General features: G+C 44.4%; 39 protein-coding genes, 2 long non-coding RNA genes, 1 other non-coding gene and 2 pseudogenes across 148 annotated transcripts; 20 read left to right on the forward strand and 24 right to left on the reverse strand.

Annotated features, from left to right (window-relative positions):
* Positions 1–59,658: 59,658 nt before the first annotated feature.
* On the reverse strand, positions 59,659–68,256 carry LOC116430004 (cadherin-related tumor suppressor pseudogene; annotated as a pseudogene).
* A 6,799-nt stretch (positions 68,257–75,055) lies between these two features.
* Positions 75,056–76,309, reverse strand: Bka (FCF1 rRNA-processing protein Bka). The gene is made up of 5 exons (XM_031983518.2): positions 76,148–76,309; positions 75,881–75,963; positions 75,720–75,791; positions 75,341–75,650; positions 75,056–75,270 (listed from the first exon to the last, which is right to left on the reverse strand). The coding sequence occupies exons 1-5, from the start codon at positions 76,148–76,150 to the stop codon at positions 75,127–75,129; spliced, it is 612 nt and encodes a 203-aa protein (XP_031839378.1). The 5' UTR covers positions 76,151–76,309; the 3' UTR covers positions 75,056–75,126.
* A 411-nt stretch (positions 76,310–76,720) lies between these two features.
* On the forward strand, positions 76,721–83,466 carry LOC116429952 (nuclear RNA export factor 1). Its single transcript, XM_031983517.2, has 11 exons — positions 76,721–76,864; positions 77,002–77,090; positions 77,454–77,770; positions 77,846–77,932; positions 78,013–78,259; positions 78,336–78,529; positions 78,620–78,732; positions 79,101–79,137; positions 79,204–79,436; positions 79,510–79,678; positions 79,761–83,466. Exons 2-11 carry the CDS (start codon positions 77,015–77,017, stop codon positions 80,223–80,225), a joined length of 1,938 nt encoding a protein of 645 aa, XP_031839377.1. The 5' UTR covers positions 76,721–76,864; positions 77,002–77,014; the 3' UTR covers positions 80,226–83,466.
* Positions 82,755–87,358, reverse strand: LOC116430003 (integrin alpha-PS3-like). Of its 2 annotated transcripts, none has more exons than XM_076374267.1 (19): positions 87,069–87,358; positions 86,732–86,969; positions 86,532–86,670; positions 86,395–86,459; positions 86,181–86,322; positions 86,021–86,106; positions 85,764–85,952; positions 85,586–85,685; positions 85,338–85,521; positions 85,076–85,257; positions 84,881–85,005; positions 84,597–84,811; positions 84,182–84,533; positions 83,880–83,990; positions 83,464–83,821; positions 83,286–83,382; positions 83,086–83,215; positions 82,964–83,009; positions 82,755–82,897 (listed from the first exon to the last, which is right to left on the reverse strand). In XM_076374267.1, exons 1-18 carry the CDS (start codon positions 87,356–87,358, stop codon positions 82,968–82,970), a joined length of 3,045 nt encoding a protein of 1,014 aa, XP_076230382.1. In that variant the 3' UTR covers positions 82,755–82,897; positions 82,964–82,967. The 2 variants fall into 2 exon arrangements, with proteins under 2 accessions (XP_076230382.1, XP_031839454.2); XM_031983594.2 differs by having other exon boundaries at positions 83,880–84,060; positions 84,153–84,533.
* Positions 87,359–87,361: 3 nt separating this feature from the next.
* LOC143176903 (metalloendopeptidase OMA1, mitochondrial-like) lies at positions 87,362–91,524 on the reverse strand. 17 transcript variants are annotated; one of them, XM_076374310.1, is made up of 10 exons: positions 91,376–91,524; positions 89,891–90,086; positions 89,740–89,810; positions 88,885–89,659; positions 88,547–88,686; positions 88,307–88,465; positions 88,116–88,223; positions 87,830–88,030; positions 87,575–87,757; positions 87,362–87,504 (listed from the first exon to the last, which is right to left on the reverse strand). In XM_076374310.1, the coding sequence occupies exons 4-10, from the start codon at positions 89,234–89,236 to the stop codon at positions 87,454–87,456; spliced, it is 1,194 nt and encodes a 397-aa protein (XP_076230425.1). In that variant the 5' UTR covers positions 89,237–89,659; positions 89,740–89,810; positions 89,891–90,086; positions 91,376–91,524; the 3' UTR covers positions 87,362–87,453. The 17 variants fall into 17 exon arrangements, with proteins under 17 accessions (XP_076230425.1, XP_076230427.1, XP_076230423.1 ...); XM_076374312.1 differs by having other exon boundaries at positions 89,891–89,962; positions 91,376–91,519; XM_076374308.1 differs by having other exon boundaries at positions 89,891–90,142; positions 91,376–91,511.
* Positions 90,512–106,847, forward strand: dop (microtubule-associated serine/threonine (MAST) protein kinase dop). 13 transcript variants are annotated; one of them, XR_013001426.1, is made up of 22 exons: positions 91,617–92,021; positions 92,135–92,356; positions 92,491–92,707; positions 92,775–92,854; positions 92,942–93,044; positions 93,545–93,629; positions 93,923–94,025; positions 94,102–94,325; positions 94,406–94,481; positions 94,559–95,356; positions 95,424–95,596; positions 95,655–95,725; positions 95,808–96,035; positions 96,115–96,342; positions 96,418–96,973; positions 97,191–97,375; positions 97,459–97,679; positions 97,804–98,136; positions 98,458–98,523; positions 99,019–99,508; positions 100,001–102,149; positions 102,390–106,847. XR_013001426.1 is itself a non-coding variant. In XM_076374261.1 (21 exons), the coding sequence occupies exons 3-21, from the start codon at positions 92,530–92,532 to the stop codon at positions 101,137–101,139; spliced, it is 5,337 nt and encodes a 1,778-aa protein (XP_076230376.1). In that variant the 5' UTR covers positions 90,512–90,564; positions 92,135–92,356; positions 92,491–92,529; the 3' UTR covers positions 101,140–106,847. The 13 variants fall into 13 exon arrangements, 10 of the variants coding, with proteins under 10 accessions (XP_076230376.1, XP_076230377.1, XP_076230375.1 ...); XR_013001428.1 differs by having other exon boundaries at positions 102,430–106,847; XR_013001427.1 differs by having other exon boundaries at positions 100,001–101,710; positions 101,788–106,847.
* A 128-nt stretch (positions 106,848–106,975) lies between these two features.
* On the forward strand, positions 106,976–115,992 carry LOC116429887 (prolyl 3-hydroxylase 1). Of its 4 annotated transcripts, XM_031983357.2 has the most exons (11): positions 106,976–108,713; positions 109,551–109,815; positions 111,416–111,740; positions 112,262–112,387; positions 112,963–113,099; positions 113,458–113,610; positions 114,039–114,284; positions 114,354–114,449; positions 114,575–114,725; positions 115,346–115,763; positions 115,844–115,992. In XM_031983357.2, exons 1-11 carry the CDS (start codon positions 108,460–108,462, stop codon positions 115,911–115,913), a joined length of 2,241 nt encoding a protein of 746 aa, XP_031839217.2. In that variant the 5' UTR covers positions 106,976–108,459; the 3' UTR covers positions 115,914–115,992. The 4 variants fall into 4 exon arrangements, with proteins under 4 accessions (XP_031839217.2, XP_031839220.2, XP_031839218.2 ...); XM_031983360.2 differs by lacking the exon at positions 115,844–115,992 and having other exon boundaries at positions 114,575–114,657; positions 115,346–115,543; XM_031983358.2 differs by lacking the exon at positions 115,844–115,992 and having other exon boundaries at positions 114,575–114,799; positions 115,346–115,493.
* Positions 113,709–132,916, reverse strand: LOC116430008 (F-BAR domain only protein 2). 11 transcript variants are annotated; one of them, XR_013001429.1, is made up of 18 exons: positions 132,549–132,915; positions 130,950–131,261; positions 130,329–130,586; positions 130,047–130,242; positions 129,661–129,981; positions 128,837–128,950; positions 128,051–128,101; positions 124,667–124,766; positions 123,985–124,246; positions 123,203–123,467; positions 122,334–122,814; positions 121,935–122,151; positions 121,519–121,867; positions 116,069–121,047; positions 115,835–116,006; positions 115,474–115,729; positions 114,037–115,293; positions 113,709–113,937 (listed from the first exon to the last, which is right to left on the reverse strand). XR_013001429.1 is itself a non-coding variant. In XM_031983606.2 (15 exons), exons 1-15 carry the CDS (start codon positions 132,576–132,578, stop codon positions 120,977–120,979), a joined length of 2,949 nt encoding a protein of 982 aa, XP_031839466.1. In that variant the 5' UTR covers positions 132,579–132,916; the 3' UTR covers positions 120,208–120,976. The 11 variants fall into 11 exon arrangements, 10 of the variants coding, with proteins under 10 accessions (XP_031839466.1, XP_031839465.1, XP_076230409.1 ...); XM_031983606.2 differs by lacking the exons at positions 113,709–113,937; positions 114,037–115,293; positions 115,474–115,729; positions 115,835–116,006 and having other exon boundaries at positions 120,208–121,047; positions 123,203–123,345; positions 123,424–123,467; positions 132,549–132,916; XM_031983605.2 differs by lacking the exons at positions 113,709–113,937; positions 114,037–115,293; positions 115,474–115,729; positions 115,835–116,006 and having other exon boundaries at positions 120,208–121,047; positions 123,203–123,345; positions 123,418–123,467; positions 132,549–132,916.
* Positions 132,917–133,743: 827 nt separating this feature from the next.
* Positions 133,744–253,801, forward strand: LOC116430001 (uncharacterized). Of its 24 annotated transcripts, none has more exons than XM_076374282.1 (19): positions 155,104–155,219; positions 155,920–156,157; positions 158,467–158,856; positions 196,912–197,014; positions 203,323–203,382; positions 221,458–221,594; positions 222,441–222,720; positions 223,523–223,643; positions 223,920–224,043; positions 226,102–226,199; positions 228,246–228,390; positions 228,833–228,926; positions 229,079–229,338; positions 230,068–230,146; positions 232,953–233,105; positions 236,377–236,778; positions 240,994–241,254; positions 241,727–241,989; positions 242,334–253,801. In XM_076374282.1, exons 3-19 carry the CDS (start codon positions 158,800–158,802, stop codon positions 242,754–242,756), a joined length of 3,060 nt encoding a protein of 1,019 aa, XP_076230397.1. In that variant the 5' UTR covers positions 155,104–155,219; positions 155,920–156,157; positions 158,467–158,799; the 3' UTR covers positions 242,757–253,801. The 24 variants fall into 24 exon arrangements, with proteins under 24 accessions (XP_076230407.1, XP_076230383.1, XP_076230385.1 ...); XM_076374293.1 differs by having other exon boundaries at positions 228,851–228,926; positions 229,109–229,338; XM_076374279.1 differs by having other exon boundaries at positions 158,469–158,856; positions 196,909–197,014.
* Positions 253,802–255,084: 1,283 nt separating this feature from the next.
* Positions 255,085–256,301, reverse strand: Polr3G (RNA polymerase III subunit G). Its single transcript, XM_031983476.2, has 2 exons — positions 256,151–256,301; positions 255,085–256,023 (listed from the first exon to the last, which is right to left on the reverse strand). Exon 2 carries the CDS (start codon positions 255,962–255,964, stop codon positions 255,311–255,313), a length of 654 nt encoding a protein of 217 aa, XP_031839336.1. The 5' UTR covers positions 255,965–256,023; positions 256,151–256,301; the 3' UTR covers positions 255,085–255,310.
* A 9,388-nt stretch (positions 256,302–265,689) lies between these two features.
* Positions 265,690–648,995, forward strand: LOC116429918 (uncharacterized). 4 transcript variants are annotated; one of them, XM_076374295.1, is made up of 13 exons: positions 265,690–265,736; positions 266,307–266,472; positions 354,709–354,769; positions 382,752–382,859; positions 411,800–411,857; positions 579,837–579,983; positions 588,677–589,683; positions 594,905–595,002; positions 596,279–596,397; positions 615,488–615,656; positions 617,565–617,719; positions 631,376–631,486; positions 648,904–648,995. In XM_076374295.1, the coding sequence occupies exons 6-12, from the start codon at positions 579,896–579,898 to the stop codon at positions 631,474–631,476; spliced, it is 1,737 nt and encodes a 578-aa protein (XP_076230410.1). In that variant the 5' UTR covers positions 265,690–265,736; positions 266,307–266,472; positions 354,709–354,769; positions 382,752–382,859; positions 411,800–411,857; positions 579,837–579,895; the 3' UTR covers positions 631,477–631,486; positions 648,904–648,995. The 4 variants fall into 4 exon arrangements, with proteins under 4 accessions (XP_076230410.1, XP_031839308.2, XP_031839309.2 ...); XM_031983448.2 differs by lacking the exons at positions 265,690–265,736; positions 266,307–266,472 and adding an exon at positions 298,034–298,866; XM_076374296.1 differs by lacking the exons at positions 265,690–265,736; positions 266,307–266,472 and adding an exon at positions 350,841–350,923.
* A 26,962-nt stretch (positions 648,996–675,957) lies between these two features.
* On the reverse strand, positions 675,958–686,140 carry LOC116429922 (sodium channel protein Nach-like). Of its 5 annotated transcripts, none has more exons than XM_076364420.1 (12): positions 686,036–686,131; positions 685,018–685,319; positions 682,177–682,319; positions 681,426–681,489; positions 680,593–680,767; positions 680,376–680,515; positions 680,242–680,299; positions 677,973–678,252; positions 677,842–677,895; positions 677,262–677,424; positions 677,077–677,177; positions 675,958–676,322 (listed from the first exon to the last, which is right to left on the reverse strand). In XM_076364420.1, the coding sequence occupies exons 2-12, from the start codon at positions 685,209–685,211 to the stop codon at positions 676,102–676,104; spliced, it is 1,593 nt and encodes a 530-aa protein (XP_076220535.1). In that variant the 5' UTR covers positions 685,212–685,319; positions 686,036–686,131; the 3' UTR covers positions 675,958–676,101. The 5 variants fall into 5 exon arrangements, with proteins under 5 accessions (XP_076220535.1, XP_076220534.1, XP_076220536.1 ...); XM_076364419.1 differs by having other exon boundaries at positions 677,973–678,267; positions 680,179–680,299; XM_076364421.1 differs by lacking the exon at positions 681,426–681,489 and having other exon boundaries at positions 677,973–678,267; positions 680,179–680,299; positions 682,194–682,319.
* Positions 676,487–733,666, forward strand: LOC143174191 (uncharacterized). Its single transcript, XR_012997942.1, has 3 exons — positions 676,487–676,569; positions 676,850–676,911; positions 733,301–733,666. It is a non-coding gene; the product is annotated as an uncharacterized LOC143174191 (long non-coding RNA).
* Positions 693,525–708,938, reverse strand: LOC116430000 (sodium channel protein Nach-like). Of its 6 annotated transcripts, none has more exons than XM_076364415.1 (13): positions 708,837–708,934; positions 707,783–708,049; positions 706,943–707,182; positions 706,538–706,680; positions 705,163–705,226; positions 703,471–703,639; positions 702,942–703,087; positions 702,095–702,227; positions 700,773–701,055; positions 697,603–697,656; positions 696,791–696,959; positions 696,617–696,723; positions 693,525–694,715 (listed from the first exon to the last, which is right to left on the reverse strand). In XM_076364415.1, exons 3-13 carry the CDS (start codon positions 707,137–707,139, stop codon positions 694,483–694,485), a joined length of 1,698 nt encoding a protein of 565 aa, XP_076220530.1. In that variant the 5' UTR covers positions 707,140–707,182; positions 707,783–708,049; positions 708,837–708,934; the 3' UTR covers positions 693,525–694,482. The 6 variants fall into 6 exon arrangements, with proteins under 6 accessions (XP_076220530.1, XP_076220529.1, XP_076220531.1 ...); XM_076364414.1 differs by having other exon boundaries at positions 707,783–708,312; positions 708,837–708,889; XM_076364416.1 differs by having other exon boundaries at positions 706,943–707,169; positions 707,783–708,938.
* Positions 733,667–771,666: 38,000 nt separating the features above from the next.
* On the reverse strand, positions 771,667–773,923 carry LOC116429999 (IQ motif and ubiquitin-like domain-containing protein). Its single transcript, XM_031983590.2, has 2 exons — positions 773,628–773,923; positions 771,667–772,870 (listed from the first exon to the last, which is right to left on the reverse strand). Exons 1-2 carry the CDS (start codon positions 773,921–773,923, stop codon positions 771,667–771,669), a joined length of 1,500 nt encoding a protein of 499 aa, XP_031839450.2.
* A 6,835-nt stretch (positions 773,924–780,758) lies between these two features.
* LOC116429998 (IQ motif and ubiquitin-like domain-containing protein) lies at positions 780,759–784,753 on the reverse strand. Its single transcript, XM_031983589.2, has 6 exons — positions 784,533–784,753; positions 783,758–783,985; positions 782,862–783,409; positions 782,254–782,451; positions 781,280–781,658; positions 780,759–780,864 (listed from the first exon to the last, which is right to left on the reverse strand). Exons 1-6 carry the CDS (start codon positions 784,751–784,753, stop codon positions 780,759–780,761), a joined length of 1,680 nt encoding a protein of 559 aa, XP_031839449.2.
* Positions 784,754–785,797: 1,044 nt separating this feature from the next.
* On the reverse strand, positions 785,798–795,550 carry Naa35 (N-alpha-acetyltransferase 35). Of its 4 annotated transcripts, none has more exons than XM_031983411.2 (11): positions 795,516–795,550; positions 789,112–789,183; positions 788,866–788,927; positions 788,103–788,638; positions 787,817–788,009; positions 787,572–787,753; positions 787,171–787,503; positions 786,696–787,094; positions 786,437–786,610; positions 786,253–786,372; positions 785,798–786,035 (listed from the first exon to the last, which is right to left on the reverse strand). In XM_031983411.2, the coding sequence occupies exons 1-11, from the start codon at positions 795,533–795,535 to the stop codon at positions 785,880–785,882; spliced, it is 2,247 nt and encodes a 748-aa protein (XP_031839271.1). In that variant the 5' UTR covers positions 795,536–795,550; the 3' UTR covers positions 785,798–785,879. The 4 variants fall into 4 exon arrangements, with proteins under 4 accessions (XP_031839271.1, XP_031839270.1, XP_031839272.1 ...); XM_031983410.2 differs by having other exon boundaries at positions 789,112–789,201; XM_031983412.2 differs by lacking the exon at positions 795,516–795,550 and adding an exon at positions 789,289–789,420 and having other exon boundaries at positions 789,112–789,201.
* On the forward strand, positions 789,428–792,073 carry LOC116429907 (condensin complex subunit 2). Its single transcript, XM_031983414.2, has 3 exons — positions 789,428–789,592; positions 789,680–789,803; positions 789,971–792,073. The coding sequence occupies exon 3, from the start codon at positions 790,082–790,084 to the stop codon at positions 792,056–792,058; it is 1,977 nt and encodes a 658-aa protein (XP_031839274.2). The 5' UTR covers positions 789,428–789,592; positions 789,680–789,803; positions 789,971–790,081; the 3' UTR covers positions 792,059–792,073.
* LOC143174240 (malate dehydrogenase) lies at positions 792,487–793,798 on the forward strand. The gene is made up of 2 exons (XM_076364740.1): positions 792,487–792,906; positions 793,376–793,798. The coding sequence occupies exons 1-2, from the start codon at positions 792,487–792,489 to the stop codon at positions 793,769–793,771; spliced, it is 816 nt and encodes a 271-aa protein (XP_076220855.1). The 3' UTR covers positions 793,772–793,798.
* Lnpk (zinc-ribbon metal-binding protein lunapark) lies at positions 795,229–799,918 on the forward strand. 7 transcript variants are annotated; one of them, XM_076364794.1, is made up of 12 exons: positions 795,542–795,692; positions 796,098–796,146; positions 796,935–796,976; positions 797,052–797,239; positions 797,322–797,508; positions 797,595–797,606; positions 797,706–797,955; positions 798,168–798,329; positions 798,422–798,523; positions 798,609–798,689; positions 798,760–798,899; positions 799,060–799,918. In XM_076364794.1, exons 2-11 carry the CDS (start codon positions 796,120–796,122, stop codon positions 798,864–798,866), a joined length of 1,158 nt encoding a protein of 385 aa, XP_076220909.1. In that variant the 5' UTR covers positions 795,542–795,692; positions 796,098–796,119; the 3' UTR covers positions 798,867–798,899; positions 799,060–799,918. The 7 variants fall into 7 exon arrangements, with proteins under 7 accessions (XP_076220912.1, XP_076220909.1, XP_076220910.1 ...); XM_076364795.1 differs by having other exon boundaries at positions 799,070–799,918; XM_076364797.1 differs by lacking the exon at positions 795,542–795,692 and adding an exon at positions 795,229–795,507 and having other exon boundaries at positions 798,760–799,918.
* A 505-nt stretch (positions 799,919–800,423) lies between these two features.
* On the forward strand, positions 800,424–802,789 carry Nacalpha (nascent polypeptide associated complex protein alpha subunit). Of its 5 annotated transcripts, none has more exons than XM_031983417.2 (6): positions 800,424–800,593; positions 801,351–801,615; positions 801,690–801,809; positions 802,004–802,099; positions 802,184–802,342; positions 802,539–802,789. In XM_031983417.2, exons 2-6 carry the CDS (start codon positions 801,361–801,363, stop codon positions 802,551–802,553), a joined length of 645 nt encoding a protein of 214 aa, XP_031839277.1. In that variant the 5' UTR covers positions 800,424–800,593; positions 801,351–801,360; the 3' UTR covers positions 802,554–802,789. The 5 variants fall into 5 exon arrangements, with proteins under 5 accessions (XP_031839277.1, XP_031839278.1, XP_031839279.1 ...); XM_031983418.2 differs by having other exon boundaries at positions 800,518–800,670; XM_031983419.2 differs by having other exon boundaries at positions 800,547–800,661.
* Positions 802,790–803,086: 297 nt separating this feature from the next.
* On the forward strand, positions 803,087–810,671 carry LOC116429964 (uncharacterized). 2 transcript variants are annotated; one of them, XM_076364792.1, is made up of 7 exons: positions 803,087–803,253; positions 804,686–804,970; positions 805,062–805,464; positions 805,554–805,943; positions 806,046–806,451; positions 806,714–807,353; positions 808,478–810,671. In XM_076364792.1, the coding sequence occupies exons 3-7, from the start codon at positions 805,138–805,140 to the stop codon at positions 808,536–808,538; spliced, it is 1,824 nt and encodes a 607-aa protein (XP_076220907.1). In that variant the 5' UTR covers positions 803,087–803,253; positions 804,686–804,970; positions 805,062–805,137; the 3' UTR covers positions 808,539–810,671. The 2 variants fall into 2 exon arrangements, with proteins under 2 accessions (XP_076220907.1, XP_076220908.1); XM_076364793.1 differs by lacking the exon at positions 804,686–804,970 and having other exon boundaries at positions 803,098–803,253.
* Positions 810,672–810,688: 17 nt separating this feature from the next.
* Ir25a (ionotropic receptor 25a) lies at positions 810,689–818,310 on the reverse strand. The gene is made up of 5 exons (XM_031983475.2): positions 817,611–818,310; positions 815,833–816,962; positions 812,210–813,048; positions 811,469–811,798; positions 810,689–811,199 (listed from the first exon to the last, which is right to left on the reverse strand). The coding sequence occupies exons 1-5, from the start codon at positions 817,738–817,740 to the stop codon at positions 810,857–810,859; spliced, it is 2,772 nt and encodes a 923-aa protein (XP_031839335.1). The 5' UTR covers positions 817,741–818,310; the 3' UTR covers positions 810,689–810,856.
* A 1,139-nt stretch (positions 818,311–819,449) lies between these two features.
* Positions 819,450–824,315, reverse strand: LOC116429961 (ionotropic receptor 25a-like; the record flags this gene model as incomplete). The annotated part of the gene is made up of 4 exons (XM_031983528.2): positions 819,450–819,981; positions 820,893–821,222; positions 822,504–823,039; positions 824,052–824,315. Coding segments are annotated over 4 exons (1,419 nt in total), but the record flags the coding sequence as incomplete, so codon positions are not given.
* Positions 824,316–859,484: 35,169 nt separating this feature from the next.
* On the reverse strand, positions 859,485–976,402 carry Oct-TyrR (Octopamine-Tyramine receptor). Of its 3 annotated transcripts, none has more exons than XM_031983288.2 (4): positions 976,194–976,402; positions 968,620–968,745; positions 918,326–918,510; positions 859,485–864,083 (listed from the first exon to the last, which is right to left on the reverse strand). In XM_031983288.2, the coding sequence occupies exon 4, from the start codon at positions 864,069–864,071 to the stop codon at positions 862,863–862,865; it is 1,209 nt and encodes a 402-aa protein (XP_031839148.1). In that variant the 5' UTR covers positions 864,072–864,083; positions 918,326–918,510; positions 968,620–968,745; positions 976,194–976,402; the 3' UTR covers positions 859,485–862,862. The 3 variants fall into 3 exon arrangements, with proteins under 3 accessions (XP_031839148.1, XP_031839149.1, XP_031839150.1); XM_031983289.2 differs by having other exon boundaries at positions 975,999–976,402; XM_031983290.2 differs by lacking the exon at positions 968,620–968,745.
* A 12,822-nt stretch (positions 976,403–989,224) lies between these two features.
* P5CS (Delta[1]-pyrroline-5-carboxylate synthase) lies at positions 989,225–1,003,451 on the forward strand. 3 transcript variants are annotated; one of them, XM_031983506.2, is made up of 6 exons: positions 989,225–989,858; positions 995,721–996,057; positions 999,136–999,783; positions 1,000,549–1,001,366; positions 1,001,756–1,002,046; positions 1,002,779–1,003,451. In XM_031983506.2, exons 1-6 carry the CDS (start codon positions 989,760–989,762, stop codon positions 1,002,944–1,002,946), a joined length of 2,361 nt encoding a protein of 786 aa, XP_031839366.1. In that variant the 5' UTR covers positions 989,225–989,759; the 3' UTR covers positions 1,002,947–1,003,451. The 3 variants fall into 3 exon arrangements, with proteins under 3 accessions (XP_031839366.1, XP_031839369.1, XP_031839368.1); XM_031983509.2 differs by lacking the exon at positions 989,225–989,858 and adding an exon at positions 989,908–990,227; XM_031983508.2 differs by lacking the exon at positions 989,225–989,858 and adding an exon at positions 995,076–995,575.
* Positions 1,003,452–1,004,023: 572 nt separating this feature from the next.
* Positions 1,004,024–1,006,654, reverse strand: U4-U6-60K (U4-U6 small nuclear riboprotein factor 60K). Of its 3 annotated transcripts, none has more exons than XM_031983511.2 (5): positions 1,006,096–1,006,654; positions 1,005,430–1,005,982; positions 1,004,977–1,005,354; positions 1,004,684–1,004,897; positions 1,004,024–1,004,600 (listed from the first exon to the last, which is right to left on the reverse strand). In XM_031983511.2, the coding sequence occupies exons 2-5, from the start codon at positions 1,005,953–1,005,955 to the stop codon at positions 1,004,141–1,004,143; spliced, it is 1,578 nt and encodes a 525-aa protein (XP_031839371.1). In that variant the 5' UTR covers positions 1,005,956–1,005,982; positions 1,006,096–1,006,654; the 3' UTR covers positions 1,004,024–1,004,140. The 3 variants fall into 3 exon arrangements, with proteins under 3 accessions (XP_031839371.1, XP_031839370.1, XP_031839372.1); XM_031983510.2 differs by having other exon boundaries at positions 1,005,430–1,005,987; XM_031983512.2 differs by having other exon boundaries at positions 1,005,430–1,005,987; positions 1,006,071–1,006,654.
* Positions 1,006,521–1,007,243, forward strand: LOC116429997 (histone H4-like; annotated as a pseudogene).
* Positions 1,007,244–1,008,239: 996 nt separating this feature from the next.
* On the forward strand, positions 1,008,240–1,009,135 carry LOC116429950 (histone H2B-like). The gene has a single exon (XM_031983515.2). It carries the CDS (start codon positions 1,008,582–1,008,584, stop codon positions 1,008,951–1,008,953), a length of 372 nt encoding a protein of 123 aa, XP_031839375.1. The 5' UTR covers positions 1,008,240–1,008,581; the 3' UTR covers positions 1,008,954–1,009,135.
* Positions 1,009,136–1,009,578: 443 nt separating this feature from the next.
* LOC116429949 (uncharacterized) lies at positions 1,009,579–1,010,866 on the reverse strand. Its single transcript, XM_031983514.2, has one exon. It carries the CDS (start codon positions 1,010,751–1,010,753, stop codon positions 1,010,055–1,010,057), a length of 699 nt encoding a protein of 232 aa, XP_031839374.2. The 5' UTR covers positions 1,010,754–1,010,866; the 3' UTR covers positions 1,009,579–1,010,054.
* A 2,731-nt stretch (positions 1,010,867–1,013,597) lies between these two features.
* LOC116429951 (histone H4) lies at positions 1,013,598–1,014,715 on the forward strand. Its single transcript, XM_031983516.2, has one exon. The coding sequence runs from the start codon at positions 1,013,638–1,013,640 to the stop codon at positions 1,013,947–1,013,949; it is 312 nt and encodes a 103-aa protein (XP_031839376.1). The 5' UTR covers positions 1,013,598–1,013,637; the 3' UTR covers positions 1,013,950–1,014,715.
* A 2,238-nt stretch (positions 1,014,716–1,016,953) lies between these two features.
* On the forward strand, positions 1,016,954–1,017,450 carry LOC116434238 (histone H2B-like). The gene has a single exon (XM_031992952.2). It carries the CDS (start codon positions 1,017,021–1,017,023, stop codon positions 1,017,390–1,017,392), a length of 372 nt encoding a protein of 123 aa, XP_031848812.2. The 5' UTR covers positions 1,016,954–1,017,020; the 3' UTR covers positions 1,017,393–1,017,450.
* Positions 1,017,451–1,017,507: 57 nt separating this feature from the next.
* LOC116434260 (uncharacterized) lies at positions 1,017,508–1,018,511 on the reverse strand. The gene has a single exon (XM_031992971.2). It carries the CDS (start codon positions 1,018,449–1,018,451, stop codon positions 1,017,753–1,017,755), a length of 699 nt encoding a protein of 232 aa, XP_031848831.2. The 5' UTR covers positions 1,018,452–1,018,511; the 3' UTR covers positions 1,017,508–1,017,752.
* Positions 1,018,512–1,019,406: 895 nt separating this feature from the next.
* LOC116429916 (histone H3) lies at positions 1,019,407–1,020,359 on the reverse strand. The gene has a single exon (XM_031983444.2). The coding sequence runs from the start codon at positions 1,020,272–1,020,274 to the stop codon at positions 1,019,864–1,019,866; it is 411 nt and encodes a 136-aa protein (XP_031839304.1). The 5' UTR covers positions 1,020,275–1,020,359; the 3' UTR covers positions 1,019,407–1,019,863.
* Positions 1,020,360–1,020,547: 188 nt separating this feature from the next.
* LOC116429925 (uncharacterized) lies at positions 1,020,548–1,021,586 on the forward strand. Its single transcript, XM_031983469.2, has one exon. It carries the CDS (start codon positions 1,020,686–1,020,688, stop codon positions 1,021,379–1,021,381), a length of 696 nt encoding a protein of 231 aa, XP_031839329.1. The 5' UTR covers positions 1,020,548–1,020,685; the 3' UTR covers positions 1,021,382–1,021,586.
* Positions 1,021,587–1,023,190: 1,604 nt separating this feature from the next.
* LOC116429921 (histone H2A) lies at positions 1,023,191–1,024,892 on the forward strand. The gene has a single exon (XM_031983459.2). The coding sequence runs from the start codon at positions 1,023,284–1,023,286 to the stop codon at positions 1,023,656–1,023,658; it is 375 nt and encodes a 124-aa protein (XP_031839319.1). The 5' UTR covers positions 1,023,191–1,023,283; the 3' UTR covers positions 1,023,659–1,024,892.
* A 9,843-nt stretch (positions 1,024,893–1,034,735) lies between these two features.
* LOC143176929 (uncharacterized) lies at positions 1,034,736–1,036,640 on the reverse strand. Its single transcript, XR_013001484.1, has 3 exons — positions 1,035,908–1,036,640; positions 1,034,926–1,035,848; positions 1,034,736–1,034,854 (listed from the first exon to the last, which is right to left on the reverse strand). It is a non-coding gene; the product is annotated as an uncharacterized LOC143176929 (long non-coding RNA).
* Positions 1,035,195–1,039,031, forward strand: LOC116429920 (uncharacterized). Its single transcript, XM_031983451.2, has 2 exons — positions 1,035,195–1,035,329; positions 1,038,194–1,039,031. Exon 2 carries the CDS (start codon positions 1,038,194–1,038,196, stop codon positions 1,038,866–1,038,868), a length of 675 nt encoding a protein of 224 aa, XP_031839311.1. The 5' UTR covers positions 1,035,195–1,035,329; the 3' UTR covers positions 1,038,869–1,039,031.
* Positions 1,039,032–1,039,329: 298 nt separating this feature from the next.
* LOC116429890 (uncharacterized) lies at positions 1,039,330–1,041,673 on the reverse strand. Its single transcript, XM_031983367.2, has 2 exons — positions 1,040,571–1,041,673; positions 1,039,330–1,039,761 (listed from the first exon to the last, which is right to left on the reverse strand). The coding sequence occupies exons 1-2, from the start codon at positions 1,041,600–1,041,602 to the stop codon at positions 1,039,450–1,039,452; spliced, it is 1,344 nt and encodes a 447-aa protein (XP_031839227.2). The 5' UTR covers positions 1,041,603–1,041,673; the 3' UTR covers positions 1,039,330–1,039,449.
* Positions 1,041,674–1,042,279: 606 nt separating this feature from the next.
* LOC116429891 (uncharacterized) lies at positions 1,042,280–1,045,272 on the reverse strand. Its single transcript, XM_031983368.2, has 4 exons — positions 1,045,205–1,045,272; positions 1,043,363–1,043,554; positions 1,043,162–1,043,290; positions 1,042,280–1,042,630 (listed from the first exon to the last, which is right to left on the reverse strand). Exons 1-4 carry the CDS (start codon positions 1,045,208–1,045,210, stop codon positions 1,042,427–1,042,429), a joined length of 531 nt encoding a protein of 176 aa, XP_031839228.1. The 5' UTR covers positions 1,045,211–1,045,272; the 3' UTR covers positions 1,042,280–1,042,426.
* Positions 1,045,273–1,048,119: 2,847 nt separating this feature from the next.
* LOC116429873 (cytosolic carboxypeptidase 1) lies at positions 1,048,120–1,105,529 on the forward strand. Of its 9 annotated transcripts, XM_076364944.1 has the most exons (22): positions 1,048,121–1,049,922; positions 1,051,027–1,051,240; positions 1,051,320–1,052,349; positions 1,056,003–1,056,053; positions 1,058,246–1,058,388; positions 1,062,341–1,062,423; positions 1,063,922–1,064,033; positions 1,064,359–1,064,495; positions 1,064,592–1,064,736; positions 1,064,807–1,064,938; positions 1,065,146–1,065,289; positions 1,065,639–1,065,807; positions 1,066,935–1,067,001; positions 1,067,183–1,067,358; positions 1,068,035–1,068,635; positions 1,069,076–1,069,585; positions 1,070,006–1,070,184; positions 1,101,176–1,101,428; positions 1,102,653–1,102,777; positions 1,103,744–1,103,896; positions 1,104,415–1,104,551; positions 1,105,326–1,105,529. In XM_076364944.1, the coding sequence occupies exons 3-21, from the start codon at positions 1,052,246–1,052,248 to the stop codon at positions 1,104,524–1,104,526; spliced, it is 3,396 nt and encodes a 1,131-aa protein (XP_076221059.1). In that variant the 5' UTR covers positions 1,048,121–1,049,922; positions 1,051,027–1,051,240; positions 1,051,320–1,052,245; the 3' UTR covers positions 1,104,527–1,104,551; positions 1,105,326–1,105,529. The 9 variants fall into 9 exon arrangements, with proteins under 9 accessions (XP_076221062.1, XP_076221059.1, XP_076221063.1 ...); XM_076364948.1 differs by having other exon boundaries at positions 1,051,027–1,052,419; XM_076364942.1 differs by having other exon boundaries at positions 1,051,027–1,052,349.
* nw (narrow) lies at positions 1,070,671–1,082,100 on the reverse strand. Of its 2 annotated transcripts, none has more exons than XM_031983307.2 (4): positions 1,081,962–1,082,100; positions 1,076,488–1,076,845; positions 1,075,476–1,075,631; positions 1,070,671–1,073,484 (listed from the first exon to the last, which is right to left on the reverse strand). In XM_031983307.2, the coding sequence occupies exons 1-4, from the start codon at positions 1,082,005–1,082,007 to the stop codon at positions 1,072,665–1,072,667; spliced, it is 1,380 nt and encodes a 459-aa protein (XP_031839167.2). In that variant the 5' UTR covers positions 1,082,008–1,082,100; the 3' UTR covers positions 1,070,671–1,072,664. The 2 variants fall into 2 exon arrangements, with proteins under 2 accessions (XP_031839167.2, XP_031839168.1); XM_031983308.2 differs by having other exon boundaries at positions 1,073,346–1,073,484; positions 1,075,469–1,075,631.
* A 1,675-nt stretch (positions 1,105,530–1,107,204) lies between the features above and the next one.
* Positions 1,107,205–1,123,629, reverse strand: LOC116429996 (dicarboxylate carrier UCP2). The gene is made up of 6 exons (XM_076364951.1): positions 1,123,360–1,123,629; positions 1,117,064–1,117,652; positions 1,116,436–1,116,551; positions 1,113,463–1,113,572; positions 1,111,106–1,111,318; positions 1,107,205–1,110,241 (listed from the first exon to the last, which is right to left on the reverse strand). Exons 2-6 carry the CDS (start codon positions 1,117,193–1,117,195, stop codon positions 1,109,856–1,109,858), a joined length of 957 nt encoding a protein of 318 aa, XP_076221066.1. The 5' UTR covers positions 1,117,196–1,117,652; positions 1,123,360–1,123,629; the 3' UTR covers positions 1,107,205–1,109,855.
* A 1,294-nt stretch (positions 1,123,630–1,124,923) lies between these two features.
* On the reverse strand, positions 1,124,924–1,124,997 carry TRNAI-AAU (transfer RNA isoleucine (anticodon AAU)). The gene has a single exon. It is a non-coding gene; the product is annotated as a tRNA-Ile (tRNA).
* Positions 1,124,998–1,139,906: the final 14,909 nt, after the last annotated feature.

Consider the following 1,139,906-nt stretch of genomic DNA (forward strand, 5'->3'; position numbering starts at 1 on the left):
GGGTCCGGGCTTGACTCGCTTCTTCGAGACTCGATTCCTCCGGCCCTCTCTGTCCATCTCGCGCCGCCGATGGAAGAGGAACACGTCAGAGGAAGAGAGACAGCCGGAGTCTCGTTCGGTTGATGGTGGAACGAAGCATTCTGGTTCCCGTCATGCTAGCCGTAGGCTTCGTGAGCTCGGCCGACGTTAGCTTCTCTCTCTCTCCTCTCTTCCTCGTTCCCTCTGTCCACATATCTTCCTCTCCGTCCCTCTCTCCCGCGTTTTCTCTCGCCCCGGTGCGGCGGAACCCCGTTTCTCCTCTGGTCCACGGACTCGCGAGAAAGAGAGAGAGAGTGAAAGAGTGTGTAAGAGTGAGAGAGAAGTCCATGGACAGGGGATACCCTACGGACGCTGGGGATGCGCGGTGGTTCGTTTTAAATTGATCGACGACCCGGCCGTATCGTCGAAAATATCGAGATTTAAAGTGGACGAATAGATTACGATGGAATGTCTCGCGCACCGCGATCCTTCAAAGAATTCCAACGATTCCTTCCTCTCTCTCTCTGTTCCGCCCGGTTATCTGGCTTTTTCTCGCGTTGATTTCTCTTTCTTTCGCCGTTGCCCCGGCGGTTTTCGTCTCCGTCCTATCGCCGGTTACCGATTCCTTCCTCTCGTTCATCCTCCAGCTGGTTTTCTTCAGTGTCTTTTTACGGTACTCCGTTTTTTCTATCCTCCTCTCCGTTTATTTCTCTTTCTCCGTCGTTCCCCCGTGTCCCCGTCCCCCCGCCCCGTCCGTCGATATCGACGACGTATCTGCCTCGTGTCCGATCGCCACGGACGCGTTTAATTCCCCCGTCGGATCTTGTTTCTTTCTTTAACCACGGGGGCAGATTTTGATGTTTCTGTTCGTCTCGTTTCGCCCGTGGCAGCTTTCGGCGGAGGAGCTGCCTCCGATCTCTCTCTCTCTTACTTTCTTTCTCTTCTGGTCTCTCTTTCTGATCCTCTTCCTTCTTCTTCCGTTCCGCGAACCGATCGGAACAGACCGGCGAGCACGAACCGTCCCTCGGACGTCCGTTCGCACGAGAACGCGCGACCCTGCGTTAACGATCGTCGAGCCTTTTGTTTTTTCGTCGATCGCATTTAACCCTGGATCGAGCACCTCGATAGGAAGCTTTCGGGTTAGAAGCGGTGCTCGCGATAGCCACGTGTTTTATGTTTTGCCGAGAGCGGCCGATGCGGGAGCTCGACATTTTGTAACGATTGATTTTAATGGGTTGTTCGGCGACGATCGTCGCTGTAATCGTGATCTATGGGAATATGGAATTCTCCCTGACGTCGCGGCCGCTGGGAATCTTATCGATGTGCTCTCGGTTTAATTAACATACGGGAATCGGTGACCGGTGCGACGCCGACTGAGACCTTTGCGATTGTTAGTAGTGTTTCAGGATTGTGTGGTTATGTGTGCTAACTTTCGACTTGGTCCGTTGCAATCTTCTTTATTGCGTTCTATTGTAAACTTTGATGTTTCGATCGTAGTTGTTGCAACTGCAACTATCACTTTTAGTATTGCAAACTTTAGTATCACATCTTTTACTGTTACAAGTTTTACTGTTAAAGCTCTAGTATCGCATCTTTTACTGTTACAAGTTTTACTGTTAAAGCCTGAGTATTGCACCTTTTACTGTTACAATTTTTAATATTGCAACCTTTAGTATCATACCTTTGACCGTTACACTTTTTACTGTTAAAGCTTTAGTATTGCATCTTTCACTGTTACAATTTTTAATATTGCAACCTCTAATATCACACCTTTTACTGTTACAATTTTTAATATCACATATTTTACTGTTACAAGTTTTACTGATAAAGCTCTAGTATTGCATCTTTCACTGTTACAATTTTTAATATTGCAACCTCTAATATCCCACTTTTTACCGTTACAAGTCCTACTATTACAACTCTTAGTCTTGCAACCCTTACTACCTCTTTCACACAACATTATAATTTAACAAAATACCACAATCCGAATGAAACCCTCTATAATTATAATGTCCAAGTAAAAACTGCTCCACTTTCAAAGCAAAACGACCAACGCAAAGCATCCGACAAAATATCCGCATTAATTTTCCCCGACTTTCACGAGAAGGAAATCTATAACGCTGTATCCATAGTAATGAGTATCCTAGCCAGCCAGCGTAAGAACTTCCCAACGATCGATCCGCGGACGCGAAAGTGTTCGATCGTGTTTCGATCGGCGCTGGGAAGGGTGGGGAAACGGTAGGCAGAGACGCGAGAAATGTCGCTTTTCCGTGGCGCCGCGCTGGTTTCGGAACCGCGGCGATATCGTTACGATGATTTATTCGGAGCGCCGCGCCGCGGGAAGGGGTGGGGATATTAGAAAGGACGGAATGATAATCGAAGGTCAAGTATCGAATGCGCTCTTTCTCTCCGGCCGCCGTGGTTGCCGGTCCAACGAAAGCCAACCCGTGTACCGTTACGCGCGGAACAGAACCGGGAAACGGTGACGGTAATCCGGGGAAAGCGGCGACGTCCCTGTGACAAGGGCTGGCGCGACGTTTTCACTCTTTGCCCTCGACGGTATTTTTTATTAAAAATATTCGTTACTTTCCGACTGAATATTAACACGTTAAGCGCCACGGAAATCTTAAGCGTTTTCCCGTAGAGTTTTTCCTTTGTAGCAAAGAGAAGCAGGAATTATTAATTATTTGACGTTACAATGTTTGCACAACGCTATTATCAACATTATTACGTTATTAAACATTTTCATTTCACATCGGTTATCTTGTATGTTACGATTGTTTTCTAGTCATTCGGACGCGTCAGTCACCAGTGGCTGACACGGCGCTTAACGTGTTAACGATATTTTTCGCAACTAACGCAATTGATTATCTTCTAGGAATTGACACGTTAAGCGCCGTGTCAATCACCGATGACTGACACTGAGTTACTTGGAAACAATCGTAACGTGCAAGGTAACCGGTGTCGATTGAAGATGTTTGATAACGTAACAACGGTAATAATAGTGCACTGCGAGGATTGCAATGTCAAATAATTTATAGTTGTCCCTGCTTGTCTTTGTTGAAGAAGAATAATTCTACGAAAGAACGGCCAAGATTTTCGTGGCGTTTAACGTGTTAAGAGACAGAACTATTTTACTTCGATGTTTTATGTGTTGATACATTAAACGAGGTTTGATATTGGAAACATTGATATTCGATTGGTTAGATCTTGGAAATTAGTTAAATAGGTAATTGGTGCAAATATTTACCAAATGATGAGTTATAACATAGAAGAATCGAGAATAACATTGAATGATTGGATAGAATTCAATGTGAGTCGAATTAACTTGTCTCGTGAATCCAGTGAAGATTCGTATCATCGTGTTGATGACGTTAATGATAGATTTATAGACATTCGACGATCCGTTAGATCTCCGATAGGTCTTGGAAATTAATTCAGTAGGTAATTGGTGCAAATATTTACCAAAGAATGTTTACAAAATTGGTAATAAAATAGAATAATTGAGAATAAAATGGAATGAATGGATAAAATTTAACGCCAGTTAAATTGGCTTGTCTCGTGAATTTAGTGAAATATAACATTACCAACGGGTCATTTAATTATTCAAATAACCGAAGCTCGATAATTAATTTCCTTTTTTTCTAGGGCTTAAGAGTTCCGTGTAATGTTAACCTACATACTCTTTAGTCGATGATTTCTTGTCAGCGACGCATTGAAAACCGCTGGAAAAGCCCGATATTGTTCTTATTTCCATTGAAATGTGTTTTATATGCTGATTGAAATTCCACGGGGTATAATTTGAATGCGATTTTCTGTTAAGTGGTCGTCGATGGCGTCAAAAGATCGGATCTTTTGGAAAATAAATGTCTGTGTAATTTCAGCGCGATTTCCTCGCGGTAAGTGGTGATCGGTGACGCTTAAACCGAGATATTTTTGGAAATGAACGCCCATAGAATTTAACAGTGGCCTTTTGTTTGTTATTAGTTGTCGATAGTGCTAAAAAGTGAGGCTTTCTTTTTGAAATATGACCGACCACATAATTTAAAACGAATATTTCGTTCGTAAGTCATCCTGTACAACGCCAAAGAACGATGATTCTGGCATATTTAACGTAAATTACATCATTACCTTCTCGTTTCTATAAAAACTTAATGCATCTCCTTAACAATATTTTCTATATGAACGTTTAAACGTGATGTAGATGTTTAATAAACGCCGCTCGATGATAAATCAATTGAAAATCGATCGGGGAATCGTTTTAATAAGGAGAAAAAAAAACGTTGAACGTCTGTCCCCGTGTCCCTTCGGAGCTAAAGAATTCGTATTTAAACGAACAAAGTAATATCATTTAATAGCATTGCGCATAACAGTATAATGTATTAAAAGTGCGGACATAATTCAAGAATAATGACCGGGTCGCTTGGTGATTGTTAGGAAGGTTTAAAGGTCCGATAAAATACGTCCCGAGAAAACAGAAAACCTCTGAACATACTTCGAGCAACGAAAGATAATAATACGTGTACGCAGAAACCTCGACCGGGGAAATATCGGTAAAATTCCTGAGGGGAGAAAGCTTGGATCGATACGGGTCCATAAAGTCGAATCGCCGTTAATTAATCATCGAGTCTGTTCCATGGCAACGATTACATTCGCGTTACCAGACGTAACGAACGGATTTCTATTATCCATTAACGACGTCGAGCGAATTATTCGAGTATTAGATTCCATCTGTCGATATATCGTTCAACAGATGACGAGAGGAGAATTGAGTGCATGGGAAATTCGATATTGGAAACAGGAAGTTTCATATTAGAAAGTGAAAATGGAAAATTTAAAATTAAAAGCTAGAAGTTGGAAATGAATTGAGGAATTGATACTTCTAAATTAAAAGTGTGATCATCGAATTTCAAACGCGTTTCGAATTCCACTTTCTTAGCTTTCAAATGTCAAATTAAATATTTCTAAATTCTCCATTGTTTAAGCTCCACTGTTTAAGCTTTCAAATCTCAAATTCCACTTTCTAAGCTTACAAACGTCAAACTTAAAATTTCCTAGCTCCACTCTTTAAGCTTTCAAATTTTAAATTTCAGTTTTCAAATTTCAAATTTTAGATTTCAAATTTCAAATTTCAAATTCCACTTTCTAAGCTTTCAAACGTCAAATTAAACACTTCTAAATTCTCCATTCCAAACTCCACTGTTTAAGCTTCCAAATTTCAAATTCCACTTCCTAAGCTTCTAAACATCAAACTTAAAATTTCCAAACTCCACTCTTTAAGCTTTCAAATTTCAAATTTCAAATTTCAAATTTCAAATTTCAAATTTCAAATTTCAAGTTTCAAATTCAAATTTCAAATTCCACTTCCTAAGCTTCCAAACGTCAAACTTAACATTTCCAAACTCCACATTCCAACTGCACTGTTAAGCTTTCAAATTTCAAATGTCAAATACTGATTAACATAATTAACGAGTCTAAAGATACATATACGAGCACATTCGACGAGCACAATAAAAATCAGCTCGCGGAGCAGGGAATTTCCGTGGTCCGCGTTGGATACGTGTTAATCATCGTAGCGGGGAGGCCCGATCGGTCGAAAGTAAAGGTTAAATATTGGCCCGGAGGAGAGCGAAACCCGTCGACCGCGGGGAACGACCGCGAATCATTTCGACACGGACGAACAAACACGTAACCGTGTCGATTAATCCGAGGGATAAGGGAGGAAGGAGCTGGTAGACACGGCTCGCGCGAGAGAAAACAAAAAGATGGTGCACTGGCCACGAGAAAGGGTGGGGCCGAGGCGGGAGGGGCTGATCGAGAGCGATTCGCGTTCTCCGCTGCGTTCATTAACACGGTAATCAATGACTGATGAGGCAGGATTCGAAAATTGTAGCTAGACGACGGATCTCTATAGGAAATCATTGCTTGCGGTGATTCAACCCTTTCCTATGGGTGACTCGACACCAATTTTCTTCAGGGTGTGCTCCTTCGTTAAAATATTCTTCAAATAGATTATAATTTTAGACTTGCAATTCTATATTCTACAATTCTTTACATTCAACGGAACTTATTTCGACTTGAGTGAATACTACCGACACTTATTTTCAATTGGTAATCAAGACAACCGATTGCCAATCGGCTCCTCGCAGTAAAGCTGCACGTTTATGGGAAAACAATGATTTACACGCTGCACTGTGAATCATTCAACGACATTCGATAACGTACCGACGAAATAAGTGTATTCGACGACAAAAGGATCCCTCGAAGTGAAACGTCAATTCGGAGGTTCGATCGTTGAAGTTTCCATCCGGTTCGACCCGATCCGCATAGAAAATTCATCGCTGGATTGTTTTACACGACGGCGAAGGCAGGTTCCATGAATCTATGAATCGAGACACACCGGTCGTCCAATAAAATGTAAATCGGAATTGGTCCAGCGTTTCCGCCGCCAGCTAGATACGCGTCCGATAACCGGGCTTGAATGTCAAATTAAAACCCGAATGTACAGGGTGTTTCGAAACGCGTGGGCATCGTTTCAGGGATGGATATAATAAAAGGAAACTAAAAGAAAAAGATCATTCGCATTTCGTAAGCATATTAGAGTAACAATTCACGTCGACGACAGATTGCGCACGGAGATGATTGGAACGATTGAATGCTAAATTACTAAGATCGAATATGAAATTATTGAAACTACTAACACTAGGACTACCGTGTCATATAAATATGAATATTTAAATCAGCTTAACCTTGAAAGAAGCGCGACTGGAAATTCAAAAACTGAATGACGCTCTTCTATTTCTACAAAAAGAAATTTTAACCCGTACTCGAGAGGTGACTCACCGTTTGATTCGATGTAACAAAGTTGCAAAGTGTTGTACATAGTATTAAGTTTTGTATAACGCATCAATATGTGAAATATTTCTATAAAACAGCTTTGTTTCCTAATTGACGTATTTCTCATTAGTTCGTTTCAAACGTCGTCTATGTCTCATTGGAAAATATCGAATGTTTCCAGTGAAAAACTGCCGAGTGCAAAGGGTTAATAGCGTGATCGTTGCGTTTTTCCAGTTCGAAGCGTGCAATAAGGACAATAAGAATGAATAATTAGAAGGAAGGCAAATAAATAAGCTTCGTCTACAGTTAGACAGTGTAACGGAGAACCGCCATCTTGTCGCTTGGCACTCGAACGGTTCATTCATTTCAACTGAGTGTCCCACGGTTTCAATACACTTTCTTCGAAATACGCGAACATTCTGTCGTCAGTCAAAGGATTAACCCTCTGCTTGATGATTCTTTGAAATATTAAAATCAGCATACGAAGCTAAATTATATATCAGTAGCTCAAATGATAGGAAAAATAGAAACTACGCGCTCTCTCGCTGTTCCATTAATTAACCAGCTAAGTATGGCATTTAGTTTGAAAAATCTGTCATTGTGCGCGCAATAAAATCAAATAATGAAGCGTATACTCGTTAAATGCAGGCGAAATGCACTTGAAATATATCCTAACCAAAAACTAAAGCGAAGAAGAATTACACGTTCGTCTGAAAAAATAAATAATCCATCGAAAAAGTGATCGCCACTAAGATGACGTGTATACTCGTCACAGTTAACTGGTTAAATCATTCATAATAATTCTTCAAAGGGTTAAGGCTTTCTAAAATCCAGTTCCGAAGAAACGTCGAAATATTTCGAGGCACCGTGTACAGAAACGCGTGTCTACCGGTGTACGGTCGATGAGGTTTGAGTTACGGGCCGATGGGAAACCGTTTCGGACCGGGGAACGGAGGAAGGTGACCGCGGTTCGAGAGCGGGTCGGATCAAAATGACCCGACAATCGCCGGACGAGGGTTAATCGGCGCGAGTCCTCCGTAAATCCTGGCCGTAATTACGTGCGAGCTAAATTGAATTCTAGGCGTCGTTTGAACGTCATAAAACGAACTCGTAAATATCCGACGCGCGAGCCAGCTTACACGCGCGCGCGCGCGCGCGCCCGCGCTCACGCGTGCGTCTAACCCGTGCCGTACGGTAGCCCGGAAACCACTTTCCGTAGACACTTTCTACCGTGGACGAAGGGGTTCGCATTCGAACGCCGCCGGAGAAGCTTCGAGGATGTCGCTGAGACTTTCGTCGGTGACAGGCTACTGTTAGCGCGATCGCGATACGGAATTTTGTCGGGTTTTTAACCCTTCGCGATTCTGTAGAATATGGATCGATAGGAGATTTATTCGATAGTATTCTTTGTGAAGACAGTTTATTGATTGTATTATGTTTAATATATTATTTTTAATAGTGTTGGTAAAAAGAATTAGATCTTCTACCCTTTGCGATTCTGTCGAATATGGATCGATAGTAGGTTTATTCGATAGTATTCTTCTTTGTGAAGACAGTATATTAATTGTATTATGTTTAATATATTATTTTTAACGCTTTGAACTATGTAGGCTCCAATATCGCACCAGATATAATATTAAATATTTGAATAAATCTTAAAGAAACTACCCTAAAATTATTAGATTTTCCGTACATCTAAATTTTTTACTAAGATGGAAAATAAAAGATCGAAGAAATGTTATAGCATTTCTCGTTTTCGCTAGGAATACTATACAAATTAGTAGCAGTTCTGATAGATTACAAAACAACCTGGAGTGCTAAGGGTTAATAGTGTTGGTACAAAAAATTATTGGATTTTTAACCCTTCGCGATTCTGTGTAGAATATGGATTGACAGTAGATTTATTCGATAGTATCCTATTCTGTCAAGATATTTTTTTAATTGTATTGTGTTTAATATATTATTTTTAATAGTGTTGGTAAAAAGAATTGTCGAATTTCCAACCCTTCGCGCTCCTATGTCGAATACGACTCGACAGTAGATTTATTCGAAAGCATCCTCTACGAAGACATTTCTTCATTCTATCACATTTAACATACTATTTTCAATAGTATTAGTAAAAAGAATTGTCCACGCTATTCGCCATTAACCAATTATCTCCGAACTACATTCCAAGTAAACCACTTAAAGTAACAGACATCCAGAAAGAACTCATCCGACGATCGTCAATCGTACCCAAAACAATCAATTGCAAGTCCCATGTAAACCACGCTCGAACGGAATCCCGTTCCAACAAATTGTTCAATAGAACATATAGGAAGGCCGCTCCGCGGCTATTACATGCTCGTTTTATTACGCTCGTTATTCCGCTATTATTTTCTTCTATTACGTTCTCACCGGGCGGAGAAAAAAATCGATTTTTGGCTTCAGCCTCGCGTACAGGCGCACAACTTGCGTACGTGTGCATACAATATAAACCGCTTAACGCACGCGAAAACGGTCGGAAGCATTAACGAAAGCTTTCCCCGTCTTGTACCTGGCTTCCACGACTATAAAAGAATGTTCCGCGGTACTCTCCGGCTAACTGTCCCGTACGTTGTAATAATTCGATGTCACGGACCCGGGGGTCACGGCTGGACACCGTTGCAACCCTCTGGGGGGACTGTAAATCGACTTTTTCCCCTTTTTCTTTCGCATGGGAACAATTAGCGTTTTATACTCGACAACTTATCGACAGCTAATCGCTTCGCTTGTTACTGAAACCATCCGGATTCTTCGCGTGGTTCACGACCCGGGACCCCGATCCCGGCTGAACGTTAAGCGACAGAAAAATTTCTGGCTCTTCGGTTACGAGCCTAGGGACTGTTAGCTTGTACACCTCGTACGCGGCATGGAAATTTTGCGAATTATCCATTCAGCCGACGTATTAGAAGACGTTCGAGGATCCTGCTCTTTTGGAAACCGTTCCCAATGAGAATAGATCGACGCGTTCGCTACGAGAATTTTTAGCAAACTTAAAATTTCCAAACTCCACTCTTTAAGCTTTCAAATTTTAAATTTTAGATTTCAAATTTCAAATTCCACTTTCTAAGCTTCCAAACGTCAAACTTAAAATTTCCAAACTCCACTCTTTAAGCTTTTAAATTTCAAATTTCAGATTTCATATTTTAAATTTCAAATTCCACTTGTTACGCTTCCAAACATCAAACTTAACATTTCCAAACTCCACATTGCAAATTGCACTGTTAAGCTTTCAAGCTTCAAAAGTCAAATACTGATTAATATAATGTTCGCTCGTTGTTTCGTCACGATGGCAAATGGTATTGGAATTAGTTATTAACCATTCACAGCTGTGATCCTTCGTCAAGATAGTTGTCTAATAGATTATATTATTATGTTATTTTCAATGTTAAGAAGAATCGTTTGCGCTTCTTTCTACAAACTAATTAGTGTTCCAAATGCACTGCAGATCAAATATAATAATATAATAATAGTTATCGAGGGAAAAGCGCAACATTCCGAGTGCAAAGAATTAGTTTAGTACTGCAGTTCTCGAATTGGCTTGTTATTCAGGTACTCGTGTTACTGAATACTTCGCCTCGACATCGGTCTCCATGTAATTGTCTTGAAATAATCAATATTCAATTGAATTATGAGTAACCCTTGCACCGAGGAGCCAACTCACCATCCGATTCAGTACAAAATGAAACTCAACACAACCCAGCATCGAAATAAACCAGTCCTCTTCCCTAATTCTATCTAGATCTCCATACATTACTCGCAAAACACTGATTTCATTATCAGTACCAGAGAAAACACTTTCAATTTCCGAAGCCCGTCGACTTCACCGGCAACAGAAAATCCGAAGCGAAAAATGGGTCTCGCTCGGCGAACCGAGGAGCAGAGAAAAAGGGAAAAACGGGAGCGGCGCGGAAACGCTTATCAAAGCGGGGCCCGTTATTCCGTGACGCGATCGCGAGAAGAGATTCGTCCGCGTCCCCGAAGCGACGCGACGCGACGTCCCGCGATACAGTTGTACGCGGAACGCCGGTCCCGGAAAGAGACCGGCGGAATATTAATCGTCGGTCCGCGCGGACAGCCGCGCCGCGCTTCTCTTCCGCGAGTTAAGGACGTTCCGGGGCAGCTGTCCACGGAATATATTTCACCTCGCGTGAACTCTAAAGCGTGCATTTAGCGCCGTACACGGGAATTCCTTATTATAAATGGCCCCGGCGCGGCGAGACGCGGCTCGATCAAGATCGAGCGGGACATTCTCGAATAATCAACGGGGAAACCGACCGAGCGTGTCCGGCCGGCCGCGCGATCGTCCTTTTCGCATTCGCTCGCGATCCGAGGCTGCTCCTGAAACGTTTCTGCGAATTCGACGGGGTTTTAGCATAAATACGGGGAACTCGGTGGTACCTTCGTGTAATTGAGGATGCGCGTACGCTTTTCGACGCGTCCACTCGGAGAGTGATTTTTTTCGAAAAGCCGAGGGTCTTCGACCGATGTCTTCCGCTTTGGATTCTCTTGACGGATCGCGGGAATGCTCGGTTTCTGGGGTGATCCGTGAGTTTTCTGTGTTATAGGAGTAAGTGTCTTGCTGGTGAACTAGCGACTATGTATTAGTAACGAGAATATTAGGATTTAGTGTAGAATAGTTCCAATAATCACCTAATCATCGAAAGTAACTATACAAACTACCACAGTAGAAGCTAATAAAGGTTAAGCTTCACTTTAGAAACCGAAATATTTCCTTCGTGTTAATGAAGATTGCTTTCGCCGTCACCGGTTTCGAAGCGATCGTCAGTGTCAACCCTTAGCAGTCCTATGTCAGACTCGACATTCTATTTTATTGCCTCTACCTGTTTTAACAATTTCTTCTATATTTATCTGTATCACAATTGTACCATATAAAAGTAACATTTCAACGACTCCCAAATATTCTTGAATAAATAGAGCGTCATATTAAGCTATAATCGAATGAGCCATCGTCGACGTGAACCTCGAAGAAACCCAGAGCACTCCGGACCGCAAAGGGTTAACCTTTGTACACTGCATCGATACATGAAATATCGAAAGACAATAAATACAATTTGCTCTCTAATTTCCGTGTGATTTCCTGATAAATTAATCTGAAGAAAATCCTGTCTACATCTAACTCGGTAGTGTCGAATATTTCAAGCGAAACGCTTTCAAGTGCAAAGGGTTAATGCATCCCGATCGATGAACCGACTACTTAACGAAGACGAATGCTGTTTGCAGGTGGCGGACACGAACGACAACGCGCCGACGTTACACCCATCCACGCAGCGTCTCCGGAAAAGCACAGTGCGGTAGAGAACGAAGAAGCTCCCAATGCAAAGTAGGGAAAGACCACCGACACAGTCCCGGCACCGAAGCCGAAGACGCGTCAAGCTCGGAGGCAGCGCGTAGAGTCGTCGTCTTCCCGCGCGGACCGTTTTCCAAGGCCTCGTCCGCGAGGTCAGCTCTCCTCGTTGGGCTCCGTGGCTCTTTCAGGCCTGAAAAGAGGTTCGCAACAATGCCGGAGCGCGCGCGCGCGCGTCCCAGCCGGGCCGTGCAGCCTCCGTTCAGCAAGAACTCGCCGGTATCGTCGAGAGTCGCCTCCTATATCTGCGTTTCTTTCGTTCCCCTCCCCGTTCCCCGGGCCGCGGGATCCTCGTTCCCTGGTATACCGGGTGTAAAAGTTGGTTTTTGCCCCGGCCACGCCGCGCCGCGTCGAAGCGGCGACTCCGGGACGAGCCACGCCGCGCGGCAGCTCCGCCCGACCCTTTTTCTTTGATCCGTCTACGTTTCTTCGCGTCCGCGAGAAATAATTGTCTCTCCGCGCTAATTAGAATCGGAGACGGGTTTTCTTCTTCTTCTTGTTCACCCGCGACCGCCGGAAGCCGTTCCATTATCCGATCGGCAGCGGATAGAGGGAGTTTTTGCGGCCGCGGCCGATGCTCGTACCGAATCGCGACCGCCGATACGCGTTTATTAGATCGTGCGCGCACGGCGAGCCGGTATTTCATCCGTTTTAGGAGCGGCACGAGACCGTTCGCCGAGCGGACTCTGGTTAGAGTGATTCGATAACGACGAGGAAGCCGTTCTGCGAGGATGGAGTCATCGGGACGGTGATTTTCGGCTGTTTCATCGACGAGTGGGACGGTGGGGATTATATCGAAGAATTATATTGTTTATGCTCAGTCTTGTTTAACCAGTTAACCCCTTGCCCTACAATATCGTGTCAGACTCGCGGCGAAGATTTCAAATAGAATTCAAGAAACATGAATATTATTCAATTTATTTAATGCAAATTACATGTTATTCCTCTATGATCGATGATTACGTCTTCAAGCACACGTCGACGTGGAATAAGACTGGAGTTTTCTCTTGTTTCCGATGAATTATTAATAACAAAGTAGTCAGATCGGTCTCAGTGGAGAAACAAATCATAGGGCAAGGGGTTAACTGTGTTTGACGAGTATACGCGTCTTGAAACTCTTAATGGTGCTTTTTCAACGATGGATTATTTATTTTTTGAGACGAACGTGTAATTCTTCTTCGCTTTAGTTTTTCGTTAGGGTATATTTCAAGTGCATTTCGCCTACGTTTAACGAGTATACGCTTCATTATTTGATTTTACTGCGCGCACAATTTTTCAAACTAAATCCCACACTGGTTAAGGTCTAGTTTTGAAATTGTTTGGGATATAATTGTTCGAAACTGTTGTATATTCATTATTGTATACACCGACTGAACCGGAGCACCGAAATGGAGTAATAAGCGAGGAAGACAGTGCGGTTAAGTCCTGGGAAGAATTGAGGGAATTAATGGTTCGGCTCCTGAAATGATTATATGACAGATGCAGAAGCTGAAAGAACGAACGAAGAAACGAGTAAATCCTGTAATAACTCGGAAGAATATTTACTCCATTAGAACTGATATCTGAGAATATCCAAAAATCGACTGAACCTTCATTGAACTCTTGTACTGTGTTTTCTGTTATCATATAACCGTTATTAAACATCGTGATAATTAAATTAGTACAGCAAGGTAATATAATCCTTTTCCAATAAAAATTGGAAAACTAAAACACTCATCGAAATCGAAAAACGCGAGATTATTTTCACGACGACGTTGCGGATTTCGTAACGATATTCCCGATCGAAATTCACGTTCCTAGAGTGTTCATTTCCCCGGTCGCGTCGCGTTCGAGGAAAATTTCGTATGCGATGGAAATCGGCGATGATCGAAGACACGCGTCGTGAGGGATCACGGGACGCACGGTGGCAACGTTGTCTTCCCGAGAAGTCCCGATAACGATCCCGACACGATCGTACAATAAAACTTCCGCGCGAAGCGTAACCGACGTCGAGGCGCGCGTATCAGCGCCGGGACGATTGCGATAAATCAATTTTTTAGTGACACGACGGCGGGGTGGGGACGGGGGAGGGGAATAATCGGTCGTTTCGCGAAACGGGGATTCATATAAAACGAGAAACGGAGAAACGGTGATTTACAGTTTGAACTCCGGTATAAACTTCGGTTTACGGCGGCGGCGGCGGTGGCGGCCAGTAAACTCTGCCGCGTGTCCTTAAACCGAACGCAACAAGCTTGACGCGGAGGAACACAGGCCGAGCTGGCCGCCGCGTCTTTCTGCTGTCGAATATCGCTGAGTATGTGGAACTCGGAGCGGGGGGAACCGGGAGAATCGGGACAGTTTTTTGGAAATGATACGTCGTAAATATTATTAGTGAAGAAGATTAGTGGTTGAAGAACGTACCCAAATACCTTGCAATGTACTAAAAAACGAACAAGGTATTCGAAAAGCTACCAACACAGAACGCTCATCCATCCAAATTTTTAAAAAAAATCAACTTCCACGTGGTTAAAGAACGACACCGCAATCTACTAGAAAACACGAATAAAAAAGCACTCCAAATATTCAGGAATACATCAACAAAGCACACTTGTCTATCTAAACCCCTACAAAAATCAAATTCCACGTGGTCAAAGAACAATATCCAAATCAACCACAAAAATACGAATAAGAAAACACTTCAAATATTCAGAAATCCATCAATAAAACACACTTATGCACCTAAACCCATACAAAAATCAAGTCCCACGTGTTCAAAGAACGATAACAAAATCCACTACAAATACCGAATAAAAAAACACTTCAAATATTTAGAAATCCATCAATAAAGCACACTTCTCCACCTAAACCCCCAGAAAAATCAAGTTCCACGTGTTCAAAGAACAACATCCAAATCTACCACAAAACACAAATAAAAAGACATTCCAAATATTCAAAAATCCATCAAGAAAGCACACCTGTGCACCAAAACCCCTAGAAAAATGAAGTTCCACGTGTCGAAAGAACGATAGCGAAAGAGCGCGCGAGCGCAAGTTAAAAACGCGCGAGGCATTCGGAAAGCCGAGCTCCTTTAATCATCGTCCACACGGTACGAGCGTCCCCGCGGCCGGAGAGGATCCTTCTTCCCACCTACGCGGGCAGGACTATTATCGCGGCACGCCGCCGCGCCGCGGAACAATGCTCGGGCCACGGTGTCCGGGCTAAAAACAGGAATAGTAATGAACGTGATTGCCGGTGGACGTAAGAACTCTTCGTATATAACAATTACGCGGGCACGGGCGGACGCGGGCTGAAAGCAAAACGAGCGTGTCCCAGGAAGACCAGGGTCGTCGCTCGGCCTCCGTGGCCTTCGTGCCCACGGAAACCGTTCCCGGGAGAGGCGCGACCGACCGTTCCCCGGCCGCGGCGCGCCGCGCCGCGCCGTGCCGTTTCGCCGGAGATCATCGCTTAGGCACACGCCTCTATCGGCTTCGATCCGATCGCGCTGCTACCATCGCGGGCAACTCGCGTTTCGGAAACCACGAGGTGGTCCAGCGAGCGACGACTTCAACCACTTGCGCTGGAAAACGCCACACGTCGAGACGTTATCGCAAAATTCTCAATGATGTCTTTCATGCGTTAACCTTGTTGCATTACGCCTATTGGATTACTTCGAAATGTATCAGAATGATTAACCCTTTGCACTCGGATGTTCCTTACTAGAAATATTTACCATTTCCTTGCTTCAACCACTCGCAATGGAGAGACGTTTCTATCCCAAAATTCTCAATGATGTCTACACGTTAACCTTGTTGCGTTACGCCTATCGGATTACTTCGAAATGTATCAGAATGATTAACCCTTTGCACTCGGATGTTCCTTACTAGAAATATTTACCATTTCCTTGCTTCAACCACTCGCAATGGAGAGACGTTTCTATCCCAAAATTCTCAATGATGTCTACACGTTAACCTTGTTGCGTTACGTCTATCGGATTACTTCGAAATGTATCAGAATGATTAACTCTTTGCACTCGGATGTTTCTTACTAGAAATATTTACCATTCCTTTACGAGGCGAAGACGGTGTTCTTTGAGACTAGAAAGCTGTTTTATTCCAATGTTTCGCGTATCGGGGCATTATACAAAATTTAACATTAACACTAGGTTTACGGGCATTTATTGTACACTTCATTCTATTATTCCTAAAAATATTGATGCTCGTGGTACATGAACTATTGTCGCGTCATAGCGTTTAAATAACTGGTTACTGTAATTAACGAATTGAATTACATCTTTTCTGTACGTGAGAGAACTGTTCTCTGAGGTCTGAAGTGTGACACCAAGGAGAAAATGAATACATATATAATTTTGAATTAGCCCAGCCAGATGGGAGAAAGTACGAAAAATAACACCGCCCCGCGGGTACACTAAATTCGAGCCCCGTCGCGAACGCGTTAAACCCTTTGCGGTCCACATCGCATTTTGGTACCAATGGAAATATTTCATTGACATAACGGTTCTTGCAATTGCAACTCGCGTAGGAAATTGTTTTAAAAGATACCATGTGTTAGCTAATTTTAAATTATAATTTGTTTCCATAAGCAAATCAATGAATTCGTTACGTTTGTATCTTTTTCGTTTATTTAATACTAGGTTTACGGAACGCGTCAGTTTGACGCAGATTGAATTTTATAAACATTATTTGGTAAACGTTTCAATCTATTATATGTCTATTTCTACATCTACAATTTCCGAAATCTAAATGAACGAATATCAACTTCCCCAGGAACGATAGAATAAACTGTACAATAAATGCCCGTAAACCTAGTGTTAAATTGACTTATTTTGTTCTATGAATTAACTTGGACCTGCCTACTAGCACTCTATTAAAATCAATAGACCGCGAAGGGTTAACCCTTTTAACCCCTTGCTGTAATGGCGAGTGAGACTGATGAAGATTTATTATTTAATATCGTAACGGATTAATGGTTTATTATTGCGATTGTTATTACTATTAGAATGGATATTTTATTAATTAAAGATAAAGGTAGTCTGTGTAATATTGAAGTACTAATGTACGATACGGTTGAAAATATTGTTGCTTGTGTTTTGAACTTCCTAGACCGGTCTAGGGACCTACGTCGCTGTCGACGTGTTAATGTATTCAATGCTATGGGAATCTTGAACGTTTCCTTATCGCTCACTCTTCCTTAGCGAAGATAACAGCGTTAGGAATGATTATTAATTAGTAGTTTAAATGTTTATGTTATTTTATCTTCGGTTTCTAATCGTTTCGATTGGCAGATGTTTCAATATTAATTGCCGTGCGGCGATTAAAGCGTTTCCTATGGAAACAGACACAAATTGCTATTCGCGATGGAATCAAAATCTTTTCTTTTAAACCCCGTTTTTCTATAATAATTCATTTGATTCGACATAAGAAAATTACAAAGTGTCGTACATAATATTAAGTTTCGTACAATGCATCAAAATATAAAATATATGTATAAAATAGCTTTGTTCCTTAATTCACGTATATTTTCTCATTAGTTCGTTTCAAACAGTGTCGTCTATCTCATCGGAAACTGTCGAATATTTCTAATGAAAATCTTCCGAGTGCAAAGGCTTAACATGTTACCAACCAAATAGAATTACTATAGTTCACTTAATTAAACGAGGATTATTCAAAAAGATTTCTATATTATAGATAATCCTACTTAATGCGGTGACATTCAGCTAGATCAATGTGCAATAATAATACGATTCAATCAAATGATCTAACATTATATTTTTTCTATCCTGTGAATTGTACTCTATGAAATGCGACGTTTAATGTGTTAATAAACAAATTCGAGAAGCTCGCGAATCGTCGGAGCAGAGAAGATCCCAGGGAAATGACAAAAAGAAGTCCGAATCGGACCAGGGAACAGAGAGTGTTTCAAATAGTGTCGTTTACGTCTTGTCAAAAACTGTCGAATATTTCTAATGAAAATCCTCCGAGTGCAAAGGCTTAATAAACAAATTCGAGAAGCTCGCGAGTCGTCGGAGCAGAGAACAAGATCCCATGGAAAAGAGAAAAGGGAGTCCGAATCGGACGAGCGAAGAGAGAGTGTCAGCGGAGCGAAAGACGGTTAAGGGGACGGAAAAAATAGCGTGGGAGGGGGACGGGGCGTAGAATACCCTCATTAATAAAGGCTCCGTTTTGAAGGTCGTTCGCAGCGGGCAGAACGCGGGCCAGGAACTTTTGTGCAGGCATGAATTAGAGCGCCGCGAGACAAAAAGCCCTCCTCGACCCGGTGAAATGTGCAATCGGCACAATGCCGGGCCCGCCGGCCCATTGTGGGCCCGCGAGAGACTTTCGTGAGCAAAAAGAGGACTGCTAGGCGGCGGCGGCGGCGGTGGTGGCCACGCGAAGAAAAAAATCCTCCGGCCCGGGCACAGCCACTTACAAAACGGACTAATTCGCGGGAGAACGAGTGCCCCGGTGTATCGAGTGTCGCTCCCCCGATCCTCTCGAGCAACCCCATCCCACCCCTCCTGGACAGCCTTCTCGCCAGCTTTGTTCCAGCAGAGGATTCTGATTCGTTCAATGACCAACGTGTGCTTGGCTAGCGATAGGGGATGATTGGGATTCGAATCGAGAAGGAATTTGTGGCTTGAAGATCGATGGTATCGCTGGTTATCGGTGTACAGAAGTTTCTATGGGGTGTGTTTCTGTGGGAAAGTTGGAAGGTGAGTTTAGGGGTTTCTTTTGGTTCTGTGGTCGTTGGGAATGTCCGTCTGCGAGGGAGTAAGAGAGGTAGCGAGGGAAGCTGAAATTTTGAGGATCATCGAGATCGTAGTTTATTACTAGAATTTATTGAATAGAGGACGGATAATGTATACGAGTGGGTAGAATACGTAATAATTACTGCGAGTCGTGTATTATCTGAAATTGGGCTGCTGGAGGTTGAAAGATGATAATGGGGATATTAACCCTTAACGGAGCAACGCCGTACGAGCACGGCGGTTTTACCTACTGGCTCCAATGCAAGTCATTATTATATTTACCCCTGTTATTACGGAAACATTCACAATGAACACGTTAAGTATTGCGCCAGGCCGCTTCTGTCAATTTCTCTCCACTTATCTGTTATCTTCCCGCGGCAAGTTAACGTGAGATGCTTCGGACCCGTTAAGGGTTCAGGACCCTTTCGATAGTCAAAAGACGAATATGTCGGAGGAGCTGATCACGAGAGTACGTCGCCTTGGAGGAGAGCGAGTCGAGGCTAGAAAGGGATGGAGAGGAATAGGAGGGGAGGGGGAGGAGGAACGGTAGGGCCGGTGGAAGGCGACGAGAGAAAAATTTACACGTGTTTACACGGTGTTTGGCACGATCGAATAGCTACGTTTCAGAGATACAATTAAAAGAAGTGGGAGGCAGAGAAAAAAGGCGAGAGGAGTCGGGCGAGCGCGCGGGCTCCGCCCTCTTCGGTCCTCTCGGACCTCGTGGCCCTCGTGAGCGAGCTGCGGCCCAGTTCGACGAACGCCTTCATTCAGAGATTTCGAGCTGTCCGCCGGAATTGTCGCCCGCCGACGCTGGCCGCGTTTCAACCCTTCGCCGAACGATTTTATGCGACGCCTGTCAGATCTGCTTTCTCGTTAACGCGTCCCGCGCCATGGAAATATCGGGTGTATTTTGCTTGTGAACTGTATTGATTTTTAAATAAAATAACCAAAATGTTTTTGGTAACTTTTATATATTTTGATATTGCTCCTTTATTTTGCTTGTGAACTGTATTGATTTTTTAAGTAAAATGTTAACTTATATTCAAGTTTTTGGTAACTTTTACATATTTTGATATTGCTCCGTTATTTTGCTTGTGAACTGTACTGATTTTTAAAATAAAATGTTAACATATATTTAATTTTTTGGTAACTTTTATATATTTTGATATTGCTCCTTTATTTTGCTTGTGAACTGTATTGATTTTTTAAATAAAATATTAACTTATATTTAAACTTTTGATAACCTTTATATATTTCGATATTGTTCCTTTATGTTCTCGCTGCTTCGTATCGCACGGCACCATTGGTGACCATGAATCACTTAAAAATATTTTCTTACAGAAATTGATGTGGACCATATATGGCACACGTGGCACTGAACGTGTCAACCGGTTAAACGCTTGCCTTATTATTTGTTTCTTAACAGTAATCGATACAACTAATTTGATCCTTTATATTCTGAATTTATTGGTGAAATGTTGGTGATTATTTTACATTTGCATTTACTCCGAAGATTAACGATCGATAATAAGAAGCTAATATTCAATTTATGTCAAGAAAATAATAGTTCTCAAGAAAATATTTGACAAGTATTTTTTCCTTATCGGACAACATCCATTTTGAACGAATGAACGCCTCTCAATGTTGATAATTGCAAATATATTTTTATCTCTGAAACTAAGGGTGTGCAAAAGAAATCTAAATTGTTCTTTTCCACACGCCCCAGTTTCAGAGATATTTTAACCCTTAGCAGTCCTATGTCGAGTCAGACTCGACATTCTATTTTATTGCACCCTCTACCTGTTTTAACAATTTTTTCTATATTTATTTGTAGTATCACAATTGTACCATTTAAAGGTAACACACCAATGACTCCCAAATATTCTTGAATAAATAAATAGAGCTACATATTAAGCTGTAATCGAATGAACTAACGCAAAGGGTTAAAAATATACTTTCAACCCCCAGCTTTGAAAAATGTTCTCAGACTTATTATCAACTAATTAAAGCAAACGTAGCTCTCTGAGACAAGAATTCTCTCGTTCCAGTACAAACCGACAACAACAAAATAGTTCCACGGAGTACACTAACGAATACACTAACGAATACACTAATGAAACAAATACCAGCGAAGTAATCGTTCGATTCCAACCGCACACACGGAGCAACATCGAATTCCGCCGACTGCCCCAGCAACTCAACTGTCTCACGCATCGTTATCCACGCATGAACATTAAAAAACCAAGTATTTTCCCGCATACTCCGCATTAATTATCGTCCGTCTCATTCGCATTTTATTGCTCTCGTTACATCGATTTTCGCCGGAACGGAAAAAAAAAGGAGAACAACGATCGATCGCGGAATAACGCAATCGCCGAACGATTGTCGCGGTCGAGCGAGCCGCCATTTTCCGCCGGCAATGGCGCGCGCGAGCGCGTGGAACGCGACGATATGTTAATTCTCGCGGTCAACGAGCCACGGAACTCGTAAACCAATCCGCGTGACGCTAATGCTTGTTGCTCCTTAGAGGATAGTTAAGCCAGCCGACGATGCAATTAAAATCTCTCGCGATCCGACGTCGAGTGTCAATGAGAGAGGGATTGACACAGCGGCACAGGGGTTGGGGGAGGGGGTTGCGGCCCTTAGCAACACGGAATTTCACCTCGGTTCGCAGAAATATCGCGGAATGACGCACTCGCGTCGCGCCGATCGGGAAACTTTCACGGCACCGTTTAAATCATCAGCGCCGGTGCAGTTTTCTTTCCTGTACGCGGAATCGGTGCCCCTAGATCGCGATCTGCAAGAGAAACCTGTCCTCTGCTGCTGGTTTCCAATCTGAGGCAACGGACGGTGTATCAACCCTTCGCGTCTTCTTTGCATCCCCTAAGTTTGTAGCTCTGAGACAAATGGGGAGGGTTTTTGGCAGAGTTGAAGGGTAGAGAGATGAATTGATCGAGATGAATATTGGGAAGAAGAGAAGTATACACTGATTTTCGATTGTTCGAATAGTTAATTGTCTGCTGATCATTACCGATTTTAGATTCTGAAGGTATATATCGCTAGAATGGGTCGATAAATATTTCTTCTTCATATTTTAATTTGAATACAAGTTAACCTTTTGCAAACGAACGTCGACGCCTTGTAGAGATGAAATTATCATATCTAAGGCAAGTCGTAAACGAATGATTTAATTACTCAAACAAGAGATCGGAACGTAGTTTCATTCCTTGCATTGTTTAATCAATCTATATATAATGTATCTTCTGCCGAAGGTTTTACATTTCAAAGAGTCCTCGCGCAAAGGGTTCACTTCTAATTTCCACCTCCCAGTGGCATCTCCCGAGAGCCACGTAACAGATTAATTAAATTTTCATTTTTATATCCGATCCGATCCGGTCAACGATATTTATGCTCGTAATACTCGCGCGTTATTTAAACCGTCCCCGGGCACGGTAAAAGTAACGATTCAGCGGCGGAACGTTAACGACGCTGGCTACAGGCGTATTTTCACAAAAACCTCTGTTCGACGTTTTTACACTCGGGGCGTGCAGATATTTCCCAGAAACTCATCCGCGCGGGCAATACATTGTCCCCGGGAACCGTCGTAAATATTTCCCGCAAACCGTTTCCCGAACGTTTTCCCGATGCCTCGCGCGTGTATCCATCTCGTAAAATTGATAAACATTCATTGCGACCGAATCGCCGATTACGTAACAGGAAACCGAACGAAGCGCGGGGGGGGGGGGAGAGGGCAGCAAACGATTTTTCGTTTGTCCGACGTACGAAACCGCCGAGAAATGATGCGCGCGCGCGCCTCCGACTCTTCGTCGCAGCTGGCGGCGCTTTTACGATCTCAGCCCCGTGGAATTCCGCGAGCTACAATGTTGAAGGGAACTACCGGGGCCGGCGATCGAGCTCGGCTCGAACGGTCGATCCTCGAATTCACTGCGCCGCGACGCGAAGTTGCTATTTCATAAACTCACTGATTTAACCCCCGCGGGCCTGATTTTCGTCCGAGATTACGCGCGGTTATCTAACAACGGAAGATTGCGATCAACGCGCCACTGGTAATCACATCTAATTTGAATAACATATGGCGGGACACTAGATTTCTCATGAAAATAAGCACCGAGCGAGATACACATGGCTGCCTCTTGTCGTTTTCTGTACTCGAGATCGCGTGAATGTTCTTGAAATCGCGGCGAATACGAAAACGACGTCGGAGTATCTGAAATGAATTGAATCCTTCGGTATGAGAAAGTGATGTAAATAAATAACGAGCATTCTACGAACGTGGACTAAGGACTGAGAATTCAGGAAATAGGCATCGCTTCACCCTTTGATCGAACACGTCTATAATAGAGATTTCGAAGCTTGATATCTAAATTCGAAAGCTAATGAATCGTTTAATCGTTGAAGTAACGAGAGATTCATATGCAGTTTCCTTCTATATCTAAGACTTCGATGCACAATAGCTTTCTAAAAGAAAGTTTTTCAAAAGTTCCAAAGATCCTGATGCGCGAAGGGTTAGTTCTGCCAAGTTCGAATGAAATATCACTCCTCTATCATGAATTATTATGCTTGAGAGTAAACGTAACACGAAATGAGTAATTGTTTTCTAACGAATCAGAAGGAATGAGAGATTTCTATCGAGTTGCGAAAGAAGTCGCGGCGCGAGGGGTTAACGATCTAACAAGAGACACTTCTCGCTCGGTCGATTCGCCTGAAATCCGATACACCCGATTTTCTCCGGATCAAAAACAAGGTACCAGTCCCGCGAGGAACGCGCGGGCTGGAACACCGAGCACCGCCGACCATGTTGAATTCCACGGGAAATCGCGGCGGACGGAACGCGATCGAAAGTGGGAAAACGATGAAAAGTCGTGGGGCGTTTAACGCGTCGGCTCGCGGAACGGCAACGTGGAGCGGCAATTATATATATACGCGGCGGCGAGCGCGTATATACACGCGGCCGAGTCTCGCGTTTCACTTTGTAACTGGTGCCCGCCCAATGATCGATGATTATTTGCGGAAAATTATCCGCTTCCGCGCGCGAGAGGAATTACAGCGCGCCCCGCGACGATGCAGGAAGCGGCGCTCGATCGGCCGATGGAATTTTCGAGCGGAATATTGTATCAGCTCCGGTGAAAAGGCCGTTCGTGTTGCTTCGGAAGAATATTACGAGCGTGTGAGCTTCTCTACGACGCTGAGACCAGAGAGCAGTGGAACTGACTTTTTCGAATTTTACTGGAGGATCTTAAACCCATTGCTATACTGTAACGAGGGACACTCGTGATGAAGATTTCTAGATTAATTGAACTAAACTGAATATTGCTCATTTCTCACGGATCAAAGCAAAAAACTATTTTGCTATTAGTTTCAAATGAAATTTCCACTTAAAGTAGAACAGAAAACTTTGTTACATTTCCTCCAAATTGTCGATAGTAAAATGCTACACGAGCTTAGTAGCGAAAGTAAATGATACGCCAAGGGGTTAACACACTGTTGACTAGTTACGAGTTAACTCGTGTTTTTAACTATTTCAAGTTTTGAAACGCAGGGTAATATAGAATATTGCAACAGCAAAATATTCAAAATTATATTTCAATTCATTATGTGTAAATAAAGTATTAAGGGTGCAGCTATGGAGACTTCAACTGACGTATGATCTAGTTTACGTGTTACTAAATTATTTCTTCAGTAACTTCTCAGAGAAGCTATCCTGTTGGTAATTGGAAAAGAGGAATTTAATCAATGCGACTCATTTGGTAATTCTAGTGTTAACCCTTTGCAGATGTTATTTCAGAGTTTCATTTGGAAGAAGTCGCGAATGAATGATTTAGTTACTTGAACAGCAAGAGAACCTGTTTCCTTTCTCCTATTGTTAAGCAAACTGACATATAATTTATCTTCGAATTACTAATCAGGCACGCGCCATCTTGTCGCTGTCTGTATACTCGAGTATCCTCCAATTCCTTGCGCCTTCTCATCGAACAGAAATTAGATGAATATTTATAACTTTCCAAACGACTTTCCATCCGAGTTTCCAATTTCCAATGCACAATTTCCAAGGAAATTATAACCCTCCGCACTGGTAACTCAGTCGCCGTACTCGATACACCGATATCCGAAAGTCTACGACATCGAGCCCAGCGTACTTACTGAATCGACCCGAGCACTGAAACGATACACCTTTGTATCTTAATTTACATGTGCTTCCTCATTAGTCAGCTCCATAAAACGTCATCTATATCTCATCGGAGAATATTGAGCGTCCCCGGTGAAAAAGTCCCGAGCGCAAGGGTATAACGCATCGCGCGGACGAACGCGTCCTGGACGCTGGCTGCGGGAGATGCCAGTTAAGACCGGACAGAAATTAGAATTTATTTTCAGCCGTGATTACGCGCGGCACTCGGATACATTGTCGATCGGCCGATCGACGGGGTATCGGCTCGCGTTTCGCTCGCTAGGCGATCTACCGATCTCCGGGCGCCGAGTATCAACGCCAAGATCGTACGTTTCGCGGTTTATATTAATGAGTCCCGTAACAAAGTTTCGTTCTGGCACTCGCAACAGGACGGGATGATATTGATCGTGATCCGAGGAGCGTTCGAACAAACGAGGAGGCTCCGGAGGTTTCCTCGGAGTTTCTTCCCCGGGATTTTTCGCGAGTCGCGCGGCTTCTCGGCTGGATTTCATAGGAATATCCACCTCTGCGCGCTTCTATTTATTTATTTCTTTATCATTTACGGTTTGTCCGTGTTATTTACAGCTGGTAACTCCTCGGAGAAGCGTTTGCTCCTTTTCTGCGCGGAGCCTCGATTATTTGATCGAGCGAAGCAGCTATCGTTCAAGAGGAGGAAAGAAACTCCTCGAACGTACGGTTTATAAGAATTTGAATTATCCGTTGCATTTTGATCGAGACTTTCGACAGTTTGGAATGCGAAGAATGATTAATTTATTATCGTACGTGTAAAAGTACTAAGTTTCAGTCCTCTGTAGTTCCAGTTTGAACACTAGATTCCTCAAGTAGAAAGTCTGTATCATTTGCTGTAGATTTCTGTCGATTACCATTGACGCAATTATCTCTATTGTAGCTCTAATTTTCTATATCCACGAACCCCATTTCTCTAAGAATATCTTCAGAATCACCGAAAGATACAAACCCTTGACACAAAAATGACACAAAATTACACAAAATTACACCAACCCCTCGGAAAACTTCATTTCCACAAGGCCGCTCCATTTCTCTCGAAAACATTCCCCCAGAAGCGATCCGCTCGAAGAAATCGGACCAGATTCCCGTGAAACATCGGAAACGAGAGATCGCCAGGATCCCGGTGACTCGGAAAGATCTGCAATTTATCCTCGATCGATCCAGCTCGCAGTTCCGCCAGGCCGCGACTCGCTCGGCCGATCCGGCGCGCTCCATCGCGACGGAAGCGCGTTCCGAACAGAATTCCCGGCCGATCCGAGCGCGCGGCGGCCGATCGTCCTCGATAAACCCTGAAGATATTCGAGGATTCGCGGGCTCCGGGTTCCGAGTTATTATCGGCGCAAGTAGGAATCGATTTAATCGCGGTTGACTCGTTCCAGGAATTTTTCTGGCGCCCCGCTCCGCCTCGGCTCTCTACGCTCCGCTCGATAGCACTATTAATTAATTCAACCGGGCAATTTTTCCCTCGGCGAAATTCTTCCTCCTCGAGGCTGCCCCCCTCTCTCTCTCTCTCTCTTACTCTCTCTCTCTCTCTCTTTCTCTCTGATCATGCATCTTTCACGATTTTTCATCCTTTTTACTTACTCCCCCCTCTCTCACTCTCTCTCGCTCTCTCGGTTTCTTTCTCGTTTTTTCGACACACACGCGCTGCGGCAACACACATCGCAACGATAGCGAGGAGAACGCGCGTGTAAGTACTCGAGCACGCATTTTTGCGTACCCGGGGAGAGAAGAGGAGAGAAAAAGAGAGGAGATAGCAAGCTCGCGGAGCGTTTACGTATGCCACGTGTGAGGACGGGCTCTAAATCCGACGTCGTGTGCGAGCATCGAGCGTGTTCCCGCGCCCGGCCGTACGTGTGCGTGTAACACGTAGGCAAGAGAGTTCCCGCGGGGCTCAATCGTTATCGCCGGGGCCTTATCTCGTCTTAAGACTTCTTTGCAAGAGCAACGCGAACCGGGGCCCTTCTGCAATTATCCCCCTGCCCCCTCGTCGCTCTCCGCCGCTCCACGGACGAACGCTTCTTCTCCTCCCTTCCCGTCCCTAGCCGTCGCTTCTCTTTTCCAGGCTGTTCCGCTCCGAACAACGCTTTTGCACTGTATTCTCCTCTCTCTCTCTCTCTCTCTCTCTGTCCGTTCCGTTCTCTTTCGTTTTCTGCCTGTAACCGCTCGATACCGCGAACACGGGCACATCCCTCGCGATCCGAGAATTCGATTTTTCCTTCGGCCTTCTCGCGGGTATGCGGCCCGACGCCGATAAGTTCGAGATTCGTAAGTTGGGAAGTTCTGCGAGTCGGAGTTTGTGGGACGGGAGTGTCTGCGAGCAGGATCGTTAATTGGGAAGCTTTGCGAGCCGATGCTTTTTGGAATTGGAACTGGTTTGCAAGGTGGATGCTGCTGCGATTTCGAGATTTCAGAGTTCAGGGGGTCTGTGTTTTCAAGTTTTATGCTTTGACGCTTTGGAACTCGATATGGTTTGTTGTTCGGAGCTTCGAGAAACGGAGAATTCTGTGATTCGAAGGTTTGTGGATCGAAAAGTTCTGTTATTCGAAGCTTTGTGAGTCGAAAGTTTTGGTGATTCAAAGGTTTATAGTTCGAAGCTTTGTAACTTGAAAATATTTGTAATTTAAAGCTTTACAGTTCGAAGCTTTGTAACTTGAAAACATTTGTGATTTAAAGCTTTATAGTTCAAAGCTTTGTAACTTGAAAGCGTTTGTAATTTGAAGCTTTATAGTTCGAAGCTTTGTAACTTGGAAACATTTGTAATTTGAAGCTTTATTGTTCGAAGCTTTGTAACTTGAAAACATTTGTAATTTAAAGGTTCATACTTCGAAGCTTTATTACTCGAAAACTTGAGGAATTCGAAGCTGCATTACTCAAAAACTCGCAGAATTCCTAGCTTCGTAACTCGACAACTCCTATAACTCAAAGCCTCCTAACTAAAATATTCGCTTAAGCTCAGCAACTCTCGAACCTGAATAACTCGAAAACTTCTATAAATCTCCATCGCTCCGCGAGGGGCTCTAAAAAACTCCCACCGCATTACAAGTACGTCTTTCCTCTAACCGATTACGAAATTATAAATCGATCTTCGTCTCGCGGAACGAGCGAAGGCTAACATTAAATACAGTCCGACCAGCGACTATCCCGTTCTACTTGCTCTCTTTGAAACGAGCGCGCGTCGTTGTCGAGCGTCTAAAAGTCCCCTTAATAACCACGTATCTCGCCGGCTCATTCCGGGATTATGAACCGGGAGCGACGCCCGCCACGTCGAAGCCCGTTCCCGATTAATCGATAGAGGCCTGCGTTTATCGATATTATGGAATATCGGTTGACAACCGGTTGCACGCGCGCCGCAGAAACATGCAAATAGCGCGGCACCCGAAAACGCGATCAGATTGCCCCTCGAGACCGCTGCTACTTTGAATAATTTATTGAAAAGAGAGGAAGGCTCTAGGCGTCCGCCATTCCCACGTTTTCTCTAAACTATAATTACCGCTGACAAGAATAGTATTTCATTCGAATTCCAAAGAGTCGAGTAACACGTCCGTTGAATTTAAAATTTTCACCTCCAGTCTGGCGTGTTACAAGCGAAGTTAATACAGTCGTTAATTATTTCTAAATCAGACGTAAATAGAGGTTCGAGGGAAAGTAATGGAAGAGTAATAGAGAACGACTGCTGGAAAACTAGAATTATTATGGAAAGTGTTTTCGAGTTCGCTTTAAAGTGTCGTTAAGTCAACGACGGATCTGAATAAAGAAACATTTCAACGAATGTCCGGAGAATCGCTCTATCGCGTTACTTTATATCGTCTATTATATCTATCGCTGCAGTCCGCGTTGAGTGTCCGGTACAAGTTGCTGAAATAATAATCAAGCGACGAATAATAATTAATATATCATTCGCCGGACGCGAACGTCGCTTTTACGACTCATTACAACTCTTTATCTTCGCGACTCTAATCTTTTTACGACATATTGTAACTCTCCCCAGCGCTACCGAGTTCCGCCGGCCGCGTGTCGTCCCTTTCCGCGAGCTTCCCACCCTTAAAGCTCGCTTTCCCGACGATCTACCGTATCGCGTCGTTATCGGTCGTCAATCGTACACGCGAACACCGAAAACTCCCCGCGCGGAATCGAAAGCGACCGATAAAACCAGCCGAGACAGACGCCCGCCGCCCATGAGACATCGGGAAAACGTCCGGCCCAGCGATATCCGTATTTATCGTCGTCTCGAATCCGTATTTTCGCGGCACCCCGTATGCGCGCAATGCACGCGCGGGTCGAGGGGTGCGGCGGCGGTGTTCTGGGCTGGTCGGCGGAGGGCCTGACAGTCACTCAATGAATTATTGGCCATAATAGCAGTGGCAGCCGAGGTTGGGCCCCATTCTCTCTCTCTCTCTCTCTCTCTCTCTCTCCTTCTGTGTCTGTCTTTTTCTCTCTTCCTCTCTTTCTCTCGTTCGCTCTCTCTCATTCTCTCGCGTCTCGGGCCCACGACTCGTTGTACCCGGGCCCCGTAACCCGTTGGCGTTCTACCACCAGACGATACGTATTGTTGCTGTGCGCGCACACGCGTTGTCTCTTTCTTTCGCTCTCATCCTTTCTCTCTTCCTCTCAGTATTTCCCTTTTTCTCTTGGTATCTTTCACTCTTTTCCGATTTTTCTCAATATTTCACTCACCTTGTCTTTTTCTCTCGGCATTTCCCTCTTCGATTTCTTATTTTCCTCGGTACCTCCCTCTCCCCTTGCCTTTTCCCCTGAATAGTCTTCTCTTTTTTTATTCTTCTCAATATTTCTCTCTGCTTGTCTTTTTCTCTCGATATTTCTCTCCGCCTGCCTTTTTCTCTTGGTATTTCCCTCTTCCATTTCCTATTTTTCTTAGTACATCCTTCTAGCTTTGTCTTTTTCCCTCAATAGTCCGCTCTTTGTCTTTTTCTCTGAGTATTTCGATTTCTTTCTCTTTTTCTCTCAATATTATTCCTTTCTTTTTCTATTCTCCTCAATATTTCTCTCCATTTGTCTTTTTCTCTCGATATTTCCCTCTTCCATTTCCTATTTTCTTCAATAACTCCCTCTAGCCTTGTCTTTTTCCCTCAATAGTCCTCTCTCTTTTTCTATCAGTATTTCGCTTTCTCTTTCTCTCAGTATTATTTCTCTCGGTTTCTATTCTCAATATTTCTCTCATCTTTCCCTCAGTATTTCACTACTCTATTTTCCTCGGCATCTCTCCTCCCTTCATCCGTTCCCTCAGTTCCCTTCGTCCTTGTCTCTCGGCGTCCCTCCCTCTCTCTCTTCTCTAAATATTTCTCCTCTGCCCCTGAGTACCGCGGTTTCCTCCTCCTCGTCCCCCGGTGCTCCTCTCTCGTTCCCTTTCCCCGGCATTCCTTCTCGTTCCCTCCTGTTGCCTCCGTTTCCCTCTCCCGCTCTCTCCACCTTTCCCTTTTTCCCTCGGCGTTTCTCCGCCGTTCCCTTTCTCCCTCTTCGCCCTCTGCGCGCGTATATCCGCGGGCGCGCGCGCAGTAGGCCAGACTCCATTGTACGTTAACCGTGGAATTCCGCAATCAAGCCAGAATTCCGAGACGGGAAACGAGCCTCGATTATCTCGGCCGGCCGTCGCGCGCGTCCCACTCCGCCCTCGCCGAGCGAGCGAGTCTATCGCATGTAGGACAAAGCGGGCTCGCGCGATTTCTCGCGAGAAATCCGACGACACCGGCAAAAACCGCGGGGAGCGGCTGAAATTGATCGGTCCGCGCCGCGTTTTTCTGCCGCTCGGGATATGTAGAACTGGAACCGTTTCGCTCGCCTTCATTACAGACACGAGAACAACGAACAATTCCACCCTTTATAATCCCGAGTGTCCTCGGTCCTCCGCTTCGGCTCTTCGAGAGCCAACGATCGAAACTCGGACGAATAATCCCAACGGTTAAACGAGAGATCGGCACATAGTTCCCTGTTTACTACCAATCAAACCTTCGACACACTATGCAGCTGTGTATACAAGTAATTTTGGTACTCCACACAATCTCTCCGCCAACGTCGCACCTCATTAGACGGAACGGTAATCGCAGCCGTTCCCCGGAGAACAATTCGAATTTCTCGAAGAAGCGGCGCGCGAAGGGAGAGATCGGGAACGAATCACTCCGAGCCATCGTCGATCCCTCAAACGTTTTTTACCTCGAGCCGAACAGTCGGACCTTCCACTCGATAAAGCAATCGAAGCACCGCGAGAATGAAATTTCAAGCGCGAAGCCGGTAACGTAATCTCACAACATTATTAACCGAAAGTTTTAACGACGCGTCCGATTTCTTTCGAGAACGATAAAGCAGAGGAGGAGGAAGAGGAAGAGGGAGAGGGCGACGAAGAAGCGACGGAGAGGAGAGCACGGACGAGCGCAAAAAGCAACGGTACAGCAATAATCCGTCCGCATCGCGGTGCCGATTATTAAAACTATAAAGGAGAGGACGATGGAGCGAGGGGATATGCGTATTTAGAGAACTGTTACGCAAGACGACGGGAGAATAATGCGAGCGACGCGCGAGCCCGCTCCGCGACGGGGAGGAGGGAGGCTCTGAATTACTCTATTACGAGTGTTACGACGGATTCCGAGCGGCGCGGCACCGGGGACGCTGAAAAACGTCGGAAGAACGATGCACCGACGGGTCTCGCAGCATCCGGTGAACAGGTTCGATCGCTAAACGGCGATTTTATTCTCGAAATCTCCTATATCCTCCCCAGTCAATCACCCTAATCAATCCCCGCGCCGCGCCCCGCTCCGCGACGCGTTCCCCGACGCATCGCGGATCCAGTGGTTACCGCGCGCGACGGCGTCGCCGGCATCCCCGGCCATGATACACTCCGCAACGTGCGATTATCTTCTCCGAATAAAACGATAATTACGCGTATAAAATAATTACGGTTACATCCGATTATTATTGCCCCGATCACCGCTATTACGCTTATTATTGTTATGATTCTATCTATCGGAAGCGCGAGCGCGAGCGCGACTGCGGCCTCTTCGGCGGAAGGGGGCGGAAGGGGGAGGGAGATCGTCGCGACGATTACGACGAGGCTCGATTTACGAGTCGGACTGCTGGCCGAGAGATTTGCGGAATAGAAGAGAGCGAGGAGAGACGAAGCGGAGATTTATAAGGATAGAGAAATTGGGAAAAATTGAGGACGAAGGAAACTAGAGGGGAAGGGGAAGAGCGTATGGAGAACAACTCGCGAAGAGGTAAAGAGAGCAACCAGAGATTCGCTGGAGGTGGATAGAAAATGGAGGCTAAAGGAAAACAGGGACAAAGTGGTAAGGGAACAGAGATAGTCAAAGAGACTCGCAGACTAGAAGAAAAGGGAAGAAGCGAGCAAAAACAGACAGTCGATAAGAAGATCCGAGACTAGAAGGCGAAGGGAGGGTAAGGAAAAATAACAGCTCGTAAAGAAGAGGAGAGGTAAAGAGAAAAAGCAGAGACTCGCTGGAAGTAGACAGAAAACAGAGACTAAAGGAAAACAGCGACAAAGTTGAAAGGAACAGAGATATCCGAGTATCGCAGACTAGAAGGCAAAGAGATGGCCGGGAAAAATAGCAGCTCATAAAGAAGAGGAGAGGTAAAGAGAAAAAGCAGAGATTCGCTGGACAGAAAACGGAGACTAAAGGAAAACAGCGACAAAGTGGAAAGGGAACAGAGATAGCCAAAGAGACTCGCGGGCTAGGAAGAAGAGAGAGCTCGCAGGAAAACGACAAGAGAAGAGATGGGAGCAGAAGAACAGAGGTATCAGAGGAAGAAGGGAGAAGAACGTTAAAGGCACTGGACGGAGCAGCGAAGAAGAGGAAGAGCAAGGTAGCAGGTCGACGGTGAACCGAAGAAGGGCGAGGGCGAAGAAGAAAGAGAACGAAGCGAAGGCGACGGTGCTGGTGGTGGTAGTTGCTGGAAGAGATACACGGGGCGAGGAAGGGAAAGGGGTGAAGGGAGGAAGGAAGAGAGAGAAAGAGAGAGAGAGAAGAGAGAGGGAGAGGGAGAGAGAGAGTACCTACGCATTGCAGCAGACATTATGCTAATCTGCGAGCGAGGATGTATGCCCGATAAGCCGGCTGTGGGCTCGGGTATATAAGTCCCCTTCTGGCAGCGGTGAAGCCCAGGGGCCCCACGCCCTCGATCTCACATACGTGTACATTACCGTGCGGCTGGTGTGCGCGTGTGTCCGACCGTGCGAGCGAGCGAGCGAGTGCGTGCCGGAGTGCGTGCATATAACGCGTTTCACGTTACGGTTAGGGTCCGTCGTGGTTCGGCACTGCGCGTTGTCTCGTATTAACCCCTTGTCCTAAGTTCTTTCCCGAAACCGTGAACCGCTCGATCTTTAATAACCTCGACGAGTGGAGTAACTGGATAATAACGCGCGCCGAGGACTGCGGCGCGAGGTAATTCGATATTGTTTCTAATGACGCGGTTTTGTGCAACTGTTGCTTGAGTCGAATGTTTGACGATTTTGGGGTTGAGGCGAATACGTAGCGACCTAGTCACCACGGTTTGGATTGATTTGTCCGTCTGTGGTTCTCTGGCTTGGAGTGGATTACCCCGGTTGAACAGAGGAACGCGACTGACGGCGTTTAACACTAAAATAACGAGAGGGGTCAAATGACCCATGTCTGATGTCTTCTTTTTGCAATTATTAGAAAGGTAACAAATGTTTCTCTGAGAAATTGTTAAAGAAATTCATTTAGCACTACGCAAATTGAATTGTAAATCGATTAAAGTTTGAACTGACGCACTCTTGGAGTTTCTGTAGCGAAATTTTCAAAAGTCAATTGAAGTGCTCGGTAGTTTTAGTGTTAAGCATTTTTGGAGCATTCGGCGCGCGGCGTACAGACGAGCGACATCCGACTTTCAATTGGAACAGCAGAAAAACGGCATCTCGAGACTCCACTATTAACTGGAGCAGCGAACAGTCGATGTTACTCCGAAAAGTACACCGTACAACCGCGCTGTATAAAAAATACTAATAAATACCAGATTTCGATTCTTCCGCGAACACGACACGTGTGAATTGTGTTTTATTGTCTCTTCATTAACCTACACTCCACTTCCGCAAATAATTTGAGGTATGGGAGCTTTAGTAGTTAAATAATTAAAGATCTAGTTGTTTGAGTTACTGAATGGTTGGAGACCTGGGTGCTCGGGTTGTCGGATAATTGGAGATCCTTGAGTTGTTACATAATTGAAGACCTAGTTGCTTGAGTTATTAGATAATTGGAGATCTGGGTGCTTGAGTTATTACGCGATTGAAGACCTAGATGCTTGATTTATTAAATACTTAAAGACCTAGTTATTTGAGTTATTAAACGATCGGAGAATAAAATGAAAAACTTTAATGAAATACCTCAAGATGTTTAACGGGTCTCGAGTTACTCGAGCAAGGCATACGACTAATAAGATATCACAGTGTGGTAGACGTCGGCCGCCTCGTTTGAACCGTTTCCAGGCACTCGAGATAGCAGGCATCCCGTAGATCTCCATTTCAGATTTTCCTCGCGGGCCCGACGCGAGGCGAGCGCAAGAAAACGTGGAACATTTGGGTGTTCCCTTCTACCCGAAGAATTATACGTTCAGGAAGCGGCGCGGATAGGGTACGCGGAGAGAGGGAAGGTTCCGCAAGGGACCTTCCACGAATATTTCAATACAATGCTCCATTTGCTTGGAATTAAACGCGCCGCGCGCGAGACCTGTCCCCGAAGGAGCGCTTAATTCTCTAGTCGAATTGATGATTCGCTCGCTTTTTACAAACTTTCCGCTCTTCGTAACAATTTCGTAACAATTTCGTAACAATTTCGTAACAATTTCATAACAAAACTATCTCCGAAACTACCATCAAAAATAATCTTACATATACCAAGGCACGGAATAATCTCATTTCAATATTTCATATGTCATTCATAACACAATACACAAAATCTAACACTGAACTACTGTATAATTCACAATCAGATTTTATAATAAATTCAGAGTTAAAGTTCGCAAATGGCGACTAACAGTCGACCGAATGCAAAGGGTTAGCGATTTCCGGTGCAAGAGTTCAATCGCGCTTTCCGAACGTAACAATGACAACGTCAACGCGGATTCCTCGGAAGGTAGCTCCGAAGGGTTAAACGGAGCCGGTTTATCGCGAATTAAGGGCGGACGGGGCTCCGGCGTTATTACACGCGTCCAAGCCGCCGTAAAGTATACAAACGTGCTTTAGATTACACGCCACCCCCTCGGCCGGCCGCTTATCTCGACTTTCAACGGATTTCTGGAAGAGCATTCGGGTGTCCCGGAGATTTAAAATGTTGCGGCACCGTCTCTGTGCCCGCGGCCGATCCCCCCGACCCTTGTTATCTTTACGCGCGGATAGGAGAGGACGCATGGATCCTTCTGCTCTCTCCGCTGTCCGACTATCTCCCTTTCTCACTCGGTTCCCTCCCTGTCCACGGTCGAAAAAAAACGCCTCGCGACGATTGTTCCACGCGTGTACGCGCGAGTCCGTCATGTTCTCGCGGAACAGTCGAACACGACGCGCATTCCGTGGACGCCGACCGTCTGAGATACTGCTTTTGAATCTGAATTGCCGAGCACGTTCACGACTATTCTGAGTTACTTGGCTTTCGTCGCTTTAATGTGCGCGAGCGTGTGCTTTTACGTTTCTAGATTTCGAATTTGGATGTTTTTGTACTTTGGAATTTTGAAGGTTCTGACGTTCAATGTTTAGTTTCGATGTTTGGAAGTCTGGAAGTTTCTAAGTTTCTAGGTTTCTAAGCTTGGAAGTTTCTAAGTTTCTATGTCTCTAAGCTTGGAAGTTTCTAAGTTTCTATGTTCCTAAGTTTCCAAGTTCCTAACTTCCTTAGCTTCTAAGTTCCTAAGTTTCCAAATCTCCAAGTTTCGAAGTTTCCAAGTTCCCAGGTTTCCAAATTTCCAAGTTTCCAAATGTTCAAGTTATCAAATCTCCAAGTTTCCAAGTTTCCATGTTTCCAAGTTTCCAAATTTCCAAATTTTCAAGTTATCAAATGTCCAAGTTTCCAAGTTTCCAAGTTTCGAACCTTCAAACACCCAAACCTCCAAAGCATCAAACTTCCCAAGTTTCCAAACTCCTATACCCCCAAGTTCCCGAGTTCCTAAGCTTGGCATCGAACTTCCCGCAACAAAAGCCACATGACTACAATAAATAAACATCGAACAGCTACATTTCAATCGTGCCGGGTCGCGCGATATTTCAGGCGCGTGATCTACCCTGTAAATCATCGGCAAGGTTAAAATTCTCTTCGAAAATTCCATGGAGAGAAGCGATATCGTTGTTCGATTTTCATACGGGGCTGCGCAGGCGATAAATAATAATCGGCGCGAATAATAGAGACTAATGGAGAAAACGATTCGCGTGGACCGTCCCAGCTCACGACGGGCACCATCGATTATGGCCGCCGTAACGCCGCGCGCCGCGAACGGTGCATCCTGGGTGGTAATCGATAAATTTTCATAGGCTCTGCCCGAAATCGTCGGATTCTGACGTGGCGAGCGCGTCTCGCGGACTCGAGCCAGCCTCATTTGAATACAATGCGGCTCGAGTATCCATCTTCGCGCGGTCTTCCAGCCGCGAAATTCCGTGTCCCCTTTTCTAGCCCGCGGACCCGGTGACATCGATGCCACCGAATTCGGGAAGCGGTGTCGCCTCGCGTCGAGCCGCTGCGACGCGTGCGCAAACATGTCTGTCTGCCTCCTTCTTCGCCTACTCGCGGTTTAGCCATACTTTTCTCTCTCTCTCTCTCTGAAGAACAATTACATTAAGTAACTACATCATAGCATAATATGACTACTCTAATACTGAATCATTAATCATTATTTTCAATATCATTTGCTTTTGTTATTAAAGAATAAGTGTTACTATTCGAAACGCTAGAAATTCTCGTGGCAGTCGACGTGCAAAGCGAAGCAGATTCTACCCCTATTTTCCTACCCCAACCGTGAACGCAAGAGGTTGAAGAGGTGCTTAACACATTGAACGCAGGCTAAATTTCAGCTACTAAAAACGCGAGCGTCGGTTATATTGATACATTTTTAAACATCAATCAAACCGAAATTTCTAACTTACGGTAAAGAATAAGGAATTCGGTGTTGTAAATTTTACTTTGGATTTGTGTCATACGTATCTAAAATGTTACATTACCGTAGGATTAGCAATTAAACGATTGACTAAATATCCCGCATTATCGCGGGGCCGGAGCGCAATGTGTTAACCGTTTGCATTGGAAGTGAATTGTGAATGTACAATAATTTGGTTTATTAATAAGTTGCGTAGAGTGACGCATTTGGAAACAATCTAGTATGAATAATGCAACAAGATTATCGATGTGACGTCATTGGCAATTTTGGAACACAAATGTCTCGACAAGCGTTACATATCCGCAATTCTCAATGTTCTGTATCTAGCTCAAAGGAGATTAAATTAATTTCACGGGTGCTGGTATCTAAAATCGCAACGTATACTGCAAGGCATGGTCCGTTGACACGATTCTTTCCTCGAATTTTATTTGAATTTCATAAAGACGATTGTATTTAACGAAATACCGTAACTGAAGATTGCAGGTAACTACGATTGAAGCTTCAACCGAATTTCGGCTGAAAATTCTGTATTACAAGTACAACCAGTGAACATTGAAGGAACCCTTAACACTACAGTCTCTCTCTACCGCTCAAAATTTATCTGCATTTCCTTTACATTCCCTCTACCTCCAACCATCTCCCAATCCACTCATCCAACTACCCTCCCACTAAACAACGCCAAAGCCCACACGAAACCGCAGGAAACATCCGAATCATCACAGTGCTCATTACCAGACTCTCTCCAATGATTCCGCACGATCGCCACCCGACGCGTCTCGAAAGAAACCGCCCCAAATCCACGCCACTCCGGGTCGCTCGCAGCTGTCCCGATATCCACGAAGAAGATACCAAAAGCAGCCGGGCGTTCGTCGCGAGAAGAAAGCTCCGTGGCAAGAGAAAACTCGAAGGGAGCCCGTTGTGTCCGGCGAGTGGAGCGAAGAAGGTTCGCGAGGACCGGCGGGAAGAAAAGAGACGGCGACGGTCGCCGTGGTCGGTGTGGCTCGGCGGGGAACGCCAGGGGACAGACGAAGAGCGAGAAAAGAGGGAAGAGCGACGCCGGCCGGGGGCAGGGAGGGGCGGAGGGGGGGAGGGCCAAATAATATTTCAAAATTAATGTCATGCGGGGCCTTCCAAAGGGGTCCGGTGGGTTCCGCACCACCTTCCTGCATAAGATAAGGACCCCGTTGGCCACCGCGCGAGAGAAAGAGCGGCCTCTCGGTGCGAGAGTCTCGGGGACCGAGGGCAACGCGGTCGGACGGGGGGCCGGAGGGGGGCCGGGGGGCAACGTGAGCACGCTGCGAGAGAGCCGGGGCCCGCGCGCCGCTCTTAAGTGGGGATGGATATATGTCTATGGAGTGAAAGAGGGCCCCGGAGTGCACGGGCCCCGGGAAGAGACGGACTCGCGCGTAGAAACTCTCTCTCTATGGGTATTTGAATCCCGGCTTCGTTAGGATTCGATGTTTCTCGATGCTCAGGGGAGTTCGGCGGCGTCTGTGACTGGGAATGGACGAGAGAAGTCTCGTCGATCGAGGAAGGTTCGATGAGATTCGAAATTTTGAGGGTTTCGATGGGTTGGCGATGGTGGTTTTGGAATTTATTGGAGCTACTGGATATAGGAGTCTATCACTTGACGCGATAGTCGATTGCTTCAAGAGTGATGAAGGTTTGAAACTTCGCTAGAATTATTAGTTTATTCGAGTCTCTGGATGTTTCGAATCCTTCCGAGGCCTTTATCGAATCGAACCACGCTCGAAGTGGTTCGGATCCTCCGTCATAAGTTCGAAGCGATTCGAACCGCTCGAGGAAGTGTCTCCCTTCCCGTGGAATGCCGGGGCGAGCGAAAAGCGAGTGGAGGGAACGAGGAATGCGGAGGAATGAGAAAAAGCGCGGATAGCAGGCACGAGGGAGAGAGAGATGAGAGATGAGAGATAAAGAGCCGCGCAAAGAAGAAAATCCGAGCGAACAGGAAACGCAAGGCGGAAAGAGGAACACAGGAAACGATGACGAGCAAGAACAAGCTGGAACCGGCGGGAGAAGAAAAGCTGGCACATAAAATCCATCGAAATATCATAGACGCCGCGAGATAGAAGCAGAAATAGACCCTCGGACGCCGAAGTGAGAAAAGAGACGAGAGAAAACGGACCACCGAAGGAAACGACGAAAGCGGAGCCCCGCCGCGGAGCGGGAGGACACCGAGGAGGCACGCAGCGCGCGGAGAGAGGAAAAGTGTGAGGGAAGCTCTCGAAGTGGACGCTAAGAATGCGCGAGGAAGAATGTAAGAAGCATACGAGCGAGAGTGTGTACCGAACGAACGGCCCCCGCGAGGATACCTGTGCGCCCGCGCGTGCTGGTGCACACGTATACGAATACCCGCGTACCGACAATACGCGCCCTCGGTGTGTGTACGCGCTGCCTCGCAGCGTGTAAAATGAAGAAAGAGTAACGGGCGAGAGGAGGAGGACGCGAGCGAGGCGGCGCAGGGCGAGGGGGAGAGAGGGGTGGCGCGTGTTGCGCGACGGAGGACGAAAAGGACGTCGGGGGGGAGGGCGGGGGCCGTGTAAGATGGAGAATAACAGTGAGTAAGCGTGTAGGAAGGAGCGAGAGGCGGAGGACGAGCGCGACCAGGGTATCCTGCGTGTAAGGTAGACTAATACCGAGAGTCCCAGCTGAAGGGCGAGAGGGAAGGACCTCTTTGAGCTGGAGTAGAGAAAGAGAGGGAGAGAGAGGGAGGGATGCCAACGAACGAGGAAGAGAGACCGGCAGAGAGGAATGGGAAGAGGATGACGCGGAACGGTGACTTAGGAAGAGAGGGAAAAAGAGAAGAGGAGGCCCAACGATGGAGAAGAAGAGGGCCCAACGAGGGAGACAAACGAGACTCCTCCGGAGAATCTAAACTCTCGGGGTTAACGCGTCTCTCCGCCTGTCTTTCTATTTTTCTTCGCTCTCTCTGTTGCTCCGTAGGTCCTTCTCTTTCTTCTTTCTCTTCCTCTTCGTCTTCTTCGTCTTCGTCTTCTGCTTCGTTACTCTTTGCTTCTCGTTGTTGGCTGTCTTTGTTACTCTTCCCTCATTCTCTCCGTACCGAACGACTCCTCTGTTATTCCTTCGTTCATCGTGCGCTTTTTGTACGACGGCTTTACCGGCTCCTTCCTACCCCTTCGGTCCTCGTCCTTCGTCATCTTTCTACGCCGGACATTCCTGCTTCTTCCTTTCTCTCGCTTCTGCCTCGGGGTTCCTTGTTCAGCTTTCTCTCTGCGACCGAGGGATCGCCTCGGTGGCAGGGGCTAGGGGAAAACTGCGTTTCCTAGGGTTGTCCGGTGTGTTTTGGAGTTTTAGTCTGTTTATGCTTTGCTTTGTCTAGCAATTCGCTCGAGTTGATTGGATAATGTTGTCTGTATTAGTTTATTTTATTTGGACTGATGATCGAATTGGTTCAATCGTATTGACACTGGGACTACGGTAATCTGATCAACGCTTGATCCTTATAAAAATTGTGACAATAGATATCTCTAACAGCATCAACCGAAATCGACGTCAATATTTACCAAATAATAACACTCAATATCAAATTAACTCGTTCCGTAAATCCAATATCTCTAAAACTACCAAACAGATCAAAATGCCAATTCCAAGACTCTCATTCCATTATTAAGACAAAACCTCCCACAGAAATCTCAAAATAAATCCCTGCATCTATACAACGATCAGCTCTTCGAATCCCAAGAAATACTTTCCCAATTCTTCAACCAAACGCTAAACAGCTCAGTCCTATCACTCGGTAGTCCCACCGTAAAACGAACAATTTTCCAGCGAAACGACCGGTCGGCGAGGGGTTAATAGACGATTTGTAGAATTTCGAGAGGCGAGAAGGGGGTGAACGCCGGCGCAGGGCACGGCGACTCGAGCCGTGGGTGGGGGAGGTTGACAGATGGAATTGCTTGGGAGCCCCGGTAGACGTGTAGGGACTCGTGTTCCTTGTTCGAGTGTTTGTCTAGGGCCTAAATAAATGTAAATCAACCGCGGCAATCTCGCCGGAGGTTGACGGCGTGCCCGGGGTCCGCCGGTTCCCGATGGCCATGCATCATTCTATTTCACGTTATAGGCCCTGCCCGGCCGACCTGCCCGACCGCTACCTGCTCTCCCTGGGCACGGATATTATTCCGAGCATTCCCGACCGATTCATCCGCAGCCGTCCAATAACCGTCGATAAGAATAATACGATCGTGTTTTCCCTCCTGGCAACACTGTTTATCCTCTCCAATAATAGAAACGCGACATCATCGCGATACACCGGCTCCCCTTCATCGTTCCTCGCCGCAGTCACCCTTCTAGGCGTCCGAGAAAATCGTCGCTCCCTTCCCTGCTTCCACGGCGAGGGATAATATTAATGATTTATTTAACGGCACCGCTGGAAATGATACATAATGGACAGAAATGTAGGGTTTTAGGTAGATGCTCCGGGTGTTTGGTCAAGCTACCGATGGATCGCGAACGAGTAGGATAATATTTACGTTGAACCGCTTCTCGGAGTGCCTAGGGGAGACTCGGGGGAATATCTGTCTTCTAGGACAAACATTCTCCGAACATCAGGTGCGGGATTTTTCCTCGGGTCCGGACGGACGATCGAAACGATGCTTCATGCCCGAGAAGGGGGCCGACGGCTGTTAAACTAGCGTTAGGCCAATTTTCTGCGAATCCGCGCGCCAGAACGTTGATTTTCGAACGGGGAAAGAAGCGGACAGGTCTCCGTTATCTTGATGAATGTTTTCGGCGAAAGTTAATTACTCGGATTCCTCTCGATACCGTGATTGCTCGGAAAAAAGGGGTTGATAATTGTCCGCGTCGTTTCTTTTCCATTCATCCCCGGCCGCGCATTCGACGTGAATGGAACACCCTGCGCACACGGCCGCTCGCGATCGCGTTTGATTTACAGGCGAGTCGGCTCGGGCCTCGCCTACTTTTTTTCGCGGCCGTAATTACGCGGAAAGAAGAAGAAGAAGAGGACGAGGAGGAGAAGATTCGCGCGATCTTGCGACAGAAATGGGAAGGGAAGGAGGAACAGGCATTTTTCTCGCGAACGATCGAATGGAGGCCGGTTCTTCTAAGATCCTACGGTGTCGGCCGCGATTCTTAATTCGCTCGATGAGTTTGGATTTCATTTTGCCGCGTGCTCGGAATTTATAACGAAATACGAGTTTCTTCGGAGATCAGCGAGAAGGGAGACTAAGTTTTTACGCATAATTTTCATATAATTCATGTATTTCCCGTTTCAACGAGACGATAATACTTCTCTCCGTCGACGTTCGGTCGCGGTTACTCGCCATTCGACCGGAGAAATCCGTCCGAACGTATAATGGCCGACTCTGTCGCGTGCGACGCCTCGCGTCCGAGCCCGATTTATGAGTCACGATGACGATCGGGAACCGTCGGAGCCGCTGCTCAAAAGAGCGCGTTGCTCGCTCGCGGAACGACGCGCGATCGACGACGAAGGCGAGACGAGGCGCGCAGCTGCAAACAGGCGAAAGCAAAAAGGAGAACGAACGGGAATAACAAACCTATCGAAACGCACAGATATCGAAATAAGAGAACAACGCGACGAGACAAAGCTGCAAAAAACCGAACGCCCCAAAGAAATCGAAAGAACCGGCGCATAAAGGCGAGACTCTACCGGCTTAATGGACATTCGATCCGGACGATAGTGGCAGGCGTCCGGCGTAATATATAAACGCGAAATGGAAACTCACGAATTAGCCGAAAAGATCCGCGAAAGGATGCAGGAGGATGAAGCGTGGTGGAAGAGTGGTTCTCGCGAATGATGAAAAACCAGGCTGAGAACGAAAAGGAATAAACGTCGGGAATAACGAATATCGTCGACGATACACACTTGAATGGCCGTGTATAAAATTACCGGAATAAGAGGATAATATACAGAGACGAGAGCGTGGGGAAAAAAGCGACCGCTAAAAAAGACGAGCCGAACAAGAAACACAAGAAGAGGAGACTCTACCAGGTTAATGGACATCCGATGCGAACGATAGTCGGAGGCGTTCGGCCGGGTAATATTTTAACGCGAAATGGAAACTCACGAATTAGCGGAAAGGATCTACGAGAGGACGGCGGAGGGCGACGGGGAGGGCGGAGCGGGGGGAGGAGGGTTCCCGCGGATCGGAGGAACGCGAGCGCGGAGATACGCGCGCTCGGCCGATGGTCCTCCCGTCCTCGTCCCCTCGTGGGCAAAGAGCGGGCCCCGAAACGGCCCCGAAAACGCTCCGGCTCGTATCGGACGGTCATTAGCGGAGCGCGCGCTTCCGAGCCGCGAGATAAAAACCGGAGGACCAACCAAGTAGTATTTTACCGGGGACATAGTTCCCAGGAATGATCACTATGCGAAGGTCGGACGATTATGAAAGGATACGACGCAGCCTTCGAGGAATCGTCCGCCTGCACCGGCTCCCTCCGCTCCGCCCTTCGGCCACGAAATCTTTCGCGCGTTTTCCCTCTTGTCGGGCTGGCTGCGCGTTTTTGGGAGTGAAATTGAGGCTTTGTGAACGGCTGATGACGAACGGTGGATAGAGGAGAGTGTTCGAGAATTTGTTGGCGTTTGAATGGTAATAAGGTATTGAGGTTGTATTATTGATGTTGATGTTAATGATGAGTTTTAGTCGTATTGTTGGTGCTGGTACGTTGATATCGACAGTGAAGTAGTAAGACTGTTTATGGTTTTTATAGACGTTAGGAGAGTAGATTCTTCGAGATCGAGGTTGCTATTGCTGCACTCCTGGAACTTGTTTTGGAATTTCTGACGAATTTATTTTGGGGCGTTGGGTTTGGTAGTTCTAGTGTTAATGTTGAGTAGGTAGTGTTAATACTAATATTAATATTGATATTAAGTAGTAGCGATGTTATTAATACTAATGTTAACATCTATCAATACCGAGTATCACTAATACCATCAATACTAATATTACCTCGACCTCCACGCAAAAATAAAAACACGACTCGTTCCCAACAAAATTCCTCAAAACTGAGCACTCCACTGCAACAAGCACAGCTCACAAATACTCGCAGCTCTCTGCCGAATCCTACCACAACCGTTTCATCGTTCGCTCTTCAAACTCCGGCCGAGTCCATCGAACAACGAATCCTAATACCGCAGCCCCGTCAATCCACTCTATCCGAGCGATACCGGGAACCATCCAAGCCCAGAAATCCCAGCAGAAATGCAAGCAGCCGCTCAGAAGGTTGCCGGGAAATGATTTGCTTATCTAGAACCCGCGATAAATGGCGAATCGGCCGTGGGACGGGGTTAATTTCGTTTTCTCGGGAACAGAAACAGGTGTCCGAGGAGGGGGATGGCCGGAGTGCAGGGTTAGAGCGGGCGCATAAAAGTGTTTATACCGTTCCCGGGATCGAGATAACTTCATTTCGCAGTTCGGCCTCTCGCGGAGATGATCTCCGTCCCTCCCTGTCCTCGGCCTTCACGTTTCTACGCATTTTTGCGTTCAGCCGGCTACGGGGTATCGTTAATTTCGCTCGGCGGAAAGAAACGTTTTGCGGTTCCGAGTGGATGCGCCGCGAACGCCGCGCGTTTGCCTCGCTGCGGAGCGCGTTTCACGGATCCAGAAAGGGACTCGTCGATGGAGAAACCCGAGGGGAGGGAAAGAGAGGAGGGGAGGGAGAGAGAGAGAGAAAAAGGGAAAGAGAGAAAGGATAGAGGAGAGACGGCAGAGCGTCCGCCGAAAGCGCAACAAACCCTTAATGATGTCATAATTGAATAATGCCCATAATCTTCCGCGTATTCTGGCCTTTTTGCCGTTTCTTACGTCGCCCGGACGGCCGGGGCCCCCGATCGCTTTAATTCGAAGCAGTTACACGCGAATACGGCCGGATAAAAAGGATCGTGACGCCCCGTAAAAACGTCGATGATATTAACGAGGGTTAATTTGCGTCCCGTACCCCGCAAATTGATTGTTTCCGCGCGCCTCTGTTCCCGTTTCCAGAATCGTTAAGCCTCCATCCCGTGCCCGTTCTCTCTCTCTCTCTCTCTCTCTCTCTCTCTCTCTCTCGCTTCTTTACTTTCCGCTTCCTTCCGCGGCTCGTTCGGCACGCGCTTGTCCGTTCGTCGATGGACGTTTCTGCTGGTTGGGGGATCGTTGGGGCGAGACGCGTCGAAATTCGCTTGTGTTGGATACGTCCGATGCGGATGGTGAATGCGGAGGCTTTCGAATGGGACGTGTGGGTGCTGTGTTTCGAATGGCACTCGGTACTCGCGATGTTTATGGTTGTGCGAACGTTTCGATGAATAGATTGCGTTTGAAGGGAGTTTGAAAGGCGGATCGCGAGAAACGCAGAAGAATGGTGTAGATGTTTACCGGCTGGGATTTTTTGGTTCGACGGCGATTGTGTTTGTCCATTGTTCGCGCGTAGTAGTTTCCTCTAGTTTTTAATTGTCTAATTATTTTCTCCAGTGTTCGGTTATAAGAATTTTCCATAGTTCCCAATTATCGTGTAACAATTCTCCACGCTATCTAGCGACCATCTACCAAGTTTCCATAGTTCCTAATTACCATCCAACAATTTCTCCCAGTTCCCGATCGTCTAACGATTCTCCACACCATCCAGTAACCATCCATCAATCCTCCATAATTCCCAATTACCATCCAACGATTCCCCCCAGTTCCCAATCATCGCTAAACAATTTCCCACTCGATGATCCCGCACCAAACAAAGCGAATCAACCACCGAAAGCTACGATAAAGGAGCAAAAAACCGGCGCCGACTCTTCCTCTCGACGTTTACCTCGGTCGAAAATAATCGAGAGACAAAAGAGGGAAGACGCTTTCGACATGAAATCCGAGCATCACAATCGTCGGATCGCGATAGGGGTTGCAGGACAAAAGAGGGTTCATTAGGATCGCAGATAAATCGAGGATCATTCGGTGAGCCCGTCGGTGCTAGGGTCGTGGCAGGCGGTCGGTGCCAGCCCGGAAAAATTATACAGTGAGAACAGGTTGGTCTCCCTGCCCTTTTCTCTCTCTCTCTCTCTGCGTCACCCTCACCGCCAAGAAAGAGTGCTCGTGTCGGATGTCCACGGGGACATCGGAAAAGCAGGTAGAGATTACGGTGAACACAATGGGAGTCGCGCTGCGCGCGGCGGAGTGTCGCTCGGCGCGGCGCGGCCGGTACTCCCGTGCGTTTTCAAAGCGGACGAGTGGCAGCAGAAGCGTAAGTCCTTTAAAGGATCCCATCCAACGGGAGGAAGAGAGAATGAGGCGCGGCGAGGGGCGAGACGCCGCGTAGAAACGAGCCAGGATAGAGAGAGGGAGGGAGAAAAAGAGACGCCGGAGAAAAAGATCGGTGGAACGGCCACCTGAAAGGGGGAGCGAGACGGCGCGGGACAGGGGAGAGAGAGAAAGGGAAAAGGGGAGAGGCAACAGAAAGAAGAGATCGAGAAGTGATATCCATCCCCACGGGGCACGGGACGATTATCCTAAGGAGAAACGGTATGCGGTTCTGGAATTTCGTCCTTTTTGTGCGACCGGCTGATTTCAATAGACGAATCTCGAGGTCGGCATTGGTCCCCGCTGCGCGTATTCTACGGTGACATTTCCAGAGGACTAACAAGAGTAATATTTCATTGGGCCCTTATAAGCGTTCGTTCGTTCGTTCGTTCGTTCGTTCGTTCGTTCTATCGTTCGCGTTGGATTCGTCGGACGGCCGGTCTGCCGCTTCGTCGTCGAGTCCGCTTCGTTCGGTTGATCGGTCGGCGAGGGGCCATCTCGACGCGCGGCGAATATTATCGCGCCGGACGTATGGGATCTCTTATTGGTGAGTCCGGATAGAGAATGTAGCGCGCCGATGGCGTGTTCGTTTCGTGGATTACGCGCGGATTTCAATCTCTTGCGTTGGAAACACGTAACGGACGTTTTTCTTGCAAAATCGGCAATGATGGATTATGTAGATTGATGTTCCTGTTGGGTTACACATACTAGATTCTTTTGAAATGTAAAATGGGACTCGAAATGAGTAATAAAAGAAATTAATGTGATCTATGTGAAACAGGTAGAAATGAAATTCTACGCGCAACACTTTGCCAGGTGAGTTGATTTTCAACGCAAGCGGTTAACACGTTGGTTGCCATGGTGGTCACCGGTGGAACTTCCGAATAACGAGGAAATAATTATAACTTGTGAGGTAACCGATGTCGAATGATCATGTTCGGTAGCGGAAATGACTAGACAATAGTGTAATGTAAGAATTCTGGTACCAAATAATTTATGATTCCTTTTTGTCTTCTATGTCATGTTCCATAGTCTTAGTATTCACGAGGTGAATCTTATTGTCGCGAGACGTTGGAGAAGCCTGGTGTTGATTTTTAACAACGATATTCGAATGGAACATTTGTCAGACACTTATAGACGAAAGTGATGTGTAACACGTTCTTTGTATGCCAGTGTTGATTACTTCCTATTTTCCCCACTTGCACGATTTCTAAATACATGACAGTGTTTGCGATGAAGATGAAGAAACGACAACGGCTGAGGATAGTTGAGAACCACTGACCCAGAGGGAAAGTCTCCGCCCAGTGTCCAGGGACCCGGCTACTCGGAAGCTGAGAAGGTGTTCGACTGACTCGCTACCGGAACGAGAAACGTCCGTGGCTTCCGGCTCATCCCTGAGTACGAGGCTAATTCTAGATTAGAAAGGCTGGTTCAGGGTTCGAGATTAGGGGATGTCATTGTAATCGTAATTTCCACGACGAAGCGTCTATTATTCGAAAAGCAATCGCAACAGGATCGATGTCGAATAAAAGTACTCGGTAAGCAGGCAACAGTAACGCAATCGCTGTAACACCGACTGCTTAATTATTCATTTGCTACGAAAAGATGAGTAGCATATACATAAAACATTTGAAATTCTCAGCGTTAACCCATCCCGTTCCTTTCTCCGGCATGATCGTTGCAAGTACTAATAATAGATCGGTACGTTAATTTATCAGGAAGAAGAATAAAATTACAAGCATCCTCTACATCAGCCTCTGCTCGAAAGTATACTAATCGACGACAGAAGAACAATATCTAATTTGCATACGAAAGAATCGAGTAATGACGGTCGATTCTGTTTCTAATCAACGCCACGTGCCTGACGCGGCATTGCCGCGGCAAAGGGGTTAATCCCGACGCGCGAGACAAGAGACGAGACCTTCCGGCGAACCCGAGGCCGCCGAGATCGGCTTCGATCCCGCGAACACCGAGCGGATTCGATCTCCGCTCGCGAGTCGTATTCGTTTCGCGATTCTTAACGCGGCGCGTTCCCCTAAAGAAGACGTTGAAAAATGAACGGGATGACGATTGTGATTACCGAGGGGACGAACAACGGAATAACCAAAGGGGCGACGAGGGGCGGAGGAGGCGGACGGAGCGGCGGCGGCGGCGGCGGCGGACGGTGGCGAGGGAAGGGGTGCTCGGGGAAGATGATGATGATGATGATGATGAGCGAGTAGAAGATTAGCGTGGCATTAAAGGTGCCATCCCAGGCCTTCCTTTATTTCGTGCTCCGCCGTTGAAGGATCGGCCGACCGGCGTACGCGACGAACTTTACAAATGCGCTCCTGTAAATCATTTCGGGCGGCGAGCGACTTTACCTCCCTTCTGGGAAAGAGAGCGGCGAGCGAGCAACCACCACCCGTGGACAGGTAACGCGCGACGACAGCAATATCACGGGGAATCGCGAATCCCATTCCGCCGAGCGCGCTGCGCCCGGACGCTGCCGAGGGAGCAAAAGTGAAAATGTCTTCTTGGGAATATTCTGCCGGGTTTCCAGAGATGCCACCTCCGTTGGGAGGCTGTTTCAGGTTGCAGTCCTCGACGCGACGCGCGAACTTTAGATGTTTACGGCGTCTCAAACGAAATTGACATTTCCTTCGATTTAGCTTAAGTCGATGCTTGATTTTAATCGAGTGGGTAGGATTCGTTCGGGGAGTTTGATTCAAAGATCTGGTCGGCTTGAGATTTTGCTGAGGAACGCGAGACGGTTTAGCGAGATGGGATTGTATTTTTGTTAGGTGATTCTTGCATCGCAGCGGATTCTTGAAGGTTTTATTCTGTTCCAACAGGTCGGTTTGATTTTCTCTCGAAAGAACTCCAATTTGCCAATGTTGCAAAGAAACGTCAGTTTCCTAATTGTCTTGCGAAGACACTTCGGTGTGTCGATTCCCTTGCAAGGGAACTTCAATTTGCCGATGTTCTTTCGAAAGAAACTCCAGTTCGCCAATTTTCTTACAAAGAAACGAACCGATCCCGGCGAGCACGCCGAACCCTACGTGTAATGTACACCGCGCGTTGATGGTTTACCCCCTCCCCCTTGGCCCGCGTCTCGTTTAAAATTTCTCGCGTGCCAGCGTTACATAAATGATTCATTGAACCCGATTATTTGATGGAAACTGTATGGGAAATACGTGGAACGCCTCGCGGGTACCGTTCCCGACCGCAGAATGCGAGCCGTTGCGCGCCGTTTGATCGCCGGTTTTCATGTACCGGGCTTTTTACGAGGTCGAACTAGACTTTGTTGTTGCTGCAACACGGTCGGCCCGGTGTCCGAACGAAAAAACCCGGCTGGTAACGATGAGCGGGATCGGTATCACAACACCTTCGCCGTGGTCGGTTTTTTCGCGGACGTCGATGGCGTAAAAATATCCTCTCCTCTTTTTCTAACCCCTCGCTCTGCCCTTGTTGCAGTTGGGATCGGCAGAAACATTGTATATCCAGTTTCGTAATCTATCTACCTGACATTCCGGTTAACAGATCATTAAGGAAAGTAAAATTCTGTATCCATCTCATATCTGCGGTCACTGCAAAGATTAACGGTTGATACCAAACAAATCGCGTTCAATTTCAGCTATTTGAATTCGAAATTTCACAGAAAACTTTGGAAATTCTCCATTAGTCAACCTAATTCCGCCTTCATCAATCAGTGGTGCGTTCACACCCCCATACAGATAAGGTTAACCCTTTACACTCCGAGCAATTTCTAAGATACGAGTTTGCTACAAGTATCATACATATAACTATAACGTATACACTTAAATGTCATGTTCGATTAATAGAATTGCAATATAACGAATATAACAATACGAGAAACCGTTCGTAGAAAAGGAAATTGTTCCTAGCTGCCGCTGTAGCGACACGGAACAAGGAAGTTCAAAGGGTCAGGTCGCGAACACGAGGGATGAACGATGCCAAAGGTTCGAACGACGTTGCAAAATTCCCATCCGCTTCGGCTCGCCGTTGAAACGGCAAGTGAGCCGAACAAAGGCGACCCGACCGAACGGTTTCGATTTCAATCGAACGCCGTGGAATAGGATAATCACGGTCGAGCGGGGAACGAGGCGAAAAAAATGGCGCGCGCGCGGGGGGAAACGCGGATAAACGAAGTAAGTGGCACGCCGGTTTGATTCAGGAAAGCGGCTTTAACGTGATCTTGATGTATGGCGGCGCGCGCGAGCCGGCTCCGAGAACCCACACGTCCGCGGCGTGCGATGGGTGGGACCCGGGGCCCGCGCGAAATGTAGGCGTAATGTTTCCTTCGTGCCGCGTTTCTCCCTCTTCTCTTCCGCCCCGGCAGCTTTCTTTTCTCTTTCTCCTCGGGGGCTTAGATAAATATATTTGGAGCAGAGCCGAGCGGCGGCGCAGAGCCGGGGCAGCACGCGCGCCTCGCCACGGGAATTTAATAATAGTCGATGATAATTGTGTCGGTGGCCGATTAATGGGCCTCGTTTAACCGCGATAAACGGTCAATTAACTGCGCCACGCACTCTGCTTTCACCGATCCTTCTCGCTCTTTCATTCCCGGCCACTTCTTCCTTCTCTTCGTGGTTTTCGTGCGGCCGGCTCTCGCGTCGCGAGTCTTTTTATAGCAGCCGTGGCAAGGTTTTCCGGGAATTTTAAACTTTTGTATTTCGAAGGCGTCTGTCGGTCGATTCGATGCGGCGAGAGTCGAGAATTTTATGTTGGAAGTTGGAAGAATGTTGGATAAGAAATGTTCGAACGAAAGAGCTTTGTTCTTTCGTTTGTGCACGAATTCTTGGCGAGTTAGGCATGCGTGATGTTGTCTGTAGCTGAAAGGAGTGTTCACTGTTTGTAGCGCATGAATTTCGGAGTGCAAGGGGTTAAGTAATTCAATGCTCGATTGCTTATTCAGAAATTTCAATGTTAGTCTTATCGAACGATTATACCGGGTACGCGACTTATTGCGACAGATATTGCTATCGCGTCAAGTAGAATGTACATTCGTTATTATTCAAGCTTGAATTTGAACTTGTTACGTTAGCAACACTTTTGCAGTGTTACTCTCCCGTCTTTCATCGTTCCCTGTGAATTTCATTGTCGCCGATCGTGGCGTTCAGCGAATTCTAAGCAAAAGTTGGATAGCTTTCGGACAGCTCTAGTTTCGTCCGCAGTACTCGGCGTAACAATGGCGGCCAGTCGACCGGACTGCCGCCATGTTCCGTCGAACGAACGTATTAGCGTCAACAATTCCGCCCCCTGAATTCACTGCGACCATTCATCGTCGTAAATCATTACCATCTCTCGCACATTTACATACTATTAATACTCACAAATGCATCTAATTGAGGTTATGATATGCAAGATCTTAATCGCGCAATTTGTTACCAAGGAACATAACCCCTCCTCCTGCAACACCGACTCAGAGTCCCAACGATTTCCTCTAATTCAACAAAGTCTAAATATTATTTATTTTCCATACAAACGAAAACTTCTCTATTATCAATCTCCAATCGATTTGATTAATCAAATTCTCTTTTCCTCTTCTACCAAACGTTATTCCAAGCGTTCAAAAACGACTTACAGAAATGAAATCTACAAGTCCAAAATATTGTTCACTAAATATTAACAAATACATATTATTATTCCTTTATTCCTATATACATATATTATTCCTTTCTAATTAAAAAACAGACTTCCCGGTAGACCCGATATTAACCGTAAATAAATTCTATCGAGCACAGTTGCCAAAGGAATCGTAGAGCAGGAGGTGAACGTTCGAGTTGACGTAAAAAACGTTAGAGAAATGGCGTCACTCGAATTCGTGTGACGTGTTGAACGTTCGCCGCGCGGGCCGTGCGGTTCCCCGACTTCCGATCCCTCGGTGGACCGGGCTCTCTTGTAAACGGAGAAATTACGGGAGATCGTATCGGAATAATTAACTGGGAAACGGAATTCCAAGGCTCGCTGCTTGCTTCCGACTGTAAGTATCCGTTTAATACGAGATACGCTTACGAGCGGCTCGACGAGGAGGAGGAGAAGGAGGAGGCAGCAGCCGGCTACCGATTTCTCACGCGGCCCGGTCGTTCCCGAGTCGCGATCTATGCGCCTAACCGCGTATCGACGAGCTAATTACGATCCATAACGCCGGGCGAAACTGGAATCGCGTGGCGAGTGATCGCCCCGGCATTTTCCGTACGCGAGGACGCGATGCCAGCTCGCGCGGATCTCTGCAGATACTCGGCCGGAAGTCGACTCGCGCTTTCATAGGTTTCCGAGATTACATTTCATTAACGGGGGCCCCCATTTTGTTTTATCGCGCTGCCCCACGGTTTTACGAGACGTGCCCAGCGGCGAGGGGCGAGAAACGGGTTTTCCATCTTAACGAGTCGCTAAATTATTCGCTGCGCATTTTTCTATCACGCGCCTCTAATGAGTAGGTCCCGTGCAATCTATTAATAATAATAACAACGGGCAAGCAGTTTTCTACGGCAACGTCGGTTCGCCGGTTAGCGGAGAGCTGTCGAGAATTACGGAAATCGGGATGTTCAATCTATTTTGCGATTTAGTTCGAAACCGTCGAAGAAATCGATTTTCTCTTGTTGGAAACGGGTTCGGAAAGTTGTATCCTTCGTTTTTTGGAAGTGTCGCTGAATATTTGTTCGATAGATGCATACGCTTATGGGAGTGCTGTGAGAATACGTCAGTGTCGAAGAAAGTACTGCTAGTAAAACGTTTTATTACGAATGTATTGATTTCTTTCGACGCTGGATCAACGGAACCCATCGAATCGACGAATGTTATGTTTTCTAAATATTATTCAGTGAAACTTTATGTTCCAATTCCCTGTGTCTAAGGCCCTAATTTCCGAGATCTGTATACATTTACACCTACATTTCTAGAGACAATAAAGTACGCAATAAACATCCATAAGTCTGCTATTAAACTTCCAAAGATCAATCTGCAATTAACCCTTCGCGGCCGAACGCCGTAATAATGGCGACTTCAAGCTCCGTTAGCTACAAAATAGAAAGCCGCAACCGAATCATTTAATTATTCAAATAACGGCTATCGAAACACGGTTCACAGTGTCACAGTATTTAACATTCCGATGCATAATTCAGTTTTCCACGGAAAGACTTTCAAAAGCTCGACAGATTTTCGTCCGCAAAGGGTTCGACGTCCAACCGTCAACTAACTTCAATCCCCGCGTTCACTCCAGGAATCGTCTTTCCTTAAAATTCCAAGGAAAAAACGAATCTTTCCTAAAGATCCTGTCGACCGCTATTTTCATACAACGCGACTCCTCGTAAATACAACGAGATATGCAAAAACAAGGTTAAGTTGAGCGTTACATCGTTTCCTCGGCTGTAACCGATTTCTCCTGTCCCTAATTCTTTTATTTCTCATAACGCAGAAAATAAGAGTCGGCGGGGCAATAATCATTCGAAACACGTTCCTTTTTATTATTCCTGTTAAACGAGACAAATCTCGGCCGGCACGACTTCCTATAACGCGAATTCCCGCGACACGTAACATATTTAACCGCGTTACACCGGATTTCACCGTGCACGGTGACGCGCCACCGTCGATTGAAGTTTTAATTCCGCCCCGCGCCGGGGACGAATTCCAGCGGGGCCGAGGCGCAGGCATTAATTTGTATCAAACTGAGAAATTCCGGAGATTATACGGCGAACGGGACGGCCTTCGCAGCGGCGGCCCCCGTCCCGTTCGATGCGCGCCGATTCGGCGTGTTTCATTTAAATTATGGATTCGGGCACCGTCCGTCCGGCGCGGAAACACGCGGAACCATGGAACGAATCGCGATTTCATCGAGGCGGAAAGGGACCGTGAGAGACGAGGGGGAAACACGGGGCCCCGTCGAGAGAGGGACGCGGCGTCGATCTCTCGCCCGGGGCCAATTTGCCGCGTATTATTCACCATTAATTGTTCTCGTATCATTAGCCGGCCCTGGCCACGGACGCCGCTCCGCGCCGCGCCGCGCCGCGCCGAGCCGAGCCGCCGTAATTATTACAGCATCGCGTTAATAACACCGTGTTACGTATACAAGTTGCGAACGGGAGTTTAATGCCGGTAATTAAGCGCGTTAAAGTCGCGCGCGAGCGCGTCAGCGCCGGACCGACGAAATTGAAATAAGACTGCGGAAGAATTACACATCCCGAAGGGAGCTTCCTTGATGTATGGACCTGCGCCGCGGAGATCTGTTTCGAGATGTTCCACCGGCGTGGATTCGAGATGGTTAACGTGCCTATTGCTGGATGCTGGAAACGAGCTAGCGATCAACGGGAAGGGTGTGCTGCGGAGGACGGAGGAAATGATTGATTATCGGGAACCTGTTGAGTGCCTCGGAATGATAGTCTAACTAGGGTTCCCGAGTTTTAGACGAACTTCTGCGAAATGTTCTCGGGTTAATTGAATGTTTAAGATAATGTTGATTATCGTTAATGATTAATCACGGTAGTTGTAATGTTGTGTAGTAGGTTTCACCGAGGTGAGTCGGATGTTTCTCGATTTTTAGTCTTTTGCTTAGAAAACGAAGGTTCTTAACTTTCTCAAAAATTTGATTTTACCGGTATCGAAGCTGAATCTCTGTTCATTAGAACTTTAAATTCATTCTCAGTTTTAATCATTAGTTTCTCGCTGTTAAATCTGAACTGATCAGATTCGTCTCGGTCTTCTCTATCTAATTAATTCAATACATTCCACGAATTCGAAGACACTAGTTCTATCATCCCGAGCGGCGATCATCAGTCAATTAGTCTGTCAGCTCGTAGTTTTATTGAACAAATACCAAGCAAACAGAACTGTGCATCTCTAGGGAGATGCAGGGTTTGAAGAGGAACTTCGATCGAAAGCTGAACGCCGAATCCTAATTTTCCGTTTCCAAGAAGCGGTCGCTTCGCACGGTGCTCGTACTAATGGGATTCGTCAACGGATCGCGAGGCGACCGGGAAGCTGAATCGACAAGCTGCAACGTCGCGTCGACGGGGACGCGTCTGTTGATTCTTTCTACGCCGAGGAAACGATGCAAATACAATTACGCGGGCTGAGAAGTGGTCTAATTGACGGCTGCGGGAGCCACGGTTTCCGGAATGTTGACTTGTTAATCGAAGGGTTTGGAATACGCGAGTGACCTGCGTGGAACGTGTGCGAGAGACGGAGGAGATTCTTCGGACGTGACGTATTGGATACATGGAAATCCGGTGTGATTAAACTGCGACGTTCGGTGATGACCCTTGATCGACGGGAATGGATCTCCGTAATAACTATGCAGCACATCTTTCAATTAAACCGCGGGACAGCTGAATCTGTCGCGCGTAAAGTTCTTTTCGTGAGTTTCTGTAATTACAACGGTATCGAAATTAATATTGTCCTAATATTTATATATTCTAATACTCCACTTTCAATATTATAATACAGCAATCGTTACTCTACTCAATGGAACGAATTTCAGACTTAAAAAAATTCATCGCGAAGATTCCTACACCTCCGTAACCATAAATTATCAACGATTCAAAGAGCGTTCGACATTAGAACTAATTTCCCCGAAAGCAAATGAATCCTCAAATCAAACGAAAAGTCTTTAACCAGTTAACTGTGTTTGACGAGCATACGCGTCATCGTAAAGCTTGACACGATACTAATTCTTTCGGCGATGAATTCTTTATTTTTTCACATAAACATGTAATTCTTCTTCTTTCGCTTTGATCTTTCATTAAAATATACTCTACGCGCATTCGTCTTGCGTTCGACGAGTACACGCTGCATTTTTCGATTTTATCGATTTTTCCAAGTAAATTCCACAGTCAACAGGTCAATATTTAATCTCTCTAAAATTCGAGTCAGGAATCGCATCGAAAGTCGCCTCGAAGCATCCCAGTAATTCCTCATTATCCCTTCGACTGTTCAACGAAACGCCTAAGCCTACAACGCGGAAGCGGTCGTATTGGTTCGATCGGATTTCCCCGAATAAGAATCGGTTCCGACGCGAATGCGATTACACCGTTCGAAAGGAACGTTCTAATTGAGCCGGGGCCCGTTTAAGGTGGGCGAGGGACGGACGTCGAACAGGGAGGACGAGCGGAGCGCGGCCAGGGAGGAGGAGGAGGAGGAGGAGGGCTCGACAAAAATGCCGGGCGATCCGAGACGACATCGGTACGAATATATCCCCCGGCTTTCATCCCCGTGGCCCGGCAAAAAGTCGATGATACGAAGTCGATGGCCGAACGTAGAAAAAGACGGGGGAGAACGAACGCCGGAGGGGTGAAGGGGGGACGGAGGGGTCGAAGGGGGTGGAAGGGGGACGGCAGTCCCGAACAGAGATCCGTGGTACGAAAGGGGAACGACGGAGGAGAAAGAGGGAGAGAGGGATATCCGGACAAAAACGTCCGGACCGAGGAGAAAGAGAGTCGGTTCCCGAGCGGACCCGCGGATCCCACAGCGAAACGATAAAGGCCTCGAGGACCGGAGAAGGAGGAGGATGTTCGAGAATTCTGGCTTTACGAATGTGAAAGCGTAACTTGGGTAACCCGGCGAACACGCGGCTAGGATCGAACCGAAGGCAAATAGTGGCCGTTGCCGGCTGTAACCAGCCGCTGATCGGTTGACACTGGCTACCGTTGTCCGGTGAACTCGCGAGACGGACGGTTTCGTATGGATATGGAAATTAGCTCTCTCGCCGACGCGCTGGACGACGGAATGTGGGAGACTTCGAGGAGTTTCTGGGTTTTCAGGGATTTCCGTATACTTCGCTTCGAAACTCTCGGGAGTTTTCGGAGTGTTGAGATTTCGAAGGTATTCGGGAGTTTGGAGAATTTTATAACTTTGAGGATTAAGATGTTCGAGGCATTCGGAACTTTAAGAACTAAGATTTCTAAGACGATTAAGACTTTCGAGACTTCTAAGGCATCCGAGACACTCGAGACTTTGAAACCTTCAAGATTTCTAAGACGATCAAGACTTTTCAGACTTCTAAGACATCCAAGACACTCGAGACTTTGAGACCTTCAAGATTTCTAAGACAATCAAGACTTTCGAGACTCCTAAGACATCCAAGACATTCAAGACTTCTAAAACCTTCAAGATTCCCTAGAGAATCAAGACTCTCAAGACTCCTAAGACATCCGACACTCAAAACTTCCAAAACCTTCAAAATTCTCAAGCCCCGGACTCCATCGAAACATCATCCGAAAGGACACGGAATCCCACGCGAAGCAACCTGCCAGTAACCCCGAAGACACCGAATCCCTAGAAACCTACGGTTCGAGTACCCCGGAACAAGCCTAGGAGCAAAGAGCAACCAACAGGAAAATCAAACGTTAGATGTACAATGGTAGAAAAGTATGCGCGCGGAGAATGTTCAGAAATGAAGCGGCATCAGCGGCAGGAGCAGAGGCAGGAGCAGCGGCCAGCGGCAGTCGCGCCGGGGGTAGAGATGGACCGACTTTTACCTACGTCCGGGCTGTTTGTATGCGTTCGTCCGAGATCAAGTTTTTCTCGAGTTCTGAATCTCCGGCAGCGGCAGTCAACCAGCCATCCAGCCAGCCAGCGAGCGAGCGAGCGAGCGAGCCACGGCAGCCCAGGACTCGAATCCAACTTGATTTCCTGGCACGCGGTTCATCTTGTCGTTTATTCTCTCCCACTCCGCTCCCCTCGTCTCCTCTCTCGCGCTCTCGCTCTCCTCTAGCCTCCCCTCCCCCCGGCGAGCGTGATCGCCACCCCTTTTCCTCGTCTCTTTCTCCCTTTCGCTTTTGCTCTCGATCGTGCGCGCCGCGGCCCGCGGAGCGGAGGCTCGTCGCCGAGCATCGGCTCGGAGGATGATGATCGAGGGATAGGAACACGTGCCTTTCCGAAAAGGAAGTCCCCGACGTACCCGGGGCTCGCGCGTCGTTCGATTGGACGATCGTTAAACCGCGGGCTTCATGAATTCGCGGCGTGTGCACGGGTTTCCGGGATTCGCTCCTCGACGTTTCGTGTACTTTTTCTTCGGGCTTTCGCAGTTAAGAAGGGAGAAGCGAGTTGTTGAGAGATTCGTCCGAGTTGTTTTGAATTCTCTTTCGATTGTTCGAGAGCGAGGACGATTCTCCGAGGAAGTGATAACGAAATTGAGTTAGCAATAGGTTGGATCGTTAATACAAATTTCGATAGATGAATTTCTAGGGATTCCATGAGTAAAGTTGGAAGTCGACCCGGTTCTAACTTTCACGAATTCGTAAGAATTTCTGTGAGAAATTCCGTGGATTCCAGACTTTTCGTGAAGGATCATTCTGGAGCAGACTCGCAGCTGCCTTGGATATTTCGGAAAGTGGATCAAAGTGGTTAAGTAAGAACAGTAGTTAAGAATATCGAAGGCATCACTCGATAAAGTTTCCTACATCTGAGAAACACGTGTTCTTATCGCTTCACTCTCCTCGGCCGGCCTAAAAATCGAAAAATAGAGATCGAGATCGCAACAGGACGTAGAAATTTCTCTTTAATTCCAGTTCCCGCGAAGCGGCCTATGAGAATCTGGGTACCCGCGTAAATGTTCGAGAAGACTGGAGATCGCGCACGGTGTTCCGGGAGGAAGCCGGCGGCTACTCGGCTAATTTTCAGTGAGAAATGTCGTATCGAATGAGAGAAGGGGGTGGGCTGACGAGGGGAACCGGCAGGGAGGAGTTAGGAGCGGCCGATTCCTCGATGCCTCGGAGATATCTTAATGGACCGAGGAAAGTGGTCCCGAGACGCGACCACCTTGCTTTCCACCGTCCCTATCGTTCGCGTTTCTTTGTTCGTTTCGGCCGTGTTCAACGGCCGATCGACCGCGTGTTTATCGTCTGGCCCGATGTTCCCGCCGGGGCCCGGGGAATCGTCCCGACGATCGCCGATTCGACCAAATATCCCGGTGGAATGATAAATCCGTCGGGACGGTCTTCCGAGATCGTCGCCCGGTCGCTTCGCATCTGCGAGAGTTTAGAACCGCTAACGTTTAGGAAACGGCTGTTCCTCGCTCGTCCGGACTGTGGCTCGCGTGATCTGTAGTCCTGTTTCAAAGTGTCCGGCCACTTCGACAGTCGGAAGCTTGGAAACTTGGCGAGTCGGGAATTTCGGGTTTGGCACCTTTGAGGTTTGAAGCTTTGGGAATCTGAAATATTAAGATCTTTGGATCTTTAGGACTTGGACTTTGGTAGTTTGGAACTTTGGAACTTTGGAACCTTCGAGGTTTGAAACTTTGGGACTCTGAAATACTGAGATCTTTGGATCTTTAGGACTTTAGAGCGTTGGTAGTTTGGAACTTTGGAACTTTGGAACCTTCGAACTTTTAAATTTTGAAACACTGGGACTTCGGATGTTTGGAACTTTGGAACTTTAGAAGTTTGAAACTTTGAAACTTTGAACCTTTGAAACTTTGGAACTTTGGACCTTTGAAACTTTGAACCTTTGAAACTTTGAACCATTGAAACCTTTGAAACTTTGAAACTTTGGAACTTTGGACCTTTGAAACTTTGAACCATTGAAACCTTTGAAACTTTGAAACTTTGAAACTTTGGACCTTTGAAACTTTGAACCTTTGAAACTTTGAAACTTTGAAACTTTGAAACCTCGAAACTTTGAAACTTTGAAACTTTAACTGCTACCTCTAAAAACCTAAAACTCAAGAAACACAGAAACTCGGTCACTTTCGCGACGATTTTCCCATCACTTCCCACTGCATCATCAACAATAGCGAAGAAATTGCAGTATCACGCAAGACACAGCATCCCATGATCCACAAACCCTTCTTCCGTTGAGCCATTGACGTAACCGTTCTCGCTACCTTCGCACCGTTCATCCCGATTCCCAACTCTCTATCACTAATTAATCAACGGTCGGATTGTTGCGAAACAACCGAAGTTCCCATCGGCTCGCGAATGATCGCGGTATGTATACGCCAATGCCGTAAGACGGGAAGCCTGTGCGAGGCGCGCGCATCACGTGACCCCCCGGCCGGAGAGGATTAATAAATCCATTCGGACGCGTTACGCTCGTGACAAACGAGCCCCGCGGATCGGCGTTCCGCTCGGCGCTCGCTCTCGTCGCGCACCACGGCCCTCGCTCGGCTGATCTTTCTCGAAAGCGACTGGAAATGGAGGAGATTCCAGCGGGGTACTTTCGGCCCGGAACGTTAAACGACCGGTATTATTTATGGCGATGGAATTTCCACTCGGGGAACGTTTGCTTTCGCAACGATCGAGTATCGCGAGTGGTTCGTAAAATACAGCCCGGCCTCGGAAAGTTTCGAGGCGCACAGACGGGTAAATACGGTGTAATCGATGCGATCCTTCTAACAATCTTCGCCGATCTTTGCCCGTTCACCCCTAGCTATGGCCAGTCGAACCTCGAAACGGCACCGAGTCCCTCGACACTCGGGAAATTCGAATCCGAGCGTGACTCGACTCTACGAAACCCCTTGACAGTCTTCGACGGTATCGGCGTCTACAATATTTCGAACGATTCGATGAGTCTCGACACTGCAACTACCAGATCAAGATTACTCGGTTTAGATTCCCTCTTTTACAATTATTCGAAATATGCTGCTCATCGAAGACGTCGATTCAGCGACACGCAAGGAAATCGGTAGATATCTCGATAGTATTTCCAAGTTTCTATGAAGGAATTAGAAGTCGATTCGACTGGCCGATAGTTGGACTGCTAGAAGCTCAAGAGTATTTCGAGAATTCGGAGTGTCAAGAATTTTCAAAGTGTCAGAATTTTTATCCAAATTGAAGTTCGAGCCTACCCCTAAATAGAGCGTTTCGTCAGTTGAAGTCAAGGTCCTCGAGACCAATGGACGTATCTCTCCCAAACTTTCAAGAGTTCTCTAAGATCGAGTCGAGATCGGATTGGAGTCTCGTACGTTCGAAGCGATTCGAGGTGCGTCGCTGTTTGCCCTAGTTGTTGGCCGCTCCGAACGGTAGAAAATATCGCGAGTACCTGATCCCCCCTTCCGACGATCTTTATAAATTTAATTTCGCCGAGCACCGTACGATACGCGCGCTGATCGTAAAATCAGGGCCCGATTCTCGTAGAGTATCGGGGGACCGAAGGGTTACGCGTCGAATCGGTTCATAAAGTAAAAATCCGTATCGAACTTTACCGGCTCGAACTAATTTTACTCTTGAATAAATAATAACCAGAGCAACCGGGTTTATATTAATTGACGAGTGAAATAAGGCTGCGAGAAGGAGACTCTCGCCGAGTTTCAGTTCATTCATAAAAATCGAATTATCGTGTACGATCTCCGGTTCCTGTGTCGACGGTCCTGAATCCCGATCGTATGCAACCCGTTAGCGTACTCGTCGAGACAAAAGCTAACCACGAGATTGTTGTAATTTTCTGTCTGGAGAACGAATAGCTGTGAGATCAACTCATATCACTATCTACAGGAAAACTCAAGTATCATATTGTCGTGTAATATATTTTAGATAGGTAATCCATTCAACTCTAATATTTTTTTAAATGCTCTAATTAACAAAGTTACCAGTATGCAATGCGTTAACACGTTCGCCGCCAGCGTCATATATTAGTGACGGTGCAATCTCACATTTTACATAAAGAAACTGAAATAAATCCCATAGATATTATCATTGAAAGTTATAAGACACGGTTTTATATTTAGGAACTCAATGACTTGTTTTAGTTTAATATCTTCAATATTTTCTTTAGAAGATTTGTTAGCTCGAATAAGATATTACAATTGAGAGGATCGTCGCTGAAACAAACGCTGGTAGCGGAGGTATTAACTTGGGATCACGTATCTCATGATTGCAATCTCACGTTGACTATCGAACGTATTACAATAATAATAAACGTTAACAAACACCGATACAGTACAGCATACCAGTATAACAATGTTATTCGCGTAAATATTTAAATAAACGCAGATCTAACATTACTGTTACACCACTGCAAAAACAATTATTAGATCAACTATCGTTTGTTCGGTACTGCAAAATTACTTAAATCTCCACCGAAGCGGTTGAAACGACTCCCGTTTCCTCCGCGATCGCCGAGAAGCTACCAGTGATTCCCTAAGAAGTCACTAAACAAACAGCGATAAACCGAACGATTACGAGTCACTTGAACTCTCAATAGACACACTCTCGCAGCGGCCAGAAAAAAGACCGCAAACAGTCGATTTGTCTAGTAGGCCGGGCGCCAAGAAAAAGCCCATGAACGACTTTCACGGGACGCAATCATCAATATCCATCAATCAAAACGGACTTATCGCACTTACCTTGGTGGACGTGGTGGCCGGCCTGGTGCTGCCGACACTGATCGCGTACAGCTCCACCTCGTACCATTGGATTCCGGTTTCCCTATCGAGCGCGGCTGCCGTCGACAGTATGCCCGTCTTCGTGTCGACGTCGAACAATCTGTCGACCTGCGGCCCGCCGCTACCGGCGGTCACGTTCGTCACATAATATTCAAGATCGATCCCAGACCTGCGGCTGCGAGCGGTCACTTTCAGTATGCTGGTGCCGATGGGCTCGTTCTCGCAGACGCTGCCCTCGATCTGTCCGGGGTGCTCCCAAACGGGCTGGTCCTCGGCCGTGTCGTCGCCGGGCACGATCAGCGTCAAGTACGTCTCGGTGGACCTCCGTTCGGCCTGTACGGCCTCGTCGGTCGCGCGGACGCCGACCTGATACTTGGACATCCTCTCCAAGCTGTTCCTGATCGACCTGGGCAGCCTCATCGTCAGCTGCCCCGTGTTCCGGTGTATCCTGAACATGTCCGAGTAGTTGACGTTCGAGCGCAGCAGCTCGTACGTGACCAGCCCGTTCGTGCTGGAGTCCAGGTCCCTGGCGAGCAGCTGGCACACGGTGATCTCCTCCTGGTGCTCGAAGGTGCCCTTCAGCGGGACCACCACGGCGGACATGCTGACGAAGATCGGCGCGTTGTCGTTGATGTCCTCGACGATCACGATCACCAGCTTCTCCGCGGACAGCCTGGCGCTGGGAGGCTGCGCGCTGTCCGTGGCGACGACCACCAGCTTGTAGGTGTCCACTTCCTCGCGATCGATCGGCAGCAAGGTGTGTATCACAGCTGTACTCGGGTTTATCCCGAACCTCCGCACCTGGTCCTCCGGGTCCTGGCTGGCGATGGAATAGGTGACCACGCCGTTCTCGTTCGAGTCCGGGTCCTCCGCCGTGATGGTCACTATCGGCGTGTGCACGTGGATCCCTTCTCTGATCTGCCTGGCGATCGCCGTGTTCGGGAACACCGGCGGATTGTCGTTCGCGTCGATCACCTCGACGAGCAACGTCGTCACTGAACTCAGCCTTGGATGGCCTCCGTCGCTGCAGCTCACGTTCAACGTGTACCTCTCCAGTTCTTCGTAGTCCAGCGGCTTGCGGAGGTACAGCGTGCCGGATAGGGGGTCTATGTAGAAGGTGTCTCTCCTGTTGCCGGCTGATATGGCGAACGCCAATTCGCTGTTGGGTCCCAGGTCGTCGTCGGTCGCCTTGAACCTGAGCAGCTCGGTGTTGGTGGCGGTGGTCTCCAGGACGGAGATCCTGGACTTGTTGTCTACGAACTGGGGCACGTTGTCGTTCTCGTCTAGCACCTCGATGTGGACCGTGGTGTTGGAGGACAGACGCGTCTCCAGGCCAGCGTCGTGGGCTACCACGGTGAGCACGTACTGATCCGAGGTCTCTCTGTCCAGCTCCTTGACCAACGAAATCTGCCCGGTGGCTTCGTCGATGGCGAAGTGACCGTGCTGGTTCCCATCCTCCAGCGAATAGAAGACGTCACCGTTCAGCCCTTCGTCGGCGTCCGTCGTGTACACCCTGAGCAGCTGCGTGCCGGTCGCCGCACCCTCGTTCACTTGCACCCTGTACGGCAGCCTCTGGAACTGCGGCACGTTGTCGTTCACATCGGTAATATAGATGACCACCTTCACCCTGTCCCTCAGCCTGTTGACGCCGTTGTCCGTGACGGTGGCTTCCAGCGTGACGTAGCTGCTGCCGGTGTTGCTGACCAGTAGCTCCCTGTCGAACACCCTGAGGGACTTGATGAAGCCGTTCCTAGGGTCCACGACGAAGTCCTGTTGACTAGCGGGCAGCGAGAACATCAGGTCCGCGTTGCGGCCGACGTCGCGATCGGTGGCTAACAGTTTCCCGACGAACGTGTCCGGCGGCTCGTTCTCCCTGAGATGGAAGATGAAGCTGGAATTGGTGAACTCGGGCGCGTTGTCGTTCTCGTCTATGATGTGGACCACCACCGGCACCACGGAGCTCCTCGCGGGGCTGCCTTGATCGGTAGCGGTCACCTCCAGCGCGTAGTAATCCTGCTCCTCTCTGTCCAGGACATTCTTCACGTACAACTGTCCATCGGGGAATATACCGAACCGCGCCTCGGCGTTGCCGTCGGTCACGCTGTAGAGAACGCGCCCGTTCGCGCCGAGGTCAGCGTCGGTCGCCGTTAAGGAGAAGAATCGGTCGTTGACCGGCGTCGACTCCGGCAGAGAAGTCTCGTAGCTGGTCAGCTTGAAGACCGGCGTGTGGTCGTTGACGTCTTCGATCGTCACTCGGACCTGATGCTGCGCGGACAGCGGTTGATTGCCGGAATCGGTAGCGGTCACCTCCAAGTGCAGCACCGTGCCAGGCGCGGCTCTGATCGGTCTGTCCAGGTAGATGATCCCCGAGTTCTCGGCGACTCGGAATTGCCCGGCGGGATTGTGCATCAGGGAATAAACGATCCTAGCGTTAGCACCCGCGTCCCTGTCCCTGGCTCTCGCGAGACACACCTCTTGACCCACGGCCGCGTTCTCCCTGAGGAACACCTCGTCCCCTATCTCTCCTTTGGGGAATCTCGGGGGATTGTCGTTGACGTCGAGCACGGCGACGTTCACGGAGGTCTGGCCATAAGCGAGGCCAGCCCTGGCTGACAGCTGGAGGCTGTAATAAGCGATCTGCTCCCGGTCCAGGCATCCCGAAGTGGTGATCGTGCCGGTGCTCTCGTCGATCTTGAAGTTCCCTTTGGGATCGCCGTACACGATCGCGTACGAGACCTTCGCCGCGCCGTACTGCGCCACCTGGACGGTCCCCACTTCCCTGCTGAACAGGTTCGCGACGGAGCCGCATTCGCCCCTGTCTTCCGGTATATGGAACTTGTAGCCGTTGTACGTGTCGAACTCGAGCGGCTCCAGGTCCTCCTCCCTGATGATCTCGACTAGAGCGTTCCTAGACGCAACCTTGTCACCCGTATCCTTGGCGGAGATCTTCAGCTCGTAGAGGGTCTTGTGGGCGGCTCTCAAGGAGCCTTGCAGCGCGATCTCGCCGGTCCTCTCGTCGACGACGAAGAGACCCTCGCCGCCGGACTCCAGCGAGTACCTCACCTGCGCGTTCTCCCTGGCGTCGGCGTCGGTAGCGGTCACCTTGCCTACGGTGGTTCCGGGCGGCGCGTCCTCGGGGATATGCAGCAGATAGCGCCAGGGGTAGAACACCGGCGCGTTGTCGTTGACGTCCTCCAGCGTCAGGACCACCGTCGCGGTGGACGACTGCGGCGGCGAGCCTTGGTCCCTGGCGATCACCAAGATCCTGTACTCGGCCGTGGTCTCTCGATCCAGTGGGATTTTCGTCGTCAATTGTCCAGTCAACCCGTCCAACGCGAACGTCTTAGGGTAATCCCTGGAGACGCTCGAGTGGAAGCTGTAAGCGACGCTGCCGTTGGTGCCTTGGTCGTTGTCCACGGCCGTCAGAGTAGCCACCAGGCTCTGGGGCGGCGTGTTCTCCGACAAGGTGACCTCGACGACGCTCTGCGAGAATCGCGGCGCCTCGTCGTTCTCGTCCAGGATCGTCACTTTCAGATTGGTCGAGACGTACTTGGGATTGGGACCACCGTCCCTGGCGGACACGTGCAGCTCGATGCTGCCTTGCACCTCCCTGTCCAGCGTGGCGACCGTGGTGACCAGCCCCGTGTCCTGGTCGATGGAGAACCAGCCCTGCTCGTTGCCCGAGTCGAAGTCGTAGTAGATCCGGGCGTTCAGGCCGGAGTCGGCGTCCGTCGCGGATATGCTGGCGACGAAGCTGCCGGTCGGCGAGAGCTCGGAGAGCACGGCGGAGTACTCGCTCTGCTGGAAGACCGGTTCGTGGTCGTTGACGTCGTTGACGTGGATCACGAGGTAGGCGGTGGCGGACCTGGGCGGCGTGCCCTTGTCGGTCGCCACCACGGTGAGATTGTACTTGGGGATCTCCTCGCGGTCCAGTCGGCCGTTCACGCGCACGATGTCGAAGCTCTGCGTGTTGTCCAGCCGGAAGTGGCCCAGCTCGTTGCCGGCCCGTATCTCGACGGAGGTTTCCCCGTTCAGTCCCTCGTCGTTGTCGATCACCGCGACGGCCGCGACGATGGAGTCCCTAGCGGCGTTCTCGTCGACGGTCGCGTAGCCGGGCGTCGACGGGAAATAACTAAACTTGATCTCGGGATCGTGATCGTTCGCGTCTAATAGGTTCACCGTTACGTAGGTACGACCGTCCTGCCGCGGCGAGCCGTGGTCCCGAGCGAACACCGTTATCACGCAGCTCTTCGGGCAGCCGCCGCCGGGATGCGCGGCCATCGTGCAGCTCTGCTGAGGACAGTCCAGCGGCTCGACGGTGGTGATCGTGCCGGTCTCCGGGTCGATCGTGAACTGCCGCTCGGTGTCCGGCAGGTAGTACGTCAGCTTCGAGTTGTCCTCGGAGTCCTTGTCGGTCGCGTGCACCGTCAGCACCCTGGTGCCGACCGGCGCGCTCTCGTTGAGCGCGATCACGTAGTCGCTCTGCTGGAAGATCGGCGGGTTGTCGTTCACGTCCAGCACGGTCACGTTCACCAGGAGGTAGCCTAACCTGGCCGGCTTGCCTCTGTCCCTCGCGCAGACGTTCAGCGAGTAGTACTCGACCTGCTCTCGATCTAGCTTCCCGGTGGTCTCTAGATGGAGATAAGAGGTTTCCCCGGTGGGATTGCCGGTCACCTCCAGCCGGAACTTCCCGTCGGTGTTGCCGTCCACGATGAAGTAGTCGTCGGCCACGCCGTTGTCGGGCGTGTCCCTGTCCGTCGCGGCGTCCAGGAGCAGTTTGGTGCCCACCACCGCTGACTCCGAGAAGCTGACCGCTATGCTGGACTCCGGGAACTCGGGGTCGTTGTCGTTGATGTCCAGCACGAGGATTCTCACCTCGATCGGGTAGCTCGGGTAGCTGGAGAAGACGACCAGGTCGAGCCTGTCGCTGCTCAACGCTTCCCTGTCCAGCACCTTCGCCGTGCGGATCTCGCCGGTCTCCGGGTCGAGCGCGAACTCCTGCGGCGGCTCGTTGAAGCGGTAGGTGAACCCCTGCTTGACCGGTATCTCGCCGACTAGAGTGCCCTCCGGCTCGCCTTCCCACACCTTCATCTGCACCCTCGTGTCCACCGCCCTGCTCTGCATCGCCAGGCCCATCGTCGCGCTGTCCTGCGGCAGCATCGGCGACCTGCGCGGCACCAGCCGCGTCACCCTCGCGGGCAGCTTGCGGGTGAACCGGTAGTCGGCACCGTCCCCGCGTGTCCGCTCGCCGTACGCCTGGCCGACGCCATTTTGGTCCACCGACAACAGTCCCAGGACCAGGGCTAGGACCATCGATCTCCTAATGATCATCTCTTCTGTCCCTCGGACGGGCCCCCTTCCTTTGCCAAATTCCTCTCGCGGCGCGACGACATATAAAGGTAAACCGGGCACGGTGCGTTGCGTGCGCGAGCTGCACTACCTCTCGTTCTTCTTCCTCATCGTCCACGGCAATTTCATTCTCCTACGGGTTCACGTGACCGGTCGGGCACGGGACATGGTACCGCGGATCGGATCAGCGTTCCAACCGGTCGCGCGAATGCCTCGCGGATTCCATGCTTTCCTCTTTCTCTCTCTCTCTCTCTCTCTCTCTCTTTCTCTCTGTCTCTCTCTTTCTCTCTCTTTCTCTGTCGGTCTGTGTATACGCGGTTCTCTTCTCTCCGTCCGTCTGTCTCTCTTTCTCTATCCGTTTCCCTCTGTCCTCCCCTCGATCCCCTGTTCCCAACGAATGGACTCCTTCGCAGGCGACTCGAAATCGGATTAAGCGCGATCTTTCGGAGGAAGGTGTTCGCCGCTCGTTTCTTTCTTCTCTTTATCTCTCACTCTCGCTCTCTTCCTCCCTCCGTGCCGTTCCCTCTGCCCCTCGCCGCCGGTCCGTCAGCCGTTCCTCCTTCTCTCTCTCTTTTCCAGCGTTTTTCGTCTCCCTCGCGAGGCAAGAAAGTCGGGTACGCGAGGTACTCGAGCCGACAGAGGGGGCAGTGACCCGCGCGCGCGCGCCCGGCCGCGCCTCCTCGCGAAACGCTCTGCTCGCTGATGCTGGGCCCGATCCGCCGAAACTTTTCCGGCCCGGCCCGTCCCGGCCCGGTCCGCGATCGATCCCGGTAACGGACACCGCCCGGCCCCGGAAGGTTTGCTCGGAATTCCAGGTGATTCCCTCTGTTTCCCTCGCGGCAGCCTCCGGCCTCCTCTCCTCTCCGGTCTTATCCGGTGCGTGTCACTTGCTCCGGAGACACTGCGACGTCGACGACCCGCGGCAGCGAGCGGAGAGTAAACAACACTCGCCGTACCAACGCGCACCGGCCGATCTCCGCGGCGGTCGAACGAAACCGGACCGAGTCGAACCGATCGGCGATCACGCGGAGGATCGGTCGACCGTTCGCCGACGAGACGGCACACCACTGAAGAGGGCACACGGTCCCCTCTCGCGCACAAAAAACCACGTTCACGCGGACGGACCCGAGCTCGTGACCCGAAACGACACGGCGCCGCGCCGATCTCGATCCTTACTGGCTCCGATCGCGGCGGTGCGCGGCGAGCGTGTACCCGCGGTGCAACGGGGACAGGCCCGGGGCCCTATGCTCGAGCGTTACGCGGCCGTTGCGTTCCGATCGACCGCTAGAATCGGGATCCATCGATCCGGAGCCATCGGAGTCGTAGTTCACCCACGATGGAATCTCACTCGCGCTCGCTCGCTCGCTCGCTCGCTCGCTCGTTCGTTGGTTCGCTCTTTCTCGCGCGCGCACACCACGTACACCACGCACGCACACACACGGCCGCTGCTTTCTCGCGGCTCTCGTGTCTCCTTCGCGTTTCGCTTTAAGGAGCGGGTGGAACGTGCCGGGGAAAGAGAAAGACGAAGCGGGGTTGCGGACCGGGGAGACGGAGAAGGAGCGAAAGAGTGAAAAAGAGAGGGCCAGGGGGATGGTGAGGTTATGAAAAATCAAATGGGCCTGAAACCAGCAGGGTCACGTTTTGGGGTGTAAACACCAGTGCGACGGAGAACGCGAACGGGACAGGCGAAAAGTCGCGAGAAGAGGGAGTTACGTGTAACGTGGGCCGCGAGCGCGACGACGTAAGGCCCCGAGAACGTACCACGAAGAAATTCACCTTCCCGAGGACTGACCTGACTCGACTGAACCGAGACGGTCCCAGGAACCTTGCCGCTGCCGGGAGAAGCATTCTTCGGCCAGGCCGACACGCCGTCCCTCTCCGATCCATCGGGCCCGCCGTGTGCTTCCCTTTCTCTCGCTCTTTCCCGACCCTCCCCCCCACGGCTGCTCGCAAGGACTGTCCCCCCGCCGCGCGACCGCTCGACCCTTCCATCGATATCGTCCCCTCTCCCTCCACGAAAGAGACTCCGGGCCCGCTCTCTCGCGCTCACGGCGCGGGCCCCTTCGTCCTTCTCCCTCTTCTCGCCTCTCGCTTTTGCAACCCTTTATCGATATCTCCTCGCTCCTTCTCCCACCGAGTCGCATCCCTAGTCTCTCTCTCGCTCGCTCGCCGTTGGGCCCGCTTCTCTGTCTACTTTTTTCTAGCATCCGTCCTATTCCTTCCCACCGCGAGCATCGATACCTCTCCTCTCCCTCGGATCAGGCATTTAGAGGAACCTCTTCTGGGCCCGTTCTCCCCCCCCTCCCCTCGACTCTTGCTTCTCGCTATCCGTCTATACTCTATTCGTCTCCGCTTCGACGTCCCTCTCCGATAACGTACTCTCGCTCCGTCCGACCGGCGATCGGCGTTTGCCCTCCTCCTTCAGCGAAACATTCGCGGACCCCTCTTTCCTTCCAGCCGTCCGTCTCTCTCCTTGTCCGTTTCGGTAGTCTTTCCATCTTGTATCGTCCTCTCTCGCTCCTGATTCCCTCCTCGTTCCTCCGTTGAACCTCTTCGTCGCCAAGCCGGCCGTCTCTTTCTCTTTCTTCTCGGCGCGATCGCGCTGCCTCCTCCCTCCTTCTAATCTCTCCGTTTCCAAGCATGCCGCCTCTCTCCGACGATCGGCGCGCGGTCCCCCCTCTCTCTCCAGCGAAGCATTCGCGGGCCCTCTTTTTCTCGACGGTCGGACACGAGCGTCCTTCTCGGACGCGGAGCCGCGGCTCGTTCGATCCCCGTCCGTTCCACTGGCCATCCGTCTCTCTCGGTCCCCCCGGTACACGGCCCGATGCTGGCCTCTCCCTCCGCGCCTCGGGGCACGCTGGTCCGGCCGAGGCCCCTGTAACCCCTCCGTGGGTCCTCGCGCGGTCCCCCGGCGCCCCTACCTCCGCGGCAACGCGCCCTCGTTCCCGGTCCCCGTCCACCGCACCCCTTCACCTTCCTGCCCTCCCACTCGCCGACCGCCTCGCGCCCCGCCACTCTGCCGTTATCCTCCCACCTCCGGGCCCTCTATCCTCGCGCATCCCGGCCCGGCCCGGCCCGGCCCGGCGCGGCGCGGCGCGGCGCGTCGTCTCGCGCTGAGATATTCTCCCTTTTGCCCTCGAGGAACGAGCAATGCGGAGGCTCAGGTATGCAAGATGGCCGCCGTCGAGGCGCGCTCTCGCGACGACCGGCGTTGGACCGCTTACGGGCGAGCGCGACGGAGAAAGAGAGAGAAAGACGGAGACAGAGAGAGAGAGAGAAAGAGAGAGCGAAAGAGAAAGACGGAGAAATGGAGAAAGATCGAACGAGCCGAAGCGTTTAGAACCGGAGGGACGGAGACGAGGGGACCGAGATGAATAATGCGCGGGGGAGGGGTGGTATCGGCTGAAGAGGGTGGGGCGAGGGGTGGCGTGAGAGGTGGGATGACAGGGGTGTGGGACGAATGAGGAAGAGTGGGACCGGAGACGTTCGAGCGAAGAGGTCCAGGAGACCACGACGCCGTAGATATATATCCGCGTATAGGCCCTATAGCCACTTTTATAACTAATCCGTTACCACGATCGAACGCTTCGAACGCTCCGTGCCCTCCCGGCTCTCCCGCCTTCCCCGTGCCGCGTTTTCGCCTGCCGGAGAGCGGAGCCGCGCTGCCACGGCCGACTAGATATTCGCCTCGCTGTTTTCCTTTAATCTAGTTTACTGGGTAGCCGCGATCCGTATGGGCGACCACGGCCGGCCAGCGATGGGACGGACCTCGTTCGCGCGGATCACGCGAACGGACCCCCGCTTCATCCGATGGATCCGTATCAGGGGTGATCAATCTGTTCTATATCGTTGATGCATCGATTTTCTTTTTTTTAATTAAGATGCACTTATATGTGTACGCCAATGTGGCCACTCTAGAATTCGTAACGTAAGCCGATCACCCGGACGATCGGTTAACGTTCTTGCAGTATTTCCGTTCCGATGAACGAACATAAAGATTAGATCGGGATTCGTAATGGGAGCGCATCGATGTTACACGATCGAACCTTGTCCGATCGGGACGAGAGTGGATCGAGAGCGGGCCGATAGTGTGGATCGACCCTTACGTTACCGGAACCCCCTACGACTTCTGGAGGGAAGTCGTTAACCCACGGAGGTGGGCGTTTTTGAGGACTTCATAAGGCGGCCGACCTCAGCGACGCCCCTGGATTCTTTCTAGGCCGTTCTCTTATCGGATCAACCACTGGCGAAGTGTCGATAACGGGTTTCTCGTATTCGAGGGATCGGGAGGCTGGTTCGGAGGAACGATCCGCAGATGGGCCTGACACCGGGAGCTACCGACCGATTCGAATAACTATACAGTGTCGAATGGTTCGTTTAGCCGGGAAGGGCTCGGGAGTATGCGTCCGATTCGGAATTGAACGAGCTCCGAGTAGCCGGCTAAACTGATCATTCCAAAGCGAACGTGTAATTTCCTTCAGCCTTTCAACTTTGCCAGCGAATTCGCTCCATTTATTTCCTAATGCAAAGCCAGAGCTCGGCGAACACGCGTAATTCCATTTCCTAATGAAATGTTTCCGATCGTCGAGTGGTCTATTCAATAATACGTCGTGAACTTGGGCCCAATGCTAACCGCACGATATATTGGACCGCGGTACGAGTAATTCCACCGTGAAGGGTTTACGCAAATTTCAATGTTTACGGGCGGAAGATAATTGAGTTTCACCGAGTCCACTCGTTACGCGAAAGTTGGTCATTCCCTCGCGACGAGCGTGCTCGCCGAACGCCATTGAGCGCTTAAGGGTTCGATGTCCAACGTGATATTCCACGGACAAAAAGGTTTAGATGGTCTTAAAGCGTCTGGGAGCGTTCGTCCGCGGAGGGTTAAATTATTCGTAATCGTTAAAGTCGAGTGCCGTGTTCGACGGCGTCGCTTCCCGGTCGGCGAGGGTTAATTCGAGGTATTTGTCGCGAGGGAGGGCGCGGCAGGATGCGCGGCCGGTACGCGCGTGATTAATATTCGTCGTTCGGCGGTACAGGAACGCGCGTGCATGCGCCATTTGTCGGTCCCCCGCGTTATTAGAAAGGTCGCGGGGCCCGAAACGCGAAGGGGAGAGGATCCTGACATTTATCCGAACGGCACGAGGCCGGAATAGAATTTCTATTCTGTACTCTTCCCTTAACGCGCGCGCCGATCGGCCCCGCTTATCGTTTATCACTACGCGCCGCGGCGCAGCTAATTAATTATACAGGAGGCGAGCACCAGCCGGCGTTCGAGCCGCGAAAAACAAGTAGTAATGACCGTGAAGAGTCAGCCGACGACGCGTTTTACAGTAGTAGGCCGAGATACGCTCAATTCACTCGGCCCCTGTCCCGTTCACTGAAAAATCCACCCCTCCCGTTCGACGTTATCGCCTTAGATTGTTTTATGTCCTTGCTCCTCGTCGAGTCCTCGACCGGTGCGATCGAATGATTTCGAACGGGCTGATCCCGCGATTAGTTGAATCATTCATACCGTACGAATTAACGCTAGGTTCATAGACGTTTATCGTGGTTTAACGTATTATTTAGAAAACAATCGGAATATATATTTAACAGCATCGATCGAAAGCGATGTTTATCGAATAATGTTCGAGAAATTCGATACGCGTCAGATCGTAATCCGTAAACCTACCGTTGAACAAAGGAGAAAGATAGAGGTTGATAAAATCGTGTATCCGTTACCTTTTAGTTTATTGAGTCACGGTTTCTAACTTTCGTCGTACGCAGTCGTTGACATCGCTGCAAGGGAAAATCATTTATTTCGATCTGAAAGCTGTTATCGTGAACCATGAGAGATTCGAAGGAATCCGAAAATTGTTCAATGTACCTTCTGCGAGGGGTAGCAGCTCCGTCGCGCGGAAGGAACGAACTGCAATCGACGCGACGCGACGCGACGCGCGCCGGTGCATCGCGGCTCATAAATCTCATCCGGCCTGGTATCGCGATCCGTGGCGGGCCCGGGCCGGCCCGGCCCGTCCGGCTCCGGAAATCTGATCGTTTTCCGCGTAGGTAAGCGTAACGATCGCCAACGCGGCGTTTATCTCGCCGGCCTGCCCGACGAGCGAAGGAGGAGACCTCCTAACGACTGATTTCGCGGGCGCACCCGTGATAAATTCGTGGCGGGACCGTTCTTCACTCGGGAACGCCGTTTTGCGCCCACTTGTCTAACTTTATATTTCGTGCGGCGGCCCATATAGGGGCCAGCATCGGCCACGAAACAGTAAAATTCTATCTGGGTGCCTGGCCGCCACGTGGGCGTTTACACGCAGCAGCTTCATTGTTTCACCGAACAATAACTGTAACACGCTCGCCCAGTTTATCTTCGGCCGCTCCGCCTGCACGGAAGACGTATCGATCCGCGCTTCTGAATCGCCCTCGAAAGAAACTACTTGGTAACGTCGCCGAGATCGTTTACCGCCTTTCAAGGGGGCTGATAAAACGCGCCTGACAGGGCTTAAACTCTGCCAGCTGAACTTCTGGGGCTGCGAGGGACGATCGCAGGCCGTGTTATTTGCGGGAATGATAAGTGACCTGACATCTTTTCGTAAGAACGACGCTGAGTTTCCGGTAGTTAGAGTCTGGTTAATAGTCTACGGCGAGTGACCGAAGAAGTAAATTACTTTTGGTTCACGCAGCTGGTAGGAGACGCGTGCTGGTCCTGGAATCGGGCAATAGTTTTGTTATACGTATGGTACAGTTTCGTTCCAACGGATTTTGCAATTGAGTTAACCACGTGAGATCACCTTTACGAATAAAATATAGGGCTTTATTAATATCTGAGACAGTGGAAAATATTATAACGCCGAACGGTTAGATTTTAGGCGCTCCATACGCGTCTGGCATTCTCTCTATGGTGTATCTGTGCTGTGCGACGTACATTATAGGCACACCGGGTATCTTACGTATCCGCCTTTTCAAGTCTTTATCATTCGTTGCCACTATGTAACATTTGTGCTGAAATAGTATGATATTGCGGTTAAGGGCTGCCGGGACCAACCTCTTTACCTCTAAAGTTCACACTTACTTGAGTCACTCTGTTAACGATACAGTCGTCCGCGTAAGTACCTCTGTGCATGCAGTTTAGCCTTTCGAATCTAGGATCCTTTATGATCTTCAATGCTATCTTGTACTTTTGTCCGAGTTTTTCTAACTCTCCCATCACACAGTCTGTTATATACGGTATGCATTTTGCATAAAGACACTGCATCATACTTTCTATGATATCTAGTTTGTTTTTAATTGAAAAATTAATGAAGTTGGTGTCTATTAATATATGGTAGGGAGGACCTAGCTGTGTATTATATTGGAAGAACAATGCAGAAGATTGCTGGGGCCTGTAACAACATACCACAATTACTTTAGAATTATCAATGAAATATTGATATGTAATCAATGATATTTACGCTTCTGTTATTTTCATCTTAGTTGGGTCTGCCTTCTTATGTTTCTGAGATACTATTCTCTTTTCTGGTTTTCTAGAAACGGTAAAATAACATCATGTAATATATTTATAAGCGATTTTGTTAAGAAAATGTATTTTATTATCACTAGGAAAACCACTTACATCCTTGGGTCATTCAGATTTATCATCTTCTTCATTTGTGCAAACTTCTGCATAACAACTTTCCGCGTTTTCTTGTTTTTCCCCTGTACGAAACGAATTTACAAAAAGTTAGTGCAAATCATCTTCCACAGTTAACAATTATGTTACCATTCGTAATCTTAAAGTATAAATGTTTTTTTCTAGGTTATATTCTTAAATTTTTGAAAACAGACATGGAAATTTGATCATTTTATGCTACTGAGTTTGCAGAGTTCTGAAAATACGTACCATTGTTGCTTAGTATTTAAAAAACTTTTATATTTATTCACAGAAACGTAACAACATTAACAACTCGTTTAACAACTCAAAACATTTCAGACCATATGACATTACCAGTGCCGCCAATCGCATATTCTAATTTTTTTCATCCTCGACAATCTGAGAGTTATCAGCTGAAACGAAAATTTAATTGTATGTATTTTTTACTGTAAAAAAAAGGTTACAGAAAGATTTCATCGATTATGACTAAACGCTTTTAAAACAATTATTAATGTCCAGCGATAATTCAAAGGAGTTTCATAAACAATCCAGTAACATTAAATACCGTAATCTACGAAGAAAATCTTATTTTATTAACAATTTAATAACAACAAAATAAAGTCAATGAATATTATTTTCCTCTGGCAGGTAGAAAAAGTTATCCTAAAGTACATACTATAGTACATTTGCTCTACTCCAATGACTCTTATCGGATAAAATTACAAATTTCAAAAAGATACGTGATATCCACGCTTTTAAAATTCTTCTTTAAGCGCGCTTTTTATTAACATTGGTGGATCCAACAAAGCCAAGCGTCTTTTAACCCACCCATCGGATTCCATACCCCGCCATCTTCTTCCGATTTATCGGACGGAACATAATAATCGTGTTTTTTGAGGTGAAACTTTCTCTATTTCATTGGAACGCGTGGTAATATAAGTGGAAAAGTTGTATCGCTGAATCCAGGTAGTTAACAGTATTATTGTCAACGTTCATTTAAACACAAACGGGCAAACGTCAGCGAAGTGCGTAAAAGCTCGTTGGTTTCTAACCTTAAAGAATATTTGCGACGATCTTTATGTTTCACTTATGATCGTATCTAGCACGACTTAAAAGATGTCAAGATTCCATAAAAGTTCATGGGGTGGTCGGAACAGAAGAACTGGCAATTCGGATGACAAACACTATTTTGGTAAATGTTTCTGCTGTTACATTCTGCGTCTTTATGGCCTATTTTTTTATGGACATTATACTGTAGCTACACGTTCGATCCATTGGCATCATATTGTTGTTTTATCAATCTACTTACCCTGATTATCCTATTTTGGTAATACTTTCACTTCAGTATTTTATTATTCTTCATAATCACACTTTACAATTAGATTATTTAAAAAAAAAAGTGATATAAGCACATCATTGGTGAAAGTTCCAAATATTATTGGCAGCATTGTTTGAAAATTTACGATTACACCATACATGCATCATGGTGATCGAATAAATTGAATTAATCAGTTTTTCGAAGAAATTAATTTCTATAATTTTGCATGTTACATAGGACACGATGATCGTATACCACGAAATAATGGAGGTCTACATCTTGGGAGTAGACCGAGGGTATCTTTCAAGACTCAGACCAGACCCTCCAATGAATTAACTAGGAACTTGGCTTTAGCATGCTTAGACGATGATGTTCAAATGGCCACAAGTTCCAATAACAATAATAGGCAGGTTGTTATGAGAGGAAGAGACAAAGGCATGCAACGTGGAAGAATCAGTCCTTTACCTTCAATTCACTTCACATTCAGAGGAGGAAAGTGTATTCCAAGTGTTAGACATATGTTTGCTAGAGAACCCAATTGTTATAAAATTGTTGTAAGTGAAATTGTAACTGTTGACATTTAATTTAATCCAATGTACAGTACAGAATTTATTTTCCTTTCATTCCAGATACCATATGGACATAAATATGAGAAGGAATATATATTAAACAATCTTCTTAGTTATATGGCACCAGAAACTTTTGTTCCAATAATGGTAAATAAGAACTGTTTTTCATTACATGTGATCAGATTAATGATGCAATTTAATAATGATGTTTCGACATTTTTTAATAGTACAAGGTATCTGGAAACGAAGCCAGTTTTTATGTGGATGATCAAAAAGCAGCAATGGCGCTAATTAATTGTCATCAAAAAATTACAACTACAGATGGATTTAAATTACAAGTGAAGGTTTTTCAACCAGCATTTCCACATTGTGGAATTGATAATAAATTAAAAGAAAAACTGAAACAAGCCATGGCTAAACGTTACGTAAATGAAACTAATGCCTTAGATTTATCAAAGTTTCATCATGATCCTGGTAAGAATCCTTCTAAGTTTTAAATATGTTCCCTGTTATATTAAATGTATTAACTAGATGCGATTTTCCATTATAGATCTTGTTGCTGATTATTTCTGTGCTCTGTCTCGAAATATACTGTTAAAAACTGTATTAGACATTGCATCAGAACACATACCAAATCTGGAGGCACTGAATTTAGATGGAAATAGATTACACGTACTGGAGAAGTTAAATGTTTTGAACAAAAAATTTTCCAAATTGAAGATTCTGTACATCGGGGACAATAAGGTCAATAATTGTGTATCAACTAATTGGTACCCCTTTTTCTTTTAATTTTATGTAAATGTACATGAGATATGGTGTACTTAATATTTTCAGATAAAAGAAATTAAGCAAATAGATCATTTCAAGGACTTGAAACTGGAGGAACTGAAGCTATCTGGAAATCCCCTATGCAACAAGTATAAAACTCGACAAGACGAATATATAAGGTAATGTATTGTCTCATACAATCTCTCTACTCTTGATAAAAGAATTCTCCAGGTGGATAATTTCCTGAAGCTGCTAATGCATCATAAATGTTCACTACGTTCAGATAAAATGTTCATATACTGAACAAAACTATGGGCAGCTTAACAGAACTTCCTCATACATTTAAAATAATTTTGTTTTGATTTGTCACCTGGAATACTTAAAATTTAGTAGTGGGAATTAATTAGTAGAGAACAATTGTCCCTGGATTGTTCTAAACGGTCTGTGTATCTTCTTCTGTATTATACTCCAATAATAAGGCAAATGTTTCTGTTATTCCGACTAACTTGGAGCTTCCGGGCTTCTGGCTTTTCTTTCCTGACATTAGCGACGTGCGGAAACGGTTTCCCAAACTCCTACGGCTGGTAAGTTATTATTACTCGTAAACTAATGAAATTAAGTATCCATAATTATTTTTACATCTTTAATAGGATGGTATGGAGCTTCCTAAACCAATTCTGTTCGACGTAGCGGACGACGGAAACAAATTGCCACCTTCTCGAAGAATATTTGTTGCAAACACGAAAGCGCAAGAAATTGCTAGCCAATTTCTGCAACAATATTTTCTTATATTCGATAGCGAAAATCGTCAGCCGTTATTAGACGCGTATGACGAACACGCGTATTTCAGCATGACAGTGTCTTACACTCACAATAGTAATAAGTAAGTTTATTTTAAATGGATCTCATATCCACGATTAAAAAGTATTCGACGCTAATAATTTAACCAATTCTAGATTAAACGGATATCTTATGAAGAACAGGAATTTGTATAGAATTAACGATACAAACAAAAGGCACAAACTATTGAAGCACGGGAGGTTACCCGTAGTTTCATTTATCTCTGAAATGCCACAAACCTCCCATTATCTAAATACGTTTACTATGGATATCAGCCTAGTGACGGTAAGAGACTTCCTTCTTGTTTGATAAGAAAAATAATTAATTTCCCATCTTCATCTGTATAATCATATTACAATGGTTACAGGAAGTGATGATGTTAATCACGGTCACTGGTCTCTTTAAAGAGGTAGACAAAAAAGATGAGTCTATACGTTACTTTAACAGAACATTCACAATAGTACCTGAAGGAACTGGTTACTGTATTCGGAACGAACAGTTACACATTAGTAATCCAACAGACGCTCAGATAAAACACTTGAACACTCAGTTGGAATCAGAAATTGCAAGTCCATCGCCGCAGGCAGCGGCAGCGGCAGCGGCAGCAGTAGCAGTAGCATCGAGCAGCACCGCTGTGAAACCAGTACCACCGCAGATATCTGAAGACGTAAAACAACAGATGACCGCAACGCTCAGTCAACAAACGAACATGAACCTAGAATGGAGTCTAAAATGTCTGGAGGAGGTGCAGTGGAATTACGACAACGCGCTTTCGGTGTTTCAACAGTTCTTCAAGCGAGGACAGATCCCATTGGAAGCATTTAACAAATAAGTATTCGATAGAGATCGAAGAAAGTAAGATTCACATCAAACATTTTCTCATTCTACTTATTATTTTATCGATGCATGCGTCTATACATGTGGTACGTGGTGCTTCTTTATCATGATTTCAATGAAGACGTAAAGGTATTGGGTATCTTGCCATGTTCTATTCGTCACATTCTATGAAGTTACGCAACGTTTTTCCATCGATTTTGGTCACCCAAAACCTTTATTTGCTACTGACAGTGTACCTTTTCGCAATAAAGTAAAAATAAGCTTGTTGCGTATTCAAAAAGAAACGTAGAACGAGAAGAATGTTTTTTTGTCGTAGGGTAAACGCGTGCAACAACAAGCTTCTTTTTACCTTAACCCGGTAAAACATTTGAATGTGTTACTTATTGTAAAAGATATGAATCCGTAATGTTTATGTTTCGCGAGAGCAATTGTCCTTCATTCGAATCATGATACGTATACAAACGAAGATGGGATTTGATGGATGTATAGATTTAAAAATGATTTAAAGGGAAAATAATATTAGTGTGATTCAGCACTATAGTTTTTTTCTTTTTTTTCTATTTTAATTTTTGTACGTTGAACCTTCCAGATTAGGCGAAATGTTATTCAAAGCCATTAAGTTGAATCTCCTCGATCGTCTCATGCGTGAATAATTTTTCTCAGCACGTATACCTTTGAATACTTGCTGATTGTCGAAAATATGAGAATATGCAAGTAATACTTAGAGTCTGTTTACTGCCGATTTAATTATGTTTTACAAACATAATGATGTTTATTTTTCAAAATAACATATGCACTTTGCATACCAATGCACTCGCTCCATTTCAGAATATGCATTAAAATCATGTCCTAAGGGGGTCTCAAAGTAGCTGTTAAGTATTATCGATTAATATAGGAAAATAGTACGATTGTGTCCTCATTTGATGAACAGAAATTTTGAATGTGATATCCTACATAAAATAAGCATCATTATGTGCACAATGGAAACTAGTTTACATTAAGCATTATCAGGGTTGCAACGCAATGTAAGACTAAAGTTTATATAGAGACCATAGTTGGCTGAAATTTGTACGACGCTGATTGACCTTCATCATTACAATTCAATTTTGATTAAAATGTATTTTCTATAAGGTGTAGGCCATTCCTTTAATTCGATCAATTGAAACTAAAATTACTCTTGTACGCATAAAATAATGAAACATGTCAACCAGCTTCGAACATGTTTGGAAGAAAAAAAGAAAAATAGAGATTGACGCATTGCGTTGCATTTCTATGGTGAATACTACATCGCAAGTTGTATATATGAATGTACTGTTATTCGCGATCGTTCTGTCCATATGTGTTATACTTTCAAAATATCTGAAGTCCATGTACGTATAGCGTGTGAGCACAAATTATTTATCGGTATCGCTGGGATGTAATAATACACATCTAATGGAAAGAAAATGGACTTTCGTCATATCCAAGATGAAGACAATTATCGCTTGATAAAACGGTCACCGAAACTGCTCACAAACTGCTTTGGAAATGCCTCGCTGGTCATAGTTTTACTGTGATGGAGGACACGACAAACAACGAAGAGCAGAGTATGTCCTAATGAAATATTTAGGACCCTCGCAGGAAAAAAAAAGATACATATCGAAGGCAAAGCCTGTTATTTCCCCTCCTGTTGTAACCTGTCGGGACGCAGCTAATGCGCCACGACAAATAAGATACTAATCTAATCTTCATCAGGATACGAATAAATGAACCAACGATTAGCATCGAACAGAGTGAAATCTGGCTCGAGCTTCGTATATCAGCTGCTTCTAAATCCAGAAACCAAGTTCTGCACAGAAGCATTCGTTGGTCGAACAGAAGCAGTGGCCACAATTTCTTTGTGTCTCTGTTTCAGACACATGTTGGATGATACTGACAGACTTAACGGATTTGATACAGACAGAATGATAGAACACAAAGACTGCGTAACAAAATCCATGCGATTGTGACAAAGACGATTGCGATCAATAATTATTCTTAATTCGTAGGAAGCATTTAAATGCGAAAAAGATTAATGGCATGTACATGATCATCCGAAAGAATAGTTTATGCTCACACACTGTACCAATTCGTAACGACCTCCAATGACGGAAAGTATTTTATGGCAGTATGGCGAAACTACACTGCAGATTTTGCGACATATAAATCACACACCCATTACCACTATAAAAAAAGAAAATACTTTTTTACTAATTTACTCGAACAATTGTGAAACATTCTAGATATACATTTCTGTGTGTATTGTAAAAGAGTCGATCGCGGGTACTAAAGATATTTTCGTTCTTTTTAAGATAATCGTAGGCATTCGGATCACTCCGTGGACACATGTTAAGATACGTATTTGCAGTTTTTGCCTACTTTTGTCAGTTAAAAAAAAAAAAATTTGGGCGTAATACAAAATGTAAATACATGACAAATGATTAATGAGAATAAATATTTATATACTTAAGCTTGAGTTTTTCATAGAGAAAACTGAATATAAATATAATGTATATAAAAACTAGAATTTTATTAAACGTGTTTTGTATTAGACGAACGTTAAAACGGTTTAACACAATCTTAACACTTTTTCTACTCTATATTCTTTGGACGTGATTTGTCGTCAGATTTAAGTTCTTCTTCTGGTACCTAAAAACAACATAACGATACATAAACTGACCTATACTCGTATTGAAACATTTATAATGTACTTACTTTATTATTTCATACAACAGTTCGTTTGCCTCTTAAAAAAGCCCAACTGTTATTTAGGAAGTAATATTAGTAATAATTACAATATATTGTGATAATATTCGGAAAATAATAAAATGTTATACCATGAATAAAACTGCAGCCAAAATAATTAGCAACAATAAACCCACTGACACAGAAGTTATAATGATCCATAAATGCAACTCTTCTCTTCTCTGGCCATTATAAAACATTGTTACAAGTTCTACTGTGGATCTACAAATATTTTATTATTTATAAGAATTTAATTTATGTATTCAACATTCCATAAGATGTACAAATATACCTAGTTTCATTGTTGGAAAGTCTTACAGTTGGTTTTAGTATATTTACAGTGGCTTCAGTACTAAACTTTAAAGCAACCTTGTTGGTTTCAAAAATATCTAAATATATTTAGAAAGAAGAATCAAATATTTTTCTTTATTTTAAGAAATATATATATATATACAATACAAATGTACTACCTTTAAGTTTTTCAACATTTAAGACAAGTTTAATCAACACTTTTCCGACATCTTGCAGCGTTTTCAATGTATTTAAGCCGCATATAATAGTTGTGCAATATACGTCAGGATTCGAACAATTCATGTACACAACATTATTTACAATGTTCTCGCTAATATGTTGGGTTCCCACATTTTTCTTTGTATCATCAAAGTCCAAATCTGATTCGTTTATATGTCTCTTAACTATTAACTTATTAATCTGTTGCATATTGTGAGTTGCATCATGTATTGACGATTCTCCTTTTAAATCTATCTGTTTAGTGTCGAGAAAAAGACCGCTCGAAAAACATTCAAATTGTTGTCCTGACACGTATAGCTGAAAATGTAATTTTTCAAAGTTTGCGTTTATGTAAAGAGAATCGAGTATATCATACCTGTGGTTCGTATATATCAATCAGAGTTTCCAAATTAATCATTGTTGGTATTTTAATGATGAGTTCTGCGCTTCCTATGGGTGTTGCGCCAAGCTTATACACTTGATACATCTGCTGAAAACTAATATTCTTAGCAGTATCCTTAAGAGTGTTTAAATAATATATTTCCTCATTTGATTTTCTAAAGGATAAAGTATTTAACAGGAAATGCTTTTTTTTAGTATTTAATGAAATATTACTAATTAATTGTATTTAATGAAAAAAATTACGAACCCATTCAAAGATAAAGAAACTTCGCTTACTAATTTAAGAGTCTTCGTTATATTTGTCATCCCTTCATTTGTACTACGCGTTTTAATCGTTATGTAAAAATTTAATTTATAATCATGCATTGAATCGTCAATTAAATTTTTCATGTCAAGATCTAAGATAATATTTTTTTCTTCGCCTTTCCACAAAGGATTACCAACTTCACAGAATACTAATAAATTTTCTTTAGATGTATCTTCTTGGCAAGAAGGTAAAATGGTATGTAGCATCACTCTCTTGGAAGTCGTGAACTGGATCGTGGTAAGATAAGCTGGTTCTCCATAATTCTTTAGAGTGATATTTAACATTGCATAAGTTGAACCAATCACCCATTCGTTATCGTCGCTAAAAATGGATTTTAATGTTTAATCAAGTTGGAAACATAGCAATAAATTCTTTCTTTCTTACCGAATACCAAGAAATTTTGCTGTGACAGATATATTAGAGTTACAGATATTATCTGCCCCACAATCAATGTTAAAGGGGAGAAAAATTTGAGTAACATTTAACATGTTATTTTTTCTTTCGACAGGACAGTATTTGCAGAAGAGATTAGATGTATCATTCACGAAATGATGCTTTGCAACAACACTAATTGGTTCAATGAAATCTCTTATATTGCTCTGTAAAATATCCTGATTAAAGCAGGAATCAAATTTGTAAGCAACAATAATATACACATAAGTTATTACCGAGATATTGATTTGCGTTTTGAAACAGACGGTTGATGTTAAGTTGCTCGATTTGAATTCTAAGAATGTTTCTTTAGTCCGGTGATACCGTTCATCTACGATGATCGTGATCTTGAATTCTACGTCTAAAAATCGATCATATTTCATTAAACTGTAACTAAATGATATTAATTCCACAACAAATTGTATACCTGCCTCTTATACTCTCTATGTTATATCCGTCATGTTGTGAACATACTTCAATCAAAAATTCTTTAGCATCTCTTTTCAAAACATTAGGCTCAGCGCGAATTGTAAGTCTTGTTCTTACGACTGGTTTACTACGGAACACCATAACGTGACCAGATTTATATGCCCCTACTGCAAAGTCTAAATACCTAAGTGAATGGAAAATATAAATATATGTATTGAGTCTTTGCAAACAATGAAATATTAACGGGAAATAAGTGATATTAACCCGTTTCCATCAATGTCAACTGGTTTTGATATTGAAAATCCAAATCGTTCTATTTTGTAAAAATTATTCGGGATATCTGTGGATTGAATCCGTTCCGATGCTTGCTGCTTATTTTTCAAGTCTGAACCACCATTGTAAATGTAAATCACTCCAGATTCTTCCCAAGGTGCTCCGACAATGATATCTATGATAAGAGTTAAAAATTATTGTGAAGTCTACATTATTTATAATGACCTGTAGAAAATTACCATCAAATCCATCAGCATCTAAATCACCGCTAGCTACCGTGTATCCGAAATAACTCTCTTCCACGGTTCCATGGAGAAATATTCCCTCCTTAAAATAGCCCTATGCGAGATTAACAATAAAAGTAGATAAGTCAATAGTGAAAATATAATATTTCATGTTACTTCACACAAATCTCACCTTACTACTACCCAAGTAAATATACACTTTGCCATTATCTTGTCCCCAATGGGGTGCTCCAACAATAAGGTCATCCAAACCATCATTGTTTATATCTCCCACTGTTAAACTTCCTCCAAAAAATTCACCAACACTGGTACCTTGTAACTTGGCAATTGATAAATTTATCGTTACATCAATTACAGTAACCTGAGAAGATACTTCATATACAAGGGGTTCTATATTTTGTAGGAGAAATCGAATATACCTTAACTTACCTGGCCTACGTACTGCCAGCCTGGTGCACTACTGGCATATAGTAATTGACTTTTTCCAAAGAAATAACCAGATTCAACGCTATAGCCTACAGTATGCCGTTATGCAGCTGTTTATTTACAAAAGGACTTAAAAGTGTACTCAAAAACTTAAAAAACTTACCAAAATGAGATACGTCATCACCTAATGGTAATTTAACTGATTGTCTTTTATCTTTTTCTACTATTTCTACACTTCCATAACTTTCATGCATGGGCTTTCCTATAATACGATGCGTTCCATTTTCTCTTTTATCTTCATCTTGCTAAAAGTAATTCAAAATTGCCTTTGGAATATCAAATTAAACGTTATTGTAAATTACATCTTACATACATACCACTACTGAAGCATAATGAATGGAGAATCCATACATTGGATTATACCATATGTCTGATCTGAAATCTAATTAGTCAATTATTAAGTGTATTACAATCATGGTAGTACTCCTGATATTAATACTCTTGAAAACTCAACCATGAAATTCAAGATCATCGTATTCAACGGAGAGTGCAGTTGAAGTAATCCCTCCAGTATAACACATTCCCTGCATGGTGTCAAAATGGGCTTTACTAAATGGATTAATTAATCTTACTATAGTTCGTGGTGCGCATACCTGAAATTATTTACTCGTTTTTTTCATTGAAGTCATGCTGTAGTATATATGATACACTTACTGTCAATATTCCACTTGATTTATCTATGGACATAGAACTGCCAAACCAGCCCTTTTGCTGTTCAATAATCATGTGCATCTTAAGCCGAGATATATATCCCACTTTATACTTAAGTTCCTTTGGTTTTACTTGCGTACATGACGAGTTGTCGTTAATTGTACAGCGGAAAACAACACCAGGTTCATATGGTTGCTTGGTGGATGATGAAAAATTTCCTTTTGGAGCCCCCATTAGCAACCTTTCATGATTCCATTATTACACAAAATTAAACCATTAAAAACAGGTTTAAATTAACCATTTAAAAACAGTTTTATGAAAGCAACAAAACAAGAGTTACCAAGATGTATTGTTAACCGGATCATGGTACAAATACACTGTATAACCGACATAACTATTTCTAAACTTATCCGTACTGTAATACATACGAACAAACTTTCTATCTACATTGTATCCGCACGTTAGCGAGATGAATAAAAGAAATATCAGCTTCATTTTGTGTTTATGTTCCTCTACGCAAAGAATTACAATGCCGTGAAATTTAAAGAATACAGGAAGGCAGGAGATAAAGCAGCCGCTATTATAATTATCAGCATGACATAGTTGAATGATGACTAACAAGTTATTCATCTTGTTAGATATATCCTGGAATTACAGGCGACTGATTGTGAGATCGAAATTTTATTCTTCTGTCGACGTGTATAGGTTTTCTCAGATACATTTTTTCAGTTTAAAGCGAATTTTTCAGCAGCTCTAATTATCGACGAGTTCGGACACTGAAATTTATTAAATTTCTATGTACTTTTCATGTAATGAACAGAATTGTTGAAGAACAAAAAACAATACCCCAACTTGATTTTGCAAATCCACGGCTTTTGGCATTTGACGAACAAGTTCTTCCATTCTACTCTTGATATTAGGATGAGTCATTAAAAACGTCGGCATCTCATATTTACTTTGTCCAGTAAGGTCTAAATACTTTTTCATATTCTTCCAAAAAGTTAAAACCTCTTTTAAGTTAATACAACTCTGGAAATGTGTAAACTATTGAAGTGACAAATAAACAATGGTTTTGATGGATGTATAGAACAGATCACATACTCTAGCAGATAACTGAAGTCCAACAATATCAGCTTCCATTTCTTTTCGCCTCATGTATGGTAAAGAAAGGAACACATTATACAGAAAGTTAGTTTCTAGATAAAGTAAAATTGCTTTCCAAGAGGAATGGCATGCCCACATAAGAAATAGTGGTATAACAAATACAGCAGTCATCAGTACTTTATAGGAATACCGTTCAATCTAGAAAGAATTATACAATGAACCAATCATATTCTTTGAATAGCTTAAATTACAGTAGTATCTTCTTTTATCAAACATAACTTACCATGTGTAACAGTAATACATGTGACATTTCGTGGGCTAAAATAAATGTCAATTGATCTTCATTTTGTACTACTTTAAAAATACCAGAACAAACAATGATCTGTCCACGCTGAAACATTAAAAAATAATGCATCATTTCAATTTCGAATAAAAAGTTATTTTTTGTTATAAAAATAAAATAATATTTCATACTGGTGTAACCATTGCAGTAGGAAATGGAAGATCCACTACGGTGATGGACCATGCTCTATCTTCAAAAATTTTTTTATTAGAATTTGTCAATTTCCATAGTACCCTTTCAATCTTCCTATATACAGGATCGTGCGGTGGTATTATTTCATTCTTGAACACCTTTAATAATTGCATAATTTGTGAATATGTTATTATATAAAAGTGTTTTATTACATATTTATGATGTGTCTGATTACGCACTAATGTTAAATATCTATCTTCAAAGTCAGCCTGCTGACTTTTATTAAATATTATGAAACGTCGACGTTTTTCTATCGGATCTCTTTCTAAATGTGTTAAGTAATACATTAATAAAACTAAAAAGAAAATGCTCAGAGAACCTGAAAAAATAAATATCAAACATTTTTTACATTATAATTATGGTTTATTTCTATTGATAATTAGCAAAAAAATTGACAATGCAGTAATCCATGTAAAACAAACAAGGGAAGGGATGATATAAAAAAAAAGATACATGTACTTGATACAAACTTAAAAACGAAAAGAAAGAATAACTTAGTGGATCATAAATTATCTACCATAGAACACATTTCTTCTTTTCCAATACCATGCTTTGATTTCTTGCTGTTGTATTGGATTCAAAGATAACCACCAACGTCTTGTATGATGCCCACTAAATATACTACAAAGTTTCATAGCAAAACATATCCCTTCCACGCCATAAATTGACAACTGTAATTTCTGTGTATTATGGAAATTTGCTCTTTGATATTTTAAATGTTGCCACCTTTTCTCAGACTCTTTTGATCGAAGAAAAGATATTTCAGGAAGATTTCTTCCATACGAGAGACTTCTCGTGCTACAGATCATTGTTCTAATGGTTGTATGTTGAAGGTGTTTGAGGTATATTTTCTTTACAAAATAAAACATGTTTCTGTATATATATCTCTTTCGTATAAGTAATTTTCTTTACATCAGATAATTATTATAACGGTTCAAAGAATATATAGTATATCCAACTCTATAATTAAGCATAACAGTTAAAATATCATCACATTTTAGTAAACGTTCATACAATTACAATTCTAACTTGCTTAGAGATGATTTACAAAGGCTGACAATATTAACAAGCAAAATCCCAGTCTTGTATATTGAAACATTATGCTTCCTGCTACACCATATTTAAGTGCGGTATGGAACATTCGCTTTGTGAAAAATATTGTTATAAGATGTAACCAAACAGGTCGTGTTCGTATCCTTTGGTTTCCCACAGGTGTTACTGATGTATGTTGGTACTTTTCATTGTTCAAGTTTGAAACTGTGTCCATTCGTTCCATATAAAGTTGAAGAATACTGAAGTCATAAAACAGTCTGTTAATAATGTATTATTATTGAAGCATTCAATCGTTATTTGCTGTTAAATTATTACTTACACTTATCTCACAATAATTTCATTCAACTGTATACAAATCTCTCATTGTTCGATGACAATGTAAATATAACACTTGAAACGAAAAGAAGCACGGTTAATAGTTTTCATTAAGGTTATGAAATAAAATTCTTTTTTTTTACATTTTTACTCACCTCGGTGCACACGTTCTTAAAAATGTAAGTACGTTGCGTACAACGTATGAAAGCATAAAATTGTAGCGATATCTTTATGAAACGAAAAAGAATAAATTGTGAATATAATTCAGCGTCGAATGTTTTTCGCAAAGGTATTAGTACGCGTTGATGTATCAGCTGACATGTGTCAAAGGCAGCCGCATTGCTCTTCCTTCTATAGTTGTTCGACAGTCAGTATTTTTAGGCGCTTCCTTAAGAATAACCGCACGCCTACAGCTTATTCGACGTTGCGCACGGAATATGAAAAAATTTATTTCTATATTAATGAAAAAACCGTTGACGTACTTGAACAAGTTCTCACAATCCAAATCTCAATTAGCTATGAACGTTGTTGACAATCCTTAGTAATACAAAAAGCTGTATCGCGTCAAGTTACGATTAATCATTTCTTTCGAAATGATTGTTATTTGAATTTCCAGTTATTTCTCCTTCGATATAGAAAGAATTCTTCTCACATTTCTTTTATATATATATATATATATATATATATATATATATATATATATATATATATATATATATATATATATGTATTCTGCAAACGTAAATCTTATTTAAATATATTATTCCAGTCCAAAGTTAAAGAGACTACGTAGTATTGTCACGAATCCATATTTGTAAAGACCACCGAGGTACGTCACAAGGTTACGAACAATATTAGTTTCAGGTCGATCGGTAAATCGGGCGAGAAAGATATTTAATAATTTTTTTAATTAACCTCAAATTGACGACGGGAGTTCAGAAGATAGGTACAATACGTTTTATTTTCAATAAATTCTGTCGTCCTTTTAATGTACTGATCTACGGACGATTTGGAAATCATTGCGTGATTGACATCAAGGAACGGTATCGTATCGAAACAAGGGCGCTACGATTGAACGTTGTTTAATATTTCATGTATTCATTGTTTTATAAATAATCGAAACGTATTTATCGAGCCTGACAGGAAATGCATCGGCGCTCAAATCGGTTTCATCGAACATTGGATGTAACAATGGTGAAATTTCTAGGAACTGCACCAATACGGCAAGCACAGGGCTGGCCACGAATAATGATTCGCGATGAAACTTTGATTCTTCATCCGTGATAAATGATCAACCTTTATTGTAAACCCATTGTTCCCAAAGTAAAAACTGACATCCTTCGTTCGCAATATAGTATCTCAAGCTCTTTTATTTCTGCGCAAAACCAACTTCATCGGTAATAGTGAAATTGCAGTATTTAAAGTAATTTTTTTTCTAAAAATGACTGGACAAATACAATTAATATTTTACAGATCGCTCGAGCATACGAATTCAAAACCCAGTCCCGCGTGAAATCTGCTTGACCCTTTTGCAACGTTTCCTTCTGAGACGTTGAAAGGAGTCTTTTGTATTCTATCGGATACAAATTTGATTATTAAATACCACATAAACCACATACCATGGACATTTACAAGTCTACCTGGCCGAACATCTAAGTGTCCACTAGGTTCACACAGTCTCGTCGAAATCGGTGCGTAACGTATCGAGGGGGTCCCCTTGTTAGGAGCATCCTGTAAAACAGGGGTTCGTTCGGTGTGCGTTGTATTCTCTGTCGGTTGCAGCTCGCGGTCCAAGGATGCATGTATGTATTTGTGCGAGTTTCCATGCATAGGAACGTCGGGTTTGCGCGTGCGTGTTCACGCGTGTGTGCACGCGGTCCGGCTACGGGTACGTTTGCTAGTGTCAGAGATCCGTGCGCAGGTGTGTGCGTGTGTATGTCCATCATGAGTCAGAGCAGCCATGGTCGGTCTGTGTTTCGTAATTAATTCTCTTCGTTGACGAGAAAAATGCGAGTCTAGCCCCCGGGAGCACGATACCTGCACGTTCCCGGGCCGCGCTTGTCCGCAGAGGACATGCTCGTTGTGCCCGGTAAATCGCGCATCTTTCATCATTCTTCACCTCCCGCTCACGGCTCTGCTTTGCTCTTGTATCTACCGTGTGCGGTGCGTCCGAGTGTTTTCGCGTGTGTTTCGCTTCTCTTGTTTCTCACGATAGACGACGTCTCTCCCGTAACCCGGTTCTCTTCTATCCCGGGGCTCTCGTCTGTCTTTCCTCCGTTGGAGCAGGTACTTTGAGGACACACCACCTAGTACCTCGGTCCTTTCTCGCGATCGACCGATCCCGCCTTCCTCTCCTATCCTGCATTCTCTTCTTATATGTATGCTACGAATTTTCATAGAATAGCACGGGAAGGAAAGGTGGTGCGGTTCGTGGCAGCGTTTTTCAGCTTCCGTGGACCACGGTCACGAATGCCCTTCGTGGATACTCCGATATCGGTCTTTCCACGGTGACGATCGAACCTTCACGGGAAAGAATGGACTGCGAATGCATCGGCGGTCTTGCTGATCGGACTCGCCTTTTATTTGCTGTTTTATTCTGCGAATAAAACGGCTCGAGTCAGGTACACACCTTGTACCCATTTTCTTTGGAATATTTCGAGAATTCTACGTTGTTTTATTTGTTGTTATTGTTGTTGTTGTTGTTGTTGTTGTTGTTGTTGTTGTTATGTACTTGAGGTGTACCTGTCACTTTTAGGTAACTTAAATCTTTGGGTGAAACTATTGTGGGAGAATCATGGATCAAAACAGGAACAGACCCAGTAGACCCCGTCTTCGGAATCATGGCAATTCTGCCAGGGCCCTTGTATTCGATCAAACCGAAAGCGAGGAATCCGTTGGTAGTGCCGAAGCTGATGTACAAAAGCGTCCAATACCGTTCAAAATGGAAAGCAAAGAGGCTCCAGTCCGACCTGGTTTGTGCATTGTTGTAAGCAAGCGTCATTCTACTTTTCATGGTTTTTCACTGTTTAATGGTTTTAGTAAGCGGAGAGCTGTCGAATTTGGTTCGAATGAGGAACTCTGCTATTGGGAAGTCTGCGCCTTCTTTGTCTGTTCATGTGGTTAGGAATTTTATATTAGTTAATGATATCATAACTTATGTTACAATTGATATATATGTATTTATATGTATATACCTTTTTTTACAGCGTGATTTTAACATTCCTAGGCGGGCTGCCAAAGCAGCTCATCGTAAATCTTTCATTGCAACAACATCTCCTACTTTACCACGTTGTCATTCACCACTGTCAGGTATGTAAACATTAATGGTGCTGATTCTTCTTCTTTAAATGTTAAATCATATTTCATCCGTTTGACATTATATATTTCATTAGCAAATATATCATGCTATGAAAGTATGTCTAGTAACAGCGACTAAAGAGGTGTAAATACATAATGCTCGGTTATGAGTGACTACGAGTACTATGTATTTAGTAATCACATTATATAAGTGTTCTGGCACAACTTTATTCAAGATTTTAATGGAGATATATATGGATATATACACATATATACTTATATATATGTCTATGTTTACACTATAGTAATACAGCTGTTACAGTTTGCAAGTATTACACGCAATAAGTTTATTTGCAAGCGTGTTAGAACTAGAACATATAAACAACTCTGTCCTGAAACAGCATCCTAAAAAATTCATTTTCATCCACTTAGAAGCGTGTTTATTTACATTGTTTACGTCTTTCAACTACAATAGATGATTAATTTCTTTTACTGCTTGTTTCCCAATATAGCATTCGTCCCGATTGTTGTAGGCAGTCCCCTAGAGAGTCCTAGGATGTCATCCAGTCCACATTTTGCTTTTGCTCCAATTAAAAGGTATCTACTTCGTGCCTACTTTTAGTCTGTTTATATCTGGTCTGATTGCCTATGTAAGTAGGTGTCGCCATTGTGAGCATTATATTTTTAATACATTATTAATAGTAAAGAAAAACACAAAATGCCAATGCAGGCACTAAGCTGTATAATCTTTCAAAAGAAACGAAGGATGTGGCTGTAAGATTTTTTCTTGTATTATAACAAAGTTACTGTCTCCGTGTGTTAGATGTATTGAATAGAATTATTTGTTTGTGCACTGTTAAACTTACATTAAGATACATATAATGATTAAGGATTGGCGGAGGTGGTACGGGTACTGGAGATGGAAGAAGATGGTCGGTTGCTAGTTTACCATCGAGTGGATATGGAACGACACCCGGCTCCAGTAATGTTTCGGTTAGTGATTTATTAAAACACTAAAGCCTGAAGGCACTGACAGTTCTCTACAAATTATTATTATGTACTTAATTAGTCACGATACTCGAGTCAAGAACGCCTGCATCAACTTCCAAATGTTCCAACCAAGGACGAATTACGTATGCTTTCCTGTCATTTCTCTAAACCTGGAACACCTATTTCGATCCACCCGGGATTTCCAGGTTCCAGTATTTCCAGCATACCGGGGACCGTGTCTCTCAGTCTTGACGAGGAAGGTCGTAGATCACCTTTACACAGACCACGTTCTCGAAGTTTAAGGTGAGCATTGAACAAACTATAATTATCTTTACTGTAAAAAGTACTCTCATTGGAACGGGTGTTTGTTTTGCTAATTATAGTAGTCCTAGTCGGTCTCCCGTGTTGGATAGTGAAATCGTAATGATGAACACCCTCTACAAAGAACGGTTTCCAAAGGTATATTTTAAACAGAAAATACTATTAACACTGTGATGTATAATGATTATGCTTAACAATAAAAATTACTCTATTAGGCAACACAACAAATGGAAGAACGTCTGACTAACTTTATCAATGAGAATAAGGATCTGGATGAGTATGAAGTAATGGCAAACATGACACAAGACTCGTTGCCAATTCTACGGTTCGTTCATCATCAAGTAATCGAAATGGCGAGGGATTGTTTGTTAAAGTCTCAGGAGAAGTTAATCACAACTAGATATTTTTATGAAATGAGCGAGAATCTTGAACATTTGTTAATGGAGACTAAAGAAAAGTCACTTGAAGCTGCGACCAGACTGACCGGACTTATTAAAAAACTGCTGCTGGTAATATCGCGTCCGGCTCGTCTACTGGAATGTTTAGAGTTTGATCCGGAAGAGTTTTATCATTTATTAGAGCAGGCCGAAGGTCAAGCGAAAATTAATGCTGGGATTAAAACAGATATACCTCAGTATATTATTACTAAGCTTTCTCTAAACAGAGATCCGATATCCGAGCTTCAGGAAGATTTAAATAAATTAGAGGATTCGGCAAGTTCGAGCGACAGTAACTTGCAGATTACTTCGAGTCCGAACAAGGACGACGAGAAATCTCAACGGATACCGTGCGAAAGCGATTACGAAGTATTGAAATTAATTAGTAACGGTGCATATGGCGCTGTTTATTTGGTAAAAGAGAAAACCACGCGGCAAAGGTTCGCCATGAAAAAGATAAATAAGAACAATTTAATGCTGCGCAATCAAGTGGAACAAGTGTTCGCCGAGAGAGACATAATGAGCTTTACAGACAATCCTTTTGTAGTATCTATGTATTGCAGTTTCGAAACTAAGGTGTGTAACCGTTGTAAAAGTAGAACATTCGAACATTCAATTGAAGTAATTAATTATTCAATTACAGAAACATTTATGCTTGGTGATGGAGTATGTGGAGGGTGGAGACTGCGCGAATCTACTGAAAAATATCGGTCCACTACCGCCGGATATGGCACGGTTTTATTTTGCGGAGACTGTGTTAGCTGTTGAATACTTGCACAGCTACGGCATCGTTCATAGAGATTTGAAGCCAGACAAGTATGTAGATCAATGATTTATCAATTTTTCAAATCTCTTACATTTCCCTTTTTTTCAGTTTACTCATTACTGCGCTTGGTCACATCAAGCTAACAGACTTCGGTCTAAGTAAAATGGGTCTTATGTCCTGTAAGCATTTTATAAAATACATCAATTATTAAATTAAACTACTCATTATAGAAAAGTATGTGAATTCTGTTTCTCTTTTTAGTGGCAACGAATCTTTATGAAGGGTACATTGATAGGGATACGAGACAGTTTTCAGATAAGCAAGTATTTGGTACCCCTGAATATATTGCACCTGAGGTTATTTTGCGTCAGGGGTACGGCAAACCCGTTGACTGGTGGTCTATGGGCATTATCTTATACGAATTTCTGATTGGCTGTGTTCCGTTCTTCGGTGATACACCTGAAGAATTGTTTGCTCATACAGTTAATGGTGAGCATTCGTATTTATCATGTAACATTAATGTACAAATGAAAATCAATGAGTTGCGTACAACTCGGCGATCTTACAGACGATATCGAGTGGCCCGACGACGATGATTGGCCCGTCCAAGTGGAAGCTAAAGATATTATAACAGCGTTGCTACAACAAAGTCCTAGAGATAGATTAGGAACCGGTGGATCACACGAAGTCAAAGAGCATCCGTATTTCTTTGGGGTAAACTGGAACAGTTTGCTCAGACAGAAGGCTGAATTTGTACCGCAGTTGGTCAACGACGAAGACACAAGTTACTTTGATAGTAAGTTCGGTATAAAAACTTTCTACCTGTAGACCTTCTTTAAAATGCAAGTGTAACGTAAGAACGATATCGCAGCTCGTATGGACAGATACAATCATGACATCGGCGACGACACCGATGACACCGATGATTCTCCCCTCTTCGGATCGTTCTCCTCGTATTCTCCTCAATCACGAAAGATTTCTCAAACCCGTCCGCCTCAAATCAATTCGGAGACAGAGTCAGACGTCTCGAAGAAACAATTATTCCGTACCGAGCTCGAACGCACAGTTGCTCAATTGTCACTAGCATCTGGGACTGTCGTCACACCGCCATCCAAGTTAACCGACTTGGTCTCTTTAGAGAAGAACAGGCCGTCTTCATTCGTTAAGGGTGGCGCAAGCATGGAGACACCGCCAAAGGCAGACAGATCAAATACGTCGTTCACTAGTCCCGCTACGGTGACCAGCGGTGAATCTCAATTAACTGTTATCAAGAACAGTCAGATAGAAGGAGCATCGATCAACTTGAGCACTCCTGATTCGTCCCAAACGGAGTCGGAGGATATCAGTCCGCAGATCCAGAGAAAGAGACATGTGCACTCCCGCGACAAGCTGCCCAGGTTCAGTATATCCGTTGATGATGACCACATGTGAGTCGTTCAAACATCAAACATCACAATCATACTTATTTTGTTTTTCTAACAGTCACTTAATTCTATCCGGAGTTCAGTAAAATGTAGAGGAGAAAGTCTTTTAAGGAATATTAAATTGAAATAATATTTTACCTAGCTCCGATTCATTCATCTTTAGCACACTATTATACGAAAGAGGATAGACATACAACGTAACAGTTGATTTTGGTTACAGGTTGGACTTAGTTGCTGCAAACAGAGATACCACCGAGGAAAGTAAGCACAATTCCAGCACGGATTCTTTTGAATCGTTCAGCGCGATGCCAATCATACCATCGATGAAACAAAAGTCACGGTCTGTGATCAAATCTGCTTCTACCAGTGGACTGTCACTGGTAATACCCACCAGTGACTTTTCTTGTACGTATCGCTTCGAATAAATTCAAGTTTCTTCGTGTCCTGCAACTTATGATAACAAGAATGACACATCCTCTACGTTTCAGATGATGCATCTTTAAATACTCAACCAATCGAATCTCCTGGCGGATCGTCCACTGCTTCTTCGAGAGACACGTCACCCTGTCGTGAACTGAGTCCTCTTGTCACCAGCTTGAAACCTCCTACTATTATTCGAAGAGGACCGTGCGGCTTTGGGTTTACTGTGCACACTATCAGAGTCTACTACGGGGACAGTGATTTTTACACTATGCATCATTTAGTCATGGTAAGTTCTGACAGTCCAATGGTTGTAACAAAGCAAAATTAATTTTATTATCTGAGTTCAGCAAGTCAAATAGTTCCATCTTCCAATACAGCTGTTTTTCATTTTTCGTTTCATCATTTTTCAGGCCGTGGATCAGTCTAGTCCGGCGTTCGAAGCTGGCTTGAGACCAGGTGACCTCATCACTCACATAAACGGTGAACCGGTACAGGGTTTATATCACATTCAAGTTCTCCAATTGATGCTGAGTGGCGGCGATCACGTGACGCTTCGCAGCACGCCGCTGGAGAACACCAGCATTAAAACTGGCGGACGGAAAAGGGACCTTGCCCAAAGCAAAATGGCGCGTAGAACACTGCATAAACAGCGGAAACAAAAGCGTGATCATTCCGATAAGAAACGGAAAACGTCCCTATTTAAGCGAATTAGTTCAAAACGAGCTAGCGTAGAAATGCAACAGGTACAGAATAAGTTGTCTTAATTTTTGTGAACTGTAGTCGCAGAAACGTTTTGATGTGAAAACGTACACGAGTTTGTGGCTAATATAAACTAATGTGTGTATATATGTGTATATATTATATATATACACACATACAGGGCATATATACATATACACGTACATGCTGTTATTTTTTTCACACAAGTACTACTACTACTACTACTTCCACTACTACTGCTACTAGTACTATTACGCGGCATAATACGCTGATGCACCGGCGGCTATTTACAAGCGACTTATACACCGATTATGTTAAGCGTTTACTTTTGTTTCTTATTGCAGCCATTAACTATCAGTTGTCCATTGTCAGCACCCATTCTATCCAGCGACAGCAAACCTCCACTTATGGTATGATTTTTCGTAACGTTTCCTGATCGTCATTTTGCCTGATAATCAGATTCAGTTCGCCATTTCTGTTTAAGTCAGAACTCTCGGTTGCTCAATATGCTCATGCGGCAGCTTATAAATGTTCCTTTGTATTGTCACTTATTGACCGCGTTCAAAGTCTTACACAACTGGGGGTTGAAAACAGTAATAGCATTAATATGTCAATGTTCGAAACGGTTACAAGAACGACAACGATCTTATAACTGTTTTCTCATAACTGTTTCAATCGGAGCCTTTCTCTTCATATTTTCCACTGTTTTTATTCTCATTGTAAACAAGTCGAGCGCCGACTCGTTTAGTCTATGAACCGTTTCAACCCCTAAACACCACACTGATCACTGAAGATTCTCAGTTTCATAACGCATACCCGTATAGAGCGTTAGAAGTGAAATAATCATGTAACTAGGATTCCAAATAGATTCCAGATAAAAATCATTTCAACCGATCTCTTTCCAGATGGCCGCAGGAATCTGTTCGCCGTCCATGGTGACCCCCAGCCGGTCCTTCCAGTCGTTCACACGTTCTCAGGAGACCTCGCCGTATTTTGCAGCTTGCGCGAAGTCCGTCTGTAGCCCTTCTCCGCCGACGAATCGCGTCAGCTCCGATTCCTACCACTCGACGGCTAACTCGAGTTCTTGTTCAAGCCCAAATTCCTCGTCCCCGGGCTCGAATACGTCCGCTGCGAACCTGGCAACCATTTCGAACCAATCCCACTACCAGAGACCCAGCACGCTTCACGGTTTGAAGCACAAGTTGCACACGGCGGCAAAAAATATTCATTCACCGAATCGCAGGAAATCCGTGGGTCACATACCGTTGTCTCCGTTGGCCAGAACTCCTAGTCCGTCGCCGCTTCCGGCTAGCCCGACCAGAAGTCCCAGCCCGCTGGCCTTCCCAACTGGGCATCAGCCTGGTAGTTCCAATACTACGCAGTCCTACAGTCCAGGTGCGATAAACTGTAAATCAGGATTCGTATCAATGAACACATACATTCTATTTGACTGTTAACCTCTTGCCTTACAATGTCGTGTCAGACTGGTAAAGATTTCCAATATCGTTTAAGCACAAATATTTATAGCACAAAAACCGTGACGATTTCCACTATGACATAACATGGGAGTAGAGTTCTAACTGAATAAACTATCATCTCTCTATACATTTTTTTTTAATAAAGCAAATGACGAGGACAGTCAGGCGACATTAAACGCATAATACTGTCAAAAATCATATCCACATAAATGTCATCCAATTCTTCTGAGTTCAAGTGAAACATTATTTTTCTTATTAACAATTTGTATGGTTCAGAGTAATTCTAGACATGGGAAGAGCATGGAATTTCATTTTTACCAATGCATTGTTTAAGATAAATAGTTCTAACAAGTGTAACTACGGAATTAAATCGTGGAGCAAGGGATTAACTAGACATTCCACGTTCCAGGTGTCTGTCTGTCAACGCCGAACAACCAGAAGAAAAGCTACGGTCGTCCAAAGTCGGCGGAGCCTGGGTCTCCTCTTCTGAGAAGGGCTCTGAGTCCTGACCGGCTCCACCCACGCTCCGCGGAGAGCAAGACCTCGATATCGCCGCTCGCGAACTCAGTGGTGAAAGTAACGCCTCGCGTGACCATAGCTCAAACCTCACACTCGGAGACCGCCGAGGAGAGCGGGAATAACTTTAAGGACACGAACGACTCGAAGACCGAGAAGAAAGCATCGAACGAGCAGAAGTCCGATTACTCGAAACTGTCCCACGCGATATCGATCAATCTGGGGAACGTGAGCATGTCGAATTCGTGCGGTAGCACGCAGCTGCCCAGAATAGCTGAGGAGAAGGACTCGCCGACCGGTTCGAAAGGCGACGATTACTCGTCGAAAGACGCTTTGCCCTCGGATAAGATCGAGAAGGCTAGTGCTTCTGTTGGAAAGTCGACGGAGACGGAGAAGGCTCAGGACTCTAAGGTGAATCCGGTTTCAAAAGCCACGGAGCAGTCCGCCGGAAAAGTCGAAGAGAGTTTCAAGCTCGTGGATAATCTCGCCAACTCGCAACCCCGCGCCACTGTATCTCATAAGCAATCGCAGAGCAACGAGAAAAGTTCACACGCGTCGTCCCAGAAGACTCCGTCGCAAAGCACTGAAAAGGTTACACAGGGTTCTTCGCCGAAAGTAGCGTCGCAGACTAGCGAGAAGAGCACTCAGGCTGCGACGCAGAAGACACCGTCGCAGGGTAGCGATAAGTGTTCCCAAGCCTCGGCTTCAAAGTCCTCGTCGTCGAGCAGCGACAAAGGTTCGCAGTCGCCCGCTCAAAAGCCTTCGGCGCAGACCAACGAGAGGATCCCGCAGGTTGCGTCGCAGAAGTCTCAGGCCAGCGAGAAAGGCTCGCAAGGGTCGGCGCAGAAGGCGCAGAGCAGCGAGAAAGGTGCTGGGCACAGGGTAGCGAGCGAGCAGAAGACAAGCGGCAAAAGTTCAGAGGCTAATCCGGAGGGTAGAAAGATTTTAAAGAAGCATAAAGCCGACGCGACCGAGGGCACGTCAAGCTCTTTCGATGCCGGCGGACCTGGGAAGGATAAGAAGAACACTTAAGCGTTCTAATCGTCGTCGGAACGAACGAACTTGTCGAGTCTCGGTGTTCAAAGACTATGGTCCGTGCATTGATCCTTGTTTTTTCTTTTTTTTTTTTAATATTTGTTTAACCACGAAACGAATACAGTTACGCGTCTAATATAATCTAGTACTTGAGTAAGAGCGAAGAGAAGGCAAATCAAAAGGGACAGTTTCATACTCGCAGCTATAAAACAGGGAGAAACACGAACACGAAAGTTTGTATACTCGAGTCACGCGTTTGTAGGCTTCCATCGCATCGACACGCCTCGGTGAAGCAGCTTCGGCTGGTGTTTCTTGATGTACAATACAGGGGCTCACGATCCCGCGTACGCGTGTATACGTATCTCTCGAGGCGCGTCCAAGCCATCCTGTAATTAGAACCCTCGTCGCACGGTTAACCGGGCACAAGGGAAGCCAAGATGAAAGTAGAGAAACTGCGACGTATTATACAATTTAAACAGTCTCAACTGTGCAATTCATTGGTGTTGCTCTTCTAATTCTTCGCGGAAGTGGGAGTGACGGACGGAGGAAGAGAGGAATCCAAGAAGATGTAATAATTGGAGTAATTTATATACTTCGGGCTACAGTATTTACACGATCTCATTTACGTTTACGTCTAATATTTAGCACATCACTGTATGGATCAGCATAAGCAGTTCGCGAATCGCGTGCAGGTGGTTCGCTCTTTTGTTTCTCAGCGCGTGTAATATCCCGTGGAAACAATGGAAGAAGGCAACAACTATATCGTATACACTCGTGATCCGGATACAGCGGCGAGAGCGTTATTCAGCTCCGAGACACTTCCAACGGTCGTTCGTCGTAGCGAAGCGAAGAGGCTGGACTCGAAGTCGGAAATCCAGACGCCGGAAGGACCAACCCGCGTCCGAGGCTTGCGACACGCGACACGCCTCGATTTTACAATTTTTGTCGCGTTCTTCAAACTGATATCCCAGAATTCGAGGTACTCGAGGCGAACTCGACGTTCCAAGGTAATTGTTCTACAATCTCGTGAATCGAAGAGCTTCAGGCAAAGAATTCGTAAGGATATTTTTCTCTTAAAAAAAAAAAGCAAAAAAGCAAAAACGAAAAAGAACCAATCTTCGCTCTGATAACGCCACGAAATCGGCCTACACACGCGCGAGTGTACACGATAAAACCGACTTCGCCGCAATGGCTAGCGTACAAGATGCTCCCGTATGCACAATGATATTATCTCTGTCTCTTTATAGTGATTCCAACACGCTGTGATGCATTTAATTGTGACGTTAGAAATTGGTGCTACGATTCGTCGCCTTGGGGACACCCAACGCGAGAACTGGTGCTCCCATCTCCCCTGTGGAAACCGTAGTTCAGACGAGAAGAAGGAAAGCGAGGGATCAAAAAAGATAGCTGAAGGAAGCGAACGAAAGAGGCAAGGAAGAGAAGAGAGAAAGAAACGAATGAGAAATCCGAAACGTTATAGTATATATATATATATATATATATATATATATATATATATATATATTTATATGATACGATATATATAATATAACACAGCTGGTACGAACATATCGCATTGGAAGCATCTTGAGGTTCTCCGAGTCGTGTGAGAGTTGCGAGCGTCTTCGAAGGCCCGTTGGCCTCCGACACGTTGTAATCTTTTTAGTATTAGGTACTCGTTAATTTATTCTGTATATACACACGTACATACACGGACACACGACATACACACACGTACAAGTGACACGCGTACACCGAGAAAACCGGGGGAAAAACCATGAAAACAGAAAAAAGTGTATATTAGTTAAGGGCAAAGTATGCTTTAATCGTGAAAACGGTCGTGGCACCAATACCGCACCGACGGTAGGGTTCACGCGAGTGCTCGCTCGTGGACGGGATAAAAAGGGAAGCTAACGAAAAGAAGAAGACAAAAAAAACGGATTCTTTGCCATAAAGAGACCGCGAACTGTGTCTCTGCCATAGGCTACCGTCTCGTTCGAGGAACGGCCTTCGAGAACGGGACTTGCGATGATCGTGGCGGGCTCCGTACGCCGGCGCCGATATGCTTTTTACGTTTCAAAGCGAAATTGTATCGTATGTAGCGACCAGACGAATCTGTTTTGCTGTTCCCGGGAAAGGAAGAAGAAAGGGGGAACGTTTCTTCTCCTATAACGTTGTCGCGGCGGCTCGCGAAAGTGTTCGCGGCGACGTCAGTCGGCCGTGCGTTTGGCTTTGCAATTTGTATACCGGTTTTAGTAGCGGTCGTTGTTGACCGATCATCGAGTCGCTCAGAGGTTAATGCGGTTGAGTCTAGAAACAATTGAGAACATTCAGGTTTTGGCTGATGATAAGACTATGATATATTCAGAAGCTATACAGAGGGCTTTCTGACTTAGAATAAACGAAGGAGAGTAAATTCTTGAATAGTAACTAATGCTTTCACGGCTTGGAATATTATATTGAAAAGTGGCTTTCGGGTGAGAGCTGTCTTTATATAGGTATCTAGTTCGTGTTCCGGATCAGTAATCGCCTGTAGTTTGTAATTGTTCAGATGACCAACTGACTAATTACAAACTGCCGGTGATCAGTGATCCGGAACGCGAACTAGAATGTAAAGTCCTTGAATAACTAAACAGAATATTATTAAAATTGACAACAATCGCAGAATATTAAAGAATAGATAACTGTATTGGTTCCTGAGCGACTCGGTTTACATTAGTAATTTTAATCATTGTAACATAACTTTCGAAAGGGTCTTTGGAATCGTTTCCATGGTGCGATAGAGGGGAGCGAGATGAAATCGCGACGCGACTTTAGTTTATATTTAACGATTCGTGTAATTTCCGATTGCAACGAACGGCTCGAACACTTTCCCGGCCCGCCGCGCGTTCGCTGTGTGTTTTAACAGTAAGGGTAGACGATAAGGAATGCTTAGAGAAAAACTGGCTTTAGCAAAGTAAGGCACGATTTGAAGATTCCATCATCGTTTTTTCCTTTTTTTTCTCTCTCTCGTTTTTAAGTTCTCCGCCGACGAGACGGGAATCTCTTGTTTTCGCGGAGATTCGAGTCGCGCGTGGAGGTTCGGCTTGTTTTACGCATCGTTCGGTTTTCGAATATGGCCTCTGCCGAGCCACGTTTTATCACGAAACGACCGCCTCGAGTGTAATCTTACCACGTTCACTGTCAGAATCACGAGACGTCTAGACGCGCAACCGATCTTCGATGGGGGACGTCGCCCGCTAGAAATAATCTTTCGCCCACGGAGATGTGAAGACAATACGCGCCGGTTTAGCGTTACACGCGCGCTTCGCGATTTTTCATCGACGAATCGAGCGGCTCAGATACAACGAAAACGCGTGAAATTTCAAGTAATTCGTAACGTTCGAAACATGTCCGACTTCGACAATTTTCTACCGCTCTAAACAATATAATTAATGACGCGTCATTCGACTGGAAAGTCTCTAAATTCACGATCTAAAGCTACGATCGAACTGCAACTAGAAATTCAACGTTCCGGCATTGCCAATACGTTTCACAGCTCCGTAGGTCGAGGAGGATCGCTCGTTGCTCGCCGCAACACGCGGGACAGTGAACGCGTTAAACGGACCCGTCGACTTAAACGCTGTAAGCAGCCGCGGGATCGCTCGTCGTTTAACAGCCGTCGTTAAGGTTTAGCTCTGCTTAAGTATAGTCGATGGAGAAGATCCAGGTACCTCGTAGCATTAGCGCACCTTTGAACCGACACCGGTGTCCGATTTTAAGGGCACCGATCCTTACAGCGAGAACCAACGGAAACCGGACTCTCTCCAGGCGACAGAAACGAAAGAAAACGGTTTCCACGGTCCTGGACTATAGCTCAAAGACTTTTCGCGTCTCAGGATTGAGCGAATGTATCGTTAGGAACTGTAAAAGACAGTCGTATAAGGAAAAGGGAAATTGTACGAGTTCTCTGTGTCGTGTTCATCAATTGTATGATGGACAGTCGATGTGGATCGTCGATGATCATTGGTCTGGGGTGAAGCTTCCCTCGAGCGGGCAATGCACAGGGTGTCTCTGAAACTACGGTGCGATTGGGAACAGGTGACTCCACATAGTCGTTGCCAAGGTCTAGATACCAAAGTCGGATATAAACTATTCCAATTAACAGACATATGATATAATGATTGGTACTTGTCATAGCTCTAGCAATGTCAATCGCTAGCAATTCTCAATAGTGTTCTGCCTTAACCCTTTGCGGTCCGAATCTTGGTTTCTCACTTTGAGGTTCACGTCAACGTTAGTTCATTCAATTACTTAATACGACGCTCTATTTATTCAAGAATATCCGGGAGGCATTGAAATGCTACCCTTAACACGTTAAGCGCCACGAAAATCCTAATCGTTTTCCCATAGAGTTTGTCTTCTGTAGCAAAGAAAAGTAGGAATACTTAAGAATTGTTTGGCGTTGCAACGTTTGCGTTACACTATTATCAACTTAGTTGTCTTATTAAACATTTTTCACATCGGTTGTCTTGTATGTTACGATTGTTTTTTGGTCATTCAGAAGCGTCAGTCACCAGTGGCTGACATGGCGCTTAACGCGTTAAATGGTACAATTGTGATGCAAATAAATATAGAAAAAATTGTTAAAACAGGCAGAGGTTGCGATAAAATAGAACGTCGAGTCTGACTCGACACAGGACTGCCAAGGGGGTTGAAACCTTAATTCTATATCCTGGCTACAAGTCGAAAGGAAACCGAATAAAATGACCTTGTCTACCCAATCGCACCGTAAATTTCAGAACACCTCGCGCACGTCCGCTCGGTTAGGTGATTGTTTCTGTTTTGGTTCGAAGCGCGTGGACGTCCATCGTCGTCTTAGAATTAGCTCGGACCAGCGTGCGTATGGTCGTGCGCGCAGTGCACTCTGCGAGGCGACACAGACGAGGGATCGACGCTTTGTTGAGCATTGTTTCGTTACGTTTTCGTGGGTTGTGATTCTATATACATATATGGGAGTAAATGTATTCGTTGGCGACTTATTACCGGGCTGCGAACTCGGCGCGTTCACGGCGGCCACGGTCCTCGTTTGTCGAGCCATCTCCAAGAGATACGCGAGTTTTCCCCGTGAACGCGCGCGCGACATTCGCAGTCTATTTATTATCGTTGAGACACGTGTGCGTGGTGTTTGTTTCTATAACCGGGGAACGCGGAGGAAGGTTAACGAGTTGCCGAATTCGATCGCTGGCGCCGAGCGTTGTCGCGTCTCTCGTTTTCGGCGACGCAACGAACGAATCGCGGTCGAACAGAGTTTCCTTCGGCCGCGGGCGATCGCGACACGCTTACGAACCGCCCGGAACACGCTCGTTCCTCGCCAGCCATCCTCTCCCGGGCCCCGGTTCTCTCGTTAACCGGAAGCGAGGATGACCGACCGAATTCACTAGCGATAGATCGTAGGAAGCGGCGCTCCTTTTCTTTTTCCTTTGTTCGTTTTTCTTCGCCTGTTCTTTTTTCTCTTTTTCTTTTTCTTTTTTTTTTGTAAAGGAAGAAAAAAGGAGAGAACACCTCCGACGGGCTCTGTTCTTCTTTTCTTTTCTTTTTTTGTGATAAGCGAACTGGATGTTCTCCGTGAGAATGTTTATCAGCGAACTCGACGAACGTTTGATAATTATATTACACACACGCTCTCCACGTGAAATACAGTTTCGTTTCTTTATTATACGGCACGCTTTGTCTTGTTATTCGGCCACCCAGAACACCTCTCGCGGACGGACTACATGGTACCGCTGCGAGCGTGTCTCCTTTTTGTACTCTTTCTTTCGTAGGGTAAAAAGTTTAATGACTCGGCCGCGGACGAGACGCGAGCGGAAATTGTTTCTCTTCGTCCGAGGATTCGCCAGGAACTCGGGGATCGTTTTACCTTCGACCGATTCCCCGTCAGGGGAATAATGGAATGTTTAACGACACATCGAGTAACGGTAACGGAATGGCGAAGCTCGTCTCTCCCCGTCGCGTCTCATCCCCCGAGTGCACGCACTCGTGAATCTTGGAAATCTTCATTTGCATATCGCAACACAGTGGCTTCGATCAGAACCTGTTCCCCATCGAAGGGAACGAAAAATGAAAATCAGAAAAAGCATTCTCAATTTCAAGGTAAAGCGGCGCACGCTCTGAAATATTCCGGAGACGCCGAACGAGATGAACTTGCTGAACTGCTGGTCAAACTTTTACCTATTAACGCTTTACCCACCTATCGATAGATTCAATGTCTATGTTACATAGAAAATCAAATAATTTCATTTTGTCATGTCTGATGCCAACAATCAATGAATGCATCCTTAACACTAGGTTTACGGAACGCGTCAATTTGACGCAGATTGAATTTTATAAACATTATTTGGTAAATATTTCAATCGGTTTTCGTTGATCCAATTACACGAATATGAATCCTGATTGTCTATTTCTACATCTACAATTTCCAAAATCTAAATCAACGAATATCAACTTCCCCAGGAACAATAGAATAAACTGTACAATAAATGCACGTAAACCTAGTGTTAATCCTTAACACTAGAACTACCAGGTGGCTCAAAATGTCCTAATCTCTTCTACAATTATTACAAAGACACACTTTAAAAAATGATCAAAGAATTTGATTTAGTAACACCTAAACTAAAGTATAAACTAATTGAAATCTGAATGAATTTCAGCATTTATAAATTTGAAAGGTACAGTTTAAATGCTCGGTAGTTCTAGCGTTAATTTTGGAATGTTTAACTATATTATTGAACAAATGGTAGGTGAAGCGTTAACACATTGAGCGCCGGCCCCGCGATAATGCGGGATTTTTAGTCTATTAATTGCTAATCCTACGTTCATAACATTTTAGATACTTATAACACAAATCCAAAGTAAAATTTACAAAATCAAATTCCTTACTCTTCCGTAAGTCAGAAATTTTGGTTTAATCGTTTAAAAATGTATCGATATAATGACCAACGCTCCCCTTTCTAGTAGCTAAAATTCAGCCGGCGTTCAATGTGTTAAGTCGAAACGAGAATCTATCCCACGCGTTTCACTGTAGAATATTAAAGTTTCATTCGCTTGAACTTCTAGGGGTGGATATGAAACGTCCGTCGCTTGTTCGGATCGGCTGCTTGTTTGCGCCGGGTCCAAGGGCACGGTTGAAAAGCCATCGCTACCGTAGATCAACGAAGCCGCATTTGGAGACCGCGAGTCCCACTGGTGGGGAGGAGCGATTACGTATGCCTCGTGTGCGGATCAACATCCCACGGAGAGTTTCTCAGTAAGAAACGCGGCGGCCGAACGACGAGAACGATGGGGCTCCTCGGCTTCTCCTTCTTCTTGTTATTCGCGTTGTGCACGTTCCTCCGCGACGCGACCGCCGGCAGCAACGACACCGTGATCAACGAGATCCCCATCGACGAGCCGGCGGACGCAACGCGACATGCGGAGCCGGAGACGCCAATGACGAACAGGACTCTTCACGAGATCTTCCGTGACGCTGTCCAGGCTTACCTCGAGGAGGACTGGGACGGCTGCATCGAGGACTTCAACGAAGTCAGCCACGGGTACGCCTGGAATCGAAATTAAAATTAGAAACCGAGTCACGGTGACCTTCCTGGAGAACCGTTCACCTCCCACGTATATTTTTCCATAGGAACGATAACTTGCAAAAGGGGCTTTGAGGCTGTTGCATATTTAACCCTTTGCACTCGACATTTTCCATTGCGAATATTCATTAGTTTCTGAGTAAATGTTAACGATATTTTTCGCAACTAACGCGATTGCTTACCTTATATGAATTAACCCTCTGTAGGCCCGTGTAACTTTGAAGTCACGTATCAGTATATTGGCATCTTGTTGATTTATCTCATTTTGCACTCGAAGTGGCGAATAAAATTAAGTAATCAGTTAAACTTTTATACGCTCAGGCGTGAAAGTTTAACGTCATTGGAACTTGAAAGTTACAAAATGTATTCGTTTGATGAAATTATTGAAATTATTGGATACATTAATTCGTATTCATATGTGGATACTTATTAATTTTGTACTGCATAGATTTTGTTATAATCGTGAACAAAAATTCGGCCCATAGATACGTTGCACACGGTTTAATATTGAATTGAAAATTTTATAAGCCTGCTGCGTCGAATCAGGTGACTGAAAGGCGCCTCGAGTGCAAAGGGTTAAGATGGGCAGGATACCTTTCAGTATTGGACAACATCCTTTGAATTCGGTGTCTATAGTAAATATCCTGGAATGTTTAACTTCCTGACGTAGCGTGTCTAAAAAGAAATTAAAATTTAGTAACTTGTGTTTTACATTGTAACTTGTTCATCTAAATTTGATTGATATTTTTGAATGGACCGTGTGGTTTCCGAGTGTACAGCAGTGTGTCTTTTCAGGTACAAAATGTACAAGCGCATGGTGACGAACTGCAGACAGAAGTGCAGGATGAGAGCTGCCGGGGACGCTCCGATTTTCCCTGAGAACATCGAGGACCTGCACTTCTACGAGAAGAAGCTGGTGGAAACGTTGTGCCTCCTGACTTGCAACCAGGAGTACCGCGAGATCGCCGGCACGCTGACTCTGAAAACACTGCCACGTGAGACCGAGCACAAGCTGATCGACTATCGCGTGTACGAGTACCTGCATATTTGCTATTTCAAGGTAACCGACACTTCTATCGTGCAAATTAATGTTAAATATAAATAGTGTAGAGAAATTAATAATTGCGAGACGTTATTCACAAGATATAATACAAATTTTTCTTAAGATAAAGTATACATCTATTCGGCAATATTTGTTTTATCAAAATTATACTACTCTACATCTATTCAGCAATCTTTGTTTTATCAAAATTATACTATTCTGCATCTATTCGGCAATCTTTGTTTTATCAAAATTATACTACTCTACATTTGTTCAGCAATCTTTGTTTTATCAAAATTAGAGTTATTCAGCAAGGCCCGGAAGAGAAAACTTGAAGAAATTTGAACAATTAATAATTGCGAGACATCATTCACAGAATATAATACAAATTTTTCTTATAAGATAAAGTATACATCTATTCGGCAATATTCGTTTTATCAAAATTAGATAATACTAGAAATTATTCAGCAAGACTCGGAAGAGAAACCTCGAAGAAATTTGAACGATTCGACAGCGTTTAAACCTGAACCGTTCGTTTAACGATTTCCGCAGCGAAATCGTTTTTTGAGACCGCGAATTGGCCGGACGGTCATCAGTTTGTCATAGCGCGAGAATGTCCGACGAATCCTAACTGTGGAGCTTACGCAATCGCGGCTCCGCTGATTCCACGCCCGTAACTTTTTAGTAAATAATGAGTTTAACGTTCCGAACGTGCGGCTCAGCCGTGTACGCGACTTAATATCATTGGTGTGCCGGCGAATCGATGCTGGGACAAGTTAAACACACGCGTCTAGTCGGCGAGGTCTCCCTCGCGGGAATGAGGTCTCGCATTAGCGGCGGAACAATAGAAATATGCTCTCGATATGTCCTTATCATTCGAAGGTTGCCACCGTTGGAAGTAGATTTCCATTATGCGATAATAATATGAATGAAAAAGTATCTTCCCGATCAAACAACTTTCCTTGAAATCATTGGAAGCGATTCATTGATGTATATTTTACATAAAGAGAATGAAATGAACGCTGTAGATACTGTTATTAGAAATTATAAACTACGACGTTACATTTAGAAACTCGATGATTTATTTCAGTTTCATTTTTCTTTTCTTTGGAAGATTCATTGGACCGAAGAAAATATAATTGAGACTGACATAGTGCTGGTAGCGAACGTGTTATCCAGAGATCGGTTAACCCTTTGCACCCGAAAGTTCTTCCCTGGAAATATTCAACATTTTCCGACGAGATATAGACGACATTGTTTGAAACTAATTTAATAATTCATAAATTAAGCAACAAAATTATTTCATTTAAATATTTCACACAGCAATACAAAGTTTCATTTAAAATACTAAATATTCAACTTCATAGTTTCGCTGTATCAAATCAAGTGACTGAGTGTCACCTCTCGAGTGCAAAGGGTTAATATCAATACTAACTATTAGAATACTCGATTCTATGTTTCTATTTGTCTGCCATCGTTTGCAATCTCTTCCTCCGTAATAAATAACAAAAAGGCTTCTGATCCTATCCGTTTCATAGTCCGTTCGCCTTCGTCACAGCCCATCGCCTAAAATAAACGCAAAGATGTACCCTAATACTGTGCACGATTAATGTTACAGAAGGATCGCTACCAAGACGCGGCGAACGCCGTGTTCACGTTTCTGGTCCGACAGCCGGATCACGAAGCGAGCATGAAATCATTGAAATACTATCTAACGCTTCCCGGCGTGACGGAGAAGAACGTGGTAAACCTAGAAGCATGGCCCTATGTCAGCACGTACTTCAAGGCCGTGTTGGCTTACGAGGACGAGAACTACGCGGAGGCGGCCAGCTTTTTCGAGAGTTCATTGGCATCGTACTTGCAGTCCGAGGAGGAGTGCAGGTTCTACTGCGAGGGGCCTTTCAATCAGGGCTGGCACCCGGAGTTCACGTCCTCGATCGCCAGTGAGTCAAATATTCGCAGAGAACAATTTTCCTTTCCGCTGAGCTCGAACATCGATTGGAAGCATTACCACTGATTGTTACCGATCGTAAACTCGAGTTACCGGTGATTGACCCATTCGACAGATTCCATTCGAACGCTTGTAGCGAATAGTTCGTTCCAATCGTGATTAGTCTACGAAATTCTGTCGATACGTGTTTGTTTAATTAACACGTCGAATGCCACACGATTTCATACAGCGAAATACACAAAATGTATAATATTAAGTCATTCGATTGAATTGCATTATTACTGCACGTTCATCTGAATGTCACTGCGTTATTATTTATAATATAGAAATGTCTCCAAACAATCGTTTCACTGAGTGAGCTACGGTAATTCGATTTGGTTGGAAACCACCGGTGACTCCTATGGCATTCGACGTGTTATTTTGTAAACGCAGAAGAATCCGGTAATCATGACAGAACGAACTAGAGGGAAGTCCTATTGCTGTTTAATTTGAAAATCGTTCCCCATGTTCCAGACCACTTCACATACTGCCTGAAGTGCAAACGGTCCTGCAGCCATCAATTAAACAACGTGAACGGCGACTACCGGAGCGACATGCTCAAGAGCCACTACAACTATCTGCAGTTCTCCTATTACAAACGTAAGCGCGACGCAACCATGGGAACGGCGTTGCTCAATTTTTATCTACGAGGCGTATCCTGCCCTTTGACTATCTGTTTGTGAAAATCCCGTTATCGGCTCGCTGGTCCATTCACGACGATAAACCGAATATACACGCGCGTCGGAATGGCACAGCGAGCTGATAATGGGGTCCGCAACGTACCCGGTAGCTATCGTACGAAATTGCGCGCGCTGCCGCGCGCATTCCCAGCTGCGAGCGAATCGTTGCGGCGACAATCGTTCGGAGCTCCTCAGGAAGCTGTTACTCATGCCTCGAAGGAAGTTTAATTGGATTAATCTTGGCCAACTGGTGGTCGGTCTGATTAGCCAGGCAGCCTCGTTACCCGTGAAATTGTCCCAGACCCCGTGCTCGTTTCCCAGCTGTCCGTTGAATGTCATCTCCGCTGATCTAATCTTGTTCAGCCGGTTAGTCTCGGGGCAAATAGGACCTGCGAAATATCGTTTCGAATTAGAACCGCGCGAAAACACAGCAAATTCTAATTAGCCGCGTTGCGTCAGAGCAAAGAATAAAACTGTAACCGTTTTTCCGCGCAGTGGGGAACTTGAAGGCAGCCTGCGCCGCAGTGGCGAGCTACTTGGTGTTCGATCCTGTCGACGGGACCATGCTGCAGAACAAGAAGTACTACAGCAGCCAACCGATGGTAGAAGAAAGCTACTTCGTACCTAGAGAGGTGATGCCTTTGCAGACATTGTCAGGACCTAAAACCTAAATCGCGTCCGCTTCAATGATTTCATTGGTTTCCTGTATTCTGGATTTTATTGACACGTTGAATGCCGTGGGGGAATTATTATAATTCAGTCAATTGAACGATCATTATTTGCAAATATTTTTATATTACAAATAATGCTATCTAACTTTGATGTTACATTTTCATTTTATGCATTTTGCTATGTGAAATCTTGGGGAATTCGACGTGTTAATATTATACAGTGATTTCTTTTGCCTCTGCGTTGAGTAGGACGTGTCAGGTTAATAATTACCAAATGGGAATCTCACTTATTTAATTATCTGAAATGTACTCTCTTCAGGAGGTCCTAAGGTATGTTAAGAGACAAGAATACGAGCTGGGCCTGCTGCGTTACATATCCCACGAGTTCTCAATAATAGACAGGAAGCTAGCGAATTGGAACAAGTCTCAAGAGAAGCCGAGCGACGATAGCAAAGAGAAAGAATCGGAAAAGGTAAAATGAACGTAACGTAAATAGGACTCTAAGCATTCCATGGACTGACGTCTACTATTTTATTTCGACTCGTTACTGTACGCGCGGATTCACGACGCTCGTGTTCCAGGAGAATCTCATTTCCCATGCTCTCTGTATCTTTTGTGCCATACGAATAAAATACTCAAACACGACCGCTATCCCATTATTCTATTCTGTCTTTCCATTGGAACGCTTCTATGCTTCTAAGCGTCACGCTGCTCGGTTTCTAGACGGAACGCCTATTAAATGCAACCGAGAAAGCATCGCTGCACTTCCGGCTCGGTAATTCAGGCGTGACGTCTGCCTCTACGAAAATCGATACCTTGAATTAATTAGATGTACTACAATATTCCAAGATTTCATTCGCAAAGTGTACGAGGTTTTAAAAAACGTTCAATCTTTTACAGAGTATAAAGGAAGTCGAAGCCCCGCATCCACCGCCCGGATATTCGTCTCTCTCCAACACGCAGTTGTTCAACAATCGTTCCGCGATTAGAGACGAGAGACCTGTAGCGAGCGATAGGAAACGGCAAAGGGTCAGGGACGATGTCTATCTGATCGCGGAACAGAAAGAACTTGGCGGAAAGAATCGCTACGTTGCTGACGGGTTCCTCAATTCGACGGAGTGTGAATCTCTCATGCGGCTGGCGACGGTACGTTGTTGTAGCCCAGTTGTTCGTTTACGTTGGGCTGCAGTTGTAAGGATGTTCTCTTAAATGTAGATGACCGCGGTGGAAGGCGATGGCTACAACGAGTACAAGAGCCCACATTCGAGGCACGAGAAGTTCGAGGGAATCACCGTCGGTAGAGTCGCCTTGGTGAGACGTTTACATTCTAGCATCCTTTCTTTTCTTTCATTCGTATCGCATATTTTCTAAAGTTCAGTACACATGTATCGTTTATGCGATTCTGGAAAAATCGATGACGATAACGATGACCGTAGATGGTGTACTTCGGTCGAGTGGAGGCGGAGCGATTGCGGCAGCTCCTCGCGAAAACAGAGGACGCCCGCGGCCACGTGGAAAGGTATTTCGGGCTAGATCGACCGCTCTATATCACCTACACCCACCTGGTCTGCCGCACGGCTCTACCCGGTAATTTTCACCTGATGCATCAGCGTGCTTCTGGTCCCTTTCGCAGCTGAAACCGCGTCGCACCGACTCACTTGGTATGGCACGTGGGTAACAATCGGTGACCAGTCGAATACTCTTGCGAGCCGCGCCATTAATAATGTGAATTCTAATGGGGCAATTAACGTTAGATCTGCTGACAAGTAATCCGCTGTCTGACACACAATTACGTATACAGAGATCACGGTATCTTAGAGATTAAATGGGAATAAGAAAATGATCTTCGACAGCGTGAAACTAGTGGATTACTTGATTAACACTAGAAGTGGTAGACTTTCGACGATTTCATTACAAAAACTACAAACGTGGATTCATTAAGACTTGAATTGGTTCAGATTTCAACTTAGGCGTTACTTAATCAGCTTCTTTAGTGATTTCTTAAAGAAATATTCGTACCTCTTCAGTAATCGCAAAAGAAGCAAAGAATGGGTGATTCTAGTGTTAAGGTGTGTCTAACGAAATTCGCATTATTCGTGGAGCGGCTGAACGTTAACACCGCCTTCTCGTGTCTTCGTCTTTCTTCTTCTTCGACCTGAAAGCGCAACGGTTTAGTACATCTTTCTCAGGGTAAATTCTATCTCTAGATTCACCGATGGACCGCGACGATCTCAGTCATCAGGTGCACGCGGATAACTGTATACTGACTGGCGAGGATAACTGTATCCGCGAGAGTCCAGCCTACGTCTGGAGAGACTACTCAGCGATCCTTTACCTGAACGAGGACTTCCAGGGCGGCGAGTTCTTCTTCGCGAAGGAACGCGCCATCCGCGACACCGACAGCCTGGTTTCCCCTCGTTGCGGACGCATGGTAGCGTTCTCCGCGGGAGGAGAGAACCTCCATGGTGTACGGGCTGTCCTCCGAGGCAGGCGTTGCGCGCTGGCTCTGTGGTTCACGCAGGACCAGATGTACACGGAGTACGAGAGGACCTTGGCCGAGGCGATCCTGGAACGAATTCGTTCGATCGGACCTGTCAAGGAAGAGGAGGTTCAGGTACCTTTGAGGTAAATTGTTAGATTAGTCTCCGAGGATTCGATCCTCTAAAAACAAGCTGGTCTGATTTCAACGCACGTACAACGGCTAGGTACGAGGAGCTTCTTCTGCAGTACGCGAGCAGCGACGACTTCCTGAGACGCTTCCTACAGGATTCTTGAAGAGGAATCGTTGCAGAACATCTTCAGTATTCCGTTGACAGTCCCAGAGGACTTGCTATCAGGTCGTTCCATAAGCGATGCCATTCCTCGACGCTAGATTTCGGTGGAGAATATGAATACTTGCGTTTGTTATTTAATGTAAAGGGGTTACTTACGGAACGATCTGATAAAACTGTAACACTACATTCTCCCCGGTCGCTGACCGGGCTCACTGCAAACTAGGTACCTGAGAAGACAATTCACAAACATGAGAAACCATATCGTTTCCTTCGCGCAGTACAATTTTCACTTGTTTTTCCACGTATGTACAATTCCCATTGCATTTAACTCGACGGAAGCTCCCCAGCGAGCATTCCCGGTCGAACTGTCCTCCATGGAGATCTGATAGAGCTTCGAACAACTCTTATTTATATAAAATATCCTAATCTTTATTAGAACATAGACATTACATGTCAACAGGTTTACATAACCATCCTATGTATCGTGTAACATGTATACTGTAATTAATTTATTCTCCTCGGCGTATTTATACTATGTATAAGAGTCGTATATACATATATAATATATATGTATATATGTATATATGCGCGTGTGTATGTATATGTACATGTATACATACATACCGATATATATATATACACGCGCGGCCGCAAGCCGCGTCGCGTTTGAATGTTTCAATACCGTACACACGGTCGTTTATGCTTCTATTCTCGTATCGTGTGTGCGTGTCAGTGTGTCTCGGCGTTACTGGCACCCGGAGGTACCGAAGTGGACATTATTTACGCAGGTACTCGAGTACTCGGACAGACGGTCCAAGACGCGAATTCTCGAATGAAAGTTTCAATGTTACAATGGAAATACAATATAAAAATTGCTCGGATCATTTCGATTATACGGAGTGCATTTCTCTCGGTACTCGAGTACCCGAACGATTAGGCTGCTGCTCGAATACGATCGCGCCAGAGAGCGATCTGGCATCCGCGAACGCATGATGTTTCAATGTAGATGATCAAGTACCCGAGGAAAATTAAAATTACACAAGTACTCGAATACTATCCCAGGCAGAAAATATTCTATCGGACGTGGTTCGTTGAGAACGTTCCCGTCGTCGATAAATACGAATTACAATGATCACTGTCGTCATGCATAAATAAAATATTAATATACAAAGGAACACCTCTACTCTTCTTCTACTTATTGCGTTTTGGATACCGAACACGAATCGAACGAATTGCACGGAGGCTACAGGCGCCGAGGTACAGGCCAATTGATTTACAATTTCGACTAACTATTTTCGAATCATTCGATACAATATAGAAACGACCGACCTCGCAGACTTAAGTCTCGCGTCGCACCTGTAGACGAATTTCTCTAATCTAATAGCCAACGAGTACTCGAGCGTTTCAGGTAATTGTTACATTTTCCCAGGTATCCGGCGAGTACTCTTGTAAAACTAAGGTACCTCGGGTATCCATTTCGAATGAATATGCGCTGGTGTGTACAAAGATTCGCGCGTTCGTTCATGGAAAGCCTAATTACACATTCAACTCGAAATTTCGCGTTAAAGCGGGAAAGCATATTGAGAACTGAGAAACAGCTGGTACAAATGTTACCTAACGATGTTCGCGTCGAACAGTTATTCAACGAATACAGTGAACGAACACGCGAGTCCCTGCGCGCGTGTTCTCCTGTAATGTCGGGTTTCACGTTGTTATTGCAATTGTACACGCGAAAAGCGGATCGAATCGAATCGGATCACGTAAATCGGTCCCCGCGCTCGCTGGCCAGCGCTCGCGGTACGCACGCTCTCGGGACAAACGGGTTTCTCCGGTGAATTAAAAACCACGGGTGGTATCGAGGTGCCATTTCTCTCGTGTCGTGATCACCGCGAGATCAGTCGGGAAGAAAGTGAACGCGATCATTAACATTATTATGTTTCGTTACAAACATTTATTACGAAATTATAGTGACATCTGCGTATCACAGGAGAGCTCAGTCGATTTTTTTTTTTCTTTCAGGAACCACTCCATTGTTAATCGTATCGTTATGTATATATATATATATGTGTGTATATTCTTACGTATATATATATTATATACATACATAATATACTTATATATAATATATATAATATATATATACACAAATATATACGTATATTTGCTTCTTTTTGTTACAACTCCGTTACCCCGCGCACGTTTGTCAACGACGGATCTCGTCCTAGCTCCGAGATGAATCGACCGACGATATTGCAATTAGAAATTCAATCGAACTAGCGTCGCTACCGAAAGAAACGTACCCTAACAACTAGAATGATGTCCGTTGACCGCGCCGACGGACCGGCAACGTCGAATGGAGTGACCGACAAGTTCGGATCGCGTTTTCTTCGTTCGTATTGCTCTTCGTAGACCTTCGATTCATTCGTTTGTTCTTCTCTTCGATGAAAAAGAGAGATAGATAGACAGAGACAGAGAGAGAGAGAGAAAGAGTACAATGATCAGACGGGAGAACGTGTAAAGTTCGTAAAATATACATTGCGGGCGCGTAGCATCGCAGGAACGGCAATGACAACGGCTCGCTCGCCGTCCGCGAGATGTAAAATGATTTATGGTACACGCGTCCTTCTTCTCGCGAAGGGGACACGATTCGCCGCGCGGACAATTATCGACGTTTACTCGCTGTAAACGAAAGATCGTTAGCAGCCCGGCGGTTCCTTTTATACCAGCTATACGTATATTCGTTAGAATTAAGAAGCATAATGCACTTTTAGAGCCAGGTAACGAATACCCCCGCAACAAGTACCGCAAGTACTCGTGTACAGATCGAGGACCAGAACTGAAGCGTCGCGCGTTCGTTGCAAAGTCGCTTTCGCGATAAAATAAATTGAATACGACGATAGGAAATTGTTCGCGAGATTATCAGTAAAAAGGTGTTCAAATTTTCTGTCTTTCTTTTCTTCTTCGACTTCCTCCTTTTTTTCCTTCGTTTTTATTAAAATACTGATGAATAATCTGAGGCACGATCTTGGATATAATTTAAAGTGTCGGCGTACTTTGGAGACTCGTTTCCCTTCTTCCGAATGAGAATTGTAAAAAAAGAAATGAATCACAGATCGAACTATGCACGAATATGTACGGTGCGTTCGTCAACTTGTTGCCCGTTACACTATATATGCACAGAAGGAAGCATCGTGTGTGCTGAACTATTGTATAATAATATAATAATAACAGTAATAATAATAATATAATAATAATAATATTAATAATAATAATATTAATAATAATAATAATAATCGAGTTTCGTTTTCAGACTTATTCTTATAGAGTTATTACTTCTCCTTATATACACATATACATATACACACACAAGTTGGCATGTATGCACATGTAATTTGAACGAAATGGCCTGTTTCTAGCGTTTGATTCGTAAACGTATTTACCAGAGATGAAAGAAATGATATATAGCCGGGGAACGAAAAATCAACGGGCAAGATGATCTCGATTCCTGTTCCGAAAATGAACTTGAGAAGACTTGAATCAACGTCCCTGAAAATTAGTACGGTTCTTAAAAGTCTGACCGAGCGAACGTCGGCTCGACAAGTTACTCTACGTTAAACGTAACAAAAAGAGAAAAGAATACTGGATTAATTCGCGATCATGAAGTAGATGAACCGACGATCATCGTTATTGCGTGACGATTAGAAGACTTCGCGAGACTACGGATTGCAAACTAGTAGCTTGGAGCTTTATACAATGCTAAAATATCCCGCCGCGTACAACGATTTTCCCGTTTCTTCTTTCTCGTCGTTCGAATGAACAATTTTGCTATCGCCGTTATGTTACAACGTGTACGCATGAACTGCTGCGTAGGAAACTCTACAAATCAATCGCAACACGACAAATAAACAATTCTATGGGTTTTCTTTCATTCTTTTCTTCTCTTTAGCCGTGAACAGTAAATTTTGCAATACCCTTTTTGCGTACGTGTGTATCTATACATGTACAGATCGGGGTTACACGACACGACACCGTTAATACGTCGTCGACGAACGACGACTGGATATCAGTGGAGCCCCGTTCGTGTAAAACATAAATGCTAAATTTACAGAAGTAATTAAAATTGGCGTGTACAGATCCTTTACACTTCTCCAGAAAACCACTTAACGATACTAATACAGTAACTATATTAAAATAACACAAGGTATAACAATAGATTAAAGACGTTGTACTGTTTGATGATTTCCTTTAGAGAGTGTGTGTGAGAGAGAGAGATAGAGAGAGAAAGAGCGTGTTCATCCATCTTTATCTTTCCTTTCTTTTAATCGCATACTTTTTTTTTCTTCTTTTTGTTTTACGTAAAAAAAGTCATAACGTATTTTGATTATTATAGACACAATAATATGGCGAGAATATCGTGGCGAAAAATATGCTGGACACCAAAGGCTTTATGCGAACAAACCACTTCTTCCGTTAGCTCCCCGACGGTGTTTCGCTTTCGATTAATCCACCCGTCGTCGTCTTTCGTCGTTCGAATCTCGTTTCGCGTCATACAAACGTTTACTAAAAATAGTACAATCTAATCGAGGACATATCATATAGAAAATTGAAAAATATACAAGATATAAAACACATATCAGAACGCCGTTCTCATCAGGTAGCGAGTGACTTCCGATGTCCGACTTTGTTTTCGAATATCTCCGTTCAAGTTTCCCGCGCCCGGATCGTATCCCTATACGTACACATTTCATCGTCGTCGCCGGCCAAAGGGTCCGGACGATCCTTCGCCCGTCCATTTCCCGGCACGCGAGGCCCTTTTGAATCGCGTTCAAACGAATTAACATTCCGCTAACTTCGATATCGCGTAACCGCGGCTTCTGTACAAATAATTTGCCCTACTAGACAACCGGAATCGTATCGCACGCCATTCTTTGGTATCCAACAGGCTTTCCCACGCCGAGTTCGTGTTCCGACGGACATTAGTCGTGGTATGGGCAGTGAATGAACAAGCAAATACCAATATTAAATGGGCTGACTCTCCCATTGAGGCGCCCATTCTGGAAGTCGTCAATCTACGTTCGATGGTGGTGCGGCATATCTGCTTCTCGAGTCGGAATCTCCGTCGCATATGTATTTCCCTGAAAAAATCATCCGTACATGTATCGTAGATCCGATAGATCGGTAAACTACAAGGGAATCTTTGTGACATCGATTCATACATTCTACGGTACTCGACCGTTCTTCGACCACACTACCATTCATACATGCATCAAAGACGCCTTCAATGATTCTTGCCATAGATGAATACCGGATAGACCAAGCAGCAAAAACCACTGAAGTATATACTTACAGACCAGCGTTACAAGCGACGTTGCGTACCCGTTTAGGCGTACATTTCACACTAGACAGACACACGATCTCACCTATTTATTCACACAACTCGCAAGAAACTTATTCGCCTTTATAAGCCTTCTTAAATGTACACGAACGTTTGAAAGTGACGCAACCAGAATAACAAGTTTTTACAAGCAGGCGTGACGATCCATTCGAACCAGGAAACGAACTCCGGTCAGACTCAAGGAGGAAATTGACACGCTTGTGCCACTTACCAGAGACGAATCTGCGCTTGACTAAACTTAATCTGTAGCCCGGACCCAGCAGTTCGAATTCAACGCCGGATAATGTGGTCCCTTCGCAATTGAACTGAGTGAATATCGTTCCCTGGTTCCCAGGCCCGTGTGCAAGCTCAACCCGCGCCTTCAGAGAGCCTACGCCGTTACCCTCGCTGTGCTGGGACAGTTCCGTGAACTTCCACAATACTCGATTCGTCTCTGACAGCCATTGAGCTTGGGGTTTGCTGTTCAAGGACTTGAAGCCGCCGTCTATAGGCGCTGCCACGTGGAGGTTCAGCAGGGGACTCGGCGAAGCCATAGCGCGGCTGTTGTATTTATAATCGATCTGGAACACACGTACGATTGCTCATTTGTCGATCACGCGACCCTCCGCAAGTGTCAGCGGTGTATACCTTGAGATCCGTGTGAGTCGACTCGCACTTCCAGTACGCTACCAACTGGAAGGGACAGGAGCCCGCGCCTTCCTTGCATTTGATTTGATACTTGAGTATGTCAACGTTAAAATAGGAAGCCGAGGGATTTTGTTCAGCCTGCTTGCGCAACAATGTAGTTAAGGCACTCATATTGAATTCGAAAATTGTACTGTCGACGGTCGTCTGTGTGGCATCCCTGTACAAGATTAACAGGAAATTAAAAACACGCTTAGCGCGAGCTAAGTTATTAGATCGTTATTAGATCAGTCCTCGAGCAACGTGGCTCCCTCTTCGTTTAAACTATACAGATCGCGAACAATTCATTTAGAAAAGCCCCGTTCCTCGCGGGACGACCAGACGCACGCGCGTCTTACTCACATGCTGACGAGCTGATTATTAGGGAACAATTTTTCCAATCTGTTACTGTTTCTCACGCGAAAGGTGAGCTTCGCAGGACTCGGGTTGTTCGCCAGCACGGTGACGATACCGGCGGGGAACGACAGCATCATGTCACCGCTAAGCTTCACCTGGCATCGCGTCTCGTCGGTGCCGCGAAAATAAGAATGTACTATTTCATGGAATGCAACCGCCAACGGAATAGTGTCCGCCAACCCAATCGTCAAAGGAGAAGGACCCCTCGAGGAGCCGACTCCGACGCCGGCGGTGCGAAACTCTAAACTGGCCACGCTGTCCGCTCTGGATATCGTGGCCGGCGACATTCTACCCCTCGGCGAGGGACCTTCTCCTCTTCGGGACGGTGGTCTGGGAATGATAATTGATCCTGTCGGGGTGGAAGATGCGGATTGCTTGGGGGGTAAGGCCGGAGTGATGTCCCCCACTTCCGAGAACAAGTCGCCATCTGTACAAAGCAAAGGGAGTTCAGTTTTCCACGACGATCGTAGGCGAGGGAATTTGTTGATCGACGAACCAAGAATTTCTACGCGCTTGTTGCATCGAAGGACGTACAAAACAATTAAAGCGAGAACTGCTACGCATACGTTCGTAACGTTGAACATGTGAAAGAGTAAGGCGGCATGTAAAATTCACGGCGAAGCAAACAATTCGGTAACACTGCGAACAAGAAGACAATCTCACGGGGGATCGTTTCAACGGACACAAAGAAGCGAACGTTGATCGGCCACGGAATTAAACCAGGCCGAAATCCCACGGATAATCCCTCTCCGGCGAGGGAGGAAAAGCGTCCCGATGAGCTGAGAGCGTAATGAGACGCGACTCATTCGACTCACCGGGGAATCGTGAATGGGGATGTGTAGGTGGTGCAGATTGTGGCGGCTGTGGCTGAGGCGTCGGCGACGAAGACAGTGGCGGGGGGCTTTGCAGTGGCGCGTACGGATGGCTACCGGTCGGCGTTGAGGCGCTCGATGGCGTACTGCTGGGATTGAACAAGTTTAGGCCAAGTAAATCTGAGCTTGGCTTACCTCCTAATTGTTGTGACACTGACTGAGACCTTTTCATATGGTGATCTGAGTCGGTGTTCGATCCTCTACGTCCCTGTTTCGAATCAAAAACAAACGGAAACTAATTAAAGAAACATTCGCGCACTTGTAACACGGGGGTTGAAACGGTTCCAAGAATAATTCTGTACACAGTACTTAAATAGTAACAGTTCTGTTTCTTAGAATCGTGTCGGGAATTGGGGACCGATAATATAATTGTCTCTACTCTTGACTTCTAAACAAACGAAATGACAAAATCTTCTATTTCTGTTGTTGTTGTTCAATTATGAATCTATATCTCGAGTATGATGTTTTCTTTGCAATCGTAAGAGATCACTAAAGTATTATTACTATTACTATTACTATTACTATTACTACTACTATTACTACTACTATTATTATTATTATTATTACTGTTACTATTACTATTACTATTACTACTACTACTACTACTATTATTACTATTACTATTATTATTATTATTACTGTTACTATTACTATTACTACTACTACTACTACTACTACTACTACTATTATTATTATTATTATTATTATTATTAAATGGAAAGTACCGTCGGCGCAGGAGACAGCGACAAATTCTCGACAGTCGCCCTCAGCTCGTCCACGCTGGCGCTCATAGGTGCCCCGCCATTGCTAAGAGGTTTGATTTCCACCCTGATCTTTCTCTCCCTCTCGTCCTCGGAGTCGGTGTCCGAGCTGGAGTAGAATCCCTTCTCGTTCTCCCACGGGTCTGATTTTGGTCTGATACAGAAACCATCCTCGTCCACTTCCGGTGTCGGTGTCTCCGACTTTCTGCTGTCCTCCTTGTCCTCCCTACCATCAAATCGTTGCGGTTCAGTACAACATACTATCACAGGTTCCAGCAGGCCCAGTGCATTTTTATATACGCACGACGGTATTGACTGTTTAATATTCGTACTCTAACAAACAGTGATAATTTTTAAGGAACGTCGTTTTCGTTATTTTCAATAAGTTCGGTACCGATGTGCTCTAGTGACTATTAGGTGCTGACGGAAGCAACAAAAGGGAACCATTAAACGATCTTTGGATCGATCCCGCGACCAAGCCTCTAACATCGGTAGAATCTCTTTCTTTCCGATTGGAAAGTAATCGAATTTTCAAGATCATTTCGTACATTGAGAATTTCTACAGAATTCGCTAAGGATCGATCAAGGCCTTGGTCAAGGGATCGACCGCGAGTGCACTAGATCTGCTGAAAGTGCGTATACTGACAGGTCAGACTTTTCTTCTTTGTTGCTGCTCGTCTCCACGATATCCTTCTTCTTCTTCGCTTTCTTTTCCTTTCGCTTTTCTCTCCTGCTGCGAAGAAACCCTGTTGGTCGTGGACGCACGATATATAGAAAACAAAGTGGCACTTAATTTTTCACGGTCCACGAAGAACCGGACGGTATATGCATATATATGTACGGCGTTTTCTTTGACTTTTTTTCTTTCTTTCTTTACTTTAATGCCCAGAATAGATTCGATTTATTCGACGAGATACAGAGACTGAATTCCCACGGAAACTCGGAGAACCGAATATTCTTCGCTCACGCGTACGCGAACAGTGCAAGAGAACAAAAAACAAACAAAAAAAAAAAAAACACAAAAATAACCGAAGTTCTACGAATAATCGCCGTGTAAAAAAGAAAAAGGCTAATGTATAGGTTCGTTAAGTCGCGGCTATACTTACTGGCAAGCTCAAACATCGAATAGACTACCATACAGGGGGAATCGTGTACGGTAAACGATCGACGGGCGTGTCTTATCATGTAAAATAAGTTCTTAAAAGGAAACATCTACGAACTAAGGTGACTAAGAAGCGTAAACTACTAACGTTTGCGGTGTCAACATACTCGTACTGAAAGTCAAGAAACGGCAACGATATATCTCGTATTAGAAATCAAACTAGAAACTTGTAATCTAATGGCGGAATGGAAATTAATTTACTTTCCAAGTGTATCAGGCGTAGCGCAACGTGATCAAACGAAAAAAGAAAAAGAGAGAAAAAAAAAGGAGAAAAAAAAACAGAGAGAAGTCGTCTACGATCGAAGGAAAAACAACATACAAATGAAAAGAGACAGACAGAGGAAAAATAAAAGTGGAAAATATAATCGTCACCGGATTAAACAGTCAGCGGATGCAATTCTTTGGGATGCTTTCTAATCACTGTTACATTCTCTAACGATGCTAACACGAATTTCGAGGCCGGACAACATCATCGACGCTCTCCGCTCTCTATCGCTTATCCGATCGGGAATCTTCACGCGTTCTTAATGGAATTATAAATTAGAACACGTTCGAATCGTGAAACGACTTCGCCCCGGATTATTGCACGCGACGGTAGTCGCTAATCCGTGGTGGAGTGTCTACGGGGTGAAGTCTTTGTGAATTCTCATCGGGGACCACGAATTTTATCAACGAAATGAGAACGAGTAATTATTATAAACAAAAATTATCGTTGAGAGTGTAGAATTTTTTTAAAAAATTTCTCTTCCGCGATTGACAAAGGATTTCAATGATAGACGTGTGTCGGTTAATGTTTTCGATAAAAATTTGTATAACACCGATTTCCGGTGCACGACGTCGAATTCACCAGGCTCGAAACGCGTGTCAACATTCTTTTAAAGTAGCGAGAACACAACGCCTAATTACGCTGTCACGCCTGCGTCAGATCAGACAATAACGATAGGTAAAGGAGTACAAAGAAGTAGTAGCTTGGTATAGCGCGTTACATTAGCAGAGGTGTGAGAACAAACCCATAATACACCATCACCATGTACGGGAGTAAAAAATATTTAGGGTTGAAGGGGGCGAGAGAGGGGGTGGGTGGGTTACAAAATGTCCTCTAAGGATCTGCGAAAAAATAAACGTCGAGGAGGGTCTCGACTTAAATTGTTTTTCTAACAATTATACGGTCCTACTACTTTGTTTTACCGTTAGATACGTTTCTCAAGACAATAAGAACGATACGAGGTTGCGCAATCTCCACGTATATGTTTATCGTGTGCAAATATCTGTAAATATATATGTATATAATATATATACCTCTAGACAAAATCGTGGAGCATACGGTGTACCGCATGTTCTGCAAGCAAGGATACGCACTATCGACATGCAGGGTACGCACGATGAAAGAGAGAAAATAATAATATATCGTTGAAATGGGAGGACACTGAAAAATTGAAAATGATAAAAAAAAAAGAACAAAAAAAAGGAATAACGAACAAAGTGATAACAACGACGATTTCGGGAGACGAGAGAAAATAATTACCACGGAAGATAATTCGTTGTTCGGCGAGCTCTGATAAGGGATTATCAGATCATCGTCCGGAACACGAACATCCGAAATGAATTTTTGAGGAACGAGAGGCGTCGCGATACCACGACGGGAGAGAGAGATTCTCGGGGATGATGAGACTTACTCGTTACGATGACACGGTCGAATGAACGAATTAAAACGAAAAGGAGAGTGAACAACATGAAACGAAAAAAAAAAAACAAACAGAGAACACAGAACAAAAAGGAAGGGGGTTGCTTGCAGAATCACATTACGCTATCACGAAGGACACAATGATAAATCTGCACTTGGAAAATAAATACGAGTACGAGTGAGCCATGCAGTTTAAGAGGTTCTCATTAAAAATGGCTCACCTTGGGCCCCCGTCAGTAGCCGAACCCCGCATTCGTATATCAACGTAATTCAAGTCCAACTCCCTTCGTTCAATTAACTCTATGTGAACACGTGTTTATTAGAGAGAAAGAGGCGGCGGCAGAAAGTTTCGAAAATCTTTATATCAAACGCTGACAACAATGATATATATCGCACCAACCACCAATTTTCGAAAACTGATTCCGTTTCTCGTGGAATGGACACAAGGATTGATCTCAATAGCGAGGCGCTGTGTGACAATGATAGCTTGAATTTCAGAAACTTTCCAAAGACACATATCGAGTCTCTTAAGGCTATAACGGGACACTGTGAATTGTCATCTAGAGTTGTATCCTCCAACAGGAGCGAGCACAATGCAATAATAAAAAGGAACACACACATACATACATACATATATATATAAATATATATATATATAGATGTATATATATATATAAAATTTTGTACAATGAGTCGTGTTGACAGAAAGAAAAAAAAACAAAATCCCCTTGGTCTATGTTTATACAACAGATTGTTAGAAAAACAATTTATAAGTGACAATTTGTGAGAAGTGTTAAGAATATCGCCCATTAGATTTGCCGTGTGGTCCTAAAGCTACAGCCTACCGCCTAAGCAAGCCCGTTCTCTGTGTTAGTCGTTGTGTCGGGAAAGACAAAATATTTCTTCCCTCTAAATGCCGCTAGGGGAAAAGGAAATCAGCATCAAACTGACAAAGACTAACGTACCTTCAATTGTGAACGTCTCAATGCGGAGAGAGTACTGTACGTTAAAGCGAAGAAATATTTTAACCGTGCCTCAAGGACTAAGGATAAATCAATGTTACACAAGTAATATTCGACAGTTGTAACGTGAATTAGCATCAAATCGATTAAAACGTCTCGCGACGTGATTCTACGCATGTAACATTAATTCGGTGTGCTTTAAACAATGTTAGTAATACGTACACTGCTGATCTAAAAGAGTGCAGAGTGGAGGAACCATAATACGCGTTACCACTGTAAGTCACCAGATATTTCATTTAAACCACATATATGAATCCTGTATGGCCATAAAAAATATTGTATCAACAGAAGTAATGGTAATGTAATTGTCACCAAATACCACAGGCAGAGAACAACCAACAGAGCAAGACAAAGATAAAGGTGTGTAAAAGGAGTGCCGAGCAATAGATTGGTCATTTGAAATCGCACGGAAATTGATTCTTAATTAACGGACAGTAGATTCTCTTTCAAACTTCAACCCCTTAAGGCTCGGTTTCGAATATCATGTTCTTTTTAATGTTTCGTCTGGATCCTTAAGGGATTAATTAATTAGCTACGAGAAGTTTGTACTAATCAGTTTCGGTTAAGTATCAGGAATCATTCTAATATTTTAATTCGTGTACTAAGAAGACCACCGATTAGATACTATCGCGAACAATATAAATTTTGAATACTTTATAGACTCTGAACTGAGATCTATTCGCTGTAATAGACTCTGACACAATTTGCACTAACGTATGGAAAAAATTTGAAAAATAAAAAAAAATGTTACAAAAAGCTGTAGCAATTTTCTAATAACATACCCTCACCTCGATCAATTTCAACTAACTACTAAGGAAAGCAACATTTTGAAAGACTCTTTGTATCGTGTGTATAAGAGTACCATGTAACCGATTATCTAAATGAATACTTCAAAATACAAGTAATGGATATGGCAAGGGTACAGGTAATCACAATGTAAGCAGTTACATTTAGATCCTCTGAGAGGGTTCCTGGAGATGCTGGGAGGTGGAACAGCAGGAGGCAGGTTGTTCCCCTGAGGAGTTGCAGGTGCCGAACCAGACCCTGCTTGCTTCTGTTTGTCTGAAACAACACTCATTGCTCATATCTTTGAATAATCTGTGCCTTCAAATGGCCCTTTTTTCTTCATCTTGCTATTTTAAATCATTACTTATATCTATTGCATTTTAATTACAGTTCGCACTTTCAGTGGCATAAATGTATTCCAGAGGACGATTGTTTTTTTGAAATATTGATTTCTGTACGATAGAAAGTTTAAAATGTTTAAGCAAGCCACAGACGGACGTAACATATCCGTCTATAGCCATGACTTTAACGTTTGTCCTTTAGATTAAGGAGTCTCTTGGAATACATTTCAATTTATAATGTCATCCTCCACCTATTGTTAGATTATAATGCGCAAGCATTGTAACACAACCACATAAGCAATAAGTCAATAAAATTGTTCCGCATTTGCGTAGATTAATAAATCTGTGATCGAGTGACAAAAAAACAAGTTAAAGGAGTGTACACGTGTGAAGAGTAAATGATACTGCTGTGATAAATAAACATTGCAAAACGTATCCACCAGAACATAATGTATTCAGTCTGAGGTTCACACTTTCATTATTATATTCTGAGTTATTCCAATTTTAAATCGATTACGAATATACGAAACTTTCGTGTCGATAATACCAGTCATCTATGCATTATGTTAAGGTGGATAAAGACTATTGCAATTAAAAGAGAATAAAATCTTGTAAATTCTGTTCAATTTTAAAAAGAAAACCTACCCTGGGAGTTGGACATGAACAGGTTGAGTAGCGAGGTAGTACGGCGGGAAGCCTTGGTGGCTTGTGCATGTGACAGTTCTCTATCCCTTTCATTCAGTCTTTCATTTTCTTTTTCTTGTACCCTCCCCTTTTCCTCATCCACCTGATTACCCCCCCCTTTTAATCCCTGATCTTTTTTTGAACTGTGAGTGTTACCAGCGACTCCTGTTTCTCCATTAGCTCCTTTCGATGTTTCCTTAGGTGTCTCAACATTGCCATCTGATTGAGAATGAGTGGTCATATCTCCTAAATTTGTCATGACTTCTTCATATTCGATTATATCTAATTTACAAAGAGATTATGTAAATAATGGTACACTTCTATTTCCGTGTTACAAAATGTGTTACCTGGCTTCTCGAAACCTGTGTATTTGCTTTGAACAAATTGTTCTAGTAACTTATCCACTGTCATATCTAGACACTGACGCTTAAAGTCAATGTGGACTTGGCCAACTTGTTCGTGATTCGTTTGTAAGACATCCGCATAGATATTTAAAAACTCCTTCATATGTTTTAGGTGTGTTTCTTCTACATCCTGGAATCTCTTATGAACGAAAATAAAATGTTTCATTAGTATTACATTCAGGTGATTTCTTAAAACATTGGGCAAAGCAATAATTAAGTTGATACCCTGCAAGCTTGAGTCATTTTGGTCTGAAAATCGTTCCTTATAACCATGTATTTGTCCACCAAAGTTTTATAATCATCCTGTGCTTTTTTGAATTTCATCTCTGCTTTTTCTAACTCTTTCTGACTGGCATTATCTTTCTTCAACTTCTCCAATTCAAGACCCTTTTGCATACGCATGTCTTTTGCCTTTTGTAAGGTCACTGTAATACTTTGTATACTTTGCACAACTTCCAAAGTGGATGACTCTTCCTCCTTTACCTAGATATTATTCAATTTTTTAATACCAATTATTAGTTGAAAATTGGAAAATGTTATAAAATGACATGCTAATTAAGTAAATACATGTTTTAAATAATTTCTTATTGGACTGATTTGATAACTCATTATCTTTATATCTTAACAGACACTACTGTCTGAGAGAACTAGTAACCCAACTGTGGGCGGATACTGATAAGGTATGAAATATACAATGTGATTCATAATACAATACGATAAACATTAGGAAAAACTGTGATAAATAAAAATAACATTTATATCTTCGGATGCTATATGAAGCACAAAAATTCCATTTGTATCAATAATGTTTTAATTTTTAAGAATAACAAAGATTCTGTTACATACTGCCTTGTGTTTTTTGTGCAGTTCATCTGCATATTTTGATACATCTTTTATCAATTCAGTGACCTTCTGGGCCATCTGCAAGTGCAAGCTTGCAAGTTTCTCAGCTGCACCCCTCAGAGCAGCCCATACAGGTGCAAATGTTCCTTGAGTACTACTGGTATTGCCAACTTGCTTGGCCACTTTACTCAGAAGTTTATAATTGTTTTCTTCTATGGCTGATCGTTCTTTTAAAAAATCAGCCAACTCCTTACTTGCAACTACACCATGCTTCATGTTATGATATAACACGTCAAATCCATTATTCTTTTCGCCCTTGAATCATAAAAAAAAATATGAAGATTTAGACAAGCAATTTGATTTAATTGTCAGAAGAGAAATACGTATGCTAGAAAGAAAGAAATTCCATTAGCAATTAATATATACCAACTGAAAGAGATATACTAAAAGTATACTTAAGACCACTTAGCCACTTAACACTTGAACTCTGATCATGCTATAAACTCATGTAGAACAGAACTCTTGAGTGTCATTGTCGCAATAAGCTGTCATTATACTCTTTTATCACTCTTGTCATCCTATTGTATATATTACTTGCAACGGATGACCTATTGCTTAATTTTTACCATGAACATTGCAAATAAACAACATTAAATATATTTTGAATAACAACAATCTTTCAACAAAGAAATACAAAAAGAATAACAGTATTTAATATTTCAAAAACTACTGTCTGAAATATGATTCCATATTTTTTAAAATATCAACACTACATCCTGTGTTTAGTAATCTGCAATAATTAGGAAAACCAAGGGATCCAGAAGGAAGTAACATATCTTATCTACATGGAGCATTTGCCGGAGGGACCAATGTCAGACTTTTAAAAAGTTCTGAAATCAACTGAAATCATCATGACCAGAATAAACGTGAAACTTCTACATCAAAAAATATTGTTTCAATTAGTTACAGACAAAACAATAATAATTATTATTTCAGTGATAACATTCAACGGCGATATTCAAAATTCAATTTAAATTTCAACCTCAATTCAATTGGAAAAAATACAAATAAATCGACGGTGGAGTAATTGATTAATAAAGATGTTCCCAGACATCGTTCACAGAGTCAACAGTTCCACTCCCTTCTACGCTTGGGCTCTAAACGCATACATGTCAACGTGCGATCAAGAACGCGTTCCTCATTGCTTTTCTACGGTGGCTCGTGAAGAGACGACACAGGAACGAGATGACAGGGAGAGGTGAACGCGTAACCTTGCATTCGCAAGAGGAACGAAGAGGAGGCAAGCATGCCGCGTAACTCGGAGAAAAAGAGACGACCAGAAAACGACCATGATAAGGCGCAGGAAAGAGAGGGAGATAGATATATAGAGAAAAGAAAAAGGCTTTCATTAAAGGGAATGCGTCTATTTTACGCGAGAAAGAGAATGTTGCCGCGGCGTGACGTGTAGGGACATTGACGAGAGATTGTTCAGGTGTCGGGTACGCTCGAGGAGGGACGAAAAGGAAAGGATGTTCGTACCCGTACATAACCTAAATCGGACGAGGATGACATTCTAGGATACTAGCTGATCGAGACACTCACCCAAAAGTAGTCGGCGAAATCCACAGTCATGTTGGAACCGCGATCAGACCATCATAATTTATCTTCTGGTGTATCAGGCCGCACTGCACCGTTAATAACGAACCATTGACACACACATATATATATATTTATATATATATATATAGATAGATGCACACACACGGTACTATACACGACGCAACCGTTCGAACCGTACGACGAGACGTAACTCAATTTACGACGGACCCACCAACGTAACGTTTTCGTGCTTGGACGTTCCGAGCAGAACGAGCGCGCTCGACCGCGGAGACAGGGGTCAACTTATTTCAACTATCTCCGTCGTTCGCAGTTTTCTCTTCCTCCTCTCTTTTCACGTATGTAACTACCTTATCCAACAAGCAGAGGCGCGCGCGTCGCGTTCGATTTAAATTTCGCATTGCAATGCTTATTATTTTCTTCCTCCTGTTTTTATTTCCACATTTCTAGATTAATTACGATTACCGAATGCTTCTTTATTTTCCAGACTACTCTAGATCTAATTATTAATAGAATATCAAAGGGTTAATATTATTTAAAATCAAGTTGTATGTTGTTGACATTTTTATTATCATATACATATTCTATACGTAATTATTAAATCATATTTGAAAAGAACTAGAGGTACATGATTAATATTTACTTACAAATATTTTGCAATCTTAATTAGACTTTGTTACCGATTCAGGAATCACGACTGATTGTAGCGACCTCTTCTTCTTATCGACAAAGTCAATGACAGATTTTCAGGTCGATAAGGTCCTCGGATCCAGATCGGTAAAACAGTGCCTTGACCTTTTACGACAGTCTATAAAGTGTACAGTCTATTCCCATTTCTTTTTATGTTACGACATTTCAGACTGCTTTTTTGGATTGAAACCAGAAGGTGCATTGCAGGAATTCTCGTGATAATTATACGATAATAAAATCTATTCTTCTCACTATTCGTTCCTTGCGTCATTTACATCTTCACATTAATGTTACAGTATGCAGTTTGCGCTAACACATTACGCAACCAGTCAAACACTTGACCTGCTCAGAACCGATCGTTCGCATTCGGTACCGCGACCGGAACTGCATCCTATGCTCACATTGCTAAACAGATAACCTTTCCACTTTTGATTAATGCACGTTCGCCGTTGCAGCATAGTTAAGCGATTTACCACATTCGGACAGCGGCGCTACTAGGAACTCAGGGCCGAGATGCAGTTTTTTTTACACAGTGTTTCAGAAACATCCCCTACTTTTTTTGTATCATTTCGCGTAACACTCATTCAAACGAAGTAGTATGAATCCGTATTTAAGGAGACTACAAATGCAATATCGAAGACATTTTCAAGAGACAGAACCAATGCAATTTTAAATTTATCGTTTAATAAAAATGTAATGCCAAAGAATGTGATATACTGTACAGATATTGTTCGCAAAAAAGAACAACTGTACATTAGATCCACGGGAATTGTGCCTGAAAAAATGGAACAATCGTTGAACAAGGGTGAGAAAAAAAAACGAGCGGAAGAGGTGCGCTCGGAAAATTCGAAAGCGGCGGCAGTGACTATGAGAAAGGTCGAAAGACGGGAGGCGTGGCCTCGAATAATCAGCTCAGGGTAGTCCAGTGTCCTTGCGCATATCCAGTGGCTATACGTTACACATGTACGGCAGCTCACGTGTGTATCGTATATACGTAGAAGAGAAGAAGTTTCGAGCGTTATCAATCACTCTCGTCGCTGGACCGAAAGGTGCATCCGAGTCTCGGCGTGTCGTCGACAGGTAGAACAAGCCAGTCTCTCCGTGGATCGAGGGATCACGGCGATGCCCGCGAACAAAGGGAACCTGTCGTCGCCTCACAAAGAAAAGCCTGGAAACGGTTTGACGAACGCTGCCTCCAAGAAGAAGAAACGCTGCACCGTAAAGCATAAAAAACATTGCAAGCAATATCTGGTGAGTGAGCCGAAACGAAACGTTAATTCCTTGCAAGCGAACGGCCATGTTGCGATCGAGTCGAGTCCAGTCGAGCGCGATACAGAGAAGCGTCGTTTGCGTTCCTCGCGTGCACACGTACGAATAGAAATCCGGGTAGCCGCGAATAAATCGCCGACGAAACGGATGAAACCTACGACTTGATCGAGCAACGTTTTCCATCCTGTTTACATTCGGTTTGCTCGGGTGTTCGACGGTCGGGAAAGCTAGCGCGATTCGATCAGTTGTGCGATAGACGCGGTGTTGTAGGTTATGTGTCGCAGAACGCCTCGAGTCGAGACACGATAGGGTTTGTTCACCTTTACCGATGCATGGTCGAAGTGTTACGGGTTGCAACGATCGATCCGGTGCAAGCATGCCTCGGTGCCGGTTACGATGCAGTTTTGCATTTCGAAGTTCCTCTCGTGATTTAAGGCGCCGCGTCGAAACCGCCAGAGTCATTTCCATAACATTCTGGCATGATTCGGCCATTTCCGCGCGGACAGCTCGATTTTTCTCTTTCAACGCGATTAATTATTCATTCGACGGTATTACTTTTGCCGCGTACCGCCTATCTCGTACCGATTCGCGTTTCCGGGAAACGATCGGTCTTTTACCGACGTACACGATTTACCTTATCCACCGAATCACTGTTTTCATTAATATTTCTCTTGTTCTCTCTTTTTTCCTGTTTCTTATTTTTCTTCGCCTTCCTGTTCGCGATGACGTATACGTCGAATTTCTTTTCCGACGTTCCTATCGATTTTTCGTTTTCTTTTTCCTTCGCTGCCGGGTGCGTTGAACTCTACGGTTAAAATAGTCCATTATCCCCTGTAAAGCGCGAATCGATACGAGATAAAATTCCCTGGATTGGAAAGTTTCTGCGGACTTCGAATCACGAGGGACTTCATGCGACGGTTTCTATTAACCTGCCAACCGAAGAGGACCGTGTTCTATCGGTGTTTGCACCCAACCGCATCTTTTTACCGCATTCCATTCTTGTTTACTTATAAACAAATTTTCCATTCTTATTCTATCTTTGTAATATTTGTAACGATATAGATTCGATCGAATTTAAACACGCGGTTAAACGTATCAGCCTTCACGATTAATTTTCATCGGTGAAAATCTGATTTTCGATTGGCAAGTTAATCCGCGTGCACATCGGTGACTCTGATCCTGCAATATCCTACTGTATAATGTGACAATGTATAAACAACTGTTTCTTAAATACATCATTGGAATGGTTTATTTTTTTACGGGACCTGCATTCGAATACCCCATCCTTGACAACACATTAGTGTATGTATATCTCTGTAGCACCTGTTCAAATTGTTCCTTTACACGTAACAGTCGAGTTCGAGGTTCGCGTGCCTCCATTGCTAAGTACAGGGGACGCGGCACGTGTACAGTGCGAGGGAAAAGTATTTCGTACACCGTTCCCTGAAGTATTCCACTGATAATTAACTTTCTTAACACTTAGACCGCCTAAAAAGAATTATAATCTCCTTCATTATCTTCAATTGAACTCATTCAATTCGGTTAGAAACTATGTTTTGTAAAAACAAGAAGTATTTCATCAATTGCAAATAATCCCACTTCAAGACTTAGTAAATAAGGAAAGAAAAGATATACAGAATAAAATGCAATACGTTGCTAAGTGAAAAGTGGGAGATCTCCCCATTCGGTTGGCTAAGTGTTAACACGTTGAACGCCGCACGATTTCATAGAGCAAAGTACGCAAAATGGAGAAAATATAGTATCAAATCATTTCATTGAATTGCGTTATTGTTAGACATGTTCATCTAGCTGAATGTCACTGCATTGTGTAGTATTATTTATAATATAGAAATGTTTTCGAATAGTCAACGTTTAATTGAATGAACTGTAGTGATTCGATTTGGTTGGTCACCGGTGACCACGTTCGACGTGTTAAGGTAACGACCAAATATTAGCCTGTAATAAAAAAATTAAATTTTTGCAAGTTAAGCTAGTAAAGATAATTGTTTACTAGATACTATACAGAAAGTATTAAGAACTGCACAGGTAGCGATGCGCGAATACTTCTTTCTCGTACTGTACGTAGATGTACGTTAATGGACAAGCGCATAAGCGTTCCGTGTCGTAGTTACTACACCGACGAAGAACTATAGCCAATGTTAAATAAATGGAATATGCAACGTTAAATGCACTTTTCATTTAAGCGGCAATGAAAAGGAAGAGTTACCAGGAACGTTCCGCGTGATAATTGAGCTACAAACAAGGCACAAACCAAACAGGAAGGAAAAGAGCATTATCTTTCTGCTTTAAATCAATTTTCATCGCGTTAACACTAGAACTACCGTACCAGTCAAAATGACTGGTTTCGAATTTTTTGTTTAGCAGTTATTGATTGAAGCATTGAATATTCGCAATGATTTTGAAACTGAATAGTTTCATTTCAGTACTATAACGAATCCCTGAAGAAACTGAAAATAATTTACTGTTATTTTTATAGGAATTGCATATTAATCGTATCAAATGCTCGGTAGTTCTAGTTTTAACAAAATGTCGAGATAGTTATTAAATAAAACCATGAAACGAGAACGTTTCCATAATGATACGCTGTTTTGTAGCTCTTACATAAGCTATACATCAAATTTCTCATATATTTCGACGCAACGAGTTATTCCCCTAGCCCCTAGGGAATCGGTGATTTGCCAACAGCCTACGTACCGAAAAAGAACGATTCGATTTTCCGGCTGCGCAATTTTCACGCGGGACGATCCGAATTCGCCCGAGGCGAGCACGGAGGCCGCGTAAATTCGATGATTTCGAGCGGTAAAGCGATTCGCCGGCTCGGATCCGCTGGAATCGCGGCGAGATCTAGGGTGAAACGAGAAATTGTTGCGACGAACAGACACAGGGCCCTGGCGACGTATTAGCGACTTAGGATGCGCATATTGATTTCCAAGAACGCCAAGAAAAAGAGGTTGATGCTGATTCGGCGAGAACAAAAGACGACACCGATTCCACTTCTGCAGTCCACTTGAGCCACTTGCTATTATGTCCCGTGTAGGCTCCGAAGTTGGCAGAGCCGTATTGGCTTACCTGTGCGAAAAGAATCCGGGGACGCCCCCACGTATTTTTCTAATTTCACCCGGGAGGCGTGTCAATTACGGCGCGGCAATGCGACGTCCGCTGTACGCTTCCCGAAAAATTAACTTTGCACTCGGGAAGCAGTTCACGGTCGCCGTTCGATGTACACATCGCAGAAATTCGAGAATTCGATATGGATTTTAAGAATATTTTCCACGCAAATTCATATAAACGCAGTTTGAGAATAAACCGAATCGATAATTGCATCTGACGCAAATGAATTTTCGAAATCACTGAATTATCAGTGTACACGCAACGGGTACTTCGAATTAACAGGAATTTTTCGATGTACACATCTCAGAAATTAGAGAATTCGATAAGGATTTTAAGAATATTTTCCACGCAAATTCATATAAACGCAGTTTGAGAATAAACCGAATCGATAATTGCATCTGACGCAAATGAATTTTCGAAATCACTGAATTATCAGTGTACACGCAACGGGTACTTCGAATGAACAGGAATTTTTCGCGACTCTCATTATGCCGGGGACACCGTTTCTTCTCAATTAAACCGAGGCCGCGGAATTCGGGATCGGTGCAGGAATATTGGATTTCATTTAATAATAGAATGCGTGACCGACGCGTCGGCAGTTGGTCGGTTATTAAACAATTGCACACGCAGCGTTTCGATTGATTAAAAGAAGAACCGCGGACAACGGGAAATTGGGAAACCGAGGACATGTCGGGACGAATGCGATCGATTGTTTCGTGTTTCTATATATACATCTATGTATATATATACATATATATATATATATATATATATATGTGTATGCATGTACATTTTTTTTATTTCGTTACGACCGACGTCGACGAGCATCGGGCGGAGATGTAATTCATGCAATTCGAGCAGGCGCCGTTGCAACGAACGGAAGCGGAAGTCGAGCGTAACTTAACGTCGTGCGTGCGTGGGTGCGTGAATCTATGCGGGTCCGTTTAACACTAGAACTACCGAACGGCTCGAAACAGCTCGTTCCAGTCCCGTTCTTTTTATTATCATTGAAAAGACACACCGCTGTTCCATCGTCGGGAGAATTAAGACACGCAATCGGTGAACTGCGACGATCGGGATGAACGTAAGTCTTTACCAAGCAACGCACGCGAAAATTAACATCCGACAAATCGGGAGTTTCCGTGAATCCTAGGGGTTGAAGTCGCGCCGGAGCCGCGCTAAAGGGTCGCGTGTCGACGTGTCGTTCCTCTCCCGGATTGGCCCGGCCCGTTACCCGCGGAATGAAACGCGTCCGCGCGTCACGTGCCCTATCGATTTCGAATTTAACACAGTTCCCCCGATGGAAAAGAGTATTAAACGAGTTAGAGCCGTAATTAGAGCCCGTAAGAACGAAAATACGACGCGGGCGGTCTCGCTTTTGAGCACCGCCGACGAGGCGGCCCGTGAAGATGTTAAATTAGATAAGCGGAGCATGGGTTTCGCGCAATTACAACTCATTCTGGCTCGCGGTGCACGGTAAACGAATAATTTCCAGCGAAATTCGATTAACTTCCGCGTGACCCTGACCATGTGGAGTTTGTTCGTGCAAAAGTGAATCTGTAGAAGGATACGTTGTTCTTTTTATAAACAATGCACGCTTCCCGACTGTTTCTGTCGCTCGACCCCTTGCAAATTTCCATGCTTGCAGTACTAAATCGCAAACGAATGATTTAGTTACTCGGACACCGAGAGATCGGCAGTTTCCATTTCTTCTATTGCTTAAGAAATCGATAGAAAATTTTTCTTCATCTTCTGAAGGTTCTGAAGAGTTAAAAGTCGCGACGATGTTTTTCGACTAATCTGTCTCTGTATACATGACGATTCGGCAGTCTCCGAAGCCATCGATTAGTTCGCGCGCCGTGGGACCGTGTTTTATCTGTCACCTGTCAATCGGTGTATTTACGAACTATTAATTTGCAGTAATTTGCGCTGGAACATCGCAGCCGTTGTTTACGAACGCCAACGGAAGTAGAAACTGTCCAGTAATGGACAGACGCATTAGCCGAACGGCACTCGAGCGCGCGCGTGTCAGATGTATTTACAATTTCGATATCATCGGATACGATGGTTCACTCGAATCGCATTTCATATTTTATTCCGGCGATTAGTGCGTCCGTTCAGCTATTTCTCGCAGCTATCGCCCTTCCATCGCGTGTCATCCAATTGTCTCCGTCGTTTATACAAAAATATCCCGTGAATTCGTAATCCGTGCGCATCTGTGGAAAGCGGTGAAATAGAACGTTTGTATAGTTCGAATCGAATCATTTGCAAGTCCCCTTTGCTGAAGCGTGATCGTGAAAACAGGAGTTTGCAATAACATTCGCTGTACACTGATTGTACACTGATAAACGAGCACGTGATCGATTTAACTCGCCATGAAGCTTTAATGTTAACCTTGGAAGGTAGTCAGAGCGTGAACCCTTAACCGAGCTGAAAACCTTAAAACGTGGTCTGATAAAATCTGAAAAATTCTTTCCAAATTTTCCATATTCAATCGCAGAAGAGCTTTAACCCTTTGAACTTTACAGGCTCCAATATTGCACCAGTTGTAATATTAAATATTTTAATGAATCTTAAAGAAACTACCCTAAAATTATTCAATTTTCCGAACATCCAAATTTTGTGCTAAGAAGGAAAATAAAAGATCGAAGAAATGTTATAGCATTTCTAATTTTCGCTAGGAATACTATCAAAATTAGTTGCAGTTGCTGATATATTACAAAACAACCTGGAGTGCTAAGGGTTAACTCACGGGGATCATCTAAAAATTCTGGCCTCGGCTGGGTTAATCGATAATACCGTTACACTCAATAGAGATCAAACCTTATCGACATATAATTCAACACACACATTTCCCCGAGCAGTTACAGAAAGACACAACAATCGCACAATATAATTCAAAAACAACGTAATCTACACGCGTTGAAATTCGCTTCGACGAGTAAGAACCATCGACTTCCCCCGCGTAGGACCTAAAAAACGATCGCCCCATATGTTTTGAGGACAACAGATGTCCCTTATCAGGCGAACAAACATCGCTATCGATGTTTGTCTTTCCAGGGTTAATATTTCGCAATAAAAGGCGCACGAGCGAGCGATGTGAAAGCCGAATCCGTCGGAACGCGGGGGCCGCCCGGAATAACTTTCAGAAAAAACGGTTTTCAAAACGCTGCGGTCTGGCTGAACAAGCGGCGCAAGAAAATAAAACAACAAAAACGAAAAACAAGGAAAAAAACGAAGGGAAGAGGAAACTCGGCGTGTTTTCCGCGAGCCCGTATTGTTCGGCCCGGTGTACCGGGCGGCTCGCCGCGAGATAAACTCACCCCCGCCGCCCCAGCCGGAAGTTCAGGCGCAGCCATTGTCCGTTCGATTCCACTAATTTCTGACGATCGGCGATAAGTCCGCGGATAGGCGCGACGCGCGGCCGGCTAAAGATTTTAATTAACCCACTTCGCGCCTCCATGGACGCCGTCGTCGCCGGCGGGTTCATTTTTAACGAGGCGCGGGTGAATTCCCGCCCGGCGACGGAATTAAATCCCGGCGACGTCTGCTCCTTTGTTAGACACCGCGATCTCCTATAATTCCATTATTTTTTCCGTTCCCGGTTGATATCGCAGCCGACTCGTCGCCGCGGAGCCCGATCCCGCGATCGGCGCGTGAAATTCGAGCTGCAAACAGTGATACTTAACCATTTACGATCGTATCAACCTTGATTAGGAGCTACGGTCGACTCAAATCAATTTTCGATCGAAACTCATTTTTGCTGGGATTTTTGTAAGGGGTGAAGATTAATTTTACGTGTCAGTGAAGGTTACTTGGATCGAAATCTTGGAGGAATTTAATGGATGCGACAGTAGATCTTCGATCTACTGGGATTGTTTTCGTAATACTTCAATGTTCAGTTTTTAGGAGTTTGTGAATTAGGTTTTCATTACTTTCATTTTATACGAGTAGAAGGGTGGAAGTGTTCTGTCGAGCTCGTCTTACGATGGCTAAGGGTTAATTCTGCGAGACAGCAAAGGTGAATCAATCGTTAATTTCTTTGTACGACGATTCTTTCTTTACAGTATCGTTTATTTACCGACGTCGAATCTATTTGTTGGTGAATCATTTGAGAATACCGAGGTTAACGCCATTGTAAACGATACCTGGCTTCGCTCCGTTTAGTTTGCCACGTTTCCACTTTTTCTCTCGGTTTTCCCACGGTGAAATTTCCATGCCTCGTCGTTGATAAAGCGGAATAGCGCGAAACGAGAAGTTAGAATCGTCCGAACAGCGAGCCGGCGCGGGAGCTCAGGGCAACGAGATTTCGGTCGCGTTTGTTCCCGAACTTTGGAACTCGTACAATTAAGTTACTGATTTATTAGTCATTTATTTGCGGAAACGTTCAACTGATAACTGAAAAACGAAAATTCCCACTTCCCACCGGAGGCACGGCGAGGCTCGTTTCGGCCGCGCAGGAATCGAGCAGCGAGCATTGTCATTCGGAAGTTCTCCGAGTGACAAACAACGATTTATATTGTATAGGGGCGGTCGTATTTTAAGCGAGATTGTATTTTAAGCTCCCGCCGCGGAATCTTTAATGGCATCGCTTATTAAAGAAAGATGCGGGAGCTCGAATTAATTCGCGGCGCGATTTATGGATCGCGTTTTCCGATGTCTCGGCGCCGCGTCGGTTTGACACGTTGAAGGTTACACGATTTCACTCCGCGAGATGCAGGAAACGAACAATTTACATCAAATTATATATTCAACGCCTTGTTTTACAACAACCTGACAGACTCGTGAGAGATTTTGAGCAGAATTCTATTCTTGTGAACTCGTATTAATTAATTTTCCCTCATTAACGATTACACGAAAGAACTTTCCTCTGATTTCGATGAGAATTTGATTGTCCTGAATTCGAATTAATTAATCTTCTGTTAATAACGATTACACTTCAGAAAAAGAACTTTCCTCTTATTTTGATGAGAATTTGATTCTCCTGAATTCGAATTAATTAATCTTCTGTTAATAACGATTACACTTCAGAGAAAGAACTTTCCTCTTATTTCGAGAATTCAATTCTCCTGAATTCGAATTAATTAATCTTCTGTTAATAACGATAACACTTCAGAGAAAGAACTTTCCTCTGATTTCCATGTATTATTAATAAAATAGTTTTACCTATCATACCTGAGGAATGAATCATAGGGCAAAGGGTTAATCGAATGCCATCAAGTATCTTTGATATTGGTGTACAAATACACTGTTATAGAAATGCCTTCAAATAATCATTTAACCGAGTGAATCATAGTAATTCGATTTGATTGCGGGTCACCAGTGACATGGCATCCGACGCGATACCTATTCCTATCGTAACCAGTCAAATAACTGTTAACGAGGTGAAGATAAACAAGTTAAACGACAAATTCCTTTCAGTGAAAACAGGAAAAAAAGGAAAGACAAGAATTGGAACACTGATTGATCGAACAATACAGCGATTGATATAAAGTTAAACTAGCGAAAGGGAACACGGAATTTTCAATCGAATTTGAAAACCAGTCACGTGACTGACTTGTGGCACGCTTATGTGTTAAGTCAATCGGAAATCGATTCGAGATCCAGGAGTCCCGCCGAGAATTTTTATAATTCGATTTCCATTCGGCTCGCCTCGTGGCTTCTCTCGACTAGCGTCTGGTGTCCGCCCGCCGTGTTAAATAATGATAGCTCCTCGCGTGTAACCGGTATTTACCCAGCCGGAAATTACTAACTGCAGTTAGTTGACTCTTGGCGCGAAGATGTGGAGCAGATACCGGCGTTAGAATTATTTTCGACCCCGGCGTCGAGCAGGAAAATTGCCCCGTCGAGAAAGATTCCGTCTGTCCTGCGAAATTGTCGGTTACGGAGGTCTCTTTCCCCCGCGGTGGCCGGGTCTCTACCGATCCAGTTCTACATCGAAGCTTTAACCTATTAATTCGATCACAATGGGTAGGTGTATCTGGATAAAAATGGCTAAGCCAGGATTGTTCCTCTCGCTGTTCGAACGCGCGATTTTTGATTAGAGGGAAAGATGAAGTCCTTTGGCTTCTATTCTGAATTTTAAGCGTGCTCTTGCAATTTTCATGGGAGAGGAGATATAGATATGGTGTACGTATATTAGATTAGATGTAGATGCCACGGATATAGTAGGAAAGTGAATTTTCCGAGGATCAACAACGTTAAATGCGTCCCTTCCCACGAAGGAACTGAAGTTTATAGAAGATTGCGAATCGTAGTTAGATTTCTTAACACTAGAACTACCGTAATTATTGATATCTTAGAAGCATTGAATATTCGAAATGATCTTCGAAGTAAGCAGTTTCACTTGAATACTGTACGAATGTCCGAAGAAACTGATAATAATCGATTATTACAATTTTTATGGGCAGTACATATTAATCGTATTAAACGCTCGGTAGTTCCAGTGTTAATAGCGACGCGTGCGTCCAGTAATTTTGAAACGATCGAACGAGAGGTCCGTCACGCGTGACCTTTCGAAATGTTGCAACGCCGACGCAAGATCGATCCGTTCGCGAAAAAAGAGAAAGAGACCGGGGCCGAAAGCAAAATCGAGGAAGGTAAGGAATTCGCGCGACTGAATATTCCATGGGAACGCTCCTATTCTTCGCGTGGATGTAGAGATACTCTACACAGTGTTCGTTAGAAGCATGTCGAGATCCCAGAAATTCGTGCCTGCATACTCGATAGAACGTCCTCTGTACCCTACTAGTCGCAAATAGTTGGTTGGATGGTACATAAAATTCAACGCTTTATCCTTTAGCTTGCACGCCACGTCCGCGTGGACCTATGAATATTTATGCCGCCTGGGTAAGTATTAATTTCGCATGTCGACCACTCGCGCGCATACACACACACACACACACGCACACAGGCAGACAGATACGAGCAGATAGATACCAACAAACGTATCCGTATTTCTCCGCGGTGATCTCCGATCCGCAATTCTAGCTTGCTGGACGTCCCTCAAGACGCGAGAGCTGCACTGTACCGTCCGTTGCACGAGACTTGGCACTGTGGCCTGATTGGTCAGTTTGCATCTTATCTCATCTCATTTCTTCTAATTCGCTATTCTTCAATGCGGTTAAACATGAAAGAAGACTATAAAATACGTAGCGTGCAACCTCCTACTCCAGTACGGCCAAACGTCCGTGTTCCGAACAAAACTCAGTAACTTAAAAAATACGAGCGATAAACATGAGCGCAAATGCCTCGCATAAAAGTTGCAAGGTATACAGCTAAACGTATGCTAGTTGTATCTTTGTTTACATTACGATATCACGAAGTTTTCTGTGACAATGGATACTTTGCGTCTCGACCCCAACGTCGTATAAACAGAGAATCGCAATTTATTTACAGAAAATGTTGATTTTTCCAATGAGAATCATTTCGTACAGCAGGAACTGCTTAATGACACATCGGTAATCTTCAGTTTTCGTTGCGCGAGTAGTCGAATTTCGGGGTTTCGTCGACAGGCGGCCGCACCGTGTGCCAGGCCGACTGCCAACTCTCGCGCAACGGACGGTACATACCCGGTGTCCGGATTCACTGCGCCCTCGGCCTCTGGTAGGGTTCTCCGAGGTCCGTTCGCGGCGAATCGAAGGCGTAGAATGCGCGACGGATTATTTGGGTCACGGATATGTTATTTAACGCACGCCGTGGAACGTCTACGTGCCTCGAGCGAAACTTCGCCCGGAAAACGGAGTCGTCCGGGTCGATGGGGGAGAACGCGCGCGGCCGCCGGGCGTGTCCTGGCCACCGACGAAAATAAGCGTGCCGGGGCTGAACGGGACGTGTTACGCGGCTTTACGTAACCGGCCACCGATCAACCCTACCGAAAACAATGCACCGCCGCTCCTACGTTCGACCGGCAGCCTCCACCTTCCCTTTGTTCCGATCCTGTTTCGGGATCCTTCGACGCTGGACTTACGAAACGACTCGACAATTCGTTACACACCGAATCAATTCGGTTCAAAGCAAACAACTATTTTACTGTTATCAATGCATTATATTCAAATGAAATTTCCACCTGAAGTAGAATGAAAAATTTTGTTGTAACTCTTACAAATTGTCGATAGTAAAATATTACGAGCTTAGTAATGAAAGTAAATAGTACAAGTTAATGCAGTTATGCAAATATGTATTCTAATCGTTTACTTCGAAACCAGCTCCTGGAATCGAATTGAACGTGATTCCATTTTTCTAAGGAGAGAATGAACTAGAGTAGGTAAACATTCGCGTCTATGGTGGTTTGATATCGAGCGATGCATATTCCTGTGAAATTATTACTATTGCAATAGGAATTGTTATTGGAAGCAGAATTGAAACAGCAGTAGGAAATAAAGTATTCAAGCACCAACGCGCTTTCATTCGTAGCGATACTACAGTTCACTCGGCGAGTTGACAGGCGCGAAGAAAGAAATTCGCGTTTTTTTCGGGGTGATTAATAGAAAAAGCGTGTCAATGTTTCAAGCCACGGTACCCGCGAGACAGGAATTTGATAGAGTCGAGTATATTCGAGTGGCGGGCCGACGATGCGATTCTTCTATGCGCGACGGCGGGGCGACAGCGCGCGAATTTCGTTGCTCCGCTGTTGAATCGGAGTATTTGAATATCGGTGACTGCGGATAGTTGATAGAGCGAGCGGGGAATGTTTGCACGATCAACACGAGATACCGGCCCTCTAACGATGACGAACTTCGCAAATTGGTTAACAATGTTTGCTCGCTTCGCCGTTTCGTCGCGCGCGCCGGCGACGTCCTCTCGTGAGACCGGAGCCGCGCACGGAATCCAAGGAACTGTCAATTCAAGACTTTCCGCGACTGGTTCGCACTGGAAGCTGTCGTTTTAACCTGTTAACTCCTCGTCGTATGATTTCTTCCATACCTGCGCGCACTGGGAGAACTTTGTCATTGATAATTGACTAAAAACCGAAGAAAATTCTCCATTCATCTACATCCACTTTCGCTTCAGAACAGAACAATTGGTAATAGAAAAATAATATTCAATTTGAATGCGGAATAATCGAATGACGTGCAATTATTGCATCTTCCGTTTGAGAATCTTTTCGAGTCCGACTCGTACACTGTTTTCCATGGTAATTATTTCTATTTTCCCAGTCACTCGGTTATTTATATTCATCTGTATTTCAGTCGTTTTGTAATGATTCACGATTCATTCGTTCTGTTTCGGTATCTAAATATTTGAAACATACTAACCCTTTGCGTTCGAGAGGCGCCTTTCAGTCGCCACTTGATTTGACCCATGGAAATGATAAAATTTCGAATTCAATATTAAATTTTTATATAATGCGTCTACACATGGAACATCGAAATAAAATAGTTCCTGTCACTTAATTTATGCAAGGTATTTCTTTATGTTAGTTGTAAAACATATCATTGATGTTTCATCAGAAAACAATGAATATTTGTTGAGAAAAATATTCTCGAATGCAAAGGGTTAAAGTTTATTATACTCTAGTTTTCACTGCGATTTCAATTTAAATGCCAACCACTGGTTCAACGAGTACGCATTACAACGCGAAATATCGCGACTCCGTGACGAGTATACTCGTCGATCACTGTTGACCGGTTAATTAACCGTCGGCTCGAGTAACTCGAGGCGAGTGGACGACGACGTCCGCGAGGATCGATATTAATTAGATCGATCGGTGATTAAACCGCGAGTATTCGCGAGTCCTCGGCTAACGCGGCGTCCGACGCGTTGTCACGAAGTAGGGGGTTAAGTAGGAATTCCGGTGAAATTCGGTTGGCAGGCTCCCGGCAGCTGTTTCGCGGCGGAAGTGAATGGGAACAGGTGTTAAAAAGGGAAACGGCTTCGATCGGTCGCGTGCGCGTCGGAAATCGCCGCGACAGCCGCGAAGGGCGCCGCTTCGGGGGGACCGTGAACGTTGCCGCGTTTAAAAGTCACCGCGCCGAGTGGTCCCGGCGAAGTTTAAATGAGATTTTCATTTTGCTCGTTGCTCGGGGAAAAACTGTTCGCGCGGAAGACGAACTTTCGCTCGGCCGCGGTTCGCGTTCGTTGATAGAAATCCACATTCGCGCAGGAAAACGCGCTTAGAGGGAATTAGTCGGGGAAAATGCCGTATCGTGACACGGGACATCGGTGTTTCTCGCAGATAACGCACTCGCATCGAGCTGGCGTTGCATGGAGCTAATAAGTCCTCGATGTAATTTGTGATCGACAGATCAGTGCGCAAGTATTATCTGCGAAAAACATTGGTGTTCCGTTTTACTCTCTTCTGCTTCGTGTTGCTCGGGCAGTCTTGAAAGGAATATGTGTCTAATTGGTCAGCTTTTATCTTTTATTTGTTGACATATTGACTGACCGTCACCGATAACCAGAGCTTCCAAATTGAGAATATTTACGATAAGGAAATTAATCAACATAGTTGGTAACAGAAGCAGGTAATTGTGTAACGCGAGTGAATACTGCGACAGGAAATCATTAACCCGTTCGCTGCCAGTCACGAATGTACTAGCCAGAGATTGCCAGTTTGGTACAATCTTGGTTGTATTTGAAATCGTGATATAAAGCGAAATAAATTGAAGGTACAAATGAAAGCACACATTTGTCATTGTTATAAAAGAATAAGGAGTATTGTATAGAACGCCTAAAATTCTCATGGCAGTGAACGTGTTAATAATTATCTCTTATGCCGTTACTATTCTTATGACCGTACTAAACGCTGGAAATTCTCGCAGCAGTCAACACGGTTACACGTAGCCAATCAAAATGATGAACAGAATACATACTTTACGTTCGTGTCGTTCCGAAGCTCCTCTCCCGAACAACACCGGGATTTAGATTACAATTACCGTCAATTCCGCGGCGTCCGGTCTTTACGAGGATGGAAAAACTATCGGGCGTAGTAAATATGTTTCGCCGCGGGCGATATTAGCCCGGCGGGAAACGAATGGTTGTCTGATACGTGCCCGAGCAGCCGCGAGCGAAGGATGAAGCGATAAAGGATTCCGCCAGAATTGAAATGAATGGTAATGGACACGTCGTTTTAATTCGAATAACTGAATCACGCGGAATTATTGAACATAGGAGACGTCGGCTTACGCCGTTCTCAGGATTATTGATACTGGATGTACGGGGTGGCGCTTAATTAATTGTATCGTTCATTAAGAAACGACGAGGACTCTCGTAGAATTAGGAGAAGAAATATATTCTTTTATAGGATTTCGTTGATATACGTCGAGTGGTCGATTACTTCCGATTTCAAATGGCTTGGAAATAATTGCAATATTTGATCGATGTCAAATCAACATATTTTATCAGGAAATTGGATGATAGTGTAATGCAAGAATTGTGAACATTGAGTAATTCGAAGGTTGAATCGTTTCAATATCGAATCAATTTTAACGTTGAACAATTCAACCCTCTGCGAATGTCGACACTTCGAGATCAAGCTTTCATGTTCGCGATACTAAGTTGCAAACAAATGATCGAACTACTCAAACAGCGAGCAATAAGTACACGGTTCCCTTATTCTCCGTTATTCGAGCATTCGACGTGTAATTCAGGGTCCGCGGAAGGTTTCGTATACATTAGAGAATCTACATCCGCAATGGGTTAAACAGAAATCAGAAGGCAAACGTTGCAATCACGAGAGCAGCTCCCTGATATTGCAATTATCCAAGGTTTACCGTGTTACACGTCCGTATCGTTTTTCCCGGGGCGAACAATGGGGAGGACGGGAGCCGGCGAACGAGCGACCGAAACGAGGTTCTGCTCGGTTTTCGAAACGCGGCGCGGCGTTACGCGGAACGATGATTTTTCAAATAGACGAATATTCGGCCGATGCGCGAATTGAAAGGCGCCCGGTACACGCTCGGCGAATTCATCGCGGACCGTTTCGATATTACGCGAGGCCGGGCCGGGGGGCTGTCGCGCGCTGTTTGCCCAAAATGGCCGACGCCGGATTGACCTTCGCCTTTGCCGCCGCGCGCGGCCACTCTCGGGATTAAGCTGGAAATCGAACCGCGGAATGACTGCGAGGTTTATTTTATTTTCCACGAGCGAGCGAGAAGGGAAAGCGTTTAAAAACTTATCTCTTCAACTCGAGGCCGAGCGAATTTTCAAGTGACCAACGTGGTTATACGGTGTCAACTCTCATGCTGGCGACCAGAATGTCTGCACTTATACAAATTTTGGTATAGCTCTGCGTAGATGCTGCGTTCTCAGGCAAAGCAAAGCGAAGAAACATCGACGTGGAAATGTTAACCCTTTGCACTCGAGAGGTGACAGTCACCACTTGATTTGATACGGTACAACTATAGAATGTGATATTTAATGTTAACCTTTGTATAATGCCTCGATACGTGACACATTGGAATAAAACAGGTTTGTTCCTCAATGTACTGATTTCTCTTCGAATCAGCCTCAAAGAACATCGACTTCGCCTCGTAAAGAAATGGTAAATATTTCTAGTAAGAAACATCCGAGTGCAAAGGGTTGAAAAATAGAGATTCGAAGCAAGTTTTGTTAAATCTGCGCGAGAGAAATAAAATTGTCCTGAGTTGCACTATTCTATTGAGTTCAATTGAATCCTCTAAATAACACACTGGAAAAGGTAACATTCACAAGTGTCAATGAGTTCTGAAATAACCTTAAGTGCTGAAATAACCTTTAGTAATAACGTCTGTAGCATTAATTTCATTTTCTCTATGAACGGTATAATTGCGACCATGCATCAGGAATACGTAACGGTGGTAGCAAATGCGGCGACGTGAGTGCAGTTTATTAGAGGTTTGAAAAAACGTTGTCTACGAAATATCCTCGAAACGTCTAGCCTATCATCTAGGACTATCATCAGCGTAATGGGCTTCGAGATGCGTATCTGGTTCGGTCCGTTTCGATCGTCCGTTTCCTTCTCGGCCGGCTAATGGCCGACCGTTCTTCGAACGCCGATTCCATCTGAAAGCGAGCGAGGCGTTAGAACCGGTGTCGTTCAACTACACTCGTGTTCCCCATAATTCCTTCTCGGAAACCCGATAGTTTGCGAGCAGGGGATGAAACGCTAGAGAGTTAAAAAAACCCTAAAAATGTTTTGACTGCCGGGCCATGGCGTTTCAAGCCCACCGGAAACTTCCGATCGATTTCGAGCACGGAATCGCGCTCGGACAAACACGTTCGCTGGATTATTCTATGGCATAATCTCTATTATTACACGTTGCCTCGTTCCCGGTGGCTTTTCGATGCTGACTCTGCGGAATTGCTAATCTTTTGGTAACTTTGTTACCGGAGTCCATGTGAAAGGGTCTGGACATTTTTGCGGCTTTTCTTTCGATGTAAAGGGGGTCATCTTATAATAGATGGCGTGTAGAGAATAGCTGAGACGAGGAATAAAGCGTAGGTGGGATATAGGGGAAGGTAGATGGAACAAATAGTAAGTAGGCTATAGAAGGAGATAGATAGGAAAAGATCAAAGAATGAAGAATAGGAATATAGAAAAAGATAGACGCAGTAACGACTAAAGAATAGGTAGAACATAGAGAAAGATAAATGAATCGAGACGAAGAATAAAGCATAGGTGGGATATAGGAGAAGGTAGATGGAACAAATACTAAGTAGGCTATAGAAAGAAATAGATAGAAAAAGATCAAACAATGAACAATAGTACTAAGACAAGTCTATGGAACATAGAAAAAGATAAAGTACAGAACAGAACATGTAGAACACCAGAATCGCAGAATATTTTGCAGAAGAATGGAACATGGTATTTCTAAAAGGACAGAATATTTCGAGGATTATATCTTATCCTTCCCGCAGCTTCAAGCGTAAGAATATCCGTGCTTCGTACGAGAACGCAGAATCTCTCGGTACACTCGGCTACGTCCGTTCGAATCCCGTTCGTTTCACGGGAAAGCGTATCCCCGGGAATACGGTATTCATAATGCTAACCCGACTATCTACTCCCCGCGTTTATCATGTCATCGCGAGACCGTCTGCGCTCGGGACAAAGCAGGACTCCCTGAACCGGGTAATAAGGATGTCTCCGTCCGAAGAATATAGAGACTTCTTCGCGGAAACAGTGAAATAAAACTCGGCTGAACGCGCGTGGCGCAGCAGAAGCGAACGGGAAGCGTGAATTAATTAGCAGGCGAACCGGATTAATGGGATTCCGCGGGGCAAGGGTGGCGTGCGTGCAGGGGCGGGGTGGTGCGGGCAAGCGCTGTCATTAACGCGTTCGCTGGCGAGCCAGCGTTCACTGGAGTTCTACAAAGAAGAATCGATTCGCTCAATGGAATATCAATAGAAAAACGAAGGCTCAATAGCTCTACCAACCTTTCCAACTCTCGTGTTCCTTGAAATTCGATTCGCCGGTTTCTACCGCAGGGACAACGTGCGTTATTACGTCTAGACCCAAGGTCGTGCATAATTAACGCCGTAATCAACGCGACAAAGGCACGGGGGAAAAACGCGAGAAAACCAGATAACGCGAGAGGTACGCGAAGACGCTACCAACGGAAGAGCAACCGGCGATAAACAAAGGAACACTGCGTCCATCGGACTCAGGGGATCTCGATCAACGATTCAATCCAGCGGAAAGCGGGCGGACTCCAAAGAACTCGTACCGTTTCGCGTTTCACTCCCGCGTGGCGAGCGCGCAGAATCCGCGGGGCAACCGGTCGAAAATCGAATCGCGGCTGCGAACGAAAGTCGATACGATTCGAAAGCGAACGGTGCCGTACCTCTAGGAGATCACTCGATAGGATTCGGCCGATCGATCGGTCGGTCGCCACTTCCTCTCACTCGATTTTCTCCCGGTTTCGACGTCGCGACTCCAGACATTCCCGATCACCAATTCGCTACTCGTCGGTACGGTCGCACGCGATCAATCGGAACCATAAAACTGCGGACTAGAAAGACACCTCTCGCCACTGTGCGGTTACGCTAGACATCGAGTCATCCCCCAACTGTGCTGTCCCGCGGAATCCTCTTTGCCCGGTGCCGTACGCGCGGCGGGTGGGTCGCCACGACCACCCCCGAAGACCCTCCGGGTCACCGACGAACCGGCGAAATTCGAAAAATCGGAGGAGCGCCGTCGAAATTTTCCCGGAGTCCTTTCGGGAACGCCGCAAAACGCGCCTATATCGTCGGCCCCTGCAGGAAGGTTAGCGGCGTCGCGACGCTGGCCCGACATCGTGGCGCCTGCTACGCGAACGGGACGACTAACGGCCGAGCGCGAGAGAAGGACGGACGATCGGGCGTCGCGTAACGCTGCCACGGTCTGGGGGAAGGAAACTACGGGGAGAGGACGGTCGGGGGTGCAGCGGGGGCTGCCGAGGAGAGAGAAAGAAAAAGGGGCGGCGGGGGACGGGAAAAATCGCGTCCGGAGGTGGGCTGGCGAAGGAAATCGCGTCTCGCGCGCTCCGGGGAAAATGCATCGGCAAACAGAGACGCCGCGCGATTTTCCAACGGGAACAAGGGCTAGGGACGGAGGGTTGATGGGCGGAGTGGAAATTTTATTTGAACTGAAGGGAACGAGATCGAAAAGGGATCGGGGAGCTGTCGATCGTGGCTCGAGGATGCGTCTGGGAGATTTGAGTTTTTAATCGTCGACCTGGACAGTTGGCAACTATTGGCGATCGCTGCTCTGGAAGATTCAGCGGAGGTTGTGTTGAGGGTGTAAAGATGTTGTAGTTGTCTAGATGCGAGTATCGATGCGTCTTCCAGCTATGGCGGAGGCGACTGCAATGATGGGTTACAGGCGAAAGTCTTAATTCACTATGATTTACTGTAACTGTTCTTGGGCGGTTGTTTCGGACTTTTGTGGGTACTTGTCCAATAGGGAAGTTCAATGTTTTGTTATTACTGTAGTTGACTTCACCGTTGTAGTTGGTATTGATGGGTTTTTGATCTCTGATTGCGATGAGCACGTGGTTTATATTTGACTTCTGATTTGAGCTGCGGTGATGGGGTCTTGGGGTAGTTTTTGTATTGGACGTGACTTACTACGGAATCCTCAAATGACTGTTATGAGTCGAATAGTCGACGGCTTAGTTTGTTATGAAATATTTGTAATAAAAAGTACAAGGTGTCGGTGCAGCGACGGGTCGTTCATATCTGAAACCCGCGCACCGTTGCAACCGGGACCAAGATTCCGTTCGAATTCGAGATTTCCAAGACTCCCGGACTTTCAGTGCATTTAACCTTGCTACGTTCTCCTGGTCTATTTGGCGCAATCGCTTTTTCATTTTCCCTGCATCTACTCGTTCGAGCTTCCTAGTACATCCGTTTCCTGGTCCCGTAAAGATATTCTCGAACTCGAGAACAGCGGCAGAAAATCGTGACTAGACCGTCATTTCAACTTCCTCGAGAATCCATTAAGCATAGAGAAAAGCCGAGCACCATCTGGAACCCGGCTCTCATTCGGTTCGAACCCCGACACTCCCGGAACCGTCGAATTCCTTCGGAACCGGGATTCAAATGCCCGTCACCCGGAAGTACCCCGAAAAATGCAGCCAGCGTACCCGCGGGAGAACGTAAGGGGAAGCGAACGCCGGCCGGGCGAGACTGTAAGTTACAGTGCAGCGGCTGAAGGGGAAGGGGGCGAAGAAGGTTTACCCGAAGGAACCCGCGAGTACACCGAGAAAGATGGACACTAACAGAGAGCGAATAAGAGAGAGAGAGAGGTAGAAACAGCAACGAGCGGGACGAACAGCCTTGGAGTACACACGGCCGATTACGAAGAAGACGGAGAGTAGAGAGTCGGAGGGGGTTGGTGTCGGGGAATCGAAGAGACACCGAGAGCGGGCGAGTCGTAGAGGGGGCGGTGGTGGTGGTCGCACGAAAAGCGATCGGGAAAAGGAGGGAAAAGGTCGGGAAAAGGGAGAGCGCGTCGGAAGACAGAGGGTGGTTTAGCGAAGGTTCGAGGGCTGGCCTGAGACAGAAGGGTGCAGATACCTTCCCCGATAAATTCTCGGCAGAGGGTTTGCTACGTGGATCGACGAAGACGGGAGGAACGAAGGTTACCAAGTCGGACGAAGAGGGAAAGAGGGTGAGAGCGAGAGAAAGCGAGGGAGCGAGAAAGACGGACAGCGAGAGGGCGGAGGAGAGAGGATGCTCTCGCGATCGTGAAAAAGAGGCGGAGTGTCGAAGTTCGATTCCAAGGGTGGGAGCGAGAGGGATATAGGAAAGATGGAATTCAGTGTGCGAAGACGGTGTGCAGAGAGGACGGCGAGCGAAAGAGAGAGGGTACAGGGTGAAGGAAAGGGGATTCGCGTTACGCGAAAAGCGAGAGAGAGAGAGAGAGAGAGTGATGGGAAGGGAGACAGAGCGAGCGAGAGTGTGAGAGGAGCAGCAGGGAGTAACGTTGCGGACTATCGACCGGGCACCCGTTTGGCGCCTGCGCTCTGGCAACCCCTTCTACCCGTCGAGGCGTCTTGCCGGCGACGCGGCGCTCTACGCAACGTCGTCGGTGCGATCGGTGCGACGGTGGGACCAGTGCCTCTCACGATTCCGTTCTCGCTCTGCCCTCCGTCTCGACATTCCGTTCGTATTTCCGTATTAAACGCGTCCGAGTGTCGCTTTCTTGCAAAACCAGCTCGCATATACACACGTCTATATCTCTTGGTTTTCTTTCTCTTTCTCTTGTGCTCTCTGTCGTTCACTCCCTTTCCACCTGTCTATTACCCTATCTGCTCTCTGTCTCTTTCCCTCTGTCTCTATCTCCGTCTGCCTCTCACTCTTTCTCGCTGTATATCTCTCACTCTCTGTCTCTTTCTCTCTCTCTCTCTCTATCTATATATCTCTCTCTCTCTCTCTATCTATATATCTCTCTCTCTCTCTCTCTGGAGCTCACCCTTCCCGTGAAACGCGTGCACTGGTAGTAAAAGAGGATAGACGCCGTCTATCGGCCGATTTGTATAAGAGAGAGCGTGCACGAGCAGCGAAAGGCAAAGCCGGGTACGCGTTCGCCGTGTTCCACGTCGCGTGCGTCGAGAGAAGCCAGCTCCGTTCCGCTCGGGACGAACACGCGCGTACGGGCACGCACACACGTACTCGCGCGTCTCCTTTTTGAAAGAGAGAGAGAGAGGAAGAGTGAGAGAGTGTGAGAGAGAGAGAAATAGTAAGGGTGGGACAGGTAGACAAGGGGAGAGAAAGAGAGAGAGAGAGAGAAAAAGAGAGAGAGAGAGAAAGAGAGAGAAAAAAGAGAAAGAGAAAGATCGTCTCCGGATGCGGTGAATTTTAGCCGGTGAACGTGCCGCGACGCCGGGGCCACTTCCGTCGCCCGTGTTGATCCACGATCGACCACCGACAACACGTACCGTCGTTCTCGATCCTATTGCGAACCGATCGGCCGCGGACGGGGAAAGAGTGCGAACGAGACCAGCAACCGAAGAGGATACCAAGAGAGTTCCGAGAGCCGGAGTGCCCGAGGAAACGAACCGGAAGGAAGATCCTGAGGAACGAGACAGGAGGATGGAGTGGTAGGCCTCGACGGCCCACCCCTTCCTTTCGCTACCCGGTGTCTCTCGTCCGCCTTCCCCTTCGCCTATGCGTCCTCCTGCTGGTACCGCCGCGATCGTTCCCGAGCTGTTCGTTTATTGCTAGACGCGGGCAAGTTGGAGACGGAGTTCCGGTACGAGGTGTCTGGCTTCTGTGCAACGTGAAACGCAGCCTACCCTGTTCTTCCTCCGTGCGACGTTCTTAGTTTCCTTCCGGCTCTACCTATCACCCAGTGTCTTCGTCTGTCCGTTCCGTCCGGCACCGCGATTTCTAACTTGCCCGCCTTCGTTGCCACGAAATAGAGGAAATCGATACGACGGGATTTTGATCGGAGGCGTCCAGGTCCTGTGCAACGCGGCTCTCTACCCTTTCGTCCTTCGGCCAAGCGACGTGCTCGCTCCTCTTTCTCGCGAGCCTCTTCTCTTTCGCTGCCTAGTGCTTTCTTCGTCTTCGCGTTGCGTCTACCGACGTCGTCGCGATCGTCCCCTCGTTCACCGTTGCTGCACGGCGAGCGATCGGGCATGACGAAACTCTGAGCAGAAGTGTCCGGGTTCTGTGCGACGTTCGTGTACCCTTTGATTTTCTCTTTGCTCCTTGCTCATTGGTATTTGCTCCTCGGTTTCCATCGTCGCGATCGAATCCGGGCACTCGTGACGAAATTCCGATCGAAAGTGTCTACGTTCCGTGCAACGTGAAACGCAGCTAACCCCGTCCTCCCGTCCACCCTCGCGCCACGTCCTTGGCTCTCTTTCTCGCGAGGCTTCTTCCTCGACTTTCTCGGGTACAGTCGTGTGCCGTGCGGCGGTACTCGTAGCATCGGTGCCGAACGCTTGTTCCTCGGTTCGCGCAGCCCCGGCTATTCTTCCAGGAATCTATCGTTGGTGACTCACCCCCTCGTGTCCTCTGACCTTCGACGAGAGAGACCAACCCCTATGCTTTCGGACCCTCCGAGTCGCGTTTAACGCGTTCACCGTCGCGTCACTGCGTCCGCTCTTCTCCGCTGCCTCCGTGCTCTAGCCGGGGTTTAGCGGCCGAGCTCGAATTTCTTCGTCGCGTGTCATCGGGAAGCTACCAAGCAAGTACGGTCTAGGCTGCGGTTAAATTCGATGCGGGTTCCGACGAATAAATATTTCAAAGTTGCTGCGTGTTCGCTTCAATGTTTTAATCCCTTGCACTCGGAAGTTTCCGAGCTAGACACTCTCGTCTGTCCGTAACGAGACATCAATGATACATTCTATAGACAGAACTACTCTATTTCAATGTTTCACGTGTAATTACAGTATACGAACATCGGTATCGAATGTCAAACGCCGTTTTGCCATGTGAAACCGAATAGCGACAGTGAACCTCTGCTCGAGTGCAAAGTGTTGATCTCTCGCGATCGGACGCCACTAATGGCGACTTCGAGGTACACCTAAAATCTCGAGTCGTCTCATACTTAAAGCCTCGGAGAATATAATTTCCCACGTAAAGAGTTCGTCAAAGTTGAACGAACCCCCCGCAGAGGATTACGTTCGCCGGAACAGTGCGCCCGAGTACACATCCAGCGTAACCGCAGCCTGACAGTAAGAATCAGACGCGGCGCAGTGCACGCGTCGGTGAATCCTTCCTCTCGTTTGTTCCCTTTGCGCCGTTCCCCCTAAACAAGCGGACTAGCGGCTGCTTTCGACTGGCGAATGCAACCCGAAGCGAGGCTGGGGCATGCACACGCTCGCTCCCGCTTCGTGGCCGGCCGCGACTCCAGTGGGAAGGGCCGGAGCGCCGCTAAGGTTGCATCCCCTAACCGCCGAGTCTGCATCCCCTAACCGCCGCCACAGTGGGCCGGAACGACAGGCTAGGTGGAGATGAGTAACATCGTCGAACCTTCCGTTCTTGACTATTCGTTCGATCATACTTCCACTGCAGTTGCGGACTGTCGATCGCGTTTCCATAAGGTAAAGAAGAGGCTCTGAGACGTGAATTCAGCTCGTCGCATTTAGTAACTAATATATTAATTGTCTACATATTAAACAACTATAGATAAGCTGGCAATTGCCTCGTTGCAATTTCTGGAGCTACCAAGTTCGATTCTACAGAACTACTCCTTCGTTACCTTACGGAAACTCGACTATTCCGTGGTCGCGGCTAAAAGCTACGAAACAGACAGATAAAAGTTCGACGATACTCACTCCCATCTAGACCCGCGAGCCGGCCGGTACTCACGTTACTTCTTTTTCTCTCTTTCTTTTTCCGTTCCCCCTTATCACCGCCATCGTCGCGCTACCACCGGTCTCTCGCACGCCCACACTAGAGGTAGCTAAGCTAAAGCGAGCGCCGTTCCGCCGACACAGCCTCGAGAAGGTAGCGAGAGAAGAGGAGGAAGGATAGGACGCGGAAAGAAGGAAGGGGAAGGAAGAAGGTGGTGGCGAAGGAGAGGAAGAGGTGGTTGTTAGTGAAGTTGGTGGAGAGAGAGCAGGAGGAAAGGAAGTGAAGCGAGTGTAGCGCGTCAACGACGCCGAGGAGCCGCGTCCTCGGGAGGAGGATCAACCTGGCCTGACGACCGTGCCCGTCGTCGAAACGGCCCCGTCGCTAACGCAGCGGCTGTGTGTCACTACTGTTCCACTGCCCCACACACCGCGGCCTCATGATTGGTTCATTCTGGAACCTCTGCCGTGCGTGCCCTTCAATGCCGATTGACAAGGTGAGCACGAGACCGTCTTCAACCGTGTTCTATTCGATTCGACGAATCGCAGCAGCTCGGAGTTGGCAGGCTGCTAGAAACGACGTACCTCCCTGCTGCTGCTGCTGCTGCTGCTAGTGGTTTGTTTACTTTAGCAGAGGTTTTTGAACCGCAATCGAAGAGATTCCGAAAACGACCGAACACAGCGCAGCAGTTCGAAGGCAGGAAGTTAAACGATCACTGTTGTAGCTCGTTTGTTTAACTTCGCGCGGATATTGAAGTTTTTGAAGTCCGTCGGGCTGTGTGGGTTGTTAGCAACTTGGCTGTGGTTTCATTTATAGATTCGATTAAGCTCGACTGTCGGGACTACGCTGTGAATCGAGCTGGCCAAGAAAATTCCCTCGACGCGGTCGGAATTACTAGAACTACGGATCGAGTCAAAATCAGTCCCTGATTTCTTCTTGTAGAATTATCGACAACGTACTAACACTTCTTTGAGCAATCATTAACCCTTAGCACTCCAGTTGGTTTTGTAATTGATCAGCAACTGCAACTAATTTTTACAGTATCTCCAGTGAAAATGAAAAATGCAACATTCCTTCGATCTTTCATTTTCCTTAGTACGAAATTCGGATGCGTGGAGAATCTAATAATTTTGGGGTAGCTTCTTTGATTCGTTGAAATATTTGATATTATAACTGGCGCAATATTGGAGCCTACGGAGTTCGAAGGGTTAAAGAAGTCGAGTCTTATTGAAACTGATTGAAAAACAGTCGGTTCAACTGTTCGGTGGTTCCAGCGTGAAAGATTGGAATTTTTGTTGGCAAGGTATCGTTCCAGTAACGCATCGGAGAATGAATTTTTCCGTCACAGTCCATTAAGACTCGATAATCAATTTTCCAATGGCAACAGCCGGGATTACGATCCGCCCAGCAGCGCGCGTATCAAACTCTGATTGGCCACGATTGAATCTCCGCGAGCGATTAACGCCTCGGCAGTCGAGGAATCGGAATCGTCGTTTGCTGCGCCGTGTTTAGATTGCTCCTTTCAGACGGTTTGTAATTATCTATTCTCGGTGGAGCGAGCATGGTCTCCTGGGTACTCTAAAGCGATGCGGTGAGCGATACACTTGCTCCGTGGAACCGGTGAATGTTTTGCTATTGGAGACTCGTCTGCCGCCTAACAGGCTGCAATTAGCATGTCTGGCTCGGTATTAGCACGATAGGCTCTACCAGAGCTTCCCAGGTAGCAATGTCCTCTAAAGAAATGGATCGTCGGAATGATGGACATGGCGCGTTCCTATTTAACTTTAATCAGTCCCCAGGGTATTTTACGACCTAAATAGAAGTTCATTTTTGCTGTGACTTCTTTTAACAATAGATTTACCGACGTTTATTCTACATTTTATTCTATTTTTCCTATAAAACTACGTGTTCGTCTGTATAAATTCGAAACCAGAGTGTTGCAATGCGTATTCGCGTGACTGCACGAATCGAACTCGACTTGAATTGTCACTAAATAACGTTTAACCAGTTAACTGTGTTTGACGAGTATACACGTCATCTTAAAGCTTGAAATGATACCAATTCTTTCAACGATGAATTCTTTATTTTTTCAGGTAAACATATAATTCTTCTTTGTTTTGCTTTGGTCTTTCATTAAACTATACTATAGGTGCATTTGTCCTGCGTCCGACGAGTACACGCTCCATTTTTTGATTTTATTGCACGCAGAACGAGAGGTTTTTCAAACTAAAGTCCACAGTTAACGGGTTAAACCAGTCAGTATCCGTCAAATTGACGGGTGCCGTAAATCTAATGTTAAAGAGGGGATGAGTGTTAGTTTACCAAAAGCGTCGTGCAGGTTTTCAATGTCTGACGGTTAATTTTTACCGGTCAAATTTCTCAGCTCGAAGGAACTTGAAATACGAAAGTAACGACCTGTTTTTACGGAAAATTCGCGTCGATAATCGTGTTTCCTGTGTTTCCTCCGAGAAGATTGCAATTGAAACGTTTAGACGCTTAGCGGAACGGCGGGACAAGCGTTTCCGAAAAGGTCGCGGTTTACGCCCGAAAGCCGCGACGAGAAGTCTGAAATCTCTGATCACATCGGCATTGTCTCCTGCTTGTATCGCCCGCTAGTCGAAAGCCCTAAATCCGATCGCTAAGGCCCGAGAGGGATCAGTCCGGATTCGTTGCGCCGGGAATCGTGACTGGGAACGTTAACCCTGTCGCCGCTAGTTATGAAATGCGGATGAACGAGCCACCTTTATTCTCTAGAATAACATTTTCGAATTCTGTTATAGGATACTATAGGACCCTAGAATATTTTCATAAAATATTGCGGAGTTCTGGAGTGTCATTGTAGAATATTACAGAATTCTAAGATACTGTTGCAGAGTATTATAGAATTCTGAAGTACTGTTGTGGAGTATTATAGAATTTTGGAATATTCTTATAGAATATTGTAGAATCCTAGAATATTTTCATAAAATGTTATAGAATTCTGGAGTGTCATTGTAGAATATTATAGAATTCTAAGATACTGTTGTAGAGTATTATAGAATTCTGAAGTACTATTGTGGAGTATTATAGAATTTTGAATATTGTTACAGAATACTCTACAATTCTAGAATATTTTCATAAAATATTATAGAATTCTGGAATGTCATTATAAAATATTATATAACTCTAAGATACTATTGTACAGTATTATAGAATTTTGAATATTATCACAGAATATTATTCTAGGAAATAACCTGAGAATATTACTATCTATATCACTCAGCAGACCACTTCTATCTCCGATATCGGTATTAAAGATTCATCTTCGCTCCACTAGAAATGCCATCGCTCGAAATAGCACGTCAGGGTAACTCAGTGATCCTAGAGCTGATAATTACAACAATTATTCACGTAGCTTAAGAAACAGTGTTCCCGTCGACGAAGTCCGTAGAAAATGAAATGAACGGTCAAATCCTCTTTTCCTAAATAAAGTCCGTGCCTCGAACCGGTCCATTGTCTTCGGGGGTCGCGCGTGACGTACGTTTTTCATCAGCGCCGACAATAGGGTTCAGGGAGCGGCTAGATTAATTTGTCTTTCTCTTATATACGTCATCGTGGAACGCGGTTGCTCGCCGTGACCCGTCCGGTGGCTGAGTTTTCTCTGAAAACCTCGGAAGAGACGTGCTCCGCGATCGACGGGATCAATCTTCCCGGAAGATCGGCGATAGGAACGAACGCTTATCGCTATCGTCTCGATAAACGCCTTATACCGGCATATTTCCCGGCCAGTACCTTCAACGATGTCGCCAATGTTCCATCGATATCGCTCGAGCACTCTCGAGTACTCGCGAAAGTCAGCATCCACGTTAGATCGGCGAAGTATCGGCGCACCCTGTTTTTCTCAAGTGTCTTCGCACTGTGAACCGATATATTGATATTAACCGTATCTTTTGGTGTCTTTTAATATACGGAAACTATGTATTCCACCAGAATACCGTATACTACAGTAGTTTGCCAGAATTCGTCAAAATTCCTCCAGATACCTCCATTTTCACGCCTCTACATCGACTCGTACGAAGACTTCCAATAGAAGTCAAGAATGCAAATGTTATTTCGTCTTCTTAATGCAGAATTAAACGTTACTCGTCTACTGTCAATTGTTAATCTAGATGTAGAAATAAATATAGAAACAGAATTCTTCGTTTGTACATCAGCGAATACAACAGCTCCAACGAGCTCACGGAAGAAACTCTGAAATAAGCTATCGGAAACGAAATAAGCCAACATTTTCACTTTTCTCCATTCAATTCGAACACTCTAATCGCCGACAGAAGAGTTCATTACAACAAAACGCCACGTCACAAACGAAAAAGTCCAAGGAAACGTATCTTCGAGCCAGTGACAAAAGTTTCCTGTGTCCTCGAGTAGCAAACTCTGAGCTTTTCCGCCGCTGAAGTGGGATTCTCCTCGACGGATATTCGAGATGTGTTGTTTATCGATCGATTTTCGGCGATCCCGCGATCCTCAGGATCCGCAGTCGCGGCGGGGAAGAGAAGGACAGGACAGAAGCGCACAATAGCTTTGCGCCGCGAGGAAACTAAGCCGCGTCTGAGCTTTTTCGTGGTCGAGTGTGCCGGCGTTTGCTATTCAGATTCCCAGCCGGTGTATACTTTGTCTCCTGGCGCCGATGTCGCATATCAGAGGCCTCGCCGAGTGACGGAGATATCTATCCGAGAGAGATCCGCGGCTTTATTCGATGAGAGGAGGGAAAAGTTTGGCTGCCGCTCGGAGCCGTCGACGAGACCCATTGTCGGCCTAATCGGGACCGGCTGAAGACGCGATCAGCCGTCTGCTCTGCCTACCGTCGTCGAAACAACGCTGTCTAACTCCTTAGTTAACACTAGGTTCACGGAGTGCGTCAATGTGACGCATACCGAATTTATAAACATTACTTGGCAAACGTTTATGTCGGTTTTAGTTGATGCAGTTACAAGAATATGTATCGTAATAACCTGATTTTAAATCCCTAGTTTCCAAGATCTAAATGGTCGAATAATTTTTCTAGGAACAATAGAATAAACCGGACAATGGACGTCCGTAAACCTAGTGTTAACCCTTTGCACTCGGGAGGTGACTCTCAGTCACCACTTGGTTTGACACAGTAAAACTATGAAATCTGATATTTAATATTATACCTTATACAAATCATCGATTTAAAAAATATTGAAATAAAATAGCCTTGTTCCTCGATGTACATATTTCTCTTCGAGTTAATTTCACAAAGTATTGTCTTTATCTCATCAGAAAATGTTCAAATATTTCTAGCGAAAAACTTCCGAGTAAAGGGTTAATTCATTTAGTCCGCTGGGTTCGCCTTGAAACCACATACTTCGAGTATAAGTTCGGTACGAGTCGTTTAAAAGCCAATGCGGGTAGATTCAGAAGAGAAGAATTGAGGAAATTCATGTTTCGGCTTCTGAAATGATTATATAATTCGGAAGCTGTAAAAAGAAGGGCTTTATGGAACAAACGAAGAAACGAGTAAATCGTTTAATAATTGAAAAGAATATTATTTCGAAAAATCGACCTAACTTTTTGGGCTTCTGAGCGACTCATATAGCAACTGCCAGATATTTTGTCGATAGTCAAGATATAAAAGTTTTCATTTGGTTAACGATTTCTCTGGGATTGCCAGAGACGTCGCTTCGCGTTGATTTCCGGACGAATTCTCTCTGTTCCGGCTTCAGCGAATTTCCTTGGATTACTGATATGACGAAAGATTGACCCTTCCGGTTCGTATTGATTTTCCATACGAACGAAGTTTGCTTCTGAAATGCTAGACAAAAATATGGTACGTGTTTCGTTTACATAAAACAGTAATAACGAATATCTCCGTTCTGCCAGTTTGATTTATCATTTATAACACGGCGATTGACCTTTTGCTCGTTGACTGTTTCCACACCAGGATTACTCAATCATCACTAACTTAGAATGTCTCCCAAAATGTCTGTTCAAAGCGACTTATCAGCGCATTATTTCTGATTTTCTCAAAAGCATCCTGGTTACCGCAACAGTTCTAAAACGGCTCATTTGGATCGGTGCGGTAGCTTCAATGCAAAGAGACATTGTTTCCACCGCATGGCGTTTCGACGAGCGGTGATTCGACAGCCAACGCGTTAAGGGCCCTCGTGCGAATCCGATAAAAGAGCTCGCGATCGGAACAATCGACGCGCCGGCGTCGGTTCCGAATCGTTCAAGGTTAACCCGGGAAATACACCTTCGGGAAAATCGTTCTCGAGCACTTCCGTTTTAGGCTCCCTTCGCCGCGCCTCGCCTTTGTCGAACGCGAGTTTATCGAGGGAAAGAGACGGAGGGCTTTACAGCTTCATCGATCGTTTCCTCGAAAACGAAACGAACGCCTTTTATCCGCCCCCGTCGCCGGGACAACACGTGTTTCCGCGCCGTTATCGTCGGCCGATAGTACCGACGTTATTGGCTGATCGTCGCCGCAGCTACCGGGTGTCCGGTGCAGCGTGTTCCTCGAATCTTTCATCTCCACGACAGAAACTATCGATTCCAGTTCCACTTCGAAGCTCTGACTCGTCGCCTCGAGAATCTTTTCCAAAGAGATTTCAAGTTGAGATTCCAAAATGAGTCACAAGCTACATTCAGCCGACTTAACAGAACTACCGAGCATTTAATACGATTAACGTCCAATTCCTATAAAAATTGTAACAATAGATTATTCTCAGTTTCTTCAGACATTCGTTATAGTACTCTAGTGAAACTATTCATTTTCAAAATCATCTCGAATATTCGATGCTTCGAAGATATCAATAATTGCTAAACAAAGAAATCGAAGCCAGTCATTTTGACTGGTAGTCTAGTGTTACCCGGAGAATTGAAAGTACTTGGTCGAAATTGAAATTACTTACTGCATTAAAACGGAGAAAGGGAAGTTACAGTTCAATCAAACGATTACATTCGTAATTTCGTTACATCTTGGGAATATTTCACGATCCTAACGTAGTTCGTCCTGCGAATCTTTCGTTTCTAAGATTCGCTTCGTTCAATTAACATTAACTGTCGAAAAGAATTTTCTGCTGTCTCTTTTTCCTAATTCCTAATGTCTTCGATTAATTTACTATTCGTCCATAAGTTATCAATCTAAACTATAAAACTATAAACCAGAAAGATCATCTTTCCCTGTGCGGTTCCGCCAGAAGTCAAATCATTTCCCGACTGTACGAAACAGTACAAAACGGTGTGCGATAGGTGCACGGAACCTGGGAATTCGACATGCAGCTTACAGCTGGTTCGATTTTCCGGCCGAAGAAAACGCGCAGTTCTTTGCTCTCGGCGCTGACTCGGGACCGAGGTTCTCTTTCACCGAAGTCGGGACTAGGATATCTCCAGGCTGTTTCGCTTCTTCGGGTAGAGTTTCGCTCCGCGAATCGGACGTACGCTCGATAAGTAATTCCATATTACGGATTATCGGCCAATCTATCTCTCTCTCTCTCTCTGACTTCCTCATAGCTCTCTGTCCTTGATCGGAGATGGCGGAGGAACCAATCATCCGCGTGCACATTGTCGGAGCCGAACAATGCCAAGTTGGACATTGATCGACGGGAAGCACCGTGCCGGCTGGAAATTATATCGCGAATTTACTTTCCGAACGCGTACACCACGATTTCACGCGTCTATTGAAGTAAGAATTGACTGATCGCGTGAACGTGGAACACTGTCCATCGACGGTCTTGATTTTTTCTTGCTGAATATCTTCCTGTGGCGTTCACGTAGTAATTTATTGTATGGAAAGTGTCTTGCGAAGTTTTGTAAATAATTCCTAGTATAGAGAGATCTATTAGAGAATTATCTAAGAATATAATTCTCTCGGAACTTTTGATAATTCTAATAGGAACGAATTTTTGTTTTATAGCTTCAATGTAGAAAGGCTTTACGTGTAAAGTTAGTATAAGTCGAATAATTTATAATAAAACTATATCGAGAGAGTTAGAAAACCAAGAAAGGAAATTAGTTGAAACAATACTTTGTCAAGTAAAATGGGAGGTCTGTAGAGCAACGAGTCGATTAGTTCGGAAGCAGTTCAAACAAGAATTTCAAGCTGTTCGCCTCTAACTGCTGATCGAGCAAATTGTGTCGAATTTTCACAGGAATATAAGAAACGTCGTGGAGGAAGATAGGGAAAGAAGTAACTGGGTTCTCGGTTGCTAACAGAAGGTTCAAGCCTCGACAAATTGCAAGACCGATTCCACTGAGACAGCATATACGGAATTAACGATCCGGAAGATCAAAGATTGGACATGTAACGGGTTTCCGGTGCCAGGAATAAAAATTGCGAGAAAACAATTTCGTCTTCTGCCAAAATGTCACCTATTTTTACTGTCCGGTCGTGTTGTGCCCGACGCAGCCAAGTTTTTCGTCTGCCATGTTCGACGATATATAGGGTGAACGTGTAAAAAGATCATCCGAAATTATTCCGCAGCTGGCGGCTCGGCCGGTGATTCTTTCGCGACGCTTAATATTGTTCAAGGAGATCTCTAGCGAAGTTTATCTTTATAATATATTAATATTTATAATATATAATAGTTAATATATTTAACACAAAATTTATACTACTATATTTTAACCCTTTGCACTAGAAAGTTTTTCACTGGAAACATTTCACATTTTTCGACGAGATACAGACGACATTGTCTGAAACTAATTTAATGATAATTCACAGATAAATTAAGCGACAAAGCTATTTTATTTAAATATTCCCTATAACAATACGAAGTTTAATTTAAAATACCAAATGTTCAACTTTATAGTTTGACTGAGAGTCACCTCTGGAGTGCAAAGGGTTAAAGGGTTAAATCTCATATTAAACATTGAATATAAATCTGGAAGTCTGAAACTAATATCTAATATTATTTCATATTCTTCAGCAGAGTCTTCTAAATCGTTTCCAAAGTTTCTTCTCTTTTTCGTAAACATACTTACAACGTTCGCCAAGTCTGTCCTTCATAGAATCTCAAGGGCGAGTTTCAAAGTGCCAAATTCGTCGCCATATCATCCGAATCACTCGAACAAGGATATTCGTCTAAACTAATCACCGAAATGAATTCCCGTCGATCGATCGCATAATAATTATTCGCAATACATTATCACGCTCGTTCGTCCCGATAATTCGTCATTGTTTACTCGATTAATTTGTCGGGACGACAACGCAAACAAGTCTGATGGAGCATCCGCTTTGATGTAACCCGCCGATCGTTCTCCGCAAGATAATTCGATTATCACTGATTCGTTAACCGACGTATGATGCGAGAATACAAAGAATGATTCGCGAACAATTTCCACAGGGCTATAAAACAATAAAACAAGAACAACAATTCTCACGTAAAAGTGAAATATCGCCGGACTCAGTGCAGAATTACATTAAAAATTACTGTACAACGGACCTTTCCCATCTATGGGAAATTTAAGGGTGCAACGAAACGCACGCAGTATGGGAAAATGCATAAAATATCCAAAATGTAATGGTTTTCTATAGCGATTCCCGGAGAGAAAAGGTTTTCCATCGCGATTTCAGTTTTCTGGTCGCGCTCTTAAAAATTTCAATTTGCACGGTCCGCAGTCGATTAATTACCATGCGCTCAGCGTGAAATTAATGACACAGATACTTCGAACGATTAATTATCCTTGCTCGTTAATCCTGTCATCGATCCGTTGTTATTTAACAGAAATCCTTCGAGTGCCGTGCGTGGCACGTTTGTTGCTCGGTTTTCGTTAATCGTTTCGACGCCGATCGTTTCTCGCCACCCCATACGAACGCGGTAAATATCGATCCCGGTGAAAATTGGTTCCGATGAATACTGCATAGTTCCGAGAAGCCGTTGCATTATTCAGACTCCGGTCTAGTGCTCGTAATTGCACGGATTTCGAGGTCGTCTTTCCGAGTCTTATTTCGCCGGCCGTCTCTCCTTGTCAAAGAGGGAAGATTCGGAGAGAATCGACGGATATTCAACTGGTCGATGAAAATTCGTCATTCTACAAGTACCAGCTGACTAAAATGAGTCATTCGTTCACCAGAATTGATATGTCCGTCAAAGGGAAAGCAGAAAAATCTCATTTAACCAGTTAACTGTGGAATTTGGCTGGAAAAACCTCTCGTTTTGCGTGCAATGAAATAAAAAAATGGAGCGTGTACTCGTCGAACGCTGGACGAATGCGCGTAGAGCATATTTTAAAGATCAAAGCGAAACAAAGAATTACATGTTTATGTGGAAAAAAGAATTCATCGCTGTAGGAATTAGTATCGTGTCAAGCTTTATGACGTGTATACTCGTCAAACACAGTTAACTGGTTAAATGTGTATCTAAAGAAATCATCTAGTGTCTCAAGGTTCAAATTCAATATCATTCGAAAAGTGGAATTGTTCTTGCGGTAAATCAGTGTCAAAGGGAAAGTAGAAAAATCTCATTTAAATGTGTACCTAAAGAAATCATCGAGTGTCTCTTGGTTTAACTTCAATATCATTCGAAAAGTGGAACTGTTCTAGCGGTGAATCAGCGATTCTTACTCTTTCCCGATGGAAATATATTCAAATAAGATTTGCATTGGACGGAAGTATTTTTCTGGCGAAAGACACGTCGAGTGTACATAATAATTACGCTCGGCGCGGAGAAATATGTAAGGCCGGATACGTATTAATAAACGTTGCGCGAATACGTTTCACGGTCACGTGAGTCAGCCTTCCGACTCGGCATTGTCGGTTCCAGGGAATCCAATGAATAAATTTCCCGACGCTGCCGCGTCTCTGAATTTGATCAGCGGACTAACTTTCGGTATAATTCCTCAGTGTAACTTCGAACTCATCGAACGAAGTAGCGCAGCAGGATTTCTCGCGACAGCTCCGTCCTAGAAAACAGTTTAATTCGTGTCGCCCGGAATCTCTCCTCGGCGATACACTCGTACAGAAGTAGCTGTAACGAGATATTCAACACTGGAACTACCCAGCAGTTAAATTGACTTTTTGAAATTCCTCTGTAGGAACTCCAAGGGAGCACCGTACTGCTGAAGTAATTTCTTCAACCCTTTGAACTCTGTAGGCTCCAATATTGCACCAGTTATAATATTAAACATTTTAGCGAATCATAAAGAAACTACCCTAAAATCATTCGATTTTCACATCCAAATTTTGTACTAATATTAGTTGCAGTACTATAAAAATTAGTTGCAGTTGCTGATAGATTACAAAACTACCTGGAGTGCTAAGGGTTAATAATTTCCCAGAGAGACGTGTGTTGTCATTTTGATAATTGCAACAAGAAAAATTAATAATGAGTCGTTTCGAAATTAATGATTGAACTACATGGAATTCTGACTCGTTCGACCTCTAAATTATCTTAATTATCCTAATTATCTTCAATATCTCACGTTCTGCTTTTCTTTTTCCCTTTTTTCTGTATTCTGCTCTTGTAATCAATAGAATCGTTATCGTATTTAATCCTTAATAAACTATCCTTACATAAAATATTTCAATTCTTCCATTTGAATACATAGCTTATTTCATATTTTAATTAGTTTCATCTTAAAACAGTTCTTACGACTGCAAAGGGTCAACACTGTTGTTCGCGCACGCAAAACGTCGAAGACCCTCGAAAACGTTCGCGAGAGCTTCGAAACTCGTTCGGATGCCAGAAGAATCGTCGCGGCCTCGAGAATCTTAATTCTGCCTTTCAACGATGAAATCTGTTCAAACCGCGTCCCAGCGGTATGCTAATTCCCGGCGTTCCCGCGGTGTACTTCTTTAAAACAGGAACAAGAGGGGGGGAGATTAACGTCCGGCGCGTTCCGCAATTACCGCGTCTCTCGTTAGGGGATAATGGCTCGCATGAACAGCGCCGGCCGCGCTTTTTATCTGTCCCTTATCCGAAAGTTGATCGCGCGAGGCCGGCGCAACAATGTTTCAATCGCCGGGACAAAGAGTGTTTCCGATCCTGTGGGGGATTAAGCAAGAAATAGGTGGGTAGCGAAATGCTAAGAGCGTTCAATCATTCGGCTAACCATAGGTCTTGATTCTGCGGTTGATAATGTTCTATCATGGATGAAATTTCGGAGAAATACAATCCAATTCTGTAGAAAATTAAATGAGAAACATCGACAGTGATAATGCTGAGAGCGTTCAATCATAGATCTTGATTCTGTGGTTGATAACGTTCTGTTATGGATGAAATTTCGGAGCAATAAAATCCAATTCTGTAGAAAATCAAGTGAAAAACATCGGCAGCGATAATGCCAAGAACGTTCAATCATTCGATCAATCATGGATCTTGATTTTGCGGTTGATAATGTTCTATTATGGAATAGTGAAATTTCGGAGCAATAAAATCTAATTTTGTAAAAAATCAAATGAGAAACATCGGCAGCGATAATGCCAAGAACGTTCAATCATTCGATCAATCATGGATCTTGATTTTGCGGTTGATAATGTTCTATCATAGAACATTGAACTGTCAGAGCATTAAAATCCGATTCTATAGAGAATTATGATAAATAATAGTAGCGAAAGGCTACATATATACAATCATCGATCAGCAAACCTTAACTCACCATTCGCACCTCAAATTATAGAAACTAAAAAATCGAACACCAGTGTAATAACCTAAATTTCCCATGAAACTCTTGCACCCTAGACAACAATTGCACCAAACTACGTTCCGATCTTCCATTATTCGATTAACCGAGTTGCTCTACAACTTCCCACTCGAGATTGAATCTACAGGAAAAGTTCGACGCGCCAATATGGCGGCGTCCTCTCGAAAAGCGAACAAAACCGGATCGTTCCCCGGATAAGACGTCTTTCGGAGGAGTTTTTTGGGCGCATCGATCTTCCGTTGCACGGGAGGACAAGTTTTCACGCGACAACGGGAGACAGCGTCGCATTCCACCCTTTATCCTTCACCGTCGAGAAATTCCGGCTGGGTGAATCCCTGCAGGAAACTCCTCCTGGGCCGGCGAAAAGTCGTTTCCCTCGGCCATTGATTTTCCAGCTGGAGGACCGACCAAAAAGTTACGTCCTTTCTGGGAACGCCGATCGTTAGAGTAACTAGGACGCGTTATAGCTGTTTTCCGTAGGGAGGATTCGTCGTAGGGCGATGTTGATTGGCTTAACGAGAACCGCCCTTCCGTTCTTTCTCCTATTTTTCTCTGCCACGACCCGGCCGCGGTGCGCGGGTAGAGCGGATCGATTCTTATGGTGATTCCTCCGCTACCGAGCTCCCGGGGAACGAAACGTTCCGCTCGTTAAATTAGAAAGTAGAGGCGACCTCGAGAAAGAAGAACTTGTAAGTAAACCAGTGGAGATTCTTCGGGAATTGAATCCTCTTGTTTCTTTCGTTGGGAGGTTCGTCGGTTTGTCCGAGAACCTTCCGGGTCTATGATGCTTGTGAAGGAAAAACGAGTGTTTTGTTACCCGAAGACGCAGTTCCCGGAGAATCGTTCGAGAATCGTTCGCTGATGATTAACGAGTGGATTCTAACGTAAAATCGAAGTTCCCTGGAGCGATAGAAAGGAACGAGGGCCAGGTAGAAGCTAATTTGTACTCTTAACTTCTACAACTTCTCACTTTTGTAATTCTTCTTGGCTATAGCTAAGAGATCGACATTGCATTCTTGCAATCCGTCTTTGTGATTGCAAACTTCGATCGATTCAGTGGGAAACTTGATATTTCTTCTTTCTGCAGATCGAATGTTCAGCTATTTAACGCTAGGTTTACTGGCATTTATTGTAGTTTATTCTATTGTATATTTCAAAGAATCTCCATCCGGCAAGGGTTAAATCCCATAAACGTTCCTCCCTATTACGTGTTATGCGCTAATTTGCTTAGTGTCATATAGTTTCATAGTGTTCATAGTGTAAATGCACAAAGTTCTCTATCCAACAATAATTCCAATTCCTTCTAATTTTAAAAAATCAACACATATTTAGCTTCACCTACCATAGGTTTCCTATACCCCAAAAAACCTCCATCCGCAAAGGGTTAAATCACCGCGAACATTCCTCCCTATCACGTGTTATGCGCTAATTTTCCTAGCGTCATATAGTTTCGTAGAAGTCCTCTATTCAACGATAATTCCAATTCCTCCTAATTTAAAAAAATCAACACACATTCAGCTTCATCTACCAAAGGTTTCCTACACCCAAAAAAACCTCGATCCGCAAAGGGTTAAATCCCCCGGAACATTCCTCCCTATCACGTGTAATGCACTAATTTAGTGTCATGTAGTTTCATAGTGTTCATAGACGCACGAAGTCCTTTACTCAACAATAGTTCTATTTCCCGCATTCTTTAAACAATGAACACATAATTCAGCTTCATCTACCAAAGATTTCCTACACCCCGAAAATCCTCGATCCGCAAAGGGTTAAATCACCGCGAACATTCCTCCCTATCACGTGTCATGCGCTAATTTTCGTAGCGTCCGTCGCAGATGCACGAAGTCCAGTGTCCAACGATGATTCCCTTATCGCCGTCTCGAGCCTCCACGCGACCGTTCGGCCGTGATTTATCGGCGATTTGTCGGGCCGCGTTATCGGCGTTCTCTCGCCGGGCCTTTCCTTCGTTTTTTAAGGCCGATCCGGCGATAAGCGTGCAGTTTTCGGGGCGGCCGGCGGCGCGGTATCGACTCGGGGGCGCAGCGCGCAGGGGATTCCGCCGCGTCACCGTTTGCACAATCGGCGTGGCGTGCGCGGCGCGGCCGTCACGGAAAGCTGGTAGGAGGAACCGGCACTGCGCCACTCGTCCGTTCCGTCGATATGCACTGTCACGTGCACCGGCCGTTCTCCTCGCGCCGCGACGTACGTTGACTTTCACCACTCGCGGCCCGCTGCAATGCGCAACGCGCCCTCCGCCAACGGCGACGGGGTTCGCCGGAATGGAATCCGATTAGGGGTGGCCGGGGTCAGACCTGGCCGTCTCGCTTTGGGTTACGGTTTTATGGAAATTACCCGCTTTACGATCTGCTCGCCATTTTTCTTGAAAGATCTTGCGCTGCTATTCGCTTCTCCTCGGTTATTGCAGTTTTCATTAGTGATCGTTGATAAGGGCAGTTGATGGGGTGACGGGGCGGTTGCGAGAAACTTTTGTGTACTGACGATTTCTTTGTAGCGAAGATGAAAAGCTAGGAGTATCGACCCCTCGAACATTTTTTATTAGAAATATTCAACGGTTTCTGATAAGATGTTGACGATGTAGAGGTTTTTGAAACCAACCGATGAGGAAACGTACGTAAATCAAGAAACTATTTATAGAATGTATATGAATAAAATATTTCTAATTTATAGATAATTTATATTATCTATAAAATAGATGTATTTCACATATCGATGCATTGTACGAAGTTTAATATTATATATGAGCTTCTAATTTTACTGTATCAAATCGAATGATTGGGAGTCACCTCTCGAGAGCGAAGGGTTGATCATTCGATGATTTGTATAGATATATAGGGTACTGAACAGTTTCGACGTCAGCTGTCTCTCAAGTTATAATCGTTTTCCAGTAATTACGAAGCTCCGGTCATCGCTGACCACCGAGCAGTCAACGCATTAATAGCAGTAACTTTCTGAGTTACGATTTTATAGAAGTTACCGAGTTTACTCTCAGTTTTGTAGAAACATCGTGTATGGTTACGTCAGTTTCGAATTATAATTAGTAATATCATTAACGTTGGAACTTATTTAGCTCCGAAGTTGTTTAACTTGTTTGATAGCCTACAACACAATCAATCTTTTCCCATTCCAGCAATTAGAAATACAAAATTCTTTCATCCACCAATGAATACGCTCGAATAATAAAACTAGTTCGAAAGGCGAATTCCGAATCTATCCCACATTTTCAAGCACTCTCGTATACAGATCAGCCGCGATAAATTCGAAACGGCATCGAGAGAATCGTAACACCTCCGATCTTTATGCTCTCGTCAAGATCCTTGCCAAAACCATATTCCATTTTATTCCGCCATATCCCTTTCTCGAAAAGGGAATAAACAAAAGCACGTATGTTTACGAGTACGCGACGAGACGCCAAGTTTTTTCGTAGCCGCCGTTAAATTCACGTCCCGAACGTCTCGTAAATCCACATCGTTCTAATTTATATCCCGCAGCGCGGTGCGGGGAATATTTCAATATGTAGCAGGTGACGCAAATCGGGTTACCTTGCTGCAGGCGTTCAACCTGCGCCTCGAAAATTGCATGTAACCGCGAAACTAGGTCTCCCGCGCGGACGCGATTATTTTCGTGGGTGAAATTAATCACGAAAAACTGCGGGAGTTTATCGGCACGCCTTCTAAGAACGGCGGTGCTTGTCGCGGCGTTGCGATTCGTCTTTTTCGCCAGGCACTGCATTACACGCTTGACGTGTAATCGAACACGTTCCTGGGGAAAGGATCTGCAGATCTACGGCCCCTTTCCGGCTGATTCTATTTTTAGCCGTGACAACTGGCGTGCGTCTGAGAATGTTCATTTACAAATACAAAGCCGGGCAATTAAGAATTCGAAGGTACCGATGATGTCGAAGAGAAAAAGCTATGAAGAAGATGAAGCTAAAATCGAAACTTCGGATTCGTTCGATTTGTTTATAATTATCAATTCTCAGATACATCGAACTGAATATTTAATTCAGGCTACGATCATTCATTTGTTCGAAGAATATATCATTTTGCAATTTTGAATGATTATTTTAGTGAGATTTACGGACGGTTCTTCCACTTGTTCTAGAAAACTACGATCGTTTCTATAAATCACAGGAATTGTAGCTTCGAAACTAGAGTATTACTTGAATTGTTACTAAATAATGTTTAAACCATTCAGTCGAATTTACGGGTTCCGTGAATTTAGTGTTAACCCTTAGCACACCAGATGGTTTTGTAATTTATCAGCAACTGCGACTTTTATGGTATCTCTAGTAAATTATTTTCCTTAATAGAAAATTTGGACGTGTGGAAAATCGAATAATTTTAGGATAGTTTCTTTGATCAAAATATTTGATATCATAACTGGTGCAATATTGGAGCCTACAGAGTTCAAAGGGTTAAAGACAGGTAAATTGGATTCATTATTCGAAGGATGAGAGGCGAACGTGCAGTTTCTTTGTTGATATTGAAAAGTTAGATACACAATTCAGCGTTCTCTGGTGAATATTTCGAATCCTTCAAAGAATCCTCGACTGCAAAGGGTTGAAGGGGTAAAAGACGAACGGTTCTAGGTGGAGAACGCGCGCCGGTTGTCCCCGGCTCGTGGATTCGACTTTGACACGCAGTATTTCAACGTCTGCATGCGGCTGGCACGAAGTCGATGGTAGTAGGAGAAGTACAACCGGCACTGCGCCACCCGTTCCGCCGGCTTCGTCGATATTCCCGGTGCACCCGGTCGGTGGAGCGCAGTACATTGACTTCTGGCCGGCAACGTGGCTCACAACGCGCAATCGTGTTGATAGTACCGCATGGCATAGGGTGTAGGGTGTTCTTAGGGTCTACGGCAGTGTTTGCCAAGCCTCCTTGATTGATGATGCCTACCCAACGCTTCGAATGTCCTGATGAGTCCTCTAGTAAATAGTATTGAATAATAAGCAGTGGTGCATTGAGATTTGAGAATGTTTAACGTTAAAATATGCGACTATTGTATTGAATCGTGTCGATAATACTGCATGGCATAGAGTGTTCTTGAGATTTATGGCAGTGTTTGCCAAGCCTTCTTGATTGATGATACCTACCCAACGCTTCAAATGTCTCGATGAGTCCTCTAGTAAATAGTATTGAATGATAAGCAATGGTGCATTGAGATTTGAGAAGGTTTAACATTAACATATGTGACTATTGTATTGAATCGTGTTAATAATACTGCATGACATAGGGTGTACCGTTCCTTAAGAGTCTATGATAGTGTTTATCACTTTTTCTTGTTTGGGGGTGTTTTTTAATGCTTCAAATGTTTCGATAAGTCTTCCAGTAAATAATATTAAATAATAAACAATAGTACATTGAGATTTGAGAATGTTTAACGTTAACATATGCGACTATTGTATTGAATCGTGTTAATAATATTGCATGGCATAAAGTGTTCTTAAAGTTTATGACAGTGTTTGCCAATATTTCTTAATTGGTGGTCCCTTTTTAACGCTTCAAATATTTCGATGGTTCCTCTGGTAAATAATATTAAATAATAAACAATGGTATATTGAGATTCGGAAAGATTTAACGCTAACATATGCGACTACTTTATTGAAACGTGTTGATAATACTGCATGGCATAGAGTGTTCTTAGGGTTTATGACAGTGTTTGCCAATATTTCTTAATTGGTGGTCCCTTTTTAACGTTTCAAATGTTTTAATGATTCCTCTAGTAAATAATATTAAATAATAGACAATAATACATTGAGATTTGGAAAGGTTCAACGTGAATACACAGAACCACAGCTTCGACATCCGTCTTTCACAACATGACGGTTGCAGTATCAACGATTCAATGATTTTTCAATTGCCTCCCCAACTATTCGAATTACCGCACGTCGGGAAGCATGATCTACAGCTATCATTGAGAGTCAACGGGCCGTGTCTGTTACGTCACTATCTCCGCGACTGCAATTTCACGGACTCCTTCGTTTTTCTCGTCTCGCCGGTTGGCAAGCGGTGCGGAACGACTGCCTCTTCCAAGACCTATCGTCGCTTCCCGCTTATTGGCCCCGACTCGGATCCTCTGTCACCCGGGGAATCCCCTTTTCTTCTCTCGAATCGTTTTTATCCTGTTTCATATTCCGCGATCGCTTCACTCGGAACGAGCACACTCCATGAAACAGGAAGTTCATCTTCCTCTTATTTCCTCGCGCAGAGAAGGATCATTAACCCTTTGCACTCGAGACGTAACTCTCAGTCACTCGATTCGATACGGTCGGATCGGAATATTTGATATTAAACTGTGTATAATGCATCGCTGTCTAAAATATCGAAATAATATAGCTTCGTTCCTTAACTCTTAGCACTCCAGGTTGTTTTGTTATCTATCAGCAATCATCATTCGATCTTTTATTTTCCTTGTTAGTACAAAATTTCGATGCGTGGAGAATCGAATAATTTTAGGGTAGTTTCTTTAAGATTCATTAAAATATTTAATATTGTAACCGGTGCAATATTGGAGCCTACAGAGTTCAAAGCGTTCATATGTGCTTTCTCGTTAATTAGTTTCATAGAATGTCTATATTTAACCTTTTGCACTCCGAAGTTTTTCACTAGAAATATTTCAACGTTTTCTGACGAGACGAAGACAATATTTTGTGAAACTAACTCGAAGAGAAATTATACGTACATTGAGGAACAAAGCTGTTTTTTTTCAACATTTTTTAAATTGATGATTTATATAAGGTATAATATTAAATATCAAACTGTATAGTTTCAAGTGGTGACTGAGAGTCGCCTCCCGAGTGCAAAGGGTCAATTAGAAAACTTGAATGTTTCTAGTAAAATGACTTTCGAGTGCAAAGGTTGAATATCAGTTCTAACTCGTTTCCCCGGTTCCTCGAAGAGGATAATTGACATCCACAGCACTTAACCTCTTGCCCCATGATTCGTCTTGTCTTCAGACTCGTGAAAGGCGCCCCATTGTTACACAATTTCCTAGTGATGGCGAAACGCCGGAGTAATTTTCCCATTGGCCACTGCTCGCCGCAGTAAGCTGCAAGCAATTATAATAAAATTTTTACAGCACCGTATATTCGCCGTTGAACGAGCGCCCCGTAGATTTCCCCCGTTCCATCCGCAATCAAGACTCCTGCCTCGAACGCGATTCTAATTATCGTTCCCAGCGCAGTTTCGCGCGGCGTCATTTCCGTCCTAGATGAAGACGTTTCCGCTGCGCGACACGTCGACGACATTTCGCGTGCCGAGAGCCGTACGGGCATAACTCAACGATTGTCACGAATTACATAATATTCTCCCCTTTTAGACACTCGTAATCCTCGTTTTCTGATTCACCCAATTTTCAACGAACACGGTGCTTTACAATCGCGTCAGACTTCAGTCAGAACAATTCTACTATCGATATTCTATTTCAATTTTTCCATTTCGTGACGTCACTATATTGTCGAACAAATATTAAAATGAAATTAACACTTATTAAAGAATTATTTATGCTACACTTTATCCTTTCGTTCCTAGAACTATATATCTCTTCATACCCATAGCGCAAACTAGTGTCAAGAGTAGAGAATCACAATGTAAATTCGCATAACTACATCAAACAAAATCGACTTAAATTGCTACGCAATAATATTTAAAATATTAAACAGTCTCCGTGAAATTGACAGGTTCCATAAACCTATAACCTTCTGCAGTCGAATGTCGTCGCAATGACGACATCTAGCTTTCTTATCTTGAAAGCTGCGAATGAATAATTTAATTATTTAAATAATAGAAGATCAATACGCGGTGTTCCTTTTATCTGATATTTAACACTAAAACTACCAAAGTGGTCAAATGAACCATGCCTGATATCTTCTTTTTGCAATTATTAGAAAGGTAAAAAATGTTTCACTGAGAAATCATTAAAGAAATTCATTTATCGCTACGAAAATTGAACTGTAAATCAATTAAAGTCTGAACAGATGCACTCTTCGAGTTTCTACAGTGAAATTTTCAAAAGTCAATTGAAGTGCTCGGCGGTTTTAGTGTTAAAATTCCGATATATACTTCAATCTTTAACAGGAAGAGTTGTTAAAGGTTCGAAAAGTTCTCGTCAGCAAAGGGTAAACTGCCCACGGAACACACGTCACGTGACTTACTCCACCGTGATCCTCAGCGTTCCATTTACTCACGGATTCGAATCGAACTTTCGACCCCGTCAAACGATTCCGTTCGCCGCGGGCTTCCCGTCGCGTCAGTCCTACCCGCTGCGTTTTTCGTCGAATTTTCCGCGAACGACGGAAGCGTTGAATCGCGGGGAATAGAGGTCACATGCGAGATTGGCAATTTGCTCGAGCGCCGGCCCAGAATTCCCTAAATCTCGCGCACGCATGTCGCGTCACGGTCCGATCAACAGTTCCCCTTTTTTCTGCCGTTCCTCCCGTCGCTCGCGAGCTCGAAACGGATACGCGGTTTCACGGGCTGCCACCTTCGTCCTGTTTATATTTATTTATCTCGTCGTTCGTTCATTTGTACACTCGACACCCACCGGTGAAGTGTCGAGAACGAATGGGAACGTATTAGCTCGCGCAGTTCTGTCGCTTTTTACGAGTTTGTTCAAGGAATGGCAATAAGAACTAATCGAAAATGGATTATTGATTTTTGTCAGTGGAAGCTGCCATGGAAAATAGGTTACTTACTTCCTACAGTAAATAGTAGTATCGTTATTCACGTATTAACACGCTCACGTTGTTGCAATTCACTTTTTGATGAGATGATTCACTAATGATATTCTTAAAATTATCGGAAACCTTGAAACCGTCAGTAACTGAATTAATTTTCAATTGAACAACAAGGTTCATTGAATTCCTATCAAATCAACCCTCTGTCAAGTAAACTAAATTCTTAAAAACGTCTATGGAATTTGAATCTACAACCATTTCAAAAACTACTCCCTTTTACTTCACGTCAATCTTTCCTATTACCAAACCAGTTGAACATATTCCCGTACAATTCGCGCGTCATTACATATCGCATCGAAGCGTAAGCCAGTGGAAACTTGGAAAGTTCCTAAAAAGAAAGAACGTTCCGATGATCGCGTCGCGAAGGGTTAAAAAGCCGCTGAAAATGGTCGTAGTGGTGCGGAAGGTTGAACTGCGCGCGACACTATTAATTATCTCTCGCCGCTTCAACTTTCAACTGCTCCCTCGACTCCGGCTCTTTGAACCAGCCGTCTCGCGAACCGATATGGAGCGGTCGCGGTATCGCGCTCGTCGCTGGAACTTCTAGCATCTAGACGAAAGAGAGAGACAGAAAGAGAGAGGGGAACAGGGAGAGAGACAAAGAGCTAGATAGAGAGAGAGGGAAGCTTTTGAAGCTAAAAGGGCGAACAGACGTCGCGGGACGAGGAAATCGCGGTGTTGAACCACTCCTCGCGGCCGTGTGACGCGTTCCGAGCAGTCGGATACGGCGCCGAGTGGCTCGTAAATCCTCGAGTTCCACTCCACCGACGCCGATGACGGCCGCAGCCGTTAATAATGACGATAACGACACCGATAATCCCCATCTGTGACGCGGTTGCGTTACAGCCGCGGCGCGCGGCTCGCCTCGCGTTTTTCAATGGAGGAGAAACGAACTCCTCCCGCGAGAAGAGTTCTTGCTAAACGCTCGCTGCTCGCTGGATCGGATCCAGCACGCTGGGAGCCCTGGGTTCGACGAACGCAGGACATTCGCGAGTGCGCAGGATGCACACGGCAGGGAAAAGCGTGCGATTTGACTACGTTCGAATTATTCGCGCGAGTTCGAAATTTTCAGATTCTCGATGGAGATTGATGTTCGAAATGAATGTGCTGGAAATGAATTTAAGGGCTTGGCGAAGTCTCGGAAGCATTGAGTTTTTACCTGTTTCACGCTGATGTGTATATTAATTTGGTTTGTTAATTATTTTGTTTGCTGTGGGATGTTTCGAGGGAATTCAGTATATGGAATGTAACGAGACGAGGTTTATGGATGCCATTGGCGATTTTGGAATTAAATTACCTCGAGCTGCTTTGAACGTTGATACCGAGTAATCTTATTATTAATATTACTAATTAATATTACTGATATTATTAATAATTATTATTACTGTATAATAGTTCTCGGTTCGTTGGAAATTCGGAAGCGCAGATCGACCTGTGATTGACGCGACTTCCTTGAACTTTAGGGAAGCTATCGCGTAAATTTCTATGGGAAATTAATTTACGAGGATGATACGAGTCCACTGATTATTATCGTGCAGATTTTTACGAGAATTCCCGGATTCAGTCGCGATAATCGTTTTCAAGATGCGAGGTGGAACGGTGGGACGGGAATATATAGGATCGTTGCGGCCGATCTCATTTCGACGCCTCATCGGCGCGCAGCCGGCTGGAAAAAAGCGGATTCCTCTCGACGGGGAAAAGCTTGGATCGCACGGGAATTACCTCGCGCAGAGACGGATGAAGAGGCGAAGAATGAAGCGGAGGCGAGCGCGAGATTGGAGCGTGTCGCGGCCGCGACGCCCTCGCGAATCTCGCGGCCGCCTTTCATTCGGGATCAATCCAGCTGCGCGACCTATCACCCTTTTCGAGCGTTCGTCCCTTTCACGCTCTCAACCCTTACCGCTCGGACTATTTAGCGCGGCTGTCGGTCTACTAGTACAATTTTACGCTATAATCGATCGCGGAATTTTAATGCTACAACTGTGAGACTAGACTGTGCACGCGACTGACTTTTAACCCCTTGCCGTACGATGACGAGTGAGACTCGTGATGAAGATTTCTAGACTAATTTAATAACAATCGATGTTATTACCCACGGATCAAAGCAAATTATTTTGCTATTATCAATGTATTATCTTGAAATAAAATTTCCACTTGTAGAATGGACAATTTTGTTGCATTTCTTCCAAATATAGTAAAAGTGTACATGAGCTTAGTGGCGAAAGTAAATGGTACGGCAAGGGGTTAATTGGCCCAAGATTCCGAGCGACTTGTTTTTAGGTTGGGAATACTTGAATTGGATTATTTGATAATTGTAGAATATGAAATTCAGAGCGAGGACGGCTGTAGTGGAAAGTTGCCAAACAAAATGGCCGACGCGTAGCTCTAGTCGACCGAGCAAAATGAGTTCGTCTTTGGATTTCTCCTTGGAAGAGAAAGAAAGCAACCTTTTTCTTCACGATAAATTTTAAATATGTTTCTTAGTGTTATTAGATATAGAGTGTGGTCAATGATTAGTAGAATTCAATCGAATTCGATGAAGAATCTGTGATTATTCGACTCGCAGTGGCACTCCGAGGAAAGTGGCGTTTCCAGGCGTTTTAACACTAGAACTACCGAGCATTTAATACGATTAACCCTTTGCACTCGAAACACGCCTTTCACTCGCCATTTGATTTAACCCAACGAAATTATAAAATTTAAAATTCAATATTAAATCTTCTATAATCTACCAACACATGGAACATCGAAACAAAATAGTTTCGTCACTGAATTCATGCAAGGTATTTCATCATATTAATTGTAAAAAATATCATTGATATTTCACCAGAAAATAGGGAATATTTGTTGCGTAAAATATTCTCGAGTGCAAAGGGTTAATATGCGATTCCTATAAAAATTGTAACAATAGATTATTTTCAATTTCTCTAGACATTCGTTATAGTACTCAAATGTAACTATTTATTTTCAATATCATTTCGAATATTCAATGCTTCAATCAATAATTGCTAAACAAAAAAATCGAAATAAGTCATTTTCACTGGTAGTTCTAGTGTTAAGGGCGCGAAGGGTTGAACTTCCGCCGTCGTTGTCCGCGACGTGGCGTTTCCAGGCATTCGTAATCGCGACAGATTCGAGTAAGGTCCTCGGCCGTCGGGCGCCTTTAATATTTAAAACGGACAAGCAATTAAAAGTTTGAATCGCGCGTCTCGAAAGTTGTTTCGTCCGAGTGCGCTGCGGGCTCGCGGAAAGAATGAACTTCGAGGGAGAAACTCGAAAAATGCTTTATCCCCGGCCGCGTTTCTCGGCCATTATTTTCCGCCGGAATGAAAGTTTTTTTTTTACTCGTTGCGCGTGATAGTTCGTGCTTCCGGTCGCTGGTAACGCGACAACCGAAATACAATAGATGGAATATTCCAAGAATACTTCGCGGCGTGTAATTATTACTCGATGACTAGGTTATTACAGGTTGTGCAATTATAGCCATTAGTTGAACCTTTAGCTGACTATTAACCCATGGTTATACCCACAGTTATATCTCCTACTTTATTAAATGATCCACGAAATGATCGATGCGAGGGACTATTAGAAAGGTACAATTATAATTATTGTTCACCGCAAATGACTCCTGCCGTACTGTTATCACTCGAGTTGCGGAACACTTGGAATGAAATTTCCAAACTTTCGAATCGTAAATTCGAGTCTTGAAACTTGTAGAATATCGAACATTGGAGTCCTCAAAATTATGAACCCTTGGAACTTCAAACCTGCGAAGATTCAGATAAGAGGTATAAATCCCCAGAAATTGGAATCTTTAAAATTTCGAACCTTTTAACCCTTTGCACTCGAGAGGCGGCTCCCAGTCGCCAGACGATTTGATACAGGAAAATTAGAACACCTTTGTTCCCCAATTTATGTGTGATTTCTCGTTAGATTCATTTTAAAGAATCTTCTCTACATCTAATTAGAAAGTATAGAATTTTCCAAATGAAAAACTTTCGAGTGCAAAGGGTTAATTCAACAATTGCAGTGATAAAATACTTGTTACACGTCGCATCGTCGCGAACTCGGGGTCGTCGAATTCAAGATCAACTCAAGAATAGAATTCGAGAATCGAACGACGATTCGGATTAATTGATTCCCGTTCGACAGTGAAACAGTAATGAATAGGAGGTTCAATTCGAAGTTCATGAACGGCACGCGCTGAAATTTGTGCGTCAAGGCAGACTTTCCGCGACGGTCGAGGCCCGAGGGTTGGAGTCGGCGGTTTAAATTAAGGAAAGTTTCATTCACGCCGGTTCCGTTAATGAATCCAGCGGCGCGGGGACACGTGGCCCGTTCCCCGCGTGGAAAGTTCGTGGTTCTATATTCGGCGAGCCGGCGCGGAATCGATATCGCCCCCTCGTTAAACAATTCCGCGGTACCTGGAAACGAGCCTACGACTCTCTCGTGCTCGGCCAATTTTCCGTCCAATCGCCGGCTCGTGCTCCCCCGACAAATTATTCGAATTATTCGCGACCGAAGACGCGACCCTTCCTCGCTTTCCAACCGAGTTTCAACGTGCTGCCCTATTCGACAACAGTTTCTACTCTATTTTGCACTCGGAAGTTTCTTGCTAGAAATATTTAACATTTTTTGACGAGGCGAAGACGATATTCTTTGAGATTAACTCGAAGAGAAATCGCCAGTATATCGAGGAACAAAGCTATTTTATTCGAATTTTTCACTTTTCACTTAGCAACGTATTGCCTTTTATTCTGTTTACCTTTTCTTTTGTTATTTAGCCAGTGTTGAAGTGAGATTATTTATAATTTATCAAACACGGTTCTTATTCTTCGATAAAATAAATCCCCCTTAAATTTTATTGAATTACAATATAGATCAGTACAAATTCCAAATTTTTTTTGTATTACTAATTCAATACGAGTCAAACTAGCTCGTTTCGTGAATACAGTGTTAAATCGCGTTACACGGGCCCTACCGCAACGCAAAAACGTCCAGCTATTCCCAGTCGAATCGCAGGAATAAAAACCGTTCGATTCGGTGATTGGAGCATCGGTGATCCCAGCGAAATTCCGCGGGATTCCCTGGGGAACGATCGAAGGTCGGCGAAGCCGACGACCGGTCTTCGCGATGCGCCGCGGCGCACGCGAAGGTCCGCGGAATAATGTCGTTAAAGGCTCCACTTAACGAGGCAGCGAGTTAATTGATAATTACGCGGCGGCCCGGAGAAAACTGCATCGGAACCTTTCCGGCAGAGGGGCGGGGACCTCGATGCATCGCGTGCGCAATTAATCGGGAGGCCGGCGCGGAACCGCCTCGTGTAATTGCACGCGAACGCGCCCCACTCCTAGCCTAGTCCCCCAGTGCACTAGCAGGGGTTCTCAAACCGTGCGACTTCACCTTTGCCAGGTCACGGAGAATTTGGAAACGCGACCGTTCGAATGAGTCGAAAGGTGCAAGCTTCGTAGGTGATTAACGAAAACAGCTATTAACCCTTTGCAATCGAGATGTGACTCTCACCACTTGATTTCATACAGTGAAACTATAAAATTTGATACTTAATATTATACCTTGTATAATGCATTAATTTGAGAAATGTTGAAGTACAATAGCTTTGTTCCTTAATGCACGTGTGATTTCTCTTCGAGTTAGTTTGAAAAAATATCGTCATTGTCTCAGCAGAATATGTTAAATATATCTAGTGAAAAACTTCGGAGTGCAAAGGGTTAACCTTGTAATTGAACTAAGTTAAATTAATGTGAAATACTCATATTTATATAATATATGATTATGAGATGCAATTGTTGAATTAGAATTCACTTATATTTGATATAAGCGCTTTTAAGCGCCAACAGTAACCGAGGGGTTGAATGCACTCCGACTGCAGCGTAATATTCTCGAAAAATGTCTGTCAGCTGATAAAAATCTGAGAACCACTGGCGTGGGCGCAGAGTGAGAAGCTGGGAGAGGGGAAATCACCGGGGCTGGTTTCACCGAGACAGTTTCCATCGACGGGAATCTAATTTGACCGAGTAGAATTCGCTGATGTCGATTTCGAGGCCGAAATTAATCGAAGGGGGTACGAGTGACTGGAACGAAGACAGCAGTATAAATTCTGTTGTCAACGACGGGTAAGAGATATAAACGAATCGCTCGATTTTTGATATCTCCTGATTTTCGTCAGTTTTAATGAAATAATTAACATTCTAGTTATTCGAGGATTCGCTCGTTTCTCCGTTTGTTAGCTCAGAAAGCCTTCTTTTTATAGCTTCTAAATATATCGTATAATCATTTCAAACGCGAAACATGAATTTTCATCGATTTCTCTGCTCTGAACTGAACTGCGCTAGCTTCTGAGCGACTCGGATGAAAATTGCAAGGTCGGCGTTCGAATAAAAGTCTCGAAACGACGTTGTTTTCGTCGCGGGAATCCCCGTAACGTATTAAAAGCCACGTTTCCGCCGGAATTTTATTCCTGCGACGCGACGCGTCGGTTCACGCCTCGTAAAACTCAGAATCACGAATCGGCGTCGGACTCGTCACGCGTTTCCTTTTTCTAGGACTCTGCGGTCACGTTCTCCGCGATGAACTTTTATTTCTGTTATTACTGTACCGCTGTGTATAGTATGTAGAATGCAGAACTTCGTGCTAATGTCCGCGGTTTTATCGACGCGGAAAGTTTTCGTAAAGTCGCGTGTTTCCTCGATGATTTTTTGTGTTGCGAATGCAACGTGTTCGGGGTACTCGATTATTTATTGAGGTAGTCTTATTGAGCTACTCATTAATCTATTCGTTAACCTACTAATCCTTCTAATAATTAAGTCGATAATCGGTTTAATCTATTGAACAATTTACTAATTAATCTATCGATCAACCCGTTTACTAATCTGCTTAAGAATCTACTAATTAATCTACTTCTTAATCTTCTTATTGATGTACTAAGCCCTGTAATAATTAAGTCGATAATTAATCGGTTTAATCTATCGAATAATCTACTAATTAATCTGTCGATCAACCCGTTTACTAATCTGCTTAAGAATCTACCAATTAATCCACTTATTAATCTTCTTATCGATGTACTTACTAGTCTATTTATGAATTGGCTTACTAATCTACTTTTCAAATAAGAACACTCGACAGAGGTTGCAACAGTACTTCGATTCAATTCCGAATTGAGTTTAGAATATTTCAATTGTTCACATTACGTATTTGGAAACCACGAATTCCTTTTCTGCATAAATTCATCCAATTGCATGGCGTGCGCGCCCATATCAGCGTGAATCGATCGCGAGTATTTTAGGGAAGTTCGTTCAAAATCGCGAATAATTAGTCGCTCGTCCTCCCATTATCTACTTTCCTCTCGATAATTGCTCGAAACTTGCGGTTCCGATCCCCGAGTCCTCCTCGCGACGGACTGCCTTCCTGTCCTTTCGCTTTGCACGGGCTGCCATTACTAACAAGCCGTGTTTCCAGCAACTTCTGATCTTGTTAGCCTTTCGAAATGCAGCGTAGACGCCGCTAATGTGCTTGGTACCAGCGCGTCTCGTGAGTTTCAATACCTTGACCGTGATTTTTCACTTTTCGTTCAACCCCTCCGAAGTTTCAACGAAAACATTCAAATTTCAAGCAACTTCCACTCTCTGCTGATCGAAAATTGTATCGAAAGGCGATTCTTAAATCAGGTTAGAAGCTAACTTAACGAGGAATCACACGTAAATCGAGGAACAGAACTATTTTTTAAAATATTTCACATATTGATGCATTATACGAAGTATCGTCGTCGATTGATTTGACAAAGCCAAATTGTGAAGTTTCATATTTACTAATTTGGCTTTGCTAAATTAATCTACGATACATTAATTTTTCGTGTGCACAGTTTTGCTGATATTCGTTATTAACAGATTATTAATTACATATGAAAATTAAATATAGCTATCAAATGTAACGTACATACTACATTAAATTATTAATTGCACGTAATAACGCTATATCGTACCAATTCCATGAACGTTCTAATAAGATCGCTATAACTGCCCCAATACTTACACCCTCGTTCCCATCGCACTACGATACATCGCTAAACATCGATACGACTTGAAAAGTATCATTTCCCATCACTGGCAGACCATCTTCGTGCACGTAGATAGTACGTTTCGGTCTCCAGTGGGATCGGACGAGCTCGTTTCTTCCTCGATGCTCGAGAAAACATCGCGGAAGTTCCGCGATTACTTAGCCTACCGAGCGGTATCGATACCGAACCGCGATGTTACTTATTTATCGACGGACGCAGCCTTTCTCCTTCACCGGATGCGTTTCGTGTAGCAACGTAACGGCCGTATCGAGAATACTCGATCTCTCCGGCGATACGATTCCGTTAAGGCTATCTTTATTACACGTAATCGAGTAACCCAGTTTTACCATTCTATCCAGGCTATTGGAAAGTCCGAACCCACTCGTCGATGTTCCTTCGAATTGCTTACCGCAGTTAGGGAAATTAACAATCTGTTCGTCAGTTGACACCGTTATTTACAAATTTAACCCTCTATGGGCCGAATTTTTGTTTGCGATTATAACAAAATCTATGCAGTACTAAATTAATAGATATATTTTGTAACTTTTAAGTTACAATGACGTTAAACTCTCACGCCTGAGCGTATAAAAGTTGAAGTTAACTGATTACTTAATTTTACTCACCACTTTCAGTGCAAAATGAAATAAATCGACAAGATTCCAATATACTGACACGTGACTTCAAAGTTACATGGGCCTATAGAGGGTTAACCCTTTGCACTCGCCATTTGATTTGACCCATGAAAATAAAATTTAGAATTCAATATCAGATTTTTATGTAATGCATCGACACATGGAACATCGAAATAAAATAGTTCTGTTACTTAATTTATGCAAGGTATTTCTTTATGTCAGTTGTGAAATATATCATTGATATTTCATCAGAAAATAATGAATATTTCTTGAGAAAAGTATTCTCGAGTGCAAAGGGTTAGCCAATTTTTTCTAAGGAATCCTCTGTTTTATTGCACGTTGCAGTTATATTCGAAACGTTCGGTATTGGTGCTTCTTGGTAGATTCTTTCGGGATCGTTCTATTTCTGTATGTCTCTCTTAAAGGAAGGATACCGATTTCCATTTATACAGTGGTCTTACGAAGGACACATCTGATCCGGATATAAAAAAACGGATGCATTTCGTGTTTCCTCGTAGGAAGTTTCCTTCGGTACTCGACTCGATTATTTATCCGCGGAGAATCTATTTCGATACTTATTCTGTGCGATGCAGTGATCATAGTATATACACTCTACATATAAACCGATCTATATACATCCTAAATCAATTCTAAATATAAATCGATCGACAGTAAACGCAGTTTCATTAAAGAATTCGAACTAACCAATACGACCGCTCCGTAATCTTCGCGTTAAGGCTATTCTTAGCTATTAACCGTTAATTTCAAAGAGATAAGCGAACAACCAAACACCCAATTAACCAGTTAGCTAATTATCCAAGCAACCAAACGCTCCAATTAGTACTGTCTTAAGAGAACGTACATCGTAAACGCGTTTTCCGAACAAACCTCTATAACTTAAACAATACGAATCACGCAGAACAATGCTGCGAACAAAAGTTGCAATAAACCTAAAGATGTTCAATTTTCCTTAGACTACAGGAATTTCAGAATTTTCCAAGAATTTACCGAAGTTTCTTCAACAATGGATATATCGCGTTTCAATTCCGTCATATAAACGGAGAAACCGAATTTACACAAACTTTGCATTTTTCAACTAAAAATCGTTTCCTATAGCAAAGACCACTTACCAACACATTGGTAATCCTCAATTCTCGTGCGAATAGTGAAATCTTTCGGGTTTCGTTCACAGTCGGCCGCATTGCGCGACGAGCCTCTGTCGATTCAACTGAAATATCGGTTGTGGGCGCGGCGACACATGAAAAGGTTAACGGTGCCCCACATCGCCATTAATAAATGAACGTATGAAAATCGATAGACCAACCGCCGCCGTGAGATACCGGAGTAGTTCGCGGCCGGAGTCGCGGCCGCTTACTTTCGCGAGCCTCCACGTATTTTCACACGGGCTCGCCGATTCGGAGTTTCTGCGGCCGACATGGCCGGCCAATCGTGCCTCCCTATGGACATCCGAACAGTGATACTCGAGAACCGATTCTCCGTATACATTCTCGATGCTGCGAACACGGTGACGTTCTTTTCTTTCAATTTTTTTTCCGTCGCTCGCACCTATCGATCTCGATTAACACGTTGAATGCCGCACGATTTCACGGAGCGAAATACAGAAAATGGGAAAGACGTAATATTAAATCATTCGATTGTATTATTATTATTATTATTGCACGTTCATCCGGTTAAATGTCACGTTAGATGGTATTTGTAATGTTTTCGAATAATCGTTTCATTGAGTGAACTGTGATTGGATTTGGTTGATGGCATTCGACGTGTCAGACACACGTTTTCGTGTTATCGCGAACGTTGAATTTTGTTTAGTCGTTTAATTAACCGCGGAGCACGGAGTCGATGTTCTTTTGTTTAGAAAGTGTTTGATTTTATTGTACTGGGTGGATGGAGAAGTTTTGATGTCGTTTTGTGAGAAATAGAGAAGAGTTTTTAAAGTACTTTTATCGAGTTATCTGTTGTGTAATTTCCATTGCTGTTGCCCTCGTCTATGTTACTGCAAGTTTGTTTGTTCCATCATTGTAAAAAAACGTGATGTCCAAGGGAAAATGAATCCAGCGATGTTTACACTTGCTCCAAAAACGCGTCGGAATGTTTGCGTCGGTCAAATGTTTCTATTTGTCAAAGTATGATCGTAGTTTCCGATTGCTTCGTGTTTCGCGGTTAAGTTTACATACGTGAAGCGTTCGTGATGAAACAGTCGTATGGTTTATTCATCGAGTAACTTCGTTGCACGCGAGAGTAAACGTTATAATATTAATATTAAAGTAGCCAACGTGAAACTACCGTAAGCGAATAGTTGAACGGGGAAAGAGAAGAATGTCGCATTGATTCGCACTTAAAATCCAACCACTGGAACCTTGGCACGAGAATTGTTTAACACTAGAACTACCGTACCATTCAAAATGCAGAAGCGTTGAATATTCAAAATGATTTTGAACATAAATAGTTTCACTAGAGTACTATAATGAATGTCTGAAGAAACTGAAAATAATCTATTGTTACAATTTTTATAGGAATTGCATGTTAATCGTATTAAATGCTCGGTAGTTCTAGTGTTAAACCTTTGAGAATCTTTCACAGAATAAACCCGCATCAAAGTCTTAAATAAATAAATAAAAACTCTCGTCATTTGAATAACTAAATGATTCATTTGTATTTTTCGAATTTAAATATCGAAGCTCGTCTCCATTATGTCGGCATTCGACGGCAAAAGGTTAAAAACGATTAAATTACGTTCCAGCGAAGATAAACGCAATCGAAGCTCTAAATCTAATCACGAGAAATCATCGGCACGATTCGCGTAACACGATTCTCGCCTCGATTCGAGTCATTGTATCCGTACAATATAAATCTCCGCTTCGTCTGTTTATTTTCAATTAATTTCATTTGCGCGATTTACAGCCGCGGCCCAAATTACGATAATTATTCGCGGCTCGAAAGACACATAAGCCTAAAGCTTTTGCAAATGGATTATGGAAGCCCCATGCATCGACCTGTCTGTCTGTCTCTCTATCGAAACCTTGCAGCATGTTTTAATTGGTACAATGAACGCCGGGACGAAGCGCTGGGAACGCTTTCAGCGATGCGAGCCCCGTTCTCCGGCGGCGGAGCGAAAAAAGAAAAAAAAAGAAGAGGAAGAAGAAGAAGAGAGAAAGAAAGGAATCATTAAACCCGTCCCGGCGAACGAAAACTTTTTCCCCCGACGCGTCACCCGATTTATTAATTTCCTTCGCCCGGAGGAACTCTTAACGCGTGAAACTGTTTCCCTTTTAACCCTTTATGAAGCTCAATTCCCGGCGCACCGGCCGAAACACGTTTTTCCATTAAATTATCTTTAACGAGGGGTTTTAAGCGGGATTAATCGAGCGTCCTCCGTCGCCGATAGAAGTTCCGCGTCGCGTTGATAATGGATCGCGACGTCGACGATGATAATTAGTTTCTCCTTTTACCGAGGAAGTTATTTAGTAACAGATCGACGAGCATCGAAGCGTTTATTGTATCGAGTAAGGTGGTAATAATAAAGTACAACATTGAGGTATCGATGAATTCGAACGAGGAGCGCTCGAATATTTCAGTGAAACCCGAGGAATGATCCAGAAACGGCAGTTTCAATCTAGAAATTGGAATTCTAGAATGCGTACCGTATCGGGATCGGATTTCTCGATGTCACCGTGTACATCGTCGGACGCTAACGGTCGAAACTTCTGCGGTCGACATACTTTCGCTTTTATAACCGAGCTCGCGACCGCGACCGCGTTTATTGCGTTAATGCGGGGAAACGGATGGACAGCGATCGGTTGCGCCGGAATAATTAACTCCAGTCGAGTCCCAGTCAAAATTGATCGCTGGTGAATCTAAGAGAAACTGCCAAAGATTAAAATCTTTGTAAAATTTCAGAAAGTATTTAAAGGAACAAGAATTCTTTATCAAGCTTTACTATCGACCGACTAAAATAAGTTGAGAATCGTTTCCGCCAGTCGGAGTACGCGTGTAAATTAATTTCCTATCGCACTTCCCATTGCGACTTAACGAGCCGTGCTCCCGATTCCAAAAGGTCCAACGAAAACAAAAATTGATATTACCACGCGTAACCCAGATTGCGATCACGGTTCTCCCAGCGCGAATCGGAAAAGGCTAAAACAATCGTATTCATTCGTGCACAACGCCGCGAAGCTCGCATGGTAGCCGGCTGCGCGATACCGTGTAATACAAAACAGGGAAAAGAGAAGACGAAGAAGAAGAAGAGGAAGAAGAAGCGGAGGTGGAAGAGGAGGAAGAAGTGAGAAACGAATACTAAAATGGCACTAGTGTATCGCGAGCGCTAAATTCCAAAGAGGAAGCCTGCGCCCGACATTTTCCCCTATTGTCCGCGGTCTCTCGTTCTCTCGCTGTCTCCCGGATAAGAAAGAAAGAGAGAAAAAAGCAGAAAGAAAGAAAGAAAGAAAGAAAGAAAAAAGAGAAGAGACAACGGTTTAGAACGAGTGCACGTGTCGCGATTGTTCCAGCCCCGAGAGGGCGAAATCGCGTCGTCTCCGGCTGCGTTCTCGTCCGAGCGACCGGTGCAGGTGTATCTGGGTTAAGTAACTAAATCAATCGACTCCGAGGAAGCGGGACAACGCAATTAGCGACGCGCCGCTACGAATCTGTCAGGTTTTAGAAAAATCCAGCAGGGAAAGAGGCGCTCGCCGCCGCGGAGATCGTCTCTTGACCCTTCGCGAACGAGAGTTTCTTCAATCCCTAGAAATTCCATCGATAAGACACTGATTTATACATCGAAGTGCTCGATATTAAGACAGAAAAGAAATATATGTCGATATCCAGTCGGGTAATTAAATTATTCATTCGCAGCTGCAGGGTTAGGTACGTTAGGTATCGAAGCTCGGAGTGGCCATTACGGCGGCAGTCGATTTTGAAGGATTAACACTACTTTTATCAAAAATATCGAAACCTCTTAATATTATTAATAAATAATATCTCCCGATTCATCATTTTCTTGTATAAATAGTTAATATCTTTCAATCTTCCACCTTCTTATTACTGCCGAATAAAAGTGAACAGGAAAATTATCTTTACAGATGTGCATCGAAATTCAAAGCTAAAAATAGAGTAATGTTTTCAGACAGAAGTTGTAAACTTTGAAGCTAAACATATTTTGTTTACATAACAGCGACATTACGAAGTTTCTCCAATAAAAACATGTTGCGTTTCTAAAATTCGAAACCGAATTTATTCGCACAAAATTTGCATTTTTTAAATGAAAATCATTTTCTATGGGAACTACTTAACACGTTAATCTTCTGTGTTCGTTATGCGAGTGAAATTTTTCGGGTTTCGTCCACAGAGTGCCGCGCTGCGCGTCGTCCACAGGCGGATCCGACGCGCCACCCCCTGTATGGCGGCGAGATTAATGGGAAATTCGCGACCCAGAGACGCGGTGTTTAGTAACTTGTACTGCCACCCTTCCGACTATTTTTAACCGCGTAAAGGATGAGCCTGTCACGATCGCGCGTGACTCACCCTCTCCGCGTTACCATTGTCATCACGTGAACACGTCAATGTATTTCTGTACTTCGTATCCTTGGACATTGTTGGGGGATGAATAAAAGTCGAGCGTTGCGCGCGGACGAAGTTATCGCCGATCGAAGTCGGGCTGTAGCCGGCGTTTCTCTATACACCGATCGATCGTGCAGTCGTCCCTTGAATTGAACCCCGGAGAATGGCCTCTGTTAATCGAACCGCGCCTCGCCGAATTATTTTTCACCATCTAATTTGCCTCTGTCGGTGTTCCCTCTTGTCTAGACATCGACTCTTTGTCCAGAAGGTTTAATTTCAACGAATAATTCTCCTAATTTTCATCGAATCCTATTCGATCTTCGCGTTCACTGAATTCAACGATCAAACTTTACATTGATTCTTCGATACATTCTCATCGAAGAAATTCAACTTCCAAATTTAACACTAGAACTATGTACCAGTCAGAATGACTGGTTTCGATTGTTTTCTTTCGCGATTTCTTTTATCTTAAAAGCATTGAATATTCGAAATGATCTTGAAAATAGCTTTCACTGGAATACTATAATGAATTTTTGAAGAAACCGAAAATAATCTATTGTTAGAATTTTTATAGGGATTACATATCAGTTCCGAATTCTTTCCAACATTCAAGATTCACAAATTTCTTTTTGTTATTGGCGACATCTCTCGAATTGTCCGAGCAATTCTCCGTCCCACCGAATTCTTTTCAACCCCCGGAACTCGCGTCCGCTGAATTTCTTTCTTGACCAGGCATTTCCACTGGATTCACGCCGATCAAATTTTACCGTCAGCGAGCAATCGTTGCCGGTTGAATTCGGTTCCGGCGGATTCCCTGCGGAAAGGGGTTGCGCGTATCGATTCGTCGACCACTCCCGTTGGAGAACGTTCTCCGGCAGGCCAGGAAGACCGATGGGGCACACCGGGGCGCGCCGTTTAGCCCTGTTTATCGCGACTGGTTCCTTCGCGTGGCTGCTTTAGGCTGAGTTCACACCGTTGTTCAAGAACAGGGGGCAGAGAATTCGTCAGCTAATAGCGAACAATATTCATCAACCGATTTAGCATCACGGTGTTTGCGAACAGCCGGTCGAAAAGTGGCAAGCAGCACGATTTAAAGTAATACGATGATGCGAAAACGAATAACGAATCGATTAATTAAATTACGTATAACGATTCAATTATTTCAACCCTTTGCGGACGAATGTGACATTTCGGCGAGACGAAGTTTCCGTATTTAGAAGACGGAATATCAGACGATTTCATTATTTGAACAGCAAGAGCACATACTTTCCTGTTTTTCTACTGTTTAAGCAATTGACGTATAATTGAACTTTATCTGAAGGTTTCCTGTTTCTAAGAACCTTCCTCCACAAAGGGTTAATACAAACCATACAAGTTCAATTGGATCTGTTCCAGTTTTGTAGAAAATAATATAGCTTCTAGTTCATAAAGCATTTTATTCTTATTTCCTATAAAAATTCTCATATGAAAATAAAAGTACAAAGCAATATAATAAAGAGAAATTCAAGAGATAGACATATAAATGAAGAAGCAGGGCTTTTCAGTATAAAGAACGGGCGTCTAGCGAGGTATATGCATGTAATTTCATTTTCTTCAGAAAACATATAGAATCTGCGTCACAAATACACGGAGTATCTGTTCGCGAACAGTTCCGTTCAGTCCGGAGCAGATCTTACGTGTCCCTTTTCCGTCGACGACGCGCATTCACCGGAGCGATCGACCGGCGACCATAGAAACTGTTTTCCTTTTTTCCTCCGGCTTGTCCGTGTTTTTTTTTTCTAGAATAAAGGAAAATGAATCGTCCGGGTCCCGCGAACGGACGCGCGTCGCCATTGTGCTCGATCGCGGCCGGCCCGACAACGGCGACGATGCCTCTGGTTTTTATTCGAAGTGTTCGGATGAACGTTCCTGTCACCCGCAGACGCGGTTCGATCTAATCGGGCCGGATTTTTATCGATATGCTTCAGTTTCTTGCGTCCGTTCGGGCGACGATCGTAACGGTGTCGTATTTCATGTCGCTGGAGCGGCGCCAGGCTATTCGGTGCAGGTGATTAATGAGGATGAAAAGTCTATGTCTAAAATCGAGAACTGCCGGCGAGCAGTTTGATTGCTCGAATAACGAGATCGACGTCTCTCTGCTCTTCTGCTGTTCGAGAGTTTGTTCGCGTGTCACTTTTCCACGAGAGTTCTCCGGAACTTTGTGAAAGGCTCACGAAATTCTGTACTAGAGATTAACCCTTTGGCTGCGTCAGAACGTTACGTCAACGCGCAAATTAAAATATTAATTGAACTATTATAATCCGTATCAAGGACACTACTTTCCTCGTTTTTGTTTACCGTTGGTTTAGCCAGCGAACAGTCGAAAACTATTTTAACACTAGAACTACCAGTCAAAATGACTGGTTTCGATTTTTTTGTTTAGCAATTATTGATACCTTCGAAGCATTGAATCTTCGAAATGATTTTGAAAATAGTTTCATTTGAGTACTATAATGAATGTCTAAAGAAATTGAAAATAATCTATTACTACAATATTCATAGCGATTACGTTTCAATCGTATCAAATGCTCGGTAGTTCTACTGTTAAACACCTTTACTTTATATATACTATTACTTTAACATAATTTTACCTTACTTTATATATAACAGTATTACTTCTCATCTAATAACACTAATATAACACTGTCGCCTTTTACTTTTTGATGAAAGAACCTCGAAACTTCCGCACGAACCCCATAAATTTGCGCCCCTATTCACGTCTCCCCGTGCGCCCTTATCAAAGCGTGTAATCGCATAAATAATAATGAATGCCACACGTCTGACACGTTCCGAGCTAACTCGTTATCCCGACATTCTGTGTTACAGCAGCTCCATTCAGAGTATAGGAGCACGTACACATGGCACGAGTACACTGGGCCGCACCAGGAGCATACGGTTGTTCGCCGAGCGCCGCAACCGCCGCCGACCTCGAGTAAGTTAGCCCCCGACTCTTGTTAACGTTTCTTCATCTATTATACGCGAGCTGTTCCGCGCGAGTCGGGTCTCGAACCCGCGACAGCGGAAACGAACGGAGGGCAAACAGCTTTCGGCTCTCTAATTTTCCATTTTGCCCGTCCGCCGCGCTCCTTTCGGAATTTCGCTCTCCGCCGACCGAATTGTACACGAATTACCTCGGCGTACCATTTTTCAAACTCGGAACCCTCTACTTAACCCTTTGTTCGTCCACTGTTCATGTTTTATTTCATCGCGACATGCGACGCTTCTTTATTATACGACGAACGCGGCGTTCCATTTTGATAAGAGTCCCGATAAATTGCCAATTGCTACCATAATACCCAATCAACGTCGCAATTAAACCACGGCACGCGAATTGTTCATCTTCCGGGGGACTCGGTATGAATATAAAACAGTCGGAACCGCGAAAATGCGAGTGCACGGCGAGTAAAAGAAGAAACCGCGGACTGTCGATTACGAGTCCCGAGGGCGATTTTCGACTTGGTCGGGCGAAATGTTGGATAAATTGAGAGCCTGAAGGAAAGTACGCTTCTAAACAAGGTACACTATAACACACTAGTTCTATAGATAACGCGATTAAAAAATTCGACGTTGCAGAGACGTCACATTCGTTAAATTTCGCTTGAATTTCATCGACATCTGTTCCTCGACACTAGTTCAATCTACGTTATTTACGAAGAATATCATTTTATTCATCATTTTCGTGAATTTTTCAATCGCGTTACGGTGGATCCTGTTTCATCCTATACTGTTTTAATCGATTAGTCGAGAATCCGTTCGATTCGCTTTACATTCGGCGCTGTTCCGCTTTTCGAAGGCTTGCCCCGCTCAGCGCTGAACAGCTCGCGGGAGCGTTCTCCTCCTCACGGATCTAGCCTCATCAGTGTTTTGAATCGGTACGATAGCCTGGTAGCTACACGGTGGCGTAGTCGGGCCAGGTGTGTTGTCTGAGCAAAAGGTCGCGAAGGAAGTTTAATTGGAACCGGGAAAATCGGATTTTCCCGGGCGGACGCGGCCCGACTTGCTTTGCTCAGGCATTCATGCCGCGCTGGCCGGAGAGGTTAATCGTCTCCGGCGAAATTCGTTAGCGTCGCATTACCGTGCCGCGAGCGTGATTAAAGGAATCAAGGGAAAAAGTGGAAAGAACGGAACAAAAGGGAAGCAACGCGCGCGTTTCGCAAGGAGGAATCCGAGGCTCGCTCGGTTCCTCGCGCGAGGACGGTTTCACCGTGGTTTTGATTAACACTGGAACTACCGGGTTGTTACGTCGAGATTTTTCCCAGTTTTCTCAAAATTGTAACGTTGAATTTGTCCGGGCTTCGCTCGACTTGTATTTTACTCTGTGCATTGTTTAACTCTAGGTTCACGGGCATTTATTGTACAGTCTATTCTATTGTTCCTGGAGAAGTTGATACTCGTTCATTTAGATTTTGGAAATTGTAGATGTAGAAATAGACAGTGTAATTGGATCAACGAAAACCGATTGAAACATTTACCAAATAATGTTTATAAAATTCAATCTGCGTCGAACTGACGCGTTCCGTAAACCTAGTGTTAACCTCTTCAACTCTGTACTGGAAGATTCTCTGATATTCGATGCAACTTAGTGAAATTGAAATGCAAGAAATTTATACAGATAAATGATATAGTGTAAAAAGAAGCCATTGATGTACTCTATCGTTCCCTTTTATTGGCTACAGGCGCAAATGTTGTAATACATTTAAAGAATAAATTTTGCGGTTCATGATAATATAGTTTAATTGCCGTTTGGCCGTAGTGGAAGAAAGAATCAGGTCATTTCGAGACGTCCAGTAGGTCCAGTGTTAATTACCAGCCTCGTTTGCATTCTACACGGATGCCGGGTGAACCGTGAAACGCGAGAATCGGAAAGGAAAGGAGAGAATTCGCTGAATTCGCGAAACGCGCGCGTGAATCGAGGGAGCAAGACGCGTCGGATGATTTTCCGCGGCGCGTGCTTCCCCGAGCGACGCGGAAAACTGGGGGAACGTATTCACGCTCGTCTTCCCACCGATTCTTCATCGTCGTCGAACATTGTACCTGTTTTTTCTCATGTTTCTCATGCTCTTCCGTTTCCTTTGTAGTGTCTTAAAGGTGTTTAGCGACTGTTACTCTGATCGTGCTACCATTCGTACGTGTACACGGGGTGTTTCCGGAGTCGCGGCGCAAACCGGAAGACGGTGATTTCTCGGGCAAAAATGTTAAAAGTCTTGAAAACTGTTCGAAAACTTCATAGACTCTCAAAATTTGAAGGATAAATTCAAAATTGTTTTTCGCATTGTCTATTTTTCTATTTATCATTAATCTATTGTACTGTAATAATTTATTACTTTATTACAACAATCTTGTAATATTTACTATGATCATCTATAGATTATCTGTTTGTATTGATTTACTATTAATCTTTTATTAGGATAGCTACCATGATTATTTCAATTTCACCATAATGATTTCAGTAGAGAAGGAATTTTGGGACGTTTTATCTCCCAGTAAACCAAATACAGTATATACTACTTCCACGTCCGACACATCGCTTGCTTGTTCTACTTACCAGAAGCTTTAATAAAAGAAAACTCGATGTTTTCCATTTTGCGCGAGAAATCGGCGTGTTTGCGGTCGCGCGACAATTCCCGAGACACCCTGTGCGTGGTCTCGATATATCGCACACGCTCTGTCGTCACGTTTCACCCCCGGTTCACAACCACGCCACGTCTCACCAAAAGTGAACTCTCATACCTCCCATAAGTATGTATAATATTTTCTTTCGCTACGTGTCCACTCGTTGTACTCGAAACCCAACACGAATTCACACCACAGGGGTGCGGCGAGGTTCTTCAATTTAAGGGTGGAACATTCTCGAGACTAAAATTATTCGTGCTTCGTCAAGGTCGATTCAATTTAAACTACATCAAACGTGAAATGAATAATGTCTAATGAAAGCTAGAAATTGTCTATGCGTAATAAAATATTCGATCTTTGTTTCTAATCATTCATTCGTAACATTGTTAACGAAGCTTTCAACTCTTACGATTTTGCTAACCAGTTAACTGTGTTCGACGAGTATACACGTCATCGTAAAGCTTGATACTAATTCTTTCAATGAATTCTTTATTTTTTCACATAACACGTAATTCTTCTCTGTTTCGCTTTGATCTTTCATTAAAATATACTCTACGCGCATTCGTCCTGCGTTAGATGAATACGCGCTCCATTTTTTTATTTTATTGCGCGCGGAACGAGAGGTTTTTCCAACTAAATTTCACAGTCAACTGGTTTAACCGTCGCGCAGTAATTTTCAACGTTAGCTAGACTAACAATTCAAATTTATATGATCCAACGTCACTAATATTTGAGATGAATACAACGTTACGCCTCCAGTTCTAGAATTTCGGATCCAGACTAGGGATTTACATTCGCCTCGCTGGGAAACGGGGATAAAATGGAATTATGCTACCCCAGTTAAGAGGATTTGCTAAAAAAAGACAGAGAAAACGAATTATTCCATGAAAATTTCTAAATTCAACGGATACTATGTTTCCCGAGTACATTTTTACAAGTCTCCTTCGTAGTTCGTTAATTTCGACTCGACGTCATCCTTGTCGACGATCAACGTCGCGAAAAGGATAGTTGACCTCCGAACCGAGTTCGCACCCCTGCGCACACACAGCTACACGAGCACACGTATACCAACACGTCCACTCAGCGTCGATGTTGTGAAACTTCACTTTTCTTTCTCTGGTTTCTGAATTTTTCCTGTTTCTTTCTTAATACCGATGTCTGTATGAACGTCCTACGCTTAATCGAGTAGTAGACACCTCTCGCCTAGACGACCCAGCGTAGCGAGGCGCAAGTGTTCATCTTATCCCCGATGCTGCAAGAGAAAACGCTACGAGTCGCGTGCAATCGGGACACCACGGTTCAAAGCTCCCGCCATTGACATCCGATCGTTTCCTATAACGAAGCACAGTGGTCGAATAAATAGCAAACTGTTCGAATCTGAAGTATATTCTTTGTAGATACTAAAAGAACATATTTCGAATCGAAAACGACTTTATTCGTGTTAATGTTGGAAAATTGAAGCAGTATTAACAGCTGCACTTTTCGTGGGATGATCCAATATACATAGCTAAAGATAAATCTGAGATGAAGATAAATTAGCTAAAGATAAATCGGAGATAAAGATAGTTCATTCGTTTAATTTGTCTGTAAACTTAGAAAACAACTTCAAGTTCAAACGTTGAGATCCTTCGACATCGATAAAGCTACTGTTGGGTCTACTGGAAAATTCTGTTAATTTCCGAATGAATATTTAAAAATACTCAATATTTATCGATAATTATCTTCATCTCAGATTTATCTTTACCTAATTCATTCGTTTAATTTGTCTGTAAGCTTAGAAAACAACTTCTTGTTCAAACGTTGAGATCCTTCGACATCGATAAAGCTACTGTTGGGTCTACTGGAAAATTCTGTTAATCTCCGAATGAATATTTAAAAATACTTAATATTTCTCGATAATATAATATCCATCGTTACTGACGTTCCCAGCATAACACGCAAGTTCCATTATCATATCTGTACAGTTCACCCTTGATTCACGAAACCACTCTGCTTCGAACTACAGAGTTACCACTTCCCGACACGCCTCCCTTCATCTTGAAAGTCGAAATCTCTAGATAAACTCTCTATCGACCCGTGGAGTGGGAACTCCGCGTCGTTCCGCCCCGCGACGGAATATTCTTCGTCACAGAGCTATCCGATCGCCGCGTGGAGTATCGGGTAGCGACGGATTCGCCGGTCTCTCGGAGGATTCTCTGTCGCAGCGAGCAATTCGAAGCGCATAGTTTCGCGAACGGAGCAATCGGGATCGACCGGCGTCCGGCCGAAGCCTAAATTAAATCCCCTATAGCCTCGGCGGCGCGCGGTCAGCTTCGGGAGTAACGAGCGCGGAACGGCGCGATGATAATTACCGACTGCGGACACCAGTTATCGGGTATCGGATAGCCGGCGGGCGAAACGGGAAGAGAAAAGAACGAACACAACACGGAGGGAAGCGTTCCGAACGATCGCGCGCTCGATTTGGCAACGAGTCGGCCGGACCGACGCGATCAACGTGGATCTGGCTCTGCGATTTCCGGCTCGGTTTGACACGTCGGCTGCTGAAACAAACGGCTCCTTTAACCCTTTGCACTCGGAGGCGACTCTCGCTCGCCATTCGATTTCGTACAGTGAAACTATTTGATATTTAATATAGTAATATTAGTATAATGATATAGTGTAATATAGTGTAATATAGTGTAATATAGTATAATAAATAGTAAGAAATTTGATATTTAATATTTTACTTTCTATGATCAATTCGAGGAATATTGAAATAAAATAACTTTGTTCCTCAATGTACGCGTGATTCAAGTTAGTTTCACGAAATATCGTCTTTATCTCATCAAAATGTTCAAATATTTCCAGTGAAAAACTTCCGAGTGCAAAGGGTTAACACTCAAACTACCGAACGGGTTAAAATCACTTCTGATTTCTTCTTTTCGCAATTAAAGTATGATTTCCTTTCTAAAAATAGCCTCCTTTGTTTCCGATGAATGATTAATTCCGAAGTATCAAGTGAACTGGGAGTAGTTATGAAAGGAGTCATAGGTCAAGGGGTTAATAGGCTTTCCAGTGGCCTGTAATCTTGTATCGTAGAGCGGTCTAATGATTTTCTTTGGAGAATAGTCTTTAACCCCTTCAAACCTGACGATGTGCGTCGTTTGGAAGGGTTAAACAGTAGTTAAATCGTGTTATTCAATATAACCTCCTGGTTGATGATCGTAACACTATTCTCATCAAAAGTTTCATTGAAAAATCCTTATACGTGGCGTATTAATCTTCAATGGACGGATTAACAGCCGATAGACTCAAAATTCACTTCGGAATCCACGCGAGAATTGCATTCGGATGATTCGGCAGTCGAAGTGTCACCGAAATCGAGGATCCCAGTGAAGCGAACCGGAAACACCGGATGTACAGATACGTACACGGCGAATCGGAGCGTGTGTACCGTGCGTATGCGTCTGTGGATATGCTCGTTGACTCACGTGAGAAATAGAGGAGAAGCATGTGTGGGTGGAACCGCATGAGAGAGGGAGATTAGACGGGACACGAGGCAACAGGGGGGAATAGGGGAGAGAAACGAGTGAAAGGGTGAAAGAAAAGAGACACACGGTGTCAGCCAGCTGCGAATTTTGATTGCAGCGACGCAAGCGAGCGCGAAGCTACAATCGGCCAAGTCGACCGAGGATGAGAACACCGAAGGTAAGACGAACGATCGGAGCTACTACGCAAACATCTATAGATTGTTACGGTTTTTGTTTCGCTGGTTATATTCTTTGCAGCCATATTCGCCCCCTTTCCCACGGTTTGTCGGCCAGCTCCCGGTGGCCTTGCCCCGTCTCCCTTTTCCAGTTTTCCCTCGTTTCTCCCCCATTTTCCTTTCCTTTCGCTCTACTTTTCCTGTTCTATTTGTATTTCGCTCCTCTTCTTTCTCTATTTCTGTTCATCTTTTCTCCTTTTATTTTCTATTACCTCTACATTTGTTCTCCATTTCCTCTTCTTTCTCTATTTCTGATCTTCATTTTCTCTTCTTTTCTGTTCTATTACATCTACATCTGTTCTCCATTTTCCCTTCTTCCTCTATTTCTGTTCTCTGTTTTCCGTTCTATTACCTTTACATTTCTTCTCCATTTTCCCTTCTTCCTATATTTCTGTTCTCTTTTCTCTCAATTCTCCGCAGGTTTGCTCTCCCGTTCTTTGTCTTTACTTCCGCTCTCCCTGTTCTTTTCTTCTCCTTCCGACGTCTACTCTACATCCCCTTACGTTTCTCTCCTCCTACATTTCACATCTGTCTCCGTTCCCTCTCCCGTTCCCAGGTCCCACTCTCTCGCCCTTCCCTCGCGAGGAACCTCCCCACGAACCAATTAACCCTCCGCGTTACTTTCGCTTTCAAGGGACCGCTAGTTGACGCACGCCTGCGCCCTCGCCTGACGATCTCGAGATCCCGGCGCGCCACGTGGCTCGAGGGATCGGGAACAACGCATGCCTGCTTGCCCACGGTTCATAGTTTGCGTCGCACTCGATTCCCTCTCGCCAACCGATCGCATGAAAATCGGAAATTCTATTACGAACAAGTCGAAGACGAAAGAAAGGGGAAAATAAAGCTAGATCGATGCTAACAAATTTACGACAGTATACGGTAGACCCTAAGAACACCAGGAAGATCAATATCCAATGAAAAGTGAAAGAAAATGGCGGATATTTATCAGAAACATTTCAGATGCTTCAAATATTCCAAAAAATTCCTCGGAAACATTCGAAATTTCAAGCGACCGCGAGGAGAAAGAGAAACGAGTCCGACACCATTCGATTGTCTTTCCCCATCGACTTCGATCCACACCCTGCCCCGCCATAAACTCGTCCGAGGTCCGCGCCCGCCGACTTCTCATCGGAATGCATCCCCTCATGCAGGCTATGCGTAGGTTGCATCGACTGTTCTACCTGGTAGAGAAGTTGTGGAATGTGTTTTTGTGCGTCGATTGTCGAACTCTCCGAGAAGAATACTCGATCGAGTCCCCGTTTCTCGATCGGTCATACGCCTTCGTCTCCGGCCGAATGGATAGAGCACGCGTCGTTTAACCCCCGACGAACTCTCGGCGCGAGATCACCGCGCTGACAGCAGCCGCTCGCGGTTGTACTCGCCTGTGAAACGCAACTTATTCGACTGCAAGTTACTGAATCGTTAACACTGGAACTGCCAGGTGGACCGATACAATTCCGACTCGCTGTCGATAACATTCGAAGCACGCGTCTTTTCATCCCTGAAAACCGAATTCGTTCATCGAAACGATCTCTGTTCCTGTGATACGATTCTAATAAATTCACCGATAACGTTCCGGTTGCACGCGAGCAGAGAGGAATCTTAACGAGTTTTCGAATTAGTTCCAGTGTTAAACGAAACACGCTGTAACTAGCCTAATTCCGATCGTAGATTAGCGATCATCGAGAAAGTAGCTTTCTCGAAAAACTCACGATCTCGCGATGGAAGGAGCGACTTCGCGGAAGGAAGAAATCGTTCTTCCGGCATTCTCGTCGATAGAGCATGTAGAGCCGCATATCTGCTGCGCATCCGCGCCGAAAGCCTCTCGTCGTGTCGCGCGAGACACGATCTAGTCTGTTCTAGACTCTTTGCTGCCGCATCCCGCCGCCTGCACGACATAAAGTTATTCACGGTGCTTGGCTGTCTTTCTCTCTTTCTCTCTTTCTCTCTTTCTCTATCCTTCTCTCTCTCTCTCTCTTTCTCTTCCTCTTTCTCTCTCTGCATCTCTCTTTGCGCGCGGGTTCCTTCGAGCGAGAACGGATCGGAAACGAATCGACGCGTCCGAGGCCGCTCGCGTTGGATTCCGGCTTCGATCGACGTGACTTTTGCTCGCGGATCCGGTCAATTTCTAGATGCAATTTATACACCGCCGGCTGAAAGCAAAAGCTGTCGAGTCGGAGTTGCACGGTACGCTCGTAATTATTCCCAGGATTCCGCGTGCGTTTGCATCGGAGGATTATAGGTTACACCGGTAGCGATACGGTGTCTGCGAGATGAAAAGTTGGTCGCTTTGATATTATATGCTCGCTTTTCCTGTCTCTTTGAGCGTCAACCGGGAATTATGCAATCTTAACTGGTGTCGATGGTAAGGTCCCATGGATATTTAGAAACAAGAGGATGCAAGGAGTAGGAAAATTCCACCTTTTTCATGGAAATAGAATGCAGTTAACCTCTTGCTTTATGGTATAGAGTAATGCAGCCTCGAAACTGAATTTTGAACGTATAGATCTTTTCCTTTCAACTTGAAATTAGATATCTTTTTCTCAGGATCATTGAATTCTTATAGAAAACGTAAACTTCCAACTAACCTGGAGCTCTCTTAGAATTCTCTTACTTGCCTTTCGGTTAATAGAATGTTCCTCAGCGGGTTGACTGTGCCAATGATATTTCCATTTGCTAACTGAGGTGCCGACGTTGCTCCTTCATGATTCCTGTTCAAAATAATACAACAGTGTAGTACATGATACCTCTATTTCATTTTAAGAGTAATTCACTATCTTTCTCATACTAAAAGAGTACACTCCAATCGAAGCGAGTGGCAGTCAACCTGTCAACAGTTTTCCTTCTCTCTCAATCAAGTATCAATCCTCTGCACTCCATCGTCACCACTCTGACATCAGAAAATATATTTATAACTCCATTTCCAATCAAACAACTTAAAAATGCACATACATTTCTCTAATGTCAAAGCAGAATCTTCAATCTTCAACACCTCATTGAAGTGTTACCTTTAAATGGTATAATTGCGATACTACAAATGAATATAGAAAAAATTGTTAAAACAAGTAGTGGTTGCAATAAAATAGAATGTCGACTCTGACTGGACACAGGACTGCTAAGGGTTAATATTGAATTGAAAATTTGATAAGTTCGCTGCGTCGAATCAGGTGGCGACTGTAAGGCGCCTCTCGAGTGCAAAGGGTTAAAAACTGCTCGGAGTGCAAAGGGTTAAGCGTAACACAGCTTGAAAGGGAATACATCGAGCTCTCCGTCGCGAAGAGGATTCAGCGTCGCTGTCGATCGAATAATCACGAGCGTTATCGCGTGCACGGTGTCCATCGCGAGGCGGATCCCCGCGCGAGTCGATCTCGTCCTCCGTGAACGGCGTCTCCGCGTGGAACAGCCGCAAAGACGCCTCCCCTTGGACTTCAGGCCGATTGTAGCGATTAATCGTTGCAATTAGTCCGCAGCGGTGAGTCCCGGCAGCGTGGACAGGTCGCAGCGAAAACTCCCGATCACGTAATCGCGACGATTAATCGCGTCCCAGCGAACGCAACGGCCGGGACAATTAATCCCGCGTCGGCGGCGCGCGTGCGCGGCCGGCACGCCGGCTAATGAGCAACGAATTTAATTAACGTCGCGTCGCGTCGCGGGAAACGCGAGGCTCTGCCGGAATTAAGGCTGCCCGCACACTGGATGGGAGACAGGCGTCGATTCGACGGAATTTTCATCGTGACGATGCGAATGTGACGCGTGAAAATTCCGGATCGACCTATTGGCTCCTCTCGCGCAGAGGAATATTGTGTACGTTGGAAAGTTCTAATGGAATATTATATGCTGGATTTTGTAGAATGTGATTTGGTGTAATATTCTATGGTATCGTGATACAGTAATGGCTATTGTAAAATATAACGCTGTGTAGTATAATATTCATTTTCACAATGAAGTAACAGTAAAATGCAATATAGTGTAATATTCTATAGTATCAAAATACGGTAACAAATATTACAAAATACAATGCAACATAATATAATACTCTACACTATCACGATAAAATAACGAATATTATAACATGCAACGCAATGTGGTACAATATTCCATATCACAATAAAATGAATATTCTACAATGACCATAATCCAGTACAACATTCTGCAACATCGCAGTAAAAAACAACAGATAACGCAATACAATAAAATCCAATTACACCACAGAGAAAACTAACTGTCAGAACAAAGATATTCTCGAAACTCCCAACGAAGGTAGTTCCATCGACTGAAAAGCAAGTTTTACGTGCCAGCAAAAGAATTCACCGTAGCGGCGGACTATTTTAAAATTGCTGCATCGATCGCCGGGAGACCTTTGCCGGAAGACATCCGTGAACTTTCGAAATTGCCGAATTGCCGAGCAAGATAAGCCACGGCCGGTTAATTACGGGCACGGCTCGAACGCTATCGTTCGCGACACGGAAGCCGGCAACGACGAACGACCACGGATATAATATAATGCAATAGCCGGCCGTCAACCCGGAAATTCGGGTGTCACGGCATTCGACGGCCGGTTCGGCCGATCGTTCCGCGAAACAACGCGACGCGACGTCCCCGATCGACGTTCACTCGATTCGCGCCGCCGTCGAATCGTTGTCCCCGTTGTTCAAACACGCCGCGCCGCGTGTAATCACGCGATTCCCCGTGTTTGCGCTGCCCGTTTCCAATCGGCGCGATCCAAATTGCGAGGCTTAATCGGCGAGCGAGGCAATCGTCGAAAACAATCAGAAGCGACATCTTCCTTTCGCGAAAAATCAAATTTCTTTGAATTTCGCACTAGGCAATCATCAAAACCATTAGAAGCGAGATCTTCCTTTCGCGAAAAATCAAATTTCTTGGAATTTCGCACGAGGCAATCGTCGAAAACCATCGGAAACATCTTCCTTTCGTGAAAAATCAAATTTCTTTGAATTTCGCACCAGGCAATCGTCGAAAACCATCAGAAGCGACATCTTCCTTATGCAAAAAATCAAATTTCTTTGAATTTCGCACCAGGCAATCGTCGAAAATCATCAGAAGTTACATCTTCCTTTCAAAAAAATCAAATTTCTTTGAATTTCGCATGAGGCGACTGGAACAATGAATTTCGGGGCGGATAATCCATTTAGGAGTGTCACTGATGTGTTTTTAGCAGAGATGGAAAACAGTGATGAATTTATTTCGGTTTTTCGTAATGTTTCGTTCGGAACCGACATACGAGTCGCTCGGAAACTAAGTTTAGGACAGGAATACTGATGAAATTAGCGGTTTGGCTTCTGAAATGATTATACAGCTATTCGAAAACTAAAAAAGAGCTTTCTGATTTAGAACAAACGAGGAAGTTCTTGAATAATTACGAGGAATATTATTTATTTCATTGGAATTTGGAAAAATGTGAAAATATCTGACTCATGTAACAGTTTAAAATTATTTCCGGAAGCTTTTTAGTTCTTGATTTTTAAGACGCGATCTCGATCACAATCCGCTGCGTTTTAGCTTTATCTCTGGCGCGCGATTTTTCTCGTCCGCCGCGTTCACTGTTCCGCACGGCTCGATTGTAATTGTAATTCGACGAGCGAACTGGAGGACGGCGGGTCGCGACGGCTCAACGCCGGCGTTAATTAACGCTCGCAGGTTGCTTTCGATCATTTAAGTTTCAATTACCGGCTCGAGCGTCTTAAATTTAATCGGTATCGAACGAGGAATTACTTTCGCCGTGGATCCTTCGAATCGATCGACAGGAGCTGTTCGCTATCAGCGGCAGCAGGATTCTAATTAACTTGAAAATTCCTGCTCGAGCGAAACTCGAGATAATTCTGGATAAGAGAAGTCTTGCCTTTCTACTGATGTTTTATTCGAATTACTCGAATGATGAAGCAACAGATATCGAAATCGACATCTGCACGATCGAGAATAATGTTTGCTTGTGTCTTAATCTCTGTTGAAGTCTCGCTAATTGTTTGAAAACTCTAGTCGATTTTAATTATAATTAATTCAGCTGTTAGGTTGGCTAAGTAGTCATAATAATTACAATGTGCCAACGAATATCGCTAATAGATAAGCTAAGAGGCAACAAGAAATTCTCGTTTGAATTCCATTTGAAAATAGGATACTGTTTGGCTAATCTGATAGAATTACAATTGAATCGAGTAGAACATCTACGTTCCTGAAAACATCGATAGATTTATTAACCCTTTGAACTCCATAGGCTCCAATATTGCACCAGTTATATCAAATATTTTAACGAATCAAAGAAACTACTCTAAAATTATTAAATTTTCCACGCATCCAAATTTCACACTGAAAAGATAAAAAGATCGAAGGAATGTTGCATTTTTCATTTTCACTAGAGATACCATGAAAATTAGTTGCAGTTGCTGATAAATTACAAAGCTATCTGGAGTGCTAAGAGTTAACTTCGAAAGCGTTAGACGTCCATTATAAGTTTACAAAGAATTGTTATCGCAACCATTAATTCGGTCTTCTCGAAGAATGGACTCGAGCCGCTTTCGAAATAAATGGCCCACGCGTTGCTTGCGAACCGAGAGAAAATCGATGCGTTTCTTTGAAATAATGATTTCGGAGAAGAATGATCCCGTTATCAGCACGCTTCCGGTTCGCGGCACCCTTTGCCCTTGCATCAGAGCTCTCGCGGAGATCGAGGACCGGCAGTAATCGCGCGTAATCGGGCGAGACATCAGGGTTAAGAGTCTCTCCGCGTGAACATCGGAATCGAATTACCCGTTGCACTTGTCGGCCCGACATGACCGGTCTTCTGTTACTAATTTATTTGCGGCTCGAGCCAGGAAGTCAAGCTGGAAAAGCGTGAGAGCGAACGAAAGGGTGAGAGGAAGAAGAAAACAGGAATATCTAGCTGCCATCCGAATCATCTCTTTCAGTCTTCGTGATTACTATGCTCTCTTACACGCAATATATTCTCTTTGCGAAGTATAAATAAATGTAATTAATTACATTACTTACTTCGGAATTGAATATACTATATTCAACTATACTCAAAATTATATTCAAATACCACTGTACTCAAAACTATCGAACACCTCGAAAAATTAGAATTGTTCATTTCGACCACAGTAACAGTTCTAATGACGATTAACCCTTTCGTCGAGATGAAACGTTCATATTTGCAAGCCTAAGTCGCAAATGATTCGATTACTCGAACAGCAAGAGATTTCGCGCAGTCTCCTCTTCTACTGTTTAACCCTTTGCGGTCCGAAGTGCTCTTGATTTCTCACTTTGTGGTTCTAACGCTCTATTTATTTATTCAAGAATATTTGGGAGTCACTGAAACGTTACCTTTAAATGGTACAATTGTGATACTACAAATAAATATAGAAAAAATTGTTAAAACAAGTAGTGGTTGCAATAAAATAGAATGACGAGTCTGACTCGACATAGGACTGCTAAGGGTTAAGCAATTGGTAAATTATTTAGCTTCGTCTAAGTTCCCTATATTTCAAAGACTCTTCGCCAGCAAAGGGTTCGTTACGTACGACTCTCGTACGATAAAGACACAAACATCCGGATCACTACGGCAGGAAGAAAGAGAGACGGAGACAACCAAGTCGGATCGAGAGTAAAGGAAAAGACGATAAAAGTAAAACGGTAGTTTCCTTTCCTCCTTTCTACCGGCGTTCCAGCGAAACTTTTACTTTCCCTGGTTCCAAGCTGATTGTTCATCGTAAACCGGGAGCGAAGTGGTCGTTTCCATTGGCAGAAATGAAAACACGTCGGGAGGCCGAAGATAATTGATTCATAGCCAGCCGGTCGAGTGACGGTTTGAAAATCGAGCGGCGAACAGACAAAGAGGGCGAGAGATCGAGAGAGCAAAAGAGAGAGAGAGAGAGAGAGAGAGAGAGAGAGGGAAGCTTATCGGTTCCATTCAAGCCGGTCTATTGATACGAGAGCGCGCGGAAATCCTGCGGACGGTTTTCTGGGCCGAATCCGGGACGCGGATGACCGAGAAAAGCCGGCCGATAATTATATTATACGCTCCGGCCGGCGGATTCGGAATGGAATTCCAATTAAAGGGAAACGCAGGAGAATTTATCTTCTTGCCGCGAAACAGCGACGCCATCTCTTCCCGTCCGGTGAGTTATTAGCTCTGCCGGAAACTTCCGGCCGTTTTTTAATTAAAGGAATATATATTATCGACGCGTTTATTAATAGCTGATGAACAGTGTCGTTTCTATCGTTACTAATGACCTCTTCCCGGCGCGATGGGAATTCGTGGACTCCCTTTCTGTGGAATCGCTCGTCTCTCGATGATTTAGGTGACATTATTGGATGGAACTTTCTGGACTTGTAATGGAAGAATTGATAACGGATTTAGATAAGGCTGTTTCTTTATATCGTTGGTTTATGTATACTCGCGCATCAATTCTCGGTGTAACGAGTATGCGGAGGAAAGGAGTGGGGAATTGATGATGCTAGATTGGTTCTGTCTGCGAGTCGTGTGTAGATGGTATTGGTGTACATTTGGCTGACTAACTTATTTCGTCAATAACGTGACGTTTACTCGGGATGATTCGTGATCGGTTGAATGAACATAGTCCGCTGGCGGCTACGTCCATTGATCTAGAGCTATCTTTGCTGTTGTTCTCTTCGACGGTAATAATAGTGATTAACGACAGTATTGACCCTTTGCACTCGAGAGGTGACTCTCAGTCGCCACCGAAGTATTTAAATAAAATAGCTTCGTCGCTTAATTCATCTGTGAATTTTCGTTAAATTAGTTTCAAACAGTGTCGTCTATGTCTCGTCGAAGAATGTTAAATATTTCCAGTGAAAAACTTTCGAGTGCAAAGGGTTAATTCTATAATGACAGAGAAACAGAATGAACAGCGAAGCAAGATGCAATTTCTCTTCGTCCAAGGAAGATATTTATCGTTGATTAATTCTACAATGACAAACGAAATTCTCTGATAGCAATTACAAAAGAAAATCTAATTCTATTATTGACCTACTATTGTTACCACGATTAATTCCATAATGACAGATAAACAGAATAAACAGCGAAGCAAGATGCAATTTCTCTTCGTCAAGGAAGATATTTATCGTCGAACCGCAGCAACCGCGGGGGATGCAATGGCGCGGGGAATAAATTTTCGAACGGGTCACGGGCCTGTGACCGTGTTTAACGATCTTTCGTGCGAACTGAGCGGCGGCGTGTTTTTATAGTTCGATAAATTGAAAAGATTCCCGATGCATTAATGCAGGCCTAGCGTGACTCGGATCGAGTGCTACAGGGGATCCCCCTGAATCCAGTGTAATTTATTCATTAGATGGGATCGACGAGAACAGGGGGAGGGGGAGATATACGATCTGACGCGGACGGAAACCTTTCTGCATGATTTCTTTCGTGGCAATAACAATAATACCTAGCATTTTATGACGCACGCCATCATTAAAACTATAATACGCGTTTACGGCGTGGCGTCCACTCTACGGGACGTAATAAAGTTCCGAGGAACTCTTATGGCACTTCGATTTATTCTTACGTGATATTTATATTGTATTCTTATGCTTTTATTAATGCTATAACTGGAATGCTTCGGAACGTTACTTAACGGGGTACTCGATACCGATCTTTGGAAGTCTGCCTCGTGGAATACAAATATGAGAATAGACGTTGCGTAATGGAATGTCCGTTAATGTTTAGGTAATGCTTTCTTTTTTAAGAAAAATGAAAGCGCGAGTAGGATATAAACGTTTGAACGTTTGTATATTGGAATCGTCGAACGTTAGAACATTTGAAAATTGGAATTCTGGGATGTTGGAATGTGTGAAAATTGGAGCCTTTGGAAGATGGAACGTTTGAAACTTGGGACTCTTGAACGTTGGAACGATTGAAAGTTGGAACATTAGAAAGTTGGAACCTTTGAAAGTTGGAACGTTTGAGAATTGAAACTCTCGAACGTTGAAATGTTTGAAAATTCGAACCTTGGAAGTTGGAACATTAGAAAGTTGGAACGTTTGAAAATTGGAACGTTTGAAAGTTGGAACGTTTGAAAATTGGAACCTTTGAAAGTTGGAACGTTTGAAACTTGGAATTATCGAACGTTGGAACGTTTGAAAATTGGAACATTTGAAAATTGGAAAATTAGAAAATAGGAACGTTTGAAACTTGGCACTCTCGAACGTTGGAACGCTTGAAAATTAAAACCTTTGAACGTTGGAAGATTAGTACCTTCGAAGATTGGAACATTTCAAAATTCGAAAGTTCAAACATTTGAACATTCGAACATAACTCACAACTAAACCCACGCACAACCACGATATTCCCTCCGCTCTGATCGCGACAACTCCAAGCTTTATAGTATATCGAATAAAATATTCAAAGAAGAAATGAATGCATTTGTCCATCATTGCGTCGGCTCCTCTCTCTAGACGCACGATCTAATGATTCAGCCGCGTAAAAGGAAGCGTTCCCTCACGAACGGTTGAACAGAAAGAGCGAGGCAGAGGGGAAGAGTGATCGCCATTCAGCTACGCAACTGGAGCACAAAGCCGGGTTCCATCCGATGCGATTACCTTTGAACGCGATGCGCCGCTAGAGTCGTCGGTATCCGTCGCCTTTTTCACCTTTTATTCTCCGCTCTACGCGCCAGCAATTACCTAAGTGTTATGGGCATTTCCAATGGGAGTTTATCCGTTTTTCGACAATTTACTAAAAGCGGAAAACGTTATTACAGATCGAGCGTCTCATAAGTTTCCACATATCTCCATTGATTTCAAGTTGACAACTTAGTATTCATAATTCTCATACGCTGATCCTCACTAATTATCAAACTGTTCCATAATTAGTTACATTAATACAGTTTCAACTTCATGTACACACAATTTCAACGAGACTAACACGACTTCGTATAGGTCTAGATCGCGAAATCCAAAGACAACCTGTATCCGACATTTTCAATTTCATCGAGTAAATACACTCGTTCAAATGAATCGGTTTACCATAAACATGTCTCGCATGTATAATTATCGGAGGAATCCTTACAAGCTCCGGTTCATTTACTCAGTCGTAAGCTTCGTTGTAGTACACCGAAAATTTCCTAAAAATCCGGTGCATCCTGGAATTCGCCGAACGAACAACGTCGAATTCACTGGATCGAGATGGAACGGTTATTGCGTCGTTTCATCGACGATGCGTGGAACGTTGCCAGTAGAACCCCAGCAGAACTTCCTTCCCGCAATTGGCGGACGGTAGATTGTTCCCGCTTCTACGCTCTTCCGACGGAATTTATCGAGATTATGCTGATTGCGTTCTACTTCGATTGGTTCACCGAAATGGTCATTCGTTCGGAGCACGGCACATTCTGCGGCAAAGTTCACCGGAACGTGGCCTGATTCCGGGAAGCTTTCTTCGAGTAAGAAATATTATAGAGAATATTCCAATGAAAAGGAAACCGCTGGCTGTTCCCTGATTAATTGGACATTCGAACAGTCTCTCTCGCGGCGGGGGAATAATAAAAACGTATCAGGGGCAAGAAGTATCGGTGATCGATCTCTCGAGACGCTCTAAGCCGGCATGAAGGAAGACGGCCTTTCTTCCGCGGGAATCTCGGGGAAATTGCAAAGAAGCTTACGTAACCGAGTCAATATTACACGCACCGTCAGCCGCCGGTCACCGATACGGCCGCAGCCGGCGCACACGCACGGCCACGTGCTCCACTGACGTTCATAACTGGGACGTTCGTGGATGACGAAGCGAGCACGTGAACGATTCGACGTATATTTAGCTGAAATGATGCGTTGAATCGCGAAGAATCTTAACCCTCAGTCGCCAATTGATTTGATACAGCAAAATTATAGAGTTAGGATAATTAATATTAAACCTTGATTAAGTTATTATTATAACTTTTATTTATTATTATTATAACTTTTATAGAGTTTGATAATTAATAGTAAACTTTCTACAACGCATCGACATGTGAAATATTAAAATAAAACAGCCTCTTCCTTTAATTTACGTACGATTTCTCGTTAAGTTAGTTTGAAAGGACGTCGTTGGTATTTCATTAAAAAATCTTGAGTATTTCTAATGAGAAACTTCTGGAGTGCGAAGGGTTAATATATATCCGTTGCGATGGAAACTTATTATTTTATTCTTCTCGACTCGGGTTGGTTTTGGTAGATAGTTATCGACTAATGGTCTCGAGTTTCTAAGATTGCGTTTGTTCCAGTTTGCAAAGAATATTAGTGTAACACAGGATTTTATGGGCTGAATAAAGCGACGAAACTTTGGAATAACTTGGAACTTTGGAATACTTGGAATACTCTTTGTACTGCAGTGTTGCTCTATAGCTGCAGAAGGAATGCACTCTTAGCGTGGCGCTCGCTTTATTGTCCAGACTCGAGGACGCTTTCCCTTAACATTAGAACTACGTATTAGTAAAAATGACTGGTTTAAATTTTTTTGTTTAGAAATTATTGATATCTTCCAAGCATTGGACATTCGAAATGATTTTGAAAATGAATAACTTCATTCGAGTACTATAATGAACCTCTGAAGATACTGAAAATAAATAATACGAAATTGGCTATTCTATTCCGCGAGGAAGATTAGATTTTCAACCCTGAACTCTAAAGAATATTGAACCTGCAACTCCAGTCCGCGGGAAACACGAGTTTCCCGACTCCGCCGCGAAGATCAATAACTTTTCGATTCCGCCCCGCAACGAGACGTCGACAAAAGGTCGCTGAGCACAGCTCCAGACCACCATGCGACGTCGACGTCGCGTATCGATCGTCGCCGCGTGCGCGCATCGTCGCACAGTGGTGCCTTTTGACGAGGAACTGGCCGAAATTCATGAGTTCAGAGGATTCTCCTACAAATTGGCATACTTATGACAATCAGGCTTTTACATGAAGTTCCTTGTGTTAAGAAAACTACCCTGTGATTACTGCATTCGCAGTAATGGACATTACTGGACTAAAGAAACTAAGAGATAAATTAAACATCAATTGCTTAAATAATAGAACAAACGGAAAATACATGCTAATCTCTTACTGTTCGAGTAATTAAATCATCTGTTTGCGACTTGGGCTTCGAAACATGAGAATTGCATCTCGCCGAAATGTCGATATTCGTCCGCAAAGGATGAATACGACGTAATACACTATCGTACCGTCTAGTCACCTAATTATTTCTGCACTGCATCGTAAACTTCTGCATGTCGCCTTCGAAACACGAGACTCTATCTCATCGAAACGTCGACGTTCGCCGGCGAAGGGTTAAAAAAAGAAGCTGCCGCATACATCGATAATTGTATCTTGGCTGGCATTCGGTGAAAAGGCAGCACCGTTCGTGCATATCGACGAGAATAGGCCGCCGCCGGCGCGTTCTCGAAAGGTGGAAACTGTCTCGCGGACCGGAAGCGAACGGTACGCGGCGGAAAGGAGCGTCGTCGGCGGGCGAGACGCGACCCGGACAGGAAGCCACAGCAACGGACACGAACTTTGCACACAACCAGTGTACAACGACTAGTTTGCGCACAACGACGAGGGGGTCCTCGCCGTTCAACTTCGCGGCGATATACTCTTCTCGGAATCCGATTTCCGCTGACCTTAATTCACGGTGCAATAAGGGCTCTCCCAGGCGAGACGAGCCGCGAACGCGTCGCCGCGACGCGACGGTCGCGTCTGACGGTCGCCGAAGGATCGTATCGGATGGAGGTCCTGACTTTCGAATGGAAAATTGTTGGATTTCAGTAAATGTAGTGATTTATATCGTTGGATGGAAAGTGAAAGATAACGTTAATTCGTGTAGGAGATATTTTGTAGATCGAATAATTAGCTTGTATGTTATCTTGATTTTAAATGTGAAAGATTGTTCGATTTCGATGACTGCCATGATTTATGTCGTTGGATGGAAAGTGAAAGATAACGTTAATTCGTGTGGGAGATATTTTGTAGTTCGAATAATTAGCTTTACGTTGTCCTGGTTTTAGACGTGAAAGATTGTTCGATTTCGATGACTGTCGTGATTTATATCGTTGAAAAGTTAAGGATAACGTTAATTCATGTAGAAGAAGGTATATTGTAGATCGAATAATTAGCTTGTACGTTGTCCTAATTTTAAATGTGAAAGATTGTTCGATTTTTGTGACTGCCATGATTTATATCGTTGAAAAGTTAAAGCTAACGTTAATTCGCGTAGAAGAAGGTATCTTGTAGATCGAATAATCAGCCTGTACTTTATCCTGGTTTTAGAAGAAAGATTGATCGATTTTGGCGACTACCATGATTTATATCGTTGAAAAGTTAAAGCTAACGTTAATTCGCGTAGAAGAAGGTATCTTGTAGATCGAATAATCAGCTTGTACGTCGTCCTGGTTTTAGAAGATTGATCGATTCCGATGACCGCCATGATTTATGTCGTTGCATTCACGCGAAAGGAAAAGTCCGTAACGTTAATTATTGTAAAAGTGAATATATCTCGAACGAAGTAATTAATCTTGCCATTGTCCTGGTTTCCGAACCGTTGTTCGATTCCATTGAATGCCACGATTTACGTCGTTGCATTCGTCTGGAACGAAAGAGTCGAGGATAACGTTAATCCATATAAAAGTAGTTATCTCGCGGACGAGACAATGAACGATTCAATCTTCGCGTTGCACAAAAACACAATCAGACAGCGGCGATGCACAGGTTGGCACACGAAAGCTTGGAAGCGTTCGAAGTTACTTTGATCTGCGAACCACTCGGTTATCCTTCTCGCTGGAATGTCCCGAGTTTTATTAACCGAACCGCGGAGGCTGGGATCAGTCGAGATACACACGTCCGCCGCTCTATCGTATTCGAACGTTGTGTTAATCCCAGTTCGCCGTCGGTAGTGGTAGCAGTGTCGTTACGTTAAGGGTAACAGTAGTAAGGTACCAGACGCGAGAGGAATGACAACAACAGAGTAACCATGCATGACATCAAACGAAACCGATGCGAGGTACGATGCATGGAATGTTTCAGCACGTGTTTGTGGATTGACGACGATACACCGACGCATGAATGAACGTTGTCAAAGGGTCCATGGAACGATCGTGACGTAGGGCGAACGAGTGACGCAAGATACTTTCGAAATCACCGAGAGATCATTCGAAAGATACGATTATTTCGTTTGCAAATGTCGCCTGTAATTCCTTTCTTATCGTAGCGTTGTTCGAATTTGGAAATATCGAGATATTTGTACGATACAACCTCGATAAGTCGAATCGCAATGGAAGGGAATAAGATCTCTGAATTATGGAAGCTTCTTTCTAATCTAGCTTTCGATTGAAAAAGATTTGACGAACGAATATTCGACTTATAGAGTGACACGCGATACTTCGAAATCAGCGAGAGATCATTCGAAAGATACGATTATTTCGTTTGCAAATGTCGCCTGTAATTCCTTTCTTATCGTAGCGTTGTTCGAATTTGGAAATATCGAGATATTTATACGATACAACCTCGATAAGTCGAATCACAATGGAAGGGAATAAGATCTCTGAATTATGGAAGCTTCTTTCTAATCTAGGTTTCGAATGAAAGAGGTTTCACGAACGAATATTCGACTCATAGAGGTTCCACGGAGGTTCCGACCCGTATGTAGACGTAGATTTCGGTTTGTAGACGTTAACGTCACTCGGAATTTCAATTGTAGAAGTGCAGTATACATCGAACGCGAGTAATTCGAGTTACAAAGTGTCCGTGTCTCGGAAGGAACAACTTTAGAGAAAGAAACTCGACGAGTTGCACAGGTTTTCGGGTTATCGACGTTCCATTGTACGAAAATCCGCCACACGCGCGAGTGAATGCAACCGCGAGGAATCCCGGGTACTTAAACGTTCCAGCCTTTTCTCGGCCAATCTCCCGTAAACGAAGCAACGCTGGAATCCAGTGAATCGTCTAAACACGTCCGCGGAGCGATTGTCAGCGGCGTAAGCGTAAACGCGTTGGCGTTGGCGGGAAGAAGTTCTCCGGGCGACTCGAGTCGAGTCCCCATTATGCTCTCGCTACAAAGGAGGGCCGTTTCCTCGAGATGCTTTTCGCTTTCGCCGCTTAGCCCATTCGAGACCAGGATTCTTTTCTAAAAGCCGCTCTCCAAAGGCCAAAACTTTCTTACGGTGCGCGTAAAAACTTAGACAATGCCCTCGTCGCCTCGTCGGAGCTCACCTCGAAGTCTATAACTTCGATCTTAGTTCACTCTGAATTTTTATTCTGTCTATCATCAGTCTTTCCACCTGCCAATTGCGCTACCCGACGTTTAATCAGTCTCGAATGGGTCAAACGCGTTCGCGACCAGCGTTCGTTCCAGCAATTCTCACAGTCACGATATCTTAGCACTAAAACTACCGAACTGGTGCAATCGACTCACTTCGGAATGTTTATTCCGCAAGCATTCGAGTTAAGAAAGTTCACGAAAGTTAAAGGAAATTTCTCAGATGCAAGCATTCGAGTCTCAAGAATCTTATCGTCCCAGTTTTCACAGAATCGGAAATAAGTCTCGGTAGTTTTATTACACGCAACGAATGTTCGTAAAGCACAGATGGAAACGAAGGAAAGTACGCGTCACCCACGCTTCACGGCACGCGTTACAATTATAGACGCGAGTCCTCGCGAGAGTAATTTGATTTCCTTCACGCGAGACACGAACGCGCTGGTCGCGGCCGCGTTAATCGTCTTTCAGCGAGGCGAAAGAGAGAACCGCCGCCGGTTCAGCCAGGTGCGCCAGGTACGAGCCAGAGGCCGGCGTAACAAAGCGAACCGGCGAGCACGAGAGCGTGTGTACGCGTGTGCAAGCGAGTGAGAGAGGGAAAAGCTGAGCACGGTTTGTAGAGAAGGACGTTTTTCTGCCTGTACATTCTTTCTTTCGCTTTTTACTGCTACTTCTTACCTTCTTTGCCCGTCCCTCTTCTAGAGAGGGCCGTTTTCTTTGCTATGCGAACGGATTAAGTAGCAGCAGCAGCAACAGCAGCAGCAGCAGCTTTCGCTTGTTCCACGTGCTTCTTCGCACCCCGAGAAAAGAAAACGCTCACACCGCCGCGTTGCCTAAACTTTCCTTTTTCTTGTCTTTGTCTTTGTTTCGAGTTGTTTGGCCCGCGACGACACACGACACACGCGCGTGCGCCCGCCCGCTGCCCCCGACCGCTGTTAATTAGGCCCCATTAAGGGAGATCGATTCGCGAGAACGGACGAGCCGTCGTCACGAACCACCCTCGACGATCCGTCGAGAGGGGAGCAGTGATCGAATGTCGAAAGTTCGAGGTGTCGAAATTTTTCCTGCGGGAGGTGGTCTGTTTCCTTTGAATTTCCTTTTCGGGACTATTGCATAGTGAACGTACGCTGAAACTACCAGACTGTTTCTGACTTCTTCTGATCGAAGATATCGAATATTCGAGATACATGAGTCGCTCAGAAGCCAATGTTGAGATTAGGAAAGGAAAATTGGGGAAATGAACGTTTTGGCTTCTGAAATGATTGTACGATATATTCGGAGGATATAAGAGGAGACTTTCTAATTTAGAACAAACGAAGAAACGAGTTATTGAATAACTGAAGAGAATATTATTTGTTCCATAAAAGTTGAGAAACATCAGGAAATCGAATAACTGCGTTGGCTTCTGAGTGATTCATGAAAAACGAATAGTTTCACTTTGATTATAATCTATTGCTACAGATTTTAATATAGATTACATACCAATCGTGTCAGATGCCTGGTAGTTCTAGTGTAATTCTGACATTTGACGATCTAAATGAATCGGACCATCTCCCCCATAGAGCCATCTTGCTGAGAATTACGCTATTTTCCGTAAGTTTTCCTAGTAGTCAAAGAAAAGGAGCATGTCCTTTAAATACAAATACGAATACACCTTAAAATCTACTCGCATAAAGTATTCATCGACGAAAGCGGTCGGGAGGAAGCGGGTTCGGGACGTTTGTCGAATGCAAAAGGCGACGAGGATGTTTTGAACGGTGTGTGCTGGTCGTTTCAGGGCCAACTTTGGAACCGCCGTTGCCCAGACGGAAGAAATGCCCGGAGCTCGCGTACAAGACGCACGAGTTCATCACGGCGGCCGACGGGGGCGGCATCGACGTCGTCGATTCGAACGTCGTAGCTGACAAAGTTCGGGTACGTGGCCGGCTGCGCGAGAAACTCAGCGAGTTCGCAAACGGTTTCGAATCGCGCCACAGAAACATCTTACACTTTTCAGCGAACGACGAAGGAATGAACCATTCAACTTGTTCTAACGAATGATTTCCTACGATTCTATCGAATCCACTCTAACGAATAATTGTCTATGACTCTAACGAACGAATGAGATCAACCTAATGAACTTCTATATACGAAGAGACGTCTCAATGCAAGAAAATGATGTTTGGAGAACTCCGTCTTCGATAATTACGTTCATTGCCTATTTCTATCTTAATTAGCACTGCCAGCAATTCGAAAGCTAGATAATATAATTACAAAATTTAATGAAATCACGCTTGATTTACCATCGCGCGAATTTCAACCAATTTGATCTTTCTCGATCTTCAACCTTTAATTTACGAGTTATCGTTCCGCGAATCGTTTAAAACGTCCTCTTCGGAATATCGCGTTATTCAGGAATGATCTATATTCTACATATATAGCGATTGTTCTGAGAGAATACTAAAAGTTTTCTTATCCTACCGTGGAGGTTCTACGTAAGCCAAGCCGACCTTTGGTTCAAAACTGAAGAGGGGCAAGTGGACTCTTCCACTCAAAACGCTCGGCTTTCGGACGCACGGTCATTATCGGCGCACCAAAAGGCACGAGCGTTGTAAGTGGAACAGTCTTGCTTTTCATTTTTAAACCAGAAGTCGGCTTCGCTAACGTGGGATTTCCACGCTACTCTCCGCGAAACGGAGGAACTCTGGTTCTGTTGAATTACATTTTAGAAAGTTAGACATCTTCGCGATCGACGCGAATGATCGGTAATGGTTCTTGCAGGAAGTTACAGCGCAGTCGAGCTTGCCGCCTAGTCAGCTGAGCAAAGCGATATCACGGATCAGCACCGAGTATCGGTTGCAGTTCGCCTGGCCTAGACGACCCCAGCTGACGAACGGGGAGATCGTTGCACCGGGAGTCACTGCCGCGGGGGTGCCCGCTGGAACGACAGGACCGCCCAGGAAGTCGCTCAGCATGGGGGCGTTGAAACAGGGAATCGCGCCCACGGGGCCTGCGCCGGTTCACAAGAAGCGACCGGGCGACGTCGATCACAAGCGCGATGGTGAGCGAGTTTCGGCGAAAATTATTCGGGCAAAATCGGAACGATGTTCGAGTCGCTCGGAAGACAATGCGGTTATTTTCGAAATTTTAATGGAATAAATAATATCTTAGGTACTCACCCTTTGCAGGAAAACTCGTTAAAGTACGAAGCTTGTAGCGTACGAAGCTAAATTCTACATCGAATAATTAGGCAATAGTGAAGTGAACGCAGCTGTGCAATCTGCAATGGTGTACGAATTTTAAGAAGTTGTTACTTTAAGGAACTGTCAAGTTTCAAGTTTGATACGTCATATTGTCCCTTTCTCTATGTAATAACGTACCATCGTACGATCTATTCATTTTCTACCCCATTCTACATCGAACGATTAGGCAATAGTGAAGTATTCGAATTTGAAGAACCTGTTACTCTAACACTAGAACTACCGAGCATTTAATACGATTAATATGCAATGCCTATAAAAACTGTAGCAACAGATTATTTTATAGTACTCAATCTATAGTACTTAAACTATTTATTCTCAAAATCATTTCGAATATTCAATGCTTCGAAGATATCAATAATTGCTAAACAAAAAAATCGAAACCAGTCATTTTGACGGTAGTTCTAGTGTTAAGGAACTACCAAGTTTCAAGTTTGATACGTCATAATGTCCCTGTCTCTGTAATAACGTACCATCGTACGATCTATTCATCTTCCACCTCATTCTACGGATTATTCCCACACTGCGTCGCTAAGCTACATTTTGCCCGGAAAACAATGACCGGCGCGTGAATAGGTTAAAACCGAGTAAATGATCTTTCAGGGGTGCAGGCGTCGGAGCTGGAGCCCCTGGTCGGCGGCACCGGGATGGACATAATCGACGGCGTGGTGCCCGAGGGCGACGAGCGCGAGGAGGACATGTCGGACTTGAAAATAGCTTTCAGGTCAGAGAGATATTCAAGACCGGCCGCGTACAGTATACGTATACACGTGATATATAGTACAGCCTAGCCTAGTTTCTAAAACGTACGCGGGTGGGAGAAGCAACGAAAAAGCACCTACGACACGATCCTACGCGAACACGATCGGCGAGCGACGGAGAATAAAAAAAAGAAAAAAGACTAGAACTAGAGAACTAGAGAACGAAACGATAAAAATGATCCGTGTCGAAGAATGTCTCTTTGCCAAGCACTCCGCAAACCGTGATTGATTGTTTGCAGGGGTAAAAAATCGGGTAGAACCGTAAGGATAGCGGACGATAAAGCCGGGCCGGGCAAACCGCAAGAAAAACCGTTCCCCACCGCAGAGGTGATCGAGCTTAGGCGACTCGCTGACGAGTACAAGGTAAATCCGATCACGGGATCGAGAGACGCGCGACGCGATTCGTCTCGATTCTTCCGGCTCGCTGGATATATCCGTACCTCCCCTTACCACCTACACATACACGCATATGTACGTTTCTTCTCTGTCTGTGTGTAGATACCTGTGTAAGTAAGTATGTACTCGTGACGTCGTCCGTCGCCCCTTGTTCCGGGGAACTCCGACGATCACGATGCGTAGCTCCCGACGAACGCGCGGGTGAAAGACGCTGCGCGTTCTCGGCTCGGTTCTCAACCAATTGGACTGTTCTCGTGGAAACAAAAAGAGACGAACCTTGCCTTTTCATCCGTTCTTGCTTCTCGACGTCTGAGCTCCTTGGGCTCGCTAACGATCGTAACGGGGATCCTTCGGTTTTGGAATGTAGAGTTTTTAGCGATTCGGCCATCGTTTCTGATCGAGGCAACTAGCGATTGCCGACACGGTCTTCACTCTCAAAGCTTTGTAATTTTGAAAGCAAGGGGACTTGATGTGAAACTAGCGTGATTTTAATAAATTACCGATCGTTAGCAGTCGAAATTGAGGGAAAGAGTGACGGGCAGATGAAGTGTTAAGAGAAGAGTTTCGAACAGGCGAAAGATTGTTCGATTCGTGAAACGGCTGTCAATTGTTCGTCGTCGAGAGATTCGAACAGTGTTCGATTCTACAGTATAGATTAATGTTAATCGCGACTGGAAGGGCAAGGTTTCATTTTTTTTCTTCATTTTATGTCTCGATTCCCCGTTCAAACGAATCTAATAAAAATCGAAGCGCCGCTTCGTCTTCTCTCGAAAGATCCGGACCCAGAAACTACTCGTTTGATGTTTGCATGCGTTCTCATCCACATCGAACATCATTGTACATACTCATCGCAAACGCGACACACGAACACGCACGCAGAAACATCGTGTGACGATTACCGGACGAAAGGTCCGACAGCAGGGAGGAGGATCTCTTCCGAAGCGGATCGATGCATGCGACTAGTCCATTATTCTCTCTTCCCCCGAGGTGACCTGAGACGTGCCATGGTGTGGTTTGTGTCTTCCATAGCATGCTCCCTCTGTGACCCCCGCATAGTGTGTGCAGTTTCTTAGCGAGTCTTAGCCTTAGGCCAGACCGCGCAGTTGTTTCACGCGCGTTCGCGCGTCCGCGCTCGAATAAGAACTACGCCTGACCATTCATTCTACACAAATAAAAATCGTAAATCTCAATCGGTACAAAAGAAAAATACTAGACAGCGAATCTGATAAAGGTTCCAGAAATACATATTTACCTCACGTAACTCAACAAAACAGTGACGATAAGGTTTTAGAGAACGCAAGTAGATTTGTCACTAAATTCGGATCTACTAAATCAAAGTAAAACTACCAGTTCAGACTAACTAGTTCCGATCATTCTCTTTCGTAATGATTGATATCTTTAAAGCATGGAATATTCGGAGTGATCTTGAGAATAAACGTAATTTCGTGATGATTGATATCTTTAAGGCATAGAATATTCGAAGTGATCTTGAGAATACACGTGATTTCGTAATGATTGGTATCTTTAAAGCATAGAATATTCGAAATGATCTTGAGAATAAACGAAATTTCGTAATGATCGATATCTTTAAAGCATGGAATATTCGAAGTGATCTTGAGAATAAACGTAATTTCGTGATGATTGATATCTTCAAAGCATAGAATATTCAAAACGATCTCCAGAAAAAAACACTTTCACTCGAATACCACAACGAACGTCTGAAGCAACTGGAAACAATCGACTCTTACAATCTGTATAGATTTCATATTAATCCTATTAAATGCTCGACAGTTCTAGCGTCAATGAACAAATGCAATCGGTAAATGGTAAGAAGCGTAAAAGGCATGTCTTGTAAATGGACGGTCAGATGTACGTGTTTCGAGCAGAGAAAGCGTCGAAAGACAAGGTTCTTACTCGAGCTGCTAAAGGCAGCGCGTCGCGCGTGAGACGTCTGTGGAAGTAGTTCTGGTTTGAAAGTGGAGTTGAAGAGCAAGCCGAAATGACTCGTTCTGATTTGTACATTAGCATCGCGACTGGGGTTGCGGCCTGGCAGCCGAGGACGAAGCTTCGCTGTGGAAACGGGTCTCCAGTAACCACGCTCTCAACGCGCTGTCCCTCGCCAGGCCAGTACACTATACTCTCAAGCTCGTCGACGTCTCGCGTAACGCCGGTTCCCACGTTTCGCAGCGCGCCCCCGTATTCTTTTCTACCGTGCTTTAGAGTAGACCGTCTTTTCTTTTCTCTCTACGCGTAACCCTCGGCGCGTCCGTCGATTACCAAAGTGTTACGGGGAACACGATATTCTCCCGTTAATCGAGTCACCTGGCTGCAACACGATCCGTAGTCCGATTACGCGTACGATTAAAATCGAACTTCCCGTTGCGTCTCGCGTTACCAGCTGTAATTATTAATCAGCGCTCCGCGCGATCGACTCGATTTTAATTGCAAATCAAAGTGCGAATCGAATCGATTATTATATTCGAATGACAGTGCGTAATCGGATTACGTCCCCTCGAATGCAGTGTCTGACCACGTACTGTTCGCAGACTGTCTTTTCACTTCTCCGACGAACTGAAGGGCGAGTGCGGCAAGGGGATGATTTGATGGAGTCGGAGAATCAGGAGAATGGGAAGCGAGACAGACAGGGCTCGAGAGGCGCGGGACTTCAAAGCGATGCCGCGAGTGTGAAATGTAAACGTGTAATAGAAATATCAGTTTCATTCATTTCGATTTTAGTTTCTTAAACGTAGTACCGATGGGTTGTTGAGATTACTGCGATTAGAATGAGTCGAAACACGATGTAAATCGGACTAGTTTCGACATTCTAGTTTATTGCACCCTCTACCTGTTTTAACAATTTTTTCTATATTTATTTGTAGTATCACAGTTGTGCCATTTAAAGATAACATTTCAATGACTCCCGAATATTCTTGAATAAATAAATAGAGCTACATATTAAGCTGTAATCGAATGAACTAACGCCGACGTGAACCTCAAAGTGAGAAACCAAGAGCACTTCGGACAAAGGGTTAAAGGTTCATTTGCTTGGAATCGATCAAACTAGTTTTACATCGTGCTTGGACTCGTTTCAATCGCAGCAATCTCAACAATCCACCAGCACTTATAAGAAAGTAAGATCGAAATTAATGAAGTTATTTCCTTTATCGCCTGTTTACATTTAACAATTCGTCTCATTCTACTGATTCTTTTTGTCAAACTATGCTAGAAAACTCCATGCCCCTTTGTCACACCTTCAGATTTCAAAAGACATCGTCCACGAACAGTAGAAGTTAATTCTACCTTTCCCAACAGCGAGATGCGATCGAAAATAATCTAGCAAAATTTCTATTGTTATTCAATGCAACCAGCAGGTACGCTGGAAGCTACAGCGAGCGACGTCTGACCGCGCACGGTTTAATTCTACTTAAGACGTTCGTCGTGTAAACACCGACGCGATGCATATTAGTAATTAGCATACGGCAGCTGGTGACGCGGAGCGTCTACGAAATTAACATAGGCTTACCCGTAGCGGGAACTGGCGCGAGGTCTGACTATACACTGTCTAGTTCTACTCGAGGAACGCGGCGTGCCCGACATTAGCGCGATGCATATTTATAATCGTCGCACGGTCAATTAGCAACGCCCGGCGTCGACGGAATTTACATGGGCCGGCTCGCAGCGGAAGCGACCCGTGTCTGACCACACACCGTTCCATTCTACTCGAGACGCTCGCTCCGCGGCGATGCGTTCGACGATCGGTTAGATTAATATCGGCAATTAAGCGAATCGCCGATTTCTCGATAAATTTCCTTCCATCGACGATTGATTAAACTTCCTTAACCAACCGAATGAATTGCCGACTTTCCGATAATTCATTCTCTAATCGAACGATCGAGCTCCGTTGATCGGCGGAATCAATTTCCAATTTCACGCTCGGTTTCCGTCGATTCCACTCGGTCGACCAGTCCAATCGACTACCGATCTTGTTGATCGTGAATATTGATTCGAACGAATGGGAAATCCGGGGAGATCGATGATCGATTCTACGCAGAGAGTAGGCTTTCCGAGGCGCCGCGCAGGTTTTGTCGTAGCTGCGTTTTGTTTCTTCCATCCGCGGTTCCGCGGGTCTCGCCGGCCGACCGCGGATGACGGAGTGATTGCGTGTTTAGGTCGGTGACGAAGGAGGAGAAGGAAAAGGAGAACACGAGGAAGGTCGCGCCGGTTTCCACGGCGATGACCATGCCTCCAGCGGGTCGGCCGTCGTCGGTGCAGGCCAGGCCTATGCACGGGATATTGCAGGACGATTCGAAAGCGGTACGGTTCTCTCGTTAACGCTTTGACCTAGATCCAACACTGGAGCAACCGTGGCCGTCGGGACGACGGATTTCAAATTTCTTCTATTGTGTCGCGAACATTACGGACACGATTCTATCGGGGTTTCCGTTAACTTCGATCACGATGAAACGAGTATACATGGAAATTCACTTTCCATCGATTTATTAATAATCGATCGATGTGCTGGTTGGTCTAGTGTTAAAAATGAACTGCATGAAACGACTTGTGTAGCATTTATATTTGACAATGACTAACCGAATTCATCTGGCGTACCGATTAGTAGAATTCTAAAGTTTTCTTGGTAGTTATTGACTGTGAATCTAAGTCTACCGAGTCATGCATGACTTATTAATCGGTACGTTCGATACGGGAGTCTGGACACTTGAGGCCACATTACAGAGACCATTGCGTGAATCTATAGGTCACCGATCTTTCGCAGGACACCGAAAGAGCCATCGCTCGCGCAAGAAAAGATTTCTTGATCCGCCATCATCTGGATCGTACCACCGGTGTGGGTAAGTCCGAGCAATCCGAAACTGACGCGACTCGTCCCATACTCGAAACCAATCTAGCGCGTTGCACTAAAGTCGACTCTCATGTTACGTGTCATAAACCAAACCGATCGTATAGGAGAATAAAATAATGACTAAACCTTTCCGAAATCAAGGAATAAAAGGGTCCAACGAATTCTCGACAGGAGACGGCGCACTGCTTCCCTCTCCTACGAGAGAGAAGCTGGAGCCCGTGATACCGCGGCGCCGCGAGGACACGAAGGAGCATCGAGAGGAGGTCCAGCCTAAAACGAAGTCCAGCCCGAAGAACAGCCCGAGGACCGGCCGCTCGCAGAGCCTCGGCCCGAGCGTGACCGAGCGCAGATCGCCGAAACGTCAGCCTCCGCGTGCTCCGTCCGTCACTAAAGATGCGAAGGTGAACATTCGATACTTTTACCGATTTAAACTGTTGCCTCGATTACTCGATCGAGATTAATGCAACGAGACTTTGTTGAATTTTGACCGATTTCACGGGAATCTTAACCTTTGCACTCCGAGCAATTTTTAGTGTGACCTTTCAGCAAATCTGAGCAGCTTTTAGTGCGAGTTGTGAACTACCGCAGGAGTGTTCACAACGGCACGAGCAAGTCTGTGAAAGTGTTGCTTTATCAGGAATCATCAAGTTATCTTGCAACGGAGTGCAAAGGGTTCAATGATACTAATTCTTAACCTTCGCATTTCGATTCCTTCTGACGATTTGTGGGAACTTTTACTATCGTTCATTGTGGTTGCACGTCGGTGATAATTGTGTAGATTGATCAGTGGGATCAGTTGAATCTCGAGTACTCGAAGAAATGCTATTAAACTCCAAGAGTGCATCTATTGGGACTTTAACTGATTTACAATTCAGTTCGCGTGTCGAATCAATTTCTTCGATATCTTCTCAGAGAAATATCTGTTATCTTTTAAATAATTGTATTAATAAGAAATCAGGAATGAGTCATTCTGCCCAATCTGTTAGTTTTAATGTTAATATTTTAATTATTCGAATGCGAAAGGTTCGTTCGCTTCCACGATACTGATCCTACAAATCGATCGTTCGATCGAATATAATTCACTTCGATCATACCGATCTTCGACGATTAATGGATGAACCTTTTTGCAGGAGAAAGAGAAAGAGCCGAAGGATAAAGAGAAGGATCAAAGGGAGAAGAGCGGTGAGCCCGAAAGGCATCCACGACCGAGTAAGTAGCGCCGAGCGATCATCGTCGACAACATATCCCCCGTTTCGACATGTCCCTGTGTCTCGATACAGTCGATTATTTATATTCTATATATATATACATATATACCTTAGCATATCCAAGAGATCGTAAACCCGATCCAAGATCGATTGACGCTCGTAATTCGCCACGAGATGACTCCCCTATTGCATTTTCGTGCATCGTCGATTTTTTGATAGTTTTTCTTTCCACCTTTCTTTTCCCTTTCGTTTTGCGTACGTTCTGAACTTTCTTTTATATTCTTTCCAAGTTTTTCGTCTTCCTTTTTTCGTTTTTTTTCTTTTTTTGGTATCAAAGTCTCGTGTAAATATGTATCTATGCGATTATTATCATTGGACTGCTCTGTTTGCTCTTGTGGGCCTCGAAAGCCGAACGTATTCCACTTCGCCGTATTAACTGTCGCGCGGAGACATTCACCGCTGCCGAAGGATCGAATTGTTCGCGATCCTTCGAGCGGTGCGTGTGTCCATATCGATCGCCAAACTCGTTTGCCCTGGGATTCTTAGGATATTCGCTGAATTCACTGGTTCAATTCGCTTCAAACACTCCTTGTAACATCTTTGAATTTCATTCATAAATGATCTTCGATTAACCTTAGATTAATTAATTCTAATAATTCTCAACATTTAAAGTGTTACAGAATATCGTAGAATCTATCATTACTAAATTACATTTGATAATAAATAACTTGAAAATGAAATGCAACTAACAACACGGCAGATAATTCCTTCGACGATTTGAAACTTCAATCGATTCAGCCGTTCAGAATCCAATGTCAATTCCGAGTCGATCCGATTTCCCCGTGGACTCGGCGAGTCCCCCGTTCGATTCCAGGGCGAGCGCAGTCCCAAGTATCTTTCTTTGAATTTTGTTCGAATCGTTTCTTTCTTAGGCAGATGCATGATACTCATGTTTATTGATCGTACCTATCTCTCTGTCTCTGCCAGTCTAGTAAACCAGTAGCTCTATTGTTTGGCCGTAACAGAAAGTTCTTTGCGACATGTTGTTCTGAAACCCTATCCCCGAACGGCCCCCGTGTGGATGTCCGCGAGTAGCGTGTGTAGCCAATGGACGACACACATCGACGCGTCGCGTTCGACGAGGATCGAAGCCGGACGAACCCTCGAGTCCCAAGACTCGAGAGGTCCCCGTTTAACCTCCGTGCCTTTACGAACGCCAACCATGCCCGACGAGAACCCGATTCGTGTCTTCGACCGAGCCCATCGACCTTCCGATCATCATCGTCATCGTCGTCATCATCGTCGCGTGTCTCGGACACTTTGTCAGTCGGCTCTTACGATTCGTCATTCATCGTCACTTTCTTCTCATCTGCATCACCGATCTCTTAACGAACCGATTCTCACGTCTTCTCATCTCCCTCCTTGATTTCATATCTGTCTTTCGCCGATTCTCACGTTCTCTTCTTTCCATCCTCGATCTCCCGATACTCTTCTCTTTCTCTCTCTTCAATTCTCTCGTTTGCATCGTTAATCTCCTGGTGCACCGATTTTCCCCGTTTCCATCTTTCATTTCTTATCCAACGGATCGTCACGTTTTCTTCTTTCCATCCTCGATCTTCCGATTCTCTCATTTCCATCGTGAATCTTCCGATGAATCGATTCTCACGTTCTCTGATTTCCTTGATCTCCCGACGAACCGATTTTCACGTTCTTTCATCGCTCCACGTTATGGTCATATCAATCTGCTCATCCGCCGTTTCCGTACACCTCTGTGTTTCTCTCATTGCCTCTTTGATCGCGATCGATCGGTTACATCATCCTCATCGTAGAACGATCACTGGGTGAACCCTTCGAGATACTGACACCCTTGAAATCTCCCTGTCCCCGTTTCTCTCGCCAATCAAGGGGTCTACCTAGTCTCCTTTCGTTCCCCGTGTTTCTGTGAACCTGGTGCAGTGTTAAGGTGAACGTTGATCGAAACTGGATCGCCGTTTTTAACCGAGCTCCGGTTAGACGTTGGAAACTGTTCGCACACGTCTCGGAGAGTTACATTAACAATCTCCACGCGACGTTCGCCTGAACAGCGAAGGTTGAACTTCGTAGAAACACTCTAACCTCCGTCATACTCCCTCGAACGAGACAACGGCGGAAAATTGAGGGGGATGTTTCAAATTCAAATTCAATTTTGAACCTTCGACAACCGACGGACAATCCCATCGCAAATCCCAAATAGAGATCCCTTCAGAACACCATCGAAGTATCAGTTTCTCAAAACCGAATTCAACATTTCCAAGTTCAAAGCGTCAGTCAAAGATTTCCACAACGAAAAAGCCGTCATCTAACGCCATAGCATACAAATCCTTAACCTTTTAGCTACTAACCTCGGAACTATACCTGTACAACGAAGCTCGCCTTGATCTAGATACCATAAATGTAACATCACTGCGACTTCAGACTGATACAATTCTCCACTGATACGTTCGATTAGACTATAACGTGCACAGCTATCGATAACAGAATTGCGCCGCTATAGCGTATCGTTCAAACGGATGACAGCCGCTATAGTTGCGCGCAGTAGCTAAAGGGTTGAAAGGAGAAGCGAACGCAGGAAGACCCCTTGAGTCGGGCTCCGTTGAGTTGTTCCCCGCAGTCGAGACGAAAAAAGAAAGCGAAACAGACCAGTAGACAAAGAACACGAAAGAAAAGAGAAACGGTCGACGGAAAAGTAGAAAAGAAAAGAGCAACCGCGATCGTCGATCGCCGGTGTGCGAGATCGGATTGATCAAGAGTGGCAGCGGGTGTTTCAGTCACGGGCCCCGGCCGCGTGCGTTGGAGCATACGGGAACCCTCGACGATTTCCTCGACGGGTCCGTCGACCAGCGTGCCGCCATTACCGCCACCACCCTCGGGCCCAGGGCCTACTCCGTTCCACAGGAGGCCCCCGCAGGTCCATCGGAAATGTACGTTCTCTGTGCCACGTGCCAGCTGCCCGCTAGCCCAATAATTCTCTCTCTATCTCTCTCACATGTATATCTCTCTCGGTTCTCTCTACTTAAAGCCAACCGCCCGCCCTCTCCCATGCGTCCCGCAAACCCTGTCTGCCAACCGCCTGTCAACTCGACCCGACGACTACGGTCCGTTCAACGGAACGAAGGTGTCCCCGTACGCGCCGAGACTCGTGATGCAGGAATCGCTTCACTTTTCGTTCGAGTGTTCTGTGTAGGATGAAATTAGTTTTTGTCTTCAAGGATAAAGGTCACCGTACACGCCGGAACACGCGACGATGCAGAAGCAAGCGATGGGCTTGAGAATTTCATGCTTTCTGATTAAGAGACTTACTTTGGGAGACTCAAACCCATTGTAGCGATGCGTCGTCACGGGTTTCCACGTGTAGGAGGCTTTTAAATTTATAGTTTTCTGTTGATTTCTGCATCACTGCAAGTGTCAAGGTGTATGGGGTGCCACGGATGACTGGTAGCTCGCGAGCAGTTCTCTTTGGAAGAGGCTCCTTCGATGCTTCGCTGTGTAAGGCCCGATACGAACTGTCGGTCCACTGTCGATCCTCTTGAAGTTCTTTCCTCGTCTTTGGTTCTTGCTGGTTGAAGATAGTGTGGCATGCATAGCGTGAATACGTGCAGTATGAGAACTGAAGAGCAGTTGATAGGACTGAGAGCGAACAGAGAGTGGATGGAAAGCTGACCGACAGTGTGTATCGGGTTTAGAGGGTTTGAAGAGGGTTCAGCGAAGCAGCGAAAGGGGAATGACCTGCCGATCGGTTCCCTTCTATGAAATAATAGACGCAAACGAAAATTTGCGGTATCAAATGAGTTATGAGCAAAGTAGTTAATTGAACGAAAAGCGAGGAACGAATGTTTTGGCTACGTCTGTCGTCCGTTTCGTTGGACGGACTGCGCATAGTCGGCCCGGGAGAGTCCGTGCACAGGAAATCGGCCAGCGTTGATGTTGTTAAGTAACTAGAGGAATCAGGTGTCGCTATAGAGAACGAGCACGGAGATTCGAGCCTCGGATTAACTCGGATCGATTAACCTTTTCAAGGATTCATCGTTTAGTTAGGGGAATTTTAGTTTCCAGTGTCAGATATTATATTTCTTTCTGATTCAGTCGCGATGTTTGAGATGTGGGTAATTACGTTGGTCAAGAAGTCTTGTTCTACTTTCCAATCATTTGTATTACAACGATCGAAGGAGTACAAAGAATGTCAAATGAAATGCAATAGGAATGAATGAATGGATCTTTCCTTTGAACTCGTTCGAAAATGAGACGAGACTTTACCGCGAGTCTAATGTAAGATGAAAAATTGATGAAGTGACGAATTAAAGAGTAAAACGAAGAATCGAATGATTAATTGAAGAAAACCAGCGTCCATACGGGCGATCAATGGAGCTTACCATCGTACGAGCGAAATGCAACGTGAACGTGATCCTTGAAAGGGTTAGAGGTCCTCGGGCGGAACGCGTCGCGGAGGATCCCGAAAACCGAACGTTTCCGGAGGATCGATGTTCGGCCGGAGAGTATCGAAAATGGCGTCGTCGCGACGGACCGCGTTCCCAAGAAGGGAGCCTCGATGCTCGCTCGCGCGCGGTTTCGATCGCTCCGGGAGACCCTTCAGCCCTCGATTACCTCTCCAAATAAAGAATGAACCTCGGCGAAGCGGCGCAGCCTCGCTTAAAGCGCCCGACGATCGCGCGGACCGCTTTCGATCCTTCTGAAAACGAGAGGGGCCGAATTCTCAGGCGTCGAACAGGCTTCTCTTCTCGTCCGACGAACGAACGGACGAACGGTGATTTTTCTCGAAGGTAGAATGGGGTGGAAGGGAATACGCAGATGAAAATCTGGATGAAAGAGGCTTGTTTTTGCAACGATCGAAGAAAGTTGCGTTAGCGATTGCTCTTCGCGGGGATTTGAAAGGGAACGCTCTTGGAATTGTTTCGCTAAAGGTGTCTCGATTGAGATTCGGTGTCCGTTGAAACGGTTCTGCACGGTGTTCGTGGGTTCATTGTCGAATTCCGTTGTGTTCCGAAGTAAATGGAACGCGGACGAATGGTTTAAAGGGGTGAATACTTGCACGGCGAATACAGGGTTCATTCGGAGCCGCGGTAATCGTCCCACGCTCACGCGTTCGCTACCAGCATTCCTTTCGATAGCAACGAAACCTGTTGAACTGTTTAAATTTCTTTCTTTGATGATCAGCTGTATGTTTCCCTGAGAAATTATCCAGGGAATTTACATTGGAATAAAAATACGAGCAAAAAACGTTGATTGTCAGGCACACCCGACGCTGGTAGCGAACGCGTCGAACGTCTAATACGGATTCACTTGTAAAATGTTTCTCTCGTGTATTTATATGCCTTGTCTCTCTATCGTAACGTTGAATCGAATGTTCGCAACGTAGATTAGTGATGAACATAGTAAAAGTAGCTTGATACACGCATGACCAGTATTCTTTGACATTGGAGTCTCGTAATTGTTCCAACGATCAGGTGTGAACTCTGCAATTAATTCTTCTCGTTCTGTTCTCCTCACTACGCAATTGTTATTCGTAATCTGCCGAATAATCTGGTTGTGTAATTTAGAAGACGGTCGGAGAATCTTACGTGTGAGCCGTTCGTCAGCCGGATCGGTGAACTCCACGAACCGGGACACAGAAAGATCCCAAAAGAGACTTTGCCATGACTCCCTCGAAATAAACTAATCAAACAACCCTCGCTCAAAATTACACCTATAACTTCAATCAACCAACCCCTAAAATCAAACCATCCTCCAACCGATCTTCCTCGTCGCAATATTACCGAAAAAACGAACATCCCCTAGCAAACCCACCAACAAAGACATCAATCCCGAACACAATCTTGTAAACAGTCTCTCGAATTGAACAGTAAAGTCGAAAATTGCACGGGTGGAGTTAACCGATCCGGCCGATCAGCTCACGCCACGTCACGATTCGGTACACACAGACAGGGGTCCGTCCGGACCGTGTATTCGCCGGGCAAGGGTTAAGGGATCAGCTTCAGTCGGCGGAAGGGGCGAAAGAACGGTCACCGAGGAAACCAGGCGGTCGACTGGCCGGCGTGCGCCGCCGGCTCCTCGCGAAACAGTATCCGGTCGCGTTTTAAGCGTGGCTGCCAAACCGGCTACGACAGCGTAAGTTCCCAGCCCGATTGAGGGTCGGCCTTTATTCATCATTGTACTTTCTTGTCCGGTATGTTCTAGCCTTCCTCGCGACCACCGCTCCTCCCCATCGCCCTCTTCATCACGCCAAACCCACCTCAACCACCACAACCACCACCACTAACACCACTAACACCACCGCCACTACCACCACCACCACCACCACCACCACCGCCGCCGCTAGTACCACTGTAAAACCCCCGGTAAAGCATTCAGTTCATACGAGTGTCCATCACCCACCTGCGTCGAGCGCTGCCGCTGCGGCCAGGCCGGACCGTGTTAAAGATATAAGCCGGTGCCAAGGTCCGAACGAAGCTCAGGCAAAAACGGCCCGCGACGAACCAGCTGCGGCTGCGGCCGCAGCCGCCGCCGCCGATCCATCCAAATCATCCTCCGATAGTCGATACGCGTCAAACCAAGCCGCTACTACCGCCGTACAACCTAGTAAGTAGCATGCTTGTCTGCCCGTGTTCTTTCTCTCTATCTCTCTGTCTCTCTATCTCTGGGCCTTTCTTGCTAGACGACTGTCAGTCTTTTCGTTCCGCTGGAATCGTTGTGCGTTCACGTTCGGGCGATCCGTTCGGTTCATATTAATGATCGCCGGCTGGTGTTAACGATTATCCATGGCAATCGCCGCGTCTGTTCGGCTGCGGTTTCTAGTGGTACGTGATTAGTATGTTTATTGGGGAATATTGTTAACCTCTTCTGCTGGGAAGATGTGTTACGGTGGTGTTTTTTCTTTAAAAAAGGCATCGATAGTCTTGCGTTATACATACTAGATTGTGTTGAAAGCTGTCACTGTATACAAAATTATTAGAAATTAACTTATTCACGTGAAATAGATAAAAGTTACTCGCCGAATCTCTGGATTCGTTTTCAGTATAAGAGGTTAATCGTGGAACTTGGTAAATAAAATGGGAGTACGTTCTGTGGAATTTGTTTGCTATTGGAACAACACGTTAAAGTCAACGTAATTTTGATAAACGTTCGCGCTTTCCGACCGTTGATTTGTTTACTTCTCTTTTCAATTCGGTTAGCTTTCAACGAGTACACGGTTTTTAATTGTTCTCTGCTCTTAGCGAGCTTTAAACAAACGGTACTGAGAATCATTACGTTGACGGTTGTGATACAATGATTGCCCATTCGTGTGACGAGTTCTTCGGAATTATTCGCTCGAACTTCATTCTGATAATCGTTAATGCTAGCCGGTTACTGTTAACATAAACCGATTAATCGTTCGAATCGTACATACACGGCACACACACACACACAGACGCAGACAAGTACACGTACGTGCACACAGTTGTTGACGCTTTTTGTCGTGTTCGTTGTGTTTTGTGTGTCCGTCTTCTGTGTATATCTGTTTCTATATACGTCTGTCTGTTCTACGCTGTCTCTACGTTTCCCTGTTTCTCTGTGCACCTTCCTCGAGTGTTTCTCTGTCTCTCTTCTAACGGTTGTCCCATCAGCAGCGCGGCTTTTCGATCCCGGCTCGAGAATCGCCGGGACTCCCCGACGATCGTTCGCCGATTAATTCCCCATTTTCGAACAATGCAAAGCTGAACCTCTCTTCTGTGCCTTTCCCCACTGAATAGATTCATTTTCGGAGTAACCGAAAGGCGAACGGTCGAAATCGAACGATCGCGTCGCAGAGAATAAGAAAATGATTAGTTACAGAAAACAGAAAGCGTTATTCTAGGTGAACAGATCCCTCGATCTGTCGAATTCATCTGTCGATCGTCGCTTCGAAAGAAACAGCCAGAGACAGGGAAGCTTCCGCTCTTCCAGCGAAGACATTTCTGCGAGTTCTCTCTCTCGCTTGTCAATCATATTATCAATCGATCGTAAACCACGGATACTCGTGTCCTTCGATCGAATTTTATAGCGCATCGCGTTCTCGGACGGACAACGATGAATTTTTTTACTTTGAATTGAATCTTCCTTAACTCATTCGAGACCAAGGCTTTTTATGAATTTTACTTAATACAAATTTCAGTTAGCTTGACAGCAATACGACCTTCAATCTCTGCACACCGTTAATCTTTACTAACTAGTGACGCAAGCTAGTTTCTCTATTAATTGATAATAAAAATTCCTAATCTCTTTAATCAGGTACTCCACTGTACACTTGGCGAGCGATTCGTCTCGAAGGAGTTAAGGTCGAAGCGTACCTTCGAAGGCTCAGGCTTTAAGGTTGAATCTCGGACCTCCGAGATCTCGAACTTACAACTTCATGGCCTATTTCTATGACACAAAGGATCGTGCGCTATAAGGCAAAGATCCGCGACGCGAGGGGTACAACGCTTAATTAATTTATCCTGCACAGTGCTTAAAGAAAAGCTGTCTTGCTTCTGGGACGACCTAGAAAGTCTCGCGTCGTCCGGTCTCCAGGTTCCCTCGATCTTTTCGCCTCGGTTCATCGCCTCTGGCTGCCTCCTCCTTTCTCCCTTGCCTTCCTCACTCGTTTCCTCTCTGTCCGTCCGTCTGTCTCTCCTCGGCACAGCTCAGCGCCTTTCAGAGGAACGTCCGGGACAGCCTCGAGCGAGACGGTCCCAGCGTGCACGTTTATTCGTGTTTCCTTGCGCCCGTGTAAACCGACTACCGTCGCGTTCTCTTCTTCTTCTTTTCCTTCTTCTTCTAATGTCTTCCAGTGCCACTGAACCCAGATAGGAAATACACAATCTTATCGCGACGAGAAGAAGAAAATAGGGAGCTGGATCTAGTCGCGACGCAAACGAAAATCTAGCTGAAACTCTTTCGACGTCCTCTTTGGAACGAGGCAGATGTGGCAGATTCGAGTTACTATTCAGAATTGTAATGGTAATGCAGCTGTTATAGGAGTAATGTTTCGAACGCGTTAATTTCGCCGAGAACTTCCCAGTGTTCTCGCAAGGAAAGAGAAACAAACGACGGCCTTCCATTTGCCACCGGATTCGCGAGATTCGATTTTCAAACGATCCAGACATTATTTCGCGTGTCTTGGTCCATGGTCGAGTCGACCGTTACCATTCGCGGTAAAGGGAGAACGATGGAATCCCCGCGAACTACGCTAGAGCCCTTTGTCAACCTGTTGCGTGGCTAACATCGACACACAAGTACACCTGTATACCTGTCGTCTCACATGTACACACACAAGATCTAGTCTACTGTCTTCTGCCTTCACTTGTGTTTCTCTCTATCTTTCTCTCTATTTCTGTCTCTGTCTCTCTGTCTTTCTGTGTGTGTATACATATCTGTATATCTATATATACGTGTAATGTCTATATTACATTTATCTGTACGTGTGCCTCCTGCATTCTGAGTACGCTAGTGTACTTCTCTATGGGAAATGCTCTCTGTGTCCACTGTGTAGATCTCCCGACAACCGCGGCTGGATGGTTTTCCGGTAAAACGTAAAGATCTGCGCTCGATGACTCGATCATTCTTAACTACCGACGATCGTTATCGAACGTCGAAAGAAATTCTTTCGTTTCACGAGAGCGGGGGCGGTGGGGGTCGTGCGTCGTTAACGAATTCGGAGATCGGCCACGATCTTCGGTGTAAAATCGAGGCAGAAGCGTTACGCGCCGCGCGAAGTTTCCAAATGTTTACGATACTCCTATTACTATTAGAAGTGATCTGTATCTTTGCAAGTCATTTTATTCCCCAATCGAACCGCGGTGTTTCACTTGCGAGGAGAAAGGCTCCGAACAATCTCCTCCTGACCCGTTTCGCATCGAAACGTTCGCGTTTCTCCGAATCTGAGGAAACATCGCAACAGTGTTTCAACAACTCCTATTTTCTCTCGAAACGAAACTTATAAAAATTGATCGGATATTCTTCAGTCGTTCGGGAGGATAAAGAAAGTTCTCTCATTTCGAAAAGGATGGAAGAACTTCGTGTCTCGATCGCTCCGAAACAATTGTCGCTGCGACACTTTATCTACCGCAAGTCGCTTAAACTCTAAACCAAAATAAATCAAAACGACATAAGATTCCGTTGTACTTTGATTTTATCCCTTTGCAGACGAACACTCTGCCAAGTTCGAACTTCCATGTTTGTAATACTAAGCTGCAGACGAATGATTTAACTACTCAAGTAGCAAGAAGTAGTACATAATTTCCTTATTCCCTATTATTTAAGCATTCAGTATCTATTTCGGTAGATCCTCCAGGCTTTGTACTTTAACCCTTTGCACTCCGAACAATTTTTAATATAACCTTTCAGCAACTCCGAATCAGTTGTGCCTCTGTAAAAGATTTAAGACCCTGCTTTGCCATTAAAAAAACGCGCGTACATTTTAAAGTTGTTTGACTATAAACGAAGTTATAAACTTATCTTACAATGTCGCCGCAGTGGCGACAACGGAGTGCAAAGGGTTAATATTCTAGAGTCTCACAAGTAGAAGCACACACATCTACGCGACAAGGGAGACTATCGGTTGTTCGGGAGTGGTCGACGACGAGCGGTAGACAAAGCGTTAATCTGTCGTCTGGAATCCGTCGGAGCGTACCGCGAACGATTGCGAAGATCCGTGGACGTCGCCGCGCGTAACGCTCGGGCAAGCCAAGAATGATGCGGACGGGGCTCGATGCATCGAGTGCATGCTTCTGTGGGGGGTGGGCGCCCGGCTGGAACAGCGGTGCACCTCTAGGCTAAAGCCTCGGCTAAACGTTCCAGTGACCGCGGAGCCGCAGGTGAACGGGGACGCGACCGCCGGGGACTCCAGCATCGCCTCGACGCCGCCGTCGCAGACGCAGCCGCTGTCCGCGACCGCCGCAAGCCCGTGGATCGACGACGAGCCGGTGGTGAAAAGCCCGCCGGAGCCGACCAGGGTAAAGTCGCCCGAGCAAATGATCATGCGGTCGCCAGAGCCCGTAAACTGGACGGTCCCGCTGGACACCGGGAAAACGTTCACTGTCACGCAAAACGTCAGAGAAGGTGAGCACCAGTCGAGCTTCGCTCTTGAAATTTCTATGTTCGAGGGTGGTATTAGAGGGTAGTCGATGCGAATAGTTGTTCTTTATGGAAGCTTTGAAGGATCTTGGGAATTTGATAAATTTCATGTGAATTGGAAGGTTTGTAAGTTTCTTAAACACCGAGGAATTTTAGATAACTGTGTGATGATGCTGTCTATTAGAGCTATATGTTATTTAGAATTATCGATATTGATATTAGAAGTACCGTACCAGTCAGCATGATTGGTTTGTTTCGCAATTATTGATGTTAAAGCATTGAAATATTTGAAATGATCTTGACGTTTGAAGAAACTGAAAATAGTCTGCTGCTACAATTTTCAGAACTACAATTTAATCTTATTAAATGCTCGGTAGGAGTAGTGATTAAATATCTAGCTGGTAGTAGAAGTTTCGACTGTGGTTTAACGAAACTGTCGTGCCATTCGATTCGCTAGAACCCCTGACGCGTCCGCATAGCGAGGCAAAGTCATGGGCACCGTCTTCCCTCCCCTCAGCGCCGCAGTCAGCCCCGCCGGAGCTCGCGGCGCAGCACAAGTCGCTGCACTCCCAGCACTCCGGGTACAAGTCGCCGGAAAGCGAGAGCATCTCCATCGGCAGCTTCACCGGTTTGAACGGCCACAAGGACATGGACTCGGAACGGGACAGTCCGTTCCCCACGAGCGCGCGGGGCACCAGCACACCTCCGCAGGCTGAAAAGGTACTTCGAGTGTTTCTTTCGTAACGCGTTAAGATCAACGACCACTGGTTACGGAATTCTTAATCGAGCCTTCGATAGCAATAGCTTATTAGAGGACTATTGTTCAAAGCACAAGTAGCTGAAGTTAATTCAACGCAGTCTCTTACAAACTTGATCTACCCATGCGCGTTTCATTGAGAAAGGAGGCTGATATAACATTTGAGAATTTGATATTTTATAAAATCGTGTGATATAAATGGCAGAGAAATATATGACACGAACTTACTGGACGACCTAATCTATCCATGAGATATTGAACAATTCACGAACAAAGGAACCTCGAGTAAAACAATCTATAATTTCAGGAGCCAGGCGGAGCAGACGATTCGAAGTCGGAGTCAAGGGCGGATCCATCGATAAAGCCAGTGGCGGGTACGAATCTGCGTTGCTTGGAGGATCCTGGCTACGAGTACGAGAGAAAGAAGGACGCGACCCAGGCGACGACGACCGCGACGATGACGACACCCTCGTCGTCGACGGCCCCCTCGCAACCGGCCGGCTACCGCATCCTAGAAGCGGAATCTCCTCAGTCAGCGACCGGCACCGGAACAAGCGGAACCAGCGGCGGCGGTGGTGGCCCAATGGCGAGCACCGGCGGCTACCACGTTCTCGAAGCACCCACAGTAGTCCCGGGCTCGGCGCAGCGTTCCGCGGCGAGCGAGGTGCTGGAGAAGGCGCGAAACCGCTTCGACAAGTTCTGGGGGAAAGGCAGCGGATCCGAGAACTAGAGCGGCAGCTCGCGCGGGGAAACTAGCAGTGACGTCCTCGAGAGACCGTAGCGCCGGGAATGGAGATTAGAGGGAAAGGATGAAAGCGAGAGAAAGTAGATCGATAGAGGAAGGAAGAGACGAACGTAGGAACGGGTGAAGAATAATACGAGGGAAGATGAAGAATCCGAGGTTCCTGTGCAAGCTCCTTTCGTGGTTCGTCTGCTCGTCCCTGATCCGGTGGAATTTTCTGTATTCTCCCGTCGGGGACGAGATTCTCGCTGGCTTCTCTCCTCCCCGTCCTTGCCCTGCGTCGCGTCCGTCGTTCTTCGAGGCAACGTGTGATCAAACAGGAGCAACGAGGTTTCAGCGTTCCGGAGAAAGTAAAGCGCGCGAAGAGGAAGACGAAGAGGATCGTTGAAGCGATGAAGAAGCATCTTTCGCTCGCGGATAAGTTGTTGAAAGAGAAAGGAATGGAGACGGAAGGAGAAAGAGAGAGAGAGAGCTTCTAGGGCCGCTTCGATGCGCTTTTCAATGGATTATCACCTCCGGCCGAAAGAGAGGAGAATGAAGGTCTAGAGGATTGAGATTATTCCATCGACGTGTAGGTGGAGGAGGACGGAGACACGTGGTGCGTGGCAGGCGACGCAGGGTCACCTCTCGAAGAGGTGCAGCTTTGAACAGAGCATTTAGATGAAAGTTGCTGGAGGAACGTCGTTCGTAGAGTAAACGTGATTGGACGTGTATCTTTCGGGAATGGCTAATTGGTCAGAGTAATTGAAAACACCCGTTCAGCGCATTCCTCGGATGGTCACACGTGAATAATGAAACGAAGAAAGTTATCGAATCCGATGAAGCTGAAAGTTTTTCGCGAGAGCGAAGGAGGCACGAGGAAAGTCTTGTCGCTGCGACGCGTGGGTAGAACAAGGATACCGGTCCACTGTACACGGAGGAATTGCCACGCAGGGAGGGGAAGACGGAGAAACAGGCAGGCAAGCAAAGAAACGGAGAAGGGAGACACGTAGAAGAGGGACGCCATGCGATAAATACATAGAGAGGAAAATGAGACACGCACCTAGACGAACACACGCGAGTCAGTAACGTTTCTAGGATATTCAAATGATCTCGAGGGATCCGCCGTAGTTAAGCCCGAATTCTTTTTCCATTGATTAAAAAAAGAAAATAAAAAAGAAAAACGAGACGAAGGAGGGAAACGAGGGGAAAAACAAGTGTCGAGGAAGATCGGTGAGAAAGAGAGGGAGAGCGTGATAGAGAGCGAGAGTCTGCGTAAGTGTGCGCATGTATGCGTGTGCGTGTGCGTGTGTGCGAGGGAGGAGGCAGAGATGAATTAGAGGACACCGCGAAGCAGAGCGCGTCGAATCGCGCGGAAACAAGGTACGGCTTGTATGCTATAAATACGAAAAGGTAAAATAAAATAGGGAAGGATGAAAAATAGCCTTCAGCCGCTTCGTGCGTTTTATATAAGTCTATATTACGGAAAACAATTATACACTGTGTACACCGTATGTACGTAATACGTTATCGGTATCGCACTCGCGGGTTTACGCGGAGCGACGCCGTCGACGGTCCCGCGATCGGTGCTGACGGGACAATCGCCGGGTGAAAAATGTAGATTAGAAAGGGACATCGCGGGGATACGATGGAAAGGAAGACGTAGAGACGAGGCGGCTTCGCGGGATCGTCGACGGCACCGCGAGGAGATTCGTTTCTTTCGATGTTCGCCGGTACAGGGACTGAAAATCGTTCCTTTTCCGGGCCTCGAACATTCCCGGAGATCGAGGGATGCTTAACCCCTTCTTCTGTAGTATCGAGTTAGACTCTTGATGAAAATTCTCAATTGAACTCGACAAGATTAAATGTTATTTGTATAGTTTTTATGTAAATGAAATGTTTACTTGTCTGTTATCGATCTTTAACCTTTGGAGTATACGTGGATAGAGCAAGCATCAAATTCTTTCCTTTTTCTACGAAATTGTTAACGATAGAGTAGTTCTATTAAGGATAGTTGCGAAGGAAATATTAGGATAAGGGGTTAAGATACCACGAAGACGCCTAGTTTCGAGGGAGCGAGAGAAAAGTGAAGGAATCGCCGCGTTTCATTACATTTTGTTACGCGAGAACGTTAAAATGAGTTGGATTACGAAGTAACGAAGAACTGATTTCTTTTTAGGGGAATTGTTTGAATTATTATCTTGGGGTATTTCATGTGAGAGGGATGCATTATATTTTTTAATAGTTTTTAATCTTGTTAGAATCTTTCAAAGCTCGGTGTCTTCTGAATTCGAATGAACTCGATCGGTATTTGAATTTTTACATTTCGCTTATTCAATGTTGAATAATATTCTCAAACACTTCCTCCACTTCGTCATCGATGAGTAATCAATGAACAATCATTCGGCGTTAGTTTCACTACTCTCAGCAAAAGTAGCCACGCCTGATCAAAAGAAACAATATTCTCGATGCGCAGCGATCGCGTTAATTATTCGTGTATCTCGGGAATGTTCATGAGGCGTCGGTATCTTTCCTCGAACAAACCGGCGGACCGGAACACCAGCCGTGGCAGCAGCAAAGCGGAACGAATTACTGTAGTGAGGCGTAGTGTTTGGTTTTTTCACAACGTGACGCGATCGTAGGCCGCGAAGGAACCGACACGGGAACCGGAAGCGGAAAAAACCGGGATAACGATCGGTCCGCCTCCCTTCGGCTGTTACGGCCGAGCTGGAAAGCGGAAATGTACGACAACGAACGCGACGCGATCAACGACCGGAACTGGTGCTAGTCTGCGACGGAAGTCTCGCACAGAGGATGACGAAAGAGTCGTTCGCGTGCTGTCGAGGAAGTGGGGATTGAAATTGTTAGAAGGAAACGCGGCGAAGCGACCCGAAAGTCGTCGTGTGCTTAGATCCTTAATGAATCGCGGGGCCGCGTGAATTATTAGACTCGAGTTATTGAACCGTGGAAAGTATTAAATTTTGATGTTCTAAAATCTTCAAATTATCAACTGTTGGACCGTGAAATCTGTTAATTTTGTTCAAAGTTTTTACTAGTACTATTTATGTATTTACTTTGTCGCAACAGTCCGCGCTATCCGCGTTAATATACGTAAAATTAATTCGCGTTTCTTCGTTAGAATTTGTCCAAATTCCGGCTAAGCAATGTCAACATTCAATCGTTGCGACACGTACGGTGACTATCGAGTTTGAAAGTCTAATAATTCACGCTACTCCGTATAATGGTCGTTGATAGGAGCATGCGAAAAGATGGCGGGAGCGCCGAGTCGCTGCTCTCCGGCCGACAAAATGGCGGCGCTCACCGGCCCGATCGTAGCGCCAGCGGAGGAGGCGGACGCGAAACAAAAAAGAAAGAACAAAAGAAGATAAAGAAGAAGAGTTATGGAGATCCTTGGCGAGGACCTTGGACACAGGAGGCCGTTGTTCCTGGCAGAGGACGGGAAAGAAGAGAACGTTGACGAAAGAACCGAGGCCGACGGAGCTTTTTCTCTCTTTCACGCGCGCATTTTTGGTACACACCGGTACACCACACTCCATCCAGATCCACGTCCAAGAGTCAACCAACCGTAGTGAAGCAGTTATTAACGATAACGATTAACGATAAAACGATAAAACGATAAAACGATAAAACTCTACTAATTAAAAGCGAAAAAAAAAGTGGAACATCGCTGAGGGAGTAAAGAGTAACAAAAAAAAGCAACAAAACATACGAAGAAAAAGGCGAAAAAAAAGAAAATACCGGGAAAAAAAAAGATGAAGAAAACGAGGAAAAGAAAAGAATACGAAGGAGAATAGATCACGAAAGGACACGTGAATCACGAGATGGGAACGACTGACGAGGGACTCGACGATATTGCGTACACCGGATCGCGGAGAATCGCAGGGATTCGGTTGAACGAAAGATAGTGACTCATTTTCGAGACGCATCGTGCTGCTGGGCCCGAGGATGACCGATCGATGACAACGGCGATCCTGAGAACTTGATATTTACGCTCTCTTCCTAGATTTTTCGATCCGAATCGCATTCCTCGAGCAACAAAAAGAAGGAAGAAACAGAGAAATCGACGCGACTTCGAGCGTCTCGATCGAAACTCCTTCGTTAACCTACGTTCCTACGTCTCCCGGACGTTCGATCTCCTTTTCCCTTTCTCGAAACGGTGAACACAAGCCCGACAATCGAGAAAACGAACACGAAGGGATCGAAAATGTTCGTCGCTTGAATTGAGCATCGATCGGTCTGTCGGGCGATTCGATTCGTGAAACGAACGAGACAGGACTGGCTGTATATCCCGAGCTTTCTTCTTCCTTCTACTTCTGTTTCGTACCACCCCACTCGCTCCCCCATTAATTCGACCCCCGTGTTCCCCCTTTTCCGACTAGAAACGCGACGAAAATAAAACGGATAGGTCCCGCTTACACCGATCTGTTTGATTCGCGTCGGAGGCAAAACGCCGGATGGAGGGACAGTGAGAGAGAAGCGATCGGAGGAGTCTGTTTAGCTTTAATTCGATGTGTAGTTTTATCGTCACTTACACACACGCATACACACACACATACACACACTGCGCGTTGCCGGGCGGATTTTCGTGTGGCCTCTGGACAGCGATTTCCGGTTTTTACCGTTAGAAACACGGTCGCTGAAGATTGATCGGTTTTCTATATCGGTTCGACCATTGCACGATCGATTTCGAAAACGGATATCGATTCGAAGAAACCGAAGATCCGCTTTGGCAGCCTCGGTGCATTTGAAGATAACGATGCAGCTTGCTTGCGTTGCAATTCGGTAGTTACTATGATTTCATCGCGCGAGGAGAAGAGCTTCTGCTTATTTATTTATTTATTTATTTACTTATTTCTGTAGATATTTATTTATTTATTTATTATTTATTTACTAACCCCTTGCCCTATAGTAACGAGCGAGACTCGTGATTTCCATATTGATTTCACAAAAATCGATGTTCCTCGTTGCACACGGATCGATAGACTATCTATTTTCAATATTTCACCTTCAAAGTTAATACGCGCTTACAGCAAATGAAACGTTTCCTCGCATTTCCCGCAAATCATTGGGTACTAAAGTTAGTCTTGCTCGGTCGCGAAGGAAATCGTACGGCAAGGGGTTAACGAAGCACGGAGCTTCGACGAAGGGTACACGAAAGGTGAATGACGGATCGATGGAACGAATACGATTCGGTTTGGAAATTAGTTCACCGCGTGATCGTTAGCTTCAATGTACACACAGAGTCGGTGGATCTGTACTCGAGGCGGTCAGTGAAATCGGCCGAGAATTATAAATCCGCCGACACTTTCCCGGGCGAACACGGAACACGATTTTCGTTTTAGCGAGCGCGTAACGAGTATCGAAGGCTGTTTTCAACGCGTTTACCGCGCCCTCCGCTCCCTGGTAAACGCGACCTATTGTGATAAGTGTTGAATTATTATTGCGTTCCACGCAAAACAGGAGCAACGAAATTGTTGCGAGAGTTTCAGAGATTATCCGCGGAACGGCAGCCTCGGGTTCGGCGATCGGCGAGCCGACCGGTCCGCGCTCGCCGGCCCGGCCGTTCCGCGAGTCTACAACGTTGTCGCGCGAATTGTTATCAACGGACTGCGGATTCATTTGCATTGTTTGTAATATAGGCCAGCGGTTCCCAGCTTACTTCGCCAACAGCTTTGTAAACGATTTTTACCTCTGCCCTTAGGGAATATCGATCGCCTTTCGGAATTTCATTCGAGGAAACGTCCCGCGCACCTTCGAAACCATTCACCGGGGTAGAAACGTTCTCGAAGAGAACCAGGATTTTCGAGGAAACTGTTTTGGGAACTCCTGGTGCGGTCGATCGGTCGAACACGCGCGACGAGGATTTGGAAATCGGAAACTACAGAGACTATTAAAAAGAATGTACGGATTTTTGAAGATCGCTTCGTTTCGATGATCGTTGTACGGCTTGTTCTGTTCTGATCGCATCGCGCACGCTAGACCGATCGATCGCTCGAATTCCCGTTCGATGTATGGATACACGAATAAAATCGCAACACCAAGGAAACTTCAACGGAACGGGAATTTGAGATATTCGCGAGAAGCGCGCTCGTTAGATCTCTCGGACGCCAGCGATTATCGTTCACCTTTTAACTGGTTGATTTTGCAGCGTGGACACTCGCGGAAGTGGAAATACAAGAATTCTTTGGATTATTCGTTAGTCTGTTAACTGGTTGAACGTTCAAGTGCGGAAACTCGCGAGCGCAAAAGTACGGGAATCGTTTATTGAGGGAAATCTGGAACGAAGTACCGAGCGATCGGAATGAAACTCGAACGACGCGTTAATTCGTTGTTTCCGGTTAACGGGTCAACGGATATTCGCATGGACGAGCAACGCGGAACATCAGAGAACACGAGAGATCGTTGTTGGTCGAGGTTCGGTTCGATATTTTCTTGGCGTTGGAGTTTTATCGCGCGCAACGGCACCGGCGTTCGAAAGTTTCACGCGCAGCGACTGTGATACATTCCACGGACAACGTGCGAGAGGAGCACGCCGCGAACGGTGTTCACCTGAACATTCCGCAGTCTGATTATTAAATCTCGACGTTAACCACGATGATTATTGCGAGCCACGATCAGCGAGCGCGATCGTGGCGATCGTTGACCGGCGTATGTTTGATTGTTGGCCGTGACACGGTTAGGGGTAGTGTTGTAAAACGCTCGAGTCCTCGAACCTCGAGGCTTAACTCTCAAAATTCAGCTTCGAACTCGTTGTACATCCAAAACTGAGCGTCGAAGGCATAGAATTCTACAAAGTTTCGAGTCTCCAATGCTTAACGAAAACTCGAGCCACTTGATGCAATACTATCACTGCATTGAAAGTTTCAAAGTTAAAGTTCAATCTTCGGCGCGTCCGAAGTTCATATATTTGCGGTGTTATTATAACAATTGGTGACTCGAATCTTCGGGCACAAAGACTCGAAGATTGAAGGCTTCAGCTTAAGGCTCGAATCGGGGCTGCAGTTTGCAAGACACGAGGCTCGGGACTCATTTTTACAACACTAGTTAGGGGAGAGCCTTGCGTGCGCCATTGATTCGACGTATTTGCCGATCGTTCGAATCGATTTCCCATGATTTGTTTGTTTTATCGTTGATCGACGGAGGGGGCCGAGAACGGATAGCCCGGAGATGGGCGGCGAGGATCAAGAATTCCGAGGGAAGAACGAATCTTCAGGATCTTAACCCGTTCAATTTTAAATTTTTACCCTTCCTGATCGAGAACTTGTTCATCCCTTGCCACACGATGTCTATTTCATTCGCATTTTATAAAGACGATCTACTGGATTTAATAAAATATTTTAACCATGAAGATTGCTACTGAAACAAATTCACGAACGTGCTAAGCATTGATCTCTTGCCATTCGAGTAATTCAATTGTTTCCTCGCAACTTAAAAGAATGAAACGACACTTCGCTTTAATTCGTCTTGTTAAATTTTCCTGAATGTTATCGCAGAGATTCCGTTCCCTTTGAAAAGAATCGCGCCCATCTCCGCCCAACGGAAACACGTTTCAAGAGAACGTAAGTAGGCAGGTTCGGCGTAGGAACAGCTTGGTGTAAGCGACGAAGCGGAAGCCGAGAGTCCGACGGAAGCACCTCGCAGAAGCTTACACTGCCCAGCCGAATTTCGAAGCTGATTCCAGCTGTGATTTCCAGGAACGTCGTCACCGGGGAAACGCGAAACCGTGCGAGAACAATGTTTTCCTTTTTCTTTGTGCGAACGACTTAGACTCGCGCGCGTGCGTTCCTGTTTCCGAGAAACCGAAAAGAGCAGAAAACAAACAGAGAAACGAAACGAACAAAGAAACGGAGAACCCGACGACGAACCTGTCGCGAGCGTCGCATCGATTTCGACGGTATTCATCGACGATCGGATACTTTGCGACGCGTTCCTCAGATCCTACGCGTTTCGTCGGAATTTTCACGCGTTCCTCGCCGATAATCATAAACGCATCCCTTTCTCTCATTATAATAATTCGGACGAATTCGCTTCAATAACGATTTACAAGAATATACGATCGGTTTTCCACTCGAAATACATCCAAACTGAGTCGCGTTCGAGATAATGAAGACAATCGCTCCTTGGACACAGATATTCACGAGATCTGCCAACGATTTCACCCGTTACACCTTAAACTCTATTATTCCTATTATCAAATAACAGAATCTGCATTCGGAGAATTAAAACTGAATCTCGAACTTGTACCGCAATGCTCCGAATGAAATGAAAGCTTCGAACGGAGCGCGTTCGATGAAATTTGTTGTTTCGGCGACGACGAGTGCACTTTGGAACGGTTTGATCGCGAGAAAGGATGAAATACTCGATCGAAATCGATGCGTAGCGTTCGAGCGAGGTTCCTCGAGGGGAACAATCGACAGAGACGCAGAGAGGAAAGGCTTGGAAAGGATGGAACCGCGCTTCGAACGTTTCCCCGAACCCTTCGGACACCCGGCAGCGAGCCGATCACGATTTCCTCGCAGCGTTTTCCAGCGTTTCCTTCTCGAAACCGCTGTCGTCTATCCACCCGTTCGCGTTCCAAGCCTTTTTCTCGTCCAATCAATCGGATCGATCGCAGAGTGTCGATCCAGTCGCCGGGTGAAGTTGCGGAGACACCATCGAGAGAGCAACGGGCCTTAAACGAGCCGCTCGTTCGCCAAATCGGTCAACTCCGCCGAATGGAAGGTAGACAAATATGAAATTAACTGGAATCCCGAGACGTCGAAGGAGAGGAGTCGATCGTTTTGGAGCACGAACGGCCGAGATAAAAAGAAAACTAACAGAAAATCGAAGGAAAAAAAACGAAGAAGGAAAGGGCGTGTCAGATCCGAGAACGTGCTGGACACGTTCAACGAGCGGCGTTTTCTGTTCGTCGATTCGAGAGTCCCACGCGGAAAGATCGCAACCCCCGAGCTCGATTAATCGATTAATTCGCTGAAGTATAATTGACTAATTACTGTACACTCAGTTGATAAAATTCATTCGTTCATTCATTCGGATTTGAGCTGAGTTAACCCCTCGCCTTATGTCGTGCGACACTCGTGAGATTTCGAACAGAACTGAGTAAACTCGAGTGTCGCTCTGTTCTTTTCAGTCGAAATTCGATATTATTCGTGTAAGTCGATCGTTATGGTTTAAAGTAAACGTGGGCATTTGACGAGATCAAAATTCCTGTTCTTTTCTAATGAATTAAAAGATAGTTCCAACGAGTGCACTTACGGAAGAGATCACAGGGCAACGGGTCAAACTCGATAACTCGATCTTTCCGAACACGCGAAACGATCGCTACGCGATTTCGATGTTTCTTTCCCCTCGCGGCGTCGTTTGTTTCATTGTTTGCATATGTTTTATCGATCGTCGATTCACACAAGCCTCGGACACGATCGGTCGAGCCGCGTTTCGTCGATCAGACCACGCATTCTTACGCGAGCACAAACTTCTATTGATTTAGGAGATTTTGTAACTGTTCATTTACACGTTTATTCTTATCCTACATTCCACTGTCGCTTTATGCAGTATTTGTACCGTGTTTCAATGAAATTGCGTGTGTTCCTATTAGGCAGTAACGTAGATAAGTTCGGTCGCAGGTACGAGCAAGCTCCGATTTCGAAGGTTTAATTGGCTGACGGAGAACAAGCGTAAAATTGAAAGCATTGTTATTTCACTGTTCCGCGCTGCTAATGACACGAACGGATGTTCGGTGTGACGAAACTGGTAACAAGAAAGGATGTTCAATATATCCGAACGCATTTATATTACGTACCAATACGTTCGACGCTTAAAATTCGCGGTCTGGTCGAACGGCACACGAAATCTTACGCGAAAAACAGTGGCAACACGGTTCGAAATAATCGGAATTTTGTAAAAATGACTTTTCAGTTTGATTGAATTGCCGGACAGGTCGGAGGGGATCGTTTCTCGTGTCTCTCGCGACGAAACCGGAAAATCGACCGACACACACCGAGTGGGACTAATTTGTTCGGGGTTTCGCCTGTATTCTCGCCTCAGTCTTTAATGCCTACTTATACATAGATAGGTCGTGCTATATTAAATTGCGACGATTATATACAAAGTATATATACACAAATATATCTATATACATTATACGTAAGGTATATTATTGAAGGAACGACGGCGGCCGGAGTGAAACTGACTCGTTCGAACAACGACGGTTATTAAACGGGGCGAAACGAACGAAGAGAGGGATGAAGAGACGAAAAGAGGGTTGTTGGGGTTAGGGAGTGGGACGTGTCGAAGGGGGCAGAGGTTATTGAGTTGGACGGACAGTTCGTGATTCATTCGAAATCGGTAGACCGCGAGTCTTCGTAGAAATTCGAGTTTTTCCAGATTTTTGCTAAGGAAACCTTTAGATTTTTCATGATACAAATTTCAGATGTTTAATCATAATTTTCGATAATTAACGGAGAACAGTGATTACAATAGGAAATTGTCTTTCCACGGTTACTCGTTGAAACGATGTTTCCCTGAACTTTTCGGTTACGTCCGATTATTAAATTGCTACGCGACCATCGCGAATTATTTACACTAACTTTCCGTTCAACCTAATATATTTCGGTGGATCCAGATCGTGGATCGAGATACTATCGACGAGGCAGCGTGACCAGATTATTATCCAGCTTTGATACAACGAAACGCCGGTGGGGGAACGATCGTCTCGTAGAAACGTTCTTTTTCGAAGCGATCCGCGGGTTCGTCGGTGAGAGTCCTCGTGACCGGAAACAGGCGTATTCTATCGTGTTTCGTGGAGAACGAGGGTCGAGCGACCGGCGATCGAGAAGAGGAATCGCGCGACGAGACGAGTCGTTCCCTCGAATGAAACTTCAACCGCACGTAGCTTTCGCCGCCAAACGTTGTGCGTTCGATCGAAATCACTTTTCCACGTGGCTCTGTACACTTTTACCCGACGATCCGCCGATTTCATTATCCTGGATTTGTAATATAATAAATTAAAAACAATAAAGCAGAAAAACAACCCATATTGGTGAGTGAATGGAAACCAATCCTGTCGAACGATAGACGATAGTAATTTCATCATTTTCCATCGTTGGACACGAGAACATTCATAATTGGCATAGAACACTTCAACGCATCCTTCCTCCATTTCCCTGACCACCAACTGATTCTATCGCCATCATTCTTCCTTCAAACGTGCGTTTAATCTCCCGATGAAGCAAATCAGCGTAAAAGCTACGCGCGAAATTTCTCACTCCAAGGCAAATCGTTACGAATCTGGGATAATGAAATTCATCGATCGCAAGGAGAAGCGTGTAGAGTCGTACGGAGATTGGTATACTACTTAAAGAAACGATATGCGCGTGAAAAGAAAAGATATATCTGTATTTTATTCTTTTTCTTGTCGATTGCAAATGCAACTGTCATGATACGTTTAATGGCAAAGCTGTAGAACCGTACAACGTTCAGAAGCTGCGATTCAAATTTCAACCGAGAACTCGACATTTCGTTCGCGACCGAACCGATTCTTCGATTAACGGTGTCCGAGAAATCGAGCCTGAGTGGTCAACTTGAAAGTAAACAGATTAAAGATCATCGGTCGCTCGCTCGATTCGCGAATTTTCGTTTCCGCGCGGCGCGTTTCGATCGGGAAAGCCGGGAACGGCGAGGAAAAGGCGAATCGATCCGGGACTGGAAATTTCAGGGGGAACCGACTTCTTCTTTCGCGAGACGAGCTTTTCTTTTCTCTTTGCCGTGAATCCCTCGGCCGCGCTCCGCGAACGATGCACAACCGATCGCGGGTTCGAATGGCGAACGTGAAACGGGTGGAAAACGACCGAAGAAAAGGGAGCATCACCGAAGAGGACGACCAAGAGCGAAGAGGAGACACGAGAAGAACGAAGACGAAGAGCAACGGGTTTGCATTCGAGAACCAACCGCCATCATCGCGAGCGTACACGTAAGCATTACGTGGCACTACGGTACTTTTGCGCATCCCCTTTCTCGTCCAGATGTTGCGTTTTTACTCTCCGATTGCATCGTAGAGGAAGGATCATTTATTACAAATAATTGCAGATTATTATGGCTATTATATATATATTATATATATTATATATATAAATATATATATATATTATATATTAGAGATTGAAATACTCGTAATAAAGAACACGCCGACGCTTCCTGTGACCCTGGGCTCTTAATTGATTTCGTTGAATCATCCTTCATCGATGTCGACGCGTTTCGTCGTTCGATGCCAGTTTCACCTGTGGATCGCTAGACGGGGATGGATGTTAAGGAGTCGTCATTGTTTAAAACGTTTATATATAATTTATTGTCTGTACACGCGATCAAGAGCTCGGTAAAAGAAGAAAACAAAAAAACACGCAGAAAACCGTAGGGAGAGAATGTGAGAGAGGTAGAGAGAGTATATGTACATTGCTGTGCAGTGCTCAACTAGGCAGCTTGTTAAGTATCCTAGTCAGGTGATCGAGAACCGAAAGGGATTTCCGATTCTTATAAAAAATTACATGTTAATAAATAGGTCCATCGTCTAAGTTATCGTCTTCATCGTCGTAACCCTCTCCGTTGTCGAAGTAATTGTTCACGTAATCCGTTCCTTCGTCCATCTCCTCGTCCTGCTCCTCCTCTTCCTCCTCAACTTGCTCCTCCTCCTCCTTCTCCTCGGCATCCTCCTCCTCTTTCTCCTCTTCCTCCGCATCGCTTCGCTGAGACGTCTCCTTCTTCTCCAGCTCCAGCAGTTTGGTTTCAACGTCTACATTCTTCGATTTCTTTTTACCCTTCGACTGACTCGGCCCCTTGCGTTTCTTTGGTTGAGGCTTTAATTCTGCGGGCATTCTACTCCAGTCGTACCAACTTTCGTAGCTCCTTTTGTCTGTTATTAGATCCTGATACCTGTCCGAGTACCTTTCTATATCTTTTTTAACCACCAATGGCAGAACATTGTTCGGGGAATCCTTCATGTACTCCGCATACTCTCTCTTCAATTCCAATAAGTAACTCATCTCGTTGGTCATAGTCAGAGGCCATGCTTTGTGCTCCAATGGTGGATACTTTGGCGGTGGCTGTAGAACTGGCGGTGGAAGAGCTTCTCCTTTGGAAAACCCCAGCTGGTCTGCGCTAATGGACATAGTGGGCTTGCCCCTACCTCTGCCACGGCTAGCCATTGTGCTTTATTTTATCTCCCGATAATAAAGGCAGATGAATCAACTTGAATGCTTATAATCTGAATGAATAAATGATATTGTTTACAATGATTGATCAATTGTTAATGCAACTATTAATGTTACAAACATATGAACAACAATCATGACAAGTATTACCCGTCATTGCTCTAGGACAAATTGGTTTACCTCAGGCTTCCTGCGCCACGAGTTCTTTATCTTCGTTTTTAATAAGCTCTTCTTCTTTAGCTGCGAATGCTTCCTTATCGTAAATTACTTTAATAACCAAGGAACAGGACGGACATGCGGCGTCTTCCTCGCCAGCGGCCAGCTCTGCTTTCGATATTTGAAACTGATCACCGCAAGGACATGGATAGTAATACACTTCCTCGTCCTCGTCGTATTCGAAATCTTCGATTTCCACTTCGTCGTGATACACGGTCATAATTCCAAATTCACAAGCACACTTTTCTTTCGTGCCGAAAGGTTATTATAGGTTAGGAAAGCATGGTCTTCCATTCGTATTGAACACACGTTACTGATACGCGCGTAGCCTTTCATTGGTGAAGCCACCTATGAATGAATCTTCGAACCAGAAGATTCACACTTTGCTGTCTAACAGTTCAACCATTTCACTATGAATGGCGCCACGGTCACTTTACGTGAACACCCACATTAGCAACATTTGTCTACCAGTTTCAGAATTTTGCCACGGATGGTGCTACCAGTCAAAAGCGATGTTTGGAAGCAGATAATTCTTACCATTTATGCTATCCACAGAACGGCATGAATTATTATTATAGCGAAAAGATTGTATACTATACTCAAATGAAAAAAGAAATTTCCTACAGCTGATCGGTGTATTGTTTATTAAACTTAAGGCTAATTTAAAAGAGACTCCTATTTTAAACTATATATGGTGGTTGCTGCGAACGAGACTCTGAGAGGTGGATGGAAACTGAATTCCATTAAAGCTTTAATCTTATCGAAAGTAAATTGTTAGGAAGAACTTTGTACTAGATGCATTAAATGCAATTTTTGCACAGCTTTCGTGTCCACAGTAAGATAAAGCCATATCTACGCTTGCCGCAGTAGATCCGTTTAGCGAGAGAGGACGCCCGATCCTCCTCAATTCGGAACGTTCAACCCCCGAACACCTTTCAACCCTTTGCACTCGAGAGTTTCTTACTAGAAAAGTTCATCTTCCGATGAGATAGACGATATTCCTCGAAACCAATGAGGAAACATACGGAAATTAAGAAACAAAGGTATTTTATCTGAATATTTCGATGCGTTGTGTAAAGCTTAATATTATAAACACTTTATAAATATGATGAATGAAAGTCACGTTTCGAGTGCAAAGGGTTCAACGAACATCTCTTAAACTTCACATGTAAACTTTAACGAGAATCATTCTTCCCACACTCTAACGAAACGTTTAATCTTAATTGCACTTTTTAAAATGATCGCGACGATCTTTCAATTTCCGTCGTCCGGATACTTATGCAAATGAGAAATTATTATACTTTTATTTACGGTCTTCCCGCTATAAAGCTGGGTTTCATCTATTCGCCGTATTTATTATTTTTGTTATGGGCGGAGCACGGCGGGAGACAGAGGAAGAGAGAGGGACCAGATCCGAAAACGCAGTGAAATATATTTCCCGCTCTTCGATCGCCGCCAGACCGTGAGAAAATATTTTATGAGCATTAAACTGTAGGAAGTGCCGGGTATCGCGGGGTGGGTTGTTTCCGGGCTCGGTCGCGAATTCCGAACTTTTCGCCGGGGACACACGGTATTTCGTGAATTACGACGCGCCGGAATTCATTCCCCGACCGACTAATTATCACGCTTAATCCGCTACGATTCTTCGACCAATACGTAGTCGCGGAACACCGTAAAGATTACTTAAGGGAGCATTACCGCGCGGTGAACGCATGCACTCGCGAGCACCGGCAATTTTATCGTTCTTCCAGCCGTCGAATTTAACGATAAGACTGCTTTCTCTGTCAACTTAGCGTTACAGCCAGTTCGCCGCGCGATTCCCCGGGTTTACGGGAAACGTTCTTGCGAATAGGTAACTTGTTCCTCGAAATATTCACCGATTAACGGGGAATACCGTTAAACTTAATCCTCGGATACAAAAGTTTCACCATGGTTCATTCAATTGTCGATCTAACTTGGCGTCCATACTTAACACTAAATGCACCTTCGAAATAGAACAATTAACCTATAGTTTTCTGTGCTTAAAAATAAATGGAAATATATAATCTTTTTTTCATTATCCACAAGTTTTGTGCACTGCTTCTGCATTAGATCAACGATCACCTATATTCCTTTCGTAAAGGATATGATCGGTAGCTAAAATGCTGGCAGTGTTAAAGGTTACAGTTGATACAACGGATTGGAATTATAAGATTGGAAGACGATGCCGATGTATCTTGGTCGAGCGATGCAAACGTGTGTGTCCCTAATTTCATTTCGAAATTAACTAAGAAACTCGGCGGTGTCTTTGTAATCACTTCGGCTCGGCCGGGCTGGTTTTAGATAATTATAGCGGCCTGGTTATAAGCTTAGGGCTTAAGCCTCGCTTACGACTGTAAGTCCCGCTTCAACTTCCGGCTGCCGGGGAACATACGTAGCCGCGTTTCCTTGAGATTAGATCCGATTAGAAGTTACGCTAGTTGCAGAAAACCGGCGAAACACCGTAAGCACCATCAACAATCCAATCGGTGAACGTTTACCGGGTATTACGAAAATTCGGAAACATTCGGCGCGAGTCGCAGGCACGGAGAAAAACGACGAATCAGTGGAATCTCTTTTTACGTTAAAAAATCCCAACAACGTTCACTTGTCGTTGCGCGGGAATCGGGGATTTTAATGAAATTTTATACAGATCCGGATCACTGAGAAATATTTAACGCATACCTTTTTTCATCGAAAATTCGCGTCGGAAAAGCTGCGAAAAGGTTTGCATTCTCGACATAATCAGTATGAAAGCAACGGAAATCAATTACTCGTCGAATTATTTGTCCTTTACTGCACGTCAAAGTACCTTCTGCAGCTTTTGCCCTGCGAATTCGAATTTTTCGTATATTTCTCGACGTTCGATTTGCATTTTCCCGTAGCACGTTCCTTTGTGGAATGATTTTTAACAGAACTCGGGTTGAGAAATTTGAACAGACCACCAGGAGATATTTATTTTTTGAGCGTGTTTCTATTGCTGGCGGAGTACGCCGGATCGGGATCGCGGGAATTCCGCGAGCGAGCCTCTGCGGCGAGCTTTTGAACGAACCTGCCTCGGCTGGCTTTAAAGAGCAGCTAATTATGCCAGTGTTCTCCGGCAATGAAATTTTTGCTATTGAACCTACATCGCTGTACAGGCCCGCAGCAATAATTAAGGCGCACGTCTGTCTACGTATCCCGCGATTCCTCCTATTGATCTCGCTTTGGCCTCCATGTTAATTACGAGCTTAGCCAGACCCTCCGAACAAGATTTCCATGGTGATTAACCGTGATTCCGCACGAAGTCGAATGTAATATCGGTCGGAGCTGATTTGATCCGAGTTTCTAGTCGAAAGTCCGTGATACTTACAATCGCTATTAATCTCAAGAGCGAAATGATCTCTAAATAATCTCAAAACATGGGTCACAATTCGTCTATACGTATGCTGTCTCTTGCACGTCAAACACTTTGAGCTATACCCAGATTACATCAAAGAAAATGATTTATAACGCGATAAAGATTGTAGAGGCTTCTAAGACAAATTAATTAGTTCTCTAACATGAATTCTAAAGCACAGACACTTCGATGGCTGTAATATTACACGTCATTTACTAGTTCCATCGTAGATGAAGCATTTAATTCCACAAAATCAAGTTGCACAAGAACATCTCTATTCAATTGGATCAAATCAAATGCCCTTGATTCAAAAGTATACTATAAAACACACATTGAAAACGACTTAGATTAGCCGATCTAAATGCACGCCTCACGGAACTAGATTCCGTTTTGCCAGACGCAGAATATTTCGCCGAAACAGCGATAACATCGACGGATCGCGGCAGTGAATTATCGGCGAAGATTGATCCCCGTGATACGCGTGGCGCGTCCCAATTAATAATTAGTGGCCGGCCAGAAAATTATTCGCTATTACGGTAATAGGAATTAAATCATCGAGCGGCGCGTTATCGCCGCGGATTTCCCGCAAAGCGGGTCTAAGCTTTTGTCAATTTGCATGCGACACGACCGGTGAATAACAGGCGACAGGGAAGAACGAACCAGCAGATAACGGCAATTATATTCGATCCGTCTATTAACTCGTCTCGTGTTTTCGCGACAGGTGATCGGAAAGCTTGCACGAGGCGAAACAAACGGAAATGCTGTTTCGCAGCTCTATTTCTTCACCGACAAAGCTTCCCTTCGCCAGTCTCGACGCGAGCATCGATTCTTCTAACACAGTTCATTCTATCGCTTCTAGAGAAATCGATGTTCTTTCATTCAGATCTCGGACAATAGAGGTTTAACGCTAAAACTAGAGAATCGGTTGAAATCACAGATTCCTGATTACCTCTTCCCATGAGAGAATTCCATGATGGAAATTGGAGGCATACAACCAACGTCAATGAAAGAAATCGTTAATTCAGGTAGAAGTGTTTCCGAGTTGCGTCGGTAAATGCTGCAGCACATCTATCGTGCCTCTATCGAATGATTATTACTATTGGAAACCTTATTTTTCATGTTTCCCTGAAGAATAGTCAGCCATTGGTACCAGGTCAATTACCGATGCATTTACTTCAGTGTTTCTAAACGTCGATACGAGTGGAATTGGCTCGTTCCGTAAATCTAGCGTTAAACGCTTCGTACCGCGGAGATATCCTCGTTCCCCGGATTCCTTCGATTCTGTTCGCGATCGGAAGCTGTTCGCCGCCACGGAGGCTCACCAGGGGCAAAATGAAACGGAAAATCGTCGGTGTACGCGCGTCTGTCGCGTCTGAAACGAACACGACCGGTGCGGCGGAGAAACTCAACGTTTCCGCGCGTTAGTCGCGCGATTCGTTCTTTCCAGCGAGCTTTTCCACTGATCACTTTTATCCACGCTCGACGGAGACGCGCAATCGAAGACGCGAATCCTGTCCGCTGCGAAAGGGAATAGAATTCTCTGGCATCGGGGACGCGTTCGTCTGTTTTCGATGATTTCCATGGCGATCGACGAACGCGGACTAATAACGCGCGTGCTCTCTGTTTGCGTGCACGCTGCGATCGCGAAGGATTTGTCGTTTCGTTTTACTCTTCGCGTCACTGTTGATCCTCGATGTAACAAAGCTACGCCGATGAATATATACGCGGCCGGCGTACGATGTAAGCGGCCTATAAATCGTACGCCGCGCGTTTTCGACGATGTCCCGTTGTTCCACTTTCCATTCGCGAGTCGGAGGAAACAGATTTTGAGAAGAATCGCGAGGATCACTGGGAATTCGACGCGTTTGGCGAGAAACGTGATCCTTCGGTTTTCGTATCGATCGGAGAGCAGATGAAATGTTTTAGAGTTCTTTAGTACCGGCGAGTTTGAATGTTTATTGAAGTTTAGTTCGCGATGAGAAGTGTTTGACATCGGTTGAAGGATGACGGATAAGGTTTACACTAAGGTTCTCGTTGCCTTTGAATATACTCTGCGTCGTATTTACTCCGGACCGGTTTGTTTTTTAACGAACTCGTTAAATAATTCACTACTGAATATTCCGAATTTAGATTGGGAGCGTCAATTTGCTTCGCGACTTCGCTGGAAGAACTGAACTTCCTCGAAGGTAAATACGACATTTTTTAAGAGAACGGAATGGACATTGCTGCTTGAGAAGTATCGCGATTAATTAATTACTCTCCTCCACGGTATTTTCCTTCTACTCGAGACAAATTTCTCGATGACGAAATTATAAACTAGGAGACGCACTGCAGAATGATATTAATATACTCGTGACAGTTTCCTCTATGTACATTCTCAACGTGATCGCTGTTCATTCGAACAACTTGCATTTGAAAAAGTACACTTCGATCATCAATTTCATGTACCGGAAGTAGAAGTTTCTAATTGGTCGATTATTTTCGTTTCCGATCTCGTGCATATTAAAAAGCATACTTCGAACTTCAATCTCGTATACGGAAGTTCGAAAACCTTCGATTTCTTAATTATTCATCAATTCAAAAGTCGACCTTTTCCAATGGGGTCAGTTCAGTTCACTGACATCTTCCACGTCAGGTCAGAATTCCAAGCGTATCTTGAAAATTCATCAACGTTGAAGAGGTCGCCGTGTATATTAGGCCAACGCGAGTTCACATTGTCCCTCGTCGTCAAAGCGACGAGGGCCCAAGATGGATCATAACCGCGTTATGCCGCGCGTTTTCCAAAGGGCCCTGTTTCCCTAGTCCACTGCTGGATTAGCCCGTGTAAACAGCACGAGGACACGTGACCGTAGCTTACCGTGCTTGCACATCACGCGGCAAAACACAAAATACGCATACACAGCCCCCGCCGGAATGACTTTGCATAGCTGGTGGAAATGCAGCCCGCCGCGGGCTTGTTTCCTTTCCAAATAAGCAGTCGTTGCGACGATGTCGCGAATAACGGCGCCGCGCTGCGCCGGCGACAGCAACGGCGCTGGCGATTAATAGGATCCATCTTGTCGGCGCCTCTCTTAGCCGGGCGTTCCCACTGCGTTATGACGGCAATTATGATTACTCGTTACCGTTAAACAACCCGTGGAACGAAGCGCGAATTAGCTCGGCGAATTCGAGATTAACCGAGGTGTTCCTCGCACTCATAACACTTTCACTGGCACGTCTCATGAAGTCGGGTGACACCATTTCTAACTGTTAATGTGTTATATGGTAACATAAACGTAAACATTCATTTTCTTAGTGACGTATCGAATGAACTGAGTTCCGTTGGATACACGAGATATATAAGGGACGTTGCACGAGACGGTACCCGTCGTCGTAAAATAAATTTTTAGGAACCGTCGCGGGCGGCGAGACCACGCCGAAATAACCCTTCCGATCGTCATACGGCGATATATCGTTTCGGTGTGCACAAACCAAAAATGCAGGTTACGACGTCTCGTTGAAACACCGGTAGATTGATGCCGCGGAAATACTGTGTTAAAGTAACGCGAATAAAACTAAATGCGTACACACCCACGCTGCGAATGATCATAAATCAGCGCGATCTATAAATCTTTCGGGTATCGCGCGCAAACGTACGAACAGCGCACACCGACTGGCGCACACAGTCGCCCGTACAAATGTCCTGAAAAAAACCGTTCGATTCCCCGCGATATCATAAATTTCTTCCTTTTTTCCGACCGTGATGAGACCTCCGACAATATTTCACAATTCCCCCGAATCAGTTGTGTGCCGCGTTCCCGCGTCCATCGAGGATTTCGGTTTCAACGGCAAAAAAAATAAGAACGGAAAAGCGAAACGATGCACACAGCGGCGGGGCTGAAAAGAAAAAATCTTTTTCCACGGAATGTATTCACGTTTCGAAACGGGAGAAATGAATTTTCAATAGTGAAAGCGACACAGTAAGGGCGGTTCCACGCGGCACGTGTCTCCCGTCCGCGCGCGTCATTTAAATTTCAAATCTGCCGCGCTCGCGCGTGCACGCGCCGCGGATACTTCGATGCATACGCGATACGACCGGAGGAGTTTCGCGCGAATTAATACGTCTCTCCGACCGCGGAGGGTGGGAGAGGTACTTTTCTAGTTTCCGGCACCTTCCATTTCCCGTTTTCCTTCGTTTTACCGCGGCGCCGACGCGAGCGCGCGCGAGACGACCGCATTCGCGTATCGCCGTGGACGCCGCGCGCGCGGCGTGACGTAGATCAAAGGGACGTAAAAATGGATTTCAACGAAAGGGCCGTTAGTAACGAGGGGAAAAATGACTGGCAAGGGCTGCACTTGTTATCAGGCTACTAATAAGCGCGTGCGGGGCAACGACACGTGGCCAGCCGTAATGACACCGCCGATGCTAATAATAAATCCGCCGCGGAAATAATGGAACGCCATCGCGGCGGACATTTTTTATCGGGTATCTGCGATGAAATCGAGCCTTTTGTTTCGCTTTGCATTCGTCCCCGCGGCTCGCTTCGCCGAGATATGGCTTCTAGGAAGCATTACTCATTGTGACTTACAGCCGTGCGTTCACGCTTCTGTAAAGGTACGGGGCTATCTTTTGAATCCTTCGGAAATCTGATCCAGTTCGTTGAAGGTGCTTTCTTTAACCCTTTCCCGACATTTCGATAAGATGGAATTTTCATATTTGGATCGGTAAGCGACAAATGATTTCATTTCTCAAACAGCAAGCGATCAGCACGTAGTTTCCCGTTCTTCAATTATTCAAGCAACCGATGTATAATTTAACTTTATCTGTCGAAGATTTTGTCCTCGATAATTGTAGAGCAGGTTAATGTACAATTTTCGCGTGTTGAAAATCACTTGTACCGCAACGTCAGCAGAATTTGCTGGTTAGTCGGATTTCCAGGATGAAACAACCGGAAGAACAGTTCGCCGTCCCTTCCTGGGCGTTCGGAAAGCTACGCTTTTCAATGATCAACGAGGAGTCAATGTTTGCCGGTGCTTCCGCGTCAATTTTTCCCAGCGGCATGATCGAACGGGTTAAATTCAATGAAAACCGGCCCGTGACGCGTGATACAGGTTTTAATAAAATACCGAAGCGTGCCGAATTCGCCGGCCGGGAATACCGGCGGGCGTAATCCGAAAATTATGTTTTGTCAGCCGTACACACCGGCCGCGCGCGTACAATGGGGGCCAGTCCATTCGCGGGCGCAGAACGACTATCAAAGCGCGCTTGATCGTTAACCGTATTCCCCTGCCCTCCAGCTTTGTCCCCCTCGATCTCTTTTTTTCCGGCGGCTTTCACCGCCGCACCGCCGACGTGTAAATTGAACTAATTGAGAGCCGGGGGACGGGTCGGGGCGCAGTATCGTGACCGTCCGCTTAATTCTATATTCGCGAAAGAAAGATTTCCAGCGACGCGGAGCCCTCGTCGAAGCACACTTCCCTTAATGGGTTGCTGACTTGGTAATTACCGTTAGAGTACTACGTAATTTAGTGGGCCGTAACGAAGTGGCGGGAGGAATATATTAACTCCTTAAGTTAGGCCTGACCCCTCGAGCCTCCCTGGAGCCGAGCAAGAAAAATAAGATGGCGGTGGCCACCCCGGTAATGGCGACGTCGCGCACAGATTTCCTATTAAGGTGTTCCGTTACTATTTCGCCCTGGCTGCGGAGCTTTTAATGGGATCATCGAAATATAACCGACTATAACCTTCGTGTCGTGTTACGCGAGGTTATCCAGCTGGATTTCTTGTTCGTTTTGTTTGTGTATAATTAATTTGTTATTTTGGTTTGGTAGTGGGAATTATGTATATATTGCGTTTAGTGTCATGGCTATCGAAGTTGCGTAGGGACTCTTGTGAACGGTAAATAGTATTTTTCACTAATTGATAATTAACTAAAGTTATTGGAAAGAGCACAATGCTATCATATGTAGATGTTTATACACAAGAAATCAGCCATTTCAATGTTTCATTTTAAAGAGAAATTGTTGGTAAAATTAAGACGTACCTTGAACGGGTTTGAATGGGCCATTTTGAATTCTTGTTCCAACCGTCGTGTCACGTGACTGGCGGTCCAATATGGCCGTTTTGCGCGTCCAGTGTGGAAGGTGTTCCGCGCTCTCCAGTTAATTGCACAGGTAATATCGTTATACAGACATATAATTAAAGAATTATGGTTCCAAGAAACTCCCGTTTCATTCCCCGTCATTATTTTAACTTTACTTCGTTCGCAACACGCGAGAATTACGAAAACACGCGAAATTCAAATTCAACGTACCGCCTGGCCACTGATTGGTAACGCGATAGGTTTTAGTTAAAAAAAGTTACCGATTTTTGGTGAATTTCACTCGGAATATATACATTGCTCGTTTATAACGCTCGGGCGAGTATAATTGAACAATTTTTCACGTTCCACGCACGATAACACGCGAATAATTCGAACAAATCACCAGACACTGTTACCGCGTCAACGACTACGTTTGATCCGTGTAGCCACCTAGCGGCCATTTTACGTAACTCCCGTTCGCGCTCGAATATCACGTGACCGGTGCAATCAAACGTGTCTGCCCCGCGTCCGCAGCGTGAAAGACGTTTATAGTGTTCTCCAATTAAGCAAAACGTGTTCTATTATTGTTGCACGGTGAAAGTTTCAAACTATGCTTCCCGAAACAATCAGCTAACTAGACAATTTATTTGTTTGCGTGAAGTCGAAAGTTTTGGAGGAGCACGTGAATCCGGTGAATAAGCAGAGCGTGTTCGTGCCGTTTGAGGGAAGAAGTAACCACTCCCCTGTAAGAGGAAGAATGAACATAACAAGCATCTGTAACTTGCCGTAACCAACACTTCAAAGCGTCCGGTACAAATCAACATTTGGTAAGTCTTTATTTTCAACAATTACTTTTTTCTTAAACTGTTCATTTCTTTTGGAAGATCACTAATACTCACAATTCCTTCAAAATCCAACAGCATATAAAGGACCACAACAGATTTGGTTAACCTATTTTACTTATGTTTGAAACCAAGACATACAACACAATGTTTAGGCCACTTATTGAGTCAATTTTTCTGGCATCATTACTACTTTATCTCTAGCAATAACATGTAAACATTAGCTCATTGATAATTCCCAGGCAATTCTACACACTATAAATTGTTTCCGAGGGAAACTATTTCCATTTCCCACGCAGCGACGCATTTATTTAGGAATGATGAAGCCAGTGCTTAAGGCTCAGAGGACTCCTCCCATGAAAGCTCTAATTTCTTTCTCACGCGACTTAGAGGCCGCCTCTGCGGTTCTCTCTCTCGCGTACACGGAAACGGCGCGAAGTAGCCGGTAAAATCCCCGTAGAAGCTGCTGCGGCGCGCGATAAATATTTATGAGGAGTCCCGTTTGCCTCCATTTTTTTCCGCCGCGGCCATTCCTTCGACGTCTTCGTTATTCTTTTTCCTGGCCGCGCGTTGACGAAAAGTTCGCGACGAAAGGTCTGGGTATTTGTCGGTGGCCGTCCGGCGCAGTGCCCGTCGTGACGGGCCATTTGTTACAAAAATGGCCCCGAGTTATAACTCGGAGGAAGGACGCCGGGAGTATATCCTTGCCAGTATTTTCCTGTAGACGACTCCCGGTGACCAGCAATTTTCCGAAACTCCGTGGCCCGTTCCGCGATTTCCTGCCGGCCCCCGGCCCACCGGAAGTTGTTACGGAACGTACGAACGCCGCCGCGTTCCGCGTACAACAAAGGCTGAAATTATGTTCGGGGAACGGCGATGGCACGTGGGTTTTTCTTCCGCGGCAACATTTCATTTGTTACCTCAAACGAAATTACGGCCGGGACCATTTAGATCTGCGCTCATCTCGCGCGCAGGAGTGACAAGAAGATTATTTCAAGTGGAAGCGGGGGATTTTCTTGTTCGAAATATCGTTGCAGTCTCGTTTGGAAGAGCGATGAATAATCTGTGGCCGATTCTCGTTGTTTGGGAACACAATGTCGTGTAGGATGAAGTGATACTGAGATGCAGTTGCTGGATCAATATTTAATTTTGTTTCATTGAATTGACAAACGTGTCTTGGAAATATTTTCGGATGAGATCTCTTGAAACTATTTGAACGATGATTCACTTGTAAATTGAGGAAGAAAAATATTTTATTTCAATGTCTCGCGTAGGAATCTTTGATACCAAAGTTTATCATTTTATTGCATCGCATCTAATGGTAATTGAGGATCGAGAGTGAAGGGTTAATTGAATGGAACGTAACTGAAATTTTACCCTGTTTCTTGTAAAGCAGGTGTAATTAAGTCTAAAGTTTCTGGCGTGTAATTAAATGATAGTTTCCTGTCGAGGATGCTACGAAGAAGGTAATACGATTCGGTAAATTAGTAAATGATATTGGAGTTCCTCGGTAATATCGGGAAACAAGTATCCTCGATATTGGTCCAGTATATTTCCATCTCCTTTACAGTTGCGCCGCGATTCCGGTAACAGCCAATGTAACGGGCCCCGCTTGAAAGTTTCGAGAATTTATACATTCATTTATAACAATGGACGGGACAAGCACGCGTCCCGGGAAAAATTAGAACGGCCCCGGGGGTGAAACTTCGCGCGCCTTTAAATCAGCGCTTTGTTTCGCGGGACAAAGTGAAACAAGCTGGTAATTTGTGCCCGTTTCCTTCTATTTATCGGCGTTACGAAACGGTTTAATGGACGGCACTGATTTTATTGCGTTACGCGCGTACCGCCGACCGTAATTTTCGCGAATATTGGCCGCGGCGCGAGACGATCGTTGAAATTATGAGTACTTCCCTTCTTTTCATTAGCCAAGCTCCGATTCAAAGAGGCCAGCCCGCATTTATCGCGTAAATTACGCGAGACTAATGGAAAATATCGAATTATCCCCACTGTGGAACATGTGCGACGGGATTCGCGTCGCGTACCAATAAACTGAATAAATTCAACCTTTCTTTCGCCGCGTGTTGCGGCTATTATTTTTAAATGTTCGCTGAACTTTTAATAAGCTATCCATTCGAAGAATACACAGTTTTCAGGCACAGTTCGATTATTTCCCTCTGCGTCTCGCGGCGAAACAATCTCGCGTTTCCCAGAGGAACGAGGCTAGTAATCGTTTTTCATTATCCGCTAACGAAATACTTTTCATACCGCCTCATTCGCATTCGCCGCGTTTTTCTGGGTCGTCTTTATTCCTACTCACTGCCTCTGGGAATTGAAAAAATCCTGAATCGGATGGAATAAGTGGAATTAATAATAAAACTTCGTGGTTGTAACGCCACGAACCGATTACTCGTAAATATCGTCCGCGACAAATGGAATAACGGGCCGTATTAAAAATTATTCACTTCGCGCATGATTTTCGGCGGTTCTGCGCGATGCTTTATCGTTACGATAAACTGAATCGTAACACAACGGGACGGGGATGAAAAATGAACCTGGCGAACGCGAGTAATGTTTGGCTCCGCTTCACACTCGATGTAATCGTTTAATCCCGGCGATTTTTTGAGAACTAAGCTCTTTGCTAAATATGCAGCAAGCCTTCAATTACAGTCAGCTCTCGAAACCTAAAGAAATAAGGAAATAAATAAAAGAATAGAATTTTCCAAAATATTCGGAAACAATTAATATTCACCTTTTGAACATCCGGTAATTTACGGACTCGAGAAAGACTGCCCCCAGTCTTTTTAGGGTTAATGTTACAATTTTACCGCGGCGCAATTCCGTTGCATTAACGAAGGTTGAAGTACACTTAGGGTAAATTTTGTTCTGGCCGAGGCGACCGGTATAAATTCATAATTCAAGACAATACATTCTAAACATTGTGACAACGACGTGCAGGACAATGCGGCCGCGTGTGTCCACGTGTAAATGCCGCGTCCCCGTTTCGCCGGCGTTCATCCCCAACGAAAACCGCCATATTTCCCTCACGCTCGCAGCTTTGACTTACCGTAGCCGGTCGGATCGCAGTAAATACATTTACCGGTTTGCTTCCCCGGCGAAATATGCATGGAAATTACTGTTTCCCGTGGCCCGATGCTCCACTAAATCACATCGCCGGAAGAGTGAAAATTGTCTTGGGAAAGAAGGCGGGCGAAGAACGGTGTGTAGGTATCTCGGGAGGACTGGGTATCAGGTTTGCCAATCCCGCGTACACGCGGTAGTTTTCGCCGAGGTGTCAGGCGTACAGTCTTGTTCAAGAAATAACAGGCATTCGCGTATACCGACGGAGAGTAAGCTGCATAAATCGTGAAGTGAAATCTGTTTTTCTATCGTGAAAGATAAATACAATATTCACTATCCATCAAATTTTGTACTTAATACTAAAACTAGCGAGCAATGACGCTGAGTTGTCTATAATTTGTTATAAGAATAAGGAAAGCTTTCTTGAGATTCATGGAGCTTCCTATTGTACAAATGCAGAATTTAGAAATTCCTCACGAAAGCACCTTTATCGTCTTAACAATGATAATTTACCGTAGAAACATATTTACGTGACGGAGTAGAATATAATCGGATCAGTAATCAACGACAATAGGTATTGACGGGTGAATCAGTATTTCCTTTCAGTTCCCGAACAAATATTCGCTCGGATAATCGTTTCAATCGATTATCCCTTTTCAATTTTCCCTTTCCCTTTCCCACGAATTAACAGCCTGTGGCGCGAAATGTCCTTGTCGCCGGGAGTCGATCGTCTGTCAGTTATCGATCCACTGTTCCAACCTTTCATTTCTGTTGTTAATCATTTCCCAGTATATTTTTTTCGCGTTCCCCGTCGCGTTTCGGTTTTATTTATTACAGGCCGCGCGATACGATGAAACGCGTGGCCCCGCGACGCGAGCGGGTCGCCGTGTACGCGTGCTCTAAAAATTAAACGGCGTGTCCCGTAACGTCACTGTTTGTTAATTTTATTCAAACCGGTCAGCTGCAGCGATAACTTCATAACACGCCGCTCGATGTTGCTTCCCCACTCCTCGGGCAGCTGTGTCCGCGCGGAAATTAGCTTTTCCGTCTGCCGAAAACAGCCGGGCAGCCGTTCGTTTGTGGACGATACTGTACGCGACCGAATTATTTCGTCGAATATCCCCGGCGGAGTTCAAGTCGGCGATCCCCCGACTTCGTAAGAACATTCGGCGAGGATTGTCACTCTCGTTGAACTGCATTCTTGCGACAACAACGGCCGGGAATTCGCGAACGCGCGGGACAGAGCGAATAAGAGCGAGGGACGGCGGAGCGGACAGGTTATAGAGGACGAGGATGCACGTGTCGGACCATTCCATCCGGTGAGAAAATATTTGTCTCGTATCGAGCCTGTATTTAAGCAAACATTTTCCCTGCGCATGAATTATTTATGGCGCGGCTGCCGCTCCGCTTGTCATTCGTATCGTTAAATTCAGCTCTTATTAATTTCAACGGTTTGTCGATTTTTTCGTGTGTTGTTGCGTTGTTGCGGCGGGTGCCTGGAATCACTTCAAATTAATCGAGGGATGTTTTTCTGCGTTTATTATTTTTGAAGGTTGAAATCATTTCGGACGAAAGGGTATTTTTCAACGTTTATACCATGTTGCTGTTGAATTTTCTACTTAAATTCACCAGTTATCAATTACGACAGTTTATTAAACTTCTTTTCATGTTACCTCGAGGAAGAAAGGGGGGATGGAATCGTTCTAAATGAACGAAAGGGTGCTTCTCCCTATTTAGAAACTTTAGTTTCGTTTCATGGCTGTTGTCATTTTGATGCGAACAATTTCGCGGGAAGGGTGTACTTAGTTTGAAACAGGGAGCTCTCCTAACAGGGTCTGCGGGGATAACGCAGACTTTCACCCTGCATAATTAGTGGAGACGAGTCTCGTGCTGAGAAAGCCTATCCGCGAATAGCAGTCGCGGGACTCCGCTCCGTCTCTGTAAATAATTTACGGGAACTTTGCCAGGCGTCTTGAATTTTGGATCTGCTTTGGGCAACCTTTGAATTCCATGTTCTAATGACTTGTTCCGGCAGGAATTTGATCAACCAACTTCGAGGATCCCCGTCGCGACGCCCCGGAAACTTTAGCGTCTACAAATTATGAAAAAAGAAACGTTACCTCGTCGCCTGTGTAGATTGTTTAATATTCATTGCGCGGAGGTACTTTACAACAGTTTCATTCTAGCGTTGCCGTGAATGAAATATCTTCGGCTGTTGTATAACATTAATGTAATTTAAATGAATTCGCTGGAATTCAAGGGAGGACGGTCACTGGAAATTTATTATTTTCCTCCAGGAATAACGGTCCGAGGTTTTCAGTAACAAATGGAACAACGTTTAACGATGACACATTTCGAAGAGCTATCCTTCCCAAAGCAACCGCCGTCGTGAAAATAATGGAACAGTTTATTTTCGAGCAACTCGATCCCGTTCATAGATTCCGCGGTGCACGGTCGAAAAACACTGTCTCACCGAAGACACCCCCGATTTTTGTGCCCGAGAGGCGTGGGCGGGTCGCGCCGTAGAAAGTAAACGATCTGTCCAATTATTGGAATCGCCGTAACATGAAAATGAAATTGGAGTTTGTAGAATGGGATTCGATTCGATGCGAGCGGAAAACACTTTTATCAGGAGATTTCGAATTCGATTCGAGAGGTTTTATAGGCAGATGGGATCAGGCCGGATTTCTTCAGAGATTCTTACCGAAATTAATTCCACGCCAATATTCCATTAAAACTTGAGTAGCTTCTATCTCTGTACAATATAAATTGTCTTTTAAATCTGCGTCCTACACAAACATTCTCGCAAAACCTTCCAATAAACAATCGAGTTTCTCTTTCAAACTCCCACTTAATCACTTAAAAAAAATTCATGAACATGTCACTGCAATTACTAAACAATCCCGGTGTCACATACCTAAAAGAACCAGCAAATTATACATAGGATCCTCCGCATTCCGCAGCAACAGACCGACAAAAAGAAGATCCCACTCCGTTCGAAACCGCAAATCGGATCGTCGCGGCGCAGACAGTCGCCAGTAATTCCGCATTATGAATCACGGCATCCATCACGGTCGACTGGAGAGGTCGCGGGGGGACGGTCGGAAGAAGGTGTGTCGCGGGGATGTAGTTTTTGCGGGTCGTTTTTCGGGGACGCGGAAACGTTGGGCGCGTCGGGGTCGACGACTGCACCCGCAGCCCGGCTCCGCCATGCAAACCGACTAATTGGTATGTCGCTACCACGACCCGGTTCTATAAACTGCGCCGCCACTGCGTTGGAATACGGAATGCACTTTGACCCTTCGCCGGCGTCGCCCGTTAAATGGGTCACCCTTATTTATCGCGTCGGGGGAGAGGCGGGGAGGCAGATATACGCGCGTCCGGCGATCACGGGTGTCGCGCGGGCTAAAATCACGATAAGATTCCGCCCCGGGGACCCGACACTGGCGTAGACACCGTGAAATTTGCGGTCGAAAGTTTCCGCGAGCGTTCCTGCATTCTTAATAAAGGGCCGGCGGGACGCGGCTCGTCGCGATCTCACGCGGGAAACGCTCGGGCACCGCGGAATTATTATTCCTACGGTATTTGTGACGCCGGTGGAAGTAAAAATTTCTGCTCGCGGTTTCAATGTTTCTCCCGTAGGACAGTTGGGGGTTGATTCGACGCGGGAGGTAAGCTGAGGGGTTACGGGGGAGAACTCTAACATGATATTTCTATGTCACAATGAGAGATAGTGTGTTAGATACGTTTGGAATAGTAGAATTGATTGCTCACTTCGGACTAGCAATGTACTGTAAGTCTAGAAAAAGGAGACGTCTTATGAATACAATACTTTCTTCAAATTATAGATTCGTAATACTATACTCATCATTCGAAGAGAAATGAAAAGGTTTGAAATAGGATCGTCAGGGTATATTTGAGTCGCTCAGAAGCCACTGTGGTTAAATCGATTAATATTCTTTGATTTTCTATAATCATTTCAGAATCCGAAACATTAATTCTTTCAATTCTTCTTTTGTGCACGGCATTAGCTTCAGCATTAGTTTCCGAGCGACTCATTTGATGCATCGGAGCACAATTTCCCGAAATAGTAAATACAGTCTTGCCAACGCTCAGCTTCTCGCTAGACACAATCAAATGCTCGAAATCGAACGGCGTCGATGCAACGTGTAAAAGGAATACCATTCGATTCCGAAGCGATTCGAAGAATTCCGAGGCCCGTTCCCCACGGGCGTGCTAAACGGCGCGAAACAAGCGTCGCAGGGACGCGGCGAGCGGAACTTCATTTATCTGAAGCGGGAACGGCGCCCTTTTCAGCGAAGTTCCGATAGAGCGGGGCGGCGGCATGCATTTTATAGATGATAAAAACGTTCGGCGGCCGCGGGTAATTCGCGATTACGCTGCACAGGGCCCGCTTAGAAACACTCCCCGCGAAAACGTTGCCGCGCAGTAAAAGCCGAACGAGGTTTCTGTATGGAAACGTTATCGGTCCGAGCGGATGAAATTTCCGGGAAGGGTTGTCGGAGGGCGGGACGCGAGCGAAAACTTCCCGGCGCCTTTCATGCATTCGCTATCAGCCGTATCGAGTCGCGGCATCTGAAAATTTCTTAATAAGCTGCCGGTCTTAGTTCAACGCCGGGGACGCAGCTTAAGCAAACAATATCACCGGCCGTCACCGGCCGCGTTACGCGCCTAATGCGGTTTGATATCGTACCAAGGAAAGCCATTTTCTTTTTAGCCACTCCCCGCGGCGTCGCGCCGAATGCACGGGAATACGGGGCGAGAATTTATCGCTCGTATTTGTCCCACTTCCCGTGAATACGGTTAATCACGGTCTTATCAGATCGCAGCGGCGAACTCGCGCACTGTATCCGGGAATTCCGGAGAAGTTTTTGAAACGGACGCTGGAATCTTTGCTTCGACGGAACGGCAGATTAGAACTATCAGATGGGTGAAACGACCGATTCCGAAATTCTTCTGCAATTATTGAAAAGATAATAGACTTTTCTGTAAGAGATCTCCAAGGAAATTGTTTTGGTAAGACGCGAACTAAGTTGTGACTGATCGAAGCCTCGATAGATGCACTCTTCGGGTTTCTATGGACGAATTATGGGAAGTCAACTTGATTGCTCGATAGTTCCTCGTATATTTCGAGATGCGAGGAAGTGGGTACTGAAGTCACTTATTACATCCATAATTTTTGCTGATACGAATCGCCCTTATCTTCGTGAAAGTTAACGAGGCTCCAGCTGGAGATCGTTCGTCGCTTATTTTAGATTATCCTGCAGCCGGTTGTAATTTTGAAATTGCATGAAATAGCTATCCAACGGGGATAATAAACATTAGCGTTCTTCGCGTCGTAACTTAGCCGGTAATGAGGAAATGGCCATATTTTCCGGTGAAAATCAACGTTAAACGCGGCGGGCTCCGTAGCCGGTGCAGGTGAGCGTATTACAATATGCAAGGCGACGAGGCTGCCAGGCAATAAAGCACGCGATAAGATTTCGCGGCGGGGCAGCCGAGGGGAGGGGGGGAAGCATCGGCAGAAGCCGGCGAAATTTGTGGTTAAAACTTCCCGGAGGTGTTCGTGCATTCTCAATAAGTAGCCGCAAACTCGGAAATCTCCGAACTCTGCCCGAAGGTATCCCCTTATTTTCCAGCCGATACTTCGCCGCTTCTTGCTGACCCCGACGGATTATTTCGCGGGATAACGAACCGAAACTTGTTTATTCGGATTCAAATTAATCCTTAATTGACGTCCGCGGTACGTCCAGCCCGTTCGTAATGGAAATCCCGCCTTGAGCCGCGCCGAGGATTGCATAATAATTAGCAATTCAAAAAAGTCGGGGCAATTGAAGTTCCCTTAAATATTCCGTCCTCCCGTGATTTGTATTATTCTCATTGATATGTAGGTCACAACACTGGGCAACCTTATATATATATATAAGCTTCTCCGAAGCACTACCTCTCCTATTTACATAATTAAAACTTTCGATCGACCGGCACCAGATTTTCAAGCTCCAACGTACTAGCTTCTCCTATATTATTTTTCTAAAATTAAGCGATAATTTCAGTTTAATATAATATTGCTTCAGTCGACTCGCCTTCGGAACTATGAATTTCAATTCGATCGTTGCGACCGTTTCGCTGTGTTATCGGTTCGTTTGAAAAATTCAGCGAATTCTACTTGAAACCGGTATGAAACGCAACGCTGCGCTCGCACGCTGCACTTCGCCGTTAATGCAAATTTCAATCGAGTCCGCCGCAGTGAATGTTAAAAAACGATATCTCTCTGATTTAATATCTCCCGGTACAAGGTCCCCGTGCATATTCAAACTTCACTCAAATAATTACCGCGCCGAATCGATTCCGCTCGGCCCGAATTACACGTGTAACGCGGCCGAAATTGATCTATTCTAATGCAGCAATTATGAGCGGCGGCCGGCCGATTGCACGGTATCGATCGAGCGATTAAATTCCGCTCGGAGATGGCCGGGGACGTTTCGGTTCGCGTTTCAACCGGGCCGCGAACGGCCGGAAAAAGAGACGGGCACGGGTCCCGTCGATTTGCATGTCGCCGTCACCGCGTAACTCGATTTGCCGCAGCTGCCTCCGTACTTTCGACGCGGCGTCGCGACCCGTTCGGCGATACCGCGGCGATACCGTTTTCAAACGCTTTCCTCCTCTATCTCCGCGTCGCGGCGATAAATTCGCCGAATTACTTCGCCATAACGCCGGGAACGGAGCATCGAGGTCCGCAGCGTGGCTCGCATTAACGCTGGAACTGCCAGATGGGTCAAAATCACCGATTCCTGATCTCCTTTTTTGCCTATTATCGGAAAGGTGACGATTCCTCTGAGAAGTTACCCGATAAAATGATTCACTAACGCGCAAACCGAGGTGTAAGTCGTTCGATGTTCCGATAGATGCACTTTTATAGATTTTACGAGGCAATTAGACAAAGCCGATTAGACTGCTTTGTAGCTTTATCGTCAATGAACCATTCTAATAAATTGAACCACTCCGAAGGTGGATCATTGCGCGTTTATTTACGATCAGTGGAAAGATAACGAAGGTATCTCTAAGTTGCTTAAGAAATTGATTCGGCGATGCGCAAATCGAGTTGCAGATCACTCGAAATTTCGATAGATAATTTACTGGAGTTCCTACGAGGATATTAGGTCGAGTCAGTTCGACTGTTTCGTAGTTGCAGCGTTCACGAGCGCCGTCGAAATAAATCCAGCCACTTCGCAAATGGATCGGTCCGCGTTTATTAACGCGTCGAAATACCGGGTCGCCGCGACCGCATAAATAAACCTGTTCAAGTTGCAGCTTGTTGCCCGCCGCTCGGAATATTTTCCGGCTCTCCAAGGCGCGGTACAGCCGGCGCGGTTTATCGAGTGACCGAAACAATTTTCCAGCGCGGCCAAATTTTATGAACTTTCACGGGCAACTCGACGCGCGATTCATTAACGCCGCGATGCAATTCTCCTGTCGACGCTGTTCTGGATTAATCGCATTCGCTGGCTGTTTAACTGCACGCTACTTAAGATGTCTGGCCTGTTCGCAGCTTTTACCAGCGATGAAGATGCAACGGGGATCATCTTAACGGGATATATCGATGTCATTGATACTCTGTTGTCTAATGGAGTAGTTCTATCGGTTTTTAGACTTTTAGGCGGATACTCGTGAAAGGAAGCTTTTAGATTACATTGCGTTAGGATCTTAAACTTGTGGGCTATAGGGTATCTTCCGTTGCGAAGGGAGGATATGATATTAAAGTGTCGTTGAAAGCCATGGATGTGAAGAATATTCATCATTTATGCATGCTGGCAACCTGCTAGCAAATATATGCTTATTACAGTAAACTTACAAGGGAACTCAACCTGCGCACGTCGATTAATGAAACTTACCTGAAACATAGTCCCTCAGAAAATATTCGATACGTATTTTTTCTTATCAGAGAATATCCGCTTGAAAAACACGCTTTCAACCCTGATCATTGAGGGATGTTCTCAACCGTTCACAGAGTACATTGAAAGATAAATATTTCCTCGAGAATTATGTCTCACGTAAGTGCCATCAGCGCTGCGGTGAAAACTCCAAGAACCCTCATTTCAATATCATCAACACCAATAGAAACACACCTAGCCAATGGCATACTTCATTCAAAGCTGTTATCAATTACACTCAGAATCTTGTGCGCGGCACAACAGGAAAATCAACGAAACACGAATTGACCATTCCCGCAATCCCAACTGATCCCCGCATCGCGCGAACCGATGTATCACAATCCAGATAATCCGTTCTCGCGCATCGGCGCGTTCATCCCTTAAAGGCAGCCACTATATGAACGCGAGTTTAAGTCCTTAAACGGTCGACGGCCGGGTTCGGCGGGGGACGTTATCAGCTGCCGGGATACACTCCAATCTCGAACTCGTAGTCGAGCCGAGGGGTGAACTTTGTATAGGAGTTCCTTCGATCAGACAGAGAGAGAGAGAGAGAGAGAGAGGGGGGGCGGTGAAGAGAAAGAGGACGGTGTAGCTACAATTTCAACGATGACTTTACGAGGTTATCTCGCGCGAGTGAAAAACAGGGTCGACCCTTTAGCCGTCCGTTAACTCGGGACATTCTTGCCGAAAGATTAGTCGTGGAGTGTAGACGGCAGCACGGGGCGAGAGGGTGGCGACGGGCCAGGGGAAGAATTTCACGGAAACTTGCCGGTCGCCATTACAAACTTCCGTCAGAAGCTCGCTCGCCGGGTATCCGGCAGTTCATTGAATGCGGGGCGCGGCCGGAGAGGCGAATGTGTGTACGACAAGCGCGAAAGCATTACCGTGTGACGTATTTAAGTTGCCGCGTATGAAATCCCGCGGCAGTCTACCGCCGGCGCCATTGCTCCTTAGGCGGCGTCGACGGCAGCGTCGGCGGCAGCAGCAGCTGGCATTACAATTTGGAAATCCTCCATTAAATAATTCAGCGGAGAGGGAAACTTCGGCTCGAACCCGGATCGCGATAGGCGTTTAAGATTTTAATTAAGACCCACCCCCGTCGGCCTTGCACCTCCGCACGGAGATTTTCACCTTTTATCGCGCCGTTTATAGACCTCCCCTCCCACCGAGGTTCTCGTCGTCTAAATACCGTCGCTCCCGGTAACTCGGTAACGGCGCACCTGCCTTACACTGGAACGTCGATAGAACGCTGTTTATAGAGGAATTATTCGAATAGGGGTGTAGAAGAAGGGTTACACTTCACGGAAGTTACGGGGGAATGCGGGAAGCAGTTTCGTGCTCGGTGTAGGAATTGGGGAAATCCAATAATGGCCGGGTGATTTATTCGCGTTTTAGTTATTGGCCCGCCGGGAATACGGTTATCGATGATTTGCGATTTTGTTGCGGGACGCGTGTAATGATTGGACAGTGGTTTTGCAGGAGGTTGTCGGATTGCGCGACACCGGCGATAGGTAGCGTACCGAAGGCGAAGTTTAATCGTTCTCCGATTCTCTTTCCGAGGGAAATACACCGTTCTTCCGAATACCCGTTCGTTTCGACCGATCCGTGCGTGTTCCTGAATTTAGTCGGTGGAGTATCCACGGCACCGTGGCGCACGGCACGCCGGGAAAGAGTTAGATATCGGTAATGAGCGTCGCTTCGCACAATTTAAGGAAATCCCGTCGTTTCTCTTGCGCCGCCGATGCTCGTTACCACGGAATTCTTCTATTTTCACTGCGCAGCGAACGGGATCTGTACTCTCGATAATAATAACAATAAGCAACGTATCGGGACGGGGGAAGCGTAAACCGGAAAGGAAAACCTATATATAATGGGGTAAGGAGCTTAAGGAACGGCTTCGAATGTTTTACAGGGGAATCAATCTGGAACAGCTCTAGTTAAAGCACGTGGCCTGTGTACGTATTGGACCAAAAATAACAATAAAAAACCGTAATACCCTGTTACTGTAGGATCCGAAGCGGGATAAATACGAACGGCAGTCTGTAAACCTGTGTGCACGCTCGTGTTAGAGACATGATATTTATATCGATTTTTTCAGCTTTCAATGGGTATCGTGGGTGAAATTTATCCCCTCGCGATTTGTGTTTTAACGCGATTAACGGATGCAGCTAATACTAATTTTCTGACAATTTATTTGAATAATCGTGACTGATAGCGTTAAGAAGCGACAGTAATGGCAACGTGGTTTTCCTTGATACCAGCTTTTAAGCTTTTGCTGGATTAATTCTATTATCCCCGTTTCATCCACAATCTTTGATCACCATTAATTCACTCTTCTTCGTGTTCTAATTCCATTAATCCTAGATAATTGAACTTAAATTAGTATATAACTAAACATTCGACTCATAGACTAGGAATTAAGGACACATATTCCCATGCTTCGTCCGTTTATTTCAAACAAGGTGGTACAGCTGAACATCATTAGATTTCAATTAGGAAATAGAGAAGCGTAGAAAATTAAGTTTTGCATCCGCGAAACTGACGGAAGTCGCTAGATTACTACACGAATGTTCAGCCATCCATTGTCAACAATATTTTCGAGTTCGTCGGGAGAACGAGGAAATCGTGAACAGCGTATCCTCGTAAATCGAGTACGGTTGCAAAGTACAGCTGACGCGACCGTAACGCCTGTGTTCCAGCAGTGAAAGATGATACCGAGATTAGTTGTATTTTTCTTCCGAGAGAGAGAGAGAGAGAGAGAGGAAACACGGGGAGTTGAACTGATGGTAGCATGATGCCGTGTTATAGCCGAGAGGAATAATATGAAAAATAGTCGGATGTTTTTTTTCGCGAGAGGCGAGGAGGCGGCCTGGATCGACTGCAACGGTACACAGATGGTAGGTTGTGTCTAGAGAGAAGGCCGAGGGCCAGCGGATCCCGCGACCGTGCAAAGTTTACCGAGCACGGATGGAAGGAAAAACGCGATGCTCGTAAGTGCATAACAATAAAAAGTCCGCCGTGGAAGAAGCGACGGGCCAGTGAATTACACGAGGCGCGAGTCATTCTGTATGCATATTGCAGGGCCGGGTCGGCTGTATGCAAAGTGCATTTTACAGTAACGCGGCCCGACATCCGGGCGCTTTCAATTTTAATTATACCGTGGCCTCACCCATTATGTCAACTCCAGCTAGCCCCGCGAGCATTTATCATCCGATGTTCACCGCCAAATAAAACCTTGACTGACGCCGCGTCCTCTGAACCACTCGAAGAATTAAGCTTCGCCGTACCGCTGTCGCGGATATCATACAGTCGGGGGCCTGTTCGATGATCATTCAAACGTGAACAGGGTGATCCGAAAGTCATACGGTTGTTCCGGAATCAGTGCTTCGGTAGTTGATGAAGATTGCTCGGTAACCGGTCAAACGCTAATTACAGCTTAGCCACTACTGCTTGCTACTCAGTTAGCTCTAATCGCTATTCGATATTAGCCATCAGCGGCCCAAGAAGGTTAACGATAGTTTGCCGCTGGAACGATAGTTCGGAATTATCTGACATCTTGACGATTCCTCTATTATGCGCGAGCTTTCTGATACGCGATGGGTATTCCTTCTTTCGTTACTGGAAATATTGATGATATTATTGGTTGGTATATTCACGCGTAACCATCGTATTCTCGAGTAACTGTCAATTGTAATAGATAATCTTAAGGTAGACTGTTCAGAGTTTCTTCTATTACATTATACGATCTCGCGTGACTATAAGAAACACTAGATTTAGAACCCGTCAATTTGACGGTGATTACATACTTGAAACATTATTTCATAAGAATTTAAGTCGATTTTCATCGATGCAATTACGCGAATTCACATTATAATTCTCTGTTCTCGACTAATTTCCACGATCTGTATGAAGAGACGTATTCTGGCAACGATAGAACAAGGTGTAGAAATAACGACCGTAAATCTAGTGTTAACGAATAGTTGGGCGCAGACTATTTCGCAGTGCATTTCTCCCGGAACTGACGTTCCAAAGCGGAACTGGCCGCATTCCGCGGATACAGTAATTAAAACTTTTCAATAACCTTTGAAGATTATTTAAATTGCGGAAACTCGCTCGTAAAAATACGCGTCCCCGCGTCCGGGTTAAGGACACGTGTAAATGTTCCATGATCTCTATCTCTCTACTCGACGTATCTGCCACAGTAATTACATGCACGCCGCGAAATATTAACGCGACGCTCGCAGGCCTCGAGCCTGGCCGCGGCGCGGCGGCCAGCGCGTTTCTCGAAATTCCGTGGACGAGAAAACTGTGTCATGTTCCGGCTTTCAAAAGCGTCCGCGAAATACCCGCGCACTCCGTCGCGCCGCGTTCGAGGCAGTTTGAGGTTCCGTGTGCTCGCCGAACTTCGCAAATTATATTTGTCAACGTATTTCAATATTTTCCGCACGGAAAGCGGCGGACAGGCACGTCCGCGATAATATTTCGAGCCTGCCAACTCTCGGAACTTCGATCTTCGCGCCTCATCCGAACGGACTCCGGATAAATTAACAAATTTTGAGAAACACTCCAATTCCCAGCGAGAAAATTACTGTTGAGTATTTTATATTTTATAATTGGAAAACAGTGGGAAAACGTTTACAATAACATTTCGAATTTATCTCTGTGGACTTTGATGTTGATACCTCGTTCGGTCGGATTCCGTCGATCAATTACGTTTCGAGAATCGATCTAATTTCAGCGAGGAAATTTGTTCTTTGCTCGGAAAGGTAAAAAGAAGATGAATGTTTGAAACATTTCAATATTTTACATCTAGGAAATAGTGGACAAGCACACGCACGATAATCTTCTGAGTGTAACTTCGATTTTCACGGTTGATTCGCTCGCACTTCGCAAATAAATTAGCAACCCTCGAAAAGCGGGCCGATTCCCGGCGAGAAAGTTACTCTTTCTCGCTTGACGAGGTAAAAGGAGATAAAAAGGGAACGAAGTCGAGCATGCTGCAACACGGAAATCCGGGTCGTGCGTGAAAGATGTGTGCGGCCGGGCTCCCTCGTGTAAGCGAACGTTTTCGTGGGAACGCGCGCGTGTAGTATTTAAAGCGCATCATAAACTAAAAAGCCGCCGTGACGTCTATACGGGAGCACGGGAGAGATTTGAATGCACACTGCCAGTTATTAAACTTCGGTGCCGGGCTCGCCGGTTCATTAATCCGAAACAGAGGCAGCGTGACGTCGATTGTACGCGTTGATTTGTTGCCGGCAGCGACCGAGATTTTCCTTAATTTCGGGACCGATGTGATCGGTTTCTGCTCGCGATTGTTTCACTCGTCGCTCGACAGTTCGCGGTACGGCAGTCTCTCGATAGTGGATGCATTTTTGCCTCGGTAATTGACGCTCGTTGCTTGATATGAACGTATTCATGCAAAATTTGAACCTCTTATGGATTCGTAATGCAACACTGTACTTATCATTCGAAATGAAAAGATTCTAAACAGGATCATCAAAGCATAAGTCGCTCAAATATTTCGAGATATTTGTAATTCGTAAATTGTAAATTCATTAGCACTTTGCCAAGTAATCATCTATGCAGTTGAAACAATTTTCTTAATTAAATTGAAACAGAACTCGGTTTGTTCGATACGTTATCAAGGAAATTAAGGTTTCAGTTTATGTAAAAAATGGTGTTACCCGAATTTAGGTGACGTGACAGTCAAAGTATTAAGAAGGACGTATCGCCGGCAATTCCCGAAATACACCCCTGTACTCGACGCGTGTCGAGACAGCATTGCATTTTGCGGCGCATGTATCATTTTCCGAGATGTCCTCCTATTATGCCGGAATTAACGCGCCGAAGATACTCCATTCCGGCCCGCCATGAATATTCAGCGCGGCGAGCGCGTAATCTTGAAGAGGGTACGTAAATTTCGCCGCGCGAAAACCGAACACCTGCGTCAAACGTATCGGAGAGATACGACTCGCGGAATATCTCGATGTTTCCGGCCGTATCCGTTATTACTCCGTTGCGCGGAATTCTTCGTGCGATTTAATAATTGTAATTGTCAGGCTGTAACATACGAAATGTCCAATTTTGGTTGATCAGTACATTAAGTTCTGTTTTGATGAAAAATATTCATACAATCCTTTGTTCGAAATGGGCCAATGCTCTTCTTCAAAGAAAAATCCTTTAGATTTTCTAATTCCAGAACGCTGGATTTTTATAAAAATGAAATTAAAAACTAGGAACTTGGAAAGAATCTGTAGAATCCAACGATTGTTATTTTGATTAGGAACGTTGATTACTAAGGAAGTTGTTCATTTGAAGCTAATTCCAAAAATAGGTCATTTAATATGTTACAATCTGACGCATGCTAATATAATCTAATACATCTAATACAGCAATGTTTCGATTTATCGAATTCAGTTGAAAATTTTCATTACGAGTCTGACTCTATATTACAGGGCAAGGGGTTAATCCGGTAGCAGCTATCAATTCGATCCGGTGACGAGCCCTTTGTCTCTTATTCGGTCTCCGTTATGCAAATATGCATATAAATTTCACGTTTAATTTAACTTTAATGTTCCGTTTAAACATGTATTAACGCCGGTTAAATATTCGTTCCACTTTCGTTTACGAGGTGTTCCATTAAAATACGTTGCCCCAAGTTTGTTTCATTAAAATGACACGGGGTTGTAAAGACGAGATTGCAGTTTCGGTTTCAGTTACTTTGAAGCAGTCGCGGTGAATTGTTGCGTTCCACTGTTTATTCGCGATTTTCCGGACAGATAATACCCGGATTAACAATATTGTACGTTCAAAATTCAAAATAGGAGGTAAGCAATGGAATTAAGAAAGAAAAGTACGGTTCAAACGGACATCGAGTACATTTAAACCAGTTAGGACGCGCAAAGAGCGCAACACAGCTGCAGTTTTTAAATATTAAACTCAGCGCTGCAAGCAGAAAATAATACAGCATAAAGCGCAAGAGAAAATAAAATAGAACCGGCAAACACGAAGCGAAACTACGGGAACGGAAATGTTTTACGAAGAGTGGCACGTACGGGACTGCGAATAACGTGCGTACACTAAAAAATATCTAAAACCGTATGGAGAGCCGGCGAAAGAAATAATGTTCACTCTGCTGGCGCGTTCGCGCGTGTCGTTCGTAATTGAATAGGCTTCTAAAAGAAGAGACTCGCGTTACAAATTATTCAAGAGATTTTTCTTTGAAAAGAGCTTTCAAAAATCCTCGGGAACAGTCGGTCTACTCACTTTCGCGCTTGCAATTGGCAACTCTCCCGTCCTCGCAACCGAAATGTCTGTATTCATCGAAATTTTAATATCTCCCCGCAAGTTCTTTATTTTCCAGGCGAAAATCTGTACAAAAATCTTCAAAAAGATTCACAGAAACTTCATCAAACTCCCACAAGAGTAAAACATAATCACCGAATAATTATTTCTCTTTCAATTCCTCTAGTCGCGATAGTAAGAGACAAATCGTCCTCGCGATCCTTAATTCCTTCGAAACGCAACATACGTCTTTCTCCCCGGCAGCCATTCAATTATACGATTTCTTAATCGCGCGAGTATCCGTTTCACGCGGCGACGGGAAAGAGTTTCCCGGCGAGCGTGGAAACTTTCGACGATCGTTGTCAAGAGGTCAGCGGAAGATAAAAGGCGCGCCGGAAGAAGAGGAATTCCAGCCGCGACCTATATGCGCAACGAGGATCGCGACTCCCCGGGCGCTCGCTCGAAATATAATGGCGGCACGGTTCGAAAACAAAAATTTCCTCCGTTCAATTAGAACTTCCATAGGGAAAAGTTTAGACGGTTCCCAGCCGGAGCCGGGGACGATTAAAAATTCAGCGGCGCGATACTCGCCGAGTTCAGCTACGTTATTTCGTTGCGTCCTGTTTAATCAGCGCTGTCAGTGGCCCGGGAACGGGGAACAGTCGGAGCGAATGGACCATGGGAATCGGACTTCTTTACATCCACTCGATTTGTCGCTCTGGAACTGTCTGAGGATCCTTTACGCAAGGATGTTGGAGACGAAGGTACTAACTAGAACTGCCGAGCGTTGAAAGTGACTTTCCGAAATTTTATGGAAACTACGAGAGTGCATCAACTTAGGTTGACTCATAATTCTGCGTGTCGGTAGATCAGTTTCTTTAGCGACTTCTTATAGAAGCTTCTGATATACTTTCGATAATCGCAGAAAGAAGGAATCGAGTCATTTAGATCTGTCCGTTTCTGGTGTTAATTGTCAGGTATTCTCTAGCTTTTTGAAGATTACGTTAGCCGATCACTGAATGTTCTCGAAATGTCTTGCGTAGGGAGCAGCTTTTGAAGGTATTTCGAATGAATTTCATTAAACTTTGTTATAAAAGTTTTGATGCAAGTACTCGCAGGAATTTCAGCAGTTTCACCCAGGAATATCAGGTTATCGTTTGCGTTGAAGTTAGACGCTGTTATTAGATTTTCATGCGGTAGTCTCCTTCCATCTGTTCGTCACACACAGCAGGAATAAACTAATACCTTCTCTCGTCTTTTACTTCAACGTATCATCTCTCTTTTGCTAATTATTCTCTGCTATAACTTCTCTACATTATAACGTACGATACAATGCGCAGTTTGTACTTCGCAGACACGATTTTATTTAACGAAATATCGCGAGCGCGGAGGCTGTTATTGAAACAAATTGACTAAACGTCAGACTTTTTCGTTTAGCAGTCCGCTGCCGGTAGTGTCTTAACAAGAGACCAGTCTAGAGTTTATCTTCGACTTCCCATTGGAACAAGTCGTTTAATCATACTTCGATTTCCGTGCATGCCGGCGTCGCAGCGGCGCCGGTCACGTTCCGCGCGCGATAAATGCAAAGTACGTCCTAACGGTAACAGAAGGTTAGAAAATGTTCTGCGGGTTCTTCTCGCCCCGCGGAACGGAAGAGAACGAAAGAGACTCCTTGATAAACCGGACACGCGCGTCCTCTTTCCGCGCGGCGGGACTTCCACGCGAAAATCCAGCCACGCGAGCGCACCGACGCGCGTCCGCTAACGGAAAACCTCCCTGTTGCGGAGCTTGCGATTTCCGAAGGTGAGAAACCGCGATTTCGAATGTCACCGCGTATCGATCCTCGGAACTGCGGGTTCGGACGGGTTCGTCCGTGAACATTCGTGAAATAAACTTCGTTTAACTCTTTGCGGTCGGGAGGCAGTGTACAGTCAGCGTTTGGTTCGATGTAGCGGAACTATGACGTTCGATATTCCATGAAGTTCGTGCGATGTGATTGTAAATGAAGTGTTCAGATAGAGGAATTTTATACCTTCGTTTATATATATTAGCTGTGGAAACTAATAATGTTTCATTAGGAAATGATGAATATAAGCGGAGGAAATAATTTGTGAGTGCAAAGGGTTAATTAACAGTATGTAAGATAGAAACTTCACAGACTCGTGATGTTTGAAATTGTAAAGAAATTTCACGTGAAGAGATATCTGACACATTGAAGGTACAGTGTAGTTTATAATGTTTTCTAGAAAAAACCATTTCATGTCTGTCTCCTTAACGAAGTTGTCGCGACTCTGAATTTATAAAGATTCGCGGCAAACTGATTCCATAGGAAAAGTGTTGCCGCACACAGCGTCGCGAGCACTGATTACTTCGTACCCGCGTGGAATTTAATTCTGAAACATGCTCGCAGTAAAATGAAACAGCGCCGATAAGCCCGGCACTGTCTCCGTCCGCTCGAATATATCACGTTTAAATTGAACATATGCAAATTAGCCGTCGCTAACATTTTTCACGCAAGGATCGCCGGACAAATCTCGCGGATAAACTTGGTAGATTAATAAATATCTGCTCGGAATTCCGTTCGTACGGGATCGCGGCGAGCCGTTCGGTTTTATATCGATGTTCCGCCATCGATTCTTCGTTCTACACTTGCGCCGCATTTGATTGGGCGCGATACGCGGTCGGAACGGACGCGTAGAATTCGGTACAATTAGCGCGCAGCCGGACAACAATTGGGTAAGCGTTCGAAAATAAAAAAAAAAATACAGGAAAAGAGAAAGAGGAAAAATACGATCGGCGGGACGAATCATCGGCGATTCGCGTCGATTGAAATCGATGCGTCGCAGAGCCGCTCGCTAATTTCGCGAACGATCCGGTTTTTCGGCGTGTCGTTATATGTTTTACACCGTGTTACCGTTCCCGGGGAAAATAAAACCGGCGGCCGGACGGGCGTGCGTGTGTATTTAAACGTTAATTGCGAAAGTCCGCGCGGGTCTGGCTTCGGAGCTCCGCGATAGTTAATCCTGTTCATCAAGTTTTATCAAGTTTTATCAAGTTTCCCCGGCGAGAGGGTGGGCCGAACTTTTTGTAAGTAATTATTGTAATTATCGCGGCGGGGCGGGTTTAAGTAGATTCGTTGTTTCAATAAACCGTTAGGAGCTACGCTTAACGCGCCGGATACGGCTCCGGCTGAGTTACGTTAATTAGCAACCCGCTAAATAATTCACCGGTGAAAAGTAATCGACTTTTGGCTCGGTTGCAAATGAAACGCGGCACGAGTTTCACCGGGGCCGTGCTTTGCTCGTTGAATCACTTTGTCGGGTGATTGCGTGGGCGATATTACAGAGATTGCACAACGGTTGCTCGTGGAGAAAACGATTACGTGTGTTCCTGCGCCTATTCGACACTTCTGCTAACGTCGCTTGTCCACTGGTTGACGTAACAATGAACGTTATTCGAAGTTAACAGAAATTAACTGAAATTCATAGCTTCAAATTCCCTTTGATACAATTCTCTCGTCTACTACGATGAAGATACCAGTAATTGACATTAGTATCCCTATTTCAAAAAAGTTCCCTCTGTTACACAAAGTGAAGCATGTTGACGCAAGCAAAATTATAGCAATGCAACAAGCGTCTTTATCCAAAACATTTTCCTTAACCGGCCAACTATTGGTGCTTCCATCTTCTATCGTAAAAATCTATCGACTAAACAACCGACCATCTTCTCTACCGCAAGTTTCAATTCCCGGCACATACATCATTCGGTGCGTTACTAACGCTTATCGCGTCATAACGTTAAGCAAAGTTCTCCTCTCAATAATAACGATACCCCGAATGTACTCCCGCCTCCCGAATTCCGTTTATACCGGATATTACGCATACATAATGCACCGCGAAGAACAGTTCGTTAATAATGGAACAAATTCCCGACGCGCTGAGACTCCCGCAACAGTTCCCTTTTTGATCCGCATTATCCGGTGCATGCACAGAGGTGTCTATCCGGAAACAAGGAGCCCGCCCCGACTCGTCGCGAGCCCGCGGCCGACGCGCGACCAGAAAATACGGGATGCATAGGTTTTACACGGTTATGTAAATTTTTGATGCCGCCCCGGTCAAAGTTTCAGCTTGCGGGAACACGCTCGCGCGGCCCTCACCACGGAATTGGACACGTACGTACAGAGCAGAACTTCCGAGGAGGTTTTTGGCCCGCTCAGCGGTTACTTGCGGCTCCCGGGGAACACGCGGCGTTGCCCGATAGCGTCTGCTATCCAAAAAACATGATTTTCAACCGACACGTGGAGCGGTATCTGTGCGTGCGCCATCGCGACGTGACGATTTGTTCAAGTAGATACAGCTGGGAGTAGCAGTTTCCATGGATGACGATGTTCTTCCCTTTTTTCCCGTGCTTTTCGGAATTCTTCTCTTCCCCGTGAATTGCGGATTATGCGACCGTACGTCCCGATGACACGCTTTCTGCTTTGCGGAGATTGGTGAGTTGGCTAACAAAAGGTCCGCACATATATCAAAGCAATTAATCTTTGAACTGCTGTTGGCGCCTAAAGGCGCTTAGAAAACTTGCGCTTGTGATACTGTAGACGCCTGAAAGCGCTTGAAAATATTGCTCTTACGGCACTGTAGGTGCTTAAAAGTATTGCTCGAAAAATTTCGCCGTTCTCCTGGCGAGTGAATTTCTACCGTATGGTACGGCTAGTGCGCCTCGAAGTCCGCTGTAGTCAAAGGGTTAAATAGTAACGGTAATTAGGATAGTAAGGAATAATCAGGAAAATAGGAGGGAATAAGACGAATAATTAGGAAGGAAATTGGATGAACAGTTCCAATCGATATGTTCGTGGTAAGACGATTGGGGAATAAGTTGTTTGTTATTGGCTTAGAATAATGTGACATGATTGCGATAGATTGGAAGTTTTAAAAATTTTGTATGAACGTTTTGCTTTTACTTTACGCGATGTACTAAGTATTGCAAGTTAAATGTATACTCAAGTTCCACTTTAAATGATTAACTATCTCAAAGAAAAGAGAAAGGATCAATTTATTGTAGAAAAATGTCTTATTCTACGTTCGATGATATTCCACTTGAACGATCGTTAAGCAAAGGGTCGAATTCAGCTGGTAAAAAAAGAAAGCGTAAGAATCTCAGAATGAATAAAAACCGGGACATTTAATTAAAATATAGAAGCCAGGTTTTATATGATGAATTCAGTCATATTCCCGTTTTAACTTTTACTAAAATTAAATCACCTACTAACTGGCTTGTGTTCTCTTCAAATTTAAAATCATTTCGGAAGAAAATGATAATCCCATCAAATGTAGAATAGTTAAAGAAACTTACTAATATGAAGAACACAAAAACGTCACTAGTTGTAAGAAAACCTAAAAAAAGCAAACAAAGTTTCATTAAAACTTCAGAAAATCTCTAACAGACTTGAAATTATTACTTCCCAGTTAATAAATCGTCAATCATCGAAATAAATAGAGACACGACAACGAGCATAGAACTCTCGTCTCCCAGTAAACGGTTAACAATAAAATAATTCCAACAAGGGCGGAGTCGCGAAAGGAATCACAGGACAAGGGGTTAATTCGATCGATTCGTTACTTTCGTGTCAAGGAGAGCTCAGCCACAATATCGATTGTCGTAAACCAGCCTGAAAGGTCTGTCGGCCTAACGGGTCACTCGAAAACGACGATCCCACGGAAACTCGCACGGTCAACGGGTTTCTTTCATCCGTTGAACAAGCGCGCGGCTCCTTCGCGTAAGTTTGAAGCCCGCGAACGCTGCGGATTAATTACCATTCGTTGCTCCGCCAGTGTCCCAGAATGCTGCTCGGCCTCCCAGGCACGCGGCCGTAAAGCGAAAAAACTAGGTGGATATTAAATAATGAAGGATGACGGACCAAAGAAATGACACGGCTTTGTGCGGGCTCTCCTATTAAAAAGTATTATTAAATTTCAGATACAAAGCAAGCGCTGATGGTACGCGGAAGCTTCCCCCTTTCACTCTTCTTCTTCTTCCCCCCTCTCTTTTCCACCAGCTTTCGTCTCTTCTACTTCTACTACTTCTTCTTCTTCTTCTTCTTCTTCCTTTAAATATGACGGAGTTGCGGATGCTTGACTTTCTATTACCCTCGAGCGGCACGAGTCTTTGATACAAACACCACTTCACGGTTCCATTATTTCTCGTACAAGGTATACTGCCGTTAAAAAGTTCGGTCCTGTTCCCAATATATTCTCGCGTTGGATTTCTGTCAAAAGAAGTCTCGCACGAAACGATTCCCCGCGATTCTCTCGTGCCCGCTTTTTACTGAATATTAAAGAGATTCTCCGCGCACCGGAAACGGGAGTTTTAAGGAAGATACTTTGTCTTCATCGAAATGGTAGCTTATTAAAAGCGCATCCTTCTCCTTTGACGATGAACTTCTTCTGCAGTTACGATTTTAACAACCACATCCGAACGCACCGACCTATTCAAGCATCGTTTGAATAAATCTTTGCTTGGCGTACTTACCAGAATCTTTGAGACACACGGGGAACGAGGGAAACGTATCGTTTCAAGGGACGTATCAATCCTGCCGCTCTAATGGTTAATTAAAAAAATTATCCAACGCTCGTAGCAGTTTCCGCGAACTCTTGGAAACCGGGAAACACTAAAATCTTCCCTCGCCGAAGTTCCTTTTCAAACCGAAAGACAATTTCACCGGAGAATGAAATCGGATCTCGCCATAATTTACTCTTATGTTTTCGTTATTAAGCCGCCGCGGTTCTCGCATAATCCCCCGGGAGCTTCTTTGGGCGAACTTTAATTGCCGTTACCGTCTATTCCGGGTGAAAACGATAAAATCACGGCAAGAATTCCACTCCGGACGCCGAAGAATGTCTTAATCCCCCGGAGGAACAATGAGCCGGCTTGCGGATCTCCTCTTTAATTCGACGCCGCGGAATTCCCTTATATCGCGGCCCATTCCGAACGGCGCGCGCGGCCGGATGACAGACGCGGGGGCGAAGTCAAACGGGGGTTCATTTCCCAAAAACGAATCGAGACGCGCCGAGTCTCCGCCGGCTGCGCGGCATTCGACGATCCTTTGTACAACTTCTCCGGAGCAAATGGGCTGCCGCGGCAGTTCGCGCGGAATGCGCCCGACGAATGGCGTGCATTAATTGTCCATTGTTTTCCCGCCGCTCCAGAATGTCTTACACCGGGTTCTGCCGCGCGGTCGTTGATTAATATACGCGGGACTCGAAAAATCCTCGAGCGGAGGGGAAAATGTACCGTGGATGCTCGATTCCGGGCTTGACAGGGATCAAGGGATCTTGTCCGACGGATCTTCTGTTCTTCGGGAACCAGCGTTGCTTTTCACTGAATTCTAACGTGGTTTCTTCTGATTTCGAATACTCGGTATTCGAGTCGAGTATCGGCTTCACACCTAGCGTTGAAATTTCTGATTTTTAAATTAAACTTTCACAGTCTGGAAGAAAGTGCCACTGAGATTTCCAGTTACCGAAGCTTTTAACTTTGGAATATCAAAGCTAAATTTTCAAGCTTAGAATCTTCCCAGATATCTAGATCCACTGTTGCCAAATCCCCATCTGCCGGATTATTTCCTTAGAAAATCGGGGCAGGAAAATTCCAGACATCAATGAACTCGACCAACTCATCGATTCAATTTTCTTCGTCCGCTCCGATCGTTTTTTCATTTCATACGAACTTCTATCCAAGAAAACAAAATCCTCAGATCGTCTGACTCAATTTCGTCCTACACAATAAAAGTTACAAAAGTATAATACAAGTAACGCAGCCACGGCACTGGCGTTTCAATCTAAAAACCCACGATTACGATAGAAACTCAATTGTTCGCATCCCATCAATAAATACTTTACCAAAGACAAACTCCGCTCTCGCGACTAGAAATGCGGCCGCGCGGATGAGCGATCCCCGAGACACCAACGAATTATCGGCTCCGCTCCTCGGAATTAGGTTTCGATCCAGCAGACCCGTGCGCCTCGCGTATCCCCGCAATTTTTCCGGGCTCGCCCGCCGTTTGCGGGAGCAGCGTTTCCGCGAGATAACCCGCCGATATCGAGAAGCCGGGCCGTTCTTTTCCGCGCGGATCGCTATCGCGTAATAAAGCGAGCGAGGTGCGGACAGTCCACTGGCCCGGAAAACATCCATAGACCCGGGCCGAAGTGGAAGACGGCGAATAAAGGAAGTCCGGCATCGGTAGCCACACGTATGCACACGTGGAAATTGGAAATGCTCTGCATAGTTGCCGCCGCGCCGATACGCTTCGACCCGCGGTTTCAGCGGATATTTGTTTTCCGCGGCGCTCGGCGAATTTCGGGATTTCGGGCTGCGTCGATATTATTAGTTTTATCGGTTAATGAAAAACAATTCGCGCCGCGCCACGTTCCTCTGAACCAATTTAGCCTGCGTACCGAGCGGAATTGGTAAGAACCGCGGCGCGCAACCGAAGTTTAACCGACCGATCTCGCGCGGCCGTTATTCCGCGGATCGGGAAACATTCGGATGAATAGTTTGAGAAACGTTTAGCGGAGCTTGCGGGAACTTTATCTCTAATAGGTATCCCGGAGTAACGTTCGCGCTCGTAAGTTCGTGTCGTTTGCATTCAATTATACTATACGTTAGTTTTTCTAGTAATGAATCACTTTTTAACTACAATACCTTCCCGATCGACTGTAAATTTAATCGTTCCACAACAAAAGCTCTTTTACGCTGTCGAAAAAAACGCCTCGCGAATTCCCAGTACGTGACTAATTTCAGCTTCGCGATGAAACAACCCCGAAAAAACATTCCCCGATATGGTTCGACGCGTGCTTCGGCCGTCGGTATTCCCCGGCGCTTGTAAAAGCTTTAGAAATAACCGTGATACGATGAAATCGGCGCGTTCCATCGGCGAGGATCTTCGTCCCTCGGAGATACGGGTTCACGACGGCAACCCTCGGCGAATCGCGGACTGTCTCGCGTATGCATAATGCCCGGGAACGTCGCCGGGAAGGGGTGGGCGGTGTGAAACACGGGGAACAGAAATGTGGCATGTTTCGGCGGTGATACTAAGCCTCGCACGGCACGACAGCTGCGAGGCGGGCCGAGGCCCTGTCAGAAGACTAATTCCGGCTCCCGAAATTTCTATGAATATTGTTCGCGCCGCTGTGTAAAACTGTTGGGCCGCGGAGTCGCGTAACGCGAAATTAAATTTCTTCGTCGCGGGGCTGAGGGGAGGGTGGGCAGCGTCGGAGGACGTTCAAAGTATTTTTTGTCCGACGTTGCGAGGCGGTTTACGGAGAGAAAGGGAGGTAAAAGGAAAATGAATATTTCCTGGGGGACACGGGATTTCTTGAGGAGTTAGACCCTCCCTTTCCCTTCGTTCCACCCCTTTCTTGATTTTACAGGACGGCGCCCGTTCCAACGGCGAAATAAGGAATTACCGGATGAATTAATGCGGAGCCAGGAATAATCTGCGTGTTATTAACCGCGAGCGGATCATCTTCGTTTCATCCGCGTTAATTTAATGACCGACTATATAGCAGCGTTCAATAGTCCCCGGCCAGATCGTTTGCGGAATTGAGTCCGTGCCGCATCGAGGTGCCGCTGTTATTAATGTAAAGGGCGTGGCTGCAAAATACTAAGCGTAATATGTTAAATAACGTTTAGAGTTTGAAACTGATATTTTTTCTAAAGATCGAATGATAATCCAAAGCTAAAGGTTCAAATTCTTCGAACTATATTTCACAGCTAAAGGATCAAAGTTTCCGAACAATGTTTCAAAGCTAAATGTTAACGATTTCTCTCAAACAACTTCCCCAATGTCGACATCACCAGAACACCGCAATTGTCAACCCACAGCCCAACGCAACCATCAAAAGCCAACAGCCCTCAATCAATGTTTATTCCGCAGAAAATTGGGCGCCTATAAGCATCGGTAAGCATATTAATAGTCTGCACCGTAGAGAATCGTTAACCACGTCCACGTTCGTTTAACGCGTCCTCGTCGGAAGCCGTTGCGCCCGATGAAAGCCTATAAAAGCGTGGCGCGCGGTAACGATTACACGGCGCAGCTCGTTGGCCCGAAGCCGCGGGATCGTTTCGCGAAAATTGTCGGGCCAATTTCTTCCGAAGTTCGTGCGCGCGAGCGGAATTGCCGGCCACGGTGAATACTCAACGGCGCGCCGGCATTTTTCTTAAGATATTAGAGCCGTGCAATTTTCGCTAAAGTGGCGAAGACGGAAGGTCTTCGTTCTCCCCCGGGTGGCGAGCGGCGAGAAGACAAATAATAACAGAAAGCAGAGCGGAGGGTTCGGGATTGAAGGCTAGACGACGCGGCGATAAGAGGGCCGCGGGATCCTCTGATGAATTCTTAAGCGGAGTCGCCGAGAATTCCGCTGCTTATCATATTGAAAGCTGGCAGCGCTTCCCTTGATGACACGGGAAGGTGTCCCGGCCTCGCGACCCCTCCGCCGCGACCCTTTCACGCCCCTAACCGCGACCTCAGCCAGCCTGTTTTATTGAGACGCGGCCGGCGACGTTTCTCTTGCCAAAGATAAGACTGAAAAGGGATTCCGAGCGGAAGGACGGATTGCGGATTGTAACGAGCGCTCTTGGATCGACTTATTCGATATTCGATTGAATTTAAATCCCTCCGATGCGGATGGAGATTGAATTATATTGAATTAATGGAAATCGGATGGATGGGAAACATGTAACGCGCCGCGGAAGTAAGGGGAGATGGAAATTTCGGATCTTGGTGTTTTCGAGGCTCGATTTTGAATGGAAAGTTTGAGTGCTCTTTGGATTTCAATGAGGGCGTGTTTGGAAGTTGCTTTTGGTTGTGTTATGCTGTATTAAGTTTGTGTTTGATGAAGCTGGTTTGTAGTTAATTGTTTAGTAGGGGAGGAAATCAGTTGGATACTTGTGTTGTTTATATGTTGTTCGAAGGTTGATGGTTGGTAATGGGGTGGTAACGTTTAATTTCTGTTTTGAAGAAGGAAGTGTATTTAGAGTTGTCTTTGAATGAGAAATTACAAATTTTCGTCGCGGATGTGACGCGATGTCGTAGGTCAGAGACTCGTTTCGAAAGTTATCATTGAAATCTGCTGGCTGTCTTGGTAGCGTCCGCTGGACAAATACGGTGAAACGTAATCAAATTCCGTGGAACGCGTAATAAACTCTGACTAACCCTTTTACTGCGGGGTTTCATATTCCCGGCGCTAAACTGCGCTACACCGCGTAGCAGAACACCACCTGTTTTAGTTATGATGCACACTTTCCGGAATTTTCAGTTTTTCACCTTATATTTCTCGCGCGATAACGGGGGGGGGGGGGGAAATAAAGGGCGGGCCGAGGCGGGGGTGTCGTAAAGTATCTTGACGGGAGCTGGAATGACTGACGTTTTTATCCTACGTGATGTATAAAAGGGAACTGAATTTTCAAATAGTTCGTCTTTTTCCAAGGGAAAATCTCGTCGAAAGTTTCGACCAGTTCAATATTACGCAAAATGTAGCTAACGGGCATAAAAACATTTCATCTGTTTTCAGCTGGTAACTGAAATCACGTTCGGCGAAAAACTCTTCCGATTACAATGCTTTTTTTCCTTCGAAAAGTGGTCTTAAACTTTCTATAAAAGTAATTACAAACACCACACATACTTTTCTACGTACACTGATGCGAAAAACACTTGAACCGCGTTAATGGTTTCTACTTCGTTTACATGTGCATTATGCATGGAGATTAACTTTTTTACAACGTACCACAAAATGCGGCTTTCGCGCAGGTTTCATACGTTGTAGATATTATTTAGTGTGTCCATTACAGCTATATTTAACGCTAGACGAGTGCAGGACTTTCCTCGCCCACAGTAGTATTTATCCTCGGTTAAAGAGTCATCCATTCCCACGATCCCTTTGCATTCGGAAGCTTTCATTAGAAATATTTTAACGCCTCCTGATGAGATAGAGAGGATATTTTGTTTGAATATTTCTCAAATTGATGCATTGCACGAAGTTTAATATTAAGTATCAAATTTCATAGTTTCACTCTATGAAATCAATTGATGAGTTAGAGGCACCGAGTGCAAAGGGTTAATTATCATAGATAATATTCGCCGTCCGAGGATGGAAATCCAAGCACAAGGTATCCTCTCGATCCGGATCAGGCTCGTCATTTGGGGGTTGGTTGGGGGTAGCGTAGTAGTCGGGCGCAATAGCTGGGCGCGAGGGATTCGGATGCAGGCCGCGTCGTCGTTGTCGTCGCGGGTGGAAGCAAAACTAAAGCAAAAGAAGGAAAAGCAGGAAGAGGAGGAGGAAGAGGAAGAATCCTCAAGTTCGAGCGTCTCCAGGAAGCCGGAGGTTAGACGGTCCTCTCGCTCATCGGTGGCACATATACAGAAGGGGTAGGCGTGGCACTCGCCGCTGGCCCGTCGGCTGGTTGCGCGTGCACATGGAGCGACGGAGACCGGCGATAACACACGCGTGCGGCGCCTAGCTGGGACGGAAGTGAGACGGCGACCTGGGGTGCAGCGGGGGTGTATCGTCGACGAGGACGGAGAGGCCCGCGATGAAAGAGAACGTACTGTGCCTGTGCACTTGCACGCCCGCCCGAGCGACAGGGAGCGGTAGCAAGCTGCGTCGGCCGGAGGGAGACGGAGTCGCACGCGTACAGAGCGCCGGGGAGGGAGGAAGATGGAATCACACATGAGCGGAATGACGGGGAGAGAGAAAGACGGAATCACGCGTGTAGAGAATGACGAAGGGTGAGAGAAAGACGGAATCACGCGTAGAGCGACCAGGAGGAAGATGGAGTCGCACGAATGACTAGGAGAGAGAAAGACGGAGTCACGCGTGCGGAGAACGACGAAGGAAGAGGGAGGAAGACGGAATCACACACGGAATGACAGAGACAAACCCAGAATCGCGTACAGAGCGACAAAGACAGCTAGACGTACACAGGAAGAGTGACAGGGAGGAATACGCGGAGTGGATGTGTGTCGGAAGCGAGAGAGACGGAGCAGAAAGAGGAACAAGGGTGGTTAGCTGATAAGGGACGCGGCGAGAGAGAGAGAGAGAGGGGAACGCGGATAGATATATCGGTGAATTTTGAAGGGAGCAAGAGAGTGTGGATCTAAGATGAAGCAAGAGGGCGAGCTGTGTGGAAGAGGACGGCGAGGAAAGGGAGGGCAGAGGAGCCAGGTTGGAAAAAGAAGATCCCGCTGCCGGTTGCCGAGAGCAGGACAGACTGATCGCGAGTCCGGGAAGGGGTGAGTTGGCGGCGCGAGAGAGAGGGGGCGATGTTGAGCGAGACGGGACAGCGGTTTCAGTCACCGCCCGATCCTCGGCGCGCACGGTTTTCGAGCGGGTGTTCTTCTCGTCCTCCTCGACGGGGGGGCGACGAAATCGCCGATTAACGGGGTGGTTTTTTTTCGAGCAGCGGGACTCGGTGGTGATCGACCGATCGGTCAGGGAGCTCGGCCGCTGGACGGACTTCCGGGACTGGAAAGGCCACTGGGACACTCGGCTCTGAGTCCGGAGTTTAGGGGATGTTTGTCGCGGGAAGTTCGGTAAAAGTGCGACGATCGTGACGTTCGACACGGGACGCTCGGACCTGTTCTTCAGGGGTGCGACGAGGACGTTTCTGTGCGCGGGAATATAACACAAACACAATCTTTGACTCGTGAAGGATCAGGCTGATGTAAATTGTTGATAAGTGTTCGTGTGGGATTCGATTAGTTTCCTCGGGTTATGTAGCAGACGTTGGATGTTTTCCTTGGAGTGATCATGTGGATCGATAAACTCGGCTGACGTTCCGGGGAATAGGGATTTCGAGTTGTGCGTGGGAAATCGGAGAGTGTTACTGTGCGGACGCACCGCTGTTGCCGTTTGTTCGACGCGACCTTCTGCGAGGGATAGGTGTCCCGCTGTCGGTGGCCAAGGTGGAAGTTGAGGACTTCCGGCACGGTTTTCTTTCGAGGATTTCGCCGAACGAGATGCGGAGATCGGTGCTCCGGTTCTCTGGGCTACTTAAACGGATTTAGGTGAGTCCAATTTGAAGTTGTATTACAGGGACACCGCTGGCCGGGGTAACTAATGCCCGCGGAAGTTGCTCGGCCGATATTTGGCCCGCGGGGAGGACTGCGTTATTGCTGGTTCTGCTGGGTGTTCCCTTGACAAAGCGGCCAAGTTTATGTTTCCTTCGCGTTTACCGGCGCTACGCTGAGTTATTGGATGCTCGGTGAACTTTCGGGTTGAACTTCGATTCGTTGCTTTCTTGAGCCGTTAATAATTTTCTGCGTCTCGAACTGCCACTTCGGGGATGTATTTCATCCCCGTCTCTTCTGGTCCTTGTAATTTCGTTTGCGACGAAGTGAAGCAATTGTAAAAGGGTAGTACTGTGAAGCACACTGCAGAAGTAGTTCAGTTTGAAAGGTCTTTGAGAATTAAGTTCCACGAGATAAGGGATGAATGAGGGTTAGCGAGTCGATGAATAGAAAGTTCTATGTTCATTTTACATACTCACGAAGATATTAAATACCAAGTGCATCTATTTTCGATGAAAGATTACAATACCAGTTAGTTTACAAATGCAAAATGCAACCGAATAAATTAACCAGCTTATCCATTCCACACGAACGCTTCGAAGTTACATACAATCCGGTCGATGCACATAAAATCAACCCTCCGATTCTGCTAGCCGTTAGCAAAATATTGAATACTAAATCGTGCGCGCATTACATCAGACACGATTATAATTGAGTAAACGTTTGTACTACACAGTTGGAGTGCCTCCTCCTCTTCGCATCCGCGAAACACCCGTGATATTCTCTAGTTACATCGTTACCCCTTTTGCGGCAAAACATTCGCCATTCGGGATAGCTTACAAATAGCCCGTAATGGGTCTCGAGCGTCGCAATTGCACCGTGCCCGGCATATGCATCCCCTAATGCGGCCCGCAATAGCGACGCGCCGCTCCTTTGTTCCGTAATAGCGACTCTTATAAAACAGCGTTTTATAAGAGTTCCATTATCGGTTATTGAGCGGAATACTCATGTCGTTATCTTACGGGACCTCCTCGAGAACGGTCGGATGTTTTTTCACGGCCCGTTACCGGCAATGTTTAATTCTTAGCACGTCGACTGCCACCGGTGACCGGCGTTTTCGAATTGCTCGGAAGCAATTGCAATAAGAACATTTGTATCGAATGAAAATGCTTCGTAACTCGAGTAACTAAATAACGTAGATTATTTTAACGTAAGAACTACGGTATCAGATGGTTGATAATTGTTTCTACAACCACTTATCTTTGTTACGAGAGAATAAGTGCAATAATTAGTGGCTTAGAATAATAATGATCTATCTCTTAAGAAAAAGCTTAAGGTTCTTGTATTAATGGAATATTATAATGTTAGTACCAGTATTACTTGTTACTATTAGTAATATTAGTATTGAATTATCCTAAAAACATTTCACCAAAGATTCCTCGAGAATTCAGAGATATGAGTGAGATCACTTATTCCAAGACACTCGTAAGTAAAACGCTGAAAATTTCTATGGCGGTCGACATGTCAACGAGAGGTCAAGCCGGCGATGAAGATTAAGGATAAAGGAACGCGAGAAACACAAGATCGAGCGAGAGGAACGTTATTCCGCTAATGGAAAGTCGGATCCACAAATCGGCGATACAGTCCGTCGCATTCATTTCTTTGTGTTTTAAGATCGTTCCTGGGGCTTTCCAATCCGGGTCAACTAGCGCGTCCAGATTCGATCGATATCGAGCGAGGCCTGCCCACGGAAAATTGAAATCTTTACCGATAGACACGCCAACGGAAACGATAACGGGTCGCGGGACTATCCTTGTTTCCGGCGAGCCGGCCGTTCCTCGGCGCTCACTCGTTCGAATATTTTTTAAATTCTGATTCGAGCCTCGATTTCCGGCCGGCTAGCTCCTTTCTCGGAGCCAGACAGCTGTGGATTGCGAGACTATTTTTGTTTATTAAATAGTATACCGGAAAGAGGAATTTAAAAGGAAAATGTAATAATTTATAAAATCGTCGGATTACGAATGACCACTTGTAGTTAGCGATTCCTGTAAATCAACGCACGGTTATTGTTTAGCATAAACGCAGATTATTTGTCGGAATTTTATCGATACATATCGTCCCGGTAATAATTCAGTTGAACGATTTCCATTCCCCCTTATAATCCACACGATTTATTCCCGTCAATGCGGCAAGCACGGTAACAAATGAATCGAATACCGAACGATTAATGAAAACAATCTGTACGTTCGCCGGATGCGATCTTTATTCCGAGCAAAAGATTCGCTGCGTTCATCAGTCAGCGGCGAAGACGCGAATCGCTTGAATCGTATCGCGATCTCCTCGATCAAAGGCACCGGTCCACAGACATCTTTACAGGTCAGAGTTCGTGTTTCTTATCGGATGAAAACTAATTCCTCAGTTTCGCTGAACAGTATCGAAACTACACGTAAAGAACGATTTATTATTTACCCCTTCGCTGCCCTTTGAAGAGATTAATATCGGTAGCTGGACGGGTAGAAGAGAAAACAAGGCTCGAGCATCGCGAGAGCGAGCTTTTCATTCGCAGTGAATGCCGGAGACCGGAATACGTTCGTTCGTTGCGCGCGTGTTTCCCTTTCGCCGATGATCTGTTCTCCTTTCTTTTTGTTCTCGATTCTTGCGGCAGCGTGGAGCGACTATCGAAGAGCTTGACCCTATAGGAATGATACTGAATTCCTAGATACTTATACTGGACATGTAGTGTTACGAATGATATAGTAATTTATAATAATTGACACCGTAAAGAAAGAAACCACCGTAAACAAAAATAACAGTTAAGCCTTTGCACTCCGAGAATTTTTAATATCATCTTCCAACAACTCTAAGTTACTTTTGCTATAAGCTACCAGCTTACAATATTATAAACGAGCCTCCGAAAGATTGAAGACACTGCTTGGTTATTGAGAAGCACGTATACATTTGAAAGTTAGCGAAGAGTTAACCCTTAGCACTCCACATACTTTTGTGGTACGTCAGCAACGCCTACCAATTTTGATAGTAGTCCTACTGAATATTACCAATGTTATAACACTTCTTAGACCTTTAATTCCCTCCTCAGTACAAACTTCGTATATTTGGAAGATCTAACAATCTTAAGGTAGTTTTCTTAGGATTCATTAAAATATTTAATATTAGAACTGGTGCAATAGTGGAGCCTACAGAGTTCCAAGGGTTAAACAATAAGAAAAGCAGAAATAAAGATAGCCTCGATCGGTGGGAACGATATCCATCGAAGTTGCCAGAGGTTCCCGAAAGGTTAATTAGCGGGTCGAAAGTGTACGTCAAAGGGGCGAGTGGTTTTTCTGTTTGCGCGCGTGTTGCCGATAAATCGAGTCCACCGGGCTAAAAGCCTCTCGACCCTTTTCACCGGCGGCACGCGGGGGAGGCAAAACAACCCAGCCGCCGGTGTCCCGTGGAAAACTCCGCCGGTGAGAAGAAACACTTGGCCGAAAGTAAATGCTTTTTCCGGATTCGGATGTCAGCGTTCCCGCTGACGGTGCTGTGCGGGGGCGGGCGCGGGAGCACACGCAGCTGGCCGGGGAGTTATCGTGCGCGACCGCAGAGAGCCGTGCGGTCGACGGCGTCGCTCGCAAACACCGTGTTGACGCTTTGCGGTCCGATTTAAGGGATGTAACGCGAATCAATGGATCCGTGAAATTCGCACGACGCTTCCTCCCACTTCTGCGCACGTGGGAAACCGGATCGAACGGGTTCGTTACGCGAACTGTTTAACCGTTTGCGGATCAAGATTGTTTAGAGCATTCGGAACCTGCAGATTCTGCTGAATTAGATGGTGAACGGTTAACCCTTTGTAGATGGAGATTGTTTAGAGTGTACGAAAGCTGAAGATTCTGCTGAATTAGATATAATGGTTAACCCTTTGTAGATGAAGATTGTTTAGAATATTCGAAATTTTCTGCAGATTCTGCTGAATTAGATAGTGAATGATTAACCCTTCGTAGATGAAGATGATATATTTGAGAATTCTGGTTATCTAAAGATTGCCTGGGAAGTATGTTGGAAGGGTTAGGAAGATGTATTATCGAATTCCACGCTGAAGAAGATTGTGTACTCTAGTTTCGAGTATTGATTGTTGCAGAAATAGAATGAAAGTGTAGGGTACACAGGACGCGGGAAATTGAAGTATAAAATGTCAATGTGCAGCGAATAAAGTTTGTAGATCAATTTCATGAGAATATTGGTTTCAATTTCGAAGTATCTTTTACTCGATCATGCTGATATCGGTATCGAAGTTTGAGGAATAACAGAATATACTTTGCGAATGATATTGCTTTCGAAATTTCTTGCGCATAAGTTTTGTAGTTCGTGAACAACGAGAACAAGGGAGGTTTAAGAAGTGAAACGGTGAAGCAGAAAGTTTGCTTAGATTCGAGAAGCATTTACGAATTATGTGCTGTTGATCTTATCATTATTTTCTTAGTTGTTTCTTGCAAACAGAATTAAAGTAATTTTTAATCTGTAATAAACTTCATTTTCATTTTTATATCTATAATATCTATATCTATAATATCTATATCTATAATATCTATAATACAATTTATTCCTATTCCTTCCACTTTAACTGTTATCCATTTATATTGTACGAGGTAAAACTAACCAACAACCGGAACCGCCTCCGTTCCCAAAAAATTGAGTCGCTGAAGAGGTTAACATGTTGCGCGCCCGTCGATTGACGAAGTCCCTCGCGTTTTTCCAAATCCTGCAGATGCGAAAGAACGATCAGCCGAACCGGTCCATACGTGTTTTCCAATCCGGTATTGGTCGATTCATCTCAATTCCGATTTTCCTGCTGCAGTAGAACGAAACGCGCGTCCATCGATCGCGTAGAATTTCTCAGTCACCGGTACCCACGGCACCGTCCGCCATCGTTGCGCCACCGGTTTGCCCGTGGTATCCGGTGATGCGTGGATTTCACGCAGACAAAGACACGGATGCCGATTAACGCACCGTACACTCTGTGTTCAAACAAGGTGTCTATATGGATGGTATATTGCGATCCTAATACGTCGGTCCGCGGTACTCAAACGATGAATCATGGTAGGCGTCTCAAAGTGCTGAATTTTCGTCGATGACCACGCAGCTGGTATATACTGATTCCCGACGAAACGATTCATCTCGTAGTCATCGAGTATTTTAATGAACGATCTATTATACGTTCAACAAAAGTTGGTAAAATAATTTCTACCTGAAGAGCTTTTTGAACGTAATCAAACGGAATAATTAAATATTGAATAATATACTGGAGAGATTAATACTGAATGCAACGTTTGATCAATCCAGTGATCTACATTTCATTTTAATAATAAATAAACAGTTTGAAGTATTTTCCTGCTAATAACTTGTTTGGGAATAATAGAAGATAGCGGGGAATGAAGATAGATATTATTTAAGCTAAGTATAATAAAGATATCGAATTCGAGAAGCTTTGGAAATTTTTAGTGGTAAATCTAATGCACCTTCCATTCCCGTCGTTCCATATTTCATTGAATAAAGAAATCGCTTGTGTTGCGTGCATCCAGAGATTAAATTCTTCTTGGAAAAATCGAATTCCCGTCTATTGAATTCCTATCGATGAGCGCAGTTTCTATAGCGAGCCAATAGAAACCTCCCGAGACCATTATTCACTGGCACACCTAATTTCGCAGCAAATAGAGACGCAACGGTCTTCACATGCGCAGGAATTAAGCTGTATCGCGAAGAACGGCTTCTGAAAGTTCCGTTGATCCTCGTTATTGCGCGAAAACTTCCCTCCCGCTCCTGCGGTGGGTTTCGTGCAGGTTTTTCTTTCGCCTTATTGCTTCGGGCTGCGGGAGAGCAAGGTTTCCCGGAAGTTTTCTTTGGTGACTTTTTCTTGACTAATTAGATTCGAGCGGAAGTCCGCACGAACGTAGAAATGTGCGGAAATTATCGATAATGGACTGTGTTTCAATTACCGCGGAAAGCATGTGGCGAAAGCTTTCTTACGTAGAAACGCAGAGTTACGCATTTAATTAGGAAAATGGAAAGTTTAAGTAAAACTCCCTCTAATCCGCACCTTCGCGTATTCAACAGAGAGCACCGCTATTTAATATACATTTCCCGCGGCATTGTCCATTTTATGAATGCTCCCTCCATCGGAATATATTCCCGTGTATCTGCATCCGATACATCGCTCAACATGCATTGCACCTCCTCGTAAATGGAGAACATAAACACCTGAAGTACTCGTAAATTGTATTATATCGATTTCAATTTTCTTAGATATCAAATAGAACATAAAACGATTTCAATCCTCGAAGTACAATCCATTTCGCCTTGATGTGCAGCTGTCTGCCATTTTTCTGCGAATACTATTGCAATACGATGACTAAGCTATCGATGCTTGTCTACCTGTCAGTATTAATATTAGTAATTATACAGACATTTATTATTTCAATGACTATCTTCTCCGTCTACTATTATCCGATCGCCACGTAATATCACGGGTATCCTCGCGATTCGTTTCTATTTTCTCCAACGATTAATTACCCATTGTTATCGAGAAACACCGAGAACATAGAGGAGAAATAAAAGGGACTATTTGTTCGAAGATCTCTCAGCTTGAACGATCCCATTCGATGGCACTCGAGCTCACGGACTAGCCAGTATTTCCTTCGAGACAATCTCCACCCTCTCCCTCGGCGGCATCCCTCGCGAATTATTTATTTTTCCACGGGACAGGTTTTAGACTGAGAATCCCTATCGAGAGGAGGACGAGCCTGCGTCGTTTTGACGATCGAACCCCGGTAGAATCGACGTTTCTCGTGCACGCCACAAATATCGAAACAATAATGGAACCACGGAATCTAGGGCTGCGATACGTTTGTCATAGTTGCTTGGCTCGCCTCGTAAAAGCTCTCTTCCCTTTTCTTTTTCCTCTCTTCTTCCCTCGTTTCCTTCCTGTTCTCTTCTTTCTCTCCGTTTTCCGGCCCCCGTCGGAGCCGTATTCCCGGGAAAAACGTTCCCGCGAAATATTTGACCCGGTACGTGACGCGTGTTTGGCCAAAAATCTGCAAACTTCAGCCGGAGTCCTAAATACGGCGGACAATGCCGCGTACGTGGTAGCTCGCATTTCGCAACCGGAATATTTGTTGTATTATCGACGGTATTTGCGGGCTTCGCTCCGCGCAGTAGCCCGCTGCGTTTCGATTACCCTCGAACATATGCTCTGTAAATACTCTATAAATACGAGGTCATTCGTTGCGTTCGGGGAATTGTGGGATATCCTGCGGAGATTAGAAATTTCGCGGAATTTCGTTTACATTGCGTCACGCTTATTGCTTCTTGTGCTTCGGACTCGTTGTTTGACTACACCGAACACGAAGCTTCTATTGATCTTGCGTTGCTTCTCACTTTAAATATGTTTCATTTGTTTCGCAAATGTCTTTGCTACGTTTCTTTCTTCGTCGCATTGTAAAATGTCCGGAGAGTTTCGACGATTTCAAATATTTTCGAGTTCCAAATATCGTGAAATTCCTGATGTCCTCAAATTTCAGATATTCGTAAATTTCAAACATCACCGAATTCCAAATATTCTCAAATTCCAACTATTCCCGAATTCCACATACGTTGAAATTAATTAGCTAACCCGTACAACTGAGCCGACGCGAAGCAGCGGCCGCCGTAATGATAAACCATTAAATCCGCATCGAAGGGAACGGAAACCGTGGAAATTAGTCGCTGATCGTTCTGCGCGGTTGAATCGAGACTGTCGCGCTTCTTCCGAAAGTTTCGCCGATAATCTGATCAGAAGCTCGTTAACCATTGAAAACTCTTGACACGCCGATAATGTCTCGCGTTCGATCGGCCAAGACCCTCCGCCCCGGCGACCCCTTCGTCCCTTCGGTCGTTCCCTTTTCTATAGATTTTTTTCGTCGTTCCGCCGCGCGCCGACGGTTCGACGGGGGGGCCGGCCGTGATTTTTCAACTTTCCCGTCGGGCATCGGGCGTAATTAAGGGTAACCGAACTCGCAAGTTTCTGACGGGCCTTTGTCGGGAATAATGCGCCCGCCCCGGCGCCGAAGCACTTTAAATTGATCCAGCGCGCGCGCGACGTGCTCTCGAACGCGCGAGCCGAGCGACGACGTAATCGTTGCGTTGCGCCTCGCTTGTGGAAACTTGCGCCGCTTTTCCGGCATTGTCGGGCCGGATAGTTTTCGCGAGTTCCGTCAAGTATTCCGGGGGAACGGCGACGATGCAATTGCAACTGCGAATTCGGCTGACTGATTTCACTTGGAATTGAATCATTCCCATCCGAAGGGGACGTCTCTCCGGGTATATCTCTGTTATCTTGCTTTTTGTACCGCGATTCGGGGAATCGTGGAGACTTCAGTTTCCCCGATGAACGTTCGTTTGTTCGAACGGTAAGTTCCGAGTTCGAGGTCGGAGCCGGGGAAAATGTTTCGGAGGATGGTTCGAGATGATTCAAGGGTGGTAGTTAGTGTATTTACTATATTATAGTACTATCCAGAGAACACTGATAAACTATAATCTGATATAACGAAGAAAACTGCTCCATAACTTCAAATTATCCATTTAACCCTTTGAATCTCGGTAATAAGCAGCAGCCATCAAACTACACAAAAATTCCACGATCTCTAAATAAAATTATTCCAGTAACTCGAGCAATTACCAACGATAGAATTCAACAGAATCAAACCAGAATCTTCTACCGCGTTTCTGAATATATCGCACGGCATACTCGAGTATCTCGCAGCATCGTGCGCTCGGCAAATAGTTCCGCAGCTCGTTCGAAAGAAAAACAATCGCGGTTCGTGGCCCATTACACTCGTGCTAGTAGCAAAGGTAGCGCCGTACGGTATCAGCGGGGCTAACAAGGCCAAAGCGGAAACAGGGACAAACGATAGGGGCATTCGTATTAGCCGCGATAATTTGTAACGGCGTGAATTATGCATGATTCTCCGCGCCCCCGGTATAGATTACACGTTGCGGGCCGGCCAGGGTTCCGCGTAAAACTCGCGAGAATATAATTTTACCGACTGTGTCCTCGGCCATTATCGAGCATTAATTACCTGCCGCCGCCGGAATTTTATCGCGCGCCGGCCGAGTAACATCGCCACGCGAACGAACGCTTGGTCCCGCCTATTATTGTTCCATTAACGGTTCCGCGGCTGCCACAACACAAGCCGGGAATCAATAGGCGATTTTAATCCCGCGTACGCGCATACTTTGGATTATTTAGCGTCGCGACCATCGGCTTCCGGTTTTGTAAACTGCTACCGCGCGTCGCCGCGCTAGTTTCACTGCGATGGAATTTCATAAGGCAGTTTGCATGTGGCGTTAAGCTTCTGGGAAACTTGCAGCCTTTTTTACACGATCAAGGCTTTAAGAACTTTTTGTTGATATGACATTTGAAAGCCATATTGCGTGAGAGGATATTTTAAATCAGTAACATCTGTTCTTTATACATATTTCCTTAGGAATAAATGATTCAGCATGTTCGATGGTTTTCAGGCAGAGTGTTTAAAAATGAATATAATTGTAGTGTTAATGAAATTATAATACTACCTTCATTGTTGAAGAGTTCATCTTGCAGTGTCTTAATTGTTTTATCAACTCAATGTTTCGACGATAATGATTCTATGGAATTACATAAAAATAGAATGTGATTTATTAATTTCCGGATTAATTTCCGACCTCTTTACACGACTATCGTTGCGTGAAAGCGGCCTAATGGCCACTGACGGCGATCATCTCCCCGGAATTCTTATAACGATCGCTTATCGTGCGGAATTTTCAAGCGAACAGTTTTTCTGCGACACTATGCTTCCTCGCGTTTCCTTCCGCGCGATAAAGCTTGATCGCCGCCTGATGCGTCCGTGATGGAAGCTCCATCTTCTTTGCTCGCGGTTTCTTGAGCTTTGGATCCCTGGTGCTCGTGGGTTTCATTGCCTCGCGATCAATTGAGAAGTAAGGGTCGATTTCTGAACGGTTATAGGAATTTATATTGTCACAGGGTGGCCCGCGAACGCATACCATTAACGAGCAGTATTCGATGTTGCCGCCGGTGAAGGATAATTTTATAATATGAAACTTTGAATTGCAAATGGAAAATGTTGGCACTTGATTTCCAATGAAATCTCTCTTTAACTGGGTCACGTTATTCTGAAAAATCCCGAAATGTATACTCTCCCAACGGTTTCTACAGTGTCGTCGACATTATTCCACTTCGCGTTACACGGAATTAATTACTGAACCTGCAGACGGATCTCTGTCAGAGCAGACGTCTGTCTATACCATTGTAATTTAAATCCGACGGAGCCGGAAGCGTTGATAAAATGTGAAATAAATATAACGCCACGGGAATGTCGATAGAATCCCGAGCGAAGCACAGAAAGCTCTTTACATTCCCTGGAAGTCGGAGAGGGGATTATTGATGACAATCTGCCGCGGCGTTAACAAGCTTCAGGATCCCGCTTCCACGCGGGATTTCTTTCCCCGTCGCCATAAACAAAGCGCGTCGCCGAAGAAGCGTTAATTCGCAAGGGAATAAAGCAGCTCCTGAAACGGGACTTAACTTACTTCGGATTCACCGCGACGAGGGGAGAGCTCGTACGGGTCGTAATTAGTTTATCAAGTATCGTTATCCCGCCGGAGTTTAGGTAACCGTCACGAATAGACTGCGGATCCTTCCGTATTTATGGGAACATTGGAAACTCGAAATGTACCCTAATACGGAATACTCGAAGCGTGCTACGTTTTACGGTGTTTGTTAAGAATATCTAGTTCTATTTTTAGTCATTTTATTTTTCTAGTTACACCCTTGAACCGCGAAATTTGCACGAAAATGCGCAGTATAGTCATGAGAACTCGTTACTGGGCGCAGCGGATGGTCGCGAAGTTCTCGCGTAACGCGTTTCGAGCTCGCCCCAGCGAATCGCCGGAATTTTTTAGAAGTTCCGATCGATCCTCTGTTCGTTGAACCCCTGTTTCACGATTATTCCGATTTAATTTCGGGATTACCATTCGGGGATGTAACAGGATTGCCGGGGAATTGATACTCAAAGCATGCTTGGAATATCACAGGTTCGAATATGCTGGGAATTCTTCCCTTTTGCTTGAGTCCCGCGTTTCCAACGTGCACGGCGGCGCGCGCCCCAATAATCTTGCGCTTTCTGAAATATCGAAGCGAAAAGCGGAAGCGATGATAGCAGTAACGTTATTTTAAGGGGCGATTCTCGAATGCAACAGTGCTTGAACCGTTGCTTCTCCGTTATCGTTACGACACAGTTGACGCAATTTTTGGATAATAATTATTAATTAACAATGTAATTGTTGTCGACGCTGTTGCAATGACGCAGCGGTTGTACGGTGATCTCTATGATGCCGATGAATCCACTCGCCGCGTAATCAAGTCATGCGCCAATTACTGATAGATTTCATGAGCCCACAATCAAATATGGTATCGGTTACGGGTGATCCACATAATCCTATAATCAAGTTGAACGTTGGTTGTTAACAAGTTTTGTGGTTCTACGATTACTAACCTATTATAATTTCTGTCGTCTCGATATGAATACGAAATATGAGTTTTCTATATCATATTTCCAAAAAGACGAACCGTTATTCAAAGGTGACTTGGAACGAGATTTCACATTGAGATTACACTGAATAAATAGAAACTTTTTTCAAATATAAGTCTCTATTAGATATCAACTGTCATCCATTTGTACCCCTTACTTATCATTAGTGTTAAGATTTTCTTATTTTATTATAAAATCTACGTAGCAAAGAAATATCCGCTCGTGGCTACTGAAACGGGTAGAAACTGAAATCTGCCCGAATATCGGAGGAGTCCAGGGACATTTCCCTATTACCCGATGCGAAAGCGCACGCACCGTCGGACACAGTACCGTCGAAGGCAGTTTATCCGTCATAAGGTTGTTCGCGGTTATCCTTCTTCGCGGAAACAAGGTAATATTTCGCTTCTCGGCTGTGGCCGGGGCTAGCTGCAGCGCAACCAGACCAAAACGCTGCGGGAAAGCCAGTGGCTCGGGTCACGCTCGGGATTTATCGCCGCGTACTTCTTACCAACGAGCCGCACATTTCGAGCGCGTGTGCGCTATCATTTCCCGTGTTCTTATAAAGCCGGCAGAAACTTCTTGGCCGGTATTTATAAGGGCTCGGGGATACGTTGTCGGAAGCGCGCGGGGCGGAGACGCGCGACGCGACGCGACAGTTCCAGGGAATCGGTTCTATGGGTCCGTCGCGGAATTTTATGGGATCCGGGGACGTTATTCAAGCTTATTCAACCTTTTGAACGCGCCGCACCCCCGGCGAACGATGTTCCGCTTGTCCGATCCGATGGAACAGATTAAATCTGAATGGGCTTTGCATCAATGGCGTCCGGACTGTCGTTTGCGGGGATAAAGCAGCTCGAACGAATGTGTTTTTTCGTGAGAGAATGTTAATTACGTCGGTGGCTGAGTTTGTGGATAGATGGATCAATGGATTGATGGATCAATAGATGCACGGAGCTGTGGATGTAGAGATAAATGGATTTATGAATCAGTATATGCATGTATCAATGGATGCATTCATCGATAGATTGATAGATCAGTAGATGTGTAGGTCAATGGATTGATAGATAAGTAGATGTGTAGATCTATAGATAGATAGAATAATAGATATTCGTGTCGAATAACAATATGAAAAATATAATGAAGTATAAAGGGTAATTCAACTGAATGTCGTAAGCATTTCAGTTTTAGTCTATCAGAATCATCCAAGAAAAGAATTTGCTAAAATTTAGGTCCATTAATTAGGATTGAGCTAAGTGACTCGCAACTATGGGAGGAATGTTTTAAAGCGGCTTCGAGAGGATATTGTGAAATATCACTTAGCCGAATTATTCGGCGGAAGTAATAAGGAAGTAGGATATCGCCGGACGGACCGCGTTTAAAAGCGGAGACGGTCTGTGATCGTTTTAATTCTGGCGCCAACAAGAGAGTTCGCTTAGTAAATTCAATCTGTTGCCAGGGTTCGCGAGCTGAACAGTAGTTAAAACTTTCATAATCATCCCCTACGATGGGAACCCGTTGTCAGATTAGGCGTTTCGCGTGAGCGTAACTATGTAATACGAAGCAGTTCGTAACACGCTGTACTTTATTTTCTATTCTAATTTGATGTTCTCGCGAACCACAACTCGTTTCTCTATATTTTACAACCCCCACATTTTAATCTCTTCCGCGATTCCTTCGTACTCGGTTAAAAATTTCAAGGAAACGTTTATGAAGCGCGGATCGACTATCGCGACGGTGATCCCTGAAATTGCATTAATGATATGTCAGTCCAACCGCACGAAGATTTATAAATTTTTCTAAGACGGCTCTCCGCCAGCCCCATTAATTACACCTCCAAGTCGCAGACTTCCGCGGAATGGCGCGGCTTTGGCCGGATTACGGTGCTTCCGTCCGTTAACTTTTAAAAATGAACGCACCGTTACGTCTCGAGTTTAGAAGTTCGTAAATATTGCAGCGGCGGCGTTCGGGGCCCCCGCTAGCCACGAAACTTCCACCGAATTTCCTATGGAATACTAAATCGCGGTGATGCAAGTTTACCGGCCGCTTGATGCAAAACTAATCGCGGCGTCGTCGCGAGCGATCGTCGCTGAGTGACTTGCATCATTTATGCGTCACGTGGAATATTCAGATTCTAATGGGCCCCCGGATTCCGGAATAAAAACAACATTGCTAGGCGCACGCAACGAAATTAACCGACAAAACCCGGGAATTATTGAATGCGGCCCGCAGTAAATCGAGCTTTGACGCTGCGCCACGTCAGACAGCGCGACGGGATCTCTGTATTTAAGTTTTCAGAGAGTACACTACGGTAATTGGTTACTGACCTAACTCAGACTTTGATTTACATCCGTCGTATATTCAAGCATACCCAACTTGGATCTAAACCGAAACGAAAACCAAACCGCACTCGCGTTGAGTCTGGCTCCCAGATTTCAGAAACGGGAACAAAGTTTCTTGACACTGGAACCGAACATTCATCAACATTCACATGGAATTATTATAAAAGAGATATTCCTACAGTATTCAACCGTTTAGAACATCCCATCAGACGTTTAATGCTTTTAATATACCAATAATTCACGTTAACTCTTAACGAACCAGCAGTATTTCAAGTTGACTTACTCTTGTAAACATTACAACAACAACAGTGATAGAAATAGTGATTTTTTCCATCATATACACGATATTGGACTTACTAAGTAAAAGTGCCATGCTTATATGGCGGCATTGCTCCGTTAATGCTTGACTGACGCGTTTCAGCGTTGATTTAGCTGTCTCAAATCTCAATAATTCTAGATCAAAAACCAACCAATAAAAACACGTAAATACCATTTCATTTAATTGTCTATGGTCCTCAAACTCTTACAACACTGCGCCGCACTGGGCGCCGGCCGCGAGGGAAAAATGGCTGCCTCGGACGGCCGCCATTGTTACGGCTCGCAGCGGTCGCGGCAGTATCATGCGGCGCACGAAGCGGGTCGGGGCTCCTTAAAATCCGGGTCGTAGTCGGTATTTATCATGAACCGGCGGAATTCTCGACGAAGCTGTACGCTCATCTGGCCGACAGGATTCCGGCACGTACGGCGCATAAAGTCTTTGATAAAGTTCTAAATAACCGACACGTTCCCGGAAGTCGACGCTCGCGCGTCGCCCCTTATGAAACCGTCGCGCCGCCTTCGGGACGACGAGTCCGCGGATCGGCGCTTCCGGTTGCCGATCGGCGGGATTAGAGGGGCCGAACGATTTCGTTAGATTCTCGTAAACGGGACTGCGAATAGGAGCCCGAGGAGGAATAAAATTAAGCCCCGGCGCGGCGGATCGGTGTCTTAACCGGAATTCCTGGCTAATTCCGCTTTTGGAACTCGGGCTGGCCATGGAAAGGATTCTAGTTTCGGGAAGTTGCTCGGTACTGGAATGCGCCTGGCCAAGTGGCGAATAATAATGCGAAATCGAGTTAACGTAATTGTGTTTAAGAGTGAGGCGTTTTGCTTCGTTGGTTAATCCCGGAGTTTGCCTCTGGGAATATTGCTCGCGCTAATGATTATAAAGTTCTGAGGATTGTTACGCCGGTATTGATATTAGCAGGAGATGATACGGATATAACGGAGAATTTCCGAGGAAGCAATGTCGGATATAAGTAGTGTCAGGAACTGCGTGGACTCATACCTCGACGCGAGTTTATCTAGAATGTTTCGTGGATTCGCGTGCGGGCCAGAGGAACGCTTGGTGTCGATAGTAGCGGGTTCATGATCGACTGACTTTCCTCAGTCGATCCTCCACGAAGAAGTAGAGAACTACGCAGTACGTACAGAAGCGAAAGAAGAAAATCCAACGTCAATCGTACGAGTAAATAAAGAACAAACAGATAAATCTACGAAACGATTCAGTAACATCTAGCTCAATCTCCCCGAAAACACTACGATTAATCAGAGCGGATTACCTCCTTGAAACCGCTCGCAACATGCTCGGCGACTGCTCCGGAGCAATTAAGGACTGATTAAAAATAATTATTCTCCTTGCCGCGGCGAGAAGCCACACTAGACCACACCAGCGAGCCATGCCGACTCGTCGCAATTAAGCTCGGCGGAGGAGGTCTGAAAAGGCGGCGCCCAATTTTTTCCTACACGATCGTCGGGGACGTTGCTCGTCGCCGATGTAATTGAAGGAGCCCCACGCGAGCGGGAAACAGGGCTCGCGTTGAGGTTCTCCGAAGGGAATCGAGTCGAGAAAGCTGGCGGGTACCAGTTGAATTCACGGGAACCGGTCCGCGAACAGTTCCGCGGCCTCCGGGCAAAGCCTTCAGCCCTGATAGCGTCTTAGAGTCCCCGGTTTCCGCGGTCTGATAATAATTCGCTCCACGTAGTCGGTTTTCGTGGCTGCGAACGCTAGTCCGGATTACTTCTGCCCGGCCGGGCACCGGGCCACATGCTTCCCCGGCCGGCACACAGGCACATGTGGCGGAGCTTAAGCTCCCAGCCGCCTACTTAGACCTTCATTTTACAGTTTCCCGTCGCCGCCTTTGCTCCTCCCGGCCAGCGCACCCTCGAGTGCCCTGTGAGGCACCGCGGCCCGGCCCAAGGAAACTTCGCTCCTTAACCGAGACTTTTCTTCCGGGCCTCCTTCCCGCCCGCGCCCTCTTCACGCGTCCACCGCCGCGACTCTCGTCTTCGGGATTATGTCCGACGAATACCACCCTCTATTCAACTGCTTACCCTCGCTCGCATTCTCTTGTTCGTCTCACTGATTCCGCCTCTGCGGATGCGCTTCGTCCTCGCGTGTTTAGCTGGCTGTCTGCTTCTCTTTCCGACTGCGGCCTGCTTTTGGGCGATCTTTCTCCTCTTCGTCGCTCGTTCCTAGGATTTAACTGCTACTAAGCTTCCTAGGAGTAGCTACCTCTCTTCTGCTTCTAGTTCTTTATATGCTTTGCTGCTCTGGTTTCTTTAGTCTGGTTTAGCTGCTTTCTTCCTCTGCATCGATCTTTCCTTTGTTTTTGTATTATTTCCTCGTTTCTGATTCTGTCTTCAACTGGTTGATTTATTTTCTTTGAATCTTCACTGTCATCTTTCTGTATCTAAGTTCTTCCGTATTTTTACTGATAGTTCAATTTCTTCGTTTCTGCGACTTTAATACTCTGTTCTTCTTTCCGTCTCTAGTTATTTTTTTCTCCTAGCGTGCTTCTAATTTTCTGTCCCTGGTTCCCTTTTTACTTCTCATTCTCACCCCCCTGCATTCTACCGTCCGCCGCTTTCTTCTCCGTCTCCGGTCCTCTAATTTCTGTTTCCCTACCGAGTCCACTCTAATTCCGCGCGCACGTGTTTGCCCGTAACCGCATCCGGCGGAGATGATATTGCGGCTCTCGAGACCGCGCCCCGAGAAGTCCTTTTCAAACTTCTTGGTCGAGACTCGGACCGATCGAGAGGATCCCCGCTTTCATCGGCGCACACTCGCGCACGCAGCCACGATATCCTACCGACGCGTGCTCCTCCGTCTTTCATTGACATCCGCGCCGGCTCCCGTCGAGGTTTGCATTCGACGTTCCGTCGGCGCGAGCACTTTTCAGAGGGCGGAGGTATTTGTCGGCGCTTTATATTATACAGCCACCGGTGGCACGAGAATTTATGCGAGAAATGACGTGAAATATGAGATGAAGATGTACAGGAAAATTTGATGATCCTCTCAACAATTGACTGTCGACGTTCAAGCCGGATTTATGGAAGAATTTCTCACTGCGCGCGCGATCCACGGCTGCCTTTTACAACAACGTATAATATTTATCACGTATCTCGATCGACCGGGATAAATTCATGAAACTGCCGGACACCCCGACAACACGTTCCGCATAAATTCTCCAATGGATTCTTAAAAAACATTCCTACCGCTACAGCCCTAGAACCCCCACCTTTATTCCGTTTTAATCAATCAATAAAATACAAGTTTATGCATTTATAGCACGACCTGACCTACAAAATGCCGCGAGAAAAGTCGAAGCGGATAATAGATTTCACGCTTCACCCGTTCACATTAATTCTTCAAGTTCCGCGACTATATCGAACTCGATCCACTTACTACCAATGTACATTAGTAACGCACCAATTTAATTACTGTTGGCCGACGGGCATTTTATTCGGATAAAATAACAAGACCTCGAATAAGAAACGCGGCGGATGCATAGAAATTGGGAAGAAGAGGATTGGAGGAGTCGTATCAGGCCGGAGTGAATGAGAAAGGGTTGAACGGGGCGGTGGCAGGTTAGGGAGACAGTCGCGAAATCTAATGGCAGACGGTGAGAAATTAAAAATGCCCGGTGGGCTCGCGCGTAAATAATCTTGGGGAATGTTTTGTACGCCGCGGGAGTGATTCCGCGATGTTTCGGTTCCCGGGCAAATGAAGAGAAAAGAATCTCCCTCTCGCGCGCGGGCTCGGCTGCGGAGAATGCGGAGCTCGTTCCCATCGCGATGCATTCTAATCGCCGAAGTAACCGCTTCGGTGATTTACGCGACACCCGTTAACGCGCGCGATGATGGTGCCCGTATCCCGCCGATTCGAATATCGTTCCGTTCCTGTTGTAATTAATTTCGAGCGTAATAGAAATCATCCGGACCCCGCGCGCAGCGTTTTCTCGTATTCGCGTAAACGCGTTTCTCGGTTTCTTCTCATTGACTATGGATTTCCAAGATTCGAATTAAAGTATTTGTAACCGAGGGGCTTTGTACTGCGTGAGGTTTTGTAGAATGGTTTCGAAGTTTCTTGATTTTCAGTTTCTATAGTCAAAGTTGCTAAACTGTAAGCTTCTATAGTCGGAGTTTTTAAAGGTTAAATTTCTATAGTCGCAGCGTCTAAACTTCAAGCTTCTATAGTGGAAGTTTCTGCGTGTTAAGCTTCTACAGTCAAAGCGTCTACGTTTTAAACCTCTATACTCAAAGTTTCCAAATTCTAAGCTTCTATAATCAAAGTTTCTAACCGTCAAGTTGCCGCGTTTGAAATTTCTGTACATCAAATTTCCATATTCCATCCGTCTCCGGATCACGCGACGAACTCATAGTCCAGAACTCATTAAAAACGAATAAATCTCAAATGAAGTAACCGAATACGCTTCCCTAATGAACACGAATTCTTTACGTGTCGTCAGCTTCCATTTCCAAATTAATAAGCAGTAACGAAGGAACGTTCCGCTCTCGTTCTCTCGAAGAAGCTCGCGCCGCAGTTTCGCGAGTTCAATCAAGATCCACCGATCCCGCAATAGTTATTTAAAGCCGAAACTCCATTACGTCTTCGAATGGGACAGGAAAGGTGGCGTTTTCGCGGGCCGGCGTCGAAGTGAACAGGGTATCACGGTTGTCGCGTTCGGATTCTCATTTCCTCCGGCCTTTCGATAATAATTCGGTGGAATTCTCGCTCGGCGAACAGTTGGCCGCAAATATTGACCGTTCCCGGCTACGAGAACCGGCTCCCATCTTCGCGGATGACGAAAGTCGCTTACCTTTTCGCGTTATCGGGGTCCTCGCTGTTAACAAAAGGAGAAACTCGGTTCTCGTCCCCCCTCTCGGTCGGAGAGTCTCTCCTCCGTGTTAATGCCTCGCGGAAAACTTGGCTTTCATTTCCGGGAGCAGCGAGTTACGGCTCCGAGACACCCTCCACCTCCTTCTGTCGTTCAATTTAATTCGGTTTGTCTAGCGTGACTTCATCGGCAGGTAAATTCCGCGAGCGTGCCGACTATTGTTCTCGATCGTGACGCTGCTATCTGCTAAAGTTCCCTTTAACGCCAACAATTTCGATGTACGCCCTCTTAATTATTCATTTCTTATACACCATTCGTACGGACTGTAGAAACTTGTAGCTTTCTTGGTCTTTTGGTAGTCGGTTTTTCAAGGTAAAATTGAAATTTAACCCCTTGTCCTACAACAACGAGTGAGGCTCGTGGTGAAGATCTTCAACATGATTCAACAAATATCTATATTACTTAGTTAATTCGAATTCAAAATAAATATTATTCCTCTGTTATCAACTATTATACTTGAAAGGAAATATAGAAATAACATATGCCTAGAATTTTTCTCTGTTTCCAATAAATTATTCATGACAAAGTAGCCGTATCGATGAGAGTTGAGAAAGAAATCATAGATCAAGGGGTTAAAGAAGTTTAACACTAGAAATACCAATAAAAATGGCTGCTTTCGAACTGTTCGTTATTAATACCTAAAAGCATTGACTACTAGAAATGATCTTGACAACAAATAGTTTCACTCGAATACAATGAATGTCTGAAAAGACCGACAATGATCTATTGCCACAATTTTCATAGGAATTATTAGATCTAGTTCTAGTGTCAATAGGATTCTCATTTTCCCATTTCATCAGAAACTTTCGTTCAAACGTCATAATTTAAAATCATGGAACAGATTAAAAATTTCCAAATTCCGCTTCATTCAATTCTCATTTCCCAGACCATTTACCACAAACATTTCGCGCCCATATCTTGCATCATCCCCAAGGATCTCCTGTTAACCAACCAATAGAACGAGAAATTGTAAATAAAAGCAGCAGTCATCAGCCCGGACGCGGCACGGAGAGGGTTAAAGGTAAGTCGACGCGTGATCGATCGCCGACAGATTGCCGCGTCGATTCAGTCTGCTATCGGTTGAACGGTGGCTTAATTTAATGGAACCGCGGGGACGAATCGATTTTATTTTTATAGTCCAATCCCGCGGCGAGGCTGCGTTCGTTTACCGTGACATTATACGAGTCCGCGCCGCTCATAAGAATGAGCGGGCCGCTGTACTTTCCGCATAAATTCTTCTATCCAGGAAATTGCTGTTTTTCCTGCAGCCCCCCTCCGCCGTCGTCTTGCCGTCGACCGTCGAACACAGATATGCTAATAGCGCCGGCACGGTCGCTTTCATCGGGCACGATGGTAAATCTCATCGAACCGTGTGCCCGGCGCGGGATTAAAGAGACGGGCATTAACGTTCCAGCCGGAGATAAATAACGCGAGGTGAACATCGTCGGCGGATCTTTCCTTTGCTGAATATTTATCTTGTATTTGTCTTCGTCGAGCCGTCTCCCGTCCGCGGCGCATTGAATATTTTAACCCGCTCGCCGGTGGCGTTTGTTTCAATAGCCGGTCCCCGTGATTACGATGTTGCATTAACTGTTCGAGTGCCAAGCTCCTCCGTTGGACTGCCTAAAAGTGCCAGCCTATCGGTTCGCAGAATCAAATTAAGTTTATTTGTTTCCCTTGTAAGCATTTATCTTCGTTCCTGTTATTACCGGCTTGGAAACGGGGAAACGAAACGTTCACACTCTTTAGAATTGTTTTGTAAAAATAGGAATTAAATGGAATTAAATGGAATTAAATGATATTTATTATGAAGTTGTGAGGACTGAATGTCATTTGGGTTTAGGAAATTTCGTTTGAAATGTTCGCGAGTCTTACGTGATATTACAAGGGAAAGGGTGAATTGTCCTTTCCTGTTGATCCTGGAATTATAGGTTTTACAGTAATTACACGAGAGAATTTAAAATGGTTCAGCTGCTCGCGCGTGTAATCCTCTGAAGTGATAACATCGATGGCAAATGTTCGCGGAGCGTGTGATGTTGACGTGAAAAGTTACATTGGCGTTGCAATTGACTGTGGATGTTAATGGAAGTGATAAAGGTAATCGTTTGTTACGCGGCGTTGGGGTAATGCGAAGTGATGATGATGGGATTAATCCTTTTTCGGCTCGACTGCGTTGATTCTAGTGATTATGACGACCGTGTTAGCTGGTTTACTTTTATTTTTTCTTTTGGCGTTGCGCGATGTTTTCCGTTTGATCTACACTTTTATTTGTAACTGTTGGACATCGCGTTAATGCGAAGCAGAAGTGGGAAGCACTGATTACTTCGATATTACTGCTTAGAAGTCAATAATTTCGAAACTACTAAGAAATCAGTAATAATTTCGAAGTTACCACTTAGAAATCTCCAAAAATTCCGAAATTACTAGTTTAAAATCATTAATAATTTCGAAATTACCACTCAGAAATCTCCAAGAATTTAGAAATTCCTAATTTCAAATGACTAATAATTTCGAAACTATTACTTAGAAATCTCCAGGAACTTAGAGATCCCTAATTTCAAATGACTAATAATTTCGAAACTATTACTTAGAAATCTCCAGGAACTTAGAGATTCCTAATTTCAAATGACTAATAATTTCGAAGCTACCACTTGGAATCCAAGAAATTAGAAATTCCTAATTTGAAATAACTAATAATTTCGAAGCTACCACTTAGAAATCTCCAAGAATTAGAAATTCCTAATTTCAAATGACTAATAATTCCGAAACTACCACTCAGAAATTACTACCTAAAAATCACTACTTATAAATTACTTACAAATTACACTGCATCGCGCCGTCGCCAATTAAAAGATCCAACGTTTGAATTATTACAGCACGTCCCCACCCCATACCCTTCCTGCCTCCTCCCCGTAGGGCCCAGATTCAGCCTACCCGTCCAGCCGTATATCTTTCCGCAGCGTCGCAATGGATTCGATAACTCCGTTCGAGCGTGAACGCACGATTCTGCATCGGCCGAAGTCTCGCCGGGAACGGTAGTTCTCCGGGCGCACCGTATTATCTTCGTTATATTAATGCAAGCCGATTTCAAACTCGAGTGCGCATCAACTCCTGATCCTCTAGTTGCCGCGACACGATTTAGGTCCCGGGAACTTCGGTGTCTAGCTTCGGCCAGATAAGACTAATGTGAGTTGAGTCACGTACCCTCGCAACACATTGAGATATCTCGATGACGCGACTCCCCCCTATAATCGTGCTCCATCCGAACTTCGCCGACCGTGTAGCGTACGTGTCGATGCCGATACCTCCTGTCAACCGTCTCGTTACAGATACAACAGAGATTCCACCGGTAACGCCGGTCTTCTTACCAACTTTGCCTCGTGCACCCGGAAACTTTCCGATCAAACGCATTAACGTGAAATGTACCGATAATATTCGCGCTGTAGATCTGTAGAATGTTGTTCTGTTATCTACAGTTGTAATACTGTCTTAGCGTAGATATATTATAGTTAAAACTGAACTGAAATTCAAGGTTTTACGTAGAATAAATATAAAGATAAGACGAGATCTTATTTAACGATAATGAAGATCATTTAAGAGATTTTTCATTTTCTTATGCACAATCACAGCTATTTCAACGAAGTAGGGCGTACTGAACGAATATTAACATTCAATTCTCTCGAAGCATCCCGTGAATCAATTCGCCGCCTTCGAATGATCTTCTCGCCCAATTGATCAAGAAACAATTCGTATTCAGAATCCGAAGTCACGAACACTCGTCAACACTCGCGTGCTCATTACCAAGAAACATTTCTAATTGAAGATTCCTCCGTTCTCCTCGGTCACGGATCCTCTTCCGCCGATCCCGAAGCAAGGTTGTTCGTTTCCGCGAGAAACGAAACGTCGACGGAACTATCAGAAAATTACTTGGCCATTTTGCCAGAAACAAAGAAAGATAGCCGGCGAGCGAGCGCGAGAAGTTTCCGAATGACTGATCGAGCAGGATTCGTTTGAATCCGTTCAAAGTTCCATCGGAACGCTGCATCGTCTCGCATCGCGAGAACAATTCCCCGGGAATCGTTTAAATAGTTCCGATCCCGCCCGTTTCCCCCGTGAATTTGATGAAACTACGATTTTCCGAAACGGAGCGTTGCACTCTCGGAAATGTCTTCCCATAAATCACTAATTTCGACGCGACGGGGACGAAATAACCGAACGAGCGTGGATTGATGATGATCCCGCGGCGGTGGCAACAATTTTCTGTGTTGCCGCGACTCATTGTGTCCCGATGATAAATCGTTCCTACGGGTTGAACATTCTCAACCGGAACCGGACTCGAAAATCGCCGATCCTAAGGGTATCTCTGTTTCAATTGCTCCCGAACTATTCTCGCTTGAATTTTTGAAAAACAATCTTTTCTTACTCATTCGCCTGTATCATGGAATTTGCTGAGTCATCCTTACTATACTTAATATTTTTTATACTACCATTTCGACAATACCATTAAAACTAGAACTACCGTGCATTTATTAAGATCGACATGTAATGCAAAGATTGTAACAATACAATTCCCAATTTCTTCAGGTATTTTGTACACTTAAGAGAAACTATTTCCAAAATCATTTTAGATATCGAATACTTTGAAAATATCAATAACTGCGACGTAAGAGAATTAAAACCAGTCATTCTGGTAGTTCCAGTGTCAATTAATATATAAAATTAGTATTAATTCGTTATGCCACAGCTCGACATTAAGTAACATTAGCTATGAAACGATCTAATTTACCCAAATTAACTGACGCTCTTAAACGACACCTAACTGCACTTTGTTCCTTTGAAAAACGGAAGCAAACAGAAATTTTTCGAAAATCAACACGTATCGAGGAGCTCCGCTCTATCTAGGACGCTGCGCGCGGTAACGTTCGCAAATTGCTGTTGTTGGTCTTGTTGAAAAAAATGTATATATGTATCTGGATATACGTAGCGAAAACACTCGCCCGCGTGTTCCCATTTATATCTATTGCGGGCACCACCGGATCGAAACGGAACCCCGGGCTATCGCGTTTGGGTTATTAATAACATTTATACTACAGATGCACGCGTTGCCGTTGTTCCCGCTGCGGTGTCATAGGATTGACAGTCTGTTAAGCGAAGCTTCGCGGTGGTGCGCAGACAATGGGTCCGAATAAAAGAGAAAATAGCAGACTGCTGGTAAATTTGACCGTCGTTATGCTTGTCGGCCGCACAGGAGTCATTTTGACGTCTCGGTGATTTTTCATTGGCGGTCTGTCGCGGTCGACGCGGGAATATTTCGAATGATTTTATTGCCAAGTAATTAAACGCGCTGGAAATCAAAATTCTCTGGTTGATACTATTTTTTGAATATACTACATTAATATTACAAACGTATTTTCATTATTCAGTTCGAATCTCTGATTCAAAGAAAATCTCTTCCAATTTTTTCTACAATTTTAGCTTGATAGATTTTTTCTACAATTTAGCTTGATAATTCAATTACGAGTGTATAATGCGTTATCTGAAATTCAGTATTATAAATCATGATGTGTAACATAAAATAGTAAGAATTATGTTATATGTATAGTATTGTATAGTTCTAGAGTATTGTATTCCAGATAATCCATTATGCATTCAAAGTTCAGTTATTACGAGCAACGATGCACAGTCGTTACGAAAGAGAATAGCGAATGTTGTCTCTGAATCAGGGATCAGAATCTCCCGGTGAAAGTAGTTTTTTGTCGGCGCGTCTGAAACACGCTTCTCCAGGTGACTACACACGTCCCAGCTCGTTACCGGCAAGCATACGAAACGCATGCTCGACAAGTCTGCCAGTCGGCATCTCACGGCGCACTTAACCATGTAAGTGCATCGCATTGTGCAGCGATTCGCGTGCACCGGGGAACCGGCAAGCGCGTTTTCTTCGTGCAGCCCCGACAAAGACGCATCATTTTCATCGTCTTCTTCAAAGCGTTTCCCGAGAATGCATCCTCGGATCGCGTGTACACTGCGCGAACGCTTCGGTTGCTCGGGAATGCGATCGAGTTCAATTTGTATCTGCGGATTCGAGCGAAATTCACCGTTCAACGCTCGTTTCACGGATTCTGAGCAGTGCTTGTCATCAGTTGTTGATCTCCGTGGCACACGCACGCGTGCAAGATGTAAGAAAACATGTAGACCGGTACAATGTAATACCTTTTCTATTATATCTTTACCGTAAAGAAGATTTCTATCGACAAATGACACTTCGAAACTTTTGACTCTCTTCGTAATTGTGCTTGGTAGAATTTTATCCTTAACATTAGAACTACTTATTTCCAAAATCATTTCGTGTACTGAATATTTCAAAGGTATCAATAGTTGCGATATAAGAAAACTAAAACTGGTGATTTAGACCGCACGTAGTTCTAGCGTCGATAATTTAGTAGAAAATGAGAATAATTTCATGCTCTTTCTCTGTCTACGCTTACTGTAAACATTAAAGATGACAATAGGCAACTGATATGAAACTATACGAAAAATAAAAGAAAACACTAGTATTCCTCGAATTCGGATGACAATTTCCACCACTCTGAAAGTGTTAAACTTCCAGTTTAATTTATTCTCCGCGATTCTAGTTTAAACATTGCCGACGAGCTGTTCGAAATTATACAATGGAACCCGAATCTCTTTGCAACGTTCCTCATCCAATTTCTACTGATTAGCTGTCAAGCGACCTACACTGTCGCATTTGTTTCCGCGGAACAGAATAAAACGTCGTGTCCCCGGGAGTACTAATTAGAATTCAGTGAGCGAAATTTTGCCAACGAGAATGGACACGTTAATAAGCGAATTGCTTCCGTAGTCGGTGGTCTCGTTAACGGCTGTTGCCCGATTAAGCGATTCGTCAGCTTCGATCGGCATTCTGCGCCCGTTGCTACGTCTGCGTGTGCGTATTGCTTCGCCGGCAAGAAAATTCGATTCGTTCCGATGGAATATTCGGAGATAGTGTGTTCCGAATATTCCATCGAATCGTCTTGCACGCGAGTTTCGATAGTGACGAGCTCGATATTTACCTCGGAACGTTTTACGGAATTGAATCGTTGAAAAGTGATTCACTGGATTCGCCATAACAGTATCAACCCCGCCGTAAGTAGAGACAGTCGGTAACAATCAGACTTAGGCGAACGTCCAACAAACTTCTCAATTACTCCCATTTTTCCGTTCCATTTGACGAACAAAGCTTGCGCTAACATTTCCAGTTAACCTTCCCTGAGAATGCCACGTTTTCCCAATCGCTTTAACTCTTCGCTTCTCATTTCCTACACGGAAACAGTGCGAATCACCCTAAAAACCACCAATCTAATTAATAACAGAAACATGTGGCGATGCAGTAAATTGCATAAGAAACGGAGTCAACCAGAATTACTTCCAAAATCTTCAGTCACTAATAAAATAAAAAATAATATAATAAAATAAAATATGTAGTATATTCTAAAGTAATATAATATAAATAATATAAAATATAAAATAAAATAACTAATAAAAGCATCAATCACCCGGTAAGACCAATCAAATCAACAAGAACACGTGACAATGCAATAAGACTATTAACACTATTATAATTTGAGGCAGATTGAATTTTATAAACATTATTTGGTAAATGTTTCAATCGGTTTACGTTGATCCAATTACACGAATATAAATCCTGATTGTCTATTTCTACATCTACGAATATCAACATCCGCAGGAACAATAGAATAAACTGTACAATAAATGCCCGTAAACCTAGTGTTAATTCACACAAAGCATCAGAATTGAAACGCATTCGATCAATAGACAATCGCACAGCTCATCGCAAGTAAACAACATCAAAGGTACATTTTAACACATTGAGCGCCGGCGACCTAAGAGACTTTCAAAGCCTGAGCGCCGGCAGCATATCGGTCACTTAGCCCAAACAGCCTCATTCACTTCTATCTGATGAATGAATAGTCAAAAAAAATATTCAAAACATTATATATTTTCGTAAAATAGTACATTTTAATTGCATATTCGTCATATACAATTTAACGGATCCAGAAATCCGCATTATTGTGGGACCGGCGCTTAATGTAACACTCCAATTACACTCTGATGGTCCCAAACTTCGCCAAACAAAAACGAATACCGATCACCCAATAATACCGTGAATCGAATCGACGACAGGATCACGTCGATGCAACGGGACCTGCGTCGGGCGCACAATAAGCTTCGCGCGCAGGGAGCGCAGGCGAGTTTCGCGGGTTTACAGGAGTGCCACGGGCAAGCAGGCGCCGCGGCGTATCGGAAGCCTCGAGGAATCGGCGCGGCCGCTCGCGCGCGTCGGGATTCATTTCGCATGGAAATGGGATACCGGGTGTCCGGCCCGTACCATTGACAGTTGGCTTACGACGGTTCCAAGCCGCCCACCCGCCGACGAGCCTGCCAGCAACGAGGAGCGCGCGTAGTGGACGTCCAAATACTGTTGCTGACAGCTTCCGCCCGTCATATCCATAATTAGATATTAATTCCGGCGTTGAATAATCTTTGCAGGGACGAACGTTCCCGATAGATCCCGTGGTCACCGGCAGCCCCCGTTGGCCGTGTACTCGCCGGCCATCGTTTACACGGAGCGCGTGTTCTGTTTACGGAACCACGGTGTTCATTAAATAGAGGCTCAAGACGGGAATTTAGCATTCGATATTAATTCGGGCCTGGTTATTAGATATCTGTTTGCTCGATGAAGTGGATCGGTGGCGAAATGAATCTTTGCGGGGTTTACAATAATTTTATAGTACTTTGCAATATAACTTTATAATAAATTAAACCGGCTTAAAAGTGAAGAGTGGCAAGGGAAGGCGTCCACTCGCGGTACTCGGCTGGATAATGGCGGAATTAGTTCCGGCTCGTCTTTGGTACTTGTCCCATGTCCCTCTTCTCTTTTGAGCCACAGGCTGGCTGGGATCATGTCAGTAACGCAGCATAGATGGATATATGGCGACTCTTCGCAGATTGAAGATGATAATGCTGCGAGGGAGATTGAACATTTTGATTTTCGTAAATTTTGTAGTTATTCCAGGATTCTCTCGTTTCTTCGTTTGCTCTATGCTAGAAAGCCCTTACTTTCATAGTGTCCGAATATCTTGTATAATTCCAGAAGCCAAAACATTAATTCTTAAAGGCCTGAGCGACAGTGAACATTGTACAGAATTATTTCACAATGTGAAAGTTCCAAGGTTCGCAAGGTCCCCGGTTCGAAAACTAGAAGATTACACCATTGCAGTAAGAAATACTCAGGATTCACCCCCATCATCAGAATTCATTGAAATACTTCCCTTTCCCTACACACAGGTTCAATTCATTACCCGCAAACCGTGACTCACCCTTCGCGCTCCACTCGAATCGACGACATTAAGCACATTTACTGAAAACAAACCCCTCGACGACCGAAAACCCTCGACGCCGGGTCGGGAGCGAAGAAATCCCTTTGCGACACTTTCCCCTCGGCCGAGGACACGGGTAACGTTTCATTAAAGAGATTGAACGTCACTTTGATAGCAGGTTTCCGCTTTGACGGGCCTTCATAACGCTGGCACCGCGACAGGCCCGTCGTCTTCCCGTCCTCCTGTATCCGCAGATCGAAAGCTGCGCGCCCGTCCTCGCCATCGACTCGAGAACACAGAGGGCGTAATTGGAAAGTTGCCCGGTGTTTGATGAAAGAGCGAACGTCTTTCTCCTTTGATCGAGGCATCGGAAGCGTCCGACCCGAAACGGGTTTTATCTACTTGCTCTCTCTCCTCTCCTCTCCCTCGGCTTTTTTCCCTTTCGAACCCGTCCCGCCCACGCAGCGCCGCAGCTGCTTGTAATTATAATTGCGTTCCGCGGCGAGCCGAAACTGGATCTGGCCCTCGTCAACGCTGCGAAGGGATTCGCGGGTTAGCTGCTCCTTTTAATCCCTTAAGTGGCGGGATCCTTAAACAAATCCCCTTTGTATCGCGTCTTCTTTTAATTCCCTCGTTGCTCGGCTCGGCGACAAAGGGTCTCGTGTTGCCACGTTAAATATTTTTTGGGAGACGCCCTTTTTGCTCGAGGTTTCAGCGAAATTATTTACCTTGAGCGTTTTAACGATGGAATTATCAAGTAAATTGGGATCAGCTGAGATTCTTCTTTTGGGATTGTTGAGAAGGTAACGATGCGTTGAGAAATGAATATTGATGTGATATGAAATTTGGATCATGAATGTATCTTTGCGTTTTCGTGGACAGAGTTTCCATAGAAACGTTTCGAGGGAATTGTATTGATGTGGCGAGTAATAGGTTTATGTTTAGACGATGAGAAAATGTGTTTTTCACTGGTGTTCGTCGAGATTATTATGCATCAGTGAACCGGAGTTCCATCATGGAGGTTTAAATGACGTGAAATAAAGGAAATGTGGAGGAGAAAATGGGAGCAGCGTTCCGTCTCGAGTCTAGCTAGTTGGACTCCACACAAATGGTTGCCTAGCAGATCCTATCTCATTTTTCTCGATTCTCAGCCGCGTAAAGAATCCTCGTGGAACGAAAGCTCCGGGCATACTGTGGAACGAGTATTTGTAGTTTTTCGCCAATCGCAAATTCGATGGAAATTTAGAATGAAATCTCCTTTAAATTATTCTCCTCTACCTTACCATAAATTTTAATGGAACTAAAATAATATTCTCTTCAATCATTAATGAATTTCCTCGTTCCTTCGCTTGTTCTAAGTCAGAAAGCTCTTCTTTTCATAGCTTCGGAATATGTTAAGGAAATCTTTTGCTTCTGAAATTATTATATAGCATATTTGAGGAAAACACAAAAATTGAGAAAATTAATCTTTTAGCTTTTAAGATTATACAACATATTTGAGGAAAACACAACCAAAAACACAAAAATTGAGGAAATTAATTTTCTGGCTTTTGAGATTATACAACATATTTGAGGAAAACACAAAGAAACACAAAAATTCAGGAAATTAGTCTTTTGGCTTTTGAGATTATACAACATATTTAAGGAAAACACAAACAAAAACACAAAAATCGAGGAAATTAATGTTTTGGCTTCCGAAATTACACGATTTTCGTCCCGAACTGAACCGCATCAGCTTCCGCTCGACTCGATCGTTGTGCCGCGTTCTCCATAGGAACGATCGGACGATCGAGCGTTATAGTTTGCCGATCTCGTTCCGCGGCCCATATTTTCGGCGGGCGACCGCGCGATTAAGCCGACAGCGGCGAACAATGAATCGGTTCCCGGATCCGTGCGGTCGGCGTCGAGGTTTGCTTGTTGCGAAAGCGTGCAAGTTATGCGCCGCTAACGTTCGGCCAGCCTTGGACCGGGTCCAAGCTCGCCGGATCGTAGCGGAGCCCGATGCTCGGCTCGCCGCACACAGCGGCCCGCGTTTTTTGGATTCCTCTTCCGTCGAGTCATCCCGGGGGAGCAAGAGGTCCGGCATGGAACCGGCGATCACCGCCGGAAAACAAACCCGGCGGTGCCGGAATAGTTGCTCCGCCGTTGCCCACGAGAAAATTAACAGTGTTCCACCGAGGACAGTTGCTGGAAAGTCTTCCATTTTTTTTTCAGTCGCGTTGCGTCAGCTTCGCGAAAAGTTCTGGGCCGGTTCTCTTATGTTTTGGACGGAAGCACTGGTTATGTGTTTACTTGCGTGTTGCTCATTGTTTCTTTCTCCTTCCGCTGAAGCGGCCTTTGCCCTTTGTTTTACGTAGCTTTTTTAATCTAGCTAGCATTCTTGTTCTGATCGTGTGTGCAGTTAAATAGCTTTGTCCTTAATTACTCTCTTGATCTTACTTAAATATTCATCTGTTTTTTAATCAAATATTCCTATATTCGAGTTTATCACTCGAACTACCGAGCATTTAGTACGATTCATATGTAATCTCTATAAAAATTATAACAATAAAATCTTTTCAGTTTTTTTAGATATTCATCATAATACTCAAGTGAAGTTATTTATTTCCAAAATCATTTCAAGTATTCAATGCTTTTAAGATATTGATAACTGCGAAACAAACAAATCGAAATCAGTCATTTGGACTGGTACGGTAGTTCTAGTGTTAGATATACTTCTGTTCTTATCTCAATATTCTATTTCTATTGAAACGCTCTGCTATCTCGATTCGAACTCGTTCATCCACATACACAGCAGCGAGTACTTACTCTCTGACTCAATCTATTCATATTCCCAATACTCGTCGCTGCTCGACCACTCCTCCATCGGTACTTAAACGCTCGTACGCGAACACTCCAAGTCCCAGCATGAATCCCACGCTCCCAGTGAAAGCATAAACACCGAAACTGTGGAAGAAAGATGCGAAAGAGAAGGTACTCGTGTACTCACCGCGCCGAAGATCAATAACCTTTGAACAACGAGCCGTGAACAATGAATCGTCGGTAGAATCCTCGTCCCAGTGCTCTTGAACTCCGCACGAAGAAAGGAGGAAGAGGGGAGCAATCGTCGTCACGGTTGACCGATCGTTCCACGAGGAGCCCGGTCCTAGGAGTGCCATCGAGCGCGAGCGAGCTGCAAAAGACACAGCCTCGGATCATAACGGCGTGCACGGACAAACAAGGCGAGCAAACACGAACACCGGAGACGTGCCGCGAGCGCGGACCGGCGCGCCGATTCCCGCGGAGCACGCCCTTCCCAGCCGACGAATGGATTTCATTGTCGATTTCAAAGCGAATTCACGCCCCGCGCGCAATCAATAGACCGAGGCCGCGGAGCGCATCGGATCAGCTCGGCGCGTTGGTCTTTGAACTGTCAACAAACGCGGCGACACAACCGTGACACGCGTCGTTGAAAACCAACCGGCGCCAGGGGGAGGGTGCAACACGCCGAGAGGGGGACGGGTGCGAACGCGATGCCCGCTCGATCCCCGCGACGTTTCCACCCCTACACCGAAACCAGCCGCCTCGGACCCTTTAATTAACGTGTACGCCAGTGGTTCTTAACCTTTTGGAAGGTTCGAGATGCTTTTGAAGGATGTGGCGGAAATTGGAATTATCGGTTGTTTCATGGTGAGAATAGGTGTAGAATAATTCGTTGGAAATTATCTATGTTTGCGTCGAATTTGGATGAGGGATCAACAATAGAACTACCGTACCAGTCGAAATGACTGGTTTCGATTTTTTTGTTCAGCAATTATTGATATCTTCGAAGCATTGATTATTCGAAATGATTTTGAAAATGAATAGTTATATTTGAGTACTATAATGAATATCCGAAGAAACTGAAAATAATCTACTGTTGCAATTTTTATAGGAATTGCATATTAATCGTATTAAATGCTCGGTAGTTCTAGTGTTAATGAGCTTGAAAGATTCTGTCGGTAATATTATATATACTTTTGTTATAGAACTGAGCTTCTGTGATTTTGCGTGACCCTTATAAAGAAAATTTGCAAATGTAATTAATGGATTTTATCTGAGTGGAACATAGAATGGAATGTTTAAATTTCTTGTAGGCGTTGCGTTTGGTGTTCTTTAATCTCACGGATGAACGAAACTTCTGCTGTTTCGATAGACTACCGGAAAAGTTGATTTACAGGTGAAAGGAATGGTGTCACTCGAATTTGGGTGACAGAACAGTGAAAAATATTAAGAACCACTGGTGTACGATAACGCCTCCGGCGATGGATCCCTCGCAACATTCAGCCGAGGCTCGAGGCTCGGTTTACATAATTAGCGGAACAATAGGCCGCGTTTCTCGCGGGAATTGGAAATTCGCCGGCCTCTCGAAGACGTTTGCTGCCCTCGTGCTCGCATTTGGGTCTTGGACCGGTTGCCTTTCAAGCTAAATCGTGGACAATGGAATTTTAAAACATTGCCGACGGTAGACGCTAATTGGCGTCTTTCAATTCTCAAACATTATTGACGGTGGACTCCAATTGGCGTTTTTCATTTCAAACACATTCACCGAAAGTCTCCAGTAAAAGTAGAAGCAATAATAAACAAAATCATCCATGAGAATGATCGTTTCATTACTAGATTCCGCTAACATATTTATTCTGATCGCTTCCGTTTTAAACCAGCGCAATTTTCACCATCGATTATTCAACATTAGAAATAGAACATCCGATTGACAGGTTTGCAGTAGATAAAGTGTTCACACTTTACCAAGTCAGCCAAATTCGTTCCATTTTCTCCAGAAACTTATACATCAATTCCTTTGATGACGTATCCAACGAATTTCGTTGGATACACGAGACATAAGAAAGATAGAGCAATTATTATTAATTTCTGCTCAATTAAGAAAACTCTTTCAACTGCACAGAGATTTTGACAAGCCCCTACTCGCCAGTCAAAGTGTGAAGCTTCGCAAAGCCAAGACAAGGCCACACAGCGCAGACGTTGGTGATTACGAGGCTTCTCGAAAATTTCGAGATAAACGGACGACGGGCACAGGAAAAATGCAAGATAAGGTATCGATTTCTCGGCGAGCCGCAGCGGACGCCTACAGCTGGCTGCGCTCCCTCGCTTTCCCGCTTTTTATCGGGCTTCTGGAATTTATTTACGGTAATGCATTCCCGATCGCTGGATTTGCAATCCTCGCCAGCCGTGTATATCTCGGTCGAGTGACAAACCGCAAACATTGTGAATCGATCCCGGCCTGAGAATTGGGTGATGCCTTTTGAGGGGTATGCCAATGGTTCTGGACGTTTAATTCTGACGGGATTGGGGTAATTTTCGATTCGAATATCGGTGAATGATTTGGGGGCTATTGGAGTGTGGAGCATATCGACACGGACGCGGTCGGAATATTTTAAACCCGTGGCATTCAAATATCAGCAACGAGTATTAATAAATATCGTACATAGAATTCAATGAAATACTCGAAGGAAATATTTTCTCTCCGCTTATCGCAGATATTTAATCACTCATAGTCGATAGGAAACAAAAGAAACAATAGGCACTATTGTCCATCGCGCAGATGATAATTAAACGCATAAATGTTCAAGTCTCAATTTCCGTTCGATGGAAATTACTCCTACTTCGCTGAAGAACGAAACTCATTACGCTCGTTTATCCCGAAAAGCGATCACACGCGAATCAATCGAATTCACGGTTTTCCGTTCACTTTCGCGCAAGCACTCGAAGTGCTCGAGAGTATTTTCGTCGCTGGGTGCATCGAAAGTGCCGGCGCGATATTTCAGGAGCTCTCACGAGTGCGCGAAACAATATACGATTTAATACCTGAAAAAGTGTTTCCCCCTTCGCCGTTCGAGCGCCGCGGAACCGTTTGCTCCGCTCGCCGGCGCGACTGCATTAACTCCGAGGCCGATAAAAAAAGGAAAGTCGGTCAGCGAATGGGAACGGTGTCGTCCTTCGTTTCGGTAGCATTGGAAATTTGGGGGAAATGTACGTTGTCTCGTGGAAACCTGGCTTGAGGTTTCCACTTGAAAGCAACGCAGCTTTTAATCTCTATCTGCCTTTAATTCTTATTTTATTATTTAACACTTGAACTAGAACTATCGAACAGTTGAATGAACGTTTCCCTGTGTCTGTTTATTTATTGTAAGGGTATGTTCATCTAGATTTCAATTGTAATTTTAATTACGTTCATATTCTTCATTATATTTCAGTTTTCGTACCAGGCAAACAACTTGTTCAGTAATTTCCGAGAAGAGTTTCTGCGCTTCTCGAATAATCGCGACAGAGGGAATTGCGAGTGGGTAATTTTGACCCATTTGGCGGCTCCGCTGTTAAACGCGCCGGCCAGCGGCGCAGAAATGAAGTCGAAAAGGGGAACAATCGCGCGGCACGGCGCCGAGGACCTCTGTGATTAACAGCGCTCATAGATCGAGCTAGATCGGCCGGTGTCCAATTTGCGAAATCATTTTTTCCGTCGATCGCAATTATTCAATGCGACCGACTCGATTCGGCCGCGTAATCACTGTAATCGGCCCCGGGCGGAATGAAAGATTTCGTGTTTTAATTAAACGGAAAATCCGCTCGACGCCTCGCCCGGTGCGAGCGCATTGTTCCTTTCATGAGCCGACGTTTGTCCCGTCGAACCCCGAAAATCGATGGAATTTCGCTAATTATGCGGCGCGCTCCCTGTGTGTCTTGTCGAATTCCTTTTCTCCCGGTAATTATAAGCCTCCGACGAATTCAAACGGGAAAATCGTCCCTTGGAACACGATCGTTATCCATACGGAAACGCGATCGAGGTTTAAAAACACTCTGACATCGTTTCGCAATGCGTGTATCTCTTTGAGGTTAGGTGGGTTAAACACTGCCCCACCCTTTGCTCATATACATGGTGGTACATTTGAATCCACCTCGAAAACTTGAAGTTACTCACAGTGCTACACTTGAATATTTTACTTAACCCCTTGTCCTACAACGAGTGAGACTCGCGGTGAAGATTTTCAACATGATTCAACAAATATATATATTACTCGGTGCATTCGAATTCAAAGTAAACATTATTCCCCTGTAATCAATTATTATACTTAAAAGGAAATATAGGCATAACATATGCTTAGAATTTTTCTATTTTTCTAAGAAATTATTAAGGACAAAGTACCCGTACCGATCAGAGTTGAGAAAGGAATCATAGGTCAAGGGGTTAAAGCGTCTCATCCAGTTGGCGATACTACAGACTAACGATAAATAGTAAACAAACGAAAAGAACAATCTATACAACTCAAAACGCAAGTTGCCACAGTTGTGACTAAGATCGGCGAATTGCATATTCCATAAGAACTTCGTACGTTAAATTAACCTACAATCTTGTAGCAACGTCACACATCATTCCCGAAAGACATTATTCTTTATTAGAGCAATTAACGTTTACTGCCCGGCTATAGCAGCCGAATATGCTACTTGGGGATATTACTTGGCTATACTGCTTAGCTATACTAGGATACCCGCCTCTTAATGAATCCACGCAATCTCCATCCCCGCGGAGATACACTAGCAGGACGCGCTATAACCTCTATCAAAATTCCCCAGCAGTCCTCGTGTCGCAGAAATTCATCCGAAGGATCCATTGCTCACCGCGAATGAAGAGAGAAGAGCATTTTTCTGTACGGGACGTGACAGATCGCCGGGCCCCGTTGTTATTCGCGGCTCGAAAGAGGTTCGGAATTCTGGCCGCGTATATTTCTTCCTCGAATGGGATCAGAAAAAAAGAGGATTCGCGTTGGCGGGCCTATCGGCCGGAGTTATGGTCGCGCATACAATTGCTCGCCGGAGGATTTATGACACATTCGTCGGCGCGAAAGCAGCCCCGCCAAGGCAGGTTTCTGCGCCTTTTTTCCTGCTCGCAGCAGCCTTAATCTCTAAGGGGAGCAGCACGGCGACCCCGGAACGCGATACGTCCTCGTAGACACGGCAATTGGCTCTTAGAATGTACGGAGACGGTCATTACGCGAACGACGCCATAAACAGCGATTTAATGGCGGCGATGTGCCGCCTGTGTGTCCCCTCTGCCGATGCCTTGATGAAGTCTCGAGACGGACGTTTAGCCTCGCTATTGCGCACTGCGCCGGGATCTCTTCGGTTTTATGCTCCGGAGAAATTAGAAAGGGTCCTTTATGCCTCGCCATGGAAGAAACGGGCTCGATGTAAAATCAAATTGAAACTTGCCGACGTTTACCCAGAATCCTTTTCCAATTTTAGCGCTGGAACTACCGAGCATTTATTACGCTTCATGTGGAATCCGTATGAAATTGTAACAATAGATTATTTTCAGTCTTCTTGGATATCTGTTATAGAATTCAAGTGAAACTATTTATTTTCAAACTCATGTCGAGTTTTTAAGGTATCAATTGTTGAAAAAGAGAAAACCGAAAGCAAAATGACTGGTACGGGAGTTCTAGTGTTAGCTGTTATGCTATTGGGGGATATATTTTTAGTTTCTTGCAATTTAGACGATGAAGTTTCAGTGTTCTTCATGAAATTCGGGCAGTTTGTCTATGTAGATGAGAAGTATTCATTGAGATCTAATTTACAGGTCTGACCATCGCTCGATATTTCTACTTGCAGTCTTCTAGAATGGTTCCGTAGGAACAGCTTCATATAACATAAATTCCATCCCATTTTTTCCACTTGTTCTCAAGAAATCAAACACCTTTTCATCTTGGCTACGAATTCGCGGGAGTTCTCCTTATCTAGATTCCCCGTCTTTTTTATCTCGATAATAACCAATCCTACTATCATAAACCCAGTTTCACCGAACGTTCCGAGCAACTACGTCATTAGAACATCGTTCCAGAGCAAGTTATCGGTAATCCCGGCTCCCCGGAGTTATATCTTCCCAGGAAATTCCGGAGACTCGCCGATAGCCGAGCAGTTGCCGAAACTCGGATGCAATTAGGGATGGAAGCAGGGAATCGGCCGGCGTCGCCCGATGGAAATGTTTATTAGGCTAGCACGCGAGCCTCCGGTGGGGGGATCTCGGTCGTCATTAAAGGGAGGACGCCGCCGCGGCCGTGTTATTTCCATAAACGAAGAATAATGGGGAAATCGGAGAAAGCCGAGCAAGCAGAAACGGGCCAATGAACTACTGGCTTTGCGGAATCATGAAGACGAATGGGAACGCGGGCCGAATCGTGTGTCATAGTCGTCGCCGGCCGTCGTTTTCTGGTGGCCGCGAAGAAATTTGAGGATTTTCTGCGAACGTCTCGCCGCGATTACAAATGGACCGTGCCGCGGGCTAAAGGAAACCCATTGGTCTGCCTTGGAGTCCCGGCGTTCAGCGATGACCAACCGAGACCTGCATTTGCCATCGTTGGCGGCGGTCTAGTAATAGAATGCTTGATGCATGGACCATTTGCTGCTGGTCGGGATTCCGTGTGGATTCAGCTTCTTGCCGCTTTTATCGAATCTTTTTTTCTCGAGTTTGAGAGGTTTTAGAGGTTTAGTCGGGGTGCTGAGGTTATAGTCGAGGACTGTAGGTGTGATCGTTTTGGAGTGGGGCGACGGATGGTGGTGAGATGGAGCTTGAAGGTTTAGGGGGTGATGGACTGTTGATTATGGAGGAATATAGGGAAATAGTCGAGAACTGAAAAGATCGATGATTTGAAAGTTTGAAAGTTTGAAAATCTGAAAGCTTGAAGGTTTGGAAGTTCGGAGGTTTGAAAGTTTGAAAGTTTGGAAATTTGAAAGTTTGAAAGTTTGAAAGTTTGAAATTTTGAAAGTTCGAAAATTTGAAAGTTTGAAAGTTTGAAAGTTTGAAAATCTGAAAGTTTGAAAGTTTGGAAGTTTGAAAGTTCGAAAGTTCGAAAGTTCGAATGTTCGTAAGTTTGATCACCAGACAACAAAAAGCAGATTCGCAGTGCAATCATAAAATGTTACAACACAATTCCACGAATACCGAAAACAAAGCTCAGTCCGAGCTATAGCCGCTTATCACGCCGAGATTTCCAAAACGGGTTCACTAAATCCCCGTAACGGCCTGTACGCGATCCACCGTCGCGTCGCATCGAAGTAACTAATTTCCAGGCGGGCACGGCTTAAAAATAAGCCGGCAGAAAATCCGTAACGATGCGGACAAGTGTTCCACTCTGTCCTTTAACAACATTACCGTGGGCGCGACGTCAGAACGGTTACGCTTATGGCGGCCATTCTCGTCGATAAATTTCCAGGCAAACGTGTTCAGCTAGGATACGAGGGTGCACGGAAAAAAACCGTCGGACGGTCTCTTATCTGTGACTACTAAGTAGAGGGGTGAAACTAACGTCGTGTGGAAATGACGCGTTCTCACGATAAAGGTGGACATTTCACGCGCGGTTTCGTCGACGTTCGCGCGCTTCTTAAGCGTCGGATAAACGGTCAAAAGGGAAGGTAGAAGCTGTGAGAACGTACCGGTGAACAGGATTCGTCGTCGAATTTGAACATTCTTATGGCTACGGTTACGTTTACAACCACAACGAGATTTACGGTTAGCTCGTCTGACGTGTGGTCTTTTCGATTGACTCTGTTCAATATGAATTTCAATAATAGAATAATGGAATGATAGAATTGTTTTAAGAAAATATGTGTTGGGAGTACAGATGATTAGGTTGTGTGGTGAGAAATGTAAAAATGAGGATGAAACTATACGATGATAGTGATGTTAGAAACATGGAATACAAAATTGACGATAAAGGTATAAGATAAAAGGAACGATAGAAGAATAGAGTAAAGGTAAAGATAATGTTAACGGTATAAGGTGAAAGGATAGGAAAATGGAGTAATGTTAAAGGTGACGATAAGAGTATGGGATAAAGAAAACATTAGGAACATAGGGTAAAGGTAACGTTAGAAATATAAAGGTAAAGGTGACGACGAAAATATACTAACTGTACCTATAACTTCTGTTAATTTCGATTCTATAATCACTTAACCAACATAAAAATCAACTTACAATTAGTACTGCTTCAATCTCTAAAGAATTCCACAGAATGCACCAAGTACTACAAATCATTATTAGGAAAATTATTAATATTAGGAAGATTAGTAAGGTATTATTCCCGAAATATCCACCGCGAAATCTATTATCATCACAGACCCGTAAACCAAGTGTTAATGATTGTCTATCAAACCGAAAATACGAAGAGCACTAATGCGATCCGCAGCGGATCCTGACGCGAAAGATGAAGTCGGGATTACCGTGCCCGAAATAGAGATAGATATTCGAGCGAGTATCTTCGGTGAGCATCGACTCGTTGGTATTTGGGGCCGGGGGAATGTTTGCCCTGCGAGTCGCAATATACCGAAATCCATTTGCCCGTGAAACGCGGCCCGTAACCCATCGTTGCTCACCTGTATCAGGGACGTGATGGTAACGCTGCCTCCACGGCACGGGAACGCTTAGCATTAAATCGCGCCGCCGACGAGAGCGTGCTCGAGTAATTGCGCCGGAGTTGATGTATCCTGTTTCTCCGCTTATGAAACACAAGAAAGGATAAATCAGAATTACCGGGAGAACCGCGATGGAACAATGGTATCTCGGCTCGAGCATTATTCAATGACTGTTCTTTTCGTCATTGTGCTCGTGTAATATCCTTCTGCTCTATATAGTTCTCTATTACACATTTTTTCGACACATTTCTCTTCGTCGAACGTTCATTTTCTTAACACGATTGAAATGGAGCGAAACTTTCAGCGGCGTCATTCCAGCTGAGCCCGAAATCACAATGAACGTTACACGTCGAGCAGTTCTTTCGATGTATTAATGTACTCAATGTTCTCGATGGAAAATTATATTCCAGCCGATGATCGACACGTTCGACAGTAACGTCGCGCGCCGACAGCCGGGAGTTTGCGTTCGGGGAAAGTGGGTCAATTGAATTTTACGTGTCTTGTTGTTTATCATCGCGATGTATGTTACGAGCGTACGGAAAGTAGGCTTTCTTTTTTACGTCCGATCGGGTTCATCGATGCCCGATTCCGATGAATATTCCGCGAACGAAGTAGAGATGATGATTCCAGGCTCGCGCGACGTTCGATAAAGCGTTAAGCCTTCGGCTCTCCCGTCGCGAGAAACGCAGCTCGACGGAAATCACGCAACATAATAAAGGCCGCCGCGCCGTTGCCGGGAGTTTTCTCAAGAGAATCGCAAACAAAATCGGGACAATGGACGATAGCGCGTTAAGGAGGCTTAAGAGGAAGTAATCTTGGCGGGGCACGGGGGCTGCGTCCCGGGGACAAGCGAAAATGTCTTTCATAGACAATGGGGCTTACCAGACGTAATACGAAAGAAGCGGCTCCCTAGATCCCTACGTACCGATTAAAAGTGTCCTACTTCCGCGGGATCGCGTTCCCCTCATTGTTGTCGCGGGCTGAAAATCTGCCGAATCGATCGCTCTCCGTGGCTCCGCCCTTTTTTCGAACCCGCGCCTCGTCGAACCAATTCCGCGCCGAGGACTAATATTTCATGAAATTCGAAACTCGCTTTTCAAGTCTTCCTCCGGCAGCTGATCGTTTAATGATTAATCCTCTTTGAGACTTCCGCGATTCGTTCAATCTTTCCCTCTTCCTCTGGAAATTCTTATGTTCAATCTTTCTTCGTTCAGCATGTCTTACTTTAAGATCGGTACGTTTGAGTCGAGTTTCCAGGATGGGAGACAGTCTGAATGTTTAATCTAGGAATCGGAATCGAGAACGTTCCAAGTGTAAATTTTGAATCTATAAACCTGAATTAACCCTATGTGGGCCCATGTAACTTTCAAGTCACATATCAGTATATTGGCATCTTGTTGATTTATTTCATTTCGCACTCAAAGTGGCGAATAAAATGAAGCAATCGGTTAACTGCAACTGTTATACGCTCAGGCGTGAAAGTTTAACGTCACTGTAACTCGAAAGTTGCGAAATGTATTCGTTTGATGAAATTATGGAAACTATCGAATACATTGTTAATTCATATACATATGTGGGTACTTATTAATTTTGTACTGGATAGATTTTGTTATAATCGTGACAAAAATTCGGCCTAGAGGGATAAGAGGAACCTAAATCCAAATCCGGAAGCCTAGAATACAATTTAGAAGAATCCAGGTTTAAACCCTGAATCTAAGAATGCGAAGTTTCCCACGTTTCCAATAACATTCGCCGACGCATTTCAAATATAATACCAGAACGCAGCTTCTCGATCCGCGAGCCAGGCGGCACTCAGAAAATACACGCTCCCCATCGGAACCGCAAAATTCGATCACCGAACTGTCAGTTGATCCGCGGCAGCACCTCCATCGTCGCAACACTCGACTTCCCGGGGAGTATCAATTTCCCGGTTGGAATTTAAAAGTCCCGTAAACCCTCGCGGCACATTAATAAGCTGTTATCGGTCGAGGGGTGCGCCGGCGCCGCCTTAAATTCGAACGCCGCCGGTCGGCTCGCGCGTTTTTCACGGATCGGGCGTAACGGTCGCTCTTTTTCCGCGCGGCGGCCGGTTTGTTTCGCAGTCCGGGTGTCGGATCAATCGAGCATTGTGTCGAAACGATCCCAATTATTCGACGGGCGGGCAGAAGATCGGACAAACCCGAGCCGGACGTTGTACACAGCGCCGGACGGGGGCGGCGAGGGGCGCTTTTGTACGCGGGATCGTTTAAACTCGATATATTTGGACCGGACTCAATAAAGATCTCAGCCGCGGTGTTACCGCGAGATAAATGTTGTACCAAAATTACAGTCGCAGCTGACCTCGTCCCGAAAGTGCAATATATTCCGCGGGCTCCGGCCAACACGCCAAAACGATGTACCCGCTATCCGGACACGATTGCGCGGACCGCCGGCGAGCGCGCCGGCTGGATATTGCGCGAATCAAATTGCATTTCGCCTTGCCCAGCTTCGCGCGGCGAATTTTACGCGTCTTCGCGTGGCTCGTCCCTCCAGGCGCCTTCTTTCTATTCGATTCCCTGCTTTCTCTTGATCTTCATTGCGTGACTTCGTCTCGGGCGATCGGGAAATTTCGATTCGAGCGCTTTATCGTTTGTTCGCTGCTGGATGGATTTGATAAGAGGATCGAGAGTTTCGTAATGCTACGAGATGTTTTGAAAATGGGAATTAGTTTGATCGTGTTTAGGGATTGAATGGAGGATTAACTAAAGTGCGTTTGAGAACATGCGTTTGAGTTAGTTTGGAACATTAACACTGGAACTACGTACCAGTCAAAATGACTGGTTCCGATTTTGTTGTTTAGCAATTATCGATATCTTCGAAGCATTAAATATTCGAAATGATTTTGAAAATTCATTTGAGTACTATAATGAATGTTTGAAGAAACTGGAAATAATCTATTTTTACAGTTTTTATAGGAATTGCATATTAGTCGTATTAAATGTTCGGTAGTTCTAGTGTTAATTGGGGATCCTATGAATTACGGAGAGATGATGCTTCGAAAAATTGGAAATCAATTATATTCAGAAACACATGGAGAATACCATTCCTTGTATCCATTATACATTCTAGGTTCTGTCAGTTGTCGATTAAAATTGAAATAGAATCCATTGATCAAGTTTCCTCTAGCATTCATTAAAAACGCCAGCAGCCCCGCTATCGTAAAGAATTCAATTCGGCCGGTTCACTGCGAACTATTCGTACCAATCAACAAGACAACTATCAATCGAAAATCGAGGCGTACCACTAAATCACTCTGCTTGCCTCGCTCCAATCATGCCAGACTCCCAATCCCCCGCGGATTACTCGCAAAATTTCCCCTAAACTCGGCGCGTTCTTTCCAAAATTTCAATCATCCGCTCGCAGCGCGCGTATCCGCCGGTCGTAACTCCGCCCAATTCGAGTCTGAATCGACGCGTCGCGTTCCCGCGAAGATGGATTAAAGATCCCCGTCGGTCGGACCGGCGAACGAGTTTAATGAAAAGACGCTTCAATCCTGCTAAAAGCTTTTCATCGATTGTCGGGGGGCGGCGCGTTTAACGCGGCGATCGGTTAAACAGAACGACGCGGCGTAATTTATGCCCGCGGATCGCGGCCTATTGTGCAGCAGAGGGTAACGGATACGCGGCGCGCGGGATTCCGTCCGGCGGATTTGATTTTATCGGAATCATCGGATCGCGAGCGATAATGGAGCGACGCTCGCGCGAGGATCCGGGATCCCCCGCACTTCCGGCGCGACGCTTCGAAATAAACTGCGCCGCGCGGTCCAGTTTGTTCGCGTATCTCGCTGTCGCGAATAATATTGCGCTGCTTCGGTTACTTTGTGCGGCTGTCGCTCGATTTTCGATGATCGCCGGATAGAATTACGAGCGCGGCGCGGCGCGGCGCGGCGGCCGGGCTCCGGAATCGAGTTTCGTTTGTTTGCGAGTTAATAAACTGGATTTTCGGGGATTAACAGCTGCTGCAGAGAATTATAATGAAATTCTATTGAAAATTCGAATTCGCTACGCATTCCCCGCGGCGACGTTCTCGTTTTCATGAGGGATCTTATTTTGCTTCGCTGGTTCTATGCAGTGTTTGACAATATGCCACTCTACGCACGCTTATTTAGTTCGAAATGAATGCGTCGTTATTGAATTTACGAATACTGCGCGGAACTTTGGGTAACGCTAGAGAACGCGTATATAGCAGTAACTGGATTATCAATTCGTAACTTAATGCTAAAACTACCGAGCGGTAAATTGAATTTTTGAAATGATGTGTAGAGACTCTATAGAGACTTTAAGAGTACGTCTATCGGGATTTTAATTGATTTATCATTCCGTCTGCGTAGCGCTGAATCAAACTTTTCAGTAATTTCTCTGAGAAACAGTTGTGACCTTTAATTGTAACGTGAGGAAATCAGGTCGTTCGAGCTGTTCGGTAATTACTCACTCAATAATATTGTATACTAATAATTGAGCGATACCGAGTATTAGTAACTCAACAATATCTCATACATAAAACTCAACAGCATCAACCCTTTGAACTCTAGGCTCCAATATTGAATGAGGAATAATATTAGATATTTTAATGAATCTTAAAGAAACTACCTTATAATTATTAGGTTTTAGACACCCAAATTTTGTACTAAGGAAAATAAAAGATCTGAAAAATGTTATAGCATTTTTCATTTTCGCTAGGGATACTATAAAAATTGCATTCTACCTTCTCGAGTTCTTTCCACTCGTGTTCACCTTATATAATCCAATGCACGATCAAGTAGCAATAAAAAGGGTTAAATACCAGCAGCTCAACGCACGAGTCTGAAAAACAGACCGTTTCCAGGGGAACAACAAAATGCTCTGTCGGTTACAGCGAAACAATCTTCGATAGCGTCGCGTTCACGCAACGCAATCGAGGAAGAGGTTGAACCGTATCCTATCAAGCTTTGACTGGCGTGCCGAATTGGGCCTCGGCCCCGGAACGACTAACCGGCAGCAATTGAAGCGGCACGAAAGAGTTAGGGGTCGAGACGTTCACCCATAACAGTAACTGTACCGTGGAAGCGGTGTATACGTCGCTGGGATATACAATCCGTTTCGTTCGGCGACGTTCAATTTTCCTCGATCGCGTGCGCAACAAGGATCGACGGTTGCTGCAGGCCGGAAACGATCGCCGGACCTCCGGCCCTCTCCCCGGCTTATGAAACGTATACCTTTCCTCCTTCGACTTTCGGTCGGGCTTGCGTACCTCGCTCTCCGCTCGCTTCGCCGACTTAATTTATCGGTGCTACGTTAAACCTTTTTATTACCGTACTGAAATTGTTACACCGTTTCTAGTTTGCGACGTCTTTTTTCTCTGCGATTCCGCCAGCTCTTGAGTATGGCTCTTACTTGTACTGCTGACAGCTTTCGTTTGGCTGTGTGTGTGTGAGGAATATTCGAATGCCTTTCGAGTGTTTATTGTCGTTTGATCGTGGTGCGATGGGGTGTGTTGAATATTGAATATTGTTGAGGGAATGTTGTAGAAGTTGAAATACAAGTTGAAGTAGAAATTGAACTAGAAATTGAACTAGAAATTGAAGTAGAAGTTGAAGTAGCAGGTGAACTAGAAGTTGAACTGGAAATTGAAGTAGAAGTTGAAGTAGCAGTTGAACTAGAAATTAAACCAGAAATTGAACTAAGAACAGAACCACTAATACAAATATAAATAAAAACACAAAAATTCAAACGTAAACCAAAGTACAAGGAAAACACCGACAAAGCAAAGCAAAAGTTCAAAAATGAATTGAAAGGAACCCGACAACAAGATAATAAATTCATTCAGCAGACCATCCAGAAAATCGACATAGCACTCGCAGCGACCCAGCCTCCGTTATTTACTCACACACGCGGCGATATAATTCATGGCGGCACACAAACGTAATCTCACGTAAGAATGAAAGCGGAACTCCGGATATAAGATTATTCTTTCGCTCCGCGGAGCACGGACGGTAGGCAGGCTGGCAGGCAGCTACCTGCACGCTTGATACACCTCATCCGGCCGCATTACGGGCAGACTGCTCACTCGGCTCGCCTCTAAAATTTCTTTAAGGGAAACCCGCCCGAGGAAACGGTTAATCTTACCTTTCCCCGAGATCTATGATTTCAAAATTCTTCGCCGCCATTTTATTCCCGCTTATCTGCCTCCGACCGTGTTCGACGGCAAGGAAGTGCATTAAGAACTATCACTGTTTCCAATTTCTCATGATAACTCGCTAATATATACAATCTATTTAACACTAGTCGGACGTAGGTGCTTCTACATAAAAAATTCACGACATTTGAGACGAACTGAATGACAAGATATATAAATTAAGAAACAAAGTTATTGTTCTGAGTTTCACATGTTTACGAATTACACAGTTTAACCCCTTGGCGTACTAAGCTCATGTGATATTTTACTGTCGACAATTTGGAAGAAATACAACAAAATTTTCCATTCTACTTCAAGTGGAAATTTCATTTGAAGATAATACATTCATAATAGCAAAATATTTGTTTGTTTCGATCCGTAGGCAATGAACAACATTGATTCTTGTTAAATTAGCTTAATATCGAGGCTTTATAATTTTGATATATCCAATCGAATGGAGACTGAGACTCACCTTTAGAGTGCAAAGGGTTAAAGGAGACTTCGCGTACATACAGCAGATGCATATTTGTCTCATTTGTTGATTATTTACTTCAACAAACTGTGTTAATATTAACCCTTCCCACTCGAGAGGCGACTCAGTCACCATTTAAACACAGTTGATATTACAAAACGAAACATTCAATATTAAATATTATGCATGATGTACGTAAGCTGCAAATAATATTGTTAACATTTCATCGGAAAACAATGAATGTAATGAAAATATTGTCCAATGCAAATAGTTAAAGCCCACTAAAGTGTCTCAGTCCTTCATTAATTTTTATGCAACGCAGAGTTCGCGGAGTCGCGTTTTCCGCGAACCGATTCGCCGGAAGTCGCCTCGATCCTCGGCCCGGCTATTTCGGCTACCTGTGCTGTTGCAGTCGATACTTACCGCCGCATGAAAGTAGCCTGGCCCTCGAACTCTCCGCGTTCCTCTTTCGGCCATCTCGCCGGGCGTCCCGTCCTCTTCCGCTTCATAATAATCTACCCGCCCACAAAGTTCCCGAATACCCCAAGGGAGGTGTTGCGAGCTGGAAACCGGCGGTTCCTCTGCAAACCTTAATTTTCTCGGCGAGAGACGCGGCCGCTGGATCAACCGAATACCACGGAAGTGCATCTTTGTTCTGACACACCCGGATGCGCGGCGCGTTTTCTGGAATTTCCAGATTAAATCGTTGCCCTCTGATTGATCGAGTTTTTTTGTGTCCAGGGTATTCCCCGTTCGAGGTGGATATCTTTCAACACTTTGCGTGCCGGTTAATTTTTGGGAAACTGAGTTGCGACTGGCAATTTTCAGTGCGATCAATTCACATCGTTATATTCGAATAAAATTGAATATTTCTTTAAATGCTCTGTTAATTAGCAAAGTGGCGTAGCTAAGTGTCTTTATTAAGAATGAGATTTCTAACCAGTACACAATGTGATAAAATGCATCTTCGGGAAATTATAAATACGAGAAGTAATATCGACGCAACACAAGAATATCAACACATTAGAGTAAATTATATAAAGAGGTTTGAATAGTTCAAAGTGTCCATCTATGCATACCTAGTTATTCAAACTCAAAAGTTGATCCACTCTCAACATCGAATCTCAAAGAATTAACTCTATACGGACGAAGATTCTTTGAAATATAGAAAACTTTCCACAGATGAAGTTAAATTACATATCAATTGCTTAAGTAACAAAGGAACTACGTGCTCTCTAGCTGTTCAAGTAATTAAAAATATTCAAACGATTAAAAATATTTAAAAGCAGAAAGCAGAAAGATTCTTATGTCATTCCGCAACAAATCCGAGATACTCAGACAAATATACAGTAAGATCTGATATTACACAAAGAAATACTTTCCAACACACGTCCTCGTTAAACAATATTCACCAAGGAACGCGATTACACCTGAAAATTTTTATTTTCCGGGCGCAAGCTGCATCATGTGCAATCTTCAATTACCTTACGCCAATATTTGCGGGGAATGGTTACGAAGCAGGACGTTTGTTTGCCAACCTGTGTGTATTTACACAAGCTATTAGATCGAGCATTGATTGGCAAGAAAGATTTTTTCCGATCGGCAAACACTGCACACCGATATTATTTGCGAGTCGTTTACCCGACGGTTGTTTACTCGAGGCGGATATTTAGTACACAGAAAATATATTCCGCCACGCGGCGATGACGTCGAAACATTTCGTGTTTACTCGGATCCTACGGGCGCGAACCGAGGAATTTGACGAACTAGTTGGCGACTCAAATCCAGCGAACCCGCGGCCCGTCGCGCGGGGATTAATACCGCAGATTAGCGCTAAAAGTTCCGCCGCGCATAAAGGACCTCCATACTCCACTCTTTAATGTATTCTCTTTAGCGACTACTCATTTCCTAATGGAATGTCATACCGCGCGGAGGAACCGGCCGATCGCGGAGTCATTTTCAATGCGCAAGTCAAATTGCATTAAACTTTCATTTTGCAAATGTGTTTCCCTTTTACCGGTCCTTCGAGATATTAACGGAGCCTGGAATTCCTTCCGCGATCATCTCGCTCTTGCATCTGATCCGCGGGAGACCGCATTTTCATGGCGAAAGCTATCAAATTAGTAACAGTCGATTACATTCCTCAACGTTCGTTCCACCGATAAGAATCGTTTCCATCGAAACACAGTTATTCCAAACAAGAGAAATATCCTGGAATCGGAATAAACCTACCGAACGAAAGGAGTGAAACCCATAAAATCTAAAATCCAGCAACTGCTCGATGCGCGGAACGCGGGGATCGCCCAACTCGAATTTCACACTGTCCGCTCGAATCGGCGGGAACGTTCGCGCGGAGGAAACCGAGGAACGATCGCGGCCGCGGAGGAACGAAAGGAAACGATCGGTCCGCGGGACGAAAGAGAAGAACGGTGGAAAACGATCGCGCCCGTATGCCATAAATTCGTTTCCCGCATTCTCCGGCGGGAAGAAAGGCGGGGAAATTCGAGGCTCGTACCGGAGAGATTTAATTCCATCGAACGCGGAACGTGGCGGCGGCGTTCGTCGACACCGGCATCTCTCGCTTATGAATTCTGCGGATCGTCGCCGGGGCGCGAGCGAGCGCGGGGCTAAAGCTCCGTTCATCCGCGTCCCCGGAGCCCGCGACGCGCGCATCGGAACAGAGAGCAGCCCGCCCTTTTACGGGTAATCCCATGAGCTCTTGACGACTGTTTTTCATTTGAAATCCCGCGACAGATAAAATACGTATTTATAGCTGATATCGAAAGATTGCGCGGCGACTGGTATTTATGGGCCGAGCGGATACGTATCCGGCGCGCGGACCTCGTAAATCGATACCGCTTAGCCGGGTATCGGTCAAGTTGCACGGGGGGAGGGAAAAAAAGCGGGGAAAGGGAGCGGAGGAAATCATCCGCGAATGATGATGAAACGATCTTTTTTCTGCCTCCCTTTCTCTTTTTGTTTGTTCCTCGAGTTTCTCATTTTTTCGTTCTTTTTTCTGCTTTTTTTTCTTCTTCCGCTTCTCTCTCTCTCTCTCTCTCTCTCTCTCTCTCTCTCTTCTTTTTTTGTTTTTTTGTTTTTTTTTGTTTCGCGGTGTGCCGTCGGCGTTGAGCTTTGGCTGTCACAAAGGGAGAGGAAACCGCGGCGAGCTTAAAACGAGCCTGGTTTGGTTCAACGGTTCCGCTTGTGTGTCTTCTGTTATTGATTAAGACCACGCTCCGCTTGATGCATGCCCTGGATTTTTCATTTGTCGGCCGGCCGACCGGCGCGCTCGATTCGCGGATTTTTTCGGGATCCGCCTCCGCGGCGTTTCACTTGACGGCGGATGACGCCGCGATACCGGCGAACGCGGGTTTCGGATCGGCTGCAGGGAGAAAGGGATGGCGATTGGAATTTTACCACGTGATTTGTTGCCGATGGTTTCGAGCTTTTTGCGGGGAGTATGAATTGTGAGCAGTTTCTTCTGTTGGGCTCTGGAGCGGTGTTTGTAAGTTAGCGATTGAATAATTGAATCGACAATTAATGTCTGTTTTTACCGACACGATGCACTACTGCTGCAATTTTTTTGTAGAGCTATGCATACGATTTATTTATCAATTTATTATTCAGTTATTAATATTAATAAGTTCATTTAGTATTGAGATATTAACAAGATAATGAGTCGGGGCGTTGACGTTCACTCTAAAATCAGTAATGGAGAACAAAGGCAATTCTTTCTTTCGATTAGTCAGTTCTTAGGGAGTTCGAGCCAAATTCAGACATTCAGAATAAAGTTATTACACTTTTTTATTCATAACACTAAAAAGAAGTACACACGGAATGTCTACAGAAAACTACAACCTTCTAAAGCGTCCTGCAAAAGTCGAACTTCTCCGATTTTCCTCGAAATTTCGCAAGATTTCTCCGTATCACCTGCAACAGCCATTGTTCCATGCAGAAGCTCGATCAACATTAAATTTCGTCGACGGTACCAGAGATAAGATTGAAGCCAATCGTTCTGCACTCAACACAGACTCGAAAGTGCATCATCGATCTCGAATCGACGGCGCCAACGTAAATACGCGTCCGTGCCAATCGCAGGCCCGCCGCGATTGCGCGAGGCAATCCCCGATGCTTCGGCCCGAAGACGAATTACACGAATCCGGCAGCAATCCGACGAGAATGTTTCGTAGATAAGGCGCGACGCGGTTCGCGCGGCTCGAATGTTTCGCTGCCGATGCGCCGGTTTACGCGGCCGGATGACGGACAGCTGAAAGGAGCCCGAAAATTAATGCGGATCCATTAAGAGGCTTGTCTGCGCGCCGGCGGAGGGAAATCGATTCGAGCGTCCCGCCGTCTCTTTTGTACAATTAAGTGCTGCTTTGTTGATCCGCTGCGCGACTGCGGTTACGCCCTGTTGGCGAGTCGTTTACATTCCTCAGAGATGCTCTCGCTTTGCTCGGTGTGTCGGCGAGAGAGCTAGTGAAATGGGGTTGTAATATTATCATTTTAGAGACATCGAGAAACTGATAATAGCAACGTATAATGATTAGTCTTTAGGAGAGCTGGCGTTGAATTCAAAGAGAAAAGTGGTAGACGTGAACAAGAACGAAACTGATAACGATAAGTTTGGACTATATTATTTTGTATAGTTACTGTATTAGTTAACATTGTTATTATAATTTTACATCGCTATTACCATAACCAGCTGCAAGTCACCAGCCGAAAGCAAAGTAATTAACCTACTGCGCTGGAATAACGTATCAGGCGCGTCGAGATGTTTTTGTTCCAAAATTGCCAGACATCTTGTAAACATCGATAGTCTAGTCGTAGTACACATGCTAGATTCTTCCGAAACATATCACTCTATACAATACCACTAATCAATCACATTAGCGTACACACTTGTATAGAATATTCGAAAGCAAAGTCCTCGCAGACGACTGTGTCAAATCTCCGAACGAAATTCCAACGCAATAAGTTAAAGAACTTCGTCACGGTTCGCGAGAACTTACAATTCCTGAGCTCGCGAGAGCATCAAATCATCCGGTTAACTTCTATTATCGCGGGCGTACACTCGCTTAATAAAATCAGTGCTCGCGCTCACTTAACCGAACATGTCGCAGCGCGGCGAGACGCGCTCGGCGCGACGTTCCCGGCGTATCCGCGCAAACAAGCTCGCCCGCGCGTGTTTGTTCTCCGCGTTTAATGCAAATCGGGCCTCGGACGGCGCGGCGTGGTTCCTGCGGAAAAACAACACCCCGAGACAACGCAGCGCGCGCCGTTCGCGGAGAACGGCGAATAGCTGGAGCGGCGAGGCGCGGCGCGGCGGGGTTTCCATTAACAACAATTGAAACGCGCGCTGCGAATACAGGTAAACTCCTCGGCAATAGTTGCCGAGCAAACAGCCGGCATGCATCCCCGAACTTCCACGCCGTTTCCGCTCGGCGGGGCTCGCGAACTTGGGATTTTCGGGCGCGGGCCTGTCCCCGAGCTGAAAACGCGCGCTGTTTGCCGCGCGCCGTCACGGAATTACGCGGTCTCGGTCCCCGGAACTTTGATCTCACCGCCAGCCACCGAGATTAACCCTTTGGCTGCGCCAGAATTTTGCGTCAACGCGGGTTCGGGAGGAAGTCTATTGAACTGAAAACACCGAATTGAACTTGGTATCAATAAGTAACGACTGCGCAACTGTTGCGAGGCAAATCGTGATGCGAAAGGTCGAAGTACGTTTAAGTAAAATAAATACGTCGGTACCGAAGTTACATATTAACTCGTTAACCCTTTGACTTCGGCGGAATTTTGCGTCAACGCCGGTTCGGAAGGAAGTCTATTGAAATGAAAACACCGAATTGAACTTGGTATCAGTAAGTTACGACTGCGCGACTGTTGCGAGACAAATCGTGATTCGAAAGGTTGAAGTAGATTTAACACGTTCACTCTTTCCCATTTGGCTCCTGAATTCGGAAAATTGATAAAAATATTGAAATAATCAATAAGTAAATTAATTCTCAACTGTATGGCAATGTTTTCTAATTACCAAACCACTTGACGAGCCACGTATTTGATGCTACACACCATCTAATGAGCCAACACTGTCTAATATGATATCTTACCGTAAGCCACCGATGTTACATATTGCCTCGTTAACCCTTGGACTTCGACAGAATTGTTGTCTTTGAATTCTTGAGCGTGTTTCTAAGAAAGTGTACTGAAATGAAGACACTTTGCAATCGGAAGTTTGTCACTGGAAATGTTCAACGTTTTCTGGTGAGACATCGACGATGCTTGAAACTAATCAACGAGAATACAAAGATACTGCTTGAATATTTTACATATTGATGTATTAGCATGATTCCGCATAACACGAGGCTGTATCGATTTAAGCGACGCTTGACACTTGTTAGAAGAACATTGGAACGTATGTTCCTCGTGAACTTTAGTTAGGTCTTTATCCCGAACGGAAACGCGCGGAACAGGAAATAATTCGTGCATTACAATCGTGGCGACGAACGAACGAACCGCGTAATGAAGACGGTACTTTCCATTTAATCCCGATTCCCGTACGCTGGTTCGTAAATGTTTATGTTTACGTAAAAGTCTGCATTCTACAGATAAGAGGATTACTAGTAGCGAGCGTGTGCCTTCGCGGAGGGCCGCATGGAAGATTGTACGCCGTTGGATCGCGAGGTGAATTTACCGATGTCATAAATTCCCACTTTATTATTCCGTGTGCCCTGTATCACCTGCGACCGATTTTTACTATGAATATCAACTTCGCAAGCAGCCATTAATTCCGTTTAATTCGCGAGCGTGTCGCGCGTGTCCGGAACCGACGAATTCTAAATCAAACTCGGAGGTAGACAAACAACGAATATTCCAGCGTTTGAAACGGACAGGAGTCCGTTTACAAAGCGAGCCGACCGTCCCGTCCAACTTTCTCATTAAAAAACTAATAATGAGTGTCCAATCGCCGGGGATCGGTTCGCAGAGCCATAAAAAGGAAAATCCCAGGCAAACAATTTCCTCGACAGGGAACTCCGAGTGTCCTTCTTTCGGAACACTCTGATGAGTCTTCCGGCCGCGAGCCGCGAGTTCACGGGTCCACGGGATGCGTTTAATCCTCTTAGAGAAGCTGTAGCGCCGTTGCGACACGTTTTAATTGGAAAATTTTTATCGGCCCGCGCAAATAGTGTTTCCGCGATCCTATTAGAGGTAATGCGGCCGGGAATGGAAGGCGAGCTGCGGTAACCGGCCACTCTCTTCCACCGCTTTCCTATCTGATCGTAATCTTTCGAGTATTCGTATTCGATCGGGAAAGAAACGAGAAACGCCGGCCACGGTTCCGCGCGACGCGGTTGATCCCTTGTTTTATGATTTCTTTCGAAAATGCGCTTGATAGAACTGCTCTATCGTTTTCGTCGCGTATCTGCGTTCGAGTTGTAGGATAATATGCAGACTATCGAGGTGGAATATCTGTTTTATCTTTACCATACGGAATATTTCAATTTATAAATGAAACTTCTTTAACACTTTGTATTATTTCTTTCGGAAATGCGCTTGATGGAATTGCTCTATCGTTTTCGTCGCGTATGTGCGTTCGAGATGTAGGATAATATGCAGACTATCGAGGTGGAATATCTGTTTTATCTTTTCCATAGAGAATATTTCAATTTATAAATGAAACTCCTTCGTTAACACGTATTATTTCTTTCGGAAATGCGCTTGATAGAACTGCTCTATCGTTTTTATCGTATACGTGCCGTCGATTGCTGGGAACCGGGCACTTGTGACGTCATAGGGGCGGAGACAGTCGCTCCGAGAAATCCAATTGCGAGTCCGAAAGCGGCTCTTCGCGCTCTTTGCCGCGTGACCCGATTGATGGGCGTGAGCGCTTCAGCCAGTCAGGCGTGCGCCTTCGGATCTGACCACTCAGACGAGAGTGCCAGGTTCGATGCAACGGACGGTACGTCTGTGAAACGTAGGATAATATGTAGATTATCAATGTGTAATATCTTTTCTATTTCATCGTTACCGTAATGAATGTTTCAGTCGTTAAACGAAAGCTCCTCGTTAACCCCTTGTATGATTTCTTTCATAGCTTGATGGAACTGCTGTATCGTTAATAATTTAGTGGAGAAAGAAATGTCATTACTTCGTGTCTACGTTTAATCGGAAGGTTGAAGATCAATAATAGTAATATTTAATATACGAAATAGAGAAGTGAATAATATTTAGATTCGTCGAATTCGGCTGAAAATGTTCATCACTCGATATCATAGGAGAAGGGGTTAATTTATAATCGGCTGATTCGAAATTTAAGCCGCATTGCGGCGTCACTTCGCGTGAATCTCTGTTCGAAAGCTGGGAATTTTATTTATATTTTCTGTCCGCGTTTTATTATTCGCGTTCTCGGTTGGTCGCGTTTTATTCCAGTTTCCTGTTCTTTGCACCTAACCAACGTTGTACGCTGGATTTACCGTGGTAATAATAAATATCGAATCTGTTGAAAGAATTATTTTGAAAGGAGTCCCCGTTGTTCGGTATTTTTGTTATTGTTTTTGCTATTTATGAGATTACGTTATTTGGATTAACGAAGTGGATTCAATAAATATCACCGTTGCTCGTTGCGTATAAATCCTAGCGAAGGATTATTTTGTTACTGTCAATATTGACACTTCAAATTTCAAATTATTTCTTCTGTAACAATGAATAGCATTGATCATCACTGTTATTCGTTACTTATAAATCAGAATAAACAATTGCTTCGTCGCTACCAGCACTGACATTATAAGTTTCAATTTACTCTTACCACGATAATAAATACAATTTAACCTTTTACACTCCAGATTCGCCTCTCACAACTGCTTTGTCACAGCAAAATTGTAGTTTGATATTTAACATTGCAAAGCTTGATATCTAGTATGCGAAGTATTGAAAGAAAATAGTTTTCATTCTCTTCTTTCAATTTCAGCAAATCTCATCTGCATCTCATTAGAAAATATTATTTCCAGTGAACAATTTCTGGAGTGCAAATGATTAAACATTATTCGTGTACCTATACAAATAAAAACGAAATATCACTTCATTGCCAGCAGCATTGAAACCAAAGAAACTGTTCGAACCACAATTACACCGATATTTTCGTTCGATTTTCAGGGAAACATCTGCCAGTGGCCATTACTACATTCACAGGCGTCCCACGAACACAATAATTCACGTACGTAGCATCCAATCATTACTTCCCGGTACACTCTCATCGCGGAGAAATCAGCCGCGCATGGAACGGCCATTTCCGCCATTATAATATAAATTCGATTCGATCGGAAAAATTGGTTTCCGATTCCGCGGGGAAGCGTAGCCGAACTCCCAATCGTCGGACGCGGCGAAATAGCAGAGGTCGGCCGTTTCCGGGGGTCGCGAGCCGGCGTAAAACTCCCATGAAAATCCGAACTCCATCTGTAACAATCTGCCGGGCTGTTTACGCGCCGATCCGCCCGCGGCCCTCTATAAAAACGCGATATACTCGAGGAAAACGCAGCTGGGAAGATCGTACCAGATTTACGCGCCTTGATTCTTCCTCTGCGAGTTCTCGATTCGTGTACAGTCCCCGATGAAAAAATTAGAGCCACCATGGTTAGCTTTGACAACAGTTTTCGCCGTGATAATAGCATTGAATATTCAAAATATAATTCAGTAACAATTTCTTCGCCGTAGTGTTAATCGTTTGTCCGGAAGCGTTTCACTGGCGATACTCAACACTTTCTAATGAGATCATCTAATGAAAATTATTTCCGCTAAAGTGAAATTGAGTTATATTGGAGTAAAACTATTTTATTAACACTGACACTATCGGATAGATCAAAACAAACCATTCCCGATGTCATCTTTTCGTAATTATTAGAAAAATGACAGACGTTTCTCTGAGGAACTATTAAAGAAATTGATTTAGAAATACGAAAATTGAGTTGTGAATCAATTAAAGTCTCAATAGATGCACTCGTGGAGTTTCTATAAAGGAATTTTGAAAACCAATTTCACTGTTCGGTAGTTTTAGTGTTAAAAAGTATCAAACTTCACAAGTTTTTATGAAGAGCGATCAGAGAAGAGTCAGATTGCTGGTTGATTTCCGATCTTCTCGAAGATTACATCGATGCTATGCTTTTGCCGAGGGACTGTGATAAGGTTTGATACGAAGGAATATGAAGGTCCGAGCGTTCACGTGCGTGCTTTATTTACGGGACGCGGATCGCGAGATTTTATTGCGCGAAACGTTTCCTTCGGGTATCCGCAGATATCCGTTTTATCCGCGGATGGCTGGGTCGCCGGGTCCGGCCGGCATCTTTTCATTCTACTCTCGTATCGCCACCCTGTATTTATGACGTCGACGCGGAGACCGTAACTTCCGGTCACCGTGGCACGCCCGTATCGCGGTATATTCCGCTGCGGAAAAACGCGATCGGCCCTCGCTCCGATGCCCGCCGCGCATCGCGAATATCTGCATCGGAGGATTTTGGTGCCGGCACTTTCCAGCGATCGTGTTATTTGCGTTAAATTTCAGTTTGATCGCCGATTCGATTTTATCGAGCGTATTGCGGAGTTTTGAGTAAGTTTAAATTTTTTAGGAGAAAGAGGCGGTGTTCAATATCTATTTTGTATAGAAGGTTGCGATTTGAATTAAATTTGAATTAGCGAGTTCGATCGGTAATTCGATGTTAGTGACCGCATCGAAGGTGTTTAAGCGAGTTTGTGTGTTTTCAGAGAAATTTGAGGATTTTGTGTTGCATGGAATTCTCAGTTTTCTTCAGGCAAAGTATCATACAAAGGTCAACCGAATCCATTAATGCAAATGATCGAGTCAATCGACGACACACAGAAACTCGATGCAAAATAGCTTACTTCCAGTTCCCACTTGAAAACATCTCAACACGTAGAGTCATCCTTATTTATACCGACAACCGAGTCCGTTAATTACCGCTTTTTTCGCCGCGGCGAGGATAAAAAAATTCCGTCGAGGAAAGTCGGCGCGTGCTCGCGCTCCATTCGTAATTATTTAAACTTTCGCCACGGCTGGGAATCGGTTTTAATTAATTCGAACTTTTAGCGGAGCGGAGCTCGTGTCGCTGGATTAGGCGATTTAACCCTTTGCACTATGATTTGTTTTTGTGAGGAAGAAAAAGTGTTTCATTCCTTAGTAGAATTGAAATCTATTTCGTGATTCATGAGAACAAGAATCAAATTTCACAATCATTCTGTCTACGTTTACGCTGAAGTATCGCAATTGATGATGGAAGAGTAATATTTAATCTGAACTTGAAAGACTTAAGTGTCATAGATTTTTATTGATTCTATTTGAAACTTGAAATCTTTGAAATCTGTCGAATGTATTTGAATCTTGAAATCTATGAAATTTGTCGAATCTATTTGAAATTTGAAAGCTTTGAAATCTATCGAATGCATTTGAAACTTGAAATCTTTGGAACCTATCGAATCTATTTGAAATTTGAAATCTTTGAAATCCACCGAATCTATTTGAAATTTGAAATCTTTGAAACCCATCGAATCTATTTGAAATTTGAAATTTGAAATCTTTGAAATTTATTGAATCTATTTGAAATTTGAAATCTTTGAAACCCATCGTATCTATTTGAAATTTGAAATCTTTGAAACCCATCGAATCTATTTGAAACTCCGAACTTCGAAATCATCAAAACCTATCGACTCTATTTGAAATTTAAAATATTCGCCACAAGTCTGACACGACGTCGCATAGCGAGGGGTTAATAAACCGAATTTCGTCGACGAATTCCATGGATTTCGCGGGACGGGGGAATAAAAACGCGGCGACGTGGATATCCGGCCGCATGGCCACGCATTCTGATGGCGGCCGGCTCCGTCCCAAGCCGGATGGGTTCGACAATCGTGCGCTGGCCGAAACTTTCGTGGACGATTCCCATGTAAATTGTGTTTTCCCGGAATTTCGCGCCGCCGCGGTGTCGCACGGGCCAGCGGACTTCTTCCCCCAAGTAATTTCGAAGGAAGTTTGATAAACTCGGCTACGATCGGAATATTTTCGAGGGTATACATCGCCATCGGAACTTTCTTGTCTCGACGAAGTAACCAATTCTCTGTTTGCGGCCGAGGCATCGGAACGTGGCCTTCGATCTCCCCGCGGAATATATCCGCGTTCATTGTAATACGGCTACTAGAACGGAGGGAATACATGTTTGCTAATGTGGACAACGTTCCCGCAACCAGACGGAAGATTGTTCCATTCGATTGTTGCCTCCTTGGGATCTCAATTTTCCGCTAACCGCAGTGAAATGAATTATTACCTCATGTATCGCTGGCTTTCTTGCCTGGAAGGGATCCTCTGGAATTAATTATCTATCTGCGGAGCAGTACATTAGATTTACTTGCCCGTGATTATTAGATTTTCAATTCCAGTCCGAAGATGGTAGGTTCTTCATTATTTCACTGTGTATCCTACGTTTCCACGTTCGAACCAGAGATAAAACTTTCCTATGACCTAATTAACCTCTTCTTTTAGCAACCGAGGAAGCACGAATGCATACTTTATGATTCCTTCTTCAGAAGTCTAATTAAACTTCACGAAACTCAGCCAGATGTAACGAGAATATTAACTTCGAATAATCTACCCATATTCCCTTTCCTCAAACCCGGTGCACCCAAGAAACCCCCATTTTACATCGAATACGTGTAAAAACATCGAGAAAACCAGGATGAAGCTGTCGAAATTTCTCACCTCGGGCAGACCGGCGCACTGAGAGTATCTCGAGTCGTTTGACGGTTACCACTCTTTTTTCTCTAGTATAATAGAGTTCCCCCGGTTCTCCAGAATCCAGAGCATCAGCGGCGGCGGCGGTGGCAGCGACAGCAATTAAAACCCAGGGGCCCTTTGATCGTCGAGCGTGACTGCGTTTCGAAGCGGGCTTCCCGTTCGGCCGCGCCGAATCACGGGAAAACTGAACAAACGGAAGCCTCCGTGCAACGGAATAACGTCCCCGTTTCATCGCGGATTTTTTTAAGTCCCCCATTCTTCCAGCCAGACCCGAGTATTATCCCTGTTAATTAAGCAGTTTCAGCCACGAGTGTTTCACCTCGCGTCCCGGCCGAAACGCGGACAATTCAAGAAGTTCCCCGCGGAGCTCAGACATTTTTTGCGCTCCCAGGCGGGTGGGCCGCGTTCTACCTGGTCACCTTCGTTCTCGCTGGTTAATTATTCTCCCTGTCGCCCCTGGACATTCCAGTTGGCGAGTGGATCGGATTTTTAGAATAATGTTTCCTTTGGAATTAACCCCTTCGCTGCTAACGACTATAGTCGCCCGAGGCCCGACGCTTTGTTTCGTGTTTCTCGATCGAATCCGTGGGGTTTATTTAACGATAGAGCTACGGAGTAGTAGGATCGAAGTGTAATTCGTACGTCGATTGTAATAATAGATTATTTTCAGTTTCTTGTTTCGTGTTTTTCGATCGAATCCGTGGGGTTTATTTAACGACAGATAAATTAACGATAGAACTACCGAGTAGTGGGATCGAAGTGTAATTCGTACGTCGATTGTAATAATAGATTATTTTCAGTTTCTTGTTTCGTGTTTCTCGATCGAATCCGCGGGGTTTATTTAACGACAGATAAATTAACGATAGAACTACCGAGTAGTAGGATCGACGTGTAATTCGTATGATCGTAATAATAGATTGCTTTCAGTTTCTTCAGAGGTTAATGACAGTATTCGAGATCGTTTCGAATATTCCATGCTTTTAACACTAGAACTACTGAGCATTTAATACGACTAATATGTAATCCCTATAAAAATTGTAAGAATTGATTATTATCAATTTCTTCAGACATTCATTATAGTATTTAAGTGGAACTATTTACTTTCAAGATCATTTCGAATGTTCAATGCTTTTAAGATATCAATAATTACGAAATAAAAACGTTGAAACCAGTCATTTTGACTGGTAGTTCTAGTGTTAAGGCATCAATAATTGCGAAACAAAGGAACTGAGGCCAGTGATTAATGTAGTTCACACTGATGGACAATTGTTAAGGGAATAGTATAAATAACAGCTTCGCAGTTGATTACACTGCGAATATAGATCAGCAGAACGTCCAGGAAAGGAAGTGCGAGTCGACGACGACGGTAACGGGGTTGCTCCGTTCCCCAACGGCAGCGCGCGATCTGCTTACGACGGTTAATAACGAAAAGTGCACTCGCCCCCTTTGTCGCGAAGTTAATTGTTCGTCCCCGCGAGCAGACGGCACGCGAGGATGTTGCCCGCTTTCACCTGCCGACAATGAACTATCGTCGCGTGTGATTCTCGACGGTAAATCGACGCCATCTCGCGTAAACGTAACGGATTGTTCGTCGAGGAGAACAATTAATCCGTTGCGTAACTTGCTTCTCGAATTAACCCTCGTTCCCTTGAGATTCTACTACTCAATCCTTTTCTTCTAGCGCTTTCTTCATAACTTTCTCTCCTTTCCTACCCGTTAGCTTCTCCCTAGCACTCTTTCTCTAGCTTTCTAAATTTTTTTTCTCTTCTTGCTTCTTAGCTCATTCCTTCGATATTTAGCTTCTCATCTTCCTCTTTTCAATATTTCTTTCTTTCTGTCTCTCGTCTAGCACTTTCTTTATAACTTTCTCTTCTTTTCTGTCCGTTAGCTTCTCCTTAGATTTTCCCTAGTTTTCTAAATTTCTTTCTCTCTTCTTGCTTCTTAGCTCTTTTCTTCGATATTTAGCTTCTCATATTCCTCTCGTTTCAATATTTCTTTCTTTCTCTGTCTAGATTCCTAGCTTTCTCTTCATCTGTTCCCAACTTCTCAACTCTCTTTCTCTCTCCAACTCCTCAACTGTCTCTGTCTTTCCTCGTTTCCTCAGCTTTCTTCCTCTCTCTTCCTAGCATTTCATCTTCGTTCTTCCTTCTGAACTTGTTACCTTATTTTCTTATTTCCTCGTTCTCAGCTCTTTGACCCTCTCACCCTCTCTGTTTCTAGCTCTAGGTCTCTATCCTTGTTTCCCTCGGTCCCCTTTATCCCACGTCCCTCTCCAACCTCTCGTCCTTTCCATTTCCTGTCCACCCTCTTCATCTTCTGCACTCGTGCACCTCCTCCGCTCTCGTAAATAATCGTCGAAATATCGAGCAACCACTTCTGCCCCGTCGAGGATACTTTCGATACTTTTACGACGATTCACTGGCGGGAGTATCGATCATGACCCTTTCAAGTTGATATTTAAGAGACCCGACGCTGTTCGCGCGACGCCTATCAATCGGCCGTTTATCGTTCACGCGGCTGACGTCAGTCACGGCTCGATCATTCCATTGTCCCTTCGCGTGTCGTGCGATCGGTGTCGATACTTTTGTTATAATCGAAGAAGGCGCATCTCTCGGATGAAGCAACTGAAATTTCACAGTTCCTTGCAATTTTATCTCCCTTCGTGTTCCATCCGTGTAAAAGTTACGGTCCCTCATTGTCGTCCGTGTACGGAACGACTGAATAAATCATTCGGAACGACAACGTAAAACGATCAAAAATGGTACTTAAATAGCTCCTCCATTCATTTATAAGTCATTCACTTCCGAACTCCATTAGAAGAAACTTCGCCATCCAATTATAGAATTCTTAATTCATTCGTCGCCGAAACTCTCGTCGGATCCGTTTTAGCACGGAAGTCTATTAATGTCGCCGACGTTTAAAATGACCGGTGACGATGCACCGAAGGCAGACTCGTCGGGCAGATTTTCTTAACGGATCGATCCGTGACAGCCCGCCGTGTCCAGGCGGCATTAATTTGACGGCCTCGAAAGCAATTTGCTGCCTTGTCACCGGAAGACGAATGCCGGAGACGACGCGGCCCGCGTTTCGCCGCATCCCGAGCGCCCTTCGGCTCGATTTCCCGTTAATAAATCGACGACACGATCGCAGAGCGCCGGCGAACGGCTGGAATCCTCCGCGTGGCCAGATTCACGAAGATAAACGAGGCTGCCCGCGATGAACCCGTCCACGAGGAGGGGACAATTAAAGCTTCATAATTAAGTGGGACGCTTGCACCCAGGGACGGGACATTATCTACCGTAAGGTTACCTCGATTCGAGAGTTCTCTTGCTGTACACCGCTCGCGTTGTCGCGATTCAGGTGGATCGTTCGGTTTTCCCATGAATTTCTATACATATCTGCTTAGCAGATTAACTGAAAACAGCTTAGGCAATAATTCAACGTTTCAATCGCTATTCAATATTCACCATTTCATCGAACAATAATCCTTCCCAATTTCTTCCAGCAGACTCAATTAACCGAAAACAGCTCAGGCAATAATTCAATTTTTCAATCGCTATACAATATTCACCGTTTCATCGAACGACGATCCTTCCTGCTCTCTCCCAATGAAAGCCACATTATATTCGTCTCACTGATAAACTAAATTCTACCAACACGTCATAGACTAATCACTCCAAATTCACCAAAATTCTACAACACCCGACACAAGATTAAAACCTACATTCCCCCATTCACAAGAAAGTCCCATGAAGCATCCTTTAACACATTCAAATTTCGAAATCGTCCCTTTTGACGATACTATAACATACTTAAAATCACAATGATACTAATTCTCTCAACGATCAATTATTCATTTTTCTCAGATAAACATACATGAATCACATTCATCTTCGTTTTGCTTTCACTTTTCGTCAGAATATTAATAAAATTATAGGTGCATGTAGTCTGCGTTTGACGACTGCACACTTAATTATTTGATTCCGTCGTATTATCAGCAAATTTTGAAATGCAATTCCACAGTTAACGGATTAAAATTCCAAGGTGCCCTTGCCCCGGTATCTATGCATTAAGCAGACGTACGCGCAAGTTCCCCGAACTTGCCAGCCGCGCCTAATATTCGTAAGTCAGCGGCAGCGAGCGACCGTGTTTTATCGGGCGATTAACTTCGACGCAAACGGCCGATAAGAGTGGCGAGCGGAGGAAAGTTTAAGACCCGGTGTACCCGGCAGAGCGTCCCGCACGCCATAAGATTTCCCACGTGTCCCATGACTCATCCCCCGCGTTGACTATCTCCTGGCTCGCGGCGAACTTTCTTTCTGATATTCGAAACAATATCCTTTTCCCGCGGAATTTCCGGCAGCGAGAGCTGTGCCAGCTTCGGGGCAGCCAGCTCGTTCGGCGCGAGAAATATTTGTGGATCGCTGGAGGACGGATACCCAATTCCTTGGTTCGTCCTATCGCGATCCTGCTAACAAGAAACTATCCGAAGACCCTCGCGGAGCCACTCGGACCTGCGATGAGAATTTCTGCGGGATCCGCCGGGGATCGAAGGGACTATATACTTGCCAGTTTTCCAAAATATCGGGATTTACCGACCCCCGCGGGACTGCGGTTTGTAGGCTAGGTCTGTGTTAAGTCGTGCGTTTTATTGGAACCTTGAGAATTTGCTTTTGCTTTGTTCGCTTTTACCGGAGGATCCATAATTTACAGATTTCACTGGGATACGGAGAATACTGTTGGATATCTTTTCGCGTTTCCTTTGAACTGAAGGGTTTGACGAAGTTGGAGAGTCAGTAGAATCAGACGAAACGAGACGGACACGTAAGAAATGCTTCAGTTCGTAGAAAAGATATCGTCTTGTTTGTTTCACAAAATTCGAAGACAGCTTTTGGTAATCTTAAGAGAAGCAGACTTGTATTTAACCACTTAACACGTTAAGCGCCACGGAAATCTTGACCGTCTTTCTGCAGAGTTATTCTTTTGTAGCAAAAGAAAACAGGAACAATTATTAATTATTTGGCGTTACAATCCTTGCATTACACTATTACCAACCTAGTTATGTTATTAACCATTTTCATTCGACATCGGTTATCTTGCATGTTACGATTGTTTTCAAGTAATTCGGGAACCTCAGTCATCGGTGACTGACATGGCGCTTAACGTGTTAACTGTGTTTGGTTCTTTATTTTTTCACATAAACATGTGATTCTTCTTTGTTTCCCTTTGATCTTTCATTAAAATACACTCTACGTGCGTTCGTCCTGCGTTCGACGAGCACACGCTCCATTTTTCGATTTCATTGGGAGGTTTTTCCAACTGAATTCCACAGTTAAGTGATTAAACCGTTTATTGCGAGGCTGTAAATTTAGGGTTGCATTATATCGTTTGATGTCGGCGGAGAAGTCGTTATACAGTTTATTCTTCTTGGGACAGCATTCCCCAGGGTGCAATTCCTTCGCATTAAGTCGCAATTAATCTCGTTGGAAAAACAGGCTATCGTCTATTCTACCCGCAATTTGTTACCCCGTTTTTTTCGCCGAGTTCGCATCGGTGGAATTTAATTAACTCGCCTGATTAGCATTCTTCCTATTGTTTGATAAATGTACGTTTCCGAACGCCGCGAGAGTAATGTATTTCGCCCCGTTGTATATTTGTTACCGGATTAATAACTCGAATCGCGGCCAGAGTAATATTTTACGCGGCCGGAAGTATTTAAATGACAGTCCGTTCGTGAATGAAACCGATACGTAGTGCAAGATATAATAAATTTTTGCGCGTATTTTATTTCCACGTAATTAATGATGCACGCCCGAGTAATAAAATGAAGCTTCTATCCGCGATGCGTAAAATTTTCAGTCGGTAAATGATATTTCAGTCGTTCGGGAAAATACAGTGCACGTTACTCCGTGATCATGTACTAATTGTTTCCCTTCAATCCCACGTATTAATTTCATTCGAACGAAATTTCAAACGTTAATACTAATTTATTCTGCTGTCACGTTCGAGTTTTTTCTTGGCAATTCAATTCACGATTCGATTCCGACACACGGAACATTCGGTTATTACAACGTTTGAATATTTTGCCGAACGAATGACGTTCGCACAACGAAACAGCGAAACTTCACTTTCAGTTGTCTGATTACCAAACTTGGGTTTATTGAATTTCGGTTCGGGAGACACGCTCAACAGCCGTCAACCTGATATACGTCAGAATTTCACGGTGTAGAAATTCGACGCGTTCCCGCCTATAATCGAGTACGCGTCGAACGAAAGGAATCCAGGCTGACGGGCCAAAGGAGACGAATATTCGGGTCGCGGTTCCGTTCCGTTCCAGTCCTCTGATAAATATTACTTTCCGAATCAACTTTCGTGTCAAATAAGAACGTACTTGTCAAGCAACTTGCAATCCAACGCGACGTTTTACATCATTATCATTTTAATATATTTTTACTTCGGTATCAATTCACAACTGCGATCGATAGAACTACTTTATCGTTGATAATTCAGTGGAAAAGGAAAAGAAATTCTGTATCTACATTTACTCTAAAGGTTAACGATTGACGATAGTAATATTTCATTGATAAGAAAAATAACATTTAGATTTTTCGAGTGGAAAGTCGTCGAGAGACTGACTCGATATTATAGAAGGGGTTGAAATACAGCAAAATATATTTGCACATTCGATACAAAAAGTGAATTTTCCTTTGTTGTACAAAAGGTAATATTTGCTACTATTATTTGTCACATGTATACAACAGTCGATTCCCACGACTTTGCTCGAGTCGAACTGTAATCGCTCCGAGCCCTTATTTGCAGCATTAATGAAAGAGCGAACGGTCTGATATCATCATTGCGACGAAAGTTCGGACGTCGGGAAATGGCTAGCTCGGCGTTTTCGTCGACGATAGCCGTCGGCACACAGGACCTTCGTTTGTTCCGTCTCCATCCTTCGAGAGATGTTTGATACTCTAACATTGCCTCTCGCGTGCATATTGAAATGTTCGAGTTTGAAATGTAAATTTTCATCGAATTAACCATTGTCCGATGGGCCTCGCCTTTTCACATTGGACCTTGTGAAAAATGGCACCTGAAGCATTCCGTTTGTTTCCACGTGGATTATTTTATTCCTGTTATCAATTTTATTCCTGTTTTATTATTTTATTCCTGTTTTATTCTGTTACTTATTAATCTTATTAACAGCTATCAATATTTCAATATTCGACCCGAGGTTGTACAGAATTTCTTCTATAGTAAATTATCAGTTAAAGTCACACCTTTATAAAACCTGAATATGAATTTTAAAGTTTAGATTAGTTATTAAAAGTTTTACTATTAGTAATTAAAATTCATATTCATTTTCATATTCATATTCATTGAAACAGTATCTAATTTTCAAACTTGAATACAAATAAGTTAGAAGTAGAGTATCTAGTGAAAGTAGAACCAAAGATCCTCTAGAAATGTTCCGATGCAGCGAGCACACAAGTTACTAAATATGTCTGATAAAATTAAAGGACTTCCGTGCAGTCTCTTTGATGTCCGAGGAACTTAAAAAACCGCTCGGTCCAAAGGAGAGAAGGTTCTTCGGGTAACTCGGTTTGTTAGTCTTTTCGTATTCCACTTATCCCAGCGGACCGGGAATAAAGAACTTTCCAGACACAGTTCCATTCCTCTCTCATAAACCCGGGACATGTTCAGCGTCGCATGAAACATCGGCTCCCTTTTCCGAATGACGAATCTCACGCGTGGAAGCGAGACACTTCCACCGAACAATATCCGAAAGTACTATAAACGGAGCAGAAGTTCGACGATCGTGGAAAATGGGAAATTAGAGGGTTGACTTTCGAAAGTGCCTCGCGTATGTTAACCTTTAACCTGTTAGCTGAGCGATTTCCAAGCGTGAACATCCGCGAACGCGTGACTCACGACGAGTTCATCTCATGAATATCTTTCAATGCTCACACAGTTTTCTATTATTTAAAATTGTAATACAATGATTACTTAAAAATCATATAAATCAGTTATAAAAATTAATTCTAAATTAGTTATGAATCATAACATTAGAATACCCTTGAAAATGAAAGATTATTCAATATTAAAATCAATCTCAAACGACTTTAACCCTTTCAATTGCCATTTGATTTGACCCATGAAAATGATGAAATTTAGAATTCAATATCAAATTTTATATAATATATCGACACATGGAACATCGAAATGAACTAGTTCTGTCACTTAATTTATACAAGGTATTTCTTTATGTTGTAAAACATATCATTGATATTTCATCAGAAAATGAATATTTCTTGAGAAAAATATTCTCGAGTGCAAAGGGTTAATAATTTACCAATTGGAAAATTCGCCTTCCGAATATTTATGAACACAGAGAGCACTTCTGGAAGAATAAAAAGTGTCGTCCTCTCGAGTGTCGCGTTCACGCACAAACATAAAGTATCCGCGTCTAGCGTGAGATTCGAACGTTTCCGGAGTCTCAGTTGCCCGCACCCCTAAAGTGTTAACTGTAATTCAGAATCGGGAGGACACTCGTAAAACTCCTTCATCGTCTCTTATTCGCGTTTGCCGCGATCGCTGGCAAAGCCGGTGCGCGCAGCGACGCGTTGCCGCGTCCTTTTTATCCCTCGTCCGCGTCAGCCCCCTACTTTCATCCAGATCTCCGGGCGCGGACCGGCGAAACTGAATTACGTGTTTTCGAGAGCGGCGGCAGCCCGGCGAAACTTTTCCATTTTAAATAAGAATAAATTCGGATTCCATTCCGCGGCACGTTTACGGCTCCCTCGGAGTGTTGCCGATCAAAAGTTTCGCGGGTGCGAGACTGCAACTGCGGAATAAGGGAGCAGGTTCCTCGAGGAAGTCGCCGAGTTAAGGAACTCGAGACTCGACGTGTGAATTTCAAGGTGACCGCGCAGAGTGCTCGATAATCGACTTAATGCCTCGTTTATAAATCATTTCTGGGGCACGCGAGAAAAGGCAACACTGCCGATGTTCCTATTATCGCGAAGAAATAATTAGTAAGTGTTCCGATTAATTACCTAGTACCTTCTCGCATTATACTCATTTTCTTTTAATCACTGCGACGCCATGGATAGTTCATTTAGTATTGTTCCGAATTATTGTCCGATCATAATTTTAAACAATACAAGACTGTATAATTATCATCAGACAATAATTCGGAACAGTACTAAATGAATTATCCACGGCGTCGCAGTGATTAAAAGAAAATGAGTATAATGTGAGTATAATGTGTTATAATATACTTGGAAATGAAGAAGCATTCAATATCAAAATTAATCTCAAATGAGTCTAGTAACTTATTCATTTATTTCTAATAGTCTAAATTCTCAGGAAAAGTGCCAGATCCATTTTAGAACAGGCTCTATATGCTTCTCTTCACTGTAGACACTTTCTCCACGTTCCGCGAGCGTTCTTTTCGCCGAGCGACGCGCGAATTACGCGGGCTAACTGCGCGAAGTTCGTCTTGCAGCGGCGGCGAGATTTGTCGCGGATGTTTCACGGCCATCCGCCGCGGATCTCGCTCGCGGGTTAAGGCCGAAGTTGTGTCACGGAGCCTTAACGGTGTGATGGAGCGTTTCTTTCGAGTTTTAGCCGAGTCAACTGCGAAACTCGCGTCGTCCTTCCCGGGATTTCGCGGGTTTCTCGCCGCCTCGAACATCTTGACGGGAATTACTTTGCCGTGTACTCCGTCACGCCGCCGCGGAACGTATGGCTCAGATGTGCAGCGGAGAGTGGCGAGGAAAGATGTTGTGGATTTACTGCGTCACGGAGTAATTTCGGGGAACGGGGATTAAAGTTTCGGCTGGCCGAGAATGCGGCAATGGTAACTACAGCGTTGCTTTGGTTTTAGCGGCGCTTCGCTTGGAAAGCTGACGTTGAAAGTCAAGTTTCTTGGAAAGCTGTGAAAACTGAGAACCTCTGAGTATGTCCATTTGCAAATGATCCCATCATACTATTAGAATTGTTACGCGCCCAAAAATGATAGTGAGGCAGAAACTGATCAAAAATGATCGTCGCGCGAGAAACAAAAGGCGTATCTGGCAAAGTCGCACTGATTGGCCGCTCGGTAGATGCTCTTTTTTCCTATAAATATGCCGACTTTTTTTCCTTGAGCATCAGTTAACAACATCGGCTCGCGTAATCAACCACCCAGTCTCAACAACAAACGTAGAAACAAGCATCCAAAATCAACCTCTGTGTTGATGAAACTGTTGGAATCACTGTATTACTTCAATATTTGTACTTTAACCCTTAGCACTCCAAGTTGTTTTGTAATCTATCAGTAACCGCAACTAATTTTTATAGTATTCAAAGCGAAAATGAGAAATGCTATGACATTTCTTTGATCTTTTATTCTCCTTCTTAGTAGAAAATTTGGATGTGCTGAAAATCGAATAATTTTAGGGTGGTTTCTTTAAGATTGATTAATATTTAATATTATAACTGGTGCAATATCGGAGCCTACAGAGTTCAAAGGGTTAAGTGTGAAATTATATTTTGTTTTTGGTCAAACAAAACAGACCAGTTGAACAACCTCATTACCCTATCACTGTAAGAAGTAGGGTTTGAGCGTGAATCGCGTAGTCGAAAACCGAAGTAACGACTAATCTCGTCGCGGACGCGCTCGCGAAGAATATTCTCCGGAAAGTGCTCTGCTGTTCCTTTTTCGAATCCCTTACACCGATTACATTCGATATAAATCAATGATATTAAAACACTATTTACAATCGATCCTACACGAAAGCAAGCTTCCTAGTAAAATTCTACCAGGAAACCCCAGCTCGATGCATCGGTCACGCGCAAAAATTCCGCCAATCCCCACGCTTAATAACACCGGCAGCGAATCCAGGTTAGCCCGGAAGCAGTTCCCGTTTCCCGGGTGAGCCCTCGAAACGTAGGAAATATTTCCAGCAATAAAGTTGCGCGAGCCGTGGCGAATAAGACGCGAAAGGGGGAGCGGGGACGCAACGGTTTCGGCGGATCTTAAATTCCCGGGTAAATCCCGGCCGTAATAGCGTTTCTCTGTAAGAAAAAAAAAATGAACGGGAAAGAAAGAAAGGAGGAGGGGAGGGAGAGAGAGAGAGAGAGAGAGAGAAAAGGGAGTAAGAGGCGAAGAGCGGCGTCCGGATGAGCGTTCGCTGTCATTTTTCTCTCGTATTTCGCCAGGAGAAATTTCACGGGGCGACAAAGGGGCGAGGGGGCGTGCCGCGAACTTTCGCGTCGACTTTTTCGACGCCGAAGGTGACTCGGAAGCACTCGGTCTTCTCTCCTTCGAGTTCCTGCCTCCGAACTTTCGCATTTTTTCCGTCCTCCGCCACTCCTCGCCGGTCTCCTTTCCTCCTCGCTACTCGCCGTGTCACGGAAAAAACGAAATTTACCCGATAAACGGCACTCTCGAGCATTGTCGATCGAGAGCCCGGCTGTTGCGTCGCGATTGATCGTCTCTCCGAGGGAAAAAAGAGAATCGCCCGACGACCTATTTCTCGGATTTTCGCGCGGTGGGAAGGTATCGATGCTTCTGCGGCCGAGAATCAATTTTTAGCTGTTGGGGAAATAGAACGATACGTTTGGTTACAACTGAAATGTCAATCAAAATAATTGAGTGGCGTTTGGGCTTTGTGACTTCCGTCTTGTGTTTCGTTTAATCGAGACTCCGATAATCCGTAACACTGAGACTACCGAGTGATATAATTGACCTTTTGAAATGCCACTGTAGAAACTCCGAAAATCTTTCGATTTCTAACTAACTAAATTCTACAGTTAACTGGTTAAAGACTTTTGAAAATTTGGTCTCGATATATTGTTATCGCCTATGGGAGACAGTAAAGTGTTCTTGGCAATGATTGTAGGGAAGCTCGCTTAGACTAGAGTGAATTCTAATGCATTACATTTTCCGTTAGTATGTTCTATAAATGTGATTGTTTTATGTTAATTTAATTTAGTTAGTGTCTCTAAGAAGCACGGTTTTGTATCACATTTTAAGCTATCCAGTCTTCTCCAGAGAACGGACGTTTGGTCGCACTACGCGCGTGAACGTGTTAAGCTTTTGAGCCTTTTCTTTCCATTGATCTTCATGTTTCATTTTAAGTTCATGTTTGATTCATGTTTCATTTTGATTACTTCGATCGTGTACCTCTTCCCTTACAATACTGAGCGTAACCCCTGATGAACATTTTCAATCGGAACAATCAATCTCCAGACTAAAATCTATAGTCGACAATTGCGAAAGAGAAGTCAAAGTTCGATTCGCATTTCCATGAAAGAACCGAGCACATTTATTTATGGTTATTTGTCTGAAGCGAGAACCAGTCCCACGGGAATTCTAACCGCTCGTACACATCCATCTCGGTGTACAACCCGGGGAAAGCTTTCCTCTCTCCTAAAGGCAGCGCCCTCATTTTTGGCGTCGTGTAAAAACGTCGGCGAGTGGAGCCGAAACCGTCGCACTTGATCCTCGCATCGGGGTCGTCATAAAAAGACCGTTATCCGCGATCGATCGGTGTCTCCGCGCGCGTGAAAACCAGCAGAAGATGCTCGGCGAACAGCCGATTTCCCGGAAGCGTGACTCGGCACCGGAAACTCGCGGGATCCCTTTGATCGCGCGACTGATGGCGCGCACAATACGCTAATGGCTTTCACCCTACCAACGCTGAATACTTTGCTACCTGTGCTGCGTCTGGGCGCAGACAAATATTGAAACAACAATTTCGCTCGTGTTCCAGGTCTTTCGCGTTTAACGCTGCGTCTACCGGGCGAGTCGATTCCACTCGTTCCAAACTTCGCGAGAGAAATTACAGAAACCATTGTTTTTCTGCCACTTGTATCGACTTTTATCTCGTAGATTCATTTAACGTCATTGTGCATAACTATGACTTTTATTTTGTTTTTCCGAAAAAATGTGTTGTTTATAGATCAAATTGACTCGTGTTCGTAAATATAGGTATATAAAAATATCGGTAAACCTAGTGTTAACCCTTTGCACTCGAGGGGTGACTCTCAGTTACCACTTGATTTGATTTGCAAAATTATACAGTCTTATATATAATATCAAGCTTTGTATGATGCATCAATATATGGAATATTGAAATAAAATAACTTTCCTCCTCAATTCATATATCTTTCCTCGTTGATTAGTTTCAAAGAACGTCGTCCGTATCTCATCGAAGAATACTGAATATTTCTAGTGAAAAACTTTCGAGTGCAAAGGGTTAAGAATATTCACCGAATTTAGGAGCTTTTTCCACACATCTACCCATCTAACTTCTAATTCTTCAAATTCTTGAGAATACTAACATCATCAGTCGGTAAATCAATGTCCAACCACACAGAAATTTGTTCTACCATCGAAATCAGTTTAAGGAACCACTTAATAAGGAATCATTAATCGTACACGCCGTCTAACGCGATATCGAAGCGTCGGTCACCGGTGGCACGAACCTGTTAAACCATTACACGACAATACGAACGGCGATGCATCACCGAAAGACACGGGAGAGCTTTCTCGCGGGGCCCACGCCCCGAACACAATGACACGTAACATCGGCGGGCGGTCCACGGCGCGGAGGACGCGGAAACGCGCGAGACACCTCGCCCCGGGCCGCGCCTTTCTTAACGAGAGAGATTGAAAAGGTCCGTCCCCTGCAGTCGAGGCCGGCCATCAGCCGCGATGATAAATCTATACAGGAACAAGGACGACGTCGGAATCGCTGGCGTCGACGAGACGTTCGATCGGCCTTTTTGGACGCTTTTCAACGCTCCCCTTCGACCCGGCGGCGAAACCAGCGCCGCGCGGTGGGCGAGATCATCGCTTTACCGGTGAAAGGTCGGTAACGGTGAACTAGACAGGTCAAATGATCCTTCCCGATTTCTTCTTTGTAGAATCATTGACACGTTGAGCGCCGGCCCCACGATAATGGATTTTTAGTCTATCGTTTAATTGCTAATCTTACTTTCATGTAACATTTTAGATATGTACAACACGAATCCAAAGTAAAGTTTACAGAATCGAATTCCTTATTCTCTTCCCTAGGGTAGACATTTTTGTTTGATCGATGTTTAACACTAGGTTTACGGAACGCGCCAAATTGACGCATATTGGATTTTAGAAATATTATTTCGTAAATGTTTACGTCGATTTTGATCGATGCGATCACACTGACATGTACCCCAATTACCTACTATCGAATCTCCAGTTCCCACAATCTAAATAAACGAGCATTCTTTTAGGAATAATAGAATCAAGTGTACAATAAATGGCCGTAAACCTAGTGTTAAAAATGTATCGATAATCACCTATGCTCGCGTTTCTAGTAGTTGCAATTTAGCCGACGTTCGATGTGTTAACCGGTTAAACGCCACAGGGTTGAGAACTAACTACGATGTAGACGCTGCATCGCGATCGATCGACACGCCCTTCGAATCTACAGTTGCCTACAGTTGTCTACAGTATCCACAGAACGCAAATCTCGATAAATGGATTCTTCTAATTTGTAGAAGAAAGCACGAAACAGTCGATTTAACTGGTCGGTAGTTGGAGCGCTAACTCGGTCCCAGCAGTGGGATCGCAGCCAGCGGATTCTCCGGCGTTTCCGGTCTCTTCCGTCTCGCTGCTCGCCGGCTTCCTGACCTCTATTCCCGCCGGGGGCGGGCGCGTCAGGGCCTGCGTCGCCGCGCGTACCGTCGGGGCCTCGATTTAACGGAAACTGATCACGGCCACCGGGCCGGCGACAATAAAACCGTGAGCAGGATAAACGAGTGGAAGGGACGGCCGATTTATGGCCGACGCCGCGATCCTATACGGTTACAAATCTGCTCGTTTATGCGGGCGAGGGGATTTACAGGCACGCCCCCTACGTCGATTCGTTAAATTCGTTGAATAAAGTCGGTGTTTTTAGAGGAACGGATCGTCTGCTCTCGGTCGTGCTTCGACGGACCTCGGCCGAGGAGTGCGGCCTTTATGTCGAGTCGGTTGCGCGTGCACTGTTTCCTTCATTTTATTCAGCTCCGGAATTTTCCAGGAGAAGGAATATTTGCGATGAAACGATGAATCGGAAGCAAATCGCGTGCGATACATACTCTCGGATGTATTCATCTCGCTTCCGCGTGTTTTAGAACATTCTTTTGTCGTCGTGTATTAGATTCTGCGTGCGCGTGGAATACTCTAGATTCGTTGAAGAGGAAATCAATTTAGTTTGGAGTACAGTGGCTTAAGTATTTATTCGAAACACGTAGTGTCGTCTATTTTATACCATCATCCATTCCTATAATGTTGTTGATATTTTTTGAATGTGAGAAGATTAATGCAATTTTCTGTTTTGTCATTATTTGAGGAACATTTTAATTAGGTTTAAGTAGTATATTCTAAGTTAAGTAAGTTAGGTATATTCATCGTTCATCTGCACATCCATTTCTATAATGTTGTTGGTATTTTTTGAATGCGAGAAGATTAATGTAATTTTGTGTATTGTCATTATTTGAGGAACGTTTCAATTAGATCTAAGTAGCTTGAATGCTTGGAGATTCGAGTAGCTTGAAAATGTAGCTCGGAGGTTTAACCGTGATTGCATACACAGTTACCTACGAGATAATTGATTAGCTTCACTTGAAAGTGAGTCAGAATTGTCAGTAATTTCCTGAAGTTGGGTAAATATTTAGAAAAGACTCGATCGGGTTTCCCTGGAAATTCATCGGGCCGTTTCTCTAATTATCGGTGTAAAGTTTATAATTACTTCACTGCGAGGTAGAATCGCGATTACTCGTCGAAGGAACAAGGGCCGTTGCGCAATGCACCTTTCGGCTGACGTCAGTAACGGCGCAGTCCGGTGTCGGTGCAATATTCATTGCAACGAGTCGCGATTCGAATGGGTGCGCGCGGGAAAGGTTCCCCGGGAACTTCGAATCGAGACAAAGGCTGTGTGTCTCGGGAATGGCTGGTCCGATTGCATTCGATCGTGGGGCCTGTGCAGTCGGAGCGGTTCAAAGGAAGCCCGACATTAAACGGGGACAGGGACGGGTAAACAGGATCGAAGAACGAAACGATCCCGAAGTATCTCTCCTCGCTACATCGAGCTTTATTATCGTTTCGGAGCGCCGCGCGCTCCCGGAGATCCCGGTGCACGTGCAGGATGACCCTTGGAACGAGATCGAGCAATTATTTGCAGTTCCGGAACACCGGCCGGAATGTTTTGCTCGATCGGTAAAACTATCAGGCGAACTTTGCGATCATTGCAGCTGCGTTCGCGAGGAACTTGTTACTGCTAACTGCTCCGTTTGTTAATTATTGGGGTTAGATATTTTTAATACTGTGCACTCGATTATGTCCTTCTTTATCAATGTTTATTGTTATTCGATAAGATATCGAGGATATTTATAATTAACATAATGGACGATTTTGCGTACGTTAAGAGACTGAATTTGTTTATTTCAATGTTTCATGTGTTGACACAATCTACGGAACTTAATATTGAATTTTACTGAATTTTACTATTGATAATAACTTTGATTAATTAGAAGATAATAGACTTTTTTCTGGAACTGTTGAATTATTTTCACGTTTTATTTCGGCGAATCATATTTCACGACAAAGTGGAACACAATATTTTATTCTAAGACTCCGGCTCATTCTATAGGTCATAGATCTAGCGACAGACGACGCTTCAATATTAATACTTCATCAATTTTTTTCAAGGAATAGACGTAAGTAGCATAGGTCGTTGTCTTATCAGACGGTTAGCATCTTTTCGTATTCTGACGAATTCGTCTGCAGGTAGTATAGGTCAACGATTCGTCAGGCGTATCGTTCCTAGTGACGTGGGTTCGTTGGTAAGTGGTACGTGTCAACCGATTATCAGACAGATGGTGTACAGTCGCGTCACTTTGCTAATAAGTAGTACAGCTCAACCGTTTGTCAGGCAGATGGTATACAGTAGCATCGAACGATTAATTGAGGATTAATTTAATATTAAATTCAGTAATATTAAATATTACTGGATCTTGGGGAATGTAAAGTTCTTATCCATTCAATTCAATCATTCGTATCCTTATCAACCTACTCGATCACTAATCACTTCTTTGTTCCTAGGACTATCAATTCAAATTTCAAAGTCCTTGGAATCTGATATGCTGGTTAAAAACTTGTGCTTTTTCTGATTGCGACTGGTATGACGTATTTACAAGTATCTGAGACTCTTGGTTGCAAGTTCAATTTACTTAGAATAATATTAAAATGAAATAAAATAAAATGATATGAAATGATACAAAATGATATAAAATAGTGCTGTAAACACTTCCAGAATTTATTGAAAAATCTCTCAGAAATTATTTGCCTGGCTACCTACACTTCACTTTACGGCGCAGAAATTATTACTCTACGATATAAGGTGCCTCGCGATATATGCACCCAGTCGACCGTTTTACTTGAAAATGCGTGGAAAGTGGCTCACGATGATAACGGATTTTCCCGGCGCAGGGTCCTCGTCGTTCCTTGGTAAACGCGACGACTGGCCGGAAATGGATTAGCGAATAAACGGCGTGTGGCGAAGGGTTGTCGTTTCGCGCCAGCTTGCATACCATGGTTTTTCGCTGTCCCCCTCGACTCACGATTGTAATATTTTGTGCATCGAGGAGCCTTCCGTTCGTACTAATCTCTGGAGCAATCTGTAACGTATTTTTCATATTCGAATCGTTCAGAAGTGAATGCGGTTAAGTCCAGAAAAAAGAAATTGAGAAATTTAATCTTTTGGTTTCTCTGTATTATGTGTTCCATTAAAATTGACAAACATCGGAAAATATTAAAAAATCAACTTAACCTTTGGTCTCTCTATATTATTTATTCCATTAAAATTGACAAATATCAAAAAATATTAAAAAATCACCTTAATCGCATTGGTTTCTCTACATTATCTATTCCATTAAAATTGACAAACATCAGAAAATATTTCAAAATCACCTTAATCGCATTGGTTTTCGAGCGACTCATTCAATATTAGACAAAACTATATAAAATTTACAGTATTCTTGAAACCCTACTTCATCTTCTACAATTTTATTCTAATATTTTCGCGAATAAATTCATCTAATAACTTTCTAGGAAATATAGAAGATATCGAACACTGTAAAACCAATATTAAGCAACAAAAAACAGTATAACGTTTCCTCGAAACTCAATTTGGTAGTGTAAGATTTTTTAGAAATGCAGTTTAGATATTCCGTGTAGTCGTCGTGGACGGTAGTACAGTAATATTTGCTGGATTACAATTTCTGATCGGCTTATGCACGCCCCCGCGCGCACACCGGCGCAGTTTGATACCGATAGCGACACCGAGAACCCGTGCAATTGTCTCTCACCCGCGATCCGTGAACGTAATCATTCCGGTGCTGAATTCCGTCCGAGGATCTATCTCGCATTTCTAGCCACCCCATCGTCATCTGATCTACTGTTGGAAACACAACAGGGACAGCAACTCCGAATGTGTCCTACCAACACCCGCGAGTTATCAATCGAGTTTGTTTGACACTGGATCTTGGGGAAACCGTGTAAAGTTCTTATCCATTCGATTCGATCATTCATATCCTTATCAACCTACTCGATCACTAATTAAATATAACGAATTATTTCTATTTCATATTTTTACTCCGATTGCATCCTACTTTTCTCAGCTTAAAACACAATGTTCCTATTAACTTTCTAGGAGAAAGATATTTTCTTTTAATAAACAATAGTTTTACTACTTGCAATGAAACGACGAATCCGAATCAAATTTTTGCCATATCAACTTCACGTACATTCGGAATATTCTAGACTCCTTTCACATTAACGTCATTAAATATGAAAATCAATATTAGAAAATCAATTTATAGAATATTCCAGTAACGTAATCATTTATTCGAAAGACCAGTATAGTCTCGTCGTTCGTCTATCCCTCGCAACAATTTTATGTTATTCGAATTTCCTTCATAGTTTACGAGAGATTCCGCGGGTATCTAGTGGTAGTATCCGGTACTAAGCGGAACACACAGACAGGACGAACGTTTTCCACGTTTTATCGCCTCGCGGTCCACCGAACCCTGGCAGCTAACTTTGATCCGCAGTTCGCTAGCGAATAGTTCCGAAACCATCCGACTGGTCGGAGCATGATCTCGCCGGTGCCCAATGCGCAACTATAAATTACCGTTACTCTGATTCGGCCGCGAACTTTGCCGCGCGCTTGTTAGGAACATCCAGTCTTCTTATTACTTTACCTCTTCTTTTCCGGGCTGCTGGCTGCTAACGTATTTATCAAGCTACAATCAATTCTAAATAAACGATCTACTTGTAAGCTGCACTTTATGCAACGTATAAATTGCAGGAGTTGAGGATCCGAGGTAGTAAAGCAGGATCAATGGCCTTTGCACGCGAGATCCTCGAATCTCTGGTTAATACACCTACGATTATTTATTTTGCATTTGATCTCTGGAACGAAGACTATGTGCTTCCATACACCTGATAGTAACGAAGCACAGAATCTGTTAAAATTCCAAAAACTCGAAATGAAAGTTCGCACAAAGGACCATTCTTCGGCAAATCGTATTTGAACATTTCGAACATTCAGGAAACAAATCGAGGGAATTAATGTTTTCGCTTCTGAAATAATTATATAACTTATTCAGAAACTATAAGAGAAATTGTTTTCTAACCTAGAACAAACGAAGCCCCGATTAAATCCTCGAACCAATAAGAATGTTATATTAAGAAGCTATAAAAGAAAAAGCTTCCCAACCTAGAACGAACAAAGCTCCGATTAAATCCTCGAGCCAATAAGAATATCATTTATTCTATTAAAATTCGTACCAACCGTCCTAACTTCTGAGCGACCAATTTAATTAAAATACACGATAACAGCTGCTCCTATCTCACTACTACTCCACAATCCCTTCGCACCACAATTTCCCAAGAAAACTAAACCTTCCCACCGGAAAATCAACCGAACTCCCAATCCCACGGCTAAAACGGAACGCACCAACTAACCTCTGCAAGCCCCAATCCCCATCAGACGGTCGACAGACGCACGCGAAAATCAGGTGTCCCGACAAGCTGGCAAAGCCGGCGAGAATTCTCGCAACTCGATTGGCGGCGTTGTTGCGCGCAGGCCGCAACATTATCGCCGGCGAACGGTGACACCGATTCCACGGAGGAATCGTCGATATTCGCAGGTGGCGGATCACGGCCGGCTAATCCCGGCGTAAAGCCACATCATCCCCGGATCACGGTGGAGCGGGGACCGGGATGCCGAGCAAATACGCCGTGTGTCTCTGGGCTCCGTGGGGCCCGTAAGAGCAGCAGCCCGAGCCGCGCGAATCAGCGTTTACACGAAGATGACCGCGCGCGCGACACGGGAATGGCGGGCTATCGGGATCGCAAATTCTCGTGGCGAGCCGCGGCCGATCGTTTGAGCCGCGCCAATCACCCTGACGAACCGAAACACGACGGGCCACGCGTGTACACGCGCGTGTCCTCTGTTCCCGTCCGGTCGGCCGGATGCCTTGAAAACTTTCTGGCCGATTGCAGCCCGTTGTTGACGAGCGACACCGCTAATTGACGCAGTCGGCGACCGCCGTTCGCGGATTTCCTTTTTTCGCCCTCCTTCCCGCCCATTGGCCTCGACGTTCCGTCTGTCTGCTCTCTGCCAGCGGCCTCTGCTGTACGATTGTTTGCGCAACGTGAGCGCAATGGTGATTCGACGGTCGGGGCTTGTTGGCCTGCAGTTTTGATACGTAACTGGATATGGGTCGTGACTCGGCTTGGATTTCCGAGGTGGTTTCCGGATTTTAGCTGGGTTTTCGTGGGTATTGTTGGGGGAATGAGGATTCGGGTGTCTGTTTTAGTTATTGAATTAGCGTGGCGAATTGTTTGATGAACACGTCTGACGTTAGATTGAATTGATGGAACAGGATGAACGCAAATCGTGCATAGCTGAATCCGCTCGCAGTATTGTTGTAGTGTGTATCGGTTCTCGATTCAAATATCGTATTATATAGTATTTCTACTGAAAGGATTAACGAGAGACTACTGGAGATCATGGAAGGTAAATCTAAAACCAGTTCAACTGAGCTTTTGACGCATCTCTAACTCTAAGAGTGCGTCTGTCGAGACTCAATTTCTCTACAATTCATTTCACGCGGTTCCAAGTCGATTCCTTCAATGATTTCTCAAAGAAACATTTGTCTTTTCAATGACTGCAGAAAGACGTCAGAAATGAGTGACTTTGTCCGGTGGTTTCAGTGTCGCCTCTGAATTCTAATTGCTCCGCAAGCTGCGCTACTGTAAACGCGACACAGGCGTCCGCGTTTTCGTCCGGAATTACGTGTACCAGTTAATCTGTGAGCCGCAAGTTCGTATCGTCATCTATTCGTTGGAGGCACACACGGAAATCCACGTTGAATGGGTCCACGTCAGTCCAAAGTTCCGAGATCCGTCCGATTCGCAGCCGGCCTTCCCCGAAGGCTTCGCTTGCGTCGCAATTAACGAGCCGGGACGCGTGTCCGCGAATGCGAATAAGGCCTAATCATCTGAGGCCGGCGCGCAATGACCGTCCGAGCCGCCACGAGGCTGCCGGAAATCAGTCGATACCGGTACGCGTCGCGTCGCGTCGCGTCGCTTATCGCCGCGGGGGAATTCTTGGATCGCGTTTACGCCGGATACCCCTAATCGCGTTTGACATCTACATTTGTCGCGTAACAGCAGCCAATCACCGCGGCTCCGTCGTTTTGCCTGTTTCCACCGTTTGCTCGGCCAACCCTGGAGGCGACCGACGCGGGTCCTTGTCAAAACGGACCGATCGAACGAACGGATCGGGGAAATGGAGCACGCGAGGACTCGCTGATCACGCCACGGAATATCTCCGGGTGTTACGCTGAATTTTTAAGCGCTTGGCTCGAACGCGGCTGGAGATGTGGAAGTGATCGAAGGATCTTGTCGCTTCGAGTAATTGCTGCTTGGGGAATAAGGAAGGATTATTTTATCGAAACCAAATGTGATTGAGTAATCGAAGGATTTTGTCGTTTGGAATAGTTGTTTAGGGAATAAGGCAGATATGTGGTAAAGTGTGTTAATTTGTGATTGTTACTTTAGTAATGTTATGTATTCTCTGTTCTTGAGACACTACTTTCTAGATTCTATATAAACGAACACGTCTAGGAACGATAGAATAAAGTATAGAATATATTTTATAATTATAGTTAATCTATAGATTCTATAAACTAAAAATTCTTCACAAAATTCTGGCTTTTAGCAGTCTCGTTTCCATTCCTTTGCGCAGCGAATATAAAAGACTCGCATGAAATCATAGAGAAACCACCGGAAAGCATAATTCTGTAGGAATCTTTTGAAATGATTGTCGAAATGTCGCAGAGGACTCAGCACAATCGGCGGGTACGTTAATCGCGAGCAGAAACGGAATTCCGATAATTCGAGCGAAGGGCCCGATAGAGATCGCGTCAAACGCCGCGGACCCGAGAAAAATGACAAGGTATTACGGGGCAATTTCTGTACTTTCCCCTAATAAAATCCAATAATCCGGACGTGACGCGGGGATCCCTGCAATTTATCGGATCCGGCGAAATGAGATTCCCGAATAATCGGACGCCGCTGATCATCCCGAGCGTGTCGATCCGTCCGTCCGTGGCATCGATCGCCGGCAATCGCGGAATAATTCACGAGTCAAGAAAGTTTTTTTTTTTTTCTTCGGGGTCGGGTCATTTTTCATTTCGCCGCCGAGCCGTCGGCGAAAGTTCGAATTGGGTCGATCCGGCGTGAACGGGGTCGTGGATCCTTCGTGTCATCGACCGCTCGTCAAAATTCTCGCGAGCGTAGAACTCCGGCAATTACGTGATTAACACGTCGACTGTCGAGTCGCGACCGGCAGACATTTTTCAAAATGGAATTCATTGCTTTGACTGAATAGAGAGTAATTTCTGTTCCACGTTGTCCTGTTTTATTTGATTAATTTAATTATTCTGTGACTTATGAACCTTAACTACTTAAGAGTCTTTGTGTTTTTCTTTTTATTGAACGTAATAATTAGAAGATATTTAATTATTATATTATTGTTTGGTCTACTTTATAGAAAACTACGTCAGTCTACTTTGACTGAATAGAGAGTAATTTCTGTTCCACGTTGTCCTGTTTTATTTGATAATTTAATTATTCTACGTCTTATCAATCTCAACTACTCGAGAGTTTTTATTTTTTTACTTTTTATTGAACGTAATAGTTAGAAGATATTTAATTATGATATTATTGCTTGGTCTACTTTATAGAAGCATAAATAACTGCGAAACATATCAGGTCTAAAGTATCAGTATATTCTGTTATTAACAGGTAATCATATAGTAATATCGGCTAATTAGGGATAACCGTCAAAGGGGTAACCTCCAAACACAATAAACGACTCGCATTCTCCAAAGTTGACAGAATTTAAAGTGAGCCCACCGAACGAGATCAATTAATTTTAATAATAATCGAGTCGACAGAGCAGCTCGCTGCGCGACAGAGTTCATTTCACGGCCGCGGCCATTCTCGTCGCCGGCGTTATTGTCGCGAGGACGCGCGTATCCCAATGACGCCGTCGCCGATACACTGGCCGCGTTCGCCAAACACTCGTGCAATTAATTTCTCGCTGCGCAAATATTTAGACGTTGACGGCCACGCGTCGCGAACAATGGAGTTTTGAAACGCGGCTCGCAGAGTTGTTGTTTTCGAGGATGACGAATGAAATGGTGTTTTGTCTGCGATGCCTCGTTGGAAGGATGGCGGTAGTTTGATGTCTGACGGGAAGTTGGATTGTAAGTTGAAAAGTTAGGACGTTTGGACAACTATCGTGCAATGTTTAGAACTTGCGGTTGCTCCCTTCGCCATCTGTTTTCTTCAAAAAAACAGCGAAAAAGAAACAATGCATCGATTGTTCGGTTACTTTACTCTATTCCAGTTTCCCCTGTTGCAGAATCACTCTCAAAAATTCTTACGTGTCAACTATAAACATTGACCAACATAACGATCGAAATATTCAAACCACCGAGCACTTGAAACCATAGAAACTCTGATACCTTATTCTAAAACCCAGAAGAATCCCGGCTCAAACCGCAAGATTCCTCCTCGATCCCAAGAAAATTTACCAACGCAGAATAAACTTAACCCAATTCCAAGAGAATTCTCCGGCCGACCCAATTTTCAAAATTTTCATCTGAATGGCAAGAAAATTCTGTTCCGGCGCAAGAGAATTCTTGCCAAGTGCCAGCCAGACTCTGGGTCCCAAGAAACCTCCGTTTCGCCCGCAGATTTTTCACCCTGCCGGCACGCGTTCTGAAATGAAAGTTTCTTCTGTTGCAGATCGAAGCGATCCGAGATGTAGGCGAACCGGTCTCTCCCTCCGGATGCTCCATTCATCCCCGGGACCAGCGAAGGTCGGCCAGAGGAAGGAGTCAAAGAAGAATCAGGGTGAGTCGCAGCTTCCCTACCGATTATTTCCCGACGAGCAACACCGCCGACCAAGTTGGCCGATCGAGACGTTTGTCCTTCGAGTGGATGGAAGTTGCCCGAGCTCCGCGAAACTTTCTGGCGCGTCTCCACGGGCAAGAGTTACGCGGAAATGCGGGGAAAACTTGCGATTCATCGCGGAGGAGTGTGTGCCGCGTGTCAGCGACGCGAAACGATAGCGATTCGCGGATGGTAACGAGCGCTGCCTATTTCCTTGGTGGAGTCGGTGCCAGAGGATTTTCGCGGGGCAAAGGTCGTCGGTCATTTAACCTTTTGCCTACTGTTGGCGCCTAAAGGCTTGAAACATTGGTTTCTGTGCACTGTCGGCGCCCAAAAGCGGCCGTCAAATGTTATTGACAATAATCTGACGCGAGTGAATCTTCCGTCAATCGTACATTGTATAAGGTGATTAATTTAGGTTGGTTTCATTTAGTTCAGTGTTTTTATGGTTTGAATACACTTTCTTAGGAATACAAACGTTACCATTATCTAACGAATCGACAGTAACTCAGATGTACACGCAATAATCGTATCATTACTTATTGTTTCAACTTTCCATTATCATTGACTATTTCCCATTAATTCACTATTTCCTCTGATCAACTTCCGTCGAAGGTGATATACCCATTCCTCACATTAACCCTTTGCACTCGGAGGTTTCTTACTAGAAATATTTAACATTCTCCGACGAGGCAAATATTTTCTGAAACTACCCCGAGAAATCTCGCGTAAACCGAGGAACAAAACTACTTTATCTCAATTGTTGCATTGCGCAAAGTTTAATGGTAATTGTCATACTTCGCAATGTTTATTTACAATGCTGCGTCCAATCAATTCGCGACTGAGAGTCGCCTCTGTACATCAAAGGATTAAATACCGCAGAAAGTCCGAAATTATGTCTCCGAGCGTTATTCGACTGGCGTTACGTTGCTAAACGGTCGGCAGCAGCGAGCGCATGCAACGATGAGCCGGCTAGACGGCCGATGACCTTAACGCGTTACATCTCGCGAGTGATTCCTCCCAGCGATACGGAGACCGAGCGCCGCACGCCCCGGCGCGTTTACTCGGGGCACAATGGACCGTGAAATTGTTGGCAGCCCTCTTAATAACCGGCGTTATAAAGCGAAACGGCACTCGCGATATTTCATCGCTGTTAAATCGGCGCCGACGACGGTTTATACGTCTCCCGTTTCGGCATCGGCGAATAAAGAGAGCCGCGGCCGAGTGATTGATTAACCGAACTGCGCACGAGAGCCATTCTTCGTTGCTACCTTCCGCGAAGTCGCTCAGGCTCCCACGGTTTCATTCATTTCTTCGTTTCAATTCCACGCTGCCCAGGTTTCCCCGCGCATTGACCGTGTTCCGTTTGATTCGGTTTTTCCGGGCAGTCCCTCGACGCTCCGAGGAACATGCACTGCGAAATTGCGTGATCGCGTCCCGCTGTCTTCCGTACGTGGCTGTCGAGCTTCGAGTTTTCTGGGCTTTGAGTCGTGTCGCTCGAGGAGGAACGTCGGTTTCTCTAACGCATTCCGTGCCGCCGGAAATTTCGGTTGTATCTTCCTTGGTAAGTGCACTGATTCCTTGAATAATGGATTGAATTACTAAAAATTACTCTAAACAATAGATTTTGATATTATTGTCGTGTACCTTGTTTTCCACCGACTATGTTCGGTAGTTAAACTAGTACGTCGCACGCCGAATTAACTTTGTGCGAATTTTTAGGTTTGTGAAGTGGACTGTATTTACTTGTGAAAATCAGTGTAGTGACTCGAAATATGTTCGATGCTCTCTATTTGCTTGTTTGACTATTTGTTTCCAACTATGATTCTCGACTGACTATTCTCGACTGCTATTCTCGACTCGCTATTCTCGACTCGCTATTCTCGACTCCCTGGGCCTCCCAGAATCGTCTTCGACGACACCTCCGCAATGTCGTCTTCACGGGGGTGAAGACGTTCTGGTTGGCCCTTTTCGATCTGAAAATGGTTGTGGAAGGGAGACACAATCCCTTCCCTTCTAGTCTTCCTAGTTGCTAAAGTTAATAACTAATTCGTCCCGTTTGCAATCGCCGACCGTGGCAGGTAAAAAGCAAGAAACGCTTGGCCTTAGAAACACATGCTAACGGACGGGCAAGAGAGTTAAAAATACTGGTGACTGGACACCAGATGTAAACAATAGGCAAAGAAAATCTACAGCAATAATCGCGGGCCTTATGGGTTCAGGGATTTATGGCTGCCACGGTCCCTTCTCGTAATACCGTAAAGACGATTGCAAGTTGTGAACGGGACGAAGGCTCCTATTATTTCGAAAAAACTACCAAATGTACAATAAGCCGTAGCAAACATAAAAGGTGTATACAAACTAAAAGGTACGATGGTTTTAAGGGGTCGGACGAAACGTTAAGGCTGTAAGTGGCCTTAACAATTATTTCTTTAGGTTTTCGTTGTTTCGCGACGCGCACCGCTATTCTTTGACACATGTCTCGAATGTTTGCGGAGATATTCCACGGGCGAAACATTTGTCTCTAAAATTCAGCGGGCATTCGCAAATAATATTCACCCGAGCCTTTATCTCCGAAGTCCAGCGAGCATTCGCAAATATTCAACTGCTCGAACTGTTTGTCTCCAATTTCCAGCGAGCATTCGGAAATATTCGAAAACATTTGTCTCTAAAATTCACCCGACACTCGCAAATATTCAAGTCTCTCTAAACTCCAGCGACTCTCAACCGATCAACGAATATCTAAACTCCTAGCATCATTTATTATAACCAAACAAACGTTCATTCGTACTTTAATTTCATCGAACCGAGGGCAAACGAACATTCGCCCGGTGTAAACGCGCCATAACGCATCGTCCGGCATTAAACGGTCCGCGGCGCAATAAACAACGACCGGCCGCCGTAAATCGGATCGTTTTCGAGAGGACACACGGGTTCCGGGTGTTATCGTAATCTTTTATAGTAATTACCGGCCCGATATTTGCTTGTCCGCGTGCCCCGCGGAATAAATCGCCGGCAGGGCGCGGAAATAAGTTAGCGGACACCGCGTTCGCGTTATGACCAATTCGTTTTGCCGCGCAAACTGCGCCCGCGCGCCGCGGTTCCAGCAAAGTGCGTAATTAGAGGGAACGTGTACACGTGTAATCAATGCAATTGCTAGATAATGTAATCGACGTCGCGTGATACCGTGCGCGCGGGAGCCGCGCTCAATCGCGGACCGTTAAATATGGATGTCCGAATTTCGTCGTGCGCGGTCGGGATTACTCGTTCGGACATTAAATGAATTTGATCGAGCGATTTCGTTGATTAGAATCACGATCGGAACAGTGCGACCGTTTCCCTGTGCAACGTGTTCTCGTTCGAATTTCTGTTTTCCGCCCGCGATCCCGATTTACCGATAATTCATTCGTACGATCGATTCGGACCGATCGATCTGTGTTTCCTTTTTTAATGTAAATCGTCGGAACGCGATTATTGAAAATTTCGTCGATTCTTCGCGTAATTTAGGATATTTCGAATGGATTATTTCTGTTTATTTCATTTGGTATTGAATGAGGGTTAATGATTTATTTATGTATCTGTTTGATTCATTAAGAAATGGGAACATGCATGTGGCACGTTCGTTTAAAATTAATTTAGCAATGAAATTGATTGCCACACTAATAAGCGTATGTAACTTATCGGTATATAGAAAATTTGACTAAAAATATATATTCACCTGAATTTAATAGATTCCTTTAAAATTGATTGATTTATTCGATACTTATTTATCTTTTCAAGCAATTACATCCGATAGAATTATATTCCTCTTGAACACTAGAACTACCGTACCAGTCAAAATGTTTCGATCTTTTTATTTCACAATTATTGATATTTTCGAAGCATTGAATATTCGAAATGATTTTGAAAGTTAATAGTTTCAGTTGAGTACTATAATGAACGCCCGAGTAAAGTGAAAATAATCTATTGTTACAATTTTTATAGGAATTGCACATTAATCGTATCAAATGCTCGGTAGTTCTAGCGTTAATTTCGAAGGTACCATTCTTGTTCGAATTAATGGCGAAAGAATTACACAGAGTTCGACGTTGGAACGGGAACTAGTTCGATCCAGCGTCCCCTATCGAAATTTGAATCTCGATTAGCACTGGCTTGCGGTTGATTAACGGCGCGCCAAGTTTCCACGGCGCGCGTTGCGCACGGTACCCGAGGAGATATGACTGCGGCGCGGAGAACTTACGAGGGCATTACCAAGGGGTAACCAAGATCAAACGGTGACGCGCGAGGATCACGGACGTTAGACGAGTACGTATTGCGGGCCGGTTCGGTCTCTGATCCGCTCCGGGGGCACATAATTCGCCATCTATGTAGGTCGTGGCTGATCTCTCGAACCTAATTCTACTTTTCCCTTCAATCGAAATGAAAAACACCTAACTCGACCTCACTAGGGATAATTGACGAATTAACTTTTAATTAAGAGACTGATACAATATAAAGCACAAATAACTTGAAACTTATTATTCGTCGACAACGACAATTCATTAGTTTTACTTATTAGAAATTATCGATTTTATGGAAAATAATTTAGTCATTGTAACTGAATTTTGTAGCTGTTACTGTAATCAAGATGTAGTATGTGATGTTTTTTTATTTAATGGCTTGAATAGTTTCGACAATTCTTTAACGCATCTGAAATAATGTTTGATATAGTTAGCTCGTAGTTCAATATATCAACGACAATTCATCAGTTTTACTTACCGGAAATGATTGATTTTATGGAATATATTAATTTAGCCATTATGATTGAATTTAGTAGCTGTTCGATCAGTGAAATAATTTCGACAATTCGCTAACGTATCTGAAGCAATGTTTTATTTAATTGGCTCGTAGAATCGTTACTCTAAAATTGCCCGTTAATTAAACCTACTTGTTTCTCATTCGAAACATGAGAATCTCCTCTATTTTCCACGATAAACATTCCTCCGAGCAGAAAAGTTCAAAGGGGTAGGTTGAATTATTCGTCGACCGCCACTCGTATATTAAATCCCCACACCGCCAGGCCATATCGCAATGTATCGCCTTGCAATCCGGGAGCTTTAGAAACACAACAGAGGTCGAATCGATGAACGGCGGCGCGGCCGACTGAAAATCCTCTACTTTAATTCCCAGCCAGTTATTGTTCCGTGGATAGATCGCGACACTCTGTTGCCGCCGCGTAACAATCGGACCTCGCCAATGACCTGTGCCACTGGCTAGAACACATTCACTCCCAATCACGAGTAAAGATTTGTGGTGCGTATCGAAAATCGTCAGGAAACTGATGATTTTTTCTCTCTCTAAAATTGCCAACCTTTGTTCTCTCGTTAACCCCTTGACCCACAATATCACGTCAGACGCGTGAAGATTTTTCACAGAATTTGACAAGCGAAAATATTACTCGACTCTTTTGAATCCAAATGAAATATTATTCTTCTATCATTTGTTATATTTCACAGCAGACATAGATATAAAATATGCCTATAATTTTCCTTCTTCCAATAAATTACTAATGACAACAATCAGTCAATTTAACTGCAGTTTTAGTGTTAAGACAATTTGATCTATCATTGAACCCTATACAAATGGACACCCATGAAATAAGAAAAAAGTGTTCATTACTATCAAGTTCCATTCATCAAGTAACATCTGAGCATCTCGAAATTGCTTCAATTTTTCCTCTGCTGCAAACAAGTGTCGAACAATGTAAAAATACAGTACCCACTTTCAATGGGCGCAGTAAAATTCGGTCCATTCGCAGCACGCGTAGTGCATGGTTGAAAGGGTTAAAATGCAGTCGCGCCGGTCAGGGCAGGTTAGGCTCGCGTTCGCGCGAGTGGTCCACGGTTTGCTCGGGAAGCACACGGCTGTTTGACGTCGCTGGATTAACAGAGCCGTGCGTTGCCGCGCGCGCTAGTGTTTGTTTCTGCACGCGTGTCCAGATGCGTGGGCGCTGGCCACACATTTTCAATCCGCCGGTTAATTTGACAGTCGCGGCCGGAATATTTACTGCCTATCGGAAGTAGCGCGTGTTGATCGGCCGTTCTACGTAATCCGGTTGAATTACCGACTGTTAGCTGTTGTCAGTGGCTCGCGTTTAAGCGACTTACCGATTAATGATCCCTCTCCCCGCCGGCGACCGGTCAATAGAATTCAATTATCAGCGACATTGACGGACCGGCCTAATTACGCGGTCAAGGTGTAACCGATTACCGGCCTCGTTGTTCGGCTCGACCGCGGGCAGCATAGTTTTACGAAGTTTTGAGTATCCGTTAGTTCGATGGTTTCGATGGTGATCAAGATGGATGGGATTCGGAGCTGAACTCTTATTCGTCAATCCCATCTGTTACGGTTAATTTCCTGGGATTCTACGGAATCTTTTTTCCGAAATTTTAACTCTTCGAATATTGACACTTCGACGAGATGACAATTGCTTGAACGATGGAAAGTTCAACTAATTAAATCAATTGTTCGTTACTTCGTCTTCCAAATAGAAAATGTCATCTCGTCGAAGTGGAGAATCTTCGGCAGATCAAGCTAAATTATGTCAATTGCTTAAACGATGGAAAGTTCAACTAATTAAATCAATTGTTCGTTACTTCGTCCTCCAAATAGAAAATGACATAGTTTAGCTTGATCTGCCGAAGATTCTCCACATTTCAAGCAATCTTCGCCCGTTAATCTTTAGACACTCAACGTCGAGATCGACTCAACCTTCCAGATTGATATCGATCGAAAGTTTGAAGCGAACGAAACTCACGCTAAAACGCGGTTCACCGGCAGACCGTTGCGACCCGAGCGACACAGCCGCGCGGCGGATACAACCGGTGTTTATTGTTCGCGTAGACGTTAAACACCGACGCTAATTGGCGCCGGCATTGATTTACTGATTACCAAACCGATCATCGCAGGATACCGTTTAATTAATTTAGCTCGGGGAGACTGATTGGGAAGGATCGTCCGGCGCAGCCGATAAGATATTAGCGGCGGACCACTGGCCACTATAATTGCGCGGTGGATCGAATCAATCAACCTACGATTATATCCGCCTTGATCCGTTCAATGACTTCGAAATAACGAGCTTACGTGTCGGTTGTTGCTTCTGATGAACTGGGTCAGCTGCGACATCGGACGCGGCTAGATCGCCAGATTAGCCGGCTGCGTCGCGACGCGGATCCGAGCTTCTCCGTTCGATATTTTCCTCGCTCGACTCGTCGGATCGATCGCGAGCGGCACGCGCAAAATCGAACTGCGCGTCGACGAACCAATCTGCGTTTTTCGTGTCGCTCGTTTCCCGGCGTTTCTCGTACGTTTTGAGCTTCAAACGACGCGAATTTAATTGGCAGCCGGTTTCGTTAGATTTCAAATTAATGTTCGCGATCGCGCATCGCATGAAATTAATGTCGGTCCTCTCGTTACGCAAATGAGCATTCGTTTTTCGCGTTTCGAGGGGAGGCTGGAGGTCTGACGGAGTATTTCCGTGGGAAAGTATTTTCCTCGCGTTATTAGGATCGATTAGAAACGGTCGCTGTAATTTCTGTTTAGAGCCGGCTCGCGAGTTGGATAAGATAATTGGTCGCGTAACTCGAGGCAGCGAAACGTTCCGCAATTTAATTAGAATCGCCTTAATCCCAGGATCCCGGCCTCGATTCCGCGGGGAATATCACAAAATTCCCAAATTCGGTGTAATTGGTTTCCGGAACTGATGCATTGCCCTTCTAATTCCCCGCACCTTCGACCCGCTGGGAGGCCTGTGTGTGTGTAATTTACGGGGAATCGATCCCCGGTCGCGGGGCTTTATCACTTTTTCTCGAGAACTCGAGGAACCTTCGATTTCATTACCCTCTACGCTTCGATCGAATTAGAAGTTGATCGTGGTATAATTGCAATGATGTTAGGAATGGAAAATCGAGCTTTCCAAAGATCATATTTAACTCACTGGAAACACTCGACGTTTTCTAACGAGCTACAGACGATATTTTCTGAAACTAACCTTAGAAATCGCGCGTAAACCGAGGAACAAAACTATTTTATCTCAATTGTTGCATTGCACAAAGTTTAATAGTAATTGTCATACTTTACAGTGTTTATTTGCAATGCTGTGTCGAATCAATTCGCGACTGAGAGTCGCCTCCGTGGATCAAAGGGTTGAATACCGCAAAAAGTCCGAAATTTTCAAGGGAAACCAGAGGGAAGTACTGAATTTATATAAAAAGGTATTAAATTAAGATGGAATATTACGTTCTCAATTTCCTGTGAACCGAACGCGGATGCCTCAGGTTTTCGAGAATAATTCTTCCTCCTCTAAATTCCCATTTCCATCACAATTAAGCGGCGCGGACACCTTTCAACGCGAACGGACACGGGAAAAAGAAGAGAAGCCGCGTAAAAAATGGACTCCGTTCGACAGGGGCCAGCGGCCTCGATGTTTTATCAATTAACAGTGACGTGACACGTCGGCGCAGCGTACCAGCTACCGATTCAGCCTGACGATACACGGGACGGTGGCCCGTAACACCATCGGCGTTCAATTTCTGAAGTATACCCATTACCGGGCGATCAATCTCTATCCTTTACACCTCCTCGGATATTAACCCGTAACATCCAGCCCGTTACAGCCTATACACCGTAATAAAACCATTTGTTACGATGCCTGTCAGCGCTTTAATTTCCACGCGGGGGGAACCGGTGTTCCAGAATTCCGCAGGAACGCTCTCTCTATCGGAGGCTCTCCGTCAAGCCCATTCTCCCTCGCATCGATCTTCGATCCTTTCATCGCTCGTTCCCCGGGCGCTAGGCTCGCGTTCATCGTTTATCCTATTGTTCCTAGAAAAATTGATGTTCGTTCATTTACGCCTTGGCGGTGCATAATCAAATAATTATCTCGGCTCCCTCGTTTCACTATTATCGCCCTCTCGAAATGGAATATTCGAAGTGATCTCGGAAATGAACAGTTTCGGTTGAACATAGTGAATCTAACGGCTCAACAATCAAAACGATTGAAAAATCTGCATTAAAAATAAAAATTAAATTTAACAGCATTTTCAGCTGAACTGTAATGAATCTAACGGCTCAACAATCAAAACGATTGAAAAATCTGTATTAAAATTAAAAATTAAATTGAACAGTTGCATTATCAACTGAATTCTACAATAAACCAAAGGCTCAACATTTACATTAAATAGGTTATACATTTGTATTGAAATTAGAAGTTAAATGTAACAATTGAAAGTTCGAGAATTCGATGAACATTGAACAAACAATGTTTCGTGACGGATAGTTTAAATGTAATTCGACAAACACAGGTCATTGAATTGCTTCGAGTTCAAATTTAGACGTTTAGAAATAGCATGGAATTGCTTGTTTCTCCATTGAACCGTTAACGACAAGTAATTCGAACGCGCGCGACTACGAAAGTACATCGCACAGGGGCTGAGAATCTCATCGCCGTTGTATTAATCACTTGGTCCGGCGGATAGTCTCTTTTAATAGTTCCTCTGTCCCGGCGTCTAGCCTCTGCTCTCGCCGGATGCCTCGACGCGTGCACGAAGACGCGTAACCGGTATTGTTCGCCGAACGGAACAATGGGCCTCCCGCTTCATTCAGTCGTCCGCTATCGCGAGAAATTAATGGGAATGAAAATCGGGATCAACCGGTCGAGCACGAGGAAAGTATTCCCTGCGTGCGCCGCCCGTGCACGTGGGATTCTGTAAATGGAACGTCGCGGCGCGCAGTTTGCATAGATACCGTGATCTTGATTAATCGGGAGCCTTGATTAATGGAGTACTAGTTGCGGCAATGGAGTCGGCGGGACGGGAATCGTCAATTTGTATGTTCGAAAGGAATTATGACTTAGAATGGAATTAAGGAGGGAAAGAACAAAGGAAGTTCGAAGCTTTATTCTGTTCTATGGCGATGTTCTATTCGAAAAGAAAGAAAATAATTGAATAACTTCAAACGTAAGTGAATTTCAACTTTCTGTAGTAATCTACAACTGATAAATCAGTTGTTTCTATAAGTAACTGTTTGAGAAACTTGCAGAATTAGAGAATATCCGCGAAACTTTCGATTTAGAGGAATTCTGTATGTTTTATAGATGTTTTCCAGTTTTATGGGTTTTCCAGGTGATTCTTGTAATCTAAACCATTGTCGTTATTGACGTTTGTTCAACAGAACAATGACGATTCTATCGAATCAAACCGTACAATTACGTTTGAAATCGATATTTCGAAAGCGTATCTACTTTACAACCACGCGCGACATTTTTTAACACTAGAACTGCCGAGCATTTAATACGACTAATATGTAATCCCCATAAAAATTGTAATAATTGATTATTATCAATTTCTTCAGACATTTATTATAGTATTCAAATGAAGCTATTTACTTCCAAGATCATTTCGAATATTCAATGCTCTTAAGATATCAATAATTACGAAATAAAAACGTTAAAACCAGTAATTTCGACTGGTACGGTTGTTCCAGTGTTAAACGTCTCCTTGATCACGAACACGTCTGATATCCATAACGTGGCTCTGCAAGACGATATTTTAATGAACGGCGGTAGTTAAGATATGCGTTCCGTATCTGCGAATAGCTGGAGCCGTGTCGGCATTATTCCCACGGCGAGATTAATTGCGGAAGTTGCGCGTGGGGACATCCGGCGCTGGGTCCAGGAAAGGGTAGATTTTTCGTTGGGTTGTCCGCGGCCTGGGATATTGGCGAGGAAACATGGCGGATTACGTGCTCGGGTGCCGGCCGCTCGTGGCTGACGGGACCGAAGCCTGAGTCCAGGCTCCAGCAGGCGAAATTCGTCGACGATAGTCACGGATACAGGAATTGCGAGGCGTGGCAGGAATTCGATAAGCGATCTGCCACTTGCAACGAAAGTGCGCAACGTTGCCTGTTAGCTCTAATTTTTGTGTATCATTCTTGTTAATTGTTTATGAATTTTTCGTGGCGCTGAGTATCGACATTTGAAGATGTGAAATTGTCCTATTGTGGTGTACCACTTGCTTGTGAGTTTTTTCTAATTTTCAGTGTTTGAAGTTCAAGATATGAGATTGTATCGGTTAACGAGTGATTTGCCATTTGCAACGAAAGTGCGCAACGTTGCCTCTTAGCTCTAATTTTTGTGTATCATTCTTGTTAATTGTTTATGAATTTTTCGTGGCGCTGAGTATCGACATTTGAAGATGTGAAATTGTCCTATTGTGGTGTACCACTTGCTTGTGAATTTTTTGTAATTTTCAGTGTTTGAAGTTTAAGATATGAGATTGTATTGATTAACGATAATATTTCTTCTTCGATCTTTTAATTAGCGTACCGTTTGCCAGTAATTTGCAAATTTCTTCTACTTACGAGTATTAGCATTCGAAGATCCGAAATTATTGATTCTCGATTACGGGGTAGGATTTCAGACCGATAAAATTATCGGATTATCGGTTTTCAATCTCTGCTTCAATATCTTCCCTTGCTATTCGATATTTCTCTTTGTAACGCGCACCTTTTTAATCGGCAGAATACTCGACGCAAGTCGTGAATTTATTACGAAATACGTCGACCGACGTTTCGTTTCATTATCTAGGTAAACGTATTTGGAAAAAGTATATCCCGTGCACGTGGAAAAATTGAACGTTTCTCTAAGTAATGTACGATCCTGCAGGAGAAAAGGACGTTATCTGGCCAGACAAACTACCGGACCCAAAAAAACGCGCATCACTGGTCTCGAATGTCCAGCTATATTTCAGGGACCGTTCCATTTGAAAGGCAAATCTTTCGGAGACACTTCGGCACCATCAAACACTTGTTTTGTCTGACTTACTTCAGCAAACCATCCTTAGGTCTGTCGTAAAACAATGAACAAAGACATGCGACGTTATTCTGACGTAGGATACGTCAGACAGAGATAACCCACTTTTTAAAAAAGAATTATCAAATATAACTGCATCACAAATTTCATTGGTACCTCACAAAACAAATATATATTTATGAAAACAAATATATACAAAGAATAGTTGAATGTCTATAAAATATTCAACATAAAATATGTACACTCGATACAGACACGTACAATACAAATACAGTACAATAAAATACAAACATTTGAAGATCTCAATCAGTCCGTCTCACTCGCAGAACTATCTCGCCGGTAATTAGCCTATTTCCAGCAACACTCGAATCACTCAAAAACATCGGATTTTTCGAAGTGCCCGCTCGCATTCCTCATTTTTCTCGAGTTAAGAGCAACGCGCTGGAATCCCGCCGCTTCCGTATAACTCGCAGTAACAAAGTTACGAGTATTCGATACTCCCGCGGCGATTCCGCGCGAAAAAGCCGGTGGAAACGCGCGCGCGGATGCTCCTCTCCCTGCAAACAGAAGGCGCGAAGCGACGCAATTTATTTTTCTTCTCCCATTCTTCTCGTCCCTTTTTTTTCATTTATCCCCGCGACGAGCAAAAAAAGGAACGGATCCATTTTGGTTCTTATGGCGCCGCGCGACAACAAATTTCCATGGAAATATCCGGCGCGGCCGGCTCTGGGACGAGACGAGGCGCGTCCGCGCGCGCGGATTTATGAAATACCGCGGCCCATTTTCCGGCGACTATTTTGTACATTTAAATCCGACCGACTTTAACTTGCAAATGCCGCGCAGCCCGCATTTAAATACTCAAAATTTGAATAGTTCGCGCGACGATTAAGGAGAACGTCCACTCGGACCGGCCGGCCGGCCGACCGACCGCTCGCCCGCTGAAAAACGTTTTGTTCCCGTGCCGCGCGCGCTCCTCCTATTTCACCGCCGGGAAAAATGTGGGCGAATTTTCTAACCCCTGGGAAAAGGGAGCGCCGACTATTTTTGAGGTCTCCGCGCTCGAATAATGCCGGAGTTTGGAGAAATAACGAGTAGACTGAGAATAATCGTGCGCGTTCTAGTCGTCAAAAATCGGTTTTTCAAGACTGAAATGTCATTAAGGACAATTGCACGCTTTCTAGCCTTTGAAACTGAATCTCCAAACGTAATGTTACTATAATACTGAAAATCAATTTCCCATAGTCATTCAAACGGAGATTATTAATTTAATTTCATCAACCGTCCTCTCTAGTACACAACCGCAATTTCACCACTAAAACAACCAATTCTCGTTAGAAAAATCGTCTTCAAAATTCCTCCCAAACATAATCACTATACACTCACAGAAAGCTCCCAATATATATTATTACAATACAAAACCACAAATAATAATATATTCATTTATCCACTAGTCATTTTTTCCCAACGTTTCGCCAGCATTGCAGCTGGCTGCATCATTGACTAAAGGCACACTGATATTGTGTGCCGAGGAAGAGTCTCTTTAAATAATAATAATAATATAGTATTCTTATAAACAGTATCTAACCAAGATACCCACAGAGAACCAACGAATCAGCGTTCCAATCATCCCCGTGTAACCATCGAAAAGAAACAGTCGCACTGTACGCCCCTTATCAGCGCCACTCACCGACAGAGTAATTATTTTAGGCCTCTGTAGAATGGAGAACACCGGTATCGAGGTATCGCTTTGTCCGAGCATATTATTGTACACGTGCGAGGTCGCGATCCCCTGGTTAGATCCAGAGTAATACGACGTCGACGTTATCGGCGTCGTAACTCGGCCCCATACATCGATGCCTCCCTGTGACCCCCGTTGCCCGCCGGATTGGATAGCGGCAATCCTGAATCGGTCGGGGTGTGGTGGGACAGCGGTTTGCTCATCTCCAGATTTGATCCCCGGTGTCCGGCTCGTGTCTCTGCCGGGGGACGCGTCAAAGCTGTCGAACATAGGTCGGCAAACACGCGGGATTCGGCCCGTCCACGCATTGTGGCGGCGTTAGGACGCTTCAAAGCCGATACCGACCCGGCCCTCTGGCCTCCTGTGCGCCGCGCTGATCGAAAGAAGACGCCCGAAAGGAATGCCGGTGTAATCCCGCAGAACGGAGCGACACGCCTCTTCCCATGCACGTTTCCTGGCATCCTCTGTTGATCGCTTAACACCACGCAACCGAAGATGCATTGTCTTCAGTTTTACGCTTTGCGGTCTGAGTGGTTACTTTAGAGGACTTTCGTTCTGGAAACTGCATTGCTTCTTAATTCTAGTGCAGATTGATGGGACGTTTTAACCCTTTGCGGACGAAGATTCTTCGAAACATACAAAAGCTAAATTATGTATCAATTGCTTGATTAATAGAACGAAAGATAGCTACGCGTAGATCGCTTACTGTTCGACTAATTATTCGTTTGTAGCGAAGATAATAAGGGGGAGTTATTCATTATTTGAAACTAGAATTATTTTGCACTGTTGTCTAGATATTAACGTTATTGGACGTTTGCATTCGACGTTGTGTTGTAATGGTTTTTGAGTCTCGGAGCTATAGTCTTATGGGACCAGCGGAAGTGTTGAGATTTAGAAGATATGGAGATTGTACTTGCACGTGGTATAATTAGAACAATAAGTATTTGAATAAATTGAACGTTGAGAATATTGAGACATCTTGTGGCAAGAATCAGCTAATTCTCGTCCACATTAGCGAAACAAGAGACTTCGTTTTCACTCGATTCGTCTCTAAATCCAGAAGCCAGTGGCGCAGTGCTTACCGACGTCATTCTAACAGTAGCTAATGAATGAACTATCAGTGAAGCTGCTGTTTTCTGTAGAAATTCTGAAGAACTAACCGAGAGTCGGCTATCAAAAGAGGAGCAGTTACCAGACATCTTGTCGTAAACAAAACGCGCAACGAGAGATTCCTCTTATTCCCGTGCGGTGCGGGGTGCCAACTTTCTATCAACGCACAGTACACACTGGCGCGGTGATGTCGCTCGTAGCAGGTCGAAAGAAATTCCGTCGGTCGTTAGCCGGTCGCGGAAGCTTACTCGAAATTGCTCCGGCGTATCGCGGCAACGCGACGCTCGCTCGGAAATACCCATTCCCGGAGTATAAGGCGTATAAGGTGGCTGCCGCTCGCCAATAATACAGATTCACCCTCGAGATCCTATTCGCCACTCGAGATGCGGAAGAATAACGCAAATTTGATGATAGCCGCATGCAAACGACCCCATTCACGTTCACTGCGAGGATCGGGCCACTGTGATGCGGCTTCTGGAAGAACAGTCTCGACGAGTGCCACCGAAGGAAACGGCTTCTGCAGTGTCTGTTGCTGTTTATTAATTAGTGTTCGCTTCTTGGGTGGAGAGTTGAGTAAAACGGGGTACTCTGAATGGTGTATTCGATGGTTATTCTAATCTGATAAACCGTGCGTTAGGAATATGGAAAAATTAGGGTATACGTTGGATTCTATTTCGACGAATGCCACCGAAGGGAACGGCTTCTGCGCTGTCTGTTGCTGTTTATTAATTAGTGTTTGCTTCTTGGATGGAGAGTTGAGTAAAACGAGGTATTCTGAATGGTGTATTCGATGGTTATTCTAATCTGATAAACCGTGCGTTAGGAATATGGAAAAATTAGGGTATATGTTGGATTCTATTTGGGTGTTTATTGCGACTATCGAAGTGTGATAGTTTCCTCGGGATATAGAAATGAAGTATTCCACGAGTAGCTTCTTTCTAAATAGGTAATCAGATGTATTGTAAGCTAATATAATATTTATTTTAATCCTTACTGAATAAATCGCTAATCCTTACTGAACACACTCGTGTCCATCGAGTCTAGCAACGGGTAATCCACTACTCCAAACAATCTTACGCCACGTTTAAAATCGAAATCACTTCCGTGATCTCTCAAAACTCTCTCCAACAAACTTCCACGAAACAAACATTATCACATAATCCCCTAATACATATTCTCAACCACTCGAAGAAGCAGCCGGAACATTCTTACACCCCGAATCTCGGCGAGACCATTCCCAAACTTCCGCCGGTATAATCGAATAGAGTTTGATCCCCGAAGAACAATCCCGGAATTCGAAAATCGCGCTCCGTAAGAACTCGAACGGCAACCTTCGAGTACCGCAGGAGTTTCCCCGACATTTTAATATTTCCGCAATTCCGTCGGATGCCGCGCAGTGCGGCCAAACCGCCGTTTTCCGGACGGAACTCGGTAACTTAAAAAGTACCAGTTGATATTATAGCTTATATTATAGATTATAGTTTTATTATATTATAGTTTCTATTATAGATTACAGTTTTATTATATTCTAGTTTATATTATAGGTTATAGATTTATTATATTATAGTTTATATTGTATAAGCTTTCTCAATGACAATAGATATGTTGCGTTTCGATTCAAAAGTTACATAAACAGAGAAACAGAATTGATCGGCACAAAACTTGGATTTTCCACCTGAAAATCATCGCGTATAGCAGTACCCACTTAGCAACGCATTAGCGATCCTCAATTTTCGTTGAGCTAGCAGTCGAATTTGTGTTTTGTCCACCGTTCGCCGGAAACGGCGTCGCTCGAGCGCGGCGGACCTTCTTAGCAGATTTCGAAGGCAGTTTTTGAGAGAACCGGCGCGACGGGCGGACCCGAGTGGTTGGCAGCAGCCGAGTGCTCGTTAAACAATGCGAAACAACAGCCGTCCAATTGGCGGAGCTGCGCTCCGCTGTTCCGCACATTTTAATCAGGACGAAGTGCTATTAAGAATACCGGCCTCCGTCTCGCTTCCGCTCTCGCCGGCGCGCGCCAGTTCCGCTGGGTTAAAAACGCTATCCCGTTCGCCGGGGACACAACGTCTCGCCCAACCGGGCGCCCTCCGCGTCGACTCGCCGATTATACCGGTTACACCGGCCGTTTCGAACGGTTTAATTAAGACTGAGCGAGGTTACGGTCAGCCGTTCGCTCGGGACCCGCGAACGACTCCGCCCGACGGAATGAAGCTGCAGCATTGGAAAATACAGGACGCGATGTCGACTTTCCTCGTGTCTTTACACCCTCTTTCGGAGTCCTTGCTCTCCTTCCGGCGACTGCACGGGTTTTCTCCCTTCTTTAGGGTCCCTTGCTTGCGAAGTAATCCCACTGATTTTTCTTGAAATTGGGTTTTTTAGCGATTAGTTGGCAGGAGGTGATTTCGTAACCACTCTAAGCTTTAGCGCGTTGCAGTTTTGTTAATGCGAGGGAATCCAATCAGAGGTGAACTAGTTATCTCTACGCAGTTTTGATTGAATTTTTATGCTACATTAACGAAACTGCAATATCCTAGTAATTAGAATTAGCTGATTAGATTTTTAGAAGAGAAGTAATTGAACCAGTCATTTCCACGCAACTTTGAATTTTTTATGCTACACTAACGAAACTGCAATACTAAGAATTAGAATCAACCGATTAAAAAATTACTAAGTGAACTATTTACCATGCAAATTTATTTCCACCCATCAGTTTCCCTGTGCCATCTAAACCACTCGAGTCCATTTCAACTTAAACAAAGAGTAGAACTCGTTATCTCAAACAAAAGTGCCACAAACGCAAAATACGTCTAACAATATTATTCCGTCCCCGCGCAGATCCGCTAAGATCACCAGCAAATAGTAACTAAACACCGCGCAGTCCGTATCTCCGTGAATTTCACTGTAGCACATTTCAGTGCACATAAACATCCGCGGGTACAGTTGTCAGGAACCATCCGTCCGAAGAGTAGGACTCTCGCAGAATGAAATTCAAGCAGGATTGTTCGATTCAACCGAACGTTCCCGGACGCGGAACAGGAAAACCGGTGTTTCCTTTGTGCCCGATGTTTTGGGACCGGCGAGGAGCTATTACCGTTGCAAACACGAGAGAGGGGACTTAATACGCTTCTGCGGACGAAGCGCGTGTGCGTGGCGCACTCGTCAATGAGAACGCGGAGCGTAGATCTAATGGAGTCGAAGCACCGGAATTACCAATGGCGGCCGAGGCTGCCTAATCCGCGGAGCTTATGGCAGACTGCGCTGGATACGTTTTCCAGCTGATTCATTCGTCGCGAGCGTCGGGCTCCTGGCTCCGACGCTGTTTCGCTCGCTGCGAGGGAAATAAACTGCGAGCGGCCGCGGTCCGTGCCTGCTAGCTATCATTCGGCCCGCGCGCGAAACGCGTTCCATTTATTCGAATAATAAGAACGCCGAACGATCCAGGAGATCGGGAACTGTTCGTTCGCGCTATCTTCGCTCCTGATTTTGTCGTTCGACAGAGGGAGCACGTGCAACAATCACTAGTTGGATGTTTATAAGGATTTTGATGAGGGAATCGACGATGGAACATCAAGATTATGGAACATATGTCTCATTCTTAGATGAAGATTTTATTGTTCGATTGTAGACTCTTTCTTTTGTGTTTCTCTTAATTGTTTCATCATAATATTGATTAAACGTTCATTGAAAGGGAACGCGATACGTGTAAACATTCTACACGCATTCGATTAGAGCTACACTCGGTTTAAATGAAACTAAAGATGAACAGATAGTGAAACGTCTCGACAACTTCCAATCTTCGCTCCTGATTTTGTCGTTTGACAGAGGGAGCACGTGAAACAACCTCTAGTTGGATGTTTACAGAGATTTTGATGGTGGGATTGACGATGACACATCAAGATTATGGAATACATGTCTCATTCTTAGATAAAGATTTTATTGTTTGATTGTACTCTTCGTTTTTGTGTTTCTCTTAATTGTTTCATCATAATGTTGCTTAAACGTTCATTAACACGTTGACGCCGGCATTTTTAAAGACGCCGTTTAAAAAAGGGCATGTGTGACCCACCGGTGGGTCACGCCGGTGTCAACGTGTTAAAAGGGGACGCGATACGCGTAAACATTCCACAAGCATTCGATCAGAGCCACATCGGTCCAATGAAACTAAAGATGGCCAGATAATAAAACATCTCGACAACTTGCAACCGCATTAGAGACAGAAGACTTCGTAAATTCTTTGCGAATTCCAGAGACAATGTAACAACTTTCATTTAGTTGAAACGCGTCGTTCGCCCGTCCCTGTACGAGAAGGTACGGTTTTAATGCAGTCGGACGGTGGAATTTTATCACGTCGTGTCTCCAGTTGTTCGCGAATGTTTACGATCTACCGAGCATATGTTACTCTACAGAGTGGACACTAGTCAACCCGGCATCGCGCTCGTTCCGGTGCAGTACAGTGTTAGACGAGAGAAAAGGGGCGAAGGATCAAGGATAACTCGAACCCGTCCGTGATGCATGCGCGCCGCCGCCGCGCGGAACAGCGCGAGAAATGGGAATCAGAAATTGCTTCCTCAGCAGTATCACGGCGGCTCCATTTATTGGAAAAATTTTCGCCACGTGTGTGCCTCTCTCTTTGGACGCAAATCGCTCGGCCAACGGGCTATCTGTGTTCCTTGCTCTCCTCTGGCACCGATCGTTTATCCTTTGCCGATTCTACCATTCAATTAACGGATTTTTCGGGTATCGAGGGCGCGATTTCTGGAACTGCTGGGTTAGAAACTTAGGTACTGTGACATTCCGAATGTTGCTTATTGTTTAATAAATATGTCTGTGGGATAGTCGATAGGTTTGTTAGTTTGTTGTATAGATAGAATATTAGTTGAACTTTCAGTTTAGAAATGATCTGGATTACTGGATATTGCGTGAATATTATTCAAAAATTATTCCAGTAGACTGATTTCAATATCATAGTGTTTAACCCTTTGCACTCGAGAGTCTCTCACTTGAAATGTTCAATGCTTTCTAACTAGACGTAGACGAGATTCTTTTAAATGAATTTATTAAGAAATCATACTAAAGCTATTTTCTTTCAATATTTCATGCATTGATGCAGTATACAAAGGTTAATGGTAAACACCAAGGTTTATAATTTTGCTGTATCAAATCATCTGGCGACTGTGAGTCACCATACAATTTGATATACCGAAATCATAAAGTCTTATATATATTAAGCTTCTTACAATCCATGAATATTTGAAATATTGAAACAATAACTTCTTAACTTATGTACCTCATTCAATTCGTCTTAAAGGATGTCATCTATAACTCATTGGAAACTGTTGACTATTTCTACTGAAAAACTTCCGAGTGCAAAGGGTTAAATCAGACACGCTAAAAGTATATCCCGCCGCGCAAAACGTAGAACAGGTCGAAAGTTGAACGTCACGAACGGAATTGGAATACCAAGGGTAAATCAAGGGACAAAATAGATATCCGGATCATCAAGCTTCCCAGATGAGATCCAGATCGCGCGAATTACGAGCCGCGGGAAAATCGAGAGCGGACCCAGAGAGACCAGCCGCGATTTCGTAGAACGCCGACCAACCGGCGATCACAAATTGCTTTCTCAACGTTCTCGTGTCCCGCTTATTGGAAAGCCGATTTTCGGCGGCGCCCGTGCACCGCTGAATAGCCAATAAAGTTCTTATGCCTGGCGCGAGTCTACCTTTATCGGGCCAACCGATCCGCGTCAAATGAATCTACCTCGTACTCGGTCCCACGATCCTCGAATGAATCAGAGTTCGCCAAACGAAGATAGCCCAGCGACGCTCAACCCGAAGCGCGTCGGGGATATTTATATTCTCGGGATATACGAATATTTTCACGAATTAATCCATTAGCCGCTTTCGCGGGGCCATTGGATATGTTACGGTTCGGCGGGAACACATAATCCCCTCGCAAAGTGAAGTTTTTCATTTACATACTGCGCCGACTGTAACGAGAAGTTTTAAAGGAATATTCGATTTTAATTCGAAGTGAAGCTCGCATGAAAGCCCTGCTTTGAAACGCGATACTCGTTTCGCTGTATATAATGCCGCAGATAATAGAGGAAGCTGGGATTTTTGGAAATATGAATTTTTGAAGAGCGCTTCGAATTATTTCTCTAAATACCTTTGATCTGTTAACCCTTTGCAGTACGAAGTTTTTCGCTAGAAATATTTCAACATTTTCTGACGAGACGAAGACGATATTTTGTGAAACCAAGCCGACGAGAAATTCACGTGAATTGACGGGCAAAGCAGTTTTACGTCAATTTAAAAACTTATTTATACAATAATAACTAAAACAACAAATTAGGCATGGGTTTTGACCTCTCCACTAGCTTTAGTGTTAATAACTCCAAAGAATCTAGGTGATAATCTCAGTAGAAATGATCCAGAAGCATTGTGCGCAAGAAGCGTTGCACACGTCACTCATTCGTATTTCAGTTCTTGCTCGAGCAGCTCCAGCGTCGGAGACAGTGTCATCCGCGGAGACACCTCGCGCGTGATATCCACTTGAGAAGTTCGCTCGGCCAAGTTTTCAATCTGCTTATAACGCAATTACCGGTGTACATGAAATTCAAAGAGGCTGGGCGGTCTTTACGCGGCGAGTCCCTTGTTTTCCATAGAATTGCATAAGGAATCAGGATCAGAAATTCGCCGGCAATGTGTTCCGCCGCTTATTAGAAGGCAGATTCCCAAGAGCATTCGCCGAAACCGGGGTCCTTGGTGCCCGCTAGCCAAATGTCCGTCACTGGGAACGAAACTGCAGCCAATTTTCGGGAATCCGACTTAATTCGACTCCAATTTAATCTCTAATTGGCTCTAGTTTTACTCTATACTTTACTGCGATTTTCGTTTCCGAGGAAGCTGGATTATTCGGATTTGTGGGAAATGATATAGCAAATAATCATGTTCCGTTGTATAATACTATATTGATTAATATATTCGAAATAGTATATTTGATTGGTATTTGAAACTTTACTGATTGAGTTGGCAGAAATCCGCAGATTAAAAAGTAATATTTATCCTTGATATGTATTACTAAATTTAATTCCACTATTCAAGTGTCAATCCCTTACACATTTCTCAATATCTTCCATGGAGAAATATAATGTTAACAATAGAGCTACCAAAAAGTTAATACCATTAATGTACAATTCCTATAAAAACTATACCAATAGATTATCTCCTATTACACTATTCAAGCGAACTATATATTCAAGATCATTTCGAACACTCAATGCTTCCAAGACATCAACAATCCCGAAGCAACTCGAAACCACTGACCCCGGCACAGTAGTTCTAGCGCGCTCCGATGGCCAGGCATTATCGCTAAAAATTGAATCTCCCCGTTATCCATCAGCAGATTAAAATCACTCGCGAGTCGCGAACGAAATTACATGTCCAAACGAAGCGTCCGCAACGCAATTATTTGTAATCGCGTAAATCTGTCAATTCGCGACACAATATCCATCAAGCCCGCGATTGAAGCGCTTTGATCGCGGGGTATCGTTGTCCCGGTACGCCTGTTTATAATATCCGATCGATTGTGCATGCTTAATTAGCCGCGACCGTTGCCCCCCGCCCACCGACACGGAGACACCGGGCTGCCGATTGTCCTCGCGCGTCACGTAAAAACGCCGCGCCGGGGAAGAATAATTGCATCGATCTCTATGGATCCCCAGACGGGCGCTCGTAATTATCGTTAACCGCGTTATCTGCCCGCGACTCGCAATAAGTACGAAACGCGGAAAAATTAGAGATAATGCACCCGACACCGTATTATCCGGCCCGGCCCGGCCGCCGAAACCCCGCCTTAACGAACCGATTATCGTTATTAACGCGTTTTATTGGCAGATCGCGTCCCCGGGGATCGTTTTTCCGTTGTTCGACCGCCGCTCGTCCTCCCTTCCCGTTTTATTCGTCCCTCTCTTTTTATCCCGGTTCCCCGACCCTTTCCCGGCGACCGAAAACTTTCCGTGATGCCGCGAAAGCGCTCGCCCGCTTTGGTGATCGAATAAACGTCCACATTAATTCCTTTCTCTCTCTTTCTATTTCATTCTCCCCTGACCGCGTAATGCGGCTGGGCAATACGTTCCTCGGCGAGATTTTCTTTCCACGAACGTACTCAACCCTGGGCTCACCACCCCTGATTCTGTCTTCCGCTATTTCCAGGGGAGGAACGGTCCTTGGAGACGGTTGTCGGGAGCAGTCGTTGGCTCGTGTAATTTGATGCGGTGTTGATGCTTTTACTCGGCTGATTGAATTGTTGCTATCTCGGATTTTGTTGGGTCGTTGTTCTTCCACCATATTTAGACTTTGCACTCTATTGTCGCGGCGTTTATAAATAAGTTTGTTGCATTCCTTATATTGCGATTGAGTTAGTCAAACTCAAGCTCCTTTGTTTCTCGCGCGACAGCGACGGTGAGTGTCACTGTCATTTTTGGGCGCGTAAGATTCAATATTCGAAAATCTGTCAATTCCATAAACTATCTCGAAAGCTATTTCTCGTCCCACAGAAATCCAACAGCGTTAACGAGAAGTCAGAGTATTTCTTCGGAAAGCCTGAACAATGAGAATCACACATCTCCGTGAATCGTAGCCGTAGACCCTGAACAAACAGTTTTCTTTAAAGTTCGCGTTAATTCGTGGCACAATGGCTTTAATAATTCGCGAGGGCGTGTTTGCGGAATGGATCATTCGAACGTGGAACGATCTCCGAGCGCGAGGAACTCTGTGTTCCCGTGACTTATTGAAGAAACAGGTTATCCGTAGTCGGTCCGCGACGCGAAATTCGGCGCGACCGGACAGAATGCTAAACTGCGGCCGGTCGGAAATGAAGTCTCGGCAAATTGAAGCTCCCGCCGGCGGCGGCGCGTGGCGTTCCGTTAAAGGGAATTTTGATAAGAGGGCTAAATGGAGTCGCGGGCTGAAATTAGCGCGCCGCCGCATGCTGTTTAATCCGACGTCTGTATCATTAAACGGGCCGATTTCCGATCGGGACGTGTTTGATTAGAATTAATTGGCTGCTCGCGGATGTCCGCCGTCTGTGTTTGGCTTGGCCGACAAACAACGAGTTTTTCTCTTAAATTAATGCATTTGGCATGATTCCGATTTTCCGGCGAGCCTACCGATCGTTCTGAATTTTGCTGTTGATATTAACGGAGATCTATTTATCTAGTTGGTGTTTGGGTTTGGATGTTTCTAAACAGAGAACAGATGAAATACAAATATTTAGATATATCTAAACAGAGAAGAGAGGAAATGGAAATGGGAATTTTTAGATGTTTCTGGATGAGAAATAGAGAAAATGGAAATGGGAATGTTTAGACTTTTCTGAATAAGAAATAGAGAAAGTGGAAATGGGAATTTTTAGATGTTTCTAGATAAGACATAGAGGAAATGGAAATAGAAATTGTTAGATGTTTTAAATAAGAAATAGAGAAAATGGAAATGGGAATTTTTAGATGTTTCTAAATAAGAAATACAGAAAATAGGTATATTTCAACTTAGATATTCCGTTACAGAAGAAGTAGAGAAAATAGAAATACCTAAGCTCAAATATTTCTCAATAGAATACAGAAAAACCAGAACTACCTCAATTTAAATATATCTAAAAAATACGAAAAGTAAACAGATCTAAATTCGCAAACAGTCTAATCCTACTCATCAATTCCCAAATTCACGAGCAATATCTCCCAAGCAATCCGTACTGGGAACCTCCGCCAGACCATAGATCAAGAGACAGCTCGAGTTGCGGCGCATTAAGGAAGCCCCATTGAAAATGGATCGCTATGGAATGGAATAAACCGAATGGAGTGGAAACGGTGTTCCGAGTTGCGAGGGTATCGCGTGTTTTCGCGCGCGACCCGTGCGCCGACGGGTCGCGCGATTAATTATGATAAGCAAGTCCCCTGATTAATTGGCCGTGCCCGCGCGGTTCGACTCGAAGGAGAGAGTAATTACTTCCGCGCGCGGATTTCCGGCGATAATTCAACGGCTGGGCTGCCCGACGCAAACGACGCGTGAATACGAAGTTCCTTCGCGAGCCGACGCGAAAAATGAAAAAGGAAACGGACGAGCGGACAAAAGAACGATTACGGGCGGACCCGCGGAACGCGCGGAGCCGGACTGGAGCGGTGAATGCGGGTTAGGCGCAGCTTTTTCAAATCTTTTAGCGGATCCTCGAGGAAACTCGGCTTTCAGCTGCCCCGCTGATAAAATCCTCCGCTTCCCCCTGGTTGTTTTTGTTTCGAGTCGGGAAATCTGACACACGCTTCCTTATGGAACTCGGAGTTCCGTAAAAGCGCCGGCTCGCCGAGGAATGTTTCGCTAACTGCGTTTACGAACTGTTGACAAACGTCCGTTGAAACTTGAATCCTTTTCGAGATGTGTTTTTCAGAACCGTTTGTTAGTTGTTCCCTTTTGCGTTTGACGGTCGGACTGCTAAGAATTCTTTCAGTCGGAAGCAAAACTAACAGTTATGCGGAAAGTTATAAATGCATTATTCAGAATTAAAGGGACGAAAGTAGGATACTGGTATGAATGCGTAACAGGAAATGGTAGAACCGCATGAATCGATGATAGATTCAAGCGAAATTATTTTCAGTTTAATCACTTCACACTGAAACTAATAGATCGTTTTCAGTTTCTTCATTCATTGTATCCAAGTGAGACTATTTTCAAAATCATTTCGAATATTCAATGCTTCGAAGATACCGATAATTAATTAATTTCGAACTATTACTGTAATTCTAGTATTAATCATTACAAGTAACTAGAAACCAGAATCATTAACCCTTCGCACTCGGGAGGCGCCTTTCAGTCATCACCTGATTCGACGCAGCAAACTTATAAAATTTTCCATTCAATATTAAAGCATGTGTCACGTAACAACGCATAAAACATCGAAATAAAACAGTTCCGTTCCTTAATTATAAGATAAGCAATCGCGTTAGTTGCGAAAGATATCGTCAACATGTAGTCAGAAAGTAATGAGTATTTGTAATGAAAAATATTGTCGAGCTCAAAGGGTTAATATTCTTTCTAATTCCCGCGGAAACCACCTCGCTCGCAGTGGAACGAGTCGACGATAAATCCGACGAAACTGCGTGTCTCTTCGATTAGCTAACCCAGTGGACGCAAAAGTACGTGCTCAAAGCTAAGCGTAAATCTGTCATCTATCCGAATTACGCAAGCGACTGCACAACTCCTCCATACGCGGTCCTCCGACGAGCGAAGTGATGCGAATCGATGAGAGCCGCGACCCTCCCACGTCTCTTACCAAAAACACGATGCACTTTATCCGGTGCATTAATCCATCCGGCGACGCGCAACAGCGTAAAAATACAGCTTACGTATTTGGGTTACGGCACGGTGCGACGTAATACTTACGGAACCCAGCGGGGAAGTGTTTGCTGCGTCTGTCGGACGGAAAGGAAGCGCACCGACGCTTATGCATAAAATGCATTCTACCGTTGGATTAGATAACGGCCTGAGCGCGGAACAGTTTCCTTCGATGTGCACTAAGAGGCATTATAAACAGCGGATTTTTGTGCGTTTATGGGAGATTTGAAGTCTCTCTAATGCTTCTTTAGTGAATTTTATGTAATTTCTTCAGCGTCGGACTTTAATCTCTTTCAGTGTGAATTAGATCAATTACTAAATAATAGACTAGTGAAACGAGTATGCAGTTCTTTTCTTGTTCTCATAAATTATTAATAGTATAGCTTCATCGAGTAAAAGGACTCATAGAACAAGGGATCAATTATGCTCTAACTTAACGAAACTTTCAACTTCATCGAATATATAATATATTATTCAACTCGATGAAAACCTTCACTAAACATTGTATAACAAGTAACTGTCGCAAACGACAGTTCACATACCTTCTATTCTTCAACCCTTTGCGATCATGTCGACACTTTCACGTTTGTAACACTAAGTTAACGATTGAGCTACTCAAACAGCAAGACATCAGCACATAGCTTCCTTATTCTCCATTATTCAAGCAATCGACGTGTAACCCGACAGAATCTACAAAAGGCTTTGTATACTTTACAAAGTATACTTTGTAATACTTACTTCACGCATACATACTTCGCACACGAATCTGTACTTCGACAGAATCTTCGTCCGCACAGCGTCAATACAGTCGTTTCATCGGAATTACATTGACAAACAACAACAGCTCCGCATTGCTGTTGTTCCCGACACAATGCAAGAGCGACGCGATCGCGTGCGCCAGCAGTGGAAGGGACAAATTCGGCGGGAGCGCCCTATCTTTACGTAAGGGCTTAAATCTAGCAGCGGATACCGGGATCCATTGTGCACCGCGTGTCCCCGGGAAAATTGCGACGGCCGCGCCATTAACCGATGCGCTCTCGCCGGGTAATTGCTCCTCCGTTCGACCTCCGCCCCCGCGAGCGGCCTTGTTTTACGCAGCTATTTGCCCAACGATTATGTCGCTTTTATGTCAATTCGTGGACGCCTTGCCCGCCGACCGACCGGCCGCGACCCCTAATTGTGATTTTATCGACGGATAGGCGGCCCGGATTTTCGCCGGAGTGCGTCGGGATTCGGGCGATGTTAATTACCGGCTAACGATGCAGTGACAACGGTACGACTGCTGGGAATTACGGTCGCTGATGTTAGGCTATTGTTACCTGGCTGAAAGCTACTCGATTCCTGGAGAAACAGATCTTCCCTTGGGAATTTCCTTCTAATCTCGCGGGATATTTGCTGGATTTGTTTATGTGGTCCGAGATGGTAATTGTGAAGAAGGTTACTAGGTGACTAGTAATTTTTTTTGGGTGGATCTTAAGATCGTAGTTGCGAGTAAAGATTGTTGGATGATTGCTAGATTTTTAGGTAGAGTTTTAAGATAATACAAGCAAAGATTATTAGATAATCACTAGATTTCTAAGCAGAGTATCAAGATAGTAATTACAAGCAAAGATTATTAGATAATTACTAGATTTATAAGTAGAGTTTCAAGATAATAAAAAAGCAAAGACTATTAGGTTAATACTAGATTTCTAAGTAGAATCTCAAGATACTAATTACAAGCAAAGATTATTAGATAATTACTAGATTTCTAAGTAGAGTCCCAAGATACTAATTACACTTCTATCATCTCTCAATACTCCAAAATCCAACCGACTAAATCCCAGCACCAACTACAAAACACCAAGAAAACGATTTCCCCGCGATCTAGATACAAATCGAAGGGAACTTTAGCATCGGCAACCAAATCTCCACCCCCGTAACAGCTGCCGAGCCTCTCTCGAACCACTAGAAGCCCGTGAAACCGGTCGTAGCCGCTAAACGCCGCTCAAGAATCACTGTTCCCCATGAAAATTTAATCGCCCCGTGAAAACGGTCAAAAGTAAAATCCCCCGAACGACGCGATATAACAAATTCCGCACACACGGCCCGGCAGTCACGCGTCGAGACCCCAAACCAACGTCCTTTAATCCCTCCGGCAGTAAAGCCCCGTTAACGACACATAAACGTCTCGCGGAGCCGTTAAGCCGGACAACCAGGTGTTTCTTCGGCGGCAGGTGTATTTACGCGGCCGCGGTTTTACGGTGTCGCGGCCGGCACTAATTTTTTAATGAACCCGAAATTACGAAGTTGACTAGGAAGCGGTAAATTGCCGGGGCGCGATAACGTTCGCCGGTGGACCGGCGCGCGTTCACGGGTACCGCCGCCTCGCGGGGACACGCCGGGGACCATAATTGAGATTTTATCGGTCCGTTAAACGCTGCGAACTTCCGGCGCAACACGTGCCAAAGTTTCCGGGCCGCGGCTAGCTGAAACGCGACCCGCCGCTTCTTTAACCCCTTAACACTAGAACTACCGGTCGAAATGACTGGTTTCGAGTTTTTTGTTTAGCAGTTACTGATATCTTCGAAGCTTTGAATATTCGAAATGATTTTGAAAATACATAGCTTCATTTCAGTACTACAAGGAATGTGCGGAGAAAGTGAAAATAATCTGTTGTTACAATTTTTATGGGAAATGCGTATTAATCGTATTAAATGCTCGGTAGTTCTAGTGTTAAAAACAAAACAATCGAAATCAGTCATTTTGACTGGTACAGTAGTTCTAGTGTTAATGAGAAGACGTGCGTAAATTATGAAGATCTATTTGAATGTTTCAGATTAGAGAACTCAGCGCGATGACTGCCGGTGACCAGTGTTTTAAGCGACAACAAATCGGTGAGTTAACGAGATGAGTTAATAGTCTGCATTGTTTAACTTAGCTTTCGTCATTAGAAATTATGATGTACATATTGGGAAAATTTGTGTGGTTATACTTCTCTAATTGGAAATATTATTAGGTTCCTCATAGAAAAGGCACCTATCATTCAAACAATATTTTTCATTGCCAATTGAGACTCTAAATTAACTTCACTTCGAATTGAATTTGAAACTTCATTGTCAGCACCTGTCAACAAACTTTATTCTCATACATCTATCATTCGATAAATTCAAATATTCACCAATAAATCACCAGACGCACGTTTCCATCTATTTCACAGGAACACAATACCATAGAAAGAAACACAACACACTAATCAATTACTAATCGTGTCCAAGTTTATTCCAGTAACTTACGATAATACGATCCCGCGATCCGCAGGATTCCAGGTGTAAGCTCGGCGTTGGTTGCAGAAAGCGGATTATCAGACCGGAAACGATGCTCTTCCGGCCTAATAGTTCGATCCTAAAGGAGCAATATTATTCGAGCATCTTCGCAATCTTTAACCCGCACGGCGGAAGCGCAGCGGAAAAGATTAATTCCCGATAACGCAGCGCCGGAAATCGCGTCGATCCGCTGGCGGCGTCGGTGCTGGCGCAGGCAGCGGCCGTGTATCTTCGTCCGGAGCGCACGCATTAGCAAGTTTTTCGACGGTGCCGCGATAAATCATCGTCGAGATGAGAGGTCCGCTCGTGAAAAATTGCGCTCGGACGCACGGGGGCCGCGCTGATCAAGGAAACACCGAAAATATCTTTCGGAAATGAACGCTCGTGCCTGTCGGGGCACGCGTTCGACTCGACGGAAGGGCAATCTCCGTTCTAAACTGTCCTTCCCACGCTCCCTTTCTTGGATTTTTGTGAAATTTTAGAATACACGGTCTCTGTTTCACATTTCTTTCCCCGGATCTTCGTGGAATTTTCGAAGGTACGCTCGGTGTTCCGTTAAACTCTGTTCCATACCTTCGTCTTGGATTTCTGGTGAAATTTTTGAAGATACCTCTGGTTTTCTTGTTACAAAGATTCTTCCAAGATTTCGTGAATATGTATCTTGCTAGAAATGATATTTAGATGTATTTCGAAGTTCAGTGTCTGACTATAACCATCATATACTACTGAACTTCTGCTTATACTACGGTTTCAAAGTTATCACAGTTCTTTCTTGGCAATTGCACTCGGTGAAATAGGTTTAGGCGAGCTTAATCAGTATAACAGAAATTTATTCACGATTCTAAATGCAGTGTTATAAACTATCACGCAAGAATACTGTAATAATAAGCTCGCGAATAAAATGTGCACTTCATAAAAGTCCGAGAAGGAATCGAACAGCTTCCGCGCTCGAGAGCGCGCTTAACGACAGTTGAAACGAGCCGCTCGCTGTTCCGGCGGCACTCTATAACTAACTTTTAATTTCGGATTCCATCCCGCCGCTCGAAAATGCATCCGATTTATGCTACTTTAAGTTAGAAACACAATTCCCCGGCGGAACGTGGATCCAGCGCGGTGAAGAATGTTCATTACAATATAACTTCCTCGATTGCCGAAGTTTTAAGAATAAACCATCAAATTGACGCTATACACCCGCCCGTGCATTCATTCATTCTACGCTCATCTCCGCCATTTGCATTCCCAGTGTCCGTTCGGGAGCAATCTTAACGCGAAAGCTTCAAACTTTCCGTCCAACGGAGTCAGAGACGCAACGGCGCAAGAATAAGAATAAGAAATGCAACGTTCCACCATGGAATTCGAGGGTCACTGGAAAATTCTCCGTATTAAAATCCGTATGCAGATAAAATCGCGACGTCCCGCAATCTAATTCGTAAATCAGAATACATTCTTGGCTTCGCGAGTCCCGAACACGTTCGGTATCAAATAAAAGGTTCACGTATCCTTCGTTTCATTTAAATGGCAAATTCCTTGGTATTCCTTCGGGATCCGAATGAAATTATCAAGCGGTCGCGAACCGTATATAGAACTCTCGGTCGGGTCTCGTATTTTCGCGTGGTAGCTTCTGTTCTCGTGGAATCGTAACAGCTTCTACTAAGAGTCGCCGCCGCGAACGAGCCAAGTGAAACGTTTAAACGCTTAAATATTCTCCACGTCATTCGCACGAGCTCCAACTTTTCCAGCAGCCGCGGAACGAGAAGTAAATTATCAGGCACTCGACGCGGCCGAATATAGAGTCCCTTCGTAGCCGTAGAATTCTCATACGCGGACCTATATTCGCCTCGTAGAAACGCGGGTCGTAACGGTTTCTATGAAAAGTCCCTCCGCCGGCGTCAAAGCGGAACGCTTAAATATTCTTCACGTCGCTCGCAGGAATCCCGACTCTTCTGGCGGCCGAAAAATGCAAAGTAAATTATTAACCGGTCCGCGGGGATGTACGGGGTGCCTTGGCTTTTCCCGGGAAACGTTGTTAATGGGTTTTACTGATTGAAGTGAGAGAATGCGGAATGGGGATATTTGTGTTTAATTTGTTTTGTTCGGAATGCTGTTGCTGTTGTGGAGGTAGATTATAATATTGTTGTATAGTGTTGGTTACGGTAGGAAAATGAATAGATGGGTGATATTCAGATCTGAACTGTTTATTCCGAAATAGAATTACAGTAGCATTACAATATTATTGTCACCGCGCGTCATTCATCAGATTAAGAAAGCATAAAGCAGTAACCCAAATTCATCACACGATCGCTTCACTATAATTTCTTACAACTTTTAGCACTCTCAATAACATAATTCCTATAATCTATTTTCCTCATACCAATCCACATAATATTCTAATATTTAACCTTTAACAATACAAATCTAAAAACCACCGAATGTTCAACATTCTCGTCTACAGAAACTAATGAAAGAATTTCCTGTATTACTCTTATTCAGATATCTCCACACAGCATAGTATCATCTATACAACGAAAATTTCACTGACTTCGAAGTCCACGATATTCTACACACAAGTCTGAAAATCACCGAATGTTCAACATTCTCGTCTGCAGGTAACAAAAGAATTTCTTGTACTATTACTCAGATATCTCCACATACATAGTACCAACTACACAACGAAAATTTCACTGACTTCGAAGTCCACGATATTCCACACACAAATCTACAAAACCGCGTCCATGTTTAGGGGTTAACGAGGAAAAGCCCGAGACGCCACACAGCAACCCCCAACGAATTCTTCACACGCAGCTCGCGTTCTTTCAACAAAGGGCTCCGACGGGTTGAAAGAGCGCGCGCCGGTCGAATGCTCGGCACGCGTCTCATTGTAATTCGCGTATAGGCGATTCCCGGTTCGCGTTTGCCCCGATTAAACGCGTTTTTTTCCGGCGGGAGGATCCCCGCGCCCGTCGGGACGCGCGCGAAATATCAAGCGTGGAACAAGAAAAGCCACTTGGAAGACAGAGCCGCCATCAGGCGAGCCGTGTCTCCGCGGAGCGTGCTTCTAACGCGCCAGTCGACGTTAATGCACGCGCGTTTCTCAGCCACCGTGAAATACACTCGGGAAATACGGCGAACGCCGCGGCTGTTTTCCTAAATTCGCCGCTACGCTGACGCCGCGAAGTAACTTTCCACTTTTCGCTGCGCTGCTCGCGGCGCGCCGCGTATTAGATTTCTGCTTCGGCGATGGGCTCCTCGGCGAACGTGATTAGAGCGGCTGCATGCGTCCGGATTTTAAAACAGAAGCTACAACGAAGTTTCGAGCGGCAAGCTTTGAATACCTTCGCGCTGACCTGTGAGAAGTTTGTGCTGATGTAATTGGCTCGCTGAGCTTGAGGTTTTTTGGAAGCGTGGGCAGTCTTTATTAGAAATTAAATTGGTTGCTGGATTTTTGAGTAGTGGATAATGGGACTTTTTTGATGTAATCATTTTTCTTGTGGTTCATTTTCAATGCCTGATTTTGACCCTTGGGCTAAGCAGAATTTTGGGAACTTTTCAGAGTCGAAGCACTGAAGTGTAATGCATTAAATGAATATATATATCAATTATTAATTACCTTTCACCGTCTATATGCGACAACAGTACACCGAAACCGAATGTTCCAAGCATCTTTAAGCACTATGGTAGCCCAAGAGTTTTCGACATTGCAAATGGCTAGCTAAATATTAATATCATATTAATCTATGGTACTTAATATTTAACATTAACATAGTTAAAAGGCGCTTTATTTTTCAACAAATATTCGCTCGGCCTTGCAAAGCTTGACCCTGGGGTGGATATGCAATAGCGCCTTTATGGCGAAGGCTATATTAGGTATAATACACTAGATATAATTATCATATAAATTATCAAATATCATATTAATCTATGGTACTTAACATGTAACATTAACATAGATAATACTATATTCCTTCCTACACACGAATAAAGTACCATTCCAAAGCTAAAGCGAAGAAGCTGCCAGCTCCACTGGACACAGGAAAATATCAAGGAATCAGCTATCGGAATGCTCAGCCGCGTGGTTGACAAGCACGAGCGGCGTAAATATTGAAACACGAAAATATCCGAGTCCCCTATTCCGCGCTCGCGCGCGCGGAAATGTATAAATATTTGAGAACCGGGAAGATTGCGAGGGCCATTCCGGGATCTACCGGTAATTCCTCGAATGATCCGATCCCGGGCGTTCGAGAATCTATTCCGAAGTTGATCCGCGAGTTTCAATATTCCTTATCCCTCAAACATTACACTTTATATCCCACCTTCTGGAACTTTTAAAAGGGTTCTCCGCGGCAACGGGCCGCGCGCCTCGTCCCGCGGACCGCTTACTTCCCTTATTGATAAACTCCGGGGAAAGTCCGGGCAGAAGTTTCCGTCACGGATGTCATATCCGCGCCGCACAATCGCGATCGGCTTTCGAGCACCGGCGGAACTCCTCTTTCGCTCGTTTTTCTCGCCGCCGCGAAATAATACTTCTGAATCATCCCCCGGCGAGGTCAAACGCGACCAATGGAGGAACGGATCCTGGATTCGACATTCAGATCCGGCCCATTTCACTCTGCGACCCGAAATGTACCCTCATTTTAATAAATTCTCGATCAACCGCGATCGAATTCTTTATCCCTTCGCGAGAATGTTCCAACTTTCGTAGAGTTACAGGGGACGCTTCGGGAACTTTGTATTCTCGATAGAGATATTAATGATAATAGATTGCGTTCGATAATTGTACAGTTAATCTAAATTACTACAGTATGATCTTGTACAGTATCGGATGAGGTATTAGACAATTGCACAGGAAATTAAGTAATACAGTTAAATAGTAGTAATAATTGTACAAGTAACGTAGAGAGGTAGCGAATTTCCAAAGTGATTGTGTATAATCAAGTCTAACAAGAATCTGATTAAGTTTCAAAGTTAAAGGTTCTACCAGCTACCAACAAAGTTTTAAAAGCCCCGCTAACTTCGGTTGCCGCGTATTTAATTGGAACGTAATTCAATTAATTAATAGCGAGAATATATTAATTCCATACTGTGCACAGTTTACTATAAACGCGTTAATTACGAAAACCGCGGACTCCTTACAGGTTGCGTCCGCGCGGAGCATCGGCCGTACAAGGACCCGTCCCCGCGACAGCCGAGAACAAACCGTCCGCAGATTTAAAATCCCCGGCAGCCGGGGTAATTCCTCGCGGGAAAATGTAGACCGGCTCCAATGAAATTCAAATATTCATTGAAACTTGGCAAGATGGTTCCCTCGTTCATCAACGTGGAGTCTTACGGGTTGCCCCCGTATTTAATCGCCGGGGCACACGGCCGCGGACGTGTCTCCGAGGGAAGGGAAGTTTCGCGGAACTTTCGTAATTCCCTTATCGCGAGCCGGCTAACGTAATTTCACGAAAATAAATATTAGCCGACGGAAACTTCCTTTTTCCAGCGTCATTTTTTCCCGACGCGCGTTCGCGGACGACGTCTTTATGCGAAAGGAAACGGAAACTCGGCGCGTCAGTCCGAAGTAACCGGGAATAATCGCGATCGAATTGAAAAGTTTCGTCATCAGGGCGAGAATGACACGCTAGTGACCACTTTTCTTAACCCTTTGCACTCCAAACATTTGTCACTAGAAATATTCAATTTATTTCTGTGAGGCATAGATGACATTTCTTTCAACTAACTTAACGAGGAATCTATTCACAAAATAAGGGGACTAATGGTATTTTATTTCCCCATTTCATGTATGGACAGATTACTCAAGACTTAATGTTAAATACGGAATTTTACAATTTTACAATCGAGTGGTGACTGAGAGGCACCTTTGGAGTGCAAAGGGTTAACACTGATTGCATCTTCACCTTGTATATATTATTCCTAGCCTAGCCAGTCAAATAATTGGCTGCAAAGTATAGATAAACGAGTTGAATAGCAAATTTTTTGTAGAAACAGAAACAGAAGGAAAAAAAACTAAAAAATTGATAATAGGCATCGGTATAAAATTAAATCGACGAAAGAGAACGCAGAATTTTCCATTATAAATTTCCGTTATACGCTGCTTATAAATTGTTTGTTTTTGAATGAAGTATTCAATCGTAATTAAAATCTTACGTTTCCAATTACATTGAATCTTTTACGTTTCCATCGTTTCGTAACGTGTACCGCCATCCTCGTCCCCGTGTCCCGCAAAAACTATTTGCTTAGAAAAATTGGCATGCGCCGGAAGTGGTACGCGCGGCAGTGAGCGTGTTAACAACCGGCGCCGGGATCTGCGCCGGTAATTGCCGGCCGGGGAAAATCGAGCGCCTTTTGAGGCGACTAATTCGTCCGATCGCTTGACAAACTTGTTAGCGGAAAGCTCCCGAAAGCCCCGCCGCCACGGGCTTCTATTCAAACTTCTCCTTATTCGGACGATGACTGCGGCGACCTGAAATCCTGGCTGAGTGCGTTGTTTACGGGGAATCGGTGGACGGAATGGTTTTTGAGGGGATCACCGATGCGTTTGCTCTTCGCGATGGTTGTTTCACGGTGTTTTGGAATTCGGTTTGCTGCCTGTGTTTATCTTCTAATGAATATACCGATGAGTGTGGCGATTCTAATGTTTAATGAGTTTAGCTTTCCTGCGGACGTTGTTTAATGGGAAATCATTGAATCGTTGGACGAAAGTTGTATATTGCTTTCGTTAATGCTTAAGAATCAGCAATTTTTATCTATTTATCTAATTGAATCGTTGAAAGAGAATATTTGTATATCCCTTTCATTAATAGAATTTGTCTTTATTTTCAAGATACTTAACACTAGAACTAGCGAGCATTCAATATGATTAATATGCATGTAACAATAGATTATTTCCAGTTTCTTCAGACACTCATTATACTACTCAAATGAAACTATTTTCAAAATCATCTCGAGTATTCAATGCTTCGAAGGTATCAATAATTGATAAACAAAAAAATCGAAATCAGTCATTTTGACTGGTACGGTAGTTCCAGTGGTAAGAGTTATCAAATTTTATCTCTAAACATACGAATCACGTTCATATTCATATTTCGAGAAAAATGTCTCGTTACTCTGTCTCTACTTTCTAATATCACTGTATATACTTCTCTACAATACTTCTCTAAATTTCAATATGAAGCTACACGGAAGCCGGACGAGGTTAACGTAAATAATATCGGTTTTACGACTGCACGGATTCGAGCACCTGAACCTAGGGCGGAGTCCGCGGAAGCCGGAGGAATATTTCAAAAAATATTGCTGCGGACCTAGACGTTCTCATAATCGATAAACCTTGGACGTCAGCGAATTTACAAGAGACTCGGATCCGCGGGATCGAATATTGAAATTCGTTTTCTTTTTTTCACGGTGGAAAAAGGGAAACAGAGAGGTCGGAGCATATGAATAGCGGCCGAGGAACTGGCTCCGTTTCAGACACTGTAGTTATGCCGCCGGCTCATTCTTTGGCAATGCTTTCGACTTCCCAGAAGGATACGCCTTTTTCGTGTCTGGCCATGGCCGGACTTAATTCACTGGTCGCCAGAGTGTGCCGTGGCTCTGACCCGTTCGGGACGGCACGCCTTTTTGCGATTAATATAGAGAAGTCTTTCGCTTCGTTGCGTCGTTCGCGTGATATTTATGCCGACCGGTAATTATTGCCGTCTATAGCCACGCAATTAATTTCGGTGCTCGCGCTCGTCGCTTGGAAAGCACACATGCCAGAGCAGGAACTGCTCGCACCTTTCTGACGTCCAGATGATTGCCAAGTTCAATCGAATGTATTATTCAGAATTTGATATTGCATTCCTAATAGAGTTATCTTAGGCAATTTCTGTTTTTAGGTAGGTGCTTTTCATTGCAATGAGAATTTCTTAGCTGATTTTATTTTTTGGAAGTCTTGGGTAGTTCTTTATGCTCGCACTGTGATGAGTTCAATACTGAAAGTACCAGGTAGGTCAAGATGACTCCGAAATTCTTTTACAATTATTGACAAAATGATAGATCTTTTCTAAGAAATTTCTAAAGGATTGTTTTAGTAATAGGTAAATTAAGTTTTGAGTGAAGCCTCGATGGATGCTCTTGGGGTTTCTATAGAAAAATGTTGGAAAATCAACTTGATTCTTCCTTAGATCTAGTATTAAATGTGTAACATTAGGATCTCAATTTCAAATAGAATTAATTGCAACGAATTTCAAAGGAAATTTCAGTACCCACAGTAAAATATTTCAACGCTTCAAGTGAATTCTGCGAAAGAATTTTGTTCAAACTGTTGCGTTTAGCTACTCGATTCTCCAAGCTGTTACAAAAGTATTCTCCCACATAGTGTAATTGTATTCTCCCTTCGCCCGCCTTTTGGCTTCCCTGTTCCACTTGTTCCCATCAGCGCGGGCAAACGCGCGGTTCCCCGGCTCTCTGTAGAATATTAAAACGCGGTTCGAGTTTACCTTCAGGCACCGGGATCATCGTGGACTAGAAAAAATCTTGTTACAGCACGGTCAGTTTACGTCCGGGGGTTTATTAAAGCCGCGTGGAATTTTCGTTGCGACGGGAAATCCTCGATGCAACGGAGCCGGTCTGCGCTCACGCTGTATCGGGCATCGCAAAATCCAGTTTACGAGCGACGGTGGCCCGCAACAAAAGCGTCTAAATTGTACCGCCGTAAGGGAAATCTGCCCTTTACTCCTAGTTAACTCTTGAAAGACTGGAATGGTCCATTGGACAAACTTCGTCATTCGCGTCCATTCGCTATCTTCCTGCTGACATCGGACCTGTCATTTGCTGATATGCACAGAGTTTTAGGAAAAATAATATAGTGCGTCGAAACAAGTGAACGATGATAATATTATATTTTAATCAGAATAAGAATAAAGTAGGTCAATAATATAATATAGTAGAGTAGTAGTAATAGTAATAGAGTATTAGAAAAAATAAAATAGTGCATCGAGTAAAGTGAACGAATGAAACGAATGAATGACGATAATATTATATTTTAATCAGAATAAGAATAAAGTAGACCAATAATATAATATAGTGCAGTAATAGTAATAATAATAGAGTGAGTATTAGAGAAGATAGTATAGTACATCCAGTGAGTAAAGTGAACGAATGAAACGAATGAATAGTGATAATATTATAATATTTTAATCACAATAAGAATGAAGTAGTTCAATAATATATTATAGTACAGTAGTAGTATAGTAATAATAATATAGTATAGTACAGTAATAATAATAACCAAATAATACAATAATGTAGTATATTACAACACTATTACTACTAATAATAATGAACTAATAATAATACAATATAACACAGCAATAATTATAGTAACAAGACAATAATTACAAAGAAACACAGAAACACTTCTCCCAAATGATTTTTCATGAAGGTACCCATTCGACGCTACCTGTCTCTCACGCTGCTCCCCTTTGTGCTCCTCTAAGGTTTAAAACGCATTATCCAGCATCTCCTCGTTCACGTTCCCCCGAATTCGTTTTCCACCGGTGGAAAACGAAAAGAAACCGCCGCAGCTCCTCGAAACGTTTCCCGCGTCCGCCATCTTATTCGCCGGGACTTCGCCCCGGGGCATCGCGCGATTGCTTTCGCTCCCGTTCCCCGAAAATCGGGGAACTCCGCGGCGCCCGCGAGTATTAACCCGTTTCGCACTTATTCCTCCCGCGCCCTGTTGTCGACGGTTTGTCTCTTTGCGAACGTTTCGACTCGCGAAAGCCCTTTCATCCCGGTCGCTGCAGGTAAAGCGGAGTTTATTATGAATTCTCTATTGTCGATGTAGGTCAAAGGTGTTTGGTGTATACATATCCGTCGGAGAGGAGTACTTCCCCCGGGTTGCCGGGATGCTGCCAGATTTTCGTCGGGAAAGAGTTTTTTGGGAGAAAGAAATCCAAGTTCGGGAATAATGGTTTCCTTGGCGATATTCAGTTCTTGGGGGATTGTTTTTATTAATTCTCTTGTAGATTTTGTTGTGTTCGTCTATGGATTACCATTGGGAAGTCATGTAGAGGGATTTAATATTCTCATGCTGTTTCTTACGGTAAGGAGAAGCGAAACGTAATGATCAGACACGTTCATTCGCGGTTTTAGAAACTCTAGAAAAATTCATATCTCTATTAATATCGCGTTTTCATATTCATTACATAGGATCTCATTAAAATTACTAAACGATAACCTATTAAATTCACACGTATCCTTGTCTAACCATAAGTAGCAATGGAACATAGTGATCAGACACGTTGACTCGGAATTTTCAAGCAAAACACTCTAGAAAAATTGATTCCTCCATTAATATCGCGTTTTCATATTCATCACATAGGATCTCATTAAAATTACTAAACGATAACCTATTAAATTCACACGTGCCTGTATCTAACCGTAAGTAGAAATGAAATATAGTGATCAGACACATTGACTCGGAATTTCAGAAGCAAAACACTAGAAAAATTCATTTCTCCATTAATATCGCATACTTTCATATTCAACACATCTAAAATTACTAAACAACGAACAATTAAATTCACATGTCATTCACCCATAATCTTCTCAATTCTCCAAAGCCTGAGTCTCCCATTTCAGCCGCCTCTGAGACACACGAAACAGCGTTAAGATACAAATCATCGGAGCAATCAGTATTACATACATCGACGCCATAATAGGAAGAACAAGTTGTTCCCGGGACACGGCCGCGTTACGGACTTCTTGTTATCGCGGGCGGCGTGTAGACAAGGCGCGTGCATGCCCGTGACGTCTCCGTTCATGTAAGCCGTTGCAGGCTGCATACAAGGGAGCGGATTCGACAAGCGTGAGCAGCACGGAATGCATTGGATTAGACGGCCGCCGCTTTTCATGCTAATTCCGTGCCGGCGAATCATCGTCTCTCTGTCGACAAAGCCCTCGAACGGCTACGGGTCGAACCGTGATCGTGTACGTATCAGGTTGCCTTAGACGGGTCACAAGAAACGGAACACCTAGGCGGCGGACACGGGACGGAAATAGAAATACAATTAACTCGGCCGTAATAGTTTGCTCCTCTCCGGCGAGTACATTCTAGGAAATAGGATATCAAGGGTCGTCGAGCTAACAGTTCAACGGTTCAAGGAGCCATGATAGCGTGCCAGTGACGTGAAGTTGCGAGTAGTTTCAGTTCAAAGGTGCCCTGGGGCGATTGCACCTTCATTGTTTCAGAGATTGATATTAATCTTCTTATATGGGAATATTGATTGCACGCGTTGTAGCAGTTTATTAGGGGTTGTAGTTGACTAGATTAGGAGAATGAGGTAGAGTAAAGGTATCAGTATTTGAAAAGAAAATGAAAATTTGAATTGAGTGAGAGAAAATTTGGGAGGCAAAATTTTCAGTGACGTGAGGTTGCGAGTAGTTTCAGTTCAAAGGTGCCCTGGGGCGATTGCACATTCATTGTTTCAGAGATTGATATTAATCTTTTTATATGGGAATATTGGTTGCGTGCGTTGCAGGAGTTTAGTAGGGATTATAGTTGACTGGATTAGAAGAATGAGTTAGAGTAAAGGTACCAGTATTGAAAGAGAAATATTGAAAATTTTGTCAGTGACGTGAAGTTGCGAGTAGTTTCAGTTGGAAGGTACCCTGGAGCGATTGTAACTTCATTGTTTGAGAGAGTGATATTAATGTTGTTGTATGGGAATATTTGTTGCACGCGTTGTAGGAGTTTAGTAGGGATTATAGTTGACTAGATTATGAGAATGAGTTACAGTATCAGTATTTAAAAAGAAATATAGAAAATCTAAAAGAAATTTGAAGATCTATTGTATTTAATATATCTATCTGCTTTTCTCTCGTAAGTTTCTCATTTTTCGTAGTCATTACCGACGTTCCAACTGCCCGAATTCTTCCAGAAATAAAATTCAATTGACTTAATAACGAAGGATCGAGGTGAGTGGAGAATTGAATAATTTACATCGCTGGTAGAGAAGGTACAACTGAAAGCTGCTTCCAACGAACAGCTCGATACGTTATTTCATTGGAAAGAGAGTCACCGGTCATACTCGGGGAGCCGTATTCGCCATAGGCAGCCTCTTCCGCGCTTTTCCTCTAACCGTGTTACGAAGATCTACCGTGGACGTTTATTCTGATCAAAGTTAATTTACCGCGCGACCATTATTTCCCGCAAGAAATACGAGCGGCGTGTTTCGGCCGGGTTCCGCGGCGTTAAATATTCATGGAGACCGAGGATGTGTTATTTATTACGAGCTGATCGCTGGTATTTCTGGCTTCTTGAATTATGAACAGCGCGACGCGCGCGCGCCGCGTCGGCGGCTTCCAATGCTCGCGTGATAGACAGTTCTTCACTCTTTGCATTGTGCGAGCACCTCGGAATGATTTACTTTCTATTTTTCATTTCTGTAGGAAAATAGTGTTTGCGAGGTGTTCTTGTGTTGATTGAATACTAATATTGTGGTGACTGCTGTTAATAATTGATAACAATTAGAGTATTATCAGTAACATTGTGATGTTAGTATTTAATTATTCTAAGAATACTTCGCGAAACCTCTTTTTACTCTAAAGCTCTATAATTGGTAATAGATATTATTTATTGATTACTCCTTTTGAGTTCGAATTAGTATTATTTTCTAATTCGAACTCAAAGGGAGTAATCAATCGTCTAACACGATATTCTAGAGATCAAGGGATTAATACTAAATCTAAGAGTTAAAATCACCCATTCCTAATGTCTTCTTCCAATTATTAACAAGAAACAGACGTTTCCCTGAGAAATTATTACTGAAACTGATTCAGTAATGCGAACACTGAATTATATATCAAGTCTCCATAGCTGTACATCGAGTTTCTACAGAGGAATTTCGGAAAGTCAATATAACTACTCCGTGGTTTTAGTGTTAAGTTACGAATTGATAATTTAGTCGCTACTACATAGTAACTAGGTGTACCCAAAGTGTCGTGCACTATTCCTAACTCCAATATTGCGAACTAAATAAGAGTTTAACATAATGTTAAACGTAAGAACTAATAGAACCAATGAACGAAGATAAGATCCTCCAACTGCTCCGCAGTTTCGTTGATTCACTCGTCCCTACTGCATTTCTCTTTCCATTCCGTCTAATTCTACACATTCATGCCCACATAACCCCATGGAAACGCACTTTCCCGTGGGCCATCGCGGAAGACCGTCCAGCTGCGAGCGAATAATAGCCGCAATCAGCTTTGTGCCGGCCGGCGACGCATCTTCGCGTTACGCCGTGCATAATCCATGTAATACCAATCAACGACGCGACCGCACGGTTTTGCAAATTGAGCCGGGCTTCAATTAGCCCGCTGCCCTTCGCGCGACGCGGCATGAAAAATTGAGGGCAAAAATGCGGCGCGGCGTGGCAGACCGTTTATCCGACCGGCCACTTTCGGCTCGTTTTTCTCCTCTTCAAAATTGCATTCGGCTCGTTCGGCGAAAATGGAAATGCCTGTCGACCTTCGCCCCCTCCCCAGCGCTCTAGTCAACGAGAATATTATCGTCGACTATTCCCAAGTTGTTTACCGTTATCCCATGAAATTATTCATGCCCGTTCGGCGCGCTGCACTCTGCGACCGTTGAATTCGTAACCGATTTTTTCGAAGCGACCTTCGACTGCAGCGTGATCTCTCCGTTTCGAGATCTTTCTCCGCCGGAGAGGCGAAACTCGATTTTCATCGTCGATTTCCTGGTGGCCACGCGTTCCTAATTAAATCGTCCACTGGAAATTCATTTTGCCGATTCCGGAGGTAGTGTTATTAAATGGAAAAAGCGATAGGTGATTCTCGTTCGTTCGCCGCCAAGTTTGCGTGTACGTTCCTCGTGATTTTTAGAGAATTATGGGAAATGAGTTCTCTATTGTAATGCGACGAACGTGGCGATATTTAGCGACACGCTTCAGATTCTCGTCACGGAGTGTCACTCTGAAACGAACTCTCGTTACTGTTCGTGCCCGAAAATCGTTGAATTAACAACCGATTAAATTCACGAGTGACGACTTCAGATTCTAAAATCAGTGAATCGAAAGCGTCAACTAAATCAGAAATTGGAGTGCGCCGATGGACGGTTACAATGTTTCAGTCACAAACATCGAGTTACATTTGACGCGGCCATCCAGAAGCGAAAAAGCGAGCGCGCCGGCCGCGAAAGGCAACTGTACTCGTTCAGCGCAACAACCACTTTCCTGTAATCTGTCCACCGCGCCGCCGTTACCGTGAATTTCGCGCAACACCTGCCGTTGACGGGATGTAACTAAATATCTGCAAAGTGCATTGTTTCGCGATCGACGGGGGCCGCGGTCGCGTCGTTGTAATTTTCGGCGCCCGAAAAAGCCTCGAATTTGAATACGTTATCGATCGATCTCGTTTTACAAATTTCAAACTGGCCCCCGGTTGTAAGCGGCGTCGCGCGATTTTTCCCATGGAACTGCAAATTGGATACTCTCCGATCGACGGACGATGATATCGGTCAACGTTGTTGAACCTGCCGATTGGTTGTTCAACGGTTCCTTTGGCGAGCTGTGTTTGCACGGCTCGGAAATATATTTGCGATGTTCCACTTGTGATTCGAAAGTGATATTTGGCGAAAGCATCTCGTGGATAAATGTGCTTGCAAGTCGAGTGTGATCTGTGTAATTGATCGACGGCGCAGTTCATTGTTTGCCTCGCGTGGTGAGAATTTTGGGATATTCAGATTTGGAAGATATATAAAAAAAATATTTTGTTATATTTGCAAGATTGAAAATATCGAAATGTATATCGAAATCTTAAGTAACGGAGCGAAGGAGATTTTGATAGTAATATTTTCTTCTTAGTATTGAATATTCGAGGTAATTATATTTTCAATTGATACAGATTCCAAGAGTGTACGAGAATCCGTAAATCTCAGCCCGGAAATTCCTCTCGGGGGTACCTCTTACTTGAAATTTTTCTCGTGACTAAGAATTTTCCCGGAATAGATTGGACCGAAGAATTTTCTTCAGGATCGAAAAATTTCTTCGGGATTGGACCGGGTCAAGAATTTTCCTAACATCGAATCGGGTCGGAAATTTCTACGTAGACGACAGGTTCGTGTCAGTATTCTCAAAATTTCCGATAATCTGATCGAAGCTCGATGAGATTTTAAAAATCGTCGCTTAGGAGCTGTTAACTAGCTAATTCCTCTGTCGTTCCACACATCACTTTAATTTCACGGTGACATTTCGACTGTTTGCTGCACAATCAATGTATCAATATAATTAAACACCAAAGTTCCCAATTTTTCCGAATCTCGATCTAATCAAAGGATTATTTCTCTTCTGAATCCTCGGAAATCGAATTCTCCGCAGTTATCTTGCCAGACACGTCGAAGAAAAACAGTAATTCCCGGTCGGTGTGTGCCAGTAATATTCTCGCGGCGCGCAGCGCTAATTGTCGCTATTATTCCGCGCACGTGCACGCGCTGTAACCTCGGCAGCGCTGTGCCGTTGCAGTTCGCGACTCCACTGCCGGCCGGAGATACACTCGACGGTCGCTCGGCGCGTGAAACGCATCCGATTAGACGGAGCGACGCTTCCAGCCGGGTTTCGACGGCGCTCGCCGTTCGAGGGGATCGTATCGTTGCTCGCCTCGTTGCTGAAATCCGCCGCTGTCACTTATCTCGAGCGGAACACTCGACTGTGGACGGCCCGGAGCGATCGGGACTCGGGGCGAATCGATGAAGACGAGACGGCGCGAGTTTTTCGATAAATAACGATACTCTGCTGACCTCTCGACGCTCGACGCGTAACATTTATTTCATAGTCGCCGGCGAACCGTGGATATTTGAAGGGACGTTCGTTCCCGAAATGTAATTTGCGGAAATTCATGTGAAACGTCCAATTAATGTTAATTAATAATCAAATTTCAAAGGACGGAGATATTGTGTTACATTCGATCGAACGTCGCGGGGCGGCGAGCATCGGACGGTTGCCGGCAATTTAAGTGAATGAAATTCATGGAGTAGCAGCAAGCAATTATCGAGGAATTCTTCTTCCCCGGACAACTTAGTCATTGATCTGTTCCACTGGCCTCCCAAGAGACAACGCCGCTAATAAGATAAAAGGAGCAGCGGCGCAAGTTTGCCGGGATTGTTTTAACAAGTTCACTCGACGGCGAGGGTGTTCCCTTTTGATCACTTTATGTCCTTTAAAATTCTTAAAGCGCCGAGCCACCGGCGTTGCTCCTACCCTTTGTAACCGGGGAAACCTGAAAGTTCCTCGGGAATTAATTTGTAATAGTTTGCCCGCGTGTCGGCTTTTCTGTTTATTTTCCCGGCTTCCTTTGGCCTCAAAGTGAGCCAACACTTTTCGTATTTGCCTGTGCAAATATTATATTATCGCCGCATTTAATCAATGTTGAATGTTCCTGCAGCCATTACCCTTATTTTCTTTTAATATCTCTGCCTTTTAAACGTCGGGCCGTTTCGAAACACAACGCGCACACGTTTCTCCCCTCCGAGCGACGCGTTATCGTGAAAATCAATTATTACACATTTCTGTCCTCTGCTCGTCAAATTATTTCTACATAGTTCTACCTTACAAACCATCCAATTATTCCCGGAAACACTTATTACGCATTTTACCATTGAACCACTAGAAATAATTTTAAAATCTGCACCTTCAAGTAGAAACATCTAACAAAGCTCAGACAAGCAATCGAAAAACTCCTTACTCCTCTACTCCTCAAATTATTTGTACATATTTCTACCGTACAAACATCAAATTATTCCCAGAAACAGTACACATTTCCACCATTGAATCACTAGAGATAATTTAAAAATTCGCACTTCAAGTACAAACATCTAACAACGCCCAGACGCGCAATCGAAAAACTCCTTACTCCTTTGCTCGTCAAACTATCTACAAACTACCTACCTACAAACACGAAATTACTCCAGAAACACTTACTACACGTTTCCATCATTCAACAGCGATTTCCAAAACGGACCACTAGAAATAATTCCAAAATCAGCGCGCTCGAGTACAAACATCTAACAATGCTCAGACAAGCAATCGAAAAACTCCACTTAAACCCACTTCAACATTCCAATTTATTTCCCTCTCAGAATCCTTCTCCCCTAGCAATTCCGCAAAAACCAGCTATTCCTTCCGAATCGAAATCTCTCTCCCGGAAAGCTAAAATCATCAACACGTCAAGTTCCCGTCGCCCGTCCCACGTCTCCGTTGCAATCGCGTACAGTCAAACATCTCGCGGAAAGCTCCGCCGTCGTTCCTCGGCAAGCAGCGCTCGCGATCTTCGCCGAGAAGCGTCTCGTTCCACGGGAAACTCGTCAGAAACGCAGCCCGAACTCGGTCGCGCCCGAAATCCCCGCGGAATCCCTTTCGAACCGCGAGATTTATGTGCCGAAAAATGTGCAGCGTGTGTCTCGCGCTGGCGACGGGGCGAGAGCCCGTGAAAATTCGCGCGTGTTCCGCGCGAGTAACGGCCAGCGAAGGGCCGAGGGGCGCGGGGGAAATACAAGCCGTCGCGTCGACGGGGGCCAGTAAATAATAAGGACTCGGCGTGTCCTTAGACATTCGGCAATTTGGGCTAATGCCAGCTTGCGTTTCATGCCCGGGAAGCCCCGGTCGCGTGTTGAACCATTCGCTCCCATAAATCTCGCTCGGGAAACGTTGCCTAATATCTTCCTTAGAGCTCCGCTCGCGGAAAGTGTCGGCGCAACGAGTTTTCCCCGGTGCCACGGTCCTCCTGGCGACAGCCACGCCAGAAAACCTCGGGAAATAATTATCCGCCGACTCTTCCCCGGCGAAACATACCGTGACGCTGGGTACATCGGTGTTGCACGAGAGTTGGAAGCTATCTGAAACGTCTCATTGGAGTTTTCTTCTTTGATCTTAACCCTTTGCGGACGAAGGTTCTTTGGAATATAGAAAACCGTCGGCAGATGAAGCTAAATTATAGATCGATTGCTTAGATAATTGGAAAAGGGAAACTACGTACTGATCTGCTGTTTTAGTAATTGAATCATTCGTTTGCGACTTAGCGTTGCAAATGTGAACATCTGGTCTCGTTAAAGTGTCGACGTTCGTCCGCGAAGGGTTAATTTTCACCCTTTGCACTTGAGAGGTGACTCTCACTCGCCGCTTGATTTCATACAGTAAAACTATAAAATTTGGTATTTAATATTATATTTCCTATAATGCATCATTTTGAGAAATATTCAAATAGCTTTGTTCCTCAATGTACGCGTAATTTCGAATTAGTTTCACAAAATATCGTCTTCATCTCATCAGAAAATGTTCAAATATTTCTAGTGAAAAATTTCCGAGTGCAAAGGGTTAATAGTAATTCGGTGTTCGTCGATAGCATAGTTAATTGAAACTGTAACGTGACGCCGTTGTGTTATATAAATGATTGTACATGTAGGATTTCTATGTAGAATGATTCAAGATTCAAACGCATTTGCAATTCTATTGCAGCCCGAACTGGTCATCCATAATGCGAGAGTGAACCGTTGTAGTGTTCGTAGTAGTAATACCGTTTAGTAAAACAATTAATTAGCTGTAAATTATACGTTGCTCCCGGAATAGAATGAATATGTGATATTAATGGAACACTCGAGAGACTCGCAGCTCGTTCCACCTCGAACGGCAGCATCAGCTTTCTATGTCATCCCATCGAAGGAGTTCTTTTTCATGCATTTCACGTGCAGTTTCCCAGAAAGCTATCTGTTTCCTCTCTCTTTTTTCTGTATCTCGGCACAGAAACACGAGTTCGAAAGCTTTCGGTGATGCGTCGTCGACGGTTATGATCGAAGATGTATTTTTTAGCTTTATTGACGCAACCGGGGACCAGCGGGGGCTGGGTTGTTTGAACGGGGAACGGGATTCGCTCCGATCGGGAAAGGAAAATATAGTGGAAATAACAATGGCGCGTTACGAACAATGGGTCACGTTTCGAAACTGCCTCCCGATGTAAACGGTCTTTACACGATACTCTCTGATCGTGCGCTGTAATCGCGGGGACCTTTATTTCCGAGGATTGCGTAACGATCGCGAGATGATAACGATGGCATCGCGGATCCGAGATGCTGCGTGCGAGATAGCTCGTGTTTCGGTGCTCGCGTTTCGATGGGCGAATCGGTGTCGCAATGGAATTTCATTAATACAGATACTTTTTATTTCCTCCCGACGAAAATGAATAATTTCTTTATATTGACGCTCTGCGAACGTCAACATTTTAAGATCCATTTCACCTGTGGAATGCCAAGTTGCAAATGATTTAATTTAAACACAAGAAACCAGTATATAGTTCCATTATTCTCTATTGAAGCATTCAATATCTAATTCAACAGAATCTGCAGGTTTATACTCTCAACAATCTTCGCAAGGATAGTGCTTCAACTTCAAAGAACGATCGTTTCTAAAGTAAAAGACTACCTCGCACTATCTTACACAACAGACTAAGAGTAAAAATATTAGTTGCCCCACTTGCTACAGTTCCAATAATTCCGCGTTCCTTATTGCCGTTACTATTACTATTCCAATTATCGGAGGAAGCCTACCATTTGTAAAAAAAAAGCTCGGCAAACAACCAGGGAAACCGACAAACGTCTCGGCAAATACTCCCGCAGCCATAATCACCCGAAAGCCACATTATTTGCCGAAGAAGGTCCCCCCGTTCGACAAGTGAAAATCGAGGAGCCGTTTCCTCGACTGTGAGACAGCCGGCGAAATAGGAGACCGGAGCCCGAAGGGACGGATACAGATCCGCAGGAAGTTCGTAACGCGGACCATAGCCGTACTCCTTTCTTCCTCTTCCCTCCTTTCTCTCATTTTTTCCCCGTTCCTCTTTTTTTATTTCGCCGGGAACCTCCGGTCGACGCTAATGAGATTCCCAGCCACGAACGAGCGGAGCTAGCATCTAAATTGGCCGCTTCGATTATCTCGCATTCAACCGTGGATCCAATTTGGACGATCAATAGTGGCCCCGGCACATAATTATAAATAAGCCGGCCGCGCCACCTAGCCGGTCCGCCTCCGGCCCCGGAAAAGTCATCGTCCGCGCGTACATATTTCCCCCCGTCGCGCCTCGAGTCTACCCTTTACCTTTTCGCCGGCCGATCGACGGAGGGCAGAGGGTTCTCGGGACAGCGTTCGTTAGCCGAAGATCTCGTTTCGATAGGCCGCCTCCTCAAACGTACTTCCGGAAAGTCGAGCTAATAAGTATTCAGCGAATGGCGCTTGCTTCTGGAAATGTCAGGCTTGTTTGGGAATATTCGGAATTGAAAGAGTTCGGGTGTTCTCTTGCGTTGATTGCCGGTGGAATCGAGGAGGATCGAATGTACTTCTGGGAAGTCGAGATGATGAGTCTTTGAACGTTTGATATGTTACTGGGAATATTTTAATTATGGAGGTTGTGTAGACTTTTCTGTGTTAGTGTATTTGAGAGAGGTCGAGCTAATGAATGTTAAATGAGTTGATTTATGCGTTTGGAAATGTCACTCTCGCTTGGAAACATTCGGAATAGAGAGATTGTGGGTGTGTTTTTGTAGGATTAATCGTTGAGATTAAAAAGGGGCGGTGCGCTTTGCGAGCGGTTCAATGTATAATATGTAGGACGACCGTTGATTGCGTTAATCGCGGCAATGCTTTTCGATCTAGCACTTTCGGGGATTATTAGTATCATTATCGGAGTTTAATGTCAGTAGATTGAAACGAATGATTCGCAATTTTGACGCAAATCTTGCACCGCCCGCGATTTTGTAGGTTAAATTGTGATTTGAAGTTGGAATGATTTGGGGGTTAATTTGTTTCTGTCCCCGGGGATATGGAACCGTTCGCTTTGCATGGGTAAATGTAATTGAATACGTTCGTCGATAAATATATAATTAGTTTCTTGCTTTAATGTACCGATAATACCGATTAATTATCAAATATTTTGTCGAAATTTGATATTTCAGCGACTAGATATCCACCAAATAAGCGAGATATTTTCGAAAGCTGGTATAATTAATAATAAATCATTTCGATCCGTCGTTTCTCCCCGAATATATACAATGAATATTCTAAAATATCTTAAACCAATTATCACCGTATCCAATCTACAATTAATTATATCATCTCGCACGAGAGACCCGTTCCTCGGTTCCCAAAGAATCTACTTCACTCAGAATCTCGCGTCACGAAATCCTTCTTCCAGAATCGATACACCGAAAGCCGTCCGTCCATTTCCGTCGGTTCGACGAGCGACACGCGGCCGCCCCGGAAACGTACACCGCGATCGCATCTTCCGTCTAAAGTTTCAGCAGCGGTCGGTTTCATCAACCGACTTCGAGGCGTGTTCGGTGACGGAAATGGAGCACCGCGTGTGAAATTCTGTAACACAGCCACGTGTCTCCCGTCACAGGGGCACACATGGGTGTCGAGTGCGGCAGAGACGATTCCCCCAGATTTTCCCGTGGAATCGAGTTTCCCTAGTAGAAGTCTCCGCACCGATCTCACTCTTAGAATAACACTTACCGCCGGACTAGTCCGACCAAAATCTACCAGTTTAAGCATGATTCTCGCTGGTGATCACACTCTGGAATTTAATCAAAGTATTCCCGTTCAACGACCAGAAACAGTCGCATTGCAGTTTACAACATAAATTACATTCGTATCGAATACTACAGTGACAGTTAAGCTATTTCCTCATTGAACCAACCATCTAGGAACATTCTGTTCGAAGAGCCCATAAGTCTCGTTTCAACTTCAAGGCTACATTTGTTACCAGAAACACAAAGAAATCCGCAGAAACATTCAGCAACAAAGTGACTTTTCCAAGATACACTCAAGAACAAGAAGAAACCGTTCGTCGCAGGTTGATCGAGTATGTAGTTTCATCGTGAATTAAGTTTAATCCCATCGAGGAGGAGAATGATCGTCGAGGATCGTCGCTTCCGCGCAATTTCTTCATCCTTTCCTTCGGGAAAGTCGAAAGCGCGAGGAATCGCTGCAGCGGGATCAACGGTCCTCCCGGAAGGAGCGGAGATAATTTTTTAACGGCGAGATGCTTCCAGCCCATTACTGCCGCTCGTAAATAACGCGGCAACCTTCTATTCCGGCCCCGAACGACACACAATTTTATAGGGCGCCGCGATAAATAACAGCCGGTTGTCGATTCCATTATACGGGTGATAAATCGCGGCCGAGCCAAGGCGGGCCGACCGCGCCGCCGCTTGATGATTTACGAAAACTCGCGGCGCAAACCCTTCCGCGAACAATATCTGCTTAACTCGAGACGCGGCTGTCAGCGGCGGGAACGCTGAACGCTAAAAGTGCCGCTCGGCTGAAGCGATCCGTCTTACCGGCTGACAGACAGGCATTACCGCGGATACTGCCGCCGACAAAATGGCGGACGCGTGCGCGCGTTGTGTACATTCACGGTCCGCCGAGAGCGGAAAAACGGTGCAGGATTTTGGGATTTCGTGGAGATTGTTTTCGAAATGGGATTTTTTACGATGCCATTTAGTTGTTTATTGAGCTCAGATAACCACGTCGCGTGAAATGACTCTATATGGCGATCATTAAATAACTTTAGGGGCCTGGATCGGTTTAAACCGAATATCTCGTATCTTTCAGGTTTGATATTTTAAGTTATTTCACGTGGAAACTTTGCGCTACTGAAATGGAAGATTTATCTTTTCAAGCTAGTGAATTATTTGTTAATAGGGAATCATTTATAGAATTGTCCTTGATAGGATTACTTTATCAGTAACAATTTCGCAGAGAAATTGTACAGGTTATTCGAAAATTTGTTAGCTGCGTAGGCAGTTTTGAAATCCCAAGCAATTGGATATTATTCGAAATGAAAGTAATCTAATCTACAAACAAAAAGAAAGTAAGCTTCGTCGAGAAACCATAGACAGTCGGTAAAGCTACTTAGTACACCTGTGGCTTCAACGCAGGAGACACGGGGTCATAAGGCGAAGGATTTATTCGAAGGAGCCGTCTACCAAAGAACTTGCTGGAATAGGGTCTGAAGAAAAGCCCTCTGGTGGCGGACGTGGGATCCCCGGGTTTGGATGATGCGGGCACGATATAAATATGGATCACTCTGGATCCAAGTCTGCAAAAGCGACCTACTTTCAGTCGGAACTTCCCCAGACTACAAACTCAACGAGAAACTGTACCCATCCGACAATAGCGTGCTCCAAAGATGCTCCAGAATATCCTGTTCTGTACACGACCTCGTTGTATCTGTCTTTAGTAGTCGGTTCCGTGAACAAACTTTAATTTTACGTTCCACAGGATATAATAGGATTCCAGGGTATACTAACGACCTCGCAGATTCAATAAATCGTAAACTTAACCGTTCGTTTCTCTATGTTTTCCCTTTATTCTTCGCGCAACCCCTTCACCCGTTCTTTACTACCAGATCGATATCCTCGGTAACGTCTCCCAAAGCTAACAAAACAGGGAAAAATACATGTTCCGGCATAATTTCACTAGGAAACCAACGAGGGAAGTTCCACAATTCCCCTTTGAAGCGAATCTAACTCGCGCCGCAAAACGACTCAACTGTTCTATTTACAAAACACTCGTCGTTCATCCAATCTCCACACAACATCTCCACGTAACAGATGCTCCAGTAAATACAAAAAAAATGAAACGAGTCCCCGACGTCGTCGCGAAATGGGTTAAAAGGTGTAGCATCGAGCCAAGTTTCGAGTCCAGATCACGCAGGAGATAGAATCACCTTGCCGGGACATTAACCGCGAGCTCTTATCTCGGCGTGGCCCGTAGCCTCTCGCGATCCGCCGCATTTAGGGATTCGAGCGCGCCACACGTGTGCGCGCGCGAGCGAAAAAAAGCCGGCGAGCGAGCCACGGCCGAACGAATGGCGCGCCGAGCGGCTGAAAAACTGGAGCACGCCTCCCTCCGATATGGGTCACGCGAAGCACACGCCAGACCTATAAATAGGCTTAAGCACAAAGCATACACAACGCTCCCGTCCCTGTCTAGCGTTTCTTCTCGGCGGAGATCAAAGTTGCGGAGTGCCACTCCGTCGAGTGGATACGTGCTGATCTGAAGGGCTTAAAGCGGCGCAACGGGCCGGCTCGGGCTTTTCATAAGTGCTGAGGGTGCGAACCGAGCGAGTGAAGGAACCCACCGCCGAGGCGGGTTATCCTTTTCGACGATGATTCTGAAGAATCCAGAAGCCTCGCGCCTCTGCGACGGCGAATTGATCAACCCTTCTGCGAGGCGGATTATGTATGGATTATGTATGAATTACGTACGTGCCTCATCTGCTGGCGACGCTCGAATGTTTAACCTTGCTCGGTAGATGAGGGACTGGTCTTTTAGTTGACTTGCTCGACTTTTAAGGTGGTAGTTCTAGTAGAACGACGAGGAACTTGCTTTGGGGAACTAATTTTGGAAATTCAGTGTTTTCTGGACTCCCTGGGATCTTATTCGATTGAAGATTAGTTAATGTAGATATAATGGATCATATCTTGTACAGTGCTATTTTAAATGTTAAAGATTTAATTTCAGAATGTCGTAGGTTTCATTCGAATTCGGAAGAAACGTTTCCCTTGATCACAAGTTTCACGTGTAGTTTTTGTTTGTATAAAATCCGACGTTCAGAGAAGTTCCTAGACCGAATTCGGTATTTATTAGCGCAATAGAATAGGAATTCTCCAGCTGGAGGAACAGAAAACGAGAGTGACGGGAAAGGAGAAGTGCACCGGCAGCTGGTCGACCGGGACGTTGAATAATTCAGCCACGTTCCATACGCGCAATAAATTGCCGTTTTCGCGGCGAGACCCGATTCGTATTAAAATAAAAAGAGAATGACCCGCTCTCGCGTCCCTTTTCTCCCGTTCATCCGCTGAATCGCGGCGGTCGCCTGTGGCCGCGGTTCGTGGACCCTCGAAAAAGAGAGAAACCGGAAACCATTCAGGCCCGGGAACAAAACGAAAGCCCATTAACGGTCAGCGTGAACCGATCCATCTTATAAAGTGATTGTCCGCTCGAAAGTTCCACGAGAAAGGGCCGGGAACTAGAAAAAAGAACACGCTTCTCTCCTTTTCGAAAAAAGAAGAAGCCTGAGAAAAAGTTCCTCGGTGAAACTCGCATTTTTTACTTCCGATCGATTCTGGAAATGCTATGTAAAATAAATATACATATTTTTATTAATTTCCCAACGGTAGAGCTGGGTTATCGAATAATTAATGCAATTGTTTCTTAAAAGAAATTATAAGAATATGTAATTCAATGTATCGATGTAATTCAATATAGAAGTTAGAATAGAATATAGTGTACTACAAATGAAAGGATATCCGGAAAATATAATCGAACGCATCGGGTTGCAATATAGAAATCGGAATAGAATATATTGTACTACAGGCAAAGAGACTTTTATATAATATTCAAGCATTCCGTCATCCGGCAATTAATTATTCCATTACTCGTCGGCAAAATTATTTATCGGGACGTGCTCCAGATAAGGATCGCTCGGAATTGGGACACGGAATTTTTGTTTCGTTTCAATTATTCCGCGCCGCGGTTCGTCCGCGAGCCGCACTAAAATATTTATTAATGCAGGGTCCGATGGACGACGCACCAGCCCCGAGATTTACGATCCTGATTTACGCTCCGCCGGACAGATATAATCGTAAAAGGATCTCGCCGCTTTTCCTCGCGCGCGCCGCACGCATTTTCGCGGAGCGACGTTCTATTTTCGTGCCGTAGCCCTGCGAGACTGTATCGTTAACTTTTACGTCGTCTGGTGTATGGACCTTCGAGATTAAGGCAGTAAAGTGCCCGGGCATCTTTAGCCGATATGGCCTATAGAATCATCCGGCGGCGTGGTTTATATTGGAGAGGCGAGAAGTTGCGGATAAATATTCGACGGACGAGTCGATATTATCGTTAATACACCGTATATGTGGGATAACGGCGTATCAAAATGGGGAAACATTCTCGGGAAGATAATCTGCTTTCGAATAAAACTTTACGATGTAAATTAACAGAATCGAATCGAATTATAGGAGCGAACGTAATATTTTCTTCATTCTTCCAATTCCGCAGGGTCAATCGAATTGTCTGCCAATTGTACTTAAGTAATCCCTTCGACTTCGAAGTACTCTTATTTTGTAACCTAGAAAAGTACTCGCAATATACGAAGCATGTGTAAACCTTTTCTAGACGAAAACCTTGTCTACTCCTGAAACTCTTGATAACCACTGGAAACAACGAACCACGCATCGATCTCTCGTTATTCGAGTCATGAAATTACTCATTTGCAGCTTGCTATTTCAGAAACATCGAAGCTTGAAGCCATTGCCGCATTCCTCCACAAAGCGTGAAACGAACGAAAAATTCGAAAGGATCGATCCACTGCTCCCAACCTTCGCGAAATTTCTCTCTGCGCGGAGCGGATTTTAAAACCTCGTCCCAAACACGTCGAAAGATCGTACGATATTTACCTACGTTTCCATCATGCCGCGTTCATTTCCGTCGAGTTTTACAATCGAGCCTCGAGGATACGAAACCAAGACGCGAGATTTTTTGAGCAGGGCCGCGATTCGCGGACCGCGGGCCTCGACGAGCCCCGGGTTCCCGTCGCGCCGGCGATCGATCCCGCGGACTGGATTTTAAGCGCGCCAGACGCCCCCGGAATTGGAGTAGCATTATAAAACGGGGCCAGGGGTGTTCCCCACGCACTGGGGGACTCGTTAACGTCGCTTGGGCACGAATTAGAATGGCTGTCGAGTGTCCTGACACGTCGCGGCCGTATTTCACAAAGTGCTCGCGCGCCGCGCCGGTAAAGAGAGAAAAACGGGCGGATAGAGAGCCGCCGGGAGAACGAGAGCAAGATAAAAAGAAGGAGGCGGGAGGGCCGGAGGGGCGACCGCGGGGAGTGTGTAAGATACACGCGGATAAAGAGAAACGCGCCGAGTGAGAAAGATGCGGAGGTGAAAAGAGAAAAACAGGGGGAAGAGTTGCAGGGAGAAAAGCACATACTAACGGGGAAAGAAAGGATGGTATGGAGAGAACAGTTCGAACAGAGATGGATGCGAGGGCGAAATGGGAAAGAGAGATAGAGAGGGAGAAGTGTATAGAAACAAAAATAGAGAGAGAGAGGGTGGAAGAAGTGTAAAGAAAAAGAAATAGAGACAGAGAAGTGTAAAGAAAGAAAAATAGAGAGAGACAGAGAAGTGTAAAGAAAGAAAAATAGAGAGAGAGAGAGAAGTGTAAAGAAAGAGAAATAGAGAGAGAGAGAAAGAGAAGTGTAAAGAAAGAGAAATAGAGAGAGAAAAGTGCAGAAACATAAAGATGCTATCAGGAAAGAGAGAACAGTGTAAAGAGAAAGAAAAGTGTAGAAAAAGAAAGATGTTATCAGGAAAGAGAACAGTGTCAAGAGGAAGAAAAGTGGAGGAAAATAAAGCTGCTGCGAGAGAAAGAGAACAGTGTGCAAAATAAGGAAGGTAGTGAGATAAAGAGAAAGACATAGCCAGAGAGAAATGTGCGAGGAAAGATTCTAAAAAGGGAGAAACAGAGAAAGAGTAGAAGGGAAGATAAGAAGGACGGGATGAGAGAAGAATTCCCGTTTTCGGTATGGAAATGGTGTTCGCCGGTGGAACGGGTTCATAAACTACTGCCGGAGTAATCAGGAAAGATGTGCAATAGCAGCGGACCACAGTCCGCAATCTCCTGCTGGTGACGTTGTTCGTCGGCCCTGCGCTCTGCGACTCCGCGAAGATTTAATCCGTCCGGGTTAACGGTTACATTCTCTCAGCTTCTCCCTCTCTCTCTCCCTCGCACACACACACACACACGCACACACGCACACACAACACAGAACACACAGAGTCTTGCGAATATGTCGCGCGAGGGTTTACGATAATCTGGTAATCGGTATTCCCGAAACGTTACTGCGAATCGAAACTAGTTTGCCTAATTGCGTTCCCTGTCGTTCATATGGCAGTTCGTCCGTCTAACCCCCGCCCTATTATCCCGCGACTGCACTACGTTTTCGACGTGTCCTTGCGCTGGAGAATAACGGACGCGCCAGGCAGCGAGCGCTTCCATTTCGAGAAGTGATTTCGCGGGCGCGATCATGCGGAGCCAGGGAGATACACTGTAGATTGGACTTTTAGTGGCTGTCGCGCGTTCTTTGTTTCGTATTCAATTTAGAGGCGTTCGGGGAATTATAGGTTTCCTGGTGTTTGGAGGATATTGCTTCGGAATATGTTGGATTTTATAGGAATGTTGGTAATGCGTATCGAAAGGAACGTATCGATCTTTAGGTAATTCTGTGGAGAATGGAAGAAACGTTTTAGACCTTGCGTCTATATTCCTGTAGAATTCTAGAAAGTACCTGTTTCGAATATCTATTTCACCTCATTAAACAATTAATAAAGTCTAACAGAACCATGAACGATGACATTACACTTCCAACTATCTCCCATCTACAAGAACTTTCAAAAACCCGTGGAAAGTTCAGCAATCAACTAATGACTAATTCACAGAAGATCGATTAAACGAAGTGAGGCAGCGTGCGGCACCTGTTCGCTCCTGAAAAAAGCGTTCCCGTATTTTCGACGGGGTTCCGCATCGCGCCGTCGTAAAGTGATTTTAATATTTGACGGCGCAGGAGAGCGTCGCGCCGTTCCTATACGCGGTCCGCCGATGGGCGGCCGATAAAAAGTCATTCCGCCGGTTCGCGTGGCCATAAACAGGCAGTGATCTAACGTCGAGAGGGATACGAGCGGCCGATGGCCGTTATCCGCGTTACGGTGCCCTTATCTATAAGTTTTTCCTCGTCCGGGGACGCGTCTTTACGACACGGCCGCCGGGCTCACGAGTTTCTCGTTCGCCGCGACGACGAAAGGCTCGGCCGCGAACTTTCTGCTGCCGGTTCACACTTTCAGGCACGCGATTTTAACCCCTTGGCTACTGTTGGCGGCTAAAAGCGCTTGACACGTTTGGTTTCGGTGTACTGTTGGCGTCCATAGACGCTCATAAAATTTTATTGACAATAACTGTAGCAAAACTCCCTTAGATCTAACGTAAGTGGATTCTAATTCAAATGAAAATGTTTCTAACGTTTCGCCATCATTGCTGACTTCGTTAGGGGGGTCAAAGGTATACTGATAATGTGTGTCATGGAAGACTATTCTTATGTAGGTACCTTGCTCATATTCTGCATCAAAAAGCAGTTCTTCAATTGGACAGCTGAACAATGCTAGATACCGGATCATTAACCCTTTGCACTCGAGAATATTTTTCTCAAGAAATATTCATCATTTTCCGATGAAATATCGATGATATTTTCTACAACTAATATAAAGAAATACCTTGCATAAATTCAGTGACAGAACTATTTCATTTCGATGTTACATGCGTTGATACATTATAGACAATTTAATATTGAATTTGAGATTTTATCATTTTCTTGGGTCAAATCAAATGGCCACTGAAAGGCTCTCGAGTGCGAGGGGTTAATAGTTAATCATAATAGTGTTCATTTTTAGTATGGAAAAATAATAACATTCGGAACGTTCGAAATTCTCACAGTCGTCGACGCGTTGAAAACTTCCAATTCAGATCGAAGTGTTCCACTAATTATCAAACTAACCTAGATTTCCCTTATTAACCGCCGCGAGCTACCCAGATAATTGGTAGTAAACATGCACGATCACCACACACGCTATCTGTAATTGCTCCTTTCAACCAGGCCCTCCGTTACACTGATCCACAATTCGTCTCCAACAGATTAACGACGGACCTAACCCGGGATCGGGTTTTCCAGCGTTCAGCTTCGATTTTGATTAATTGCTACATGCTGGGAACAGGCGCGTCGGCGCGAATAGACGCGAGCGAGCGCGTAGACACCGGAACTGCGAGCGAACTCCCCTCACGGGGGAGCAACAAATTCCCTGGCAAAAGCTTTTCCGCGTCGAATTACTTACCTTTCACCGTGTGCACCGACTTTGCATCCAACGCGCTTCTTACGTGGCCTTAATTCGCGGAGAAGGTCAGAACATTGTCCTCGAGTTAGGTCGTTATCACATTCTCCTTGGTCGACGTTACACTGTCGCTTAACCCTTTGAACTCCGTAGGCTCCAATATTGCACCAGTTCGAATATTAAATATTTCAATGAATCTTCAAGAAACTACCCTAAAATTATTCGATTTTCCACGCATCCAAATTTTGTACTAAGAAGGATACTAAAAGATCGAAGAAATGTTGCATTACTAATTTTCGCTAGGAATACTATAAAAATTAGTTGCAGCTGCGGATAGATTACAAAACAACCTGGAGTGCTAAGGGTTAAAGGTACGACGGTACGCAATAAAAGTCCGCCGCGGGAAACTTTCGAAAGAGGCGCACGGCGGAGCTCGACTAACGGGAACTTTTAATCATTATCTCCGCCGGTGACGGGAAGAAAAGATTCTTCGGACGAGAAATACTTCGACCGGACGATTATTAGCTGCGCCGAAAAAGGGCGACCCAGTTTTAGGGACAATAGGCGGCGCTCTTGAGGAACGTTCTCCGCCGGAGAAACAGCTGCCCGCCGGAAAGGACGAGAACGGAAGCCGGGATTCTTTAATATTGTTCCCTTAAAAATTCTCTTCGCGTCTGTTTCCGCGAATCTTGTCGGGATAACGTGAATTCTCGGCGAACGAGGATTGAGCGATGTTTCTGGGCTCTCGAGGGTCGTTATTGTAAACGCTGCTTCCGCGTTGCTTTGAACCGAGGAAATTGCCCTTTATTTCGGTAGCGGACGGTTTTTTCGTGGCTGAAATTGGCGACGGTATAATGGCCATTCGCGGCTAATTGCTAATGATTGCAATGCGATTTTAGATATTTTAGATCGAATTTCGTTAGTGGTTCTCGATTGTGCAATCCTCTCGTCGAAGTCTCAATTTTTGTTAGCGATAATTGCGTTCGCGAGAAACAATTCGCAACCGGTCCAGCTGCGCTCGGACGCGATGTACGCCTCTATCGGAGCCAATTCGCCGCAATAAGCCCCGGAACAAGATTTTATCGGGCAGGGCGATCGCGAGGCAATCTTTCGGCCCGATTCGGTAACGAATCGTGCGCGGGATTCTTATTGGATCCCTGGCCAGTGGCACTTCGAGGGAAACCGTTCCCCGACATAGTTTTGTGACGTAGTTCCCCTTGTTTGCGACTCGTTCGTGTCACGGTCTTTCGTTAGCCCTTTCGCTGGGATTAACATTTCCTTGCGGATGACGTCTTTGAATGATTCAAGGAAATTTGATGGCTTCTGAACGTATGGTACCTCTTTGAAAATGATATTCTAGCTGTTGGAAATAATGAAAATTCGAGTTAGCTACTGAGTAGATTTGATAGTGCCTGGTGCTAACCTTCGTCGTCTGATTAAATACAGGTATCTTCTACTTGATACTCTAAGTTAGGTGTGATAGATTCGATCTGTTGATCAATACTTAAGGTTCGACCGATATTGAACGTTTTACTAATTTTTGTACGACTAATCCTAGAGACATTTCACTTAGAAATTTCCATATCCAATTCCCAGCGAGATTATAGCAGGAAATCGTTAGATAAAGTTGTGCCCGACTAGTTACATAATTCATCCAGTGAACATCCCGTAACTCCAATTTCCATTTCACAGATGACTCATTCGATTCACGACCCGGTTTTTAATTAATCCTTCGTGCACTCGGATCTCCGCTACAACTATTTCCATAATCTTTCGAAGAAGGAGCATCGGGAATCACAGAGATAAGACGGTAAGAAGCCTCTTCCCAGTATCGTTCCCATTGTGTGCGAGGTTTCCAGGGAAGCGCAGTCAGAAGAGTGACGGAGAGTGCATCGCGATGCATCATTTCGGTGGATGTTGCAGCCGGCGTTATCGATCCCCCAGACGATGTATCCGACGATGAATATATTTTCCTGACGTTTCAAGGAATTCTTGCTGCCAGCTCTCTGTCCCGTTTCCTCGGGACGTTTCGTTCGTCTTCCGTCCCTTGTTCAAATATTTCAGATCACAACCAATTTCCATGTAACTTATTGCCATTGATTACTCGAGCATTAGATGCTTTTCGATTATTTGAATTATTTCATTAAGTTGTTCAAATATTTCAGATCACAACCAATTTCCATGTAATTTATTGTCATTGATTACTCGAGCATTAGATGCTTTTTGATTATTTGAATTATTACATTAAATTGTTCAAACATTTCAGATCACAACCAATTTCCATGTAATTTATTGTCATTGATTGTTCGAGCATTAGATGCTTTTCAATTATTTGAATTGTAACATTAAATTGTTCAAAGATTTCAGATCACAACCAACTTTCATATAACTGATCTCCAATGATTGTTGGAGCGTTAGATGATTGTAAATTATTTGAATTATTACATTAATTCTTACATTACTTTAAATTACTTTAGTTTATCACCAGATACAGATGAGTTTATTGCAAACTTTACAACTGGCACAACCGCAACCTACCAAAGGCATATAGAACAGAGCACCCAGAACTGCTCGTTCTTCCACAAATTTACGCGTGCAACCCCGAGAACTCGATATTGGACTTTCCCACGGACTTCGGAATAAGATTTACGAGCGTCGGGTGAACGTTAGCCACGTTTCACGCACCTAGCCATAGCAAATGGTAATTAACGAAACTTCGAGTTGTCCTACGTGTTTGTAAACCCGATGAAAAGTGTCTGTTTCCAAATATAGTACAAATTCGAGTTTAAAACGTGATTTCCTTAACATGAAATCTCATTAGAGCCCTAAGAATAATTAGAACACGTTAAACCGTTGCAGTTTTAACTCGATTCAACTCAGCTATTGCCTGAACATGTTGGCAACTTTCTTTAAATTTCTACAAATTTACCTTCGTTTAACAACCACGTCACAGCTCGTCAAACCCGGTGACTTAATCGCGGCAGCAAATTCAACGCGGATTAACCCGTGGCGCGAGTCGAGCGAGTCGCGATAGAGTGTATCGCGTGCGCACGATCACGTGATCCCGGTTGCATTTCTATTACGTCCACGGTGGAAAATTGCTGCCGGTCGTTTGTCCCTTGTAACGGTAATTATTTTCTGTCATAATACACACAGGGCAACGCGGCAATAATACTCGGCACGCGTGCCTCCCGTGCCCGCGGAATAATATTAATTGCGCCGCTCGCAATAGTAATGCCGCCGGCTGGCCTGGAACCGGGCAGCGCGCGCGTCGAGTAATTGTTGTAAAGCGGTCGGCGTAACTTTTCCTCCTCGTAGTTGTTCGGTGAAAGTGACTGAATTATTCGACGCGATTCCGCTTATGGGGTTTCATTGCGGCAACTTTTTTATTCCATTGCCCCGGCGGGGACCGAGTTATCGAACGATTTATCGCGCTCCCGGCATTCCTCTTATTAACGGCAATTCGGATCATTGATTTATTCTTTGATGTATCTGGAAATCCGTTTCGATTGAAATTCATTCAGTTTAATGTCTTTTCACTTTGACACGTATTTTCCAGCATTTTTATCTTCGGTAACTTCTACCTTTGATAACTTTTATCTTTCATAACATGCTTTGACAACGTTTATTCTTAATAATTTCTATCCTCTCAACTCGAAATCATTCTAAATCCTCATCGAGCAAACACTGATATATATTTTTATCGGAAATCCGAAAGAAATCGCAGTGTTCATACCATGCCATTAACCAGTTAACTGTGTTTGACGAGTATACACGTCATCTTGAAACTCTCAATGGTGCTAACTTTTTCAACGGTGGATTATTTATTTTTTGAGACAAACATGCAATTCTCCTTCGTCTCGCTTTAGTTTTTCGTTAGCATATATTTCAAGTGCATTTGGCCTGCATTTAACGAGTAAACACTTCATCATTTGATTTAAAACACTTTATTATTTTTATTAAATTCCACGCTTAAGCGGTTAGAGTAACGCGAAAGAATTCTGAAAAGACTGTAAATTCTCCGTACATTAATCTAACAACATCGCGCGCCAAATGTGCTCTACACTATAAAAACGCCGCACAGACTCAGGACTCTCAGCAGTCCCGAATTCAGCGTACAAACTGTGCATAGCACGCGCAGTTCTCGTCGGCGGAAGTTCTCCGTTCGGCCGTCGTTTCCCAGAAACCGCGAGCAGCACTCGGTCCGCGCGCGACAATTACCTCCGCCGCGAAACTCGTAATTGCGCGAGCACTCGAAACTAACAGAAGTCCCGGCCGGAGTGTCCGCCTTCTTCGACGCATCGTCAATTAAAGATCTCGAGTGGCCGGGGAAAGTAATCAGCCGAAATGGCCGCGGCACGCTGGTTCTTCCGGTTCCGGCGTTCCTCCGATTCGACGAGAACTCGAAACGATCGCGCGCCCGCCGTAAAAACTGGAAACTGTGAACAAAAATTAACCAGTTGAACATCCTGGTAATATCTCTGGTAAACTACGGATTTTTATGCGTTCATGGATAATTGGGAAGCGCATAATTGCATACGATGCACCTGATACATACGAGAATGTATGTAAAATATGAAGACCATAGTGACTGCAATATTTCTTTAAAAAACCATTTCGTTTTGAAATTGTCTTGATTTATATTTTTTTCCTGTAAACGATGGAAGGAGGAAGTAATTAGTTCAATCGAGTATCTTTATTTTCATGGAAAAATGCTGATAAATTGATACTTCGCGCGAATGCCACGTTTTCCTGGAAATAGGCTCATCTGCTTTGGATTGAGTATGCGCTTTGATGAAGTACACGAGTACTCTACGAGATACCCGAATACGCGAGTATTTCACGTATCCGGTTAGTCACTAGCTCTAGTAAAAATTCCGGTTAGCCGGCGGAACTCGGCGCGCCGTTTGACGGATTTTCCAGGCCGCGATCGGCGGTCATTAAATTCGATTATAATTTGATGAGACCGCGTCTAGCACGGTTGTTTAAACCCGGACTGAATGGTACCGGGAACGCGGGGTTATTTTAATGAGATTCTTATTTAATTTCTGGTTTAATGGGACGCTTGACATGGTGGGGAAATGACTTTCTAGTTAAGGTTTCTGTCAATCAGTCCGTAAAAAGGAATTAAATTTTTCATTAAATTCCCCGGTCTAGTTAACTGTCGCCGAGCTATCGATTCCGCGGCGTGTTCTTGACATTTTTGCATTACCCTTTTTAAGGCATTGTTAACCCACATTTTTGTAGATGAATATTGTGGACGATTAAGGCTGCTACAGCGGGCTCGCCCGGATATTCATGCAGATTCGGTAATTCAAACGTTAATCCTCTCGTTAATTTCCTATTTATAAACTCGTTTGCCAGAAATTCGAATTATTTGCTTAATTGAAGGCCCCCGTTACACGTTTGATATTTTAATTGGATTTCGCAGAATATCTTTCCAATAACATCTCTTTTTTATTACCTCTCTGGCCTCCATTACACGATCCACCCCCGCATCCCTTTATCCCAAATATTATGAATACACAATGCATTTTTTTCGCGAACTCCCATTACTGTATTCAACAACCAGCCACGCAAAATAAAATACGATCCGGTTCGAAACGTTAATACTCGCGGCAGAACAAAAGCAACCTGAAACCAATAAAATCCTCTGAACCTCGGTCTCATTTTCTCTTCAGAAGTCAAATGCAAGCTACAAATGCATAAAAATTTACAGTTTAATGATACAGCTCTGCTACATGTGCTCGCAATGCTTTCCTTTTACTCTTCCTGCATCGTTTGCTTCGCCAATAAAAATATTTCCTAAAAAATACACTGTACATTCAAAGATTCGAAGACTTCTTCTACCTCCTTTCTACATCATCCAGAAAAATTTGAGTTTCTCAAAATCGATGCAACAAAACAATGCGATACATCCAACAGAATGAAACAATATAATACACTCTATACAAGATTAGTAGAAAATCCGCTTTTCTATAGAAAAATTTAAATTTTCCCACCGTCGTTTCCCAAACACTTTTCGGTCCACCTCGCAATGAGATTTTTCCCTGATTCCGCCTCCAGGGAAACCGATTTCCTCTTTGTCCCTTGACCGAAGGACCGAGACGCCGAAGCTGCCGGTTCGCGGAAGTTTGTTAAGTTGTTTCGCAGCGGTGCACAATGGCGCGCACGCACACGGCCGTCAATTTATCGCATCCATCCGTTGGCCGAGATCGATAAGTCGTGGCTTCGGGAAAAAACTCGAGTGACAAAGTTGTCGGCTCGGTTCTTCCCTCTTCCCGCGGCCATTCCAGCCCGCCCCGGCGCGCGGCAAAAAGAGCAACGGGACTTTATCTTCCTCTCTTATCGCGAACGATGCGTCGTAGAATTAGCGCAATTACTTGTACGGCTCCCGTTACCGCGGTCGCTTCTTTCGCGCGGAATAATTTATCACTTTAATCGCCGCCCGGCGATCGGGATGAATACGGGACAGTGACAAAAGGCGGGCGGTCCCGCGCGGGAAAAAGTTGCCTTTCCAGTTTGCCCGTTTTTTAAATTTTATTTTTGGAAACGCAGCTCCGCGTTCGCCGATGTCGCGAATAAAGAATTCCTGCGCGGGAGGGTTGAAAATTGGAAAATTGTTGGTGGAGTTGCCTGGTTCGTTGAATTTTGGTTGCTTGAGAATTTGTATTATCATTATGTTATTATATTAGTGTATTATAGATATTGTTAATAAATTTTAGTGAATTTCATTTGGTTGAGTTCAATTCCATAGTTGGATTTAAGAGGATTTGTCAGTTGGATTTTCGAGAATTAGAGGTTCTATTGTTGACTGATCTGCTGTGTATTACAGGTTTATTCAGTTTTATAGTAGTTACAGTGGTGCCAGAAATCAACTACGTTTCGAGGGTGGAAGATACGAGCAGGATTTTCAAGGGAACTTTACGGGCGAGCTTAGCTCCGCACTTGGCGGTTTCAGGGCAAATGCTGCACCTCGGAGTCTCCTTATCAGTGGGTCATCATCGACGTATCTATTCCGTGGCTTGTTCGCAAATTTCCCCATCCTTCTTATCGCCGATGCTTTTCGTGGAAGACTATCGATCCCCGTTAATGCAGTTGCATGCACTTAATACGTACTGCGAGGACAAAGTAGAGTTTCCAAAGTAAATTTCCATATTACGTATAGTACATTAAATTGCTTTACATTTCGAAAGGAGTCAGAATCAAATCGAAATCGTGCGAAATATCTGGCAATCGAAATCTGATCCAAATACATTAAAAAATTAGATAATCTTCATAATCTGTCTAAAATAAAGAAAATTCATTTAATCCTGTACAAACATGATTTAATTTTACAATTATTAATATCTTAAAAGCATGGAACACTCGAAATAATCTTGAAAATAAACAGTTTCACTTGAATAATATAATGAGTGTCCGAAGAAACCCAAAAGAATCTATTGTTACATTTTCTATAGGGATGGAATGTTAATCGTATTAAGTACTCGGTAGTTCTAGCGTTAATTTTTAGGTCAATTAAAGAAAAGCTCGGTTCATTAAGTGCTTAATCCAACCGATTTAATCACAGTTCATTCTTAATTCGACTAGACACCCGACGACACCGTCTTCGTCGACGTTCCCGGCGTCTTTCGCGATTGACGTCGCGCAAGAACAGTACGCCGCGTTTCCACGGTTCCCCGGTATTCAAGACAGACTAATTTGTCAGTGGACGATGATCAGAATGAACAAAGAACGCCGACAAAAGAGGAACAGCAACCTCATCATTCTTCCTGTCCTCGTCGCGGCCGTTTGACACCGCGAATGCGTTCTTTTTGCGCCTCGTATAATTAATGCGACCGACCCAATGGCGACCTCAGCAGGCAAAGGGGCCAATTGTATGGCAATATTAATGTCATTTTTAATTAAAACTCTATTGAAACCGTTTCCTGCGATGGACACCGGCACAAAGCAAAGACGTGTCTCCGAAACGATTCACAATAGCCGCTGTGTAGTTTTTATCAATTTTACATTCGATGAGCTTGCTCTTTCGAATATACTAATTCAATTTTCCCAATGTAACTGGACGTTTCTTCCCAATTCCCCTTTCGCAAATTCTAATTTCAAAATGGCAGTTTTACCGATGCTTTCTCTTTATTCACCTCTCCTATCTCAAGAAGTCAATCGCTCACCATAGAAAGCTCGCAATTCTCTTCCAATACACTTAATAAGAAAACATCTTCGATTGAATCCGAATCGAACTTCTAAATTATTCTTCTACTAGACAAAGGAACCCTGAAAGAAAAGGCAGTCAACTCAATTCGAAGTCCTCGCTCTAAACTCTGCAATAAAGCAGTAGAAACCAAGATCACAAAGAAGAACTGCCATGCATCGATTCCATGTTATCACACAATAAAATACAATAAAATACATTTAATAAAATACACTTAATAAAATACATCTAAAATTAAACCCAAAACGAACGTCCGAATTACTCTTCTACCAGACAAAGAAACCCTCAACGAAAATGCAGTCAACTCAATTCGAAGTCCTCGCTCCAAACTCCGCAACACTAAAGCAGCACAAAGCAAGATCACAAAGAGGAACCGCCATGCATCGATTCCACGTTATCGCACAATAATTGACCATCTCCGAAAGCTGCTCCCCACATTCCCTTCTCGTTTCACCGATATTATTACCACTGTCAGCCGGCGCTGCGCGAGATCTACCGGCGGCTCGCCGCTATGCATCTCAATGCATCGTGCATCGCGTCCCTCTGTACGGAGATCTATACAAATCCTCGAACAAGGCGGTCCGCGGGAGGGAAGGGGGAAGAGACGCGGATAGCGGGAACGGAAACGGCTGAAGATTTCTTATTTCCCTGGGAGCCGACGCGTAATCGAGCGGCGGCTGGCTTACGTGCGTCGCATGCGATACTAATGCGCGGCTCCGCTCGATTTCTTTCGGCGGGACGAACTTAAACGTGCGCCCGGGGCGTGGCTCGGCGCGCGCGGAGTCGCTGACGCCGCTCCGGGATTCCGTTTCGCCGAAGACGACGTCGTTCACCGGTGAATTATTCCGAGGGAAAGGGTATGTCGCGAGCGCCGCTCTTCGATGGATCTCGGGGAATTTCGTATGCGCGGATCACCGCCGGTTTACCCCTTAATGCACAAATTTTCTCGGTGCGCAACGCTCTATGCGAACTTCGAGTCAACCGCTTTAGGGGCGGCTGAACTGAAACGGAACAGCAATGTTCCTCGCGGATAAAGAGATCGCGTTCAGCTGGCGTTGCGTAGTCTGCGATCGACTGCGGGTCAGTGTACGAATGTTGTCTATGGAAAATGTTGGCTTTCCGTTTTATTGTTTAATACTAACTACCGAGCAGGTAAATTGACTTTCTGATTCCTTTATGGAAATTCCTCTGAAATTCCTCTGAAATTCCTCTATTAACCCTTTGCACTCGAGAGGCGACTCTCAGGCGCGAGACGATTCGATATAGTAAAATTATAAATTTTTATATTCGCCGTTTAACTTTGTATACTGCATCAAATACTGAAAAAATAGCTTTGTTCCCAAATTTATGCGCGATTTCTTGATAAATTCATTTTAAGAATCTTGTCTACGTATAATTGGAAGGTATTGAATATTTCATGTGAAAAACTATCGAGTGCAAAGAGTTAAAATCCAGTTTTCGTACTGCTAAATCGATTTCTTTAAGAATTTTTCATAGTAACATCTGCTATCTTAACAATTGAGGAATGAGACAGAACAGGCTCCACACGTTTGGTAGTTGTTGCGTTAAACATCTCTGCATAGCAACCAGCTACATAACAAACATTTCCCTGGTTCCAAGATTCAAACTTCACATAAAAGTTCAACGCATTACAACGTTAACACGTTAACATTCCTTCCAAAAACTTCCAACCTCGAAAACCCTATCTACCTGGAAGCAATCGCAATATCTGCAACAAACAACGAAACAACTCCTCCAAACACCGAACACCCAGAAGCACCAACAATTCTCCTCGGAAGATCTCCCGATTCACGACTCGCGATACCTTGATTACGATCAGCCTTACAAACTCGTGTTTACAACCAGCAAGGGGCCGAGCCCGCAGCATCCACGAGAAGAAACTCGGATCGGGAGAGCAATAAAGAATTCCGTGAGATCGCCGTAGCGAGCCGTATATCGATATCGTCGAAACGACCGTCGATACAAGCCGGGAGCGGGCTCGGCCGATTGCGAGAGTGCAAAACTCGGCGAGCGGACGGTTTGTCTTTTCCGCACGCCGGTCACGCGGCCCGAGAGCCGTGATCGGCCGGCCGATAATAGGGTCGCGAAGATTTGTCGGGAGGCGATGAAAATAATAGGAGTCGCGGGAGAACACCGGGAGGAACCGTCTTTTGTCGTTGGGAGTTGATCGGAAGGGATTACCAGTGTTCGTTCTTATCTGCCGCCTCCGCCGCCGACGCCGACGCCGACGCCGGCGGCTTCTCCGGGACGGTGTAAACCTTTTACTTGTAGTGCAATCTCTTAATGGAGGGTGGCGACGTTTTGTAGCTTCTATTCTGCCGGGGCCCCGGTGAATCGCAATTAGAAAAACGGTGCGCGGTGACCTCGCACCGGAGACAATCTTCCTCTGCACCGTTCGGGATCCCCTTGCCTTTTAACGGCGCTCTCCGTGCCACCTGCTTTCCCGAACGCATCGCCGGTGCCTTTTTGTCTTCGCAGCTTTATCAGAAATCTTCGTGCCGCGGCTGTCCCGGGGAATGGATAAAGTGCTTCTTTTCTCTTTGTTTGTCGCGGCCAGTTTGATAGGTGTTGACTGCTTCAGATTTGATTTTTGGGAAAATGTTCACGTATCTAACGATTGACACAGTAGATATCATAGTAACGTTATTTGGAATGAAATGGGAGTACACTACTATTATGAGAAGTGGGCTCGAAGGTACAGTTGCTCGTCGCAGTTTTAATGTTTAACCCTTTGGCTACTGTTAGCCTGGAGGCGCTTGAAACATTTCGGTCGATTGTTCTCATAGGCGCTCGTAGAATGCTAACAATAATTGCAGCTCGGGTAGATCTGAAGTGAATCCTAATTTAACAATTACATCTTCAGCTAGTATGCTATACAAATGTGATTATTTTATATTAACCCTTTGCACTCAAGAGGCGACTCTCAGTCAGATGGCTTGAAACAGGGAAATTAGAAACTTTGGTATTTACCATTAACCTTTGTATACTGTATCAATATGTGAAATATCGAAGGAAAATAGCTTTGTTCCCTAATTTATATGTCTTGATAAATTCATTTTAAAAAATCTTGTCCACATCTGATTAGGAGGTATAGAATATTTCAAGTGAAAAATTTTCGAATGCAAAGGGTTAATCTGATTTACTTCGATTCAGTTTTCATTTCAATAAACTTAGAAATACACGTTGAGAGTTAAATATATTGCGAAGTATCCTGTTTCCATCTAATCCACACAAATCTCATTCAAAGTCCCCATAAATCGAAGATCGCGTCGGTTGTCCCTACATCGCCAATCTCCCGTCAAAACAACGGTGCAATCCACTTGTCTACATCAGGCGTTTACTCGATGATAATTCGGCGATCTACGGATAAGCCGACCACGACGATCCTCAAAGCCTTCGCGAGGCCGTCTGGTATATAATAATTATCAGAGTCATCCGAGCAAATGCGGTTGCGCGTGTGCGTTTGACGTCTCTTAATACCGGCCGAGTCGCGTCGCCGTGCTCCGCGATGTTTCCACCGGGAAACGAGGATGCTAATTAGCCGCGCGGTGGAGCGGATTCAGCGGCGCTTCGTCTCGCGGAGTATTTAATTTGAACGTGCGAGCGAGCACGCGTAAACACCGTCTCGCTCCTCTTCCGTCTCTCGCCGGCGACTCTCGTTACGGGACTGGTTAGGTCCGTTCGTTATCGTTGCTCCTCGAAATTCCATTTTTTCTCTCTTCCTCCGGAGCTCTCTCTCTCTCTCTCTCTCTCTCTGTTTCTGTACAGACTGTATAGTTCTAAACAAGTCGAGTCGAAAAAGAAGTCGAGAAAGAATAAAACTTTCTCATTTGCGGTCTCGTTTGCGAGAACATCGAGCTTCACTCGGTTAGAACTGATTTTTGCAGGGAAATGTTCACGTGTCTAACGGTGGACTATTGAGTGCACTATTTGTAGCGATAGTATTCTTAACCCTTTGTACTCGAGAATATTTTTCTCGACAAATATTCATTATTTTCTGATGAAATATCAATTATATGTTTTACAACTAACATAAAGAAATACCTTGCATAGATTAAGTAACAGAATCATTTTATTTCGATGTTCCATGTGTTGATGCATTATATAATTTAATATTGAACTCTAAATTTTATCATTTCCATGGGTCAGATCAAATGGCGACTGAAAGGCGCCTCTCGAGTGCAAAGGGTTAATAGAACAGTGATAGTACACTACTTCTCTCATAGAAATAGAGATGAAGTCACATCTCATCCAAGTGAATGATGCGGTTTACTTCATTCATTACCAAATAATACTACTCCATTTTCACTACATAATTTCCATTAAAATATGCACATTATTTTGACTGATTTTCTATTAAAACCTCCATATATTCCATGGATTATAATAACAAACAGTAATTATAATGACGAATTATGTTTTTCTTGCACACAACATTGCTTTTATCCTCGAGGAACGTCGTGATGATTAAACAATCAAACGATGCAAAGATGCTGAAGAAGGTAATGGTCATTAGCAGAGGATAAGCACGGACTCAGCCGTGGCACGGCGAAGTCTTTCGTTTCCGACTTGCTTTTTCACGTAGAAACTCCCTCCGCCCGGTTGGACCGCGCGTCTAAATACACCCTGTACATACTCGCGGCATCCCTTGTCTACCGGGGATTACCGGGTATTACTCCTTTGACAGCGGGACTTTGCCGCTTTTCCTGTGTAACTCGCAATCGTGATGCGTGCGCTACGGATTTTCTTGTATCCCATTGCGAGCCGGGTTTAACTAATCGGCGGCACGGATGCAGAGCTTGCGGACTGCCGGACTTCGAATTCTGGGAGAGCTTGCTGAGATTTGTTACTGTCGTCGTGTCTTGTTTCTCGGTTTATAGCATATTTAGCTAGACTTCGTTGCAAGGGAAACTGGTCTATGGAAACTTCCAGCATCTGAAACTTCTAAATCTTCAATGGAAGATTTCTGTAAAAATTCATAGAACAAAGTTTGCCATAGATTGTGAGCTATAGGAAATATCGAATAACAATACTATTTATATTAGACTATTGTTCATAGAAACTAGAACAACGCAAGCATCTCAAACTTCTAAATTTTCAATGGAAGATTTCTGTGAAAATTCATAGAACAAAGGTATTATTATTTATAGTATAATATCCTTATTTATAGTATAATATAGTCCATAAAAGCTAGAACAACTCAAACATCTCAAACTTCTAAATCTTCAATGGAAGATTTCTGTGAAAATTCATAGAAGAAAGTTTGCCAAAGATATTATTTATAGTATAATATCCTTATTTACAGTATAATATCGTCCATAGAAACTAGAACAACGCAAGCATCTGAAACTTCTAAATTCTCAATTGAATATATGAAATCGTTCCGAAGTACGAACAAAGGCAGTTCTTTGGAGCTCATTTTCTACCTATTATCCATCTACGTTCTCAAAGTCCAAGATTCCGAGGTACCAGAGGATCGAGTACATTCGGCGAAATGAAATGAATAAACTTCAAAGACATACGGTGGTTAGTCGGCAGAAAGTTGCGACGGAGCCGTGGCGCAATTACATCTCTCCGCCACGGTTTTCCAAACAACGTCCTCGTTACTCCGGCGCGGAGCCACGGCAGCCTGCCGCGACATTCAGAAAACTCGAAGCAAAGGATGCGCTGCTTCCACCGTGTCCGCCTCGTTCCACATCCCTTACCGTGCGTAATTGTTAATCTATTTACATTCCCCGTGTTCTTTAAGCGACCGCCTGCGCGTTCCCCTGTTTGCTTTTGTCCCGCGGCCACGCCGGAACCCGCTCGCCCGCGTTTTCCCGTCGGAAATTTCTTTAATCCTTCCACTGCGACGGTCTTAAGGAAATTACAGTTGCCGAAATGGCCGTGGAACGATTGCCGGGGACTGGAAATGTAACGTCGTTACGTTTGTGTTAGAGGGATTACGTTTGAATGTGAAGAAAGTGGTATTGTTGAATACTGGTTGATGGTTGGGTCGATAGAAATTGTTTATAGTAGCTTTGATAATGAAATAATCATGCCAATTTGATTGATGTATAATAGGAATTATTTATATGGAATTGAATAGTAATTACAGAGTTGATAGAGTAAATAGAGAAAAGATAAGAGATGATACAAATATCTCTGCATAGGAAACAAACAACAATAGATCAATCTAACGACTAGAATAAAGAGAATTTAATAACACTTAGTATACTCAGTTCAATGATCATTTCTATTTCACTAATCCTTGTATCTCCTAATCCTTTGACTATAGTAGTAAATAATATTTCCAAGCCTATAGTACCTATAGTACCATAAGAGCAATATCTCAACCCTTTGCACTCGAGAGGTGACTCTCACTCACTTGGTTTCATACAATAAAACTATAAAATTCGATATTCAATATTACACGACGTATAATACATCAATTTGAGAAATATTGACATAAAATAGCTTTGCTCCTCGTACGTGTGAATACTCTTCGAGTTAATTCCACAAAATATCGTCCTCATCAATAACAAGCTTATTTTTCGAACTTAGACGTTAACAGTAGTGAAACCGTTAATTTTCCAGAATTTTCTCCGTCTACACTCGCGATCGATAAAGAACATATCATTCAGAGTTAATACTCCACACCAGATCCCCGTCTACAAGGCAATTCGAAAACCGATTCGGCGAACTATCATTTTCGTCGGGGAAATTATGCCCCGCGTCGCGTCGTACGAAAGTGATTCCGGTTGTAACGACGAAATCCATGTAATCGCGAATAAAAGTCGCGTCGAATGATGTTGGCGGGTCGCCGGCAAATTTCCGCGGGTCGCGCGACCGGGCCAATAGGAAAAAGAATAGATTTCAATTTCGGGCGGGGGCGGGCGGAACGCGAGGCAATTGACGTTGCGCGCTCGGACGTGACGCCGGTTTTGCGGCCGGCGTTTACAGCCGCTCGCAATACCAATTATTTCCACTTTTTGTCAACGGCCTATTCCGGTGACAACGTTATCATGGGATCAATCGGCCATTGATTGCGCTCCGGAGGGACGGCAGGCCGTTTGAATGTTAAAGTAGAACGGTACTCCGTCGGACCTCCGGCCGATGAATTATGGAAATAAAAATTCACCCGCTATATAGCGAGCAAGGAAACCACTCGATCAGCAGAGATCTTTTTTTAATTTATCCGTTGCCACGGTTGCTTCTGTTGGATAGTGTTTGAGCCACTTGTGGTGGCAACGAATTCAGAATCTTGATCTTTACTTGTTATATATAGATGTGTTTACTGATTTTGGTTATTAGTCATTTTGTGTAGATATATTTAAACGCAATCTGGAATGTGTAATTCGAGGAGGCTATCGACGTTGATTTTGGAACAAGAACCTGACGTGGCGTGTCTTTTCATCGCAAGTGGTTAACAGTAAATGTAGCACGTCTGGTTTGATTACGGTTTTTCTACTTAATAGACTCCGAATTTCGTTTTACGGATTCAACAGATCGGTTTTATAGGGAAGCTGCCTTGCGAATCCGAAGAATGAACTCTACGAGACGGTTACTTTGTTAATGCGAGGGGGAGCACGTGAAAGGGCTACTTTGTGCACCTTGAGAATGGTCTTTGTGGAAGTGCTACCTTGTGGATCCTAAGTTTCCTTTGAGGGGAGCCCAAAGTCTACAAAGCAGCTCTTCTGCAACGTGGAACACGGTAACGGTGGAACTATTGTTGAACAAAATAGAAGGTATAAAGAAGTGAGAGAATACGAGGGAGAAATCGACGGAAAGGGGAAGAAGTCTAGATTAAAGTGTCGCAAACAGCCTTTTAAAAGAACCTTCAACACTTCCACAACTCAAATAGCCTTCTCGCTGTAATTTCTTCTTGACCCATTCGAGACCAGAGGATTTTTTAACGATCCCCAGACGCAAAAGTTCAAAGTCATCGCTTTCGTTACCATTTTCATAATTCTAACAATCTCAATTTTCAATTCCTCCTTTTAAACTCAGCTCGAAACCTATGCAAACTTCAATTGTCACCTTTAATCCATACCAACTAGTAGCGTAATCAACTTTCTCATTGCCAACAACAAAAATTCCTTACTACACACGGTATCATCGGTTCCATCTAAAAATGAATCCCTCAAACCTCGTTAAGGAACAAACCGCGACATCCACATTCCACCAAACACGAATTCTCGTTACATTCGCAATCCTCTGATCCGATTCTCTTCGTTCACCTAATACCACTCCCAATTAGACCTCGGAAAAGAAGGAACAACGCCTTATTCTCGATCATCCCCGAAGGCAAACGGAACAAAGAGAAAGTAGAACATCGCCAAGGACGGCCGCCGTCGAACACTGCCCGGCCATAAACGCTCCCGCTGAAGATAGCGGAAAACAAGCGGCGCTCCGTTTAATTCCAGAAATAGCGGGGGCGTTGACGCGCGAGAGTCCCGCAGTCGGTGTCCGACAAAAGGTGTTTACGCGCGAAGTCGCGCCTCGCGCCGACAAAGCCCGGCGCGGGAAGGTTAACCGGCTAACAGGGCGGAGAGGATGAAAGACGAAAGAGCGACGCTCGGGAAGAGGCGAACGCTTTTATGTAGAACGCGGCGGCGAGCTCCGTCTCGCCGGGCGCTGGCCGCTTCCGCTCGATCCCCGAAAAATGATACGTAACGCGGGCGAACGCTCGCGAAAGGTGCATCGAGGCGGAGAGAGATCCCGGGTCAGATCGAGGAGCGACACGTTTGTCGGTTACAGACGGCCGCTGAAGATATCCAGCGATATCCGCGGACGTGACGGAAGGTGCTGATGTCCAGATAAGTTCCTTTTCTGGGACGCGCGGCGCTTACTTCGATCTCCGAGCTGGAACCGCGCGAATGATATTTCTTTGGGGGCTCTCCGAGTATGATCTCGTTAACCCACTTTCCGTTCGATCCTCGTTGACAACGTCGAGTTCGATCGTTACGCGGTCTCTGATTTTGCGACCGCTGTAATTTCACGATTACAGGCGGAACGGAACTTGGGTAATCCAGTGGTCTTCGGTCTTGTAGTTTCCGGAGCTGTTATCGGGAAGCTTTCGAAGCTGCGTGAATTTGAGAATGATCGAGGTAGTTCTACAGGGAATCGTTCGCAGTATTGTACGCGATACTTTCGAAAGTGAAACGAAGGTCTGAACGTTCTCTCGCTAAGATTTCGAGAATCTCGGAGACACAATCCGAGATTCCGAAAGATGGACATTAGTACTAGAAATTCCGCAAGAGCGTCTATTGAAAGTCTCGAGGTTCTCGATAGAAAAGCACACACGCTATCCTCCCCATCGATATCCTCTTACACTCCGCGATCCCATCAATCAGTCCCACAAAGTCCTCCGGCAAACCGACGGCTCACAAAGGGTCCCTCGATCTCTCATTCACGAGCGAGTCGTCGCGCGACGTTCACGAACGGACATTAGAGACGGCGTTTAGACGCTTTCAGCGTGCAGACGTCGGTCCGGTTTCGGTGTTCCGGTCACGTGCGGCTCGGACCAATTCCGCGTAACCTCCTTATAACTCCCGCCGCGCCGCCGCGGCGTGATAAAGCGCGGTGATTCACGGTTGGCCCCGGCTACGTCATCGTCGGACGGCCGCAATCAATGAACCATGACTTTTCCGCTTTGTGCCAGGACCGCGCTAAGAGTATACGTAATGGGGCTTGTACGTGAACGGGGAAAATCCATCGGCCCGTTATTGAAAACGTCAGGAACCACTCGCAGCGGCCGTCCTCGTCCGTTCTACCCTATAGCTTTCCCTTTCCTGCGTCCCCCGCCGGCTTCCTACACGCTCGACCGGCATCCGTCTCTTCCGGCCTCGACCGACCGACTTCCACGAGCCACGTTTCCTACCCAGCGGGCCGGGCGGACCAGCTGGACGATGCTGAGACGGCATTCCGAGGGAAAACCGGGCGGCTGGAGGAGCAGAAGAATTGTGGGTTAGTAAACCTCCCGCGGAATCGGGGACGTTCGATGTATAAATCTGGGGGAGCGAACGATATCGGCGTTATTAGATGTGATATGACGTTTTTAACCAACGTACTGGAGAAATGGATGGGCAATTGGGGAATTCGGTCGGTGGGATGCTTTGGTGATGATTTTGAGAGGATTGGGTTTTCGGATGTTTGAGAATTAGGTCTTTTTTATAGTGTTTGTTTTGGTTTGTTGTGGTTGGAAGGTATTTGGGATTGTAGTGATTAGTAATGTCTGTCGAAAGGATTAGATTTTGAATGGAATGTTGAGAATTAGTTGGGTCTTTTTTATACATTATTGCTTTGTTTCGTTGTGGTTAGTTTATCGAATGGCAGTGATTAGTAATGTCTGTCGAAAGGATTGAATTTCGAATGGATCACTCGAAAATTCCGTTATTCTTCATTTTCCTACATATTCCACTTTATCTCTTTTTTTCGTTTCGTTCGCAACTAGGTTAAGTTACAAAATGTTCACTAGTCCCCTTTGAAAGCGCAACGTTCCGAAAATATTCAAGAGTCACTTTATATTTAAATTTCCTCACCTGTCACTCGATTCTATTATTAATCCCATCAGCGAATGTTTCCGTGCCGACAAGCGACGAAATGTATTTCGACGGGCGATCACTCGTTAAGCCGTGATCAGCCGTCGATCGGACTATCTTCCGAAATCGTGTAATTAACGTCGAACGACAGCCGTCAAAGAGAATTAAGGATCGCCCGTTAATATCGTCTCGAATAATCCGGAACAGTTTCCGGTGATAACGTATTCCAACGAAATTCTCCGGCGACGAGGTTCCATGCATAAAGCCCGATACACATTGCGGAAACAATGAGACGTATAAATATGTTATTCTTTCACGGGGACACGGTCCAATTAGCCGGCACGAAATCGGCGAAATTGAAAGCGGAACGGCGAACGCGCGGAGCGGAATGACCGTCGCGCGGGACGGCTACTCGGTAACATGTTTATTTTAGGAGCGCTCTTAGCTCATGCATAAAAGATTAACAGCGTTTAAAATTTAAATGCGCCGCCGGCAAAAAAGTAACTAGGCTCGCGGCCGGGGCCGGGGCTCGGTGAAGGGAAGACAATCGCTCTCTCGCGTGTAAATAATTCTCCGCTCGGTTATTTCCCTTCCACGGGATGAATATTTCACCAGCCGGCCCTTTAGATCCCCAGAAGAATGCACGCTCTTGATGTCCATCAATTAGTTGCGAAAAATATCCGCGTCCATTAGAGGCGGACCTGCGGAATCGCTCTACAGGATCGGGAATCGTTACGCGAAACCGCGATTCGCTCCAAATTGCGAGTACCTTTTTATAGAGATCCACTGGCGAGTCATTTGCAACATTCTGGTCTTTCTATTTGTTTATTGTGACTCTCGCTTAACTGATACTACTGTCAACGAGTTCAATTCTGAATAGTTCAAAAAGTTCGAAACTGAAATAAGCAGTTAACGCTAGGTTTACGGAATCGCGTCAATTTGACGCATGTCGATTTTGACAATTATTTATGAAGTGTTTACGTCGATTTTGATCGATGCAATGGCATGAATATTTATCCTGATCGTCTATTGTAGAACAACTTTAATTTCCGAGATCTAAACGAACGAATATTCATTTTTCTGGAAACAACGGAATAAACTGTACGATAAACGACCGTAAACCTAGTGCTAAAACAAAGATATTCAGTTCTACGAATCGTTACCAAAAGAGAAACATCTCAAATTTCTTGCTACCATATCTTAACGATTTAAAAATCCGCTGCATAGTTTCTTACAGTAACACAAAATCTCGCTTTCATCTCACTTCATTCGATTGCTATAAGTAAATAACTTGTATCGCGAATGAACTTGCCCAGCAATCAAATGTGTTCGCAAGTACATCTCACAAGAGTTATCAGATAAAAATGTCACAAGTTTCCAGCACGTGTACACCTGAAAATCGTGAAATCGCGGCGACCGAAGGGCGATTACGGTTCACGGAGACAAAGTAAGAGATTCTTCGCGCGATCATGAAGCTCGTAAGCATCGGTTTACGCTCCCGACGAGGCGAAAGAGTCCCCGGGGATTTACTGCGAATAAACGCGCGCCCTTTCGTCGTCCCTTACGCTCAAGGGGACCTGACAGTCGGCGTAACTTCGCGGTTTAACGGCTTGACGGGGGTAGTTCCTAAGCAAGCCGCTCTCGGGCTGGGACACCGCAAGTCCAGGGACCGTGGAACCAGCGATGGGATTGCACGCGCCGCGCGAGCAACCTCAATCTTCGGGATTTTATGTGGGATCCCGGACGCCTGGAAACAGAACACCGCACATATTCTTGTTTCCGTCGAGCTGGAGATGTAGGGGCCTGACTTTTCGCCGTACGCCGTGGCTTTCGGGGATCTCTGCGGCGGAAAGCTTGATTTTCCGTTTGATTCGCTGCCGGAGGAATATATTAGAAGCTGATTTCTTACGCGAGTCGCTTACAAGTCAACGCGGTTAAGTCGATTTTCTGATATTTTATGATCTCTGTGAATTTTAAATGGAATGGATGGTATTTTTTTTAGTTATTCTGGGATTTACTTGTTTCTTTAGTTTTTCTAGGTTAGAAAGTCTTCCTTTTTGTAGCTTCGGAATATTTTTATAATCATTTCAGAAGCTAAGGTTAGATTTTTAGACGCGAGTTGCTTACAAGTCGACGCGGTTAAGTCGATTTTTTGATATTTTATGATCTCTGTGAATTTTAAATGGAATGGATGGTATTCTTTTTAGTTATTCTGGGATTTACTTGTTTCTTTTTTCTAGTTTAGATAGTCTTCCTTTTTCTAGATTCGGAATATGTTGTATAATCATTGAAGAAGCTGAAACATTCTCGGTTAGATTTTGATTTAGCGATGGAACAAATTGGAAAATTAAACAATAATCGCATTGTATTTAGAATTTTTCGAATTTTTACGCGGATTTTTGAATAGCAAAGTATAGAACTTTAAGGTTAGGATTTGATTTTTCGCGGCAGACCGAAACCGTCGTGGATTTCTGGGCTGGGAAGTTTGATTTTCTTTTCGACTTGGCAAAGTAACGAATTGCAGGATAATTTTTTAAATATTGACCCCCCAGGGAAGTAACGAAGCGTGAAAAGACTGTTCACGGTCAGCAAGCTGAAACTTTATTCGAAGTCAATTATTTTCGATCGTGGTCAACTTTTAAAGTTGAACTTCAAACTTCCTGAAAGAGTCGGGTTCTTTTAGGAAGGGGATGAATTATGTGGTAATTTCTTAAATAATAACTCTATAGAGAGCTAGCGAAGCGTGTGAAAATTGATAATGATTGATGTTGTATAACGTTGAAAGCTTTCCAACATCCAATATATCTACCTATTTCATTTTTCCCTATCAGCAGAATCAAATGATTGAAAACTATGATCATTCCATCAGCAACAGAACGTCAACACAAATTTACCCATTTCTTCAACTCATCGCCTATCATCGTTTCGCATTCACTGTCACCCATGAAATCCTATTTCATTAAAAAGGAACGCCTCTATTACAAAAATTTCTATTATAATCGATAACAGTTTTCCACTTCGACAGTCTTCCCAATTCCGCGACGGAAACGTTCATCCATCAAGAAGACACGACACCGTAGACCCTTTTCACCGAAAATGAGGCGATTTTCTCGCAGTTCCGGCAGTCGAGACATTTAAAATCGGGAACATTTCGCAGCGACGTCCGTCCACCGGGACAGCGAAATCAAAACTCTATTCAAGAACCATCGCCCCGAAGAGTGAATCCGTTTTTCCTTTTCCCCTCGGCCCACGGAATTACCCTTTTGTCCGGCGTGTAACGTGTGGCCGGCGACGGCGACAAAGGAGCAAACCGCCGCCGCCGCCGCCGGCTGTTATCATTTTTTATCGTCTCGCTCGTTATCGGGCCCGAGGAGCCAAAAAACCTGTCTGGCGAAAAACGAGCTGAGAATTTGTCCGGCCGTATCCTTACCGCGACAGTCGATTTTGCGGAGCTTTGCGATTCGAGAAGATCGGCGTCCGCAATTTCTACTATTAATTCGTGGTCAGCGAAGCTGGGCCATCTTGATTTATACGAGAAACAGCAGATAGCAGTAGGAAATAGAAGACTGTGTTATATATTTAACCGTTTCAGTGGCAAACGGCGCGATCTCTGTTACACTGTCTAAAAGTGCCAGCCTGTCGGCTCGTAGAATCAGATTAAGCTTATTTATTTTCCTTCTGATTACTTATCTTTATTTCTGGTATCTTGGAAATTGAATAAACGAAACGTTCGCACTATTTAGAACTCTTCTGTGTAATAGAAAAGTTCTAAAAATTTAAGCGAAGGAAGCGCCATCGCGCTTGCCACTTTTCGGCCGTTTTAGATATAACCTGTGGCACTGAAACGGTTCAGAAGTCTCAAAGATGTTTCCCGAAACACCCGCCATTCGATAACAAATTTACCTACAAGATATTCATCCCGCATCTTAATAGAATCCTACTATCCTTCATTTTATCTGTTTCCAAGCTGATACACCATACCCGAAACACCATTATTCCAACCTAATGTGCGTTTCCTCGGCAATTCTGCCAGCTGTTCACCTCCGCCGTGCTCGCACGCAGGAAATACGAGCGCGTTATGCATGAAACGCGATACGTACGGCAGGCTTAATACTTTCACGCGACCGGTCACGTCGCGGGCGCGACTCGCGCCGCGGAAACATTGGGTAATAGGTTTCCCCGCGGCGGAATATGTAAAAGTGTAATGAAATGCGCGACAGCCGCGACGCTGAACGAAGATGGATACGCGCGGCACGCGGCCCCAGGTGATTTACCAACCATTAATCCTAATATTCTTTGACGTCGGCCGCGTCTTAACGGCCGCGCCTGTAATGACTGCATTTTCGTGTCCCGCGGAGCGACGCGCCGGATACTCTATACACGCTCGTCTTTATGCGAATCGATACCGCAGGATCCCCCGGAGACTCGAGGCGCGAGCTGAACTCTCGTGTTACGCGAGTGAACTCGATACGCCGATGAATTTCATTTCGAGCGCTATTCGTTGCTTAGTGGAAATATTTTCCTCCGCTTTCCTTTCGTCGACAGTCTTGGCCGGGCTTCCGCGTTGTCGAAGACGAAGGGACTCTTGTTGGTTTCTCGAAGTATTCTTCGGAGGAGTCGTCGATTCTTCTTACGAAGATGAATCGCGCGAAACGTCGAGCTGTTCGTTTCGTGGAAGATAGTTGCGGGATTTTGGATAAACCGGTGGGTTCTTCCGACGAATTTTGAACCGTTCGCCCGAGGATAGTTGCGAATTCGATAATTGCTCGGTTTATCCTGGTATTGTGCACTTTGGCAAACCTCGTTAATGGTCCAGCGGATTAGAAAGTGTTTGACCACCGGCTACGGTGAAAGATTAACGCCGCTCTCAACTTTGGACAGGCTTGCGGCCCAGGCTACTGTAACTGATCCGGTTAGGAGTATTTGATAAAGTGTAACTCTGTTTTAATTAGAAATCCGAGTTTCCCACCGCAATCGATACGCGAATTATCGAATTAGCGCTCACCGTCTATCAAAACTTCAGTTTGGACTCGATTTCTAATCAAATCATTCTCATTTTCTTCATTTAATCGTGTTCATAATAATGAGAACATGTATTAAGATTCTCAGAAAACTTTAACCATCCGTTTAATCAACGCACACAATTATCAGTCATCCTCTCAAAATTCCCATTCCAAACCGCTTCTCAACAACTTCATTCCACCGTTCCCCGCAGTCTTCGCCACAGCGTGAAAATGCTTCGAAACGCAGCAAACTTCATTCAAACATCTAATTAGGACTCAAACTACCATCTCCCAAAATTCTAATTTCAAATCGCTTCTAAACAAACCCGCTTCACCTTACGCACCGAATCTCTCTATCACAGCTTGCAAATCCGTTTCAGCGCGCAGCAAACTTCGCTGAATCGTCTAATCAGCGTGCAACCGTTCTCAAAATTCTACTTCGAAAGGTCTTCATCCCGTTCATAGAAGTCTCCGCAATAATAAAGAACCCCATAAAAATCCTTAAAAATGTTCACCACCCATCCAATCCACACACCAATGATTATCAGTCCTCCATCTCAGAAAATCTTAATTCCAAATCGGTTCTTGGCAAACCCGCTTCACCTTCCTCACCCAATCTCTCCGGCGTAGCGTGAAAATCCGCCGCGACACGCGGCAAACTTCGTTCAATCGGCTAATTAGAACTCGAGCCGGCGTCTCTCAAAATTCTACTTCGAAACGTCCTCGTCCTCCGCGTAACAGTCTCCGCGTAAGCGTGAAAGCCTGTCCCGCCGCGCGAGCAACGTTTGATCAGACGCGGGATCGACGCGTTCCGCGAACGACGGATTAATTCGCGCGGTGTCCGCGCTTTGTGTGTTGATTGCGCGAAGTTTCCTCGTCAGTGTTACGTCAGAGTTACGCGGGGGAACGCGTCACGGTGAAGTTTCCGTTGAAACTCGAGGATTATAATCTCGTAATGCCATACGTAGAACATTATCCGGATTCCGCGGAGATTCTCTCGCGCGTCGACGTGCTTTCATTAACCGGCGGAGCACCGGGGCGCCGAGGGCCCCTGTAAATCTTTGAAACAGAGGGAAGAACGATGTAAGCTCGCCGAGGATCTTCGCGCGACGCGAACTTTCCTCCGCCGTGATTCACGCGGATCCGAGTTGCCCGGAACTCCGCGCGCCGCTGCCGAGTTTCGAATGCTCGCGCCGGGATGATTTTAGCAGTTTAACGCCGGAATCACCGGCGTATTGAATTTCATTCTAGTCCGCTGGCCGGGAAGTTTTCGTGTTGCTTTCGAACGCGCCGCGCGTGTAACGCTTCAAAGGCGAACGGAGCGTTGTTTCGGAGTGATTGTGCAACTGTATTACGCTCTCGTGTCGAATGTAAGTGTGTCGGATCGTTTTGAATGTTGCAATGCGGATGCTGAAATAATTGCAGGGCTTCGGAATTTAATTGTATCGAAAGGGAAGGGTTAATGCTATTTTTGGATTCGATGTTTCCGTCGAGGTACAAAGGTTTTACTTTTAATGGAGGAGTAGCAGATAAATTTCAATATCGCGGTGAAGGATTGACGTCACTGTGGCGTGATCGGGAGTTTACAGTTGAGACTGGTTTTGTCTTTTTGCGACTGGCTCGGCAACTTTCCAAGGGGTTATCTACGTAAATATACGTTCTTTGAAGTAGAATGAGCACGTTTTTGACTAGACGCCCTCTTAAATAGAATTACCCTGCCTTTGGTACCGGCGAGCCAGATAGTTTAACCGCAGTCTCTGGTCAGACAAGCACTAAATACCGTGGCCTCTATCTTGATTAGAGTACAGACTTCTGAAGTAGAGTGACCGCAGTGCCTGGTCAGACGTTGAAGAACTGCTGCTTAGGTAGATCACTCGAGAGACAAGTTTCGTGGGACTTACAGGATTAGAACACACATCAGTCTCCATCGCATCGAGTTTAATTAATATACTGAAGTAGAATGAGAACCGACTGGTCAGACACGCGAGACGATAAAAGAATCCTCTTCAATGAAGATTTCACTGAGACTATAAAGAATTAAGAAGCTGTCAATCGATCATCCTTCAGTAGATTGAACCGCCCATAGCCAGACGTCCGTCAACTACAAGCTCTTGATTCTACACGAAAGTAGAATAAGCCAACAGACCAGACACTGGAAGTAATAAAACATTACCCTTCGATCAACTTCCTGAAACCCATAAAATATTAATACAACATAAACGCGCCACCTTTAGAGTAGACTAATTTAACCCATTATCCATCATACATCATCATGTATCATAGTCAAGCTAAACGCGTTGACTCGCGCAAGACACATAATCTCAAGCGTTTTACCAATCGCTCACTCGATCATAAAGATAAACTGCAGCAATTATGACGGATATGATACACGAATCTCCACGTTGTACTGTTATCTAATCAATTATACCCTTGAAAATTTTGTTCGAGATAGTCGCATTACCGCGGGCCGTTCGCCGCTTAATTCCATTCGAGGAGTTCCGATGGTGTACTCGACGGGAATCAATTTAGCATAACTGTATATATTCGACGCGATCAATTACGAAGTTGCCGGCTGATTAAATTAGCGTGGTGGGCCGCGGAGATTGGGAAAGGGTAGGCTAATCGAAAGCGTTGCATTACCATTTGAATGTTACTTAATCAGCGCGTCAGCCTGAGATTCGCAATTCCTGCGAGCACGTTCCGCAGACAGCGTATTAATTTCAAGAGGCCTCCAGTTTTCCTGGTAATTGGTTCAAGCCCCGCCGACGGAACACCTGGTAAACGGTTGCTAATACGGGGATCCCGGTTTTTCAGCCGGTTCCCCGGCCGTTCTCGCGTTTCAATTAACGTCTCTCCGCGACCGCGCGGCGAACCGATGCTGCTGGATCGCGTGATCATTGCTCGATGAATTTTGCCGGTTTCACTTGGGAATTTTAACCGTGAATTATCCTGTTAACGGGCTTTTCGAGGCGGAGAAGGAACATGGGAATAATGTGTTCCTTGCGAAATGAAACGAAATGAAACCGTTGAAATACGGGTGCAACAGTCGTGGAAGTTATTATAATCATTGAAGATACTTAGGAGTCTTTAACAACTGCTCCCTGAAACTTGAATAACTACTGCGATATTGTACTCTGATATTCTACAGAGACTTTGATGTTCTAAACTGTTAGATATACATTTGTGTCGCTCCGTCTATGGTCTCGGCAGCGAATATGTTTAACAATCTATTATCTTACTGAATTTATTCTTCTTCGGCGAAGACTGCGAGTTAAATTAATATACTAAAATAAAATAATCGTTTCGATAACAGTATAATTAACATAATATATTTAGACTCCACTTCACTCATTCTCTACACTATCTAACAACGAATTCCAATAATTTATCTATTAATTCCAAACATCTACCTCCCAAGAAACTCCTAGTTATCCATCAACTCACGAAACCTAACACATTTGTGGTATTAATCGTATTTGAATATGTTTTATTTTCAAAAAACACAGGAATAGATAATTGAATAAAATACAAATAAATAGAAAGGATATAGCTCACAGTGTACAGGTCTTTTCTCTCCTTCAGTCAACGCAACTCTCCAAATTTCTCGCCATCCGCACTCACAATTCAAATTTACGAATATAATTTAGTTTTCGCCAGAATTACAACTTAAATATCAAATTGCAAAATTCTGCCACATCTCCATGACGGATATAGTCGTCAAACACACTTAACTGGTTAATACAAGATGATCTACGTTGCTCCCTCTAACATCGAGCTTAATTACCGAACCGTATCGAATTACACGGTCGAAAGTTTCTCGCAAAAATCATCACGATTCAAGTTTCCGAAGTATTCGCTTTTGGAAGCTTCTGGAAATTCGAAACTGATGCCTCGCGACACGCAGACCCATCCGCGACGAGCAACTTTTCTATCCAGCGACACGCGAACGCGAAATTCCGCGCGGCGGAACAACGGTGACGAATGTCGACGACAAATAGCGGGATTCGCGTTATCCCGGCCGTGGACAAATATCGCCGTCAGGGACGCGCGTGCCCGGAAAGTTACGGAAAGACATCCACCTGTGCGTCCTGGCAGGAAGCGGGCGATACACAGTGTAACTCTCCGCTGGACAAACTTCCGGCAATCAACATGCAAAGTGGAAATCAGTGAGCAACCGCCGCGCGTGCACGGCCACTAAGAATTAACGTGTAATCTGACCGGCATTCCCGGGACGCTGCGCGCGGGATACCGGAGATTGCCACTGAAAATCTAACGACTTCCGGCAACTCGATCTCGCGTCGATGCGATGAGCGACGGGAATTTTGGGAGAGATACACGGGACGATTGATTCCTGAAATTCTTGCGCCATTGAAACTGATTTTGTGGGCGTGGGATTAAGAGAGTAATTATGTGTTTAGCTTGTTTTGGTTATTTTGTTTAGTTTGTTATTTGAACGTCGATGGTTTTGCTATTGCTTTGGAATATTTATGAAGTCTCGGTTTTATGGGAAAATTTGCTATTCGATATTAATGTTAATGTGAATTCATTAGATTTTACTTTAAGGAATGAAATCCAGTTGAATCTAATTCAAACTTCTCTTTGTTTTAAAATGGAGGCATGCGTTTATTTCGTGTTTCCCGGAAACTATACTGAATTCAGGATAATTTTCTGCATTTGTATCTTCGTATTATTCCCTCTGTTCCATGGTGTCCATAGTAAACGTTCGGAACGAGAAAGCTACGTATATTTAAACGAAACCAATTTGAACAGTGAAAATTGTCTAACGCATCTACTCGCGATTATCACGGGCAACTTCGATAACTAATGAACAGCTGCATTAGCGAAATGGTTCTCCGGGCAGTTAATGACGCGAGGTGGGAAAAAATTGAAACAGAATTGAAATTATTCGAACAGGGAGCCGCGGGGTGAGCTTATATATATATAGGGCGTTAGGCGCGCCCGATCGAGAGTAGAAGTTTCGAAGGCTATTATTTCGAATGCCTTCTGCCCCATTTAAATTCCCGATGATCACACGCCATTAACCACTGTTCCTCGCGAGCGTTTCATTAAATACGTTGCTTATTAACAAGCCCCGAGGTAACTTTCGCGTCAGCTGGCTGCCTGGCGCGTTCAACTTTCAACGGCATCGATTATTTAACGGCCGAGATGAATCGTATTCGCCGAACAAACGGAATCGCGCCGGGCTCCTGGCAACTCGTTCGAAAGTTGCTCGAACTTATTCGCACTTACGGCCCGGTCGCTGTTTGTTATCATGTCGCAGCGCGCCCCGGGCCGGAGTTAACACGCGAACTTCGCGCTGTCCAGGGACTCGGGTCGCATTTAACGAAAAGCGACCCGGAATTTGCGGCTGGATAACGAGACGAAAGAAACTGCAGTTGTCGCGTGAAAGAGATTGTAAATTGTCTGATAATTGAACTGGAGTATTGTGTGGTTTCAATTTTCTTTTTAATGAATTGATGTTTGAAGATTCAAGTATTCATTGATGGTCGAATATCGAGAATATTGAATTACCTAAAATTATTATCAGTGTCTAACTATTCTACGTTCACAGGTTTAGAAGTACTTAGCTGCTATTACTAAGAGTATTCAATTCAATTTTAATTTTCCTTTAGAAGCATTGATGGATATCGATACGTATTTAAAGATTCAAGTATTCACTGCATAGTGGAATATCGAGAATATTGAACTAACTAAAATTATTATCAGTATCGAACTATTCTATATTCACAGTTTTAGAAGTCCAGAACTGCTATTGCTAAGAGTGTTCAATTCAATTTTAATTTTTCTTTAGAAGCATTAATGGATATCGATACGTATTTAAAGATTCAAGTATTCATTGCATAGTCGAATATCGAGAATATTGAATTAACTGAAATTGTTATCAGTGTCGAACTATTCTATATTCACAGTTTTAGAAGTCCAGAACTGCTATCGCTAAGAGTATTCAATTCAATTTTAATTTTCCTTTAGAAGCATTGACGCTTATCGATACGTATTTAAAGATTCAAGTATTCACATATCGAGGATATCGAATCGAATAAAATCGTCAGTGTCAAACTATTCTACATTCACAGTTTCAGAAGTCCATAACTGCTATTACGACCATTAAATTGAATTTCAATGTTTATTTCAGACCAACTCCTAAATTATAATCGTAATTACAATCACAGTCCACTGAATAGTCGAAATTTTCCAAATGAATAAAAGCGAAATTCGGCTGCAACGTAGCAGGAACTCCAATTGAGATTCAGTGAAACTCGTGTGTGCCCATTGAACCGGATCGCATCTCCGCTAGTTAGACGCAAGTCTAACCGGCCATAGGGGTTGAACGCGCGTCCATCTTCGCGTCAAAGGCGTCTCTGGGAAAGTTCCGCGCGCCGTAGGCCGGCTGAACGATGTTGCCCAGCAGTTCCTCGCGCAATGGGAAGCCGGTCGTTTATGAAAATGACCCTGGCGTACACAGGCCAGCTCGGTTCCACGGTACAGAATTAATTCGTTTCACCCTTTACCTCGTTATTGTTATAGTGGAAATGATAATGCCCTGGCAGAATGCGATGCAAATGGAATAATTCAATTTCGAGACTCGTATCTGACGCGCCCGGGATAAAGGGGCATTTGCTTGGACAAGTGAAATAGGAACGCGCTGGGTCGGCCCGGGTAAATGGTAAAATTGGCCGCCGTCGGCTGCTAGTAGAACGTAGACGTCTTTGGTCGGCCGCCTCGAATTGCGATACCGTTGTTTCGATAGCGGTTCGTTCGATGGAAACGATAATTCTGTTGGGATGAGACACGTTTTAACGTTAGTGGGCTACCTGTATTTCAAATTAACCCCTATGATTTCTTTCTCAACTCTGACCCATACGGCTACTTTGTCATTAACCCTTTGCTGATTCGACCAAGAACATTGTAGAATTGAAAATTCAATATTAAATTTTATATAGTGTCCGAACACATGGAACATCGAAATAAAATAGTTCTGTCACTTAATCTATGCGAGGTTTTTCTTTGTGTTATTTGTAAAAAATATCATTGACATTTCATGAGAAAGTAATGAATATTTATTGAGAAAAGTATTCTCGAGTGCAAAGGGTTAATAATTTATTGGAAAAAGAGAAAAATTCTAATCATATGTTATACCTATATTTCCTTTTAAAATGAAATGAACAATTCACTTGAGAATTAAGTAGTAATTATTACATCCTTAACGATAAATTTTAGATGGAAGAATGAATCAGTCTCAGCTTGTCAATTTTCTAACGTTAACAAGATGTATCATATTAATGTTAATGCTGACATTCATTATGAATACTAGTATGATTATTATATTATACTAAATTCATTTGTGCTATACCAAATATTAATGATCAATATTAATAACACTAATATTATGAATACTTCTAATATTCTAACAATCACAGACATCGCTGTCGCGTCTAAATTTCCATAAACTCGTCCTTCAATTTTGGAAACGCGCCTAAACGAGCGTTCGAATTGCTCTAATGTTATCAGCCGGTAATTTATTAGATCGAGAGGCCCTTGATCATGGCACGCAACCGTATTACAGATCGGGCCTGAAACGACATTAATGAGTGAAATCGGCCCCTGCTCTGACGGTAAACAGTAGAATGAACCGATGTCCGATCAGACGCATCGATTAACGACATACTTGCAGCACTGATACGCCGGCTAGATACGCGGAATAGATATGCCACCTATTGAACCGTTTGACTAGTAGACTAGACCTGTTACTGATCAGCCGAGGCGATTAGTATAATGGGACTACCGGGTGAGACAACACCACTAGGAAAATAGGTCATTGGGATGTGCATATCTGATCGGACGTCTATCGAATCTGTTTGATTGAACCGCTTAACTATAATACTCGGTGACCCCGTCCATGAATTAGTAGAATAGGTCGGTCATTGTCGGCCAATCTTTACGTCACCCGTCCAACGAATAACTGGCTTCTATTCGGTACATTTAGCTCATTGATCGTACGCTCGACGCCGTTTGTACGTGAGGCTGGTCAATTACAATCTCGTTATTCACCGTCCCTCGCTTTTTTTCAGTGATATATGTCAACCACTTCTCCGACGTACACGCTTCGATCGATAAGTAATTTATCTCGCTCCGATAGCAAAGAACGAATAACACAGGTTCTTTATTATCGATGTGTACTTTCGTTCTATTATCTTCTCATACAACAACGAAAGGTAAATAAATATTTATATTAATAAGAGAGCAATTACATTTTGCGAATTCCTGGTCACTTCGATTACTCGACGTTCATCTTTTCCCGTTAATTTCCCGGTATTCCCTACCGATACATATTAAAAAAACTTTAATAACAATTATTATTGAGAGAATTCTTTTTCGAAATGTAGTATCGTAGTTTTAAGACAGTGGGACAGCGAGTGTTCTAAGGGCCACAGAAGAGAAAGGGACTCATGGAGACCAGGAAGAGGGTTGCTGGGACAACCTATGGTGGGAAGCTATATCGTTTCTATTTATTTGTATTTTATTCAATTATCTATTCCTGTTGTTTTAAATAAAACATTAAATACCATTAATACCACAGAAATTTTCCTAGATTCCTTGCTCTATGGTGGCACCTATTCGTGCCACCACCGTTCCCGCAACACCATAAAGATCAAAATGCTGAACAGAGTCCCTGTAATTTGACCCGTAATAAAAGTGTCATCTATACGCGCCACCAACCTGTAAAGGGTTAATCCACTCACAAAACGCAGCCAGTCTCGTCCAACGGAAGCCAAACGCGCGAAGCTGGTCCCCGAATCGAAGTCCCGCGGGAATGACTAAAACCGTCGTTCCGCGAGTAATGTCTGGAATTGAAAGTGGAAGTCCGCGACGGGCGCAATTCGCCGGAACTGAAGCGTCCGATCCACGGTTCGTCACCGGGAGCTGCGCGACGCGCTCGTTGCCGGAACGAGGAGGACCTGTTAAAGGCGATTGCGTCGTAAACGTTAACTGCCCCCACGGGCATTCCGCGGACTTGACTTAAACGCGTCCACCGAGCGGCCCCGACGCGCGAGCGACGTTACCTTTCCTGATTGCACCATCCATTCCGCGGCCGATCAAGTCGGACGGAAGGAAACAATCCTTCCATTTGCGTTTATGTGTTTTCGGGAACGTCGGTGCGCGAGGATAGCGCGGCCGTTTAATCGCGAGTGGCTGGATTTTCGAAACGCTTCACGGGAATATAGGGACTGATTGATTTCTATTGTTCCCTTGGCGTTTGCGTATTGCAACGTTGCACGGCGAGTAATAATAGTACTCGGACAATGAAAATTGAAGGTTTCGCGTATGTCGATTAACCAGTTATGTGTGGAATTTACTCGTTAAATGCAGGCTGAATGCATTTATATTATATCCTAACGAAAAACTGAAGCGAGATGAAGAAGAATTGCATGTTTGTCTCAAAAAATAAGCAATCTATTGTTGGAAAAGTTAGCACTATTAAGGGTTTTAAGTTAACTCGTTAAGCAGTGTCTGCTATGCGAAATGATTTTCAGTTGAAAAATCATTTTGTGCTAGTCGATTACGTTTCTCGGTTTATGTGACGGTGGAATGGAGAAGCAATATATTTATTGTTATTGCAGAAACTTTGTAATATCTCTGTGATGTAGATAAAAGAATCATCATATATTTGGCTCTGTATTTTACTTGTTTCTGAAGCAATTTTGTATCACTCGTACTTTCTAAGTTGAGTTTTGCCTAGAACATGGGCGTTTGATCGCACTGTGTCGAATTGAGTTACTTGAATGTTGAATGTTTGGTTTGTTTTATGTTTCAGGTGAGTGGAAGCTGATGGTTCTATTGGAAGTGACGATTATCGGGATTTCGAGTGAGTAATGTAGGAAATGTTGTCTTGTAAGGTTTTGGGATAGTGCTGTGGTAATAATAATTAATACAACAACGATATACTGATAGTAGTATATTGTAGTAACAATATGATACAATTATGTTACAGAGAAAAATATTGAAAATTTACAGTAACATTCGCAACGAATTGAAGCTACAGTCGTTCAAGAAAGATTTCACAAGTTGATCTTCTTTTTCGTGGTCTTCTTTCTTTGTGTAGGATTTTATTCTGTCTGCATTTGACAGATATCCCGTCGTGAAGTCCGTTCTACGCGGAGGTTGTTGCTCTCTTTGATTCGGTTCAGTCTCGACTCGATCGCGATTGAAAACAGACAAGCGATACTATTTCACCGGATCTGTATTTCACCGAAGGCGAGGTAGAAGCACGCTCGAAAGTTTACTATCACTTGGGGGGTTTCCTCCTCGCGAAACTTATGTTTTACGCGAAGGCCTTCTTGTCTTCTCGGAAAGGTTCACGCGATCTCCATTTCCTGGCCGTTCTACTTTTCAATTCGTCGTGCTTCTTTCGCGCAGCTCGACTTAAGTCGTGCAAGTTCGTCACGTCTTTGGCGACGGTTGGCAATTTCTGGACGCGACTGCATAATCGATCTAGATTCGATAGATTCGATAGAATTGATCCGTATATGTGATTGCTGAAAGTGAATTATAATTTTCCTTGGAAGTATAATTTTAGGATTAGTCGATTTTCTATAGGATATTTCTGTTTCCTATAGCCTTTTTCTATTTTTAACTTTTTCTATTTCTGATTCATCAAGTTTGAATTTTCCCTTTCTAAATTATCCATTACAGAATTTTAACTTCCCACATTTTCTATCTTCGATCCATCAAGTTTATATATTCTCTTTCTAAACATTCCATTTCTGAATTTTAACTTTCTAAACTTTCTGTTCAATTCATCGACGTCTGAATTTTCCATTCGAAAAGAAAGTTTCTCTATAAATTCAGAACTAGCTGGATTTGAGCAATAAATGCAACGCAGTCGCACTGATATTAACATGCTAATTACTTCTTCAAGAAGTAGGACTCTCAATTCCCAAAAATCTGACACTAATCATCGAGTACTCCTGAAACCAGCAATTATTCGAATATCGCGCGACGTATTCTCGCTCGAGAAACGCGACGCTTGCAACGCAAAAATCCCAAAAGTGTGAATAAATAACAATTGTTTCAAGCTCACCGAGTATCCGAATAAAGACCACCCACTCAAAGAAGCAAATCGACTTGAAACCGTCTCTAGGGAGCGAACAAAACAACCTGAGAATTACCGTTTACGGCGGCGCAAACGAAAAAGCGGCGCGAGTGGTTGTGTTTCTCGGTTCAGCGGATAGTCGCAGGCCCTTAATCGCGATCGAAAAGAGCCGCGATATAAAAGCTGCGCGGCCTGGAACAAAGAGACAAACGGCCGGTAACTCGCTTTAAAGGGGGATATTGATTTATGCCCACGAGCGCGTACACATAAACGCGTCCAGTGTCGGCCGAAAGTTCTTCAAAATAACGAATAAAGGCTGACGAATGAGTTCAATCCGGTCGTTACTCGCGAATCACGAATAATTCATATATTCCTTTGGCAGGATCAATGGCTATAATATTTCACGGTGAAATCCGTGAAAATCACAGTAAAATATATAATAGACAATCATCAATAGCTTCCTACGTATTTCAACATCATCTATCGTGGAATATAAATTAATTAAGTCTCTCGATAATTTCTCATTCATTAAGTTATTTGGAATACCATTTTATTCATCGAAAATTTGTTTAATCTGAAATTAAAATTTAATTAAAAATTAATTAAAAATTAAAATCCAAATTAATATTTGGAAGACTAAGTCGCAGAGAAATGATTTAATTACTCTGACAGCAAGATACCAGCTCGGTGTTTCCTTTTTTCCTACTAATTAAGTAATTGATGTTTAATTTAACTTCATTTGTTGAAGACTTTGTAGATTTCAAAGTATCTTCGTCCGCGGAGGGTTAGAAACGTTGACGGCATTGTCTTCCAATTAATCGAATTTTTAATTACGAATAAGAAATGACGAGTAGTAAATAATCGAGTATTAAATATTTATTATATCAAGCTGCTACTGATAGTCGAATGGAATCTAGCATTGATTGAACGCCATTGTCTTCGAATTTTTAATTACGAATAAGAAATGACGAGAAGTAACTAACCGAGTATTAAATATTTATTATATCAAGCTGCTACTGATAGTCGAATGGAAACGAGCATTGAACATTCGTTATCACTTTAAAACGCTTCGCTCTCCGTCGATATCGCGACACTGTCAACGCGAATATCTCGAGCCGCCGTTGCCTTTGCCCGGCCGTATTTTTTGAAATTTATCGACGGCCGGCGCAAAGGAACCGTCCAACGATTCACGTCGCCGTCAATTTCCACGCGACTCTAATGCGAACGGCGGAACTGGGTCGCGTATTCGATTTTCACCGATCCTAGCCGACAGCTGATCCCGCTCGGTAATAAACAATTTATAATTAAAACGTTCTTCCGCGGAAAGTGCTTCTCCCGCTGTCGATGAAATATTTAAACCAACTTCGAAGTTCGCGGCGACAGTTCCTTTTAACATCTGCTCGTGTTGTCAAAGAACTATCAATTTCAACTGCGATTTCATGTTTCAACGGAAGATTTCAACAGTTTTCTGTTTTATAGTTTCTCTTTATAGCTTTGGTCTTTATTATACGAGCAATCGATGACGCTAGGCACGTTAAAGATAACACGTACGAAAATAAAATCTTAAACTTTTGCATCTTTCACAATTTCTCTTATCTTTCATTTTACTTTCACTTCTTATTTCCCTTTTTTACCTTTCTTAAAGAAGCAATAGGCGATAGCAGACTCAATTCTTTGGAATTGATGCAAGAAACATATAGTATACACTGCTCCGTCTCATTGTTATCTACTCGTTATCAACTGTTATTACAAACTCCTAGACGTTCGTTCTATACTCCCCAATAATTGCACGAACGGAACACGAGGAAGGTAAAAAATGCAAGAACAATTCCACCGGTCTCGTTCCTTCCCACGCAGCGGCGAAGTTTATCAGAAAAATTCATCACGCATCGACGCGAAAATGGTGATGAGTTTCGCGAACGACCGAACACGCCCACGCGTCAGTGGTAAATTCGTTTCAACCGTTGCGTAATTCTACTCAATCCCGGATTCATTTCTACGGTCTCATTTCCGGCCAGTCATCGCGCGGAATAAGATTGAACGTGAAATGAATGCATCGTTTTCCGCGGTTAAACACGCGAGTGAGTGAAATGCACCTTACGGGATTCTATTTCGCCGGAACACTTCCGGCCCCCGGAATCGGCCGGAATTTCTATCACGATTATTCTGTAAATCAAACAGCGCGCTGCGCGGTATTACGATTACAATCATAGAAACCCTGGGCTAAATCGCGTCTCGTCTTCGGTACGCTGAACGTGACCGCGATTAACGTTTTGCGTTTGTCAAAATTCCAATTCCGGGGAATACAACGGTCCGCTCGTTTCGTATTCGTGTTTCAGCCGGATGATAATAGCGAAATTAATTGTGCAGAATCGCGGAATGATTATGTGCATACGTAAATTATTTTGATACGCGGCCGGCGCTCTTTAATTATAATACGGCGATCGTGCGACGTTTTATCGAAAACAAACTTTGATAGATCTATTCGAAAACTTTAATTACCGCGCTGCGATTTATCAAATCGGCGACCCCGCCGGTGACCCGACATTTTACGAGAGCTATATCTAGGTTTGAAGATGATTTTTCGTGAAATATTTAATCACAGATTTATGAAGAGCATGTTTCGTAAGGTGAATAAATTCTATTTAATAACTCAATTTAATTATGCATCGGAATAGTGAACATATTAAGAGGTACACGAGTGAAACAACTCTATCCATCATACACGAAAAACGTAAACTTCGTCTGAATGCTTACTCGCAGATGATTGCATACCCCGCAACTAAATTAGAAAACGATCGCAGCCAATTAGCCTAACACAATCCTCCACAGAAAATATTCTATTTCGGATAATGTTAGTTGCCCAGGTCTCACCACGTGGAGGTTGCTGCGAGTAGAGACCCAGAGAGGTGGATGGAAATTCAATTCCATCGACCTCCGTTTCTAATTCTAAATCTTATTTTTAACGCACTTAATAATAATTCCACGGCGGCTGTCTTCTTTCTTGAGTCTGAAAAAATGGAGTATCCCACGGCGAATGATCGACGTCTTCTTTCGCTTAATTCTAACGCAGTTTCGCCGACGCATGGCTTACACTATACAGTCATCGCAGTGTAGGGAGTGAATCAAAGAAGAAGTCCTTGATTCGAGCACGAGACGAATCAGAGAAGAAGTCTCTGATTCAACCAGCTCAAAATGAGGGGGTACAATCTCAATTCTGACATAGTTTCGCCTTACAAGGCTACGCATCGGTCGCAGATATGCCGAGCAATTATCGGACCAACAAGCAAAGGGAGCGAATCAAGAAAGAAGTCCTTGATTCGACAACTGGAAAAATCGGAGAAGAAGTCTCCGATCAAAAACGAGGGTGACGCGAGCAAACCGCGATCAACCAGTCAGAACCACAGTCCCGAGTTACGGTGCTCGACCTCTTTCGGATCAGCGGACGACCACGTGCTCTCCGTAGGCGCCCGTCAACTTCCCAACGTCCGGCCCTGTGGCAGAACACAGGACTAAGGGCGATTTACGAAGAAGTAGGATCCTACGAAGAGCAGTGTGGCCGTCATGATCTTACTCGCGAGGCCGAACACCGAGGTACGTGAACTGCGGAACTGACTGGCGTCACACGGCCCGATGCACTTGCATACATGGCCAAGTGAACCGGAGAAAAGGAGACAGGCGAAATCAGAGAATAGAGCTAAAGAATAACTACTCGGCATATTTCACACAATTCGCAGCCGATTAGCCTAGCACCATCCTCGACGGACGCTATTCTGTCGGCGATGGTTCTAGTTTCCAGGTCCACCACGTGGAGGTTGCTGCGAGGGACCCTGGGAGGTGGATGGAAATTCAATTCCATCGACCTCCGTTTCTAATTGTAAATCTTATTACTAGCACACTTAGAACTATCGCATTTAATGCTATACTGATTCTTGAGCCTGTACTGAAAAGCAAAACCAACATATTTGTGAAATAGTTAATTGTAAATGAGCTGTGATATTAAATAAAAATTGTGTTATTAATAAATTAGTGTGTCAATGTTCAAGTAAAATTAGATTAAGATTAGAGTAAAACTAGACAGAAATTAGATTAAAAGTAGATTATAATTACAGCTGAAACAAGTGAAATATTAGATTAAAAGTAGAGTAGAATTACAGCTGAAACAAGTGAACTCATATTAGATTAAAAGTAAATTAGAATTACAGCTGAAACAAGTGAACTCATATTAGATTAAAAGTAGATTAGAATTACAGCTGAAACAAGTAAACTAATATTAGATTAAAAGTAGATTAGAATTACAGCTGAAACAAATAAACTTAAATTAGAAAATGAACAAGTGTTTGTGTAGTAACACTTGTTGCTACCTGTAACAAAAATGATTACAATGCGATTGTTTTTCAACGAGAATAATTGTAATCGAGATTAGTCTATGATTAGAGAAATTTAAGATCCCAAAGAGACTTACTCTTCGAACAGGAGGGTTGCATGTTAAATGGCTGCTCCTTCTACCTCCACAGAATACCATGCTCTAAACCTCTCAGTCCTTTCTGCAACAGAAACTGCCTTATTTGATTAGTAGATGAATATAATTTAAGAAATGTAGTCTAAAATGTGAGTTACAATTTTTAAAGTTACCTTTATAATATTCTCTGAAACAGAAACTGCGTTACTTGATTAGTAGTTGAATATAATTTAAGAAATGTAGTCTAAAATGTGAGTTACAATTTTTAAAGTTACCTTTATAATATTCCCTGAAACAGAAACACAGAGGATTAAATAAAAATGAAAGTGTATACCATTCTCCTCGTAGAGTATCATCTCATATTCCTCTCAAGTATTTCTGCAACAGAAACGTACTTTATTACATAGTAAATTCTGTTCAATTACATGAAATTGAATAGAAGGAGGGACGTTTAAAAATTGGGGCTGTCCACTCTGTATATCATATGCTATCAAAATCCCGAGAGTGGACTAATTCATTCGCGACACTAATTTACAAAGTTCACAAATATTTCAATAATAAACGCGATAGGTGCTTTACTGTTCGCTGCTACAATTAATACAATATTCAAAGATCTCAATAAGAAACGCGAAAAGTGTATGATTAATCGCAACGCTATTTTAGAAATCTAATAAAATAACTACGCGGGGATTTCAGTATCAATCGCAACTCTAATTTATTTAATACGAAGTGAAGAACTCGCGTGCACCAGTTTCATTATACGCAACGCTACATTTAAAAACATGGGGCAGCCGTTTTGACTGCAAAGAACCACTGTTCGCAGTATCGCAATCTGCGTTTTGGTTCTTATGGTTCCAGCATATTGTCAAGCATTTAATATAGCGCAACTCTAAGACAACGCGAAAAATCATTGTCGCGACACTAAGAAGAACGCGATCTATCGATATCGCGACGCTACTTTAATAAATGAACATTGTATAGAATAAATTATTTTCTATCAAACGCGTTTATTCAATTATTCGCAACGCTATCTCAAAATCAAAAGAACTACGTGCTAGTTAATACAATTGTGCTTTATATTCAGTAATATTAAAATCAAGCGATCAATGTTTGTCATACGCAAAGCTATCTCTAAAGCAACTTTAAAAAACAAGTATAAAAATCAATTCTAATGGAAATCGCGATTATATCATTCGCAACTCTAATGCAAACCGTGATGCTTGTCTCGCAACGCTAATTAAAAATCGCGGGATGCTCATTGCTGGACGTTGGGGCGGCTATGGCCAGCCCGATGCAACTACTACTTCTACTACTACCACCACCATTTCTACTGAAGCTAAAGTGAGCGCAATGACAAAGTAGTAACATAAAATGACGCTCCATCTCCATGCTAAGATGGAGCGCCATTAGTAGTTGCCCTCTTGAGCGACATTTTGTCGGGGCCTCTTCGGCTTACGCCTCTTCGTTTCTTCGGCCGTCCGCCATTTCTGAAACCCTGAGATTGCTCGGTAGCGAACGGCCAATGACTGGGGAACAGTCATCAACCCTTCGACAGTGCAATCGAGCAATTTCGAACGTTTCGCCTAATCGAGCCTGATACCGATCGCGACCGCGGTGTCTAAGTGGAACTTGAAAAGCCGAGATCAAAGTTGATCAGCGAACGGCATGCTCCGTTTTGCTGTCAACTTTGAACCGATTTTTCAAGTTCCCCCGGTAACTGACCATCGTGCAGAAACGACGGCCAACACCGGCCCCTGCCTACTTAAATCTAACATTCATTCCAGAGTATGCTACCTGCCTACCTATAGCTATATTTAAAAAAGGGGCAAAGACTCATTCTCACAAACACACATCATTCCACGATTGTCTCTGATGCACCCGGGTGCGAAAGAACCTAACGACTAGAGAGAACGTCCCGGGACGTTCGCTAACAACCACATTCATACTCTAGTTTATCAATTCCTGAAATCGACTGGCAATGGCTAACGATCTTTGAGAAAATATTTTACTTGGTAGGAGCAATTCATTGAAATTAATGTAATTCTACTGTTCTTTATGTCATTTTGTAATGTATAGATGATCAAAGTATTCTAATATGTTAATATTCGCACTCTATTGAGTAAGGAAATAAGGAAAAGTGTGCATATATTCCACAAATAATTAATTTATTTCATTTACAATAACTGGAATATATACGTATAGAGAGTATTTATGTTATTATAAAGTCCGACGAATTTCCACTTCCTAGCCACACACACTCACAAGTGGATAATACGTCGGGCACGATACATTAGCCATTGCCCATCGCTCACATGTTTAAATAATAACAATTTCATCATGCCCATTGCTCTCACTCTCCCAAGTAGCACCAGAGCACGTGAGAGAGATCGAGCAACGGACATGGAAACAATGTCCTGAAAATCCTAGCTATAAAATCATGTTACTTCCTCATTTTTCTGACGGACTAATGTTCTTTGGTTCTCAACAATGACTCTAATTGACTCGAAATTAAGAATTTAATTCTCTAACTTTAGAAATGGAAGGTGTATTAGTATATAAAGATTATAATATTCAAAAAAAGAACAAGAGAAATTGAAATTTAATGGAAAATGAGACTTTAAGTAAAATTTCAATAAGAATGAATCTATTTTAAGCTTTTAAAACATTTTCAAAAATCCTCAGGTGATCCCTTTGTCGAAGCAGGTGTTTCTAATATCAGAAGAATGTATTACAAAGTAGTTGCTTCGACTCGGAGATCTACCCGTCGCGAAATGCTTTCTTGTACGATATTTACTATGATATTCCAGCGATTAAATGAACTTTAACGCGAATAATTAATCATTTTAATCGATTTGTTCTTAGTAGAACTTTAAAAATCAAAAACTAGACTGAACCTATTGATACAATTAATGCACCACTAAGTTCTCAGTCATATCTCAATATGCAAACATAAATGTTGTATTATACTTCTAAAGCAAACGTCAAAATAAAGTTAAATTGCTGGTAATTCGATAAAAAGTCAAAGCATTATTGCTAGTATCCACAGTTAATATTAAACGCGTCGTACAAGAAAACCCTATCCTATCTAACAAATAAATTAAAAATGCTACTACTCTCGGGTATGCCTCTCGAGGCATATCCGAGGCCACTGCACTCACAAAATCAAAATCTACTAAAATGGTACTACCAGCCACCGGTATCGTTACGGACCATTCGTCCTACGACATGATCGGTGACTGGAGTGAAAAATAGAGCATGCGACTCACCGATCGCTGTTTGCAATCGGTACATAGCTTAGGATGGGCCGGGGACCACCGTACATCATGGATCTGCATTGATCTCAACCAGTCAGTAGTGGGCAGTGGTAGTCACTGGTGCCCTGGAGTGGAGGTATGGGTAGGCCACTGGAGCCCAGAGGGGTCCAGGAAGTCCCAGGGAGAACCAGGGGAGCTGAGGAGTGCCTACTGGTCCTCTCCTATCCTCCCAGTTCAAGTTAGGCCAGTGGTGGTCACTGGTAGCCAGGGGTGGAGGTATGGGTAGGCCACTAGAGCCCAGGGGAGCTCAGGAGTGCCTACTGGTCCTCTCCTATTCTTCCAGTTCAGGCTAGGCCAGTGGTGGTCACTGGTGGCCAGGGTTGGAAGTATGGGTAGGCCACTGGAGAGGGGTCCAGGAAGTCCCAGAGAGAACCAGGGGATCTCAGGAGTGCCTACCGGTCCTCTCGTATTCTCCCAGCTCAGGTTAGGCCAGTGATGGTCACTGGTAGCCAGGGGTGGAGGTAGGAGTAGGCCACTGGTGCCCAGAGGGACCAAGGGGACCCAAGGGGACCCCAGGAGTGCCTCCTGGTCCTCCCGATCCTCCCTGTTCGGGAGGCCCCGACGAACTGAGCTCTCTGCCGTCAGGACTGCTATTTATACCAACTAAGGTCGCCGACGTCAGTCGCGACATCCTTGACATCAACATCAACACCAAACACAATTCCTTGTTTAACCGTTTTCACTCAACGATACTTTCGGAGCTTTGATTTCTTTTATCAATGCTCTTTCATACAATCTTCGCAGCCGATTAGCCTAGCAGCATCCTCGATGGGAATGTACCCCATCGGCGATGCTGCTAGTGTCCAGGTCTCACCACGTGGAGGTTGCTGCGAGTGGAGACCCAAGGGAGGTGGATGGACATTGAAGTCCATCTGTTAATTTTAATTTTACATCTTATTTTCTAATTCTAGTCTGTTTAATTCTACATCTTATTTTCTAACTCTAGTCTTTTTAATTCTACATCTTATTTTCTAACTCTAGTCTTTTTAATTCTACATCTTATTATCAACTTTTTTATGTTTTTTGAGTCTGAAGTAAAGTATCTCACGGTCAACGAGTTCTTTCTCGCACTTTATTTTAACTTAGTTTAACCTTAAGTGACAACTTAAACTATACATTCGTCGCATTAGAGGAAGCGAATGAAGGAAGAAGTCCTTGATTGGACAATGTGAGAAATGAAAGAAGTCTCTGGCCAAAATGGACATGCAAAGGAGAAAATTCAAAAGAATTTCAAAGTGCAAATTGTTAAAAACGCTTGTTCTAAATTACTAATGGTAGAGCCGCAGCCGTTTCAATGACCCAAAATTTGTACTGTCCGCCCGCGCTGTCGAGACTGTTGAATGTTAAAAATAGAACGAAATATTTTAGCACGTGAAGAAACGCGGCGATGAGATAGAGAGAGACAGAAAGAGGGAGAGAGAGAGAGGACGAGGGAAAGTGAGAGAATTGCTAGTGGCTTTCCCCGAGAAATTCTTCGTGCAGCTGCATCCCCTTCGAGATATCTCGGTTTGCACTCAGGTACAAGTAGTCGCGACGAAAGTTCGACGGTTTGAAATTTCGCCCAGGGCGACCCGGAAAACTCTTAATGGATTGTATCATGCCGCGTATTCGCTGGCTTTTATGCGAAAATGGAAAGACACCGGCGGGAGGACTCGCGGGGCGAGGCGTTTCCGTGTTGCGCGCGGTTAAAACCGACGCCGACGCCTCGCGTCTACAATAATACACGCGATACCCCTTAGGAAAACGTCGATAGACGCCAGTCATCTCAGGAATCCCTTCTTCTCGCTGTGGATCTTGTAGAATTCTTGTATTTCCATCGATCTGTTACGTCCGCGCATGTTTTTTCAAGTTTTTACGTGCTACAGCATGAAATTCTGCGAGGATACTATACGATTCTTCTATGTAACAGTAAAATTTCAACGAAAAACGTAATGTTAATTGCGCCTGAATTAATTTGATCATAGAATAACAACAGCAATAATAACAGTAATTATTAGCAATTATTAGATAATAATTGTTCACAATAGATTCACAATTAAAGCGAAAATTCTAAAGAATCCCAGTGCCACGGGTCGAGACGTTTAAGTAGAACCAACCACTCGTTACTAATACAACGAAGCATTTCCCAAAGAAGCAATCCTTCCAGCCAACTGCTAAGCAACGAAGCAACATATTCCGACACCCAAAGCAGGATAACACAAGTCGACAATCAGACAGCAGCCAGTACTGCAACCATTCCCTGTTCATCCCCGTAACCTCCTTTCCCTCGTGCCCTAGATTTCCCCTCCGCCGCGATCAGCCTGCTCGTACTTCTCAGCTCGTCCTCTAACTTTCCTAGCCTATTGCTCTCTTTGCGACTATTTCTCACTCGGACCGAATCTTTCCGCCTCCCTTTAATTTCAGAGCTCCGGTTCCTCCGTCCTCGGGCTCCCTTTAATTTTCTCTAGACCTCTAACCCGATACTGTCCCGCGATTTTCTCAGCGTTCGCCGGGCCGTTCCCCTCTAGATTCCCGTTCGCAACGGAGCGAACGCGTAAACCGGCGAAAACTGCCGGCGTACATTTGCGTTCCCCGGTTTATCCGACGTCGCGGATGCTTCGCCGCTTAAAACTCCGTCGAACTCTCTATCTGAGCGGGTAGAGCGCGACGCTAGCGCGGCGGCCGCTTATCGCGCGCGCTTTAATAAAGGTACACCGCCGCGCTGTACGTTCGGCGCGCGACGAAAGTCCTCGTAACGCTTGAACCTTATCTGCCGGAGTGTAACTCCCGGCCTGACTTTTAACCGTAATCAGCGCGGGGACAGTTTTCACGGGGAAAGAAGGAGCGCCGAGACGTTATCTTCCTTTGTTGCGAATTATCATCGACGCTTTAAAGCGCGTTCAGAATGTTTTACCGTTGCTCTTAATCTCTCGCTACGGGGGACTCCGCGTGGCGGCCAGCGGAGAATTTAAGGGTCTCGGTGTTCTTTATTCTAATTGGGTGCGGCTGCCTGTGTCAGTGAAATTGGAGCTGGCTGGATGGTGCAGGTTTCTTTGCGCGATGTTGTAGTTGGGCTGCTTGGGAAAGGTTTCAGCACTTTTTAGCGAGCTCGGTGGGGAGTCGTATTGCAAGCTGGCTAATTTCTTGTTTAATTATATTTATTTGGATACTTTGGAACTTTGGAATGTTGGGAGTAGTGATTTGGGTTGTGGTAATAATGAGGATTGTGTTAATAATAATCAGGTTTTAGTATTGTTTGAATGATACGAGGTTTATTAGGTAATTCAATACTGTTCACATCAATTCTGGAGTGTTTAATTAATTACAGTTTAATTCTGGTGTAAGGTCTGTTAGTTGCAAGTGACGGGGTCAGACTGAGGCTTCGCTGTTGCTTGCCGGGATCAGTATTGTTCCAAGCAGAGAAAAACGAGGTCAGCAGAGTATTTGGGAAAGAGTTCTCAGGCGAATGACAAATTTCGTTTGAACATGACGTCACGAGGAAACGATAGCTCTCGATACTCCAAACCTATCGATTCACCATCGTCGATACTTTTCAATGAGGTGTTCCAGAAGAATAGACAATTAATTCTTATATAATAAGTTACCCCGTACTGCGAGTCTGAATGCAAGGCGGCCTTAGTTAATTAATAAAGGCTGAACAGTCTGTTGAACATCTCACTTACATAATACCTCGACACTTTTCTATTAAGAACACCTTCCGTTCTCACCATCATTAAGAATCTAATTACATCACACCTCGTAGGCGAGAAACAAAATCCCATTATCTCGAAGAAAATCGAAACGAAGTCTTAATATCCTCAACGATACATAAAACCACATCAATCTAACTAATCCCGGCAAAGGCTCTCTACAACACTACATAACATTTATCGTACATTTAGACTCCCAATCAAGTACGAATATTCTAAAATAAAACCATCGTCTCATATCACATCTCAGCAAATCTCATTGCCAACAAAACACTCGATATTAAAAAAAAGAGTTACTAATATATAATATAAATTAATATCAATATTCATCGTTCATTCTGCAAAACCAAGACCATCAATCCCATCGTCTTCGTCCATCGTGTCCACGTCTACTCCACCATCGTCTGTCGTATCACATCGCAGCAACATCTCATTGCCAACAAAACACTCGATATTTAAAAAAAAGAGTTATTAATATATAACATAAATTAATATCAATATTCATCGTTCATTCTCCAAAGCCAAGACCATCCGTCCTCTCATCGTCTTCGTCCATCGTGTCCACGTCTACTCCACCGTACAACTATCCCGGGACACCAAGGAAAATCAATATTTATCGTTTATCCCCGAATCACGGCAACGTCCATTCCATTCGTTTCCATTTTCGAGGCGCCACCCACGAGTCCCCAGCCCACAGGCGAAAGTGTCCTCCGCCTCGAAAACGCAGGGCCGACTTTCCTCCGAGTTTACCCTCCGCTTAGGCTTCTGTTTGCTCATCCTCATTCGCGCCCCCGCGAGGATAAGAAGCCTTTCTCGGCTGGGAGCTTGTTTGTCAGTCATAATATCCTTGGGAACACGAGTCTCCCCTTCGCTGTTCTGCATTCCACGCCTCCCCTTCGCCTTCGATCGAGCTAGACATCGACAAATTCATACCAGGACTGGACAACGTTCGCGAGAATCGTCTCCGATCGGTTCTCCCTCGACCGGTGACGAATGCGTCACGATTCCTCCGCTAGACAGAGGATCGAAACAGCTCCGGGCAGACTACGTCGTCGCGTCGGGCACTCATTTTTTCGTGAGACAGGCTTTAGGCTGCCGGGGACGAACGAGCTAGACGTCTGGCGTATCTTTTCTCGGCGAATTACTCGCCCTATCGTGCCCCGGTGACCCTCGTCACTCAGGAATCGAGGCTGAGAGGGTTATGAATGGTCCTGCGGGACTGTTCAGACCCCTTGAAATTCAATTCGACGCTGATGGCACGGCTGAGACAATATTGCGTGGGGCGGATGCTGATGGAGACCTGTGGCTGCTGGACTGTATGCTCAATTTGGCTTTGGGGTTTCTATAATACTGGACCACCTTGTAAGTAACCTTGTATCTCGCGTTACTTTTGCTGCGATGCGATATGATAGACGATGGTTTTGTTTTAGAATATTCATACTTGGTTGGGAGTCTAAATGTATGATTGATGTTATGTAAAGCTCAACTTGGCTTTGGTGTTTCTGTACTACTGGAGCACCCTGTAAGTAACCTTGTATCTCGCGTTACTTTGCGGGATGCTTTTTAATGTCGTTTGGAAGGGGTGTTAAAATATCGAAGGAGAAATGGGGATGATGGTACACGATGCTCGATATGTGGAGATTTAAGAGGAATTGGGTTTTTATATGTAGAAGTTAGGATAGGGACAGGAAATTATTTATTTGATGACTTAAGTGGTGTATGTATGACAAAAGGAATTGTATCAATTTTAACCAGTTAAGTGTGGAACTTAGTTTGAAAAATCTCTCATTGTGCGCGCAATAAAATGAAATAATAAATGCACTTAGAATATATCCTAACGAAAAACTAAAGCGAAACGAAGAAGAATTACATGTTTGTCTCGAAAAATAAATACATCGTTGAAAAAGTTAGCACCATTAAGAGTTTTAAGATGACGTGTATACTTGTCATACACAGTTAACTGGTTAATAGTAATATTCGAATGATCGTTGCAGCTGATAATTACAGATGACCCTCGACATACAGACATTGTATAGAATAAACAATGACAATAGATTAGATAGTGTAACCAAATAAAACCTCAGTATATCAAAAAACATGTTCAAGAAAGGAACTTAATCTCGCCTCCGACTTCACGAAAGTTCCCGTGTCACCGGAACTTCTTCCATAGTATTAATGCATACAAATTCGCTGTGAAGTGAAGCAAATTTTAATTGAATTAGCTTCAAGATTTATCCGAGTCGTAGAAGATATTTTCACGGAAGTCATTACAGCCAGCCATCGCCGGGCGCCGAAGCGGCGAGCCCACATTCTTACACCGAACTGGCTTACTGTAAAAAATACACCGAGCTCCCGCATAAATTAAAAGTCTGATTAAACTTTATGAATCTTATGAATCTCCTACACGTTACCGGACAGCCGTGTAATTTTCACGCGGACGAGCTCCACGGGACACCGACGAAGCGCCCAAAGAAAAGCTCGAACGAAGACAAACAAGAGCGCATCGCTGCGATCCTCCGTTTCAAAGACTTCGCGTCCGACGTGCAATCCTCCGACCTCTGACCCGCGACCCCCGACTTCTCGCTTGACCATTCGAACTTCGGGAACACGCGTGCCGCCGAACGTCTCGGCGGAAGTTCGATTTCAATCGCGCTTTCGAGGAACTCGCCACCTACTCAGCGACACCCTGAAAGCCCGACACCCTGCAACGGTGGACAGTTTTAAGTGGATTTCGAACGTAAACATTCGCGAGACTTCTGGAAGGTTCAACGAACTCGGAGCGGAAAAGTTCCCTGGTAATTTGACGCGCGGAGTTTCGGCATTGCTTTCGGATCGACTTGCGAAACGCGAGGCAACGACGCCGTCGGATGTCGGAAGCTGGGATTATTTTTGAATCTGTGGTGCTGTGGAAGGGAGTTGACAAGGGTGGGAGAAATTAAGGCTAGGGCGCTGATTCTTTTTCTATTCGGCTGGTTTGATGGAAAGTTACATCGTTTGATATAGGAAAACTGAAACTTAATAAGTCAATCGACAGTTTGATAAGTGTAGTTTTGTAGGTTCTATAAAGAAATTAAAATTTGTTGATTCGATTCCTTGGTAGTTTCAATGTTGGTTGGATGGAGGTTTGTTTTGGAAGGCGACAAAATTATTATATTCCTGTCTTTATTTTATTCGAGCATCATTTAACAGTGACAATTGAGAAATATTACTCTTTCTTTGGCTAAGGGATGGAATATTCTTCCCAGGATGCTCGCTGCCTCTTCTATAAGTCAATCGACAGTTTGATAAATGTAGGTTTGTAGGTTCTATAAAGAAATTAGAATTTGTTGGTTCGATTTCTTGGTAGTTTCAATGTTGGTTGGATGGAGGTTTGTTTTGGAAGACGACGAAATTATTATATTCCTGTATTTATTTTGTATCAGCATCATTTAACAATTGCGAAATATTACTCTCCCCTTGGCTAAGAGATGGAATATTCTTCCCAGGATGGTCGCTGCCTGTACCGTCACAGATCCGGCTCGAAGGACCAAAAATATGTTGCGTAGTAGATCCGGCTCGAGATACCGAAAAATGCGACGTCGCACGTACACGAATACTAACGCGGATTAAATTCCTCGGCTGGGGTTGTAAATCCCAGCTTTAACTTTAGGTCTCGTTAATACTCGCGACGCGTCGATTTACGAATTTCTTCAGAAATCGACTGATTCAATTCTGATCTCCGACTGGTTGAGATCAGATCACTAGTTGTAGTTGTCCCGAACGATGGACTGACTACTGTTTGAATGAATGAATGATATCTCGTTACTCCGAACGATTGAGTATCTGAGATATCGTCACTCCGAACGATTGAGCGACTTATGTGTCCCGAACGATGGACTGAACGTTGTGCAATGAGAAAAAGTCTCTGAGATTGTCACTCCGAACGATTGAGCGAAAAAACCTCTCGAGTGCGATCCTGTAGGTGTTTTTATACGACACCTACAGGTTTTGTGTCGAGTGCGCTGATTGGGAAATTGAAAATACCCAATCAGCACATAATTCCAAAAATCGGGGGCGTCTTGGACGACGCCCCTTGGCCAGCCCTCTTGGTGCAAGGGTGAGGGCAATGGCCACGTGCGAGGGATCCTCGAAGATTTGCCGATGCCTTGGAAATTTCCTCCAAGTTGACGCATGGCTAGCGGAACCGTTACGAACGAGGTTCGCGTCGACCCTTCGGAAATTCCCGGTTTATGATATGGTCGGTTGTCTGTACGAACGACAAAAATTCCAAAACTATTGTCTGGACACGCGCGGATTGACTAAATGATTTTCTCATGATTTAGGGTGCAATTGCCCCTTGTAACTAAAATAAATAAACTGAGTTCGAAAAAAGCTAATCCCGAAAGTAAATTTGTTGGCACGTCCATATCATAAACGAACCTTCGAGGATTTTCTCCGTTTTGTTCCGCGTCGGACGGAACACTGCCTCTTCGCCGCCGTCACCGGGACGAATGAAAAATTCATTCGCGCCTAATACGGCACTTAACTCGACCTGCCAAGATGAATTAGGGTGCATTACCGAGTACTCATGCGCAGTCCAGGAATTCTTTGAAATATACAGGCTGTCGTGTGACTCGGTGAAAGGATTGAGAAATGAATGGCGACTGTAGGGGGAAATGTGGCCGAAGAATTAATGGTAATGTTGCTGGATGCGTCGGAATGATTCTATGGTTGCTGAAATTGAACAGGAATTCTTGACAATTTCAGCAGAACTGTGGAATGAATGTTTATTTCGAGTTAATTGTTATTTCGAACAATTCTTATTATTCCACGTTCTTTATAATAACAATGAAAACATTCCACGGTAGGTCTCAGTTTTCAGAATAATTCAGAGTCGCAGATTCGTTGAATGTACTATCAATACCTCCAGCAATGTCTTCTTTTTAATTCTCGTTCGATATTAGCGATTAATTATCTCGCACGTGGATACCATTCATTATAGAATTCGTAATGAACATCGCGCTGCATTAGAATACCAAATTAATGCCGGAGAATCGATTCGTCGGCCGCGTTATCGATTCACTGGGAAGTACAGCTGAGTCAACGAGGTTCCTTGAACCAGCGAACATTGAACGAAGTCCGCGTGAAAGGAAATGAAGGCGTTCCCTCCTCCTTCTGCCTCTTCTTGTTCGTAACAGTCCCGTTGATCATTTCGCTCTCGGCTGAAAGGGACTTGGCTGTTTGTTAAATGTTGTCGACTCGAAATGGCGAACGGGACGCTTTGAAAGTTAAATTTCACGGCCCCCTCCTTCGCGGGGCTCGCAAATTAGATCGTCTTAGCTGCTAACGCGAAAGTTAAGCGTATATCTTTATCCGACGATTCGCTGTTCAAACATATTGTTGCGCTGAATGAGTCCAGGGCTGCTTGCCCGCGACATAATTATTTACACAACGTTCTTTATACAGTTCTATTTACAATTATATACAAATGTTTTACAATGTAGTCTTTGGTTCGATACGTCCTTTCTTGTTCGCGTTCGCTCGAAAACTACTCGCTTGTCTTCGTTTACTTTGACCAATTCCTTAACGACCAGTTTATTTCAATCTTCAGATCCTAAGGGTTGGTTCAGCCGTGCGTGCTGAGGGAACGAGTTCGATGTATCGCAACACCATCACTCTATAAAAGTGAGGAAAATCGAATGTTCAAATTATTAACCCTTTGCATTCGAGGAGCGCCTTTCAGTCGCCATTTGACCCAATAAAATGGTAAAGTTTAAAATTCAATATTAAATTTTATTTAATGTGTCAACATATGGAACATCGAAATAAAATAGTTCTGTTAATTTACGCAGGGTATTTCTTTATGATAGTTGTAAAAAATATCATAATGAATATTTGTTGAGAAAGATATTCTCGAGTGCAAAGGGTTAAAATCTATAATTCTTCACTCTCGTTGCTAGATTAGAAAATATGTTTACATATTCCTACTACTGGATATAAATTTCAGCAACTGTATTTTCCTCCGTTGCGAGTTCCGCAAGGGAATTGTTTTTCGGTAATGAAACTTAATTGCACTTTACTCGAGAATTCATTTCCCTCGTATAATGGGATCGCGGGGAACCGATTCGTCCCGATGAAAGTATGCAGATCGAATCGGGAGTCCAGTTAGCGAGAGTCACGGTTTTAAAATAACGGGATCGTTCGGAAGTCAGGCGCAACGGTTGCCGCAGCGTGTTCCCGGTTCTCGGGAGAAGGCGCCGCGTATTTCCACTTTTCGAATCTAAATTAGTTTCCTCGAGTACCAACACGTTCCCTTGTTCCACGGGCCGGCCGTCTACGCGACGGGTTTTAATATAACCCGGGAAGAACTTTGCGAAAAATGTTCGCGCGAATAGCTCGACTTGTCGAATGGAGACCGAACGTAATCTTTTTTCACGGTTGCCTGCGAATATTCGTCGCGTACGCAATGCGACAGTTAAACAAAATTTTTTCTAATCAACTGTACATTATAAAATCAGAACGAAGGATCACATTATTTATTAATTATTATCAGTATTCAATATTTAACGTACATATACAGTTCCAACGAATACGTCATAAAATTGTTTTGTCTTTTAGTTCTTTTGTTTTCTCTCGCGATTAAATTCGAACAGGTAAAATTTCATTATCGTTTAAATAACCATTGCACGGAACAATGATCCGCATCATGAACTTTTCATTCTATTTTTTAGCTACTGTGATAATGAAACAGAGCTACGAGATGAAATCTTCGCGATATTTAATCGCTCTCGCGACGTCTGACCAATGACCGTCCCATTCCCCTTGTCGCCGTCCGTCTATTTGTGACCCAACAATACCGCATTAATGTCACGGCAATAACGGAACAATTACCGTTATCGAAGCCGTAAAATATAAACCGCTGTGCTGTCGGGAGAACGTCTGGTCAGTGATGGCTCATTCCCCTTGAACGATACCATATTTTCACCGTCCGTCGAATAATATTCGTTCTATACGGTTTACCGGACTATAGTAACATAAACGGGGACATTATTAACTCGAACGGAATCATTCTATACTACGCATCAACGTCTGACCGTAATCCGGGGAATACTACTCAATCGAGTCTGCAACGACAACCCAACAACATTAGAAACTTTATCTTCACCGCTAACCGAATAAAAGTGTTTATACTCGTCACTAAGATACAATAAACTCAACCAAGATACCAAATCTCTTTCTATATTCATATTGCGATATCAATATTAATCGCGAAGCAGTTAAACAGTAATATTCTACTACCTGTCAACTCGACGTTTTCATAATCGATAGATCAAACATCAGAGGAGAAACTATATACAAATCCCTTTTTTATTCGAATAACCAAATTACTCGCGTATATCTATATATTCTTTTATGTTATAACCGCAGTGACATTTGCGTCCATAATTCTGAAAGTAATCTAGGTCAAAATTTCAAAAAGGTGAGCTTACCAGTCATGTCACATCACATAATTTTAACTCATTCCGTGCTACCATATATTTCGGTTATATCTGGCTTATGAAGTGCACTGTTTAATGAACTATTAAGATACATTTCAGCTTTTGATAACTTTTGTATATATTTTTATATTACTTCAATTTGCAACGTGTACCTATCCTTTAACATTAGGTTTACGGAACGCGTCAATTTGACGTAGATTGAATTTTATAAACATTAGTTGATAAATGTTTCAATCAGTTTTCGTTGATCCAATTACACGAATATGAATCCTGACTGTCTATTTCTACATCTGCAATTTCCAAACTCTAAATGAACGAATATCAACTTCCCCAGAAACAATAGAATAAACAGTACAATAAATGCCAGTAAACCTAGTGTTAAGATACATTTCAGCTTTTGATAACTTTTATATATATTTTGATATCATTTCAATTTGCAACATGAACCTATCCCTCGCCAAATGTTTCATAGAAAATATTTCCGCAGAAAAATTGAGCGCGTACCACAGATGGTACACGTGGCACGTGACGCGTTGAAGTAAATTAAAACGAAAAAGGAATTCATGACTCAGACCACTTTGATAATTATGACATTTGTCGAAAGCTGCGAAGGGTTAAACGGCAACGTTTGCCCGACAAACGTTCGGCTCGATATCCACATAATCGAGGCGTGCGATTAATCGATATCCGGGGCGGGAGCCGATCGGTCGCGTGTCGGCCGACACGTGACGGAATTTTAAATGAGACGGGGACTGCGAACCGCGGCGAGACTGCCGCGCAATTAACACGCTGTTCGGCTTACTCGACCCGTGGAAACACTTGGCCCCGCCAAGCCATTGCTCCGCTGACTTTAATGAAGTCACGTGAACTGCCGGATACCGATGCGAATTCGTATTGTTAGCGCGCGTAGTCGTTGAAACGCCGTTCTCCGCGTTTTGTATTCTAAATGCGTCGATCGAGTATCGGTATTCTCGGTCACCTGTGTTTCTCGTTCGATCTTGTTTATCGAGACGATTCTTTGATGTCAACGCTAACTACACCGACACGTTTCCCACCGTAACTAGTCAAACTGGCCGTACAATAGAGATAAACAAATTAGGTACACTTTTTTCAGTGGAAACAAACAAAAGGGAGGATGAAAATTGAAAACCAATTAATGGACAATATGGGAATTGATGTGAAAATGAACTAAAAACGCAGAATTTGAAATCCTGTCATTTGACAGATACAGTGTTGACTACTGAAAGAAACTGTCACAGTAAAATACATTGAAGGAATAGTACATTAATTTAATCTATATTTTATTGTCAAGGTGGAACCAAGCGATTCAATTCAATGTTTAACAAAAGAGGATAACCAAAAAATTCTGAGATAACATTCATTTCACAATAAAGTAAATTAACCACTTTTCGTAGTTACACAGGCTGACATCGACTCGAACGCATTACCATATTACTTCGATTATCTCGAGCCGAAGCTCGTTCGTCGCGTAGATTCCACGACAGCACGATTGTCTCCCCGGGCCGACAATTGTCCACGATGGGAATGCAACGGGCCGTGCAACAAACAGACCGCTCGGACGAGCCAATTAAAAGTTATCCGTGGCGCGGTTGGCGCCGACTTGCATTCATACTCGACGCCGAGGAATCGATGGGGCGGTGCAAAGAAATATCGGAGGGTGGAGTTGCACAGGGTCCTCCGCTCGGTAATCTATGGTCAATATTTACTCGTTGGCTGCAGCCGCGAAACACTTCGGCGACTTAACCCCTTGCTGTTCTATGTCGAACGTGACTCGACGTCTGTTTCGTTCACAAGTGTGATTCTTTGTCAAAGTACTTATAACAATATAATTTATTTTAAAAGTATCTTGACAAAGAAACACAGCTGTGATCTTCGATATTATTAAATAAATTATATTATCATGTTATCTTCAATATAATTTATTTTAAAATAAATTTTTAGAGAGCAGTGTCAACGATTCTTCTTTCCGATAATATTGAAGATAACAATATAATTTATTTTAAGGTATCTTCAATATTATCGGAAAGGAGAATCGTCGATACTGCTCTCTACAAATTTATTTTAAAATAAATAATATTGAAGATAACATAATAACATAATGTATTTAATAATATTGAAGATAACATAATAACATAATTTATTTAGTAATATTGAAGATAACATAATAATATAATCAGAAAGAAGAATCGTCGACACTGCCCTCTGCAAACTAAATATTTGTTCAAATACATGTCAAATAAAATATAATAATACAGAGTTATCGAGGAAAAATGCAAAAAATTCGAAGTGCAAAGGGTTAAAAGTTGGGTCTCCTGTCGGATAGGACAGACCGGAAGTTCGGATGTTCGAGACATCTAGATGTCTCAACAATCACAACAATTCAGATGTTCTGAATTTACCTTCACCGCTTACGTTCGGTTTTCCCTTCATTTTTTATTAATAATTTCGAACGCACGATTGTATTTTTATACCAATCCTGCTTTTTCCCAAGCGTGTTGATCAACATTCGAGTTGTGTAAATCGACTGTTTATCATTGCTTCCGCTCGAGTTTTTTTTACTGCTATCATTTATTGGCGCCGCCATAAAAATGTTCACGTCTGTTTTATTGGCCCGGCGTTCGTATTATCAGATGCGAATAAATATCGCGTGTAAATAAATATCTCCATCGATAGATGGTGGAAGATTGTAAAATAAAATTAATGGCCCATGATGGCGGCAAGGTTTGATTTATCAGTGAAAATTTCACCTGCGGAGTTTCTTTGGAAATGTCACCTCGCTTTATCGTCGAATGCTGAATTCTACTTCGAAGTTGTGTAGGATATTAACTGAAACCAAATTAAATTTTTTCCATAGATACACAGAAACTGGATTCACTATCTAAATTGAATAATAAAAATTCAATCGAATATTATCGTACGAACAGAAACATTTAAAATAGAATAAATTTCTATTCCTACGAAAAGATCAGTGGTCCAAAGGTCAAGGAACAAAAGCAAATTAGTTCTACAGATACAAGTTGCTTTTTCGTCGAATGCTGAATTGTACGAAGTTGTGCAGGATATTAACTGAAACCAAATTACATTTTTTCCATAGTTACACAGAAACTGGATTCACCATCTAAATTCAATAATAAAAATTCAATCGAATATTATCGCACAAAGAAAAATATTTAAAATAGAATAAACTATTCCTATGAAAAGACCAGTGGTTCAAGGGTCAAGCAACAAAAGCAAGTTAGTTCTACGGATGCAAGTTGCTGCTCGAAACAGAAATTCAGCCGCGAAGAGTCGAGTGTCTTTTAGCTTCAGCGCGCTTTGGCCGCGTAAACGCGAGGTGTTTGAGGAACGCGGGTATAAACGGGCGCAGGTGTGCTCGAGCCGCTTTGCCGGCAACGTGTAATTGACACAGCGACTACCCGCTCCACGGTTATCGCCCTCCTCCGAGTTAATACCGTTAATTCCGGCTCTCGACGGCCACGGAATAAAACTGCGCCCGTTGCCGGGCCTCGATTACGGCGTTTTCGGATGCGGTTCAAATGCACGCTCGCATAATTAGTCAGATGCACCGTGTAAGATTCTTTTCAAGTATCCAGCTTCCATCGGATTATTTTTTTATTTCATTTTGAAACTTTCTAGCGAAGGACTAGGCGTAGTCGTCTTGAATTTTGCTTTGTTGGTATCTAACTCGTGGAACTTGAATATATTCACGATAAATAAAAGATTTCCATTTTCATTTGAGCAAATTGTTAAGTCGATTTTTGGATATTTCCCGATTTTTCTACATTTTATGGAATAAATCATATTCTTTTCAGTTAGGATTCACTCGTTCTTCTTTTTGTCTAGGTAAGTTCTTTTTGTAGCTTCCGAATATATTGCATAATCATTTCAAAAACATTAATTTTCCCAATTCTGTTCCACACTTACAATTCTATACACTTCAGTTCTACACTTCTACAATTACCCGGCACGCAATGTGTTAACACATTGATCGCCGGCGACTTAAGAGACATTTAAAGCCTGAGCGGCGACGCCTCGCGGCGAGTTACAGTTCCGGCACGCGCAACCGTGAATTTCTTTACACCGCAAGTGGTTAACACGTTGAATGCGGCGCCGATTTTGCTATACTTTCCGCTCAGGCGGCAGCGCGTGAGCATTCGATGCCGAACGCTAAACTAGACTGCGCGACACAGCGCAACGGACGATTCCTTCTTTTCACTGTTTCTTTCATCGTTTGCACTGTGACAATAATAAAACATAAGATAATGGGGGATGCCAAAGAGACAAAAGTGCGAACACCAAGAAACGCTGAGTCTGAAAAAGCCACGGGAGTACACTAAATTTTAACATAAATTCTTTAATTGTCATTAATAACTTAACCTTTGAAATCTCATGCACCGATGTCGACCGAACGAGAAGTTCGCTGTCAGTCCCTAGAATCCACGCCCAAACGAAAAGTCTACTGTCAGTCCCCAGGGACCGACGTAGCACTCAACGCGTTAAACGCGCTCTCCGGAACATCGAAACGAAAGAGCTCGCATTGCTCATCCCGAGCCTCATCCTCGCGCCGACAGCACGGATCGCCGAGAAACGTATCCCCGTTCGAGGACGTCCGCGTAAATTCCGCGCGGCGTGCGCGCCGGTTTTTCCCGGAAGGGCGAGGTGCCGGCATACGCGGGCGGGCGGCGCAGGTGAGGAACCGTAGGCACGCGGCCCTCTGGCGCCGCGCCAGCCGTCGAAACAAAGCTCGAACTATGTAAAGCCCGCTAACTTCATCTTCGCGGGGGTTAACCAAGCGGAGCCGCGCCGCAAACTTCTCGCGCTATTTACGCCCCGGGGATCGATGACCCGGTTCCAGGGGACTGCTAAGGGAGCTGATCTCTGGGCCTGCTCCATGCCAAGAAAACTTGAGAGTCTCGGAGTCCCGGTGACTTATGGCGTTCGACGTGGCTGCAGATTTGCCCGGCGTGAAGCTTGGAAATAGAATTGGACACGTCGGATTTTTCTTGTCTCAATCTTCCTGTGGGAAGTTTGATACATTTCTTTGGAAAATCTGTCTTCTCGCGATCTTGGCTTCTTGGTGGGCTTTGTGGTTGTAGTTTGAGGGAGGAAGGATGAAGTTTAAGCTGATTTAGTGAATTTTGTTGAGGCATGTGTGCTTCTGGGAGAGTGGGAGGATAGGATGTAGAGTATTTGAGAGTTTTTTAATTTGCAAGTTGATTGATGGATGTCTGAGTAATTGTGGAGGTGTTCTACTTGCTGGAATTGTTACGAGTTTTGTAGTAGTAGTTAATCTTTTGTAGCTTGTTGCAGATATTATCCCGAGGGGCGCCTTACAGTCGCCAGCTGATTGACGTAACAAACTTATAAAATTTTCAATTCAGTATTAAATCCAGTGCAATGTAACACATAAAACATCGAAGTAAAATGGTTCTGTCTCTTAATTTATAGAAGATACTCAATTGTGTTACTTACGAAGAATATCGTTAATATTTAATCAGAAGGTAATGAATATCTTTAAAGAAAAATATTGTCGAAAGCAAAGGGTTAATCTTGTGTCTGATCAGTTGTGCCTCATTCTACTGGGAACCAAGTATCTCTAATAATAGATTTAACAACACGTTAATTTTGTTTCATGAATTGCAACTATAAATTTTGAATTAATTAAATCTACGTTTGATTTCCACTTAATTCTGTCTGACTTATTCGCACCTGTTTCACTGCCTTAACCGCCGAGTTATTTAGCGATCGTGTCAGGTCGCACATTCAGACGAGATCCTGTCTGCATTCGACTCGCTGACAACGAGCCAGGCCGATAGACGTGTTTCGAAAAAGCTCTGGGAGATTCTTCCGGGAATACACGTTTCCTCTTGTTTCTTGCCGGGGAACGGGGTTAGTCGGATAAAGAAGTTCGGCCGTGTTAACGGCGTAGTTTGTTCGGCTCGCGACTCGCCCGCCTGCCTTCGCCAGGATCTAGGGAGACATTCGAATGAAGCTGATGGTATCGAGGAAGGAGTTTTATTTCCGGATTTGAATTTCGCCAGGGTTTCTCCGTTTCTTCCGCGATTTATGTCGCGCCTCCCGGGGTTTCGCCAGGAATTATGGTAAAAGAGAAATATAATTGAACATGAGTGTTAAGTAAGATGAATAATATTTAAGGAATTAAAAATTCTTTAATATATTATGATAATTGGATTTTAACCCTTTGCACTCGAGAGGTGACTCTCAGTCTCTTGATTTGATGTAGTAAAACTATAAAATTTGATATTCAACACTGAACTATGTATAATGACGTGTGAAATATTCGGATAAAAAAGTTTGGTTTCTCAATTCTCTTGCGATTTCTCTTTGAGTTAATTTGAAAAAATGTCGTCTGTGTCTAGTCAGAAAGTGTCTAGTTAGAAAATATTCTGTTGATATACTACAATCTAATCAGAAACAATGCTTCGTTCCGATGTTTATACATAAATTTCAAAAACGAGATCAGTTTTCCTCAACAGTTTCTCTCTTCACAAACAAATCACCAAAATTATATATATCATACGTTTATTATAATAAAAGTCTCTCTGTACAAACACTTTTATTATAATAAACGCATGACATACAATATCAGTGATTTATAAAACACGCTGCACAGTCTGCATAGATAAGAGTCGATGATTTACGAGCAATGTAACGGTATGATTTTAATAAATGCTTTAACGGGAAAGCTGCGCGGTAGTTAACCAACAACGTAATGGTGTTCTGGATTATCCGAGGCCAACTTTCAAGCTTTTTACGCGGCTTGCCAAGGCGCAGGGAATTGAACAGCGAGAGGATGATCCATCCCGAGGAGGTACTTGGCCAAATTAACGGGATCAAACTTTCCACTTAAAAAAATCGTTTCCCGGCGAGGGGGAGCGAGTTGCGCGGGACCCGTTCGCGGTTGCACGCCATTATGCATAGCCGCGAACCCGTTCCCGCACTCGGGGCTAACTTCTTGTTGCCGTAAAGCGGAGGAACATTTATTTTCGTCCGGCATTCTTATCTTCGTGACTCTCTTATTGGTCTTCCCTCGTTAACCGAGGATTCATAGGCCAATGAAGTCGGGAAACTTTCAGCCGGATTCTAAAAACTTCTTATATTTTTTAATGAAAATTTACGTGCCGCCGGCAAGGTTCTCCTAATTTATCGTTGCCACTCAACTTGACGCAGGATGTAGCTCGCTAAACAACGCGCAGTTTCCATGTGGACGGAAGATCAAAGTTACCTTACCAAGAAAACGATGGAAACGTCCCTTGACGATAACCAGGATCTACGTTCTTTCACTGAGAAAGCTAAAACCGGAATCTCTCTATTATAGGAACTATGATCAAAATACTTCCGTAAGGAAAACTGAGATCGAATTCTCCGAGAGAGCAAAGGACCGAGTACCTCCATCGCGGAAACTTAGATCAAGAAACCCCTGTAAAAATAACTAGGATCAAAATTTCCCCTCGGGGAATCTAAAATCGAAATCTGTGTTAGGGAAAAGTCGAATTATCTCCATCGCGAAAACTGACGTCAAAATCTGTCTACGAAATAAGTAAAAAAGAGCTTCTCCATGAAGAAAGCTAAAATTGAAACCTTTGCTCCAAGAAAACAAAGATCAAACCGTCTCTATCGCGAAAACGAACACTAAATTATATCTCCAAAATCGCGACAACAAAGACACACTGCATCGAAACCGTGAGAACCACAGTTCCCCAGAAAAAACGCGAGGATCATAATCTCCCGCGAAGAATCCCAAGAGCCGGTGGCCAGCAAAAATTGACACGTCGCAAACGACGGGGAATCCAATATTTCTCCCGCCGGACAGTTACAGATGAGACGAGCAAGCGCGCGCGACAAAAGAAGAAACGCCGCGACGAGGCCACCGCATAATGATCCTCAGTCAGTCATCCTTCAAACGTGCCTCGGAATCGCGTCGTTTTATCAATTCCGTGGCAGGCCGGTATTCGAACATCATCGAGCCAATCTCGGCAACCCCTTCAACGGAATTTATTTACGCCAAGCCACATTCTGTTTATGGTTTCGCGATGACACATGGCTGATCGTGGAGCACTGTTTCCTCCGCAAATATCGCTGCCTATGGTGTCCCCCGTATATTCTTCGAACAACATCGACGGGCTAAAGAAATAAGGGGAAATACGAAGAAAAAATACGGGGAGAAATGGGAAGAAAAAATCCAATATCCGACGCGTGTCCGTCGGAGAAACGGACTAGGGCTCGGACAGTTCCGCGCCGGCAATTACTTTCCGTGGAAAATCTAATTTCCGCGGGGCGCCGCTGCCGGTCAGCGCGCCGGCGTTCGCGAACGCGTTAAATTATTCCGACGTTAATTTCGCCGCCTGGAGGCGACGTACGGGCCGCGGCCTGCCGAACACTCGTTAGCCGACGCGAAATTCAAAAGCGCCGGCTGATTACACCGAGGATACGGAACCTTTCGTCGAGACTATCGCTCGGTCTCGTTTGTTTCTATTTTTCTTCGCCTCGCGTCGGGCGGAATGGTTCTCTGGTAATTGTTTGGGGATCTGGCGGATCGATGATTGTTATTTGGTATTTTTTTACTTTATTATAGATGTGTGAGATGTTTTTATTTATTTGTGGAATAGTGCGCTTTATGTTTGTTGTTATTTATGGAGTTCGTTGATGTTATTGAGAGTTTCCAATTGAAAGACGGAGACAAATTTTCCGAAAGCTTCTCAATATTGTTTGCAAATTTTATAGCTTCCGAATATATAGTGTAATCATTTCGGAAACATTAATTTTCTCAATTCTGTTCTACACTTAAGCGTGTTGGCTTCTGAGCGACTCAATTCATGTAACAATATAGTCGCAATTATCAAAAGTAAATCAGTGTTTCATTCCAACAAGTAAATGAAGTGCCACTCACTTAAAATAAATGAATTCTGTTCCAAAATCCCCAACGATATCTTCGCACCAATCTCGTTGCACTACGCGTAACAGATTATTCTGAAACACATCGCTCCGTACAAACCTATTAATAAACAAAATGACGTTATTGGGAGCTTCCAATTGCAAGGCGTAGAAATTTTCCGAAAGCTTCGCAATATTATTTGCGAATATTATTGTACATTAATTTCCTTGAAATCTGTATGTCGCAATTGTTCGAATCCGTTGGCATAAAATTTGTGGAATGCGTTCTATGTGTTGGTCCACGAAGATAACTTAATTCGCCGGTAACTAGAGGAAAGAGAGGGGAAAAGGACCATCGGATTCGACTGATCGCGCAACAATTTTCCGCGTTGCTTCGTCTCGCTGCCGCGCGGCTCTCAGAGTAATTGCAGAGGCAGTGAATGGGCCGCCGCTAAATGCTCCCAGCCTCGACGCAGGATATGAAAATAAATGCCGGCTCGTGTCTGAATGGGCCGATCTAAGAACGCGTCACCCCCTCGCTAATGGAAAACGGACCGACGCCTCTGGACGATTCGCCAAATCGCTGCTCTCCGATTGCTGGAACTGTGCTGTCCACCGTTGGAAAATTTCATTCGAAATGTTGTTCGTTGTACAATTTATTAGTCGTTAAAAAGTAACTGTTCGATAATGAAAAAATAGTTCAGGCGAGGAATTTTACTTTCGTTATTTTTATCTTGTTTGTTTCTTCCAAGTTTATAGCAGTTTACAATAAATTATAGAAATTCTTAGAGAGAAAAGTGTAAGCACCTCTCAGTTGGCAATTGATTTGACATAGCAAAATTGCAAACTGTGATATTTAATATTAAACTTTGCACAATGCATCGATATGTGAAATATTGAAAGAAAATAGTTTCGTTCTTCAATTTCTCTGCGATTTTTAATAAAGTCAGTTTGAAAGAATGTCGCTAGTGTCTGATTAGAAAATGTTGAATATTTCCAATGAAACACTGAAGTGCAAAGGATTAATTGATGAAAGCAGCTTCGAATATGCGACAGCTTTGTGCAAATAAATTTCAGTGTACGGGAGGGAAGATAATCGTAAAATTACCCAGGGTACAGTTACACGGTGTCCGATCCGTAACTTCCACAAATATCCATATACACGGTCGGTCGCGTCGTGTGTCCACGTGATATCGCAGCAATATCAATATCTTGTCCAAACCCAAGGCCTAAGCAAACACACCGACGTCTTCAAATATTGAGCCTCTGTATTTCCCTATGAACGGAAGACACAATATATCCGTGATATTGGTCCGCCGCGATCGATAAACTCCTGCCTTAAAACCCCCACGTAAACGGACTTAGACCGAGATATGCCTGACTCGTTCTACTGATCTTCGGTTGATTGTACATTGAGTGGTGCTACTTGCTTCGACATCCTTTGACTCTATATCTCGCACAAATCTTTTGAAATAATCGAACCTGTGTCTTAATACTTACCCTTTTATCAATAATATTTATTAACAATTTCATATCGTCTTAATATCTCAATTCCATTACTTCCCCTTTTATCAATAATATTTATTAACAGAGTAAGTAATGGAATTGAGATATCAAGACGATATGAAATTGTTAATAAATATTATTAATAAAAATTTCATAAAATCTTGAACTTTCATTAACCACCGAAGTAACATCACCTAATATAACGAATTCAGCATTTGCACATGTACATTATAAATTAATTATCAACCCGATAACTCCTTTAAAACAAAGATTGGCAAGTTACAATCCTGTCCAGAACCATAATCCAAGAAAACTATGTTCTAACTTCAAATGATCCCATCATTCTGTATAAGTCTCTCCATTCCCTTCACTTCTGAACGCAGAATATCAGGCTCGCGTCGGTCCGTAGATAATATTATTCTACTTAGTCCAGTCCGAGCATATTCGTAGCAGTCCACTGTTTGCCCACGCGCTCGGCTATACTACTTGTTTAAGGCCCGTTAACGCGGAAGCACAGTATTAACCGGACGCTTTACAATAGTCCCTGCCCGTGCGGCGACGCGTACGCTGCCGTTTTAGTTCACCCCGCCTGGCCATGCACAACCCATTCTACTTGCTGTCTCGCGAGACGTACAGTTGCGTTACTCGAATTGTACCAATTCGCACGCCGAGCGATATTCTACGCGTATCCCGCGGCACGGACGTCTACTCCGTTTAATCCGCGTCTGATACCGCGCAGGCTTAATCCACTGGCGGATCATACACAGAGAGCTGTTCTACTTAATCCACGTCCGCTCGTTCGAAGGTGCAATCTGCATTCCTTGAATCGACTCGCGCACCGACGCTCTCCGTCTGATATGCAATCCCACTTCGCGTGCCCGATGTCCAATTTGCACATCTGCCGGATACCCGCCGCGGAACATTCTGTTTTGGACGCCGCGTCCGTGGCAGCTCTGATCAATGAGGATGAACTACTGTGTAATTGTAAGTGGCTTTTGTATCTGGATGGATTTCGATTTTAGGACTTAGATTTCTTTGCGTTTTACAGATCACCTTGTATCGACACTGTAATTATACATTTCATTGTGCGGTTTTCAGTTTTTGTGATTATTGTTAATTTTATTGAGAAACTGGAGACATGTTAACCACATCATTAATTCCTTATAAGTCTTCTCTCGAACGAATGATTATAACAATGAAGATGATTGCATTGAAAAGATAGAAACGCGATCGAGTCGAAGCAGAGCCACACAAAACACAATTTGCCGGCGAGATTCACGCAGGTTCTACTACTCGCCAACGGTGATATGTACGCAACTGTTTGCAACACAGTCAGTTGCAATATAACTATTATTAAAGACATTAAGAAAATAAGTCACGCGTACGTGAGGCTGGCAATGTGTTAACCAAAAACAACAAATATCTATAAAATCACAAAACTCCCTACGTCAATTCAAAAATTCGAGCTACACTTCGAAGACAAGGAAATTACAAGTCCACCGATCCTCCAAGAAACCCTCTGGCAGCCCACAAAGCAACGCTTAATTATCAAAATCAACTGCGCTGCTCAAGTACACATTAAACTGAAAATCCTCTTTCCTATCCGTATGCCGCGCGCTTCGAAACTTCGGCTACTTCGCGTCTCTTCTATCAAACCTACACCGTCATCCGCTGTAAACCGCCATTACTGAAATTTCTAACAAACTTCCCTAAATCTCAGCCATCGCTTTCTCGCGGCCCGAGCTCAGCGTTCCGTGAAAACTTCGGCGCGCAAGATCGATATCCGCGATCAGCGTCGCGCGCGAAGATGGCCGGGCAAAAACCTGGGGACCAGGAGTTGTCCTTTCGAGGCGGGTGGCGGGAAATTGATGCATGGAAATCCCTGTTAGCCGGGACACGATATACCGTTGAATAAAAGTCGAGCGGCTCTTTCCGCCTGGCGTGAAGGGAATAAAGGTCGGGCCGAACCGGACCGAGTCGCCGGACCATTCCGATGCATTTTCTGCCACTTTGCGCCCGGATTCGCCGCGCGATAACCACGCTCCACGGGATCTCCGCTCGCTCGACCCTGCCGTGTTTCGCGTTAACGCGTGTGCGCGCCGAAGAACCCGCGCAGACGGGCCGCGAGGACCAACGATCGCCGGTCTATCAGTCGAACAGCAGATTTCTATTCAGAGTGATCAAGCGCGGCAGGCAGCGCAGAACCGAGATACGCTCGGCCACGATTCAATTCACCCGGTGAATAGGGCTCGCCGAGCTTTTCTATTTTTCGACTGCTTCCCTTCTCCGCCCGCCGCCCTTTTCCGCTCGAACTTAGAGATCCGCGAGAATATTTTCCCGTTTCATGCAGGTTCTTCGATTCTACCTGATTTGTCCTGCTGGGTTGTCTGGGTTTTATCATTGACGATCTTGAGGAGAATTATGTTGAACGATGATTATGATTCTATTGACTCGGGGTGTAGGGTTTGGTGTGAATTGTTGATTGGGATTCTGTTGATTTGCAGATCTTCTGATTGGGAGATTTATTGATTGAGATTCTGCTGATTTGGAGATTTTTTGATTGGGATTATGTTGATTTGGAGAACTTTTAATTGGGATTATGTTGATTGGGAGATTTATTGATTGGGATTATGTTAATTAGGAGATTTTTTGATTGGGATTATGTTGATTTGAAGATTTTTTGATTGGGATTATGTTGATTGGGAGATTTATTGATAATTGATAGGTATATTCGTTAAGTAAGTTGTCGATAGAAATTCTATCGATTAGAATCTTTATTCGTTGGAGTTTCAGTAGTGTTTTTATCGGTTGGAATTTCATTAATTATAACCTTTATTGACTGGAATACCGTCGATTAGAGTATTTACTGATTGGAATTCCATTAATTGTAATTCTGTCGATTACGATCTCCACTGATCGGAACTCCACCGAATTAGAGCACGAGTTTTGATCACTGTTATTGAGAATTCGAGGAAAATTCCACGCAGCAATTCACCGTGGCCCTGTCCAATGTGTTTAACCTGTGCAATTTACGTAGTCGGTTACAGGGTCATGCTGCCGGCGAGTGCGGCGCGCATTATTACGAACGTTGAAGTGGAATACGTAGTGTTTACGTTAAATTTCTGCCTACTCGCCGTGCAGCGTCTCGTCGAGACGGCCGTATATAACGAACTGTTTATTCGTTGCATTTGCGATGCACTTTTCTACCTTAGACCTTTGCGCCTAATTAAATATTAATGTCTTCTACATGACGTCGTTTCAGCAACTCTCCCGAGACAAACATAAAATCACGGAGAAACTGTCCCTTCCATATTCTACCTCCGTTTGGAAATAATATAAAATCATTGTGCCGTCAATCACTGTATTCGCACTTTACTTTTCCGCAAATTCACGCTCTCTAAATTCAAACTCGGAACCACACGTCAATCGATTCTCAACCATCTTCCAATTGAACCCTTATAACACAGAATCACATTCAACCTTCGCCGCAGTCAGCCTTCGGTCCCATTCTCCACATTCGAAAATATTGAAATCCCACAGAGAAATTAAGAACTTCACCGTCCGCGTGACAAATCGAAAGAAACTTTCCGCCCCGAGTCACGGGCGATATTGGTTTTTAACTGCGGGGGGAATTTTCAACGATGTCTCTATCAGAAGAGAGATTACAGTTGGGAAGATACCGGGAAAGTTTCGGAAACGTTTAATGGATAGAAATCGCGCGGGCGCGGCGGATTCAACGGGAATCGATCAGAATTTCTATAATTAGAAGTGGATCCAGCGGTGGTCCCGAGTCGCTCCGGCAGCGGCAGCCCCGACCCTGAATTTTCTCGGCGTTGAAAGGGGATGCTGAAACCTCGGTACACCTGAGCGTGAAGTGCAAAACCGCAATACCGCAGCTGGCAAGTGCATGATCCCCCGGCCGAGGGATGAAACCCTCCGCCATCGCGCAAAAGACGATCCTCGCAAGAAACCTGCCGGTTAACCCGTAACAGTCGTAACGCCGCACTATGCGGAAAGATAAAACATTGTGTTTTTATTCCTATTTATTATGCTCGATTGTATTGCAAATTTTAATCACTGTTTGATTAGCAATAGACTGAGTAGTCTGGGAAAAATCTTGGAAAGATGGCGTTGAGGGATTGTCAGAGAAATGGAGGAAGAGAATAGATCGAAACGGATGATATATTGTTCAATAAGATGAACAATTTTGTATTTATTATTTATTAAAACGAGGGAGGCGTGTGGGCAATTGAATGCTTGTGGTTTGAGATATATTTTTTAGTTTATTATATTGATGCGTTGATCGCAAAATTGGTGGTTACTGAAGTACAATCAAAGCAATTTTGTTGATATAACAAAGATTGAAAAGGCAATATTTTTTATAGAGATTTTTCGTCTTCACTCCCTTGCTTCTCATAATAGAATTCGGCATTCTAGCAATCGAATGAGGAAATTTAATTTTTGTATCTATATAGAAGATTGTTTTATTACTATTTCCTCTTCGGTCAGCTAGTTGTTTATAGGTTAAGGGTTAACTTCCAACGCACCGAAACCTGCGTTGTCGAAACTGTTGTAAACGCGCCTCGCGGCGAATAATTCACGCCCTTTGCACGCAGCCATTACTGTTCAGGCTCGATGCAATATTTATGAAATTTGTCGGAACGATCGCATCCTGTCGACGGAAAAAAACAAACTACACCGCGGAATTCGACCACCGTTGATCAAATATTTATAATCAACTCGAAATTTTTGATGGCACATCGGACGGAAGCTCCCTCGGAATTGTGGTCCGTTTAATCGCATAAATGAACGGTTTAATTGTTTAAATTGGACCGCTTGTTCGACCGGTGTTCGTTGATCGACGTACGGAGATCCTCTGCTTGGAAAACTAAAATATTTAAATGACTCTGAGCGTATTGACCGCGATTGATGATTTAACAAAGTGGTTCCGTGTGGTATTCTGTTTGCACGTTTCATGTGCGCTCGATATACGGATGTGATTAATTCGATTGTTTAATAGGTATAGATTACTTCCAGCGCGAAAACTGTTTGCAACAGGAATCAATCTCTTTCAGAAGTTAATCCTCGGAAATTCATTTCTGCACACCGAGCAACACATGCACGCCGATGGTATAGACACTAAAACACAGAAATACCAACTCTACAACGATCAATCCCAAAAACCTCAATACAAAAAGAAGAAAATCCTCCAAGGTGGTCACACATATAAAAATCATTTGCAAACTATAATTAACTTCTTACTCAGATTACTTCCCACACCACTATAACTCACCAACAAAATTTTCAACGCAGAAAAACACATGAACACTAGTAATACAAATACTAAAACTCAGAAATACCAACTCTACAACGATCAATCCCAAAAACCTCAATACAAAAAGAAGAAAATCCTCCAAGATTGTCACGCGTACACAAATCATTTGCAAACTACAATTAACTTCTTACTCGGATTACTTCCCACACCACTATAACTCACCAACAAAATTTTCAACACAGAAATCTTGGAAAGTTGGCGTGTGATTAAAATTACTTCTCACGCCACTATAACTCATCACTACAATTTTCAACACAGAAATACCAACTCTACAACAATCAATCCCAAAAACCTCAATACAGAAAGAATAAAATCCTCCAAGATTGCACGCATACACAAATCATTAGCAAACTGCAATTAACTTCTTATTAAAATTACTTCCCACGCAACTGTAACTCACCGCTACAATTTTCTTATACTTCTCAACGACCAATCGCAAAAGCTTCGACGCCGGACGACCAATTCCAAATAGACCTATCCAGCAAAGAGCCAGCTTTCAAATTGTTATTAATTAAGTCGCTTATTTCCTCAGGGACGAAGGGCCACTAAATCGAAGGATATTCCCCGGGTAATGACGCGATCCGAGAAACGAAGGACGTAATGGTTGCCCAGGCAATTTTATAATCGCCACTTAATGCGAACCGTGGGGCTCGTTAGGAGGGAGCGAAGCAGTTAATTGATAGAGGAACGCGGCGAGGTTTACGATTCGTCGGTGTGCTTTATCGTCGCTAGCCGCCTCCCCTCTCCCCGCCGTCCGACGTCGGCCAAGCCGCTGTTTTTTCATTAACTCCCTCCCCTCGCGGCTCGTTGCGCCGAATTTTACGGCAGCTCGTAAGAACGGCGGTAAATTTTCTTCTTGCCGCCTCCTTAAGGCGCATCGCGAGTATCGCGTTGTCGGTTACGACCCGGGGATTCCCTGTGTGGAGGATTCTATCTGTACCGGGGTTTAACGTGACGCAACCGTTACTTTCGTGGACCGTGGGAAATTATTTTCGAACGGAATCGACTAACGGTTTCTTACAAACTATCGTCTTGATAATTATGGTTGAAATTGAGTAATGCTGCTTATGTGACGCAGAGGTAGTTCAATAGTTTTTCGAATTTTTTTTAAGTAGAGAAAATCCCTATGAGAAACTAAATTTCAAACAATCTAATCAGCAAACAACGAAGTGAGATTTTCAAATTTCTGCTATATAGAAATCTAGAAATCTATAGTCTGCTGTATAGAAGTTTCTAGAGATCTATAGTCTGCTCTATAGAAGTCTAGAAATCTATAGTCTGCTTTATAGAAGTTTCTAGAGATCTATAATCTACTCTACAAACGGCCAACTCAACACAACTAATCATTCGAAAATAACCGTAATTTCCAAACTTGAAAAATCTGCTCTCTATTCTGATCCGAGTAGTAGAAACCAATCTCTCGGAGACCTCGTCGAGTCATCGACGCATCGGAGAAGCCTTTAAATAATCCGCATCGAGCGAAAGTAGCGCGCAGAGTTCGGAAAGCCTCGGGCAGCACGTGATTACACGTGATCTGGAGCATGTCCGACCGCACGTTGACCTACACCACTGACGGGGCACGGCTGGGTACGCGCAGCGTGATTCTACTTGCGGTATGTCTGAGCAAGGCCGATAATAATCTCGTTACGGCTCGCCTAACCGTGGACATCCCCGGCTATACTAATGGCACGCTTAATCAGAAGTGGAGCCATTCTACTCGCGAGTCGGCCGGCCAAGGCGGTTCTATTCTACTTAACACTAGGATAGCAACTCCGAATGTGTCCTACCACCGAGTTCGTTTGACACTGGATCTTTGGGAAACCGTGTAAAGTTCTTATCCATTCGATTCAATCATTCGTATCCTTATCAACACTCGATCACTAATTAAATATAACGAATTATTTCTATTTCATTTTTTTACTCCGATTGCACCCTACTTTTCTCAGCTTAAAACACAATATTCCTATTAATTTTCTAGGAGAAAGATAGTTTCTTTTAATAAACAATAGTTTTACGATTTGCAATGAAGCGACGAATCCAAATTAAATTTTTGCCATATCAACTTCACGTACATTCGGAATGTTCTAGATTCGTTTTACATGAACGTCATTAACATATCAAACTCAATATTACAGAAAATCAATTTATAGAATATTCCAGTAACTTAACACTAGAACTACCGTACCAGTCAAAATGACTGGTTTCGACTTTTTCGTTTAGCAATTATTGATATCTTCGAAGCATTGAATATTCGAAATGATTTTGAAAATAAATTGTTTCATTTCAGTACTGCAACGAATGTCTGAATAAACCGAAAATAATCTATTGTTACAATTTTTATGGGAATTGCGTATTAATCGTATTAAATGCTCGGTAGTTCTAGCGTTAAGTCAGGGCCGCGGACAAGCTTGCTAATAATCTAATTTGCGTTCTAGCTGTCGCGGAGGTCCGTTGTTTGGGAACGACAATGGCGTGAGCATTCAGGGGCCACCTTGGTTGTTCTATCGCGTAACCGACAATCGCGAAAGAGGGCACGGGTCGTATTGAAATGCTCGCGGTTTAAAGTCCATTACTTCGCGGGGACTAATTAGCGATATGGGTCCTTGAACACGTTGAATATGATTTATTCGCGTGCGTCATTATACCCGGCGTAATTAATGAGTATAATTGATGTTTAATCTCGTGCGTAATCGAGTCGAATGATTAATTAAACGGCGCATTGTTTGCCGTTTATAATGCGATACGTTGCCCGGGGCAATGGCAATGATACACCGAGGTTCTATAGAGTCATTGAAAGTGATTGTGCAAGTAATGTACGAGGATGATAAGAAATTACTGCCTTCCAGTTAATAATTTTATTAAATAGAGCATTATCTTTTCTAGATATTCTTACAAAAGATACATTGTCATATTTAATCACTGAACTTACAATACTAAATCAAAAACTCGTTAATTGTCACTCTCGTTAACCTCTTGCGCTGGAAAGACATACGTCAAGATGCTTTCATTCCAAAATTCCCAATGACGTCTTACACTAGTCTTAAAATCTACAACTCTAACAGAACTACTAATGAACAAGTCTAGTGCAACAATCTACAAAAAATAAATAAAAACAAAGTTCGCGCAAGACTAATTTCTGAATTAATCCCACGAGAGGTTAAACACGAATTTCCCTGCTACCAATGAAAATATTCATCCTTCACACTAACTACAAATTCATCCCAGAAATTCAAAATCCAATTTCTTCTCCCGGAGCTAACGACCAGCTCGCAAAAGAAGTCGCAGGTCAAAGAGCGAACCCTTCCACCGAAACGCAGCGCTCGAGAAGCGCACGGGTCCCCGATTACCTCGTCGAAAGTCGATCCGCGGCGGCGCGCGAATTCCCGCGCGTAACAAACAGAGAATGTAGACCACGAGCGGCCGGTAATGAGGCGAATTCTGATCTTGGCCATAGTAATTAGAGGAAAATTGCCGGCCGCGATCCCAGCACGTCCGCGTCGTGCGCGTTTGCGGGCCGTTCCGCGGCCGGAAATGAAGTACGACCGGGCAAACTGGATTACCGCGGCACCGATAACAACGCCGGACGATCCTCGATCGACGTTGCTCGCGGACGAACGGCGCTGCGCCACTTACAAGCCCATTATTATCACTGGCAACGGCGCGCTCGATTAATTCCCGATAATTCCGATCGACGATCGCGCGCGGCTCTTTCGCTCGCCGCGCCGCTGACGGACGACCCAGCACCGATCTCGCACCGGAAATCGAATTATTCCGATTTAATTGATCGCCAGACATCACCGACCTATCAAACGTATCGGCGCCGAGGATGGATAACAGTGGGCTGTTCGTGTTTCAAGGGGAAACGTAATCGGCTGATTTTGGAGATCGATGTGAGAGGAGTTCTTTTGTTCGTGATTGGGATTACTGGTATTATTGCGGTGATTTTGTTAGTGATTTGTATTATACTTGTTATTACGTGATAATTGAGTCGCCGGAAGGTGATGTCGTTGAGTCAGTTTTTCGAGATTTTCTGAGTTTTGCGGATTTTAATGGAATAAATGATATTTTTAGTTGAAGGATGCGTTCGTTTCTTGGTTTCTTTCTGGGTATAATTATTTCGGAAGCTGATACATTTGTTTCCTAAATTTTTGCTTTTGGACTTTTTGACCACTGATTGACAGAATTATTAACTTTGTTATGTATGTTATACAATTATTGACAGCAATATAGGTTGGCTTTCCACTGTAACTTTAAAATAGATTTTCACCCGGAATCATTGCACTGCACCGTTCGACACTATTACAAATTTTCGACAGAAAATATTTCCGAATTCCCGTTACTCGTAATTGCAAACGGGGAATTACCGTTGATCACACCGTCGACATCCGCTTGTTTAACCCGACTTTCGTTCCAGCGTGTCCAGGACTCGTGGAGCCGCGGATGTTCGAAGATCGCCTTTGTGAAACTTTCGCGCCGCCGGTGAATACGCTTTAATTACTGGGAATTTTACGAGTCGTTTGCGTGTATTATGCGACCCCCATTGTTGGCCGCGGATGTTTATTCAAATATTGATAGGGAACGGCGAACAGTCGATAAATATTTGGACAAAACACGGGAATGTTTTACGCGGGAATAAAACAAAGCAGCGAATAATCCCGGCGTTCGCGCGTTGTATTATTTCGCCGATTATTGTTCCGGAAGATAAAGCCGCACGGAAAAAAGAAAACATCGGCCCGATGGGAATCGGAATTTTTTTAATAAACGTTCGGCACCGCGCGAACGCCGCGCCCGCTTCAGGTTGTTGTCAAATTTTCCCTTCGCCTTTCGCCGGGCCGCCGGTATTGAGAAAAAATCCTGCGTTCCCGCCGACGCGGTTCTTTCTTATCGCCGCGCGGGGCATCACGCGCGCCGTTAAATCAAAGGATATCTCGTCCCGCGATCAACGTGAAATTATAGCGCGCTCTCCGATCGCCGATAAAATAATCGCGAATAATTTACTTCGCGCCGTACGTTTCGTTCCCCGATAAATTGCTATTTATTTTTCGGCTGTTCGCCGCGCCGGTCCCGCGTATCTTCGCGAACCTCCGCGGATATGATAATGGATAGAACGAGCGACGCTCGCCGGCGGATTCCGTATCGATCGGGAATTCGGCAGGGAAAAGGACGGCCGACCGGGGGAATGCGTAAATCTCGTTCCGATTTAAAAAACGAGCTTATAAATCCGCGGGACCCACAATTTGCGCCGATATTTCGGGCCGCTCGCGAAAAATTTACATTTGCATTGGGATTCGATGGACCGTCCGGTCGGCCGAACGCGCGAATTGTTTGCCCGGTTGATCGATCGCTTTCGAGTGCCGTCGGTGTTGTTAAACGTAAAAATCGGATGTCTCTAGGAGGATTGTCGAACGGTGAATTGAACGCCGCTTCTATCTCGAGATCGTGAATTCTCAATTCGAACGATTAATGTCGCGCTCGCTGCGTGCTCCTCGTTTTTTGGTCCCGCGTTACGGAAACGTTTGTTTTATTGATTTATCGCTTCGCTCGTCAACTTGCGCTACTTGCTCTGTGTTTCGATGCTGTCATCGGTGAAATCTGATTATGGACTGATTTGTTCTACTGATTTATAGGTTATTGTAGTAGCTGTCAATAATTTAGTGCTTCATGGACTAGTTTGTTATTGTATTATTCGACTGTTAAATCTACACTACCTGCTCGGTACTTCAACTATTCATCTCAAAGTCTGACCATAGGCTGACTTACTCTACTGGTTTCTCATGCATTAAAGAATCATTCGTATGATAAAGTTACTCGCTGATTTCTTCTATCTCTTTCTCCTACATTTAATCTACGTTTCGACAATTCAATCAATGACTCGATCCACCACACCTTTCCCCAATAAACAATTGATTACCTCATTCATTTCTACCTAATATTCTCACTCCATTCAAAATCACAATACTATATTCAAACAACCTACAGATAACAACCCAGCCAAATCTCAACATAATCCTTATCCAATTCACGCTGCATTTAATCTACAAGTCAATTCAATCACTGGCTGAATCCACCATACCTTTCCTCAATAAACAATTAGCATTACCTGATCCATTTTTACCTAATATTCTCACTCCATTCAAAATCACAATATACTCAAGCTAACAACCCACCCAAATCTCAACATAATCCTCATCCAATTCACATTGCTGCATTTAATCTACAAGTCAATTCAATCACTGACTCGATACCACACCTTTCCCCAATAAACAGTCAGCATTACCTGATCCATTTCTACCTAATATTCTCACTCCATTCAAAATCACAATATACTCAAACTAACAACCCATCCAAATCTCAGCATGCTCCTCCATCCAAAATCGCCCTTGCAACTCAGCAATCCGCAATACTCCCAAGTCTTCTTCCCATACTTTCCCAATTAAATTTCTACACACCTCCAACCGTTCTTCCACGATCTCCAGACAATCTTCTCGTAACTTTCAGTCGCCTATGAACGCTACATAAATAATCGTCTCAAAGAATCCGATTCACCGGCGGGATTCTTAAAGCGCACCGAAATCCCAGGAGCATCTCCAGGCGACCTCTCGCCCGCGGGTCAAACTTTTAACGTACATAAATATCCTTTTATTGGAGATGTTCGCCGGGATGCGGGCGTCCGTTCCTCCGCATTGTCCCGGAAATTAAAGGGCGTTCCTCGCCGCGAGCCCGGGAGCGGACAATCACCGTCCCTCATATCCAGATACTCGCTCTAGATTCTCACTTTTATCGCCTCGACCCGCGCGCGCGCGAATACGCCCGGCGCCGCGCTCTTCATTTCGAAATTACCTGTTTACCGAATTGAACCACGCTGCGTTCCTTAACCCTTTGCGCCCTAATGTCGAGCGTGACATCAATTTTATTCACAGATGTACTTCTTTGTCAAGATATTTTTCAAGTAGATTATATTGTTATGTTATCTTCAATATTGTCAATCAGGAGAATCGTGTGCACTGCTCTGTAAAAATTATCTACTTTCTCAAATGCAGTTCAAATGATATCGTAATACAGAGTTATCGAAGAAGTGCAAAAGAAATTCGAAGTGCTAAGGGTTGAAGGAACTTAACCTTTTCACTGTCACACAGTGTTACTGTCTGTGAACAAACCACGAAATTCGATTATTTATATTACGAAAGTTGAAGGTTATCAATTATGTATAGGTGCATATTGGAATATAATTACTTTGGGTTGTTAAGGTTTGTAATGATCGGTAGTTGTATTGAGTAGAGCGTGTAGTAGATTCGACAGAAGTTACTATTATCGAAAGGCAATTATAATATTAACAATATTAACAATATTAACAATATTAACAAGAGGAATTAAAAATGCGATAACAATTAATACCACGCCGCAAGTTCAGAAAGCATAGAGAACATCGCAACAGAAACAGAAATTAAGAGTAATCTATCATACACAACACAAAATAACAATCAAACACGAAGTTCGTTAACTAGAAAATTCACTGAAACCCAGTACACAGAATCAGACGAAAGAAACGTTCTTCTACATTCTACGAAGGAACCCTCGAGTCATTCTACCTGATTGCTAGACGAGAACTGCAGCGAGTCACGGGTTAAAAGTGGAATAATCAAGGTTTCCAGGCACGTGAATTTCCCCGGAAATTCGTAGTCGAAGAAACAGACAGGAACACGTCGTTAAGCGGAAATTACAACGAGGCTTTTTCGCGCGGCCCTTTCGCCGGCGCGCTGCGCGGGCGTGTGTCCGGCGCTAATTGTCGAAATAAAACGCGAGCGTATCGGCGCGTCCGTTGATTTCCCAGGGTGATCTTTCAGTCGGTCATTAACCGGTGACTGTGCCAGCGCAGCATCGGAATTGCCGAAAGAAACGGGCCGCGGACCGCTCCGCTCGAGAATCAATTTTCTTGCTCGGTAAATAACGGCCGGTGATTAAGGGGAGCGCGTGGAAATTGAGGTGTTGTGGCGCAGAAATGGCTACGTCGGCCGAATAATTTAGCGGACGCGTGGGAATTTCTTGGACTCCGTCGGATCCGAGTGTGTTGCTCTCGTTGTACAGCTTTTTGTTGGTTTCCGTGGGTCTTCCGTGGTCGTTCGAGCTGGTTAATTAATGTTGACAGCGTCTGGGGAAAATGTAATGATTTTTAATGCGAATTTTGTCGGATATTATTCTGTGGCTTTTAGATAATTTTGTGGGTATTCTGCACAGTTGTTTGAGAGTTTTGTTAGGTCTTTCGAGGTTAGTTAATTAACAGGTTAATTAACGTTAACCCTTTGCACTCGAGGGGCGACTCTCAGTCGCCATTTGATTGAACGCAACAAAATCATAAACTGAAGAATTCAAAATAGAATGTTGAATTAGGTATTAACAAATGAAACAGAAATAAAAGAACTCTGCCCCATAATTTATGCAAGATGTTTCTTTATGTAAGTTGCAAATAATATTGTTCATATTTCGTCAGAAAAAAATGAATGTTTGTAATGAAAAATATTGTCGAGTGCAAAGGGTTAATAGTATTTATGTCGAGGTGAAATAAACTGTTCAATATAACTTCAGTTATATATCATTTTGTGATTTTTAAAAGTTCTCGTAATTTTGTAATATTCTTTCTTTCGATACTAGCAACAATTCTTGCAAAGCAAATCAATTTTTAACAAAATTATGTTATATGGATGGCAATATTTAATTTCAAATGCAAACTGTACGATGAAATGCGAATCCCGCGACAGCAGAGAGCGATTTAATCTTCATAAAGATTGATCTTAAGCACTGGACAGTTACGTTATTTAGAAAAACAGCGTGTCTCTTCAAACGAAACGAATAATCCGGGATTTCAAGGGAAACGTAACGAACACCGAACGCGCAACGTTGCGGCGTCCAGTTCGACGATACGCGTGTCATAAACAGCAAACAATAATTATAAATAATTGCGGTCCCGCCGGCACTCGGGTTCGTAATTGGGATTAATTTGGCTTGTTGAATAATTCAGAGCGCCCTGTTGAATACGCCGTGTCCATTATGATGGGACAACGATAACGAAGAGTTAATGGCCCGAAATAGATTCTAGAACTAAAAATGAAACGCGGCTGCGAGATTTCATCTGACACGTTTGACTCGACGGAAGTATTAATCGAATTTTCAATTATAAACGCATACGTCGACAATTTCACGGCAGACTATTTCTATTTATAACTACGAAACGTTGTTCCTCCGAAAAACACAGCTTTCAAACTCCAAATTCACAGAACTCGAAGATCCAGTGGATTCTGGAAGATTTCTCTTTCTTTATTACATATCACGCAATTTTTTGATAATTTACATTTTTGGGTATTCTTTTTTCAAAGTACCTCAATCTTAGTCCTTCATAGCTTCACCATTTTTCATTTTTATCTCAAGAGTTTGAAAATTTAGTTAGTGCCATTGATATTGACAAGTACCTTAGAATCTTCTCAGAATCTCAACAGTGAATAAGCAAGACAATCAAATTCAATAGAAAGCAGAGCTGATAACAATTACATAATGAAAAAAGAACGAATTTCGTGAAGAGTTGAAACGCTGCAAACCAGAATTCACTTCGAATAGATTGAATTTTACGAAGCTCGGAATATTCCTGGTTCAAAAGAAACAAGACTTTCGTAGGTCGTAAAACGTTCCGTAAAATTCTAGATGCAAATGATAATCAGCCGGCGCCGATCAACGCCGAATTTCAATTTCCGGCTGGTTTATTCGAAAACGATCACCCTCGGAGTGCTTTCAATTTATTAGCTCGACACCGAAAAGTTCGCAGCGTTCTGTGGCGGCCATGGTTACGGTTCCTCCCTTGTTTCGTCAGCTGCTCTAGTTTCCGTTTACTTTTACGAGTCTCTTGGCGTTCCTTAATCATTTCCGCGCCTCGTATACCGAACGAAATTTTTATTCTTTCCTGGAAAATTCTGTGGAGCTTCCTTTCAACCTAATTATCATATCTCGTATACGAAAAATTGTTTTAAACACGATAAAGACCAACAGAAGAATCCCAAAACTTGATTCACTTACATTCAAAAAGCATTTTGTACTCTAGAAAAATAAATTACATTGATTTGATCGTCTAAATTCCATCATCTACAATCATATTACTCAATACACTTACCACAGAGTCATCAACTTACAATTCACATCCACAGTTCCAACTCTACACCAAACACATCGCAAAAAACCGCTGAAAACTTCAAAGCGCCATAAACCTCCGCGCCGCGATCTTCAATTCGCGAATACTCGAAAAAACGTCAATCCCCAAAAACACATAATCCCAAAACTGCTACACCCAACGAAACCGCTATCGTTCGCCCGGCAAACGTCGGTAAAACGAACTCATTAGCATTTCCACCGAGCGAAATCGCGGTATCAAAAGAGTCAGCGCAGCATCGTGCGCGAGGCAACTTCATCCAGGATCCCCGACTTACTTTCGAGTCACAGGAAATCCTTGCCCATAACTCGGAGATACAGTGTGCATAAAACATCCGCAAACACGGCCGTTCGCGGGACGACGCGCTGTTTCTTCCCCGGAAGCGCGCGGGGGAAATTGAGCGGCAGGCCGGGCTCGAGTGGCCGGAGAGAAAGGGGCTCGCGATAGAGAAGAAACTTTTTTACGGCCGCGGAGCCTGGGAAATTCGCGTTCGCCTCTCATCGAACCGCGTAAAAAAATGACGGCCGTGTACAGTTATGGGGAAAGTTGCCGGAGCTTCCCACGGTTCTCGTTCTAACCGCATTACCGGCCGGTTTCTTTCCCTCCCCGCATCCATCGGGCGAACTTCCGGCCTCGCCGGGCGTCAACGCCAATTTCCGCGCGAGCGACGCCTCTTCCGGCGGAAAAGTTTCGCCGACGCTGACTCCGAAGACGTCTCTTCTGTATCCCGGCCCGTCGTGCGTCGGAGTAAACGCGTTTACAGGATCCGGATTTAACCTTGACGCGGCTTGTAATGGCGGGCTGACGGAGGAAGGAATTTGAAAATGCGATGCGATTTCTTTTATGAAGTCTGAGGAGCATCGCGTTAAATGACCCTTTGCATATGACAATGTTTTTCATTGTGAATATTCATTATTTTCTTATGATGTAACGATATATTTTGGAACTAACATCGAAGAATGATCTCATGTAGATTAAGGGGCAGGACTATTTTATTTCGATGTTCCGATTCATTAAACAAGGTTAATATTGAACTGAAAATTTCATGATTCTGTTGCGTCAAATTGGATGACTGGAAGGTTAACCCTTTGCACCTCGAGTTCCTTTCAGGTTTACTTCTCCATCGTTCTGTGTTAGTTTAGAGCTTTACTTGGAATGTGTATCGAGAGATAATTAGTTAATAGTGAACAGAGTGAACGATTCTTTTTACTAATACTGTTAAAAATAGTATAACAGCAGAAGATAATTGAAAACTGTTCGATATAGGAGCGTAGTGTTAACGCTAGATTTACAGAACAAGTTACTTTGAGGGATACTGAATTATTTAAACATTATTTAGTAATAGTTTCAGTTGATTTTCTTCCTGAAATTTGATGAATACGCATTAGTAAGTAGTCAATACGCAGAGATTAGCGCGAAACAATTATATCCGTGATAATAGAAAATTTCACTCAGGAACATTTAAAAGTTCGAATGATTCCTATTGGATTCCTGTCGTTTTCTCATTCTTTTCCTTTCTTTTTTCTTTGATTGGTTGAACGTGTCGGTGACAACGAACAGTGCAGCATCGAATGACATGGAACACGATATCCGCTGGCCCGCGTGTTTTCTTCGAACACGAGTGAAACTTTTGGCGTCGGGGAACTCGCAAGAAGTACGCGCCGCTCCTTTTCCATCTTATTGTGTTTGAGATGGTTTCGAGTTCCGGCGGGGAACTTGTTGCACGACAGATTCACGCGAGGCCAACGGGAGCGGTGAGTAATACAAGTTTTCGTATTGAATTAATGAAAACCGCTTGCTGCGCCCGGTATGAATACCGCAGCCGGGATCGGAATAATTTTGTACTCCCATTTGTTTCGTTGTTGCGAACAACCGAGCTGTCTCGTTGACTCCTGATTCGTAAATTTCATTCGAGACTCGGCAATGTAAGGGACCGTCGCGATTTCCATATGTAAAACTGTGTTTCTTTATTTAAAACAGGCGAAAGACAGTGTCTCTTGAATGCACCTTTGACGTCGAAAATTCTATTTTTATCCTCTTCAATTCTGGCAGAAGTAACTATAATAACAATCTTATTAGAATATTTTTTACTGCAAAAATGTGAATAGTAATTCGTATACAATTCAATCATTATTCTAGCTATGCAATTCATTTGAAAGACAAGTTTCAAACTATCAATTATTAAATTATTAATGCCTACAATAGTACACAGTCGTTTAAACATTCATACACCTGAATATCAGTTATATATTTCATAAATTCCATTACTCTTCAACTTCACACGAATATTTCAATTAAATTCTATTACTGTACTTTGAAATATCACTTCAGCCGAACATCGGTTACTTACATCGAAAAGTTTCCCATAAAACGACGCTCCGTCGTGAAACAAAAAGGTGCGCGAAGTCACGCGAAACAATTCTACGATTTCATCGCGATAAAAGTTCGCATTGTTCCCGATGCGCTCGGTACCGCGGATAAGTAGAACAGCACGGTCCGCGTGTTCGGGCTCGCAATTACGGAGAACGGAGACGCGAATATTCCGCGCAACGCGACGCGACGCGACGCGTGCAATTATAGAAAAAATATAACAAAGGTAATCGGTGCCATTCGTCCCGTTTTTTCGGTCTGCGAGCCGGGCCACGCTCGTATTAATTCGTTCGAGCTTTAATAACGAAATTCCTTGCGGCTCGAGGAGACTGCGACGCGGTGCATTCACGCGTAATGCGGCCCGCGAGTCGGCCATTTTACTTGGAACTCGCGGGAAGAAAAGTTTATGATTACCAAATGATCGTGAATTTTTACTCGTAGAAATGGTAATTGCAATAACATCGTCGATATTGTTCGTTTTTCTTATAATGGAATAATGGATCGGTTTCTATTTAATTAAGATAATAAGCAAACACATCTGTTCAGTAGAATTTATGGGGTCATAATGGATAATTACATTGACCAGTTTCATAAATATTGTTATGGAGATTGAGATCCGTTTTTCTTTGTTGTGTTTAATAAGAATTTAATTTAATCGAACACCGTAAGGTCACCGACACTCGTCTTTCTGTTTGTATTACTATAATTTCAATATTTAATTATACATTTGCATAATTAATTTGACATTCCAATATTCAATTTCAGGTCACCGTGGTTTGTTTATCCGGTATTATATTTTTCTGCGTGTATTGCTCTATTGTATAACGTTCTATGCGTTAATAATCAAGTAAATGATGACGCGACTGTGGACACACGATGGAAACTTAATGACCACGAGTGCATAATTGATCAACAGTGGGCGCCACGAGTATCGTCGCTGGCAGTTTCCAGTAAACGAGTGTTTTTACGTGGACCGTGTAATCATTCGTTTCGTTAAAGAATTCAATACATTTCCATGAACATTGAATTTTACAGAATTCATACGTATGTAGATTAGTCTGTAACGCGTGGAGATCTTTCTAAAATTCATAGATCGAACAAAAACAGTGCAATTAAAATAACGTACCTTGAAATTCGAAGCGGTTCCACATCAACGCGGTGCCTTTCCAATCAGACACTCGAAACGGCTGTTATCAGTGACCGTTTTACGGTCTCCATTCCGAAGTCCAAGTTAAATACAGCATATTTCGCAACGTGCCCTTTTTACTCCACTCGAATGAAGCTGTTGCCGTAATGTCCATTACATATCGCGGCACACCGTGCGCATCGAAAATGAAGATGTTGTTTGCAATTGTAAAAAAACGGCTGCACGAAAAAGCTCCGTTCGTTTTCCATCGGCACACACGCGGGCAGTATAAATAAAAAATGCTAGTAACATTTAATCGATTCCTCTCTTGGCCGTGCACGTCCGATTTCCATTTTTAAGAATTAACATATGCACTCGTGGATTCTCGTAAATGTACACTGTCCACTCGCCGTGGTTCGAATATTGTTTACCCGGCAATAACGAATACACGCCGGGAATAAAAGGGAATGAAAGAGAATAAAAGGGACAGCGCGTTTCGGTATCGCAGAAATAATACCCAGAATTTATGCAGATCGCCGGCATTCGACTTCTCTCCCATTTTATACTTCTCGTCCGACAGACGATTGTCCCGAACATTTCTGATTCTCTTACGTATAGAAATAATGATGTCAATCCTAGAAATAATATCCAGAATTACTTGCATCGCTATTCAATTCATTGAAATTTTTAACGTTACATCTCCCATTCGTCAGACGATTGTTACGAATCTCCTGACTATAAAAATGACAACGTTGATTCTAGAAGTAATATCCAGAATTACACGCCTCGCTGTCATTCAATTCATTGAAATTTTTAACGTTACATCTCCCATTCGTCAGACTATTGTTACGATTATCCTGAATATAGAAACGACAACGTTGATTATAGAGGTAATATCCAGAATTACACGCATCGCTGCCATTCAGTTCATTGAAATTTTTAACGTTACATCCCCCATTCGTCAGACGATTGTTACGACTCTCCCGAATACAGAAGCGACAACGTTGATTCCCGAAATAATACCTGAAACTACGCACAGCCCGCGATCCAATTCGTTTCACTCTTTAATTCTATATTCCTCGCGTGCCCGACGATCGTCCCCATTCCCCCGAATACAGAAATGATAACGTCCACCCGAAAATAATTCCCAGAATTACACACGCGACTGCTATTCAATTTATTTGACTTTTCAACTGCACATTTCCCGTCCGTCAGACGATTGTCCCGAATTTTTCCGATCGATACACCCCGGATACACGGCTGTCAACGATACGACGGAAAGCATTAATATTTTTCGACGTCGGATAATTGCTGACAGAACGTCCACCGATCTTCCACCCGAAAAGTGAGGCGGACGGTCTATCGGAGCGATGGTTGTTTTCAGCAACAGTATCAATTGCAGCGCCGGCTCTCGAGCCTCGTATCGGTGGCTTTCATCTCTTCGGAAAACGTTGTTGTTCGCCGGCAGTTGTTTTTTTATTTCGCCCATTTTTTTTTTTTTTAATTTCTGTTTCGGTAAACTGTTTCCCGTCTCCGTTCCCCTATTTACAAGAGGAACCGACGCGCACACGCGTGCAGCGCGCGTAATAAAACAAAAAAAAAAAGAGAGAGAGAGGTGAACCGACCGTTACCGCGTTAACATTCGATATCGCGCGCGCGGGATGTCGATGATTATTAATGCCTCGCATTGCCGCTCGTTGAGAACCGGGTCAAGAGTGGCAGATTATAAATACGATACAGATTACGAAATATTCGTGTCCGATACGCTCGAAAACGCGTAAAACCGACCGATCTCCGAACGACCTAATAAATTCATAAATTTCTATCTTTCCGCTGTTCGGCGCTCTTGGAAACACGTAAAACCAACGGAACGACGCTTCGATCCTTTATGCGAGTTAATAAACTCATGAATTTATACGTTCGCAGGCAGCCGTTGTTCGTTTTTCCACGGTAAACGTTACGTCGCGCGCGCGCGCGCGCGGGCGCGCGGAGGGTGAAGATTATTCGTTTGAATAAAAATTCATGGAAATTTGATTTCTCTTTTGAGGAGGACAGTTAATGCGGCGCGTTAAATTTAATCGCAGTACGTCGTTTCGCGGCGGTTGTGCGAATTAAAACGGAATCGAACGACTGAGAATGAAATCCAATTATCGAGTATTGTTGCAGGGTAATTATCCGGCAATCCGTTTCCCGTGTGTTTCCCGTGCACGCGCAATTGCCTCCGTCGGCGTGGATTGAATGTCTTAATCGAAGCAACGGTAAGTCGATCTTTATATAATTAGTCGGGAGCTCGGAGTTTCTAATTATAGGTGATCGATGGACTCGTAATTTACACGGGGCGGCTTATTATATCACGTCGATAGCGTTATCGCGTGTCGTTGACGCCGTGATTGCTCGAAGTAGTCCGTAGCTCGTGACTCCGGCTTTCCTCTCCCGTTGATTATCCACAATTAATTTACTCGGAGTAATTAACACTTGCGCCTGCGAGAGGCCGGGTAAAAAGGAAATGATATCGACGCGAATTATAACGTCTGTTATTGCATCGGGGAACGGGAGCAATCGGTGCTATTAAAATTAATCGTTCAATTCTGAGATAAATGTGCATCGAATAAAACTAACAGTGGTTATACAGAATCATTATAGATTATTATATTATACCGAAGCATGAACTCTTTAATGAACCAATAATACTATATCACAATGGAACTTAAAAAGGCACCGAAGATAAACCAGTTTCGAAACGATCAGTATTAACACTAGAACTACCGAGCATTTAATACGATTAATATGCATTTCCTATAAAAATTGTAACAATAGATTATTTTCGGTTTCTTTAGACATTCATTATAGTACTCTAGTGAAACTATTTATTTTCAAAATCATTTCGAATATTCAATGCTTCGAAGATATCAATAATTGCTAAACGAAAAAATCGAAACCAGTCATTTTGACTGGTACGGTAGTTCTAGTGTTAAAGAAATTAACCATCTCATACTGAAGTGAATGTGTACCACATAAAACTATTAGTAATCACTCAAAATTATTATAGATTATTATAAACATCATACAAAACTATAAACTCTCCAACAAACCAATAATCCCATATCCCAATTGAACTAAAAAACAGTCAAAATCAGAACAAGACCAATTTCAAAACACATTCCACACAATCTTCACGAAGGATCTACCAAAAATTCACCAAATGGAATAACCTCGTCAAAACTATTTCCTCCAAACTCCCCAACCATCGTCTCCACGAACAAAAGTTCCGATCGAAGTGGCACGAAACACATTTCCCCGATCGCGTTTCGTTCCGGGCAGCGATCCGTTTATCGGCAACTCGCGAGGAATCGTCGCGAGAGGAATTAAAGGACAACCGGCGAACGGGCGCGTGTACGGGCGATAATGTCGGCGCATTGTGGCTCACTTCCGGCATCCATACGGCGCGAGCCACGCGAAAAAACAAAGGAAATACACGGAAAAAGCGAGTCGCGCCGGCTCGGATCGCAGATTGACCGTTGGACCGTGGCCGCGAGATTCATCCGAGTCCTCTCCTCGTCGCTCGGCTCTGCCGATAATTTATACAGTGCAAAGGGGACGTGGAAAAATGCCAATTGCGATAATTCAGACGTCCCGGTCGCTCGACGCGCGCTCGGCTGAACGTTACCTCGGAAAGGGGGGACGCGAAGCTGGGGGATGAAGGAACGAAGCGGATGGAAACGGCGGAAAAAGAGCGGAGGGGAAAGAGGCCATCCGGTCAAGGCGTTTCGCACACCAGAAACTAATGGGGTTACGTTTAATTGTGGTTAATAAACGCGGCTGGCTGTACGATTGTTCGAGTGCTTGATACGCGCTTGTTTCAACACCAGAACTCTGTAGCCTCCAATATGGCACCAGTTATAATATTAAATATTTTAACGAATCTTAACACTAGGTTCACGGAACGCGTCAAATTGACGCATATTGGATTTTAGAAATATTATTTTGTAAATGTTTACGCCGATTGTGATTGATGCGATCACACTGACATGTACCCCAATTACCTACTATCGAATCTCCAGTTTCCACGATCTAAATAAACGAGCATCAATTCTTTTAGGAATAGTAGAATGAAGTGTACAATAAATGTCCGTAAACCTAGTGTTAAAGAATCTACCCTAAAATTATTCGATTTTCCGCACATTTTGTGCTAACAAAGAAAACAAGAGATCGAAGAATTATTGTGGATGTTTGGAGCGTTCGAGGATCATTCTTTCTTTTTTCAGTTTATTTCGTACTTTTTGTCAAACTTAGGGATGTATTAGAAGTTTATTTTAGATAGAAGAGTATTGTTTTTATGAGTATTTGTGTTTGATAGGATTGTGGAGGATTTCGATTGCGATTGAAGGAGTTTGCGCTGCAAGAGTGCGACGGTAATTGGTAATGATTATTGAGTTTCCGCGGTTATATTGTAGTTGCTGTCGTAAAAGGGTGCCAATGTTGCGCGAGCGACAGATTTACTTCGAACGCGGATTATGAATGGTAATTTTTTAATCTTCGGCCCAGACGAACTTCGCCGCGATTGTAACTCGAGGCAAGTTTCGAACGTTGAATAATTGATAAGGTTTCATGATGCGTTCAAATTGATTACGCCGAAACTGGCTGGCGAACTTGTTCCAGTGATTGGCTAATCTCCGGCGGCGTCTTGTTCGACGTTACGCCGCGTTCATCAACTATAAATGGCAATTATGATTTCGCTAATGAATCTGAAATTGTAAACCACGGGCATTCGCAGTGGCAATGAGTGCGTCGGTTGCCCGGGTTCCGCCTAACCATTAATAATTACGTTCGTTACCGTTTTACGAAGGAAATTTATATCTGAGGCATTACCGAAATCACCTGTAACGGGATAATTGTAAATAATTGCGCGAGCGCGGTCGAATTTCATCGGAGTAAAATTGATTTCATTGACAGGTCGGCCGCGGAGGTAAATTGCGATCGTTATGCGCTCCGATTGATCATCGTAATTAGATGAGCCGTTTCTTTTTGCAATTGTTTGCGGTAATTGATAGTAATGGAAACGATATTGTTATTAACATCTGAATAATGAGCTCGCTAATAATTCGCGGTAATTCTTCGCGCGCGGAGGAAGCTTGTAAAATTTATCGCAACGCGTTGTCAGTCGCAAATTGAATCGCGACAGACGCGTACGTGATTAATTTTATTGGGCACGCGTCCCGAATAAAACTTCGCACGGTTATCGAATCACCGGAACCTTGAACTAGCGAGTTTCCCACGGAGAATGCTTCTGAAGGAGACCTGAATCAAATTTTCGATTCCATTGGGGGCTGTTCACCATCTTTGAATACGGCCCAGCACGTTCCACTTGAATTTCAAAGCTGTCTATCTTCGCTCTTACGTTATCCTGCTTATAATATGTATATTGAAAGCGATGTAGGCTGTCGCAGACATGGGTAAATAGAATTTCGGAATTCAGCGTTGAATAAACATGAAATTCTTCAACTTTGAAATTCAAGTAACGATTTCGGTACGATTCTTCCGGCGCTGTGCGTCTCCCCTATATTTCCAACGTTCTCATAGTTTCCCGATTGAATAGCTTATCAGATTTCAATTCGATACAATCGAGGCAAGAATTAATTAAAAACCGCAATCACATCTACGAAGGTAACTTTCCTTCAATGTTTCTGCTAAAGATTATTCTTCGTTTATTCTAACATTATGTTCTCCTTGAATTTCTTAATGATGCTTGAAGTAATACAGACGTCATGAATACTGTCAACACTCGCATAATCATTCTTTTCATAATTACTATTCCACGAGTGAGGTACTCACTCTGCGGGGTTCCAGCTAGCACTGGAGAGGGCAGTAACACACCCTATTACAGCAATTCACTCCTACGTGCCGGTATTTAACGAGTCGAGATAATTATCAGCGTCGCGTGGGCGGGAATCAAGGAGAAACTTTCTGTATTAATGCACAGCAGCCGTCAACTTTTTTCTAATTTCCGCGGTCGTTGAACCGTTTCCCGCCGCGTACATAATAATTTCACTGGAAACCGCGGGCTTCGCCTCGGCCGACGCGCGGTGTCGTCCGACCGGGAATAAAAGTGGCGCCATTGAAATTCAAATTAATGCCACGCTTAATGACGCTTATAGGGTCTTAGGGATACGGACGCTCGGAGGGGATGGGAGCGTAACGATTCACTGAAAGCCGGAAAAATCGGCTGCTGCTGAGATCGATGGCAACGGAGCGTAGAAAACAGATATTTCCACGAAAGTCTGCTGGACTCTATAAACAATCGTTGTTTCAAGTTTTCACGTGCAGTTAGAGTGTCTTATCGTCTTTCGTATCTTTGTATCTTAATTGTCATGAAACATTATATTTGAAATTCAGTAGTAAAGTCGATCAATCGAATCACTATCTACCGCGGATTTAAAACGATTGATATGTAATCCCTATAAAAATTGTAACAATAAATTATTTTCTTCTTCAAACATTCATTATAGTATTCAAGTGAAGCTATTTAGTTTCAAGATCATTTCAAATATTCAACGCTTTTAAGACATCAATAATTCCAAGACAAAACAATCGAAACCAGTCATTTTGACTGCTATGTAGTTCTAGTGTCAAGTTCTCTTTCCATGAAACCGGAATTAAACGCGTAGAAACTCGGAAAACACATAAAATCCAATGCTTATTATTTCGATTAAAGATATCAATTACCAAAAGATTCATTTCAAGCTAACCCCAAAAATCGTACGTTTCGCGTGTAACACGCTAATAAAACCGTTCCAGCTGGCACAAGATCCCGGCAACAATCTTCGCCGAGGGACCTCCGAAACACAGAATCCCTATTAACATCTAACCATTAATCTCCAGCGAGCTACGAGCCACGCGTAAACCAGCCCGAACTCCGAACAGTTTACCGAACCACTTAAAAAACTTCTGGAACTCTTACTTTCAAAAACTCGGCCCCACCGCGTAGTCGGAGTTTCCGTGGCAGGTTCGGTTCCATTGTGACACCGGGGCGACTCGACCCGACGTCCATTCGGCCGGTCGCGATCGCGGCGATTTCAATTTCGTTTGACTCCGTTAAGTTCGTCGTCGCCGTCGCGTCGGGCCGATTTCCTCGAGCCGCTTCGAGGGAAAATTTCTCGCGGTCCTCCCTCTTCGCGGCAGGAAGACACGTAATATGTTTGGTCGTTGTTTGCGAGACGCGCGTTAGTTTGCCGAGTCATTGCCGGCGAGTTTGAACGGAAGAGAAAACATTCCGCAGCTCCGCGAAGACGCATGGAAATCCCCTCGACCATTCTTATTTCGCCGCGCTGTTTTATTTTTCTCTACTCCTCGTTGTTTATTGTTTCAGTGTTCTTCGTGTTTCTCTATTTCTGTTGCTCATCACGATCCTCTATTTTCCTTTGTTCTCTTCTTCTTCTATATATATCTCTTTTCCTTTTGCTTCACCCTTTATCTCGCTACTCCTCGTTCACTCACGTTACTTCCCTTTATTTCTGTTTCCTTTCGTTCCTCAATTTCTCTATTACACTCTTCATTTCCCTCCATTTTCCTTTTGTAGTCTCTGATACCTAATTTCTATTATTCCCCTTTCACTTCCACCTCTCTTCCTCTCCTTCCTCTCCCTCAGTTTTCCTAATCTCCATCTTTATGTTCCTCGTCCTCTACAACTCTCTTTGTATCTCCTCTCTTCTCCCCTTTCCATTTCCCTTTCCCCTATTTCTTTCTCTGTCCAGTTTCTGATGCCTTATTTCTATCATTCCCCTTTCACTTCCACCTCTCTTCCTCCCCTTCCTTTCTCTCAGTTTTCCCATCTCCATCTTTATGCTTCTCATCCTCTACAACTTTCTTTGTATCTCCTCTCTTCTCCCCTTTCCTCTATTTCTTTCTGTCCAGTTCCGCCGCGCCTCGACCAGAAAATATCGCGACAGCTGTTCGGTGATCCCTTTCATCCGGGCGAAGAAAGTTCCCCGCGAGACGGAGGCGTCTCCGATCCTGGCGCTGTCTGGCCGCGCACAAAGGCGGACAATGTTTCGGGAACAAAGGCGGGGCGCCGACTTCCTCCCCGGATCTGCGTGCACAAGCGGAACCGCGAGTTCGATCCCTGGCGACAATGCGCCCCGGCGAATTTCGAATTTCGCGCCGAACCGAACGACCGCTGGCCGCCGCGCCGGAAATTCCCGGCTGCCCGTTGCCGTTTAAAGTAAATCGGCTGAATGGGAATCGCTTGAATGAGAACGCCGTGAAAAGAACCCGCGGGAAAGACACTGCACGGTGAATGGCGACCAAGATGTTTTCGGGTTTGAAGGTTTTCTTGCGGGGACAATTGATGGACAGATAAGGGGATCGTTTGGGGTCGTGAACGTTGGCCGAGGGAAATTATAATGGACGACGGCGGAGAGACGAGGGGCGGGTTCTTATTTGTAATAGGGCGAGTTGAATTTTCTTTCACTTAAGACGGAAAGCGGGCAATGAAATTTCCCTCGGTAAATATATACTCTCTGCTTCGTTGCTTTTCTTGTCCGCGTTTTCAGCTTCTCATTTGTATTCTTGGGCCGTTCGTAATGCGGAAAATTTGAATTCTCTTATGGCTTGAATTGTGCTTTTTGATAGGAGTATGCTGCGGTTATTGTTAATCACGCAGACATCGTGTTGTTAATGTAGAATTATTTTTACTACCAGGATAAAGAAACTTCTTGATATAGAAATGATTTCTCAAGTTTTCAATCGATTTAGAAATACTTGAATGCTAAATTGATTCGGTAACAAATGTTTATGATGATTCTCATACTAGAAACATTCAGATATCTAAGAATTAAATTATAAGTAACCACATTGCGGAGGTTTCAAATGTCTAATGATTAATATAGAAACGACGAATGGTGAATATCAAGAGTAATAATACAGAACCTAATAATTACCGCAGAGAGCAGCTACAGTTTGAGGCGATTAAACAACTAATAACCAACATGGAAAAGGCAAATAGTAAATAGCGAGAATAATAATTCAGAGCCCCTTGACTTAATAACCATTAGTTCTTCAAGAGCGACGCCGAATCTCATTCCGAAGTCAAACGAACCGTCCGCGGGCGAGCCCGCAAACGACTTCGCAGCGGCGAGCGCAGACATATTTCGCTGTTAATTTTGTGTAGCTTCCGTGACTACGGTCCTCGTCGGGACAAAGCTGAAACGCTCGTTCCCCGGTCGCGCTGGATCGTCCCTTTTCCGCGCAAACAACGGCAGTTTTGAAGACGACGGGGAGCGCCCGCGTTTCCGCTCGGAGTCAAGCCGCGTCCTTTGCCTCGGTTCGTTTTCGAACTGGAAACTGGCGAAAGTTTTTGCGCAAGTTGAAATTCGCGATCCCCCGTCCCCGCTACTGCGCCCCTTTGGAAGCTTTTATGCTTCTTCGCGGAAGTCGTGACAATTCGGCGATGCCGAATTATGGGACAATGGGTTCCGTGGAATCGTAGAAATATCGACTCGCAGGATCATCGAGATGTTAAGTCGTGAAACCACAGGGTTACTGTTTCATCGAGTCGTTGAATTATAGAACTATTGGCTCTGGAAATGTATAATTAACACTTTGAGGACGAACGTCATTTTCGAGACATCAGAGCTTCGTATCCGAGATACAAAGTTAGCGACATAGAATTTAGTTACTTGGATATTGAATCATTGATATATAGTTCTCTTTTCTTTGCCACGTGTGATTTGGATGTATAAATTGCCTTCCTCTGTTGAAGATTCTGAATCTTAGAAAAATCTGCGAAGGGTTGAAGAGTTGTACTGCTTCAAAGTTTCTAAATCATACTGTTAAACAATTACTAATATTGTTCTAACATTTTTAAACTATAAAACTAGAACTATCATTTCATAGAACTACTGAATTGTAAAATTATGAAAGAATGAGAAGTCATAATGATTAAATTCTACAGCGTTATGAAGTTATGGCCGCGTATAATTATAAAATTACCCAATTATCGAGTTATAAAGATAACTGCAGAGTAATTGAATCACGGGATTACAGCGCTGTAATATTACAACGGGAAGGTACAAGGAGCAACGTTACAAGAAATTTACTCTGCAATACTTCAATTTGCAATTTACGAACGAGTGGACAGAGTTCCAATTCCTGGTGAAAGGTTATTCTACAACAGAGAAAGGCTCGCTTACAAATCTTGCCTTCCGTGAATCCCATCGCCGGGGCTGTACTGCACTCCTCGCAGTCCGGCTGTCAATTATGAGCAGACACGAAACTGCCGCTCGAAAGGATCCCGGGGCACCATTGTCCGCGGACGCTTCATTCTACGAAATCTCGATAAATGTACGAAGAAAGAACGGCTGTCTCGCGACGGCTTCGCCCTACAAATTGGATTTCTCTCTCGTTCGTGCCCCGCGTCATCTTCAATTCTTACGTTCGATTTATCAGCTCCTTCTACTTTCTACGGGGTGCCCCATTAAAGAAGAGCTGATAACGTAATTCGTGTGACTTAAGAATTTTTACATTAACTCGGGAATTACTTGACATCTACGGAACACCGATAACTTTCAGTCGAGCAAGGTCTAGGAATTTTTATATTAATCTACAACGGACTACAGATCCATACATCAATGACTTTCATTTCAGTCTCGTGTAATGTAATTGAAGTAAGCTTCAAGACAAATGCAACGAAGAAATAAATTTTGAAATCCACTCGAGTTTAGTAACCGATAATTCAATGCATCGAAAGTCAGAAGTCGTTAAAATGAAATTTCAATGGTTTAATGAATGAGTTTCATGAGAATAACTTTCGTGCGATATTTCCATTTGTTAATTCTACGTGGCTAATCGATACTGCCAATTCCATCCCCTAACACACGAAACAGCGTTCGAGATGTTCGTCAACGCGCCCCGTCGTTGACTATAAATATTAGTCCAGGTTGGCAACAGTTGATGGCATTGGATTCACAATTGCATTAAGAAAATATAATTAAACAGCCAGCTGCGCGCTGCTCGTTCGCCGCGCCGGCAAATTTACACTCGCGGCAACGGTGTGTAATTTCTGTCCGCGTGTAACGCGAGAATCGTTTGCAGTCGATTGTTGTTCGAAGAACTATCGCGTTTCGCGAGGAACGATCCTCGTTGCTCGACGAACCTGCACAAGCGAAACAGAGAGACAAAAACAGGGGCTTTTCTCGCCCGTTCTAGCGCCCTCGATTTTCGAACCAATTTTCGCGCCGTAAACTTGAAAATTAATCAGAGAAGTGGCTGGACTTTTTAATTTTGGGATAGTAGAAGTTTGCGAAGTGTGCGAATGTACTGGAGAACCATCGATCCTGGTAAATAAATATAGAGAAGCTGTTAAATATGAGTCGCTGATTTTTCTAAACTTTAATGGAATAAATAATATTCCTTTTAGTTACTCTAGGATTTATGTCAGAATGCTCTTTTTATAGTTTTTGAATAAGTTATACAATTATTTCAGAAGCTAAAACATTAATTTTCTCAATTTTCCTTTCCTGGACTTAACATTGGCTTCCAAGCGACTCATATTTATAACGATAAATTCGTAGCTTCAGTTGACACTTGGTTTTTGAGATATACGACGTGAAAGATCCCGAAATTTATCATGGCAACGCATACTTGCTGTAGTTTAGGTTACTCGGATAATTAGAAAAACCGTTTTGGCAGGAAAATCTGTTTCGGGTCGTCCTTTGTTTCGTTTCCCGTCGCGCGTTCCTTAAGCCGGAGCCGGCGGCACGTCAGTCGACTGGAAAATTGCCGAAAAACGAGCTGATTCGATCGAACGCGATCGCGGAATAACGTTTCGCGAGTGTCAGGCGAGAAGCTTAAATTGAATTTTCGCGTGTGAAGCGAGCGTCTATTCGATGGGGAGGCAGAAGGGGGAATTTCGTGAAGTCGCGTCTTTGCTTGAGTCACGTCGAACGTAGCGACTAACATGCAGGATCATTCGGAAAGAAGGAATTGACTTCAGCGATCGGGAAATTGTTGCGGATTTAGTATTCCCTCGAGAGTTTCCGTAGTCAAATTTTCATATACGTTACGCGATTCTTAATAATTAAAGAAGTAAGGTAAAGGGATTTAAAAAATGATAGAAAAAATGACATCTGCATCGAACAAAGGGCCTATAGTAATATCACGGAGAGGGTAATGCATAAATAAGTGCTCTTTCCGGATACAAGAACGTACGATGAACCCGACTGACGCGGAAATAAAAAATACTGACGTGACCGTACTAAACATCAACTGGTCGATGAATAATTCAGTGTTTCCCTTGAAACCCTGCACCCACGTAGCGAGTGAAAAAATATTTTTCTCCTGTTATATCCTGTTACATATTTGACTTGCGGTATTTGTTCCCGTCGCGGGTTTTTGAAACAACCTCCGGATGCGTGGAATCCTTACACAAATATTACATGCTATGAAATAATCAAATAATTCATTGGATCGTGTAAAAACCTTTGAGCGTATATAATCTGAATAACAAAACGCTTCTATAAAACCAGATTGAAGATCAAACAACCGCTACGCTGAATCGAAAATAATAATAATCCGTAAAACAAAACGCCTCTACCATAAAACCAGATTAGCGATCAAACGTCCACTATTATGAATCAATAATAATAATAAATAGAATCTTCCAAAGGCGATCTAACGAGCATCCACAATTTCGAAACGAGACACTTCTACCATAGAAGCGGATTACCGATCAAACGTCCATTACTAATCAGAAACAGCAATAAAAGAAAACTTTCAAAGGCAACCTACCAAGCACCTATAATCCAAACAAAACGCTTTTACCACAGAACCAGAGTAACGATCAAATTCCCACCGTCACGAATCGAAGCTAATAATGATAAACTTTAAAAGAAAGTTCCGAAGATAACCTTAGCAAGCAGCCACGATTTCAAAAGGAGGCACTTCCATAAAACCAGATCGACGATCACGAGTCGAAACTAATAATGATAAATTTTAAAAGAAAGTTCCGAAGATGACCTCAGCGAGCAGCCGCAATTTCAAAAGGAGACGCTTCCATAAAACCAGATCGACGATCAACCGTGCGCCGCGATTGGTCAGAAACATCACAAACGGCCACTGTACATCCCGTGCGAGTGGGGGTGGACGTGTCCGAACGGAAAAAGGGGGGCGGGGAAGAGAAGAGAAACGGGGGTAGCAAGTGCCGGGTGCAGCGGCCATTCATCAGGAACACTCACCGTTGGCATAAATACGAGGGGACCGTTCCGCGGAATCAAGGATGATTTGCGATGCCCTGCGATCGGTAATAACGCGGCCCCGGGTCGCAATAAACCCGGCGCAGGGCGCGATGTTAATGCAGCTGCAGCCCGAGCCCCGTGAACCCATTAACTTATAATAGCGCGGCGCGGTGTCGGGGCAATCAGCTCCGGGGGAAACGACGCGACGCGATGGCTCGAGATCCGTTTCCTCTCTTCCAGCTAATACCTCGACAATGTTGTCCGAGAGCGCCCGAGTGCTAAGTAGATTGTAAACGTTTGCGTAATCGTGGATCCTGCGATATTACTTCGGATGAAGGGGATCTCGGGGATGATGCTCCCTCGCTCGCGGGACCGTGAACGAATTGAAGAGCGAGTCTCCCGGGATTCCCCAGTGTCCAGAAGTATGTTGTCATGGTTCGAAGATTTATTGCGTTTAAGCGACTTTTAAGGGTCGCGCTGGGATCGGAGGGATTCGGTTGTGCTTCTTTATTGAGTAGGAAGGAGGAAGATAGGGATGAAGGAACTTGTTGATTGATAATGGAATATCTAGTGAGCAGAGTGTTAGAGGTATTTTATTAGTGTAATTAGTTTGTATCTGCGTTCGTTTGATTAGAAGATGGTTGGATCATCATCCAAGGAATTTCTGGAATAAACTTCGATTTGTAAGTGAATTATTGGTGAACGTTCGATGGATTAGCTAAATATGAACGGAACATATGGAAAAATCTCGCGGTTACTCTCGGGATGTGCCAGGGAAATGGGGAAGTTTCGAATGCCGTGGACTTATCGAAAATTTGCCAGGTTTCCAGTTGCCGAAAGAACGGATTTTCGGGCTGACCAGGCGGAATTCGGGAAACGCGGTGATTGAAACGAGCCAGTGCCTCGATTGAATCGCTTCCCGGATGGTCCGAGCCGCGGAGGCCACGGTCCGACGGTTTCCACGAAAATGTTGGGGGCTAACGAAACCGCTTCGCGCGTTGCTCCCGTGGAAATGACACATAAACGTCCCGCGCGAGTTAATCGCGGTGTTTCGGTGACGGCGACGCGGCGTTCGAATTGCGGGAGCTTTGTTGCCCACGGTTTATGCTCGGCTACTGTTTGCTAACCAGTGGACTGCGATACGAGCTTAATCGCCGCTGGCGCTATAAACATTCGCCGCTTCGAACGTTACCCGAATACCCAAAGTTCCGATCCTCTTCTTGATGAGTTTCGGAACGGAAATAGTTTCACGAATTATTTAGCTTCTGAAGAATAAGATATCTCGTTTATAGATATAATTAAATTATATTATGTGGATTTTAAGGATTTAATTTTTAAACGATGACAAACAGTCGCTGTATGGCAGAATATATTATTATATGTAATTGCATCGGTTTCACAGGACACACCCTAGATACACTGACGCGTATAAGGTCGTTCTTGGCATTATTGAACCTAACATTGCTGCCAAGTTTCATGGTAGGTTCTCATGATCCATTTACTTGATAAATGTCCAAGAGAAGATTGTTCGTGACCAGAAAGCTCGGGGGAACTTTATCGTAGTTGAATGAAGTGGTTAAAAGACGACTATGATTTATCCGGACCATTTTCTCAATCTTTCTTTAATTCAACCGTCATCGCGAATATTTATTTAGTATGTTTTAAACGCGCGAAATCAAATTTGACCGTGGTGGCGAACCAACTATGTCTGCTTTATTTACTATATTTTAACCCTTTGAACTCTATAGGCTCCAATATACCAGTTATAATATTAAATATTTTAATGAATCTTAAAGAAACTACCCTAAAATCATTCGATTCTTCACACATCCGAAATTTGTACTACGAAGGAAAATAAAAGATCGAAGAAATCTTATAGTATTTCTAATTTTCGCTAAGAGTACTATAAAAATTGCAGTTGCTGATAGATTACAAAACAACCTAGAGTGCTAAGGGTTAAACGCGTGAAAACTACACGAACTAACTATATCTGCTTTATTTACTATATTTCAAACGCTGAGAACTACACGAGTAACATCACGTGCAACGATTGTTAAAGGTTCACGGTCCATAGGAAGAATGTTTCAAATTTGACCGTGGTGGTAAACCAACTATGTCTGCTTTATTTACTATATTTCAAACGCGTGAGAACTACACGAACAACACATCACGCGCAACGATTGCAGAAAGTTCACGGTCCACAGGAAGAATATTTCAAATTTGACCGTGGTCGCGACTGCGTCAACGCTCGCGGTGCCCGTAAATAACAATAGAAAGTAGGAAAATTCAGTGTCGCAAGGAACGGCTCCCGGCTTTCAATGTAACGGCCCCGCGTAATTCCCGCGTCGTGCTCGGCGCGAATTACGTGACTGCATTACATTTCCCCGGGCACAATGGGGGGTGCGAAACGCGCGTGAATGCATTTTGCCAGACGCGTCCGGGCCAGTATGCGTCGCGGCCGCCGCGTGACGCGGTAATTAAGAGTAACGCCCCCCGGGAAAAAATAAACAAGCCCGCCTTCTTTGTTGCCGCCGCCCGACGCCATCAAGAATTCGCTGCGCGAGGGTTAGGTTACGCCAGGATCGGCGTAGGAGGCGGAGGGGATGGTTGCAACGGCGGCGGCGGCGGCGGCGGCGGCTGAACGCATTCCGTCGATTAATGCACTCACGAGATTGCGATACTCTCGGCCCTTATTATCCGTGATGGGTCGAGCACCTGGTACGGCTAGAGGAAAAATGGTGATTGATTGGGTATCGATTGAAACGCGATCTTCCTTAAACGTCTTACGTGTTTGCAGATGTTGCTCGGTTATAATTGGCCGGAGAGATTGAGATTCCGGCGGCTTGGACGGGGGAAAGGTATTTTGATGTATTAGCTGTGGGCCAGCTTGTAAACGGATCAGAGGAATTTTTAAGCTGCATAATTCGATGCTTAGTGGCAACTCTGAGATTTTGCATTCACTTTGGGTTTATACGGTGATTGAATTAAAATACAAATGTTCCTCGTTCCTTTCAGTTCCCTGTTTTCCAATGGATATTTTGTAATTGATGCGTAATCCTCTTCTATTCTTCCCTTAGATTATTACAGACGAAAAGGAAGATAACCTCGATACTCTAAACACTTCGAGCGCATAGATTTTCAAACTCAAAAGAACGGTAACATTCCCGACACTGCAAACCTTGCCTTTTCCGCCGCGCAGTAAGCACCGTAGCGATCAAGTATTCTCAGAAGACGAAAAAGCTCCTAAAAAGGGGTAGTTCGTTCGAAGCGGATCCTCGCTAGATCCTCCCAAGATCAACAGCCCGGTGATCCCTCAGGCCAGGCGTCCGCGTGAAAAACTCGACATGAGCGGTCAGGAGACGGAGCGGACACGTCGGATCCGCGCGTCGCGTCGCGTCGCGTCGCGTCGCGTCGCCTCGCGCTAAATTAACCGCTTAACTCCTTCCCCCGTGTCCCAGAAGACACGGCTAACCCGGAGGAGTCGGTTCCAACAAAACGAGCCAAGGAACTCGCCGGAACCTCGCAGCCCGAAATTTCAATTCTTTTTTCTTTTCATTACTCCTTTCCCGCTCGCCCTCTGGACCCGCGTTTACCATTAGCGAGGGTCGGATGCTCGTCGCGATGCAGAAGTGGAATGCAGATGAGGTCGCGGAGGCGAAATGGGTAGAAATAAAAAGTGCTGGCGCTGCAGAGAAAGGCGGCGGGGCGGCCGGGGGGGGTGGGGGAGAGGGGGACGGGCGAGGGTGAAATGGGACAGAGAAGCTGGAAGAAATGGAACGAAAGTCGCGGGAGCATTTTTGAGCGAAACCGGCCGGGAGCGCAGGAATGCGGCCGGGCCGAAGAGAATGCATCGCTGCCGGGGGACTGCAATCTCCCTTTGGCCCGGCTGCAATCGCCGGTCACCGGCGAAAATGACGCGGGCACCGGCTGTCCTGTGAATAGAGAATCGCCCGTAACAGGGAATTCCGAGGGGTCGCGGGAACTTCTTTGGAATGTCTGTCTGCAGCCGCGCGCACCCGGGAAGTGTTGCGTCCCGGTGCACTCGGAGAATTGGGCTTGCATAGGGAATCGCGTTCGGACAGGGCCGCCTTTGTGCGACGGATAGTTGCTGCGGGAAATTCTTCTGTGCATTTTGTATCCATTTAGACGAGGTGCAGTATTGAATGACGGCGGTCGTCCTTCGGGCGGCCTTGGAATTATTCCAAGGAGAAGAGAAGATAAAGGATTCTAACTAAGTATGAAAGGAGATCCAGTGAAATTTCATTTGTTTCGTTGAACGTTCTTTTAACCCTCTGTAGGCCCTTGTAACTTTGGAGTCGCATATTAATATAGTGGCATCTTGTTGATTTATTTCATGTTGCACGCAAAGTGGTGAATAAAATTAAGTGATCAGTTAACTTGAGCTTTTATACCCTCAGGCGTGACAGTTCAATGTCATTGGAACTTGAAAGTTACAAAATATAAATGTTTAATAAAATGTTTAATGAAATTATTGAAACTATTGAATACATTGTTAATTCGTATTCATATGTGGATATTTATTAATTTTGTACTGCAAATGAACAAGAATTCAGCCCATAGAGGGTTAACGTCAGAATTAAATAAACGTGGTGATTAAGAATCTTGGCACGAAGGAGAAATTAATTTCTTTTTTTATTGGACGTATTTACCAGATGAAAAGTAAAGAGGAAGGGAAGCGTATTGCAAGACGATGCACGTCGTTCACAATTGGATTATAAATTACCCCTGAGTTGTGGATTTTCAGCGCTTGAAAGGTACCGCGCTGCAGGTAGCAGTTGTCCTCTGTAAGACGATGACTGTTCGCGGCAATATTTTTCTCCGCGCGAACGTAAAAGCTGCGGCAAATTGTGAGACGCGGAGGGAGAGCCTTTTACGGTTCGCCGGCCGGTTCTCTAACGCGGCGGCGACGGAATTTATTGCGTTTTACCCGAAGACCTATAAAATACGTTGCGCGACTATCGACGATTGCCGATATAAACGCGGAAATCGCGTGTACCGTCCCTCTTGCTCGTCATCGTTTCCACTGCGATGGACGGGGGAACGACAGACGGACGATCGCAGTGGAATTTTAGTAGCTGAATCCTCGTCCACGGCGAATGTCAATGGATATTTATATCTTGTGCATGCTTATTTGATTGGAAAATTGGCCGAATGCTTGGAAGGAGGTCAAGGGAATTGAAAATGCAGTGAAATTTCATTGAAAAGATGGCGATCTCAGTCTCATTTTGAAATTATATACGATGATATTCACCTTCTACCAAATATTGGTTATCAACTCTAACATCTGCTCTCGATTTAATCAATTCAATTATATTCAATCTAACCCATTGAATTCTAACTAATCCACTCCCAAGGAAACATCTACACAATCAAAACCTACTTATTCGATACCAATTACCGATATAAATATTACGAATCACCAGAAAGTCCTCAATCTTAATTGATTCAATTATATTTAATCTACTCGCTATCGAATTCTAGATCCAACGAAACATCTACTACATAATTCAAACTTTCTTATCCCATATCAGTCCCGCGATATTACAAAATACCAGTCTTCAATCCTCCCACCTTCTGAAACTCAATTCCATCGAGTTGGCCCTCGCGTTTCGCTCCGAGCAGGCTCGTTCGCCGAGAAACGCGAGTCTCCTCGAAGAATTTAATTTCCCGGGTTTCGGGATGAACTTTTTACCGACTCGAATCACGCGGGACGTAGAAATAAAGGTGTTCCTCGCGTCAAACGGTTATTCAGTCAGCGAAATATCGGGTGGACGAGTTAAAGGTTTCGGTGGACGGCGGGAGTTGCGAGCTGGAAACGGATACCCGTGAAGCACCGCGTCTCGCGAGGGGATTTAGTTCGCCTTTGGTTTTACGTTCGAGGAACGCCGGCGAAGTTTCCGTGGACGGTGACGCTGACGCGAACGGGGACGAATTATCTGCAAACATTACCGAACTACATTGTAGCGGTGTCATTAAACGGAGTGGGAAGAACAGTTGGGAATCTCGTAGTTGACACTTCGCGATAAGCCCCGGGAACGCGGGGCAGGCAGTGGGTACTTTAATCCTTCTGCAGCGAACGGGAGGGATCGTTTTGACCTGGATGCTGGTAACTGTTCGCCGCATTCGTTTATGCGATTGTGTATGCGCCACGCTTCGCTTCGAGCCGAGCTACTCGAGTACTTTCTTTGGTTGTGGCGACGAAAGTGTTCGGTATTCAATTTAAATCGTCTCGGAGATTTCAGATTCGAGACGGAAGACCGTTCGGCCCATCGAAATTACTTGTTTCTGACTTCTCGCTTTATATAGATTGTATGGGAGTTGTTTTTCTTGGAAATTATTGGTCAGTTGGTGTAGCGACTTGGAAACTGAGATGTGAAAATATTGAAGCCTTGATAAGTGCACTTTTATTTCTATGGGAGAATAATAGTTTATTGATTCGTAATTCTAGAGTTCATTCAAATATGTTTGAATACACAAATATGTATCTATGTCAAGAACTTTTAATGTTGCTGTTTTCATAATGGGAACGAATGAAAATAAGTTAATATGCTGTGGAAGATAGTTTCTCGAAATTCATTTTTCTGAGAATGTGTTAAGGTTACTGATATTTTGTTTATTTGTGTAGCTGTTTATTTTCGGCAAATGTGCTCTATATTTGAATGTCTTTCTTGCGGCTTAATTTTCGCTTCCTTTGTGAAACGTCAGTCTTCGGATGACATTAATGTTAAGACTCCGAGACTCACGCAGAGACGTAGTTTAATTATTACAATTGGATTTCTGTTAGCTCTGAAGCGGTTATCGCCGCTGAAGACATTCCGCATGGCACGCCGGGAGACGGAAGACGTAACCCATTTGCATCGTTAGCGTGTACGCGCGCTCGATTTACTTCGTCATTATAATCGGAGCACATATGTGCGGTCTTAAACCACGTTCAGCTTGCGGTGGGTGGTACAGTGAATATGAATGAGTTCGTGTTGTGATTACATGGTAATTACAATAATTTCATTCCTACCATTATAACATATACTACAGCACCATAACATTTCCTAGTAAATCCAGATCTCAATCCCAGAACATAATCTTCAAAAAACCTTACCAATCAATCCCATAATCATTCTTGCAATCGTTCCTTCCCAGCTCTCAAATTAAACTTCAAAACTGAAACTCCAAGCATTATTTAAAGAATCATTCAATCATATATATTCACTACAATATTTAAAATTCTTCAATTTCTGCTAAAAAGACATTCGCACTTACAGTCAAATAAAATTAGAACGATCCCCACATTTCACGGTACAAAGCGGAGCGTTTCATCCCGAGGTCCCGCGCATCTTCATTCTCCCAAATATAATCATATTTACTACAATATATAAAATTCTCCAGTTCCTCCTAAAACACATTCGCACTTACAATCGAATAAAGTTCGAACGATCCCCATATTTCACGGTGCAAAGCGTTGCGTTTCGTCCCGAGGTCCCGCGCATCTTCATTCTCCAAATATAATCATATTTACTACAAAATATAAAATTCTCCAGTTCCCCCTAAAACACATTCGCACTTACAATCGAATAAAGCTCGAACGATCCCCATATTTCACGGTACGAACTGGTCGAACGCGCAATTAAACTGGAACGTTTCGTCCCGAGGCCCCGCACACATCTTCATTTCTCATCGGTGCGTTGGCGAACGGAAAACGCATCCACGTCGATAAGAGACCGAGAGAGAGAGAGAGTGAGGGAGACAGAGACAAAGAGAGTTGGTACAGGCTGTACTTAATACGGCGAACCGTTGAATCCCCACTTTTACGAGGGGCCACTCGGACGTTTACGGGCGGCGCGTAAACTGCGCTTTTGTGAACTAGAACGACCCGATACGAGAAGTTGATGCACTTAATGCGCGTGCCTCGCCGCCCGTTCAGAACTTCCCTGATAACGGACCTCGGGCGTAACCCTCGTGTAATTTCCCGGCCGCAGCTTATCGGTTATTTAGGGCGAGTGGCCGCCCCGGAGAACGATGGAACACGGGGGGAGGAATGTAACGGTGCGTTTACAACGACCGAACGAATGCTCGTTCGGTCCACGTTCTTGATAAATTCGCGTCCGTTCGGTGTGAATCACGACCCAGCTTTGTTCACGGTGAACGCGGCCGGATCCTCGTGTAGTTTAATACGTTATCGGCGCCTTAACCGGCGAGCGCGCGGCGCAAGCGACGGATTTCGGGAGAGTAACGTCAAACTTTATCAATTCCTTCCAACTGCGCTTCAGATTTCAGGTACGAATGAAAACTTATGATTAATCGTTTCTTGATAACGCGTTGTCTTTTGAATTCACTTCGTTTCTTTTTTTAACGCTAGAACTACCGAGCGTTTAATACGACTAATATGCAATTCCTATAAAAATTGTAGCAATAGATTATTTTTAGTTTCTTCAGACATTCATAGTACTCAAGTGGAACTATTTAATTTCTAAATCATTTCAAATATTCAATGCTTTAAATATCAATAATTGCTAAACAAAAAGATCGAAACTAGTCATTTTGACTGGTACAGTAGTTCTAGTGTTAAGGGTAAGCTTCAAAATTTCAGAATACTTCCGATATTTCATATTTCATCGTATACAGATGACTATTTGCAGAGTTTTTTCATAGACAAATCACCGAGATACTATAGAAAGTGATTACTCCACTTTCCATTGGATATTCCAGAAATTTCATCTCAGCGAGCAGTCCTTATCACTCGGTAAATTACTTAATCGACAATAACGCGTTCCCTCTTCGAAATTCCTTTCCCCGCGGCAGCGAAGGAGACCGAGCCGCAGTCTCTTAAAAGGGAGCGAGGCACCGTCAGGCCGGAATTAACAGGAAAATGGGACACCCTCTCAAGGCGATTCCGCCGAAAATGGTCCAAGTTCAACAAGCTTCCCATTCAGGGAACGGTCTCGTGGGAGGTGGGGCGTCGATGAAAAATTGCCGCGGCGTGAAATCGGAGTGCCCCGGCGGCGCGTAGGACGGCGATTAGCGGGATGCGGGAACGCGAGAAATTTGAAAATAAGATGGCCGTTAGTTTTCCGAGCGAGCTACCCCTTTCAGGGTGACCCGGCCCGGGCAAAGGTGGAGAGAACGCTCGAGAACGGTCCAATTCATTTGACGAGCTCATTATACCGGGGCCTGGCCGCCGCGTCCCGGTTCCACCCAGTCGCTGCTTAAAACCTTGAAATTACAAGCCTCGTTTTCGGTGCCGTCGCTCGTCGCATTCTAATTGTAAATGAGCGCAAACCAGAAAATACAGGCCGCCGCTGCGCCGATGCGGCATTATACGCCGCGTCTTCCACCCGCGCCGCTCGAAAATGCGCGAATCTGCATCGCGCGACGGGTTAATTCGATTAATCATGGAACGATGCTAGTGTAGGAAGTTACACAGTTGAAGTCAAAACGGCAGTTAGATACGAATAAAAGAAACAGCAACACTAGCTATCGTTAGGACTACCGATCAGCTGTCGGTCATTCGAAACGTAAACAAGCGACGGGTGATGGACCGAGAGTGCGAGTGACCGAGAGAGCGAGTGAAAGAGAGTGCGAATGAAAATAAAAGCGACAGCGAGATATTAGGGGCGATAACCGCAAAATCCGTGTATGTGAGAATGCGAGTGAGTGATTAGTATATTAGGAAGGATGCACGAGGAAAAGCGTCTTTTTGTCTTTTGTGAGAATTGCCAGCTGGAGCGAACGAAGTAATAGAGAGAGTATTGAGACAGTATTGCGAGTATTGCGAGTATTTAATTATAAGTTAAAATTAAACTTGAAATTTACTTTAAACCTTACCCTTGATTCATTACAAATCCTGCACTAGTTTTTAATGCGAAGCTTCTCGAGTGTTTCATCGTTACGTTGGTATTTACATTCGATTCGTTTGAAAATGGGAAAGGGAGAATGTTGGATTGATATTGCGAGGGTTCCTGGAGGGACTATCAGTTTCAAAATTGAAGATGATAATATTGATAATATTTGATTGAAATGAATATGATCTTTCTTGCGGCTGTCATTCTTTAGATTGATTATTAGAATTTTTTATTCCGGTGATTATTGTGTTTGATTCGACAGTTATTCTTTAAGTTCTCGATGATTATATTTATTCGAGTGACTAGTATTTCTCTTGCGGCTGTGATTCTTCACGAGGAATTGTGGCCTCGAATTCTGGTTGAATATACAATGGTACATTTTTATTCCACACTTCAAACATTCGAATACAATTTTCCGATCATCCGGCGAAATTTCACGCTACACTTGGAACTTATTCTCCCGTCCCGTCATTCCGCCGCGGCAAATTCGAAAAATCGGTCGCGAGAAGCGATTTTACGCTCGCGTAATTTTCATTTCGCGCGTGGCCAATTTTCGCGAGAAAGCTGGGAACGGGCGGAGGGCGGGTTGGATTCATTGATTGTCGAAGAGAAAAATTCCCGACGATCCGGCCTGGTAGCCGGCCAGTGAAAGGAATTCGATAAAGCCGGCTGGCGTCAATCAAAGCGATCTTTCGGCGTGGTACAATCGCGCGCGATCTTGAGCCAGCGACGATTTATATTGTTCAGATTCGTATTTATGCTTAACGCGTTATAGATGAGTCGACGGTATTCCTCAAAGCGGGGGAGCGCTAGTCTTATTATAGCTCCCACAGCGATACTGTAGTTCCCGAAGCGATACTCTTGTTCCTAAAGCGATACTGTAGTACCAAAGGCGATATTGTACTTCCTAAGACCGTACTCCAGTTCCCAACTCTTGGAAACTGCAATTGCCATCCGTTCACATATCAATATGCACGATCAGATGCAGTTATTACGATACTTAGGGAACCCATCTATCAACTTCGAATCACGCGTCTTATAAGATCATTAGAATAATCACCGAGATGTCATACTACGCATCTCAAAAAAATTCTAGCAAAGGGAATGCTAATCTAATTGATTAGTTTTATATTCTCTCCCTTTCGATACAGCTACGCTATTCGCCATTGTGGTAATAAGTAGCCAATCAAAGCCACAAACAAAAGTAACCTTCATCCACTAACATTCGTATGAGATAAAAAAATGTCAACCTCAAAACTTGAACGATAAGAAAAAACACATATCAAATATTTCCTTGAGAACTATCTCGCATGAGTTCCATCAAAATCGACGTTTGCTTGAAAAGGTTCCTTTGTAAGACGTATATTATTTATCCAAGCAATATCTTCTCCACAATTATAGCGAACAATATCTCCTACTGTAACCTCGAATCTCACTCGTGACATTTGTAAGTAATCCAAAATTCTGACCACCAGCGGGACTCATCAAAGCAGTGCAAGGGGTTAAAATGGCTGTCCGATCCAATGTCGCTCCTTTCTCGTCTAAAGCCAGTAACGAAGAAGTCGCCTAACGCGATAAACCAAAGAAGCTTCCGTTTCCCTCGACGCGGTGCGCGTCCCCCGCGCAATTAGGAGAACCGCGCGGGATTTACGAATTAACGTTGACGACCGGCTCGCGGTGAACGACGCCGACGTCCATTCCCGATGCAACGAAGAGGAAGAGCTCTCTCGCGAATCGAATCTACCCGGCCAGAGTCACCGACCCCTATTCAGCGTCGTTTCGTTACATTCTCGCGGTCTTTGACAAAAGGACGCCGGCAGAACGGATTCCGATTTTTCCGGCGCGGTGGAGCTAGACCGGAGGAACTTTTTCTAATTTCCGTAAGAGCACCGGATGGCCTGGGCGGGGCGACACCGTCCGGCGCTATTTATTTGATTAGTCAACTTTTCTCCCGACGCCGCGGCCGAACTTGTTAACTTCTGTAATTCCGTTCGGATAATTATCATGATTTAGGGCGGGGCGGCCGGTGGCTGGAACTTTGCGGAATCTGGCCATTAATGGGGAGACGGGCGATTATGGGCGGCGCTTTCGTCCCTTGATGTGTTCCTCATGAACGACGTATAATGTTTGTTGGATGGAATTGGTTCGATATTTTACGAGAGCAATTATTTATACGGAAAGTCTCTTTAACGAGCGCTTTCCCAGTTTTTTGTGGGTTTTATTGGTATGGAGTTATTATTGGATAAGTTGTAGAAGGTAGTTGCTATAAAAGCTATAGAAGATACTTTATAATAATGATTATAGCTATTATACAAGGTATTTCGAAACGTTTCAGTCAATACTAATTACACCAAAGCAGATCACCCGAATTTAACCCTTGCACTCGAGAGGTGACGAGATGCAGCAAAACTATGAGGTTGAATATTTAGTATCTTAAATTAAACTTTGCATTGTTATAGGGAGTATTTAAATAAAATAGCTTTGTCGCTTAATTTATCTGTGAATTATCATTAAATTAGTTTCAAACAATGTCGTCTATATCTCGTCGAAAAATGTGAAATGTTTCCAGTGAAAAACTTTCGAGTGCAACGGGTTAATTCTCTTTTAACGAAAGTGTTCGAGTACTTCTTATAGTACTCAGTACCAAAACAATACGACACAAAATTAGTATCAAATTGTTTCCAGAATATTAACCCTTTGAACTCTGTAGGCTCCAATATTGCACCAGTTCTAATATTAAATATTTTTCTCATTCAGCATTTCTCATTTTCGCTAATACTATAAAAATTAGTTGCCGTTGCTGATAGATTACAAAACAACCTCGAGTGCTAAGGATTAATGAATCATCGAACCTTAATCATTGGTACAGGAAAACGTAAAATCAATTCGAAACCATCACTTCTTCCGAATAACGTGTGTCCCACATACCCTGAAAGCTGCCGGAAAGCTCGCAAGACACCTGTCTGCCACTTGTTACCGCTTACCCAACATTTTTCACAGTTCGAAAGCCGCGCTGTCAACGACGATCGGACCGAGACTTATCCTCGAAACTTGCTGATTCACGTAACTCGGCTCAGCGAGGATAACGCGCCTCGTTCGACCGTGAACCCGTGCCTCATGCAAACTCCCACGCCGAGACACTTCAGCCGGACGTTGCAAGTCGCTTAGGGATTGTAAATCGTCAGCCGGCGTGTCCCTGCTTTTTGTCCGGCGACCGAGGCGTTTCGGAACGCTGCGGCGGTTTCTATTCTCGGGCAACCGGTATTTTCTAGTGTCCGGAGCGACTGAGAGATCATTGCGGCTGCAGTCTGCTGGGATGTATTCCGCTATCCGCGGCTGAGAGTCTGACGAACTTGATTTTGCGTCTTTCTGAAGCTGAATTTGTATTTTCGTGGCTTTATCGTCGTCTCGATGAAAGAGATATTTGTAACCTTATTATTAGATGGTATATTGATGGTACATATTATAGTTTTATTATATTAGTAACTTCATTTATTCACAGTTTCTGTCGAATCGTCGAAATTTCTTCATTTATCGTGTTGGAAGTTAGTCTGTTTCCCATAGATGATAAGTGAACTTGTTACTTATTAAATTCCACTTCTGACAACTTCTTCGCATCCTTTTCTCGTTCATTTTTCTTACTCGTCTGAAATATCTTCTCCTTTGTTCCGGGCTTTAGCGCGGATATCGGGTAACAGTGGCTGCTCGGTAATTCTGAGTTAAAACGAATGGCGGGAGCACAGGTTGAACAAGCGAAACCTGGGATAGAAATAATGGAGGCGATGGGATTTTTAATGAAACCGAGGCGGAGATAGCGCGGTAATGCGGGCAAATTATTTTTTGGTGGAGATAACGAATCGTGACGGTAGCTCGGTTTAGATAAAGCATAAGGAAGTAACGTCGAAACGCGGATGAAATGGGAAACCACGCGGAGCAAGGATTTTTCTATGCAATTGATATAATCATTGCGTTCTACCTGTACTTCCGTGTAGCAATCTGGACTGATTAATATCTTCGTCGAATTTTAAAAGCGTTTGAATACACACGTCCATTAAACGCGCGTTATTCAATTTTTACGGTATAAGTAAATACTCCCAAACAGAATTAAACATAAAATCTACAGGGCATTTTTCCAGGATGAATATTTTATCAGCGACGATGATACTCCGCAGCACCATCAGATTTTACGAAATATAAAATATAGAAACTAATTGGTAGGAATATGAAACTCGCCGAAAAAGGGAACTAAAGTTAAGTATTCGCCTTTGCTATTATTTCATCAGCTGTAATTTACTTTGTACTTTTAATGATGCGCGCGGAAAAGTTTGAAATGAAAGTTTCGGGGAGCACGCAACGACGTATCATATTTAATAAGCGCGTGTTAACCAATGTATCCCGCGGAAAAGAGCCCGAAGCGTTTCAGGAGCCGAATGTAAGGCGAGCTGCCCCGAAAAATTTGTACGGAATCAGTGTTAATATGCGTACATCCCCGGCGTTCCCGTTACCGTATGCCCCGAAACATTTTTCCGCGTGAATTTTCATGCAGAGGAACCTTCATTAAACTTTCCCGCGCTGCGTATATTTTAATAACAAGTCCCGAGATTCGCCTGAGCGCGATTCCGCAGCTTTTATTAAACGTAACGCGGCGAGCTGCCGCGGCGTTTGAGGAAAACAACGTGCAACGGGAGAGTACGGAGCCAGCTTTCGATAGTTTCCTTAATATTTTCGACACCCCGTGATTTCCAACAAAGAAATATCGGTTTCTTTATGGGGAACTTCTGTTCTTTGAATTTTATCCGTGGATTATCACGCTTTATGGTGTTATCCGTATGTAGAGCTTGTTTTCGAATTACTGATAGTGAAGATATATGTTATATTTAATTTTGTGCTATGTGATATGAATTACAAAGTGATGTGATATATTTTGTGCTTGGTCTGACGTGGAATGATATCAATTATAAAGTGGTGATTTGATATTTGTGGAGATATTTTAATCTTGATTCGAAATTTAGTTGGTAAATGCATCTTGCGATAAAGTGAATTTTTGTCGTTGCATTTTGTACGAGTGTAGCATCCGGAAATCTGCGATGGAAGTAGTTCCAGTGTTTAATGGAATTAAGGTCAACGATCGTGATTGAAATATTTGGCCATCAATTGCGATTAATTATTGTATTGTTAATTCAAGCGGCGTATAACCGCAATTTACTAGTTGCATCGTTAATTCAAGCGGTAACCAATGACAAATACCGATTGCAATAGGTATTTAATCGTCAGTTAGATGAATAATTAACTATCAAATATTAACACTGCTCCCCTGTCACGTTTGAAAACCTATCGAAAGTATGAAGCAAAAGTATGAGCACGGGGAGAATCATTTGCGAAGGGCGCGCACGGATCAGAATTTTAATTACAATCCAATTAAAAGCTAACAATTTCATCAATTAATCGCGTGTTTCGATCAATCGAACAAATGGCTTCGACGCGGGGGTTAGTTTCAAAAATTCAATTAAAGGGATTCAATTTCATTGATTAACCGCACAAGGATGGACCATCATCGAGCAGATGATGTTACTTCAAACAAATTGAAATCTATATTAGCAGTTGCACCGTTACAACGGATACTACATCGGATACCAATTAACAAAGGCCACAATCACAAAAATTAATCTGCTCTCTAAAAATATATTCCCCGGTTGTTGACAGGCTCCGAATCCAATTACAATGCCTGGAAAACAAACGAAAAATAACAAAAGCACCAAATGAAATATCAATTGAAATCTCGAGCGACGAAAATATCAAAATATCAAAATATCAAAATATCAGAACGTTTTATCAGATTCCTACAAAAATATCAAATATTTCGTAAAATGAAGAAACATTGTGTTTTAAAAACGAAAAAGAAAACATCATATTCGTTTCAGTTAAAACTGAATGTTACTTCTCTACTATTAACACCAGAACTACCAGGGAACTCTTCAGAAATCTCCTTTCACAATAATTAAAAAGACACAAAATTCTCTCAGAAATTACAGAAATTGATTCATCAGTAATCAAACCGAGTCATAAATCAACAGAAATCTCAATCGCAACATTACAGAAGCTTCCAAAGGAAAATTCCAGAACGTCAATTTCACTGTTTCGTAGTTCCAGCGTTAATTGCTTCACTCGTCGAAGTAATTACACGCAGGACGAACGTATAATCCTCGTTTTCTTCTTGCAAACCGTTAACGAACGAATGCTATCGAGCGTGGCTGTCAAAGAAATCATAGGACAATGAATCAGCCTGGCAACGTCCGCGTATCGTGAAACGCGTCCGGTCGTATCGTCGCGTTCCGTCCCGCTGCGCCGCCGCCCGGACACGTATTACCGAAACAACGCTTAACCCTCGTCCAGTTTCAGTCGTTAAACTTCGAACCGCACTCACGTCGCTTCTAGCGGCGTGTTTGCACGTACCGGACTCGCGCTGCAAAGCCGCAAAACATTCGCCCGCCCTCCTCGGCCACCGGCGAAAGTCGGTTTGCGGGAAATTAACGGGGCCCCCGGTTAATTCCGTTGACGAGGGTGAGTCAATAATTATCCGGAGTGTCTTTGGGAAATCGATTCACTCTTTGGTTTCGTTGTGGAGCACGTGTGCCGGGGATTTCGATTTAGCGAGCAGTAATCGAGTGATTCTCGTCGGTCCTCATGTAAAATAAATTATTCGCCGAAGGGTGGAAGCATCAATGGGTAGATTCGCAGAGATTTCAGGCGATCGAGAGATTCAACGTCGCGTCTGTTCTTTAACGATGAAACTCGAACTCGATTTTACGAAATTCGGGACTCGATTCCATCGCGGCTTCTTTATTTCCGCCGACAGTCTCGCGTTTTCGTTGTTTCGCGATATTCGCCTCTGTTTTTCCCTGTCGCTGTCAATTTAGTGATAGGTCGGATTAGGTCGACACGGTACAATGTAACGTCGACAGCGGAAACGGGAGTGACAGCAGACAGAAAGAAGACGTGGAATCGAGTCGCGAGTTTTGTAAAATTGTTTGTTTCATTAGTAAAGAATAGATACGTCTTTATAAATTAGTTTTTAATATAGTGTTCATAGCTTCTTTAGATTTCAATAATCATGTATCGACGGTTAGTCAGTGTTTACACAGGAATTCAGAGATAAATGAAATATAGGAACATCGTTATCCTACATTGATCTTAAATATTCATATGCACCGATGACGTCAGTGCTCCACCCTTATTCCACGGATTCAATTGAAACTCCGCAGAGGAGGAACAAGAACATGTATCGACGCGAGGAAGCAGTCCTTTTCAATCATGCCGCATTCCTGTTAAAACGACAGAAGCCCGAAGGGCCGCCATATTCCCCGCAGAAATCGGGGACACGATGTTCTTTCAGATTAAAAATCTTCGATCTGCATTTCCACCCATGAATCCGGCGATTCCCGGTAAAAAGCACGATGTATCGCGTTATGCATTATTCATCGATAGGAGAGGAAATAGAATGTCCCCGCAGCCGCGCGGGCAAATGTAGTTGGCGCAATAATGTTCGGTTCGAACGGCGCCGGATTGATCCAGTGGCATGCGGCAACTCCGCAAAGAAAGGCCGCGAGGTTTCCTCCGGCTCCGTTATCAGCTCGTTATACATCGGATCACGCTCGGCCACCGCATTGTTGATGGCTCTCTTCGACCCAGATCTCTCTGCGGCTATTTTTGATATTCTTGCAAAGGAAAATGTTGGCCCGATCGGAAAAATCTATCGCTCGATCCTCGCTCTCCGCGCTCTCGCGATATCGCCGGCGCTGCGCGGCTGACCCAGAAACCAATCCTGTCAGCGTTTCTTCGCGGAAGATCAATCCGAAATGAAAAGTTGTCGAAGGAGGCGGTCGGAAAAAATTCGATTTCCTTTGTCTTGGCGAATAGAATGATGGCTCCGTTCGGTCGAGCGCGATTTATGGCGCGTCACTTCGACGCCGAGGAGCGCACAATAGCGGACCACCGTAGGAAATCTCTAACTTCGCCGTAGAACCGGTGACTATTTTTGCATTTGACTTTCTATGCAAATATTTCACGCTGGGCAGATATATTGCGGAATATCCTCTTGGAGCCTGGCCCTCCCTATCTCTCTCTCTCCCTCTGTCAACACTTTTTCTTCTCTCTCGCTTTCTTCCTCTATCTTTCCAGCTGACCCTCTTTTCACTTCGCTCTCTCTCTCTCTTTTCATCTATTTTTCAACTTCCTCGCAATCTCTCTTTTTCCCTCGCTTCACGCCTCTCTTCCTCTTTCCTCGTCACAATCCCTCCATCTTTTTCCCTCACTCTTCGCGCTTCTCTTGCTCCTTCCTCTCGATCCCCCTTTCTCTCTCTGTTTTTCCATCCCCTTTCTTTCCCTCGATTCCTCATTCTGTCCCTCCCATATTTTATCTTTCTCGTTCTCTGTCCTCTTCTGAACCCCTCTGCCCACAGTCCTCCCTCGCTCGTGCTTCTCTTGCTCTTCTTTCTTTTTCCAATCTCAGTTTACCTCGTTCTTCATCCCTCCGTTTTCTCTGTTCCCAATCTCTCTTTCCCCTCCCTCGCCCCTCCGATTCCGTAGAATCGTTTCTGCCCGACAGACAAAACCTGCGGAATACTCGGTTTCCAATGAGGTTTCGCAACGCGCCCCGATGACGCGAGAATTCCACGTAGGTCCGGGTGTTTCGGATTAATATGTGCAGCGGGTCCCACGCTCGGAACAATAGTTCCGAATCGTGTTGGCCCCGAGCCGCAGCTCCGTCTCTGCCACCAGCAATTACAGAAGCTCCGCAAGAAACTTAGGCATCGCCGCGGAGCCGTGCCCGCGCCGCCGGTCTATAACTTTCGATAACGACGTTTCGCCGGGGCCCCTCGTCGCCCGGCATTAGCGAAGTTCCGCGCGGCTGCTCGAATTTTTTCGACTTGGACCCCTGATACTTCTTCGCGGCGAGTAATTTCGCTAATAGCTTGCGCGGGCTACTTCTGCTAACTCGAGGAATGGCGGGCAGCGATTAGAATCGATCAGAAATTAAGTTATTGGGTCTGCTCGGACGACGGGATGCTTTTCTATTCAGTTCGCCTGGGAATTTTTCGGACGAAGCTCGAATTAAAGAGGAAAGTTTATAATATATATGTATATATGTGAGACATTCGCAGGAATTGCATTTAGTAGAAAGACAGCAGAACTGGCGTGAACTTTAACTAGAATTTCAGAGAACTCAGCGATTAGAATCGATCAGAAATTTAGTTGTCGGGTCCGGTCGGACGAAGGGATACTTTTTTATTCAATTCGCCTGGGAATTTTTCGGACGAAGCTGGAATTAAAGAGGAAAGTTTATAATATATATACGTGAGACATTCGCGGGAATTGCATTTAGTAGAAAGACAGCAGAATTGACGTGAACTTTAACTAGAATTTCGGAGAACTCAGCTTCGCATCGATGGAAATCAAAGTTTCCAGCGCATCAGCGATGAACGTTGACTCGCAGGCGAACCGCTAAGTCTGATGGAACCTTAATGTTCACGTCTACTCCCGACGGAACCCTCCGGGGAACGATTTCTGAATAGATTCGTGGCGGGTGAAACGACACGACTCGGTGATCTTCGTCAGCTTCCCAGTCACGTGTGTCCGTTAACGAGCGTTCGGCTTCTCGGAACGATTTTAACGGATTGTTTGCTGGTTAATGAACGTGACGTAATTAAAGTGATAAACGAAAGAAGCGAAGGATGATTTTGAGAAGCATTAGTCGCCGCAGTGTTGCTTCTACAAATGATTGAGATAAAGTGTTAATTAATTATCAGCATACTGGTTTTAATTGTAATGGACGCTTGATATTTTAATCATTGAATTGAGTTAAATGTAAATTAAAAATCCTTGAATTTTAAAATGAAATTAGTTAACTGCAAATGAAGAGAACTCACTGACGCGGGAACATTGACTCGGTCCCGAGCACAAAATCGCTGAGAAGAATTAAAACAGCAACGAGAGATAGGAACGGTTTCATAAATCGTCCGTTAATGCTTCAGAAACTTCGCGGGGGAATTCTTTACGCCGCGACCGCTGTCTGAGACACTGCCAAGAAATCTCTGGATTCGTATCGTATCGTGCTTCCCGGACGGAGTTTCCTCGAATCGTCCGCATTCAAGAGAGAAGCGATCGCATTTTGGCGCTGACTTCACTTCTCGCTACTTTCCTTTCCTGTCCTCGACAAGAACTCGTTACGAACTGTTTGAAGCGGAAACCCGGGGACAAGAATAAAAGTAACGTAAAACTGAAACCACCGTTTCGTCTGCTGCGAGTCTGTTAATAGACTCCTCGGTAACTTTGCTGGATCAAAAATCAATGTGTTTCCTGTTCAATAATAAAACGTTCGTCCGATGCGTCGTGCCGAACGCTTCAGCAGGCACGCAGTTCCACACCGCACTCACACATTCATACACACAACGCGTATACGCTCGGTCACTATAATAATGATAACAAAAGGATATATAGTGTCACTATAGTATAGATAATGAAAAGATGGATTTTGAGTAATCGAGAGGTAGGAATAAACATATGTACTTAACCAGTTAACTGTGTTTGACGAGTATACACGTCATCCTAAAACTGTTAATGGTGCTAATTCTAACTTTTACAACGATTATTTATTTCTTGAGACAAACGTGTCATTATTTTTCGTTTCGCTTTAGTTTTTCATTAGGATATGTTTCAAGTGCATTTGGCCTGCATTTAACGAGTATGCACTTCATTATTTGATTGTTTGTTGGTTTATATTCTTTTACTGTTGTTATTCCTATTGTTATAAGACACTTCGCTAGCGCGGAACGAAAGGGAAAGAAGACGCTGTTGGCCGATGAGGAGCAGCGCGGAATAAAAGCAGTCGGTTATCCGCCTGGCGGAAGCGAATCCTCGCGAGCCGATGGAATGGCGATACCCACCATAAAGCACGCACGTGAGCAACTTCGAGCCTCTCTCGCCGTTTCCGCTCCTCGTCCCTCGTCCTTCGAGGCTGATAGGTTTCAGACTCGAGTTCGAACTTCGTTTTTGCGCGCGTTTGAATCGTGGAATTGCAAGCGATGAAGCTTCCTCTGCAGCTGGAGGATTTTGTTTGATAATGCGTTCACCGATGAATGGATCAGGATTTGAGGTGGACTTTGTGGGATTAAAGTGGAAGCAATACTGGTCAATATTTGACCGGTTCAGGCAAATGTTCTGCCTGAACAATAGCGAACGCTTGCTACATTATTGAATAGGGAGACTATGCGTGAGAATGTTTGAACTTCGTACGTTATGTAACAGGTCGAACTTTTTTGAAATAGTTGTATTCGCGAGGATTTTTTTTGATTCTCACTCGAGGAAAAGAGTTCGTTTAGATGGAAGAGCATTCGTTTGATTGACGTACACGCAGCATAATGATCGTGGAATCGGGTCATGTTTGATGGCGAAATGTCTTGAATGCCATTGTAATTGTGATGTTATTGAGGCTGACCATGTAATATTACGATTACGTCAATATTGGCGTACTGTTATTGAGGACATCTTGGTAGAACATTGTTATTTTAGTAGCACTTCTGCTGGATTGTTTCTATTGAAATGATACCGTGGACTATCTATTATTGACGAGGCTTAAAGTATTACGCGGGGATTTCGATTCGTTGGATTCGGTTAATGTTAATATTCTTCTTGTCGAATAATGTGATCAACGTGTATTGAAGCAGAGCTTATACGAAATATTCAAACACAAACGGAATTACACGTAATTTCGCTGGGATCTCGATTCGTTGCGCTGTATTATCGACGCGTTAGATGAAATTTGCTATGATAACATATTAAATATACGAGGATCTGTTTTAATATCATTATCTGGAATGTTGACAGTAACGCGACGGGTTTATTGCGCGCGAAACTGTCGCGTGGCTGAATTTATTTGCAGTGGTTCTTATCTGGATGTATGAACGTATTAACGTTAGTGAAGCTTCGAACAACTGTTATCTCGTAAATAATGAAAATATTTTAATGAGTCTTTCACCGAAAGAAAGGTGAAACCTTATTATTTAAAATGAAATTTATTTCGTGTCGATGCGACATCCGGTTGTCGAGGTATCGTTGTTTAAACGCGAGCGTTATTGTCGCCGTCCGCTGTCGCTGTCCTTGTTTTCTGCTTGGACTCCTCCCTCCAGCTCGTTTACTGACCTACCGTAACGCAGAAAGTCGCGCGACGGTCAGTGATAAACGCTGATTCTACCAGTTTTTACTATACTACTATACCGCCACTATTCACTCGCATAGTCGCTGGGGAAACTCGGTCACGCGACTATCCTGTGTTCCAGTCAGCACGCGTGCGCTCAACGCCTGACTTTGACGGCTTATATCTCGAGAACCGATCGAGATATCGACTTGAAACAAAATGCATTTTCAAGAACGAGTCTTCTATTTCCTACTGTCTTCGTGGTAAAATTATCCGTCACCAATTACTTCTTTTTTTCTTCTAATCATCGGATAAAACAAGTTTCTACCACTTATTCTAATGCTTCTTCAAATCTCTGATTCCCACTAATTAAATCGAAGTTTCACTGAACAGATATCAATATTTCGAACTCCTCGTTTACTAATTCCTTTATTTATTCCCTACCTTCCCCCCTTTTATTCCTCTCGGCTGTCTAATTTCCATTGCAGATCGCCGAAGCCATTCAGCAAACATCTGATTATAATTCGCCGTCGCGAATTTATTTACTCCCATTAATCAGACTTTCGAAAACTCGCTTCCTAAGGCGAAGAGCGTCTCCAACTTCCCCATTAAAATTCTTCCTCCCAGTCCCGAAGATTCTTCGGCTATCGTAAATAAGCGGAGTCTTTCAATTTGTAATAGCTTCGCGAACTTCTGCCTGCGAAAAATCGCGTGGGCTTCGGCGTCTTAACCGTTTCCCGCCGCGACTCGCCGGACGAAGAAAGGGAAAAACGCCAAAACCCGCATTAATGCGGCCGATACGGCGCAGAGCGTTTCGAGAACGCTGACGACTGTCGTTAATATTCTAGAATCTGGAGTAAACAAGCTGAACCCGTTCGGAACGAATTGTATACCAGGTGCGCGATGACTATGAATTTCTATTATCAATTAACGCATCACATGCGGGCCATTTCGCTCACTTCAACTAATACCAATTACAATCAACTCGTTCGTTCATTGCTCAATACTTTCGGAATCAAACTCTTACTCTACTTAAAATATTAATAAAAGACATTTCATTCATCATCTCCCCAGTATTTCTCCTCCACTTTCGACATTCGTCCGCAAAGGGTTAACTGTTATCGTTAGTCCTAACAACATCCACGAAAATAATGTGAATTCTTTCGTTATTAATTGCCTGCTCGATTCACTAATCTCAGTTGCCAATGGTGCGCGAACGTGGGTCAATAATTCGGCGAATAATTCTCCTATTAACGCCGATTTATTCGAATGTTACAAACGAACCGTGTACCACCGGTGGTACACGCCGGCGTGAACGCTTTAATCGGCTAGTCAATCTCGAAAGCCGCTTGTATCCGCGAATTAATCTTCGCTGAATGCTCGCCGGGCTGAATCATCATAATAACCTCGCCGGCGGGCGCGCCGTCCGGTTTTTCACGAGTCGCCGCTCGAAAACAGAAGCGCCCCGCGCGAGACGGAAAAATGAGGCGGGACCGAAGTTTTTCACGAGTGCTCCCGACGCATTCAGCGTCGCCGCTGTCCCCATATATTCATTAGAGCCCGGCGAATACACTTCTGAAAATAAATACTCGACGCGACGCCGTGCGCCCGGTGAAATTAGTTTTCTTTAGCCGGCGTCTACCCTTTCACCCCCGGTAAGACGAAACTTCGCACAAAGGACAAACTCAAATATCGCGTTTAATTAGGGAGCGTTACGCGCCAGCGAAAAACATCGGAGGATTTCACCGCGGAAAGGTTTTGGAACCTTTTCTTTCCCCCGATTCCGTGAGAAAAGGAATTTTTTCCGTTCTCGGACAATATCGGGCTGCTGTCCGTCTGTGGACTGCGGTTAGGTGGAAGCTGCGAGCGTGCGATATCTGCGGTTGCTATTTTCAACGAAGGAACTTACTGCTGTGAGTGATAGAGAATCGTTGGAGAAATTATTTTAATAGTTTTCTGAAATGATAATACGATGCTCGTTGCTTCGGTCGGTAAATAAGCGAGAAACTTGAATTTCGAGGTTTTGTGCGTCTCGCGTGAAAAGGAAAGAATGAGATGGGCTTTTTTCGTTTCGAGAAAATGTAGGGCGACCAATGGTCTGTTACTTTTGCTTAAACGGAAGTTACGAGCGTGCGATATCTACGGTCGCTGGTTTCATCGGGAAAACTTTGCGTTGCGAGCGTTCGGAGTTTCAACAATTTATTCTACTATTTTTATTAACAGACTATTAATCTACTAAATAACAGGACAGTCGTTTCTCGGAAAATATCTACAATTTTCAACGGAACGACTGTTCGTTGCAATCTTTTCCCTTTAAAAAGTTACTCTACCGCTTTTAATAACAGACAGTTACTTCGCATAATGGGACTATTATTTGTCGACCAATATCTATTAGAAAACCATGGTCTCCAGGCTGAAAATGATTTTTCTTCGTTAAGCGCAGTCGTAAAAGCGGTTGAAGTTTCCCGAGGAGAAGAGTTCAAGCACGCTTCATCGGAGGTAAGCCGCGCGTCACGAGTCCGCCGTTACGGTGAAAAAAGTTTGCTCGCTTACCTCGCGCCGGTCGCAATATATTTATTACCTTCCGTAGGACACGTCTGCGGAAGCGGTTACACGTGCAGGACCGGCTCAAGCGAAATTAGATCCTTCCGGTGCGCGAATTTAGTCAGGCTCTTGTCTTCTTCCCGGCTCCCGTCGTCCGACCCCGGCTACGACGACACCGAAGGGAAGAGCCTGACTGGTCCCAGGCCTGTTTAATTAAGAACTTAATTTCGGTTCTTGTCCGCTCTTGTTTCCCCTCGTTCTTTCTGTTTCCAGCTGAAGGACGTTCATCGATTCGCCTCCTCGAGCAGAAATAACCGGGGGAATAATATCGGTCTACCGGAGACCGCAATTCTTGCGATAATTGCTTAATAACTCGGACGAACGTCGAGTGTTAGGCGGTTTTGCTGTGTATCGTAGTTAACCCTTAACGGACTGGAAGTATTACGAGTTTACTTACCGCGAAAAAATACTGTAATATAGATAACGAGTGGAAACAAGCTCGTAGAAGCGACATAGCTTGATACTTAACTTCTTAGAGCATCCCACATTGATTAACACTAATTCACAGACGTTTATTCTATACTTAATTTTATGGATGTTAGAAAACTCCGCGTTCATTTATATAGGTCTCGAAAATTGAAGCTTGAAAACTAGAGTATTACAACGCCTGAAACTGCTAGGAATATTTCAAAAATTCGGTACCCATCAAACTGGCTTATCCCGTAAATCCATTATTAACACGAATGAATAATCTACACACAGAGGTAACTAACATCTCTCTCGCCAGAAAGAACCCCCGAAATCCACCGTCCCACCGCGCCGCCGTAATTCTCGTAAAAACCGCACGAAACGCAGAGGCAAAGGCAAATTAGAATCTCGGTCTCGTACGTTAGCGATACAAATATTCATCCCCCCGTCCACCACTCCACAATACCGGTAATTTATATCATACCGTGCGACGCCGGGTATTTTACGAGAAATATGTGACACGAGGAAAGTCGGGGTAGCCGGCCATTATATAGGATCCTCGCGGCGAGCCATAAACAGAGAGGAATTGAATTTTTTGCAATGGTCAGTCCCGTAGCCGTCGGCCAGGTGGCATAAATTTTATCGACCGTGAAACGAGGATGCTTGAATTATTCATTCGCGAAAGGGTGAAACCAGGGGGTGGGCCTGTGTTAACGTAATCCAACGTGCGAGAATCGATCCCGCCACCCCCCTCGCCGCCGTTCTCCCGGCCCGCGCCTCGCCGCTAATCCCATGGAATATCGTGAAATCTGCCGCGACGCTCGACTGACCCAGATTACGCGGACAAACTTTCGGAATAACGTGGCCAACAAATACGTGGAACGGTCGAAATTTATGAATCGTTAAAACGACGTTAGCGACGAGACGAGACCGGGCCGTGCGTTCCCGGGGACGAACGTACGAGCCACGGTGTCGGCAAATAGGATTAAAGGGATCAGATTAAGGGATGTTAAATACTGCGCGGACTGCGCCCGCCGCGTTCCGTTCCAGCGGCGGCGACGCGCGTCGGGCTCGGCTGGGATTCCGGCGAATTACGCGGACCACTTGATTATTTCGAATGCGGCCGGCCCGGCGCGGTCTTGGTAATTTCGGAAGTTTATTAAGCGATCGGTTTATGGCGGTCGTCAATTCGGATTTTATTCGGACGCTGGTTTTGCTACCGTGTTTTTCGGGAGTAGTGAAATGGATTTGAAATGCGATGTTTTTCGGAGTGGTATTTTGGTTCTATCGTTTGGGAGTATTTATTACTGTCTGGTTATCTAATTACTGGTAGTTCTGTGATGGTTCTGGTACTGTTAACACTGTTATGTAATGACCTCGATTACTATTGGTAGTTCTATTATCTGATAATTTTCTTATTGTTAGTCCTATTACTATCGGTGCTCCTATTGCTATTCCCACTGCTACCAATATATTTTCTAAAACACTCTACAATCTTAAAACTGAACATAAACGTCTAACTCTTGAATTAACCCTTTGCGGAACGTCGACGTTTCTTCGAGATGAAACTCCCATATTCCGAAAGCTGAGTCTCGAATGATTCAATTACTCGAACAGCAAGAGAGCACGTTTCTCTTCTTTCCATTATTCAATCCGACTATAATTCAGCTTCATCTGTTGAAGACTCTGTATATTCCAAAAAATCTTCACCCACAAAGAGTTAACGAAAAAAGTCACATCTCTCGCAATACTTCCAAGAATATCACCTTCGAATAGACAATCGTATTTTCTAACGATCCACGAACAAACCACTAAACATGGAGATTTCAAAAATATATTTAACAATTTCCACTGAACTGTACGATCTTCCTATCCGCCATGGTCGATACGTTAAATCCGCCGATCCCAACGCGGGCAGTCCGACGCAGCGCCCGTAGGTACGCACGTGCGTCGGGATTAAACTGGCGCTCGTCAAATAGATCGAACACAATGAAAAAAAAATTGAATTCTCGCCGGCGGCCGGAGACCGTCCGACCCAAACTTACAGGAACGGTTCGACCGGCGAATTCGGTTATATTTCCGCGGCCGCCGCTTTTTCGATTCGCTCTCTCTTCCGGAACGTGAGGCGAAAAAATGGGACGCGGCGCCCTGCCCGAAACTGGACAGGCTTTATTATTTAATAAAACCCGTCACCCGGCCCGTGACAATTTGCCAGTCCGGCTGCGATCGGCCGACGTGCCCGGGAATATCGACAGTCGCGCTGCAAGATGAGCCTTTTGTTTCGTCGCGCTCGCGCCGCGGCTTACTTTCCGCGGAACGAATTATCGCGGGACCTGGTTTCGTTCAACTTTCTTTGACTACGACAGAATGTTGCGTTAATGCGTATTCCTAAGAATGTGCATCGAAATGGTAACACTGAGTTGAACTGGATTAAACCAATGGAAAATAGTTACATTTGTACGATGTACGACTAACGGAAGATGTATCGTTGTAGGATTCATCGATATCTAAGCTTTGCTGTCATTGTTAACAATATTTTATAGACAAAAGTTTGACATTTCAGAAAAATAAATTCTGGCGAATCTCTTTGGAAGTCAATCGATTTCTATGAATATATCATATCTTAGTTCGCAAGCTTCAAGATTTGAGAACTCGCACATCAATGACAGTACTAAAAATCTCAAGTTAAAAATCTTCATGTTTTATATTTAGTACATACTCTATCAAATATCTAGCATCTACATTAAATGCAACGAATATTCAACAGATCTGTTTACAAACTAAGTTTCGTCTATTCCAAATCCGGAAAATCCGCGATCCAGTGGCGAACATGCAACGCTCATAGTTTAGACACTGATCTTCCGCAGCGAGCATCGCTGAATTTGTCGCCCGGAATAATGACGACACCATTACAGGATTTAGAAGCCAGCGAGGGAATCCCTGTTGCTCGAGAATCCAAAGGAATCACCGGCCATAATGTTCACTTGATAAAATCGCCACGGCTCATTTGTGCCCGACCCGGGAGCATAGCTCGAAAGATACCGGCCACTTAGCGGCTCCCATTTTCCCGCCGCTAAGGCACCGCTGTACGACGCAGCTTCCTTTGAATGTCGAATTATCCGACCGAGTCGCGGCCCGCGATTGTTAATCGACGACGAGCCCGGAAGCATTGCCAGTGTAATCAATTAGAAACAGCACGATAGGGAGAATCGAGGCTCCACCGGCGAACCGTGTCGTTCCCACGAATTGATTAACCCTTTTGTTTTTATCGTACGACTGGAAATGAAACCCGGTATTTTTCTGGGAAATAATGGACGAGCTCGCCCAGAAATGACACGGGAAAACGTTCCGGCACGGGATAGATCGGCGAACGGTTTACGAAAATATTGTTTTATTTGCTTAAGCGTTAGCGAATCATTTCATTTATCGTTGAACTACTTTTGTTACTCTTTCCGTTACATTGTTTCCTTTCATTACACTTTTCTCTCTGTTCCGAGACCTGGTGCATTTGAATGAGTCTGCGAATATGAAATTTATATAGGTTCCTGTGTGATTCAGTGTTTATTTAGCTATAACCGTTCTGGAGATGACAATTGATGTGAATTCTTTTTCTGAAGATCAATGCAGGAACTGCGTTTCTCGAATATATCACTAAGTCACCTGTACTTCCTAATTTCCTATAACTTTGACACACTTTTGGTCATTTCCCATTTTCCTCTATGCTTTCAAATACTTTCGGTCATTTCCCGTTTCCCATAATTTTCAAATACTTTCGGTCATTTCCCATTTCCCATAACTTTCAAATACTCTCGGTCATTTCCCATTTCCCATAACTTTCAAATACTTTCGGTCATTCCCCATAACTTTCAAATATTTGTGATCATTTCCCATTTTCCCTACAAATTTCAAATAAATCACGTACAAACCATTGTTCACCAAACTATCATCTTCTTATCTCTAACCGTACAATAAACCAACTCAATTTCCAAAAGAAAAAAGATAAAATATGAAACCCTGTGTAAGCAATGTTGAACACACGAGTGCAGGAAAGTTCCCGTCGTCGATTGCGCACGATGCTCGAAATTGCATCTGATATTCCATCCCTTTGAACCTCGATTATCTTGTACGTAATTTCCATCAGTCAGCCACTCGGTCTCCTTCGGCCGGCTCCTCGGAGAATCGCGATTAACTCGAACATCGAGAGCAGCTCGGGCAAGGGGTAACTCGATCGGCAGAAGTTCCCGTCGAATCGTCTTAACTAATATCTCTGTCGGGACACGCGTCCCCCATAACTCGATGTACATCCGTGATCGCGTAGATCAGCTAAAGGAAACTTCCCTGGCCCTTCGGAGGAATCCGCGGTGATCGTGATTTAACAGTGGAATCACTCGATAAAGAGATAAAATCACTCATTCTTGATTTCTTCTGTCGTCATTCAGAAAATACAATTATATCTTCTCCTCGAGAATTTTTTAGAAGTTCTGTATCGAATTATGTTTCATAGATGAGTGCCACTTTTCAGTGTTACTTATTTATTCTATTATTATATTTTAATGTCATATAAATTATAATAATATATTGGAGAAGAGAACTTCTTGGCCAAGTTAATACAGTAGCTTTACAATATTATTTCGATCTAACCAGAATATTAGTTTATTCAATTCACAATAATTCTATTCATCACTTAGCAACGTGAATATTCCAATTAAACAATAACATTGTAACGAGATATCTGACATATCTGAAATATAATAAACAGAATTTCCAACAACAGATCTTTGCTTTCCTTTGAATCATAATCTCTAAATAACTCGTATTCCATTATTATAATATTCATCATCTTATCACGATAGCATACAAATGTACAAATCGAAAACGAAAGACCACAGTCAAAAGAGCCACGAGTTTCCATTCCAGATACGCACTACAATACGCACAGAACTTCATTGAAAAACCGATTCTCCCGTCCTCTTGTTAGAAAACAAAAGTTTGATATTTACCCGAACGTTATCAGCGTATCGATGCATTGATAATGCACAACATTGTAGGACGCCTCTGTGCGATCGAGATTCGACGAGCCCGCTTTGGGTATTATTGTCGAGGAGAGCGGGCACACTCGAGTCTCCTTAACGGGATCGCCCTCATTTGCCAGGCGGCGTCTATTGTGTCCGTCCAGGGTTCGAAGTTCGATCGAGTTCTCGGGATGTTTTGTCCCGCGAGATCGAATAGGGAAAAGGCCGCCTTATTGCTCTCTCGTGAGCACGAGAGTGTCGCGAAAAGTGCCGGTATAGCGGGAACTTCCTGCCGGGAATCGCAAGTCGGGGAGATCTTTGATTGCACTGCGCCGAACGAATCGGGGGGTATTGACGCGATTGGAAAATGCTGTTTGCGGAACGCCCGGTGACGACGCGACGCTCGTTTCTGGGCTACGGTACAGCCAGACGTCTGTCAAGCTTTAACTTTCAATTCGAAATCGATCTAGACGTTGGCTTTCCCCTTTGAATGTTTTTTTTCTGTGTTCTCCCGGCGTCCCCGCTAAGTGATTCTTAGGCGACGCTTTCAATTCGAAATCGATCCGGCCGGTGAGCTTCCTTTGAGCTTTCTCCCTGTTCTTTTACTATCCTTGTCGAGTAATTGTAAGACGCTCGGTTTTCTTTGAGGCTTCCCTCTGTTCTTTTGGCATTCTCGTTCGAGCGATGCTGGGCCATTGAGCTCTCTTTGGAAGTTTTCGGTGTTCTTTGAGTGTTTGTACTAAGTAATTCTTACAGAGTGTGTATGCACGTCATCGTAAAGCTTGATATTAATTCTTTCAGCGATGAATTCTTTATTTTTCACATAAACATGTAATTCTTCTTTGTTTCGCTTCGATCTTTCATTAAATATACTCTACGCGCATTCGTCCCGCGTTCGACGAGTACACGCTCCATTTTTCGACTTTATTGCGAGAACCAGAGGTTTTTCCAACTAAACTCTACAGTTAACTGGTTAAAGACGATTGTTAAAGTAACTTTATGAACTCAAAACGCAAAGTTGATTGGTTGGAATTCGGTAGAGTTATACAATTTGATGAGACATTGATTTGATTAGAACTCGATAGTCTATCTGTTTCGATTCGTCTATTCAATGGTAGTCGAAGATAAAGTATAAATGTTCAAAAGTGAAAGCAAGTAGAAAATGAAAGGCTTTGACGATCATCCTTTCGTAATTTTCTAACGCCAGGCTACAAATGGAATGACTAAACACGAAAGTGGATGTGAATTTACCCTCGCATGTTTCCGTATTTACATTCGAGATGGAAATTCGAGTGTGTCGAGGATGGAAAACCGTGGCTCCCGGCCGGCGTGCAGGAGCGAGAAACTTTTCCCAGTGAGCGGAGCAGTTTTCGTAATCAGACAACTTAACGAGATACCTTCCAGGCCGCTCTCGATTTAAATTAGAGGGCAGCCGCCATTTTGATGCTCTTGAAAAAACAAGCCGGCGACTTTTCTTCCCACGTCCGTCCCCGAACTTGTTAAAACACCGCGAAATCTCGAGCTGCCGCCCCTTCAACCGCCGCGCGTGAAAACGTATAAACTTCCGAAGTTTTATCAACTTTTCTAATAACACTCGCTAAGGATACCGCCATTTTAATAATAAATCACGCGGCTGCGAGCCGGGCGTTGCGAGAGACTGTCGATCCATCTTCTCGGCCGCTTTTCATCGGAATAGTTTGACGAACGAAATTACCAACCGGAAATCGACAGACGTTTCTACTGGAAAGATTTTCAAATTCCAGTATCTCAATGTCCGATTGTTGCTCGTTGCTTCTACTTAGTTTATGATTGTAGAAGTTCACTGTTGAAGTTTGTATACATTAATTAACGACTTTACGAGAAGATTTGTAATTAACAAAATTACCAAACGAAAATCGACGGACGTTTCTACCGAAAAGATTTTAGAATTCCAATATCTCGATGTCTGATCGTTGCTCGCTGCTTCTACTTAGTATAATTGTAAAAGTTCACTGTAGAAATATGTACTCATTTATAATTACGTGTATCGATGAGTGATCATTTTTAAAGGAATTATAATTAAAGAAAAATTAACTTTATTTAAGAACTTGGTAAATTAAACAGAACGAGACTGCTTTTAGGACTTGTTTCCTCGAGTTCTCAGATTTAGACGTATTATAAATATACCGAGCTGCTATTCACGAGATAATTGCAAACTTTGTAGCATTGTTGGTTCCTCCAACGAAGTAGAAAGAATCTATAATGGCCGGACGCGCAACGAATCTCGGAATTGTCACGGAGGTCTCCGAAAACATTCAAAATTCCTTCTTCCGCCGCGAAGCCGACTAAAAGGGACATAAAAGTGTACACCGTATTCGGTATTCGCCTTATAGTATTCTCGAATGAATCTCCGGTAATGGGAACGGCTTTAAAGCACTCGGCTACAACTTCCTCCCCATTTCACCTCTTAATGCAACTTAAAAGAATGATCGTAAAGCATCGCGCTAAAAAAGAAGCTTCCCAGGAAGCGCCTATAAAACGATACAACGGTAATCAAGAGACGACACAGTCGCTTGGAGCAAGAAACTGGCAGGAATAAACCGAATAGTCGATGTAAAAGCGACGCTCCAAGATACGACTATTTACTTCTGCTTCTGTTATTCGTATCACAGAATTTCTATGGTATAAATTAATACTGCATTCATTGTAATCAAATAATTGACTAGCTAAGCAACCATATTCAACCTACTGCGAAGTTTACCAAACCTCATTTTAAAATAAAAATGAAAAGGATCTACGAAACTGACCCTGCGTAAACAGTTACTAATTAAAACATCTCTGCGACTAAATAAATGACTACCTAATTAACTATATAAATACTTAACAAAAAGCAGTTGCAAAGACTGAACTTACCAAATCCTACATTCACATCAAATCTCTACAAACATTAGTTTCTCAGTCACCACTTGATTTGATACAGCGAAACTGTGAAGTTGAATATTCAGTATTTTTAATTAAAATTATATGTAGCAATGTGAAATATTTAAATAAAATAGTTTTCCTGCTTAATTTATCTGTGAACTACCGTTAAATTAGTTTCAATCAATGTCGTCTATATTTCATCAGACAATGTCCAAATATTTCTACTGAGAAACTTCCTCTCTTCACAAATGATGAAAAATATCCAACATCAATCTTTCCATCAATCCATCAAATACTCAGATAAAATGCATTCCTTATTTAGCATAAGATTTTTCCATCCAGTTACACCTGAAAGATGACTATTTCCAGTGCACACCTGTCAATCGTTAAAATCATCCCCAAAGATTCTCATGTACGCGGTCGTTACAGCCGTCGTGGCGGTAATCGAATAATCAGCGTATTACGTAGTGTCTACTCACGGAAACCGTGGCGGAGCCGCTCATAAACGTCTATTACTTCGCGAGTAATAGGTCGCGGAAGAACAGAGATAGCGCGGAGCCGCGGGAGGGGCGCGCGAGGGGGAAGGATACGAGACGGAAGCGAGGCCGTTACACGGGAGCCCCGGAAGCGGCGTACGGGGCCGGGCTAAATCGTGTAATCGCATTCGCGCGAATATTTGACTTGCCGTGCCGGGGAAATTTCAGCCGTCTCCAGGCTGGCAAGTGGCAGCCCGGCTAACGGCGCGCGCCGCAGACATAATTACACGTCTGATTAAACATTACAATTGCAAGTCAGCCGAGATTTGTCACGAGCGTCTGCGGTCTTGCGGTCCGCGCATCCTCCTCCGCCTATCAGACGTGTCTGCTCCAGACTCTGGTCTGCATCCAAATCGCGTTGCGATTCGGTCACGAAGAAACGAAGAGGCTGGCGAACGGATACAACGCGACTCGCTGATTGATCCAATTAATGAACGACTCGTGTCTAGAAGAAGATAAGGAACAGGGTACTCCGATTTTACTGCTTTTCTGTGGAAGAGCATATAGCAGTGTTTTGAGGCGATGGGAATTTTTCGCTGGATTCTGGATTTTTTCACTAGGTTTTCCAGTTTTTAAGTTTCCAATTTTCTAACTTATCGAGTCCTTCCGTTTTCAGTTTCCTGGGTTCTCAGTGTGCTGAGTTCCCGATTCTCCAACTTCAGAATTTCCATATTTCCCAAATTAGCAATATTCTGAGCTTTCAATTTTCCAATTTTCCAACTTTGGAAACTTCGTATTTCCCAATTTCCCAATTTTCTAAGTTTCCGATTCCCCAAGTTCTCAGTATAGCAAGTTTTCAATTTTCCAACTTCAGAATTCCCATATTCTCCAAATTCCCAATCTCCTAAGCTTTCAATTTTCCAATTTTCCAACTTTGGAGACTTCGTATTTCCCAATTTTCCAAGTTTCCAATTCCCCAAGTTCTCAGTATAGCAAGTTCCCAATTTTCCAACTCCAGAATTTCCATATTCTCCAAATTCCTGATCTTCCAAGCTTCCAATTTTCCAATTTCCCTACTTCTCGGATTCCTGTCTTCCCAATTTCTTCATCTGAATCTTTAACGTACTACGAATTAAATAATAAAACGTAAATAACAGAGTAACACGACGAACAATGAATAAACTATAATTCTAATCCCCCCATTCCCTGCTGCAAAGTCCAGGAAAGCTGGATCAGCGAAAACGGCCAAACACTTCCGGCATAGAGTAACCACATATAAATACCCAGACCACATTTCTCGATTATTCCATTCATAGCATCCGGCGAGGAGCCGAAATTTTCGAATCGCATTCAGATTCTCGCGAGCCGCGGAAGAAAAGAAGAACCTAGGAGAGTCCGGTATTCAATAGTCGGCGAACGAAGCGTGAAAAATCCACTGGAAAAATACGCGGCCGACCGGATCGTCGATCAAAACGATCCTCATCAATCTTTGCCGGGGACGTTCGCTACGTAGCGCCGTTTCCGGCTCGGAAACGAATCCGATGTAACTTACAAACGATGGGATCGCCGTTGCCTGCACGACGATAATTGAATCGCGACGGTGACACGCTGCGTTTCGATCACGGAAACCTATCCTGCTATATATCTACCGATTTCCACGATCTTTACGACTCTGTTGCTGGAAAATCGATTGCTGTGCACCACTTCCGTCGATGCATTTAATCGAAGCATTTAATCGAAGCATTTAATTACGTACTACTGATAGATATTCCAACGTAACAGTTGATTCCGTTATAAATTATCTTCGACGACTCTCCATTGCTACTAATCTACATTCAAAACTCTACTCTACAACGAGACCTAATTAACAATCACATTTGAACCATTAGTTTCAATATATAATCATATTAAATTTCTCACAATTCTACCTATCTACCTATCTAAAACTCTGCCTATCAGTCCATCTACTAACTTCTACAATCTTCCTAGTCCCTCAATTTCAATTCGTCTTCAATACTGAATACTAATACAATAAAATTACACTATACAAAATTACTCATCAATCCTGCCTATCACAACCCTTCTCTCAAACGTTCAACGTCTATTCTTCGTTCATGCAACAAAGCTATCGACGTCATCTACCAATTTCTACAATCTGTCTCAAACCACAATCCATATTCCATTCCAATCTACAATATACTACCATATTCCTTCTACAACCTCAAGTACATTCCTCTAATTCTATTCACAATGGTCTACAACTCAATCCCCATCCCGTGGCCAGCTCTCTCATCAAACGATCGTTTCCGATCCGTCATTCCCGGCGAAACGATAAAATTACGCCCGCCAAATGGGTCAAGCGGCAGAGACGTTTATTTCGGCGGGCACTCGTCGCGCGATGACGCTGAATTGCGGCCGAGTTACCTGTCCCCGAGCGACGAAGCCCCGCGCGTGTATGTGTATCGCGAAAATTTCAACCGCACGAGCCCGCGCGGCAGTTTATGAACGCCCGGCGGCGCGACAACGTTTGCGTGCTGCGTTCCCGCGTCGCCGGACACCTGTAACGTTATTGCCGAGAATGCGCGATACATCAGCCGGCTGCATAATGCACGCAACCAAGATCCGAGCGTGACGTCCTTTCACGCTTCGCCCGTCCGTGGGAATTTCGAAGTCCCCGAGCTACGCCCTCGACGTCTCTTGCGTTGTACATGCAGCAGGAACAGAATTTTCCTTGTCTAAACTATAGTGTTACTATATTATAGATAATGAAAGAGTGGATCTTGAGTGATCGAGAACTAAGAATAAATATATGTATTCAACCCTTTGCACTCCAGAAGTTTTTCGCCAGGCTACGCCCTCGACGTCTTTTGCGTTATACATGCAGCAGGAACAGAATTTTCCTTTTCTAAATTACAGTGTTACTATATTGTAGACAATGAAAAAGTGGATCTTGAGTAATCGAGAGCTAGGAATAAATATATGTATTCAACCCTTCGCACTGCAGAAGTTTTTCGCCGGAAATATTCAATATTTTCTAATGAGACACAGATGATAGATTCTTAGATTGAATTAAGGAATCTCACATGCGTTGTGGGAGAGAACTATTTTCTTTCAATATTTCGTACATTGATGCATTGTACAAAGTTTAATATTAAATATCAAAGTTTACATATAGTGAACTATAAGAACTACAGGAATATTTGAAAATATCTGAAAATTATGTGAACACCGTGCCAAAAAATGGCAGTTTTCCCTGATTAGTGTACGAGCTTTAATCATTTAAGCAGTTATATTTTTTTTAATCAGCAAGCGTTGCAGAGTAATGTATAAGTGTAATATTTTTTAGAAGATTCTTTCGTCATCGTTCAACTTTAAGTATTTTTTGAAGATTCCAGTGAATATTACACCGATAAGAATGCAATTGACGTTGACGTTGCGTTTTGAATTTTTGATGTTGGGTGATTTTAGCTCGAAAGCTTCTTCGAAGTGACAGTGCTGCACGATGAATACGCAACGGATTTGGGGAAGTTAACTTTTTGCAGATGAAAGTGGATGAAAATATTGCGGATATCGTGCAAAGGGAAAAAATTGGACTGATACACGAGTATACGCGGACCGTTTTATTAAATTCGTTTATATGTTTTTGTTATGAAGGAGATTCGATTAAATATGGAAACTTGTTTTCGGATCAAATTGACTCGAATCGCCGAGAAGAATTGAAAGTTCAATTCTGCATGAAGTTGAAAAAGTTTTTCAGCGAAAAATAAAAATGAGCGTAATAAGAGAAATAAAGTAATGTTTACAATCAGTTTTTCAATTGAACGCCACAATACCTGGCCACGGCACTCCAATCGATTCAAACCTATTGCATTTGAGTGGTCGGAGCGAGTTGGAAGTCTATTGTGACCTGTGGCGTGTCTCGTGTCCCTTTTTTCATCGACAAACAAGTCTTAATGAAAAATAAATATTAACAGCTGAATAGATCTTGCACAGAGGACTGTAAATTCATTACACGGTAGGCCACCGGGTTTACTTCGTCAAATCGCAACTCGGTTTGCTAATTTCCCATTGAAATCGAGGAATAACATTTCTTACGCAATATTCATCGTGTCGTAGCGCAAACAAGCATTTCCATTTGACAATGTAAACGTATTAATAATCAGTAAACTCACTATGAAACAGTATTCCAATTTATTTTCCGTTAACATTTCGAAAGCTATTGTATTTTACAGATGTGGAAATTCTAGAAAAATGTTAACCGACTTTACAGTGAAAAAATGAGAATAAGAAGTCACTCAACAATTTCCACATTTAATTTTCATTGCACTATATTTGCCTCTATTGTAACAAACGCCCAGAAAGAGGAAAGTAATTAAAATTCAGAAAAATAATAATTACATAGCACATAACGTAAAAAATTTAGAACAATAATTACACAATAAATAACGTAAAAAATTTAGAACAATAATTGCACAATAAATAACGTAAAAAATGTAGGAAGACAATAATCGAGTCATAGATCAATGTTAAGTCCGCGAAACAGAAATTGAGAAAATTAACGTTTCAGCTTCTAAAATAATTATACAATATATTCAGAAGCCATCAAAGATGTACAAAATTCAGAAAATACCAAAAAATCGATTTAACCACACCCCCTCCCGAGCGACTCAATGAACAGTCTGAAAACTCGATCGCACATCGCGTCGATCGTTGCCACTACTCGATTCGCTGCACCGAAGAAATCAGACGCTCCTCGGAACAATCGGCGCAGCGAAGAACTCCGTGAAACTTTTCGAAAACGCGGCGTTCGGGTCCGGTCGCGACGGGGCGTGGCCCCGAACCGGCGGCGAGGAATTTAAAAAAAAAAAAATGCGGCGACCGGTCGAGTGCCAGGCGGGAAAGTTTCTCTCAATTAAACGCTGCTCCGGAACGCGTCGAAACGCGGAACGACCGCGGAATTTAATTAACATTCTGCCGTGTATAAAGAGACGAACCGCGCGGTTTTCTAAATCGGCTCGCCGGGCGAGAAAAATTCGCTCATACGCGCCGCTCCGCGCCGCGCCGCGCCGCGATCGATGAGCGTCGCATAAGTGGGTCGACTTTATTCCCAATCGCTTTCGAGAACATCCGATTCCCCGCGGGTTTCCGCGCGAACACGTTCACCTGTCTTGCGCCGAGCCTCGAATCGGTTTTTAATTAAACTGTTTCGATCGGCGTTCCCTTCGTTAATCGATGGAACACCACGGTCATTTCAATTTAATGGGAAAACGGAGGCTGCCTCTCGATCGACTTTTTTGCAGATTTTCATTTAACCGCGATTAACCGGATCTTTCGTCGCCGATGAGAATTAGAATGTTGTAGATCAGCGTTTCTTTTAAATTACCGAGGGGTAATTGGAATATTTTGATCCGATGATTGAATGTACGTTGACAGTCGTTGATTTCAGCGAGAATTCGGGTTTATCGTTGGTTGTTGGTGTTGAAACTTTGTTTTTGGGAAGAAATGTTAACACGTTATTTTTAGTCTATCGTTTAATCGCTAATCCTACGTTCATGTAACATTTTAAATATGTATAACACGAATCCAAAGTAAAATTTACACAATCGAATTCCTTATTCTCTTCCGTAAGTTAGAAATTTTGGTTCGATCGATGTTTAAACATGCGTTGTTAGTAGCTGAAATTTAGCCGACGTTCAATGCGTTAACATGGTGTGTTTAGTAATTCTTGTTGGTAAACTAAAATCTAATCTTGCGATTTATCAGATGAATGATTAGTCTATATATTTTCACCTGAATATATAAGTTCACTTGTTGATGTTGGTGTTGGTTGTAATTTTAAGGTCAACCTCATCCATTCTGAGACTTCTATAGCGTTTATAACAGTTTCCCTTCAGCTGACACGGTAAGCGTGTGATCGAGTATGCTTGTCAATCACGCTTGACAAATCCTGATTGACCGTTTCCCGCGAATTACACGCGCGAGCTCCATCTGGACATTTTACCTTACACTGTCATATCAATAACATTCAATCTAATCTTAGCATCCTCTGGAAATGTCAATTTCGAACAGTGCACAGGAAACACATTAAGCAGAGTTTATATTCAAGGTACAAACAAGATGATCGTTTCAGTATCAGTGGAACAGGCATGAGTTAAACAAATGTAATAAATGAAATAATAAATAAAACTCTAAGAACCTGCTTATCAACGTCAATGAACAGATTGATTGCGATGATCACTGATAACGCTTTAGAATTGCTCGAAAAAAATTACGTTCGATAAAAATATTTAATTGTGAAATTAATCTTATTTGCATTGATTATTCATCATTGCCAAAGAACAAGTGTCACGTAAAACCGTCGAAATGTCCGTGACAGCTAACGTGTTAACACTGTCGCTTTATTGCCACCATTAGAAGTCCCCAAGTATCGGAATCAATTTCAATGCGCAGTTCGGTTCCTCTTAAACTGCCGATAAAACCGGTTCATGTAAAAGTCGAAACTTCGCTTACCAAAGAACCGTAAGAAACCCATTGCGTGATTTTCGCGCCGTAAACGCCACCGCGGAAACAAACTCCGCGATCGCGGCAATTAATCTCGACCGTTCCGCGCGTTCGTATCGGCCGCGATCGCCGCGGGAACGATCGAGGAACGGAGGACTATCGAGTGTAGTCGTCGAAACTGCGGCTGGGAAGTCTTAAATCTTTGAAATCGTCGAAACTAAGTTTGGCGCGTGAACATTACGACGGCGGCCCTCTTTAACCCCCTGTAACAATGGATCAGACTCGCGGTGAAGGTTTAAAGAGGATTTAACGAGCATAAACATTGCTCGACTTTTCTAAATTCACGTCAAACATTATTCTACTGTCATCGATGATTGCTCTAAACTAATCAAAGAGACAGATTCTCACATATGTTTAGTTTAGAGCAAACATAGGCATAACATATGCTGGAATCTTTCTCTAATTAATTCTTAACCTTCGAGTATGGACGAGTGGTCTCGGAATTCTACATAAAACGCCGTGAATTTAGAAACCAGTGAAATTTCTGTTATATAGTTAATACTATTGCTATACAGAGACATTTAACAAGGAAAAACAAACGAATACATTTTTGTATCATTTACCACAAAAGAATTTAACTTCAATCTCTAATCCTTCGACTTAGATACTTAACATTTTAACACTAGAACTACCGTACCAGTGAAAATGACTGGTTTCGATTTTTTGTTTAGCAATTATTGATATCTTCGAAGCATTGAATATTCGAAATGATTTTGAAAATAGTTTCATTTGAGTAGTATAATGAATGCCTGAAGAAACTGAAAATAATCTATTGTTTCTGGAAAATTTTCACGGAAGAGTAACTCTACGGGAAAGCGGTTAAAATTTTCATGGCGCTTAAGGTGTCAAAGGTGAATGACAAGGTACACAGTTGTATCGATCATAGTCGAAATATAAATCGTGCATAAGGTAAACGGCAAAGTAGTTGTATCTATCATAACGGAGACATAAATCGTAGATAAGGTAAATGGCGAAGTAGTTGTATCGATCATAGTTGAGAAAGAAATCGAACTTCCGATCGTAACGCTTTAACGCGGCAATCCCGCTTGTTTCTGCGCAGAGGGAAGATGAACGAGATGGAGCAGATTCCTGAAGGCTGAGAGCGAGCGGATCCTCGACATGACCAGCTGGAGAATGCGGCCGACTGCATCGGCGCTCGGCGTCGTCGCCATCGTCTCCGCCATGATCGCTGCCACGACGGCTTCCGGTGAGACCAATTTCTTCAATCACTTACGGCTCTTCAGAAACATTTATACGACATCGGGATGTCGAAGTTGAAATGACAGTTTTGCTTGATTTATCTCTTTAGTACGCACTTTGCATTCATGAAGGTTAGAAACTTTTGATCGATAGTAGAGTTTGTGGGAACTCGTAAAGAATACGTTGTATTTGGAATGGAGAACTACTGTTTCGTTGTGTTTAATTAACTTCTTCAATGTTTGTTCTCGGGTAAAGCTATCTATTAAGTAATTAGATGATTCTTAAGAATTACTAATTTTGAAGCTTTACAAATACAGAAATATAGATACGGAAACTGAAGTATAGATCACTTCATTATATTCAGAGCTAATTAATCATAACACAAGATTCTAAGATATAAAGAGTTCTTTTAAAAGTTCCTTTAACCTTGGCACAAAATTTATTTGCGCAACAGTTTGGTAACTTTTAAATACCTTGGTAACCTTCAATTTTCCCTATATCATTTTTCAAATGAAAATCATTCAGTGTAGCAGAGACTACTTAGCGACATTTTGGCAATCTTCGATTATCCCTATATCATTTTCCAAATGAAAATCATTTAGTACAGCAGAGAACACTTAACGACACATTGGCAACCTACAATTTTCCCTATATCATTTTCCAAATGAAAATCATTTAGTATAGCAGACTACTTAGCAACACATTGACAACCTTCAATTTTCCCCACGCGAATATTCGAGTTTCATAGTTTCGTCCACAGACTGCCGCACTGTCGTCGACGGATCCTCCGCCATCGACTTCCGTCGTCGGGCGAATTTTTCAAACGGAACCCGATTATTTACTCCGCGCGCTCCTGTCGCGTAAGCGATTCCGCTCGGCCCGCCGATAAACGGTTCGAGCGTTTACCGCGGTGCTCGGTCGGCCGGGCGGAACAAAAAAAAAAAAATGCGGGAGAAGCACACTCGCGCACGCGTGCACACACCGCCGACTAGGAGATCACAGTTCGCCGCTTTTTATGACGCGGCCGACCGGCCGGAAATAATCTCCGAAATTCGTTTACGCGCAAACAACACGCGCGCCGAAGATCAATCGGGCCCGCGGTCGAAAATCGATGTCCTGTGACGGAGGCGACAGAAATGCATCGCTGGGAAAACGTTTGCTCTGCGGGCTCGCTCTTCGTCGCGCGCTTCAATCGTTTATTCAACCCTTTCAACCCTTTGGCACTTCATTTCGCATCTTCGTACTTTTCCCCTATTTCACTTCGGATCAATTTTCTTTGATTTACTCGTGAAATTCGCGTGCAAAGGATTTACGTGGCTGATGTTCGGTGTACGCCATTTTATACGTAAAACTTTATAGGTTCTATATATACATTGCTGCTATGTTCTATATTTTTCTCTAGGTGAAATTGAGATTCCTTTGGATCAACCCTTCGCAGTCGACAGTTGACTGTCGCCACTTGATTTCACGCAGTGAAACCATAAACCATAAAATATTCAAATCAAATAACCTTGTTCCTTAATTCACGTGTCATTCTTAACCAGTTAACTGTGTTTGACGAGTATACGCGTCATCGTGAAGCTTGACACGATACCAATTCTTTCAGCGATTAATTCTTTATTTTTTCACATAAACATGTAATCCATCTTTGTTTCGCTTTGATCTTTCATTAAAATATACTCTACGTGCATTCGTCCTGCGTGCAGAACAAGAGGTTTTTCCAACTAAATTCCACAGTTAACTGGTTAAAGTTTCCACCGATATCATCTACACGTCATCAGGTAACGTTGAAAATCTCAACCGAAGAACTCTCGGCTGCAAATCACTTCCGTCCAACGCACTCCCTCGCGACATTCATTCAAAGCCCATGCAATCCGCACACGCTTCCCAAACGTCGCGAGTCACAAAACGCGGATCCCGAAAAATCCCGGCGAAATCCAAACGAAGTTCCGCGAGCTCGCGGCTCGCCGAGCCATAATTACTCCGCAGCGACAAGGGAAGCTTTCCTCGCCGCCGAGGAAATTAATTTGCAATCCTCGAAAACTGTAGTGTCTTAAATACCCGCCGCGTCTCAATGGGATTCGGGCTCGCCCATTGTTCGCCGGCGCAAAAATGTTCATCCGAGCCGCGCCGCGAAGTTTCGGCCGCGCGCAAACAAAAACGAGCAGCGAAACCAGCGCCGGGACGCGAAACAGCGGAAAAGAGGAGGCGAACGAGAGGGGAAAATAGAAGAACCGGGAGAACCGTCGTCGTCGACCGCGGAACGGTCGTCCGCGACGGTAATCCGCGGAATCCGTCGGCGGTCACGTCCCGCGAAGCCGACAACGGCGATCCGTAAATTATGATCGATGAGCGGCGCTCCACAATTAAGCGAAGTTACGTGACCGATCGCGCTCGCGCTTCGGCCCGTAATTACTGGCTAAATTAGCGCAACTTTTTTGCCCGCGCCCCTTCACCCGTCCCCTTTTTGCGCCGACGTCGGGCGTCGGCCTCTGCAGCTTAATCTCCGGAGTTCTGTTGCGGCAAACGCGAGCGTTGCTCGGAGTGCGCGCGTTTACGACGAGTTTTCGGTCTCCCCGCCGTGCGTGAACTTGCACGTTAACGCCGGGCGGCGAGGGGAACCGAGAGGGACCGCGGGGGAAAGAGACCGCGCCGAGAACACGCGAGAGAGCGTGATTTTTTCCGTCGGTTTTCAATTTATTAAACGAAAGCGCGCGGAATTGAAGTTGCGTCGTTAAAAGTTCCGAAATTGGGAATGCGGTTTCTATGGGGGAAAAATGTGGGGACGAAGGAACGGGTCGGCGCGCTCGTCGGACGAAGGCGGCGTTATTTTGTTACCGGATGTCCGCGGAAGTTCCGTGATCGATCGGGTAACCGGCTCAGATGGAAATTACGCGGCGAATCTGTTTGCTTTGTTTTATGCGGCGCGGTTTTTAGTCGGCTGGAATGGAATTTCGGCGGATCGAATCGGCGAATACGGCGGCTGCCGGGCGAGCGTTGCGGTTCGTTAAAAATAAATAAACCGAGCGCGCCGGGGGCAGGGCGGCCGGGTAAATAGAACGAGAGCAAAGTGGAAGTTATGTCGCGGCCGTGGGAACCGATGTCGAGGCGGCCTCGAGTTCGCATTAGAATTTCAATCGGCTCGAAAGAAAAGAATGGACACGGGAGCGAACGGAGGTACGGCTTAGATAATGGCCGCGTGGAATTGATCGCCTCGATCCGCGAAATCATGTCGGGACAGTCTGGAGACTTGTTTTTCTGCTGGCAGATTTATCCTTCGGCGGATATCATTCGCTGCGGTCGCGTGAGATGTTTATTGGTTCGCGTTGCAAAGATTGAGATGTCCCTTGATTAACGCTGGATTCGCGGAGATTTATCGTACAATTTGTTTTATCGACTCTAGAAGAATAGTCGTTCGTTCGGATCCTGCAGACTGGAGGCTCGAACGTGGATTATTGATATTCGCGTAACTGCATCAGTCGAAATCGGTCGAAACATTTGGCAAATAATGTTTATAGAATCCAATATAAGTCGAATTGGCTCGTTCGATAAATCTAGTGTTAAAACAATCGAATTTATTCGGCTTTTCGAAGCTTCCATTCGGTGAGGAAATATTGGTTTTTCGTATGGAATATTTGTAGTGCTTGGAAATTTGATTTAGGTCAGTATCTCGCGTGGAATTGTAGTATTATATATTCTATTGTTATTTAATTATCATTCGGAGCTACAGTTCCAGTGAAATTTCAAGAATTGAGGTTAAAAATTTCGACTTGAAAATATGAAACTTTAGTATTACCTTTAATTCCGACGCTACAAATTGCGAATTCCCGCTGCAGATGAGATTAGAATTCCCCTTAAACAAACTCGATCTGATCACATTCCTCTTCAGTCAATTACCACCTTTATTAAGCATTCCAGTGTAATTAACAAAGCGTGCGAGTCGCCGAAGTATACGCATTATGCGCATCGCGCCGCGACAACTATTAATTAACGAACATCAAGTAAATTATATGCAGATACCGGTGTTCGATAATTACTCATTCAACATAATTAGCGATTTACTCGAACGAACGAGCATTGTTACGCCCCGGACAACTAATTCCGTGCGCGCGACCCGCTGTTACATTAATAACAATTAAGAAACGAGCTCGCCGCTTTTCTTCAATTAACTCGGAACGGAATCGCATTGATAAACCGGCTGCGCTCGTTACGAGTGAAACGTTAACTGCGCGCCACTCGTCTTGATACACCGGCCAACGTTTTCTTAAACGCTTCGGAAGATGAAGCTCGCGGTATTTATTTTCCTCCCGAAGTATTGCCGCGCGAGGGAAAAGTTTATGGAAGCCACGCTTTGCCGAGTTAAGAGTTAAACGATGTCCTCGCCGGGATCGAGTTCACCCGGTGACAGAAAAACACTGCAGCGTCGAGTGTTTCCTTGCGCGCTTTTAATTAGACGAAATCCTCGAGTTTCACGTGCAACAGTAGCATCTAAATACACCTTTTTATTCGTCCCTGGATGCTTCGTTTAAGGTTTCGTTCCTGAACCCTTTCAGTGAATACTTTGCTGTCGATGCTGTGGCAAATGCAGGAAATTTCGGAGAAAATGATTTCACACATTTCTGTGAATTGTATGAATTATGTAATCATTATGAGTATAAAAATAGACTTCTTAGAATTATTATATTCTGTGAAGACAAGAGTATCACAGACTTTTTATAATTGTCGACTATTAATTATTATATTGCTATGGTATAATATAATTGTTACATTCTTATGTAATTCTGTTATATTCGTAGAATGTAATGATGTTTCTCCTGTAAATTTCTTGGCAGAATGGAACGCGTCTGAACGAACAGACGTTCGACGCGATATTTGGCAAACGACAGCCTGTTTATGCGAACGGATATCGCTGACGCGTTAACACCGCTTGAAACGGGCTCCGGAAACTCTGGCTTATGGTTTCGGGAACTCTGGGTCGATGATATCGTGATTCAGAGTTTGCCAGAAGTGGCGGACATTCTATCGATTCATTTTCCTTTAATTGCTCTGGACGAAAGTTGGCTAACGTGAGAAGTTGCTTGGTAAAATTACTTGGCGATTATACAATCGTATGAGGAAATATTAATACTTAGTATTGCTGATGAACGTAATGGAAAATAATGGAGTTTGAATAATCGCCAAATATAGAATCTATAAATTATTCAATTGCTATAATTATGTTCACCGCGAGTGTCTGGCCACACACCGTTCGATACTAATTATATTTAGCTTACCAGACACATAACCTGCAAATAAATGTCTATTATTAGGTTTATCTTCATGGCACGCTATATATGGGCCACTACTACTCACATATCGTTTAACAGAGATAATCTGCACAAATAAATCTCTATTATTAAACCTGTGTGCACTCGCGTGAACTACGAAGTTAATACAAATATAATCGACATAAAAATAGGACATTGATCTGCACAATTAACGATTATAATTATTGTAGCAGAAATACTTTAGATAATATAAAGAGAGCTGTCTGATCAAATACAGACTTATACCACTCGACTCCTATAAAATCTGTCATTTCCATGTCTCGACATTATTTTACCCCGTTTTTAATAACAATATCACTTTTCTCAAACGATTATTACCAAGAGTACCACAAGCACGAACGCCGGGGGAAATAAAAGTCAAAGGAACGCTGACAAAATGTCGCATAAATCGGCCGAAAAACCGTTGTAAACGAGTGTCTCGGCTCATTCCGCATTCTTTCCGTATGTTTGGCCAACGATGGCCTTATTCGGGCGCGAAACCCGCGCCATTTGCCGGAGAAATTATAACGCGGATTAAAATTTCGTTGCATTCCTCCGGGAGCGGCTGGAATGTCCGGCCGGAACGAAATATCTACTGCGCCCAGAAAAATTCCAGACGCCGACCAACGCGCGGTAACAATGCCACTACCTAATTTCTTTGTCCGGAGACCTTGCGTGCACCGAATCCTCCGCCCTCTCTTCCGGAGAAAAATAACACCGCGAGAATTTCATTTGAAATGTCGCCGACTGAACGCGTCCAATACGGTCTTCACGCGAAGGGTCTTTATAAGGGTGGTCATAGTTCTCGATGTGCTAGGGAACAAGATGTTCAGCTGCCTTTCATTTTTCGAGGAAGGAAATAGTGTAGTATCTAGAATTTTTAGCGTAGGTTAAGAGGTTACATATATCTATATTTATTTCTAGTTCTCGATTACTCAAGATCCACTCTTTCATTATCTATGCTATAGTAACACTATAATAGTATCGGTAGAAAGGTGAAGAATTATTGCGACGATCGATAAGTGTGATTTCTGCAACTACTCACGAGAAACTTAGAGAGCTTAAAGGTTTCCAACTAAAGAATATTACCGAATAAACGCTCGAACGGGAAAACAGAAACTCCATTCAAATAAGAGGTACATAGCCATTCCCATTACACACCCTCGAGCGAGCAAGCAGTTACACCCTCTGTTCCACTAATAAAAACGACGGAGCTCGTATCATTCCACCGATAGATTCAGTCTCGCGGAAACCGTTCCCCTCCCGGCCGTGTCAGCACTTAGCGCTATTGGCTCGTCGACGGCGTCTCAGGAATAATACCACGGATACCGTTCCCCTTGAAACACCAAAACGGCGGCCCCGTTTCAACGGGAACTCGAAACACTACAATTTTTATAAGGTGCGCAAACAGTATCGTCGAAACCGGCGGAACAGGATCAAAAGAGAAATAAAGTGTGCAGATCCGAGGCGAGGCGAACAAATCGCCGGTACGTGTTCCGCGGCCGAGGGGAAACGGGGGGAGAGGAAAAAGAAAGGAGTACCGGAGTCGATACCTTCAACCTATTTTCCGCGCTCGGCCGAAGAGAAGAGCGGAGAGATAGTGAGACGGATAGAGGAACGGGCCGCGCAGCAGGGAGAGCGGCGGAGATAGCTAACGGTATATCGCTCGAGAGATCCTGTTCGACGTAAAATTACAAATGACGCGTATTTCTCTTGGAAGTCCTGAAAAGTGTGAAGCCGGAGGGCCACGATACTACGCTCCGCTTGTTATCTACGCTCGTGCCGAGCCGTGATACGCCACGAGCCAGAGATAGAAGGGGAACGATGGATACGTGGGTCGAGAGAGAGAGAAGAACGGGTCGAGATGGAACGAGTTAGAGAAAAATGGAGAAGAAAGAATGAGACGGAAGTGTAATGTATGTGGACAGAGTCAGAAAGACGTTGAAAGGCGAGAGGAGTGAGATAAAGATGTAAGCGGAAGTTCGGAAGGGTCAGGATGGTTTTCCTCCGACGGAAATACACTGCGCGATGATTCTTTAGCTTGTTAAAACGACTGGGCTGGTCTTCAATGGAACGAGACTGACGAGGGACTTCGGAATGCGTGGCGATCGAAGGTCGCCTCTCTTTTTAAGTGTCCCAATTTTCCGGGCTGTATGTCGGCTACCGACAGAACTATTAACCCCTTGCACTCGAGAGGTGACTCTCAGCCACCGCTTTACTTGATACAGCGAAACTATGACGTTGAAGATTTAGTATTTTAAATTAAACTTTGTATTGCTATGTGAAACATTTAAATAAAATAACTTTATTGCTTAATTTATCTGTGAATTATTATCAAAACCAGTTTCAAACGTCGACTATATCTCGTCGGAAAATCTTGAATATTTCCAGTCAAAAGCTTTCGAGTGCAAAGGGTTAACGCTTGCGCCTTGAAGGACTCCGCACGTGTCCTGTTTGAAAGTTCGGATGAAAGAACGCGCCGCGCCGATGTCGGGAATCGCTCCTGCGTCTCAATTTCGCTCTGTATCGGTTTCTGACAAATAACGCTAACGCACAAGAGTCGGCTCTTACAACGTCAACAAATAAAGATCGGTAACGAAGGGTCAGTCGATCGACCGCTATAAAGTAACGTCCGTTGCAGGGAACTTGGCACTTTCGTCTGAATGGTCAGATCGAAGGCGCCTTGCCTGCGGATTCTGGGTTCTGTATGAATCGCTGAGGCGAATAGGGGGAAGTAAGTGAGAAAAGAATAGGAAAAGGAGGAATGATAGAGAAAAAGTATAGGAAGAGCGTGAGAATGTAAGAGTAGGAGCACGCAAGAGAGACAAAGAGACCGGGCCGCTTTCGCGCGATGATAAAACGTCACTTTCCGATGGGTACTAAAAGATGCATCGACAGAGGGTGGTGCGCGTATAGCTGTCGAAGAAATCCTGGCGCAGGTATTCGCTGGCAACGCGCGTAACTCCGGAAGTATACATGAACAAAAGCTTTGGATCGCCTACGCTCGAAAGAGAGCGTTTTGATGTGCTTCTTGCGAATTGCAGGGTTCTTCGGTGTCTTGAGTCAATGGGGGCGCGGCTGCGGAATTTTGTTCTATGAGGGAGACGCGTAGGAAACGTGGCGTGTGGATAGATACGCTGAATCTTGAATGCGGAGCTATGGTGCTTTCTGTAGGGATTCAGGAGTTCAATGGGAGCTAATAATCAATGATTCCCACATTTGAAAATTGATGCTCTTGTTACCGAAGCTTCAAACGATCGAATCACTCGCGTATAGAGTAACTGTTCAATTAATCTACTCTCCCTAATCAATGTACTACACAGTCGCTACCGAATAAACACGTCGAAGCACTAAGATCTACTCGAAACTAACCAGTCCCCTTTCTCTGTCGCAGAAACCTTCAGCGACGCCACCGAGCACCCCCTACTCGAAGAAGAGCGACGCGCTGGCGAAGAGCCCCGAACTCCCAGCAACATCACCTTCATATCCATCGTTCCGCCAGAGAACCTCTCGAACAGCACGTCGAACGAGATCACGGTATCAATCCTGTCCCTCCGTGATCCAGCGAACCCCGAGGAGCCAGTGAACGACTCGATCGACGCGGAGTCGATCGCAGCGGCGCAATTCGACGAGAATTCAGCGTCGAACCCGATCCCCCCCAGCGAAGTTTGGCAAGATGGACACGAGGATCCCGCGGGAAGGACTCTGGACCACAACAGCTCCAGGTACAAGGTGCTGGACGCGTCCAGGGACTATCCCGGCGAGCCTACTCGCGCGGAGAGCGCCTCCAGCGTCGGTCCCTGGGAAGAGGACCAGTTCCAGGTCCCCTGGAGGAGCGAGCTGGACGACGTCCCGGTGGACGACGAGGGTCTGTCGAACGTCGTGGCGCAGGGTGACGAGGAGGGGATGGTGGAGTCGGTGCTGGAACCCCATAACAGGGAGTACCTGGACGGCATGGTGACCTGGATATCGGGGATCGCAACGGAGGCCAGGCCGATCGAGCAGAGGAACATGGAGGACATCAGGGCGATCTCGTTCCCAGTGCCTCCGCCTGCTGATCAGTTCGACAAGCAAGGGGATCAAGAGCTCCGCAAGGAGGCGAGGAAGGATCATCCCAGACGGGTGAACAATCACCTGCACGCTGGCTCCGGCAAGTCAACCAAGGGTTTCTACGAGATCAAGCCGTCGGTCAGGACGGACGCCGAGAACGATCACCTGTACGCGGCGGCTAGCACCGTTAGGACACTACCCGGGAGGAAGTTCGTGTTGCCTACCGTGGACAGCGCCTTCGGCAAGTTCGGCCCGTATTTCGAGGACGGCGATCGCGATACGAATATCACTGCCAGGATCGGCAGCACCATGCTGCTGGATTGCAGGATCGGAATGCTTGGGGATAAAGAGGTGAGCTGGCACTTTGCTTCTCTGGATTTTACGATTGGGGGATGGAAAGGTGAAATTGTTTCGTTGATGGCTTGTTTAAGTTTTTATATTGTATATGAGATTTATTGGTAATTGAATATAGGGAAATCGTGTGAGAATCGAGTTTCTCGTGAGATTTCGTTCCTTGCTACTTCCTTCGAGTTTCCATTTTCGTTGATCAAGCTTATCACTAAACCAGCTAAGTGAATATCAGAGTGGAACAGAGTACTAGAACAGAAAGAGCCGAAGAAAGCGAAGCTAACAGTTCCTAGATCTCCAAGAGACTCGATCCACAAAAGGAGCCGCGGAATTGGATTCGTTTCGGATTCTTCTCCCCGAGAGCTCGCGATATTACAAAATGAATGCGCACTCAGAGATCTTTTCCCGGGGACACTTAAAACGTTCGCCATGTTTGTTTCGCGCACGGTCCAAGGCGGGCGTGTTCCATCCCGCGGAGAATATTCAATCACCGTGTCGCCAGCCGTTCCGTTTCAAGCAAAACGCGGCCGGCGACGGAGGAAAGGGAGGCGGTTTCTTTGTCGCAGCGCGGAAGTTTATAGTATTTTTTCGTTTTTCGTCCGTGTCCCGGCCCCTTTCGGCCCGCGTGTATTATTCCGCCGCTTTTACGAGGCGGCGTCTGACGCAGCCTCGGAAAATAGGATGGACGATGACATGATGAAAAACCGGCTGCGATGGTCTTGTTATATTTTTATGATCTCCGCGCCGCGCGATAAAAAGGTCTTGCAATGATGAAGCGCGAGGTGAGAACTTGCTTTGGTTCTACCACCTTTCCTCCGCAACTCGATAGTTCTTCGAGGATAAAGAAAACTGTTGTGCTTTTGTTTCCTCTTTATTGAGGTCGTCGCCACTGCCTCCTTGATTTCTGTTACAGTGACTGAGGGATCCTTTATTAATCCTTTGTATATGTCAATACTTCTCTCTTTGACTATTCATTTTATAATGAAATGTCCGTGATATATTTGGCAACTATATAGAAGAATGTTGCATTTATCAGCATTCGATATAAGACGGGTTAAAGTGACTGATTTTAAGATTCTTGTATCGCTATTAAGATGATATAGATGCTTTCGTGAGAAACTTCAAAGTAAATTCATTTGTGCAAGTGCAGCGATAGGAAGCTCTTCGAATCTCAAGAAATCTGCCTTCCTAATTTTGATAGGAAATTAAGAATAGCTCTGTCTTATTACTCGGTAGTTCTAGTGTTGAGATAAATTACTTTTTACTACAATGTTCGATGAAACCTAATGCTAAATGTCGAATTTCACGTTGCGGGAGATTAATTTTCTTTCTAAATGAGTTTTTTGTTTCTTTCGACTGTTCATGGGATTAACTTGTTACTAAAATTGAAGGATGTATTCAGAAGCTTGCATGTAGTCGTTGATGGATGATTTTTCAAATTCCACGAAGTTCGCGAGAAGTCTTACTGCAACTAATTAATGACATACGAGCCGGTGTCACGGGAAATGGTAGACTCGCGGTTCCGCGTGATTCCAGCGACTGTCAGCGACGCTTTTTAACGCGTTCAGAAGGAAAACTGGAGTGTAGTGTAACGATGATGGATGAGGTCGTAAGTTACGATTTCCTGCGTTCCCCGGTGACTGGAATATTCGGTTTCGTTCAATTAACGATATTGATATTGATGCGGCCGAGTCGAACGCTCTGATTACGATCTCGCCTTTAAATTTTGTCGCCCTGTGACTCTGGTAACGCTGCTCGCGGAATCTTCTCCTTTAATTAAATTCTAATTTCTAATTCTCTAACTATAGAACCAGATAATCGTGCTTCCTACCACCACCTTAAAGATTGCAAACTTTCACAAAACAATTTCTTCAAAATCTACCTCAAATATTCATGTTAATCAAGAATATTCTTTAGACACATCATTCTGATTTCTTCTGAAAAACTTCAAACTCATCTTTTCGTAAAAAAAATCTCTAAACCTCCATCACAAATTCCATAAAACATCAAACTCTTCATCCTCCCACGAAAATAATAAGATAGAACTCATCTCAAGCAAATTTAAAGAATCTACTAATATCCTCTGTAGAACTCGTCATCCTCCCACAAAAACAATAAGACAAGACTCATCTTAACACGTTGAATGCCATAGGGGTCACCGGTGACCCCCAGCCAAATCGAATTACCATAGCTCACTGAATTAAACCATGATTATTTGAAAACATTTGTATATTATAAATAATGCTAACTAACGTGGTAACATTCAGCTAGCTAAACCTGCAGTAATAACAATGCAATTCAATCGAATGATTTAATATTATATTTTTTCCATTTCAAGTATTTTGTACCATGAAATCGTGCGGTATTCAACGTGTTAAGCAACATTTTAAAAAATCCACCATTCTAACTTCCTCTGCAAAACTCCTCATCCTCTCACAAAAACAGTAACGAGACCCACCTCAAACAAGATCCCAAAATCATAACCCAGATCATATTCCAGTTTCCCCCGAAAAGTACGCCCCTGCGGCGATTCCCGGCGAAAGCAACGACGCAAAGAGGACCTGTCCCAAACAGGACTCATCGAGGCTGTCGCGGAAGTTTTCGCGCCGTAATCAGCGTCAGTTTTCATTGAATTCCGCGCGCGCGCTCGGGAAAGAAACAGAGAGCGAGCGAGGCAGCGAAGCAGCCGCTTGGGATTCCAGATGGATTCATATTCTCGGAATACGTAATGCGAAACCGATTCCGACGGCGAACTACGAAAAGGAGGCGAGCCGCGCGTCGATACACACCGGGAATATCAAGCGAGCTGCCGCGTCGCCGCGAATTTAATCGCGAAACAACGCGACGTCGGACTTCTTTGTTCCGCGGCCGGGGAGCTGTCGCGGCCGTTGATGCGCGCTGAAACTCGAGCCTCGCCGGGACGAGGAAAGTTTCGATAATTTGTTTGATGCAAACTTTTACGAGCACTCCGGCCGATCCTAAGCAGCGACGTGTGCCGTTTATACGAGCTCTAAATTGCACGGTGATTTCCATTATTATTAGACCGGACGTTTATGCAGATGCGCAGTTTTATGGGACGATCCGTCCTAATTGGTTCCTTGCGTTTGTTATAGGTCCCATTATCGCGCGGGGAAGATTAAAGTCTCGTCTAGATTTACTAGACATTCTTGCGTAGAACGCTTCGGAGAATTAGACGCGTTATTGCAACGAATATACCAACAGATTAGATCCACCGGTAATCAATTTTAGTAGCGAGTATAACAATACATTTTACGGAGCAATGAATATTTGCAAATGTAGCGATTAATTTAACATGGTACTAAATACAGTAATAAATTGGATGAAAATACTGCGATTACTTTCAGTGCAGTAACTTGTATACAGCAACAAAAATACCGATCAATTTTACTTGTCTCCCAATCGCAATTTTTCACAAGACGCACCACGTGAAATTTCATTCCTCCGCTGCGATTCCTCCAGCCGTTCCACTGGAAATAATCACCCCGCAGCTGAAAGCGCGCATTATTAAACACCCAGTACATTCCGTGTACAAACCGCACACCGGTCGAGTCAATTCCTCAGCGACAGGCAATCGCGAACAACGTTCGGATCGATGGAAGTGTGTAACACCGCGTGTATCTCATCGCGAGCACGGTAACCGGTCGGCGGCCATTGTACAGTCTCGTCCGAGGGGGTTAATCGCGTAACGTATTGTATTTAAAATGGTCGCCGCGGCCCATTCGCACTCGATTAATTAACAAATCCGGGAGATTCTGCCGGGCATTTGCATGAAACGGCGGCCGTTTAACGCCGCTCGGTATAATTCGGCGAATCGTTCTCGTAACTGTCGCGTAACAGGCCGCGCCCGACCGGGCCGCGCTATTATCGGCCATATTCCGGCGAACGAGCGGGTACGTCCCGGCGTATCGTCGACGGTCGCGCGACCCGCGTCGTTTGATCTATTAAATCCAACGACGCGACCGTTCGACGGAATCATTTGACTCCGGTTACGGGAACGCGACGCGATATTTCGTCGCCGCGCTCGCGTAATTGTTTCATGGGATATTGAATAACGAGGACGATCAGTTATCGTGGTAGTGGACTGTAGATTTTTTTGTTGCGTGCTTCGAAAATATGGCGTTATGGGAAACTTAGATGTGTTTCGTGTGAGATGAAGCCAGTAGCTGATCAGTTAAGAATTAACTGCGTGATTAATAGTAAACAACTTCATTAGGCCATGCGACGTTTCCGAAAATCGCGTAATTGTTTCATGGGATATTGAATAACGAGGACGACCAATTATTATGGCAGAGGTATTGTAGGTAGCGTATGTAGATTTTTGTGTTAGGCGCTTCGAAAATACAGCGTTATGGGAAACTTAGATGTGATTCTTGTAAGATGAAGCCAGTTGAACAGTTAAGAAGAATTAACTGTGATTAATAGTAAACGCTCCTTCATTAAATAGACTACGCGAAATTTCCGAAAATCCGTTGAAAATTCAATTGCTTCAACAGTCCACTGTCAATATAAAGCAGCCTCAAAGCACTCGATTCACTTCACCTCTGTCCCTGCAAAACCCAGTCCAACAAAGTTTCAATCGATACATTCCCGCCGAAAATAAACAGAAAAAGTGCAATGAGAAACAAAGGTCCTCTATTGAATCCACCTGACCGTTGGAACATCTGAGCCCAGCGTCCATCGATCTGTCAACAAGTATAACCCATCGATCCATTCGAATGGATCAATGATTAGCGTCAAAGCTGCACAGCGATAGGTATGCCCACCTGAAACCCTATCGAGTCGCGCACAATAGAGCCGGAAACCGGTGTAGACAAAGCTTGACAAACTCATCGACGCCTGGGAACGTCTTTATCCCTCCGCCGCGACACTCGACACGTACGGCGCGGGCTCGTGCACCGGGAACAAGGGTCGGGGAGCGAAAATCAACGATCCGCTCGCAAGAAACGCGGCGAGAAAGCGAGCGAAGAGACTCCGGGAACGTAAGCCGGCCTCCGCCGAACGAGAAAACGAGAAATTATTGCCGGTAGCATTTGTCCGGGGATCCAACGGCCTCCTCCCGATCGCCGGCCGTGAAATTATTAATTTCGCGACGAGATCCCGTTTAATTTTCCCGGGAACAATGGCCGGGACGCCTGCTCGCCGACCCCGCTCGAGGAATCCGTGATTTACGAGGCAATAACGAAGGATATTTTCCGCGATTCAGGTGGCCTGGCTGCAACAACACACCGAGGACTCGTTCCGGCTGCTCACCGTCGGCAAGACCACCTACAGCGTCGACCAGAGGATCAGCCTGAACTTCCGGTAAGAGGAATGCCACGGAATGCAACCGGTCCGTGAGGATATCCGGCGAATTTCGATCGCGGCGCTGAGATTCGACCCTTAACCCCTTGCCGTACCATTTAACCAGTTAACTGTGTTTGACGAGTGTACGCGTCATCTTGAAACTCTTAATGGTGCTAACTTTTTCAACGAAGGATTATTTATTTCTTGAGACAAACATAATTCTTCTTCGTTTCGCTTTAGTTTTTCGTTAGGATATATTTTAAGTGCATTTGACCTGCACTTAACGAGTATTCGCTTCATTATTTGATTTTACTGCGCGCACAATGAGAGATTTTTCAAACTAACTTCCACACTTAACTGGTTAACCGGGCAAAATCCGTGCCATAATTATAGCGAGCGATATTTCACTCGTGTTGTCACCTCGAGTCAGACTCGTGATATTTACGTTTGGTCCAAAATTTTTATGACGAGTCAAGCTCGTTAAAGTATGGCAAGGGGTTAACGCTGCTATCGCGATTCGACGGTCTAATCTCGGTGCTGGCTAGATTAGAGATTCCTTTAGCGGTTCATGTATTTTTCATGGGATTTCGTGAGGAGAGATCGAGATTTTTGGGGACTCGGCGTTTAGCGGCTTGGTAGGAGATTTTCGATCGACAGATTTTGTTTGCTGTAAGGGAGAAATGCTAAATTTGGATATTGAGATTTATCTAGAGTAGAGTTTCTTGCAATTTTACTAGAATCTTATCTAAACAAATCAATCCTTGTATATTCGAACTATTGCGAAATCTAAGTTGAATATTCACTAATACTTTCACTAATTTAGAGTTACTCCGAAATACTAATCAAATTTCTATTGTATAACAGAAGAATGCTTGATTCACAAAGAAGAAAGTATCGTCTGCTGTAAATTAGAAGGTTCAGCATTTTTATGGATATTTCATTAATATAACTGTGATTGCAAAGTGTTTCTAACTCTAAATTGCCAGAAGTATCGATTAAAGTATTCAAGCTGCAGTTCATAATATTTGAATAGAAAAGAATCGGTGAATCCAGATAAGTGGACAGGATATTATCAGAAAATTGACTGAACCATGCAACGCGTACATACCCGGTGCTCCCAGATTGAAATCGACGCAGCCATCAATCAGATTTCATTCTTGTAGACTGATAGGCGGCGACGTAAGACGCCGGAAGACGGGGGTGACTCGATTTTCCGAGCGTTTTCACGTGAATCACTCTCGTTCGCGGCGGCCGCGACCGGCGAATGAAATTTTCTGTCTGTTTGATCCCCCAGGTACCCGAGCAATTGGAGATTACAGATACAGTACGCGTCCCCGAGGGACTCCGGCCTGTACAAGTGCCAAATCACGACGCATCCGCCGATGGTTAAGAAGATTAACGTAGTCGTCACCGGTAAGTGAATCGTTCGATGTTCCCCCGACACTTTTGTCTCTTAACCCTTTGCACTCGGAACTTTTCCAGTAGAAATATTTGAACATTCCCTGATGAGATAAAGCCACTTTGTGAAACTAACTAAAAGAGAAATACGCATATTGAGAAGCGAAGCTATTTTATTTGAATATTTTTCTAGTTAACGCATTATGCAAGGTACAATATTAAGCCATTGCACTCGAAAGTTTTCCAGTAGAAATATTTGAATATTCCCTGACGAGATAAAGCCACTTTGTGAAACTAACTAAAAGAGAAATACGCATATTGAGAAGCGAAGCTATTTTATTTGAATATTTTTCTAGTTAACGCATTATGCAAGGTACAATATTAAGCCATTGCACTCGAAAGTTTTCCAGTAGAAATATTTGAATATTCCCTGATGAGATAGAGAGGATATTCTGTGAAACGAACTCGACGAGAAATCACACTTACATCCATGGACAAAGCTATTCTGTTTGAATATTTCTCAAATTGATGCATTGCACGAAGTTTAATATTAAGTATCAAATTTTACAGTTTCACTGTATGAAATCAATTGGTGAGTGAGAGGCACCTCTCGAGTGCAAAGGGTTAATAATCGAGTGACATTAACGGCGTGAAATTCAATTGCAAATATTCTTCGTTACAAACTAGCAATCGTTTTAATTCTCCGTGTGCCGTACGTATTACGCTGTAACTGTCAATAGCAGTTTGGTAGTCTGAAACATTGTCTGTCAAACAATATTTTATTGGAAAAATATCAACTCGCGGAGGGCGCATTGTTTATTAAAGCTGTCTGAAGCTGACAACCGCTTTAGACTGAAATTTATTGCGTCATTAAGTGGATTATTTGCATCGATTTCAACGACGCAGTCTTCGATGATTTTTTCACTGGAAATGAAACCTTTATATTTTCCGAGTAAACGTGGGTTTCGTTGCAAGTATATGAAGATATTAATTCTTGTAATACAGGAATTATGTGTAATATATAATTGTACATTAATTCCGTCGTGTGATTTGTTAACTTACAATTAAATTTACTTCACGCTATTGAGATAAATAATGACTCGAGTCTAAGTGATACGAAGAAGCTCGGAACAGAGATTTCAAGTCATTAGTGTGCGACGTTCTCCGTAGGGGTATAGGTTTACGACCGTTATCAGGTGTCTGGCCACAAACGAACCTATTCTACTCGATCTACGATAGTTTGCTCCGTAACTATTGGTAGAATATTGGCGCTCGTATATTTGTTCAGGTACTTACCGTTCATGTCTGACCACATGTGGGCCTTTACCACTTGGTATTTACCGAGCGCTATTACAAAATGATCCCATATACAATTAAGCTACGTATTTAATCATAGACTCGAATCGTATTTCCCGAACATTGTCAAATAGAACCTTAATTAGCCAAAGTTCGGCCACAGTTTCATCGACGGGGAAACTAAATACTCCCCGTAATTAACCTATACATCCATTAACAGGTAACAATACCTAATAATTCCTTCGCAACATACTTAACAAATATCTTTCCCAAACACAAAAGATTCTCCACTGCACTACCCCAGAATAAATTCAAAAAATCAAAGACCTTCAAAGAAAATTTCTAAGAAACTGTAGAAACATAAAATTCACTGTCCACTAATACAGGAAACGAACCGCAATATCAATGACTCGTTCACCCGCAAGAAAAATGAAAAACCGAGCGAACAATTCCAAGAAAGGAAATTACAACGCGGATGCTGCAGCAAAAATCTCCGAGTCATCCTTTCCCCGATTCCCCGAAATTCCCCAGGAATCCCCGTTGACCAAAATCCGAAACGCAATTAAGAGTAGTCGGTGCAGGTTCCAGCGGCGGTTCCTAATCCACTCTCCGCGGCCACTTAACCCCGGGTAACCAGGTTTCAATGAGCGAAGGTCGCGCCGGAGTCAAAGGGAACGTAAACAAAACGGTGGCCGGCTCCAGTGAAATGTCCTCGAGCGAGGATTGCTACCTACGCGGTGCTTTCATCTCGTTTTCCCTGGACGTCTCGTCGTATCCGTGGATGTGGAGTAATCCTATCGGCGTTCGGAGAACGAGGAAGATGGAAATAGGGAAGTATCGATAGAAAGAGAGAGAAGTAGTGAGAGGGAGAGAGAGAGAGAGGGTGGGAGGGAAAAGAAACGAAGCTTGACCAAACCGAGAAAGAGGGAGGAGTAGAGAGAGAGAGAGAGAGAGAGAGAGAAAGAGGAAGACAGGGAAGAGAAGTGAAGCTTGACCAAGCAGCGCCGAACGAGAAAGAGAGAGAAGTAGTGAGACGGAGATCGAGAGACAGAGTGAGAGAGAGGAAGACAGGGAAGAGAAGCGAAGCTTGACAGAGACAGCGCCGAACGAGAAAGGTCTCCTTCTCCGAGAGGAAAGGGACATTCGAGGAGGAGAGAGGAGACGTGTCCAGCGGAGAAGGAAAGGGTTAGCCGGGTAGATCTCACGTATTCGTGGCCAGGGTTCTTCCCTCCCTTCGGGCAACTTCCAATCCCCTTACGTCGCCAATTCGGTGCGATGGAAACCCGCATTTCCTCGGGTAAAGCGCCTCGTGGCCGGTAATCTGATCTGATCCGAAGAGGGCCGCGCGACTCGGTGAACAAAAGCCGCCGTAAGGACCAAGTAGGGCAGAACAAACCCGGATAGACTGACATTGTTACACGACCACCCTTCCTGTGTCCATCTTTCGAGGGCCGACCTTGTCTACCTGCCTTTATATCTATCTTTCTATTTACCTGGGTGTCTATGTAACTCTCTATCTATCTATTTATCTATCTGCGTATCTGTTTGGTTATCTATTATTCCTTTGCGTGTTTTTTTTGTGTTATCTATCGATGTGTCTATTTATTTGTGTGCCTGTGGATCTATGTGTCAATGGGTTTATCTATCTGTGGATCTGTGTGTTTGTCTATTTATCTGTCTATATATGGATTTATATATTTATGGATTTATCTATCGACGGATTTATCTATTTGTGGATCTATCTATCAATGGGTTTATACATTTACGCATTTATCTGCCGATGGATTTATTTATCTATGGATTTACCTATCTATGGATGTATCCATCAATGGGTCTATCTATAAATCTACTTATCTATTGGTCTATACATCTGCCCGTCTACTTATTTCCTTGTCCACCTCCCTTTGTCAATCGTACATTCGCCTAATCCGACCCCGAGGCATCGAAGCAACCCGTTCACCATCTTCCACGTCGAAATCCCGAGATCGATGTAATACTAGAAGCCGGGGAACCGATACCTCTCCCCCCGCTCGCCGCTTAAATAAGTTTCACAGGAAGATGATTTGTTCCGGGGATGATTGATACGGGGAACGCGACCCTCGGGACTGTCGAGTGATTGATCGTATTACTTAATTCGGGGAGACCGATTGCTCGGAGTTTTAATAGTTGCGGGAATGTCCGACCACGCGAGACGGCCTCTAGGATATCCCGCAAAAAATATCTACTGCAGAAAACTGAATTTTCCTTCGTTCGATTACAAACAATTCTTATTTCACTAAACTCGATACCAAAAGTAAACATTGAAAGATCCAAAAAACATTCACCGACTCCGCATTACACATTCGGTGGTCACATTTCAAAATTCAACACTTTCAAACGCACCGTTTCAAAAGCCATCTTCTAAAATACCCGTGCGACGAAGTAATATTTAAACAAAGAGCAAACACGCCCAGCAACGAAATCCTGCGGGGCATCGATTAAAGAGCAAGATCACAGGAACGATCGAAGAAAAGGATTTCCGGTGAAAGCGCATTTAAACAGAGAGAACCGGCGGTCGCTCGGCCAAACAGCCGAGCCCTGTATAAACAATTCAACGCTCAGCTGAAGCCAAATCTCGATGTACAGTAAATAGTAGAAAATACACGGGGTCTCGTGTTTACAGCCGCGCTGTCTCCAGGTTCCCGGTCACTCGTTGGCTCGATGAGCGAGCGGTTCGGCGAAGGGCAACGAACAAAAGCCCGACAGGACCGGCGGAACTGGGTCAGGAACGAACCACTGGAACGTTGTTTCGTTTCCTGTCTTCCCCCCCGCGCGCCCGCCCCTTCTTCCGGCAACGACTTCCCGACCTGACGGAATTTCTTTCGCCGAATGCGCTGTCTTTCTCGTTAACGCGCGCCGCATCGCGTCGAATCGCTGCCGGCCGGGGAGGGGAAAAAAATGCCGGTCGATAAACGCGACCGGCGGAAAGAAAAGGGAAGAACAGAGAGAAAGGCCATTGTTCACTGAAAACGATAACTTATGAGGCTCGCGTGACGCTCAAGTGCCATGGAAATCCACGGCGAACGGACCGGGATGCGCTCGTTGAATCGCATTCTGCGGCCGACCGCACAAAGGCGACGGGAAGAGGAAGAATCGAGGAGAATCCGCGCGCGGAGACGTATCTTCGGCGATTCAAGCGGGCATTATGTCTAGACGACAATGCGGCGACCGAATAAACAACTCTGGAAACAATGTCGCCCCTTTTTTCGACGCGAGCCGACTACCTAACGCTGACGGTTGAAACGTCAACGTTGTTTTCGATGTAAGATGGATCTTCGGTTAGGATAGATTCGTTTCGATGATTATCGCGACGATTGTTTCAATGATTATTTTGATGGTCTCTGTTGTGAGGTAGATTTGCTAGTTTCTCGTTGGAAGCTGGAATATTTCGTTAAACGAGTTTTTCATTGAACAACCATTGTTAAGGTCTCCTGTGCTAAACGCTATTTACGGAAGCAATTATTTTTTAATATTCTCCCCTCGACGTTGCTTCATTCAGTTTGATTGAAGGTTCAAATATTGAATTTTAAATTTCTGATTACTATGCTGGTTTCTGAAGCGTTAGAAGCGCAGCTTATTTTTTAAAACAATCTGAACTGAGAATTTCTTGAATTTATTCACTCGTGGAACTGTAATTTAAATTGTTTTGGATATCTTATAATCCTACGTTTGAAATTTATAATTTAGATACCCGGTGATCCATACAGAAACATGTGTACTGAAATTTTCTCAATGCAAAGAGCGATAATTAGTATTTTAAGGAAGCGAGGGTTATATTACTATTTTGTAATGTCGAAATTAAACTGCCCGCTTACCAGGTCCCCGGAAATTGCATATTTGTCACGGGCACGTCGACGGGACTCGTGGAAAGCGCGGCGGTCGTTCGTCGGACGCTGTCGGCCGGTCATCGATCATCGATACGATTAATGCGAAGATTGATACGCGTTCATCAGGCTCCATTTGTTAGACGGCGAAAGCCCTCCGGCAATATTTGCCGGCGGGACGATGGTTTACGCGCGGGACAATTTATTAAATCCTTTATTGCGCCGCCTCCTTGTCGTGAATTCCCTACTTGGAACCCGGCGAGTGATACGTTTCACCTTTGTTACGGCTATCCCGGAGACCGTCGGGGAGATCGTGTTCTTCGGCGAGAGGCCGACGCGGAAATTGCATCTGGAAGAGTCATCGTGCTGAACACTTTGACGCTAGAATATTTCATTACCTTGATCTGCAGTAGACTTGTTTTGTTCTCTGAATAATTATATCTTCGCTGCGTTCAGCAGTCGATTAAATAAGATTTCGTGCTCCGAGGACGCGGAAATTGCACCGAGGAGAGTCATTGCGATGCAGATTTCAACACGCCTTTAGTGAACTTGTACTGTTCTTACTTATTTTTGCTTTGGTGCGATGAGTAGCCGATTAAATGAGATTCTCCGCTTCGAAGACGGAAATTGCATCGGTCAGAGTCATTGTAGAAATTTTGACATCCTTTAGCAAACTTGTTTTGTTTTTAGTCATTTTCATTTTGATGCGTTGAGTGGTCGATTAAATGAGATTCTCTGCTTCGAAGACGGAAATTGCATCGGTCAGAGTCATTGTAGAAATTTTGACATCCTTTAGCAAACTTGTTTTGTTTTTAGTCATTTTCATTTTGATGCGTTGAGTGGTCGATTAAATGAGATTCTCTGCTTCGAAGACGGAAATTGCATCGGTCAGAGTCATTGTAGAAATTTTGACATACCTTTAGCAAACTTGTTTTGTTTTTAGTAATTTCCACTTTGGTGCGTTGAGTAGTCGATTAAATGAGATTCTCTGCTTCGAAGACAAATTGCATCGATCAGAGTCATTGTAGAAATGTTGACATACCTTTAGCAAACTTGTTTTGTTTTTAGTAATTTCCACTTTGATGCGTTGAGTGGTCGATTAAATGAGATTCTCTGCTTCGAAGACAAATTGCATCGATCAGAGTCATTGTAGAAATGTTGACATACCTTTAGCAAACTTGTTTTGTTTTTAGTCATTTACACTTTGGTTGAGTGGTTGATTAAATGAGATTATATATTGAAAGTTTAGACTATATAATGAATACTTTGATACTGCTGTTTGTTGGGCAGAATAATAATTAAGTCTTCGACTTAGAAAGTTTGAAATCTAGAATATACGCGATGCGATGGGAAGTGGTCGACGCATAATGAGCAATCCCTCCCGTAGATAAGTGGAAATTTAAATTTCTAATTAAAAAGAGAAAGGTAGAACGAGGGAATAATGTGGCTAGACGTTATTGGAAATTCAGGGAGCCATGCATCAGGGAACGCCGGGGAGTCCTGAATGTTGAAGAATTGTAATAATGTAAGTTGCGGTGGCGGAATGCGATCCGGCGCGAGGTGGCCGGCCGTAGGGCGGGATAATTCCGCGGACGCCTGATCGGAAACAGTGGAAATGACACAAACCGCGTCAATAAAACACGACGTTCATCAATAACGGGCGCATGAATATTCAAGCCTCATGAATACTGGATTAAATTTATTTAAAACTACATTCAATATTCATGAATCCCCATCGACTGCCACCTTCTGACAGTTGACGTTTCATTGTTGTCTATTGATTCCTCGGCTTCTTTTCACGGCTTTCATACGACCGACGGTGAAATCTTAAAACGATCCCGGTCGAATCGATACGGCAGAGCTGTCGGGGAACTCGTACTCGTATTAAACTTTCATCGAACGATTCAATTAATCCCGCCTATTATTCGGCGGAGTAATCAAATCGAATTAACACCGAGAGCGTTCTTGTTTCGCGTTTTTCATTGAAATGAAACTTTCAGCCGCCTGCCAATCGTCGGTAATCTGGAAAATGTAAATTTTTCTATTGCTCGCTGGATATTAACAGATTCCCGCGAGTTAGACGGGTGGCTTTCATTATTAAAAGGTTGACGAATATTTGGACACGTTCGACGGGATTATTAAAAAATATTATTAAGGACATTTGTACGGTGTAGAATTAAATTACATTTCTTAATTACCGGGTTCGAATTTATACAGCGATGAAAAATGAGAATGAAACTTTAATCTCGAAATTAAGGTTCCGCGACGCGTTTAATACCTATCTAATATTCTTAGCGCGGCTACTAGAATTTTAAAGAGAAGCTTATATTACAACGCGCAAAAAATCCCCCTGTTTACCTTGCGGAGGGAAACTCGTTCAGAAGAGTGCTCAGGTATCAACAAAAAATCAAGCTTCAATATCAAGATTAAAATTAACTTTATCGTGATGAACGTTGCTCTCTTGTAGCACAGTTCGACAATTATGTTCTAGTTGCTCTAAAGCTAGCTGTTCTAGTTGTTCCAGTTGTTTCGGTTCTAGTTGTACTAATTCTAGTTATTTCAGTTTTTCAAGTTCTAGTTGTACTAATTCTAGTTGTTCCAGTTTTTCCAATTCTAGTTATTCTAATTGTACTATTTAGTTTAATTCTAGTTATTCTGGTTGTTCCAGTTTTTCAGTTCTAGTTACTCTAATTCTCCTAGTTGTTCGAATTCTAGTCATTCCAGCTGTTCTACAAGTTGTTCCAGTTCTAGTTACTCTAGTTCTCCTAGTTGCTCTAATTCCAGTCATTCCAACTGTTCTACAAATTACTCCAGTCCTTTTAAAAGCTGCCCCAGTTCTAATTACCCAGTTGTCCTAGTTATAACTTCACTTAAAACCGTACCGTTTCTAAATCGAACGTTTCTAACGACTGTCACTCAAAGATCCAACTACACAAGACCCAACCATACAAAGCTGCAAATCATATGAATCTTCGAATTCCGAAGAATAACTAACAATCCCGACATCGCGTTGTTATACGCGGAGGATCGAATTTAATTACCGAGCAGAAAAGTGAACCGTGAACTGCGAACTTCCGAGAAAAGTCGGAAATACGGCCGACACGGAACAACGTTCCGAAAACAGAGTCGATCGTAAAGTCTACGTCGCTATCGCGGACGTGGGACTCTTCGGTGTTGTTTCCCCTGCAAACGTGGACGTGAGCACCGTTCTAATTAAACGCGATTTCCCGTGCGTTGGCTTTCAACCACGTCGTCCCGGTCTAAGAGTTGCTTTGGCGCCGCGTAATACCTGACCCGCGCGCGTCTCGTGAAACTGCTCCCTTTGTTCCGTTTCGGACATGGAAACAATGACTCGGCAACGCTCGCCGGAGCAACATTTCTTCCGGGAGAAGAAAAGATCGAGGGAAAGGGTCCGTGCGTATAATCATTTGTTTTCTGTGAATAATGTCTTCGGTATTCATCGAGTACCTGGATTAGCGAACACTGAACCAGGATTCCTTGATGTTTCTTTCTATTAATTATTTCACGAGGCATTGGTAGTTTGAAATTTTAGGAAACATAAATCTCAAGAGAATAACGTTAATGTCTTTGGTGTTTCAAGCATCTGGATTAGGAAATAGACTCTTTAATGTTATATTTAAATAATTATTTAACGAGATTGAACTAAGATTCTTTGAGAACACAATTCTGAACAGAATATAATTCGTACCGTCATTCAAAGATTACAGTATTTAAAGGTAATATTCATTGCTCTCTGGAATTCCCCTGTATTAACGTCTCCTTACATCTCTTGACCTAGGAAATGATCAAGAGTAAAACATCTCTGAGTAAAATAGTCATAATTCAAGTGATGGAATGCAGAAATCAAAGAGAACATTTATTTCCCACGGAACATTTACATCTGTAACGAACGTATCAGCGGTATAACAACTCTCGAAGACGTGGCTTGAAAATAAAATCTCAATGCACCGTATCAAAGGCGTCGGAAACATTTGAGAACCCAATTTGGGTCACTCAGCGTCCGCACAATCGCATAAATAACCACGCACGGCTATGGCCGAGTAAAAATGTGCCAGTATCCGCCGCGAGGGGGTTAATGGACTGGCTCTATTTGCGTAATGAACGCTCGCCGGGGAAATATTTTGCAACGGGGCCGCTTTATAGGGTCCCGACGACGGCGAACACTTTGCGGCGGAAGCTAATCGGTCGCGTGTCTTCGACCGAGGGGACGTCCGGTTGCGCCAACCCCCTACTTAATCGAACTTCTTTCGTGAATATGGAAATTCTTCGGTCGCAGCTGATTTGCATCGCGGCCAGCCCGAGCTACGCGGGAACGGAATGGGCGCTCGTAAATCGGCCGGGGAGAACTTTTGATTCGGGAACTTTTTCGAGAGTCCGAGCTGCTGACCTTGAGAGACAGTCTCTCCGAAGAGACTATCAATTTTTCCTATCAGGAATCTCTGTGAAATGAACGTCCTCGGAATAAATCAGGAGTCGATGTAACGTTCCGGTAAAAATTGAAGTTATTCGTCGTTCTCGGAGAATCATTATATACCTATATCCAGATATCATCAAAGTAGTATATAGCAATAGATCAAAGATATCTAATGATTCTTTATGATGTTTATACCGAATTTGACGTGTAGAGTATAACAGCGTATAGAATATTCACAGTATAACATAGAATATTTATAAGATATTTACAATGTACAGAATGTAAAATATCCGACACGTAACAAACATGACACCCAAACCACCGACAACACAGAGAATCATCACCAAAGGTTAACCCTTTGCTGACGAATTAGAATTAGGAAATTTAATATTTAATATTGAACTAAGTGTAAGCTTTGTTTCTCAATTTACCTGTGATTTCTCTTTGCATTCATTTAAAAAAACCCATCGTCTTTGTCCAGTTAGAAAATATTAAGTATTGCTAACGAAATACCTCCGAGTGCAAAGGGTTAAACACTGAATGCTTAAATCGTGAAGAATAAGGAAACTCTACTGATTTCTTGCTGTCCCAACAGTTAAATCATTTGTTCCCAACTTGGTATTCCAAGCATGGAAGTTTGATCTCGGCAGAATGCCGATATTCGTCCGCAAAGGGTTAACCCTTTGCGGTCCAAAGTGCTCTTGGTTTCTAACTTTGAGTTTCACGTCGACGTTAGTTCGTTCAATTACAGCTTAATACGACGGTCTACTTGTTTATTCAAGAATATTTGCGAGTCACTGAAATGTTACCTTTAAATGGTACAATTGTACTACAAACAAATATAGAAAAAATTGTTAAAACAGGTAGAGGTTGCAATAAAATATGTCGAGTCTGACTCGACATTCGTCCGCAAAGGTTTAACCCAAAAATCAGATGTGTAAAGTGAACCGAGTCATAAACCGTCGGCACAACGGCGAGCGCGTAATGGAGGAGGCAAACAATGTTCCCGAAATTACTAAACACCGTCGAACGTGAATTTACAGAATCGTCGGCTCCGCGGCATAATGGCAACTTCCCGTTAAACGTGGACAAAGCGAATCGGTTCGCGCGCCAAGCCGCCCAATAATTCAGATATCGATTCGCGCGCGGGGCGATACCGTGAAATGCTGCGAAATCGGCGGGGCTTAATATTTCAGTATTCGAACGGGGGAGGGGAATCAATTGACGAAACCGTGCCGCCCGTGGAACGGAAGTCGAAGATCGGGCCAGGCAGCGTGGAAACCGCGCCATACGGAATCACGGAATCCAATTTAAATAATACTCGCCTTTCTTCCTCCCTTCTTTGCCTCCGATGTCCTCCTGGGAAACCAGCCGACTGGTTGCGCATCCTCCTCCCCCTTTCTCGTTCATTGGCCCGAGAGGAGCTTAAAAAATAATCTGTCCAAGGAAATTTCGAAGACACCTCGACGTGCCGTTCGTTCCACGCTGCTGAGTTGGATTCAATGTTTCGGTGCTTGCTCTGGCGTGTTAATTGTCGGTTATTTATTGAGAGACGCGATAAAGTTCTGCTTGATAATCGCCTTGCTGAACAATGATATTGGTTCTGGAACAATGATATTGGTTTACTTAGATTTTTATACGTAGATCTGGTAGATAGTTGGAGTGGCTATACTAGTAAGAAAACAATGAGACAATGACGATGGCAATACAAAACTTTGAAAAACTTTGAAGAAAGAACAAAATCCTCTGCTAATTGCAATCGGAGCTAAATACAGAGGAAGTTCTAAGAAGTTTTGAGAAGTTTTGCATTGCCATTGTCATTGTCTCATTGTATTCTTACTAGTATTATGATTATTGTAGTTGATATTAGAGTTGGTACAGTAGTAAGCTAGAGAATGTTCAACACTAGAGCTACCGAGGATTTAATACGACTGACATGTAATCCCTATAGAAATTGTAACAGATTATTTTCAGTTTCTTCGGGTATTTACAGTATTCGAGTGAAACTATTTTTCAAGCTCATTTCGAATATTCGATATTTTTAAGATATCAATCATTGCGAGAAAAATCGAAACCAGTTGTTCCAGCATTAAGAAACTTTCAGAACTGATATCTAAGAGACGATTCATTAACTATTTGCTACGATTTACACAGAGAATATTTTAAATTAGATCAAACGTCTTTATGTCCATTTTTCCAAAAAATTTCAGTGACATCCTTGATAGTTCCTTGACTATTAAATAATCCTATCATGTCGACACGTCGAACAACATGTAATAACGCGATCGATTCGGTTAACCGTGCATCTGTTGCACACCGATCTTCCTTATTTATCAGACGTTCGCGAGTAAAACTCGTACGGCCGATTTCTCGTGCGTTCAGTTTCCCCGGGTAGATTCGCCGCGCAAAACCTACATCGTAGAATAGCCGTGATTCCCGTGACGCGCCGCTTTCAGATTTCACCGATCTATCCGACGTTACAGGCTCTCCGTTTCGAGTGGCTGACAGCCGGATCAATCGCGTGGCCCCGATACACGAGATCGATCGGTTTTTCGCAGATTTCCCCGGCCCCGTGGCCGTCCGTTTACGTTTTAAACGGGGAGCGCTCGGTCGCGTCCCGCGAAATCTGTCGCTTTCAATATTCCTTAGTAATATACTGCTGCATATAAATCGAAAACTTAAAGGGAGCCGCGTAAATATTGTAAAAGATTGATCGCGGTCGTTTCGGACGGCGCGGCGGACCCCGAGGAGCACGCGCGCCGCGATCGGGAATATTTTATCACTTACGGTAATCGCGGACGCTGTGCTCTATTATCTTACGATTAACGTTTTCTTCTTTCTTTACCGGTATCTGCGTTTTTCGGGCGAGACGATTTGCAGATGGAACTGTTTGCTCAGAAATATTTCAGTTAATACAGGCTTCAGTTTGTAGTTGGAGTGAGATACTGAGTTTTTATTAATTCTTATTAATTATCAGTGAGAGTTAGGTGAAATTCTAGGTAAACTGAACGTTTTGAAACTGAAATGTTGAAACTTTTGGAATGTGGAACTTCGAAGTTGAGATAGTTGTGCAATGATGAACATAAATAAATTTCGGTGCAATGTTTTATTATAAAACGTGTTGAAAGTAATCTATCCTTCGCGTGAGATTTAACAGACATCCAGTACGGTGTTGGCGTTGAGTATATTTAAAGTTGAACGATTAATTAAAACAAAGATTATTATTCACGTGTAACGATAAGTAAGACATTTTTCGACAAAAGTTTCTATGGCGCCGTCGTGAAAGGTTCTGCCCGCGGTCTCGAACCCCGTCGTGTGACTGATAGGAGTATTAAGAGGCTTCGGGTAAATTGGCTACGTTGAATCCCGAAGTGACTTCGCCGCGTCATCGTCGCCTGTATTAGGAACATTAATCAGTGGCTGCCCTGTTTCGAGTGTCACGAAATCCCTTGAGACCGGCTCGTACGTAAGTAAAAGGGTCGAGGGTCAATCCCTATCAATTCTCGATCGGCTCTGTCACAGACAAACTATATCGCTAATTTCATTCTCAGGAAATTAATCGAGTTTTTTCTGTTGCTCGCAAGAAAAGTGCATTACACTTCACTATTAGCATCGATGGTAAGCGTAGATTAGAGCGATGCTGTTATTAAATGTTTCTCGGGTAATATTTTTACTCGGTAAAGAGGTTTACAATGTCTGACCACATACTGACTTAATCTACTTACTAAAATATTTGTAGACTATGACTAGAGTATTTCTAGATTAATTATAATCCTTGAAAACTTGATAAATTTCTTCGTTACAGCGAGTCGTTGTCTGATCACACGCTGGTATAATCTACTAGCAAAATGTTTAACACATCACCTTTAACTTCACGCTTCACGAAGATAAGGAGGATATTAATTACAGTGCTTTGAAATGTACCGTATGCGTTGAGCTGAGGTGAAGCTGTTGTCTGATCAGATACTGGGCCGTTCTACTTGGAACATATTCACTGTTACGTGTTATTCTCTTTATCTTCGTAACAGGAGAAGATAGGGATATTACTATTAATTAAAACCTCTTTGAAAGATTCATATCCATCTCCAAGCCACTCTCGATTCACTGTCTGCCCATACACCGACTTAGTCTACTAAGAACATGTTCGGATAAAGCTTTATCCTCGCTACAAGGGAACACCGCAGCGCAAATATTAATCACACTATTTCAAAGTCTAACACTCTGCATCGGAATACCTCAGAAGTGTCGTCTGATCACGCACTGGGCCGATCCACTTAACACATGCATTGTTCTGCGAACAATTACCGTTAGCTCCCTAATACAAGGAAATTGGAACAGCAATATTAATTATAATCCGTCGAAGTTTAACGCAATCTACCAAGCTGCAGCCAAGTTGCGGTCTGATCGTATGCTGAGCTGATCTACTTACACGATGCACGGTTCTATAAGTTATTATCTTTATCCCCGGTAATGGTGGGGCCATTATTACGCGTCGAAGTTCACCGGGGAATAGCAAAGTTACAGGTGAGACGTTGTCTGATCATATACAGACTTAATCTACTTTCGGCGTGTTTGGTCGTGCGTGTTATCTTTCTCTCCGTAAACGGCCGGAGAACGTTGAACAGCGGAATTAATCAGCTCCCCTCAAAGTTTAATGGACTGCGCCAAGTTACAGCCGAGGCGTAGCCCGATCACACGCCCCTCTAATCTACTTAGCGGGTATTTGGTTTTGCATATTCTATTAACAGAATCGTCTGATAATTGATAAGCCGGGCCCGTTAAGACGGGGATATATCTTCCACGAGGACAGTCCTATTTCACTAACCGAACTGTCTGGCCAACACCGGGCTATTCTACTTGTCACGCCGTCCGACTAGTGACAGATGCATTCAATTAGCTACCACCTGACAGCACACCAATTTATTCTACTTAAGGGACATGGCTCGAGTCTGTACAAGTGTCTTCCGTCATTTATATTATTCCACCATTAACCCCTCTGTAATGTCGCACGACCATTTCGAATTGAACTTAGGTAAAAAGATTGTTCCTGTTGAAAGATAAATCTTAGAAAATATTAAGAGATAGTATCGAATAAATTGCACTGTCCTTGAAAATTATTTTTTTTCCTAATTAATTCATTTAGTATTAATTTCTCCTGATCCGTCTACAAGGAATATAATAGAAAATGGTTCACTGCTGTTTAAAGTTGAACGGAAGAGGCGCAAAGGGGTTGAAGGTTGAAAATTCTCGGTATTATCGATGAGTTACGATGACACGGCGCCTTATCCGTGTTCCCAACGATCCATATTGGTCACACGGGAGAGGAAATCGCTGAATTATACGAAGTTCCCTGCGAGGAAGGTTGAAACCATAGAAAAAACGGTCGCCCGCCCCTTCGCCCGTCGATTCCCTCGTATATCGTTATGTTTCCCCGTAACCGGTGTCGTCGATAAAGTCGAAACTGTCGTTTACCCTGGTTACTGTCTCTACTCGGTGAACACAGCTCGCTGGAGCGGTTCTTTGCCTGCGAATAGTATGACAGTTGTCGGGGATCTCGTGTGGGCGGCGAATCGAGATCATAGATCTCCTTGTAACAGGGCAGTTAAGTCTGCGACGGTGTCCCTTCGCCGTCGTACCTTCGTGTGTCACCGGGGAAACAGGGTCTGGGGAACGGTCTCGGGACTGGAACAACTGAATGATTATTCCAGAGGAATTCTGGACAGTGAAAAATCTTCCGGTTCGTTTGCCCAGAAATTTTTGGTTGGCTCAGTTCGCGTGAAATATCGCTGGAAGAGAATTTCTATAGATCTTTCAGTGGAGGAATAAATAAAACAGCTTGTCTCTTGATCGTATTATTAATATCAAAATTATAAATTATAGATCATTACAGTTACAATAAAGTACCTAACAAAACTACAGCTACAAATTACAGACATCAAACTTCAATTATAATAAACCACAGACACCAACACCACGACCACAATAATATACCGACGTCAAACTTCAATTATAATAAACCACAGACACCAAAACCACGACCACAATAATATACCGACGTCAAACTTCAATTATAATAAACCACAGACACCAAAACCACGATTACAATAATATACAGACTCAAGAATTACTTACAATAAACCACAGATACCGAAAACCAAGAGTTCCCCATATAAACCATACATCTCGTTGCCAGGTAAACAAACGACTGTCCCTAGCGCAGCAATCACAGCTGAATCTCACAAACCACGCATCTCGATTCATCGCTACCAATTACCGCAACAACAGCAGCACCTAACATCCCAGCGTCCCCCTCGCTGCTCTTTTTACCACCCCCGAATACATATTTAATTAACTGCGCACGCGGATTACCCGCGGAATCCTCGGCTCCTCGGCGAGGTTTTGCCGCGCGCCAGACAAGCGGGCTCGCGCGGATAAAAACAGGCGAACGGGAGGCGGTGTATCATCGCGCGGCGAGCTGGAATTCCACGGGAACGAATGAGGATCGCGATTATACGGGGGTTCGTTTGAAAGCGACAGGCCAACAGGTAAACGGTGCGTGGCGAATCGCGTGGCCGGGATAAAAAGATTAATTCAGCGGAGATACCGGGCCCGCCGTTCCGCCGGGACACGCGATACGCGTCTATCCGTATGTAAACCGGCGGATGGAACGGGAGCAGCGGATGAGAAAAGAGGGAAAACGAGAGAGCGGCCGGGATATTTGCATTGCGGTCGACTTGAGAATCGGGACCGCCCTCTTCCACTGAACCCCGACGGCGTCTACGAAACGTCGAAAGCGGAACGCGCTGCGACACTGTGTTATTTAACCCCTTGCCGTATTATTTACCTTTGCCACTAAGCTCGTGCAAAATGTTTCTATCGACAGTTCAGAAGAAGCCCAAAGAAATTGTCCACTGCAATTTATGTACAAATTTTATTTCAAGATAATATATTGATAATAACAAAATATTAAATAATACTATAATGAATGTCTGACGAAATTGAAAATAATCTATTGTTACAATTTTTATGGGAATTGCATATTAATCGTATTAAATCCTCGGTAGTTCTAGTGTTAAATGAAGCATTATTGTTCTTTTTAGCAATTTGCATGGTTTGTGCTAAATCTAGACGTGGAAAGTAGAATGTTTTCTTTTTTAATGCATTGTTAATGATGAATAGTTCTAATTGTATCTACGAAATTCAATCGTAAGGCAAGGGGTTAATACGATGCACCCTTTATGGACGAAGATTTTTGAATTATAGGAAATCTTTGGTAGATGAAGAATTATATGTGAATTGATTAAGTAATGGGAAGAAGAAACTGCTGATCTCTTAGCGTTCGAGGAATTGAATTAATTAAATCGATCTGATATATAATATTCATTCGATATATTTAATATTATTGCTGACTCGTTTACCATCAGTCTCAACGCCATTCTTTCACGAGTCTATTTCGTATGGACGACCACGTACCAATACATTCCTATCTGTGTCCCATTTGTCACCGACCGTGTCGCCTTCGCCGGAAGATACCAGGTTCTCGATAATTTGATGGCTTCCGGTCCGACGTATTGTCCCGTGTTTCACCCCGTGACGGAGGGTAGTCACCGTTATATAATATTCGAAGGATAGTTACGTCATTCCATAACTCACATTTGATAAGAATATAAATTCAACGAAAAAGCTACGCTGTCTGCTCTACTTCGAAGACCAATGCCGCCATTGTTCCAACATCCATCTTCAATATTTTCCGTGAATATTTAGTAAATAATTTCTCTATTTAAACAAGTACACAATCTCCTGTTTTTCTAGTAGCTGAACATTCAACGTATAATTTACCGTAGAAAAGATTTCTAGTGTTCCAAACAAATTAACGCGTTAAATGCCATGGGGTCATCGGTGATCCAACCAAATCGAATTACTATAATTCACTTAATGAAACGATGATTGAAAACATTTCTATATTATAAATAATTCTATCTAATACGACGTCGTTCAGCTAGATGAACGAGCAATAATAACAATGCAGTTCCATCAAATGATTTAACCCTTTGGTCCGAAGTGCTCTTGGTTTCTCACTTTGAGGTTCGACGTTAGTTCATTCGATTACAGCTTAATACGACGCTCTATTTATTTATTCAAGAATATTTGGGAGTCATTGAAATGTCACCTTTAAATGGTACAATTGTACTACAAATAAATATAGAAAAATTATTAATTAATTAGAATGTCGAGTCTGTCTCGACATCGGACTGCTAAGTGTTAATATTCTATTCTTTTCATTTCGAGCATTTTATACTATGAAATCGTGTGGCATTCGACGCGTTAACGAACGGTTAATCAGATGTTATTCATGAAACATAGATACAGAACCGTGTATGCAAAGAGGAAAGGATTGATATTACATGGAAATTGACCGAGAGAAAATGCAGAAGCTTTAACACGATGCGCCGGGGTTTCGATACTAATCCGATTTCTTCCGGTCGGCGTCGATCGTCCTCGTTAGTGGGACACTTCCGCGGAGGATCCCGCGAGATGGTTTAATTATACGATGTAAATTAGTCAGTCGAAGTTTCGAGCGGGTCCCTCGTTTTACGACTGTTAGTTATAAATGCATTTGTCGGGGTGCAATTGAATGTGAATTCGCGTAATTACGCTCTTATCTCGGCTGACGAAGATTCTACCCTCGCGTGACGGGGACGGTTTAACAAGTTAAACGACGGGGGTTGAAACGCGGGGAGTCCTTCTAATTCCGGGGAATATTTTCAAGAGAAACGCGGAATTATAGTTAAACGAAAGACGCTTTCGTTGAATATCATTAGCACCGTGTACAGTCGGCTTCCAGAGATATCGCGAATCGAGAAATGTGGGATAACGTTTAAACGGAAGACATTCTCGTTAGGTACGATGAGTATCGTATAAAGCCAGTCTCCAGAGAGATACCGTGAAACAAGAAACATGGAATCATGTTTAAACGAAAGATATTTATGCGACGTATCTTTCGTGTCGTGTAAGGATATCCTCGAACAATAAACGTCGAATAATATTTAAACGAAAGACAGTCTCGTTGAATATGATGAGTATCATATGAAGATGATTTCTGGAGAGACGTCGTGAATCAAGGAACGTGAAATAATATTTAAACGAAAGATATTTATGACGTGTTATTCATATCGTATAAGGATGACTTGTAAAAGGATATCCTCGAAGAATAAACGTGAAATAATATTTAAACGAAAGACACTTTCGTTGAATATGACGAGTATCATATAAAGATGATTTCTAGAAAGATATCATGCATCAAGGAACATGAAATAATATTTAAACGAATTGTTTAGGTCAAATATAATTCGTATCGTCTAAGAATGACTTGTAAAAGAATATCTTCGATCGATTAATATTGAAAAAAAATATGTTCTCGTTGAATATGATTAGTATTACATAAATATGGATGATAGAGGGTCGTGTGCATAGAGCAAGCATATTTTACGAGGATTACTTTTCATTGCAGCGCCGGAGTTGACAATAACCGACGATTCCGGGCGGGTAGTGCCTAAAGAAAGGCACCTAAAGGCTGGAAGTGCTCTCAAGCTCAGGTGCGAGGCTAGGGACGTCCTTGAATCTCTGAAGGAGACCGTTATTTGGACCAGAGGGGATGAAACGCTCACCGACGACGTTAGGTAAGTCTGTCTGATGTTATTCTTGTAACTCCGGCGTTCTGCGAGTTCAACTCGTCGGGCCGAATGGAACTTCCAATTCGAACGTCTTCGAATTAAACAGTTTGGACAGTCTGAGATTAAAGACTTTACGTGAGAGATTGAATTGCATTCTTCAAATACTGAACCCTTCAACTCTGACTTCTAGTAAAATCTCATTCTACTTAATTATTCCCTCTGTATATCATTCCTGAAAATTGTCTGAATATCTAAACATGATTTAACGTTCGATTCAACGTTCAACTTTATTAAACCTTTGCACTCGGAAGTTCTTCAGTAGAAATATTTGAACATTTCCTGATGAGACGAAGACGACATTGTTTGAAACTAATTTAATAATTCACAGATAAATTAAGCAAAGCTATTTTATTTAAATATTTCACATTGCGATACGAAGTTTCATTTAAAATACTAAATACTCAACTTCATAATTTTGCTGTATCAATTCAAGTGGTGACTGAGAGTCACCTTTCGAGTGCAAAGGGTTAATGTATCTCATCGATGAACAGATATACTCATCGACTTTGTCATAATTTATTCATTTAAAGCATTTACTTTACTAATAACTTTGTACACTTCACTATCAAATACAGTTGTAATCACTGCTAATAAGAACGTTCTCCATTCGCAATACCCCAAAATTAAGTGCAGTCTACGGAACAATTCGTAGCTGCGTCTACCAATTAGCTTTCCATCGATAATCAAACTTGTCACCGTTAACACCTGCGCCTCAAATCCCGGAAAGAACTATCGATCCCTCTCGCACGGTCGCTAAAGAGTGAAACATAAAATCCTTGTAATCCAGCCTCCACCCCCAAGTCAATTCGAACTTCTCGAGCTGACGGTTCCTGCGAGCCACGGAATTCAACGCGGGCCATCAGCCGGAAACAATTTCGCGGGGAACCATAGCGCCATCCTGCGCTCGACGTTAATGAAATTATCAGGTACGCGGGCTGCAAACCGACCGCGAAAACATCTCGGGACTCACTGGAGACCCGTATCCGCGAAACGAGTCGAGACTTCTCCCTCGAATTCGCCTTCGGACTCTCCGGGAACCGTGGATTTCAACGGAACAAAGAATTGCCATGATAGAAGATTGAAGTTGCCGCTAATTAACGAGACTACAGTATAATAATTCCTCTTCAGTGATGAATTAACGTACCGATTTACATCTAAACGACATAATCTTCATTCTGATCATCTAGTGATACACTGAGAGACGGAAGTAGTTCGTGCAGAATTTCTTTTAAAAATTGAAGAGTTTATTAAGATTAGTTACTTTGCTTCGAATTTAACAATCATTGAATTATTTGAACCTAATTTCATAGGACAGTCATATTGAATTAATATCATAGTAGATGCTATAGATTAATATAATTAATTATAAATAGATGAATATATATAATTATAAAATTAATCATAGATTAATAGAATAGTATAATAGAATAATATAATAAAATCCTAACATTAGATCTACGGAACCCGTCAATTTTGAAATTGGATACTTTACATTACTTCGTCTCAATTTAAGTCGATTTCGATTTCAATTATACGAATTCAGAAACTTCCGGTCGATATCAACAAACCTTCTAGTAACACGTATAATAGAGTATAAATAAGATATAGAATAAACATCCGTGAATCTAGCATTAACGCAGAAAACTGCAATTCCTTCCCAAAGAATCCTCGTAGATTGTACCCATCAACAATACGAAACCTCTGTTATTCGATCAACTTCAAGTGGCAGTGCACAATAGAGACTGAACTGAAAGCTAGAACAAAGGTCGCCCCCGAGTGGCTGCGTCACTGTCAGTTTTCCCAGGATTAACTGCATCCTCGCGAGACGTTCACAGCAGGGTGTCTGTTTTCCAGCGAGAACCGGACGACGGAGGTCTCGGTCGGCAAGGAGGTCCTCGTGATCGTCAGCACCTTGATCGTGGAGAGAGCCAGCCCGAGGCACGCCGGGAATTACAGCTGCGTGGTGCCCGGCAAAGCCAACACCACCATCGCGGTGCACGTGCTCAACGGTGAGTTTTTCGAATAATTTGCGCTCTTTTTCGCGCCGGCCGCCGACGCGGCGAGTGTTTACGATGCTCGCGAGAAAGATTGATGTACGTTCGCTCTCCGGCGATGAGGTTTTCAAGGTGCGCCGATGATTCGCAGCTTTTTGCGCTCTTCTCGGACCCTTCCGCTCGTCTCCGGCGAATCAAGAGATCATTGGCGATCGTTATTTCAACGTTTCCGTGCGCGACGGTCTCTGGTTCGCCGGTTTCTGTTTTCACGCGTTGACGCTCACTTTGGAATCGGTGATGGAGGAAAGCGAGTCTTTCTTTTGGTTAATTAGTTGATTCTTTGGGAGGTCGATCGAGATTTCATACTTTCAGAATAGAATTATGGACGGATATAGATGGCATTAACGTCAGTGTTAATTATAGGAGATACAAGGAACTACATACATGCTCACAATTAACAGATTTAGGAACCCGTCAATTCGACGGATACCGATTTTCTAAACATTATTCGCTAGCAGTTTCAGTCGATTTTGATTCGTGCAATTATAGAAAAACGCATAATAGTACTCTAACGTTGAAGCTACAGTATTCATGATTTATATAAATGAACACGTAGTTCTCCAGGAACAACAGAACAAAATGTAGACTAAGCGTCCATAAATCTAGCGTTAATAAACGCAGCAAAAAGCAGCGCTCCGTTTATTCCCGTCTTATTGCCGGTTGTTCCGCGTCGAGCTGCCCGCGAAGACTAATATCCCCGAAGAAGATATCTATTAGCGGCATTAACCATTTGAGTCCACCAGTTTTTGCAAAAACTCGGTCGAAAAATGCCAAGCGACGCGATCGCGCTTCTTTCGATTTAATTGAGAAACTGGATTATGCCTTTCTATTTTTACAAAAACATTTTAAATAGAGCAATCGTTAAATCTTTCCATTTTTAAGCGGGTAATAACAAAAATGAAAATGAATGATTAAAAGGAAAAGAGATAAATACGCTTCATCCGATTCTACGAACCGAAAGACACTTTTAGGCGGTCTAGCGGAGAACCGCCATCTTGTCGCTCGGGGCTCGAACGATTAATATCTGGGTGCCGTTTCTTAACTTCCACGGCCGACCCGGCCCGTCGGTCAGTCGATTATTCGACCGATACGGCATTAAATTACCCGGGAATGAAATTTCACGCGAACGGATATTAATTACTATCGAACGGTCGAATACTTCCACGGTGGGAATTAATGCCTTCGCCGTGGCGCGGCCGCGTTAAAAAATTCATCAATTTAAATCGCGCGACCGTATATTAAAAGTGCTCGGGAGGATGATAAAAAGCGATTCCTGTAAAAAATGGGCTTGTCCCGCGGCTGAACCCGGGACTCGAGCGATTTATCGGGCGTCTAGTTTTTCTCTTACAATTAGGGGAACACGTCGGACCAGCAACAAGCTCGTAATTCTTTACGCTCGCGCGATTAGCGTGACGCCGCCTTCCTTTTTTCGGGATCCTTTACGATACGCTCAGTGTCTCGGAATTAGGACGGCGGACAATAAAACGGTCGTTCGGCGGAGGCAACGGGGTTACTGGGGCGGTTTAAGCGAGATTCTTTAAAGATTGATGCATCAAGTTTCCTTCAAGTTCCAGTTTCATATATTTCCATCGTGTCATCCGGCATTTTTCCCTCGTTCTATTTGGAATTCTATGGAAACATTCTACAGAATGTGATATTTTAGAAATGATTAAAATTCCGTTCAAAGTTTTAATTACTTCTCCGAGCTGTCCTTTCATGTCGTAGGTAACGAAACTCAATTTTAAAACAGTACTTATATTCAACACATTTGAGAGACTACATATACTCAATTTCTACTGCGTAATAACATAAATATCATTAAAGTTTCTCAATATTCATCTCCCGTTCTCGACAAGAATCAAATTCTATCAAAATTCATCGCCTCGCAAAAAAACCGAACAATCGTTTCCGCGTCAATCGCAGAGAATCGATAGAAGGCAACGATAAAATAGAAAACATTTTCCAAAAGATGGCTTCCCCGACGTACCGGGCAGCGTCAGCGAAAGCCATTAGTCTGCGAGGAAGGGCAAGCCAGAAAAAGATCGGACGTTAATAGTGACAAACGGATTGACAAAAAGTGACGTGTATCGAGGGAATCGTCGGGGGGAGAGGGACGTCGTAAAAACGGAGAACGACGGTGACAGGAGGGAGAAGCGAACGTCAGCGCGGCAGACGCGACAATGCGATGTTCTTTCGCGTATCAGCCGAGGAATCACGTGAGTTCCGGGTGGGGCGCGCGCCGCGTGTCGAGCCGTCTAGCGGCATTATAACGGGGCTCACGTTTTCAGGGTGAAAGGAGCTGAAAGCTCTCACGGAATACCGCTTTTTCGTCAGAAATCGTCCTGCTTTCGGCGCAGAAAAGAACCTCGCTTCTGTATTCCCGTCTCGATCCCGCGATCGTAGACATAACAGCCGTTCATGCTTTCCGCTGGAGCGAAAGGGTAAATAGGGGCTGAATTAGATTCTTCAGAGACGGCTGCTTTGTTTCTTCCGGAGATTTGAAGATTCTAGGTTTTTCTCTTGTGAATAGATAGTTCTGTGTGTATTGATATCGTTGGTGGTAGTTGATATCAACGCTTTGTGCAATGAATCATGAGAGAATTAGTAACTTTGAATCGAGTGGCGACTGAGAGGTGACTGTAGAGTGTGAAGGGTTAGTATTAGGAATGATTGGTAATAATAATATTACTCAATACTGATGTTAATATTATTAATAGCTTTGTTTTGTGAATAATTATTAATCCGTAATCGAATGTCGTAACGGATGCTTCGAGCTTCGTCTGAACTCGAAGGTAACAAATGAGTAACATAATAATTCACTCGAATTATAATTCTCTTCTCTTTTAGTATTTAGAATTTCAACGTACTTCTTCGTACCAAGCATTCATCGAAATTTCAAACATCCGACGAAGGGTCAGTATCCAGTGTCAATCTACTGTACGCCATTACAGTATCTTTCGTGTATATCATCGTTTCGAACGGTGTACTATACAAGCAATTCTTCTTCCATGGATAGTTGTGCACGTCATAGTCTAATGTAATTGCACAGTGGAAAATTCAGTCTGAAATCGCAATGAATCACGTCGATTATTTGCAGACTGCGTGAAACCTTGGCGTAGCCAAAAAGTTAAAAGACGAAGGGTCAAGAACAGGTCCAAGCTGGCTCCGCCTCTATCCTTCTCCATCCGTCGAGTTCACTTGTCGTCGAATAAGCGATTCGAAAGTCCCGAGCCGTGCCGTATGCATGCAGACAAAAGTGTTCCGCTCGAAGCGCGCGAGGAGACTCGCAATGCAACGAGGTACGAGTATCGATTGCAGACCCGCCGAAGGGAGCACGTAGCCCCTCGAAAATGTCCCCGGAGGGTTCCAGCTTCTTTTCTATTCCTTTATCGGGAACCTATCGTATCGAGTGTCATCTCGAACTCGAACGGTCCCTGAATAAACATAACAAACACTCCGGAAATCGGGATCAAGTCGCGAGAACACCGGATCCCTGGTTCCGGTAAACAACGCCGTGCCCTCTGTTCCTCTCGGAATTCGGCCGACGGTGCACCGTCGACTGCAACTACGAACGACAGAAACCCGACCCGCCCCGGATTAGAACGGAAAAATTTATCAGGAATCTGATCCCGCGCTGTTAGACCCCCGACTTCCGATGTAAGGCACAGCCTCCGTCGTCAACGATCTTCCGAACTCCAATATTTCTGCGCCGAGACACCGTTTTTCGTTACTCCCGACGTACTTCGGTTGTTTCTTCGCGGAGCACCGGGAAGAACGGGGCAGTTTCTTGAAGTTTGCGATGTCCTTGATCGCTGGATTATTAGAGAGAGGTTTTCGAGATATTGGGATCGTGAAATGTAAAAAGTTTCCGCAAAATGTTGATATATAATTACAGAAGTTACATATAGAACTAGAACACTGTAATCGCTAAGTAATAGCTGTATGTCTATAACATCGTCGATCATCGTCTCAAAAACCCCTTCTCAATCAACCAAAGGATCAATCACACAATCACCTTAAAATCCACGCAAAACCAGTCGCGCCTAGCGCATACAGGTACACAACCTCCAAATATTCGTACATCAGGTGAAACTGAGTCCCTCCCTAACTCCCCCAAAAGAAATAAAATAAAAACACCCCGAAACGCTTTAGCCCTCGGTCATCACGAAGCTCTTCGGGATCTGTAGGAGGGATCTAACGTGCCGCAGGATCGTCCATCTTCCAGGAGCACCTTATTATGCCCGTCCGTTCTTATGGCGGTTCGCCCTGCGCAGGTCAGGAAGCATTAGAGGCCCCGAAAGCCCGCACAGTCACGGACAGTCGAAGATCCCGTGGAATCATCGTGCTCAGGGGATGAGGCTTGTAAATGGAGGAAAAAATGGCCTTCATCTTCATCGCCTCCCTCTTTAACCATCCTTGCACTTTTACTCCTGTTTCTCTCCTTTCATTTCTCTCTTCCTGTCGCCTTATCTCCTGCTTCTCTCTCAATTCTTGTCCATCCTTTCTCTTTATCTCTATTTTTCTACATCTATTTATCTTTTCTTTTCTCTCACTCTACTTCTGCTTTTCCTCTAAGTCTACACACCTCACCCTCTTTCCTCTTTCCTCCTTTCTTCGCACTTTCCCCGTCTCATATATCTTCTGTTTTCTTTTCATTCTTCTTTCCACTCCCATCTCTGAATCTCTCCCTCTTTCCTCCCCGTCTACCCTTGCTCTCTTCCCATCATCCCTCTGTCCCTCACTTTATTCTTTCGTCCCGCATCTGCCTCCCTTTCCAGTTTCTTCCTTTCCACCCCCATCTCTCAATCCCTCCCTCTTCCTCCCCGTCTACCCTTGCTCTCTTCTCATCTTCCCTCACTTTGTTCTTTCTTCCCGCTTCCCTCGTCCTCTCTCCTGTCTACCATTTCCCGTTCCTTTCTCTCCAAGAGAATTCTTTTCCCGTCCCACCGTCGCAAAGCCCATCCGCAGGATAGTCTGGCCTCCTCATTCCGCGCGGCGCCGTCACATTAGACCGCCGGGCGTTTCCATTTTCATGAAACGTGCGTCGTTCACGGGGAACGGCGGCCCGCTAACGGCGGGACGAGGCTGCTCGCATAAAGATTGCATCCGCGCGGCAACGGGTCGACCCCTGCAGCCACGGCGGCCGCTCGCTCGCTCGCTGCCGGTTAATCTGCATTATCGCGCTCTCCCCGGCACCAGCCGGCGCCGTCCGACTTGTCCCCCGCGAGGAGGACTCCGCAGAGGATTCCACCGCGATGAGTAAACTTGGACGTGGGAAAATCCTGTTGATTGTTCGAAGGGAGAGCCACGGGATCACTGGGATATCGAGATTTCACGGTTGTTGGGTGAACCGAGAACTGATTGGGAATTCCTTGGCTTTACCAGGTGTCTATGGCGATTGTCGATAGTTTCTGCTGGAGGTGGGTTAACGCGTTGACTTATGTGTTGACCAATCGTGAATGTAGGTGGAAATAGTCCTATAACCGATAAAGTATAGTAACTTTATTCTAAAAGTATGAAATCTTGATCGAACCTTTCAAGAATTCACTAATTGAGAAAAATTGCTATTGTCGATCACCATCGATTTCAAAGTGATCATTTATTGTATTAAGGTTAGAAATTGAGGAATTATTTTTTGATCTTACTGGCGAAGAGGATTCTTTTTGAGGAGGTTGTTGGATCTTTGGAATATTGAAGATTTTGTATAATACAATCATTTCAGTTGACAGACTATTAGTTACTGAATGATCTGGCATAAGTTCCACGAGTAATCCAACTCTCGAGAATGTTAATATTAGTCTCGACTTCAAGGAATAGACTCAGCGAAGGCGTTCTTCGTAGACATCCATTAATTTTGTAAAACGATCACACTCGCCGCTGGTTTTACCTTCATAGTCAGTTTTTCGCGTTATCGAAGAGGAGCGATTACTTCGGGCAGTGTAAAGAGGGCCTCGACGAACCCCGATGAACCGTGCGTCATCCTAATGATAAGCCCGCCACGCTGAAAGTTGCATTCGAGACGAGAACGAAGACAATAGACCGTGGATTAGCAGCGTCTATAATTTGCGGCGCGTCAAACGCTGCTAATTGCTCAAAGCTGCTCTGCTAATTTATGCAATTGGAGAATTAGACCAATTTCAGGCTAGATAGCGTGGCCCATAAGAAAATTAATTATTGCCGGCCAGAAAATCAGTAATTATACCGGTGAGACAAACACGGCCGAGCTAATTGCTTCGATTAATCGCTTAAACCCTCCGTGCTCGGTTGTTGTAAACTGCGATATCTAATTTTGTACAGTAAATATCGCATTAATTCGCATAATAAGCGTTCTGCTCGATAGAGTAAATATTCCACCGTATTTCGTTCAATGACTTTCGAATAAATTTAAAATACCATTTTCCATTGTTTTCACCGGTTATATAAAATCGCTTTTAAACACCATTTCCAGTCAAATACATGTATGGACCACCAATCTAAAAATAATAATAATAATAAGGGGTTGAACTAAATAAAAATTGAACTAAAAAAAATTGAAGTATAGTGTTTCGATGATGGTTACCAGCTCATTAGATTATTTTTCGAGATTTCTGAGGCATTTTGTACGGTGACATTTTCACGTAACCTCAAGAGGAATGTATCGAGGGCGAAAGGAGGCCTGGCCCGTGGCGTTGGCGACTTAATCCACTAATTTCTCTCTCTCCGCTGGCGTCCCGAGGTAAATCAAAGGCCGGGACGCACGGAGGGTCTAATTAAAGTACCCCCAGCCCTCGATAATTCCCGCCTCCCTTAATTCGTGTCTCGGTTGATTAAATCGCGGCCAGCTTAATTCGTGGACAGCACTTCCAGCCCGTTCCTCGATTTATTCTCGCGTTTCTTACGCTCCGCTCGACTTTCTTCTGCGATTAAATATATTAAAGATATTTTAGTCTCCTAAGTAGAAAAACACGAGAGGACTCGGATTCTTAGGTGATTTAATTGGATAATTTAAGACATTTGGAATCGGCGGACTGGAGATTCGAATATAGATACTTTTATTTCTAGAAATTTCGATATTTCTTTTCTCGATGTGACACAAGAGTTATAATATGATAATGAAAGGTATTCAGTACGTCAATGACAATTACATGAATCAAATTAGTAGAGAAAATTCAACTGTCTCGGCGATCCAATTATTTAATTTCATTCCTTCCAATTTTCAGAAGACCGAGACATAAGTACCAGAATTTTCACAATACATCTTTATCCATTAGAACAGAAATACAACATTCCAATGATAGTTAAACTCACTTCTACATCAGTCATCGAACACTTTTTCCTCGAAAGCTCTCGAAAATTGATTACGAAGCGTCTCGAGCACAGTCGAGAACAGAATTCCGATCACGCTAAGCGTTGCAATCCAGTGGCATTCGGCGACTGCTGTCAACGCCAAAAGTTTGTCTTCCGTGCAACCAACACCTTTCCGAAACAAAGAGAAAAACGGAACGCGGCGAAGTAGCCGGCGAGAATGCGACTGGAAGCTCCTCGGCTGACGCGTTGCACTCGAATTCGAGTTTCCGAGGGAAATCCCGTTCGATGAAATCGACGGCAGGGTGGCAAAGGTTCGCTTCGTGATTCCGAACAGAAGTTACGGGGCCAGGAAGCGGCCAATACTAAACTCCGGTGCGTGGTCGCGAAACGAGGGTCCCGCCGACCGGTAGTGTGGCCGCGTATGATCCGAAACTGCCCTTCTGACCCGGACCCTCCGCCGTTTTATCGCGATCCTCATTTTGACGAGTTTATCACCGACCCACATTACGACAGAATGCTGATCTACGAGGTTCCCTTGTGTTTACGAAGGAAACTGGATGACCCGATGACTACGGGGAGCGAAGTGTTGACATATTTTACGGGGGTGGTTTTGCTGATGCCTGAAGAGGCTTGCGAGAGTTACGCTACAATCATTTTTTATATCTTTTCATAAAGTTGGAGTGATGGTTGAAGGTATATTCTGCGAGACAATTGGGGGAATAAATAATTTTGGCAAATAAGTAGTTTATTGGAACGTACTGGATTCAGAATGGTACAATTTGAGCAAAGAATTTATTGAAACGTACTTGATTCAGGTACAATTTGAGCAAAGAATTATTTTCTAAGAAACTGTTAAAACCGACTTTTTTCTTCTGTTAAATTATTGACAGTTAAGCAACCTCGCAACGAAGTTCCTTCTTCTAAAGAGACCATTAACAACGGATCAACATGAAAGTTCAATTAATACACAAACGACACAGCAGAACATTTCAAATCCTACTGCAACGTCACAAGACCCAAGGAAACTTTACAAGCAAAATTACAAGCGAACTTCCCCGTCGAGCGAATAACAAACGGTATCCAATCCGAGGCAAAGGAAGAGCCACGCCCGACGCGAGTCAGATAAAGAGCGGGAAATTTCCCGAAGTTCGGGACGAGAAGTCAACAGGATAGTGATAACGCTGGCAGCGTAAACGTGGAGCCCGCGTTTCGCGAATAGTCAACAAAGTAGTTTGAAACAAAGCTCGGTGCTCGGCTGGAACTTCTCGCACACGTGGGGTACGGGGGACGAGAGGGGGAGGAGGAGGAAAAAAATAGGGGAGAAAAAAGGGTGGAATGAAGAGGGCAAGAAAGGGGAGTCGCGTTGAATCGGAAGGGCGAGGTTCGGATCGCAGTTTGCGGGCCGGGGATTCGAAATTCCCCGGCTACAGCGGAGGAAGTGGTCAATAGGAAGTTCTGCTACGTGAGCGCCGGTCGCCGAGAGGTCGCGGGACACTCCGGTGCGCGCAGGAAACGTATCCAGTCGGGCTGAATCGAAATAACAATGAACGGCCGGCGCGGCGGGGACGGCGACAAGCTGCGAACACATTGTTCGCTGAACGGGCCTGTTGTCCATTGATTTGCGATCCATTCAGCGGAGCCAATTGTCGTGAACTCGTCCATCGTTCCACCCTCTTCTCGATATTATACTTCGCGATCTGTTGTTTGGATGTTTCGGGTCACCGGCTGAGGCTACAATGGGCTACTCACCGTGAGCCATTTAACGCGCTGATTGCTGGAATATCGCGCGATGCCTGTTGGAGTTTCAGGCGATTTCAATGGATTAAGGCTTGGCGTGATTACTGGATTTCGATGGAGGTCTTTTAGAGGAGGTATTTGCTTTGTGGGGTGTGGTGGAGGGGTTGTGAGTTGGAGGACGTGGATGTGGGAATAGATGTAGGCGTAGATTGATGTAGAAATGGATAGATGTCGAAATGACTGGATGTAGAAGTGGATAGATGTGGAAATGGATAGATGTAGAAATAGATAGGTATAGAATTATATAAATATAGAAATAGATGGATATAGAAATAAATAAATATAGAAATAGATAGATATAGAATTAAATAGATATGGAATTACATAGATATCAAAATAGATATAGGTATAAATGAATATAGAAATAGATAGATGTAGAAATAGATAGATATAGAAATAGATGAACAGAGGATTAGATAGATATCAAAATAGATATTGGTATAGATAAATACAGAAATAGATACATATAGAATTAGGTAAATATAGAAATAGATAGATATAGAATTAGGTAGATATCAAAATAGATATAGTTATAGACAGACGTAGAAATTGGTAGATATAGAAACAGATACACATGGAAATTGACAGATACGAAAATTGGCAGATATAGAACTACATAGATATAAAAATTGATGCATACACAAACAAATACATAAACAACTAAACATATACATAAACAAACACGGAGTCAGATAAATATCACAAAACCCCCATCTCAACGAACGGAACCAGCAAAATTGGAAAAGACAATAACCCACAGCGACGGATCCAAGGAAGATCGAAAGCTCTCGTCTATAAACGATCAAGACAACGTGTCGAAGCAATCCCGTGGCTCGAAAATGAAACAGGACACGGGCGGGGCGAGCGCGGGAATAAAAACGTGCCCGGTCGAAGAAAATAAAAACGTGCCGGCGCAAACAAATGTCGCGGAAATCGCGGCGGATAAATCACGAATTCGAGCGGCAGACGCGGCCGCGGAAAATTGAAAGATCAAAGGGAACGGTCGATGAAACGCCGGAAGGAGGAATCTCGCCGAGCAGAAAGGAAAGCCGCGGCAGACGGGAGAGAGGAGACGACGCGCCGCGCCGCGCCGCGCCGCGTCGGGCGCATCGAATTGAAAAATTCTCGGGAAGAAAACGAAACGGGTGGGAAGGAGCCCGCCGGAAAAGGGAATCAAGAGAGACAAATTCCACGGGTGTCCTGGACGACGGCCAGGAGCACGTTTTCGATCTCCCGGCGGCCGTCGATCCCTCCCGAGGGATCGAATGATCGATAATCACCGGGGCCGGCTCTCGGAAGCCCGACAATGCGGCCGGCCGTATTGGTCCGGCCGGGGATCTCGAATCTCGGACACCGGTGATTAAGTTCCATTTCAATCTGTGCTTGAACTTTTTCCAACGGTTGCGCTCCTGCAAGCTCCACGCGACCCTGGGATCCGAGGCAACGTTGCGCAACGATCTTTTTCTGGGTTGCCTTGTTTTTGTTCGAACGGCGCTAAGCTCGCTGCAGTCTCTGCTTTACTCGCGTATTTTCAAATATTCAGAACAGAAGAATGCGATAATGATGTTGGGAGTTTCTTTGAAATGATCTTTGACGAAGCGACGGAATATCGGTAGCTTAAGGACGCGATTGTGGAGATACGATGGTGTCTACGTTCGTGAAGGTTGTAAACAGAACTTAAGGAATACGTGAATTATTCCTTGGAAATCGAGATTGGGTAGTTCGATATTTAAACTTCGATAATGAACCTGTAATCCGTATTTCTACTCAGTGGAATACTAATTAGTATAGACTCTTAGTATAATTAGTATAATAAATATAATTCTTTTCAAATGCATCACACTCCACAAAAGTATGAACAAAGTTACTGTCCATATCCGCGAAAAGCAGGTGAAAAAATTCCTCGAGCGAGACAGTCAAATCTCCGACCGAATTTCCAGCGCTAAACCTTCGTTTCAGAAGCAAGACTGATTACTGAAAAACAGAGCAATCGATCGCTAGCATTGCAAGTTAGACAAGAAGACTAGAAACGCACGTAACGTCGGGAAGACGGTTGCTCGCGGTTAACCCGCGGCGTATAGGCTCAAGTGGAGCCGAGGGATGCGTTTCCGGCGGAACGAGCAGGGAAGAGAGGAGGGGGACGCGTGGAATAGGGCAGGGGCACGCGTTTGAGCGTCGTGCAAAGAGCCATTAATAAGGACTGCCTAATTTCGTGAAAGCCCGGGGCCTCGAACTATTATCTAGGAAACGTAACTCGGTCGAAGAGCGATTAAACGGACGCCACCAAAATACGTCAAGCTGCGGCGGGCTGCGCCTGACAGAAAACCTATAGACGGAACAACCATTAATGAAATGACAAATGTGTTCTTGTCGGCGGCACGAGCAGCAGCAGCAGCCGTGCGCGGGCTAGCTCGGTAGCTAGCCGGCTAGCAGCTAGCTAGGATAGCTACCCGGCGACCGTTTACAAGCCTGTCCCCGGCCACGCTCGGCAAATAAAATATATACGAATAGGTGATTTACGAACACGCCGCACCGTCGCGTCGCGTCGCGTCGCGTCGCTTTATGGACACCGCCGGCGAAGAGGCCGCTCGATTGATCGCGCTTTTCTGCGCCGGTTGCGCGACTAGGCGAGCCCTGATAACGCAATTCGCTGCGATCGACTCGATACGACGTGATCGATGATTCTTCTTCGGTGCTCCGCGATTGATGCACTCCTCGTGGCAGCTTGAAGGGGAATGAAAGTTTTTATCGCGGGATTCTCGCGTGTTTGGGTTTTCGAAGGTGATCGAGGGTGTTCTGAGAGCACTCCGCTCGCCGGATGATTGATTCTCGTTTGTTTGCTTCGGAACGGAGCTAGAGGAATTGCTGACTTTTTCTTTCGCTGGGAATTGTCGGCGATGCGATTTGCTTGTAGCTAAACTGGTGTAGAGTCGATTCAACGCGTGATAAATGCTTAGGGATTCTGGAAGGGATAATTAGTTTCGATTGCTTTCAGATCGATAAGCTGCGTTCTATTAACCTCTCGCGGACTTTCTATTAACATTCTTTGGAATATACGAAACCTTCAACGGATCAAGCTGAATTGTGTCAGTTAATTAATGGAAGAAAAGGAACACCTGATCTCTTGTTTCAGTGATTAACTTGACGTACTATTTACTTTCGCTACTAAGCTCGTGTAACATTTGACTATCGACAATTTAGAAAAGCAGCAACATTGTCCATTCTACTTTAAATTTCACTTGGAGATTATACATTGATAATAGCGAAATAGTTGCTTGCTTTGAGCCGTGGGTAATGAGCAACATTGATTGCTGTTAAATTAGTCTAGAAATCTTCGTCTCGCTCGTTATTGCACGGCAAGTTAAATCATTTGCTCGCGACTTTCTCCAAAATTTGAGCATTTCATCTCGTTGGAGTGTCGATACTCGTCTGCAGAAGAGTTTTGTCACTTGAACACTATGATACGCTGATCTATTATTCATCCACACTAATTTCTGTTCAATGCGCTGTTAATCCCCGCTCGTGATCGCGTGACACGAGGGACGTTGTATTTCTTGCGGCGTTTCAACAGGTAGCGAGTTCCCTGTAGAATTTAAGAGGATGTAGAATGGAAGGGAACAGTCATTTCTATGCGGGGATTAGGGAGAAGAATGTGCGGAGGGTCAGGACGGAGCGGGCCGGGACAGTTATGAGGCAGTTTGTAACGCGTGGCTCGATATTCATGTCCTGATTTCGCAAACCGGCAATAATTCTTTCCCCCGCTGAACCCTGACCCCTGCCTTTCCGAATCGTGCTTACAAAGAACTAATTTCTACCTTTCAATGGGAACATAAAGGGAATCCCAACCCACTTTAACTTCTCGAAGGTGAATACCGTCATTTTAACATCAAATTTTCATATATGAGACGCAAAGTTGTTCGTGTAATAACGAGAGAATATTTTGATCATTTAAATAACAGGAGATCTATACATAGAACTCTTTTTACGTAGACTAAGTGAAATCATCTGTTTATTTCACGTGTAAAACCTAATGTAGAATAATTTTTGATTAAATAAATATACACTGTATTAATCCTTTGCACTCGAGAGGTGACTCTCAGTCGCCACTTGATTTGACACAGTAAAACTATAGAACGTGATATTTAATGTTAAACTTTGTACAATACCTCGACACGTGAAACATTGGAATAAAACAGCTTCGTTCCTCAATGTACTGGCGATTTCTCTACGAATTAGTCTCAAAGAACATCGTCTTCTCGTAAGGAAATGTTAAATATTTCTAGTAAGAAACATCCGAATGCAAAGGGTTAAAAGCTGCAGTACAACATATTTCATGAAATGAAACGGAATTCAAAGGAACGATGGATAGGAAACATATGTCCAATGTTCGAAGAGAATTTCTATAGGTGTCTATGTGTTCTTTTAAAAAGACGAAATTTATACGACAATGGGGAAATTTTTCTTCCAACGATAAACCATCCGCTGTCACGTTGCTTAATTCGTTTTCCCTCCTTTCTGTGGATTCAGGGGAGCTGCCCGCGGCGGTGCACGACGGCAACGGCGTCTCCAGGGCGTTCCTCAACCTATGGCTAATTCACTTAACGATGAGCTACGTGTTCTCCAGATGACAATACTAAGGTGAGTCGATTTCTCCGGGCTAAACCGTTCCCACGGGCGTTCGCTCGCGTGTAAATATTTATAGGGGAGCTTGTCTTTGCTCGCTCCTCGAGATATCTTCTTTCGAAAGCGCATCATCCTTTCCTTATTCCCATTGTTTTATAAACTGCCTCCTCATCCGGTTTACTTTATTTTTACATACAATAAATACTAATGTTTGAAGGATCATCTTCGTCTTTTCTACGCTCTAGTTACAATGTTTTGCTACATATAATCCATCGTCTTCGTGACGTTACATTAACACACTATCGGCGGGTAGCATCATGAGCTTGACTCACACGTATAGCGGGCGAAAATTAATTTTTTTTTCTTAAAAATTAATAAATTTAGGACTAAACGCTGGTGAGGCTTTACGAGAAACAACCAAAAATCTCATTCCTGCCCAAAAATTAGTGACAATGAAAAAAAACACCGCCGATAGTGTGTTAAGATATCGAAAACAACCCTTATCGGTTCAACAAATGAAATTTAGATCGTCGAGGATTTCGTCGATGTAACTTCAAACCAAGTCGACTTTCCAATGTATCGGAAAATTGATTTTCCTGTTTGAAAACGGTTCGTACAGCGACTTGGTTATTAGAACAATACCGTGCACTGTATATATGGATCAGGTCGAGGTACGCGGCACAGTTCGCTGCAAAATGGCGGCCGACGGCCGGCCTGGAACTCTGAAGAATTCCCTATCACTTGATGAGCCGAATCCGTTGAAATCCTGCTTCGCGAAAATTGAACGGAGCTTTCAATTTCGCGGGGCCAATCTATAGCGGCGGGGAAATCCTGTCGAATTCGGCGATTCCTCCGAAATCGCCACGCGTTCGCCGGTCCAACCTTCCGTGAATAGGCAGCGTTTCCACCGGAGATGTTCACGCGCTATAGATATCGTGGATTGCAGGTTCTCCGCATTCATAGTGATCGCAGGTCCATCGAATGTTGTACGAGCTATTTTATTAGGATGTTTATCGCGAGAAACGATCCCACAAAGAAATAACAAAGAACTTCTCGAAAATCGGTTCGTAATTTCAAATGTTTACGAATTATCGTATCAATCCTCGTTTTCACGAGTATTCTACACGTTTTTGTAATTAATCTGTAAAGGTTACTAATTGAATACTCTTAACTGTTCACGGATTTTTAAATCATCGGCGACTATCGAGGAATACGTCGACATTTTCTACATTTTTGTTTCTCTTCGTCTTCCCTCCCTTTCAGATTTTATTATCAGCGAACGATGCGTTTCCATAAGCGCGTGGCCAATTACATTCTCCGTCTCGTCCTCTCCGTGCTCGTTCCCCGTAATTCGGAGCATCCATCGGATTTTGTTTCTATTTCCCCCACGGTCCGCTTTTCGGTGCGCTTTCCAGTAATCGCTCCCCTTTGCCCCGGGCTCTTTCGCCACTTTATGATCTCCTCTCTCTCAGTTTACCCTCTATTTGCGACTCCGTTCACTTTCAGTTCCCTTTCACGTTACGTAGCGAATTTTCCGCCTCGTTTTCCATTCAATTTCCTCCGCGCCCGCCGACTGTTGTTTATTTGTTCCCTTTCTCCCTTCGCCGCTCGCCGTTGCACTTCCTTAAACGCGTGTGCAGATTCTTGTTATCGTTTTGAAGAACTCGAGACGATCTTGGTGTTCTGTTTCATTGTGTTTAGACGTAGATTGCTCGATAGACTAAATTCTAGGATTAATCGATTCTAATTTCCATCGATTATCCTAATCTAGATCTTGTGGACATAACTATCGTATCTATGTCTATTATTCCCTTTATATATTTATAAAAATCCAAGGATTCTCTTGCACTAAATGCTCGTTGAAAAATTGCTCAAATTCAACGTGTAATTTTCGGAGACAATTACCACTTCCTATATTTTTCTCACTAACACAAGCAGAAATACATATAGTTTCCTGTTTCGAACACATTGCGACTTTCAACATCTTTACATTAAGAAAATTTATCTCGAGGCATTGAAAAATTTCAAAATTTGTCAAGGAAACTACGACGATCCTTTAATTTTGAATGTTAGCGTAGTTTAATGATCGAGAGTTGAACTCGTTGACAGTCATTATGCTTTCCGTCTGAAACGATACGTGCCTGATTCTTTTCTTACCTTTCGAACGGTGTTTTATGCTGTGTTTCCCCGTTTTTTCGTGTCCTTTCTCTCTGCGTCTCTCTCCCGTTCCTTTGTTTAACCGTGTACCCCCTAATCCGAGTTTTAGATGAGTTTCCAGACAGGCGCTCGAGAGCCCATCGAGCCATAACAAAGTTCCGCGAAACTTTCCCGGGCTAATGCGAAATCTTCCGCCGGCTTCCGTCGCCACCCTGCAAACCGGAAGAATACGGTGACGCTTTAATGCAGAACAAATTACGCGGAGGGGGTTGTTCACACGTCGCCGAGTACGGAAGACAAGCGAAACAATTTTCATATTAATTCCTGCATTATGAACACAGTTCGAGGCGGGGGGGAATTTTTGCGCTTGGAAGATTACGGCGCACTGCGTTTCTCGTTTTGTGAACGTTCGTAGTGACTCTGGAGTTTTGGAATACGGGGAGCATCGGGTTTGAGGGTTATTGGATTGGACTACTTGTGTATTTGGAAGTTTGAAGGTTTGAATATTTGAATATTTAAATATTTGAAAATTTGAATATTTGATGGTTTGAAGGTTTGGATGGTGCAAATTTGACTGTTCGAATATTCGATGGTTTCATGGTTTGAATATTTGAAGGTTTGAATATTTAAATATTTGAAAATTTGAATATTTGATGGTTTGAAGGTTTAGATGGTTGCAAATTTGGGTATTCAAATATTTAATGGTCTCACGGTTCGAATATTTGAAGGTTTGAACATTTGCAACTTTGAGTATTTGAAGATTTGAAAATTTGAATATCTCAAGGCTCAAATATTTAAAATTTTGAAACTTCGAAACTTCAAAAGCTCAATATCCCCTCAATCACTGACTCCATTCTTTCCGCAACAGTCATTCGAAAATGACCCATCGAAGGAATGTTACCACAGCGCTTTCGTCGGTCAGTTCCCATCAGCCCGAGGTCCTGAAAATGTTTTCCCTCTCCAGCCGACACAGTTTACACAATTTCTACACACGTCGAACGCCGGTTGGCGAGGGTGCCCGGCCACGATGGTTCGCGATTATTGGCTGTTGTTTTGCGATGAGGGATGGACGGACGGATACAACGTCATTGGGGCACACGCGGTGATCTATGGTACCTGATAATGAAAGCACGGAAGGTGAGATACCGCGTTGCTGGCTGCGTCGCGTAAGCTATCGTTTCCGTGGAACACGTCACACAGCACCCTCGTCTTCCTTCTCTCTTGCCACGCTGAAATTATCCCTCGCAATACTCGAATCCGCTCTGATAAAAGCGTGAATTATGAAATCAGTTAACGGATGATCTGCTCTGATAACCACCGCACGATGCGTTCACTTGGCAATGATATAAAATCAGCAAGCAGAGGTTGAAGAAATTAATCAATTTATATTATCCAAGCAGCAATTGAATGGTTCCACTAAAATTCCAAAGTGGATTTCAATCGAAAAGTTGAATTGCAGTTCCAATTTGAAAATCTGGAAGTTTGAACGTTTAAACATCGAGAAGTGAAATTTCAGTTCTAATTTGAAAATCTGGAAGTTTGAACGTTTAAACATTAGGACATAAGTTTGAAGATTTGAGAATATGGAAACTTGACAATCTGACAGTTTGACAATTCGAAAGTGACTAACTTACAAGCATCCCAGATATCTTCAAATATTTCGAGCACAGCTTAACCAGAGTGAATGAACGATGTGTCACAAACAAAAACTAGTTCCACTGGCGCAAAAATAGGCGATAACGAGCCCGGATAATTCCCGACGACCCGGTTTCATAGTTCATTCGGATAGTTCACGTCGAATCGAATAAGTTCCGCACTTGGCTTAACGATCCCCGTTTCGGAGGCACTGATAAGGTCCTTCTGACGAAGCTGTGATTTATTCGTGTTTCGAGTCTCTCGAGGATGGGCAAGATTTCCGTCGGAGTTCCCGATTCGTCCGACTCCTAGGAAATGATCTTATTAACTTGAATCGGGCCGGTGTCATTAGGCAGAAGTATCCGGCGATTATATTCCGAATTTAGCCGGAAAGAACGAAGCCGCGGTTATTGGGCGACATTCTCTTCGTTTTATTCGGGGAAAGTCACGAGTTATCTTGTTAGCGAGTGCGGAGTCTGGTTACGAAACTGTCACGTCTGGTGTAGCCGCTTTTAAACGACTTTACTTGGCTGGCTATACTTCACTTTACTTTGTTTTATTTTACTTCACTCTACTTCCCTCGGCTTATTCTTCGCAGTCTCCATGTTTGGAGGAAAGTGTGCTCTTGACACGAGGGGATAACCTGCAACTCGTTAGTAAAAAACCGAGATTCGTTTAAATAACTCTGCTTCTTCTACGTTATACAATTAAATTCTATTGAATTTTATGTTCGATAACCTTATTCCTAAATTTCTCGAATATTCTACTTCTTTCCTACAATTCTAAACGCTGTATTTTCCTCTTTTAAATGTATTCACTTATACCTTTTCTTAAGTGTCCTTAACCCTAATTATACCACGTGTCATAACGAATCATACCGCGATATAACTCTCAGTCACTTATGAGAATAAAAGGAATGATTAAAATGTTATTATCTATGTTTATAAAGCCTACAATATTTTCTAATGAGATACAGATGACATTTTCTCAGATTGAATTAAGAAATCTCACATCCATCGAGGAAAACTATTTTCTTTCAATATCTCGTACATTGATGCATAATACAAAGTTTAATATGAAACACCAAAGTTTTCAGTTTTGCTGTGTCAAATCATTTGGTGACCCAGAGGCTCTGGAGCGCAAAGGTTTAAAAGCCCATAAAATCTTCTGAAAATGCAATACGAAATAATAAAAAGATTTAAGTAAAAAGTTCAAATGTGACTCGAAGTGACATCGTGGTCCGATTAAACAGTTCGCCTTGGTCTATTCTACTTCGCGACCGAAGACAGAAGTTGGCACGCGAATCGAGGCCAGACGTTTGACATTCCGCGAGAAAGGTCACGAGCTGGCTACGCACTCGAACAGGAATCGGAGGAACGCGGAAGAACACTGATCCGCCGGGTACACAGTTTAACAACCGTGATTCATCGGTTTAATCCAATTAAGGGGCGGGGCCGCGCTATCTCGGGAGACGCAGACCCGGCATTAAGGCGAATTCATAAATTTTCATCGTTCACCGTCGATTCCCGGCCGCTCTCCGGTATTCCTTAATCCTTCCACTATTGTGCCCCGGCTCGCGCAAATATTGTTTCTATGGAAATCCGTTGCTTATAATTCCGACGATACACGGGATTCGGTCGATTCATCCCCTGGCCGGGCTCCGAGTCTGCCTTAACCGACTCTGCAAACATTTTAGCCGGCTGGTATTATAAAACGGGAAAATACAGAATTCATCGTGGCGCAGCATCTTGAACCTGGAATTACGGAAGATTTCGATCTCGGACAGCTTCGCGATCGAGAAATGCGGCGGGTAAACTTGACGATTAACCGGTTGACTGTGGAATTTAGTTGGGAAAACCTCTCGTTCTCGCAATAAAATATAAAAATGGAGCGTGTACTCGTCGAACGCAGGACGAATGCACGTAGAGTATATTTTAACGCTAGGTTTACGCATTTATTGTACACTTGATTCTATTATTCCTAAAAGAATTGATGTTCGTTTATTTAGATTATGGAAACGGAGATTTGATAGTAGATAATTGGGGTACACGTCAGTGTGATCGCATCAATCAAAATCGGCGTAAACATTTACAAAATAATATTTCTAAAATTCAATATGCATCAATTTGACGCGTTCCGCGCACAAAAATCTTCCTCTCCGCTGTCTCTCGCCAAAATGTCCCTCACGCGCGCATTCCCATTCGCTCTGTCTTTCTCACCCTTGCACCCTTCTCACTCGCATCTTTCGTCCACAGTCAAAATTCACGCAGTTGCGTACACGCTTTTCTCACGGTCCAGTCGCTCAGTTCCAGACACTCTTCCTCGCATTCTTTCAGCCACTCGAGATTTTCTAAACGCAGTCACACCATTTTCCAAACATCCCGGCGCCGGTCAGTCGCAATACGACCTGGTCGCCCTTACGCGCGCAGAACAAACCATTCATCCTATAATACTTCAACCTACGCTAAATAATTCTAGATGCTACAGTAGCCCAACAGATTGTTGTTGAATTGGTTTGGAAATCTTCGTCGCGAGTCTCACTCGTGATCGTACGGCAAGGGGTTAACGCGGTTACGGGGCCACTGGGAAGCGGCAAATGGGCCGGGCATTAACAGTAACCCCGTTTCCTACAGTCAATTTCTCATAATCGCGATAAAGGGCCGGGAATGAATCTGTCAATTAACGCCGGGCGGAGTGCCAATTACCCTCGGCAAAAGTGCGCAAAGCGGATTCCTCATTAAATCCTGTGGCCAGTCTACTTTGACTCGCGCTGTCTGCTAGATTCGCCCTAACGGCGCGGCGGTGGGGGGCAAGGGGCAAGGGGCGGCCGGGGGAAGATCAAAAGCTCCCGGCTAGATAAAAATGTCGCTCGGGAAAACGTGTTCCGCTCCCTCTGTTCCTCTCGCCATCGCCGTGTCAACGTTTGCGCGATTTCCGGCCGGCTAACACGGTCAGTTATTTTCGAGAATTCCGCGCTGAATCGCGTTATTTTTGCTACCGTATCCTGTACACTGCTCGTCCATCCATTTTTCCATTCCGCGGACGAAAAATCCGACCCCGCGGATATTTATTTTTGACACGGCTGACACGCTCGCCGCCATTTTGGCTGCCGCGAATGGATAGGTGTCTATGCGGACGGTTCTCTTTTTAATCATTCGGAATAATGGGAGTCGGTGAGCGGTGTGTATTTTTATTTTGCGTCCAGTTGACTGTTAGAATCTCAGAAGCCAGGTTAAGTCGATTTCTCGATATTCTCCGATTGTTAAATTTTAATGGAATCAATAGTATCTTTTTAATTATTCCAGGATTCAGCCGTTTCTTCGTGTTGTTCAGAAAGTCCCTTTTAGAGCTTCCACTCGGCTGACACCTAACAAAGCGAAATATATTCATAAAACTATACATATGAATAATTAAATAAGCTTCTACGCAAGATTCAGTATACTGAAATCAATTAAAAACACAGATATTCGACGATTTCCAAAGATCGGGCCTCACCCGAAATTTACCCTCTCTGAAAACGATGCCAATAGGGCACTGAGGGGTTAAAGCATTCGCTCGTTCGTCGAAGACAACGCCAGTGAAAGTAGAATCAGAACCGCGGGCGAGCAACATTGAAAATGTTTCCTTCGTTGAACGCGCAGTCCGCGTTCCCGTTTCTCCGTTTCCCCCCGTTTCGGATCGAAGCTCGCAGCATCCGGGGTAGGCAGCGTCGTTTCTTTCAGCGGCGGCTCGCGGTATAAAAAGGGAAACGCTCGATATATAGAGGGCCGAGGCTCGTTGCCGCACATAACAGAAATTAGCTCGCGTTTGATCGAAGTTTCATTATCCGTTCCTCAGTCTCTGCGCCGGGCCGGTGCAGCTGACAATCCGCTTTTCCCCGGGATCCCGCGCAATGACGAACTCTCCCGGCCGCGGGATAACGGGGGCTTGCCTTTTAGTATCGGGGAAATAACGACCGAACGTCTCGTTTTATGCTTACACCGTGCGCCGCCGCCGACGCTGTCCCTAGATCCGATTTAACGAGCACCGCGCCGGCTACGCTCCCCACCTCGTGCTCTTTGCCTTGGTCTATCAATCACTGATGATCATTAGACCGCGGGTTTTACGCGTCTATGGTATTTACGAGTAAATGAACCATGGGAAGTAAGAATGTCGTGTACGTTGCTCTCGGTTTGATGGGATTTTTATCGACTTCCTCCCTTCGATCGTTTGAATATGTTTGGGCTCGCTGCGGGGATCGATCTCGTTTGATGGATGGAAGCGGTAAGTTGTTCGATGAATTTGTGGAGGGTAGTGAATATCGGGATATACTGATTCTGGGGAATGTACAGTGTCAGTAATTTGAAGTTCGTTATGTCGATTACGAAAAATGCCAAGCGGCGCGATCGCGCTTCTTTCCTTTCGATTTAGAAACTGAATTACGCTTTTCTATTTTTACAAAAACAAGTTTTAAATAGTGCGATCGTTACAGTTTTTCAGTCTTAGGCGGGCAATAAGAAAAATAAAAATGAATAATTAGACGGAACAGAAATAAGCTTCATCTGATCCTACGAACCGATATACTGGCACTTTCGAACAATGTAACAGAGACGCGCCATCGCGCCGCTTGCGACTCAAACGGTTAAGTTGTAGGAAATGAGGTAAAGGAGTAACGTGACTTATTTTCGGAAATAACACTTGGGATACTAAGAAACTCGTTGCTCTTTATTCATGTTGATCTGTTGAAACTATTAACTCGAGAAACAAAGGTTGTTCGACTGTACATTTGCAGGAGAACTTAATCTCACGACGCGACCAATTTGATTAAAATTAACCTCACAGCGACACCACGAGTTTGATAGAACTTGATATAATAACGACATCGGGAATTGGATAAAACCTAATCTAATAACGACGAATGTTGTGAAATTAAATGTAAAGACACTAGAAATTTAATGAAACCTGGTCTAATAACGACACCCCGAACGCCTCGCATTTTAAGCAGCGCGTTCATGATGAACCGCGGCGTAGTTAAATAATTAACAACACCGCGGGCCTCGGGAGTACGTCGAATTCGAGGATTTAATGACCAAAGGCGCGGGCGAACGGACCCGTCGGCTTAACGAAGAGCCAGGCGTTTTTCATGCGCGCCCGAACCGTCCCGAATTCCATTTCTCCTTTTTGCCTCTGTCTCCCAGCTCCGTCCCGGCCTCCGGCCTTTCCTGCTGGCCGCGGTCCAAAAAAACTGACCGCAAATGGAGAATCGATGGAACAACAAGCGCATTCATCGGACTCATTAATTCTGTAACTGCGTCGGGGCCGCGTATCAGGCTCGTCGCCGATTCATCACGTCCCGAAGGAAAAATATAAATAAAACAAGGCCGCCGGTTGATCGTTCGCGCGTCAATATTTATGTAATCCGCAGCTACGTGAGCGCCGGCTGATCAAAATCGGGGGGGACCGCGTCGATGGCGGAACTCGATCGCGAAACTGGATTATCAACAAAATGTTTTTCAAGGGCTCGGCTCATTCGAGCACGCGAATTTATTTTAATTTTTTAATCGGTCTTAACTCGAATATTCTATGAAACGTGTCTTATTGAACTAACATTGAAAGAAGTTTGTTTAACCCTCTGCACTCCAGAAGTTTCTCACCGGAAATATTCAATATTTTCTAATGAGATACAGACGACATTTTCTTAGATTAAATTAAGAAATCACATGCATTCGGGAAGAGAAATATTTTCTTTCAATACTTCGTACATTGATGCATTATGCGAAGTTTACTATTGAATATCAAAGTTTACTGTTTTGCTGTGTCAAATCATTTGGTGACTTAGAGGCGCCTCCGGAGTGCAAAGGGTTAATTTCTATTCCAAGGATTACGAAGTCGCAAAAGATGATAATCGAAAGAAGTTTCCACGAAGAGACGATTCGCGTAGAATTCTGTTGAAACGATAGGCTGTTATTAAACGCGCCTCCATCTGGACCCTTTATCAAGCTAATTTCGGTAAAGTTTTTAATTAACATCCACCGTCGAAAATATTTTCAGTATCCAATTTACAAGAAAACGGCCGCGGCGCGGTAACGCTACGCGACGCCCTGATCGATCGTCGGGCTCAATTAAAAAGTTGGATGGCGACTGGAATGGAGGGACTAATAATCACGACGCGAAAAGCAGCCGAGCGTTGTTAAAATTCATAACAATTTCTGTTCGAATCACGGGACGCGAGATTGGGAAAGTGGTGGGCGAACGTTTCGCGAGGAAATTTCTCGCGTGCCTGCTGTGATTTTCGCTTGCTTTTGTGAAATGAACATTTCAAACGGAGACAACGATGTTTCTGTAAATATGCGAAGAATCGGCGATCGCGCGGAAGCCATTTTGTAATAGGGGTTCGACGGGCACTCGTCAAACCACCATAAATCACCGCGGAAAGAGTTATATCTCCATTGTCCGATCGCGTTTCATCTTCGTCATTGGTTTCCTCTACGAACGACTCGGAATTTTCAATTTTCTTCCTTTTTTTTGGTCCATCCGTCAACCCCGTAACCACTGGAACACAGATTTTGCCGAATCTGCAGCGACGTGGCATTGCGCGAGGGCGCGATGATCGAACTCGGGGAAAACTGATTTCCTTTTGTATTGAATTTATCGGAGAATTCTCTTTTAGCGTTCTTTTTAATGAAGTAATGTGAATTAATAATTAGAGGTAACTAAAATGGAATTGTTTTCAGTGCCGAAGTTTCTTTTCGCAAATTATGAACAGTAGTTACTAAACTCTGCATGTGTTCGAAAGATAATTTTACAAACTAAATGAAGTAACAGTTAAGAATAACGAAGTTGGCGCCTAAATATCGTTCCCCAGTTTGTTTCGAGTTCAAAGAAGCATTTATCAGTTACCAAGATAAAAATCAAGCCTCTCTCACGATCTTATTGCTTAAAAAATTCCTGTTATTTCATGCTTGACATTCGCTCTTGAAAATATCTAGAAATACCCGAATATCCCATATTTCATCTCACCTCAACAATATCGGCAGCAACAATTTCCCAAGAACCGTCGGCGTCAAGCAGAAATCAGAACGACCGTCCGCCGGTATTCTATTTCCGGGGTAATCGCGTATATTTACGCGTGTAACGGAACCAAAACAAAATAATATCGATTACCAGCGACACTAGGATTCGATCGCGACACGCGGCAACCGTGTTGCGTTCCGCCCGCCGCGAAATTTAAATATCTATCACTGTGGCGACCCGTTTTTGCCGCGTTTGCACTCGCGGAAGAACGGTTTTCCTTTTTGTTTTGTATTTCCTTCTTTTTGTCTCGTTGCCGCGGGGATCGGAATTTATTATCGTTTTATTGAGTCGTTTTGGGGGATTGTCCTGCTCTTTGTTCGAACGGGAACGGGATACTGTTGGAACGTTAGGCTGGATCCACACCGTCGGTCTATTCTCAGCGCTCCCTCGACTCGCTTTTCATTCGAGCAAATATTATTCAATGGTTTATACAGCGTGTATTAACACCATACCTTCCGACACAATCTTGTTCCATCTTTTTTCGTCGGAAATAATAAATATTGATGATAAATTAATAATAAATATAAGAATATTAACCCCTTGTCTTAAGGTTTACTTCAACTCAAACATTGTTGCACGCTATTTATTTTCGACGCAATTCTATGACCACAACTATTACAAAGAAAACTAAGTCATTAGCATTTCAATTAGATTTACTTATAAAAATTCATAAATTGTTACGATACGAGACATTTATGGAATCATTGTCAAAATGAAGTGATCGGACCGTACGGTCTGCTCTGAACAAAACCCGAAATTCAACTATTCAAATAACGAAAATTGAAGTACAACAACACAAAATGATTCTCATTTGAAAACTCAAAATTCCCTGCAGATGAATTTCCTTTCTCTATTTATATAACGTTGGAATCGAGACGCAACGTGTGCATTGCCATCGAAAAAACTTCACAATATCCCCATAATGTAAACAAAATGTAACCACCATGTAGTTTAGCTCTATACCTTACAGCTTTTCGTCTGAAGCATTTGTTTCTATCCCTCATGCTTTCCAAGTTATTCAGTTTTGTCGCGAAAACGGCCGTCCGGCCGCACTGCGCGGCCATGTGGATCGAGCTGCAGGGTTTAAAAGAGGACAGGCCGGCGCGTCGGTTGCCATTGAAGTGATTCGCGTCTACGATCGAGCGGCGGTTCGTTTGATTTATACCGATGCTATGGCACACGCCGGTGATAAATGAGTGGTGTGTGGATGGGCTCAGGAAGGACGCGTATCGATTCCTGCGGTCGAATTCGGCCGCGGGGGCTCGAACCGTTTCTGACGGAGCCCCGGATAACCATAATTGGTAACTGGATCTGTTACCGCATCCAGCACGGAGAACTGTTTAATGGAATTTTGAGCCAGCCTTCAAGTGCCGGCTATCAATCCCTCGCAACATCATTTTCTTCGCGATTAAGCTCGTGTAATTGTTTTTCTTATCGAGACACTGCCATTCGGAGAAGCTTTCCATTCGTTGCATTCGAAAATTTATTTTCAGAAGCTAAGACATTGATTCGTATTTTTATTTTAATACTAGAACCGAGCATTTAATGCGATTGATATGTAATTTCAATAAAAATTGTAACAAGAGATTATTTTTAGTTTCTTCGGGCATTCATTATAATATTCACGTGAGACTTATTTTCAAGATTATTTCGAATATTCAGTGCTCTGGAGATATTATTCTGACTGGTAGGTCTAGTGTGAAGGTGGAATGATTCGTTTCGAGGTATGTGCAATGAATAATTGATGCGTATTGAACTGATTTAGGATTCATTGCCGCGAGCAAGGGTTAACTCACCGACTTACAATTTCTTTTATGATCGATCTATGTGATATTATGTTATCGAACATGATTTGTGGATAGAGAACGGAATTACATTTGAATTGTAAGTGGAGTGTATTGCGTAGATTGAGTGTTGACAATGGAGAAATGGCGGTGTATTTCGATTGGGGGGAGATTAATGATATTTACGTTCGAAATGTCTATAGGTCGAGTCCGCAGGTTGGGAACTTCATTTATTCTGAAAATGACAAATGTCAGCGAAACGGGGCAGATAAATATTTTATGGGGCACCCTGTAGGTTCTCGTAAATATCAATATTTTATTATTCTCCGCGGTTTCGCGACAGAAATTGCCTGGAATTCAATGGAATCCAATAAAACACCGCGAATGGAAGGGACTCGATATATGGGAACTGTACAATAAGCGTGCAAACGAAGGCGGAACGAATACAAAATAATAGCTGTCTCTTACAGGGATCTCCGTATACAGGCCACCGCCCATTCTATCCCCGTTACCGATGAAAATATACTAAAGAAACTCGAAAACCTCTCCAATAAGACGACGATAAAGAAACCAGTGAAAGAGACGTACATAATAGGAAACTTTGTTTTCCTTTACAGATTCGATAACCGACCTAGAAAATGCAAATATATCAATCTCCCCGAATGGAACTGCATTCCAAAACTGCATACACCTACAACTACAATATCCCAAAAATTCTGATTAAATACATATACATTCCTTATAAAATATAAAACCTCCATAACAAAACAAAACCTAATCTTCGCTAAGAAACTTCACGTTCAAACAATTCGAAAATCTGGTAACACTAATTTTCCAATTTATTCAATCCAAAGTCACTCCAACACTTTACCCTATTCCCAAACAAAAGACTCAAAGCAATTACTTGAAATAACCAAAGACACAATTCCCAAAATCCATGCGCAAATCTCAGATCCATTCAGAAAGCAAAAGCGCCACGAAAGTAAGTCTTCGACACTGTTCTGCGTTTCCTGAACGAAACACGAGGCGCTACGACAGGACGCAAACTACGGATCTCCTCATAAAAATGGTTCGACGTGCTGATCCAGGTTAATACGCGATATCCGCTTTAGATCCGGCTCGCCTTTCTACCCGGCAAGTGTAATTAGTATATTCATGCGGTTCCCGCGGAACAAGGGAGCGGATAATCGAGTTGCCAGCCAGCGGTCGGCGATCCCCTTCGTAATGACGCATTCAATAATCCGGCGCAGCCTGGAATCCGGCGGTGTTCTCATTACGACGCGCGACGTATCGGGCGCGGTAATAAATCGGGCACGGCGTTCAATCGCGCCGCCGAAATGCTCGGGCAATCGGCGAGAGCGGCGCCGCGCGAGCGCGGGCGAGGCTAGGCTCGCAGCCGCGCCTCCGTTAAATGAATAATTAATATATTCAAATGAAACACACTTAAACTGTGTACCGGCGCGCGCTACCGGTTTCCAAGGCGCGCGTGCACAACCCCTATCTGTCCAAATATCCATTACACGCAGCCACACGACTGGCTAATTTGAATGCTGTGTGTCTGCTGGAACATTCTATGGGGTGTTTTCGAACAGCTTTGGATTCGGAGGATATCAAGGAGTTCTGAGCATGTTTAGGGGTGGTTTAGACTGTTTTGGAAACTATGGTAGGAATAGTGGAAAGTAAGCGGATGGTAAGTAAGAATGAGGGGTGTTGAATGTTCTCAATTTTTAATTTGTTCGCTGGGTAGAGGTATTTTGGATAGTTTAGCAGCTAAGAGAAAGATTGATAGTAAACTCTGAAAGGTGAATGAGGAATAAAGAAGAATTTTGTAATTTACGTAAGTTGAACAGAATCAAGGGAGCAAAGTTTCAAAGTTTAAGTTAAAGTTAAAGAGAAGTTAGAGAGATCGTTTTCAGATTGTAATAAAGTCTCGTAATTTCAACGAGACTTCATAATTTCCTTCCGCATAATCTCAAGTAGTTCATTTTTCTAGGAACATTTACACTTTCGTTTTCTTTATCCGAGAATTCCTCTTCGTACTCTCGTAGCCCGGTTGAAAAAGGAACAATGGGAGTTTCCAAGAAGCTCGATATCGTTGTGTCACGGCGAGATATAATAACCGGGAGCCGTTCGCTGCTGACTGTGTGTCATAAGTTTCCGGTTCGGTTACGGAAACGTCAATATCAGTCGCATTGAAATTAACTGGAATCGTTGGTGGTAATTCACGCGTCGCGCTTTACATGCCCCGTCCTGTAGCCGGCGCATTCAGCGGATACGAGCACGCGCGCGCGCGAAGGGAAGCGGATCCGACCGCGGATTCAGTTCAATATATTCATATTCGAAGTTACATCCCCGTCGGCTGCTTCAATCTCGCCGGTAGGTTGAGCCGAGGTACCGTGCTCGTGTTTCAGGTAGTGCGTCACGCGGTAACGAAGTTCCTTGAAATTCATAATAATACTTCGCTCCGTTTGAATTTTTCATCTTGCGCCGCGATCTCCGGCGAATCGTTGAACGTTTAATACGCGATAAGTCAAACAGAGGTTCAGAGAGATTTCATTTTTCTTTTTGTCTGTCTACCCGTTCATCCGTTTATCTGTTTATCTCCGTGTTTCTCAGTTTGTCTGTTTATTTGTTTGTCTAGCGGTATGATTATCTAGATTTTCAGATATCTCAGTTTTTAGATGTGTAGGTACTTAGGTTTCTAGATATCTAGCTATATAGCTATCTAGGTTTCTAGATATCTAATTGTATAGTTATCTAGGTTTCTAAATATCTAGCTATATAACTACCTAGGTTTCTAGATATCTAGCTATATAGCTATCTAGGTTTCTAGATATCTAGCTGTATAGTTATCTAAGTTTCTAAATATCTAGCTATATAACTACCTAGGTTTCTAGATATCTAGCTATATAGCTATCTAGGTTTCTATATATCTAGCTATATAGCTATCTAGGTTTCTATATATCTAGCTATATAACTACCTAGGTTTCTAGATATCTAGCTATATAGCTATCTAGGTTTCTATATATCTAGCTATATAGCTATCTAGGTTTCTATATATCTAGCTATATAGCTATCCAGGTTTCTAAATATCTATGTCTTTAGATATCTAGCCATCTAGGCATCTAAAAAATTATGTAACTATATAAGTACCTAGGTTCCCAGATATCTATCTAAGTTTTTATATACATACCCATCTAAGCATCTAGCTATCTAGTCCATCTATCCATCTATCCACACTCCTTACACGTTCCTCTTCGCCCCAAGTATTTCAGCAAGCATAGATCCAAGCAATAGTTCCTCCCCCAACGCTTACAGCCTGAAACATCGTTACCACGAACCCTCCTACAAATAATCGTCAAGTAGAACAGAAAGGATACTATAGGCGCTAAAAGAATCTCATCACGGCACCCTTTTATTTTCACTGTTAATACGCTGTTTCGCCTTTATTACACTGTTCCACGGGGATACCTGCTGCGTAGCCTCTTATAGGGTCGGTTTCCCCTCTTCGTCGAGTTACTACAGCCGTAGTATCCTTCGGGAAACGTATTAGCTGTTCGAGGAATATTAGACCGAGATATTATTGCTGTTTCAGGTGGCTAGTCCGTGTTATTGGTTACTCGAGCAATCTATGCTTCTTGTTCCTTTGCGAAACAGTTTGTTTTGTTTCGTTAACTATGGCTACTGCTATATCGAAACACTGTTTTCAAAAATATTTACTATTCTAGGAAATAACGGAAGATCCTCGAGTTCAGTTTCTCTTCTTCAGTCCGTTAACGAACTCGATGCAATTAATCGGTGAAAGGCCGAGAACAACGGTGTATTTTGCAGGACGAACATCCTTTCAACAAAGTTGTTGTAGGAGAAGTATCCCTCGGGTAACGTATAGGTTGCACGAGGAATATTAGACCGCGCTATTATTGGCGTTTAAGTTGTCTAATTAGGAATTGTTCGGCGGGGTGTTTTCGAGGGGCGCTTCTGCGCGCGGTACACCCTCAAAACTTCGGTTTATGAAATAGTTTCGGCCGCTGCTCGTGCCTGAGTCACGCGTCCGAAGTTTCCGCGTTCGAGTGTCGATTCGAATACTCCGTCCACCGGCAACCCCTCATTATTCACTTAATTATTGACGTTTATTCGTTTCTGGCGGATTAATTCGCTGCACTCTTAATACTAGAACTACCGTACCAGTCAAAATGACTGGTTTCAGTTTTTCTGTTTCGCAATTATTGATATCTTCAAAGCATTGAATACTCGAAATGATTTTGAAAATAAATAGTTTCATTTGAATACTATAATGAATGTCCAAAGAAACCGAAAATAATCTATTGCTACAATATTCATAGCGATTACATTTCAATGGTATCAAATGCTCGGTAGTTCTAGTATTAAACTACTCTGTAGACGATTATGAAAATAAATAAACAAACCAAGAAATACAAAGCAACCACAAAAATCTGAAAATCAAGCCACAAACGCATCAGATCTCAATGACACGATACCACGTCAACATGCAGCAATCGAATACCGAACTACTAGTATCTAGTACCTGTCGCAAATAAACAAACCACCTGGTTCCATTTGTTGGTAAACCTCCCCTTAAACTACTCTGTAGACGATTATGAAAATAAATAAATAGACCAAGAAATACAAAGCAACCACAAAAGTCTTCTGAAAGTCAAGTCACAAAAGCATCAGATCTCAATGACACGATACTACGTCAAGCAGCAATCAAATACCGAACTACTAGTATCTTATTTAGTGCCTGTTGTAAGTAAACAAACCACCTGGTTCCATTTGTTGCAGGCCGTATCGTCAGCGCCGAGGTGTCCGCCGGCAACCTGGATTCAATTCCGCTGTGCGGACCATCACGGAGCAGCACCGCGTGGCCACGGGCCGATGAGATTCGCCTGCCCGCAGGATCTCGCAGGATCATCCTGGACCGATCGATCCCCGAAAACAGCCGCGCGAACACCGATTTTTACCTTTACCCTAGAGTTAGCCCCTTTCATCGATCGATCGGTGAATCCTCGACGGACTCTGCGCACGATCAACGAAGGACCGGGATCGTCGGAGACGTTCCCGATGGATGTCCCCCGAAATGTAGACGAGACGACGACCGCTTCTCTTCGCCGGACAGGGAAGTGGCGGAAGTAAATCGCAGTTACCAAGTGGGCCATTATTGTACAGTCTAATTTAGCCTGGACGCTCTAGAGCGCGTGACGTTCTTCAAACATTAGCCCCCTAGTGTTCTTCCGCGAGAGGGTACGGGGATGACAGGACGAGACAAGTGGGCGTCGAAGGTCAATTTTCTGTTGACCCTTTGCGGCCGAGGCAAACTTCGAGCAGTTCTTTTCGAATTATTTTAGAATTAACAGGTCTTGACTATTAACCCTTTGCACTCGGCAATATTTTTCATTAAAAATATTCACTACTTTCTGACTAAGTATTAACGATATTTTTCGCAAGTAACACAATCGATTATCTTCAATGAATTAAGAGACAGAACTGTTTTACTTCGATGTTTTGCGTATTGATACATTACATAAGGTTTAATATTGAATTGAAAATATAAGTTTGCTGCGTCGAATCAGGTGGCGACTGTATGGCGCCCCTAGAGTGCAAAGGGTTAACACCATGCCGTCCGCATAATCGGGAATCTTTTGTTTGCGCCGGTATGACTCGTTTGGATCATTTATAATTCTCAATAATTCTCAATCCTGTCCCTCCATTTTCGCAGAATTTCGGTAGCTTCGCCCGCGACACCAACGTGACGTCACCGGACGGCATAGTGTTAAAAGTAAAGTTGCGTGTGAGTCTCTCGTTAGAATAATTCAGTTGTTTGCAGTCGAGTTTAGACATCGAAGCCGCTGCGACATTCGACCGCAAAGGGTTAATAGAGATTTCGCACGCTGGAAGGGACTGAGAGGTGTTGGTACTTGCGTATTATACGGACCGCCTTTGTCTTCTGTCTGAAAGTTAAGTCAGTCGTTTAGGTTAGTGTTTATTTAATATTGTAACACGTTATTAATATTTTCGTACTATTATTGTCGGTATTATTTCTACTATTAATATTTGGTTTCTGAGAAACGAAGGCAGTCAGTATAAAACGTAAGTATATACTAAGATATTTCGCTGGAACGTTGCAATACGTTCGCAAAATGGACGTTGAGGTACGGAGATCCTCGGATGTTCGGCGATCGTTTCCCGGCCGTGTTTCTTCCGACGTTGCGATGTGGAATATTGCGCTGGGAGTGGAAACATAGGTCATCGGTAAATGATGAATCAGTGAATACAAATTTTTCGTGAGTTTATTAGAAACAGTGGACAAAAGTTCTCGTGAGGTTCATTGTAAATGAATCAGATTTTAACGTAACAATTAAGTTTCTTTCGAGATATTTCGATGATTTTGATCCACAGACCGACAGATAATATAATTCCTCAATATCGTATCACGATATTGCATACGAAAAATAACTTCCGAACGAGAAAAATCGAGAACGAGGACGAGGAATGTTATCACAGCGAAATATCCGCAAGCGGAGTTATAACTTTACAAATTTACTCTGCTAAAAGCAGCCTCCGTTACGAATAAATTTTCAGAAGTTCTCGCGGCAAGTTTCACCTGAAATTCCCGAGTATCTTTTCATTAATGTTAAATAAACTTGGAGCAATTCTATTATCAAAGCAAACGGCGCCGCGTGAAAAAAAGCAGCGCGCGGCCGGATTCATTAACAATCCCGGAATATTTGAAAAGATTTAATGGAACGAACGAGACCCGCGGGGCCAAATAATCAGTTCACCCACAATAACCTAATACTTACATTTTCCGCTGGCTTCCCCGGCAATTTTCTTTCCATTACCACCGTTTGTCTGCTCCTCTCCCGGTTCACGTTTATTTTTTCCCCGCTCTTACCTCGCTCGCATTTTTCCGCCTCTCCTTCTTTCTTCCTTTCTTCCTTCCTTTCTTTCTTTCTCTTTCTGTCTCTGGCCTATTCTCGGCTCCGTGTACACGGATCTTCGCTCGCGGAGTATTTTCTACTTGAAATACCAGGCTGTATTATCAGCTCGGCGAGAAAGTTCTTCCCCGGAGCCACTGTTTCAGAAAAATATTTATCTGAAAAAAGAGGAATACCCCTGGAACCACGACTCGCCTGCTTCTCAACGAGTTCGGTCCACTTTCGAGTGTGCTCGACATCAACCGTTTAACAAATAAAAGCACTCGCGGTTCTCGCGTTGCGCAATTCAACTTCATCGATGTATTATCCGTTCTCGTGAACTCTCTGATCCTCTGCTGTTACGTATATTTACTTCTAATACTGAAACGATTAACCAGTTAACTGTGTTTGACGAGCATACGCGTCATCTTAAAACTCTTAATGCTGTTAACTTTTTCAACGATGGAAACAAACATGTAACTCTCCTTCGTTTCGCTTTAGTTTTTCGTTAGGATATATTTTAAGTGCATTTGGCCTGCATTTAACTAGTATACACTTCATTATTTCATTTTATTACGCGCACAATGAGATTTTTCAAACTAAATTCCACACTTAACTGGTTAACTATCATCTTCGAATTTAATGATAAACACACTACAAGCATTTGATTCTATATTCTCAAGAAACAATCACTTCTCATTTTCATCTCCAAAATAAAAATAGAAAAGTAATGTGCATCGCAGAGGGTATTTTCGAAAAGAGAAACATTAGAGGAAATCTATAAATACGACCACGTGATTCCTCAGAAAATTGATTCTGTTATCGCCGCCATTATTCCCAGCACACGTCAGTCGGTAGCTCTCGCAAACAAATCATCGCCGTCGACGCGAGGCGCCGACAGAAAGGCAGTCGAATAAGGGTTGGAAGAAATACGATCGGCGAAACCGTTGGCCTCGAACGCCGCCCGATATCCCTCCGACTCCATAAACCTCGTTCCGAAGGAGGAAATACGGAGCGATCGGCTGAGAATGTACATACGTGTATCCACAGTTCACTTCGACTCGATTTTATTTATTCCACGGCACTCGACACTGGGCGGGGACCGATTAGCGGCGATTAGACGGCCGCGAGGGCGACGACGCCGTTTTCCATTCTTTTTCCCTCCCTTTTTCACTCTTCGCAATAAGGGGAGAAGCGTCTCGGATGTGGAACGTGACCGGGCACGAGCCAAGAAATTGTGATGTGCGAAAACGTATCAGAGCGAGCGTGTCTGAGGGGAAGATTTTATCTATATATATGTATAAGTATATATATATATAATATACATACTAACGTGCACACCGTGTAAGATTGTTGCGCGAGGAGCGACTCGGTATTTAAAATCGGTACGGTCGATTGTGTTGTTTTTGTTTTGAATTTTTGAAATTATTTGTAATAGGAAGCACGGAGATCGAGGAAGTTATATATGTAGCTTTAATTGTGGTTAATTGAAGGATGAATTTGGATTTTATAGAGTTTGGAAGTTGAATATTTCTGGGTGTATTGTGTAGAGTGAATTTAATTAGGATAGTGAGATGGATTATTTCTATGTTGACGCTAGAGTGAAAGATTTCTTGAGATATTTATTATAGTGAAGTGAAACTATTTTTTAAATTGTTACGAATATCCAATGCTTTAATTATTAATAATTGCGAGACGAAATCCGAACCGGTCGTTTTGACTGGTACGGTAGTTCTATTAAATTGGAATTAATTGAGTTAGACTTCGGGAGTAGAAAACTTGAAATTTTCGAGGTGTGATATCCAGGAGAAATTGAATTGTGACGTTGTTTTTGCGATTGTGATAAGGAAAATGATTTGTAGCAAGAGCAGGAAAATAAGGTCGCTCGACGCGCAACAATTTCACGCGTAATTATAAATAGGGCCGATCGATCGCGATAAGATTATATTTTTATATGTAAATATGGCGTTCCTTCTTGTTATCTAAACACGTTTAAGAAAGAAAATGAAAAGAGAACAAATGAAATATATCGAGGCGGTAGATAGAGACACGAAACTGCGACCGTTGGAGTGTTTGGGGCACGCCGGGAACGATCCCGGCGAAAAAGCGCCGCGAAACGGACGAATTGCTTTGCCCCATGAATGTTTCATAAGGTGGGCGTGGGCGCAGGTAAGGGAGCACCGATTTCGAGGAACAGACACCGCTCGGCACGATTGCTATTCGTCCGGCGCTCGTAATATCTTATTTCGCGCGAGAACAGTCTCGTTTGTTGCCGATACCTCGCCGCCTGGCTTAATTCTTCACATTTTTAATGAACTTCCGTTCCCCTTCGAGCGATTCCCGAAAAATCCGAAGCGTTTCAGAGAACATTTTCAACGGTGAAACTACCGAGCAGATCGAAGCGACCCGTTTCCGATTTCTTCGCGATCATTGGCAAGATACAAGCGTTCCTCTAATTTTCATAGAAATTTCATGGTCTGATAAACGTCTTTAAACCGTAACGAAAGCTTCCCGTACTCTGCATGTTATTATTGCTTTAAGTAATCCATGGAAATGGGCATTTGCATAGAGACCCACGTTCCAGCCGTAAAAGAACCATCGCAACGATCGTTCTCCCATTTTTACTGGCCAGTAAAAAAATACTTTGCGCATAAATCCATAGACAGCGAAGTTCCCCGCAAAGCACAGTTCTAATCGCACGGTGAAAGGGTTTCGACGGAATAGGGTAGCGTTAATTCGAAATAAAAATGAACTCAATCTCTGTCCTTACAGGACGATTTCATCGGATCCCCGAGCTGTCGACTCAATTTCAGTCGCGAAATTCGAAGCGTTCGAGGAATATGAACCATGTGCTCGATAAATTGTTTGTACGGGTGCTCCGCGAAGGAATTTAATCGCGTCGCAAGATCCCTCGAGCGTCGCGGGAAATAAAACGAAAGCCCGTCTCTCGTGTTTCGGTCGCGACGTCTATGAATTTCGGTGCGCGGAACGTTATCAATCCTGCCGCGCACGTTCGAATGATAATAGCCTATCAAAAGCAGAAGTGTTCTCCACGCGAGGATCGCGTCCCTCGTTTTTCGCGCGGAGTTTTTCGCTGTGCGTTTGATGGGGGATTTATGTGGCACATTTGTACGGCCGATTGCCAGAGATATTTATCAAAGACGCTCCATTCGTTCGTGAATGCGGACGCTGTTGCGTGCGGTCATCGCGGAAATTAATGTCGAAGGTGTAATGGGGTTAATTGATCGTGGAAAGTCATTTGGGAATTTAGATTCGAACGTGTTCGGTGAGTTTAATAGGCGTCGGGTTCAATGTAATTTCTATTGTCGCCGGGAAACTTCGTTACACCTGTTTGGATATTAATTTCTCGCTAAGTTGGTGTTACAATCATTCAGTAGATATCTGGAAAAATTCCTTTCGTTTTCAGAAATGGACAGCCTATGAATCAAGACTTTACAGTTAACTGATTAAGCGAACTTATTTAGTTCGTATCTATTCTTCTTATCTATTTAGTTGATACGAAGTGAAAAGTTCGATTCAAACACGATGTTAGAAGCTTCTAGAATTTCATTCTTAATGGTTAAATGAGGGAAACAAATCCGACAAATTACTATTGAATTATTCTTTTAAAAAATTGTTCGAGCTGCGAATTCTCAGTCCATTAACTATAACCGTAACGCGAAGTGCGACCTGGGACTCTCTCTTCCACGCTCTTATCGGGTGTAAATGTGTTCGCTCTCCTCGCGAATCGAATGGTAACCATAATGCCCGGACAGGGATCGACGCGGTCTAGCCTCGACCTGTCGTAAAAACTAACGACGGAACGCGCGGAGTGTACGTGTACGCGTTAAATAGCCTGACGTTAAGAGAACAGCCGTCGGCGGCGGATCATACGTGGTTCGGTGCTCGTCACGCTTCTAACGAGATTATGTTCGCAATGCAACGACATTATGCGGCGAGGGATGGTACATGGCCGAGTCGACATTGCGCGGATCGTTAATTTCGCAGTCTCGGTGGATATAATCGAATTTAGACGTCTCATAAACATCACCGTAAATTTTGACGAATGAGAAGCTTGCATTACTCTAAACTTTCACCTTGGAACTTTGAATCATCAGTGTTCATTTTATAATAGGAAGAAATTACGATTGATCAAGCGATCTCGTAGGGACATTGAAATATTCATTATTCCATCACTTTCCAAATTCCTTAGTAAGAAACAAGAAATTCTCACAACTGATCAAGAGATATGATAACCTCGAAACATTTCTCCCACAAATATCATTAATTACTTCGTATCAACAGTCACAATCAATCTTTGATATTGACTTTGATATAAGGTTCAAGAATTACCTCAGAAAATTTCCCAAAAGCAAAGAACTCGCTGTAACCAATCAGTTAATCCAAAGTCACACTGTCCCGATCTCTCCGAATCAGAATCAGCTTCAACGGTGTCCACGGAATCCTCGAGTTTCCACGAAATTATGCAGTTCACCTGAAAAACCATTTCGCCGGTGTACCAAACGCGACACAAACGCCGCAGTTCTTTTTCCCCGATAAATTCGAGTGGAACGCTTCGGCCCCGTCATACAGGTGGTCCCATCGAACCGAGAAGAAGCTCCCACCCCCGGCGTCGCGCTAATTCCGGCGAAAATTCCGCGAGAACACGCGGCGAGCCGGACGCGTGATGCATGCGCCGGGATTTCGCGAAATTGTGCTGTCAGCGGCGTGTCACGCGCGCGACCCGAAAAAATCCTGAAAAATCCCGACGACCAAAAAAAAAAAAATGTCACTTTGTATTTCCCACTCGCGCCGCTCTTTTTCCCGGCGTCGAACGGTCCGCGCGGTTAACCTGATATCCCGGCCGACGATTTCTTTCCCGGTGATTTATCCGGCCGCCCCGAAACCGGATTTCCGGCCGACGATAATTCTACATTTCGACGCGGAAACCCTGAGCGAGGGTCGATCCCCCATAAAACTTCTGGATTTCGTCACTCGAGACGTGCCTCTTATCGAATCCTTGAGAAAGCGATGTCCAGGATACCCCCGAAAAAATATTTTCACTTCTTTTCGCAAGGAAATGCACGCTGAAACGTGCTACAGGTGATGGGTCTGAGCTATTTCAGCTTTCTGTTTGAATGCAACGTGTGTTATGAGACTTTGGAAGACTCAAACGCATCGCCATATGTTTCAAGGTTTCAATTTCAATCTCCGCGCGATATATCGTGCGTATTTAGGACAACGCACTCCAAAAAACGCGGGAATCGCTACAAATCATTAATACTGAGTTAACCGACATTTTGATATGCCTCTATCGACGCGGGTCAGTTTGATCCATGAATAAGATCACATTTTCTTGAAAAAGCGACTTAAAAACGATATAATTATATAATGATCTTATTAATAGAACTATGAGATGTATGGATGAAAGTCAGTACAATTGGCAGAAAAGAAATGTTAACGCTTAGGGTCAAAATGATTCGCCTGGAAACATTTTCCACGTCAGTTTCTGTTGTGTTTCGTATATTTGTTACTGCAAAATTAAACTGCTGTATTAGAATATCGCGTCTACAAATTCTCACACACGCGTATATCTAAACTCGGCTGTGCGCGATTAATGTCTGGAAGACCCGCGGCCATCGCGCAGTTAAAAACACGTTAAAACTCGGGAGTTACGCCGCATCACGGAACATCTGCGTTATTCGGTCGTCGGGCGATTTTCGCGCGAAACGACGTTTCGGTCGACGGAATTTCGGTTTTTATACTGTTCCCGTTGTCGCGTTGGACACGTTAAGCCGGATCGATGTTTGTTCGGACAGCGGAGCCCTTTGAACGTGGAAATATTTTTCTATGAGCCCCGCGCGCGCGTTGTTCCCCGGGAAATGAGTTTGAGGAGAGATTTCGCGCTGATTAAGCAGGGATCCGAATAAAGTCGCTTAATGTTTGGAAGCTGAAGGGTTTCCGAATGTCGAAGCATTGTTTTTGGAAGGTAAAGAGCTCGGAGGTATCGAAGTATTGTTCCTGGAAGATAAAGGGCTCGGGAATATTGAATTATTGCTTTGAGAGATGCAAGATTTGAGGGTACTGAATTATTCGTTTGAAAGGTACAGGATGTGGGAGCACTGAATTATTGTTTCGCGATACGGGATTTGGGAGTATCGCGTGATCATTTCGCAAGGTATGGGCTTTAGAATATTAAATTAATCGTTTATACGCTACAAAGAGAAATAAGAACTCTCCGAATGTTCCATTACCGCGTAAATGATACAAAGTTTTAGTACACTCGAAATTTCTGATATTCGACATCGAAGTTCCAATACTAACTCACCATTTTCACATAACTGACTCCTTCGATTGCACACCAATAATTCTCACTTTCCACGCACAACTGCCGCGAATTCGCAGAAAGAAACAACCAGTGGCGCAAGTTCCACTTGCACATCAAGATAAGAGGTTCTCCAGCAGAATTCCTTGATTAAACTCTTGATCAATAATTCCCTTTCCGCTCCCATCTTAACGAAGACGAAAAAGAGCTCGACCCGGGGCAGAGGGAGTAGCCGTTAATTATTTCAACGGCTCGAAATAATTAACGATCAATCGTTCTCGTTAGAACCGATAGCTCGGCGTTCGAGTTATTCTCCTTCGGTCGCGCCGGGATCGATCGGTCGGTCGCTCGCTCCTCGAGTTATCCTTGTCCGTTTACGGGCCTCGTTCCCCCGATCCGATCCGCCGCGAAGAATGGCCCGTCGACACGCGAGCCCGAACCCTGGGACCGCAAACGTACACGAAACGAACGAGAGAAACGAACTCGGGCATTCGCAATAAAGGGAGCGGGTCCGGAGCCGCCTTTCGCCCAGATGCAATTGCGCATTCTTCCGGTGGGCCGATCTTGCAGCCGCATTCCTCGGATGCGCCGTTGCTCCGGCGAGAATTTGGTCACTACTCGAGCGCCAATTTCTCGGGATGCGGCGCCGCTTCCGGTTCCATCGCCGGCTATCCGCCGCGAGAGCTGATTCGAGATTTTCCGCGTGGAGAGCGACTTAATGTCTTTGTCTCGAAACCTGCGAGCGACTCGATTGGATTCGCTTGCCAATAGAATGATTGAGCTGTTCGATTATAACGAAGTTAATGATACGGAATATTCAAGATTTTTATAATTACATACTTGGGAAACTCTCCTTTGTTTTTTAAGAGGAGTTTGAACTACTGTTTTTAGTTTTTACGTGACACTTGTTTCTTTCAGAAATTCGACCGTTTTCACAACTTACGTTTGAATGAACTGGTTGGTAGTCTTAGAGTTAGTTATAGGTATCCAAAGTCTTGATTCATAAGGTTGAGTTGACGAAACGATGATTGTTGAAAATCAAACCATCAGGCGTATAATTTTCGGTTTACAAGCGACATATTTTCACGCCCCGTGATGACGAATATTATTCGCAGGCTATTTCGGGGCGTTCCGAATTTCGGAACAATGTGAATGGAAATGGCGCTGTTTGGAAAATTAAATCGATGGTTCCAACAATACGTTAACTGTCTTATGCAATGTGGCCCACTTATATCGATTCTGAAGTTTCTTATAACTGTTATCAAAATTCCACTTCGATTCGCGCCAATTTTCGAACGGGACACTGCGTATATTTTAGTTTCACTGGCATAGAGACGTTGTTCAACGTTAAACGCGACTACCATAGGTACAATCGCAAATTCGATTGTCTTCCGAATGAAACATTGTTAAGAACGCGTTAACACGCTCGACGGCGGTGGGAACCGCGTTAAAATTCTCCTCGAACTCGCGACGGAGCGGCGGAAGTTTAAGCGACTTTTAATTCGCTTAATTATTCCGACAAATCGTTAGTAAGTTCCATCGAACTGGCCCGTCTTCGTATCAAAATTTGAAACGAGCGAAGAGGAAGTTCCGAGCGACTTTCTCCCGAGCGAACGGTTCTACTCGAACGTTCGCTAATTAAACACCCGTTCCAACTCAATCGAATCCCGAACTCCTTCGCAAAAGATGTACAAAAGATTGTAAGCAATTTTGTAAGTTCCACGCAGATAACTTTAGAACCTTTCACCGGCGGAGATTCATTTTATTTATAAGGTACAGCGCGAATCGCGTACGCCGAGGCGAAAGCAGCGACGACAACGGGACAGCGGATCTTGTGCATTTATGAAATCCACCGATAATACGTAGACCACGAAAAAACTGAATTATAGACCAGTCAACCAACCGATGTGCTCAATAATTCAACCGAATCGATCCGTGACACCAATCTTCCCTTTCGCGGTTTCAACGATCGTACGGTACGTTACGATGAACAACGATCGATCGCTAATGTATCGCGCGGCGAACAAATGAGACGTGAGTCTGCATAAGAATCCGCAGTCGACGAGTAAATAACGATACGGATGAATCGTGCTCCCGCCGCGCCCGGTTCAGCGCGACAACCGCGTCGGTGGACCCCTACGAGCTAGCGATAAGTTGTATAGCTGTTTATATATAAAACCTACGATACGATAAGATACAGAATAAAATACATTAAAGTCCCTCGCACTTATCGACATCACCGCTGTAAACGGAAAGGACTCGAGAAACGGAGGCGAAGGCCGGAGGAGACGCGTCCGCGGCGAACCGATCCGCGGGAAGACGCGCGTCGATCCGCGAGAAGCGAGCGAGCGAGCCTGGCGGCAGACAGGACGCGTCGGCTGTATATGTAAAGCAATTGTGAGTTATTGAATAAACGAATTTGAAAGCACCAAACCGTCCGCCGTTCCCTCGGGAGTCGCCGAGCTGTTGGCGAGCGAGTGTTTCGCATTCGAACGAGTCGAATCGCGCGAAAAAAAGCGAGAAAAAGGTGGATGCGAGGGGAACCGCGGCGATTTCGTTCCCAATGGCGATTCCCTCGGGAGCGACGGCCTCCTTTTCACTTTTCTCCATTTTCCCTGGCGACTGCTGACGCTGACTTTCCAGTGACCACGGAGGATACCTTATTTCCGAGCATTTGAACAGGTGTGTACACGTGTGATCCCAAGGGTAAATATAAGCGTAAACGTGGGTAAGGAGCAATGGATATATTAACACTAGATTTACGGGACCCGTCAATTTGACGGATATTGAATTTTTTAAATATTATTTAGTAATAGTTTAAGTCGATCTAGATTCGTGCAATCATGCGAATACGCATTGCAATACTCTGGTTTTGAAGCTACAATTTTCGTGATTTATATAAACGAACACGTAGTTCTCTAGGAACAATAGAATAAAGTATAAAATAAATGTCCGTAAATCTAGTGTTAACGACGACGTAGATGGAACGTAACAGAGGTAATTACTACGTTTCTTGATTTGACATTTAGCGTACAGTTTCCTCTATCGTTCTTAGAAAAATTGACTGACAAATCTGACAGTTGAGATACATGTTCGTGTAATCGCATCAATCGAAATCGACGTGAACGTTTAGCAATATTTATGAAATTCGGTATACGTGGAATTTTCTCGTTCCGTGGATCTAGTGTTAATTAGGGGAACCTGCGCTGCCGGTGACGATTCTCGCGGGAACGACGGCCTCCTTTTCATTTTCCTCGATTTTTCCCGGCGACTGCTGACGCCGCCGTTCGATCCGGTCCGATTCATCACGGAGGATTTCTTATTTAGCTCTTATTATGGCTTGATCCCGGCGAGCATCGACGATTGTGGCCTGGATTAACTCGTCCTCGGTAAGTGCCGCGGTGTTGCCTCGATTTCGCATCGGAGTTAAGGTCTATCGATCTTCCGCCGATAGTCTTTTCCTGATGTGCGCGCGGTTCGTTGGCTCGGTAATGAATGGCCGAGATTGAGAGTTTCAAGTGAAAATTTCAGCTTCAGTGTCCATTCTTTGGTCCGTTGTACGTTGAACTTTATTTCGGGCGGATGTGTTGTTTGTCAGTCACGTGTTCTCTAATTCGACGGATAACGGAGGAAGTTAATTATAGACTTCAATTTTGCGAAGCGGACCTTTCGATTTTAATGTCCGCTCTTCGGTTAATTATGCAATATTTATAGTTTGAAATTTATAGTTTGGGATAAATGTGTTATTTTATAATTGAGATCTTGCGTGGATTCGATAGACAATGGGGAGAGTTAATTATTAATATTCATTTTTCAAATGAAAGCTTCGATTTCACCGTCTGTTCTTCGACGCATTGTCAGTCAGACTTTCTATTCAACGGGTAACGAAGATCGATCTCCCGTCGATAATTTTTCCGCGCAAATATACGCGTCCCCACGGTTCGATAATGAACGAACGTCGAGATTGAGACTTCGAAGTGAACAGTTCGATTCCACCGTCTATTCTTCGATTAATTATCGGCCGAGCCTCCTATTCAAGGGTGGATACGTTACTTTATAATTGATATCTCCTCTGGACTCGATCAATAATGAAGAGAGTTAATTATTAATTTCCATTAGTTATTCAAGAACCCGGGGAGGAGCGACCGCTGTCTCCCGGTAAATGGATTTGTCGCCACTCTGCATAAACGTTTCGATATAATGACGCAGACGGGGGAATATTTCATTGTTTCGGTTCGACGAGATACAAGAATAATTCGATACATTCGAAATTCATTATTTCGCCCGGCGATACCGGTTGAAATTCATTTTGTGCCGTTAACGATTCGTTAAGGCACCGAAGCGGACGATTTTTTATTTTCAATTCCTTTTCTGCCCTCGCATTTAATTAACCCTGCTCTCTTTTTCAACTCCTTTCCCACCGAATACCGTTAATTAATTCCATTTAATCTTTCCGCACTTAGTCGCACACTGAATCATTCACAGATATTTTCCAATTTGAGGAAAGTAGGCAAATATCGTCACACCTATTTCAGTGATATTTTGAACCGATAAAAAATGTAGTCTTCCATGAAAATCGTACGTAAAGTTCCCGAAAATCCTGGGTCACGAAGAATTTGAAGTTGAGCTCTCGTTTCTCGATTCTGGTCCGACAATTTCAGGCACAGTCGTCCCGCAAAAGCTTCGCCAGCGTGGAAGGAACATTTCAGGTAATTCTACGAGTGGGCCAGACTCGAACGCGTTTACCTGGTTCGCTCGAAACAGGTCCACGCTCGTGTTTGATTAATATAGCGGGCGGACGATCGCGACAGCGCATCCTCCGACGCCGCGGAAACTTGCCGGATCCGACGTGGAACTCGGCGCGCGTTCAACAACTGTGCAAACTGCGCCGAGTGGACGGGGAATGATAAATATTCCTCGGCGAGATATTAGTTAATGAATCAAATGGATCGCAGAAGAGATTCCGCGACTGAATATTGCCCGACGAAATTTCTTCTCCCCCGTCTGTCTCTGATATTCGTCGGTTCCTTCGTCGCTCGTCCCCCGTCTCGCTGATGGTTCCATTAATTATCACGGAATCGATTATAGTTATAGAATTAAAATTAAATTATTGGCGATGTTTGCCAGGAGCTTGTTAAATTCGAAATATCTGTGAAGTAGCTTCTGAGAGGACCTTGGATAACATATGAAATAAAATTTGTTTATAACTATTTCAGTTACCGTGAGGAAGTTTAATAGCTATTTTTAATCTCCCACTATTTCTCGTTGATAACGCTATGCGACAGATGAAAATATTCCGCGCGCACAATGTGAGTTTTCATTAACGCCGACAAATCACTATAAACAGTTTTTCCGTTTAAACACGAGCGCAATTCCGGCGCGTCGTGTATTAACGTTATAGCGTGATAGCGACATTATTATCGTAATCCGAAGTAATTGCCGCAGAGGAAAATTCGACGCGTCCGCAGAGTCGCGTTCAGCGCCGTTTAAAAACAGGTCGAACCGTTTTCGGGGATTATCCGGCTGTAATCGTACGTCCCGCCGATTCATGGGAAATATAATGTAACGACAAACCGAGGCAATGGCGCGTTGATCGAAAACACGTTGTTTAACGTTCACACGTTTCGTTATTAACAACTCTAGGCAATTACATCCGTTGAACATTCGTCGAAACGACTTTGCGCGGCGCGCGATACAGTTTCTGTTGAATTCTCTTTTTCCCTCTCTTTGACAATTATCTGAACAGCTTGATCAAGATTCATAATCAACGCATAAGGATTTCCGAATAAATATTACCGTAGCAGAACGATTACGATCCTTTCAATATTTTAACAATCTCAACGAATCATTCTATAATATCACTTCCCTTTTTTATTACAATGACTATCAAACAATATATTATATAGCCCCAATTATTAAAAACAATATCAACAGTCCAGTAAATCAATGTCAACCGTCGACTATTTCGAATTATCAATGAAATCTCATTAATCCTTTTACATTCAGAAGTAAAGCTTCCCGTTTCTAAAACAAAACTCTGAACATTGAATGACAATTTCATATTGGTAAGAAAATAGTACAAAATGCGCCGTCAACGACGTTGTTTACCGAACCAATCCGACAGTTAAAAGGTTAATAACTTCGTTCGAAGCTCGATCGCATACGGAGGAAAAGAGAAACGTAGTTTAAACTGGCATTTTTCGTGGAGAACAGAATTGGACGGTCACCGGTTAGATGCTCGTACGTGTCCGGTTGCCTTCGGGCACGGGAATCGAGGCGGAATCCCGTTTCTGGCGTCGCGACGCGGGTTTAATTCTATGGAAAATGATTATTCCACTGCGCGCCGGGAAATTATTCCGTCCGACCCTAAAAACCGCTGCCGGCCATCGGAATGCGTATTCAACGGGGACAATCCGGCGGGCCACGGCCACTCTGTGTACGTTCGGGAATAAAAATAAAAAGGGGGGTTTAGCGGCCGGTTGAAACGCGTAATGGCATTATATGGAGTTCATTTATATTCCGGCATGGAGCGACGGCGCGCAAAGAAACGGAAAAAAACCCGGAGGCCGACGCGACGCGACGATTTAAATCTGGCCAGCTGCGCGCCATCGTGTTTTCGATGGCTGTCTCGCCTGTTACTTGTCCTACAATAACAATTATTCACCTTGAGAAAATACTGCAGCTTGTTCTTCGCGATATACATGTGCTGCTCGAAGTTCTGATCCTTTTCACGCTGGAACTACTGGATGACTCTCAGTCACCACTTGATTTGATTTGCAAAATTATAAAGTCTTCTATATAATATTAAGCTTTGTACGATGCATCAATACATGGAATATTGAAATAAAATAACTTTCCTTCTTAATTTATATATGTTTCCTCGTTAAATGGTTTCAAAGAACGTCGTCTGTATCTCATCGAAGAATATTGAACATTTCTAGTGAAAAACTTTCGAGTGCAAAGGGTTAACCCTCGATGACTTTGAGTCACCACTAGATTTGAGATAAGATTATAGTGTGATATATAATATTAGTCTTTCGATGATTAGGGTGCTTCGAATTGGAATAAATTGTAGAATTATAAATCAATCGCTCTAGTTGCTTGATAGCTCTAGTCGATAAACACCTTCCGATCATTTCTTCTAATTGTAAGCTAAGAATTCTCTAATTCTCGGTTGATCTCTTTTGATTCTATAGCTTCTTTTCGTTTCATTTCTATTCGTTTGCAATAAATTGATTAGAGCTGTACAGATGAATATCTCTTCCGCCTGAGCCACTTCTGTCGAATGCAAATCACATGAGAACGGTGTTAAGCTTCGCTGCAGTCATTCGTCTCTTTTGTTTCCATTTTAGAGCGGACGATAACTTTATATATCCGATGTGTATAACCCGAAACAAAGTCAACGCTGTAAATCAATCCTTTTTTACAGCCGGCCATAAAACCCCTCGGCCTACCGAATGGGGAAGAATTTTGTTGGCAATCGGGTAAAAGTTGAGAATACTTTGACAGAATCGGCAGCCACGGCCGAAATTGCGTTTGTAAATCATACTGGCCTGGATGGATCGTGAATGGCGAGCGAAGTCCCGTGACGCGGGCGAAATATCGCGTCGACGATAGCCGGACTTAACAAGACTGTCACGCGGCCGGGATCGATCGATCCCCGACAAATCGGTCAACGTCGATCCCGCTGCGTGTTACTCGCATTTACATGTAATAAATGTTCTATAACTTGTTCGTGTATTGCTGAATTTTTGTTTCAATTTTACGTGCGTACGGTACGTTCGCGGGGATTGCACGGAATAATGGAAACTATCTGTATATTCGGAAAATTTGTTACTACGAGATTTAATGAAATATTGCGACTGGGAAACGGAATTTGAAATTCGGAATATTTATTAACGTGAGATGTATGGATATTTGTTGTACACCTTGTTACATTGATCTTAGGAAGATACGTTCGCTCAGATAGATCTTGGAAATTAGAGCTTCAGAAATAGAGTTAGCATACGTATTCTTGTAATTGCATGCATCAAATTGGACATGAAATTTAATTACGTAGCGTTTATACAATGTGACATCCGTTGATTTGGCGGGCTGCTTGTGTTGATAGAATTCTAAATAAATTCTGAAGACTGTTTCCTAGGAGAAACTAACAGAAACTAACTACACGATTCATAAGCAGCGTTTCTATTGTTTCACCCAACCTTTGTACGCACTAAATGGAACTTGTTTGAATAAATTCTGATACGGTGTCAATCGTTTCATACGTCATTTCCCACTTTCTTCGGCAACTGCAAATCTTTCCACTAACGGACCACATCGGTCGGCAGTTTATCTTCGCGCGCGAACGGAAGGATAGCGAGACTCGATGCCGATCGCTATAAACTCGACGCGACTTCCGGTCTCGAAGCCGCCCCGTAAGTGTAACTCCTGCCAAATGGCTTTCTCATTCCTTCCGAGCTCTACTTTCAGTCCTCTAGTTATTAATGACTTTTTGGCAAGGAAATATGCGTCCGAGGTTCTTTTTTCCTTATGTTCGCCAGCGTGAACGGAAATCGGTTGCTGTCGTTTCGCTGATGATTCCAAGGTGAATAATTGAATTCTCACGAATTAATTGACTTACGATTAATGAACTGAAACCGAAATGAAAATTTACAAAGTAGAACATTCTTCCATATTAATCAACACTAAATGTACCGGCACTTCATCTACCGATCATGTTTCTGCGAAAGAAAATGTGATTGTCGATTTAATAGGCAAAGAATGCACAAAGTAACCTTCGAATAATGAGAAAAAGATTATATACTTTTTCCATTTTATTTGGTGAACAGGAACGTAACATTATTTGCAGGTTTTTATTTAGAAGCACCGGTCATTCGATCGAACGTAGTTCGTTTAGCGTCAAGTTAAAGTAACAGATAAATCGAATACCTAGCAGAGCCGCGAAACACACTGGACAGCAAAGAGACACGCTCGCAACTGAAACGAACGCGAACAACGGTCACTTTGACCGGTGGAAATCGTCGGTCGCCGTTTTTTCCGCTCGTTCAAAGTAGCCGCGCCCATTTTCCGTGGCGTGATCGCTCAATCACCGTGAATTAACGCCTCACGGTCAATTACGCGGGCTAGACACTGCGCGTGGCAGAAATCCGGCCATCTCGCGGCGACGAGTTTCACCGGTTTTCGATCCCCGTATTTTTTCACACGGTTCAATTTCACCTCTGTCGCGAGTGCCCGTATCGTTTCGACGTTCCATTCGATCGCCGTCATTTCGAACCCTCTTCTTTCCCGGTTTTTTCCCGCGGACTGCCCCCCCTCGTTCCCCTTGACGTGTACAACGGAGCGAGAATCGCGGGAACTCGCGGCTGATTCGAAATACGCGAGAGGAATATGAAAAAAGGACAGCCATTATAATACGAAATCTGTCGAACGACGAATCGAATCGAGAAATTTCAGCCGCGGACCATTGAATAAAATTCCCCGGTTGGAAGAGGAATATTTCCCGGGCCGCGATATTTCATTCCGGCCGTTGCGTCGGTCGGTTGCTTGAATAAAACCGGCGCGGTTCGGAAACAATGTTCGACGGCGGCGGATTGTATCACCGTCGAATGAAAATTCCGTTCATTTTCCTAAATAAACATCGGGAGTTAATAATGCCACCGGCGGCTGTATGAAAAGGATTAAAAGATACGCAAACACCCGGTCGCGGAGTGTCCAAAGGGTTGATCCAACGGTTTATTGTTCTCCGGGTGTAACCGGCACGGGCGCGCGAATAAATCGTAGAACACCGGAAGATTATGAGTGTTTAATGTCTATGGTCGCTGAATGATGGAAAATCGAAATTCGTTGAATAAATTGTATTCCGCCAACCCTTTGCTTCGCGATATGAAAAGAAACCAGCATTGGGAAGCTCAATCTGTATTTAATAAATATAAACATTACTCCTTTCTTCCTGGTTAAAATGGAACATTATACTTTCAACTCCTTCTTCCACGGTGAATACAAATATCACTCATTTCCAATGCTCCCTGGTACAATGACATCAGAGAATAATTACCCCTTTGCACTCGAGAATATTTCTCTCAATAAATATTCATTATCCCTTGATGAAATGTCAACGATATTTTTTGCAATTAACACAAAGTAATACCTTGCATAAATTAAGTGACAGAACTATTTTATTTCGACGTTCCATGTGTTCGTACATTATATAAAATTTAATATTGAATTTTCAATTTTACAATTTTCTTGCGTCAAATCAAATGGCGACTGAAAGGCGCCTCTCGAGTGCAAAGGGTTAATTTCCAATAAGCAGTCATATTTTCTTGTTCCAAACGACTGAGACGAGTTCGCGAAGCGAAAATACGGCGAGCAATCGGTGAACACGTTACGACCCATTGTAATGTTACCGCGGAAAGGGGATTTTCTGTAATTTGAAGAGCGGAACGAGCCGAAATAGGGGCGAGTTGCTTTTAAGGGCGGCGCGAGGCGACAGACGGGCGGGCGTTACTTATATAAGCGGAATATATTAATTTTCGTGGAACACAGGAGCACGGCTGCGGTGAATAAATTTGGGAACTGGCCGTACCCGAAAACTTTGCTACACACCGGCGAAGTTTCGAGCCTGCTCGACGGTTTTTAACCCGGCAAACCCGGCCGTCGCCGGCCAGAATTTCCCCGCCTCAATGTATCCGGCGCTCGAGCGCTTCCGCCGCGGCTTTGATAATCGTTAACTCGCGTCGCGTTTTACGCTTACATTAACGAAACTTTTCCCGGCAATTTGACCCGACGCCGCGCCCGAGGAAACTTTTATCTCGTCTTCCGAACGCGGAAGACACTTTTTACGTCGTCCGCCTCGTTACCTTGTTCCGTTGCTGCGTTTTACAATTCGGCGTTTCGTTTCGCAGTTGCGAATTTTATTTTTTTTTCACCCCTTCCACCGCGAGAATAAGTTTTTTTATCCTCTCTGCCGTGGAAATAAGCTTTCTGTCCTTGATTCTTCTGCGTTGGTAACGCTCGGATTTATTATTGTGCTTCGTTGGTTGCGTTTGGCGGAAAGAACTGTCTTCCTGTACAGTTGATTGCTTCGAACTTCTAATTTGTTGATTCGTTAGATGTATTTGACGAGCGATTTTCTGAACTTTTAATTCTTCAGCTGATTATGCTCTTAGCTCCGTTAGAGGAAAATAATTTGTGTTTCTAGGTGGCCGAGATAGTAATTGACTATTTTGTTGATTTTGTGTGAAGTTTGTCGCGTGGTGGAGAGATCATTGATCGCCCCAGAGATGGAGAAGCGTGATCGACTTCGAATCGTGCTCGAGTCTCTTCAAATATATTCGTCCTCCACGAAATAACCGCTTCCAGTGAAATATATCGACGGCTCGTCGCCCCTTGTGTCAACGTGTCTGTCCAGTATTCGACGATCTAGTTTCGTGGGGAGCCTGGGACAAACGGATCCCCTTATCGCGATAAATATAAGGAAATAACAGGACAGCGTTCACCCCTACAACGAAAGCGGTGAGGCTTGTTTATACGAGGTTTCGTAGTGAATTATAGCTTAGAAATGTATCACGTCGAATACAGATGATTTAGAACTTGTGAAAATATCGAGAGTTGAGATATTACGATAATATAATAAGAAAAATAGTTCATCTATGGTAATTCAATATAAGAAAATTTTCTTATATTACATTACCACAAATAACCTATTTAAGAAAATTAGTAGATTATCTATGATGGTATAATATAAAAAAATAAATAGGTTATCTATGATAGACGATATTCTTCCTTTTCGTCATTATCACCACAATTTCTCGTTAACTCTCCATTCGATTGCTTCATGAAGCGAAAGAAAAAAGAGTCAGAGTCTAAAAGGTAAAATCGAACCAACGACCTCCAACTATTAGAAATGATCCGTGACTGACAGACCGCGGAATATATACCAGCAATTTATCCAGCGTTTGAGGGTGAAAGAAAAAATTCACTCGTGCCCCGCGGGGACTGAAACGAATGCGGTGTCATTAATTGCGATTTACTAGCGCCACCGTGAAGCATTGGAGGGGTCTGTTTCGCGACAGGAAGACAATTCCTGTCGATAGACACTGTGCAGCGTAGTTGAAATAGATTTATAGACCCGCAGCGCGAATACTCGCCGGAGGGGCGAAACTTGAATCGATCAATTTTTAACTTATCCACTGGAAATTCGACACTTACGCCTATTCCACGCGCTCACGGTCATTTCATTATCTTCCGTGCATCGCGCAACGTATACAATCCAATTTTTACGGTCCTCCTCAATCAACCGTAACCAAATGAACGTTTCAACGACGATGCAATCAAAACCTCAAATCCATCTTCGACGAACTATTAAAACAATTTTTACATGCTTCTTTATGTTTCTTTGGATGTTTTAATAGTTCATCAAAGTCGTATTTTTTCGCTATAAATAAACCTGTAATGCTTCCGGTCCGTTAAGAGTTAAAGGTTAATGGATCCTTCGAATCCTTTTCCCAGTGTTTTATAAAACTACCCATTTTTCCACTCTCCAACGCCGGAGTCGCGTTTAACGCGAATCCCCCGTACATTTCGAGAAACTCGAGTCGAAGTGGCGACCGCGGACGCGTCGATACCTTTTATCGGAACCCAGTCGATCCGAAGCACCCCGGAGCGACCGAAGAACAAATGCGCCGAGCCACATCGCGAATGAAGCAGTCGTCTGCGCCTCGTCCTCCGCCCGACCCCATAAAATCTTATCGGCGGGGGGCCGCCGTTCCCGATCTACGTGTCACGTATCGTCGGAGGAACGTTGCAAAAGCCGTCGCCACCTCGGTACGCGAACGTCTCGGCGGGGGCGTGGGACAGGGGGGAAAGGGCTGATTCCAGCGACTGTGCCCGTTCGAGATTGCGAGCCGGGGCGTGATTGGAATGTTGCTGCTTACAAATAACAGATAAAGGGGAAAGAACGGGAAAGAAACCCGCGGAAAGTGATACCGCCGCGTTTCCACCGAGCTGTTCGAAGCGGGGATAAGAAACAGTGATTTCGAAGGGAATTGAAAGAGCCTGGAACGAGATAATATCGGTAAGAGGACGGAGAAAGAGGCGGCGGGGGTGTGTTTGGGAAATCGAGAGTTTGAGAGTGGCAAGCGAAGTTGGAATGTTGAGGAAGTGTGGGACGAATGGTTGAAATATAACGTGGCAGTGGGAAAACGTATAAGCAGTGAATAAAAAGGGAACGGGAGGTTCTGAGTAAAGTGGAAACAGGTTGAATCAGAATAGTATGCAAGAATAGGAAGAGAAATTGTTGGAAGGTACATGTAGGAAAAAGAGACAGAGAGTGGCAGGTGAAATTGGAGCATTGAGTAAGTGTAAAATGAATAGCTGAAGTATAATGCAGTGGGAAAGGGAATTGAGTCGCTGAAAAGCCAATGCGGTTAGGTTTAGAAAAGAAAAATTGAGAACATGTCTCAGCTCCTGAAATGATTACTTATAAAATTCTTTAATAGTTAAACAGAATATTATTTATTCCATTAAAATTTACAGAGATCGGAAAATAGAAAATCGATTTAACCGCATTGGCTTCTGAGCAACTGAAACGGTGAACGGTGGAAGCGAAGGATAAGAAAGTTAGAAAGATACTTTAAAATTAATTGAAAGAAACCGAGACAGGGCAATATCGATACGAGAACAGAGGGGAAAGACGGTGTTAGGGAATATATTTCTAAAATCAGAAGGCCTGAGAGAATCAGATAAAATTGGAATATCGTGGGGCATAAAATGAACGGCAGAAACATAATCTCGTTGCGAGAAGGAGACGGTGGCGAACGGTGAAAGCGGAGCAACGATCAGGGACACGAGTGGAATGGAAAGCTATAAAGCGGAGGGAATGGCGGGCGAGCGGACAGATAAAACTTTTGTGGGTGTAGCGGAGGGGCGGTGAACGGGATGAACGGCAAATGATCGGAAGCTGCAGTGGAAGGAAACGTGGAAAGCTAACAGGCGGCTCACAAGTGGCTCATTCAGGAGGAATGCCGCGTACGATCGCTGTACGAGTTGTTTCGTAAACTGCTTAGAACCGCGGCAACCGTTTAGCGCTCTTCTGTTATCCGGATTTATCGGGATATAATCGCCGCGAAATATTGGCTGCCCGAAACAAGCAGACGGATGAATTGTTTACGATTCAGTCCTGCGTTCCTGCTTCGGATCTGCCAAAAGTGTCATTGCGTTAATTAATAAACGTCTCGTTTACTGAAAGCTTCTGAAATTTCCATCACAGTGTTGACGAACGAGTTTACTCGTTTATCGAAGGCACTTCAGATTTCTAGAGACAATTACCAAACCACTTGACGTAGATTATGGATTCAGTAGACTAGGTTCGCACGCGTGTGACACTAAATCGCTGAATCAAGCTACGATCGATTCTACAATCTCGAATTCTATTCTTCCTTTTGTTCGACGTCTAGCGATCCCAACTTTTCAATAACCGTTTAATCCTTAACCGACTGGAATAGAACAATACAAATGGATAACAGATAGAAAGAAATTCACGGAAGCGAGCTAGCACTATACTCAACGTGTTAATCGTAAATGTTACAACAATAACAGTGATTAAAATAATAAAATTATGTTTGTCGCCATATACAGGCCATTGGACTGGATTTTATGGGAACCCCTACCTGTTTTAACAATTTTTTCTATATTTATTTGTAGTATGACAATTGTGCCATTTAAAGGTAACATTTCGATGACTCCCAAATATTCTCGAATAAATAAATAGAGCGTCATATTGAGCTGTAATCGAATGAACCAACGTCGACGTGAACCTCAAAGTGAGAAACCAAGAGCACTTCGGACCGCAAAGGGTTAAGGGTTAAAATAATCATTAAAGAATCCTTCGTCCACCGGCAAAGCCAAACTTATTGCATCCGAATCCTATTCGTAGGCTCCTAAATCCCAGCAATCCAGAATCCGTGGATAGCCGTGGGCAAGTTCGAAGCTCCGAAGCTTTACCAGATGCACGCGAACGAAGGGCTGCGAGGGATAACTCATCAGTCGTTGATATCGATGCCCGGCGTGCCCGAGGCTGTGGTTCTTCCTCGCCAAAACAAAGTAATTTATCTGGCCTGTGACGCGACGGATCTGCCGTCTCACGTTCTGAATCGGCCACGTTACAAATTGCCCCGCAACATTAGTTCTGTTCGACGGCCAGTCTTCCGAATTCGCCGCAGGTGTTTCCGGGCCGAGGGATCACGTGGAACGAACGACTGGGTTTCGACAAATCGTTGACGGCTACGCCGGCGAAATTCTCCCTTTGATCGCGTTTGTAACGAGTAGCGTCACTCTTTGTTAATTATACGAACGAATTCCATTAATTCGGAAATATTGGATGGGCTGCGAACTTTCTGTGAAACCTATGTACTCAGGGGATAAAAGGAAAATGTGAAAGGAATTTCTGCAGTTCGTTAATCCATCACATGTCATACTAATGAGTTAACACTAGAACTACTAATCCCTATAGAAATTGTAATTATCTTTGGTTTCTTCAGATATCCATTATAATATTCAAGTGAAACTATTTATTTCCAAGATCATTTCGAATATTCGATGCTTCGAAGATATCAATAACTGCGAAACGAGCGAACCGAAACCAGCCATTTTGTCTAGTACGCTAGTTCTAATGTCAAAGTACCTCTATCGAGTATTTCATCCATATAAGAACTAGAAGCTACCTATTCGATCGAACGTTTCTCCCAAGTAAAGAGTACTAACAATTTCTTCCATTCCATTGAAATTTTCATTTAACCAGCTCCCAATCAGTCGAGAGTCCACAGTCAATTATAAAGATTTAAAGCTCCAGTTACCGCGCCGTATTGTTTCCGCTGACCCAAGAGAATCCGCAGGATACGGAATCAAGAGAACGAGCCGCGAACATCAAAGGGACACTCCTCGATCAAATTCAATACCGCTGTTGCTGACTAGAAATCCAAGAAGCGACGTATCGGTGCACAAAAAGGATTCTCGGGGCGGCACGGAGCGGAGAGGGAAGGAAAGGAATCGCCGACTTTTCCCGGGGTTCGCTCGAAAGAATGAAATTAAACGTACCGTTTAAGTAGCGTCCAATTCTAGACGCCATTTGTTCTTTTATTGCCCCTTTCGAAGCCAGATACCCTTCCGGCTCGATGTCCGACCGTCGTGCGCCGGCCCGGGCAAATATTTCACCGTTCGCCGTGGCACCGATTTACCGGATCGAATCGATGGACCCTTAAACTTTGCTAAATTTGCAACAATCGCGGCCGCTCGTGTTCCGGAAGAAGGTCGATGGATATGGGGAACTGACCTACATGCCGCGGAGTGTGCTTCACTTCTTCTCCAGGAGTCGCAACACCTGTTCTACTTCGAGAATGCTCCGCAAAGATGCCGGAGATCTGTTGGCTAATTTGAATATTGAAAAGTTCGTGCGGCGGGGTATGTCGATATTCAGATTTTGTCCGCGAAACTCGCGAAGTATGTGTATTCATAATTTATCGGCCGGCCGGAGGAGGTGGCCGGTGTGCTCGATGTCGAAGTTAACGGACTAGATACCCCAGTTGTTCGAAAATTCACTCGATAAGAGTCCGCGAACGTTTTGCTATCTCTTAGGTATCTCTCTTTACTAATTATTCTGTGTAATGGAAGAATAGAAATAAGTTTTTAGTTTCTGTTGGAATAAATCGTGACAGATTTCGAATGCTGTAACTTTCTGAGCAACTTGTGATCTTATCTTTTAGATGTACCTATTCGCTAATTACTAATCAATCTTAATATAAGATAAAAATAATTTCAATTTCATCTTTACTAAAATAAACGACGAAACTTAAAGCGAAACGGTTCTTTAATAAAATTCCTGAATTCCAATTTCGTCGATCCCACTTTTATACTTTCCTTTGCGCCCGATCGAGTTCAAGTATATTCCGTTCGTCCCGTCAGTCGACAAGGCCAGGTTTCCGTCAATCAGGAAAGGATCCCGTCGGTGATACGCAAAGTTTCGCTCGCATTCGATCCCGAAACCGCTCCGAGACGCTCGCGCTCGCGCGGCGCGGGCTCACCGGCGGAATATCGCGGGACGAGTTCCCCTCCGCAATTTTCCCCGATGCAATCCGAACTTTCCGTACTCCGGCGGCGTTCAAGAATTTTCGTATGAGCAAACAAAACGACGGCATTGTGTACACGCCGGAAGATAACCGGCGCATCTTGCGCTTCGGCTAGTACAATCAAATTTGAGACCACTCCCGCGTTAGACGCGCGATCCACGGGGACGGAAATGCGAATTACTTTGCACGGAGTTTCGTGCGGGTCCTCTGATTGCGCGAGGGTTAAAAAGTTGTCGCTGGCTCAAAAATTTAAATTAAATATTCCATTTTTTTTAATTCATCTTCCGTTGACACTAGACAGTCGTCTTTGAGTTTTACCTCTGGAATCTGGACCTCTAGAAATGGACGTTTTCATGGATACGCGTTACTTGTTCGCAGTATAATTATATATAATAAATTCTTATTAAGTATCGACTAATGGAAAGTAACGGTTCCAAACGTTCCATCCAGTGAACACGATAATTTACATTCACTCGGAATTACCGTGTAACGAGGATTCAACGACGCATTATACGAAACGTTACGCTGATTGTCCACCGTTTCTTGCTTCGATTAGCGAATCTGTTTTTGCAGGGGACGCGATATAGCTGGACACCAGAGAACATCAGATGCTCGATGTCCTACCACTGAAGATTATTGCTGCCTGCAGATTCTTGATGACTCCATTTTCCCTGACCTCTGCTCTCGCGAGACTCATTACCTCTAGTATCGATGTCACCAGCTGCTCAGTGTGTCTCATTAATCTGTTACCTGGGGAATTTACTTGTAACTGTTTTAATATAAGTAAAATCAAACAATGAATTTTACGCACACCAAATGGACAAATGCGCATGACATATTGTACTGAAATATTATACTGAAGAAGTAATAAATAAACGATAGTTCATTGTTAAAGAAGTTTGCATTACTTTGACTTTCAAAGCGACGTGTATACTCGTCGAACACAGCTAACTTATAACACGCTGCGCCATCTTGATTTTGCGTACCATCGATCGCCTCGTGACACATTATACTCTTCCACGTCGAAAGGAAAAAGTTGCAGAAACTGTTCGAGACTGCATTCCTTCCTCCGGCTCTAACTTATACGTTTCCCGCGGCTAGCGTCCAGAACTGACTTTTAGCAAATCGTTCCTGGAAAACTGAAATTTGTCGAACATCGCGGGCCAATGTCCGCGATTTTTATCGGCGGCAGTCCCGTCCGCGGGAACAAACTTTGATCGGAGCCCAGCGAAAGGAAAATGGTCGCTATTTCCGTTTGTCTTGCGAACTGCGACATATTTTTCATTCCGGTGAATCGCTGTTTGGTACATTTTCACAGAAACCGAAAGAAATCTCTAATCTTCTCAGCGTCGAGCCTGTATCTCGTAATTCAACGTGTATCGTGGCCTATTTTTAGGACGTCTCAATCGCAATCTTGTACAGTTTCAAATCAATTTATTGATTTCGTGCAATACAATTCCAAAACTGTTTAACGGTTCATCGTAGAAGATAAGTGATTTATGGAACACGTTTCAATGCTACACTTTTCTATGTGATTAAATTTATTGCGCTCTAAGCGGTGAATAAGTGTCATAGGTAAGTAAAACTGTTTACTTTAATGCGGGTTCCGATATCGTTAAAAATCTTCTTGCACAGTCCTCGGCCGCGGAAGCAGCTCGTTGAAATAGAGACTTTGCATCGGAAGCTGTTTACGCGGAGTTCCAGCTTCCTCCTCTGTTTCCGGTTCAGACGGTGGCATCAGAAGCTCCATTAGAAACAGGAGGAAATAATAAATGATTTCGACTATGCTGATGAGGCTGCAACCGAGGAAAAACCCGCAAATGCCGCCTATGTCACCTGTAAAATATTATTTATAATAGTATCGAGGAAGTTTCAGTGAAATAAGAAAATATATGTATTTATAATTCTTCCAAAACTTCGGGCACACTTTTCAAGCTTTAAATATTCGCGCGCCTTGCAAATGCGGCGCCAACGCGCATGCGCAACTCAGCACTTAAGGACGCTACGTAGTGTAAGGAACGTGGATTCAAATTGTCTGTGAATTTATCGAAGTTAATTGCATTCAACGTCAACTGTGACCTAGGTATCGTATTGCATCCGTTTCTTTTATGTATAATGTACCGATTACATATTCATAACCTATATAACGAGCAAATTAAAATCGTTAAATTCGCTGTAAACTTTCTGATGCACTTCTTAACCTCTCTTTTGGCTCTGAGCGTGGGAATCATCGAAATTATGATAAAATATCAAGTTAAAATGAAATAATACTTGAGAATTATTTTTCAATCGAGTCTAATGCGAATCTTCCGATATAAATACATGCGAGAGAGAAAGATTTTATTTATAATTTCTTTTCTTAGCTATGGAAGACTCTTCTTCAAACGAAACACTCCTGCGCATGCGTGCTTCGAACGTTGTAACGGTAAGTGAAGCATCTTTTTGAAATATTTTGCATGCATTGTTTCAGGTAATCAACATGAATTTACATACATTTTAATTATACGAAGCGAGGGAAGAATATTCGAGTAAACTGTTTCCAATAATTAATAATCTGCTAAAGATATAAGAAATTCTTGATTACACTCACTTAAATAGTCGTACCATTCGTAACTCCTCCTTTGTCTCAAGTACACCGTGTTGGTATTAGCGAAGAATATATCCAGCGTAGTGTAACCCGTTATATTATCGCTGGAAAATGTTCGAACGTAATTCACAGCGCAATGTTCCAATAAGTCGATATTAAAAATCCATTAAATATAATGTTACACTTACTAGAATCTGTCTAACTCCAGTTGAAAGGAATTTATATGGCCCGAGACTTCGTAAATTAGGTCATCGCACTCCGGGTAACACGCGTGGCAAAACAGCGTTTCATTTTTCTTTACCAGGCGCACCAGATTCTTGTCCCGGTATGGCACGAGGTAACGTGTCTTGTCTAGGATTAGAAAAATGACGCGCGTTCCTTGATAAACTACTATCATTCTTTTAGTCTATTATGTGAACCATAGTAAATTACTCGATTAAAAAACATTTTAATATTAAACCACTAATAGATCCCCAAACAAGTAGGTCTAAGAAAGCAGTAAATTGGAATGAGTCACTTAGAAGCCAGTGTGGTTCAGTCTAGACAACAGAAATTGAGAAAATTCATGGTTTGGCTTCTGAAATAATTATACAACATATTGGGAAGCTATAAAGAGAAGAGCTGTCCAATCTAGAGAAAACGAAGAAACGAGTGAATCCTTGAGTAACTAAAAAGAATATTGTTTATTCCATTAAAATTTAGAATTAGGAGATATCAAAAAATTGACTTAATGGAATTGACTTCTGAGCGACTCAATTAACGACTCACTTGCGTATCTTCTCAAACAAGGCATGTCTTCCATTATGCAGGTCCTATTATAGGCTACACAAAGACACAGAACGATTTGAAATTCATTGAAACAATCGAAATGAATGAACCGTTATGATTCCTTTGCTCACCTTGATTCCCGATAGGCTGTGGATGAAAGAACAGCTTGCACTTGCAAAACTGCCAAATATCGTCTATCTTGCAGACGAGGATGCAATCGCTGGCCGAATACGATTCGAAGATCGTACGCTTCTCGTCGTGGAATAGGCACTTACGTTGACAGAGGGGATAAGATCGAATTGTATGAGAGCTGGTCTGACCTACCGCTCGTAGTTTCACATACTTCCGTGTCTGAGGCGCGAGTAGAAACTCCGACATGCCGCCACTGCTTACATCCGGGTAATCGCGGGGCTGAAATATTGTCACCTGAAAGAAATCGTGTTCGATTCAATTTTACGACTTCCTTTTCAAAATATACTCATAAAATTCGATCATACATGTTTCGAGATACAATCCAAGAATCTGAATGATTGAGCTCCAGTTTGATCAAGGCTATGAATCATTTATATCACGGAAACTAATACTCGATTCATCGAGATTCTAATCATTTCCACGAAATTTGATTGAGACCCTTATTGACTTCAGTGACGTTTAATCATCTCTATTCCATTCTGCAGAAGATAAACGTTATCTTCTACTTAATGTACCGTTAATAGCAATCCTATCGAATACAAAGAGGAATTGAAGTGAAAATCTTTTCTTCATTGAATCACCTCCTTCCATTCTCACGCGAATACTTTTCACTGTCAACTCGTATGTCGTTTAATCGCGACAGCATCGAATTCACCATGCGATATAGCGTAAAACAGCCGAAAGACAAGCCTTTCCATACAAATCCACGGCGATATCGGATTACAGCGAGCGTAATGACGCGGAAAATCTACCGATGGTTGCGTAGATTTCCCTGAAAACCTGCAGCCGGTGTTCTCCAGGTTCAAAGGGATGGCGCGATGAAACGTTCGCGATGCTGGCGTCTTTCTTTTTCCGCGTGCGTTCATTCACGCGTTGGAAACGCTCCGTCTGGAGGCGGACGGAGAACCTTTGACGGTGAACGCGATTACGATTTATTTCATCGGACCGCGCCGCCCCTGAATGAAACGCGGCCGGTAAAAGAATTTATTCTCCTTCGGGGCCTTCTATTTTTCGCGCAACTTACCCTGATCGCGTTAACATCGGAGAACACGCGATGGAAATGATCACGCGGTAAACCGAGCTTGAACAAATCAATTGCCCAAGCTTTTAACTTTCCTGCGCTTCGTTCGAAGAAGACTGGTCGTGATGGGCCGCACGTAAATTAACCCTTTGACCTCGAGAGGCGATCCTGAGTCACTCAGTTTCACATGGGAAAATCATACTACTTGCGGTGAATCATTTTCACTGATGGTTCTAGCGTTAATACTATGTTTAACTTGCATTTCTAGTACCGTCAACACTTTGACTGCCACGTCACCCAAATTTGGGTGACACTTTTTATTGAAAATTCTTTACAAAATTTCAAATTGCGAAGAATCTTGGCTTTTTAATTTCTGCTTCATTGAGACAACTGGTTCGACTGTATAGAAGTTTCGATGAGAGTTTACTTGGCAGTCAAAGTGTTAATGGACCTTCTAGTCGCAGTCCCATCGAGTTTACAGGCTTCTGATTTTTTTATTGGACCGCGTTCACAACCGTCTTGGGCCGCATGCTCAGAATTGTTAAACCACTCGCACGTTGCCACCGCTTTTCCGGGGGCCGAAGCTTTTTACAATGTAAAACGGAACGGCCGGCTCCCGCTGCTAATGACTTTTACGGTCTTTTTTGCTGGCGGACGTTCGCACTACAAAACGCAATAATCGTTGATGACCGGACTTGAAAAAGTATAGTGATTAAGGGCAATGGAATCGTAACTGTATACGGTTACGAGAGAGGCGAAATGATTCTTCGTTGATGCGGGAGGTAATGAGTGAGTCGAGGAGTTTGTTTGTTATGTATTTAACAGAATAAAATAGCTTCTGCGTCGATATTGTGGCAACGAATGTGTATATTTATGTTTATGTAGTACGTAGTCTTACGATGAGCTCATAATTAGTGCATTTCTGATTATTTCTAGTTCCATATTGAAATGCAGGAAAATTCGTTTTCGTTAGAAGAAAATATTGATAGTTGATTTAAGAATCTATGAAATTGCCTGTTATTCTGTGATCAATGGGACGCAAAGAAGTTATTTACGAGATTAGAGAGTTTAAATCAAGGTTTTAATAGAATTAAGAGAACTTGATTGTTGTTAATGGATATTACCTTGAAGCCAGTGATAGGTAGTATAGAATAGAAGTAGTCATCCAGCATTGGATTCAGACCCACCGATAAACCATATCTTAAGCCCACGCGCTTCACGAGTTTTACTTCTTGATTTCCCTGTCTGTCCCAAAATATCGATGTTCGTAACAAATTCATCTCCAATAGAATACACTAGAGAACATGTAAACGAAACTTACTTCTGTTTGTAACCAGGAATGTAATTGAAAGTGCAACAGAATCCATTGTGCGTTCTCCTGACCTCGAAATACTCCATACAATGTTTCTCCTCGTTGTGAAACGCGCAAGTGACTAGCAGATCCTCGCATCTCGGCGTCAACTAGTTTTTTCAATGAATACATCCAAGAAGAAAGCGACAGGTGCTTAGGGTCTTGATAAAATTTCGGTTCTACTCACGTCTCCCATTATCCCAGCTAGGTCGTAGGGTACACCGTAGTATCGTGTCAGGATTTCAGTGATTGCAGCCTCCCCGTCGTCGTCCCCATTGAAATATGGGTCGTACATATGGCCGAGCATCTGGATCGCGCTGATTATTTCGTTGACAGTGAAGTTCGTAACTTTCGAGTTATATCTGCCCACACATTTAATTCTTTGAGAAATTAAACAGCATTCGTTGCGCTACATTTAAACTATCCTCGAGTGGAGACGTGTCGACTGCTGCAGAGATATGAATATGAATTGTTTTTGAAACTTCGAGATTAGAGCATTAGAAAATTAGAGAATTTGACAATTTGAAAGCTGGAAAATTAACGAATAAGAGAATTGAACAATTTGAAAACTGGGAAATTGAAAAATACAAAGGTTCAAAAATTTGTATTGCTAATATTACTGACATCGCAGAATTTTCTACCGGAAATTCCAGTTGCTGCATAATTAAACATTCGTAGTCCTACACTTCATCTCACCGAATAATTGAATATTTAATAAACTCATCGGACTGTTATTTATCTCGCACATGTTCGCGTTCATTAAAGCGTAGTGCGAATCAATAACTGCGAGAACCATCTATTTCGAAACAATGAACAGGTTCGCGTCGTGAAGCGACGACGAGCGCGTACGCTGTGGTTATTAGAGTGATTAGATAGCGGCTGAAACGGTCACAGTGTCGAAGCGCAATTATTGAAATTATCTACCGCGTGACGAAATCGATACATCAGACCGTCTATGAAAACACCGGTCGCTTCCTATCTCTGCGAACGTCTTCTCTGAAATATTTAACCGTTCCTCACACGTCATTTGCGAAACCGATCGCCTTCCGTCGACTTATTCTGTTGACACTGCATATCGCCACCGCTGAAAATCCAACGGATCAATTAAAATTTAGCAAATAAAACGCTCCATATATCACTTCGCTCGCCCAACAGCGCTTAGAAAACCAATATTAATCGAAGAAAACGTCAACTCCAATTACCGCGGTAATTAAACATCGAAAAACATCAAACAACCAATTCAAACGCATCGATCATCGTTTCTATTTCCTAATGACTAACGCAACGATCGGTTTCGTTTCATCCTCGGTTTACCAGAAACTTTAACGACTCGAATTGTTCCTGTTCCCGGCAGCCGCCGGTAAAAACGTGAACGCGAATAAACCGGCCGCGGTCTAGTTGCCCGATGCGTCAACGCGAAGGCTTAAAAACCAATCGAAAGTTCTGATTGGCCGTAATCTGGAATCATTTGCTCCGGTAATGCCGTTTAATTAGACTCCCCCGTCCCTCGTCCCGTTGAATTTAATAAAACCGTTTCCCCGCGATGGGAACGGCCCGGCCGTCGGGGGTGGGAATAAGTTTTTATTTCGCTTCATTCCTGTAAATGCACTCGCGGCCACGGGGAAGGAACGAAATAGAAGAAAGCGGGGGGAAAAAAGGAAGGTGGAAAAGGAGAACACGCGAATCTGCATAAACATCCGCGGTCCAATCCCAAGTAATCCCAAGCTGTTGAGGGTACGAAGCGAAATTATCATGCCCGGGGAATATTTACCGGGGAATTCCACGTACTCGGTGGGAAAATAGTCCGACTCCGGCGTGGTCGTTATAGGCGTGTGAATGTACTCGCGGTAAATCGTGGAAACGTAAGTGTACACCATCCATACGGTGAACCCGTACATGACAGTCCAGAGGATCCTGGAAAAAAATATCCCGATGAAAGGAGCGGAGGCTCGGGGACGCTCGCAGAGAGGAAATATACACCGTGAAATGAGTTTCCCGAAATACTCGCCGGAAACACTCGAATCCGCCTGCGTAACCGTTCGACGTATATTCCGAATATTCCGGCAAAAGAGCAAGTGTTTTCGACCGTCGATGGGTATCGATGCTTTTATGAATATTTCCACGGATTTTGAATAAATCACCGGGTTTTTGTTTGCTCTGATATGGACGCGTTTCGAAGAGAAACGTAAGCAGGAAATCTACAGTTGTTTGTGGATTGTGGATATTCGTGCGTTTCTAGGTTTTCAGTTTCAGAAAGTAGGATTACGATGGGAAATGGTTCTTTTAGTAAATATTGTAGAAAACCATCTTGTATTCAAATTTTGAGTTTTTTAGTTTTCTATAAATACAGAAAAATGCACCGTTTAGTTATGGGAATCGATTAAACTGAATCAAGGATACTATTAACACTGTAGCAATTACACGAAGAAGTCCTGTGCACGACATACCATTCACGAGTGTGCAATAAATTTTATCGCCATCTTGTTCGATTTCTCTAGTCTCTCGACGATCGATTCCAAGCAACGCCGCCATTTTCTACGACCTGTACACAATCTGAAACATTGACGAATATGCAGTAAATTTGATCGCTAGCTGGCTCCTCGATTTCGCTGTTCTCCCGACAATCGATTCCAAGCAACACCGCCATTCCCTACAGTCTATCCTCGGTCTGAAACATCGGCGACCGAACGGATGTTCGTAAAATTTGAAGAGACTTTCATGGAACGTTTGAGGCTCGCCGGGTGCCCGCGGACTTTCGCGAACGACTGTACAATGCTCGTCACCGTGTCGAACGGTTTAATCAAATTTTTATATTATAAATTCTCGTAAAAATGGGCGGTCGCCGGACGGCGCGGGGAATGGTTTTAAAAAGCGGGCGACGCTCCTTTTCCGAAGAGCGTAAAACACGTTCGGCCGCCATTAAGCACGGCTGATTGCAAACGCGGCCCGCCCGTAAAAAATAATACTTAAAACCCGCCCGTAAAGCCGGACTACTTTTATTCCGCGGGAAATGAGAAACTCGTTTACTACCGAATCCCGCGTTATAAGCGCGCCGCCCGCGCTTCGCGATTAATCGCGGCCATTGTCTGCGTATCGCGAGCTATAGATCGATGCTTCGATGGTTCTGTCGCGGACCGTAACATTGCTTCGCGGGAATCCTTGTGAAAAATGTAATATCAGAGGCATTAGATTTATATGAATTTTATTTATTGTTTAGGTCTTTTATGAACTATCTTTGTATTTAAAAAATATAATGCTGGTAATTATATAAGAGTAATGACTATGGTAATGATAAGATATTAATAATGTGCTATTGAATAAATACTAACTAAGACATAATCTTTAGTTAGGAAACGAAAGTGGTCAGTATAATACGCGAGTATCTTTTATTTTATATACAATTGAATTGTATTGTTAATATACACAGTATTCTCTGTAACAATTTAATTATTTAACCGAATAGAGCTGAGAATTAGAATGTGGAATACGCGTGTTGTAAGATCGAATTGTTTTTAGGATTAATTTCACGAGAAGATTTCAATGAGAAACGTTGGAATAGAAAATTAGAAATTTGTCTAGTTTGTAGAATTTGAAGGTGTAATTGGTGGTTCTTAATTATTTTTGTGTGTCCTGCAAGTTGGAATAAATGTATTGATAACAATGCATCTGTAACGAGGCAAATTATTTTCATTGAGTTCAATGAAATTTAGGTCGGGGTTAATCAAGTCTTATAAGCACCCTACGACATATAAAGGACACTGCTAGCGTGTGTTTCCTACCGTAAGATACGACGAGATTTATGATTGTGTATCCAAAGGCTCGAGAAGAATTACACGCGTTCGGACTAGGTTTTTCTGAGCTCTAATCTCCTGGAACTTGGTACCACGGTTCGCTAACTTTAATTCCAGAAGCTACGACTCGCTCGCTGGAAAAAACTCGGGAATTTTTTCCTGGAAATAGAAATATCTGTTGCTCTGATTAACCGTCGAAAGACTAACTTGCAAGCGGTGCTTGTCTTGAATGCTCTAGTTTCAAATATTAACAGTCTGTTACTTTTCTCTTCCGCAACGTTCCAACAGAATCGCTAACTCTGTGCAGTCGAAACTTTTTCGCTAGAAATATTCAACATTTACCAATAAGACATTCTTTGAAACTAATAAGAAATCATGCATAAATTAACCAGTTAACTTTAAGCGATGAATTCTTTATTTTTTCACATAAACATGTAATTCTTCTTTGTTTCGCCTTGATCTTCCATTAAAATATACTCTACGCGCATTCATCCTGCGTTCGATGAATGCACGCTCCATTTTTTTATTTTATTGCGCGCACAACGAGAGGTTTTTCCAACTAAATTCCACGGTTAACTGGTTAAGAAACGAAGCTGCGTGATTCCAATATGTCACGTATCGATGCATTAATACAAATCATTGGTTACATTAGCTATAATATACCGAGTGTCACCTCTCCGTTAATGGTCGAAATTCCCTTTACACGGTACCGTCATCATTCTAACAGGGACGAATTGCTGGCGCGATTCTCGGGCGGCGAGGGCGCGAACCGCAACCATCGCGGCCCGCGGATATATCCGTTCGCGGAAATTTCAATTTACCTCGCGGTCCACGTAGCCCGATCTTCCACGAGGTACTTGAGGCCCATCATACTGGAATGCCTGCAGTAGAGCTTGAAGTATTTTATTAATGTTTGAAAGCAGCTTGATTGCGCGGAGCGTTTGCGTGTAACCGGCTCGGCCCGTCCGTACGAAACGGCGAGTTTTCCCTTGTGTTGCGGCCGCGCGGCCGGCATTTCCCTGTTCTTTGTAGCCGTCGTTCCGCGTAACGAGAACGCGCCGGCCGGAATGCCGGATTTCGGGATGGGAATTCCGGGTTATAGCCTGCGTACGCGCCGCAAATCCTACGGAGATCGGGACTCTAATTAGCCGCGGTTGTTCATCGAAATAATACCCGCGACTGCCTCCAGAAAAAGGAAAGCCGCTCGGATTCCGCCGATCCAGATTAATCGGGTCGAGCGTTTAATTGCGATCGAGCTGATTCGGGAATATTGCGAACGCGGTCTTTGCTGCTTGATAATTTGTTGGTTTTCGTGTTTTTCCGGTTGTAATAGGTGCTAGTGGCAAGGTTTTATCGTGTCGTGTTTCCTTTGTGAAGAATTGTTTCGTTACTGATGTTATTGAGTGTTTCTATAAAGATTTATGTAGTAGTTATTTTTCCTTTAGATCACAGATTTATTGTGTTGTGTTTCTTTTGTGAAGAATTGTTTCGTTACTGATATTATTGAGTGTTTCTATGAAGATTTCTGTAGTTATTTTTCCTTTGGATCACAGATGTATTCTATTGGGTAGAATTGATTTGAGAATGGATTCACCAATTCTCCTTAAAGCGTAGAGAGGTGTTAACTGTGAGTGAAATTTCGATTGCTAATTCGAGAATTAAATACTCTCCGATATCACAGAAGTTCGCAGTATTAAGTTACTGTATTAAATAAGAATAGTCGACGCGTAACATCACTTATTCATAGATTCGCGTTTCTTCTACTGCGCAATGCAACGACAGAAACTAATTAAGTAGAGAAGGGGATTGGAAAATCGTAGTCCCAACGGAAACCGATACCTCGTATCAAAAGAAACGCGAAATAGACTCAGCTCCCGAGCCCCGATGAGCAAACGCACAATGGCGGTCGTATAGCTGGCGGTTACGCGACGATCCCCCATCAGGATTTCCTCGACGACTGCACGTTGCAACGACGGGGATCGTGAAACGACCACAGTCCTGTTCCGCGTATTACGCCCATCGGCCGAGCAACGCGAAGAAGATCGCTTATCGCGCGTCGTTTGGTCACCGATACGCCTCTCTTATCTCACGCACGGTCAATTCCTTGGCTTCGCTGTCGCAACACTATAATCATTCGATCACGGTTGTCCGTGTTGTTATTATTCAACTGAGGACGACGCGTCTATATCGTACGCTGCGCTCTGACATTCAGTGTAGGAAAACATGTTGTTGGATGTAAGATTACTTGTCACATAAATAATTCTCTAGTTGAAGCATTATATTATGGAATAATCCATGTTTATTGAAGCTTCAACGCAGAATTTTAATTTCTCGGAGGTATCTCTTCTTATATTGATTCTATTCAAACGTGATATAAACAGAGAAACGGAATATATTCGCACAAAACGTTGATTTTTCAACTGAAAGTCATTTTATACAGTAGTTAGCGACACATTGCTAACGAATTGCTTCAATTTCGTTACACGAGTAGTCGAATTTTTCGGTTTCGTCCGCACCGTAGCCGGTCGCAGCGCATAAAAACAGGAAATTTAACTCAACAAGTGACTGCGCCCGGTGATGTAGATTCGCCGGGGCAGCCGAAGTGCCCTTGAACCTCCCCGCGCCCTGTTATTAAGATCGTAAAACTTCAGAACTTCATCAGCCGGCGGCTTCGTGACTAGAATGATTCCGAGCCGCCGCGCCGGCTCTCGTATCCGTTTACCCGCTAATCCGAGCCGGTACCTCACGCTACATCGTTCGAAGCGTGTTGCGTACGTGTCCCGTTATGAAAATGCGTCGCTCGTCGGTCGCGACTACACGGAAAGGGACGACAGTGTCCGCGCTGTTCGTGTGTGTACGTGCGCGCCCGCCGACTGCTACCTTCCAGTACCCGACACGAGCTAGTAACCGGCTAGTGCACGTAAATTGGATCAAGTTTACACGACGTTAATCGAATCTCCATACTCGACCGTTTTACCTTCGTGTTCGCCCTTCGTGTTCATCGCTCGCTGCCGCCCGACCCGCCTGAACTCCGCTGTTTTTGGGCCCTCCGGAATTTCGGGTGCTTTCGGGGATGCTGCGCCGTAATCGTCTTTTCTTGGAAAATTGCGAGCCGGCTGTCGGGGAAATTTCGTTTGGCGCGTCGCAAGTACGTTGCTTGGAATTAGACGTTCGAAAGAGACATTTAATTGTGTTAGCATTACAAATCTCGTTGGTCTCGACTGCTCGATCGGCGACGCGAGGTTCTAGGATCTCGGTTGATTCGGGATTTTGTAATTTTTTGTAGATGATAATGTGTAGCTTTGAAATTTGAATTGATGGTACAGTTTGTTGTCAACACTAGAACTACCGTAAGTCAAAATGACTGGTTTCGATTTTCTCGTTTAGCAATTATTGATATCTTCGAAGCACTGAAATTTCGAAACGATTTTCAAAATAAATAGTTTCATTTCAGTACTATAATGAGTGCCGAAGAAACTGAAAATAATCTATTGTTACAGTTTTCATAGGAATTGCATATTAATCGCATTAAATGCTCGGTAGTTCTAGTGTTAAGATGTGGTTCAGTGTTCGACGATATCAAGCTTTACGAACGCCTGGTTATAAAACGTTCTATCAGTGATCTCATTTTGATAGCGCGTTCACTGCGCGGGCTCTAATTCTCCCCGGTTTCGTTTGTAGAGCGAATTACATTAACCGTTTCCCTGTGCGGTTTTGGAACACCCTGTATTTAATAGCCCCCGGTTAGTTCGTTGTGCATAATGCAATTTGCGTAAATTATGTATCGTACATAATGCTTAGCTTCATTAAAATATAACATTCACTGGGGATAGTTTTGTTTATTGTTTCGGTCGGGGTTACAGTCGGATTGCAAACTTGCCGCGCTATATCTGGCTTGTGCTACTTCCAGTAGAATATTCAATGGAACTCCTGTGTATCTAGTATTCCGTAATGTACATCTCGTTGATACGTGCGCCGCTAAACGGGCTTGATGTTATTGATATTTTGATTAATATCTGTCTGTTGTACCATTGGTACAATTGTCACGTCTGATCACTGCTTTACCTATTCTACTTAAACTCTGAAGAAAATTTAACGTCGACTGCTCATACACAGCTCGAACAATCAATATCTCCATTCGACTCTCTCTACGTGCACGATCGATTCAATTCCAGTTGAATCATTCTTTGATCATTCTCTTACCCACTGCGCTTAAAGAAAATTGAACTTCCACTTAACGCACAGCTTGACACCTGTATCGCGATTTTCATTCTCTCCCGTCTACTTAGCGTGATCGATCCAACTGCCACGGCTGACCATTACCCGACCTATTCTACTTCATCCGTAAAGTACACAGAACCCTATCTTACACAACGTTCGACAAATGTAATCAGCCAGTTTGATAACTGATTCATTTCCATTTGCTTTGCGTGTTCGATTCGATTACCGTGGCTGACCAGTTGCTTGCGTATTCTACTTCATCTGTAAAGTACATTGAACTCTGTCCCGTGCAAAACTCAGGAACATGATCATCGACTTCGTGTGGTAATCGCTCGCATCTCGTCTGCTTTACGTAATTAATTCTGTTAGTTAACGTCTGATCGATATCCGTCCCGAACCACTTCATCTGTGAAGAGCGTTGAACCTCCGACACTTCGTAAACAATTTACAAAACATAATCGTTGAATGTAAGTACCGATTAAACCGATTTTTCTCCATTTTATTCGCCGTTTTCATTGCCACGGCTGACCATTGTCCGACTTATACCACTTCTCGCTGGTGCAATCTCTGAAATACTTCGCTGATCAAGCAAAAAACGACAGAACGATCCGCGCGTTGTTCGCAGCGGGACAATGCCGGGAACGAAAACAATTCGCGGCCATTTCCGCGGATAATCGTTAAATACTTGAAACTATTCCAACGGATATTTCCATGGAGAGAGCGGACCGCGTCTGATCGGACAATGCTCGTGCCACTGGCGCGAATTAAAGCGGGGCTAAAATCAATAATTAATACCAGCCCGTGGACGCTTTGTTGCCGCGGAACGCTGACTGGATATCAGATTAGACCAGGCGATAATTCACGGAACAGGGACTGTACGGCTGCCCATAACCCTTTGTTGGCCCGCGCAGCTTTGCGGTAATCAATGTAACTGTCCGCGAGCGCTCGTGCCGTGCGCTCGTTTCTTCGGTTCAGCGTTCAGCCTTATCCGCGAGGAACGCGAGACGTTTATCCGGTGAATTCATTGTTCCCATTAGTACTCGTGGAAAGCATCTGGATCTTTCCGTGAAAATCATCATTCGGTTTATCAAATCTATTCATATACATCGTATAGAATTTGGAGAATCTGAATATGTACGCAAGGGAAGTAAATAAAATTAAATTAAAAAATTCTCTGGAATAACCGAGCGATTTAAATAAAAAGATCCGAAGGAATGCAATAGTGTTAACAATATCAGAACGTTATTGCGCCCGGAAAGGTACAAGGAAGCAAAGAATAATTAAAAACGAAAGCGACGTCGCCGCTCAATTCGCCTGTAAAATACCTTTGCGATCTTACTCGGTCGAACATTGCGATCCTTTTGAAATTCTCCCGCGAAAGTATTAATTGGAGCGCGGTAATGTTCCTTTGAGATTCTCACATCAATAATTTTCCTTTATCCGTGCCATTCTTTGTCTTTGCCGAAGATTCCCTGTGGCATCCGAAACTCGTTCCTGTTTTCGCTCTGTTGCCCGTAGAACGCTCGCGAAAAAGACAGCCGTTGGAACGGCAAAAATTGAATGAAAGTAACGCCGCGGAACACGCGGAGATCGATTCGATCGCGGAGCTCGATACCGCGCGGCGGGACGATGTAATTTCCCCATTTCTGCTCTGTTTCAGAATAATAACGCGCGGACCGCTCGCTTGTTTGATAAACCTGTTACCGGGCTATCGCATTTTGTTGCCGTTCCAGTGGAATTCGTTCGATTTTTTTTTTTTTTTTTTTTGTTTTGTTTGTTTCCCTTTCAACGGACACGTTGGTACCGAGGATCCGGTAGAATAGAACGCGTCTACCGAATCAATCGACCATGGGAGCGTTCCTGGCGGAGGCAATTAGCGTCGGAACACTTGAAAATTGAACTGGCGACGCGTCGCGCGAGCGTTGATTAGTTTCACGGTGTCCATTGTCGGCGATTCCGCGCGCCGTAATCAAAAATCAACTCGAGATCTAGCGGAGAATCGCGATTCACCGGGGGGGAAATGTTGTTACACGTAATCGTCCGCTGGCTCTGTTAATTGCTGCGATAATTGCGAGCGTTTCTGGCGCTGTAAATTTCGATTGAGTTGCTATTAACTAGAGTAGGAATTGTTTACGCTTATAACAGATATGAACTAGTTTCGGTGAATCGAGGGGGTTGCTCGAACGAAGCCTTTATTCTGGGTTTAATAGGATTCTTAAATTAAAACAGCTTGATGATTACGTGATAATATAACCGCACAATAAATCGCTTGGATTCTTGTATAGCTTAGAATTCTGTGCCAGTAGGAAATGAAAATAGGAACAAAGGTTGCGAAAGACGAAGCAAAACATAGTGTCCATTTACAATGTTCTTTAGAGTAAATAGAACCCTTCAATTAACGGACTAGGTGTATTTTACGCTGCAAAGCAGGACGCAAGGTATTCAAACAGCCACAATTTTCTGCAGGATAATTAACACTCTCCAATTAACAAATAACTGATATTTTATACCATAAACCAGGATATAGGGATTCTAACAATCACATGTATTCGATTACAGTTTTGGTCGTAATCATTAGAACTCCTTCATTAACGAAGTACAGACATTTTATACATACTTCGCCTATTGTTCTCTTCGACATACTTCCGTCGTTCTCAAAATTCATTAAATCTACGGCCATTCATTTTATACATCATTAAACTCTTCCCATAATCATACAGATTTTAATTAACAATCAGCACGGAGAATTACATTGTTCTCTTCGACATGATACTTCCGTCGTTCTGAAAATTCATTAGGTCTACGGCCATTCATTTTATACGTCATTAAACTCTTCCCATAATCATACAGATTCATTCATACACATCTCAGAAATCGAAGCACTAATTTAATTAACGATCAGCGCAAAGAATCACAGACATTTCACACACTTCGCCTATTGTTCTCTTCGACGTGACACGTCCGTTGTTCCGAGAATTCATTGCGGACCGCGTGAATTGCCCCGGAATACGATTCAGCAACAAGGGCGACTGTAAGAGGATTACAGAAGCTGTCGAGTAATGGCCGACTTTCGTCTAGTAGCGGCGAGCCCGGTCGCCATACTCGGGGCCAACAATTAGGAGATATCAATATCTATTCCCACAAAGCGCTCTCCGCGGGGCTCTGCCGAACTCCGGGCAATTCGCGTCGATAGATCGCTCGTCCGCGATGAAATTCATCTTCGGGCCGCGTGTCGATTCCTCCTCGGCCGCCCCCTTCATCGGCCGACGCCGCGCGATCGCGTCGGAACGATCGAGTTTCATAACAATACCGTCGGCAAAAGCCCCGACACCGACGCGTCGTCACTTTGAGGGTACAAATTGGAGGCCGACGACTGCTTTGAGCGCCGAAATTGCTTCCTCGCCTCGCGGCTCATATTTTCCACGGTGATTAAGACTCGAATTGCGGCTTCCGAGAGATAATCACGAAAATATTGTTCTCCGATGAGGCTCGCGCGGCAGGTTGCACGCTCCGCGAAAGATTGAAACTTTTATCAAAGCGGAGTATGTAAATTTTTAACGCTGTTGGGAGAGGGTTGTGGAGTATATTACTTCAACGACTGGAATGTGCATTTATAAAATAGCGATAGTATTATTTCTGGCTATTTTCATTGATTCTTTTTCTGAAAATCGCAATCTTTTGGTTACTTGAATAATCGGTTGATTTGCTCGTCGATAAGAGTGGTTTATATTGAATTATTAATTGCTCGTATGAAACTTTCTAAAATGCTAGGGAATATTTGTATTGCAGTTTATGGGAAGTGATTAATTAGTTAACGAAACGAATTTCTTTGTGCCGATGTTCGCGAGATAATCGTTGAAAGTTGAATCGCTGATGAATTCTCTAATCACGGATCGATGAGAATTAAATCTCCATTGTTTCACTCCTGGATTATTGTAACGCTACGAGGTGGAGGACAGGAGTTTATTGCAATTAATATTTATACGCAATCGGGATGCCGGCGGATTTCATTCGACACGCGATCGAATTCGATATTCGATTGTCCCGCGGAAAGGAATGGAAGGAACACGGAAACTTTTCCATCGCGTTTGCCACAAAATTAATATTAACGCAGCGCTATCGATCGGCCTTCTTAATTAAAGCGAATACGTGATATTAATAGACATGCTGCGACAACGTTGTAATACCATGAATAATTGAAGTACTCATTACAGGGTCTTCAATAAACAATCGCCACCGGACAAGCTACTAAATCCATCGAATCGCGATGAGAAATTCCGTCGCATTTATACATTCAATTTCGTTGCATTGTGCAATTTAATTTTCCGTTTCATTCGCCCCGCACCTTCTTCCGGCGAAAGCTGTGAAAGCGAGATATTAATTAAATAACACAAACATAATTTAATCTCGCGGTACAAATGAAATTTCGCGAACTCATTAAGTCTCGCAACGTTTACCAAACGAACGAGGAGGTACTTTTCAGAAATTCCCTTAATATTTCCGCGGATATCGCGTGAGAATGTTAAATTAGAGAATCAGCGGAAAGTTCGTTCGGTACAGCGGAAGCGGAAACGATCTTGCCGAAACAGAACGACTCGAAGACGAGTTGGGAACACGTGTTCGGGACGAACATCTTCCGTCGAACATTTTTTCGCCGGCTCAACGGTACCTTTCCGCCGGATTTCGCGGCGGATTCGGCTCGATCCGCTTTAACGCTTTAAGCTAACCTTCGCCGGATCCTTGTTAGAAAGCTCGCAAGCTTATAGCGCGGCAATTACTCGCAGATCGTCGGATTCCCCTCCGTTAAGTCCTGGAAGAAAGAAACGCGACTCGACCAGTGTAATTTCTCGGGAAGATGTACACCAGGCTGGTCCAACTCAAGACGGTTGTGAATACAGCCCAACAAAAAATCATAAGTTTACACACTCTATGGAATTACGAGTGAAAAGCCTGTTAACGACGCTACAAATACAAGTTGAGCGTGCTATTAACACTGGAATTACCGTACTACTGAAAATGATTGGTTTTATTTCTTTCGCAATTATTGATATCTGAGAAGCGTTGAATATTCGAAATGATTTTGGAAATAAATTGTTTCGTGTAGATACTAGGATGTCTGAAGAAACTGAAGATAAAATATTGTTACAATTTTCATAGGGATCACGTATCAATGATGTTAAATGCTCGACAGGTCTAGCGCCAATTTAAGCAAGGAAGGTAAAACAGTTTTATAGTTTCGATTGTTTACGTGTAACCGTATTGACGAGCAGCAAATCAGTGATCGAGAATATCAGGAACTATGGAATAAAACCAATAGAGAACTGTGAGAACGAGGAAAATGAAAACTGATCGTTCAGCCGAATTCCTCGGCACAGCCATTAAGTGTCTAAGCCATTAGATCCTCCAGCGAAATCTCGTAGAAAATACGCGTCGATTCGTCGAAACTTCTTTCCTTCTCCTAATTTATTTCCACTTCGTGATTTCGGCTGAAGTAAAGTTTCAGGAGATTGCAACGCTTTGCGATTTGAACGAACTGCGATTGCGAGTGCTATAGAACTATGATTAAGGGACTTCTTCGGTGATTTCGGGAAGCTGTGTAGTTCGATTCAGTGGTTTCCTTTATTTTCCCTCGCGTGTGATAATGTTCGTGGGATTGCGAGCAAATGGAACAATCAGTAATTGGAATGAGACTTGGTGCACTCGGATCTTATAACATACGATATTTTAACAATACTATCAACTGTGTTTCGCATACATTTCCATTTCAAATTTACCTTCCATTTCATCTATCTCCATAAAGTCAGTTTAACCCTTTGCACTCTAGAATTGACTGTCAATCACCATTTGACTTATATTACAATACACACGAGACAATCGTTATACTTAATATTTATTTCAAACATCATTCGTATCTCGTACAAAAGTATCGAACATCTATGCTGAAAAATAGTCGAGTGCAAAGGGTTAATTAGAACGTGTCGTTTAGCGGTGAAAGCTGCTCGGAGCAACGACGCTACTGCCAGGATGACGTCTGAATTTTCTATTCCGCTGAGAAGGTGTGTACGCTAATAGTTATCGCGTCGCTTCGGCATCAGAGCCGGCCTCGTTCTCGGGTACAGCTCGCCCCAATAAATCACCTGTATCGGCGCTCGTTTACGCCCACTTTCGTCCTCGGCGGCGTCAGACGAATCCGGCCCCTTTAAAAGCTCGAACACGAAAAGCCCGACGAAGTAAACGAACTCCACGACGGCGATGAGGCTAAACCCGACGAAGATGCCGCCGATGCCACTGGCGTCACCTGGAAAATACGAAAATCCCATTCCGTGTCTCGCCAATTCACCCTCTATTTCAGCGATATTGTTTCCCGACGGCGCCGGGAACCTTTCCACGATCCTCTAATTCCGTATTCCCGAATTTTCGCGATCCACCGCGCTACTCTGCGAAGCGGATCCGTATTCGAACACTGATTATTCTCGTTGATCGTTCGATGGGAACGGCGGTTTAATGCGAATGCATTTATTCGGTTGCGTGTTCCGGCAAGTTGGACATGATGTGCTAGATGATGGGATAGATGATTGTTTATAGAATTGGTTTAGGGCTCTTCAGGGTTCCAACAGTCTTAGAATTCTCAATACTTTCGGTACCTACAAGACTTTCCAAGCTTCCAATATGTTCAAACCTTTCATTCAGAACGAAATAAGTTAGATAGTTGTTTATAGAATTAGTTTAGAATGTTCAAGGGTTCCAACAGTCTCAGAATTCTGAATACTTTCGGTACCTTCGAGACTTTCCACGCTTCCAATATGTTCAAACCTTTCATTCAAAACGAAATAAGTTAGATGGTCGTTCATAAAATTAGTTTAGAACGTTCAAGGGTTCCAACGCTTCCAGAATTCTCAATACTCTCAATACCTTCGAGACGTCCAACATTTCCAAATCTTTCAGACCATTCAAACCTTCCAGACTCCAAACCTTTCGATGTCTACCAAACATTCAAGTCTCCTACTATTTTCAATACATCCGCTCTCAATACTCTCAATTCCCTACAAATAAAACCTGGCAGTGCATTTCCCAAAAATGATCAAGATCCCCGTGCTCCCGAAATCGGGCTAAAATCCGAACCGCTTCGAGATCGAAGGACGGTCGGGCAATCGCATCGAATCGCGCGTCCACGGTCCCGAATAAAGAAAAAAACCGTCGTAACCCCGTTATCCGGAGCGCATTACAGGGTTCGCGTCGCAGCGTACCGCGCCGAGTGCGCCCGTGCCATAATGGATCAAGCCGTGGCATGCCGTTCTGCGCGCTTTTATTCCCTCCGGAAGCTCAGGGCCGACAGATTACGGGAACTCGATGCAACGGATCCCACGTTGCGAAACGGGATCCCCCGCATCGCGATCTTTAACTCGCGAGCGTTTTATTCGGCACCACTTTTACGACGTCGATCGCTTCCCCGATTAAAATTACCTCTCCGCTCGGCTCCCAACTTTCCGCGCGCCGCGAAATTAAGGAACACCGTGTTGCGTGATCCGCAACCGGCGCATTGTTAATTCCCGAAACTTCGCTCGCGCGAGCGGAGCGTCGACGGATTAACACTCGCATCGTTACCGGGGAACTTGTAAGCCGCGCCCTTGGGTCGTGGTATTTCTATTACTAATTACGACTCGGCTAATTGGTAATCCGACGTTCCTTTCGGTAATGAAGCAGTTCGAATTGGAATTACTTTTAGCTTTCCTTTTTTGAGCAGGAAATAGGGGAATGATATGATTTTTGTCTTTATGTCGATTACTTTCTAATAATACTCTAATTCTGAAGCTACAATTTTCGCGATTTTATAGGTGCACATGGTTTTGTAGAACTAATAGAATAAAGTAGAATAAACGTTAGTAAATCTAGTGTTAGTAACTAGAAGCATTTTTAAATTCCCGAAGATCTGATCACTATTTCAGTTCAATGGATCTTCAATTTTACAGTTTCGTTAACTTCTTCATTCACCCCGAACTATAAATTAACCTTATCTTTGGATGCATCAACAATGAAATAAAAGAATGATTAACCAGGAAAATCGTTAATTGGGTTACAACTTGACTAAAATACTGTGAGCGTTATTTAACGGAGATCGTTGCGTCAAGCTTCGAGCTCTTCTCGAACGAGGAGCAACGCAAAAAGGAATCCGCTTTCGATGCGGAGCATTCTACTCACCGAGGAGTTCGTACCATCGATAAACCACATCTTGCTTCAACTTGATAGTACCAAAATTGCTGAAGAACACGTTCAGAGCGCTCTGATTCTCGATGTGGACGTCGTTCCTTCGGATTGTTCGAACACAATCATCTTTCGGTAAGCAACCGGCCGCGTTCGACGTCGACTACTCACAGTAATTTCGTTTGATGCCTGCCAGGCGACAGGATAGTGTTCGTCATCTTCGCGTTGTAGGTCATGTCGTTGCACAGCGGATAACAATTCTGACAGTGCAGAACCTTGCTTGACTCTTCGATCCCGTCGTTGTACAGGTCCGAGTTCGGTATCACCGAGGACCATCTATCTGAAATCGAAACGTTCATCGTAGCTGGTCCTTTCGCGAGCCGACTGTGGATATTTATGGAAATTTATATTTGTCAATCGTACGGTTAGAGACGTGTGAATTATAAAAAGAATTACAGTTTGAATATTTTAACTCTTAGCACTCCACGTTGTTTTGCAATCTATCAGCAACTAATTTTTATAGTATTCCTAGCGAAAATGAGAAATGCTATGACATTTCTTCGATCTTTATCTTCCTTCACAAAATTTGAATGTGTGGAAAATCTAATAATTTTAGGATAGTTTCTTTAAGATTCATTGAAATATTTAATATTATAACTGGAGCAATATTGGAGCCTACAGAGTTCAAAGGGTTAACACTAGATTTACGGACGTTCATTGTATACATCGTTACATTGTTCCTAATTAGGAGTTCATTCGCATAGATCTGAAATTAGCATTCACATAGATCTAATTTAATCAGCAATCGAAAGAAGATACAATTACAAAATAATGATCGTAGATATCAACTTCCATTACACTGATGTGTTGTGTAAATCTAAGGTTAAACATTTCGCACTTTAAAATTCCCGAGAACTCTATAAAAATCCACAGTCTATTAATGAGATTGGAACGAACTGCGGAGAAACTTCGACGCCACTTACGTTTGTGCTGCAACAGGCACGGTATGTCTTCCAAGTTGCAGACCCTCTTGGACTCTGAAAGGCGAGGATCGCGAGGAGAGGCTTGAATTATTCAGCGCGTAATTTTAATTAAGCGTAATAGCAACAAGTGAAATGGTTTCTGACTTAACGCCGGGCATCTTGAATGCCCGATCGGATTTTTCATTGTTCCGAATGGTACGTAGTTCGGTAATGGCACTTTGCGCTCTTAACAGCCTCCGAGTTGTTGATTCGTTATTAGAAACGGACCTAAAGGGCTCCGAGCGACGTGAATGCCTCGAGGGCTGAACTTTCAAAGGAAAATCCGAACGATGGCAATAATCCTGGCATATTCCGGCGGATGAAATATTTTAAAACAATGCATAACGCTTTCGTATTCATCATTATTACTACGGTCCACGTTGCGTTCAGCTTGTTAATTTTTAGCGAAACTTCTCAGCGAGAGATTAAAAGAGAAGAAAGAGACGTTAATAAGCAGAAAGGCCCTTCAACCCTTTACGGAAGAACGTAAAAGCGTAGAGTAATTATTTCTGAAATAGGATACGGAGTCTCATAAATCCTTTAGAATAGGATTACACGTGACAGTTAGCGGTATCAACGGGAAAGGGAACGAAACTGAAAGAGGCGAAAGATGGAGCGTACAAATGATTATGTTAGAAACAGCATAAGTTGAAATTGTGATGGCAACGTTTTCTCGATCTATTAAGCGGCGATAGTGATACAATTAAAAATATAAACGATGAAACGAAATGAAATGTGAGTCAATAAAGAATACTAGAAGATCAAGTAAATATTTTTTCGTTCCACGCTTTCACCGCGACGGAGCAGACGATACAGGGGATTTCCGGAAGATGAAGAACAATGCACTGTCCCTTCGGCCAGGATTAGAAGCTAGGAACCGGCAATCTGTGCCGCAGTGCAGTGCGAGCCTTCTAACGTCGTCTAGCTGTGGCTCGGCTTAAAGCGTTAAAGCGGATCGCGCCGGGCCACTGAATTAAAGGGAGCAATTTCTGGGACGAGAAAAATATGTCTGTCTGTGGGGAATATTGTTAATTAAAAGTTAGAAATTATGGTAATATTAATAATCACTTTGCAGCTTCAAGATTTCGTTACTTGAAACTCTCGAGACGAAGGTTGATCCTTTGATATTGATGGTACTTTTTAGAGTTAAACCATAAGGTTGATGTCTCAGTGGTCTCTATGGGTATGTAATATTGCTAACCTTATGGCAATGGAGATATAACGTAGTAGTCTGTACAACTGTAGAGATATAATGTAGCAATCTCTATAGGAATAGAGATGTAATATAGGAAGAAGACGTAGTACAGAATTCCTAGAGTAATAGAGGCAAAATATAGCAGTCTCTAGCATTAGAGATGTAACATAGCAATACCTCTAGTAATAGAAATGTAATATAACAGTTCCTACAGTAATAGAGGTATAATATAGTAATCTATACAACCATAGAGAATGTAGCAATTTCTATAGTAACAGAAATATAATACAGCAACTCCAGTACTAACAGAGACCGATGTTCGTTCAATTCAGTTTCGAAAATTACAAGTTTAACAGTGATCAAGTGAAACACAGACTCGTACAATTCCCACCGTTGAACGGCAATAATGTATACAAAATTAAATACACGGCAAATCGATGTGGTCCGTGAATCTAGTGTTAAAATAGCACGATACGTTCCAAGTCGAAGGATCATCGAGCCGCAAGGACCTCCGCCGCGGCGGGGGTAGTGGATTTTGTGACCCGCGCCAGTTTAAACAGTTTTTATTGCATCGCCGGAACTTATCTTCGAAGGAAACTACTTGGCCGCGGTGCGCGCCGCTGGTTTATAGTTGCCCGGCGTTCCCCGAATAATTTAGAAGTTTCTTGGGGAGTTGGCCGGGCAGGCGGTCCTGTTGTGGACTACATTTAGCGTATTGTGTTCGGAGAGTCAACGGTGAGCCTCGATTAAAGCTACCTCATTATAACAATGAACGAGTGACGCCGAGTTTCCGCTGAGATACAAAAGTTTCCGGATTGATTCTGTGGCTTGGTTATCGTGGCTCGTCGCATAGACCGCATCAGTTCTTGACCCGTGGATCGCCTGTTGTTTGCACTGGGTCACGAACGGTTTACAATTACAATTTAAACTGTTATCGCAGTTACAGTTCCATTCCTCAGACTTACAGACAATAGCGATTTAAGAACAAAGTCTATTTAAATGGTCGTTTATTATGTTCAACCTTTTGTACTTCGAGAAATTTTTAGAATGACCTTTCAGCAACTCTGAAGTCTTTTTATTATGAACTACCAGCTACTTCGGGAGTATTTGCAATGGTACGAGTGCGTCTCTGTGAAAGATTGAAGATCCTTTGTCAGGATGCACTTTAAGGTATGTTTTATTAAAAACGGAGTTAACTTGTCTAACAAGAATTAATAAGCTCGCTTCAAGGAGGTAACAATGAAGTTTGAAGATACAGTTGCAGTTACAGTTCAATGTGACTAACGATGAAAATGAAAAAATTACCTGATACTTCATTAATTAGGAGAGACCCAATTTATCTCTGTTTGGGTCGTGGGCGAAAAATGGTTAAGAATGACTGTGAGAAAGGATCGCTCGATACGAGTTCTCCGCGGTCAGGAGAACAAAATGGGGAAGAATATTTGTTATCTTGTCCGAACCGCTCCGAAGGAAATATCATCTTTACAAGTTGCGACGGTGAGGCTAAGGAAACGTATCGCTCGACTTGCTCCACTTTCTTGTTGCATTTCTTCGTGGGGTAGGAAGCCTTCGATGGTGGATGATGGTTGCGAGAACATGCTCGGGGAAGTGATGGCAATTTAACGGATGAATGGAAGTTGATTGATAGAATGATGCGTCTTGGTTGAAACGAATACTTCTCGTGGTAAATGAGACAGCTTGTTTTTAGAGCAAAGTGTATTCAATCGAGAGAATATAGATAGAGAAGTAGCTCTGAAAATTGGAAAAAGAGAGCGGTAGAATAATACAAGATGAAACCTCGTACAATCAGAAATAGGAAACAGGTGTTAATTAATGAATATAGCAAAGGTAATAGTAGAAATTCAGGGTAATATATTACAAATCGAATGAACAATGATTCAGCCAGCAATATGCAATTCATAAAGGGAACTCTCACCTCGGTTAGGCAGATAGAATGGCACACAGCTGCAATGGTGCAGTATATCAGCGATCTTGCAGTCCACAATGCAATCGCTGTACGTGTACGAGGCGCGCACGGACGCCATTTCTTCGGCGAACACGCAGTGCCGGTGCTGCAGCGCGTACGGTATGACGTTGGTCGTGCTGTAAGAAACGATCGCTACCATGTCCACGTTCTTCTGCATCTGCGGGGACACGAACATCTCGATCACGCCGCCGCTGGTCATGTCCGGATAGTCGTGCGGGTTGAATATCGTCACCTGCGGAAACCGTAGTCGCGTTTCTCAATTTTATATTTCGCTTTCCATCGCACGATCATCTGCGTGACTTACTTATTCGCGGTCCGATATATATAAATATCGTCACTGAATGTTTTATCACAAGCTGGCGAATAAACGCTCGAATAAAATCAATCGACTTTACACTTGCGTACATCGAAGTTTAAGTGAATCGATACGTTTCACGTCGTTGTAACTCCAGAGTCACGAAGTATATTCGTTGTAACACGATCGTTCGAGCTATCGAATGCGTCGTTGATTTGTATTTAGAAATTGATATCGATTTTCATTTTACGTGATTTTACACTAATTTCTCAGCTGTGAGTTTGAAGATTATGATCGGTCGATCGATCATCTTTCGAAGAAAGATCCTCCGAAAGCTGAGAACGAATAAATGAAACCTCGGCGAGATTTACGTACAACAACGCGTCGAATAATCTCGACGGGCAACGGAACATCTGCGATTTCGCTTTTACGCGAGCACAGTGCTACATTCCCCGGATAACCGTGTGCAATTTGTATGATACGGCGGCCGCTACCAAGGAAGATAATCGCGCCCGTTGTAACCGAGCGCGATGCAGTTTTTCGAGAACGTAATTATCCGGGGACATTTTCGTATGTCGCTGATTCCGGCCGTTCCATCCGCGCTCCGAGTTTTCCGGCTGAGAGCGGGCCATTTCGGATCTTTGATAGCGGGAAGTGTGTTGATGGTAAATGACCGTTGAAATATTGATCACGTTAAACGCGGGTGCATCGCGGCCGAGATTTTCGTTCAAGCATTTCCAATGGACGAGTGACGGTTTACGCGAGAATTTGAAATATTCAAGATATTCAACATGTCGAGAACATCGAAACAATTTAAATTCGAAACATCGGTTTGAAAGAGTATCTTGAAATTCATCAAAATTTTAAGTGTGCAGAATTCTCGAACATATAATAAAACAGTGTAGTAAATTTCGGAGATTCGTTGAATAAGAGCGTCGACAATGTTTGAATTTTTACTGTGAATAATTGAATTTACCTTGAAACCAGAAATAGGGAAAATAGGATACGCGTATTCATCCAAGAATGTGTTCAGTACAACAGACATTCCTCCATCTTCGCCCAGATTTTCAACTTTCAACGGGGCCAGTCTGTGATCCACACCATTTTGCCTGTGGGAATTAAACAAAATATGCGTATGATACTGCGGAACACGGTAATTGGACCGAAGGTTTTCGTCCATTATTTGGTAAAACGAAAACTGGTTTTTTTCGAACGAAAATTGGTTTCCGTCGTTATGAGTTTTATAATGGCAACTGTGATTACTACATGAAATTCCGGTGAATTTATTTACGCGGCGAATACGTGAAATTCGCGGTCCGATCGTGGCAGCTGTATTGGGAACACGCATTATTATTCATAGAATAATTTTGGCTGAGAAAGAGAAGGAAAACTGAAGGAACAGAAGGTTCAGTTATCACATTGTCACGTACTCTGCCCGGACAACTGAATTTTCTACTCAAAGGGGACGAATATGCTCGAGACTTTCTGCATTTAAATCAAAACTGCACGGCCGTTTGAAAACAGGCGTGGTAAGCTGCTTTGCAAATATTAACAACTTTGTTTCGCGTAAAGTTCAGGTTACTTTGACACTTGCGAATCTGTATGAGCCACTGAAAATATATTATTTACAGAAACACGCCTGTTCGAGAATTCTACGGCGTCATTCTGACGCTTTCAGAAAAGTTACACGCTAATTATTAAATAATTTGTTGAACTTCCAGCACGAGCGAATTTCAGTAGACCATTTTAAGGAAAGAAAAATTAGTAAGATGTAAACTCAAACAAGATACAGGTACGAATCGTAAATAGTATGTTGAACTTACAAATCTATGTCGTCTGCTTTGGTCGCGTAATTGAAAGTGCAACAAAACCCGTCTTGCGTTTTTCGGAATTGGAACATTTCCGAGCAATTCTTCTCCTCGTCGTGGAACCTGCACTTCGCGAGCAGCTTCGAGCACTGCGGTGTCAACTGAAATCACTTATATCCTATTAACAAACTTTTTCTTGCGAAGAAAGTCACTCATAAACAGAAAAAAAATGGAACATTGCGTTGTTGCAGCTGAAATCGACTCTGAAAGCGTTCAGCTCCCATTCAGTGAAACAAAAAGGAGAAGAGAAGCTTGCAAATAGTCTCGTAACTTCTCACGAAGCTACTTTGTCATAATTTATCGTTAATAAAAGACAAACACCGATGTAATATACGATATTTCCAGTGTTTTGCTTTGTAACTCTAAAGAACTTTCCACGGAGATCTCAAACGAAATTTGGTAAATACGAATATCGAGTTACCTGCGCTAATATTTAGTTCATTATTATTTAATTCATATTTAGTTCAGCTTCAGCGATACTCACACGTTTCATTATCTGGGCGAGATCGTAGCTGCCGTACAGGTGATCGAAGAAATGATCGATCCGGTAGGAGCGATTCTGTTTGATGAAGTGGGAGTCGTATAGATCGCCGAGCTGCATGATCATGTCAAAGATTTCCCCGACCGAGAAGCGCGAGACGTTCGCCTGAAAGCTGATCGCGGGACCGTGAACCGTGTTTCCCGTGGAGCTCGCCAATAAACCGGTTCGCCGGGACGTTTCGAAATACGACGCGATTCTCAAGCTCAATAGCGTACGCGGAACAGTTGTTGCGGGGAAAGAGGAACAGAAAAACGCGAGAACACGAAAACACGAAAAAACAGGGGAGCGGGAACTGAAATAAAAGCAAAACGAGGAAAGAACGGGCCGCATAAAATCCGTGAAAAAATGAAAGCGACACGCGAACGCTTGAATAAAAAAAAAAAAGCGGAAGATAACGTTGCGTGCAGTTTCTCTTGTCTTTTTGCTGAAAAAAATTCGCGAGCGCGCCGCGGCGGAACGATGAAATTTGTTCGTGGAACGCGATCGAAGCTTCGAATAAACTTTAGTCGGGAATGAAATTAAAAGAAAAAAAGGAAACCGAGGAATTCCATTGGACCGCGGCACTCGTTTCACTCCGGCGGTATTACAGGGACGAGGGAAATATTTATACCCGCGTTGTTGCGAGTCCCGATTAAGTGAAACCGCGGCTTTCAATATTAATGTCGCGCGGCAGAATTAATTAGTGCCCCGATTGTACGCCGCATATTAATGGGGGACGAGGGTGGACTTTTTCCAAAGCGCCGGCCGAAGTAGATTCCCGCCGACTGAACGTTAATGAAAGTTCTCGCGGATTTCAGGCTAATTAGCGCGGCTTATATAGATTCTCGCGTTTAATGGACACCCGCCCTTTCAATCGGCTTGGCGGAAGCTTGCCCGCTAAGTGCGAGCGTTATCGCCATGATTCTATAGATACTCCTGAATAATATTGCTCGTCATTATTATGCGATAATTGTTGTCGAATGCTGAATCCTGGAGACTCGATTTCTTAAGCTGTTCAGATTACCAGTTGAGTACAATATTACGATTTCTTCTTTGGAAGCTGCTCTTATAGTTTTGTTGCCAAGTTTTCAGGTTTACAAGTTTCCAAGTTTTTAAATTTTGAAACTATCAGGTGTTCGAACTTTCAAACTTTCAAGCTTTCAAGCTTTCAAACTTTCAAACATTCGAACTTTCAAACCTTCAAATTTTCAAACTTGCAAACCTTGAATCTATCAAAGTTTCAAATTTGCAAACCTTCGAACTATCAAACTATCAAACTATCAAACTTGCAAACTCTCAAAAATCGAAAGTAACTTCTGCCTAATTCCCTAAGCAAAAGTTGCAGCAGAATCAACTACATTATCGCATAATGTAACGTCAATCTTGAAACGTTGCCCATGACAATGTCCGAAGTAACGCGGTGTGTTTCGTCCGCGGAACCGGGAACCAGCAGTCTCGCGCGAAGTGCTGGTGCGGTCGCGACGCCAACGTGAACCGCAATCGAAATTATCCGTGCAGTGCAATTCGGTGTTGTCCAATGGGCCGACACCCCGACCGCGCCGTCCACACCGCGAATTTTTCGCCGGCGGCGTTCGGTGCGCTCTTCGCGAACAGCGCGACACACGGTGTTCATTTAATGCCGACATAGTTCCTCACAGTTCGTTCGCCATTTCCATCGCCGCACTCCGGTTGATTCGATTTATGCTGCAGATGGACACCCCTAGAAAAGAGACAATCTCATTAGCGAACATCAGAGAACGGTAACTTCGAACATTTAACGGTGCGTTTACATTAGCTTTGAAAGTGAGTCGATCTCGACATTCTTCTACTCTTTTTCAAACAGGGCAATTATTCTTGATCATTGAATTATCATGTACAAGCATCAAATTAAAACTGTTTCCACTCTACGAAATTTCTCAAGGATTCATTTGCCAGCTTTTAACCCTTTGAACTCTATAGGTTCCAATATTGCACCAGTTATAATATTAAATATTTCAATAAATCAAAGTAACTACCCTAAAATTATTCGATTTTCCACGCATCGAAATTTCGTACTAACGAGGAAAATAACAGATCGAAGAAATGTTGTAGCATTTCTCATTTTCGCTAGGAATACTATAAAAATTAGTTGCAGTTGCTGATAGATTACAAAACAGTCTGGAGTTCTAAGAGCTAATATTCACACCTCTACTTAGAAAAAAGGAACCAAGTTGTAAATGTAAATGACGGTACTTCGAGATTCTATGGTCAACATAATCTCTTCTTCTCAATGATGAAGGTAAACGCAAGATGAAAGAAGTAGACACTGTAGAACTAATGAGTTGGTCGGATTAATCACTGAAACAATTTATTGCACCGACAATACTGATTATATCATCGAATCCTGGATCGGATCATCGTATCCCGATGCCACCGGACCAACGTAAATCCAGCTTAATCCCCGTATAACAGTGACACCCTGTTAATTACCCGCGTTTAATAACCCGACTGGAAATTAGCAAGGCATTAAAACCGATCTTCCGAAACCCGGCGCGAATTTTCACGGTGTACATCCAGCCGCGTCCCGTTCCCCTCCGTTTTCGAACTGGTTAATTAGGAAAGTTCCGCGGAGTAAGTGGCCATCGGTAGTCGAGGGCCTAATTAAATGATCATTGAGTTCGAAAGTACAATCTCCGTCGCGATTGGGAATCAATATTGTTTGGAAGTAATTTCGAGTGTTCTGTCCGAGGACCGAAGGATCTCTGACAACTTTTTCACCAATATAGTTCCGTGTTTCGAGTATTCTCGTCTGCATCTCATTTTTTCGTCGTGTCGCTGTGACATTTTAATCGAACCTAACGTATTACTAACCAGGCTCCTTAATTAATGAGAAAGAACCGTCTATCCTGGGTATTAACATAATAAAATCACGTCCTCCGTATACACGTAATAATAACAAAGTTATAATATATAGAGCAAATCGTAAAATATATTTTTAAGTTATTCGTCTACCAGAGATTCTATTTATTCGATTATAAAACACTCGATTCACCTGGGAAATCCAAACTCTGGACAGAAATTAACTCCGCGTCGATGCTGCTGAAGCAAGGATTCTCCATGATGTCCTGGTAGCCTTCGATGATCGTGTAGATCAACGCTGGCACGGTCATCGCGTACACCAGGGTCCATAATAATCTAAAACAAAAGTGACAATCTCGATAGGTCTACTTTAACAAGGGAAACTGGCAATTTTTCCTAACAAACTCCCGTTCGGTTTCAATGATTTCACGTGAATTGGATGAAATCAATTGAAATTTACCATACAGTCTAGTGAAACGTTCACAATAAACGATCCACAGGTTACGTTGTATAGTGAGAAAAGTTTAGTTGAAGCTCGTTGCACGCAACAGATTAAAATTCTGTGTTTTAACGCCGTTTCGAACGTCAAGAAGATTACCTGTCGAACCACGACGAGTCCTCCTCGACGAAGTACCTGAATCCGGCCAGTTTCGTGTACCTGCAGTACAGTTTCATGTATTTTACCAGCATGTTGCATAAATGCGACCTCTTCTCTCTTTTCCGCGGCTCGACTGACACCCGGCTGCGATAGGCCGGTTTCCTTTTGTATTCCTCGTCTCCATTGTAAATTCGCATTTCATCGTCTCCTGCGTCCTCGTCACTGCCCTGCGTTCACTGGCTGTTGATAAAGATTGATCGACGCGGTGCAATTGCATGTAGAAGGCGAATAAATCAAATTTGGAGAATTATATTTTAATGTGTCGATGCTGTTCGAATCTTATAGACGCAAGATGGGATTAAAAATTAAGGAGTAATCGATTTAAGAAACTATTAAATAAGCATTTCGAAAATTGGAGAATAATCAATTTAGAAATCTATAAAATAAACGTCTCGGCAACTAAAAGATAATCAATTTAAGAAATTAGAAAATAACCATCTCGAAATCTAGAAAATAATGAATTTAAGAAATTAGAAAATAACTATCTCGATAACTAGAAGATAATCAGTTTAAGAAATTAGGAAATAACCATCTCGACAACTGGAAGATAATGAATTTCAGAAATTAGAAAATAACCTTCTCAAAATCTAGAAGATAATCAATTTGCAAACTGAATTGAATGAACACTATTCCTCTGTTTTCATCTCTAACGAAGTACCATTCTTCTAATACCAATATTTCACCTCCAGATTAAATATAAACAATCAAATAACTCTGACGAGCCCAACAGCGCCAGCAAACTCGCCCGCACCGGCAACAACCCGCAAAATTAATACTCACCCTTCGAGAGCCGTGCGGAATATAAAACCTCAGCGGTGCCGGAAAAAACAAGCGCCGCGGTACACGGTTCCTATCGAATTCCGCTAAAAATTTAATCAAAACCCGCACGAAAGATCGGCCCGCCGATTTGTTTTCGCGCGCGGTCGCCGCGGAATCGTATCCCGATAAAAGAGGGAACGGGGGACAAGTTAAAACGCGATCGTCTATAATCCGCTTCGGGAGAGCCAGCCGTCTGTCCTTTCCCCGACCGTAGAATTAATTTAAACCCTACAGGACGAGACAGAATTTTTTCGACGAAACGTTCTCTTCTCGGAGCGCAGTGGAAATAAAAGGAAACAGTGGAAGCGGATGACTCGATTTCTGAAACTTACTACGCTCCTTGATTTATCGACAGATTTCAAGTATCGTTGAAACAGTAGAGGCACGTGTTCTAATTATTTTCACATGGTGTTTGAAATTTAACCCTTCGCGAACGAGGATTCGTTAAAGTATTCAAAATTTTCAACGGACGAAGTTAACTTATTGAATGTCTGAGTAATAGACAAGAAACGATGTACTGGTCTATTAGTATTCGAGTAATTAAATCATTTATAGATCACGCGACATTGCTCCTTAACACTAGAACTACCGAGCATTTAATACGATTAATATGCAATTCCTATAAAAATTGTAACAGTAGATTATTTTCAATTTCTTCAGACATTCATTATAGTACTCAAGTGGAACTGTTTATTTTCAAAATCATTTCGAATATTCAATGCTTCGAAAATATCAATAATTGCTAAACAAAAAAGTGTTAAAGAATTATAGTGTTCTTGGCAAGATGAGAGCGCGATGGAATCGAGAGAAGGTAAACAAACGAAATGATTGGAAAAAGTGAGAACTCGATTGGATCGAAGAGGACTTGAAGATCGTAGCGAATTAATCTTAAGTTTAGAAGCTTCAAGATGAATAGAAAAATTTCTCGTAAAGGACAGTCGATGATACGCGAGATGCGAGTACGAAGGAAGATAATGACACGAGACAATGATAAAATAATAGAAGCTCGAGGTACCAGCGGAGCCAACGAATGAAAAGAAAATTCAAACAGTGAAGAATTTGTTGGAAATGTCTCCCGAGGCCGCTGCGCGAGTCGCGACTATCAGCTTTCGGTGGATCCGCGATGACTGCGGCGTGTCTCTCTACAATGTTTATATTCAGCCTCATAAAAATCGATCGTCGCGCAGCCAGACTGCGTTCCTGATGTCCGAGAAATGAGCGCCTCGTATCTGCGACATCTTTTCCCCATCGATGTCTATCGCCTCATCTACAACGAGGCTCTTTCGAGAATGATTTTCCGGTTGGTCATGAAAGTATACGTTCGCCGATGTTCGCGGCACGTGTTTGTTCTCGGGTAGATGTGATCTTTCGAGTACGATCTACGATACTGTACTCGATGGAATAAGGTTGCAATGAACTCATCGTAGAGCGGTTTCATCGACAAGGATCAATAGAGGCCTGCACGAGCAGCTGTTTCGATGATAACATTGACTTATGAACTTTTGTGGACACTGTGTTGGTTTGTGTATTGCTTTGCGATGGCTTGTAGAGTAGTGTATGGCGATTGGTCGCTTGATGGATTTTCAATGCTTGGAATGTGTGTTGAGGATAAAATGTTGAGTAAAGGAATTATAGTTCTCTGAATTAGAGGCTTTTTATCTGAAGATCTGTTATATTCGTCTGTTAAAATCCAATTCAGATTTACCAATGTCTCGGTTGGTGAGACGAAAGTTCGAAGATCAATACAGTCGATCAACGATCAGTTACTAAAAGCATCATTGATCCTAATTTCACACTAGATTTACGTGTATTCTATACTTCATTCCATTGTTCCTAGAAAGCTACGTGTTCGTCTATATAAATCGCTAGAATTATAACTTCAGAGTATCGCAATGCGTATTCCCGTAACTCACGAATGAAAATCGACTCAAACTGTTACTAAATAATGAACCAATGCTTCAACGCATTATCAACGTTTCCTTCGTCTTCCCTCCATTTCAATACACGTTTAAACCTTCCAGGAAAAACAGTCGCAACGCAGCTCCAACTTTCACGAAGCGAACGAGTAATAATGCAAATCCCATTTGAACCTTTCAGCGTAGCTCGGTCTCGCGAATTCGCATAAAAATTTTAGCTAACACGCAGATCCCATCGTTCAGCCTGTTTCCCGGTGTCTATCGGTCGGGCAACTCGTCACGATACCGGTGAACGTCGACGCGAAATCGCCAAATCTTCGCTGATCTAGGTCCTGCGTCGCAGGGAATCCGATCGCGCGCGTGGATCGCCATCTTTTGCATGTTACAATGCGGTAATACAATATTCACGAGCGGCAACATAAATATTTATCGCGACGGTGAGCAACATTCTCGTTTCCATTTTCATCGGTGACCTCTTCCGCGGTGCTCCTTCAACACCGCGCCGTTTAGACGGTTCCTCGTTTTAAAAAAATTATATATTTACCTTTTGTGCCGGGACGTTCTGCTAGATAAATCTTCCAGCAGCTCGGACCTCTTTCAGCGGAAAGTTTTACCGCATAAAGCCCGTGCACCTGAGAGTCCTGGCCGGGCCGCCTCGGATGTAAAAGGTTGAAGGTTGCTCGCGGTGGACTGCGCGGGAATAAAAATCTTGGAATAATTTTTATTCGTTCCGGCTGAAGTGGATGATGAAATTAAGACGTCGCCGTTTCGGGGCTGACGTCTCGCCCGCGTTTAAACAGCAATGAATGTCGCGTTACGGTATAATGTACTTTTAATATTCTCCCCTTCGATGTCTCGTTCGTTCACTGCTGCTCTATCGTTAAACGATAGATCGCTCTGCGTTCGCAGCGCGCGATGAGTACCGGAGAATAATGGAGTATAAATTTTAGTTAAACTACAAATTGTTTCGTTCACTCGTTAACACTGGATACAGGGACGTTTATTGTTCAGTGGATTTATTGTCTCTAGAGAAACCGATGTTCGTTTAGATCTCGGAACATTTGAAATATAGCAAACCAACGGATGAAGCTATATATCGATCGCTTAAATAAGTGTAAAAAGGAAACTACGCACTGATCTCTCGTTTGAGCAATTCGATCGTTAGTTCGCGACGTAGCGTTCCGAATACGAAAATTTAAATAAGCGTCGAAGCGACGCGTTCGGTTGTCAATCCAGAGCAGTGATTTCATAGAATAAAATGATAAGAACATAGAGGTTCAGTTCCCTAGAACATTCAGAAAAGAGATCAAACTGAGAATAAGAAGAGAATCGATGCGTTGAAGGGACCCAACTGTCCTCGAGGATCGTTATAGCCGAATTTCGCAGCGCCGTTGAACGCCTTAAACTTCAAAGATGGCGAATCCGGTGGCGGAGGCTCGAGTAAAATGGAGGCGACGAAGTTTCAACGAACTTTCCGATCCCAGACGCGTCTCCGAGACGTCCGCGGCGTTGAATGGGAAAGTTCGCGGCGCGCCGGAATCGAACAGATGGATTTCCGTTCCGGCCGCGGTTCATTAAATGACCCGTGACCGGATCGGCACCGGGCACCATCAATTAGACCACGCGAGATCGAGCATCGTTGCGTTTACCTGCGTGCCAGCCGTGATTAACGGCAATCATCGTGACAATCGAGTCGCGGCGCCGTAGAATCGGGCCAGAACTCGAACGATGATCGATCGGGGAACTTGTTTACGCGACATCGATGAAATATTAATTGAAATCGCTGTGCCGGTCGCGCGGCCGATATTCTTCCTGTCTGGGGTCCATGCGTATTGCGATCGAATTCGAGTGTGACGGCTGACGCTGCCACTTTGAAAGAAACTGATGTTTCGTATGGTGTACTGGCTGGCGAACGATGGTTCAATGACAGTGACGATGCCGAGAATTTTGTTTAATTAATAGTTTAATTGACGTTAGAGAACGATCCAGAATGAAAATTCTGAGGTTTATAAACGTTGATAGTGAATTCGAGCGGTTTAAGGGTTGAAAATACAGCTTTGAGGGTTTCTAATGTTCTTTATGGCGTATTCGATATAATATAATGGTCCAGTGATAGTTACGATAATGAGAATCTAAATGAAGAATCTCGGATAATGGTGTGGAACGAGGAACACAGATAATAATGGATAAAAGAGAATTTTGCGATTGTTTAATCCGCGATAACTTTGAATCGTTTCACCGATATTCAATAAAAGTCGTTAGCTTAAATACAGACGTCGGCCGGTAACGACAAGGATATTCGAGAATTGGGACACGCGAGAAGGTAAAATGCAAATTCGAGATCGGGAAGTCCGTTTCAGATCGGAATTGAAGTATCGCGAGAGCGTGATTACGCATTGAATATTAATGGGAACTTTTATGGATTCCGATTGATTGGAGGCGCGGCTGTGAATTAAATATTAATGAGGCACACCTCGCGAAAGAATTAATTATAACATTCACGCGAGACTCGCGCGTTATCGCGAGTGTTTCTTCTTATCAACCATTCGAGCTAAACAATTAAGCTAATAGATTCGGGAACTTCGGAACTGCTTGGACATTAGGAAATCGACGTCTAACGCTTAATTAACACTAGTTTCATCAATTTCAAACTCAAGAATCTTGTTGATCAATGAATTTTTTACGATCTAGCACTGACGATCGAATTAAACCCCTCCGACGGATCTTCCTCTTGAAATCTAATGATCATCTGCAACGAGTGCTCGCTCCTCGATGAAATTCGTACGAAAAAAACAGCTTGGAAACATCTGACACGTGCAATTCAGCTGCCAGCAGCGTAAATCCGCCGCAATCGAGCGTCGTAACGCTGTCGCGCAGCGCTGCGCTAAATCACAGCGCGGTGCATCGCGCGAGCTCCGCATTTTCCGCGACATTATGGCGTTTGCTCTCTTTTCGTTGGCACAGGCGTTTCCTCACTTCCGGTGATTTGCGAGCCGCTTGATTTGCGATACCCCGTTGACCCAAGGACGCCCCTTTCACAGCTTTCAGCGTAGCGTATTTCTCCCGGGCAAAAGATTATCGCGATAATTCTACCGCGAAACATTAAACGTCCGACGTAGCCGCAATTATGATCGCGGACGTTGACTTTTATTCCCGCCACAATTCAGCCGAGAAGCGGCCTTTGCGCGCGCCGACGATCAACGACGTTATTCCGCTTAATTTATCGTCGCCGGCGGAGGTTGCGTAAATTTCAATCATATCGGAGCGGGCATGATTCTCGGCGAGTTGAAAGACAGTTGAAACGTGGCTTCATGTTGTCTGTTGTTCTATTCGATCAGGTTATCAGGTTTCCTCGGAAATCGAGACGTTAATATCAACCTTTACCTAGTATAGTCATTCCACTATCAGATCTCTCTATTTTAGACTGCAGATATTATATTTTCACAATATCAGGTCTTATCTAGAATCTTGTTATCAAGTTACCTTGAAAACTGGATAATTAGTATCAGGTTTCATCCAGAATTCATTCAGCGGTATCACACTTCCCTAAATTCAGGTCGTTAATATTAATGTTCCTCAAAGAATAAGTCATTAGCATCAGGTTCCCTTAGTTCACCAACTAAATTCGTTAGTTTCACGTTCGAAACCGGCATCGGTATTAAGTTGCAGCATCATCACTCGAAAATCAGCCCACCATGAACCTCGTCAACTCGAAACCTACCAGAATTTCAACTCTAAACGACTAAAATTCCAAACAACTCCAGATCAATCTCTTCTCTTTCTCTCAAAAATTACTCGAACTTGAACAGCCTCTGCTGAAATCTCCAACGTCGACGAGCCTAAACCGCGGTGCACGTCGACAGGGGCCGGAAGCATTTTATTAATGTCCGAAATCCGTCGGATCTCGGCGGGGATTCGCGTGCAAACCGATACACGTCCTCGCATACGGAGCACCGGTTTCCGGCGGGGACACGTCGCGCGGTCCCCTCGTGCTCCGGATTCCGGTTGCCTCCTACGATCCCGATCCGGCGAACAATAGAAAGCCAACGGCGCATCGGAACGACTCCGCGAATAACCCGGCCGCGTGGCGGCTCTTCCCTTTTATCCCCCCGGAACAATTCCGCCGCGCAGCGACCGTTTTCTGAACGAAACCGAATAACTTAACACTAGAACTACCGAGCATTTAATACGATTGATATGTGATCTCTATAAAAATTGTAACAATAGAATATTTTCAGTTTCTTTGGATATTCATCATACTACTCGAGTGAAACTATTTATTTGCAAAATCATTTCAAATATTCAATGCTTTTAAGGTATTAATAACTGCGAAAATGCTTCAGACACGAGTTGTGAGGTATAGAGCTGAATTTATGGTTATATTTTGTTTACATTATGGGATGTTACGAAGCTTTTTCGATGACAATAGATACGTTGCGATTCCAACGTTGAATAAGTATAGAAACCGAGTTTATATGCGGAAAATTTTGATTTCTCAAATGAGAATCATTTTGTGTGGCAGAGACTACTTAGTGGTACCTTGGTAACTTTCAATTTTTTATGTGAGTAGTTGAATTTGGGGATTTTGTCAATAGATTCGCTCGAATCGCCGTTATAAGAGAATTTTCAAGGTATAAGTGACGTACCCTATCAAGATTGTTCATACTAGATTCTGTCCAGTCTAGAGTGTTACTGTCAGGTTCCCTGGGAGTTCAACCTGACGGTATTAAGTTTCTCCTGAGCTTCAGACACTGGTGTCAAGTCTCCTACCAGCCTCGAATATTAGTACGAAGTTCTCTTCAAGTTTAGGGAACTGGTAGCAAATGTTTGGAGACTTGCAATAGTATCTCTTCTAAACCTAAAGCCTCCACAACAAGTTTGCCTATACTCATCTCCAGTATCAAGTCTTCTCCAGAACACATTTGATCCAGAAACACTAGTACCAACCTTCCATCATACTCCAAACACTACTATTACTTTTATTTCACTGTAAAGTAAAACCTTCAGCAGATTCTGCGAATACCAGTCGTTTAAATCGCAGAGAAAATAAATCACATACTGACCTCATGCTACTCGAGTAACTAAATCATTCGTTTGCAAGTTGGTATCTCAAATACCAACATTTCACTCCTCCAAAATGTCGACATTCATCCACAAAGAGTCAAACGCCTGTACCAAGTTCCGCGAAAGTTTCAAAAGCCTCCAGCAACTTTTCCAGCGAAACCTCTAACATCATTCTCAACTTCCGGCGCTACAATCAAACGTTCCCTACCCCCGGCGCCGTCGTCCTCCAGTAGCTGTTACACAATTTAACCGGATTAACCGTCGCGTCGCTTGTGCAAGGCGATGTAAACAGATTTAACTCGTCACGCGACACCTTGTTCCATCGCGTCGCGTCGTATTTGCCCGGGCGTATCGCGATCGGTTAAGTTTATTTTCGCTAATTAATCTGGAGATTAATCCGCGTTTACCAGTGTGCGGCGGACAATCCAATTTAAATCGCTCCGCCGGCGGGGGTGGGGCCAGAAGGAGGCGGGCTGGGGGGCAACGGTGCACGCGGGGCAACGCTTCGTAAATTGCATACAACGGCGCCGGAATGGAAATTACGTTGACGAGATTTCTCGTCCCGCGGAGGAGGATGATGCTGCCGCCTTTTACGTACGGTGAATTTCATCCCGTGATTTCGCCCCGTAAACGGGAACGAACGTTGTTCCTGTGTAACGAAATCAAGCCTTCGCCTTCGCGGGGCTGTTCCTCAAAAAGACTCGTTCCCAGTCTCGTTAAGATCGCTTTAAATTTAGATAAACAGCGGCCGACGGTGACGTGTCCAAAAATTCGTCGTCAAAGACCTGGCGAGCTCGACGTCGAATCCTGCTTTGAATTTCGATGGTAAGGGAACGGGACGTTACGGTGTACAGGGTGTAAGATCAGATTCTATAGGTTGAGTAGAATGGTGGAAGGTTGTTAAAACAGTATTGTTTCTATTGCAATGAGGTTAGAAAAATAAGGAGGTTACACAATCGCGCTCCGAAATTCGGGAACGTTTTTTCTTGAGGAATCGATCGACGAAACGCAGACGATCAGCGTTCGACTTTCTCTTCCCTATGATTATCTTACAAAAGGAATGATGGTAGATGCGAGTGAATCCGTGCGAAGGAATTAGTCGGAAGATAGTATTTCTGAGTGAATCTTCGTGGAAAAATAACGCAAATCTTCTTATAGATGTGAATGTTTATGAAGAAATATTTCGAGAGGAATCAGTTTCTCATAGAAGTAAATCTATGAAATACAGTTCAGAAATGGAATTTTCTCGTAGAAAGCTTCGCGACATAAAGCTATCCGGATATTTGGAAAAGTAGAAATTGCAAGTTGTAAACAGACGCATCGAGTTCGATGGGACGCAAGCTCCGGAAATCTCGAAACGCAGGTATCTCGGAAGCAAAGCTTAATGCAATCAAAGGTTACTGTACTCGCTAGCTTTTCATCGATTGTGCCACTTCGGAAACACTCTATAGAGGGGCGCGTCGGTGTTCCCTAACATATCCGAGCGTCGAAGGCGAAACAATGATCTTTTATTCGGGAGGATCGGCCGCGAGCGGAATCGCGGGAATCGATAATCCCGGCGCGCCGTGTACAGCCGTTTCCCACGGAAATTATTTTAAATAGCCGCGGCGGAATCGATCCGGCCCCCGGCGGCCGACAAGCGTTTCTGAATCGTCGTTGTTATCCGCGCGATTACGAATCGTCGCATTAATCAAGCGCACAAATAGTTTTGTCGGCGCTATTCATTTACAATGCTCTAGTAATATCCTCCAATAAATTTCCGCGGAAAATCACGGGAGGAGTGGGGGACAGGGTTTCGCGTGCCGCCACTGCGCCGCGTTCCGGGAGATTAAACGATACCGCCGATTCAATAATTAATATCGCTAATTGAGAGGCGACGCCGCACCGCGAGCGCCGTTCGATCGGACAATGAGTGAACTAACAATACTCGAGAGCGGTCGCAGAAACGATATGGAAACATGCGAAAGACACGCTTTCGAATCGAACAAAGAGATTCGAGTATTTGTTCGATGGAAATGATCGAATTCCTTCTGAACGTGTGTCTGACTAATGCTTGCTCTTTCTACTTGCTGAAAGTAAACTCCCTGCTATATCGTCTCGTTGCTTCTTTAGGTGTGAGAATATATTTTCCTTAATCCCATTTTATTATCCATTAGGTGAACCAATTAGAATAGTAAAATAATCCTTAGATACTTTGCTTAATCTGCTTAAAGGACCGGGAAGAAGAATCTTTGAGAGTTCGGGAAAGATATGGAACACTTCTTTTTCTGTTTCCTAGCATACAGAAACGAATATTTGGATATCCTTTTACTTTTAATTGGTACAGTTCCTATTTCTGATTTCTTCCTTTATAATTACTGGAAATTCAGCGATAGCAAAACTGAAGTACAAATCAATTGAAATCTTAATGGACGCTTATGGTTGCTACAAAGAAATTTGTAATCCATCTAAGTGATCGGCAGTTCTGTCGAACATCTACTCGATAATCCTCCTACCTCCGTTCAATACACAGTAAAACGAAATTCAATTACACTCTCACTAAAACAGAAACATACAAATTCCCCGATATAATCGGCGATTTCACGTGAGATATATCTTCGTGTCCAACGGCAACCGATCTGCCAGGCGACGCGCGGCCGCGCGCAAGAAATAATCGGTCCGCGCCGCTCTGAAAGGCGGACAAAGAAAACGCGGGTCGCGGCGCGACTCGCGTCGAGTAAAACGGGAACAAAGGGTACGGCCGGCGCGCGTAGAAAACGCGGAAGATACGGCCATTCGACGCGCTGAAGATAAAAGGACAGAGGCGAGCGGGCGAGCGTCCCCGTCGGTTTTTCGCTCGATGCGATTTTCGTAAACGTTCCCGGCGAAAAGTCGCCGGTGAAAAGGGAAAAGGGAAAAAACGCGGGCCGGAACGCGGCGGGCACAAAAGATTAAGTGGAGAGTTAATTACCGGCCGTGTATGGCGGCCGGCTCGAGGAACGCGCGCGTAATCGCGCGGCGGCCTCGGGACCGGCGAGATAAAGGGAAAGGAATTAAGGGAAACACGGCGCTGGGCCCATTCTCATGTACGCCGTAGAGGAAACGCTTTTGTTTCACCTTAATTGCGTGACTACTCGCGTTACGCGTTCCCCGCGTCTTATCTCCGACTTCTGCGCCATCTGCTCTTCCTCCTCTCGCTATCCGCGCGCCTTCCCGCCGGTTAAAAAATTGCGTCCCCTTCCACGGGACCCGGCGATTCGTTTCGGTTGACACACTGTCCTGCAGTTTCTTCTCCGAATAAATGACATTTCAGGTAGACGCTGCCGGCGGAGACAGGAGCGTTCGGAATCATTTCATTATTTTCGGGAGCTTCAATCTTTGGCCTTTGTTACCTCGCGACTGCGAAGATGAAAGAGCAATATCAGACTGGGAAATTGCCGTGTCCCCTGACCGTTCAGGGTAGAATGGTTCTGCTTTGAGCTGTCTCGATAGAAATTGCAAGGCAGGGGGTTAATTACCTGACAATTCCTTTCTTGGAGGAAGTAATGCTGGGTATACTTGTTTCAATGGCAATTACTCCTGCTAGCTGGGGAATTTACAGGCTGTAACGAACTGTTTCGGTCGTAATTTCTAACGATGGGATATCTGGTTCGCAAGTTCTACTGCTGTCTTGGAAATCTAATGTCTAACGAACTGTTGCTGTCGTAATACGTATTTTGTAGTTGTTTCGGAGTTGCTGTGAAATTTAGGGATTGAGAGTTTGTTGTATATCTCTGCACCCAGTGTTTTAATAAACAGTTAGAGTGATCAGATATTTGTTGAAGCGAGAGCAAGTGGAAAAGCAAACAGTCGATCGAATCTGGGAAGGAAATTGTCTGGTGGAATGGAAAAGTGATCAGGTTTAAAGGCGTGTAAAATTTGACACGTTCGGTTAGGTTCCACGCGTCATAGCGACGGGAACGAAGTGACGAGAGCGGCGTCGGAATTAAGAGGAGGGAACCCGTCCGTCGCTTTTCATACGTAGACGAACGAACCCGAGGGCCAGGTGGAGCGACCAGCTGTAAAAGAAGATAGGAAGAGAGAAGGGAGGCAGCTTTGTTAAGCGAAAATTGAATGGGTAGTCGCAGCCCGGTCCTCTCCAGCCGTTTTGTGTAACCAGCCAGGCCGAGAGGGCTGCTCCTTTAAGCGGCGGCGATCCCACTTACGAAGATCGGTTCGATAGCGTACGTACGGGCTTAGTTTGTGTAAAAACTCGTGATTGGATCTACTTGATACGGAAATTTCGGGGAGATCACATTGAGTCCCTTGTTGGTAATATTTTCTTCCTGGGGAACGTCACGTTCGACGATCAATGGATTAGGTTTAGTCTGATGAAGGTAATTTGAGATACTGATTGTAGGGTCGTTGTCAATTAGAATTGTTAAAATGGTAGGAGGTTGGAAGGTTGAAAAATTGAGACTTTGATTCTGTGGAAATTTGAGATTTTGGAAGTTGGAGACTTTGGAACTTTGGAACTTTGGAACTTTACGAATTTAGAGTTTTGGGAGTTTAGAACTTTGGAGCTTTGGGACTTTGGAACTTTGAAACTTTGGAGCTTTGGAGCTTTGGAACTTTGGGAGTTTAGAACTTTGGAACTTTGGGACCTTGAAACTTTGGGAGTTTAGAACTTTGGAGCTTTGGGACTTTGGAACTTTGGAACTTTGGAACGTTTAAACTTTGGACCCTTTCAACTTTGAAAGTTTGAAGTTTCGTCACTTTTCAGCTCTGCCGCTTTGGAACTTCAGAAATATCAAAGTTTGCAAAGCAATTTATTAAACTCACACAACAAGGGAAACATTAAATTCTCGTATAACGATTACCCTAATCAAATTCGGTTCCCTTCGATACGTCAATCTAAAAACGAATTTTTAAACCCGACCAGAAAATTGTGTCGCTCCAGTACAACCCGACAGGTTGTCACGTTGAAAAACCTTTCTCTAAAACGCTGACGCGAACCATACGCGCTTCAGTTTCGTACAAAATTTAATTCAACGTAACACACACATATCCTACTAAATAGCAAAAAAAAAAGAAAGATACATACACACTTAACTCGTCCATTATTCGGACGATACCAGCGTCAACGCGTGTAACAAAGAAACCAGCGAGATAAGTGACAGAAATAATTACCCGAGTACCAATAATAATTCTTTCGAAAATATTTTCCGTCAGCGGTTCGCGGAAAGCGTGCAATGAAATTGGATTCCTCGTGTCGGGCGCGCTCGATGCTTTGGTTCGTTAATTCCCTCTTTTTTCCTCTCGTCCCCTCCCTCTCCCTCACCTTTCCCTGGCTCACTTCGCGATCCGGATTAATATTAATGTCACGATGCGCGCAGATGCGTCCGGGATAAGTTGCAAAAAAGTCAGCGTACGTGCGCTGAATTAATAAATCATTATTCTATACAAACGTTTCAGCGGGTTCCGTTGATACAGATAAACACGAGACTGTTTGCCTGATTTCGACGCACGCATCCGCGTTAATTCGCTCAATAGACGCCGAGCAAATATTTAGCGATGTGTGCTCAAACGAGGGAAAAACGGGGCTCTCGAACGTCGGGGATAATATTCGCGCGATTAAATATACCCGCGGCGTCAAAAGAATCGGAACGAAATCCCGGTTGCCGCCCGGGAAAAAACCGGGAACGATTTCTCGCGAAACGTCAGTTACGGAATTAACACTGGAGCTATCGAGCATTCACTCTGATTAATGCATAATCTTGAAAATTGTAACGTCGGATCTTTCGGTTTCTTCGTATATTCTTTATAGCATTCAACCGAAACTATTCATCTCCAAAATCATTTGGGATATATTCTAATCTTTACACATCAAGGATTGCGAAATAGAAAATTGGAATCCATTTTCGGCCTTCTTCGACTCAAATCGAGATTAATTTTTTATTCGTTTCAACCCTTTGCGGACGAAGATTCTCCAGAGTATACGAAACCTTTTGTAAATTCTGCCAAATCACGCATCGAATGCCTAAATAATGTAGAATAAGGAAATTATTGCGTAGTTGAATCATTTGTTTGTTACTTAATATTACAAACATAAACGTTAGATCTCGACAAAGTGTCGACATTCGTCCACAAAGGGTTAAAACACGGATGAAGAGTTAACGAGCGTCGTCGAATCGCTCGGACGAAAAATGCTTCGATCCGAACGCGTACTCGTACTCCCTCGAAATTTACCTTTCTCATTAGCGTGTTTCGCCCGTGAAACATTTAGTTTCTTTATTCGCCGCGGGCTGGAACAACGTGTTCGCGCAGGTAAGACCCTCGGTTATTATTTATCAGGCGCGCGAAGTAATCGGTGCGATTTAAAGCCCCGCTGCGCCGCTTGCGGCCGTGTGTTGGTACGCTGGAACACGGCGAAGAAATTAATTGTAACGCGAGATGTTTTCTCGCGGGATTCTGCCGCGCGTTACTTTGTCCCGCGTGTAACCGAGCTGACCGTAAATTGGATCGGCGTCCCGTTTCATCTCGATGGGTTTCTTCTTATTATCTGTGACGAAAGATACCGTTGCCCCGCGGGAAAATGTTTATCGTTGCTGGGGTAAACGTTTGATACGAACGGAATCGGTTAGTCGATATTCGAATTCGTTTAGAATGTCGCTAATTGGACATTTATACGATAAGAGCATGCGTAAGAGACATTCGACTTGAAATTACGTCTATTTGACCTTGACTTTGAAAGAACCTTCGACAAAACAAACGAATTTCTATTAAATCTACTCTTTTCTTTGTCACATTCGATTAAAATCATTTAATTCGTCTTTCCGTCTAGTGTCAGAGATTTGAATCCCAAGGTCACTTGAAGGTCAACCATCGTACACCATTCAATCTTCCATTTCATTTACGTGAATTTCAAGAGACCGATAATCAATTATCGACACTATCCGATTAAAACAGAAATGGAGCATTATGAATTTAAGAATTTCCCAGGGAAATAGGTTGGGAAAGATCCTCTTTACCAAAACACCCGTCCGACCCATCTATTTCAAGCATCATTTATCCCAGAATATTGCTTCGCTCCGTCGACAGCTGAATTCCAATAGAAAACTCGGCCAGCTATTTAGTTCCTATAGGGTGGCCGGCGTTTCTCGATAGGAATCGAAAAGAATTACGATCCGGGGAACCGGGATCCACTTAAGGCGATTGCGTATGTAAATACAATACGATCGTCTGGCGAGGGGGGAAGCGGAGAGCGAGAGAAAGGGAGTAAGAGAGGAGGGGACACGTCGAAGTGTGTCGTGAATCATAAATTGGAGAAACCGTTCGCGAAGTGTTTCCCCTCCATTATTCGCCGACTTTTCTCGTCGTTAAGCCGCGCGGCCCGGCTCATTTTTAATGCATTAAAGTACGCCGAGGAACAAGCCGAACGGGAGACACGAATTCTACAAGAATCTATCAGGAAACGATAGAACGAGGCGCTGCGCGGCGCGAGAGGGAAAGAGGCGGATCTCCGCCGCGTCGGCCTGGAGCTGGATCGATGCTGAAGTACGATCATAATAAAACTGGAATATTTAGCGAGGGAATTTATTCCGAGAGGGTGGCGAAATGATACCGTTACAACCATTCCTCGTCCGCCACGCTGTTCCGCGTTTAATACAACGGCCATTGGGCCGGTTAATAAGAAAACTTTGTCATTTACTCGCGGCCGACGCTGCGTAGACGGACGTTAATGCGGACCGTATACATTCGTAACTAGTTCGCCGCTCGCGGAATCGTGGATTTGCTAACTAATTCGTGGGAATAGAATTGAGAGGTTGTTCGCTGTACCTGGAGTTTGTTTTTGTTAGGTTTTACGGTTCAGTTTGTTATTGGGACTTTTCTCTGCCGGACATAGTAGTCGCGGAATTTAACGATCGCGAGATTTGATGTAATAATCGTTAATGGAGTGAGAGGAATGTTAACGCTTAACGAACCGGAAGCACTTTAGGTTTATGAAGTCACTTAGTGGAATATTTAACGTGTTAATTGTATATATTAGAATAACAGTGATGAGAATAAGAAAAGGATTTTTGCTTGTAAGTAAAAGTGCCATGCATTAGGCGGCATTAAGGGTTGATAATTAGAAGAATACATTCTTAAAATTAAATTTAGTTCATTTGTATAGTCTAAGTGAACCTTAATGAACTTACAGCTGCGGGAATTGCATTTTCATATTTCTATATGCGACGCGTGTCAACTGCAAGTAATACATTTTTTAATAATTCGCGCGGTTCACGTTAAAGAGATATAGCTTCTCAAAGAACGAGTTAAACAATGAATAAACCAGCTACCGTTGACAGATTTAAATCAGCGAACGATGGAGATAATACGAGCAAATAATGAACGCCGATCCTTTAATCGGTCGCCGTTCATTTTTAATGCGTCAGGACGGCGTCGTCGGGTATCGGGGAAAATCGGAAAGGCAGAAAGGGGGAGATCGGAAGGTAATCGATTCGTGACGCGGAGAAGAATACCGAGATCGGCGATATTATCGCGAATTCAATTATGTCCGGGAGATATACCGGCGAGCGTAATCATCGCGGATATCGCGGCTGGCAATCTTGCCCCGAATCGCAATTACCCTTCCGCGTTGCTCGGAATAACGCTAGCGCCGCCGTAATTTAATCCCGTTTGCGAGTCGGGGTCTACTTCACCTTTTGATACCAATAATTTTCCATTGGGCACGCTATTTTATTTTCAAATGAATTTATCTTGGAGAGAACAGTTGTTCGATAGGGAGCAATACAAAGAAGATTGCTCGCTAATTAGATGTATCACAAATGGAAAAATATTATTTGGAAGGGCAAACACTGGAACTAGATCAGTCAAAATTAGCTATTCTTTGATTGTTTGTTTTCTAATTATTGAAAAGCTACGAATACTTTGAGAAATCACTAGAGAAGCTAATTAAGTAATAAGCTGAAATTTAGAACGATTCAAATTTTAATATAGTTTGTAGATTTTATAAAGAAATTTTCAAGTCAGGTAGTTCTACTATTAATATGACTCTGGAAGTGCTTCTGAATAAAATTATTATTAAAATCAGAATTCCTGTATTGTGTACATATGATTTTTATTTCTTAGGTAATGAATTCCGCGATGCTTTGAGAGAGTAAACAGTGCAAATGCTGATGGGTATAAATCTCATTTAATCAAACGATTCAAAGTTTTATTAAGTCACTCGATGCAATTCACCCGGCCTTTAAAGTGACAACTCGTTTAATACACTGCTGTAGCAACCACGACGATGCATTTTATGTATAGATTATACCTTCCACTGGTGTAAGCATTACGACACAGTAAAGCGTGCAACGAAAGCAGTTAAATGAGCAAATAAAACGAAGAATATCATTTTACGATTACACTCTCGGTTTTATACACTCGCCACGCACGTTCGCGGTATCTACACCCTGACGCGCGAAGACTAAACCACAAATAAATACCCATACGTTCCCTCCATTCTCTTTATCATCCCATAAAACATTCCTCCCCGAACAAAACAAACTCCCATCTCCATAAATGACGCTTTAAAACACTCATACACGTAAATGCCCATTAAAAACCTCATACGACACAATTCCATCTTCTTCCATCCCGTATCTTCCAATATAAATTCCCTTCAAAAGTGATCTTCATCATGTTCCCTTCATCACCAAATTCCCTTCAAAAATGATCTTTATCATCTTCTCTTCATCATCAAATTCCCTTCAAAAGTGATCTTCATCGTCTTCCCTTCATCATCAAATTCCCTTCAGAAGTGATCATCATCTTCCCTTCATCATCAATTCCCTTCAAAAATGATCTTCATCGTCTTCCCTTCATCATCAAATTCCCTTCAGAAGTGATCTTCATCGTCTTCCCTTCATCATCAAATGCTCTTCAAAAATAATCTTCATCATCTTCGCTTCATCATCAATTCCCTTCAAAAATGATCTTCATCGTCTTCCCTTCATCATCAAATTCCCTTCAAAAGTGATCTTCATCGTCTTCCCTTCATTATCAAATTCCCTTCAAAAGTGATCTTCATCATCTTCAAATAACTCTTACCACAGTCTCTTTCCTTTCCATCCTGTTCAAAGAGATCGAACTCCCATCTTCAATAATTACACTCCACTAACATCATTTACACAAGCAACAACTAAAAATCCTTCTTAGCCCGGTTCCTCGCCTTTCATTCCACCCCTACCGAAGGAGCCAGTCAACCATCACCGAAAGCTACTCTCCGCGAAAGCCCTTTGCATAAGAGATCCACTGAAAAGCTTTTTTATCGCGATGCCGAATCGATCGTGATTTAGATAGCGATTCGATACGCCCGAGAACCCTCCGATTCTCGTTGCCCGAAGGAAGCCGGGGGACCCGGGACCATACAGAAAATTTGTGCATCCCCGGGGAACAACTGTCCCGCGGTCCTCGAAGCGTGGGGAATCCACGTCGCCGTTAATCTCCGCCGATTCAACTGACTGGATCCGGCAGCACGGCGTTCCCGTAGGAAGCAGTTTTACGCACGATGCATCCCCGTTTACGCGACAGCGGAAAGGCCACGCACAGAAGTTGGGTCCGTTTTAACCCTTTGCACTCGAGAGGTGACTCTCAGTCACCACTTGATTTCATGTAGTGAAACTATGAAATTTGGTATTCAATATTCAACTGTACGTAATGCATCGGTGTGTGAAGTATTAGGATGAAAAGGTTTGTTTCTCAATTCACTTGCAATTTTTCTTCGAGTTAATTTAAAAAAATATTCTCTGTGTCTAGTTAGAAAATTTTTTTCTCTTTCCCCAAGTTGAGAAAGAAATCATTTTGCAAGGCCTTAACCACTCGCGCCGGCAACGAATCCGAAGACTCAGCAGAATCATATTGCTCGATTAATCAGTTTTTGAGTTTTCGTCTTTCCCTTTCTCTTTTCGCTGAGGAACATTCGAGTCGCTCAGAAGCAACTCGGTTCAGTCGATTGTTTGGTATTTTCTGATTTCAGTAAGTTTAATTAAATAAATAATATTCGTTCGTTCTAAGATAGAAAGTCATTCTTTTCGTAGCTTCTAAATATATTGTGTAATCATTTCTAAAGTCAAAACTTGAATTTTCTCAATTTTTCTGTTCCGCACTTAACCTCGTTGGTTTCTGAGCGACTCATTTATCGTCTAACCTGTTTATCTATGTTTTATAACTAGTTATTTCACTGATTAGTTTATTCTACCTGAATGCCAAGTTTAGCACAACGCACGGTACAAAGTCCCGTTACGTTTAGTGTTAAGGAACGATACACCGCGCGCAGTCGATGAGCCAGTTTTTACGAGGATTTCACGAGCCCGCATCGGTTCCTGGCTCGCGAGCTTCGCCTGAATAGTGCAGAGCTGTCAGTCTTACGGGGGCGTGTCGTAAAAATAAATAAGGGAACTTTTACAGTACCGTGGTTGCGGAACAGTCGCGCGAATTACCATGGGAGCTGCCGTCTCGCTGCCGGAATAACAACCGGTACCACGTGAACCGTGTTTAACGGGGTACTGTACTGAGTTTCATTTTGAAACGAATAGTGTTGCGGTAGTGCTTCCGACTATTTTGGGACTAGGAAGTTTCGTTTTAGAAAAATCGGATTTTCAGAGGTAAGCATTTTGGTATTGATTGGATGATTAATTCATAGGATGCGAACGAATTATCTTGGAATTGATTGCATCGAGAGGAGGGTGATTTTTTGAAAATCTTTATTCCAGTAATATGTATCTATAAAATAGAATTAGCAATTTTTATTTTGGGAAAGTTGGATTTCTAGGGGTAATAATTTTGGGATTGATTGGATGTTTAATTCATAGGATGCGAACGAATTATTTTGGAATTGATTGCTTTGAGAGGTGGGTAATTTTTTCAAAAATCTTTATCCGGTAATATATACCTCTATAAAATAGGATTAGCAACTTTTAATTTGGCAAAGTTGAATTTCTAGAGATAATAATTTTGGGACTGATTGGATCGAAAGGTAGACAATTTTTTCAAAACTGTTCATTCGCGTCACGTACCTATAAAATTTAAATTGAAAATCGGTTATTTCGAAAACAAATATTCCCTTAACCAGTCGGGTGTTTTCAGGCGAGTATACTCGTCATAACACGAAACCTTGTAATATCTTCATGACAAGTGTACTCGTGAGAAACGGCTGACTGGTTAAGCAAGGTCTAAAAACCACTGGCAGAGAGGTAAATAATAAAGAGTATCGAACAACGGGTCTCTAACGGTGTATTGTTCGCTGCCGAAGCATAGGAAACATTTACTCTGTCATCTGCCCGGGGCGTGTTACCACGGTAAAATTATTACTAGCCGGAACCGTTTAATCGGACGCAGTTCATTCGGGCATACCGCCACTTAGAATCTGTCCGTGAGCGTTCCACGACCTGGAAAAAAATTATTGGACCTCTCCTGGAACCTCTGCAGTTGCATATGCACGCCGTATTTTTAGTTCATTCCTTATTCGTGTGAAATACATTCAAAATCTACGAAATTTACGTGAAAATCAGTAATTTTCCAAATTATCTACGCACGCACTTGCATTTATTTTCTCGAAGTTAAAGTTCTAGTGTTCAATGAATCGAACAAATCACGATATTTTAATCAATCTAAAGATACAAAAATCAGTCACTTAATTCTAACCTTTTGTTCTTACTAAAACTAACCAAAGAATTTCATTAAATTTAAGGAAACACATCGTTCTACATACATGAATTTTCATTTTAATTTTTTTGTTTGCTCTTACTAAAACTAACCAATGAATTTCATTAAATTTAAGGAGCCACCTAATCGTTCTACATACATGAATTTTCTCCGGATTACCGTCGAAATTGCTGATCGTAAATGTCCACGATAGCTAATAATACTTAAACACACAGTTACTAATAGGATCACGAAGATCGTAACCGAATTGCAGCATACGATGGCCGATCGTTAAGGAGCGAATGATTTCGAGAGGAATTAAGGAGAGGCGTGCCGCATCGGCCAGCCTAATCGGTAGCTATTTCCCTCGGCAGTGCACGTGTATCTGATGCACCGAAATAGTGATTTGCGGGCATCAGTCAAACAGCGCCACATGTTACCGTCAGAGGTCGTGCGTCATATCGTTGTCGCCGGGTGGTGTTACGTGCTCCCTAGATTTTCGAGGGCAAGTACGAGTCGATCGACACCGCGACACTTCGACCGAAATTACGGCACGTTCACAGGCGTCCGGAGATTCAACGATCCTGAACTTTAACCTTTGTACAAACAAAATTCATCGAGACTTCGTAGGCAACAGTAGGTCCATTCAAATTGCCCGTGAATTTTTCTAGGTCTAAATATTGAATTTGAGAAATTACGGTACGTTCACAGGCATCGAAGATTCAACGATCCTGAACTTTAACCTTTGTACAAACAAAATTCATCGAGACTTCGTAGGCAACAGTAGGTCCATTCAAATTGCTCGTGAATTTTTCTAGGTCTAAATATTGAATCTGAGAATCTTGTTCGATCATTCGTAGCAGACACGTTGCTCTTAGTGAATATAATAAGTTTGCAGCAGATTTTATAATTAATTATCAAGGACTGGTACGGTAGTTCTAGTGTTAACAAACAGTCGATAACAAACTGAGCAGCCGATTACCTTCAACTTGACGAGTTCCGAGCCCCGTTACATCCGAAAAGATTCAGGTCTCGAAGAAAAGACGAGCCGTGCTCGTCAAGGAACAATTTCGCCGCGTGAAATCGACGGAGTGCATTCCGACGCGTTCCTAGTAATACCAAGGAATTCCGTGGGGTTGACGGTGAATCCACGCCACGCTAATATCGCGCGATTTCACTCGAAATCTTTCTCGCCTTCGTTCCCGCTGATCTAACTAAAATTCTTCAAACGAACATTTCATCTCTCCCTCTACATCCTTCTTATTATTTTAAGATTATTTTAAATATAGAACGATACTTCTTTTCAAGAGAATATACAATATCAACCCTTTGAACTCTGTAGGCTCCAATATTGCACCAGTTCCAATATTAAATATTTCAATGAATTTCAAGAAAACTACCTTAAGATTATTAGATATCCCAGATATACAAAGTGTGTACTGAGAAGGAAATTAAAAGTCTAAGAAATATTATAACATTGTGAATGTTCAGTACGACTACCATCAAAATTGGTAGGAGTTGCTGACACGTTATGAAACCATCTCGAGTGCTAAAGGTTAACCCTTCGCTAGAAATTCAACATTTCCTAATAACATACCAACGATATTTTCTGAAACGAACTTGACGAGAAACATCTATTTATTTCAATATTCCACATATCGATGCATTACACAAAGTTTAGTAATAAATCCCATACTTCGCAGTATCGCTGTATCAAATCAATTCCCGACCGAGAGGCGCCCAGAGTGCAAACTTAACACATTGAGTAGCCAAAAAAATATTCAAAACATTATACACTTTCGTAAAATAGTACATTTTAATAGCATATTCGTTATACACAATTTAACGGAAATCCAAAGTCTCAGAATTCTGATAGACTCAGAATCCCTTGTTTCCATGGGGCCGACACTCAAGCGACAGACTCACAATCTCGCGTTTTCACAGGCCGGCGCTCAATGTGTTAAAAGAAAATCAGCCTGTACAGGAGTTCAAGTAACTCCTCCTCCCAGCGATAGTCTATTTACCGTGATTCCCATTCCCGGTTCGGTGTCGCTGATAAATCTTTGCAAAAACATGCGCGGGACGAGAGGGGCGGAAGGATTCCGCCGCAGAAATATTTGAGTAGCTCGATAACGGCGCCGGGGATTTACGCGTGACCCGTCACCCGGGATCCCGAGGCAGCTGGAGGTCGAGTAACATCGCTCCCCGCGATCCCGGGATCATCTTGTCGATCTACAACGCCGGTGTGCAACGCGGAGAGACTTGTGTTCCTCGCGAGACATTCGATCGCGAGGATGAGCGGCGAGGGGACGGGATTGCGAGCGAAGCGCAGCTTAACCCCTTGCCCTGTGACGTCGCGTCGTGAAAATGAAAACGATGAAAATTTCAAAATAAATTTGACAGACTGCCATTTATTTTTCTTAAATATAAATTAACTCCTTGCGACGAACCTCGACGCTTTAGAAAGATGAAACGTTCAAAGATGAAAATGTTTTAATCGCTTAAACAGCAAGAGAGCAGCGCGAAGTTTCCTTTTTCCTATTGATCAAGCAATCGATAGATAATTTCGCTTAGATTTTCGAATAAGACACAAAACCAAGAATACTAAATTTCAAATAAGAGATTCCAAATAAAAGATTATTTTAAATATAGAAAGATACTTCTTTTCAAGAGACTATACAATATTAACCCTTTGAACTAGGCTCCAATATTGCACCAGTTCTAATATTAAATATTTCAATGAATTTTAAACCACCACCAAAACCATCGAAGGTTTGGTACATTTCGAAGAACCTTCGTCGTCTGAAGTAAATGTAACGAATCAAGTACCAACTCCGTTTTTTTCTAAGTTTTCGACGTTAAAGTAGCTTCGTCGAGCACAGTTGCGGGAGAAATCACAAGGTAATCGACTTTCTCAGAGACTCCTAAAATCTGCTGCGCGAGGTAATAGCGCAGAAGTGGCTTCCAATAATTCAAAGAGCCCGTCCTAAATTTCCGCGGCGTTCTCCGCGTCGCGGCGGCCGCCAGATTTGAATCTACCTGCGGCAAGCGTCGCCCCGGGCGGGGTTTGTAAAATTTTTATCTTCCACAAATCTCTCCCCATTTCGCGGCGATTGTGCTGTAAAACTCGGCTGTTCGTGGGATCGTGAAACTCGATCAAAGCGCGATGTATTATTCAGGCGGCTTCAATAAAACAAATTCTCTTTCTCCCCCGCCGCGGAGGGCGAGGAGTGGAGTAAGGATATTCATCCGCGTAAGGACTCGTTCGCCGTCGTCCCGAGATCTTAATGGAATATGTCAGTGGTTCCCGAGGTATGGATCGCCAAAAATTTCGGAATACAATCTGCATATTCATTGAGAGTGGTTTCCGATCGAAAACAATAGCATTTAACGTTTTCTAGTGGAAAGGGATATCTACGATCGAAAGCTGCAAATTTATCATTTATTTCCTTAGATGATAAGAGATTCATATTTCCTTCGTTTCTGGTGTTTGAGACTTCGATGCATAATTCGATTTTAGAAATAATTACTAAACGTTTGAAAAGTATATTTTCCGAGGGTCAATTATATCACGCTTCATAAGGAAGTAGATTGCGCAATGATTTTGGACAGGTCAAATTTGGAATATAGTTTGCATATTTATTGAGAGCAGTTTCCAATCGAAAGCTGCAAATTAATCATTTATCTCCTTAGATGATTCATATTTCCTTCATTTCTCGTGTTTGAGACTTCGATGCATACTTCAATACTTCCAGACAGAATAATTAACAATTCGAAGAAGTGTATTTTGCGAGGATTAATTATACCTTCACAGATGTCCAGGAATCACTGGTAGAAATTATGGCGGACGCCGCGTGGCGATAAGATGGCCGACGCGATTACCATTCGAAACTTATTCACCGCATTCCGCGGATCCTATTACGAGCCAAGGTAAATACAATCGGCCGGTCGCCGCGTCCGTTCTACGGAACGAACCGGATGTTATAAGCTACGTGCGTCGAATGCGCGCCGATCAAACGTCGGATATCGAGGTTTTTTTGGGACGCGATACACATCTGGCAAAGGGTTAGGGTGAATTACGCCGATGGAAACTAGTTTTTTCGACGGCGGGAACCGGTCAGTCGTTCCAATGACTGAGACGGTATTCACGAATCATAGTCTACTGAGGCTCGAAAAATCCCTGTGACATTCGCATGCCAGAAGAAAATAAAATTGCACTTTTGGAGAACCTTGATTGCTAGATCCCTTTCCAAATATGTTTACCGGTCATTATTGTACATATTCTAATAAACTGTTAAATTAACAGATTCAACATTGTTTCTAGAGATCTGTATAGATAACACATTCGAATTACTTGTAATTGATTAGTGTCCATAATACTGTTGTGATTAACTCTAACTTTATTCTCGTAAGATTCAACGTAAAACATTTTCTATTCCCAAAAGAACCTAATAAACCAGAAGATCAGTATCTAATAAAACAAATAACAAAGTATACTACTAGACAATCCAAAAAATCTCTTTTCCCTATCACCAGTTCACATAAACGCATACGACCAACGAAATGAAAAGAAACGTTCCTTTCCGCAGAAAATTTGTAGCATCCATCCCTCTCGCGAGAAAATTAATCCCTGAAACACGCCGCTTCCCGAGCGAGCCGTGTTCAGTTGCATCGGCGGATTTACCTTTTGAACTTCCATCGAGCCGCCCTGTAACTCAGCAATTAAGCTGATGCTCGATCCAATTCACGCGCGGCGGGCTCGCGAGAAGTTCCCCGCGAGCGGTGTCCATCCAATTCATTGAAATTCATTAGAAGCGACGCGATACGGCCGAACGTTTCGGCCATTCTTCGTTTTCCGCGCGATAAACGCGCGGCGAAATAAAAACAGCCACGCGGCTGTATAGCTGTCCGTGGAGGTCGGCCGGGGCGGACGTGTAAAGTGGCGCTGAACTATCGCGCGGCGAGGGTTTACGCGACGTCCCGTGACGTTACGATACTATTCCCGATATGTTTGTCCGCGCCGCGGACGGTAATTAATCACATCTGTCCGCTGATCTGAAATTGGATCGCTGGCTTGAGCGCGGTTTACTTTGAAAGCCGATCGCCGGGGAGAATCATTCGCCTCTTTTATCGCCACTGGAAACATCACTGTCGCACTGTTCTCATTAACCCCTTGCCCCGTACAATGACGAGTGAGACTCGCGATGAAGGTTTCTAGACTAATTTAACGCTAGGTTTACGGAACGCGTCAATCTGACGCAGATTGAATTTTATAAACATTTGGTAAATGTTTCAATCGGTTTTCGTTGACCATGGAAGAGAAGTGATAGGAACTTATGGGACGTAAGAATTCTTTGTGTTGCTTTTCGAAGTTTCCTTTGGGTGATTTTATTGGGATATTTTAATAAGATTTAATAGAAGTCAATTGTTGTGAAGGTTTTTAATTAACTGGTGTCTCTATGGGAAGGTATTGAGGTGACGGTAGTAATCGAATGAATAGGTGTTTCGGCGAATGAAAACACCGCTGCGTTTAAAGGCTAACCAATAGAGGATTGAATTGAATTATAGAAGCCCCTGCTCATTGGATATGCATTTACATGAATGTTAACATTCAGTATGGTTTAGGTTAGTGATACCGCTATCGTAAATACGATGCTGTATTCGGGTATTACATTTGTGCAGCATGTTTGATATTCACCTCGGTATGATGATTGATAATGTTAACGGTACTGCGTGAATACTTGACGCTTAACTTTGATTAAACATTTGATTTCTCGAATTAGTAAATTTTCCACATATTTTTCAGTACTCTAATCTATTGTGTGTTTCTTTTTAAATTGTTTAATAGGAAGAAACAAACGTAGAACGATGCAAAAGGGAAATCTTTGACCAGCCATTCAGAAAGCCCTCCGCGACGAGTGCGTCAATCGTTGCGAAAGACTTCGCGGATCAAATGAATGAAAAAGAAGGACAACAATGGGAACGACGGCAAATGGTCGGCCGCAAGCTACGAGCCGAGTGATTCGAAAAATTCATCAGACCCCGGCTACCGACCGAACAACATCGGTCGAGCATCCTTTCGATGGAACAGTTACGGTATGTCCAGCGTGGAACAGTTCGACAAATACGTGGCCACTGACAGTCAAAAATGTTTGATCCGGCCTTCGATGATCAACTGCCAAGACTTTTCGGTGAAAAGGAGTCACCGATTATTCAAAATACAGGCAAGTAACTCGAATTTTTCCAGGTAAGTCTCTTTGAAAATTAGCGAATATTTCAGAAAGTACTTTTGAAAATGAGAAAGTATCTCGAAGAATATCTTTGAATATTATCAAGTATCCTAAAATAATAATTTCAAAAATTGAAAATTCAGAAATTTGTAATACAAGTAAGAAAGATGAATTGCTTCAGTAAATATCATTTGAATCTCGACTGAACGCTGCAAGAAATCATTTCTAAAAATCAGCGAAAATTTCTAATGACCACAAATTAAAAGACATCTCAAAGAATATTCTTAAAAAGTCGAAAATATCTCGAAGAATATCTTTGAATATTATCAAGTATCCTAAAATAATAATTTCAAAAATTGAAAATTCAAAAATTTGTAATACAAGTAAGAAAAACGAATTGTTCTAGTAAACATCAATCGAATCTCGGCTAAACACTGCGAGAAACCAAGTGTTTGCCGAAACTCGCAAGAATCGCGCGATTCGAGGCACGCGGCGAATTCGAATCTCATCGATCGCTGCTCGGCGATGAAATTTCCCTGGCGCGGCGAAAAAGCGCGAAGGTTAATCGCTGTAATGCGGATTTAACGCGTTGCCCGGGCACGCGCGCGTTAAACGGAGCCGCGGCCGGAAGCGGGGATTGCCGGGTCGCGTGAAATTTTCATAGGCGTGTCGGACGGACCGTTCCCTCGTAATGGAACGTAATTTTCGTTCTTTTCTCCGTTGGCTTCGGCCAGCGTCCATTTTTTCGGCGGTACGACGTCGTTTTCGTCGCCCTTGCTGCAGCACAATTTCACACTTTCAGCGTGTGGTAATTTTATTTAAAGAGATCCTCCGCGGAACGCGCTGGAAAGAGATTTAACGGAGTACTTTGGCTTTGTCAGTTAGAATTCTGATAAAGTTGGTGTTTGAGTATTAGAGTTCGAGTATTATAATTAGAGTACCAAAGCTAGAGTATCATAAATATCATCAGTCATTGCCCCTTTCATTAGATAAGACGAATTAACGCATCAAATCTTATTCCACCGTCTACGTTTAACATTATTCTAAATTGCCTTCTTTTCAATTACCAATCACATAATTAATTTCCATCGATAAGAGTTAACCACAATGTTACTTCCTTCAGTAATTTTACGATTCAATATTAACCCCTTGCAGACGAGAACTTCCCAAACCTTCGAAAGCTCAGTCCATCAAAGATTGAATGACACATCGAAATCTTAAATCCCAGAAAAAAGATCTCGTACCTATCTCTCATTCGAATTATTAAGTTATTTATTTCAAGCTTTCGATGTTGTCATTACGTTATATTGTATCATTACCCACCATAAAGGGTCAAGCATCAATTTCATCGGTTTATGCAAAATTTATAACCTCTCGCGCAAAACTGAGCAAAACCCAAGTCTACAAATCCAATGAATCAGTAGCGGTACGTGTAACGAAGGGACAACATTCGCAACGCGGCTCCGATTAATCAAGCAATTTCTCGAAGGTGATCGGCGAGTCGGAGCAGTATCCCGGACAGCGGGTAAATATTTGAAAAATCGAGCAGCCGTGTTCCAGGGGCGGTAACTGCGTTCGGAAGTTCGTGCTCGGTAGCTCGATAAACCGACGCGGCTGCTGGCTGTTTCGGTCTCTCCGGCGAGTTCGCGTTGTCTTTCATCGCGACGTAACTCGCCCATCAGAAACTTGCCCGTATCGCATTAAATTTGTAACACTGGGTAGCGCAGCAGTGTCTTCGAGCCGGCTGCAGCCCGTTATCTAGCGACACAGCGACTGCCGGTGTAGCGAGACGTCCGATTTCGACTCGGGGGTCGGGTATAAGCCATAATAAGCCGTAGCCTTCGAGAGATCACGATTGCCCTGTCATGTACGGATTACGAGTGTCTTTGGCTCTCGAACGTCTGGAGTCTGGCTTGAAAATTCCTCTCCGGTGAGCAGAGGAAAATGGGAATACGAGGATTATTATGCGTTCGGTAGGAACGAGGAATATTGTGTATTAGAAATTTCATTTCGACGACGTTGCATTCGATGCTAGTGGAATTTAACTGTTCTGTTGTTTCCATATTTTATTAAATACATATATTTATTCCTAGTTCTCGATTACAAGAACTCTTTCATTATCTATAATATAGTAACACTATAATATCTTTATTGTTTTACTGTTCTCGCTGCTTCTACTGCTTGCTAATGTATTACTTTTCCTGGGTTCACTAGTGTCTTTACTACTACTTCGTTTACTACTTTATATTCGTTTGCTATTGGATCAATCCTCCACACTATATACATTCTCCCTCGAATAAATTAGATTACTTCGATAGATCACTAATAAACGAATACAATTGTAAGTTATCCATTTCGCATCTACTCATAATTCAACCAATTATTCGATACATCTATCTACGTCCGCAACAATCCACCGAGTAAAGCGGAAAGATACATCGAGCTAATTATCTCGAGCAAACATTCATTCGCAACGATTCAAACGGTCCAATTCCCTTATCAAATTGAATCGGAGGGGGCGAGGGTGGATCCGGCGGAGGAAACTGTCCTCTAAAAAAAAGTCAAAGTTATTGTCAGCGTTGGAGGAGACCCGTAGAAAGCAGGGTCGCGACGGAGGACGAGAGAGACCTGGATCTTAAAATCTTAACGAGGTAGTCGAGGGAAGCGACGCTTTAATGGCGGCGCGGCGCCTTGGAACGCGGAGACCTGCGTTTAATCGCATTAATTCCGCGGACGTTAAAGAGCGATGGGCCACGGGAATCTTATTACTCGGATCACCGTGGCCGGCAACCTGTTAAAAATGACATTCGAGTCACGTGGCGGGTAAATTGCTCGCCGGGTCGTGGACGTCCCGCGCGAACGACTTCGCTGATTTTAATTCGATTTCACCGGCGCTGCGTGCAGACGACTTCGAGCGCACGCGCGCGACGATCCAGGACGATCCGACTCGGGCCTGGCTAACACACGGTTTTATATTTCTATTGAAACTTTTGTTTCTCGTTGTGTGTGTGCAGGAAATATTAAATTAATGAAAATTTCCTCTGGAAAATCTGTTTTTGATATCCGCGAACGCCAAGTGTTGAGGAAAGAATCGGTTTCGGTAGGCAGCCATCGGTAACGTTCATCTCGAAAGTTAATTATATCGAATCATGGCATAACAATCAAGTTTCATTAATTTTGTGTTTGTAGTACATTTTTTAGCACGTTTATCTAAAGTGCGGCCCGCTGTGATGTTACGCGTCGTCAAAGTGATCTGTGAAACCATTTGAGTTGGTCAGGCCTGATCTAACTTATAGAACGCACACGAGCAATTTTCTGCAATGGAAAATGCAGCGGCGATTTTTTGGAAAGAATAGACAGGATAAGTTCTCTTAGCCTTACACTGGGAGCGATTGAAAATTTTTCTGTGCCGATTGTGTTCGTAAATGTCGATTTGTGTTGGTAAATGCTCGCCGTGTTAGTATTTAATATTTAATGGAACGTTGTATTGTCCACAAATGACATCTCTTCGCTTCTCCCACGAACTAAAGAGACAAGGAAGTTCGAAGGAGAAGTAAAAAAATATCGTCTCTGAACAGTAGCAGGTCAACGGTGAAAGTTCCGAGCGTCTACAGACACGTTTCCGCAGTAGATCGTTGGTGGGAGATTTACCGGTAGCACTAAGAAGTTTTTGTCTACTTCATTTCGCGTCTGGGAGGGTGCATTTCTATAATTCGGAAGAAATTTTGATCGATGTTTGAAGATTTTCCTAAGAGGATTTCATACTTTGCGAAGGGGGACGTAATGATTGTGAGAAGTTTGGAATGTAAAATTTCTGTAATTCAGAAGAATTTTGAGTAATGGGAGACTTTGCTGAAAATTTAAAATGTAAAGTTGTACAATCTTAGATATTTGAATACATACACGAGAACTTGTTCTCGGTGGTTAGAAATGTTAATTAAAAATAGAGAAGTGTTCGCAGCCTCGAATTTTTGCTAAAACGAAACGCATCGGTTCTCATTAGAACGATCTTGATATTCGACGACGTTGACGCATGCTGGTAGGTTATTTTCATAACTGGTTTACATTGATTCCCGAGCATTAATTACGCGCCGGTGCGTCAGATAACGATGCTTAATTACCGGATTGATTACAAAACGTTGAACAAATTGGAACACACCGGTCAAATGTTTAAACGGCGGATACATCGATGTGGGATGTACCGGCAGGTGTATGGAATTTATTTCGACATTCGCTTCCGCCATCGGCATTGTATTATTAACACACGGAGGATCGCGTTATACGATAAACCTCAAGTTTAATCGACAAATGCTAAGGTGTATTATCGGGCCGGGCAAACTCTCGACGGTTTACATGTACATTTCCCTGCGCGCGAATCGAATGATGAATATTTACGAAACAACAGCTTCGGGGAAGGTAATTAACGATGGAATGGCAACAAGGTGAACGAGTATCGGAGCTGACTCCATTTTCGTGATTTATTATAATTACTTTCTGCAACGGTGCTCTCGATTGCAACAAATTATCGAATGCCTTGCGTTATGTTTGTTGATGTGGAAACACGTGCAGGCTCTGTTTCCAAATTAATAATTAAAAAGGAGACTAATGAAAAATTCATTTCTTCTGCTGGTGACTTTGGGAAGTTAAAGGTAAAACGAAGATATTGTCGTAATTGTTGAAGATGTTTAAGATGTATCATTAAGGTAATACTCTTTAAGATAATATTTGAGGTAATATTGAGTATTGAATATAGTTAGGATACATTAGTTCAGAACTTGAACTCCGTTCCTGAAATTGGAACGAGAATGTCTGAATAGACACTGGCCTATTCTACTGGCTGTAAATGTTACTTAAGCACACTGCTAGGGTATAAGCTTCTTATCTTCATTGGTCTACACATATATGCTGTCTAATGCTACTTAAATAATTCACAATCGAAACTGGTCGATCGTCTGACTAGTTATCGTCTAATACTACTGTCCACTCTCGAACGTGAATACATACTGGAAGCTTCTCGATCTCTTGTTTTACAGTTTCAATCGCAATTACATCTACTACAATCATTTTATTCTTAACAGTTCAGTACAGAAATATTCTGCTATTTTCTAATTCCATTAGTTATTGAGTCGTTAGACGCTAATGCTGTTAAGTTCAGAAAACAGAAATTGTGGAAATTCATGTTTTGACTTCTGAAATGATTCTACGACATATTCGGAAGCTATGGAAAGTGCTTCGATAACTAAAAATAATATTACTTATGCCATGAAAATTCACTGAAATCAGAAAATATCGAAAAATAGTTAACAGCATTCTGAACGACTTAATTACTAATTTTCTAACAGTAACATTTCAGTATATTCAATATGAATATTTATTCAATACCAATAACTTCCATGAGATGATTTCGATGAACTTTTTCACGTTAACTTCGAGTTCCTCGGAGATCGCGAGTGACACGTATTTCCCGGCAAGATCTGATTCGATTCGAACCGGAAACACGACACGCATATGCACGTCGGAGTTTACCTCCGCCCGGCTCGTACTTAGGGTCTCGATTATCTCGCGCAGAATCGTGATTCGATTGCGGGAGAACGTTCGCCGCGTAACACCTGTAGCGGAATGCTAATGAATTTCGAGTAGAACATCCATTAACTTATGGTAGAATGTTTGCGTAGGTGTCGCGGAATTTCAACTAACTCGCGGGCGAGAGCCCTAACCCGTAATGGAACCCTCTTGCGATGGGTCGCGGGTTAATTCTGCCTGCGTTTAATTAATTAACATCGTTTGCTCGGCACACACTTTTCGATTGCATCGCGGTCCAAAAGTTTCCAATCCGGTCGTGAGCATTCAATATTACATATTCATTTTGCTGTCTGGAACAATTGTTTATTTATTTATCTATTTACTTAGGTACTTATTCTTTCATTCAAATGAATAGTAAATTCTTTGAGTCATTTGTTATATCGTATTGCAACTATCACACATTGTATATTCAGTTTGATCTCTAAAAAAATTGTATTAACCCTTTGAACTCGAGAGGTGACCCTCACCACTTGATTTGACACAGTAAAACTATAGAATGTGATATTTAATGTTAACACTAGGTTTACGGAACGCGTGAAATTGACGCACATTGGATTTTAAAAATATTATTTCGTAAATGTTTACGCCGATTTTGATTGATGCGATCACACTGACGTGTACCCCAATTACTATCAAATCTCCAGTTTCCACAATCTAAATAAACGAGCATCAATTCTTTTAGGAATAATAGAATGAAGTGTACAATAAATGCCGTAAACCTAGTGTTAAACTTTGTATAATGCCTCGATACGTGAATTGGAATAAAACAGCCTTGTTCCTCAATGTACTGATGATTTCGAACATCGTCTTCTCGTAAAGAAATGTTAAATATTTCTAGTAAGAAACATCCGGGTGCAAAGGGTTTCATCTATTATTTATTTAAATCGATAACGAGGTCCTTGGTACATAGAAAAGAAAAATGCTGGTACAATTTCATCTATAACGCAGCGGTATTTCCCAAGTAGCAGTAATATAGCCGCGAATGTCGCGAGTTCCGAGGAAACTTGAGAATTTCCCGGGGACACGGCCGGGTCCTCGATCGAATCGAATTTTCCCGGGGACGAACGCTTCCTTCGCCGTGCCTCGGCTTTTTTAAACAAATCCCCGATACTTTTGGACACGTTCGGAGATTCCTCGAATTCAGCATAATCCCCGCTGAAAAATACTCGGGGCAGGAAGCGGCGCCCGCCGGGAAACGCGCGGGAACGTGCGGGAAATAGCGAAGCGACTTCCGTTCGGTGAAATTATTTCACTCGGTCTGAGTGATTTCGCTCCTCCTTCGTTAACAGACGCCGGTGAATTTGTAATTTCGTTTGCAATAATCAACGTAGTTCCATCATTCGATACTCACCTTCGTGAAACTGTACGTTCCAATTTACTCTCGTTGCTTGGGTAATTAATTTCGATTAATTTCTGCGATCGTTCTGCGGTTAAACGGTATTCGATTTAGAGAAAAATATTGCTTGAATAATGTTGATTATTTCACTGGGTTCGACTGATTTCGCTATTTCTCCGTGAACAAACGAATCTTTAGTCGTGGTTATGCTGCATTCATAATTTTGTTTACAGTGATCAACAGAGTTCCGGTGTACAATTCTTACCTTGCGGAACTTTACATTTCAATTTACTCCCGGTGCTTCGGGAATTAGAGTTCACTGATTTCTGGGATTGTTCTATGAATATTCATTGAAATAATTATTGCAGTCGAGGAGTGGGAGACGCGCCAAAGGATAAATAAAGGGCTGAGGGGAGGACGTATCTGATTAACTCTTTGGTTCGTAGGGTTGAACGAGGTTCCTGCTGACTACATTAATCCATGGTTAAAGAGTATGAATTTTTCGTTTACGAGGAAGACCATGTGTGAAGATTGAAAGTGATGGCGTATAATATAAATAAATGAAGGACATAGCTTCTTGGGTTGAATAGTTTGATTTTCTATTAATCCTACTTCTAAATCTATTACTCCCACTAATATCTTAATTTTCTATTAACCCTTAGCACTACAGATTATTTTGTAATCTATCAGCATGCAACTAGTTTTTATAGTATTCCTAGCGAAAATGAGAAATGCTATAACAATCCTCCGATCTTTTATTTTCCTTCTCCATGCAAAATTTGGATGTGTCAAAAATCGAATAATTTTAGGGTAGTTTCTTTAAGATTCATTGAAATATTTAATATTACAACTGGTGCATTGGAGCCTACAGAGCTCAAAGGGTCAACCCCATTTCTAAGACTAACTTTCCATCTCCATCTCTACATCCACCAGTTCCATTAACTCCACTACCAACACTCCTAAATCCCAAATTTCATTCCATAAATAATTCCTTGAAAAAACCTATCCCACTCTCCCCTCGCATCTTCAAGAAACAGTGTCCGAAAAAATGAAGAACCCGCCCCTAATAATCTGTAGCCAATCTTTTCATAAGGAAATTCCCTGTATCTGTCAGAGGGTGGAGGGTCCACGAGTATCATCGTCGAATCCGAAGATCAAGAGCTGTCGTTGCGTGGAAAACGATTACGAAAAGGATCGAGGGTGGCCGTCTCCCAGCGGCGGATAATATGATCGGTCAAATAAAAGTTTCCCCGTTCGGCCTAGGGTTGTATCCCGAAATTGAACGGTGAAGATGTCAGATACAGGCCGCGCGGCAGCGGCGTCGTCCATTACCGGGAACGGTCGTGTTCGTTCGCGACGCGAACGGCCCGCTCGCAGTATGATAAAACAATATCATTTGTCCCGGCGCAGATACGGTTCCGCTCCCCTACGCGATTGGTTCCGGGGAACGACGCCCGGGATCTTCCTTAAAACTTCCCGACCTTTAACGCGGCCGCCGCTCCAAGTTTCGAGGGTTCCCGTCTTCATTTCGTTGCGAATCTCCTCGGCCATTCGACGAAAACGTTCCCACGGCTCGCTGGAACTTCGCAGGTTTCCCTTCCCTCGGAATCTGATGCTCTCTTAACGCAGGACGACGTGTTCATCGCGTTCGTTGCGCGAGTTCGGGACTTGTTCTCTGCTCTTCGGATAATTAATACAATGACGCCTCGATTTGGAACTCGGACGATTCGTGGAATCTTGGGAATCGATTCGTGGTACTCGATGCACTCCAGATTTCGTAATTGTTCTTGAGAGTTCATTACTGTTGGAATTAATCAATTCAGTCTCAGATTTCACAGGCGTTACTCCGTATGCTTAATCGTTCATCTTCGAGTCAATTTGAATCTCAGGTATCACGAGCGCTGCTCCGCCAGTTGCTCTTCCAACGTGACAATCCGCGACAAAGGCCTTCCCAAAATATCCAGCCGCCCCGAGGCTTCGTAAGATTCCAAAAATTCCAATACGTCCGCCGCACAAGGGGCACATTCATCCCGCAGGATCGATTAACGCGGTCGGACACATAGCGCAGGAGGCCGCCGGAATCGTCGTGGGCGTGGAGTCGCCGGCGTCGTCGGCGGGTATCGTCGCGACGACTACAAAGAACCAGGTCAACCCGCGATAATCTCAATTTTCCGCAAGATCAGTCCTTCGTTCGAGGGTATTCAAGGCACAGACGATCCAAATCAAAAGCCGGGCCCGGGATCCCGGCGCCGCGGCATCCGAGAGATGGCTTCGCTGGGCGAGAGAACGGAAAGGAGAGATAGAGAGCGAGAGACAAAAAGAGAGAGAGAGAGAGGGGAACAAGGGATGCTAAGAGCGAGAGAGGGAGGAGTGGAGAGAGGGTTGGTCCTTTAACGAAGGTCGTAAACCTCGTAGCTCGGGCATGGAACGTGCCAACTGGCCTCGTCCGGGCTTTCTTCCTCCCCCCGGCGTTATGATCGCGACCGGCAGCCACTAGACTCACGTAGAAACGGGCCGCAATAAGGGAGGCGAAGGGCCGCGCTAACAATGGCTAAAATACCCCGAGCTGCGGTTCGTTTTACGCCGGTTGAGCTTTCGTCCCGAGGATCATCCAGACCCGAACATTCCTTCGCTCCCGATTCGACCCTCCCCCCCTTCCTCGCCTTCTGCTCGACGTCTTTATTCCTTTCTCTGTCTTCGCTGGCTCCTTCTTGCGGTTTAGGATTTCTCCCCTTCTGCTCGGCAGCTTCTTGCGGTTTACAATCTCTCCCCTTCTAGTTCGCAGCTTCTTCTGGCCTCTTCGACTTTCCGTTTGTCTGCCTTTGCTGGATCTGCTCTGCAACTTCTACTCTGCGACTCCTGTTTCCTCCGGCATTCTTCCTTTGTCGGTATCTGCTACTTCTTAGTTGCTACTACAGTTTGCTGCTCTGCGACTCCTTGTTTTATTGTATTCATTCTACTCTTTGTAGTTTCTTCTCTTGCTTTGCAAATTCTTTTAGTCTACAACTCTATCGTAACGCTACTCTTGCTCCCTTCGTCCCTGCTAGTTTATTCTATTCTACAATTTTATTTTCTTAGAGACACTAGCCGATGTGTATTAACCCTTTACGGACGAACGGTGACATTTTAGCGAGACCAGATGTTCATATTTGCGACACTAAGTCGCAGACCAATGATTTAATTACTAAAACAGCAGATCAGTACGTAGTTTCCCTTTTCCAATTATCTAAGCAATCGATCTATAATTTAGCTTCATCTGCCGGCGGTTTTCTGTTTCAAAGAATCTTCGTCCGCAGAGGGTTAAAATACACGTATCCAGAAAGCAGTAATTACTCGCGTACCGTTATCTTCCAAATCCTCTAATCTCGTCGCTCCGGCAGGCGCGCGGGTAATCGAAACAAATCCCACTAAACCAAACGAAAGTTTATCCGTCAGGATTCGCGGCGCGGTTTCGCGGGTCACGCGTCACTTATCGCCGACGTTCGCGCATGGGAATCACGGTCGAGCAGACGCTTTATGCGCCAGCGGGAAAGGATAACATTGGAACGCGAAACCGCGGCGGCGTCATTGATCAACGGAACCATTCATTTGCGCGATCGGCGAGCGAAGTCGCGCACTCGTTCGCGTTCGTGCGCGCCGCGCACCGGCAACGTTGTTCAGGTGCGAATCGAATTGCACGCGGACCGGAAGGCGTTCGTGTGCATCCGTTAATACGATTATCTGTTAATCGGGAACGTTCTGTTGCTCCCAGCGGATAACCATCCGAAATACGACACGGTCGTTTCGCCCGTTTGTCCATGATTTAAGACGCTACTTCGGTTGAACCGAGTCGAATATTTTGGAGCTTCATTTGCTCGTGTCTGTAGAAGAGCTTCGAAGACGAGAGAGGCCGGAAGAATTCTTGTAACACTGGAATCTTTGAAATTCCATGAAAAGTTTCCTTGTGGAAAAGTAGAAAGAATATTGACAAGGTGGTTTTCAGTTATTCTCAATGTAACTAATGTTTCAGATGTATATTTATAATCGATTCAAGTAGGTAGTACATCGATAAGTATATTGTGAAGTATTTTAATTGAGAATAATTCGAGCAAACGATTAAATATTGATATCGATGCAGCAGTAATTGATGAGATAACAGAAAGTGATTGTTTAGGTAATAATTGATAGCTCCTATCACTTACGTTGTTAAATATTTGTATTCAACGTTTGTCAGTTTACATGAAACACTTGTTTTCAAATAATTTAGAAACGTTAGTCGTCGGTAATCGCCATGTCGACGTGTTAATTAAGAACAATTTATTCACGTACTGCAGCTGCCCGTCACAATTACGGACTAGACAGTTAAAGGGTCAGCGTCGATGAAACGACGCGGATCGTGTCGCTTCTAAATAATTAAGTCCACGACAACGTTCGTTCGGATAGACGAACACGGTACAATACGGTTTTCGGTCCATGGGGTATTATAACTCGCTCGCGCGGAACGCTTCCACGATGCATTTCGCGTTTACGTCACGACGCGAAATTGTGTCGGCAACAGACGCGCCGGTATAAAAATGTAACTCCCATAAGGCACCGGTGGGCGATATAAAATTTCTTATCCGTCGCAGCGGTGACACCGCGTGCGCCCGTACGATTCCCAGGTCTGGCTACGTCGACGACGGACGGTTCGGTTGATCGTTGTAATCCGGGAAATTCGATAGGTACTTTTATGGGAAATGGGAGACAAGAGTAACTCGATATTGTGTTCGTATGTTTTGTGGTGGATATATATTTATAAGCAGGTGGCAGATGACTTGGCTGAGATGCTGGGCATTTGGGACTTTGGGATTTTCGGACTTTGGGACTTTGGGACTTTGGGACTTTGGAACTTCGGAACTTTGGGACTTTGGGATTTTGGAACATTGGGGCTTTGAAACTTTAGAGCTTTGGAATTTTGGAAATTTGAAACTTTAAACCTTTGAAACTTTGGAATTTTGAAATTTGGAAATTTGAAACTTTGGAATTTTGAAATTTGAAACTTTAAACCTTTGAAACTTTGGAACTTGAAAACTTGGAAACATTGAAGCTTTGGAAATTTGAAGCTTCAAGCCTTTGGACCTTTGGAACTTTAAAATTTGAAAACATTAAAACTTTGAAACTTTAGAATTTTAAAACTTTGGAATATTGGGACTTTGACACTTTAGAACTTTGGAATTTTGGAATTTTCCAACTTCAAACGGTTAGACCATTGAGACTTCGAAATACCACAAAACAGAAGACAAAAGTAATTCAACAAGTTCCCCATACAATTCCTACTAACTCCCACATCTTTCTACACCCATATCAAGCACAAACTTAACATCTCCCCTTCGCCTCACGCAATCACCTGTCCATTAAAGAATCCCCATAATCATATGAACTTATTCCCTAACGCAAACCTCAACTCCACGAACAACTAAGTTAAGATCATCTCAAAGTCTTCCTCGAAGACTTCCATCTTCCTACGGACGAAGGAAGAAGGTATTCGAAGCACGACGAAAGGAGAACGAAAGTGTGACGAGAAAAAGGGGTTGGAACGAGGAACGGAGAAAGGCGCGCAGTCCACGTGACGCCACTCGAAACTCAATTTTCCGTATGCGCCCCGCAGCTTTTCTTTCGTGAATAAGGTTACGTCTCGCCGGCCCGTTCGCCGTCTAGCTTCACGAACGTGGAAACCGTGAACTGGCTGCGCACGCGTGTGGCCGGGGAAAGCATCAAAAGCTGATTAGTATCGAAGGCGATCCCCGTTCTTCGGATGAAATTGCATTACCCGTCGCTCGGATACGGGGAGATTGGTGTCGTTCGGTTTGTTACCTGCAGAAACGCGATCTTAGGGGGGAGATTTCTTATGCCACCGGCGTCATTCTTGAACGTCCACTCAGGGGGCAAAGGTAGCCGAATGCAGCCGAGTGCTTTCTTCAAAATTAACCCTTTCCACTGCACGAGTTTTCCATTGGAAACACTCGACCTTTCCTAATGAGATATCACCGATATTCTAACAAACTGACTTAAGAAATCGCATATAAATTAAAGGAGGCTGTTTTATTTTAATATTTCACATATCGATGCATTGCACAGTTTAATATGAAATATCAGACTTTATTTCGCTGTGTCAGATAAATTGACCTTGAAATTGTTAAATTGCGGATGTTTGTGGATTTGTCAGTTGGAAATGGAACGCGGAGGTCTGTTGGATTTTTATTGGGTAGGTTGATGTATGGAGAGTTTCGATGCGATTCGAATTGGAGGAAAAATTCCTTTTGATGCAGCTTTTGTAATTATATTCCATTCGATGTTGTAATATTAATAAAACTATATTTGATTTACCATGATTTTTGAAATACACTCGCATTGGTTTGTATCGATTCGAAATGACGTTAACAGTTTCACGGCGGATCTTAAATCGATTAATTCGAATCGAACCGCAAGGAACTTTTCCCCCACGGAGTTCCGAGTTTAAATGAATTACAAGGACCCGTTAACCGAGCCGGAGTCCCCATCGGTTATACCTATAACTTCGCAGGAAGCTTCGCCCCGTCCCGAAAATAATTCCCCCAGTTTCTCATGGTCCAATTATCCGGAGTCTTAATTCCGCCGATTTCCGGAACGAAGATGAAAAGGAGTGTAAAATCCTACTCGCGAGGACAATAAAAGTTATCGTTGGGGACAAAGGGGAGGTGGCCGAGCGAGGAGAAGAGGGAACCGGAGAGAGAAATAGGGGAGAAGGATTGCAAATAATACGCTTCTGCGCTCGGCGGAGAATAAAAGAGCCGGAACGGGTTATAATTACTCGGAATGCTCTTCCGCGTTCACCCAAAGACGCCGTGACAGCTCTTTTCCGTCGTCCTTCTTCCTCCCGCGACGACTCGCTCGAGTGCTCTCCTCTCTTCGTCCCTTGAGTCGGGTTCTCATTGCTACGACCTTCCCTCTTCCTCTTTCTCTTTCCTCCTGCCGCTCTTTCCACCAAACTTTCTCTCGTTCAGTCTCTCTTTCTATTATTCTTTAACTCTCCTCTCCTCCACGGTTCTTCTTCTATTTTTCTCTTACTTTCATTTTTCCTCTGGCTTCAATCACTCCTTCACTCGTACTTCATTCATCGTTCTACCTCTCTTTCTATTATTCTTTAACTCTCCTCTCCTCCATGATTCTTCTATTTTTCTCTTACTTCCATTTTTTCTCTAGCTTCTCTCACTCCTTCACTCGTGTCCCTTTCACCATTCTATCTCTCTTTTTATTATTCTGTAACTCTCCTCTCCTCCATGGTTCTTCTATTTTTCTCTTAATTTCATTTTTCCTCTAGCTTCTCTCACTCCTCCACTCGTGCTCCTTCGATCGTTCCATCTCTCTTTCTATTATTCTTTAACTCTCCCCTCCTCCATGATTCTTCTATTTCTCTCTTACTTTCCTATCCTCTCTCGCCCTTTCACTCGTGTTGTATCATTCCACTCTCTCTATTATTCTTTCGCTCCCCGTTCTCACTCTTCTTTCCCTCTCTATCCCTTTCTCGCTCACTCCGTTCCCTATTCCCACTCTTTCCCTCCGAAACTCTGCTTCTCTTACTCTCACTTTCCCCTCGCGCTATCCCTCCCTTCCATTACCTCCCTCCACTTCTCACCCCGCAGCTGCCAGCAGTTCCATCCCCATCGCCGGATAGTTCCCCAGCGCGGGCCATCCCGCGGGAGAACACCGGTACCTAATTCCCATCGGGAGAATCGTCGGAGACAAAGAAGCCGCCGATGATGATGCGTCTGGCGGGCCATTCAGCCGGATAATCTGGCTACCATTCCAGAAATGGGATCGACGGGGAACGGGTGAACGAGGATTCGATGGCGGATTTCGTTTTCACCGGGGCTGCGGCGGGGCGACAGGGGTCAGGCGGGGCTCCTGTATCCTTTTCGCGGCTGCCTTTAATAATTCACCGCGGCCGAAGACGACGAACGCGCTCGCCTCGGTTAAAGGAGCAGCTTTAAAGTGTCTTCGAACGCAGCCGCCTTATTGAATATGCATGGAATATTTTATTGTGATTGAAATCACTGCGGGCTAGCTATTGGCAATCTTTGTCGGCTGCCGAGCGCCTCGGAGTTCGCGGCGTACTCGATAAATGGTATTTTCGAACTATTGTCTCGTGACTCGCGGGGTACCTGAGCTGAGACCGAGTATCCGAGACTGTGTCCTCGCTTCTCCATTTGTTATACGGCGCACAGACATCTTTGGGGAAGACGGGGAACCGTGAACGTAGACGCTTCGGGAAACGTGCGCAAGTGGATCGTTGAACGATCTTTTGCAAAGTACTTCCCGTACTTCAACGAGTCTGACTCGTGATGAAAATTTTGGCCCAAACATCAATAGCACGAGTCAGTCTCGTTTCCAGTTACCGGATTACAAAATAAACCTACACGAGGTGAAACACCTCTCCGACTCCAAGCACAATATTGGGCCCATTTCCCAAAAAAATATCGATTCGACGCCTCGAAATAAAAACCCAACTAGAACATGTAAAGTTTGTTTTTTATTTGTAATAGCGTGAGAGTCCTTTTGGGCTTTTGCGAGAATATTCTATCTATTTGTCGTTCGTGCCATTCGAATTCGATTAGGAACCGATCGTCACGAGCGATTATACCCGAAGTTTATTCCAGCGTTCGCCAATGGCAGACGGTCGCGGGCTTAACGATGAAATCAGACCGAAGAAGCACTTCATTAAGAGGCTGCCGCCGAACGACGGGATTCTCAGACGGTTCTAGCTCTCGTTAAGGGCGTTTCATTTCATTTCGGCCGGTTGTGCGCAATTAGCGGTGACAGACAGTAACTAGTCAGCTGCGCCGCGATACCACTCGGTAATTCCTTAAGTAGCGTCGCCCGGGATGGGCGTCGAGCTGCCGTAAGCACGACCTTCTTACCGAATCTCGCATCGAGTGCCACTGATCTTTTGATACAGACGATTTGGAACACCTTGGGCTTCGTGTTCGATTTCAATGAGATTAACGAGGCTTTAACCCCTCGCCGCACAATGACGAGTGAGACTCGTGATGAAGATTTCCAAACTGATTTAACAAGAATCAATGTTGTTCGTTACCCATGGATCAAAGCAAACTATTTTGCTGTCATCAATGCATTATCTTCAAATGAAATTTTGTTGTATTTCTTACAAATTGGCGATAGTTAAATATTACACGAGCTTAGTAATGAAAGTAAATTGTACGCCAAGGGGTTAAATATTTATCTTGCAATTCATTGTGTCACTGTATTTTGTAATCACATTGCCACTCCAATGAGAATCACTTTATTATCTCGATAATCACTAAGAGTGAGAGAAACTAAAAACTTAAAGATTACAATTGTAACATTCATAAAGAGGAGATAATATTTCTCGAAATATTCTTATACTCGTTATTTCTGTATTCCAGAAATGTCGAGAAATAAATTCATGCATTCAACTTTTCTCTTTAATTCTATTTTCTCATTTCCTCGTAGAAGACCCAACTTTTTACTTGTATTACTCCTCTGTTCATACCCTGTGCTTTTGATTAATTCAATTCCTCGTTTTTCTCGTCGCCTTGATTTTTTGCGATACGCGGCCGCTTTTAATTCAACGATTTTCTACGAGATTAGACACGAAGTTGCCGGGGTCTTGTCGAAAGTTCCCCGAGAATAATTTAACCCCACCACGCCGTAAATAGCACAAAAATAGAGAACGATATCGGCCGCGCGGCTCGGGGGAACTCCGACGCGTTAAATATTTATTGACTTCCTCAACTTTCCGCATACTCATTGTCGAGAAAGCCGTCGCGATGATAAATCGGTCCGCAGCGACATCTCGATCGACGGAAGGTGCAGCCCGCTCATAAATAATCCGGCGCAGCACACGCGGACCATCGAGAGAAGTATCGTAAACATTCCCTGGGACTTGTTTGAACCCATTCAATTTCATCATTAACTCTGAAACTACCGAATGGCTCGAAATGAACCATTCGTGAATTCTCCTGCAATTATTGAAAAGATGACAAATGCTTCTTTGAGAAACTACTGAAGAAATTGATTTAGTAACGTGCAAAGTAAATTGTATGTTAATCGAAATCCCAATAAATATACTCTGAGAGTTTCTATAGACAGATTTTAAAAAGTTAACTTTACTGTTTGGTACTTCTAGTGTTAACTTCTGGAAATGATTGACCTTCTTGGTAATTATATTATTTTATTACAAACCTTTTGCTACAATGGCCACTCTCAGCGATCACTTGATTTAATACACGTACAGAAATACTTTTGGAGTGCGAAAGGTTAACTGAAATAGTATAAATTAATCGGAAGTGTCGAAGATAGAAACGAAATGCCAAAAGTAGTAAAATGATTGAAATATAAATGCAGTTGTAACGAACAATAGGAATGGTCCAACGTGAATCATAGAGATGACATTTCTATCATTCTTGAATGACAGGAATAACGAAAAATTCATATTGCCGAATCAAATGGAAATTAAATGAAAACGTCAAAGAGAACAATGTAGAAAGTATTAAAATAGATGACACAGGAATGCAGTTGCAGTGAACAATACAAATATTTCACTGACAATCGCAGGAAAAATTGGAAAAGTTATGAAAGGAAGACAGAACGGAAAATCAAAATTGTCGGAAGAAATAAAAGTTGAATGTTATTCGGTGGAAATGTTTGTTAGAAAATCATCTGTGATAACCGTGGAATGAAAAATATATTCATCGTCGTCGAAAATATTCTCGATGCTTATCGAGACTTCGTTTCATCGACTTTATCTTTACAGGCTGGCCACGAATGAATAAAAGTGGCGATACGTATAAGAACTCGGTACTCAGGAATCCGTGAGATCCTCCGTGAGTCTCTTCCATTTCGTTCACCGCCGACCTGTGCCGTATACAGGGTGTGTCTACAATAATACCTCGAACAAGAACTCTGTTTCCAAAGAAATTATAACAAAATTCCATTTTCCACCTGCACCGACACAACATTGCAGTATGATAGATTTTCTCTACCACTTCTTTCTAACTGCAACAAAAATAAAATCACATTCTTTCTCATTTACTAGATATACCCCATATAAAGGACTGGATATTCAAAGTCATAATTTAATTATAACTTTCTTTCCAACTTCAACAAGAACAGAGTCACATTCTGTCATATTTCACATTTGAATATTCAAAGTGAAACCTCGTCAAATAATGTAATCTTCACCTGTATAATTTTCTTTCCAGCTTTAACAAGAGTAAAAGTCACATTCTTTCACATTTACCCCATATACATAATTGGATACTCAAAGTCAAAGCTCGTCAAATAATGTAAATTCCACCTTTACAATTTTTTCTGCAGCTTCAACAAGAACGGGGTCACTTTCTGTTATATTTACCAGACACACATGTACAAAATTAAATATTCAAAGTCCAAGCTCGTCGAATAATGTAAACTTCGCTTTTCTAATTTTCTTTCCAACTTTAATAAGAACAGAGGGGCAACCTCTCCCATTCGCTGGACACACCCCGTATATAGGTTCGCCGTCGAATTGTGACACTCGCGTTTTTATTGGCTCGCCAGTGGACGTCAACCTATCGTCATTCCGTACGGGCACGTCCGTGATTACGGGAAACATCCCCGAGCGAAGGAGGAGGTCCTTTCGCAGCCTCGAGTTCTCCCCGTAAAAGCGCACGTACCCTCGCCGAATTTTATCGGTGAAAAATGGAACGTTGCGAAACAGCCTGTGGACCGTCGCGAAACCGCGGATATTCAAATAATATTCTATTCCCGGAATTTACAGGAATCCTCCCCTAAAGATCCCCGGAAATTTTATTCCAACGAATTTTCGCGGATTTCCCCGTCGCGTGTGTTCGAACGACTCTCCCGAGCTCCCAAGGGAACTCCGTTCGAAACTTTCAACTATATCCCACGGACACACAGTAATTATTTTCGGAAAATTGCAGCAACGCTTTAATCACGAGATCCCCGCGAACGCGTGATAATTATTCAAACATTTTAATCTCAGAAAATCCGGGGACCGTATCGCAATTCAAACAATACTTTAATCACGAAATACCGAGGAACCGTGTCGCCATTACCCAAACAGTATTTCAATCCCAAAATTCCCCATCGTCGAATCTCAACTACAATTCATCCCCGAAATCCCGAAAAGTGCATCGAAATCGAATTCCATTTCCCAAACACAAACTCCCTTTACCGCGGCGTACTTCAAAAAACCAGCGAAATCCAATCAAATTCTATTTCTACGAATACAAATCCCCCGCAACATTTCATCGGGAAGCCTGAACCGTGACAGATTCGAACAATGGCCGGTCCGTTCGGAGAATTCGCGCGAATCCTCTCTCCGAGTCTCGGCGGATAATTACTCATTTCCCAAGGAAGCGGGATGAAAAAAGGAGCCGGGGGACCGTTGTAAAACAGAATCGAGCTCTGCGGGCGACATTTTATTCGCTCGCTGACCATTCGGTTTCCCTATGCGCCGCGGCGGCTCCGTCTTCAGCGAGGTAAAGGGTTGGGGATCTCCGCGGCCGTGTTTGCACGGGGCGAGCGAAAAAAGGTTTTATTGGTTCAGCCGGCGGAGCACCTGTCAGTCGGTCCGACACAGTCGTAATTACGGGGACCGGCGATCGAGGACTCTCCTTTTGAAACAGATCTTGTCATCTCCAGCGTCCTCCTCCTTTCCTTTTTATTTCCTCCCCCCTTTTCCGGGGGAGAGCGGAGGACTCGAGACGAGGCTGCTCTCACGTTTGACTCGCTGCCTCTCCGTTCCTCTCGCCCTCGAAACCGAGCCGTTCGTTCTCGTCCGGAGATAAGAGCCTCTAAATTCTTTCCAATATTTCATTACTGCTCCACTTTGAAATTTACCGTTCATTACCCATTGTTCCGAGTTTTTTGCGCGATCGGCCGATGGAATTCCATTCGATACGCTTCCTCGGGACGGCCACTTTAAGTCTACACGCGTCGACTCGTATTTGAAGACCGTTACTTTTACTGTCCGACCGTTCCGTCTTCCGATCCGGTTTTAATTGGCTTCGGGGATTACTCGGGGATGTGGGCTTTTGCGTCCGCCGCGGCGTGTTGCGTCGACGCCTGTCTTTGAGGATGTGTGTCGAAACCGTGAACGCGCTGAATTCAACTAAGTTTACGGACGTTTATTATAAAGTTTATTTTATTGGTCTTAGGAAACTTCATGTTCGTTAATTTCCATTTTCGAACTGAAAGGTTTGAAGATTAGGCAATTGAAATACACATTTGACTTATTGCATCGATAAAAATCGACGTAAGCATTTACTAAATAATATTTGCAACATTTGATATGCGTCAAATTGACGCGTTCCGTAAACCTAGTGCTAAATTCGACCGATTTAAGATGTGAACATTTATAGAATGTGCTAACGGAAGATGCGATTGTTGAATTAGAAGTCTCTTATGTCAGGTCTAAGTAACCTTTAGATTATTGTCGATAAATGTTTCAAGCGCCTTTGGTTGTTAACAGTCAGGTTAATTGCTGGTTTTTAGATATTTGAAGCATCGATACTGATCAACGAAGTTGGGAATGTATTAATGATGTATTGTCGATTGCAATTTCTAAAGTAGTTTTGGAACACAATTGAATTACCTTCGAGTGACCTAACCAGTGTAATGAATATGAAATTATAGATTAATCTTCGCAACGCTCCCTTCCCTGTCCAAATTCGAATAAATTATTCATCAGTTTCGATGTCCGTATTCTGCGTGATTTAAATATTCATCGAATACATAACAAATTAAATATTCATTTCTGATAATGGAACGTTAAGTAATTGTCAATGTTCGTCGCTTGCTTCCGATCCAACAGAAATTACCTAAAATTCGGGATAAATAGCGTCGAAACCGCTCGGCTTCGTCGATGTCGTACCAAATCCAACAAAGAGAGCATTGAATTCGTCTACAAGGTGGGCGAATGGGTTCGAAACCTTGTGCAGGTTAGGAAAACCTTCGGATCACTTCTCCGAGGCTCGTAAATTCCGTTGTTATCGGAAATCCTCTCGTGCTGGCTCGCGTACGCGCAGAATACGCGGCGCGCGCCGCCAAAAACGGGCGCTTTACGTTGCCCGACGTTTATAACCGACTATAATCGTATTAAACGGCCACGACGGCTTTGTGCGTTTCGCTGCCACGAAATTGATATATCATTGGGAACGACGCACGGCGTTTGCTTGTTCTCGTCGTACCTTTGAGTTAATTCAACTTACCGAGGCTTTCGCATCAATTATCAGGGAAAAATTGTGAGCAACTTTTCGGTGAATATGTTATTAAATTCTAACGTTGCGAGGGCTAGTAGGTTTTTAAATGTAATTATTCTTTGGTCTCAAGGGTGGAACTGGGGTGAAATATTCTACAGGGATGTTTGAACATTGAAAATTTCTTGGTGAAACAGTAATTGTGAGCAACTTTTCGGTGAATATGTTATTAAATTCTGACGTTGCGAGGGCTAGTAGGTTTTCAAATGTAATTATTCTTTGGTCTGAAAAATTTTCATGTTTCTAGCACTGAGTCGCAAACGAATGATCGAATTAAAACAGTAAAAGATCAACACGTAGTTTCTGTTTTTCTTAGTATTTAAGCTATTGTACCATTTAGCTTCATCTGTTGAAGGTTTTATATATTTCAAAGAATCTTCGTGCGCAAAGGGTTAATTGCAGCTTCCTCGGTGAATGCCTTCAACTTCGTAGGTTTAGTGCTTAAGAGGATTCGTGCATAATGATATCAGCTAATTCTTCTTGAGAAACACATGATAAATTGTGAATATTGACAAACGATAACGCTCCCCGGTTGTCGCATCGATTCCTTCAATTTCTCTCGGTGTCCAGCGATGCACGGCCTCCGGGTATATAAATTATCAGCAGTTCGGTACGTATAATCTGTTTACAGGGCCGGCAGCCGCCGCCTTGTACCGTAAACGACGGACATTTTTAAACCGTCTCCGGCCGGTCCTTTGTCTCCTGTCCTCCGCGTTGGTTCGGAGCTATCTGGAACCAGGTCGAACCGGAAGCGATAACGGACGACAGGCCGCCCACCTCGAGGAGTTCCTCGTCGCGGCTCGTTGAATCGGGGACGGAGTCGTTAATTATCGGACGCTTTTGCGGTCCCCCGTTGCAATTAAAAAATAAGAGAAACGAGGCTCGACGCGAGCCTTTCACTACACAATACTAATAGACTGCTAATAATACTGGAATTAGGAGTGTTGGTTCGTGTGTTTTCTTGATTAACATAATAGTTTTCTATGAACATTAAACGAATGCTAATTAATACTAGATTTAGGGATCCCTTCAATTTCACGGATACTGAATTCTTTAACACTTTAACTGCCACGTCACCCGAATACGCTGACGTAATCGTCATTTTTAACATAATCTTGAACATTCATTTTCTTGGTTACGTATCGAACGAACTAAGTTTCATTGAATGTGTGAGATATAAGGAAAGTAGTGAGTAATCGTTATGGAGAATCTTGCCTCTTTAGTTTTTGCTTCATTAAGAAAACTGTTTCGATTGCATGGGAGTTTTGATGGTTATTTACTTGGCAGTCGAAGCGTTAAACATTATTCAGTAGTTTGAATCAATTTTCATTCGCAATTATGAATACGCCTTGTAGTAATTTTGAAACTACAATCTTCGCGATTTATATCAGTAAACAAGTAGTTTCCCAGAATTAGAATAACATGTAGAATAAACGTAAATCTAGTGTTAACTAGGGACTAAGTATATTTACACTAAATTTATAGCGATTCGTTCATAGTAAATTCATAGCACTTACAGCAAACCATTTTATGCGCACACTTCACAACATTCTACAGTTGAAATGATACTAATGCAGTTAAACCTTCTAATAACACGAATCACACATTCGCTTAATGACCAGTTAGCGTTAATAGATAGCAGCAACGCGACCGGGTCGCGTGCTCCCGCCGCGCGAGTGAAGTTTCAATCGTAAAATAACAGGGAAATATTTTTAATTGGATTAATCGGAGATTGAGATCTGCGGAGGGTGGATTGCCGTAAATAACGGACCATATTATCCCCGGTTACGCGATCCGCGGCCGCCGATAAGCAAGCACGCGATCCGCGCATGCAGAAGAATTAATAACAGCATTCGTGAAATTTAATCGGCGATATAAATCGGCCGAGTAACGGGGAATACGCGCCGACAGGCGATTCACGATCTATTAAGCGGCTGTCGCCATTGTTTACATCGAGATCCGAGCAAGCCGGGGGTGGTTTTATCGTCGGCAGATGCTCATAAACACCCCGTCAAGTTCATCGCGGCCGGACGTGCAACCAGTTACCACGGCATACCACCCAATAAAGTGCATTCTCGCGCGTCGATTTCATTTTCTGACTGGTGATCCTCCTTTCGCGCGTTGCATACGAATTTCTGGGGAACAGGGTTAAGTCTTCGCGAACTTTCGCCTCGGTATGGGCTTGATATTCAGTTCCCTTATGGATTTATGTATAGTTTCTGTAGCATCTAATATTTTAACCGTGATATCTGTGATATCTAAATATTTTAATCATCATGTTTGCACTATGTTGGTATCTATACATATGTTTTATGTGTAGTTTCTGTAGCATCTAATATTTTAACTGTAATTTCTGTGATATCTAAATATTTCGATTATCGTGTTTGCAGTATGTTGGTATCTATGTGTTTTGTATATAGTTTCTGTAGTATCTAATATTTTAACCGTAACTTCTGGATATCTAAATATTTCGATTATCGTATTTGCAGTATGTTGGTATCTATGTGTTTTGTGTATAGCTTCTGTAGTATCTAATATTTTAACCGTAACTTCTCTGATATCTAAATATTTCGATTATCGTGTTTGCAGTATTGGTATCTATGTGTTTTATGTATAGTGTCTGTAGTATCTAATATTTTAACCGTAACTTCTGTGATATCTAAATATTTCGAAAATGAGAAATTCTATAACGTTTCTTCGATCTTTTGTTTTCCTTGTTGGTACAAAATTTGGACGTGTGGAAAATCGAATAATTTTAGGGTAGTTTCTTTGATTCATTAAAATATTTAATACTATAACTGGTGCAATATTGGAGCCTACAGAGTTCAAAGGGTTAAGATGACGTGTGTACACAAACGCAGTCAACTGATTAAACAGTACCATCAAAGAAACTACATTCAGCAGAAACTAGCAGACATTTACAGCGAACTTTCGAACCCAAAGGGTTGAACTCGAACCGAACGAAGTAACGTCGTTGCGAGTTCTATCGTGAAAAACCGAAACCGCGAAGGGTCGAACGTTCGTGTCGAGCACCGTGGCCCTCTTCGAGGTGGGATCCACGTTTTCAACCCCTCTTTCGGTGCAGCAGATTTGACAAAGTACCGGGCAGCTGTTCGGTCCCAAGAGCAGGGGCTGGTCCTCGTGACACACCCATTATCCCCTCAGTTAGTCGCGAAATTAATCGATGGTATCTCTGTGTAACGATACACCGTAATCGAGCGCCATAAAATATTCAACGGCCCTTCGCTGCCTTTTCGGAACGCGAGTTCTGTCGAAGTATAGCCGAGTCCTAAGTAATTACGCGCGAAAATTCTGGCCGGCAAACGGAATGCGAAGATTGTTCCCGGTCAAAGGGAAAGGGATTGCATTCGATTTAACGCCACTTACCGTGGACGAGCGTGTTCGACGGTGTTTGAATAAATGAAAGGCTTGTCGGTGGTAGCCTTTAGACTTTGCGGATCTTCTAATATGTATTTCTTTCGCTGCGTCGAAAACATTAAGTCTGAAATCAGTTCCTCTTCTGCGTGAAACATAATTTCGTTTGACAATGAAAGCTGTTAATATTAAAACTACACAGCAGACAAGTGGACTTTCCAAAATTTTTCTATAGCAACCCCAGGAGTATCTATCGAGACTTCGATTAAATTCTTCTTTTATAATTATTGAGGAGATAATAGATCTGTAAGAAATTTCTAAAGAAATTAAGTTATGAGCAATCGAAGTCTCGATAGATGCAGCCTTGTAGCTTTAATATTGACAGCAGAAGTAGCTGGGTAAAATTACTGATTAAATTCTTCTTTTATAATTACTGAGGAGATAATAGATCTGTAACAAATTTCTAAAGAAATTGAGTTAAGTTAGCTACTTCTACTGTCAATATCAAAGCTACCAAACGGATCAAAACGCATTCCAAATCTCTCGTTGCAACATTACCAAATGTACAAACAAAAGCACAGTTATTTCCAATAACAAACAAGTCGCCCCAAGTACTCACCAGTTCCAGTTAATTCTCATTATTCCTCGACATCTCCATCCCTCCCGACCGCTCTCTCGAGTGAACGAGTGAAACGTCAAAACGGTAAATCGCGATTCACCAGAATTAATCACAGAAAGCGCGCATGGCGTTAAGCTGCGAGGTAGTGATCCGGGTCGGGAAATGGCGGTCGATGTGGATGAATCTGGAGCCGGCCCAGCCCTCTAATACTTTCTCCGCGCGCCTACACGTCGAAAGCAGGCTGCAGCGTGGTCAAAGCGGCACTCGATGCAACCGCGTTCCGTTGCCGACCTATTTTTGACGCTGATCCCTCTCGAGAGGTTCGAAACGAGTGGTCTTAGCCCAGGGGCCGCCGGGATCCGCGAACGATTATCGATCACCATCGAGAGCGGCCGAGCAGGCCGGGTATAGATTAGTTTGAAACTCGAATCAATTACACGCGCGGCGAGGAGGCGGCGCGGTCGGCCCGCCGAGCTCGGTACACCAAATCTAATTAGTAATGCCGATTTAGCAAACCCTAATTGCGCGCCAACATATCACCGGCAATTTATGCGATGCCCGTGTTATGAATCACCCCGGGGGGCCGGGGCCGTGTTTTCCTGCCGGCCTTTCCGACCGCCGCGACCGCCGCTCTCCACGTCAAACCCGTGTCCTTCGACCCCGCACACGAAAACTTCGCGGTGCTTTCTTTCGGATTTTTACTTTTGCTGTATCTAGAATTTTTAGCGTAGGTTAAGGTATTTTTAACACTAGGTTTACGGAACGCGTCAAATTGACGCATATTGGATTTTAGAAATATTATTTTGTAAATTTTTACGTTGATTTTGATTGATGCGATCGCACTGACGTGTACCCCAATTACCTACTATCGAATCTCCAGTTTCCACAATCTGAATAAACGAGCGTCAATTCTTTTAGGAATAATAGAATCAAGTGTACAATAAATGCCCGTAAACCTGGTGATAAGGAGAGTGAGTGTAAGAATGAGTGTGTGTGAAGAATGCTTGTGGGGAAGAGAATGGTTTTTAAGTGCGGATGGTAAGAGATTTTGAGAGAGTTGCGTTGACTTGAGAAGAGAAATCTATACCTGTGTTCTTTTTTAAAATAAAACATATTTAAAGTACCATTGGTACCACACTTTTGCAACGGATCCTCCTGCTGTTTGGGGATTTCAGATTGGGAGTTTGGTGTACTGGAAGCAGTGTATTAAGGATTTCGAGTGAAACGGAGGTTGGATTTTCTTTGGGATAAGCGAATGGAAGGTTTTATTTCGGAGGAAAGCTAGTTTGGAAGGTTTTATTCGGCAGGAAAGCAAATTTGGAGGGTTTATTCGGGAGGAAAGCTAATTTGGGAGGTTTTATTTGGAGAAAGGAAATTTGGAATGTTTTTATTGGGAATCAGAACAGGTTTGAAGGGTTTCGTATAGAAATAAACGTTACAAGCATCTGATTTGGGAGGGAAGCAAATTTGGAGGGTTTATTTGGGAGGAAAGCTAATTTGGGAGGTTTTATTTGGAGAAAGTGAATTTGGAATGTTTTTATTGGGAATCAGAACAGGCTTGAAGGGTTTCGTATAGAAACAAACGTTTCAAGCATCTGATTTGAATTATGGAAGTATTGATCATTGGATTTTGGCAAGTTAGGTATTCGAAAACTAACCCTTTGCACTCCGTAGCCTCTCAGTCGCCAATTGATTTGACACAGCAAAATTATAGAGTTCGATATTTGATATTAAACTTTGTACAATGCATCGACATGTGAAATATTAAAATAACAGCCTCTTTCTTTAATTTATGTACGATTTCTCGTTAAGTCAATTTAAAAGAATGTTGTTGGTATTTCGTTAAAAAATGTGGAGTGTTTCTAATGAGAAACTTCTGGAGTGCAAAGGGTTAAAATTTCAAAGTTTGGATATTCCTTTCTCGAGATGTCCAACTGAGAATCTATCTTTTATGGAATAAAGCGAAATACCGATTGGAACTGGTTCGACTCCAAAATCATCGCTTATCTATGAAATTCGCTGTATTTAACGGAATCACGATTGAACAACATCCGGTGTACTCGATCGATGCCGGTCGGCTGTTCGCCCGGGACGTCTGCTAATGAATAAATTGACCAATAAAACCGGACACGTCCTCCGGCTAGGGATCATCGATGATCCGTCGTTATGCCGGCGCATTATCGCCGCCGCGCAAACGTTTTAACGGCGCGACTGATTTCCCGACGCTTTGTCCGCGTATAAAACTCATTAACGATCCGCTGGCAACGATGCCGGCCAATTAAAATTGCGGCGAACGAGCTTACCGATTTGTCACGTTATTACCACGCGACCTTCCGCGGCGCGCTCGATCGATATCTCGATCTCGATCGCGTTTAGCCGGAGGATATCGTGACAAACGAGACAACTTGTGCTTTCGCGAAGCCGGCCACTGTTACAGTTTCGAATACCATCATTGCACTCTATGGAAATTCGACTAATTACGGTAATTAACTTATTTATTCAGTACTGCACTGTGATTATATTAAAATCATATTACAACTGCATTGTTGGCGCAGCAAGTTCCGTGCGTTTCACGAAACCATTTCTGTAATTTCTATAATCAACTTGACCTTATTCGATGAAAATTTTACTAATTATGATCATTAACTTGTGTGTTATATTTAGTGTATTGCTATAATTAAATTACAATTATATTACAACTATGCCGACACACTTTGTAAAAGTTTAATCACTTCAACGATTCGTACGATGTCTATAATTGACTTTATTGCACTCGCTGAGCATTCTACCGATTACAGCGATAAAATCGATCACTTATTACATTCCAATTACGTTGTAATCACATTAGAAAAATAGCAGAGGCATCGTCGGACGACTTTACTCTCGAGAGCGTCGCGAATTTAATAATGAAATCCTCAGCGAATCGATTGACTTCTATGGTCATCGATGACCGAGCGTTAAACGGAGAGGCCAGCTGTGACAAATTTAAATTGATGACTCGGCCCGGCTCGATTTTTCGGCTTATTAACCCCTTCCATCCGGCCGTTTTTTCTATCGCGCCGCTACTTAACAAAGCGGAATGATTGATCGTCGCGGGAAAGCCTCTGGGAAAGTTGATGTTTAGCCTGTTACGAGCCGCGATGGAATCCGTGCAGGAAACGTATCGATTTGTCGCAGTTTATTGGTCATCGTATTGTTCGAGGGGGAAAAAAAAATGGTCGGGTGGAAAAAGGTGAACATTAATCGTCGTCGCGTTGCCTCGACGTATTAGCTTGCTTTCATTAGCCAGCTCAAGGGTGGAGAGATGATTAATCATCGTCGAATACTCGATGGATAATTAATTGGTAGGCTGAATCTATCGACGTATGTATCTCATCATTGAAACCGACTCATTAAACATTCGAAACTGTCGTTGCACGTTGCCGAATACGACTTTTGATCTAATATACGTGTACACGGAGTCTCAATTAAGATCTAACACTTGAACATCAATTTTATTTACCTCATTTGATGAATTTTCCTTTACTAGAGGCGTTAGAAGTATTCCGAACGCAATCTAAATTGTTTCAAAAGAGGAATATGATATATATACAGTTCTTTCGTGAATTTTTAAACTCTTATGTTTTTTAATATAAACCATGCAATTCTCTTTATCGCATTGTTCGACGTTATCGCGCATGTTTATGTAGGTTCATCATCATAAATTTCTCATTTCGAGGTGATTAAGAATCAATTTGTTTCAGCATATTGCCTCCCGATATCTCGGAGTTCATTCTCCAATAATATTTCCTTTCTAAAGCAATTACATCGTATAATTGCGTAACAAGAAAACTCGGCCATCGATTGAGGGACATAACCGAGAGCGTAACGACTAATTAAAAGAGTTTAATTGCTTCCCATTCGTCGAAGGAGTGCTCGTAAACTGCAGCTGTTTACGACTCGCCGGTGGAAACAGATTTATTAAGAATCATAATCGGATCCGTATCGCGATGAGGAACAATGGAGAGTGTACCGAGAGAGAGAGAGAGAGAGAGGTAATGGCTCGATCGGATCGGATGTAACGATTAAAACACGTCCGGCCACGCTAATTGAATCGGGCGCGGAATGGAGTTGCGCCCGGTAATTGCGCGGCTACTTCTTACCCGTAGTTTTCCAGCTGTTTCCCCGTATAGGCGTAATTAGTCCTTCCAAGACCCGGATAATGAGCTTTTAGAATCATCGCGGTGATTACAGTAAATTAATGAACGAAATACTTAAGGGAAAGTATCGCGGCTTGCCCGGTATACAATTACCACGCGTGATAATACGGGGATCCGGTAATTAATTAAGACGATTACGAATTAATAGTAATTTCCAATGCAAGGAATGAGACAATGGAACATGGAAAATTTCAAATAAGATTTCCTGCGGTTTAAAGAGTATCATTAAGCTAAGATAAAAAGATGCTAAGATTTTTCGAGGAAATAATTGGAGAAGTTGAGCATTTATAAATAAATGATAATGAAGTATTTTGAGTTTGACTTTGTAAGTGGATAATTGCGATGAATGGTTTATTCGAGTTTTATTGAATTAAACGTGGTGGTAAATGTTTAAATTTATCGTTAGTTGAATATTAAAGACAATAGATGAGTCGATAGTTATGGCAAAAGTTGTCTGATTTCGGATTTAGTGTGTTTGAAAAGTGTAGAGTGCATATTCATGGATCACGAAGCACGGGAAAATACAAAATGTATCGTTAATTCGGTTAAGGATAATACAAAAAGTAATTTTGAAGTTCGGACGTTGATGCACAGCTTGCAGCAATGTTGACGCACCGTGTTCCGAACTACGTGAATAATGTCCGCTTTTTTAATGAAGATACACGGCGTCGTACTACCGTTAAGAGAAAAATGGAAACTTTGCGAACAATCTTGTTAACCTTTCTCTGCTGTCAGTTGCAAAAGTATGAATGGAATTTTTGAAAAATATTTCAACTGCGAAGACGCGGATTTTCAATATTCCATGGAGATTCGTTCGTTTATCGGTGGACCGTGGCTTCTTGTGTATTCATGACATGCGATGGTCTTTAAAAATTAGTAATATATACAGTTTAATCGAATTTAACGCGATTTCATTTCGCCGCTGATTCGTCGAGGCCATTAGGGGCGATGAAATCAACTTTTCATTGATGTTTATTCATTCAAATGCTTCCATGAAAAATTAAATTTCCATAGGACCCGCAATGTTTATTAACACAAATTTTACATCCTCCAGTTATCAAATATTTCGCAGAAAGGAACATGGGCTTTGATATTTTATATGTATTTATACAATTATTACTAATCAGATTTCCTGTGCATCCATATGTATGTCATGCTCTACAATTAACACAATATTGTTTTATTTCTCGTCGTCAATTGTCGAACGCAACACAAAAACAAATCCACATATACATGTACCTCATTAAAAAAATTCACTTCAAAATTATTTGCAACACATTCTAACGAACAAAGGAACCTCTGCCTTCAAAGTTTATCAAATATGTCCAAAAATGGTCACGTTTCTCATTCGAACGAAACTCTCAGTACCGATCGACTAAAATCAGTCATTACATGTTACAACTCAATAATCAGATCGATCACAGTTCACAAAGCAATCATGTCAGGGGGTTAACACTAGGTTCACGGGCATTTATTGTACACTTCATTCTATTATTCCTAAAGAAGTTGATGCTCGTTTATTTAGATTGTGGAAACTGGAGATTCGATAGTAGGTAATTGGGGTACATGTCAGTGTGATCGCATCAATCAAAATCGGCGTAAACATTTACAAAATAATATTTCTAAAATCCAATATGCGTCAATTTGACGCGTTCCGTAAACCTAGTGTTAACACGTTAAGCGGCACGAAAATCTTAAGCGTTTTCCCATAGAGTTTGTCTTTTGTAGCAAAGAAAAGTAGGAATACTTATGAATTGTTTGGCGTTGCAACGTTGGCGTTACACTATTATCAACTTAGTTGCCTTATTAAACATTTTTATTTCACATCGGTTGTCTTGTATGTTACGATTGTTTTTTAGTCATTCAGAAGCGTCAGTCACCAGTGGCTGACATGGCGCTAACGTCTTAAACACGATCGTTCACGTATGAACTCGAAATATTCCTGTTCCACGGAACTGTCACATCAAAATGACGGCCGAAGCGACGCGTCCTCGCGAGAAAGTCCGTCCGCCGAATGGAATCGCGCGGAGCCGCGGAATTTGTCGCGCGTCTCCACGGTAGCGGGCAAAGATTATCGCGGCGCGGTAGTGTTAACCACGGTTTTGCATCGAAATAAGGTGTCGGAGTTTAAATTAGAATCTTCCTCGAGCCGAACAGCAGCCCGCTCTCCCCCTTTTTCCTTTATTCTTCGTGGTCCGACCGCGCTCCGCTCCGGCTATAAATAAACTCGATCTTAACTGCGATATAGACAAGGATATATCAGTGTCAAGAAGACGGTCCGTTTTAAATGCAAATCGAGCCCCCGGCTACGCCTCCCCGCCGACGCGTTCAGCAACCCCTTTGATATCGATTCGGGTAAACTTGCATTAATTCTTAATTATCGCGGACCCAGCCGAATTCCAGCGGCTGCAAACTTTTCCCGCAGTAGTTTGGGAACTGGGATTGCTAGGGGTGATCCTTGGCTCTGTCTGATCCGCTGTGATCACTTCCGGAAATATTGATCAGCTCTGTTTTATGAAAATTCCTCTTTTGCATTTTGGAGAAGAGTGTCAGGTTTTGATTCTTATTGATGTATGTATGTTTTATTTAGTAATTTTATTGATAACTTAAATCTACTAATATTATAGCTAACCTAGGTGATACTAGATCTAAAATATGACAAGTGTCATATTTTTATTCTTATTTATTTAGTAATTTTATTGATAGCTTAATTAAATCTACTAATATTATAGCTAACCTAGGTGTCACTAGACTTAAATATGACGAGTGTCATATTTGATTCTTATTGATATATATATGTTTTATTCAGTAATTTTATTGATAATTTAATTAAATCTACTAATACTACATCTAACCTATGTGTCACTAGACCTAACCAAAAGTGAAACTAATATTCCAAATTATCTACTTCAGCATCGCACAAATCAACACCTAAAAAACATCACAAATAAATATACTTATGTATTCAAACACTCTATAAATGCAATACTATATTGTACTTAAACATGTAAAAACCAATTTGTTTAATAACGTGAAACGTACGATTATCGTCTCTACCGATTTTATTAAGAGAAGCAAGCTGGAAAATGTTCAGGTAATATTCCGCAGTGCACGGAACGCGCGAGATCAACAACGGATTAAACGGGCGTGTTTCTGTTTTCGATTCGCGGCGAAAGTTACAGCCGCGTCTGGATATCAAATGAAATTCAAACCCTCGGAATTGAAACAAGAGATTGTCCCGGCTCGGCGCACTCGAGTCACACGTACGTATCCGTGGTACACACACCGGGCTCAGCGTATAATCGTCTTACAGTAAACTAGGTGTCTGACCACATGCGCTCCGGAACTACTTAACCGTATATCCACGGGCAAACGTGCCACTGAAATCTATGCCGGGACGACTGAAACTGTTCAACGTTCGATACTCATTACTTACCTAACACCGAACTATTTACGGATCCCCGTGTGTTCCAGATTCGCTTGACAGACAATTTGACGGTACTAAACAGTTTCGCTGAACAATATTCAAACACCTTTCTAGGTTCAATCGTGTGCCGACTATACTAAGAGCAGAATACGATACGATAACAAACTTCTCACCCCTTTTCCATTATTATATTATTTCTGGTCTCTAATCAATGTACGAGAATTGATTTTTAAAATTGTTGGTTAATTTGATCAGAATAGTGTGTAAAGCGTCTTTTATTTTTTCCTCTAGTAACAAATATCATATTATTTACCCTATTAAAATTCAGAAAATAAAAGCGACTCACGAAGAACACTTTAACCGATTTCTCAAGAACCTCACCAACGTCATTCGAAAAAATATACCAAAGAGCAACACCTGGAACATCGAAACTCGCACTCCGTTAACTCTTATCGCCGTGAAACACCTGTTCGAATGATCCTTAACCTGCCTCGTAAACCTAAGAAATATAAAAGTGCAATCAGCAGTTTCGCCGTGCCATTTATTCGAAGACCCAAGAACGGCCGCACCGCGTTTAATTAAATTAAACGCATGGTCAAATTGATAGCTTAAAATGCGAGTTTACTGAAGGGCGCGAGGCAGGGAGAGGTAACCGGTTTTAAATGTCGGCCATAACATTTTCGCTGTTACGACACCGTTCGCCGTGGAATAAAAGTTACCATCTTTTACGCGGCCCGTCTCGTTACGCACCCCCCGACCAGCCGTAACGCGTGCGTTTCGTCGCGTTTTATTATTATTTTACCCCACCACCCCCCACCCCCACCCCCTCCCCCGTTTAAATACGCCGCGATATTTCTTCTTTTTTATTATTCCTCTGGCGGCCCATTTCCGTGGGAACTGGACACCTCTAATTTAACCCTTCGCACTCGAGAGGTGACTCTCAGTCGCCACCCGATTTGATGAAGTGAAATTATAAAATTTGATATTTAACCCTCTGCAGGCCCATGTAACTTTGAAGTCACATGTCAGTATATCGGAATCTTATTGATTTATTTCACTTTGCCCTGAAGTGGTGAATAAAATTGAGTAATCGGTTAACTTGAACTTTTATACGCTCAGGCGTGAAAGTTTGTCATTGTAACTTGAAAGTTACAAAATATACTCGTTCGAAGAAATTATTGAAAGTATTGAATACATTGTTAATTCGTAAGTGGATATTTATTAATTTTGTATTGCATAGATTTTGTTATAATCACGAACAAACATTCGGCCCATAGAGGGTTAACATTGGGAAATATTCGGATAAAACAGCTTTGTTTCTCAATTTACTTGTGATTTCTCTTTGGGTTAATTTCAAAAAATATCATCTTCGTCTGGTTAGAAAATGTCGATTATTTCTAACAAAATACCTCCGAGTGCAAAGGGTTAACAACGACCTCGACGCAAACAGAAGAAAATCGCGGACCGTTTATTTTTCACGTTCCGGCGTGTTTACGCGGCGACGCGCGGTTTCGTCGAGCTTTGTTCCGGGTGTTGATCGATTCTAACGCTCGAATAATTCATACCGTAGCTAATCGCGCGGCTCGTGGCTCGCGCACGCGATATTTGATCGGAGGCGGCGGGAGTGGGATCCTGAGGACGGCTCGACGAATTGTTTCCTTTAATTGAACGTTTGAAGCCGGCTCCATCGGGACCGTTTGTTTCGTTCGGTGGAATCGGTTGGACGTTTAAAGTGATACGAATGAAATAATATAATGAACGTGTTGTTTGACTGTTTACGGTCGAGAGTTTTCAGCATTGAAGCTGGAATTATGAAATCAAACATTCGATATTGAAGTTTGAACGAGGTATCGATATGTGAAGCGTGGAGATCGAATAGTTCTATCGCTTAATTGCTGCGATTCTTTATCAATTGCAGACAGTTGCGATGATGAAGTCTTATCGAAATTTCATTGGAATATTGTTAGAGATATGATATTACACTGAGTAGAGTGTCTCGCGTAATTATTTAAATTGATCTGAACTTTATATAACATTAGCAACTCGTGTCTCTGGTAATACACTGGGTGATTCGAATGCTCGAGCTCGTAAGATTCAATTAGAGCGACAATAACATTGCGTACCGGCTAATTTTCAGAAAACTGAATATAGAAAACATAGAAAAACTCAGATATCATATTGTTATGTAATATACTTTAAATAGATAATCAATTCGAATCAAATTTTATGTTTTTCAATGCTGTGGTACTTAGCGAAGTCACATAGCTGAGTGTCTATATAAAAACGAGATGCCTCGTTACCAGTGCGCAACGCGATAACATTGAAATTCTAATATAAGACAATACTAAAGAACGAGTTAGAGCGAAATAATCGCTGCGTAGAACCTTCACGTTTCAATCCGTGGTTCTACCGACGAGTTCCCTCCACTTCACAAAATCCTGGTAAAAGCTACTTTAACGGTCATTGTGTTGAAAGCGTCGCGACGGTCCCTTACGTCACATGGAAATCCAAATCCGAGGGACATCGCGTAACAAGAAGAGCAGTTCCGTTCCGTGTTCTCCAGTGGAATGTACCACGAACCAGCCATCTGGGCATACTCCGAGCTGGCAGGTAGCAAAGCTAAAAACCGAGGGGCAATTCAGAGATTGCTGGGGCGAGGAGAGACGTCGTTGGGAAGACACCGGGGATTATAAAGGGTTAAACGTCGCCTGGTTGCCGGTAGATCTTTTCTTGCCGGCGGAAACTTAGTTTATAAACTGCGGCCGCGATTAACTCGCGCTATCAACGCGGCCAGCACCGACTAACGGGGCCTGCTACGCAAAAATAAAGGGAAGAAGAGGAAAGCGTAGAACGGTACTTGTCAGCACTAACCGTTTCAGTAAAATCATTTCTTCCTGTGTTAACCCTTTACTCCGGAAGCTAAGATTTCTAACGAGACTAACGACATTCGAACGAGACCATTTTCTTTCAATATTTCACGTATCGACGCATCGCAGTTTAACACTAGAACTACCGTACCAGTCAAAATGACTGGTTCCGATTTTTTTGTTTAGCAATTATTGATATCTTCGAGGCATTGAATATTCGAAATGATTTTGAAAATAAATAGTTTCAGTACTATAATGAATGTTTGAAGAAACTGAAAATAATCTATTGTTACAATTTCTATAGGAATTTCGTATTAATCGTATTAAATACTCGGTAGTTCTAGTGTTGATATTAAACATGAAACTTTATCATTTCCTGCGTCAAATCAATCGACGAGAAGCGTCTACGAAGTGCAAAGGGTTAAAAAATATAGTTACAAGTAAATTAATTGATTCTAGATTTTGTATCTTCCCAATTTGACTGTTTTCATTGCATCTTCCTAAATTCTGTTTTATCGAGTTATTCTATCAAGCCTCCATAATCTTTTTTTATATTCCATCAAACTCCAGCACAGATATTCCTTAACCCCTTGACGTATTATTTACTTTCTCTACTAAGCTCGTATGACATTTTACTATCGACAATTTGGAAGGAAAGCAACAAAATTCATTCTACTTTAAGCGGAAATTTAATGTGAGGATAATGCATCGATAATAGCAAAATAGTTGTCCGCTTTGATCCGTGGGTAACGAACAACATTGGTTATCGTGAAATTATTCGAGAAATCTTTATCACGAGTCTCACTCCTCATTGTACGGCAAGGGGTTAACCCCAGGCATTTATTTCTCAAAAGTTCCGCCGACAAACGGCAAAGCCGCCGCGTTCCCCGTGCCGCGCAACACGGTAGCGCCGCGATCGTGCTCGTCGCCGTTCAAAAGGCTAATACCGGCGTTCCACCCGCCGTTCAAAAAGTTCCCGGAACCCGGTAATTGGAAATAAAACCTTCATCCCCCGGCCCCGTTTACATGGGAATTATCCGACCAACAAATCGTGCCTTTTTTCACGCGGGGATGTTTCGCGAGTGCCGTTCCCGTCCGAGTCTCTTTTAACTTTCTGTCCCTCGGTCTGTATTTTTCCACCACCCCCTTTATCTCTCGCTAAGCCGGGCCTCTCGGTTCACGGCGACGAGAAAAAACACGGATCGTTCCCGCTAATCGCTGAACTTCGAACACCCCGCCGCGGAATTTATAGAAACGACCGCCGCGTTAGGGGATGAACTTTCGGAGCTGCTTTGAACCTCACCCCGGGCACAGGGGAAACTTGTTAAGGAGGGCGAGCTCGCCTGGCACTGCCGCTGACTCCCCTCAGAAATGAATCTGGAACTACGGTGATTCGGGAATTTGTTGAGATACTCTCTCGAAGAATTACTCCGCTTCTTTACCGTCGACGTCGGGCTACGGACCTTTCGGGGAAACAGATTTTTCGAACGTTCTTCCGATCTCACGCTTCTCCCGCGAACTTACCCGGTCGATTATCTCTGAAACAAAGTTCTCTATAGAACGATCTTATTCTATATTCCCAGCTTGCTTCGGTATGCATCTTCATTCTGTTATTAATCGACGTAGCATTTTTTTCTCTAGGTTCACCAAGTTGAAAAATGTTACGTTTCAAGCTTCTCGTTAACTTCACTGGAAGTTCTACGCGTAGCATCTTCGGTTTACTAACTTCGAAAACGTTATTTTAAAGCTTCTTTAGGTTCGCTGGATACGAAAATCTTTCGTTTAGAAGTTTAACCCCTTGCCCTACAACGAGTGAGACTCGTGAAGATGTTCAACATGATTCAAAAATATATATATTACTGAGTTCATTCGAATTCAAAGTAAACATTATTTCTCTGTAATCATTATACTTAAAAGGAAATATAGGTATAACATATGCTTCGAATTTTTCTCTTTCTCCAATAAATTATTCATGACAAAGTAGCTATATCGATCACAGTTGAGAAAGAAATCATAGGCCAAGGGGTTAAACGAAAACTCTATTGCTCTTCCTACAGTTATCAAAGAAATATCCGAAACAAGGTAACAGAAATCTGCATGATCCCTCGCCGAGATTTACTCGCATCTCGCCCGTTCAGACGACACACAGGAGAAAACGACTCTCGTCCCACTTGTCCCTTCATCGAGCCTCTCGCCGAACAACAGCTCCCGCGAAACAACCGGAAACTGAGGCAAAGAAACCCCCGGAATAAATGACACTCGGCGAGCAGTAAAGCCCTCAATCACGGCCCGGCGGGTTTTTCAGTCTCTCGAAGCCGAGCGCCGCCTCGAACTGAACTCTGGCCTGCAGGTTCCTCGTGTGAAACTTCTGCAGCACCATCGGCCCATAAAACTCGCCAGGGTCCTTGACTCTTCTATGAACGGCAGCCTCCGTCGCCGTCAACAGGAGGCAATTCCACGGCGACCATTCGGCGTCGTTGCGGAACCTGACCAGCCTCAGCTCGGACAGCCGATCGTTCCCCGAGACGCCCGATTTCCCGTGCCAGATGTCGTTCACCAGGTGGTAGACCAGCTTCGAGTCGACGACGAACGCTAGACTCGTGTAGCAGCGTAGTCTAGCCTCGTTGCGCCTGACGTCTCTAAGCAGACACTCGTAGGGCCCGTAGACGATCCTCGGCGCTGCGCGGACTCTGGCGTACAAGCAGCAATTGCAGGAGGAAGATCGGCGTGCCTTCTCTTTGGGGAACTTCCGTAGAAGGAGCAGTCTCCCGCAGCTCCTGCAGATCTTCCTTCTGCTCAGGAGACGGCTGAACTGGACGCACTGGGTTCGCGTCGCTAAAGTGTCCCTGGCGAACGTCAGGAACGCCATCTTCAATCTGCCTCGCAGCCAGTTCAGCTTGCTACCGTCGACGTTCAGAGCTAGGAGGTCCAGCTCCTGGTCCAGCAGACCGATCACTTCGTTGGAGGCTCTGCAAGTGTGAGGCTCTATGTCCTGTCTTAGCTGGCGAAGCGTCTTCTTCCGCTCCTCGACTGATGTGTCCTCTTCGCGCAGCTCGTTGAACCTTTCTTTGAAGCTCCTGGCGAGTTGGACCAGCGGAGTGTCCACGTGCACAGGTTCGTCGCGACGGTTCCTCCAGACGATGGGAGAAGACAGGTCGTCCAGGAACTTGCTATAGGATGATTCCTTGCTGGCCCGCTTCGCGGCCGTTTTCAGCGAGTCTATGGCTCGCAGCAGCTCGACCTCCTTCGACAGGATTAGACTGCACAGACCGATCCTGGACGGGTCCAGCCGCGGCAGGCTCTCGACTTTCCCGGTTTCGCAGACACGCCAACGGTCGAGCAGATTGTACAGCAACTCGAAGTCCGTCCTCGTCCTCGGCGAGCTGCGGTTTAGTATCACGAAATCCCGGCTTCGATAAGACCTCGGCTCCGGTACTTGCTGGCCGTCCGTGTCGCCGGCGCCCGACGCGTCGCGGTGAGCCCTGCGGAACGGGCGCTTGAATATATGCGTACGCTTGCTTTTCTTCGCGTGGGAGTTTGCGACTTGAATTTGCGCTTGCGATATAGAGACTGAGTCGTTCAGTGACTCGGTTGACTAACAACGCGTGATTTTGATGTTTAGTGCTCGAATATTTGATTAGCTCCTGTATAGGATTGCGTGGAATTCGTCTAATTTTCGGTTTGTGCAGGTCATTGCTTAGGCGAGTGAATGGCATAAGTATTGGAGGAAGATATTGAATTGTCAGTTCGGCGGCTGGAATGATTGTGGATGGACAACTGCAGAGGCTACTTGGACCTAAAGTGGAAGCTTCACAGCGAGGAACGTTTCTTTACATTATCTGCCATTTTTCTTTTGATACTACAGCACTCCCAGATCATTCAGAACTCGCTGAAATCCCTTCTAAATAAATGCAACGTACCAAGGAACAAGGGACACTTGTCACTACACACGGAGCAATGGACTTCCCTAACATCGTCATAGCGAATCCCTAGAACTTCGAATTGCTCGGAATAATTGTACATTCCCAGAAAAGGGCATTCCTGAACAGAAGATAGCAAGCATAATTGTCTATCCGTTGTTTTAAATAAACCATCTCTACGCCGCCGTGCATACCAAGTGTCCGCGTTCCCTCGAGTGTAGAGGAGCTGGGGAAAGAGACGCAGCAGCCTAGAGGCATCGTCGCTCCCCTAACTTTTACGCTACTCGCTACTTTAACTCGACACCGGCCATTACTCCACCTGTAAAACCTCTGTATCTTTACGACACTCTCCAAGATCTTCCGGTTCCTCGAGGAGTCCTTAAAACTGCGGTCCGGAGAGGAAGAAGTGGGCCTAGCTTCCACGAGCCTGTCCCTCGCGTCCGGGAACGTGCACGATTGCACGCCTACGTCACGTTGCGTGACAGTCCATTCGTCGACGAGGTGCTCCGTCTGTGCAACCCTTTCGACCGTGCCACGTCGACCCGTCTGCGTGCTCGCGTTCCAATAAATGGCGCCGGTAACCTTGTGCCTCCAGCCGAAAGACTGCGTCTTCATCGTTGGCCTTTGGTTTAACACTCGAACTACCGGATAGGTCGATATCACTTATTTCTGATTCCTTCTTTTACAAGAAGGAAAAATTGTTATTATAATAATTATTAACTAATTCAGTAATAGCAAAACTGAAGTACAACTCAATTGAAGTCTCGATGAATGCACGCTTATGGTTTTTATAGAGATTGGTAAAAGTTTAAGTGATCGGTAGTTCTAGTGTTAAGAGCCAAGAAAATGTCGCCTACGAAAGAAAGAGAAGGAAGATTGAAAAACAACGAAGGCGATAGTGAGTTTGGTAAAAGTCAGTTTAAGTGATCGGTAGTTGCAGTGTTAAGAGCCAAGAAAATGTCGCCTACGAAAGAAAGAGAAGGAAGATTGGAAAACAACGAAGGCGATAGTGAGTTTCGTTGCAAGGAACAGTTAGAAGTTCAAAATTGACAGTTGAAAGTTGAGAAGTCTCGAGTCGATCGATTCGAAATTCAGCTCGATTTTGGCGCCGATCACCCTTGGCGTTCGGACACGGTTCTCAAAGGGTTCTCGTAACTCTTCCGAACCGTGGCCACTCGGACGTTAAAGTGCAGACTTCGAGCTTCAATTTCGTGTATCCGAAGTTGGAAAAGCTTCGAGTTGATCAATTGGGGAATCGATCGTAGCCGAGGGGCAGCTTTGGGTCATCCGCGACGTTCAATCTCGATTTCCGGCGTGTCCGCGTGATTCCTTTTATCCGGGCCACTTACACGTTAAAGCGCGCGCTTCGAGGTTCGAGTTTCGTGCGCCGGAAGTTACGGAATCGCGCGGCACAGGGATTAGAGTATAATAGTACCGAGTCCATAATTCATTCCGGTTCGCAAACACAATTCCGAATTAGGGATTCGTGAGTATTGGGGATTGAAGATCACGTGGCGCTACGTAAACAAGGGTTCCGCGGCATTAGTGCCACGTGGCGCATTGTAAACAGAACCACGTGCCATTAGCGGAGGTACGCCGTAATGCAAATGCAGCTATCCGACATTAGGGGCACCGTAGGGCAAACGGGACCACGTGGTTGCGGTGCTATCGCGCGGTGTCTTGAAATTATTGCGATATCATAAGCCATGCGAACCTCTCTAATTACTTACCAGACAATTTAACCCTTCGCGCTCCAAAGGTGCCTCTCAGTCGCCACTCGATTGGTGCATCGAAATTGTAAAATTTCGTATTTAACGTTAAGTCTTGAGTGATCTGTCGATACGTGAAATGTGGAAATAAAATACCATTGCTCTCCTTATTTTGTGAATAGATTAATTTTAAAAAATGTCATCTATATCTCGTAAAAATGAATCGAATATTTCTAGTGACAAATTTCTGGAGTGCAAAGGGTTAAATCTCTGTTAACCCTCTGTAGGCTCGTGTAACTTTGAAGTCACATATCGGTATATTGGCATCTTGTTGATTCACTTCATTTTGCACTCAAAGTGGTGAATAAAATTAAGTGATCAGTTAACTTAAACTTTCATACGCTCAGGCGAGAAAGTTTAATGTTATTGCAACTTGAAAGTTACAGAATATATTCGTTTGATGAAATTATTGAAATTATTGAATGCATTGTTAATTCGTATTCATATGCGGATATTTATTAATTTTGTACTACACAGATTTTGTTATGATAATGAACAAAAATTCGGTCCATAGAGGGTTAAACTATTCCACGTCTCAATTTCCACAAGCTGCCTCATCAAAAATAGTTCGAATAAAATGCTTCACTATCATTCTTGAAACGTGCAATTGCAAAAGGGTGAGTTTGAAGCGCAGAACCTATATTATTCCATCGCAATAAAACAGATTCGCTCACTTTTAACCTTTTACACTCCGTAGCCTCTGTCGCCAATTGATTTGACACAGCAAAATTATAGAGTTTGACATTTAGTATTAAACTTCGTACAACGCATCATGTCAAATATTAAAATAAAACAGCCCCTTCCTTTAATTTATGTACGATTTCTGGTTAAGTCAGTTTGAAAGAATGTCGTTGGTATTTCATTAAAAAATCTTGAGTATTTCTAATGAGAAACTTCTGGAGTGCAAAGGGTTAAACTACAGTTGTCGAGTAGTTTGTCCGTCAGCTGTGAACGGATTGAAACCGTCCATAGCTCAGTTGCAGAACGTTGAACATAAGAGTAAAAGGAAAAAAGCACGGTGGCGGGCAAGCATGCGTGTTTCCCTTGTCGAGGGGGCCGCATTACGCGGATGCATTTAACGCAGCGGGCACGGGTGCACCAGTTTCACGGTTCTCCGCGTTCGCCGGTCCACTTCCGGCGCGACGGGACCGCCGGCTGGGTCCCCGTCAACCGTAAAACCTCGAAGGGTGCGCTCCTCCTACGCGCGGCGAGCTCTCGCCGACGTTTCGGCCGGATAACAAGGAATTAAGCGCGAATTAACGGGAATTTATAACTCGGCACCATTCGTTACCACTCTCTCGGTCTTCCCGTGGAATATTCGTCGTCGACGTTCGTCTTCTTTCTCTTCTTCGTCTCTGTCGACGTCGAAACTCGCTGGCAACCGTTTAATCGACGACTGTTAATAAACTGTTCCCTCGATTAAGGGAGAAGCTGATTTTATTCAGCACGATTTTCTATATGATTTCTTTAACTCGAGTCAGTGGAGTGACTTTGTTAGTAATTGTTTGTCGAAAAAGAAATAGAATTCTGTGGTCGTACTGTATTAGATCTACTAGATGAGTCAAAATGACCTATCCCTGATTTCTGCTTCTAGAATTATTGAAAAGGTATATTTTGCTTCGTGAATGTGCGGAGCACTGATTTTATAAAGTTTCGATTGGTAAGTAGTAAAAATGAGTAAAACGACTAATGAACCAGTGTTGCAATGGCATGGGATATCATGATTTTATGAAGTTTCGATTGGTAAGTAAAAATTAGTAGAACAACCAATGAACCAGTGTTGCAATGGCAATTGAATATCAAGACAGTCGAAATCCAGTTTCGCGTTGCAAAACGAAGGGGGCAACGCGAAACGTGGACGGTTCCGAATAAGTGTTTACGTGCCGGTTATTAAACGAGGCCGAACGAACGAACGCACAAGTTTAATTTCTGTTTAATTGGATCGCGAACGGCCGAGCGCGCCTACATCGGCGCATGAAATATTCATGATGTCCCGTGGAGAAGGGACGAAGCCAAAAACACGGCGACAGAGCGTGTGCCTCCTCCTCCGCGTCCGTTTTTAGTCGCGGTTGCGTTTCTCCTCATTAGGAAAGAAGCGGATGCAACTGCTTGAACCGGCGAATACTCGTGTCTCGCCTCTGGCCGGTTTCTTTTGAACGTCCCCTCCTTTTGTCTCGTCCCCGGAGCTCCATTGTCCCTGATAATGTCCGAAACATTCTTGCGAAACACAGAATATTTCCGGAGTCTCGAGAAAGGAACGAGTCTACGCGAAACGATAATCAACTCTGGAAATATTTAACTTCGAAGTAATCAATTTCGAAACGATCGACTCGGAAATAATTAACTGGGAAACAATCAACTTCCGAAGTAATCAACCTCGGAAGTGACTCCGAAAGTAAGCAACCCCGAAATAATCAACACCGAAGTAATCAACCAAGCTAATCAACCCCGAAAGCTTCCGCCCGGAGAGCATTAGCATTCACCGAAAGTAGAAACAGTGAGTCACGAACAGTCAGCTACATTTCAAACATCACGCACGCGGATGTCCAAACGCGATTATCCCGAAAACGAAGCATCGCGTAAAACGACCGTATCCATTATCCATTCGCTTTTCCATCCATACGCGCGCCGTTCTACATTCTCCTTCGCTATACGAAAACGAATTACGCAGAATATTGATTCCACCGGTAGCAGCCGAACGAGAAACATCGCTTTGTCGGCGGTACAGCCGCGGTCTCGCCGCGAAAGCACGGAAGTAGCGCATTTTTCGAAATCCTCCGAAGCGGCACGCACGCGTACGCACGGTGGCCAGCCACTCTGCGCCATGAATAATGCATTTAACGTGAAAAAAGGAAATAGAGGTTGCTAAGAGACGACACGGACGTAAAACCGTTCGAGCAAACCGCCCGGGGCATCGAAGGAATGCAAAAAGGGAATGGTTGATGTAACGGCTCAGGCGCGAGAGCTCGCCGGGATCGCGCGGCGGCGCCGATATGGCTCCTCGGGCCGGGTCGGATTAACATTTTTGCGAAATTCAAATGCGAATACTCTGAAATAATATTCCGCGGTGATACCGTGACGCCCCGCGACGAGGGTTGCATTTTAATTAAAGCCGACCGAACCGAGCCCAGCCGAGGCGAGGCGAAGGAGGAAAAAAAAGAGAGAAGAAGGAACGAGAAAACAACATTTTCCGCCGCTTTGAAATAATATTAATGAACGGGTTTCGAGCGGACCGGGTTTCCCGGGTTCGAAAGGAGAAAGAGAAAGCGAGGGGGCGCCCGTTCGCGGGGGAGATTTGCATTCGGCCGCGACGAGGGAAGCAATAACAAAGGTGTAGTCCGCGTCGCGTCGGATAATTAGTAGAGACGATAATTGACGAGAGCGAGCCCCACTAATAACGACCGTCGAAAAATCAGATCCCGAGCGGCGGACAATTATCCCGAGCGCATAAATATTAAACGGCTCTTCTCGTTAAAACCGTCGCGCGCGGATCGGCCTCGTAAATCGACTGCGCTCCGCTATCCGTTCTGCAAATTGATCCTCTTCCGTCACTGCTAAATATCGCGACAAATTATCGCGGCAGTGGACTAATTTGTCGGGCCGTCGGACAAATAATGAGACGTCCGATGAAAGCTCTCGACGACGAGCTGTCTTTTACGACCCTCCGACGACGATCGCTTTCGCGTTTTATCCTTCCGATCGTTACGTTTACCTTTTATCGCCGACTTAATAATAGGTGTTTCAAGATGATCGACGTTCGCGATTACAGTCACGATTTCCTTTGATTTATTTCTACGAACGAGTTACTGTAGGATACTTACCTCGACATGCAATAACAACTTTCCCATCCCAGTGCATACTTACTACTACTATTTTATACATACAGTATAACATACTACTTACCATTTCACTCACTACACATACACTCTTCCAAAATACTCAACTAAATGCCCGCATTGGAAGCAAAACGACCGAGCACTCGCCAGCAAACGGGAAATTCGGCCGGCCAAGATTCGCAAGACGAACGACGAGCGACAGAAGCACGGGAGCGATAAAAATTCAAACGGACCCGAAAGTATCGCGCGCGGGCCAGCCAAAAATACGGCCGCCAGCAGGCGTAATCGCAATAAATACAAATCAAGCTCGAAAAGCATCGACTCGCCGGCCGAGCCGGCCTCTCTGTCTCGAAGAGCGTCCGCGCCGACTTTATTGTTTACTCCCTCGTAAATTACTTTTATAACCGTACTGTTTATCAGTCACAGCTGGCCGGCGATTATTCATCGTTCGTCTGGACGCGCGACGACGATTCGCTCGTCATCGCCGGAGGATTTATCGTCACTCGTCCCGGCGTCGACCGTAAATTAGCCCGGAGGACGCGTCGCGTCGCGTCGCGTCGCCGGCGAACGAAATTAGATTTATCGGGACGGACGGCGGGGAGAAAAAGATCGGCGGAAAGGAGGAAGCCCGGACAGAAAGGAACAATCGGCGCTTTTTAACGCGAGGCAACGCGGCCCGTGCATCGGCGGATCTCCGCGCGCGCCACCTGAAAGCTCAAAGCCTTAAATCCGGCGTTGCCAGTGGCAACCTGTTTGGTCGATCGGTCAAAAGCACTTTCTACTCCATTATTTTTCGATTTTATATGTCCGCCGCTCAAAGGCGGCCGGCGACCAAACCGCAAGCCGCGATTGTCCATCTCCGCGGAAAAAATGACGGTTTCGTTTGTTTGCTTGGCCGTACGCCCCCGTGCTTTTCAAAGCTGCTTTTAATTGGCGTCGACCGGTTCACGTGAAGACACCGGCCACTTTGCGGAGCTTCTGCCTTTTTTCTCTGGGAACACAGGCTTTAGGGATTGCGGCGTCCTTTTGAAGTGCGTTTCATTCGAGACTCGATATCAACCCTTAGCACTCCACAGTTTTGTAATATGTCAGCAACTCCTGCCAATTTTGATGGTGGTCCTACTGGAAATTAACAATGTTGTAACGTTTCTTAGACCTTTAACCCTTTGCACTCGACAATATTTTTCATTAAAAATATTCATTGCTTCCTGACTGAATATTAACGATATTTTTCGCAACAAACACAATTGATTATCTTCTATGAATCGAGAGATAGAACTATTTTACTTCGATGTTTTATGTGTTGATACGTTACACAAGGTTTAATATTGAATTGAAAGTTTTATAAGTTTGCTGCGTCGAATCAGCTGGCGACTGTAAGGCGCCCCTCGAGTGCAAAGGGTTAATTCCCTTCTCAGTACAAACTTCGTATATTTGGAAGATCTAGTAATCTTAAGGTAGTTTTCTTCAAATTCATTAAAATATTTAATATTAGAACTGGTGCAATTTTGGAGCCTAGAGTTCAAAGGGTTAATTTATTAGGCTCGTGGGGAAGCCTTCGTGGATCAAGAGGATTGCTGGTTTGTTAGGGAGTCTTTGGTTTTTTTATAGAGTAGGTCTGGGAATTGGAGCACATTTTGTGGAGACTATTTTATTCGGGGTAGTTTATTTCTCGATATTATTGGGAAGATTAGCCTTAATCTTGAGAATAAAGGGATCGCTAGTTTGTTGGACAGTCTTTGGTTTTTCTATAGAAGTTTAGGAATTGGAGCACCCTTTGTGGAAACTGTATTTTATTTCGAAAACCAGGCGGAAAATGTGAAGGAAACTTCAGTGCTCTCTTCGTCACATGAAATTGTAGTCTTCCACTTTAATCGCTGCTCGGTACACAGGCTTATCTTCGATCTTGTGGAACGTCTCCCGGAACTCGGACTCGAATTTCATTAAACGCCTGTCGAAAGTGGAATCCATTCAGTCAAACGAAATCGATTTAATAATCTAATTAGTCCGTGCGTTTGTATGCTAAGTCACAATCGTCTGAAGCAATTTACAGGAGTTCATTTCTCCTAAAACATCCTCTACTTCCTACATACCCACATATTTGCCATAAATACACAAACTTTTTCGTCACAATTGTTCTCATTGCTAATACTTTGCAAAATAATTCGGTGCTTTCGATTCAATTCCCCTACGTTTGAAACTAAACCTATTCTTATCCCAGAAACTATCGAATTTTGCAGCCATTTACTAAAATGCTGTTACTCTTCTAGTGAATCGTACACGTCTGTTTATGCGCAATAGTTCATAAACGCCCTGTATATACAAAAATAAACGGCAACTTATAGGACGACCGAATGCCAGCCTACTTGAACTGATTCCGCGCCAATTGGTGGCACAACAGAATTTTCTCGACGAGGTGCTTCGAGTACACGCTCGATGGATCCTTGATCCTGCGGTGGACCTCGGCCTCCTCCGTCGTGAGCAGAATGCAGTTCCAAGGCGACCACTCCGTCTCTTGATTGTACCGTATCATTCTCAGCAGGAACAGGTCGTCGTTCTCGCTGATCACCGAGCGGCCGTGCCAAACGTTGTTCACGAGGTGGTGCATGTCCTCCTTCTGCATCGTGAACGCGATGGCGGACGGCGATCCTCTCGCTCGCTCCTCGGAGCGCACGCAGCTCAGCAGGAACGCGTGGTGCTCGTAATTCACGTGCGCGATGCTCCGCTCGCGCAGCCAGGTGCACGCTTCGAACGGTGAGAGATTATTTTGTAACGAAGCGAAGGAAATGTACCTGTGCAGGTTGCCTCGACAACGATGCTGCATTCGACCGGAGATCTGAACCTCGGAGAAGCGTGAAAAGAATCGTGTCAAATGTTCTTTTTTTTTATTCTTTTTCATTAGAATTGAAAACTCAGAAAATGAAGAATGGATTAATCGCACTGGCTTCTGAGCGACTCGATTATTAACCCTTTGCACTCGGAAGTTTCCTACTAGAAATATTGAACATTTTTGACGAGGCAAAGACGATGTTTAAGAACTCGAAGAGAAATCGCCAGTGTATTGAGGAACAAAGCTATTTTATTCTATTTCACGTATCAAGGCACAAAGTTTAACATTAAATATCAGATTCTATGGTTTCATTATATCAAATCAGGTTGACTGAGAGTCACCTCCGAGTGCAAAGGGTTAATCGTTTGATACCGCGATCCTGTTACAGTATTATCAACTCGTCAGACATTTTCATTCAACGCAGCCACCTTGCATATTACAACTTCAAGCAATTCAGAGGCACCAGTCATCAGTGACGACGTCAGTCGACGTGTTAATGAATGCTAATACCGATGCAGGTAGAGAGCTTCGTCATCCTGCCGTGAACGGTGAACTTGCGATGCGGAAGAAGCTTGGAGCAGCTTCTGCAGACCATCGTCTTGGTTTCGACCGCTTCTCGCAGCTTCTCGTCGTCCGCGTTTCCACAGAAATCGTCGTTCGTCGCGCAGCAACACGAGTGGCAGGATCGTACGAAGTAGAGATATCCAACTGCGTCATCGAAGGAAGATGAAACATAAACTTATGAATAACCAGCGTTATCTTCGCTTCCTCTTTTCCTCTAAATATTTAACCTTTTGCGGACGAATGTCGACATTTCGACGAGATGAGATTTTCATATTTGGAAGACTAAGTCGTAAACAGATGATATAATTACTCGAATGGCAAAAGATCAGCACGTAGTTTCCTATTTTTGTATTGTTCAAGTAATTGATATATAATTTAGCTTCACCTGTTGATGGTTTTGTATATTTCCGGGAATCTTCGTCCGCAAAGGGATAAACAACTGAAATTTAGTATGTTTTCTCAATGGAAGAGTGTCATTCCGTTCAACCGCAGCTATCGAACGATTCTACAGAAAAATCCTACAGAAAGATACCCCATTAAAAATCACATCTCACAGACTATCCGCTCCCTGAAGTAGTCCAAGGACATCCCCTTCGCCAGTCCTCTCGCCAAATAGTCCAGCTCCTGTTCCACGAGTCGAATCAGATCGAAAGCGGGAACGCAATTATGGTACTCCAACGATTGCCTCAGCATCGTCAAGATCTCCATCCGTTCTCCGCGAGTCACCATGTAATTGGTCAAAGAGTCGTAGATCGTCTTCAGCTCGCGAGCCTTCTGATTCCTCATAGTGACCATTTCGATCTGCTTCTGTCTGTAGCCGACCCAACGGACGGGCTTGCAGTTCACTCCGAGGAACCTGGCGCGCTTCCGGTTCCTGTGAGCCGCTCTCACGCATGTCCTCTGCTTGTCGATTAAATTCAGCATCTCCACCGTCTTCTCCAGGGTCAGATAACCCTCGGCGCACCTCGCCGCCCTGAAGAAACGCTTCTTCGCGTAGTCGATGCGGTCCAGCCGCCATTTTTCCACTAAATCGTACAGCATGTCGAAGTCCAGACGCGTCTTGGGGTCTATCTTCCGGAGAGTCTCTTGCTCGCGTCTTCGACTGAAATTCAAGATGTTGGTTTCAATTGTAAGAAGTTTGTTCTAATCGTAGATTTGAGGCTTCCGCGAGCTGGATCGTTTCAATGTGATTCTGCTCTATTTCGAGATTGAAAATATCTTTGGAGATAGAACTTTAGCCCTTTGCGGACGAATGTCGACATTTCGAGATGAAACGTTCATATTTGGAAAACTATGTCGCAAACGAATGATTAAGTACTCGGACAGCAAGAGATTAACGTGTAGTTCCTGTTATTGCTATTATTTAAGTAATTAATATGTAATTTAGCTTCATCTGTTGAAGGTTTTGTACATTTCAAAGAACCTTCATAATTAATAAAATTGCATGTACTTGAACATCGTCGCTTTCTCTTCCTCGTACAGTTTACAATTTTCGACCAGCTCCCTGTATTGCCTGGCATACTCCTTCACGTTCTTCAGCAACAAATACGCTCGCCAGTTTCTCTGGATAATTCGAGCTTTCCCGTCGTGGTCCAATCGCCTCATCATCTCCTCGTACGTTTCGTAATGCTTAGATGCGACGTACTTGTCCAATTCGCTCGATATGAAACAGTCCGGCCTAAGTAAAATGAAAGAAGTGAAATATCAACTTCCTTAAACATTATTTGGTAATCGTTTGTATCAGACACGTCTCTTGGACGTCTACTTTTAACGCTAGAACTACCAAGCGATAAGACTGAGCTATTAATAATCCGTTATACAGATTAAGAAAGCGCATTTCTTGTGATTTGAAAAACTTCGTATTGCTGCACTCGTACAAACACAGGAATTTACTTGAAATTTTAATAATGGCGAAATGAGAATCTTGGGATTGGTCATTTTGACCCGTCTAGTAGTTCCAGTGTTAAACCTCTAGTTTCCAGAATCCGGATGAACGAACATCAGTTTCTTTAACAGCGATGGACTAAACTGTACAGTGAATGTCCGTGAATCTAATATTAAGGTACATTGCGGAGAACGGAGGAAGAGGATGCAGATTTGATCCCGAGTTTAATTTTCCCCGGCGAGAAGGGAGCGTTTAATTTCAACTGACGAGGAAAAAGTGCGCGGGAATGTTCCGCACTCGAGATATCAAGCATTTTTAATTTCAATAAAGAATACCGCACCGCCACATTTGCGTCGGATGATGGCACGGAGTTTGCGTCTCCACATCCGTGACCGCGATGTATTGTGTCATCTTGGTGCACGTGTTCCTCGACGGCATTTTTCGCGGCCCCGTCTGCGACTCGGCGTTCAAATATTCCAACTTTGTGATTCTATTCCGCCATCCGCCTAAATTCGGCTTCTTTATCCTTCGGTCTTCTATCGTTAATCGCTTGCAGACCATTTTTACTCGTAGTACTCTCTACCGAATGAAAAACGATTAACGTTTTTAAATTAAAGACAATGGAGTCACAAGAAATTATTTTAGCTGTAAAGGATAATAGGTTATGGATACAATTGACATATTTGTGAAGTTTCAAGATAAAAAGAACGTGTGTTTACATAGTTTTATTTTTGAGTAGAACAAAATATATGAATTGTTTGCGATAGGTATTGCGATGGAAGAACACGTTTCCTTCTCAGACTATTACTTTTATTTAGACGTACATCACTTTCTCACACGAATTTTTATTGATTTACAGGTATCTTTGTTGCTCGATCGCATTTATCGTCAATCTTACGTTTAAATTCAATATCACGAGGCTGGTTACAATGTTTCCTTTCCCTTCCGTATTATACAAAATTTAACAATGTATAAACCGTGATGACTCTCCGTTAAATCAGAACGAAGACAATGCTCGTACACGCAAAGAAATCGGGGTCATGAGATCAATAGAATTGCGAGATCGTTACTGGCGAAAGAAACAGAGAGAAAAAAAGAAAAAAAAAAGGAGGAGAGGGGACGATAATCCGGATTGGCGTTGCGTAACCGAAGCTTGCGATATATTGAAAATGTTGCACGTGAGTTTCTAACAAGAGTTACCGTTAACAGTTTTTTCTTTCATCGATACAGTATAATTTTACTATACAACATTTCGAAGCTATACATTCTACAAGTTGTATTTACATCTCGCGGTGACCTGTAAATTTCACGAACCTTATCCTCAGACGACCGACACATTCATTCCTCGGAATCCACATGAACTCACTTAAAACATATACAATTTGTGATAAACTATATACAAATATTGTTTCATCGTTTAGTATAGAAATTTATCCACAAAATATATACGACAAATAATACATATCTGTACAATAAAGGGAGAAGTTTCGTTAAATGTAGGAGGAAAGTAAAAATTGGGGGTACAGCATGGCGAATGGAGGACACACAGGATGGGGAGTGAATCGTGAAGTATGCGTTGAACGGGAAAGAAAAGGCATCCAAATGTTAACAACACAAAAATATTTTTTTCCACGGTTAAAGCTAAAATAAATAATATATGTCCAGTTGTAGCTCGAGACGGGGGCCATTACAAAGATTTCATTTTTGTAAGTTTGATCAGCGGGAAGTGTTGGTGGCAGGAGAAGTCGAATACTGGTGGTTCTTTCGAATTCTTTTGATGACCGTCGGCGAGTAACTTTAGAACCACGAAATTTGTTTTCGATACTTTCAATAAGTCATTGATCTGTAAATCGAAATGTACACAGTGAATGAGACAGTTCCAGCCGAACAAGCCAATACACACGTGGCCCTCGATTCGAATAAAATGTACTTTTTTTTTTAAAATGTCATTATTATTATTTAAAGCTGATACCAGCTTTTCTTTCGAATCTTTTGGAAACGTGGAACGGATATTCGTGTGAATCGAGGGTCAGGTGTAGATGTATATTATTTAATTGTACCTCATTTATAATAGTACTGGCGTTCGGTGGATTAAGAGATAAAGCTCGTTCCAACATATTTCTCGCTTGATGAAAATGTCGACAGCCGGCTAAGTACTGCATTTCACTAGTAACCTCCTCCTAGAATCATAAAAGTTAAAAATAAGTTGAACGTAATGGAGAAGAAATTCATTATCATACGCACATTTCTTTTATGCATCTGTGCATTAGTCATATCTAAGAATTCCTGGTAATGAACTGGTGGCGGCGTCAGTAGCGAAGAAAACGGCAATAACCTGTGTTCGTATCGGACACGTTCCGAATCAAATTGCATTTCAGGAAGTGGTATTCTTCCATCCATACGGAAACCAACTAAAGCCTAGAATATAGATAGACGTTGCATTGCCGGTTACATACTACAGGTGAATTTGTTTAAACTGAAAGATTGTCGAACTAAGATTTACTTTATAATAGCCACCACATATATTTTGCATAGCTTGATACATCAATATTTCTAAGTCGTACGGTCTCGGCGTTGATTTTTTTCTCTTTTTCTTATTTTTAGCACTCTTCTTGGCACCTCTGCCTTTATTCGAATTGTTATGTACATCCTGTTCCATTAAAAAGGTATCGGCTCTTGTAATAGCCGATACAAGCCATCCGTAAAGAAATTCATAAAGGTACCAGTATATGTAATGATATTCATGTACTGAATACAATTCCAACTCGAACCCGCTTAACAAGTACATGACCATTACTCGTAGCGTATGATACAAGATCCATGTTCCAAAACAAGCTAGATGCGACCTGGGTGTAACACTTTTTAAAGACAACGTATGTAAGAACCCATCTACTCTCTCAGCCTGTCGAAATTTCAAATTTGAAATAATAGAATCCATGAGAATCATATAAGTTGATTTAGATTCCACTCGAACTCACTTCGTCTTGCAACGCAGCGAAATCTTCCAATAAATGTGCTAGTTTATCCCTCTGCCTTGCTCTGTTGTGACCAGTCAGCTGCAACAGCATTCCAAAGAGGCTCACACAATGAGACATAAAACTATCAACATACTCCTTAGCCTGATGATTCTGAAGCAACGTGCTCTTTGGCATTAAGACCGGTGGTGCGATAAAGTTTCGCGCCGCGTCTTTCAAAACATCCGCGAAATTATGCACACCAAATACTCGATTTGTCGTAGGTAAATAAACTATTTGTAGCATTGATCTAGATAATATACACGGACTTTGTCGTGAGAATTCTAAAAAAAAGTCCTAAAAAGAAATCAGTGTATTTGGTATTTATACTAAAGACTGCTATGTATTTGTAAGCCATTTCTTACCAAGGCTGCATGAAGACCATTCTGATTGGTGATCATAGTGACCGTTCTAAATCTATTCAATAATTCGTCCAGATATTTTAGCGCCTCCAATCGTGGCTTTATTTTCGTATATCGAGGGAATGTTGGTGGTAATAATCTCTGATTCACCATGGGATCAAATCCCATAATATTTGGATAATTTGCTGGAAATCAGAATAGAATTATATCCTAATTGGCAAGTGACAGACTACTGCTACAATACCTACAAATTTCATCAGCCTTCTCTCCACGATCTATTGTCCTAATCATAACTTGAATCATGCATGAACACGTGTATAACAATCTATGACAATCGTTTAAATTCTGTTGCAGCTGTTCTTTTTTCCCCATTAATGATAATATTTGATAAAACAACTTGGTAAATCTAATTCTTGCATATAGGGCTAGCCCATCATTGTACTAGAAACATAATAACAATATTTAAGTGACCCTTTTAATCAAATAAATGAACTGCGAAGTCAAACCAATGTCTTTTAACTTTTGTATACCTACTTCTTTCTCAGATTCTGCATTCACTAGCTTTATTCTACTTTTTCTATGTAGTTCCTCTTCTACTTCGCGCAACATAGATATAGTCCTTTGTTCTGCAATGTCTTCTTGCAATCTATACCCATAAGTAACACTTTGAAAGTCTTCTTCCTCAAATACTAATGCTTTGTTTATGCAATCTTTAATTATCTCAATTATTTTATACACGGCATAACAAAAAGTTTGCAAAGGTTTATCCACTATTTGACTGGGCTGGTGAAGGTATAAATTAGTGAAAACTGTTTGTGCCAAACTATGACCTTCAAGCCAAGACACTATACACGCATAGGTTGAATCAATTATTCCTATAACTTCAGATGGAGTCAGATTGTCCAATTTTAATGCACCAGACTCAACAGCTTGCGTGAAAGTACATGGTTTGTTGCTGCCCCGATTACATTGCATACCAGCATCCATCTTTGGATCCATCATTTCAATTGCAGACATTGCTTCAAATAATTCAAACAATTTTTCACGTAGAAGTTCTCCGAGTTCCAGTTCTGAAGTAACACATTAATAAAATATTTAATATTGACAATATTATCCATTGTTTTATAATAATTTATGACACTAATAAATGGAAATTAACACTATCAGAATCGCAGCTTGATCAAATTAATATTTAAACTTGAACAAAGGGCACCACAAAAAGAAGTGAGGCAAGGAAAAAAAGGAAAAAAAATCGAGGAAACGTTCACACGAGAAAACTAGACTTTTATATAAACACCTGTGATTGCTTCGAAAAATTCTTGGGTAATGTCCACCCAATTGTAACCGACTTGGTCGAATCTGTAATGTAAACGAGTGTATAAATTAAAAAATATTGCCAAAGATCACGAAGTGTGTCGTACGTTAGGTTATTTTTCAGAAGTTTGATTAAGATCATGGTATTTTTTTCATGATACTTTTTCATAAATGCACATAATGCACAGATGCAATTTCTTTTTATTACACTTAATTGAATACAACTCACTGTGATTCTTTATCTTCGCCCATGTCAACCGAATTCTGTTCTTCCACCATAGTCGCCATCCTGCAGACTGACCTGTCACATTTAACAGCACTGCCAACAATACAGAACTAATATTGTCTTCCTATCGAAAACGTAATTCGTTTACATTTCTTTCAAATAAGCACTTTATCTACTTACAAAGTTTCTGAATATTTGGAAATCGATAAAAACTTGCTGCCCCCTTATTTTACAATAATATATTCATAGAATTTAGAAGTGACAAACCAAATGAAAATAAAGCTTATACAGGGAAAAATCAAGTTCTTTTAGGAACACAGTGTTCCTAAAAGTGGAACATTTCCGAACACTCGATGATATTCAAACTTATTCAAATTTAAGGTATCTGTTATGTGTAGCGTCAGTAGTCATTCAATATTTTATTTTTATAAGAATTTATAATTTATCATCAGTTCTATGAATTTTGTGACAAATGGAAAATAAGGTGATACAGAAGAATGATTATAATCATACTTTAATAATAATGGTTTGATATCGTCTGACGTTTTGCGGTTTCATCCGTTATTTTCAGGATCTTTCAAATGAACTACAATCATTAGAAGAACTGCACAGCATATTGCAACAATATTACAGATTGTTACAATTAATGAGAGCTGATCTGGAAAAAATAATGAGCAACTTCACCACGTTAAACGGTAACCATTTTCATTGATTCATTTAACAATTGAAAAACGTAGTGCAACTTAATGTAAAGTTGTAAGAATTATTGATGAATATTAAATTTTATGAAAGTTTACCATATAACTTGACTTTTTTAAGTTGGCTCATATTTTTATTTATGTATGAAAAACCAACATTGTAGGCCTGGAGAATAAAAAAAATAGCCAAACAAAAATGATTCTTCAATAACAGATGTACGTACCTAAAATATATTTAAACTTTTATTGTGTACGAATCTAATTATAATTATAAAATGGCAACTGACATTGATAAAAATGAGAAAGAATTATCAAATGATCCATTGCTTGGAAGCTCTTCATCTTTGTTACGAAGAAAATCCATGTTGTTGCGAAATGTATCTGTTTTATCAGAAAATAATGATGAAGAAGAACGTTTGGCTAGACGCCTTGATATTAATGTGGTAACAAAAACATCTACAAATGATAAAAGACGATCTTTAGGGCTTAGTTTCTTAACACATATGTCACCACCAGAAATATCTAATCGCATAACAGAATGTATAAAACTCAGTACCGAAAATAAGATTAATATCAAAAATGCATTTAATCTTGAAATGATTGATTTTATGACGTATATGATTAAGAAGAAAGACGATAATATGTGCAATTTACAAGTGGCTAGTACATCCTTAGATGTAAGTACTAAAATCTATGGGTATCGTGTAGACGGTGTACATACTGAAATATTGAAATTAATTGGTGGATTAGACAAACAAGAAGATGATGCTGCATCAAATGATAATCAGGAGAATGATTCAATTGATCCAGAACATCAACTAAAGGGTTCAAAAAATCAAAAAAAGCAGAAGAAAAAAAGTAAGAAACAAATTTTAAGTTCTGTTGAAAGCCTAAAGGGAAGTATTGAAATATTGAAACCTACACCATGGTTGATGGGAGATGATGATACGCAAACTGCAGACACTTTGTATCAAGTAGCTTTGCCAAATCATGCAAATTCTAGATTTAATTTACATTTATACAATGACGTTATTGTTGATGCTGTAGAAAATACAAAAGACATTAAAAAAGATGAAGCAACTGTTATAAAAGTAAATGTATCTGGATTAATAATATGTCCACCAATGGAAGAATTTGAATTTCTTAATTGGATTGATGACAATGAAAAAGAAGAAAACGAAATCCAAGAGAATAGAGAGACCGAAAATAAGTTTCAGTTCGATTTGGATGCCAGTTTACCATCTGAAGATGAAGTAATTCAAACTAGCATAAATCTTCTTGATATCGACGACGATGAAGAGAATGTAGAAAAACATGTTCAAAAAGAAGTAGAAAAGATCGTAGATTTTCGTAAAGTGGTAACTAACACTGAATTAACAAAAACATCTGAATATTCTTTTATTCATAGAAATATGAATATTCATTGGGCTGGTCCATCTCATTGGAAGATAAATAACTTTAAAAAACCTGTCACAGGAAGCAAAATTATAGAAGCATGTCCTCAAGGACAGGGTAGAAAGAAAAAAGAAATAGAGTTATGTTATGATGATGATGCAAAGAAAGCTGTAATGCCAAAATTTGTATTGAATCGCTCGGGAAGAATAGAGATCAGATCCACTGAAAGTGAATGGCAAGAAGCAATGGTTACATTACCAAGAGATGTTCATTACAAAATTGCAAGTACTGCTAAGTTGTATCTTCATGAATTAATAACCATAAGTTCAGAAAACAAAGATAATTTGGACACTACTCAAGTATTTGACAACATTGACATTTATAATTATGACAATGAAAATGATACATCAAATTACTGTCCCAATGTTCCAGTTGAAGATTATGAAGTAAATAAAAACAACGTTGACAGCGATACCGTTAACGAGAATTTCGCAGGAGATAATTTGGTTGCTATTCCCAAATTAACAAATAAAATATCTATTGCATATAGTGTTCGTGCAAAGAAAGTTGATATGCGACAATTAAAGAAGTCTATTTGGAAATGCCTGATTTCATCTAATGATACAGAAACTATAAACATAAAGGAAATGGTGGAACAAGAAACTGCAAATACGATAAAAGAAGACAAACCTTTCAGTCAAGTTTATAAAGAATTGCCAAATTTATTAATAAAGACCAATGTAGATGCATTGAGTTTTCCTATTTCCTTTGTATCCTTGTTACATTTAGCAAATGAAAAAACTTTAAGTATACAATCTCTTCCAGATATGTCTGACATCATTGTAGCTGCAAATTAAATCTATCAAAATTGTAATTATAGAAAATTGTAAAATAAATACTTGTAATATAATAAAAAGATATTTCATACATTTATACATATACTGTTTGATTACTTGTACTTCTCTTATGCCCATTTTCTTCATCCTATTTAAATACTATAATTATTTTACAGAAATAATCATTTTCTGCAGATATTGAAGAAGGACCTTCAGCAGCAAAGATCCAAACACTTCCTTCAAAAAGTCGGCACCGAAATAGAAATAAGCTAAGACACAAACATTTCATTTACTCAAATTCATTCATTTGTTCGTCGATTAATTTTACTAACCAGTGTAATATTGAGTTAACACCATTAACCTCGGTGATTCCTCATGTTTTCTTAAATCCCTGCAGTAATACGAAAGGCTATCATGAATGACTCACTCTCCAAGGCAAACGATCAGTCATGATAGGAGCCCAACGGTACCTCCTGCGACCCGTCAGGAAAAGTCTATCGACTTGCCTCTGTCGCAACATTTCCAAAATACACACCAACGATGGGAAAATCAAGAACCCGGAGTGCAGCAAACACTCGAAGAAATCTAAGGAAAAAACTGATCCTAATAATCCAAAGGAAACCGAGTTCAATGGCTACAATCGCTTCCTCCCAGAGCGCAAGGGCGACGTGCAAGTATGTATAATCGGAGGAGGCGAAGCACCGATTTACACGGCTGTTCTCTTGAAACAATCCCGATTGATAAAACACGTAAACCTGGTAGACACAACCGATTCGATGGCCGGCAGAATTTTAGACGCAAATCACATCGACACGTCCACCCAGATTAAATACTACAAGAGGAAACACATAAGAAAAGCCCTTAAAGACGTACGTTCGCATCATCATATCCTTTCCCCTTTCACAGGATCATCCAAATCCAAATGATTTAGCTCTAATAACTAAGCTCGGAGGTCGCCTTTACCCGAGTGATCAAGATCACCAATGTCCTAAGCGTAAATATATCGAACACAACATTTACAATGATAGAAAGCTTTAGCTCAAAGATACGAACTTATCCCACTTTAATCCCAGATAGTCTAACAAAACCGTTGTAAAACTTCAAATCCTATTCAATTGCATAATAATATACTCGTTCCTGTCACTTCCTTTGTACTTCCAAACGCGTCACCCTGAATTTTGAGATCACGATCAATTTTGATTACCCTCGCAATCTATAAAAAGTATATTACCATTGCACCCAATAATTCCTGGTAAACTTCTCGAAGTGATCTCATCCTCATAAATCGAAAGTTAATCATGTACTCGATCAAGAATGACGATCATTATCGTTCCGTAGGCGAGCATCATCGCGTTAATGGACGAGACAGAGCCGAGCGTGATGGATTTGAACCCCAGAACCCAATTTGAGGCAGCCGCACCGTACGTCCACGAAATGGCCGAGCATATGGTAACGGTCAGCTCGGAATCATTGGTCGCCGTGTTGGCTAGGCCAGTCACCGCGACGCTGCCGATGATCTCGGAGATCTACAAGCTCTCAGGATGGTGGGACCCCGACAGAATCGTCGGTTCCACGTCCTTCGAACGCATGCGAATGGAAGCGATCACCGCGAACCTCCTCGACCTGAACCCGGCGTTTCTATCGGTGCCCATGGTGGCTGGAGCAGATCCGTACACCATCGTGCCCCTTCTGTCACGGGCCAGTCCCATCAATAGCTTCACCGATGTACGATGATGGTACCGCCCGTTCCTGCTCGCGAGCAGACGTTTGGAAAATGTTATAAACGAACTGCTCCCGATATCTCGCGATAAGGTTCGGAACAGGCAATCTTGCGTACGGATCAATCGCTCGATAAATTTGATACCTGTACGCAATATCGTTTGTGACACAGAAACGCTCGAAGAATCGTCCGCTCTAAATCCCTCGAAACGTACGCACGACCTTCGTCGGTCAGCGATTGCTATTAATATGTTAGAACAGTACTCCTGCCCGCCTGAACGACTTCAAGTTATCGATAATATTAGGAACCACGAAAGGAATGTCGAGAACAAGAAAATATTTTTATCGCGTATCAGGCGGCAGGCTGCGAATGTGGAACGCTGGGAATAGGCCAACATATTTCTTCCTGGAACCGCAACTCGACTACTCGTGGACCGCTATGCGCGTTATCTATATTAGTCCGTGGAGGAACGATAAAAAAATTCGTTATCTGTTCAGGATGTGATCCAGGGCTTCGTAAATGTTATTCGCGAGTAACCAGGCGATTCTTTGAACGTTGCTGTACTCGAATATTATGTTAACATCCACGCTGCCTCGCGGAAGCGAGAGATTTAATGAGACCGATTAGTTTTTTTAATTACATTTTTCACGAATGAAATAAACAAAAAGGGATGCTATAAATAGGCGCAACAAGAAATGTTGCTGCAATCGTTGCGCGGCGCGGACAAGGAAATAACGAGCATCGAAGCCAGGGGACCGATACTGTCCGTCGGAGCAGCCGCTGCCAAGTTGATCCTCGCGCTCGCCGATGGACTCGGCGGATCCTTGAACGTCATCTCCTCCGGTTACGTTCGTTCCAACGTTTTGCCGGTGTGCCGTTTCTTCGGCAGCCAACTGCGATTCGGGCCGAACGGGGTACAGGCGAATTACGGACTACCGAAAATGTCACCGACGGAGGTAGCGCTGGTGGAACAGGCAGTCCCCGTAATAAACGAGTTCGTTCAGATGGCGATGAAAGCGGTTTTCAACTACAGCTACGCGAAGCAAAAAAACGTGTAGCTTCGTGGGAACCTGTTGCACTATATATGAATTTTATTGTTGCGCGAAATCTTTTTGTATAGGTCGCCGTGGAACTCGAGCGAAGCATACAAAACATTGATTAGTATTACTATATTTAGTAGTCGGCGATAACATTGTTAAGATTCTCGCGACGTTAAATTGGTATTCGAAAACACGTTACTGTTAATGTCATTGATAATTTACGAGTATACGAGTTTTACTGGCTTTGCATAAATCACGTTTAAACGGATAGCTCGAAGCTGTACGCGTTGTCACATTAATATCTACAATAAGTACGTTTGCAACAAAAACCTGGTCTGGTCTAATGTTTTTCTGTATCTATATATATATATATATGTGTGTGTGTGTATACATGTATATATATAAAGAAGATTTATTTCGAGAAACATGGTAACACGCCGATGTAGCCGTCGTGCCGTTCCGAAGGTTGCCGTTCAATTTAACGTGTACGCCGTGAAACAGAATTATTTCTGTTCATTAAAAATAGTAATGACAATGTATCGATTTCTCTAGGCAAACTGGTGTAACGCGTCATATCTATTTATAGTATATCCACTAAAATGTCGCACGCATGTGTTCTGCAATTTGAAGATACACTTTGTACCGGTATCGTGGCTTTATGGAACGTGCAATTCTGATGGCGGCATTTCTTCCTTATCGATACGGGAAACGTACGTACGTTTCTGCGAGCAGAACCATGTCTGATGCAACGTAGAGTGGTTCGTGGTTCAGTTCCGAGTGAATTTGAAACCGAGCGGCGTTTGCGATTCCAGTGAATTCTCGCGAACTCCGAGGCAGTCAGTACTTACGATCCACCAGTACCTGAGAGACGGTAGCGCGATCGACGAGAAAATATGTACATATTTCTGTTCTTGGCCGGTATCTAACGCGTAAAAGTGACAAGCGAAAACAAAGGGGTTCCCGACATCTGTTGCTTCGCCCGATACGTGTGTGTGTTATTTGCGTTCCATGAATGATCCACGCGCCGATTGAAAATACTCGTCTCCCTGCGGTATGATAGCAGATCTCGGTAACACTGTCATTCGAGAGGTGTTTATAGAGTATTCAGTCTAAAAATACCACGACAAAACGTGAAGGGATTTAAATTTGGGTCGCGCGACTACGCATAGATACCGCCAGATACCGCCCGGCTAAGCTATTTTAAAATTCGCAACGAATCTCTTGTTTTTGACTTTGACACCTTACGCGTCGGACGTTTTTATCCGGACCGATCGAACAATTTTTTTTTTTTTCGCCACAGATTCCGTTGAAGTGTCGTCACCATGGGAATAATATTATCAAGATTTCGCGTAAGTCTCTGTGTCAATATTTGTAAAAGAAATATCGGTGATCGGTTACTCTTTTTAAGGTTAACGTTCTGCCATATCTAGACCTTTTTGTGATGCATTTAAAAATTATTCTGCGGCCGTGCTATAACCGTGGCGCACAGAGAACTGCAAATAATTGATATTTCATGTTTTCTGAAAGTTGGGATTAAGTCAACGTAAAGATATAAGTTTACGGTTGATAGGTTTTCGAGGTTAGGCGCGAAGATAAGAAGGGTTTGAACGAAACTTAATGGGATGTAACATATGTGGATCTCTTTAGAAACTGCACCGTGTGCGCAAGTTCTTGTAACGTTATACTTTATCGTCCAGTTACTTCAGAAAAGTTTGCGGTTCTTAATGCTCGGTAATTTTTCAAAATTGAATAGTTATTTATTCAGTAGAATTAGCATGTGACACAATATTACCATTCAATGACCAGTGTCATCCTGTTTTAACTTTTTACTGCTGATTTCAAAATACCTCATTGTATTATGTAAAATATCTTACTCTATCTTAGTGCATAATTTTTTAAAAGGCAGAATGATTTGGCAGAACCTATTGAAAGCTACAAATTAACATTCGATACATGTAGTTATAAGCTTATACATTATTATTCTATCAATATGCCTGAATTCACAATGATGAATTCATTTGAATAGAAAGGTTGTTTACAGTTATATGGGTACATAAATACATATAGTTATACGGACATATATTTTTTCTTTTTACAATGACAAATGTGTAACAAAACAAATTTTTGTGCATTTCAGAAAAAGAAAACCACTATCGAAATTTTAGAAAGTCTTGATTCGGTAAGGAGTTTATGGTTTCTTGAATATTTTCCATATGAAATCTTTGAAATTTCTAATTAAATATTTTTGTAACAGAAAATTAAAGAGATCGAGAGATATGGGCACACGACAGAACAAAGGCATAAAAGAATTGTTGGCACACTCATTTTGTATAGTGTGATACTTTATATAATATCAGCATTCATTTTTTATTTCTGCTTCTTTCCTGCATCGTTACACGATCAAATATTTTATATCATTCCATTATTAATTTTTCCTATTGTGTAAGTACTTTATTTTTACATATATCTCACGCATTCTGTCATATTACCCAAAAAATATTAATTAATCGTTTAACTATTGTAGAATATTGCTTACAAAAAAGATGGTTACATGGTATTACAAACGTAAAATCTCTGAAAATCAAGAAAAATTGAGTGTAATGCAATTGGAAAAAAAGAAAATTCTAGATGAAGTAACAGAAACTGAGACATACAAGAAAGCTAAAGAGATTTTGTTGAAATTCGCTCCTGATCAATTAAAAATGACACCTGTGAGTAAAATAGTAATATAAAAGTATTTAAGTACATTTTTTTATTTTGAATTTATTTTAATTGGATTTTTTTCTGTGTATTTCAGCTGTCTCCCCAGGTTTGTATCATAATTAAATTTCTTCTCTTGTAAAAACAGTAGGTTCTAATGGAACACAGTGAAGAAGAGATGAAAACTAAAAAAAAAACTTTATTTTAGTCACCTTATAGAATACCACCACCCTCAGAAACTACCGAAAGATCTGTTTCACCACAAACTATGTCATCCCCAGTATCTAGTTCTGGAGAACTGAGAAAGAGAGTACTGACATCTCAAAAACAAGTACTAAATGTGCAAAGGGGTACACCTAGTAACACTGGCCTTGTCCCAGTTGGCGTAGCTCCCATTCCAACATCACCCATTGGCTTCCAGAGTGGTGTTAGACCAGTCACTCCAGTTATGGGTTATCGTTAGTATTTTTAAAATTATATTTATTATTATTATTAATATTATATAAATAAAAGATTAAAATTAAAATTTTTTAGACATTAATGTAATGTATTTAAAGGATGATTTTTTCCTTTTGTCAATCACATGACCTCTATATAAGTGTGCTATTGTCCTTCATTATTCATTTACAAGAATTTGCATCGAGAAATTGTAAATTTACTTATGCAATAGGACCGACGTTACCACGGCCGATATTACCACGTGAAAGGAGTTATTTAGAATTGTTAATCGACTACATGGTGGGTGATGGTCCGTCAAACCGGTATGCATTAATTTGTCGTCACTGCGAGTCGCACAATGGAATGTCATTAAAAGAAGAATTTGAATATTTTGGTAAACATCTGTTATAAACTACAAAAAGAGTTAAGTATGCAAATCGAATTTTAATATTAAATGTTTTAAATATACTTCTTTGTTCATTATAGGATATAAGTGTTGCTACTGTAATAGTTGGAATCCTCCAAGGAAGCAGAAATGTACTGCACCCAGACTGGAGTCTACTGAATCATCGAGTCCAACAGATACAGGTTTGAATGCACTTCGATACAATTCTTAGAAAACAAAATATTGTTTTCATGAAAATGTTTAAATTCATTTATTTCTTATATTTAGACTCAGATATCGAAGTAGTTGAAAATCCAGCAGATATAGAAGAAATTGACAATACCACTCAAGAGGTCAAAAAAGAGTGTGGTAAGATCTTTATAAGTGTATTTTTTTACTTTAACCTTCCTTCTGGTTTTATAAGTATATACAATTGTAGATGAACCAGATGCTGCAGAACCCGAGAAAGAAAGAAAAGAAAAAGATACAGAAGACACGTGTGAAGAAACTGTTGAAAAAATGGATGTTGACGAATCTTTATCTTAACAAGATCACCTTTTCAATGATTTTGTGACAAAAGTACGTGGATAGGTACATGCATATAGCGAAGCTGTAAATACTATGTTACTGATGTAGTCTTTGAAAAAAGAGATAGTATTTGCACAAGCTATATTAAACATTATATTCTCTGATTCGAATGTAAGATCATTCCAAATTGTTCTTGTCTAATTCTTATTAGAATTTTACAGAGCTACAAAATGAAGCGAAACGATCACATGTACTTGAAAGATGTTGTTGAGACAATGTCCTATGAACTCCTTGAAAAGGAATTTGCTTCATCTGCCTGTTGGCGATATCACGGAGCTTCATGTTATATAGAGTGTTTCACCACGATTGAGAAACCTAAATATCTGCTTTGTGTTTATTGATACAGCGAAATTTATAAGACAATTTTCACAATTTTGGTGGAGGAGTACAATGAAACAAATTTTATTACGATATCATTTTCATTGAAATTTTCAAGATCCTTGATCATTTTTATATATAATTATGTATAATATCTTTTTCAAACGTTCTTGAATGCATTTCATATGCGACACAAATTTATGTGTGCCGTATTTCTTCGTTCATGCTGGTCAAATTATGTTTCAAACATTTTTCTGTATCATTGGAAACAGAGATACTTGGGTGGTTAGGTGAAACATACTGTATATTGACAATTTTTTATAGATCATTTATTCTTGTAAAGAATACTTAAATTATCTGAAGCATTATAAAGATGCCAACGTTGAAAAATTATAGTCAATAATCCAATTTTATGCAAGACTGCTTATCTTGTGAATAGTGGACATTAGTATTTATATTAGATGAAACTGTTTTTTTTCCTCTTCATTTAGAAACTTTGAATAAATTTAATTTTCCTTTACATTTTTATTATTTTCAATGTAAAACGAGTTCTTTCGTTCATTAAGCAAGCGATCCTTTTCGAATTTACAAAATATTGCTGAAATGTGAATAGAGCGCTCGACTATTATTTTGGTAGATTAATTACTATTGTAATATTATATATTATAGGTATATATTTTTTTTTATATCTATATTTAAAAGACTAATCTAACTTTCAGTTTTTTTTATAAAACAGTTTTTGTCAGATTCCTTTTAGCTTAAGTATTATTGTGATAATAACATATGTTTCATGTTCGTATAATATTTGTAAAAAAAATGAATGCAACTTAATTACGTGCCAGAGAAATGTTAATTTTCGATAACAATTGCAAAGTTTTCTCTTATTGAATTTTCACTACTCCGGTTTCAATTCTTACTGACTTCTTTTATTGCAGCCCTTAACTTAAAGCTTAGAGTTTGATGTATAAAATGTGATCAAAAAGTTTGTATTTACACGATGATCAAAGATGTTTGAATAATTGTTAAAGAAAATATACTTTTTAATGAATTTATATAACATTGGCGTTTGTCTTCAATCTAATGTACACCGATTATGAGCGAAATTAATGTTTGTTTCTAATATAAAAAAGAATTGCTATTTTTGCATTTAACCGCCATTACTTTGAAATGGAAATCGATTTCATAAAGTTCGGTTACAGTTCTTCGATGTTTCGTGTGGTCAATTGCGGATGCTGATTTAATGAATCGTTCGCTCGCGCGTTGTGTTCATAAAAGTACAAAATCGGACCCGCTTGTGCATACGTGTGAATCGGTCTCAGTTTATATGTTAAAAATAGTGTTTGGTCGTTGACGAACTATCGTTCGAGGTAAATCTAACGATTTTTTCGACATCATTTTCTAATGACGATAAAAAAGCGCCAATATCGAGAGACAAGTAATCAAAGTAACTATCTGTGTAAATCATACCGTGTGATATGACTTATTGTCAACGATAAACGTGTAAAATGTTTGTGCCTCAATGATCTTTGTTCGCGAAATCCGCCGTGTACTATAATGTAATATAATTGTTGTATGAGCATAAAGAACCGCAAAGCGGCTTCTTTGTGTCCATTGAAATATGTTCGACCATCTCAAAATGGTTAAACGCAAGTAATAATGAGGATTCTCGCTTTCATCGGTCCAAATATTTTTCGTCTAGCTTCACTGTGCGCCATAACAACGTCCATTTGTCTGTGGAAATCATTGCTCGATAAATATTTAGTGTCTTGGTGCGATTCTGTTGTATTCATGAATAATTCTCATTTCATGCATAAATTTTACTTTTTTTGTTCACTCATTTATACTATCTTTCATCTTTATTGATAATTCTCGAGCATGGTAACGGAGTTAGGTGGGGCGAATTTTGTTAGCTTGGCACGGAACACGTGCGATCGGATCTTAAAATGATCGAGTTGTAAGACATGGAATGTGAAAATAATGAAATTTAATTCTCCATATAGAATATAATACTTGACTGAAACAATAAACATTCATAATGTACAGTGATCACATTTTATAATTCCATTATTGCCTATTGAATTATGACTGTAATAATAAAAAGTTGAATATTATTACTTATTATAGATCAATAACCATGCCGGAACTAACTGAACTCGATAAAGCCATGAGCTCTGAACCTACCAAGATTGAAGCAGCAGCAGCCGGATCTGGAACTGACTCGGACTCTGATGATACTGTCCCAGAATTGGATGATGCACGTGCAGGTGGCACCGTGGGTTTTCCAGGAACAACAGTTGCTGGTCTTCCCCTTGACATGGTATCTAAGGCTAAACAAAGTCGTGGGGAGAAGAAGGCTAGAAAGCTCATGAGTAAATTAGGATTAAAACCTGTATGTTTAATAATTACATTCATGTTGTTCATCACAAAAGAGATATTTTAATTGTACTTTATTACATTATACAGGTTCAAGGGGTTAACAGAGTAACTATTCGTAAATCAAAGAATATTTTGTTTGTAATTAACAAGCCAGACGTACTGAAGAATCCAGCATCAGATACATACATTGTATTTGGTGAAGCTAAGGTAAAATTCTTAACATGGTTAATTAAATTATTGGGATTCTATTCTTCTGTATAAATGATGATCTCTTATAGTTTCGCATATTAGCTGAATAATTTTGTTGAGATATACCTTGGCAGACTGAAATTTAATTATAGTTTTTACTCGCTTTTTTTTTGTTATTTCATTATTCTTATTAAATGAATAAAAATCTTTAGATTGAAGATCTCAGTCAACAAGCTCAAGTAGCAGCTGCCGAGAAGTTCAAGGAACCTCCAGTTATTCCAGCAACTGAAGCTGGTGGCAGTACTACTGTAAGATACTATTTATATAGTCTGTTTCAATAATAATTTCAACTATTCATCACAATTGTTTCCTCTAAATAACATTTCTTATAGGTTGTTGCACCTATACAAGAGGAATCAGAAGAAGAAGTTGACGAGACAGGAGTTGAAGAAAAGGACATTGACTTGGTAGTGTGTCAAGCCAATGTGTCTCGAGGGAGAGCCATTAAAGCTCTTAAAAATAATAAGAATGACATTGTCAATGCTATTATGGTAAGTTTCAGGAAAAATTATCTTCTGTTATTCTTTAGGATAATGTATGATGACACCCCTAACGGTTTCACATTTATGATTATAATCAGAATTGAAATAATGTTGAAAATCTTGGCAGACTGACCAAACCTTTGTATGTTAAACATTGTCTCTGTGTTAGTTGAAATATTAATTTCTCGATTGTTACGTGTTTCAGGAATTGACAATGTGATAAAACTGCTTAGCAGTAGGGTGCGCTACGTCCATTGTAGTCCGCATCGTGAAATCTTATTTTATCATCTGCGTCATCTGGAAAAAAACATCATCCTTCTTTTTGTCTCATTACATTGAAAGGATAAGCTCGATTACTAAGAGATCAGAGTTCGCACGGAGATCGTGAAACTTGTCTCGGAAAAATCATGTATATACATAATTCATATGAAAAAAATAAATACACTAAGGATATTACTTGGTTTATTTCTTTAATAAAATTCGAAAACGAGTTTAGGAAAATGATTCTCTTATTCATTCCGTTGGTAAGAATTCGAAACATTTGGGGTTATTATGACAATGGTAATAGGGCATTAGTGTACCAGAAAATCAGGCCACGAAAATGGATTGGAGGTCAAGTCTATTGTTATATCTCGTTTCTGGCGCGACCTTATGTACAATCGGTGTATTAAAATCGATCTCAGAGACATCTCGAGAGATTCGTTGAAACCATGTTCGTGTTAACAGCTCCTATTCGAGTGTTCTCTATCCCGGTAAGAAAAAGGTAGTTTTAGGAACGCATTTGAAATCTTGTGCAAGAACTGACCAATTGGCAGTAGCAAAAGGGGGAGGGGCACGAAAGCTTTAGTAGCCGCCATGTTTTTCTGTGAGTGGGGTGTGTAGAAGAGGCCGGGGTGAAAATCATCTCTCGAGGCATGCAGGTATGTCAAAATTCGAAGGTTTTCTTTTAATCCCGTGGTGGACGTGATTATCTTTATTGACGTGTGCTGACAGTGTAATCTATGCGAATAAGGGTTTGTTTCTGTTTCGTAACGTCACGCAGTCTGTCGTTTTCGACGCGAAAGCTTATGACTCAGACGAAACGCATAGCGCAATCAGGCAAGGTTATTTGCATTGCTCGAGCGATGCGTCTGCCAACAATCCATATAGATAGACAGTCGTGGTGCAGCAGAATACGTTTGAAATTGTAGTTTGTTTTTGTACATCAGCTCGAGAGACATCTATCCAGTGGATAAAGCTGGTTGATGATACGTGCCAAAACCCCGAAACTCTGTGCCCTTTACGTTTCATCGTTTTCGCGCCCGCGTAATCTACCGATAAGCGTTTTTGACAGCATTCGATAACGGTCCTCGAACGTACCACTCCACCGATCTCGTCCCACGTAATTTAATGTAATATCCCAATGTCGTCCACTAAGTCACGACGTGGAATATGTGTTTTTAGATCCACGGTTCGTGCAACGTGACTTAATAGCCTCTAACGTAAACGCACGTTTCTAACTACGTCTTATATTACGCGCAAAAAGTTTATGACTGATTGAAGTTTGAACGTGGTAGCTGTTATCGTTTGACATTCACAGACGAATTCAAAATCACGAGACATATAAATCAGATGAATTTTCGACGCTTTCGATAGAGCAAGAATTTGATGTGAATTATCAAATTTATTTTATCTTACATTTAATTGTTGTATGCCATAATAGAATTAAGGAGGTTCGTTTTCAATGACGTTTCGTAACATGACGTGTTCCGTAATTCGCGTTACTGTAAAAAAATATGCATATTCTGTGATTAACTTGGTGCATTATCTAAAAGTGACATTAGTCACAGTTTGATTTCTATGCGCTCAGCAGAAATATCTATGACTCATTTAGTTTGCATTTCTAGCCACTGTAATATGTATTTAACAACATTCAATGTTATCGCAAAATACTAATTACAACCGTCCGCGATAGTGTCATTAAATGTTGGTTTAACATTGTTTTTGTGTACAGTCCTTTCTTTCTGTGTAGTGCTTTAGTTTCGCATGATGTATAAGTTATTATATCCGCACTAATATTTATTTAAATGCAATGAGAGTAATAGTTTCATACCACTAATAGCTAATGTACTGCTTATGTAATAAATGTGATAACGTTTTGTTTATAGATTTAAGATTACAATGTATACAAAGAAATTAAACTTGAACTCAATGTATTGCTCAAAATTTGTTTGATTATATTTTTTAATCATATAAATAAATGGTGTTAATGAAATGAGAATTGAACGCATTTTTTTATTTATTCATAGGGAGTACTCTTTTCTATCTTAAGATTGTTCGTAAGTGTAACCGGAGAAAATTATAAAATTTCAGTGTCAAAATGGGAAGGAAACTAAACTTGTTATCCTTCGCTAAGACCTGCCAGCCTCATTTCCACAAAATATCCACCACCTGTGCACAAGAACCAAATAATTTTTAATTGAAGTAACTGAACACTACCACTAATCGTGGGAAACATAAAATAAAACTCAAGAAATTATAAGTAACCAAGAGAAGTAAAAGAATATTTATCAAGTTAATACATGTCAAGGTGGTGGATTCAGTAAAATTGAAACATTAAAGGACAATAATATAATACAATAACTCTATTGTAAATAGGTAAGTTGACTTCTTGTTTAATTTTCTTATTGGCCATCGCTAACGTATATTACACGTTGTACATTGTATTTTATTTCATTCAATTTTTAAGGAGAGAAGATGATCACCCTGGAGGTAGTAGAGTCTGTGAAAGTTCTTGGGTCTAGGAGGAACTTTAATCAAAGGAAATGAGGAACCCGGCACTGCATCTGGTCGGGATAGCGGCGTCCCCTGGAGGAGGTGAAGTTTTTGGTACAAGGGCCGAGGAGGAGTTGCGTCAGTGGCTAGAGACACGCTTGGACGCATTGGGAATAGACCCAATTGCGTACTCGCGGTTTGTACTCAGCTTACTACGCCGCCCCGACTCGGCCCTAAGTCCTCCAGAAGAAGCTGTAGGTACAGGAAGATACGGAGGACGTCGTATACGTGCCCGACCCAAAGCAAAGCTGCCATCACAAGGAGATAGAGAACAGAGACGTGCTGTTGTGCAATGTCTGACAAGTGCTGCCGATAATGTGAGCGACATCAATTATTTCATATCAATCTATGAATAATTGTATGCCTATCTCTAATTATTTACAACACCCATATTTAAATTATCTAGAAATGTGGAGTAGAAACGCTGGTCGATGAATTATGCATGAAACTACGAGATTTGGAAGGTGGTGGCTCAAGCGAGAAAGAAGAAGAATCCAAAAAATCTGATGGTGAAAACAAGGCAAGCCTGGAGTCGCTTACCCCTCGCGACAGAGCCCTCAGATATTATGCAGCATTTCCTGCCTTGCAACCTACAACTCTGAAAAAAGTTTCTCAAAGAAAGGAGAGAAACTTAGGAAACAATAACAACAACAATAATAACAACAACAACAATAATAATAACAACAACAACAATAACAACAACAACAACAGCAGTAACAATAAAATCAACGGGGTTAGCTATAATAATAACAAAAATAACAATAAATCTCGCAATAAGAAAACCAAAATGTCCATTGTAAGTGTTGAACAATAGTACATTTTTTATTAGATATATATTAGACGTATGCGGGGCGTTGAATAAAAATGTTTGATCGCGGTTACATATGTATTTGTTTAGAGCATCGAACCACGAAGATCAGAGGAAAAAGAAAGTTTTGGATTTGTTAAGTCAATGGAACGCGAAAGAGAAATGGAACGAGAATTAGAATTGGATCAATTGAGATTGGCACAGTTGCAAGCGAAGTTTAATGAAAGCTTGGAAGCACTTTGGGATTCAGGACCAGGCAATGCACAGGACACAGCTTCTATTTGGGCGGCTCCCACTCTCTCTATTCCTTCAGGACCCCTTTGGCCGACAGACACTACCGAGACAATCTTTACTTTATCCACCTCGGACAATGGTTACGCTACTGACACACCGTACCAGGAATCAATTGTCGACGACTCGCCACTCATTCCATGGGATATCGACTTGATCAGCATCGAGGATTACGCGGATGAATGTAGTAACAAGAATAAATCAGGTTAGTATCTAAACAGTATCTATAATCTATGAGTATCACGATATAGTAATATTGACTTAAGTATATCTAACGGATAGGAGATGGTTCTGAAATGTAAGTAAAATGTATACACATTAAGTTAGACGTAGATTGCTATATCTGTGTCGTGCTACGAATGTGTCTTTCATTATTCATTTTCGTTCCATTATCGTGTGTATAAGTTAGTTGCTAACCGTACCATACAAATGTATATCAGTTAGTATTTCCAATTGTAACATTTCAGAGAACAATGTTAACTGGTCTGACTCAGCTATGGATGGATCTTGGTGCTGGAAAGGGCTCGGCAGCAATTTGGCTGCGTTGGGCCACAGTCCTCAGACAGGTAGCTGCTTCTTTCCAGTCGCACCTCGTAAAACACCCATAGGAACACGCAAAGAATCTCGTTCAAATCTGAAGGTGAACAGCCTTCCGGAACCGGACGAGGACTTGCTCACTTCCGCTCGCACACACTTTCGTCCAATAAAGGATGACGGTCAGTGGGCCGACGGGACTACATTTCCTGTGAACAATACCTTAGAGCGAGTTGCGTATCGCAGATCTGAGTCAGGGAACTTGTTATACCTTCCTGGTGGAGAGAGCCCGTACATGGAGTATCGGGAGAGTGACTCGCCGATTCCGCCGGTATCGTCGAATTTAACGTTGAAATTCAGGGTGCGTCAATGTGACAAGTGCGTTCAAACCGAGCCCATTCGATCTCCGGTCAAACGCAGAATTCTCTCCGAACAGGATCATTTCCATTATACTCCAGTCGGAGTAGAAGATACTGTTATTCGCGAAGAGGAAAAAGTCAAGAAAGATTGCTATGCATTGGGTCAACTGGGCTGGGTACAATCTAATGTACCTCTGCACAATGATAGGAAAAGGTAATCAGCACGATACTAAGAAAATTCACATAGTTGTTGACGGCTATGTTTTCTTTTATTTTTTATTTTTTTCCTTCCTTTCTTTCTTTCTGTACACGCTCTGAACCATGTCGATCGGCTAGATTACCATTATTTAAGGAATGTTCATCGCCGTTATCGTTACGTTGTTCCTTTAACGAAAACTGATCACCTTCATAGTTCGTTCGGAGGTACGGAGCGTATTTATTAGACCAAAGATCATTGCCCGATCAGTCGAAGCAAAATTTATGTTTGTTAATCGTTCATCGACAATTCGAAGGAGAATCTTTTTTTCTTTTTTTTTTCGTTATGTTTGTCGTTACGTAACACGATAATGACAAATGCGTGGTACACACGTGCCACGACAGAAGCGTGAATCGTATGTCTACCGGTGAAAAAAAACGCTGTTCAATGTTTTATTTGGAAAATTAACAAGCTAATAAATTTTGCGTATCGAGGTTAAATTCAATTGACCTTTCAAGGTCACCGTCTACCACCACCACCATCAAATCATCAGTGACTACCACCGCGCCGTCTATCGCTCCTCATCCACATTTCAAAACTGTAATACCAGCTGCCAGTAAAACATAAAATTAACGTAAACTCATAGAGATTGCGATATCTAACCTTGAACAGCAAATCTCGTAATTAGACGACAAAGATGAGACAATTGAAAGAAACGAGGATTATTTTTTCAATTGGATCGTTTCGACGGTTAAACCGGAACTCCTTAGGTTCACGCTTCTATCGATACACGCGCGTACGAGTACCAAGTGTGCATCGTGTCTATATGTATACGTATACGTATGCATAATCGATAGCGTAGTATATAGCGATACGTTGTGAAATTAAAATATCGTTCCTCCGGAAGAATGCTAACGACACAGGAAAATTCTTCATTGGCGGCATCGTAATGAATCGCTGACCGAACGGTCGTAAGCGCGCGATTTAGCATATCGTATCGAAACAAAACAAAAACAAACGCAAACACAAAAACAAAAAACAAAAAACAAAAAACAAAAAAAAACGTGCACGATCCGAGTTACTCGCCCGGTCACCACGTTCCAACGAAACCTTTAACGTGTTTAATGTGTTTTTTTCGGTAGAAGGCACAGTAGCAGCTTCGGATGCCAGCCTCTGACGACTTTGCGTCCGTTGACCTTATGAGCCGGATAATAAAAAGAAAAAAAAAAGAAATAACGAGCTGCTTTATATATATACACATATATAAAAACAAAGCAAAGAATACAAAAACAAAACGAACACAATGAAACGCTCTGACGACTGGAGATCCGAGGTTTAGCTATGTATACATGTTTTTTTTCCCCGAGGCGGAGAGAGACATACGCAGAGACCGTTGAAAAGGAAAGGAAATAGAAAAAAAAAGAAACGTGAACACGACAAAGAGGGGGGGGCCTCTTGGCATGTGGAATTTGTTATGCATGTATCCAAGACGGCGCTATTAATAATAATAAATAATAATAATAAATAATAGTAATAAATAACGATAAACGAGAAAAAAAAGTGTCCCCCGTTGTCGTCGAACGAAACAAGCGAGGAAAATGATAAAAAAAAAAAAACTATAGCGAGACGAGAAGGGAAATATTAAACGTTCATTTAGATAATTATTATTAACACTTTGACAAGTAAAGGAATAAAAAGAAATGGAACAAAGCATAAAAAAAAAGAGTACAGTGTATATGTTACGCAGTGTTTAAACCAGCGAGAGGGCGGGCGAGAGTTGCTCTCGCGCCCGCGGTCGAAGGAAGAAAATTCAAAATGAAAAAAAAAACGTTGTATTGAGAGAGAGAGCGAGAGAAAGAGAGAGAAAGAGAGAGAGAGAGAGAGCGCGCGAGAGAGAACGTAGTCGAATGAGATTTCGTTTTTTTCGTAGCTTGTTGAATACTTTTACGTGAAGTTTCTAGATGAGGGCTGGAGGAAGAGAGAGAGAGAGAGAGAGAGAGAAAGACAGGGAGAGATATAGCGAAGAAATGAGATGAAGAGGAAGAAAGAAACAAACGAAAGAAAAAAAAAAGTAGTGCGCTGATTTTTCTAATAGAGAGATACACAGTAGACGAGCAGAGTGTTTTCCTTTTTTCTGTTTCTCGTCCGATCTACGAGACGTTCTGTGCGAGTTTTTTCGTTGCGAATTCGAAGAGGGAGAGGCAAGTCCCGGTTACCATGAAACACGAAAGAAGTCCTCTCAAAAAACAGAAAGAGAAGAAGAAGAAGAGGAGGAGGAAGGAGGAAGGAGGAAGAGGAGGAGGAGGAGAAAGTAGGAGGAAGGAAGAGGAGGAGGAGGAGGAAGTGCGCCGCGTTCACAGGAACGAAAACGAGGAAGCGGTTCAATTCGAGGACGGTGTACTTATAAGCGAGAGAAGAGGGAAAAGAAGAACGGACGTAGGAGAGAAGAAGAAAAAGAAGAAGAAGAAGAAGAAAAAAGATGGAAAAACAATAAACGACGTCGAAGTACCGCACGACAATTGAAACATAAAAGAACCATCGTCGAAGAAGTACTGTTCTATTTTCTTGTTGTTTTCTTTTCGTAATTATTAATGGATTATCTTAATTGTATCTCCCCTAATTATAATTTAACTCCCTAGAAGATTTAATGCCCTAACCGATGCCCCGTTCCACCTTTGTCCGAACCCGGAAACCGTGTTTCCAATGAAACCGAATCCCCCAGTATCCAATGCTTTTCCTGTGCTCCCTCAGAGGAAATATATCGGATAACTGAGCGTGCGAGAGAGTGTGAGAGAATAAAAGAGCGACAGAGAGAAAGAGAGCGAGCGAGCGAGCGAGAGAGAGAGAGAGAGAGAGAGGGAGAGAATGTACACGTGAGAAAGAGGGAAAAGAATTAAAAAAGGAGGAATATAAATAAAGAAAGAAAAAAAAACAAATCAACAAACAAAGAAATAAATGAAAACGCGTAAATCCGGCGGCCGTGGCCCCGGCGTGAACGAGGAAACGTTGTTAGAGAACGAAAGATGATGCCTTTCAAACGAGAGAGAAACCAGGATAAATATATATAAATCAAATATATATATATTATACGCTAAGAGACCAGGGTCGTCGCGGGGATGTTTCCTCGGAGAGGAGAGCGGCGCGCGGCAACGGTTGCTCGCGGGAACGACGGACGAACCGCGTCGCGCGCGCGCGCGAGCGAGTCCACGCGACACACCGAACAAGCGGGATAAGAACGGAGATGGGATGAAAAGAAACGAAAATCGGAATATGTGTTCTCTGCGCGAAGTAATGTACGCGAAGGGAGTAACCAAATAAAGGCATTGCAAAAGCTGACGTTGTCTCTTGTCGATCATTCGTCGATTTCTCTATTTTCCACCCCTTAGGCTTTATAAAATTCATCCGAAATAATCGCGATACATGCGGACCGTATAAAATTCTGTTGCATCGCTGCGCGGTCTTTCATCACACTGTTGATGCTTTTCATTTCTTGTTTTTTTTGTTTGAAAAGCGAGATCTCTTCAAAATCTCGACCTGAATTGCGCCGCTTGAAAGCCATGAGTGGGCGCGGGCTGCAGGTTGAACTTGATTGGCTTTATTTTCGTGATTTTCCCTTTGATCGGACTGCCCCGATCGATCTTCACGGTGTCCGTGCGGTGACGGTAGTACCAGTATTCGAACGCCAGCGTGATGCACGCGAAGATGATGCCCAGGAAGATCACCACGAAGACGCCCCCGATGTTGTGGATGCTGATGCCGTCGCTTTGGCTGTTCTCCGCGTCGCAGTCCTTTCTCTCCGGGTTCCTCTTCCACCATTTGTCCTTCAGCTTCTCCAATCTCCTTTTGTTCAGCAGTATCAAGATCCTGGCGAAATGAAAAAGCAACAGAATGTCAGAGGAGTGTGTAATTGAAGCGACACGCGAGTAAATTGGATCCTTCAATTCGAGCCCCTTCTCATTCTCTACGTACAAATTCAGCTTTCTTAATTTAGACTTTAGATTTGCATATCTTTTATTACAGATTGAACGTTACCTTCTTTGAATCCAGTACATTTGAAAGAAAATTGAAAGAGTTTGACATATCACTGGTCGATCCCTTCTCGAGCAAGCATCGACCGAATACTGTTTACGTACGCATTGTTGAACTGATCCTTCAGCGGCGACCCCTGTTGCACCGCGATCGCGTACGGCTTCCTCGAGAAATCCTCCCCCACTTGAACCAAATCGCAGTTCGTCATGGTAAGATACTTGATGGTCGTCGAGTCCTCTATGTAAGCGAACTCGTTGTTCGAATCGAGGCGCCGGACGCGTCGCAGAGCTTCCTCGGTCGACGCCGGGAAGCCGGCTTCCTTCATCGCTTGCAACATCTTCGTGTACTTGTCGCTGACCGGGTAGTCCCAAACCGCTAGATCCGCCCTCTCCACATCCGACAGGCTGTCGTTCAGGCTCATGTCTTTCCAAATGCTGGACGCACACGATGCAGACGAACATTCGATCAATGCTAGCTACCCTGTGCAACTCTACATACATTCGCAAGAACTTTGAAAGCTCAAAATTGCGCAAAATAGATACAAAAACAACACAAAAACATAGAAAACAATCCTGTACGGATCATCACTTTCGTCGATCAATCCCTCAAAAATCAAATTCAATGTCCGATGACCGATCTTAACGAGAAGACACTTTTACTCCTTGCAATTCGAAAACATGAATCAACTGTAGCTACATCTCAAAAATCAGCATACTCGCGAAATTCAATGTCCAATAACCGATCTTAACGAGAAGACACTTTTACTCCTTGCAATTCGAAAACACGAATCAACTGTAACTACATCTCGAAAATCAGCATACTCGCGAGACGTTCGTGCTACTCACTTGTAAAACTTCATCTCGATAGCAGCCATCCTATGAAAGTAGACGTACGCCGGCGAATTGACGATCGGCGCGTACTGGATCTTGTACTGTTTGCTGAGATCCTCCAAAGTCTCTATGGGTATCTCCAACCTGGAGACGGTCAAGAACGCAGCCAGGTTCGCGGTGTAGGACGCGATGATGATGAATCCGAACAGCCACCAGGTAGCGGCTACCAGCCTGCCGGACAGGTTCTTCGGCGCCTCGCCGCCGCCTTGCGGGGTCAGCGATGTCATGCAGAACCAGAAGCACTCCCTCAAGTTGAACTCCCTTTTCTCCTCGTCGTGCTTGTACTTCTCCCTGTTGTTCTGGTAGCTGTACGGCGACCAGCGGTCGAAGATCCACAGCAGCACGCTCGTGAAGAGGTAGGCTGCCAGTATGCAGAACCAGACCTCGTTCTCCAGCACGGTGAGGAACTTGAACAGCGAGGTGGACGTCTTCGTCTTCAGCATCAGAATGGAGAGGCCGACCAGATCGTAGTAAGGGACGGTGAAGTCGACCACTCGTTCTCTTTCGGCGGTGACCCACAGCGACCCGAGCGCGATGTCGGCTCGCTTCATGATCAGCTCGTTCATCATGCCGTTCCAGGTGCCGCTGGAGTTCAGGTTCCCGTACATCTTGTCCTCGGTCTCGCGGATCTCGTACTGGAACCCGATCGTTTCCCTGATCTCGTTCAGCAGGTCGATGCAGAACCCGTAGTACTCGTTCTTCTTCTGATTGAACATCACGAACGGCGGGTGCAGCACCGTGACCACCCGGTAGCTCTTCACTGCCGACGCGTTCATCACCGCGTCGCTCGTCACCTGCGGAACGCGGAGTTTCTTGGATTTCGTGGGTTACTGTTATTGTTTATTATTTACTATTTGGTATTTTAATGTTTTATGTTAGATATTATATATCGTTTAATATTCGATCTTAACCTTTATTAGTTTAGCTCGCAGGAGGGAGGTTAACGTTCACTGTTTCGATCTCGAGTGCTTCGTGTTACATCAATGATTGAATATACCTTCGTAACAAAGATAAATAGGAAGAGTTATTATCTGGTATTGGAACTCTTATATTAAACTATGAAATATTCCCATTCGACGTGAATTATTTCAGGCAGCAATTGTCCTCGGCCAGTCAGCGTGTTAAGGGAACGAGGAAGGATGGAATGGGATCGAAACTCGGTTACTTATCAGTTCAAAGGGTCCGTTTCATCGATGAACTTTTTCACTTTGTATAATGAATGAAACTGCGACTCGAGAGTAATAGGAATAAATTTCCAGCGTTCCCGCGGCCCCAGAATCCAGTGGCTCCCGGCGAATCCCACGTATTACAGGCTTTAATTGCTCGAACCGGAGAATCCGCGGAAACATTCAACGCGAAATAACCCGCGCGAATGCCGGAGCACGTTTACACGGCGGACGGCAGTCGCGTTTATGTATTCGATAAACAAATAAAGTCGCATGCGCTATCTTCATCAGAGCCAGCAGCCGTTATCGGTAACAGGTGTAAATAAACGTGCCGGCCGCGTGTCAAGGATACGGCCACGGTGCCGGTCAAGGGTCACCGCTAAGGAATTGCTTCGGCTGTAATTCCAACGAATCGCTTCCAGCGGCGGATCGTTTTCCTTAAGTAATAACGTGCTTGAACACGATGGCGTCTTATCTTCGACGGGGAACAGTCATTTGACAAATGAACGTGGCGAGCGGCTAGCGGGGAACGATTGCTTCTGAAAATATCGTGAGAGTTATCGCTCGATCTGCTACCGTTAAATGACAGCTTCACGGAACTTTCAACAGAACTTTTTAATACGGAATTAACAACACGGTAGATTTTAAAAATAAACTTACATCTCGACGGTCGAATACTCTGATCTTGTGAAATGAAACATTGGAGAAACCCTTTGCAAGTTTTGTCGGCAACATATTTTAAAACTAACTTATCGGAAAATCAATTTCAAAACTTACGCAGTTTAGAACTACCGTTTGTTTAAAGATTGATATCTCGAAACCATTGAAGAATGATCTTGAAAATAGTTTCATTCGAATGCTATAACGAACTCTGAAGAAACCGAGAACAATCTATCGTTACAATTTTTCTACGGGTTACACATTAATCGTATTAAATGGTAGTTCTAGTGTTAACACTACCAAACTTCACAGTTCTCTATTAAATTCAAGTGGCAACCAAGAGTCGCCAGAGAAACCTATAAAGCAGAGTTACACAAAAATTCACTTATCCAGCGCAGAATCGATAAATACAGAGGAACGGGAGGCAAGAAAAGAGGAATAAGATTATACAGAAAAGTCTTGAGCGGAGCTTGGCGTTATTGAATTCCACGGGAAATGATAACAGGTTCGAAGGATAGGAAACGCGAGCACGGCCCTCCATCTCTCATCAATCGAACACGCTTTCCACATTTCCGTTCCCTCCTTTGTGCCATCCACGCTCGAGCCTCGATTATCGCGCGAGAACCGCGACCGCAATTTCACCGCACGAATTTCGTACAAACGTATCGCGCTTCATCCGTGACATTCGATTATCGAGCCCGTATTCCCCCTCCTCCCGGCCCCGTGCCCCGTCGTCGCGTGACTCAAAAAAGGAACGCCGTTTTTTTCGTCGCTCGTAGATCGATAGACCGACCTAATTTCCGTCGATAATGTCACGCACAGTCCGCTCAATCAATCTGCCTTCGGACGCGATAAATATTAAACCACCCTTTCCGGGAAATTAAACTGTTCGCGTGAGCGCTCGCGTCGATCCATCTGAAATTAGCCTGACCATCTTTGGATTCGTGGTAGCGTTCGTTCACGCGTTCGAGGGTAGACTGGATCTTCAGCGTTTATGTTAACCATAATCGTACCACGATGTGACTCTCAGTCACTTATGAGAATAAGGAACGATCAAAATGCTATTGTTTTTGGTTATAGGGCTCAAATTTTAAAAGGTCGAAAAGACTTCTGGAAATGCAATATGAAATAATCGAAAACTTTAAGTAAAAAGTTCAAACGTGACTCAGTCACATCGTCCGATTAGGGTTAAAGACTATAGCAGGATAAGGGGTGAAAAGCGCCCTTATTCTATAAATATATAGATTACGCAAAGCGTAACGCCTTTCATGGTATCTGCCAGGAGCAACTAGTCGCTTTATAATTGCATCACTACAATTAGGTTAATCCTTTGCACTCAGAAGTATTTCTACCGAAATTAACACTTTCTAACTAGACAAAGATGATATTTGAAATGAACTCCAGGAGAAACGAAGCGTTTGTATCTCAATACTTCTCGCACCGATGCATTATACACTTCAATATTAAATATCAAACTTTATAATTTCACTGCATCAGATCAAGTGCTGACTGAGAGTCACCTCTCGAGTGCAGAGGATCAAACATTCACCCGAAAAATCCCCGAAACCTGTTCCTACGTAAAGATTCCCAGAAAGACGACTGTCATCTTCCAACCGTGAAATTCATCACGTTCACAGAACAGCGTTCGACCAAGGCAGAAGAGATCAAGGAATCAATTAGCGATAGGAACGAGACAGAGCAGCGATCGTTCTGAACCTCCGATCGGCTATTCGTCACACTTTAGAGACTTGCCTGCAAGGGCGAGCCGATGCTCGCGTTCCAGGCTCCGCTGTCGGTCGTCGAGGAAAGAGCGCCGTCCTCGATGTTCACCAAGTGAATGGACATCTCGAAGCGAGCGCGGTGCTCGCCGTTCTTCGTGCCCCAGTGGATGCCCGCGAAGCTGGGCGTCATGTCCTCGTAAGCAGTTTTCAGCTTGGCCAGAAAGTCCAGCCCCCTCTCTGGGGTGTTGGTGTTGTTGTATTCGTCGCAGGTGATCTGCTTCGGCCTGGCGGGCCAGTCGCCGTCGTTCAGCGCCAGCTTCATCGCCTTCACGGCCAGGTGAACGAGGTCGTAGTAGAAACTCGAGGAGATGAGAGGCTTCGGCAGGCTGGCCTCCAGAAGCTTGCCCTTGTCCCCCGATTCGGGCCTCATGAAGAAGACGGTTACGTTACTGCATTGGCACGTGGGCCAAACCTTGCTCTCCAGCGTCAGCAGGAACCAACCGTACTTCCTGCCGGTGAAGTTCAAGGCTTCCGCCGCCTCCAGGGCCAAGTTCACCGTGCTGATGTCCCCTAAGATGAAGTAGTTGACGATGTCCAGGTCCCTCAAGCGAGGCAGCTGTCTCTTTATGTCCGCCAGCTTCCGGGAGGCTTCGTTGATCACGTGTCTGGTCGGCACGTTCAGCAGCAGGCTCTTGTACTTGTGGTCCATCACGAAGTTCTCGTCGTAGAGGATCGCCGCGTTCGTTATGTTCAGTTGGATCGCCAGCTGCCGGATGGCTTCCGGCACCAGGTCCCCCGGAGGCATCACCTGGACCAGGTAGCCACTTTGGTCGGGACTCAGGTTCCTCCAGTAGATCAAGTCCCCTTCTTGACCGTACTGAGCGGAGAGGGTGGGTATCCCGAGGGCAGCGGTGAACGAGTTCGATATCTTCGCCCCCAGACCCGCCGTTGTCGCGTCGAAGACCAGGTCCGGGACTGTGTTGCTGTTCACGGCGGAGTCCCAGGTGGTGCAGATTTGGTCCAGAGTGTCGTTCATGCTGGTCTCGTTCACCTCGATCGTCCAGACTTTGCCTAGGTGCGTCGGGTGCTTTTCTTTGATCGCGTTCAGCGCGGTCGCGATACTCGGGTTTGTCACCTTGTTGCCCTTGTCGCTGATGATGACTAGCTCGGAACGGTAGAGACGGTTAGACGTGCTTTTGCGAATTGAAGGTTTCGTTGTATTGGAAATTGTGCGAGAGGGGCAACGTTACTAGAGTCGTTATAAACGTATGATTGTTTGATAGTAGATACTTCTTTCTTATAAATTCTTCGAGGTAGTTGCAGTGAAAATAATATTTGCATTGAAGGTTTCTATCTTATATTTATATATATTTTATATCTTCATTATCGTTACGTTACTTTCTGCTCTGTTTCTCTGCTTGCAAGTGATTTTTTAGTAATCGACTAATATTAAAAGTAATTACTGACATGTATGAGTTGCTCAGAAGCTAATGCGTTGGGTCTAGAAAAGGAAAATTGAGAAAATCAGTGTTGTAGCTTCGGAAATGATTGTACAAGATATTCGGAAGCTATAAAAGTAAATTCTTGAATAACTAAGGAATGTTATTTATTGTATTAAAATTCAGAAATAATCAGGTAATATCAAAAAAGACTTAACTGCGTCGGCTTCTGAGCGACTGGTACTTAGATTACCAAACTACCAAACTACCAAACTACCAAACTACCAAATCAATCAATCGCTATATTCTCGATTCGACTGCACCCCATTCCGCGCCAAGGAACACTGTCAAATCGCTTCCGAACACTCACAAAGATTGACCGGCCTGGCCCGAGCGCTCGATTCCTTATCAGCCGCGACGTTTCCTTGTCCGTGGACCGAAAGCTCGCCGCAGAGTCCGAGGAGACCGCACAAGGCGGCCGCAAAGTACACTGGTATCATCTCAGCAGACCTCAGAGACTTGAAACTGAAAAACCAAGCTGCCGCGATCCTAGCCCGTATCTTGAAGCCCCGGACGTTCTCTCGTGACTCCCGGCAAAGTTCGTCGCTCACCCCGGCCGGAGAAAGCTCGCGTCGAAATTACAGGTGTCCCGTGAACGACAGGTAATCGATGAAACGGCGCGGTCGGTCTTGATCGCAGTCGGCGACGCCTCGCCGTATATGGCGCGCGGAAATCGGTCAAGCAACTGAGTCCGGGGCCTCGAAACGTAGACACACGAGCCCGTGTTTACGTGTGTGTGTGTGTGCCACGCTCCATTTTATTTCTGTTTGCGCATCGGTTGCCGCGGGGATGACCTAATCAATTTCCCACCGGCGAACGCGATCCTCTCGCACGTGTTTTTCGTCTCCTCTCTTCCGCCTCCGTTGCGTTTTTCGAATTTCGACAATTCCAGATCGCCCGACGACTGGACTACGCCGGCTCAGAACGCTCTGAGAACGCTCGAGAATCGCAAAGACCGCGGGATTCGCATGACGGCCGTTCGCGTGCCGCCTAGATCACGTTATCTGGTAATTGGCCGGTCGATCGCTGGTTTTTCCGCGGCGAAACGCTTGAAACTTTCATTTCGACGCGATCATCGATAGCTCCGTGACGTGACTCGGCGTCGCGAACGATCCCCTGCTGACTTACTTTTTTCTGTTCCCCTCGGACACCAGGGTTTGACGGATTTTCGCGTGTCATAGGATGGATCGGGCGTTTACTCGTTTTAGGTATTCGTTTGGTAATTTATTGCGGATCTGTATCGTCTACATCGTCGTGGTTTGTTGCATTTGCTTATTCACGCGCGAATTACCACCTGAAAGCGAACGCTCGTGGATTGTAGAGGTAAATCGAATGGTTTCGAAGAGTCTTCGGTAATCCTGAGTACCATTAGACTGCGATTTTCCTCGGTTGCCAACTGAATATTCGTATAATACGATGAATTAGTTGGTTCTCTTGTTCCGGTTTTGCGGAGTCTGTGCCCTTTTGTTAATGGATTCGCGCTCGAGTAGGATGACTTGCGGGATTCCAGCGGATCCTATCAGGACGAGGGCTCTGAAAGGGTAAAGGTAAACTCGCAGCGCCAGTGTACGAAAGTATCCGCGTGTTTCGTTACCGGGAAATTCAGCGGACGACCGACGTCAATTTACGATCGGCAATCTCCAGCTAATTAAATAAACAAATTCGAATACCGAAAATTTGTTCCAGCTTTTTCAGCGTCCGGGCACGCTTCTTCGCGTTTGCCGGGTAGTTCCGCGCATATTTGTTTGCGGCGTGTTTGCCCAATTATCCGTGGCCCCCGACGAAAAAGACGAAACGGAACGGCGGCATCGATTTTAACGTCAATGCCGGAAGAGTTTCTCATTGTCGCCGGCGAGGGGGGCGAGGAAACAGATTAGCTAATTGCCGGGAATACCGAAAAATCTCTGTATCTCCGTTCCACTCGCTCGTTGCTACGTGACACGTTAATCCGACCGAACGAACGGGGAAATATATGCTCGCGCGGGACAATGTTTTTTCCCTCTTCCCGCGCTCGTTCCGATTGTTCTGTTCGCTCCGGTGTTTTCAGTAGTTCCCTTCGCCGTTTACAAAACGGTACATCGTATTTACGCGCGGAAAAACACGAGGTCCTTTCGAAACACGTAGTCGAACGACCGAAGGATGCTTAGGAGAGAACTGCGGATATTTGTGCACACAAGGGAGATTTACAATCGCAAAATCGCATAGAGTGCAATACGTGAAGTATCTAAAATGTAGTTTTCGTAACGTTACTTGAGGCAAACTCGTGAATTTCTATAATAGTTCTGCTTTTTCAGTGAGATCCTTGGAAATCTGCATTCATATAGAGATCTACGGTGCAATTATAAGTTAATTTTTCTTTAAATTTTCAAATTTTTCTTCGATTTCGAGCGTTTCATCGACTCCCGCGCGCCTCGTTCCGCGCCATCGTGTTCCTGACGAAGAGACGCGCCATTTTGTCGCGCCGCCTGAGCTGCCGCGTGTGCCACGCGTACTCCAGGCATAATATCAGCACGGCTAGCAATATGCCGACCAGGATCAACGAGAATACCGCTGCCAAATGGTCGAGGCCGAAGCCTGCATTGAAGTCCTCGTCCGCGGGGCAATTCGCCCTCAAAGGGTTCTCGTCCCACCATTTTCTCTCGAGCTCCTTTAATCTACCTCGGATCCCCAGACGTGTGATCCTGCAATTAAATGTTAATTATTTATATGAAACTGCGCGCCGAGCGGACTCGCGATACTCCGTTGACCAGAGTATTCTCGCGGCGTTTGGAAAGCTTCAAAGGAGTCTCGCGTTATTCAATTAAACTTCGTCGACCTGTGTAAACACTACGTGTAACGAATTCCAGTGTTGTACGTAATTTCGTAGCCACGGTTCTTGGCACTTGAGGCTCTGATGTCAATAACTCAGTCCGAAAATTTTAATTTCCTAAAGACAAGAGCTTAACAGAATTATTCATAGAACGTTAATACCTCTTTAATACTCTATTTACAGAAGTTTACATTCGCAAAAGAATTCGCCATTTAACTACTACAAAGGTAATGGAAATTCTGTCGTAGAAGATAAAATGCTCAACCTGGAATACCATAAGACTTCGTCCAAGCTCGACAGCAGTAACAACTTAATTACTCTAGTCACGGAACACAGATAGACGATTGTCTCCTTTCCATAATTCAGCGTTATACGAGTCGCTTAGAAGCCAGTGCGGTTCTAGGTCAGAAAGCCCTTCTTTTCATAGCTTCTGAATATATTGTATAATCATATCACAAGCCAAACATTAATTTTCTCAACCGCATCGGCTGCTGAGCGATCCGTATCTAAAGAACCTTAAGCCCAAATCCTCAAGGGGTTAATTCTCCCTTATCAGAGAGCAACAGCAGAAGTCGCGGACCTGCACGATAAACTGGAATCCAATAAAGCCCGGAACATTGATAAAAACATGGAAGACAGTTCACAGACGCCGCGTCGGCCCGTGTGATCGGCGAGCGGAGCGGCCGCTTAAATGAATGACAAAGAGGCGGAGGCGCGCGGGCCGAATAAAACGACCGGAAGACGAGAGAACGGCCGGAGTAAAAGTCCGGGGCGGAGACTCACGCGTCGTCGATTTTCCTCTTCAACGGCGAACCCTTTTGCACGGCGAACGCGAACTGCCTCTTGCTGAACTCACGGCCGACCTGCCTGAAGTCACAGTTCGTCAGTATCAGGTATTTTATGGTCATAGCGTCCGCTATAAAAGCGAACTCGAAAGTGCGGTTTACTTCCCGGAGCATCTTCACGGCTTGCGCCGCGTCCCGCACAAATCCCACTTGCTCCATCGCGTAATACATCTTCGTGAACTTGTCTTCCAGCGGATAATCCCACACGGCGTACTCGGATCTCTTCCACTCCGGCGTGTTCTCGTCCAGGGTTATTCGTCTCCAAACGCTGCAACGTTTTTCCTCTCTCTCCGATCCTACGTTTTCGATTTCGGACGGGATTCGTTTGCGCCCCGATAAGATTTAGCGCGATTCCTACTTAACGCTGGAACTACCGAGCAGTCGAAACGACTCTTTTGACGTTTTCCTGTTGGAACTCCGCGAGTGCTGTTGGGATTTCAGGTGATTTATCATTCGATTCGCGTATTACATTGATTTCTTTCGTAGTTTCTTGGAGAAGCATCTGTTTGTTCGGTAATCGTGTTGTGTTGATCTATGGTAGTTCTAGTGTTAATATAGGTGAGGTGGTACTATATTTTTCACTTTGCACATTCTGCCCTAGTCGAACGGTTGACATTGCTATGTTTTGTTTTAGAATCGAAAACAAGGAGATCAGCATTAATATTGAGTCGAGGGATTGACGTTCTTGCCGAGGTAAGTAAGACTTAGCTTTATTGCTTACAGCTTCTGGTCTTAATATCGTGTATCGCGCGATAGCAGGCTTTGATACGAGTGCGGCGGGGATACAGGGAAAAGAGAAGAATACACGTGACATACGAGAGGTTATTCTGGAGCCACCGCGGGCAGAAAAGTAATTTCCTGCTAGAAATCACTGCGAGATGTTATCCTTGCTCACGGATTCACGATACACATGTTCTTTGTCGCGGGACATAAAATCCTGTATTCCAAATTGTCAAAGTTCGCCATATTTCAATTAATTCTCCGTATTACCGAATCAATGCCTTCGCTAATTCCTACGATAATCTCTAATCCTTTCAACCCTTCGCTCTCTTCAACCCTTCAAACCTACTTCATTAACAACATACATCAAAACAAAGATCATCCGAGAATTACTCTTTTATCAAATAAGTACAAAAACTCCCCACTACCAAATCTACTGCGAACATCTGGCAAACTGAGTCTAAACTGGTGACATGTATGTTAACACTTAGGCGACCTAAAAAGAATTTATCTTCAATTATACTCATTCAATTAATTTAGTTAGAAACCATGTCTTGTAAAAACAAGAACCGTATCTGATGAATGCAAATAATCCCAGTCAAGACTCACTAAATAACAAAAGAAAAGATAAACAGAGTAAAAGGTACGTTGCTAAATGAAAACTGGGAGATCTCCCCATTCGGTTGCTAACTGTTAAAAATCAAAATCAAAATCAAATCTCGAACACCATACTTCAATTCCATCGAAATCGGCGAGGAATCAGCGTTGCAAATAATTACCGAACAACCCCTACGACGATTCCTCGTCCTGGTGACAAAGGGTCGCTCACCCGTAAAGCATCTCCTCGGTCCTCTTCATCGCCTGGAAGTATCTCTGCGCGGCGGAGTTCTCCACGGTGGAGTAAGAGACGCGATACTGTTTCAGGAGATCCTCGACGGACTCGATGCCCTTCTCCAATCTCTCAAGCGACTCGTAAGCGGCCAGGTTCGCGCCGTACGCGGCGACCACGACGCACCCGAACAGCCACCAGGTCGCGGCGGCCACTTTGCCCGACAGATTCTTCGGAATCTCGCCGCCGCCGTTGGGCGTCAGCGACGTTAACGCGAACCAGAAGCAGCCCCTCAAAGTGGCGAATCGATCGTCCGGTTCGTCTCGGTGCTCGGGCCAATTGTTCCGATAGCTGAACGGCGAGTACCTCTCCAGCACGAGCAACAGCAGCATCGTTAACAGGAACGCGAACAGCAGGCTCAGCCAGATCTCGATGTCCAGGATCATTAGGAAACGCAGGAACGGCACGCGTTTCCTTTTATTCAGCATCATTACCGTGAAACCGCTCCGACCGAAGGGGATCGCGAAGTCCACCACCTGCGAGAGGAAACAGAGGGCTGATGATCGTTGCGCTTGTTAGGATTTCGGGGGAAACGGAAGCGGAAGGGGCAGGGGATCGAGTTCAGCAGCGAGGGTTGCTGGAACTTTGATTAGATGGCAGAATTCTTTGCGCTGGGAAGTCTTTGTTCAGGGAATATTCAACGGAAATCGAATTCAAAAAATCAAGATCCTGATGAGATGCGGATCTTGCGTTTGAAACTAGATTAACGATCATTCAAGCATGGATTAACGGTGAAACTACTGGACTCGGATTGACTTATTTCGGAATGTTTATTCTGAGAGTATTTAGATTATCCAGGCGTTTCTGCGGAGATTTTCAATTAAATTCGCAGAGCTGCGAGACACCCTTCGAATCTTAAGAAACTTGTTCTAATTAGAAGTACTTTATTTCAATACTTTGCATATTGATGACACGAGGTTCAATATTAAATATCGAACTTCGTGATGCTACTATTGAACCAGACTTTGACTACAGTCTTTCAACTGCGAATCATTCATCTCAGAACAAAGCGACCGAGTTGAGAAAATCTTCTACAAAGACAATTCCCAATACTTCTAAAAAGCAGACGCAAGTTGTCCGTAAACGCGCGATTCACGTAACACATCGAGCCACCGAAGGATTAATAATTCGATCAGAAGCTACAGACGCGTCATCCTTCGTCATGCCTCGCCGTCTCCCGTTCAAGCGTGCACTTAAAAGTTACTTCATCAAGCTAATAGGACGCGAAGAATAATCTCTCTTCCCCGTCGCGTCGCGTCGAGCCCCGCGCGCGACTCGTTCGCGAAGCGCGCACCTTTACAAGCGAGGAGCAATAAAACCGTCGCGAATACTCCGGAAGGAACACAGAGGATCCCCGGATAATCGTGATCCGGTTAATCGGGGCTCGCGGCGCGCCGGTCCCCTGAAAATTTCACGGGTATCGATCCGACAGTCAATCTCGGGGAACTTTTATTAGTTTCGGCCCGCCGGAAGATTCAATATTTTTACCTCGGCCCTGTCAGACGTGATCCATATCGGGCCGACGGCGATGTCTGACGTGTTCTTCATTAATTCGTAGACCATGCCGTTCCAGCTGCCGTTCCTCAGGTCCCTGTGCCCGTAATGCTCGTCGAACGATCCCCTGATGGTGTAATCGAAGCCCGCCGCGGATCCAATATCGTTCAGCAGGTCGATGCAATATCCGTAAAAACTGCCCGAGCTGGCATTGTACATGACGTACGGCGGCGAGATCGCAGTCGCCGCTCGATACGCCGGCCGTACTCCCCCGGCCATTCCTCACCTTTCATCCGTTTCCTTCGGCGACCCGCGGCGCGCGAGCTTTGCGGACGCAGCGGGGCTACATAATTCAACGAACAAGTAATATCAGAGAATGGTCGTGGGACCGCCTCTAACGAGCCAATCGAGTATCTTTTAATGAGCTTCCGTTGTTTTACTGGCTTTATGGTTGGGCGTGCGATGCGGGGACCGGGGAGGGTGAGTTTAGAGCGAAGAGGAACGGGAATTATGTCAGCGTGATCTTTAAAAATGACTTTAGAACTACCGAGCATTTAATACGATTGGTATGTAATCTCTATAAAAATTGTAACAGATTATTTTCAGTTTCTTTGGATATTCATCGTAGTAAGTGAAACTATTTATTTCCTAAATCATTTCAAATGTTCAATGCTTTGAAGGTATTAATAACTGCGACATAAACAAATCGAAACCAGTCATTTTGACTGGTACGTAGTTCTAGTGGTAATGTATAGCTTTTGGGTTTGTAGGTACTTGGATTTTTCCGAAATGTATAATGTTCAAATGTTAGTCAATATGCGTGTGAAACAATATAAAGTAGCGTCCAGATTTTGTAAAGAAAAGTTCTGGAAAGCTGAAACATTCATTTTGACTGGTACGGTAGTTTTAGTGTTAACGTATAGCTGGATTTGTAGGTACTTAGACTTTTCCAAAATGTATACTGTTCAAATGTTAGTCAATATACGTGTGAAGCAATAGAATGTAGCGTCCAGATTTTGTAAAAGAAGTTCCTGAAAACTGAAAGATTCAGTTTGAAAATATATGTAGTTGGAGCGAGATAGTTCAGTGTCTGATCAGACATTGAGCTATTCTACTGGCTGGCGGATCGAGTGCTTTTATTACTTCCAACGGTGTTATTCTTGTAATATTTCCAGTTAGCACGTTAAGTATCGTGCCAGATCGCTTCTGTGGACTTGTTCCCGCTTATCCGTGTTGCGATAGTTTTTGCCGGCGAGCAAACTCGAAACACTTCCGGTCTGTTAAGGGTTAACAACGTAATCTCGCCGTGAAATTTATTTGCGAGATCAAGGATCGTTGTGTGCAGCGTCCCGGTGATCTCGGCGGAGATACGACTTGTTACATTCAATTTACAAGGCACGTCGTTCCATTTACGACGCGCAGCCAGGTCTCCGGAGCGAAAGGGGGTTGGCGGGGATCGAGTAACCGGTGCCAGGCTCGCCAGGCAATCGCTGAAACTTCTCCCCGCTGCGCCGTCAACTTCGAACGACAAATCCCGCGGTTAAGGTATTATTAATCTTCGGAACTGCCGGCTGACATTATATGTAACTCTGATCGCAATCGCCGGCGGCGTTGCGATCCCATAAATTTCGCGGTTAAGCCCGGCTTGCCACGGTTTTCGGTAATTAATGCGACGAGCCACGGACGACGTCAAGATAAACTCGACGTACCTTAAGACAGCTTCGACGCGCGGCGAGCCGTCCGTCTCGCGTGTTGTCCGGGAGAAATTGTGCTCTCGGCTCGCCTTCTAGACTCTTATCGCTGGAATTCATAATTCACTGGTTGACACTGTTAACCCTTTGCACTCGAGGATATTTTTCTCAAGAAATATTCATTATTTTCTGATGAAATATCGATGATATTTTTTACAACTAACATAAAGAAATACCTTGCGTAAACTAAGTGACAGAACCATTTCATTCCGATGTTCCATGTGTTGATACATTAGAGACAGTTTAATATTGAATTTGAGATTTTATCGTTTTCTTGGGTCAAATCAAATGGCGATTAAAAGACGCCTTTCGAGTGCAAAGGATTAACCCTTGGCACTCCAGGTTGTTTTGTAATCTATCAGCAACTGCAACTAATTTTTATAGTATTCCTAGCGAAATTTAGAAATGTTATATTTCTTCGATCTTTTATTTTCCTTAGCACAAAATTTGGATGTACGGAAAATCGAATAATTTTAGTGGTATTTAGTTACCAGTGGAAATTACTGGTTTCGGTTTGTTTCGCAGTTATTGATATCCTAAAAGCATTGTATATTCGAAATGATCTTGAAAATAAATAGTTTCTCTTAGATAGTATAATGAATAAAGCACGAATGTTCTCAAGATCTCGTTACGAAACAATCACAGTGTAAAGAATCAATAATAATATCTAAACAAATCTTTCGCAGTTCAAAGAAGAAAGAATAAATCTTCAAAAATTGAATAACATTAGCACTATTGTTAAAACATTTACTAGAAATACATTCGTCGTCTCCTCCGATAAACCACGAGCACTCTCAAAACCTCACCAACGAAATAATTACAAGAGACCGATAATTAATATCTAATAACCAAGAACCTCTCCTAATACCATTTATCTCGAAGCTATCACAAGATTCTCGTGGACGCGTTAATAAAATATTTCGAGTCGTCCAACGGAGTGTCATTCGGAGGATTCAATTAATCGGCCGTTCGAGGGAGCCGTTTATTAACGAGGACCGATGGGATCGTTATCCGATCTCGAAGCCGTATTACCAATTTCGAAGGCGGACGCCGCGAGATTGCAGCCCTTCGGTAATTGGACAATCAAGACCGGTAAATTTTTAACGAATTAAGGGAGCGCGAGTGACGCGCGATATAATTGCTGCGGGAGGCTCGCCGGCCTGCCGGCTATCTGCGGGTCGATCAGTTATTAATTCGTCGGTAACCTTTTAGCGGGGACCGATATCGGAATCGTAAATTTATCGCCGTCGCCGGCGGGGCGCAACAAAGGCCGGCCAATTCGGCTTTGCCGGGAATTAATGACGTAAATTTATCGTTCGCCGCGGCGGTCCCGCGTCTCCCGTTGTTTTTCCCCTGTCCCGAAATATCCCGGGACACCCGCGCGCGCAATTAATAACCCGAAAAAACATCGTCGAGCACCTACCGTTCGCCGCTGCCCGGAAATTCGTTTATGAATTTCTGTCCGAGGGAAGAAGGAGAGCGACGACATGTTTGTTTCACCTGGGGCGCTTTAATTGTACCGAAGGAAATCCGATCGGGTGCATCGGAAATTCTGGCCCCTTTTTGCGCGGCTTGTTAACTGGCCTCGACGTGTATTGCTGTTTCATTTGATTACGCGCGCCGGATATTTGCAACTAAATTTCGTTGTTAACAGGTTAACGGCGAGTTTGATTGATTTGAATTTATCGGCGATGAAGGAAGCGACGGGACAATTGGAATGTTCGAGGGGTGGGTTTTATCGAGTAAGTGAACTGATTGATTGATTGCCGATTTTTCGGAACACTCTTGTTACGTACTTTTATTCTTTTTTAATGTTCACCGGTCATTTGTCTGGAATTTGTACAGGTGCCAGAGTGATTTTGTACTAGATTATTAATTCAACTAAAGTCAATTTGAAATCCTGATAGACTTAACGTCGCAACTGAGGTAATTAAAACCGCGACGTCTTGACTTCCCAAGAATTATTAACGCTACGAAGTCTCTTCTCCAAAATCGCAAACGTTAGAAAATCTCAATTTCCAAAGCATAAAAAGCTACAAAATCTCAGCTTTATAGTTCCCTGACTTCCCAAAATTAAAAATCGCCGCGAAATCTTAGTTCCCTAGGTCCCTGATTTAAAAGTAAAAATCGCCGCGAAATCTTAGCTTCCTAGGTCCCCGACTTCCCAAAAGTAAAAATCGCCGCGAAATCTCAGTTTCTCAGTTCCCCGACTTTCGAAAATAAAAATCGCCGCAAAATCACAGCCCCCAGCTTCTCCACCCCAGAAATAAAAACCCCTACAATCATTTCAGCACCCCAGCTCCTCGATTCCCAAAAAGAATCGAGCGAACACACGAAAAACGCGAGCCAGCCCAAGCAGCGAAACCACCTCCATCGATCATCCCCCAAGGAGAAAGCGGCGAGCGTATTAACAAACCCAATTCCCGTTAAATCATACCGAATGGAACGTCAGCCGGAATTTGGTGCGCCGCCTTGGGAAAGCGCGTGGTCGGCGGTAAAGTTCCGATGGCTCGAAGGAAGCGTCCCAGCCGAGGTGATAGTGGATCTTCGAGAGGGAGAGCCTGATCCTCGAGTCCGTTTGTGTTTCCAGACTGGTTGCCGCGGGGATGACACAGTCAAAGCTCACCCGTCGCCTCCACCCCCACTCTCCCTCCCTTTTATTCACTACACCTGTCTCTCACTCTCTCACTCTCTCCCTCTCTCTCTCGGGCTGTTCGCAGCCATTCTCTCGTCCCCCCCCTTTTTTTTTGTCGCGCAAAGTATTTCCTTCTCAACAATGCCGGGCACTATAGTTAGGCGGTGTATTGTAAATCACCGGCGCGCTTTTACCGCGTACTCGCACGCAAATTGGGGCGCCTTGACGTGCACATGCATAGATACGTTTGTTCGCGGGCGCGCGCTTCGATTTCGCACGGCGCCGCGATATTGTCTGTTCCGGAACAACGCAACGACGGACTGGAGACGCGCAGCGGGGACGTGTTCGGTCATTTTAGTGTCACCGAAGAAAATTTCATCCAATGGCAGGAGGATCCTCGTTCTCGAATCTACGATCGCGTGGTGACACGGTCATCGACTTTCACGATTCAGTTTATAGATTGGAGCAGACCTGGCCAACCTCTGCATACCGTACGCCAATTTTTTTCATAGACAAGTTCAGATGCGCCGTACAACTCAAGTTCTTCGATTTTCTTACGTTCACGGTTCTGGTAGGAAAACAGCTAGGAACAGCATCTGCTTCGCTTAGACGAGGAAAACGAATCAAATCTCGCAATTAAATTCATTGATTTACGTGAGTTCAAGAGGCACACGTTTATTGAAGCATTTAAAAAGAATGAGTAGGCGCAAGGATGCAATGCGTCATTTGTAATCATCCAATGTGCCACGTTTCGGCTAAATCTATCGTGTTATTCGATGGCAAAAGATAGTTGATAAGAGGACAAGTTCCTGTTTCGATTTGAAATTTCTTTGATTTCTGCATAGAATCGACCGAACGTTTCCATTGGCCGCGAAAATGGAGCCCTTCACAGTGGAACGTCGTGCCGAAGCGTTCGCGAAGGGTGAACGGGGCTGTGCAGCCGCTTTTCGGACGGATCTTCATCGCTAAATGATGTTAGACCGTTAACTAAGTTCTGTGGATAGCTCTTCTGCGTTTATGGAGCGCCGAGAGCGGAGTGGCTCGCAGTGACTGATGAATTTTGCTGGGACCTTCGATGTTTGACATTATGGCCTGTTGATTAGGGAGAATTTGTGAAGGAGACGCGTTCCTTCATGATGTTTAAGGAGTCTGGGTAGTGATCACAGCTCGTAAAGATACTGCAATAAGCAAAAAGATTGGGTCGATGATCGTTTGATATTACAAAAGGTACATTCTTCTGTAGAATTGAATTTGTGCGAAGATACGGTGGAGGATTGTTGAGACAATCAACTGTCGAAGAAAAAGTAACACGAATTCATTTTAATATCCACGTATTTTGAAGCAAGAAGCCTGCGCAACGAATTAATTAGGTTAATCATCGAATATTAGTGGAAGAGAAACAACTGGGAGCAAAGTGCGGGCCGCGACGTCGGGAACTAATAATTCGAGACTCGATTCTAGCTTGTGCCGCGTTTATGCTGCCACAATTTCACGGTAACGCATGTCCTTTATCAAATTTCCCCCGACCCAGCGTTTTGATCTTGAACTTCGACACGGCGTGGCTCGAGTGCAGCGCAATACTGCGGCTAAATGCACGTGGTTCCGGAATTCAATCTTAGAGCTAAGATTGTGGTTCATTATTATCATTGTCATTCGTCGTATCATTATCATCGTGGTATCTCAAATCCCAATCTCCAAGTGAAAATTAAATTTGAGTTCGATAACGATCGCTTAAGCTTGATTCAATCTGAGATTGAAATTGATATTTTTATTTCTCGCTCTGTCGTAAGATCCTCCGTCGTGCTGATAAAATGTTATATTCACCGGTTCGCGTCTCCGCCGAGTTACCAGGTTTTAATTAAAAATTGCGCAATCCAGTTTGTAAACGACGCGCGTTTAAAATTCTATCTGCGGACGGTATAGAATTCCGAGGGACTTGAAATGGAGCGCGGCGCGCTCCCGCAGCATGGAAAAATCGCGGCGATTTATTTAGGAACGAATCGGGCCGCCGTTGTGCCAGCCGTAACACAAAAAAATATTTGCCCGCAATTTTAAATAAATAAAAACCGCAATTCGCGGATTGCTCGTTCATATAACAGAATCTGGAACAGTCGGAAGACGCGAGCGGCTGAAATTTAAATCGTCGGAACACACACGAGCCAGTTACGAATTTCCCAGGGTTCCGACCGCGATCCACGTGAAAAATTCCGAACGTTACGCGGCCGGCTCCCGAGGAGGTTATGAATTTTTTTAAAGCGGACAACCGACTTTCGCCCGCGAGAGTTTCAGACGCGTCTCGTTTATCGTTTTATCGATCGAAACGCGGCCCGTATTTCCCGTCGCGTATAATATTTCAATTGTCGTCACTTCGTTCTGCCTGTAATCGAGACCGTTCAATTAATCGGAATTGTTCAAACTTTGAATTTCGATTCGAAGGTTCCGCGGTTTTTGCTGGGCGTTGTTCGCGGAACTGGTAACTCGTTTAACACTGGGACTAACAGTTGCCTGAAAATCGCTGATTTTCAGTTTCAAGTTTTGGGATTATTAAAAGGACACAGGTGCTTTTGCGAGGAATCATTAAATCGATTTAGATACATTCAAACTTAGATATAAACGAATTGAAACGAACGATCGTATCTGACGATTATGTTTACGTCGTGCGTAAAAATGGCGTCCCGAAGCGCGATCGATATTGGTTACTTAAACGAAACGATATTCCTGCGCATCGAGCCGCCGGACTTCTCCGTGAAAGCCTCGAAACGTGTTTGTTGCCGAAGCTTTCATGAAATTCGAATATATCCCGTAGAATCCTGACACAGGGATTCCGTTAAAATTTCAGTCGGCCTTTACGGGTTTAGCGCACGCGTTACACGCGCCGCGAACAAAGAGCCCCTCGTTTAATCAAATATATCGCGTTTCGACCGCATCCACCGTGATAAATTTAAGAGAACATGAATATTTGCGCTTTAAGGTCTTGCCAGAGCAGCGTAAAGTTTCCGGCGAGCGCGGATCGCATCGCCGAGCCACCCGGCAAAGGGAAAACGCGTCGAAATTCATTTTTCTATTACGCATTGCGGATGCGGCGTTTCGCTGCGAGGGGAGATTTCTCATCGGATATTGTAATGAAAGTTGATTTTACCGTTTCCAGGAGAGAGCGCGGGCACGAGGAGCGCTTCCTCGATGCCGGCCGCTTCCTTATCAACGAGCGATTCGCGAAAATTACGCAATTTCGCGGCGGCGAACGGCCGAGCGAGCGGACTACGTGGAACGCGGGATCTGATATCTCGTGCGAATATCAAGTACGACCGTAGCATGCTTATTCCCAGTAACAATTATGGAAATAAAGACCATTATTATCGTCAATTTATTTCCGAGCCAGTTTGCATATACGTAGAACGCCGTTGTAGAGCGCGTTATCGAATCCGCGCCTGGACGCGGTAAGATGGCGACTTAGATCGGAATGAAGTTAGGCATTTAAATGTATAATTAAAGCGGCACGGCTGTTAAGGGGCGAGCGTATTTGCAGTGAAATGATCAATTTACCGAGATATTCCAAACGAGAAAGGATTACAGTGTAACACGCCATTCATTGGAAATTGAATGCTGAGTTTCGATGCTGCCCGAGGCTAGAACTCGTCCGCAGGGAACAGAGGATATTAGAATTGGAAAAGATCCGTAACTGGATCTTCGATGCGCAAATAATAATATTAAGTCAAAAGTGATTACAGCGTGATTCTCCGATACTTGGAGTTTCGCTTGAAAGCAGTTTCAGAATAAAACTCCGATCGTCCTTAGTGCCCCGAATCTGTGTTGCGTAAAGATGGCGCCACAAGCTCTTCGGTACTGTAAAAATTAGAGTATCAATATTGAAGATTCGCAACCGAATCGTCGATGCGGAAGTAATTACTTTAAGTTTAAACTGAGTTCAATGTAATAAGTTCTCCGATACTTGAAAGTTCAGCTTCAAAGCAGTTTAAGAATAAAATTCCTTAATCGTCCTCGGTATTTATGCCGAATCCGTGTCCCGTAAAGATGGCGGCTGAATATTCCCGCGCGAGATAAAGAATCAGAGCGATCCGAGCTAGCTGAAGCGACAAACGAACTCGTAATTCAATTACGAATACGTAAGAATGGGAAACGAGACGTAATACTGACGTTTGTCGGGAATTAATTAGATCCGTTAGCGTTTAACGCAGTCTAAAAGCGAACCCGTCGCGGTCACGGGAATTTTAAATTTCAGAGGCAACGAACCTCGACGGAAACGATCGAACTTCGACCGCTGGGAATTCCATGAAACGGCGGCGGCCGTTACGCGTTCAATTTATGGCGGACGGCGGAGAAAATCGCGCGGATCGAAGCTACCATCGAACACCAGCGACATGGTCGGCATAATTTTCGATCGGAACATTCTTGGAACACGGCCATTGCGCGAATCCTAAGTATTTCATAATACTGGCCCGCCGATAAAGCGGCAAGTTTCCGGATAAATCGCAACAATGGGAGCGCCTCGCTAATTAGAGATTTAATGTAGATGCCATCGTCGTTCCACTTCTGGGATAAAGGAACCGAATAAACCTTCGCGGTAAATCATTCATCTTCTCACAGTTTTCAGTCCATAAAGAACCATTGAACATTCAAAAAAAGGAAATCATTCGAATTGTAATCAATTATTTTCAGAATGTATATAATACTAGTATTTCGTCTTTAATTAGTTAAAAAAATTGGGTTCGGTACGAAAAAGAACATTGCGAATGTCTGCACAGTACAGGGGACCTTGAAGAAACCGACAAAAGTGTATCTGTAGAACGGTGTCATCGAATCAAAGGAGCCGAGACCTTTATTCGCACAGAAAAATCTCCCGCATTGTTTCATCCGCGATGAAAAGCCAACAGGATTAGTCGCTGAAACATTTTTCCAACCAACCTCTGAGCTGCGTGCGGTACGTACGCTGAATTACGAATCGTTAGCGTAGATCCCGGGATGTGACCTCGTTAAACGAGCTTCCCAAGGAGCATTCAACAGCGAAAAGTCTCGAAAAGTAACGCATTTCGATGTACGGAACACTTCCTACCGAACGGAGAAACATGGCGGTCGTTTCCACATCCGCGACACGGTTTCCCTCCACAGAAAGCGGAAATCAATTATCCAGAATTACTCGGAGAGACACTGATGGTCACCTTGAAAGATCATTTTCCTATTTCTCTCGCATACACACCGAGCACAATGAAACCTAATTTTCTAAAAATCAGAACTGCCATGCAGTGATTCTTTAACAAGCCGGAACCCGTCAATCTGACGGAAATTGAATATTGCCAGTCAGCTTCCTATAGCAAACTCGAAAGTTCCATATTCGATATCAAATGTCATATCGAATTACACACGAAATGTCAAAATACAACAGTTCTGTCCATTGACTCGTGTATTTCCATTCAACACGATCGATTATTTACTCAATACTTCGCTATAAAACGATAAATACACACGCAACGAGCAAATTTTCGAGTGCAAAGTGTTCATATCGCGAATCTGTTACCGATAATTGATCGAAAGTGAACGAAGGAAACGCGTCGTCGAAATTTCCTCACACCTCCACCCGCGGTGCACTCGTTCCACGTGGAATAATCGCAATGAAACGGCATCGCACGGTAATTACGGTCTTAATAAGCATTAGGTTGTTATCAATTTCGAGTGGCGCGCACACGATCGGCCCGATAGACATTGTACGCGAGCGACGCGGCCGTTGTTGCCGTGCATCGAAGAATTTAATAAACCGAGTATCACCGGCAATCAATTTTTCCACGCTTAGCGCGACGCCAGGCCGCGCGGGATCGAGATAAACCGCAGTTTATCGCGGCCTTCAACATTACCGGTAATTCAACATTATATCAGAAATTTATTGCCGCGTCGCAACGGTACACCGAGCTCGTTGTTACACCCGCTCCTTTTCCCCCCGCCCGGTCGGCCCGTTACCCCGTGCACGTGTAAAACACACCCGTATCGTTAACGCGGAATCGAAGCAGAAATAGACGGGAAAAAGGAAACCATGGAAAATTCACGCGACGTGTCGCGCGACCGATCTACGGGCCGTTGAATTGAAATTGCTGGCAGACCGATGCCAGACTTAGATCGGGTAATTAATTATTTAAACTTACAATGCTTGACGAGTTATTAAGCTCGGTCACGGGGCTTGTAAATAAAGAAATAAGGGAGCGCCGTGAATTATAGAGTTGCTCCAGAGGCGTGAAACGTGGAGCGTGCGCGTATAAATTCGGAGTATCAAGCGGAATTGCTTTAAGCGAAATCTTTATTCCGTGGGAATCGAATTTCCCGAAATTCTTTCATGATCGGGTATTCTTAATGTTTGCGGATGGCGATAGGAGGGGCGTTTTTTAATTAAATCTGATTTAACAGACGTCTGCGAACGATTCGATAATTAGATCGCTGGTGATAATGTACAATTACGAATAGAAATGGCGGCCTCGCGCGGACGTATTCGAGAGCAATGGAACCGAACGAATTTTCAATCAGAATTTCCTCTGTGACGTTGATTTCGGATTCCGCGTGATCAAATTTCCTTCCATCTTCTCAATTTAGCTCTGTATCCGTATGTATTAGCAGTAACTGCGAACAACCTGTATAGTTCTCCTTTGACGATTCTATAACAATTCGCGTTTCCATGTTCTCTGCGTTATTAAACATTTTCCACGTTAACAGGACTTTCAAGAATTTCAAAAGTTAGCTCTCTTCTTTAATCAACGTGCAGCCAGCGTTTGCTGTGTAACTTCCTTTCTTGAATCTACATTAATACTACTTTCATTATTCTTTGTGTTACTAGCTAAACGCCCTCGAAGTTAGTACGATATTTAAAGTTTCCAAGACCTGGGCATCTTTTTTAACATTGCAACTACTGAGCAGTCAAGCTGTCTTTTCAAAATTTTTCTATAGAAAAGATCTATTACCTTTTCAATAATTGTAAAAGAATTTAGGAATCAGTCATCTTCGCTCATCTGGTAGCTCTAGTGTTAATTAATTTGCAAAATATTCCTGTGAATGAATAGGATTCTAATTTCCACCCTAAATTCTTCACTAAATCCCCTCTCATTATCCTCTAATAATGCAAAAATTTCTAATGCTAAAAGAACCTAAAAAATTCTCAAAACTTAGACGTCTCCTTTAAACAGCCAACTTGTCCTTATGAATGGCTCCGACCCGACTTTCTCATGAAAGTTCACCCTCTAATTTCCATTCTCAATTCTCAATTCTCATTAATTCTCTCATTATCCTCAAATAACGCAAACATTTCTAATGCCAAAAGAATCTGAGAAATCCTCAAAACTAGGGCGTCTCCTTTAAACAGCCAACTTATGCCTATGAATGGCTCCGACCCGAGTTTCCCGTGCATTTTTGCGTGTTGAAAAAGGGAACGTCGGGGGCGAGTCTCCGCGCGCGTGGCGGCAAACGAAATTCGTATTAACCCCGTGCACGCGTACGCGTTGAATGGGCATTAAAGCGTCGCGAGCGAACGAACGAAAATGAAAGAGCAGCCACGCACCTATCTAGATCTCTGGGGGAAGTTTCATTACGGGAGCTGGTACGCGAGAACCCCACGGGAACAGAAAAGTGCGCGCGTACGGTAGCTCCTATCGCGATTTGCACGTTCGTCCTGCTCGCGTGGCTCTCGAGGACCGATGCCTAATGCCGGCCATTAATGATTCCACCGATCCACGTGCGCGTTCCGTTCTAATTACGCGGACGGCGCACGTGATTCCGCGATTCGCCACGCAACCACTAAACAGCCTGACATTTCTTGAATGCTTGACAATACCGTTCGCGATAGGGTCTCAGATACTTCCTTTGTTTTTTTTCCTCGATGATTGGAGCGAATCTTTCCGATTTTTCCCTTTAGTGGCATAAAGAGAGTAGTGTATAAAACAAGCTACAAGAAGCACACTAGTACAACGAAATTACAACAATCCCTTCTACGATCATTCCCTTGCATCGCTTAATTACTTTCCCTAAACCTCTAACATATAACGAGACGTTACCCTAACTAGAGTTGCAAATCCTAAACTCAGAATTTCAGTTTCAGTCGCTTTGAAGACGTAGGAGAATCGCAGTTTGCCCTTTGCACTCCGAGCAATTTTTAATATAACCTTTCAGCAACTCCGAATCAGTTTTAATGAGCCATCAGCTACGAGCGTGCCTCTGTAAAAGATTAGACCTTTGTCATTAAAAAAGCGCATGTACATTTTAAAGTTATGTTCGACTAAAAATGGCGACAACGGAGTGCAAAGGGTTAACTATGCTCTGTAACATTAATTTCCAAGACAAGTAATAACTAAATCTCGTCCTAAGAAATGCATCCCTCGATGCACCCGATAGAGATACACATCGTTCCATAAATAAATAAACAACTTCCGACACCCAATTGACTTACCCCCACTGCGCGCTGATCGATCAACCCTTTCGAACAAGTTTTCCTATCCGGCCGACTTTCCCCTGGCACGAACGTCGGTTTTATTAAATCTGCACTGTAGCAGTAATAATGCAGAGGGTGAAGTACGCGAAGTGTCTCAAGCTGTTTTCGCGAGGGCTATTAACCCCACAGTGATGGCCCCTCCGCGCGATACAGTTCCGGCTTAACTACCCCGTTGTGTGCTCCTCCCGTTCCTCGGCGGGGGCGAGGGGACAGGCTGAACTTTCACGTGTCCTCGATTTTTCCCTTTTCCGCTGGAATTTTAGGGTTCACGGGAGCCCCGGGATAAATGGCGGCCGGTCCTTCAGGAGCAGGGCTCCCCATTCAATTCCTGAAATGGAACGACGGGCGGATTCATACGTTCCCACGGAAAACTGCATGCTCCGCATCGCGCGCGGCCGCGAAGATAAAGCGCGGGGGAGAGCTTGTAATATATCGCGGGCCGCGCGCGTGTGTGTTATGCTAATTCGACGAGACCCCGGGACGATAGCGTCGAATATTAAAAAGGAACTGCTAGGTCACGCTAGTTAACACCCCCGCGAAGAACCAACGCGACCCACCAACTTTGAATGGATTTTCGGAAGCTTCCGGGAATTTTCCGAGGAATTCGTTTCTGCTAGAGCTGCGAGAATTTCAGTTCTCGCGGGAGCTTTGTGAAGAGCTTGTGTTTGTGGGACGTGGGCGTGTTCTTGCGATTAGATTATGACGATAGATTATTTTGTGACGAATTATTTGTATTTGTGGGGTTTATGTTTGTTTTTGCAATCAGATTGCGCGTTATGTTTATCTAAAACGGTGGTATAGGTCTATTAAACTGTACTATAATGAGAATTCGAAGTTTTGAAAGGATTCTGTGAAGAGTTACTTGTATTTGTGGGACTTGGGCGTGTTCTTGCAATCAGATTGCGCATTACGTTTCTCTGGAACGGTGGTACAAGCCTGTTTAAGCTGTATCATTACGAAAATTCCAACTGTTTAGAGCAGATTTCATCGGTCCCGTAAACGTTCCAGCCGGTCAGAGGGGAATATTAAATCGATGTTCGCAAAGATTTTCAATTTGCGAACTTCGTCCAGTGGCACTCGCTGCATAAGCAGCCGCGGGCCGGTTCGCAGTGCTGGAAAGTTTAATGAAGTCCGACGAGCATTTTATTTTACTTGAATCCCCGACAGTGTCCTTAATAGAGTAAACAACTTTTTAACCGATAATCGTGGTTCAATACGAAGGGTGCTTAACATTGAATGGTGGGGGATGAAACTTAACCGATCGGTGGTGAACTCTTCCAGCGAGGTGAACATCGAAAGTTCGAATTGCGGTGGTCGAAGTGGTCGATCTAAATGGATTTTGTGTTCCGGATTCACTTAAACTACAAGTCTTCACGATGAAGAAAGAGACATTGTGCCTATGAGAAACACTCGAAAATCTCTTTCTCCGAAACCTCCGACAAAGAACATGTCTATTTCCCAGCTAAATGAAATGAAACATCTACCTAAATCCCGAGTAAATGAACGAAGATGTAAGTCGTTTGAATAAAACTGAAACTACCCATGAAAGATCTTTATTCACGCTCGCCTTAGATCCAACTAATCGCGGGCGGAGTGGCTGTAAAGAATAACTACCCCTAAAGATTCCATGAAACTTTCATTAGCTCCCCCCGCGTCGCTGCAGCAGGCATTACTTTTATAAGGGGAACTATTAACTTTCATCTAACAATTATACACGGTCAGATTCTTCACTTTAACCGGAATGTTCATCCCGAGCGTCGCCATTACGGCCGGCCTTTACGTCCAGCACAATTTAGCCCCGGCAATCAAGCCGAAAAGGCCATCCGCCAGTTTCGCCGCGCGATGCATAAAACATTAATATCAGAGACATTAGAGAACACTCCCGGCTCCCTATGGATTTTAGGACTTAGCTCGATAACGAAGTTCCCGGCCGCGGTCACTCATGTATTTTTCATCGGGGCTCGCGGTCTCCTCGCAGCCGCATATTTCGCCGCTTTCCGTATATAAAAATAAACCGCGACGGCCCCGCGGAGAATGGACGCGACTTTAGGCCGTGGCCACACCGGCGGCGAGGCAGCGGACGCTTTTAAACCCTTGCTCCATGATTTCTTTCATATGCATGAGCAGCGAGACTAAGTCGTCTTTAATAATCCACTCAGGAAAGAGGAGACTCTTATTCTACTTCCGTCTGCTCTGAATTTTTCTGTTACACGTTATAGTGTCTAGAATTTAGCGTAGTTTTAGGATAGTTTTTGAGGAGTGTCGATAAGAGAGTGAGTGGGAGCGGAGGACTTTGAAAGAGGAAGCCTAACGGTCGAGGAAAAGTGGCCTGCAACATCCTAGACACAAGCTTTCTCGTGAAACTAAATACTGTACCTATTAAGAATAAGATTTCCTTGTTTAAACGTTTGTGTCGCATGAGAAACTGAGAAGACTTCGAGTTTAGTCACTAAACACCAAGTAGGATCAGTTGGGTGATACGTAATTTGAAAATTGCGAAGTTTGAACGTTCGAAGTTTTGAAAGTGAAGATTCGAATATTCGAAAGTTTCCCTTCACAGACAAATGTCGGCACTTCGGCGAGACGAAACTTTAATATTTGGAGGATCAAGTCGCATACGATTGATTTAGTTACTCGAGCAGAGAGAGCATGTAGTTTCCTCTTTCCTTTGCTTAAGCAATTGATAATTTAGCTTCACCTGCTGAAGGTTTGTATCTCAAAGAACCTTCGCCCACAAAAATTGAAGCTTTGAGAACAAAATGTAAAATTCACAGCGTTCACCGCTCCAATCGTCCAAACGCATTCATCATTCACGTGGCCGATCGAATAAAAAGCGAATCTAACGAAAGGACGCGACGCAGCAGCGTCCGCCGATGTGGCCACGGCCTAAAAGGGTAGCTCGAAAGTTCCGAGCGCGGTGGAGCCGTCTGGACGCCGGGCAAACAGAGAGGAAACGGTAGAAAGAGGGAAACAGTGAATCAACTGCGGCCCGGACTTATTTAAACATTACAAATATTGTCGCTCGCGATAAAATCTTCTCGGCGCCGTCCGCTCTTCGCTTCCCGCTTCCATCTGGCCCGTGTTAATGGCGTAACTTCGTTAACGGGGGTCGGGCCGGCCGGGGGAGCGCAGCGAGATGAAATTTTATACAATTCCCGCGCGCCGGACAGCGGACAGCGGACCGTTGATTACGCGAAAATCCTTTGACAGCGCCTGTTCACTTTAAATTTTTTAATACGGAGAGAGAAGCGAGCGCTGTGCCCGACGCCGCGCGCTGCCGGCGAGACACCGGCAAAATGGCGGTGCGCCCGTCGCGCGTGTCGGGAGATAGCGGATGGAAATGTTTCTGTACAGTGATAAAAAAGGGTTTAGATGTGCGGAGGCTCGCAGCGGCGAGCGCGCCGAAAAAGTTCTATTAAACGCGTGTCGAAGTGTAATATCGTCGAGGTATTAGGGGATTTTTCGTTCCGGCGGGAACGAATGAACCGCGCGCTGCGAATGAGTGGACCGTACAATGGATTGCCTCGCTGTTCCTTCCTTCTGCGATCGAAAAAGACTTTTCACGCGTCATTCCGCCGCTTTCACGTGTGTTTGACACTTTTCCACTGGAGGATCGTGCGCTCTGAAGAATCGTTTCTGATGGTTTTTGCTTCGAATTTTATGGCTTCGACTGTTTCTTTGGGGATTATTGGGAATTGTAACTGATATTAATCTAGATTAATTCTGGAACATGCTCGACAGTTCTGGAACTGAGAATGAAATGATCGTATGTTGTAACTGGGAGCTGGAGAGATCGCTTCAATGGAAACGAGAAGTTTAGAATTCGAGGGTTTTGAGATTGTTGAATTTCAATCGTTTTGCATTGTTTTTCTAAATATTAACTTCTCGATCTGTGTTCATCAGAATGTTTTCGTTCGTCTACCTTTCTTTTTTGACACCCAGTACAGTGTTCGAGATCAATCGCGTCACCGTTCATGGAGCGATTCGTATAATCCTCGGATTCGTTCAGATTCGCGGTGTAATTAACTTTATTAAAAGAAGACACCGTAGCATTTAAACATTTGCACCGCTTCTTCGTTGTTTGCGCAACAGAAATGGATACGCGGTCGCAAACATTTCATCGGGTAATAACCGGGCCGCGAATCTTTATGCGTTCCCGGCGAACGAGGCCGGATGAAGTCCAGCGAAATAAAAAGTTAAATGAAGTCTAACAAAGATTTAATATTCATCTTTCCTCGAAAGCCGGCTTTATTACAGCTGTAAGTCTCCGTCTAATTATCACCGACGGGTCGTTAAAAACATGGCTCGAGTAATAAAAATGCACGTTTCAGTGTCGTGTTTCCTCGGGTGTCTTCAGATAAAAGCACATCCACCCAACGTCGGAAATATTACTGTTCATTTCTTACTTTACAATGTACGGAGGCACGTAGATAACGCTTCGAGAAATCACTCAACGAATTGATTTAATAATACGAGAAACTGAAATATACACGAATCGATATCTGAATAGTAAATTTCGTTAACTCTTTCTTTAAAAAAAACTGGTTCATCTCTCTCCGACTCGCTCTATTCTAAAAATGAAATCCCTCCGAGCTTCGTCCTGTTAATTGCGATCCAAGGAAAAATCACGGAATTTCTGAGCGAATCGCTGCAGCTAATTGAAACTAACGTTATCCTACGATACATTCGTTTCAATTGACGGTACAACTCCCAGCGGGCAATTAATTTTTTCACCGGACACGCGCGTGTAATTTCCGCGTGTCGCATTATTCAGCCGCTGCCGATCTGTTATCCGGCGAGCGTGCCGAATGAAATTATCGCATTACTATATACGTACTTACTCGCGTATCGATGAGCCATTTATTTTCGCGGCTCGAGCATCGATACCATCAACGGGCGCCGTCGCTTTTGTCCGGGACGGGATTTAATTGTGGCCGTTTCAAGACTCGCGCCCGCGCGCCCGTAACAATGGCGGTCGCGGCGCATTGTCGGCGAACGGATGGCGGCCGGGTTTATCCGGCATAAATAATGAACCGATTCGAATGATTCGACGCGAGCCGCGCGCGGTCTTTTTCCGAAACGGCGAACGCCGTTTTTGTTCGCCGCTATAATGCCTTCCGGGTTGAATTCTCGGAACTTACAATCCCCGGTGAGGATCGGTTCATCCCAGTTCGCCTGATTCCATCGGAAAAAGAGGGAACAACGGCGATTCGACTCGCGGATTTTCTCGCTGCGAACTTTTTCTCCGAGCTCCATATAATCCGGCGTCGCGCGGCTATGTATTTAGTTCATTACAGATTTTATTTACCGTGGATTTCCCGGGTTCATCGACGTTCCGACGGAGTAGAATTCAGTACAATGAAGAGCTTAACGGGTTTTAACGAGGACTCCGTTTTGTTTCGGGCTCGATGGAATTCTTATCTGATATCGGTTTCACCGGGACAGCGTATATACACTGATTTGCAATGTATCGCGGATTTCGAAATTTCAAATTTCAATGTAATTGTCCGATCCGTTCCGCTTAACGCAGTGCAAATATATAAAATCCGATGACCAACGATGACCAAACCGTCGCTTCCCTTAATCTGCATGAATATTGTCGGAATCACTTTTAAAATTAATCCCACTTGACCACTGCCCGAAAGCATTGCCCATTAGCGTCGTTGAAACGCTCGTTTCGGCGATTATCGTAATTATTTCGCGCTCTTATTTTCCTCCGATTATCCGGGCGCCCGTTGCGTCCGCGTTCATGATTCGTCGCGTATTACGCTGCAGCCGTATTATCGTAATGAAGATTTCACATTTATTCATTAGACCGTAATGGAAAGTTAGCCGGCAGCTTAGCGGGAGCCTGATAAGTTACAGGCAACCTTGTTCGGGGAGCAACATTGTCGCGCGAGAATCCCGTTCCGCTGGCAGCCGACTTGCAGCGGAACTTGCTGGATTTATGTAACGTTTATATTCGCTTCCCGAATTAACACCGAAACCTGAAACGGTTGTAATTTCTTCGGAAGTTCGGAACTTCTTACACGAATCAACTTGCACGGCAATTCCGGCGGAAGTACGCCTTTACAATTCCAGTAAATTGCGAAGCGAGTAAGTACTCGCTTCGTGTACAACGTTTGCATTATCTCTTAGGACCTTTACAATCTACATCCCGTGGAATTACATACTGCCTCGTGTATGAATCGTCAATTGTTTACACACGTGTTTGTGCTTATTATTATCATCAGATTGTTACTATTTCCAGGAAGTACTTATTTCAAATAATTCCTCGTAGTTTCGAAACACGATAATCCATCACACGAAACGGTTGCATCTCTTCCCACTTTCTCAACTAGAAAATGATAACTGCTTCATTATTATTAATACTATATCATTATATCGCTGTATCATTAATCTCATTGCCATCGGTACATCTTGTTGTTCTTATTATTCTCATCTAGTTGCAACTATTTCCATGAAATACTCGTTCCAAATAATTTCTCATACTTCTAAAACACGATAATCCATCACACGAAACGGTTGCATGTCTTCCCACTTTCTCAGCTAGAAAATGATAACTGTCTCGTTATTATTATTACTATATCATTACATCGCTGTATCATTACTCTCATTGTCATCGGTACATCTCATTATTTTTATTATTCTCATCTAGTCGCTACAATTTCCATGAAATACTCGTTCCAAATAATTTCCCGTAGTTTCGAAACACGATAATCCATCACACGAAACTGTTGCATCTCTCGTCCCACTTTCTCGGCTGTCAAACCTGCAAAAAGAATTCTCCGCCCGACTCTCCCTCGCGACTCGTCGAACCCACCCCTTCCATACCGGGATAAAAAATCGCGCGTCGTAGGGTTAAACGAGAATGAAGCTGCGCGAGTCCGACGCGGGTCGATCAGTAACGGGAAACCAGCGATCGTTTTCATCGGACTTTTTCCCCGGGAAAAAGAGTTACCCGGAGAACGAGCGGCTCTAAAAAAATGACTGTTGCCGCCGGTTCCGGAGCACCGCGTTCCCACATTACGTCGAATGATCGATATACCCGGAACTCACTTGACGCCCCTAATTCCCCGCGGAGAGATCCCGACCGCCGCTTTGTCGCGATTTCTCGCCCTTTTTATATTAGGTAGCGTCACGTGTGTGTACGCAGCTATGTACCTTAGGTGTACATTTATATTAAGTAACGACACGTTCTACTGATAAGAATTTAACCTCAAATAATGGACGTGCGGTCTGACAGAACTCTACGCAAAATATCGTGCACCGTGAAACCACCGAAATTGTCGTTACATAGTTGATACTGTTGCTATGTAGACATATTTAGGTAAGCAAACGTAAATAAATACAATAAATTTGATCATTAGTTGCTGCCAAACTGACTGGTAACTTTAGACTTCCATACTTAAAGGTGAACCTCTAATGCAAGAAGACTATCGCTCTGCATAAGACTTCATTGGGAATTTTCGAACAAAATCTCCACACGCGTAGTGCGTCTTTCAAGAGATTAATCCGAAATAATTATTGCAAACGCGCATAATTGCGATCAACGAGAACCTACTTCTGACCAGTTCAGATCCAACATTGTAATTCCGTTGCTTCGCGACTTGAATAGTACGAAAAGAAACGTTGAATACGCTTCAACGTAACATAAACATTATCATATAATATTCCAGCTCCCTAAAATTCGATAAAAGGGTGCACAATAGCTCGAGATTCGACATTGAATGAAGAGGAAATCGTTTGTTCGAATTACAGGACTGCCGCGCGGCCATTTTCCCTCGCGCCTCCGCTCCTAGCCCTTTGAAACCGGAAATAAACGGTGATGAAACGGTCGCGTTCGCCGGCGACGCTGAACCCGTGGCCTCGGTAAATAGAGACGCGGCTAGAGATAATCACCCTATCCATTCGCGAGACTACCATGTTTGAACAGTTTCTCTGTTCGCGCTGGAATTCCGACGGGGTGGGTTGAGCGTCAATTTCATCCCTCCGCGATGATGTGTCGTTGAACCACACCGCGGGCGAACGGAGCTTCTGTTGGTTTGTCTTTCGTTCTTGTGGCCTCGCTTAAGGGTTTAGGGCTTCTGGGGATTGCGGCTGGTAGCCTTGAGACTTTCAGTATATACAGGGCCGTTCAAAAGTTCCTAGGTCGTTTTCGGAACTTTTCTTGCACGATAAAGGAATGAGAACTTTTAAGAACTTCTCGTTATTAGGACACATTGCAGGGTTGTACAAAAATCGGCACCATCTCATATTCTTGATACACATTCTTTTAGAAATAAATAATTCAACAAGTTTCCAGGTCTTTTTGGAACTTTTCTTGCGTGATACAGGCTTTAAGAACTTTTCGTTATTATGGCATATTGCCAAGATGTACAAAAATCGGCACCATCTCATATTCTTGATACACATTCTTTTAGAAGTAAATAATTCAGCAGGTTTCCAGGTCTTTTTGAAACTTTTCTTGCGTGATAAAGGAATAAGAACTTTTCGTTATTATGACATATTGCGAAGATGTACAAAAATTGGCACCATCTCTTATTCTTTATGCATATTCTTTTAGAAATTAATAATTCAGCAGATTTCCAGGTCTTTTTGGAACTTCTCTTGCGTGATAAAGGTTTCAAGAGCTTTTCGTTATTATGCATATTGCAAGGTTGTACAAAAATCAGCACTGTAATTACTATAAAGTGTATCACTTTAAATATCACTCTATGGTCCTGGTATAGACCTACTTTCCTAGGTGTCAAGATTATATTTTTCGAGACTTAGATGTATAAAAATTGTTAAGATTGTTATAATATATCATAAGAAGTACTTACAACGTAAGTATTCAGCTTAGTCACTCGACCGTTGTATTTAACTAGTATCTATTACTCATTTCCCAGGTTATCAATATCCTACAACAGTAAACAAGAAAAATACATCTCGAGTCTCTCCTAAATCCAAATCCAGACTACCCAACGAATGAAAATTCTTCAAAATCAGCGTCCACGAATCGGAGTTCTAAAAACGATAGCGAAAATACCTTCAAAGTGTTCTCATCGGAGAGCGCCGTCGGCGTTTCACTTATATCTCTCCATATATGAAAATCCGTGCCTTTAATTTCGTTTTTTCGTATAGCCATTCGGCTCGCGCAAGGAAGAATGGCCAGAGATGCATTCGAGAGATTAATTACGCCTCGAAAAGGGTTCCCCGCGTTTTACTGTGCACACACGCGCGCGTTCCGTGTGTGCACACGCACACTTCGTTACCCTTGTTCTTGTCGTTCGCCTTTTTATTCCTTTCTCGCGGCAGACGCAACGAAACTCCGAAACAGGGGACTCGCGAGTGAAACTGCCGATACTAAAAATTGCCCTCTTCCCTTTTCCCGCTTCGACGCGGTTCGTCGACCGGCTCCCAAAGAACCGGTGCCGGCTCACGACGGGAAAGGGAACGTGGTCGCGGTACCAAGTAATTAACCCTTTGAACTCTGTAGGCTCCAATATCGCACCACTTATAACATTAAATATTTCAATGAATATTAAAGAAACTACCTTAAAATTATTCGATTTTCCACACATCCAAATTTTGCACCGAGAAGGAAAATAAAAGATCGAAGAAATTTTTATAGTATTCCTAGCGAAAATGAGAAATGCTATAACATTTCTTCGATCTTTTATTTTTCTTCTCGGTACAAAATTTGGATGTGTGGAGAATCGAAGAATTTTAGGGTAGTTTCTATCGGCAACTGCAACTAATTTTGATAGTATTCCTAGCGAAAATGAGAGATGCTATAACATTAATCGCAGTTGCTGATAGATTACAAAACAACCTGGAGTGCTAAGTTAACACTGAACATACTGGCACTTTATGTGCACCTGTTCCTAATGTAACCGGTCAAGTAACTGATTACACGATAAAGCTGGACTAATGAAATGTTACGTTCTTCTCGGTGAAAACAGGAACGAAAGGAGAGACGAAAATTGAGAGATTAATCGGATGATGGAAGAACTGATATGAAATTGGACGAAAGTAGATTTTTAACACTAGAACCACTGAGCATTTGAATATTTCTTTATAAAACTGCAACTAATTTTTATAGTATTCCTAGAGAAAATGAGGAATGCTATAACATTTCTTCGACCCTTTATTTTCCTTCTTAGTACAAAATTTGGATGCGTGGAAAATCGAATAATTTTAGGGTAGTTTCTTTAAGATTCATTGAAATATTTAATATCATAACTGGTGCGATAGTGGAGCCTACAGAGTTCAAAGGGTTAAGACTTGACTTTTGTACATCTTAGTTTAGGTATTACTTAATTAGCTTCTTCAATGATTTCTCAAAGTATTCGTAGCTTTTCAGTAATCAGGAAATAAGTGATTTTGATTCATCCGGTAGTTCTAGTGTTAAGGACAAAGCAGTTTAAGCGCTCCAAAGGAAATTGTAAGGATTAATTAATCTGTTGTAATTCTTTCGTAATTCCTGAATAAACCATTGACCCATGACTCGGGTTCCAAATCAAATTTGAAAACGTCGTTTGTCTGGTCGCGGTACGAAAGATGTTATTGTTCCTCTCCGAGTCATCGAATCTCGAATTTCAGTGACCCGTGTTGCGAGCTTGTTCCCCGGAAATTCCCGTCCGAGACCCGGAACTCTTCGGGGGCAGGCCGTTGCGACTGCTCCTTGCGTTTTCCCATGGTCGTCGCGGGATTTAACGCATCACGGTTCGAGGTCGCTTCTCCCCGAAAGTTTTTCCGCGTCGCGTCGGGTCGACGGAATTTCGACGGGAGTCTTCCCGAGTGAATCGAGGGGGAAAAGTACCTTGGTAGTTTCATTGTAACACTCGTTTCTGTATTGTTCAATTCTTTCTTCTGTTGGCTGGCGACAGGGTGGTTTCGTCGTCGAGTTAAACGGAGATTCGCGCGGCAACCCACTGTTAACCACTTGCCTTATGATCTCTTTGGTAATCGCGGGACGTCGATGTTACGCGATGAAACGAGGGACGTTTCAACAACGCCGACATTCGTCGAGGCAAACGGTGCACAAACACTACGACAATAACAACGCAATTCAGTCGAGTAATGTTCTATTACATCTCTTTAATTCCATATATTTCGCCGCGCGGAATCGCGCAGGCAACGTGTAACATTCAACTGTCGTTCCCCTTCGACGTCAACCGAGCGACACACTTCCAACGAAGACAATCGCAGCGCGTAATCACTGAAGAGCCAAAGGAAACCGCAAGGCAAGCGATCAAACGGAACAGCGACGCTCGCTCGCGCGACCCAATGAAACAACACAGGACGACGATCTCGCATAACAGACGTGATTTAATTCAATGAGAGAATCTTTACAGGAACTTGGCGCGGGAAACAAACGTCGAATCCGATGGTACAAGTACGAAAAGTCTTACGCAAGCTCGAGACATTCATGCAGACCGTAACACGTCGAAGACGATCGTCGAACGGGCAGGAAACTGGGGCTGTTCATTGCTCGAGCGCCCTCCGAGCGGCCGAGGACCGATTCGTTTCCATAGCTCGACGACGGATGGAGGCTTCTTTGCGCCCGTGTTAACGAATCACGCGCGATCCGACGTCCGCGCGACGGAGACGGGAAAACTGCGGAACTCGTCGATGCCCCGGGTTCCTGCGGACGCTCCCGAAAACTCGGAACTTCCGCGTTTACATCGCTAACGATATTTATCTTTGCGCCGTGACGTCGCGCGCCGCTCATTATCCTTTAACCCTCGAGTGCTGCAGACGAACCGTTCGAGTGCCACGGGTGTCTTTCGATTCAGAAACTCTATGATACGTTTCTATTTGTAGGAAAATAAATGTTAAATAGCACGATCGTTAGATTTTCCATTTCCGAGCTGGCAATGTGAGAAAGGGAGTAAGTAATTAGAGGGAAGAGGAGTAAGCTTCGTTTGATTCTAGGGACCGATAGCCTGCCACTTTTGACCCTTTGCACTCGGCAGTTTTTCACTAGAGATATTTTAATATTTCACGATGAAATGGTATTTCGTGAAACTCGAAGAGAAATCACGTATATTGGAGAGCAATGCTGTTTTATTTGAACATTTCTCGAATTGATGCATTATACGGGGTATAATATTAAATATCAAACTTTAGTTTTACTGTATGAAATCAAGTGGTGATTTGAGTGCAAAGGTTAAACAGTACGCAGAACGATCGCGCTTGCCACTCGATTGCATGCTCGATCATTGAAATTGTGGATAGTTTATGTTTCAGAATTGATTTCTTGTTATTCGGTTATTCTCGTTGTACGATGATCATCGTTCTTTTATACGGAATTTGATATTCGCTGGCAATTTCGACGCATCGAACCGAGTGGCAACTGAAGATCGCTTCTCCACGAAACATTGATCATTCGAATAAAGAGTAAGCGATACAAATTTCGTATAAATATCAATTGAAACAAGAAGCTCAAGATCCTCGTGGCAGTCGACGCGTCAAAGGGTTCGCGTCCGTTCACCGGACACTTCCGGTCGCAGCGATGCGCACTCGACGGACAAAAGTGTGAAACGCGGCCGATTCCCTCGTCCCATTGAACGGCCGGTCGAACGTCACCTCGCTAATTAACGAGCGTAACACCGAGCGATTTTTGTGTTCCATCGCAACGCAGAAAACATAAAATCAAATTATCCAATCGATTCACGTTGTTTCTCTCCGCGTAACGTCGAGAACCTGGCGAATAATCATCGGCCAAAGGAATCGCAACGGTTCGATTTATCGGATGACAGTGACTGCCTCGCAGAAACCGTTTAACCCCTTGCCTTATAATATCGTGTCGGACGTCAAAGAAAATTCAACGAACGCGAGTCTCGTTCGATTCGCTCGAATCTAAACGAAGTGTCACTCCTCTGTTATCAATGATTACACTTTAGAGCGAACGTTGGCGTAGAGTATGCCTAGGGTATTTCGCGAAATGAATCACAGGGCAACGGGTTAACGCGTCGGAGACGTTCGAAACGAGGAGAAACTCCGTTTCCGAGACGAGATCGCGTCGCTCGGCATCTCACACTTTCTCGCGTTTCTCCGGGAAACAGGGGCACACGTCGAACGAAAGTCGCCGGAACGAATACATCGGGATCCGCGTACAAACGGGGAAGGGTTGTCGAAACTCGGAACGTTCCCCCGGAAATCCATGCAACGGGAACACCGCGATGAACGTAATAAATTCATTTCGGTTAAAAGGATTCGCCTCGCGCGCGGTACAACGCGGAGCCCCTTTGTATTGCTATACTTGTAAATTACAACCATTGGAGTATTTAGTTTAATAACTAGATGTGTATATTTATATTTATATTTATACTTATATTTATATTTATATATATATATATATATTTGTTTTTTTTTTTTGTTTCAGATATACGTTACGTGTATCTAGCGTAGTGTCTCTTTCGATCGGGCGACCAGGCCCGACACGCGTAATAATCATTTTCTCGCGGAAGAGATCGTCCGCGGGATTTCGCGGATCGAGGGTCGCGGCTCGCTCGATCGGCGAGCGGAATTCGCGTGGAATACGGATGGGGAATACTTGAGAAAATATTTCCTCCCGGTCCGCGATGGCGCGTCGCACAGTGCGGCCGAATGGCCGTTTCCTGATCAAAACTCGGTAACTTAACAAGTATGAATGATACGAACAAATTTTTTAGACGAAAGTTGTAAGGTATAGAGCTGAGAATATGGTGGTTGCATTATTGTTCACGTTACGCGGATAGTATGAAGTTAGCTCGATGATAATGGACACGTTGCTCGATTCTAACGTCGTACAAATAGAGAAACGGAGTCAATTTGCATGAAATTTTGATTGTTCAAATGAGAATCGTTTCGTGTGGGACTACTTAATGACACACTGGTAACCTTCAATTTTCAGTGTGATAGTAGTCGAATTTCGGGGTTTCGTCTACAGGCCGCACTGCGCGTCGTCTCTCGAGAATGATGAATGAGGGCAGCTGGCGGGTGGAACAGATAGGACGTCCGGTGAACAACAGCGCGGCTCGATCCGCGAAAAGTTCCCTCGCGAGATCAACCTGCCGATACGGATGTAGAAGTAATGCAGTGTTTAATGTAATATATCATGTAGTACAATAATATATCTAACGCACTTCGGAGCTGCCCGTCCAAGAAGAGACGCGCGGGTTCGCGCGTGCTCGGCCGCGAACGTTCGGCCGCGACCCCGTTTTCGCTTCAGGGATGAACACAGTATTTCCTTGCGATTCATTTTCGGAATATCGGGAATATATTCAATGGGGGATCGAGGGAGGGGTGTATCGAAGGGATGAAAAGGAGGGAGTCGGAGATTGGAAGCTTGCTGCGCGTGGATCGAATGATATTTCGATAATACCTTGTGGTATATTGTAAATAACTCTCTTTTCTTATTACTTCGTGGTTTTTTGTAATCATTGTTTGTTATTATAATGCTGTGTGAATGTAATAAAAGAATTGTCGAGGGTTTCGATGAGATATTATTGAAGTTTCATCGTGATTCCGCGTGTACGACATATTTTTTTTGCCGATGGAGTTGCAAATATTAGGTTGTTGTACGCGAATATTTCAGTACGTTGTAAATACATTTTCATCTCCCGAATTGTTACATTGCCAATTTTACGATCGTTGCAGTGAAATCGTACGTTAAGGGAGTAATCGAGTTGTCGAGGGTATTAATGAAACGAACAAGTTTTAATGGAACAGAGTTTCATCGTGGTTTCTGATATTTCCCTGATATCATTGTGACGTATCGTAAATAAGTGTTTCCTCTTGATTTGTTTAATTTTCTTGCAGCGTTCGCCGGTTGCGCGGGGATCGCGCGTTAACGAGATAATCGAATATTCGAGAATCCCGATGAAATGCTCGTAAAGTCCTGCCGCGACTCGGCACGCTGCTCCCGTTTTATTCCCGATTTTTCGGCGCGCCGTTTCGAATGATTAAAATAACCCGGCGGCGGTAATAATTTCATTAATACAGCTTTTATTGTATATTAAACACGGCCGGTGTTCCGCGGTGCGCGCGCGCCGGTTAACTTTACGGGGAAAGTTAGCGAGTCGCGGGTAGTGAAGAATAATATATACCGCATGTATAATTAACCTGGAAGCCAGTTTCAAACCAGCGAAATGACACTGAGTGCCTTTTGAATCGAGCTGTTTATACTGCTCGCGAAAAAAAAGCTCGCCGTCCTCCCCGCTGGGGCTTGAATAATGTCCCTAATAACATCGCCAAGAATACAGACGCGCCAGACGACGAATAAACGATGAAAATAAATCAACGCGAGAGGCGAGCTGCAAATTATCAGGGAAACGGGAACGAAACTGTGCGAACAAGTAAATAGACGAGAAAAACAGCTACGACGGGAACAGAAGGGACAGAGAGGAATAAACAACGAACGAAATAAATTCACTGATCCGCCAATTAACAAGCGTCCACGTCCAACCCGAAGTCTCTCAAAGGCCGATTATCATTAATCAAACGAAATCTCTGTCAGGGGAATTTCACTCGGGTTTTCCGCCGCGAGGGGAAAAAAAGCAACGCGAACTTTCAGGAACACGGACCGAACCAGTCACAGGAAAAACGGGAGCCAGTCGGGCCAGAGAAATCGGCCGAAAAAAGTAGGACAACCAGTCACGTGCTCGGGGCGAATCGAAGAATCTACAGGCGGTCGGCTGTTCGATTTCCAGCCAACGGTCATGTGAATTTAACACTAAACGCATCGTCACTGATCAAATAACCGTTCTTCACGTTTGATTTAACATTTGTCCTAGCAATGTTCATCTTAGCCTTCAAATTCTCAAAGCATCATCACAAAGGCGTCAGTTAATCTGTCAAAATCCTGCATTTTCTATCGATCGTTTGACCTAGCAATTCTTATACAAGTCGCTCAGAAGTTTCTATTAGAATTAGAATTTAATTAGAATTTAGACTGAATTTTAAAACTTAGAATTCTTCTACATTTTAATAGAATAACGTTCCTTTCAGTTATCCAAGAATTCACTCGATTCGTCTGTTCAGGCTAGTTATCACATAACATACAAACTTAGCTCATTTCTCTCGACAACGGAGGACCATCGTCAAAAAGCTTCAGAGTTCTTTATTTCTAGACTACAACACGCAGTTTCATTGAAAAACAGATGTCCGATCCAAGACGAAGAACGTCTAATATACACAACTTCGAAGGAACCGCCGGCGGAAACCGTCGTCGGTCCGTTTTGTCTGTCGGTGTCTTTCGAGAGCTTCCTAATTGCCGGGCGCCGCGTAATTGCTGTAACGTCGCGGGAAACGCGGGCGGAAAGGGCACTCGTCCGTTGGCCGGCGGCCAACGCGTTTCCCGCCGATGGGAAGTTCGTTCGGCGTTCGTCCCGGGGCGAACGGCCGTGAAACGTGGCCTTCCGTGAAAATAAAAACGCGTCCACCGTCGGCCGATCGCTCGTCGGAACGAGCATTGTGTCCGGAATTCCCTGATACTTCGTCTCCGTTCGCTGCCCTTCTTTCTGCTTCCGGTCCGCTTTTGGCACATTATTCGACGAGAAACTGCCGAATTTCGCGCGATCCTCCAGGAACACGTGTTACACGGATGAATTTGGAGGCTCGAAACGACGGACACCGCCGGAAATTGACCGACAACGGGGAAATGACAGTCCTGTCCCGTCGGTTTCATTTTCGCGGGGGTTTCGTTGAATTTGTTTGCGTCGAGCTAATATTTCCAGATTGAGTTGACGGCGAATTTACCGGGGATTGTGTAATCTGGCTCGATCACGGAGTCGATGTTTACGTATCGTGGAATATGAATGTTGCGAGTGTTAATCGATGATTATCGAAACCGTTGGGAAAGATGGAGTACGAGTTTAAGGTGTAACGTAGTTTGACCGTTGATTGTTGCGTTGCGATGTAGAGAATAATGTAGAGCACAGCTGTTAGAACCTGTCTTTATAATTATGCCGTGAAAATGGACCGACGTATATCGCAAACATTAATGGGGTTAGCAAATCTACAAATACCGCGGTGTATTTGATCCAGCTGTAATTAATTACGACGTCGACGACCGGCGACTGACGGGGTACAAGTCGACGAGTTAACATACGTATTGCGGCCTAACCGCTCGTGCACCTCGGTAATTATCATTTCGATTTACCGCGGCATAAAACTGACGATCGAGTTTTAATTGGCACGGGGGAAATTGTGAATTTTCACGTGGGTTCTCTCTGTGACGTGACAGTTGAATATTCTCCGCGTGGCCGATCAATATTGTGAAATTGTTTTGTCAGTTTTGCATGAATTAAAATACAAATTCAGCGCGATGATCTGCGGAATGAGGGAATTAACGTGGAATTTATATAATGCGAACACTGAACAATTTGGAAGAAAGAATCCGTCGCAGGCTTCGTTGCTCTCAAAAAAGCGCCGGCCACGTGGAATCGAAAACGACGTTTTCGCTAACGCGCCCGAAATGTAGAACAGGGTCCAATATTCGTTAAAACATTCCACGTCGGCATTCATCGTTCCGAATTTCCTGTCTGCGATGGTAACATTGGAAATTACTGCTTCTGTACCGGGTGGCCCGGCAGTCTCCTCGAAGACCCTCGCGATAAAAACGAATTTCACTCTCCTAACCCACTTTCCCGAGGAGAATCGGCAATTTTCGCGCGCACTGCTGCGCCCCGAGTACAAACACGGATTCTAAATTGTTTAAACGTAAACGAGGACCTTCTCGTTGTTATTCAGGGCGAGTCGCGAGAAACAGGGTGCCCGAGTATCTCCGTTTTCAACGATGTGAGACGCGCTTAACAAGAATTTCGGTTATTTCGCAAGAGATGTATCGAAAGTAACGAATTCATTACGAAAAGAAAAGGTTCACATGTTGTCTCGACGTTCCACTAGTATTTAGTTACTTTTACAATTTGTTCAAGATGACTGAATCAAAACAATCTCTAATTTATATGCAGTGGAATAGAAACAGAAGAACAAAATATAAACTAATCAATTTTCCTCATATATCTTACATTGTCCAAAATAAAGAACAAACATTGCTATTCAATATCACATCCTATATCGAGTTCACGTATGCACAGGGTGTTCCAAAATTCTGTCTTTCTTCATGGTATAACCAAACAAAAATTAGACCTGAAAATTCAAGCCTAGAGTCCATTTCGTAAGATTCGTTAAGAAATCTTCCCCGGTCGAACGTTGTAAAATCGCTGTGAAACACTGATACTTTTGGAACACCCCGTGGATTTTCAGGCTCTCGAGACACTCGATAACGACAGCCAGCGGTGTCCTCGTGGGACACCGAGTACTCAAGACCCACGAAAGCTCCCGAACACCTCGACTGACAGATAAACGCGCCGAGAGCTAGTGGAGGGCGGCTAATTGGCCCGCCCCTAATCAGCGATCATCAACCGTCCTCCGCGCGAGCTTTATCGGTCACGAGTTGACCCTATAAAAATGGGCGGGACGTGGTAAACTCGCGATAAACCGGTGCCCGATCGTTCGCAAGGATTAACCGGGACATGATTCCAGTTCCCCTGGACTTTACGAGCACTTCTGCAGAGCTGGATTTCGTATATCCACTGCTGCGCTAACTCTCTTCAATTTAACTCGTTTCGCTTGTAATAAAATATTGTTTGTAACACGATTCGAGTATTTCCAATGATATCTCACTTTTATACGAGCTTCCATCGAAAGAAAAGCACTACTCCAAAGGAAAACGTACATTCTCCCGAGTGACGTTCGGTTTCTGTAAAACCGCGTTGATCTTGGCTTGCGCTAGCAACTTCGTCTATCCGTTCAAACTTCAGCATTACAATATTGAATGTGTAACCTTCAAAGCAGGAATCGCAGAAGTCCTCGAACAATGGAGATTCGAAGGAATCTTCCTTCTTCGAGAGCATAACGAAGTTCCCGAAAGGAAATGCAAAAGAACGTGTGTGTCTAGGTACCCAGTAGCTAAGGATCGATAAAGTCTTCATCGATAACATCCCGTTTCCCGAAGGGTCTCGAAATGGCAACTATAAAAATTCCAAGGTATTAACAAGGTTAAGGCTGGCGGAAGTTTGCCTCTTCGGATTGAACCGAGGATCGGGAGATGAGGTCGGGGAGCAAGGTTGCCTGTCAGCGTGGCGCGACGCGGCGGCGGAGATGACGCGAAGAAGAGCAGGGCGGAAGGGGGGCGGGAACGGGATTAAAGAAACCCGTGGAACAGGGCCGGGGTCGGCTTTCACGTCCGACGAAAACTATTCAAGCGTCGCAAGGTGTGATCCTCTTCTTGGACGGGAGCTCCGGTCGGATTTTTGGACAGTGCCACGAATAAAGTAAACGTTCTCATTTCGTCTATCCTAATAATTAAAAATCTTGTGTCCGCCCGTAGCACGGCTACGAGCGTGTTTCTCACAACCTTATCACAACCTTATTATAGAGTGCCCTGGTGACGAGCTCGAGTTGCCTTATTTCTTTCTCTCTTTTCCTCGTCCATTTTCTCGTGGTTCCCTCGATTTTCGACACCTGGCGGTCCTGCGCTCTCGACGGAATCCGTTTGCCCGCGATACGCTGTGCAGTCCGTTTCGAGCGTACTCTGCGAAGCGTATTCCTCCCTCGTTCCACGTCTTCTTTCTTTTCGCTGTCTTTGCCGGCTGTTTTCCGGATGCGTTCCTTTCCCGTTCGATCGGACTCGATTCGACGCGAGGGTCGGCGACCGGGCGTCACCTATTCCCTCGTTAATCGGTAACGACTCGGTTAATGCGAGAGATACGATCGCGCGCCGACGCGAAACGAACGAGCGCGTCGATCATACAACTGAAAGCTGTCCCTCTTCACGGTGTCCTGCTCGTCGGATACGCCGGGAACTTGAAACGACCGAGGAACGATGGGAAGGGCTCGTCGCGGAGGTATCCCGGCGAATTACGTGCAACGCGAGGGTCGTGGAGTGGAGAACATCGAACCGTTACGAATTTCGAGCTTTTTGATTTAGTCGATCTACCGGCTTCTCCGTTTCTCGCGTTCGCTCCGAGGGAAAATGGGATCCGCTGCACCCTTTCAATCTTTTTCTGAAAGAATATTGAAAGAACGACTCGTGTATTGGAAGTTGAACAAATTCGTTTGAAAAGTTTGCTGGACTGGAGGGATTATTCATTGAAGATTGAATATTGATAGCAGGCGAGCGGTATTTTGATACGAGTTAAAATAAATAGGTGGTATTCATATTTATTACATTAAAGAAAATACTGCCCTCTGCTTATAAATATTTCACCTTCACATTTCATTCACCCTTGGAACGAATGCGTAACTCCTCCCGCTGAAGGGAAGACATTAACAATAAAGCAGCTCTTCTGAGTGTAATCAGCCGAGAAATCAAAAGGCAAGAAAGTAAAAGGGCTGAAGGAATAAAATCGCTATACTCGTACTGCGAGCAACTTTCTTCCTTTTTCCCCTCTGCGTAAAAAGATCTCCCTCATGCACCCTCCTGCAATTTCTCTTTGCCCAGTTCCATCCTTCGTTTAAACACAAAAGATCCCACTCTAAGATCTGCACAACCGGTAAAGCCAATTTTCTCCACGACAATCTGTTCCCAGTTCGAGCAATTGCTTTAAGCACTTTAAACCAAGACGTGGTCCGTTCTCCGTCATTTGTTGCGACTGCTAATACGAAGTTCAACGAAGGTTATTCGAAAGGCTGAAGCAAACCCAATTTTCCGCGAGGAACGAGTAGAAAAAGAAAATGGGAAAAGTCCTGTCCGAACGACGCGTTCCGTCCCGCGACGAGGCAACGTTCGTCGAAACGTCGCGAGACTTTTTCATTCGTCGATCTGCTCTCGCGGGGATTGAAACAGGAGTGGTTCCCTTTATGCGCGCGGATCGACGCGCCACGCCGTGTCCGATTAACGTCGACGCACGTCGAAGAGCACGGAAATTGAATCTTCGTGTCCCGGCCGCGTGGAACGCATCCGTCCGTCGCGCGACACGCGCGCGCCTATCCATAGAAAGAAGACCGTGGCCATCTTGGACAGAGGATGCCCCGTAGCCAGCGGCGCGGCGACAAGATGGCGACTCCGCGCGGAGCAATCAGTCGAAAATTTACATACTATTCGCCTCTTTCCTCTCTAGTAGCGATCGCCAAGCTAAGAATGCAATGGGGCAAAGGGAATCAACCGTTGAATCTAGGTGCTTCTAGAAAACATACTAGCCGAGTCTCCGTCTTCCCGGGATTGGATATATAACAGTAAACATAAAAAGCCGTCGCCGCGTAGAGCTGAAATCCGGCGCTAGCGATCTTACGTCTCGCTTCGTCGAATTTTGTTTCGTTTTCGATCTTTGTCGCGCGACTCGGCTAATAATAAAGCCTGGCGACGCTGACTCGCCACGACTACCGTCTGTTGCACCGGAATTGGAACTCTGAACGGCGTAAAGGCGAGATCGCTATGTACTTCGTTTATAGTTTCCATTGATTACATGTAACAGTATCGACGAATAGCGAATGAATATCGAAAATGAGAAAAGATGAAAATTGACCAAGGAAACCAAAGTGCCGACCCTTGTGCAACAGGCGGTATTGGGTCGAGAGCGAATGGACGCGTTCCCTCGCTCTTGCGCAGTTTTAGCTTGGTCGCTATTATGGAAAACACAGGCGAACTGTAGAAGAAACTTCGTTGGAATATTCTACCTTCGATACTTCAATATCGCGGGCACCGAAAATGACTGCGCTTGAATCGGATACTTCGACGATGTTCAGAAGATGAACTTTTTTTGGGGTAGATCCCCGAAGTGAAACTGCGTTTTACATTTTTGACCTATTCCTTCAAGTGGAATCGCCATGTTTTCTTACAGTCTATTTACAGGGCACCTCCTGCACCTCTATTCGAAGTCGAACCGCCACCATTCTACTTTCGTTTCCGTTTTCTTCGCTATGTGTACGCGTGTGTGTCTGTCCCGTGTATACGTGTGTTTCATGTGTGCACTCGTCAGCGGCGAACGACGCTTTTCACTTCTTTTTTTGTCGTTTTCTTATTTTACTTTATACAGTGCTCGCTTCTCAGCGCCATGGAATTCTTTGTTATTAATATTCACAACCATAATATTTGCGATTGATAATGAATGGCTCGGCTACCGGGCACGCGAGGTCCTGCGCTCGTTACCGCGATCGAGAAGGGACTGTAACGTTCGCTCGTCGGGGATCAACCTTCTTCCGTGTGGCTTACATCTGCATATAGATACGCGGTACAGCGATCGGAGATTAGGAAGTCGTGTTTCGTTCACAGCTTTCCGACAACCAAATCGCGTGAGACTGATTTAACGCGGACTTCGCATTGCATGGAAAGTACGGCTGCACGAAATTTACGTTTCCTCGGAGTAAACATAAAAAAAACTTTGTCTCCACTTTCAGAAACGCTTGTAAATGAATCGTAAATGTTATGTTTAACGATTGCAATCTTCAATCTTCAGAATATACTTCCAACGAAGCGAATATCAACGACTAGATCTTCATCGATCCTCCTAAATCATCTTTCGTAATTTCAAACATTTCCATACAGCTCGAAGATCCTCTGATTGCGCCGTAAATAGCAACCGGTGTTAATTAAAGCCGAGTAGAAGAGAACGAGGCGTTATCCGGGAGTGTCAAGACTCGGCAACTCAAAAGAACGGAAGGCTGAAGCAAGAAAGAAACCAAACACAGAGCAGCCGGCCTCCGTAGGAAACGGAGCTGTTCAATAACGTTTGAAACGCGTTAAAGACCGAAACCTTGACTCCGTTAACGGGGGACGCTCGATTGATTGACTGTGACCGTGAATCGCGTCGCCTTCAGCCGCCTTTTCTGACCAGGATGGAGCCTCTTTGAAGGCAAGAAGGTTGAACCTCGGAGGCGGCTGGTTTAGCCGACATCAAACAAAACGTTCTTTCAAGAACGGCCGTCCTCTCGACGAGGGAACGATCGTCGGGCCGTCGGGCGGCAGGGTAACCATCCCCATTGTTCCACGAATAAATCCTCGCTCATTTTCAGCGGTTGAAAACGCTGGCGGGGTGAGGGGGATGAGAATGTCGCGCGCTGGCGGGTCCTTCTCATGCTAGACACGGATTACAATGCGTGCGCGTACCGTCTAGGATACACTGTGATCTAACTTCTAAAACGTCCTTAACTTGGAGTCTTTGGTCGATTTCGTAGAAAATTCCTATCCGTAAAACGCGGATCGGCCTCCACTTCCCGTGGAGATCGGCGGCGCGAACATGAAGTCTTCGGCGCGTCTCGTTTGCTTGTTACCTTCGAAATGGCCGGACCGTTCCGTCGACTACGAGCTGGAAACTGGACACTCTGTAGTCTACGATCAGCGACGAAATGATGACAAAGCGGTAGAACAAAGGTGGCTTGTTCCGTGGATTATCTTGGAAGATAATGGAAAATTGCTGGTTGCGTCGGAATCTTCATGTCGTGTGATTGAATGCTTCGACGAAGATTTGACACTAGAACTACCGGATGGGTCAAAATCACTTATTCATGATTTATTTTTCTCCAGTTGTTGAGAAATCACTAGAGACATTCATTTAGCAATACGCAAACTATGTTGCAAATCGATTGAAGTCTCAATAGTCGCGCTATTTAGTTTCCACGGAGAAATTTGAAAAGGACAATTTAAATGTAGTTCTAGTGTTAAATAATCGCCTGACTTCGAATTATCAGTGGCAGTTTTGAAGATATAATTATCTATCTCGAAATTCTGGATTGTTGACGTCTCAGCTGTTATTTAATCTTTGTCATTGATCTCGCGTTATACTCTATTAAGGAGTCTACTAAGGAACTCAGCAATTTTACGCAACCCGCCATCATTTCGTCGCAGACCGTACTCGCCTTTCCTCAGGCGACATCCCGAGATAAAGTTCTACATTCTCGCGAGTACCCGAAGCCGCAACGGCAGCTTGAAAGTATATTTATGAGCCCGCTGCTGCCGGCGATAATAAAACACAGGGGGATGCCACGAAGAATTCAATAGCCCTCTAGCTGGCGTCGATCCACCCGCGAAATGATTCGAACCCGGCATTTCTTTCCAATAGCTTCCACAGTCCCGCGGCAAATGGAACGATCGACCAGGATAATACACCAACGCTCGAGCTTCTGCATCGCGGCGGTGTTGCAGGCGCGTTTCGTTGTTGGCTGATCGAATCCCATCCACACGTTCGCGTTGTTCGCGACGGAGCCGCCGGAATTGACGAAAATTGGCAAAGAAAAGTACGCGAAACGACCGAGCAATCGCTGGACCAGCCACAGTTGCAACTCCGATTCCCCCGAGGTCTTCTATCCGCACGCGTGCGATCGAAAAGATCGAGAACCTCCGCCAGCACGATCGAATGTCGCCCATACGCTTGCGCTAATCGCGACGGAACCGTGAAAATCTAGAAACTAGCAGCACAGTAACTTGAATTCCTTCAGGATCTCGTCCCCGCGCATTACACGAACAAATGATGCCTTTACATAATTGGATTGCGTCCAAAGTCCGCGCTAATCGCAACAGAGTCGTCAAAATTGGCGGAATTTCGCCGAAAAACACGGGTGGTCTTCAATTGCAGCCTGAGTTTCGCGTTAACGCACACACGCTCGCTTGTTTCCGGAGTCACCTCGCAGGATTAATGGAGCAACTTTAATGAAACGGGGTTCGTGGCGGCCGCCGCAACGGAATTAGACTATCGCGTCTCTTGTCGACGCAGTTAATCTTTGACGCGACGCGAATTTGTAACCGGCCGCCGTACCGTGCCGAACTGCGCGCCGTGGATTCAATTAACATGTTCCGGACGGCGGAATTTTTCGGTGACGCGAACGCTCTCCCTCGCGCGAGAGATCAACCGAGGCACCGCTCGCGGGACGGTAATCGGTGGCGCGAAACCGCCGCGATGCACACACGGGAGTGGTCGCGATGAAAAACGCCGCCGCGCACAGCTTTTCGGTGCAGCTAATCCGATTCGCCGCGCACCGAGGTCTTCTACTATGTTCCCAGCGGAATTAAAGGATTCTGTGATCGAGCAACCATGAAACGCGACGCAGAGTTTGCGGCACGAACTCGCGGGATCATTTAATTACGGCTGCGCCGTGCGTGATGGCGCGCGAAGGAACTGCGGACGCCTGTGTATCGGCGGCACCGTGTTTTCTCGAAACGTTGCAACTGTCGAAGATCCTTACTTCAACGAAAAATACCTACGTGACCGAGCGGAAAGATCTCCAACGACTCTTACAAAACGATTCGGCAATGATATGTAGAAACTCCGCGGTTCGCCATTCAAACGGCGCTATCTGCGATCGTACAGCCAGAGTGCATATCCCGACGCAACGAATCGAAAGTGCACAAATGATTGACGGCACGTTCCCGAAGCCGATGCTTCGAAACCGAATGTTCTACTCGCAACGTACATCCATCTACAAGAGGCGAAATCGAAGCTGGCGATCGCAAAGGTTCCGATGCGACCGGCGTTTTCATCTAAAGCACCTATCCGAGCACCGCCACGCTCCATCGCGACGCGAACGCATGGAACATCCCGCACAGCGACCACGAAAACAGCAATCAATTTCGTCCCGATATCGACCGGCGTCTCGCCCGAAATTCCTGCGCCAGCGGCGCGGTCGCCGCGTTCCCGCAGCGTGCCCCGCGCGCCCACCGAAATAAACGCGAGACGCCGTAGAGCCGGGTTTTATTGAAATTCCTAGTAATTTAGTATCCCGCTCGGTGGCCCAGCGTACCGCTCGATCGTGCGCCGGCGACGGGAAACTAAATCGCGGTCGCCTGCCGCTCGGGGTCCATCGCAACCGTCGGTCCTGGCGGTCCGGTTCGCTCGTCCATCGATCCCGCGACCGGATGCTTCGCCGTTTCCGCCGCCAAGCGAAGAGCAACGCGAAACGAGGAGGAACGGAGTTATTAATCTTCAGTCCCCGCGAGAAAAACCGAGCATCGTCCGCGAGCGATCCCCTGTTCAGCGGATCCGCAGCAGCCGCCTGAAGGCTCTCCTGTAGTCGAGGTTGAAGATCGTGTAGATGAGCGGGTTCAGGGCGCTGTTCACGTATCCGAGCCACGTGATGAAGTAGACGATGCGGTCCGAGGGGCAGCAGGCCGGGCAGAACGGCACGATCACGTACATCAGGAAGAACGGCAGCCAGCAGACGACGAACACGCCCATGATCACGCCCAGCGTCCTGGCGGCTCGTCTCTCCTTGGACAGCGAGATCCTCTGGCGCTCCTCGATGAACTGGTAGACCGTGGTTGTGGTGGCCGCCGGTCGACTGCCGCTGGCTAACCTCCTGGAGGACGAGGTGGTCGCGTGGCCGCCGCCTATCGTCACCTCCGTGGGCTCGTCGTCGATCAACGAAGGCTTCGCGTGCGCCCTGGGCGTCGACTTCTCGTTATGGTTGGTCTCGGAGCTCACCGACTCCTCGTTGTCGTCCGCCTCTCGATGCCTGGTGGACTGCACGGCGCCGAGTCTGCTCTGCCTGGCCCTCTCGCGGAGCCTCCTCCTGGTGGCTAGGAAGATCTCCAGGTAGACCAGGCTCATCAGCAGCAGCGGGATGAAGAAAGAGCCCAGGGACGAGTATATCACGTAACCCTGTCTTCTGGTCAGCTGGCAGGGCGTGCCGGGCTCCAGTTCCTCCGGCCAGTCGTTCCAGCCCGCCAATGGCGGCGAGCTGATCGCGCCGGACAGGATCCACACGCCGGCTATCGTCGCTAGGACTCTTTTCAGGGTGCGCTTCTGCGCGTAGTTGATCGGGTCCGTGATCGCCCAGTACCGGTCCAGCGCGATCGCGCAGAGGTTCAGGATGCTGGCGGTGCAGCAGAGCACGTCGCAGGTCAGCCACAGCTTGCACAGGTGGATGCCGAAGATCCACTTGCCCAGCAGCAGGTAGGCGACGTTGAAAGGCATCACCAGGATGGCCACCGCCAGGTCCGCCACCGCTAGGGAGACGATGAAGAAGTTCTGCACGATCCTGAGGGGCCTGTAGGTGAACACGCTCAGGATCACCAGAGCGTTGCCCAGCACTGTGGCTAGCACCAGGAAGCCCAGCGTCAGCGAGGCTGCGGCTGCCTCCCACACCGGCAAGTTCGAACCCGTCTCCTCCTCCGGCGGACCGCAGCCGGACACCTCGTAGTCCTCGGTCATCGTGCCGCCTGACTCGCCGCTAGAGTTCATGTTGTCCTGCCCCTGGAACAATGACGCTCGTTAGAGATCGCTCGGCGAAAGGGTGGGGGATTCTTCAATCGATTCGATTAAACGGAAGATGAATATCCTCGCAATTAACCTCGCGCGACTAGCCTCGTTCGATCGCGGTCGCTCGCGGTCGGGCTACGCTGGAAACGGTAGATCTGGATTGGGTGGCTTCGGGGGTGGCAGTTTCGAAGAGACGGGCAATTCGTTTCTTATGGCGACTGGGGTTTGGCTTTGATGGAATAGAGGGGTGAGTCAGGTGATTAGATGGGGTTTTTGTTGTAGATGGAACTTGCTTCGCTTTGTTTGGAACCTAGTGTTTATAAAAAGGAAATCTATCGTTCGATAAAACATTAAGAACAATATCGTTCTTATTATTTCTCCTTTAGTCTCAGTTTTATAATTGAGCCCCTATATCATCATTTATCTGAGACAAATCGAAAGCTTCCTCCATCGCCATATAAACCACATTCCCAAGAGTATCAATCAAGAGATCCATTATCAATCCCATCGCTTCCACTCTTCCATCGCATCGAACACACAGCTTCGTCCCGAAATCGCCGCACTCTAAAATCCCTGCGAGCCCTCGCAAATCAAAAATAAAATCCACATTCACGGCGCATAATCCGGAACTGCATCTGCATTATTCAGAGCAGCGGAGCGATGTCGAACTTACGTCGACGCAATATAGGGAATACGTACTCCTCGAAACGATTTACGAGTGAGTACGCGCGGCGCGGTCCACAGCGGCTGGTTATGCGACGCCGGTGATGTAAACCGGACATAAATCTCGCGCGCTGACGAAGGGTTGGCGGCAGCCACCCTCGAAAATTCTGATGTCACCCCGATCAAGGATTACACCGCGCCGAGAGTCCCTTTGATCTGCCGCGCGCGAGGAATCCCGCGCTGAAAAGTCCCCGGGAGTGGATGCTGGGTACTCGGTGAAAGGAAAATACGCGAGCCGTGGATTCGCGCGGCACTTAAACCCGCCGTCCCCTTCCCCCCCCCCTATTTTCCATGTGGCTTTTCAAAGCCGGCGATTACTTTGAAAGGCGCGCACCCACGCCGGAAAATAAAGGTTCCGTCCCACTCGCGATCGACAAAGGACGCGAAAGGCATTCCCCGCGATTAAACATCATTTACGGCCGCGCCGCGTTATCATGTTGCCGGTAATCGGCCGATTTATCTCTTTTATTCGACGCCGTCGATCACGGTGCACGGTCTTTCTGGGATCCTTCAATTTTCCGAGGACTCCGAGGGATGAACGCCGATCGATGCAAGCGAATTCGCGCTAAGCCATTGGCTACAGCAGAATTTCACGTCAACGCGTGTTTGCGAGGAAGTTTGTTGAAATGGGAACGCTGAATTGAACTAAGTTGAACTGATATTTGAGTAATCGTTTATGTAGCGTATGACTAATGAGAGATACAGTTGTTAGGATTCACTTGCGTCGGATCTAAACGAGCTGCGATTATTGTTAATAAGACTTTTCGGGCGCCTATAGTACACTAAAGTTTTCAAGCGCCTGTAGGCGTCAACAGCAGCCAAGGGGTTAGATATTAATAATTACAAAACAAACTGGAACTCATTTCGGCTGGTATGGTAGTTCTAGCGTTAATTCTTTGCAGTCGGAAGTTTTTCGTTAGGTATACTCAATATTTTCGAATAAGATATAGCCGACGTTCTTAGAAATTAGTAATGAGAATATATACATAAGTTAACCCTTAGCACTCCAGGTTATATTGTAATCTTTTAGCAACTGCAACTAATTTTTATAGTATTCCTACCGAAAATGAGAAATGCTTCTTAGTACAAAATTTGGATCTAAGGTGAATCTAATAATTTTAGGGTAGTTTCTTTAAGATTCATTAAAATATTTATTATAACTGGTGCAGTATTGGAGCCTACAGAGTTTAAAGGGTAAACAAGAAAGACATTCTCTTTCAATATTTCACGTATCGATGCATTACACAATATTTAATATTATTTATAATGTTTCGCAACGTTGTTATACGAAGCGAAGCGTTGAATAAGAGTCAGCTGCCGAGCGCGAAGGGTTAACGCGCCGCAAATGGGGTGAACGGGACGTTCCATTCGCCCAGCAGGCGCGCCTCGAGAAGCCAAACGCGTCGCGATGCATTCTCCCCGAGCAAATCCGCAACAGTGCCCTTACAGGGCCGGGAATTCCTCAAGTTACCGGCGAGGCGGCGAGTGGCCGAGGGTTCCGGGCGCAAGGGTGGCACACCCGTTCAACGAATATTTTCATTTCCGCTGCTTAAGCCCGCGCTGGAACGCGTTTGTTAACGGCCAGCATAATCCCGGCCGCGAGAATAATTAACCGAGAAACCGAATAACTGGACCGCGGAATAATGCAGCTGCACCAAGAAAACAAAAGGCGAGCGCGCACGAAGAAAAAGGGGAAGAAAGCCGGAACGGGGATGGGAGGATCCGATGCGAAGGTATTTTTCCCCGTGGAATTGCTCGGCGGAGGGGTGGGAGCGCCCGGAATAATCAGCTTTAAAGAAAAACAAAGGTTCCGGGGGCTGGGGGGCGAGAAGGTGGCTGTTTAAGAGGGATTAAACGATTGTCGCAGCCGTTTGAACGCGCGACTATTCCCCGGCGATTTTGCGCCCCCGAACATACGCTCGGGCTGCGTTACAACGCGGTTACCATGAAATTCGCTCTGCCATCTTATCGAACGCCCGTCTCTTTCCTTCTTTCCCTCGTTTCCGTCTCCTTCCTCGTCGATCTTGCTTCTACCCCATTCCTTCTCATTCTCGGTTTTTCTCACCGTGGAAGTTAACCCTTTGCACTCGAGAGATGATTCTCAGTCACCACTTGATTTGATTTGCAGCAATATAAAGTCTTAATATTATATATAAGACTAATATTAATTGAAATTGAAATAAAATAACTTTCCTTCTTAATTCATATATGTTTCCTCGTTAATTGGTTTCAAAGAACATCGTCTGTATCTCATCGAAGAATATTGAATATTTCCAGTGAAAAAGTAGTTCTTCCCCTCTCTCTCTCTTTCGTTTTTCCCCGTTTCTTATCTTTCTCCCCCTCTCCTTCTCTGTTACCTACACTCCCTCTGTTTTATTCTGCTCATACATCCTTCGTCTTCTTCCCCATTCTTCCTCGCCATGAAATTTGATGGCACCTTGCGGAACGAATGTTCCTCTGCCCCATTTTTGCAGCTTATCCTCCTCGCTCCGCTTCTTCTCACCATCTTTTTCACTGTTTCATTTTCCACCCCTCTCGCTGTCCTTACCCCACTCTTTTGTCATTCCTGGTTCCAGTCACCATGACAGGGTCTCGCCGAATTACTGGTTCCCTCATTTTCCTCTATTCCTCCTCTCCTTCAGCTTCTCTGCTATCTACACCATCTGTTTTATTCTGTTTATACGTCCTCTATCTTCCTCCCTTATCATCTGCCCATGAAGTTTGATAGCACCTTGCCGAACGACTGTTCCTCCGCCCCATTTTTCCAGCTCATCCTTCCCACTCTCTGTTGTTTGCTCTTTCATTCTTCCGGCACTCCCCTCTCGTTGCTCAGGCAAAATCGACGGCACGGCAACACTCCGCGAACAGTGCACTCGCGGGAACGGTGCACGCCCCCGCCGACTTAGTTATGCAATCTCTCGCGGCGCGCGATATTCGACCGCGGGTCATTAGAAATTTAAATCGCCGCCGCGGAACGATAGAAATTTCTGGGTAAAACCCGCCCAGGGCGTACGAGCATTCCCGTGTCCCGCCCCTGTCCTTATCCGGCCGCTTATAAAAAGAAGGATTTACCGTTTCCCTCGATTAAGCCGCGGCTCCGGCTCGAAGCGTGTCCGACCACTCTTCGATTCGACCCGCTTTACTCGCCGCGAATACATTAGCTCGGGTCGTAAATAGCGGACGTATGAATGAGTAATACAGCCAGCGCGGCGGACGCGCGCCGACGTTTCGCCGTTAACGCAACCACTTTCCGAGCAACGATTGCGCTCGATCGATCGCTGACTGACGGGAATCGAAGAGACTTCGATGGAATTCGGGAACGTTCTTCCCGATATTTTGCTTCGATTTAGCGCGATGGTTGTTCTTGTAACCATAATAAAATTAATTGAATAGAAGGAAACGCGATGCACTGTCGGGCGGAAGTTCGAGCACGCCGGAGTCTTCATTGAAAGCTAAAAGATCTTAGAAAGGTTGCGAGAAACATAAGTAATTAGTTGAGAAATATTACCGTGAGAAATGGAGTTAATTAGTTTCGGGAATAGTATTATAAGAAACGGGATTAATCAGCTTCAGGAATACCATTACTCGAAACAGAATGAATTAATCCCGAGGATCCTATTATCAAAAGTAGAAATTCCGCCGAGATATGCCACGAGGTAAGAAGATTACCACGAAATTTCTTATTAATCGAATTCTCATTCCCTCCTCGACTTTCACTTGGAATAAAATATTCAATAAATTCCTGCCTCGCCCCGACACCAAAGGGAATGTGTTTGAACAAAGAAATATCCCTGCCGAAACGTCGGACGGACGCTATCTCCCGGCGAAATATCTCGTCCGACATCCCGAAGGGATGCGCCGCGGGTTGGCTCCGAATAAAATCAATTATTCATTGAAGGTTATCTACAGTCAGAGTCCGATTGATTTCGTTGGGACTGTAGCCTTTAAATTCAGTTACCCTTCCACGCTGCGAAGGGATTTAAATATAAAATTCCCCGGCAAAAAGGTGAGTGACGCGGCCTCTTATCCTTTCGCGCGTCCCAGCCGTTCCGAGCGGATCCGCTCTTTATTTCGCGCGGTAAGAACGCGCCGATCCTTCTGCCGGGCGAGAACTACCGTCGATAGTTTTCAACGGAGCGGACGGAATACACTCGGGGCCGGTTATCCGGGGATTACTCGCGGCGATTTATCTTTCAGTCAGAGGATCCACGGCTAACGAAGCGCTTCCAAGCGTCCGATTGATTTCGTTCGCGCCCCAGCCAGCGAATTTCATTTTCTAAACGAGAACTTCCGGCCAAGATTTAAACGGGGCTCTATATTTTATCCGTCTGTAGGTCTGTTAGCTGCGGAGTCCCTCGGAAACCGCTTTCGTTGTTGATACGAGCCGGTAAGACGCATCGATCTCCTATCAGACGCAGATTCGGAACTACTAAATTCCATTCGAATAGGCCAGTGATACGCTCCGAGTGATCCGGGGATTACTCGCGTTAATTTATCGTCCAATCGCCGGACCAACGGTTTCGGAAACGAATGCGAGGGGTCGATTGACCCTTTAACGAAGATTCTTCGAAATGTACGAAACCTTCAAGACGAAGCTAAATTACCAATTGCATAATCAATAGAAGGAGGAACTTCGCGCTGGCCTCTTGTTTGAGCAATTCAATCATACGTTCGCGATTTAGTCTTCTTAACACTTTCACGTCCGGTGACACCAACGTGGTGCCATTGGCAAGCAGGTCGTTATTTGCCGGTGACATCAACGTGGTGCCATTTGCATCCCGGTGACCTCAACGTGGTGCTTTGGAAATTACACGTATTATTAAATACACGTAGTACACATATTTACACGTATCATTTAATAAAAAGCAGTTAAGTTTATTATGTTGTAATGAATTTTATATTTGTACATTTTAATGAACAACTTTGCAAAAAGTTCCGGCGACAGAGAGGAAAATTTTTGTGAACCCTGCGGACGTGAAAGTGTTGATACGAACATTTCGTCTCGCCGAAATGTCGGCATTCGTCCGCAAATTAACTCTTTCTCTTGAGGAAAGAAGAGAGCAGCAAGAAAAAGAGAGAAATCGAAGGAAACAGAGAAAAAAGAAGAAAACAGAGAACAGAGGAGATTGAAAAGGTTCCCCTGTGAGAAAGTAAATAAAAATGCAGATGTCAATTATTTCATCCATTCCGCTGTCATCTAGAGAGACTTCGCCGTGTCATTACGATCTTACATTCTGTAAGACGCGTCGGTTCCCGCGAAAGTGGATGCAACTGCTGACGGTAATTCCAGTCGAAATCGGTGAGACGTCTGGGTTATCCAAGGCTTACCCCCCGTCCGGCTTTATCTCGCAGTCATGGATCCATGATTGTGGAAGCAGTTCCCAATGTCCGATTGATTCCGCCACTGACGTAACCATCTGCTCCGTCCCAAGATTGACTTTTTCCTAGCTACTCGGTGGATGACTCGAACCGTGAACGTCGTCTACGAGCGACAGCGCCCGGGGTCACCTAAAGTTCAACTCACACAAGGACACTGGACCCTCTCGACTGATTAGACGTTGCTATAACGACACCGCTTCGATCGATCGGAGTATCGATCACCTTGAGATTTTGAGAAAAATACCTGCGCGAGCAGTTGCTGCATTGTTACTTGGACTTTTTAAATAGCTACGTGATCGATTTGCATTAAAACATCCGCGATCTATTTTAATAACGAAATAGTCGATCCTACGTAAATTTATCTTAACGCTAGATTTACGTACATTTATTCCTCAGTTTATTCTATTGGTTCTAGAACACGTTCGTTTATAGAAAATTGAGGCTTCGAAACTGGATCGCAATGTAAACCGAATAATTTTCGAAAGATTCGGTATCCGTCAAATTGAGGAACTCCGTAAGTCTATCGTTGGAAGATAAAAGGAATCGAGCATAAAATTCAACAGAACGGGACACCGATTTAAGGAGAAGCTAGCTCGGAACACAGTTTCCTCTGCGTAAACAGGTGAACCGACCAACGAATCTAACGGCAAACATCGCCTCAGCGAAGACAAATAGAAACAAGCGATTCAATCTGTTTTTCACCGATTCATTCGCCTATTCTCCTCGCGACTTCAATTCTGCCCTCAACCTACAATTCGGGAGATACTTTAAAAATACTCCGCAAATCTAAATTCCACTCCTGAAACGTCTGCTATCGCGTTCTCGGCGTAGATCCATCGAGATAAGGAACGCATCGAGCAGCCGGTAAGTGGGAACAATCGCCGCCGTTAATTTCCATCGAAATCGAGACGCTACGGGCTCGCCGAAAAGCGCGGAATTCAATCTGGCTGTAAGATCGAGAATACGATATCGCGCCGGGAAACATTAATGGATTCCCCGCCGTGTTACATTTCGATCGATGCTTTAATGCGAGCGCGGCACCGGCCGGATTCGGGCCATCGCGGTCATCTTTGTCCTCGCCGTCGACGGTCCAGATGCTCGGTAATGAATTAAGGCCAAGAGAACTAGGAAACATTAGGTTCTTTTGTATACGGAATTCTGTTAGCGGAGAAATTGGTGCTAGAAATGTTTGTATCGCGATTTTCTAACAATTTAGGATCGCATGAGGGGATTAGGTTAAGCCTTTGCGGTCGAATGCCGACATCATGGCGGCTCCGAGCTTCGACGTGTAAATTCGAAAGCAAATGGAGAATTTAATTGCTTGAACGACGAGAGATTGATATTTGGTTCTCTTTTATCTAGGATTTAAGGCTTCGATGAGTTACTCGGATTTTTTGTGTAGAATCTTATCAGAGGTTTCAAATATTCTAAATATTCTCTTCCGCTAAGGGTTGAAACGTGTATTCATTGGGTATTGGTCAATATTTAATTATTTCTCAGTTGATATATGGAATTATTGGTTATTATTCGATATATAGAATATATTATATATTAATACATATATTATACTGTAATTATTAACTGTTATTATCAATTATTATCAACCTTTCGCTCTCGAAGCATTTCCTACTAAACCTACTCAGCACACTTCTCTGTTCTCGAGAATTCCTACATAAATTAAAGAAAGAGGCTGTATTCTAATATCTCACACATTAACATCACAGGAGATTCAGAATGAAATATTACACTTCACAATTCTGTCCTACTAATTGTCTATCGAGTGCAAAACATGAAATTAATCGACTATCGTCGTTTCCTACAGGGTACATCCACCCAGATTTCTAAATACAACGAAAACAACAAGTACTCCCAAGACTGGACCGACCAGTAGTATTCCGAGTAACGAGTAAAACTCGTGGGAAGCCGGTCGCACGCGTGTACGCGCGCTTATCAACTTTATTTCATCCGGTCCGGCCGAGATATCGTATGCGCGCGCGGATATAGCCGGAATTCTCGCGGCGATATTTATACCTGGCCCCGGGGTGAATTCCATCTGTCGTTCGTTACACGTTTCACAGCAATATTCGTGGGACACGGCCGAGTGTGAAAATGAAATACGCCGATCCGCCGGCCGATCGCGTTCCCGGCCATTCGAAAAACTCATTCCGGAGCCGCCGCGCGAAAACGCTACGGGCTTCCCCCGTTTGCTCCCCTATCGAGAGGCATCGCTACGATCACTGACGAATTAACGCTATCACGGCCGACCCGGAAATAGCGAAATCAATTACGAACAGTCGCTGACGATTCGTGTTATTTGCTCCGCGCCGCGTGTCCGTTCTTCGGAACGGACAGAGAAATTTCAACGCTGAACGTACAGGCACTTTGCATACTCGAAATAACTGATATTTCTTTTCTATTCGAAGCGGACTGTAACCCTTCGCGGACGAAGATTCTTTGAAATATAGAAAACGCTTAGATCAAGCTGAATCTCTATATCGATTGCTTAACCCTTTGCACTCGGAAGTGTTTCGTCAGAAATAACATCTCTTAACTAGACGGAAGATGATATTCTTCTAAACTCAAAGAGGGATAAGTGAATTGAGAAACAAAGCTTTTTATCGCAACATTGCACGCGCCGATACACGGTTCAATATTAAATGTCAAATTTTATAATTTTGCATCGAATCAAGTGGTGACTAAGTCTGTCACCTCTGTCACTGCAAAGGGTTAATTCACGGCAGAAAGGAAACTGAAACTCCAAACTGTCGACATTCCGTAAAGGGTTAATTGCTGATCTCTTGGAGGTATCCTGTCGAGAAAAGAGGGCAGGAAGAGGAAGCTAGAGGAAAGCAGAATTTTCTTTCCGGAGAAAGGAATTCATTCGGCGAGAATTCGTTCCTTCAATTATCCTCGATGTTACGCTGCAGATAGCGTTTCGAGCTCCGCTATTTCGCAGGGAATACAGGAAACACGGTGATTCCCCGGGTATTCGGGACGCCGATAGAGACACTGCGCTCGGAGGAACCAATCGACCGCCGCGCCGAGTCACGGGGGCGACCAAGGTCGAAGAGATTTCTACGATTCGGGAGAACTGTCCGGAGATCCGTGGCCGGATCGAATAAAACGGATAAAGTCGGGGAACAGCCTTTCTGTTTCCGGGAACCAATGATCCGGAGAAGGGCCGCGTTACCGGCTGAACGTACCTACACGACTTTCGAATTCGACGATCGCTTTATCCCGGACTCGTTTGCCAGCCGGGATCGTAGGAGCGTAACTTCGCGAAAACATCGACGGTTAACTTGGCTTCTGGTGGGGAACTCGTGCCGTCTGGTTTTATGCAGACCTTTGAATAGCGCCTTGTCTTGTAAGAGTGATTATTGTAATTGGCAGCTTAGGGGGGGTCGTGAATTAAGTATTTGGGAAGATTGAAAGGGTGGTTGAATAGGTTAGCTTCTTGGGTGAGAAGATAGGTGATTCTTCGTGAAATATAGTGTTCTATGTGTATAGTATTCTATAAATATAGTGATCTATGCCTACAGTATTCTCTGGTTATAGTATTCTATAAATATAGTGTTCCATAAATATAGTATTCTATATCTATGGTATTCTATAAATATAGTATTCTATATCTATAGTATTCTATAAATATAGTATTCTATATCTATAGTATTCTATGGCTATAGTATTCTATAAATATTGTGTTCTATATCTATAGCATTCTATATCTATAGTATTCTATAAATATAGTATTCTATATCTATAGAACTCTACATCTATAATATTCCACATCTATAGAATTCTACATCTATAATATTCCATATCCATAGAATTCTACATCTATACTACCCCATATCTACAACAGACCCACAATATTCTACACCCATAACATTCTACTCCTACAATATTCATTCCAAAGCTCCCACAGTACCAAACAAAGTCACAGAGACATTAAAACTTTGTCATCACCTAATTACTTCAGTTCCCCACTACCTAAAAGCATAATCAATCAATAAAATAGTCCTCATTCGTGAAATATTCCCCGCGACCCCCACCCCCCTTCCAGTTTAAATACTCGTCGAGCAGAAATCTTTCGATAGCACACGCCTCTGCACTCCTTCGAGGAGCACCGCGCCCCGATACACCATTAGCAATTTCCCTCGCAGCCTCGCGATGGAAATGTCAATCGATTCACCGATTACCTTCCCCTTTCGCTGGCTGGGAGCCTCGTAACACCAGAAACACAGAACCAACCGGAACGCTGACTCCGCCGCAAGCTGTCGCCGGCTGTATTCGTTCGTTATTAACGCTTTGAAATCCCATCCTCCTCGGGGCCGGCCACGGGCCACTTCGTCTGTGCCGCGCCTCGCCAAGAAATAAACTTCGCGGGAGTCTAAGTGCTGCCGCGGAAAGGAGGACACGTTAGGCCAGGCTAACGCAGTTCCGAAAAGTTTTAGGAAACCAGAGTAGACTGCGAGTGTTCGTGCGAGTGTATTCGAAGCTGCCGAAACGATAAAAAGGGGAATATCGAAATTTGTGCGAGAGGATGATTTTTCTTCTGAATAGATCCTTGGGAATTTATCTTTGAAACTTGAAAATCGGGATCAGCGGGGTCCGTTAATTTTAAATGAATCACCTGTCTGAAACCGGAGATTCCATGGCTTGCACATCAATTAAGAAATTAATAGAAGTTTGTCGAAAGTGTAACTAGCAGGGTTCTGTCCCCAAAGTCACGAGGTTCCGAACAGATGTCACCGATAGGGGAATCGATTGACGATCGAGGTTGCCATTCTGATAATGATCATCTCCGAGAGGGTTAATTTCGTACAGTTTGACTAATGTCTGCCGGATTGATTGCCCAGACCTTCGTCTACTGGGAACCGAACAGATTGCACCCCGAAAGACAGATTCTGTTACCACTGCACGGTGTGGATACAGATGCGCTTTTAATAAATTCATCCATTCATATCAGATTTCACTGTTCAGGAAATACTAGATAAACTCTAAACATTACTATCCTGAAGACAGGAATATTTAATATCTAATTTGTACCAAAATCGATGAAAAGCATTCGTCGCAAACTTAATATTAAAAGTGAATAGAGCAATATCCTGAATCCTTTACTGTCAATCGATGCGGAAAGATACACGCGACGTGTAGATAAATAATGTTCATTCACTTTTCGATGATTTACTTATCTGCAGCTCGCGCAACGATCTTAATGGCATGAAATGAAACATTCCACGCCCCAGTTGATCCTCGGTCGGATTAAGGGAGATCGGTCCGGATAATACGGTGCTCGACATTTATTTAATTATGGAGATAGACGGGCACTTTGAATTCCGATATTAAGTTGATTAAGCAACCGGCCGCAGACGGTGCTCCGGGCCAGTTACGTTTGACGTCAAAGGGAATCGGAAGAATTCGGCGGGCTCGACGTGCCGTGGGATTAAACGTCACCGCCGGTGCTGTTCCTGTGTCTCCGTGTGTCACGGCTTCGGCAACATGCGAACGCACTAACGAGTGCAGAGGCGGAAGCACTTAAAATGGTAATGAGCGGAAGAAGCGGTTTCTCGATATCGACCGGACGGATGCGCGCGTTCGAGAGTTTCGATACGATAGACTGATTGGGCTTCCAGGAACGGTAAACAATTGTTCGGGCACGAGAACGTGGGCGAAATCGAGAAGGGAATTTTACGAAGAGCAAGTAGCGAGGAGCAATTGGGAAAGGTAAAGATTGCTAACAGGAATTTATGATTGCCAAGGAGAGGGTTAAGAAGGTGAAACGAGGAAAGAAGATGAACCGCGAGATGGAGAACGTGTTAATGGTTTGATTGATTCTCAAATTTTCAAACTTTCTCATTTTTAAACTTTCGAACTTACAAATTGTCAAATCTTCGTATATTTAAACCTACGGATATCCAAAGTTTCAGAATTGCAGATTCTCAAGTGCTCGACTTCTCAAGTTCTCGTCACACTACTTTCTTTAGTCTGAGACGCGATAAGTTCGACAGCATTGCAAAAATCTAAACTTTGACGTTTCTATTTTATTCAGAAAATTCAGAAAATTAAGATTTTAATCACCACTGATCTAACGATCAACGTGGAACATTTTGTATAACTCTGAACTGAAAAGAGAGATATTCCTTCGCCACTGAAAAGAAATATACTCCTTCTGTCTATAATAATTGCAGACAGGATAATAGATGAAAGATGTCATTGCGAGTACATTCTTTAACAGCGCGCCTATAGATACGAGTAACCGGTGGACTTCCGGTTAGGACGCGACTTTATTCCGGTCGGCAGGCAGGGGCGTTGAAAAGAAGCTAGAACTTGGGGGAAAAGATGGATGAGACGAGAAACTGTCCCCGTGGGGGTGCATAATAAAAGGGAAATTGTATTTAGAATGAAGGATAAGGGAGAGGCTAAACGGGGGTAAGTTCAATAGATAACAGAGCACCGGCACTTACATTCAGTACGATACGGTAATGACAAGGACGCGCGACAACTACGAGTTTTACAAGCGGTTCTCAACTTCCCGGGCGTCTTGTCTTTACGCACGAGAATTTATTCATCTTTCCAGAACTGAATTATGCATCGTGACTTTAAATATCAGAAAAGCAACAGATCGCATCGCAATCTCTCGCTATTCGAGTAAATTAAATTATTTATTTACAGCTTTCGATGTTAGATGTCAAAGCTTAGGTCGACCGTTTTACCTCATAATAGAATACTCGTTTTATAAGTTTTAAAAAGAAGTTCCACATTAGATTCTATTATTAACTGCGCGCATTATAGTTATACGTGTTATATAAATAAATTGATAAATAGGTAAATATGCGAGGACAGACTATTGTTGGGTTAAAATGTTTCAGCATTCGTCCTGAGAGGGTTAATGTATGCTTGAAAAAGGATAAGATGTAACAGAGGAAGAAAGAACAGCGCTCGATTCGGAGGAAAAAGGAAAACTGAATGGGGCCAGCGGGTCCAGTGGGATGGTTCAAGTAAGAATTCGACCAAAGAGATATCGAACGAGAGGATAGTGAGCCGGCGAGCGCCGCGCTGAATACCAAATACCTTGAAAAAACTTGAAATATTCTGGGAATGACCGTATCCCTTGCGAGCCTTGGTACGTCGCCGGCGAACCGAACGCGAATTCGTGGATCCCGAGGGAGCCGGCCGATAGCTACAGCCCACAGGCACACCTGTTATCCGATCAGTCCTCGATTTCAGTCGATCGAGCGCCAAATATCTCGCAGCAAATTTTCGGAATTTCCTGCAGGAATCGGTAAGCAATTTACCACTATCACACGCAGATCTTCTTTACTTTTCTTTATTAAATATGTATCTGCGGATCCAAGAATTGTTCAAATTTAAAATATACAAATATTGAAACCCTCGCATCTGAAAATTTCAAATACTACATTAAAACCTTCGAATCTTCACACATAGAACTCCAGATATTCGAATCTAACTCGTAAACTCTCAAACTCCGGAGTATCCGAATTTTCAAGTCTCCTCTGGATTATCGGATTACTCTACATCATCTAAACACAAAACTCTAAGAAACACCGTAGAAAATTTAGTTCGACCGGTGCATTCGACGAGTATAGGTAGCTAAGTAGAAAGTTTCCACGCACGTGCGACGAACTAAACTCGTTCTCCAGGCAACGGGAAGAAGTTATTCAGCGAGCGACATTAAGTATAAATGATCGATGCAACTGACGTGTAATTTACCGGACGTGAGCGTCAACGTTGCCACCTGGCGACAAGGGAACGGCTCTTCGAGGACGGAAGACAGAAGAGGGCAGGGGGTTAACTCACTTATTGACCGAGCCACCGTGACAACGAACCGTTCTCTCCGCGCGGCGGTGCATTAACGATGAACCGGCAGTTAATTCGCGAATCTCGAGGGAAGATCCGCGCGACCGCAGCCGCAGACACACCTGTTATCCAATCAGTCCTCGCGCGATTTGAGTCGCACCGGCGGCGGCCAACTTTCTCGAAATTCTGCCGACAATTCTGTTCCCACGCGTTGTCAACGAAGTGCACGGAAGTTCGCGCATCTCCGGTCGAGATCGCTGCGGGATCAGCGGTGATGTGAATAACAAATACCTCGGTCGGACACTTGGCATTCCGTCGACGATCGCGATGTCGACGTGATTGTGCATTTTTGGGGAGGATATGACGGATGAGAGATGGAAAAAATGAGGAAATAAGGGATGCTGGAGGTTTTGAACGTAGAATGGTGAATGTAGATTGAATACTAGGTGATGATATGATGATATGATGGGATGATGGGATGATGGGATGATGGGATAATGGGATGATGGGATGATGAGATGATGATGTATAGATGTAATGCAACTCAAATTTTCGCTGCAACCGATAGAAAAAATTGGTTAATAATTGAGAATAATAAGAATTCAATGATTCTATATTAAATGAAATAAGCTAATCATTATATACTTTGTATACTCCAACTTCCCTCGGTAATTAACGTGCCAATTAACTGACTTCCCGCAGACTCAACATTCTACGCGTCAACGACTAACTAGATGCAACTAGTTTCGCAGATAACAAAGAACATGTTGCAGAAACTGCGATACCATCAATGCATTGTCTATGAACCGGTAGCATATTCGTGGATTCCGGCGGTAGGGTTTAGGTGACGTCGATCCGATAAGTGGGGACACGCGACTGATACACCTGTTATCCAAACAGATCCATCGCGTGATTCCAGGCGGCTCGCGGATTTAGAATTTAACGACAGTTTCGCCAGTCGCAACCTATTAACCATCCACAGGGAACAATCAATTTGCGAAGTAAACTTTAAGTTACGCTAAATTATACATCGCGAACGACTAAATTGCTAACAGGCTTCGATCCTAAACACATCGAAGCTCGAAGTCTCGCGGAGGCCTACATCTAATTACTTATCCCTTCGTAACGGAAACGAACGATATTCGAAACCATCAATCATCAAACGAACGGTCCATTATGAAACCCCGTGCTTCTCACTTGACACCGTCACCTAATTACTCCCGTCGCTAAATGTACGCGCCTATATCGGCCGGCAATCGTCTGGTCCAATTCGAAAAAGCCGGTCATCAGCAACCGCCGTGACAGCCGACGTGTTAACATTACACTCCCGTTTGCCGTGTAATCCGGTCGCGCCAGCCAATACCCGCGATTTCAGATCTGCCGCTAATTTACTGGCGTTTCGGTATACTTCCTGGGTAAATAGATCCGGCGCAGCGTTACTGGTGGCGGCAAACCCACCCCCGCCGCCCTCCGGCCGACGAATCCTCCGCGTTATCGATCGAGCCTCAGCGCCGACGATTCGGATCGCGATGACGATGACGCGAGCGATCGACGCCGAACCTGAAACGAATCCATTACCGCGCGCCGATGGAAGCTGCCCCGAGCGAAGGGGGTGAGAGAGAGAGAGAGGCTGACGGCTGGTTCTTGCGAGGCGCGCTCGCGAATCCGGGAAATTAAATTTCGACCGGTCGCTCGCGATCGAAAACAGGAACGACTTCACCACGGGAGAAAGTCATTTCTGACGGGAACGCTCGGCCGTTAACGCATAAATAAATGAGATAAGGCGCGCCTTTCCGAGCAGCTCCATTTCGCGTTCGATTCCGCGCGGAAATGAGATCATTGTTGCGACGGGAGTTAAGTGGAGGGCTGAAACAGGAGGGTTGTCTGTTCGTTTCGGGACCCGAGGGAGAGTTTGCTAGCGTTAGGGCGGATGGAACGTGATTTCCGGAATGGTATTTTTGTCAATTTTAAACTGGATCAACCCTTAATCGAGAGTCGATGAAGTTTCAGGTATGAAGATGACGTCGGTGAGATTATTGCATAATTCTTTGAGAATTCAAGAGTGTAATGTGCTAATCGAATTGGTCGATCAATCGAATAAATTCTATTTTATTGCAACCTCTACGTGTTTCAACAATTTTTTCTATATTTATTTGTAGTATCACGATTGTACCATTTAAAGGTAACATTTCAATGACTCCGAAATACTCTTGAATAAATAAATAGGCGTCATATTAAGCTGCAATTGAATGAACTATCGTCGACGTGAACCCCAAAGTGAGAAACCAAGAGCACTTCGGACCGCAAAGGGTTAACGAACAAAAGTTTCATTTATCTGGTCTGCTGAGAATTAGTCTCGTGGTGTTCGAACAATGGTAACGGTTACGGTTATACGCGACTGACTTGAGGAAAGAAGAGTTTCTTCTACTTCCTTGAATAACAAGCAGAGCCCAGTCGAAAATTGCATTGCTCAAGTATTACGGGGTTTAAGAATTCCCGCAGATCTCGGGCAGATAGTCGGCAGGGTGGAGGTGGCTCGCAAAGCCAGCCGGGACCTTTAGAAAGCTCTAAACGGCCTAGCTGCTCCTCGGATGTTCCGGGAGATCCTTGAAGGATCCTGATGGTCTCCGCGGGGGCCGATTGCAAATCCTTGGAGGTCGTTGGGAGCTTATCCAGAGTCTTAGAAGCTACAAAAAGTAGCTTCCAACAGGTATCAGCGATCCCCGAAGTGCCTTGCTTATTCTTTAGCGAACGATCGGGTGTGTCTCGATGACTATCGGAGTCTGGAGGATACTCGTGATTCAACAACTTCCAAGCATATTTGCCTACCGTCTAAATGTACTTTCTATCGTCTTTTACAGTCGCTAGCCCGAAGAAACAGTGAGATAGAAATTTAACCCTTGACCGGAATTATATTGATGATATATAATAAACTTGGATATTTCAAGTTGAATATTTCAAGTTTACTTATCACGAGAACGTTATCGTTAACGTGTTAATTGTAAATATTACAGGAATCTGATGAAGATAATAAAATTTCTGCCGCCATATTCGCGTTGGACCCGCTAAGTAATACAATAATGAACAGTAGACAAAAAGCACTCTAAACTACCTATCAAACAATGCAACCACTAAACAGAGAAGCAGTGGAAGGAAATCCCAACTGCCACAGAACAATCAATAATAAAGAAACGCTCGCCTAACAAGAAACGCAACCGACAAGCCCATAAATGACGAAACAAAGCAGCAATTCCGAGAGTCTAAGCTTCTAGAGCAGCAAACTATGCATACCCTAAACTCAGCCTAACAGTTGCATCCCCCACTAATTAACAGAGAAACACCCATAAATCCTCGGAACGCATTTCGTTAATCGCCATACCCAGACGCGTGCCAGCGCGGCCGGCTGTTCGCGATATTCTCGATCATGATCTCTGGCCCCCATGAATTACGCTCGTCCCAGGTATTTACTCGGGCCGTGCCGGAATCGTATCGTCATCCTTCCTCCCCGAATGACCTCGCAGCACTGACGGCGCACAGTGCGGCCAGAGCCCCGAAATTCGACGATTCTGATAACGAAAATTGAAGGTTGCCAATACGTTGGTGAGTAATCTCATTTGAAAATGAAAATTTCATGCAAATAAATTCCGTTTCTCTTATATAACGTTAGAATCGAAATGGAACATGTTTAGCTCTATGCTTCACAATTTCTGTCTGAAGAATTTTGTTGTATAATTTATACTCTTGAAGTTATCGAGTTTCGCCTAGAAAACGGTCGTTTGGTAGCACGAACAAAATCTCGAAATTCGACTATTCATATAACGAAAATTGAAGGTTGCCAATATGCTGGTATGTCATCTCTGCTATACAAAATGATTCTCACTTGAAAAATGAAGATTTCATGCAAATAAATTCCGTTCCTCCATTTATATAACGTTGGGATCAAAACGCAACGTACCCATTGTCACCGAAAAAACTTCATAATATCCCCCATACTATAAACAAAATATAACCACCATATGTTCAGCTCTATACCTTCCAATTTTTGTCTGAAGCATTCCGCCGTATCACTGGTACTTTTTAAGTTATCGGGTTTTGTCCAGGAAACGGCTGTTCGTTCGCACTGTGCGGCGTCTCGTTATTTATGCGCGCCCCGCTCCTCCCGCGGCGAGCGTCGCGGAAATCCCCGGATAAATTGCCCCGAATTTTTCGGCGCGTCTCGTTTCGCCGTGATTGCAGCGCTCGAAACAAAAGATAAAAAAGATCCGTCGTCGTCGGAGGAGGACGAGGCTAAAAACGCGGCCGTGCCGTGAAAGAGGACGGACAGGGATCCGTTTCTCGGCCGGAGAATTGGCTGCGCGAGGATTCCGTTCGCGTCCTCCGCCGCTGATCCGCTCGGGAATCCTCGCTGAAGAAGCAAGATCCTACGGCAAGTTTCGTCGTCGACGGAACAAAACGGAAATGAAACGGAACCGCCGGCCGGAGAATGGAGGCGCGGCGGGCGGGACGGTTTGATAACGGGAAAGTTTCTAGCCGTCAAAGCGACTCCCGCCTTTAATGCCAGGATAATTGCGCTTTCCGGCGCATCCACCGTCGCAATGTCGCCGGCCGGCCGGGGACGCGTGAGCCGAGTTGGTTCTTGAGCGCGGAATGTATTGAAATTGCTCTGTCCACGGGACTCCGCTATTAATCCGGCGGAATCTGTGAAACTGCAGCTGCGAGAACCAATTATCTTCGTGCCAGTTGGCTCTTTAGCGACCCGGCTCGCTCCGCGCTGTTCTGTTTGCGGTGGAAAAAGTTTGCCGTGTAATTCGAGGCTTGTTGATATTGATGCGGCTGTGCTAGACCGACTGGTTTGAACAGCGAAAGTAAAATATTACGAGACTAGTAAATATTCTGCGGATTTCCCTGTTAAATACAAAGTTCTTCGCTTAATTTATGAAGATTCGAATCGAACGGAAGTTTCTCTGTTGATGAGTCTGATATAACATCGAAGCACGGGCGTTGTTAAATTCAATTGTACCTGTGTTCTTCGCGTTTTTTCGGTATAAATAAGAAATTCATCAATGAAACATAAACTTCCAGCTGCCAGCGTGCATATTAGTAAGCATTCAGCGAAGTTTCTCAGTAAACGTCAGTCGGACGCGAAAGAAATCCCCGGAATGGATTAAAGAAAGCTGCGACACGCCTGTTTCACGGGAATCCGATGTCGAAGCTGTTGTCGCGGGAAGTCGACGGTATTTTTCATCGCGTCAACCGCGGACGCAGCGTCGTTTGATGAATTATTCAGCCAGAAATCCGGCGAAACTTTTTCAATCTAATTCGGGCTTCCGCTCGCGATGGCTGCCTTTTTAAATGAACGGGAAGCCCCGACGCGCGGCGCGGTCCTCGTTTCGGTATCGCCGGCTCGTTTCTTTGGTCCCCCGACCGGCTGTGTTTCCGCTCGTTTATTTTCGAGGGCCGGCCGAGCTGGCTCGCGAATCAAGTCGCGTTTGTGCTGAGCCCGCCTCGGACCGCGGATGTTCCTCCGCTGTTTAACGTAATTAACATTCGGCACGGCGCGAACGCAGCGTCATGGGCGTCATGGGTCGCTTCGGGCTCTGCCGAAATTCCGGAGAACTGCGTCGATGGTGTGCTTTGTTCGGTCGATCGTCCGATACTTGGATCGTTTGCTTGAACCTGTTAGCTACTGTACGCTGCTATGGTGGTTTACGTGTATATCATCTCTGTGAATACATTCGCCATTACAGCGGCACTTTCTCTGTCATCGACAGTTGTGCACATTGTAGTCTAGTCCAACGTAATTGCACAGTGGAACATTCTATTAGTCGGAAATCGATATTACGTTTATGATATGCAGATGTAAAGAATACGAGTCAAATATTTCCTTGACAATTATGTCTAAGTTTCATTGAAATCGGCGAGTGCGACTTGAGTTCCCTTGTTAGATTCAACCATTCCTAGTTTCAATCGTCTTAGTTCCAAGAGTTACTTTGAAGTAATCAGTGAAACAACGCGATTTCCGGAATATTATTCACTCTTATCTTAATAACTTCAGACATTCAGGCGAAGGAAACTGCGAATTCATCAAACCTAGAATTTCCTTTCGCGACACGTAAAGGCGAAGCTCAGCGACGCAAATTCTCCGCCAAAGACAGAAAACTATCGCACAGAATGCTTCATTAAAGAAGCATTAGTCTTCACCGTTCCTCCTTCCATGAATGACTTCGATGAGCGCGGTCGACTCGACGATCTAGCATTCCAACGGGAAAAACAGCGTAGAACGCTGCTATATTTTCAGACGTTATCGCGGCAGTGTATATCATTTTATTAATTTTATACAATGCTCCGCGCGTCCGGCCGGCTCTGTAATCGCGCGGGGTAATTGCGACTAACGACGACGAGCAGTAAATGGACGGGCAGCGAAACCCGCAGCGACGTAACTCGCGTTCGACGTAATTCCAGGTTCGCCATTACCGGTCGAAGTATGCCTGCGTCGTTATTATTATTCATCGCGAAGGAGCCCGCGTCATTACGTTCGAAATGTGCCTCATTATGATTCGCGGCGCGGCGATCGCGATCACGCGATTTTCCATCGGGAGAAGTTGAGCTGCGGCGGCGCGCGCGGGGCTTAATTACCCGAACCACGAGTTAAACGCAATCACACGCATGGAAACTTTCCGGCCGAGATCGTACTTGATAATCTGATATCTATTAACGCTTCAATTACCGTGTTCGGAAGCCCGTTCGGCCAATTGGTAAACAAGTAACGCGGTTCGGGCACGCGAGCCGCCCTTTGACTTGCGGCTGCACGCACGTTCACGTGGCCGCGGGAACGATCCGCTCCCTCGATCGTCTCTATCGTGTTCTCGGTGCAGTACCTAATTACTGCGTTTTCGCTATTCACTTGGAAGGAGAGCTTTCGGTTTTCATTGTTCCACTCCTAGCTGGAAGCGTCTTAGTACGTTCGTATGCTGGATCGTTCGTGAAACGTAACTAAGTAGCGTGTACTACTGATTTTGAATTGCGTCTTCGATATTTAATACTGGAACTACTGTTTCCTAATTTAGAAATCTCTGAGAATGCATTTGAGATACCTCGATCTGCTACAATTCAGTTTTCGCCTTGCTGAATCAATTCTTTTGTAGCTACTAAAATAAATTTCCTCGACTGCTTTTCGAAAAAGGAAAGCTCTTCGGACGAGGGCGTACGTGAGCCAGGTCATGGTGGTCCCCCTGGTCATAAATTCGTCAATGGGCCTGGACTATCTCTCAGGCCAAGTATCGACACGCAAAAGGGCGAACCGTCTACGCAAACCATTCTATTCTAGTAAATCATTCTAGCGTTCAAATCGAAAGGAACCAGAAGATCTAACAGAACATAACGTTCGACGATGTTCCTCCAAAATCATTCGAACTAAAAAATTCTCTGGCGTCTATGCGAAGCCGATGTCCAAGTGTTCCGCAACGCATCCGCCAGGAACAAAGAGGAAGAAAATAATCCAGCACCTCGAGGCTTAATGCAATCGCCAACAGGTAACCAAGTGAAGCGAGCGAAGGGGGTATCCCGTAGCGCAGCCATTTCCGTCGAAGCGAGGGAACAGTGGCGCCTTTTACCGCGACAAGAAGGAAATTATTAAAAGCTACGACGCGCCCTTGTTCTTTTACCCACGCCTCTCACCGGGCGGAACTTAAACTATTCCGTGTAATGGCATGGAAACAGCAAGAAAAAAGGCGGGGAGACGGCGAAGAGGAGACGAACAGCGCCGGCGTCTTTACGAAAACGCGGTCGCCATGTTGTTGCCGCGGTAAAGAGGCCCCGGCGCCGTTACATCTTCACGCGAGGCCGGCTGCTCGCTTCTAAATTATTTAACGTTATTACCGTTCTAAAGAGCAATAAAGTCCGCCGGGCAAATGATTATGCATGGGCCACGCCGAATGCGGAGCCCGCGGGCCCGGCCAACTTTATAAGCTCTTTTAATTCACCCCGCGAAAATTACGTCTTCTACTTTCCGCTGAGTGCCCGCCGCGCTCGTAATTAATATCGATTCACTGTGCCCGAGACACCGGGGCTACCGCTTTCCCTCTTGAAACCGCGTCCCTCGAAAAAAACTGGATCGTTTACACCTGCTCGATGGACAATGGGCCAGCGATGAGCGATGTGGGCGGTCGACCGACGCCAGAAACCTAGTATCCGGTGAATTTGTATTATGTACTTTGTCATTTCGTCGTTTGTGCAGAGCGCGAAGGGTGGAAGGGCATTTGTCAAGCGCGTTTGTCACGCGAAGGAATGCGGGAAACGTTTAACCCCTTGCGCTGCTGTGTCGAGCGCGACTCGACATCAGTTTTATTCACAGGTGATTCTTCGTTGAGATGTTTAATATAGATTGTATTACGTTATTTTGAATATTAGTAAGAACCGTTTACACTGCTCTCTATGAAGTAGCTATTTTCTCAAATGCGTTTGAAATAAAATATCGGAATACTACTGTTATCGAGGGAAGATTGCAAAAGGAATTCGGAGTGCAAAGGGTGTCATAGATTGCGTTTTATCTATATTTTTATTACCGTGATACTCTGCTACCATTTTTAATAGAACTGTCAGTAGAAATGACTGGCTTCGGTCTGTTTCAGAATTGTTATGTTAGAGGCACTCGATATTTGAAATGATCTTGAAAATAGCTTCATTTTCCTAGTATAATGAATGTCTGAAGAAACTGAAGATAATCTATTATTAAATTTTTATAGCGATCACAGATTCATATACTCGGCAATGCAAAATACACAAAATGGAAAAAATATAATATTAAATAATTCGATTGAATTGCATTATTATTGGGCATTCATCTAGCCGAACATCGCCACATTAGGCAGCATTATTTACAATATAGAAATATTTCTAAATAATCGTCGTTTAATCGAGTGAATTACAGTAATTTGATTGGGGGTCATCGGTGGCCCCATGGTATACGCGTTAAACCACTCTAATTCGTATGGAGATCGCAATTTATACGGAGCGCATTTTGTCGCGTGCGCAGCGATTCGTGGCCGAGCATCGTATAACCGAAAGTTTTATTCTTCCGCGGGTTGCTCGCCACTAAGCCAGGTGTTTTTCCGGCGGGCTCGTTGTAATAAAATTTTTAGCTCGGTCCCCGCTTCCGAATAATTGAATTCGAACACGCGCTCCGGTGAACGGGATTTCGCTCGCGGGTCCGATCGTTATTTACTCGGCGCTTCTACTTATCGTAAACATGGATAAACGCGAGCTGGAATAAATCGTTGAATTCTTCGGAGAGAAGAGTTTTGCGTTCGCCATGAATTCGCTCCATGGTTTCGAGCTTGTTTAGCCATTCGTTCATTTAGTTTTTCATTATTACCCTATTATTTACTATTTCATTCACTATTTTAATACACCTAAACTGAAATTTACTCGATTAACGTCATCGATTCAACTTGCTTCGCACTTGGGAAGTAATTATTGGAACTTAATCAACTTTTCGGTAACGACGCTCGATTCTCGGTTCCTATTGTTCCCAATTCTTTTACCTTTGCAAATATTGTCACAATTTGATAATTTATATCGTTGATTATCTCCTTTGCAGACGAATGTCGACATTACGGTGAAATGCATATTTGCAAACGAGTGATTTAATTACTGGAACGCCAAGAGATCAATGCGTAGCTTCCTATCTCTATTTAAACGATCGATATATTTCAGCTTCATCCGTCGAAGGTTTATATTTCGAAGAATCTTCGGAAAAATAATATTCCTCGAGGCTCTCGTTAACTTTAGAAAGCAGAAAAAATGATGATCACCGTCCGATAGACTAACCACTGTAATTCACTCCGTATAATACGCGTGCGTGACGCTCTTTCCGAGACGCGGGTATCATTGCGGTGCTCGTTAGTCACGATACAAAACAATCCGTTACGGATAATTATAACAGGCGTCGCGATTAGTCTTGCATACGCTCTAACATATTTCACCGAGTGCAATTAACTATTCGAGCGCCCCATAGGTCACGGTATAAATTGTATTATCCTAATTGAACCGGCAGCGAGCGTATCCAAGACAAACAGACCCTGTTCGAGATTCTAATTTAATCGGGTCCATATAAATTCGGTCCAATCAAACCGGCGCGAACTCGTCTGTCGAGCGCGGCTCCCCGAAAACGGGAAAGTGAACGACGCGTCTCGATCTAACGACAAGCCGCGTTAACCCTTTGCACTCGAAAGTTTTTCAATGGAGATGTTCAACATTTTCTGACGAGATATAGGTCGTATCGTTTGAAACTAATTTAACGATAATTCATAGATAAATCAAGCAACAGAGGTGTTTTATTTAAATATTCCACGTAGCAGTGCAAAATTTAATTTGAAATATTAAATATTCAACTTCATAGTTTTGTTGTATCGAATCATATGGTGACTGAAAGTGTAGAAAGTGTTCTACACTTTGCTCTATCGATTCTAGAAAACTACATTGCTTAAACTGTCACTAAATAATATTTAAAACATTCAGTATTAATTAACTCGAATTAACGGGTTGCTTGACCCCTTGTCTCACGATACCAGAAATGCAAGTACCATTCACTTCTTTTTAAACCAAATTAGATACTATTTATTAATCTCAATATTCCAAACCTTTGGAGTAAACCTAGAGACAAGACAAACTTTCCTTTTTCCAATGAACCATACGAACTTTCATCGAGCACAATTGTAAGTCACATGACAGCAAACGAAACCTTTCCAAACCTAATTATAATCAACTACATACATAATCCACAGGCACCGTAGAATAGTAGATTGGAAAAGCTTTGCCTTAATTTCGAAAAATAAAGGGAACCACACGGTCCGCGCGATAATATCGAGCGAGCGATGACTTTCAATGGAATCGCCGTCCATCAAGCTCGCGTTCGGCGCATCCAGGGAAATATTAATTCGTATAATCGGCGGAATCGATTGAAATTTACGAGCGGCCGCTGTAATTGATCCGCGTGCCGGCTAGGTGCTCGACAATGAAAGCCAACGGCGCGCCCCGTGAAAAGCCGGCGAACGACACCGTTACAAAATGAACAACGCGGCGTCGAAGCGACGCGCGGGGATTAAGCCGTCCCCTAAAACTCGCGTTAGAGCTGCGAAAACGTGTTCCCGAGCTTCCGGCCGCGACGTCTGCCACCTCCGTCTGACTTTTCAAGTGCTGGACGCGAACTGTGACCTTTGCATCGATTGATTCACGGCTGTTAACGCTTCGATTTACAAGGATTTAGTTGATCGATATGGATTTATTTCGTCGTCGTCAAAAACTTCGTGTCTGTACAAGCACTCGTCACCGACTGACTTTCGACCTTCCTTTCATTTTGCCTCGTTCGTTTAGAAACATCGCAGTATCGCAGAATGCTCGAACACAACGCATACACATCCTTATAACGCACGTTGCTCATTTCCTTACAAATCGAAATAATTCAATGAATTCGGTTAGACATCCTTATAATGCGTACGTAGCTCATTTTCTTACAAATCGAAGTAATTCAATGAATTCGGTTAGAAACTGTGTTTTGTAGAAACGAGAACCGTGTTCGATAAATTGCAAATAATCCCACTGCAAGACTTACTAAATAACAAAAGGAAAGATAAGCGGAATGAAAGGCGATACGTTGCTAAGTGAAAAGTAGCAGATGAAACTTTCAAACTTTCCTTCTTCCACTCCCTCCAGCTAGATGCTTTAAATAGCAAGGAAAACTCGCGAGGACATGTCAGTCTTTTCGAAACCAGCGATACTCAGGTGACCGTCTGTCCGTTTGTGTAACGTGTTTCATAGAATAATGTAAAGTGAAACCAATCAAGTAGAGTCTTACGACGACATTACTGGCAGAGTCACGCAGCCGGGACGACTCGAATTTCCCAGTTCGCTTTTAGGTACTTTGTTTGCTGTACATCCTCTTCCTGTAATGAGAGAACGTTGCAAGGGATGAAAGTCGAATTAAGATCGTCTTGGATTACCTCGGCTGTCTCAATTTACTTCGATTCGCTGAGACGCCGTTCAACCCTCGAGCAGAAGCGTTTGGGCAGTGGAAGTTATAGAATGTTAGCAGCATGTTACTTCGATTGTTTGGAATCCTTTGGTATACTTAATTTGGTAAAGATATTATTTCTTTTTAATGTATTATCGCTTTTACTAAGTTCCATGTTTTTAGAGGCTAAAGTGAAGCCTAGCGAACGCGTTCGTACAGTGTAATGATAGATTGAATATCAAAAGTTCCCTCTTTCCAGTTGTAAACCACGATATAATGTAATATAGAAAATAATTATAAAAATAATTCAGAAACAATACATTTTGCTATCGTTGGGAATTATTTCAGCGATCAGTCTCGTTACAAAGAAGTCGTTAACAAATCATTAGTTCCCAATATCATATGGCACATCGAATATCCCACAAAAGAAGCTCGACACCCAACTCGACGGACACAACGATATATCGCAGGTTCATTAGCAAGTGAACACACTTGTGAAGTTTCTCGCGTGAACCCGGCTCGACGCTGCACCGCGAACAAGCCAGCAAAGGTCGCGAACCCTCGAATGTTCAAGTGCGCATTAAAACCGCGCACAATACGCATTCGAGTAATAAACCGGCCCATTAGTTGAGCCTTATGCCCCAAAACGCGTGGCCCACATGTTCGACGCGAGAATTTCCGCGTTTTCTGCGTTACTCCGACGCACGGGCGTCTGCAAACGCTTCGAGGTACGCGATTTTAAGAAATATTAATTAACCCCTTGCCTTATGATTTATTTTTCAACTGTGATCAATACGATAACTTTGTCATTAATAACGCATTGGAAAACGAGAAAAATTGGATGCATATTCTATGTCCACCTTTGCTCCAGAATACAATCATTGATAACGGAAACGATATATCTATTTTTGCTAAATTCTGCTTAGAATCTCCATCGCGAGTCCCACACGTTGTCAGAAACACGATAATTCTTGAGTAATATTTATCTTTGCTAAATTCTGCTTAGAATCTCCATCGCGAGTCTCACACGTTGTCACAAACACGACACTTTTTGACTAATATTTATCTTCGCTAAATTCTGTTTAAAATCTCCATCGCGAGCCTCACACGTTATTGTCAGCAAAGGGGTTAACGTGCTCGAGGCCTTTACAGTGTCGCTCGCGCGGCAAACTAAAAGTGACCCGGTCTCCGAAGCGAAACCAGCGTCGCGACACTCGAGTCACGGGGAATTATTCCGAGTCGGAAGCCCGCGGAGGCTTTCGGGGGCGCAAGCACGCGTGTCGATTCACCGTGTCGCGGTAGACAACACTTGCAGCTTCCGTCGAGCGACACGAAGACACTGAAAACGCGCGTTGCTCGGTGGAAACGAATGCTTCCGAAACACGTCGGACATCTCGTGTTTCCTTCCTTTGAGTTTGATTCATCTAAGATCTTTGCATCGATAGGCTTCCATATATGATTAGGTTCGTATGATTCACTGAATCCATCGCGCCCGAATATATCGATACGTTCACCGAAAACACAGTAGTATTTTCCGAATTATACCGTGGAAAAATGAATTACTAACTTTCGTTAACGCGACTGCTGGCAGAGAACAATGGAGAATAACGGCAGGTTTTAATACACAGAGCGGCACTCTTCGGAATATTAATTAAACATACCATAAATAACGCGCATCGAATTCAGCGGAACACTGTCTCCGCGGGAACAGTTACCGAAACGAATGGTACTAGCCAGCGTGTTAATAAATCAGTGCGTAGCGTGACAGGGCATTTTGTTACACGCTGAAGCGTAAGCGGCGTCGCTGCGAAAGTCAAAGAATCCAAGCGAACGGAACGCGATGAATAAGATCGGTATTCCCGAAAGCTTTAACGAGAAGATACACGGGAACAAGCTCTAAAGCTCTAAAGCTCCGGCACTCCTGTCGGCGATAAATAACGCGCATTCCTCTAGCGAAGCTGACAGCTTGTCCACTTGGCGTCCGCTTTCCCGAGCATGTTGGGAAACCTAGCGCACGCATCACGGAAATGAAATTCGCTGCGCGCGCGCGCGTGCGTCCCGGGACCGTGCGTCGCGTCGTCCGCGAACTATTTACGAAACGCGCTAGGCATCGGCAATTAAACATTGCTCGCGAGCACGCCGCTTGTTTGTGTTGATTTACCGCGGCCGGGGCCGCGTTATGAATCAATCAGACCGTTCGCACTAGACGCGAAACCCGTCCATCCTCTCTATTCTCGGTTCGTTTCGCGCATCGTGCGGCGAGCGGGAACGCTGCTTCGCGGACTCGCTGATTCCTGCTTGATGATAGAGCTGCCTGACAAGTGGGGTGTCGCTGAAACGTGTTCCGATATGTTAGCGATTATCGAGGACGCTTCGTTCGTCGGCTTCCGTGTGGTTCTGGCCGATCTCGCTGGAAATTAGAGTAGTCTGGGTAGAAGTTACTTGCAGCTAATTTTGTCTGTTCTTTCAGTTGATCTGGGAATGTTATTCTAATCGTACTATAGATCGAAGTTAGACAAACTGACGTTCGATTAAGTACCAATGATCTTAATCTAGTGATGGGATTACATCAATTGCTAATGTAGAATTAAGATTGAGACGATAGTAGAGAATGCTAAGGAATAATTGCTACTAGCAAAGCTCATTGAATATGATCTACTAAAGCTAGAACTTCTAATCGGTACTATAGATCGAAGTTGGATAAACTGACGTTCGATTAGATACCAATTATTCCAATCTAGTGATGGGATTCCATCAATTGCTAATGTAGAATTAAGATTGAGGCGATAGAAGAGAATGCTAAGATAATTGCTACTAGCAAAGCTCATTGAATACAATCTACTGAAGCTAGAACTTCTATTCTAATCGGTACTATAGATCGGAGTTGGATAAACTGACGTTCGATTAGATACCAATGATCCCAATAATGGTGGGATTACATCAACTGCTAATGTAGAATTAAGATTGAGGCGATAGTAAGCTGCTTCCGAAGAAACACTATTCCTAACGAATCAACTAATCCAGAGTCAATTGTCAAAAAAGAGGTAGTCTCACCTAACAGTTATTTCACTAACTACAAACGATTCCCTGGTAACGGCGTTTATAGCGTCGCCATTATCGTGACCAAGCAGCTTCTTTGAAAACCTCCAACGACCGAATTGCTCTAAATACTAACCGCATTAAACGCAACGAAATACACCTGATAATAGGTGTTCCTAAGCTAACAAGGAAACTGCTCACCGCGGCCAACGCCGGCGAATTTTGTCCAACGTGTTCGCAGGACGCTAATCCCGGGCACGGTTGAAATTTTAAGCTCCGCGAGGATCAAACGAACCCGACCGACCTCCTCCGCCTGCCGCGACCCCCGACCCCGTCATCGTTTCGCCTTCCGCTGTTTGCCGAGCGGCGCAAGTCCGAAATCTGTTTGTTCTGCAGCTGGCAAATATTGGGTGTAATCTACTGTTCCGAAACGTAACGCGGAATCACGCGTACGTGACACTTTTCTGGGAATAGTCCGGGATTATTAGATCGCGTTCCGTCGCGGGGCCGATCGAAGCCGCCGTCGCACGCCGCTCGCCGCCGGGTCAGCGGATTTTTTCAGTTTTTCTTGCCTTCCCGCCCGGGCAGCATTAATTAGCGGTATTTGCCGCTGACGAGAAATTAGCCGGGGAATTGGGACATTCCTTAATTTGTACATTTCCAGTGAACACACTCGCCGACCGCGTACCGGGCACCGCGGCTAACGATTCGCAGGCGGACAAGTTACAAGTTTAGACCCTCGAGGACTGCCCGCCATTGATGCGGACTGACTTCAACCGGACCCACGAGCGAACCGGTAAGTTTTCGTCTAGACTGTTTTATCGTGAACGGTCTTCCGATCGCTGATTGCCATGGGATTTTCAAATTGTGGCTGGAGATTAATGGTGATTACTGTCTTATTGTATTCTTGATAGTTACTTTCTTCCGGGAAACTATGAATCTCGGCTAAGCAGTTTTGCGCACCGTCTGAGGAAGGAATCCGAAATTGAACCTCTCGATCTTTGCATTTGGCAAAGCCTTTGCGGAGAATGTTGTTCTGTTCTGTTTATTAATCATTTTGTATAGAGTGGTAGGTGACTATCGACGTTTCTAAGACGCCATTGGCAATTTTCGAACGGAAACAATCTAGCCGTGGCACGTGTTTCTAGCGCGAGAGGTTCATTTCGTTTAACTCGATTTCATTCTGAAATATAAGGAAATCTAGGTTAAACATGGAAATTTCATTCCCGAAGAAATATTCGCTTTACCAACGTTTGTTATGAACGCGGGAGATCTAGTGTACAGTATGCGTCTTATATTTCAATTGCAGATAATTGATTTATCAAGTTCGTTCTAGTTAATTAATTAAGTATACCTAGTATTTCTGGAGAATATTATCTCAGCTCGGTGAAAGGCTCGTATCGTGCGAGGAACGTTCCCCAAAATTCTCGCACGGAGCGGCAATCTGAATTTGAACGATAACCTTAAAAAATGACCCAATTACGCGATCGGTGTAAAGATAAGGGAACCCGTTTCGTCGAATACTTCCAGGAACGCGCGGGCACTTTCGAGTACAGGCGTAATCGTTCCTTCGATAGACACATAAAGCGGTTCGAATAATTACAAGCAGCGCTGCGGTCGGTTACTTAGTGCTCGCTTAGTATTCAGTTAGCGTCCATGGCACTTAGCGTCGATACCAGTCGCGATGGTTTAGCCTTTAAATTGCGTTACACTCCGTGTAATCGAGTTGCCGTACCTGAAATATACCGGGGCCCGATAGTTTCCGTGCACGCTTCCGCCGTTCGGAATCCGAGTAGTCGTCGATTGTCTTCGTACCGAAATAACGAGCAAGGAAACACGATCCAATTATTAACAAGTTATCAACTGGAAAGTAAATTATCTCTGTTGCCGGTGTGCTGTCTTGGGAAATTTTCTTCCATTACTGCAATTGTAGACAATTTATAGAAGCTATAAAATTACTTCAAAGTCGCAAATAGGTAGTTTAATTATTCGAACGAACGATCAGCACATAGTTGTCTTCCTTTACCATCTGAGAGTTCGATGCGTAATTTAGCTTCTTACTATAGAGATTCTAAATTTGTTAATAATTAGAGATTTTATATAGTTCAGCCACTTATGACAAAGCTTCCAAATGTCTCTTCTAATAGTAAAACGTACAATACTTCACCTGTTTGCACCTCTCAATTAACCCTTTGCACTCGAGAATCTCAAGAAATATTCATTATTTTCTGATGAAATATCGATGATATCTTTTACAACTAACATAGAGAAATACCTTGCATAAACTAAGTGACAGAACTATTTCATTTCGACGTTCCATGTGTTGATAAATTATAGACAGTTTAATACTGAATTTGACATTTTATCGTTTTCTTGGGTCAAATCAAAAGGCGCTTCTCGAGTGCAAAGGGTTAATACCGTCGTTCCCAATGAATACCGTCACATTAACCGACGCATCTCGCACACTTTCCAAAACTCACCGAGTCGCTGAACAAACAACAATCTAAACGGCCCTTGACAGTCGCCGACGAAGTCGCTGGGAACGGCCGCCTGACGAGGGTTAATTAAGGAACCGTGATTCGCGAGTCCGATCGGTTCCCACGATAACGAAATTTATCGCGGCGGAATTGAGTCGGGAACTCCGCGAAAGGAAAGCAAACCACGGCGGCATATTCCGGCCGAAGGTCCACGGAAAGTTTCCCGGTCACAAATGAAACGGATCGACCGAGCGGAGCTCGGGGATCGGTATCTCCTTCCTTTCCAGCGGTTCGGCGCGGAATCAAATCGCAATAACGTTGAAATTGTCCCTTCCACCGGTTGGAAAGCTTACCGGATGATGTTTCCGCGGATCGAAGGGGAAATATTTTTTCCGTCGGACAATGGAAACGCGATTACCGGCGGAATTTCAGCGGGAACGCCCGCCGAAGAAATACGAGCGGCGCGATGATCATCGATCAAGAACCTAATCCCTGGGGGAAGAATCTAATTAGCCAGGCGTGGACTTTCGGTGCTTGCGCACGGCTCGGAACAGGGAAAGAAGGAATGTTTTAACCTGTTTACTTTATATATTCAGACTCGCGATGGAGGTTTCAAGTGGAATTTCAGGGATACGAATATCGTTCGATTCGTTTGAATTCAATATTATTATGGTGTTATCAATGATTATACTTTAGAGGAAATGTTCGTGAAAAATGATGAGAATGTTTCTATTATTCTTGATAAATTATTAATTACTTATACATAATTCAGAAAGTAATCATAGAGGAATGAGCTGAAATGAATTCGAATGAAATATTATTGTGATATTAATAATAGTTATACCTGAGAGGAAATGTTCGTAGAACATGTCTAGAATGTTTCTCTTATTCTCGGTAAATTATTAATAACAAGGTTAGCTAGATTGATTACACTTCAGAAAGTGATCATAGAGAAATGGGTTAAGCTTAATTCGAATGAAATGTTATTGTGATATTAATAATAGTTATATTTTAGAGGAAATGTTATATTTTAGAGGAATTATTAATAACAAGATTAGCTAGATTAATTGCACTTCAGAAAGTGATCATAGAGAAATGGGTTGAAATGAATTCAAATAAAATGTTATTGTGATATTAATAATAGTTGTACTTTAGAGGAAATATTCGTAGAATATATCTAGAATGTTTCTCTTATTCTCGGTAAATTATTAATAACAAGATTAGTTAAATCGATCGCAGTTCCGAAAGTGATTATAGAGCAACGCGCTAAGGCGGAGGATATCGCTTCTTTCCCCATCGAGTTCGAAATTGGAGCAGCTTTTGGGTTAACTCCTTGGCTCGCGGTTTCTTTCCAGAGCGAGTCTACTTTGTTCTTAATAACGCGTTCTACTTGCCGAAGAACTTAAGTACCGGCAACCACGCTGCGGATCTTTATGCATACATGCCATAAATTTGTCAAATGCGTTCGCGTTAACAAAGATTGATACCTTGCCCGCTTTATTTTCGCCACGGGGGGATTTGCATAAAGATCTGTGGTTCACTGATAAAGGGAACATAATACTTCATTTCGTCTGGCTGGGGGACTAATATCTTTCTCCATAAAATTCTCTTGGACATTTTCGCAGCGAGTCTAATTCAACATTGTCTACGAGACAGGCGATTAATCATTCGTTATCTTAACACAGCGAATTTCCTAGCTGTTCCACGATATTAATCCTAGAAAACCAAACACTTATTTGGTTACTATTATCTATTTTCTAATGAAAATCTAATAATATATCTCCTAAGCTATGCCACTTTCTTTGAAATAAATCAACGCAATATAAAAAACATGTCTTCGATTCGTACTCTACGAGTCAAAGGATTAGTTACATAGTAATAATTTAACTTCAGTTATCCAGGGTTAATATTACTTCAATTTTCTAAATCTCTCCGTATATCGCTTGCACAAAAATTCAACATTTCCTTAGAAAGCAATGGATATTTCCGCTTAGAACAGTTAATTTTCTCCGCCCTAAATCTCTCCGTATATCGCTCGCACAAAAATTCATTTCCTTAGAAAGCAATGGATATTTCCGCTTAGAACAGTTTCCAGTGCAAACAGTAAATTGTGTATGTATTAGATTATCCCAAAAGTACCTGTCATTTCATTGATATAATAAATGCGCAACATTCTGTCGTATTACGATCATATATTTCCCCGAAATCCTCGCACTGTCATCTTCCCATCACGTCTGCCAAACGAAGCGTTACAATTAGACCGCGAACGAAATTTATAGAACAGCCTAATATACACAAGACGTTCCTCCGTCCAAGATGGCGCAGCGAAGTGAACAATGATCCGCGTCATCGCGTCGAAAGAGGAAACCAGCAGGTCTAAGTCCCATCGGGGGGTAGACAATTTCACCCGTTTCGAAAGGGTGGGAGGGAGAAACGGCGGCCGGCGTCGAGGTTGTCAGAACGCGATCGAAACGATCGTCCTTGAGTCTTTCCTGCCCTCCCGGGGGACTCATTAAGCCGGTTTCGCCCGGCACGCGAGTCCCCCGGATGAGATTACGCGATAATTAGCAAACTGCCCCGAGTCGAGCGCTGCTTTTTTCCGTCCTTCTCTTTCGCGGCCGCGCCGACGACCGCGATAGATCGCGTAACCATTACCTGAAATTACGTTAAATAGCCTGGCCTGCCGTCCGCTCGCCGTCGCCGGCGAAAACTTTCCGTGAAACCGACGTCTCTATTAACCCTTTGGCTGAGCCGAAATTTTACGGCGATGTGCGTTACTAAGAAAATGTATCGACACCGAGAAGACTCTGTTTCTATAAGTTAGAGAACCTTTCAGTTCGAGATACGTATGGATCCTTAGTGTCATCGTCAGCTGACGAGTAGACAGCGTTTCGTAATGATATAACAAAAATTATCAAGAGTACAATACAATGTAATTTATTAACCCTTTGGATACGGCAGAAAATGGCGTCGACGCGTGTTACTAAGAAAATGCATGGAAACCGTGAAAACACTGTTTCTTTAATTACGAAACATCGATCAGAGACATGGTTCATTGCAACTAATTTTAATTTAATCGGTTAATTCTCATTTGGAGTTATTTACAGTTATCGTACGAGTGTTAATTTTATTGATTATGCAATTCAATCGCTGATAATGTCTCGAAAGAGAAGTGTTACAGTTGCTGTAGACATTGAATTAAGCATCGTGAATGCATGATTCCTTTCGCCGCCGGAAATTTTCGCCCGCAGATAGTAGCCAACCCTGGGCTTTGTACGATGCCTAAAATCATCCAGTTCTACCGTTCCAGGGAAAAGAAAACCGCCCTAATAATGCCCCACCACTCCAGTAATCAATCTCGATGCGGACATTCGAGCTCGGCGAGCCGGAGCCCCTCGGGCGTCTTAATCCATTCAGGTAATATTACTTTCTAATCGAAGAAGACTTCCGCTACGCCTGGACGAGATGCAATCTAGTTATTAATGAAAGAGGAGAGAGCCATCTTCTATCATTTGCAAACATTAAAATTAATAATATCCCCGGGCGAGCGGGGACCAAGGCTGGAAAGAAGTTCGAAGTAATGGAACCTTGTACGTTTCAGTTATATCGAAGATTGAGAGATATTGGAGAAATTGTCCCGCTTTCGTTTCAATATTTTATTAATCTTTTTCTGTGCCTTCCGCTATCAAATGTTGCAACCGGCTGCAACTTTTGATCATTCCTCGTTGAATGAACGAGACGAACTGTTCCGTATAATTTCAGAAAGTTCGCAGACTCATTTCCAAATTGATACGATATTATTTAGTACATTAACACTAAAACTACCAGAGGAGTCAAATATCTCATGCATGATGTCTCCTTTTTGCAATTATTAGACAGGTAACAAATGTTTCTCTGAGAAATTATTTAAAAAATTCATTTAGCACTATGCAAATTCAATTGTAAATCAACGAAAGTTTGAACAGATGCACTCTTGGAATTTCTATAGCGAAATTTTAGAAAGTCAATTGTGCTAGTTTTAGTGTTAATAATATCAATCACTCAAAAGTTCTCATTGAAAATACTGCTATAGCCGAGACAATATTCAAAGATAACGTTATAATATCTCAAGCAACTCTATTCCTCCTGAAAAATTTCATATCTCGGTACTTACAAGCATTTTTAAAGATATTCCTTAATTGCGAATACCGACATCTAACATAATCAGATATCCTCATCGCGAACATCGTCGCTACAACCAGTTTACTTTAAAAGAAGCACATTCTCCACGTGGGCCAAGGGAAATCTACCCAGCCAGACTCAGCGAAATTTCGAAGCAACCCGGGAAGAATCGTCGGAGACCCAGCTCGAAATTTACCCCGGCGATACAAGCCTCGCGTTGTCAACTTGTCTGCGCAAGTAATCCTGCGGGGGTGCCAAACCCGCTGCCGTTCCAAACACCGAGCAGCTCGGGCTAACTTGCCACGTTCCACGGCAGAACACACAGATTAGGTAGTCCCTGAGCATTCGTCGGGTCCGACTGCAATGTTCTATGATAAGTGGACTGGGGACTTTTATGCATTCATAGGTTTGCGAGTGGAAAATTGCACAGGATGCATGCAACATGAAGAAACATACATCGAAATTGTACTTCTTGAAACCATTATAACCATTTCCTATAATAACTTTGCTCTAATTGTACTCTTAACCAGTTAACTGTGGAATTCAGTTGGAAAAACCTCTCGTTCTGCGCGCAATGAAATCGAAAAATGGAGCTACTTCGAACGCAGGACGAATGCACGTAGAGTATATTTTAACCCTCTATGGGCCGAATTTTTGTTCATGATTATAACAAAATCTATGCAGTACAAAATTAATAAGTATCCACATATGAATACGAATTAACGATGTATTCAATAGTTTCAATAATTTCATCAAACGAATGCATTTTGTATTTTCAAGTCACAATGACGTTAAACTTTCACGCCTGAGCGTATAAAAGTTGAAGTTAACTGATTACTTAATTTTATTCACCACTTCGAGTGCAAAATGAAATAAATCAACAAGATGCCAATATACTGATATGTGACTTTAAAGTTACGTCGGCTTACAGAGGGTTAATGAAAGATCAAAGCGAAACAAAGGAGAATTACATGTATGTGAAAAAATAAAGAATTCATCGCAAAGAATTAGTATCAAGCTTTACGATGACGTGCATACTCGTCACGCAGTTAACTGGTTAAAAATGTGAATTTCCACGGAGATCCGCGGTTTAATTATAAGTTGCTTCAGCAGAGACAATCGTCTCATAACAGGATTACAAACGTCATTAGACCGGAGAGCTTTATATCATTCATCTTATTTCTTGGGAAAGAGAGGAAGAATATAAAGAATTCTATTATTCTTTGATTTCACCAGCACGGGGACAAGTACCTCGTTTACGAAGTATCTTATCTCTGAACCTTTTGCTCGCTCATCCACAGACACGCGCGCGCGTGCGCGCACGCTCGCTCTCGCATTTCCTATTATTCAGGTTTTATCTTTTCTTTCAATCTCTACTTCCATTAGCCATTTTCATAGTTTCCCGCTCTCCTTGCCATCGACTGCGCCCTCGAAATTTCCTCTTTCTCCGACTCTTTGCGTACTAGATGCAGCTCTAATGTTTCTGATCCATTGTCGCGTAACTTGGAGTTTCTTTTTTCTCCTTGAAAAAAAGAAAGAAAAAATTTGAAAGAGGAACGTGTTTAACTGTGGAAGAATTCGTCAGAGGATCTATGTACAGCAGAATATTGAAAATATGGAACATTTGTTCGCTGCTTGGTTCGTTCAAGAGATAATTCGTTTAATTATTCGTCGAACGCTCGCGATACCGAATAGGCATCGCCTAACGTGTCTGCTCATGACTGGTCGTTTCTGCTTCTTGGAAGTAATGCGTGCGTGTCACGCGAACTTTCGAAGTCGATTATCTCGGGAGCAAAGCATTCATTCTAGGAGAGTACTTTATTTTATATTCCCTACTCAGTTTCTTTATGTAGATTTAATAGTTACGTGGTTGGATTAGCCGGTAAATTTCGAAAACACTATAAACATTAACCCTTCGCAGGCGAAAATTCCTTGAAACATACTAAACCTTCAGAAAATGAGTTATAGCAATTGCTTAAGCAACAGAAAAAGGAAACTTGCTGATCTCGTACTGTAATTTTTACTCAAACCAATGATACAAAAATCAAGCAATTATAACACTAGGTATCGAAGTGACCCATTAATATTCCCAGAAATGATAACACAAATCAATCGTTACAACGTCGCAAGCCTTAAAATGCAATAAATAACAATACCTGTAACGAATCAAGCCACCCGGTGTATCATTCGATAGCTTAATGCGTTGTTACAGCGAGGGAAATCGATAGAGTAAACTAATATCCTCCGGAAAAGCATCGCCGTATTCGCCAGGAGCGTTGCAGCCGCGAGAGGCGAGTCATAATTAGTTCTTAATATGACTTCCAGCCCGCGAACTGAGAAGCCTGCCGGGATTCGGAAAGTTTCGAGCAGTCCTTGAAAATTTCTGCTCCCACCCTTCCCGGGGCCACGCGCGCGGCCGAAGTTCCCTGTGACCCTCGGAGCCGGGAATCACGTTCAGGAGTGCATGAATGCAGAAACATACTTGCCCGCGTCACGCCATGCTATGCCATATCACGCCAGGCCACGTGAAATGGAATGCATTGATTATGCAGACTTATCTCACGCTCCGCGGAGCTAGCGAGCGACCGACCGACCGAGCGAGCGGAGCAGGCTTTCATAAAGCCGGCGCCCGCTACGCGACACTGTATACGGATTTCGGTATAATTGAGACGGATTCGGCAGTAAGACGCGGTAACCGACAATTAACAATAGAACCCCGCAGCAATTTACTGGTCCCGACCGTTCCCTGAGCCATCGCCGCGAGTAACGAACGCGGAACAGGCTTACTCGGGCGCCATCTTGTCGGTGACTCGGAGAAGATTTCCTAGTTGCTCCTATGAACTTATTATGGGAAAATTCAGGATTTTCTTCAGATTTTTTCGTTATTCGGGGGAAATAAATGCGTGTCTCGTTGGACAGATGTTCAGGGAACATTCTCAAACAGTTTCTACGAATGTCTGGCAATAAATATGTAAGATTTTTTAATCGAAACAAGATTCTAACCTCAAAGAAAGTATCTAATGCGGGACTAAAGTTGATCGAACAATTGTTATCTTTCCCACGGAATAATTAAGAGACACCAAGGATCGTTACATAGAAGCATTTCCAAGCTGCCTATCTAACAAACATAAATATTTACCACGCGGCTCGCGTGTTTCGCGTAACAGATTCCTCTTGCTCGATGAATACTTCCTTCCAACGGTAATTTCCGCCGCAGCCGTACGCATAAATACAAATGAAAGTATAAATTAGCAAAGCAGAAGCTTGCCGCGTGACTGGCGTGCGCATCCGTGTTTCCGTCGAAGAAAATGGCGGCCGTTCTCATTTCGCCGGCTATTTCGGCCAACGCCGATGTGTCACCGCGATTTTTCAGGCACGCGAGCCGCCCGAAAACGGGCGGCGTACATAACTTGCGATGGAGAGAGAAACGAAACGGTAACGGAGATTTAGGGGCGCGGATAAGACTGACTCGGGTCAAGGGCCGCGGGGCGAGGCGGGGCCCGGCAACGTCGGAAGACTAGAGCAAGATCAACTGCGGAGAACTGCGACGGCGGGAAAGCCAAATATCCCGGGACCCTGAGGAACACCGAAACGCTGCGAACGTTAGATATTGACTCGGCCCCGGCGTGCAAGTCGAACATTGCGGAACTCGATCCCGCAGTCTCGACATTCATCGGTGCGTATAAATATGAGAGGCCGTCGTGCGCGGATACGACGCTTTGGAATATTCTTGTATCGGCGGCACGGTTGCTGATAGTCATCGAAGTCGTTCCATTGTTGCCTGAGATGCTCGATTTTATTATTCAGCTATAGACGTTTGTTTAAAGTTACGGTTTAACGGGCAGATCCCAAGGAAGAGGTAATAAAGTCGACAGTATGGTTGAGGTTCGGTTATTGGTCATTGATAGCGATATTAGATCGTTACCCGAGGTATCTGATTTTATTACTGGATTGTGGAGGTTCGTGGAAACTTGCATTTCAACGGTTAAATATGAATGGTTTAGGTGAATTGAAGATGCGATACGGATACGAGTAACACCTGTTATTGAAGCTTGAATTTTATAATATTCCGAAGGTTTTTGTATGCCACAAGTACCTAAACTTTCGCAACCTACTTATAAACTACCGTGTAAAATAACGGGAACAATGATGGCGTGATCGGGCGAGTTTCAGCTCGTTTGAAACTCTGTTGTTATTAAATCTAATTCTGAACGCTGAACCGCGGGCATTCTTGTATCACCGCTGAGGCCGTTTCGAAATTAGCGCCAGCCAGACGTCGCAATTAAATAATACTAATGAATTATAATGCAGCCACTCGGGCCGTATCGCACAATTATACGCGTACACGAATGTGCACGGTGATTATTCACCCTCCGCTGTCAAGCGGCGATACACAAGACGCATTCTTCGCTTCGTATTCAAAACATACGTCAAACAGGATCGTAATTCATAGAGGAACAACGGAACAAGAGAAACCAATTCAAACAATCCGCACGCGATTCACTGCACGAAAGTCCCAGCGAAATTCCTCCGCGATCCTCGCGAAATGCGGCGCAACAACTAAGAAAAGCGAAACCAGCGCGAACAATCGCCTCGCTCGTTCCTCAGCACAAACGCTCGAATAAAATTCCCCCGCGAATCGCCGGCGAAAGGGGGAGCAAAAAACCTGTCCATTTAGGGAGCTCCGCACGCCGTCGGAACCTCCGCGGAACGCAGTGCAGCGTATCCCTCGCAGTTGGCGCATCTGAATGAGCCAATTCCGTAGCTAAATGAACCGCGAAATCTCGTCGTCTTATGAAAGGGAATCGAGAGTTCCTTAACGCGTCCCGGGAACCGTAAATCCCGTCGGATTCAAGTATCCTCCTTCAAAAAAACGGGCAAGAGTTATTTACAAGCGAGCGGAGCAGCGCAACAAGCGAGGGAAGACGAAAAACGGAGAAAAAACCGGGCGCGAGGAATTCGCGCTGGAAACGGAGGATTTCCTTTCCCCGTTGAAAATTTCGTTAGCCCCGACGCACACGCGATGCTTCGTGAATCCTCCTGGAGCCGTTCTCCGTGTCTGCTCTCCTTTCATTTCCTTCTCAGAGCAATCCTCCGCGCGCCGTTTGCTCCGCGGCGAGGCTTAGGCGGGCAGGTTCGTCAACAATTTACGTTTCACCGGCAACGACGTCAGATTCGGATGGAAATACGGGGGACAGCCGAGCGGGCAACGGATTTTTGCACCGCGGCGTTCCATCCTGCACGCCCGGAAGTTCGAACATCTGCGCCTCGGGCTGTTGCGCCCGGGAATCGCGGCTGTCTTGTGCAGTTTATTACGTCCGGGCCGAGTTACCGAAGTTCTTGCAGCTGCCGGAGACGTGATTTATCGTTCTTTTAACGGATCCCGCGTGTGGCGGGCCGAACTTCCCTTTCGCGGCGAGCTCGCGGGAACCCGCTCGTTTTCAACCCCTTTCAAACTTCGTTCCTGTACACGCAACAGTGCGGATACGTTAAAGTGGCTGATTCCGCTGGTCGATTTCGGCAGCGAGGCAAAGTTCGGGCTTGCTCCTGGAGATCTTTGACGCGATTGTTGCGCGGGGATTGTTCCGACCCGGCAATAAATTAGAAAGCTATAGAGCGACCGGCGACTGATTAACAGATTCCTCGACGCCTTCGACTAGAACACGTGAAATATACTCTACACGTTGGGTCTCTTACTTGCTGAATCTTGTGTCCCTCACCGCACAATCTCCACTGCATAATCGAGCTCGAATCTCGTTACGTCGACGTTATAACGCATCGAGGGATCATCGGAATTGCCTGGAAGGGATATTGCAACGTTGAAATATTGCAATATCGCAGCGTCGCGATATTGAATCGAACAATTCTCTCACTCGAAACACAGACGCTAACCTCGTACGCTTAAACCCTTCTGAGAGAACGGAGCAACGCTGTCGGCCTCACGTGTTCCCGAGTGTTTTAATTAAAAAAATCCCGCGGTCCGGATTAACCTTCGACAATAACGGAGGACGCGGTCCTCCGCCGAAATCATGGTCGCGGGGGATGATACGTGACCGGCGGGCGTAATGTTCATTAAAAACACGAACGTTCGTCCCCTTTCATTTGCATCCGCGCGGTTCGCGCTGATTATCGACCGACTGCATAAACTTTAGCACCGGCCGTACTAAAGAAAACAGGGCGGACTATGAGCGTCGCCGAAAGTGAACGACTTCGAGGGGAGCGTGCGGTATGTCCGAAGTAGAATGAAGTCGAACGAAGAGAAGACAATTCGCGGAAACGATGCAACGGCGGTGATCAACGTAACGTGGAGACAGTGGTAAAAGGAGACGGAATGGCAGTGTAACGAAGAAAGGATCGATCATCCCGACGGCCGTGAACGTCGCTGGCGAGAGGGCTCATGAAAATTTATCGCGGGGACCGTTCCGCCTTCGACGAGAGCATTTCCGGCGCTGTATGTCTCATTTTCTCGGCGCAGGGAAACGGCGCAACGAAACAACCGAATAATAGCGGCCCGGTCTCGCGGCGAGCACGCTTTATGAATTCCTCGCCGGGGCGGGTTCCATAAAACATTCACGTTCCGCGTGACGGCGCACGAGCGAGCGTAATCCTTTCTTATTCCTGGACACCGGATCTTTGCGACGTAGAAATTTGCCGAGGCGACGCGTGACATCGGGTTTGACGTCGGACGTGAAATCAACTTCTCTGTAACCCGGCTTAGCGAATTCCGAACTTCAGTCATGAAGTAGTTACAAATGTGGGACATAAGTTGAAATAGACTGTCTTTGAGTACAGTCACTTGTTCTGATTGCCCTGCGGTAGTTTAAGTAATTACTGTTTTGAATATGGAGAGCTTAGTAATAGGATTTTCGGTGATTCTACTACATCGAAGGGGAATTGATTTTTCTATGTAATTTAGAAGAAACACTGTTATAATAAGATGATAATACACGTGATATATAATAATCCTAGGAATAACATTGAATTACAATCATTCTAAATAAAAAATTGTAGAATTTCCAATAATAATGAACTTTCTCCTAGGTGATACTGCTAAGAGAAATATTGAGTCACTTGCTGCTCCATGGTTATAACAGCTAATGTTATCGAAAGACTCATTAACACTAGAACTACCGAGCATTTAATACGATTAATATGCAATTCCTATAAAAATTGTAACAATAGATTATTTTCAGTTTCTTCAGACATTCATTATAGTACTGAAATGAAACTATTTTAAAAATCATTTCGAATATTCAATGCCTCGAAGATATCAATAATTGCTAAGCAAAAAAATCGAAACCAGTCGTCTTGACTGGTACGGTAGTTCTAGTGTTAAGAAATCTCCAAGTGCTAATCACCAGCATTCGAAAGCCTAGGTACCAAAGAATCGCCAGTGAATAGTAAATCCAGAATAATGTATCAACAGAGCGAAATCCTCGCGAGCACTCCTCTAATTCGTATTTCACGCGCTCGCGTTCGTCATAAATGCATAAAATCCGCTGTCTACTTATTGCGGAGCAGCCGCTGCGTCTCGGTTTTCGGAATTACGAGGGGAAAAAAAATGCCGAGGTCCCGTATTCCTCGTGGCCGCTCGGCCATAAAAACATTCGCCGCGCGGCGGAGCCGTTTTCCGCGCAAGAAACTTTCTAGCCGGCCGCGGCACGCTTGTGCAAACAATTTTTTACGACACACGAAAGTGGACACGGGGGCGAGCGTATTTTCGAGACGGGTGGTCGACGTCGCGCGGCATGATCCGCCGGAAACGATCGTCCGCGGCGCGACGCGCGGCTCCGGGGAGATGCATCCGCCGCAGCAATCTCTTTCGAGGCGGCTCTCGCCCTCCGCCGCGCGCAAACAAGTATCCGTGCACTCTTTTCGGGGCATTGTGTATTATCTAAATTGCATTTTCGAGTGGATAGCGGGGCTGCGCGGCGGAGGAAGATAACGCGGAGGGATCAGGAGTCTGCCGTGGGTTTTGGAGTTAAGCTGAAGTTCGGAGTTAACCTTTCGTCGAGGGTAATATACGGGGATACGAATCGGTCGTGGTAATAACGAGATAGATGGAAAGGGGATTCCGAAGATTCGGGAAGATTTCGAACTGTTCGGAAGGTTGTTAGATTGGAACACGGTATCGCAACGTTGAGAAGTTCTAATGTTGTAAGGTTCGCATGGCGAGACGCTGGGAAATTGTGTTTCGAAGTTACTGATTTGCAAAGTTGCAAAGTTGCCGTATTTTAGCGTAGAAGTAATGCAAGGCTGCAGGATTGCAAAGTTTCCAAGTTGCGAGGGTTTAATAATGCATCGTTGAAACGTCGCAAATGTTTAATATGTCAAGTTTGCAATACTTCAACGTTGCAATATTGCAAAGCTTTAATATTTCAAGTTTGCAATACCTCATCGTTGCAATATTGCAAAGCTTTAATATTTCAAGTTTGCAATACCTCAAGGTCGCAATATTGCAAAGCTTTAATATTGCAAGGGTTTAATACTGCAACATTTCTAGATTGCAAAGTTTTACTGTTGCAAAGTTGCAGTATCTCAAGGTTGCAGTGTTGCAAGCTTTCTAAGTTCCACAGGTTTCACACTGCAACATCTCAGCGTTGCAATTTTAACATTGCGCAGTTGCAATATAATATCACAATATTACATCACAGAATCATTATCTGTAATTCATCAACGCAGAATCCTCAAATGTCGCAATACTCGCATAGCAAATTAAACAATTGAACCGAACACGACAAGAAGCCTGCATACTATGGACCAGAAACTCCCTGAAACAATATAATTCAACAAATAATCGGAATACGAGAGATCTAAAATCCCCAATTCACAAGTGAACGCGACACGTTTCCATCTAAGAAGAAACCAGACAGCAAACCGCTATTCAGTCTTATGACAGAGGGCTGCCTGTACGAGCCGGCGGAAGTCACGAATGCCGAGCAGCCCGTTGTTTCGTTGTCTTAAGCCACGTCCACACCGCTCGGCGGTTTCACCGCATGGCTTTGCTGTTCCGGCTGGCCGGCAAGTTTTTTAGGCCATGTGGCTTTTCGTAGAAGCTTTTCAAGCCGCACGGCAAACTGTACACAAGGCCAAGCCGGCGAGGACGCGGCTTTAGAAATAAGAACATTGTTCCTGGAGGATCACGCCACGGGGAGGGGCTGCCGGGGGTGTCTTTTCGTGAGAGGACTGTGCTCGTCCGCGCCGCGCTTACCCCAAAAAGCAGTAAAGGAGTCAGCGGTCCGGTTAGCTTTTTCTGAAGGTTTCTAGCACGTGGACTTTATCTTTAGTAAACGGATAATTATGTAATAAGGCGCGTTAATTATGTCACCGAGACACAGTGAAGTACCCTGTAACAATTCCTCTACATCGCTTCCAACGTATCGAAACTCCTAATATAAAATAATTGATTATCGAAATCTGAATATTTTTATAATAACTCGATGGTAGATATTCGTATTCCACTTGTCGTTGAAACTCTGACTAGAATAAGATAATTCGAAGCGGAGAATTAGTTTGTCTCTCTTAATAAAGATCGAATGTTCGCCAAAACATGTGGCACGCTATCCAAACAACGGCGACCGTGTACACACACGAAACTACCATAATTATTCCGAAATCACCAAACACCGCGCCGAATTTCATTGCAACTTTGCCTGTCCGCGACAACCAGCGGCGGCGGCGGCGGCGGCGGCGGCGGCACCATTTCAGAACATGTTTGTACGAAAAGGAGTCTGTAAACAACGCGCCGGTAGTCCGACGCAAATACCGTTCTACGCGGGGCTTTTATTTATAAGAGGATCGATACAATGTGTTCCGTCGATTATGTCGAGAGAAAAATACCCTCTCGAAGGGTATCGCGGAGAAATCTGCGAGCCGTCGTCTCCGGCCGTTGAAAATTCTACCTCGACCCGGTTCACGTGCTCCCTCGTGGAACGACGGAAGGAGGAGGAGGGGGAGGGGGAGGAAAAGAAACAGGGAAAAATTCAATTTACCCTTTTTTAAAGTATCTCCGGGCTCTCCCCGTTCGTCCGTGCTTCCGTCATTTTCGGAATATTAAATCGGATAAGCGGCATTCACGGGGTCGCGATGAAAAGTCGGCTCGGCTTCGCTCGGAAAACGAAAGTCGGCGGCGGCGGCGGCGGCGGCGGCGGCGGCGGTGTGTCGCGAAAATTAGAAAGCGTCCGGGCTAGGGGAAAAAATGGGACAAGGCTTCGAGAGTGCGCGCGTACCTCGCGCGGTTCACGGGGAGAGAGAGAGAGAGAGTACGTGTACACGCTCGCTCGTGTGTGCCCGAGCGCGCACGCGGCCGCGGGGATCTTCTCTTCGAGCGGACAAAGGGGAAAGGAAGACGGATGGCACGGAGGCGCGGGGAAAAACGTAAATGCGTTGACCCGCTCGACGGCACTCCATTGCTTTTCAACGGTGGGACGTCAGCGTTTCTTTAAAACGCTCCTCCGCCGGCGGAAGAAATTATGAACGATCGAGGAGGATTCTTAGACGGAGGAGAGCAAGGATGTTTCTTGCTTCGCGGTGACCGCCGGATCGACGATTTAGCCGTGGTAAAATGGATCGTCGCGTCTCGGGAATCTTCGCTGGATTTCTCTCGCTTCTCGCGTTAATGGACACGCGTCCCGGGATGTCTGGGTGACCGAAGGGTTGCTCGCCGGACGAGGGTTGCTTTTCTTGCCGGATCGCCGGTGGGTGTTTTCAGGTTTCGAGGGGCTCTTTGGCGTCGCGTGATCGTGTTTTAGATGAGATCGTTACCGAGAAGTTTTATTCTGTTTGATCCTTGATTGATACCGGCCTTTGGGTACTGTGGGGTTTCGACGCTGTTTCTAAGAGTGTGTTGAGAAAATAGTGGAAATACTGAATTCGAGAGATATAAGATAATCACGTTCGTGTGATGTAGGAGTGACAGAGGGTGTAATTGTTGAATTAGAATTGAGTTAGGTCCGATCTAAAGCTTCGCTGCGATTGTTGTCAATGACATTTTACATCTATGGCTGACAGTACACCGAAAGAAAATGTTTCGAGCGGCAAGGGTGAAAATGGCTGTGTAAAAACGGAGGTTTATATAGGTATCTAAAGTCCGATGTTCCGTAGAATATTATATGTTCTGTTTCATAGTTTCCAATGAACCAGTTAACTGTGTTCGACGAGTATACGCTTTATTTTCTCACATAAACATGTAATTCTTTGTTTCGCTTCGATCTTTCACTAAAATATACTCTACGTGCGTTCGTCCTGCGTTCGACGAGCGCACCCTCCATTTTTTTATTTCATTGCGCGCAGAACGAGAGGTTCTTCCAACTAAATTCCACAGTTAACCAGTTAAGATCCTCGATAAACGAAGCGTTTCCGTTGAAATCCACTTCGCAGCCGGACATCTCTGCTAAGCATACGTAAACATCGGAACGACAGCGGAGTCTCCTGCGAGGCGAGAGTTATACGCGGTCGTTCGAACGAAATTAAAGAAGGAAGAACAAATGGTTGAAATCTGCAGAACTGGAACGCCGGGAATAATTGATTCTGCGCTCATTGTAGGGAACAGAACAAAATGCTGGCAACGGGAGGCAAAGAACACGGAGAATAGACGAGAGGAAAGTTTCCCCGGAAAAAAAGGATCGTGCTGTCTAAATAAAAGAAAATACAATCGATTTAAGTGGCGGGGGAGGGGCTCATTGTGCGGGACAGAATAAAATGCCGGTAACAGAAAATACAAAGCAGTAAACAGTAGATAGGGATAAAATAACGTGCACACGCGACGGAACGTGGGAAACATGGGGAGAGGGACAAATTAATTTGTACATAAACGAGATAAGCGGAACAGAATGAAGCAAACGCGGCGTGCAACGCTAAGGTTCAGCGGGTCAGCTCTGCTTTTAAACCTAACGCCGATATAATGTAATGGAGACAAAAAGGGAAAGAATGTATAAAAAGAGTCACGGTATAAATAACCATTCGAGAATCGTGCGCAGCTTTGGGAGAGGATTATTCTTCGATGCATTGTACGCTCGTGAATTCTATTTTATTGTACACTGTCTGTTTCATGGAAACTTGAATCCTTTCTTCTATAATATATTGATATACATCATTCTATAATTATGTAGTAGTAATACAAAAGGGAAACATTTGTTTTAAGAACATAGAATCACCAACGGATCTGCTTCTTAGATTTAATGCAATTCTAATAATGTGATAGAATATGATGATTTACGAGATCTTTTCGAACAGCAAATACTCTACGTACCGATTAGACTTGAAAATGTGTTAGAGATATAAAATTTCGACTGCGAGACATTCAGCGACTGCACCATCGGGAAATCTTCGATGAATCAGAGAGACAGAAAGTTCGACGGAATTACTTTGCCTAAATTCAGCTGAGCTGCAGAGGAGTTAGAGCAATTCCATATCCTTCGAGTTTCGCCCGGGCCGATCCGTTCTGGGACTAATTAATTCCCCTTTCCATTTGTCGAGTTCACGATAAGCCATTTCGCGAAATCGCCATTGTTTCGTCTGTCACGCTATTAATTCAACCGCGTCTCGGACGATAAACTGGACGTCCGTTGTTCGTGGCCGCGCGCAGCTATTCGCCGGCTTGCCCGTGACCCCGCTCGCATTAGGCATCCACGGTGTTTTACGGGGGCGCGATGCACTTTGCGACCCGCGGTTTCGTTGCGGAGCGTATTCCCCCGGAGAATTGTCGAGCAAACGATCGCCGGGAAGAGAAATGGAAGACAGAGAGGAAGGAGAGAAGACGGAAAGTAAACAAGAGAGAAAGAAAAACAGCGCGGAAAAGAGAAAGATAAAAAGGCAAAAAGGCGAGAAGTAGCTAAAGAAACTGGCAAAGAGAAAAAGAAATAAAGGGAAACAAATACAAAACAGAAGAAAGATATTTCAATATATCTCGAGCCCTTGCAACGAGCGAAACTCGTAAAATCCGAGAGAATGCACTGTAAACGACATTATTCACCGCACACGGGTCAAAGTAAAAAATCTGATTACAAGGAACATTTCACCTTGAAGCCGAGTGAATCGTATCCCGTGAGCGAACGTGCACTTAGAACGAAGAAAGCAGAGTCGGGCTATTATTAGCAGCGGAACGGATCGCACGGGGCACGGCCGAGGAGCAAAATGATACGCGCAAGGGGTTAATTCGCCGATCGACCCGTTAATAAAGCCGACAATGAGGCGGTCGATCGCCTCGACCCACGAAACAGAGCGGCGTTCGAGCATCCCCGGGTTTGTCTTTGTCGCCGTGGCAATCGATAGAGCTTAATTGACTCGAACATGAGAGACCATTCGTACGTTTCGCCGTTACATCGACTTGCTCCGCGCCGCGCGCCCTTCGCCCCTTCGCCCTGGAACCGGGTCACGGGTTTCGACTGTTCCCAAATTTTCGAGGGGAAACGTTTTCGGGGTAACTGGATCGCGTGGCGGTTTCCATCACGCTTCGGGGCTCGCTCTTTCCCTCTCTCCCTCCCGCCGTTCCTCTCTTTCTCCCGGGAAGACCGAGAGCGCGCGGGAGAGAGTGGCGGGCCACGGCTGGAAATCTGATCGTTCGTCGAAAAAACGATTGGAACCGAATGCAGTGCGTCAATGCTTTTAACTACTTGTCCGACGAACCTTTTACACCAGCATTTTTCCATTTTTTCCCCCATTTCCTCTCGCCTTCTCTCTTTTTTTCCTTTCGGTCTTCAACCGTGCGCAACGCGGCTACTTCGAAATCACAGGGCTTCGGCTCGAAGGACGGCCGACGCGAAATTCGAGTGTTTGGCAGAGGTTAATTTAACGATCCGCAATGTTTTTTTAGCGATAGTCGCCTGTGAACCACGGAATACTGGATGGGTGCGGAGGGAACTTGATGAAAGTTGATGGGACGCTCAACCGTTCGTGGCTCGGAGTGGTCTTGGTTTTACACTTTGCTGCGTGTAAACTGCCGCGTTGTTTGATGTCACTGTAGCTTGACATGGAATGTTTGATAGAATATTGGGTAGATTTGTTGTTGCACTTACTCGTGATGACAGTGTGATATTGTAGATAATTGTTGTACATATTGGAACATAGAACCGCAAAGGGTTAATACGATAAAACAGAAAATATGTCTCAAGTTTCAGCAAGTATTATAAATAGGAATAAAAATCTGTTAATATGGACATTTTTCAAGCCTTCCTGTTGAGGGTTGAATATTCGCGAGAACGGGGTCGTTGAAAGTGTTACGATTTTCCGCTACGTGGGAAGAGGGAAATTTTCATTCGGTTGATTTATTTATAGCGGCGAAATATGGATTCCGATGGAGCCGATTGCCGGGGTAGATGGTCCGTTTAATTTCGTAGCCTTTTTCTCCGCGCGCGGCGAGATGAATGTGGAAAATGTTCCGCCCGGTATCGCGCAGAGGAATACTTATTTTTCTCGCGCACTCGCCCCTTCGTCTTGTAATATCAACGTCGGAGTCGCGAATATTTCAAACAGAATCGAATAAATATGAACGTCACTTGTCTCTTCTAACCCCGCGGCGTTTTCCAATTTACCCGGGCATCGGGAATATTATCGGAAAAGTGGGAACACCTACGTTAATAACGATTTTCTGCTGCTTTCTTGTCGTTCCGCGGTGCTCTTGGAAAAATGGGAAATCAAACTGAACGGACGATCGAGCGAACGGGACGGTATAAAAGATACAAAACCCATTGAAGTCGAAGGAAGCTCGGGAAACACGGTGAGATTTAATTGAAAACAAAGCTTTCCTTCGTTATTATCAGTCTTCAACGTTCACATAGTTGAATAAACTTGGAATTCCGTTGAATGTACGATTCAAGAAGACTGCGGACAATGTTTACAATTGATGAACCGTTTTGCTGGATGCATTTCCTGCAAGAGAATCTTTTTTACAGCTAAAAGCTGTTCGCAGCTTACAATAGACATTTTTATTTGTGATTTACTGGAGAAAAGAAATAAATTGGATCTGTTTAAATCTATTTAAAGATCTATTTAATTTCGTTAGAGGAGATAAATCTAACGGGCCCGTGTTCGAACTGTTCCGCTAAGTCGAAAACATGGCAGACAAATCCGATGATCCGCGTAATACCGGTATCACACGATCATGCAACACCGGAAGTACAAGGTACTCCAATTTCCCCGACCAGAGAACAAGAAAACACGTTGCGCGGCTCGCAAATAGACAATTGGCCGGGCAATAGGCGGAACAAACGGTTTACCGTGACGAGTGTTGCGTGATTTAAATCATCGAATATGCAGCGCTCCATTATCCGCGCTCAAACTGACAAATTAAACCTCCAATTACGGTGCCGATTAATGGCCGTGCCCGCGGTCAGGCATCAGGGGAATTTTTCAACCGAAACGCCGCTCTGTAACCGTTCCATTTTTTCCATTTGCTCGCTTATTTATTCGTTTGCACGCCATACTCCAGGCATTAACCATTACAACGAAAATGAATGTAACCGGTGACGATTAATCATTCAAAAAAATCGGGAAACCTCGATACAGTGAATCAAGCGCGGTATTCTTGGAAAAAACTCGAGTACTAGATTAAACTTCATTCACTTGAATTAAAACTTCAAGTTCTATGCTCGAAGACTTTTTTCTATAAACCTCGAGTTCTGAATGATTAAAGTTCCATAAATCTCGAGTTCTGAATAATCAGAACTTCACAAAGCTCGAGTTCTAAATGATTAGAGTTCCACAAATCTCGAGTTTCGAATGTTCAGAAGTTCACAAAGCTCGAGTTCCGAATGATCAGAGTTCCACAAAGCTCGAGTTCCAAATTATCAGAGTTCCACAAAGCTCGAGTTTCGACTGATCAGAGTTCTATAAAGTTGGAGTTCCGAATGATCAGAATTCCACAAAGCTCGAGTTCCAAATTATCAGAGTTCCACAAAGTTCGAGTTCCGAATGATCAGAGTTCCACAAAGCTCGAGTTCCGAATGATCAGAAGTTCACAAAGCTCGAGTTCCGAATGATCAAAAGTTCACAAAGCTCGAGTTCCGAATGATCAGAATTCCACAAAGCTCGAGTTCCAAATGATCAGAGTTTCACAAAGCTCGAGTTTCGACTGATCAGAATTCTATAAAGCTCGAGTTCCAAATTATCAGAGTTCCACAAAGTTCGAGTTCTGAATGATCAGAGTTCCACAAAACTCGAGTTCCAAATGATCAGAATTCCACAAAGCTCGAGTTCCAAATTATCAGAGTTCCACAAAGTTCGAGTTCCGAATGATCAGAGTTCCACAAAGCTCGAGTTCCGAATGATCAGAGTTCCATAAAGTTCAAGTTCCGAATGATTAGATTTCCATAAAGCTCGAGTTTCGAATGATCAGAGTTCCACCAAACTCCAGTCATCGCTCATATGTCGCAGCTACAAGCTTCCGAAAGGCAGAAGCTCGCGACTCATTCTCGCAGCTCGAAAAAGAGTCTAACGGACGCGAAGGTGTTCACGAACGATTGTCCATTGTAGCGCGAAACCGGGTCGAACGTCCTGAATATTTCAATCGCGCCGGCCCGCCCTCGCGGAATAATTTATTCCCCATCGTTCGGCCGTGTTTCGTGAATCCGTGGTCCGAAATTGGCCAGGACCATTGCGAAATAGACGTCTTTCCGGGCCGGGGGAAAAGGGAACGGAACAGAGGAGAAATAGAATTTTGCTGGTCGCGTGGCCGCGCGATTTGTGACACGTGTCCGACGTACGCCGGTCAAATACACGGGCGGACTGGCAATGATATACACGATGTCCTTCCATCGAAACGTCTTGAATTTCAAATAGAAGCGGACAGAATGGCCCGATACTCCCGGCACATGATCGTCCTACCAATGCCATGCGACTTCTAACAAGGAGACCGACTCGAAGGTTTTCGGAGAATTCGTCGATTCTCCGGAGATTTATCAAGAATCTAGAAATGTTATTGAAATATTTCTGGAGCAAGAAGATTACAAGGTACAAGGAAGATCTATAGAGACCGCGGAAGGCCTTTAGAAGTCTGGGAGATCCAGAGGACCTTCGGGTAAAAAGTGAATAAAAAGAAGCGGAAAGTCCTAAAAGATCTTTTAGTGGTTTCTAAGGGTCTCCAGGAGATTTTGACGGTCCTGAAAGTCCTTCGGCCGCCTTAAGAAATGGAAATAATTGCGGAAGCTGCTGAAGATCGCTAAGAGTATCTAAGAATGATGAAGCGGCCAGAAGTTACTAAGATTGACTCGGGGAAGGTGGAAATTCTAAAGGAAATACTTCCTTTGGACGCGAAACATTTATTCGTCGTACGAAGCACGAAAGAGATCGATCGTTTTCGGTAGAATTTATTCGTAAACTCGAAGGACAATTGTTCGTCGCGCACGATCGAGTGTTATTCGGATTATTCGCTCTACATGTATCGCCCCAGGTTAATTTGCGATAAATTAATTTCTCCGGAGCATTAGCGTGCGCGTAATTATTTACGCGTCAAGTATTGTGATAAATTATTCAGATCAACGGCCGATGTAAACTATTATTGATGATTTTTCGCAAAAACCGAAACGCGGAATAATTAAACGGAATTTCAATACGGTCCGCGTTGCCGGACACGTATCCCCCGCCGTTCGCGCAACCTATTACATAATGCATGTAATAAAATATTCATATTAAATCTACATGCCCCGTGTTCATCGTGCCCGCAACAAAGTCGCCGTCTCGCTTAGAGAAAATTTCTGTTGGACAGGGACTGTTCTCTTTATCTCTCGCGGTGATCCCTTAATCCGCCCGATTAACCGGCGCGACTAATACCGCTGATCAACTGGATCAATTTTGAATATTTATGGGAAGAATAACGTCGAAACGAATGAATTTCTCGCGTGCCTAATGGGAACGAGCCGGCTTTCCTCCACGGCAATAAAAAGATCGAGCCCCTGCTGGCTTTCACGAACGAATCACCCCTAATAAATATTCAAATTCGTAATCCTTTAATCTCATGACATAATCTCTACAAAACCAGCCTTTTTTATTGCCAAAAACAGTAATACGTCTCCTCCAAATATTTTGAAATATTCAAATTCTCGCCGAACTCCGGAAGAGACTTTCGGAAGCCACTTTTATAAATTATTCTGAAATTTTCAGTAAACTGTCAATCATATTAGTTATCCTAATTGTTACTTACTGTATTGTTAGAATTTTATACTATGATTACTCTTGTTTCTTCTCGTTATTTCAAATCTCGTATAATTGTCGTGATCATTATTTACTGTATTACAGTTTCATATTGTAATCTATAGTATAATGTAGACGTTAATAATACAGATACAATATAGATATTAATAACATACATATCATAATATCGATATTAATAACACACATATTATAACATAGATATTAATAACACACATATTATAATACCGATATTAATAACTACATTATTAATGTCTACACACATTAACCTCTCAAAAGCAACAGAAAGAAACCAGAAATTTCTCGACAAAAGTATTCCTGCTTCGCTGGTACGAGGCGAACGGGTTACAAATAATCCGTTCAACGGCGCACCGCAGATTCGCATGCACATCGATTCACCGGTCCCCGTCCGGAACACTTTCGTCCCGTTCCGGCGGAGTCTTTCCGCGCGGCGGGAAATGATTTTCGTAGGCAATACTCACGGTGAATCCAGCGTCACGCTTTGAATAGTCGTCCGGTCCGTCCTCCTGTTCGAGGGCCGAGCGTCCCGCGCGCCCGCCGCGCGTCACATTTTTGGCCGTCCGTTTCCGGTAATCGGGCCTTCGATCAAACTCGACAGCTGGTCGGCCCGGGGCAGATCATCAATTCCTATCGTTCGCTATATTGCCTGCGCACATCGGAAACAGAGAATCGCTGGTATAAAAGTGTATCAATCGTCGGAGCCGAGCCGACGTCGGCGAACAGAAAACGGAAGACCGTCGTCGTGACGTTCCGCGGATCGATTCCGGAGGATCCACGCCGGTCCGCCGAGAATGGCGGCCGGAGAACGCCGCGGCGCCGGGAAAACCGCGGGCGAATAAAAACCGCGAACGCGACGATGGGTGATTTATCTCCCATCGAGTCGAGTCCCATATTGGCCCCGCACGTCCGTTCTGTTTAGATCCGGTTATCGAATGTACACGGTAATCGCGGGGAACGAAGTGATAGATTAACGAGCCCGCCTGTCAATCACAATTAAACCGCGGATAGTGATATACGTTTCCAATCAACTCACTTTTCCGTTTTTGGTTACTCGGGAAGAAAGGGAGCGAATGATTCGGAATGTTATATTTGGACTGACAGTGATTTATGTGAACCCTTCGCACCCGAATCTTTCCCATTCGAAATGTCCCACTGATATACAGTCTCGAACGAGAACTCGACGATCAGACTATTTCGTTTCAATATTCCAGTGATGCATTGTACAAAGTTTAACCCTTGACGAACGTCGACATTTCGGTGAAATGTCTGGAAGACTAAGGAACGAATGATTTAATTAGTCAAACAGCGAGAGATCTGGAGCTTCCCTTTTTCCTATTAACCAACGAATTGATATGTAATTTAGCTTGATTTACCGAAGGCTTTGTGTTTCAAAGGATCTTCGTCAAAGAGTTAATATTAACCCTTTGACGCTCACCAATTGGATTCATACAGTAAAACCATAAAATTTGATACTTAATATTAAACTTCGTACAATGCATCCGAGAAATATTCAAACAAAATAGCTTTGCCCTCGATGAAAGCGTGATTTCTCGTCGAGTTTCACAAAATATCCTCTCTATCCCATCAGAAGACGTTCAAATATTTCCAATGAAAAACTTCCGAGTGCAAAGGATCAATATTGTGCCTTGCATAACACGTTAACTAGAAAAATATTGAAATAAAATAGCTTCGTTTCCCAATACACGTATTTCTCTTTTAGTTAGTTTCACAAAATATCCTCTCTACCCCATCAGAAGACGTTAAAATATTTCCAATGAAACTTCCAAGTGCAAATTAAACATCTAATCTCATAGTTGTATGAAATGAAATGACTAAGTCACCTCTCAGTCGCAAAGGGTTCGAGCCTCCAGCGCGGCGAGGTTTCGATCGCCGAAGCACGCGCGGTCCGAATGCGAGAATTCGTCCCACGGTCCTGTTATCAGACACGAGTGGCGCAAACGTCGCGCGTGCTGTCCGACCAGGGTCAAGTTTGCCGTGCTGATCGGGTTAGTCGTCGGAGTTTGGTATCCGGCGGCCGTAGCGCGGCGAACAGGGGACACGGGGGATGGGCGGCGCCCGTTGGAAGCTGTTTCTACGCCAGCGGCTCGGAAATTTCGTTTCACCTTCGGCCCCGAAGCGACCGAATAGGATTTCGCCGCCGCAGCCGGGCCGAGGGAAAATTTAATTCGGGTCTTAACCCAGTTCCGGAAGAATGCGCGCCGAGTAGGATCCCGAAACGACCGTCGATACGGTTTTGCATCCGGCACGAGGACGCGTCGAAGTGGCTCGTATCGCCGAACCTAAACGCACTCGACGGGGAGCGCGGCTCCGCGCGGCTCCGCGCGTCTACGCCAACTAGGCGACGCCGAGCGAACCTATGGGAGCCTCGTCAGCCTTGTCTGAACGTGTATCTTGGATACCTGTCGCCTCCTTTCGATTCTACTCGGGAACGCGACTACACCGGAGAACCGCACCTCGGTTCGCCCAATGTGTAGGGGATGAAACAGTTTTCGAATGGAATGCTCTGGTATTAACCCTTTGCACTCGGGTCACTCTCAGTCACCGCTTGATTTCCTACAGCGAAGCTATAAAGTTTGATATTTAATATTATACTTCATATAATTCACGTGAATTTCTCGTCGAGTTGGTTTTAGGAAATATCGTCTTCATCTCGTCGGAAAATGTTGAAATGTTTCTAGTGAAAAACTTCAGAGTGCAAAGGGTTGAAAGTCATTCTCTCCTACAAGTATTCTTCTCACTCGCACAACAAATTCTCAACCGCACCCTACTCTCACAACGCACTCATCATCCTCGATTTTGCATCGCTCGGTAAAACTAAATTATTGAAAGTTAAATCATTGAAAGGATTGTACCAGACTAATTAGCAGACTTCAGAAATTCACTATACATTAAAAGCACCCTCTCATCCAGGAAACGTTCATAATTTCATTGATCGTTCCGAAGCGACCATCGTACTCCAGCGAACAGCTTGTTTACGCGCAAGAACTGCACTCGAGTGAGCGATACTCATCAATGGAGCATCATGAAGCTAGATTGTTCCGAGCCACCGTAAAACTTTGGCGTTACAGCTGACTTTACGCGAGCCGTTCTCGAATTCATAAAAGCGGAGTGCAACGGGAGCGGCGCTCGACGGCCGGAGGAGAAGATTGGAATTAAAGGAAGCGAACAGTCCGGGTAATGAGTTTTTTCAAACGGGGCCGCTTAGAATTCTCGACAGCCGGCCCTCGTCTCGAAGCTAATGGATTGCGAGCACCGGCAAGTAACTCCGAGCCGTCGTAACCGTTCCTTGTTACGCGAGTTCACTGTCTCCGCTTGTAACTCGCGAGTCGTAGCTGCTTTACGAGCGGACACGCGACGATGGGACAATCGACCGTCCGATCGAATCCTCGTAAAACGTTCGTCGTCCGAGTGAATCGTACCGACGTTCGCCACCGGTCGCGGATGGCTCGATACTCCTCGCGAGCCTCCGCGCAATCGAACCTCGAGCTGCCGTGCTTCCGAGACTCTCGAAACCCTCGCACTTGTTGCGACCGTTAAACCACGAACTTTCCACATCTTCGATTTTGGCATTCAGATAATTAGATAATTCTGGAGTATTAGATCGTCCCGTGAGTCCGTGGCGCGGCGTTTGTGCTCCTCGCGCTGCGATTTGTAATCACCGAGCAACGCGAGGAGGCTGAGTAAATCTTCGCGCTTTAGTTCAGTCGGTGGAAGGCACTCGAGAGAATAGGGATCGCGGAGTTATAAGAATTGCTGGCAAAATAAATGGCACGAACTTATGGGGCGACCTAATACTCCGGTAACCGCCTGAATCCTAAGATCGGCAGGGAAAGTTTGTAGAAGTGTAACGGTTGTTACAGCGAGGACGCGAAAGTCTCGAGAGCGGAATACAAATTGCAGTAGCGGTGACTCGTGATATCCTCCGAATGTCTTCTTACTTATTCTGTAACAACTTTTCCAACGGACTTGATTCTTTCAGGGCCGTGGAGGTTCCGAGACTTCGGGATCTTCCGGGAACTTCGCGGAGTTTTCAGAATTTCGAAACACCTGAGACTCCCGGAACTCTCGGGCTCGTTGTGGAAAGCGGTGATTTTAATTTCGCGGCTCCCGAAGATTCTAATTTCGAGGCTCGGATAAAGTCGGGAGCAATTCGAACGCTTTGTTGCGCGTATACCTATTAGATCGATTCGGATTGATTAGCGACGCATCGGCAATCACAAGGAAACTTGCGGTTACAACGTCCCCACCGAGAAACCTCATACTACAATCCTCCCCTCGACCTCACGAAATAATTTAGCATCCATTCCATTGGTCGACGCGTTTCGCATGGCGAACGAGTCAACGTCGGCTAATTACAGGCGAATAATACAATTTACAACCGACTCATTATTAATCTAACCGGTTATCGGCGCGCATCGCGCGCAAACGAATGCGCGTTACGATGTAAAGCCACGGCCGTGATAACGTAACGAACAAATCATCAAACGCCCGCTTCCGGTTATTTATTCATTTAAATAAACTCGTTCGATAGGCGAGCGAAAACTTTGCATTCATAAGTATCGATTGACGACTGTATTCGTTGCACGAGTCGCTAGAAGCCGATGCGGTTAAGTCGATTTCCTGATATTTTTCGAAATTTTAATAGGACAAATAATATTCTTTTCGGGTATTCAAGGATTTATTCGGTTCTTGGTTTTGTTCCAAGTTGGAAAACCCTTTTTATAGCTTCTGAATATGTTGCATATCGTTTCAAAAGCCGAAGCATGAATTTTCTCGATCCCTCTTCTGGAATTAACCGCGTTCGCCTCTCAACGACTCGTACTGTGTGCACGATTTTCATGATTTTGCGCAAATGTACGAACTAATGCTTCAACATTGCGGATCTCAATACGAAAACCTCAATATTCGAAAACTCGGGAACGATAACGTTGCAAAGAAACCGTGACAGTGGCAACTGAAATAATTCTCTCGCGGGATTGCACTGCGAATTCGCTAATAAAGTGCTTGAAAACCTCGCTACAAGTGCTCGGCGTTGCTTGAAAACACCTTTTCAACCGAATATTTCTGCGTTCCCACTGAAACGCCGTTTGTTGTTCGGTACATTTAATATTTCCAGAGCAAAAACGTAAATTTTCCTTTCCGCGCGACGAGTGTGCTCGACGGAAATTCCGCTTTCGAACTCCGCGTGCTCGCGAATCGCGATTACCTAACGAAAACGGCCCGCAGAACGGAATCGCGCGAACGAGATTTATTATTTCGCGTGGGCCTATCGCGCGCGAGTATCGGACTCGGAAAACAACAGACGGAAAAAAAACAATATAAAGGAATGCGAGAAACGTGTCGCGCCGCGCAAACAGCGGCCGGTCGTTTTTCGGATTCGTTCCGCGCGCCGAAACGTGCGAAATCGGCGTGTCGCTGCGCGGGCCGATCCTCCGCGTCGATAGCCCGCGAACGCCGCGTGCACGCCGATATCGTTCGCCGTACGATTTGTCAATTTGCCATGGCCCGTCCTTTTTTTTTTCATTGTTCCCCCGGTGTTGTCCCCTGTTTTTTGTTCCGAGCTCATCCCCGAATCCCGCGATCACGGCGGTCGACATAAATGTTGAGCACCGACCGCGGCGATTTAACATTTTCCTGCGGACGCGTATCCCGATCGACGTATCGGCTTTTTCGTTTTCGCCTGCGGAAGGACCGCGGACCGCTCCACGTGAAATTGTAGATACTCCCGAGCCGCGCTTGTTAAAATGAAATTTGTATTTCACTGGGTTCCGTTCCGGGGGGATTGATTTTAGTTAACAGGTGTCCTCGGCTGTCGATTTCGTTGCTGCCGCGGGAACGATAGTTCTAGGGGGACGAGCGAATCGCCGTCGCTTCTATCGAACCTTGATTCCGTCGGTTATCGATAGTAATGTAAAAATGAGGTTCGGTTGATAAATAACCGACGGGCAGCGGCGCGATCGGTGATTAAACGGCGAACTATCGGGATCGGACGACCGGGCTAGGACGAGTCGGCCACGCGAACCTCCGCAACGCGCATTAATTAATATTAACCGATCTTCATTATGCCGGGCAAATAATGCTCGCTGCCGAATAGAGTTAATTTAAACACAAATAGCGTGCTTTGTCCTCAATTTCCCTCCGTAAAACTATAATTGAATCGCGCAGCCGATGGGAACTTTGTTCGGCTCCGCGCGCGGCCGACCGGCACACGCGTGTTATTTCATTGCCAGCGGCCCGATTTTATAAATAAATCACCGCGCCGGCACTTCGATTGACCGAGTCGCTACTGGTTACGCGGAAACTCGATAATTTCGACTCTTAGATTATATTTTCGAGGTTTCGAGGATGCTCGGATGAATTTCTGTAGACAGTCTGCGCTTATTTGGACTGTTCGTCGCTCAATTAAATCGGATAATTGAGACTCGGCTGTGCTTTGATTGAAATAAGAAGGTAGGGGACACGGAGAAGCAAAAGGAGAATCTGTTCTATAAGCAGCAGTGGAACTTTGAGGTACGTTGCCATAATTTTCGAAGAGTGGACGAAATTGACTGAGTTCCTTTGGACGGGGCGGGTCAAAGGGCCTCAGACGGTTCAGCGAATCCTCTTAGGACGCTAAGCGCCCAGCTTTTCCTTGTGGAAACCAGTTTCAGCTACTTAGCCGATTTTCATTCGTAAAATTACTATCCAATCGCGCGGATCGATGAGAATTTCGTTCGATTTTGTTCGATCGCTGGGACCGCCGAACGAATCGAGGTCTGTACAGTGCTTCAACGCGACTAAATTAAAGTTTGAAATTTAATGTTACCCTCAGCACAATCCATCGAAACGTGAAATATTGAAATTAATTAACTTTGTTCCTTAAAGCTTTAACTTCCCGTTAACCCTAGATAACTGAACTGAAATTAGTGTCGCTGTGTAACTAAACGTTCGACTCATAGACATATTTCTTATATCTAATCGACTTTCATATATTGTTCATTTGAGATAACTAAAGATTAACTGCGTTTCGGAGGCGATATTGAATTAGACTCGTCGCAATTTCCAAACAGAATTCCATGGAGAAAAATATTAGTCCTCAACGATATTCGTTTCGAAAAGCGTGCTCCGCGTCTCGTCATGAAATATTAATCTCAGTAAAAAAGACTTGCACAGTGCAAAGTGTTGTTCCACTTGTCTCGACGAATCACTGTCTACGCCCAGAAAAGAAGCGAAAATACGAGGAAACCAAAAGCAAAGTTTGCTCCATAAGTCGCGGTTGAACTTCTAAGGCACGTCGCCATAATTTTCCAAGTGTGGGCGAAATTGACCGAGGTTTCTTGGACGGGACGGATCAAAAGGGCCTCAGACGGTTCAGCGAATCCTCTTAGAAAGCCGTGCGCGCGGCGTTTCCTAGTGGAAACGCGTTTCAGCTACCTAGCCGGCAAGACGCGCCCCTTATTCCGAAATTCCCTTTGATATCCGGGAACCGCGTCATCCCTCGGACAACGGAGCACGCTCGTTTCTCACGGACCACCCAACGGCAACGTATATGTAGCACGTCACTGTGTGGGCAATCCTACCAACTCGCGTCTTTTAACCCTTAGCACTCCAGATGGTTTTGTAATCTATCAGCAACTGCAACTAGTTTTTATAGTAGTCCTAGCGAAAATGAAAAATGATATAACATTTCTTAGATCTTTTATTTTCCTTAGTGAAAAATCTAATAATTCTAGGGTAGTTTCTTTAAGATTCATTGAAATATTTCATATTATTCCTGGTGCAATATTGGAGCATACAGAGTTCAAAGGATTAACACTTAGGCGACCGTCTGAAAACAACTACAACTACAATCTCCTCCATTATCTTCTATTAAACTCACCGAATTCGTGACAGTCAAAGTGTTAAGGCCCCCATACACATTGAAACACGCGACGATCGCGACAAATTTCCAGTCTTCTCCACTTTTTCTTTGGGCGCAACACGTATCATGAAACTTCGGTAAACTCAAACATCATTTGAAACGAAGTTTCATCGCGACCGATCGGCAAACCTCTGAATCGGTTTCCACATACACGTGCGCAGGCGGAAAGGGAAACGCCGGCTCTGTCGCGGTCGATTTTCTCGTGGATTCGTCACGGCCGGAATCGCCGACAGGGGAGCTCGGATCGAGCGAGAAATAAAACGATCGAAAAACTTTAAATTAAATTAACTTCTTGGTCGCCGGGAACCGCCGGACCACTCGTCCGCCCCTCTGCCTCGCTCTTTCCGGTTCCGTAGCTCCGTCGGGCCAACATTTCCGTGGAAATGTAACGCTTTCATTGGCGCCGGGGAGCCAGGCCGCGCCGAAGCGCTGGCAGCGACACGATAAAGCTATTACGGCGAAACGATGTCAGCCCGGCAGTCCTTCCGCGATACATTTGAACTCGGTCATATTTGTCGGCGAGGACTCCGCTCATCAGGGGACGCTAACCATTTCAACGGTGCGCGCGCCAGTCGCTCGAGGAGACGGAGTCTCGCGGATGCCCGATTGATGACGCGATTATCCGCGCTCCGGATCTGCAGTTCGATCTACGCCTCCTTCGCGAGGGAAGACAAATTTTATAGCGGGGAGCGTAGACCCGCGAGGGAGGAGTTTGACGGAGGATGGGCGGCTAGGTTCGCCAACGGAAATTTCATGGGATGCAATCTCATCTGGTAAATCGACATTTTTGATAAACGTTCGTTGCCGGGTTGAGAATGATTTGCTTTCGGTTTGGGAGGATGTCTGTGTTGAGGAGAGGCGCTTGGTAACGTGATTGACTGAATAATAGTGACATTTGATATTTGTATTGCTTCTAGATACAGGGTGTTTCTAGAATTCATTAACACTAGAACTACCGTACCAGTCAAAATGACTCGTGATTGACTGAATGATGAAGTGACATTTGATATTTGTATTGTTTCTAGATACAGGGTGTTTCTAGAGTATAGTAAATGACAGGGCAGAACTCATTAACACTAGAACTACCGTACCAGTCAAAATGACTGGTTTCGATTGTTTTGTTTCACAATTATTGATATCCTAAAAGCATTGAATATTCCAAATAATCTTGAAAATAGCTTTGACTTGAATACTATAATGAATGTCTGATGAAACCGAAAATAATCTATTGTTAGAATTTTTATAGGGATTACACATCAGTCGGATTAAATCCTCGGTAGTTAGTGTTAAGTAAGAAACCCTATGTATGATGATGATTCTTGTAGAAATGAACTTGCTTAGCGAATAGTACGATATTTTCACCATTATTGTATGCAGCTTTAACAATCGTTTAACCAGTTAAGTGTGGAACTTAGTTTGAAAAATGTCTCATTGCGCGCAATAAAATCAAATAATCCGAAAAACTAAAGGATTACATGTTTGTCTCAAAAAATAAATAACCTATCGTTGAAAAAGTTAGCACCATTAAGAGTTTCAAGATGACGTGTACACTCGTGAAACACAGTTAACTGTTTAAAAGCTGAGAATAGTCTCGAAGTGACTCGCCGCGCATCTCGTAGCGACGAATTCGATAGAGAGTCGAGCTCTGGATTCCCTCGGCGAGACAGATTCGATGGAAGGTGGGAATCCAGAATTCCGATGGGACAAACGGATTTTAATCGAGATCACGCGGCCAGGTCCTGACGCACGGGCGGATATTAAAACCTAGACGCGAATGGAATCCTTTTGACGATTTTAGAGCGGCGCGATTAAACCGCGGACGCCTAGCGCCTTCCAATACCGTGGCTAATTCACCGTGAACAAAAACAATAACGGCCACTCGTTGGAAACCGCGGCTCGCCGCGTTCCTTTTGCGCTTAACCCGATCGCCCGTTGCGCGGCGCTCGTTCGGGGTTATTGCCGTTCTCTGCGACGCACACCGGATAAAACACCGAATTCGACTATGCGAGTAACAAATTGAAGACTGCCAATGTATCGCTAAGTAGTCCTGCTATACAAAACAATTTTCATTTGAGAAATAAAAACTTTGCGCGAGTAAATTCTGTTTTTCTGTTTATACAACATTAGAATCGAAACGCAGCATCGTTATTGAAGTTATGTTCATAATATCTCTGTAATGTAAACAAAATATGGAGATTATGTGTTGAGCTCTGTACCTTACAACTTTTGTCCGAAGCTTCTTTTTGCATCACTCATACTTTAAATTATGGAGCTTTCTCCAGAAAATGGCTTTAATTAACGTTATAGAAGATTTCCTTGCGACAAGCTGCAGGAGTTTCTGAATAAGGAATATAAATTGTGGAGGGAAGAAAGAATTCGATGGGAACTTGAAATTCAGTTATTCAAGAGATTCGTTTTGTGATCGTATAAGACTAAAATTAAGTCGGTTGGACGACCTGGGGATGATTAAAAGACCACAGTGATATATGCGAGTCTTTCTCGGTGAGAAAGGAATAATGATTGTGTTTAATATTCCCCTCTATCCCCGGTCTTTTTATTGTAATATGGAATAAAGCGATAACAATGGATATGGAGCGGAGAAACGGCGAATAATAAAGTGCCGCGTATAAAGTAAAATTAAATTAATGCAGAGTATGGTGTAATGAACGTTTCAGCGTATATATATCGGGTTAGTCAAATAAATTACCGTATGAATTTCCCGAGTATATCGAGGGGATAGGTTTTCCATCCCCAATTTTCGGAGTATTTTCGTGCGCGTGATCGTACACGCGGATACGGGAGGCAATAAAGAGTACGTGTCGAATATTTTTCAATGTCCCGGCGGAAAATTTCATTACAGCTCGAAAGACGATTCGAACGACGACACTTGCAAATTACACGGGCTTGTCAGTGATTTTCTCGGATTCCCGTAATGTCAACGTGAACGGAAAACGTGTGGCTGATGGATAAACAGATTCTGAGAGACGGAGATTCGTTCCGTGTAAACAGAGATGGTTTGAATAAACTCAAAATAAAATACTGTTGCGTGATATTGGACAATTTTCAAGTTTCTGGACTTTTATACGTGACTTACATAGCATTGTAACTTCCACGGAGCGCCGAGTTCAAGTCGACAAACGTCGGAAGGTCGAAACAGCAACACCAACAGAGACACTAAGAAAAACGCCTAGCAAAGTACACTTCAACAGTAAGTTCGACCTATTGAAACACAAAATATCCTCGTACCCTAAAAATCACGATCAACCGCTTGTCCTGTAATGACGAGTGAAACTTATAGCAGAAATTAGCAGATTAATTGAATAAAAATCTCCAAAGTTAACCTTTCACGGAGCAATGCCGCCATATAAGCGACACAGCACTGTTACTAGCTCAATGCCTTGTACCTAGCGACAAAACTCATTTGAATATCTTTATCACTATTATACTCGTAATATTCACACTTAACACGTTAAGTATCATACTAGGTCACTTCCGTGAACGTTTCCGTTTGTCGTCACGTTACGGTATTTCTTTACGGTAGATAAACTTGAAATACTTCCGTTCCATTAAGTCTTAACACGTTGAACGCCGCACGATTTCATAGAGCTAGGTACACAAAATGGAAAACGTACAATATTAAATCATTTGACTGAATTGGATTGTCATTGTACGTTCATCAAACTGAATGTCGCAATGGGTAGCATTATTTATAATATTTTGTTTTTGTCATCTATCAGCAACTGCAACTAGTTTTTATACTATCCATAGCGAAAATGAAAAATGCTATAACATTTCTTAGATCTTTTATTTTCCTTAGTGCAAAATTTGGATGTGTGAAAAATCGAATAATTCTAGAGTAGTTTCTGTAAGATTCATTAAAATATTTAATATTATTCCTGGTGCAATATTGGAGTCTACAAATTTCAAAGGGTTAATCGAGTGAACTATAGCAATTCGATTCGCTTGGGGGTCACCGGTGACCCCATGGCATTCAACGTGTCAATATACACTTCCCACAAACAATAGATCTCGCATTTCCGCAAAACATTGATACTAGAATCAACCAATCGAGTTCACTCGCCAAGAAACTCGCCAAAGGATCACACGAAAGCACAGAACCGCGATCATCCCATACGAACCAACAGGACCTAACGCGTTTCAAGTTTTTCCGGCGATTATCCTCGACACTCGCGTCCCGTGAACCCTGAACCATTGTCTCGCGGCGTAATCGCAAACTGGCAAGGGCCGTAACAATGCGCGGCGTCGTAGAACGGCCGAACTTTGCCACGGGAAATTACGAACAACGGCGGCGATAAATCGTCGCTGGCCCGCCGCCGCTTTATTTACGTTCGCGCAGCCCGAGATCGGGATCGAGCGGATATAACTGGCCAATAAAGGTGATGCACAGTGGGCGGGCGATAACTCTCCGCGGCACTCGAGGCGAACAGACGTTCCCCGACGTTTTGCCCGGTCCCCGTCGTTTCCTGCGGTTTTACAGAAAAGGGGACGGTCACGGGGTCCTAGTTTCGTTTCAGCTTCCTCCGTCAACCCTCCGCTAACGGGCTGGACGTTCAGCGAGCTGGACAAAGCGGGGAAAGAGGGAGCAGCCGCGTACGAGCGCAAGGACAAGTCGCGCCGCGTTCTCGCTGGCAAACTTCCACCGGAAAATGAGATCCTTCGCTGGGACTCCGGGCATATTGAACCGACAAGCCGCTAATGGAAAGCCGACGCTGAAACGAATCGTCAGCGATAATTGCCGCTAATGCTCGGTACCTTGCGTGTTGGGTGCTTGACGTCTACCTTGGAATTAGCGTCTTGCAGGTGGGAGCATGAATGCGGGGAGTTTCAGTGATAGATGGCTTAGATAGCGTTGACTAGGGGATTCTTGGGTTTTCGGAGGTATCTTTTGATTGGAGAGATTCAACAGTGATGGATTGTTTGAATGTTTGTGGTTTTGGATAAGATTGCGACGAGGAATTTGAATTGTAGATGCGAGTAACAGTCGAGTCCTTTGGAACTGTAACGAAGTTTCTGTTGCAGTTAACGTGGATCACAGTTTGACGTGTAGCTGCAGATACTTTGCATTGGGTCTCTGAAATAGGTGAATGGAAGCGACGAGTAAGACGTTTGGAAGTTGCGAAGAACGCTGGATTTGATATCCAAAGTTCCATCAGTTGGAGCTGTCGTTGGTATTATACAAAGTTCAACATTAAATATATTTTATAGTTCTACGTCAAATCAAGCGGTGACCGAGAGTCACCTCCCGAGTGCAAAGGGTTAACCACGGGAAACGATCACTCCTCTCCGAAACTTCGAAATTCATCGTTTTTCAGGAAATTCCTTCAGACCCGACACGGCTCACAGAGCGTTGAACATCCCGCAACCGCGAGCGTCAACAAGCACGAGCTCGAGCGAGCACTGTAACCGTACGTGTTCCTTGTCAACGTTCTTCACGAGAGGCACGTTCGCCTCGCATCTATTATTCGGGCGCGCGGGTCGGCTGCTGCTCGCGGTTGCACGCGTTGCGGATGTTCCCGCGGTTGAGCAGCGCCGGAGGAGGGAGCCGAAGTTCGACTGATGACTTGTAATTCGTTAACGAGGGACCCCGCCGGGATGAATGCATTTTAATGGCGGGGTTACGTGACTCGGCTACCGGAGCGGATCTCTTACGACCGCGGACGCGGCCCGGAATGAATTCGGTATGACGCGAGGAGTCCTCGAACAGGACGAACGTGTTGCGCCGACCGGATTCGATTCGAAGTTCGCCCGGGGAAGTTGTTCGCGCGATTGCCAGCGTTAACCGTATCGGGAAACGATGCAGTTGCACGGTAAATCCAGCGGGACTGTAAAGCGAAGCTACTTCGGAGAGACCCGGACCGTCTTCGGTGTTTCAAAAACGGCTCGGAACGGTCTGGGAGGGAGACTGGTGTGGATAGAGTTATGGTGTATCGCTGTGGGAGCAGGTGTTCGTTTCCTGTTGCTGTGGCCGTCTTCGTTGAACGGCGAACCGAGTTGTCGCGTCATTGCTGGGTTTAGTGCTTCGCTAGGGTCTGCTTGGAAATCTGTTTGGCTCCTTTGTCGTACGTTTCTTCGAGTGGCGAGAGGGAATACAACGGGTGGAAAAGGGATTGGGAGAAAAACCGTAGCTTTTGTAGAGAAAACGAGCTTCTTGCTAGGAGACTAGCTCTCTCGCGGGGAAGAGTAGCTCTTTCACGGAGAAAATGGTTTTCTCGTGGAGAACGTGGCTTTCTCATGGACAAAGACGGTTTTATAATTGAATGCTCTGCAAACAATGTACTCGCCATGTTACGTATTACCTCGAAACATCAAAATTGAATTGTAACACAAAGTCTGTGCCAAAATGATCCAATTATCCACGAAACAAGCTCCCCGTGCGGCGGATCCCCAAATCCCCCATCTAATTACCCGAAAGAAACTGATAATTGAAGCAGCCGGCCCGATTGATGAATTATTATCATCGTTATAGTCAGCCGAGCGAGCGAATAAAATGCAGCCAGACGCGAGACCAGCAATTCCAGATGCCTAAGGAGCCTGTATAGTTAATGCGCGTCTGAAAGGCGGCGCTCGCCATTCGATATCGGGAGAGCCGGGTCAGGGGAGGATTAAAAGCAGCCGGTATCGGGATTTATTACGTTCGTTCTAGATCTCGAACGAGGTCTCGGGACCTCGGGAAACGGGGGACAAGCCCGAGGCGAGCGGGCACTTAGGGAATCTTCGATCCTAGACACGGGACGCCGAGGAAGCGGAGGAAGACCTAACCGAGACCTTAACGATTCCGCAAATGAAAACACGCCGGGACAACGCGGAGGACCGGGGACACTGCGAGCGAGACTCACCTGGAAATAAAACTGGCATAACCGACGCAAGAGGAACGTAACATCTATTATTTACACCTCGAACCGACAACGAAGGACAGAGAGGAACTGTTTCCTCCGACGGACGCCGAGACCGCCATTTAACGCTAGAACTACCGGGCATTTAATACGATTAATATGCAATTCCCATGAAAATTGTAACAATGGATTATTTTCAGTTTCTTCAGACATTCGTTATACTACTGAAGTGAAACTATTTATTTTCAAAATCATTTCGAATATTCGATGCTTCGAAGATATCAATACTTGCTGAACAAACGAATCGAAACCAGTCATTTTGACTCTCCTTTTTCTTCTTCATTCACTTTCTACTTTTACTCTATCTAAGACGTTCATTTAAAATTCCCACGCATGCTATATTCGTCCTCTTTTCTTCCCTCCACTTTCTACTCTTCCCATACCACGAACTTCCCCTCTTCCCTCTTTCCTTTCAGTGTTCACTCTTATAGCTCGCGTTATCACTCTAAGCCGTTCGCTCCGAATTCCCCCACGCCCCTCCATCGTTTCCCTTTTCTTCTTCCGTTTACCTTCAACTCGCTCTATCGGCCTTAGATGTTCGTTTAAGATTCCTCCAGACATCGTGTCCTTTCTTCCGCCTCCCCCTTCCTTTCCCCGCTTTTTGCTCGAGCTCTATCGGGCAGACCCGTTCATTTAAAACTCCCCAACACGCCCCCTTCCCCCCTGTTTTCCAGTTTCCTCGGTTTTTGCGCCGAGCGCTATCAGCCATCGGGACGCGAGGCTTCCCCGCCCTCTTCGTTTTTTCGCTCCTCGTTCGGAGAGATCGAGAGACCGTCGAGGGGGAGAAGCGTCGGAGGACAAACGGGAGCCAACTTCGCGAGCGACCGAGCTCGGTCGCGGGATTCCGTTGAAGGAGTTTCCACGACGACCGCGGAAACCGGAGAACCATCGCCGGCCATTGAAAGGTCCGTAAACACCGGAAGCTACCATCCGCGTATGATTCTACGCGGAAAACAGCCGGCGACGATAAGGCCACTGTAATAATAATAATGATACTAACGAAAGATCTTTACACCGTAAAAGATACAAAAAGAAATTGTGCTCAAGGTGACATCGATGACTAGGAAGTTTCTACTAACGCTGAAGTTGAACTATTAAACTGAAATCCACTCGGTGTATCCCATCTACTGAAGATAACACAGAAACCCTCTGAAAAAATATGTAAATAATAGTGATATTAATAACGATAATAATAATAATAATAATAACTGCCAGGAAGTTTCTACTAACATTGAAGTTAAACTATGAAACTGAAGTCGACTCGGTGTATCCCATGTACTGAGGATAGGAACCCAGAGACTCTGTGAGAAAATATATAAATAATAGTAATAATAATAATAATAGTAATAATAATAATAATAAACGAAGATCCAAAAGGCAGTGGTTCTAAAAACGTCTTCAATTGTAAGGAAGTTCTTACTGCAGAGAAACTAAAGAGGATTTGATGCTACCCAATTTCTTCAGACATTAACCCAAAAACGAAAAGCTTCAACATCTGGCAGTAAAAATAATACTAATAACAATAATGAATTTATAAAGAAAGTCCCGCGGAGCGAAGAAAATAATAGCAACAACGGGGCCAAGGAAACGAAAAATGGATGTAAGGGTAGTAACGAGAGGATATATTGGTTTTTACTGGCGCAACGCTTCCTTTTTCCTTTTCCGAACGCAATGGAAATGATAACCGCGCCACGTGTAACGAGAAAACTCCCGGGGAACGCGGTGGAGTCGATGGGCGAACTATTCGTAGAGCGGACCCGAGCGTTAGTCGGATATCCGTAGGAATATTCGGAGATCCTGCGAGAGATAACTGGCTTAATTCACGCGGGGTAATTGAATGGTCTTCCCCGCGTTTCAATTAGCGTTACTGCGAGTTACTTTACCGGGCGTTTTAAACGGGGAAAGGATGAACGGTGTACGGGGATAAATAGGGTAAGATTGGAGGCCGGCGTGACGAAGGAGTCATTTTTGTTTTGGGGCTAAAACGGCGAAGAGAGGGAAGTAACGTCCTCGGCTTAATGGTACGCGGTAATAAGGAGCTTTCCCTCGAATTTCTGTGCTTTCTGCTGCTTGGAAGGACGCGTTTCAACGGTTCCGAATGTCTCCGTGAATTGGACGTGGGTATTTATTAATATGATAATGTAATAGCGTATAAATTAGCAGTATTAAATGAAGCGTGAATATTTATGGATATAACAACGCGACGAAGGGTATAATGCAATGCTAGCTGTATTAATTAACGTTAATAATTCGAATGTGGATATTAATATTAATATTAATATTAATATTAATCATGGTGCTTGTCTGAGTTTAATCGTCATTGATATTATAATCAATAATACTCGAACGGTATTAATATCGCGATACTGATATCGCCACTCTGAAACGCGAAAAAATTCAATATCTCTGTGAAAGCTGTTCCTCCGTCGAGAGGACCCTGCGTCGTTCGGATATGTAATTGCAACGTCCTTTTCAGTACGCGCTCCTCTCCGTCAGCCTTATAAATAAACGCGCAAAGGGGGAATTCCATCTAGCCGATTGGCTACGAAATAGTATCTTAAAGCGGGGCCGAGGACCAAAACAAACGCGCCTTACAACCTGCGAAAAGATGATAAACGAAGAAATAAACGTGACGCGGAATGTGCATTAAGGGAATTAAACGTGCGATCGCGATCCGAGCGAACGCGTTTCGTCGTATGATATTCGGAAAATAATATTCCCACGTCGGCGAGCACACCGCGCGACCAATGAATTTGCGATGCCCTTTAATTACACGTGTCAGGATCGATTACCGAATATGCTCGCACACGCTCGAGTGTGCTGCTCCGAGGCGTGGAAGTCCTTAAGGGCAGTCGGTGCGTGATGAGAGTCAGTTTCGCTCAGAGGTGTTTTGAGAGAGCTTAATGAACGTAACGCGTGAGAAGGAGAGAGAGAAATTGAGAGTGAACGAATGAGTAAATGAGTAAACGAGCGATTGAGTCAGTGGACAACTGACTGAGAAAGGGAGACAGAATAAATGAATAAGTAAACGAGAAAAAGGAAGCGTAGACTTTTCTTTGGTAATTATTTACAGCTCTGATTCCTCGCCGATTTGCTTCACCTTGGAATATACAGTCATTCTGAACAACTTTTTTCTATAAGTTACAGCTCGGCCTTAATGTTCTAGATATTCGCAAAAATTCTACTTATTTACAAAAAGAGTAACACTTCCAACACACGAATAAGCAATGTCTGCCAGACCACGGTGTCTCGTGCACACCAAGGCTTGGACCAGCCTAGCTCGGGCACTCTGGGACCGCCACTTCCCATACCACCATCGCCAGGTGGCCCCTGGAGGGTACTGTTCCGTACAGCAGGATGTTAAAGGTTAAGGATCGGCCAGCAGGCAGGAGAGAGTCGAGCGCGACGCGGGCCAAGAATTTTCGTCGCGAACGCGAGCCGAAATATTGACAAACCGGTAATATCCGGCCGCGAGATGCTCGTCGGGTTCCTTTACGGCCGGCAGCGAAGAAATATCGGGATCGCGCTCGGGACCGTCTGTTTTCCTTAGCAGCACGCTCCATCGGACGAAAAATTGTGCCGGCACAGTGAAAAATCGTATCGACGCTCGGCGCGCGCGTGTGGGCCGGCCGAGGGGGGATGGCTGCCATATTCTATCGTTCACCGAGTGAGTTTCGACGGAGGAAACGAAATGGAAAAGGATCTGCCAGCGAGTCAACTTGTTTGTTCGACTACTCCTTCTCCATTATGCTTGTATCGAGATTTCTGAACGGTCGACACAATGCTGCCATATACTCGGCGTCTATTGTCGCGGAATAAGGAGCGCGAATCTTCCATTGACCGCGCGAGATTGCGATTGTATTGCGACAAATATTGTTCACGGGCATGGAAGGGCTTTTTCGTTGGATATGCATTTTTACATGGGAGAATTTTCTGCGTTCAGTTCGACTTTAACCGATCTAAGTTTTCGTTCTTTAGTGCTCGATCTATAAATGTACAATATTTAATGGGTTCGTCTATTATTGATCGCGTAAGATTGGGACTCTATCGCGATAAATATCGTTCGCCAAGGTAGAATTCCCCAAATTCCAAATCCAAACGTTATTCGTAACCCTCATCTCTGAATTCACGGAAAACTGAACCGCGTCTACTACAAACAGAACGATAATCGCAAGAAGATTCTCTCGTCTAACCAAGAAAATTTAATTCCACGTACTAGAACGTTGACAGAAGTATTTCCCAGGCTGCTCGTCTCCCAAATGAAGATTGTTCGACGCGGAATCGCCGGTTGCACGAGCGACGCGCGATCTTCAGGTATTTTACGATGGAAATGTCGGTCGGTTTGTGTCCCCGGGTTTCGGAGGAAGAATTTCGGAGTAAAGTGCATTTGTATCCGCCGATATCTAGCGCGTGTGTTTACATTCCCCGGTAAATATGCTTGAAGAACGGGAGCCGGGGGAAGGAGGACGAGCGGATCCGCGTCTGGCGCGAGCGGAACAGAGACGGAGAGGAAGAGAGCTGCGCTGGTGGCGATTGCGCGTTTCGCGTGCGACGGTTGAATGACAAACAGGGGGATGAATTCGTCGCGCCAGGGATGCCGCGAATATTTGGAAATGGAAATATCCCGGCGACTGTCTGTGTATCCTTGCGCGACGTCGCGCGCTCGGTGTCTTTTTTTCAGCCGCCTCGCCGCGACTCCCGCCGCAGGCTGTTTATTAAAAGCGTCGAAGGCGTTTTCAATCGGGGATGCCTGTTTCGGATCGGGACACCGGCAAACGGGGTTCCGCTTCGATCAATAACGATGGAACCACGCGAATTCGCGATGGATACTATTATTGTCGGACTATTATTATTCCGCTTGTCCCCTCGGACGTTCCCTCTTCCTCCTGTGCCAGTCGCTTATTCGTTTTCTCAGCTGTTCTCTGTCTTTCAAGCCGTTTTCTTCTATTATCTACGCGATTGATACATAATTCAGCTTCATCTGTTTTTTGTATATTTCAAAGAATCTACACAAAGGGTCAACCCTTTCGCGACTGCGCGGCTGACCATACTTTGTCGCCCACTGTTCGCTAAATTGTGCATCTCATTTTCTGTGTTGCCTAATGCCAGTACTAGCTTTATTTTGAGTTCGCTATTGAAATAAAACAATATAATTATGATTCACCAACAAGAGACTGCCGTATATACACGGTACCCGTCGCGAAAGGGTTAATGAAACAATTCCATCTGAAACGAAGCCCACTTTCCAAAAGATCAGCATCAACCTTCGATATTTCGCTGCTTCCGTTAGACTCAACCCTTAGCACTACGTCGAGTCAGACTCGACATTCTACTTTATTGCAACCTCTACCGGTTTTAACAATTTTTTCTGTATTTATTTGTAGTATCGCAATTACACCATTAGAGGTAACATTTCAATGACTCCCGAATATTCTTGAATAGATAAATAGAGCGTCGTATTGAGCTGTAATTGAACGAACTAACGTCGACGTGAACCTCAAAGTGAGAAACCAAGAGCACTTCGGACCGCAAAGGGTTAATCCCTTCGATGCACTCTGTTTCCCTTCGTACCGGCTGCCGGTTTCCCGTATAAATATATTTTCCGCATAGTTTATATTCATGAAACCGCGCGGGGGAAAATACGCGAGGCGGGGGTGCAGAGGAACCTCATTATTCGGATAGAGCCCGGCGAAATCATTTTTACGAGGCTCCGCGGAGAATTGAAATTCGGCAAACAAGGCTGCAGCCTTTTCTTGGATGGATGAAATTTGTTTTTTCACCGATTGATTGAAGTTTGGAGTTTTAATGCGATTGTTTTGCGTGCAACGTGATGATTTTGGTAGTGTTAACCCTTAAAGGAGCTGACGTGTTTTGAGTTTCAACGGCGATTGATACGTGTTGTGTGTCGAATGCCGAATGATTTCAATTTCTTGTAAAGATAAATAAACCGTGGAAGAAGTTTTCGGCAAGAACTTTTATCTTGAAGTCATTCCGATGATGCAGAGGATTTCTGGGATATTTTTGAGGGAAATACTGGGACGACTATCCGCGCAGGGGTTGAATGATGGAACTTTCCGCTTGACATCGCTAAGTTGTGGATCCTCCTGACAAATTTTTGTGAACCAGCTTACAGAACTGGGATGCAGAAGAAATATATTCTTCCTGTCGCAGAACGGTATCGAGATAATTCGAAATTTTCATCAAACTGAAACTCTGCGTTGACAAGCGTACATTTCACGGGGCTCTCGAGTAAAAAGCTGATTTATTCGTTGAAAAGTATTTAATTTATCGTCCGACAATGCGGGCGTCGATATTAATATGGATTATATGCAAATCGCGAGTTGATCATCGCGGGAACAGATTACAAGCAGAAAAGAAAGATGGCGGGCGCGATGGAACGAGCGCACCTGTACCGAAACGCGCGGATAAATCCGTGCCAATCGTGCGCAATTTATATTCTCGCCGCGACCAGAATAATTATTATGGTATCGGTGTTCCATTTCGAATTTGGAAAACGTGAAAATCACGCCGGCTCGCATCCGACATTCCGGGCACGTTGCTTAGTAATCCGAGCGCGCAAAATGGCCGCGAGCCCCGCGAGTGCCTTCAGACAATTAAACCGTGCATCGGTCACTTGTTGGATCAAACAAATTTAACGGCTCCGTTTCGCGTGGAATTTCGCCGGCCGCCTCGCGCGCGACGCGACAGAAGGAGATTGGATTTTGAAAAATGGAGGCTGCATCTGCGGGACGCAATTCCTGCGTCATCAATTTCCCCGGTGATGGCTCGCGGAAGACCGCCGACGAGAAGAGATTGCCAGCGTGTGTCCTCGTGCGGGATCCCGGGCTCGAGTGTCCCCTAGATTCGATTAATTCGTTATTTGGCTACCCTTACAATGCTCTTTCCCTTCTTAACCCCTCGTACAATGACGAGTAAGACTCGTGGTGAAGATTTATAGACCAATTTTACAACAACCAATGTTGTTCATTACACACGGATCAAAGCAACTATTTTGCTATTATCAATGTATCATCTCCAAATGAAATTTCCACGTCAAGTAAAACAAATTCCGAATTGTCGATAGTAAAATGTTACACGAGCTTAGTAACGAAAGTGAATAGTACCGCAAGGGGTTAATACTACCACCCAGCAGTTCAATTGAATTTTGGAATTCCTCGATGGAAACTCCAAGATTGCATCGAGACTTCGATTGATTTACCGTTCAGTTTGCGTATTACTAAGTTCTCAACGGTACCATAATCTTAGAAATAAACGCGTTATTCGTGAAATATTTTCGAACGTTCAAAAACACTGGATGTTCGAAAATTCTGAAATGTGATAGAATAACTCCATAATAATCCACACTAAACACGAACTCGCTAAGAGAGAAAAGTTCATTCGAAAACGCGGTATAATCCAGAAAACGGACAAGGCTAGAATCGATCGAAGGACGAAAGTTCGAGGATCCTCGAAGGAACTTCTCCGGCAGAGCTCTCCCTCGTGAATGATAAATTCCCCGGGCGAGTTCGTCGATGGACAAAGGAACGAGCGAAATAATCGTCGTTGCTATTACGTCGTCCCTTCTCGCGGCGGATTAAAGCTTATCACCTCCGAGAAACGACGTTTCCAGCTCGGCGCAACTTCGTAATTGCCGTTGCAACGACTGCGCGGATATTCCCGCGTTTCGACCCCCGTCCGTCGAACCGACGGGCTTTCGAGCGACCCGTAAAAGTATCGTTTTATGGTAAACGGCCAGTAACCGTGGACGACGTCACGCGATGCGTCCCCCGATCGCTCCGACTCGACATATCCCGCCGGTGTAACCTCCGGACCGTCCGACATTGACGATCCATTACTACTTGTGCCTGACAAATCCCCATCGCCGTACCGTGACTACTTAATGTCCGACGCGCGTCCCGGTCGCCGGTAATTGCTCGATTCCGATCGGCTAACATCCGAACGCGGAATCGCTTTCGCCGTTTCGATTCGTGACACGGCACAGTGCGCTATACCACCGCAGTTTGGGACTCGGAATTTTATTAGTCGCCGCGGAAACTGTTGGCCAGATTGGCAAATAAATTTTAGATCGCTGGTTTTGTTATGGGAATGCAGATTTTTTAGGATGTTAGAAAATATGAATGAGTATTGCAGTTTAGGATCTAGAATTTCGATGGTTACTGCTGAAATTTGTTCGGCGGATTGGAAATAAATTCTTGATGACTGGTTTTGTGATTGGGAATGCAGATTTTTTGGGATGTTGGAAAATATGAATGAGTATTGCAGTTTAGGATGATGTTGATGGTTACTGCTGAAGTTTGTTGGGCGGATCGGGAAATAAATTTTTGATGACTGCTTTTGTTATTGGGAATGCAGATTTTTTAGGATGTTGGAAAATATGAATGAGTATTGTAGTTTAGAATGATGTTGATGGTTTACTGCTGAAGTTTGTTGGGCAGATTGGGAGATAAATTTTAGATCGCTGGTTTTGTGATCGAAAATGTAGATTTTTTAGGATGTTGGAAAATATTTGTGCAGATCTTTGATGCTATAGCACAAGAATTCTCAACTGTAGATCGTTAGAATCTACTAATTAGAATCTGCTAATTAAGGATAAAGAAATTTGATGTACTACTAAAATTGTTGGGCAGATTGAAGTAATGAATTCTAACCTGTTGGTTTTGTAATTGGTGAAAGTTGTAGAAACAAATTTGTACGAGAGTTCCTTTGAAATGCTGACTTCAACGCTATAGGAATGTTTAATGCCAGGTGCTTACAGCGTTCATTAAGTATACACACGTGAAAATAAACCAGCCGAAATTGTCCCTATATTCAGCCACGAGTGCGACGAAGATTCTCCCGTTTTTAGCCGTCGAATAGACGGAAGAATACTCGGCTGTATTCTTTATGGACAGGTACGAAGCTCTGCTTTCATAGAATAAAATATTAACACAGAAATGTGACGTTTTATAAAACCTCGGTAGAACTTCGCAACGCGACTGGGAATATTCGAGCGAAATTTGCTCTGGCCGAGGATACAAGTAATCCGCAATTCGTTTTAATAAACCTGTAATGCCGTTTAAATTCGGAACACGTTCCCGCGCCTCTCCGTTTGAAAAATGGCGCGGGCCGTTGCGGACTCACGATGAATCGTGCAGAACGCGCCGGTGTTTTTCAACTTCCATAAAAATAAATATTGAATTAAGGGTAAACAATAATTTATTAGTTATCGTCGCGCTGCCGTTAACGCGGACGTTCATGAAAATTTACACTTCCGACGAATTCCATTAATGCATTAAATACTGCATCTGATAATTCCTTGCAGACTTGTATATTCTAAAAACGCGTCAAACCTTGTAATCCGATCATTAACACGTTAACGTGAGAATTTTAGACATTCTATATAATATTCCTTATTCTTTCATAACAATGACAAATCTTGTAGTAAACCATTCACTCTTAACATAAAATGTGTGATTTCATTTGTACTTTCAATTTATTTCGCTTCATATTACGATACATTTCAAATACGACCAAGATTGTACCAAAATGGCAATCTCTTGCTACGAGTATATGACTGGCAGTGAATGTGTTAACAATGACAGTAAATATTTAATTCTTCCCTAGATTCTCACATCGACAGCTTAATTATGCCTGTTCCTAACAAAAATGTCGCTGCTCTTACATTCCCGGGATATCGATAGCTTAATTATTACCAAACTGGCAATCTCTTGCTACGAATATTCGTGATTGACAGTGAACGGGTTAACAATGACAGTAAATATTTCATTTTTCCCTGCATTCCCACATCGACAGCTTAATTATTCCTGTTGCTAACAAAAATGTCGCTGCTCGTACATTCCCGGGATATCGATAGCTTAATTATTACCATCTTCAGTGAAAATTCCTCGTTCCTCCCTTCTCCACGTCAACAGCTTAATTATAGCCACTGCCGGGAAAGATTTCTCTTTTTGTTTATATCCAGAACATCGATAGCTTCATTATAACCGTTACCGGTAAAAATGGCTCTTGTACTTGCCGAACATCGATAGCGGAGTTATTAGTATTACAAGTAAAAATGGCTCTTCTGATATTTCCAGGACAGGAATGCCTCGATTATTAGTACAGTATTACAAGAGGAAACCTCTCTTCCCTCGTATTTCCAGAACGCGGATACCCGAATCGATTGCTAACACCGAGAACCTCCTCTTCTCTCGCGTTTCCTCATCGGCAACGGGACCGCCGTTATCTCAACGACACCGTGTGACCAAGATCCCCGACACGTGTGCCGTAAACTCCGGACACGGAGATACGTACCGCAAATAATAGTACGAAGTAGCCGGGGAAAATGTTTACGACAGTCTCCGGAGAACATTTTCAATGGGCGAGATCCTCGGCACCGAGCGTTATCGGTTGCTTATCGGTGGTCCGATACGTCACGGCGTCGCCATCGATACGGCCCGCCGTAATCGGGGGATCTGATAATGAATCCAGATGAAACCAGCGGCATCGAGTGCCTCGAGAAATCCGTTTCCGTCTGCCAGCCAGACCTCTGACGATGACTGTCTTCGACTGTGACAGCGTTTCCACTCTAACACTAGAACTACCGAGCATTTGATACCATTGAAATGTAATCGCTATGAATATTGTAGCAATAGATTATTTTCGGTCTCTTCAGACATTCGTTATAGTATTCAAGTGAAACTATTTTCAAAATCATTTCGAATGTTCGATGCTTTGAAGATATCAATAATTGCGAAACAGAAACTGAAACCATTTTGAGTGGTACGTAGTTCTAGTGTTAATGTGGTTCATAGTTGAACGACACGATAATACTGTGATGGTATTCAATTGAGATGCATGTAAACGAATGGTGAAATATTAATTACCACTATTATTTTCAACTGCGTGTGAAACAATTGATTACTGTTGGAAATGACTGGTGGAATTGAAACGCTAGAGTTTCTCTTAATGATCAAGAGATTGTAATGTACGGAGACTAGAAGGAATATAGTTGTCTGTTCAAGATCTGTACAACAAGCCTCTACCACAACCCTCTATAATAATAATAATAATAATAATAAATTGAATTGCCTGAATAAACAGGTAAGATGTGTATTTGTCGTAGATGTGTATTTCTAAATTATATTTGAAAGTTAACCTCTTGCCATGCCATTTAACCAGACAAAATCCAGGCCATAATTATGGCAACCTATATCCCACTCGTATTTGTGTTTCCAAAATTTAGATCACGAGTCAAACTCGATAAAGTACAGCAAGGAGTTAAAAGCAGGCAGCTAGGACACTTCTCACAGTAGCTCAATTAAGCTTCCCCAAATACCAAGGTCCACCTTTCTGCACCGACTCCCCGAGTTCAGAAAAAAGGTACTTCCAGATTCATAAATTTCATATGCGGACGTTTTAAGAGCGATGCAGTGTAATCCTCGGCGACATAGTAAGGAGCAGATCCTCGGGAGACTGTCTCGAGCTGAGATTCTCTGACGGGACTGACTTCGGATGAACCCGGGCGTGGGAAGATGCCTAACGCGACACGGGAACGCGCTGATTTACGCGTGTCTCCGCGCGACACGCTCGCGTTTCCTTTCCCAGCTGGTTTCGGGGCTTCGGCCGTGAACGGAGGGAGTGACGAATGCAGGTGATCAATCTCGCCAGTGGAAAGAAACATTGTCGCGCCCCTGCAGTCGCGGGTTCATCGATTTGTCTTCGGTCGTGGCGCGACGCGTGTCACGAGGACAGGTGCCATCGGCAAAATGAATTAGGGAGGGCCGTTTCGAGTCCGCTCGTGAATGTCGGCCGGTCTCCGGCATTCGCGAGTAGTTTCTGTGTTCTTAAAAGATCTATCGACGCAACAGTCTACAGAAAATAGTGGAATACCGAGGAATCCGGGCAAATCCCAGGCTAACTCGCTGCGACGTCGAGCAGAATGAAAAATGCGTTCGCTCGGCGCGGCTGAAAGATGGAATCCGTTCGATTTTTCGTCCAGCGGACGGGAGAACAAGAAAGATAGAGAGGCAGGACTCTCCTGCCCGCGAAGTTAACGTGTGCTTTCCATTATGAAGTTCCGCGGCGCGGGTTGATCTTCCGAACGATCGGTTCACCATCGTCGATAAACTTGTTCCGCCGCAACTCAAATAATAACGTCGTTAACCGGCTTCCCGTGGGCAGGGGGGGAACACCGCGAGCGAGGGTGCGGCGGAGCGACGAGGGAAGGGGCGGGAAAACGCATGCCAATCGGCGAGCATCCGTAGAAAAGATAATCAGCGGCGAACGTCAAATTTTTCGGAACGAAAAGGGAGTTAATTAACGCCCGTAGTCACAATATTGCATTAAACGCAACGCGTCGTCTTTGTGGAATGAAAATAACATTCAAAGGGAAATCTTCTCAAGTTCCTGCACGTGACACTTTAATTTGAAATGAGAGCACGGGTCAAACGAGAGCAGAAAGTTAACTTCGACGCGAAATATAGAATATCGAGCGTCGGAGGAACACGCGACGCTCGAGGTGTTAAATTGTATATTAACGAAAAGGCGGAATTTTTCGATCTTCCCATTGATAGCAGTTTCCAGGGAAACTTCAGTTATTCGGAACGCGATCGCGAAGCGCGAGGAAGAGGGATAAAGGCTCGAGTGTCTTCCGGAACGGGGCGGGGAACGATTGCGTTCCGCTCAAAGGTGTCTCGTTGAGAACCGATGCGTTCCGGTAATTACAATCATAATCCCGGTAATGACTCGAGATCCCCTTTCGTCGCTCGTCGCCATCGTTATCCCTGATACATCTCGTCCCCTTTTATCGCGGGGCGCGCGCGGCGCCGGAGCGGTAACACTCCGGCGCAAATGAATTTTATTGGAACACATCACGAAAAAAGGAATCGAACGAATTTCCCGCGCATGCGGTCGAACGGCGACGCTGATTGCGAAATATGATTGTCAGTTCGGTGTTTAATGGATGTTTAACGTCGTCCGCCGACATATTTACGACGATTCCGCGGTTCGCCGGCGGCACGCGGATATTTCCGCGAACGAAGGTCCTTTGGGGATGTTCCGTTGTAATTAACGATGATTGTTATTTGGATACTTCTCGTTCGGCGTTTAGTCGCGGTAAGGTTTGATCCACTTCCGTCGCGACGTGGGTTTACAAAGTGTTCGTTCGTTCTGCGCAAAGAATCATTGTAATTAAAGGCCGCTTTTCCCCGTCGATAAATACCCGACGTCAAAAGGCCTATAATTAGGCTTCCATGTGGAAAGAGCGTTAATATCGAGTGCGTGCCTCGCGAGCACGAATAACAACGTCGTCCTCGTTAAATCGTACTTCCTTTGTGTGGCAATTTTTATGCACGACAGTACATAATTTGCCCGTGGCATCTGGCCGGCTGTGTTTTACCTGAAAAATCTAATTATTCATTTCCCGGGGACGCCGTCCGAAACGAGACGTCCCGGCATTATGCGCGGCGCGTGTGCACAACTCGCGAGGCTTCGCGATTGTTACGCTGCGACGTGCGTTTTTTGAAATTGAATCTCTCACCCTCGAAACGTGTCGCATTTTCACGAGATTCTCCGATCATCGCGCACTCCTAGAATCTAAAGTTATTCTCCAAGCGCTAAATCTCTCTCAGATTTCGCGATCGTTCCATTGCGCATATTTTCAGAAATTTCATCCCGAAACTCATCGGATGTTCACAATATTCCACGATCATTACAGAACATTCTCTCACAAACCTAATCCCTCGTTCCCAAAGTCCACTGGATTTCCACGAGATACCATAACCATTTCCTTACGAAACATTCTCACAAATCTCACGCAGAATTAAACTTCAAAATTAACCCACGCATTCTCACAATCGATCCCCACTTCGAAAACCCAGCTTTCCACGCGTCTCGCGCGAGACACATTCCAAACGTATCCCCTTATTCTCAGATCGAGCGACATTCTCGCCGAACGTAGACACTTATCGCGAACGACCCTCGCGACGGCGGGGATCCCCGCTCCGCGCGGTTACTAATTCAACGGCAGGAAGAACTTAAGCGAATGGCGCTAAAACGACCGAGCCACGGGGGTTAGAGCTCGGAGTTGGCCGTTTCGAAAAACGAGAAACGCCGGGAGATCCTCGTTCCGATACAATCCGTGTTGTTTCACACGGTTTCAGCGTTATCGCGTCTCCCGCTCTACATTCGTCCCTCTGTTTCCCGGCGTCTGATCCATCCAGCCCGTCCCCAGCCGCCATACCGGAGCGGCAACCTCTTCGCCCCACTGTATTTTTAAAGCAGCCCGGGACGCGCGCGGCCCCCATTCTCTCTCCCTTATGCGCCGTCGATGCCGGTGTAAAGTGAGAGACGCACTCCGGCGAATGAACGAGCAGCCGCCTTATAAAGTTGAAAGTTCACGGGCTTCGTGACCAGAAGAATGGCGCCCGGCCGTAAATAAACGGCTTTTCGGACGCTTTGTTGCGATTTCTATGAAGCCGCTCGCGTGAAGCTCTGTGACCGTGCGCCCGCTAATGCACCCCCGGTAAAAACTATGGTATAATTCGAGGGAAATATTCCCGGAGCCCGCCGCACAATTTCGAGAGATGTACTTTTGATCCGCGGCCGCGCCAGGTCGATGGGATTACGCGGCGCCGGATCCGCCCGGGTTCGCCGGGTTTAAAAGATTTTTGGCACGCCGAAACGCTGTCCGCGCCGCGCTGGATAATACACTTCCGTATCATACTTTTCGAACGCGCTTCAATTAAATGACCCGTGGACCGTGGATTTCGAGGAACTTTTCGGAACGTAATTTCCATGGCCGGGAATGGTAACGAATATTCGAGTATTTATGTTTGGTTTACCTGATATTCTATTAATTTCATTCATCTGGTTAACTGTGGTTATCTATCGTTATCGATCCGTTTCAGTGAAACGTCGTTAACCGACACTGTTGATTAAAGTCGAAAGTTCCTCGAAGTACCTATAGAAGAATCCTCGAATGTTAATGAGCCGTGGCAAAGAAATCGATTAAGAATGCAACGGTTATTCAACAGAGACGCGGCGGGGGTACTCGCGGGAGGCTTCAAAGAATTGTACAACCCCGACGAGGAATTACAGAAATGAATAATGTCGACGGTGCCGCGGGAAGATAACCGTGCGGCCATTTAATTCGTCTCGGCGGGAATCGCCGGGAAATAGTCTTCGCCGGAAAATGGACCTATTATGCTGAACGTCGTCGTCCGAAGCGGTGCTCGTGTCACGTGACTCCGTCCGTCGAAAGAGGCTCGGAGAGGCTAGGCAGCCAGACGTCACGGAATCGTCGGGGCATTCCGCGGAGACGGTAATGAGCTCACGCCATTGTGTTTTTAAGAAAGGACCGACTACCCCGGCCGGCTACGAAGGGAAAACGAAGTTACACGAAGACAATTTCATTCGACGGAGGGTCCGGGAGCAGCTCTTCCTGGGCACCGCCGGCTCGGACCCTTTGAACGATGAAAATTCGACGCAAGCGGAATCGCCGTCAAAAGCGACCCGAAGTGGCAGACGCCGGGAAAACGGCGGGAAGCGGGGAAAGAAAAAGGGAACGGTAAATTCGATGCTTTCACCTGGAAAGTTGTAGTCATTCGAGACTTTCGGGCGAACGCTGCGACCAATGGGAAAGTTGCCTCGACGTTTCGCCGTCATTGCGAACGGCTTCGTCAGTGTTCGCGCGGAGAAATGTTCCGTACGTCGTCGATTTCACAGATTTGCTTCCGTGGGAGGAGTTATGGTTCTTTGAAGTTTTCGAGTGGAAAACGTGTCCGAGGGGAAGTTGCGTGGACATTTTGACATCGTTGGGATTGGTTTCGCCCAAGATACACTCGTACTGGCGCGCATCATTGTCGGATATTTTCTAACTTGTAAATTTGAATGCAGTGAACGATATTGTTTTTAGATATTGAAAGATTCACTCGTTTCTTCGTTTAGAATCGTGAATAATTCATCCTAATACCCCATTAACAATTGATTCTAATAGACTCGCGTTCGATGCTCTATGAACTAACTCCCCTACCGAACCGAAAAGAAAAATGCGAGCTGGAAGGAAGCAAAATGGCGGAGAAGCCGCATTCGAAAATTCTCGTTTACACGGTCTACTCGACGGAACTCGGCGTTTATCACCGTTTCACCGAGACGAGTGCCGCGGTATAATTAATTTCCGTGCCATTAATTTTACAAAGTATCCTTGTAATCTCACGCGCACGCGAGCTATTTCGTATTCCATAATTCTCCGCGGAAAAGTATTCCATAATGGCGCGCGTGCCGCGTCGCGCCTGCCGGGGGCCGAGACCAGTCCCGCGCGACAATCCGATTTTTCCTTTTTCTCCTTCCCCTTTCGCGCCGATTGCGGTCACACACGGAAAGAGGGCGAGGGAGGGATAGATTCGAAGCGAAAAAAGATACGGGGAATGCGAACCGTCGACTGGTAAGGGGCTTACGTCTTGGACAAACGGAGGAACGGGAATCGAGCGTCGAAACCGGGCTCCCAGCTTTTTTAGCGAAATCGCACGGAACGAGGCCGCGGGAATCGAAATTTATACGGGATATCGTTGGCCTGGGTCGGCTGACTGGTTCCCGATGAGAATGATACGCGAGAGTTTGATAAACTGCTCGCGAGAGACGGCGAGTGTAGAAGTTCGGAGACGAGGGGGCGGATGTTGAACGATATCCTTGGGAACAACCGCGTTAGTTGGATAGAGGATGGAAAACCGGTGGAAATAGGCATGCACGGGAATCTGGAGCAACGGAATATAATTGATAAAAATAGAACTTGTTTGTATTAATTAAAGGGCGGATATAGAGTGAATATAGAGTGCGTATTTTAGAAGGATTGATGGATGAACCGTCTATGACACAGCAAAAAGCGCTCGGTCTATAATACGATCGATCGGTGATCGATCAATTCCTCGTGCAGCCATAAAAATTGAATTGATCGGAGTACACTGATTGGCGGTCGGGGAATCAACGGTACCGAAAATTCGGAGTTTGATAAATGAATTACAGCGGCGCCGCGGGAAATATTCGACGAACGCAAATTAATGTAATTGTTTTGTCCGAGGTCGAGGAATATAGGGCGAGCCCGCGTTCGCCTGCGAAGATAAAATTTTAATTGCTCCGAGGTGGCGGGCTAATTAGCGGGGCTATTTAGAAAAGAGACGGCGGCCGGAGAAAGGAGAAGAAGAAACGGGGGTGGCTCAAGATGGCGGGGCAGGGTCGGTCTAAAAAAGACGCCGACTACGGATCACCCGGATCGTTTTCGAAGCTCTCTAATTACGTAAAGGCCTTTGGCTATCGCGGCACCGCCGGGGGACGCCGGGCACTGTGAGGCACGAGCATCTCGGGGCTCAAGTTCAAAGCGTCGATTTACAAACACCCGACGCTGAAAGGGTAGACGCGATTTAACTTTGACACGTCAGGTGTAAGGAAAGAGACGCGCGTCGACGCCGCTTCTGTGCAAGTATATTGGGCATGCACGAAACTCCCCATTCCGAGAAAGAGTGCAATCCGTGCGCGAATAGAATGATGTCAACGTTACTTCCGCGCGATCGCAAACACGCCCTCCGATTAACCGCTTAATACAGGAATTTTCGATCGATGCGATTCGACGCTGTATTAATATTCGAATACACAGACATACCTGGCAATCTAATTAGCAAGAACTTTTGTAGTTTTGTTGCAGTTTCGGTGCAGTTCTCGACGATTAGCCTCGAACAGTACTTCAATTTTACTTGCGAAAGTAACGTTCCCTCTTGTATCTCTTAATCCGTACCCCGAGGAGGAAGCAGAGTTCGCAATCGCAGTCGGCGAAAGAATGCTCGCGGAGCTAATGAATAATAAGCGGACGGCTGACTTTATTCATCCGCGGCGCACGCGGACGGAACGGTAGCGTGAATTTGAACAAGGATTAATAATGATCTTCCGTGCACATTTAATCCGATATATTCTCTCAGAATGCGAGGGATGTTTTCTTTCTATTTTTATACCGCTCCTTGTAAAAGGGGAGCGGAAAAAGTCCGCTCGCTTTTATAAACATCCACGGTCTTATAATAACGGAGGAGAAAGAGACTGCTTGATCCTACGAGATTATCTTCCTGTACGGGCAGGACCGTAAACTTAATGCGGCATTAAATACTGCTGTAAGTATACGGTGAAGTACGTACTTGCGTTCAGCGTGTACGAGGTGTGCGAGCGGAAAACTGTTCACGGCTGCCATTTGATTCCGCCGCGAGCACGTTTCAGGATTAAATTCCGCGCGTGCAGGGGGCAATCCGCGTAACGGCGCGAGGAACTTTCGATGAATTTAAACGGCGCGCTCCAAACGAAAATGAAAACGTAACGCGGCTACGAGTGCGTCTTGTAAATACGCGGCCGTATTAACTGCCGGAGGATGCCCGATTTAAAGTAACCCGCTCCGGAACTTCGCAGTTATTGGAATTATGAGAATGGTCTCGCGCGGAACTCGGGCGAGTATCGTAAACAGAATTACTAGGAATCTCAGGAAACGTATACACCGATCTCCGTGAGATATCAACTGCGAGAGTCGTCTTGGGAATTATTAATTACGAGGCATTACGTTCTGTGGCGCGTTGGTAACCATGCGAGTTCAAGGGATGATTAATTAATACGAATTATCCTTCGCGAGGAACCGTGGACGACGGGAAATCACCTTCTACGGAAGACACTAATTACAATGAACGAAACAAATAAACGAACTGGAAATTTACAATGAATAAACGAGCGAAGCAACGACTCGATGGACTGGAAAAATTGGATTCTCCTGTAACGACAATTTAATTCTGACTGATCTCTTCGATGAGGAGTGTCTGCCGCATTGTGGGACAGCTAGATCGATGTCCGCTCATTGTTTAGGGACTTTTCCAATCGAGATCGCGACGAACGGGTCCAGCCCCAGCATTCACGCCGGTCACGAACGGTTCGCCGGCCGCAAAACTCGTTTCCCCCTGATGACTTCCAGGCTAATGAATGAGATTGACGTAGGCGTACAAACGAACCGGACAGCCGCAAGTTTAACCGACGGAGGACACGCTCGCGCGTGACACACACGACCGTGCACGTGCTCTGATCAAGTTAAACCGAGAGAGTTATTATCAGGAAAGTTCGGTATTTAAGTTAACCGAGAGAGTTACCGTCAAATTCTATTCACCGAGTTTCTGCCGTGCAAGCTCGGCCGGTGTTAATTGCGTCAAAATCAATCGACTGTCGATCCCGTTGCACGGCTCATCGAGACGAACGGTTACTGGATTTATTTACATTTTTCCCTGGGACGTATCGCGGTCCATTGTTTTATACTTTCTGATTTTCGTGGATTTCAGTGGAATAATATTGTATTGTTACGGAGTCAACACTTTAGAAGACTGTACATTCGTGATTAAGTAAACGAAGTAAAGAATTTTAAGATCAACGTATTAATCCTTTGCACTCAATCTAACCCTTTGATATTTAATATTACACCTTGTATGCTGCATCAATTTGATAAATATTGAAATAAACTTTGTTCCTCAATGTACGTGTGATTTCTCTTCGAGTCAGTTTCACAAAATATCGTCCTCATCAGAAAATGATAAAATATTTCTAGTGAAAAACTATCGAGTGCAAAGGGTTAAGACACATTTTCTCAATGTTTTTTCCGACTTCATTTTATCTGATTATAACAGCCTAATTAAGCAAACGAACACCGAACAAATTCGGCTAACATGTCCAATTACAGTACAGCTTAGAACGAAGCGAAGGAAATTGAGAGACTAGCGATAATAAAAATCCTCCTCCGCTAAACGCGCTAAGAGCCGTAACAAAGTCGAGCCGGGATCAATCGGTCGATCATAAATAACCAAGAGATACAGCGTTCAAGTGTTTGCGAACCGCTGATATAATAGAGGCCGCTATCAGCCATCGAGGCTCATCCATTTCTCATTATCCTGGCCCGGGAAGCGCGCGGCGCGATAAAACAGAGCCAGAACAAATGCACTTCGCGGTCGCAGTTCGCCGGATGTTTGCGAACGAACGGTGCTGTTATTTTTATTGTCGAAAAGCCGGGCCCCCCGGACGTTCGGGGCAATTAACAATGCCGCGGCAGGAACGGCAGAGCAAACTTTCACGGGCGGACGAATGTTTCCTTAACACACGTGAACGCGAACTCGGCCCGTCGGACGGCAGATAAGCGTCACGGCCGTTCCGGAGTGCCAAGCGATGAACTTTTCAACTGTCCCCCGTATAACGCGGTGCATTCCGCGGGGACGGCTCGCGAATCGCCGTTAACTCGCCGGGAACCGCGGTTCTTCATTCAAATTCATCCGACGCGGCAGAGATACGCGTTCGACATCCTGCGTAACTCCTTCGCGACGGGATATCTCGCGAATCGATACCTCGTTGGGCCGACACGAGTTAGGCTGCGTTTCTATCTATCCGTGAACATGTATCGGTCGCTCAGATTCAAACAGGGTTAGGCGTATGAAAGAGAGATTGGGAAAATGAATGTTTCTCGAATAGGAATACTTGAATGTTTATAAACGACAGGAATTTTGACATCTTTCTCTTGTAAATATGAAGTAGGATAATTTGCGATATGGAGAATGCGGATTGAATTCTTGTTTTGGCTCGGTTTATACTAATGTTCAGACAGAAATCTTAACTGCTGCATTTGTTTGTCTATGTTCTATTATTTTTATCTTTTAAGTGCAATATGCAGTTCGATCGTTCAGATCATGGATAGCTCATACGGTTTCGTTTATGTTTTACTATCGATTGATAAGTTGCAGTTTGATAGACCGACAGTTAAGGATGAAAGAAGATTGAAGTATTCATTCGATATGCTAGAAGTTACGGGAAAACCGTTACTTATGTGGTTACCCAAAATTATCCATTAAGTTTTTACTACCCATTAAAACAGTTTCGACTGAAACGTCGCCTGAACGGATAGTGGAAACGCACCCTTAGCCAGGCGACCCGGCTCGCCTCGTTATTCCATACCCGGCGAACGAGACACATCGTTGCACAGCGGTGCATATCTCTTTTACCTTCGTGCGCCGGATTAACGTGTTTACTGTTCGGACATCTCAGCCTGAACGTACGAACCGTGACTTGTTTAAGAGCGGTAATAAACAGGTTCGTTTAAGGGCAGCCCGCCGCTGTTTCGTCGGATACGAACTGGCGTCCGTGTCGATTATTTTTCGAGTAGTTGCCGGTCACTTCGAGAATTTACGTGCACCGCTTAGTTCCCGTTGGACACTGCGATCATCTGTATACGAACCTGTTACGTATAAAGCGTAAAATATCAATTGTCAGCGAGTTTCTCTGAAATTCAATTGATCCATTCACATTTGTTGTTCTCGACGCATGGGAAAACTCCTTTGTTTTACGATAACCACGTCACGTAATCGAATTCAATAGATACGAATGTTAAACGGAATAACTTCTCTTTTTCCTGGAAAATCATCGACACTGGGACTACCAGTCAAAGTGATTTCAAGACCCTTCTTTCGCTATTCAGATGATAAGGTGCTTTCGTGGGAAATTTCGAAGCTCCTGCATTCGTGCAAGTACAGCGATAAGTTAGAATATCGAATCTCTATCTTCGTCGCGCGAAGTAACAACTAAGAGCACACGCTAGCCCTCGAAAATGCAAAAACAAAATCGGAAGAAGCGCAAGATCAAGCAGAGGCGACAGTTCACCGAATGGTGGATCATAAATTCACGGTGCGTGAGAGTCGTTTCGCCGAGCAACCGGCGAAACTAGATCGCAGATTGTTAACTTTCCCCGGAAAAGTGGTGCAACTGGATTATCTCGCGGATCGACCTGGAAATCAAGCGCGAACTAGAACTGAACCGAACCGCCGAGCCCCGGAGAGGGAGCAGATACGCGAGATATCTCGTTCGCAGGTTGAAAGCGACGGCATCAGATCGCTGGGTATCTCGTTCGCAGGGTCGGAGCAACGGAAGGATCGCGAGATATCTCGCGGAGGGGTTCAACTCGAAGTTCGCCGGTCCCAGGGAGAATCGATCGCGCGCGAGATCTCGCCATTATCGCGGCCGCGGGAAACGTACTATCCGGAAAGATTTTCGAGTCTTACGTCGGCCGATACAGATTGAATATCGCGATTCATTTCCGGCCGATTAAACACTCGCGGGAATGGAAGCGAGGATCGAGAGCTTCGTCGACAATAACGGCCTTGCCGGCGCTGATCCTGATATTCTCGATAAAGATAATGCGATCTATCGCCGCGCGGCGGGCTGTTTTGTGTGCTGGGAACAAAGGCGATTCGATTATCCTGTTTGCATTAAGGAACTATAGTGGTGCTTTTGGTGTCTTTTTGATATCGATGGCGGGCTAAAGTTTAATCTGGTATATATGGGGATTGTTGTTTGAAGATTAGTACTGTTTTAATATCTGAGTTGGTAGTATTGCTGCTAATGTTTCAGAGGGTTGAGAGGTATTTTCAATACAAGTAGAATTGTTTTACTTTTTATTTATCTTTCTATCTAGTAGATCTATTTATTGATCTATCTATCTAGTGATCTATTTACTGACCTATCTATCTAGTGATCTATTTATTAATCTACCTATATACTGATCTATTTATTGATCTATCTATCTAGTGATCTACTTATCTACCCATTGATCTATCTATCTAGTGATCTACTTATCTATCCATTCATCTATCTATCTAGTGATCTACTTATCTATCCATTGATCTATCTATCTAGTGATCTACTTATCTATCCATTAATCTACCCATCCACCGAGCCATCCATCATTCCAACCCACCGTTTAACAAACATCTCTCGACACCGAACCATCCGCAACAAAGCACTCCCAATCGCCACAATCTCAAAACAACTGGCAAATCATTCGCTTCCCAAAGGTGCACGTTCGGATACTCCAACAACCAAATGAATTCAAATCCGTGAGTAAATCGTAACAATCCCCAGTTTGATCCCCGCCCCCGAAAACATCCGTTATTCGACAGTGCGGAGCGCCGGTAATTTTCCAGCGTATTATCATAACCGCCGCCGGTTTCCGCGTAAAGCGATTTACCCGGGCGCACCGATTTCACGGGGAACGGAGCACGGCGATCGCTCCGTCGCGAGGAATTTTCCCGGAAACCGGCGAACACTCCGGCCTCGAAGCGTATTTCACGAAGAAGGAACGACACCGTCGCGCCGCCCGCGGTTCCTCGCGTTATCATCCGATTGCACTCGCCGGCGGTAACCGAACGCGACGCTATTTTCGGGACACGCGATATACACGTTCCCCCATCGCATTGTATTTCCGATTGAGAACGATATTTATGCGAGCGTGTTTCAAAAATCGCTGCAACGGGACGCGGCCCTCAAACCGTGGAAAATATTCAATGTACTCGTGCCTCGACGGCGAAACAGGGCGGGGGTGCATGAATAACGGTACGCGCAACCCTTTCGCACAAACGGGGTAAATAAGCGTAATTTTATGCACGGAAATATTAACGCAATAAACACCTTCCCCGTTCTTGCGCCCGGGGCCATTTATATTTCGGTCGCTCGCGATTGAACGATCTATTTATGCCAGTGGTGTTCGAAACGTTTAAAGGATTGCATTCGGAAGCGTCTATTAGGAAAGGAAATAAGATTGCTGATATTTTTCAATTTTATACCAATTTCCTCGCTGTTACGTCGGCTATTCGACAATTCAGTGATCGATCTCTTGGAAAATCCCATTTGCCAATGTTAATCCTAAATTCTAATTTCTCGAATTCTAAGGGTAATCCAGATTACGACGTTAATCTGAATCCCAACGGTGTTACCGTTTCGTTGCTTGGAATACTACCACTTCAACGACAGATTCTGATTCAACAATAACTGCCAAAAGAGAGGAACTTCCAGATTGGAAACGAATGGCGCGTTTAGCCCGACGTTGGCAATGGTGCCAGAAACTGGGGACCGTTTATCGTTACAGCCATCGAATTAACATTTCTGGCGTGCGCTCAAAACGCGAGGCTAAACGATGAAACTTTTATAATCCGCTCGGCCAGATCTCGGCTAGACACATCTTTTATGTTTCAGCCGCGTTATTACAACCGCCGTCGAAGGATTGTTTCCAGCGGCGTTCGCCCTGAGAATGTAAAACCGGAGGGAAGTTCGCGGCGAAAAGGACGGGAAGAAAGCCGGATGGTGTAAAGAAAGGAAATGCGTTGAACAATCGGCGAACCGTCGCCGTAAATATTTCACGGGCGGAAAAGGCGTCGTAGCATTACAATAGACGGCTCACTTCCAGCCAATCAGCCGCCATCGGTGCGCACCGGTTACCGCCGCGGGCAATTTTGAAGAAGGTGTTATCAGCAGCCGGGCACATGCTTCCGCGTTTGCATAAAATTACGTTCAACTTCTCGCGGCCCGTTCGTCCCCGTAAAAAACAGTTTAATGAAAATTCGACCGGCTTCTTAGATGGGCGGACAGGCGGAAGAAAAACGCGACGCGAGGAGCGAGAAGCGTGGAAAGCTGCGTGGCTAGCCGTCTCGAGATTCGAGGCTCGAAACGGTGAAAGATTAAACAATGGGGAGGCAACGATAATTTTAATCCCACCGAATCACTCGGCTCGACGAACCGACGGGACGATTGTATTAACTATTCGGGGTTAGTTGAGTTAAACGCCAGCCCACCCTTTGCTTATATGCATGCTGGGATATATTCGAGCCTCGAAAACTTCAAGTTGCTAATAGTACAGTTGAATATTTTACTTAAAGTGTTTCATCCAGTCGGCAATGCTACGAACCAACGACGAACGCGCGAATAAGTGAAAGCTACAATTTATACAAGTCGAGATTGGTAAGTCGTCGAGACTATCGCGATTAACCACTGGCGGAAAGACGTGCCACGCACGTCGAGTTTTCGTTTACAAATTGTTTTGAAAAATATCATAATACGCAAGATTATGAATAAACAAATTGAGTATACATTTTCTTTAGTATATACTTTATATTCTCTTCTAGAACACGAACTCTGTGTGACGCCTCGCAGCGAGTTACAGTTGACTGTTCCGGCACGCGCAACCGTGAATTTCTTTACACCGCAAGTGGTTAAGGTTGTCAATTAAGACGAATTCTGGCGCAGCGAATTCTGTGCAGCTCGGCTTGCTTCCTTCAAAATCGCTTCAAAGAGTCAACCGAGTCGTGTGCTTGTTTCAATCGAATAAACGGGTGAAGCAAGTTCAGACCGCTACGTGTGAAGCTCGCGCGGAATTCCGGCATTGTTTGCGTTCAATGGAAACTTCCCGACAAAAATCGGGCTTCGAGGGGGCTGGTCCGTCGACCGGATAGCACGGGTCGCTTCCAATCGGACGATTTCGGTCGCGGGGCGCGGAGGAACAGGTGAATTAATCGGGCACGCGCGGTTTTTTAATTAAAAGCAACATCCCCGGCAGAGCCGCGCGGCCGTTCCTTGCACTCTAATTAATCATTTCGCGTGGGCCGGCGTCACGCTCGATTGAAGCTCCAAAGCGGCGGGATTATCGTCGTAAAGCAAGCCGGGGAATCTCGCGTCGGGGTGCACCGCTGCATTTACGATCGTTTTATCGCGGCACGGGGACAGAGGGCTCGTGGCCGGCCGACCATTGGACGGGACGGGACGGGGGTGAGAGGGGACGAACGGGGGCAGCGATGGGATCAAGCTCGACTTGCTCCCGCGAGTCTGAGTCGATTGTGAAACGCGGGTTTTCGGTCGGGGCATAAAAATTGCCAGCGTTTTACGAACTACCGGCGACGTGCCCGATGCAAACGAGTTTGTTTTGACGCTCGAACGCCGGGGATTGTAAAATTCGGAGATGGGGTTGTCGAGAACGCGACGTTCGCCAGAGACCCGCGGGCTATTTTGTCCGGGGCAGAAGGATGCTGATGGAATCGGTGAACCCGTTCGATTGCGGGGTTTTATTCGGAGGTCGATAGGGCATCTGTTTGAGTGATTGGGAATTGTGATTCGAGGTGACAGGCGATATTTTGGATTGAGACTGCGATGTTGAGATAGATGGGAATGTTAACCCCTTGACTACCGCCGGAGCCTGAAGGCTTGGAACAATTGCTTTCGATGGACTGTTCGATGTAAAATGTTACTGGCCACAACTGCAGCGAAACTCGCTTAGATCTGATACAAGTGAATTCTAATTGGACAATTACATCTTCCGTTGGTGTTATATTATACGAATGTGAATATTTTAGATTGGGTTAATTTAGTTCAATTCAGCGTTTCGATGGTTTCGATACTTTCTCTTAGAAACACGCGTTGACGCAACATTCCGCCAAAGGGTTAACAATGATATTTGCTCCCTCAGAATTACTGCAGTTGGAAGATGTTTTGAATACTGACATTCCGATGTTGAAATAGATTAGATGTTAATAATTCAGCATAGAATACTTTAGCGATATCCACGCGTCGAACATTGAAAAGACATCCTCCACAGTATGCGAGGTAACATTTGCTCCCGCAGGAATTTCAAAATGCCACGAACTCGAGCCGCCGCGCGCGGAACTCGTTACACGTGAAAACGATATTAAGCAGTAGAATTAATATTGGCTAACGTGCACGCGAAAGATCCGAGCGAACTTTCACGTGCTTTCGATTCCACTTAAACGCCGATACCGAGCCCGGTCTTGCCCGCGGAAAAAAGTTATCGCATAATCCGCGAAGCCGCGATTCACATCCGCACTTTTCAATTTCCCGAGTGCTCGTTAAAATAGTTCGAACGTTTCCCCACGCGGAATCGATATTACTTGGCGTGCACTTGAACCTCCGGCCCAGCGGTTATAAAGTGGAACGGGCGGGGAAAAAAGGACTGGGCTGGCGGCGGGGGAGGGGGTAAGAAACAAAAATGAACAAACGAGTTTTAATCAAGCTGCCCGGGATCGGCAATTTAGCGAGCTGAAGGAGGGCCGGCACTCGCCGGGAAATTAACTTCGCGTTATCGCGCAAAGAAAACAGACGGTTCGATCCTCCGCCATTGCCGGAGCCAGTCGCGTCGCAGGGCGCGCGCAAATATTCGCCGAAGGTGCGCGCCACGGTTCCCATTTACCGGGGGATGTGAACTCGCCGAGAGAAACGAACTCGAGCGAATCGTTTACAAAGAAACAGTGCAAGGAAAGGGGAGAAACGAGAGGAAGCTCGTTAGCGCTTCACTGCAGTGACGTTCGAAAATTCGGGCGACGATTCGGGGTGCTTCGGGAATCTGTGGTCTCGGTGATACGATGTAATCATTCTCTATAATCATTTCTCAGAGAAACTTTTACTGTCTTTAATAGAGAGAGAAGATCAGGAATGAGTCATTTTGACCCGTAGTTCTAATGTTAAAGACAAATCACATATGTATTAACCCTTTGCACTCGAGAGGTGACTCTCAGTCACTTAACTATAAAGTTGAATATTTAATATTTCAAATGAAACTTCGCATTGTTACGTGAAATATTGAAATAATGCACCTTCGTTGCTCAATTTATCTATGAATTATCGTTAAATTAGTTCCAAACAATATCACCTGTATCTCGTCAGAAAGTGTTGAATATTTCCATTGAAAAACAACATTTCATTTCGATGTTTCATACACCAACGTTATCCATGTTACCAGTGTTACCGTGACCACAAATTACTCCATTGAACGAAGGAGCGAGTTGACATTCAGAGTGAATATTCCTCGCACCACAGTGACAGCCGATGTATTAAGAAGCGTTCTAATCGGCGAGCGCGAGAAGATTAACGCGCCACTTAATTTCGGTTAAATTTCTTAACCGTGTAATGACGCGCCCCACGGGTTCGTCCGCGACGAAGATCGCCGTGAGAGCCAGGCGCGGACGCACTATTACCCTGTAATTGGCTGCCATTACGGGAAATTTATGCGACCGCTCGTTGAGTAAGGGAAAGCCGCGTCGAACCCCTTCCCCGAGGGACGTTCGCATATCCGGCGACGTCGACCGATTGATAAGGATATAGTCGGCGTTCCGGAGCGCGCCGGCTATCGCTCATCAACTTTTCACCGCGGACTAAGAAACGAACACCGGGAAATCCCAATTTCTCCGCAACTTCGCGGAAGCCTCGACGAAAGCGCCGGCAGATTCCCTTTCCGCCGTTGGTTCTCGGATCTTCGGCGTGAAAACAAGCATTAAATATTTATCCGCGTTTCCCGTCGCAGCTCGGAAGCCGTAGCGCGTATAAAAGAACCGTTCCGAGAGGAACTTCCGCGTTTTACACTTCCGCGTAATCCGTGTAAAGTAAATTTCGAACGACGACGGACGACGGACGTTTTTCCGTCGCTTAAGAATCAGAGTCCCTGAGAATTCGAGCGAATCGCTGGGAAAAGGGGAGTGATACGGTGATATTTCAAAGGAAGGTAGCAGGAAAAAATGGCGCTTGGATCGGTGGCACTGAAAAGCTGAGAGGCTTTAAAAGAAAGGATCAGAATTAGCGGACTGCTGAACTTCCCTTGTAATTCTTTCTGTTTATAACTCCGAGACGTGATTATACGGGATTAGTCGTAAACGGGTTTCTTGAGCTTGCCGGGGGATGAACGGCGGGAGCTGCGGATGCTGCAGGAATTAATCGTAACGAGGACGGCGGAAGAATAACGCGCGCTAAATAATATTAATCCCATAGGAAACTGCGCGACTGGACTCTTACCGGAAGGTACATCTGTAAAATACGACTTTGATGTTTGAAACGGCTTCGACGTATCTGAAAAATCCATAACGCGAACTTCACGGTGCGCGATACGTTGTCGAAAAGTATCGAAAGAAAAACGACGCGTGTAATATTCGTCGAGTAGAAAAACGAGCAAACGCAGTCTCGCCGGAAGACAAATCCGCCTGCAACGGCCTCAATTTCTCGAAAAAATCTATAAGTCCGTGACAAAAACAGCGGAACAGATAACGTACATTACACGGTATCACCAGAAGGAGAGCGTGCGCAAATAAATTCGCGCTGGACCATAAATCTGCGGAATATATTCCGGCGCGCCTTGTTTCCTTTATCTTTCTGAAACGAGCTCGCCGGGAAATTTATAAATCGCGGCTTAATGGTCTAAGTACCGGCGGAGCCCGTATCGCGGGATCGATCGGAAGGCGGGAGCAAGTTATTCGCGACAAATTGGAGGAGACCTGTGCGTCGTTCGGACAATCTGAGCACATTGTTGCGCGTCCCGTCCCGAAAATATATTATCCCGCGAATTTCAATCGCTGCGCTCGCCGGCTGATCCGTCAATTTGGATAGTTTTTCCTCGCAATAACGGAGAACCGTATTCACCGGCGAGACTGCGCATCGATCGCGTTCCCCAAAAGTTATTCGCGTGGCACGCGACGTCGATATTTCGCTGCTCCGTTTCCGGTTCGGTTAATGCTAAGCGATCGGTAACGTCGACGGATTGCTGGGAAAATAGGAGCCTTGCTAGACGCGGGTTTAACTTTAGATCTTTGAATCGTGGATCTTGGGAACCGGAGATCTGAACGTCTACAGTCTTTGTTGGTGAAATTATTGCAAGTTTCGGTGCTGATGAAATTAGTGAAACTTTTGTTAAACCGTATCATTGTATCTCTTTAATTCTATAATAGTATCCGACCTCTACAGTTATACGTACGTTAAAGGAACGTACTAGATTACGAAGGTGATTAGTGCAACTAAAACGTTTGTATCAAAGCTCTTGTGTACCGTCCATTCTAACTCCGAAAACCTGCCAGCAACTGTTTTGATTATCTAATAATTCATCAGCATCAGAAGAAGGAGGAAGTTTCGCCCGTTTCTCCACTAAAATGAACAACCGTGGCATTAAATCTGATATGAAACGAACTGAGCGATCCCACCGGTATTTAGAATCTGCGTGAATATTTCAAACAAATTGACCTCCTGGGTTCATTGTAATCGAGTTACGTCTATTCCGAAAATCGTGTATTATGTACTAAGTACTATTAAGTAATAGGTAATGAGATCAGATGCTGGTAGTCACTAATGACTTTTCTATCAATGTGACCACCTTAACACTAGATTTACGGACATTTATTCTATACTTTATTCTATCGTTCCTAGAGAACTACGCGTTCCTTTACATAAATCGCGAAAATTGTAGCTTCGAGTATTCCAACGCGTATTCGCATAATTGCACGAATCCAGATCGACGTGAACTATTACTAAATAATGTTTAAAAAATTCAATATCCGTCAAATTGACGGGTTCCGTAAACCTAGTGTTAAAATAAATCCACATATATAAGAAGAAAAAGAAAGAAAGAAGCAGAAGGGGATCGAGCGAAGCGAACGATCGAAAATCATGTTTGTTTAGTTGACTCTGTTACATAATGTTGGCAAACAGGACACGCTCGCCCGAAAGAAGACACCAACCCGCGAAACTCGCTGCGTTAACGACCTGAGACGTACAAATTGCCCTCGGAGCTCTGCCTTCATTTATAATCGAGCAAAATGCACCGCGCGCTGTTTACGCCTGGTAATATCGCCGGTGTATAATTCCTACTTGTGTCGTCCTTAAGTCTCCAGTCCCCTGTCTCCAGCGCAGACACGGATGTGGCGAGAGACTCTCGCAAAAACCGTGTCCCGCGAATTTCGAGGGTTAGCGGTAGATAAATAGAACGCTGACTACGCTCAAAATAATTTACAATCTCTTAATGCGTCTCTTTAGGAACTGCGAGAGTTTCTTCTTCGAGATCATTGACACGTTGGGTGCCGCAGGATTTCAGAGCAGTGCACACGAAATGGAAGAAATAAAATATTAAATCAGTTCATTGAATTGCATTATGCATTCCATTAATGAATGAATTCGTTTATTTAATAGTTTCCAGTGAACGTAACTGGACAAACTCAATTTGACTGATGTATCTTCATAATGACCGTTTCAATTATTTAATCGGCGATCGAATGGAACGTGACAAATATGTTCAGTGCTAGGGCCACTGGCAATTACGATCGGCAATTAAATCAGTTGATTGAACTGCATTATTCGTTCCATAAACGAATGAATTCGTTTATTTAATAGTTTCCAGCGAAAGTAACTGGACAAATCCAATTTGACCGGTGTATCTTCATAATACCGTTTCAATTATTTAACCGACGATCGAATGGAACGGCAATCAAATTAGTTGATTGAACCGCATTATTCGTTCCATAAACGAACGAATTCGTTTATTTAATAGTTTCCAGCAAAAGTAATTCGACACACCCAAATTTGATCAGTATAACTTCATAATGGCGATTTCAATTATTCAATCGGCGATCGAATGGAAGGTGAAAAATGTGTCCAGTGGCAGGGACACCGGCAATTACAATGAACTCGGTTGTTCGGTGAACCCGGCTTGCCCGCGGATGAAAAGTCTGGAAATCCGTTCGCAGCGGTTCTCCTTTATAAATTAGCCCCCCCGTATAATCGAAATAATGAACCGTCCTCGAAAGTAATTCGTTTCTTTCGTTGGGCGCAACGATTTCGCTCGAGGGACTTCAGCAAACTAGCCCGAGGGAAGACAAAGGCAACGAGGAAAATGGCGAATAAAGACGCGCGTTTCATTCACGGGCAAATATTTACTGCAGAGTTACGTCTGCCGTCTGCCCCCAGCCTCGTGCTCCGCTGAATTCCCTGAACCGTGTAACAAAGAGGCAAAAAAAGGAAAAATTTGAAACCTGATTCGTCTTTTGTCACTGTCGGCTCCGTGACTCGACTCATTCACTGATCTCCCCCGAGACGTTCAATTGTCACGCGATTGATCTTCCGGAGACGTCCGCGACTCCTCCATCTTTTGTCGAATCGCTTCAATCTTCTTGCAGCGATTTCGGCGCGTATTGATATCGCCGGGGAACTTCCGATTTTTTTATCGCCACGGACTGATCGTGTATCGATTGTATAAGGTGAACACGCGTGGAAAGGACTCGAGAAGGTAGAATGAATTTGGTTATGAAGAATTCAACGGAGGTATCCTGTTAACCCTTAGCACTCCAGGTTGTTTTGTAATCTATCAGCAACTGTAACTAATTTTTACAGTATTCCTAGCGAAAATGAGAAATGCTATAACATTTCTTCGATCTTTTATTTTCCTTAGTACAAAATTTGGATGTGTAAATCTAATAATTTTATAGTTTCTTTAAGATTCACTAAAATATTTAATATTACAACTGGTGCAATATTGGAGTCGACAGAGTTCGAAGGGTTAATGATCTCGCGATCGTTGAATTTCAAGTGATTATCTCTGCGTTAAAGAGTACTTTCGGAACATAATTTTGGGAAATATTGATAATAATAGTCGGCGAAACAGTGGAATGTCTGGCAAGGCGGGAGAAAGGTAAAGCGTACTTCATCAAGAAGCCAATGCCAGAGTGAAAGAAGTTCGAGGAAAGTTCCGCGAATGAAGTTGGGAAACGTTCTCCTCGCAAATCATGTTTCGCATTTCGCTCTCCGTCTTGCAGCGCGCAATTCGCCGCGGACGGGGCTTATTGAAAACGTGGACATTGCGGGGAACAGCGCCGTAGGATATTTTACTGCAAACGTTAACGTGATTGCGCGAGGCAAATATAAAAGGGAGATGGAACGAAAGGGCGTCTTGTTCCCCTTTCATACATACCAAATGCGCGCTGCGTACACCGGTGTACGTTGCCGTTCGAAAATATTTTATCACCTGTCTAAAGAACAATGAATTCGGCTTTTGTTCCGACAAAAAAAGGGCAAATGGATGGCTGCAGACGTTGTATGTAGTGACACGGTTATTACACGTGACCGAAGGGAAGCGATGATTATGAGATAATAAACTTCCCTTAAATTGCATTTGTCACGAGCGCATCGCCGATAACTTTATGCATCATAAATGATCGCTAAAATAATATTGCGGAGACTTTTGTTGGTTTTATAAGGGAATAATGGATCGGTTTTTACGTCACATCACATTGACGTTTATCTCGGCAATATTTTGGCCAAATTAATTTTCCTTGTGAAGAATCGCCTCTGGAATATTGAAGCTCGAAAAACCACGCTGGTTGGTTAACATCAGTCCCTAAAAAGTCTAAAAAATGTAGCTTGAAAATTCTCAACCGAGCAACGACCTGTGCTTGTACTTTATAAGAGCCTAACAAAATTTATCCGAGAAGCTCTAAAAATTAATGAATTGAACCTTCGAGGATATCAATATTAATTACCCCATACACTCGACGCTGCAGTAATCGTAAATTCTTTTAACTAATTCGAACGCTAACGTTACAATTGCTCTGAACAATGAATTACTCCGAAAGCGTTTAGCAGAAATGTCTCCCCGAGGACTCAGAAATAGGAATTAGACCGCTAGTATCCTAAGCTACTCAATTAACCAGCTCCACTACTTTGCTCTCACTCACGGTTATAATCTCGAGGCAGACATAAATGTCACGAACAGTCTCGGGATCGCACACGAGAAATATCGGTGCCTATTTTTCACCGTGGAATACAGATACGAAATTGAAATGATATAAAATATAATAAGCTCGTGTAATACTTTACTATCGACAATTTGTAAGAAATATAACAAAATTTTCCACTCTAGTTCAGGTGGAAATTTCATTCGAAGATAATACATTGATAATAGCAAAATAGTTGTTTGCTTGATCCGTGGGTAATGAACAACACTGATTCTCGTTAAGCCAATATGGGCCGAATTTTTGTTCATGACTATAACAAAATCTATGCAGTACAAAATTAATAAATGTCCACATACGAATACAAATTAACAATGTATTCAATACTTTCACGCCTGAGTGTATGAAAATTTAAGTTAACTGATTACTTGATTTTATTCACCACTTTGAATGCAGAATGAAATAAATCAACAAGATGCCAATATGCTGATATGTGACTTCAAAGTTACATGGGCCCACAGTAGGTTAAATTAGTTTGGAAATCTTCATCGCGAGTCTCACCCGTCATTGTGCGGCAAGGGGTTAAAAAGGAAAATATCGGTCGCTATCATTGTTAGCCGGGTTTTACTCGGCTGAATGGCGGTGCAAGGGGCCAATAATGCGAGCGGGTTCAAATTTCCGTGGAACAAGTCGGGACAATCGCTGCGAGACAACAAGAAGAGAAAATCCGAGCGAGCGTATTCTGAAATCGCGTCGACGCGACGCTCGGAGATCGCTTTTAATAATTACACACCGAACGCTCCCTGCGAGACCAACGGCTACGTAACACGCATTTGTTTTTCGCTATTTACGCGGCCTGAATGAAAATCACTGGCACGGAAGTGGTTCGCGCTCGAGTACAATCGACGATCCACCGGCTGCCGATGAGACACTCGAGTTACCACTTGCCTTGTTAAAGCTATTTTAACCGATGCAAAACATGCCACTATTTACGTCCTTATTCCTCGGCGAGCGACGCGCGGAGCGCGTCTCGTTACGTAAATAACGACGGATATCTACCTGTCGAGTGGCGACCGACTCCGAAGACTCCCGCCCCGTAAAACGACCGAACGAGATTCGCTCGGCCGTTAACGCGTGTCCGACCGGACGACGGGAATTGGTCGCGTTACAATCAGCGGCGTGCATAATTGGAAAACACGTGATTCTACGATTGTCACTGAGCGAAATTAGAGAATTAGGAAACTGCTCGTTGCATTATGATCAGCGACCGAGTTTCGAACATTCGGAAATTCGTTATGCCGCAATTACCGACGAGTGAAATTAGAACACCGGGGAATTAATCATTGCAGTTACCAAAGGCAAAAATAACAAATTGGAAAATTCGTCAGTTTGTGATCAGCGGATAAAATTGAAAAGTTCGAAAACTGATCGTTCTTGCAACAAACAAGCCACCCTTTTTTCGAACATGAACGGATTAAAACATTGATTATACCGTACAGAGATATATTCGCGAAAAAAGTATAAATTGTATTCATCGTGTAAAACAAAGTGTGCCGGGGAAAAACGAAAATCCTAGTGTTCAGCTGATGTCGCAATAAATGCCTGCCGGATGCGCGTTAAGCTGCCATTATTAGGCGGCAAGTTCAAATATCCTTCGAGGATGGAGAACGAAAATAATGATAAATAAGGACTTCCTCCTTGGCCGAGCGAGAGGAAAAAAGGGGAAGAATCACTGGCAACGGGGGAAAATTTAATATCGCGGCTGCCCGGCTAATCCGAAGCAGCTTAAAGCGCGGCCTGGAAAAAACAGGCCGCGTGAACGCCAGGATTTTGCCACCGGATTTACGTTACGCAAACGAACTGCGCGAGGATAATGCTTTCACAAGTTTGGCAACCCGGACGCTGACCGATCTGACGGATTACTTTTCTCAAACCTTGCGCCGCCATAATTCTCTGTTAATACCGAATGTACCGCTACCGGTCAAATAACCGATCTTAAAATTTCGTTTAAAATTCTACCTTTCCGTCTATTTACCTTTTTATCGCTTCTATTGTCCGATTAATCAGTTTTTTAATGCTTCTCTTTCCTTCTGTTCCTGTTCACTAAAAGAAACCGATCCAACTTGTTTACATTTATTTCGACACAAACTGTCGGTGCGTTTAGCGTTAAAGAAAGAGAAACAAATAGAGAAAAATCCGAGACAGCTTCTACGGTTAACCGATTCGCAGCGAAATATTCCGCGTTAAAACACGAAATAAATGCTGCGACCGAGACTGCACGAGGCGACCGTAAATCGGACGCCAATAAATTTATATCGATTGAATTATACTCGGTCTGTAAACGTTACATTGAATCGTAAATAACTTCCGTTCTCCCTTTCGCATCGACACGAAAGAGCGCCGATTGTATCGCGCGTCTTAAATCATCGAAGACAACGATCGTCGGTCGATTCCCGATATCTTGTTCGTAATCATCGCAGGATCGTTGTTCGACACGATTCTCCGCGGAGGAAGTTATTCGCGATACAGAAACGTTTCCGTTCGTACGTAAGCATACTCACATTTTCCGCGGTGCCTTTGACTAGCGGCAGCCCCAGATTCCGCGGGGCCGGCGTGTGTCGCGAAAAATGTGACCTTTCGGCTGCTCCAGTCTCCCGATGATTTTCCTATGCGGCCGACCGGCGGGCCTATCCGCGCGACCGTCCCCGAATAATAGAACGAAAATGAGAATTCGAGGCGTATTACGAGGGCATCGATCAAACGCGACCGGATTTCATCAGAGAGCGGCGGGGCAGAGGCGTATACACGCAGAAGCTGGAACGGGCTTCGCGAAAGAGCGAGAGAGGAAGAGGAAGCGGCGAGAGAGACGGAAACTGGGAGAGAGAAAAAAGAGTGGAAAAACAGAGACGACAGAGAAAAAGAAAGAGAGAGAGAGAGAGAAAAGGATCGAGAGTCCCGGCGATTTTTAAAGAATCGCCCCGGCGAGCGATATTTACGCGTCTCCGACGGCTGCTCCTACACGATCGGTTATTTATAAAGCCATTCACGATAATCAATAACCTATGCCGTTCTCCCCTACGCGGCGAAAATTCACCAACACCTCGAACACTTGCAAAACCCTCTCTCGAACGGTTGAACCGTGGGGTCGGGGAATATTTCATCGGGAAGCCTGTACTCGTTCGCCGCGTTACAGGTGCGAGAGGGATGGAGGAGGCATGGACAGAGGAGAGTAAGTTCGAGGGAGAAACAGTCGCTGAGAGAGACGGGAACAGAAGCAAAGAGGCGAGAGTGAACGTGAGAGAGAAACAGGAGTAAAGAGAGCAAGGTAAATGTGTGAGGAATTCAGGAATAGACAGAGTGGAGTACGTCTAAGAGAGAAAGAGAGAGAGAGAGATGGAAGGAAGAAGTGTGAGAGAGAAAGAACGGATGGAAGATTAACACTAGAACTACCGAGCATTTGATACCATGGAAATGTAATCGCTATGAATATTGTAGCAATAGATTATTTTCGGTGTCTTCAGACATTCGTTATAGTATTCAAGTGAAATATTCAATGCCTTGGAGATATCAATAATTGCGACACAGAAAAACTGAAACCATTTTGACTGGTATGGTAGTTCTAGTGTTAAGATTCTCCGACGCAATATATCCTCTCCTTTTTCTTCTTCGTTCACTTTCTACTTTTACCCTATCAACCTAAGACGTTCATATACAGTTCCCACGCATGCTATATTCGTTCTCTTTTCTTCCCTTCACTTTCTACCCTCCTCACGCTACGAACTCCCCTTCTTCTCTCTTTCCTTTCAGTGTTCACTCTTATAGATGGGAGTATAAGAGATATAAATGAGAGTGAGAAAGAGACGAAAGGAAAATGGCGTAAATTCATTGCACGATTCACGCAGTAACCCGGGTGCCGAGAAACGATATCGAAAGTTCCCCGAAAGCCCCGTAGATCGCGAAATCCCTGTTTACCCGTTTAACCGGCGGCCCCCGGGGGCGAAATGTTTATTAAATACTAACGGGGGATGCGATGCGAGTCTTGCGATCCACGCCCCGAGATTCTAGACGATGTACACGCGCGTGTATACGTGCTTATGCGGGCTGCTTCGAGGAGAATTAAGGGCTCGCAGGATGAAAACGGTTAATTATTAGGGCGTGAACTGTGGGAGTTCGCGGGACGGATTTATGGAATAATAAACGAGAATCGTGTCACAATGATCAAGTCGGATGTCGATGGCGGAACGATCGCGACGGTGGTGATAAAAAAGCGATGCGGTGCGGCGCTCAGGGTTTTCGTCGAAGCTAATATTGATTGCGAGAGAATACGTGTCTAGTTAATGAAATAGTTTCTTGTTTTTCTTATTTCGATTATGGTTTACGCGTTTTTTAAGAGATTTCTAATGGAATTATCCAAGTTACGGCGAAGGGAAAGGGGTGGGAGAAATTCGGCGAAGGTTCATTATGTTTCTGGATAACTTCAGGATTCACGAGTGTTTCAGTGCTTGAAATTTTTTAATACTTATGAGGAATGCTTAGTGTAATTAGGTAAGTCGCGATAAAAACGGGGGAAACGGCTGAATGTCTCAAGGAAAGTTACTCGCCAACTTTGACTTCCCGACGACCCGACCCCACAATTTTGTCCCCGACTGGTTCTCCTTAGCGGCTGTAAAATGGCAGAAAAATGGACCGTAAAAGAAGTTTCGACGTGCCGCCGTTCCGTCCTCGGAATAACAGCGAACGGGGGATGAATCAATTTGCGAGCGTGCTCCGTACGTGCGATTCAGAAGAATACATAATAAATTAGGTGGCCCGTTGAATTATTTCGCGGCCCTCGCACCCTCGATCGAACGCGCCGGTCCCTTTTCCTCCGGATAATCGGCGTCAACCGGCGCGGAAATATCGCGTGAAATGAACCCGCGCCCTTTACCCTATTATCCGCTTCACACCACGGGACGCATTATCGATAACGCAAACACGAGTAGACGAATAACGCGTGAACAGTTTGCGCAGAGGGGGTGACATCGGTCAAATCTAGCGTGACAGTAAATTTGTCGAGGTATTCCAGCGCTCTGCCAGAACCTTCAACCAAAAGAACATCGTAAGAAAGCAATGGACGAAGGAATGAAAAGGCTCGCCCCAAACAATAACATTCTTACAGCTTCCTATAACATCACTCGTTCACTCTGCAATCCGACAAATGTCCGATTACGTACAAACGAGTAACCTTTGATCAAATTTAACCTGACAGTGAATTTGTCAGGGGACTCTGGAACACAATACCCCTAACAAAACAACACCGAAGAAAAAGGAAACACGAGACTCACCCTAAATAATAAGATTCCCATGACTTCCAGCGACCTCGGCTGTTCACGTTGCAGCCCGACAAAATGGCCGGCACGCATTGCAACAAATAACGCGCGAACAGCCCGCGCGGCAGCGTTGACACCGGTCGAATCTAGCCCGACAGTAAATTTGTCGAAAAATCCCATAACGCGGCAACCCCGACAAAAGGGGGACATCTAAGGCTGCGAGGGGCGAAGGAAGAAAAGGAAGACTCGAGGCAAACAATAAGATTCCCCCGGCTTTTCACGGCGTTCCCGTTGCCCGGCGCGGCACGACAAAATGTCCGGGAAACGGGTGTCGCGCGAATGACACACGACCGCGCGGCCTGGGAATCTCGGGCCACCATCAGCCGGGAGTATAATACATAGTCATTTCGCCGATACCCAGGACAAGCTCGGCGGTTCTTGTTAGGCCGGCTTGAAATTCACCGGGAACGAAGGAGAATGGCGGTCGCCGGACGAAACAGGAGCGAACGGGGTAGGGGGGCAGGTTTGAAAACTGGTTTCCCCTAACGAACCGGCGGCGCGCAACTGAACTTTGTTTCGCGGGCGGCGCGGGGGAGGGCCGCGGGAGGCCGGCCAACCGAAAAGTATCTTTTCCACTTTCTGTCCCATTAATCCGGTCGCGAGGCGGCATAAAGGCGGCTGAATCGCCGCGCAGCCAGCGAGCGAGAGCTCGCGCGACTGACACGCAAGAACGGCTGCAGGAATCCTCCTAACGAGACAAGACGGGACGAGCATTATTTCCTGCCAGCGAAAAATATTCCAGCCCGTAACAATGAAATATCCGCGCCCGTGCCCGAGATGCTCGCGCGCCGTCGGCCGAGTATATCGGCCGCCGAGGTGTAACGAGGCGAAAAAGAAGAACAGCGAGACGTTATTTTGCAGACATTTCTCACTTCCCGCGGCCCCCTCCGCGCCGCCCCTCCGTCACTTTCTGTTTGCCGTGCTCCTCCTTTTCTTTTTAGACTTTCCCGACGATGCCTGCGAACGATAAGCTTCGTTTCTTTCGCCGGGCACCGTTGAATAGGGTGAGCCGCTTTAATTGCCAATTGATGGGCAGCCGTGTTTCCGTTTTTCCGAATCGAGTCCCGGCCCGCGATACTCGAACTCCTCCCTCTTTATAGCCGAGTGCTGCTCGAACAGAGGAAAATATCAAGGACGGGTCGAAACACTCGAGATAGTTTACGGCAACAGCGACGACCACGCTACTCTCCGTTGTTCCCTTGTCCACGCTTCGACCCCCGTGATCCACCCCCTGCCACTGGAACTATGTTCTTCCCGTCGTTTCACTTTGTTATTCACTGGGAACCGTGCGACGCTTTGAAAAGGAAACGGCCGTTGAGAGAATGTGGATTTAATCGGTCGAAATCGTTCATTACTCGTTACTCGTCGATACGATTACGCGGCGATCGATCGGTAGCTAAACGAGAACAGTCCAGACTGCTAAGCTTCGGCCAGAAGTCAGCCATTTCTTGCAACCATTAGCAAAACGATCTATCGAATAGTGACACAAGTAAGTAATTGTTGAAAAAGTCGGAAGAGTTTTAAGAACAAAGCTTTCTCCGCAGAAGTGACTATAGATGACTTATCAACCCTTAACGAAGCAATTTTCTTTTACTTACTAGGTCCAATGAAGTTTATTCGAAACTCATGTTATTACTGTCATCACTGCTATTCTAATATTTACAACGAACACACTTTTGCGTTCGCCTCCGCTTGTTATCTACGTTACGGTATTTTTCGATCAACTCGAAACGCTTCCGGTCCGTTAAGGATTAATAATCACAATTAACTTCCTCGCGTCACGGCCTAATATTTCTATTCGCCTGTACAAACGAGGAACGGGGGGAGGGTTGAAAAGCGTATTTGCCGCGCCGATACACGCGATGAATATGGATCGTGGTTCTTCAAGGGAGGAAGGACGGTTCGCGAAAGTTCAATTGATTAAAAGCGTCGAGCCACCGGACCGGACTTACGACTACGTTAACCGACCCCAGGCTCTCTATTTTTACGGGAACGCGAAAACCTATAAAGCATTTTACGTAAGGAAAGGAGAGCGGCGTGATCAAAGAAGGCGGCACCCTCCGCGCAATCGAAGGAAACCAATACACCCCTTACAAACGATCCCGCCAAAAGCTTGCAACGTTTCCTCCTCGCGGCGGCAGCCGGCTCCCGTTCGCTTTCCCACGAAACTTAAAAACTCGTTGAAACGCCATTGAAGCGGCGGCAGCGCGGATGAAAAAACCGGGCAGCCCGAGATAATGCGAGCGGTGCCGCCACGCAGAAGCGGAGGACCGGGGATAAATGTGATTCCGATGAATAGGAAAAGGCGAAGGTTAAAAGAGAGAGGAAAGGGATGACGGTTGAGAGGAAACACACACACACACACACATTCGGAACGTGGTCGCGTGGTCCGCGTTAATTAACGCGGGTTTCAGAAGCCGGCTAACCACACGACTACGCGGCCAGTTTAAACAAGCTAGCCTTTAAACCTTTAAACGAGGAGAAAATCGGTCCCCGCTGACAAGACGCGAGGGTAGTAAACCGACGATGCCTCCGCCTCTCTATCTCTCTCTCTCTCTCTCTCTCTCCGTCTCTCCCGCGCGGCGCGCGAGCCGGTGTGCATTATCAAAAGCCATCCCTCTCTCTGAATCCGCTTGGATATCCGGCGTGCAATCCTCCCACGGTTTCTTTGATCTTCGACGCACAGAGCCAGAAAGCTGCGGCCTTCCCCACAAAACGGTTTTAATCATTTCACACCGGCGCGACGCGCGCGGTCCCGGGACGTACACAAACCGTACCCCCCAAGACACGGCGAAAGAGGGTAAACGGAGAGACCGCGAACTGCCCAAGGACCCACTTCATCTACACTCGACCGAAAATGCATGTGCTCTTTCTCTTGCTCCCCTTTCCTTGGGAGATTTCTATGCTACCATGGTGTCGGCGTTTTTTGAAGGCGAGAGTGGCAGCCGCCTCGATAGGTTGTTGCTTTGATAGTCGGTGGATTTTCGTTTCGACTGGAGAATTTCCGTGTCGCGAGACTACTTTTTTGCCTCGACAGTGGACGATTTTCTGCTTCGATAGTGGATCGATCTTCGCTTCGGTAATAGAAGAAGTTCTGCTTCGATAGTTGGCTAAATTCTCGCCTCAATGGTGGATCAATTTCTGCTTTGACACTGGAGGATTTTTCGCCTCGGTAGTTCCCAAATGTTCGCCTCGATAGCGAACCAGATTCTACCTGAATAATACGTCGATAGTCGTAGAATCTTTATCTCGATAGTATAACAGATGCAAAGCCGTCGCCACTTTTGAACCTGCTTTGAATCGCGTGACACGTGACAGCGCGACGATAACATCGAACATCCACATTCTACCTTTCATCTCATTGAAACGAGCATCGCGACCGACGCATCGCGATTCTTGGAATCCACCTGCCTCGTTAGAAGATACGACGACTATATCGAACACCCACGATCTATCTTTCATTTCGTTGAAGCATCGAGACCGACGTATCGCGATTCTTGAAATCCACCTGCCTCGTTAGAAGATACGGCGATAATATCGGACACCCACAATCTATCTTTCATTTCGTTGAAGCATCAAAACCGACGTATCGCGATTCTTGAAATCCACCTGCCTCGTTAGAAGATACGGCGATAATATCGAACACCCACGATCTATCTTTGATCCCGTTGAAGCAAGCATCGAGACCGATGTATCGCAATTGTTGAAATCCAGCTGCCTCGGTAGGAGACGCGACATGGTCCTGACAGTCGTCCACCATCGAGGCACCAGCGTGCAACATTTCCCAGCTGAAACGGAGCGACATGTGCACGGACCACTATATTCTCCATCTCATTTACGGATCCAGGTTCTCCCCGGGTTCTCGAGCCGCGGGATCCATCGCTGATCGAGAACGCCGCGCCGGCCGGAATTCCCACGATCGAACGGAACACGAGACGCTTCAGCGGCGGCTCGACGACGGGGAAAGGAGGACACGCCGGCTGAAGATGCGTCCTACGATAATAACTTCCTCCGTCTCCCTCGGGTCCCGGTTTCTTTTCTTTCTTTCCTCGGGCTTTCCTATTTTCTCTCTTTATAATTAATCGATAACCGGTCGATTAACGGGCACGTCACCCCCTCGAGTGCAGTACGGCGAACCGTACGATCCCGTTTCCAATCTTACGCTCCGCAGGATCCTCATTCCTCTTCTTCCCTTCCCCCTCGGGGGATCGAGGCGAGCCGTTCGATCGCCAGCGTCGAAGACCGCGCACTGATCGCCGCGGAGAACGGAACCGACACCGCGATCGAGCCGCGTCTCTCGTGGTCACTATCAAAGCCGGGACCGTGACGCGAAAGCACGCCGAACAATCAGGGGAAAGATGAACCGCGATGAAACAAAACACCGAGAAGAAGATGAATCGAAGGAAATTCGAACCAGCGAAGAAGACGATCGTACAGAACGAGTCGCGCGGAGAGCGAAACTTTCCGACACGCGTGAATCCTGGAAATCTCCCAAGGTGTACCACGAAAGAATGGAGAACCAAGCGGAGAGCAAGTGGAAGGGACGGGAATCGACAGAAGAGGGTACACACGAGTAATTCCATCCGTTGATCCCGGCGGGACGCGATCAAAGGGCCGGCGTTGGACACGTTTTCGGTTGTTGACAGCGCGCGCGGGGCACAGTCGCGCGAGTGAGCGGGGGCTGCTGGCTGATGCGGCCGCCCCCGAGTCCGCGGAAGTCGGCCAGCGATTTTCCGCGGGTGTTATGATAATGGGATCTCGCGTACCTGAGATCGTTGGATCGGTGGCGCAGGGCGCGGCGGCATGGTCCCGTCGCAACACAGCGCCGTTCGACGAGCACTGAGCAGCTATTCTGCGCCAACGGGGTTGCGTCGACGTCGAAAAGACGTGAACGGTCGCCCCCGCGCCCGCCTGGCCGTCCCTCCCCCCCGACCAGCCCCGTCCCGCCGTTCTCGAACGAGTCTCTCTCCCTTTCTCTCCCTCTGGCCGCGTACTACCGACGCGACGCCGCTCTTCGGGGCACCCTCGCACGTATCTCACGGGCCGCGTCGTCCTTCTTCCTCGCGCAGGCCTCGTGCATCCCCCTCCCCCTACACCCTGTCGTCGCACTCTTTCCTGCTTCCAACCCCGGTGTGTCTCCGGCGCCGTTACTCGAGGCTGCCACCCCTGTGGCACATGCGCGGATCCCCCCCCTCGACGGGCACTCTCTCAGCCTCTCGCTCTCTCGGTCGCTTGCTCGCGTGTGGAGTTGCCGGAATTGGGAAAAACGGGCCGAGGGATGAGGAGAACCGCGGGAAGATAGGGTTCGGGGGACGCTCGGGGGTGGTGTTTTCTGAAAAACGTATGTCGCCTGTCTACCTTCCCTTCTTTGAACTTCGGCGTCTCCAACGGTCTATCTTTGTTCGGTCCTGCTGGGTCTTCTTTGTCCGGTTTATGGGCTTCTATCAGTTTTAGAGTGGTCTTATCATTGCTGCTTTCGTTGCTTTGTGTTTTTCAGCTGAGGGTTCTGAGTGGGAACGGATCGCCTGTGATTTCCTTGTTTAACGATTGAACTACCGAGTATTTGATACGATTTATGTGTGATCTCTATAAGAATTGTGACGGAGTATTTTCAGTTTAGTATTTGCTAGTTTCTATGAATTTTACTCGTCTTGACTCTGTTCCTCTACGGAGTTCAATAGAGAGATACTTCGAGTAATCTTTCTTCAATATTCGATAAGAGAACGTTTGACTGTTTGGTAGTTTCAGTGTTAATAAGATTCCATGAACTGTGCCTCGTCTTGACTCTATTCCTTCTAGAATATTCAATAAAGAGATACTTCGAGTAATCTTTCTTCAATATTCGATAAGAGAACGTTTGATTGTTTGATAGTTCCAGTGTTAATAAGATTCTATGAACTGTGCCTCGTCTTGACTCTATTCCTTCTACAATATCCAATAAAGAGATACAAGTAATCTTTCTTCAATACTCGATAACAGAATGCTTCGAATGATCTTTCTTTAAGTCTCAGCAGGCGAATGCTTCAGTCTTTCTCTATTCACAATGTTAAAGAACTTCGGAAGCTACCTACTCCAGCGAAGTGCGCGGTTAACCGCCCCTATTTCCCAGCAACCACGTGCCACGCCGGTCCTGGATTAATTCCGAGCGATCTTGTCCTGGTTCCCATGCTCTAGCAGGGATTTCTGGAGATTTTGTCGCGGTGCCGGGATACGCGTCGCGGACACACGCCGCGGTTTCACTGCCGCCGCGTTTCCCGCTTCCCTGCGCCGCCGATCCGCCGCCCGTGCGCGCGCGCTGCTGATTATGGAATGTAACTTTTAGCGGGGATTTCCAACCCAACGGGGGAAAATAGCTGGACTCGATCCTTGGGGACTGATCGTCCTGCAACTGTGGTTCACTGCCAAAGGACGATTTACCGTTCACTGATTTTACTGTTAGTAAATTGGCGCTTTGATATGCAGCAAAACGTCAATCACCCGGGCCTCAATTATTCGAAGCAACGTTGCACGAGCACCTATCGATTCTCTGGAACAAGACGTCTGAGACGTCTAACTGAAAATTATATTGTTAATGCGAAGCATTTTCCCGAAAATTAGTAGTAAATCGCGACATTCTTGAGCTTCGTAATTAATGTTACACTAGATTCTTACTGTTGAGGAAACTCGTAGTTAATCCCTTATCTTATGAGATCGCGTCGGACTAGTGATTGAGTCACTCGGAAGTCAATGCAGTTAAGTCCAATAAACAAACATTGAGAAAATTCATGTTTGGCTTCTGAAATGATTATGATACATATTTCAGAAACTTTCTGACCTAGACGAGAGGAAGAAGTAAATCCTTGAATAACTAAAAAGAATATTATTTATGCCATTGGAATTTAAATCAGAAAATACCAAAAACCGCACAAGCTTCTACGCGACTCAATTATTAATCACTATTCCAATTGTTCCAACGAATCGTCAACGATTACAGAAATCCAGCGTAATTGTAAAATCAATCATAGGTCAAGCGGTCGCCAGTCCGAGTTCCATCGAATCCAATCTACCGAGCCACTTTGCTCTCAATTGCCTCGGATAGAAGACTTTCCGTTACAGCCGAAAAAAAGCTCGCGACGCTCGAACGGAGGGGAGGGTTTCGCGCGAACCCCGCGGAATTCATCGGACGGAGCCCGGCGAACTTTCCGCCGCTCGTCATATAAAAGTTTCACCGGCGGAACTGCCGCGACTGGGCGCGCCGACGTTCGAACGTATAAGGGTGGTAAAAAATTTATCCGCGCGAACGGGGCAGGCGGCCTCGAGGCGGACGTGTAACGCTGCTCCGATTTCTATTGTAGCCCGTATTAATCAATCGTCCCTTCCAGGCCACCGGGGAACTATTACCGCCGCATCGCTTAGCCACCCTATCGCTCTACCGTCCCCCGCCATAAATCCGAAGACGCGATCTTACGGGGCGGGGGGTCCGAGTCAACGACAACGTTAACGCCTCGGCGTGCAACCCCTTCCTTTCTTGCTTCGCCGCTGCCGATACGAGATAATCATCGAATCCATCGAATTAACGATGATAATATTATAGTAATGAGTATTATTACGATAATATATTACCAATAGTAATAACCGAATTCAACGTCCATCGAATTGATAACGGATACGTCGTTACTCGAGGAAATAATAAAATGCATGAAACTCTTGGAGACCGACGAAGTCGAGTAATATAATATTCTATTTCTGTTTGAATTGAGCAGTCAAAGTACAGGAGATGATGAATAACTAGTACAACTTCGATCACCGCTGTACAACGAGTCAATTGCTCCCATTCTAACTGCCACCACAATTGGTTTTCCGTTTCGCATATATCATCGGAGTGAAAGTCGGACTTCGATCGACAGCGGCGTCCGGGTAAATATCTGCGCAGGTTTATCCAGCTATTTAGCCTTATCGCCGCGAGGAACGTTCGCTAATCTGCGCCGAAAATACACCCGCGATAAGGGTGTCCCGATCAATCGGAGAGAAAGCGATCGCTCGCGTCTTCTCGCCGGCGTTGATCAGGTCTCCGGTTACCGCTGATAACGCGAACGAGAACACCGTGATAAAACGCTGCTTCTCCGGCCGAGGTGAACGAAAACAAACGAAACAAAAGCTTGCCACCTGCAAACCCTTGACCCATTCGCACCGCTACGCTTTAAAATATGTTAAAAACTTGAAATGGAGCTCTAAACGACGCGAATCACATCGCAGTTCAGTTTCCAAAAATAGGCATCCATTGTTCAACAAAATTCTGTTCTAACAGACGCATCGTCATCGCGATTTCATCTTCGATTTTAACCCTCGAAACTACTTCGACATTTCTTACGTATTCTCAAGCCATCTCGAAAGGGTTAAACGGTCTTGATATAAGACGCATTCGCTAGAAACGACGACTACATCGATCATGTTTCTTCCCGTCAACAAGAAGGGACACCGGGAAACGCGGGAACAAGAAGACGGGCGAGAAAACCGTTCAGTGTTCATTTCCCGGCGTCTAGAACCTTCAGCGCGTCATTACGCCGGCGGAAGTATTGTTCGCCGCGGCGATTCCACCTGCCGGCCCTTTCGGGCAATAATCATTACATCGCGACGCTGTCGTTGCGCGAATTAAAAGCGCGCGCTGCCGCTCGCGCTGGATCGGAGCCACCGGCCGGTGAATAAAGTGCTCGGCTGGAGCAGAAAATGAAAAGGTTTTGCCGCAGAGCCCAGCGGCCGAGCGGCCGCCGCCGCCGCCGCTCTTTTTTCGCCAGTAATCACTCGCCCGCGCCCTTTGTGTTCCCCGCAGGGGTCGTCTAACCGGGACCTCCGCGGCCTCTGGCCTCTTCTTGGCCGGAGCACCGCAAACAATACGGATCAAGATAGAATTTACCGGGAGCGAGAACGCGCTCGCGCCGGTTCCACGAGAGCCTAGCGGTTTCTTCGCCGGGAAATCTATTTCTGTTAGCGATGGCCTCGACGACCGTGCTCGTCGCGAGTTCACTGTTCTCTCGGCGAAATCAAATCTCATTCGATGTAGTTTTCGGTGGATGAAGTCGACACGTTCACGTAAATGCTGTCTATAACGTGGAATACTTGTGAATATAGGTGCAAATGATGGTAATATATTTGTGATCAGGAAACCACCCTGGTTAGTAGGTTCTATCTATTAGAAATATAGAAATAGATATATTAGAATATATAGAAACAGATAGAAAATTTCTGTATTAGATTTCTATATTAGAAATAGATAGAAGATTTCTATATTAGATTTCTACATTAGAAACAGATAAAATATTTCTATATTAGATTTCTACATTAGAAATAGATAGAATAAACTATAAATATCCGTAAATCTAGCTTTAATCGGTATCCTTTCATTCGCCATCGGCAATTTCCTCCGAGGATCCCGCGTCCTCTCGCATCCCCCGTGAACCGGTTCGACACTCTCGCAGCTCGGAATTTTCTGTCGAGACCCGTCGGTTCCCCGGCGGCAGCCGAAACGAACGCACGTAACCTATCAACGCGGACGTTTCCTTAATTTTAAGTGATTCGCCGCGAGAAAGGCGCGCGGAATAACGAGCGGACGAGCCCCGGCAAGTTTAAATAGCTTTCGAAAAGTTTTCGCCCCCGTTGCGGCAGGGAATTACTATGTTTTAAATGGGCAGCGCGAAGGGGGCGGCTGACTCGCGTCTTCGTCCTCTCCGCTCCTTCTTTTTTCGATTCCCCTTTGTTTTTCGCGCGTATCGCGGCTACCGTGCTCCTGGCCAGATCTCGAGCACAATGCTGATTCCCGAGCGTGCGCCAACTCGAGCGGAAGCGCGGATTAACCGGGAAATCGCGGTGTAACTGGTAGTAACGACGGGTCGATGGGTTCTGCAGTGATTATCGAGCTCGTTTATGTCGGCGAAATATGCCGAAGTATGCTGGCCTACGTTGCGCGGAACGCGCGATTAGCGCGGGTTAGGAATGTGTTAATCTGGGAAGGCTCGCTGGAAGTACGATGGAGTAACTGCCGTGACGGTCACCGATCGCCGGCGCACGTTGAATCGGTTGAAGACAATTGTAACGCGTGAGGTGATCGATGCGCATCGATGTATTTAATAGCGTGAGTAAGTAGGAGATTATGTACGAATGGAGATATCGAATAATTAAGAATAGTGCAACGTGAGAATCGCAGTGAAATGATAATTGAGTCGCTCAGAAGCTTATTTTACGATTTTTGTGAATTTCAATGGAATAAAGAATATCGAGAAACATCAATTTTCTCGATTTTTGTTCTCTGGACTTCAACATTAGCTTCTGAGCGATTCGATTAACAGCTAATCGTAATTGAACCTCAAGATTCCCGTAGCAGAGAATTCGATGAGCACGGTCGTTGGCATTCCTTAATCATCGTACTTTTAGTGAACAGTATTTTCAGTGCGTTCAGTTTTATCTTGAGTTAATTGACGAGGTTCATCGTTCGAGTTTTATTTAGAAGTGGAGATATTCCCCGGTATCTCGGAGCTTCGTTTTCGTTCTTCGAAGCAATTTGTAGAATATTCTTGGAAATATTCACCGAACGATTGGAAGTAATAGGATACGATTATGCAATATCGATAACGGTTAAACTGCAACAGTTAATTAGACTTTCCCCTGTAATCGTGAATTCCCCCCGACCCGTTGCAACCGAAATAATCGCGGAGCGCCTTAATTCACGATTACAGAAAGCGACCGGCAATCGGGTTCACATTTTAATCGGATTACGTTTGACCAAATTCTGATTCGAGGCGCAGTCCGGAGTCCGCTGATTATACCGTGCCGGTGCTCTAAGAAAATTGGAGAGCGCATACCCGGCGAACGTTCGCCGCGCGTACCGTCCGATCGGAACGACACCGGCGGAATCGTTCTATTCATTTCGCCGGCGGATTTTAACATTCCGCCGTGGACGTTGAGCAAGCGAGCGCGAATTGACAATTGAATAACGCAATCACGCGCGGCGATGGCGGCTAACGAACAAACAGAACGGTGCGAACTGCGAGGAAGCGAAGACGCGCGACATTTGCGTCCGATACGATTTACTAGTCGCCATTATCCGTCGAAATGCTGTTCCGTCTGCGAAAACTTCCTTACCGATACCTTGTAAGGCAGCAGCTCTATGTTAACCCTTTGTCTTATGATTTCTTTCGCGACTGTGCCCTATGACGTCGATAATAATTCTTTAGAAAAAGAACGATTTTATCGAAACTATTAAGGGTAACGAAATTATGACATCATTATGACGTTATTTTAACGATGCAACGATAACGATTGAGAATATAGAAGCAATATTCAACTATTCAGAAGCTTTTCACTAGATATTCAACATTTTTCAATGAGATATAGATAATGTTCGAAACAGTATTAACCCCTTGCCGTATTTACTTTCGCTAAGCTCATGTACCATTTTACTATCGACAATTTGGAAGAAATGCAACAAAATTGCCCATTCTACTTCAAGTGGAAATTTGATTTGAAGATAATACGATGATAATAGCAATGTTTGCTTTGATCCGTGGGTAATGAATAACATCGATTGTCGTTGAATTAGTCTCACTCGTCATTGTACGGCAAGGGGTTAACAATTCGCGTAAATTATGAAACAGAGTTATATTATTATATTTCACATATCGACGCATCATACGAAACTTAACGTCACGTGTACAACTGTAATAATTCCGGTGTATCAAATGAAATGGCGGTCGCCTCTACAGTCCGAAGGCTTCATTCGCATTCAAAACAAGTAAATAACATTCAACTCGAATTCAGTTTGAAATTCTCATCGCGAGTCCGACAGGGTATTACAAAGCGAGTTAATAAATACACATCAGTCGAGCAGCAAGAAACGAGATCACGCGACAGCCGCGAGAACGTGACGATAAAAGAACTCGCGTTGATCGGTAATCAACGCGGTACGCGGATCGCGTTCATCACGGTTGTCAGGCGTCGGAAATGTTTTTGTAAATTTCTCCGTAAAAACCGTTCTTTAATTTCCCCGACGATGACGACGCGCAACCCGGCCGGCTGTAAGGATCGTCCGTCCGTCGCGTCGGCCGCCCTAAATCACGTCAACGAGCAATATCGGTCGATTCGTCGCAACGATACGCGCGCCGCTGTTTATCATTTCCCTCTGTCAAGCCCATTGTTCCTAGCAGACTACTTATTCGTCATTGTGGACAACGATTTGACTCGATTGATCGCGCGCGCCCTGATTTATCCGGGCCACCCGGCCCGGCCCCGAATCTCATTGGCCGGCCGGCGATTTAATTTCCCATCGATGATAATGAACGACCGCGATCTTCGCTATTTCCCGCGCAGGACCGACCGTTCCCAGGTGCGACGCGACTGCAAAGCCTCCGATTCGCGTTGAAACGTGCGACGACGCGCTGCAAGCGGCGCGTTCGAGTGCAACTCGCGTCGTGGCAGCTCGGAAGACTCGAACCTACCGCTCTCGACGTGCACGGGTGATCTTCTAACTACGGCGGGTTTTTCCGCGACACTGAATCTCTGTACAAGCTTCAACGCGGACCGATGGCGTTTCTTGCTGTGACGTTAGAAATGTTGGGAAATGTTTACGCGAAACAAATGTGAAATGAAACGAATGACGAAAGAGTAGACAATGTAGACAGAGTGGCAATTCAGTGGCGTACCGTTTAGAAACATGAGGTCCATGAAAATCACTACAGTGATCGTTCAAACAGATGACTTGCGCGAAAGCTACTATAGTTGCGTATCATTAATTAAAAGCTTAAGAAATCTGAATAGGAATCGAGCGTGCCATGTGAACATTTTGAAGGCCATTGAAAATGCGAGCGTTCGATCTCGTATGAACGACGACGCGAGCTAAACAATTATTGATTCTAACTTTTTATTTCTACAAAAGTCGCACGACTTTGTAGGAAACAGTGCGTAAAAGTTGCAAATACGATTCCGTTGGTCTCCATAGCAGGTTGTAGTAATTCTAACACGACCTTCGAACGAGTCGATGAAAATAATTGCAACGGCTGCTCATTATTTAACGCGATTTCCCGGTGAAGGGTGGACGTTGACGGAATATCGAGCCCTTTGGCCCGTGTTCATGATAGCCAGCGACCCCCATTGATATTCCGTGCGCAGAGTGAACCAAAATTCAATATCCCGGACCGAGGAGCCTCGAAATCGCAGCGTTGAATTAATAATTTTGTTTTCGAGCGGTTTTGGACGAAACTCGATTACTGGATCGGCGAGAAAAATGTTGTACCGCTGAAACGATTTGTTTCATTGCACAGAACGCGGTGAGATGTATGATATCGAAAGCGTAGAACTTTTTACAATGTTCGTTGGGAAAAACCATCTATCGTAATCCTATTTCTCCGATCGCATCCTTAAACTGAGGGACAATGTAACAATACCAGTAGACACCAAAGAAATTCATCTATCAGAGGAATGAATGTTTAATTCCGAACGAAGAGTAGCGTAACTCGCGTGCGACAGCCAAGGAGTGTCAAAGAATGAGATTGAAACACCAGGGAATGGATTTCCACGTTCCCCGAGCTCTTTCGGGATATTTCAGCCTAGGATTCAGAGGTGGCAAGATGAAAATAATTTAATATTTCAAGGAGACGCAGGAAATATTTGATCGCGAAGCAGTATCTCTTTCACGGCGGGAGCTGCGGCTACGGGAAACGCGTACGATTCGCCTCGAAATCCCAGGTCATCAAGAAGGATGCGTCGACATCGACAAATTTCGTTGCCGGGAATATCCAGCAACACCTATTCCTCCTTTCCAACGGTCCGTCGCCTATGAAAATTTGTCAGGGCCGCGATTTTCACGCGAGGATTCCCCGGCCCGCCGGAATAATACAGCGCGCGATCGTATCCTCGGCGCAGGACTTATCCTCACGTGCCATATCCTGCGAATATCGATAAACGATTCGGGCCCGGCTCCTTCCCGCACTGAATTCTATATTCAAAAGCTGCTGAAACAACGAAAAAATTCAACGAAACCGCGGATAGATCGGGGAACTTTTATCCGGGATGAAACTTGCCGCGAACATTCCACGACGATGGGAATAAGTGTACGCTCGTGGAAAATAAAAGTTCGAAAACGAGCTAGAAATTACTTGTCGAATACTTCTCTTGTTTCGTTTCAGTGGTTCCCGTGTTTCATTAACCTCCTTGCTATTCTTAGTTGGTCTCAACCCCTTGCGTTGTAACATCGAGAATTTATCGCGTATTCCGCGACACCGTCTAATCTAAAGCACCACGACTGATAACAAAAGATAGAAGAAGAATTTCATGAAATTTGCATCTGCTAAAATCGACAGTCGGAAATTAATTGTCATCCATCGATTTCATAACCGTGTAGGATGGAAGTTTGATCGTCATCTTCGTTTCGCAGACGCCGCAAGAGGTCCATGAATCTTTCCATTGACACTGAACCTTCTACCTCGCTTGTAACGACGCCTCCTCGGAAGCACTAATAACGCATACTTAAATATCAATAATAATGGGGAATCCAGGAAACAATCGTGTAATCCACTGCTTAATTGTATAATTACGTTAACACCTCAACGCATTACGAGCGATCAAGATATCTCGTTTATTCCGCTCCCTGAAGTGAAACATTTAGCAGGGTGACACGGCAGTCAAAGAGCTACGAGTTCAGACACCAGGAAACGTATCAATGGCTCAAGTATAAGCGTCGTCGTTTCCATTGCTGTATATTCCCAGCAAACAGGGGAAACGGCTGTTCGAGTGTATTACGAAAAGCAGGGGTGAGTGGCTGGTTCCGTTTCTGTTTCATTGAACGTCGCGTCGCGCGACGATCGCGTTGAATTACGAACGCCGAGAAATTCAGCCGGCGGTGCCGCGCCCGCCATTCGGCCGGCGTTAGCCGGTGCTCGCGCGAATTTTAATTACGGCGCGGACGTTACACCGCCGGAACCGTACACCTTCCCGCACCCACCGACGCCATATTTCATACTTTCCGACGCGCGCCCGTCCTTCCGTGACTCGCATTTCAGAAACGCCGGGGTTGTACGCTTGTCGCGCGACTGTCCGATCTTGCTTAACCCTTCAGCGAGATAGGTCCTCGCGTGCCCTAATTTTTCCACTTCCGACAGTTAAATCTGTACATTTCGCAGCGGGCATTCAAGGTTTAACGCTTTCACCGGCGAGTCACGCAAATTTGGGCGACGCAATTCTTTATGTAAACTTCAACGTTAATCATCTCTTGGATGTGAGATGCGAGGAAGATAGTAGCGATCTTTCGACTGCATAGAAGTACAAAATGTACCTTCAACCCTCTTTCAGTGCTTTCACCTCTTCTTGAGAACTACATTTCTCGTAAGTCTCATAAAAATCGGCGTGTGCTAATTGAAAAGATTTCCGTGCTTCCATTAACACTAGAATTACCGAGCATTTAATACGATTAATATATAATACCTATAAAAATTGTAACAATAGATTATTTTCAGTTTCTTCGGACATTCGTTACAGTACTCTCGTGGAACTATTTTCAAAATCATTTCGAATATTCAATGCTTCGAAGATATCAATAATTACTAAAAAAAAATCGAAACCAGTCGTTTTGACTGGTACGGTAGTTCTAGTGTTAAACATCGAACTGTATAGTTCTGATATATCGAATCAGATGACTGAGAGTCGCGTCTCGAACGCAGAGGGTTAACCTTTGAATTTTTTAAAATTCCACGATTGGATCATCGCGACACCATCAAAACGTCGCACACCTGAAATGATAATACCCGTCCCAGTAATCGGGACACCGTGGCGCAAGGGTTAACCTATCTCCGGTTTCCACGGCGTCGGTGAACGCACGGACCGATGGTCGTTTTGTTACCCGCGAAGAATGCGCCGCGATGTCTCACCCCGAAGACAAAGCGAAGCGTCACATTCTTTTTTCCTCGCCGTCCCTATTTGTTTACGTACATATCGCCCTTCGCCGCTCCCGGCTTATATTTTCCCGAAGAGCCGAGCACTCGACGTGCCCGCGCCGCTATCGGACGACATTGTGGCGAGAGCGCTTGAGAAATCTCACCTTATCAACGACATTTTGTCTCCCCGCTGCACGGCAGGGCACGCCTACACGCGGAAACGTGCGCCCCGTGTGATGGAGACTCGGGGAAATAGAACGGATCGACGCGAGCAACGATCAACAATGTTGAAACCCGACGACGGAGAACGTTGCGCCTTGAATAATTCAAGGTTAACGCGATCTACCCACTTGTCCCTTGCTCCCGTGGACATGTGTAAGTGTGATTCTAACTTGACCGTATTGGAAGCTGACGTCAAACTTCATTGACTCCCGACGCTAACTATCGAGCCGTCAGATTGATTTTTTCGAATATTTTCTTTTAATTTTCTGTAGCAGTGGAGTTATCGAGACCTCAATTGCTTGTATATTAGATCAATTTCCTTAGCAATTTCTCAGAGAAGCCTCCATTATTTTAATAATTGGGAAAGAAGCAGCGTAAAGACGCGTAAACAATTCCTTCTCGCTAAAAACTAACTCACAAATTCCTAGATTCTTAACCTCTTGCGCTAGAAAGGCGCGCCATGCGCAAGTTTTCGTTCTGAAACTCCCAGTGACATCTTACGCACATCGATAATCTCGTTGCTTGCGCACACCAGATTGTTTCGAAATGTATCACGCTACACATAACTCTTAGCAAGGAAATCAGTGTACACATCCGCGTGAAATATGTAAGAACAAAGTTCTTCGCGCGAGACCTCGCCGAATCTCTGAATGAGTCTCCAGCGCAAGAGGTTGGAACATTATTCAGACGGCGGCAGCTAAACACGATCTTGCCGAAACGAAGATACAAGAATGTTCACCGACAACCGTGCGACCGTGAGCCCGACAAATCCAACACGGGACGTGTCGCTCGACGCGGAGGCAGCTCCGAGGAAATTAACCGGAAAAGAGCAGCGTCGCACGCCGCGCCGCTAATTTCACCGGCTAACAATGCTGAACGTAATTCACCGTTCACGAAAACAAACATCGAAATCAGCGTTCCGCTGAAACCGTGGCCCGTTATCGGCCAAAGGGATCTGGCTGTCTGACGCACGCGACGGAGCAGGGAGAGGAGGAACGTTGACCGAACGGCAGACGATAGCGAATCTGTTTGCTCGATTCCCGGGTCAGAGTTCACCGGCAACGTCGCATTCTTTGCAGAAAGGACGCAAAAACGGACTTTGTCGTGGCCTTGGCTCGGCCGCCGGTCACACGCGGAGGATTACGCGGTCGCTGAAGGTCGGCACGTAAAGCTACACCCTCGGCGAGCCGATAACAAGAAACTTCTTGTTGATGCACGAGCAACCTTCGAACAACACGGCGCTCGTGTTGCGTGTAGTCTCGAACAACAACGGGCAAAAACTCTGACAACCATCGTGTAACGCAATTCAATCGCTCGGCTTTTTCGACGCTTTTGTGAACGCGTTCTGTACACTTCGCGTTGCTCCTATAGAAATAGGTGTTCATACGGATCTCGGAAATTCGAGGAAACAACTACGACATGCGTAAACTTCTGTGTTGATAAAATTCAGTCCGATTGACCGTCTTATTCGAAAGGTGATCGTATCGCGAAAGAATCCCCTAGACTTCCTGTGATCTTGAATCGAACTCGAACGTTCCCGGTTGCTTCGATGTAAGTAGAATCTGTCTACAAACAGACCCAGCGAGAAGCTCCCGAGCGTAGCTCCAGTGAGGACATAGCCTAACAGCTCGCGAAAACGTCGGGAAGAAGAACCTCCTCGACGAGCTCGCTCCCACCCGACGTTTACTCGGAGATCGACTTTTAATCTTGACACGATAACGCGGACTTTTCCGCCGCGATTCCGCCGAGCGCGAGGCAGCAGTGTGTCGTTGACCACCGTGGCGACCGCTCAACCTCGGCACCGCGACGAGGTCCACGTACAATCCCCAGTCTCATCCTCTAACCTCTCAACTTTCTAGCCCCATCCCTTCCTCTTCTTCTTCTCCCTCTCTGACCCCTGTTCTTCGTCCCGCCACTCCTTTAAACCCGGGGGAAGGAAGAAGATCGCAACCGGGGATTCACCGAGGAATTTCCCGCGGCTCCTCGCACCCTCCACTTATCAGATTCCCTCCTCCGAGGAGACGTCTCTTTCCGATCGGTAATTAACTTTGCTCCTCCTGCTTCTTCTTCGTCTTCCGGGCCGTCTCAACCGCGCTGCCCCGTGATCGTCGGCGAAGGAGCGGCGCGAAGGTGATCGCGGCGAGTTCCAATCAATTAGGAAAATCGTAATTTGTGCGGGGGATCGTTGGGAAGAGGAGAGTTCGAGGGACCACCATGTATTCGGCGCTGTTGCTAGTGAGATCCAGCAGGCTTGGACGTTATCCAAGGAGATTGGCTTCGTCCACCCCGGGCCTGAGGATTCCCGATCAACCAGTACGTGCTTTCTCTATTTCTCTCTCTATCTGGCCGCGTACGCGCCGCGCCGCGCCGCCCCCGTGCCCTCCTCGCTCTCTTTTTCTCCGTCGTTCCGAGGCGAAGCCGGCGGATCGATCGAACACCGCGACGATTGGGTGCTCCGGCACCCTGATTCAATTTTTAACGCGTTCTAATCGACCGTCGCCACTCGTCGAACACGCTTCCCCCGTCTTTTTGCACCCCTCCCTCTCTCCCGCCGCCCCTCGGTCTTCTGTGTTTTTTTTTCGCACGTCGTTCACCGACGCAATTAACGCGTTGTTGACCGGTCACGAGTGTACTCGGCTCTGTCGAGCGTCGGCTTAAGCAGTTGTCGAGGCGCGGGTCTGTGTAAGTTGTAATTACAATGTTGATGGTCGCGTTGGACGGTGTGCGTTTAATTTTGCTTCGTTATTGATAGTAATTTAAATGGTGACGTTCGATGATTGGACTGCGGGACTCGCGTTTAATCTGTCCGTAACCTGTTAATTGGGGCTGCTTGTTCAGAATGATCGATATGTAGTTTTTATATGTGTTATTATTACATTATAACGGCGTACTTGCAAGTTTATATTTATTGCGTTACGCGACCGGAAGTATTTACGTTTAGAATAATCTCGAGTACTCGACGACTAAGACACGAGTATGCAATCAGTTATTTCATTTCGTCCTATACAATGTCAGACTAGCGACGAGAATTTTAAACCACTCGACAAATCGAAATTTTATCTGTTTCTCCTGAATGTAAATTAAATACTAGTTTTCTACATTAATGGTTAAGCTTGGGAAAGAACGTAGACATAGAATGAGTATCAAATTCTGTTCCATCCTCCCAGAAATGATCTAGGATAAAGTAGCTGCGACAAGCTCAGTTGCTAAAGAAACCACAGGACGAAGGGTTGCGCTTTGACGCGGAAGCGTAACTTAAACATAAGTTTTCCGCGTATTAGTCGTAAAACATGTAATCTACGTCGCGTCAACAGAATGATGAATATTTAGAGCGAGAAACCTTGGAGCGCGAAAGGTTAATAGACGCGCAGGACGAAGACGATCGATCCTCGTTCCTCTTTCAGCCCGCGATTAACCGGCTGAACGTTCTGACGGCGAGGGAAAAACGGGGGGACGCTGCGCCGTCGACCGAACTTCGATTTGAATAATTTATCTCCGTTCTGTCCACGGGCTTTCCCGTGCCCCTCCGCGCGGAATTTCTTAGCTTCGCGGAAGGTTCCGGCGATTCAGTCGCGACGCGAATGAAAGATTCACGGTGTGTCGATCGAAACGATTCGGGGGAGGGTCTCGCGCGTCGCTGCCACGGGGAGAATGGCAGCAGCGTGCCGCTGCGCGAGCCAAAACAGCTCGAAGCGAAATCGAATCGAACGTTTCTGGGAATGCTACCGTTTCAACCATCGGCGTCCGTTGTCGTTTATCAATTGAGTCGCTCAGAAGCCAGTGCGTGTTAGAGTTGCCAGTGTGGTATTAGAATGAATCATTAATCACTCGATGTCACTACTATTTCCACAAATTGAATTGAATATGTGTCGCTTCAACCCTTACGCAACCAAAGTATTTCAAACCTCAACGTTACAATACTTCTGTACGAATACTGTTCTCGAAGCTCGAGTCAAAGTAGAATTAACGAGTCTACATCAGACGTTCCATCAAGCTTTCACGAAAACGTGACGAATCGTATAGAGGAAATCATAAAAATACCTAGCGTAGGTACCTAGCAGCAAGCTAAGATTAAAAGAAGCAACCGTATTTTTATTGTTTACGCGTCGTCGACGATTCCACCGTCTCTTCCAACGGAAACTACCGCTTCTTAAATGATTATCGCCCCAGGAAAGTTGAAAACCAACAATCCGTCATCGATGCATCGACGGCGAACATGCTGGTACCGCACGCTCGGCAAACAACGAGCGTATTCTTTTCCCGAGCGATCCCCGATAATTTTCTAATTGCGTGCGCGACGCGTCCGGTCCGCTCGGATGCGGAATTGCGCCATTCGTTCCCGGGGATCGCCGGTTTAATTGGCTGCGCCGCAATAAATGTAACGCGACGTTATCACGGCCGCGTAACTTAACCGATACCCGACCTCACCGAGTGCGTGTACACGCGAAACGAAATAAATATCGTTCACTTGCACGCTATCTTCGTCCGCGCGTCGCGCGTTCGTGCGATCGTATCGCGGCGACCTTTCCCAGGAGCGGCGCGGAATATTTCGCACGGAAATTTCGGAGAAACGCCAAGTGATTCGACGTGATCGATGAATCGGTTCCGCTCGTTTGTCACGTGGAACGATCCCCGCGGAGGGAAAACGGAGTGGAGGCCGCGCGATGGGAGAAACGCGATCGCGCCGATTCAACCTCTTTCGTTGGAAATTAATCTAGAGATTTGGCAAAGCGTTGCGAGAAGAATTTTCCGCTTTGGTATCTAGCGGCGACGCATATCGAATGTTATAAACATCTTTCGACGTGTCGGTGCGACACCTCGCCACCCTCTCCTCCCGCGATAACGAAGATAAGAATCCAGGTTTATCAATCGACCGAATAACAGACTCGCGGCTAGTAAACAAACGCGGCTGACGGTCACTTTTATCGACTGACGCGTCGACGACAGACGGGGATAGAATGATTGCTACCCCTGCTGACGCGAATTCGATCGGATTGCTGGAAGAATCGTTTCCACCCCTTTGAGAATTCGGAAGAAAGATGAGATTGAGAATGAAGATGAGTCCATTCCACTGTGAACAGGAATTTACTTTGAAGATTGCTAATAACGAGATATTCTTTCGCTTCGCGTGGATAACGAGCAAGGTTGATTTTGATTAAATTAATCTAAAAGTCGTCGTTACGAGACTCGCTCATTGTATGGCAAGAGATTAACGCTGAAGGTAGCGGTGCGTTATATATATTTACTGTTACCGTAACCTGTTAATTAACTAGCTAGAAAATAAAGTTGAACAAGTTGGACGATCGATGTTTCTCAGTGAAAACAGAAACGAAAGGTCAGACGAGGATTGAAAGCTGCTTAATCGGATAATGTAGGAATTAACCGCAGCGATAACTTTAAGAAGGAAACTTCCCAGCGGAATGAATCAATTTAACGAAACGAGTAAAATGTTCTTCGAGCGTGCGAATCATCGAAAACGCTGTTCCATTAACAACTGCATTAACAAAATTCCATGTAGGAAACTCCGACGGTCGCTTTTAATTCCGGTGTATTTGTTTTCCAGAATGAACGATGCGCCGTATGTTTTCATTGGAGTGCACGCGATATTTCACGGTTTCAGATCTTATGCAAATAAAAGCTTCGCTGCATTGTCGATATTGATTGAAAGGTTCCGCCGGTGAACAGCACCGTACGCGGATGCAGTAATAATTCGATTGCCCGTGCTTCTAGAGAGTTAGAATTCGGAACCGATACGACCGGCGAGTTTACTGCGTCTTAGACAGCAGATAAGAACCGCGCGATGTGATTTACAACGCGCAATCGGTAACCTTCGCGTTGCGAAACCGCTGGAATGTACGTCAAAGCAGATGCAGGACCGTGACTGCAATGATGTCGGGACGTTTTATGAGAAGAGGTCAGACATACCAATCTGTTTTTCAATGGAACCCCGTGCACGTTGCAGTACAGATCTGGAAATGAAAAGCACTCGTGGCTTTTTTGACAATGGTCCTCCGTTTCCGAGAAAAATCGGTTTGAAATTTGTTACCGTGGTAAGACGATAAATAATGTTACAATATTAAAATACAAGTTATGGAGAGATTGTAATTCAAAGGAAAGCGATATCTTGTAATACGCTTCTAATCGTCTTATTGCAGTAATATAAAAACTTGAAACTCATTTTCCTCGGAAACGGAGGACCATTGTCAAAAAGCCACGAGTATGGTATACGTTAGATAGAAATGAAAAATGTTGTGCAATTTGTGATGGGAGACAATGCAACGAGAAGTTTATCAGATTATTCTTCTCGATGTTGCAAGGGGCACCGATATTTTATCGAATAAAATCGTTCTCGGAAGAATTGCAGACACAATTTGATATTGTTCCCCGCTCGTTCCATTTAAAAACGTGTTAATGGCCAACTTTCGTCAACATACTTCTGATGCTATCTACCTGAGGGAAGATAATGGGCTGTCTTGTTTATAATAGATTACCCTGGACGACCACAGACAAATGGTGTCGCTGAGATCATGAATCCCCTAGAATGTATTACGTTTTCTCGTTCCGAACGCGGCGAGCGTCGCCGGCGAATCCGAAACTTCCTAATGGAAGTGTGCACGAATTAAAAACCACCTGTATCACGCTTTATTCGATCTCTGCGGCTCTATCGTCGGTTCTAGCCTGTCACGGTTTAATAAACGTTAATGAATGACTTCCAGTGGACATTTGTGTCTCACCAACCTGTTATCACTACCTTAAGTAGCAGAAACTTACGATTTCAATCATTATAGGAATTAAATGTACATTCTCGTCGACACTGGATGATTTCCTGTTCTGATTCGATTCTTAAAGAATAGAGAAACGTGCTGATCTCTTGCTATTCGAGTGATTAAATCATTTGTTCGTGACTTAGTCTTCCAAACAGGAACATTTCGTTTTGAACTGCTGACGTATGTCCGTAAAGGGTTAATGTTTTCAGGGTTAATTCTCGAATGATCAATTAAGAGACGGACCCGCAAAGAGAAACGAGAGCAGCAGTCAAACATCGCGATTCAACCAGCACAAGATAATCGCATCTCGAGTCACGGTTGTAATTACGCGTGCACGATTTTTCACGATGGTACATACTGCGTCTCCGGCGTAGCGAATTAATCTCCGTCACGCCATTCGAACTGATAGCGACTAAACTAATCTCAAACGGTTTTATGTAACCGATAACTTGCACGCAGGAGTCGCACACGTGTTCCCGTGGAATTGTGTCGAGTGGCAATCGAATACAAATTGGCCCACGGGAATTTTTCGTTCTCGTTTCGAGTGTTGCACGGAGATAACGGATGAAAAGTCCCAGAAATACGATAATGAACGCCCACGAAACGTCCGATCGTCGCTGGATTAATCGGTCCGTCGTGAAACACCGTCGAAGTCTCGCCGACGGATCTTAAATCCTTCGCGAAATGTCCGTCCGCGGTGAACAACCGCTGCGGCTGAAAGATATAAAGGGAAAACGGCGACATGTTTCGCCATCCAATTATCCGGCGAGCTTTGAACGCTCAAGAGGGATATAGAAACTTGTTCAAGGTTTTTCATCTGCAAATGGAAAGATCTCGGTCTTAGATTTTAATGACTGTCCTCGGTGAATAACGCGTCTTGTGTTTCCAACGGGCGACACGGGGATGAGGGTAAAGTCTGAACGTCGCGCACGCCGGGACAAAGTTTACGCGTCCGAGATAAGGCTCTCCGCTTCGAATATAAACGCCGGTGAATTCGAATACACGGGGAAGACTGCTTTTCATCGCGCGGATTAAGTCTACCGCTGACTCGGAAGGGAACGCGTTTGAACGCGAAATTGTACTTGCTCACCTTCAATGCTGACGCGTGATTCATTAGTGGCGGCCACGTCGCGTGAAAGTTTCCTTCGAGAGGAAAGAAACGAATTAAGGAGTTTGATTAATTGGCCGCTGAGGTAACTCTACGCCAATCTCCGAGCACGGCGAACGCCGCGCGTTGGTTCGCAAAGAAATGCGCGCGGATAGGTAAGAAGAAGATAGTAAGAAAAGATTAAATGAGAGGGAAATAGGAACGAAGTAAATAGGAATAGTAAAAAATACAGCGAAGTATACACCCGAGATCGTCGAATGCTTAACTAATTAGCTGAATCGTCGGTTGAATTGTTTCAAGGGAAATCGAGTGGACTTACGGAGGGAGCTGCAGACGACGGAGAGGCCCCGAAGGGCGGCGACCTTCAACGAGCGCAGCCAGCTGAAGTATGCGCGCCGCTTGGTGGTGAAATTAGGCAGCGCCGTTATCACGAGGGAGGACGAGCACGGATTGGCGCTGGGCCGCTTGGCCTCCATCGTCGAGCAGGTCGCCGAGTGCCAAAACGAAGGCCGCGAATGCATCATGGTCACCAGCGGGGCGGTCGCGTTTGGCAAGCAGAAGCTCACGCAGGAGCTCTTGATGTCCTTGTCCATGAGGGAGACGCTCAGCCCCGCCGATCACACCAGGGAGCACGCAGGTACTTGAATCTGGAACAATAACGATCACATCGAAACCATCTTCCTCAATCATCATCATTTCCGAAACCGTAGAATCTTTTAACTCGAAGTATCGAAGTCTTCAACTAGGACAGGTGACGAAGTATTAGGTCATTCGTAAAGTTCGTGCCGTTTCGTAATCGCAGAGCTTCAACGAGGACTCGATCGACTACACCTTCATCCTTCAGTTTCGTCGATAGAAGCTATTCGAGAGCGACAGTTATATTTAATATTATTTCACATGGTAGAAGAATGAACGGCACAACTTATGCAACGACCGGATACAACAGCAAATAAACAGTGAAATTTCGAAGAATCATGAAACCGACCGCCTCCAATAGGAACTTGGCATCCCGCGATTCCCGCTCGGGCTATTAAGTTACCTTCCCACCCGTTACAAAACCGTCAGAAATCTCGATCAACGGTTTCAATTGCCGGCGGCAGCGCGCGCCGCTCCGCAACGCGCCGCGCCTCGGGGGAAAATATTTCCGAGGGTGTTATTTACGGATTACGATAGAGGCGAACAAGCTGTTCGCCGAGAATTCCTCTTATTTCACGGACGGTGGGTGGCGCGAGCCAGATAGCCGACAGTAATCCTAGGCTTTCAGCGTTTCACCGTGAATTTCATTTTTGGTATATTATCAGCTAACTGCAAATTGGAGTACACGATCCAGCGGTTGTGCCCTCCGCCCTACGCCCTCCGGCCCCACACCCCCGTCCGCGATCTTCGCTTCTTTATCCTCCCGCACGCTAATGAGTTTCGAGGATGCCGCCGCGCTACTCGAGTTTACCATTTGCCCGGGCCCGTACCCTTTCATTATTCTCGCGGATTCATCCCCGTGCCCTCGGTGCTCCATTAATTAATCATAATTACGTGTCGCCCGGAAACACGAAGAATTATACCGCCGGCCGTATTTTAATTGTCCGCGACGAATCGATTTACGGGGCAATTTCAGGAAGTTACCGCAATCGTTCGCCGTCCCCCGCCCTCTCGAGCGACCGTATAAACGATCTAAATTAAAACGCGCAGTGTCCGGCCCCGCTGGAACCGACGTGCACACCTCCTTTGCAAATAAACGCGAGTTAATCGGACGAGTTACGCGGGAGACTCGAAATTCCAGTGACCAACGGCGGGGTGGAGCTAACGTCGATGTAAATCCGCGGACGTTTCCACCGGTGATCCTTTCGAGAGGACTTTTAACGAGCTCCTCCGGTGTTCTAGTTTCTATCGAACGCGATAGGTTCGTCGTATTAATTAACACGTAAGAACCGAGAGAAAAAGATGATGAACGAGCTTTGATCGGGTTTCTTCGAGGTGTTTGCGGTCGTGATCGTCGTCTGTACGTGACGGCGATGTTTAACAAGAAATTAAGGTATCAGAGGGCGACGAGTGAGACGCCGGATCTTGTTTAGATTGGCAGGTGTCTGTGTTTTCAATGGTTTTTAGTGGTACGCTGAATCTTGCGAACGGTCCTTGTACGGGTCGCTCAGAAGCCAATTGAGTCCGTTTTCTGATATTCCCTGATGTTTCAACATTTTCATGGAATAAATAATATTCTTTTTAATTATCAAAGCATTGATACGTCGATTGAATTGATTAAAACACTGAATACCATTAACGGAACCATTAATTTTTTCAACATCAGCCTCCTGGACTTAACCGCATTAGCTTCTGAGCGATACGCATCCGTGATGCAATTTTGAAACCGCATTAATTCGTCCAAAAAAACCGGACTATCTTTCCCCGGCTTACCCTATACATTTCATAAAATGTAAAAATGGAAAATGGAAATACCAATCTGCGTTAGCCGAAATCGTTCCCCGCCGGACAGTGCGAAGCGGCTGTCGCGCGGCCAGCAATTCCAGCGATGTCGCCGCGGATTGCTAATGCGTGGACGCGGCGCGAGGATGCGAGTGTAAAAAAAATTTGAAAGAATTTACGGTGTGCGCGCGGTCACCGGACGAAAGAGTTCCGCGCACTTTCGAATAAAGCGTCGCCGAATAACTGGCATTCCAGTGGAACAATCATACCTCTCTCTCGAGAGGATGAACGACCGTTCCACGGTGCGGCCGAACGGCGCCGTTCCCGTTTTATTATTATTCCCATGTATTAACGCGGCACGTTTACCTTCCCCGGCATTCCTTTTCGCCGCCGCGATTCATCGCGTGACCCTAAAGCTGATCGATACAGGCGACCGTAAATTTCAGGCGCGCGTTCCCTTTGAACCCGATCGAACGTTTCACCGGGCGAAGCGTCGGGGCGTCCCCGAGGTGCTTCCGGTTATCCACGAACTCCCCGGCAACTTGACAATGTCCGGCCCATCCATGTAGGTTAAACCAACAACCGCGAACCGCCCAATTCTTTTACCAGCAATTCCTTCGAGATTCTATTTGCCCGAGAAAACATCCGCGGTAATTCTCGTTTCGAGAGGCAGCGGCCGAACACGATCGACAGACATTGTCGAGGAAACGCCGCAGAGTCCTGTTTCTTATTGTTCCCCGGAAACCATTTACACGGCGTAACGACCATCAGGCTTTTTCCGAATCGCGTCGGGACGACGGAATACAATTTTCATTCCACGTACGTGTGTTCGTTCGAACGCGCGCGCCTTTCAATCTTTTCGACAGCTCCGAGGAGAATTGGCGAGAGACGCATTTGCATAAACCGAGAAGCGTGGAGATAGAGGTGATGAATTGGGGCTTTATCGGTGCTTGATAACGACACCGAAGCGAGGCTTCTTGCATGTTCTATGGGACTTTCCGCTTGTCACGATTATTACGTTAAATCGGTTTTATAAGAGTATAGTAGGTGTTGACTCGAACTAGATGTCTCCTAACGATAGACGATTCTATTTAATTGAATGTCTAACCAGATAGCTATGTGTTCCGTACTGTGATTCGAGTTAAATGCACGCTAGTTAGGAAGGATCAAAGTTTAACGACCAAGTCGCTCGTCTAACAATAACGCACAGTGCACCACATTGATCTACTGACCTGGTAGCGCTTCACGGTTCGGTAGAGGAAGGTGGTACGGTAATTTCGATCTCGTCTTCACGCAGGCACTCTGTTGGAACCTAGAGCAGCAGCCGCGGTGGGTCAATCCGGTCTAATGTCTCTGTACGACGCGATGTTCGCGCAGTACGGGGTAAAGCTGGCCCAGGTCCTGGTCACCAAGCCAGACTTCTACAACGAGGAGACGCGGAAGAATCTCTTCAGCACCCTGAGCGAGTTGATCAGCCTGAACATCGTGCCTATCATCAACACGAACGACGCGGTGTCGCCTCCGCCGCACGTCGACGAGGAAGTCTCCGGAGGCGGAGGACGAAGAGGGATCTCCATCAAGGACAACGACTCGTTGGCGGCCATGTTGGCCGCGGAGGTCCAAGCTGACCTCCTGATATTGATGAGCGACGTCGACGGGATCTACAATCTGCCGCCGTGGCAAGACGGCGCGAAGATGCTGCACACCTTCAGCTCCGACCTCAGAGGTACCATCAAGTTCGGACAGAAGTCGAAGGTAGGCACCGGCGGCATGGACTCCAAAGTGAACGCTGCACTCTGGGCGCTCGATCGGGGCGTCTCGGTCGTGATCTGCAACGGGATGCAAGAGAAAGCTGTCAAGAGCATCCTCTCCGGAAGGAAGATCGGCACGTTCTTCACGGAGACGACGGGATCCTCGACGCCTGTCGAGGTCGTCGCGGAAAATGGTAAATTCGCGGACAACCGTTCTCTCGATTTTTTCTAAACATGCCTCTCCGATACGATACACGGTTAAACGCAAACATTGATTCGCGGCGTTCGCTATTCCCCGTGTTTATAATTGTACGACGACAGTTGTTTTTCTATTTGGCAAAAGGCACGTTCGTGAAAGCGACAGGAGAAACGTTGGGGAAACGTGTTTCGCCGCGTCGCGCGCTGCAGTTTTTTTCGCCGGGGGTTCGGTTGCTCGCGTCATTTTGTTCTACCGACCATAGAAATATAGGTCATCGATTATCGAAGGTAGAAATGAAACGGCTTACGGTCGTTGTATCGTGGCCGTTGTACAATTATCCGCGACACGAGCTGGCTCCCCGTGATACAGAGAGCCGGGCATTATTCGCGGCCACATTTAATTCAGACGGGGCTCAGCCGTCCCGGCATTGAGAACTAAGTGAAAAGAAAAGTAGTTGAATATTCTTACCCCGGGAACTTCTTCCTAGCGGTAACGTCTCTGTCTCCCTCATTCTACTTCAGACAATTTCGATCTGGTTCCATTAAAACTTCTTTAATATACTCTTTTCTGCCGTTCAGCCGAGCCGGCGCACCGTGAATCTCTCTATTCGGGAAAATCAATTTCGTTAACGCGGACGATTCGAGATTCCGAAAGATCCCGGTAAATTCCGCCTCGGTCCCTGTAAAAGAGGTATGAACGGAGGTCCTCTTCGAGCTCCGTCCACGGCAACTCGTTCAACGGGTGAAATCGTAACTTCCAGCACGCGTGGGCAGCAGAACTTTGCAGGCTCTGCGTCCGGAGGAGCGCGCCGCCTGCATCAACGCTTTGGCTGACCTGCTGGAGACCCGTCAAGAAGGCATTCTGGACGCGAACGCAAAGGACCTAGAAGCTGCGAAGAAGGGTGGTCTGGCGAAACCACTGCTCTCCCGGCTGTCCTTGACGCCGGCGAAGCTGAAGTCGTTGAGCTCCGGCTTGAGGCAGATCGCGGACGACTCGTTGACGAACGTGGGTCGCGTGATCCGCAGGACGAAGCTCGCCGAAGGCCTCGAACTGAAACAGATCACTGTGCCCATCGGCGTGTTACTGGTCATCTTCGAATCTAGGCCTGACAGTCTGCCACAGGTCGCCGCGTTGGCGATGTCCAGCGCGAACGGTCTCCTCTTGAAAGGCGGCAAAGAAGCAGCGAACAGTAATAAGTACTTGATGGACCTGGTGAAAGAAGCGTTGAGCACTGTGGGTGCGTCGAACGCGATATCTCTGATCTCGACGCGAGAGGACGTCGGCGATCTGCTGTCCATGGAGAAACACATCGACCTGATCATCCCGAGAGGCAGCTCCGACCTAGTCCGCACCATTCAGGAGCAATCGAAGCACATCCCCGTGCTCGGCCATGCGGAAGGTATCTGCCATGTGTACGTGGACAAAGAAGCCGACCTAGCCAAAGCATTGAGGATCATCAGAGACGCGAAGTGCGACTACCCCGCCGCCTGCAACGCTATGGAGACGTTGCTCGTTCACGAGAGCCACATGAAGGGTAGCTTCTTCACCGACGTGTGCAACATGCTGCAAAAAGAAGGGGTGAGTAACTTGATACAGAAGTATTTCGACGAGACGTTTTTGGCGATGGATAGAGGCTATCAGCGAAGGCGCTAACGGTGCCTCGAGACACCTATCGGGCGCATACTCCGGCACCGGTTACACGGACACTGTACACGTCCTTTGAGGACTCGGTCCTCTCGAACTCTGCTTTGATTACTAATTACCGTAACCTATATAGTTCGAGGTATGTTTACATTGTTCCGGAAAGGAGCGTGTAGTCCCAGATGGTAGGAGAATGACGGATTGTGGGTTAATGTTTAGGAGGTCCACAAGTTGTTAGTTTCAGCAGGTCCTGTAGGAGTGCCGACGCTGTTCGGCCTCTTGAAATTCCTGCAAGACACTCAAGGATTCGTTAAAAAACATTGCAGGTGAAGATCAATTCCGGCCCAAAACTGAGGGAGCTGTTGACGTTCGGGCCTCCGGCCGCAAAAAGCATGAGGACCGAGTACGGGTCCCTCGAATGCACTATCGAGGTCGTGTCGGATCTTGATGACGCGATAAATCATATTCACAAATACGGCAGCGGGCACACCGATGTCATCGTTACCGAGGACAACAAAAGGGCCACCCACTTCCAGAGGGAGGTCGATAGTGCATGCGTATTCCACAATGCCAGCACGCGGTTCTCTGACGGATACAGATTCGGTCTTGGCGCGGAGGTGAGTCATTAAAATCCTACACGATCGAACGGCCACGTGATTCGGAATCGTATTACCCGAATATTCGCAGCTACGTTCCTCGCCTCCCTGAAGTATATTCCCCGATCAATCAGCGGTTAAACTGCATCATGGGCTTAACGATGCAGCTGAACGGATTAAAAATGAAAGGATACGAATGGAAAGATTGTTTACAAATATAAAACGATCGTCCATACGATATTCATTATTTCCAATCGTGACTGTCGTTTTTCATAACAGGAATCAATTCGAAGCTAATAATATTCTATTGTAAATCTTTTAACACTAGAACTACCGAGCACTTAGACTTCCAAACATTTCTTTATGATAACTACAAACGTGGATTTAAGATTTCAATTGGCTCATATTTTAGTTTAGGTATTACTAAATCATCAAAGTATCTGTACCTTTGCAGCAATTGTTAGGAATTAGTCATTTCGGCCAACCTGGTAGTTCTAATGTTAACTGTTAAATGTATCGCAAAGTTTCAACTTGGGAATACTAAATGTGCCCATAACAAAGTTTCAAGGATACTCAATTATGAAGTAGCTAACCTAACAAGATCCTCCAAGTTCTCTGGTCCTTCCATTTTGTTTCATTCTGGTCCTCCGACGTGACACGATGTTAGTATTTACCTCAATTTACATTAATAATCCTATGTAGCTGTCGCACGAGGCATCGACTCGTTCATGGGACGATTTTCTCTTTTGAAAGGTTGGCATTTCCACTGCGAGGATCCACGCACGTGGACCAGTTGGAGTGGACGGTTTATTGACCACAAAATGGGTACTGCACGGCGATGGTCACGCGGCTGCCGACTTTGCCGACGGTGGCGGGAAAGTTTGGCTCCACCAATCCCTGCCGCTGAACGAATCAGCATGAAACGAACCCGCCGAGCTGAACAATTTCGAAGGAGTTGGAGTTTTCGCCGCTGCGATACGGAGGATTCCTTGTCCGACACCAGCGGGCAGACGTTGCCGACTAATAATAATTCTTGAATCGTTCGCCGCTAAATGTTCGCGGATCGTTAAAAATCTGATAAAGTAGACCCTTGTAAAAAGAACGACAACCTCCGTCGCGAACGCAAATGGAACTATCGTGAATAGCCTATGGCGAACTTTACCACCGAAATAACTGAAACAAACCGTCTAATGTAAATTATTTTTTTAAATGATTGTATAGCAACGATATTCCTTTAGAATAAGTGTTCAATCGTAAGAATTAGTGCCGTATGAAATTTAGAGGGACACGTTCTTGGCGCCATTTTCTGATACAACGAAGATCTCTATGGAACTTGACGTGAATCATTTGTACCGTGTATTTAGCTACGCGAAGATAATTTATACCAGCAGGACGAATTTGAAATGTACCGTCGACCCATTTTATACTTGTGGCATACAGTTTATTCATCCAGAGTTTCCCTTCCTAACCGTAGAACAATTGAGAAGCTTGGACGTTTCTAGTTATTTATTTTGAGATACATACTCTAGATTCCCTTCAAGAAAGTGTGATGCTCGATACAGAATAGAATTTATGCTCAAATTGAGGGAATATCTACCTGGTTAATTCGAAAGCTCCTCAGGAAGTTTGTTAATGAAGCAAAAACCGTGAAGACTCTCCGTAGTCGCTCGAACCATTCCGGAAGTCGTCTGCTTTCAAATCGTCCGAATTTTAAATGACGTCAGCTCGTTACGGAAGTTGCAAATAACCGCCCTCTATACTTGACTTTTCAAACTTCGCAAGTCAAACACTTAACGCGTGTAATTACGAACCAGATCAAAGAACTGACGTTTAACGATGGAATTCGTTAAATATTTCTATATATATATTAAAACCATCTTTACTCCTTATGCGCTAACAGATCTAAGAGGCAAAAATATTTTGAAATTAAGAAATGGAAAATATTAAATTAATCATACCGTAGACGTAACAGTCGTAATTAATTTATATGTAAGAGGATAAGTCATAAAGAATATATCTTTATTCAGTTCTCTTATAATACAAAATCTTCTGTCCATAAAAATAGCGTTGTCACGACAGGTTCCATATAATTACACTTTATTTAATTAAGTCTTTTTACATATTTTCGGGAGCCCACAACTTGAATGTCCTATCGTATGAGCTTGTTCCGATAAATTTGTGGTCAGGCGATATATCGACTGACATAACCTTGCCGTCGTGGCCGGGTAGCGTTTTGAGCGGCTGCCAGGTTTTATTCGACCAAATTTTAGCAGTACCGTCGTACGATGCTGTAACCAAATACTGGCCTTCTACTCTCTGATACTTCACGTCGGATAATAAATTGGTGTGAGCGGGTATCGTGTATATACAAGATCTTTTTCGCAAGTCCCATATCTTGCAAGTATTATCCTCGCTCGCTGTGGCTATATGAAATCCGTTAGGAGAGAAGTCAATACCGAAAATGGATTTCAAGTGACCTTCCATAAACATAATACACCTTCCTGTACGAAGATCCCATACCCTACCAAAAGAATCATGACCACCTGTGGCACTCACACTACCGTCGCATTGGAAGCTGCAATCAAATAAATACACAATAATGTGAAAATATTTGTTCCTATTCATTGAAGCTATGATAATAGTACTTGTCATATATACCTAATACAATGAACAGCTCGAGCATGACCCTCCTGATGCAGAACTTCAGCTTGTTGTTCTAAGTCCCAAAGTCTCCAGGATGCATCATAACAACATGTGCCCAGAAATCGCCCAGAAGGATGAAATGCTAACCTGGAAACTCTGTGCGGTTCATGTCCCTCGACTTCAGCCAGTGGTTCCTCACCTGTTCCTCCGCTCCACAATTTCACTGTTCCTGTACATACATTAAATATATTATATTCATTGCTGTATTACATTTTCAAGTTAAATAATTGAAGAGAAGGGTGGCATACCATCTGAAGCACAGGATGCCAATACACAAGTCTGTCCTGGTTTGTCTCCTACTACTTCTTCAGTAATAGTAGCTTTCGGATGAAAAACAATGCAGCCAACATTACAAGTATGCCCTTTAAGAGTTCGCAACAATGTACAATCAGGTACAGACCATATTTTACACAAGCCCGACCATGAAGCTGTAGTAAACAACTTTGAGTTTGGGCTAAACTGACAGAAAGAAATTGGTCTAGTATCGCCAATTTGAGAACAGTAGATTGTCAATGCTTGCAATTTCTTTAGTAGTTCTTGACGTCGTGCTGTACGTGTAGCTGACGGCAGTTCTAAATCCTGTCTTGCTTTATCCAATCTAGCCTTTGCTCTTGGTAGTGAATATGCTGTAAAATAAAATAATCATAAATTTAACATATATCCAATAATGCAAAAAAATAATTATATTTCTATATACTTACAAGATATCCAAGAACGAGCTATTTGAAGTGATTCTGGTCCCTCGTGATACCAAGTAGTTTCAGTATCTCTCTCTATAGCATGAGAAGGTTTCTCTTCTTCTTCATGTTTCTTTTTAATAGCATCCTCTCCAAGACTAGCTAATAATTCTCTTAATCTTGTCCGTCTATCTGCAGGTCCTTCACCAAATAGACAAATAGGTTCACCTAATTGCCTCAAATTCTTTTTAACTTCTGAATCATCAGTGGACACATTTATTTGTCGAGCCTTTTTTCTGCGTTCAAATTCTTCTAGGAGTGCTTGTCTATCTTTTGACATCTCATCTTCGAGTTCCATATATTCATTAGATATGTGAACATTTCCCAAGGTAGTAGTAGTATTAACACCATCTCCCAAATTTGCATTATCTTTCTCTTCTTCAGAAGATTCTGCTGCTGCAGCCAATCTGGCCCGCTCAGCTTCTTCCAGTGATCCATAATGAACAGTTTTCTGTTTCTTGACATAAACCAAATCCTCATCGTCCGACATTTCGTATAATTAGTTTCGATACTTAATCTACGCTATTAAAGATAAATTTAAAAAATATGAATAATCTATGTCATAAATACCCAAAGAATAACATTACGAACAACGTGGATCTAACCTATAAACCAGAGAAACAGTCGTACCTATGATACTACGAAGGTGCTCCTTGCGTGATATGAAAAAAATAATACACAAAGCTGAATCCAATTGTTGTTTACGTTTGTTTAATGAGTGTCATTCATTAAAGCGTTCCATTATAACTGTATTACTAGCGAACTGTCAAGCACTTTAAATCACGAATAGACAATATCACATAATACTTTCATGCAAAAAATCGGTGTACTATAATTAATATAATATTTTAATCATCCCGAAAATTTGAACTATTAATGCAAGAACATTGTATATTGGCAATTTCTCCTTACAGTGTTTATAATTAATTAACAACACCATCAATGTTTTTAGTTGTAGCTATGCTATCAAGTATACCAACTTTCAGGTTCGTATATCTCAGAATTTCTAGGGTCCACCCTCGCAGTTTTAGTACTAGTGTTAATACCAGTATAAAATGAACGGATTATATAATCTGCAAGTAAGTACTGCGTTAAAATTATGTTGGTCCTAAGAAAGATGAGTTATAAATTTAGCTCTCTCAGACTGAGCATAATTACTTAATTTAAGTTCTTTATACTCCAAAGCCACCCACACAACCAACAATCCCCCTCACCACCCCACCCCAGATCAAGAATTCTTGGACTAATCAAACAAAGAAACAAAGCCAGAAAAAAATACCAAAGAACTGCAAACCTCTATTACAAACTAAGAAACTTTCTAACCCAACAAATTAAAAATAGACTCCTCAGAAACAGAGAGTGGAGAAAAAGTTGTATTAGAAAGCTTTCGAGATAACTGGTCGCGGTAAGGGAGGAAAGGGATTGGAAAAGGGAGGAGCAACGCGGCATAGGAAGGTTTTGCGTGATAACATCCAGGGTATCACGTGGTGTCAAGCGTATATCCGGCTTGATTTACAAAGAAACTCGTGGTGTACTGAAAGTCTGTCTGGAAAACATCAATTCGTGACGCAGTAACACAGACCGAGCACGCCAAGAGGAAAACAGTGACCGCCATGGATGTCGTGTACGCCCTAAAGCGTCGAGGAAGAACTCTTTATGGTTTCGGCGGTTAAGAAATCTCATTTCTGCCTTCGACATTTATCAAACGGCCCTTTTCATGGCCACTAAATTTTTAAACTATAGATACGATTCTATTCAACTGACATCTACGAAAAATATTCTTGATCTATTTTCCTTATCTTGTTTTATGGATAACTTTGACTTGAACTCAAAGGGATCTTTGACCTTATTCTTTCCTGCACCTCTTATAACCTGCTATGCACTATAGTTCGGAAACAGTGTAAACTGTTATAAGATGCTTTCTATACTTGATAAACGATTACAGAAACTTTCTTTCATTCAGAATTAAACCCTGAATTGCAAATACTCCGAAAATGTATTGCCTCATAGAAATTAGCTACGATTTTTTTTAGTCTAGAGTGTCTAAGTTTTGATACTATTGTTGATTGCTTATCGAATATGTTCGTATTGGTAAATTTAAACTGAGGTGGACGGAGAAAACCGGAATTTTCCTGATCTTGCAGTAGTTATAAAAAATGGAAGAAACTAAATGCCCGTAGCTGAAGTCGGGTGTGTCATAAAAATGAGGAAACAGTGGGGACTGTTAACGCAAGCGCAGCTCGCACTATATCTAGTTGCGCGACATAAGGCGAGCAGCTGCAAAGGGTCATAGAGCCCGGGGGATGGAAAGTGGCTTATTTCCAAATATGTTTTTTCTGATTATGTGTGAAGGGTTAACGAAAATAGAGAGTAGTTTGTCGATTTAAAAATTCAAGAGACAAAGTCCTTTACGTGCATAGAACTAGAAAATATAGTTTGTTTGGGGTACTTCAGGGGTGTGGTGCAGTGTGTGCCTCGTGAGGTGTTCGAAAATATTCAAAATACCGATGTTCTCGAATATTTTTTTTAATTATGTGTGAGATGAGATGAGCCTCGCCTTTGTAGAATGCTGTTGTATTTGGATAATGTAATTTTATCTTTATTTTGATTCACGTGCTTCTCTATTTCAGTATTCTAGAAATTGGTCTAAATGCTCTTGAAGATATCAAGTGGCTGTACCAATTGACAAAAAAAAGAAAGAAGTAGGGTTTGATGTCCGACAGTATCAACGGAGTTTTGGCTATGTCCAGAACCATTTGTGATAATATATTTTTTGTTTATTGCAAAGGTTACGTGATCTATGACTAAATAATTGTTGAATTGTTGAATGGTTTGACCAGAATTCAAACTGATATGGCACTGAGATGTGGTCTGGATGAAGGTGTGGAAGTTTTTAAAATTTGTTACGTCATGGCGCAGTATATACTGCCGCCCGGTGTCAAGTAGCCAACCAATCGGAGCGCGCATCAATAGGAGTGGGGAGGCGCCGCTCTCCGATTGGTGCACGCACGCTACTCCGTTTCTACATAAATAGCTGCAGCAAACCATTGTACCTCTACATTCGACGCATCGTTTCCGTACCAGTACGAATTCTGCGAAGAGACTACTGACCGACGATGCCACCGAAAGCCAGTGGGAAAGCCGTGAAGAAAGCTGGAAAAGCTCAGAAGAATATCAGCAAGGCTGACAAGAAGAAGAAGCGCAGGAGGAAGGAGAGCTATGCGATCTACATCTACAAAGTCTTGAAACAAGTTCATCCCGACACGGGAATCTCCAGCAAAGCCATGAGTATCATGAACAGTTTCGTCAACGATGTGTTCGAACGCATTGCCGCGGAAGCATCTCGTCTGGCTCATTACAACAAACGCTCCACGATCACGTCTCGGGAAATCCAGACTGCCGTCCGTCTGCTGTTGCCCGGTGAACTCGCCAAGCACGCCGTCAGTGAAGGCACCAAGGCTGTCACCAAGTACACCAGCTCCAAGTGAACACTCGTTCACTTCCTTAAATCGGCCCTTTTAAGGGCCACAAATTTTCTAAACGTGGAGAATTTCTCGTTTCTACTAATAAAATCCCTCTGCTCCTTGTACCATCATAAAAATCTTGTATCATTTGGTATTCGATGCATTTGAATTTGGTGTGAATAAAATTTGTGGAATAGCGGTATTAACTTGGAATATCTTTAGTTAAAATATTGCATATTAGAAAATAAAGCCGTAACGAAAATTCAATTTTTCAATGGGGTTTAATACTGTAGTGGCATTCAGTGAGCTTTCCATATTCTTATGTTTAAATGGTGTCGAATTTCCTGCTCGTCTCTGCAAAGTGAGAGCAGTCGTTCCGGAAGTAGCTGGAACATCGATAGCTGAAATTCGATACCATAAAGAGATACCGTGCGCCTGAGCATTGGGAGCCTTTTTGAAGTGTGTTTATTTCCCTTTGACACACCGTGTTCAGTCTGTTTTCTTGTTTACTAAGAAAGGAACAAGCAAAAGCATCGGAAATGAATTATCCTTAATTTTTTAAAGAATTTTTCAACTGCTAATGTCAGTGAACATTTTGTTTCCTCCGTATTACAGAAAATGATGCTGGTAAATAAAACGTGCAAGGATAATTAAAAAATCCGTATTTATTTTAACTCGAAACCTTTTGCAGTTGGTACGTATGCACCGCGCGTGCTTGAATTATATATTGCGACCAAAGAGTCATTCTACATCCTCTATTTAATTACCGTAAGAAAACTACTTGTCGCGGAAATAAATAATCTCAAAAGAACCATATATATTCTATCAACTTTCATGAAATCGATGGTGCAGAATCAGGCCTTGGTGGTAGCAATATATAATTTAGACGCAGCCTGTACCTACATGCCCCCACGCTTATATCTACGTCGTATAAAAAACGCTCTATAGGTTAGGTATACTTTATGGAGTACGCATTTATCACAGCATATTTCCTGTAGTACAAAATATCTCCAGTTAATACTGTTACTAGATTGTCTGAAAATTGTTCCTTGTTGTAAATCAATTTGTGGCCCTGAAAAGGGCCATTTGTTTCCCCAAGTTCCTGCCACAATCTGCGGAGCATAATTATTTTTTAGGTGAAGCCTTGACCGCCCTCGGAGCAGCAGCCTTCTTCGGTTTTGGAGCTTTCGTTCTGGTAGCCGGTGATTTCGCCGTCTTCTTGCTCCTCGACATGGTCCTAGCATCGGGCGACGCCTTTGTTTTTTCAGCTTTGGCGAGCTTTTCAGCTTTGGCGGGCGACTTCTTCGGGGTCGCTGGTTTTTTCGCAGCCTCAGTCTTCTTCGCTGGACTGGCAGGAGCTTTTTTCGCCGCTGCTGGTTTACGAAGCGCCGTCGTTTTCTTCTCAACCGATTTTTTCGGTTTCTTCGCTTCGGCTACCTTCACAGTCCGCGTAACCTTGCTCTTCGTCTCGCTGCCCTTTGCCACTGGCAATTTGAACGAGCCAGACGCTCCTTTGCCCTTGGTCTGTACGACGGCGCCAGACGTGACAGCCGACTTCAGGTACCGCTTGATGAACGGCGCCAACTTCTCTCCGTCCACTTTGTACGTCGATGCGATGTACTTCTTGATCGCTTGGAGTGACGACCCCTTGCGATCCTTCAGTTCCTTAATGGCAGTGCTCACCATTTCGGACGTCGGTGGATGAGAGGACTTGCTCTTTGATGCTTTCGCCGATTTCGACTTCGTCGTAGTCTTCTTCGCTGGAGTAGCGTTCCCGCTCCCAGATTCCACAGAGGTGTTTCCAGCGTTTGCCGTGTCCTCCATTTTTCCCTTACTGTCGGAAACTGCTTGAAAAACGAGCTTTTCTTTTGCGAATCTCTACAAGTATCTCTAAACGAGTGAACGAACGTGGAGTTGATCCTCTATGAGAGTGTGGGACTTTGACACATTAGCATTCCACCGAAGACACGGAACATGGTCACGAGCGCGGACCATGGAGAGAGACCCAGCGAATATGTTGGACGGCATGTTTGTTGAAAAACAGTGAAGCGGTAAACGATCGTTCGATTTCAGCTCCGATTTCTTTTCACTGGGTGTACAAGGACGTGAAATATCCTCGCGAACGAACGGCCACGTGTGTCTAGTATTATTCGGAGTAGTTCACCGACCGATGAGACACCTCGGGTGCTGTGGACGCAGCTATATCCCGACGAGTGTCTCCCGCCGCGATCGGGACACGTCGCGGAAAAATAACAAAAATTCCCGATTTATCGGCAGATTCGCCCTACATGTCTAATAAAAATGATTCTAATAGGACCGCTGCTTCATACTATCCACCATTTTTCAACGATCGCATCCTTATTCCTTCGATACGACGAAATTAAAATTGGCGTTGCCGGAATTTGTATCTGTTCACAGAATAGACACCAATGTCGCTTCAATAGTTTGCAACCGGTGACTACACAATAAAATTAATTTTGCGTTTCTGTCCGGGACATGGAACAACCAGACGCATATAATTATTAACAATATTATGCAATTAGGGACGACTGATAATTCGAAATGGAATCGATCTGCAGCGACGGTGGTCATAACCTCACTCTCCTCGTCGAAGCGCGGTATTTAATATTATTTATACGATGTTCAATATACATTTCTGATTTTTTCAAACCATAATATGTTTCGATGAAAGCGATCGTTTCGAAGGGAACATAAAAATTCTCAAAGTAGACTTAAATTTGCCAACAATGAGACTTAGAAATACTCAGCTCCAATACTGTGCGGGTTTAACCCTTTGCAGACGAAGATTGAAAGTATGCAAAATCTTTTGCAGATCCTGCTAAATTAAGCACCGAACAAGGAAACTGTGTACCGAAGTCTCGTTGTTCGAATAGTTAAATCATCCGTTCGCAACTTGATATTCCAAACATGGAGGTTTGACCTCAGCAAAATGGCGGCGTTCGTCTGCAAGGGGTTAACGTCTCTCCCGCTTTTGTAGCATGAACCGTACCCAAAACCGCTTCGGTCAAGGGTACACGTCCTTCGTCTCCCCATTGAACAAGATTTACTACACACCAAAACCAGATTCTACCGTTCTTCAAAAATCCAAACCTGCCGATAAGGACACTATTTTCGATTAGCGCGAACGCAACTGAAAGCAACCATTGCTAGTTTCGTTTTCGGTTCGTAGAAGACAAACCGATTCGAAAATTCCTTGCGACGGTGTCTTTGGTTGATTAGTCGTTATTCGAGGGAATTGACTGACCGTCGTCGACGCAGGAAATGATCTTCGCAAATTACTCTGGAAAGGTTTCATTCTACAGCAGGATCCGCAGTTCAGTAATTTAATTTAGATGGAATTTCGAAGCGCTTGGAAAGTTACGATATTGCGAGACTGGAAAATCGATTCCACCTCGCGGTAGAGAAATCGTTTTCTGCGTAACCATTCGTGTCGTGAATCTTAGGGCAACGAGTTAATGGCTTATCGCACCTTTTCGTTCAATTCATTGCTGTAGCTGTTCAAAGTCATCCTGCTCATAAAGTTTTCAAGGAAGAAATTTCCATTTCATAGTTAACACGTTCATTTTTCAATTTTTGTAAGAAGATGCGGTATACGTTACAAAAACATTACAGAAAACAGAAAGAAACAATATCAAAATGTATAAGAATGACCAAAAACTTGATTACAACTTAATATTTCATTGAAAACAATCACTACAGTGCATAAACAAAATGTAACTGGAATTCCCGTGGCATGGAACGTGTTAACTGCATTGGAGACGTTTATTTCACGGAGACCATACAAATCTGAGCTACCGGGGAACTGTGCAGGTCTCAACGTGCTTTTCTAAGGGCCTCCGTTCGCAGCCGCAGTAGTCGCCTAGCGACCCTTTTCCTTTGTCGGTGCATATGACTTGCTAAAGCACTTGAGCAGATGTCTTTTATGTCGTGTTACGAAACCTGGAGTCCTCTGAAGAATCGTGTATAGTCCCTGCGCGACTAAGTGTCTGAGAAACTTGAAATTTCCAGGGCAACAGCGGCGGTTCATTGATCGCCTACAAAAATGGTACTCTTCGAATCCACCATTTTACCCATCAAATAGGAATCGCGAGCTGTCTCAGCAACGGGTTTTCTCGAAAGTAACAGGCTATATTGATTGGATTCATCTTCTTTATTACTTTAAAAATGTAACTAGCGATTGGACTCTGTAGTGAGTATACAATATATTTCTGATATCTTTTATCGTGCTTTCTTGCTCAAGAAAATAAATTATTAGCAGTGATATAAAAATACGTGAACTGTATAATTTAAGGAGGACAAATTTAAAGGACAGTCGTTTTTTATTCTTCTGTATATTTAGCGTTATTTCTTTTAAACGTTGCTAGGAAGGTTTGTTGGAAATAAATACTTTAGTCTTCATTCTTTTCAGTTCATTCTTTTTTTCAATCTATTGTATTGATCAATGAGGATATTCTTAATAGAAAATGACAAAAACAGGTTTTATCACAATCAATGGTGGATTGAAGCAGATGTGCACAGCCACCTCTACTTATGCCCTCGGTACGCACGTAGCAGCTGCTCATTGGCTGGCGGAGCGAGAGTGGGGATGGACTACTCCGTTCCCTATAAAAGGCTCCAGCCCGACAGCGGAAGATCAGAAGAGTTTCGTTTCTCGAGCAGTGAACGTCATCTTTAAAAAGTTTTCAACATGACTGGTCGCGGAAAGGGAGGAAAGGGATTGGGAAAAGGAGGAGCAAAGCGCCATAGGAAGGTTTTGCGTGATAACATCCAGGGTATCACGAAACCTGCGATCCGTCGTCTGGCTCGTCGTGGTGGTGTCAAACGTATATCCGGTTTGATTTACGAAGAAACTCGCGGTGTGCTGAAAGTGTTTCTCGAAAACGTTATTCGAGACGCTGTAACCTACACCGAACACGCCAAAAGGAAGACTGTGACGGCCATGGACGTCGTCTACGCCCTGAAGAGACAAGGACGTACTCTGTACGGTTTTGGAGGTTAAGCGAACCATCGACGTACGATTCCTGGCGATCGTCAATCAAAACGGCCCTTTTCAGGGCCACAATTGCTTAACATGGAAACGCTGTTCAATTCAACTGTAGACCCTTAATCCTTTGAAACCATTTTGTCTTTGTTACTATAAAAAAATATCCTAACCGGGGACATTTCCTTTGTAACATTGTAAATATGTTGATGCATAAATATTCTGAATACAGTCTACTATTATATGGTGCCGATATTGATTCGGCTTTAGTTATGCAGGGTGAGTCTCCTAACATGACCTCAAATAACTCGTGAGGTATTCGTTGTACGAAACAATGTTTCAAACAAAAGTTGCATGGTAACTAAGGGGACATACAGTGCATCTGTTTTTTGTTACCTTGTTTATTGAGATATTGGAATGTATTTTTTTTCGAATTCGGATAAACATCAAATTTTGCGTAAAAAAGTATCACACAAAGTGAGTCTTCAAATGAATAATTACTGAGATATCTTAATCTTATATTAGGAAATACGCTTAGTCAACGTGATTCTTAACACGACTTTGTTTACGACGGCAGGTCATGTCTGTAAACAAGTTCCCTGTTCGATGTTAGAAATCCAACACGAAATGCCTATTTAGTATCTCGGTAAACGCAAAGTCGTATTGAGAAAGGTGCTACATTTTTATTACGATGTTCAATAACAGTAAAAATTACGATATGATAATTGTTTATGCGTGTGAATTTTCATTTGAATTCTCTTGTAATACACAAAATATATTCCAACACCGCGTATTGTTATACAACCTAACCTTAAACGTATTCACATACATATGCGTTGTTTTGTTGAGCTTTAAATAATGTGAACCGTTTGCTACTTCGTTAGCTACATGAACTTGGTTTAGAAAAAGTTAATTCGTCGATACGAATATTTCAGTCTAAGATCAGGTTTCCAATAGGTTAAACTTGACAATACAAAATTACTGTATGATGTTAATTCAATTTCTGATTATTATTTCCACGTTAAAAAAAAATTGGTGGCCCTGAAAAGAGCCGTTTAGTTTCTCGAGTCGAGATTACGCTTTCTTTTCCGTCTTTTTCGGCAAAAGTGGAGGGTTTTCATGTTGGTTTGTCGGGTTTTATTATGTATGATTCTGAGGAATTTGTTCTGAGGCCTAAGCTTGCAACCCGAAAGTTAGAATTGCGCGGACTACAGTGGTAAATAGCAGTTTCTTGTTATGACCTCTTAGTTTGCTTTTTCTGTTTATGAGGGGGTATAGGATTCGCAAGCAAGCAATCGCCTTATTTGTTCCATCCTGGATGGCTAGGTTCCATCTTCGTTTATTGTCCATGATGACTCCTAGATATTTAACTGGCAAGGACCATGGAATTTGGGCACCTAGGATAGTGAGGTTTGGGATTGTTATGGTTTCTTCCTGGTGAAGTTTATTGCCTGAGTTCTTGCTGGATTGGCATTTAGCTTTCAGTCTTGAAAATATGTTATTATCTGGTCAAGATCAGTTTGTGTATATTTTGCTGTTTGGGATTGATTCCATGATGATGCAAGGATGGCTGTACGTCGTTTAAATAGATTGAAACAGGGGTTGGAGCTAGGATTCAGTCACAGTTTGCGAAAACACAGTGAATCGCAGTGAATTAGTGAACAAAGTGCTACAGTGAAAAGTAAGAAGAAACAAGAAACCATCAAGCCCCAGTGGATCCACCACTCCGCGAGCACCCCATAAGGGACATCGGAAATCCCTATCCAACACCAAAACGCACCAAAGCCACAGCCTGGAAAAAACGACACAATCCACACCTCAGATGACAAATAGAATCTAAAAACAAGAAAATCAATCAGGGGTGAGAGAAGGCCCTACTCACCAAAACGAGAAAGGACAAGGTCATTATCACTAAGCAACAGGGACGCAGGAAATCAAAGAATCATGAAGACAAGTAACGTACCACAATATAACATAGCCACCAAAAACAAATTTAGCATATTTATAAATCTACCAACTTCAAGGGAAACAAAACCCGACCCACCGCCCACCCAACCCAACACACCATCTCCACCCCCAAACCTCAAGTAACCCCAACCCATCTACATACACTATAAAACCCTAGATCACTCAAAATTCCTAGCTGGCCTAACTCAGGAATACAGAGACATATCAAGCTAAAGCCTCCGGTAACAAAGCCAAAATTCAATTCTCCGAATTACAGAACTTCAAAGCATTCAAAGTATGCAAAAAAGAAAATATCCAATGCCACACATACACCCCTCAAAATGAAAAACTAATAACAGTAGTCCTTAAGGGACTCCCCCTTTTCCCGCCAAACTCCACCAACGCAAAAACTTTACGCCACCAGGCGCGAAGAGACCCTGGGCTCTACCAAATACATCGCCACGGAAGCAGGTCGCTCGCCTTAACGAACCACGACACAATCACGGACCCCAAGATAAACACAACAGCCATGAAAATTACACATGAGCCGAACATTCCGGTTAAGAAGAAATTCCAGGCATTAATGCAGTGCTTTGAAACCGAAGAGAGAACAGGTAACGTAGCCAATAGAAGCATTCATTCAACTAACAAACACAAATCCCAAGAACACAAACACCACTGCTACCACCACCACCATCACAAAAAACCTGAAACCAACACCCATTTACCTTCACTCGCCTAGAATCGCAATCCTCAAAGAGTTCTCCAACAACATTCACGACACTGTTGGAGAAAAATTCGAAATCAAATGCATCGGTAAACAAACCAAACTTCAACTGTATAACCTCCAATCATACAACAAATTCATAACAGCAGCAAAAGACGGGAACGTACAATTTCATGCATTTTCTCTCCCAGAAGAAATTTTTCTTGATCCGTCGCGAAGTTTATATACCTCGACACGGCAACAGGCCAACCAATCAGAGCGCGCATCGATAGGAGAGGGGAGGCGCCGCTCTCCGATTGGTGCACGCACGCTACTCCGTTTCTACATAAATAGCTGCAGCAAACCATTGTACCTCTACATTCGACGCACCGTTTCCGTACCAGTACGAATTCTGCGAAGAGACTACCGACCGACGATGCCGCCGAAAGCCAGTGGGAAAGCCGTGAAGAAAGCTGGAAAAGCTCAGAAGAACATCAGCAAGGCTGACAAGAAGAAGAAGCGCAGGAGGAAGGAGAGCTATGCGATCTACATCTACAAAGTCTTGAAACAAGTTCATCCCGACACGGGAATCTCCAGCAAAGCCATGAGCATCATGAACAGTTTCGTCAACGATGTGTTCGAACGTATTGCCGCGGAAGCATCTCGTCTGGCTCATTACAACAAACGCTCCACGATCACGTCTCGGGAAATCCAGACTGCCGTCCGTCTGCTGTTGCCCGGTGAACTCGCCAAGCACGCCGTCAGTGAGGGCACCAAGGCTGTCACCAAGTACACCAGCTCCAAGTGAACACTCGATCACTTCTTTAAACCGGCCCTTTTAAGGGCCACAAATATTTTGAACGTGGAAAATTTCTCGTTTCTACTAATAAAATCCCTCCGCTCCTTGTACTACAAGGACATAATCAGGGTACACCATCTAATGTATTTGTACTTCGTATCATTTTATCTACAACGTATAAAAAATGCTTCATAGATAGGTATGACATGACATGATAGGTGTATCACAGTAATGTCCTGCAGTACAAAATATCTATCATTAATACTGTTACTACACTGTCTGAAAATTGTTCCTTGTCATAAATCAAGTTGTGGCCCTGAAAAGGGCCATTTGTTTCCCCAAGTTCCTGCCACAATCTGCGGAGCATAATTATTTTTTAGGTGAAGCCTTGACCGCCCTCGGAGCAGCAGCCTTCTTCGGTTTTGGAGCTTTCGTTTTGGTAGCCGGTGATTTCGCCGTCTTCTTGCTCCTCGACATGGTCCTAACATCGGACGAAGCCTTTGCTTTTTCAGCTTTGGCGAGCTTTTCAGTTTTGGCGGGCGACTTCTTCGGGGTCGCTGGTTTTTTTGCAGCCTCAGTCTTCTTCGCTGGACTGGCAGGAGCTTTTTTCGCCGCTGCTGGTTTACGAACCGCCGTAGTTTTCTTCTCAACCGATTTTTTCGGCTTCTTCGCTTGGGCTACCTTCACAGTCCGCGTAACCTTGCTCTTCGTCTCGCTGCCCTTTGCCACTGGCAATTTGAACGAGCCAGACGCTCCTTTGCCCTTGGTCTGTACGACGGCGCCAGACGTGACAGCCGACTTCAGGTACCGCTTGATGAACGGCGCCAACTTCTCTCCGTCCACTTTGTACGTCGACGCGATGTACTTCTTGATCGCTTGGAGAGACGACCCCTTGCGATCCTTCAGTTCCTTAATGGCAGTGCTCACCATTTCGGACGTCGGTGGATGAGAGGACTTGCTCTTGGATGCTTTCGCCGATTTCGACTTCGTCGTAGTCTTCTTCGCTGGAGTAGTGTTCCCGCTCCCAGACTCCGCAGAGGTGTTTCCAGCGTTTGCTGTATCTTCCATTTTTCTCTTAGTGTCGGAAACTGCTTGAAAAACGAGCTTTTCTTTTGCGAATTTTTACAAGTATCTCTATACGCGCGGACGGGAGACGCAGAACATGGTCGCGAGCGCGGACCATGGAGAGAGTCCCAGCGAAAATGTTGGACGACATGTTTGTTGAAAAACAGTGAAGCGGTAAACGATCGTTCGATTTCAATCCCGATTTCTTTTCATTAGGCGTATATGGGCATGCAATATTCTCGCGAACGAACGGCCACGTGTGTCTAGTATTATTCGGTGTCGTTTATCGACCGATGCGACACCTTGGGTGCTGTGGACGCAGCTATATCCCGACGAGTGTCTCTCGCCGTGATCGGAACACGTCGCGGAAAAATAACAAAAATTGCTGATTTATCGGCAGATTCGCCCTGCATGTATAATAAAAACGATTCTAATAGGACCGTTGCTTCATACTATCTACCATTTTTCGGTAATCCGATCCCTGTTTCTTGGATATGATCAAATTCAGATTGGCGTTGCCGGAATTTGTATCTATTCATGGAATAGACACTAATCCGCATCAATAGTTTGCAACCGATGACTACAGAATAAAAGCAATTGCTTATTTCTGTAAATAATGGTATATACAAATATTCTAAATTTCAGTTGAGTGTGATCGAATCGAGTGAATGAGTTGTTCGAAACTTATCCTCTCATATGGCGCAGTAGACATATTGCTTTAGCATCATTGATTCGCATGGTAGAATAGCATTATATTAAAGTTCTGTAGGCACGCTTTAGTGAAGGTACGAACAAATCTTGTATCTGTCCTCTGTCTCAAATTAATCAACATTGAATCCGGCATTGCAAATGCACGTTCAATTTTATAGCTAGACTTCTACGTAACTTGTACCTCTAATAAATGTAAGGCATCAAGTCTGAACACTTTATGTGTATTTATTTGTAAGTCATGCTTCAAAGCCGGAGGAAAGAACCCTTGTGAAATATTTTCTAGTGCAAAATGTACGTAGTTCGTGACTCATCAGATACAAGTTGGTTGTTGCACGAAGAAGATTAAGTCACTGGCCTATAATACTAAGGCACAAATTGCAGCGAAATGAATTGAAGAACTGTTTAACTAAATAAACTATGAAAATGAAAATAGATTTAGGAATAGCAATGTCTTGCTCCGTCAAGTTGAATCAGACTCTCTCAATACTTACCATAAGTGAAGTACATAAATATCTAAGTAAAGCAAGTGACCATTTCATGCATGGTAAAGAATATAGGAAATATCCCCAATCTTCTGATACATGACAACCATTGAAATTAGTGTACCAAGAAAACTTAAATAGGGGAACCGTGATCTGCTTCTTCGATAAAAAGAATTGGTGGCCCTGAAAAGGGCCGTTTTTATATATGCGAGGAAGAGTAATTTAAGCTCTCTCTCCGCGGATTCTGCGGGCCAGTTGAATGTCCTTGGGCATGATGGTTACTCTCTTGGCATGGATGGCACACAGATTAGTGTCTTCGAAGAGACCAACAAGGTAGGCCTCGCTAGCTTCTTGAAGGGCCATCACAGCGGAGCTTTGGAAGCGAAGATCGGTCTTGAAGTCCTGGGCAATTTCACGGACGAGACGTTGGAAGGGCAATTTCCTGATCAGAAGTTCGGTGCTCTTCTGGTATCTACGAATTTCACGAAGAGCGACAGTTCCAGGGCGGTAACGATGAGGCTTCTTCACTCCACCGGTTGCTGGTGCGCTTTTCCTGGCAGCCTTGGTCGCCAATTGCTTGCGAGGAGCTTTCCCTCCAGTGGACTTCCTGGCAGTCTGCTTGGTACGAGCCATCTCGAGCGTAGATGTAGTTGAAGTAGATCAACGAAGAATCGAAGTAGTCCTCTTGAGAAATCAAGCGGTTATGTGAATTCGGACCCAAACGCGTCGCTTTTATGCTCTGCCTGGCGCCAGTTGCAAGCGTCCGATTGGTCAGCGCGCGATGGTGGGGGGAGTGCCCTGACAGATGTTCCCGCCAGATGGTCCAACTCGCCCGTTGCACATGGAGGGGGGAGTTGCCTGGCTGCTATAAAAGACCCCCTCCAAGTAGGCGTCGGACCACAACTCGTATAGCCTATGTATGTGATGCAGTAGCAGCTACTCTTCGTGTAGAAAGAAGCTCTCAATTTCGTAGTCTTTGCCTTTCTGTTTCCTGCCTTTTGTCGACGAGAAGAAAAGAGATCGTATTGTCAGACATTATTCGAAATGGAGGACAAAACCAGCTCCGGAAACGTCGCCGCGTCTGAGACCACGTCGGCCAGCACGACTGCCGCGAAGAAGGCGGCAAAATCGAAGACTAAGTCGCGGCGTGCTAAATCGTCTCATCCGCCAACTTCGGAGATGGTGAACGCAGCTATCAAGGAGCTGAAGGATCGCAAGGGATCCTCTCTGCAGGCGATCAAGAAGTATATCGCTTCCACGTACAAAGTCGATGGTGAGAAACTGGCGCCGTTCATCAGGAGGTACTTGAAGACTGCCGTCACTTCCGGCGCAGTTCTTCAGACCAAGGGAAAGGGAGCCTCTGGTTCGTTCAAGCTCTCTGTACCCAAGGGCAGTCCTGAGGCCAAGAGCAAACCGAATCGCCACACCAAGAAGGCACAGTCGGCTGGAGCAGAGAAGAAACCAGCCGAGAAGAAGCCGGCCAGCCCGAAAAAAGCCGCAGTCAAAAAGTCAGTCGCTGCGAAGAAGCCCGTTGCTGCGAAGAAACCAGCAGCCTCGCCGAGGAAAGTGAAGACCCCTGCTGCGAAGAAAGCAGATGCAGCTGCGAAACAAAAGGCAGTAGCTCAGACGAAGAACCTCTCGAAGGCCAAGAAGGCATCCAAGGCTCCCGCGGCCAAGACGAAAGCACCAAAACCGAAGACTGCTAAGTCACCGAAAGCCAAGAAAGCGGAGAAGAAGTAATCTCTTCATCACAATTAATACCATTGGCCCTTTTTAGGGCCACAAAATATTTATTAATGGAGAAACACTCTCGAGTTTTTGTACTCGAATTTACCTTCCCCCTGATCTCCCTGCAATTGAATTATATTAACTGGCTTTTTGTTTACCTTAATTAGTTTTTAAGTAATTGTTAGTTGTAGTATTTATTGAGAAAAGAGTTTAGACGTAGTCGTTGGCAATAAATATTCATATCTAGCCAATTATCAGAGTCCGCAATGGCGTCCACGTTAGATAGTACCGGAAGTATTAATGTACAGAAAAATCCTTAGGGTTTTAATTGAGGAAGTAGGTAGTTAATATTTGGAAATTTTATCGTGTCCTATGCATCGGTTATTATTTTGAATTAATTAGTTCAGCCTTACATCTATTCAAAATTATATCTATCCGAAAGGATGTGAAAAACCAGTTTAGACAAGCTTAGACAAGTTCAGACAAGTTTAAACTTGCTACTGCCACATCTTGTATGCATGTATCTTTTTTCAGAAACCGAACAATTTTCCGTGCGTTGTGTAATATTAACTAATATCTTTTCTATAAATAAACCGTTATAAATAAGTACTGCTCCTGTTGCATAGCATATTGGAATCAAAGATCTTATCTTTAATACGAACTCGAAAGATTAATTTGCGATTAAGAATAAGATTTATGAGGTTAATATCTTGGGAATTGCGCAGTAAAAATGTAATGCATTTTTCTTTGTACTCAATGCTATAAACGTACTCGAAGTAGGAGTATCGGAAGTATACCAGTTACGGTATCGAAATTATCGTGAAACCAACGCAACGATATGACTAAGCGATCAACGTTAGAAGACATAACCTATTCTCCTTTCTACTTTATTTCATTTTCTGCACTTTTTTATGCATCTATCATTTTACGCAACGTTGCATATTCTCTATACGTCCGTATGATTTTTAAGGTTAGGTATAATAATGATCAACTATGAGCCTTGTTTCTCTACCTTATTAATCAATATCGTCTTTAAATCCATAATGCAATGTTATTACTGCATATGTGTATACACTTATTTTACATGAAAAATATTTACAATTAGACACAAGTTACCTAATAATATATGTAAATTAATGAATACTGGGGTAATCAGAATAAAAACTTAAATAATTGGAAGTTACAGAAAGTTCCATAAACATTCAAGAGACCTTCCAGAAATATCCATAAACAATAGGAGTTAATCTAAAGCAAAAAATAAGTTCACCAAGAGAAAGTCTGTTGTTCTCATAGCCATTTCAAGCAACGAAGCAGCTGCGAACCACGTGAAACGTGCCACGTTGTCGATGCTTGGGCGTCTTTCCCGCCAATTTCTCCTGGACGCTTCGCGTTACGTTCTAAATCTACAAGACGAATGGCTCCGAGGTCATTTCTCGTATTGAATGACTTCACTGTTTACATTCATAATCGCGACGAAACAACCTCGACAAATAGTACGTACATTCATTATATTCTCTCCGAATTTGTTTGGATTTCCCTCGGGTCAATGCCACACCGAACCAGTTTTTGCCCAACAATGTCACCGGGAGCGTAACATTTTTCAGCGACCATTAAAAAATACAACGGCACATTATCGCTTCAAAGTTTTCTATATATTTGAAGAACTTTATGTTTTTCTCTATAAAAAAAATGGCGGACTCTCGATGGAGCAGATGTCCGCCCGTTGACCGCGCGTCTAGCCTGCACCAATCGCTGCCCGCCGAGCGGTACTCGCACGCTGATTGGTGGAGCGCGCGCTACCTGAGAAGCGCATAAAGAGCGAAGCTTCAGGGCTCGGACATCATTCGTCTCCGAGTCTCCGTCGAGGTCGTACCGAGTTTTTCTTATTTTCGTTGAATTTTCTCGTTGATCGATATGTCTGGACGCGGCAAAGGTGGCAAAATCAAGGGAAAGGCGAAGTCTCGTTCGAACAGAGCTGGTCTTCAGTTTCCGGTCGGACGTATCCACAGGCTGCTCCGGAAAGGCAACTACGCAGAACGCGTGGGTGCCGGCGCTCCTGTCTACTTGGCAGCTGTAATGGAGTACTTGGCAGCTGAAGTGTTGGAATTGGCGGGCAACGCTGCTCGCGACAACAAGAAGACCAGAATTATTCCCAGACACTTGCAACTGGCCATCAGGAACGACGAGGAATTGAACAAACTGCTCTCTGGAGTGACTATCGCTCAGGGTGGTGTCCTGCCGAACATCCAGGCGGTACTTCTGCCCAAGAAGACCGAAAAGAAGGCGTAAATATCTCTGCTCGCTAAATGGATCTATCTAATTATAACGGCCCTTTTCAGGGCCAACAATTTCATAACGAAGGAACATCCCATTCAATTGATTTACCAACGTTGAACTACTATAGATTCAAATAACAGTTCATAATTGACTTCTACATTTTGGAGCACTAAATGCATTTTATTTTTAGAAAACTAGAAATTAACTAGAAGTTTTCTGATTGCCAGGAAAACCACTTTTGTATCTTTTGAAACGTCGCGATATCACTGCAAAATACGATCAAGTTACCATTCTAGGAACTACGATAAAGCTAGTTTACATTCCTCGACCATTAGGAACTCAAACAATTGAAAAATACGTATCACTACGGATGTCGAGATAAAGTAATATTTGAACAATGCAATTGTTTATTATCGTTACCCAGCGAAAAGTCGATTGCTAACCAGATATCGGTACAACAGAATTTGCTTGGATGGTAAACACGGTAGCCGGTGAAGAGCTTCGAACGTTTGTCAACAGTGGCGCTAGTTGTCTGAAAGATCGCACTCGCGCGAAGCAACACGAAAAAATCAAATTACCGCTTAAACGCTGCTTTTGTACTGGTCCGTTGAACCTTGTTCGGGGAAGGCCAGACAAAGGCCACGTTTGCGCGGAGTTGCCATTCTCAATGTAAAGTGCCTGTAAACGATTCGCATTGTTCGATCGCTCGGATGTATCGCTGCTCGTTTCTTTGGAAGGAAACGAACTTTCTTGAGAACGTTGTATTATAATCCTCGAATAACGCGTCCGGCCGTGGTAAAAAGGGACCGTGGGACCCTAAAAGGTTTCGGGCCTGCTGGGAGGAGCCCGGAGCCCTTTTCCTTTCTGTCCGCATTAATCCAGCTGACTGCAGCCAGCAGGTCAACTTCTCAAGTGGTTCCTTTTTATGCGTCCCTCCCCTTTTCCTTCGGACTACTCGAATACAGGCTTTCGCCGACCTTCACGGACCGAATGCTCGCTTGCATTCAATGTTTTATACTAAAATCTTTCAAGATCTCATGGAAACTGAGAGTTATTTAATGGAGACTCGTAACCATTAATGGGAATGCGTGTGGAGATGTATTAAGTATAGGAATTAGAATAATCTTTAATGTAGTTAATCAGTTTATAGAAATTAGGATTGAAAGAATGTTTAGTTATTTTATAACTACATCTGTATTTGTCTGTATCTATCTATATTTATCAATAATTATCTACATCTATATATATATTTATCAATATCTATCAATATTTGTCAACAGTTATCAATATTTATCTACCTTTATCCGCGTTTATCTACATTTACTACGCTACACGTACACTTACCTAGACTCCAAACACCTGCGCAACCGCTGATCAATTGAAATCACCGAAGGCTGCAAAATAAAGCACTGTTTCACAAGAAAAAGAAGACACCCGTATCGAATCTTCGCGGCACAAGAAAACCGGTCGCATTCTTCACCCGGTGATGCAACACTCTCCGTTCATGGGCTTCAATGACGAACCGTTTAACACTGAATCGCTCGTCGAAGAAACAACACTATCACCAACCGAAAAAAGGGATCGATAGAATCTAAAATCCTTAGTCAAATAATTCAATCACACATTATTAAATTATAGGTGCCGATAAACGACTCGGTGATCAATACAACGCAAAACGATCCAATTTATACCAATTAGGTACACATTTAGAACGAAGCACTCGTGGTAGAATAAAATAGAACACCATAGCAGCCAATTTTCAGGACGATCGTTCACTTCGGCGACAAAATCGAGACTCTTCGAGTCGAAGGAAATCAACACAAAGCAGACCTCCCATAAACAAAACACCCCTTCTTTGCCTATGGTGACCTCATCCTTGGCGCTCCTATGTCGACCGTGACTCGACACGGGTTTCTTACACAGCTGTGCTTCTTTGTCAATATATTTTCCGAATAGATTACATTATTACGTTGTTTTCAGTATTATTAGCAAGAAGAATTTACACTGCTCTCTACAAACTATCTTTCAAATTGCATTTCAAACAAAATATCCTAACAATCCAGAGATATCGAGGACAAAATGCAACAAAACCTCGGAGTGCAAAGGGTTAAGTGCATACACAGAGAAACATCTATCATGAAACATTGGAAGACTCAAACCCATCACGTGCCGTGTATGGGGGCCATTAAACTCGACGCAGTCAATCTATGACCTGACCTGCGCTACACTTCGTTGTCAAAGTAGGCGAGGCTCGAACGTCTACGCACCTCAGTTTAATGACTGAAGAGACACGAATGATACAGCGAAATGCCTCAGACAAAAATTCTAAGCTATAGAGCTACCCATATGGTGGTTATACCTTTGTCTGCATTACGGAGATACGGAATGTTTCCAATGACAATGGACATTTCGATTAAAACGTTATACAAACAGAGAAACGGAATAGAAAATTCGGATTTTTCATTAAAATTCATCGCGTACATGAACCACTTACCGACCGATCGGTAGCCTTGAATTTTCGATTAAAACGTTATATAAACAGAGAAACGGAATAGAAAATTCGGATTTTCCACTAAAAATCATCGCGTACATGAACCACTTACCGACCGATCGGTAGCCTTGAATTTTCGATTAAAACGTTATATAAACAGAGAAACGGAATTGGTCGCAGAAAATTCGGATTTTTCACTAAAAATCATTGCGTACATGAACCACTTAGCGACTGATGGGCAACCTTGAATTTTCGTTACGCTAATAGTCGAATTTCAGGGGTGTTGTCCTAACTGTGCGACGTAGGGGCCGCAGGGATCGCCGCGCGACGTTTACCGGGTGACTCAACCGACGTAACGCGGCTCCGAAGCGCCGAAAGAAAGGGAAAGTAGATACCCGGGGCATCGAAGAAGCATGGGAGCTCGCCGCGCGCGTTCAGTCCGCGGAAAGCGACTGGACGCACACCAGAAACGACCACCACGCGCCGATCTACCGCGCATTCGTGGAAATCGCGCACAGAATCCGGCCCGTTCGCGTTCGCAGTGCGGCCCGGCTCTGAATCTCGCTCGATCGAGCCCCGGTGTGCCGGTGCGCCGAGCCGTTCACGTTTCTTCTGTGATGTGGACCGCGCCGGATCACGGAAAGGTAGGCATGGCCGATGGGACAACCGCGTTTCGCATCGAACTCCGGCGTTCGCGTTGGCTAGCCTGTTTCTCGACACCTGGAAAGTGTATCGACGCTGTCAATGTGACTGTCGCAGGGACTTTTCGCAGAGTACTGTCTGCTGCGTATGGAATACGATAGAATCTTCTGTTCCACGTCTCGGAAACGATCGAAGAGGTTTCTACCAATCTGTTTTGAATTGTACATTTGAGTAGAAGTTAACGTGGATAATTACAGAACAGGGAAATTGAGGGGACGAATGTTTTCGACTGTGAAACGATTGCACAACATATTGAGAAGCTGCGAAGAAGGGCTTTGTGGCTTAGAACGAACGAAGAAAAGTTAATGTTTTCGTTTAGTAAATGAAAAGAGTGTTATTCCATTGAAATTGAGAAGAATCTAGCGACTCGTTTAATTCCAGGTTCATTCGATTCAATTTGATGTTCTCTCGTTTAGATCTCTGATATTAGTTCAAGGATAGACAATTACTTTCTATGGTTCTATTACAGTGATCGAAATCGATGTGAATTATTACTGAGCAATGGTTGCAACACTCAATATGCGTCGAACTGATGCGTTCCATGAAATTAGTGGTAGAAACAATGGTATACATCGTTGTATCCTTATTTTCAATCGGTGGGCAACCGTATGATTGGGCTCTTCTTGTAATATCCCTTTCGATGTCCAACGGCAAAGTAATTTTCGCAAGGAAAGCTCATTTCTTTCAACAAAATACTTTTTATCGAATTATAATTAAATAATCTGCTGTCTAACAATTCTAACGATCTTCCGAATCGATAAAGGCACTCGATGATCCAGAGTTTCTCGTTTCAAAGCGAATGGCAGGCGCAACAAGCCGAAGTAAACTTCATTTTGCTTTCATCGCGCGCGCGCGCGCGCCCACCCCGTGAATTTTTTCCGGGCCAAGGACGACGCGGTATCGGAGAATGGATCGAAAATCTCGCTCGTTCGCCGAGTTGCGGGCAATCTTTCACTTTGACCTAGAAACGCTGGTCGAATTGATACCGCGCGGTCTTAATCGTTCAGCAGAATTATCAATCCCGCGCGGCCAGTGGCCGGCCGCCATTTTGTTACACCCACGTAAGGTGACGCGCGACATAAACGAAGAGAACGGGTCTGCGTCCCGATTCTACCGAGTTTATATTACGATACAGCGGAGAGCTGTATTACTAGTACGCTCAGATGAACCGACCGAGCTATAGACAATCCACCGTCGACGTAATAAGTGAGAGTGGATTGTAATGACGTCTTGATTCAGTGCTAAACGGATACTTGAAGTATTTCTCGCGGCGATCGTGCGTCGGCAGTTAGTTCATACAGTAAAAATACTACTACGCGCGTAAACGGCGAGGGTTATGTAATGTAGATTTTAATATCAAAGATCTTTAGACTCGACGTAATTGCACAGGGAATTTCTTCGGTGAATTTATATGGAAATATAATCGATTAATCACGTTTAAGTACTCGTAAACTTCGCGTTGCACGCATTAGAATTCGAAACGATAAGTTCTCAACGGAATTATTTAATAATTAGCGATATGGTGCTGCCTCGCATTTTGTTTAATACAAAAGGTAGTACGTTCAAGTGAAATTTATAGTTTAAATAACGAGTAGATTCCAACCAACTGAAACATCTGTTTTTGCACAACTCCGGTGGTCGCTCGGACATAGGACAAAGTTGCGGAACGAATCGCATTGTTTCACGTTTGAAATTGAAATACTCGTTTTCGATTTACTTCTTAATTCCAGCGGCGTTGCCTGATGCTGGTAGTAATAGATTTACATGAAGCTTTCGGTACAGGATACGCAGAGGATGAAAAAAGCTAGAGAAATGGTAACACGATCGGTAGTACTCGCGTGTGTTTCCTCTCGCGGAGTTTCATTAAAGGCCGTACACCCCGTAATCGTATAGGTATAACATCAACGCTGGATAATAGTATTATGCCACGGTTACGCAATCGTGGAAATTTCACTTTCCGCGGCGTGATCGTGGTCAGCGTGCAGCTGAACGCGATGCACGCGTGCTGCGCCGTGTCGTAGGCGAGCGGGCGTGTTCGTTAAGGTGCAGATACAGTAGCAAGTAATGTGTGACATTTTTCCTGACAGCCGGTTGCAAAAGAGTTGCAATTACTTTGAACAGTCGCAATCATTACGAGGAGTCGCAATTACTGCGAACACTCGTAGTTAGAATGAAGACTTGCAATTATAAGAAGTTACAATTACTCGATACATAAAAACTGAAGAGTGAGAAACATCCAATTCACTCCGGGATTTTGGATGAATCGGATATTTCTCACTTCTCAGTTTTTCGCTTACAACACGCAGGTTTGAGGTCTTTTAATAATTCTCTCTAACGATATCGAAGCTGAACGTCTATCAATGAGAGATCTATGAAAAACTATATTGACTCTAAGTTTCAACCGTTTATTTCTCGTTGTTGAATCCGAACTGATCCGATTCCCCTTAGTCTACATTAATTGGAGCAGTATTACGATAAGAGATGGTTTCTCCCAACAAGAATTGCAAAAGGTGCTACACTTTAGACATTTTATAAGTTTCTCATAAGTGCAGAAAAATCGGTCAGTTCCTTAAGTACTACCGTAAGTGAATCGAGCTTGTTGCCCGCAATCTTAAACGCATTTACATACGTCGTGATTAGTCGCTGTCAGGAGTGTCTTGTCGGTGCGTGTGCACCTTCAAACGAACACCTGGCTTAATTTTCAACGAGTGACCGTCGCTATCGCGTTCGGCCCGCCTATCTCTTTCCGCTAGGTGTTTTTTCTCGCGTGGCTCCTGCAGCTCGTTCGACCGGTCTCCCTGTCTTAACACAGTCGGTCTGATCTGCACAAGGACGACGACGCATGCTTTTAGACGGTTTCCTTGAACGTTGGACTCTAAATTTAGGAATCTTCGTGTTGCTCTCATAAACAGAGTTCTCTCTAGACTCTGTAGGCCGGAAAATGTTTCCTCCGATCATTCGGGAATATCTTCCGATTACTCTAAATACTCTATAGTATTTCGAGTTCGACTGTTTTCGAACACTCGTACTTTTTTAAACGAAGCAACGAGTCGCTCGGAAGCTAATCCAGGAAAAATCGAGAAAATTAATGTTTCGGCTTCTCAAATGATTACGCAACATATTTAGAAGGTATAAACGAAGGACTTTACGACCTGGAACGAACGAAGAGACGAGTGAATGCTTGAATAACTGAAAAGAATATCGTTTATTCGATTGAAATCTGCAAAAATCAGGAAGTATCGAAAAATCAACTTAACGGAATAGCTTCTGAGCGACTCAGATATTGGTATTACCATCCTCCACTCGGAACCTGTAAGTACTCGGCTAGCGTCTCATAATATTTTACGTTTATTAGCGACCCTATAAATAGCTCCGACACTTTATATACCAAGAGCTCTGCCGCGCCAGCGTATAGTCGGCCGCCAGAAGTGTTCGTTCACCTATCACGCTCGGTATTTGTACGACGTGGATGTAATTATAGCTTCTAATAAACTCTTCCCTATTTTTAGAGGGTGTTGGCCGAACGGTTGTCCGTCAAACTTCTCGGAAAATTCGCTGCGATCCCCGGAACCGTTCAAATGTTCGCTATTAATAGAAAAAAAAGAACGCGCAGAGGCAACGGTACATCCGACAATTCTTCCTTTTTCGCGGGGGAAAGTGAAACAGCGTATAAATTAAGAACGAAGTACTCGAAATTTTTGGAGCGCGTAACTTTCTCGACTTCTCTCGGCTTGATTTCTAGAGACGATCAAGGACGGAAGTCCGCGAAATTGGCGGCGGCTCGTAACAGACACTCCGTTTGAAATTTATAGAGAGAACACGGCGCGATTCCCGATTGCGCAATCGTTACAAGACGAATCGAATTGCGCAACCGAGTTACCGGTAAGTGTCTCGACGGTGCCGCGTGTATTGCCCTTACGTACCGAGCGTTGCGTGTTCCATTATTCTGATTCTCGTCGCTCGAAAACCGACGGCTACCTGGAAAACAACGGGACGCGGCTCGCTGCGCAATATCACGACGATTATACCGCGTGCTGTACGGAAGACTGGTTCACCTTTCTCAGCCGAAGTCGCCGTTTGTGATGCAACGGGCAAAGAAGTATCCTTGAAACCGGCGGCGAGCACGAAACGTTGTTACGCCGCGGGAGAAAATTAGAAGGTTGACGGTTGAAGTCTCGAGTCCCTCAATTTCGGTGGCATAATCGTGAAATGGTGGCTTCTCGGTTGTTATTTCGCCTAGCGGCGTTACCGATTGCGCAAATCCTGTTCGTCGGCTTTCCATTTGACAACGAGATTACCGGGATTGCCATTGTTCAAGGAAAACTCGTTTGTTGATGCGTTGTTTGCAATAATATTATGATTCGAGCGCTGTGAATGGATGATTTTATTGAAGTACCTTCAGATAGAGCTTGTCTTTTTATCGGTTAATGTCTAATATACCTTGTGAGTATATAACTATTGCGTGGATAATAATATGCAGATAAGTTCCAAGGTTCGACCTGGCATTACTGTAATCTATTGTGCCGCGTCCATTGTCTTCGGAGGGCAATGTTGACCTGCACACAGCAGAGTCATTGTTCTAACCACGATCGCAGTTGTTCTCCATTCGGAAATGGAAAAATGTCCGTGACATTTGTTCTAGACGGAATTTTATACCTACTCACGATGCGTCTAATGCATTATGTAAAGCTCGTAGCTCCTTTACTGCTGCGATTCAATGAACATGTTTGCATTTGTTTCGTTGAGAATATTCTACGAACATTTCTATCGTCGCGAAGAGACTTGTACGTAGACTATTCTTCAAAAGTATTCTGTGATCGAGACAACTGTCTCCCGTTTACGCGCGTTTTGCGAATAACGGTTAAATCGTTTAAAATAGCAAAGGTAACGCAAACGAACGTGTAATTAACGAATCACGTTTTTGCAGGTTTGCGGGCACTGATTGATCGTCGGACGACAGGAACGGATGGATGATGATCCAGGTTGAAGACCGACTTCGAAGAATCGGGACACGCCATTGGAATATAGATGAACCGAGATTTGTTCGCTCGTGACCTTTCGACCGACCAGCATTCATGATGTTGGACCCAGTGCTGGGAATATCGTCGGTGTGGTGGTTCGTGATGTACGCCAGTATCCTGCTGCTGCTGTCGCCGTTGTTCCTGTTGTTTATCATCTTCCTGCCGAACTTTCCGCTCCTGCTGTTCAGAAGGATGTGCTACATTCCCATCGAGTCCATATGACGAACGTCTCACCGATCTGTGATCTTGATAGTCATCTTTCTTCACACAACTACAGTATTTTAAACGACACAGTCTGTACAAGTTTGAAAGTACTAAAACGAGAATTGCAAATACATTAATTACGTTGTTAGAAGTCAAAATGTTCGGTCGCATTTTGTACGAAATTGGACCGTACAAGAGAAGACACTTGACTTTTGAAATACCAAGTGTATGAAGAATGATGAAGATTCGAAATCTCTGAGATACACCGCGACGATCATCCGGTTTCGTTGGTACGATTAGGTATTTAAGTAATTGCGATCTGAAGACAAGAAGTACTCATTGTGCGGCTTCGATCTGGAAACTGTTATCTTCGAGCTGTCGTAATGTCGATTACTCAGAGTTGCAGAAATCTGCGTATGAAAGCGTTAGTTTATTCTTGGCTGTAGCAATTAAGCGGCTCCAAAGAGAGTGAACGTGAATGTCTGAATACTTGTTGCTGGTCGTAAATGAGTCTCTGAGTCAGTAGTGTCTCGAAGCTAGAGTTTACAATAGGAACAGCATAGACATCTAGACCAGGAGCTTGTAAAGTCTTCATGTAAAGAAAGCGGAATCAAAAATATCTGTAAAGCTTAGAGCGTAATAACAGCACCCAACCTTAGCATTCCAGTAGCCATTCACTCCGTTCCATCTAGTATTTAAATTAGGCGCATAATTAGCGGGAATGTTCGTAATACTTATATGGTAACTTTTTTGTTGTACATTCACGGTGTACCTCGGATTTCTTAAGAATATCGTTTCACAGCTACCGATTTGTGTAATCAAGAATTATCCGGACGCTTTCCTTCGGAATTCCAAGCGGCTCTCGATGCTCGCGCGTTGCGAGACACTTTGATAAGCTGCGTTCGCGTGAAATTCCATCGCGATCGTTGCCAAGATTCCGCCACGCTCGTCGCACGCGCGAAACGCTGAATAAACGGAATTATAACGGGACGAGGGTTTCGTAAAACCGCGGTTCAGCCGAAATGCCGGGAAAGTTACCGCGGGCCGAGCCGCCATCTTGTCGGGCCACGGCGCGCGCGCGTTGCGCCAGAGGAGCTTCTCCGCGGACTCGTTTCTCGTTTTGTACGTAAACATCTTATCACAATAAAACAGCCGCCCAAGAAAAGACGTGAACGGGGATTATAAGCACGAATTGGCTCATGCTCGTTGATATTGTAATCAACGATCTATTCGCAGTCACGTATATACGCGTGTGCACGTACCATCGGAATGCGAGTTTAATCCGAATGGTTTTTCCATCGATTTCTTATGAAGACGATGCGTACTTTCTCATAGAACTGTAACAAACTAACTTTACATACATTTTTTATATATATTAATTGTTTTATACTACTTTCCACGGCGTTATTTCTCTTATTTGTAGTTCTGTTTTCGTGAACAATGGTATTTCGCGCGAATTAAACTCCATACGTTGATAACAGATCACTGGAACGTTAAAAGAATTCATTCTTTCTTCGAAGCTACATGTTTAAGTTGCGCTTTAAGTACTTCTCGTATCTATAAGGACGTATTTAAGTGTTCCTCTTCGGTTTCTACGGCACCCTGTACACAGATTCAAATGGAATAACATTTCTTTTACCCCTTTCCGAAAGATGGATCGCGTTCATTCGTTTCCATTCGTGTTCGCCCGTTCGCAGCACAATTTCAACGGAAATTTGCACGCGAACGTTGGGTGCCTTTCCATTAAGCGCGAACCTGGCCCGCATTATTCAACTGTATCCATTTTTCATCGCACGCCGTAAAGCTTGGCTGCGTCATTGAACGTTCACCATTGATCTTGCTGCTGATTATCCGATTTTTCTTCGCGCGTAAGTGGTCCGTTCGACGGGCGGTTTTTTTCCCTTCTTTGCCATTATAGTTCCGGTAAATGGCGCTTTCGGCTGGAATACATGATTAGCATGTGTCAATTCGTTGTTGAACCGAGCTCTCGTGACACGGCGGTCGTGTTCCTGGTGACATCGATCGATACCTGTTCGTTATCTTTGGTTGAGCCGCCTAATGGTCGAAAAGTCGAGGCTGTATCGTTCGACTCGGGTGTTTTAATTTATGCAAGATTTATGGCTGGTCCGGCGACCGAGGAATACGCTGTTCCTTTATTCCAGAGTGCCTTTTTTGTCGCCAGAAGAACATCCCATAAGCAGAGAGGAAAGATACAGTATTTTTACCGAGTGTCCACGTAGGGTTATCATATTTTAAGAGGATCCAGGTCGTTCGCTGGAAAAATAACTTCATTCTTAATGAAGCTGCGATTTACAAGTTACAAGTTACTTACACAAGAGACAGGAGTACTCAGTAAATCGAAACATTGGACAATTAAAAGTTCAGGAGCGTCGCAGTTAATTCTATACGTCTGGTAGTTTTATATTTCGAAGGATTATTACGTATATCCATGAAACCATTGTCAATGGTAAATTGGGACCACGAAGCATTAGCACTTTGGGCCTGCTGTCTATCCCCATCGTTTCAATCTCACGAAGGTCTAGTTCTCTAGGATTATATCTACATCCACAGAATTCTAAAAGTCATGGAACAATTTGTAACCGATAGATTCAATCACGTAGACTTTTTCAGTCAACCATTTTCTGCCTAATCGCCACGTGGTACGAATTAACGGTTCTCCAAACGGATTGTCGATTCCAGGAAAACTCGAAATCTCATCGTTATCGTACCCAATAAATTTCTCAACTTCCCATACATTCACGCACTCGTATAATCACCGTTAACCGTTAACTGTTAAAAAACAACGACAGAAACCTCTCGAAAACAATAAATCGAATTCTGTAGAAACTATGAATACTTACAGGTTTAATTCCACTGAAACGAGCGTCGGCTGCATCGCGAGCCGATCGGAACGTTCGCGTATTCCAAGATCGCGATTTCGACACCGCGATTCCGCGTCCTCGCCGCTGTCAGCCAGTTGTTCCCGGTGCATCTCGCGCGATCCTGCGCACGGTAAATACAGCTGTCCTTCTGCAGTTCACCGGTGGTACAGCCGGGCCGGGAGTTGAACATTACAGTACCGATCGGCGAGTACTTTCGCCAAGTGGCGTTCGTAGTGGGGGAGGCAGGACTTGAACCCTGGGACCCCATGGGCCATATATACTACGGTCCCATGCAGCTCTCTTGCTACTTGGTGTCAGCTTCTCGACGGTCCTTGCTCTACTGGGAAGGTACATCGGGAGAGGGAGGCCGGATCGAATAAAAGGTAAGCGTCATCGGTCCAATTTCAATCGAAATCCGAGTGCGCGAGCCGCGATAACGCTGCGATGCCGCGTTTTTCTCCGAGGAGGAGCAAGGGGTTAAAAGCAAGCGTTCGGAGACGGAAGAAATTGCGCGATCCCGTATGTTAATGAGATGAATCATGGCGACAGGATGCGAGCGCTGTTGACGCTGCGTTTCACACTCACCGTTGCATCCGTATTCTAGACTGCAACCATTTAGAAAACTATCACTCGAGATTGAACCTTCTCTCTCATTTTCTTAGTAACTCGAATATGAATCTTTAAGATAACTTTGTCTGCGTCACTCGCGATGATAGTTTGCTATGCATAAGCTCTGATTTCATCGCGTTTAGTTTCTGGTCGAATCATTCATAGGTCCAATCATCGAAGGATCGAACTTAACCCTTTCCGAGAACCCGTCGAAACTCGTAAAAATTCTTTCCACCGACATTTCGAATTCCTCGAAGATATCGAAGCTCGAAGTTACTGTAACAGACGTTCGACTGCGAAGGGTTAACAATCGACGTCACGGGCACTTTCGATAATTCAGCGTTCGCAATACCTTCGTCCTCCCGACTGCTCCGTCCGTTCATCATTGTCCCCGAGCGGACAGCGCCACTATTTTCAGCGCGGACGACTGTTTGTCGGGGTCCGTTCCACATTTCACCGGCCTCGTTGTGAACCAATTGTTATCCGAACCGGTTGAACCTTCGCGAGACAGAAGAATTTCCATAGGCGCGACAGCTCGGCCGCGGATATACGCACGCCTACCAAGGAAACGGAGGAGATTATTCCGTGCACGATCCTGCCTTGGCTCCTTTGTATGCGCGCCCCCGATCCTTGTACACGGTGGCGGCTGCCTTTCCAGAAATCACGACGCTGACCACCTGGTTGACACGCGGATAGAGCGTGCAGTACCGCGAACCTCGGAGGAAATGTCGGTCCTCTGTTTTCGTTGGCACACTGTCCCTCCGGCGTAGCTGGGCTTTCTTCGTTAGCGACGCTTGCGACACTCGCGTTCGTGGAATATTGTATACCACGTCGTCGAGCTTTCCTTCAACTTTTCGATTCCCTTACCTGCAGCTTCACGCGATTCTACTGCGAAGTTCAACTCGCCTCTAAGTCTTCGGAAATATTCAAACGAGATATATAGACGATTTCTCGAGAGATTGTCGAATATTTGCTTCAGTAGCAAGCAAGCTGAAATATAAGTCGACAGGAATGTTGGTAAATGTATTTTTCAGTCTGACTATGAGTCTACCGTGAAACGACAATGATAAACGTGAACAGGCGTCGCGGATATCCAACCGAGTAAACTGTTTTCGAAGGAACTTTTTCCGGCTTCCAAGCATGCGCCAGCCAAGGACAGATTTTCTATGATAATAAGTATATTACAGGTGTAGGAAGAGATTGATAGTCGCATTGTGGAGCGCGTGCGTCATTGTCTTGTCGCGTCTACTGTCAGACGATATCTTTTCACTTCTCCTATAAACTAAAGGGGCAAGAGCGGCGAGGGATATCGTTATACTCGTTATACTCATCCTCCGACTTCGTCACGCTGTGCTCCCTGTCACCTTGCGCTTGCCCCTTCAGGAGAAGCGAGAAGATGTCTGTGGTGTAGGGCTACTAAAATAAAAACTAAGTCGGTAGTCAGGTTACATATATTAATTACGCGATGTGGCTCTAACGAGGAACGGCGACCAACTGCTTTTCCTCAACTGCTTTGCTAAAGGAAAACTCTTCAGACGAGGGCGTACGCGACCCAGGTCATGGTGGTCCCGTTGCTCATAAATTTGTCGATGGGCCTGGACTATCTCTCAGGCCCCAAGTATCGACACGCAAAAGGGCGAAGCGTCCACAGTGGGGAGTACGTACACCTTTGAATCCGTTTCGCGTGTCAATTTAGGAGCAGCTCGCGGCGTTCGCAGCGATGCGTGCGCGGCCGAGCCGGATTTATCCGCGGCACGCACGGATAAAGGACCCCGCGCCGTAATTTCTCGAGTGGCACGACAGTTCACGTGACGCCGGCCCGTATCCGCTTCGGCGCTGTCATAATTGCGAATCTGACGCACCGTCTCGCTCTTTTCACCTCTGCCACCGTGATTATTGCGTCAACCGCGCACCTTGAACAATTTCCTGGCCGCTCGAATGGGAGCAATTTGTCACACGCGATTTCGCGCGCAGCGGGAAATTCCCGGAAAAATTCAATTGCGTCCGGGGAATCGCTCGACGTGCCACCTATTGGAATTTCATTGTTCCTTAATACGCGGGGATTGTGTAAAGAAGCTCTTACACTCTCAGCTCCCGCTTGGTGTAACAGAATAGTCATATTAGCGTTCATTGCTGCACGAACACCGGTGACCGACGTTTCCGAATTGCTCGGAGGCAATCGCGATATGATCGATGTCGAATGGCATTGAAAGAAATGTCACAAACCTTTCGAAAAACTGATGTCGAATGAAAGGGTTTAATAGCCTGAGTAATTGGATGATATTGTGAAGTAGGATCGCGGCGTCAAATAGTTGATATCGTTCCTACTCGCGTTCGCTACGAAAGAATGAGCGATACAAGCTCTCAAGGTTCCCGTGGCAATGAACCTGTCAATCATGTTCGATACAGTTCACTCGATACTCTGAAGAACCTCCGTTTCATAGGCAAACCACTGAAAAGCGAGAAACACCCGGATATTCCCCACTTCTCGGTTTCCTGCTTATAAAACCATCGTTTCTTAAGTTCTTCAATCATTTTACTGACATTGAAGCTGAACGTCTAAATCAACGAAAAAGAATGTTAATTCGAAGTTTCAGCTACCAGTTCCCCGTTCTTATACGATTCAAACATTTTCCAGATGAAGCTGTCGATACTCCTCGCGGCGATCGCCGTGGCAGCAGCTGATCCAGGGCTGCTCAGGGTGCCGAAGGTGTACAACGCGGTGATCACCAGCAACCAGAATCTCTCTCCGTCGAGAGCGTTCCCGGTGATACAGCCGGTGATCCATAGAACGGCGGTCGGCTACGTGCCGCCGATTTATTACACGCAAGTGGCGCCTCAGGTGTCCGGTCCCGAGTTGCTGCAGCTACCCCAAGGCGCGAAGGCGAGCAGCGAAGCTGACGTCCAAGCGGAACCGTCGGCAGCGATAGAAGCTTCGAAGGCTTCCGACGCTAAAGCAGAGCAACCGCCGCAGCCGCCCGGAGAAAAGAAAGAAGCGAGGCCTTCTTCGAGGAACAGACACGAAGAGCAGCCTCTGAGCTTCTACCCTAATTACCAGTCGCTCTACTACGACCCCTATTTCTACACTTACAACGGGATCAACCCGCAATTAGTCCCGGGCACTTATTACGTGGATTATCAACCTTACGGCACCCTCGACCCGATTCCGCCCTCGACGCCGAAACACGGCGACCCCGGACACCTGCTGCCGGGCTATCACGAGGAGAAAAAGCACCCGGCGAAGGCGGAGAGGGTGAAAGTGCCGGACGTGCCGCCGCCACCCCTGCCGACATCTGTGCCGAAGAAACCCTGATGAGGGAGTCGCCTGGGGAATTCTTGTATCGTGTCATTCTTAAGATTCGACTGATTTCAATCTTGATTTCGTGCGAGGACGTTTCGACCACGGGGAAAATGAAGTTCGCGATCGTTTAGATCTATGAGAATAGTGAGTTTGTCTATGTCGAGGATCTTGTCGAGGTATAAATAAAAGGAAATTCTTTTTGATACACGCCGCTTCGGAGGAGACTTGTTTTGTTCGATAAGACGAAGGCAATGGGAATGTCTTAACGCTAGAACCACCGGATGAGTGAGAGCGATCGATTTCGAGATTCTCAATATGATAAAGATACTTCCGAAATTTCAAAATAAATCCCTGCATTCGTGCAGCAAGAGGAAGCTCTTCGAATCTCGAGAAATCTGCTTGCCAGATTCTGATAACGAATTATATACAGATCTGTCTTACTGCTCGGTGGTTTCAGCGTTAAATGATTTTGTTTGAATTCGTACACTTTTATTTCATGTTTATACATGTCGTAGCGGCGCGGACGGTCGCAACGTGAATTATTATTGTAAGTACGAAGATCCGTTGCATTTCAGTGGACACGATCGAGTGGACTAGCAACGGCCGTTCTTTTTCCTGGTAGCGAAGTACCGCGCGACGAATGACAACCGTTCGTTCGCCCGTCCTGTTATTTTCAGCTTCGCATGGCCACCTTGCATGAAAACCACCGACACTTCGGACTTGCTGTCGGTGGTCAGCTCGATCCGGACGCACTCGACGCAATAGTCCTCCCCTATGGACGCCATTACGTCGGTCTCCGCCTCCGTCCATTTGTTCACGTCGACGGACAGGTTGTTCTGGAAGAACATGCGGCGGCTGTTGTCCGCGCACGAACCCCATTCGTAAACGCGGTCCTTCTTGACCATCTAGCGAACCAAACAAGAGATCAGTAAGGAAACGTTAGTTCTGTGGAGAACAGAGAACGCGACAGAATAAATTCTTGGTCTTCTGGAAAACATGTGAAACCTTGGTAAGCGTACAAATAAAGAGTGCAATAGTGTAAAGTTTTAGTCATCCGAAAAACAAGAAATATAGTATAAATTCTTGGTCATCTGAGAAACAACAGAATGTAATAGAAAACTTTGATTGTTTGGAAAACAAACGTGTATGAAACCTTGGTCACCGTGTAAGTATAAAGTGAAACAGTGTAAAATCTTGGTCATCCAGAAAACCAAAGGAATACAATGCAGAATCAATTCGATCACGGATATTTCCGATAATTCGTTTCACAGTTTCACCCTTTGCAGTCGAAAGTTCATCGCTAGATATATTCAACAGTTTCCGACGAGATATCGACGAGGTTCCTTGAAACTAAGCAATGAGAAAATGTACAAGTTAATAAGAATTCTGTTCCGTTTCAATATTCCACATATCGACGCATTATACAACATATTATAATTTTGTTATTAAATTCAGTGATGAGTGTTAATCGTCTCTCGAGTGCAAAGGGTTAATAATAAAACCACAGGGACATTTCACAATTGTCCCCCTCATATTATCACGCGAATAATTTCAAACTCAACGTATCTCGAGCATAATCCAAAATTCGAATGAAATTGATTTCTCGAGTTCAACAAGTTGAAACTGAGACATCCCGAATTCTCTCGGTCTTCCTGTATCGCAACGCGCAGCCAGTGAAAAATTCGTAAAAATCCATAGTCTAATTAACGCTTACCGTTGTCGGTGCCGGTGTAATATGATCACGAGCATTAACAATCGTATAAGGCAACTGAGTGGTGATAACACGATTCGAAGTGCTATGAATCGAATAAGGCAACTGAGTGGTGGAAATTTGTTCCTCACTCTCGTCGTAATATTCGTACTCTTCACCTGGGTCCGCAAAAGGATCATCATTCAGGGTTTTCCTCTTCGTAATCATTCTAATAATTGGTTTCTTCGTCGAATTCGGTCTGGCTCTTTCCGTCGTCGGCGAAGGAACCACACTTTTCAACGTTGACGATCTCCGATAGTTTTCGCTAACACCGACCGCGATGGTGGACGTCGCCTTATCGTGCTCGTTCTGCATCCGCTGCCTCTGCTTGCGAAACATGTCCATAACAGCTTTCCTCTTGGCATAATAATCATCTCCCCTTCTTACGTGAAACATGGACGTCAGGTTGTTCGATTCCTTCCCTCGATCCGCGTCGATCTGATTGTCCGCAGTTTGCTGTTTGCCGTACAAGCCACCAATATGGCGTTTGGTCTTCTTCGTTGAATCGGCCTCCTCGCGATCCTTGTCGCTCGAACGACCTTTGCCCTTCGATTTCTTGTGGCCGGGCTTGCTCTGCGCCAGCTTCAGCTTCTTGTGCCCCTTCTTCGTGCTTTTCGGCTGAGTCTCCGGGACGTTGCTCGCTTCGGTCGGGTTCACCGTCGAGGTCATCGTGTTTCTCGCCGGCTTGCTTTCTCGAGCGTTTGCTTCGTTCTGGTTCATCGTGTTGACAGAGGAGTCGATGGAACGAGTTCGTCGAGGTCTCAGCGGCACGCGGACGAGCTTCGGCTTCTCCGAGCTAGACTTGCCTTCGCAGTCGTCGTCCGCCGGCTTCCCGATCGCCGATCCGCATCTCTCGTTCGAACCTTTCAGCGGATCCTCGTCGGAGGAGTTCGATTTGCTCAGGTCCCCGTCGAACTGCACGAAAGCCGACGTCTCCGTCGCCAGGTGAACGGCGAACGAGAAGAGGACGCAGAACAGCCAGACGTTTCTCGCCATGCTACCGCGGATCGTTGCGAACGCTCGAGCACCGCGTACACCAATGAACCAGCTAGAAAGCGGAGATGCATCTTTGACCCAGCCGCTTATCTACCATTTCTCGGCCGACAAGACCTCTTTGTTGCTATACGCACAACAAGATAACTAATTATAGAAAGCGCATTAAGATCGAGCGATTCCGAGCGACCAGCGTCGCCGGTGGGGGCGGAGGAGTATCTCGTACTGTGACACACTTTTCGTGAACATCTCAGACGTAACTGGCATAATCCGAGCTGCACGCTGATCTCCCCCAATTCGAATTAACCGCTAATCTCCCGGCAACGGCGATGCTCTGGAATTAACGCGTACGCGCAACGAATACGCAACTCCTCTCGGATGTCGAAGTTTCTAAATATCTCGTAGCAATTTCAGTCGACTCTGACTGATGGAATTTCTAGAATACACTGATCTATATACGCAAACATGCAGTTTTCCAGGCACGATAGAATAAAGCATAGAATAAATATCCTTAAATCTTACGTTAACTGCATCTGCTCGAAGCTTCGTATCTGTTAGCCAAGAAACATGCAAGCTGTTTTCGATATTTACTTGTACACTACGTTGTGAGTACCCGAACTTGTCCAATAAAACTGTTTATTGCCATTGTTGAGGAGGTTTCGTCAGAAAATTGCCGGAAGGAAGAATGGAAATCGAGTTTATTGTCTCTCAGGCGAGTTACAAATGTTTCTTATGATGCGATGTTGGACGGAGCGATGGAGGAAGACGGTAGAAGCGTTTCATTCCGTGGGAACGAGCTCGCGCGCGATGAGAACGAGGCGGAACTATCATATCGATTCGATGACGACCGAGTCGTCGTCGCCGGCGTGCTCCATCGGCGTCGGTTTCTCCATTTTCTTCGGCGACTCCACTTTATTGTCCAATTTCTCGACGCCGTCTTCCTTTTCCGCGGTCGATGGCTTGGAGTCGGTCGGTTTACTCTCCGGTTTCGGCGTCGTGCTCGGCTCGACGGGTTTCAACGTCGGGAGTACCTGCGACAAAATTCATTACCAATGTCATTGTCGAAACGCAGCTGTCACTGACTATTCTCAAGGTTCCCCGCTTCAAGCCGTAGAAAAACCTGGTCGCCCCTAGGCCAACCGGGTAATGAACGCTTTCGAACCTTCGGTTTCGATTGCTCGTGAACGGTAGCCAATTAAATATGCACACGAGTCGCTCGGGAGCCAATGTGGTTGAGTCCACTTTTCGATACCTCCCGATTTTTCTCAATTTTAATGCTACAAATAAAATTCTTTCCAGTTATTCAAGGATTCAGTCGTTTCTTCGTTTGCTCTACGTTAGCAAGCCCTTCTTTGTAGCTTCCGAATATCTATCATTTCAGAAGCCGGAACATGAATTTTCCCAATGATCCTTTCCTGGATTTAACCACATTGGCTTCTATGTGACTCGTTTGTCGCCGAGGAAGACGATTCCTCAGATTTGAGATCTAATCTAAACGTTTTGAATTATCGCCGTGCAATGTAGTCCAAAGAGACGATTAGAATCGATAAATTGACTCTTACCGGACTGAACGGGAACCGGAAGTCGTAGACAGCTTGTCCATAGTAGAAGCCGTAGGCGGGTATATGGGAGATCGCTGGTTTCCCGTGAGCAATGACGGCCGCGGGGACGTCCTTTAATTCTGTCTGCACCTGGAACAGACGTAGACGCGGCGATGTAGAAGAGGAACCGCAGAAATCGAGTCGGACGGACGGTTTTGTTACATTGTAGATGTAGAACGGAGAGTAGGCCTGCTGCGGATACTGGAAAATCGGCGTCTGTTGGAGGTTCAGCTCGGTTAGGGCCTCAGCACTGGACGCAGGGGAATACTGGTCGATGTACAGGTTGGACCACGACGGTTTCGATTCCGTGGACGCGACCAGGATCACAACGATGGCAAGCAACGGGACGTAGACCTTGGAACGTTCAAGGTGAACTTAGGATTTGCATAATAATTCAAGCAGAATAATCGTACGATTATCATGGAAGCGGTCGGAGCAAAATTTCAATAAGATTCGACGTTGTAACAGTTGAAATCGGACATCGATTCTCGGTGGAAATTTTGATTCTATTTTTAAACTGTAACACGTTTCGACTACTCTTTATACAATTATGTCGTAATAATTCTTGGAACGAAGGATTCAACGATTCCATGATTCGTAATAACATGTTTATTTAAAGTAGGGAGATTTAATCAGCTTGTCAGCGTGCCGATGCGGCTGGAAATAAATGAGCCACTCGCGTTATGGAATGCCCCGTGCAAAAAGACGAGCAAAGGTGACTTTCGGGGTTCACAGAAAAAGACGGGGGCACTTAAAAAAGTTAATGACGCCTCATTGGAAGTCCTTTTCAATCGCGTTATCCGTGTCCGGGTAATTTTAATTGGGAGGAGAAAAAACGATTCGAATGAACGCCGTGTCACCGTTCTCCGCCGTGGAAGGATTATTGTTCTTTTTAAAAATACAATCGCCGTTCGAGTTTCTCCTTGAGATTAATGGCCGTGCAATGATAAAAGCTAACAGGATCCGCATAAAGTACTCGGGAACGAGAAAGAAACTAAAGGACGGAGTCCCGTGGAATTCATGATGATTCTACGTTGCTTCTAACTCTTAAGACGATTAATTAAAAAAATAACACGTCGACGCTCACTTTGAAATCGGCGATAACAGCACAGGCGATTCCCTTCTTTCTGTTAGTTAGTCGATTCTTTGGGAGTTCGGTCAAGATTTCATACTTTCGGAATAAGGTTATTACATTCTCTTATTTATAATACTAAAAATACAGGACAGCCGGTACCGTCATTCGCACCTATATTCGCGAGCATGGACGGTTATAGACACGGCATTTGCGTCAACGTGTTAAGAATAATATCAATTTGGACCAGCTTTCTATAAGAATAGAACGCTGACACTTTCGGCGACATAAATTACCGATCTCAATACTTTGAATCCTGATAGACACATAATTATCGACATGATATCGTTCCACTCTGGAGGACACGGAACGATCGACGTCGGTACCTCGATATTCCGTGGAACGCGCACTAGCAAAAACAAAGACGGATCAGAGGAAAGACACGACGAACGTTGGGCGTCGCCGAGCCCGGTAAACCGCTCGGTCCGAGATGACACTGGAAACAATGCGGTAGTTCGGTTAGAAATTGATCGCAGCCTGCATCGAATGAAGAAGCAGCGCGCGAGTGACGCGGACGCTTTTGATAATACGCTATTTCAGCGTTGGCCGCGCGACGATCCGCGGCCCGCATACGAACGATCCTGAACGGCGACCGACGCGGAAACGGAATTTCGTCGAGCCGCGGTAACGGTTGTTCCCCCGGGGAATTATTTATAAAAACGAAGCTTTCTCGCGTCCCCCGTGCGGCGACGTTCGCCGGCGAGCGCGTCGATTTCGCGCGAGAGAGTCAAAGGAAACCGGAATCGCGGCTGTCCGATCGGTCGGTCGTTATCGCGAGAAAAACGAAGACTCGCCGACGTTCGTCGAGACGAGCGAGACAATTAACTCTCCTTTATTTCGGTCGGCTAGGAGCCAGTTCCCGTGCAACTCACCTGCATGGCGCGATCGCAGCTTCGCGGTACGTTCGGAAACTATCTGCACTAACCTGAATTTCAGCCCTACCCGCGATTTATATATTCTTCTTGGAGAGCAAACCCCCACCACCCTGCCGGAATATCATCCGTGATTGCTTTTTTTTTCGTTCGCTCCTACGCTTAGCTCCTCTGTCGCTTCCTCCCGGCCGTCCGGCTCGATCAACGGAATACCTGCTCGTGATTCTTTTTTTCTCCGGCCGTCCCTCTCGCTCTCTCCTTCGGGCGGGCACGCCGCTTCCTTCATCCGCGGCTCGCGCATAATAATTGGTCGATCCGAACTCGATCGCGACGACCGACGAGAATTAGGCCAACCGTACGGGAACGGCTCGCGATCGAATCTCTCGCAGCACTGATTGTTTTGGTAGCTCTCTTGTTCTTCTTTTCGCCAGCCGGAACTACTTTGTTTTTCGTTCGCGCGGCGACGATCGCCGCTGCGACATTGTCACGGTGAATCACTCTTAACGTTATTTATCGTTTAAGACGTGTCCCACGTTTTATGCGAGTTTCCGTTTCGAAAAGTCACCGAAGGCTCGCGGGAAACGCGCGGTCGGCGATGCGCGGCACGTCTGCCGGCTCGGATTCGCGCGAATTTTATGGCGATCGCGCGTCGCGGACGTCCAACCGCGCCATCCCCCTAGAAATTATGGCGGTCGGGACCTGCTAACGACGCTGGCACCGCGAGATTTCGCTCGTCGTTGAATTATAAGGAAATATTTCGAGGTCATTGGATGCGAACGCGGGAAATACGCTTAAAAGTGTAGGATTTTTCGTTTCATGGGGATTGATCGGTGATGCTTGCTTGGGTTTTCCGTCGATTCGAGTGGGACGATGGAGGATACGAGGTACGAGCGAGGAGCCGTTAACGCGCGGCAAATTGTTGCTTGGAATATGAATGAAGGGTGTGGTCTGGCACCTCCGACACCCGAATCTACATTTCTAATGTCCTACGGTGGTGCCCGTCACCGTGCCGTTTCGTCGATCTCGATCGATGATTAGCAGGAATCGAGCTGGCTTCTCGAGTCTCGTGTAGGCCGTTGTGTACGTTGAACTCGGTTCGCTGGAAGATGCTCGAAGGAGTGGACTATCCGAGACTGTAGAATCTTTAGTTGAGTCGCTTGGAAGTCAATGCGTTTAAGCCGACTTTCGTATGCTTTCTGATTTTTGCGTATTTTCATGGAATATTCCTTTTAGCTATTCAAGGATTTACTGGTTTCTTCGTCTGTTCTAGGTCAGAAAGTCTTTTATAGCTTCCGAATGCTGTATAATTATTTCAGAAGCCAAAACATTTTCTCAATTTTTCTTTTCTGTATTGAACCGCATTGACTTCTGAGAGTCAGTTAACACTTCAGCTAGCAGAAACTTAAGAATGATCTCTATATTTCTAAATAATCATTTCCCTTGTTATTGAACGATACTATTCTATCGTGGATTAGGAATATTACTATTAAGAATCTCCAATAGTTAACTAAACAGTAACGTCGAGAAGCCTATCTGCCAATCATCTTGTCTTATGGGTTTAAGATTCCGTTGCCATTGAAAAATTGGCTAAAACGCCGTTGAAGGAGTGTCGAGCAATCGTCGATGAGTGAAACGTTGGATCACAGATCAACGACGTCGGACGTGCGTCCTGCCAACCGAGAGAAATCATGAGTTGACTTCAAGCGGTCACCGACGGGCGTGATGACGTTTCCGGTAACGTTCGCGGATAACCTAGCATCGCTTCCGGTGGTCCTGGCCGAATTGTAGAGTTGGTAAGGACCTATTCGCCTAATTACGGCCGTTCGCCTCGAATTCACGGGTTTAAAAGCTCTTTATCGTTGCCGTGGCGTTGTTGTCATGACCACCGAAGCACGGTTCCCAAGGTTGACCGGCCGAAAATGCAAAGGACAACTTCCGACGGCAAGACTTGAACGCACGGGGCCACGTCGACAGCCAGAGGAGGATGAACGATTGGGAAAGATGTCACGTTGACACTCGAGGGTACGTACTATTAATTCTTATCGTCGCTAACGAAATAACGCGCCTTGAAACCCGAAATGTTTCTCGCTCGCTCGGGGGAATCGATAAATTAAGATAATCGTATCTTACAAATGAGACGCCTCATTAATGTCTCGCATCCTCGAGGTAATTAGGCATTCAAAATAAACAATAAGGATTCAAGGAAAACAGTCCCCGGACGATGTTCGTGCAGTCATCGAAGAAGATATTCCATAAACGAGTCGCTCGACAGTCGACGCGGTTAAGTCGATTCTGATGTTGTCTGATTTTTGTCAATTTCAATGGAACAAATAATATTCCTTTTTGCCATTCGAGGATCCGTTTCTTCGTTCGTTCTAGGTCAGGAGGCCCTCCTTTTTATAGCTTCCGAAGATATTTCAGCTAAAAATAGCTTAAAGAACATTAACTCCTCTGCGCTTAACCGCGTTCACTTCTGAACGACTTAAATGACCGAGACAATTTGAACCCCTTACCCTACAATAACGAGTGGGAAATAAAATCGTAACATTTATTCCAAATGATTGACAGTAAAGTTAGTTGAACAGAAAATCATAGAAGCACGCGATAATTCCTCCATAAGCAGCCGCCACGGAGCAACGTCGTAAAAGGCTAAGCCACCGGCGTATAACGACAAGCGATTTGCTAAACCTCTTCCTAAACGTGTTCCGCGAGACGCCCCGAGCGAGCGAGTGCCTCCGTTAATCAAAGCGAACGGTACTCGTTGTGGAATCCGTCGCAGGGCTGGCACGTTCGTGCCAAAAATGGCGGAAAAGTTGGTGGACCAGTTTGAACGGTAGCGCCCTACCGAGGAATCGATAGGAGGAGGCTCGTGAGGCGTCGACTGCGCTCGTGGGCGCTCGCGCGGCCGGCCACTAATCAATCCGCGGGCGGTTTTCGTGTTTATCAACAAGTGCCGCATACACCTGATTCCGCGGACACCCTTTCCGTGACGAGTCGCGTCCGCTCCGTCGTCGACGGTGCATTCGTGCGTGGCGGGTCGTGCTCGACGGAATCGCGTCGCTCGAGGACGAAAGTCGAGCGTTGTCCTTCGGCCGAGTCGCGACACGCCGCCTCCCTTTCTTCTCTTCCCTTCCGCCGCGTCTCCGCTTCCGGCGTCGCTCTCTACTTTCCTCGTGTCTTTGTGCTTTCATCGTGTCTTCCTCTCGTTCCTGTCGTGTCTCTGTGCTTCCGTCTCCCTTTCTCTCGCGTGCTTGCAACGACTGTTTTCTTCTCTCGCGCATCTGTGCTGGATCGACTCTGCCTTCTTCCCTCGTGGCTTTGTGCTTTTCTCCATCTCGCTTCTGTTTCCTGTGATTCTGTGCCATCTACTCTCTTCTCTCATCTCGTGATCCTCTATTTCCATCGTCTCTTCCCTTTTCTTCAGTGCTTACATCGACTCTTCCTGTTCAATAGACTCCTTTCCTTTCCTCGTGGCTTTGTGCTTTCGTGTCTTCCTCTCGTCCCTCTTGTGTCCCCATGCTGCCGTCTCTTCTTCCCTTTCTCTCGTGTGCTCGTATCGACTCTCTCTTCTTCCCTCGTTGCTTTGTGCTTCGGTCTCCATCTCATTTCTGTTTCCTGTGATTCTGTGCCGTCTACTCTCCTCCCTTATCTCGTGTTCCTCTATCTCTTTCGTCTCTTCCCTTTTCTTGAGTGCTTATATCGACTCTTCCTGTTCGATAGACTCCTCTCCGTTCTCGTGGCTTTGTGCTTCCACAATTTTCTCTCCTACATTTTCCGGTGCTTCTGTCGACTCTGTCTCTATCCTCCCTTCAATCGTCTCTCTTTCATCTTCTTTCTTCTTTCATCTCGCTTCTAATCCTCTGCCATCCACTCTTTTCCCTCGTCTTTCCTCGCGATCTTTCAACCGTCTCTTCGCTCGCTCCGCGCCCCGTCTCTCCGCAGCTTCTTTCATCCTCCGCTCGTATTTCCGTATTTCCTGTACCTCCGTCTCGCTTTCCCGGATCCGTTTCGGCGAAGGTTGCCTCTCCATGGACTCCATCCGTCCTCCCTCCGACGCCGCGGCCTCTCGAGGCTCCGTTCGCGCCGCGAATTCGCCGGAGCCGCCGCCGCGACTCTATTAATAACGGGTCGGTGTCGTTGCACGCCGCGCTGTGTACGCTCGGCGACGTTCTCCCTTAGGACCCGTCCGTTCCTCGAGGACCCCGAATCCTCGACCTCGTTCCTCCTTCGCGCACGGTCGCTCTCGCGGCCCTGAGGTCGACGCTTCGTCGCGTGGGCGGCGCAACTTCTCGACGCGAGGCTGAGACACGCCGCGACAACAATGCTCGGGGATCGAGAAGACGGGGAGGTTCTCGCCTGAGCGACCTGTCACGTGTTAGTGCGCGTTCCTCGATGCTTCGAGGATTTTTCTCGGACCCTGGCTTCCGAGAGCAGTGACGTCGATCTTCGCACGGCCGTCTGGAGTGCTTGTTGTCCATGGTTCGGTGTTTTCACGCCTTTGTTCGAGTTTTTGGGCTAGACGCCAGTCGGAGGGGAACGAGGACAGTGTCTTTTGCGTCTGCTTCTTGCAGAACGACTTGTTTTTCTGCAGACACGCGTGCCCGTTAAGGGAATTGCTAAAAACCTGCGAAGCGGCGTCTACGTTTCCATACGAAAGACAGTTACAATGTTTTCCTTGTAAATTATACCTTCGACGAGTATTAATTACGTTTCGACAGGTAGTCTTTCACTGGATACTAGAATTACGCGTTCAATACGATTCACACGTAATCCCTATAAAAATCGTGACGTTATCTTCGGTTTCTTCGGGCATCCGTTACAGCATCGAAGCGAGACTATTCATTTCCGAAGTCACTCGAATATTCGATACGTCGAAGATATCGATAATTATGAAAGAGGCAGTTCGACTGGTACGGTAATTCTCGCGAGAAACGATTCGTTTCCAAGAAGCGAGTCCACGAAACTGGCGTTGCAAGTGTTGACAAGATTTACCGGTACAGGTTCCTTGGAGCGTAAAAAACGCTGCTCATGATTGGTGTCGCCGGTTCGTTAAAGGTGTCCGGATTTATTTAAGGATACTCGGGATCCTTCGATCGCCGCGGGAAATTCCGGATGACTTTCCTATTCGTGTCGTTTAAATATCTCATCCGTTGACCAGTCGCGCGGTGTTCCTCACCTGCGTTTCATATGTTAACGTCCCGCGTTCCCCGGTAACTAATGGCCGTACCGATGGTAACACAGCGGCGACGGATCGCCGAAGTGATTTCTCCATCTTTTGGCAACCGGATTACGTTTCCGTCATCTCTCGTTCCGCTGCTGTAAACAATCTCTCCGCGCGTGACACGGGGGGAGACAGGATGCTCTTGAAATAAATTTGTTCCCATGCTTCTGCACGGATTCACGGTTCTTTTATTATCCAATTATTTGTTTCTGTTACAAGAGTGCGCTACAGCTGGCCGACGCGTTCGAGTTTCGTTACATTCCGTATACCGAGCATCGCCAGAGACACTGGCGCATTGTTATTTAAAATTCTGGACACTTGTGTAAACGGGCTCGCGTTCCTATTTAACACGATGATTGAATCTTTGAGTAATTTCGGGACAACGGTCTGTCGTCGAAGCACTCGCTTCGCTATTCGCAAATATTCCATCCTGTGTACGGTCTACCGATAGCTTAAAAATGAATCGACCGTTTCTTCGACATTTCGCTTCCTATTTTATTCTCAGATTTCGAAAACCGATATTAATCCAAATCGAAATTATTGTACGTTCGCGAACCGTTGGAAATTCTTCGATACCAAACAGACATTTCATTCCTTCTAGATGCGATCATGTTTGTTCCCAGCAGGATATACAACAGCATGAAAGACCATAAGCTCATAAACTTCTCAGTTTTTGTACACCCGCCGAATTGGCATTTCTCAATCTCCAGTTCCACATAACAACATCGGTTTTATGCATATTTATAAACATCCTGTTACTATACTCGAGCACAACTCGAGCCGCGCTGTTCCCATCCTCCCAAACAGTAACATCGGTAAATTCCCTTATCCCGAAAACAATCTTCAACCCCGCCGCAAGCGAGCATCGTGCAAACACTATCTACATCCCCTCAGATCCAGCAAGCGTCTCTTCAGCCGAGATCGCGCGATAATCCCGCAGATGTTCGCCTCGAGAAACGACCGAACAGCGAACGAACGAACGAACGAACGAGAAGCTCCCAGTGAAATCGTCGAGACAAGAGAATAATAAATAAAATCCGAGGAACAAGTGTGTGCCACCATGCGGGCGAGCGGCACGTCGATCAAGCGGATCGCCTCTTGACCGGTGGCAATGGCCGCGACGCGACGCGGGCTCCGATTCCCGTGGGGTGAGCCCGAAGAGGGGGTGGGATCGAAAATATGAGATAAAGGGGCGCGGTTTTCGGAAAGCGGCCGTCACTATAAATAGAGGCGCCTCGTGCGTGCGTGCTATGCTTTTAAACATAGTTTTGGCAGCGCGAAACGTCAAACCGCCTCGGAGTGGCAAAGCGCGTGGATCGTGCCGCGGGATTTCACGGAAAATCGTTCTCGCGTTTCTCGGCTCGCCCGTCGATCTCGCCGGACCGGACCTCGACGGATGCCACGTGACATCGGGAAGGAATCGTTCGTTCGGTCGAGACAGACGGAAACGAGAGGCAACGAGAGAGAGAGAGAGAGAGTGAGAGAGAGAGAGACGCCGAGAGGCGACGGAGAAAACAGAAGAAAAAGTTGCCGCTCGACGTGATTCGAGCGGATGACGCGTTAAAGGTCGCCCCGTCGGGTCCGCCGGAAGGTCGTCGAGTTACGGTGAATCGGTTGGCAAACGCGTCTACCGTTTTTCTCGATTTTTCCCCCGGTTTCCCGGTCGCCGATCGCAATCTTTGCGTCGCGCGGGGACAGTGTCGATCGAATCGCGTGGGCCGAGAGGTCCTCCACGGTTCGACCTTTGCCGGTTCCGTTCCGCCGGCGAGCCTCGATTAAATTCGAAAAGCTGGAACGGAGGAGGCGGGGGACGGGGAAACATGAAAAGTGAGTCGGAGCTGTGCGACGAAGGGAACCAGCGGCCGGAGGAGGCGAGCCAGTCGGACGAAGACGACGAGAGCGAGCAGGATGCCCAGGACGAAGAGTAAAAATCGCGCCACTAACAAAAACGCTCGTGCCCGCGTGTCGCGCGTGTGCTCGTCGCTCTGCGTCAGGTTTCCGGTCCCCGTTCCGAACGCACGTTTATGCTCGCTGCGCACCGTCCGCACGCTTAGGGTAATTCCCGGTGAGATGGCCCGGTCTCGTTTCCGCACCGTCGCGTAGTTTTCAGTTGCCTTTAGTTCTATACTGTGTCTCGTGGCTTCTTTAATAGATTCACGCACGTTCGTTCTAGTAAACAGAAATAATGATGTTTCATCTGAGTGGAGAATTAGTTCTTTGTCGTGTATCTCGTTCATAGGAAATTCATTGGATAATTTGCCTCTATTTTGGTTCCACTTTCTTCCACTGCTCCTGGAGAACTACGTCGTTTACGGAAATCGCGAGGATTGTAGATTCAAAGCGTATTACAATGCTTATTCGCGTGATTGCACGAGTCAAAGTAAATCTAACGTTAACCCCTTGCCCTGTGATATCTCCGTATCTATGCTCGATGAGCTACTTGATCGTTGTTAATTTAACACTTCGACTGCAAGTAAGAACTCGTCAAAACTCGCACGCAGTTGGAACTGTTTTCTTAATGAAGTAACAACTGAGACGCGAGAATTTTTATTTTCAAGCAGGAAACTTCGCGAATCTGATTCGATACTATAGGACAAGGGGTTAATTATTCTTGCCGTATTCACTTTCTTGAATATATCCTCTTCTCGTCAAGTGTTAACGACATTCACGGTGCAACAGTTTCTTTAAAAAAAGCGGGCCATCTCTCCTCGACTTACCCTACACTCTTTTAAGCCGAGACTACACCAACGCTTCGCGTAGCACTCGCGGTTGGCGGTACGGTGAAATCGAATGAAAATTTATTGATCCTTCGAGTCGGTCTGCCAGCGATTGGAGGCCGGAAACTTTATTGGATCCGATCTGACGGGCGAATTGTCTGTTCCGTTCGCGAGCGGATGAATGGAAATGAAATACGATGTTGATGGAACCCGATTGGTTTTGCTCGTTGACTACCGATCCTGATCTGACCGTACCGTCGAACTCTAGTGCGAATCGAGTTGCACGTCGAGTTTTCTACGCTCAAGTGTCAATCGTATACTTGAATGCAACTGACCGAATACACGATCGTTTGAGAGCGTGTCGCACAAGGTTCCAAGTTCGTCGATTTAGCTCGCATTACGATATACGGATCTCTCGGGCAGAAGAGCGACGTGTAAAACGATCGTGTAGTCTTGGCACACTGTGCAGGGTAGCGAGTACGCGGTGTCAACGGTGAACAGTCGATTTTTACGATGCTCGATGGTTTTCTGTTGACACGATACAGACGATTCTGTTTCCACGTGATTCTGCTTGAACGCGACCACCCTAACGGAAGCAGATACTCTAAATCAAAATATCCAAATCTCAAATCCTATTGAATATCTAAAATCGATTAACACTAGAACTACCAGTCAAAATGACTGGTGTCGATTGTTTTGTTTAGCAACTATTGATATCTTCGAAGCATTGAATATTGGAAATGACTTTGAAAATAAATAGTTTCACTAGAGTACTATAATGAACGTCTGAAGAAACTGAAAATAATCTATTGTTACAATTTTTATAGGAATTGCATATAAATCGTATTAAATGCTCGGTAGTTCTAGTGTTAAGGAGGAACTCTAAGAAACAAATTCCTCTGATTCGAGCTTATCGCTGATTGCAATTTACGAATGCCCCTGTGACGATCGATCGACTGTTTCACCGCTGCACCACGGATTTGACACCCTGTGTAAGCCAGAGACGAGTAAGATGATACTTAAATAGCAAACGCGAAGAGGAGGATCATTCGATTATCCTACTCGTCTCTGGCACTCACGCTGATCTTCTGTTCATAGGAACTTTCATTTCGAATCGAAGCTTCGAAGGTAACGTTTTTCCTCGAGAAGAAGCCGATCGATTGACTAATAGAGAAAGCTTTCGTCGGTTACTCCCGAGGAACAGTGTTTACAAATGACGCTCCAGCGAAGTATTTGTTAGTCACTTGGCCGGCTGGTTAGGGTAATTGCAAAATCCGCATTGGCACGGCCGCGACGCGCGGTTCCGGCCAAAACACACGGTCACGCCGAGTAGAAACGTAAATTACCAACATCGCACCGCAGCAATATTTATTGCCAATAAATCCTGCGATTGTTTAAACGGCCCCTGTAACGCGGCACTCGTACTCGACGTCGATCGCGATTTAAACACGGCGACATCGATACGCGACTAATCGAAGCGAAATTCGTTTGTTGCCGTCCGACACGAATTCCGCGTTGCCAACAATCGTCGAACGGTTGCAACATATCTCTCCCGAGATTTCCATTGAATCCGTTTAACGCGACGATCGCAGAAGTCGGCATCCATAAAGATATCGCAGAACCAGAGAATGTTCTCGAAGCGAAATTTACCGAATCCGGATACTCGTAAACTCCTTTTTTTAACTTCGCATCTCGTGGACCCACGAAAATTCGACTGACTCGACGTATCACCGACGAGATGTTCAAACTGAGGATCGAAGAAAAAGCTGCTCGATTCAATCTAAAATTCAAATCCAAATCGCAGAAATCCCACTGACACAGCAGTCGAAATTGAGTCTCGCGAGTATCATGTCTTTAACACTAAAACCACCAGAGTCAAAATTCCTGTTCTTTTATTTTGCAATTACTAACCCTTTGCACTCGAAAGGTGATTCTCAGTCACCACTTGATTTGATACGGCAAAACTATGAAGTTGAATATTTACTATTTTAAATTAAACTTTGTATTGCAATGTGAAATACTTAAATAAAATAACATTGTTGCTTAAATTATCTGTGAATTATCGTTAACTTAGTTTCAATGTCGTCTTTATCTCATCAGGCAATGTCCAAATATTTCTACTGAAAAACTTCTGAGTGCAAAGGGTTAAAAAGATAACAGATTTTCCTCCGAGAAATGATTAAAGAACCCGATTCAGCAATGCGCAAATTAAACGATAAATCAATTCAAGTCTCGATAGATGAAGTCGCTGTAGAGGAATTTCAAAATATCAATTGAACTGCTCGGTAGATTCAGTGTTAATAAACATCTCGTCGCCTGGTCGCGTTGTCTGGAAACCAGTTCTTCCGGCGATGATCAATTAATTCAGATTTATTGCGCGCGGCGCGGACGCTCTCGAACGAACCGATGATTCGACCGTGGCTGTCGAATGGGGTCCAATTAAACCGTGGGGTCCAATTAAAAGTCGCGACATCTTTGTAAAGGATATCGCCGGACCCGCCGCGGGACAAAGTAATTGGCCGGCGACGTTAATTATTAATCGCAATAACGAACGCTGTCCCGCGGGGCCGGGCGTCCAACGATCGGCCGCGATTTATTTCCGCGCGTCGCTCGTTATTCGGTCGCGTTAATTGACCTTGGTGTCCGACGCGACGCGAGCCGCTTCCCGACGTTCGGGTTTTCATTCACGCGACATTGGCCGGCGAGAAAACGCCGATCGCGATAGGAGATTAACGCGCATTGTGCCAGAGAGCTGGCCGCGCGCCAATGGACTGTCGAACGAACGCGCGCCGCGCCGGTTCTTCCTGCTTCCCGGCGATTTCGAAAGAGATCCGTGATCGCCTTCTGTTCTCTATCGCAGATCCGACGAGTCTCGCAGGAGACGAATAACACCGGCCGCCCTGACCCTTTGGTTAAGTACTATGATCGCAATGGTCTTTGGTTTTCACCCGTGCTACCCCCATTTTGGTTCTTGTTGGCCCTCTGATCCCCCGAGCTCCGTTTCACCGATTTATCTTCCCGCTCGATCGCTTTCGTGGGACGAAGGGAAGACTGGTTTCGTTGAATCACGCGTACAAAGAATTATTTAACACGTTGAATGCCATGGGGGTCACCGGTGACCACCGAGCAAATCGAATTACTATAATTCACTCAGTGAAACGATGATTATTCGCATACATTTCTATATTATGAATAATGCTGTCCATTGCGGTGACATTTAGTTTGATGAACGTGCAATGATAATCATCCAATTCAGTCAAATGATTTAATATTGTACTTTTTCCATTTTGTGGATTTTGCTCTATGAAATCGTGCGGCGTTCAACGTGTTAATCAGTTAACTGTGGAATTAATTGGAAAAACCTCTCGTTCTGCGCGTAATAAAGTAAAAAATGGAGCGTGTACTCGTCGATCGCGGGACGAATGCACGTAGGGTATATTTTAATGGAAGATCGAAGCGAAACAAAGAAGAATTACATGTTTATGTGAACAAATAGAGAATTCATCGCCGAAAGAATTAGTATCAAACACAGTTAACTGGTTAAGCAGCTCAGTCTTCAGATTCCGAAGAATTCCGAGGGAATTCGTTGCATTATCCCGTGAGTCTATTTATCTTTTAGAAGACACTGCGATTTGATGAATCTTTACGTGGACGCTGTCCACAGATTCTCCTAGCGATTTTAAAATTAGTAGCTATAAATCTCCGAGGGAAACTGAATCTCGGAAGCTCTGTCGTTGAAAGATCGGCCGTGGAGATTCCGTCGCTTCGTCTTCCAATTTTTTAGATCTTCCGTTGCATTACACAAAGACGTATCCAGTTTCCTTTATAATTAGTTTCTCGAGTGATGTTCGGAATATTCGTTCCCGAGATCCTCGTAGACTCGAGGGTGAGAGGGCCAATAAACAGCCAAGCTGTGGTTACCAACAGCTGGCGCCGGATTTGTCCTCCCCACTGTGCAGAATCCGACGCGACAGACACGTTTTTTTTCTCAGCATGTATCTATATACATAGTCTCATCACGGACGATCGCATCGACTTATGCGACGAGGAAGAGGAAACGTTGAAATTTCCCTGTGCTCGTCATGTGCTTTTTTCCCTCCTAGCCTGCTTCGTAGTCGCGACCAGTGTTGGGCAAAAGCGATTTAAATCGAGGAATAATTAACATCGTTGTTCACGGGTAACGAATGGAATTTATTCGTTATTCCGAACAATCTTTGTCTAACGCTGCATATGATGACACGCGAAGCGGAAATGACTGCCTAGTTAGCAACCCAACTCGTATGCGAATAAGTGACGAATGGTAAATAACGAATGAAATCTCCCACACTATTAACGATTGTTCAAGTTCTCTATGAAAGTTTTCCTATTAAATTAACGATAAAGTAGATCCACTCACAGTCATGACAGAAATGAGTGATTTGTCTCGAATAGTAAACAACCGAGCAACGATTGACACGTGCCATGTGTACCATTTGTGATACACGGCCAATTTTTCTGAGGAAATATCTGTTGAGAACATGTAGCAAAAGACGGTACACATTGGAAGCAGCGAAAACGCGAAGAAATAATATGAAAATATAAAAAGTCACCAAAAACTGGAATGCAAGTTAACCCTTTGGACTCCAGAAGTTTTTCATTAAAAATACTGAACATTTTTTAATGAAATACCAACGACATTCTTTCAAACTTAACGAGAAATCGCGCATAAATTATAGAAAGAGGCTGTTTTATTTTAATATTTCACACGTCGATGCATTGTACAAAGTTTAATATTAAATGTCAAACTCTATAATTTTGCTGTATCAAATCAGTTGGCGACTGAGAGGCTACGAAGTGCAAAGGGTTAATGTTTGATTGCAAAAATCAGTGCACTGATAAGCAAGGTACAACCGAAATTTCCGGTGGCACGGAGTGTATTAATCGGTCGTTCGTTATCGTTATTCGAGAGAAAGTCTAATTCGACTAATGCCCAACATCGGTCACGACCCGCCCGGGATTCCGCGCGGGCTCGCGCTTGCCGCCTGCGCTTGACCCGCCAACCCCTATCACGATCGCGCCCCCGACCCGATAATTGAGCTTTCATTGTTCGGTTTTGCGGTCTAGTGTGATGTCACCGGGCAACAAAGGCACGGACGAGGCTGCGAACGACGCGTTGTTGGAGAAGCTCGCCACCTACGCGGCCAAGCCGCACAGCGACGCGTTCAGGAACGCCGCGGCCAAGATTCACGCGCGTGTCACGTCCACAGGTAACGCACCATTGTCTTCGGCTCTTAGATTAGCTAATCCTCTTCGAATTACACGTTCGCTCTCGGGAAAGCGGCGCGTCACAAATCACTGAATAATTTGTCAGCGGCACCAAAGCCTACAGCTTTACACTTTCGAATGACGAATCGCCTGGGACGATCGTTTGAAAGTCGTATCGTTGCAACAATCGTCCGCATCGTCTGGCTTTTCGGCATCGATTAATATTAACGACATCTCGTTGATTTCCTAAGGAGATTGGAGCAGCAATTGCTAGAGTAGACGCGAAGCACCGCGTTTCCGTGACACTAAACATGTAATTTGAGTGTTTCAGGACGCCAGGTGCCTCGCGAGCAGCCGGCGTTAACGTTCGAGCGCGATCGTGGAAGGTAATTCCTCCGGGACACGGTTGTTCCGTTCGCTCGCGCACGCCACGGGACGTTGCCGTGAAAAAGAAAACGGCATCGCGCGATCCTCGAATGCGGCAGCGAACTTCTAAACGAGCCCGAGCGAGATTGGACACTTTTAAGACGGGCTCGTGCCGTTCGATCGCTATTTTTATCACGAACACGGTTCGCCTCCATTTCGCCGGGGCTAATCGTCGGGGAACTTTGCAGAAAACTCCGTATCGCGCGCGCCGCCTCCCCGAGCCCGCCATTGTCCGACACTCTCGACACATTTCCGGCCCCCGTTTCGCAATCCGCTCACCGTGTCGCAATCGGCGCCGAACCAATACGAACGCGGTCCCGTTCGAGCGGACACGTCGAACCCGAATACACTCGACGAAACGAACCAGCCCGCGGAACTAGTCACGTAAGAATCCTCGAGCACGCGCTAACTTTCTTCCTCGAATCGCATAGAAAACGGAGAAATCCCGGATTCGGGTCACTTTCGAGCGTAACTTCTCTCCCTTCCTTCGTTTTGCAATCCGGAGCACTCGTTTCACCGAATCGAACATGCGATTACTCGCGGACGAAGTACGGAATCCGCGAAGCGCGCGGTGCAAAGTCCGGGGAAATGGAGGATGCATCGGCTGAAGCTCCTATCGCGCGATAAACGCGTCGCTTAATCACCATCGCGTGCGGCTCGGCCATCTTCGACCGATCGGCACCGGCTTTCGGGAAAACGCGTAAATTTAGCTGGGTCGCGCTTCAATCTCCGTGTGCCGGGTCAACTCTGCTAATCGGAAATGAAACTCGACGGAAGTCCAACGTATGGCGAACCGATTCGCCCATTCGCTGCCAGCATTTCTCTCGATAGCAGTCTCTTACAGCATTCTATCGAATCAAACGTGTCGCCTTTGCGAACTACGAGTAACAATCGAAAAACAGTCTTCGCGACTTCCTCCGTTATACTCTTCTCCGCGCGAAACATTGATAATCGCGAGTTAGCGACGCCGGTAGCGAATATCGACGCGTTGACACTAAGATCCGAGGACGTTCGGAGTGCAGAGTCGATCGTTTCGATCCGCGAGCCACAATTCCGTCGCGCGCGATCGCACGCTTTCGGCCGCGTCGCGGAAACGCGCGGGAAAACGCGACGGGACTCGTCTCGCGGAAACGGAACCGCACCGCGGCGGTCCCGGGGACTGGCGAACAGGTGTGCGAGTGCGGCCGCAGCACGCTCGGCGTCGTTATTTTCGAAAAGCCGGCTGCCCGCGTCGGCCGCGGTTGCATAAGGGCTTTCGGTGCCGTCTGATAGATCGCTTGGACGACGGCCAAGCCGACGGCACAATGCCGAACGCGATACAGATGCGAGTCCGTCAACGGTGCTCGAGTGAATCGCGGTCGTGCCAATTTGATAAGGGCTTTCTGTCTCCGGCGGTCGATATTTCTGCATACGCCGAAAGTCGTCGCGCTGAGTCATCGGTTCTCGCGCGGAGCCTCTCGTCCGCGTTGAAATTTCCGACGCGAGCGGCGGCTGCTGGATTTTATTATACTCATTGTATTGGGGCGCTTTTGGCACTTTCACTGCCGAGCGAACGCGTCGGAGCTTCTGTGTAGGCGAACGAGTTTTCTTAGTAAAGCAGGAATTAGGAGGTCAAGGTTCTGTTGAACGATTGCTCTAGTATCTCTCTTGTGTCTTATGCTTCCAACGATATTCGGTTCTTTCGATACGCTGCTAGAGAAACGGATGTTTCACCCTTTGCACTCGGGAGGTGTCACCACTTGATTCCATACAGAACTATAAAATTCGATATTTAATATTATACAGAAATATCTTTCATCTCATCATCGAATGTTGAAATATTTCTAGTGGAACTGCCGAGTGCAAAGGGTTAAGGTTATATAAAGAATGGCGTTGCCTGAATTCAGGTGGTAGTTAGCGTTAAAAGGGAGCCGTCGCAGGAGCTAGGGGAGCTATCGATTCGTCGTTGATCAACGGAGTAAATCAAACTTTCGAGATGCAATGTAGCTTATCAGCTTTGCGAAATGTAGCTAAGGTTCCAGCAGAGATCGCGATTAGTTGTGCATAATGCACGTGCGAGTTTCGATGAAAATCACAGAAATGATTTACACGTGTTTACGTAAACGACAGCACGCGTTACTTCTCCATTTCGTTTTGAGAGATTCGTTTGGCTACAGTTACAATTACTTTAATGTGTCAATGTTAATAATAAATGTCGCTCGCGGAGGATTCTGCCAACTGTCTCCTACATCGCTATCCGCTTCTGTATAAATAATGCTCAGGGCAGATTTCTCAGAATATGCTCCGAATACATTTCGAATCCAAAAGATTCGGGAATCGAAAGCGAAACGCGGCATTTCGAATTGAACGAAACAACATGGAACCTTCTGGTCGCTTGTGCTCCTCCAAAAATCGACGCAGCATAGGTTACACCGCCAGGAATCGGTGATTAACCCTTTGCACTCGAGAGGTGACTCACAGTCACCACTCGATTTGACGCAGTGAAACTTGAAAATCTGATATTTAATGTTGAACTCTGTATAATGCCTCGATACATGCAATATCGGAATAAAATAGCTTCGTTCCCCAATGTACTTGTGATTTCCCTTTGAGTTAGTTACGAAGAATCTCGTCTTTGTCTCGTAAAATACTGCTAAATATTTCTAGCGAGAATCGTCCGAGTGCAAAGGGTTAAACGGTCGCTCGGTGGAATTACTGAATTATTCGTGTGAATTCCGAGAGGGAGAACCTGGGGGATGTTTTAACGGACACGGGGACGTCGCGGCCGATCTATAGTTCTGCCCGAGCAGCCCGTTTGGCATGAAATATTCAATGTCCAGTTAGTTTTTGTGTGCGGTGTTCATGGCATTGGGAACGATTGGCCTTGCGTCAACTTTGAAACGGGAGCCACGCGTTTCGCCAATGCACCAGAGCGCGCCCGATGCATCGGGCATGGAGTGCATTGTTACCAGCACCTGCTCGCCCCATTACTTATCGCGACCGGGACGTTCGACCGTTTGGCAACGCGAACTCTAGATCGGCCCGTCGCAGATTTACACAGTGCTCGGATGTCGTTTTGACGTGGCGCGCCGCGATGGCTCCTTGACAACAGATACCACTGTTTTCGCATTACTGCCATGTTCCTTGGGTCTTCCGTGACCCAACCGTGACTTCGTTGTCAGCATCGATTTAATAGGAGCCCCGGTTTGTCGAGGATAGTATCGGAAGATTAGAATTAGTAGATTGTTATTAGATTACGCGCTAGGTTTTTAGCGATATTTCACATTTGCAGGAAAATTAGGACCGTAATTAACTGTAAATTTGAAGTTTACCAATTCGGGGATCGATATCTTGGTTAATATCGGTTGAACTACTCTCTTTGTTATTCGCGTCGTTTCTCTTGCCCTTTATTGCATGTTTATGATTGCATTAAAGTTTCTCCAACTGTTTCGTAGAAATCATTCTGTTGTCTTCATTGTCGTTTACTTCGGGAATCTTTTATTGTTCACTTCGCATCGCGAGTTCGTAGTAACGATTGTTATTTTTCAGATCGGCGGGTACGCGAGCGCACGCTAGAGAAACTATGGCGCAAGAATTCCAGGTCGATGGAAATATTCGTCGCGACGCTGAAGGTGGGTGACACTTGGTTCGTTCGCTGGTTCTTCCCTCGATGAAGGCTCCGGTCACCCCCTCGTCACGCCCCTATAATTCCATCGCGGACCGTTCATTACCGTGCGCGAAATTTACAATTGGGCGTGACTTCGGACCATAACTTTTCGACTGTCGACGTTTACTCGGCGCATCTCGAATCCAATTAAACGGGTATGCAACCTTCGGAGTCCAAACGAAACGAATGACCACTATGTTTTTTATCCGTACGAGATCGATGAATTTTCTGCTGAATATTTCACGATAACATCACTTTTATTACGCAAAATTACAGTGATAGAGCTCTTCAAACCGCAACGCATGGTCCTCCGTATCCTATAATTCGTATAATAAATATCTCAATTCTTTAATCTCTGTGAACGCTTAAAGTTAACCTTTCCATCGAAAAACCGTGTTGATTCGCTCAAAAACCAAAAATCGAGGAAACTAATGTTCTAGCTTCCGAAATGATTACACAACAAAACGAAGAAACGAGTAAATCCTTTGTCAACTACAAGACAATACTGTTTATTCCATCAAAATCGAGAAAAATCAGGAAAGATCGACTTAACATTGGCTTCCCAGCGGCCGGTATCTCGAACACATCGCGATTGCCTCGTTCCCTGAAATAATTGACAAATTGCACGCTACATCGTGAGTGATCTATTTCCGTGTGAAAAACTCTGACATTTTGCAACGGCGGGCAACAAAGAGAGACGTAAATACACAGCGAAGAGATTGCTGAACGTTCCACGCAGAAACCCTTAGCTTCCCGCCAGCTTTGCACCAGCGGAGAAAGAATCGTGGAAACCAGGCATTTCCTCTTTTCCTTTCCGTTTCGGACGGCGAGATTGCATAGCCCGTTAATCGACACTTCGCGGATCCAATTAACCACGGGATAGCGTGGCTAGGTAGCATCAACGCGCCGCGGCGACTCGCGTTGTCTATCTCGTCGACGGGGCGCGTTTCCCGCAACATGCGAGACCGAGGAACCGCTCGTTCCATTTTCTGATAAGTGTTGCACGCACGCACGCGGCCTAATTATCAACGCCCGTGGCATTTGCGCGCGTCAACTATCTCCCGATCGCTCGAGCTGCTTCCAATTTTAACGCCTCGAGTCCTTCGCGTTTCCGTTTTCCATTTAAGGCGAGAACAATATTCAATTCAATTCTGGTTCGTACTCGATCGCCGTTTCCCTCGCGATCGTGTTCGCCGCGAGCGCCTGAACGCCGGCAGTGTGCTTTATTTATCATCCGCGAATGACGCGTAGATTCGATGAATTTACAACGGACGCAGCTGCCAGAACATCGAACGGAGAGAGTTCGATACAATTCGGAATTGTTCCCGTCGCATTCGGTTATCGGCGATAAAGCGCTTTAAAGGGACGAACCGTTGAATCCCGTCCAATTGTCGAACTGTCGGAAGACCGAGTGTCAAAGATCGATTAGCTTCGGCGCGTTCCAACGAGGAAATCTGTTGCAGAACTGCAAGGACCACGTGATCAACTACAGCATCGCCAGCATACTGCGGGAATGCATATCGTACCGTATCCCGAAGGCGAAGAACAAAGGGAACAACAACAAAAGTGCCACAAGTAATGACTGTTGATTTATCGCGAATTAAGGAACTAGCGATCAGTCGAGTCGATTGATTTGTATTCTCTCGTGCAATCGGCGCAAGCGAGACGAGGCGTTTATCGAGACCGATTGATTTAGTGTTAAGCTATGGGCTATTCAATCGATTTCTTTCCTAACGTCTCGTAAAAGCAGAAATCCGAGATGGATTAGCGTCTCGTGCAGTAGTTCTCCAGCGTTAGCACTGCTCGCTGAAACGCCGGTTTTAGTTCGGAACAAGCTGAATGTTGCATGATCAATCGAGCCCGCCACTCGATCGATCCCCTAATTCGCTATCCTTCACAGAATCCAGCAGCCGACTGATGCAACTGGTCAACTTAGGCATCACGCAAGTCCTAGTTAAGCTTCTAATTAATCTGCAACATGCGGACACCATTCCGAGCGAAGTTCTCGCGCACGAAGTGCTCTGGATACTGGGCCAGGTAAGCGTTCCTCTTCCTCGGAGCCTCCTCGCAGCTAGTTCCCTTCTCGGAGTCCCAATCGATCGGTTCTAACGAAACTTTTCACGGATATTCCAGGTGGCCCAGGCGGACCAGAAGTTCGCATCGAAGATGAAGACGCTGAACACCATCAAGATATTCCACGCGCTGCTCAAGCAGCATTACAACAACAGCAAGCTCATCTTGCCTCTGCTGTCGATCCTGAAGTCTCTCGCCAGAAACTGTACGTGAATCTATTCCTTCACGATATCCTTACTTGTAGCATCACCTGCTGAACACTCTCTTCTTCCCAGCTTATACTCTGCAAGTGCTAGTGAAGGACGGAATCGCCAGCACGTTCGAGAAGACGTTCGTGTCCATCGGCTACAGGCCTCACCTGAAATTGAGGTTGCTGTTAGAATGCTTCAAGTACTTCACGACGAACAGTACGTGTCTATTTCATTCGATTACTTGATCATCGAAAGAACAGTCTGGTAGTCAGAAATTCTCATTACCTATACATCGTGAAACTTTCGTTCAAAGTTCGCGAGCCTCAGTTCAGGTTTCCTCTCGAGACACAGAGCACAGAAATCCCCTAAATCAATGCTCTCGCGGGAAAATCAATAGAGACTAACGACTCGCTTCGATCGCAGAGCTGCTGTGCACGAAATTCGTGAAGCTGGGCATGATGTACCTGGTGATGCGGATCTTCGAGAGATGGGAGCGCTACGACGGCTACATGCGGCTGAAAATCTGCAACTGTGCGGTGACCACGATCCAGCACCTCTGCGTCACGAGTGAGTTTATTGGCGTCGACCTTTCAGCCGCGGCAATATCCGGCCGGAAGTCGAGTCCGTAGGGTACAGAGTGATAGCTTAAAGGTGATTCCCCGGCGCGTCAGGGACGTGTCGATCGGCCCGGACGCCCTGCAACGATCCCAACGATTCGGTTTTTACTGCGCGGCCCGGCAACCTTTGACGCCGGCTCCGAATGCAATTCCATTGTACGTTTAATCCTCCTATCAGGCGATTCATGAAAATTGCTCCAGACGCGTCGACGGGATTACGATTCTAAGCAACGCGCGCGTAAATTTACGACCCTTGGGACTGTTGATTACACCGCGGCCCTACGTTTCGCTCGTTGCAGAAGACGGCAGGAAGGCCATCAAGTGGAACAATGGACTGCAAGTTTTGTACCGGTTCTGCTGCAACTGCCCGGACGACAAAGCCTACGACTGCCTGTTGTCTCGCATCTGCGGCATACTGAATCAGTGCCTGGACAAGGAGCTGCCGGTCCCCGAAATGTTCCCTGCAAGGTGAACCGACTGGTCGAGGCTGCCTTGGATCGGTCCGCGATCCAAGGGACCGTTTACGTGTCGATCGTTTCTTACCAGCGTCGGTTGTTCTTTTTGCGGACACGTTGATGTGTCTTTGACTGAATTCTGTTGTATTATGGAAACGGTAGCGTTGTGGAACGTAGGGTTAGATCAAGATTTTGGAAGAATATGTTATAGAGATTGATTGCCTTTCGACCTCTTGCCTTGCGATGTTAGTTAGTTAGACTCGCAGTGATTTCGAAGAGAATGTAACGGATAATGTTACTCGATTCTTTTGAATTCGAAGGGAATATTATCCTGTTGTTAATTATTCAGGAGAAAGTATCGATCATAGTTGAGAAGCAAATCGTGGAGCAAAGGGTTACTTTGACTGCCAAGTAAACGCTCATCAAAACTTCTAGCAGTCGAACCAGCTGCCTAAAGAAATTCAAAAGTCAAGATTCTTCGAAGATCTAGTATCTTTGTTACAGCTTATACATGCAACAGAACTCGTTTCGTTCACGTTACCGAGGAAATTAGTTTCTATAGAAGCTGGTGTCACTCATGTTTGGGTGACGTAGCAAAGTGTTAATAGCGAGGAATTCTGTATGGAAGCATCTTGAAACTTCGAGCATAAATTACCTATGTTATTAACTGTAAACTCTTAACCATGAAGCATCTAACTCTTTACACTGCTCAAAATTCGTTTGCTCGACGTTCTCATCGAAATGTCTCCGGAAAGTTTGAAGATCAGGCCAGACACCGGTCACCGGTGACCGCGAAACAGACGCGTCCACCGGATTAGTGTTATCGGAACGAAAAGAAACCAGAAGACGAGCGACTGTTTCGTTTAAGATCGAATTTAGAAATGATCGTGCCGGGACACAGGCCCGGCTCGGCGCGCGCTGACTAAGAACCACGAACGCTCCACTTCTTCTGCCTGCCAGGTCTTTAATCATACATTAAAACTGTGTCGAAAGCGTCCACCTCCCGGGAACTGGACCACTTGCGTAACGCGCGCGCGCGCGTGCGCTTGCTCGCTCGCTCGCTCGGTCGCTCGCGTCGATCGGTTATGAACTCGATCAGCCTGAAACGCCGGTGATAAGCGGTTCAATGAATTTTCGCAGATTCGTGTTACCGGAGGCGAACGTCCGGCCGAACAGCGCTGAAAGCGGCAGCGACATCGACAGTCAGGTGCGTATTTTTATCGGGCGGCGTGATGTAACGCGTGAAACGTTACACTCGTGCCGAAACGTCGCGCGTTTCGACACGCGCGGATCTCTTATTCTCTTTCATTCCCGTCGGGATCGTCTTCAGGCACGCTCGACGGTCTTATTCGAGGTATGCTCGACCACGGACCGACTCTGTGTTTCAGGCGAACAGCGTCGCTTCCATGGGAAGGCTGTACAGCGACCTTGACTCCGGGGATGACGAGGAAAGCCAGAATTCGAGGTCCAACGACACTGTTATGCACACGGCCGACGAGGTGGACGAGAGCAAATTCTTCGCCGGCGTGTTCACGTCTCAGAGGACTGAGGAGGAGCTTAACGAGTACGTCGCTGGTCTTTCGTTGGGATAGACGATTAATCGTTGCTTCGGGTTTCCTCGTTTGGCTTTGCAACTTCTCGCTCGACTTTAGGGACAGTTCATTGTACGACTCGGTCGTTGGAACTAAAGCGTCTAAATGTTATCTACAGTCGACTATATCTTTGATAAACTGGGAAATATGTGATGTCACTAGAGATATACAGATTCAACCCTTTGCGGACCAGGGTTTCAAAGTTACTTACCGACAGGTCTAATCTATATAAAGTAATCTCTGCTGTGGTCTCAGCGTTAACTTCTCTTTCAATTTCCTATAGAATCGATTCGAATTCCCAAATCTCCGCGATCCATAGAAGCTCTAGATCTTGTATACGTCTCGAATTTACCAATACTATAGAACCAGCTCACGGTAGCTTTCAATAAACTGGGAAATGTGTGATATCACTAAATTTCAAAGTTACTCACCGACAGGTCTAATCCATATAAAATAAGATAATCTCTGCTAGTCTCAGTGTTAACTTCTCTTTCAATTTCCGACAGAATCGATAATTCCCGAATCTCCGCGATCCATAGAAGCTCTAGATCTAGTATACATCTCAAATGTACCAATACCATGGAAACAGCTCACGGTAGCACGTCGAATCTCTGACAGCTCAAGTCTCTAAACGTCGTCTGTGTCCAGGTACACTGTCTTCTTCAAGGAGCTAGGCAACCTGTCGCAGCTGTGCAAGTCGTCCTCGGAGAAGCCGGAGGCCGCGGATCCTGTGGACAGTAACAAATTGAACGGTCGAGTCGGCAAGGGTAACAGGACCACGATAAAGGACGCGATGAGGGACGGGGCGAGCAAGAACTCGCCGGAAACCGGAGCGACCGGGATAAGGATGTTCGAGGACATGTCGCCTAACCTGACGGACGAGCAGGCGTACTGCGAGCTGGCTGGCAGGGTGAGGAGCATCATCGACTTCACTGGAGTCGCTTACCCGGACTTGGTGGGCGGCGACGCGCTCGGCAGGGAGGAACCGTTGAACGAGAAGGACAGATGGGTCTGTCGCTCGAAGCTCCTGGCCTGCGTCGAGCGTGGTCTTCACGGCGGCACGATGATGCAGGAGGTCGTCTACGACCTGGACGCCGTCGTTAGCAAAAGGTCCGGCAAGGACTGCGAGATAGCGTACAAGAAGATGTGCAACTTCGACGACGTCTCGATAGGGCTGCAGTTCGGCCCCACCAAGTCCTTGTGCTTCTACTCCGCGTTCGAGAGCGGGAACCTGAGGAAAGCTATTCAGGTACAATTCAAGTACCACTTTTAGATCTTTGCACGTTGTATCATGTTCCTAGTGTGTTAACAAGTTCAAGAGCTTGAGGTATCCGACGATTTTCGACTGAAAACAGACGGTATTAGTTTGTCTTGCCAGTAGCATTGATGACTTTCGTCTGGGTTCTCTATGTACATTGGATTCTCGAAATGAGATTGGACAACGCAATTTATTAATCAATCTATTGAATTCTTATTTTATTAATATTCAATCATATTATTAATATATAATCATTTTGAAAGAGGAATAGAAGGCGAGAGTAGATCAAACGTTGCCTCCGTCTCTAGCAATAATCTCTCAAACGCCCACATCTACTTGGCAAATCGAACGAAACGCACCAAGTTCAATTCCCCTCGACGTTCATCGATTACCAAACCCGCATTTTGTCTTTCCAATCCGTTCTCTTGTAGATAGGCCTGAGAGAGTACGATCTGATCCTGACGCCGGACGTGAACAGCGGCTCCAGGCACCAGTGGTTCTACTTCATGGTGCGCAACATGGACGCGAACGTGCCGTACACGTTCAACATCATCAACTGCGAGAAGGCGAACTCGCAGTTCAACTTCGGCATGAAGCCGATCCTGTTCAGCGTGACCGAAGCCGTTCAGGGCAGGCCCGGCTGGGTGCGGACCGGCACGGACATCTGCTACTATCGGAACTACTATCAGCGGCCGGCCAAGGGCCGGAACTACTTCACCATCTCGTTCTCGGTGACGTTCCAGCACGAGAACGATATCTGTTACCTGGCCTACCACTTCCCCTACACGTACACCCAACTGATGGTCAACATTTGGAAGTGGAGCAGGAAGGTCTCGCCTAACACCTACTTCCGCGCGGAGACGCTCTGCGAGACTCTGAACGGAAACGAGAGCCCTCTGCTGACTATCACGTCGATGGACTCGAAGAGCAACCCTATCCAGGCGAGTATTCACGTTCGTTTGTAATTTGTACTTTGATAGAACTTCGAAGCGTATTGTTAGCGTATCGTTAGCGTACTGCCAAAGATCCTTGGGCGTTCTGAAGTCTGGAAACTAGTTTCACACTTCGACTGTCGAATTCGGGGACACCGGCGTTTAGATAGACTTAACCCTTTGCACTCGAGGGGCGCAGGAAACTTATAAAATTTTCAATTTAATATTAAACCTTGTGTAATGTAGCAAAGATATCGTTAATATTCAGTCAGAAAGGAAAGAATATTTTTAATGAAAAATACTGTCGAGTGCAAAGGGTTAAATATTCATTTGCTCGGTGACAGGTGTAACTAAGAATAACCATTACGTAGAATTTCGACTTTGTGAAAATGAAGAGGTAGGTTATTATTCTGATTGGTTTCTGTTCAGAACCGGAAAGTGGTATTCCTGACGTCGAGGGTCCATCCAGGCGAGAGCAACGCTTCCTGGGTGATGCACGGGACTCTCGAAGCGTTGTTGAGCAACAACACGTACGCGTCGAGCCTACGCGACGATTATGTGTTCAAGATCGTGCCTATGCTGAACATCGAGGGCGTTGTGAACGGTTGGTGAGTAACACTTGCAAATCAAACGTAATATTACAATTAACGCTAGAACTACCGAGAATTTAATACCGTTGACATGTAATCTCTATGAAAATTGTTACGATAGAATATCCTCAGTTTCTTCGGACATTCATTATAGTATTCGAGTGAAGCTATTGTTAAAATTGTTTCGAATACTGAATGCTTTTAAAACAAAACGACTGAAAGTCGTTCCGACTGATATGGTAGTTCTAGTGTTAACCTGCGGATTATTATGCACTGCATGCAACGAAGATCTACAAAAATTCGTAGACTTCGAGCAAAAGAGTTATTAATGTGCAATGCATATGAAACAATTGAATGCATTCATGACTCCGCGTCCTAATCGAATAATGAAGAATCTACATCCGATTTACGCGAAACGAAAGAATAATTTAAGTAGCTCTCGATCCGATCGATTTCGCAAGAATTCCGATTCGCTGGAGGGTGAAAGAACAATGAAGTCCGGTCTACGTAAGAATGTACTCGTACCTTTATTAATATTCAATTACACAAGTTACACATTCGCGCCGTTCGCATTTTCCTTTTACGTAATGATAACCAAGATCCATGATGACACGATGACTTATCGTAGGCGGTTAAAGAATCGTCTCGAAATTACGCGCGCGTGGCGTCGATGGTACGTCTGGATGACCGAAACGTTGCCGGCCGTGTTTCCGTGCTTCGATCGTTAATATTCCGCACCGATCTCGTTCGAATACCAACAACAACCTCGTACTGAACTTTTCCATGGAAACGTTCAAACGAATTCTTTCCATCAGAGGCACGGAAAGTCTTTTCGCATTCCGAGTCGCTCGATTCACGGTGTTAACGACGAATCGATCGAAATCGAAACTCAAGATCATCGGGAACGTCGATCGATGTACTCTCTTCGTTATTCACGAAGCTTCCTAATAAACGCGAAGAGTACTTAGCGCTACCTCCGATGCATTAAGCAATAACACGAACAGGTTCGGGCGCAGGCGTTCTAATTCCAATAAGTCCCATTACAACCGATCGCAAACGCTTCCGACCGCGAGGATCGAGAAGCCGGATGAATCTGAATCCAGCGCTGTCGCGTCGGTAATCCGTGAAACTAATAACACGAGAAGATCGTTGGACATATCCGAACGCATTCGTGTTACGGGCCGATATTCGAACGATCGTCGGGCAAGAATCATCGCGGAATCCACCGCGAAACGTTTCATCTTGCAGACGTACGGATAAACGTTACCTAAGATGATTACTTCGATAGTTGGTGTGTCTGTGAGCGTGTCTGTAGGCGTGTGTGCGTGTGATATGTGCGAGTGTGGCGGTTCGTGGCGCTGGCGGACACCCAACCCAACACCAATAATGATTCCAGTTAGCCTTACTAATGATAATATCTCTTTCCCTTTCTTCCCCTCTGATTCTCTCCGATTCTCCCTGATTCTCTCTTTCTGCCATCCACCATTCGATCACGTTTCTTCCATTCTAACTTTAATGCCTGAGATCCCACGCAGACGAGTCCTCACGCTCCTGTAATTATCTAACGAGCCACGAGCGAACAGCCGGATGGTTAATGAGTGATGGGGTTAGCCCGATGATGATGACGACGATGAAAGCTGGCCGAAGGATAGGAGGATCGATATTATTGCACGACGATGTACGCTACGTCCGCCATGCGCCACGGAATGTTCGCGATTAAAGGATCGGGTTTCCGAATGGACCGAGAAAATGCCCCTGCGAGAAATGATCGTCGCCGGGGCTCCCGGCCGGCGGGGAGGGGAGTTCGGTTAATTTCCCTTGAGCAAATTATCATTAAGTCGAACGCCGTGTGCTCGCGTTGATCCTCCTCGTCTCCTGAACTCATTCGGTCCGTTGATCGTTATTCGGATGAACTTTTTTGCGTCCGAGGCTCCTCGACGCTCGATTCCTCCCTTCTGCTCCGGGCGCCTTCAGCTCCGCTCCCTGTAAATCGCTTCTCCCGAGTACCGAGGGACTGCATAAATAATCATTACTGCAACCGACGGTTTAACGTGCCCTCTAGATCCAGCGAAATGAAGGCCGGCTCTCCGAGGAGCTCGAAACCGTCGGGGATCGATCTGAAATGAATTCTCGTCCCACTCCCGGATCGCTTGGATACTCTCCCGTTATCGCTCTCCCGCCGATCGGGGAACCCCGGCGAAAGGGGATCCGATGATCCTCGAATCAGAATGAAAGGATGATCGATGACAAGCGACGAACGATCCCCGACGACGCGTGCGGGGATCGGTCGCGCGACGACACGATATACACAAATGAATAGAACGTAAACGCAAAAATACATCTAGTTGTTTCCATTCCTCGAATCTCTCTCTCTTTCTCTCTCTCTCGTTTTCTCTGTTTCTTTCGTTCTCTCTCTCTCTCTCTCTCTCTCTCTCTCTCTCTTTCTCTCTTCACTTACTCAACGAATAACGCGACGATGCCTAAAGTGTTTTAAAGCGTTACTTGGACGGAGGATCTAATACTTTGCCGTTGGTGCGCACTTTAATGTTGTACCTGTAGGCCGGTTCCGCCTCTGGCAGGATCGTGCTGCTGTCGTCGTCCTGATCCTTCATCATCGACGGCTCGGCCGCCGCCATTGCGGCCGACCCCGTCCCGGTTGCCAACCCCGCAGCCCCGGCTTCCGGTTGGTCGTTCATGTAGTAGTCCTGCACACTGTCGTACGGGCCGTCGGTGTGGGCGTCCTCTAAACCGGTGTTGGGCGACTCGGTCTCGGACTGGGCCTCGAAGTAGTCGGGAGACTCTCTGTGCTCCACTTTCATCTCGGTGGACGAGGGTCTCAGGGATGAACGGTGCACTTCTCGAGTCTGCAGCCCTTCGAACACGTTGTCCTTTCTGGCTTGAGGGGCAGGACTGTCGGAGAACAGGCTGGTGATGTCCGGCAGGTGGTCTGGTCTGGTGTTGTCCAGGCTGTCGGGGTTGGTGGGCTCCTCGTTGTCCTCGGTGACGACGGGCGAGGACGTCGATTGATGATGCTGCTGCTGCTGCTGCTGCTGTTGTTGTTGCTGTTGCTGCTGCTGCTGCTGCTGCTGCTGCTTGTCAGATGCGGAAACGGCCGTGGTGATCAGCCTGCTGACGACCGGGTCTTCAGGTAATTTTTCGTCGACGGTGCTCCCGTGCTCTTCTGGTGTCCCGTTTTTCTCTTCGTCGGTGTTGCCCCCCTGGTTCCCGTCGCTCTTGATCCCGCTGCTTCCATCGTGGTCGTCGACCTGGTCGTCGCTGGCTGGCGCCGAGGTGGTTGTTATGTAGGGTCTGCGATTTCTGGAAATTCGTGGTCCTGGTCTGAACGGGCCTGGTCCTAGAGGTTGATCGGAGACGAAACCATAGATCTTCGAACGGGGAAGGAAGGGCTTCCACCGTTCGCCGGTCGACTTGTTCGGGGTTTGAATTGTTACGGGTCGCGGGGTATGAAACTGTGAGTGGCGTGTGTCTTCTGGTGTCGTCGACCTTTCGCCCGAGCCTCGAGTCTTTAAAACTGTGGGCCTTGAAATCAAGGACTCGAGCTGTTAGGCGGAAACTTCGAACTGCGAATGGTCTAGCGCGTTCAATCTTTCATAGAATCTCCTTTGGTACTTCTGACGTTCGGGTACAACTTTCATAGCTTCAATGTCGCGTATCAAAGCTTCAAAGACTCGAGCTCTCTCCACGACGCTACGTGTCGTGAATGTCAGCGAAGTTAGCCGCGTGTGGTGTTAGAAGCGTTATTATCAATATTATTCGAGTAGTGCGCAGACGCTACTATCCTACAGGGAGTTCCGAGACGCAGCTTCGAACGGAGACAAAGGGAAACGCGTCTTCGCGCTTCCGTCTCATCAGCCTCTGCTTCCCGAAGCTACCTTCAAGCATCGCGAAACACCCTGCAGGCTAAGACATACGATCTCTATCTTCCGAATCTTCAACGAAATCCGCCTTCGATCCACTCCATGATTCCACCGTTAGGAATCCTCCGCAAAGTATACGTCGCTATCAATAAATCATAACCAGTAGCGTCCACTCACTACCGCGACTTGGTGTGTGCGTGTCCGTGTCGCGTGACGTATGCGAGAAGCGAGAGAAGCCATTATTAATTCCAAGCTGCGTATTACAATGTCCTCCGGTCTCGCCCGTGCGAGCCGTCAGTGAAGCTCAAAGTCCCCGAGGACGCCCCGGCGAGAGGGCGTCCCCAAAACTACCCCAACATCTATCCGATACTCTCTTATTCGATTCACATGATCCCAGAACATAAGCGTTATCATCGACCGTTATCCTTTACGCTCGCACGGAGAAAAAAGAACCGGCCAGCGATAGCGTACCGCGAACGACTACACCGTCCCGTTCCTCCATCCGAACTCCCCGGAGAATCTCGCGCGCGTATCTCGCGTCTTTAATTATCGCGGGCTTATCTGTCCGCGCGACATCTTCATTTGCATGCGAAACGGTTCGCAAAAACGCGAATCGTAATCGATGTTACGGCTGCGGGGATACGTTCACCGTACATCGCCGAGCCGGCGATCGTCGCTGCGTGGGCCGACGATATTGCCAATTATCACCCCGCTACCACGTCAAACGGCTATCTTATCGGCCCCTCTACCGTGTACGAATCTTTTTTGTCCGTGCGCTCGTCGAGAGTTTCACCTTGGAGAGAACACGTCGGGGTCCGCCGACGGGACCGTCCGACACCGTGGTTCCCAACGTGGCCCGCGAGCCCCACGGGGGCCGTTTCGCCTTTAACCCTTTGATTACTCTTAGCGACTAAAGCGCTAGGAAAACTTGCGATACTGTAGCTCGAAAATATTTACTAGATCGAAAGATACATCGCGGAGAAAATGAATGTTAATGGTAAGTTTTTAGTATGTACGCTAATAGTTCAACGCAGAATACAAGGAAATGAGTGTACTTAGAAATGCACAGCTGAGTTTCGCCGTTCTCTCGCGACTGAATTTCTACTCTGCTTCGCGTCGGTTCGTATTGTTCAACGAATTTGAAAAAGTTCTTAGCGATCTCGATGCTTCGACAGTCTTTCATTCATTCGTCTTTCTCTATGCAGGTTCTTCGAAAGTTTAGACGAAAGAAATATATAGGAAATTTGAATAATAATCTTATAGAAGCATCAGGATTCCAGAGACGCTCACGCGTGGCACAGCCGAAAGGAAGTTGGGAACCACTGGTCTAATGTGTCCTCTCTCCCCCACTCTCCCCCTTTCTTTCTCTCTCTCACCGTCTCGGCAGTTTCGTGTATTTCTTTTGTGACCAAGTATTATCTCACCTCTTACCCCTGAGTCGCAGAGACTGGAATGCTGCCGTAGTTGTAGTAGTAGCATCTTGTCTGCTCGCAAATGAAGTCCTTAACCAGGGTGCAGTCCTGCGCCTCCCAGGCTAACGTCGGTGCCACCATCGCGACGCATCCGTCCGCGCTGCCGCTGTCGCCGCTGGAAATCACGCGAGTTCCGGATCTGAATTTAAATCACATACACGCCGCGTTCTCTCTTTCCTTTGCACGGTTCACCGATTCGACGCACGTGTTTCCGGGTGGGGACGCGATCGCGCGGAAGGGGCAACACGGATAATTGCCGTCCGTGACGATGAATCGGCCGGGGCCATTGTCTCCGTCAAGACGGGGGACTCGGCTCATCCCTGCGCGCAATCTTTATTCGACTCCGGACAAGCGACTTCCGGTTCCCGAGAGACTCCTGACCCTTCACGGTCGCGCGGCTTCGGGGACAGGTGCGACACCCTCTTCGGGAAACTGGTCGCACCTTCGTGATCGGTTCGAAATGGTCTTCGGCTAGGAGACAAGCTCTTTTTCTAATTATTCAATGGGGACTGTTGTTAATTAGCACTCCAGATGGTTTTGTAATTTATCAGCAACTGCGACTAATTTTGCGATAAAATCCCTTCGAACTTTTACTTCCTTTCTCAGTACAAAATTTCGATGTGTGGAAAATCGAATAATTTTAGGGTAGTCTCTTTGATTCGTTAAAATATTTGATATTATATCTGCTGCAATATCGGAGCCTACAGAGTTCAAAGGGTTAACATTCTTTCGTTACCATCCGAATACGTTATACCATTTCAGAAGCCGAGACATGAATTTCATCGATGTTCTCTGGAATTAACCGTATTATCTAATATCTCGATTGCCTGTTTCTCGTGCCAGAACTAAGTGGTTAAGCTACAATCGAATGCACGAAATCAAATATGTGGAGGTATCCTGGAAGAGGTTAGTGCGTCGAAACGGTTTTTCGGGATGAAACGGCTGCCATATGTTTGATAGGGGTTTGTTACCTTTCGCGCGCTACCCGTTGAGGCTCGGTGCCCGGCGGCACGTCCGCGGGTCTGTTGCCAGGTCGCCTCAACATGTAGTCGAAGGTGGCGTTGAACGGCAGCCCCGTGCTCATCCAGAGGAACATGTCCGTGCCCAGCTTGTTGCCCGACGTCCAGAAGTCGTACTTGACGTAGCCGGCGTTCTTCAAGTACTGCGTCATCGTGTCGGCCTTCTCCTTGGTCTCGAACGAGGCGAGCTGCAGGCCGAGCGAGCGACAGTACTGGTACGCCAGGAAGTAGTTCAGCTCCGGGCTGTACGGGTTCATCCTCGAGACGAAGTACTGCACGCCGTCCAGCTGGATCGTCGTGATCCTTTGAGCTGCAAATTGCTCTCAATTGACACGTGGCCTGATTCCGCTTGGTTACATGTCGCGTCTGCCGGCTATAATTGCCGAGTTTCGTCGCGTTTCGATGGAGTTGCGTGTTCTGTAGCTTTTGCATTCCGAATTCACCGATAATTCACGTTTTGCAGATATATCGGACGTTCAATATTTTTGTGTTCTGGGATAATCTAGTACTTGATTCGCAAAAGGTGAATTTGGAGCGCAGAACCTATGTACTTCAGTTGTTTTGGAAAAAAGACTTGGTATAACAATGATGTAGTACAACAAAGGTTTAAGTTCTTTGAATTATAATTGAATTAAGTTAATTCTATAGACAAATGCAAAGAATAAAGTATAGAAACAGTAATTTCGGTTAAACTTGGAAGAATATCAGTTAGGAAAAACAGTTACGGTAATTTCAATGAACGTTTCCTTTCAGACACTCTCGTCATTATTCATGCACATATATATTCCCGTCAGTCGTCCGTGCCGTGGCGAGGATCTATACAAGTGTCCCGTCGATTCATAAGGCACAAAAGCGATCGATCGAACGCCGTGACGGCTGAATAAAGAAGGAAAATTCCTTTCTCGTTCCCGTATTATCTCATCGAGGCACGTCTCTCTACCGTTGACTTCCGACCGGCCCGCAAATGGCAGTCCGAGACGCGGGAAAAATCATCCCGTGAATTCTAATCTACCCGGTGTCCCATTTCAGCGTCGGACCGTTACACCGCGGCGACCGTCGAACAATCGCGACGTTTCATTCTCGGAGATGCAAAAAGCGAATTGCGGCTCGGCCCAATTGGAAAAGTTCCCACTTGCGTTTAATTGTCTATCGAATCATTTGTCCCCCGCCATCTACGGGCACGATGGCTTCCGTTCCTCGTTTCTTTTGTCATGCAATTAACCGTCCAATCCTCAGACCTTCCTCGATTTCTAATTCCCTAACGATTCCCACCTTTTTAACGCTATTACGCTCGACTTTTTCACCGTGTGCTCGATTCTTCTGAAACATCCATCTTTGAACTCGAGAAACATATATTCAAACCATAACATTTAGAACACATAAACCCAGAACCATATTAATCCTTCTATTACCAAGAGAAATTTGCTCTATACTTCAAATCTACTAATACTCAAAATTCTGCTTAAACAAAACTATAAATTTCTATGTAAATTTCTATCTATAAAATTCTATCTAAATAAAACTCCGAATACTGCATCATCCTCGAACACAATTTTCTCTATTACCCATTCATTCGAGTGCAATCTCTTCGAGTCCGAATAAACCTCCGAAGAAATGCTTCATTATCCCGAACATAGCTACATAACTTCCCGTAGTGTACACTTTGCATTTAAATGCATTCCCCCGCGGAGAATGCAAATAATCTGAAAAAATACTTGAACGGTGCGAGGGTCAAGCGTTCGCCATGGGAACCGCGAATTGTTTACGGAGCCGGGTCCGCCGCGGACGCGTGCGCACACCACCGAACGATTCTCTCCGTTAACGCGATTTTAATTTGCCCCTGCGCTGTGCGCGCGTAGACTTCGCCGCTTCTGGCCGGCGAGAGAATGCTCTTCTCGCGGTGTCGGTGTGTTCGCACGATCCGCGCGACCGGGAGAGAGGGTTCGTTGAACTTGTACGGTTATTTGGTTAACAGTACTCATGAATTATGACCCGTTTAGACCCCCGAACAGCCTCGAGACAGCCTCTCCCTATTAATTTCTGGCCGCCGCGCAGAAAACTGGCCTCGCAGTTCGCCTCGCCGGCGAAATTTATGCGCGGACCAACGACCCGCCGATCATTCGGACTCGTCGCCTCGTTAAAACGTTCTCGGTCCACGGACGCGCTCCTCCCCGATCGAGAGAATCGTTCGCTGTACACGACGTTTACAAGGGTCGAGCGAAATAAATGAAATACTGGACGCGCGAGTCGTTAGAAGATACATAAATCGCGCGTTCCGTAAGTGAGATTGATAATCACGTTTGAAGGTTTTCGTATAGAAAATGATCCCGTAACTTCAATTTTCTCGGTGTACAGGTTGGCGACTTTGAATCGAGTATCGCTTGCTTTCATTCGATTAACAGCAAGTTGTTACAGGGCTTCGCGAATTATTGATAATAAAATTGAGGAAACTAGGAAGATTAGAAAATATAAAGGTTCTCCTTTACATAAAAGAGAACGAGAATTGAAACGAATTATTAGGAAATGGTTCCTATCGAGATATTGAGTTGCATTCGTAAATTATTGATGATAAAATTAAGGAGACTAGTAGGATTAGAAAATATACAGGTTCTTCTTTATATAAAAGAGAACGAAGACTGCAACGAATTATTAGAAAATGGTTCCCGTTGAGATATTGAGTTGCATTCGCAAATTATTGATGATAAAATTAAGGAGACTAGTGAGATTAGAAAATATAGAGGTTCTTTATATAAAAGAGGAAGAGGATTGCAACGAATTATTAAGAAATGGTTCCTGTCGAGATATCGAGTTGCATTCGATGCCAATTCTCTCGATGAACTTTCGCATCGTTTTGTCGAATCTTCTGTCGATGGTTTTTTTAGCGAGATACGAGGGGAAATACAGGAAACCGTAGGTGTGAGAAACTGTGAGACTAAACGCGCAGTGCAAACGACTCGAGGAAGTTGCGCGCGAGCGAGCACGAGCGTAGGAAATAAAATCACGCAGCGGGAGAACCCTCGAGTAGGGTGCATCTGGTGTAAAAATGTTCCGGATCGCGGAGCTGGCGGCGCAGGTGGTGGTAAACGACCTGAAGGCCTTGAGACGTCTGCCGCCAGTGTTCCCGCGAAAGAAGACGCCTGCTAGACGCCACGGGCTCGCGATTACATTCGAGAATTATGCCATTCCTGGCCGCAATTAAACGGCCGGCGATGCCAGCAGTGTCGACGTTCGTCGAATATCTTCCATCGGGACGGTTAAAAATTGCTGGTAGCTTGCTATCCCTGTTTAAAAGCTAAAGTTAAGGTTTACTGCTGGGTTCAATGTCGAAAGGAATGCGGATCGAAGAGTGTTCCATGTAGAATAATGTGTTTGGAATTTAAATTTCATTTTTGTCGTGTCGTCGATTGCCGAATGATCGTTGCAAGGTTCGAAGTGAGACTTTGTTGTAAAAATACACGAAGCTGTGGAAGTATACTGCTAGAGGATCTCGAAAGAACGATCGAGAACAAACGAGTGGATCTCCAAGTTAGAGTTGAATATAAAAATATGAATTATAAAGAATTCGATTTAAAGTAGCATAGAGTTTCAAATATTAATGTCTTATCTGTTGGTGAACGATGATTGAAGAATTAATCGAAGTAAGAATCTTGTAAAAATAAGATACGCGAAGCTGTGGAAGTGTACTGCTAGAGGATCTCGAAAGAACGATCGAGAACAAACGAGTGGATCTCCGAGTTAGAGTTGAATATAAGAATATGAATTATAAAGAATTCCATTTAAAGTAGCATGGAGTTTCAAATATTAATGTCTTATCTGTTGGTGAACGATGATTCAAGGATTATTCGAAGTAAGAATCTTGTAAAAATAAAGAAAGAACGATCGAGAACAAACGAGTGGATGTGCAAGTTAAAGTTGAATAGAAGAATATGAATTCTAAACAATTCGATTTAAAGTTGCATAGAATTTCAAATATAAATCTCTCTTTAATCTATTGGATAAACGATGTTTGGATTAACCGAAGTGAAGATTACGTTCTAAAAATAAAGTACACGGAGCAGTTGGAGTCGACTGTTGGAGCGTCTCAAAGGAACGATCGAGAACGACGGACAAACGAGTTGATTTTGAAGTCGCGCATGCGATCAGCGATCGCGCGCGTTTCCTCTTGAGCCTTTTGAATGCACCGGACGTCGGGGCAGGCGTTTAGCCGGCGAAATAAGAGTACGAGGAGCGAGACCGAGCCGGACAAAGGGAAGCCAGGAAACATGGAAAACATCGGTGTACACGGATTCCACAACACTGGCCAAGGATCAACGAGAGGGATCCTTCAAAGAAGAAACATTCCTCTTGGCGGAGCTCCAACGAGGGAAGTCGTCTCTCTTAAACTAATTGAGCTAAGAACCGGTGAGCAGACAGAGACGTTCCCCTCGAGCTAATTCGAATTTGTACTGTTGACTTTGGATCGGCGCGACCGATTCGATGGGACAGAGACCTTCGGACGAATGACGAAGCAAATCGTTATTCGATGTCCAAGTTCCATTTGAATCTAGTATTGCCAATGATTTTCTATAATACAAATATAACCCTCCATTGCTGAGAGGACGAAGGTTGAAAACTAGCTTTTGAAATTATCAACGAATCGAGTCATTATGCTACAAGGAATCAGTGAGAGAATTTAATTGAAAAATTGAATTGACTGCTTGGGTAGAGTACAAATTTCGAATGTTTGTAGCTGAATCTCTTGAAATTCAGAATTCGTTCACCACGCTTCATCTCGCGAAATAAAAGAGCCGAGGCACACTGTTCGTAATAGCTGTCCGTCCCACCACGGTCGCTCCAGACTAATGACATTTGGCAGCTCGGAGAGTGGGGCGGGCAGCAATTGCGACTGTCAATGCGCTTCGAATCTCTTTCGCGAATACCGAACACCAGTAAATTCCAATTGAACCTGACTCTACTCCTCGATACAGCATCCTGCTTCAACAAGTGGGGCTAGATTTCTGGCGTTCTCTACACCGGTAGGACCATTCTAATTTGTCGAACGAACACGAGAAACCAACTAAATAAAACTCGAGCAAGCGAACTCTTCGAAGCACAGAAGTTTCATATACAGAGACTCGAGTTAAAGCTGATTCAAAGAATATAGAAATACTCCGAGTGCTTCGAAGCGTCCACTCGTCATCCCTTAATTAACCCCTTGCCGTGTAATCGCCGAGCGAGTCTCGTCGATGCTACCCATCACGCGAGAATCGAAGTAAAATAAAATATTTCGTTACGATCGGTGTACAGCTATCAGCTCGAAAATAAATCTGCACTTACAGTGAACAGCGAAATATCGGAAGCTCGGTGAAAAGTAACATTCGCGGAGGAGAATGCCACGGCAAGGGGTTAAAAGGTGCGAGTTCGGGTACAGGTTGAAAGGTACGAACCTGAGGCGAAGGCCGCGACGGCCAGCAGCAGCAGAGCGATCTTCATGTTGCCGTGTGCGTCGATTAATCGATCAAGCAGCCGTTTCCGTTTCCGACTCTCGGAATACACCGGATGTTAGTGTTAGGGTCGCGTTCTCGGACTGGCCTCGCGCTGCGCCGTGGGCCCCCTTAAGAGTCTTCTGCCCGGATCCCAGAGGAGGGGGTCGTTGAAGATGATTCACTGGCTAACCTAGAGCAGGACGAGCTCGAGCCCACGAAGGGACGCGGGCACGAGCGGGACGGCGAGAAAGAACGTCGACTGGGGATACGAGAGAGCCGAACCGATCCGAAATGTAATCGACTTCTTCTCTTCTTCTTCTTCTTCTTCTGCTTCGTCCTCTTCGTCTTCTTCGCCTGCTGTTTCTTCTTCTTCTTCTTCTTCTTCTTCTTCGCTCGTTCGTCCGCTGGTTCCTCCGCTTCGCCGTTCCTTTACGGTTGGCCAGCAGCGAAAAAACGCGCCGCAAGGTGACAAGGCCGGGAAAAAAGAGCAGGAGAGAGACGGAGAGACACGTCCACAATGGACGTCGACGGTAACGTGTAACGTCCGAGAGGATGATGCAGTGCGTTCGTTGACACGGGTCCGGCGCACCGCTTGAACTTTGCTCGCCGGTGTCGAGGAGGCTTCGCCTCGCGGATCGTCCGACCGAATCGAGAGGACGGCTCGCTTCGGCCGACCCGGGACCAGCCGCGATTATTTTTCGGAAGGGACAAAGGGCTCTTAGATTCCGCGTTGATCGCCGGTGTAACGAGGAGCGATTATTTATCGTGAGATCGCGGTTGACGCTTTGACTGCCACGTCACCTGAATTCGGCTGACACTGTTTTTACGTGAATTTTAACATTTTCTTAACGCATCGAACGAACTGAGTTTCATTGGATGTATAGGATGTTAGGATGGCAGAGTAATCGTTACGAATCTCGACTTTGCAGTTGCTTTATTAAGGAAAGCGACGAGTGTTTAATTAGCAGAGTCTCAAGTATCCCTTGCGATCTGGATATCTCGAGCTCGGTTGCTCGCGAAGAATCGTTTGGATACTTCGATGGTACTGGAACACGATCGAATTATGCAAACGCGAAGTTCTTTTCGAGCCATTTACATGGACTGCTCTAATTAGATAAGGTCCGGTATTTTGTCTTCGTACCTACTCCAAAACGTGTTCTCTCTCCTTTTCGAGTTTCTCTGAATGAAAGCTTCCATCGGAAGGATAGAAGCTGAGGGTCCGAGCCTCGAGCCAGGATCGCCGCCGAGTATACGCGCGGTGTTTTGAGAAGGCGCGCGAAAGATCCGCGCGCAGCCAGTTTACGAAGCGAGCACGGAGATCGTTTGTTGGCCGAACCCCGCGCTCCAATCTATTTGGAGTGGCGGTGCACGCTATTAATAACGTAGGTCCTGTCATTTAGTTTGTTTTACGCCGTGGCGTACGCGCCGGAATCTCTCCGGCCCCGGCGGTCCCTTCACGGGCTTCATCGTCCTCAATGGAATCGTATCGACGCAGACCCGCAAAAAACGACGCCGACCGTCAAGGTAGACTTCATTTCTGAGCGTGCCCCGCGAACGCGGCGGACGTGCCGCATACCATCCCTCAAAATCTGCGTGCCGACGTCGTAAACGATGTCGTCGGCGGGCAATTAGCGACGTGGCTTATCGTCGCTCGCCGGCTGTCACGGCTGGGCGACGCGAGGACTCGAGTCGCGGCTCGCGGATATTCGGAAAATCGACGTACGAGGGTGGCTCGAGAGGTGAAGCGAATCCGAACGACTTTTCGTTTATGGCTGCAGCGTTCTCAGTCTTCGCGACGTCCTTTTACAGTTTCATTGCGCAGAGCATGATTGCTCGACGAATCGTCGAGCACGCCGTGTAGGCTGCAACGAGGTACGGTAGTGCCTCGGCGATACGAAAGATCGTTGGCGAGGCATTGTCCGATCGTCGCGCGTCACACGGTCGCCACGCATGATCGGCTGAAAAATATCGACGAAGAGCATGCGTCCAGCAACGACTCGAGTCTACTATCGAGACACCGGGCTGATCGCGCGGAATTTTTCCCTGGTAACCACTGAAACGCTCCGCACACCGGTTGTAACGTCATCGCCTCTGCGCCGAGCGGAACAACGTGTCCCATCCGATTTGTCCGGACATCCAGCATAGAAGACGAAGGGGCACAAGAAGAAGAAGAAGAAGAAGAAGAAGGAAAAGAAGTTGACTCGTGCTACGAGTCGGTCCGACGTTATAAATTCCATCGTCCGCGCGTTAATTACTCGAGAGATGAAGCCCCAGAGCCGCGCGCGGTCGCGCTCGCGCAAAGTTCTCGCGGTGCATCACGGGGAACGATCCCCGTCGCGTCCAATATATTGCGCGGTGGAATCGAAGGCGACCGGCGACCGGCGCGGCTGCGGCCGCGGCTGCGGATTCACCGTGAAAGTCGCCGGCGCGCACCGTGCCGGGTGCGCCGCGCGAGGAGGTTTGAACCGGTTCCCTTGTTAAGCCTTTGGCGCCGTCTATTCTTATTCCCCGGTCTTTCCGTTGCTTAGTTTTTTCCCTGCTGGCATTGACCGGCCCACCACCGTCATCCCCGCCCTTCTCCCGACCATGGAACCCTTCCCCCCGAGCCCCCATTAACGGAGGTGGTATCTTCGGACGGTCTTGAAAAGAAAACGCTGCGCTCGCGATCGTTTCGCAATCGTTTAAAACATCATATCCCGACCGGCCGCCGGATTTTTCCTGCGCCGCGGTTTAATGCGCGGTCTGCCGTGCCCGGGGGTGCGCGGGGCGCTCTGTCCGAGGAGCGTTCACGGTCCGCGCGCTCCGGCGGCGTTAATTATCCCAATCTCTCCGGGGCCCGCCGCGCCGGCTCTCTTTCTCTCTCTCTCTCCGTCCCCGGGGTTTTGCGCGGGGACCGCCATTACGATAAACGCGAGATTTCCAGGTATCTTCCCTCTCGTAACGAACGATTTTCATCCCAACGGCCGCGCAACCCGATCGATATTAGCGCCCGTTAATGCATCGCGAGGAAGACCGACCGCCTCCTGCCCGTCCGGCGCGCGGCCCTCGCCCGTCTCCTGTCCGATGGGATTCCAGGTTGCGAGAGCGTGTTCGTTGCAGGCCTTAGGTGCTCCTCCGCGCGCCGGGACCGTATCGACAGCGGCCTGCCCGCAAAAAGGCTCCGTGTCTCAAGGTAGGCTTCATTTCTGACCGCTCGCGTCTCTTCTCGCTCACCGGAGATCACCTGCTCCTCCCGCGGACACGCACGTCCTCTACCGCGCTCGGCTTCTCTGCGCAGGAGGACGCGAAGCTGACCCTACGCCTCGCTTCGGGTACCGTGTAAACGCGACCGGAGGGGAACCGTGTTTCTTACTTCTCGACTGGAAATCACCGGGTTGTTACTGTATTACCTCTAGGAGTTGGACGATCTTGGTATACCGATTGCGGAGATCTCTTCGTTTGCTGTAGATCTGTTTGGAGGATGGGAGCTAGAGATTAGGTGATTAAAGTCTCCAGAGTCCGATCAGGTTCGAGTTATGTTCGGTAGGAAGAGAGATGCACGCTCGGCTGAGCTTTGTTAGATGTAACCATGGGATTCAGCGCGTTCCATTGTTACCGGTTAGACGACGCGGCACCCTATCCCTGCGAGTTCCTTCATCTCGTTCCGATCTCCCAGCGACATCCTGTAACATCGCGGGATCGACGATCATACACACGCGTTATTTCTGTGGCGTGTGCGAGCCGGTCGGTGCAAAAAGGACGTCTCGCGTGACACCCGAGACCCACCGCGCGGCTCTGCCTCGCTCTCTGTCTCGCCAGCGATCGACGTTTCGCGACGTCGATCCCGATCTCTCGGAAGGGAGACGCGCCACCATTTTCAGCCGGCTCGCTCGTGTGTCGCTCGCTGTTATCGATCCGATTTAGGTGGACGATAACTCGACGAGACAGGTTTGCGCCGCGGGAAACGGAATCACGGGAGCCGCAGCCGTGTGCTTTATCACGGAACACCGACACCTTGTCGATCGTAAATAGAAACGAGTAATTGCGCCCGAACCGGCGCGCCGTGAGAATCGTACGTGGGTTTGAGCGGCGGTGCCTTCTTCCGTGCGATCGTTTCTATCTTTAGGCCGCTGCGGAAGGTTCCAGGACTTCCGCAGCGAATTTTCTGGACACCTCGTCGTCCGGCGTCGAATCCTGCGGACGCTTCGTTCCGCCGCCTCTCCTGCCGATCCTAGCTCGAATTTACTACGGCGAGGCGGTTCGTTAACAAACAAGGCAGGCTTATCGGTGGTGGCCGACGCGAAGAACGAGGAGCAAAAGGAAGGGAAGAAGCTCGGGATGACGGTACAGAGTCTACTAGGTGCGCACACCAGCGAGGAGGCCGTGGCTGGTTGCGTGGGTCACGTTTTGCTGGTACGTTGGCGCAGGTCAGTTTAGCAGGTCGGATTCCCAGCGACGCGTGCATTCCCATGGGAATGCGGTCCGAGAGACCGCGGCCGTCTTGCCTTCTCCTGCTCCCTCTTTAGCAGAGAGAGTGCCGTGTGTGCACTTAGAGTATATACAGGCAATGCCTACGGGGGTCTGGTTCGTGGCCATATATCGGCGGGCGAAACGAAAGCAGAAGCTCGATCCTGGATAAACAAGCGATCCTCCACCACCTACCTTCGCCCGTTCCTTCTCCGTCCCAGCGGCCCTCGCGTCTCGGTCCTCTTCGCGCATACGGGACGCTAGAAACAACTTCTCACAGCCGAGCCAAGGGACTCGGTCCTTTTTTTGCGAAAACAAAAGCAACGAAATGCCAGGCACTCGAGAGCTCCGGGCATCGCCGGCTGCTGGACGGAGAACCAGAAGAAGCGGGGGAAGAAGGAGAAGAAGAAGAAGAAGCAGCAGGAGAAGAAGAAGAAGAAGAAGAAGCAGAAGAAGAAGAAGAGGAGGAGGATACGAAGGAGGTGCCTCGCGGAGGAGGCGAAGCGAGGGAGCGGGAGGATGCTACAGGAGGATTCTCGAGGTCTATTTCAGGCCCTGCCAGCAATCGCTATGTAAGGCCCCCGTTCTTTCTATCTTTCTCCCTACTCCCCGGGGAACGGGGTCCTCTGTTCTTCTTCGCGTTCGCTCCCGTCCCTTTTCCACCCGGGCCGCTTCTCTTTCTCGTTAGTTTCTTCGTGGCGTGGAACGGACCACGGTTTTAGCCCGCGAATAGCCTCGACGTCTGAGACGATCGGAGGAGCCATACTGCCCCGGAGGCTTCGACGCCGTCCACTCTTCCATTTTGATACTTCTAGGACAGTGATCCTCATCATCCTTACCTCGACCGTTCCTCTTCGCCTCGCTCTTCTGGCCTGCTTCCCTTCGCGGTCTACCCTCCCCGCCGATATCCATCAATGCAGCCCTGCTCTTCGTAACGCTCAGCGTTGCCTCGGTTTCGCGTTCAACCCTCCGAACACCGGCCACCTCCTTCGTCTTCTTCTTCTTCTTCTTCTTCTTCGCCGGATCGTCCTTTCAGAAAACATTCACCGCTATCGACGTACCTGTCGGCGATCCCGCCTCGTGACAAGAATTACAGCCGGCCTCGCGTTCTTTCGTCAGACGACGACGCGGCAACACGATTTACCGGCACCGGGGAACCTGACCGGGGAATATGATCCCGTGATTATTTATAGGATCCGTGATGGATTCTACCGGTTTCCTGGAGAATCGAATCGAACGAAAGGAAAACCTGCGCTTCGATTTCGTTGGGACTTCTCGATTCGATTGTCTTGCAACAGTTTTCTTCGAACAATTTTTTGGACGACTCGAACTGACCATCGCGCGCTGTCCTCTTCCTCGCTAGGACTCTCGGATCGACGATGCTCTATTTATCTCTGCCATCCGGCAATCCTGCCTGCACCGATAAATCAGCGGAATATGCCGCACGATGACAAGTTACTCCGTCTTCGTGGGCTTCGGCTTTCTTATTTTCTACTTTGTCATTTGCTCGGACACTCGCGTCGCCAATGGGACTCGTATTAAAGCGAGGAAGATTGTGCTCGGAGACCAAGCAACTTATCTGCGCGGCGTGGTCATTTATTTCTGAAGCTTCTTTTTCAGGAAATAATATATTTAACTGAACGAGATTCCGCGATAGCAATGCCACTGACATAAGTAGACCGCGGAAGTAGTAAATTCACCTTTCACAGCCGAATCCGAAGAAATCGAAACTAAACAAGATTACGTTTATCTCGCGGACGATCCCAGCAAATTAAAAATAAATCGCACTTTCGTTATATATTACTGAAACCTGAAATTCGTATCATCTCTTTCAACATTTTTCCACGGTATAAACAAGTAGAATTCCGCTACAGTCGCAAGCAACGATAAACAATCTCGTCGGAACGTTTTAGGCGTGAATAACATGTTTTTACTCTTTACATTGTCTATTCGACTCTCTGCGGAGACGCCATTTTTACGGGTTACGAAGATTCGCGCGCGAAATAGCCAATATGGCGTCGGTATTCAAATAACTAGGATTTCAATCTTCCGTCAATTTCCGCGTAAATCGCAGTTTACGAAACAACAGAGAAGAAAAATTGAAATTTTCCTCGTTCCTTGAAAACAAGTAGCTTCATAGGTCTACGAAACTACTCGTCGCGAAAGAGAAGAAACGGTCGCATCCTCTATTCCGTAGGAATATACGTTCGAAGAATGAGCCGGGTATCGGATAAAAGTTCTTCGCGGTTTGCAGGCGTACAGTCCCATCGCTGCTCTCGGGGAAAAGGGTTGAGAACACAATCGCATTACCGAAGGTTCCCGCGCCGCGCCGCGCCGCGCCGCACATCGATTACGTGCCCACGCCTTGTTATGCTGTCCCACGTACATATATTTAGACGGTCCTCTTCCCTCTGGATTTAATGCAATTATAGAGCCCCGCGGATCGCCGCGGGAAACAGCGAAACCTGACACAAGGAGACACGTAATCTCGTCGTGTTTTCTGAATCATTGTTGCATCGGACGGTGCACGGAGAAATGTGCCGCGAATATGAATTACAGTCTGATCGTATCTGCCGGGGAATCAGATTTTAATACAACTTTGTTTCGATTTATGTTCCTACGCTTATTGGTTTCGATTTCGTCGTGGAAAATACAGAAAAGGAGGGTGTAGTATTCAATACACAAAATTAGGATGCTCCGAGATCTATCTTGGCAAACAATTAGTATCCCATCAAAAACGATTTCCGAAATCACAAAATTATCACTCTTCTCCAAAATAGAACACAGAGTCCCTGCAGAAGCAATCTCGAAACGCCGAAATTTCTCGTGACCGCGTTTATGAGACGATATTTCTCCATTAATTTCCCAAAGACAAGACAATTTCGCGTAACACGGATGCGCATAATGATTACAAGTTTTTTCAAAGGTCCGATGGCACGTACCGTCGCGCGCCATCTTGTGTGTCGTCTGCGGCCCGTGTTTACGTTTTCTTTAGCCGTCCGATGGAGAGGCACGGACGCAACGTCGGCGCCGCGATGCGCGTGATCGCCGATAGAACGCAGAAATGGATGATAATAACAGCCGTGGCCCGTGTACGATCATTAAATGCACCTCGTGCTGCCCACCGTTTTACTTGGGGCCCCCGGTTCTTGCCGCTGTTACGTGCCCCAGCCGTCCGGGCCGGGCGACGGGCTGACCTAGAACCTGAAACCGTGAACCTCTGGGCGTTCTGGTTGCGGTTACGGGTCGGCTCGAGTCTCTTTCCCCGTCTTTCCCTCGCCCGTCCCCTCGGACGGCCGTCGTTTTAATATATAATTGAGAGAGGAGCTGCTTCGCGGGCAGATTTATGGCTCGGCGAGCATTCTCTAGCCGGCGACGATTCGTTTTGGCGGATTCGAAGGCAGTTAACTATCCTCCGCCGCGCCGCGCCGGCTCTTAAACGCGCGGCGAACAATTAACCATTTCGCTGGAAATCATAAAGTCCCCTTCGTGGCTCGATGAGAAACGATTGAATTAACATTCCCCGCTCATTACACGGTATTCATTTATATTCGTGGACCATGGCCGGGTGATTTATATTATTCGCTGGACGCTCACAGAGCTCGGCTGCCCAGGAAAAACCTGCGTTTCCCGTTCTACCACCGGAAACACGGGAGAAATACGGCCGATAGGTGCATAGGTTGAATGAAAATTGCGATCAACTGTTGGATTCAAGTTTTCGGGGATCGTGCGTGGTTCAGAAAATTCCGAGGAAGTTCAGAGAGCAAAGATACAGCGTAGTCTTTTATCGAATGACTGGTTGGATAGCGTTCGCCGGGCAGTCCCAGCGTTTTCTATGGAACATTCCAGGTATTAGGAGCTATCAATTTGCTGCATCTTTGTTAGATGGAGTCTGTCAAAGATTCGCTTCGTTAGCTGTCTTTTTAATTCCTTCTGGATCGCTTTTTCCCCTCTCGCCCAGCCCGAACTTCGTTTCGAGACCCAATTCCGTTCGGCTCGCTCTTCCTCTCTGATTGGTTGTATTGTATAGCTTCTCGGTATTGCACGGAGTTAGCTGGAAGGGTTCCAGGGAACCGTGGCCCACGGCACGGTCCCCGGCCGGCCGGTCGGGGCCTCTAAATTAAATCTCGAATCGGATAGGCGCGAAATCTATTCCCCCGGCTTCGTGCAGGGACACTCTCGCAGCGCCAACGGAAATCTGAAATTAAATCTGACGATATATCTATGCCCGCGGGCCGAGACTGCGCTAGTCACATTTTCTAGAAGTCTGAGATCCGGTCTTGATGGTACGCTGAAATTTGCATACCGCGCTATTGCGGAAAAAGGTATTCGAGACGCTGTTCCTCGCCGGAGGAGTTGATCGCGCCGAAGCTCACGGTATCCAGTGAATGTTTAAAAGTTCGACATCGGAAAAGAGAGAAACTCGAATAGAAGAGAGACTCGGAAAATGAAATAACTATTGCTACCAGAGAACAATCGATTTCCATATTATTTCACGAAACATTTCCCGATTTTCCTAATTTATCAAGTTCCCGGTACACCGAGTGTTCCACAGAAAGTTGAACGTTCACTCGAAATTCCGTTCCGAGAACCGCGAACGCGATCCTCCGAGGAATTTTTTCTTCTCACCCGCGGAGCGTCTCGTCCTCGCATGACTCGTGTTTTTTTTGCGACACGTTCACATATATCGGATGACGTACGACGACGAGTTCCGCGCCGCTCGAATCGAGGATACCGCGAGGTCCGGTTACGGTGAATTCGATTTCGGTGACGGAACAACGGATGACGTCTGCGTGAAATCGTCCGTCGATTTCCTGGTCGCCGAGTCCTTGAGTATACATTTTTCGATCGCCGGGGCACCGTTATCTCGCTTTTTTCTCCTGCGTCGTTCCTCTCGGGCGATCAATCCCGGGAGATTAACGATTCACGGGAAACATAATAGTCCGAGCGTCTTAACGACGCTCGCTGGACGCAAAAATCCTCCGGGAACGCTGATAAAGGACCATCCCTCCATTACCTCTCGCGTGTACGCCGTCGCAATGAATACTCTCGCGTCCGCTAACTCTAATGAGCAAGGTAATTTCGTCATTTGTCAGTAATGGTAGCCGTTCGTAGCGAATTCTAGCCACCAGCGCGGCGGCAGAAACGACGGTGGGGAAAAACAGCGAAACCGGCGAGGATCACTCTTATTCGCGGGATCCCCGCTAATTGGAGGGATACAGCCGACGCGAAAAGAACGATCCGATCGTTCACCGTCGAGGAGAAAAAAAAAAAGGAGGCGATCTGGAAACGAAAATCCGCCGCGATTGTTTTATGTCCCCGCGGCCGATATCGAATATTATGCGTAATGGCCGGGGTGATCAAACGTTTTTCAACGGTGGCGCGTAATACACGCGATTCCCATTTCGAGCCGTGGTGCGACGGGGGAGGGGGAGGAGGCTAATAATCACCGGGGATTGATTTGCGACTCCCTGGTTTTATTAATCCAGTAGAATCCGTCGTTCCGGCCGCTCGCATGCGCCAGCGTCGCCAGCGGCGTGCTGCGAAACGCGAATTTTACGAGGGCCCGCGGATCTGCTGCTCGCCGCGACGAATCGTATTATAGTAAAAAGCCCTAGTGCCTCTCTGTCCGCTGGCATTCCTCGCGCCCCCTTCGCAAGGTTAGCCGGCGCTTCTGCTGCTTTCGTATTCGGGCGAATTCGAGTTCCGATCAACGAACGTTTCAAGAACCGTGTACACCCTTCGGAATATCGGTGTACGTAGGTTTAATTTCTTTCGGATGCTGAGGTTTTGTCTGCTAGTCGTGGCTTAGGGTGACGACTAACGAGCGACTCGGTTTAGAAGGAATTCTCGTCTAATTTTCGGTAGCGCGAGAGAGTGCACGCATTTTTGAAGCTCTAGGACTTTGCTGCTAGAACTGTAGGATAGTTGGAGGGACTTGATCGTAGTTTCTTGTAAAAATTCGGAGGCTTCCGAGACTTTCGAGAGATCCAAGACTTTCAAGATTTCCAAGAGTTTCAAGACTTTCAAGACTTCCGAGTCTTTCGAGAGATCCAAGGCTAAGTGTTCCAAGAATTCCAAGATTTCCAAGACTTTCAAGACTTTCCCAGTCTTTCGAGACTTCTAAAACCTTGAAAACCTTTCAGTCCCATGGAACCATTCGAAAACTCAAAACATACGAAACCCTTCAGCACCGTTTATCTAATCAAATCACATTCGAATCGAAACGTTTCATTGCTTGAAATTCGAAGCGGCTCGAAAGGTTTCGGCGTTCGTCAGTACGAAGCGATACAACGGTGTGCATCGGGCCTTAGACCGTCCGCGGAAGAAGAAGGGCCCCTCGGGAGGCCTTGGCGTTTCGCGAAGGAATGTAAATCGGGGTCCGGTCACGAGTATTCTAATGCGCGGCGGCGGCGGTCGGTCGGCCGGGCCCTTCGTTCGCCGGGCACACGGCGCGGAACGAATGTCACCCGGGCCCTTTTCTATGCACACGCCCGGTGCGACGCTATAAAGATACACCGGTCCGCGCCGTACGGCTTGGTCACCTCGTTTCGCCGTGTTCCTGTTCGCCGTCGAGCCGCCGCCCCGACGAGCGGAGACGAAGACGGCGCAGGAGGATTTACGCCAGCCCCCGATACGCGCGAGAGGACACGCTCTGTCGAGATAACCAATACAAGAAGGCGCATCCAGGTAATTTGCACGTTTAAAAGACGATATATCGCGACAAATTCAACGCTCGCGTGTCGCCTCCTCGGTCCCCGTTTCCTCCTCGACTCCGCCCGTATCTCTCCGCCGCGAGCGGATTCCGAGGGACGCTTTAAACGCGTCCCCGGCCGTTTTCCTAGGAGGAAAGTCTGCTGCATCTAGCCTGGCCGATGGACACTTCGCAGGTGGAAATTCTGCTCGAGGAATTTATATTGAATTCATTTCGTTGCCTCTTTATTGCGCGTGGAAACGTTCGTGCACATCCGCCTGGAGAAATTGTCTCTGGGGATCAGGCGCTGGACGATCGGCGCGTCTTATCAACGTTGCGGATGATTTATTAGGTTTTCGCTGTATTGCAGAGTTATTCGTGATCGAGTCGGTCAGAGTTCATCCGAGGATCGGTCATTCTCGATTCTCGTTCGTATTGTATTGAAAATTCGTACTTTTATATTCAGCATTCTATGAATTCCTATGCTCCTCGCAACTTCACCCTTCGACGCAACGATCGCGTGTTCCCTGCAATTAAGGATACCGACGCTAGGAGGAAAATGGAAAAGTTGGAAGGCACTTTGAGAAAACTAGATCTCCCGATCGCTGCGCAGTGTGTTAATAGCGAGTCGCGTCTCCACGTAGGCGACTGTTAAAGCTAAATATATCTCGTACATTTCGAAGTAACGAGTTTTATTTCTCGGGAATACAAGATCGCCATTCCGCGCGCCGCGATTGGAGCCGGAGGAGAGCTTCTTCTCCGGTCACGCTCGTATTTCAGTGGCGCAGGAAATGGATTTCTTGCCGGATCCGGGTGCCGCCACCAGGGAGAAGGTGGATTCACCGCGAGGGGCCGGCGGGAGGAGGGAAAAAAGGGTTCACCGGGACGGGGGCGCACGGGGTTCACGTGATCGAACCTCCGGATAACCTCGAAGAAAATGCCCGCGGGGCGAGAAGAGAGATGAAACAAAAGATACGGGGCCAGCGCGAGCGCCGTGGCGAACTTCACGGAAGGAACGCTTGATACGTGGAAAGACGAAAGCCTGCGCGAAGCTGCACGTCTTCGCCGAACCGTCGACGAGCGATCCTCTATTATTGCATCTTGCAACAGTCTCGGCAGATTTCGCCACGAGCTCCTTTCGTGATTTCCTTGCTACAGATGTTGAATTTCAAAGTAGAACTAGACGCTCTTCGGAATCGGATCTTGGCGAGAAGACGCGATCGCGCTTTCGTCACGCTTTTCTAACTGGAAAATATTGATCTGCGCGATTCTCGATTTCTAAGAAATAAATCAAACAGAAAATGGAGGGATAAAGATAAAGACGAGTGAACCGAATTCGATTCTAGCTTGAGCTGCAGCTACCAAACGAAGCAGGAAGATTCCTTCTTCCAAATTCTTCCCAATTCCTAAGTACGAAATAAATAAACACTGAGCAAATCTAAAGAAACCAATTTCGACGGTAGCACTTTGAAATACTGAACGGCAGAAACGCGATCGCGTCGGCCGGCAGTGAAACGCTGAAGAGCGAGCGCGTTCCCAAGCCTCGGCGAGGATTTTACGCTTTACGGTCGCAAGAACGACCCGCGGATTTTTCAGCCGACACGGCTCCGTTCGTCCTCTTCCTTCGGACACCCTTTCCCAGAAGTGTCGTGACACGGCTGCGTTTTCTGCCAACGCGAGCACCGTGATCCGGCGAGGACACGGGGGACGGGGGCTTTCGGCGCGAGTAGCTCGTGGAAATTATGCGTAACGGGATTAACGAGGTTTCCGAATGTCTGTATCGGACGGCCGATGAGTGCCCGGCCGTCGCGCCTGTTGGTCCGCAAATCTCGTTGACGTCAGCTTGCAGATATCAACGTCGGATGGACCGCAGGATTAACAGTAGAATTAACGAGCAGTCGAAACCACTTCCTCTCATCTTTCTGGAGATATTATCAGAGTGTATTTATTGAGGTCTTCATTGGCTTGTTTTTAAGTTCGTTGCCAAATAAGGTTACTCGGTGATTTATCTGAGAAACGCTGTTCACTGAAAGGTCGTAGAAGGGATCAAGAATAGGTAATTTTGGGATGTCTGGTAGGTTTAGCGTTAACGGCGTTGATAAAGGTTAACGAAACGTTCAGATGTTTGGTTCACGTTGTTCGAGGTTAGGAACGCGTTAATATCGTCGACGTCGTTCCGTGTTCTCGTTCGGTTTCCAGAAAACGCGATCCACCGTCTGACGGACATTCGAAATATTGAAGCAGAAGTAATACCGATTTTATCGATGTATAATTCCGTAATACCCATTGCCTTTTCCGTTCGTGTTGCACCGTTTTATAAGCTCTTTACTTCTCAATTAATTTTTAATAGAAAATAATAAGTCGGCCCCGAGATTTCCTCTCTAATTAAACTACCCCGCCCGTGGCCGGTGGATAGGGCTGACAAAAAATCGTTTATAGGAATCCGTACTGTACCCACACAGAGCGGAGAACAGAGCCGTGTCCGTGGTACAGAACCGTTTTCATCATTCCCCGGTAACCTTGGCACGCAACGCGCCATCGAGAAGATTCCTAAATGAACCTTTCAACTGCGACGAGCGTGCGATGTCGATCGGATCCCGTCGATCGGGCTTGCCCCGAACGATTTTCTGAATGTGCTCGCAATCATCGAGGAATTCCTCGGATTCGTACGCTTTCCGACTGCCTTCTGCGGAACGATAATCGTCGGGTGTCGAGAGTGAAACCGAGAAAGAAAGAAAGAAAGAACGATGGAAAAAGAACGAAGCTAACAGAACGAGAACGAGAAAGAGAGAGAGAGAGAGAGAGAAAGAGAGAGAAAGCGAGCGCTACCACTTTCGACGTAATCCGTGACCGCAGCCGGTGCTCATCGTTGATACAGTTCGGTAGCCATCGTTCCGAGGCTGCCGCGGAGGAGCTCGCTGGTTGGCTGGCAGACCGGGCAGCGAGCAATAAAAGCTTGGAAATGACAATAAAGCTGGAACGGGCGCTCGCGGTTTTCACCGTGATTTACGGCCGATTGAATTATGACAATAAATCGCTCGATCGCCGCTCGTTAATCGTAATCCAACGAGCAGCCCGAGTAATTCACTGGATTTTTACGAGCCGACGGGTACGAAGCGCGGCGGTACCTTTGAAAATCTCACGGAGCCCGAGCCAGCCCGAGACGAGCGGTCGGTTAAGTGTAATTTGTACAGGATCTCTCAAGAGGTGAGAGAAGTTCGCGGTCAAGGCTCCTCCGTTCAAGTCATTGACATCGGGGCTCGCTAGCACGAACAGACTGATGTTGCCCATTACATCGGCCGGCTAATAAAACGGCCAAGAAATTCGTCGTACCCGGCCGTCTCATTGTCGCTCGTGAATAACTGCATCCCCACCGTTTATATCCCTCTTCTTCTCTGCGCCGCGCCAACGAAAACAGGTATTATTCTACGCGCCGCACGCAGCTTCGTCGCGCACCTGTTCTCGAATTCGACGCTACCGCCTGCGTCCGTTTTCGATGGTTTCCGATGCTTTTCGAGCTTGCCTTTCCTCGATTTCGACCATTCTCCGGTTCACCTCCTTCCGATTCCTTTCGTTTTCTGTCATCTTCAATCTCGCCTCTCCTCGTTTCCTCTACTCTTCCATTTCGCCTTTCCCCGCTTCTCGTTCCCTTCGCTACTCCCCTGAATCGGCATTGTGTAGATTGTAACCTTCAAACTAGCCATTGCACGATATACTCGTTTTCTCGAGTGTTTCGTAGACTAAAATTCGACGATACCGAAACACACGCGCGTAAGATTCTCGAGCACGCGAAAATCGACGTAGCCGACAGTGACGATACCGAAGTCTCCCTTTCCTATCTCCCCAGAGAACTCCAGAAGCCATCAAACAACAAGAACGGGCAGACCCCGCAAAAACGGTAACTTACTTATCGGTGCACCTCCTGAAACGCCGAAAGCATAATAAAGTTTCTTCGCGAAGTTCCGCTTCCACTTAACAGGCAGATATCGGTTTTACGATTATGATCGGCAGACGGCCGAGTCACGGTTGCCACGGAAAATATTCCTTATCCCCGGTTGAACTTTTGAAACGAGTAAACCGTGACGGGGCGCCGATCGCTTCTCGAAATAGAGATAAAGGTAACGGCACCGTGTTTCGCGGACCGTCGGAGTTCCGCGTCTATCGGCCATAATGGCGGCCGGCCGCGCGAAACTCGCGTCGATTCCTTTTCAATACGCTCCCCCCGTTTCGATTCTCGTTCTCCTTTTTTCCCTGTTATTCTCTTATTCGTTTCCCTTCTCTCTCTCACCCTATCTCTCTCTCTCCGTCGCTCCAGCGGCCGGACGAAATCTATTATCCCCGATGACTGTTGTTTCTCGAGGATTTCTGCGAATGCCGCCGGTGAACGAACGCGCGGCGCGCTCGTCCGCGTTACGCACCTATGGCGGCTACGTGGCGAACCATCGTCCGCAGGTGCACCGTCACAGCCGCGTCGTTACTCTTATTATTCCCCGCCATCTGCCGCGACGCGGAGATACCGATCGTTACGTTGCTATCTTGGACGTGTCGCGCGCGCGTTTCGACTACCTTAAACACCGGAAGCGATTACGAGGCGTCAAATCGCTAATGTTTCTCTTGTTACGTGGCCGGCGTCCCCCGTCGATCGGAAGATCGACGCGCGTGACGGTTATTTAATCGGCGAGCGACTTATTCGCAGGTCGGCCGTCGGGTCGAGGTTATTTTTATCGCACCTCGCCGGCGAGACTTTCTTTGGAATCCTCGAACTCGCGTGCACGCCGATGCGACGCGATAGGAGTGGTCTAGGTTTTTTCGTTCGGGACCGGTAGGCATGCTTCTCCGCAAGAATTTCTATGCATCCGAGATGCGCGAGTTACTGTTATTGGAACACGGTCGTTTAGATTTCTGTAATCTGGAAGCGACTGACTGAGGCGCTACGGAATTTATTATTCTCCGTCAACTACTATCGAGCGGTTGGAGTGACTTTTCGAAAGCGTCTTAGGAAAATGGGAAACATCGTGTTCCTCGAGATTACAAATGCATTGGAGATTCTGTTTTATAATTTTCCGTAAAAGCTTCACGGTTTTGATCGTGGTGAAACGATCGTTTTCAGACGGATCACTTCGATCGGTCTGGTAGTTCCGATGTTAATAGGTTCCTAGTTACGTTAGGTACCCACAAATCTCGCGTAACCATCGTAAATTAGAGATAATACGAAACGATGGGTTGTTACGCGGAACTTTATTACAGAAAAATTCACAGTTTAATTAATCGGGCACTGTAAGGACTGGTAGTTCTACTTGCTGATTAGTCGGCTGCCTTTCGCATCCGCTCGGCGGGGTACCGTCGGTTTTCAATCGACGGAAGAAGCAATTAGCCCGGGGGACATGTTTTTCAATATTCTGGCAAAATCAACGGGTGCATTTAATATTCATGGTGGATGATGTCGTGTACATCTTGAAACAATGTCAAGATGACAGGTAGAAGGTGAGCGGCGTGGCGCGGCGGACATGGTATTGCCAGAGGTCCACGGTGTCCCAGCATTAGCTATGCGCGACGCGGAGGCGTCACTTCCTCCGGACCGACTTCCGGCCGCCGGAAACGTCCTTCTAACCGCGGCTGAATCCTTAAATGAAGACGATCTCTGACAAGGCCTTTCTCCTTCACGGTGCAACCGGCCAGCGACACTTCAACGTGCAGCATCGACGTGCGAACCGTCGGGGGAATTCTAAGAGTGCTTCCCAGAAATCAACCCTTTCGGTGAACACTTCGCTGGTAACGACGTGGTCGGTGCAGACCAGTTTGTCGGGGAAATTGTATTTTATTCGTTAATTCGTAAATTCTATGAATATAGCGATCCCTGTATTAATTCGTAGGAATTGATACAAATTAATGTGGATGAATTGGTAACTTTATTGTCCATGATTTTCGTAAAAATTCTACGAATATAGCGATCCCTGTATTAATTCGTAGGAATTGATATGAATCAATGTGGATAAGATGAATTGGTAACTTCATTGTCCATGATTTTCGTAAAAATTCTACGAATATATCGATCCCTGTATTACTTTGTAGGAATTGATATAAATTAATGTGGATGAATTGGTAACTTTATTGTCTATGATTTTCGTAAACACTCGAATATAGTACTCTCTATATTAATTTGTGTAAATTCATACAATTTAATATAGATAAATCGATAATGTTAGTCACCGTCCATGAAGAAATAATTATAAACTTGTAGAATCTAAAAATTGGAAATAATTCTACGAAGATTCTGTTTTTCTCTGAGTGTTCTTCATTTTTATTGAGTATACATTGTATTTTCTCAAAGAAATTGTAAGTGTATATAAAGACCGTGAAACTGAAATATTACATAATTAAAACATTCGTTTAATTGCGGTTCGTGTCGAGATAAAATCTATCCAAATATGAAATATATTTCATCATGCAAGTCGGTGCTCCGCAAGTTTCCCGTGAAACTGAGGGAAGACTTTAGCCGGAGGTGATATTTCAATAGTTAAAGATAACGACGGACGTGTGCACAGTAAAAACCGACGCAGGGGTCTCCGCCAACTGAAATGAATGACAGTAACGAGTAACGCGAGAACTTGCAACGCTATCGTTCATCAGTGTCCAAGGAATTTATGTTCGGATAATAGATAACGGATGATAATGGCGAGCAAAGTTTGATTCACTGCTAATGAATAGGCGATCGCTCAAATGAGGATTTATTCGGGCAATACTTCATCCGTTGTTCAAAGTTTACATATTACTTTATCATTTTCGTCGTGCCGGGTCGTCGGATGAATGTTTCAAACGTCGGATCTGAAAGTTAAATCAATAACCGCAGGGAATTATTCACGTCTTTACTATAATCGATTATTCATTATCGTCTAAATCAAGGACTCGACTAACAAGAATCTGTTCGATTAATCATCTGAAACGAACGCACGGTTGCTAAGAGAGCTTAACCCTTCGCGGAAGGAGATTCTTTAATGATGTGCTACAATCATTTAAAGATTCTTTAAGATTCAATTACTCGAACAGCAAGAGATCAGTGTATAGTCTCCTTTCTTCCTATTGTTCAAGCATTTGATGTATAATTTAGCTTCATTCGTCGCAAGTTTCGCTTTAAAGTCTTCGTCCAAAGCATCTTATCCAAACGAATCTAAATCACATACAATACCCGAAAAACAAAGTAAAATATACCAATCTCTATCCAAGTAAATCACTTCTCCCCTTTATTCCAAAAACAACAGTTCAAAGTCTCCAAAACACGTCGACGTTTTGGCGAAATCGAACGATCGTATTTGGAACAACAAACGAATGATTTCATGCATCGAACAGCAAGAGATCGGTGTTCAGTCTCCTCTTCCAATATCATTCAAGCATTTCGTACAAAATCTATCATTTGCTAGTTTCCTATATTCCCATGAATCTCCTACCCCAAAAAAGGATTAACCTTTGCACTGAAGAATATTTTTCTCAACAAATATTCCTTATTTTCTGATGAAATATCAACGATACGTTTTACAACTAACATAAAGAAATACCTAGTACAAATTAAGTGACAGAACTAGTTTATTCCAATGTTCCATGTGTCGATGCATTATATAAAATTTGATATTGAATTCTAAATCATTTTGTTCGGTCAAATGAAATGATTGAAAGGCGCCGCTCGAGTGCAAAGGGCCAAAACCCGCCCCATTCCCCATAGACAGCTCATCGATGGAACTAGCGAGAGCCTAGGAAAACCGGGTACAAAGATCACTGTTAGAGTCACCAGTATACAGCACAGTTCTTCAATGTATTCACGCAGCAGCCGAACAACAAAGGCTCCTCGATCGTTCCGCGGCGGCCGTCCAATTACTTATCGGCACCGGCCGTTGCGTGTACCCGTCCCGCGATAAAAACACATGATATTTATCGGCTCGGTGGGTCGCCTCGCTGCTCGGACATTGTAATACCCTCCGTCCTTTCCACGAACGGTTACGAGAGTGCGAGTTAACGAGTATATTTTCCCGATTGATTACAGTAATCGATACGGATTAACTAACGAGGACCTGAACAGACGGTGGAGCAACCCGAACCGGGTGCTCCATCCGGTGATCTACCACACGAAGGGCCTGATGGAGTACTGCACGAGGGTGCTGCAGCGGCCTCCCCATGTTTTCGTCGACTATCACGGCCATTCACGGAGGAAGAACGTGTTTCTCTTCGGTTGCTCAAGGTCGGGTTCTTGGAGCGCCGCGGACAGGGCGAAACCGGACCAGCCGGTGCAGTATTTGGTAAGGGACGAAAGAGGATCAGGCTAGGTGTATTATTTTTAGATCGCACGCGTTGCGCGCCGCAGACGACCACCTCGCGCCGCGCGCACCGACCGACGAACGGTTCATCTAGCGCGATCTGCCGTACGCGATTTACGATCGATTAAACGGCCGGCCCCGCGATCGCCGTCTTTAGTGGCTGTAATTACGGGGAATGCTCCGTTCGTTCGTTCGACTAATTTCCAGTGGCCGGTTCTGCGGGTTTCGCCGACGTTCCACCGACTTATTCGAGGATTCGTTCTATCGGCGACCGGGGAACTTAGGAACAGTTCATTTGCTTAATTATTTCAGTTCGGTGAGGATTTGATGAGACGATGTAGGACGCTCTTACCGAATGAGTGTCTATCAACCCTGTTCAAACTTCCGAAAGTGTTGACTATTAACAAAAAGCCAGATGCATCGAAGTTCCAAACGCTAGAAGCGAGAAGCTATCAATCTGTCATTTGGATAACTATATTCTTCATTTGCAGCTTTCAATTTTACATATCGAACCTCGAAGTCTCCGTCATAGCGACACTCGAACGGTTAACCCCTTGCCTATATAAGAAAGTCAAGTATAAAGTTCAGATAGTCGACCTCGAAATAATATACGGAATCCTAGGCGAGAAGCTACATCAATCTGTCGTCACTTAGATAACTAAATTCTTCATTTGCAGTTTTCAATTTTACATATCGAACCTCGAAGTCTCCGTCATCACTCGAACAGAAGGGGTTAAACCCTTGCCTATATGAGAAAGTCAAGTATAAAGTTCAGATAGTCGACCTCGAAATAATATACGGAATCCTAGGCGAGAAGCTACATCAATCTGTCGTCACTTAGATAACTAAATTCTTCATTTGCAGTTTTCAATTTTACATATCGAACCTCGAAGTCTCCGTCATCACTCGAACAGAAGGGGTTAAACCCTTGCCTATATGAGAAAGTCAAGTATAAAGTTCAGACAGTTGACCTCGAAATAATATAGGGAATCGAGAGACTCGATCGTAGAGTGATTGGCTCGCGATTTACGATAGCCAGAGACACCGGATAGCTCGCCAGTTTCGAGGCTCGTTTCAGTTTCCACGGGGAGAGGTTTAAAGATCGAAAGTGCACTCGCGAGAGAATCCCCGCGAGAACGAAAGCGGCGAACGTAGATCGCGTGCGTGCGAGCGAGCGAGCCCCGCAGTGATGCATCTGCGTTTCAGATGTTGCCGCACCTCATGCAAAGGATATCCCCGGCGTTCGCGTTGCCACTGTGCTCGTTCAAGGTCGAGAGGAACAAGGAGTCCACCGCCAGGGTAGCCATATGGCGGCAGCTAGGCGTTTCGAGGTACGTCTCGCAACGATTCCGCGATAGACACGCTCTCATCCCCGTTCGAGCGTTGCTTCACGCGACGCTGATTTAACCCCTCGCCTTCGAACAACGCGTCGGACTCGCGGCGAGGAGTTTAACCCTTTGCACTCGAGCGGTGACTCTCAGTCACCATTCGATTTGACACAGTAAAATTAGAAAATTTAATATTTGATATTGAACTATGTATCGGGAAATATTGAGATAAACAAGCTTTGTTTCTCAATTTTCCTGTGATTTCTCTTTGAATTCGTTTAAAATAAACCATCGTCTTTGTCTAGTTAGAAAATGTTAAGTATTGCTAACGAAATACTTCCGAGTGCAAAGGGTTAACACTAGATACCGTACCAGTCAGGATGACTGGTTTCGATTTTTTCGTTTAGCAGTTATTGATATCTTCGAAGCATTGAATATTCGAAATGGTTTTGAAAGTAGTTTCATTTGAGTACTATAATGAATGTCTGAAGAAACTGAAAATAGTCTATTGTTACAGGTTTTATAGGAATTGCATATTAATCGTATTAAATGCTCGGTAGTTCTAGTGTTAAACAGAATTTAACAAGCGTGAATAATATTCGATTCTTGTGAATTTGAATAGAACGTTCGTCTGTTATCCATTATTAGAATTTAGAGGAGACATAGACAGTGCCCAGAATTTTCCTTTCTTTAAGAGATTATCGATGGCAAAGTAGTTGTATCGCAAATTCTTTTAAACAAGGATTCAAAAGGCTGCGGAAGTAACTGTTCGAAACGGTTGTGTATCGGTTTCGGCTGATACAGTTATGGAGAGCCGAAATGAAATGCTAACTGTTATTCGTAACTGTTTCGAGAACCGAAACCGATACCATTACTGCTTCCCAACCTCTGATTTTAATGAAACGGATGGATTCGTTCTAACGTTAACATCATCTCTCAGCATTTTTTCAATGAAATTCCTGCTTGCAGAAGCTACACGATGGAGACCAGCTTCTGCGGATGCGACCAGGGAGCGTTGGCTGGCTTGCATCTCGACACGAAACACCTGAAAGCGGTCGGCCAGGATTTCTGTCAGGCATTGTCGATGATGAACGAGTGCAGCCACGATTGGGGAATTGATAAGTACGTTGAGAAACGAGGTAGTCTTGGTTACGACCGTTCTTTTATGCATATGCTAATGATCTTTACGACTGTTGGCGCTAGAACTACCAGGCTTCTGAGAAATTGTTGAACAAATTAATTTAGTAACAGCTAAATTGAAATATAAGTAAACTAAGATATCGATAAACAAAAAATTCGGCTCGATTGCTTGGTGATTCTAGCGTTGATTCCAGGACTATAATTTATTGGGCACAGAGACGTAAATAACACATGATTCGTGAAGATTCGAATGATACTGTTTATTAAAGAAGATACTTTCCAATAGAAATGTCACGCATCTTGTTTCCGACTCGATGATTCACGATTTTAACGGAACGAACAATGTTACAGCTGATTGAAGTCACGAGCTTGAGATTTCGGGAATGGCACAAATTTATTGATCATTGAGCTTGCCCGTTGCGATTTGTAGAGTCGATTTCGAGCTGCGCTGTCGTTTCGAGTGACGAGTAATGCGGATGAAAACGTGTTCTTGAGTGCAGGTCGCTGGAGGAAGCATGCTGTCCACGGAAATGCGTTTCCGAGAATTCGAAAAAGATTCAGAAATGCATTCAGGACAGACCGGCGCTGTTCCATACCGCCGCGATTCCTTAGCGAACGAATCTGTAGACGATTTAAGGCAAGACCGTCTTACCTTTCCAAGGAAGACTTTAGTAACCGAGTTCTCACTTGAAACCACTAACAGACGCGAAAGTCTATGCTCCTTGAATAACTCGATAACCGTGGAACAATGAAATACTAACATCCTTTCTCTAACGTTGCGCATGCTACGATTTTACCTGAGGCATGTCCAATTAATCTTCGCTAGATTGCGGATTCTATCATATCGGAATAAACAACGTTTATTTCATGTTAGGTTATCAATTTTCTGAAGTAACGACTGTTCTAAATTCTCGTGTATACTCCATGAAAATCAACATTGCAATTTAACACTTTGGCAAGCAAGCATTTATCGAGACTTCTATGCGTCGAAACAGTTTTCTTAATAAAGCAGAAATTAGAAAGTCGAGATTCTTTAGAACGATTGCTCTAGTATCTTGTATCTGATACACCAGATAATATTCGGTTCTTTCGATACGCTACAAAAAGAATTGCGTTACCTGAATTCGAGTGACAAAGCGTTAAAGCTATCGCATCACTTTCAGCTGCACTTTCAGATGCAACATTTTTCTAGTTGATACGCTGTTTTCCCCAGAAAACCGTCGTTAAACAATGAATATCCGCAATCTAGTAATCCCAATGATTCCTTGTTATCGACTGAACCTGAACTCGTTGAGCATAATCTTCCTGAATATCTCAAACACGCTTGAAGTTTCTATGTTTCTTCGTTAAAGTTCCAGCGAATTGCGGCGCAGCTGCGACGAGCGGATTCATATTTGAATTCCGGTTCCAGGATCCCAATGGGAGAAGGCATTTCCGAGGAATCAGGATGTATGGGCGGCGAGATATCGTCCAGCTGCGAATTAGAGGAGTCCGAGTGCGAGGCGTAGAAGGAAGACCGCGACATGTCCGCGCGGCGCATCGTTCGCACGGCCGGAACGACGCTGTACAGGTTAATCGTCCCGAAATAAAACAAGTGCTACGGGTATTCTGTACACTTTGATGGATTTTTATTTAAAACTCGTAACAAATATCAAGCTAATCCCCTACCGAATATAATTTATCCTACCTAGAACCGAAGCCTCGTCTTTTATACGCTTCGTAAATGAACTTCGCGTCGCGTGTGTCTGTTTTCGCTGGATGTCTCCGCTGTCGTTTCTCGAAATCGGAACTTCCGTTCTATTTTTGAGCATCGTGGACGCAAGGTTTCGAAACCGACGCGAATCAGTTACGATTCTTCTGTGATTCGATGAATTATTGCGCAAGAAACCGGGATCAAGCGACCTGAACAACCGAATAGAAGACTCGAAAGGAGACTCGAGTCCCGGTCGAACGACTCGCATCGTTTCAAACCGGGTCGACGCTCCTTTCTGCGAACGTATGGTAACCCTTTCGCCTTTTACTGAAACATGCTACATCCTCGGCTTAACACATGCGTCGAAAAACGAATTCTTATCGAGACACGCGTGTCACGCGCGGTAAATTTGGAATCTTAAGGTAAGAGAATCTTCTTCTTTTCAACGGCGGATCGAGTAACTTTCGATGGAATTCATTGTAACGGAAAGATAGGAATCAAAGATTCGATCAGCGAAAGGGTAAAACGCGAGTGAAACAGTATTGAACTTCGAGAGGTGCAAAGTGAACGGGTGATCGTAAAAATTTGCTCCAAGTTCGCAGAAACTCCGACCCTCGCGCACCGTTCGTCGCAATTTCATCGTTCCTTGCCAATTATACTTGAAACACTGTTAATCCGTCGTTAAAATCGAGTTGCAAATGAATTTTCTCATCGAATCGAACGCGAATGTCCAATGGGATCCATCGAATTTCAGAATTCGCGGTCGCCGGAACGGTGCGCGGGGGTGAAACACGCGACCCTACGATCTACGAGTAAATCCGTTGAATAAATTCGAAGCATACACGCACTTGCTCGGCTTACAATCGACGCTTAATTAAGTCAGTCTTCTACAAGGTTGTCAACACAGAGATCGCCGCGCGTGTTCCGCCGAATTCGGTTCGAGCCGGCGCGCGCTCGCGTCTCCGACTGCAAGCTGATCGAAAGCGGGCGCGTGTGAACGGTGGCCGATGCGTTTCGCAGAATCTCGGACAGGGTGGAATCGGAATTATCCTATCGGGCGGAGCCGCGGGAGTTCAGCAAAGGGTGCAAGCTCGATTTCTGGACGTGTGCGCGCGACGAGTTGAATGTTCGGAAACTGAAGGAAAAATGCGCGGATAGTTTTGCACGGTTCAAGCTGGGAACTGTCTTCGTGGTAGCGATGAGAAAACGAGTCGTGTGTAAAAGTTCTACCTTCGACGTTAGAAACGTGTAAAATCGAAGTATCGTATGTACGCGTACAAATGTTCAGTCGATCTACCGCGGAGATCTTCGAGGGGCGCGTCGAAGGATGGTTGGACCAGCGGTCTAAGGATCTAGAAAAACGGCGGATCACGTCAATCCCCGTGCAACTGGCGTCCCGTCCGAATGCTAAAAACGTTCGATTAAAATCTTAACGCCGACGTGTATAACACTACTGGTCAAAAATTTCGAATCGAACACACTGCTCGGCGATTAGTCGGTGGAGTACGGTCGAGTTCCCTTCGAACTCGTGGCTAACACGTTGAATGCACGATTTCGCGTAGCAAAATAGACAAAATGAAAGCAACGTAACATCGAATGGTTTCGTTGAATCGTTTTATTACTACTGCAGGCTCATCTTGCCGAATGTCGCAGAGTTAGACAGCATTACTCGTGATATAAAAATATTTGCAAATACTGATCGTTTAATTGACTGAATTACAATAATTCGATTGATCAGGAATCACCGGTGACTCCCGTGGCATTCAACGAGTTAATATTTAAAAAAACGGCCTTTGAAACGGTTAATTCTCATTCGTAGGAAATCAGTAACATATATTCAAACCGATTTCGTTTGAAACTTTCGGCCGGTAGCGTGCGTTTCGAAATTTGTCGATCAGGAACGTGGATTTGCTTAAAAACCGGTGAAGCGTTCCTCGGCGCTTCACCCGCTAATTCATTCACACTACGATACGTTCCATTAGGGGGTGAGTAATATTCAATCCAAGAGCGTCGTCCTAGTCCGCAGTTTCTGTTGAGAACCGGAGGCAGTCGAATGAACAATCAACTAATAATGTAGAGTCAACGTAGAACTCGGTCAACAAGGATCGCGTTTCCCGATAAATCAAATCGTTTGTATCGGTCTAATCGTTAACGAGTATCGGCGATTTACGAAACACGGATTTCGCGAGAGTCGTGGACCAAACTAGAGCGTTTCGAAACGACGCAAATGAAAAAGCAGCGTTGGATATTCCGTCGATATACGAAACGAAGGCTTGAGGCAAGAGAAATGATCGGCGTTTCGATGCCGGAGTCGATCGGCAGAGCCTCGAGAGGCGAGACCGAGGTTCGATTAAAATTGTGCCCTGTGCAACGTTAATTGACCCGAAACCAGATGCCGCGAACGATCCGATCGCGTTCATCGAAAAAACGTTTATTACCCGGCCACGACGGAGAAACTAATTACGAACGTCCGCGCGTGTGTAACTTAAGGTTAATCGATTACAATTCTAATCAGCGGAGGATCCTCGTGCAGCTCGGTGGGCCGGCGACGGCCGCGTGGAACGATTTGATCGGAGTCTAGGAAAATCGGGAAATCATTCGGAACACGATTGCAGGTTTCATGTGTACTCCTCAACAGATCCTCGACATCGTCAAATGCTGGAGCCTTATTGTCGGTCTGGCGTTACGTCGTATCGTTAATAATACAGATTCGAAAACTTCGTCTGTCCTCCTGTTTTTGTTTCTTTTTCTTACGTTTTCTTCGTTTCCTATTGTCTACGAGTGTTGCCACTAACACTGACTTACGTAGCCGAAAATGTTTCGTTATGCGTTACCGAGAGATTCCTAGGATATAGATCGCGCGCGCATTCCGTCGGACGGAGATTCGGGACGAACGGACGCGTGCCGGTTGAATCGTTTCGAATAGTCGCAGGATAATCGAGTACCTTTGGAAACCGCTATTGAGAAACTTCGTTTACACTCTAGTTTATAAATGAATTACTTTAATCGTCCCTCGGACGCGCGCAACGTTAGCTTAACGTATTCGCACACCTCGGCCGTTGACAAGCGGAAGGGTTGCAAACTTTCAACCTGCGTTGCGTCCGTTCGTTCACCTGTTCCTCCGTTTTCGTTTAGCAAACGTTCCGATTTCCAGTTGGATGCGATTTTCGAATTTAGTTGAGACTTTGTGGTACCGATTTTCGACTGACAAGAGATATCGTCGAATGCGCGCACGCTCGCGTCTACGGAGAAGAAAGTAAAGGGTACAACGATGGATGGGAGAACTGGCTGCCGTCGCTTGCAACCAAGTCAAGCGTTAAATACTAAATAAAGTGCGCTTCAATCCTCTGACACGTCAACCTAGGGGTATCGTAAAGGGAAAAGAATGGTTTCGTCTATCGTACGACCGGTTCACGTTACCGGAGTCTGTTTTCTCGATGGGGAGGCTCCTCTACGGATGCACAGGCAAGAATTCTACGAGGAATCGTTACACACGAACACGTATCGGGAAGAAAAGCGGAATCTTAGGCGGGCTGCGTGCAGATTCTCGTTTGAGCGTCAGAGTTTGTTGGAGACTTGACGCGCAATCCAACGATCGTCGCTCAAGTATAGTAGAAACGTCGAATGAACGCGTGCGATGCACTGCTCGAACAAAAGTGGAGGATCAAGATCATTTCAGTAAACATCTGTTTCTCAAGATGCAACTAATGTAGTGAACAAAATCCGAAAGAAAGAACAATCGTTCGAACGTTTCGTCGACTTTGGAATAAAGGAAACTCACGTGACATAAAAGTATTCAAAAATATAGATTTCAGCATAATTTCAGTACAAAGTACGACGTGTAAAGAATATTACTTTATCGGATAGGGTAGAAATGATAGGATAAAAAGTGAACAGTAATTTCGAAGTCTCGCAAACAGGAAATAAGTGAGAAATATAATTGTCCGATACCGAGAATATCTAGTCGATTCTCATTTCTATGTCATTTACTCTACGATCCGATTCACTCTACCCTATATTTCGTTCCTCGACGTTCGCGGAGAATGCATCGCGAAGAATAAACGATCGCTGGATGAAAGGGCGAGCGACGGCAGGCGAGGGTCCCGCCACGAACAACACGGAACTCTAGAGAATACTCGAAGGACACTCTCCCATCCCTACGCTACAGCGGTACAGAGTACAGATCAAGAAGCTGCGATTGGATTCGATTAAATGTGAATCCGACGGGTGTGCTGTCGGTCGGTCGATTCACTGGTCGTCGATCTTCTTCGCCAAGTGGATCTTGAACTGCTCGTAGGTGATCCAGAGGATGATGTTCCAGGACACGAGGCGCGTGAAGCTGGGCACGAAGCCTTTGTAGAAAGCCGACGGGCCCTCTTTGCGGAACATGCGCACCGCGCATTCCCTGACGCCCTTGTACTCGCCCGGGGACGAGTTCATGTAGCGCGTCTTCACCACGTCCACAGGACTAGCGACCAGCGTGGTGCAGAGTCCTGCGGCGACCGCGGCCGTCACGTGGCAGGGGATCCCGTCCCGCATGTACCCCGAGTCGAGGATCTTGTCCTTGATGCTGTCGTAGCAGACGATCTCCGCCACGTTCACGATCGCGTTCCTCGACACGTTGGGCATTGTCCCTGGATCGACGAGAGCGCGGTTAGACTTTCGCGTTTATCGCGATAAAGGATCATTCTTTAGGTTATGAGTGTTGTCGAGGGTTATCGCTGGATGGTTGATTATGGAAACTGGAGAGACTGTCTCTGTTAATCAGTTAACTGTGTTTGACGAGTACACTTCATCGTAAAGCTTGATACTAATTCTTTCAGCGACGAATTCTTGATTTTTTCACATAAACATGTGATTCTTTGTTTCGCTTTGATCTTTCATTCAAATATACTCTACGTGCATTCGTCCTGCGTTCGACGAGTACACGCTCTATTTTTCGATTTTCCAAAATTCCACAGTCAACTGGTTAATGAGTTCTGCGTTAGACATGATTTCTTTTGGAAACGTCTAGGATGGAACAGTTGAAACAAGGAGCTGCTCTTGGAGAGTCTTACGTTGGCATGAGAGATCGGTTATTTTCAAGGTTTCAAGCATTGAAGGGTAGCGTGTGATTTTGACTTTAGAGTTCAGTGATCTTTTAGGTACTAGGATTGAGTAAACAATGCTAGCAACGAATAGTTTGCAAGGTGCAGAGGTCCCTCGTTAGCCAAGCATTGGTTCAAAAGTGAAGAGAGATAAGTGGACTGTTCCACTCGCAACATTCGACTGTCTAAATCCCATTATTCGCTAACGTGACACCTCCACTGTCGTCCGTTGCAGCGAACCTGGCACTCTCGTCTAAGTGGTCAGACTCGAAGGCGCACGCCGGACTGGCCGAGGCGTTCTCGGAGCGACTCGCGATTGGAGGTCTCGGAGCGACTGTCTCCGCCCCTATGCGTCGCGAGTGCCAAGTTCCCTGCAACTGGCGGTACCTTAGCCCGCGCTGAAAATCGCACCTTTCCAAAGGCCCCGCGTCCCTTCCTCGGCAACGATGTTCTTGTACGCCTGCAGGGTCGAGCTGTATCTCGTCGATGATCGTCCGCTACCGGCGGCCTGCAGGCGGACCTTGACGACGTCGGTCGGCTGAGCAAGGAGCACCGCCAGTGCGCCGGTGGTGATACCAGCGGCGATTCGCACGTAAATGTTCTGCGCTCCGCTTCTGTTATTACCTGTTGAGACAAAAGTCCACGATGTAAACGGGCCAGCCTGGCGGGGGGCGCATGCTTTTAGTAGAATTTTGGTACGATAATTTCTCTCGTTTTTTTTTTTTTAATCTGTTCGTTTTTCTATCGAGATACAACAGTATTCTTTTCTTTATGGACTTTAGTTTGAAGAATCGTATATACGTGGGATGCGGGGCGGGGGACAGATCGCGCAGTGCGCGGTTCAATCACGTTTCATTGGATCATTCGATTACCTTACTTGATTGCGATCAAACGCTGCCTCGAGTGGAGACGCTCTTCGTTAATGATTCCTTCGCGAGGCTTGCTACGAGTACAATGAACCGCGTGCGATAATGTGTCTGCGGTACGCGAGATCCACTAGAACTGTGCGCATTATTGACGATTCAAGCTGAAACTATGGTATAAGTCGAAGCGACAGATTCCTAGAGACATCATTCGTTATTCGAAAGATAGATGTTTGGTCGAGAAATGATTAAGATAATTAACACGTTCGCCGGCGCTGTAATTCACGTTTCTCTCCTCGTATGGCAACGAAATTCTTGAAAGTTTTCGGAACATTGGAATTATTAATGAGTAAATTAATTTTAGACTATGATATTCGTGAACGTTGAAGTTTAGCAGATCTTCGTTTCAATCGACGTGGATCGCGCGTACCCCGTAGCAATCGATTGTTACGACTTCGACGAACACAGGACGCAAGTACCCGGGATGGAAAGGTTCGTCGAGGAAGTTAATTACAGTGGATCGTTCACAGGCTAAGTATGGAACGCGATGTTCGCGACGCGTTTCTCGGATAATTCGGCTCGTTAATGAAAATTCACCGGGAAAGCCGTGTTAATTAACGCACTGACAGAGAAACACGAAAATGAACATGCTCGTACCGACAGCCTCTTTGTATGTACTTCGCTAAACGAATTCGAATTGAATTGGAACTCTGATGCACGCACGAAAGTTGCGTTAGTAATCAATTGTTGAACGATCAATTGCATTCGAGTGGCTAATATGTGGGCGAAAGGATGCTACAGTTTAGTCGAATCGATTGAATCGATAATAAAAGGAAAACGAATATTAACCGTTTGCGGACGAACGTCGAGATGAACCGTTCGTGTTTGGAGACTGAGACGCAAACGAATGATTTAATTACTCGAACAGTAACAGATCAGCGCGTAGGATCCTTGTTTTCTATTACTTAAGCGATTGATATATAACTTAGCTTCGTCTGTGGAAGGTTCCGTATATTTCAAAGAATCTTCGTCCGCAAAGGGTTCAAGTAAAGTGGAATTCTTAATAATCTTTCTTCTCCCGCCACCTCAATCTCTATCTCACTTTCGTTTAATATATAATCATTGGATCACAGAAACAACTGGTGAAAAACGTACACGAGTGGAAAACGAACTCGCGCGTGAACTACGGAGTTTCTGTATGTTTCGCGTTTGTCGAGTGCGATGAAGCAAAAATCATGGTGAATCTGAAGCTATTCAAAAACTTTTTACGTTCACCTCAGAAATGATCAACTATAGATACCAGTCCAATCACCGGTGCCTCTAGCAATGCAAATATCCCCAAAAGATCCACAATAAAAGAACTTCCTCCATTACCGAAACAATCAGATTCCCCGGTTACCAAAGGAAGGGAAGCCTCGAAACCCTTAGAAAAACTCCGCAGTCCACCCACGGATCCAACTCGACGATCACGACACGAAAAACCAAAAGAAGATCGAACGAAAACAAAAAGGAAAACAATTGAAGTCGTGGTCGATCACGCGCGAACACGATAGCTCGACCGGAAGGGGGTTAAGGATTGCAGGTGTAGGGGTTGGCAATAGAGGTCAGCGAAACCGAGATCGATCCTTTCGTCGAGCACGGCGCGCCATTCGGGTTTGGCCGTTCAAAGTTTTTCAAGTTTAATTGTCTGTTATTGTTTGCTGTTGTGTTTCTGGTTGGTGATCACGAGTAATTGGATCACCAGCCCGTTACTTACGCGTCCGTTACCGGGGTATACTTCGGATTCGTGTAACAGAGAGATGGACGTGTGTGGCCCGTGTCGCACGCGCGTGTGTCTCTACCCGTTTCGACCGTAAGAAGAGGAGGTTACGTAATCAAAAAAAGTTAGGAGTTTGTTGGATGTACCGTCGATGATTCCAGCGTAGCGTGACTTCACAACGTCGTAGAGGCCCAACCGTATGCTGGCGAAACACATCTGTCTCTGGAGTCCCGCGGACAGACCTCCGTACAGGCTCCTGTAACCACCCACGCTCAAGCTCACCGCCCCTCACAATTCACCCTCAAACGTATCCCAGGGTATACATTTTTGTTTCTTTTATTTTTTTTTTGTATTTTGATTTTATTGATTACTCTTTTTTTTTTTATTGTTTCTTTAATATAGTTTTCTCACGATTTCTGCTTTTTTCTCTTTTAATACTTTTAGCTAGATGTCCTCTACGTATCCTCTCTCACTCTCACTCTCTCTCTCTCTCACTCTCTCACTTTCTCTCTCTCTCTATCTCTCCCTCTATCTCTCTCGAAATTGCTCCCCGCGTTGAACATTCGAATGAATTTGTCTTTAAACCGAGTCTCTAACATTCTGTCACTCTCCCTTTCTCTCCCTCTCTCACTTTCCCTCTTTCGTTCCCGTTTCCCCTTACGTATTCTCGTTTCTTTTCTCTTTTGTTAGAAGCTACTCCGTTTCCGCGAAGGGAGGACGTGAGATTGTCATCGTAACAAATATGGATTCCGATCGCCCGGCGAGTTTTCCCGTGAGATTTGACAATCGCGGGCTCCGCGTATCAAGGCACGTTCAAGCGACGCTAGAGAGCACGTGCGGCATTGGTCTTGAACAAAGGTGAACCGACACGCGCGTTTTAATCAATGGCGAAGCCGGACAACGTCTCTGAAACATTCGGAGGAGCACGAGAGAAAAGAGAAACGCTGGCCCGGGGAGAGCCCGAGATATTTCGGCGTTTAGACCCGCGGGGAGAGAGCTTGCGACGAGAGAGCTTGGACACGCGGCTACGATAGAGAACGAGACTCTCGGCAATGCAACGCGGCGAAAGCGCAACCAAGGAGTGCGTCGGTATTTAATCGGCAATCGGTTCATTCGAAAAGAAACAGACAGCTTGAGCAACAACAAAATAAAGAGAGAAAAATAAGCAGAGAAATTAAGATCGGTTGTCAAGGGTTCCTTTCGGCTTGCGAGCTGCTTTTCCCTGTCTCGATTTCGAATTTCATTATCAACCCTTCGCAATCGAGTGTTTTTTAGCTTCTAGAGATTCCGATCTGTTCCCATGAAACACTGAAAATGCATCTTAACACTAGAACTATCGAGTAATTCAGATTCTCTGATTTCTCTATAGAAACTCCAATATCGCGTCTTTTGAAGTTTCGATGGATTTATCCTTCAATTTGCGTATTTCTAAACCGATTTTCATCATTCAGTTCTCAGAAAAGAATCTGTTAAGAATACAGGAATGCATCATTTTGGCCCATTTGGTAGATCTAATGTTAAATACATATACATAATTCTTATTTGAATAAAGAGACGATATATTTGCATCTTTCGATTGTAGATATGAAAGACACTCGATTGTAAAGGGTTGATCAGACGTTGCTATAGTCATAACCATTATTCCACGTGAAAACAGAGTGGACAAGACTGTCCTTACGTAATGCAAGATTGGGGAAAGCATCTCGCGAGCGAGAGAGAGAAAAAACAATGAAATAAAAACAATGGAGTGCCATAGACGTGTCTCTTTGTTACAGACCGCGCACGCGAACGATTGCGCGTTATATAATAATGTAGCGATGGGATCCGACGTGTCGCGAGCAAGGTGAAAAGAGAAAGAATCGTTTAAACTGATCTTCGTCTCGAACTGATTCCTACGAGAAATATAAGAATCCTTTCTTGTTTCCGTGTTAATCCTTTGAACTACGATTATCTATTATCAAATAAAGTGATCTTTGTTCAAGCCTCCGTTATCGAATGTCAACGATAATAATTCATTTCTAATCCACGATTCTATTGCAACGCTCGAAACATAATTAAAGGAAGCTTCCGTTAGCACCGAATCGATTAACGTCTACTACACGTAATCCCATCGCTATCAAGAACAATCGCGATTCGACGAACAGCCGATGGCACTCTAGCCGAGGCTAAAAAAGGATATGTAATCGAACGCGGGCGTCGTTTCAACGTATAAAAACAAACCGAGAGAGTAGCCGCTAGCGCGATAGCAAGTTATCGGACTCCATTACCGCGATTATCGCCGATCGATCTCGTTCCGTCGTTCTCGGCGCACTATGCCATACTTGATTCGCTACGTAATTTCCGACAATTGATTCTCGTGCATTCTGCTATCTTTCCGATCAACAGCGACAAAAATCGAGCATTCCAACGCGAACGGAACGAGCTGCGTTCACCCTTATTCCGAACAAACGCGGATCAAGCGTGGAACGACCTCGATTCTCTCATCGTTACCAACGATTATCGTACTTTATGTTACTTCTCATCGATCTGTACGCTTCTAGTTACATTACGTATATTCCCAATTCGCGTTACTCCATTTCGTTCCCGAGATATCGAGAAACCACGGGCTAGTCGTATCGGTTCGGCGGTCGTTCCGCGCTTGGCCCGCGCTTGGCAGCGCGAACGCAGCTTCCCGCGCGATCCGTTCGCGTATAATTAGATCGTTAGTGGAACACGACAGCGACGGAAGCCTCGATCGGCTGATTGGCATACAATGATCAACGGCGAGCGTAACGTTCGAACATCGGACCGCGGAAAAGAAAAAAGAAGCTGCAACGCTATCGCAGAGAGAGTTTAACTGCGGTCTGATTGCAAGATTGCAGATACTGGCAACGACAGGCCTACGATTCGAAAAATCAGCCAGTGCGAATTTACGTGAATCGAGCATCATCGATCCGGCGGAGAGAACCGCCTACGGCATTACATATATATATGTATAGATATATACAATATTAACATCCGAATTCGGTTGAATCGTACGCAAACGATCACTCTATGTTCATAAATCATGTAATTGTTCAATATGGTTTATTACCTACCCCGTGGCTCTTAAATTACGGTTAGGATCGTGAACAACGTACCTTGCTCCCTCCACTCTGACGATGTTCCATACTGTCGTCCACAAGCCCGGCTGCGCTTGTCTCATCGAGAGCATGGAGCTTTTCGTCGCAAGCAGCGCACCAGACTCACCGGCGATCTACAAGATTTTCGAAAGCGTTCGGTTTTGTTCGACTCGGCGTACGACATTCTAGCCGAAGGTAGACGACTGGGTGCCTCTATCGACGAGGCAGGAGAAATATTCTGCGTAAATCGAATTAAACTCGTCCCGCAAAAGCGGAGTGTAAATAACTCGTCTGACTACCGATGCTGTAAGCTGCGTTTGATATCTTTGATACGCTCGAGTTTGCTGAATTCCACAGGTATTGCGATTGATAGATTGTAAGCATCCATTGACACAAGAAAAATGATCGCGAGAAGCTTAAGATTCTACTCGTACAAGATTAACTTTCCTAGATATTCTTAACGCGCTCAATTCGGTTAAATTGAACTAAACTACTAAAGGGTTAATACTAGGTCCATCTATTCTACATTCTATTGTCTCTAGAAACATTGGCGTAGAAGTTAGAGATTCAGAAATATACACTCGCCGAGCAACATCGTAAACTTGTTTGTAGTTCCCGGTGAAAAATGCGTCGATCGTCGATTTACCTGCATTCTGACTTTCGCCGTGTCCAACGGGAACGTCATCAAATCAGCGATGCAGGCCGCGGTGCCCGCGGTCAGGAAGTTGGTCCAAAATGGCAGGTGGTTGGCCTGCGCCTGTTTCTTCATCGTGCTCATCTCTCTCTTCTCGCTTCCCCCTTGTCTTTACTCCCGTTTCCCTTGTTCGGTCTGTCGACGTTGTTTTGTTGCGTTTCGGGGTGGCAACTGCTTCGATATACTTGTTGCGTGCTTCTAGGTGGTGCGTGCGTGTCGGATACGTGCGGGGAATAATATTAGCGGAGACTCCTCGTGTTCTCGACTCCTTTCCGAATACCCGCGTGACCGTTGTACGAGCCCACCGAGCTTGCTCTGCTCGTCTCGGCGAGATCCTTCGTTAGAAAAGCTGCTATGTACACTATGTACAGAGTCCTACCAGAGGACAGGAACCTTTTAGATGATCATCGGGCGAACGGCTGATTTAAAGGCGGAGCTTTTTAGGTTCCCTGAAGTGATCAGGATACGCATGCAGTCCCCCTGACCGCGAGCACTCGTGTTTGATGTCTTGATTGTGAAGTACTTTATACATACTATTCTTCTGCAACACGAGAAATTATCGGATTAGTATTGGTAAGTGACCGAGTCGCTCGGAATGCGGTTAGGTCCAGAGGATAATTAAAAAAGTTAATGTTCTTTGATACATTGGTTTTTAAAATTGTTTCGCAATGGGTAGGCTGTACAATAGAAATGTTTATTCCAATGAAACTTAGAGAAATCAGGGAATACCGAAAGATCGACTCAACGCATCTGTTCTGACAATGAACTTCAGGTTCAATGGACCAAATCAATCGAATGAGTACACCACACAGTTTCTATAGAGAACTTTGAAATAGACGGTTCGGCTGCTCGGTGATTCTATCGTTAAACATTTTCGTTCGCAGTCGTCTCGTCAGGGTCGACATGAAAACAACCGATACCTAACCAAGACCTCGATCGAGGTTTAACGACCGAGTATCGCGATACACCGTTCTCTAATCGCCAACGGACACCCTAGCGATCGGCGCGCAGATGAATCACTGTTATCGGAGTACGAACACGATTATCGCGGAGGACGGGCCGGTGTCGCGATTCCGAGGCGGTCTAATCGTCGCGTCTGGCAATGAGCGAGTACTTAGATATGCGTGCGCGTGTCGTGTTCGCGACGATGGCTCTTCGCACGGTCAATTTTCGCTTAACGAGTCCGTGGCCGACGCGTCGGCTGTCTCTGACGTTCTCGCGACGCTGCGCGCGTGGGCAGATCGACGTCGCGAAAATAGAACCCGCGGAGGAAGGTATTGGAGATCGGCCAGCCAGAGGACGCCCGTCGGCGACGCGGAGGTTTATCTTGTCCGATAACGCGGGTCGCGACGGAGCAACATCTCGAGCGAATTATCTATTGCTATCTGAGCGAGGCGCGTGCGAGACATTGACATTCGCGGTTCACGGCTCTTCCGGGCAGCCGAATTCCTCGTGTCTTGCGAGGAGAGCGCTAGACGTAAGAATAGACTGTTCGGAAGTTCCTTGAAAAAAGAGCAGTGGATGGATGGAATCCTGCAGATGGATTTTTTGTTCTATTGATGTTGCTTTGGAGATTTGGCTCGATTTTGGATAGCTGCTTGCAAGGAGAGGGCTAGGTGTAAGAATCGGTTGTTAAGAAGTTACTTGAAAAGGGACAGTCGATGGATTTTTTGTCCTATTGATGTTGCTTTGGAGATTTGGCTCGATTTTTGATAACTACTCACAAGGAAAGAGCTTAGACATAGGAATCAGTTATTAGAAAGTTTCTTTCAAAGGGAACAGTGGATGGATGGAATCCTGTAGATGGATTTTTTGTTCTATTGATGTTGCTTTGCAGATTTGGCTCGAGTTTGGATAGCTGCTCGCAAGGAGAAGGCTAGACGTAAGAATCAGTTATTAAGTTTTGTTCTATTGATGTTGGTTTGAAGAATTGGTTAGTTCTTTGAAGACCACGAAGGCTATTAATCTCTAGGTACGTATGTATATACTGTAACATATGTAGAGCTCCATTCGAGAACAGATTTTTATGTCTGACCATCTCTCTGTAAGATCGTTATCACGCAGAAACCGAGTCGATACACTTTTGATTGCCGCGTGCTCGTGGCCAGCTATTTCGGCCGTGAGGCTATTTTCGTTTAACGCAGAAGACGATGAAAAATTGTTGCGAGGGCACGATACGCGTAGGAGGAGCCACGATCGGTGATATATTTAATAACAACGCCGTTAAAAACGTGCTGGAGCTTGACCATTCGCGTCGTGGATATTTCAGTTGCCTCGATGGTAAATATAAGTGCTGATAATTTTACCTTCCATGTTTTTAACGTTAGAACTACCCAGCATTTAATACGATTAATATATAATACCTATAAAAACTGTAACAATATATTATTTCCGGTTTCTTCGGACATTCATTATAGTATTCAAGTGAAACTATTTATCTTCAAGACCATTTCAAGTATTCGATGCTGTTAAGATATCAGTAATTGCGAAACGAGCAAATTAACCAGTCGTTTCGCCTGGTTACGTAGTTCCAGCGTCAAAATCAGTTTTACAACGAACACGTGGATCGTTATTATTTTCGTCTGGCCCGTGTCAGTCCGTCGCGTGATCTCGAATCAAGAAAGGGGAAAATACCGTTGCCTCTGGCGATTGGTACAAAGTCCGTCTCAGTTTTCGACGACCCAGCAGATACATTCGCTTTTTTCTTATTTATACCGGAACGGATCTCTGTGTCGTTGTTTCTAGGACACGGAGATCGTTCAACACTGACAAAAGTGTACCACCGGTAGCTCAGACTCCAACGTCGCGTCACGCGGTGCGTGCCATTAAATCTGTACTTCGGTGAACTGGTTTCGTAAATTTTCCGTTTGACAACTAAGCCAATTTGCGACGAATCCACCGTTTTCATTGAATTATGAGCAAATGCGGCGATCGTAATGGCCTCGGCGAGAGCAACACTCCGTGTTCCTCTGTATTTTCACTTTATTTGCGTAGGCTCCGGCGAGTTTAACGATTCGCAAAGCGGAACGATGTCCGTTGGAAGGTTTCGTAAACAGAAAACATTGCGAGAACTCGTCTGCTTATCGATAGTTTCAAAGATTTCAGAAATCCCGAGTATCTTGTAGTCGAACGGACAGAAACGTGAATTACTGAACACCTTGTTTCAAGAAGACGCCGATTTCAGTTGAAAAGAACTGACTGACGCGGACGACACCGACGACACCGTCGCTCGAGACGAAAGTCGGAGTCGTAAACATTGAGAACCGCTTCTCGCAACCTTCGACTGCCGATTTCTATTGTAAAGTTCGATTCTAACCGCGCGTTTGTCGCCGATTTCCCCGCGAAGAATGCGTAATGTCGGCCCGCGTTGCTCTGCGGAGGGACTCTGAGCCGCTCGCTCGCGAACAATGCGATCGATCGCGGAATTCGGCCATGCGCCTGCATCGCTGCACTCGTTGCCGTGCGCGCTGCGAGGCGTACATTTTATAATCGGAGAGAGAACATTTTGTTTGTATAAACAACAGCTCTCCTGCGCGACCTGCAGCGAAACAATCAATCTGCAGAATCATTTAGGTCTCGTATCGATAGAAAAGTACCTCGAGTGAATGAATTATATTCTCGAAACCTGCCAATTCGGCGGATAATGCGGTTGTTAACATTATTTAGTAACGGTTCAAGTCGATTTTGATTCGAGCAATTGCCAAGAATTATTGTGATATTTTAGAAAGCAAAACAGAGGTGAATTATCGTTAATAATACAGAATCTTTAAAACTAGAACTACCGAGCATTTAATACGATTAATATGCAATTCCCATAAAAATTGTAACAATAGATTATTTTCAGTTTCTTCAGACATCCATTATAGTACTCACATGAAGCTACTTATTTTCAAAATCATTTCGAAGATTCGATGCTTCGAAGATATCAATGATCGCTAAATAAACAAATCGAAATCAGTCATTTTGACTGGTACGGTAGTTCTAGTGTTAAGTTTCCAATTAACCAAATAAATCGTAAAGAATGTTAAACAATTATTATTTCTATTTAGTAGAACAAACGTCTGTAAATCCAGTGTTGAATACGTCGAAACGTTTCCTGCTGGTTGTTTACGAGACAGAACCGGCTAGCGAGAGCAAACCGCGGATAAGATGTCCCGAGCAATTCATCCACCTTTCTAACAATCCTTGGCGAACCTTGACGAGTCGGCGTACCTCCCGATATCCTTGCGCGAGAGGATACGATCGCGGGAAAGGTGCGAGTGTATTGATTATCCTCGACGCGGACTAGTTACACCGGCTAACGAAACATTCCAGCTCCAGCTCCGTGTCTCTATTGTTGAAATCGAATGTATGCAAATCCAGGGAGTGTCCCCGTTTCTCTCGCTTCAACATTATTTCACGTACAGTGCCGTTCAAAAGTTCCCGACAGGCCAGATCGTTCTTAGAGTTTTCTTTTCATACGATAAAAGCTTTGAGAACTTTTCCTTATTCTGACATGGAAACACATTTTAAGAGGATACTGTAAAAAATGGACACCTATTCCTTATACATATTTCTTTAGAAATAATTCAGTATGTTCAAAGATTCTCGGCTAGAGTGTTTAAAAAGAAAATGATGCTTGCTTTCTATTATGATAAAGATTTAATGTAGTTACATTTTACACTCAGTGTTTTTAAGGGGCATGAACTCAATTCTAAAAACGGTTATTTTTGAACGTTATTGTATATCCACTGATACATGATTTGCATGATTGTCTTCGATTTGATATTTGGAAAATTCTTATGAGTAATTCGGTTATATATAGAGCAAATAATTCGAATAATTTCGTTACTTCAGAGTCAGTAGTAGTGATTTGAGAGACTGCCAAGAAAAATCGATTGGATTCAACCCTCTGCGCACGGAGATTCGTCGAAACATATAAAACCTTCAGCAGACGAAGCTGAATTATATATCAATTGCTTGAATAATCGAGAAAAAAGGAAACTATCCGCTATCTGTTGCTGTTCGAGTAATTCATTCATTTGCTCGCGACAGTCTTGCAAATATGGAAATTCCATCTCGCAAAGTATCAACATTCATTCGCTTTCAGCTTTGTAGGAGTCTTGTTCCGGATCATTCGACCGAGTAAGGTGAACCAGATCTCAGGCGATAAAAAGGTAAAAAATAGGCAGAGTTGAAAAACCAAGGAATTCCCGGTGAATCGTGAGAAACCAGTGCGAGTTCCCACGGAGACACTAGCTACTTTGTCGAATCGATGAAGCCGGTTCGCGCATATGCACTGCAGCGTCGGGTTGCAGGCCGCAGCGTCGGGCAGACAACAGCCGCGCTGACACGCTGAAATTTTAATCTGACCGGGATTCGCTGGTCATGCAGGAATGTCCACGTACGTCTTCTCAAAAAATGGCATTCCTCGCGTCGACGCCGTGCCATCGTGCAGAAGCGAGTGTAAAGCTTCGTACGTTAGAAACCTATTCGCGGAGTATCCCCGAAACCGGAAGCGAGCCTAAGTACTCGACGTTCGATCACGCAGTCGCTAGCGAATAGAATATTCAGGAATGACAAAAGGTGAAACCGAGACGTCAACACGCCGACACCGTCATCGAGCCAACCGACTAATTTAAATTCACCGTTCAATGTCAGGGTTAATCGCGACTGAAGCTAGAAAATGTTTCGAGCGATTCCGAATCACCGTTTCCCAGGCATTTGAATATTCAAACGAAGAAGCAGTGGGTTTGCCAAAGAAAATAAAGGTAGCTTCCTCTCATAAGCAACACAATGTTGTTCCTCTGATTCCAAAATGGCTACCTCACTGTACTTAACCGTCGTACCCTCGATTTCATATGAATCACTAAACGTCCACTTAAAATCATCTGATATTCAGTCGGAATTCCCTTATTCTATGTCATATTTTGAGAGCAAACTTTTAACCGTAAGACTCATATTATAAGCTGAATAAGAACAGCATTAATTTCTAACTGGCGTTTCAATTATACAAACGTCCCGTCCGAACACACACGTCACAAAACGATCCCTCGTCTAACCGTACAACAAAGAACGCGTCAACGGTCGATCCGTCAGCCTAAAGCAGGCGACGTGTCTATGGAAATTGCACTGGGGTTTGCGTAAACAAGAGGAAAGTTGGTAAACAAGTGACTAAAAGGTGTTATTAAATGTAGAAACGAGGAAAACAATGGAATGGCGGATGGTGCCGAAAAAGATGAGGCGAAGCCGAACGGAACGGTACTTACCAAGTGTTCTGTGAGTGGATAACAACACAACTGGAACAGGTTACCGTGAAAGCACCGTTTATACCGGCTCCTCGACCAATGGCGGCCGAGCTCGGTTGAATTCTGCCTATCAGCAGCCGTACCGTGACGTCAGGCTCGGCCAAAGAAAGCTCAGCTTGCGGGCCGGATCGATAAGTTCCAGGAACGTTGGTGGTGTGATACCCTCGCAGGCTGCATGCCGGGGTAGATGCATCGCGAGGGGGCACGCGCAGACTGCTCGCCACCCCTCGCGAGCGGATTGCTGCCCGCCGCGGAATGTACGCCCCTGAACCATGGGAAACTGCCGTGGCTCGGCGTGGAAATTTATTTTGCCGCATATACCGCGACTTTTTACGCGAACACGTAGGTTGATGCGGCTAATCATGCCACCGGCCGCCGGGGCGGGGGCTGTTCCGCGAAACGGGCGAACTGGCAAACGGTTCACGCGTTCCTGTTACCAACGGAATAATTCTCTTGTTTTCCTATGGATACTTGACCCTCTCGGTATCTTTAACAATAGACTTACTGACATTTACTGTACAGTTTGCTCTGTTGTTCTTGGAAAGATCGTTATACGTTCATTTAGATCTTAGAAATTGGAGGCTTGAGAGTGGGCAATTAGGATACACGAGATTTACTAACATTATCTTTAACAATAGATTTACTGACATTTACAGTTTCTTCTGTTGTTCTTGGAAGTATTGTTATCTGTTTATTTAGATCTTAGAAATTAGAGGCAAGAGTGGACAATTGGGATGCATGTTTGCATAGCTGTGTTAATAAAAATTGACCCAAACATTTACCAAATAATGCTTATAAAATTCAATATGAGTCAGATTGACTCGTTCCGTGAATATAATGTTAATAGTTGATATTTCGGCCTCGCAATTGAAAATATTCTTTCATTTTTAGGAGAGTACATGCGAAACTACATGCGTTTCACGATAGTATCTTTATGTTTGAAACAGGTATGTTAATTTTGAGAAACGCCTGATAAAGCGTGTTTTGCGATGTATATTTCAGTGATACGCGAAGAAATTGTGAGGTAGTATTAAGAGCGTTAACGATATCGTTACTTGCTTGATCAGTTATGTAGTTTCTTCGATTTGATCTTGTGTTTTTGTAATAATGGAACGATAGATCGAGGAATTTTGAACGAGTTTTCCAGTACAAAGGTTGTAGATTAATCGAGACCGACTGGAAGGGTTGTCCAAGGCTCTCGAGAGGTTTGAAAAATACTCTCGGGTTTTCTAGACACTTCTGAAGTCGACACGAGCCACTTATCTTATCGGTGTAATACAGAACACATAATGGTTGGTGAAACTGTGTTCTGTGGATTTTTGCTGAACGTTGAGTTTAGGAGGAAGTGGTCGTTAATGTATGTAACTTGATATGTTTTGATGAAGCCGGTATTGACGCAGTTCTGTTAGCGATATATCTGTAGATATAAGGAAGAACGAGAGGAAGAATTTATTTTGTTCATTTTGTTTAAGAACGAAAAGGAAAAGAAAAGTTTTTAATGAAAAGAGACTTGAAAAAAAATATTTGGCCCATGGGGGGATCGAACCCGCGACCTTCGCGTTATTAGCACGACGCTCTAACCAACTGAGCTAATAGGCCATCTGTTCTTAAGTTTTTCTTTTAAATATTTAAGTGCAATTGTGTGCTACTTTCAATTATATCATGTATTCTTTATTTGAATGAAATAAATCCATACGTTTCTACACTTTTCTGTAATGTTTAACATGTACAGTGTCAGATAAGCTCTAGTAAGTTAGATTGGATAAGTTACAAGTGCTTTGTAGATTAATGTTGAATGCTAAGTTTGTCCAATCGTGTCAGCATGCAAATCATTGTATTGCTAACGATCGAATGCCAATATTCGAGCTAGCGATTGAAAACAATTGCACCGCATGAACTTTGTCTACTGTTTGGACTTTGAATAGATACACGAAGCATCAAATACAGATAATATGGTGACTTGCAACAATGGATATCTATCAAAGACAATTTGTTACACGAATGGTATACTTGGCAATCAGTATGCCCCAGTTTTGCTTATATATTGTTAGGTTTGATGTCCTCGAAAAACAATGTATAGAAATGAATGTCAAATAGACTCATATAAATATAATTGACTTAAGAATTTTCTGTTTGTCCTCGCGTGATATGAAAATATATATACACAGAAACGAAATTATGTTAGGGACAAAGTATCGTAAGAAAATTCATTGCTAACTGAATATAAATAAAAATTATGCTGAGAAACTTTGTTTGATCTTACCATCACTGAATAAAAAGAATATACAATACTATTGCTAAAAACTTATCGGTGAATGTTGAAGTAAATAACTGCTATACTGACTTACGATCTATAAATCTTCAGTCCATAAAGTAAGAGTTCTGAAGTACCGACACTGTAACAAATTTTTTACCATTGACCGAGTCCGCTAGTGCATTCTGGTATTTTCTAGAACATCAGTATTTCAAAAAGTAGACAGAAGTATACATTACATGCACAGTTTGTTGGTACGTATTTTAATACTAAAATTACTCGTCCATTAGTCAAAATAACCAATTTCTAATTTCTTCTTTTACAGTTACTGTAAAAGTACAGACACTTCTTTTAGGAATGGTTAAACAAGCTGATTTAATACCTAACCTAATACCTAACCTAAAATACAAGCCAATTGAAATCTGAATAGATTCACGCTTATTTTACAAAGAAATTGTAGAAAGACGATTTAAATGCTCGGTAGCTAGTGTTAAGCTGTTTAATATTTTTGATTTTAATTCCCATCGCTCATAGCGCTGCATGCAAACCAGCCTGAAAATGGTAGAGGTTCCCAGAACTCCCGAGAGGGTGCGACAAAATCTTAGATCACTGGTTATGGCTACACTATATCTGATCTATGGTAGAAATATACTTTTCAGGGAACTGTATCGAATCGTTATCTACTCCAACTTACGTTGAACCTTAGACGCCACTGTAAAACTTTATTATCCGCCCATGGTACGAGAATAATGCTGAATTTATCAGTGATGATAAGGTATACTGCCTTGTAAAATTCAAATTCGATTCAAATGTTTACGGGTAGTTAGAAGAATCTGATGTACTAGGAAATTGACGGTGGTACTGTTTGAGTGAGTATTAGGTTAAGCTTATATCGTCTTAGAGCACGTTTTTAAAAATGTATTATTCATGGTTTTTTAACGCTAGAACTACCGATCACTTAAACCGATTTTTACAAACTTTCTAATAACCATAAGCGTGCGTTTATTAAGATCTCAATCTTGCCATTACCGACTTAGTTTCGTTAATCATTTTTGGCGGGAATGTCTTTTTCAATAATGGTAAAAGAAGAAACCAGGAATAAGTCATGTTGACCCATATAGTAGTTCTAGTGTTAATGAGAAATCGTTAAAGCGAGTAGAGTTCAGGAAAGGTTCTGTCAGGTACGTAAAATACACCCAGAGTGAAATGTATTGTAATCTATATTTTTAGACTCGTGACAATTTCTTCAGAATCGTCGTGTACAAGTAATGTCATAAACGATAAACAGTACTCTCTACAAATAAATGGAAATAGGCTCCCCAAACGCAACGGGGTCAAGGCGCTCATCAACCTCACGAGCCAGCTGTCAACTTCCGGTGGCTCTCTACGCACCTCCACTCTTTCCAAACCTCATCGGCAGATGCTGCGGTCAGTATACGAAATATATTTATCGTCGCCGGACTAAATTCGAATATTCAAGTAACACGTGCGCCGCCTCTACAAAAACCCGCACCGAAATCCATAATTCTCGAGCAGATTCTTACTTCGACCCTCCGTACACACAAACCAAAAATAAGAAAGCATCTATAACGTCAATCTCCCATTTCTATATACTCATCGATTTTCAAATATAAATCCCCTTATTTTCAAATATAATCTCTATATTTTCTTCTCCGACAACAACCGTTAACCCTTAACTGACCAAAACTACTTCAAGTTTATTTCCCGCCTAAAGAACCGTAACATAGATAAGCGCAGACAAATTCACAGCAGTGACCTAGCACAATACTGAACGCGTTAATTGTAAATATTACAAGAATAACACTGACAAAAATAACAGAACGACCTCTGCCGCCGTATACGCGGCAGTGGGCTTTATTTATTATACATTGGATATTCGATTATTACTATATATTGTATCCAGTAAGTAACAGTGCCGCTTGATGGCGGCATTACGGTGAAAAAGAATCCGAAATTTTCAAAAACCACGTTTTCCAGCTGGACGATCAAGAACATCCATTCCGCCCCGTCAACGGCTACCTCCGGCAACCCCTGAAATTTCCGGTCGAACGGCGGTTCACGCGTTCGAGAAGAATCAACGCGCGTTCGAAGGGAGACGAATGGTTGCCGATCTTAGTTCACCGCCGATAATAAACGGAGAATCGCGTTGCTGCGGCCGAAGGGAGGATGAAACGGGTGGTTGCCGGGGCCGTCGCGGGAGGAGGGAGGCGATTTCGGGGGCGAAAGCGCGGCACAGGGACGAGGAAATGGGAACGCCGGGGCAGGAATCGCGGCGAGAGAGCGGCGAAGTGTATAACCAAGCCGAAAAGTCGAGCGACGCCAAAGTTAAATATAAATGTCGCGGCAGAGCGTCCTGGACCGATGAACCAGCGTAGCGAGGGACCGACCAGTCTCTTCGTGGTCTTCGTCGTGGACCGACTACGAAAAACCGACTACGAAACCCATCGTTGCGCGCGCCGCACGATCTTTCCGCCACGATCGATCCACCCCCTCGATCATCGAGGCTCGCGATCGCCGGCCCGAGTGAACAACACGCGAGAACCGTGCCCCGATGAGAGCCCAGGGGATCGCACCTTGAACGAAACCGATCGAACCGCTCTCTCTACTGTATTTCTACGCTACCCCTTCCGCCTCTCTTCGATCACCGGAAGCGACTGCGACGACTATCGAGTGCCCCCCGAGTGGATTTTTAACACGGTGTACCCCGATTCCGTCGAGCGACTTCAGTTCGACGCCCTACCGGTACTGTACCTTGAATTTTATTTACTTAGAAGTTTAGCGAGTCGCCTTTGGAACGCACCCCCTGCTTTCTGCGGGCGGATTATCGGCTTGTTTGTACATATACTGGATTCGCCAGTGTATCCTTTGAGTTATTTTAAGTTGATTATCTTTTTGGTTTTGAGAGGATTGCTAGTTTGAGAAGGTAGCACTGTTATATGATTATTGCGGTGGTTTTGGGGGTTGCTTCCGAGGTCTGTGGCGTGTACTGTGAATAAATTAGTCAGTTTTTAATTATCGAGGGTTTACTTCGTCCATGTTTGACCTCGCGGTCACCATCATTGAAATATCTATCAAAATTATGCAACTAGATTTCATAGGCGTGGCTTCTTTCGTAATTTATGATGTCTCTGAATTAATGATTATTATAAAATACCAAAGAAATGTTGGAAACTCTTTAAATCTCCTATTCGCGCATCGGATAACTCCACAGATCTCGAAGAAAATGAAGTTCTATCCCCATCGATCGTCGGATCTGAATATTAACCGATCTTCCTCGGGCCGAGGTCCGAGGGTTTCAACAATAACCGGCCACCGGGGTTCACCGGTGCGAGCAACCTGTGTCAGAAGCATCCGTTCAGAACGAACGCCTATTTCTGTTCGTTAATTCGGCAGTAATCTTATTTTTGGACGCAGCATCCGAGGTCCAGGATCCAGCGAGCTAACAGCCGTTCGACCGTAGATAACGTCCGCCCTCTCCCCGCGGGATACGATAGAATTTCAGTACCGTCTTGGTCCGCGTGATTTTATTTGTCGCCATCGGGACAGTAGGTACCAGAAACGTCGACCGAACGTTTTGCTCCAAGTTCATCGCGTTCCCGATGCGGGAACAATTCGAACTGTGCCGCACGCGTTCGTCGGTCCTCATTCAGGACAAGTTCCTCGCTTGAAGCTTCGCTAGAAAATATCTTTCATTCCTGTTCATCTCGTGTAAGAAAGGAACAAGGTTTGTTCTTTCCTTTTCCTGAGCTTTCGAGAACAATCTAGCTTTCTCTCTTGTTCTATGATTTTTAGACTACCTTTTGTTCCTACCTCTTCTTCAATGGCCTCTAGAACTATCTTCGGTGCGACTACTTTCCCCACGGTTTCGAGAACAATCCGTTGTTCCTTCTTCTATCTTCCTCTATCACCTCTAGAATTACATCATTTCCTAAACTTCTTTTCCCCACGTTCCAAAAGGCGCGCGTCTCTTTTACAACTTCTTGTCCCAATCCTATTTCGAGAACTGCCTACGCGTCTCTTTTCCTCTTTTTCTCATCGTTTCGACAACTGTTCCTCTCAATCATTTGTTCAATGCCCTCTGGAATGATCTTTTTCGTTTTCCTCTGCAGCCTCTAGAACCACTGTTTCTTCCAATAGTGTTCAAGAGGAGCCGTGCACCTGGAATTCGTGCCCGAATCCGTTCTCGAGTGGTATCGCGCGTATAAATAGGCCGGCACTTGATTCTTCTCGATGCTTTATCGAAATCGGTGGAACGAACCTCGCCGAGGCTTCGCTCCCCTTCCTTCCCCGCCGGACGCCCCGGTAATGGCGCTCGTGAACTTTAACAAGAACAAAATGGACGCGTGTCTTTGAGCAGCGATTTGTTGGTTCTGAGGGGGAAATCCGTCGGATGGATTCCGTACCGGCATCTTTTCTCGTAACGGATGCACCGTTCGACGGTTGTTTGCTTTTACGAGGCGGAAACGGAGCTGCGTAAAATCCGACGGGGAAACGAATCCGTGGCATCGGCGGGATTCCATGCGGAGGAGATGCTGGGACTGTGGAAATCGAGTCGCGATGATTCTCCGTTGGAAACGAAGCTTCTATTAATAGTCCGTGTCATTGTAAGTGTCGAAGGTTTCGGCTAAGCGTGGAAAAGTTTGAGATTTCCGTCGTCGTTCTACTTTCCAGTGGAATTCTCGCATCCCGAAGAATATTTTTAACAAATTCTGGGAGAAGAGTAACTTCCTGTCGATGGAAATATTTAGGAAAGGTAAAATTTGATTAGTTATTTCACGAGTATACGATTTTCGTGATCGTCCCATTTTTCAGGGGAATTCTCGTATTTCAAAAAATATTTTTAACAAATTTCGGGAGAAGAGTAACTTCCAGTTGATGGGAATATTTCGAGAAAGTTCCAAGTAAAATTTATAGAATTCAAAAAGTTTTAAAGACTGTCGGAACACTTGGATTTCTTTGACTCTGCTCGTCGGGAAAATTGAATGAAAATGTATCATGCACGGTTGCCGGATGGGCAATCAACAATGGCGCCACACACCCGCGCAAATTCGAGCAGCGAGATTCGCACGGCTGCGACCGCGAGGCTAATTGTAGGTGTTAATATTCACGTCACTTTCTGAAATATCTGACGCAGTCATTGCAAATATACCTGCCGTGTCGGACACGTCTGTGGGCACTGCTCGAGTCTATCTGAAATAGAATTGTCGCTATATTTAGTCGGCCTACACTCGATATCCAGCCAAAAACCTTTAGACCTTCGACCCGTGTAACCATATCACGCAGACTTCCTTATATTCCAGAATAATTTAAGGGGAACATTGTTCTCTGAAACGGAATTCATTTGAAAGGTAATCAAGTGGCTATTGTTAGTCTCGAATCTTCTTCGGAATTGCAACAGCTATAGCTTGCCGTTTAATAAAGTCAGCGTTTAGCCCTGAATCTTCTTCATCTAATCGCTCGCTCTTCTAACTCTATTACTCGAGTATTTCCAACATTAGGTACAATCGAAAAACTCTAAAAAAACCAGTATTCCTTCCATCGAAAATTTGAAAACAAACATTTATTCTTGAATCGTTAAATATTCCCTTTCAGTTCAACGAACCTTTCATCCAAGAGTTCAAGTCTAACGCGATTTTCGATTAGCATTACGCGTTCACCGATCGAAAACGAAACAGTTCTTCTATTAGCAATCGTAATTTTGACATCCGCGCAGCGGCGTAAGCAACGAATTTAAATGGCACACGATGCCAGTGAAATTTCTAAAGTCTTCGATGACTACCGCGATTTCGCTGGATGACGTTCGAGTGATCGCTCGCCAGCGGGTAGTTTAAATAACAAAGTACCCCGCCTACGCGTGCGTGATTATCGAACCAGCTCAGAAATTCTCCGAACCGGCGAAAGTATCGTTGAAATCCTCCCGTTTGATTCGCGCAGCCCCGTATTTCAACGACTCGGCGGTTGTGTAATGTCACGCACGCCGCGGCGCCTCGATTTGTCCATTACGCATTTTTCACACGCTGGCGTGCACGAGTCAGCGGAAAGGCAGACAATCTAACCGCCTATTTCGAGAGATTTCTGGATGATTGCCCATTCTAATCTGCCTACTCACTGCCACTGCGCGACCCAGAGCTCGTTAAGCATCGAAGACGTTCTAGCTGCCACGAATTACCGAGTCGCCGTTCGAATCTATATACCGCAACCCGGTGCTGCCAATCGATTCACTTACAAAAATATCCCACCGAGTGTACACAATTTTTTTATTGAACACTCTGTTCTTAACCTTAGATAACTAAACTGAAATTGGCGTAACTAAACGTTCGGCTCGTAGGCTACGAATTAAAGACACGCACAGTTTTTATATTTCGTCCATTTCAAACGCACAGATTAAGAGATATATTATTAGATTTTAATTAGAAAATTAACGTATCCAGTCGTGGTAGACGTTAAGAATGTGCTCTTGCGTTCGAATTCTCAAAAATGACGGAGCTTGGTAAACTACTTAGACGAATGTTTAGTTACCCAGGGTCAACGTTCCATTCGTTCATATTTCTAGTGAATATTCAATCAAATTGAATATTCAACACTCCAATCACTCTTGTATTCAAGCCTCTCAACTACTCATACTTCCGACACCTAGAACTCTTTCTTCGACCGTACAAATCATCAAAACAGTGCTACCAAAGTACAAAAAATCAGAATCCAACAGCTCCAAACATCGATTCAATGGCACCAGCAGCTAGATCAAAGTACAAGCCGCGAATAAATCCAGCAAAATTTCCAATTCCTAAATTTCTCAGGCGAACTGACATCGAACATCCGTCGATACATACACCTTTGGTTCCCAAGAGATCGCTGTATCCTTTCGTGCCAAAGATATATGGAGCGAACGGTACAGCCGCATTAGCCTCTCAGCGACTCGTATTATCCTGCGACGGTCAGGGTGGTTCCAATCGCGACAGATCTGAAAGAGAATAAACTGATCGGCGAGAGGCCGCGTCGTTTGCAGCGATGCTAGGTGATCAAAGTACGCCGCGGGAAGCTTCGAAATAGCCAGAGATGTCGCAGCCGCCGTCGAAACCCCACGGAAAGCCTGGGCCAGGGGGCGGTTGGTCTGCCAGACCGAACGTGCCCGGCCACATCAGGCCCCCGTCACCTTACAGCCCCTCGAGCTCGCCGCACCCGCAACGGCCCCGGGGGCCGCCCACCCCTGTTCATCATGCTCATCCTACGTCGCCGATGACGTACTCCGGAATGATGCACCCGATGAGCCCGGTGCCGATCGGCATGCCGATCTCGCCGGGGATTTCGCCGGTCTTCGGATCACCGTCCGGCTACATACAGTGTCCTAGACCTAGGTGGCCGTCCCCGATGCCTGTCGGGAGCCAGGCGCCCAGACCCTACATACCGGCTCAGGTGAGTTTCATTGGAAAGTTTTCTTTCATTTCTTCGCCGCTGATTTGCAATCTGCACACGTGGGCGGTGAGCAGACTCGTGGGAGTGTTCAGTTTATATTTAACCCCTTGGCGTACTATTTACTTTCGCCACTAAGCTCATGCACCATTTTAACTATCGACAATCTGAAGGAAACGCAACGAAATTGTCCATTCTGCTTCAAGAAATTTTATTTGAAGATAATACAACGATAATAGCAAAATAGTTTGCTTTGATCCGTGGGTAATGAATAACGGCTGCTGTTAAATTAGTCTAGAAATCTTCGTCGCGAGTCTCACTCGTCATTGCACGGCAAGGGGTTAAGCATAGATAATTGGACACTCGTTTAAGCAGTGTAAATTGTATTTGGAGACGCAGATTTTTAACATCTGTGACTACAAACGTTAGTTTTAGAGGCTACTCTATTTCCTAAGTGAAATTTGATATTGTATCTCTTAAGCTGAGCTACTCTGAAATGTTCATTCTTAGTCTATGAGTGTTTAGTTAATTCTTAGTCTATGATGGAATTAACGAAGGTTCAATCAGCTCGATGTTTCATTCGAGGCGAAACGAAACCAGCCCATCCCAGCAGTCCGAACCTTTTTAATCAAAGAGGAACAATACTATTGAAAGATGTCTGAGATTCCACGCCCACGTTCGCGAGGTCCGAAGCCGCAGTTCGCATTCCGAACTTACGAAACACGAACACCTCGGTACCTATTGACATCCTTCAAGCTCTCGCCGAGTTCCGCCGGCTAACTCGATTTATTCGACGCGCCGTTAGCCATCGAAGTAGACGGGATCGATCGGTAAGCGTATCGCCGTTGGATCCGGGGTACGTGTACACAGCTACAGGCACACGTTCACCTCCGGCCCAGCGGGGAAACGATTTACAGAACCGGCCGGTTGCATGCGGTTCGTTGCTCGCCGAGCGAACGGTCGTACACGTGTCAACTCGCGGAATCGAGTGCGGCGGCGAAACAGCCGACCGACCGTTCGAGTGTTCGCACTCGAGGCCGAAAATTCTTTCGTGTCACGGAACTCGGGGGGGCGGTGCTGCTCTCCCGCCCGCTCGATGAAAGTCGATTCATTGTGCTCGGCCGGGTCGCGTTTTACGATCACCTGGAAATATGCGCCTCGGTAACCGGTAAACGGTTCGGCTGAACCTTAACCCTTTGAGAACGAATGCCGTCGTTCCGGCGATATCGAGGTTTTGTGTTTGAAACGGCAAGACACGGTGGAATTGTTCGAATAAAAGATCAGCGGATAGCTCTTTTTCCGTTGGAACTTCAGAGTTCGACGTGCAGTTTACATTTCCTTCTGCGAAAGGTTTCGAATACTTCAAAAAATCTTTGTTCTCAAAGGGTTAACCCTTTTCTGTCGTGTCGTGACTCGACATCAGTTTCATTCATAGGTGCGCCAAGATATTTTTCAAATAGATTATATTCTTGTGTTGTTCTCAATATTATTAGTAAGAAGAATCGTTTACACTGCTCTACAAACTGTCTGTTCCTTCAAATGCATTTCGAATAAAATATCTTAATAATACAGTTATCGAGGACAAAATGCAATAGAAATTCAGAGTGCAAGAGGTTTACTCTTTGATTCGCGCAAAATGTTGATTTTTCAAATGAAAATCATTTCGTACAAGGACTACACAGCAACACATTCGTAACCTTCAGTGTTGTTCGAGCCGTCGAATTTTGGGGTTTCGCCCACAGGCGTGCAACGGCGCGATACGCACGTGGGGAGACGTTTCGCGTGTTAAACCGGCGAGACGCGTGTTCGTCCACCTACGCGCCACGGCGCGTTTGACCGAGGCGAAATAAAATGTAGGCCGCGGCGGGTCCCGTCGACCGGTTTCTCTAACGCGCGCCAGGTGTGAATGCACCGCGATAATTCGTTCGCGCGTTAAAATGCACGCGCACCCGGCAGACGCGACTTCGTTTCGAATGACGGCTGTTCGTTGCACGGTTCGATTGCTTGGGAGGGATGGGAAGTAACGTGAAGTGGAATCGATTAGTATAAAGTGTAGAATAGATTAGGAAATGAAGCAGGATAAAGTAGAGTACAGAACGGGACAGAATAGAATGGACAATGGAATAATAAGAACGTAAAATGGAGTACAATGCAGGAAGTGTAAATAATTGAGTAACGTGGAACGTAGAATGCAGTATTGAAAGCAGGGTATAGTCCAAGGTGGAATATAGTAGAATAGAATAGAACGAGGTACAGTCGCTTGGAGAGAAAGTAGAAGTTCGAAGGAAAAAATGATAATCGCGCAATGGAGTGTAACGTGAAGTAGCATCGAGTAGTATAGAGTGTAGAATAGTTTAGAAAATGAAGTAGGATGAAGTAGAGTACAGAACAGGGCAGAATAGAGTGGACGATTACAGCCGAAAATGGAGTACAGTGCAGTAAAGTAAATAATTGAATAATGTAGAATAGGGAACAGAGTAGAGTGCAAAGTGATACACAGTAGAGCAGAGAACAAGGCACAGAGTATTGTCAGTCGGAGAGAAAGTAGAAGTTCGGAGGGAAACACGATCATCGCAGAATGGAGTAGTAAAATGTTACTATCGCGCATCGAAGCAGAATCGCTCAGTCTCAGGTTACCGAAAAATCCATTGGAAAAAAGACGGGCGATTCAATAAACGTAAGGAAGAAAAAGAAACATCAGTTTCTTATTCGGCCAGTATATCTCTCACGGGAAACGAATGGATGTTTATAAACAGCCGCGTGCCCGCTGGGGCATCGATGAATACTCCATGTGCGAGCCAGTCGCCTCGTACAGTCAGGATATTGCCGATGCGGCTTCGGACAGTCCCACCCTTTCAGGATGGAAACTCGAATGAAACGAAGCATTGAGTTCGAACGTCGTATTTCATATTTTTACACTGGAACCGCCGTTAACGTTAGTCGTCGAAAATACTATCAATATTTCGTTAGGAAACAATGAGCACATCTATCGCAGAAACTTCCGAGTGTAAATTGTTCATTAACCCTCTTAGTATTCTGCGATTTTCCAAGACGTTCATTCTAATCATCGTAATTTCCTTAATATTAAAGATAAATCTCCATCTTTTCGTTTCATTATAAAAACTATGCAGTAAGCGAAGCCGAAATATCGGCTGATGGGTACTAAAAGGGTTAATCAGCGTTCGCCGACACCGATTAATCCGATGATTTCGCGTTGCACTTCGACAGAGCTCAGCGGAAAGCGGCGCATCGTCGCCATTGGTCTGCGGGCCGCCGGAATACATGATCGGCCCGTACAGATCCGGCGATTACGAGTACGTCGGCGTGCCGCTGGAGCACTCGCAGACGGAAGAGGAATCCAGCGGTCCCAGCACCGCGGAAATAATAGCCAACCAGAGCCAAGATTACGTGGACGAGAAGCTCGCCGAGTACCAGGCGACGATACAGCAACTTCAAAGTGAGTACCACATATCCCCGGTATCACGTGTTCAGCTCCTAAATCATTCCAGCCATAATCACCACACCGTAAACGCTACGGAAAATTACATTTTGTGGCGTACTTTAAGTGGAAACCAGTCAAACCGAGCGTACAATCTCCGAGAAGATTTCCAATGAACATGATTAACGCGCCTTTTAATCGCCCCTTTCGTAAATCAATCCGCGAAACTGTTTCTCGCGGATAGGAATACTAGTGGAAACATGCTAATTGTTTAATTAACCTTTGATACTTCAACTGTCACGTCACCTGAATTTGGGTGTCATTTTTTAGATAACGAACATTTCACTGGTTTCAAAGTTTACGGTGTTTTATGTGGAAGCGTGAAAATTACCGATTAATGTTAAATATTCTCGTTTGTAGTAATTAATACAAAAATGTACTGTGTTTATTCGTTTCTACTTTAATGTTCACGGTATTTTATATAGAAGTCTGCGAGATTGCACGTCCATATTCAAAAGTTCAAGAAACCCAATATCCGCGAGAATATTTCGGTTGCATTCAATTTCGCGTCGAGCAATCGAACGATTTAAATGAATCGAGGCTTTAATCTTGCTATTAAATTGACTTTCGCTTCCAAGATTCAGACGGAAAATCCGTAAATCTGTCCAACGAACGCGTCCTCTAATAGTTCCGAATAATTTAAGCGCGGACCGACGCAGCGTTTCGGACAGGTTGTTCGAAAATTCGTTTTTATTGGCACCGAGCTGCGGCCCGCGTTATTTCGGTGCTCGCCGGACATTGACAATGATACTCATTAAGCAAACCAAAAACCGATGTTTCCGATTGCCGGTTACGCGATACATTTTGGCAGCCGAGGAGTCAATGGGGTTCAGCGGATGCCAATTCAGAATTTAACGCTTACCGCCGCGTCCTGCGGAAACTTTCATTCTAGCAGGCGTACCTTTTCAATTCGCACACTCCAATTTTAATGAAACTTATATGAAACATCGTTCTCAAGAAAATATTCGACACGTATTTTTTCTTATCGGCCAACATCCATTTTAACCGAGTGAAAAGACCCCTTACAGTTCAAGATTGAAAGTATATTTTTACATCTCTGAAACCAGAGTGTATGGAAGAGAAATTTTCTTTTCAAAATATTCGCTTCAAAATGGACAATTTAGATTTCTACCCCTAGTTTCAGAGATGTAAAGAAAATATTTTCAATCCTCAACTTTAAGGGACGTTTTCAACCCCTCAAATTGGATGTTACCCGATAAGAGAAAATACGTGTCAAATCTCTTTCCGAGAACTATGTCTCATGTAAGTTTCATTAAAATCGACGTGCGCCGGTTGGAAAGGCTCCCTTGTAAGTTCGATTTTCGGCGAGCCTCGGCTCGAAGAGTATCGCCGGTAATTCGAATCGACTGCGCACGCGAGTTCCAGTTCCATATATTTATCCAGCAACATTAAACACTGCTATCGAGATGGACGCGCGAGGCTCGGGCGTTCACGTGCAAACGCAATAATTAGCGGGAAACGGCTAATTTATGCGACGCGACGTCTGTTTATCATTCCATCTTTCCGATCGACCGGCGACGGAAACTTTTATTGCGCAACCGCGGTCCATCGGGACGATCGCGCGAAAGCTTCTGCGAAGATCCGCCGGCGCGGAAATCAGATTCGAGTATAAATTTCCGAACGCTCGCCGACGGCGCGACGCCATTTTGCTTGTAACCCTAAACAATCGCGGCTTCAAAGCAACCCGGAGATTCTGCCAACAGTTTCGGGCGGCGCGATTTATGCGGGCGATGATTACGATAGGATGTTTCTGAGAATTGCTCGCTGGTTTGTCAATTAATTAGTTCATCCGACTCGGGTCGATTTATTTAACAGCTCAGGAATTCTGGGGGACTCGAACGATCCTTTGATTGAAGTTATTCGCGAGCGTTCTGACGTGGTTTTTCAAATGTAAGGGAAATTTGAAATTTTTATTTTGAAACGTAAGTCAGAAGTTAGTTCCTTCAGAAGTTAGTCTAAATTCAGTATTTAATACACGCACCGACACTTTATTATATTTATTCTTAACGTAACCAGTCAAATAACTGTTTACAAAATACAAACAAATTATAAGATTCTTCTCAGTAGTGGCAGAAACGAAGGGAAACATAAAAATGAAAAAATTAATTAATCGGACAATGTAGGAATTGATATCAAGTGAAATGAATGAACAGAAACGCAGAATATCAAGCAAACGAAAACCGGTCATTTAACCGGTCGCGGTACATTTAGTGGTAATGTACTGAAATCTACATACCAAAATAAGCAAGACAATTAAGCATATGACACGAGTCTCTGCAAACACTGTAGAGAACAGTTTAATAGACTAATTTCGTGATTAAACGCCGACGCAACGAACGTCGCGACTGACCTACCACAAGCGTGCTCGGCGAACGATTCCCATGCCGATCGTTCGATCCCGATCCGCGAAATTCCGCGAGCATCGATCGCGGATCAATGGTTACCGATAGCGTGCGCGAGCCTCTGACTCGCATACTTATCTGCTGAACCGTGCAGGAGAAATAGAAGACCGCCGCTCGCCTATTTATAAATAGACGTGACGAGCACCTGCCGCCGGCACATTCGCAATTGCCGCCATTGAGTTTTTCTCCTCGGCCGCACGAAAGTGGCCGACCGATCACCGGCGAATTAGAAAAATCCATCGATCGCAGGATAAGGCGGACGTGGAAGACCTGCACGTTCGACCGCAAGTCAATGACTTCGTACAGTTTTATGAATGAAACTTGTTTTCGTCCGTTACTAAGGTGGACTGCGAGCACGAGAGTTGGCGTTGCGAAATCTGTTATTGTTTACCATCGTCAGATTGTTACGCAACGCAACTAAATGGAAGAACGTTGGCCAACATTGTTGAAATGTTGAAACGTTTCAGGTGAATCACAGTTGTCCGCGATTTCTTTTCGATTGGGACGGATTCCAGTTTCCGAGTGAATTATGGAACAACCTGTAGCTCGAACACGATTATTCTTTTACGTCTGTTTGGATAAATTGGGCATCTGTCGTTAGTTTGTCGATGTTCGAATGGTACTTTGAGTACGTAGAAAATGTGAATTCTCGCAGGCAGCTTCTTTTGAAGCGTCCTGTAGATCGGAGAAAGTTAAGCAACGAGGATCACTGGTATTAGGTCGATTTCTATAGAACGCGTACTTGTTTTTTTTATCGATAAACCGTTCTAATTCTGATATGTGTTCAATAAAGAGATTAGTACAGAATTAGGGTAATCTTTGATATCCGCTATACAGAGGTTGTAGATTAATGACGGTCGGTTTTAATTTGGAATTCTTCTTATCCGAGCGTTATAACAGA

This window comes from Nomia melanderi, chromosome 2 (genome assembly GCF_051020985.1).
Source record: "Nomia melanderi isolate GNS246 chromosome 2, iyNomMela1, whole genome shotgun sequence".
Classification (NCBI taxonomy): domain Eukaryota; kingdom Metazoa; phylum Arthropoda; class Insecta; order Hymenoptera; family Halictidae; genus Nomia; species Nomia melanderi.

Coding starts and splice junctions, on each gene's coding strand:
- LOC116430000 (XM_076364416.1), bottom strand. CDS start 707,139: ATGCGAATTTACAATGGAGACGAGGAATACAAAAGGAAACCGGCCTAT. Junction 703,640..705,162: donor ATGGAAATGGCGAACGAACT/GTGAGGAACTAT, acceptor TCCCGCGATCAG/CTTTCAGGCGAACGTCTCGC. Junction 703,088..703,470: donor TCGCCCAGATAATGAAACGT/GTGAGTATCGCT, acceptor AAGTGATTTCAG/TTGACACCGCAGTGCTCGAA.
- LOC143174240 (XM_076364740.1), top strand. CDS start 792,487: ATGATAGGAGCCCAACGGTACCTCCTGCGACCCGTCAGGAAAAGTCTA. Junction 792,907..793,375: donor TAAGAAAAGCCCTTAAAGAC/GTACGTTCGCAT, acceptor ATCGTTCCGTAG/GCGAGCATCATCGCGTTAAT.
- LOC116429887 (XM_031983357.2), top strand. CDS start 108,460: ATGGGGCTCCTCGGCTTCTCCTTCTTCTTGTTATTCGCGTTGTGCACG. Junction 111,741..112,261: donor GTTCACGTCCTCGATCGCCA/GTGAGTCAAATA, acceptor CCCATGTTCCAG/ACCACTTCACATACTGCCTG. Junction 112,388..112,962: donor GCAGTTCTCCTATTACAAAC/GTAAGCGCGACG, acceptor TTTTCCGCGCAG/TGGGGAACTTGAAGGCAGCC.
- Bka (XM_031983518.2), bottom strand. Junction 75,792..75,880: donor AATCTGAATGACCCAAGGAT/GTAAGTGGTTTT, acceptor TACCGTTTCTAG/AAAACCAGAAAAGAGAATAG. Junction 75,271..75,340: donor TCGTTAACAGAGTGACTCAA/GTAAGTGTGAAC, acceptor ATACTATTTCAG/CACAAATGTTACATAGTGGC.
- LOC116429964 (XM_076364792.1), top strand. CDS start 805,138: ATGAGGAACCCGGCACTGCATCTGGTCGGGATAGCGGCGTCCCCTGGA. Junction 806,452..806,713: donor TAGTAACAAGAATAAATCAG/GTTAGTATCTAA, acceptor GTAACATTTCAG/AGAACAATGTTAACTGGTCT. Junction 807,354..808,477: donor CTGCACAATGATAGGAAAAG/GTAATCAGCACG, acceptor TTTTTTCGGTAG/AAGGCACAGTAGCAGCTTCG.
- LOC116429891 (XM_031983368.2), bottom strand. Junction 1,043,291..1,043,362: donor CTCCGTTCTACATCTACAAT/GTAACAAAACCG, acceptor CGTCTGTTCCAG/GTGCAGACAGAATTAAAGGA. Junction 1,042,631..1,043,161: donor TCCGGTTCCCGTTCAGTCCG/GTAAGAGTCAAT, acceptor ATTTTGTCGCAG/GTACTCCCGACGTTGAAACC.
- Polr3G (XM_031983476.2), bottom strand. CDS start 255,964: ATGGCTAGCCGTGGCAGAGGTAGGGGCAAGCCCACTATGTCCATTAGC.
- LOC116429952 (XM_031983517.2), top strand. CDS start 77,015: ATGTCAAGATTCCATAAAAGTTCATGGGGTGGTCGGAACAGAAGAACT. Junction 77,771..77,845: donor CCAATTGTTATAAAATTGTT/GTAAGTGAAATT, acceptor CTTTCATTCCAG/ATACCATATGGACATAAATA. Junction 78,260..78,335: donor AAAGTTTCATCATGATCCTG/GTAAGAATCCTT, acceptor TTTCCATTATAG/ATCTTGTTGCTGATTATTTC.
- nw (XM_031983307.2), bottom strand. CDS start 1,082,007: ATGAAGATCGCTCTGCTGCTGCTGGCCGTCGCGGCCTTCGCCTCAG. Junction 1,075,632..1,076,487: donor CAACGGGTAGCGCGCGAAAG/GTAACAAACCCC, acceptor CGTGATTTCCAG/CGGCGACAGCGGCAGCGCGG. Junction 1,073,485..1,075,475: donor CCAGTCTCTGCGACTCAGGG/GTAAGAGGTGAG, acceptor ACGAATTTCCAG/AAATCGCAGACCCTACATAA.
- LOC116430008 (XM_031983601.2), bottom strand. CDS start 132,578: ATGACTGTGGATTTCGCCGACTACTTTTGG. Junction 128,951..129,660: donor GTTCATGTCCAACTCCCAGG/GTAGGTTTTCTT, acceptor GTGTTGTTTCAG/ACAAACAGAAGCAAGCAGGG. Junction 128,102..128,836: donor CCCTCTCAGAGGATCTAAAT/GTAACTGCTTAC, acceptor GGTGACTTACAG/TGGTAACGCGTATTATGGTT.
- Lnpk (XM_076364797.1), top strand. CDS start 796,120: ATGGGAATAATATTATCAAGATTTCGC. Junction 796,147..796,934: donor TAATATTATCAAGATTTCGC/GTAAGTCTCTGT, acceptor TGTGCATTTCAG/AAAAAGAAAACCACTATCGA. Junction 798,690..798,759: donor AGAGGTCAAAAAAGAGTGTG/GTAAGATCTTTA, acceptor ATACAATTGTAG/ATGAACCAGATGCTGCAGAA.
- LOC116429920 (XM_031983451.2), top strand. CDS start 1,038,194: ATGAAGCTGTCGATACTCCTCGCGGCGATCGCCGTGGCAGCAGCTGAT.
- LOC116429922 (XM_076364419.1), bottom strand. CDS start 685,211: ATGCCGGCCGCGCGGCCGCAACACAAGGGAAAACTCGCCGTTTCGTAC. Junction 677,425..677,841: donor TTGTTTGAGAAGATACGCAA/GTGAGTCGTTAA, acceptor TTCTAATCCTAG/ACAAGACACGTTACCTCGTG. Junction 676,323..677,076: donor CGAATGGTACGACTATTTAA/GTGAGTGTAATC, acceptor AATATTTTACAG/GTGACATAGGCGGCATTTGC.
- LOC116429996 (XM_076364951.1), bottom strand. CDS start 1,117,195: ATGAGCACGATGAAGAAACAGGCGCAGGCCAACCACCTGCCATTTTGG. Junction 1,111,319..1,113,462: donor CTACGCTGGAATCATCGACG/GTACATCCAACA, acceptor TTGTCTCAACAG/GTAATAACAGAAGCGGAGCG. Junction 1,110,242..1,111,105: donor GACGCGGGGCCTTTGGAAAG/GTGCGATTTTCA, acceptor TCGTCGATCCAG/GGACAATGCCCAACGTGTCG.
- Naa35 (XM_031983410.2), bottom strand. CDS start 795,535: ATGGTTCTGCTCGCAGAAAC. Junction 787,754..787,816: donor AGAGAAGGCTGATGAAATTT/GTAGGTATTGTA, acceptor TCTGATTTCCAG/CAAATTATCCAAATATTATG. Junction 787,095..787,170: donor TCGCTGCGTTGCAAGACGAA/GTGAGTTCGAGT, acceptor AAATTTCGACAG/GCTGAGAGAGTAGATGGGTT.
- LOC116434238 (XM_031992952.2), top strand. CDS start 1,017,021: ATGCCGCCGAAAGCCAGTGGGAAAGCCGTGAAGAAAGCTGGAAAAGCT.
- LOC116429949 (XM_031983514.2), bottom strand. CDS start 1,010,753: ATGGAGGACACGGCAAACGCTGGAAACACCTCTGTGGAATCTGGGAGC.
- LOC116434260 (XM_031992971.2), bottom strand. CDS start 1,018,451: ATGGAAGATACAGCAAACGCTGGAAACACCTCTGCGGAGTCTGGGAGC.
- U4-U6-60K (XM_031983511.2), bottom strand. CDS start 1,005,955: ATGTCGGACGATGAGGATTTGGTTTATGTCAAGAAACAGAAAACTGTT. Junction 1,004,898..1,004,976: donor GGCATCCTGTGCTTCAGATG/GTATGCCACCCT, acceptor ATGTATGTACAG/GAACAGTGAAATTGTGGAGC. Junction 1,004,601..1,004,683: donor CGAGCTGTTCATTGTATTAG/GTATATATGACA, acceptor ATTTGATTGCAG/CTTCCAATGCGACGGTAGTG.
- LOC116429921 (XM_031983459.2), top strand. CDS start 1,023,284: ATGTCTGGACGCGGCAAAGGTGGCAAAATCAAGGGAAAGGCGAAGTCT.
- LOC116429907 (XM_031983414.2), top strand. CDS start 790,082: ATGGCAACTGACATTGATAAAAATGAGAAAGAATTATCAAATGATCCA.
- LOC116429998 (XM_031983589.2), bottom strand. CDS start 784,753: ATGGTCTGCAAGCGATTAACGATAGAAGACCGAAGGATAAAGAAGCCG. Junction 783,410..783,757: donor GAGAAAGCGACGATGTTCAA/GTACATGCAATT, acceptor CTTGAATTTCAG/TCGAAGACGCGAGCAAGAGA. Junction 781,659..782,253: donor GAAGCTCTCTACCTGCATCG/GTATTAGCATTC, acceptor CACCGTTCGAAG/CGTGCACCTGGCTGCGCGAG.
- LOC116429950 (XM_031983515.2), top strand. CDS start 1,008,582: ATGCCACCGAAAGCCAGTGGGAAAGCCGTGAAGAAAGCTGGAAAAGCT.
- LOC116429999 (XM_031983590.2), bottom strand. CDS start 773,923: ATGAAGACGCAGTCTTTCGGCTGGAGGCACAAGGTTACCGGCGCCATT. Junction 772,871..773,627: donor AAGATACAGAGGTTTTACAG/GTGGAGTAATGG, acceptor CCCGTTCCGCAG/GGCTCACCGCGACGCGTCGG.
- LOC116430001 (XM_076374268.1), top strand. CDS start 134,376: ATGCCCGCGAACAAAGGGAACCTGTCGTCGCCTCACAAAGAAAAGCCT. Junction 233,106..236,376: donor CCCGCAGGTCCATCGGAAAT/GTACGTTCTCTG, acceptor GGTATGTTCTAG/CCTTCCTCGCGACCACCGCT. Junction 241,990..242,333: donor CACCTCCGCAGGCTGAAAAG/GTACTTCGAGTG, acceptor CTATAATTTCAG/GAGCCAGGCGGAGCAGACGA.
- LOC116429916 (XM_031983444.2), bottom strand. CDS start 1,020,274: ATGGCTCGTACCAAGCAGACTGCCAGGAAGTCCACTGGAGGGAAAGCT.
- Nacalpha (XM_031983417.2), top strand. CDS start 801,361: ATGCCGGAACTAACTGAACTCGATAAAGCCATGAGCTCTGAACCTACC. Junction 801,616..801,689: donor GTAAATTAGGATTAAAACCT/GTATGTTTAATA, acceptor TACATTATACAG/GTTCAAGGGGTTAACAGAGT. Junction 801,810..802,003: donor TTGTATTTGGTGAAGCTAAG/GTAAAATTCTTA, acceptor AAAAATCTTTAG/ATTGAAGATCTCAGTCAACA.
- LOC116429918 (XM_076374295.1), top strand. CDS start 579,896: ATGACCAGCTGGAGAATGCGGCCGACTGCATCGGCGCTCGGCGTCGTC. Junction 579,984..588,676: donor CGCTGCCACGACGGCTTCCG/GTGAGACCAATT, acceptor TCTCTGTCGCAG/AAACCTTCAGCGACGCCACC. Junction 617,720..631,375: donor CGCGGTGCACGTGCTCAACG/GTGAGTTTTTCG, acceptor CTGTGGATTCAG/GGGAGCTGCCCGCGGCGGTG.
- Oct-TyrR (XM_031983290.2), bottom strand. CDS start 864,071: ATGAACTCTAGCGGCGAGTCAGGCGGCACGATGACCGAGGACTACGAG.
- P5CS (XM_031983506.2), top strand. CDS start 989,760: ATGTATTCGGCGCTGTTGCTAGTGAGATCCAGCAGGCTTGGACGTTAT. Junction 989,859..995,720: donor TGAGGATTCCCGATCAACCA/GTACGTGCTTTC, acceptor AATTGTTTCAAG/GGAAATCGAGTGGACTTACG. Junction 999,784..1,000,548: donor CGAGGTCGTCGCGGAAAATG/GTAAATTCGCGG, acceptor CGTAACTTCCAG/CACGCGTGGGCAGCAGAACT.
- dop (XM_076374261.1), top strand. CDS start 92,530: ATGGATCAAAACAGGAACAGACCCAGTAGACCCCGTCTTCGGAATCAT. Junction 93,045..93,544: donor TTGTCATTCACCACTGTCAG/GTATGTAAACAT, acceptor TTCCCAATATAG/CATTCGTCCCGATTGTTGTA. Junction 95,357..95,423: donor ATTGCAGTTTCGAAACTAAG/GTGTGTAACCGT, acceptor ATTCAATTACAG/AAACATTTATGCTTGGTGAT.
- LOC116429873 (XM_076364942.1), top strand. CDS start 1,052,246: ATGAAAAGTGAGTCGGAGCTGTGCGACGAAGGGAACCAGCGGCCGGAG. Junction 1,064,496..1,064,591: donor TGCTCTGGATACTGGGCCAG/GTAAGCGTTCCT, acceptor CGGATATTCCAG/GTGGCCCAGGCGGACCAGAA. Junction 1,070,185..1,101,175: donor GAGGGCGTTGTGAACGGTTG/GTGAGTAACACT, acceptor GATTGATTACAG/TAATCGATACGGATTAACTA.
- LOC116429951 (XM_031983516.2), top strand. CDS start 1,013,638: ATGACTGGTCGCGGAAAGGGAGGAAAGGGATTGGGAAAAGGAGGAGCA.
- LOC116430003 (XM_031983594.2), bottom strand. CDS start 87,358: ATGAATAACTTGTTAGTCATCATTCAACTATGTCATGCTGATAATTAT. Junction 85,686..85,763: donor TTTACTTGGGTAGTAGTAAG/GTGAGATTTGTG, acceptor AATCTCGCATAG/GGCTATTTTAAGGAGGGAAT. Junction 84,812..84,880: donor AAACGCAAATCAATATCTCG/GTAATAACTTAT, acceptor GATATTTTACAG/AGCAATATAAGAGATTTCAT.
- LOC116429925 (XM_031983469.2), top strand. CDS start 1,020,686: ATGGAGGACAAAACCAGCTCCGGAAACGTCGCCGCGTCTGAGACCACG.
- LOC143176903 (XM_076374310.1), bottom strand. CDS start 89,236: ATGTTTTATTTTGTAAAGAAAATATACCTCAAACACCTTCAACATACA. Junction 88,224..88,306: donor CTACTGCAATGGTTACACCA/GTATGAAATATT, acceptor TTAATGTTTCAG/CGTGGACAGATCATTGTTTG. Junction 87,758..87,829: donor GACTTCAGTTATCTGCTAGA/GTATGTGATCTG, acceptor ACACATTTCCAG/AGTTGTATTAACTTAAAAGA.
- Ir25a (XM_031983475.2), bottom strand. CDS start 817,740: ATGATACCAGTGTACTTTGCGGCCGCCTTGTGCGGTCTCCTCGGACTC. Junction 813,049..815,832: donor GCATCGGCTCGCCCTTGCAG/GCAAGTCTCTAA, acceptor CGCGTTCCGCAG/GTGACGAGCGACGCGGTGAT. Junction 811,200..811,468: donor AAGGATCAGTTCAACAATGC/GTACGTAAACAG, acceptor TCATTTCGCCAG/GATCTTGATACTGCTGAACA.
- LOC116429890 (XM_031983367.2), bottom strand. CDS start 1,041,602: ATGGCGAGAAACGTCTGGCTGTTCTGCGTCCTCTTCTCGTTCGCCGTT. Junction 1,039,762..1,040,570: donor TTACACCGGCACCGACAACG/GTAAGCGTTAAT, acceptor TTGGTTCGCTAG/ATGGTCAAGAAGGACCGCGT.